At 39.2% G+C, this 1,010,782-nt stretch overlaps 18 protein-coding genes, 15 non-coding genes and 2 pseudogenes across 45 annotated transcripts; 15 read left to right on the top strand and 20 right to left on the bottom strand.

Annotated features, from left to right (window-relative positions):
* Positions 1-15,783: 15,783 nt before the first annotated feature.
* LOC135697951 (protein MEMO1) lies at positions 15,784-29,908 on the top strand. The gene is made up of 6 exons (XM_065217807.1): positions 15,784-16,410; positions 16,744-16,825; positions 16,933-17,001; positions 17,137-17,361; positions 29,357-29,681; positions 29,743-29,908. The coding sequence occupies exons 1-6, from the start codon at positions 16,362-16,364 to the stop codon at positions 29,872-29,874; spliced, it is 882 nt and encodes a 293-aa protein (XP_065073879.1). The 5' UTR covers positions 15,784-16,361; the 3' UTR covers positions 29,875-29,908.
* Positions 29,909-38,431: 8,523 nt separating this feature from the next.
* CLIP-190 (Cytoplasmic linker protein 190) lies at positions 38,432-327,798 on the top strand. 10 transcript variants are annotated; one of them, XM_065217808.1, is made up of 15 exons: positions 38,432-38,586; positions 40,109-40,491; positions 205,368-205,451; positions 228,525-228,638; positions 239,212-239,271; positions 247,513-247,902; positions 247,967-248,135; positions 248,204-248,381; positions 248,661-248,717; positions 280,371-280,481; positions 312,007-312,117; positions 322,406-322,429; positions 323,008-323,113; positions 323,173-327,240; positions 327,305-327,798. In XM_065217808.1, the coding sequence occupies exons 2-15, from the start codon at positions 40,191-40,193 to the stop codon at positions 327,349-327,351; spliced, it is 5,820 nt and encodes a 1,939-aa protein (XP_065073880.1). In that variant the 5' UTR covers positions 38,432-38,586; positions 40,109-40,190; the 3' UTR covers positions 327,352-327,798. The 10 variants fall into 10 exon arrangements, with proteins under 10 accessions (XP_065073880.1, XP_065073882.1, XP_065073884.1 ...); XM_065217815.1 differs by lacking the exons at positions 38,432-38,586; positions 40,109-40,491 and adding an exon at positions 76,343-77,078; XM_065217810.1 differs by lacking the exons at positions 38,432-38,586; positions 248,661-248,717 and having other exon boundaries at positions 39,082-40,491.
* LOC135697932 (uncharacterized) lies at positions 59,627-60,524 on the bottom strand. Its single transcript, XM_065217793.1, has 3 exons — positions 60,389-60,524; positions 60,185-60,323; positions 59,627-60,119 (listed from the first exon to the last, which is right to left on the bottom strand). The coding sequence occupies exons 1-3, from the start codon at positions 60,522-60,524 to the stop codon at positions 59,627-59,629; spliced, it is 768 nt and encodes a 255-aa protein (XP_065073865.1).
* LOC135697925 (alpha-amylase 1-like) lies at positions 146,553-148,072 on the top strand. The gene has a single exon (XM_065217787.1). It carries the CDS (start codon positions 146,578-146,580, stop codon positions 148,051-148,053), a length of 1,476 nt encoding a protein of 491 aa, XP_065073859.1. The 5' UTR covers positions 146,553-146,577; the 3' UTR covers positions 148,054-148,072.
* A 34-nt stretch (positions 327,799-327,832) lies between the features above and the next one.
* Positions 327,833-328,424, bottom strand: Rpb11 (DNA-directed RNA polymerase II subunit RPB11). The gene is made up of 3 exons (XM_065217853.1): positions 328,273-328,424; positions 328,110-328,199; positions 327,833-328,043 (listed from the first exon to the last, which is right to left on the bottom strand). Exons 1-3 carry the CDS (start codon positions 328,323-328,325, stop codon positions 327,833-327,835), a joined length of 354 nt encoding a protein of 117 aa, XP_065073925.1. The 5' UTR covers positions 328,326-328,424.
* Positions 328,425-336,096: 7,672 nt separating this feature from the next.
* On the top strand, positions 336,097-661,975 carry rl (Mitogen-activated protein kinase rl). 3 transcript variants are annotated; one of them, XM_065217844.1, is made up of 8 exons: positions 336,098-336,443; positions 361,802-362,331; positions 568,386-568,512; positions 623,530-623,640; positions 644,455-644,589; positions 648,686-648,802; positions 648,874-649,230; positions 659,654-661,975. In XM_065217844.1, the coding sequence occupies exons 2-8, from the start codon at positions 362,129-362,131 to the stop codon at positions 659,780-659,782; spliced, it is 1,179 nt and encodes a 392-aa protein (XP_065073916.1). In that variant the 5' UTR covers positions 336,098-336,443; positions 361,802-362,128; the 3' UTR covers positions 659,783-661,975. The 3 variants fall into 3 exon arrangements, with proteins under 3 accessions (XP_065073917.1, XP_065073916.1, XP_065073915.1); XM_065217843.1 differs by having other exon boundaries at positions 336,098-336,669; XM_065217845.1 differs by lacking the exon at positions 644,455-644,589 and having other exon boundaries at positions 336,097-336,669.
* TRNAV-AAC (transfer RNA valine (anticodon AAC)) lies at positions 417,507-417,579 on the bottom strand. The gene has a single exon. It is a non-coding gene; the product is annotated as a tRNA-Val (tRNA).
* TRNAV-AAC (transfer RNA valine (anticodon AAC)) lies at positions 421,626-421,698 on the bottom strand. Its single transcript has one exon. It is a non-coding gene; the product is annotated as a tRNA-Val (tRNA).
* LOC135697921 (uncharacterized) lies at positions 429,585-430,864 on the top strand (annotated as a pseudogene).
* On the bottom strand, positions 432,523-432,595 carry TRNAV-AAC (transfer RNA valine (anticodon AAC)). Its single transcript has one exon. It is a non-coding gene; the product is annotated as a tRNA-Val (tRNA).
* Positions 432,993-433,065, bottom strand: TRNAV-AAC (transfer RNA valine (anticodon AAC)). The gene has a single exon. It is a non-coding gene; the product is annotated as a tRNA-Val (tRNA).
* TRNAV-AAC (transfer RNA valine (anticodon AAC)) lies at positions 433,462-433,534 on the bottom strand. Its single transcript has one exon. It is a non-coding gene; the product is annotated as a tRNA-Val (tRNA).
* On the bottom strand, positions 433,934-434,006 carry TRNAV-AAC (transfer RNA valine (anticodon AAC)). The gene has a single exon. It is a non-coding gene; the product is annotated as a tRNA-Val (tRNA).
* Positions 436,062-436,134, bottom strand: TRNAV-AAC (transfer RNA valine (anticodon AAC)). The gene has a single exon. It is a non-coding gene; the product is annotated as a tRNA-Val (tRNA).
* On the bottom strand, positions 436,532-436,604 carry TRNAV-AAC (transfer RNA valine (anticodon AAC)). The gene has a single exon. It is a non-coding gene; the product is annotated as a tRNA-Val (tRNA).
* On the top strand, positions 436,711-436,782 carry TRNAH-GUG (transfer RNA histidin (anticodon GUG)). The gene has a single exon. It is a non-coding gene; the product is annotated as a tRNA-His (tRNA).
* On the bottom strand, positions 437,003-437,075 carry TRNAV-AAC (transfer RNA valine (anticodon AAC)). The gene has a single exon. It is a non-coding gene; the product is annotated as a tRNA-Val (tRNA).
* TRNAH-GUG (transfer RNA histidin (anticodon GUG)) lies at positions 437,182-437,253 on the top strand. The gene has a single exon. It is a non-coding gene; the product is annotated as a tRNA-His (tRNA).
* On the bottom strand, positions 437,474-437,546 carry TRNAV-AAC (transfer RNA valine (anticodon AAC)). Its single transcript has one exon. It is a non-coding gene; the product is annotated as a tRNA-Val (tRNA).
* On the top strand, positions 437,653-437,724 carry TRNAH-GUG (transfer RNA histidin (anticodon GUG)). The gene has a single exon. It is a non-coding gene; the product is annotated as a tRNA-His (tRNA).
* TRNAV-AAC (transfer RNA valine (anticodon AAC)) lies at positions 437,923-437,995 on the bottom strand. The gene has a single exon. It is a non-coding gene; the product is annotated as a tRNA-Val (tRNA).
* TRNAK-UUU (transfer RNA lysine (anticodon UUU)) lies at positions 648,382-648,454 on the bottom strand. The gene has a single exon. It is a non-coding gene; the product is annotated as a tRNA-Lys (tRNA).
* A 19,047-nt stretch (positions 661,976-681,022) lies between the features above and the next one.
* LOC135697970 (uncharacterized) lies at positions 681,023-719,360 on the top strand. Its single transcript, XM_065217852.1, has 4 exons — positions 681,023-681,250; positions 706,807-706,899; positions 707,316-707,419; positions 719,149-719,360. Exons 2-4 carry the CDS (start codon positions 706,818-706,820, stop codon positions 719,356-719,358), a joined length of 396 nt encoding a protein of 131 aa, XP_065073924.1. The 5' UTR covers positions 681,023-681,250; positions 706,807-706,817; the 3' UTR covers positions 719,359-719,360.
* LOC135697967 (ankyrin repeat domain-containing protein 39) lies at positions 719,171-721,652 on the top strand. 2 transcript variants are annotated; one of them, XM_065217850.1, is made up of 4 exons: positions 719,171-719,313; positions 720,119-720,279; positions 720,350-720,553; positions 720,617-721,652. In XM_065217850.1, exons 2-4 carry the CDS (start codon positions 720,153-720,155, stop codon positions 720,865-720,867), a joined length of 582 nt encoding a protein of 193 aa, XP_065073922.1. In that variant the 5' UTR covers positions 719,171-719,313; positions 720,119-720,152; the 3' UTR covers positions 720,868-721,652. The 2 variants fall into 2 exon arrangements, with proteins under 2 accessions (XP_065073922.1, XP_065073921.1); XM_065217849.1 differs by lacking the exon at positions 719,171-719,313 and having other exon boundaries at positions 720,090-720,279.
* LOC135697972 (uncharacterized) lies at positions 719,501-719,841 on the top strand. Its single transcript, XM_065217855.1, has one exon. It carries the CDS (start codon positions 719,507-719,509, stop codon positions 719,837-719,839), a length of 333 nt encoding a protein of 110 aa, XP_065073927.1. The 5' UTR covers positions 719,501-719,506; the 3' UTR covers positions 719,840-719,841.
* A 3,111-nt stretch (positions 721,653-724,763) lies between the features above and the next one.
* Positions 724,764-730,526, bottom strand: LOC135697938 (uncharacterized). The gene has a single exon (XM_065217797.1). It carries the CDS (start codon positions 730,524-730,526, stop codon positions 724,764-724,766), a length of 5,763 nt encoding a protein of 1,920 aa, XP_065073869.1.
* A 10,207-nt stretch (positions 730,527-740,733) lies between these two features.
* Positions 740,734-742,357, bottom strand: eIF3h (eukaryotic translation initiation factor 3 subunit h). Its single transcript, XM_065217806.1, has 3 exons — positions 742,248-742,357; positions 741,332-742,012; positions 740,734-741,260 (listed from the first exon to the last, which is right to left on the bottom strand). Exons 1-3 carry the CDS (start codon positions 742,323-742,325, stop codon positions 741,009-741,011), a joined length of 1,011 nt encoding a protein of 336 aa, XP_065073878.1. The 5' UTR covers positions 742,326-742,357; the 3' UTR covers positions 740,734-741,008.
* A 4,510-nt stretch (positions 742,358-746,867) lies between these two features.
* Positions 746,868-749,394, bottom strand: LOC135697937 (probable pre-mRNA-splicing factor ATP-dependent RNA helicase mog-4; annotated as a pseudogene).
* Positions 749,395-756,926: 7,532 nt separating this feature from the next.
* SelT (selenoprotein T) lies at positions 756,927-758,432 on the top strand. Its single transcript, XM_065217785.1, has 3 exons — positions 756,927-757,254; positions 757,381-757,669; positions 757,737-758,432. The coding sequence occupies exons 1-3, from the start codon at positions 757,085-757,087 to the stop codon at positions 757,896-757,898; spliced, it is 621 nt and encodes a 206-aa protein (XP_065073857.1). The 5' UTR covers positions 756,927-757,084; the 3' UTR covers positions 757,899-758,432.
* A 20,651-nt stretch (positions 758,433-779,083) lies between these two features.
* Positions 779,084-815,502, top strand: SP555. The gene is made up of 3 exons (XM_065217848.1): positions 779,084-780,123; positions 810,101-810,359; positions 810,427-815,502. The coding sequence occupies exons 1-3, from the start codon at positions 779,663-779,665 to the stop codon at positions 810,682-810,684; spliced, it is 978 nt and encodes a 325-aa protein (XP_065073920.1). The 5' UTR covers positions 779,084-779,662; the 3' UTR covers positions 810,685-815,502.
* Positions 815,503-829,887: 14,385 nt separating this feature from the next.
* Positions 829,888-928,839, bottom strand: vkg (viking). Its single transcript, XM_065217818.1, has 8 exons — positions 928,237-928,839; positions 835,894-836,076; positions 835,781-835,825; positions 834,311-835,721; positions 833,907-834,249; positions 830,966-833,849; positions 830,679-830,902; positions 829,888-830,613 (listed from the first exon to the last, which is right to left on the bottom strand). The coding sequence occupies exons 1-8, from the start codon at positions 928,387-928,389 to the stop codon at positions 830,430-830,432; spliced, it is 5,427 nt and encodes a 1,808-aa protein (XP_065073890.1). The 5' UTR covers positions 928,390-928,839; the 3' UTR covers positions 829,888-830,429.
* Positions 928,840-942,338: 13,499 nt separating this feature from the next.
* Positions 942,339-968,003, top strand: Col4a1 (Collagen type IV alpha 1). Its single transcript, XM_065217819.1, has 6 exons — positions 942,339-943,240; positions 961,475-961,523; positions 961,635-962,567; positions 962,632-963,128; positions 963,192-966,768; positions 966,836-968,003. Exons 1-6 carry the CDS (start codon positions 943,221-943,223, stop codon positions 967,088-967,090), a joined length of 5,331 nt encoding a protein of 1,776 aa, XP_065073891.1. The 5' UTR covers positions 942,339-943,220; the 3' UTR covers positions 967,091-968,003.
* Positions 968,004-985,787: 17,784 nt separating this feature from the next.
* Positions 985,788-990,455, bottom strand: LOC135697936 (uncharacterized). The gene has a single exon (XM_065217796.1). It carries the CDS (start codon positions 990,453-990,455, stop codon positions 985,788-985,790), a length of 4,668 nt encoding a protein of 1,555 aa, XP_065073868.1.
* Positions 990,456-996,298: 5,843 nt separating this feature from the next.
* Positions 996,299-997,319, top strand: LOC135697923 (probable palmitoyltransferase ZDHHC24). Its single transcript, XM_065217784.1, has 2 exons — positions 996,299-996,322; positions 996,395-997,319. Exon 2 carries the CDS (start codon positions 996,396-996,398, stop codon positions 997,254-997,256), a length of 861 nt encoding a protein of 286 aa, XP_065073856.1. The 5' UTR covers positions 996,299-996,322; position 996,395; the 3' UTR covers positions 997,257-997,319.
* Positions 997,320-997,399: 80 nt separating this feature from the next.
* LOC135697963 (suppressor APC domain-containing protein 2-like) lies at positions 997,400-1,010,375 on the bottom strand. Its single transcript, XM_065217841.1, has 2 exons — positions 1,009,125-1,010,375; positions 997,400-998,107 (listed from the first exon to the last, which is right to left on the bottom strand). The coding sequence occupies exons 1-2, from the start codon at positions 1,010,292-1,010,294 to the stop codon at positions 997,661-997,663; spliced, it is 1,617 nt and encodes a 538-aa protein (XP_065073913.1). The 5' UTR covers positions 1,010,295-1,010,375; the 3' UTR covers positions 997,400-997,660.
* Between the last annotated feature and the right edge of the window lie 407 nt (positions 1,010,376-1,010,782).

Here is a 1,010,782-nt window from a genome sequence, read left to right as displayed (position 1 = left end):
GCGCGCTTTGCCTATGAACTGTTCTTTACCTTTCGCATGGGTATAGCCTGGGGGCAAGACAGCTTTTGATCATGAGTAAAATTTGAGGTAATTTTGAGCAACTCTGAGTAACTCGAGTTGCTCAACATGCGATGCACGGCAACACAGCAACTTTGTTGTGTTCATTCCCCAACTGTCAAAGAAAGACGTTCAACGGTGATAAATATTTCTAAATTATGCAGCTTCCCATTGTCGAAAGGTGAATCCTGATGAATGTGGGCGTCGTAGTGGAATAGCTGTATAAATAAAGAGAGAAAATGGTGGTTTATACTGGATAACCATCCATAGATAGATGCTATGACCTTTCTACTGCTTCATGCCAATCCTTTATTAGCCGTTTTCATCCGAGTATAATGCAGGCGGTTATTGGTCAACGTTGACGATAGCATTTGCAGGTTCAAAATATGATAAATTTTCCGAAGTTCATTTGGTTAAATTAACCACAGATTGAATCTTCGAAAGACATCAAAGTAACGACTACTACTTTGTAATAGTATTCTCTGACTTTTGTCTAAATGCCCACGAATTAATGCAGAACTTTGATGCAGTAACCTCATTGTTCTGCAATAATACTTGGGCATTCAGAGCAGTCTAGAAAAATAATGCTGGTTGTCATGATTTTCAGAAAGAAATAACTATAGGCATTTTTATTTGCCACTAAGTTCAACCCAAGATTAATAGAAAAGCAATACATTGTCATCGTATATAAATTTTATGTTTCCATAAAACCAAATAAAGCTCCCATCCATCTTGAGTTCTCAACTTATTCATTCTTAATTAAAATGATGCAATTTGCAATTGTAGACATGCAGAACCTCAGATTTGCCAAGCACATGAAGGCCTCATAAAGCACGTCTTGCCGGGTGATGTGGATACATTTTTCATGTCAGGCCATCTTCGGATATGGCATTCCTTCAACGGAAAGTTATTAGAATTTGCTTAGATTTAATGCTGTGAAATTTAATTAAATTTATAAAATAATTCAGATTCTTCTTCTCCTCTAACACATAATGTTTATTCACACTGTGATTTGTATTTGTTGATGTATATAAGGCCAGACTACTTTGATCATTGTTGAGTAATTATGAGTTACTCAAATTTACTCGGAGCAAAAATATTAACTTTGATTACAGCTGGCTTGCCCCTAGGGTATAGCTTTGCTTACGCAGCGTTACACATGTTGCCGTACGATACACATCTGGTTGACATTAACTTATTTTTCAAACATCGTTGGAGGCTTGAGCTTGGGTCAAATAATAACAAGGAAAATGTAAGTTAGATGGTAAGCCAGAATACAACTATTCATACATTCGTAAATGACAATCCAACGTGTTAAGTACGAATCCGAAAATGCCCGTCTCGGTACTCGTCGGCATACATGTCATTCTTCTGTACACGAAAAAAGTGGTCACCGCTTTTTAGTTTTATCCAAAAAAATTCAAATGAAGTATTTTGTGAAGCTACAGTTAATGCAATAACAAGTTAATTTTTTTTTTTTTTTCATTTTGTTTATTTGGCAGGCTCAAATGTTAAAAGAATAACTTAGCGGAGCCGAGTAACATGGAATACCAATTTTGGTACTCAAAATACAAACAAAAGATATACAAATGCATATTATTAAAGGATTTTCCTGGGTGGCGATCGAAGCGGCGACAAAGCGATCTTCTCCCGTGCACGCAACTTCTTTCTTTCCCGAATTTGTTCCTCATTTTCGTTGAACCCGAAACGTGATCGCTGCTGCTGCATCTGAACATCGTTTCCCGTTGCATGCTCTCCGCTACTCTCGTCGGTCGTCGGGGTCGTCTCGTCCATTTCGTTATCTTCATTCAACATCTCCAACCCCGTGTCCGTTTCCTGGTCGCTAATGACAAACGACGCACCTTCCATCACTACACCAGCATACGTACTGCTGCTGTTTTGTTTTCTTTCACCTTGCTTTCCTTTTTCCTTTAGTTGTTTCTCCGGTTCCTTCCGAGCCTTCCGCTTGGGACACGAAAGCTTCCGGTGTCCGTCCGCCTTGCACAGAAAACATTTATCTTTGTTGCCATCATAAAATATATTTCCTTTGCGGTTGAAGAAATACAATGACGTGGGGATTTCCTTCTTCACATCCATATATATACCGCGTATCCCTGTATAAACCTCAAAGCACAGATCAGATGGAAATTTCTCCCGGATGATGCGTTTAATTTTTCCATATTTCCCCAGCACTTTATCCAGCTCGTTGTCCGGTACCTCTGGTGGCAAGTCATACACACGCACATACTGGATAAATTCACCAGCATGCGACATGCGTACCTTTGCCGTCGTTCCATTCGCATAATGGAAGATTAAATCCTCCGAATTGTATGTCAGAGCATGGAGCATCGCTTCCTCTGATTTGAACTTTATGAAGACTCCCCTTTCCTCACCAATGCGATAAACAGCTTCCATTTCAGCCGGATCCGCGTCGAGTGCTTTGGCGAAATTTACAATCTCTCCAATGTTTGGTTTAGCATCATGGTGGCTGAAGCTAAACTTGATGGTGTTTTTTACTTCACACATCTTGCACCGTAGCAACAAAAGGCACCGAACTGCTAGTAACGAACAAAGAGCAACTATATAATAGCGAGTCTCAAAAACAGGCTATCGCGTGGTTCACACCGAAATAAAAATTCGACTGCTGCTGTAGACAGCTGTGGGACAACTGAATAACAAGTTAATATATGTAACTATTTTTATATCTAATGAGATTAGAAAAATCGTTATTATAATTAAAGTTACAAGGGTTCAAAAAGGGTTCTGGCATCGTTGCTTCGCACCGAAAAGAATTATTGTGAATAAACTATCATAATATTTCAGCAGCAAAATTTAACTACAAATCAAGGTAATAGTTATTTAAATCTGGAACCGTTGTCTAAATTTTGTATTTCAGGTGTTGTGATAAGAAATTTCTAACTGAATCTGAGATATCTGAAAATATTTAAAAATACCCTTGAGGGCAAGCCAGCTGTACTCCGAGTTAATATGTTTAAATCAAGTAAATTTGAGTTACTTTATATTTACTCAAAAGTGATCAAAGTAGTCCTATGTCAACAAGTGAAAGCAGGTCAACTGTCATCAGTTTGAATAAACATCGACGGCAAGCCAACGAGTAATTGTGATGAGGTTCCGGAACCGATTCCGCAAATGGTTGATGATACTGTTCCTATCCTATATCAGCAAGGCTAGCTATAGTATACCGTCGATTAAAGCGAAATAGAAGTTTGGTGGTGGACTGGTATCCCGACCAACCATTTCGTTAATTTTCTTTAAATTTCTATACATCGATCTTCAAAGCCATTCATAAGAAAAACCGATAGCGATCGTCACCATTTCATGAATAATTGTGAAGATGGTAAAAGTCTAATCGTGAATCGTTTATAAAGATCTTTCTCAAAATATTGCTACCAATCGTTATCAATGTTAAAATATCGATTGTGTTGCCAGATCAAAATATCGATTTATATTGTAAAATCAAAATATCGATACACAACTGCTGATTTTATTTGTGATTTTTCATCTGCATAATTTCTAGTTTCGATCCCGTGCCATCTGGGGTGTACTGATTTCGTTGTTGGTTGCTAATCCTCGGGTCCACGGCTGCTGTTGATGAGCTTATCAACGACAGGCAAACACACTCTAGTCTTCTTCTTCTTGTTCGCATTTCAAGCTTATTGCTTAGCGCATTTAAGCTTATTGCGTGCTCTCAACTTAGTGTTCTAAATGCAATTCCACAGTTATTAATTGAGACCTTTCGATGCCAATACCAATGCATGAATTTGTATATTGTGTGGCAAGCACAACCCTAATAAAAAATAACCATAAACGAACGATAACCCAAATCATTGAACTATTCCACAAATGGTTTGGATGATACCCAGAACACGTCGTTAAGCAAATTAACCATACAATTTTTATTAGGGAATGATACTCTATGCCCAGGGAAGTCGAGAAAATTTCCAACCCGAAAGATTGCCTCGACCGGACTGGGAATCGAACCCACCGCCTCCGGCTTGGTAATACCGTGCCTTTACTGACTAGGCTATGAGGCTCCACACTCTAGTATGTGGTGTATTGAAATTTCTGTAAATCTTTTCATACATGAATTCAATATTTATAAAAATTTATTTGTCATAACCATCAACCAGTCAGCCGTGTAGGTGTAATAGAGGTCAAAAAGGTATAAATTTTCCTTATTGGGTTTCAAATGCCGAGAATCCCACCACGCATGCTATCACGGGTTATTAAATATATAGACGTAAACTTGAAGAACTACAATGGTAAACATTTACTGCGTCGCGGCCATCGGTCTTCTCGTTCATTTACCGGCAGATTGCTTCTTCCGATGAAATGCCGAACATGTCGATAAATAATATAAACATTACCATCTGTCACCTGGTGTGCCTCGAACTCTCTTTAACCAGCGATGCAAATCGATAACAAGGAGATTATAAATGTGCATCGATGGCAATCTTTGTTGTTCTTTGTCAAAGTTCAAAGTTACGATGATATCATTATTTAAATATTTATTGATGATTGATGAATATTTGTAAAGAATACTAAAATCCATGTGACATATCAAATTAAAATAAATTTAGTATGGCACCTTTATAGATTACTATAATATGACCGATGAAGAAATAATCTTATATGTAAGTATCAATCAATAAAGATTTTTAAATGTGTACATCGAAATCATAGAAAATTTAAAGTAAAGAATTGCCGACATTAATCTTTATTTATGTATAAAGAACTTTGAAGAAGTTTCACGAACGGTTGGTCGGAGACCAATACTCTAGTGAAGTAATGAGCCAATTTAAAATCGTTAGTTTCGTATTGATTGTTGGTAAAACCATAGAGGTAACTCTAAGACATGAAGGTCCCGAAGAAACGTGCTCAATTTTTTGACTCAGCTCTGGTACTATCTTCGGTCCCAAGCTAATCAATGCACCCCTGGAAACATAGGAAAATCCACGAACCCCTCATTTTATCTGTCAAACTTTCATAGCGAATCAAAACAAACATTGTATAGTACTAGAGTTTTGACTAGAATGGGATACGTGAATCGATTTGCTTGGGACCAATAGGTTAGTCAAGCAGTGAGCAAATTTAAAATCGTAAGCTTCCACCGGTTGGTAAAACTTTATATAAATGTAAGGAATTTTGAAAAGTTCAGGGAATTTTGTAGAAGATCTAAAAATAGTTCAATGAACTTCTAAGAACTTTAGTGGAACTTTGTTGCAGTTTGTCAGAGATCATAATTCGAAAAAGCTCCGTTTCAAAAAACTTTCTAGATGTTCAAGAATATTTGTAGATGATAGGTGTTCCAGAAGTGCACATATGTTCATAGATCTTCGTAGAATTAAGAAAGATTGACAAAATATGGAATTTGCAATACATTCAGGGTACTTCGTAGAAGTTGAGGAAATTTAGTAAAACTTAGAGGAGTTTTGTAAATGTTCAGGAAACGTTGCATAAGTGACAGGATATTCTTTCAGACATCCTTCCTAGACAACAGGAAATATTCAAAAGATCTTCATATAGACAAAGATATTAGTAAAGTTCTCTGGATATTTTTCCAAGATTTCAGGTTGATCAAGTTCTGAGGATCTCAAACTGTTTTAAAATGCAATGTTTTTTCAAGGCTGTAGGTTTTTCAGGAAGTACCGTAATCAAATCAAATCAAATCAAATCAAATCAGATGACCGCCCACGGTTGCTGCTCTGTTATTACCAGATCAGCTGCAATTACACAGAGAACCAACAGATGATGTTTGGGACTAACATTCATCCTCAATGTGTAAGAACTGGCAATATTTATAATATTTAGCAATACCAGCGCCGGCCGTGTCCGAATGCAGGTCAACTAGGGAATGGGAAGGAATGTGTTGACGTGGTACTCGCTGTGAAGGAAACCGAGAAATCCTCTGCGCTTCCACGAGAAATCACTGGGATGTTGGATGTGGGGAAAGGTTGCACGCACACACGCAGGGATCGTTTTTTGGTAGAGCGATATAATACACAAACACACACACACGCGCGCGCACTCATCCAATTTCTATTTTTAGATCAGGACCCACCCTGTGGTAAGTGATGCGATCGGTGTTGAAGAAGAATTTGTTTTCATTAAAATCTAGTGGGTATAGAATAAGGCAAAGTGAAAAATTGCAAGGAAGGGGACGGGCTTGGGAGTGAACTCCCGACCTTCTGCTCATTAAGCAGAAACGGTAACCATTGAGCTACCGAGCCTCGTCATTTTTTTTCAGGAAGTACCGTAATCCGGGAGAAAAAGAAAACTGATCACCGGGATGAAATTGATCATAATGCGTTGCACTTTTAACTGTCACGTATGACATGGTCGGTGATAGATATCAAGCGAAATCTTAAAAGTATATCTGCATGAGACTCTAATTACTGCCTTGATGTGTTTTTCCCAAGGGGCAAGACAGCTCCTAATCATGAGCAATTTCAGAGTTGCTTTTGATGCACGTCTGATATGCATAATCTCAAAAGGACTAAACGGTGTTAACAGAGATAAAAAATCGATGAACGTCGATTTAATTTTGAGTTGCATTGAGTTACTCGCAAGTTACTTGCTGCAAAAAAGCAGCTCATAGTGAACCTGCCTCACCCCTTGGTTTTTTTCCGAGGGGGACGACTCTATCAACAATCAATACGAAACTAACGATTTCAAATTGGCTCACTACTTGACTAGCCTATTGGTCCCAAGCAAATCAATTAATGTACCCCATTCTAGTATAAATTCCAGTACTACACTATGTTTGTTTTGATTCGCTATGAAAGTTTGACGGATAAAATAAGGGGTTAGTGGATTTTCCTAAGTTTCGAGGGGTGAATCGATTAGCTTGGGACCGAAGATAGTACCAGAGCTGAGCCAAAAAGTTGAGCTCGTTTCTTCGGGACCTTCTGGTCTTAGAGTTACCTCTATGACTCTATCACGATGCAGGAAAAAATATGTTTTGCTGTGGTTAGCTGCGCGCACGCTGAGTAGATAGAAAGAAGATTGATGACGATTCTAAAGATTTCCTGCAAAAAGGTGATGCGCGATGCAAGTAGATCCGGGAATTGAAAGAAGATGTTTCGAAGATTGATTCGCTAATGTGAGATTTGCTGAGCGTAAAGAATTGAGATTTAGATGTGTCGCCCCCCTCGGTTTTTCCTAACCAAAAAAAAAACAAAATTGTATAAATTTCAATTTTATAGAGCTGACGTTATGTGATTTCATTACAAAGGATCATTGCTTGTTCAAATTCAGTAAGCTTTTAAGGCTCCCTCAATCGAGGTCCCAATCATTGCTATGAAATAAATATAATCAAATTTATTGTTTCACCATTAAAATAAAAGTAGGCCTCAACGTCATATTATTGGTCACAGAAAAAATGTATCCAAAAACAAGCATCTTCGCGAGTTTTTATGTAACCGTAGTTAAGGAAAAAAACAACAGCCCCGCCCCCCTAGGCCCCTTCAGATAAATTTTCTAGCTATGTTAATGCTGGTCCTTGGATGATACACACAAACAACAAATATTGTATCAATAAAAATTATGCGTTTTCAAATTAAAAGCTTCCAATATTTAGTAGTTTTAACTACGAGAAAATTCAAATAGAAATAGATTTTGTTTGTTTGAAAGTGTTTTTTTCGCTTCCGAGTAGTAATTTTAAAAGTGAAATTTTCAAAAGAAAAGTTGTACAACTGTCAAAAATGCTTTCGCATATTCATTGACAAGTGAATCCAAAACGCGCGAAAACAAACATTGAATGTGAAGTTTCAAATTATGCACTTCGACAGTGGTTTTTCATGAAGGCCTAGGTTGCAAACGTAAACTTTGTAAATGGCTTCTTGCACAAAATAAAATATATCTACGAAAGCCACCAAATTCATCGGATAGAGCCTGGAATAGAGGGCCTCTTCTTTTACACGACAATGCTGGTGATTTACTTGGGAGAGTTTTCATTCTCATGAAATTTGTGAAAAAGGTCATTGTTTACGTTTACGGGCTCTTATCAAAGATCACTGTTAACTTACCTTTGTTGAATTCGATTCAGTTTAAAAAATTAATTCCAGTTCAAAAGATGTTTTTCTCACGTGTATTTTGGTTTTTGAGGAAGAATGAGAACCCATCCTCAAGCTGAGCGTGACTCATACAAGCAGATCGAGAAGCAGATACACCGATTCGACACTGTGCAGTGACCGAGGTAGTGGCATCCGGAAGTCAACACCCATCTTTGAACGGCCAGCAGGTCGATTGAGATTGTAAATTGAGAAGATTCGGTAAATTGAGTAATTGAGTAATTCATTTTTTCCTGTTTAGCAGCAGCACCTCCAGAAACAGCCAATACAGCAGAGTCAGCAATTGCTTTCCACAAGATTTCGTGAGGCATTTTTGGTAGCACTTAGCATTGCAGGAGTGGAGGGAGGATGTTTGTCGATATGGCAATAACGGGGTCTGAGCATCACTTCCAGTGGATGGGGTCAGTCTAAGCCAGTGATAGTGGTTACGAAATGCGTTGCCACGTGAACCAACAGCAGGAGGAATCGTAGATCAATTGATGCATCTTCTCGGTGGCTCAGTATCTTCCGGCTGTACTGCAAGATCCCAGCCGTACTAATCAGATTCATTTTTTCACCAAATAACATTGATGATTGCTACGGATTGAACGTTTTTTTCCTTGATTTGTTTTCCGTCGATCTTGTTTTCCAGGCTGAGCACCAATGCTACCGACGCCAGGGAGGCAGCAACCCACACCTGGACCCTACCTGTCAACCCATCAACTCATGAACCGGGGACCAACGGCTTTACTTCCCGTGATCAGAGATGTTATGCCTCAGAACATTCCGGTGACGTCTCAAAGTGTAAGATCAAGATGTCAAGAATGTGAATGTGAATCGTGACTTTTTCTTTTTTGCAGTACGAACCTTACTTTTCCAGTGCACAAACCCACGTGTTTGATAAACATGATGCCTTTACCCTATCGGCTACATTCGTGCTTAGATTCGTGTGGTAAGATAGGTGGCAGTCTATCTCATCAGCAAGGAGTGGGAAAATCGTCGGAGGACCCCGAGGCCACAGCAGCGACGGCTTCGGAAATCGGATAGAAAACATGAATAATTTAGGAAGTAATAAATATATTTTTAGAAATTTATCAAATAAATTAAGAAATTAATTAATACTTATTAGAACTTATTTTGAAAAATCCAGGGAAAAAACGATGAAAAAGCTTATTTTTAAATAAAAAACACTGTTTTCCATTTGAGAATGGCACATTTTATGTCAACTATACCAAAGATAAATACTAAGATGAAACTGTCGGAAGAAAAACCAAAGATGAATACTAAGATGAAACTGTCGGAAGAAAAACTTTCAATTTTAGTGTCCTCTTTCACGGTCCCTTTCATCCAATGAATACCCCCCGTATTCAAAGTAATTTTGTGGTTTTGCTGCCCCCTCAGTAGAGATGAAATTTTGCGCTCATTTTTATCAAAACAAACACACCAAAATCAGAGATGTCCCATTTTTTAATTACTCGATTAACAACTAATCGATTATTTTTTGTTCGCTGTGCTGCCATTTTTCCACCAATGAGAGTGCAGAGCATGTTTTAAACGATCGGTGATGATTCTCTGGAGATATTAATGCTTATATCGGCACGATATAACCGATGATAAATATTTTACTTTTCGGTTCGTTAATCGATTAATCAATTATTCGAATGAAAATCGGCCATCACTAGATGAATGTGAAACGTCATTTCAAATATAAGGACCGTACATAAATAATGATGCATCTTGAAAGGGACCGGGGCTAATCACAAATTACGTCCCCACGGTAACTGAAATAAACACGAGTGTTCACCGGTTGGAAAAACTTTCTATTTTAGTGTCTTCTTTCACGGTCCCTTTCATCCAATGAGAACCCCCCGTATTCAAGGTAATTTTGTGGTTTTGCTGCCCCCTCGGAAGAGATGAAATTTTGCGCTCAATTTTATCAAAACAATCATACCAAAATCAGAGATGTCTCATTTTTTAATTACTCGATTAACAACTAATCGATTATTTTTTGTTCGCTGTGCTGCCATTTTTGCACCAGAGAGAGTGCAGTACATGTTTGAAACGATTGGTGATGATCCTGTGGAGATGTTGATGCTTATATCGGCATGATCTAACCGATTATAAATAGTTTACTTTTCGGTTCGTTAATCGATTAAACGATTATTCGAATGAAAATCGGACATCACTAGATGAATGTGAAACATCATTTCAAATATAAGGCCGTTCATAAATAATGATACAATTTGAAAGGGACCGGGGCTAATCACAAATTACGTCTCCATAGTAACTGAAATAAACACGAGTGTTCACCGGTTGACTATACCATGCTTTCCTTTCAAAAGTTAGTATTGAAATGAAAATAATCCGTTTTTAATTTGAGCACTGCCTCGCTTTTCATTTGACAGTACTACAATTCACTTTAAAAATGTCAACTTTTGAAAGTAATGAGTGGGCAACTTTTGAATTTACAGTTGGATGACTTTTGTTTTGAAAGCTAAACGCTTTCTACCAAAAAGAACCAATGCAAACTTTTAATTCTACCAATGGTTTTTTTAATTTCATTAACGATTATTTTTTGTGTGTATGTTCTACTAAATCAAGTTTAAAATAAAAATATGTAAATTTAAGTTTACCTAGTTTCTAAGTGAAAATGTACCTGTGTTAATATACACACAGAAAAATTTACCGTCGAAACAAAAATATTTGAGGTAAATTTAAACGTAAACTCAGTTTGTTCTGGCCACAAACATAAATTAGGTTCATTTCAAACGTATTCTACGTTTGAATCCATTGATAATAATGTTTAAAACAAAAATAATGTTACGTTTATTTTAAAAATATTCGTGTTGAAAATAAACGTGAATATTTTTGATTTATTTATTGCTTTTCATGTTTAAAATAAACAAACATATTTTGAAATTATTTCAGCATTTGAATGCTGAATAAATCAAAATAAAATGGGTAACAAATTAATGGAAATTCCCTCGGAAATTCCTGCGATTATGGAAAGTCTGTGGATGTTTGGATCCGGGAGGCCGTCGGGGTGGGTGTCCGATCCGATCCAGTTCAGTAAAACTGGTGAAACTTTGTGATATTAGCGTCATTTTGTCGTTTCTGACGCTGGTCCTCATACCGGCCTCTTTCTAAGTTTAGTGTTCGGGGATGATCTGTTTTTTCTTTCGACGTCGGGTGGGGGGTGAGGATGATATGGGGATCGGTATCAGAAACGACGGATTGACGTTAATATTGTGATGTTCCACCGGTTTTGTCGAGCTTGGAACATTTGCTTGCGTGGGTTTCCGGACCCTCTACTTCGGTTTCGCCGCTTGCGGGCCGTTTTCGGTTAAGTTTGCCGAATGTAAACAAGAAGGAAAAAAGGACACGCTAAAAATTGATTACCCAGATTATGTATTGTTGAAATAAACATGCTTTTGAATTTATTTTAAACATACATATTTTTGTTGAAAACATGTTTTTAATTTACTTTGAACCACAAACGAAGTTACAGACGACTTTCTCCGAAGAAATTAATTAAAATAATGTGGTTCTCTGTAATAGAATTTTAGACCACTTTCCGCCGGTCACCGCCAGGTTCGCTAGTATTTTTGATTTGAATTAATTCAAGTTGGTTTTGTGTGCAATGATCTGGCAACTCGCGTTGACGGTGTGCTGTTTTCTCACTCATCGAAGGAAATTTTGATTAGAGTGAGAAAGTAAGGAACATTCAGCGCGGGAACCGTGTGCGGTACTATAGGTGCGGCAGAAAGAATGTAGTCGACTCCTTTGTTCTCACGGTGTTCTTACGCATGGTCCAACGTTACGTCACACTAGATTATGCATAAGAACATCGTGATAATGAAAGAGCAAAGTTTGTATGTTTGGGAGCCTCTCGCATTCAACCCCCATTCCCCCACCATCCGATTGAAACGGGCCAGATGAAGTGGGTTTGTGTAATTGAATTAGTGATTTCAAGCTGAACATTGCATTATGTCCTAAGTAACATTGACAGATTCTCTTCGTTGAATTTTTCTTTGCATCACCACGGCCATGTAAAGACATTCCCCGGTATTTTTAGCACACAGATCGATAAAAGAAGCTTTTGTCTAGCATCTAATACGACAAACACATCAATAAACGGTTATGTGATAAAGTTATTTACGAAAGAGAAAGTCGACGAAGATAATCGATCAAAGTTACTTAGGACCTAACGCAATGTTCAGCTTGATTTATTAGCAAAATAACCGGCAGCAGCAACATCAGAGTGGCAATGGCGAACATGTGTATCAGTGGTCGGTCCGAATGTGGTTTCTCCCCGTCGTCGTGGTCCGTCCCGTTCTCCTGGTAGAGAACGAGCTGTGGGATAGAAACTAATGGGCTAGCTTTAGACTCTAACGACCGATCGGTATCGACACGGAAACGGTAGCTTCGAGGCCGGGTCAAAAATCGAAGTAAATTTGACAACGTCTTTCACCTGCGGAGTTATTGTTTGAGCGATACACAACGTGCTGCTTCCGACTGGCACTTTAATTTTATTGACTGTTAATTAGAACATCGTCGTCGGTTCTTTCCTTAATCTTCGATAACGATGTTTGGTATCAATTACTTCGGCAACACAGGTCATTATAGGGGCACGTCTTGTCATGTCGGTTGCGGTTGCCGCAGTGTAGGTGGAACGGAACATTAACCTTATTTGTAGGAGTGGTCCTTTGGCCCTATCGATGACGATGCTCGGCTTGGGTGCGTATGTGGCTTGGGTGGAACATTAGCATTGGCTTATCGACATGGATCGGGAGGTGTTCGTAGCTTGCTACTCGTAGATTACGACACTCCGATACGTTGATGGTCATCAAGCCAAAATAAATACACCGATAACTTTCAACTGCAGCATAAAAACAACAAAACGGAGGAAGCTCCCTTTCACAATTAATAATTAATAATTATTATCATCAACCGCTCTGCAGGAACTCCTTCGGGGATCAAAGGACGAAAACCGCAAAAAATGGGATAGAAATTTTGATCCTGCGCCAAGAACTATTTACTCGAGGAAAAGCCGACAAAACAGGAAGTTCGCTGTTGGGAAACATAAATTGTAGCACCACTTGCGAACCTCTTCGTTTTTGGAAGTAAATTTCAAACACAGTCTGACGTTTGCTTATGGATTTTACCATAGGAGTAAAGAGCTATATAGATTCGCCGTCAAAGCCAATAGCATCAATTATATACATGATTCTTTGACAGTGTGCAAAGAGTGCGTATCATTTTGTCATTTTTTTTTATGCATTTCAGTTTTGAGTAGAGTGAAAGAGATAGAACCAAAACATTCTAATACATTTGGTGAAAATGCTAGTACAATCCAGTAGTAGTGTTGCCATGTGGTACAATCCAGTAGTAGTGGTGTTGCCATGTGGTACACTGAAAAATTGAAATAGCAGGTTAGTCACCAAAGTTTTCGAGCCGCTCCGTCTGTCACTTCGTTTGTGCTTTGAACTATGCATATTTTTATTTAATAAACATATATATTTTTAACTTAAATGAACAAAATTTGGTTCCGTGTACATTCGCTAAATGCGATGTTTTTCTTCAGTCGAGTTTCAGTACAAGACACTGAAGAAGTCTGCACATTGTAGACGAAATACGCGTATCTGTCAAGGATAAGCAAATAAGGTAGTCGAATTAAATGGAAATTACTAATCCTTCTCTCTCTCTCATTATACAGGTATTCCACTAAGACGCCCACATTCATCAGGATAAAAATATATATTTTTGTTAGTAAAGCTGTCAAATCAAACAAAACACGAATATTTTTAAAATAAACATATAATTTTTATTCTGAACATTGATGTCACATGACTTTTAACATAAAATACCTACACACAAAAAAACAAAAATTGTATCAATAAAAACCATGCATTTTCAAAATAAAAGTTTCCCCCCGCATAAACAATAACCATAAGATGCGCCTAACCACCAATTCGGGATATCATCCCAACTTTATGTGGGATAGTCGTACCATCTATGATATCGTTAGAGTATGGTACCCGTTTATTAGGGCCAGCTTTGATAGCACGAAAATCAACTTTAATCAACTTAATAAATCAGCTGAAATACATTTAATAATGAATTGAATACATTTTGCGGGGGCGACCCCGGTGTAGTGGTTAACATCCATACCTCTCATGCCAAAGTCACAAGTTTAAACTCTCCCTGAACAAGTCACGAATGATCCAAGACTGTTAAAGCACAAACAAAGTGACAGGCGACTAACTGGCGAAGAAATCCATTAAAATAATGTGGTTCACTGTAATAGAATTTTCTTGGAAGCTTGTGCCATCATCCACCAGATGGGTTAGTTTTTTTGTTTTGATTTGAACAAAGTTGATATTGTGTACAATGGTTCTTTGACAGTGTGCAAAGAGTGTACACTCAAAGATAAATTAAATCAAAAAAGCTTAAAAAGTATGCAGATTCCCGCTTCACCTTATTGAGTCCGAGCCATGATTACTTCGGCAGTAGTCATGCATGATTAAATTCGAAATAATCTTTCCAGTATTAAATATTATTCTTTTTCAATACTGATATATAAACAAAAACAGATTAAAATTCAATCAAAAATTATTAAAACAGAATCAAAAATTCAGTGCCAACATTTCAAAGGGGCGTAATTGCATTTGTAAACAATGGCTTTAGCCGTCGATTTCTCGCAAATAAATGCTCACTCTTCCAAATTAACAATGCTAGCTGGTAGAGGAAACATTTCTCTTCCTGTTGATGTAATTAATATTCATGAGTGCGCTTTTATTTGGGAGAAATCGACGGCTAAAGCCATTGTTTACAAAAGCAATTACGCCCCTTTGAAATGTTGGCACTGAATTATTAAAATTTATTCAAAAAAGATTATCTTCAATCTAATCAACCATGATTAAGCTGGGATTCATATCAAATGCTTAGTTTTTAGAAAGAGAGTATAAATTCTTAATCTTTCGAAATGATGTTTAATGTCAAATTGATTAAATTTCAGGCAAAGTGGGAATAGTTTAATTTATCAGTGTATCATTTTGTCATTTTTTACTCGATTTTTTATGCATTTCAGTTTTGAGTAGAGTGAAAGAGATAGAACCAAAACATTCTAATGCATTTGGTGAAAATGCCAGTACAATCCAGTAGTAGTGTTGCCATGTGGTACAATCCAGTAGTAGTGGTATTGCCATGTGGTTTACTGAAAAATTGAAATAGCAGGTTAGTCACCAAAGTTTTCGAGCCGCTCCGTCTGTCACTTCGTTTGTGGTTAAAGCGAGCGAGGCTTTTATGTGTACACATATTGAGTATGTGTCCGACACATAGATATCATTTGTTGATTACATTGCAAAAATTCATGTGTGGGACACATAAAAACAATATTTGAATTTTTATCAGTGTAGTTTCTACGTGCAATTCCTTTTCTGAAAACATTTTGAATAATCTGGATGCTAATTTTCTCTGAACTGACGATATTATTTTTCTTTCCGTGCCTAAATCTTCGAGGCTGTGAATCCTTTTCCCACTGGGGTTTGCTATTAAATGCCTGTCTTGTAACGCATAACGCCGCAGATTCTGATGTTTTTGTGTTGACAGTTCGAGTGACAATTTGCCTCGCTTTCGCTTCTTGTTTGTCACGGCAAGTGGGAGTGCGTGGAGTTGGAGTGGAAGAACCATCGTTCAGCAATCAGGTCACAGACAAAGGACGGAAAAAGTTTCTACACTGTCCGCATCGCAGGCTAGTATCGTCATCTTTCAGCTCGCAGTAGCAGCTCCTCTCGTCTTTTTTTTCTCGTTCGAGAGTTTTTCGATCCGTAATTTCGCCTGCCGTGCATCGAAAATCCGCGTTCGGGTGTGCCATTCGACTAGTTTCTGCGCCGTTCCAAGTGCTGAACTTTTGATTGGTGTGCGAAAGCGCACCGCAGTTGGACAATTTCCAAGTGGAAAAATCGTACGGTGGTGGTTCGGGGACGGTACGCTTTTCGTAATAAAATATTCATTTCACGTCTGCGGTGGTGGTGCGGTAGGTTGTTGTACGGAGGAAAGGACCGACCGCCGAACCTAGCCCAACCGAATCGAGTGCGTTTGTGCGAACGAGAAGGCACGAAGAAAGTGTTGTTCACCCCCTTCGGTCGGTATCTCCGAACGACAACACAGACCGTGGAACAAAGTTTTGTGTCCATCAAGCATCCAGGGGGACATTTGAGCAGGATAAAGATGACTTATCGGGAGGCCTCTCACGCCGGAAGTTGGTACACGGATTCAGGTAGGCACGGGGCTGGAAGCTTGACTTGTTCTCTTGTGTTGTTTTTTTTTTTACCCTTCCTTGCTGCTGTATCTCTTCACAGTTTTTGTTTTTAATTGCTTTCTGGGAAGTAGTTTTTAGGAAAGACAACATTTTTCTCATGTTCCTTTGTGTTCATCTTTGCTGACATTGATGTTCCCGGGGAGGACAGGTACTTTTTAGCTCGAAATCATGCATATTTAGAAAATTTCACCTTAGCTTTGGACATGCTCCACTCGATTCGAAACACTACCTACTTATAAAAATGATACTACAGGTTTTTTTTTTTTGCGTTCTTCACGTTCTTTGTTGCAGGTTCCGATCTGAATCGACAACTGTCCAAATGGCTGGACGACGCTGATCTGACATTCGGGCCGGCCCGTGCAATTATTGCTCCGTAATTATTTTCTCTTTTTTGGCATATCATTCGCTCCCGGGCGATCGAAGGGAATTTGTGTCCTTTCGAATAATTAACTCTTTACCTTTCTTTGTTCTTCTCAACAGCCACGCCGGATATCGCTACTGTGGAGCATGCGGTGCATGGGCCTACCGACAAATTAGCCCAGCTGTTGTGTAACTATCATCTTTTTTTTTTGTTCGTTTGTTTGTTGCATTCAATTGCCATCTGCAGCAAAGTTTTGGCATGCCTCGAAAGCTGGTATTCTTTGTTTCGTTCTATCTGTATGATTTTTTTGTTGTTGCTTGTAGGAAACGTGTGTTTATTTTGGGTCCATCGCATCACGTGCGGCTGTCCCGTTGTGCCCTGTCGGCGGCCCAGTACTGTCGCACGCCGTTGTACGACCTGAAGGTGGATCAGCAGATCAATGCCGAACTGGAGGCTACCGGGGACTTCAAGTGGATGGACCAGAAAACGGACGAGGATGAACACAGCATCGAGATGCATCTTCCCTACGTGGCCAAAGTGATGGAAGAGTGAGTAGTTCGAATGGTATATTTTTTTTACAGTTTTTAGCCATATTGCTGATAGGATTTACCAGAAAAAGGGTTTCGGGGTTAGCAGGAGCAGTAGAAAACAACTACTGTCAATCCATTTCAAGTGGTGTTGATGAATGGAAAGTTTGTTCCATAGGAATCGTCGTCCGACACCAAATTTAAACGGTATTATAAAAGCCTCAGGTTTTTCTTCTTCTAATGGTATGTGGTGCTAAGCTCGTTCAAGGTCATCAGTGCTGAATATTGTCTTACCATAGAGAGCGTTTAATTGGTCGTAAATGTGCAAGACCGGATACCTGTTCGAAACAGTCACATGGCTTAGATTACATGCAAATACTCTAGTCACAAACTACAGCAACAAATCGGACTGCAGGACTTGCTTGAATTGTTCGAAAGACCGGTGGCAGTCGGACTTTCACTACCACTTCGATTCATTTTTCAGTAGCTGGTCAAGACGATGTTTAAGCTAAGAGATGTTCGCACCAACCTGCCGTAGAAGTTCAGCGAGTTCTCAAGTAGCGGATTTCGGCCTGGAAAAAGCAAAGATTCTTCGTGGAACCCATATTCCCGTTGACGTTGCATCTGTAACGATGTTTGGTATACTACCAATAATCGCATAACTGTCCCATTTTAATAGGAAATCAAACAAAGATGGAACTAATATGCGATTATGGGCAGTATGACATCCAGTTTGGTCTAAAGATGTTAGCATCATCGTACGCACAGCAGAGATGACATTGTCTGCAAAAAAGCTGTCTATACCAGTCGTTGGAATGCACCCATTAGGACCACATTTGATCACATCCGGACATGTTCCGGATGCCCCTGGGAATTCCGGAAACATGTTCGGGATACGTTCAGATGTAACAAAATGTGATCTTTAATTTTAAATATTATCACCAATGGATTGGTCATTGAATGCTGATGCTATTATAGATAAACATTTCAAAAGGTCCTATCTGCATTGATCGATTTACATCAACTTTCTCTTTCATCAATAACGCAGCTGCAAAACCTTTCCCTGTTGCATTTGACGTTTTGGACGCTATCATCACATCACATCAAACTATGTGGTAGAATTAGTGTGAAATCTGTTTGCATAGCAGTGGTTATTGAAAGAGAAAGTCGATGAAGAGAATCGATCAAAGCAGATAGGACCAGGGTTCTGCATTTTCGAAACAAAGAAATGAAAATGATCTCCCCGCAGAATCGCTTCATTTCGAGCAATATTATCGAGTTACGATGAACATTCCTCCTGTCAAACATGACTTGACTATCGCTTGTTTCGTTCGTCAAGTGCATCAGTTCATTTCATTCGAAGCACAGACTTGCTTCAATTGACGCAATGAATGACTCGAAAACTGCTTCCTTCGTTTTTCCAACTTTCACTTCAATTCGGGGCTCATTCGACTTGTCAGACCGCGGCCATCGGGCTCAGGAAAAGTGTCAAGTATCCTAAGATATGGGTATTTTAGGAACGGAGACGACGCGTAGATGCTGAAAATAATTATCCGACGTCATTTTGGAATCCAATATGGCGGCCTTCATGTTTCACACAAAGTGTGAAATATCCTAAGATCTGGGTATTTTCAGACCGGGGATGACCGTAGATGCTGCAAATCGATTTTACACGCCATTTGTAGGGTTTTGACGCTTCTTATAAAACCGGAAGCCACCATCTTAAATTTCAAGATGGCGTCGGACATCGTTTTTCGGCCTCTAGATGTCACCCCGACTCCAAAAATACCAACATTGAACGGTATTTAACTGTACTTAATACTTTTTCTGAACCAAACCCGCCATCTTCGATTTCAAAATGCTGGAAACATTTCTGGCTCTCTGGCTCTGGTTTCTGGCCGAAAATACTTATGTCGTTTTCGTTTTTACTACACTACACCGGTGTAGTGTAAGCAGCAATAAGTGCGAGTCATTGACAGTTCATCATCACTTCTTTGTAAACAAAGGTGCAACCGGTAGCTACACCCTAATTTTTTTCGGTGTTCGGCAGTGTAGCACCGGTGTAGCTACACCGCAAAAACGAAAACGACATTACATTGATGGGTATTTGACAGTATTTCCCATTTTTTTAAACCAGAAGTTGCCATCTTGGATTTAAAAAATGGCGTCTGACATCGATTTTTGGCATCTACGTGTCATCCCCGTTCTGAAAATACCCATATATTATGGTATTTGACACTTACTCTCAAATCGGAAGCCGCCATCTTGGATTTCAAAATGGCGTCGTATGGCAATTTTCGATCTAGACGTCACCCCGATCCCAATCATATCCATATTGATTGGTTCGCATAAGCGTTTCCCACTTTCTCAGAAATCGAGAGCCACCACATTGGATTTCTAAATGTCGTCGGATATAGATTTCCAGTCTCTAGACGTCACCCCGATTGAAAAAAATACCTATATTTATGGGTATTTGACAGTATTTACCACATGTACTGAAATCTGAAGCCTCCATCATGGATTTAAAAATGGCGTCGGACATCGATTTCCGGCCTCTGGACGTCATCTCGATTCCAAAAGTACCCATGGGTAAACAAACCATCCGACAATGATAAATTTAATTGTGATTCTATGTGATTCACAGATCTATGCGCATGCGCTTAAATGAACCGAGTAAAAAATCAACAAAAGTCAGAAAAACTGCGCGAATTGGAATCGAACAGCTTCGCTTCAATGCGAAAGTAAGTTCATTTGACTATGAAAGACGAAATGATCACGAGCCAAGCCAAAACAAACAGCATGAAAACTGGTGAAAGTGGTTCTGTTGATATTGAACGGGATCTGCTCGAAGAGAAAATAGAATGAGTTTCAATTGAAAGTGTTGGTTGGCAGCTTCGTCGTCGCTTGACGATTTTCGATTGAAAGTGACTTTGTTGGGCCCTGGACCATTTGAAATGTTCATCGAGATTTGATGTGTCGCATTACTGTTATTATTCAAGTTCGGGCATATTCCCTGGGGGTTTCCAGAACAAGTCCAGATGTGGTCAAATGTGGTTACAGTGAATATAATGTTGAACCATCTTTGCATTCTCATGCAATTCGATGTTTCGCATGATCGGTTTAGATTCTATTCAAGTTCTGGTCTGAATTTCTATAGTAGTTGTTTCTTCTTTGGCCTAATAACCCAACATCCGCCCTGAGCATTAAATATAATCAGTTTGATATATCTCATGATAAGTTCTTGTATAAATTAAAGTTACGGACCATTTCCCTGAAACACCAGGAACATGTTCTGATGTGGTTTATGGGTCCTGTCCTCAATATGACCACAAGTTATCATGTTTTTAAAGTTCCGTTGATTTTAACATCAACATCATCACCGAATTCAGAAGCTCTATGTTTGACATATAGAGTAATAGAATCAAACTGACACTACATAGATAATCGACCAAATTAGGCCTCGACTTGTAGAAATATCGACTTATGGAGAGTACGATACATGGAAAACTGAAGGGACTGTAGAATCCATCGAGTTATAGAATATCGAGTTGTGGAGAGTTGACTATACGTATCTCTAAACTTCGCCGAATTTCATCAAACTACTGCAAATTTCGTTGAACTTTTTACTCATACAAAGCAAACTTCTTGAAAATTTGCTGCACTTCTAGAAAGTTTCTTGAACGCTGCCTCTGGATAGTGGATTTGACGGTGGTTCAGCAAGAATGATATGTAATTCATATACAAATATTGTGAAATATGTTTTTAATCCTTTTAAGATTCTTGGTGGGTCACACCTCCGACCTGGTTGCAGCAACAGTGTCGCATGAATTAACAACAACTGCCTGTCTGAGGTATCCACACCTGTTAGTGGTGCCTCATTTAATGTGTCATCATTGTCACCCTTAGTTATTTTCACACTAACAAGTCAATACTTTTTACCACTTGTTGCAAGTTATACTTTGATATCTTTTAGTCTAATAGATTCTTCTTCCACATTCGATCCCATTTCACCACTGGTAGCAAGATCGCTGATCTCTTCTAGTCTAATAAATTCCTTTTCCACATTCTGTCTCATCCTCTCTCTAATTGAGCACAACAATAAACAAGTAAACAGACACAATAAATGGGTTACAAAACATCTAGATAGAGCTGGAATTAGGGCCTGACAGTTTTTGTGAACGGTGGACCGGCATCCTCATCGATCTGAAGAAGACTTTCCCTACCCGATGGTTATGTTGGTTTGCGTGAGCGTGCCTTGAATTCCTGAAAGGCATCGAGAGAGGTCATTGTTTGCAAAGGCTGTTACGCCCTAATTCCAGCTCTATCAACTAATAGTATCTAACCTTAACCTTAACTTTCTTTCTTTCCATAACACAATGAACGAGTGAGACATACGGAAATGCAACAAACGTGTCAAATTAACTGCATTGGTAACGAAAACACAGAGGAGCGTACACCTGATGCCACACACTAAGGTGATGGTAATAAGGTCGGTGATAATATGACATTTACACAAAAGCGGAGATCAAATCAGATTGGTCAACGTACCGAAATTCGAAACTTCGATTAAAACGTGGAATCTGTGCAGCACCAGTGGAGAACACTCAAAAGCTGCAGGTCTCACTAACCGCTGTCTGCGGTATATAACTTGTGGCTGGTGGCCTCAAAAATGGATCTCAGATGTCAATGTCATCAGAGGCCGATAGCAATAGAAACGAAGTCTGCAGGCAAGCGTTTGATTATGAATTAAATCCGCCCGAAAATCGCAGCAAAGGCAAATACTAAGGCGGCGGAGCGTCAACAAGTAAATTAAGCAAGCCGATAGGAATTTGATCTGGACCCAGGTCAAGCAGCTGCCCAGAATGGAAGTCTTTCACGTTGGCCCTGTGCACCTCTGGACGTTCCCAGGTATTTGAGTACGACGACGATGGACGTTGCCCCTTGGAACGGAAATCAAAGCGAACAAACCTGATGTTGCACAACAAGCTGGCGTGTTTTTTTTTTTTATTTCTTTTCAGCAAAACAACAAAATCCTCTATCTCTCTTCTTTATTCTTTTAATCTCTTACTATCCCCTAATCGGACGCTAGTGGGACCAAAAAGCCTGCTAGTGAAAGGAAAGTCGTTATACGGTCTAGCATAGGCCACGACTAAATTTCCGTAGGTTCATGCCTGGCTTAAGTGCAGATCGGTAGGCAGCAGCCAGCCAGGGTGTGAACTGAGCAATAACAATAACTTCTAGAAAGTTTCTTGAAGCTCTACAAAGTTTCCAGAAGATCTACGAAGGTTCTAGAAGTTCATTTCTTCATACGTTAAAACGTTAAAGCTTAAGAAGCAGTGTGGGAAATATCGGCAAAAGTTCATTATCGCAAGCGAGATTTTTTCACTAGGGAAATCATCGATGGGAATTTCGCAAAGCGTTATTTCCCGAGCGAACTTTCTTGTTTGAGATTGAGAGGAACTAATATCACTCCCACTTTGACTCACCTGCAAGAGAGAACGTATGTTTAAATATATCCTAAATGTATACTTCCACCAATTATAACGCAAGGGTACCACCTACATGTATGCAACCTAAATATCATCATGCATAAAGCACATTCACTGGCGAAAGTGTGCTGAAAGTCTTTGTCATGTAGGGGAAACGCTCCTATAGTTGCGGTACGTTAGAAGCGTTAGGTTCCTATAGTTGCGCATGGAGACTCAATACACAACTATAGAAACCTAACGCTTCAAACGTACTGCAACTATAGGAGCGTTTACCCTAGTAGTTTCCGGATTTCATTTGCTGCCCAAACGAAGTTTTTACCGTTGTCGCTATAGACGTCTGAACACAAATCCCGACGAGATACGAAGCGACGGAAAGCCTGGAGAAACTTGACTGTACTTAGGTCCACGACGAGCTCCAGGTGTACAGCTGTTGTGCTGAAGCACACAAATACTGCGACGTAAGCTTTCGGAGGTGCATATCTGTGGTGATGAGGCTTGAGAATCTAGAAATCAACACCGACGAAGGAGAAAGGTCTCGAAGCGGTAACACGCTGAGTTGGAAGTTCAGCCATGAATTGCTCGACTGCCTTCGGTTTGGCTCGAAAACAGGTGACGCAGCCGTGAACAATGCGACGAGCGATGTTTATGCCTCCCAGGATCCAAAACCGCTGCCGAATAGTTTTGGTAGGCGGCTGTACAGCTGCGTGCAGAAGGCGTTCATGCTGAAAACGGACGAGAAGTGACGTGAATGGATGCGACCCTGGCAGAAGTATGTGATGGCGAGCATCATACGGTTGTGCGGAACGACTCAATCGTCCTCGGATGCGTAAAACGTTATCAGGAGCAATCATCGGATTGAACCAGCGAAGTCGTGAATTCGAGGAGACCACTTGATTTGCCTGCAGTGCCTTCCATTCCATAGGAAAGCTGTCCCTTTGATCAAGTCGAACGAGTGCTAGTTCGGCGCTACGGAGTTCAGCTGTTGTTAGCGGTGATGAAACGGTTTGCTCGGCCTTGGGTAGTCGAAGGTTTTCGAAATACCGCCACCAGTAGGCAGTGGCGCGTAACATATGCTGGTAGTTGGAGAACCTGCTTACGTATTCCTCGGCGAATGATGGCGAAGAAGTAGAAGCGACTGCAAGCGACGATTTCCTTGGCTGCCTCGTTGTCAACACCTGCGTCAACTAGAACTGTCCACGATTCCTTTTCTCCTCGAAGCCATGGAGGACCTTCAAAAAAATCCGCCTTGGATGTGATTCGCAGCGCTTCGGAGAACTTCTGACCTCAGCAGACAGAAGTGCGCCACAAAGCTCTAGGCGCGGAATGCTTTGCTGTTTGAGTGGAGACGTTAATAGAGCGACCTTGACTTCACCTGACTCATTCGACGATCTGATGTAGGCACACGATCCGTATGCAGCTAAAGAGGCGTCCGAGAAAAAGTGCAGCTCCACAGAAGAAGCATTTGGGAGTATGACGAATCGATCAATTCGCAGAGCGTTCAGGTGGGGAAGTTCGGTGTAGTATTCGACCCAGCGTTTCTTCATCTGCTCCGGTAGTTCCTTGTTCCACTCGTACTGCTTTCCGCTGTAATCTTTCAATCCCCACAATGCTTGCATGAAGTTCTTCGCGATGACTACGACCGGACCCACCAAACCAAGTGGGTCAAACAGTTTGGCGATGCAGGAAAGTGCGCTTCGTTTCGTGACGACTGGTGAGGACTTGGTTTTCGCTTCAGGAACGACGTATTTCAACTTGTCAGAACAGGGTTCCCAGTGTAGACCCAGTGTCTTGATGGCCTGATCCTTGTCGAAATCCATCGAAGACTGCAAGGCACGTTTGTTTTCCGGAATTCCTTCTAAAACTGCAGGGTAATTGCTCGCCCACTTTCGTAGCTGCATTCCAGCTGAGTTGAACATGGCATCCATTCGCTCCCGTAGTTCGATTGCTTCGGCGACAGTCTGTGCGCCCGGAAAGAAATCGTCGACATAAAAATCCTCACAGGTTGCCTTCTTCTTCACTACTCGGTACGGTTTTCAATTTGTAGATGCGGATCGGATCTTATAGTGAAGGACGCCAGAATATCAGATGAAATCGGCAGTCTCTGGGAAACAAAACCATTTGCCGGTACATTTTGGCGACGTCAGCAATCATCATGATAGGATGCAGGCGAGATCGCATCGTTATGGACCGCAAATCTTCTTGAACAATTAGACCCATAGCGTTGTTCAGGGAAATTCCGGTGGAGCTCTTGCAAGAAGCATCGAAGATGATACGCATTTTGGTTGTACTGCTCTCCTCGCGAATGACTGGATGATTTGGAAGGAAGTATGCAGGCCCTGACGCTGCATCTGATTCGTCAGTTCGCTCCATGTGTACCAACTCTTCGTACTCGTCCATGAATTTACGATATTCGGCGGCTAATTTTGGATCGCGCCCGAACGACCCTCGATCAGGCGAAAACGGTGGAGTGCAGTACGTTTATAGGCTCCTAATTTGTCCAGAACAGCTTCCTTGAACGGTACTCGTACTATGTACCGTCCATCCTCGCAGCGACGTTGCGGACTACGGAAGATCTTGAATGTTGTTCAGGAGTTTTGCCACTGATAATTCAACCGAAAACCGAATTAACCAGACACGGAAGAGATTCGCCAACTCGACGTGTCGAAGGAGATTGAAGGCAGATCTACGGTGACCTTGGGAAGAATGAAGGCGTCGATGGTGGTGGAAAACTTGTATATCCGAGACTTCACTATCGAGCGGAACATGCAGCAGACTTCGTTAGACGCTTGACCAATCCCTGCGATCGGAAGATTCACCTTATGTCGCCGAACCTCACTCGTTCTGATGCAAAGCAGCATTCGCTGCCTGAATCCAACAAAGCTCGCACTGGATGCTCGTTGCCACTATCGTCCACTATGATGATGATCGCTGTGGCTAATAGTACCCTGCTCCTGGATTCGTCTTGCGTTGTACAACTCGAAATGCCAGTATGCGCTGCTGGCGTGGCTGACACCGGTCCGCTACTACTGCCCGCCTGGCCGGAAGCACTAGTCCTCGGTACTTGCGGCAGCTGCTCTCCAATGAACATTCCTTCGCCATGTGACCCCGAGGCAGACAGTTTCGGCAGAGTTGATTGATTCGAAATACTTGTTTTTTCTCGTCAACAGCCATATTTGCACATTCGGACGTGTTGACTTGAACACGCTGGACATTTGCACGACCCCTGCTGTATATCACCGTGATTTCCTGAACGTGGAGGGTTGGGCTTCTTGATGTTAGCTGGAGTTTCCGAAGGCTTGTTGGCAACCGTCTCCAGCACGTTGACTCGATGTTGAAGAAACTCGACTAATTGCTGGAATTTCGCTGCATCGTTTGCCTCCGCGTATTCTTCCCAATCACGCCTCGTTACTGAATCCAATCGCGTACCTACTGAGCAGATGTATGCTCGGAATTTTCCCCGCAGTTGTTTGAGGATCTTAACATTAGTTTGGAATTTGTCGATCAACGAATGTAATTCCACTGCCGTTTCACGCTTAATGCAGGGAAATTCAAACAAGGACTGCACGTACGTCCGTTTCAAACGCCGAGGGTTTTGGTAGTGACTCAGCAGCAAATTCCATGCAACGGAGTACTGTTCGTTGCTAATCGGAATCGTTTGAATTAGTTTAAGTGCTTCGCCAACCAAAGAGGAGCGTAAATAGTAATTAAGGTGGGATACATTGCTCGTGTTATCAATGGGTCGGGCAGTAGTAGGTTGGGCTTCATTCTGGTTTAACAAAAGTAGCGTACCTTTTACTCGATAATAGGCTCGTTCGAATTCCGTGCGCTCCTTCAAGTATGCCTCCAAGACTTCATCGGCTTCTTCCAGCGTCTCCAACTCCGCCTGAACAGCATTGAATTCCGTCCACAGCGCGATTACGTTTTCCAAACGAACAGACATCTCGCACTTGTCCTTGTCCGCTTGGTAGCTGGATACGAATGCCTTAATCGAAGCAAACGACATGAAGATACTGCGTTTGCGGTTCTTTCGACCACGCAGCTTCCGCTAGCTGCCGACATACCGATGAGCGATGGCAGGATCTACGAACAAAACACCGCGTAGACCGCGCTAAATTGCATAAAAGGATTGGAATCTTAATCACCTGGTCACAGGCAGAATTTGCCTTGTATTTTTAATCCAAATCGCTTCCTCTCTCGGGTTGAATGTTGCAAATCGAGTTGGCGGAATTCCAGTCGTTCGGTGGGATGAATGTTTATGTGCGATGGCTGCTTCTGTTGATAATCGACCGGTCTCGAAGAGGTGAACTGATCCCGGGACTATCGACCAATCCAATGGCAAATTTGAGTGCGACCTCGAGGCCGTAGTTGGCTCTCAGCGGTCCTTTCCGAAGCAACTCGGTGACCACAGTAAAAACTTCCAGAACATGTACACAAAATACCGATCTCGTAGACCAATTTACAGAATGTAAGTTATTGAAACCGCACTCACCTTAGTTATCTCGTATTGGCCGGGCGGATCCCTATTGCCGCCCAAATCCGGCTCGAAGGACCAGTAAAATCTGGATGCAACTTACAAAGTGTTCTTTGCTGCTCTACTTCAGCTCCAGCCGTGCCAATAAACTCCGATTTGGTGAGGTGGGTTGGGTTCAACCCGAGTTCAAGCTTAGCATGCAATTTCTCGGATTTGCAATCACACACGAAAATTACACAAAGAACAACAACAGTTTATTGCAATCAAACAATACTGTTTAGACCTAAATTTATTTTACTCTTAATCTAATAACGACACAAACAAATAAAAAAAATGCGATCTTTTCATCCCGACGCGCGCGGTCGAACGGTGGATGATACCCGTCGTGTGTCATGCACTGACTTATCATCGACGGGAAAGTAACCAGCATCACCGGCTCGCCCTTGGATAGGTAGCCAAAGATGACGACAGGTGGTAGTGGTCAACGGTGAGTGACCGATGGCCTGGTATAGGCGACTGCTTCCTCCTGATGACACCTGGATACCGTTGCTGAACTACCTAATCTAGAAAAAGAAAACATCAGCAGAGTGGCAGAAATTAAGCGAGATAATTTCATTCTACTCCGCGACGAAACATGACATTGGAGACAAGAACCTTAGCTAGCTGGATTCTCAATTTTCTGTGAAATAGATTGAGAGAGCGAAATCGGAATTCTCTTTCGGAATCGTTTGCTTAACTGTTTCGCACAGCTCGTTCGGAAACTTTTGTTCTCATTTCGTTCGCGATTTTCCCATAGCTAGTTCTTCAGCGAAATGAGAACTGTGAAAGAACTTTCTTTGAAAATGAACTTTCCAACACTGTTAAGATGAAATCAATTGAATTGAAAATCTTATCTTGGGATCCCACCGGTTTCCGCAGATGTTTTGTACGTTTTCTCACACACACGTGTCCTGCCGATCATATGTGCTGAACTTCTCAGTATCTTCTAATTCGGAGACAAACCAGCCCTTGGCTAAAAGTCGTCTCGATAATAAAGGAAAATCTTCTAATGTTTCCCAACAAATCAAAATAACCTAAAGTCGATTAACCGTAGAAAAGGCTCTGATTTTGTCGATCAACAGCTACACTTACCTGGATTGAAGTGTAGATTTATATAAAGACGTCGTTGAAAACTTGTACTCATACAATTTGCATCATTCATTGGTTATACAGTGACAACTTTCGTCATATTTACATTCCAGACAAACTTACTTGATAACATATTTCAATGAAGTTATCGTCTTTAAACACCCCTAAATCAGTATATGAAGCATAGCAGATATAATCCAGTAGGCGTGGTTTGTGGACAGCCCCTTAAGTATATTTTATAGTACTGTACCTGTAACATGTCCTCCGGATTTCTCAGCACAAACAACGTTGAATTCTACTAAACAGTACTTCCGAAAGCAATGATCGTTCAGTTGTATCCGGTCGTCGGTCGTCATACATACGTCTTCGCAACTGATTATTGCGTAATCTGATCTAAACCTCGACGTAGTTCTTCCTTTCGCTACATTTTCTTTCAATTTCAATTATTGTTTCTCTCGCCCAGTACCGCTCGTTTCGAATGTGGATTTCAGCATGATGCATCTCCAGCTGTAAACGTTCGAAAAGTCCACAATGCTTCGGCAAACCTTTCAGTTGTTAGTGAACACCCGAATCGACAGATGCATTCCTTGAGCTTCTCTGCCGTCGTTGACACTGTCTTCTTCTTCTTGGCTGTTACGTCCCAACTGGAACTGTACGCCTGTCCTCAACTTAAACTTCTTGGAACACTTTCACAGTTGTTAATTAAGAGCTTTCTAAGTCTGTACCATTTTTGCATTCGCATATTGTGTGGCAAGCACATTGATGCTCTATGTCCAGGGATAGCGAGAAAACTTCCAACCCGGAAATTTGCTCGACCGGATCGGGAATCGAACCCGACAGGGTATGCAAACAATCATCTCATGCCGAACGCTTCCCATGACCAGAACCGCCAAGAAATCACGAAAACAACCCTATCTACAATCCGCAGCTTCCGTGACCAGTTCACAATCGTGCCAATCATGGTCGGCTCGATCAGCAGTGAGTGGGAGGAAACGTACGGCAAAATTCTGGCGCCGTACTTGGCCGATCCGCAGAATCTCTTCGTTATCTCGTCCGATTTTTGCCATTGGGGTGCCCGCTTCCGGTACACGTACTACGAGGAATCGCACGGTCCCATCTACAAGTGGATCGAGGTACTGGACAAGATGGGTATGGACCTGATCGAAACGCTGAAACCGGAGAGCTTCAGCGAGTACCTGCGAAAGTACAACAACACGGTCTGCGGCCGGCATCCGATCGGTGTGCTGCTCCAGGTTAGTATTCACTGCATTTCTATTGGTTCACCCCGGATTGATTTGTTCTTCTGTTCTGCAGTCGGTAGATGAGCTGAAGAGACGTGGCTACCGGATGAGTTTCAAATTTCTCAAGTACGACCAAAGCAATCAGTGCTGTGATAAGAAGGACTCCAGCGTTAGTTATGCCTCAGGGTCGTTGATTTTCGAGTAAGGCCACGTTTTAGCCAACATACTGGAAAGTAAAAGCAACATGTATTAAATAAGGAAGCACATCGATCGAAACAACATAGGTAACGGATGAGATATTGCTAAAGAGTGAGAACAATAATACAGAAAAAAGGAGGCACGGATTTAAGACGAGAAATGACACTTACTAAAATGAGAGAGATACGGATCGAGAAAATTTTAATATATACAATTTCCGTCATTCAACTCATGCTGAATAATAATTATATTTACTTAGATTGATAGCGTGTGTATCAGCAAAATAACAAACCGTGTTTGTCTCATCGTTTTTATTAGTAGCATATGAAAACTCCCGTTAAGTTTTAAGAACACAGGAAAACCACCCTCGTTCATCCTAGGCGAGAGATATTATTTAGTTTGCAACCCGAATCCGATTTAGAGAATCATTCACTGTAGATCTATGTAATGAATATGAAACAAATGTACCTACTGTTTTGTTCTTGTTAGTTAGAAGAGGTTTTTCTCCCCTTTCATGTAGGCAGCGAGGTTTTTTTTTCTTCTTTCGTTTTGTTTGCCAATGTCTCTGAAGCCATGAGGCTAACAGGTTCAGACTTGTGTAATACAACATAATCCATTTCTGTATTGCGAATACAAAAATGCTTGAATCAAAATTCAACAAATGATGTTGTTTATTCGAAAGAAAAGTTCAGACTTGAATATCCCATACCAGCGATTGGGTGCCAACAGTAAGTATGGGTCGTATGAATAAGAAGTAACGCGCTCTAGTTTACTGCATTACGGGGACCGTTGACTATTGGACGAATGGCTCGTTGGTCGCCAATTTTTTTTTTGTAGTTGGTGCTACCCTCGAAGTTTCCTATACTATCTTTCCCTTATGCTACATACATAAGGGAAAGTGGGACAAGACGGTCACCCTGGTCTATGGACATCAACCCACTTTATAAACAATCCTAGTATAGGGGCAACAGTCTAACAATCCCACAGAACACCTTAGGAACACACGAAAATACCATCAAAATCACCTTAGAAACGAAACGCCATCTTGTCCCACAATCTACAGGGTGTCGACTACCTGAGCAAAAAACAGGAACATCAGGGAATTGCAGGGAAATCCATTTTAGTCCTGGAAAATCAGAGAATATCTTTTAAAATGCTTTCTTAAAAGTATTACTGATCTCGCTAGTCTCATGCAATTCAATTTCTCTGTGTATCCTGATGAACACGTCTTAGTGGAATACCTGTAAAGAGAAAGAGAGAAGATTTAGTAATTTCCATTTAATTCCACTACCTTATTTGTTTATCCTTGACAGATAGGCGTATTTCGTTTACAATGTGCAGACTTCTTCAATGTTTTGTACTAATACACAACATTGTACATCGCAACTTACTGAATATATATTAACATAGCTACATTTTCACTTAGAAGCTAGGTAAGCTTAAATCCAATATCCTGTAGAAGCAGGTTCTCCACTGCTTACTCGTTGATGTGTCCTAGGTAGTAACTTGGAAAGCCATGTGTGTCCGTTTCCTTGATCCATGTTGTTTGTTGATCTCGAGGCTCTCTACAACATCCAATTTCCATGGTGTAGATACGGTTCGTAAAATCTTGTTGTCCTCCGTCGATAGTTGGTGGTCCTCGGTGTAGATGTGTTCTGCAACCTTTGATTTGAAAACATATGTTAGGCCTTTTTCCTCTTGCTTGTTGGCCTTGTTAACCTCCGCTAGGATGTTCTTTAAACCTAGTTGCCAAAGTTCTCTTGGTTTGTCCTAAATATTCTTGGTTACAATGATTACAGTTTATTTTATACACACCTGCTATACCTCAAACATTAACTGGGCCTTAATGTCTAATGTCTGTATCCAAAATACGGACTCACCAAAACTTAAGTAAAACACAGATTTCACATTATATTTCAATTGTAGTTGTTTATTTCAGATTCATGGGATATGATTTAAAAATTCACGAAGTCAAAACATTGTTATTCGGTATTTGCATAAAATTTTCGAATTTTGTGCTTAACCCCATCATCAGAGCCCAATATCTCTCGATTGGACGTAACACTGGACAAGTTGGCGGATTTGCAGTTTTTGGTACAATATTCACTTGATTTCCTTCGTCAAAATAAATATTCTGAGTACAAACAACCGGTGGAAACTAACGATTTTAAATTGGCTCACTACTTGACTACACAGAAAAAAAAGTTGTTGAATATTACATCAAAACTGCTGCAACCTTTTTTGTTTTTTTTCTTTATTTAAGAGATTTTTAGCCTTAGGCTAGTTCATCTCTAGTGCTGCTGCAACCAGGTCAAGCCATCGGTTGTGTAATATAACCATAGAGATAACTCTAAGACTAGAAGGTCCCGAAATAACGTGCTCAACTTTTTGGCTCAGCTCTGGTACTCTCTTCGGTCCCAAGCTAATCGATTCACCCCTCGAAACATAGGAAAAACCAATAACCCCTCATTTTATCTGTCAAACTTTCATAGCGAATCAAAACAAACATTGCGTAGTACTAGAATTTCGACTAGAATGGGGTACGTTAATCGTTTGCTTGGGACCAATAGGCTGGTCAAGTAGTGAGCCAATTTAAAATCGTTAGTTTCGTATTGATTGTTGCTACAACTGGATTGAACTAGCAATTTCACCAAATGTACTAGAATGTTTTGGTTCTATCTCTTTCACTCTACTCAAAACTGAAATGCATAAAAAAATGACAAAATGATACACTCTTTGCACACTGTCAAAGAATCATTGTACACAAAATCAACTTTGAGCAAAACCAAAACAAAAATACTATCCCATCTGGTGGATGATGGCACAAGCTTCTAAGAAAATTCTATTACTGCGAACCACATTATTTTAATCGATTTCTTCGCCAGTTAGTCGTTTGTCACTTCGTTTGTGGTACAAACGTCGAGTCCGTCATTTTGCTGTCAAATTCTGTTTGTCGTTGGGATTTGGAACTGTTTTTACTTTATATGACTTCAGCCCCAAACGTTGTTTTGTTTTTGGACAAGCCACCGTTCGAGAGAGGTTCGGGTTTTCCTTCAATATCCTCTTCACCTTTCGGTCGATGACAGGATCAACACGTCCAATGTTTTTATCACTTCGCGGTTTCCTCTCGACCGTCAAACGTTCCGAAAATGATATGAGCACACCGTGAACAGTGGATTTCGGTAAATCTATTTTTTTGCAAGTTCCCGTATTGACAAGTCAGGATTTACAAAATCCGCTCGCGCACGTGTTTTTCATTCGTCGCCATCTTGAACACTAAACATGGAGTGTAAACACCAATCATAGTCTTTTTCATCAATGACTCCCAGCTTTACCTCAGCGAAATGTGTCACTCAGGGGGTAATTCACTCACATTATGCTAGCACCCACAGAAACACACTTCAAACACCCTTCCGCCGCATGATAGGCAATTTTTTTAATCAATTCTGGCACCGCTGCAATAATGTTTACATTCGCTTGTTATTTTGTTGTTTTGAAAGAAAAACCGTCGTACCATAGAGGTAACTCTAATACTAGTAGGTCCCGAAGAAACGTGCTCCACTTTTTGGCTCAGCTCTGGTACTATCTTCGGTCCCAAGCTAATCGATTCACCCCTCGAAAACATAGGAAAATCCACTAACCCCTCATTTTATCTGTCAAACTTTCATAGCTAATCAAAACAAACATTGTGTAGTACTGGAATTTCGACTAGAATGGGGTACGTTAATCGATTTGCTTGGGACCAATAGGCTAGTCAAGTAGTGAGCCAATTTAAAATTGTTAGTTTCATATTGATTGTTGGTACTATCATAGAGGTAACTCTAAGACTAGAAGCTCCAGAAATAACGTGCTCAACTTTTTGGCTCAGCTCTGGTACTCTCTTCGGTCCCAAGCTAATCGATTCACCCCTAGAAACGTAGGAAAAACCAATAACCCCTCATTTTATCTGTCAAACTTTCATGGCGAATCAAAACAAACATTTCGTAGTACTAGAATTTCGACTAGAATGGGATACGTTAATCGTTTGCTTGGGACCAATAGGCTAGTCAAGTAGTGAGCCAATTTAAAATCGCTAGTTTCGTATTGATTGTTTGTACTATCTTCGGTCCGATGCACCCCTCTAAACATAGGAAAATCCACGAACCCCTCATTTTATCTTTCAAACTTTTATAGCAAATCAAAACAAACATAGTGTAGTGCTTTAGTGCACACCATTTCCGAGGCATGACAGATATGAAGTCCCCCCCACTTCATATCTGTCATGCCTCGGAAATGGTGTGCACTAAAGCACTACGCTATGTTTGTTTTGCCCCCCACATTAGATGGTTTTCACTGGTTGTATTGGCCATTGGGTTTGATTGGTGGTACTTTGTGGTAGGTATCACATCTGCAAAGGATCGTGAGTTTGATAGGCTTAGACGTGTGTAATTGGGTGATGGTATGAGACATCACAATCTGTGATACGATAGGCTTCCCTAATAAAAATAACCATAAAAGAGAGCTTAACGACGTGTTCGGGGTATCATCCAAACCATTTGTGGGATAGTTTACCTATCCGGGAAACAGTTCGTTTATGGTATTTGTTTATTAGAATGATGTCTTCGAGGTTGCGTAGTTTTGAGTCGATCAGAAAACTAACAATCCCCCTTTTCTATTGTAAATGTCCCATTAACAATAGATTATATTGTACATAACAATAAGTTCTAGTGCATTTTTATTGTTTTTGACAATAACATTTATTGTTGCTACAAAAGGTTTTGTTGTATTGTAACAATAGGTTCTATTGTTTTTGAATGGTATTTTTTTTATTCGGGCAATCCGCTCTCATTCCAATGAGCGTGAAGCTTAATATTTGCCATGAACCATGATCATGAATTAGATAAACTGAAAATGTAAACACAATCACAAAAGTTTAACTTCAGGGTTGCCAAACTCATGGGATATTGACACCTTGATTGACACGCTTCGGCCTACTTTGGAATGATCGGCACAATGCTCTGCACAGCTTTCGGCACTGCCAAAACTCTTGGTACACACCAAAAATCTGAATCGAGTTTCAGCAAAATTAATGCTGAACTGCTTCCAGCAAAAACATTTCTTGCTGAACAACCAGCAATCCATAAAAAAAGCTGAATTTTACAGTAATCTGTTTGAAATGTCAAAGTCGACCGGCATCGGGGCAGTTTTTTTTTATATTTCGAGTCAAGAAGTGTACAACTTTTGAATCATACCATTAATTAATTATATGATTTGAGTAGTAGCTATACTGAAGCTCCTACTGAAGATCCGAGAGATTTCGCCCCTTCAGTAGTAGGAAACTCATTTTTGCAGTATGGAGAATATCAGAAAATCCACGATTTGTGACTAAATATGCTTTCACAGAAGTAAACAAAAAAACGAGTGTTTACCTTATCACCATAGAAATGTACTCGTGCAATTTTTGTGCATCTAAAACTACCCATAAAGACGATAATGAATAAAAACTGAAAATTTTCATGCATTTCCAAATGGTTTCCTATCATTCCCATACATGAGAAGTGACTGGCCCTCTGGATATGGATGATGTCAAAAACAACAAAACATGATTAATTACATGAATGGTATTTTAATCATGTATTTTTAACTTTTAGTTGACTAAATTTAAAAGGGTATTTCTGCTTTATTCATAGCCTTTTCTGCTGAATAAAACTATAGAATCCCTAATAAAAATGTTATGGTTAATTTGCTTAACGACGTGTTCGGGGTATCATCCAAACCATTTTTGGAATAGTTCGATCATTTTGGTTATCGTTCGCTTATGGTATTTTTTTTTATTAGGGATGGCCAATGGAATGTGTTCAAAATAAGCCCAGTGTTTTGTTATCGTTTGTTCAAAAATTGTCTCTTCATATGGAAAAATAAAGTTTGGTACGATTATAATTCAGTAAACCAGTACAATAAAGTGTTTTTCAGTAAAAATTCTATCAAGAATGTAATAAACAATTTTAAACATGCTGCATTACGCTATGCTGGATAATCAGTATACATTGCTGGTTTTACAACAAAGTGCTGTCAGTTTGACTTTGGGCCAAATTGCTGGTCGTCTAGCAAACAGTATTTTGCTGGATGGATTGCTGATATTCCAGCTCAGCAAAATCCATCAAAATATTGCTGGATTCCAGCACTAAAAAATGGGTTTGTACCAAGGTTTGTACAGATTAAGGTGTGCAGAGTGATTTGTGAAATAGTTCTATCGTTTGGGTTATCGTTAGTTTATGGTATCTTTTTATTAGGGTACCCCTTGGGTTAGGCGCTTCTTACGGTTATTGTCTATGCGGGTTCTAGCCCGAAAAAAAATAACAACAAAAATACAATTAAAAACAATGTAACAATAAGACGAAAATTATTGTCTTAACAATGATTTATATTGTTACGTCTACAATAAATTAACCTTGATTTATGTTGTACAAAACAGTAAATTTCATGGTAAATGGAAAATTTACAATAAAAAAGGGGGGTTGTTAAGTATCTTCCCGCATAAACAATAACCATAAGAAGCGCCTAACCACCAATTCGGGATATCATCCCAACTTTATGTGGGATAGTCGTACCATCTATGATATCGTTAGAGTATGGTACCCGTTTATTAGGGTTAAAATGAAATTTTCGTGATTTCCCCATATAATTTTTTTCAATAACATTATATATTATTGTTATTTTACTGTTGGTTGGCGAATTTATTGATTAAAAAAAATAACAGTGTACTTTAGAGTGTATGTGTTGGCTTGACAGATCTACTTTATCGACTTTAAAACGCTGTTTGTTCCTGCATCTTAAACGCTGTACAGACTGGAGAGTTATAACATGTTATAACGGTTGTCAAATAATTGCAACACAGAAACCAACATCAAGATAGCGCTATAACATGTTATAACTCTGTAGTCTGAACGTACTATAAATCGAAAAAATAAAACATCGCCCCGGGAAGGGAAGGGGGTGGTATGTATGTTACGGGTGAGTCCTTTTTTTAATGGTTATGGATTGAGATTCGATCCGGAACTTGTGAGAAATGGAAGCCAACCCCTGCACTCGATCTCTCTAGGTCACGTCTCCTTGGTGGTTGAGCGTCGTTGATAAGTTAATGCATTCAACTGGAGAGAATCGCCCATGAAATATGCTTCCACCTGAGAGTTATTTCCTGACATCTTCAAGTGGTGGATTTTTTATTATTATTGTATGATTATTGACTGCACGGAAAAGGTCTGCATTAAGCGGGATTTAGATGAGGCAGGAGAGTTGAGTTCAACTCAAACCGATCTGGTCGTAGGCGTTCAATTGACTAGGCAACGAATAGAGCCAAACGAACTGTCAAAGCAAGAGCCATACGAGCAGCGCCTATCTTGATTACATTGGCAGTGTTGCTGACCCTCTCATAGTCTGCATGCTTCAATCAGATTTATTTTTATAGTTCGTGAAGTAACCCACAATGAAAACACACCAATATTTAATGTAACAACAATTTTTTTTTTTTTTTTGTTTATTAATTTATTTGGTAAGGCTCAACCGAATTAACTTTACAGAGCCGAGGATTCTTGGTCACTATACAATACATCTTAAAAATATAGTCAAAAGGTACAACACAATAAACACTTTATCTTCCGCTATCCAAAAAGCCTCCTCCATCAGAACTGGAGCCGCTTCCAGTAGTTTCATTGTATGGCAAATTGTTGTACGCCAACGAGGGTCAGAGCGCGTCCATTGCAGCAATGGACGCAAAACGTGGTCAGCACTCACACACTCATCACGAAACGGTTGCTTTCCAAAGTCGACGACGCATCGACCGAAAGAACTGCTGATGAAGAACAATGAGGAGGACCACACAATGGTTGCTGCCGAGAAAACAGACGATCGCGTAGCACACATCGAGAGTGGTCTGGTTTTGTCGACAGCCGAGTGAACACTGACAACAATTTTTATTGTAATACAACAATTTTTATTGTAATAGAGTTGTTCATTATTGTTCGTGATCGAATCATGTTAACAATAACATAAATGAAAAATACAATAAAAATTATTGTAACAACATTTTATTATGTACATTCATTGGTAGCAGTTTTGCCGTTTTCGGAAGGGTACAACATTATAACAATCATTTTTATTGTCGACAATAAATATTAATGTCAGAGCATTGTTTCCACTGAAAATTTCACTGTAATTTTTTTTTTCGGGAGGCTTCCAGCAACCATCAAAATGCGTTGCTGTTTTTTCAGCAAATAATAAATTGCTGAATCATTTCCAGTAATCTATTTTGCTGGAACACGAAATCAATTTTTGGTGAGTATGGTTTTTCTCGAACATTTTTGAGATTACATCTGATTTATGTTCAGTGTAATATAAATTCTTCCTACCCCCACTTAATGCGCGCCACCCATGCTGAAACCTGAGTTTGTTTTCATTTTGGTCTCTCTCCTCGACGAGCCGCGATAAAAGACTGACACCTGCAAACAAAACATCAGCTGCCGTTTTGACGTTTCCCTTTCTGCTTGATGGCTCGCTCAAAAGTTTACGTTGAACGTTTTTTTTTCGTTCGGTCGTTGCGTGCGTGAGAATAATCTGATTCTGTATTTTCAAGTACAGCAGTACTTTTTGTGAAAATTGCGTGAATATTCCGTACGTCTCCGGTGCGGTTACGGATTGTGACGGTGTCCGTTACAGCGTGCGAGTTAAGAAGAAACCGTGGGTAAGCCTCTTTGTTTACGATTCCGTCGCCGTCGTCGTCGTAGAGGTGGCATTCGGATTCGCTGGATCCGCAAGATTACGGGAGTGTTATTTTGTTTTTTTGGTGAATTTGTGTGCCGGAATTCGCGTGATCTGTGAGGGAAATAGTGAAAAGCCGAGCATCAGTGGTCACTGATCTGCCGGAGGAAGCATATTATGCAACGTAGAATTCAATAAACAGTTATGAATTGATAATTTTAACCTAGAAAAGCAATTAAGCTGATCGTCTCTCTCCGTCCGGATCGGAAGAGGTACGAACGGGAGATGTGAGCCGGAATTCGTCTGCTGGCTGATGCGATGCGATGCGGATGAGGGAGTCGCAATGTGAAGTCGCGCGCTAAGACCGTTATCTGTGGGGTGGTTGGGTGGGTGGGGGATTGTTCGTCTAAAAATAATTGCAGTGTTTGTAAATACGGTTGCAGTCTTATGCGGCTCAAGGGCGCCGGGCGCCGGGCGCCGGGATTCGATTTGGTGTCGTCATTATGTTTATTTATAAATGCCGATTTCGTAGATATACTTGCTGTACGAAAGCGACGACGTCATGTCCCAAAAATAGATGGCACCTTGCGTGCGAGACGGTGTTCTTCTAGTGGATCATAATGTCATCATTCTGTTCGGTCCGTTATATACGCTAACGACTTGAGATGCCAATTGAATGATTTATGATCGTCGCCAAATTGATTACTCCGTTCTGAATGGGAGCGTTTGTGCTCCCAAGGGAGCGTGTTCCTTCATTCAAGAAATTCGATAGGGAAATCACCGACTATGAATATATACGCTTTTCACGGTTGGTTAACCGTTTCACTTGTCTGTATCTCTGTTGGGTTATGACGAACATTTTCTTGCTTGATTGATTTTAGCATTTGATGCAATAACATTGTATTTTGAATACAATAATAATATTATTCCGTAGATCGTAGTAGCTGGAAGCAGGTGAGTAGTTCAATATTTATATTTAAAAATTACCGAATTATGAATACGTAAATAAATGCTGTCAATGTTTCAAAGCGAAATGCTTTTCCGTCTCAATTATCGCTGGCGTCAGTGATCCAACCGACAGATGTTTTCGCCTTTCTTCAGTGGCGTATTTGGGTGGGATCCATCGAAGTTGTTCCGCTGCACTATATCCTAAATACACCAGAAGTTTAAAGCTAACGACCGTCATCAGGAAGCCGTACGCAAATCGCTTCTTTCTTTTATCAGAAATAAAAGTAATCACTTTCTGTCGGGTCACGAGAAAATTGCGTCGTTTGTTTATGGTTTCGCTCTCTGGCCTATAGATGGCACATGGGGAATAAGCCGTTGTCTTCAAATCAAGAGTGTCTATCGGTGAAGAAAGAAGAAATTCGCGACATAGCGGCAGCATCGTTTGCGAGTCTCGGTGGAGTAGTGTTTGATGAAGAAAGAAGACATTTTATTTCATTTGAATAAAAGCAGAGGGTTCCGTGTGTGTTAAGTGCTGGTGTTTATTTTCGAAATTTCAGTTTGTGATTAAAAAATCAGAGCGCTGAAATTTTTTGTCAGAAGAGTCAAATCAATCGTGTGTTCTGTGTAGCGAAAAAAAAAATGAGTGAATCAAGTGGTGTTGCTCCATCGAATGGAGACTCAAGCACAAACGGTGGTCCGGAATCGAAACCACCGGCATCCAGCGGCATACAGGCGCCCAAGATGGTACGCTCGATACCGAAACCATCCGGTATCAAGCCACCGTCGATGTCGCTCAGTTCTTCGACCACATCTTTGGCAAGCACCAGTTCAACGGCACCGGCGGTCTCGACGCCGGCAGGACCTTCCGCCAGTCGGATAGGCCGCCCATGCATGGGACATCACGCACCGAAGGCCGGTCCACCACCGCCAGAACCGAAAAGTGAGTAGCTCTCTTACCTCAATGATCAATCACAGTAAAAGGGTTTGATGCTCTTTGCTTTATCAATTTGTTTGTTTGCATTGTGTGCTATCGCTTCGATGGCAGTTCGTTTGCGCTCCACAGAATTGAAACCGTCGCCATTAATTTTTGTCCCTATCACTATTGCACTGGTCTTCTTTCCACCCTAACGGATGATTTGTTTGAAAATACTAAATTTGAATGTTTAAAAATTTGGTTAAAACAAAAACTAATTTGAAGAAAACTTTTAAACATTTCACCATCTAACATTTTGTACCAGATTTGAGGGCATAGCTTCAACTTTCTTTACAGAAAAAAATATATATAGAAATCGAAGGGAAGTCTTTTGAGAAAATTTACAATTTATCTATTAAACATGATTTTACAGTGATTTTTCTCTCAGTGCATTTTTTTCTGGATGGACCATACTATTACCTACAACTTCTTGACATGGAATCATCAAATATAACGTTTTCAAGTTATGTTTTTTTTTTTTTGACGTAGGACTGCGTCTGTGATTTCTATATGGGGGTACACTTTGTGAAAACCAAAATTGTAACATGTTACGAAATTATGAAAGATTTTGAACGTTAATAACTCAGCTGCTCCTGGACTAACTTCAATAATTTTATCACCAATCAATCAGAAATATTTCTACGCATCAATAGCTGACTGATAATTTCCCCCAAGAAACTATGGAAAAAGTGGCAATGTCAAACATTGTCCAATGTACAAATAAAAAGTGATAATTTCATCGCCGTTTTTATGAAATCAACGTTCTCCCCAACCCAGTCGTCATAATCGAGTACCACTTGGTTCGTTGCACATCATTCTGCTATAACCTGAAAAGATATAAAAGAGCGCTGCTGTCTAGCCTCAACTCATGAGATGATTCGTTGCTCGACTGTTGAGCTGTTCAGTTGTTTCGTTTTGTGCTATCGCGTTGCGCCGTGGAAGTGTCGCCACCTTCTCGCGTTTTGACAAGTTTACTTGAATTTGCAAACACGAAACAAATAGTACGTAAACGTGCCAATGAGACAGCAGCGGGCCTTCAAAGAAGGTGCTAATCAAGCCCAGCGCGTCGCAGGATGACGCCGGAAAACAGGTACTGCAAGCCAATCAGTATGCAGTACTCCCGGAAGAAAATGGCGATGGTGACGCCGTTCCCATTGCAAGAAGAGAGCAGATTCCCCCGTTTTTCACGCCGGTGAAGGATGTTGCCAAGCTGGGTGCCGAACTGGCAAAACACAACCTGCTGCCTCGCTTCAAGCTTTGCAGCATCGGTACCAAAATCATGTGAACCAGCCTGGAGGCCTGGAGGAGTACAAACAAATAGGATGTTTCCTGAAGGACAACAACGTGGACTTCTTCTCGCATGATCTTCCATCGAGCAAGCCACTGAAGGTGGTTTTGTGTGGATTACCGTCGTTCAAGGCGGTTGCGGTGAAATCCGAGCTAGAGCGTCTTGGGCTCAATTGGAATGCTTGCTCCTTGAAGAGTAAAAACATGCAGTTTGTCGAACGGTAATCGACATAGCCGTCATCACCGAGACTCACTTGAAGCCCGAGCTGAACGTTTTCCTTCCCGACTTTCGGCTCGTAAGGCTTGACCGCACCATCTCCTGGGGAGGGGGAGTGGCCATCGCTGCGAAACGCAACATCAGCGCCGGCAACTACCAAGCTTCCAGTTGAAAATTATTGAAGCCATCGGAGTTGAGGTGAGCACATCGCTGAGTCCAATAACCATCATCGCGGTCTACTGCCCAAGCAAACCAATATTAGGTACGGCTCGGCCGCAGACCTCCGAAGCATCAAGCCTGGGGCAAAAGTCGGCGAAACCAGAACGGCACAATCTTGCACAACGATCTGCAGGAACCCCACTACAACATCCTCTGTCCGGACACTCCCACCCGGTTGAGTCGATCCGGAGCTCATGCCACCATCTACATCTTCATCAGCAACATTGGCGATAACATCTCTCAACCTATCGCCTATCAGGAACTGAATTCGAACCACTATCCGGTGGTGGCCGAAGTGGGCCAATAGGTTTCAAGTTTCTCGGCGAAATTACCATCGTGTCAGCTGGCAGCAGTACCAGCGCTGTGTGGACACAGCAATGGACTACGACGTCCTACCGGAGTCGTTCGAAGAAGTCGATCGGTGTCTGCAAATCATCGAAAAGGCGATATCCCGTGCCAGAGAGCAACAGGTACCAGCATCCAGACAGGTGAGTCATTCTCTGAACCTTGACTGCCCATACAAAGATCTTATCAGGCTCCGTAACACCATTCGTAGGCAGTTCCAGCGTTCTGGGCTGCCCCATTTGAAGACCAATGTCAATAGGCTAACCAAAATTATCCAGGCCAGGATGGTGGAACTCAGAACTAACGAACATGAAGGCCCCGGGTGTGGATAGTGTAGTCAACTTCGAGTTGAAAAACTTGAGTATTGACTTCTTCATTCATCTTACCGTTATCTTCAACAAATGTTTGGAGTTTGGCTACTTACCTGCATGCTGGAAGTTGGCCAAAGTGTTTCCAATACACAAGCCTGGAAAAGATCCTACCAGTGCCAAAAGCTATCGCCCCATCAGCCTCTTGTCCTTCATGTCGAAGCTATTCGAAAAGTTGATACTCAGCCGTCTGCTGGTGTTTTCAAATGATAATAACATCTTTCTCAAAGAGGAATTCGGGCTTAGGAAAGGCAACTCTACCATCCACCAACTCGCACAGGTTACTAACATCATCAAGCGGAACAAGTCCGTTTCCAATACATCTGCCATGGCATTGTTGGACGTCGAGAAGGCGTTCGACAATGTCTGACGTGATGGCCTAGTTTACAAGCTGGATCGATACAACTTTCCGATCTACCTCGTGAAGATCATTAAAAACTAGTTATCGGGCAGATCATTCCAGGTCTACTTGAACAATGTCCCTTCTGATACGGTCAACGTTGATGCAGGGGTCCCCTCAGGGTAGCCTGCTTGGGCCTATCCTATTCAATATCTTCACGTCAGACGTTCCTCCCTTGCCGGGTGGTGGTATCCTGTGAATGTTCGCAGATGACACCTCCATCATCTATAAGGGTCGAGTGATCCGTGCTCTGGCGAATAAACTACAATCAGGCCTGGATGTTCAGTTCGACTATTTCAAGAGCTGGAAGATTTGTATCAATGCAGCTAAAACACAAACCATTCTGTTTCCACACTCGAATTCACTTCGGCTTGTTCCGCATGCTAACGTCAAGATCCATCATGATAGCACTCCCATTGAATGGTCGAGTGGAGTAGTCTACCTTGGTCTCACCATCGATAGCAAATTGCTATTTCGATCCCATGTGGACAAGACATCCACCAAGTGTAACATCAGGTCGCTTTACCCTCTGATAAACTGGAAATCCACCCTGTCCCTCAAAAACAAGCTTGCTGTCCACAAGCAGATCGTTCTGCCGGATATTGAGTATGGTATGCCAATCTGGGAGAGTTGTGCTAAGTGCCACCACCTAAAGCTTCAGAGGATCCACAACAAAATCCTCAGAATGATCCTTAACAGTCCACCGCGAACTCGTAATTCTGAGATTCACCACCTGGCCGGTGGTCGATTAGCGAAAGACGTCCACGCTGGAAAGGTTCAGAGTCGCCTGTCTGCGATCCAACCACCAGATCATTCGTGATTTGGCAACCTAGTACAAGTAGTTAGGTAGGTTCCTGTGCTCAAGTAGGTAGCCTCGACTCATTTCCGCTTTGGACGGCGTGGTGAGCAGGCAGCAGAAGCATCAATAACAGCAGTAGGAAGGTGGCTGCGGGTTAGGTAGTTCACTCTTCTACCCAACAAGCAACAATGACAGGTCTTGGCAAAGGAGGCGGCAAGCGTCATCGCAAGGTTCTTCGTGATAACCGCCATACGTAGTCTGGCTCGCCGTGGCAGTGTCAAACGTATCTACGAGAAAACACGAGGTGTGCTGAAGGTGTTCCTGGAAGATGTGATCCTTGATGCTGTCACCTACTCTGAACACGCCAAGCCTAAGCGGCCATGGATGTCGTCTACGCTTTGAAGCGACAGAAGCACTCTGTACGGTTTCGGAGGGTAAATCATCACCAACTTTGGCAACAAACGGCAAGAGATGAACCAGCTTCCGGTTGAAGGTCTCGCTAATAAAGACAACCTAACCTAACAAAACGGCCCTTTTCAGGGCCAACAAGCTTATTAAAGTAGTACAGTTGGAATAGAATTTATCTGTGCCTGTTTGTCCATGTTCAGAACCACACGCCCCCAACGACAAGACAAAATGCTCTCCATAGTTGTAATCTTATAACCAAACTTGGAAGCAGGGGTGCAAGTGATTTTTATCGATTCTCTTCATCAACTTTCTCTTTGCAAACAATTACTACAAATTTGGTACGCCTACAATTCAAAAACGGAAAGAGTTAAGAAAATAGATGATCGATCAATTAAAATAACTAAATGTTCTCACATTTATTCCGTCCACTAGCGATCTGACGTCAAGCTTCCGTTCGTGCCCCTAGACACAGACCGTTCTAATTTTGGAAAATGAAACAATTTTTATATAAGCCCTTATACAAAATTAGTCCGGAAAAATTAACATTTTTTTAATGGAAGTGTCATCTTGGGTGTGCAAAATTTCATTCAAGTCTGAAAGGGTCCGGACAAAAGTGACGTTATTTTTGTCGTTTTGCGCTGGAAATGGTCTCTATATCGTCAAAAAAAGTTAGGTCTCTGTTTTTATCATAGTACTACTTTTTGTTAGGGTCAAAGTGTGGACGATCTCTATATATATAAAAAATGAATTTCTGTATGTCTGTCTGTCTGTCTGTCTGTCTGTCTGTCTGTCTGTCTGTCTGTCTGTCTGTCTGTCTGTCTGTCTGTCTGTCTGTCTGTCTGTCTGTCTGTCTGTCTGTCTGTCTGTCTGTCTGTCTGTCTGTCTGTCTGTCTGTCTGTCTGTCTGTCTGTCTGTCTGTCTGTCTGTCTGTCTGTCTGTCTGTCTGTCTGTTTTTTTTTTTTTTTTTTTTTTTTTTTTTTTTTTTTTTTTTTTTTTTTTTGGCAAGGAGGAAACCTTCAAAAAGGCCATCGTGCCACCGCTGACGACTGGGCGCACAGTCGCGGTGACACGGTGTGTGGGATTCTTACCGCACTAAAACCTCCTTAGACGCCTTGCCCTTTCCCCCCGGAACCACTTGTCGTATTACTTCGGAGGGGGCCGTGCATTACGCACCTCACTTTACCTCAGCTAATTGGCGCTTCCAGTTCGCTGATCGTCTCTCCAATTTGTGAGCCATTTAGCTCCCAGCGTCACGTTCTACTCGGTTATCCCTGGTTGTGGATACAGCCTACTCTGACGGAGAGTTCTCCCGGCTTCGGCTTTCAGTTCGCACTTGTGTGAGCACATTACTACTTTCTAGTTGGTCTTCCCGCCATTTTCGCTGCAGCGCTGACATGATCTGCGTTACTGCTCTGCTGACGGCGTTAAAGGTGCCCTCCTCTCGACACATTTCTTCGACGATATTCTCCGTGCTAAGGGCGAGCATATCCTCTCGCACATCATCAAATCTAGGACATTCGAAGACCACGTGCTCTGGTGATTCTTCCACATTCCCACACTCCGGACAGAAGGGTGACGTTGTGTGTCCGAACCGATGCAGGTACTTCCTGAAGCAGCCATGACCAGACAGGAACTGCGTCAAGTGGAAGTTGACTTCTCCATGCTTCCTGTTCACCCAGGTCGAAAGAGTCGGTATTAGCCTGTGTGTCCATCTACCGTTCTCTGCTGCATCCCACTCCTGCTGCCACTTAGCCATCGACTCCGTTCTCACCATTTTTCGTACTCCTCTGGTTTCTCTCGTCATATAGCACTCGTAGTCCTCCGCCAAGGTGATGCCGATTGGGATCATACCGGCGATAACGCATACTGCCTCCATCGAAATGGTTCTGTACGCACTCACGACTCGCATGGCCATGAGCCGGAACGTACTGCTCAATTTCCTTTGGTTCTGCTTCGTTTTCAGCGCTTCAATCCAGGCTGGACCTCCGTACCTTAGTATTGATGAGGACACACTAGCCAGAAGACGTCTCTTGCTGCTGCTTGGACCAGAATTGTTCGGCATGATTCTGGCTATTGCGTTGATAACCTTCGTCGCCTTCTCGCAAGCATATTCGATGTGGCTATTAAAGTTTAGCCGGTCGTCGATCATCACTCCCAGATACTTTAGCATGCGCTTCGAAGCAATGATGTGCTCTCCAACGGTAATTTCTGCCCGCTGCATTGCTTTGCAGTTACTGACCAACATCACTTCTGTTTTGTGGTGGGCTATCTGCAGCTTCGCTCCTTGCATCCAGTTACCAATCGTATCTATCGCCTCGGCCGCCAACATTTCCACTTCTTCCAGCGTCTCACCGGTTACCGTCAAAACGACATCGTCCGCAAAGCCAACGATCTCAACTCCTTTGGGCAGCTTGAGCGTCAGCACGCCATTGTACATTCCGTTCCACAGCGTGGGACCTAGAATGGAGCCTTGGGGAACCCCCGCCGTGATTCTAAGCGATTTCTGCCCCGTGTCTGTTACGTAGACCAGGACCCGGTTCTGGAAGTAACTACTTAGAATCCTGCAGAGGTAGTCTGGAACCCTCATTCTATGGAGCGCCTTGGCGATGGCCTCCCAGCTGGCGCTATTGAATGCATTCTTCACATCAATTGTAATCACGGCGCAGTATCGATTTCCTCTCCGCTTCTGTTTGGAAGCTTTCTCGGCTCTGTCAATCACTGTCCGAATTGCATCCACCGTCGATCTTCCTTTCCGGAATCCAAACTGTCTCTCCGACAATCCGTGTTCACTCTCCGTGCATTTCGTCAGCCTGTTGAGGATGATCCTCTCCAATAGCTTTCCTACAGTATCCAGCAAGCATATTGGCCTATACGATGCAGGATCCCCCGGCGGTTTTCCGGGCTTCGGCAACAGCACAAGCTTTTGTACCTTCCACCTATCAGGGAACTGACCCTCGTCCAGACATTTCTGCAGCACCATCCTGAACATGTCCGGGAACGTCTGGATCGCCGCCTTCAACGCCACGTTGGGAATTCCATCCGGGCCGGGAGCTTTATTCGCTTTCAGCCCTTTCGCTGCTGCTATGAGTTCCTCGTTGGAGACTTGTTCAACGTTGTCTTCATCTACCTCGCCATATGGTGTAGGTGGCCAGTTCGTTGGGTCATGCTGTGGGAAAAGTCCCTCCACGATGACTTTCAGCTTGTTGTGACACATTTCAACCGGCATCGTTGGGCCTCTGATCTTCGCCATCGCAACTCGGTATGCGATGCCCCAGGGGTTGGCATCGGCATCGCGGCACAACTCCTTGAAACTATTTGACTTGCTCAGCTTTATATTTCGTTTCAGTGCAGCCCTGGCCTCTCGGAACACCACCCTGCGCTCCTCTCTGTCTGCTTCTGTTCTTGCTCTCTGAGCACGCCTTCTGGCTAGAAGACAAGTAGCACGGAGGGTGCTAATTTCCTCGTTCCACCAGTAGGCTGGACGCCGCCTGTTCGTTGGCTCCAGTTTTCTCGGCATAGTTGTGTCACATGCCGTTGCTAATGATTCGGTCAACTCGTTCGCGCTTAGGCCCGGGACGCTGTTGTCTACCCTTAGAGCTTCGATGAAGAGATCCTTATTGAATGCCTTCGTCTTCCACTTCCGCTCGCTTACTTTCGTCCTCCGCATTTCCACCGGTGTCCGTTCGCCGATACTGTACCGGACCACCTGATGGTCACTATGGGTGTACTCCTCGCACACTGTCCAGTTCATATTTGCCATTAGCGACGTACTGCAGAAAGTGACGTCGATAATGGATTCCCTACCATCTTTGCGGAAGGTGCTGATGGTTCCTTCGTTGGCCAGACTGACGTTCAACTTTGCCAGAGCTTCCAGCAGGCTATACCATCTTGCGTTGGTACATCTGCTCCCCCAATCCACTGCCCAAGCATTGAAGTCTCCTGCGATGACGACTGGTCTCCGTCCAATGAGCTCTTCGGTGAGCCCATCTAGCATCTGATGGAACTGCTCAATTGTCCATCTCGGGGGTGCGTAGCAACTACATACATAGATTCCATTGATTTTGGCGATCACGAAACCTTCATATGAGCTTGCCACCACTTGTTGTATGGGATACCTGCCCATGACTTGTATGGCCGCCATTCCTGCTCTATCCGCCACCCAGTTACCATTATCGAGAGGGACTCGGTATGGCTCTGCAATGATTGCAACGTCGCACTTTGTTTCCGTTGTTGACTGCCACAACAGTTGCTGTGCTGTGTTACAATGATTGAGATTTATTTGGGTTACCTTCATTATTTCTGGCCCACCATCGCCTTCTTGAACTCAGGGCACCTGAAACTTCCCGTCACATGGCCATTTCCGTCCTCCTTTTTGCAGAGCATGCACCTCGGTTGCTTTGTACAGTCTTTTGCAACGTGCCCCTTCTCTCCGCATTTCCTGCACAGATCAGATCTGTCAGGGCCTTTGCAGTGTCTCGCCTGGTGACCGAAGCCCATGCATTTGTAGCATCTCTCCATTTTCTTAGATACCCGAGGAATAGCTTTCAACGGGCACACTGACCACCCAACCTTGATTCGGCCAGTCTTCAGCAGCTCGTTAGCTGCGTCCGAAGAAAGTCGTATCGACGCCGTCTGCGTGCCACCATACGCCTTTCTCAACCGAATTGCCATCGGTACGTCTCCCAGGTTGCATTGCACCTTCAGCGCACTTTTCAACTCGTCTTCTGTTGTGATCTCGTCCAGATCCCTGCACTCTACCACTGACTCCTGGGATAAGGCTCTTACGTTCGCCGTCTCGCCAAGAGATTTTTCGACGAGCTCCTTAAAAGCTGCGCTCTTAACCGTAGGGTCCCTTTTCAGCTCGAATAGCATCTCGCCTTTCTGGGTTCGCCTGGTTTTCACCACGTTCTCGCCTAGTTGTTTCAACTCCGGATCCTCTCTCACTTTCCGGAGGAGTGCTGCGTAGGACGTTTTGTCCTTCGCCTCAACAACCAGAGCGTCACCCTTGCTTCTCTCCCTACGAGGCCTAGGCTTCTCCTTATTCTTCCTGTCTTCCTTTTTCTTCTCTTCCTTCTTCCTCGCTTCCTCTTCCTTCTTCCTCACTTCATCTTCCTTCTGTTTTTTCTTCCTCTCCTTCTGGTTCTCGACTTTACGCCACGCACCATTTTCTCCCATCTCCTTGATGCCTTCCTCGTCGTCCCTGCGTTTTTTGGGCTCCTCCTCATCTCCTGGCGTGTCCCTATCTCTCTTTTCAGGACGTGGATTTGTGGGTCCCTTCGGCGTCTCATGTGCTTGAGCCAGTCTTATGCTCTCCTTGGCCTCCAGCAGAGCCTTTTCGGCATTTTCGGCTCTTTTTCTCCACTCTTGACATTCCCGATCTGCCACTGTTATGCCGGATTTGATACCGGTCACAAGTTGCTTGATCTCTTTGTGTACGTTGTTTTTATCCTTCACGAACACATAGAGATTATCGATCTTCCTCCTGACCTCCGTCATTTTGGTTCTCCCGAGCTGCAGTTCTTGGGATTTGCTACTACTGGATATTGGTGTGAATATCTGGCTTAGCCCAACGCCTGGCTGCTCTTCTTGAAACTTACTGCTGCTGCTGGAATTTGCAGTGACCCCCAGGTTCGACACTGGTGATCTCTGCAATATCCCACTCCTTGCGAACACGTTTGCTCCTCCGTTTTCACTGTCTGGCGTCTTGCCGTCGTTCTTCATATTTTTTTTGGTATTTTCTTTTTCTTCATTTTTGTTTTTTTCTCCAATTTTATCCATTCTGATGGGTCCCCCCTTCGGGCCGCTATCTCCACTCGTTGTATGTAGTCTCCTATCGTGATCCCATGGTTATCTATGCAAGCAGGGAGGCCATGCTAGGGTTGACACGGTCCTTCATGGGGGCCGTGTTCAGAGCCAGATCGGCGTAAGTCAGGAATGTTACATCTGAGCCTACTACTCACCAATCACCAATTGGTGACGAGTTTTGAACGTATCCGGAGGCCTGCCAAGGTTTTACCGGGACGGGGGCAGCCGCACTATTAGCCCACTCGCCATTTCAAGAAGGTGTCACCCTTCTTTACTTAGGGAGCAGAATAGCACGACTGTCAGCCCTGTAGCGTGGTATCCAATCCATTGTGCCGTGTCGTGTCCATAGTTCCATGCCGTATCCAGTATGCCGTAATAAGGATCTTACTGGCGTCGATCCTAATGTGCCGGTTGGCACTCCTGCGGGTTGACGAAGCATTTCCTCTATCGCCGTGTTATGGTTACCGCGCCAGTGTTCGCGTCGCACCCCCTCACTTTGCTATTGTCAGAAGGACAACATTGCCCAGGCTACACCACGGGGAGGCGTGAGGTAGGAACTTGTGAGAACCAGAGCTAGGTTGTCAACTCACCATTTGTAGCCCTCTGTCTGTCTGTCTGTCTGTCTGTCTGTCTGTCTGTCTGTCTGTCTGTCTGTCTGTCTGTCTGTCTGTCTGTCTGTCTGTCTGTCTGTCTGTCTGTCTGTCTGTCTGTCTGTCTGTCTGTCTGTCTGTCTGTCTGTCTGTCTGTCTGTCTGTCTGTCTGTCTGTCTGTCTGTCTGTCTGTCTGTCTGTCTGTCTGTCTGTCTGTCTGTCTGTCTGTCTGTCTGTCTGTCTGTCTGTCTGTCTGTCTGTCTGTCTGTCTGTCTGTCTGTCTGTCTGTCTGTCTGTCTGTCTGTCTGTCTGTCTGTCTGTCTGTCTGTCTGTCTGTCTGTCTGTCTGTCTGTCTGTCTGTCTGTCTGTCTGTCTGTCTGTCTGTCTGTCTGTCTGTCTGTCTGTCTGTCTGTCTGTCTGTCTGTCTGTCTGTCTGTCTGTCTGTCTGTCTGTCTGTCTGTCTGTCTGTCTGTCTGTCTGTCTGTCTGTCTGTCTGTCTGTCTGTCTGTCTGTCTGTCTGTCTGTCTGTCTGTCTGTCTGTCTGTCTGTCTGTCTGTCTGTCTGTCTGTCTGTCTGTCTGTCTGTCTGTCTGTCTGTCTGTCTGTCTGTCTGTCTGTCTGTCTGTCTGTCTGTCTGTCTGTCTGTCTGTCTGTCTGTCTGTCTGTCTGTCTGTCTGTCTGTCTGTCTGTCTGTCTGTCTGTCTGTCTGTCTGTCTGTCTGTCTGTCTGTCTGTCTGTCTGTCTGTCTGTCTGTCTGTCTGTCTGTCTGTCTGTCTGTCTGTCTGTCTGTCTGTCTGTCTGTCTGTCTGTCTGTCTGTCTGTCTGTCTGTCTGTCTGTCTGTCTGTCTGTCTGTCTGTCTGTCTGTCTGTCTGTCTGTGTCTGTCTGTGTCTGTGTCTGTGTCTGTCTGTCTGTGTCTGTCTGTCTGTGTCTGTCTGTCTGTGTCTGTCTGTCTGTGTCTGTCTGTCTGTCTGTCTGTCTGTCTGTCTGTCTGTCTGTCCTCGGAAACTACTGAACCGATCGACGTGAAAATTTGTATGCAGGAGTTTTTGGGGCAGGGAATGGTTCTTATGATGGTTCGAGACCCCTCCCCCTCTGTAAAGGGGGCTCCCATACAAATGAAACAGAAATTTCTGCATAACTCGAGAACTAATCAAGCAAATGGAACCAAATTTGGCATGTGGAGTTCATAGGGGGTAGCCCCTTAGATAAGAGGGGGGGGGGGCTACGTACAATATAGCATGTCTTTTTTTAATTGGCGCATAAACTCAAGCTAATATTGAATCCCGAGCAAGGCCGGGCACACTTAGTGTTCATATAAACAAATCTTCTGAAGACACTTTATGGCTACAATTTAAAGGTCAGGCTCTAGGTACCATATTTTACATATTTGGACCGCAATGCAGTGGTCAGCGTCGTCTCGGCACAGCTTCTTCAAGTGGTTCGGAAGCCGTATCGGCGCTAACAACAGTTCAGAGTTAAAATTCAATGTAAATGGCTTCCTAATTAATGCTACCAATAATCAATTATCAAGCTTGACAGTTCGTACGATTAGTTAAGTAGTCGACCGTTTCCAGATCGAAACTTGTCAATCTATTGCATCTATTCAGTTTTGAAATCAGGTTTACGCCCGTTTTGCATACCACCACTCACACACACTGCCCTGGTAGGCGAGTTAAGTTCGCGCGAAACGCTAAACACCTTCGGATTAGCCCCTTTAGGATGAAAAAGAAAAACATTGCGTAAGATCTCCGTTCCATTTCATTCCGTCCGCGGATAATGAAGTTATCTTAATCTGATTGATGTTGAGCACCGCCACTGCCACCACCGCCGAACTGGTTTAAGCACTTAAGAGCCGTCGATATAGTCGGTACGGCCGGTAGCTAATAAATTTGTTTGGACGGACGGAACCAACGACAATTTTCGATGTACTTGACAAATGCTACCTGCTACGGTTTCTCCTGAACTAAACTGAGGAAGCGTGGGTCAACGTGGCGATTCGTGGCTATTTAGTGTCATGTTCAATTAGTAACGAGTACCGTTTTGGGATTTTAACGACAATGTTCTAGTTTCAATTCCCGTGTTCATATTTACTCAAGATTACGACAATGTTCTAGTTTCAATTCCCGTGTTCATATTTACTCAAGATTATTTTCCGAATTTCCTATGAGCACATCTTGTTACTCAAGCCGCCTTTCCAACCGTGACCGACCGAAGTATTATGCAAAATCGCTCAAACACACGTTTCAATTCCAATTAAACTGGTCTGCCGCATCAAGCCGTCTCAATCAATCCAATCCGACGACGACGCCACTCGCCATTGGTTGGGTGAAGCCTGCTCGCATCGAATTCCGGAAGGGCCGCAGCATGAAACCCTTTTTTATAGCCATCCAATTCAAGCCAGACAACGAGATTTGCCGCTGCCGTCGTCGTCGTCGTCGTAATGGAACAACCCAGCCACCGCGACTGGTCTGGCAATAATCACCGCCACATGTAACCCGAGATTACCGCCTTTTTTTGCTGTTGTGCTCGATGATCATCAGCATCAGTATAGTGCATCACCGTCATTATTAGCCAAATAGCCAAATGGATTGTCATAACTGTATAGTCTCCAGGGGTGATGTCTATGGTGGGCATAATAATTTCCACCACTTCGCACATCATCGAGCAACAAGAGGGATGATGCACTTTGGGTCTCTTTGTTGATGCCGGCCGCTGCTGCAATCGCAAAGGGCTTTCCCATCCCACAGGGGTTGCGAAAATTGCTTTCACTAGCAGTTGGCTCCATAGGGGAAATCCGGGTAAAACGGACACCCTAACGATTTTTCACTGGTATGCATTGTTTTTACATAATTTATCGATTTAAAAACGTAACAGAAGTTTGCTTTGACTCTAGATCCACGAGATCATACGATAACATATTTTGTTATGGAGTGTGGGTAAGATTGACAACCAGTTGGGGTAAAACCGACACATATTATCGATTATAAACACGAGGCATCTATACAAAAATGTAGAAAACACATCAATTTTGCATTAAATTTAAGCGAAGACAACATATCAAGAAGACTGGAAGCTCTACCGTTTTCTCATACGACTGCTATGAGATCGGCACAATCGCGTCATCTGCCGCGAAAAGATAAATGCTTCGAACGAATTGGATAGCAAAGATTACAACCTCAGAAGAATGGTTTGTGTATTTGCTCATTTCTCTATGCGCTAATTCCGCCTTCCGAGCGCAGCGCTACTGTATCTGTCGCTTGAATTCTGACAGAGTTGCCAGTCTTCATGATTTAATGTTTTCGATTTAAGGCAATTTAAGTCGACTGAAAGTGTCAATTTTACCCCCAACGAACTAAACATTAGTTTAAACAAAGTTTTTGAGAGTCAATCAACTTAAAAATCACCAATCTTCGTACTTACTTAAGGGTCCTGTGCACCACCAGCGGTGCAAAGGGCCAACGTGAAAGACTTCCATCCTAGGCGGCTGCTCGCTTTTGCCTTGACCTGGGCCCAGGTCAGATTCATATCGACTTGCTTAATTTCCTCATTGAGGCTCCGCCGCCATGAGCCCCCGGGTCTGCCTCTGCTGCGATGTCCTACCGGATTCCAATCCAGTGCTTGCTTGCAGATTTCGTTTCCGCCCCGTCGAAGTGTGTGGCCGACCCACCTCCACTTTCGCTCTCGAATTTCTGGTGCTATCGGCTTCTGATGACATCGACGATGGAGCTTGGCATTCGAGATCCAGTTGTGAGGCCACCAGGTACGATTTATATACCGCAGGCATCGGTTGACCTGCAGCTTTTGAGTGTTCTCCGCTGATACACACCACGTCTCACTGGCGTATAACAACACAGATTTCGCGTTCGAGTTGAAAATTCGGATTTTGGTGCGTTGACTTATCTGGTTGGATCTCCATACGTTTCGTAAACTCGCAAAGGCAGCCCTAGCCTTCTTGATTCGTGCACCTATGTCGCTCTTGGTCCCGCCGTCCGACGCTATTTAGCTGCCAAGATATTGGAAACTTTCGACCTTCTCCACTGCTTGCCCCGCTACCGTAAAGTTGGAAGGGTTGCCCGTGTTGATATGCAACGATTTGGTCTTGTTGACGTTGATGGTGAGACCCGCCGCAGAGGAGCGTTCGGCTAGGTCATTGAGCTTACTCTGCATATCAGAGCGCCGTTGTGCTAGTAGTAGAGCAACATCATCAGCCAAATCGAAGTCGTTGAGATGCTCCATGGTGATAGGCTGCCAAAGCAGCCCACGGTTCGGTACACGGTCAATTGCACCTACCATGATCTCGTCGATTACGATGAGAAACAGTAGCGGTGATAGTATACATCCTTGTCTCACACCAGCGACTACCCGGATAGAGTCGGAAAAGGCTCCGTTATGCAGAACTCTGCACGTGAAAGCCTCATACTGCGCTTCGATGAGGTTGACGATTTTATCCGGGACTCCCTTGCGTCTCAGGGCGCCCCACAGATTCTCGTGATTGAGACGGTCGAAAGCTTTTTCGTAGTCAATGAATACCAAGTAAGGGGACTCTTAGAATTCATTGAATTGCTCCAGGATGATGCGGAGCGTGACAATATGGTCCACACAAGATCTTCCGGCACGGAATCCTGTCTGCTGCCGTCGGAGAGTCGCGTCGATCTTCTCCTGTATCCGATTCAGGATAACTTTGCACAGAACTTTGAGAACAATACACAGTAACATGATGCCTCGCCAATTGTCGCACACAGTCAGATCCCCCTTCTTTGGGACCTTCACTAAGATGCCCTGCATCCAGTTGGGCGGAAAAGTCGCGGTGTCTCAGATATTACAGAATAGTTGATGCAACATTTGTGCGGATAGCATGGGGTCAGCTTTGAGCATCTCTGCTGATATCCGATCGACCCCTGGAGCCTTGTTGGATTTCATGCTTCGGATAGCTGCTTCAATCTCCTGCAGTCATGGGGCCTCGGAATTGATACGAGTGATGCGCCGCACTCTAGGCGGATCATGCCAAGATGTTGATGGCTGGTTGGCCGTCGAAACTTGAGGAAGTTGTTCGAAGTGCTCATACCAGCGTTTCAGCTGGTCAGTGGGGTCGGTAAGCAATTGTCCAGTCGTGTCCTTCACTGGCATCCTCGGGTTCATCCTTGCTCCACTCAGGCGTCGTTAGATATCGTAGAGGAGGCGTATATCGCCAGTGTTTGCGGCTTTCTCCCCTTCGTCGGCCAGGGAGTTCACCCACACTCGCTTGTCCCGTCTGCAAGAGCGCTTAACTTCCTTCTCTAGAACTGAGTACCGTTGACGGGCTTCGTTCTTGGCTCCTCTGGTTCTCGCCCGCTCTATCGCGGCTTTTGCTTCTCTACGCTCCTCAATCTTCCGCCAGGTTTCATCTGTGATCCACTCTTTCCTCAGGGTGCGCAGCTCACGCTTGTTTCTATAAAGGCATTCTTGATGGCCGTCCATTGTTCTTCTACGCTGCCACCTTCTGGAACGTCCGCAGCTCGAGTATCAAGTTCTTCAACAAAAGACCTTTTTACCGCTGGATCTTCAAGTCGGCGTGTGTTGAACCGCCGCCCGAGTCTCTCCTCCCGTCGCTGGATCCGCGCCATGCGTAAGCGGATTTCGCCGATTAGAAGGTGATGGTTGTCGGCGCTGCGTTTATTCCGGACATCAAGACTCCATTTTCGGCTGATGCAGATGTGGTCGATCTGATTTTCGGTATGTCCATCACGGGAAACCCACGTGACTTAGTGCACTGGGCGATGGGGGAAGAGCGAGCCCCCGATCACCATGTCGTTATTACCACAAAATTCTGCAAACAGCTCACCGTTCCCGCTCATTTCGCCGAGACCATGGCGTCCCATGACACGCTCATAGTCCGTGTTTTCAGAGCCGATCTTCGCATTGAAGTCGCCAGTGTAGATCTTGATGTCACCCTTTGGAACCTTATCCACGACGGTATTCAGTTGACTGTAAAAATTCTCCTTGTCCTGTAGCTCGGCAGCATCGGTTGGCGCATAACATTGGATTATGGTAAGGTTACGAACCCGTGTTCTAAATCTGGCAACGATTATCCTCTCATTAACAGGCTCCCACTTGATGAGTGCAACACTTGCCTGGACGCTAAGTAGGAGACCAACTCCATGATGGCGGGGAGCGTTTTCACCTCGAATATCAGAGTATAGTAGTACCTGTCCCGACGGCAGTTTGTGTTCTCCAAAGTTTGGCCAACGAACTTCACTCAGTCCCAGGATTTCTAGCTTCATGCGTCGCGCCTCGTTGGCGAGTTGTGCCAGTTTACCCTGCTGGGCTAACGTCAATACATTCCATGATCCAATTCGTGTCCGTTGTTTTGCTGATTTGCTAAAAGTCGTTGCCGTTAAATCAGTTCGATGTCTTTCTCTGTTGGTTTCTGTAACAATTGTAAAGGTTTCAGAGACAGTAGGTGGTTGGCCTAAAGTCTCCTATCCGCCGTGATGGGGCTGCCATCTTAGGTGTAGCTTCCGGGGAAGAGCATTTCTTATTCAGCCGCTGGATGCCAGTCAGACGCTGTTTTAGCCGCACCTCCATGGTGAACAGACGCTCGGGTTGGCGAAGCATTTCCTCTATCACCGTGCTATGGTTACCGCGCCAGTGTTCGCGTCGCACCTCCTCACTCTGCTATTGTCGGATTGACAACATTGCCCAGGCTACGCCAACCAGCTGTGTCCATGTTTCAGCTGGCAGTCTTTTGTGATCATATGACTCGTGCAGGCGTGAGGTAGGAACCTGTGAGGACCGGAGCTAGGTATATCGCTCCTTCCAGATTGTCACTCATCATTTTGTAGCCCAATCCTCGTAAAAATCTTCGTACGGAGTACACAAAAGGAATGATTTATGATGAAATAGGCTCACATTAATTACCGGAAGTTATAAAATGCTACGTGTAAAAGAGTTAAAACCTGATAGTGAATTTGTTTTGCTATTTATTTTGACAGTTACAGAGTAATTCGGAACATAACAAAAAACTAGTGTGCATAGAGGTTCCTAAAAAGTTTGTTAAAAACTGCTAAAAATTCAAACAGTGACGGTTTTACCCGGATTTACCCTACCCGCCTATAGAAGGAGCAGTGAATGGAAACAATACCATGTGAGCTTCGGTGATTTTGAATCAAAATTCTGACATAATAGGATATGGTGAAGGGGTGACCTTTCGGTTGTTAACGAACGATGCTATCTGGGTGGTGGTTCAAAGTTTGATTTGCACCCACTTGATGTGAACCTTACGTAACGCCCCGCTACTCGTTCCAGAATGCTCCACTGACGACCGCCGCTGTTGATGAGTAATCAGCAAAAATCACAGCAAGGTGTGCCTAGAATCTGAAATTGCGCACCACATTTCAGAAAATGCGGATTAGCGCTTCTTTAATCAATCCCACACTACTAGTCAGTGTTCGCTCGACGTGCCGCGCCGACATGCCTCCCGGATCGAATTTCACTCGCTCCAAAACTATCTCTCTAAATGCCACCATAAACCACACATATTAGCCGGCAATGCACAGTTTTTGGTAAATCTCCATCCCACCTGGATCATCTTCTCCATTAGAGCTTTCCCAAAATGGTAGCCCGCTCGCGTTCCGCGTCGACCCGCAGCGCTGGATGGAGCTCGCTATCTCGAAAGCATTTTAGCACTTCCTCCTCATAATATCGTGCTTTACGATTTGCTGCTATGGCTTTGGATAGCTCACCATGCGGCGGTTTGTGGCGTGTGGATAATTATTTTCTTCCCAAATTCAAACTAATCATAAATCATGCCCGTCCGTTGCCACCGCCGCCAGCGGTGTCGGTCCGTTCTTTTGGTGCTGTATTGTGACGGCGGGTGGTAATTTCCCAAATCATCATTCAAATTTGACTTTTCACGCTCGCTTGCTTGCTGCTCGGTGGCACTCTCGTGATGCATCCGTATCTTTTTGTCGTAGAATTTCCATCATCTGTTTCGTTTGTTTAATCCCTTGGACGACGCGACGCCAAGAAACAGGATTGTCATCATTATCTCATCGGCAATAATTTACACAAACAAATGGCATGCACCAAGCGAAACGACAATGTTTATAAGGTAACAACCGGGATCGGGAATGTCGCACTGTCAAAGTCACCTTACTGGAGTGTGTGAATTTTCGGATATAAGGTTACCAGTTCGTATAATAGCATTTACATTTCCAGGTAACCTGAAAAAAAAACCTGGAAATTCTGGAAATATCACGGAATTCATTTTTGGACCTGGAAAATCAGGGAATCTCAGTGCATTCAATCCAAATTCAGAGAAATATTTCTTTGTAAAAGGAACTTATTAGTATGTATGACTGTCTTCGCTAGTTTCAAACGACTTAATTGCTCGGTGTAGTTTGAGTATGGTTTTTCACTTCAAATTTTAAGTAGAGTTAGTTATCCTCTGATCGAATGAAATCTCAGGCCATTCAAAACGAAACATCAAAATCGCTTTTTCGAATGATAGCTGCAATCGGATGACGGTTGTTTTGAAATCAGATGATTTTCCTCTCGAATACAGGATGAAAATTGTTATGAGAAGGATTGTCATACTAAATGGAAATGTATATGGTATTGGTTCAGCCCCATAACGGAAATCATTCAAAACGATGACGTAAATAATTGATTGATTTCTTTCTTTATTATTCCAACACCCGCAGAGCAGTGTGAACGTTAATCATCGAATCGTGCGGGGTCAGCACGAACACCTCCTGCAACTTGTTCATCCACGTATCGGCAGTTTCCCAAGCTCCGTTCCGAGCACACCAGAGCCACAAATCAGCATACAAACGCGTCACCGCATAAGCATCCCGTTGATAGCCCAAAGCTTCACAGTTCTTCAAAAAGAAACTTTCGCACTCCTTATACGTCTCGATACAGCAGCTCGTATCCAGCATAATGTCCATTGCAATCGAATAATACCAAGCCTTGGCTGAGGTGTCCTGATAGCGATCGGTCAGTGCCTGGAAGTCCCATAGCATACTGACGGCGTCGGAAATCCTCCGATGTGACATCAACAGCTCGGCCAAGATCGGAATGATGTGCCATTCGCTGGTCTTAAATTGCAAGGTATCGGTGATCTTCAGAACAACTCGACCGAACTCGATCGAAAGCTGCTTCGTGGATCGAATGGTTCTGAGAGATGTGCGTACTTGTTAGTTGGATTTGTTAGTGGCAAATTAATATGAATAAAAACTTACTGGCACATGAGCAAAGCGGTGTAGTATTGGACGACCGATTTCATGTAATCTATATTGATTCGGTCGACATTGTCTGCTATAATTTCCAGTGATCGTTCCTGCATCCAAGCAATGTCATTGGAAAATCCCATGTGGAAGGCTATAATACGTATAAGTCGGTAGTCAGCTTACTATGTTCATTTTTACAAGAATCAAACCACTCACCGATCTGAAACACACTAGCGAAGGCCTCAACCAGCACCGATGCATTTCGACGGTATTTGAGGGCATGCTTTAGGCTCCATATGGCAGCCAATTGGGCAAGCTTCCACTGGGTTAGACGACGAAACAGGTGAAACATTCCATCGAAACAGGACGACAACTGGGATGCAATTAGAACGTAATATAGTGGTTATACATTTTTTATGCTTTTGTCCTACGGCTCATATTAATACTTACGTTGACTTCGGAAACGGCATTCCCATCACTTCCGATGCGGTATAGAAATATTCCGTAGCAATAGTGTACTGCTTCAACTCGAGACGATGCAACTGCAACTTGGTCTCTGAGACGATGTAAATAATCCTATCGAACGTCATTTGCTGATCTGAGCTGACAAACGAGGTGGAAGCATTGCTATCGCTATTAGAGCTGTTACGAACATAGGTAAAGGGTAAAAACCAATGTTTGGCTAATTCGTGGTGGAGGATGTTTCCTCTACCACCGAAGAATTGTTGTAACCATAATGGAATGGCTGATTATGGCTATTCAGTATGGAAATTTAGATAATCAAATTAAAAATATAATTAAAAGCTCTTGCATGTCACACTATTCTTAAATGTTTGTCCTCTGAGTGCCGTATGTTTTATAGCCAATTTTCAAACGTTCTCATATGGATGTTCATCATCTGACGACGAGTTGAACCATAAGAAAGTCATCCGAAATTCGAATTCATATTGTTAAAGGGCTCGAGTAATGCAATAATCATTCAAAGTGTTGCGAATGTTTTGGTTCAGTGGACGTGCAAACTAATAATTGTGTAAATTTTGCTCATTTCTTGGAACCGAAATGACTGTGATAGGAACCGAAATGACTGCGAAACTCGAGAGACGAGAGTGAAACACGACTACACTGAACCAAAACACCCGCCGTCTACTGAATGATTTTTGCCTCACCCAAGCCCCATGCTTATAATCAGATGATTTTAAGAAGATCCGTCATTCAATTCATATTTTGACAGAATCAAGTCAAATGTATGAATATAATTTAAAATCAGCGTTATAATCATACATCAATCAAATCAAAATAGATCTAGCTGTGAATGATTTGCATACATAAACTTTTCAACTCATCAGTCTTGTAATGGAAAAAAAATCAGATCGTATTTAAATGATGCCCATATCTATGTAGTTGGCTTAATAGAATTAATATTAAAATTATTGAAATAAATAATTACACAACCATGTCAATCAGTTATAAGCATTACTCAGTAAAAATGTTGTTAATTTGATAATAAGTACGAAAAGAATTGGCCACTAATCAATAAAATTGAAAAAAATGCTTCTTTTCTACTGTTGAGATTACATGAGTCATCTCTAATGAAATGGTTGTATAATTGAATGTTTCTATAATATTTAAATACTTGCGCAGTCACAATGCTGTTTGTTCGCCACCATTTGCTAACTGATATGATGAATAACACAAAGATGACGATAAACCTGAAATAGAATGATTTTCATAAAGGGGCTATGGAGAAATATATTCATTTTGGTTCATGATGAAAAACATATGCTTAATGTGCCTGTTAATATGTGACTGATTATCGGATGACATAGAAAAAATATTGTTTTTAAATGTAAACAAACATAACTTATTGCTGATCATAAAATCATTCGACTTGATTGGCATTCAATCTTAGGAATCATTAGTTTTGCTCGACGCCGAATGAGATTTCATTCAACGGGTGGCAGGTGTTTTTGTTCAGTGTAGTACGTTTGAGTACAAGAGAACAACTCTAGAGTAACATTTGAAATGGTCCAAAACGTAAACCAACCAGAAAATGAATTTTATTTTTTCCGCCACTATTCAATTCATATTTAAGAAAATTGAAGTGTTTTAGGCATTTATATTGTTCACAATAACAAACATCCAAAAATGCGAAAAGCTTTCAAAAATATATGAAAATCGATAACAATTTAATTTCATAAATTAATAAGCCTTTTGTGAATCTTTCAATGGATAGGCCCTTTTTTGTTAAGCCGTTGTGCTTTTCACCAGAAATGGTACGCCCTTTGCTAAGCCTTTTCGCAACGTCAAATAAATTCAAAACAAATCATCGGCTCTGCCTCAGGCTTTGGTTTGAAAATTTCAATCATCGGCCCTTCTACGTTACTAGGCTTAACAACGATATTAAATAAATTAATGGTTGGCCGTTTTAGCGTAATGAATCGAAAAATTTCGTTGATCGGCCGTTTCGAAAATCGAGTTATTTTTCATGATTTTTCTCGATTATGCGGAACTTTCCTACACGATTAGTACCTATCAAGTGGTGCTAAATAATGGTATCAAAACTCGATTTGTTTGCGTTTTGGACATGAGTCCATTTCAAATGTTACTCGAGAACTGTTTATTTACGTTTAATCACACGGTTATCTGAAACCCCTCATTTGTATGTTTGTTCTTACACAATGGATAGTTTACAGATACACCAGCGAAGATCAATTAAACAGAGTAGGCTGGGCCGGTGTGACCGAACATGACGTTTGTTTTTTTTTTCTCGGAGTTTTTATGCTTATTTGGTTATTAATCCGGTTAACATTTTCGACGATTGGACACTTCAAATTGGTTCTACATAAGACGGGACTAGATTATGTCAATTCTTGATTGGAAATACAATGCAACAATAGCACGGATACTTCCTGTGGATTCATTTGGGCTAACTTGGTAAGATCTGAGTATCTGATTTTATCTATTAAAAACTAAATTTACATGATTCTCTTAAATTTGGCAAATTCTTAATGAAGTTTTCTCCACACATCCCATTTTCCGTGTATTTGAAATCATCATTGAACGCCAAATGTCTGCACATTTTTGAACATGTGGTGGAACATTACTGTAATTCATATATATTAAAACATTATATTATATACTGGGTTGGGGGTGCAGCCTAAGGGAATCAAAGGATTTGTTAACTGGACGAGGGTTCGTGGATTTGCCAGTCCCTTGTCACGTGATTACAGATGGCCATCTGGTCGTTTTGTCTTCCAAAGGTCTTCAATGAAGCTGATTCACCCTGCTGCAACAAAACCATCAGGCAGAACTTTACAACCGGTAAAGTATTTGCAGACATTGGTAATCCTTACACTGATGGTGGGTTCCATTCACATCACATCATATCAAATTTTAAGGAGAGTTAGTTAGGTAGGTTGCGATTCTACACGTTGTAGTTCCATTTTTATACTGTGATCGTGACATTTTAACCTAGGGGATGAGTACTTAAGGGTATTTTCATAAATTCTGGGAATGACACTGATGAATACTGCACATTGTACTCGAAATACTTATGGATACCAAAATTAATTAACTTGAATTAAATGGAAGATAACCTGTTTTAGATGGATTGGTGGTTTTCACGAGTGTTCCCCATTAGACATAAATACGTTAGGCATACGGACGTTAAGCATAAAGTCATTAGGCATAAAATACCTTGCTGCTGTGCAACTCTAGAAACCTGTTTCGAGCATGGTAAACAATGCTTAAATCAGGCTAAGCGTTGAATAAAAAATTATATAAGTTAAACAAACATAGTTTATTTACTAAGCACAGTTTGGAATCCATTTCCATTTTCATCCAATAACAAAAAAACATACCTGCTGCTTCCAGGATTTCCTGCCATACTTTTCGATACAACGATTCTGTTTTTGTTGTCATCAGAATGAAAACTAGCGGAACCGTCTGCTGATGTGAGGGAGCGATACTTCCATGAACAGTGACGAGTTGCCGAAACAAACAAGGAACTGTGGCAAACGTACCATCTGTAACCCAATACTTTGCCTGTCCAAGACGTCGCTAGTTTCCTTGAGTTCCTAAAACTAAGGCTCTTTCATTATTGTCACCGAAGTCAGTAATCAATAGACGGTCTCCTATCATCCTTCTGGAATTTATCGGGTAGATTATGCCTAGCGTACATTATGCCTGGCATCCTTTATGCCCAACGTCCATTATGCCTATCGTACATTATGCCTAACGTCGTGTACCCGGTTTTCACCACAATTTGCGTCCTTTGCGTGAGAGGAATCACCATAATTCAAGCATTTAGCAGTCATATAGCAATGTTTTGTCCCGAAATTTCTACCAGTCTTCCTGAAGTGTTCCAACTTCAGTTCCAACTTCACTCGGACATGGAGCATAAGGCTAGCATTTTCTAAGAATTTAAGGTTGTCTAGACTAGAAGCAAATATTATAAATTAAGAATATGGTTCACTTCCAGAATTCCCATATGTTTCTGAAAAAACACATAAGTAATACCCTCTCCCGGTGAGAAAGGTGACTAAAAACATTAGTGGCCTTATTATTTAAGCGTGTAATCAATTCATAAGTTTAGTCAAATAAAAGGTGTGGCAACCCGAGCAAAGTCTGAGATCAAATGGAAATCTAAATTTAATGTTGTGATTTCGCTGATAATGATTACTCAGGTTGCTGTCGTTTTGGTCGTTTTAACGGTTGGTTAAAATATCAAAATTGAGCAAATGTACAGCAAAATGAAAACAAAATTGGGTATCAAATTTGTGAATTAATCATGTTTTGTTGTTTTTGACATCATCCACATTCAGAGGGCCAGTCACTTTCGAATGTATGCTCGGTGCTCGATAGTTCCCGCGATTAATGTGTTGAGATGCTTCAAATGTGGAGAATTTGGGCACAAGAGCATGGATTGCAAAAATTGTGAGAGATGCTCTAGGTGCAGCCAAACAACACAAAACGTCGGAGTGTACGTCAACTGTATTGAAATGTATTAATTGTTTGAAAATGAATAAAGACCGTAAAATGAACCTGGACGTCAACCATGCCGCATTTAGCTCGGAATGTTAGCTTTATAAAAGACTTTTTGTTCAGAAGAAAAGCAGCTTGCGTTTCAATAAATAGCAACCAAGTTCCAGGAATGTGATTTTTTGTATTTGAATATTGCGGGGTTGTCAACAAACTACGTAGTATTACGTCATTTTTTTTTTTTTTTTTTTCTTTATTTTAGAGATTTTTAGCCTGAGGCTAGTTCATCTCTTCAGTATTACGTCAGATTGTTGAGGAAAAACGTCCTCTTTTAGTTTGATTATCTGAAACTCATATAGGGGAATTTACGTATTCTCGGCAACCTAAGCAGCGACCTTCTTTCTATAGCCCTTTTTTCTAAGGAACGCACACATATGCAGTATTGGTTTGTTTACAATCTTTTGCTGCCAGCTGCTCTAACAATTTCAGTCGAAAGAATTGTCAAAAACTGTTTTGAAACGCTTTTACAAAGCTCCAATCTTCTCTAGTGAGAGCGAGTATTGTCGGCAACCAGTTTTTCTTCGGCAACCGTTCCATTTGAACTGCATGTAAATCTGCTGTTCTATTATCGGCAACTCGAAATCAGCTACAATTTGTAGTGCGTGTGTTTCATTTCAAGAAAACCTTGCTAGATTGCTTTTTCTCAGTGGTAAAAGTATAGTCAAATTGAAGTTGAAAGCATAAAGAATCGTTTGCATGCATTCAGCGAAGTGTTTTCGTAAGAAAATCAAGTGAAAATAGTGTTTCAATTTGGGCTGCCGAAAATAGTCTGGCATGCCGAAGCCGTCATTTCCCCTAGTAGAAACTCCTCCCTTTGGCTAGTTTTTAACCTGGACGTTGGTGGGCGGGCCTAATCTTATGCTTCATAGTGGAGCGTTGGAGACGGTTGGTTTAGGTCCAGCATCGTTGGCTCATGCCGTGACAGAATAGCGTCATGAGCATGCGATGAGGATTACTGAGCTATTTAAAATAATTCGTTTGATTTTGAGATGTAATAGATTCACTTCCTCAACTTTGATGCTAGACGCCTTACAATAGTTGTCGGTGAAGCAAAGAATTGTATATTTGACTATGGTGTTCATTTTCAAATTAGTTAACGGTTTGCTGCCTCGATATTTGTGTGATCGAATTGAAAGAGGAAGTGACTTTCACAGATATAATACTAGAAACGCGGTTGAAATAAGAACACCACATTTCTTGACTTTTGCTTCACAGATATTTTAAAGGAATAAATGTTTTCAATTCGATGCCTAGACATATCATACGTTCAGCAACTTGAGTTAGTAGAAAGTTTTCTGGCAAATGTCGGGGGTTCGTGATCATTCCTGACATTGCTGAAAATTATGATAGCATCAGATTGCGGAGTGGCTAGTGTAATATGATGCTTTGTTGATTGTTCATTAACTATTGATCGCTTGTAATACTTACTGAATATTTTAGGTGGACAAAACTAAGAGGTTGACTCCTGAGCTTTTCCACATTTATATCGCTGTGAAGCAACTGTAAACTCTAGAGGAAATTTATATCTGTAACTGTAACTAGTTCGATTTTGTTAGCTAACATAGTTAAAATGTCATATTTAATTATCTTAAAGATAAATCGTCCAGCTCAAACCTTTGTTGGGGTAAGAGGTGGGACCATCTATATATATAATATGAACTAACCTTGTTTGTCCTTCTATTATTTGCTGCTTATTCTCTTTTTCGGACCAGCAAATGATTCTCGCAAATGATAAGAAATAATTTTCCGGAAATCGGCCAAATGACCTTCGGCCCAATGACCCAGCATCATCTAGAAGGTCAAGATAAGACATGTACATAATGCCAAAGTGAACTCTAACGTCATGCAGTGAGATAATTTTGAGCTAACTTCGCAGCAAGGCGGAAGGCTTTTACCTGGACTTCCTGGTTAACTTTTCTAGGTTACGGTTTCAGATCTATTACCGAACCCTAGTCCTGACTACTTCAAACTAGGGTGACAGGTTTTTCTTCAGTAATCCAAGGAACACATCTTAGTCAGTTCTCGTTACGTTTTACGCCTTGTTGATATTGAGTTACATTCCACCGAGGATGATGTAGGCACAAGGAAAAAATTGGTTTGTCTTCTATGTGATTCCTAATTTTCTATTCGTTGTTCTCTGGTTTGAAGTGGTTATGACTAGGGTTCTGATGCACAGTCAATATCGATGCCATTGATTGATTCTGTAGCCAAAGAATTCAATTTTGATTGACAAAGGGGTGCGCTTTATAGGGGTGCTTCCACTCTCCGAAGGATGTGGGACCTAATAATTAGAATTGGTTCCTTGCGATAAAGGCAAAAATAACAACTGTATTAAAACCGTTATTATTTCTCAATAGTTATGGAGTAATACGGCATTCAAATTTATAATTTTTGAAGCTAGAAATTCGTGTTGTTTTGTAAAGCAGCGGGAAAACCTAGTAATTACTTTTTTTAAATTTAAGATAGTCATGGTTACTCCTAAATGTAGACTATTTCCATTTGGAATCGTTTTTCAAATATGAAAACATATTCATTCAATTTTGATTTCAAGCATCGAACTTGATTAAATATTTTTTTCAACAAATGAAATCATCTAAAAATAACAATCATCTGGTAACACCGATACGATGAACATGGAATTCTGTGCGGGGGTGTCCATCCAGCATCCAAAATAAGAGTTAATCAACGATTAAAAAACGCTTTCCGTCTTTTTGCTCGTAAATTGTGGCATGTTTTACGGTGAGATAGAGTTTGATGGCACGGCTGACTGATTAGCCATGCCAACGCCTTCCACCAACATCACAACAGGGATGTGTAAAATCATTCCACACTTTAACCACGTTCGCGCCGCGCCGCGCTTAAAATCGCGCTTTTTTGATGGCTCAATTGTGGCTGCCGCAGCATCCTACGAATCTTGAACTGGAAACAAATTTCGTATTTTTCCACTTAAGAAGCTGTTAAAGTGGCTCGATCCAAAATTGGCTTCACACTACAATAATTGTTATATCACTTGACTGTGAGCGCTGCTCACATGATTTCATGAGCTCGCATAATTGCTCGCGCTATGCGTCATAAATCATGCTTTGCCCCGTTTGAAAATGCTTCCGAGCGTTAAATTTTTATCATGTACCGGTAGCGACGAATTAAGACAATTAAGAAGGGCCGTGCGTAGGCATGGGAACGCATGGGATATGTCGTCGCTTTGGAGACACTGAAGAACCTAGTCGGGAAGGGAATTAGAAGCAATGACGGTTCATCAGATTGCTGACGGTGAAATGGCTCTAATTAGTGCGACTGACTGACACGCTAATTCAATCAAACCACGGAATTAATCACGTCTCGGTTAGCAGGCTGTTACCCAACGCAAGTTTCATGTTCTCAGAAACTTTGGAACGGTTTGATTCTAAGGCCAAGGTGGATAGTATCAGTTAAAGGTTACTAATATAAGTTAAGATTAAGACATTTTTTGACGTAGGACTACGTCTTTGATTTCTATATGGGGGTACACTTTGTGAAAACCGCAAATGGAACATGTAACAAATTAAGAAAGATTTTGAACGTTAATAACTCAGCTGCCCCTGGTCCAATTTCAATAATTTTATCACCAATCGATCAGAAATATGGCTACGCATTGATAAAAATGCTTCCAAATGTTGATTTTCAACAAGAAACTATTGAAAAACTGGTAAATGTTCAGCATTGTCCAAAAGCGTCGAATTAACTAACAGATCCACCAATTACCTACATGCATATGCTGCTTCCCCAGCACAGTCGTCAGGGAGTAGTAAGTAGACGAAACAAGTCGAAGTGGCATTCGCCTCCGATCCTCGGGCGCGTGCGAATAGGGAGGATGGAATTGCGTAATACTTTACACACTCATCGCCATGTTCAGAACCAAACGCTAATTCTTCGAGATAACCACCATCCGTCGTCTGGCTCGCCGTGGCGGTGTCTGACGTATCTCTGGTTTGATTTACGAGGTGTGCTGAAGGTGTTCCTGAAAAATGAGATCCGTGATGCTGTCACCTACACTAAACACGCCAAGCGTAAGCGGCCATGGATGTCATCTACGTTTTTGAAGTGACAGAGACGCACTCTGTTTGGTTTCGGAGGTTAAATCATCACCAACATTGGAAACAAAAAGGCTCTTTTCAGGGCCACCAAGCTTATTACAAAAAAGAGTAGGAATAGAATTCATCTGCCTGTTTGTCCATATTCAGAACCACCGACCACACAAAATGCTCATGTAATCAAACTGGAAGCAGGGATACAAATTGTTTTGATCAATCTTGATCAACTTTGAATCGCCACGGCCGGATATTTTCGATGGAAGAAGCAACAATCTAGCATCTAATTCGACGAAGACGTCAGGAAACATTTCTTGATCAACAATAGAATAGGGCCCATCAGCATTTGTAAACAAACCGTTCCAAAGCCTCACAAATCGAAGGCCGCTCACACAAACCAACACCAACATCTTGTAGGTAGAAGTTTCCCCTATCCGATGATGGTGTTGGTTTGTGTGGGTGGCCTTCACTTTGTGAGTTAAGAGCTTTGGAACGGTTTGTTTACAAATGCTGATGGGCTCTTTTTTATTGTTGATCCAGATTTGTGAAGCCGAGTTATTTACGAAAGAGAGTGTCGATGAAGAGAATCGATCAATGTAGATAGGACCTATTAAAAAGTGACGCGAGATTTGTTTTCCGTACTGAGGTCCAATGCTACCGACGCCAGGGAGGCAGCTCCCAGAGATGTTATGCCTTAGAACAAGCCGATGGCGCCGACTGAGATTGGACCCAGGCCTGCTGGGGTGAGAGGTAATCACGCTAACCACAGACGCCGATATCTATCACGGCGAATGAGAACGACCCAAATTTGAGTTTAGTTATCACAGAAATAAGAAATAAAGTGCAGGAACTCAGCGATGAGTAAATTTGCTTCATGTTTTCCCAGGTTTTTCCAGGATTTTCCAGGGAAAAATTCCCGAATTTGAGAAAAGTAAAGATTGGATTCACTCAGTCTATTGGCACTACTCCGAGACTGAATAAAATTTTCGTCAATCTCCTCATTTTCTGGCAGACTTTTTAGGTTTTCCACACGAAATCATGAGACAAATTTACTCATCACTGAGTTCCTACACTTTTGGCGATTATGAGTGAACTAAACTCAAATTTGGGTCGTTCTCATTCGCCGTGTACGCAAAAAGAAAATAGCCAGTGTCGCTACTTGATAGCAAACTACTCATAATGGGAGGAGTCTTTGTAGCTTTTATACTACTTGGTTGCACATCATTCTGCTTTAAGCTAAAAAATATAAAGCAGCGCTGCTGTCTGGTATCAGCTCGATTCGCTGCCAGACTGTTGAGCAGTTCAGTCGATTTGAATTCTCTCTAGTTTCGTTCGTTCGTTCGCAAGTCGAATTAGCTCCGCGTTGTGTAGTGACGCTCTCGCTGACCCAGCCATGGGTAAGAAATCGCGCGGTAACGCGAGTGCCGGTTTACCGGGAAAACAGACTCTCCCAGGAGACGGCGCGACCACCGAGCCAGCCCAGAAGAAGCAGAAGAAAACCCCATTGCCCATCCCGACAGGCGTTGCGGACCCGCAGCCGGGGCCTCCCGGAACTAAACGACCCAGACCTGAAGACAGCAGCGCCACCGTATCAGCAGCAAAAAAGCTGCTGAGCAACAATCCGTTCTCCGCCCTGCAGAACGGAGCCCAGCCACAGTCGGACCCTGAGACGGTGCCGAAAAAAGTTAAGTTGCCACCCTTCTATGTGAAGGGCTTCCCTCCCGGGCTATGGGAGCAGCTGGATTTCTACATTAAGCAGGGCCTTCGCTGCACCATTCAACGGTGCACGGAAGGCTACAAACTGATGGTCCCGGCCGAAAAACACTTCAACGCAGTTCAGGCCCTCTTGGACAGAATGAAGCTGGAGTACTTCTCCCACGACATCGAGTCCACCAAGCCGCTGAAAGTGGTGCTGCGCGGGCTCCACGACATGGACACCACCACCTTAATGGACGAGATTAAGGCGAACGGCCTCAAGCCGGTCGAAGTCCACAAGATGACCCGCAGCAAGGCCATCAAGTATCGTGACCAGCTCTACCTGGTCCATCTGGAGAAGAACTCCACAACCGTGAAGGATCTCCAGACGACACGCACACTGTTCCACATCGTAGTGAAGTGGGAGCGGTATAAACCCACCCACCGTGGCGTCACTCAGTGCTCGAACTGCCTATTGTTCGGGCACGGCACCAGGAATTTCCGCATGGCCAGCCGCTGCATCAAATGCGGCAAAAACCATAAGATCGACAACTGCGACAGCATCGAGGAAGCCACTCCCACATGCGCCAACTGCGGTGCCGCCCACAAGGCCACGAGTAAGGCCTGTCCGAAGCGGGCCGAATACGCCGAGATCCGGAAGAAGGCCTCGTCCAACAGCCAGCCCGGTCGCAAGAAGGTTCCAGAAAACAACGCGCAGAACTTTCCTCCGTTATCACCGGTCCAATCACGGCCAATTCCAGTGTTGCCACCGCTCCCGCTCAACCAACAGTTGTCTGCCGCTGCAGTACCTGGTCAAGCCTCCAGGCCATCGACGGATCCCCCTGCTCCGGGATTGGCCGGTACAACCGGTGAAGCTACAGACGATTCTCCGCTGTCAACGGATGAGATCGTCACACTGTTGGCCCAGGCCATCATCATCAAGCGCACCTGCGCAACAAGAACACAACAGCTCCAAGCTATCATCTCCTTCGTCGCTAATTATGGACCGTGAACCCATAAAGATCGCCAACTGGAACGCTCGCTCCGTAGGGGCGAAAAACATTGAGCTTGCAGACTTCCTCCGCAAGCACGACATCGACGTGGGCCTTCTCACCGAGACCCACCTCAAGACCGGTGACAGCTTCTGGCTGCCCGACCACAGCATTGTCCGGCTTGATCGCACCAGCTCCAGGGGGGGCGGTGTCGCGGTCATCATCAAGAAAGGCATCAAGTACTGCACCCTACCCCACTACCGCACTTCCATCATCGAGGCCGTCGGCGTTGAGGTGGAAACATCGACCGGAAACGTCCGGTTCATCGTTGTCTACTGCCCCCGGCAATGTACCGTTAGCAATGGTACAGCACAGCAGTTCAAGAACGACCTTGCCATCATAACCCACACCAATGCCCGCTTTGTAATCGGAGGGGACCTGAACGCCCGGCACGAGGCCTGGCGGAACTACCAGCAGAACCAGAACGGCCGCCTGCTATTCGACCATTCCCAGCATGGTCTCTATTCCGTCTGGTTTCCGGACGAACCAACCTTCACATCACCGACGGGCAACCCATCGACGCTGGACCTGTTCTTGGCAAACACCAGATTAGCCAAGCCGGTTGCCGTCAACGACCTGAGTTCGGACCACCAACCGGTGCTGACCGAGCTGGGCTACAACGTGGCCCCTGCACCGTGCCAGCGGAAGGACTACCATCGAGTCAACTGGGTCCAGTTTCGACGCGTGGTCGACCGCCACATCGACGACAACCCACCGCTCGACACAGTGGAGGACATCGACCGGGCCCTGGAGGGTCTCCATCAAGCCATATCCGTGGCTGACGAAGAGTGCGTTCGACGAGTTCCTGTGAGGGGTAAGTTTCAAGCAATTGATTCCCACACCAAACTCTTGATTCGGCTCAGAAATGTTCGTAGACGCCAGTTTCAGCGGACTGGGGATCTGCAGCGTAAATACGAAATGGTCGATCTGAATCGGCAGATCGCTTCCAGAATGGTCTCAATCCGGAACGAGAGTTTCGGGCGGCTCGTTCAGAACCTGGACGACCGTTCCAGACCATTCTGGAAGGTTGCCAAGGTGCTGAAGTCTCACCCCAAGCCCATTCCACCACTTAGAGTCAATGACGAACGGCTTATCACCAACGAAGAGAAGGCCAATGCAATTGGGGAGCACATTGCCCAGTCGCATTTGCTTGGCTCTACAATACCAAGTCCACTCGAGAACCAGGTTGTGCAGTGCGTCCAGACGTTAGATGCCTCCCCTTGTGCCGTCCCTCCAGAAGAACGGATTACAGAGGAACAAATTTGCTCAGCGCTGAAACACAGTACGAACATGAAGGCTCCCGGGTTTGACGGAATATTCAACCTAGAGTTGAAAAATCTCAGCGCGAGGGTGCACTCGCTGCTTTCTGCCATCCTCAACAGATGCTTGGAGCTGCACTACTTTCCAAGCATCTGGAAGGTGGCAAAAATCATCCCGATCCGCAAACCTGGGAAAGACCCTTCACTACCGTCAAGCTACAGACCGATTAGCCTGCTCTCAGCGCTGAGCAAGCTGTTCGAAAAATTGATCCTCAGCCGACTAAACAAGTTTGTGGAGGAACATGACATTCTTCTTCCGGAACAGTTCGGGTTCCGCAAGGGGCATTCCACCAATCATCAGCTAGTGCGGGTGATGAATAACATCCGAAGTAACAAAGCTGTATCCAAGTCCACAGCCATGGCCTTGTTAGACGTCGAAAAGGCGTTTGACAATGTCTGGCACGACGGACTTATATACAAGCTTTGTAACTCCAACTTTCCACCATACCTTGTGAAAATCACCCGTAACTATCTCCAGCAAAGGTCGTTCAGGGTGTCGTTGAATAGTTCCCTTTCGGGACAATTTCCGATCCCAGCAGGTGTTCCGCAAGGGAGTCTGCTGGGACCACTGCTTTACAGCATCTACACGTCGGACATCCCTCCTCTAGGAGACGGTTGCGTGTTCTTTCTGTTTGCAGATGACACCGCGATAGCCGTCAAGGGTAGGATGCCTCGTGAAATTACGAACAAGCTCCAACGATGCCTTGACACCTTTACTGATTATGCCACCACGTGGAAAATCAAAATCAACGCCTCGAAAACCCAAGCGATCATGTTCCTTCACAGACAATCATTAAAACTTAAACCGTCTCCCTCCTGTACCGTAATGATGGATGGTACAAGGGTCGAGTGGTCCACTGATGTTACTTATCTCGGGATGTTGTTCGATGAGAAGCTCCTGTTCCGCTCGCACATAGAGAAAACCCTAGTTAAGTGCTCCGCCTTGGTTAGGTGTTTGTATCCGCTCATTTGCCGCAGATCCCGCCTCTCAAGGCAAAACAAACTGGCTGTTTACAAACAGATCATAGCCCCCGCGATCTTCTATGCCGCCCCGGTGTGGGAATCGTGCGCTCAGACCCACAGGAACAAAATCCAGGTTGCACAGAATAGAGTGTTGAGGATGATCCTAGATCGTCCATTCGACACAAGAATAGCAGACCTCCATCAAGAGGCAGAAATTCCCAAAGTAGATTCCAAAATTGATGATATGACAACTAAATTTATTCAAAAATGCAATCTTTCTGAACATGCTTTAATAAGCAATTTGTACATAGTAGGTTAAGTGTATATAGTAGAGTAGGTTAGTTTTAAGCTGTAAATAGTAGTATTAAGTAGTTTCTCTTCAAATTCTAAAAACAAAACAAACCAATCCCACCAAGGTGGTCGACCGTGTACTAAGTCTAGGACTAATTCTGTAAAACAAATTTTGAATTTTGCCCATACTTAAAGATGAAGAAAGCAATTAAATCACTTAGTAAAAATTTATATGGTAATCGTCCAAGTTAAACTAAAATAAAGATCATTTAAACTAAAAAAAAAAAAAAAAAAAACTAACTGGTATCAGCTCATTTTCGCTTCGGACGGCGTGGTCAGCAATAGCAGCAGTAGGTCGTGGCTGGTCGTGGCAAAGGAGGTGCCAATCGTCATCGCAAATTCTTCGAGGTAACCACCATCCGTCGTCTGGCTCGCCGTGGCAGTGTCTGACGTATCTCCGGTCTGATCTACGAGGTGTGCTGAAGGTGTTCGTGGAAAATTAGGTCCGTGATGCTGTCACCTACTCTAAACACGCCAAACGTAAGTGGCCATGGATGTCCTCTTCAATAAAACGGCCCTTTTCAGGGCCATCAAGCTTACATCAGAAAAGAGTTGGAATAGAATTTATCTGTGCTTGTTTGTCCATATTCAGAACCACAAGCCCCCAACGACCACACAAACTTGGAAGCAGGGGTGCAAGTGATTTTGATTGATTCTCATAATCAACTTTCTTTTTGAAAAAGATTACTACAAATTTGGATCGCCTACAATTCAAAAACGGAAAGAGTTGAGATAATAGATATTTCAGGCATAACATTCGATAACGGCACAAAAGCATTTGTAAACAAACCTTCTAAGGCCCTTTACACGCGAACCAAAGTACGCCCTCGCAAACCAACAACATCATCGCATAGGGGCAACTATCACCTTTCCGAAAGTGGTATTGGTTTGCGTGGGCGTACTTTAGTTCGCGTGTAAAGGGCCTTAGAATGTTTGTTTACAAATGCTTTTGTGCCGTTATCAAATGTTATGCCTGATTTGATCAATTAAAAGAACTTAATGCTCTTCACATTTATTCCGTCCACTAGCGGTCCTACGTCAAGCTTCCGTTCGTGCCCCTAGGCACAGACCCTTCTACTTTTTATTTAAAAATACTAATAATCACTTTATTTTTACTTTAGGATGTGAAAAAAACACGACTGCTCTCAAAAACACGAAACTTTTTGGAAACTTACCTGAAAAAATCTGCTCTGGATTTCGACAAACGAGAGAGAAATCAAGTGTTCCCGGGGGTCAAGTGTGTTCAATTTTCCTATTGTGTTGCGAACGCAATAATACCGTATGTCCAAAGTACCCGAGACAGTTTCCAACCTATACGATTTTCTATACCGGACTCGGAATCCAACCCGCCGTTTCCGGCTCGCCGCTTACTGGCTAGGCTATCTGAGGCCCCAACTGTGGTGCATACCACCCTTCGGTTTCTATAAGCTCGACATTCACCTGCACTGTGTACATGCATTGAAACATCCACCACCGCATTAATGGCTAATTAAAAGCTACGAAAACCCGCATCAAAACAAAACCACCAGCACTTACCTGCTAAAAAGCTTCAAGCTTCAGCAGGCGCTTCGAGAGTTTTCCTCTCCCAGCTCCGTTCGTGGGTCGCTCGGGAGCTTTTCGTACAATTCGCGCATCCCACCCCGTCGAATCGTGCGCCGTTCGGACGAGTCGTTGGGTGTGCGCGCGCGCATTTGATTCAGTTCCACTTCGGACAGCAACCTGTTAACAAGTCCTAACCCCGAGTAAGTCGACTTAGCGATTTTCTCTTCGACGCGGCATTTTTTTTTTCTTAATTTGTTTTATGTTTTGATTCGTGCAGTAGCATAATCCAATTGGATCTCTCTGTGCAGTGAAAGAGAAGAGTAGTGTTGTTTGTTGTGTTCCAAAAATAAAATTAAAAACCCCTTCTGAAACCGGAGAGGCAATTTATCAATTTTCGATCAGTGCACCACTTTTGCCCGTTGTTCCGCGGTTGTTGGTTTCTTTGATTGACAATCGTCAAAATTGTCTTGTGAGTTTTTGTGCAATCACTGCTGGCAGCGTATTTGAATATTTGGAAGATTGTGCCGAATAGAGGAAAATTGGCGGCTTTTGGTGAAATAGTCGAGCACAAAGTATCGCCGAAAGGAAAACTCGTGACCGGCAACGGCAACGAGTTTAGTTTAGTGGTGGCCTAAAAAACCGAAGTATTGTCTGCCGTCTGCCGCAAGTAATAGGAGAGTTATTCAACGGTGTGACTCGGTTTGGGGCAAATCGTGCAGATCAATCTGCGAACGTCACGAGGATTATTACAACCACTGACTGACACACACTGCTGCTGCTGCTGCTGCTGCTGCACCCATTTGGATTTTCCTGCGCGGAGACCTTTTGACTGTTGTTGCTACTGCCTGCCAAAGCAATCGTAATCAACTAACTTTAGGTAGGTTAAATTCAATAGCTTCACGACTTTTCAATTTTGTATTTGCATTTGCTTTCGAGCAGCATTGGTTGTGTGCTGTTTATTTATGTTTGCGTGGTTTGAAGTCACTTTCCGAAACGGATTTTGTGCCCCTTCACGGTGACGGCGATGACGACGAACTGGTTTATTGGCAGTATGTCGCTTCTCCAGTTGACCCATTTTTCGATATATAGTTATCGGAGACTGGTTTTTTGTTGTGCGTGAAATCATAGCTGCTTTGGGCTTGTCGTTAAGCGCAATTGGGGTGTTGTTACGGAGAATGCAGCAGTGCTCGGTGGTTATCGGGTTATCAGGGATAACATTTGCAATGTCATCAATACAGAGGCCTAGTGTTTATATATCCAGTAATTGAAATGAGTCTGCTTATCGCTTTGCTTTACCAATAATTGTTGATAAGCAGCACGGTTGCGATAAAAATCTATTTTTGCGCCGAGCTGTTATCACCCATTCAGTTGTTGAATAATTGCTAAAATTTCTTCGAATCAACTAGAGATTCGAAAATTGACGTTTTAAGTCAAAGTGTAAAGCATTTTTCAGAAGCTCTATATGTACATCAACCGGAGTAAGCATCAAATGTGACATAAGAGTCTTACATTCATGTTATGTGTTAATTGTTAAAAATGTAATGAAAGTTCTGGATGTTCAGGATTGCGTCACAAAGGAGTTTTAACGATAATTTGAAGGAATCAAGTTATGTCAAAACAATTCCTAATGAGTTCTGGCTAGAACTCCAAGGTAATTGTGAGAAGAACTCCAGATGAATTTTAAGGAAAGTTCTGAGCACTATTTTTATGAAGTTCTGAGTGTAATCCCATAACGGTTGTGAGGAGGATCCCAAGTTCAATGGATCATATCATTCCAGTAGCTAAAAATTACCCAGGGTGGTAAGTGAACCAAGAAAACCTGAAAAAGCCGGGAATTTGAAAAATCTACCAGGAAAATAATCCTGATTCTCAATTTCACATAAGTGATAATGGCACAAGTTTTAACAAAACGGATGTCATCGTTTATTTTTATAATCAGGTCAAATTATTGCAGATTCCGCACCTGATATACTCCTGCGCTTAAAATAACAGTCATGGGTTCGCACTGGTCATACCATTTAAATAATTAGCTTCTTAATGTTTTTTATGGCTCGAATTCATTAGTATAGCTTGCCAGTACTGCTCTAAGGCTGCTACTGCTTTCAAATAAGTAGATTTTTGAATTTTATTTCCTGTGCGAAAGTGTTACTGTGCAATAATTTTTTGCACAGAAGTCTAAAGTTGTGCAAAATGCGCAATAATAATTCCGTTCAAACTAACTAACCGCACAACTTAAAGTTTATTAAACGTATTGCGTATTTATTTATTTATTTATTTATTTATTTTCATCAACCGATGTAGACTACTACAAATACATATACAAAATTGTTTTTCTTAAGAATATTAAAAAAATATATATTGTGTGCTATTCTATTTTTACTTCTTACGAGTTATGATTCCGTATGGAGTTAAAATATTGTTTAAGTTTATGCCGAGACATTGAAAAGTCAATGGTTTCGCAGTATTGATTGTAAGACACGATTTAATGGCCCAAATTTTGCACATTTCGTGCGATGATGGGTTATGGCAAATGCTGATTCTAATCGTTCTTCGCGCGTGATTGAAAATAGAATGCTCCAATATTCCAGTTTTGACCTTACATAGCCAATATATAGTGTTTTAATTGTGTATGTGTCCCGAAAGTTGTAGGAAAAGCGCATGATAACGTCTAGCATGTTATTTGCCCTGTGAATAAGCATGTTATTTGCCCCATGAATAAAACATCATCGCACAAATTATGCAAAATATGGGCCATTAAACCGCATGATGGCCTCTTACAATAAACACTGCGAAACCATTGACTTTACAATGTCTCGGCATAAACTAAAGCAATATTTTTATTCCATAAGAAATAACAACTCATAAAAGAAAAGACAAGAAAGCTGACACTACTTTTTTATATAAATATATATTTAGGAAAACAAAACTGTATTAATTAATTGTACTAGTCTACGTTGGTTGACGAAATAAATAAATAAATAATAATTGTATTGTAATGCTCTATGAAAGTTAGTTTGGAGTCTAAGATAATCCCTTAATCCCTAACTCTTTCACATTTTTCTACATTCTGATTTTCTAATGCAATTGAAATGTTTGATGGTGTTCTTTTTCTGCTAAATGATATTAATTTGCATTTTTTACATTTAGTTCTAATAGGCTTTTTTTGCACCATGTGTAGAATATGTGTATTTCTCTCTGGAATATATTGAAGTCTTCATCATTTCTTATTTCCAAAAAGAGCTTCATGTCGTCGGCATAGATTAGCAATCTTATTTTTTTGAGAATGAAGGAAATGTCGTTTACATACAGAATGAAAAGAAGAGGTCTCAAATGAGAGCCTTGGGGGACTCCTGAGGTGACTTGAATTAGGGTTATTTGTTGGCGGTTAGTTGAATATGATTCAAGCCATTTCGGGAGCTCTGGCTCAATTCCATTTTTTTTTTTCAATTTGAAGAGTAGCATTGGTATTTAAATTAGGTCAAATTCCTTGCTAAAATTCGTATAGAGGGCTCCTCGAACGTCCTTTAAAGAAGCCGTGTTGCATATCAGTAATTCTATTTTTGGTTTGAAGAAATAATGTTTCATTTACAATTGCCTCAAAAAGCTTTGGATAATGGCTATTCCACGATAATTACGTACGTCAGCTTTCCGGCCAGATCTAAAAATATGTACTAAAAATGAGCTTTTTCAAATTTTTGGGAAGGTTCCGAATTCCAGTGACATATAAAAAAGCCACAACAATGGAGCAGTGAGTTGACTTTTAAAATATACTAGAGGAATTCCGTCAGGTCCAGGACCTTTTGAGGCGTCTAAATTCTTTAAAGCCTGCAAAATATCCTGCACTTGAAGTTGAGTTACGTCAATGTCCCATGAAAATTCTGGATAAAATGCAAAATAATCGCGGTTGCAATCTTCTTTGGAAAATGTCGTATAGATCTCTTGAAAAAAAAAATTGCAAAAAGATTAAATTTTTTTCCGAGCTATCCCCGACACGTTCGTCAAGATTTATTATTGATGGAAAATTGTCAGATTTTAATTTGGTTTTTACGCAACTGAAGAAGTTGTTTGGGCAGGACTTTATTTCAAGTTCAGTTTTTGAATTAATTTCTTCAAATGCATTACTAATGGCTAAATCCAGTTGATCGCATATGTCCAAGTAAATAACCAAATTTTCACTATTATTGTGTTTTTTGTAATGTTTTTGTGCTTTCTGTTTTCGATTTTCTAAGTTTGTTATTTTTCTGTTATACCAGACTGGATTTTTAGTGCTTCCTAAGCGTATTTTTTTCTTCAAAGGTATTTCTTCCGAAATTATTCCTGATAAAATTTGGTATCATATATCACTATTTTCATATTATATCTCGAATCAATTGGATGTATAATTTGGTAACGATAATTACGTTTTTCATTGATTGCAGAATCGAGCAAAAATTGACAGCTGAGCATACCGTGGTACATTTATTTGTAAATAAAAACGCCATTTTGAAAAAGATTACAAAATCTCAAATGCCCCAATGTTACCACAAATGTAAATCATTGCCCATAACAAACAATTATGCAATGTTTCATGCAAATCGGAGAAGGTCGCGTTATTTTTGTTTGCTATTTGGCCTAGAACTTTAGATAACACTTCAGAGAAGATCAGGAAAGTTAAGGGAAAAGTTCAGAGAAGTTAAGAGAACTCTACACAGAACATCTCAGAAACGCTCAGGGATCACTTCAAAGAAGTTCAGGGAACGCTTCAGTCAAATTACGGGACCAGTTCATAGAACGTTAGAAGCACGTCAGATAAGACCAGGAAAGTTAAGGGAACTTTCTAGACAATTTCAGAGAACACTAAAAATAAATTCATATAGTACTTCAGAAAAAAAAACTCACGGAATACTTCAGAGACGTTCAGGGAACGCTTGAGAGAAGTTCAAGGAATACTGAAGGTATGTGCAGCGAAATTAAGGGAGAACTTCACAGAAGCTCAGAAAATACTTCGGAGATGGTCAGTGAACGCTTTAGAGATGTTAAATGAACATATAAGAGATGTTCAGGGAACACACAGTGATATTAAGAGAGATCTTCAGAGAAGATTGAAGAACACTTTAGAAAGATCATTAAGGAAGTATTCAAGAGAAGTTCAAACAGCACTTTAGAGAAATTCAAGGAACATTTCAGAGAACACTTAAGAGACGTTCAGGGAACGCTTCAGAGAAATGCAGGGTAAACTTGAGAGACGCTCAGAGAACGCTTTAGAGAAATTCAGGGATCACTTCAGAGAACTTTAGAGAATACTTCAGTCAAGATAAGGAATGTAGAGGGAACACTCCAGAGGCATTCAGGGAATACTTAAAAAAAAGTTTGGGAAAAACTTGAGATCAATTAAGGGTAAACTGCTGAGAAATGGAGAGAACACTGACACAAAATCAGGAAAGTTAGGGAAATTTTCAGAATTTTAAGCACAGGGAACACTTTTGAGAAGCTCTGGAAATACTTCAGAGATTGTTTCAAAGACGCTCATGGTACAGTTTAGACAATTTCTCGAAACGCTTCAGAGAAATTAAGGGAAAAGTTTAGAGAACATTTCAGAGAAGACCAGGAAAGTTGAGAGAACATCCCAGAAAAGTTCGAAGAACACTTTAAAGCCAGGGAGCACCTCTTAGAAGTTTGGAGAACACTTCAGAATAGTTCAGGGTATACTTCAGAGACACTCAGGGAACGCTTTAGAGATATTTAGAGAAGTTCATCGAATGCTTCAGAAAAATGACGGAAGTACTGGCAGATATGAACTGCCAAAGGCTCAAACTCTCTTTGATAAAGAAACCTAACCTAAGAAAGTGCTTCAGAGAACTTTAGAAAACACTTCAGAGAAGATTACACGGCGAATGAGAACGACTCAAATTTGAGTTTAGTTCACTCATAATCGCCAAAAGTGCAGGAACTCAGCGAGTTAATTTGCCTCATGTTTCCCAGGTTTTTCCAGGATTTTCCATGGAAAAATTCCCGAATTTGAGAAAAGTAAAGATTGGATTCACTCAGTCTATTGGTACTACTCCGAGACTGAATAAAATTTTCGTCAATTTCCTCATTTTCCGGCAGATTTTTTAGGTTTTCCACAGGAAACCATGAGACAAATTTTACTCATCGCTGAGTTCCTGCACTTTTGGCGATTATGAGTGAACTAAACTCAAATTTGACTCGTTCTCATTCGCCGTGTAGAAATTCAAAGAACACTCCACAGAAGCCAGGAAGAAATACACACTGAAAATGAAATTACAAATTTTTTTGAAGAAATTAAAATAAACAGTTAAAATCCTCAATAACAAACAAGTACGTTTTTATGATTCTGAAACTTATGTTTATTTAAAACCTTAACAAAAATCATAACTTTTTCTGATATTGAACACAATGGACACCTTAAAATTGACCGAAATTTCACAATATCAACAATTGTAAATTGTTTGAACTTACGTATATTTTTTTTTATTCAGAAACCATTTTTTAGTCCAGGTGACAGGAGATTCCTTGAATCAGGAGTCTTGTTAAAAGTGATCAGGGTGTCGACTACCTGAAAAAAACTTGGAAAATCAGGGAATATCAGGGAATTTATTGTTGAACCTGGGAAATCAAGGAATTTACTTGAAATTCAGGGAAATATTTCTTAATCACAGAAGCATGACAAACTTCGCTAGTTTCAAACAACTTATTTACTCGGTGTAGTTTGAGGATGGTTTAACATTTTAAATAGAGTTGCAAATTTGTGGTTGCTCAATGCTTGATGTGGCATTTTTGCAAGTTGAGCAATAATTACTAAAATAAAAGGGTATTTATTTATTTATTTATTTATTTATTTGTAATTCATCTGACATATGTGGTCTTAATGAATATGAGAATACATTTTCAAAACATTGACAAACTAGTTATTTTATTTTTAAAACGACCAGAAGTTTTGCCGAACTCAGGGTATAGGGTAAACGCACCTATAGTAGAAGTACGGTAGAAGCGTTAGGTTCCTATAGTTGTGTATGGAGACTCAATGCACAACTATAGGAACCTAACGCTTCTAACTTACCGCAACTATAGGAGCGTTTACCCTATTAATGATTTTGTGCCTACTATAAATTCAGCTCCTACTGGGTGTTGACACATTCCTGAGAGTTGATTAAAAAATCTATTTCCGTAGACACTAGACGTTGCTATTAGTTGCAAAATATAACCTCCAAATGGGTATGTGCGTCTCTTAAAAGATGTTACGCCTAATTGCGTCTGACGTAGATCCTTTGGGTTCATTGAAGTGCTTTTTAACATTTTCAAGACTTGTAAAGAGTTAAGAGAAGAAGATGATTTTTTCTGATCACTTGTAGTTCTTGTTCCTTATTGTGTTCTTAACAGCCTGTCTAGCTCAGAAAATAAACTAAATGAGTATTTACGATAATGGCCTTGGAATAGCACTTTCATGATTAAATAATGATTTAAGAAACATAGAATAACATTGCCTCGACATTGACTGTAACTCTGGTTAGCTTAGAAAATTATCTTCTCAATGAAGTTTTAGTATTGCAATTGTGATGAAATTAAGCTACTGAATTTTCGAGGTGAAAACGTTGGTTTAGCGATTTCCCACCCTAGGAATCTGGCCGTAAATTAGTGTTTTGTTAAGCGTATTATCCCGAATAATTGTTTTGTGGAGGTGGGTCTCAAATTGTACTAAAGGGAAATAATTATAAAGGGATTAAAGACAAGTGTAGGAGAACTGCTTCTAAGGGTGAGCCATACCAAAAACCTCTTCTCATATCATGAAGTTTATCGAGCAAATTTGCTGCAAAATTTAAGCGATCAAGCAAGCCTTGTTTGTAGATTGATATCGAAATGGTTGCAGCACCGACAAACCGACAGGAATAACCATAGAAATTACCACGAAATTTCTGCTCAAAGCACACTACCGACATCTGTCCCCGTATTCGCGGAAAACGTTTATCTAAGCCACGAAAACGAGTGATCTACTCTAGACAAGTTATTTTTATCTAGATGAAAAGTTTCTATGGTTGGTCACCGATGGGATCGCTGCCCATTTGAATCGGCCGTTATAGATTTTCGAGCGAAAGTTAAGTTTAAGTTTCATGTCGGTTTGTCGGTGGTTGCAGTTTCCTTCACACATCACTGAATCATGAATTGAACTGATTCCCTGGCGCTTACAATTTGTTAATTTAGAAAAATTCGGTGTCTTCCTGTGGCAACACGCAATTTCTGTCTTTTTTTTGTATTCTATAAAATGTATCGAACGCTTTATTCAATTTGAGATTGTACTGGACCACTCTTCAGTGGTTAGAAGTCCATGAAAAAATGTCCAGAAAGCACTACCCAACTACCAATTTGGCTGCAGACTAGCTAATAAAGCCAAAAATTTCTTTATGCAGCAAATTTGTGCCTGTATAGGCTGGTCTGCAGCTAGAATTTTTTGTTGCGTAGGTAGTACATATCTGAGGAAAGTAATAGCTGATGAACTTGTGTTGACAAAACCATTTAGACTGGTTTTTTTTTTAATTACTGGAAAATCAAGGAATATCAGGGAATTTGGTTTGCTGCATAGAGTCGACACCCTGATTGATGTAATCATAGTTTTGTTTTCCGAAATGCACGCAAATAAGATTTGCGATCTTTCAGAGCAAATGATGCGACGCTATGAACTCAGTAGTCTAAAATGGTCGGCACTAGTCCAGCGAGCTACTTTCATACCAAAATCTATTTACTATCCACTCGCCATTACCATTACCCGAAGGTGCCGTTTTTGACCTAAAGGGTGTCCACAGTTAAATTGAATCACTTTAAAAAAGCTGTGACATTTTGCCCTTTGGGTTAATTTTAATGAAATTTTGCGTGAGATGGCCTCAGCGTGTATGGTTTACACTGCGTCAGCTTCATTTTGAATTTTTTATTAGTTTTGTAAATGGAGTCAAAGGAAATTTTGTACACTCACCAAAACAACCTACATCTTTCGCACCGAGCCATCGGAAAGATGTTGGGCATCCAACAATCTACTGTTTCTCGGACCATAAAACGTTTCGAAGTACGTTTAACTGTCGATCGGAAGCAAGTATCGTACTACGTTGAAGATCACAAGCAAGTGGTTGCTGTCTTCAAACGCAAACCCAACTATTCTGTTCGGGATGTCGCGAAAAAACTGCACATGTAAAAAAGTTTCGTACAGAATGTCAAGAAACGGGCAGGACTACGTTCGTTCAAGGTTCAGAAAGCACCAAACCACCAAGGAACGACAGAATATGAGAGCTAGAACTCGAGCACGTAAGCTGTACAAACTAATGTTGACAACACCACACTGCTGTATCATGGACGATGAAACATACGTAAAAGCGAATCAATTTTTGATATTATTTTACTCTAAAATGTGTAATTTGAATCTGTTACAAAATGTGATAAAACAAATAAATATATGTTCACCAGATTTTTGGACATAATTTCAACTATCTTCACAGACAAAATGTGAAAAATCTAAGGGTATGTTCATCAAGGAAATTAAGTTTATATTTTTTAACATGAATTTAAAGTGATTTTCTTCTCTCAGTGGATTTTTTTTCCTTTAAGTTCGTTTAAGATTATACAACTTCTTCTTAGACGTTGTTTTGATCAAATTAGCCGTTTCAAGTTGTGATTTTTTTTTTCGAAAGAAAAATCAATTTTCCCAAATACGCCCTTTTAAAAATGGTATAAGCATGAGCATGATTGACCGCCCACGGTTGCTACTCTGTTATTGCCAGATTAGCTGTACTTACACAGAGAACCAATAGACGATGCGTGGGACCAGCAATCATCCTCAATGTGTAAAAACTGGTGATCTCAAACTAGGCAATACCAGCGCCGGCCGCGGCCGAACGCAGGTCAAGAAAGGAAAGGGTAGGAATGTGTTTACGTGACACTGGCTTTGATGGAAGCCGAGAAATCCTCTGCACTTCCACGAGGAGTCACTGGGATGTTGGATAAGAGGGTAGGGTTTACAGTAAACGATAAGCTGAATTGACGTCCTAACGATAGAGGGGTTACTGTATAAATAAATAAAAAGGAATGATCTCACTCTGGAGCTGCATCAACTGAAACTGGCCTCATCGTAGACTTTCTTCGGCAAAGACGAATGCAAAATTGCATATCATGTAATCAGCATATCCTGTTGCATATCCTGTAATCAAACGGTATGAGCGAGAAAGATCGTAGTTGGTGAGATTTGTCGTTTGAAAAGACCGTTAATTACTTCGGTAATTGACGTACTTCCGACACAAGAAACTTTTTTCACGCACTCTCACCTCTTCTACGGTCTAGGTCAAAATGGACAAGTGGACGTTCTAAAAACCCTCATTTCAAATCGTGATCATAGTCTACGAATAAGTACGTCAATTACCGAAGTAATTAACAACCTTTTCAAACGACAAATCTCATCAACTACGATCTTGAGGTGATTGAAACTCTATCTCTTTCTCGCTCATACCGTTTGATTTAACTGTCTCGTTTCAATCTATTTCTGGAGTGATTATTTTTTTTTTCGAGAACAGAGAATGGTTCGCATTCGAACCTTGGACTTTACAACTAGTCTCACAAACCAGTGAACGTTTCCAGTGGAGGTAAAAATGAATTTTGGAGGCAGTTTGTATGCAGATTTACAATACGTTTTTTGTAGTTCTTCTTCTTCCTCACATTTCAAGCTTATTGCGTATGGCATATCAGCTTATTGCGTCCTCTCAACTTAGTGTTCTAAGATGCACTTCCACAGTTATTAATTGAGCACTTTCGATGCCTGTACCATTTTTGCATTAGTATAATTGTGTGGCAAGTACAATCATACTCTATTGCCCAGGGAAGTCGAGAAATTTTCCAACCTGAAAAATTCCAATAACGGACCGGGAATCGAACCCAGCCACCTCCAGCATGGTCTTGCTTTGTAGCTGTGCCTTTACCGACTGAGACCACAGAAGAAGCTGCAGCTAGATGTTGTTCAGAACCTAATGAGTGGAGTTAAGCGAGCGTACGGTTATGGTATTGAAGTGGATTGAAATAAATATGCCAAAAGCTTACTAATGGGTTACATTTAACTGTCTGAAAGTTTGAAAAGGATCGGTCAACTACGTAATTTTCTTCAGCGTTTTTTCCATGATGCAATTTGATGTGGGACACCCTTTAATACTCAGTTTTTACAAAAACACCAATGGGACCGACATGCGACTACCGCCAGCAGCACAACAAATGCCGACAGGAAATCCGGACGGCGAAGCAAAATAGCTGGTCGGATTTTCTGGAAAGCATCAACGCCGAACAATCGTCAGCAGAACTGTGGAGCCGCATCAATGCCCTCAGCGGCAAGCGGCGATCATCGCCGCTACAAGTGCAAGCCGACACCGTTACCATCACCGAACCAAACGCCGTAGCAGATGAACTGGGAAAATACTTCGCCAAACTATCAGGAATCGCGGAGTACAGCGAAAGTTTCCAACGACGAGTCGGTCCTTCGCTGTCCTCAGTGCCCACTTTCGGAATTCCCACAGACAACGACGACCTACCGATCAACCAACCATTCTCCTGGGAAGAATTCTCGTTCGCTCTTAGCCGGAGCAATGGAAACTCGGCCGGACCGGATGAAATCGGATACCCACTGCTGAAGCATCTACCGCTCGAAGGGAAAACACAATTGCTCGAACTCTACAACCAGCTATGGACCAACGAAGAATACCCGGACGAATGGAGGGAAAGTCTCGTGATCCCGATCCCCAAAACAAATATAGGGACCAAGGACGCCACAGGATTTCGCCCCATCGCGCTGACCTGCTGCATGGCCAAAGTCTTGGAGCGGATGGTCAACAGAAGGCTCAAGCAATACCTGGAGTCTAAGGGACTGCTTGACCATCGACAGCACGCCTTCAGGCAAGGGTACGGTACCTCCACCTACTTCGCCACTCTTGGAGAAGTCCTGAAGGAGGCACAGGACCAAGGCCATCATACGGAGATCGTCTCGCTGGACATCTCCAAAGCATTCAACAGAACGTGGACACCAGCAGTAATGAAGAAGTTAGCCGAATGGGGACTAAAAGGACGCATCCTACACTTCGTCCGAAACTTTCTGACCGACCGATCTTTTCGGGTGTCGGTCAGAAACGTCAAATCCAGAAGGTTCAGCGAAGAAACCGGAGTACCACAGGGTTCGGTCATCGCGGTCACCCTCTTCCTGGTGGCCATGAACGGGGTCTTCGACAAGCTACCCAGGAACATATATATTTTCGTCTACGCGGATGACGTCCTCATTGTAACGGTGGGCCCCACCCTGCAGAGGACGAAATTAAGGGCGCAAGCGGCAGTCTCCTCGGTGGTCAGATGGGCTGACTCCGTTGGGTTCCAGCTTTCCGCCGGCAAGAGCGTGCGCTGCCATATATGCACCACCCGGCATCGGAACAACGGACAGCCCATCATGATCAAACAGCAAGCGATACCGACCAAAAACACAATAAGGGTCCTGGGAGTGCTCCTCGATAGGAACCTATCCCTCGAGCCGCACTTCCAACAGGTGAAGAAGGACTGTCGTAGTCGATCCAACCTGATGAAGACCATCTCCCGCCCCCACCGATCCAACAACCGTGAAATCCGCTTCCGAGTAGCCCGAGCCATCATCGACAGTCGCCTATTGTACGGCGTAGAACTAACGTGCCTTGCCGCCGAGAAAGCCGTCCAAATCTTGGAACCGGTCTACAACGGATACGTAAGAACAGTCTCCGGTCTCCTGCCCTCCACCCCGGCCGACGCCGCGTGCGTGGAAGCCGGTATTCTGCCTTTTCGGCTCGTCTACACCGCAGCTACCGCTACCAAAGCCGCTGCCTTCCTCGCTAAAACGTCGGGAAACAGCAGGATCTTTCTCCTCGACGAGGCGAACCGACTCCTCCGCACGGTCGCCGACGTAGATCTCCCTCCAGTGGCCAGGGTCCACTGGCACGGAGACAAAAGTTGGCAATCACATCAGATCAGAATCGACAGCCGAATAAAGGACCGCTTCAGGGCAGGAGACAACACACTGGCTTTGCGCCGGACAGTCGTCGAAACTCTCGGGGCGCACTATCAAGAACACGAAATCAGGTACACTGATGGCTCGCTCTCCAGCAGCGGAGTGGGAATGGGGGTTTCAGGAGATAGTTTGGTCGTCAGCAATTCACTTCCGGCCCAGTGCTCGGTGTTTTCCGCTGAGGCAGCGGCCGTCTTTCACGCAACCTCCCTTCCGGCCAATCGGCCGATCCTCATCGTTACCGACTCACAAAGCGCAATAATGGCCCTAACCGATGAAGCACCAAAGCATCCGTGGATACAAGGGACGGTAACGCATGCGCCGCCCAACACCGTATACATGTGGGTACCCGGGCACTGTGGCATCCAGGGGAACGTGATCGCCGACCACCTCGCTGGCTCAGGCCCCATCGGATCCAGGTTCTCTGACAATGTTCCGTTCCAGGACATCAAAAAATGGATCAAGCGGACGGTTCGGAGAGCGTGGGACAACGAGTGGAGGAACAATCGAACTCACCAACTACGAAAAATCAAGGCGACCACCGATCCCTGGAAGGATCGACCGAGCCTCAAGGAGCAGCAAGTGGTGTCCAGGCTGCGCACCGGGCATAGCAGGGCCTCCCATAATTCCGGAGGAACACCGTTCCGGAGAACCTGCGAAGCCTGCGGAGTGCCAGCCTCCGTAGAACACATCCTCATCAACTGTGTGGAGCTCGAGGACCTTCGGGTTGCCTTCGGTCTGGAGGGAACCAGCATACGAAGTCTGCTTGGCGACGAGTCCCCGGCAGCAGACGCCCTCATCGCCTTCCTGAAGGAGGCGAATCTTTTTTACAACATTTGAGTGTTTTCTGTTTGTGCTTTTGAATTCGTTGGCCCTTTTGGTAGTGTTTTACAATATTTTATATAATTAAGCTAAATGCCCACTTGCCAAGATTGGGATCCTCCTTTTGAGGTCCCAATTCTTTTTTGTAATTTTTAAAAGAGATGAACTAGCCTTAGGCTAAAAATCTCTCTAATAAAGGAAAAAAAAAAAAAAAAAAAAGACATGCGATAAGCGGCACTTAACTTCTTTGTCATAAGCCCATCTTTGAAATGCAATTATGTATGACACGCGAGTCATAAATCTTCAATTCAATTTACACCCATCATGTCCTGTCCATTACTACTCACCACAGACCACCGGATGGATTCCTTCGGAAAGCTCCTGTTTCAATGTTGCAAAAGCGCATACCCGATATGCTTCAATGCCATCAAATGTCGCACTTTCTGTCGCACCTTCCTCCTGTTCTTCTTGTACCGCGATGAAAGCATATCCAGCAATAGCATTATCTCGTTTCAATAATCGTAAGTGCTGCTGGTGCTGCTGTCGTTGCAATACGCTTTCCACCACTGGCAACCAGAAGCCACGGAAAACCATTTCTCGCTGCTCGCTGTGTGACATATCAAAAGCGACCATTTGTCCCAGGAACTGCTGCGAACCGGAATTGTGCGGTCGTTTGCTCTCTCGCGGTAAAGCCACATAAGCCAAACGTGGCGCGAGAGAAAAAAAAAAATAAGTTTGCAGATATTAAACATGTCGGACTGTTTTATTAAATTTATTAAATCGACACACTCGCGGCATACCTACACCCAAAAGTCGACTTCGTTACGGAAAGCACCAAGATTGCGGCTCTCCTTCCTTAACGGAAATTTGCAGAGGAAAATTATTTGCGGTGCAGGCCAATGTGTGCGCAAAAATGAGACCCATGAAGGGGAAAGTTCATTTCCAGACTTTATTTATTGAAATTTTTACTCGGCGCGTGAATAATTTTTATTTTTATTATTGAAATATTTTCTGCCTGCCCCGATGTTTCTCTTTCACTTTATTTGAATACCACCGGTTGTCGAATAAAGGATAAATAAATGTATGCAAGTCCGGTTGCACTCTTGAAATGGGTGAATAAATTTGCATTAACTACTGCCGATTTTTAAACACATTCTCTACTGTTGCAATTTTTAAGCAAAACTGTTGACGTTTGTACCGTTAACCATATATAGAGCAAATCTTCTACAGAAAAAAAATGTGTTGTTGTTGAGAGAATGACATGGTGACGCAACATAATCAGCTAATATACTTGGCACAATAATTCACAACTTCAGCTAATAAATCAATCCAAAAAGCCCTTCTCACTTCCTGGAGGTCACCCTATCATTACACCTCAGTCGGAAACTACCGCCGCCGCCGCCGAGCTAGTCGCTAACTAAGCCCTCAATGCAGGGGGATGAACCTTCGCAACCGTCGTCATCACATACAGGCCAATTAAGTTTTACATCACGACGCGCCATCGTTATTGGGGCTCTTTCAACGCCGCCCGTCTCTCCTTTTTGTTCCGGAGGTGAGCTGAAAAGCGGAACTTGGGGTTAATACAACCGATGCTGGTGAGTTTGGTTGATTAAATTCGAGCATGTCATTTCGCCGAGTATCCAAATGACAAATCGAAATCGATGATCGGGGCTTTTGGATAGTGGCACGGTACGATACTCTAGGTTTTGGAGATTCATCAATTTCCGAACACTTTTATGAGTTAATTTGTCACTTTTATGAAGGTGCAAATGGCACGTAGGTGATAAAATGTGTTTGTTCGAACGGAGAAATCGTGACCGGAGCATTGTGGTGTAAATATTTCCAACAAGTGTTACTATCGATAGCTGCCAAAGCACCTAGGCAAATTTTGTGAAATCATCAGATGATGTTACGGAATTCAAACAAAGTGTTTCGTATCTGTTCCGGGTACATAATTAATATGAATGTGTGTCTCTTGAACGCTTGATAGATCCCATAATATCCCATCGATACACATAGATTTTTTGTATTAGGGTTGCTTTAACAATCTTGGATCATTCGTGATTTGTCCGCGGATGAGATTTGAACACGTGACTTTGGCTAAAATAGAATATTGAAACATAGTAAATACAGTATGATTTCGGTCCTATGTACATATTTTGTAGGTCAGGGAAAAAAATTATGTTGATCACATTGCAAAAAATCATGTGTGGGACACATAAAACAATCTTTGAAATTTTATCAGTGCATGACGTCAAAGTTTTTGGGAAGATCCCGGGCATCAGATCTACTCGCTGCGTTTATGAACGCCCTTGCCGGTATCTTTTCTAACAAGTTGCTGGAAGTGTCCATGGATGGGCCCAATATGAATTGAAGCTAGAGGTATAAAAATGTGGCGAGAAGCTGATAGATCTGGGAAGCTGTGGGCTGTATATTTTGCATAATGTATTGAAGGATAGTGTTCGCAGTATCAGTTGGGATGTTGTCAAATATTTGCGTGGTATCTACAATATCTTCAAAGATGTACCAGCAAGACGAGCGTTTATCACGATGTATTCTGGATCTACCATATTTCCGATAAAGTTTTGCGGTCACCGATAGTGCTGCTGTTCAGAGAGCAATCAAAATTACTCCGCAAATACGAAAATTCATTCAAGGCGTCCAAAAAGACAAAATCGAACCAACGTCAGCTTCCTACCAAGATGTTAAAAACTGTTTGAATGTCTCGCTGCTGATGGCTAATAGTACGTTCAGACTACAGATTTATAACATGTTATAACTCTGTAGTCTGAAATTGGTATTAAGCTAGCTTTCTTCAAATCAGTTGCTGTCGAAGTTGAGCCATTTCAATGCGAATTTCAGACGGACAGCCCTATGGTGCCTTTTTTGTGCAACGTGATGTCTCAAATGGTTAGAGGCATTATGGAAAGGTTCAGTTATATTGAACATCTGAACAATATTGCACAGGTAAATGCACATTTGATCAATATGATCGCAAAAAGGAACGACTGGACGTTTTTTGGCACAGGTTATTGGTCGGCGTATTCAGAACTATTGTTGGTTGTGAAAGGTGTTTTGCTGCTTATCGCATGGCAACGCCAATGCAGAGAGAGGTTTTTCGGTAAATGCAGAATATCTTTTTGAAAACATGAGGGAAGAGTCAAGGCCCAAGCGCAATGACAGCGGAACGGCTGTGGTAGCGGAAAAGCCCGATCTGAGTAAGCCTATTTGTCGGATTGAAAACTAGTTAAGGCCGGGGCACAATAGATACGTTTTCTGGTTTTTTGACAGATAATGCATGGGCTAACTGTCAAAAAACCTGAAAACGTATATATTGTGCGCCGGCCTTTAGAATCAAATCGAGTGCGGTTAGGCATCTTGACGTCATTTGTGACAATTGTCAAACTTGCCGTTTCCGATCCGCTTGCGCCCACATTACGTTTCAGTCGTAGCGCGACGTCAGATCTATGATGGTGTTACTCATGCAGGTGGGTTGGAAAACTTACTAAACTAAACTAACCTTAATTTACACTGCGGTATAATAAAGCACATCACGTTGTAGCTTCTTAGGTTAAAATAACGAAGTTTTGCGAACTGAAATTTTTCTGGAAACCAACTGGAAAGTCAGGGAAAGTCAGGGAATTTTATTTTCGACTTTAAGTCGACACCCTGTAAAAATGCGAATACATATTCTATTAAATTTGGTTCCTAAATAACAATCAGATATGAGTAAGGCTTTCTTCAGGTGATTTAAGATTTCTAGGACACAAATCATGGACGGTTGTGACATCACTCATGAAATTGAAACTCCTTGTGTACTGGACTGCAACAAACGTGAAGTTCCAGTTTCTTTGTTATAAGTTTTGTGAGAGCTGATATCTGTACTCTTGAAATGTTTATGTGGTAATGAGATTGATCAGAAATAAGGTTTCATCAGCGATTCAACTTCAAAACGCTAAACGGAGTGCACAATTTTGCACCAATGTTATGCAACATTTCATAGTTGATCGGGATATCAATTAGCCATGAATCCCTCCAATAAGTTCTCGGTACATCTTTTATCTACCGATTTAACAAATAAAAAAAAAATACTAAGGCTGTGTTCCATTTGGAAAATGTTCACTTAGATTTGACACTTCGAAAATAAATTAAGATGTTCGAAAATCCCTGTTGTTGATCGGCCGATTTTGGAGAAAGCGTCTGTCAAAATTGATTCCTTGTCTGTCAGAAATAAGTCTGCTGGATAAGCAGGCTTATTTGAAAATTTTCCATCTGTCAAATTTAAGTAAACATTCACCAAATGGAACACAGCCTTAATAACTTGAGCACAGAATCGTTTCTTGTTGTGTTTGTTGTATTAGATGCGAGATAAAAACTTATTTTATCGATATGTGTGCTGAAAATACCTGGGCCGAGTGGATTCAAGGAGAAAGTTGACGAAGAGAATCTTGTCAGTGTTACTTAGGACCTAATGCAATGTTCAGCTTGAATTGTACAAGAACATTACAAGAATTGTACTCGAACATTACAAGTAGGCCCTTTTGAACGCTCACTGTCGAATTTCAGAACCTAGCACTGAAAATAAACTCGACGGTACTTCTATTTATGCTAAGAGATAAGCATTGCAAGCATCCCTTCTACTTGAAGAATTATGCATTTGAACGGCTGGCTATGCCTCGCCCCCATCAGCAAAAAAAAAAACTGGAGTTGTATAAACCGTTCTATAGCATAATTTTCCAAGTAGGAGGGACTTTCATAGCTAATCTAAAAGCATAAATAGAGGTATCGTCTGATAATTTCAGTGCTTGGAACTGTTGGAACAGAAAACTGCAATCTGTGTAGGAAAATCCTTCTTATCACCACAGAAACGCCCCGTTCCCGTTTATCCCCGAAATCTTAAAAAAACCATATCTTAATATTTTTTTAAATTCAATCAATAGATTAAAATGTACCGATAAGGAGGGATTTCATGCTAAAATGTTCTGATCGCGAAATATTGATGATCAATACCCAAATTGTCCAACCCGTTTTGTGTGGTGTGCTGCTGATTTTCAGTGTTGCTCAGTGGGAACTTTCATAAATAACGTAGTAGTTGAGGGAGGAGAGGGGTTTCAGAAGTTGGGACCGGCCATGTATTAGGTGTATTGCAAAACACGCTCCGAGGGGGGGGGGATAATTGGTCAAAAAATATACGTAATTTATGGATGGCCCTAATTTTACTTCCAAGGCTGTGTCGCGATGGGAGAGTTAAATTTATCTCGTGGTTAAAAGTGACAGATGAGTTATCGAATAACTCTGCTATACGTTAAATTTTATTAAATTTTGGTAACGGTGGCTGAGCTCTGTTTGAAAACTGATCAATTTCCGGCATTTTCGAACATTGAAAATAACTTTCGAAATGTCACGGTAAAAAACTCGGCTATTGGTACACAGCCCACGAAGTATTTCTCGATTACTTTTACGGAGGAACGTATCAGCTCTTGTAAACAACGCATTTGATCGTCGATTTGGCGTAACTGGTAGATCACCCACGCATGCTAACACTACCATGAGATAGAGGAAATTTTCCCCTACCTGATATAGTGGTGTTAGAATGTGGGGCGAGCTATTAGCTATGCCAAACCGACGATAAAATGCGTTGTTTACAAAAAGCTTATATGTTCTTTCGAAAAGTAATCGAGATTTGTAGTTATCATTCAGCCAAGGAGCGCTTGTGCCATCGAGGCGATGCTGCTACCAGCAGCCAGTGATCTCGACGGGAACGACGCGCAAAGTTCGAAGTGGACAACTCGAACGCTGCGCGCTTGACTGGAACCGCCTTCCTACTGCTGTTGCTGATGCTACCTGCTTACTCGCCGTCCGAAGCAAAAATGAGTTGAGGCACATTAGCAGCGCTGTTTTATAGCTTTTCAGATTCAAGCAGCACGATGTGCAACCAAATTGTACTTGATTATGAGGACTGGGTTTGAGGAGAACGTTTATTTCTTGAAAACAGTGATAAAATTATCACTTTTTATTTGTCCATTTTTAAAACAGTTTTTATGAAAAATTGAAAAAAAAAAGTTTTTTGCAACAGCTTACGAAAGGTATTTCCTATCGATGGGTGTATTTGGATTTTAATTTCATCTATAAATGACGAAAGTTATAAGCGTTCAAAGTCTTACACCTTTTCGTGGCGGTTGCAATTTTAGATTTCCGATTTACCCCCAGTACTTTCCCGTAAGACGTAGTCTACGTCAAAAAATCGAAATATCCCTTATATTCGAGCAGATTTCTCTTTCGAATTTGAGTAAACGAAACTCAAATTTGAGTGAGATTCAACGGCTGTGCACATTTAATTAGCCCTCTACTGGTCAAGCTCGATTTTTGGCGGGGTAAGTTCAAGTAGGTGGGATAAAGATAATAGAATTGTTCAACTAATGTTGTTGCAAATGGTTGAACACATTCATTATAATCGGTTACAAAATCATTTTAAACAGTTCTGTTGAAAAATTGCTCTGTGATTTTCATTAAAATTGATAAAATGATTTTAACTTCAAAAAGAAAATTGCATCGTCGGGGCATTTAAACCGATCAGATTTTGCTGAAATTTTGGTTAGAATTTTCATTTGAATTCAGGATTCAGCTAGTTAAATTTAATTGAAAATAGTGCAATCAATCAAGAGAATATTGAAAAATATTTTTTTACAAAAAAACTAATCTAGGTATGCTAAATAAGTCTAGATCAAAATAATTTTAACCTTTTTTTCTAAATTGGATACCGCTTTTGAAATAAAGCATGCAGAGTTAGCTCAAGGACCAAAACTATTATACACGCAATAGAGGGTTAATATAATAAACAATTCCAGGGGCCGATTGAGGATCTTTTAGAGTTGGAAAATTCCTCAATTTTTTAATTATCTCGTCAAACCTGCAGAAAGGGTGTGGTGGTTGAAATATGACAGCCTAACAAACGGTTACTAAAAGAAGGCAAAATCTAGTTTAGTACGAATTTACCAACAAAACGGCGCCGTTAGGAATCAATAAATCAGGAATATGAACATCAGGCACAATGGTCGATAGGCATAAATTATAATTAAATGAAAAATCAAAACAGTTCCTTTCTTTCCCTGATGAGCTGTTCTTGGAGAACAATATTAATCTTTTTTTTTGGAAAAAGCAGATGTCTATTTAAACAAATCAAAATACAAGCGTGAATTCGGATATTTTTAGTTGGCAGCAAAAGTTTTTTGGTTAGGTTTCGATAAAGGCAAATTATGTTGATGATGGGTGATTTTGATGAATCACAAAATTTTCTATTATTTTTCTCAGGAGCTGTTCTTTGAGAATAATTTTATTTAACAAATGGATATCACTACAAACGAATGGATCCCCATATGTATTTTTTTGTGAATTTCAGATGCGATTGATTTAACATCCAAGGACGGAGTCAGGTTTTTGTAATGGGTAATTACAGTGAAGCATTCAACATTTTGGTTGGGGGAGGGGATGTCGTTTAAATACGAGTATAATTTTTAATCGAAAACAATTTCAGCAAATTTCACAAAAAAATACGTTCCCAATTTCAAGTTGTTCAGTGGATCAAGACCAATATGGATGGAATATGGATATTTTCGGAATTCAAGATGGCGGCTTCCGGTTTCAGAAAAAGTGGGAAATACTGCTAAATACTATTCAATTTGGGCATTTTCGGAATCGCGATGACGTCTAGAGACTGAAAATCGATGTCCAGTGCCATCTTTAAATTCAAGATGGCGGCTTCCGGTTTCAGAAAAAGTGGGAAATACTGCTAATACCCTTCAATATGGATATTTCCGCAATCGAGATGAAGTCTAGAGACCGAAAATCGATGTCCAGCGCCATCTTGAAATCAAAGATGGCGGCTGCCTATTTTAGAAATAGTGGGAAATACTGCTAAATACCCTTAAATATGAATATTTTCGAAATCGGGATGAAGTCTAGAGACCGAAAATCCAGCGCCATCTTGAAATCAAAGATGGCGGCTTCCGGTTTCAAAAAAGTGGGCAATACTACCAGATACCCTTCAATATGCATATTTTCGGAATCAGGATGACGTCTAGAGACCGAAAATAGATGTCCAGCGCCATTTTTAAATCAAAGATGGCGACTTCCAATTTCAGAAAAAGTGGGAAATACTGCTAAATACCCTTCAATATGGATATTTTCGGAATCGAGATGAAGTCTAGAGACCGAAAATTGATGTTCAGCGCTATCTTGAAATCAAATATGGCGGCTGCCGATTTCAGAAATAGTGGGAAATACTGCTAAATACCCTTAAATATGGACATTTTTGGAATCGGGATGACGTCTAGGGACCGAAAATCGAATCCCAGCGCAACTTTGAAATCCAAGATGGCGGCTTCCGGTTTCAGAAAAAGTGGAAAAAACTGTAAAATACTCTACAATATGGATAATTTCGCAACAAAGATGTTGAAAATTGAAATGGCGTCAGCCATCAATTTTTCGTCTATTGTAGGGTATTTAACAGTTTTTTTTTTTCAAACAGGACTGCCATCTTAGATTAAAAAATGTGCGTCGGACATCGATTTTGAGTCTCTGCATATCGTCCCCATTCCGAAAATACCCATATTGTGGGGTATTTAACATTACTATCCAGTTTATCTGTGACCAGAAGCTGTCATCTTGGAATTCAATATGGCATCGGACAGTAATTGCTAGTCAGTAGCTATCACCGCGAATCCCAAAAATACCCACATTCATGGGTATTTGACAGTATATCCAACTTTTCCTGTATCCTGTACAGTGTTGGCATTGATATTTTTCCGTTCTCGTGCGCTTGCAATATCACGCGTGATGTTGGAACAAAATATCATGCTTGATATTGATTTTACAAGCTCGTTTGATATTGCGAGACTATTCACAACGTGCAAAAATCAAGCTGAAAGTTGACTCGACACAAAAATGATTCCATTGCACATCGTTTTCTTAGAAAGAGAAAGCATAGTTTGCTATCTCTTTTTAATCTTCACCGATGGCAAACGCGAAGCTGCTGCAAGCCGTTATGGAAGTTTCGGTTGCATTCGGGTGTAAACCAAAAATCATTAAACTCAATCTCACCACAGTTTGGCAGTTGGTGAAACTATAAAACAGCATTGTAGTCGAAATACGTATCTGTCATGGATACCAAAATTAATTAAGTGGAATTAAATGGAAGATAAACCCTTTTGCTGTTTTATTTAGCATTCCGCTAACAACCCAATTTCATTACTTCATTATGATGGCTACCAAGCCTTTGGGGATTTTCCTTATTAGAGATTTGTATAGATTTTTCTCCTTTAGCTTACTTAAATCTTTGGTTTTTATTAGTTAGGTAGGTTCCGATTCAACACATTGTAGTTTCATTTTTATACCTATGATCTTGACTTTTTTACCTAGGGGATGAGTACTTAAGGGGGTTAGATTTTGATAAGTTCTTTAGTGGGAATGACACTGATGAAGACTGCACATTGTAGTCGAAATACGTATCTGTCATGGATACCAAAATTAATTAAGTGGAATTAAATGGAAGATAAACCCTTTTGCTGTTTTATTTAGCATTCCGCTAACAACCCAATTTCATTACTTCACTCATATTGAAGGGTATTTGACAGTATTTCTATCTTTTTCTGAAACCGGAAGCCGCCATCTTGGATTTCAAAATGCCGTCGTACATTGATATTCGGCATCTACATGTTGCCTCAAAAAATCCAAATTGTTTGATAGTTGACAGTTTTTCTGAAGTTAATGGCCGCCATCTTGCATTGCAAAATGGCGTCAGACTTAAAGTGTAGTACTTGTTCCGAAAATACCCATATTGGCATATTGTCAGTTTTTCCGAATCTGAGAGCTGCCATCTTGGATTTAAAAATGGTACCGGCCATCGATTTTCAGCATCTACACGCGTCCTGTACCGAAAATATCCATATCGTAGAATTTGACAGCTTTTCAGAAAACAACGGCCGCCATCTTGGATTCCAGACATCAATTTTCGGGATGTACACGTCGAACCATTTCCGAAAATATTCATATTATAGGGTATTTGACAGTTTTTCTTAAGTCACTGGCCGCCTCTTGGATTTCAAAATGGCGTCGGATATTGATTTTCGGCATCTACATGTCGTTTGATAATTTTTATGAAGTCAATGGCCACCATATTGGATTCTAAAATGGCGTCAGACTTCGTCCTTTTCACCTATTTTGTTCGATTATGAAATAACAAGGGTATTCTCTTCAGTTGAAGCTTGTTTTTAACAACACCCATTTTCCTTTTTTTCCATTTCAGGTACGTATTTTATCCATACAAATGACATCTCTTCGTTTGACAAATCAAATACCGTAAGTACATATGTCAGTTTATAAGTATGAGGCGGAAATCTTGCAAAACAGGGTTTTAGAGAGGTTATCACCATTTGATACCCTGGACAATTTTGCAATAGGGAAGTGCATGTGGGTTCAAATATTGTTTCCCGTTTCATTTATCTAGTTGTTTATAGTTTAAGGCGAAATCGGGCAAAGTTGTCTATTTCCTAAGACCGGATTCAATGTAGTAGCACGAAGTTCAATTGCTGCACGACAATTCAAGTTTTCTTCCATAAAGAATTATTTTGTAAAAAAAAATGTCGACTTCATGTTCAGTTTAACCGAGGAGTTTACCTTGCATTTTGATTTTAAAAATCATTTTAGACGATTTTGGAGAACCCTTATTTAGTAATTAAAAGAAACAAATCTCATACATAGACAATTTTTGAGATTTTGCAAAAAATCAAGAAACTAAGCTCAAAGTAATGTTCTCATAGGGCACTACTTTGTCGTGCCGGAAAAAAATATTCTCGGGGTGGTAAACTTCCCCTTAAGGAATCATAAATTTCTTATTCCAGTTTAAAAAAAATCTTCATGAAGGGCTCTGAACTGAAGTTTGATTAATTATAGAAGCAAATAAATGTTTTCTTTCAATTTGTTTTCATTTTCAACAGCATTTTAAATAATTTGAGCTGTTTGTATTTACATAAAATAATAAAAATAGGTTTCTATTTTAGCTCAATTTTCATTATCGCAACATAGTTACAAATTCAGTTCTGTTTCCCATAAATGCTATAGTTGACATAAACATAGCTATTTTTACAAGCTTTTATACAACATTGTGATTTATGCGATACTGAGCTTAAATTTGCATGAAATATCGTATATATTTATGCCAAATCTACACCGTTTGAAAACTTTATATAAATTTCTGCGATATATAGCGCACGCAAATTGGCGTAAATTTACACGATATTTCATGTAAATGTAAGGAAAATATAAATAAATTAGCAATGTTGTATGCAAGCTTGTAAACAATTTCGTTATTTATGACAACTTTAGCTCAAAATTAAACGAGGAGAAATTTTACGCGAATTATAAATTCAGATTTTTTTTTGTGTACGTGTACGCTATCTTGCAAAAAAAAATCATGAATTTTTTAAACAGTGTAGAATAGTATAAGCCAACTCATGTCAACCCGGACAGGAACTAATATCTCGATACTTTAAATTGGTATGGATGAGCCTGACATAAGAGGTAAAATACCAAAAAATAATACCAAAAAAATGTTTCCACAATAACGTTCCAATATCAAATTATGATAATGCAAAACCAAAAAAAAAAAAAAACCACCCTGGTATTATTTTGGTATCAAAATATCAATTTTTGGTATTCACAAAGTATTTTGCATGGTATTTTTTGGTATTATTCTTTGGTATTATACCTCTTATGTCATGCGGGTCAATACCAAATTATGGTATCAGATTAGAATTAGGTATTCATTAGTTATTTTCTCCTGCTCGGGAAGAGCACATGCATGTTCACAGCTCATAATCCGTAGGAGAAGACATTGCTTGAATAAAATGGCTTGTTACTCTATATACTCCATAGGGTAGAGCGCTACTTCGTCGTAATCGCCCATTTCCGTTCTATCGATGAGAAAAGATCAACAATATCAATGATTTCACCGTGCACAAATCAATAATAGGTTTGTTCCGATGCGTTAGTTCATTAGCTACAACATAAATCCTATTAGAGCGCATTGTATGGATATTTATGCTCATTGTTCTCAAAACAAAAGAAGCACTCCTAGCGAATCTCCTTTTTCTACGTTTATCCGTAGGACGAAGAAAATCTAATGGCGTTTCAATGCGTTAAGACGGAATTGAAACTCGTAGAACGAATTTAGAATCAAGAAGCAGTATTAGATTTTAAACAATATCTCAACAATTTGTGACTCTTTATCAAATCCAACGGTACGTTTGGAAAGGTGAATAAATTTAGAAGTCATCTTTGACAGAAATATTCCATTTTTTGTTCAGATCCGTTAAAAAAAGAGAGGTCAAACGCGGGTTATGCTTAGTAGGACGGAAATTAGATCAAAAACCCTACTATTCCAATCCACACTATTCCGATTGCTTGTTCTACAAACCACCCAAATGTACCACCGTAACGTGATATCTTTCCTATCTCAATGTTCCCTTCGAAATCTATTTAGGGAGAATTGACTGTAGCGTGAATCATCAGGGTCATTTTCCCAAAAATATCTTACAAACGAGAGACTACACAATGGACCTAAGTAAACTACTTGATGCAAATGAACACCAAGCTTCCGATTGATATGCTAAATGATAGGCCTCTTCAAATAAGATAGGCTCTTGCAACGTCCAAAGAAGTGCAGTCCAACTTACGCCTCACTTGGATCTGAAACTGTTTAATTTTCACACCTGAACCATCGAGAAAACACACTTCTAACTCAATTTGCTCCTACCGACGCTTGACAATATTGCATCGACCGCTCGCTGCTGGTTGGTTGATGTCACCGTTGATTGACATACGAACATAGACATGACACGGTAGACTGAACCGAAGCAAAACATGTATACCATGGATTCCATTCAGCTAAAGAGACGGTATCTAGGATAGTGGTGATATAGATTGATGCCATGCAGGTGGCATACGTGTGACGTTTGAAATGCAAATCAGTTACGATGTGCGATCTTTATGGGATCTTTTACTTTGTTCCTTTGAGGTTAAACGAGGTGGAATTTCAGTCCACTTTCGAAGTCATACAGGTAGAATTGAACTTCAATCAGTCGCGGTTTTTCAACTCCCTTTAGAGCGGCTCTTAACTTAGGCATAACTAAGCACCTCCGAGTGGCTTGACAGTCAATTAATTAGGCTAACAGTAGGTGAGCGTTGTCGGAGTTAGATCTATCACGTTGCAAATTTACAAGAATCACCTGTCAATCATGTGCTTGACCTGTATTGAGGCGTGCAACAATTTGCGGTCGTTCGATGGCGAACACTGAACCGCTATCAATCACTGTCAGTTGATTCACTATTGACGATGAGAAAGAGAGATACTTTCAGTTGTTCGGTGTGCAATTTATGATGAACGTTGCGGTTGTTTTCGAAACCAAGTGACTGTGATCGACGATCAATCAAGCTTAATCGAGGATATCAGCAGCCTCGTCTTCGATTCAATTTATGCAATGAATTATGAAATTCGTATGCTTGGACGAACCGTCTAAGCTCACTCTAGCATCATTAGAACTCAAATTTCAATTTGTAATACCTGTGCAGTGCACACAACCGTTATGCAACCGGCGTTCTCAGCATCCAATTAGCACACATTTACTAATCCATCATCATGATGTGTGCACCAGTTTCGTTCCCATGTCCATTACCTATTAAGAGAGCTCTCGTTCATTTGCTGGAACACACGCACACCATTTTTGCCAACCGTGCAAATCGATGTTGCACCTCTTCAACATTCATTAATACTAAAATTTGCTAATGGCATTGCTTCCTCTGACGAGAGCGCCAAAATGTGTGCTGCACTTGCAAATACAACATAATGACTTGACGCTTCGCCCAAACTTGCTGCCGCTGACGACGCCGTCGTCGTCGGAAACAGAAAGCATGTCAATAATGGCGATCCATCTGGTATTTATTCATGCAACTTGTGCGCTCTCAGGCCGTCGTTGAAGCGAAGGTGGTGTATCACATTAGCACCAAAAACTAAAAAAAACGAGAGCACTATGGATGGAGGTGATTGGATTGCCGTTCACCGGCAGAAGAGCTGCACTTGAAAACAGAGACGGGTCCTTCGGAACGTGAACGATGTTCGACGGCCTCCATCAGAGTATGTAGAGTGTGTGCTTTAAATGTATATATCCAAAAACGTGAGAAAGCTCAGGAAAGTGCGTTCCAATGTCGCGGAAACCATTCTCCGTTCGATGATGCTTCATTCCATTCCGTCGTCCAATTCCAGCAGCCCGACTGCATCTCCAGTTGACTGTAATCCGTCATACGAACGCGGAAGCTTCCAGTCTTGCTTCGCTTAAACGCTCGGGTGTAATGTGTAAAATTTGCCACCCAACTTCGTCGTCCGACGACGAGACACTCACATGCGTCGGACGTCTGTCTGCGGTAATTGGCGACGACGACAGCGATGACGCCCGCCATCACCGCCGCTACACCGACACCACGGGCTACGGTTGGAGATATAGTTCTGTGGTTTTTCGGAAGCGCGCATGTGATGCTGTGATGCATTAGCAACTTTCGAACCAGGAGAGCTGTTGAATGGGCTTATGTTTACCGATGAGAGTGATTTATACTTAGCAATAGAACTGCGATAATTGGCGCCTTCATCGATTAAGAAACCGCAGGCAGGCAGGATGCGATTGGGTTACTGGAGACGAGACGACTCCTCATCTCAGAGTCGTCGGTTGACAGTGATACAAGTTCCGTTTGAGGTGAGCTGAAAGAGAATTCCGGCGATGGGTACTAACGGGTGTTCAATAAAAAATGAGAATTTTCAGTCATAGCTAGTAAAAAAAATTTTTTTTTCAACGAATTCAGTATGTTTTTATTAAAAACATAATGTTTATTCTTCAAAAAAAAAATGTCAATGAATATTGGAGAACGGGCCCTGGTCAGCCGTACGACGCAACTTAGTCGCTATGCTCACACAAGAGCGCTGGACGGCACTGAAATCATTCTCATTTTTTATTGAACACCCGTTATATTGATGCAAAATTTTAAATTTTCGCTCCGCGGTGCTCAAACGGTTTATTTAATAACTGACCTGGCACAAACCTTATGCAGTTTGTATGGAAATTACGTTACGTTATTGACGTTTTTCTACTAAAAATATGCACTTTTCAAATGTTAATATCTCTGGTTGTTTTCTACAAAGTTGCTTTAAATTAGCTCAGCTATAACTTTGCCGAAGAATGTATACCTTAATTTATCCAAACAAAAAAGTTACATTTTTGTTTTTAATGATAATAAGAACCACCCTAGAATTCATTGTCATAAAAATGAGGGCCTAACTATAAGGAACAACTTTGTAGAAGAAACTTTTAGTCTAAAGTTTCAATTTCAGGCTATTCAACCTAATTCTACATTCTGGACCACTGTGCAGTGGCGTTTCCTTAACCTCAATCTACCTGTGCACCAACTCTCAAAACATAAAAAATATATAAAAATATTGCTTGCAATGGATAGATATCGAGTAAACTAGAAGATTAAGTGTATTTTTCAACCGATTCGAGTATGAATATGGCATTAAATCTTGTTTTGAAAGTTGGTGCACAGGTAAAAAGTGAGGTTACGGGACACCACTGAGTTTTATAAAACCGAAGACTGGCAACTTTGCCAGAATCCAAGCGACTGATACAGTAGCGCTGCGCTTGAGTGAAGGTGGAAGCAACGCATAGAAAAATGAGCCAATACACAAACCCTTCGTCTGAGGATGTAATCTTTGCTATCAAATTCGTTCAAAGCATTTACCTTTGAGCGGTAGATGACGCGATTGTACCTGTCTCATAGCGTTCGTATGAGAAAATTGAAGAGTTGCCATTCTTCTTGATTTGTTGTCTTCGATAAAACATAGTTCACATACATTCAGGAAACTTCCTAGAAGCCAAGGGCATTTGCAGTAGTTAAGACAACATCATTTGATTTCATAGAACTTCGTAATAGTTGTAATTAATAGTTGTATATATAATACAGTTGTATCTAGAATGTATCTAGTATCAAAATCTGCGAATGATTCATAGTTTCAGCTGGTCATGTTTGGTTAAAATTGTGGTTTGTGGAAAAACTAAAAAAAAAATAAATAAAATAATATGTTTGTTTAGAAACACTGCTCTAGATAAGCTAAACTGATCTAGATAACATAAATTCCATATATTTTTCATATAACACCGTGGAAGCCTTTAGAAAGAAAGCATGAAAAATAAAAACATAAAATTTTGAGTAATTATAATCATTAGAATAACGGACAAAAAAAAAACCTTAAATATTTTGTAATTACAGAAAATTATTTGAATAGCCATGAATTATGAAAAAAAAGTCAATAATCTAAAAAAAGAGTCTCAGATGTCCGTTTTTCATGATTCCCTTATTTCCGATTTTCAAGCTTCTAGATTTGAAAACAAAGACCAAAGTTGGGATGGGCCTTGTTGGAATTGTCCGTTTCAGAATCAGGATTAATACATTATCCAGAGTATTTTGAAATTCTGATGAGAATTCTTTTCAAATTCTAATGATACTTTCAAAATAATTATGTCAATTCAAAGTACCTAGAGGAAAGATATTCTGAGGTTAGTTTATAGAAAAAGGGTACATCTTATAGGGTGTACCGGGAAAACTGAGAGAACCGGGAAAACTGAGAGAACCGGAAACTATCCGGTAATCAAAACCATTCGGGAAAAACAAAACCGGGAAGTTACCGAGAATTTGATTGGTTTGGAGTGCAATCTAAAATATTTATTTATTTTAAATCTAGCCTCATAATCTTGAACAGTTTAGAACCAGGATTTAAAAATATGTTTTCAACTGAAGTCTCAAAATCTTGACTATGTATGTATGAATTTCCGTGTACGGAATCTAAAACTTCATAATTTCATCCCGAGATGAACTAGCCATAGCTAGAAATATGTGGCTAAGTGAATAGTAAATTAGTGAAAGTGATACAATAGTAGTAGAATTAAAGAAAAACAACGTAGTAAGGTATTAAAATTGCGTTATTTAAGATTAAAAAAACTGCATAATTTATTTGAAACTTATCTCATATCTTATCTAATATTAAATTTCTCATGGGATTTCCTTAGGATTATTTTAAAATATTTCAGATTTACTTTTACTTTCATGATTCTCCTTCATTGTCTTATGTATCTATCCGGTATTCCCTAGAAATTTTCTCCATTAAAATCGGTTTTCTATGCATAATACTTCAAGAATTCCCTCCAGAAAACTCTTGAGATTCACTCTACATTTATCTTTGCATTATTTAAAATTCTCACGAGAATTTGCTTTAACTTTTCTGCAACATGTTCTTCACAATTCGCTTGGAATATGCCATTAAGAACTTTGAAAAGTATTATCGCAAAATGTCCTTGGATATGGAGAATTCCATAGAAATGTTTCCCATAACGTCCTTGAAATACTTCTCAACATGCTGTTGAGAAAGATCTCTTTGAATTTTCTTGTAATTTTCTTGAGACTCTCCTCAATAATCACCTGAAATTCTATTCAGAGTTTCTTTGGAAATATGTTAAAAATTTCCTGCCAAACTTTTTTAATATTTCTTCAAAAATTTTATGAACTATTTTAGAAATTCCCTTGGAACTATCTTCGAACTTGCTTAAAAGTCTGCCTAAAACCAAATTAAAGCAGTACTTTAATTCTATTCGTTATTTTAACACATGACTTGTAACTTTTACAAAATGGTCTACATATTATTGACGGCAATAAATTAATAAGCCAATGTGTTGAAGTGTCAGATGCCTGTATCCAACAGGCATGATAGTAGATTTTCAAAATAAACCTTTTTTGTTATAGCTTTATTTGTACAATCGAATAAACTTTACAGAGCCAAATTATCTTTTCCGTTAAACATTATTACTGTTTAAAATTTAAAATTAAAGAAATCCCACCGAATACTTCCGGTATTTTTAAGGTAAGGGGATGATAATTTTATGGATGTGGAGAGGGAGAAGGAGATTTGAAGTATGATTTATGATATACAAATTGAAAAAGATTGGAATTTTCGCATCGCTCTTCGCAGAGCTGAGCATCGACAATATTTTCATCTCTCATTCTTCAACGATTATTCATCATCCTCTCACATCCAAACCGTGCAAATATCACACTCGCAAAATCGCTGAGAACACTTTTTCATCTCCCAATGGGCACCGAAAATATTCGCTCGTGTGTTGTTGGAATCCGAGCAGGAGTGTAGAAAATAAGCGTTTGTGCCGAATGTTCCAGATTTTTGTACACGTAAAAAGTTGGCACCCCCTTGTTTATTTTGACACCGTAAGGCTCTGTAACAAAAATATAAATGATTTTTGGGACTATTTTATGATGTAGCAAACTTGTTAAAACGGTATCAAAATAAACAAGGGTCTCTAGATTTTTCATGATCAAAAATCTAGTAAATTGCCATCGCTATTAGTGTGCCGATGTGGATTTGTCAGTTCTTTTGTTCATTTTTTGGATGATCATTTAATCATTTAACCAGAGAGCGAACGAAAATTCGTACAAATTCACATCGCCTCACAAGTTTACACCAGATTGGTTTGGGCCAACTTAAGACCAAAATGAAATAAAAAGAAGTAGTTGTTTGCTTTGTTTTCTATTATTTGCGTTTGATTTGTAGTGCACCCTACACGCATCAATATATTGATACGAAAGGATATTATTGACAATAATATTGGTGATTTGAATAAAGAAAGCCAATTATTGGGGTATTTGCATATACGCTGGTTCACTAGCTCAACTAGCTCAACCACTAGTTGCTCCTGAAATCCCATGCTGGTAGATGCTGACTACTTTTGGGTACAGTTTAAGTACACCAGCACAAGTGTAAACATCCCATATGCGTAGCCAGCTGCTAGCAAAAATGGACATCAGCATGATATAAACAGGTGTCAGCAACTGATTGTTATTAGCTGACTGACATTTTGGGTTTTCAGCATGATCAGCTTGCTCGCATTGTGTAAATACAAGTGTACTACCAAGACGAGATTTCAGGAACAACTGAAATTCGTGCTAGGTGGTTGAGTTAGTGAACTAGCATAAGTGAAACAGCCCATTACCTAATTAAAACAGCAAAAAAGGTTATCTTCCATTTAATTCCACTTAATTTTGGTATCTATGACAGATACGTATTTCGACTAAAATGTGCAGTCTTCATCAGTGTCATTCCCACTAAAGGATTATCAAAATCTAACCCCCTTAAGTACTCATCCCAGGTAAGAATGTCAAGATCACAGGTATAAAAATGAAACTACAATGTGAATAATCGGAATATACCTAACTAAAAAAACCTAAGATTTAAGTAAAGTAAAGGAGAAAAATCTATGCAACTCTCTAATAAGGAAAAATTCCCAAAGGCTTTGTAGCCCTCATAATGAAGTAATGAAATTGGGTTGTTAACGGAATGCTTAAATTAAACAGGAAAAAGGTTCCACTTAATTCCACTTAATTAAAGCTCATTACCATTCTTTCACGCGCAGATTGGATGTTGCTTATTTGATTTTCCAATTAAGCGGGATCTGGAACAACCCACCACATACTGACGACTAACTGCTTAATTTTGAACTTTCCCATAAGAATTACAGAATCTTTACAAAGGCGAATTTTGAAAAGCTTTGGACTGTTTAGGTTAAAATGGGTTAGATGTGCAAAACACGATTCACATAAAAACTATGCGTTAATTATTACAAGAAAGTTTAAATTCAGACCGATCCGGGCTCGTGCCATACGGGCGGTATTTTCGGGATGCTGGTTCGTGATTTGCGGCAGTAGGGTAGAACAGGCCAAAATGCACCCCGGAGCACAACGCTCGATGGTTTTTAATAGCTTTTCCATTACTAATTCTTAGATTGTTTGTTCAGAAATGCTAGTTTAAGTGCTGAGCTAGCAATGCTGCTTATCAAATTCATGAATTAAAAACGGGAAAGCTATGAAAAACCGCCTCGGGAGTTTTGTGCCGAGGTGCATTTTGGACTGTCTTCCTCTACTAGCACCAGTTGTCTTTCTCATACCACCATAAGCAGAATCTCGCACGGCACGAGCTGAGAATCTCAATATTTCGTTTCTGTAGTTTTATGCATTTAAAATAGAATGTAGTAACTTTTTGTTTCCAGTGACATTAATTGTTGAAATTAATCATGCTGGCATTCCTTTTTTATCATTTTAATTGTTTATACGAAACTGGGAAAAGTATGTTGGACACCTCGAAAAAAATCGGGAATTTAGTGCTTTAAATTCATTGTCCACCCTAATCTTACTATACGTGGATAGAACCAATTATTTTTTTGTTTTTAAGTGATTCTTAGGCTCTTTTTTATTGAATACACAGGGTGTCTCAGAATAGGTGTCACCATTGTTTAATATTTGATTTACTGGATATATTTCAAAGGTGTAATTTCTACAGAAAAATTAATCATATGTGATAGTTTTTCACTTAAGGTTCAATGTAAGAGATAAACTAGCCTATGGCTAAAAATCTCTATAATAAAGAAAAAAAAAAAAAAACTTAAGTTTCAAAATTTAGACAGTCTAGTAGCATTAAGTGGATTAACAGAAGAGTTATGATGCGGAGGGTCCGCTTAGGGAGGCAACTAGCCTTTAAAGCAACTGGCAACTAGCCTTTTCATGTATTGTCGGTTTATTTTGATTATTGTTTTAAAATATCAATTTGGAATATATGTGAAAGGATGAATCAGTGCAAGATGGATTTTCGGTTACTTTACATTTAGCATCACTATGTGTCATTTCCTCAAAACCCCCCAATAACCGGCCTCTTCAATCCCATTCTTTTCCCATGGCGTTCAAGTGGTCCGCATAGACTATTCAGCCATTACCCGTCCTTTATCCTCGGCTTTGGATTGACTTGCGCTCCCATTGCCCCACCAAACGCTGCAAAATGAAAATGAAAATTTGTCAGCAACAACTGAAGTTACGCGGGACCTAGAAAAAAAACAGATTTGACACGCTAGTAGATATAGAACTTAACACACACTTCACTGATTCGTTTGGGGGTCAAAGTCTGGAACGCGCAAAAATTGGTCATGAAGTTGATTGGTGTATTTGGTTGCTATGATGAGTTTTCACCGTTTGCTTTCCAGTTTTCAAAATAACTTCCAAGCAAGAGGAGCAGCGTGTCAAAATTTTGCTCGCGCAGCAAGAGAATCCGACGTTCTCACACGCCAAGTTGGCAAAATTGCTGGTGTGGCCAAATCAACCGTGACAAACGTTCGGGGAGCGTCTGTCGACCGCCAGGAAGCCTGGAAACGGCGGCAATCGTAATCCGGACGTGGCAGCGGAGACGAAGAAGGTGGCGGTGAAATATAAGCGAAATCCTAACCTCTCCTTCCGGGACGTCGCTGGCAAGCTCAATGTCTCCCATATTACTGTGCAGCGGGCCAAGAAACGAGCCGGGTTGTCGACGTTTAAGAAGTTGAAGGTGGCGAACCGAGATTACAAACAAAACACGTCGGCAAAGCAGCGGTCCCGAAAGCTGTATACGAATCTGCTCACAAAGTTCAACTGTGTCGTCATGGACGACAAAACTTATGTGAAGGCGGATTTCAAGCAACTTCCGGGACAGGAGTTTTATACCGCATCAGGAAAAGGGAAGGTGGCTGAAATTTTCAAAACCATCAAACTATCGAAGTTCCCGAAAAAATATCTCCTCTGACAGGCCATATGCACGTGTGGTCTAAAAAGCGGCATTTTCATTACTACGGGAACCATCAATCAAGAGATCTACGTCCAGGAGTGCCTGGAAAAGCGGTTGCTACCATTCCTAAAGCGACGTAATAGACTTGTGCTGTTCTGGTCGGACTTGGCGAGCTGCCACTATGGGAAAAAGGCAATCGAGTGGTACGATGCGAACAATGTGGTTGTGGTACCCAAAGACCACAACCCTCCCAACAGCCCAGAACTCCGCCCTATCGAACGGTATTGGGCCTTGGTCAAACGGAATATCAAAAAAGCTTATAAATCCATGGAAAACGAGCAACAGTTAATATATACATCGAATAAGGTCGATGAGACCAGTGTGCCAAATTTAATGGAAGGGGTTAAACGGAAGACACGGAAGTTCGGATTTGGCAAACCAAAAGAATAAACGAACATTTTTTTCCATTAAATATATGAATTGAACTACCAAAAGAAAAATAAGAAAATTTTTGTTATAAGAATTCTGACTGAAAGAAACGATTTTTTTTCGACCAATTTTTGCGCGTTCCAGTCTTTATTTGCTACATTATATAGGAAGCACGAACGGGTTTACTATGCCTTTATTCAAGCAACGTTTCATTTAATATGAGGCAATGTTCCCAAAACGTGCGTGCCAGCTACAATGAGTTTGCAAACCGATTACGTTAAGTTCTAAACGAAAACCACTAGGGATTTGACTTGAATCAGAATGACTTGTTTGTGTAATGTGTTGCTTTCAAATAAATGTTTAAATTTGGATGATTAGTTTTGCTGTAAATAAAATTTGTTTTAGTGTCACCAATTCTGAGACTTCCTGTGATTATGAATTGTGGAACCAGGAAATTTTTTAAACATTAACCAAGAAAACGGGGAGAAACCTGGAATTATTTAGGGATTTTTTTAAAAATAGATATTCAATTTGTTCATTGTGGGACAAGTTACATTGAATATTCTGATGGTCCAAGACAAATTACAGTAATAAGATTGCATAACCGATTATTTGTTCAGTGACTTTTCAGCCATGCTGTTCTATTCAAAATCCAATCCCATCCTACTCGAGGGATGTTTCGTTTCCCACAAAGATCATGACATGTCCACAACTTCCTCATTACATTGTACGCTGATCGCCGAGAAAAGCCGGTCCCCATTATGGCGAACGATTTGCTCATCCTACCCATAGATGGTACATGCTTGAATAGCTACTTGCCGCACATGTAGATTATTACTAATCCGAACAGGTACCCCCTTTACGTGCCCGTGATTTACTGCCGATAAGTCCGACTTAGATCACCCCCTGACCTGGGCGCGGAAACCCAAGCACGTGTCATCGCCAATCGAACGCAAAAAAAAAATCCCAACACCATCCCCACCCAAAAAAAATCCGCATTCCGCCGTTGTTCGTTTCGTAGGTGTTTGCTGAAAAATGCTTTGTGGCGACGTGCAATATGGGATCGTGGTGATGCGAGGGAAGATGATCTCTTCTAAATATGTGAATAATGTATCCATTTGATTGGGTTAGATTTCTGCGTCGCACTAATCGCTCGACAGGCAGCGGGTGTGTGTCTCATTAAATAAGGCTTTTGAGTATGGAACGATTTCGCAGAGCGCAGTGCTCGTATGATTCTTTTTTTTTTGCGATTTGGATCGCCAACAACGATTTGCGAAAAGAATGAGTCAACTGATGCGTGTGGGTTTTGGTTAGAATATTATATCTCCAACCGAGTTTTGTGTGTGGGAGGTGGGATCGTATGCACTTGTTTGGGATATAAAGTTGTTAAAACGTGTGATTAAAGTTGTATTATCGTGACCTATTGTAGCCTCTGTTGGAATGAAGTCATCTGGATGGTGTGCTATAAAACTAATATGGTTAAACAGATAATTGCAGCATCCGATCAGGTTGCAGGCAAAAAATGAACTGATCTGAAATCGAACTCGTCACTTTCTGCGTGAATGAATTCGAATTTATCCACCCTTCCACCGGAGCTGATTTTAATTAATTTCCCTGATGTTGTTAACAAGCATAAAACATGATCGGTCAGAGCGCTAATGAGAGAGCGATGTACCTACCTCTTGAGCCGCCGGTCTTTTTGTGTTTTATTTTATATACTTCAGCATTTTTCCACCGTTTATGACAGATCCTAACGAACAAACAAACGAACGAACGGTCCCATCATCAGCGATGATAGCAGCTTATCGAAGCTGATTTTCTCGCTCGTCAATTTCATAATGAGGTTGTACTTATAATTAATACCACACCCCCGACGGGCATATCCAGAGGTGAATCGAGTTCACTTGTTTTGCGTACCATTCAGCTGTCGAAAAATGTGTAAATGCTGCTTGCATGCATCATTGAATTTCACATCCCACCCCCTCCCTGCATAAATGGATTCCTGTGGAACAAAGAAGCGCTTCGGGGGATCAAAAGTTTCCTTTTTTTCTCATATGTGAAGTTGAATTACGCAACTCTTTCTTTCTGTTGTTTTGCTACACTTTTCCCACACGTGCAACCCTCCCCCTCGATCTCGGATTTCAATGACTGCAAACTGACATAATAACAATTATTATTACAAAATGGTAGCGAATGAATGAAGCAGAAGAAAGAGAAGAAAAAAACAATCCATGGCAAGAGGAAAATCTTGTCAGTAAGATGATAGATAAAAACTATCATCGCGCGAAATGAAGTGAAGGTCGACAGACAAGTGTGCTCCGATCGAACGAATTGGACGATCAAAATAAAGGAGAGGAGAAACGCTATGAAACCGAAGAAAAGTAATGTTTTATTGAAAATGTGGAACAAAGGCTTCGCCGGTATCTTGTAGCTCATAACAAAGCAGGAATGTGGCAGCAATCAGCATCATTATTTGTAAGCTGATATACAGCCAGCAGCCAGCCAGCCATCGTTCAAACAAAAGCGTACATTATTCAACTGAGAAACAGGGAGCAGTTGCCGTGGATGTGGCAAGTGTTGATCGAGAATGTTAAAGCTCGTTTTGATTCAAGTCACACGAGGGTGTGGAAATTGTTGGTAATTGTTCCAATGTCCCAAATGTCATCAAGTCCTGAAATGGATAATGCTGTTGTTTGAAAACCCATTTTGCTGGTCCTGAAAATCTTTTCAAACTGACCCTTTGATGATTCGGACCCTAGTCAGAATGAAACAGATGTCACCAATATCAGGGCTGGTGGTAGGTCACTTTTTAGTGACTTGGTCACTATTTTGAAGCCAGTCACTAAAAAGTCACTTTTTACACCAAAAAGTAACTTAAGTCACTATTTCCCTAAAAATAGTCACTTTTTCACTACTAAAATAGAGTGAAATTTAAAAATATCAACAAATTGTTTAAATTGAGCACTTGGCACTAAAAAAGTCTACAGTAGCTTTAACAAAATATGCATATCTGTTGAAAAATTGAAAATTTCATCCTGACCAGTGAACTGCAAAAATTTAGAACACCAGGAAAACTATTGGAAAATGCCTACAATTGCGATTAAAAATCCTTGGAAACTTTCCAAAGGTATTTGTATGTGATAGATTTTTAAAAGTCTTTCAAGGATGATTAAGAACTTTAACAAATCCAAAGTAATTTTTAAGAGAATTTTAAAGGATTCTAGGGATGACACCAAAGTACAAACTACGAAAGTCTCATGTAAAATTAAGTGCTCTGAGGACCGATTTCTTCTTCTCCGCTTAAATCTTAAACCAGGTTTACCTATATAGTTAAACTTGGCTTAACACATACGAGCGTCGCTTTTGATTATTGTTTAAATTATTAGAGACGCAAAATTCAGCTTTGAAACAATTTTGGACATAATTCCAATATAATTGAGAGTGCATTTTAACGAGAGTTCTGAGAAGACTTCTATGATGATTGGATGAGGATTCTAGGTCCAATTCTAATTAGTGCTGAAATTTTGCTTAAGGGGGTTCTGATGAAAATTCCATGAAAATCCCGTGAACTCCAAAGATGGTCTTTGCGGATAGTTCTAAAAGAATTCTGGGGTGATTTCTGACGATACTTCCAAGAGAATTCTAAAGAGTTCGAAGTAAATTCCGAGAAGAATTCCAATGGAATCGAATTTTGAGGGTTCAATCTCAAAGGAATTCTGAGAAGAGTTTCAAAGTTTGTGATGGATTTTTGTTTTGAGAATTCTGAGGAAATACTATGGGGATGCTAAGGAGACTACGAATTAAATTTCTAATTGAATGCAGGGAAGAAGTCCAAGATTATTCTAAGCAGAAATTTATTAAATTTCTGAGGTTTATTGCATGGAAATTCTATGGGTGGATTTATGAAAATAATCTACTTTAGCTAATCATGTGTTATTACTTCATGCGTGAATTTAACGATTTACATAGTCGGAGATGCTTAACGTCCAATATCAGACTTAAAGTTGAGATTGTATACGATAGATGAGGAGCTTCAATTATAGAGTTGATAGTTCCGTTATAGTACGGCAGTGTGAAAATTGTGTATACAAAGTAGAAAGCGAGCAAAGGACAATTTTGAGGAAGGTACGAATCGGGCAGTTGTTTACGTCAGATGGCGACTTGAGTGTGAAACAATCGATAGAACTGTTTCCGCACATCAGAGGTACATGAGCAAATCCGCGATCATCCCTTTTGCCAGTGGTGGCAGGGGGAAACACCCCTCACCATCCCTCACTAACGGATTAGCTTGGTAGCTTGTCCTTTGTTCGCTTTCTACTTTCTATATACAAATTTCACACTGCCATACTATAACGGAACTATCAACTCTTTACTTTCAACTCCTCATCTATCGTATAAAATGTCCACTTTAATTCTGATATTTGATGTTAAGCATTTCCAACTACGAAAATAATCTATTTCCAAGAATTTTGTTGATTGTTCTGCAAAGAATTTCAAGAATGCAATATTATTTTTGTAAAAGCTTATTTACCTCTAAGGTTAAAAGAAGTGGAATTATTCTAAAGCAGTTCTTGAGATCATTCTGAAGAAATTATGTGAAAAGTTCATAGCGAATTATCAAAGTTATCTACCTAGATATATCAAATATTTAAAAATTTCAAACGCTGAATCAAATTCAAGATCATAAAAAATGGGAATTACTATTTGCTAGTCATCATGTATAACGTAAAGTAAATTATTAAAATCACTTCAAATGCTTTTCACAAGAGATTCCGTTGAGAGATTGGATTAAATTAGAGGAATTTATAAAATTTGATTTTAAGTTCCATGACATAAAAAGTTGATATCAATATAAAACCGTATTTGAATTTCTAAGTTACCATATAAATGGTTACTTATTTAGTATTTACAAGTCATTATTTGGCCACTATTTCCGTAATTTTAGTCGATAAAGTCACTACTATTATATCGCATCAGCACTACCAGCCCTGCAATATGTGTTTCAACAGTCCATCCATAAAACCATGAAATAACCGGGAATTTGATAAGAACATTATCATATTTTGTCTACATATTAATAGAATTGAGCAGTTCCACGCCAAATGACAAATCAAAAAATCTCTGCCTTCTCCGATTTTAAGAAACTTAGCATAATTGTTTGTTATGGGCAATGATTGACATATTTGCTCAAATTCGGCCATTTTAGAGCTTGTAAAATTTTAAAGATGGCACCTTTGAAATTAAAAAAATAGTAGCTTTGAAACGGTACTTCTTATAGAAAGACGCCTGAGACAAAGTTATAGAGAAAAATAACGTTTTTCTGGGAAAAAAATGTACAAAAAAAATGTTCTTATTAATTTCAAGTAAAAATTCTAAAAGATATGTTATAAACCTAAATATCTCACAATGTTTTTGTTCAATTTTTGAAATCTTTTGAAATGTTTAAAATTATGGACACTACAAAATTGGCAAAAATCGTAGAAGAAGAACCTTTGATCAAATGTTTTAACATTTTTGCAAAACGTTTTTTTTTCTCCTGAAATATGTACTAGGAAAACAATGTTTGAGACATTTTAAATAACTTTCAGTCACATAATACACAAAAAAGTTACCTAACAAAAAAAAATTAAATTCTTGTTCTACGATGTTTGACATTGAATAATTCTTTAAAAATTTAACATGGTTTTAAACATTCTAAAAGTTTGCATTTTTGTTTAAATTAAAGCTTTTTTTTAATTAAAATTCGGACATATTTTTTTTAATATTTGGATTTTATCATTTATTTTTTTATTTTTTACTTAAAGAAACCATTATTTGTTTATTTAAAAAAAATAAAAGACAGTATTTGTCTCTACAACTTTGTCTCAGGCGTTATTTCAATGAAAAACGCCGTTTCAGTGCTGTATTTTTTTTTGAAAAATTCCAGTGGCGTCGCGTCCACATGTGCAACCTGTGCTCAATTGCTCAATTGAATCTTCGACCTTGGTTTGCTTCAAAAACGATTAAATTCAGTTCGGATGGTCTGCCTAATCCCTAATGCATTGATTTCTAAGCATGTCGATAACACTACCATGACAAAACTCGTTAAATAGTGCACCTAAAGCGAGCTTTTTTGAATGGCGGGTGGCAAGTTTGTGAATGTTCAAATGCCTGATGTACACTGATAGGCAAAATAAAGTGCCCACCCCATCATTTTTTGAATTTCTCTCATTTATTTGGTTCAAATTAAAGTAAATACACTGTAGTATTTTTTATATCTTATTCTTTATATTCTTTTTAAGTTTCACTTATAGAATACCAGATAAAAAGAAGAGACTGACTCGAAGAAAAAAAAATCAAAATGGGTGTAAAAAAGAACAGTGACAAAAAAAAGTGCCCACTGCATTTTAACTCCAGAAAACATAAAATAAAGTAAAAGAATACCAGCCTAATAGTTAATGTGTCCTCCTTTGGCCTTCAGGACCAGCTGCAGGCGCTTCGGCATGCTCTCCACTAGATTCTTCAGGTGCTGTGGATCTAGTTCTTCCCAGGCGCGCTCCAGGGCTTCAAAATAGTTATTTTTATTGGTAACACCAGTTTTGTCAACCCTGGCATCGAGAATCGCCCACAAATTCTCGATGGGGTTGAGGTCCGGGCTTTGTGGAGGCCATTCCAGTGGTTTAATTCGACATGACCGGAAGAAAGACTTAGTCTTCTTGGCAGTATGCTTCGGATCGTTGTCCTGCTGGAATACGAATTTCTCCTCAAGGCCCGTCTGGATCAGCGAAACTTCCAGATTTTCCCGCAGGATGTCGATGTAGGAATCTGCCGTCATTATCCCGTCGATTTTCACCAGGCTTCCCACTCCACCCCACGAAAAGCACCCCCAGACCATCACATTTCCTCCTCCATGCTTCACCGTGCCTTGTATGTGGCGCTCCTGAAGCTCCTCACCCGATCTACACCACACACGAACCCGTCGCTTCCGGTTGAACAGTTCGAATTTTGATTCGTCCGTCCAGAGAACCGTTTTCCAGAACTCTAGGGGCTTATCAGCATGCTCCTTAGCAAACTTAAGCCGTTTGACTTTGTTTGCCTTGCTGATAAATGGGCGCTTCCGAGCAACTTTGCTGTTCAACCCCTGTGCTACGAGACGGCGACGAACAGTTCGACTGGAAACTGTTAGCTGAAGAGCCTCCTGGATCTCGCGGACAGTTACCTTCGGGTTCTTCTTCACTTCACGCATGATCTTGGTGTCCGTTCTCGCATCCGTTTTGCGCATCCTGCCTCTGCCAGGGCGATCCACCACTGATCCGAACGATTTCATTTTCTGCAGAATTTTCCCGACCGCTGTTTTGCTGATATTGTACTTCCTAGCGACAGACCGGTGCGATTCACCGTTTTGCACATCACGAACAACCAATTTTCGGATACACACGGGAATTGCTTTCGAAATCACTACGTCCTCCATTTTTTTCAACTGATTCAAATGCGATCACGTGTACAAATGCACCAGTTCCACCCGTTTGCTTCAATACATGTCAAACTTTCAAAACAAAAACAATCGAGGGGTTTTCCGATGGAAACTTATCGAAAACATACCGATTTTTGAAGTGGGCACTTTTTTTTGTCACTGTTTTCTTTTTCAATCCAAATTGATTTTCTTTTACTTCAAGTAAAACTTTATATTTTCAGTATTCCATAGGTGTAACTTTAAAAGAATAATAAAGGTAAGACATCGAAACAGACTACGGTGTGTTTATTTGAATTTGAACCAAATAAATGAGAGAAATTTCAAAAATGATGGGGTGGGCACTTTATTTTGCCTATCAGTGTAAGCCAAGCAGACCTTATCACCTCTTGAAACATACCACAAATTTTCCACAATACATGGCGGTTTGCACCACTAGTTGTAATTGAAACTTTCAGCAGTCACGCGTCAAACGGGAGCAACACGGAAATAGCAGTTTGGTACGCTTTGGACGTGTATCATACTTGCAGACCGGTATGAATGTGTGAGTTTAAATTAGAAGAAAATTTGTGATGTATGGGTGCCTAAAGTGTGCATTTCTCACTGTGCACTTGGATATCTGTTTGCAGGCAAAGAGATTAATGGAGAAAGAGAGCGCAAAAGCTCGCTCTCACTCTCTTTTAATTCGTAAATCTCTCAATCAAATCTCTCCGATGATTGCGCCGGTTGAGTTGAGCTTCCCTGGTCCATTCTGATAGTATTGTTCTGATGAATAAAGAGTTGATTGATTCAAGTTTGCTACCCAGGGCACTTCATGAATTTTCTCTAGTGTTTGACGGATAATCTTCATTGCGCTTCAGTCGAAAGATAACTCTTCGACTTCCTTGTGTGAGCGGTGCCGGTGGTGTAGTGCTAAGCGTGATTACCTCTCACCCCAGCAGGCCTGGGTTCAATCCCAGTCGGCGCCGCCGGGATGTTCTGAGGCACAACATCTCTGATCACGCCTTCCTTCGGATGGGAAGTAAAGCCGTTGGTCCCCGGTTCATGAGTTGATGGGTCGATAGGTAGGGTCCAGGTGTGGGAGCTGCCTTCCTGGCACGTCGGTAGCATTGGTGCTCAGCACGGAAAACAAGATCGACGGAAAAAAAATCAAGGAAAAAAAAAAAGACTTCCTTGTGATAAAAACGAGAATTATTTAAGTTTTGCCATTCCTCCTACTTCGGTTAACGCGAAAAGGGCCATACAAATTTTGTTTATACAAGATGATAGGTCCTTCAAATGTTACGGTAGTCTCGCGTCACTTTTCAAATCGACCAATGTAACAAATGTAAACAAATCGAGTTAAGCGATACAAACTATTGCTCTTCTATCATTGCATGTGATACAAAAACACCCATCCAAATTTACTTTCATTTATTTAAGAAAATCTTAGCTCAAAAATTGTCCAATGTAAAGTTTGAAATGATGGGTACATGATTGTTACTTCGGTCATTTGGACTGCCTAACATGATTGGTGCTCGTTTTCTAAAGGCGGGGCCAATCTAAAGTTAGGTATTCTACTATGAAATCTGTAAAAGGGAATCTAGTATCATGTAGATCAAAACGTCCAATGTAACTTTGATTGATTATGTCAGTGAGAAAAATCGTCCAATGTAATATGTCCGATGTACAACGCGACTTGTCAAAACGTCCTATGTGTTTTTTTCTATGTTGTAGCATGAAATTCAAAGTTAAATTGTGATTTTATCGTTTCTAGTTTGTGATCTCACATACCTTATTGTTTTTCTGAAATTCCTAGCCCCATAATCTTGAACAGTTTTCTAAGACCTGGATCTGTTTTCTGAATGTTTCCTCAATCGAAGTCTCAAATTTTTTAGAATTTTTTAAATAATAGATCTTGAATTTCTATGTATGTTTTCTATGTTGTATGTACGGAATGTTGGAATTTTTTTCATTGTTTGGATTTACTAAAATCTTTCTTCGATCAGTGCCAGGCAAAATAGTAAAAAAAAAAATGAATTTTTGAATCGACCTTCTCCGATTTTGATGAACTTTTGTGTAAGTTTTATGGGCAATTATACACATTTTTGCTAAAATACGGCCATATTGTATCTTGTTAAATATTCTAAATGGTGTTCTTGAATTCAAAAAATTGTAGCACGGAATAGGCATTTCTGATCGATGTGTCTGAGACTAAGTAATAGAGAAAAAAATGAAATCGTTTTATTTATTTATTTATTTTAAGTAAAAATACAAATAAATGTTAAAAACCCAAAATGGCCTCGGCCGATTTTTGATTTTTTTTTCAAAAAAAAAGCTGATTAAAAATGCAAACTATTAAAACCATCGACACTTGAAAATTTACAAATATAGTGGAACAAGAACTTTTGGTCAAATTGTTATAACACTTTTTTGTATATTTTTTCAAAGAAAATTATTTAAAATGTCTCAAATATTGTTTTCTAAATTACATGAAAAAAGCTTCAACAAACAGTTAAAAAGAAAAATTATCAAAAGTTCTTGTTCTCCTTAGAATTCTTAAAAAATATTTCCGAAGCTCTTGGAAAACTTCTTCCAGTTTCTTCGGAAATATGCTCAAAATATCCTGCCAAACTCCTTGAAATTCCCTCAAAAATCTTTCGAATTTTCTTAGGAATCTTTTTGAAACTATCTTAAAACTTTTTGTCAATTTTTAAGTGTTCATAATTTCAAACATTCGAAAAGCTTGACACAAAAAAATTAAAAATTGAACAAGAAAATTTTGAGATATTTAGGTTTTTAAACAATTTACATTTTTTCTTCTGTAAAACATTATTTTTCTCTAAAGCTTGCTTCAGATAGAATTGGAACAAAAACAATTGCCTGTATTTCAGTTATTTATTATTGAATTCAAGATCTTTTTTTATACAAATGTAGCGTTTTCTTCATACTTTTAAGAAAATATACGAATAAAATTATTCGTCACGGTTTCGAAGGAATTCTCGAATTTTTCCTGTAACACGGCTCATTAGGCGGCGCACACCTTCTTCGTCCATCGTTTTAGCTATCTTATTCCACCAGGTCTTCATCTGATTGATGTCTTTGACAACCTTTCCCTTTGCCTTGAGTCTCCTCTTCATGATTGCACAGTATTTCTCAATAGGGCGGAACTGGGGGCAGTTGGGTGGGTTAAGGTTATTCGGAACAAACTGGACCCCTTTCTTTGCATACCATTCTTGAACGACTTTGCTGTAATGACAGCTTGCCAAATCTGGCCAAAACATTACGGGATGGTCGTGGGATCGAATGAACGGCAAAATTCGTTTTTGGAGACACTCTTTTTGGTATAGTTCCGACGTCATTGTCTTATTTGTAACGAAAACTTTCGTTTTTTTGCCACAACTATGCCCTGCCAAATCATAAATTTTCGTGCAAATTTGTCGGCAAAAACAAATTTAAATTTGGCTAGAACATCCCCCCGAGCCGTTGCCAAGTAAAATTGTTGACCTGGGATTTGCCCGAAGTCAGCCTTGACATAGGTTTCATCGTCCATCAGAAGACACCCGTCAAACTTGGTCAGCACCTGGTCGTATAGCTTCCGCGCACGGATTTTGGCCACACTATTCTGTTTTATGGTCCGATTTGGCTGTTTGCTAGCTCGATACGACTTGATTCCTTCCCAGAGTCGAGTTCTCCTCACGGTACTATGGGCAGCACCGAAATTTCTGGCCAAATCACGGTCCGACAGATTGGGATTCCTCTTAATCGTCTTCAAAATCTTACCACGCAGTTTCCGGTCGACAGTTCTACTCCGACGATTGGCTTGAGGCTTCCGAATCGTCGTCAATGTTTCCCTATACCGTTTGATAACGCGCCATACGGTATTTCTGGGCAATTTCAGCTGTTTAGCTAGCCTAGATGCAGACCACAATAGATTTTCCAAATAACTGTGCACAATTTTTTCCCTTCTTTCGGCTTCCATGTTGATTGTTTACAAAGTACAGTCGATTTGCGGAATGTCAAAAATACATATGTAAAGCTGACAAAATTCCCGACACGTGGGCACCAAGAACTTCCAAATCCGTCCACCAGGAGCATCACAATATGAGCAAAACTTTGTTCCAATTCTAAATCAAGCAAGCTTTACAACTTTGTCTCCGACGTCATTTCGTTCAGAAGTGCCGTTTTCATGCTGCAATTTTTTGAAAAAAATAAAGGGCGCTATTTTGAAAATTTTACATGCTCTAAAATGGCAGAATTTTAGCAATAATGTAAATAATTGCCCATAACAAACAATTATGCAAAGTTTCATGCAAATCGGATCTGGTCGAGTTTTTCCGATTCGTCATTTGATGTGGAACTGCTCCTTTGGAACATTTATCTCGGGATGTCTTTGCGAATTTCTCAAGGATTTCCTTAAGAGCATTCCAAAATATGTTCAGAATTTGTTTTACTTTCAGAATTCTCCTCAATAATCTAATCATAAGTTCTGTCCGTTATTCCCAGGAAATTTTCTCCATAACCGTATCTGAATTCTGTGCAGAACACTTAATGAATTCCCTTTCACTCTACGTTTATCTTCTCATTCTTACTAATTCTCGCAAGAATTTTCAATAATTTCTCTACATAATTTTATTTATTATTCGCATGAAATATTCCTCGGAAATCTCTTGGCATGCCATTTAGAGTTTAGAAAATTTTTCTCCCAAAATTTTCATGGATTTAACCTCAGAATTCCATGAGAATTTCTCTCAGAACTTTTCTCAAAACGCTTCTTCAGAGGATCTCTTGGAATTTTCTTGAAATTCTTTTGAAACACTTCTAAGTATTCCCTTAAAAATTATTTCAGAACTCTTTGAACACTACCCATAGTTTCTTCGGAAATATGCCCCATGAAATTCCCTCAGAAATCTTTCGAATTCTCTTAGGAATCCTTGACATTCTTAAAAGAATTCATGTTGCCAGGGTGGCCAGCGAGCCGGGAATACCGGGAAATATCCGGGAATTTTAAAAGTAACCGGAAAAACCCGGGAATTCAAAGACAGAACCGGGGAAAATATATTAACCATGTCATAGGGTTACACCAATCTTTACATGAATGTCTTACTCTATTTGCTGCATAATTTTCTTATGTTTCCCGTCTTATTGTTTTAAGAATTAAATCACTCAGAAATATTTCAAATCGATTTTTGTCGTTTCAATTTCAGATGTAAAACACAATATTGAAAATGCTGGACTTTCGAAACAAATATTTGTAAAACTCGAAACTAATTTTTGTTATTCAACATGCTCATGATATGAATTTCAGAATTAACTTGAAATTCTGCTCTGAATTATCATGGAATTCTTCTGAAATTGTATGTATGTATGTAAGGTAGCCACCATCCCTTCGAAGATCTTGTCTTGTATGCAGCTCCACTTAATAGCAAGATCAATTTGAGCTACCGATCTGAATTCACAATATCGCTGTATGAAGGGCCAAAAACGGAGGTGCGGACCCGTTAGCAGAGACACTTACGCGAAATCCACGGGAATTTAAGAATCTCCTTCCAACGATACGATCCAACAAATCGAACAACGCAATTTGCAATACTTATTAAGCTTCCTACAGGATGGTTTGTAAAGAAGGGCGCGTCAATCTCACTGAAACTGTTGGAGTAGAATTCACACCATCACAATCGAATCGGTAGGATAAAGAAAATGATAGTGTTTATTCCCTCCTAGACTCCGGTTGTCATACCACTCCAATCGTCCAGTTTCAGGTCAAATGATACCCTGATGCTCCCTCCCAACCCAGTATTTATTTATATATATAGTAAACATATGTAATGGAGAAATTAAATATATCAGAACATTAAAATACGTAATAATGAAAATACATTTATATGGATAAAAAACTGGTATTCCGCAATGAAAATAATAATTATTTTACATACAATATGATGCAGCTCTATGTCTCCTCAGCTCCCAATAAGGAAGATGTAACCCTGAAATTTCCAACAAAAGACACAGAAAAGGAGATTTTGTTAGTAAGTTGGGTTCGTTGGATCAGGATTCACCTTGATAAGTGATGCGACCATGGTTTTAAATGAATCAGTGTTATCATGCATTATACTTGGATTTGCCCGAAGCCAAAACCAAATGGTGTATCATTGGGCCTTATTACGGGTGTCACTACACGGTGATAAGAAAGTGATACTCAGAATAAGAGCCGTGATTACCGTACAAATCAAATGTGAATCACTTCACCGTGACGACAAGTGACAACTTTTCACCGTGATGTGACATCCGTAATAAGCCCCCTTATAATATAAATCTGAAGACGTTCCATCATCGAAATGCTGAAAATGAACATAGAGCATGAGCATGAGCAAAATTGATCGCCCGCGACTGCCAACACCAAAGAGCTGAAAACCAATTCAAACAAATCAAATCAACAGACAAAACCAGGGTGAAAGCTGTAAGAGTGAATCATTACAGTATAAATCTAGTGATGTTCCGTCATCAAAGAGCTGGAAGAAAACTCAAATAATTTAAATCAATAGATCCAGTCTGAATGAAGGCTGCAAAAAGAGAATAATTATACAGCAATGACCCCATTTTGTCAGCTAGCAAAGTATGCGTATCTTAAACATTCATCTTGAAGGAGGAAGGTATGAAATTACAATTATGTGGAATTATTGAAAAATAACAGTCTGATGCGCGGAGAGATTGACAGGATCGGGTCATAACTGTAATGTGAATATTAGGAAGATTTATCATCATTAAACTATTCTTGAATTGACCTGGAAGAATGCTTGTGAATAATTGTTATACAGATAAATTAAATTGATAAACTAAATGGTTCAAACAACAACTCCAGCCTGTAAAAAAGCTGAAAATAGGGAATCTTTACAATGTGGATCCCCGACGGTCTTCTACTCAGTAAGCAAAAGCGGCAGCCACCAGGCTAGTCGAGGTGCTCAATTTAAATATTGAAACCTTATTTTGTGAAGTTCTTAAGAATACCAATTGAAACACAATGTAAACAAATAAAAGTTAAGAGTCTCATCCGAATCAAATGATTCCAAACGATACGCATTCATAGAAATTAAGTTTAAATAGACAAAAGTAGAAAAATGGAACAATCTCACCAAATCAGTCCAACTGAATCCCTTGCAAGCAGCTATGTCACGCTTGGTGTAGTAGCTCCGATCATAGACCCGTCCTACGGGGATCAATCATCTGGTCGAATGTAGTCGATTGCTCCATGACGCGAACACGAAGCGACCGCTCACAAAATCATACAACGCGTAAACAAACTGAAATCAAAAACTATCACACGCGACGCCACAAATTTCTGTACTGGGAGCACAAGCGAAGAAAAAAAAAACAAACAACGCAGATAGCGACATTTCTTCTGATGCCTGCAAACATGATGCATCACGTTTTCTTTTTCGATTCCAAAACTTCTCGGAAAGCGAGAAAACCACCAATCACACACGTATAACCGTCCGGGAGGCAGAGTGCCAGCGCTAATCTGGCAAAATCAGCGAACGCACGCACAAAACAGAAATAAACTTATACACAACCGTATCCGAACAGGTTCGAAGCTGAACTGAAATTCTTCTGAAATTATCCAGAAAATAATTCGCGTAATAATTTCCGTTGAATTCTTTTTGGAATTTCCTTGAAACTCTTGCTAAGAATGGGATTGGAATCCTTTTTAGAATTGCCTTTAACCTATTCGGAGACATTGATTCCTCTGAAATTCTTTTCAAAATTTTCTATTCAAAGCACCAGAAATCTTTTAAAATTTCATTTAGAAACCCCTTGGTGTATTTAAAGAATTATCATCAATTTCTGTTCAATTCTGTTGGAGCTCGCACTGTGATGAATTTTTCGTACTACGGTTGAAATTATCCCCGGAAGACTCGTAGAACTCAGTTTCTTGTTGAATTCTCATCATAACTCTCTTGGAATTCTTCTTAAAATTCATCTGCCATTTTCCTCACGATCCCCAATCACATCTCCTCAGAATCACGTAGGAATTTCCCTTAAAGTTTTTTTTTTTCAAAACTCCCTTTAAAACTTTCTAAAATTACCTAAGAGTTTAATTTAGAACATGAATGCTTCTGCACAGAAATCCCTCCAAATTCATCTAACAATTTCTAAGGACTTCATGTCTGAATAATTCTGAAATTATGCTCAGAACTTCGCCGTTTAAAAATTATGTGGGAATCCTCCTCAATATTTGTTGGAAATCAACACTTTGAATACTTTTAATTTTTACTAAAAATTCCAATGTTTGTCCGCAAGATTCTATAGATTGTTCTGTAAATTGTTATACTCTCGAAATGCTTCAAAGCTTGACAATTATAATTCCACGACCCATAAGCAGGTATGGAAAATCATTTGCATTCATTTCCAGCATTCATTTACATTCATTTGCCTCTAACTTTTTTCATCAACAGCATTCCGCAAAATGATGTATGTAGCTTTTGTTGGTTTCGTTATTAGCTACAACTTTTGTTAGCAAGTCAAATTCGTATCTCTGATGCATGACGAACCAGAGCGAACAGAAGTTACTACTGTTTTTCTGTGAATGTATTTTACATTCACTGAAAAACAGTAACAAGTTCTGCCCGCTCTAGTTCGTGATGTATAAGAGATACAGATTAGAGTTATGAGCAAAAGTTGTAGCTAATAACAAAACCTACAATTTTGCGAAATGCTGTTGATGAAAAAAGTTAGAGGCAAATGAATGTAAATGAATGTATGAAATGAATGTATGAAATGAATGTAAATGATTTTCCATGCCTGCCCATAAGTATGATTTTTTTTTTAAATCTGTTATCTTGGAATTGTTTTTAAAACCTCTCATTTGAATTATTTTTTGTTTCCAAATCTTACATCACGAAAATTGTTATTTTTCCCACAAATAACCTCTGAAAATTTAATGAAGTAATTAAATTGGGTTGTTAGCGGAATGCTTGAATAAAATAGCAAAAAAGATTATCTTCCATTTAATTCCTCTTAATTAATTTTGGTATCCATGACAGATACGTATTTCGACTACAATGTGCAGTCTTCATCAGTGTCATTCTCACTAAAGACTTATCAAAAACCTAACCCCCTTAGTTGTAGGTTCATTTTTATACTTGTGATCTTGACATTTTTACCTAGTGGATGACTACTTAAGGGGGTTAGATTTTTGATAAGTCTTAGAATGACACTGATGAAGACTGCACATTGTAATCGAAATACGTATCTGTCATGGATACCAAAATTAATTAAGTGGAATTAAATGGATTATAACCTTTTTTGCTGTTTTATACGAAAATTTGATGTTGGCCGCGTTTTTGAAAATACGTACTGTTGAATATTAACAATCGTGAAATTTTTAAGATTTGAATCGGGAAAACCGGGAAAAACCAGGAATTTCAAAATAAAAATTCACTGGCCTCCCTGCTATTATAAAAATTACTTTTGGAATTATTATCCATATTTCTTTGCCGCTCGCCTATAGAATTTCTCTTTGATTGATTGATTGATTGATTGATTGATCAACATTTAAAAGATGTTCAGCCGTAGTAGATCATAAGGCGTAGTTATGTTTGCCGTCACTTTGAACGAACGAGGCGCAGAGTTCCCTTAGAATGCTTCCTGGAATTCCTACCGATTTGCTTTAGGGTTGGACTATTTTGGAATTCCCTTTTTGTTCTTCTTACCATTTTCTCCTAATAATTCTCAAAATTACCTGAAATTTCTAGTAAATTTCCATTGCAATTCCCCCGGAATTGCTATAGAATTTTCCCTTGATTTCCTCTACAATTCTCCTCATAAAACTCAATTTGCATTCTCACCATAATTCTCTAGCCAATGCTTCATAGTGTCAAAATCGTAACATTTTGGCCAAGTCCACGAGTTTTCACAGGATCTTAAAATACTTCAAGTCTGAATCCTCCCAAAGTTCAACAATGTGAAAAACCGGCCTTGTCTCGAAATCTTGTAAATTTTCTCATCTGATCTTCAAAAATGTTTTGGTCCAAGAATTCAAATGAATTCGAACAATTCTCATTGTTTTCTAAAATAATTTATATACTCAATCCATAAATTCGACCTCCCTTCGAAAAATTTACATGTAACTAAGATAAATTTCAAAATTCTGAAACTTTTAAGAATCTTTTGAATTTCGGTCGTCAAAAAAATATCTTAAGTATGGAGCATAATTTGACAATTGGTTGCAATCTTAATAAATTTTAAAAAATTCTGAAAGATTACTTTGTTATTCAATAAAGAGGTGAGAGGGGTTTTCTCAAGAACCCAAATTCACAACTCAGATGTTCCGGATACCCCCTGAAAAGTTTGATTTAGTAAGAAGGGTCAAATCTCACTATAGGCGTATAGTTATTTTTTTTAAATCATAGTTTCGAAATAGCTTCTCAGATAATTTGCTTTACAAGAAAAATTCCTTGAACACAATTTTCACGAGAAATTTTAAAATGGAAGACTAGTAGTTAAAAACCTAATTCAATTCAGAAAAATGTGCCTAAAACGATAACGATAAGAGATAGAAGAATGATTTCTTCAACAAATTAGCTTGAAATTTACCCAGTTAGGACTTTGCCGAAGAACAGTGTTTTTTTTAACATGAAAGTTAGTTTTTTTTAATATCAATTCATTTTAGGACCACCCTAATGTTTATACAGTTAATAATTTTGGCAGTCCCTCCGCGCATCAGACTTTTATCTTCCAATTCTTAAAACATAACCGCAATTCTCAATCTTTCGAATTCATCTTCAAGACAGATGTTTAAGGTATAGTTTGGTGCAGTAAGCCCACTGAAAAGCGCGTTGGTTTCTTAGAACATTAGAAGAGATTTTCATAAAGGGGGTTGAAGAATTTTCAAGCCGAAAAAACGTCCAAAATTAATAACAAAAGTTCTAGGATGCTGCTAGGATGGATTTCTTGCTAAATTTCCATCCTGAACCACTGTGCACTGAAGCTGATGGATACATAATCTCCAACCGATCTCGCTTAGTTGGATATGGATTGTGCGAGCCCAAAGATTCCTTTTCAGCGCCTAAAGTTCACGATTGAGCTTTCACTTGCTAGCAAACTGGCTTTTGTAAATTTGTATACCCTTTCGGTGTCATGAAACATCCACATTCAGTTGGAGCTTCGGTGGGATTTCCGTCCATCATGTCTGTCAGCAATGATTGCAAAATAGAACTAGGAACGTCCCAAGCATGCAAGCGCCCAAGCCCACCTCTTGTATTTATTGCATGGATCGCGGAAAGCTCGTCGTTTGGCATTTATACTTCATCAGCAGCTAGACAGACAGACAGACAGAGGTATGCAGCTTTTACCAATAGGAGAATGTGTTGCACCAACTGCTTTCAATCTAACGATGGGCGATTGCCGTTCTGAACGAGAGTGAATCGCTTCGAGGGCGGATAAGTCGTTTTTTGCAAAGTTTGATCTCACATGTCAGTGCAGAAGAAATGGAGTGTCATAGCGTAGAGCAACAACGCGAATGCGGAAATTTAATCCTGAATGTTTGACACCGGGATCGGGATGGCATTATGTAAGCTTCTCATAAGCCGCCGCCGCAGCTCGAGCAGAAATTTCACCGCCTAGTTGTTGAAGACAGGTGTGTTTTGCGATGTATTTTGCATGTTGCAGGGAGATTTGAATTTCCTGCTAGTCATGATGGGGGTTGGGGGGAACCCGAATGGCTGAGATGGTGACTGTTTTCAAATGAGATTGAGCAGAACATTTGCAGGCTAAATAGCAAAGAAAAGATGACTTCGTGCAACGATTTATTTAAAAAAATGAGGCGTTTGAATGATCGCCCATAGCGAAAAGTTATGCAAAGTTTCATGTAAATCAGCGAGGGTCGAGTCTGATCGGTTCGTCATTTGGCGTGGAGAAGTGTTCAGTAGCCATCGTTTGGCGTGTTGTAAGTTGATACAACATCATCGCATCGTCGTTTGCGACTGTCGTCATGCGAGATCATTATGAGTACGGTGTGAAAGCCACAATGAGTTTTATGTTGTGTTGTGAGACAGTGTTGAAATACAAATAAACAAGAGTAATTGCAAGGAAAGTGCTTTAAATATAGCATTGTCGAGTGAATTCGCGGTAGACATTTCGTAGAAAAAACATTCCTAATAGTTTTTTTGTTTTCCGTAGTTCGTGAATCGTAAAAACCGTATCGAGGAAACAAGTGCTTGAACAAATGTGAGCAATCTTCTTCTTCTTCGCATTTCAAGCTTATTGCATATTGCATATTAGCTTATTGTGTCCTCTCAACTTAGTGTTCTAGATGCACTTCCACAGTTATTAATTGAGAGCTTTCGATGCCTGTACCATTTTTGCAATGATATGATTGTGTGGCAAGTCCAATCATACTTCTATGCCCAGGGAAGTCGAGAAATTTTCCAACCCGAAAAATTCCTAGACCGAACCGGGAATCGAACACAGCCACCTCTAGCATGGTCTTGCTTTGTAGCTGCGCCTTTACCGACTGCGCTAAGGGAGGCCCCTTAGCAATACTTAGTTTATATCAAGCGACAATACTTGCTCGATCTAAACAGAATGACCACGTTACTTCAAAACGCCGGATCTCATTAGCATCCCGAACGCATAACCAATGTTTAAGCTATCTTATCGCTCAATTTACGATCTTCGTCGGACACGATTCGATTTCTTTTCCTGTGCTTTATAGCCCATTTGCATGCCAAGCTTTGCAACTCAATGCACCATCGATTGCCACCACTTGTTATGATTCCGTGACGTTACGTCAGCCGGCTTATTGCTAGGATTTCCTTCGGCAAACAAGGTGTGGGATCACACTATATGTACCCGGAGGTCTAACGATGTCAGAGCAGAGCTCATTGACCGACTTCTACTTCGCCCGGTTCTACGATGCGGGATGATGATTCCGCAAATGCTGATGGTAGATGGACGGATTTCGAATTATAACCATTGTTGCAGTTTCACACCAGGCCAGGCACATCATTAATATTCATTGTACGCCTGACTACGCTGCTCTAGAGAGGCTAAATCAGCAGTCAAATTACACCATAACAAACGAAGCAGGTCAGCCTGGTAGCAAACAGCCAGCGCCAGCGGTTCATTGAAGTTCACTGATGGTTGGTAGTTTAATTAAATTTATTACAGTTCCTCGTTACGGTGATACTACATGGGTTTGGAACGAACGCGTTATGGTTTCTTCATTAGACGTCGTGGTGTGCGACAGTTCGTCGTACGGAAAATGGCATATTTAAGCAGAAAGCTCTCCTCGGTGTGGTCGTTCCTGTTGACGATGGAAGAATGTCCTTCCTATGACAATGAACGAACGTTTGCGATGCGGTGAAACCTTGCATTTGTCGGCAGCAAATTGTAATGAAACTTTTAGGACTTGAGGGGCAACGACATGATTTGAATATGACTTTGTTAGGAAATAACTGTTTTACATTCAAGCGAGGATAACTGATGATTGAAAATTGTCGTTTAATTCTATTCCCATTGGTCTTAGTTTTAGTCTCATTAGTCTTAGACGACATCAATTGCTCTTGAGAAGGATTTCCAATCTACACGTCTTTCCCAAAACTCAAATATTACTTCTTTTGCGTACTCGGCCCTTCAATTTAATTTCTTTGCGCTTTACATCATATTATGAAAGAAAGCCGTTTTAGAGTATAACTTTATAATGTGAAGGAGCTTGAGTTTGAACACATGATTTTCTGCTCGGTAAGCAAAATCGGTCACCACAAGGTCACCGAGCTTCTTATTTCACAAAACAATTACGACCAACAATGACTTCGATAACTGGCAGTCTTGAGAAGGATTTGTTATAGATTTCTGATCAGCACGTCTTTCATAAAACTCCCAAAAATATTTATTTTACGTAATCTTTCCTCCAACCGAATTTAAATACGCATTATCTCATATTAAGAATAAATTCGAACCCACGCTAAAGCTCTATTACGTGCAGGAGCTTGAGATTGAACCCATAATTTTCTGCTCAATACGCAAAATCGGTCGTCACTAGGCCATCGATCTCCTTATATCAGAGACGACCTCACAGACGACGACAACAAGTGCTCTTGAGAAGGATTTATCATGGATTTCTGATCAACACGTCTTAAACATAAAGTGACAACCATCAACCAGCCAAGCTCCTTAATTATTTTTTGAGATGCTATTTGGTAAAGATTGAATTAAATTTAAACAAATAACTGGAAAGGATCTCATCCGAATGGTAATGTAAAAAAATGTAATTAGCTGGTCTTCTGATGTTTGATAAGCTTTGAAATGAATCGCAAATTTTCGAAATCTTTGTTCAGTATTTTTTTATACAGAAATAACGACGCGATAAAGTTAACTTTTTTTTCAACATGTTGGGAAATATGGATGTAATATCGGGCCCATACATAAATTCAGCAATCGACTAAATTTTCAATAGCTACAAAAAAAATGTCCATTAGTACCGTCCAAATGAAGCGTTCATCTAGATAAAATTGATAAATAGCAGATTTTTTAGCGATGGGCTTAATCTTAGATCCATAGGCCAACATTAGAGCCATTTTCCCTACTATATTGTTTTGCTATGGAATATAATTTAATACTATTCTAAAAACTACGGTTTTCTGAAAGAGTTTGGTACCGCATTTTTGTTTAAATTGTGGTGCTATGATTTATTAAAAATATCGAACACGGCTTTTGAAAAAAAAAAGAGGGACGAGAGTAAAAATAACCCAATTTCAGCTCAAATTTGAATGATTTCTCATAGCGCACACCTATCTGAAGCTGCTTGGCAATTGGAGAGTGTTTTCTGAGGTGAACAAACCTCTGTTCACGTCTTCCTTCGGAAGGGAAGTAAAACCGTTGGTCCCGGCCCATGTGATGGTTTTGGCGATTATGAGTAAAGAGCACTAAAATTTGGTTTGACCGCGTTGGCCGTTTAGAAAACATATACATGTACTTTTTCTCAGAAATCTAAGGAAAAAAAATGATTTTGTTGGATCTTTCAAGTTTGTCGAACCTCTTAACGGAATCCCTTTATGAAGAGCTTTGAGTGGGTTGGTTTATTTCCTTTAAATTCCGTTATAATTGCTTATCTTTTGAAAGATACGCGTATTTCGTCTACTACTTGCAGACTTCATCGGTGCCCAAGTGGTGTTGAACGGAATTTAATACTCAAAGCTCTTCATGATTTTGTTGGATTATCATAGCAACAGTTGCACATTCGTGCAATTTTAAATAGTGACAATTTAAAAAATGATAACGTCTTAAATTTTACAGATGCGTAGGCATATTTCTGATCGATTGGTGATAAAATTATTGAAATTGGTCCAGGGGCAGCTGAGTTATTAACGTTCAAAATCTTTCATAATTTTGTTACATGTTCCATTTTTGGTTTTCACAAAGTGTACCCCCATATAAAAATCACAAACGTAGTCAAGACGTCAAAAATCTAAAATGTATTCCTAATTTTTTAAATTTTCAACAATCGAGATTTTAAGTCCTAGACGCATTCAATTTTGTTTTATGTCCATAATCATTCCATCTGGGAGTATTTTCCTCGTGTCATAATAATGAGATTTTTTCCTTAAACTGCAATCTTGAAAACTTGTCTTGATCCCAGAGTTATGATTCTTTTTCTATGTTTAAGGTGTTACAGAAGATTCTATTCTTGGGATGAATTAGCAAAGTAAAAAGACGACAAATTCATTATAGCGACTACAAAGAAGAGAAGAATCTTTTATTAATATACTCATCGCTAACTTAGATCTATGTACATTTAATTCTAGACTGCTATTCTTCATGTTGCTAAATGCATCGCTTCATATATATCCTAGATCTTCAAAAATGCTGTCCTAAAATTGAAAAACAAAATTTGTCTAAAATCGGTACTTTGAACATTTTACTCTGTGTCTCAATTTCCCGATCTAATAACGGCCCATATTACCGATCCTCGGTGAAGCGACTCCCATTTGATTTACACGGCGATCACTTCACCGTGAGTGACAACTGGTCATTTCACTTCGTTTTCACCGTGAAGTGACACCCGTAAAAAGGGCCAACAAATTCGTGATCTGCAGAGTGAGGAAATGGAGGTTAGAATTGGAACCTGCTCTTGTTTATTCAATTCATACTTATTTTTCTTTTACAAATTTATGTGATCCTTAAATCATTTGTTTTATTTAAAAAAAAAAGCATGAACAATACCGGAATAGCGGATGATTGGAACTATATCTTTCCGATCAATAAATGTTACTACTGGTCACTTTTTTATTGTTTAAAGGTCACTATTTGGTCACTATTTTCGTAAGTTTAGTCACTAAAGTCACTACTATTACATCACATACCCACTACAAGCCCTGACAGAATCTTTTAGTTCTACTGATATTTATCAGTTTCAAGTAATGTTTTGAGATTTTTGAACGTTTTACGACAGGTTATTGAGGTCAGGGCAACGTCAAATAAGGATTCATCCTTGTTCCCGTCATACAGTAGGTATCCCTTCCAATTGACGAAATTAAGTGAGAAGGGAATCTGCTTTTTAACATCCATGTATGCACATCGCACAAAGATGACTTCTAAATTAATTCTCCTTTCCACAAGTACCGGTGAATTTGATAAAGAGCCACACATTATTGAGATCAGTGATGCAAAATATCATGACACTCACGTGACACTCGTCTTCGCATCAACCGACTATCACTGACAGATCGTTTTGTCACGCAGTGAGAGTTAGAGCCATGGCAAACAACAATCACCAGTAATGGTCGCTGCTCACAAGCAAAACTTTACACTTGCTGCTGATGATGAAAAGCACAACGAAAACAATGAAGACTTCTGCAGTACGATCATGAGAAAAAGCGAAACGACAGAACAAAATGAAAACAATGCCTTCGCATTCCAAGTTCGTCTCGGCAGGCGCGACTGTGTGAGTTACAAACAAAGCAGGCAACATTAAACGGAAGCTGTTGGGCTCACTCACCAACACACTCACATATGCAAGCAAAGCAGCAACTGCTTCTAAACGAGCACAGATGAGTGTCGTGATTGTCGGGAATGACCAGATCGGTGATGAATCACAACAGAAGACAACATTCACCAGTTGCTTTTTACTTCTTTCGTCAACTTGATGGATGGTCATGGAGAGAGCTTCGACGAGCACATTGATAGGAATGTACAAAGCGTTACTACCATCAGCTGTTAGGCGATCGTGATTGTGATAGGTCGCAACTCTGATTGAGATATTGTTTAAAATCTAACACTGCTTCTTGATTCCAAATTCGTCCTACGAGTTTCAATTGCGTCCTAACGCATTGAAACGCCATTAAATTTTGTTCGTCCTACGGATAAACGTAGAAAAAGGGGATTCGTGCTTCTTTTGTTTTGAGAACAATATTCACACAACACGCGCTAATAGGCTTTATGTTTTAGATTGTGAACTAACGCACTGTGTATTTGTGTACGGTGAAATCATTGATTATACTGATGTTTTCTGCTCGATAGAACGGAAATAGACGATTACGACGAAATAGCGCTCTACCCTACGCTTAAAAGAAAATTATAAGCTATATTTAAATGTTCAAGCAGAAGATAAAACAGGTCTATGAAAAATGCTATTTGGCTAGCATTTTTTCAAATTTTTCGTATTTGTGTTTTCTCAGAAATTCTAACCAAAAATACAATTCTCTTCCGATTTGGTTGACAACCTGGATTGTCGAACAGAATTTAATGAAGATGATGGGAAAAATATCAAAAGATTCGAGCTGATATTTTTTCAATTATGCTTATTTGGTCAAAAACATCTGTTTTGTAATCCTTCGTACTATATAATTCCGCGCTGGTTGCGTGTAAACAAATGAATGTTTCTGAAAATATCCTTTCTGCGGAAACCTCCTCGATATGACACGATTGACTTGTACATGTATGTACATAGCATCAGCGTTCTAACGAGATTGAAAATTTTTGGTTGACTGTTGATTATTTGTACAGCTTTTGATTGTAGATATCGAGAAGCACTTCACACCTATTCTAGGAAGCTATCCGACTGAAAGGTGATGCATGCGGTTCAACCGATACTTGTTTGCAAAACAGAAGCTTCAACAAGCCTACACTGGAAAGGGGAATTAAACGTTTTCGGTACTATTCATCCACGTTAAATTCGAGTAATTTTAGACCCGACATTGAAAGCTCCCAATGTCCTCAGTTCACAAAAAAAAACCATAGTTGATCATTAAATCCCAGTTTGCACAAGCATGACTCTGTATAATCCAACTCGAATTAACCTTTTCCTTCGTCACTCGACGATCACACCTCCAAGTCACAGCACAAAATGTTGTATAAATTAAGATGAAAATCCCTAAACCGCATCCATCATTAGCACCAAACCACCTACTCATCCAACTCATCATCATCATCATCATCTGTAGATAGTGGCTTTGTGCGTTGTTATCGCTGTCCCAGCTGCTGCCGACCGGCGCCTGTCAGGAAAAATCTCAGCTCTGCTGACGAAGCTGTATGTAAATGTAGCACCGTGATGCTGCTAACTAGAAGTGTTGACGTTGAAATCACTCCACACGTCAGTCGGGCTCGGTCGTCGCCCGGGTGTAATGTGATATGTTCATGTTGTAATATGATGTGTAGGAAATTTGCAAGAGTTATGACGTGCTGGGTGACACTACACTTGGTGTTGTGGCATTCAACAATAATATTATGTAATATATTAGCTAAAGTAACAACAAGCTTCGAGTACGAGCTCGGCATACCGCTGGTGATAAATTCAGTAGCAACCAATTGCGGAAGATATTAATAACTAGGTAGAGGGGTACCTGTTGTTTTCGTGTAATGATATAACTTCACACTGTGGCTGACGGGCGAAAAGTTTATAATTAATTTCTGTCGAGAGGATTTGGAGGCTTAGGAAGAAAAAGTTACTCCGTTCGAGGAGTTTTGTTCATATGCTGGCGGAAAGTTAGTTCTAATTAATTGAGTTTCACGAATTTCAATGTCATTTGTCGACTTAGTGGACCAGTTTGAGTTTGAATTTGACGCGAGAAATTTCACTCACTGCCAAAACCTGTTTTACATCGTTAAGCTTTTGCATTACAACAATTCAATTTCGAACTCACGTTTTTTTTTAATTTCTGGATCCATAACCACCAAACAACACGAACGATTCAATCAGAAGCAGATTAAAATCCTGACAGCAAATAACTGTGTTTCATTCAACTGTAAACGATAAATATAACATCAATCCAATAATTTAATCCATCACGAATTGTTCTGTTTCCATTGCACTGAAGTATGAATGCCGAACTTTACCGACCCGCAGCGGAAGAGCAATAAACCTATGGCAAATATGTATTGTTTTTTCGATTTAATCCTTGATGCACAAGTGGAAGTGATGCGGTCGCTTACACTGGGGCTTCGATTGATTCGGTTCGGTTGGAAGGGGTGGGAAACTTTTAATATGTTACTGGTGCCGGTTCATCGCACAGCGAATGTGGATTTAGTCACAATTAAAATTATACGATTCCAGGATGTTTGGCCTACACTGCTAATGGCTGTCTATATGTAGGTGGTATTTGATTTTCGAAGCAATTTATTAATTAAATACCCGATTTGCAAACGTTGTTATCGGAAATTGATATTGGGACTAGCTGGGTTTTCATCCTAAATTTGGTTAATCATATCTTTCAAAAGAATCAATCTAAATATCAAAATTTGCATGGAAAGCTCGTGTCACGTAAAGGAGACCCGAATATATAAAAAAACCTATATACAAACATGTTTTTTTTTAAATATTCAAAGTGAAAAATCTCCGCGTACATCGTACGGGTTAGGCAAAGAGTTTGACTTGCACTGTCGCATTAATGGCCCTTCGCTCATTTTCATCTTCTATTCAATTTTCATACTGCCGTACTCTAACGGAACTATCTACCTACCCTCTTCTTAGATCATTCTCTAGCTATTAAATTAGCACACTAAAGCTTCATGTTAGATAGCATTTCCAACGAACTCTGATATTTTGTTTTTATATTTTACTAAGGAAAATTTACGAGTTAAAAAGTTTTCTATGTCATCATGGTACAAAGGTTGGACTCAAAAAAACCGCAATAATCAATATGTCGATGTTGTTTAGAGTCAAAACATTATTCATGATGTGGTAGAAAAAATATTTTTGTATGCACAAAATACATACAAAGAGGAATCCAATAAAAAAAAAATCAGTTTTCCTTAGGATCCTGAGAAAATGTACGAGTACAATATTTAGTTTCAACCCATCATGAAAAAAATAGTTGTGCACTTAATAATTTAAAAAAATCGTATCTCTTAAATGAAAAAAAATACATCGCTGATTTTTTTGATATGTTGTGTACAAAAGCCTAAATTTTCAAAGAAAAATATAAAAACGTGTTACGCCCATTGTTTACAAACCATGAAAACTATAAAAAAAATACAATCAAAGCTCTTCTATACAAAACTCCAATTTTTAAAACTTTTTATATTTTGCTGAAAATAACCTTTCATTTGATATTTTGATCATTCAAATCAGTGGTACAAAAATTATTTTTTGGACCACCCTAACATGGAAATGGACACCAAAATAAAAAAAATAATAAATACTAGTATATATGGGTCATTCCAGCTCAAGTGGGTACACCACCTGTGGTCGATGTCACCGATTTGAGCCAAACTTACCACTACAGTCTGTTATTTGAAATTAGCATCTTCAACTATGCAAAACGCTTATTTTGGCATTCTGAAAAAAACACCTTTTTACCCTTCTTACAAAGAAGGGTATAGATATCACTTGAAAAACCGACTATCGATCCGAGGCGAGCGATCCGACGAGATCGGAACATGTCTGTGTGTGTGTGTGTGTGTGTATGTGTGTATGTGTGTATGTGTGTATGTGTGTATGTGTGTGTGTATGTAACGAAATGAATGCGCTCACGTTTCTCAGCAACCGCTCAACCGATTTGGACAAACTCGGCGCCAAATGATAGGTCTTGGGGTCCCATTGAACGCTATTGAACGGTTTTGGAATCGGTGAACCGGTTCCGGAGATATGGCCGGAATAAGATCCGGTGAATATAGGCCTTCACGCTGGATTTAACGGAAAACGTATCAAAACCATCATGCGACACATCAAATTACTACAGAATTCAAAAATAAGATCAATGCAAGTCGTGTTAAGTGTTCCAGACCACATTGGACACACTTGGACATGTTCTGGGTACCCCGGGGAAGTTGCTTGAATATGAATTGAATTAAAACCTATTAAATCACATTAAAATACGATGATAAGGTGATTGGTAGCCTCACCAAATAGACTACACCCGGATATATTCCGGGTACCCCCAGGCAGTGGCGTAGCGTCACTGGATGACACGGGGGTGGGGGGCTTGGTCACTGATAATGACAATAAAATAAATAAACTTGAATAAGTAAGAAGGGTCTGATCACACCATAGGTGGATAAATTCGGGTTTTTATTTTGCTATGAAGTGCCTCTCGGCTACAACCCAAGATTTTCGAGATTTTTAAAAATTTCAACTTTCAGAAGAGATTACTCCACCACCAAATAAGCTATTCGTGATCTTAGAACGTCAATTTGAAGGTTTTTGAATGTAGATTATTATAGGCGCATTCACAGTAAACAGACTGATTACCGGTAGGTAGCAAAATTGTCAAAAATGGCCTATTTTAACCATGGGCGGGTTTTTTTTATTTCTTAATATTTTGGGCTCAATTTTTCATCACACTTTGGAAACCCTTCTACTTGATGTGTTTCCAAGGGCAAACGTTTAAATTAGCTATAGCATTTTTCTAATAACCAGTACCGAAAATACCGATGTTTTTACATATCAGTACCGGTATTTTGGTACCCGAAAATCACCCGGTATTACCGGTAAAACTGGTACCAGTACTACCGGTACTACAACCCTAGTGATGTCAGATAACACCAGAGAAATTCGGAGCCTCGTATTTGCCGAAATTCGTGCTCAGTACGGACTCAGCTAAACCTTGAAACCTCGTCCCCGTACTAAATGTAAATTCCGTCCTGAGCGAGGCGCGGGGCGAGATTTTTCGAAAGTATGAGAGGGAGAGAAGTAATAGTTGTCTCTCTCATTCCAACGCAAAATTTGCTCCGCTCTGCTAATGCACACTCAACTCTGAATACACCTTAAGTGTACCATGTACAAGACGCTGTTATGATAGGTAGTTTTCCTTGCTTGAGGAAGACCTACAAGCACTCGATGTTTTCGAACGACGCCTGTTTAATATTAGGATCATCTTTGAGGAACATAATTAAAAACAAGCAGGTGTTTGCCTCGAATCCGACCGGTACAAGACGCAGAGGAGCTCAGCGAGCTAAGTGGTTAGACTAGTGTTTTCTATCCAAAATCAGCATTTATCAAACATTTCGTGTCACAATTCCCAGAAATCAGGGAATCGGCATGTTTTAGATAGAGATGGTCTAGTATAAGAGAAGAGCGGACTTGCGGTTTTGAGTCAAACGAACTGTCAAAGCCAGAGCCAATCGAGCAGCGCGCCTATCTTGATTGCATTGGCAGTGTTGCTAGAAATCACCTAGGCATAGGTTGCCAAGGTAGTTTGTTTTGAATCCGCTTGGCTTCTCTCTTATACTCTAGTTTAGTTTTAGCAAATGCATAGTAAATACAAAAGTAGATCACACCACACGGGAAACCACTTCTGGGAAATTCGCTTTATGTTTTGGGGGAAGTCGGAAAAAGCTTTCGTAGGAGTTAGAAGGAGCCTTTGAAATATCTGGGAGAAACAGGCAGAATCTTCTGGACAGCGTGTCTACTAATTTTGCATAATAGAATTCCCTGAGTTTTCCAGGTTTTATACTATTGAAATATTTCAGAAAGTGCCCAACAATGCTCCTTCTACTTGCATGACAAGCTTTCATTGTTGTTTTCATTGAAGCATTACTCAGGGAACAATGTTAAACATCATTTTTGTACATGGTATTGTAACTAATCTTATATGTGCTTCATTTTGATTTGGGATAAATGTTTGAACTATGGCTCGGGATTTCCACTGTGGCGTGCTTCTATTGTGACATACCCATACGTATTTTTGTAGTGCGACAGAATGGAAACGTGTGAGTGTAGGAGCCAGGGCGTCACAATATCAGCTTCAATCGACTTTCTTTTTCTGTTAAAGTCGAACAGCTTCACAGCATTCTAGAACCTCAGTCGGCGTGCACAAACAAATGTTCAATCGCTTGTCTCTCTTTCTCCCGTCGCTCCATTGGTCTTTATTTCAAGCTTCTGTGAAACGGATGAGTGAAAGAGCGCTCGGCTTTGATAGTTTTCTCTTTCATGAAACACATCAATAGAGGTTTCATGACGTATATGACGGAAAATGAAATTATATATTTAAAGCATTTCTCACGTGAATACACTTGAAGATTACACGTAATATTTTTAATTTATCTTCCATCCATATATTTATCTAAAAAAAATGATCGAAAACGGGACATAACGCATTTTAAACAAATTGAAAGAGCGGTGATAGAGTGTTCGTGAAAGGGGATTGAAAGCCATAATGAGGTTTCGTTTAATTAGAAAATCGACGTTAGTTACATTGAAAGCGATGAGCAAAGCAACGACGAGAAGTTCCACAGCCAGCCTTTCCTTCTAAGCGTCCTGCTTTTTTATTTTCGTTTCTTGCTGATAGTCTAGCTAGGCGTTGTAGAAATGAAGCGTCGAACACGTATGTATGAGAGAAACAAAACACGAGTTTATTTTAGAGCTTCGAAAATGTAGAGCCCTGGTAGGAGCATATACCCTATGTAATTTAAAAATCAGCTAGGAAACTAACTTCAAAGTGAAGCATTTTAGTCACTTGAAGGTGTCACCTGGGTCGATCTAAGCTATAATAAATATAGATCAATGTCAAAATTACTTGAAACACGTTAAATTTTAGATAACATAGCAGTTTAGGTACTTAATAAAGCATGAGTTATGATTGATTAGGATTAGATTTCAATTATTTATTAAATTAGACTAATGAGATATCATAATCATCAAACGAACTTAAATAAGAATATTTAGACAGCCTAATAACATTAAGTAGATAAACAAAAGAGTTGGAATGCGGGGGGTCAGCTTAGGAAGGCAACTAGCTTTTAAAGCAACTGGCAACTAGCCTTTTCATATATTATCTGTTTATTTTGATGATTGCTTTAAAATATCAATTTGGTATATATGTGAAAGGATGAACCAGTGGTAGATGGATTTTCGGTATCTTTATATTTTGCAGCACAAATCTAGTACTAAGTGTCATTTGCTCAAAACCCCTCAATAACCGACCTCTTCAATCCCTTCCTTTTCCCATGGCGTTCAAGTGGTCCGCATATACTATTCAGCCATTACCCATCCTTTATCCTCGGCTTTGGATTGACTTGCGCTCCCATTGCCCCACCAAACGCTGCAAAATGAAAAATGAGAAATTCCCAAGGAATTATTCTCGGGATTCCTTCTAAATTCAAAAAAATGCTCTTCAAAATGCCATAGGAATTAATTTTTAACTCCCCTAATTATTTCCTTGAAATTTTTCTCCAAATTTTGTAAGAATATTCATCGTTAAATTATGATCAGAAATGTGAAATGTGCAATTTCAACCGGATGTTTTTGCAAAATTTCCTTTAAATGATTCAGGGTTCCTTTGGAATTCTACGCAGAACTACATTGGAATTCTCCTTAGGTTTCATCTGAATTTTGAAGTTCATCAAAAGTACCTCGAAAGTAATCACTAGATTCGACTTGAAATTTCCGTCACAATTCTTCCCAGAGCTTCCTTGGAATTATCCTCCGAATTCCTTTGAAATTATACCTAAGGTTCAATGAGAATGCTCATCAAACTCTTTCATGAAGCTTCGGGATATTTATTTTCTTGATTTGTTTTCTGTCGATTTTGTTTTCCGTACTGAGTATCAATGCTACCGACGCCAGGAAGGCAGCTTCCACACCTGAACCCTACCTATCGATCCATAAACTCATAGCCCGGGGACAACGCCTCCGGGGAATTTTCGAGTAATGATATGTTTAAAAATATGAAAATTTATAATAATTTATTCATATATTATGTTTACGAGATTCAAAATAGTCGAATTTTAGCTCAAATATGAATGATTGACTATAACAATCAATTATGCAAATTTTCATGCAAACCGGAGAAGGTCGAGTCTAAGTTAATTTATGCTCTAAAACAAATCGACGATCGAAGTAATTTTTCACTAATGCTTCTTCTTCTTTGTCTAAGCTTTTTACGCTTCTGTAGCGAGCGTTTTTCCGGATCTCCGTTTTCTAAATGCACTTCCACAGTTATTAATTAAGAGCTTTTTATGCCGCCGCCTTCGATTTGGTAATACCGTGCCTTTACTGACTAGAATATCTGAGGCCCCTTGTTAATAAATTCACTTACTTCTATTTGCAAACTTATCGTTGAGCTATTCTTTCAGATTGAACTGCCTGCTCTGAAAAATCCACGCGAAATCTTCCTACAGAATGCTGCAGTATACTGTATACGTATTCAACTGCTCAAGACCTCTATATGAACTGACTGCAGTATAAACTAGATAACAAATTTTAACAGCTGAAAAGTGTGGTCCTAATCACTTGTTTTCCAAAATTGGGATTTCCCGCTGATATGCTCGGTCGATAAGGGATTTCCCCTCCCAGTTATCAGCCTAACGTGACACCATATAGGTTATCGAGCTCGTTTATGACGTTTCCGAAAAAGGAAAGAGCTAGAAAGTAATTTTCAGTAATACACGTTTGCTGACTCAATCAGAGCGTGATGGTAGAATTTGTGATAGAAAACAACGAAAGAGGTGCCGCCTTATCACACCTGTACCCGAGCAAAGGATTATCCCAAATTGATAACAAGTTCTGAAATCCGGTTATCAAGATTTGATAACTGAACATGTTATTACTGTGGTTGAATAAACAACCAACATAACAAAAATTATAACAAAAGAATACTTCTGGGGTATCACAAAAATAACTGATTTAGTTATCATTGTAAACATCTTGATAACAAATCCTGTGATCCATGCCAATTTTTTAAATAAAATTCCAAATTATTTAATCGATTTGGTATTAAAACCTTAGCTGAAATATGATTGGCAGTGTATTTTTTCTCACCATGTGGATAATATTTGAAGTTTTGTACTAACCTTGCATATTCTTTTATGATAATAAAATTAGTCGTGGTTGGTAACTAAATTAGTTATGCGATAACATTTGAAAACAAAATGATATCTGGAATAACAAGACTTGTTTTCAAGATGATATCAGGTTGTTATTTTACTTTGCTCGGGTAATTGTTAACACTTTGTCTGTACCTCTAAAATAAAGCTAAGTTCATTGAGAAAATCCTTCAAAACGGATATTAAATAAAATTAGAAAGATGTCTCAACTAAGAGGCAGACATATCAAGAAGTCTTAAGCATGAAAAAATCGTTTTAATGAATAATCAAAATTGCAAATAAATCCTCGGGTCATATTGATCCCAAGATACCGACAAAAGGTTAATTGAAACTTCAAGCCTAGGCTAGGGGGCACTTAAACCGCCCTCCGGTGATTGTTTGAGGTTCATTCATCAATTCGTCCTATTGTATGAACTCTTTCCAAATCGATTGTCGTGCTATAAAGATACGCCACCGCTATCAGCATCTGTGTTCAAAATGTTAAGCTCCTCTTTATGGCTATCTCTCCAGCTGGTTGAGATTAGCCGTTACCAATTCGCTGTGCTTCAGCATAATCCTTTGCAAATCGTCGAATCGTGGATGCTGATAAGACTTTTCGGTATAAAAAAGGCCAAGGGAATCAAATTTCAAATCAGTTCTTCAAAGTGACGGAAATGGAACTGTGGGCAAGCTTCATCTTGGTAGCTTTTGCCACTGTGGCATCGGCCCAATTCGATACCCATCAGTGGGCCGATCGTAACGGTATTGTGCATCTGTTCGAGTGGAAGTGGAACGACATTGCTGCCGAATGCGAACGGTTCTTGGCGCCGAAGGGATACGCCGGAGTGCAGATTTCTCCACCGACGGAAAACATCATCATCGGGGGAAGACCATGGTTCGAGCGCTACCAACCGGCTTCGTACCATCTGAACACCCGCTCCGGCACGGAAGCCGAGTTCGCCAGCATGGTGAGGCGCTGCAATCAGGTTGGCGTGCGGATCTACGCCGATATTGTCTTTAACCATATGTCTGACTATTCTGGACTAGGAACCGGAGGATCAGTAGTTGATGGATTAAACTACCCTGCTGTGCCTTTCGGACCGAACGATTTCAATCCGCATTGTGCGATTGAAGACTACAATAACGTGTATCAAGTCCGAAACTGCTGGCTGGTCAATATGCCGGATTTGGCTCTCGGAACACAATGGGTACGGGATCGTATAGTTGATTTGCTAAACAAGATCATCGGTTATGGTGTAGCTGGATTCCGTGTGGATGCCACCAAGCACATGTGGCCGGGAGATTTGGAACACGTCTTCAGTCGTCTGAACAACCTTAATACCAACCATGGATTCCCACAGGGAGCCAGGCCATTCATCACCCAGGAAGTCATTGATTTGGGCAGCGAAGCCATCTCCAAGTACGAATACACGCATTTAGGAACGGTGACCGAATTCCGCTTTTCGGCCGAGATTGGACGATCGTTCCGAGCCTACGACAGTCTGGCACATCTATCGAACTGGGGTGAACAGTGGGGATTCTTGCCATCGCACTTGGCTTTGGTATTCGTTGACAACCACGACAATCAGCGTGGTCACGGAGCTGGAGGCTCAAACGTTCTCACCCATAAGCTGCCCAAGAACTACAAAATGGCCAGTGCTTTCATGTTGGCCCACCCGTACGGTATTGTCCGCGTGATGAGCTCGTTCTTCTTCGACAACGGGGACCAGGGACCACCAATGGACGCAAACGGAAATTTGATTTCCCCATCGATCAACCCCGACGGAAGCTGTGGAAATGGATGGGCTTGCGAGCACCGTTGGCGTCAGATCGCGAACATGGTTGGGTTCCGCAATGCCGTACGCGGTACGGGGCTGAACGATTGGTGGTCCAACGGATCCCAGCAGATTGCATTCTGTCGCGGTGGAAGTGGCTTCGTTGCCTTCAACCTGGAGAGCTTCGATCTGAACCAGAGCATGCAGACTTGCCTGCCGGCTGGTACCTACTGTGACGTCATTTCCGGCAACAAGGAAGCTGGAGGCTGCACTGGGACTGTGGTGCAAGTGGGCGGCGATGGACGTGCCAACATTCACCTTCCACACACCAGCAATGACGGCGTTTTGGCTATTCATATTAATTCAAGATTGTGAGTTGGAATAAATGAGCTAATTGTTTTTACATTTTACATTAGTTACTTGGATAATCGTAAAGTCGTACAGGCTTTTGATAACATCGCCAACGCTCTTTTTTAAAACTGACATTTTCAAAATTTTATTGATTACTAATTTTTTGCAAATTTTTCATAAAATTAGTAATCAATAAAATTCAATAAAGATCAAAAATTTAATATCGCAAAAATATCGTCCACTGAGAAACAACAAAACTAAGATCCTTGATCCAGAAAAATATTTTAGATTCTGTGCAAACCCTGTTTTTTTAATTAGCTCGTCGTGGAAAATATTCCCGTTGTAATTTTAGCTAAGTTGAGTATAAACGCAATTTTTAACAAGCTTGTTAATTTACACCATATTTCTTGTAAATTCACATTAATTATCGTGTAAATTTCCACTGTTTCGGAACTATATTTTAACTAATTCTGATTTTTTTTGTCGGCTCCGTCATGTTTTTTTTTTAACAATCGAGCTTTACCAGGCCTCAGATAGCCTAGTCAGTAAAGCACACAATAACCAAACCGGAGGCGGTGGGTTCGATTCCCGGTCCGCTCGAGGAAATCTTTCGGGTTGGAAATTTTATCAATTCCTTGGGCATAGAATATCATTGAGATTGACACACAATATACAAAAATCATGCAATGGTGTTGGCATATACAGCTCTCAATTAAAAACGTTGAAGTGGATCTAGAACACTAAGTTGAGAGCCGGCAAAACGCTCGCTACATAAACGTAAAAATCCTAGCAGGAAGAAAAGTCTTACCAAATAAGCAAATTTGAAAAAAAAATCGTTTGAATTTCGGCGCTAAAACTAACATGGATTTTTAGTCGGAGTAGTTTTACCGCACCCGGGATCTTCAACAACTCCAAATTAAAAAAAAAAAATCAGTCAAACTAGAAGACCCTGTGTCTTTGGAAACAGATTTGAAGGTAGATAACGTTTTCAAAGTTGTTGAACAGATAAAAAGTGCTGTTCCCTAAAGTCCCCCCCCCCCCGAATGGAACATGTAACAAAATTATGAAAGATTTTGAACGTTAATAAGTCAGCTGCCCCTGGACCAATTTCAATAATTTCTTCACCAATCGATCAGATATATTTCTACGCATCTGTTAAATTTAAGACATTGTAATTTTTCAAAATGTCACTATTGAAAATTTAACGGATGTGCAAATGTTGCTATGATAATTAAAATTATCACCGATTGCCTGCGAAAACACACAGATTTCAAAGTTGAATTCCATCCGGTCTCTCCAAACGGTGTTTAATCAATCACCGCGTGGTCAGTGGTGATGTTCTGTAGTACACAACGATAGGCTGCCTGCAAGCAGCGAGCTGCAGCCCACCTAAGCATCCATAGAAGGAGGAAGAAGCCGCACCGCTATTGATCAGAATCAGCAGCTCTTCGTGAGTTGCTGTGGGCAAGCGCGTCTTACGAAAGAGTATAAACAGAGAGAACCCTGCTCAAATTCCTATTCCTACACAAAACACAAGCTCCTGCTGCAGTTAACAAATAAGATTTATTATATAAGACCACGTAGTCCTACGTCACCATTGCGTACAAACAACCTCATAGGGCTGTCCCTTGTAGAGCTCCACAGTATTTTTTTTTGATTCGAGACATAAACATGGACCTGGATGGCTATGAACATCAGCCAATCAAAGATCTTGTTTATACGAAATTCCTCGACATTTTTGTAAACAAAGTGTTCAGCATCAGCTGAGAATTCCAAAATGGCTGAACCTTTGCCAAAAATCTTGAATTGACCCAGCTTTCTTTTACTTCGGTCTATACAAGGTGTGGAGATCTAGCCCCCACTTATGTGTTGGTAGAAGGAAAAATCTAAACATTTCAGTAGACGATTAAAAAAAAACACGAAACTCTAGTATTAGTTCCATGGAATTGGCTCTCTTACGGATGTTTCGGATCTCCCGGACGACGGTCCCATAGCCATCCGCATCCATGTTATTTGTCATGATCCCAAATTCATTTTTATAATCTGTTCCTAATATTAAAAAATACCTACGGAGTTGAGGATCAGTTTCATGGATTTAACACTTTTACGGATATTCACGATCTTATGTTTACAACACAACCCAAAATTATTTTTTATATCACAATTCCAACTATTGAAAAACAGCGATCAGTTTCATGGATTGGTCATTTTAAGCTACATGTCATTGCAAACTTAAACGCTGGCCAGACTGAGCAGTTATAACATGTTATAACGGTTGTCAAATAATTGCAACACAGAAACCACCATCAAGATAGCGCTATAACATGTTATAACTCTGTAGTCTGAACAAGGCATTACCGTTACACGTTTTTCGGAGGGTTAAAGTGCCCCAATTTTCTCCGGAAATCTCTGCATTTATTAAATTTCTGTAAAGGCCTCCATAGAGAACTATTCTTTCGATTTTTTTAAAGTGATATGAACCGTAGAAACTTGTCTAAACTGCCTACATTAGGGTGGGTCAATTTAACAACCCCATGCTTCCCACTGCTCTTTCGATCTGCATTGAGGTCCCCAACAAGTGTGCCAAATTTGAACGAATTTGGTTATGATCTTGATTTGCGGGAGAACTTTAAAGTTTGTATGAGAAGCTGTATGGGAAACGGAACAAAACTATTGATTTGCTTATCAAAACTAAAAAAAGCTAAATTTTTACTAAAACTGGGACAGAGATTGAGATAAATTGTGCAAACCAACTTAGTTGAAGATCGTAAATCGATTCAACTTCTTCGCAAAAAAGCAAGCGTGTGATCTGCCATATAAAGTTGACCCACCCTACTTTCTACTTAGTTTTTGGATAGCCCCTTAGCTTACTTAAACTTCCCTGTACTTGTTATAATTTTCCAAAACTTTTGGAGAGTCTCAAAAAATACTCTCAATTGATTTTTCTAAAACATTCGGCCAAACAGCATTCGGTCAAATGGCCGGAAACCCTTTGCATGGTTTTGTACTTCTTATATTTTTTGAAAAACATTATTATGGATGAAAACAAAAACAGTTTCAAATTTCAGGCTTAGTATTTTTAATTTTCCTTGATTTGTTTTCCGTCGATCATGTTTTCTGTGCTGAGCACCAATGCTACCGACGCCAGGGAGGCAGTTCCCACACCTGGACCCTACCTATCGACCCATCAACTCATAGACCGGGGACCAACGGCTTTACTTCTCTTCCGAAGGGCGTGATCAGAGATTTTAAGCCTCAGAAAATCCTTGCGGCGCCGACTGGGATTGAACCCAGGTTTTTCGGGATGAGAGGCAATCACGCTTACCTAGAATTTGTATGCAGGTTGCACTTATTATAGTTATCATCAAGATTTTCAAGATTTGGGATGATAAAATACTTGTTGGACGTCCTCCTTTGGAGAAAAAATCGAAGTCGCAGGCCTATGCATGGGCATTTAAACTAAGACAACATTTAAAGAAGACTGTGCCAGAATCCATAGGTCAAATACAGTAGCGCTTCATTTGAGCAAAAATAAAAGTACCTACTGCATGCAAAGTTGTCAGTCTTCTTGATATGTAGTTTTCAATTTTAGCTTCTTTATAAATACACATAATATGCGCCAAACCTTGGCTGCCCTGTTTTACATTAATATCGTAAATCAGTGTGAGAATTTTACTAATTTGCAATCCCATAATACCGTCCCGTTAAAACTCATCCGTGAAATTTCCATCCGCTCCAACAATCGAATCCAAGCTACCGGAGGATTTATTTAGGACACCAACGACCGGGATTTCCAGTCGAGCAATTGCGTGATGAATGCCTTTGTACCATTCATAAAATTTTTATCCGAATGGTAGTCCCGTACCCGTTGTTTTCCGGTTCACTGGCTACCACCACCTACTACGTGGGTCCGAAAGGTCGCGGGAATCAGGATCGGCGAAATGCAAAATAAGTTTTCGCTCCGTCCGTCCGGGAGATAGATTACCGGTCGGTTGTTCTAAAATATTCGGTTTTCGGAAATTACCACTGACAAAGTGTGGTAGAACGAGTGGAATCGATTTTGCAATAATGCTGCTGCTGCTGCTGAGCAGTTCCAGGCTGATTAGCAAAAACAAAATGATTTTTTTGCTTCGACTTTCTCCGATTTGCATAGTTATTTGTTATGGCCAAACAGTCACATTTGTGACATCTGAGATAAAGTTCTAGAGACAGATAAATACGTTAAACTTTGCTTAGTTTTTTTTTTTATTATGGTCACTTTAACACTCTTGGGTCATTCGTGACTTGTCCGGGGGTGAGATTTGAACTCGTGACTTTGGCGTGATAGGTATGGATGTTAACCACTACGCCGGGGTCGCCCCCCAGATTTGTTTAGTAATTTTGAGCAAAAAATCAAAAAATCAAGAACAACATGTGAAAATGGCATACAAGTGTTTTGTAAACAAACCTTCTTATGCCTTTTACTCGCCACCTATATGACACCAACGCAAACTAGCAACTTTCCCCTTCCCGATTATGTTGTTGGTTTACGGTTGGCGAGAAAAGGCCCTACAAAAGTTTGTTTGCAAAAAGCTTGTAGCCCTTTTCACATGTGGCTCTTGAAATGTGTTAAAATCTTGAATATCTCAAAATGTCCTCGTTTAATTAAAATGCCCTTGTTTAATATATAATTTTAAAAAAGCTTATGAAGAATGCAAACTGTTTGAAGTATTTAAAAACTCGGATACATCAAAATTGACAACAAAAGTTTTTGGTAAAAAATTTGTATTTTTTGTTAGTACACTTGTTTGTTTATAGATAGAAATTTATAGAAAACGATCTAAAATGTTTAAAATATTGTTTCGCGTGAAAAAAATACACAAAAAGCCTACTAACAAAAAGTCGATTTTCAACCAATGTTTTAAATATTTAAAAAGCCAGTATTTTAAGATATTTATGTTTTTAAAACTTTTTAATTTTTTTTTCAAAATAACTGAACAAATTTTACAGTGTATATTTTTCATATAAAGTCTTTATTTTTTTCTACAATTTTGTCTAAGACATCATTTCGATCAGAAGTGACGTTTACGTACTAAAATTTATTGAATTATTCAAAGACGCCATTTTGAAAAAAAATAAATAAATACGAGATCCAAAATGGCCGAATTTTAGCACAAATTGTGAATGATTGCCCACAACAAACAATTATGCAAAGTTCCACGCAAACCTAACATGGTCGAGTCTTATCGATTCATCATTTGGCCTGGAACTGCTCTGCTGCCACTGGCGTTATATAAAATTTGCTAAATAAATTAGTACGCTTGAGCGAATGAATAATGGATCCTGTCGCTGACCGTTATGGCAAATATTATTTTATCGAAATTCCTCGTTTTTCCGCTTTTGACTTTGCTGTGCAATCAGTTAGTTCAGCTCTGTTCAATTTGTTCCAATCAGCTGCAATTAATTAGAAAATTACATTCGAAGCAATTGAAGGAGCACCTCTGCTGCAGCCACCATCCGAGAACTCATTAGGACAAAAATGAAACCGCTTCATTCAGCAAAGTGGGCATGAGTTTGCGTAAAATGGCAACAATTTTGCATTGGAGCAGCGCCACGTATGACATCACGGAGATTGAACTAATGTCAAGTTTGAAAACTTGCCTTCGACCGGGAAGGTGACTCTTTTGCGCATCAAGTAACCTCAGGTGACGGGTGATGACGGTGATCGACTCGTCGTAGTACGTTTCACGATGCGATGACCCAATCGTAAAATCGGTGTGTGGGTTTGGTCGAGTGTTTGCGATACTCTGCGCGGTGGAACACGGGAGACTTTTTTTTCTGTCGATACTGAACGAAGAATTTGGTCGAGAACAAGAGGAATGGTAGAAACTCATCTTCTGGAACGATCTGCTTTTGACGTATGCTTTGTGAATGATTTGAATTGTTAATTGTTGACGAACTACGAAAAGTGATTACCACTCGTAGCAATTATGTCCTAAATAAATAAAGGCCTAGGGTAAGGGTGCTTTTGTTCATTTGGAACAAAAGCACATGAAAAGACAGTTAGAGTGATTTTGATGATCTCTTGGAACTTTTTCGTCTGCCTTCAACTTTGTGTCCAAGCTCTTCCTTAGTTGTTAATAGAAAGTTTTCTCAGCCGTTTTTGAAACTCCAGGAAAGTCCAGGCACCACTGCGCAACTCTACGTACTCACAAGTCTCTTGAAAAACTGGGAACTCTAGATACTCATGAAAGTTCAGTAATTATGGGAACTTTCGTAACCATCGCAACTTTGAACCCGAAACTCTTCAGGACTCAAAGAACATACAAACATGTGCGAACTCCGTAGCATTCAGCACTCCGGTGATCTTGTAGGTCCGGGTGCTCCTGCCATTCTGTGAGTTCAAGAGTTATGTGTATCGGAATTCCGGGAGCTCCGGGAGTATCGAGTGCTTCTTTATTTTCTGGAGGATTATGGGGCTCCTCCTGAGGTGCTGGAAGTAAGGGGTGCAGAAGTTTCAAGGGTACTCGAAGATTTCCTGGGATTTCCAGAAATTGTTCTCAGTATTCCATGAGTCCACGAAGTCCCCTGCGAGAGCTACCAGTACTTGCAGCAAAGGTCAGGTTTGCAACTAAAATACTTGGTGTAATTCTCAGAACTCCGAAAATAATTGTAAAAATTATATTAATCTTATTGTTATTCGTATTTTTCGCATTTCATGCTTATTATTTATCGCATATTAGCTTATTGCGTGCTCTCAACTTAGCGTTTTAGATGCACTTCCACAGTTATTAATTGAGAGCTTTCGATGCCTGTAGCATTTTTACATTAGTATAATTGTGTGGCAAGTACAATCATACTGTATGCCCAGGTAAGTCGAGAAATTTTCCAACCCGAAAAATTCCTAGACTGGATCGGGGATCGAACCCAACCACCTCCAGCATGGTATTGCTTTGTAGCTGCGCCTTTACCGACTGAGCTAAGGAAGGCCTTAAAAGTTCTCGTCATGAGTCTCAAAAAAATCCTGAAATGCTAAAATGTCTGTAATTCCTTGGAGCAACCACGAACTTCTACAACTTTTACTACTAGTTACTAGAAACTACCAAAACATTGGATTACTCGATATCTATCCATTGCTAGCAACATTTTGATAATTGTTAATGTTTTTAGAGTTGGTGCACGGGTAGATTGAGCTATAGTTCAAAAAATCATGTAATCACTCGGAACTTCGAGAACTGCGAGAAATAATTTCGATTTTCAAAAAAATATCAGAATTTATTAAATTATTCTAAATATTTCTAGTAACCTATCTTAGCTTCGGGATTTTGAAACATCCCAACATAGAGTCCCAAAAACATTTCACCGAAATTACAAATCACCAAAATGTTGGATCATCAGAAACTCTACAAATCCCTGAAACTTCAGTACTGCCCTTAAGTACAAAAGACATTCCCGGAAATCGTAGATTTACTGAATATTTAGTTGCTACGAAAAACACTAGAAATTGTCGAAATTTTCGGAACTCGGAGAGCTTTCAGAATTGAGAGTGCTCCTGAAATAGCTTGCTCTCTCCGGAACTCCGGATGCTCCTGGATCTAACGTCCTGAACTGTCCCTAATCTCTGAGAGCTCTTCTTCTTCGTTTTCTTCTTCTAGGCTTTTAAAGCTTCTGTAGCACAGTTATTAATGGGTCACTGTATGCTATCCTCACTGATAGCATAACGCCCCTTTCCAAGAGGCGAAAAGTAAACCAGAAAAATTTTGTATGGAGATTTGACCATTTCATTAAAATAAACATATCCGGTTTTCTGCATACACAATAATTTGCCGTAACTTATTATTTTTACTAGTGACATCTGTTGGAAAAATCAGCCACACTATTTATCCATTGAGAGTTTTCTATGCAACCAATGGATGAACGTGTAGTGGCAAGCACAATGTACACTGGTCCAGGTTTGGTGTTAAACTAGGCCAAAAGTGGCTAAACATCATCTTAATAAAGATTAACAAATAAAAGTGGACCAGGATGGGAATATAATAGAAAAGTAACTTTTGTTTTAAATGTAGATGTTTGGTGTCTCGGTGAAGTGTTTGTGCTGATAAAGTTCCTTCTGTTTGTGGTTGTAAACGTTATGGTGGTCCTCAAATCAATTGATATTCTAAAACTAAATTTGTTATTTTTGAAAATAAAGACAAGTTTCTTAGCAAAACTTTAGCTGAAATAATTTAAAGCAATTTTGTTAAAGAAATATTTTATCTGTCTCTTAACATTCTCATTTTAGGGTATTTTTTAGAAATAAATTAGGGAGTACCTAAAAAAAATAGTTTTTTAGCTCTAAATATTTTGTTTCAAATTTATCGTGAAAGTTGCTTTGAAGTAACTTATAGAACTGGTTAAAATACTCATTTTTGTCACATAAAGTAAATCTATATATCTTAATGATCGATATTAACAATTCTCTTTATAAAATACGCCCTTTTCAAACGTTAATTACTCACCATGGCGCAAATACACACATATTTTCAAGTTAACATTTGAAAAGGCAGAGCTTGAAGTGCATTATACGAAAATATTGTAGATATGTTTTTGGTGACCTCAAATAAAAAAAAAATGATTGTATTTATTTTTTAAATAATAAGGTAACTCCTTTATAAAAAGATGATGACTTTCATGAGAAATTCGAAATAAAAAAGTGCTAAGTAACCAGAGTTCAACTGATGGTGATAATGATGATTGATGATTGAGACTACCACTCATGTAGCAAGGCGCCTGCACATAGCAAGGGGCAATCCAATCTGGACGGCTTGATCGAGTCCCACTGACAAATCATATTCAGCTTGGCGCTGTATGAAGGGCCAAAAACGGAGGGGTGGACCCGTAAGCAGAAACACCCACACGAAACCCACTGGGAACAGAATAAGAATCTCCTTCCAGCAACCAAGATCATATAATTCGCAATGGAACAAGCCCTCGTCCTGAAGGATGCCCCATGAGTGTGGAGAAGAGCCCGCCCTCTATCCAAGAAATGTTAGCAACGGGAAGTTGGCAATCCCACTCTCCCTATCCAAATCGCTTCAATCGGTTGCCCTGTTGGACCCTCCCTTCCCTTTTGTATATGTATTTAAGTGTATATTGTAATTTATATGTTTTATATAATGATGCATCAATAACAGTCACTTACCTTGATATCAACATTTTAGAATGATCTTACCATGTATAGTTTTTTTTCGACTGATGGTGGCTAGAAAATAGATAGCTGATAAACTTCAATTTTGATATAGTTTGTCAAAACTATTCAGTTATATATGTTAAAATTTATTGTTAATTATGGTTCAAGCTTGTAGCATTACTTTTCTGTGGATGCTTAACGTTTCAAGTCTGACTATATTTTATTTAAATCCTTAACATTAAGTAGGGTATCGACTACCTGGAAAAAACCTGGAAAATCAAGGAATATCAGGGATTTTTTATTTGGACCTGGAAAATCAGGGACTGTCAGGGAATTTCATTCAAAGTCAGGGAAATATTTCTTTGTAACAGAAACATATTAGTAAGTATGGCTAACTTCGTTAGTTTCAAACAACTTAATTACTCGTTGTAGTTTGAGGATGGTTTTTAATTTCAAATTTTAATAGGAGTTACGAAGTTGTGGTTGTTCAATGCTTGATGTTGCAGTTTAGCAAGTGGAGCAAAAGTTACTCAAATAAAAGGGTATTTCGATAATTTTGAGCCTATTATAAATTCAGCTCCCACTGGGTGTTGTCACATTCCTGAGTTGAATTGAGATAAAAATTCAGTTCCGTTCCGTTCAGACGTTGTAAGTTGTTGCAAAATTAAGCTGCTTAATTGCGTCTGACAAAATTTAACCTTCAAGTAGATTCTGCGTCTGCTCGATCCAGCTGTGTCCAACAAAAATCAACCCCTTGACCGCATTGGAGCACTTTTCAGTAAATGGAAGAATGGTTAAAAGTCAAGCTGGGCTTAGACAAGGCAAGTCATTGATCAACTCAGGTGAATTCAATTGGCTTGAAAAGTTGAGCCTGGTTCAACTTTTTTCAATTCAAGTCAGTTAAATGGCATAGTTTACACGTTCAAGTCAGTTGAATTCAACTGAGTTGATGCCTTGTCTAAACCCAGCTTTAAGAGAAGATAATGATTTTTTTTCTGAATACTTCTAGTTCTTGTTCTGTATTGGTTCTTAATGGCTTGATTAGTTCAGAGAACTAACTAAATGCGCTTGGGAGTTTTTTTTTTGATTGATTAGAGTAGCACTTTTATGATTCAAAGATACGTAGACAAGCATTGCTTTGACAGCATAGAGTGGCTGTATTAAGTATTCTAGGTCTTCATTGTAAACCTGGTTAGCTCGTAAAATTAGCTTCACATTAAAATTTTAGTATGTTAATGTTGCTGCTATTGCAATTTAGATGGAATTACCTTACAGAATTTTGGAGATGCAAGCGTTGTTTTTACTATTTCCCACTGAAGGAACCCGCCCTCGAATTAGCTTTTGGTTAAGCATATTATCCGGAATAATTTTCTTACGGAGCTGGGTATCAAAATGTGCTCAAGGCAAAACAAATATAATGGGGTTAAAAACAAGTGTTTCATATGGGAAATGCAGAGTGACCAGTGAACCGGGAAAACCGGGAAAAGCTGGAATTTGAAGTCGCCGGGAAAATCCCATGAATTTAGTTGACAAATCTGGAAAAATATGCCTCGTCCTCTCTTCGAAAACAATAAGATTTCAAGACCCTGATGAAGACTCAATCAAGACTGGTCTAGATTTTTAGGATAACTACAGTCACTTTGAAGAACTATTAAGAGAATTTTAGATTTTTTTTCCAAAACAAATTTGAGCAGAATTTAGAATGAATTCTAGAGATAACACCAAGGTATATCAGAGAATATTTTCTATGGAGCTTTAGGAAAACCTCTAGCAGAGTTTTTACTAGATCTACCAAGAGTGAAGAGGATACCAGGATTCTTGAAAAATACCAAGGAAAGCGAATTTTGAGGGTACAGTTCCAAAATAATTAGGCGAAGCTCTATAAGGATAGTCCGAGTATAACTCCAAGCGTATTTCTAAAGGAATTTCTAGAGAGTGTTTATGAGAATTCCATGCAATTTTCAGACGAATTTAGAGGAGAACTCCAAGATAATTCTGAGCAAAATTTGAAGACAATTCTCGGCAGGAGAATTTCCCCTGCCAGATGGTGGATTACAAGTTTTGCCAGATGGGAGATTACAAGTTTTGCTCACAAAAGCTAATAGGCAGGGCTGATAGCGAGTCACTTTTTAGTGACTTGGTCACTTTTTTCAAGTCAGTCACTAAAAAGTCTCTTTTTTTTAGACCAAGTCACTAGAGTCACTTTTTCTTGTAATTAATAGTGACTTACAACTTTTTTAGAGTGAATTTATTTCAAGATTGATTTTTTTTTTCGTTGTGACGTTTAATCGGCTCTCCTTATATACAGGATGTCTACTTATTTTTCTGGATAATATTACCTGAGTTTTCCAAGTAAGTAAGTCCCAGATCTAAAAATATTCAATGTCTTGAAGTTTCTTATTTCATGTACAAGATATTGAAAATATTCAAAGTTCCAGAATTAAGTTAAAAAATAAATGATTTACTTCAAGTTCGTAATTAACTTTATGAAAGAATAGAGATCATCATTGTAGTCCCATTAACTTTACAACAATTGTAGGAACTTTGGAGAAGGAAATGCTGAGAAATTCAGTGAAGCCCTTTAAACAAACTGCAGGAACATAAGGGAAGTTACCACGCTGAAAATATGGGAAACTTACTGGAAGCTGTAAGAACCTCAAAGCGGTTCTTTTAGCATCCGATACTTTTCAGGAACTTTTATGAAGTTCCTAGAATTTCAGAGAACTTCACAGGTATCAAACGAACTTGAGAAATTTAAGAAAACTTGAGGGGTATTGTGCAAATTTTTAAGAAGTTCTTAGCACCTCAGAAAAGCTGTATCTAGAAATCTTTGGGGAATTTCAGAGCTTAAGAGCAGTTCCCATAAATATAGTCTTGACTTTTGGAGCAGTTTAAAATCTATAATCGTAAATTAAGATACATTCAAGATAGTTCCATGATGTGCTGAAAACAAATCAAGACCCCTTAATATGTTCCGCGGATTTCAGGGTAGTAACTCCAGAAAATTTATGAAAACCTCAGAAATATTTCAGAAACTTCACAGAAGTCCAGAGAATTTCAGGGAAATTTAAATGTGTTAACGGGAATTCCATTTATTTCCAAGCAGAACCGAGAACTTCAATAGAATTGAGAGCTTTTGGGGAGCTTCGAGAACATCTAGACAGATCAGATAATCAAAGGGCTGTTCAAATAATTTAAAGGAAATTGTAGAAACCTTAAAAAAGTTTTGAGAAACTCAGAGAACTTCCGGAAACTTCTGCTAAGCTCCGAGAGAATTTAGATTAGCTAAATTGATAAAAGAACATCATCGAAGTTCCATTAATAAAAAAAAAGCGAGAACTTTTAGCAAGCAGCGATATCTCCAAGAAATTCCCGAGAACTATATTTAGATATTTTTAGATAGTTTTATAATATTCAGCGAAGTTTCGAGACGATCAGTAGCTTAAGAATAATCCCATTAAATTCCAGAAATTTAGAAATTTAGAAAACCTCGGAAACTTCACAGAAGGACAGTGGTCTTTAGAAACATTACTTCATAGAAATCTATGGAGGTTGAGATGAGATCCGAAAACTTCAGGAAATTTTATGAACATTAGCTAAGGTCACTTTTTAGTTACTATTTTTATAACTATAAGTCACTATTTGGTCACTTATTCATTCAACATGGTCACTAAAATCACTATTTCTCACAGCAGTGATCGCTACCAGCCCTGTAATAGGCCATTTTCAATTGTTGGTCTGAGGTGAATTCTACGGAGAATTTCATGAAAATTAAAAAAAAAATTAAGCTCAAGTGAATTCTTAATAAGAGTTTAAAATTCGAAAAAAGGATGAATTTTAAGAATTTTTTGGAGTGTTCTACAGAGAATTTCTGTACTATTAAAAAAAATCAAGGGATCTCCAGAGAGAATTTCAAATTTCTGTTAGAAGAATTCTGGAAAGATCTCTGTGAAAGGAAATTAATCTAAGGGAAAGGCTTGATAACAATCAAATAAAAGCCTGTAAAGTTTTGAGCGAAATTTTCATACACAAATTGTGAAGACTTTGAACCTGTCACAGATCCAAAATCAAGATCCATTTAACCTTCGGCTTAATCGCATTCAGTTTTGTTCTTAATTAAAATACCTAAACCGCGATCATTTCCAAAATTCCGGGAGAAAAACGGGACAATTGCTAGTCGAGATTTGCTGGTCACCATGAAGATGAAGGAGATTTGGATTAATTTATGCCCGTAGGATAGAATGCGAATCCTTCACGTTTTTAACAACACGAGATTTCTGTTTTTTTTTGCATTCTATAAAATGTATGGAACGCTTTATTCAGGTAATTTGAAACTGTACTGGACCACTTTTCGTGGGTTAGTGGTCCGTGTGGTATTTCATGAAAAATGTCCATAAAGCACTAATATATTCTAAGGAAAGTTATAGCAGATGGGGTTGTGTTGCCAAAACCGGGTAGGCACTGCACCTGGGATTTTTTTGAAAATTACTGGAAAATCAGGGAATATCAATTGCTGTTGCTGTATGCTGTTGCTGTGGTGAGTAGCTATATGTTATGTAATGATGTAATAAAGCCATTTATATGTTGGGGTCATACACCGGGTTAAAAGCTTTAAATCCAGAAATCAAGAAGAAAGGAAAAAGATAGAAATCGAGGAATTTAATAATCAAGAAATCCAATAATAAATCATGTTGGTTCTTTTATTATACATTGAATCGTACATGATGTCAAATCAAATCGTTTATTAAGTAAATTTTAATTTGCGTATACGTGGCTTCCACTTCTGTAAACATAAGCCATTTTTGCATTATATACAATGTCGAAAATGTCGGTATATATCAGCGTTGCCAGATATACCGATTTATCGGTATTTATACCGATTTCCGAACAAGATGCCTATATACACATAAGGTTCCTCAGAATACCGATTTTTGAGGTGTTATACCGATTTATACCGATTTTTTTTAAATAATCAAAATGATTATTGCCTGCCCGCGCTAAGAATTTTGGAGAAAATTATTGTGTGAGACTTGTATCTTTTTGAATATCTCAAATTTTTTGAGTCTTTAAAATTCTAAAAAAAAAAATCATCTTCAAAAATGTCGTGTGTATGTAATGTTTCAATTTCCTCATCGTTTTTGCATTCCGTGAATCGATAAACAGTCGATGGCTCTTTCTGGTAATTTCGGGGGAATCGGGAATACTTTTTAAATATTATTTAACTTCCTGGATTTTCTTCCAACTTTCCTCTGGAATTTTCTATTTACGATTCCTCTCGGAAACTTATTTCGACTTCCCTTGGAAGCTCCTTCAGCCTTCGCTCGAATGATTCTTCCCGGAACTTCCGGGATGCTTCTAGATTTTGATTGCGGATCCACTGCGGAAACTTCAGGAAAGTCCAGACTTTTGAGTAAGTTTCGATAAATTAAAAATTCTAAAACCCGGTCCAGCGAACACCAGCGAACTTAAGGAAACATCATAAATATTTTGGATACTTCACAAGTCCAAAGAACTTCTGGAAAATTTAATAGTTTTCAGAACAGTTCCATTAGTTTCAGGTGAATTAAGAGAACTTTAGGAAGCTTTGAGAACATCAGGACACTCAGATCAGATCAATAAATTTCAAGGAAATCGTAAATTTTAAAGAAGTTCTGAGAAACTCAGGCAATTTCAAAAAACTTCAGCAATGTTCCAAGGGGCTCATGCAAATTTAAGAAACGTAAGGGACGTTACACGAACATTATAACATGAGTTTCATGCTTATTGATGGCAGTGTCGATCACTTTTAAACATTAGAAAAAATCGGGAAGATCAGAGAACTTCAATGCTGATGTTACAATAAATTCAAGAAAATTGTGAGAGCGCTTCAGAAATTTCGTAATCTTCAAGAAAGTCTAGAGACCTTCAAAGTTGATTAGAGATATTCCGGTAGTCTCATTGTAATCAGAGAAGTTCCAAGTATTTCAAAGATGATCAGAGTACTCCAAAACATCCCGAGGAAATATGGAATATTCTTAAGTACATTTCAGGAATGTTCCAAAATCTTCTGGGGCATTGCTGGATCTTCAGGGATGTTTTGTGAAAATTTTCTGGATCATTAGAACGTCCCCCAAGAGCTCTTTCTTCCGAAATTATGTCCTTGTTTCTTTCGACTGTTCCGTAAGCGCTCTGGCTTCCACCTTTCTCCAGAATTTTTTTCCAATCTACCGTAAGAAGTTTCTGCCAGCGTCTCCAGGAAGTTTCTTCGGTCTTCTCCAGGAAGTTCAATTAAACTTCTCCCGGAAATTTCATTCGTCTAGTTCTGGAATTTTGTCCAGTTGGTTTTTTTTGCTTCTTTTGGAAGGTTTTTCCGAGTTTCTTCTGGCTTCCCCTGGAAATGGCTACTTCTGGAATTTATTTCCGATTTCCAAAACTTTTCTGTCTTCCTTCGAATGTGAAATCCGAATATTTCTGAAAGTTTCTTTACATTTTCGCCAGAAGTTTCTCAATTTTTGTATTGGAAGTTCCGCGAATGTTTTTCCGACTTATCTCAGAACTTTCCTCAAATTTCCTCCAGGAGAGCTTCTTTCTACTACCGATTTACCGATTTTTTTAAAACCTTTGATACCGATAAACTTTAAAACATTCTGGCAACGCTGGTATATATGTCCATATCAGGGTTGTTAATCTATAACCATCGATAACTTCTGCGTTAACGTCTGCAATTCAAATTCACCATTGCAGACGTTAATCTACGGTTATCGATGAACAACTCTGGCAACTCTCTCTTATGGGGCGACCCCGGCGTAGTGGTTAGCATCCATACCACTCACGCCAAAGTCACGAGTTCAAATCTCAACCCCGGACAAGTCACGAATGACCCAAGAGCGTTAAAGTGACTATAATTTGAAGAAAAAAAAACTCTGGCTCGTTTATCACATAAACGATAGGCATACATTTTGATTATTTTGGATGACCATGCAATCGATCACAGTTGCTATTACGTATGTAATAGCTGATCCCAGGTTTCGTAGAACTATGATAAATCGATCTACGACGACTAACTATAATATATAAAATTCAGACGTCGACTGTCGGCACCTTCAATTTACATGTTGAGTTGAGACTGTTGTCACTTTTCGGCTCATACTCAATCGTCCCTTCCTATGCCTGGTACCTATCGCCGTAAGCGGAAACATTGCATGCAAAACCATATAAATCAGACCACGCCACAATACTAGACGCGCTTCGTTGAACCACTTCAGCTCGCCGCCATCGGGCTCCATCCACCGATGAACATTGTTCTTCCATTTCGTCACCGTCGTTGTTTTATAACTCCGAAAACGTAAACTGTTTGTCATGTCCCTAGTCCCTAGCAAGCATCAAAAAACAATAGCGAACCATCATCGTCGCCATGCATGTTGTTATAACCAGCGGCAGTAGCGGTGTGTGATTAGACAGGTCCAGAAAAAAAAAATCGAATCTTCTACGGAGCAACCCTCAGAATTGTGCCTTAATAACATACTGAAAACCCAAAGTGATTGCATTTATTATAATGTTGAAAAAAATTAACAAACATATCCTTTTACCCCTTAAGATGGAATTGAACTAGTGAGAAAATAATTTCCCTCTGAGACATCACTTCAGATTGGAAAAAGCTCTCGTCCTTTTATGCGAAATAATAAAAGGAATACATCGACGAGAGCATTTTGCAATCTGAAGTGATTTTTTTAATTTTTATTTACTCGCTAGGTCATTTTCACCTTAAGGTGAGAATAACACTCCCTGAAAGTTTCAGCTCATTTGGTTGTAAAACAAGTTGGCGCTATTGGTTCAAGGTTCATTATACTCGATTTAGTTCGGAATTTTAGAGCTTGTAGCTTAGACAATAAGAAACACCTTTTGTGAAGACTGCATCACGATTCGAGTTAGTTTGATTGAGATTTGCATTCCAATATATGAGAGAATTGTGTTCGATCACAATTTTTACAAACATTCTGAGCTAAACCGAGTATAATGAACCAATTCTATGACCGAAAGAAGGTATCATTTTATCATACATTTCGAACAATAACCCCACATAAACTTCGTCTGACACTTTCAGAAAGTGGTTTTCTCACCTGAAGGCCAAATTCTCGGGGGTGCCCCCGTTCAAATAGTTGAAAAAATATGGGCCAGTCTAGTGTGTGATTTATGAGCTCGCGTGCAATGTTCGAGCAAAATCCTACAAACTGCGAGCTTTATTGGTACTTGTTCGTTGTTGTTGTTGTTGTTATTGTCGTGACGATGATGCATGCGACGACTTGCCTGTTGAAACCATGCGGAGGTGTGTTGAACAAGCTCGCGAACATGATTTGCTGCGTTCAACCGTAGATGGCATTCTTGATGAGTAAAAGTGAAATTAATCAGCCGTTTTGTCTTTCCGTTGCTTCTTTGGAGTTACAAAAAGGGAAATTTCAATCTTGATCTGACCTCAATTGTCTAAACGAGCAGTCAGTCACAGACTGAGCTACTGGACGACTGGTTAATGACATTAATTAATGGCTGTATTTCTTCTCTCTGTCTTTATTTTCAGGTAAGCATCAACGTTTCCAACTCTGTTGTTGCTTTTAAAAAGTTTCCAAATGAAGCTTCCAGCGGACGGTAAGGTCAAGTACTTTTCACACTTATTGTTGTTCGGTTTTTCGTTCTTCTGTCAAAATGGCTTAACGTTTTTTGATTTCTCAACAAAACCATGTCGAAACCTCAAGTCTCAAGTTGAAAGCGAAATCGGAACAAATTGCGTTCCAGCTCCAGCGAAACAATGAACAATCATGGAACGGAAGCGAACTCCCGCATTGAAATAAATGTTGGTCTGGGTGAGTACGAAAAATATATTCCACCCTCACTTTTTGACGTGGACAACCACACTGCCTAACCGCAATGGGCACGCGTCGTCATCCGTTCCGAAACATGGCCAGTTTTGCATATCTTCTGCGGAGAGAAAACCGCAGAATCGAGCTGCGAATCAGCAGACTGGAAAGTGTGACGACCTATTATAGGGTATCAGCCTGTTCCATTCCTTTCTCTGTGAGCTCAATTTGCGTGGCGACAGTGACATGGTCGAGACCCGAGCAAAGTCGGTTAACAAAATGAAAGCAAATCCATATTAAAGTTTGCAGTTCCTATCATAATGAAAACTCATTTTGATTTCAATTGTCGCAACATAAGTCTGACATCATACTGTGCTTTCATTATGCAGTCAAGACTTTTTAAATCAAAGCAACTTAACTTGAAGTTCTGCTGTTAATTTCTTGTTTAAAATTTGATTTTAGTTCATCTGTCGTTGAACTAACGATTATTGTTTATTTGTTTTGTTTAACACATTTTAGGTCATTCGTGACTAGCCCGAGCTGACATTTGAGCTCAAATCTTTCAGCGTGAGAAGCATGGATGCTAACCATTTACAACAGGCCCGTATTCAGTCAAACATTATGAATGCAAAATCAGTAATCAAATTGATTTCATTGATAGCAGAATTAGTTTTCCGTTCGATTCAACAGTGTAAAATTTTGCTCTCATTTTTGCTGTGTTAACCGTTAAGTCAACCAAAATGAGATCAAATGGAGTATTCAAAATAAGTTACATCATAACAGCAAATTCTGATTTCAATTTGATCTCTAACTTTGCTCGGGGATCGTCGTGTCCCCAACTTCAGCGGGGATATTAAGTTCGTTCCAGTTGCGTGCACTAGAGTGGGAAGAAACGCGGGAAACTGTAGTCTCATTGTTTCATATTTATAAATATTTCTGGCAAAATATAATTTATTGCGAAAAGTTCAATGTGTGTAAATTGTGTCAATTTTGTGTAAATTACAATATCTGAAATCATCAGTTCATTTGATATAGAGTGTATAACATTAGCAAAGAATTAGAATTCAGCAATACTAGAAAAAAGAGCTGGCAGAATAATGTGAGCTTTCATAAGAAAATGTCAAAACAATAACAATATAATGCCTAACACTGAAAAAATTTTAACATTTAATTTTTTTTCTCAAAACGGTTTTGAAAATTATCATACTCCCCAAGATACTTTAATAGGAAAAAAAGATATTCCAACAAATCCTTGTTCGTGTTTGCACTGAATGAAATCTCAGCAGATGAATTTCATCCCAAAGCCCTTTCAAATTAGAATAATACATTGTTGGTGCAAATAATTTGGCTAAGTAAGCAAAAAAAGTTAGACAATAAAAAAAGCGCTCACATCCGTCACACTCGGATATGTACCAAACGACCGGTATGAGACAAGCACAATGGCCGTCATTTGCCGCTCAAAGGTAATTGCTCCGAACGAATTGGATAGCAAAGGTTCCATCCTCAGAAGAAAGGTTTGTGTATTTGCTAATTTTTCTATGCGTTGCTTCCACCTTTGTTCGAGCGCAGCACTACTGTGTCTGTCGCTCAGATTCAGGCAAAGCTGCCAGTCTTCTTGATATGTTGTCTTCGGTGGAAGTAAAGACTTGACTTGACATGTCAAAAAACCCTTCACATTAAATCGTGTGAGAATTTAAAATACACACATCTGGCAATTATATTTAGTAGCAGGGACAAAATTGGTCATCATTGGCCATGTTTCGGGAGCCCTGCAAGAAGTGATCAGAATTTGAAATGAGCCAAAACATATCCTGCGACGCATCATATCGCTTGAAAGTTCAATTACAAGAATCTTACGTTCCCAAATTGGCTAGTGAACAGAGGCTGCACCGGACATTTTTCTATCGAGATTCAATGAAATGAGCGATTTTTCATGAATAAATGTCCAAGAACCAGCATGATGACGAAATTATAACACTTCATCTAAACCCTGTTTTGAAAAACCATCCACGATTTTCGTAAACTGATGTGGTTTTATAGGCGAAATCAAGGGGCCCCCTGTGACTCAGCATTGAAATAAATTTCATTTAATTTTGTTTAAAAGGGTTAGTTCAAAATTCTTGACAAATGATCAAAACTTCTGAGTATCTAAAACATTTTTTTTAAGGTCTCCAAACCTCGAAATTTGTTTGAGTTGCGTAAACATTAGATCCAGCGTTATTTAGCTGCTTTGGCTATGAACCCAATTTGGATAGTGATGTTTAATCTAAAAAAAAGTTCCAGGAAAATCACCTTGAGATCGCGGACATAGAAAATGTTCGATTATTGTAGACAAAATCTTCAAAATTTCAGCACTTATTGAAATTTTCAAAATTCCAACACTTGGGTTTTATAAAGACATGAAAATTGTTTCCCATCATTGTAACTAAGAGACATATTCAAGGTGGCAAAATCAAGAAATTCGAGGAGCTGCATTTTTTAACATACTAGAAGATTCTGAGTTTTGAAATATTTTGTATGTTCTTGAAATTGAAATTTCTTTCATAAGTATGAAACTTCGAAGAGTTTTATTGAAAATTATGCGCAGAATGCCAAAGGAATTTGGAGGAGAATTGAAAAACAATGTGAAGGATAATTCAAAGGCATTATATATAAAACAATCTTAAGGGAATTTCTAGCAGAAATTCAGGTGCGTTGTCAGTAGAATTTCAAGATAGTTCTGAAAAGAACTCTATGAGAATTAAAAGTGTAATCCAAGCATTGTGAAGAGAATTCCTTTTTTGCCATACGGAACACAATTCTCAACTTCCTTTGCTCTGTATATATAATTTTCCTTGGCAGTAGTAGCAGTAGCTGACAATAATCAGGTTGTAGAATAAAATCATCAAAAAGGAGAAAATCTATGAATATCCTTTAACTAGTTAAAGTTCGTTTATTTGGAAGGCTCAATCGCGTTAGCTTTACGGAGCCGATAGTTCATTGTTCTTTGTTTGTAACAAAATTCACTTAATTCTATATCTAATAGGAGTTGGGCCGAATACTCGCGGCTTACCCGAGGTTAAAGAGGTACATTGTCGAAGGATAGGATCAGGGGAGGAGCTTGGGGGTAAGGTTTCGTTGTCTCATCAGAGCGTTGTCACCAGTATGAACGGTAGTGCGGTTCTAGTTTCGTCTGGAGTTCGACCAGCTATGGTGACCAGTGGGCGACGATGAGACTTATCGAGACGGGGGGACAAGACAAACAAAAACTAATAAAGAGAGACAAAAGACAAAGGACTATGAATATTCTAAATATTAATTCTTCTTCTTCTTCTTCTTCTTCGTCTTCTTCTTCTTCTTCTTCTTCGCATTTCAAGCTTATTGCATATCGCATATTAGCTTATTGCGTGCTCTCAACTTAGTGTTCTAGATGCACTTTCACAGTTATTAATTGAGAGCTTTCGATGCCTGTACCATCTTTTTCATTAGGCTATTACAATCACACTCTATGCCCAGGGAAGTCGAGAAATTTCCCAATCCAAAAAATTCCTAGACTGGACATACCATAATAATGAACTTTATCCTCCCTCCCGAAAAAGTAATATATTGAACATTGAAAAAAAAATTCAAGACCCTCTTTGGCTAGACTAGATTATCAGGATATAGCCATTTTAAAGGAGTATTAAGAGGATATTTATGTTCCGAATTTTGAAGAGATTTTAGAATAAGTTCTTGAGATCACAAGCAATCAAAGCATTCCAGAGAAAATTTTCAACTAGAGTTTTGGAAAGAAGAACTTAAGAACTCCAAGTCAAATAAAGGAAGAGTTCCAAGGTAGTTGTTAGAAGAGTTCCAGATAAATTAAGGATAGTTCAGAACAGGGTTACTTCCACTCACTTGCTATAAAAAAATGTTTTTCGGAATTATGAAATCATGATATATCTAGTTCGTTTATTTGGAAGGCTCAAATCATGATATAGTATAATGCTAATTAGTACTTGTAAGTTACAAGAGGAGGTCATGAAGTATATGTTTGACACATAAAATCTGTCAAAATTGCTTTCAGTGCGTCACAATCAGCGATTTTACGACTCGTGAGCGCTCACTCTGAGTGAACGCTCACGAATCATAAGATCGCTAATTGTGACGCTCTCAAAGCGAAATTGACAGGTTGTATGAGTCAAACACATACTTTACTACCTATTCTTGTTACTTACAAGTAAAACATAGCATTATTGCATCTAATGATTGCATAATTCCGAATAATATTTTTTTATAGCAAGTGAGTGGAAGCAACCCTGGTTCAGAATTGAATTCTTTGGTTGTTCTGAGGAAAATTCCATGATTGTGGAAAAAGATCCTAGATATTTCGAGGGTATTGAAATCTGAGGATACTTCCAAAATAATTAAAGGATAAATTCCAACGCAATTCAAACAACAATTTCAATATAAGGAGAGAGAGAGAGAAAGATTAGTAATTTCCATTTGATTCCACTACCTTATTTGCTAATCCTTGACCGATACGCGTATTTCGTCTACAATATGCAGACTATTTCAGTGTCTTGTACTAATACTCGACTGGCTATATTAGTACAAGACACTGAAGAACTCTGCACATTGTAGACGAAATACGCGTATCTGTTAAAGATAAGCAAATAAGGTAGTGGAATTAAATGGAAATTACTAATCTTTCTCTCTCTCTTTATACAGGTATTCCACTAAGACGCCCACATTTTTTTTTTTCCTTTGGTTTGTTTTTTCCGTCGATCTTGTTTTCCGTGCTGAGCACCAATGCTACCGACGTGCCAGGAAGGCAGCTTCCACACCTGGACCCTACCTATCGGACCATCAACTCATGAACCGGGGACCAACGGCTTTACTTCCCATCCGAAGGAAGGCGTGATCAGAGATGTTATGCCTCAGAACATCCCGGCGGCGCCGACTGGGATTGAACCCAGGCCTGCTGGGGTGAGAGGTAATCACGCTTACCACTACACCACCGGAAGACGCCCACATTTATCAGGAACAATTTAAAGTGAATCCTGAAGAGAGTATCAAGGGAATTGTGAGAAGAATACCAAGGGAATCTATTAGGGTAAAATTTCAATGAAGTTCTGAGAAGATTTTCAAGGGAATTCCAAGTATAGTTCCAAATGAAGAATATTGATAATTCTAAGCAGACTTTCAAGACTTTTCTGATGTGAATCGCATGACAATTCTATGGAGAGTTCAAGCGTATTTTAAATAAATTAATTTTACATCTTAGGATGAATTCCATGATTTTTGTTAGGAGTGATCTGTATTGAATTTTTGGACTGTTATAAAGAGAATCTCAAAGAGATTTTTAAATTTATTTTAGAGGAATGATGGATAAAGCTATGTGAAAGAAAATTATGTTAGAGCAGTGGCGTCGCGTAACCTCACTTTTTACCTGTTCAACAACTTTGAAAACGTTATTTAGGGTCATGTTTACATTAAATTCAGTTTCAAAAGGCATGGGGTCTTCTAGCTTCACTGATTTGTATCCATTGGAAGCAATATTGTTTTGTTTGTTAACGTTTTGAGATTTGTTGAACAGGTAGATTGAGGTTAGGGCGACGCCACTGTGTTAGAGAAAATTCATGAGAACATTTTATACGAACCCTGTATAGAGATCTATGCGAATTTTCAAGATAGTTAAAACGAAGACAAATTTTATTGTATTTGTGTTTTATTTAGTGATCCTTTCGGCTCAAATGTATACGGTTTTATGCTTAATTTAATGTGTATCGCAAAAACGAGAAATTTTAAAAAATTCTAGAGAGTTGCTAATTTAAGTCGGTCATTATTAACATTTTTAAAAAATACACCTTCGGCCTAATCACATTCGGCCAAATAGCATTCGACATAATATCATTCGGCCAAGTGGCGTTCAACCTGTTGGCATATGTCCTAATCCTTAAGCTTAAAAAAATATTGACCACCATACTCTCCTCTATTTCTAAACCTGGCTAAGTCCTAGACTAAATAATGGTAGAGTTAAATTATTATTCCAGTTTTACATAAAGCTTTTAGATCATGGAATAAAATCCATTTCTTAGGCCTTAAAAAAATGATCCACCCAGTTCGAAAAAGTAGTGTAAATTTCTGTTCAATATGATGCACATAAATGGAGCGTCACATATCATATACGTTTACATTATATATCATGAAAAGTTCTGACACATTTGATGTAATGTAGCAAATATTGTATACAAAAGCCCATCTTTGTAAACAACATTGCACAGTGGTCCAGGAAACAAAATTGAGTGGAATAAATTAATACACGGTGTTTCCAATTGGAATGTGCAGCGAAGAGATTCAGGAGACAAGAAATAAATGCAACCGGAGATATCGCAAGTTCCACTCCCGAAAATTCAACAACAAAGGTTAATATTACGGATGTATTCAACAGATTGCTTTTATCATCAGATCCTGTGATTTCATTAACCAATAATGCATTTTTGTCTTTGGGCAATCCTGCCACTACCAGGTAAAGCCAAGCAGATAATTTTTGAAACTAGCTTCTTTTTTGGTTTAGCTTAGTTGTAAATATAAATTTTTACTGTAAATCTTCGATCTGGTTCTTTAATACTCGAAGCAAATCCGAACAATGTAGATTTATGGAATAAAAACCCCAATTTTCAAAGTGGATTTATTTAAAAACAACAAAAATTACCTTCACCAAAAGTTGCTAAAATGTACTTCTTGATATGCTTTTTAAAGTGACATGAAACACTATCGGTTGTACTTGCACCATTTTGAAATGATACGCTTGAAAATTTAGCCTAAAAGACTACAAAACTGACGAAAATAATGTTCCAATTAGTTTTCTAGTTTTTTTTTATAATTCACAACTTTGTAGAACATTTAATTTCTCTATCTATTGAAATAAAAATAGTTAGATACCAAATGACGTTACTGGTAGAATTTGGCGTTTAGGACACTTTTGTAACCAGCGCAAATAAAGCTCGCAAGAAAATGTTTAGAAGACATCAATACGCTGTCTCTAATATTTTTCAAGTTATTAATTTATTCCACCTAATTTTGCTTCCTGGACCACTGCACAGTGGTCCAGAATGCAGATTTAGGTGGAATGATATGTTTTGAGCCTGAAATTGAAACTTTAGACTAAAAGTCTCTTCTACAAAGTTGTTCCTTATATTTATGCCCTCATTTTTATGACAATAAATTCTAGGATGGTTCATATTATCATTAAAATCAAAAATCTAACTTATTTGTTTGAATAAATTAAGGTATACATTCTTCGGCAAAGTTATAGCTGAGCTAATTTAAAGCAACTTTTTTTTGTATCTCTTAAATTGGCCGATTTAGAGCTATTTTCTTGAATTGAGTTAGGGTGGTTCTAAAAAAAACAGTTGTTTTGCTCTAGTTTTCTTATTTTGAATTTCTCAGCAAAGGTGTCTTGAAATAACTTTTAGATCTTGAGATGGCGTAAATTTTTGCCGCACAAAGCTTGTCAATATCTTTCGCCGATCAAGAGTTATTGACGTTTTTATACTAAAAATATGCACTTTTCAAATGTTAATATCTCTGGTTGGGGCAAACAAAAAAAATGTTTTTCTACGGCATTTGAAAGAGCGTATGTTATTCTCAATAATATGAAAAAAATGGAGGTATGTTATTTTTTAAACTCGTATAATATCAATTTTAATTTATTCTTTTTTTTTTACTATATTCGGGTATATCTTTTCTATTAGGAGAGATACAGACAACAAATTTCTTTATAAAACATTCATCTTAAAGAGTTTTAAAAGTCTCTAGTAGATGACTTTCATGAGAAATTTCAAATAAAAAAGTAAGTGCTAAAAAACTATTTTTTTCCAGGATCACCCTAGGTCAACTCCGAAAAATTACTCTAAAATGAGAACGTTAAGAGATAGATATTGAACAAAGCTTGGAAGATTTTGGATTTGAAGTAGTCTGGAATCCTGGAATTTTTCCAAAATTGGGGAATATGAAACATAAAGGTCATATTTGGGAACCAAATCTTACACGGAATTAAACATAATTTTATTTTACTCATGTATCCTGAGCACCTTGCAGTGGTGTGAAGGCAGAGGCCCAGTGAACCGTGAAATCGGGAAAACCGAGAATTCGATGTCACCAGGAAAAAAAAGCGGGAAAAACCCGGTGAATTTTGATGATAAAGCTGGAAAAATATATCGTCCTTTCTTCGAAAATAAATTAGATTTTTCAGGATACTGTCACTTTGAAGAACTATTAAGATAATTTTTGATTTCTTCCAAAGCAATTTTGAGCAGATTTTAGAATATATTCTCTGTGAAAAATTCCATCGCGATTGTAAAGAGGATTCCAGGATCCTTAAAAAATACCATAGGAATCGAATTTTGAAGGTACAATTCCAAAGGAATTCTGCGAAGAGATTTAAGGAAATTCCGAGGATAATTTAAGGGGTATTTCGAAATGAATTTTAGATAGTATTAAGAAGAATTCCAAGTGAACTTTCAGAACAAATTAAAAGATAACTCCAAGATAATGGTGAGAATTTTTTAGACAGTTCTGAGGTGAATTGCGTGTGAATTTTAAAGAGAAATCAAGTGAATTTATATCGAATTGGAAGGAAGCTTCAGTGAATTCTTGAAAATTCTTCAAGAATATAAGGATGAATTTCATGAATTTTGTGGAGTGTTTTTCAGATTATTTCTGGACTGCTATAAAGAAATGTTCAAGGGACTCCCAGATACAGTATTAAATTGTTGTTAAAAGAATTCTGAAAAGAGCTATACGAATGGAAATGTTTTTACAGAAAATGCTTTAGAACAATGAAATAAAATCCTATAAAGTTTTGATCGAATTTTCATGGTTAAATTTTGAAGACTTCAAACGCAGATCCAAATTCAAGATCCAGAAAAAACTTCAAGGGACAGCCCAATGAGGTTGTACGCAATGGTGACGTAGGACTACGTGGTCTTGTATAATAAATCTTATTTGTTAACTGCAGCAAAAGCTTGAGTTTTGTGTAGGAATATGAATTTGAGCGTTTATACTCTTTAGTATGACGCGCTTGACATAGATGGCCCACTGCGATGCGATCGATGGATGCTCATGTGGGCTCCAGTTCGCTGCTTGCAGGCAGCCTTTCGTTGTGTACTGGAGAACAACACCAGTCACCACGCGGTGATTGAATAAACACCATTTGGTGAGATCGGATGGAATTCAACTTTGAAATCTGTGTTAGGGAAATCGCTTTTCGCAGGCAATCGGTAATAATTTTATGATAGTAACAACTGCACATTCGTGCAATTTTCAATAGTGACATTTTGAAAAATGATACAGCCCCAAATTTAATATATGCGTAGAAATATTTCTGATCGATTGGTGATAAAATTATTGAAATTGGTCCAGGGACAGCTGAGTTATAAAAGTTCAAAATCTTTCATAATTTTGTTACACGTTCCATTTTTGGTCACAAAGTGTACCCCCATATAGAAATCACAGACGTAGTCCTACGTCAAAATGCTGTGGTGTTTCAATACGTTAGGACGATATTAGAATCCGAGTAGGCGGAATTTGGAATCAAGAAGATTTTAAACAATATCTCAACAATTTGTGAGTCTTTATCAAATCTTATAGCGAATTCGTTTATTATCGGAGTTGGAAGCAGTTCCAACCCAGTGCGAAACCGAACTTTTTGTCAGTGCGAACCTCAACCTGAGCTAGGTTTTAAAAACAAACGAACAAACTGACGTTTGTCAGAAAACAAGCAGACCCAATCTTGATAGCCGATCCAGGTTGGAACTGAATAATAAACGAATCCGCTATTACTGTATGCGTGGAAAGGTATATAAATGTCGAAGTCATCTATAGTAGAAACATTTCATTATGTGTTAAAATCCGCTCGAAATAAAAGGGTGTGGAATGTGCTTAGCAGGCCCAAATTTCGATCAATACCCTATGGGTATATTATCTAAATCCAATTGACGCATATGCTATCTCGCGGCTGTTTTCCCGTTATTTAAATTCAATCCATTATCAAAATCAATGTGCACTTACCGCTGTGTACTCTGTAATGTCGCAGAATTTACATCCTATCAAGATATACATTCACACTGTTTGTATTCATATCACAAACAACACAGCTTACACGCTTAGAGCTTCCATTAAAATCGTGAGGGAGGCCCACCTCAACCGTATAGCTCTCAAAGCTCTCGTTCGTTCGTTGTTCTGGTCTACATGGCAATCGGTACTAATAAGGATACATGTACGAGCATTTCCAGTAGCTCACACGGTTGCACTAGCAGAAATGTAAATGACTACTACTCGCAGGCTCGGAAATCAATGTCAAGTTCTCCGGTAACGGTTGTTCCCACCGTCATCGACGACGACGGTGAGATATTAGTGCGATTCTTAAACTGAACCGGTGAAGGTCGATAGAAACTGTGGAGGTCTCCTCCGATCGACTTTTGCAAATACACTTCCAATCGAATTAATATCCACAACTTGCCTTTTAACGAGTCGCCAGTAGTTGTACTTGGGAAAGGATTGTATGTTTGTAATTGCTTGGCCTGTCGTCGTCGGTCGCCGTGCTGTGCAGTGTTGGAATCGTTTGCATCTTTTCTATATTCATGGGTGGGTGAATCGATAAATACCTGGCGGGAAAGTATAATCGATAGTAATTAGTAATTAAATTATTACGTGCGAGTCTGTGCTGCGCTGTGCGGAACACGGTGGCTTGGGGAAAGGGGAATCGTTTTGCGTTGAGTGTGATTTGGAAATTAATCGAGTCGTTAAAATTGATATTATTGCAGCTTTTATTGCTTGTTTATGAGCATTGTGAGAGCCTATAACATAGTTTCTGATTCATTTAATTAGTTTTGAACCGGTTCCACTTGTACATGCTGTGCACAAGTGCTTTTCAAGCAGATATTATTTTGTGATTAGGAGCAATTCACCCCTGGGTGTAGGTAATTGGAATTCTGTAAAATTTGAAAATGTGCTCTTTAAATTCTCCATTTTTCTCGTTGACCTATTTGGACAAACACCACATAAAACAAAATTATTTCACTAATGTAGTTTTGTTTCTTTATCGGAATTATACAATTTTATCTTAACTCCAGACCTGAAGAAATTTGAACAGATAAATAATGTATAACATTTTGAAAAACGCATCCTGAATATTGTCTGTCCTGAAAAAAATAACTTCTTCTTTATTAGGGTAGTACAACTGCTGGAAGTTTTAGAATGTCAAAATGACCTGAAAAATTACGTTATAATAAAATCGAAATGGCCCCAAAATAGACTAGAAACACAAACACGACTTTGAAAATGGTACAATGGCACTAGATAGTAAAAGAAGTGCGTGCTTTCGTTTTAATTTTTATTACACAGTACGACCGCGATTCCGCGTGATCTATTGTTCAGTAGGTGTGATATGCCAGACTTTTGTTCGTGCGAGTGCGGCTTATATTCGCACGGGAGTGATGTGTTTTTGAAGATAATTTTCTACCAGGGGATCTAGAATATTTGTATTTCTTGGTATAAATCACGTCCAAAAGTTATTGGTTAATCCCATTTAAACCCAAAAAATAAGGAAAAATTACCCCCGAATGTTTTCCTACCTCTTGAATTTTATTTTAAAAAAATTCAGAATTATCTTGAAGCTCGCCTCCAAATTCTTCAGAAAATTCACTTGGAATTCTCCTTAGAATACTCGAGAAATCCTACTCAAGAGCTTACCACCCGAATTTGCTTTGAGGATTTTGTTTATTTTATCGGACAGGTTTGGGCCGAAGGGTCTTAGAATGTTGTGAAATTTTGCCCACGGGTAAAGTTATTGGTCAGTTCTGATTTTAATTGCGATTTTAATTGCGATTTTCCTCCACCGTCCACAGATCACTAAACAACGTCCTTAAATTTTCCGAGAATTTTTTGAAATTTTTTTCGTTCATATTATCTACCTGTGGGCATAATTTAATAAAATTCTAAGACCCTTCAGTCCATTTTGTCCGCCAATTTAAAAAAAAAATCCTCTTGCAAAATTATTTTGAGATTTTGTCTTCTAGAACCTCAAAAAAATTGGGTCTTATTTATGCTCTCCCTAACATATTTTCTATCAGTTGCCTAATACTATTATAATCTCTGGTCCAATAACTGCTCGACTAAAGGGTGATACGGTCAAAATTTGGTCAATATCAACTTGACGTATTTCTTTCAATTTTGCATTTAAAAAACCTGAACACCCCTCATTTTGAAGGTGTGTGTGTGTAGAATGTTGCTCCTATTTTGATTTTGGAATTCACTCTTCAGTTGTCAAAATGCCGTCCAAGCAAGAAGAGCAGCGTATCAAAATTTTGCTCGCGCATCGCGAAAATCCGAGCTACTCGCACGCAAACTTGGCAAAATCGCTAAAAGTTGCCAAATCAACCGTTACAAATGTAATTAAAGTGTTTGGGGAACGTTTGTCGACAGCCAGGAAGTCTGGATCGGGGGGAAATCGAAAACCGGAAGCCGCTGAGACGACAAAGAGAGTTGCCGGTAGTTTCAAGCGAAACCCTAACCTCTCTCTCCGAGATGCCGCAAATAAGCTGGGTGTATCGTCTACAACCGTGCATCGAGCCAAAAAACGAGCCGGACTATCGACTTACAAGAAGGTAGTGACTCCAAATCGCGATGATAAACAAAATACGACGGCCAAAGCGCGATCCCGGAGGCTGTACACGACGATGCTGACGAAGTTTGACTGCGTGGTAATGGACGACGAAACCTACGTCAAAGCCGACTACAAGCAGCTTCCGGGACAGGAGTTTTATACGGCAAAAGGAAGGGGAAAGGTAGCAGATGTTTTCAAGCACATGAAACTGTCAAAGTTCGCAAAGAAATATCTGGTTTGGCAAGCCATCTGTACCTGTGGCTTGAAAAGCAGCATTTTCATAGCTTCCGGGACTGTCAACCAAGAAATTTACGTGAAGGGGGTGTTTGAATAAACGTCTGCTGCCTTTCCTGAAGAAACACGGTTGTTCCGTACTGTTTTGGCCGGATTTGGCATCTTGCCATTACGGTAAAAAGGCCATGGAGTGGTACGCCGCCAACAACGTGCAGGTGGTTCCCAAGGACAAGAACCCTCCCAACACGCCAGAGCTCCGCCCAATTGAGAAATACTGGGCTATTGTCAAGCGGAACCTAAAGAAGACCAAAAAACTGCTAAGGGCGAGCAGCAGTTCAAGGCAAACTGGCTTTCTGCGGCGAAGAAGGTGGACAAGGTGGCTGTACAAAATCTGATGGCAGGGGTCAAGCGTAAGGCTCGGCAATTCGGATTTGGAAAAGCGGAAGCCTAACTGAATATTTTTAATGAATTTTATACTAATTGAACTTGAAAAAGAAATTTAATTTGATTTTTTAAATAAACGATTTCACCGATTTACACGCGTTTTCCCTTGACCAAATTTTGACCGTATCACCCTTTATGCGATAAATTCCCTTAAAACTCTTCTGAGAACTCCTTTGGAAATGTCCGTTCAAAATTCGATTCCGTTGCTAATTTTCACTATGAAATTTTCCACAGATCTTCTTAACTATTCTACTCTGAGCTCACACAATTGCCTTCAAGTTCTAGTCAAAACTATCTTAGAGGTTTACTCAAAATTCGCTTGAAAATTTTCTCTGAATTTACATTTGAATTAATCGTGATATCTTCTCAAAATTCCTATGGAATCTTCATCCATATTATGCTACAAGTTCTTCAAAGTGATTTATCCTGAAAATCTAATTTCAAGCTTCTCTAAAGTTTTTTCAATGTCCAGAATCTCATTTTCTACCGATTTTTCATCGAGATTCACGGGCTTCTCCTGGTGATTTTTCTCGGTTTTTCCCGATTTCCCGTTTCACTGGTCACCCTGTCATATATGCCATCCGGAAATGAATATCAGCTCTTACAGTCTTAACCTCAATCTAACTATGCACCAGCTCTCAATACAAGCAGTTATCGACATTTTGCTTGAAATTAATAATTATCGAGTAAACTAGAACATCATGTGCATTTTGATACCGATTCGAGTTTAAATTTAGCATTAAATCTGGTTTAAAAAGTTGATACACAGGTAAAAAGTGAGGTTACGTGATGCCACTAAGCGCTTTAATGTATGAATTTAGTTCCACTCTCCAAGCATAGTTGTCTCAAGGTGTAATGCAAATCCAGCTCAGAAAGAAATAGGAATGAAGTTTCCCACGAAAATACACACTTTTATGAATTTAAACCTCTTTTTATAAAAACGTATTCTGTAATAGATAAGAGATCATATTTTGGCTAAAAACGAAGACAACATATCAAGAAGACTGGCAACTTTGCCAGAATCCATGCGACAGACACAGTAGCGTTGCGCTCGAGCGAAGGTGGAAGCAACGCATAGGAAAATGAGCAAATACATCAAACATTTCTTCTGAGAACGAAACCTTTGCTATCCAATTCGTTCGAAGCATTTATCGGCAGATGACGCGATTGTGCCTGTATCATACCATACGTATGAGAAAATGGGAGACTTGCCAGTCTTCATGATATGTTGTCTTCGTTAAACATCGTTCATTGCCAAACAATCTTTGAAATTATCTTCAAGGGAGTATTCGAGAAATTATGACAGAGCGGTGAGGGGGGAGGGAGGGTTAACTTTGGGCAAATTTTGCGTGACGTAATTAATGAACGCTTAAGGTTTGACGAAATCTTGTCGAAATGCTTTTCCGGCAATTAACATTTTAATAAGCAATACATCTGCAGCTGGAGTCTCTGGGTCATGTAAGTTTCAAAAAATCGATGCGTTTTCATTTATCAGGATCTTCTACAATATGGGCTCGATATTCTGAGTATTTTACACAAAAGAGCAGTTCCACGCCAAATGACCAATCGGGAAAATTCGACCTTCTCCGATTTGCATGAAACTTTGCATAATTGTTTGTTATGGGCAATGATTTACATTTTTGCTAAAATTCGCCCATTTTAGAACTTTTTAAATTTTCGAAATTTTTCAAAAAAATTTTTTCTCGGAAACAGCACTTTTGATTGAAATGACGTCTAAGACAAAGTTGTAGAGAAACCAAAAAATATGAAAAAAAAATGTCTCCAGTAATTTCAAGTAAAAATTTAAAAAAATGTTGAAAACGTAAATAGGGGAAATGGCTCTAATGTTGGTCGGATCTAAGATTGGGCCCATAGCAAAAAATTTGCTATTTATCAATTTTATCTAGTTGAACGCGTCATTGGAACGGTAATAATAGGTTTTTTTAGTTGATTGCTGAATTTATGTATGGGCCCAAATTAGGAGCATTTAGGCCGACATTACATCCATTTCCCCTATCCCATCACATTCCTTGTCCGATTTTTATTTTTTTAACTCGTGAAACATCCAAAATTTTGGAATGTTTAAAATTATGGACCCTTAACAATTGGCACAAATTGAAGAACAAGAACATTTAGTAAAATTTTTGAACTTTTTGTTTAACTCATTAACGCCCACCTGAGGTCAAAACCAACACGCTAACGGGTTAACCTTTTTTATGTAATTTATACTCAGAGAGATAGAGACATTTTAAATCATTTTTTTTTCACAGTTCTAACAAAATGTTCAAAAAATTTACCAAAAGTTCTTGTACTACGATTTTTATCAGCTTTCAAGTGTCCATAGTTTTGAACGAACATTTCAAAAGTTTAGTTTAGCATAAGGCTTTTTCTTAAAAAAAAATCTAAAATCCTTGCCCATCATTTTTAAAGTTTTGGGTTTATTTTTCCTTAAAATACATCATCTGCAACATTGCGCAGATCAGAAATGCCGTTTCCGTGCTACAATTTTTTTGAAATACTTAAAGGATGCAATTTTAAAAATTTTACAACATACAAAATTGCCGAATTTTAGCAATTAATTAAAGAACAAAAGGCAAATGAGTGGGGGACAGAAGGCCAAAAGTGATAAAAAATGGATAGGAAAAATGGTCGAGATACAAAAATTTATCTAAGCCCACTGATCCAAGAACACCGGGAGAACCGGGAATTAAACGTGAATCGAAAACATATATAGATATATAGGTGAGAGTCTAGGACTTCGATACTTTGGCGTTGGGATAAGATGGAGCAACTAGGTGGAAGGAATCCAACGGAGCATTTCGCAGTAATATATTTGTAATCCGTTTCTTACAGGTCTTGAATGACGAACCACTCACGTTGGTGAAGATTGTGATCTGAATTGAACTGTTTTTCTGTTATGTAAGTCTGTACTGTTCTTGTTCTTGTAAGCCAGAACTGGAAACCAGAAGAATCTGATTTGTACAAAATAATTATTGATATATGGTCTGAACCCAAGTAGTATTGCAAGTTTTATCAAGGTTTTAAAGCATTCTATAAGTCCAAATCGGGGGGAACAAGGCATTGATAAAACCAAATTTGCTATTTGGGAAATTGGTTTTCCCAAATGTGAAAATAATCCTCAGGAAATTTATTACAATGATGGCCACCGAACTGCTCAGATGAGTGAGACATAAAATGAGGGATGCTATCAACCAGACTTGATTAAGTGATTTCCATAAAGATTTTTCCAACAGATGGCGCTGCTTCCTTAGTGGACATCGTTGAAATTCAGTATGGTAGAAGAGAAAAAATCAATAATTTCCAATAATTACAAGCATTAATCAAGAATTCACGCGACCAAGTTCATAGAGATATTAAATATCTACCTTGTTTGGAACTTTTACTTCAAAATTTACTTGCTAATTCAAACTGTAAATCAATCAAACAGTTCATTCCCATACACTTTACTTTCAACCTTACTACCAAGAGAGTAAGCTACTTTGTTTCTCACACAATGCTCTCTCTTTCATGTGCTCAATCTCTCAACATGCCATGTATTTTGATGACAAATGATTTGTGATTTCCCTCTCACAGACTTCAGAATAGAGTACCTGTCACTGAAAAAGTTGTTGGTACCCTTATTTATGCACATAGATTAACATTCGAAGTCCCTCCGATCCCCGAGTAGGCAATCGACACAAAAGATGCATTCTATGGCCCATCCAGTTTTCAAAACGGCGGGAAATCATGTTAGGGGCGGGGTTTAGACAGTGTCGTGTATGCAAAAACGGAATGACTTCAGATGTTAATCTAAATGCATGTATAGAGATTGGAGGTACCAGATATGTTGTGCAGTGTTAGAAACTCTATTTTGTAGTCTGTGAAAAGGGAATAACTAGGATTGTTGACTCCACTGGCCTCTATAAGAACTAACAGAAAGCAGTTTATGCGTAATTTCCAACACATGTCTCAACAAACACCAGTAGTGAAATCTGATGGCCAATAAGCGTACAAACCATTTCCATCGGCTTATTGGTCACTGATCATGAATATTGAGTACGAACTATTGATGATCATTGATATCGTATACAGATTTAGTTTATTCAGTTTAAATAATAGCCATCGGGCCATCGTAACTTCGACGACCATTTTCTCAATGCTTACTTTTTTTATATGGGACTGCTATACGAATAAGGCAGTATAGGTATTCATCCTTATAACTATATTCGGAATGTGAATGCGACTCCACTCTAAAATAGCGCACAACAAATCAGCCTAAAGCCCAATCGATCGCATTACAGGGATGGATGATAATGTAAATTATTTCACTTCCATTTCAGTGTCAAGTTCTCGCCATACTCCTTAGTGTGTAGTGGATTCCTACGAAACATGAAGCTCGGTGGCGCCCGCTTACCTGCTGCGTCGTGGAGTAAGATATTATTATGATCCGTGCTCTCCAAATGGCAAGGGTCAATAGAAACTGGATTCTCACAACACGATCCAACGTCCATTCCGACTCAGCAGCGAATCGAATTGATCTAATTCCAAATGGGGATAGTTGTTCTTGGGACGGAGCTTACTTACAATTTACTATCGGTGTGGTCCACTCTTTTTGCCTCTCTGTCAACTCATGCGTAGGTAAATGCGATTCCAAACACCTTGCGGGGTCGAAAGTATCATCGATAATAATTTGCAATTAAATTAATACGTACTGTATTGAACCCGGTCGGAGGAGGTACCGGAATAGGAAGGAGCCGCAAATTAATTACGTATTGCACAATGGATCATCGTTTGTTGATTTCCATATCATACTGACTGTATGCTACGTGAAATTAAATTGGCAAAACTTCTGTGTCATCCTTCGTATTTAAAACAAAGCACTTTTGAAATGTTATTAAAATCCCATTTTCACTCCCATTTCGAATCGCTCCACCGTCGAAACATCCGTAACCAAATTGGATTGGAAATGAAAAACAACCTGTTATCGGTAGTTGGATTTCCTGCGGCAACAACGACGTATCCGACGGCGGCAGCGGCGCTTGTTGCATATCGAATCTACTGGTCGATTGCAGTCGTTTACTTTCATAACAATAACAATCAATTGGACTCCGTGCACGCCGTGGTGCAGGGTGCTGGTCGATGGATCCGGAATAAGGCAACCAATTTCCTCGTACCTACAGGGGCAGTCCAATTCCCTCGGGCCTTCCACTGCAACGAACGACGGAATTGCTTCGAATCGTCTCGTTCGAACTCTTCTGGTTGAACCAAACGACGCGGCGTCAAGTTACCTAGCGCACTGGTTCCTACTAAACCGACATTAATTATACCGACATTAATTACTTCGACATTTTCTCCCACGGAAATGGCAGCCTTGTAGGGGAAACTGATGGTTGATAATGCTCAGAGCAGTGATAATGATGATTTCATCTAGTCGGGTTTGGCAATGGGGGTGTAAGGCTGCTTGAATTTGATTGAAACTTGATTGCGGATAGACGAGGCGTGGCGCACCTATTTCATGGATGGTTTGCAGCATTGAAAGCAATTCTGGCGTTCAACACTTTATAGCTATTATGGATACCTACATTGTTGCACATCGTTATTACACCCGACTGTTTGTCATGGACCACCTTAGAGTGCAGCAATGGGATCTGCGAAGTGAGATTCTCCACCATTACAGCAAAAACCGAGTCTCGACCGTACGACCTTCTAGCATCTGGCAGGTTTAGTCAAACGAAACCTGCTCTCCGGCTGCCATCACTTGAGCGCCCTAAAACAACCATACCGGACTGCCTAGCACATCGGAGCTTGGCGAATGTTCATTACCGTGCCTAACGAGACAGATTCGTCATTAATATTTATGCTGCACGCTGGCCAATTGTTGTACGAGTTTGGACCAGATGACCATCTGGCCGGCCGCTCTCGGTGAACGTCGTGGAGATGTAGTAGAGGATGGCCTGGCTCTTTCAAGGTTAAGATCAATCTGCTTGAAATGGTGTGTGTGTGTGTGTGTGTGTGTGTGTGTGTGTGTGTTTGTGTGTGTCTATGATTATCGCAATTTGGTTTATCTCTCAAATAGTATGTGAAACTCCGACACGATGAAAATGAAAGCGACTGTAGGTAAAGGGAAATAAATAGTAATTGGAGATAAGCACATTATACTAGCTTGGCTTGGTTAAAGATGATATTCATCCAATGAAAGTAAAAGTATTCGACGAAATATTTGCTTTCCTGATTTTTTTTTAGGATTGGGACAGGTTTTTCTGGCTCATTTCTTTTAGCTCATGGTTCAATCATTAGTGATGACTTTTTACGCAGTATGGATGATCATTCAAATTTTGACCTACTGATTGAACCAAAAGTTGGAAAATATTTTCGGGAGAAATCATATGATCCATTCCGGAGAAGCCAAAAGAAACTTCCAGAGGATACCAGTAGAAAAATCCCAGGAATTCTCTGGAAAAGCCATCAGCTATTTTCCGAATCCCGGGAAACACTAATCGGGGTAGTTTCCTCTCACCCATTTATTTTACACTGTGGTCCAAAGTTGTTCGGATAAACAAGTTTCATCTGTCTTTCCCTAGATAATTCCCCCCCCCCCTCTTATCTTCTTCTGACTTCCTCACAAGGCTTTCTGGATTCTCCTGGATGTATCCTCTAATTTCCACGGGAAGTTTTTCAAAGAATTCCTCCGGAAACTGCTTTCGACTTTTCTCGGATGGTTATTCCATATTCTTTCGGAAGTGACGTTTTACGCAGTATAGATGACCATTCCAATTTTGACCTAATGATTACACTGTGGTCCAAAATTGATCGGAAAAACTTGAAATTTCCGTCTTCCTTCTCGCTCTGAAATGAGACTTTTCTGACATCTCCTCGAAGCTTCTTCCGACTTCCTCAAAAGACCTTCTGGCTTCCCCGGGATGTACCTCCCAATTTCCACGGGAAGTGTTTTTTAGAGTTCCCCTGCTTTCGACTTTTCTCGGATGTTTTTCCTCTAACATCCCCCGGAAGCTACCCAAAGTTATTCCAGCTTCTTCGGGAAGATCTGGATATGATCTTCTTATTTCTCAAGTAAGCTTCCTTTTTGTAGCATGATTATCAATCTCTAATTATCAGAAAATCATTTGAAATATGTGCTTTTGGTTTACACCCTTACTGAAATTTTAAATTTTTCCGATCAATTTTGAACCACAGTTTAAAAAAATGGGTGAGAGGAAACTATCCCCATTAGTGTTTACATTTCCCGGTCATTTATGGCTTCCCGGGATTTGGAAAATAGCTGATGGCTTTTCCTGGGAAGTTTCTTTTGGCTTCTCCGGAATGGATCATATGATTTCTCCCGAAAATATTTTCCGACTGCCGACAGGAAGCTTTTTTCACTTTGCGTGAAAGTTTCTTACAACTTCCCTCGGAAGTGCCTCTAGAAGTGTCCTTCCACTTATTTTCTTCGGAAGTTTTATCAGTCTTTCCCCAGAAGAGTTTTCCGACTTCCCCTCGATGTTTCTTCTGACTTCCTGAAAAGGCCTTCTGGCTTCCCTGGATGCATCTTTCAATTTCTACGGTTTTTGACGTAGGATTACGTCTTTTGGTAACATATTGGGGGCGCAATTTCAAAAAAACTAAAATCAACCCACGTTACGACACATGGTCAGGCTTTGATATAGCGGATGGATTAAATTCTAAGCAAGTCAATCGATTGGAACTTTTTTACGAACCCGTTAAATTAACACTATCATTTTTCAAAAGATCACTATTGAAAATTACGTAAATGTTCAACTGTTGCAATGGTGATCAAAATTATCACTGATTGCCTGCAAAAAGCGCTTTTTCTAACACAGATTTCAAAATCCAATACTATTCGGTCTCGCTGAACGGTTCTTATTCAATCACCGTGTGTGGTGGTGTCCGGTCGGCCGTCATCAGCGGCAGCAGCAACAGTGCTTTTGGCACGTGGCGTTGGACATTGTTATCAAGTACATAACGAAAGGCTGCCCGCAAGCAGCAAGCTGCAGCCCACATGAGCGTCCATTCACGGAAGAAGGAGGAAGAAGCCGCACCGCTACTGATCGGATTCAGTAGCTCTTCGTGAATCGTACATACAGCCCAACAGCCTCATGTGTGTTGAACACCCTTATAGCTCAGCATCACCATAAATTATTGTTGTTTAAGAGTTAATTTTCATTGAACGTTCGCTTGCCTTACTGCCAGCAACATCACCCCCAAAGCTCTTTGATAATGTACCCAGCAACCAAACGTTTGTGGTCAAATGCGTAACAGTATTGAAGTGGTACGAAAAAAATCTCGCAATGCCTTGTCAATTAACCAGAAACACTTCGAATTTAGGTAAAGTTTTCTCCAGGACACTACAAAAAAGCAAACAAAATCTAGAATTTATACGATTGATCGCGAATATCTCGCGATTGGAAAATTTTAGCAAGAATTTACTCTAATATTTTTTTGCTTTTCTATTAACTTTTGAATAAACCAAAAATTCCATGCGTTGCGAAAATGCGTATTTTTTTATCAGAAAACGAGGCGTTACCGTGATCGGAAAAAGTTGTTTCCCTAACACAGTCGCCGAATATTGATACCGAGCACGTAATCCTATGTCAAATCTACGGTCGTGTCTTCGATACAACCTCTTACTTTTTTCTATTTAAGTGCCCCCGGAAACTGTTTCTAACTTTAGTCGGATGTTTCCTCCAACATCGTCCGGATACTACACCATGTTATGCCAGCTTCTTCCGGAAGAAGATCTTATTATTTCCCAAGTAAAAGTAGTTCTGTGGTCTATTTCTAGTACAATGTATGTTTAACATAGCTTTTTCCCAAAAAGTAGGGTTGTTACGACAACACTGATTTCGTGAATTTGATATCAGACCTCTTATGACGCGGATTTGTTTGTCATGTTTGTTCTAGTGCAAATTAGGCGTGGATTTTGCTCGTTTTTAACTTAAAGTTCACGTGGATTTGACGCGATTTTGATTTAAAGTGCACGCTGATTTTCAGTGGATTTCATTTCCAATTTCTCGTAAAAATCCTATAAAAGCTGGTTCCCGTTTTCGGGAAATGTGAATTTAGGTAAATATCATAAATAAATGGAACATAATTATTCCACGATGCCAAAAATCATCCCTACAACTCATTTCCATGTCTCAGCCAGAATCTTTACAAAATAATTAAAAATTATAATGGTATTTCGAAGATTTATCTTGGAGTTTTGAATTTTTTTCCGAAGTTTGGAATTTCAATATTTTCGTAAATAAGGGATATAGTTTTTTTTTGTAAATCTACGATGGCGAAAAATTTTCAATAACAGAGTTTCCAAAATTTTCTAAATACCAGAATTCTAAAACAATCGCTTGATTAATTTTTATTTTGCTATCTTATTTTTTTTTCGTAGCCTACAGCTTATCGTTTATTTTTGGAAGTCTTAGAATCTTCTGGGATAATGATGTTATTTTTGTCTATGCCTGGATTACCTGGTTCTAATTTCCTTGGGAACTGTTCACATGAATTCTTGGAAATTTCTTCAAAAGTTCACTTGGAATCATCCTAAAGGATTTTTCAATTTATTTTCAGAAGCGTTATCTTGAAAAGCTATCTGATATTTCAATAAAACTTTCGCCACAACACTTTAAGAGTTCTCTGCAGTATATCCTAGGAACTATATCCATAAAATCCTGGAATTGATACTGCCTATAATCGCATATCAGTCCCATATGGATTTTCATCAATTTCCAGATAACAACGCTATCCACTATCAATTAGCATCTACTTTCATATGATGATCATGACAAATATGAAAACAACATCAACTCAGTTTGTCCCATCTAGTAAAATAATCGCATATCAGTCCCATCCTTAAATTCAATCGTCCAGAGGTGAAGTTGTGCTTTTCGAGTTGCCATATATTTTGCTGATTTAACACAACATGCAAGCTTCAATGCAACTGATTTTAACTTGAAAGAAATATTAATAAATTTACTATGATTTTTCAAACATTTACATGGAAATTGCACTTCGTAACTTCGACTGCCATTTTCTCAATGTCTACTTTTTCCATGTAGGACTGATTTGCGATTATAGGCATTAAATTCGATAAAATTTCTCTTAGTTCTCTTCAAAATTTCCTTCGAATGTTCCTTAGAATTCCATTGGTTGAATGCTCCCTGAAATTCCTTGAGATTCGTTCAGGTTTTTCTTGAAAACCTGCTTAGATGTTTCTTGAAATTCTCCTCTTAATTCCCTTGGTAATAAGGACGAAATTTGAAGCTATGCTCAGAATTCGATTTGATTGCAACCCTCAAAAGCCCGAGAAATTGTCTTTTGGGATCTCTTAGAAACATCTTTACGATTGTTTTTTTTTTAATTTTAATGAATATTATCGTTGAATTCTCCTCACAATACCGGATAACTTTGAGATTTGGGCGTAATTGCATTTGTAAACAAACATGTCAATCGCTGATTTGACGCGAATAAAAGAACAATCTCGTGAACAAACTATACCAAATGATAGAGGAACCATTCATCTACCTCCTTGTCTTGTTAGTTTTTGAGATTGAGCTTTAATTCGCGAGAAATCGTCGAATTAAGTGTTTGTTTACAAAAGCAATTACGCCCTAATATTGAAGTTCTCCGAAATAGTCTTTAAATTCTTCTCCGAGTTACCGAGGAATTCTAGTGATAACTCCATTTAAATTCGACCCAGAACACGATTGGAATTCGTTAACGGATTTGAGTAAAATTTAAACCGTTCAAATGATCAATGCTTTGACTATTAATTTCAGCTTATTTGGTTCATTATTTGTAGTTTTTAATATGCACTAAAAAAAGCAGCGTTTTACTCAAATTGCTCAAACTTTATACATACTCATCCTATAAAACACTACATCATATCAATAAATCTTGAACCAGCAGCCAAGATTTCAGTTTTGAAGCACATTCTGAAAAGTTACAGAGTTCGCTGAGACAAAAAACTTGAAGGTATTTAAGTTCGTAAAATGAACTCAGCTAAATTTATCTAAGTCATTTGAAGGTCATTAATTTAAAGGAAGTGATTCAAGCGAGATCAGTGATTTATCGGTTTCCGTTTTCATTTAGTTTATTCTTCATGCCCTTCACAATTATCTTGGAATTCTCCTGAGTATTTTCCTCAGAATTTTTATGGTGTTCTCAGAATTTGATTTCCTTAGAATTCCCCTCAGAATTGCCATGGAACTCTCCTCAAAGTTCACTCTAAATTCTCCCCAAAATACCGATGGAATTAACTCCAAAATTTCCATGGAATTCTACTCAAAATATCCTCACAGGGTGGCCAGCGAACCGGGAAACCGTGAAAACCGGGAAATAACCGGTAATTTGAAAAGAAGTCGGGAAAACCGAGAAAAAGCCGGGAATTAGACGAGAGAACCGGGAAAAATCAATAAACCATAACATATTGCAACAAAAATTGAAAGTTGCATAACAGCTTGAGCTTAATCAAGCAAAAATATGTTTCTTCAGCTCAAAAATGGTTTATTAAGCTCTTAATCATCTTAAACCTTTGAAATTATTTGACCTTTCGCAAAACTCTTCTCACAAAAACACTTTAGAATTCTGTGCTGAATTTCCTTGAAACTTTCCTAAGAATGTATTTTTTGTTTGTTTGTTTATTAAAAAGATTTTCAGTCCTAGGCTGGTTCGTCTCTCTGAATGTAATCTAAATTCTTCATCATTTTTCTTTATTTACCGCAGAACGCGATTCCTTCGGTATTTTTCTTAGATCTTGCTAAAAGTTCTCTTGTGAATCTTCCTTGGTATTCCTTTAAAATTATTATCAGAAAACCCTTTAAATTCTGTTTATATTTCTTTTTAAATACTCCCTAAAATTCTCCTCACAATCCGCATACAATTCTCTTCAGAATCAAGTTGGAACTCTCCTTGAAGTTCTCCTCACAACTCCCTTGTAATTCCTCTAAGAGTTCGTCTGGACTTAATCCTAGAATTAGTTTGGGATTCTTGTCAGAGCTCCGTCTAGTTTTTCTTCAAGTTCTTCTCAGAATTTTGAATTTTCAAAATTCTATAAAAAGTTCTTCAAATTATTAAAATCCTGAACATTTTTCCAAGCGATCATAATTTTCCAGGCACTGTATTTTTTTCAAATCTGGAATCTCGAAGAAATTTCTAAATCAGGGATCTAGAAACCTTTTCAAAATCCCACATTTTGAGTATTTTTCACAGATTTTTATTGCTGGAAAAAAAATCCAATGCTGTTTTTTTCTTAATCTAGAATAGATTTTCAAGTCACAAATTTAAAAAAAAAAAATGCATATTCTAAGACTCTAAACGCATGTCATAGCCTCAGAATCGGGGGGCGACCCCGGCGTAGTGGTTAGAATCCATACCTCTCACGCCAAAGTCACGAGTTCAAATCTCACCCAAAGACAAGTCACGAATGATCCAAGAGCGTTAAAGTGACTATAATAAAAAAAAAGCTTCAGAATCTTAGAAATTAAAATTGTTCTTAAGAATACAATTGTTTTTAAGATTTATATTCGTACAGATCACGATACTTTACAAAAATGTCTTGCGCCGTATCGAGGTCAAGATTGTTAAAACAATTTCTTAATTTTATCTCTCCCTCTAAAATTCGGTATAATAACCTATTCAGCCCGCTATGCGACCTTAAAAACCCGTAATTCTGGTACTTTGTAAATTCTGGCGTTTTACAATATTAAGAGGACTCGAGTCTAAAAAAGTTATTCAAATTGATTCTTAGTACCTCGAAAATAACGTGATATTGCAATCTTTATTTTTTACTGAATATTAAAAACCGGGAATATCTTGAGGTTTGAACCGGGAAAAAAATAGTGAATTTTAAAATAAAAATTCACTGGTCTATTCCTTCTTGAAATTCTTCTGAATCTCCTCACTAAAGCCTTTAAATCTACAGAATATTCTAAAATTCATCTTCATCTATTGGATTGTCCTCAAAACTCCTTTCAATTTATCGTCAGAATTCGAACCCTTTGGAATTCACCACAGAATTCCACAGGTACTATCCCTAGAATCCCCTCGGAGTTCTTCATAAAAATCACTATTGAACGCTCCACCGAATCATTTCCTCAGTTTACCTTTCGGAATTATCTTTGAATTATCTTGATTTTTGTTAAGCATTCTCTAAGTACTCTCCCGAATTTGCCTTGTAATTCGCCTCTTGAATGCTCCCCAAAATTCCTTGAAAGCAGTGGCATCGCGTAACCTCACTTTTTACCTATGCACCAACTTTCATAACCAGATTTAATGCAATATTTCAATACTTTTTGGTTGTATTATGTGTTGTTTTCTCTAGAACTAGAACTATACATTTAAATAATTAATCATCGAAATCGTCATTTCAATCACTGCGTTGATGTGTCTCACTTTGCCTCACGTCAACGTCAATCAAACTCACCTTGATCCGGTGTTCTGTCTTAATTGATTTATGTTGAAAATAAAAACAAAACAGAAGGAAGCCCAACTACCCCCTAATTAATCACGACGGAACAACGTGACAATTTGCCAGCAGACCGTGCATTAGCGTTCCTTAAAAAATCAACTAATCTCAGCCATTATCGCAGCTTAAAAGCGTCGTAAAACTGCACTAATTCGGTTCCACTTCGAAACCACCAACTGCTTTTTTTACACTATCCTTCCCGCTTCGACTAGTCCCGTGTAGATTTACTACTGTTTTCCCCGATGGGAACTACCCAAGCCATAAATGTCATTCGGTGCGCGTTGCGCAGCAGTAGTAGTCACTTCCAAGAACATTGCCACAGGCAAGGTATCACAGCCTAGCTTCGGATTCTTGATGACATTTAGATCTGTTGCTTAACAACAATAGACCAATTACCCAAATCAACAGACTCGTTCGGAACAATGAATGCTGTGGTTTGTCATAATTCTTTTCGTTTCGCTTCTTGTGGTGCATAAAGTAGGTTTACTGCCCATGGCAAGATTGCGCGGTGCGCTTCGAGCGAGCTCGGCTTGAAAGCATCACTTTGTCGGTCTCTGTTTTTGGGCAATGGCTTGAATTGTGCTTTTTGCAAATCCTAATGAATCCCATTAGGCGTCGGTATGTTGAATGTGTTCAGCACGGATCGCACGATGCTGGACGGGACGTGAGACTGAGCTGCCTGATCAATCATTTCACCGAACCCAAAGACTTGAGTTGTTAGTTTGCTGATTTTTTTGTGTGTAAATTACCAAACCAAACAGAAAGTGACGATCTGCTATACACATTCTATTCAACAGTGGCTTGGTTGACTATAGGCAAATAGCTGCCATATGATATGAAGCACTTTAGGTACCGTAAATAATGCCGTGTACAGCAGTTATTGTCACCACCATCATCATCATCTTAATCATTATTCACCCAGAACCGAAATAAGTGGAAGGTTCAAACACACATTTTGCAGATACAGTGCCGTTGTATGCGCGGCTAGAGTACACAATCTATGGAATAATATTTACTGAAGCTGGATCTTGGAATTTGGTGTGATGTAAACAACTGTGGAAAGGTTTAACTGCTTGGCTGATGGAAAAAAAAATTATAAAATTACATTTACTGGAGAATATTTTTTTAAAAATGCTGTACATTTATCAAAAGGGTTGAAGTTGCAAAAGTAGAGGCTAAAGCTATGAAAGTTGATTTTGTAGAAATAAGGTTGCAAAGACTCATTTCAGCTAAAATAATGTTTTTCGGAATAATAAAACCAAAAGATGGTATGATGGCATGTTTTACTTGTAACTTACAAGAAGAGGTTACAAAGTATGCTTTTGAAACATAAAACCTGTAAATTTTGCTTTCTATGAGTCACAATCAGCGATTTGCTGATCGCTGAGTGAGTGAGTGAGTGAGTTTGTGAAAAATCGCTGATTGTGACTCTCATGAAGTGAAATAAACAGGTTTAATATGTCAAACACATTCTTTGCAACCTCTTTTTGTATGCTACCAATTCAAAATTTGATCATGGCATCTAATTATTTCATAATTTAGAAAAACATTGTTTTAGCTGAAATGAGTCTTTGCAACCTTGGTAGAAATTACGATTACCCTATAGACCAGTAGGGAAATTTTCATTTCAACGAAAAGTTCCTCCGGCTAGAGCATGAATCTAAAGCTCATTTCGTGGCACACAAACTACACCTGAACGACGCGTGACGCTGCAAAACCGCACGACCACGAATTTCTTAATAAGGTGTTATGCATAGGGTTATTCAGTCCACATGGGCTGGTTTTCAATAATGAAAGTTGCTCTTATGGGCTCAATACATAACAATACAGATGCCTTTTTATGTCGAGAAATATCTCAGGAACGAATTATGCAGAATAGGAAGTAGTTGAAGTGGAAAACTCTATGGAGCAAAGTTTAGTTCGTAAAGCTACCCTCAGGTGGTGCTAGTGCGCACTTTCATTCCATGCTCTTGATACACTCATCATGCGGAGTATCAAATCACATGAGAATTCAAAATTCAGATTATTGATACCCATTTGGCGTACCAAGGGCCACTTTTTCCCATACCCGGACATGTACCTGATGCTCCGGCGAAGTGACCAGATTTTAGATAAACCCATCATGCTACAACTCAAATCATATAAATCGAGTGCTTCGGGCCGCATTTATAAAACTTATACATATATGGTACGGGAGCCCCCCAGTGAAGGGCTAAGATTCTGTCTCAGGCCACCCGTTCGGGAAAAGCGGGAAATGCGGGAAAAATCGGGAATCTAAAAACATTGTTCATTGTTCCATCGGTAATTCAGATTTGTTTGTCATTTGTAGGAATGTAATTTTTAGAGTTGAACGCTCATTTTAACCGATGAAAATAGCTTCTGCCAGTAGTCACATGTAGGAGGTCACCTATCTTGAAATGTATGGGCTTGATAGTTTTGAAGCTGATAATGTATAAAAATTATTCGTTTTTGCTCGATTACACAAAAAAAAAACTATGGCACTTAGGCCCCTATTGTTTATGTACAGGCAAAAACGCGCATCCGTTTTGCAGATGAAGGCAAAGTTGAGAATTTTTTTTATACTGTAAAAATTATTCATTTTCTTATACTGTAAAAATGTCAGGAATTAAATCTATAAAAAAAAAAAATAATGACGCTCTGGGATTACATCCAACTGAGTTAACGTCTTTAGCAAAGTTTCTTAATTAAGTTAGAACTATGATTTAGTGGGTAAAAATAGTTCAATTTTTTGTCGCAAAGATGGCGCAGTGATACTAACTTTTTTATTTCGCACATATGAAGTTTCTGTGCCACGTAGGGGGGAGGGGGAGTTTTATGAGGGTTCTGTAGTCCATGGCATAGACTTGTAAAATGCTATAAAACTTCGATAAAACTTACAATGTTACATGGGATCTATTTGAAAAAGCTAGAACTAGCAGCTTTAGAAATAGTTAATTGTCTGCTGAAATTTCTTGAAACGGTTCTAAAAATGTCTTTCCTCTTCAGAAATTCTTTAGAGTGCTCTTCAAAGTTCGATTCTTTTAGATTTCTGCATTGGTATCCATTTAATTTATCCTCTGAATTGGATGTATATTTGCTCTAGAATTCCTTATAAATTATCCATAAACTTCCCCTTAAAATTTGCCTGTATTTCTAATCACAATCCAAATTTTCTTCAGAATATGTATTGAAATGTACAATATTCAGTATTTATCTAAACCTCAGTATCTTGAAAATTTTGTAAAATCCTGAAATCCATTTCATATTTCAAAATTCAATCTCTAACTTTCCTCATTTCAATCTTAAGGACCATTCAGCTCGATTGCTTTCGGTAGGTGGTGTTCGGGAAATTTTTACACTGTAACTTTGGAAGGGGGAAAGCCGTTTGTCATAAAATAACTTGGCATAATGGTTGTTTAGCATAATAGTCATTTGGCATAATGGTCGTTTGGCATAATTATATCAAAATTTCTTTCAGATGCAAAAATAACATAATTAATACTACGTATTTTCACTACAGCCTTTGATAAATACACACTTAGAAAATTTAATGTAAATTTAGGTGCTCTGAGAATGACATATACGAGTGTCAATTTTGACATAAAATTGAGTCATAATAGACGCGAAATTCAGCTCAATAAAACGTAATTTCGAACTTTTCAGTCTCGGAGCACTTAATTTTACATGACATGTTTGTTTACGTCTCATCCTTCATGTCAAAGATGGATTCCGTCACGTGTAAGATTAGGTATTTCTAAGTGTGTAGCTACACTGGAACTTTTGCCCCACTGGCGTATTTTTAATAGAGATTTTCCCTTCTTTCCAGCACGAGCTGTTTGTTGTTGTAGTAGTAATGATTACGCTTTTTCGCGTAACCAATGCAACGAAAATTCATTATTTTTAATAAAAAACTAAATGTCCGATACTTCCTATTGTATCATGTTTCTAAGCTTGCGGTACTAAACCGGGGGAACGCTCCGGTGTAGTGGTTATCCGTCCATACCTCTCACTCCAAAGTCACGAGTTCAAATCTCATCTCCGTATAAGTCACGAAGTGACCCAAGAGTGTTTAAGTGACTATATAATAAAACGAAAATAAAACCGCATTCAAATTTAATAGTTTCCATTGTGTTATGCCAAACGTCCTTACGACTTTATGCCAAATAACTTTATGCCTCTTTTGAAAGTGTACATAGCCTTGTGGTTAGGTTAAAAAGAGAGAGAGAGAGAGGGTAGTATTCAAGGTTCACACACCCAACCAAGAAATGTGAGAATCAAATTACCGATTTGAGAAAAAAGTAAATTATTTAGTAATTTTTATTTTGGCTAAATTGTCGAACAAACATAGTTTCTCAAAATGCACTGTGGCTAGAAGAACATCTCGTGTAGGTTCTATACGAAAAAAATAATTCTAGAAAAATTTGCTTGCACGATACATTCTATTGTAAGTATACAGAGGATGTAAGGAATTCCCTCTTAGCTTTGATGTTCGAGAAATCCACTCTTACATTTGTTTTTCGCAAAGAGATTTTCAACAAATAAACGTGTGATTTTCCATGTATGGGCTGGAAGTTCAGAAAACATTTGATATCTTGAAGTTGAAACAATTTTCTGAATTTAGAAGTTTTAGAGTTTAACAAATTTTCAAATTTATAAAGATAACACATTTCAAAATTCGTAAAATTTAATAAGTTACTGATTTTTTGCATTTTAACACTACGGTTAAGAAGCAGGCAAATAGATCCTCCAAGTATTAATGTGTTCCGGCCTTATTCACCGAAAATTGCCTGACTTCTATTCCTGAATCCGGATACCAGCATTTTTGTCGAAATTTAAACTCATAAGAAGGTTCAGACCTCTGCATAGAGCTTAGATGACCGTACATTTCGTAGTTTCTACTCCATGGCAACCAGGAGTTACGTTCATGGGGGAGGGGAGGGATTAGTAGCTCGACAGTCGTTTTTACTAGAGACCGACCATATCAACTCAGTAGTGTAAAGGGGCCTGGTAAAACCCACCAAGCTTCTTACATCACAAATAACAACAAACCACTACGACCGATATTGACCGGCGTGTTGAAGTTATTCAAATGAAATGACGCCCCGGAGAGATTCAACTATGTTTTCGAAGTTAGATCGAGCCTACGTCATATTTTACTGAGAATATCACTTTTTTTACTTTACCGAAAATCAACCGGGATCAACTTGGGATAAAACTGCAATAGTGTCTCAAAATTCCACAACTGCTGTTTCCGCTGAAGAAACTTGATCGAATTATTTCTTCTTACAAGAAAAAGAATTGTCCAATACCTCGCTATAAGAAGGTTTATGGGAGACACTAGTGAGCAGGGTTACTTTTACTCACTTCGCTATAAAAAACGTTTTTCGAAATTATGGAATCTTTGGATGCTATAATAATACTTTGTACTTATTAGATACAAGAAGAGGTTGGATAGCATGTATTGGACACATAAAACCTGTCAATTTCGATTTCAGTGCGTCACAATCAGCTAAATTATGCCTCGTGAGCGTTCATTCAGAGTGAGCACTCACGAATCGTTAAATCGCTGATTGTGACGCACTTAAAGCAATAACGACAGGTTTTATGTTTCAAACACCTAGTTTACGACCTTTTCTTGTAACTTACTACTAATTATCATTATAATATCAAATGATTTCATAATTCCGAAAAACAGTTTTTTATATAAAACAGCAAAAAGGTTATCTTCCATTTAATTCCACTTAATTTTGGTATCCATGACAGATACGTATTTCGACTACAATGTGCAGTCTTCATCAGTGTCATTCCCACTAAAGAACTTATCAAAATCTAACCCCCTTAAGTACTCATCCCCTAGGTAAAAAAGTCAAGATCATAGGTATAAAAATGAAACTACAATGTGTTGAATCGGAACCTACCTAACTAATAAAAACCAAAGATTTAAGTAATCTAAAGGAGAAAAATCTATACAACTCTCTAATAAGGAAAATCCCCAAAGGCTTGGTAGTTTTTTATAGCAAGTGAGTGGAAGCAACTCTGCTAGTGAGCCTCTTTGTGTAGACGATTCTCCAACATCTCTTCTTCTGGCTGTAATGAATATCCTATTTTGGTATGAAGATCAACTTTTTTTGGGTGGATTGATGTCACTAGAATTGTATTCGCTCAGCTTCGCATTTCTACGACGCTTGTTCGGATCACAATTTGGTTCTTTAAAAGGCTTCTCAGCCAACACCCGAGCCTTATTAGGGTTTTGACTATAACCATCGGGTATTTGATCCTCTTTTCACCGGTTCCATTGAGGCACTTTGCCTTTTTATCGTTTTGGACCGCATTCTACGTTGGTGTTCCAGGGCTCTTCAAATTGAGCTGAGCCTCCCTTCCCCGAATTTAATTTCTAAACCTTGGAAACTTTTCAAGTGTTTATGTCTGTGCTAGATTTTCAGAAGTATTTGAAAAAAATATTAAGAACTTTAAAAAATCCTAAGGAAATTTTAGGAGAATTCTAAAGAAATTCTAGGGATGAAACCAAGTTATTTCAGAAAAGAATACCAAAGTACATAATACGAAAGTATCATGTAAAATGAAGTGCTTTGAGAGCCGATTGCTGTACCTCCGCTTAAATCTTAAGCCAGGTTTACCCAAAAAGTTAAACTTGGTTTAAGGCTTAAGCGGTGGTGAAAAAAAAACGGTCCTGACATTGACATATACGAGCATCGATTTTGATTAATGTTTAATTTATTAGAAACGCAGAATTCAGCTCGGAAACAATTTTGGAAATAATTCCAATGTAATTGAGAAAGAGCTCCATGCGCATTTTAACGAGAGTTCTTAGAAGAATTATATGATGATTGGATGAGAATTCTAGGTCCAATTCTAATAAGAATTCAAAATTAGTTCTGAATTGTTTAAGAGAGCTCTGATGAGATTTCCATGGAAATCCCGTGAACTCCAAAGATGGTCTCTGCAATAAATTCCGAGAATATTTTTCGGAATTATGCAATCAGTAGATGTTATAATGGTATGTTGTACCTACTTAAAAACTTTTTTTTATTACAGTCACTTTAACGCTCTTGGGTCATTCGTGACTTATCCGGGGTGAGATTTGAGCTCATGATTTAAGCGTGCGAGGAATGGATGCTAACTACGACGCCGGGGTCGCCCCGACTAATTTTCTTATTTTTGAAAATAAAAGCACATGTTCTTCGGTAAAGTTGCAGCTGAGATGATTTAAATGTAATTTTCAGAAGAAATATTTTTTCTATCTGTTAGCGTTCTCATTTTAGAGCAATTTGAGAAACACCCTATGTCAATTGAAAAAGGCTCTAAAACGAGAGTGTTAAGAGCTAGAAAACAAAATCTGCAGCACAGTAACTTGAAATCATCTCAACTAAAACAGTGGCGCTGGTGGTGTAGTGGTAAGCGTGATTACCTCTCACCCCAGCAGGCCTGGGTTCAATCCCAGTCGGTACCGCCGAGATGTTCTGAGGCATAACATCTCTGATCACGCCTTCCTTCGGGGATTTGTTTTCCGTTGATCTTGTTTTCCGTGCTGAGCACCGTTGCTACCGACGCCAGGGAGGCAGCTCCCACACCTGGACCCTACCTATTGACCCATCAACTCATGAACCGGGGACCAACGGCTTTACTCCCCACACAATTCCTCCTATATTACCCGAAGGAAGGCGTGATCAGAGTTGTTATGTTACTTTCACTACACTATCCCCCCGCTTATCCGCTACTCGACAATCCGACGACTCGAAAATCTGGAACCTGTTAATCCGGAAAATGCCGGATTAAAAAATATTAACACGTATTGTATTTGAATACAATGTGCTGTCAGTTTTCAGATTAATGCTGTAAACATGCTGTCTCTTTGCTTTGATTTTTAGTATGAACTAAACTAACTAGTCAAAACCTGATAATCTGCCCATGATTTTGTCGAACGATACTGAATAATAAAGTCAAATCAAAAAAAAAGTATCGATGAAATGTTCCATAAACTGTGTAAGCCTCAAATTTTCTGATATGCCCTTGATTTTTTAAGAGGAGCGCAGCAACAGGAAAGCGTCTTCTTTAAGCTTCTTTTTTTTTCTTTTATTAGAGAAATTATAAATTTTATTATCAGTCTTAAGCTTAAGTCTTTTATAAGATTATTTTAGAAGTTCATAGAAGACGCTTGCCCGTCGCTATGCTCCGCTAACTATAAAAAAAAAACACGAGCACAACTGTAAATTTGAGGGCTACACACAGTGGAACATTTATTCAATTCTCTTGGTAGTATAGACATTTTCCCATACCTGAATCTCTCAAAACTATTGCTTCACTGTAATTTTAAGATCCCAGATCCAAAGCTTAGTAGAATGTTGCGGTAGTGATTTTTTTTTTACTCTCCACAATTTTGGTTTTTTTACATTACAAATATGGGACTATTTGGTAAATTGTATATTGTATAAAACTGAAATTTTATACTGTCGATGGATTCATTATTCTTTTAAAGATAAGATTTTAGTTATTTTTGTAGCCACTGTTAAAAAGGACATGAGTAGTTCTTAGAAGTTTTGTTGTTCTAGTAATATTATGCACAGTAAACGCAGCTTGTCATAAAATAAAGACCAATCAAAATTTATTTTAAAAATAAGAGATTTTCCCTTCTTTCAAACAAGAGCAGTTCTTTGGAGTTTTGTTGCCCTAATTATGTTTGGCACAGTAAATTCAGCGTGCCATAAAATTTAGATAAACAAGAAAATACGAGATTCTTCCTTCTTCTAAACAAGCGAAATTCTTTGGCGCTGTTCATATTACGTGGACATCATAGGGGGAGGGGCGGGGTGGTGATTGGCAAGTGCCCAGTCATTTTGTTAACAGATTTTATGGGCTTTCGGCCAAACGACCCATTCGGTCAAATGGCATTCGGCCAATTTACCCGGAACCCTTTTTAATAATAAATAGGTGACCATTTATATGATGACTTAGCAACCCAAGTAACAATTTTGGTTTTATGAGGGTTCTATAGATCATGATTTAGACTTTTAGAATGCTATAAAACCTCGATAAAACCTGCAATGTTACTTGGAAATTGAAATACGGTTTGAAACTGAAATGCAACTTAAAATAACATTCCTTAAAATCCTCTAATTTCATCGAATCTTATAACGGAATCGCTTGTGAAGAGCATTTGCAGTGATTTGAATAATTTACTTTTGCTTACGTTATACATGATGGCCAGTAAATAGCTATTTCCGGATTTTCCCAGATTTTTTTTTAATTTAACTGGTTGTATTGTATACAATTCAATGAATGTATAAACCAATTAAACCACTTGCTTCAATAGGGTTAAATAGATCAATTAAGAATAGAATTTATTAAGAATGATCTCAAGAGCTTTTTTAGAATCATTCCGCTCCTCTTGAACTTGCCTCTAAACTAGGACTAGGACTAGGATCATCCTGAACCACTAGGCGTGTATTCGTTTCAAGTTTTTTAACCGCATCCGGATTTTCTGCAATGTTGCAAATCAAAACGAAAGCGTTTACTAAACTAGATGTCGAAAATGACATGCTTTTTCAACCACAGTTCAAAAAATTGAAACGTTAGCTGGCAGTGTTCTGGCGCAGGTATCTCTTACGTTTAATTTACAAATTCAATAGTGGTTTTCACATAGCGCATCGCAAACATATATAGGGTAGGTGTTCCAGTAATAGTGGTGTACCTATAGTTGCGGTATGGAGGTTGTACCGGAAAGTGAGGAGGATCCGGATAACATTATTTTTCATCGGTAGCTCTCATAAAATAAAGCATATTTGCATATTTCAAACTTAAAATATGCCCAAAAGTGACGCAAAATAATTATTTTCCTTAAGATTTTCACTCCTTTGCACCTATAGTTGCGGTAGTGTTCCTATAATAGTGGAACCCATAAGAAACTAACGCATTCCACTATTATAGGAACCAAAGTTAGCAACTACCACAATTACTGGAACAGTGTTCCTTTTAATGGAGGATGAGTTTTCTAAAATTGTATGCAATTTTATTACAGTGTAATATTTTTCTATCAAAATAGAGATTAAAAGCTATAGATTGACGTATAACAATTGTGTGTACATCGTATATTTATTTTTTTTTATTGCTAAAATGGCTTTGTACCTCCACTACTGGTTCACCCACCATACTGTTGAAAAAGCCTAAATTTCATTATAAGTCAAGGACTAAGCAATTTTTGAAAAGGGGGGCATTAATCAAAAAAAGGTTAAAACCCACTATATTACACGTACTGTCACAAATTCAAGGACGCCCTCCCCCTCAAGAGTGGACGTTATATTTGAATCTCCCCCAAGTCGATAAGTCATACGATCTGATCTTTTTTTTTTCGGCAATGTTGCACCATAAAATATTTGCTAGTTCATTACTCCAGCCAGACACAACACCTGTTTGTTCGACTCGTCTGGCTCAAGTTCATCAAACTCCGCCAGTAAACCGCGCCACCAAATTCGCCAACACTGTCGACAGCAGCTACACCCAAACTGAATTTAATATGATTTGAAAATATCGATTACGCGTTTCTGAATGGCAAACATAGCGAAATCAAAAACTCAACGAGCCGTTTGATCGATTCCAAACCTCCAGGCCTGTTGCATACCGTCACTATCGGCTCCGTAATAGACCCGTGGAATTCAATAAATGTGCGCTTTTTTCTCCGTCCATGCCGTGAGTGGTGCTACACACGGAGGAAGTTTATCTACTTACTTACTCGCTTAGATTGACCGATTACGGCCAAAGGAATGCCGACAACTACACTGCGCACGATTCGGAACCAACTGTAGCTATTTCGAGGTTAAGCACCACCAATAAAGCACTTTCCGGTTTTCCCCCCAGTATCCGGAAGCCTCACGCTCAAAGCATATGACAAACTGTCACTATCCGGCTCTCTGGAGTTGGCCCCGCGTTTCTCAATACCGGTTTTGAACTTGTGCGAAAAACGTGATTGACATTGGTACTGCTGAACCGCTCGCAGTGACCGATAAGGGACGGCCGTTGCTTTTACGACCCCGGCCCAATAAATTCATCAATCAACTCACTTTCCTTTCTAATGTGAGAAGCCTCACTCAAGCGAGTTCAAAAAATGAATGCTTTTCTACTGGCTTTCCCTCATCATCCCGGGGTATCATCATTACAGCAGCTGCAATTTCCAATACCCGGAATTCCTTTTCTAGCGATCTATTGCGAACAAATCCGTTTTTGAATAATTCATTAGAATCGCGGTTGGAAGGTGCTGCCGAGCGCGTCCGATGAGCAACTGCCTACCTATAAGCTTTGGTGTTCCATCAGCAGGGCAGTGGAAGTTGTTTGCTGAACAAGAGGGCGGGGAGGGCGGCGGAGGTCGTGTGGGAAGCTAAGGTAATCGATCGTCGTCATTCGTTTAATTTAAGCTTCAAGTCGCCGTAATCGTGCGCAAGCTCAGGTGAACAAATGTGTCGTAATATTGTTACCGCGTGCAGTGTGAAACCCACATCGGATTGTAGGTTTGAACATGTAAGTGCTAGTTTTATCGCGTCGGGTAATTAGAATTGCTCGTGTGCTTTGTAGCTAACGATACGTGGTTCTAAGTGAGATGCACAGCTTAAGTCAATAAATATGCAGTCTATCTATGATATTTTTGATTTCCAATTTTAGATTTTTTTTTCCTAGCTCGTAATGCATGATCATCGAAAACTCTAGACACTGTGTCTCCGCGTCAATCACTTGACCCACAGCGGTCATCGACGACGACGACGACGGCAAGACACACTTCTTGGGTCCAATCCAACGCAGTAATAATTGCTCGTACATTTTTGGCGCAACCAACACAGATCGAACTGACCCAATCGATAAGTAGCCGTCAAGTGTGTCAACTGTCCACACATTGGACATGGTATTTTTTTTTCTTTTCTTTCTTGTTTCTGTCGATTTCTCTTCTTGTGCACATTCACGCAACTGTTTTATTTATTTTGCCAATTCTCACTTGCCTCTTGCGTTCAAAACACAATTCCTCCTATATTAAAAAAATATTTTCGCTGCAGCGTGGTAACAACACACTTCTTCTAAACCCGGTGAAAAGCAAAAAGAAATGTTTCCACCAACAACCGGTCAACAACAGTTCAGTTGAATAGGTGAGAGGTGTCTGTTTGTTTTGTCATTGACAAATTTGGAACGTATGCCATTTTGATGGAACATCGAAAGCAATAACTTGACTGGCAAACTATTTACTTCATTTAGGTTAAGTTTACTCTAATAATATTTTAAGTTGTTTTTCTTTCTGTGTGTTTGTTCCCTACTAATTTCTGCGCTTGTTTGTCTCTTCCTTTTTTTATTTTTCGCTCTCGAAACGCACGCACACATCCTGAAACAACATGCAAATCGCTATTGTTATGTCATTTGCTACGCTGCGGTCAACCATCAATCGGAATTTGGTTCCAAAAACAACCACACAAATTGGCAATCATTCATCATCGTCATCAACATCAACTTCACATCGGGGTGGAACAATCGTCTCGTTTGTGCTACTCGACTGCTTGCCTTTGTGTGTGTGCTTTGCAGACGATTTTTCGGATACAGCCTCGAGCATTCTGAGCAGGATGAGACGGCCAAGCGATACCGACTACAGCAAGTCGCACTTGCCAGGTGAGTTTGATTCTATGGTTTTCAGTTTCATTTTTATAAGTTTTCAGATAAATTCAATCACACAGCACAATTTTTGGGGATAATTTTTGAAACCGTCTCTTATGTTGGTAATGAACTTTTCTATTTTGTATCTGGAGGGGGTAGCAGCGAATAATAGAACATTGATAATGAAAACTTTGTTAAATTATATCACCTTCATTGATAGCTGTAATGGCATGATTGATATGGATGAACTGAAATTTAATTTTGAAGTCGAGGTTTAAATAATTATGTGAATATTTTTTACCAAGCAAACAAATGACAAATAAACGTACTTTTACAAATAAAAAAGAAAAAAAAAATGTACTATAGAAAGTTTTCATGTTTTCTATAAAAAAAAAAAGTCACCCCAGTATTAAAAGGTGTCCACGATGAAATTTCCACACTATGAAATTGCTCTAACTTTTTAACCGTTGGGTAGAATTTAATGAAAATTTGGGTGGATTTAGTTCATAGTGCATTATTTACATCCTGCCAGTTTTAAAGTCCTGTGATCAAAACTCGCGGAAAAAGAGTCGAAAGAACAGCTCGTGCGTGATAAAATCTTGCGTATTCATCACGAGAACAAGGATCACTCGCATCGTTCCATCGCTAAAACGTTGGGAATCGCGAATTCCACGGTGTCGCGAGTGATTAAGCGGTTCGAGGAACGGTTGACCACCGATCGGAAGCCCAGAAGTGAAGGAAAAAGTATTCCGTACAACACCAAAAATCACAACCGCGTAGTTGGGGTCTTCAACCGAAATCCGAACGCCTTCGTTAGGGATGTGGCTAAGAAGCTGCGCCTAAGCCGAAGTTTTGTCCAGAAGGCCAAAACTAAGGCTGGGCTTCGAACGTTCAAGGTACAAAAGGCCCCTAATCGCGACGAGAAGCAGAACAAGTCCGCCAAAACCCGTGCCAGGAAGTTGTACCTCAACATGCTGACGAAAGTTGAATGCTGCATCATGGACGACGAAACATATGTGAAGGCCGACTTCAAACAGATCCCCGGCAACCTGTTTTTCACGGCCAAGGATAAGTTCAGCGTTCCGGAGCATGTCCGCACTCAGAAGATGTCCAAATTTGCGAAGAAATTCCTGGTTTGGCAAGCCATCTGCACGTGCGGGAAGCGGAGTGCACCTTTCGTGACCCAGGACACGATGAACGGACAGGTGTACATAAAAGAGTGCCTCCAGAAGCGGCTGCTTCCTCTCCTGAAGGCCCACAACGTCCCAACAATCTTCTGGCCGGATTTGGCCTCATGCCACTACTCCAAGGACGTGCTGAAGTGGTATGCGGACAATAAGGTCAATTTCGTGCCGAAAATGTTCAACCCTCCCAACACTCCGGAGCTCCGCCCCATCGAGAAGTACTGGGCGATTATGAAGCAGCACCTTCTTAAACGACCTAAGGTAGTGAAGACAGTCGAGGAACTGAAGAAAGTATGGGTTTACATGCAAAAAACGGTTGATTCACAGGTTGTGCAGAATCTTATGGCCGGGGTTAAGGCCAAGGTGCGGGCATTTGCGTATGGACTGTAAATAAAATACGAGTAAAATGGTAAAATGAAGTTTAATAGTTATTTCTCAATCCCTGAAAATTTGATGGCAATCGGATGAAAACTCGAATTTTGCGAATCAATTTTGTGTGTGGCAATTTCATCGTGGACACCCTTCATTCTCGGCTTTTTTCTCTATCGAACGCACACATATGCAGTATTGGTATGTTTAAAATCTTTTGCTGCCAGCTGCTCTAACAATTTCAGTCGAAAGAATTGTCAAAAACTGTTTTGAAACGCTTTTACAAAGCTCCAATCTTCTCTAGTGAGAGTGAGTATTGTCGGCAACCAGTTTTTCTTTGGCAACCGTTCCATTTGAACTGCATGTAAATCTGCTGTTCTATTATCGGCAACTCGAAATCAGCTACAATTTGTAGGGCGTGTGTTGCATTTCAAGAAAACCTTGCTAGATTGCTTTTGCTCAGTGGTAAAAATATAGTCAAATTGAAGCTGAAAGCATAAAGAAGCGTTTGCATGCATTCAACGAAGTGTTTTCGTAAGAAAATCCAGTGAAAATAGAGTTTCAATTTGGGTTGCCGAAAACAGTCTGGCATGCCGAAGCCGTCATTTCCCCTATGTGAATATTTTTTACCAAGCAAACAAATGACAAATAAACGTACTTTTACAAAAAAAAAAGAAAAAAAAATGTACTCTAGAAAGCTTTCATGTTTTCTATAAAAAAAAGTCACCCCAGTATTTTGGCCAACTAGTCACTATTATGGATCAGTCAATTCTGCGTGTTAATAAAATGGAAGTGGCCCATAAATGTGGGTTACAAATAATACTGGGGTGATTGTATCTTGCGTTACTATCGTATAACAGCGGTCTGGACCGATTTTTTAAATTCTAGTACAGCTAATTAGTAAGGCAAAAATATTTTTGAATATAAAAACCAATAAATGAATCATACAATATTGGAATACGTTCCATCCAAATGATACAAAAAACATCGGAGAAAATCCTTAAAAAAATGTGAATGATCCATAAAACATATCAATATGATCCATATTTTATGTAAAATTTTGCAACTTAATTGTAAAAATGTACCGCTAAATTTCTAAAGAATGATTAAATGCTCATATTGTACGAATTTCCCATAAACATATTGCAATTGATCCATAACACAATTAGTAGTGAACCTTAAACTAAAGAAAGTGATCCAAAGAAAATCAAGTTTGCGCACTTAAAAATATAGCCATGTTCGAATTAATGAAAGCAACTTCCTCAGAGCAGTCTCGTTTTGGACAGCCTGAAGCTGAGAAATAGGTTTTAGGATCAAATTTTAGTATCTTGATTAAGCAAATACAATATTTTCACGAATTCCACCTCCAACTAATCTATTTCAGTAGCTAGTTCACTACAAATCACCACAATTTAATTAAACGATAGGTATAAAGGGTGTCCACGATGAAATTGCCACACTATGAAATTGCTCTAACTTTTTAACCGTTGGGTAGAATTTAATGAAAATTTGGGTGGATTTAGTTCATAGTGCATTATTTACATCCTGCAAGTTTTAAAGTCCTGTGATGGCGGAAATGGAGTCGAAAGAACAGCTCGTGCGTGATAAAATCTTGCGCATTCATCACGAGAACAAGGATCTCTCGCATCGTTCCATCGCTAAAACGTTGGGAATCGCGAATTCCACGGTGTCGCGAGTGATTAAGCGGTTCGAGGAACGGTTGACCACCAATCGGAAGCCCAGAATTGAAGGAAAAAGTATTCCGTACAACACCAAAAATCACAACCGCGTAGTTGGGGCCTTCAACCGAAATCCGAACGCCTCCGTTAGGGATGTGGCTAAGAAGCTGCACCTAAGCCGAAGTTTTGTCCAGAAGGCCAAAACTAAGGCTGGGCTTCGAACGTTCAAGGTACAAAAGGCCCATAATCGCGACGAGAAGCAGAACAAGTCGGCCAAAACCCGTGCCAGGAAGTTGTACCTCAACATGCTGACGAAAGTTGAATGCTGCATCATGGACGACGAAACATATGTGAAGGCCGACTTCAAACAAATCCCCGGCAACCTGTTTTTCACGGCCAAGGATAAGTTCAGCGTTCCGGAGCATGTCCGCACTCAGAAGATGTCCAAATTTGCGAAGAAATTCCTGGTTTGGCAAGCCATCTGCACGTGCGGGAAGCGGAGTGCACCTTTCGTGACCCAGGACACGATGAACGGACAGGTGTACATAAAAGAGTGCCTCCAAAAGCGGCTGCTTCCTCTCCTGAAGGCCCACAACGTCCCAACAATCTTCTGGCCGGATTTGGCCTCATGCCACTACTCCAAGGACGTGCTGAAGTGGTATGCGGACAATAAGGTCAATTTCGTGCCGAAAATGTTCAACCCTCCCAACACTCCGGAGCTCCGCCCCATCGAGAAGTACTGGGCGATTATGAAGCAGCACCTTCTTAAACGACCTAAGGTAGTGAAGACAGTCGAGGAACTGAAGAAAGTATGGGTTTACATGCAAAAAACGGTTGATTCACAGGTTGTGCAGAATCTTATGGCCGGGGTTAAGGCCAAGGTGCGGGCATTTGCGTATGGACTGTAAATAAAATACGAGTAAAATTGTAAAATGAAGTTTAATAGTTATTTCTCAATCCCTGAAAATTTGATGGCAATCGGATGAAAACTCGAATTTTGCGAATCAATTTTGTGTGTGGCAATTTCATTGTGGACACCCTTTAGTAACAAATTTAGGCAATTAACTTAATTTAGCTGTAAAAAGTGTTCCGTTGAACCATACCTGACGTCTGTCATTTCCGACAGCGTCCGTTATCGTAGCTCTCCGAATCTCCCACAGAGCTGTCGCTGAACTCGGCGTTACAGGGTTATCCCGATATTCCGAACAGTCATGATCCATAAATTAGACGTATATTATTCACGTTTTGGACACTATGTTTATTATTAATTTTGATCCATAAACCATGAAACATTGCTCCATTACTGGGTAACTACTTAGATTTACTGTCCTGTCGTGTTTTTTTAGTTAGAGGTGCAGATCGATGGTCAAACATCTAGAATTAGCTTCCAAATGAAGCTTCTATAATAATCTTCTTAAGAAAATATGAAAAATAAATGTTGATTTTATGGATCATACCTAGGGTAGGTGTTCCAGTTATTGGTAGATGTTCCTTTTATGGTGTGTTCCAATTATAGTCTATGGGATATACATTTTTGGACCCTTTTTTTTAAATTTGATCCATAAACCTTGGAAAATTGCTACATAACTGCGAAGCTACTCAACTTTACTGTTTTGCCTGCGTTTTTTTTTTGTTAGAATAGCGGAACGATGAGCGAGCGTCTAGAATAAGCTTCTTAAAGAAGTTTCTAAATGAAGCTTCCATAGGAAGCTTCCATGGGAAGCTTCTTAAGAATATTATTATAGAATCTTCTTTTGGAAGCTAATTCTTGACGCTTGCCCGTCGCTAGGCACCTCTACCTAAAATACACGGGCAGGACAGGAAATCTAAGTAGATATGCAGTGGAGCAATTTTTCATGGTTTATGGATCAAAATTTTAAAAAAAATAGTGTCGTAAACATGAATAATGTAATGTAATTTCTTTTTCAAGTTCAATTAGTATAAAATTCAGGAAAAATATTCAGTTAGGCTTCCGCTTTTCCAAATCCGAATTGCCGGGCCTTACGCTTGACCCCTGCCATCAGATTTTGTACAGCCACCTTGTCCACCTTCTTCGCCGCAGAAAGCCAGTTTGCCTTGAACTGCTGCTCGCCCTTAGCAGTTTTTTTGGTCTTCTTTAGGTTCCGCTTGACAATAGCCCAGTATTTCTCAATTGGGCAGAGCTCTGGCGTTGTTGGCGGCGTACCACTCCATGGCCTTTTTACCGTAATGGTAAGATGCCAAATCCGGCCAAAACAGTACGGAACAACCGTGTTTCTTCAGGAAAGGCAGCAGACGTTTATTCAAACACTCTTTCACGTAAATTTCTTGGTTGACAGTCCCGGAAGCTATGAAAATGCTGCTTTTCAAGCCACAGGTACAGATGGCTTGCCAAACCAGATATTTCTTTGCGAACTTTGACAGTTTCATGTGCTTGAAAACATCTGCTACCTTTCCCCTTCCTTTTGCCGTATAAAACTCCTGTCCCGGAAGCTGCTTGTAGTCGGCTTTGACGTAGGTTTCGTCGTCCATTACCACGCAGTCAAACTTCGTCAGCATCGTCGTGTACAGCCTCCGGGATCGCGCTCTGGCCGTCGTATTTTGTTTATCATCGCGATTTGGAGTCACTACCTTCTTGTAAGTCGATAGTCCGGCTCGTTTTTTGGCTCGATGCACGGTTGTAGACGATACACCCAGCTTATTTGCGGCATCTCGGAGAGAGAGGTTAGGGTTTCGCTTGAAACTACCGGCAACTCTCTTTGTCGTCTCAGCGGCTTACGGTTTTCGATTTCCCCCCGATTCAGACTTCCTGGCTGTCGACAAACGTTCCCCAAACGCTTTAATTACATTTGTAACGGTTGATTTGGCAACTTTTAGCGATTTTGCCAACTTTGCGTGAGAGTAGCTCGGATTTTCGCGATGCGCGAGCAAAATTTTGATACGCTGCTCTTCTTGCTTGGACGGCATTTTGACAACTGAAGAGTGAATTCCAAAATCAAAATAGGAGCAACATTCTACACACACACACACACACCTTCAAAATGAGGGGTGTTCAGGTTTTTTAAATGCAAAATTGAAAGAAATACGTGAAGTTGATATTGACCAAATTTTGACCGTATCACCCTTTACGTCTAATTTATGGATCATGCCTCTATGTTTAAGTGTGCAAACTTGATTTTTATGGATCACTTTCTTTAGTTTAAGGTTGATTTCTGAATGTTTTATGGATCAATTGCAATATTTTTATGGGTAATTCATACAATTTCAATGCTCTTTCTTCAGAAATTTAGTGGTACTTTTTTTTACAATTGTATTGCTAAATTTTACATAAAATCTTGATAATATTAATATTTTTTATGGATCATCCACACTTTTTTGGGGATTTTCTCCGATGTTTTATGGATCATTTGAATGTTTTTAATGGAACGTTTTTCAATATTTTATGGATCGTTTTATAAATTCTAAAGATGCCTACTTAGGGCTGCCAATTAGTAAAACTACGGTTTGATTAAAAGCTACATAAAGTGTTTTTCTGAGTCGGATTCCGGAAGGTCCAATTACTGACTACAGTGACCAGACTAAAACTTGGGAATATTTCTAGTAGGTACATTGCACAGGCCTTGGAAAATTATTCTGAAATGATGTGTTGCATGCACATAAGGGTGCCGGCCATCTTGAATTTTAAAAACGGATTATAGACACAATGTTTATTGGTAAAAAATATAAACGAAACCAAAAGAATACCTCGCCTCGCTCACAAAATGATTTTTGACGTAGAACTACGTCTTTGTCGACTATACTGAGGTGCAAATCAAAAAATAGGTATGGTGAAATAGTGTTAGGTTTTGAACACTTGTAACTTTGTCATTTATAAATGAAATTAAAATCCAAATACGCCAATCGATAGGATACTACTTTACAAATCTGCTGAAATGAATACTTTTCTAATTTTCCATATAAAATTTTTGAAAAAGGAACAAATGATAATTTTATCACTGTTTTCATGAAATAAACGTACCATTTGGTAGCACATCGTTCTGCTTGAACATAAAAAGATATAAAACAGCGCTGCTGTCGTGCATCTGCTCATTACCACTTCGGACGGCGTGGCAATGGGTCCTGCAGCAAGCAGAAGCAAGTCAGTGGTTTATGTGGTGTTTACATCTTTGCGGATTTGCTAGCGCTAGTGTACTAGAACTGTGCAAAAAAGTAGCCAGCATAATGTAAGCAGGGGATCAGCGTCTACCAGCATGTGCTAGTTGGCTAGTACACTACCGTTAGCAAATCAGCACAGATGTAAACACCCCTAGAGGTGGATCACCCGCGATGGGGTCGAAAGAGACTTGGGTTCAACTAGATCGAAGCGCGGAAATTATTTACGCAAAACACGACGCCATTCAATGGCTTTTGACTGGGCCCCCCAAAATGACTACAATTGAATTAGTTTTTGAATTCTAATGTGATTTGAGGTGTCACATGATAAGTTTGAGGTCGCATTTAGCCTCATGCCTCATATAAACAGCAGCATGTTCCGGTCATATTTCCGGAACCGGTTGAACGATTCCAAAAAATATGTGCTCTATGTGACCATAATACCACAGACACACAGACATAACAAATTGAATATTTCTCACTGTCAAACATCGTCGCTAAAACATAACCGCCATCTGTTGAGTACACTGTGGTGGGTAGTACGCTGAACAGATGGTGGTAGTGTGTAAACGTCAAAAGCAAAGGAATTGACTATGCGCGCCGCAGGTGGCGGTACTACCAACTACGATACTTTTAAATTGACCGTTAAATGCTTGTTCTATGAACAACTTGCGAGTGTTATGTCTGTTTGTCTGTGATAATACCTTTCATTCAGCGGCTGTTGATTGGTTTATGACACTTTTAAGCATAGTCATTTGAAATCAAACGTTTGATTTGAGAAAAGTCACAGTATTCTATTTTGCATCATTCTACGAACACGCTGTAATGACGCATGATCATTTTATGTTGGGATGTCCTCCAAATTGGAGAACAAAGAGGTGCTTAAACCCCGAATGATCGTTTTATTCCTTCCTCCCCTACTTCGTTCACATATAAACCAACATTTAGTTCAATATTGAAAGTACCGTCTTCTGATATGGAAAACACAACTATCATAAAATGCAACCACCACTCTCTTCTCTGCTTCAGAGACCTAATTTAAAACTAATGATGGAGCTACTGAAAAAAATAACGTATTTTTTGGCAATTGTTTTATCCCACAATATGCATGACGTATTTGTGGACTATACTGGGGTGTTACTCCACAATATATAACGGCTTGTTTAGGACCCCACATTTAAATTTTCATGATTTATTACATTCCAGAAAAAATACTTGAACCAAGTTTGAACCATAACCGAAACATTGAAATACTTGAAAAATTTAAGATAAAGTATAATTTAGTCAACAATGCATGACATACATCAATTTTTAGTAGTTCTACGTCATACTGCGGTCGTGTCTAGGACACAACCCTTCAATTTTTTTCTTTTAACTCTTTATTTGTTCCAAATTAAAATCAAATTACATTTCATACTACATACTACATTAACTTACCAGCCTTAATTGTTATGATATATTTATCTAAGTGTGTTTACATTGTTCCTGCTTTGGCAATTCAGTATTTTAAACAGGTTTTCTATACCTGCATGTCAGTAATTGTCGTATTAAAACTAAAAACTTAAACTGAATCTTATCTCAATATAAAGGGAATTAATCGTTGCAATTGAGGGTTGATTTTGTTGAACATTTGTTCTAAATTCTCAACGTTCGAAATTCTATGTATCTCGGTAGTAATGTTTCAGGAAGGCAGCTTCAAAATCACCTTCAAGAAGTTTGTGCTGAATCATTTGAAGTGCTTTTTTCATTGTAGTGCAACAACTAGACCATATTAGTACAGCGTAAAGCATGGCCAGTCTTAAAACGTGCTTAAATATTAGAAGTTTATTGTTCACGTAAAGTTTGGATTTCCTGTTCATAAAAGGATGCAATTTTTTTATATATTTATTAAATTTGACTTGAATGCCCTCAATGTGAACTTTAAATTTAATGTGTGGTCAAGTATTAATCCAAGATATTTCACTTGACTTGATCAATAAATTGGATCTCCGTTCATAGGTTTCGGAAAACGAAGCTTTAGGCTTATGTTAGAATATTATAAGTTGAGTTTTGGAAGCGTTGGGAGAAATCTTCCATTTCTGTAAATAAGAAGAGAAAATATCTCAACTTTTCTGCAGTCTGCTGCAAATAACACGAAGACTTCTTCCTTTAGCGGAAATGCCTGTGTCATCAGCGAACAAAGATTTGTGGCAACCCTGAGGCAAAGCAGGGAGGTCCGAAGTGAAAATGTTATACAATATAGGCCCAAGAATACTACCCTGAGGAATTCTTGCTCTAACAGATAGTCGTTCAGGTTTGGAATTTTTATAATTTACCTGCAGAATTCTGTCAGTTAAATAATTTTGAACCAATTTCATAATATAGAGTGGAAAATTAAACGTTTTCAATTTTCATGCCAAACACTGTCGAGATTTTTCTATGTCCAGAAGAGCAACTCCAGTTGAGCAGCGTTCAGATTTGTTTGAACAAATTAAATTGGTAAGTCTTACGAGTTAATGCGTAGTTGAATGATCAAGGCGAAATCCAAACTGCTCATCTGCAAAAATTGAGTTCGTATTGATGTGAAGCATCATTATATTTAAAATTACCGTTTCAAAAAGTTTACTTATTGAAGAAACAAACTTATAGGACGGTAGCTAGAAGCTTCAGATGGATTTTTATCCGGCTTCAAAATTGGAACAACTTTTGCATTTTTCCATTTAACAGGAAAGTATTGCAAATGGAAACATCAGTTAAATAATTTTACCAAGAAAGACAAGGTATTCTCTTGGAGTTTTTTGATGAGGATATAGAAAATTCCATTTTCACCTGGAGCTTTCGTATTTTGAATATTTGTGATGACTCCTGGTGGACTGACTTGGACGAAGTAAGATCTATAACTAAAAAATTCAGATAATCCCGAGCAACCTGATTCTCAATAGGACTAGTAAGACCCAAACTGAAATTATGGGAACTCTTGAATTGATTAGCAAGCTTTTTCCGAATTTGTGATCAAAATTTGACCACCTTATGTAAGCGCTGGGATAGGCTTTTGAGGTTTTTTTTTCAAAATTTTTGTGAGCTTCTAAAAGGCTTTGAAACTCCGGTCTTATTTCGAAACATAATTTTCCTAGGTTTTGTTCCTCAGGGCAGACAATCACTTTTTAATTTGTTTTTGCAAATCCCGCCTGATAACAATCATTGCAGGATTGCATGTTCTTTGATTTTCCGTCTGCGGACATTTTTCAGACGGATCAAGAGCTGAAGATCGTCGTCTATTATAATATAATCGAATTTAACCTCGTATTTTGGTACTGAGGCAACTCTTGTTTCTACTATAGAAGTAGTCAGAGATTAAAGAGCATAATTAACATCATCTTTGGTTTGCAAAGTTATGTTCCATAAATGTTCGATAATGCTCCCAATCAGCTCTATATGGTAATTGAAAGTAGAGCTGTTGGGATTAGAAATTATTTCTTGGGATATTTAAAAGTTACTGGAAGGTGATCAGAAACGAAGTTGGCATGAGTACCCAATTGGCTACAAAGCTGACATGAATCAGTTACGACGAAATAAATAGTTTTCTAGGATTTCCTACTGAAGAAAAACATTTTGGACTGTAGTAACCTGCCTAACAACAACGGAATATTACCATTGGAATTGCTTTGAGCATTATTCCATGAGCTGTTTTTTGCATTAAAATCACCAATAATGAATAATTTAGACCTATGATGGGTAAGTTTCTGAACGTCACCCTTGAGAAAATTCTTTTGCTGGCCTTCGTATTGGAATGGCAAATAGGCAGCTAAGTAAGCACGTAAGTTGTCCAAAATTTATTTCGACAGAATCTCCCAAAGTTTCAAAAACGTTGATTTCAAATAAAAATAGATGATACGTCTATGATGGCAACGCCACCACAGGCTCCATCAAGACGATCATTTCGAAAAATTAAATAATTAGCCTCCCTATTAACAAAGACAACATATCAAGAATACTGGCAACTCTTCGATTTTCTCGAACGACCGGCATGAGACAGGCACAATCGCGTCATCTGCCGCTCAAAGGTAAATGCTCCGAACAAATTGGATAGCAGAGGTTCCATCCTCAGAAGAAAGGTTTGTGCATTTGTTCATTTTTCTATACGTTGCTTCCACCTTCGCTCAAGCACAGCGCTACTGTGGCTGTCGCTCGGATTCCAAAGTTGCCAGTCTTCTTGATATGTTGTCTTCACTTATGGTCAGGTTTAAGAAACGTTTCGGTTAAAACGGTAATATGCACGTTATGAACTGTCAAAAAGTTAAATAACTTGTCTGCATTATTTTTAAGAGATCGAGCATTCCAATTCAAAACATTTAATGATTTAAAATCCATTGCTGAATTTCAAAGTCATGACTATGTTATTAGAATTTTTTCTCCAGTTTGAATAGCATCAATCATGGATTTCGTAATTAAAAATCCCGTATCTTGAATCGCCACGACCTTATTTCATTTTCATTTTGATTACCTGGATTGGCTCAACTCCAAGTAATTTAGTCAATTATTCTTTGATCTGCTCCAGGGATTCACCACTGGGCAGACCTTTCAAGACAGCCTTTAACAGACGTTCAAATTTGTGATGCTTCTCAGTAAGATACTTGTGAAGACATTTGAAACCGTTAAAGGATTTCAGCCAATACACGGCATTCACCCCGACGGCCAATTTGAAGTGAAAACTTGAATTTAACGAAGTTCAAAAGATGGAAGCATGGAAATTGGAAGTGGTTTCCACAATAAGGGGATCTTTTCCTTCTTGGCATTAAGCCGGGAATGTTTAATGGAATTTTGTCTGGATGATGGATCATTCTCATCATCCGTGAGCATATCAAATTGATTGCTCAATTGAATTTCATTAGAAGGGGGATCAGGAGAGTGCCCTTTTCTTTTACGTTTGGCGCCATGGCAGCAAAAGAAAGTTTCTCCTAATCCACTTCCAAGAAGATTATTATAAGAATCTGAAGGATCGAAGAAGAATTTCCCAAATCGATATCCAAGCAGGATTACTGTGGGTAGGGTTCAAACATGGATCGAAGAGGAATACGAATCGGACAAGGTTGAAAATTTTGAAGTACTGTAAAACGGGGTAACTTTGATAGTTTTTTGAAGAATATTCTAAGCATATTTTACAATAATTGATGTTTATTTAAAGTTATTGCATTTGCACTATTTTTTTGTCTTGTGACCGAATATCCCTTTTCTGTTTTGTGGTTACTTTGATAATTCTCGATGAATGTAGAAAGCATGCGTGAATATCAAACAATTTAGCTCAAGAAATATCGAACTTTGAATGATTATATAATCAGAAACGTCAGAAGCAATAAGATGACAACACTGAATTTTTGATTACTGTATCGGAAATACTTTTAATAAGTGATTATTTGAGTGCATTTTAAATCATGCGAAAAACAAGAAAAAGTATGGTTCAGATATTTGGAAAATATGTAAAACATACTATATAAAAACACAATACGATAATACGATTTTTGTAAATTTTCAAGTGTCCATGGTTTAAAATATTTCAAAAGTTTGCGTTTTTTATGAGCTTTTTATTTAATAAATCATGTAAATTGAAACTTATTTTTTTAAAGGGTGTCCACGATGAAATTGCCACACACAAAATTGATTAGCAAAATTCGAGTTTTCATCCGATTGCCATCAAATTTTCAGGGATTGAGAAATAACTATTAAACTTCATTTTACCATTTTACTCGTATTTTATTTACAGTCCATACGCAAATGCCCGCACCTTGGCCTTAACCCCGGCCATAAGATTCTGCAGAACCTGTGAATCAACCGTTTTTTGCATGTAAACCCATACTTTCTTCAGTTCCTCGACTGTCTTCACTACCTTAGGTCGTTTAAGAAGGTGCTGCTTCATAATCGCCCAGTACTTCTCGATGGGGCGGAGCTCCGGAGTGTTGGGAGGGTTGAACATTTTCGGCACGAAATTGACCTTATTGTCCGCATACCACTTCAGCACGTCCTGTTTTGTACCTTGAACGTTCGAAGCCCAGCCTTAGTTTTGGCCTTCTGGACAAAACTTCGGCTTAGGTGCAGCTTCTTAGCCACATCCCTAACGGAGGCGTTCGGATTTCGGTTGAAGGCCCCAACTACGCGGTTGTGATTTTTGGTGTTGTACGGAATACTTTTTCCTTCACTTCTGGGCTTCCGATCGGTGGTCAACCGTTCCTCGAACCGCTTAATCACTCGCGACACCGTGGAATTCGCGATTCCCAACGTTTTAGCGATGGAACGATGCGAGAGATCCTTGTTCTCGTGATGAATGCGCAAGATTTTATCACGCACGAGCTGTTCTTTCGACTCCATTTCCGCGAGTTTTGATCACAGGACTTTAAAACTTGCAGGATGTAAATAATGCACTTTAAACTAAATCCACCCAAATTTTCATTAAATTCTACCCAACGGTTAAAAAGTTAGAGCAATTTCATAGTGTGGCAATTTCATCGTGGACACCCTTTATGATATATTTTAGTTTGTAACAATTTTTTTGTAATTTGTACTCAAATTTTTTAAAAACAAAAAGTACATTTTTCCGGAAAAGACTTTATTTTTCGCTACAGCTTGTCTCAGACGTCATTTTCGTTTTTTTCATTTAGTTTTTGTGTTGTGACAAAAATGCCATTTTGAAGAAAAAAAACTACACGATCCAAAATGGTCGATTTTTTGTAAAAATGTGAATGATTGCCAATAACACACAATTATGCAAATCGGAGAAGGTCAAGTTTTTCCGATTCGATACAATTCCTTGTATGTGAGATATTGCAGGTTCCCTCAAATCATCTTGGAGTTCACATCAATTGATCTACTAGACTGGGACATTATCTGTTGTAACGAAATACACCTAAGCAGATTCCTACACTGAGGCAAATTAACTTAAGAATTTCATAAGACTTATGAACGACACATCGACGAATTTTATAAGCGTGACTTATGAATGATTTTCGTCTAACATGAGGTAGCTCTTCGGCTCCGCAAAGCTACAGAAAATGAACCTGGGAAAATAAACGCATTATAAAAAATGTGGTAGCTCTTATACGCCTTTATCTATTTCAATTCCTCAGTTGTCAACACACTGGCCACGTAATCTCAATGTCCATGGTGTGGTTCCAGTCTGCTCCGCTTTTAAATTTGTTGTGGTGACATTATTTTTCATAATGCAAATCAATGAAATTCATACCGATTTCTTGTGGCTAAAATGCATAAGTAGTTCTTATGGAATTCACACGTTCATTTGCCTCAGTGAAGAGCCAATGCGTATCATTCGCGATCCATTTTCATCTATATCAGATGTTTCTGGTTCTGCAAATCATCCTGGAGTCGGTACTTAGGACACTGCGCAAGTCATGGTTAATTTAGTAGATCATTTTATGTGATCTCCAACACGATTTTGATAATCCAGAACACCTGAGATACATGGAAATAGACCGGAAATGATGCACATAGAATCAATTAATATGTTTGGACATGTATCGTTGCAAGTTGTGTTTTTTTTTTTGTTTATTAATTTATTTGATAAGGCTCAACCGAATTAACTTTACAGACCCGAGGATTCTTGTTCACTATACAATATATCTTAAAACTACAATCAAAAGGTACAACACAATAAACATTTTATCTTCCGCTATCCAATATGCCTCCTCCACCAGAACGGGATCTGCTTCCAGTTGTTTCATAGATTGGCAGATTCGCCAACGGGGGTCAGAGCGCTTCCATTACAACAATGGACGCAAAACGTGGTCAGCACTCACATATTCATCACGAAACGGTTGCTTTTCAAAGTCGACGACGCATCGATTGGAAGAACTGCTGATGAAGAACAATGAGGAGGACCACAAAATGGTTGCTGCCGAGTAAACAGACGATCGCGTGACACACATTGAGAGTGGTCTGCTTCTATCGACAGCCGAGTGAACACTCCGAAGTCGTGGTTGATTCGACTGATAAACTGACCTGAACTCTAGGACGATTTTGAGAAACTAGAACATCTGATCTGACATGAAAATTGGATATGATGAACATAGACTTTATAAATATGGTTAGACAGGTTTCGTATTTGTGACACTATTCAAGTCGTGGTGGTGTTAGTAAACCGTTCGAAAAATTCATGTAAATTTCTGCGAGAAATAGCGCACATAAATTTAACGCTAGATTTGGCATAAATTTACGCGATATTTCGTGTAAATTTAAGCACAATATCGCATAAATTTAATATTGTATGCAAGCTTGTAAACGATTTCGTTGTTTATGCCAAGTATAGCTAAAAATTAAACGAAAGAACATTTTACGCGATAGTTAAAATTCCGATTTTTTTTCTGTGTAGATCATGAGATCTGAACTCATGAATGATATGGAGAACTTAGAACACAGGCAATATATAGAATAGATCGTAAATGATGCGCATATTTCATTTATCATTTATATAGTAGTACATACACATACATATATCCCATATCACAAAACGCATGAAGGTTGCCATTTAAGGGAAAATGCATAAATGTCGTAGCATTTTAGGGTGTCCAGCCATGTAGAAAACTACGCTACAAAGGGAGGGGGACTTGAATAACAGGAAACTATGGCCAAAACTGGTGGACTTACCATACTTAAAAAAATGCTTAGACGACAACCAGTAGTCGTAAAACATTGCAGGGATATCAAGCATCGTAAATTTCTGTAGATTAAATTCAAATCGAAAAAATTCTCGACTTCCCTCACAATATACTAGAATGCTATCAATTAACAACTGTGGATGTGCTCGTAGAACACTAAGTTGAAAATTGGCACATAGTCCCAGTGGGGACGTAATAGGAAAGAACAAGATATGTTCATATATCACAGAATCTACTTCGCCATACATGCACTCTGTCTGGCTGGGTGAGGTCATCCTTGAGCGCAACAGCATATATGCCAACTACCTACATTCTAATGTAGCCATTCGATGGTATCCTTCTTAATGCATGACACCATCAACAGGCAAACTACCAACCAACACGCGGCGCTAGTGGAACGGAACATATAACCGAAGAAAGATTTATTCACTGCCATTAAAAGTCGACTTTGGTCCATTGTTGCGGTGTGCCTGCATAAATCAATTCGCCGTCCCTCCCCCACCGTCAATAATGGTAGTGGTGGCGGGTGCCAATAGAGATGCATAAATATTGTTACGACATTGTAGGTACGACGGAAACATATTAATCCCGGAAGTAATTTTTCCATCAAGCCACCTATTTGAAACCTTGGGGTGATTGACAAGTTCTTTTCGTCTTATCCTTTTCTTGAGAAAAGTACATCGCACTCAATCCTCAATACTCGTTCAAAGAAAGCAAATATACAAAACTTTTCAAGCAGAATGGAATGGGAAATGAATTTTCTTACGGTAGACAAGACACACCTTTTCCTGCTGGTCTGAGTTCTCCGGTGTCTTCGTTGCGAGGTGCTGCTGTCTACTGATGACTGGCTGGTAGGAGAACGATGCTTTTAATTTCCGAACTGCATTATTTATGACTCTTTCGAGTGGTTTGTTCCTGTGTGGAAGCAGCTCCGGTTGATCAGTTCTCGGAACGGCATGTTGTTTGTTGAGATGTTTTTCAAAGAAGCGAAACCCATCTGGATATATGTGAAAAGTGTTAGCCTCTGGAAGCATCGTGTGCTGCTGTTATACTTTCTATATCAACATGATGAGGAAAAATCTGAGCTGCAAGTTTATCGCTCCGGTTCTTTTATTTACTGTTCATGGAAAACTTTGCCGTTCGTGGAAAACTTTGAAGGTCAAAACATAAAAAGTTGTTGACTTTCCGGGAATAGAAGTTTTTCATGATTTTGATCGTAAGAAGTTGGTATCTCTCTAAACTTGGAAAATTTTTGATGTCCCTTGTTGGTTCTCAATTTTGAATCCCACCTTGCCTTTGGGCAGTGAATTCTATGCTATTTTCTAGCTTGTTATCCTTTATGTTTAATTCCTTCTATATAGAGCGATGGTACTTTGGAACGATTTTACAAACTTGTGCTTAATATGTCATTGGACTTAAACATTTTCTTTGAAAATTCCAATTCTTAGGAACAGATTTCAAGATACTTTGAATGTGTAAAAAATCATTTTTTTTAAGATCCTTATTGTGAAGTACCTGGGACTCACAAAACATCAATATTCATAGTTGGAGATGCTTAACATCAAATATCAGACTTAAAGTGGTCATTTTATACGATAGATGAGGAGATGAAGGTATAGAGTTGATAGTTCCGTTAGAGTAAGGCAGTGTGAAAATTGTATATAGGTCATTCCAGCTCAAGTGGGTACACCACCTGTAGTCGATGTCACCTATTTGAGCCAAACGTGGTCAAAACGCTTATTTTGGCATTCTGAACAAACACCTTTTTTTTTATTTTGCTCTGAAGTGCCTGGATCCCTCTCGGCTACAACCCTGGATTTTCGAGATTTTTTTTAATTTCATCTTTCAGAAGAGTTTACTCTACAACCAAATAAGCTATTCGTGATCTTAGAACGTCAATTTGAAGGTTTTTTTTGTTTAATGTAGATTCTTATAGGTGTACACACATTTCGTTTTTGTTATAGTAACTACAGTAAACAGGCTTATTACCGGCAGGTATCCAAATTGTCAAAAAATGGCCTATTTTCACATATTAAATTTCAGTTGTTACTGAGTCCTTCAGAAAATGTATGAAAACTTCAGAAATATTTCAGGAGCTTCGCAGAAATCCAGAGAATTCCAGGAAAGTTTAAAGGTGTTCACGAGAATTCCATTTATTTTAAAGCAGAACCAAGATCTTCGTTAGAATTGAGAGCTTTAGAGAAGCTCCGAGAACATCAAGAGAGATCATAGAATTGAAAGGCAGTTAAAAAATATCAAGGAAATTGCAGAACCCTTAAAGAAGTTTAAAGATAATTTTCGGGAGCTTCGGTTTGCTCAGAGAAAATTTCTGGAACGCAATAAAAATTATATGAACATCCGGAAAATGTGAGAGTATTTGAAGGGTACTATATCATGGAAATTTCGAAAATGTAGCTAAGTTGATTAGAGAACATCAACGAAGTTCCATTAATTTAAAAAAAAATGCTAGAACTTTTGGCACCGATATTTTCAAGAAATTCCAGAGAAATTATAAGAAATTTAGATATTTTTAGATTGTTTCGTTATATTCAGTGAAGTTCCGAGTGCTTCGAGGACGACCAGATAACATCACAAAAATCCCATTAACTTAAGGAAATTTGCAGCAACTTACAAGGAGTTCCTTGTAATTATGGGATATTCCGAGAATTCTATGATTGATCTGAAAACTTCAGAAGATGCACGGAATTATAAATATATATATCAGAAAATTTACCGGAACGTTTGATCAATTTAGAGAAATTAAGGTAAGCATAGAAAACTTCCGGGCTGGTCATTCCAAGGAAAATTGGTTATTTAAGGCAAAGTTCCGTGGGCGTTTATAAATTTTATAAAAATTGAGGAAAATGGTAGAACTGAAAGGCAATTCAATTAATTCCAGTAAAATTGTGGGTTCTTTAAAAAAAATACTAAGATATTCTGGGCTTTCTAAAGAATTTTAAAGAAATTGAGAAATATTTTGGGCAGTTTTAAAAACATCAGGAAGTTCTAGACTATTGAAGAAGCTATGAATTAGTTTCGAAAATCGACTAATCTGGAGAACTTCAGTGAATATCATAGAACTATATCAATTATTTCGTTGCGGGAGCTTAAAGAAGTTCCTGAAATTTCAGAATAACTTCAAAAACTTCACAGAAGTACAGAGATCTTCACAAACATTTCGAGAACTTTATGAAAGTCTGTGAAACTTGAGGCAAGATCCAAAAACTTCAGGAACTTATATGGACATTTCGGGAGCATTTCAAATAAGTTTAGTATAGTTTTAAAAACAAGGGGAATTTCAGTGGAGTTCAGTTCCATTAGTTTTACTAAATTAGCGAAAAATTTCAAGTAGTTCCCAGATTTTTAGAGACCTTTAGAGATGTTAAGAAAATTATTGAGATTTTCACAAGTCCAGAAGCTCACGGAAGCTTAAACATTTTTAAAACAGTTAAATTAAATTCAGCGTAGTACAACAAGCTTCATGAGAACTGCAGACACTTTAGAGTAGTTTCGAGAACTTTAAGAAAGCTATTGATCTCGCTAATAAAGCTCTAAAAAAAACTTCAAGAAAGAACAGATATCCAAATCAGAGTTATTCCAGAGCAGGGAAATTTCATAAATTTTAAAAAAGTTTCAAGAAATTCAGTGAATTGTTAAAACTTTGGAGAAGATTCATGATCGTTAGGAAAATTGTGGGCCTCCCTTGGCTCAGTCGGTAAAGGCGCAGCTACAAGGCAAGACCATGCTGGAGGTGGCTGGGTTCGATTCCCGGTCCGGTCTAGGAATTTTTCGGGTTGGAAATTTTCTCGACTTCCCTTGGCATAGAGTAGTGTGATTGTACTTGCCACACAATTGAACTAATGCAAAAATGATACAGGCATCGAAAGCTCTCAATTAATAACTGTGGAAGTGTATCTAGAACACTCAGTTGAGAGCACGCAATAAGCTTGAAATGCGAATAAGAAGAAGAAGAAGGAAAATTGTGGAAACTTTAGGAAGTCCGAAAAAGTTAAGAGAAGTTCAAAACAATGTTGAGAAGTATTGTGAGCATCTGGCTAGTTTCTCAAACTACAAAAGAACTTCAAGGCAGTTTCATTAACTTCAGGAATATTTTGGGATCTTTCAAGTAGTTCTGATGACCTCAGAATAGTCCATTCCATATTCAACGGAGATTTTTCATGAAAATTCGCTTGGAGTTCTCCTCATCATTCGTTCGTATTTTCCCGAAACTCTCATGGAATTATTTCAAAAATTTACTTGGAACGCTTCTCTGAATTCTCTAAAAAAAATATCACAAGAATATGGTTAGAATACTTCTTGCAACTATCCTCCGAATCAAATTTTCTTTTAATTTTCATAGGAATTGCCTTGAAATCCTCCTCAGTAAAAAATCCTATGGAAAAATTAAAAAATTGGAAGAATTTTCAATGAATTCATTACATATTTATTTTTTAATCTCACTCCTTCTCTTGGAATTCTATTCACATTGAAAGCCTCCTAAGAATTAATTTTCATTTCTCCCCACAAATTCCTTAGGTTTCTCTACTTAATTTGTTTGGCAATTTCTCCTGGAATTATTTTCCGAATTTCATTGAAGATCTCCTAGAGTTATTCTTAGATTTGATTGTAATCATCCTTTTAGCATCCCCTTCATTCATTAAAAATTACTAGGGATTATGCTCCGATTTCAAATGGTTGAATGAAAAAAACTAGGAATATTGAATGTTTTTATTTTAAAATGCATTCTTTTCTTTGAAATATCCTTAGTAGAAAAATATTAAATTTCCTGAGGTATTTTCAGGAGAAATTGAATTCCCTGAGAATTCCCGGCTTTTCAGGTTTTTTCAGGTAGTATACACTTGGAGGCTTCGTCATAAAGTTTCTATTGAATCTTTCGCTTTAAAGGTTCCTATCGTACATATTTAAGTGTTTATGAGATTCTAATTTAATAAATCTAAAACATCAAACATTTATTTGGCATGCCATCAGAGCTATTTGGTCACTTATTTCTTCAACATGGTCACTAAAATCACTATTTTTGACAGCATTGATCGCTACACCAGCCCTGTGTGCATCACCAGAGCCGCATAGGGCCAACGTGGAAGACTTGCTTTTGCCTCGTTTAGCTTTCTTGATTTCTTTGTTAAGCCTCCGTCGCAATGAGCCCCTAGGTCTGCCTATGCTGGGATGTCCTGCCAGATTTCAGATTTGATTTCCATCCCCTTCAGGCTGTGTGGTTGACCCACTTCCTCTTCTGTCCTTGAACTTCTGTTGATATCGGCTTCTGATTACATCGACGATGGAGCTCAGCATGCGAGATCCAGTTGTGAAGCCACCAGGCACGAATTATATAGTGCAGGCAATGGATGATGAATATCTTCAGCTCTTGAATGTTGGAAATGATCATACGGATTTTGGTGCGTTTTTTAATCTGATTTGATCTCCAGACATTTCGTAAACTTGCAAAAGCAGCTCTATCCTCCTTGATTCGTGCACCTAAAAAGTGAACATCGATCGTATTCCTTGATGTGCTTCAACCACCAACTAAAGCTAATTCGTTTTAAGTTCATACGTTTTAAAAGTTGCATAACAATCAAACTAAAACTCATCATTCAAATATTATTCCAAAACCCCACAATCAAATCCAATAATATGCGCTCTCACACTGTATAATAAATTCTCCAAAAGCAGTCATTCGCCTTTTACTTTACAAAACGAAGTGAAAGTTCGATTTGAATAGATCCACCCACTGAACCGCGGTTCCCATGCAGATCTGTCTCAACACACGATGTCACATAGTGGCATTCAATCGTTCCAAGCAAAAGACCTCTCAAACACTAAACCTCACTACACCTCGCTACTCAGTCGCAGGTGCGCAATAAGCCCAAAACCTTTACACAGTTAACTAACCGTAACGCGGCATTCCCAGCTTTCGATACTGATGCTATACGAAGGGTTTCAATCATACGAATCAATGCGGTGACGTCGCTCGGTCGCCGATCGACCTTCCCCTTTCAATCATCTTAATCGATGGGCGGTAAATTAATCTGTCGCTACTGGGAAAAGCATCGCCGACGGGCTTTCGCATCTGACCGGTCAAACACTGACGCGGACGGTTGTATTTGCTCTCTGCTACCATATCTAATGACGATGGGGGAGGGGGGGGGGGGGGGGGGGGCAGACTGATCCAAGAGAGAGTGAAATTGTTTGTATCACACACACCAAAACTGAACAATCCTACGGTGGCAATGCTCCACGTGCTGCTAATTATATGCTTCGAAGCAATCTATATACATATATACAGTAGCCCTCAGCTCGGAATCCATCATGATTATAAAAGTTGATGGATCACCACGTTGGATCCTGTATCTCTCGTTTAGGCTGATTTACTATGCAAAAACGTTCACAGTAGCGAAGCTGCTATGGGCGGTTCTTTACGTTTTGTCAGTGGACTTATCTCCGGAAAGATTTAACTCTAAACTAAGTTTGTTTAGTTTTGTTTTGTTCACGTTCAGCCTTACATAGTTACAAAGATTATCTCTGATGGTGAGTCGCACCCATATGTGTGTTCAAATTTTGCATTTTGTCGCAGTCGCTGTGGCGGGTCATAAAGTACCTCTACGGTTTGCTCCCACACTTCAAAAAGCTCGCGCGCCAAGCCGAAGTGACCTCGTTCCCGTCGGCATTCGCTCAGTCCCGCCAGATCCATCTATGGTGAAACATAAGATTAAACATCCAGGCGGGTGTCCGTAAATCTGGCGACTATCCACACAATGGAACCGTAACTTAGAAGGAAATTTATTTTGCGACATGTCTGTGTGTCGAGGTTTGGTCATAATTTTATGTTGCGTGTTTGTTGGTTAGTCATTGGTTTTGTTCGTTTGTTTTTGTTCATCTTTTTTTGTAGTTGTATTGTTTAGATTTAGTTGTTTGTATTTCTATGTAGTTTTTTAGTTATTAAAGTGTGTGTTTTCCTTTCTCTTTCTTCCTGTACTGTATTCTTGTTTTGTGATTATGCTGTGCGTGTTGCATGTTTACCTTCCTATCCTTCACACTTCAAATGTAATTACCTCCACACCTCAGATGTATTCGAAGAAAGCGAAACCGACCTGGCGAACGAACGAGCATCGAGATCGTCGAGATCACCGGACTCCGGATTCAGGAGCAATCGAACGTCCCAGGACCGTAAGACTTCAAGTAAGTACAGTCTCTGTCTCATGCATGTGTTATAATATTTTATTTTTTTAAAGCATGGTTTGATGTGTTGTTGCAAGGGATCAGCAAAGATCGGAACGAAGTTAGGTAAAAGTTATCGTGCCCAGTAGCTTATTTTGAGTATGGAACATTTTTGAGCTTTTTGAGAAAATTGTTCGTATTTTTTAATAAAAATACAAAAATATGTAACTCAAAGTTATCAAAGTTGGTAGAAGACATATGATGAGGTAAAGTAACCGATATATTTTTCAAAATTAAAGAACCAAATTGCCATAAGAAATTCGTCTTTTTTTGGACAATATTGCTAGTTGATTTTTGTTCTCACTTCAGTCCGGATGTACTTGATACTCAAAGTAAAATATTCAATATGCCATTTGAAAAATATATATACACTGAAAATAAAATTTTGTATATCAAACAAAATCGTTCGTTTGTTCCACACATCCATTAGTTGTTATCTGCGCAATTGATTCGTACGTTATATGAAGCTAATTTCGTATAAACTGCCCCACTAGCTTCTAATTTTATTTCGTATTAAGAACGAATGTTTAAAAAAATAATACAAAAAATCCTAGGATTTAAAATACCACGAAACATTCAGGTACCCATAAAACGACATGCGTACATTTTAGGAAAACAGTAAAAAATGGACACTAAATTATCATTGAAAAATAAAATCATAACGGCGCCGGTGGTGTAGTGGTAAGCGTGATTACCTCTCACCCCAGCAGGCCTGGTTTCACTCCCAGTCGGCGCTGACGGAATTTTCTGAGGCACAATATTCTGGAAGAAAAGCCGTTGGTCCCCGGTTCCTACCTCATGGAGTTGGAGCTGCCCCCCTGGCCTCCATGGCATTGGTGCTCAGCACGGAAAACAAATCAAGGGAAACCAAAAAATAAATAAGATCATCTTTCTGTCTATCGTTAAATGTACGAAAACATTTCGAAGAATACGAACACCTTAAACAAGGTTGCAAATACTCATTTCAGCTAAAACAATGTTTTTTTTAATTATGAAATAATTAGATGCTATGATCATATTTTGAATTGGTGAGATACAAGAAGAGGTTGCAATGAACTTGATTGACATATTAAACCTTTTTATTTCACGTCATGAGAGTCACAATCAGCGATTTTTAACACACTCACTCACTCACTCACTCACTCAATCACTCATTCACTCACTCACTCAGCGATCAGCAAATCGCTGATTGTGACTCATAGAAAGCAAAATTTACAGGTTTTATGACTCAAACGTATACTTTGTAACCTCTTCTTGTAAGTTACAAGTAAAACATGTCATCATACCATCTTTTGGTTTTATTATTCCGAAAAACATTATTTTAGCTGAAACGAGTATTTGCAACCTTGCCCTTAAACCAACATGGGTACATGATACGAAAAAATATAAAGGGGCACAAACATTTCGTATAAACGAATAGTTTCGTAGCGTTGATAGTTCAATAGCTACTATGTAGGAATGATTTTCGTATTGTGTTATAACTTTCATACGAAATTCAATTAATGAATTGTACGAATCATAGGTAATGTTGGCATTTTACCTCACGACATGTAATACGAATGTTTCGTAAATTAACGAAAATATTGTTTGATGTACGAAACCCATTTTTAAAAAATGAGATAAATAACGAATATATATTTTCAGTGTAGATATATGCGTGAAAATCGAAACTTATCTAAACAGTTTTCGGAAATTGTTTATTTACGGCTTCAAATCAAAATTAACATGCAATTCTTTTCAAAATTTCCATAATATTAATCTCACAAAACTCTCCAAAGAAATGTCATGGTATCCTTCTTATAATATCTTTGAAACTATCCTGAAAGTTCGATCTTTTTTTAAATTCTTCTCAAAATTTTCTTTGAACTTTAGTCAAAACTCTTCTCAGAAATCCTTCGGAAGTCTCTTCTGAAATACCTTGAAATTTTCCTCAGAAATCCGTTGGAATTTTATTGAAACTTTACCAAGAATATATTTAAATTCTCCTCTAATTTTTATTGAATTAACCTCAGAATACTCTTCTTTTCTCGGAATTCCCTTAAATTATGTTTATAATTCTATTTGAATTCCCATGAAAATTTTCTGGAGATTCTCTTTAAAATAAACCTGCTGTTTTGCTCAATATCTTCTGGAAGTTCTCCTAACAATTCCAATTATTTTGACTATAACATAGCAATTCAATTCAGAACTTCCTTTCTTCCTCTCAGTTGGAATTCATCTCAGAATTATTTTGGAATTCTGGGCAGAACTCCTGAGATTTTTTCCACATTTTTTTAAACACTCCAAACACGGATGCCTCCGGTAAAATGTGTAACGGCAAACTTGCAATGTTTGAAAAATCATTGCTCAGCCATTTATTAACGAGTTTCAAATCTGTTGGCTCCCTGAAGCTACAGACTTTAAAGATTGTTGGTGACTTGCACTTCGTGCATCGCGACTGGAGCTGTTGCAGGTACTCTGGGTACCATCTGGACCAGATTCTCTAGAACCGCTTCTATGTGAGCTCCCAGTGCGTACGACGATTGTCCGGAATGTCGCACAGATTATGTTCCGGGACGGCTTGGAAGCTGGTTTCGATCAGGAAGTGTCCAGGGGTGAGGACTTCCATATCAGTAGTTATGGTTATGAATGATTCGATGGTAGTTTTCTTGATGGTTGTCTTCAAGGCACGGAAGTACCGCATCCAGTATGCGATGGATCGGCGAAGCTTGCTGAAGCTGGAATATCGATTGAACAGTTGATCGGAAAATCTTGCATTAAGAGTAGTTACCATGGCTACTCGGCTTCTCGTTGCGGACATCCAAAGCGGACCAAGGACGCGAAGATCGCTTACGGGTTAGTCAGATGGTGACATGGGTAACCATTCCGGACCACTCCACCAGAGCAAATGATGTCAACTGGATTAACGCCACGGGAGAGAGGATCAGCTTCATCAACTTCTTTTTAAATTTACCTCAATTTCCCATAGGCATTCGCGTTAGAATTCTTTTGAATGTTTTTTTTTTAATAGTTTGAAACCTGATTTTTTTGCAAGTCTCAGAGCCTTGAACATTTTCCTGGGCCGATATTATGATTTTTTGTACAAATCTAGGATCTGGGAAATTTTTCGAAATCCTTTAATTTTGAGTATTTTTCTCAGTCCCAGATGCAGATTCTGTGTTTCAGGGTCAGAGTTACGACCTATCACAACCACGATCGTCAAACAGCTGATGGTAGTAACGCTTGGTACATTCCTATCAATGTGCTTGTCGAAGCACTCTCCATGACCATTAGACTGATGCAAAAGTTTGAAATTTCCGCTCCACAGTGCTCAAACGGTTTCAAATTGGGCCCTGATTAGTCTCCCAAAATTTGAACTTATTTAGTGAGAAACTGACTTGGCACAATCCATTTGAAGTTTATGTGGAAATTACTATGAAGAAACCATAATTTCGGTTCATATCGATCTCAAAATTCACCAGTTCACTCTACTTTAGAAAATGATTGCTTAGCTTGTTTCCCAGTTACAACTTTGTTGAAGACCACTTTTCGATCAAATGTAAGGAACAAAAATTATTAATAATTCAAGTCACTGATGTCTTATGATTATGATCAATCAACTGTTCAGCAGGCAACATTGGTGTTTATGGCGCGTAGAATAGAGGACAAAAATCATGGCTACTATGTCACACTGCAGAATACAGTGTTGCCCACAATACAGTTGCTTAATCTTGCCATAAAATTATCAATCTCTTAAACAAATAATAACTATTTAATTTGACGTTTGGCTGAAAAACAATTTTCTGCAAAGTTGTAGCTGATAACAATTCTCATAAGAATAGCAATAGAATTTGTTAACAGTACAATATGGAAAAAGGCTAGAAGACAAAGAACAAAAAGTTTTGTGTTCCCATAGTAATTTCCATATAAACTTCTACTGGTTTGTGCCAAGTCAGTTTCTTATCAAATGAGTTTAAACTTTCGGAGGCTAATCAGGACCCGATTTGAAACCGTTTGAACACTGTGGAGCGAAAATTTCAAATTTTGCATCAGTCTAATGACCAATATGACCATCCAACAAGTGGACGAAAGAAGTAACTGGTGAATGCCGTCTTTGGTTATCCATCACCGATCTGGTCATTCCCGACAATTACGACACTCATCTGTGCTCGTTTTGAAGTAGTTGCTGCTTTGCTTGCTTATGTGAGTGTGTTGCTGAGTGAGCCCAACAGCTTCCGTATAATTTATCCAGCTTTGTTTGTACTCACACAGTCGCACTTGCCGAGACGAACTTGGAATGCGTAGGCATTGTAGGCATCAGCAGCGAGTGTTACGTTTTGCCTGTGAGCAGCGACCGTTACTGGTGATTGTTGTTTGCCATGGCTCTACCCCTCACTGCGTGACAAAACGTTCTGTCAGCGTTTGTCGGTTGATGCGTTGCCGAGTTTCGAGTGAGTGTCATGATATTTTTCATCACTGTTCAGGGCAGTGCTGCAAAATCTCGATAGTACACGGTGATATTGACAATTCTGCTTTGGTCACTCATTGGAGCTAACAGTCATAGTCAAGGCAAACCATGTCAATTGTCAATGACAATACTGTCAGTGACGAACATGTGCAGATTAATTTATTAGCTAAATTTGTTACGAAATTAAATGACTTGACCAAAAAAATTACATGGATCCATTTTAATGAACAAGCATCTACGTCCTGAGCTACTTGGATAACAATAATGTGACACAGAATGTACTAAATTACACTTTTTGTTACCAGGTGAAGCTTTGTCATTGACGAAAAAATGAATGAGATTTTGACGAAGGTTTTTTTTGAGGATCAAGTCTGTCAGTGACTATGTGACGAACAATTTAGTCAATATCGCGCGAAAGTCTGTCAGTGACAATGACAAATCTCAGCACTGGTTCAGGGTTTTTCGCAGTTTGTTTCCATGAAGTTTTAGGGCAATTTATACGTTTTTTTGGCAATAGTTTCGTTCACAACAAATTTCGGAGGTTTCCAAACAGTTTCGGCGTTTTAAAGTTATCAAAAAATCGTCATTGTGAAATTTAAAAGCCAGTTTTTTTTTTAAATTTAGTTCATTTTGGCTTTTGTAATGCTTGACATTTGACGTTTGTATGGTAGCTTTAGTGTTTTAGTAGTTATGTTTGTTGGTTTGTGTAGTTATGCTTAGGCATGAAAAATCATTTGCATTCATTTACATTCATTTGTCTCTAACTTTTTTCTTCAACAGCATTTCGCAAAATGATGTATAGAGCTTTTGTAGCTTTTGTTATTAGCTACAACTTTTGTAAACAAGTTAAATCCGTATCTCTTATGCATAAAGAAGCAGAGCGAACAGAAGCCACTACTGTTTTTTAGTGAATGTATTTTACATTCACTGAAAAACAGTAACAAGTTCTGCACGCTCTAGTTCGTGATGCATAAGAGATACCGATTTGAGTTATGACCAAAACTTGTAGCTAATTAGAAAACCTACAAAACGGCGCTGGTGGTGTAGTGGTAAGCGTGATTACCTCTCACTCCAGCAGGCCTTGGTTCAATCCCAGTCGGCGCCACCGGGATGTTCTGAGGCATAACATCTCTGATCACGCCTTCCTTCGGATGAGAAGTAAAGCCGTTGCTCCCCGGTTCATGAGTTGATGGGTCGATAGGTAGGGTCCAGATGTGGGAGTTGCCTTCCTGGCACGAGCATTTTAAGCTCCTATGACGCAGATATGAACCGGAAAACTGAAAACTAAATGGGAATCGAAAACAACCGGGAAATAACCGGGAATTCGGTTTAAACCTTAAAATATGTTAAAACATGAACCAGCCTCTGGCTGAAACTCTCGCTAATAAAGATAACCTAACCTTAAAATAAGTTGCTCTGTTTTTTTTTCTAGTCCAAAATCTTGATCTGTTTCTTCGCTTCGCTATCTCAATTTTTATGTCCGTTGCCCGGCATAACTTTGTTTTTGAACCTTGAAAGCTTTCTATGTCACAGATTCTAGAAAATTTCTCCACAGAATTCGCTTGAAGTTCGCCTCAGAATTTTCTAGAATTTCTTATCAGAATTATGTAGAACGCCCTAATTACACACTTAAATTATTTTACGAAATCTGTGAAATTTTACCGAAATCTCAACAGCTGAATGTTCGGTTAACAGTTCGGTGATTTTTCACAGTTTTCCTGTAATTTTACATCGAATATCTGTGAAAAATCTCAGAAAATCTGTGAAAAATCACCGAACTGTTTACCGAGATTTCGGTAAAATTTCACAGATTTCGATAAAATAATCTTAGTGTGTACATAAAGTCCCTAAATTACTTTGGAATTCTTATAAAAAAAATCCTTGGGACTGTTTTTCAGAATTTCCTAGAAATTTTTCTCGAAATATGCCTGAGAAAATCTCTTGGAATTTCCTTGGAATTCTCTTTGGATTTCATTAGAAATCTCTTGAAACCATCTTCCTACTTCTTCTTCAGTTATTAATTGAGAGCTTTCTATGCCTGGTATCATTTTTGCATTAGTATAATTGTGTGGCAAGTACAATCATACTTCTATGCCCAGGGAAGTCGAGAAATTTTCCAACCCGAAAAGTCCCTAGACAGGACCGGGAATCGAACCCAGCCACCTCCAGCATGGTCTTGCTTTGTAGCTGCGCCTTTACCTTACCGACTGAGCTAAGGGAGGCCCCAAAACCATCTTCCTAAGATCTAGATTAGGAATAGGGAGGGAAACCATCTTCCTAATCTTCCTGTAATGCTGCTCATAATTCTTTGCAAATATGTTCAAAATACCCTTGGAATTGTTCTCTTTGGGTTCCTAAAGAAAATTCCTTGTTGACCATAAAAATACTAAATATTATGTCTTCTAGGAACTTCCTTGAAGCAATTTATTAGCTGGCTTGAAATACAACTAAGATTTTGTTTTGAGCCATCGTCAGAATTTGATTCCCTTTAAATTATTATCGACGTTTCCATGGAGCTCTCCTCAGAATTTTCTTTGGTTGATTGATTGAAATGTAGGAGACATTCCGCCGTATGCTGGTTTGTTTAAAAAAAAATATAATGTATCAAAAGGGACCCTCCTTGGCTGCATTTGACGTAGTTAAAGTGTTACATAGATAATTATGATCATCTATAATTTGATTATTGGGGACAATGTTAGGGTTGCAGCGCACCCATAATCAAGTTTGACTTATTTAAGGTTAAACAACTTATTGCTGGGAGTCGGCTTATCCGGATATGTTTGTTTTTCAATTTTATTAAATTTTGGAAATTAACAGATCTGCCATTCTACATCAGGTAACATGGGCACCTAAACAACAACTTTTTGACAAATATTTAGAACAGTAACAAAGAAAACTTTTAAAGGGAGAATAAATTTTAAGTATCGCTATCCGGATATCCGGATAGTTACCATCTCTACGTTTTCTCAATTTATTTTATTTCAATATTGGGCACTAGAAAGCATGATATTCTGTACACTGAATATCAATTCAACAATATTTCATTTGTCTGAAAGTAATTTTATTGAAAACAAAATTGTCCCAGCTCTAAAACAACTTTGAAATCTCTTCTGTATTCCCTTATAGAATGGTTCCTGAAATTCGTTCAAATTTACCTAGACTTCTTCTTTTCATCCCCTTCTTCATCTTATTCGCATTGAGAGCTTTGTATGCCTGTACGTTTTTTTGCATTATCATACTTTAGCCCAGGGTAGTCGAGAAATTATCAGACCCGAAAAATTCCTAGACTGGGCCGGGAATGAAACACAGTCACCTCCAGCATGGTCTTGTTTTGTAGCTAAACTTTTACGGGCTGAGCTAAGAGAGGCCTCCGAATAATAGTCTTTTCAGCACTCACCATAGTTCTCCTAACAATTTTCGTGAAATACTTCTATAAATTAATTATATGATTTGAGTAGCAGCTATACTGAAGATCCTAGAGATGTCACCCCTTCATCGGTAGGAAAATCATTTTTGCAGTATGGAGAATATTAGAAAATCCACGATTTGTGACTAAACATGCTTTCACAGAAGGAAACAAATTAACGGGTTTTTACCTTTTCGCCATAGTAATGTACTCGTGCAATTATTGTGCATCTAAAACTGCTCATAAAGACGATAATGAATAAAAACTGCAAATTTTCATGCATTTCCAAATGGTTTCCTACCATTCCCATACACGGGAAAAAAAGAGTTCCCATATTCGTGAACCACAGCCGTGAACCATAGTTCACGGTGTATATTTGAGAAAATTTTGTTCTGGATAGCTGGCCGTGATTTTTAGTTCACGGTCCGTTCCCGTTTTCGGGAACGGATTTTTTTCCAAGTACATGCGAAAGTGACTGGCCCTCTGGATGTGGATGATTTCAAAATCAACAAAACATGATTAATTATCTGGAGCTTCCAGTCGAATTCCTATAGAATTCTCATCAGAATTCTTTCATAATTCTCCCTAAAATTCGTCTACGATTCTTCTCACAACGCATTCATCATCTTCTTTAAAGTTCTGTGCACAATTCTTTAAAGTGGCAGAATTTTAAAATTTTGGCCAATCTACGATTTTGTTTTTAAATCTGTGTTCTTTAAACCTTAAAATTTTGCGATGTCTCGAAAAATTCAAGAACATCAAAAGCTGATCTAAGGTTAGTCAACTTTTAAATCTCCTCTTTATTTCCTTGTGGAATGTTTCCTAAAATGCGTTCCAATTTGGTATGATTTCCCTGGAACTCTCCTCTCAATCCCCATAATAGACCTTTAGTTCTTATAACAATTTCTTGAAATTCTTCTAAAAATTATCTGGAACTTCTAGTCGAATTCCTTTGGAATTCTCCTCCTAATTGAATATTAAAAATTGGTCTCCTCCTCCCAAGAATATTAAAAATTGGTCTAGCATGAAAATTACAAAAAAAAATCGCATTCGTCACCTTCATTCTCAGTTTGAGATTCCAATATTATTTCGTGGTTCTTATAGTTTTAAAATTAACTTCCAAATTCAATATATCATTTTATAACGATCGGCCTAGCACCATTCGAAGAATTTACATGCAACCAAGAAATATTTCAAAAATCTGAGACTTTTAAAATCTTTTGTATGGAACATGATTTGGCAATTTTGTTGCGAGCTCGAAGTCTAATAAATTTCAATAGTTCTGAAAATTTATACATGCGCGTGTTCCATATTTTTATGGTGAAACCGGAAAAACTATGATGGGCACTCGGAGAAAACCGGGAATTCAATGACCTAAATCCAGTAACCACCCTGATGACGAATTCATTTAAGTAACCATTTTGCAATGTAGGGTTGACATGCGGTCAATATGAAGCTTAGAAGCCCTATGTTAGCCGCACGTCGGCTTTATGTTGTGGACATGCGAATTGACGTTGGTTACTTCTGGTTCTTAAGTTAATCTCGTTATAGTATTTTCAAATATCATGAAATTTTCTATAGATTATTGTTAGAGTGTTATGGAACAAAAATTTAAGGGAATACCAGAGAGAATATCTACATTACTCTGGGGAACTTCTGAAAACTACTCCGTGGAGATGCGAGGATGATTCGAAGAAAATTCACAGTATACGCATTAAGAATATTTCACAGATTTCTGTGACATTTTACCGAAATCTTAACAGCTGCACGTTTGGTAAACAGTTCGGTGATTTTTCACAGTGTTCCTATAAATTCGCAGAATATGTGTGATAAATGACTGTGAAAAATCACCGAACTTTAAGCTGATGAGATTTCGGTCAAATTTCACAGAAATCTGTGAAATATTCTTAGTGTGTACAATTCTAAGGAAACATAAGGTAATAGAAACGGGAAAAGATTTCCATTTCTGATGACAGAAAATCTTATATAGGGGAAATGGATGTAATGTCGGCCTAAATGCTCCTAATTTGGGCCCATGCATACATTCAGCAATCGACTAAATTTTCAATAGCGACCAAAAATATCTATTAAATAGTACCGTCCCAATGACGCGTTCATCTAGATAAAATTGATAAATAGCAGATTTTTAGCGATGTCCCCGATCTTAGATCCATAGGCCAACATTAGAGCCATTTCCACTATTCTTAGTGTGTACAATTCTATGGATACATAAGGTAATACAAATGCAAAAGATTTCCATTTCTGATGACAGAAATCTTATAAACATGATGACTGATGACACATTGTATCGTCTTCAGTATGATTCCTTGCAGCAACACATCTCAGTACCTGTATATTTGAATTTCCACTCCCACATCCACGTATTTATTGAAGTAGCTAGCTAATCTTGTATCACAACTTTTTTCTCCTCATTCAATCTATTCCCACATATCTGTCCATCGTTCTCCACACCGTATGATTCGCACCGTGTTTTTTGTGTATAAACCCTACCTCCTTGTGTGTCATGTATGTTTGAAAAATGCACCCAACATCTCCGCACAACACGATAACTGGTGGATCCTTTCTGCGATGCATGATTTACACCATTCTTATGATACATACACACACTCCCGCACCTGTCGTATCACACATCTTCGTGCTGTTGTCGTCGTCCTGTGAAGCTGCCTCGACCACCGGTTCGGATCTCTACTGGGAAGCAACCGGACGACGTAGAAGTTCAGGTAATTTGCTGTTGGTGCACTCTCTCTCTCTCTGTGCGGTGCATCATGTGCATTGCATGGTTAGGTGCAGACAGGAAGGGTAAAAGGATATTCCAGCTTATTAGAGCATTTCTCATACACTAACATGCAAGGTAAGTTCAAACGGACTAACCAACGCGGGTGGGCGACGCTACCGAGAGAGTCCTCAAGGTAAGGTGATGGGACATTTCTAAAGCTTTAAGCATGCGGATAGAACAGCGCACGTACCTGTTGTTATAATTCACGCTTACTTCCGGGGTGCTGGGACTAACACCTGTGCTGGGAAAGCTGTTAATTATTTTCCATCTACAGCGGACGTGGTTCCATCCGAAAATGCTTGTGGCAAAAACACAAGGCAAGGGAGGGAATCTTCGTATGAATATTTTAGAAGGAGGCACACAACCCCATCGTCGTCCCTGGCAGTATTATGGCTCATGTTTTCCGTAAATTAAGAGGGATGCTTTACGAGTATTATGTGTGTGGGGCTAAATGCATTCCGCTGCACAGTGGGAAAGAAAACGAACCCGAATTCCCACAGTTGAGACGCCGCTGGATTTCAAACGGGAAGTGATGCTTTTCTTATCGAAAATTTGCCGATAAATCGATTGGCGCAGGGCCCGGGAAGTGGTTCATTTTGCTCTATTTCACCCTGTGATTTTTATTATTCTACTCATATAGCTACAATCGCCGCTGATTTTTTTTGCCAGAAACCCTACGAAAAAAATTCTACACAGAAAATAATTCTGAACTTAACCCATCGCGTAAAATTTTTCCTCGTTTAATTTTGAGCTAAAGTTGGGAAAATGTTCGAAATTGTTTGCAAGATTGTATACAACATTGCTGATTTATGGTACATCGCGCTTAAATTTACATGACATATCGAGCAAATTCACATCAACTATAGCGTTAATTACGTGTGCGCTAGATATCGCATAATTTTACATGATTTTTTTCAAACGATTTAGTTTCAGTCGGATAATTTTCGAGAAAAATTTTAATTGGGGTGTCGTGTGGCATTATTACGACGCACCCAGCTCACCGTAGTCGTCTGATTTACGGTGTGAACGATAGGTGGCTCTCGAATCATCTGGTTCGCATTTTGACTGACACATCAATTTTAAATAAGTTGTTCACAGTTAGTTTCTAACCAAATGGATTCAATGTTTGTTAGGGTGATTTGATTTAAGGCTTATTGAGCACTGCTGAGGTCCACTTTCCGTACAATAAATTGCGGTTGGGTTTTTCTGGTGGAAGATCGTACATTAGCAAGTATGGAATGTCGGGCCTCCGGTGTAATTTCACCAGCATAATGAAAAATAAGCTGTTCCGAATGAATTTTTCATGAGAGCGCCCTTCCTACCTTGTTCCGACTTGAACTTAATGAAAGCCGCTTTCTATCCACCAATCTTGTAAGTAGCTCCCATCCGTAAAACATTCGAATTCAGTGCTTTCACAAAGTTGGCAATCGTCCCAGGGCGAGCTGGTGCTCCCTTTGGAGAAATGTAAGCAAAATGTAGTCTTAACTTCTAGATTCATCATCAAATTGTTTTTTTTTTATTTATGGCGACAAAAACGTTTACCGAATTTTAGACAAGGATATTAAAAACAGCTAGCTTCTATTGTTTTTATCTGAACGTGATCGACATCGAGAGGTACAACTTCTGCTGTTGACTTCTTTTGACTTGATTTTAATGTTCGATGAATATCTTGAATATTTTCTCTTTGGATATTGGAATCTTTGATCTAGTTTGAATTTTTTTTATTTAGATCGTTTCTAAACGAACTAGATAAAAAAAAAATCCAAACTAGATCAAAGATTCCAATATCCAAAGAGAAAATATTCAAGATATCCAGTTTCTAAACGAACTAGATAAAAAAAATCCAAACTACACACTTAGATTATTTTACCGAAATCTCAACAGCTGAACGTTCGGTTAACAGTTCGGTGATTTTTTACAGATTTCCTGTAATTTTTCACCGAATATCCCAAGTTACAATTCAAGCTGAACATTAAGAACAGAAGCTGATTATTGGTTGATTTTAGGTGTACAAAGCTGATTAACATCAGGCTGAATATATAGTTGATTAGTAGTGCATGAAGCGAATTATACCCCCATAATCCAACCTCAATAAGTTAGCTGACCTAAAGATTGAACAAGCCTTATTTAAGCTTAACACAACTCCACAAATCAGCAATGCGTTACACATATTTTGATAGCTCGATTTGTTAAATATCGTCAGTGTCTGTGTCACTCGTTGCATGTCCGACATTTTAGTTCTTCTAAATTCACAGCCTACCTTTCTAATTACAAGCAGTGGCAGCAGTAGAGACAAGGAAAAGGAGATTTTTAGGAATAGCTGGTAGATGTGGGCTGCGACAATTATACATTTGTATTCCTGTGTTTTGTCTGTTATATTGCACTGAAGTTTCAGACCGCATTTCAAAAATATTAGTTGTTGTTTACAATTCTGCATTGCTGTTAGCTAGCTAGCTGTTTTTAATATCCTTGTCTAAAGCTCGGTCAAAGTTTTTGTCGCCAAACCAAATTCACTTAATTCTATGTCTAGTAGGAGTTGGGCCGAATACTTGCGGCTTACCCGAGGTTAGAGGGGTACATTGTCGAAGAGCGATAGTTTGGAAGTTAAAATTTTTCTGTTTTATGTTTTAAGATTTTGAAACATTTAATACAAACAGACGATTTGGTTTCAAAAGTCTGGATTCTCAAATGTTTTTTCTTGATTTAGGGTTACGGTATGTAATGTGGGTCTAGTCCTTTCATTCGGCCTATCACGCAAATAAATAATTAATTAAGGAATATTACACAAAAAATAAGGAAAATATTGATCACTGATGATTGATAAATGTGTACCACACACAAATCAATTTATATCACAACATTTCAATACATTTTCAGCTCTCGTAAGTAATAAAACTGGTTGAGAATATCACTCTGTTCGGAGTTTTTAGCCGCCATGACTTCTAAGGTTAAGATGGGAAGGTTGCACTGACGATCATCAAATGGCCTGATTATGGCATTTATTGAATGGAATTACCTGATAATACACACTAGACGTAAAACTCACAGTTACTGTTTGAATATTTTATGTTTATTTTAATTGTTTAACAACGTTTTCACAAGTAAATCATGGACCCAACTTTAGGGACACATTTCTTTTCTATGTTCCTAACTTTGGCCCATGAAATTCATTTGACAGCATATAGCAATAAGAGTAACGTCAACAATGTGGTTTGCATTTGGATGATAAGGAACGAACAGGAAGGGAGATTTTTTCTGCCAAATCTGTATAATGAACATCACAATGTTTTGATTTAGATATTCTGCGGTCGAAAGACGATAAGCGAAATTTTTAATTTTTAATTTTTAACTTGAGTGATTTAATGTAGTTTTCGTAAAATTTTCTCTAAGAAATGTTTTGAGGAATGAAGAGTATTAAGTTAACAGTGATAGTGATAAAAAAAAATACATAAGAAAACGTTACCAAGAGCGTTTTTTTTGAGAATCAAACAGGATAGGACGAAGTTGCATCCATAAATAGACCCAATTTGGGGACAATAGACCGATATTACATACATTTCCCTGGTGAGTTTTTGTCTTAAAAAAAGTAAGTTTTTCAACTTTTTGCGGTTCCTGATAGCAAACGACATGATGAGCATATCTAAGAATACCATTTAGCAGTAGAATATCGTTTGCAGGTAAATTAATTGATGAGTTATGATTAAAAACGTAATCTATGGCTGCATATTAGACCGAGGTTAGGGACGTATACCCTATATTCATAGGCCCCTTTATTTTTTCCTAATTAATTAAAAACAATTTTTCGCAGTTCCAGAGTTATGCAGGCTTTTGTTAGTCATCATGCACAAATATTATAGTTCGAGATGTCAATATTTTTTTTTAAGTATGAGATCTTGAAAAAAATATAAGATCCTAGATTCTGGCCTTTTCTGGATCCTTTATCTTTTTATGTGTCCGAGAGCGTGATTTTTATTTCTTATTGTGATTTCTTGTAGAGTCCACAAATGGTCGCCACGAAGGCTATACATGCACTACCGCTTCGAATTTTCAATTATGCAAATCTCAGATATTAGTGAATCATTCCACCTGGAATTGCTACTTTATGTATGATGCAGTGCAGCGAACGTGGAGTAACAGTTTCATTGTGGTACGTGTCCTGGAAGCTGATATTTGTGTACTTAAAGCTTCGAAGTGATTACTAGAATAAGGACCTCACAGCGAAACACCTTAATTTCAAAATCTTATAAATTCTTTAAAATCTTATGTCTATAAAAAAAAAACTTCCAGTCCCTTTATTATAAAACAATGTTCAAGACTCAGAATAAAAAATAATCATTTCAAAGTTGACCCCCCCCCCCCTGAAGCTTTCCATAATCATTCAATATGATAAATGGCAATTCGCCTATTCATTTCCTTGGCACAGTTAAGAATCTCCTTCCAACAACTTGATCAGCCAATTGGTCAGAAAACAAGCCATCCAAAAGGAAGATGCTTCAATGAATAGGGAGAAGAGCTCGCCCTTTATCCCTTTATTATAGAATTAATTTAAACAATTCACTCGAATTTCCATGAGGTCTTTTTATGCAGCAGCGAATTTAAACTATGAGGTTAGGTTCATTGGACGAAGATTAAATAATGACTAGTCGATCCATTATGAGGGTAGGTTCATTGGACGAAGATTAAATAATAATTAGTCCATCCATCCAAAGACTGAACAGCCAATATCTAAAACTATAATCAAGTCGATAGGAGCATATAAAAAAGATTTAAATTACGATTCTACATTTCTATTTACGATATTTCCTCCGCATCTGATCTCGGAGACGCAATTGCATAACAATTAAGGGTTGATGCATATATTATGTCACGCTGTATGGGGGGAGAGGGGGTCTAAGATTTTGTGACAATCAATGCATTAGGTATAGGAAAAACGTCACGATAGGGGGGGAGGGGGTAATTTGTTTTTTTTTGTGACATAATTAATGCATGGGCCCTAATCAGAATTGAAACATGCAAGGACCAGAGTTGCAAAATCTCACGATTGTCACGAGAGTGTACGTAGCCGAAGGAAAAGACCAAAGCATAATTAAACGAATCTCACCGATGACACCACACCAAACCTCGACTGACTTGTTGAGCTATCTGACAATCCTTCGAAAGAGTGACGTTCATATCTGACATTCGGAACATGAGTGTCGACTGAGTGACTAGATGATGAGACGTCAAGACTGAGTGTGACACAGACAACAAGTAATGATGGTTGATGTTTTGATGATCGTGAGCTTCGTTTTTGTGTTAACAAATCATTTGAGATTTGGACGTATTTGCTTTTGTAACAAGACACGTCAATCTACCGATTTCTCGCAAATAAAATCCGAACCTCGAAAGCATACACCAAAATCAGGTAGAGGAATGATCCCCATATCATTTGGTATTGTCTCCTTGCGAGATCGAACTTTTATTTGCGTGAAATCGGTGATTCGCCTGTTTGGTTACAAAATCAAATACGTCCAAATCTCAAAGTTCTCCAGATTTATTGACACAAATGAAATTATCCGGATAGGGATAGGGATAATATCCAATGATGGATTGGATAATGGATAGGGATAATTTTGATGCGTGAGCAGCTCAGCGCTGCACGAGCTGATCAAAGTCTCCCCTGCTATCAAAGGGGTGTTTGACGGTAACTTTTCTAATAACCGTTGAAAAAACAGAATCCTTCAGGCGATATTAATAAATGAAATTTTCATCAGTTTCTTCGTGCGCTAGAACCGGAGGCTACTATAGGAAAAATGAATGTCACGATTATCATCAATGACAGGTAAACGAATGTCAACAATACTGATTGATAGTAAAATTGCTGCTGAGATGACACTCGCTATGAAGAAGAGTGTAAACAGCACAACTGATTGAGTGGAGCGGTGAGTGACCAACTTTCAATGTCAACTGTCATAAGTACGTTGCTTGAGTGAGCGTCCGATTCGAGAGTGATAAAATAAAAAAGGGTGACTATGATCAATCATTTTGTTTTCAAGACTGACTCTTCTTAAATAAGGGATAATAATTTGTTGGCAAAATTTATACACAGCACCAAAATCACAGTAGAACTTGACCTAACTGAAAAACTTTGTGAAATAATAAATAAAATAAATAATAAAAAAAATTATACTTTGACTAAATGTTTAGTAGTACTTCTGCGTGAAGTCAACGATTTACATAGTTGAACATGCTAATTTCAAATAACAGACTGTAGTGGTAATTTTTATACGATAGATGGAGTAGATGAAAGTATAGAGTTGATAGTTCCGCCCTCGCCACCACTGGGACACCCCTCACACTCCCTCTCCAAAGGGGGAGTTTGGTAAAGAAAGATGAAAAAACCGATTTGTGCCTTCCTTAAAAGTTGGCCTTGCTCGCTATTCTACTATCTATATACAATGTTCACACTGCCGTACTCTAACGGAACTATCAACTCTATACTTTCATCTACTCCATCTATCGTATAAAAATTACCACTACAGTCTGTTATTTGAAATTAGCATCTTCAACTAAATAAAATTATAGTCTAATGAAATTTAAGAAAAACAAAACCAGCTCCTTTCAAAAAAGGCAAACAATATTAAGAACTGCTGATGTGTCTATATAGATATGATAAATATTATGAAAGCTAAAATACATCTAATCATAGTCTCTAATATCACTTTTGACATCTATAAATCTATATGCCCTAAAAAGCATTCGACCAAACGGTCATTAGGTCTATTGTCTATCCGACCAACCGTCAATGAAATAACACAGACCGGATTAAAAGTAAATCTTGCGACAATTGAAATAGCTAGATTTAGGTTTTCACAACCTCGGAAATTTTTAAAATTTAGTGTTTTCTCAAAAGGTTTGATGAAATGACCCAATCGGTGAATTATTTGGAGGAAAAATTTCCATTTTCAGCTTATTTCACCTTATTTCAAAGATTTAGTTGTTCATATTATTTTGCTAAGACTCTTTTACTCTTCGAGCACCAAGCCAAAATCACGGTAATTTTAAGGGGATTTCTGATGTTTTTATCTTGTTGAAAAGGAAATTAGTTCCTCTTTCTTATGGTTCGATTGTCACGCCACATTGTGGTTGGTTCGATTGTTAATTAAATTGTTGGATTTTCAATTTTTATTGAGTCGGTAGACAAGTCGTTTTAGCAAGCTAAAACAGATTGATTTATCCTTGCATACTTTTCCATGAAAGCTTATGAAAATATCTAGTAGAATGCTACATAGTCGAATTTGTAATTGCACTACTGATAAAGTACAGCCCTCTGAATAGTTTTGTTTAAAAATAATAATCTGAATTTTCGGAGCAATTTTGAAAAAAGTGTCAAGTTCATTTTCAGTGTGCTAAAATGACTTATATGTTGTATTTTTTATTAAGTTCAGTTTGTAACATTGTTATGTGTTGTCCAAAAGCAATTTGGCTAACCCTCTAAATATTAAAACAAGCCCATATTTGAGACATGAACCCTGGGTCTGAAATCCCTCATGATTGGTTTATGTAGTTTGTGGACAGCTGCTAATCGGAATATTATTTTAAAACCATATCAGTTGCCCATAAAATTTTAAAATCTTATAACCTCTAAGCTTTCTCAAACCACCTAAACGAACAGTCGGCGACTCACCGATTATGCATGCATACATACAGACGTATGTTTAAACAAACAATCAAACAATTTTCAACATGAAACTATGAACAAACGACCTTCGAATCTGCATCACATTTCAGGTTATTTTGAGATTAAGCTAAACATGTTATAGTTAATGTTAATCCATGCAATATTAAATAAGCCTGCCATAAATGCCAATTAATCCATAACCCCAACTTTAATCGCCTGCTGCAAATAACTGGTGCGGCCAGCAAATATCATTTAACTAATTAATTCTGGCTCGCCATGCTCAAACAATACGAGCCAGCACCCCAACAATCAATTTCCCCATAACGGTCCACTGGAAAATAACAACCAGACATGCATTTGCCATCATTTTGTGACCTGCATTGCTGGAACATCTGTTCCAAGCACCAAATTGCTCTCGCCAGTCGTTCAAATGTTTATTCAGGCGGCTACACTTGTCATCAGCCGCGTACATAAAACCATGATAATGACATCCGATTTCTCTCCCTCTGCCCGTTGCAATTGCAGATCAAGGTGTTGTCCTGACAACCGATACGGACAGCTTCATCATTGGCCAGCGAGTTTGGGTCGGAGGACTACGGCCGGGACACATCGCGTACATCGGTGAAACACACTTTGCCCCCGGTGATTGGGCCGGCGTGGTGCTCGACGAACCGAATGGGAAAAACGATGGATCCGTTTCCGGGAAGAGGTACTTTCAGTGTGAACCCAAGAAGGGCGTATTCTCCAGACTGACGAGACTGACGCGGGATCCGATGCCGGGAGCCGGTGGATCCATTGCGGGGGACACTTCGATGGATGTGAGCCTCCGTTCGTTGACTTCACCGACTCGGTCCGGAGCGGTATCGCCCTCGTACAGTGTGTCCAGTTATGCTTCGAAATCACCGGCCGCTAGTAGTAAGTTCATTAGCTGAATACCACTGCAATTTTCGATAGAACTAATATTTAATCGAATCCACAGAGGCAGCAACCCTAATAGTCGGAGAACGCGTAATCGTATCGTCTGGATTTGGATCGCGTCCTGGCATTTTGAAGTACCTCGGTGAGACTCAGTTTGCCAGTGGAACCTGGTGTGGAGTTCAGCTAGACGAGGCTAGTGGCAAAAACGATGGCTCCGTAGATGACGTGAGGTAAGATCTATACGTTCGCAATCGAATCCCGCCGCAATTTAGCTAATTATCTATCCTTCAAAACACAGATACTTTGATTGCCCAGACAAATACGGTATATTCGTCCCGATTGCCAAGGTCACACTGTCACCCTCTTCCCGGAAGGCGCGCCTGTCCCGGTCTGGCTCGAAGGAATCACTTACGTCGGTGGGAACGATTAGCTCAATCGCAACCACGGCCACCTCCAGACTCCGCATGAGCGCACAGGTATCGCTCGAAGCTTGGTGAATTTATGACCCTCCACCCATCTCCACCCATCTCCCGCTGCTGCATGGACATGCAATGCCACAAGCCGCTGCAGCAGCGCATTGATTGTGGAAGATTTTCGTTTGATTTTGCTATGCCTTAACCACCCTAGTTCATTCCCAATCCTTTTCCCAAGGAGTTAACTATTTTTGTTTAACACAGACTAGAGAAAACCACTAACCACTGTCCCCATTTCCCCGTGTGTGTTTTTCTTTCAACGCCACATAATTCCCATTGCAGAGGAAATCATCGGTCAGCGCAGTGCCTTCGACGCCGAAATCTTCCTTCTCGCTACAGGTAGGCACTGTTTTGTTTGAATATCCATGTCATATTCCCGAATTGACAGCGTACCAGTGTAAGCAAATTTGATTACCTTTCAATTGGCTTGATTCATCCCTGAATTTACTAAAACGACTAGATTAAAAACTAATGAACCATTATTGAGATGAATGAATTGTTGTAAATAAAATGATTTCTTATTCTGTGTTAATCGAGTGCTGTCTGATTTTTCATGGTACAAAATGTGTGATACTTTAAGAATTTGTGTGAAGAAAAACGTCTCTACGAGCTACCCTGAAGAATGTCGTATACTATTCCGAAACGTTGGACGTTTCCATTACGTTGGTTTTGGATTAAATGCAACCCGAAGGTAATTGAAGTAGTAGATCAAATGTATCGCTATCAAGATTCGTTCAATGCTAGACGCTAAATCGAATGTCGTTCACCCAAAAATAGCATAAACGCGCAATTTACCACCTAGATGTCATTATATGGAATACCTATGTCTGCTAAAAGCTAAAAGTGAAATTCAAAAACTACCCAAGAGTTCAGTGGGTTGCTAGGTGAACTTCTTAAGTATTCCAGAATTTGATCGAGTCCGTACACTTGGAAGGCTCAATAGCTTTACCTTTACGGAGCCGATAATTCATTGTTCATTGTTTGTAACAAAATTCACTTATTTCTATGTCTAGTAGGAGTTGGGCCGAATATTCGCGGCTTACCCGAGGTTAGAGGGGTGTCTTCTAAAAAATTCCACATTATAAATTCCTAAAACGATCTCGTTGTAAAACGATATTGTATCAGAAAGATTTACAAAAATCATGCATGGTCAGCTGATTGGTAAAACAAAATGTGAAACTTGATGCTTAAAACTGTTATTCAGTTTTCGAACATTCGAAGTGACATGTTGTCATTAAATAGTTAGTTAAAGCATCTGTTAAAGTTTCTTGATTTGGAAAATCATATATTGGGTTGAGTGTGAGGAACTTCTGAAAATCCCCTGCTCTGATAGTTCTGATCGGTTCTGGTAGACTCTGATCTACACTTGTTTATAAATAAAATGTTAGTACTGCGTGATTGTAAAACCATCGATTTGTTTACACAGTAAAAATGTGCATATTAACAAGTTCTAAAAGTAACGTAAAAAAGACATTCAAGAGCACCGATTCTGGCTATAGAATTGATATTCTCACAAATAGTGTGTCGGCCCAGCTGGCGACGGAACACATCTTGTCAGCATGTCCTCTGCATCACCAAAATATGTCTGACCTGGAGGGCAGGATGCGTGACAGCCACATCAACGATGCAAGTAGAGGAGTGGCTTTGGTATGTTTCGTCAAGAAGACCATATACGTACAAAACACAATCAGGAACGTGAATAACACATGAGCAATTCTCGCTAAAACCGGACCACTTTTCGAGGTTCTCAAATTCTTAGATGATTGTAAATCAATACATTTCTCAAAATTCCTGCGAAAAATCGAGTACATCATATTAAGAAGACTGGCAACTTTGCCAGAATCCAACCGACAAATACAGTAGGTAGAAGAACTATTGAAAAATTGACAAATATGCAAACCTTTCTTTTGATTTTGGAATAATAAGATAAGGTAATATCAACAATCAATACGAAACTAACGATTTTAAATTGGCTCACCACTTTAGTAGCCTATTGGTCCCAAGCAAACGATTAACGTACCCTATTCTAGTCGAAATTCTAGTACTACGCAATGTTTGTTTTGATTCGCTATGAAAGTTTGACAGATAAAATGAGGGGTTATTGGTTTTTCCTATGTTTCGAGGGGTGAATCGATTAGCTTGGGACCGAAGAGAGTACCAGAGCTGAGCCAAAAAGTTGAGCACATTATTTCGGGACTTACTAGTCTTAGAGTTACCTCTATGGTAATATTTTGTTTATGTAAACATCAAAAAAAGATTATGAAGTTTGTGTTTGATACATGTCAATTTTGCTACATGAGAGTCGCAATAAGCGATTTTGTCATTTATCTCACGCACTCTTCACTCTGCGTGAAGAGAGAAGATCAGAAAATCGCTCATTGTAACTCTGTCAAAGCTAAACTTGCTGGTTTTATGTGTCAAACATAAACTTTACAAGATTTTCTTGTTACTTACTCATACAAAATATCACCATAATATCTTATTATTCCTTAATTTAATATGACAAATGACACGATTGTGTCTGTCTACTAGCGGTCATATGAGAAAATATGAGAGTCTTCTTGATTTGTTGTCTGTGTTGTTGCATTCGAAAGGGAAACGTCGGGGATTTGCTGACTACCAAAAATTCTAAATATACCAAATGAAAGCATCAACATTGAACTTTCGAATCGAACGTAAAAATGTTACATTCAAAGTGTTTTTTTTTTTGTATATGTTACTTCATACGCGAAGTTAGCGATTTTCAGAGTTGGTTGGAAATGCTAACATGAAGCTTTAGTGTGATAATTTATTAGCTAGAGAATGATCTTTAGAAGAGCGTTGATATTTTCGAAGACAGCATATTAAGAAGACTCTCCTATTTGCTCGCATAGGAAAAACTGAAAAATAACCGAGAATTTGAAAATTTCCCGAGGAAAAACCCGGGAGAACCGGGAAAAATCAGTAATCCCTAATATATCGTCACTTAAATCATAAGTTTTATTTATTGCATATGAATGTACAGTTTATTCTAACTGCCGATGTATTTCTGTGCACCAACTTATTAAATTGTTTAATTGTTAACTAACAATGATGTTGATTTGGTTGGGAACAGATGTCGCTAGTAAAAAAAAGTTACGGCGATTTATTGCGTATTCAGAAAACCGAAAAATGTAGATTTTTACAAAATTTGCACCTTTTTCTAAAACAAACATTTGGAACAAGTGGTAGCTTTTATTTTTAACGAACTGGCCTATATAAATTTTGCTATTTGGCCTGGAAATACTCCAGCCATAATGCCGATCCTGCAAAATGCGTGGCGATGTTGTGAGCAATCTCGCTTTTCGGAAACGAGACAGTCGTGCTGTATCGTGCTTGACATGCTTTTTGCAGGTTCGGTATTATGACAGATAAGATTGCCTTACGATTAATTCACTTTGAATCCTCTTCCTCCATAATATTCACTTCAGAACTACCTCAGAAATCACCCGTAGTTCTACTTTACTTTTTTGACGTAGAACTACGTCTTTGTGGACTATACTGGGGTGCAAATCCAAAAAAAAAAATGCTTGGAGAAATAGTGTTAGATTTTGAACGTTTGTAACTTTGTCATTTATAAATTAAATTAAAACCCAAAAACGCCAATCGATAGGAAATAACTCTACGAATTCGCTGAAATAAATACTTTTCTAATTTTCCATAAAAACTATTGAAAAATGTATAAATGATAATTTTGTCACTGTTTTTTTATGAAATAAACGTTTTCGTCAAACCCAGTCATTATAATCGAGTACCACTCGGTTGCACATCGTTCCGCTTGAACCTGAAAAGTTATAGAAAAGCACTGCTTTCGAGCTTCTGCTCATTTCCGCTTCGGACGGCTTGGCAAGCAGCAAGCAGGAGCAAGAGGTGAAATGTATCCCCCCCCCCCTCTCTCTCTCTCTGTGTGTGTCGTGCTGAACATTCTCGCAGGCGCTGCGACCGAATGGTATCGGGCAGGTGTGGGATGAGCTTTAAGCTAAGAACGATGTCGTACATTTCAACGGACAACGTTGTGGAGATCGAACAATTATTGTTGAACAATGTATGTTGTTTAATGAATACAAATAAATCACTCCGTACACCAATCTTGGGTCACCTTTTTTTTTTGAGTGTGCCGATTGTGCCGGTCATAGAGCAAGCTGCGATTGTTTGTAAAATACTCATCCCTGCAACGCGGTATTTGTGACACCTTGAAAGTTTTCGAATGGATAAATCGGTCTAGTGGCATTTCGGATTTAAATCTATAAGCGAACCGAGAAGTGAACTGCTGGTCTGAGTTCCTCTGATTTATTTAATTAGAGGATGTTCCTGATCATACATATTGCGAACAACTTCTGTGACCAGCAGTGCTCCCATTTTATTTACAACAATCAAAGACTTACGAGATTGTGCCGAAGGTGTGCCGAAGGATGTGCCCAAGCTGTGTCGAATACAATTTCGGCACAATGTGCTGAGTGACTTACCCCTTGGAAAATCCTGTTTTGTCACACTGTCCAAAATTTATAACAATTCCAAATTCAAAGATCATAAAAGTACCTTCAAGAATTATTTTTAATTTTTTTTTTGTGAAGTTAACTTCTTTAGAAGGGTATGACATAAATAACCTTTTTTTCATTATAAAATATTTTGTATGGAAGTGGAAAGAAAAATTTGCCTACAACTTATTGTCGATACAGTCTTTATATGGAGTTTGATCCATTCTGTTGTGAGTTTTATATGCTACAATGACATTCCATTTATTCAATTACAACATTTGTTTAATTGAGCACAGGCAGTAGATAAAATGAATAAGTTGCAGTTGAAAGCCACTGCTCTTTTATTTCTAAGGTTGTTATATCATGACTAACATTAGTATGTTCCCGAAAGTTGGATGAACGTGTCTGGTACCTAATTATTAATAATAAAGGAACTGATTTTCGAACTTCAAACATTGAATCTTAATTTGAGGATACATTCAATAACCGCTAAATTTCCACAATTTTAATAATGAATTGTTCATTTTGGAGTTATGTTTCTAAACCGTTTATTTTGTTATTCATATATTGGTGAATAGAGCAGCAAAAATAATCTCGTAGTCAACAATGCGGTTCTGCTTTGGAAACAACCTTTACCTTTTTAAATTCTTCTAAATACTACTTGAAATTTATGTTCAAATTCCATTGAAAATCTTTCCATAATTCTTTTATAATAGCAAGAGATGAACGAGCTTCTGGCTGAAAGTCTCGCTAATAAAGATAACCTAATCTAACCTTTATAATAGTCCCTAAAATTCCTCTACAATACCCCTCAAAACTCATTTGGCATTCTCATGTTAATTCTCTAGCCAACCCCTTTGAAAGTCAGAATTTCAACTGCCATGATTCTTTTTTAAATCTGAGATCTTTAAAATAGGCCATATTTGAATTCAGAAATCTCGCAAAGTTGAAGAATGAAAATAACTTAAAATATTGAAAAGTTTCATAAGTAATCTTCAAAAAAAATCCTATTCCAAGAATTACTTTCTAATAGAATTGATATGTTCAATCTACCAATTCGGCCTAGGTCCCTTGGAATAATTTACATGTAACTCAGAAAAATATTCAAAATCCTGAGACGAACATTTAAAATTTCAAGATTTGACTAAAATTATCTAAATTATAGTTATTTTTACTCAGCGGTTGCCGTGATCAAGAGAATTTCGTCATGTCAAAATTGAAATTCCAATTGACATGATAGTACGGAAAGGTGAATAAATTTGGAAGCCATCAGTAATAATAACATTCCGTTTGGTGCTGAACTATACTAGATTAAGAAAGACTAAGTGCGGGTTGTGCTTAACAGGCCGGAAATGGGGTAGGTAACCCTATGTGACTTGTGCATAGGAAACAATTTTCTGGACTAGAAAACATGCTTTCTGCATAAAAATCAAGAACAATTATTTGTTGAAAAAAAGTTAAAAATTTGTACTAATAGTTGATGTTATACGATTTTGGTCAATTTTGAAGTGTTTATTATAAGCGTTATGATTTTTGATAAGTTTTCAAAAAAACATAAGTTTAAAATCTTAAAAATGTGCTTTTTGCTATTGAAGTTTAAAACTGTTTTTAATTTTAATTTTTTGACAATTTTTTTTGATCTATTTTCAGTGCGTGTCATTTTTCAGAAAAGACAATTCAGTTGCCTACAACTTTGTCTCAGACGTCATTCATTTTGATTAGATGGGCAATTTTCATGCTATGATTTATGTAAAAATATCGAATAAGCCATTTTGAAAAGATAGGCGAGAGTCAAAATGGCCGAATCCCGGCACAAACTTGATTAATTGTCCCCTTAGTGAAAAAGTATGCGAAGTTTCATGGAATTAGGAGAGTTAAAAATAAAATCGAATCGCCAGTTGGCGTGGAACGTGGAACTGCTGTCCCAGTCTATAAGAGTCATTTCAACTGTGAGCATGCATAAGGGCGAATACGCAATGATCGATTCTCTTCATCGATTTTCTCTTTGCACTGCTACAGCTAAACGAAACAATTTTCTAGAATTTGTTCAATGCAACAGGTTGTATTGGCTATCAAAAGCAACAGCAAACGCACCTAGAAACGTTAAATCAAGCGAGTTATTAACAAAAGAGAAAATCGGCGAAGAGAATCGATCATCGCGTATAGGCCCTGATACATGCTCACTGTCGATTTTTCCGGTATTCTGCGTTTAAATTGCTGGAGTTAATCATTCCCTTAGTACCATATTTTGATGTCTATATGAATAAAAATATGTTGGGCATACTGGGAAAACCGGGAATGTATTTTCTTAAATTCAGTGGCAGTGCTGTTAATTTTCATATCATTCGATTGAAGATGGACCAATACAACAATCAATTCTGTGAAAACGAATTCTCACATGACCATAGTAAGAGCCCCTTTCTCATTCGAAGCTCATCGTCACTGTCAATTGAGTCACTCACTATCATTTGATATACGACAGTCAACATCGGGTTGGAGCTTGGTAGAAGTCTGGTTGGTGTCGGGTTGGCTTAGCTTTTTCGCCGTTTCTCAAATGAGAATGATCCATGCCTTCGTCAAATGATCACCCATTCGAAGGAGGTCCCCTTTGATAGCGGATAGCTGCTTTTCTCATTTACATCAAAAATGTTCAATTGATTTTGAGGATTTACAGCACTGTTCATGAGATTAAGCATTTATTTATTTTTTTCATTCAATATTACATCCACTTTTAACCATAATACTTATCTTTGATGAACATTTCCAGTAGTTTTTCCAACCCAGGACATCCCGCAAAATTAACCAAAAATTACGTTTCTTGATTCCCGCGAATCTATTCCAATTTCTCGGGAAACAATTTTTGAAGGATTTTTAAGTGAAAGACACAAAAAATATCCCAGAGGAGCCAAAATAAACTTCTAAATAGCAAGTTTGGATTAACTTTCAGAGAAATCTAAAGATCTTCTAAGGTAAATCGGAAGAATGTTCTAGAAGAAGTCGGAAGAATTTTCCGAGGGAAGCTAGAAGAAATTTCCGGAGGATGCAGGGAAAATCAGAAGACATTTCAAAGCGAAGCCAACAAGACTAATCAAGGAAGTCGGAAGAAACTTCTGGGGATGTCGAATTCTGGGGCAGTTTATGCGGAATCCCAATGCTTCGGTCAGGGATGTAGCCAAAAAGTTGAATCTGTCCAAGTCTTTCGTTCAGAGAGCCAAGGACCAAGAGGGACTGCATACGTAAAAAGTGCAGAAGGGTTCAAATCGTGACGAACGGCAAAATACGGTGGGAAAGCCACGGACCCGGAACTGTACACCCAGATGCTGACGAAGCCTCATTGTCTCATCATGGATGATGAGACTTACGTCAAGGCGGACTTCCGGTAGCTTCCGGGGCTACTGTTCTTCACCGCCCAGCACAAGTTTGATGTTCCGGAGGAAGTAAGGAAGCAGAAACTTTCCTAGTTTGCCAAGAAATACATGATTTGGCAAGCGATCTGCTCATATGGCAAACGGAGTGCGCCGTTCGTGACTACCGGGACTGTAAACGGGGAGATCTACCTCAAGGAGTGTCTACAGAAGCGTCTGCTTCCTCTTTTGAAGAAACACGCGGGCCCTACGATCTTCTGGCCGGATCTAGCTTCTTCAAGTAACAATTTTGGTTTTATCATAGTCTTGGAGATCATAATTTGGACTTGAAGAATGCTATAAAGCCTTGATAAACCTCGCAATGTTACTTGGGTTCGTGCCATTATTCAAATGTTGTCCTGGAGTGGTACGAAGCCAACGGGGTCACTTTCGTACCCAAGGACATGAACCCCCCAAGGCACCGGAACTAAGGCCCATCGAAAAATATTGGGGCTATTATGAAGCAGGCACTACGGAAGCATCCCAAGGAGGTCAAATCTGAGGAAGGCATGAAGAAAAAGTGGGTTTCCGTACAGAAGAAGCTGCAGCCAGATGTTTTACAGAACCTAATGAGTGGAGTTAAGCGTAAGGTGCGAGCGTACGGTTATGGTATTGAAGTGGAATGAAATAAATATGCCACAAGCTTACTAATGGGTTATATTTAATTGTCTGAAAGTTTGAAAAGGATCGGTCAACTACGTAATTTTCTTCAGCGTTTTTTTTTCCATGATGCAATTTGATGTAGGACACCCTTTATGACGTGTTTGTTTGTTTACATTTATCTGCTGCTTGCTTCTCTTTAATTATCTTAAAGATAAATTGTCCAGCTCAAACCAATCGACAGAGTTGTTCAGAATTGTTTGAAAGTGTTTTTACAACGCTCTAAACTTCTGAGGTGAGTGTAGCTATTGTCGCCAGTCTCTTTTTCTTCGGCAACCTTTCCATTTGAACTGCGTGTAAACCAGCTGTTCTATTATCGGCAACTGGAAATTAGCCGCATTTTGCAGTTCGTATATTTCATTGAACGAAAAATCTGGTATAACAGGAGTACTCAGTCGTACAATCAGATTGAAACTGAAAGACTAAAGAATCGTTTGAATACATTCAGTGAAGTGTTTTTATGGGAAAATATAGTCAAGTTAACGATTACATTTTGGTTGCCGAAAACAGTCAATGGGTGCTACATTTACCCTATTCCATAATTTAAAAATCGTTCTGCAGAAGCTAAATAAAAAAATTATGTAGAGTAACTGTCATAAATTCAAGTTTATACTTTTCTGATCTTTGAACTAAAATATCCAGAGCCATCAGCTGTTTCCCGTTTCCCGGGAATCCAAAAATGGCCGGGACATGGCAGCACTAATTGACGGTACTATAGGATTTAAGTGGCATTTATGTAGACCACATTTGGTTCTGCTAATCAACTTCTTTTAAAAGTGTCCGGAATTGTGGACCAAGAAGACAAACCACATCTCGATTCTGCCATTAAGGCTATTCCATAGTCTGTAGGCCTATAACGTTCTATGATTGAGGCTGATTGAACTCTCCAAGAACCAAACTGCCCCATCAAAATTCAATAGTTGCTCCATTTTAATGTCGTCGACAAACCAAATGAGAAACCTTTCAGGCCCATTCGAAACAAGGGCTCCCATAAATAAATCATAATTGACATCTCCTAAACGGGCATCTCAGGCAATCTCCTGGACTGGATCGTAGAATCGATCTCTATCCCACCGAACCTTGTCCAGTTCCCATATAGGAAACCATTTAGCATAGCTTTCCTGCGTTCATTCAATGTGGACACTTCCTCACCTTAGGCTGGGTTCTCCCTCGCTCGAATTCTTCTTTTTCCATTTATGGTCAGCCCTACTATATAGGGCCACTTCCTTCTACGGTAGCTTGCTCTCCCTCCCGGCCCGGTGTCAGAAGTTGCGTGTGCTTATTGTTTTTACTCTACTCCAACAAAAAACTGAACAAACACGTTGCGAGGTATTCTTTAGGTGGAATGTCGTCCGATATACTACCTATTCTCGATGATGACGAATAGATGAATTCCTAATTAGCTTCCCGCGCGATGTATGGTCAGTGTTGTCAAGCAGCCCTGATTGCTTCCCTGGAAAGATGACGAGTCTTTTCTTCTCTCTCTCTCTCTCTCTTTCTGCTGAAGTGGGTGCTCTGACCGTGACTGATGATGATGTTGTCGATCCGTGCCTGTTGTTGTAGAACAAACATCGAATAGATAACGCACAATTGGTGAACCCTCCACTCCGCAGTAGCACGTCGCATTATGATCAAGTGCGTTCGCTGTAGTAAGTAACAGAAAGCGTTGGCGCAACATAATTGAGCATATTATTTTTCACGTTTCAAGTTGCCGGAGTTAGTTCACAACCGTGTCGCAAACACAAGCGGATGTTGCTCCGAAAATGACACCCCCTGCCCGGGCGAGGGCAGATGATAAATGGTTATTGGTTCAACTTTTGACCTGAGAGCTCATCGGATGTCACCTACATTTCTAGGTTTTCACCAGAGTGTTGTCTTACTTTGAAATCGGTGGTTCGACGGTTTCCATCTTAAATTGACGGACGATTAAAAACGCAATTTAATAGAATTTTCTGGATAAAACTGGCATTACAGAATATATTTCCGGACCGACAAATTTAATGAAATCGCGAAAGCTTGGTCCAAAAACCACAATACTGTGTCGATTTGCACTGGAATCCGTCTTTGGCTAACGATAACGCTAACGATGACAGGGCTCATTAATTTTGGCTTGCACCATGTGTATGAACATTAAGATAAGCTAACAAAGTTGCCGCGACCCACCCTTATGTCACCGATCACATAGTTCACTTTTGTTTGTTTTGGCCCATCAATTTATGTCGGAATCCTGCCTCGACAAATATGGATCGCGTTCTGTGGTCATTTGTATTCCTATGAATTATTAATATCCACGCTTCGGCGTTTTCGCCCTCCCACGGACGGATGGTTCGGAATTTTGAGAAAGTCATTTACTTACAAAAAAGTACGAATTCACCTGTCTCCCAAGCAAATTCAATCATCCACTGCATCAATTAACTGCACACATCTTCCAAGCAGGCTTACGAGTGAGATATCCTATTAAACTGCAATTAAGTGCGCGCTGCGACATGAGTCAAACCGTGTAACAAAAGCAGTTATTCTCAAATTAGCATACGTCGTTGTCGTCGTCACCGTAGTAACTCCCTTTGATGTTGCTCCGAGCTCCGTGGAACCTGTTCCCCACTCGAATGTGACAATATCCAATAGCGTACCTACCTACGTACCTACTGCTGTTGCTAATATTGAAAGCGTAACGATCTACCCCTTTAAAAGTTATCGGGCCCAATTTGCGGGGGTGGTTTCATTAATGATTGCTGTTAATGTGGGTTGGCGTCGTTCGATGTGTATGTGTTTTATAAGAAACGAAGATCGCATTCGGTTTCCCGGCGCCTTGTTTCCTTGGATCGTGCGTCCTAAATTGGTAATTTTCAGTGAAAGAGATAGCATCCAGTCAGTGTGGGGCTTCCGTCCAATATCACTGCGGTGGCGTCGGTGATGACAAGGTGGAGCATTTAAGGTCGCTTAGGTATGTTAGGGGTGTTGTTGTTGTTGTTTGTGGATTTTTGTTTTCAATTCCAATGAAGTTCTGCTCGAGGAAACGGTGCGTTAGTTGTTGGAAAGAGTCGATGCTGGAAGGTTGCAGTGATCGTGGTTTTCGGAGCAGGTGCCTTCGTCGATAGTGCTGGGCAGGATAGTGAAGTGATTTTGAATAATAAAATGAGCTGGGTTGATTGGTTCGGTGTAGTTTCATTTCTTCTGGAGTGGCAATTAGTTGAATCTCTTGCAATCAGCATTAAAGAAAAATTGAAAGTTTTTATGGATTTCGTTGGAATAAATATTTGCGTCGTGTCCTTCGGTTATTTGTGATGTACGTGCCATGTTTGGGCAACTTAATGCAAACCAGATTTTGTTTATTGCATGCAAGTAATAAATCATACAAGTGTCTCCTACTTACATTATTGTTCATTTTAGTTATCCAAAACCTTTAAAATTTTCAAGTCACAATATAATGTCAGTTTCGTGTTTCTAGTGGCAAAAATGCTACGGTTTTTTTTTTTTAACTCTTTATTTGTTCCAAATTCAAAATAAATTACATTTCATTTTAACCTAGGTGCTCCAGTTACTGCAGTAACGTACCAGCCTTAATTGTTATGATATATATCTAAGTGTTTTTACATTGTTCATGTCTTGGCAATTCAGTATTTTAAACAGGTTTTTTAACCTGCATGTCAGTATAACAATTGATATCTTAAAACTAAAAACTAAAACTAAATCTTATCTAAGTATAAAGGGAATTAATCGTTGCAATTGAGGATTGCAACGATTTTTGCCGGAAATTATTAATTATTTTGTTGGACATTTGTGCTAAAGTCTCAACATTCGAAATTCTATGTACTTCGGTAGTACTGTACCAGGGAGGCAACTTCAAAATCATCTTCAGAATTTTGTTCTGAATCCTTTGAAGTGCTTTTTTCCTGGTAGTGCAACAACTAGACCATATTGGCACAGCGTAAAGCATGGCTGGTCTAAAAACTTGTTTAAATATTAGAAGTTTATTCGTCAGGCAAAGTTTGGATTTCCTGTTTATAAGAGGATACAAACATTTTATATATTTGTTACATTTGGCTTGAATGCCCTCATGTGATCTTTAAAAGTTAATTTTTGGTCAAGTATTAATCCAAGATATTTCACTTGGTTTGACCAGGAAATTGGAACTCCGTTCATAGTGACTATGTGACTACTACTAGGTTTCAAAAATGAAGCTCAAGGCTTATGTGGAAATATTATAAGTTGAGTTTTGGAAGCGTTGGGAGAAATCTTCCATTTTTGTAAATAAGAAGAGAAAATATCTAAACTTTGCTGCAGTCTGCTGCAAATAACACGAAGACTTCTTCCTTTAGCGGAAATGCCTGTGTCATCAGCGAACAAAGATTTGTGGCAACCCTGAGGCAAATCAGGGAGGTCCGAAGTGAAAATGTTATACAATATAGGCCCAAGAATGCTACCCTGAGGAACTCCTGCCCTAACAGGTAGTCGATTAGATTTGGAATTTTGATAATTTACTTGAAGAGTTCTGTCAGTTAAATAATTTTTAACTAATTTCATAGTATAAAGTGGAAAATTAAACTTTTTCAATTTAGCAATCAAACCTTCATGCCAAACACTGTCGAATGCTTTTCCTATGTCTAGAAGAGCAACTCCAGTTGAGTGGCCTTCAGATTTGTTTGAACGAATTAAATTGGTAACTCTTAAGAGTTGATGAGTAGTTGAATGCCCATGGCGAAATCCAAACTGCTCATCTGCAAAAATTGAGTTCGTATTGATGTGAAGCATCATTCTATTCAAAATTATCTTTTCAAAAAGTTTACTTATTGAAGAAAGCAAACTTATTGGACGGTAGCTAGAAGCTTCAGCTGGATTTTTATCCGGCTTCAAAATTGGAACAACTTTTGCATTTTTCCATTTATCAGGAAAGTATGCCAAATGGAAACATCTGTTAAATAATTTTACCAAGAAAGACAAGGTACTCTCTGGGAGTTTTTTGATGAGGATATAGAAAATTCCATCATCACCTGGAGCTTTCATATTTTGAAAATTTTTAGTTATAGACCTTACTTCGTCGAAATCAGTCCCCCAGGAATCATCAAAAATATTTTCCCGAGAGAAAATATTCAGAAAATCCCGAGCAACCTGATTCTCAATAGGACTAGTAAGACCCAAACTGAAATTATGGGTACTCTCGAATTGCTTAGCAAGTTTCTGAGCTTTTTCCAAATTTGTGATCAAAATTTTATCACCTTCTTTAAGCGCTGGAATAGGCTTTTGAGGTTTTTTCAAAATTTTTGTGAGTTTCTAAAAGGGTTTGGAACTCGGGTCTAATTTAGAAATATTATTTTCAAAAGTTTTGTTCCTCAGGGCAGAGAATCGCTTTTTAATTTGTTTTTGCAAATCCCGCCAGATAACTTTCATGGCAGGATCGCGTGTTCTTTGATATTGTCTCCTACGGACATTTTTAAGACGGATCAAGAGCTGAAGATCATCGTCTATTATAATTGAATCGAATTTAACCTCGCATTTTGGTACTGAGGCAGCTCTTGCTTCAACTATAGAAGTAGTCAGAGATTCAAGAGCATAATTAATTTCATCTTTGGTTTGCAAAGGAATGTTTGGATCGAAGTTATATTCCATAAATGTTCGATACTGCTCCCAATCAGCTCTATGATAATTGAAAGTAGAGCTGTTGGGATTACAAATTATTTCTTGGGATATTTCAAAAGTTACTGGAAGGTGATCAGAACCGAAGTCAGCATGGGTAACTAATTGGCTACAAAGTTGACATGAATCAGTTAAGACCAAATCAATAGTGGAGGGATTTCTTGCAGAAGAAAAGCATGTTGGGCTGTTTGGATATTGAATAGTGTAATAACCTGCAGAACAATCATCAAACAGAATATTACCATTGGAATTGCTTTGAGCATTATTCCATGAGCGGTGTTTTGCATTAAAATCACCAATAATGAAGAATTTAGACCTATGACGGGTAAGTTTCTGGAGGTCACCCTTGAGAAAATTCTTTTGCTGGCCTACGCATTGGAATGGCAAATAGGCAGCTATAAACGTAAGTTGTCCAAATTTTGTTTCAACAGAAACTCCCAAAGTTTCAAAAACTTTGGTTTCAAATGAAGAAAGAATTTTATGTTTGATTCGTCTATGAATAATGATGGCAACGCCACCACAGGGTCCATCAAGACGATCATTTCTATAAATCAAGTAATTTGCGTCCTTCTTAACCTTATGGTCAGGTTTAAGGAACGTTTCAGTTATAACGGCAATATGCACGTTATGAACTCTCAAAAAGTTAAATAGCTCGTCTTCATTATCTTTAAGAGATCGAGCATTCCAATTTAAAATGTTTAATGCTTTAAAATCCATTACTGAATTTTAAAGTCATGACAATATTATTTGCAAATTTTACTCCAGTTTGAATAGCATCAAACATGGAGTTAGATTTAAGCATATCAGAAATCATGTCAATTAATGAATTCTGTAAAAATTCCATTTTGGGGGCAGTAATGCTTCCTAAGTCAAAATTGTCAAAATTTCCGTTAGAACGTTGGTTAGTATTTTGATTTCTACCCGCTGCAATAGCAGCATAGGTAGCTCCATTAACTCGCTGAACATTGTTAGCAGCGAGGGGAGTAGGTACAGATGAAACATTTGAAGCAGGGGGGATATTTGTACCTACGGGTACGAATGTAGAATTTGTTCCTCGCTGACCGTTGTTAACAGCAGAGGAATTTGTACCTGGTCGGAAACGTGGAGCGTTTCCTACCTGACGGTTAGAACGAGATTGTAGGATCGCTTTGCGAGTCTTACATTCCCAAAAATTGGATTTGTGGTTTTCACCACAATTTGAACATTTGAATTTCTTAGGATCTTCCTTCACAGGACAGTCGTCCTTTCCGTGAGAGGAATCACCACAATTCATGCATTTAGCTGGCATGTAGCAATTTTTAGTTCCGTGACCCCATCCCTGGCACTTACGGCACTGGGTGAGGTTTTGGAAATTTCCTCCAGTCTTCCTGAAGTGTTCCCACTTCACTCGGACATGGAGCATAAGGCTAGCTTTTTCTAAGGCCTTAAGGTTGTTTAGTTCACTAGACTTGAAGTGAACTAAATAAAAATCATTAGAAATCCCGTTGCGCGAATCGCCAGGACGGGATTTCATTTTCATTTTGATTACTTGGAGTGGCACAACTCCAAGTAATTTTGCCAGTTCATCTTTGATCTGATCCAGGGATTCACCACTGGGCAGTCCTTTCATGACAACCTTGAACACACGTTCAGTTTTGGTGTCGTAAGTAAAAAATTTGTGCTTCTTCTCAGTAAGATACTTGAGAAGACATTTAAATCCGTCCAAGGTTTCAGCCAATACACGGCATTCACCCCGACGTCCAATTTGTAGTGAAAACTTAACTTTCACGAAATTCAAAAGTTCCATGCGAAGAGCATGGAAATCGGTAGTGGTTATCACAATAGGGGGAATCTTTTCCTTCTTGGCATTAAGCCGGGAAAGTTTACTAGAATTTTTCTTGGATGATGGATCATTCTCATCATCCGTGAGCAAATCAAATTGATTACTCAAATTAATTTCATCAGAAGGGGGGTCAAGAGTTTGCCCCTTTCTTTTGCGTTTAGGCGCCATGGCGGCAGTAAATTTTTATCCAAATCGACTTCCAAGCAGATTACTATAAGAATCTGAAGGATCGAAGAGGAATTTTCCAAATCGATATCCAAGAAGGATTACCTCGGGTAGGGCCCAAACAAGGATCGAAGAGGAATAAGAGTTGAACAAGGTAGAAATTTTTTACAGGTTGAGCACTGAAAAGTGCTGTTTAAATTTGTTGTAGCTTTAGGTAGTAGTAACACTTCCTTCAGCAAAAAGCAAATAGATCCGCACGGCAAGAGAGCACGATGCGGACTGAAAATGCTACGGTAATGTTTAAGTCAAGTATAATATCTCAATCGAAAAAGAGGTTGCTACAATTGACACAACAGTTGAGCAATAATTGAAAAATTATAAACATGCTGCAAATTTTACCAATCTTACTACACAGACAAACAGACATAACACATTGAATCTGTTTTACTGCCAAACATCGTCGTTTAAACACTTTCGCCATCTGTTGCGTACAAGCCTAAGACAAATCGTTTTATTTTGCATTTACAGCTCACTCACACGAACACAACATCAGAAATGAGCACTGATTTCGTTCGTTTTCACTTTGCTTCGATTTTCATCGTTGAACGCAGAAAGGATTACCTGAATGGTTGATTTTCGCAACAGATGTCGCTAGTAAAAAATGTTATATACAGAAAACGGAAAAATGTCGATTTTCACAAAATTGGAACCTTTTCGAATAAAGATTTGGTACTCTTAATAACTTTAATTTTTACTGAATCATTTTACCATTTTTTTCTGTTTTCGCTTCTAAAATAGATATTTTTGCAAAAAATGGGAAATCTTCATACATTATTTTTAAATAACTTTTTCCCCGTAGGAAGGTGGTACCATGCTGTTAGTAAGTTTAAGATCAAAACTGACAGCTTACAATAATCCGTTAAGCAAAATTAACAGCTGAACGTATCGTGTCTGATTCTGAGTGTAGTAGTGTGGATGATTCCTTAGGGGCAGATCATTTTTTGTAACAAAAAAAAGGGATTTTTAGCCATAACAAAATTAAATGCATCTTCTCAGTGCATTCGCTGAAATCCACACTCCTCACCCAAGAAAATTTCAATTGTTTAAACATTTAATTCGCTGCCAACGGATGTTCCAGGGAATTTCAACGACGCTTTGTCGTGTCGTCATTGGAGGAGTCTGCCCGATTTCGGAGAGGAGATTCTAGATGCTGCCAATGGAAGTTCGACAACATTTTTTCACTTTCTTGACTACCGAGCCTCCGCTCGATTTCAGTCTCGATGCCAACTGAAGCTCCTGGGAGCTTCGATGGATTTTCCCCTTATTCTTGGCGGAAGAGCTTCCATTCGGTTTCGGTGGAGATTCCCAACGGAAGTTCCAGGGAACTTTGACGATGTCTTCTCGGTGGATGATGCCCCGCATAATTCCTGAGAAAATCTTCGATGCTGTCAACTGAAGCTAAAGCAGAAGTCCCTCGGACGGATCCTTCCAACTCTCTCTGCGGATGAGCCTCCGCACGATTTCGGTGAAGATTTGCGATACTGCCAACTGAAGTTACAGGGAACTTCGACGGAGTTCTCTAGTGTTCTCGGCGGATTTCGGTTTTGATTTCCGATGCTGCCAAAAAATTGTTCCAGGGAAACTCGACTTAGTCCTCTTGCGTTCTCGGTGGAGGAGGTTTCGCAATACACTGGAGTCGCTTTTTACGCGGTTTTTTTTTACACGGTTTTTTTTTTACGCGGTTTTTTTTTACGCGGATTTCGGAATTTACGCGGTTTTTTTTTACGCGGATTCCGGAATTTACGCGGTTTTTTTTTACGCGGATTTTGGTTTTTTTTTACGCGGATTTCAGAATTTACGCGGTATATCGCTTTTTACGCGGTTTTTTCTTACACGGTCTTTTTTTACTCGGTTTTTTTTTACGTGGATTTCGGAATTTACGCGGTTTTTTTTACGCGGATTCCGGAATTTACGCGGTTTTTTTTTTACGCGGGACGTATCACCCGCGTAAAAAGCGACTCCAGTGTATTCCGGGGAAAATATCCGACGCTGCCAACGAAATATCCAGTTAATTTATACAGAGTCTTCTGGTGTTCTCGTTTGAGGAGCCTTCATGCGACCGGTGAAGATTTTCGATGCTGCCAGCGGAAGTTCCAGGAAATTTGAAAGAAGTCCTCTCGCATTCTCGGAGGAGCCTCCACTCGATTTCGGTGGAGATTTCTGAAGCTGTGGAAGCTCCACAACCGAGAACGCAAGAAAACACCGTTTAAAGTCCCTGAAACCCTCGCTGGCAGCATCGGAAATGTCAATTGAAATCGTGCAGAAGCTCTTCGACTGAGAACGCGGAAAAAAATACGTTGAAATTATTTGCAACCGTTGGCAGCATCGGTAATCTCCACCGAAATCGTGTGGAGCTCGCCCAACAAAAAACGCGAGAAAACTCCGTTTAACTCTAATAAAACAAATACCATACCCGATCGATAACCCAGATAATAGAACTATTCGCGGGGTGCGACACATCTAAATCTCAAGTTTGTCAAAAAATCTCACGATAGCGAATCAATCTACGAAAAATCTTTTTTAATCTCTTGCATCTAAATCCATCTATTCGCATCGCTTTCTATCTTTTTGTAGGAAATCTTTAAAATCGTCATCAATCTTACTTCTATCTAATAAGTGTGCGCACATCTCATAACCATTAAAGCCATTTTTCCTGCATCTTAGATACAGTCGCTCCCCTCGGAGCTATTCCACAGATGGTTTGGATGATACCCTTAAAACGTCGTAAAGTAAAATAACCATACACAATTTATTATGGAATTTCTCTGGAGCCTCCGTTGGCAGCACTGTGCAAAACCTCCTCCACCAAAAACGCTAGAAAACTCTCTGAAACTTCCGTTGACAGACTCGGGAATCTTCATCGAGAACGCGAAAACAATTCGTCGAAATTCCCTGGAACATACTGGAACCTCTGTTGGCAGCATCGGAAATCTCAACCGGAATCGTGCGGAATCTCCTCCATTGAAAACTCCGTTTTAGCTCACTGGAACCTCCGTTGGCAGCACCGAAAATCTCAACCAAAATCGCCCGGAACCCTCTCCACCGAAAACACGAGAAAACTTCGTTGAAAGTCCCTGGAACTTCCGCTGGCAGATTCGGAAACCTCCACCGAAATCGTGCAGAACCTCCTCCGCTGAGAACGCGAAAAAAATTCCGTCGAAATTCCCTGAAATAGTAATAGCACCTGCTGAGCATCAGAAACCGCCATCGAAATTTCCTAGAAACTTCGTTGGCAGCATTTAGCATCAAATGTATCAATATGATCCATTTATGCCTTTTCCATTCATTTCAATGGCGATCCAAAAAATATTGCTTCGCGCTCCATCTAGCGTTGAAAAAGATCAGCAACAATCATTCAATTTACAATCGAGGGGCGCGAATATAGCACTTATTACAAAAGTAAAAGTCAAATTATTTGCATCAATTACCTTTCGTATATTGCATTGAAATTTGTCTTGAAAGACCTTTTCAGCGCTGGATGGTGCGAAGCAATGGTGCGAAGCAAACTTAAATCACGTTTTTCTTGGACTGACGAACAACCAGTGATGCCTTGGTCTAATGAAAAAATTTCATCTTGGCTGATTTTCTGTTTTGACGTAGGATTACGTCTTTCGGCAACATATAGGGGGTGCAATTTCAAAAAACTAAAATCAACCGCATTACGAAAAGTGGTCAGGTTTTGACCACATATAACTCTGTCAATAGTGGATGGATTTCAATTCTAAACAAGCCAATCGATTGGAAATCTTACTACGAATGTGCTAAAATGAACACTTTATCAATTTGCGATAGGTCACTACTGAAAATTACACAAATGTCCAACTTATGCAATGGTGATCAAAATTATCACCGATTGCATACAAAAAGCGCTTTCCCTAACATAGATTTCAAAATCAAATTCCATACGGTCTCACTGAACGGTGCTTATTCAATCACCGTGTGTGGTGGTTTCCGGTCGGTCGTCATCAGCAGCAGCAGCAGCAGTGCTTTCGGCGCGTGGTGTTGAACATTGTTCTCCAGTACTCAACGAAAAGCTGCCGGTAAGCAGCGAGCTGCAGCCCACATGAGCGTCCATTCACCGAAGAAGGAAGAAGCCGCACGGCTACTGATTGAAATCAGAAGCTCTTCGTGAGTCGCTGTGGTTCATCTATGCCAAGTTCGTCACCCTCGTTCCAAACAACATACAGCTCACCAGCCTCATCTGTGTTGAACACCCTAATAGCTCAGTATTACCAACAATCAATTCGAAACTAACGATTTTAAATTGGCTTACTACTTGACTATCCTATTGGTCCCAAGCAAATCGATTAACGTATCCCATTCTAGTATAAATTTCAGTACTACACTATGTTTGTTTTGATTCGCTATGAAAGTTTGACAGATAAAATGAGGGGTTCGTGGATTTTCCTATGTTTCGAGGGGTGCATCGATTAGCTTGGGACCGAAGATAGTACCAGAGCTGAGTCAAAAAGTTGAGGTCGTTTCTTCGGGACCTTCTGGTCTTAGAGTTACCTCTATGGTATTACTCAACCATCACGGCAAAACGGTCCTTTTCAGGACCACCATAAATTTCTTAAATAGTATTTTCCGGACATTTGCCAAGGTCATCAATCGGATGTCAGTTTCCATATGTTTAAATCTAACATACCATGTATTTTTAAAGCAACATTGGGGGTGCAATTTCAAAAACCAAAGTCGGTCATGGCATGAAAGGGGTCTGATTTTGATCCAGAAATGATGGATTTTAATTCTTAATACGCCAATCGATAGGAAATTTTTCTACGAATCTGTTAAAATTAAGACTTTATCATTACTCAAACTGTCGCTATTGAAAATTGCCCGCATGTAATTAAAATTATCACCGATTGCCTGCGAAAAGCACTTTCCCTAACACAGATTTCAAAATTGAATTCCATCCGGTCTCCCCGAGCGGTGTTCATTCAAGCATTTTCGTCGTAAAACAAAGGAAGAGGAAAATGTTTTAACCTTTTCTGATTAATTTATCTATCGTAGGTGCTTGAAACCATCATCCACATGGATCCGGCAGATGTTTCCACATATTTTTGTTAAGAAATTTTAAGATTTTTAAAACTGCCCCAGTGGTTATGATCTTCCGGATTTTTAATGTAGTGTTAATTGAGCTGTAAATCTGTCCGAATATGTGAAAAATAATAAAATAAGAAGCCTCCCGATGGAAATATGCACGATATACATACAAATATGCGTTATTAAGAGATGTGAAAAAATGTAATTTTGCTGTAAACAAATAGTTTGGTTGACGTTTCCTTTCATAATCACCAATCGCACTCTACATTGGTAGAAACAGCCTATAGGAATCAATTTTTTTAGCAAAAATTCCATGCGTTTTGTACACGTAACGATTATGCGTAATTTTGTCATCAGAAAAGGATGTGTTTCCGTGATGGGAAAAATGGTTTCCCTAACACAGTCGCCGAATATTGATACCGAGTACGTAATCCTATGTCAAATCTACGGTCGTGTCTTGGATGCAACCTCTTACTTTTTCTTTCTGTCGACTGCTTTAATGGCTAACCATAAGCTATCAGTTCAAAAAAAAACATAAAAATACTGATAGCACAGACAGCAGATATATATATTTCCTTGGAATATCGTCAAAGAACTCACTAACGACATCTCGCGAGTTATTCGTGGATACAAAGCTTGCTTGTCGAAGTGCCCGTGTCGCAACAGCCAGAGGCAAATGAAGCATTACTTAAACTTTTTTGACTAGATGCTCCCAACGACCAACCATTTATAAATGAAAAAAACAACGAGATGTCCACGTTTCATCAATTTATTGGATGGTTCTGAATCATCTTGCCCCTTGAATGCCACCCAGTAGGCCTGGTTCTTTTGCCATATGTTGCGCATCTCTAATGTGTAAAATATACCAAATAGACAAGGCAAATGATGAAGGTACATATATCCTTCATTTTCCAGGATGCTTTCATAAGCTGGTTGTGTTGGTGTTAGATTAGATTAGATGTAGTGAGATTGTGTCTGTAGTAGAAAAGTGGTCTTGTTAAAAAAATTGTATGCAGCTTAACGAACTGTAAGAGATAAAAATTCATTGGGTGTCTACTAAATGAGATTTTATCAACACAGATAAGTAGAAAAAAACATTCGGAATGCTGTTCATATATGACGTTGCTGTTTGGGCGTTTGAGATTTGAAGACAGATCTTGTTCTTCTTCTTCTTCTTCTTCTTCTTCTTATTCTTCTTCTTCGCATTTCAAGCTTATTGCTTATCGCATATTAGCTCATTGCGTGCTCTCAACTTACTGTTCTGGATGCACTTCCACAGTTATTAATTGAGAGCTTTCGATGCCTGTACCATTTTTGCATTATTAGTATAATTGTGTGGCAAGTACAATCATACTCTATGCCCGGAGAACCCGAACCAATCATACTCTATGCCCAACCCGAAAAATTGCTACATCGGACCGGGAACCGAACCCAGCCACCTCCACTATGGTCTTGCTTTGTAACTGCATCCATACCGACTGAGCTAAGACCCCGTTTTATTCACAGTTTTCCCGATATCCCGATTAACTGGTCACCCTGCTTCCAGGAAAAAATAGGGTATTATTTATACTATCTTAAATCGCCGGTAGAACGTCGTTCCAAAAACCGATTGACCTAAGGGAGGCTCGACAGATGGCGGTAGTGTTTTAAGATAATGTTTCACAATGAAAACATAAAATCATTATCATTATACCTATTATGTATATTACTCAAGAGGTTAGCTATCAAGACTTCATTTTATGTCTACTACCAAAAGTTCGACATGAAACTGATTAGATTTTGAAGAAATTCTCTGTCATTGCTTTCTCATCCGATGATAGTGACAGAAGTACTTTTGTAAAAATTGTGTAAAATACTCCGTTTTAAATTACATTTGACCTGCTTCAAAACTCTTATATACTTCCAGTGCAATTTTCGCTTCAAAATAATCAGTTTCCTCTGGAAAAGTTTACGAAAATTAATTAGAATGCTCCCAGCGGGAAACTAATTTTCCATAATCCATTCATTTTCCGCGGAATTTTATGCGCTTGTTGGTAACTTTGGTTTTCAGTTTATGATCGAGCGCTCTGATGACGGAAACTTTTCTGCCTGCAGCGGAGCACGGATTAATCAACTAACGAAGTGTACGTACACTGCATCCGTAGCGAACTGTAATCGTGATTGCGTTGCCTTCATCAACACTGTGGCCATTTGTTCCTAACTTGACCATATGCAGTTGAACCACAATAAAAAGCTTGCTTAAACAAACGACGGGCTCGGGAAGCAAAGAACTTTCCTCCATTCTCTAGGTCAACATTTTGACCATTCCGTGCACATTTTTGACACTAACAACCCCCAGAGCGAACTGCCTAAGGTCCGCGTCGCGTCTGTTCACGTTGATGTGTATACTTTTCCTCATTTGTTTAGCTTTTTACCATCGGCAGCCGGCAAAGCAAACTCGGAAATAGCAGGGTGAATTTAGTTTGGCTGTTTTTGCTCCCCTCTGCTCCAGCCAGACTGGTTCCGGCTCCACAGTGTTGTTTAGCAGGACGCATCCGTTGCAAAATGTTTCTCATAACTGTTGTTCCACTAATTTTCGTGCAACTTTCAACCAGCATCGCAGCAATTCCGCCACCGCGTTAGAAGTGAGTGTATGAATGTTTGTGTTTGTTGCCAAAAGTGCAATGTTTGGACGTATATCAAGCTAAACTGCAACTCGAACTGCTTCGAGCAGCAACACGTGTGGGATGGTGTTGTTTGTTCATAGCTTTAATAGAGATTTTGTGCTGTTCTGGTATGTGATGGTCTCGTAAAGTGAATAAAGGGCTTCTGCTGGAATAATTTGTAAAGTGCTGTTGGATGTTATTTAGGTGAATGCTCCTATTTTGGGGCCAAAGGGTAATTCGCTTCATTTAGTCCCATATTTTTAAAAATTATCGAGGAAAACTACCCACTACAACATAGAAACCAAACTTTACAGTATAACATAGAAACCATTACAAATGCTTACAAGCTCCCCCCATACTATATCAAAATCATTTGATCGAAACCCGTTAAGCAGATGGGTCACTAGGCTGGACTTGAATACTTGAGAGATTGAACTGTGCAGACAGGCTTGTTATTTTCTCATACGTTGAGCGCATAGAGCAAACTTTACAAACTGAGTAGAACGATTGCACAGCTTCATGAAAACACATTCAAATTGAGGCAAACAGAAAACGAAGCGGAGAAAGAGTGGGGCGCTTAGATAAAGTTTTTCTCTTCAATGAATGAGAAGCTTTTGAATTTGCTCCCGGTGACGAATGACGTAGAAAAGTAGCAAAAGGTAAAAACAAAAAAAAATTTTAAACGGGATTCGCATCAAGGATTCTGGAATCCATATCTAACCAGTTAATCCAGGCGACGCTTGCTGGAACACAGTGGTAAAAAACAAATAACAAGCATGTATCAGGGTGGCAAGTAAACCAGGAAAATCGGGAAAAAGTCGGGAATTTATTTGCACCAGGAAAAACCGGGAAAAAACAGGAATTTTATAAGTCCACCAGGAAAATAATCTTGTTTGTATAATTTAAATAGGATTTAAATTTTATGTTTGTCAAAGTTTCTTTTTAAAATCAGGTCAAAACTAACCATTTTGTTCAAGCTAAATCTTTCACACAACTAAACATTGATGAACAAAATTTACCCTGAGAATGTAGTAAATTATTTTGTATTTATTTTTAATTTAATTTTTTTCTCGAATCAATTGCATGTATGATTTGTGCTTAATTGATAGCAGACTTAAGCAGTGTCGACGCGTAACTACTTTGAAGTACCTGTTCAACATGTTCAATAAAAAAGTTCTATTTTTAAAAACTTCAGATAAGGCCTTCGAACTTCATGCAAGTTCTACAAAATTCGGGAAAGTCTTACAAGTTCAGGGAAATCCTGTGAACTACTGGGATGACCTACGACGGTCAGGAAATCTCTCCGAACCTTCAAAGAAGTTCTACAAATTTCAGAGAAGTCTTACGAACTTCAGGGAAGTGCTTTAATCTTTGGGGAAAAACTATGAATTTTACAGAATATTCTACAGATTTAATGTAACTTTTACGACATTTAGGCATTACTTTAAACTTAAGGATAATCCTATGACACGTATGGATTTTTTTCCGAGCTTCAGAGAAGTCTTCAATACTCTTGGGAAGTCCAAGCTCAAAAAAGTTCCTAGAACTTCCGAGAAGTCGATTGAACTACAGGTAGTCCTACGAAATTCATGGGAGCTCTCCAAACTTCAAGCAATTTCCAAGTAATTAAGGGAAGACCCACAAACTTTTGGAAAACCCTTCGATATTTAAAGCCTAATGAACTTCAGGGAAGCTCTTCTAAATTTAGGGTCCTCATATATTCAGTTAAGTCCTTTAAACTTCAGGGAAGTCCTCAGATCTTCGAGAAAGTTCTTCGAACTTGAAGGAAGTCTTACGAACTTCTGAGAATTTCTACGAACTTCGTGGTACTTCTACGATATTTAAGAAATTCCTATCAATTTCGAAAAACTTCGAACTTCGGGGAAGTCCTAAGATCTAAAAAAAAGTGCTTCGGGGAAGTCCAATGAAATTCAGGCAATACAAACTTCAATGAACTTTTCAGGAAAGACCTTAACGCTTCAGGAAAGTTCTGCGAACTTTAGGGAGTTTCTATGAACTTGAGCAGTCAGTCTTTTTAATAATAAGAGTTATTAAACCAGCGTTGTTTATGCAATCTTTTAATCATATGATTTTGAAATCATGTTGTAATCAAAATTTCAAATAAGATCCTTAATCGTTGACAATTTGCGGAAAATTTAAACAAACTGGAAATCCGTAAAATTGTTAGAAGCAAAGGTTTGTTTAAAGAGTCCTCATTCATATCACACTTCGCAATTTCACCTTGAGATAAACTAGCCCGTTGGCTGAAAATCTAAATAATAAAGTTAAAAAAAATCGCAGTTTTCTAAATTTCAGACATTAGATAGGGCTCCGCGCTAGTCCGTCTCAGCTTTTCTTCATCATACACCCCTAAAATCGCTCATTTTACGGGTTATCGCAAATGTTTCAGTGTCAATCGTAATTAATCTTGTAAGCAAAGATGTTTTTGCAAAAACATGAGTGAAAACGCTTTGCTATTATAGTTTTAGCACATAGAACGGAAATAGGCGCCATGTACGACGAAGTAGCGCGACTCCCTACTAGCTTCTTTACAGCAAACAATCAGATAAAGATTTCACGGGCATTCACAAGAACCTTAATACCTATTTTGGTTTGTGAAATTCCGCATTGCGCGAAGAACGATGGTACAAGGATTCACTTTATTTTTTTATTAAAAATTGTTTTTTAAATACATGGTTTTCGAAACCAGGAAATTTTTAAATCATTGACCAGGAAAACCAGTAAAAAACGAAGAATTTCAAAATGGAAATCCTTGAACCATCGCATCAATCGGATTCAATAAACCAGTTTCTTAAAACAAATTGTGGTTTCCTCAGCTTTTTGTACATTGAAGAGGCCATCCGAACAGCCGTCCTCAGTTTTAAAGAGGAAATTCGAAGCAAAACGGTATTGAAAACTGAGTGAAGTTTGAATATTACTCATTTCTTTTTCTGCTCTGAGGTGGATCCATCCCTTTGTGCAGGGATGAATCGCTCTTTTGAGCAGCTTTCATAACTTTTTAATATAGAAAGCTAACGTTAAGTTAAAAAAAATATCAGATACTCCATCTAAAAATAGATCAAACATAAAAAGTAAAAGGTTTTATCCAAGACACGACTGTAGATTTGACGCAGGATTACGTTCTCGGTATCAATATTCGGCGACTGTGTAAGGGAAACCATTTTTCCCATCACGGAAACGCCTCCTTTTCTGATGACAAAATTACGCATTTTCGTGTACAAAACGCATGGAATATTTGGTTTATTCAATAGATAAAAAAAATTCGAGATTTTTTTGCTTTTGTCTAACGTCCTGGAGAAAACCTAACCTTAATTCGAAGTGTTTCTGGTAAATGTGGTATTCGGTCATTGTGCGAATTTTTATGTACCACTTCAATACTGTTACGCATTTGATCACAAACGTTTGGTTGCTGGGTACAGTATCAAAGAGCTTTGAGTGTAATGAGCGGTTGAGAGCAGCCTTGATAGCTAGCTGCTTGCGGGAAGCCTTTCGTTGTGTACTGTAGAACACCACCACTCACCACACGTGGTGCTTGTATTAACACCATTCGGTGAGACCGGATCGAATTCAATTTTTAAATCTGTGTTAGGGAAAGTGCTTTTCGCAGGCAATCGGTGATAATTTTGACTATCATAGCAACAGTTGCACATTCGCGAAATTTTCAATAGTGAAATTTTAAGTAATGATAAAGTCTTAATTTTAAGAGATTCGTAGGAAAATTTCCTATCGATTAAGAATTGAAATCCATCATTTCTGGATCAAAATCAGACCACTTTCATTCCGCGACCGACTTTGGTTTTTGAAATTGCACCCCCAATGTTGCCTTAAAAATACATGGTATGTTAGATTTAAACATATGGGAACTGACATCCGATTGATGACCTTGACAAATGTCCAGAAAATACACTTTAAGACATTTATGGTGGTCCTGAAAAGGACCGTTTTGCTGTGATGGTTGAGTAGTACTGAGCTATTATTGTGTTCAACACAGATGAGGCTGGTGAGCTGTATGTTGTTTGGAACGAGGGTGACGCGCTTGGCATAGATGGCCCACAGTGACTTACGGAGAGCTTTGAAATCTGTGTTAGGAAAGCACTTTTTGCGGGCAATCGGTGATAATTTTGATCACCATGGCATCAGTTGGACATATGTGTAACTCTCAATAGTGACCTATTGAAAATTGATAAAGTGTTCATTTTAGCAGATTCGTAGAAAAATTTCCAATCGATTGGCTTGTTTAGAATTAAAATCCATCAGCTATTGACAGAGTTATATGTGGTCAAAACCTGACCACTTTTCGTAATGTGGTCGATTTTGGTTTTTTGAAATTGCACCCCCTATATGTTGCCGAAAGACGTAATCCTACGTCCTAAAAAATTTGCACCTTTGAGCCACACTTCGTGTTTTCACTGAAGATTCACTAGGGTGCGCACTCGAGTGAACTTTTAGTGAAAACACAGAATGTGGCTCTACGATTTGAAGTTTTATCGGAAGAATAATAGCATTAAATCTATCTATTGTAGCATGCATTAATTGAAAATTGGACCTGATGTTAGTTTAGAGTGATCCATCCCTGAAATTTGAAATTGTATTGTATAAATATGTACAGTCAAGTCTTCACAACTGTATAAGCAGATATCGAGTTATAGAACCATAGTGAATTAATTTCCTTTGGGTTTTGCGTTCTTCAAATTGATTATTATATGATTCTATGTCAAAACTCGACGAATACTTGACAAAATTTGTGATCATGGGAAATTTTGTACTATGAAAAATCTCCAATATTTTGTGAGTATGATAAAACTTAAAGTTTCAGGAACATTGATCATTTTAAATTCCGGAAATTGGGAAATTTTTATGATCCTATTACAGTTATACCATAGAGGTAACTCTAAGACTAGAAGGTCCCGAAATAACGTGCTCAACTTTTTGGCTCAGCTCTGGTACTCTCTTCGGTCCCAAGCTAATCGATTCACCCCTCGAAACATAGGAAAATCCACGAACCCCGCCATTTTATCTGTCAAACTTTCATAGCGAATCAAAACAAACATTGCGTAGCACTCGAATTTCGACTAGAATGGGGTAATCGTTTGCTTGGGACCAATAGGCTAGTCAAGTAGAGAGCTAATTTAAAATCGTTAGTTCAATAGTCATTTTCTCGCAAATATCAACTCAATCACTCAAATCAATACACAAGAGATGGGGATTGTTCCCTCTGTCCGATGGTATTGTTATTTTACTTGATTGAAATATCGTTGGCGAGAAATCGGCAATGGAAATGAAAAGTGACAGTTACGTTATATCGAAGTATAACTGTACGGAAATAAATACATGAGCGACTCTTCAATATCTAGGTTGTGGAAGAAAATCAAAACTCCTGGATTGGGGTATCATGATGTAGGAAATTATAAAAAATCTCAATCTTAAAAAAACTGTGTAAATCTCAAGCGTGGAAAAAATCTAAATGAAAAATTTCAACAGGAAGAAGATTTATGAATGCGTTATAGAATTTTTTTCACTATCTCGGGTTTACAAAAAAACAATCCAAGCGATGTTTGATAATATCTTAGACGTAGGACTACGTCTTTGTGAACTATACTGGGGTGTAAATCAAAAATTTGTGTAACGAAATAGTGTCAGGTTTTAAATGCTTATAACTTGTTCATTTATTGATGAATTAAAATTATTTTCACACACTTTGATTCGGAATTGATGTAAGATTTGTTTGGTATGACAATTATAGTAATTTATCATCAGTAAACTATTGAAAATTGATCAAACCTTTAGGTCGTCATTAACCAATCACGTGCTCGCTTGCTATGCTATCGATAAAACAGAGAGAGACAACCGGTTGCGAGGTTATAAAAGAGCGTACCTGTACGTTTCGATTAAGAGAGTCTAACGATATGACCGTTGTCACATCGTTAGACTCCGTACATGGCCGAAGAGACTAATTTAAAATTGAGTAGAATTTCTCGCACAATAGTAGAAAGTGAGTAAAATTTTCCTCAAAAATCTGCTTGAAACAAAGAAATGTTTATGAGTACACTAGTACACGGCCAATAAGATTAACTCAAAACTGTGTCGGATTTGACTACAAATTTGCAAAAAAGGGGTAACTTAGTGGATGAGTAAATTTTTCCTCGCTTTTCTACACCCAACCGGGGGGATGTAAGATTCGCTTACAATTATGTGGGATTCATCATCAGAGGATGTTAGTGGAGACCGCATGAACCGAGGATGCGATATACCTAGCTGCTGTCCAATGCAAGAAAATTGGAGACCGAAAAATGTAGAGTATATTAGAGAGACTGAACTCGAACCACGAACGTTGCGATTATCAGACCTGTGCTTTCTCCACTGCTCTCTCCATGCTTCTGAATATGGATAGCCTAAAAGCAAACACGAAGCGCTCATTTTCTCGTGTGCGTCGATCTGCAATGTTCTACGATGTGCGTCGTTCTACAAGCTTACTGGTATGGTCGAAAGCGTAGATAGAACACGGAATAAAAAAGACAAAAAACCATTACATCGCCTGCATGGTCAATTTCTAACATTCGTTGTGATGTTCATGAACAGAGGATGATAGGAAACGGAACTAACATTCATTGTAATAGATTTTTGCTTTGCGTGTAGGAAAAACTCTTTGAATACCGTAGAATCATCGGTTGGAAACTAACGATTTAAAATTGGCTCACTTCTTGACTAGCCCAAGCAAATCGATTAACGTACCCCATTCTAGTCGAAATTCTAGTACTACACTATGTTTGTTATGGTTCACTATGAAAGTTTGACAGACAAAATGAAGGGTTCGTGGATTTTTCTATGTTTCGAGGGGTGCATCGATTAACTTGGGACCGAAGAGAGTACCAGAGCTGAGACAAAAAGTTGAGCACGTTTTTTTCGGGACCTTCTGGTCTTAGAGTTACCGCTATGGAAGAATCCCGTTGAATAGTTGAAATTGCAATTAAACGGCACTCACTTTGAATTTGTTTAACGGGTATCCCTACAATGGCCAATGGCGCTACGCAATTTAATGCAATTGTGAGTTGAATTCGACTCAGGTAATGAGCTAGTTTCATCGGCCGTGTAGAATGGGTAAATTTTTCTCGATTTTCGTCATATCCGAGCAGAGTTTTGAGGAAAATTTGACTCACTCAGTGAGTAACCCCACTTTCACGATTTTAAGTGGTTAGAACTGGTGACCTTCCAGGGTAAACAGTTATTGAAAACAAATATCTTTACTTCCTACAAGGGCGCAAAGGGTAATTCTAAATGAGTAATCAGTTCCAAATTTACCATTACATCACTGGGTTGCGGTCTTCATAAAATCTGTTCAGATGCATAAGGCCTATTGGAAGGTGAACAGTTGAGTTCAGAATTCGTCTTCCAGGTGACACCAATAAATTATTTGCTTAACTTGACATCTTGACTAGACAGAAGGTTTCTGTCTTTGGAAAAGTTATTCAAGCGAAAGAGATTTATAGTATACCATAGTATACATATTGCTTTAACTTGCTACTTCGACTAGATAGATAGTTAGATAGATAGATAGTTTTTTGCGAGATGATCGTATGAGATCGATTCGTCATTTGGCGTGGAACTGCTCAAAAGTCTTCAATCGAGTAAAAACTTCCCTCAGGGATCCAAATACTTTAAACACAATCATCTACAATAAAAATGAAGAATTCCCCGGTTTGTTTACCGCTTGACACACAAAATAGTACCATGAACAATCAGGACAGCATGTGGATTAAAGACCAATCCATCATTTAAAAGTGACCTCACAGAGAAGTAGCCATCCAAATCGCATGCACATAAACTATTCTCGCCCATGAACCCATAGCCTTGCCTGTGCATACCAACCTTGGCAATCATATTGATAAAAATTTAATCGTAAATCCAATCAATTTGCGAAACACAGCTGCTGGATTCCATCATAAATTATCGCAGAATTCCATCCGTCCTTCCATATTTTGATTGGCATTGAGAGTAATTGTGCACATTCTTTTTCCCTTCCTTCCACCAACCCCCTACAGGACGTCCTCCGGGAGAAGCAGAACCACATCGAACAGCTGATGCGAGAGCGGGAAATTGATCGGGAGGAAATTGCCAGCCAGACAATCATGTACCAAAAGAACGTGCAACAGGTAACACAGTGTAGGGAGGGATAGGGCGAAATCCCGAGCCGGATGAAATACCTATCCTATGGGAGAGAAAGTGACCGACAAACTGATCATGGGGACGCTTGGTTGAAATTTGATTTCTATTTTTTAATCATTATCATCAGTGGGTTTTATAATCATTTGACCGGATTTCAATTTCCATTTTAGCGTGACACCGACAGCGAAATTGGCCGTTGGGCCGATTTGGTACGCCGGCGAGCCCTTCGGATTGCCGATTTGAGACGCGAATTCCAAGGCTGGCACGGAAATCACGAACGGCACTGCATTCTTCATGATGTTCTGCTGGCTTGAGTTGAGGAACGAGTGACGGTTGAAGGATGCTGAAATGGAAAATTAAAAACGTGTAGAGCAAATAATGAACCGAACAGCGGAAGAGAATATGGCAGAGCACGAACCTGTGATCCAAGAAAGGCAACAAGGCGGCATCAAACCGTGGAATAAGTAATGAAACGTATTTTTCATTCAACGGTGGACGACGATGAAGATGATTCCGGATCCTAACAGCGGATGATTATTGTATGATGTTTTATGCACTGCTGCTACCAGAAGCTTCTAGAGCTTGAGCAATAAAGATTACATTACCTTGCTTTTGTTTTATTCTACGATTTATTTGAGTAGCTTGTAAGAAACGGTTAATGTTTAAATAACTGTATTATTAGACGATAAGGCTTGTCAGTTTTGTTCGCTGTTCTGTTGTTTTTTTTAGTTTTCATCAAAATTAAATCTATTGCCCAAGTACTGACATATCGTTTTATTGCCATTCCTTCCCGCTCTCTTAGATACAACGGGATCACCGTTGTATTCTAAATCATTCGGAAAATCTCAACAGCATCCATTACAGAATGGGACCAACCTGATGGCAGCACATTTTGTTGCTTTATTTGCAATTTCCGTTTTTACGATTTCTTTTCTCTGCCGTCGTCGTCGTCTGCGCCGGTTGTTACATCGGTCGGTTGGTCAAATGGCAATCTCATAAACCGCAACAGCAGCCAGGCAGCGGTTCCGTTGCTGCTGCAGTGCGTGGTTACTTTTTCTTTGCTCTTTATTACATCCTGCCGGGTGTTTGTGCGGCTACGCTACAACCATGGGCGCCTACTTTGAGGGAGTACGGGACGTTCCGAGATATCCCGAAATATCTTGTTGAACAATTTTCCACCAAATAATCATTCCACTAGTGGTGTCTATCTGATCGAATATCAGTTAAATTTTGAATTTTGTTAAATTTTAGATAGTAATTATTCCTGTACATTGGTTACGCCTATTTTAATTGATTGCTTATGCAATTATGAAAATTTTAATGCGTGATGGGGATCAGCAACATATGAAAAACGGTCGCTTCTCCGGAATCTAATCTGAGGGCCCGGGTTGGCCAATGTGGTCCTGAACATTTATCATGGTTATTGTTTATTGATTTATTTGATAAGGCTCAACCGAATTAACTTTACAGAGCCGAGGATTCTTGGTCACTTTACAATACATCTTAAAACTATAGTCAAAAGGTACAACACAAAAAGCCTCCTCCATACGAACTGGAGCCGCTTCCAGTAGTTTCATTGTATGGCAAATTTTTGTACGCCAACGAGGGTCAGAGCGCGTCCATTGCAACAATGGACGCAAAACGTGGTCAGCACTCACACACTCATCACGAAACGGTTGCTTTCCAAAGTCGACGACGCATCGACCGAAAGAACTGCTGATGAAGAACAATGAGGAGGACCACACAATGGTTGCTGCCGAGAAAACAGACGATCGCGTAGCATACATCGAGAGTGGCCTGCTTTTTTCGACAGCCGAGTGAACACTGTTATCATAGCTATTGGGTGATTGTTTATGAAATTTTGAAAATTTTGATGTGCCGCATGACAGGATTTTGTGCTACATAAAAACCGGCCACTTTCCCCGAGGCCTCCGGCTCCGAGGGGGGCGACACATCTAAAATCTTCTTTGATTTCTCGCATCGGCTTGCATCGCGCATCATCTTTTTGTAGGAAATCTTCATCAATCTTCTTTCTATCTACTCAGGGTGCGCGCAGCTAACCACAACAAAACACAATTTTTCCTGCATCTTAGATAGAGTCGCCCCCCGTCCTGCTCCTATTCAGCATTTCACAGGGTGAACATTGTGGCCCTGGATAGTTAGCATGGTCATTGCACAGTGGTCCAGAATCGAAATTAAGCAAGAATAGTAGCCCTAGTGCTTTTGTTATAATAGGGGAAATGGCTCTAATGTTGGCCTATGGATGTAAGATTAGGCCCATCGCTAAAAATCTGCTATTTATCAATTTTAACTAGATGAACGCGTCATTGTGACGGTACTAATGGATATTTTTGGTCGCTATTGAAAATTTAGTCGATTGCTGAATGTATATACGGGCCTCAAATTAGGGGCATTTAGGCCGACATTACATCCATTTCCCCTATTATGTTTCTCTACAACTTTGTCTCAAACGGCACTTCGATCAGAAATGCCCTTTCCATGCTACAATTTTTTTAAACATTTCAAGGACGCCATTTTTTACAATTTGACAAGTTCCAAAATGGCCGAATTTCAGCAAAAATGTGAATCATAGCCCATAACGAACAATTATGTTTCATATAAATCTGAGAAGGTCGATTAAAAAAAATCAATTTTCTTTTCGCCACACGCCAATAAAAACATTATTTTTAGATGTGATTTACACTGCAAAAGTCGAATTATTCTAGACATTTTCATACTGGTCTCACATAAAAGGAGCCTAAGCTTTCATTTGCTGGGTGTTTTAGCGATACTGATTTTTTGTTAAATTTTACTTCTAGAGACACTGTGCATTATCAAAAAACTTCCGCAAAATTCAAGACTTTCCTGATGTTTAACGGGCTTTCCTGATGTTATAAGAACTGTCCAAAATATCTCTGAACATCGTTAAGTTTTCCAGACTTCCCTGAATTTCTTGGTTTTTTAATGTTCTCCCAGTTCCCTAAAGTTTTGAAAACTTCTTCGAAACTCGCGAAACTTCTTCCTAAATTCTCTAATTTTAGTCTGCTTAGTTGTTGGGGCCTCCCTTAGCTCAGTCGGTTAAGGCACAGCTACAAAGCAAGACCATGCTGGAGGTGGCTGGGTTCGATTCCCGGTCCGGTCTTTCATTTTTAATTAAATATTACATCCAGTTAGAAACAAAGTAATAATGTTAGATGATCGTGGAGGGCACTAGTCAAAAAAATTTAAAATTTACAAGACATGTGGATCATATTTGACCGAGATAATCAACTTTTAAAAGTGTCCGAAATTCGAGTTTAAGTGTCCGAAATTTGAATCGGCACGGTATACTAATGCAAAAATGGTACAGACATCGAAAGCTCTCAATTAATAACAGTGGAAGTGCATCCAGAACAGTAAGTTCACGCAATGAGCTAATATGCGATAAGCAATAAGCTTGAAATGCGAAGAAGAAGAAGAAGAAGAATAAGAAGAAGAAGAAGAAGAAGAAGAAGAAGAAGAAGAAGCAGTTGTTGGTACTTCTTTGAAGTTGCCTATATTTTCTAATGTTCCGGTAATTTTCCTGACATTCATTAAACTTCCTCCCTGAAGACGCTACAATGATCCTGAAGTTTTCGGATCATTCCTGAAATTCTTGGAATATCTGATATTTCTTTGGAACTCCTTGAAAATTCCTGCATTTCTACTGTAGTTAATGGAACTGCTCTGAATTTCTCTGTACATCCTCAATGTACTCGAAACATACCTGAATATAATGAAACTACCCTAATATCACTAGTATTATTTAAAGTTCTCTAAATTTCTTGAAGTTCTCGCAATATACTTAAAAGTTCTCGCATTTTTTTTTAATTAATGGAACTGCCTTGAAGTTGTTTGATCTTCGCTAAAGCTCCCGAATTTTTTTTTAAGTTCTCGAAGCTGCCATGAAAATCACGAAGCTGCCCTTTAAAAGTTCTCACATTTTCCTGAAGCCTTCAGAACTTTGCGGAAGTTTTCAAAAAATCCGGAACTCCTTCAAAGTTTCAGCAATTTTCTTGAAATTAATTAAACTTCCCTTAGGTTCTCTGTTCGTTCCTGACGTTTTCAGAGCTTCCCTGAATTTCTCAATATTTTTTTTAAATTTCCCGAAACTTCTCAAGTTTTCCTAAAGTTTTGAAAACTTCTTTGAAACTCGCGGAACTTCTCCTAAAATTTCTAATTTTAGTCTAGATCAGTGTTGGGAAAATATCAAAAAATCAAATCTCACCAACGCCCAAGATCACGCTTGATTGTCGTAGACAAAATTCAACAAGCAAACAACTGCGGTTGATTTTGCAAGCTGTGATATCGCAGCTCGGAATATCAAGCTAACAAAACTCACCAACTACAAATCTCACCAAACTGTGGTGAGATTGAGTTTAATGATTTTTGCGTTACACCCGAATACACCCGAAACTTCTATAACGGCTTGCAGCAGTCCCTTCACGTCTGCCATCGGTGAAGATTAAAAAGAGATAGCAAACTATGCTTTCTCTTTCTAAGAAAAGGATGTGCAATGGAATCATTTTTGTGTGGAAGTCAACTCTCAGCTTGATTTTTGCCCGTTGTGAATAGTCTCGCAATATCAAAGGAGCTTGTAAAATTAATATCAAGCATGATATTTTGTTCTTATATCACGCGTGATATTGCGGAAAAATATCAATTGATTTCTGATTGTGCCAACACTGGTCTAGATTTTGGTACTTCTTTGAAGTTGCCTATATTCTAATGTTCCGGTAATTTTCCTGACATTCATAAAAAATCTCCCCTACAATGATCCTGAAGTTCTCGAATCATTCCTGAAATTCTTGGAATATCTGATAATTCCTCACTCCTTGAAAATTCCTAAAAAATTTCTGAAGTTCTCTATGCACTTATGCTCTCCTCGAAGTACTCGAAACAGTTGAAGTTTTCGCAATTTTCTTAAAAGTTCTCGCAACTTTTTTGAAATTAATGGAACTGCCGTGAAGGTCTCTGATCTTCGCTAAAATTCCCTAATTTTTTGGATTGCATTATCCTGACTTCCCAAGCATGTCCAACATTTTCATGGAGCCTTCGGAACTTTGCACAAGTTTTCGATAGTTCCGGAACTTTGCGGAAGTTTTCGAAAATTCCAGAACTCTTTCAATGTTCCAGCAATTTTCTTGAAATTTATTGAACTGCCCTTAGGTTCTCTGTTCTGTCCTGACGTTCTCAGAGCTTCCCTGAAGTTCTTCGTACGGTCTTGAAATAAATGTCTGTCCTGAAAACCTTTAAACTTTCCTGTAGTTCTCTGGACTTCTCTGAAGTTTCCAAAATATTACCGTGGTTTTCTTAAGTTCTTTGGAGTTTTCTGGACATTTCTGAAATTCCCTGATCTGCTTCAGGGTTTTAGGAATTTTCCAGAAATTTATTGGAACTTACCCTGACTGATGTCGACTTTCATAAGGTTTTTGGAACTTCCCTGAAATCATTGGAACCACCCTTAAGATCTCTAAAAATCTCTTAAGATCTCTAGACCTAGGTTGTCTGAACTACTTGGAACTACTTTAAAGATTAAACTATTTTCATCGAGTTCTCTCTACTTTTTTTCTTACTCTTAAAAGTTCTTTAAAGTTCCTGCAGTTTTCCTGAAGCTCATGGAACCGCCTTGAAGTTGCCAAAATGTTCCAAAAATTTTCGCAGTTTGTTTATGGAAGTTCCTTAAAACTCTTGGCATTTTTTTTCATTCCTCTACCCTAAGGACTTCTTTCCTGATAATCACGGAACTTCCCTGAAGCTCTCGCTATTCTCTTGATCATGTTCCTGCAATTACCTTGAAATTAATGGAACTGCCCTAAATATTTCTAAACTTCCCTGAAGTTCTCTGAACTTCCGTGAATTTCTTGGATCTTCTATGAAGCTGCCGAAATTTTTCTTAAGTTTACTAAACTTTCCTGAAGTTCTTTGAAATACCCTTAAATTTTTGGAACTTATCGCTATTTTCCTGAAATAAATGGAATTGCTCCAAAGTTATCGAAATTTACCTAAAGTTCTCGGAACTTCCCTGAAGTTCCTGCAAATTTACTGATATTCATGGAACTGTTCTGAAGTTTTCAGAACTGTCGCAAGGTAAACCAATTATTGCAGCTTTCCTGAAGTGAATGGAACTGCCCTGAAGCTCGGTGGTCTTCACTGCAGTGAATTTTCCAGAAATTTTTGGGATCCAGCGATGAAAGCGTGGCCAAAAGAGGGGCGACTCTATCTACAATGCAGGAAAAATTGTGTTTTGCTGTGGTTAGCTGCACGCACGCTGAGTATATAGAAAGAATATTGATGACGATTCTGAAGATTTCCTTGAAAAAAGAGATGCGCGATGCAAGTAGATGCGAGAAATGAAAGAAGATTTTTCGAAGATCGATTCGTCAGTGTGAGATTTGTTGAGCATCTAGAATTGAGTTTTAGATGTGTCGCCCCCCTCGACCAATCTAGGAGGTGTAAACCAATTGAAAATTTGTATGATATTTTAAATGTATGTATTCCAGCTTATTATTTTATTTGATGACAACAGTGACCCGTCAGACAATTGTGCATGTAAGGTACAAAATGTAATTAATGAAAATAGTTTGACTTTTATTTTTGTAATATGAGTTATATTCGCGCCCCCTCGGTTGCAATTGGATGATTATTGCTGACCTTTTTCCACGCTAGATGGTGCGTGAAGCAATAGTTTTTCGGGTCGCCTTTACAGTGTATGGAAAAGGCACGAATGGATAGTATTGTTAATATAATATATGTATTTGCCTGATTCCAACATCTAATTTTAAGCTGTGCTTTACGACGAACTGCACGGAGCTTTATGTGTGCTCTCTTATGCACATCGCACGTCTCTCAAAATGTTTGTACATGCTCTCTTCTGGTCTATCGCTCTAAAAAAATCTAGTGCAGGAGTTTGATAGCCCAAGTAACATTGCAAGTTTTATCAAGGTTTTAAAGCATTCTACAAGTCTTAATCATGGTCTACAGAACTCTCATAAAACCAAAATTGTTACTTGGGAGCACACACTGAAAAAAGTTTTCACATAGTTTCAATGAGAAACGCACATAATATTTTTCCAATATTTAATTTAATAATTTTTTATTGAATATCATAGTAAATTCTATGTGAGTAATCATTGTAGATTGGACACAAAAGGTTCATGTGATTTTGTGGTGCAATTTCCAAAGTTATGTGAAATTCAAATGGATGTTTTCATTTTTAACTGGTAATGTGATTTATTTATGAGTGCACAGCACCACATTTTCCTGTGCTTCTCCTGAATTACACAATGAGAAAAATTTGAAACGAACTTTAGTCGAATAGACTAATTTAATTTTCAAAAAGTCGTCCCCTCAATGTTTGCTTCCATTGCGGCGCCACTGCTTGCGGCCACAGAATGCAATAATCGCTAGACGGATATCTATTGCACGTCTCGTGTCGTCCTCGGACCTAGTATACCTACACCGGACGATCATCTTGGCACCGGGATTCCGCCGGACATTTTTCTTGCACGTTTTATTAGTGCTACCGATGCAACCTAATCGCCATTGCCGCCACATGAGCTCATCTTTACAATCCGGGCTGTCGTTGACGCTGCACACTTAAACATCCCTGGAGGCCACTTTACGGCGGCAGCCATGCACACAGATGGTCCTTTTTTGTTGCTTATTGACACGTTCGTATTGTTGCAAGAACTTTATTCCCGTTCGTATACGCTTAAATTTCTAATACAACCGGTTCGGGACATATTTAGTCGGTATAAAAAACGACCATTTCAAACACCACTAACAGAGGAAAAATAGTGTAAACTATTTCTCTCGATTACGGTTATCATTTCCCCGGTGGAGACATTATCCTTCCTGAGAAATACAAAGTGCATTTTGCTGTAGTTTCATCTTGTCAGCTGTTGGAAAAGGATAATCCAGACAAAGAACCAACAACCAACCAACCAACGGAGTGTGACTGTCCTGGTGCAGTGAAGCGAACGCACAGACTTTGATAGCATTCGCTTCGATTCTGTCGGAAGAAGAAAATGACCTAATCTACACAAACGACACTCTTTTCCCATCGACTGTTGGATTTAAAGATGGAACTTAATAAACTTTCCGACTTTGTTTTGTAGGTAAAGTGGCATCTGTATGTTCAATTGTCCGGTTCAAGTTTGCTTCTGGTTGTTCATGCCTATTTCGTCCCAACTGGAGCTTTGCGGCTGCCTTCAACAGGGAAGGTGGGAAATTTGCAGCCTGAATCAGAAGCCGTCGTTTCCATTATGGGTTTGCTTTGTAGCCTTTCCTTTACTGACTAGATACCCCTTTGACAGCGTGTGGGTGGATGTGAATAAGGCAGAACGGGATCAATGCATAAACTTTACCCAATAACCTTTCAGTCGGAACTGCCTATCGATACAATGCGGCAAGGTGTATTTATTTTGCGTTGTATTTTCTAGCCGTTATTTTACTACTAATGGTTTACGAATTGGAAAATCTATTGTTCTGGGAGAATCATTCGTCTAGACACGTGTGTCGGTATTTACCATTTCGATAATAGAGGACGGATGGTTCACCCTTGTAGGGGTAGCCTGGGCTAAAAAAATCGCTATCTTTTTAACTATACGTTTTTTAGTATTAAAGGAACTGTGTAACCTAGTGCATCCACGAAGGAAATGTTTGTTTCTATTATTTATAGTTATTTTTAATTTATTTAATTTAATTCAATTTTAGTTGTTTTCATTTGGCTCAAGGTTACTGATATTCGCATCATTTCTCTCATATTCGTTCATCGTGTGTGATGTGATGATGGTACTCGAAGCATCGGTATCTCAGCAAAACTCTTGAATGAATTGGATGCCCACATAAAAGCAAATCGTAAAGAATGCTCGGTGAGAGAGGAGTGTGAGTACCGATGTAGGTACCACTCAAATATTCGTGCTGCGTGCTCATCTTCTCTTCGTCATTCGCATCGCGAGCGATGGAGAGCGTTCTTCGTATGCTTTATAGCGAATTTGTTTATTATCGGGGTTGGAACCAGTTCCAACCCAGTGCGAAACCGAACTTTTTGTCAGTGTGAACCTCAACCTGAGTTAGGTTTTAAAAACAAACGATCAAACTGACGTTTGTCAGAAAACAAGCAGACCCGATCTTGATACCCGATTCAGGTTGGAACTGAATAATAAACAAATTCGCTATTAGTCTTCATGACGATGCAAATGGTTTTTCGGATCAACGCGAAGCGCATACTTTGATCCTCACGAAGTATATTCAGGATAAATTTCCAGACTTTTACTGGGTAGTATCCGGAAAGAAATCTCACAAAAGTTTTGCAACCAGAGTTGCGACCTATCACAATCACGATCGCCAAACAGCTGATGGTAGTAACGCTTTGTACATTCCTATCAATGTGCTCGTCGAAGCTCTCTCCATGACCATCCATCAAGGCTCTGAACCATTTGGTGGATTATTTTAACTTTTGGTTAAAATTTGACAGATGGAAAGTTATCGATTAACCCTGCTATCCGAGCGTGGTTATTTCTGACAGACAAGAAGTAAAATTTTGACGACCGTGGCTCGAAAACCGGTCGATCGACAGCGCGGGGATTTTCGAACATAAGAAATAACTTTCGAAATGTCACTTTTAACTACGAGTTAAATTTAACTCGGCAAATGGTTCACAGCCCAAGTTGACTAAAGAAGTAAAAAGCAACTGGTGAATGTCGAAGTCGAGTTTTGAACGCCTTTGGGTACGGTTGTATCTAAATTTACTCTCTGCTTTGTGCGTGCATTCTCTTTCATAGTTTTCGGCTGCATTTGGCGGATTAGCACTGGCACTCTGCCTCCCGGAAGGTTATACGTGTGTGAGTGGTGGTTTTCTCGCTTTCCGAGAAGTTTTAGAATCAAGAAAGAAAACATGATTCATCATGTTTGCAAAATTGCAAGCATCAGAAGATTTGTCGCTGCGTGGTTTGATTGTTTGTGACATCGCGAGTGAAAATTTTAATTTCTGATTATTTACGCGGTGATGAGCACGGCGCTGATCTATTGTTAGGGTTTTGAGATGTGCATTGCTTTTGTGCACGGATTGTCTTGAAAAAGAAAACTGAAGAAAAGTGATATTTGGTTGTTGTGTGGTTGGAGAGGAGAGAAAAATATGCGTGGAAGCATCGGGAATGCGCTCCCGGGTGAAGTGTTTTGATGAGTACGTTCCAGTTGAAGATTGTTGACAAGTGTATTTGTGGTGATGCAAATTATTGTTTAGATGACGCATGGCTTCAAACATTTTGTGTATCCAAATAAAACATATTACATACTAAATACGCACAGGGCATCGTCTGCTGACCATTGCCGCGGGTATATCGTGGGAGTCCCAGGTACCCGGTTCAAGCTTTAGTTGGCGGCGGTGGCTCTTCTTGACCTTCTACCCCCTGAGTAGTTGGTGTGAATAAGGGCGTCTATGTGATGTTTTGCTGTACCTGTTGTGGACATTTAGTGCATCCTGTTCCCTTAACTTGTTGAGGACACCCTGTCTTGCCTCAAAAGTTACCCTTTTTGAAGTACTAGTCTTCACAACATAAAGGGCACCATTACGGAGCATGAAATTTGATCAAATTATTCGCAGTTCTACTTGTCCAACGCCCCCGGCTGGGTGAGGGATAGAGGATGACACACACACACACACACACAAAAAGCAACTGGTGAATGTCGTCTTCTGTTGTGATCCATCACCGATCTGGTCATTCCCGACCAGTGTTGGCAAAATCAGATATCAATTGATATTTTTCCGCTCTCATGTGCTCGCAATATCACGCGTGATATTGGAACAAAATATCATGCTTGATATTGATTTTACGAGCTCCTTTGATATTGCGAGACTATTCACAACGTGCAAAAATCAAGCTGAGAGTTGACTCGACACAAAAATGATTCCGTTGCACATCGTTTACATAGAAAGAGAAAGTATAGTATGCTATCTCTTTTTACTCTTCACCGATGGCAGACACGAAGCGACTGCTGCCAGCCGTTATGGAAGTTTCGGTTGCATTCGGGTGTAAAGCAAAAATTATGAAACTCAATCTCACCACAGTTTGCTGAGATTTGCAGCTGGTGAGTTTAGTTAGCTTGATATTCCGAGCTGCGATATCACAGCTTGCAAAATCAACCGCAGTTGTTTGCTTGTTGATTTGTGTCCACGAAAATCAAGCGTGATCTTGGGCGTTGGTGAGATTTGATTTTTTGATATTTTCCCAATACTGTTCCCGACAATCACGACACTCATCTGTGTTCGTTTTGAAGCAGTTGCTGCTTTGCTTGCTTATGTGAGTGTGTTAGTGAGTGAGCCCAACAGCTTCCGTTTAATATTGCCTGCTTTGTTTGTAACTCATACAGTCGCGCCTGCCGAGACAAACTTGGAATGCGTAGGCATTGTTTTCATTTTCTTCTGTCGTTTCGTTTTTTCTCATGATCGTACTGCAGAAATCTTCACTGTTTTCGTTGTGCTTTTCATCATCAGCAGCGAGTGTAACGTTTTGCTTATGAGCAGCGACCATTACTGGTGATTGTTGTTTGCCATGGCTCTAACTCTCACTGCGTGACAAAACGATCTATCAGCGATAGTCGGTTTATGCGAAGACGAGTGTCACGTGAGTGTCATGATATTTTGCATCACTGTTTGCAACAGCCAGGAAAATAAACGAAGAAAAAGAATCATCACGTTTAAGCCCTTATGCATGCTCACTGTCGAATGTCATGTTTTTTGGTGGTCCTTCGAAAATGACGAAACAGCAGAATTGCAACCAGCAAGTGTAACCCAAGAACCAAAAGCGGTGCGATGCTAGTTTGCATTGCTATGACGACGACTGAACATAGGGGCTTAGAAGCAGAGGGGTGAAAGTCAATTCTCTTCATCGATTTCCTCTTTTGATGACCATGGCTTCACTAACCAGCGTTGCTAGATATACCGATTTATCGGTATTTATACCGATTTCCGAACTAGATACCGATACACAGATAAGGTTCCTCAGAATACCGATTTTTGAGATTTTATGCCGATTTACACCGATTTTTTTTTAAATAATCAAAATTATTATTACCTGCCTGCGTTCGAATTTCGGAGAAAATTTCTGTGAGAGATTTGTATCTTTTTGAGCCTTCAAAATTCTAAAAAATGATCTCTAAAGATGCTTTAAACTTGATACTCTGGCGACTAATGTTTACATTTCTTCCTTTTGATTGGCTACCCATCAATCGAGAAATAGTCGATGGCTCTTTCCGGTAATTCCTAGGACATTGAGAAATATTTTAAAAACATTATTTAACTTCCGGAAGTATTTATTAATTTTTAAACTTCCTGAAGTTTCATCCAATTTTCCCTGGAATTTTCTTCCACCTTACCTTGAAAGCTTCTTCAGCCTTCGCTCGAATGATTCTTTCATCTTCTCCCGCCAGTTTTTCCAACTTTCCCGGAAATTCAAGGATGCTATCAGATTTTCATTGCGGATCCACACTAGCTGCAGGAACATTTAAGAAGTTCTGAAACTTCAGAAAAGTCAAGGCTTTTGTGTAAGTTTCGATAAATTAAAGACAGTTTCATTAACTTCTGTTGAAATTCGATAACCCGGAAATTTCAGAAATGTCCAGGAAACATCATAAATATTTTGGAAACTTCACAAGTCCAAACAACTTCAGGGAAATTTAATGGTTTTAATGATCTTTAGTGAAGCTCAGAGAACATCAGGACAGATCAATTAATTTCAATGGACTTGCTGAAATTATAAAGGAGTTCCGAGAAACTCAGGCAATTTCCGAAAACTTCAGCAATGTCCTGAGGGGCTCATGCAAATTTAGGAAACGTAAGGGAAGTTACATGAACATTAGAACATTGTGAGAACATTTTACGGGAAGTTCTATGCTTTTTAATGGCAGTGTCGATAACTTTTAAAAATTAAAAAATAATCAGGAAGATCAGAGAACTTCAATGGTGATGTTACAATAAATTCAAGAAAATTGTGAGAGCACTTAAGAGATTTCGTAATCTTCAAGATAGTCTAGAGACCTTCTAAGATGATAAGAGATATTCCAGCAGTATTATTTAATCAGGGATGTTCCAAGCGCTTCGAGGATGACCAGAGAACTCCAAAACACACCCTAATTTCAGGAAAATTACAAAATCTTTTAAGGAATTTCGAGGAATTATGGAGTTTTCCTTAGCTTAGGAATGTGCCGAAAACTTCAGGGAAATTTCAAAGTCTTCAAGGATGTTTTTTGAATATCAGGAAATTTTTTTGGATCATTAGACAACCCCCAGGAATCTCTTTCTTCCGGAATTGTGTCCTTGTTTCTTTCGACTCTTCCGTGAGCGCTCTGGCTTCCGACTTTCTTCAGATGTTTCTTCCAATCTACCTTAGGAAGTTTCTGCCAGCGTCTCCAGGAAGTTTATTTTGTCTTCTCTAGGAAGTTCAATTAATTCTCCCAGAAATTTATTTCGTCTTGTTCTGAAAGTTTTACCATAAGCCAAAGGTTTTTTTGTTCGACTTCTATTGGAAGGTTTTTCCGAGCCTCTTCTGGCTTTCCCTGGAAATGGCTTCTTCTGGAAATTTACTTCTGGTATCCGAGACTTTTCTGGGGGGCCTCCCTTAGCTCAGTCGGTAAAGGCGCAGCTACAAAGCAAGACCATGCTGGAGGTGGCTGGGTTCAATTCCCGGTCCGGTCTAGGAATTTTTCGGGTTGGAAAATTTCTCGACTTCCCTGGGCATAGAGTATGATTGGCCTTGCTACACAATTATACTAATGCAAAAATGGTACAGGCATCGGAAGCGCTCAATTAATAACTGTGGAAGTGCATCTAGAACACTAAGTTGAGAGCACGCAATAAGCTAATATGCGATATGCAATAAGCTTGAAATGCGAAGAAGAAGAAGAAGAAGAAGAAGATCCGAGACTTTTCTACCTTCCTTTGGATGTGACATCCGATTTTTTCCGATAGTTTATTTAAATGTTCGCCACAAGTTTCTCAATTCTGGAAGTTTCCCAGATGTTTTTCCAGCTTTTCTCGAACTTCATCCAGGAGACCTTCTTTCGACTTTCTGTGGATGTTTTTACAGCTCCATTCAGAAGCTAATTCAAACATTACCCGGAGTTTTCTTCCGGAATTTTCCGATCATAGTTCAAAAGCTAAAATTTTGCTTTGATTAACGGCTATCTCAGTCACTGCAACGACTACGATGTAATCTGCCCGACATTTCGGCCATAGGTTGTTGCTTTTTTTCAAGGGAAAATATTGTTTATCGTTATTGCCAATAGTAAAGTCGTTGTTGTGGCTGATTTACCATATTTCAGTTTCATCTAATGATATTTAATTGAAAAAAATCACTACTTGGTCACAATTTTGATCACCACTTGAGGACAACGACAGTTTTAAAATTAAATTAAAAAAAACTAAATAGTGTTTGAAGATTGAGAAAGCCGTCAAATAAAGCAATTCCCCTCAAATTCCAGTTGTCTCCATGGTTAAAATTTTCGGTTTCAAAAACGGCAAAAATATAAAATTAATAAATAGTAAATACCGAAAAATACCGATTTTTTAAAAGCGGTATCAAAGCTTTTTAAAAATCGGTATTTACTATTTATTTAATTTTATATTTAAAGCTTTAAAACAATCTGGTAACGCTGTCACTAACCTATTTCGCACTATTTCTGCTATGCTCTTCTATCATCGAGAACAACAAACGTATCAATGGATGTGTTTGCCATCGAGTTATTAACGAAACAGAAAGTCGATGAAGAGAATCCATCAATATCACTTGCACCCCTGCTTCCAAGTTTGGTTACAAGATTACAACTCTGGAGAGCATTTTGTGTGGTTGTTGGGGGCGTGTGGTTCTGAATATGGCGATCTACCAATGACTCTCTAATGACAGGGTTGGGAAAGCAGCAATGCTACATCCGCATGTTTCGTCTAGAAACAATTTTCTGATGACTGTGTTGGGGAAGCAGCATATGCATGTATGTAATTTGTTGCTATCGATGCGTAGACATATTTCAGATCTGCTGGTGATAAAATCTTTGAAATTGGTCCAGGGGAAGCTGAGTTATTAACGTTCAAAATCTTGCACAATTTCGTTACATGTTCCATTTTTGGTTTTCACAAAGTGTACGCCCATATAGAAATCACAGACGTAGTCCTACGTCAAAAATATGATTACCTATAAGCGATTATTTTTGAACGTTTTCTGTTTAAGGCAAGGGCCATGTTTGAAAACCGGGAAAACCGGGAATTGAACAATTGAATTTTAATGGGCACCCTGAATATGCAGTTGACACCGTGGGAGTACGTAATGTCGATATTTTTAGCTGAATATGCACACGTGTAGGCTTTTCTGCGAGAAATGTACCTATTTAAACTGATACGGGGAACAACCTAAATAGTTAACTTTTGCCAGAAAAGAATGACCATTCAAATTCAATCAACTTCTAACAACTTTCTCTTCTACGATTCCGATTCGGACTTTTCCACACCATAGTGCATTGTATTGTCGCTAAAACACTAAACCGAAGTTCGCTGATGAGCGGTTCCATATCATTAAAGCAACGAGTAATTTTCATCTTTTTTGATTTGCATGAAACCTTGCATACAAGTTTTTGGGGAAGAAAAACGCCGTTTTGCATACTTGGTTCGCCATTTTGAATCTATCCTTACTTATGAGAAGGGCCTATGAAAAATGCACATGATATCTTCAAAAAATTGTATCTCGGAAACGGTTTGTCCGATTGGTTTGGTGTCTTGGGCGAAGTTTTAGACAATTGTTGGTGTTATATGGAGAAAATATGCACGGTAAAAAAAAAGTTTGGTATTTGTGTTTTGAACTAAAATATAAATTTTCCCTTTAAAGTGACATGTCAATAATTTTTTTATTATCCTTATGTTAAAGCTGACTGAAAATGCTATCTAGTGCACAGTAGGTTGTTCTGGAGAAAAATAGGTTACGATGAAAAAAATTGTTTTTTAAAAAAATACAATTTTCAAAAAAGCTATTAAGAAAAGTCAAAAAAGTTTGTCACCCTAATTTTATTAAAGTACATCAAATTTGCAAACAAAAAGTACTTCAGTAACATTTTTCTAAGATGCACCGTTTAGAAGATATTACTGATTTAATATTGTTTTTTTTTGATAACTTAATAAGTTTTGGCCCTTTTCGGATGTACTCCGTGTTTTTCCAGTTTCAAAAGTATTTTTTTCGGAAAGATTGGAAAATTTTGAGTTAAAATGACGCTGACAGCTTAAAGATTCGAGTGAAGTTCTCTGCCTTAAAAGTATTTTGAAAAACAAGTTACAAAATCCCACTATCAGGAACAATGATTTCTTCAAGTGATTTTTGGTGCGTTGTGCTGAAAATGTGCATTCAACTCTTGCATATCGCCAAACAGTTTAATCCATTTAAACTGGATGTGTTTATACTGTGCATATTTTCTCTCTATTGCCGAACATCGCCACAGACATCAAACCGATGAGACAACTCGATTTCGAGATACACCTTTTTGAGAACTGCAAATGTAAGCTCCTCAATTAGCAAGATTCAAAAGAGCGAATTAAGCTTATTTTTCAGGGATGGTGATTGTGCGCAATAAAAAATAACATTATATGTTGGATATCATCAGTTTATTTTTATTCCTGTATTTTTATAAATTTATTGTTTACACAACTTTCTTAACAATATTGAATATTTTGGCATCATTGTCAGGACAGTTTGAATAAAGCTTTGCGCCTTTATTGTATTTTCTGATAGAGGAAGAAATGAGTGGAATTTTAGAGTTCCTTGAATTGTTTTTGCATTATTATATTGATTATTTAGCTGCAAAGACATATTTTCGTATTCTTCTGTAGTAGAATAACAAAATGACAACTTTGTAAGTTCTTCTTCTTTTCGTTTGTTTGCCCAATTAAACAACTCTCTTGCAGTCTTTATCGGGTGTTCGCGTTCTTTGGCTAAACTTGCTCTGGTAGCCATGCGTTTTATCGTACCTCCAATAGCATCGCATGGACCTTTTCCGTGCGATGTTGCGAAGAAATGCCATTCAGCGTCAATACCATACTTTGACTTAAATTTACAAAGACTAGAAAAGTTTTTTCGGTTTTTATACTGTGAAGCAGCACCATCTGACATAAAATAAATTTTTTTTATGTTTTTATTTTGATCAATTTGTAAAAAGTTTATCATTTTATCAATAAACAAATTGACAGCGACTGAATCATGTCTTAGTTCTTCAGAAATTATAATGAAGCTAAAATGTTTAATTTGCATATTTTCAGTATAATATATTACGAAAGGATGGAACTTGGAACTTCATCCTGCAAAACGAAGCTGTAATTTTCAGAAAAGTCACAAATAGCTAAAAATTCACCATCTTGCAAGTTTTGTTTTGTAGTTTTCAAAAAATTGGATTGTTCGGTTTTTACAAAATCATGCGGAAACAAACTTTCTAATTTTGACCTGAAAAATGAAACAAACTCATCGGTTTGCTTTACAATAGTTTCTAAATCACATCTGTCAGTGGTAACCCATTGTTCGAATGAAAGCTTTTCAACAAAGTTTTCTTCCAGTTGTTTCAATAAACTGTCTTCTAAAACTGAGGTATCTGGGCAGTTTTTACATCTTCGTAGATGGCAATGAGTTGTCTTATTTTCGCAAAGTAATCTATTCGTTAATGTTTTTAGATCATTCAAGACATTGTATTTTTTAAGCTATGTAGAATTAAATTGACATTTTCATGCGTAGTGCAAACGCAAACATTATGTGTTCCTGTGATAGTCAATAGTTTACATTGCCTTGGCCGGAGGCTTGCAAATGATGAAAACCCTATTTTTACATTGACGTACATTTCATTAAAGCGATTAAAAGCTTCTCTCAATGTCATCATTAACAATCTTTCTGAACAGCTAATCTCTTATTTCCTGTCTTTACGCTAACAAAATCTCTTTGGCCTGGCATTGCACGGTTTATATCATCGTCCTCAAAAAAAATTCAAAACCAGTTCTTTTGTTTCATTACTCAAAGCTTTTCCAGAGCTTGAACCTTGAGATGAATCAAATACATTATCTCTTTCCTTTCTTGCATCTGATGCCATATTTCTACTGGTTTTAAATTCGTCTACAATTTTTTGTACTGACCATGATTTTGGCAACAATGATAAAATTGATAGTTTTTCTTGCCTTGTGGCTGAATTTAAAAATTTAATTTTCATATTTTCTATGACTTCATCAAACTCGTTTGCTTTTTCTGTTTTAGCGTCTAATTTAAAAAGATTTCTTCGTACACCTTCGACGATTTCAGCGCACTTTTTTTCAGGATAGTGAACATTTTTAACCTTACCTAAATCTATAGGCGAAACACGAATAGCTGCTATTCCTCGGTTGAATATTTCGACGTCTACAGGCATCGTGAAGTCTTCATTTGATTTAATTGTGCTTAGCGTTGACTCTGATGGTATCGTGACCAAACTTTCAACCATTGGCATCCTTGAGCCGCCGGCTACGCTTTGTTCCTCGTTTTGGGTGAGGTGAGCTCTTGAATCAATATGTAGACGGCAAGACGAACAAACACGAAAATCCTTGGTGTTCAGTGTGGATACCTTGGAAAATCCAATTGATTTTAGTTTTTGGATGATACCATCCGTGAGATATCGCAGCTCTTTCGAACACTGAATGTCTTTGAATGGGCGAATACATCTTATTTTACTCATTTTGTAATCTGTAACATAGAAAATATTTTCCAATTGTTAGTTTTGTACGAAAATATCACAAAACATATAATTAAAATGTGTATTTAAAACTTACCTTTGCACCAAAACGTGTTACACTTTCCTTTACAATTATTATGTTATCAAACAACACTGAATCTCGTTCAAAAACACAGGATTATGAGCTGAAATTACTATAATCACTATGCTACTAGCAACCTTTCTGCATTTACTGTTTGGTTTTCCCTAGTAGATACTGGATGAATTCAGAACCGAGTCAGACATTATTGTACAGCTCACGGGTAGAAATCATAGAATGCTGGGTAAAGACTGTTGGAAGATAGGTAGAGTTGAACGCTCAGGTATCGTCGAACCTTCAGGTACGAGTTTGGAGAGTTGGAGCGAGGTAGATTTGCTGGCGTAGGTATATTGTTATTGAAGAAGATTGTAAATTGTATATACCTGGAATGAATAAAGAGTGCGGCGGTTGTTGATTGAGGTATCAGTCGGCAGCCCTCTAGTTTGATGGAAGGTGACTACTGCGTTCTTTTTATTTATTATTAAGGGGGTATTCCCGAACTTTTTTTTTTCAAAAAATCAAATTTTTTTTCACGTTTTTTTGTACTTTAGACTATATACTTTCATCCCCCCAAGCCGTTTTCCGATCAGCGAATTCGGTGTCCAGGCATAGCTGACTAATGGTAAGAACCCCCAAATGGTTTTAACTAAAGTCAAAACTTTAAACGCGTTTTTCTCGAAACCACATTTTTTTTATCGGGCGAAGATTTTTCTCAGAAACTATAAGAGATATTGACTTGAATCTTTGCGCATTTTGTTCCTTATTAAATTCTTTGGAGCTTCTCCCACTTTCAGCCAAAAATATTAACATTTAACATTGTTTGAAGCACCTTAAAGTTGCAAAAAAGCGGGCTAAAAATCGCCTGTTTTTTTTTCATATGGCCGCCATTTTGTTAATTTGCAAGATTTTTTGCTGCCAACGGGAGAAGCTCCAGAGAATCTTATGCAGATTATTAATTTCATCACGAAATCTGTTTCAGATGAAGCCGTTCCAGAGAAAAGTCTTCGCCCGTCCAGGCGTTTGCGGCGAACAGGGGTCTGTTTGTCGCCATTTTGTGACGTCAATAATGTCTTTTTTTATGTCGAAAAAAAATTATTTGTAAACTTTAATGTTCAATAAACAAGAATCCCAAAGAGTTAGGCGCATTACTATTCATTTTCCTTGAAAAAAAATTAATTGAAAAACAGGCCGAAAAAAGGCAAAAGATTGGGAATACCCCCTTAAGGAACGGTCAACGACGGAGCTAGCCTCGTTATGGCCAGCGTGGCCATGGTGGACTAGTTCCAACAAAGACCATGTTTACAATCACCAACTGTACGTAGTACAGCTAACTGGTATCTGATTACCTGTATCTAATACTTGTTAGGACGTTTTCAGCACAACGCACCAAAAATCATTTGAAGAAATCATTGTTCCTGATAGTGGGATTTTGTAACTTGTTTTTCAAAATACTTTTAAGGCAGAGAATTTCACTCGAATCTTTAAGCTGTCAGTGTCATTTTAACTCAAAATTTTCCAATCTTTCCGAAAAAAATACTTTTGAAACTGGAAAAACACGGAGTACATCCAAAAAGGGCCAAAACTTATTAAGTTATCAAAAAAAAACAATATTAAATCAGCAATATCTTCTAAACGGTGCATCTTAGAAAAATGATGTACTTTCATAAAATTAGGGTGACAAACTTTTTTGACTTTTCTTAATAGCTTTTTTGAAAATTGTATTTTTTTTAAAAACAATTTTTTTCATTGTAACCTATTTTTCTCCAGAACAACCTACTGTGCACTAGATATCATTTTCAGTCAGCTATAACATAAGGATAATAAAAAAATTATTGACATGTCACTTTAAAAGGAAAATTTATATTTTAGTTCAAAACACAAATACCAAACTTTTTTTTTACCGTGCATATTTTCTCCATATAACACCAACAATTGTCTAAAACTTCGCCCAAGACACCAAACCAATCGGACAAACCGTTTCTGAGATACAATTTTTTGAAGATATCATGTGCATTTTTCATAGGCCCTTCTCATAAGTAAGGCTAGATTCAAAATGGCGAACCAAGTATGCAAAACGGCGTTTTTCTTCCCCAAAAACTTGTATGCAAGGTTTCATGCAAATCAAAAAATACAAAAAATAAAAACTGGAAAAATTTCCCACTTGTTCGTGGAACCGCTCTGATTTGGACTAGCGAAGCACTTTACTAGAGAAGCGTTTTAGGTATTGTCTTAACACCTAACCACATTTAAAAAAAAAAATCATTGCACGGTACCCTATGAAAACACTTACGGCACTTTCAAGTGTTTCACAAGATGAAGTGTGTATAATGATGGCAAACAGTGTGGGCTAGCGGGCTACCTTCAAGTCAGCATTTTATTTTATTTTTCATATTGAATGCATCACACGTTAGTCCTATTTTCGAAGCTTGCAATTCAAGTCTCAAAATGAATCTACCAGCAAAATTTGCAACAACCAGCATCATCGTGACAATTTGGTTGAACCTGAAAGTGGATGGTCTGCTCTGCCGGCAGTGTCTCAGTCTCACCGGGTGGGCCGACTGTGACCGGGCGGCACGGAACAACCTCTGCACGGTACCGGGTGTCAGCTCGTCCCATCTGACCTGGTTGCACGAAAACCCATCGTTGCTGATTGGGAACCACAGCCGGTTCAGTTGCTTCAAGTATGAGGCCCTCGTGAATAGACACAACGATAAGGGTCTCGTCACCGTCTACAGCCGGGGATGTACGTTTGCGATCACCACCCCCTGAGTATCTAGACAGAAAACCTTAGTTTCACGTACCCACTTACAAATTGTAGATGTCTCCACCGTACGTAAACAATGGGTTCAGCCATCGTTGGTGGCACAACTTTTTTCACATCAGAAAACATGTTTTTGTTTCACTTCATGTGGACGTCGAAAGCAGGCCAAGAATAAATTTTGAGTGAGACGTATCACTGATGTTGCATTATTTTCCTTATATCTTGGAATTTAATCGATTTGATGAAATCAAAATTCATTATTTGGTATGGTCTGGTTAATTCCTCGGGGGCATCTGGGACATGCCCGGAACTGGCCAATGTGATCCACGGGGCTCGAAATGGCCACAATTGAAATGGTTATCATATTTTGAAGTAATTTGTTTTGTCACATGATAGGTTTTATTTCTTACCGGTCAAATTTAGTATTATGGCTCACATTCCCCGAAACATGTTCCTGCCACATTTCCAGCACCAGTTGACCGATTCTGAATCTGTTCAATAATGCTCTATGGATGAGGCTATGGGATCATGATACTTTTCATTTGAAGGTTGTTGCTTGCAATTTGCATTAGTTATTACCGATAAATACGATAGATACGAGCTCCAAAAATCCATGTTTATCGGAAACAGTTGACCGATTCTAAATTTGACCAACAGCATTCAATGTGACCATAATACCTTTTGTTAGCTGGTTGTTTCGTTTATTCGGTTATGTGGTTGCTGACAAACACCACTTAGTTCGCGAATTCCGCGATTTTCGGTCTTGTTCCGTCCATATCTCCGGGACCAGTTGTTCGATTGAAAATCTATTAATTAACACCCGCATTAAAAATAACCATAAGAAGCGCCAAACCTCCAATTCGGGTTATCATCCCATCTTTATGTGTTATGGTCGTACCATCTATGATATCGTTAGTGTATGGTACATGTTTATTAGGGCATTCGATAGAATCATGGTGCTGTTGTGTTCAATTCGGTAGAGTGGTTGCCGAGAAAATCGTTTAAGAAAAATGTGTTACGCGCTCTCACACACACATATACAGACAGACATTTTCCGATCCCGTCATGTTGAGTCGATTGCATAACTATGAGAAAAATATCAATGTTTTTTACAAAATCAAAACTTAGAAATGTTTAAAATGAGTTCATCAAAAATAAGACCAATTGTAAATTTACTCCACCATTATTCGATTTGACAGAACCAGAGGACCAGAATTTTCGGGGTACATTGACATTATACTGGAGCTGTCAAATAGCTCCCGGGGTGGCGATCACAGACTTCTGCAGTGGATGGAAACCGTCGGTCGCAATCAAACGGTGTGATGTATGCGGTGATCGAGATATGTGCAATGGAGGGGGCAAAAATTGCCTTTTCTTGGGTTTCGTTGTTTTTCTGCTATTGGGGATATTTTGTTGTGGAATCAGTGAATAAAATGCGTGAAATTATCTGGCAGTAAGCTTTAATCCTTTCCCATGGGACAACAAGAGAACATCCACAGTGTAGGCGCATTAAAGGCTCTCGCTCAAGGTCGCAGCAGAGCACTTTAGTATGCATTCGACATCGAGCCATAAAACGAATCCCGGTGACGCCAAACTAGGAATGTCCATTGCTGTAGGACAGGAAAACCTGCGATGAGCATAAATGTGCACGTCGCCATCGTCCCTGTACCCATTGTATGATAATGCGCACACATGTGCTGCCTACACCCGAGACACAGAATGCGACATTGTATTCCATGTCTACAGATATGGACAAATGGCACATGCATAGCACAATTGGAACTATTGCCCTTCTTTGGCTCCAACTACTACTAGCGGACAACAAACAGCCCTCCCATTCCGTTACTAGGAAGAGGACGCTACCATAGTTCAATGTTTCAGATCCAGCGTCCGGTCGTCCGGCATATTGTTGCCGGTGGCAGCCATTGAAATTTCTCAATATAATAGCTAATTGCATCGCAACCGGTTAATTGGCAATGGTTGTTGCATTGGATGCATCTTTTCTGTTTCCCGGTTACTGTTGGCATATGTACCTAGGTCTCGTGCTAGATTGAATTCTGTACGTTTCTGTATAAATTGATCAATTGATGATGGTTCTGCATGCATTCGACAATTATTTGTTTGTGAAGGTTTTCCAACTACCAGATAATACACACAGGATCAAATATCATTTGATATTTGTGTAATGCCAATAATTCATAATCAAATATGTACCCATCAATAAGGTATTTTTGGAATCGGAGAGTCGTCTAGAGATTCGACGCCATTTTGAAATCAAATATGGCGGCTTCCGGTGTAAGAATTATTGGGGGAAAACTATCATGGGTATATCAATATAAGTGTTTTTGGAATCAAGGTGATGTCTATAGGCCGGAAATTGAAATCCGACGGCATTTTTAAATCCAAGATGGTGGCTTCCGGTTTAATAATTAGTGGAAAATACTGTCATCCACCCAAAAATATGGGTATTATATGGAATCGGGATGACCTGTGGAGGCCGGAAATCAATGTTCAACATCATTTTGAAATCCAAGATGGCAGCTTTTGGTTTCAGAAAAAAATATAGAATACCCTATAATATGGGTATTACCGAAATTCGAGTAAAGTCTAGGGACCAGCAATCGATGTATGACGCCATTTTAAAATCCAAGATGGTGTCTTTGGTTTTAAAAAAGTAAGAGGTTGTATCCTAGACACGACCGTAGATTTGACGTAAGATCACAAAAGGTAGTTTTGATGTCACATTAAATTGATTTCTTAACTCGAAAAACTTCGATAGGTTGAAACTCGGTAGCATTTTGAGAGTTCTGTTTTTGAGGTGCTCTGTCGGTGTCAATCCTGGACGATGTGTCTTGGGTACAAGCTCTTACTTGAAGTCTTTAGTTTACTCTTTTATCAGTCATTTGTGGTCCTGAAAAGGACCGATGGGTTGAAAACTTGGAATCCAGTTCAGAACAATGCTGTAGAATCCCCGGATATTGACGCCTCCAGAGCACGACTATTGGATACCCTAGTGGCCCGAGGTAGACAACCCTTCCGTGAAGTAAGAGATGTATTGGAAACATGTGATCTTCCCTACATGCAAGCGATCTACGAATTCCTTTGTTTGTCTGATGATAGAGTTTGATGTGACTAACCCTTCCTTTCCAAACAATTTCCCGCCATTGTGTCCCAGTCTTATTATCCTCCTGTTCCTGTGCTACTTGCCCCTGCCCAGCCAGGATTTGGTCAACCGTCCGAGAGTAGTATCTGAAGGAGGCTTCAGAAACCAGTTTCCTACCTAGATCCTTCCAATCGAAATTGTTACCCATTAACCTCGAGCCCGCCACGAGTAATTGGTACCCAATACTAACCTAGAAATACTGCTATTTAAAATGTAAATCAAACATTACTGATATTGCCTCCGCAAAGTGTCACACACGACTGAGCCTAGTAAATAAACGAACTAGTTAAAAAAAATGCTGTGGGTTTCTATCCTCGAGTTCTTGGAGATGATAGCGGTGATCATGCCTTGCACCTGGATCGATTGGTGAACAGTTTGGTGACCACTTGTCGTGATGGTTGAGTAATGCTAAGCTATTAAGGTGTTTTACAGAGATAAGGTATGTTGTTTGGAACGATGACGTGCTTGGCATAGATGACCCACAGCGGCTCACTGCGTGCAACTGAAATCCGATCAGTAGCGGTCCAACTTCTTCCTCCTTCTTCGGGGAATGGACCGCTCGGTGGGCTGTAGTTTGCGCTTGCGGGCAGCCTTCCGTCGAGTACTGGAGAACAATCTACAACGCCACGCGCCGAAAGCACTACTGCTGCTGCTGCTGATGATGACTACAGGATACCACCACTCACACCACGTGGGGATTCAATAAACACCGTTCGGTGAGACCGGAGTGATTACGATTTTTAAATCTGTGTTAGGGAAAGCATGTTTCGTTGTCAATCGGTGATAATTTTCATTATTATAGCAACAGTTACACATTCGTGCAATTTTCAATAATGACCTTTTGAAAATTGATAAAAATGTTCATTTTAGCAGATTTGTAGATGATATTCCAATCGATTGGCTTGTTTAGAATTAATATCCATCCGCTAAGGTTACAGTTACAAGTGGTCAAAATCTGACCACTTTTCGTAACGTGGTGGATGTTGCCGAAAGACGTAATCCTACGTCAAAAAGTGTGAAATACTGTCAAATACCCATCCATTTGGGAATTTTTGGACTTGGGGTAACATCTAGAGGCCGGAAATCGATGTCCGATGCCATCTTGAAAACCAAGATGGCGGCCATCGGGTTCAGATAAGTGTCAAATACCCTAAAATATGGGAATTTTTTGAGCGGGAACGACGTGTAGATGCCGAAAATTAATGTCCGAAGCCATTTTGTAATGCAAGATGGTGGCCATTGGGTTCAGAAAAACGTCAAATAGCCTGTAATATGGGCGGTTTCGGAATGATGATGACATGTAGATGACAAAAATCGATGTCCGCCGCCATTTTGGAATCCAAGATGGTGGCCATCGGGTTAACAAAATGTGTCAAATATCCATCAATATGGGTCTTTTCTAAACGGGGACGACGTGTAGATGCCGAAAATCGGTGTCCAACGCCATTTTGGAATACAATATGGAGGTCATCGGGTTCAAAAAAGTGTAAAATACCCAACAATATGGGTACTTTCAGAACGAGGACAACGCGTAGATGCCAAAAATCGATGTCCGATGCCATTTTGAAATCCAAGATGGCGGTCATCGGTTTCAGATAAGTGTCAAATACACTACAATATGGGTATTTTCGAAACGAGCACTTCTCATACACCTTCTATGTGTGAATTAATTTGAAATAAAATGTTAACAAACTAAAAATTGCTAACTGCAACATATTTCCGAAAAAAAAACTCCTAGGAGAAAAAAGAACTATAAAACCGGAATTAAGTTCTGATATTCTGTCATTTTAAGCCCCTAAATTCCCCGGGGGCACCCAAAACATGCCCGGAAGTGGCCAATGTGGTCCAAGGCACTCAATTTTGTTATTGATCTTGTTATCGAATGATAGGTTTTATTCCTTCCATGTCAAAATTAGGTCCATGTTCCATATACCCTGGAACTTGTTCCGGCCATATCTCCGGAACCAGTTGTCCGATTCCAAAAATATTCGATAGCTTTCAATGGAACCACAATACCTATAGTTTGACGTTTAAGATTTTCCAAATCGCGTCAATGATTTTCCGAGAAAATGAGCCATGATGAATAGCTAATGCGTGGAAAGTGAACTTTTTTAAAAACGAAGTTGAACTCAAATTTCTTGATTTTTTTAAATAGCATATTCATAAAAACTGTATAAAAATGGTTTTTTCATGATACCAATAAGCTTTAAACAAAGTTTTTGAACAAATATGGGCTAAACTAGCATTTGCAAAAATAGGTCCAACCATCATCATTTTTTAGGTCCAACCAACATCATAATTCTTTGCTGAATAAAAACCTTTTATAAAATCATTTGTTCATAATATTTAACTTTTTATGTTATTATTAGAAACAAGAAAGGTAGATCTTTCCCCTAATCACGCATTTTTTTTTTATAATTATATGTTGAATTCATAAAACAAATACGACATGAATGTTGACGTCGTGTGAAACCGGCCTAAATAGGTCCAACCATCATCAGTTACCCTATCTTCATCCCCTTCGTTCAGGCAAGTTATTGCCAGACAAATCTTGTGGGAAAAGGCACTTCACTTGTAATACTGTGGTTCCAACACCAGATTCTTGTGTTTGATCCGTTCCTGATTACCGTAGGTTACTAAGGATTTCCTAGTGTGGTACCAATTTCTGTTAGTAGATTTGGAAGCGTACAATTCGTTTATCTGATGATTGTTGATCACTTCGTCACTCTTTTCGCAGCATTCGAGGCTTTCGTCCAGAAGCTTGCTTATTTCATAAGTCCGTCTGGTGTTCGGAATGCAGACGCAGTGTAATTTGTGCATACGTAACAGTAACAATGAACTTGCTCTGAAGAATCGGCATGTCGAAAATTTTTGGTATCGCCTGGTTCGTGAATGGTAGGACCAGCAGCCAGCGTTGCCAGGTCATTTTCAAAAAAATATAAAATCTGGAAAAATCTGGAATGCTCCATCAAAGTGATGTGCCAATCTCCCGTAAAAATCGGTCAGGATGATCATCTGGAATTTATTCAAAGTCTACCAGATTGTTTATGAAATCCATGTAAAGCCAACTTGTTAGTAATGCTAAAATCATCCAAAATTTAAGAAAAGTATTGACACAGTGTTCCCAAAAAGTTTAAATTTCCATTACGCAGCATTTCAAAATTGATTTAATTTTTTAAATGCTGCAGAAAATATTTTTAGGATTCTGAAGCAGCAAAGAGTCAAGCAACTTTGATGGGATGATTTGTTTAAACTAATAGTCGATTTAGTCCTTAATATTCGATGCAGTACCAGAATATGTCTTACAATTTTTATTAGTTTTAAATAATTATAATAGTACTCTGCAATTGATCAGACTTCCAATTTCATTCTTGACATCATACAACTCACAGCACCCGGTAGACCAGTAGGTAATTTTATTTTAAACTAAAATTCTCCTGGCTGAAGTGAGAATCAAAGCCTAACATCGTGGTACCAACAATCAATACGAAACTAACGATTTTAAATTGGCTCACCACTTTAGTAGCCTATTGGTCCCAAGCAAATGATTAACGTACCCTATTCTTGTTGAAATTCTAGTAATACCCTATATTTGTTTTGATTTGCTATGAAAGTATGACAGATCAAATGAGGGGTTCGTGGATTTTCCTATGTTTCGAGGGGTGCATCGATTAGCTTGGGACCGAAGAGAGTACCAGAGCTGAGCCAAAAAGTTGAGCACGTTATTTCGAGACCTTCTAGTCTTAGAGTTACCTCTATGGTGGTACTCACACACAGTTTACCTAAACTACGGGTAACTCCACATGACCATTACCCATAATTTTATGCCAAAGAATAATATTATTATATAAATAAAATGAAAGTCTGAAAGCGTCATTTTTGATGTCTCAGGATCTTGAAATGATTCTAAATTCTAGAATTTATATTTTTCCTGGGTCCCAGATCGTGACATTTTTTGTTAGTCTGAATTTACTTCATTTACAGAGTTCAATTTGAATCATCCTAGAATTTCATCATACTTCTGTTCTGGATTCCCCTAAACTAATCTTGATAATATCCAAACTTTTCCAGTAACATTCTAAGAGTTAGTGATTCCACAATTCACTCAAACTGGTAATAATTTCCAATAATTGGCATAATTTTGTCTCAGTTTTTCTCTATGAAATTCCCTTAGAATATTCTTAATAATTTCCTTGGTACGTTCTTCAGAATGACCGTCACATTCTCCTCAGACTTATCCTCTTCAGTATACTCAGAGTACTCAAGTACTTTGCCAAAATAGCCTTGAAAGTCTCCCAGAAATTGCCAGATTTCTTAAAACTTGATAAAACCTAATCGCCATAGAAACATTCGACATTTGCTTTCTTGACAAATTCTCCATGCGATTGTCATCAGAGTTTGCAAAAGACAATTTATACCGTCTTCACTTCAATCAAAGGTTGCACAGACTGTATACTTACACTTCACTGTAAACTATTTTCAGAATTACCTTAAAATTCTGAAATCTAGAGCAACTCAGAATTCTATAGTATTGCAGACTGCTAAGGTAACTCAATATTCACAGGTACTTTAAAACTCTATTTAAAACTCTAATTAATTATCCTTAAAAATATCACGAACATACTTCAAAGTCCTGGTGGTTCTTCTTCTTTCCTTTATTTAACGTCGGTCTCTGTTCCGCAATCTAGTGCCAATCACCGACGGACATCGATTGCCATCCATTGACGGGCAATCGAATGTGCAGGAAGGCAGCTTCCACACCTGCGTAGGATATCGCACCCATTCAACACACATGGGCCGGGACCAACGGGCTTTACTTCCCTTCCGAAGGAAGACGTGACCAGAGATTTTTATGCCTCAGAAAAATTCCACCGACCTCGGCTGGGATTGAACCCAGACCCATTGGGGTGTTAGAAAGCAGTCACGCTTACCACTACACTACCGGCGCCGGCATTAGTCCTGGTGGTTGTCTAGATTCAAAAACCTTGCTAATTTTCCAAAGCTCAATTTATTGTTTTCAATCCTGAACAGTTTTCGATTTATCTAAATTCCAAAATTAGGAAAATTCCTCCATATTGAAATGTTGATTTTTATAAATCCAAGATTCAAAAAAAAAATAATTATAGCCAAAATCTAAACAAAAACTCCAATAAAAAAAAATCTTCGCTCGACATTTTTAAAAATTTGAAGATTTTTTGCAGCCAATAATATTTAGAAAATGTCTCAATTTTCATGATTCTGCAACCCATTGCAAACATGCTGTAACAATTCCATGTATGATGTTGCAATAATGTCCAAAGTTGATGGCCTTTAGTAATTAAAGCAGTAAGTTTGGCTTTTTATTTCTTGATTAGAGGGTCCATTGCAGTGATATTTATAAAGCAACACATTTTAAAAATCTGGGAAAATCTGGAACATATTTAAAAAATCATGCAAATAAACGTGATATGTCTGTGTATCTGGCAAGACGACTGAAAATCTGTAAAATCCAGAAAAATCTGAAATACTGGCAACGGTGCCAGCAGCGTTAGTATAAATCTGTGAGAAAGAGCACGATAGTCACTAGGTGGATATTAACAAATCAACACCAGGCATGAACAAACCTCTTGACGTTATTTTTTTAAACTTTAATTTTTAGATTTTTAGCCTTAGGATAGTTCATCTTGTAACTCTCGTCGTTTGACATGTCTTCGATTTGACCAAAGCCTAACTGATCCAACCACTTGGACTGGATTTCTTTCGCGATCGGTTGCTGGTACGCTCTGGATTCCAAGTATCGACAAGAGAATCACATTGTGCCTATTTCGGAATTGATCCAGATTTTTAATCTCCACCAAACTTCAGCATGAGATTTTGGCTCTTCAGTCAATTGAGATTCATGTCTGAAAGATAAACTTTAAGGTTGTAACTGCTATAGCTTTTACAAACAATACGAAACACACCGGTTAGAATCTGCGCAATCAGATTTTCCTTCAGCAGAGCTATCTTGAGAGCGACTCCTTGCGTTTGCACGTCACATAGATACTTGACGTCAATCCTGTCCAAGAGAACGCTTTGCACCGGTTGCTCGTTGATGATGTAAATACTGTTCGATTTTGTTCATCAGCTCCTTGGCATCACTGTTGATTTTAACATTAGCCGTACGACCTTTGTTGGTTTCTGAAATGGTTTTTAATTAAAAACCAATCTTCAATTAATTAGTAAAAAATTCAATCGAACTAACCTGTTACTGAACCGTGGGAATTACGATGTGACTTTGAAACGACTCCCAACCCAACCCAAGTGAATCGAGGTAATAACTGCCACCATCAATCATTGACTACCAGCCTAGGACTTACGATTTGATACCCCGAAATCAAGGTAAGTACATTTATTTAATAAACAACACATTCCTTGAATTGTTCTACCTACAACATCATTCATTCTTCCTTTCAGTTCCCTGCCAGACGCCTGCCGCATATCACCCCCTTGTGGAGAAGGAAAAAGATGAAGCCGTTGCGTGGCGTCGTAAATGAAATTGAATTCCTTATTAGCTTAATCTCCCTCGAGTCGTGTCGTTCTCCTCCTTGTCATCGAAGGAGGCGAAGCAATGGGTATTACATTCACGAAAAACTGCGAAAGCCGCCCCGAGCTGTTGTTCTTTGTTGTCAGTGTCACTTTCTCTCTTTATCAGCCTTATTTAGAATGTTGTCTGTCGTTTTGTTGGTGGAAAATGGGAATTTAATTTTCACTTGTTGTTTTCTTTTTTTTTCCGGCACGTGGTTTCAGTTTAAAGACAAGCTTGCCAAAGTGGAAACGCAGCTGACCGAGGAAAAGCGCCGCAACGAGGATCTGCAGTTCAGCGTCGACGAGGTGACCTTCTGCGGGGAAGAGCTTAACGTGAGTAGTTGTTAATTATAGTAGTGCGGGATGTTTTCGCTGTGTCGAACCTATAGCAGGCTAGGTTTAGCAGGCTCATCCTTTAAGGATGACGATCACTTAAATGTGAATTTTAAGTATACCGTATGCGTGATAATGTTTGCACCATTAAACAATGTCAAAATTAAAAAAATTCTCAAAGATTTCGTTTTCGAGTTTTTTTTAAACTATGTTAATCATCGATCGAGTTTCCACTTGCTGCAATTATGGCCTTCACATACTTCCGGAATGCCTGGCAGGTTCTAATAATGTAGTCTGAATCCATTTCTCTCCAGGTACGGGTCAATGTTTGTCTGAGGCTTGCTGTACTCGGGTGGCGTTTAGAACAGGCCTTGGCCCTCATGACGCGCCATATTGAGTAATCCAGCGGATTAAGATCGGAGCTGGATGATGGCCACATATCATTCGCCCAGAACGGAAGATGTTCCTGCAACCACTTCTGAGTGCGGTTCGAGGTGTGGCACGGAGCCCCATCTTGTTGAAATACATTTGGCTTCGGACCGATACTTTGATCCACGGAAGAACATACTTACTTAAAATCCCGACGTAGACCTCCATGTTGACCTTGTCGCCTTCTGGAATGAACACCGGGTCCATTTTTATGCCATCGGAAGCCACCAATCCAAACACCATAACGCTAGCAGGATGCTTGGTCAGATACACGTTCTTGTGCTCGTTGGCCACGTCTTTTACCGGAAGAGAACTAATATACCGGTCGGTTCTGGAATTTGATACGGGATCGACGGTAAACATGCTCTCGTCGGTGAACAGGATAACCGGATTTTTTCACTTAAGGAAGTTCAAGATTTTCTTGCATCGTTCGGTTGGTAATCACGTGAGTTTTTTCCGTGCCCTCGACTTCGCCCCGCAATCTTCCTTTACGATCTTCCGTGCCGTAAAATCACTGATCCCGTGTTCCTTTGCCATTTTCCTTATTTAACGCACTGGATTCACCCGAATCTTCCTTTTGATAGCAGCGATTACCCTCGGAACCCGAGCTGACCTCGGACGACCTGTGGCCACCTTCGCGGATAGTTGTCCTTTCTTTTCTCGGTCTAAACCCCTTTTGACGGTCCACCGGGACACTCCCACGGCGATTGAAATGTCTTTTTGCGACATTTGCGCGTGGGACAAATCACGAATACGCTGCCACTTCGTCATGGTGCAACTGTCAAACTAAGTAAATTATTTTCTTTTATACACAGCCTACTGCGGTATGAGCTATAGGTTACGTGCATGCAAATAAAACCAAGGCATTTTATGCACAGGTGAAACGGGAACCTTATTTGTACGATGGTGCAAACATTATCACGCATACGGTATAGCATATATCAAGGAGGACTACTCTATCTAATACCCCAGACAGACTATGGCTTATATCATGTAATATCAAGAGCCACATGTGAAAAGGGCCTACAAAGGTTTGTTTACAAAAAGCTTGTATGCCCTTTTCACATGTGGCTCTTGATATAGGCTATCTTGCAATGAGCACTCATGCATCTAGTTTTCACTGGAAATCCTATATATGAGAGCTCATTGCAAGACAGCCTATATTACATGATATAAGCCGTACGGGGTATAAGATGCAGGAACAATTAGTTGTTGTGAGATGTGAGGGCGTTAATTCTAGATGCTCGAAAAATCTCACACTAGCAAATCAATTTACGAAAAATCTGCTTTCATTTCTCGCATCTACTTGCAGCGTACATCATTTTTTTGCAGGAAATTTTCAGAATCGTCATCAATCTTCTTCCCATCTGCTCAGCGTGTGTGCAGCTAACCATAGCAAAAAAAAACTTTCCGGCATCGAAGATAGAGTCACCCCCTAGGATGCGCGCACGTTTAGTAGATAGAAAGAAGTTTGATGAAGATTTTGAAGATTTCCTGCAAAAATGTGGAGAGCGGTGCGATGGATTTAGATGCAAGAAATGAACAAAAAAAAATTCCTAGATTGATTCGCAATTGTGCGATTTTTCGACCATCTAAAATTGAAATTTAGATGTGTCGCATCCCAAGTTATTGACACTGTATTTCGACTGGACAACGCACTGTTGGCCACAGGGCCGTCATCTGATCACTCAATGTGCACAATGTACTGATTTCCTGAAATAAACAAAGTGAGAATCAAGCAAACACAAAGTTTACTTGTATTTCACCCTGCGCAAGTGTAAAGCAGCGAAGAAGAGGAAACAGACACACACCCATAAATAACGAAAGCTCAATGTGTAGCCATCGCTCCGACGGCTCCGACGCAAAGAGCGCCACTCAGTGTAGGGTTGCAAATGGGAAACCCAGTAGAAAGAAAAAAATATTCTTCGTTATGCTCTATGCTCATATCCTATGCATGCAGTCGTGGGAAGCAAAGCCTGCAAATAATTCAAAGAAGACATTAGCGCTTTTTGTACTACATTCGCTCCCTGCGCCGCACGGAGTGTACCGCTCATTGTGTAGATCGCTTTCTCACAGATTAGTTGGAAAAGAGTGTGCGAAGTAAATGGGAGAACCACACACTCTTTGTCGAGTGTTGTGAGATGCATGCACAAAGTTGATTTTCTAACTTGCTGAGGTGCGGTTGGCCAGATATGCAATCTAGCTGGAAAAAAAATGATAAGTCCTCGGAGTGACGTCGTAGCAATTTTGTACCTTCCACAAAGTTGCTCAGCTATATAAATGTGAATGAAAAACTTCAGTGGATTAATGTTAAAAAAAACTGTTTTTTATCTATTAAACTAGATCATTTATAGTTACCTCTATGGTACCTCTACCATAGACTAGAAGGTCCCGAAGAAACGAGCTCAACTTTTTGGCTCAGCTCTGGTACTATCTTCGGTCCCAAGCTAATCGATGCACTTTCACCATAGAGGTAACTCTAAGACCACTGGGTCCCGAAGAAAATCATTATTATTTTTGGCTCACTCAGTACCAGAACAACGGTCCCAAGCAGTCCCAAGCTATTTCACTCACCCCTGCATGTTCTGCATGAATCCACACACCCCTGATGTTATCTGTCAAACTTTCATAGCGAATCAAAACAAACATAGTGTAGTAATAGAATTTCAACTAGAATAGGGTACGTTAATCGTTTGCTTGGGACCAATAGGCTACTAAAGTGGTGAGCCAATTTAAAATCGTTAGTTTCGTATTGATTGTTGCTTTCACAGCGAATCAAAACAAACATAGTGTAGTACTAGAATTTCAACTTCGTTAATCGATGTACCATACAAGGTCCCGAATAAACGTGCTCAACTTTTTGGCTCAGCTCTGGTACTATCTTCGGTCCCAAGCTAGTCGATTCACCCCTCGAAACATAGGAAAATCCACTAACCCCTCATTTTATGTGTCAAACTTTCATGGCGAATCAAAACAAACATTGTGTAGTACTAGCATTTTTGACTAGAATGGGGTTCGTTAATCGATTTGCTTGGGACCAATAGGCTAGTCAAGTAGTGAGCCAATTTAAAATCGTTAGTTTCGAATTGATTGTTGGATGTACTTGGGACCAGCTGGCTGATATGCCGCCATGTTATTGAAACCAACATCTGAAACGTCACAATTTAAGTGTGAACTGCAATAATCAAATGGAATTATTTACCCTTTTATGCCATATAAATGGTTGACTTTGTGGTAGAAAATCAGAAAATAATGCTCTATGAGTTCTTACTTTATGTTTCACAAAATGTAAGCAAAAATATTAAGAATATCGGAAATATCAGTCATGCCTTTTTTGAAATTCAGGCTTGAATCTTCTATTTGTTTACAAATTATGAGCTGTCAGTGATGCCCACGATTCGCGGGCCCGCTGCAATGTTAGCTCTTGTCAAGGCAAGGCAAACAAGATAGGGTTGCCACCTAGCTGCTTGGGACCGATAGGCTAGTCCAGTGTGAGCCAATTTAAAATCGTTAGTTTCCACCGGTTGGTTATACATCAACGAATGCCTGAAAAAAAAGGTGTATTGCCGTTCATTTGGTCCCGAGATTTTTTTGCCAGATTTGACGAGTTGTCACTGCAGTAAGAATGCGCAACAGTGGTATCGCGATAATGGAGTAGACGCCAATGGAAATGTATTGGAGTATCAACAAAGCTAATATGAGAAGAGTGAAAAAATGGCTAACGATGCTATTTCAATGACCAGATACTGGAAAAAAGCAGCCGCTGAGGTTGACCAGCAGCTTGTGTAGAAGTTGATGGCACGTATCAAGCCCAAAGTCTTATTTTCAATCGAGGGGAATAAAAATCGCAAAACCCCTATTGTATCAGTAAATACATAACATTTCGGAGATGAACCAGCGTCTGGCTGAAAATCTCCTTAATAAAGACATCCAACCAACCAACCACAAAACATTTTCTTTTTATAATGTTTTATTCTAAACCAAACAGATTCTGAGATACATCCAATTCAATTTTAATGATCCAGCTAGCATGGAAAGGGCACCAAACAACTGAACTTGACTCCAATAAGGATCGCACAAGCGAGCAGTAAAGTGACCTGAGGCATAGCGGGTCACGAAACTTGTCGAAAATTTTGAAAATAAAGCCCAATTGTCGATTAGCTCTGGAGATGATGTCATTGTAGTGGACTCTGAAAGTGAGTCTGCAGTCCAAGGTAACGCCGAGATGTGCTCTACACGAGCAAGACAGCGTCCGTAGAGAACATTGTCAAACATGATTGATTCGATTTTTCGGTGAAAGGAAATAATGTTACATTTTTCTATGCTTAAACTCATCAAATTTCTTGAGCACCAGTCAGCAAAAATACCTAACATATTCTGGAGATCCCAGCAGTCCGAGAGGCTTTTAATAATTTTCTAGATTTTCGTATCGTCTGCATAGAAAACGTGGCATCCTAATGGAATCAGAAAGGTGACGTCCGTTTAAAAAGATCGAAAACAGTAGCGGTGCTAGGTTACTGCCTTGCGGAACTCCCGAGTTATTTGAGAAAACATCCGATTCCGACGCGCCAATCTTGACATGTACATAGCGATTCACCCAGTAAGATCTGAACCAATCCACAGCAGTTGACGAGATGCCAAGTATCTCCAGCTTGGCCAGCAAGATACTATGGTCCACCGTGTCAAATGCGGCTTTTAGATCCATATACGCAGTACCGACTTGCCATCCTGAATCCAGGCATCGCAGACAGTTAGAAGTGAACTGCACCAGGTTCGTGGACACCGTGTTGTTCTGTATCGATATAATTTTTGCAGTGTGCGAACAGAGCACCATTTATGATAATCTCGAACGGTTTTGAGCAGGCACACAGGGAGGTGACTCTACGATAATTTGCGATATTCCGTTTATCTCCTTTTTTGTACACTGGGAACAAATAAGAAAGTTTCCAGCGGCAGGGGAACTCACATTGCAGTGCCGAGAGATTGAATAGCCTCGCAAGTGGAAGGCAGAGATTGGCTACACAACGTTTTAGAACTGATGCGGCTAACGAGAGCTTCAGTTTGTGTGTTGCGGCTATCACCATGTCTCCTGAAATGCGCGGAATAACGAAACTAAACACATCACGTGGCATCCCAACAGTAGCGTCCAGCACTTGTGTTGGCGAAGCGGAGAAATCGTGGAACACTTGCTTGAAATGACGAGCAAACAAGTCACATTTTTCTCTTTCACTATTAGCCGAGTCATTTCCGAGAAACATGGAACAAGGCAACCCGGATTCCTTCCGTTTGGAGTTGACAAACGACCAAAAACTGTTCGGATTCGTGCGAAGGTTCGCTTCCGTGCGTCTCACGTGTCGATTATAGAGAAAACGATTGTTATTTCGATACCTACGACTCGCAAAATGGAACAGTCGTTTGTAGTACGGCGAGCGAGAGTTACAATACTTTCGGAGGGCGGCAGAGCGTTGACGTTTTAGCACGCGCAGGCGTGGGTTAGACCATGCAGGCTTTAGCGGAGGTCGTCGAGCTGGGACAATGCGGAAAATAGCATCTTCCAGTGCAGCACTGAAAAAATCCACAGCATCATTCACGCTAGCGGCTGTTTCGATAACTTGCCAATCAATTTCCGAAAGCGCATTGTTCAATGCAACATAATCGGTCCGGCGAAAGTCCAAAGAGTAGCACTCAGATGACGGCGTGAAAAGAATCGGAGTAGGTAAACTAAATGACACGACGAGAGCGGGATGATGGGCATCTAGATCAATCAGTGGCTCGACCGGCCAGGAAACAGAAGTGCCCGGTAGTGTGGAATCATTTGCCAGGACAAGATCTAGCAAACGTCCATTTCGGTTCGGAAAAGTATTCACTTGTGTGAACCCGTAAAAGTTAAAACCGTCCAAAAGAGCACAGCAATCAACCGGCATATGTGAAAGCAGTGGATCAATTAATGGTGTGCCACTGGCTGTCAAGCGCCACTGCAGACCAGCTTGATTGTAGTCACCAAATACGAAAGCGGGAGAACAGGGACTTAATTGTGACGAAATTGAGCCTAACGATTCCACATGCTCACGGATGATCGTGCAGTCGTTTTTGCGGTCGGGAGGCAGGTAGATTGCGCCTACACTAAGCTTGCTTTGTGGAAGTTCTACGACAATGACTGGAAATGGGTGACGTATTTACGTAGCTGGCTAGTCTCGTAGATACTGCAATCAGGACTCCACCACCGCGCGATTTTTGACTGTTTAGGGCAGACCGGTCAGCCACGTTTCCGTCAGCACAATCAAATCATATTCGGCCTCCGCAACAGCCAGGAAAAACGATTCGATTTTAGTCCTCAGCCCACGCACGTTTTGGTAGTAGATCCGGAGACCATTCGAGGAGCAATCACGGGAACTAGAAATCAAAAGGACATCAGGTACCGAAAGCTCGGAATCGCTAACATACTCGCCAGAGGTTGCAGGCCGGAAGCCCCCGATACCATCACCGACCACAGGACCGGGACGATGGCGATAGCGGATGTCTGCAGCAAGCGCGACTGGGTCGGGAGGTTCGGAAGCCTCCTCAGTGCCTGTTTTAGGGTGTCCCGGATCCGAGGAAGAGCAGGTGGCGGCATAAACCTGCTGGCAGTTGGCAGGACGGATGCATGGACATGATGTGGCTAGTGTGGAGGTCGCAGAACCAGAAACACAGCTAGAAGTTGAAGCGGTATCAGGCAAAGGAGAGGCTGAATCGTCAATATATTTGCCAGTAATAGCTGGTTGGAAGACCTCCGACCTACATCTACACTCAGGGCCGAGACGACTATGCAGAGCGCTGGCTGGAATAAGCGCGACTGAGGCAGAGAAATCAGGGGCTTCCACAGTGCTAACCACGATGCGTCTCGGTGGTGATGGTGGTGGTCCATTCCTTGGAAATCGTGGAAACATCTACGGTGTGTTCCGGATGAGCAGATGGACCATTCGGGGATAACGAAGACGCATCGTTTAGCCTCGAAGGATTCGGGAGTACCTGCTCAACATTTTTCCATGAATCGTTCTCGATGGCCATTGCCTCCAACCCGCTACGGACAGCTACAAGGACTCCTCCACCAGTATATTTACTGGAAATCACAGATACATCAGGCAATAACTGACCATCATCGAGTCTGATTGAATACTCGCCAATGTGGGTGGGTTGGAAGACCCCCTCTCCACATCCGACAGCAGGTCCGGAACGACTATGGCGAACGAAGGCTGCTGATGGCAGGACTGAGGCGGTGGGATTGGGGGCTTCCAAGAAGCTTTCTACGGTGCGTTCCGGGTTCCCAGGATTGGGTGTTACAGAGACATCATCACAATGACTAACATAGTCCGAATTGCTGAAAATTTGATCGGCATCAGGCAGTGAATTGTCAATATATTGATTGTGCTTGCCTGTAGAAGCAAGCTGGAAGACTCCTGATCCTTATCCATCCATATGGCCAGGACGACTATGCTGAGTGCTAGCAGGAATCGGCACGACTGGGCTGAAGGAACCAGGAGCTTCCAAAAGGCGGTCATAAGTGCTTCTCAACTGGAAACAGCCGGCAGGTGCTTGAAGCGTTGCACTGGAACACGGAAACTGATCAGGCAAATGACTGTAACTAATGTATGCATACTTGCCTGACGACGGTGCTTGGGAGACCCCACCACCGAACTCGACCGCAGGGCCAGAATGACTCTGATGGCAGGAAATAGAACGACTTTGATGGCGGGAAACAGCTAGCGCGACTGGATCGAGTGGTTCGAGGTCTCCCATAATGCGATAGGCAGTGCGTTCTGGTCTACAGCGCTTCAATTCACAACGAAAAATCCAATTCTGAATCAGCAGACTAGGTCTAGTCCGGAAATGGGAGTTGAGAACTCGGAAGGTCCCGGAATAGGAGAGATCGTGATGGTAGGCGTGTTTTTTGAACCGTCTTCAAATTCACGGAACAAAATTCCTTTCGGCCATGTATCCGATCTAAGAGCAGCTTCGCGTAGTTTGGGATCCATTCCGACTTTGCACGAGATGAAGCTCATACGGCTGATGTCGAATCCTTTTTTGACTAGCGGCACAACCTTAATCGGATCTTCGCACTGTACAAAACCATTGACCAGTTTCTCGATTGAAACCGATTTCACACTAGGATGAATACGAGAAAGGTACAGCCAAAACAGCTCGGTGGGTTCAGGGACAGTAAGGACCTCGGTAAAGGCATTGTCGCCTGTTACTGCTTTAGAACCACCAACAAGTGGTTTGCTAGTGAGCGAGCCTTCATCGCGGCGCCGTTTTAATGGCAGTTGACGCATGAAATCGGAGTTTGTCGGAGTTGTCAATGCGATTCGTTTCGATAGCTGAGCGATCTGCTGTTCTTGCTTAGCCATGGAAATTCGTCAATAAAAAGGTGTGGAATTGTATTACCATAGGGTATCAGTATTCTTCTTTGATTTAACTGTAGTAATTAATCATTTTGTTCGACCATTTTCCACAGAGATGGCGCTGTTTCGCTGGTAGGAAGTGATAAAAATCCCCATATAGAAATTGAGAGAAGTGCGAATAATTCGCCTCCGGTGCATATTCAGGTCAAAAAAAGTGAACGACAACCTAAAGAAATTAGTCAGGGGCTTTGTCGTTCAGTTTTTTCCCGCAAATTAATGCTCAACAAGCTACAATTAAATAAAAATTATTTTTCCCCATACAATTTTACCTGCTTTACTACCAGTCCCCAGAGAGCCAAAAAACTTCAAATTTGAGAGAGAAATTCTCTCTCACGAGCTCAATCTCTCAACATGCCATGTATTTTGTTGACACTCAATTTGTGATTTCCCTTTCACATATTACAAAATAGAGTACCTGACACTATAAAACATGTCTGGTACCTCTATATATGCATTTGCTTTAACATTTGAAGTCCCTCCTTTTTTACATATTCTGAGCAAAAGATACTTTATGCCCCGCCCCATACATAAAATTCGGCGGGAAATTATGTGAGGGGTGAGCTATTTTGTGTGCAGAATGTGTAAAAAAGGAGGGACTTCGAATAATAATCTAAATGCATATATAGAGGTACCAGACATATTTTGCACTGCAGTGTCCTCTGTGAACAATTATAGTAAAACAGATTGTGTCTAGTTTCCGATTGATGTCACCGCAAACAACAGCTGTGACATCTGATGGAACATGAATGCAGAAGCTTGACAAAATGATTAATTGAAAGATAAAATCGACGAAAATAATCAATCATCGCAGTTTGACCCTTGTGATTCTGAACACTAGTCTTATCACTTTGCATGTTTGATATCACAATTATCAATATCCATAATTTTAGGTGGTGTACAAATCATGTCGCTACGTTGCATGTGAGCAAATTAAAATTCAGGAACAACATGTGAAAAGGGCATAAAGCTTTTTGTAAACAAACCTTCATATGCCCTTTTCTCGCCACTCATATGACACCAACGCAAACCATTAACATTAGCGGGTAGGGGAAGCTTTCCCCTTCCCGATGATGTTGTTCGTTTGCGTGAGTGACCGTCGGTTGGCGAGAAAAGGGCCTACAAAGGTTGTTTACAAAAAGATTGTATGCCCTTTTCACATTTGGATCTTGAATTGGCTTTTCCCATAAGAGTGAGGAATTCGCCGTAAGTGGAAAATTAAACATAGCGACATTCATCTTTAGTCATGAAGTATTGTGAACCACACATAAAATCATCCTGTACTATTCATTCTTTACCATTATAAGCTAAATTTAGTCTGTTTTCCTTGGCTGTAAATACCAACTTTCCATTTCTTCCTTTCTCATTTCCTTCATCTCTCGGTGCCATCAAAAATACACGAAAAACCAAATCCAATCTGACAGCGAAAAATTCAAAATTCGGTCCATGTGAGTATGACAAAAAAAACGGGATGCACGTTGCACTGCGCCCTCTGGCGATTGGTTGTAATTAATTGTATTATAAAATTGTGCTTGTCGCATTTCTTGGCGTCTTTCTTGCAATCGATTTTTTGTTTTGTTAGTCCTAACTGAATCTGTTAAAAATTGGTTGCGAGAAAGCTTCAATTGGTTCAACAATTGGATTATGATTGGCTTACTTACACATGCTTCTATCTCTGTCGATTTCTACACTCGTCTCCTATGTCTCTTGTTTTGTTCCCTACTAAAACAAACATTGCTTTGGCATAATTTGGTTTGCTTTCAATTTCCTACAACAACAAAAAACATTAATACACCTACATATATGTTATGTTCGATGTTTTGACGTCCATATTGTAAAACAGATCGTAGTAGTCGTTGAAAATGCGCTCATCGGAGAAGGATTCTAGCGAGTGAGTCAACAAATCAGCATGTTGCATGTGCTGTCATGTGTTCTATGTGTATGCATGCGATTTCAAATGTGTTATTTCTTAATCAAAAAAGCTTTTATAAAAAAAAAAACCATTCTTTTTTCTTCCCCACAAAAGGCACAAACTCAAATATTCAAGGAACGGATAGCCGATCTCGAGAAGCAACTGGGTGAAAATGGAACCATTTCACGAGCCGAACCGGACCTTCCGGCCAAGGATACAGGTAAGTGTGTTCATAACCTCTCTTTTACACCTGTTAACAATTTGTCTGTCGATATCCAGTGGATGTCACGTCCCAGCTGAAGCTCGAAATCGACAAGCTCAAAGCGGAGATCCTCCAGCGAGACCAGAAGCTTCACCTGACTGAGGAGCTCAAGCAATCCTTGGAGAATGAAATCTCGAAGCTGCACGAACGGTTGGCCGAGACGGAGAAGAATCTGGACATTAAGGACTCGAGCTACAACATCAGCGAGCAGTGTCTGAAAGAGAAGATTGCCTACCTGGAAGACCGGATCGATGGGCTGGGTGTGGAGCTGACGGCCAAGGATGCGGAGCTCGAGAAGCAATACCTGGAGCTGAAGAATGCCGAGGGGCAGCTGGATGAAGAGGTGTCTCAGCTGCAAAGTAACTTGCGCAGCAAGGAAGAGCTGGTCAGTGAGAAGGAGAAACACATCACGAAGCTGACGGGTGAAATTCAGGGACTGCTAAATGACATCAGGCAACGGGATGTAAAGTTGCTGGAAGGAGAGAGTGGTTTGAAAGCGGTGTTGGAGGAAAAGGACGGGGCAATTGGAAAGCTTAAGAAAGAATTGGATGAGCTGAAGTTGACCGAAGTGAGTGCGAAAGAGGCGGTTGATGAAAGGAACAGGAAGCTTGCTGATCTCAACAGCAGAATCGTAGAGAGTGAAGAGCTCGTGAGAAAGCTAGAAGAGAGTCTAAAAGATTCGAAGAAGAGCGAGCAAACACTCGAAGAAGCGATTAAGGGTAGAGAAAAGCAGTTGGAAGAGAAGCAATCTCTGCTGGCTAAGATCCAGGATGATCTGAAGAACAGGTCGGCGGGAAGTGAACAGCAGTCGGTATTGCTGCGATCGAAAGAAACCGAATTGGAACAGAAGCAACACGAAGTTGAGGAAAAGCAGTACCAGATCACAAGCTTGGAGACTACCGTTGCTGAGTTGTCCAAGAAGCTGGAAGACACCATCGAAGACAAGGAAGCACGCCTTGCAGAGCAGCGAGCGAGCTTGGAGTTTGAAACGAAATCCAAGGAGGATTTGCTCAAAAAGCTTACCAACTATGAGACTGAACATCTTGCCAAAGACAAGCAGCTGGAGGAGAACGAAGTGCTCATCAGTGCGCTTCAGGGTGAACTGAAGGAACTCAACGTGGCCAAAGCAAATGTCGCACAAGAGCTGGAGGATACTACGAAGCGGTTTGCCGACCGGGACGGCACCTTAGGTAAACTCAATGAAGAGCGAATGCACTTGAGTGAGCAGCTGGACAAGCTGAAGAAGGAATCAGCTTCGGCAATTACCCTACTCGAGGAGAGGCTTAAAAACGCACAAAAGATGCACGAGGAAGATGTGCAGAAGACTCAGGAAGCACACGAAAAAGACTTGGGCTCAAAGGATGCCCTCGCTGCCGAATTGGAAACTTCCTTGGACAAAATGCGCCAGGAGAAGGAAGCCTTACTGCTTCAGCTGAATCAGTCCGGCGCGACGCAGAAGACAACGAGCGACGAACTCGTCGCTAAGCTCAACGAAAACCAAGAACTGAGTAAGCAAATCGAATCGCTCAAAACGCAGCTTAATAGCAAGACCGAGAATGTCGACAAACTGAATCAGTCCCTGTCTAGCAGCTGTGGTAAGCTGGAGAACGCCGAAAAGAAGCTGATCGATCTGCAGGAGGCATTCGGTAAACTCGAGATCGAGCATGCGGATCTCAAGCGTAAGTTGGAAGCTCAGGAGCAAAAATCGTCGCAGCTTCAGCAGCAAAAGACCGATTTGGAAAGCGAAATCGACTCGCTGCGGTCGACGACCTTGGACTCCAATTCGGAGCTTTCCAAAGCATCCGATGAACTGAAGACGAAGCAGAAACTGCTAGACGAACTGCAAGATGCGTTCAATGGCAGTAAAATTGATATGCAACGAAGACTGGACGAGGCGAACCAGGTGACCCAGGGACTAAGCGAACAGATTGAGCGGTTGAGAAACGAAATGCAGCAGATTTCCAGTCAGAAGATCGATCGGGAGAATGAGTTGAACGTGGAACTAGCCAAGATCAAGGAGACGGCCGAGGTGGAGAAAGAGAACTTGGTGCGCGAGATTGCCGGGCTGAAGGCTAGTTTTGAGGAGGAGAAGAATCGCTTGATGCGGGAGGCGGAATCGAAGGCGGAGGAATTTGAGAAGATGAAAGGAGAGTTGGAAAGTGATGTTGTGCTTCAGCAGAAATTGGTCAGCAATTTGGAAGGTGAACTGGCGAAGAGTAGGGAACATGCGGCGAAGGAACGTGAGGAAGCTGAGGCAAAACTGAACGAGCAGGCGGAGAAGGAAGCGGCGCTGAGAAAACAGTTTGAAGAATTGACGACAGAGGAAAGTTCTCTGCGTGCATCGCTTGACGAATTGAGACAGTCGATGGAGAAGAGAAGTCACGATTCTTCGGCACAGCTGGATGCTAAGAATTCGAAAATTTCCGAATTGGAAAAAGAACTGCGATCGGTTCAGGAGGAGATGGCAAAGAAGCAAGAGCAATTCGCCGATTCTACGAAGCAACTGGAACAGAATGCAGAAACGCATTCGGAGCTGTTGAAGCAGCTTGGGGACTATCTCAGTCAGATTCAGGAGTTGAGCAGCGAGAAGGGACGGGTTGAGACGTCGTTCAAGGAGATTAGTGGAGAGCTGGCGTCGCTCAAGGAAAAGTATGATGAAATGGAAGAGGAACAGGTGGATTTGGTCAGCAGAAAAGAGGGGCTCAAGGAAGAAGTTAAGCAACTTAAGGAGTCGCTGGAACTTGTCGAGAAGGAAAGAAGCGAGTATCAGTCACAGCTGGAGACGATGAATCAAGGCTCGGCAAATATTGCAGAAGAACTAAAGGCAGTAAAGAGTCAACTAGAGCAGGAAACGGGTCGCTTGAACGAGTTAGTCGGGGAGAAAGATAAGGCGATTGAAGAATTTAAGTCGAAGATTGATGAGCTGTCGCCGTTGGTAAAACTCACCGAGGATCTTCATCAGCAAGTTCGTTCGAAGGAGTCACTGGTTGAGCAGCAAAAGGAAGAAGCCCAGAAACGATTGGCCGAGGTGGATAGTCTTCAGAATACGATCAAAGAAAGTGAATCCAGCTTGCAGGAGAAGGAAGCTGAGTTGAAGCAGGTTCGAGAAGATTTGTCACAGAAGCAAGATGAGATACGGCAGTTAGTAGGTAAACTTGAATCTACGGAGAAGTGCCTTAATGAAAGGAGTGAGCAAGTGGAAAAGACGGCAGCTACTGCAACTGGTTTGAGAGAAAAACTGGATGAATCCAAGGCAGCTGCCAAGGAGCAAGAGGATAAGCTGAAGGAACAAAACAGGAAGATCAACGAGCTGGAGACGAAACTGACCGCCCAGAGTACACAATTTGAAGAGCTTTTGAACAAGAAGAAAACTTCGGAGACGGAAAGTTCTCACAAGCTGCATGAAATGAACCAGAAACTACTGGAAATTGAAAGTATTAAACAACAGGAAATTTCTGAGCTGAGCACCAAGCTAGCGGAGACAATGAACCGGTTCGAAACACAGATGGTGGAATCGGCCAAGACGGTCGGAAGCATGCGATCCGTTGAGAAACGGCAGCATGAACTGGAATGCGAGAAAAAGGATATGGAGCTACGGGAAACCGAAATGCAGATCTCGAATCGAAAACTACAGAGGGAGGTTGAACTGCTGAGGTCGCAGATCCTGTCGAAGGACAGTGACATTCGGAAACTGTCACAAGAAGTGGCGAATGCTGCTTCGATGACGACGACAACTGCCGCTCTGGTAACGGGCGGCGAAGCGGACGAAGATGTTGGAGCACAGATCAACTTCCTCAATTCGATCATTGCCGACATGCAGCGGAAGAACGATAAGCTGACCCTGCGGATTCAGGCTCTGGAACAAACCAGCATTGAAGGTTCGAACAACACGAGCTTCGAATTCAGCAAGCGGAAACCGGCCCCGAGGGTATTCTGCGATATTTGCGACGAGTTTGATCTGCACGAAACGGAAGACTGTCCGAAGCAGTGCTCCGACAGTCCACCGGAATCACTGAAGCACCCGTCGGCGGAACCAAGGGAGCGCAAGATACCGGCACCGCGGAAGTACTGTGAAGGATGTGAAGGTGAGTACCACTACTTTGAAATCGATGCATTCTTGAAATTCAAAATCCTCTCTCATCTCGACAGTGTTTGACCACGAGTTGGGTGAATGTCCCGATGACGAGACGTACTAGGTGAGACCGCAGGGAAGGAGAAGCGAATGCGCATGCTTTGAAAATAGCTCTTCAATGCAACACTAATTTATTATTCTCAATTGCTATTAGCACGACAGCGGACTAACTCTACATTTGTGGTAGATCAGTTGTAAAACAGTTATCGTTCTCATTGTTTTAGGATCAAAGCAATAGTTTTCAAATTTACAACAAACTATTTATTTTAATGTGTAGTGTAGCGTTAAAGTCCAAGCGACGAAAAAAGCCAAATAGCAGATCGGCGAAAGAACAATAACAACCTACAAAAATGCATAAAAATCAAAGAAATTCACAGTAGATTTCCCTATCAGTGTGAATTTTTTTTTTTGACTTGTCTTTATTTCTGTTATATTTAAATATAGGTACACATACTATTATCGATAGTCGAGTTTAGATAGGGAAACAATACAAAATACTTTTAAAATTACACGATTAGTTTTCCCTCCTGGAAAATAATGAGAAACTAGTCGCCTCCCTCCTTCTTTTCTTTGTATGCCTCCCGGAAGCGTTCCTCGAACAGGGACAGTTCCGACAGCAAATCGGTGATTGCATTCATGAACGCTTCCTGGGGTGAGTAATCGGATGTGGTTTGAATCCGGATGACGAATTTATGCTCCAGCGGATGGGGAAGCTTGTAGCCGGCGAACAGTACATTGGGATCCTTCAGCAGTTGGCTGGGGGAAAATAAAAGAATTAATTGAACTACGATGACCTTAGCTCTAATATCTCCGGAAACCTACTTGCGGATCATGTTTCCAAGAGTGTGATCCTCCTTGTTTACGGTGAAGATAGCGGCGTTCGGCACTTTGGTGTCCAGTTCCTTGATGATTCTGTTGGTGCATTTTTTGGGGAAGCAAATGTTAGCGCCAGTAGTTTGGTTCCAAATTTGTTGTTGATACTTACTTTTTCTCTCCTTCGTACAGCAGGAACGATTCGAAGGTTGGTGGTGCGTTCATTTTGACCGCGTTCGATAGGTATTATGTAGTAATTTATTATTTAAAAAGAATTTACTCGGGAAATTGCGATTTATCTCGGTTGTTTCGATTATTATTTGCTTTTGCACCGCGAGCGTTTCTGTAGAGAACTGTCAAAAATAACAACGGGTGAGTTCAATGAGTGCGACATGCGGGGATGCTAGCCGTTTTATTTGTGTTCAGCACAGAAAAACAAAACTACCCACCGCTTGAGTTTTTTAAACTCAAATTTGAGTTATTTGACCTCTGCCCGTTTCATTTCCTCTCGCTATTGTTGTCAAAAATAGAACGAAAGATTCGACTCAACCGTCTAGTTCCGTACGAGAAGCCAAAATTGAGTAATATGCGATATACCCAAATTTGAGTTAATTGAACTTAATTTTGGGTAGAAAAAATTGAAAATAACTTAGCGATGCACTGTGACTGGCAAGTACCCATTAATGGGTGAAAAAGTACCCATTTCGAAGTAAACTAGGTAAACTCATAAAATGGGTAAAACGTCTTTACCCAATAATGGGTAAAGAGCTTGTACGTCAAATCATCGGGTACTTTTTACCCATTTTCAGAAATGAAAAGATTTAGAAAATGGGTAAAAAGTATACATTTTCGATAATTGAGCTATTTAGAAATTAATTTTAATTTGATTTTTCGCATATTTCATTGAAATGGCGGAAACATTAGCATTAATAACTTGTTTTTTATTTATTTCGATAATAATAACTTGGCATCCACTGTCCCTGCTGTGCAATGTGTTGCTTTTGTCGGACGTTTCTTCTTGTCATCCCTTCCTGGAACACTTTGTTCACGGCCACTTCCTTGTGGATCTGAAATTAACAATAAAAATCATTAAATTTTATCTGAATTTCATAATGTACACCACCTAGATATATTTCAAATAAATACTTACATTTCAATGCTCATTTTATTAGGCGTAGATGGCATAGAAAATCAATTTTTAAGGCCTCGTAATATGCTTTGTGTTAGACAATATTCACTATTGATTAAGATAATTTTCACCCAATAATGGGTAAAATAATACTCATTTTTCTTCCTCGAAGAGGTCAAAAAGATGGGTACAAAAGAACCCATTTTCAAAAATATTCAATTACCCATTATTTGACAGCTTCATATACTTACTAAAAATGGGTACTTTTATACCCATTAATGGGTACTTGCATGTTACAGTGTGGGTAATTTTTTTGCCGTGCTTAGAGCAACCGTAACGGTACGCTGCTAAACTCATTTTAGCAGCCCTCATCATTGCGCAGCTACCGTATCGGGGGTTGCCATACGAGTAACTAAAATAGCAGTCGGCTTCTCGGTGAGAAGTGCGCTACCAAATTTAGCAGCGCGATAGCAGCGCTGGAGAAAAGTTGCTATTCGTAGAAATGTCAAAATGCTCACTACCGGTACGGACAAAGGCGAGTAAATTGATAACCGCGATAGCAGCGACCGGTGTGGAGAAGAGTGACTAAACTAAAATGAGAGCGCTGTGCGCTGTTAAAATAGTCGCGCAAATGACAACGACCGTTACGGTTGCTCTTAAATGCAAACTACTTTGAGCCGGTTTACCCAAATTTGGCTTATCGTACGGAACACAGCAAAAAAAAAATGTAATATCGATCAATGTAATTTAAGCTGATGTATGAAATAATGATGTAATAGCAAAAAGCAGATACAATATTACATCAATGGTTGTAATTTTGTTCGCAAAATCGATGTACATCGTACAACGTTATATTACACAACCGATGGATTGACCTGGTTGCAGCAGTTTGGATGTAATATTCAACAACTTTTTTTTCTGTGAACATGGGAGATGAGTGAAAAGAACTTAATTTTGGGTTGTTTTGAATTTCTGTGAGGAGATGTTGGTACGGTGAATGCCCAGGAAATAGGATAAAATTTGTTTAATGTTGAAAAGTAGAAATCCGGAGAACTTTGAGATTTGGGCGTAATTATTTTTGTAAACATACAAACTATACCAAATGATAAGGGAACCATTCATCTACCTGTTTGGGTTGTTAGTTTTTTAGATTGAGCTTTAATTCGCGAGAAATCGTCAAATGCAGTGTTTGTTTACAAAAGCAATTACGCCCTAATCTCGAAGTTCTCCGGAAATACTCAGAGGGAGAGAAAACAAAATACAATTCGGCGCAGGGATTTGTTTTTTAAATTATCTTGCAATCCTTGCTAGAAGCTAGCATTTCGAATTACTTCAGTGCCAACATTTCAAAGGGGCGTAATTGCTTTTGTAAACAATGACTTTAGCCATCAATTTCTCGCGAATGAAATCTTACCTCTTCAAAATAACAATGCTAGCTGGTAGAGGAAACATTCCTCTACCTACTGGTGTCATTATTTTTCATGAGTGAGCTTTTATTCGCGAGAAATCGATGGCTAAAGCCATTGTTTACAAATGCAATTACGCCCCTTTGAAATGTTGGCACTGACTTGTATTTTTTATTCGAATTACGTGCAAAATAATAATTGATTGCATCGCAATATTTTGCACATTTCATGGTGCCATTCATTAACCGACGTAGATCAATTAATCAATAGAGTTAAAATACTGTTTTTGATTCCAAAAACTATTTGAATTTGAGGAGCACACAAAACATAAAGGTAATTGATTTTCTGTTCGATTGCAATACTCTTAAGTCTCAAATGTACTCTAGTAAGAAAAAGAAATCATCGGAACAATTCTAATGGGAAGTTCCATTGGCTCAGATTTTGACAGTTCATTTGGCTCAAAACATTCTCTCCGCACATCTCTCCCTCTGAGTATTTCTAATGAAAAGGATCCATCGATGCTTTTTATAGTGCATTGGGGTTGATGCATATATTATTTCACGCTCTAGGGGGGGGAGGGGGTCTAAGATTTTGTGACAAGCAATGCATTAGGCATAGGAAAAACGTCACGATAAGGGGGGGGGGGGTAAATTTCTCCTCGATTTAGCGTGACATAATTAATGCATGGGCCCTTGGCGTTGACGGTGACTCTGTAGCTCTTTATTCCTATGAGAAAATCCATAAGAAAACGTCAGACTGTGCGTGAAACATGGCGAACTTTGTACTATCCTTTCACTCAACCGAAAATTCCCATAAGAAACTGTTTATATTTACTGAAAGAGCAAATTTTTCGACGGTGCCGTCATCGCCAATAGACGAGGGCACGAAGGATGGATTTGAGATCACTCACTCGAGAAAAAGAGGCTCAAACTGCGGACAATGTTTACTAATCTATAATTCATTAGTCATGAACATTTATGGTGGTAAGATCCCTTTTATTCTCGGATTAAATCCCGATCAAGAATGTCCGGATGCTCTGATCACAAATCAGCTGAATTGTAAATACACACTTCGGAAAATACACACAAAAATACGTAAATGCATACACGCTGAAACTAAAATACCCTAATAAAAATATTCAAATATACCTCGAAAATACTTTGCATACGAAAAATACATTTAATAATGAATTTAATACACAATAATACAAAAATACACAAAAGCTAAAAATACATAAATACGAAAAAATACAAAATATACCTTTTCAAGTCGGGTAGACGAATCGAAAATACTCAAGTTGACAGCCCCTCGTGTCAACATCAGAGTTAATCAACACGACTCTAAGTAAACCCGCATAAACGATAACCATAAAGAGTGCCTAACAACCTATTCGGGTTATCATCCCAACAATATGTGGTACGGTGGCACGATTTGTGGTATCGTTCATGTATGGTGCTCGTTTATTAGGGAATATTTTGTAGATCATCCATACAGGGTCGGTATTAAAAGTTAATCCGAGTTGGAGCTTACCGCCATCAGTGTTCATGAGTTCTTTATTTGTAAACATTTCCCGCAGCTTGCGCCACTTTTTCTAGAGTGAGTGAACTCTAGACTAACAGTTGAAAAAATAAGCGAGAAAATCGCTTTAGAATTTTGATGACATAAAAATTAATCCTATTTCACGTCTTTCTATTTTCTGCATGATTTTATAAGCTTGACATATAGTTAATAGTGTGATCCATCACCATGCATAACTAAAAACTAAAAAAAAAAACGTTTTTCTTTGTCCCCCCGGGTCTTCCACCCTTTGAACTGCTAGCACTAGTGATACGCCGTGGAAATACACCCGCCTTGGTTCTTCGTTCGCAAATTTTGTGAGAGTGGAATTACGGTTGTTTACACGTGAAATATCAATCGAATGCATTTCACATGAATCGGGCGTGACTAGATACTACAGAATCAGTACTACAGAATCAGTACTACAGAATCAGTACGGCGTAACAATCAGATGCATTATAGAGTTGCAAGTTGGAAATGCGCCATGTAAGAAGAAACGTTTTTGCAAGGGTAGGTCACTCTACACAGTGTGCCAAAATCAAACTTGGGCACACCCGGGTGCAGTCATTGGTGCTGTTTGGCACCCATGGTTACAATTTTTATGATCTTTAAAGTTACTGGCAACACTGAACTTTTACTGCACCTGCGCAGTTTGCATGTGTCAAAATTTGTTATTGATGTTGCCACAATATAATCAAATTATTTTCAAAACACAACCGTGAATCTCAACCAAGTCCCGCCATGTATTCTCACAATCGTTACACCCGTGACGGCAGTCGCGTCCACATTTCCTTCCAGACGAAGAACAGCTGACAGCGGTATCTTGACCAGACCGAGGTTTCTGGCCATGGCTACACGAACAAGCGATGCAGGTCCCACGGCTGCGGCTGCTTCCAATGCTGCTGCTGGTCCGTCTTTTCTGACGAATTTTAAAGGAGAAGGAACAGCAGCAGCAGCATTGGAAGCAGCCGCAGCCGTGGGAGCTGTATCGCTAATTTGTGTAGCCGCGGCCGACGCTGGAAATCTTGGGCCGGTCACGACAAACGGCGCTTGAGTTTTAATCGGAAAGTCAACAACCAAACAAAAACTATACCATCCGATCATTCAAACTGCTCGAATAAATCCATGGCGGTGGCTGCTACACAAACCATTCCATCATCCAACATATAATGTTGGAGGACCGTCTTGGCAAAATCTCAAATAGTTCAACAAATTATTTTTACTCTACTGCCTTTTTGCCTTGCTTTTTGCACTTCCAACTAACAGCTTCATAATGAACGGGAGTTTTGTGCATTTGTGATCGATCGCGCTGTTGCACTTCATGATGGCGTTCACTGCCAGGGCTACGCTCGGGAACTCGACCAATCCGGAGGAGGAACTTTCCAATTTCAGCCGGAACATTCGCACTTGCGACGGGTGGCAGTCCTTGGTGGTGAATGCAGTCAGCAGCAGATCCTCGGACGGCATACGGGTGGAGTATTGATGAAGTGGAGAATGCGATTTTGGCTGGCCTGGGAAGCGATTTTTTTGGAAGCGCTGTAGACCTTGAAGCTGATTGAATTGTACGGGTTGGTGGACTCTGACAAGTAGTTCTGCTTGGAAAATAGGCTGGTCCGTTTCGGGTCAGCGGTGCGTCCTTCATCAGTCCGATGTGTGCTCCGGCCGGTGTTGGTTTCCAGTTTTCCGACGGATGATGCTCGGGCGGTGAAAAATTCGGTTCAAATCCGTTTCCTCCGCCGGCTCCCAGAAGAGTTGGTTGACTAATGATTGACGTTCGTTGTGCGGGGTCGGCCTTCCACCGAAGATGGAAGGATCGTGTAGCAACGGAGCTCGTCCGTTGCAGGCATCCTTGGAGACGGCTGCATCCACTGTGTAGTCCCAACTGGAGTCCGTGTCGTTTTTGAAAACATTGAAAAACAAAACAAAAACAAGAGCTGTTAAAATACCGGGTTGCCAAACAAGGCATTATTCACAAGCAATCAAAAGTCAGTTCAATGACTTCTTGGCACTGCCAGTACAGCTGCGGCACACTGAGGTACACTGAGAAAAAAGTTGGCGCAAAACAAGTGTGTAGAGTGACCACCCCTTGCGTTTTTGATGATTTGAAGTGATATTTTCTTCTACTTTTTCGCGTTTATCGAGTAGTTTGTGAACTGTTCTGTCTATATGTGGCAAAATATGGTTTGTTTACATTTTGGAGTTACGCCCTTTTTAAAATGTTCTAGAACTCAAATCCATCCGTGCACTCACGTACACTGAAGCTTTTTTTTTTAATCTGGTTGCGATAGTAGAAAAGTTGAAATCTATGTACACAACTAAAAATCTGCAAATAAATGAAATTGTTTATTGAGTAGCCCTTGAGTACAGGACAGAAGTGGAAGTGGGAACGAATCAGTGTATTAAAAAGTGTTAGAACATTTTTGTTCACCAAGTGATGCTTGTGAATGCGGGTTTTCTATGGGCACTCACACCATCAAAGCATGCTGCCCATGTAATTTGCAGGTAAAGCTTGCTTTCTACCGTTTGTGTTCACAAAAATAATAAGGAGCCACTTTTGGATCCGAAGTTCCACTTCTGTTCTGTGCCTTGAGTTTTCTACTAACGTAGCAATAACCAGATTTTATTAAAATAGTTTGTTCGCAAAATAAAATCACTTTAAGATTACACTCGTATACCTCACCATTCAAAATCTTGAAATTCTTATCACTTTCATAGTTCTTCCAACCGGTGAACACTCGTGTTTATTTCAGTTACCGTGGGGACGTAATTTGTACAAACTTATTAAGGCCCTTTACACGCGAACCAATAACATCATCGGATAGGGGCAACTATCACCTATCCGAAAGTGGTATTGGTTTGCGTGGGAGGACTTTGGTTAGCGTGTAAAGGGCCTTAGAAAGTTTGTTTACAAATGCTTTTGTGCCGTTATCAAATGTTATGCCTGATTTATTTATGTACGGTCCTTATATTTGAAATGAAGTTCCACATTCATCTACACAGCAAAAAAAGTTGTTGAATATTACATCGAAACTGCTGCAACCAGGTCAATCCATCGGTTGTGTAATATCACATTGTACGATGTACATCGATTTTGCGAACAAAATTACATCCATTGATGTAATATTGTATCTGCTATTTGCTATTACATCATTATTTCATACATCAGCTTGAATTACGTTGATCGATATTACATTTTTTTTTGCTGTGTAGTGATGGTCGATTTTCATTCGAATAATCGATTAACGAACTGAAAAGTAAAATATTTGTAATCGGTTATATCATACCGATATAAGCATTAACTTCTGCAGAGTATCATCACCGATCGTTTCAAACATGTGCTGCACTCTCATTGGTGGAAAAATGACAGCACAGCGAACAAAAAATAATCGATTAATTGACATCACACACAAAGCACACTACTGACATCTGGCTCCGTGTTCGTGGGAAGGGAAGTAAAGCCATTGGTCCCCGGTCCATGAGTTGTCGAATTGATACTCAGTACGGAAAACAAGATCGACGGTAAACAAAAAAGAAAGTGATGATGGTTTTATAATTTGGCACTGTGAGATATAGAGATTTCAGCTTTTCTACCATCGTAGCAGCAACTATATTGAAAAAATGCTTTATTTGCAAAATAAAAGTATTTTAAGATTGCACTCGTACACCTTCCCGTGGAAAATGTTGAAATCATAATCACTTTCATAGTTCAACTTTGATTTTCCAATATAATGGTATCAAAACACAATGTTCACATTTTGGTCCTAGGCCCTTTTCCACTTTTAAGCGATACTTTTTTAAACGGCTCACATCCCACAATGTTTTGAACGCACCTTCCTTCTGTTTTGGATGGTTTGACAGCTCGAGCTGTCATTCCACTTTTGCACAAAAACTCACCCACACATCGAAATTTGCGCGTTCGCCTCCCGTCGACTCGAGTCAAAAATCGGATTTCGGAATCGGTCCTGGCTGGAGTTGTTCTGTTCGCAGTATCACGTTTGCGCTTGGCTTTCCTTTTCGCTATTACCCGTCGGTCGATCCTCCCGTTTGGTAGCCTTGTGTGTACGTTCCGTTCCTAACGTCGGTAGCGAGTTTCCTGTCAATCCCGACTCGGAGGCAGAATCGGTGCTGTGTTATAATTCCGCGATACGACGACGCGTTCCCCACTGTGTGGTCCAGCCGTTCGCTCATTTGCGTTCCAGTAGTGCTTCGGTGCGGTACGGGTTTTCCGCTTGTCAGCGGTCTTTGGTTCGTGTGAGTGTGCTGTGTACCACTTAACTACCTATAATAGTAGTCAGTCTCCTCCTATCAACAGGATAGGCAGAAGAAGCCGTCGATTTGTGTAATTTTTTCGGAAGGAAATTTGCCTGCTGGTGAATTTTATTTATCGGTCGCGGTCTGTGAGGGGGTGATATCTGCGCGGGAAACAATACAATTTCCCATCATTGTTGGAAACAGGAGTGAGCTGGAACAAAACAAGGTTGGTTTCCGTGTTTTGCTGGATGGTGGTGTATGTGTTCCGGAATTTCTGCGGGATATTTTCGGAGGAGGTGTGTTCTGGCTGGCTGGCTGTGCTGGATTTGGATTCCTGCTACGAGAAGGAATGTGCCAAAAATAAGAAGAAACTGTGTGACAGCTGGTCTCGGTCACGGAATTGATTTTTTTTGTAAGCGACGGTGGGGGCCGCGGCAAGAAGTTGGCCTATTTTTCGGAGGCACGAGTGTCGGGAACACAAGGTCGGTTCCACCCATTTTTTTTTTATCAGTGTTGACTTGTGCACACGGAATTGATTTCAATCAACGCTAATCAGCATCGCCGATTGGAGGAATTTCCCTTGCTCAGTTCCCCTAGTTCTCCGCGCGGCGGGAGGCGGTGTAAATTGTTTTCTATGCAAAACAGATTGTGTGAGTGATGGTGCCGAGCTTTAAGTTATGCAGAAAAATTCGCAAGTTGAAAGTGATTTTGTGAGTCATCATCCTCCTTCTGCTGTTGCGAGATAGGAAAGAAGGTTGAATCCCCGGGAAACGAAGAAGCAGCTGATTCTGTGCGACGCCTTCAAGAGTGCCGTGTAATCTGATATTCAGATTGACCGACGAAGTTCGGGCCGTCTTTTCTGTCGCAGCAGGAGTGGGGAAGGGATGTGAAAACGGAGATTGTTTTTTACTTGATGAGGAAGAAGAGATTCGATAAAAAAAAAATTGACAGGATACGATCCACAGGAGGAGTGCTTGTGTGTTCGTGAAAACGAGCGAGCTGAAGAGATTCCAAACAAGTGCCCATTGATGTATTGCTACTGGGTGCTTCATAGTTTAATGGTTCCGTGCACCGTGGAGTGGATAGAGCATAGTCAAGTGGGCAGCCAGCCGCCGGAAATGGACGACGAGCCTCCCCCGAAAATAGACTCCGCAGTTGTTCGGTCTTTGCTACATGGTCGCTACATACATACGTACATGCTATACATGTGTTTGGAGGGAGCGTTTGATTTGTGTTGTTCTGGTGCACTGAAAAAATTGTTTTCTTCCTAAGTGGGATTGGCTAAAATAATATTTAAAAAAGTATGCAAAAATATAAAACCAAAAATAAATGCGACGAGAAGTGCCGAAGCGTTAATGAAATTGCGCTATAGGGTCAATGGTTTTGGTGTCTTCGTCGTACTTAATTCTTGGTTCATAAGGAATATGTGCGCAGAAGACACCAAGACGATAAGCGCATTTTTATTAGCGATTCCGCACTTCTGAGGAGTGCAGTTTAGGGATATCGGTTAATCGTTCGATTAGTTCAAATAATAATCGAATTATTTTGAATCGCACTGCATTATTACGATTAATCAAGAATGTCCAGTTTTATTTTAAATGCATATTATGAAAGTATGTGGTTTAGATGATAATTATGGTTAGGTCTATAAACTGCGTGTGATTTTTGTAGAACATCTTTATACAAATGCTTTGAAATCCTGGCGCTGCAGCATGGTGTCTTCGGTAATCTTTCGGAATATGAAAAGCTTCTTTTGACATTGGCAGCTCAATGATTGGTCCTCCTAGAAGTGAGACTCAATTTTTTTTTTAAATATTATATTCAGCATCGGTGCCTTCAGCAAAGTTTTAGAAAATATCAAAACAAGAAACTTTGCTGAAGGCACAAGGTGTCTACTTCATCATCTCATTGAAGTTTGGATCGTTTTTCGAGGAAACCTACATATTGTTTAGTTGTTTCCTGAACTTTTACGGATAATTTCTAGGTTTATAAGAAGAATGCTATTTTTAAATGAGTTAAAAATATGCTCTTTTTTGGTCAAACAACAACAGTAATTAATGCAAACGTTTTTAAAACATGACAATTAGTTTTAAAGAAACAGTTTTACATTTAAATCTATTAATTGTTGAAGCTTAACACATACTTAATTTTAGTAAATCTAAGATCACACAATATTCAATGTCTTGAAGTTTTATATTACATGAACAAGTTCAAGATATTAAAAATTTCCAAAGTGCCAGAATTAAGATTAAAAAAAGATCTAGGGGAAATGGATGTAATGTCGGCCTAAATGCCCCTAATTTATTTATTTATTTGTCAGCATCAACAGACTCGATATGGTTCCAATGATGGTTTAACTTAAGATTAAAATTAAAGTCATAAGTTTAAACTACAAAACATTAAAACATGATCATTGACTGTTTCCATTTCTGGAGAAGAATGAAGAGAAACGTCTCCGAAGTGTTAGTCGTGACAGGTGAAACTCGGTTAAATACTCGCTGCAGTCCGCCTATTGCACCGTTGATTGCATAGTTTGTCCAACGTAGTGGCATTCTCAGCATAACATTGTTACGAAGCATTCGGGGTTGGACGTTAATGTTTACTTACTCCAAGATTGCCATGCAATCAATTCTACCATGTAACGTGTCCGCGACAAGCAGGGCTTTTGAATTATCTCTTCTGGTGCGAAGAGGCTCCAAGTCGATCAGCTGGCAGTGACTTTCATAGCTGGCCAAATGAAACGGGTCTCTCCAAGGTAACATTTTCAACGCGTATCGCAGAAAGCGGCGTTGAACGGACTCGACTCTCTCAGTACCATTGTTGTATTTCGGACTCCAAACTACAGAACAATATTGTTTATTGTTTATTGTTTTTTTTTACATCAACCTGGATGTAGCCCCAATGATTTTAACCTTATCAACTATGGTAAACAAAAAATACATTCAACCATGGTCATAACATAAAAAACATTAAAACACGTATATCTTATAGTCAATATCTTAACTCCTGCCGGCGAAAAACAGAAGAAAACTTTCGACGAAGCGCATCACGGGAGAGATGAAAGTCGAAAACAGATGCAACTCTGTTGAATGTTCTCTGCAGCCCGCAAATCGCACCGTACGCTCCATAATTAGCATAAGGTTATTACGAAGCGGTCGGGGTTGAACATTCAGGTCAATTTGCCTCAGGATAGCCTCACAATCTGTCCTTCCTTGTAGGATATCGGCCACGGTTAGGGCTCTGTTTGTGTCTCTTCTAGTCCGGAGAAGTTCTAGGTCGATAAGTTGACAACGGCTTTCGTAACTTGGTAATCGAAACGGATCATTCCAAGGCAATCTACGCAACGCAAAACGAAGAAAGCGACGTTGAACAGATTCAATTCTCTCGGCACCGTTGTTGTAGTTTGGGTTCCAAACCGCTGAACAATACTCAAGCGTCGATCGAACAAGCGAACAATAGAGAGAATCCAAGATCACACCCAAGTCTTTCACCTGATTTACGCGTTCGATTGTCGAGCCAAGCAGGTCATAGCTAAATATTATCGGTTGTTGTTTTCGTGAGAACGTAATAGCGGAGCATTTGGCTGGGTTCACTACCATTCTGTTTAACATGCACCAACTAGCGAATACATTCAGTTGACGTTGAAGAAAGTGACAGTCAGCAATGGAGCAGATTCGTAGGAAGATTTTGAGGTCATCTGCATATGATAACCGAGGAGCTTCGATGACCAGATGCACGTCGTTGAAGTACAGTATAAAAATGAACGGTCCCATGTGACTTCCCTGAGGTATACCTGATGTGGCGAAGAAGCTAGCTGATCTGCAATCTCCTATGGCAACTTTTAGTTGCCGACCGGTAAGATATGATCGAAACCAACTCAGAAGATTACCGCATACACCGAGCCTGCCGAGTTTAGCAATCGCAATAGCATGGTTCAACTTGTCGAATGCTGCGGATAGGTCTGAATAAATAACGTCCGTTTGAACCCGATCCGACATGCTTTCGGTTATATACGATGTGAGACACAGCAGATTGGTAGTTGTAGAGCGGCCGACAGTAAACCCATGTTGATCAGCACTCAAATACTGCTTGCAATGGGACAGCAACGTTTCCATAATCACTAACTCGAATAGCTTCGAAACGGCACTTAACGATGTAATTCCTCGATAGTTATCCACAGCTCGTTTCCTTCCTTTTTTGTGGACGGGAAACATGTGCGCAAATTTCCAGCAAGATGGAAATATGCCACCTGAGAGAGACATTCGGAACAGGCGAAGAAGCGGAATTAACAAGCTAGCAATATGTCTCTTCAAAAATACAGATGGAACTCCATCAGATCCAGGATTGAAGGATGACTTGAGCAGAGTCGCGGGCTTAGAAATCATTTCTGCATTAACATCAATTGTACCCAGCGTTTGATCGTTTACTGGAACGTTCCTGGCAGCCAGGTTAATATGGTCGTCAGTAGTTAGTGTCTCATTAGTGAATACACTGACAAACTTTTCGGAAAAAAGGTGGCATATATCCTGAACAGTGACACCAACTTCTCCGTTGAATTCCATAGACGATGGGAGGCCGGATTCCCTGCGTTGCTCGTTCACGTAGTTCCAAAAGGATTTCGGGTGTAGCTTAAGTTTGCGCTGGATGGAAACTTGAAAAGCATTCACGACTGACTCGCTGGTACATGTGATTCAGCCTCACATAATGTAGTTTCAGAGGAAGCGTGCGATACTTCGTAAATCTTCTCAATGCTGCTCTCTTGATTGACTTCAACCTACGTAGCTCTCTCGTCTGCCAGGGAGGGTGAGACACTTTGTGGTGAGTTCTTTTCGGGACGTGTCTGTCAATGACATATGCCAAGACATGTGAAAAGGTTTGCGCTGCAGCCTAAACGTCATCTGGATCAAGGATATTCTCCCATACCATGCTAGACAATACATCTATGATGCTACGGTGGTCAGTTTTACGGAAGTCATAAGAAACCGTAGCAGTATAGTCGCCGAAATCACGCACGAGTTTGTCCTCAACAGTGACAATTAGAGGAGGGTGCTGTGGAACTAGCTTAGTTAGTGCACAAGGAGCCGAGGAAATTGATGGAGCCCTGTCCTGTGTGCTCACGAGAAGCAGAGGTCCAAACTACGACCATTTTCGTTAACTACATGGTTAATTTGAGAAAGCGTCGCTGCGCTGTAGTTGTCGAGAAGGCTAATAGCTCCTGCGTGAAATGTAGAGCTACCAGGATCTGGATACAGGAATCCGCTATGATATGGACTCCACGAAACGCCTGGCAGATTGAAGTCACCAAAAATGAATATCTCATCAACTGGAGTGGAACTTTCGACAACTGTGAAAACTGACCGACAGTGAGTATCGATGAGTTCATTGTCGCGGACTCGATCAGGTGGAATGTACAGAGCGCATAGAAATAGTGTGCGATCACCCAGATTGATGGCTGTCCAAACCTGCTCCACATTGTTCCATGAATCGTTCTCGATGGCCTTTGCCTCCAACCCGCTACGGACAGCTACAAGGACACCTCGACCAGTAGATTTACGGCTGTTGTTAGGATTCCGATCGCAACGAAAGACCTCGTAGTCAGGACCGAAGACTTGACTGGAAAGCGTTCGATAATCGAGCCACGTTTCGCACAGGACAATAATATCGTAGCAATGGAACGTACCAGGGAACTGAGGCAATGGATGTCGGAGAAATTCTTAGCTGTTCTGAAGATAAAGCCCAATGTCCTTGACGACTTGTGGACGACGTGCGAGATGTGTTGCTTATATGTAAGTTGAGACTCCAGGATGACACCTAGATCTTTTACATGGCTCACACGTTCAATAATGGTGTCCCGGAGAGCATAACTGGTTCTTTTTTCGAGTAAAAGTGATGACTGAACACTTCGCAGGATTTACTGTCATTCGGTTCAAATGGCACCAACTGGCAAACGCTTCAAAATGACTTTGGAGGAATTGACAATCATCGATCGAGCAGATCCGTAAGTAGATTTTGAGAACGTCTGCATACGATAGTCGTGGACCCTTCGATAACTAAATTCACGTCATTGAAGTAGAGTAAGAAAATCAACGGTCCCAGATGACTTCCTTGAGGTATTCCTGACGTAGCTGCGAAAATGTCGGACTGGCAGTCACCATGGGCTACCACCAACTGACGATCGGCGAGATATGAGCAAAACCATCTCAAGAGATTTCCGCTAATCCCAAGTCTATCCTATTTGGCGATCGCGATGGCGTGATTTATCTTATCGAAGGCAGCAGACAAGTCAGTGTAGATGACGTCTGTTTGTGACCTTTCAACCATACTTTGCGTGATGTACGATATCAGACACAGTAGATTCGTGGTAGTAGATCGACCAGAGGTGAAGCCATATTGATCTTCACTTAGATACTGGTTGCAATGGGAGAGCAGAGGCTCTATGATGATTAACTCGAATAACTTCGAAATTTGCGCACAACGATGTAATTCCACGATAAATATCCACGTTCCGTTTACTACCCTTTTTATACACAGGGAACATATGCGCAAATTTCCAGTTCGATGGAAAAATGCCACACGATATGGACAATCGGAACAGATGTTGTAGCGGTGACAGTAAGTTAGCGATATGCTTCTTCAGAAAGACTGAAGGGGCACCATCCGGTCCAGGGTTGATAGAAGGCTTTAGTTTTAGTGCGGCAGTCTTTATCACTTCAGCGTTGACAACAATTCTACCCAGAGATTGACCGGAAAGTGGAACGTTGCTTGCTGCTAGAGTCACGTATTCGTTGGTTAAGCTCTTGTCAGAGAAGACACTTGCAAGCGGCAGACTTCCTGTGGAGTGGAAGCGACTTCTCCGTTGAATATCATGGATGGTGGTAGACCGGGGCCTCCCTTAGCTCAGTCGGTAAAGGCGCAGCTACAAAGCAAGACCATGCTGGAGGTGGCTGGGTTCAATTCCCGGTACGGTCTAGGAATTTTTCGGGTTGGAAAATTTCTCGACTTCCCTGAGCATAGAAGTATGATTGGACTTGCCATACAATTATACCAATGCAAAAATGGTACAGGCATCGAAAGCTCACAATTAATAACTGTGGAAGTGCATCTAGAACACTAAGTTGAGAGCACGCAATAAGCTAATATGCGATATGCAATAAGCTTGAACTGCGAAGAAGAAGAAGAAGGTAGTCCGGACTCTCTGCGCTGCTCCTTCACGTACTTCCAGAAAGACTTCGGGTGCGACTTGAATTTCCTTTGAATCCCTCGCAGATAATGCATGTAGCATTGACGGCTAACTCGCTTGAACTGATAATTGAGCTTAACGTAGTGACGTTTCAGTGACATCGTTCGATATTTAGTGAATTTCCGGCTCTCTTGATCGATTTCAGTTTCTTCAATTCGTTCGTCTGCCAAGGGAGGTGCGATGCAATCTGGTGAACGCTCTTAGGTACGTGTCTGTCAATGACATAAGCCAAGACATGTGGAAAAGTTTGAGCAGCGGTTTGGACGTTATCAGAATCGAGTATGTTTTCCCAATCAATGCTTGACAGCACATCACCAATGCTACGATGATCGGCTTTCCGTAGTGAAGATGTATTCGAGGGCCCATACATAAATTCAGCAATCGACTAAATTTTCAATAGCGACCAAAAATATTCATTAGTACCGTCCCAATGACGCGTTCATCTACAGGGTGAGGAACAATTATCCGTGTTTTTTCTCTCAGTGTATAGCTCGAATTTGACAGATGCTGAAATGAGCACACCTCTGCCAATTGAGACCTTGATACATAATAGAGCTTTTTGCGATACATCTGACTGCTGATAGCGTTCTATTTAATTTGATTGAGTAACGTTCGTTATCGGAATCAACCCGACAAATCATTCCACGAACTAAGAACGGCCATGCACCACTATCCTTAATTTTGAGAAAGAGCTACTAATCTGTCTTACCTCAATAAGTTCGGACCTGGTAAATTTTCCCGTCTTGAGTCAAATTAAGCCGCAGGCTCCACTCCTGGTGGTGCCCTTCCGTCAATTCATTTAAGTTTCAACTTTGCAACCATACTTCCCTCGGAACCTAATTTTGGTTTCCCGGAAGCTACTGAGAGCACCGTAATGTAGCGTCTCCCAATTGCTAATTGGTATAGTTCACGGTTAGAACTAGGGCGGTATCTAATCGCCTTCGATCCTCTAACTTTCTTTCTTGATTAATGAAAGCATCCATGGCAAATGCTTTCGCTTTAGTTAGTCTTACGACGGTCTACGAATTTCACCTCTCGCGCTGTAATACTAATGCCCCCAACTACTTCTGTTAATCATTACCGCTTGATCTGGATTACAAACCAATGAATATTAAGACCGCACCATTTAAATCGATCGAGTGCGAGCAAGAGGGAAACAGATTAGTGGGAAAACAAACCGTGCATTCATCCATGTGTGATAGATAGAGAAAGACGATTAAACGTCAAAAAGGTCTACAAACAAACGCTTGTAGTTTCGTTTGAATCGGTTCACGTGTATTGCCGTAATGAAGTCCAGTCCACTACGAAGTGCGGTAATTAAGCTTTATAAACAAGGAATTCGTCCGGCACGTATTGAAAAAACATTGCAAATGCCTTCGCAAACTGTTCGGGATGCTATAAAACGGTACCATGAACTCGGAAATTTGGAGGACCGTTCAGGAAGAGGCAGAAAAAGAAGTGCGAGGACCCCTCAAAACCGGAACATACTTCGTCTTAGGATTAATTAGGATTCGGATTCTAGACGGTCCATCCAAAAATGGCGGAATCATTGAAGATCGATCCAAAGTCAGTACGAACTATTCTACGTAAGGATTTAGGATTTAGAAAAGGAATCGGTACTAAAAATCCAAGATTTCATTGAAGGATTTCGGCAATGGACGGCATCGCACGATTTTATTCACCGATGAGAAGATTTTCACTGTTGAGCAATACCACAACTACAAAAACGATCGCCAGATATTGCGGCTTTCGGTAAAACTCCGTTAATATTTAGCGAAAAAGGCGTCAAAATCAACCAAATAGTCTACCAGAAGCTGCTGACGGACACAGTTGCACCTTGGCCACGTACGCATTTCGGTAACAACGATTAGACATTTGAACAGGATTGGGCACCATCGCATGGAGCAAAAAAGACGCTGGAGCTTTGTAGCAATTTTTTTTCCTAGATATTTGACAAAAGATGAATGGCCTTCAATCTCTCCTGATTTAAATCCAATGGACTATTCCGTCTGGTCTAATCTTGAGTCCAGATTATGTACTAAGTCACACATATCTTTAGATCATCTGAAAGCAAGTTTGACAAAAGTCTGGGATGCAATATCTGTGGAGGAACTAATGTCCATCGTCGATAATTTCCCTAAGAGGTTGAAGGCGTGTCTACGAGTCAAAGGAGCACATTTTGAGAAATTGTTGTGAATACCATAAACTGTGTTGGTGTTCCTACATTTCCCATACATATGTGGTAATTCAATTCACAAGCAATAAAGTTACGTCTAAATCATTAAACAAGGATAATTATTCGTCACCCTGTAGATAAAATTGATAACTAGTAGCTTTTTAGCGATGGGCCCAATTATAGATCCATAGGCCAACAGATAGTTTGTAACTATCTTTATGAAAAACTAGAGATCTTCAGGAAAGTTCCATTAACTTTACAGCAATTGTAGGAACTATTCAGAAATGAAAGCAAATGCTGAGAATTTCAGTGAAGCTCCATAAACAAACTGCGGGACATAAAGACACGCTGAAAATATGGGGAACTTACTGGAGGCTTTAAGATCCTCAAAGTGGTTCTATTAGCTTCCGAAAAACTATAGGAACTTTTAAGAAGTTCCTAGCCCCGTAACGTGGGTAGATCGACTTTTCGTGGTACGTTACGGGATGTAAGATCTACTACCGATTCCTAGTCGTGACTACTTCAAACTAGGGGAACAGGATTTTTCAGTAATCCAAGAAACGCATCTCCTTGTTACTTTTTATGCCTTGTTGATAGTGACAAGTCTCGGCTTTGTCCACCGAAGATGATCTTTAAACAAGGGAAAATTAGTTAGTTATAGCGAATTCGTTTATTATCGGGGTTAACACCAGTTCCAACCCAGTGCGAAACCGAACTTTTTGTCAGTGTTAACCTCAACCTGAGCTAGGTTTTAAAAACAAACGAGCAAACTGACGTTTGTCAGAAAATAAGCAGGCCCAATCTTGATACCCGATCCAGGTTGGAACTGAATAATAAACGAATTCGCTATTAGTCTTCATCTATGTGATTCCTAATCTTCTATTCGTTGTTCCCTAGTTTGAAGTGGTTAAGACTAGGGTTCTGATGCATGGTCAATATCGGTGTCATTCCTTAATTTTGTTGCTAAGGAATCCAATTTTGACTGACAAAGGGGCGCACCTTTGGAGGGTGTTTCATCACTCCGAAGGGTATAAATAGCGGGACCTTTCAATTAGAGTCGAATCCTGGTATAAATGTGAGAAGGACAACTGTAAAAAAATCGAATACTTCATCATTTCTCAATAGTGATGGAGTAATATGACATGCACTAAACTAAAGACACGGGATATACTACAATATATCAAATTACTGGTCGCAGTGGTGTTAGGTCCCGAACAGAGGAAAAAAAAAAAGAAGTTCCTAGAATTGAAGAGAAGAATGCCAAGATAATTTCAGAAAGATTGAGAAATTGAGGAAAATTCTGGAAACGTTTAAGAAGTTCCAGGTACCTCAAAAAAGCTAGATCTAGAGATCAGAGATCTTAAGGACAGACTTAGGAGTTCAGAACACCTTAAAATCACTGTAACTTTTGAAATATTGCACGTAGGAGTGAAAAATTTCAATGAGGTATAGCTGGGAGTCATTGATTAAAAATACTTTGATTGGTGTTTACATTCCATGTTTAGTGTTCAAGATGGCGACGAATGAAAAACACGTGCGCAAGCGGATTTTGTACGGATGTCATGCAAATCCTGACTTGTCAATACGGGAACTTGCAAAAAAAAATGGATTTACCTAAATTCACTGTTCACGGTGTGCTCAAATCATTTTTGGAACGTTTGACGGTCGAGAGGAAACCGAGAAGTGATAAAAACATTGGACGTGCTGATCCTGTCATGGACCGAAAAGTGAAGAGGATATTGAAGGAAAACCCGAATCCCTCTGTTCGAACGGTGGCTCGTAAAATAGGAATGTCAACTGGTTTTGTCCAAAAATCAAACCAGCGTTTGGGGTTGAAGTTGTATAAAGTAAAAACAGTTCCAAATCGCAACGGCAAACAGAATTTGACAGCAAAATCACGGGCTTGACGTTTAGGCTGTGAATATTGAACGAAGTTTCCATGCGTTGTTATGGACGATAAAACTTATGTCCTGGAAGATTTCAAGCAGCTTCCAGGGCTGGCTTTCTATTCTGCTATGGCCAGAAATGCTACAGCTGAGTATTTCAGGACGAAGAAGGCATCGAAATTTCCCAAAAGATACCTTATTTGGCAAGCAATTTGCACGTGAGGCTGAAAAAGTAAATCTTCATTCATCACTACAGGCACAATCAACAAGGAGATTTACCAGAAAGAGTGCCTGCAGAAGCGATTGCTACCCTTCATCAAAAGCCACAAAGGAAAACCCTTTGTGTTGGCCAAATTTGGCATCACGCCATTATGCTAAAACTGTGATGGAGTGGTACGAAGTAAATCAAGTGAATATTGTACCAAAAACTGCAAATCCGCCAAGTTGTCTAGAGTTACGTCCAATCGAGAGATATTGGGCTCTGATGAAGCGGAAAGCTTTCTGGAAAGAAACAAGAAATCAAAGATATTAAACACTTCCAACAAATTTGGACTAAGACGGCCACCACGGTATCTGAGGAGTCTGTTCAAATCCTAATGGATGGAGTTAAGCGCAAAGATCGAAAATTATATGCAAATACCGAATAACTATGTTTTGACTTAGTGATTTTCTAAATCACAGGGTGGCAAGTGAACCAGGAAAACCAGGGAAATATCGGGAATTTTGTTATACCAGGAAAAACCGGGAATTTTTAAGCAAAACCAGGAAAATAATAATTTGCAGATTCATGTCGGTTTGAAATGATGACGTTACTATTTATGTGTGATGCGTGCAAAATAATATATCTGTATATTGCTAGTTCAGAGAAAAATTACTTTTTGGCGTCAAATTTGACTTGCTTTTGAGATTTCCGAACACTGAACCAAAAGCGTTCCTTGAAGACCGAGTTGAAGACCTTGTTTGCATGACAACACATAAAATCAGTGGCGTCGCGTAACCTCACTTTTTACCTGTTCAACGGCTTTGAAAACGTTATTTCAGGGTCATTTTTACATTCAAATAAATTTCAAAAGGCACAGTGTCTTACAGTTTCACTGATTTATATTAATTGATACCAATATTGTTTTATTTGATTACGTTTTAGGAGTTGCTGACCAGGTAGATTGAGGATAAGGCGACTCCACTGCATAAAATATGAAAGGGAACATTCAAAACAACACTTTAGGTGGAAGTTCGCAAGATAAATTGAAGAAATTTTGAAATATTTGAATCGAAAAATAAATTAAAACTGCTTTTCAGCGCATTGGCAAAAGAAGATCCTCCAACCAACCTATGGACTACTACACTATTTCATTTCATGAGGACACCGTCTCCACAATTACTTAGTAGATTCTAGGGTTACATGTGGTTTCAGTATAGCCTGATTGATAAAATTTGATAATCCAGCGAATCGGGTCGATCGCATCAAGAGGGATCGATCTGTCTTCAACCGAGGCTTCGGAGAATGATAGTTATTATCCGGTTGTGTTTATGTTTGACAGCTGCGGACGTTGCTTCTTCTTATTTGTGAAATGTCGATGCTATGCTAAGATATATGTGAATCAGTGCTGATAAAAATCATTCCTTCTATACTCAACTTAGCTGAAAATGAAGACAACCTTAACAGATAGACCAACTACCTGTATGAATCTGAATTTTGGCATAGCAACATTCATTTGATCAAAGCAACCTCTGAGTTTCGAAGTCGACATTTGTTTTTGTTCATTCGTGGCTGGATGTTTTTTATCGCCTGTGTTGTTGTCAATATCAATATTCATCTTCATCTTGGTAGGGATGATTTTGAGGATCAAATGCAAAATGATTATTTTCATATTACACAAATATAGCGCTGAAGAACGTGTTGTGTTGATTTTTATAAACATATTGATGGAAAATTATAGCCTCATACTGAATTGCTGATAATATGGAGGTTTTAGGCTCTGGAGTAGACAATATTCAAAATAATCATTTTGCCCAAAATGAATTTGAATATTTTGCTTTTGAGGATCGCTGCTGATTTTGACAATTTTGGGTTGGATAATCAAGCAGTGGTGAATATCAACGTTGATGCATAATGAACTCATTTGTTCGTTTCGCTCGTACTTCACAGCGAAGATATTCAAAACGAATGCAATTCATCTACACTGGATTGAAGCGCCAACTTCTTGCGTGTGATGGTTAATGATAAAAACAGACACTGATGTGAATCAGCAATATTCAATACACTTTGATAATCGAGAAGAAAAGCATCAGAGCTTTCGTTGCTGCTGTCATGCCAACGCAACTTTGCTTTATGTTCGCAACTTTGCTGTGTTCCAATTGGTGAATTTTCACTTAAATTTGACACTTCGAAAAGAAATTAAGATGTTCAAAAATCCCTCTGTTGTTGACGTTCCTATTTTCGAGAAGGTGTTTGTAAAAATTGATTCCTGGTGGGTCAGAAATAAGTCTGGTACAATAGCAGATTTATTTGAAAATTTTCCTTCTGTCAAATTTAAGTGAAAGTTCACCAAATGGAACACAGCCTCAGTGCAAATACGATGAAAGCTCATATAGATCAGTGCACGGTCCCTAACCTCACAATTTGGTCTTGTTGTATCCCTTTCATTTAACACCAGATAACTACGAATGTGAACCGAAACAAACCACCCGAAATTGTCAAATTTGACATCTACGTGCACTGATCTATCAGAAATCTTGCTCTCGGTGCTGGATACGTGATTGACAAGAGAAAGTATGAGCTTTCATTAGATTTTGTTGTTGAATGAAAACTGTTACCCTTTTTTGCCACTCCGAACACGATGCCTCCGGTAAAATGTGTAGCGGAAAATTGGCAATGTTTGAAAAATCATAGCTCTACAATTTATCGATAGATTTTAAATCTATTGATACCGAATAAATTTTTAATGTATGTAGTTTCAGATGGTGCCGATAAAGTTGAAATTTGTCAATGAATGGCTGAGCTATGATTTTTCAAACATTGTAAGTTTGACGTTACACATTTTACCGAGGCTCCGGGTTCGGAGTGTTAATGACATATAAATGCCATTATCGCCAACTGGTCCACTGATGCATTCTAAATATTTTTTATTATCAGGTTTGAAAAATGATTTGCATTTTAGTTAACGATTGTCCTTTGGTTGGTGAAAAGTCGACACAACTCAACGAACGTTGAATATACGTAATGGAATAATTATTTTACTTCTGTTTTTTTTTTTTCAAACCAGTTTAGTTTGCATACGAAGCATATTATTTGAAGTATTTCACTAAATACATATATACTTAAGACATTTCTCTCATGTAGAAGAATTAAAGGAAATCTGAAAAACTGATACATTTAAAGCTTTGTTCAAAAACCAGGATTTTTTATAGAAGACACCAGGAAAACCGGGAAAAACCAGGAATTTAAAATCAAAAAATTCACTTGCCACCCTGAAATCATATCCCATGAATCTGAAATAAACTACTAAGATTAAAATATAATGCGAAATTTGTGTTCAACTTAAGTTTTGATGTTTCCGGATTGTGGATACAGACCTTAGTTCCATAATTTGCTGAAAAATAAATCGAGAACCCTTAAGATGTTCCGAGAATCTCATTTACCATCAGCAAGTTTATGAAAACTGAAGAAATATTTCAGAAACTTCACAAAAGTCCAGATAATGTCAGGCAAATTTAAAGGTGTTTTCGAGAATTCCATTTATTTCAGAGCAGAACGGCGATATCTTCAATAGAATTGAAAGCATCAGCGAAGGTCCGAAAACATCAAGACAGATCCGAGAATCAAAGGGCAGTTCAATTAATTTAAGGCGTCGCCACTGAGAAATAGGGGAAATGGCCCTAATGTTGGCATATGGATCGAAGATTGCGCCCATCGCTAAAGATCTGCTATTTATCAATTTAATCTGGATGAACGCGTCATTGGGACGGTACTAATGTATATTTTTGGACGCTATTGAAAATTTAGTCGATTACTGAATTTATGTATGGGCCCAAATTAGGGACATTTAGGCCGACATTACATCCATTTCCCCTACATCCTTTCGGATAAAATTATTCGAGGTATTGGGTCATACTCAGTCGGTATGGGCGCAGCTACAAAGCAAGACCATGCTGGAGGTGGCTGGGCTCAATTCCCGGTCGAGTCTAGGAATTTCTCGGGTTGGAAAATTTCTCGACTTCCCTGGGCATTAGAGTGATGCAAAATTTGAAATTTTCGCTCCACAATACTTAACCGATTCCAAATCGGATCCTGATTAACCTCTCAAAATTTGAACCCATTTGGTGAGAAACTGAGATGGCACAAACCATTTGAAGTTTGTGTGGGAATTACTATGGTAAAACCAAGATTTTTGTTCATGTCTATATAATAATTCACCATATCAGTCTGCTTCGAAAGCTTTCACTTGTACTTATAGGAAATTTTCCCAGCTACAACTTTGCTCAAGACTACTTTTTGATTAAATGCAAGGATCGAAAGTTATAAATGGTTCAATGCGCTGATTTCTTATGATCATGCTCAATCAACTGCTCAGCAGGCAACATTGGTGTTTCTGGGGCGTTGAATAGGACACAAAAATCATGGCTACTATGTAACACTGCAAAATACACTGTTGCCTACAGAGCAGCTGCTTGATCATGTCATAAGTTTACCAATCTCTTAAATAATTAATAACTTTTTCCTGTCTCGTTTTACTTAGAAACGATCTTCGGCAAAGTAGCTGAGAAAATTTTCTATAAGAATGGCTATCGAATTATTTCGCAGCTCAATATGGAAAAAGACTGGAAGGCAATGAACAAAAAGTTGAGATTTCCCATAGTAATTGACATGTAAACTTCAAATGGCTTGTGCGAAGTCTGTTTCTAACCAAATGAGCTGTAACTTTGGGAGGCTAATCAGGACCCGATTTGAAACCACTTGAGCACTGTGGAGCGAAAAAGTCAAATTTTGAATCAGTCTACTGGGCATAGAAGTATAATGCTACACAATTATACCAATGCAAAAATGGTAAAGGCATCGAAAGCTCTCAATTAATAACTGTGAAAGTGCATCTAGAACACTAAGTTGAGAGCACGCAATAAGCTAATATGCGATATGCAATAAGCTTAAAATGCGAAGAAGAAGAAAGAAGCGTCATACGAGGAAACTGGTTATTCGAGGTAATTAAATTTCTCAGTAATTGACAAACGGAGATTTTCAGCCGGAGGCATGTTAGGCGGATGTGATAACCACTACACCACGGAAACGTTGTGGGCCGGTGGGTTGAACATTGGTTTCGTTATAAAATGCGACTCGCCTTCTTTATTGCACTGAATTGTGTAAATGTTTTCAACACCAGTCCTTAGTTCAATTTAATTCGTGAAGGCGTTGTGAAAGGACCGAAATCGAAAATATATACCGAGCGGTGGAAGGCATTATCGTTTCTATTTATTACTGAGCCGCTTTTCGGGACTTAATACATTTTGGTTTCGCTTGTCTGATTTGTAGTACAATCAAGAATTCCGCTCAAAGCATCAAGAGGTCGAAACCGCCAGCCCGTCTTTTATTTATTTTGGATTTATCTTCACAGACATCCCCTAGCTCGCCTTTGCAAACTAACTCCACCATCAGGATAGGGAAAATTTACCCTGTGGTAGAGAACTACTTCGGCATAAGCGCCCATTTCCATCGTATCGAGCTGAAACATCAAATATATCAATGATTTTGACGTTAACGAATCAATCATACGTTTGGTACGATAGTTTAGTTCAAAAGATACACAACAAAGCCTATAAGAACGCATAATATGAATATTTACATCCATTCTCAGGGTGTCGATTACTTGTAAAACCTGGTAAATCAGGGAATTTTCTTTAAATTCAGGGAAATATTTCTCAATCCTTATTCATAACTTCATTACAAACTATGGTATCACCATTCTTGAAGGAAGGTGAAAAATTGATTTTTTTTAGAAGGGTTTAAACTAGAACTATTTAAATCCAGGGAAAGGTTCTTGGACTTGAAACATTTTTTAAAGATCCAACAAATGGATCGTTTCTTCAAGGTTCAGGGACGTATTTCAGTTTCAAGATTTCGAACTTAGGGAAATTTTGAAGATTGCTAATTTAGTTTTTCATTATAATCCAAGGCTTCGAAAATAAGATTCTGCATCATTTGAGTTTCGATGAATTCTGGACCTTTAATATTTTTAATACATATTCTAAGCCAGAAAGATTTGCAAGGTTTCGTACCCATAATTTTTTCTAAATTTTGAATTAAGACCCCAGTCTTTACACAAGAGCTTGAAAACAGCTTAATTAGGATCTTGAAGGCCCAGAGTAAAACTAACTATCAAATCAATATCCTGGATTAAATAAAAAGCAAAATCACGGGCTTTGAAATTAAAAGAAAAAAAAAATATTCCAAACATAGCAAAATCTCAAGCTTGCAGCAAAAAAAAAAAGAATTTACAAAAAAATTCTATATCTCAAATTAAGAAGAATGTTGAATATCCTGAATTTTCAATTTTTTATGATCCTAGTCTTGCCACCCTATATGTGTGCCACGCTGTCGTCTGTTTATTCGGCAGCAACCATTGTGTGGTCCTCCTCATTATTCTTAATCAGCAGTTCTTTCTGTCGATCCACCGTCGACTTTGGAAAGCAAAGTGTGTGAGTGCTGACCACGTTTTGCGTCCATTGCTGCAATGGAAGCGCTCTGCCCCCCGTTGGCGATTCTAACGCGTCGCGTGCCTCATTTGTTTATCTGTAGTTTACCACCACATATTAGTTTTTGTTTTATTTTTCAATGCTCCATGAATTCGAGGGACATATTCTCACTTACTATATTAATCCCTACCTAACGTAACATTTGAAGGGCCTATTTCAACTCATTTCTCATCAGTTTTGACAGGCGCAACCATCGGTAATTGAAAGCTTTACAACTGACAAGAGAGTGAGAGCGAGCATTTGCGCTCTCTTTTTCCATTACTCTCTTTGCCAGCAATCAGTTATCCAAGTGCACAGCGAGAAATGCACGCTTTAGGCACCCATACATCACAAATATTCTTCTAATTTAAACTCACACATTCAAACCGGTCTGCAAGTATGATACACGTCAAAAGTGTACCAGACTGCTCTTTCCGTGTTGCTCCCGTTTGACGCGCGACTGCTGAAAGTTTAAATTACAACTAGTGGTGCAAACCGCCATGTATTGTGGAAAATTTGTGGTATGTTTCAAGAGGTGATAGAAGGTCTGCTTGGCTTACATCAGGCATTTGACCAGTCACAAACTTGCCACCCGCATCTCAAAAAAGCTCGCTTTTTGGTGCACTATTTAACAAGTTGTTTGATGCACTATTGTAACAAGTTTAACAAATCGACATGCTTAGACATCAGTGCATTAGGGATTAGGTAGACCATCCGAGCTGAATTTAATCCTTTTTAAAGCAAACCAAGGTCGAAGATTTAATTGAACCTCACTATGAAATAGTGTATTCATGGTCATATGTGGTCTGGAGTAAAGAAGTACAGCTATAAAATCCATAAAAAATCTATAAAAATCTAAACGCATTTTTTTATATTATTTATACCTGTGTCGTGCACAGGTTGCACATGTGGACGCGACGCCACTGTGCCATACAATGAAACCACTGGAAGCCGATCCCGTTCTGATGGAGGAGGCTTGTTGGATAGCGGAAGATAAAGTATTTATTGTGTTGTACCTTTTGACTATAGTTTTACGATGTTTTGTATAGTTAACAAGAATCTTCGGCTCTGTAAAGTTAATTCAAATGAGCCTAATCAAATAAATTAATAAACAAAAAAAAACATAAATTCTTAGGCTTGAATTGAGTCTTTCTGGAACATGGATAACTTCTATAGATTTTAAACTTCGACTTGTTTGAAATCTTGGACCTAATGAGAAATTTTCAATAATCTGGGACGAACAAAAATATTCAAGACTGCGTAGATAGAATAAATTGCATGATCCCAGATTTCAAATAAATTTCAAAGCTTATTAACTTTAATGAATAAATTTGATGAGAATTTCCTCTAGGAATTATTTCTTATTTCAAGGGAATTCAGAGAAGAATATCAAAGGATGTGTTCGGGAGTAACATCACCCAGATACTACAACCCTGAATTAGTACGGCATAACATTTACCACCATCATACACAGGGTATTGACTACCTGGAAACTCAGAGAATATCAGGGAACTACTCTTTGGACCTGAAAAATCAGGGAATCTTAGGGAAATTTTCAACATTCAAATTCAGGGAAATATTTCTTAATCTCAGAAACTTATTGAAAAGTATGACAGACTTCGCTAGTTTCAAACAACTTAATTACTCGGTGTAGTTTAAGGATGGTTTTTTTTTATATTAAACAACAGGCTCAATCGAATAAACTTTACAGAGCCGAGTTATCATTTGCATTATACATGATTAATGTCTTAAATCTAGAGTTAAAGGAATTGAACCGATTACTCGCGGTCGTCTCGAGGTTAGTTGAGATATACAGTTTTATGGATGAGGAGAGGGAGAAGGAGGTTTGAAATATGATTTATACAAATATTTAATTAATCCTAAAACATGAACTTATTTCTATTCATCTTGAAAACAAACATTAAAAAAAAACTACACGCACAATACACAAACATTTAGGGATGGTTGTTCATTTCAAATTTTAAATAGTTTTGCAAACTTGTTGCGCATTGCTTGATGTTGAATTTTTGAAAGTTGAGCAAAGAATAACTAAAATAAAAAGGTATTTCGATGAATTCTATTCCCACTGCGTTTTGGCACATTCCTTAAGTTGAAACTATTCCACAAATGGTTTGGATGATACCCAGAACACGTCGTTAAGCAAATTAACCATACAATTTTTATTAGGGCCGAGATCAACAACCGAGGGATGTTAAAAATCCATTTTCATAGACGCTAGACGTTGTTAGTTGTTGCAAAAGTTAACCTCCAAATGGATATGTGCGTCTCTTAATAGATGTTACACCTAATTGCGTCTGTCAAAATTTAACCTTCGAGCGCTGTTGAGTAAAAATGCAAGAATGGTAAAGTGTTAAGACACGGGGATGATTTTCTTCTGAAACATTTTTTTTTAGTTATTTACTGCACAGAAGGAAAACCCGTAGGAGTAAGGCTTCTTAAACAGCCTCTTCTCCCATAGGCACAAAATCTTCACTTTTTTCAATAGACAATACAAAATAATTGCACTCCCAGTGAGTTGAACTCTTTTAAGGGAATGCGTTTGCTGACTTAGATTTACAACTTAAAGCTAAACTGACAACATAAATGTTGGCTGAAGATTTACGTGTGACAGGGTTCGTTGAAACTTGGAGCTGGTGTTCCACCAGTCTGTGGATCAGGTATGGATTCCAGAAGGATCGGAGTAGTTATATGTTATAGGTGCAGGCTGCAAGATACGATGAAGAGCTCGAATATTGTGAGGGTTCATGTTGAAACTGAAACAAATGTTATACATCTTTTAGGGGTGCAGTATCACTGGCGGCTTCGGCCAGGCATATACCAGCATCTTACCCAATGAAGAGCTGGTGCTCCGCCGGACCGAAGAACAGATGAGGATCCCAGAAGCATCGGAATAGACAGTTGCGAAGCTGATAGAGAGCTGGTGTTCCGCCATACCAAATAAAAGATGAGGATCTCAGAAGTATCGAACTTGACAGTTGCTGAAGCTTCAGGCGCAACGATGGTTAGACATCGGAGATTGCTTCTTATCCGATGAAGAGCTCGTGCTCCGCCGGACCGAAGAACAAATGAGGATCCCAGAAGCGTCGGAATAGACAGGAATGTTGGACATCATTTTCCGGGAATACACTGACGTTTGAGTATCGTTATGCTGCGGATACACTTGGATGACAAACTATGAGAATGAGTATTATTTGTATAATAATTATGAGCACTATACAACAACTATACAAAAACTATGCAAGTGTGACCATGGATGTGCTAATAATTTATTATACACATAATGCTCATGTTTATAGTTTGTCATACAAGTGTATCCGTGACATTAGTATTAGAGCTTCAGGGTAGATATCTGGAGAGATGGTCCTTTAAACGTTTGCTCAGGACGATTTTTAACTTGAATGGGCCTACAGCATATTTACATATTTGTGGTAGGTTGTTGTATAATTTGCTACCAATATAGTGTCCTATGTAAGCAGTGGCGTCGCCCTAACCTCAATCTACCTGTTCAACAACTCTCAAAAAGTAAACAAATAAAACAATATTGGTACCAATGAAAACAAATCTGTGAAACTAGGAGACCCTGAGCCTTTTGAAATTGATTTGAATTTAAACATGACCCTAAATAACGTTTTCAAAGTTGTTGAACAGGTAAAAAGTGAGGTTACGCGACGCCATTGTATGTAAGATGTAGGAGAACTGGATGAATTTCTGCCCCTAGTATTAAGTTCGGAAACAGTTAGAAAAGAACTTCTAAAGGTGAAAAAATTGTCATACCAAGGATCTTTTCTCGTATCATGGAGTAAATCCAAGATTATGAACTTCCTAAAATTTTTAAACTGCTGGAAATGATTACCTGGCGCTTAACATATTTAAAATTTGTGAATTCAGAAGGTGCTTTCCTGTGTTTGGCAACCCACGATTTCTGTCTTTTTTGCATTCTATAAAGTGTATCGAATGCTTTATTCAATCTGAGATTGAATTTAGGGTTGTCAGTACCGGACCAATTATGCAAGTACCGGTATTCCGGTACTTACAGATTCATTAACGATAATATCGGTAAAATACCGGTACCCAGAGATTTTAAGAAAATAAATGGATATCGAAAATAAGAAAAACCATTTATTTCAAGGAATTTTTACTAGTTTCACATCCATTCTTCGATCACTACATTAACGTTTTTTGCAAGACAAGTCACGAATAACCTAAAGGTGTTAAAGTGGCTATAAAAAGACATAATTTATTTGGTTAATCTTCTGAATATCCTATTATCCCGAGTATTATTATGATTATTCAATTCCGAAGTAAGAAGTATGTACATTCAACTTATCGCCTCTCATGCGAAATCTAATTTTTGTCACGAAATTTCCAGGCAGATCCAGCCTGATTTTACTGAAGTGTGGTGAAACCCAGGGGCGGGACAACTTAAACACGAACATATTCGTAGAACAAACATTGTTTAGTTTAAAAAGCTCTACACACTTAGATTTTTTACCGAGATGGGCACCACCGAGCAGCTCGGTATTTTATTTTGCTGGATCTCAGCGAAAAACTTGCCGAGATTCAGCAAAATTTATGTTTGTTAGCTGAGATCTCGGCAAAATTCCCGTTTATTAGCTCGGTTAGTTTTTGACTGAGATCCAGCGAAATAAAATGCCGAGCTGCTCGGTGGTGCCCATCTCGGCGAAACAATCTAAGTGTGTATCTTTTAAATGTATTAATTTTTGCAAATACTTTAATTTTTCCAATGATATTATGAAATATTTAAAGATATTTTGGAATATATCTAGAATGTCTTGCCCATTGGGCGAACCGTACTTAATGGTTTGAAAAGCATTCCAGAAAGTAAGAATCAGGGCGTAACAGCTTTTGTAAACAATGACTTCTCTCGATGATTTCTCGAAATTCAAGGTAGGCTCACGCAAACCAATATAACCAACGGGAAAGGAAAGTCTTTCCCTACCCGATGGTGACGTTGATTTGAGTGGGCGAGCCTTGGATTTCTAGATATCATGGAGAGAATGCATTGTTTACAAAAGCTGTTACGTCCTAATTCCAGCTCTATATAGAAATGTTTCAAGCTTGGGTTATCATGACGTTTTCTGAAATATTTCAAAATTATTACTTGTTGACTGCGTTACTAAAAATACTAAAAAAATGATTTATTATTGTTCAAATGACCAGTACAGAAAATACCGATATTATCTCATGCCAGTGATACCGGTCAGGGGACTACCGGTTACACAACCCTAATTGTATTAGACCACTCTTCATGGGTTAGAAGTCCATGTGGTATTTAATGAAAAAAAATCCTGAAAGCACTAAAATATATCTGAGGAAAGTAATAGCTGATGAGGTCGTGTTGCCAAAAAAGGTTAGGCACTGCATCTGGATTTTTTTTAATTACTGGACTGAGTCGACACCCTGATACAGTCCACACGTAATTGAGGAACATTTCATACCTAAGGTATCGACAGGAAGATCGGATACTACTCCTGATAAGAGAATAACTCTATTTAGCCACTAGGCAAGGGTCAGGAACGGTTAGATAGGGATAACAAGTTTTAAGCTGTTCAATGTTTTGTTGCTATTGTAAATAAATGTAAATCTGGCTATAAAGTTGTTATTTGGTCAATATATAGTATGTAGTTTTGTATGATTACTCGCTAGTGTTTTACGTATTTTATATAGAATCCCGAGCCCCTTCCGTATGTAAGAAAACTGTGGCAATCACAGTAGCGATATTACTGTAGGATTATCAATGACTCGTGTTGGGGTGTGGAGCCATAAACCCACTGCTCGGTTATCGAAGAAAACCTGGCTAGTACCACTTCCCAACAGGATGAATTTTTAAGGAAAGTGGAATCTGAGCATTCCTTTCAAATTAGTTCTGACGAACTCCAGATTCCAGGTGGGAGTTCCAAGGTTGTTCTGAGTTGAATTCAAAGGGAATTCTGAGTAGTCTTCAAAGTAAATTTACTGGGAAATTCTGTGGAGCATTCCAAGAGAATTCCAAAGAGAATTCGAAGAGAGTTCTGACTAATGCTGGTATGTAATTTGAGACTTTTCTAAAAGGTGTTTTTGGAGAACTGAATGTAAATTCTAAGGAGAACTTAGAATAAAATGAAAATTCTGAGAATAATCCCAAAGGTACTCTTAGGAGTATTGCAAAAAAGTGCTGAGAAATATTTCAAAGAAATTTCCAACGAAGCTTTGGGATAAATTTCAAAGGAATGCTATGGAGAGGAACAATGTAATCATTTTTAGAGAACTCAAAGAAGAGTTTCTAAGGAGTTCTGAGGACCATTTCAAGGAATTCACGGAACCACTCCAAGAGAATTCTGAGCGGAATATTGAAAGAATTCCGAAGAATACTCAAGGTAATACTTAGTGATTACTGAGGAGAGATATTGTCAGCGCAATACTTTTGGGGATTCCTACTTAACACAGTGAGAATTGTCAAGAATTTTATGAGAACTGCAAGGTGGATCAATCAGGTGAATTCTTCTCGAAAACAAAAGAAGCGCTCCAATGACATTTCAATTTGTTTGGAAGAAATTGAAACTCGTATGATGAAATTGAAGCAGTGTTAAATTTTTACAATATCTCAACAAGTTGTCACTTTTTATCTAATCTAACGGTACGTATGGAAAGGTAAACAAGAAGTAGTCTTTGATGGAAACATTCCATTTTTTAAAAAAGGAAATGGTATACTAATCTCAACATGAAACTTCAGTGCGATAATTTATTAGCTAGAGAAAGTTATGAAAAGGATAGATTAATCAAAAAGTGTGAAAATTGAACATTCACGTTCACGTTCAGTTCTTCCATCAAGTGAGCTAGGCAAAGGAGTGTAGATTTGATTACTAGTATCGCATCAATGGCCCTACGCTTAATTTCAACTTCTGTGCAATTTTCACTCTGCCGTACCCTAATGGAACTATCAATCTAACCTCTACTGAACTTTCTCTAACTCATAAATTATCGCACTAAAGCTACATGTTGATTTTAGTATAGCATTATCTCCCAACTTTATAATTGTAAACTTTACGTATGAAGTAACACAAATTTTGATTGCATTCCATTTTTTGTTTAAATCCATTCGAAAACGAGAACTAAAGTACGAGTTGTGCTGAGTATGACGGAAATTAGATCTTAATTAAACAATGACGTTTTAAACCTACCTGATTTTGTACAGTCAGCAGTTTTGTTTCAGTGTAAAATGGTATACTATTTTAGATATTAATTTTCGCATTTTTTAACTGCATAAAATTAACTGTTTTCCATTTTCTTCTTTTTCCCCCTCAAACAGTGCTTGCCAACTGAAGGTTGTGTTTATGTTCGGTTTGATAAGGCGCGATAAGTGAAAAAGTTTGGAAAAAGTAGATCACCATAATTGGCGAAAACCAAGTGCCGGTGTGTGCGAGTGTGTGTGTGTGTGTGCGGTGCGCGCAATACTCACTCAGTTTGGTGCCGAAGAAGCCGGCTGTGGGAAAGAAAAGCAATCCGTTGCAACCCGAAGAGCAAGTGATACGAAAGCAAAGAAGCGAGTAGCAAAACAAACCGCGCAACCGGTTGGCAGTTTTTCCAACCCCCTAAAGGAGAAGAAAGCGAAAGAGCCGGATAGAGTGTGTGAAAAATGGCGGAAGCCGCCGGTCAGAATAACAACGCCAACGGTGCCCAGGCCGGGCAAGCCCCCGGCGTCGGTGGGGGTGCAAATTCCAACAACGGCGTCACGAATACCAACCCCAACGCGGAGGTCATCCGCGGTCAGTTGTTCGAAGTGGGACCACGCTACCAGCAGCTGGCCTACATCGGCGAGGGAGCCTACGGAATGGTTGTGTAAGTATGGATTTGATTGCTGTTGGGGTTGTTTGATTTTCTGCGGGCTTGTTTGCTTCTGGTGGCGATGGGGTGGGATGGGATTGCGGATCAGAGCAACTTTTCCGTTAGTGAATTTTTAAACCCACTCGTGATTAAGTTTGTTCGCTTTTGAAGTTTTAACATTTTCCACCACAGGCAACGTAATATATCCTTTAATTTCATCCCACATAGATAAAATGTATCTTGGCACTTTTGTATATTCGCAAGCAGTACTTTTCCGCTTGACTGCGCCTTAGCGGATGGTATTCGAGTCTTGGGTGTATCCTGTCAGAAAAAAATAAAATAAACGGAAATGCCACATCTGCAGCGATAGGAAAAACCGCACCACGCCCATCTCGCGTCCATGCACGGCCGATGAGAGTAACTCTAGACGAATGAATATGACGAAAATCGACAGATATTTCACCCAGTCTATTAGTATACTCATAGACTGAGTAAAATGTTGGTCGATTTTCCTCATATTCATGCAGTTTTTGAAATTTTGAGTTAAATTTGACTCAGTTACTAAGTTCTAGACGAACACATGAAAAGGGTTAATGATCCTCATGGAATCAATGACTTTGAACGTCGATTTCTCGTGTATTAAGATTCATTCAGGCAAACAAACAGCAGCATCTGGCAGAGAAAGTATGCTCTATAAGATGTTGTAGTAAGTTTGCGTAAGTGTGTTGTCATTCGTTAGAAATCGACGTTTGAAGTGGTGCTCATTGGCCCTTTTCACATGTTCGAATTCAACTCAAAATTGCAAAAAGTGGGGTTACTCAGTGAGTGAGCAAAAACGCCTTGAATATGAGAAAACTTGATCAAAATTTTACTCAGTCTAGGCGTATACTAATAGACTGAGTGAAATATTTCTCTATTTTTCTTATACACACGAAGTTTTTCCTGGAAAATTGAGGAAAATTTTACCCTCATCTAAAAGTGCGCATGCTTTATGGCAAATTTCCATGTAGAAAGACTCATAACATTCATTGGGTACACATAAACAAAAAGCACAGTGAAATCTTATGAAACTCGGGGGCACCATGACAAGAGTGTCTGATCACACATATAATTGATGCATGTGTCCGACACATTGAAAACATTTAGTAGGTTCTATTTGAGAAAACATGAAAAACAATGTTTGCTATATTCCCTCAGTGTTCAGTGGGCTATTTGCAATATTGAGTCGAATTTGGCTAAACTTTGAGCTACTCTGATTGGCCGTGTGAATCGCATAAAAGGGAAAACTGTTAACGACCGACCGACCGACCTAGCCCACCCGCAGCAGCCCCCTGAATGGATGACTTTCGAGTGAACGTGGAAAATCATTAATCCTGCTTTGAGTGTTTGTGCAGCTGATGGGCAAAGCCACAAGTCGGTGCTGACTTCTACCCGTCGCCTAGCTTTGCAAATCACAACCACGATGACGACCGACCGGGCAAAGGAAGTGATAAAGACGACGATCCCATCAGAATGATATGGAGAAGATGGGTGTGTGGGTGTGTATACACGATATTATAAAATCGCGCATCCCCTGCCAGTTGGAACGAGAAGACCTCAACCCGATCAGAAATGGTTTTCAATTTTTAAAGGTCATGGGTAATTAGGCCGAATGCCATTAGACCGAGTGGGTCACTTAACCGAAATTGTAATAGTTGTTCACGGATATAGAAAATAAAATCGGGGATTATTTTTGAAATCTTGGACGACTTTTTTTTTAGATTTTGCAAATGTTGCGAGATTTCAGCGTTTGAATTGTTTTTTTCAAGAGTTGAAATCATAGACTTTAAAAAAATAATCCTAATTTTAAGCAATTTTGGAACGACGTTCTACCAGATGAAGCAAAAAATTTCAGATTTTTCATAGCCAGGCATAAATATGACCCTATTTATTCGATGTTCTAGAAGCAGGGGGACCAGTGACAATCGGAAAAAAATATATTTCGTTCACTCTCAGGAAAACAATATGATTTCTAGACCAGCAATGGAAATAGGCGGAGCAACCAAACGTAAACACAAAATTCTAGAGAATCAAAACACTCTCACGCAAACTAACAATGCCATTCGATAAAGGAAGTTTGCTCTATCAGATGACGGTGTAAGATTGCTTGGATGTGCTTTGATTCTCGAGGAATTTGCGTTTAAAGCTATTGTTTACGTTTTATTGTTCCGCCTATTTCAATTGTTGGTTTAGATTTTTATAAAAATCCAGGAAAATTTAGCAGAAATTCAAGTGATAAGACCAAGGTACTTCAATGAAAAATTCCAATGGTATTTTGAGAAGAACTCCAATGGAGTTTTGACTAGAACTCCATCATCAAGCGGAACAAGTCCGTTTCCAATACATCGGCCATGGCATTTTTGGACGTCGAGAAGACGTTCGAAAATGTCTGGCATGATGGCCTAGTGTACAAGCTGCATCGATACAACTTTCCGATCTACCTCGTGAAGATCATCAAAAACTACTTGTCGGGCAGATCATTCCAGGTCTACTTGAACAATATCCCCTCTGATACGTTCAACGTTGATGCAGGGGTCCCTCAGGGTAGCCTGCTTGGGCCTATCCTATTCAACATTTTCACGTCAAACGTTCCTCCCCTGCTGGGTGGTGGTATCCTCTAAATGTTCGCAGGTGACACCTCGAGTGATCCGTGCTCTGGCGAGTAAACTACAATCAGGCCTGGATGTTCTGTCCGACTATTTCAAGAGCTGGAAGATTTGTCTCAATGCAGCTAAAACACAAACCATTCTGTTTCCACACTCAAATTCACCTCGGCTTGTTCCGCCTGCTAACGTCAAGATCCATCTTGATAGCTCTCCCATTGAATGGTCGAGTGAAGTAGTCTACCTTGGTCTCACCCTCGATAGCAAATTGCTATTCCGATCCCATGTGGACAAGACATCCACCAAGTGTAACATCTTGATCAGGTCGCTCTACCCTCAGATAAACAGGAAGTCCAGCCTGCCCCTCAAAAACAAGCTTGCTGTCCACAAGCAGATCATTCTGTCGGCTATTGAGTATGGTAAAGGGTGATCGGTCAAAATTTGGTCAAGGGAAAACGCGTGTAAATCGGTGAAATCGTTTATTTAAAAAATCAAATTAAATTTCTTTTTCAAGTTCAATTAGTATAAAATTCAGGAAAAATATTCAGTTAGGCCTCCGCTTTTCCAAATCCGAATTGCCGGGCCTTACGCTTGACCCCTGCCATCAGATTTTGTACAGCCACCTTGTCCACCTTCTTCGCCGCAGAAAGCCAGTTTGCCTTGAACTGCTGCTCGCCCTTAGCAGTTTTTTTGGTCTTCTTTAGGTTCCGCTTGACAATAGCCCAGTATTTCTCAATTGGGCGGAGCTCTGGCGTGTTGGGAGGGTTCTTGTCCTTGGGAACCACCTGCACGTTGTTGGCGGCGTACCACTCCATGGCCTTTTTACCGTAATGGAAAGATGCCAAATCCGGCCAAAACAGTACGGAACAACCGTGTTTCTTCAGGAAAGGCAGCAGACGTTTATTCAAACACTCTTTCACGTAAATTTCTTGGTTGACAGTCCCGGAAGCTATGAAAATGCTGCTTTTCAAGCCACAGGTACAGATGGCTTGCCAAACCAGATATTTCTTTGCGAACTTTGACAGTTTCATGTGCTTGAAAACATCTGCTACCTTTCCCCTTCCTTTTGCCGTAAAAAACTCCTGTCCCGGAAGCTGCTTGTAGTCGGCTTTGACGTAGGTTTCGTCGTCCATTACCACGCAGTCAAACTTCGTCAGCATCGTCGTGTACAGCCTCCGGGATCGCGCTTTGGCCGTCGTATTTTGTTTATCATCGCGATTTGGAGTCACTACCTTCTTGTAAGTCGATAGTCCGGCTCGTTTTTTGGCTCGATGCACGGTTGTAGACGATACACCCAGCTTATTTGCGGCATCTCGGAGAGAGAGGTTAGGGTTTCGCTTGAAACTACCGGCAACTCTCTTTGTCGTCTCAGCGGCTTCCGGTTTTCGATTTCCCCCCGATCCAGACTTCCTGGCTGTCGACAAACGTTCCCCAAACACTTTAATTACATTTGTAACGGTTGATTTGGCAACTTTTAGCGATTTTGCCAACTTTGCGTGCGAGTAGCTCGGATTTTCGCGATGCGCGAGCAAAATTTTGATACGCTGCTCTTCTTGCTTGGACGGCATTTTGACAACTGAAGAGTGAATTCCAAAATCAAAATAGGAGCAACATTCTACACACACACACCTTCAAAATGAGGGGTGTTCAGGTTTTTTAAATGCAAAATTGAAAGAAATACGTCAAGTTGATATTGACCAAATTTTGACCGATCACCCTTTATGCCAATCTGGGAGAGTTGTGCTAAGTGCCACCACCTTAAGCTTCAGAGGATCGAAAACAAGATCCTCAGAATGATCCTTAACAGTCCACCGCGAACTCGTTATTCTGAGATTCACCACCTGGACGGTCTTCAACCACTCGAGGAGCGAAAGACTTCCACGCTGGAAAGGTTCAGAGTCGCCTGTCCGAGATCAAACACCAGATCATTCGTGATTTGGCAAACTAGTTTAAGTAGTTAGGTGGGTTCCTGTGCTCACGTAGGTAGGTTATCAAATTTTTAAATTCAAACGAATCCCATAAATTAGCGCTATACGCAATCCTCACATTAGAATAACCAATTAACTAGAACAAAACTGAAGAGCCAAAGGCTAACCAATTGAAATATTCAAACCAAATGTTGAAACATAAAAAACCAGCAAATAAACGTAACTTTTACTACTACTACTTGACTAGAAGTCGAAGACAGTTATGAGAGATCAAACTAGAAATTTAAGGTAGTCTGCGAGAAATTTCATGACGATTGTGAAGAGAATTCTTGGTCCATTTCTAATGGACCACATCATTCTATGATCTCGATGATGTTCAAGTCACATATCTTGAAAAAAATTAGCCTTAGACCGACGACATCATATCAAGAAGACTGGCAACTTTGCCAGAATCCAAGCGACACATACAATAGCGCTGCGCTTGAGTGAAGGTAGAAGCAACGCATAGAAAAACAAACCTTTCTTCTGAGGATGTAATCTTTGCTATCAAATTCGTTCAGTGTTCACTCGGCTGTCGACAAAAGCAGGCCACTCTCGATGTGTGTCACGCGATCGTCTGTTTTCTCGGCACCAACCATTGTGTGGTCCTCCTCATTGTTCTTCATCAGCAGTTCTTTCGATCGATGCTTCGTCGACTTTGGAAAGCAACTGTTTCGTGATGAGTGTGGGAGTGATGACCACGTTTTGCGTCCATTGCTGCAATGGAAGCGCTCTGACCTCCGTTAGCGTAACTGCCATATAATGAAACCACTGGAGGAGGCTTTTTGGATAGCGGAAGATAAAGTGTTTATTGTGTTGTACCTTTTGACTATAGTTTTAAGATGTATTGTATAGTGACCAAGAATTCTCGGCTCTGTTAAGTTAATTCGTTTGAGCCTTATCAAATAAATTAATAAACAACAGATTCGGCAGATGACGTGATTGTACCTGTCTCATAGCGTTCGTATGAGAAAATGGAAGAGTTGCCAGTCTTCTTGATTTGTTGTCTTCGCTTAGACTCTAAACAAATGTCCAGAATCTTGGAAATTTTCGTAAAATTTTGAATAGGTCTCATTTGTATCAAGTTCAAAGTATCTTTAAACAAAATCTTAATTCTATCTCTCACACTTTATAATTCAGTCCAATGACCCATTCAGCCCGATAGTGTCCGGTTGAGTGACCTTAAAAAATCCACGACTCTGTTATTCCGTAAATTCTAGGACTTTCAAGTTCCTCGAAAATAACAGCAAAGGATCACTTCCAGTTAGCAGGGTGTCTACTACCTGGAAAAAACCTGGAAAACCGGGAATTTACAGGGAATTTTATTTTTTCTGGAAAAACCTGGAATATTCAGGGAATTTTGCTTCCACTCAGGGAATTTTCCAATTATCACTTCATTCGTAATTCAAAAGAAGTTTTTCGTTCCCTTTCTCGAAACGTTCCTTAAGGACACTGAACTTGACAAGCATCTGACAGCTAAGACAACGTGTGCGAACGAGACAAGTTCATTCAGAGAGTCTTGTCACGCTCGATCTTCGCTGATTTGTATGTGGAGGATCAAAATCGTCGTAAAAAGGAAACAGCCGAAAAAGAGAGACTGGCAACCGTCAAAAGGAAGCATACGAAGCATGCCAGACAGCAGGTCTGAGACCCAACATAGAATTTTTTTTGAGCTTCAGAGAGGGTCGGAGATCTACTGAGAAATTTGTTGAGCTTCAGGGTAGTTCGTAGATCTTGAGAACAGAACTACAAACAAATTAAAAGTTATTAACAGAAATTCATAAAAACAAAATCACAAGAGAGGTCGTAGATCTTCAGATAAATGTTCAAAGAAATTTTCAAAACTTCAGCAAAAATAATTTCAAATCAATTTGTAAAACTATAAGCGAAATTTTACAAATCTTCAGGGAAATTCGCATAACTTCAGACAAGTCCAAGAATCTACAGTGAAATTTTCACAGAAGTTTGGAGATCCTCGAAACATTATTCAACATCACAAAAGTTCGTAGATCTTCAGAACAAAGCTATAGAACTTTGAAAAAAAATCACAGGACTTCTGAAAAAATCACAAGAATATCAGAAATGTTAATGGATCTTCAGTAAAAATTGCAGAACTTCAGGGATTTAAAAAAAATAAATATTTACACGATTTCAGAAAAAATTGTAGATCTTGAGAGAAACATTTAAAACTTCAAGGAAGCTCAAATATTTTCTGATAAATTTTAACAACTTTAGGTAATCTTCAAGGAATTTTCAAATCTTCAGGGTAACCCTAGAGGAATTTACAAAACATCAGAGAAGTTTGCAGATCTACTGAGAAATTTATGGAGCCTCAAGTTTTTTTTGTAGATCTTGGGAATAGAGCTACGGAGCTTAAGACAACTTTACAGAACTTCAAAGATATTTGCAGGAATTTGACGGAAAGTTTCACAGTTTCACACAAATGTGAGATCTTCAGAAAAATTCGTTAAATGTCAGAAAAGCACCTCAATTCCAAAAACAAATCGCAGCGAAGTACAAAAGTACAATATTTTGAAGAACTCCATGGAAGTCGGAAATAGATAAATCTAAAGAACTTCAGAGAAGTCCGTAGACCTTAAGAGAAGTCTGTAGAACGTCAGAAAATTCGTACGTTTTTAGAAAAATTTGCAAAACTTCAGCAAAACTCGCAGATCTGCGGGAAAGTTCGCCGATCTTTAGATCAAGAATCCACAAAGAAATTTAAATAACTTTAGAAAAGTTCGGAGATCTACTGTGAAATTTATTGAACTTCAGGGCAGTTCGTAGATCTTTAGAGCAGAAATACAGTACTTCAGAAAACTTTACAGAATTTGAAATAAATTTTAGGAACTTTAGAAAAGGTAGGGGTAGGGTAGGTCGTAAATCTACTCAAAAATTAGCAGATGTTTAAATAAATTTTCAGAATTTTACTGCGGTTCTTGGATCTTGAAAGACATTCACAGAACTTCAGGTAAGTTCGCTGATCTTTAGAGATATTTGCACAGCTTCAGAAAAATTAGAAAAACTTCAGAATACTTCCTAAAACTTCCGGAAAGTTCAAAATTTTTTTAGATAATCTTTTAATTCTTTAGAAAATTGTATAGATGTTCAGAGATATTTGCAGATATTCATTGAATCATGAAAATCTGCAGAGAAAATTACAGAACTTTCGAGAAGTTTGTAGATTATTAGAAATGTTGTGAACATCAGAGATAATTGTTGATCTTCAAGGATCTTAAATCTTCAGGGATTCAGGAACTTTGTAGGTTTTTGAGAAAATTTGCTGAACTTCTGAAGAACACACAGAACTTCAAAGAAATCTGTAGAACTACCGAGACATTTGCAGATTGTCAGGAAAGATTCTTGATTTTTAAGGAAATTTTACCGGAGAACAGAAACAAAACTTCAGGGACGTCAGGAGGTTTGAAGACCTTGCAGAATTGAGTTGTTAACAGAAATTTTCAGAACTCAAGGAATCATGTACATCTAGTGAGAACTTTTCCCACTAGCTTGTCTAAAGTTGGTATCGACATCCTGGCGAAGTTTTGAAATCCATTTTCATCTTCATATTGCAGCTCTTGATGGACAAGATGAGCCAAATCCCTGCCGGTGTTCCTCCTGAGCAACCATTTCCTACTCTACAAAGTTCACCTTCTCTTTCTCATTTTATTTAAAATAATAAAAGCAAATACGTCTGCCGAAACTAGAGCAATTTTCCGGTAATTCATGATGGAAGTATTTACTTTTGATTCCTGATACAGTTTTGTTTTGAAATCTAAATTGACAGTTCTTTCGACATGTGCAAGCAGTGTGAACACCAGCAAACAGGGGGGTTCGATAAAATAATAATGTGTATAATTTGTATGCACCTGGAATTTTTTTCATCCGACCTGGAAAAACCTGGAAAACTCAGGGAATTTGATTCCTTGGATTGAGTAGACACCCTGGTTAACTAAGATAACTTTATTATCATTATTAGATAACCCATAATTGTGGGATGACTGTTATCTGAAAACGAGATAGTTGCCAGTCTTCTTGATATGTTGTCTTCGGAAAAACTCTAACTAGAACTCCCAGTCAATTGCGAGAGTTCATATTAAAAAAAAAGTTTCTCTGTGGAAAATTTCATGACGATTGTGAAGAGTATTTCAGTATCCGTGAAAAATGCCGAGGGAATCGATTCAGAGAAGTATCTTTCATAAAGAAATCCAGTTCCAGGCCATATATGATATAAAATGGGTATGGGATACAAAATTTGACTCAACCTTATCAGATTTGCATGAAATTTTGCATAATAATGTGTTATGGGCAATCGTTCACATTTTTGCAAAAATTCGGCCATTTCGGATCTTGTATTTTTTTTTTCAAAATGGCGTCGTCAATAAATTGTAGCACTGAAAAGTTACTCCTTATAGAAATGACGCCTGAGACAGTTGTTTAGAAAAGTAAAGTAATTCTGGGAAAAATATACCAATAGGGGAAAAGTTGGCTTCAGCAATACCTTAACTTATTATCGTTCGGGAGGTAAACAAAGTCCTAGAGCACTCAAATTTGGCCAATAGTTGCTCTGAAACACAATGTATCCACATGCCAAAATTGAGCTCTCAAGGACGTTGTACGATAATAGATTAAGATATTGCCGAAGCCAACTTTTCCCCTATGTCTTCCGTATTTATAATTTTCTTTTTTAATGAAGTTCATGAAAAATGCTAACTTTAGGAGTATTAAAAATTGACAAAAATCGTACAACATCAACTTTTGGACATGGTTTAAACTTCTTGTTAACTCGCTTTTATATATTTAAAAAATTACAACACCTAAAATGGCCGAATTTTTGTAAAAATGTGAATGCTTGCCCATAACACACAATTGTGGAAATCGGAGAAGGTCGAGTTTTTTTCTTGATTCGACATTTGGCGTGGAACTGCTCTAATCTAACCCAAGGGAATCGAATTTTAAGGGTAAAATTTCAAAGGAATTATCCGAAGAGTTTTAAGGCAGTTCCAATGTAATTCCAAGGTATCTCGAAAAGAATATTTAGAGAATTTCAAGGGGAATTCTAAGTGAATTTTCAGATGAATTTAAGGGAGGACTCCAACATTTTTAAGACAATTCTGATGTGAATTGCATGGAAATTCTAAAGAGATTTCAAGTGAAATAAATTTTAAGTGAAATAAAAACGAAACTTTCGTGAATTCTTAGAAAAAACTACAAGGGACAGCCCGATGCGGTTGTACGCAATGGTGACGTACGACTACGTGGTCTTATATAATACATATTTTTTATAAACTGCAGGCAAAAGAACGTAAGAATGAATTTTAGCCACAGAAATCAGTATGAATTTCATTGATTTGCCTTATGAAAAATAATGTTGGGAAAAAAATAAATCGAAGCATACTGGAACCGAACCATGGACGTTGCGACTACGGGGCCCGTGTGTTGACCACTCGTCTTTCAACGCTTGGAAAAATGCAATTTTTAAAGGCGTAAAAAAGCTACCTCATGTTACCCGAAAATCGTTCATAAGTCATGCTTATGAAATACATGTGTTGTTCATAAGTCGAGCCTTATAAAATTCTTAAGTCTATTTGCCTCAATGTAGGAATAGGAATTTGAGTTGAGCGAGGTTTTCTCTGTTTATTCTCTTTAGTATGACGCGCTTGACATAGATGGCCCACAGCGGCTCACGAAGAGCTACTGATTTCTATCAATAGCGGTGCGGCTTCTTCCTCCTTCTATGGATGCTCATGTGGGCTGCAGCTCTCTGCTTGCAGGCAGCCTTTCGTTGTGTACTGAAGAACAGTGTTTAACGCCACGCGCCGAAAGCACTGCTGCTGCTGCTGATGCCGACGATCGGATACCACCACACTCGGTGATTGGAACTGAATCCGATCAGTGGTTGAGGCCAGCCTTGATAGCTAGCTGCTTGTGGGGAGTCTTTCGTTGTGTACTGGAGAACAGGGCGTCACTATATCAGCTTCAATCAACCAAATCGATGCGACGAAGAGACTGCTGGCTTTCTTTTTCTGTTAAAGTCGAACAGCTTCGCAGCATTCTACAACCTCAGTCGGCGTGCACAAACAAATATTCAATCGCTTGTCTCTCTTTCTCCCGTCGCTCCATTGGTCTTCCTTTCTAGCTTCGGTGAAACGGATGAGCGAAAGAGCGCTCGACTTTGATAGTTTTCTCTTTCATGAAACACATCAATAGAGGTTTCATGACGTATATCACGGAAAATGAAATAACAAATTTAAAGCATTCCTCACGTGAAAACACTTGAAGATTACACGTAATATGTTCAATTTATCTTCCATCCACATATTTATCTAAAAAAAATTAACGAAAACGGGACATAACGCATTTTAAACAAATTGAAAGAGCGGTTATAGAGTGTTCGTGAAAGGGGATTGAAAGCCATAATGAGGTTTCGTTTAACTAGAATATCGACGTTTGTTACATTGAAAGCGATGATTAAAGCAACGACGAGAAGTTCCACAGACAGCCTTTCCTTCTAAGCGTCCTACTTTTTTATTTTTGTTTCTTGCTGGTAGTCTAGCTAGGCGTTATAGAAATGAAGCGTCGAACACGTATGTATGAGAGAAACAAAACACGAGATATGATAAAGTCATCGATTTAACAGATACGTAGAAATTTGTCTGATCGATTGGTGATAAAATGATTGAAATTGGTCCAGGGGCAGCTGAATTATTGACGATGAAAATCTTTCATAATTTTGTTACATGTTCCACTTTCGATTTTCACAAAGTGTACTCCCATATAGAAATCTCAGACGTAGTCCTACGTTAAATAAAACTTTAAAATGTGCAGAGAATCTAAGCACATATTAGGATGAATTATTTGGAGTGTTCTGTAGAGAATTTCTATACTGTTAAGGACTGAACACAGTGAAAGCGGCATAGCGGCAAGCGCAAATTTCCAATACACTGGAATCTATTTGACATTGTACTAAACCACGTTTTGCTTTCAAAATTGTGGAAAACGGTGCGGTGCGGTTGAACGCCAACTAGATAAATGCTCAATGTTTCTACTTGCATTTTTGTTTGTAATTTTAACCAGAACATTCAAGATGTGGTCAAAATAATCTGGTATTAGGTCGTATTAAGTAGTCAGAACAACGTTAGTCAGATTCCGGTTATGTTCCGGGTATCCCGGGGAAGTGGCCAGATTCTTCTAGAAACTTCACCCTCATGCGACACAAACTACAAGAGAACTTTAAAATAATATCATTGGTGGGCAAATTAAGTACTCCGAATCACGTTGGCCAGATCCGGGCAAGTCTTCAAACTTCAGGAAAATTCTGCGAACTTAAGAAGCAAACTTCTGCGGCTTCCAGCAAAGTCTGCGTACTTCAGGATAATTTTGCGAACTTCTAGAAATTTTTGCGAACTTCAGAAATCTTGGGAACTTCAAGGTAGTCTGCAAATGTCAGGATAATTCTTTGCCCTTCTAGAAAGTAATGCTGAATTATGAAAAATAATTGAGCATCTGGAAAGTCAGAAAAGTAAAGTAAATTTCTGCCAACTTTTAGAAAATTCTGTGGAAAGTTCTGCAAACTTTTGGGAGGCTTCGAAAAATTCAGTGAACATCAGAAAAATGATGCAACCTTCAGCTAAGTCTGCTAACTTCTGGAAAATTCTTGTAACTTCAGAAAAAAAAAAAGATGAACTTCAGAAAACAACTGAAATATTCAGATAAATCTGCACACTTTAGGAAATTTCTGCGAATTTCAGAAAAGTTTTGTGAATATTTGATAAATACTACAAACTTCAGGGAAATTATGCGGCTATCTGGGAAATCTGAGAATTTCAGGAAAATCCTGCGAAGTAAGTTGAACATACTGAGAGGTTAGCACATATAATCGGTAAGAGAAAAAATCTAAGGGCACCGGTGGGATTCGAACCCACAATTCCCATTCAGTACACGGGTGCATTGTCAATTATACAACGGTGGACCTATAGTGTCTATGGATGTATTTGGTTAATGACATTTGAGACACCTTCAGGAAAATTCTAGGAACTTATTTTTTTGCAGATCCTGCCGTTTCTGTACAACCTGCACGGTTTTATGATATTTCCAATAGCTTCCATTATTTGAGACTATTTTTTTCTCGATAAAATGATCATGGACGAATGAAATTAGTGAAACCACTGAATACAAAACACTGGTTTGTTTACCTACAGAAAGTAGCAAAACAGCGGATCAGAAGAAAAAACGCAAATGCATTGTGGTTAGAAATGCGGCAAAGCGGCAGCGGCACCGGTGATTTTAGTACAATGTGCATTTACCGCTATAGCACTGTGCCGCTGTCATTGTGTTCAGCCCTATCGTTTTTTGCTGAGTATTAAAAACCGGGAAATTTTTCAGATTTCTACCAGAAAAACCGGGAAAAAATGGTCAATAGAACATGTTTTTTAGGGAAATTACAGCAACAAAAGTAATCTATCAAAAGATAAATAATTATAATCAGCGAATCCAAACACATAAAGTTCAACAAACGATACAGTCATAACGCTTGCTACGATTACAATGACAAACTCGCTCTTTAACATAGCTTGATCGGAGTGGTAGAAGGATAATTATATATTGCTTGCCTGTTTTGTTGTAAATGGTTCAGTTATCGCTCAGCTTCTGAGACGTGTAGACGTTTTTTCAACTACGCTTATCAGAAAGTCAGGCATTTTTTACAATTGTCCTTGTGTCGCCGGGCCACGTCGCGTGCAGTGTTTCCGCGATGAGGCGAGAAAACACCTTTCGAATTGATTATTCGAATCTCCCTCTGAAGCCATCGTATGAAAAAACCTTACGTTTTTTGCCGTACGGTACTTGGTCTGAAGAGGGAAGATGTGAAGAGACTACAGTGTCATAGAGGCGAATCATGCGCGTTCGTTAAGGTCGCCGACCTAGCTTTGGCCCAACAAGTGGTCGATGAACACGACGAAAAGCACGAAGTGGAATGCAGTGGAAAAAAATACAAGCTCCGTATTACCATGGAAGATGGAAGTGTCGAAGTGCGTGTGTGGGATCTTCCCGAAGGTGTGTCGGAAGAGAGGATTCTCGAGTTCCTCAGTCGGTATGGCGAAGTTCTTTCAATCCGGGAGCTTATGTTTGGTGAAGGTCACGAGTACGGTAGCGTGCCGCTTGGAATCTGGTCTGTCCGCATGGTGGTAGAATGAAAGATCGATTCGTGGGCCACTATCGACGGAGTGAAGGCGTACATTGCCTACAAGGATCAACTGCAGTCGTGCCGTCACTGCCACGAGCTGACACACACGGGCTACGCTAATGTGGCAAAGCAAACGGGACCACAACAGCAGCAGCAACAGCAACAGCTGCGAAAACCATCGACCCCGAAGCCGCCACGAAATAAACCAGCTGGCCCGAAGCCTGCTGCGCCACCACCGGTAACGTCGGAAACTTTTCCCGAATTGCCACCGTCGACAAGTGAGAACGAACTGTTCGGCCAGAAAACTCACACCGGCCAACTCACCACGCCAACAGAGATGGTAGTACTATGCCAGAATGCGAGACCCCAACACACAACAAAACCCCAACCTCCAGCATCGTCGAGAACGCTCATCAAGGTGACCGATATCAGTTTGGATTCGGTGGAGCTGTTCAAAAAGCCTGGTGGTGTACCTCCACGCAGTAAATCGAACGGCAATGAGACAGACGAGTGATCGCTTTACGAATGCAAGATGTCACTCTTGTCAACATCTATGCCCCGTCGGGCACTGCACATCGTGCTGCTCGGGAAGAATTTTTAAACGACACTCTTGGCTACTATCTCCGCAACCGCACCGAGCACGTAATTCTAGTGGGCGATTTCAATTGCGTGCTTCGCCCAAGTGACTCGTCCAGCCCGAACACAAGTCCGTCACTCAGAACGGCCGTCCAGCAACTACAGCTTCTCGACGTGTGGGAAAAACTGTACCCACGAGATGCTGGCTTCACCTTCGTCAGCAGAAATGCACGATCCCGTCTTGATCGTATTTACGTGAGCACCGGGCTTCGCGACCATCTACGAGCGGTGCATACTCACGTCTGCTCGTTCTCCGACCACAAAGCGCTGATACTCAGACTCTGCCTTCCCCACCTTGGACGTGAACACGGCCGAGGTTTCTGGTCCCTTCGCCCCTACCTGCTGACCCACGAAAATGTGGCGGATTTCCAATACTGGTGGCAATATTGGACCCGTCAGCGCCGAAACTACGCCTCCTGGATGGAATGGTGGCTGTCGTATGCTAAGCCCAAAATCAAATCTTTTTTTCAAATGGAAATCGCGAGCTGCTTTCGACGAGTTCCATAATGAACACCAGCGGCTCTATTTCGAGCTACAGCTAGCATACGATGGCTACTATCAGAACCCAGCGATGCTAACTACGATCAATCAGATCAAAGGCGAGATGCTGGCACTGCAGCGCAACTTCTCGCACATGTTTATGCGCATCAACGAGACATACGTGGCGGGAGAACCTATCTCCATCTTCCAACTGGGAGAACGGAGAAAAAAGCGAACCGTCATTACCCGGTTACAAACCATGCAGCACGATACCATTGATGATCCTCACGCGATCTAGGCGCACATGGTGGATTACTTTTCCCGCCTATACTCGGAAGAAGAGAGAGCAGATGATGAGAACACGTTCGTCTGCGAGAATGCCATACCACCCAACGACGAGTTAGATGAAGCGTGCTCGAGTGAGATCACCACGTCAGAGATTCTCGCTGCAATACGGGCCAGCGCATCCCGTAAATCCCCCGGCTGTGATGGTCTCCCGAAAGAATTATACTACAGCATGTTCGACGTCATCCACCGAGAACTCAATCTGGTGATGAACGAAGCGCTCACTGGCAACATTCCTGAAACGTTTGTAGACGGTATCATTGTGTTGGTCAAGAAGAAGGGTGGCGACGACACAGCCCGCTCGTATCGTCCCATATCGCTTCTATACACGGACTACAAAATATTCTCTCGCATTCTCAAAACCCAGCTGGAGGGTGTGATGCGAGCGCACCACATACTAAGCGACGGGCAGAAATGTTCAAACTCAGAGCGAAATATCTTCCAGGCAACTCTCGCTAGTCTCCGTCATCATCGTCGCACCGGGAAACTCATCAGCTTCGACTTAGATCACGCTTTCGATCGGGTCCGGCACTCATTCCTTTGCTCTCCGAGATCACTTCCCGCTCCACATCTCGACTGCTCGTGAACGGGCATCTCTCACGGCCGATCGACATCCAGCGCTCGGTGCGGCAGGGGGACCCGTTGTCGATGCACCTCTTCGTGCTGTACCTTCATCCGCTTGTGTGCAGACTTGAGCAAACATGTGGGCTTGATCTGCTGGTGGCATATGCGGACGACATCAGTGTGATCGTCACATCAACTGCACAAATCGATTCGATTCATGGGCTATTCACGCGTTTCGAAATAGCCGCCGGCGCCAAGTTGAATGTACGCAAAACTGTTGCCATTGACGTTGGATTTTGCGAGGGAAATCAAATCGACGTCCAGTGGCTGCAAACAGTGAAGATCCTGGGAGTGATTTTTGCAAACTCGATTCGGTTGATGACGACGCTGAATTGGAATGCAGCGGTTGGCAAGTTTGCGCAACTGATGTGGCTCCAGTCGTCTCGAACCCTGACCCTACTTCAGAAGGTGACTGTGCTGAATACGTTTGGAACATCTAGGATTTGGTACCTTTCATCCATTCTACCACTACTAGGCGTACACATAGCGAAAATTACGTCAAGGATGGGCACCTTCCTGTGGAGTGGGATAGTCGCCCGGGTACCATTGATACAACTGGCGCGCAGCCGGGAGCATGGTGGACTGAAGCTGCAATTACCGGTGTTTAAGTGTAAGTCGCTCACCATCCACCGACATTTGCGAGAGATTGATTCCCTACCTTACTATAGATCCCTTCTTTTCCACGATAATCCCCGCCCAGCAATTTCTATAGATCTTCCCGACATCAAATTAATCCTATCAAATTTATCCCACAATCCCCTCCAAATCCAATATAACCCCTCCGCCGATCAAATCCATCAGTATCTTATCCAGCAAATCGAACTGCCAAAGGAGGCAACAGTCCGGAAAACGACTGGCCACGCACGTGGCGAAACATTGCTGCGAAGCAGCTCTCTTCAACGCAGCGATCGAAACTCTACATGCTCGTGAATGGTAAAATCGAGCACCGAAAACTACTGTTCGTAATGCAGCGAGTACCGGACGAAAACTGCACACATTGTAGCAATCAAACGGCGAAACTCTTCTCCATAAATTTTGTGCTTGTACTCGTGTCGGCCCGGCTTGGACCGAATGGATGGAGACGACTCTCTTTTGAAGACTTGGTGATACCTGTCCTAGTAGGAATAGACAGAAGAAGGCGTGTGGAAGTGCTTAGAGATTTTATTAAATACATTTGCTTTGTTTGTGACTGTAAGGATAGAATTGATGTAGATGCACTGAAATTTCACCTAGATCTAGAATAACAAATTGTAAATACTATTATCAAATGAACTGACCAATAAAACTTACTTACGAAAAAAAAATGGTAGACAAATTGAAATTACAGCTGCAGTTAAGCCAGCCAACGCCGCCACACACTTTGAAATGGCGAAGATGCTGGATTCAAATTCTATAAGACACAGATGCGTCCATTGGAAAATTCATCCTCGAAAACTTGCATTTTTTTTTGTAACTGCACTGCAATTTCTTATTCGGGATGGCTACTCACTTCAAGCTGCTCCCCGCAATTCAATGACAGTGTGAGTGCAAAAAGGTTGATGTTCTCTCGGTGCGAACAGTTAGATTTCCCTGATTTTTCCATGTTTATCCTTTGCCACCGTCGTGGTCGTCGTCGTCGTCGTCGTCGGCATTTTCCAAAGCTAGTTAGCTATCATCATCTCGTACTAGGAGAGATTCGAAGAAAGTCGAGGCGAAAAACGGAGGGATTGGTTGGAGTATGCTCACAGTACACGTATTACTTCAAAGGAAACTTGAACGTGTTTGACGTCGTAGTGCTGCTTAAGACCACCTCGATGGAGCTCGATGGAAATGTGCGCTCTTATTTTTTGTGCTGCTTCACCAGGAGATTATCAAATTATGCGGAAAAGTTTATTTTCCCTTTGAGAGTAAATGGATTTAGAATGCCTTTGTCGTTCGACATGGGTTTCGATGTTTAAATAAGGTGTTACAATTTTGAACAGAAAAGCGATCGTTATAACTAACTTGTGGTCATTGCAAATAATTTTGAGCAAATAGTCCCAAACCATCCATTCGTGCCTTATCTAGTAATTTTCTGCAAAACACAACATTTCCATCGAGCAAATCCGGCTCAATTTGTTCATCCTTTAAACCTCCACCAAATGCTCATAACTTGCGAACGCAACGACGTGTACAACACCTCTCCAAAACCAAAAACCAAAAATCTACGAGAGCACGATTCACCTACCAAGCACTCCGATTCCCAGGATCTCATCTGTATTAGACAATCGGAGAACAACAACCGAAAATTCGATAATTGCAGAAACCCGTGCCTAACGCAATCATCGAGATAAGCTTCCGTGTTGGGTGTGCTTTTTGCTGCTTCTGCCAACCCCGGTTGGAGAATTATCATTCGCCATAACTTTCGTCGTTTCTCGTTATAGGAAATGCTTCGGCCCCACATTCCCAGACAAGTTAATCCTTTCGTTCGCTCCCTTCCTGCGTCAGAGGTCAGAAGCTCGTGGGGGATCGGGCAGATAAATCTTCGAATCCTTTGCCGGCAAATACGCGTGACAAGTTAAGCTTGCCTTTTTCTCCCGAACACATCCGATATTGCTTCCGCTGATAGACACAAGACGTGACATATGGGGTGCGGTGCGAGTGCGACTGACTGGGGGACCATTCTAAAGCCTGTGTGTATTTCAGTGAAACATCAAAAGGCACCGAGGGCAGATAATAGCGCTCCTATCACATTCGATAAAGCTCCCTTGATTCTATCTGTTTCCAGGAAAATTGGGACACGCACGAACATGCACGAACGTAAAAAAAAAGGACAACACATATGTGACAGGTAGGGGGAAAGCAGTGCTATTTTTCATCAACGATTCGAGATTTATTTACGAAAGCTTTTACCCATCCCCGGGTGATGGAGGGATTCCATATGGATTCGCGCGGTGGACGGCAGTGATGTGATGACAACTGTCATAATAATGACGATGCTGTCATATTTTCTACCATGGAGCTAAGCCGACCTTGAGTAGAAGAAGAAAACGGAGCGATCGAGATGGTTTCATCAGAAACCTAACTTCTAGGAAAAAGTAAGGAACAACGCGAAGGATAAGGATCACGACGAATGGACAGCTGCTGTTTTCGTTGTCGCTACTGTGTGACAGATTTCTCGGCAAAAGGCAGAATGTATAAATTGGACGTTGCCATGACAATTGGAAACCGTGAAGTAATCATCGCTGGAAGAGAAAATGGTGTTTGCAATACTAAAACGATGAAATGCTCCTTAAACATTGGAAAAATGCTCTGTCCGTGTTTTTTTTAGTCGGAGGAGTGGAACGACGGGCAAGACTTGGCGTAAGGGCATTCACGCCTCTTACGCTAAAAACAGCGTTGTAGTGAGGGCCCTTGGCAAATAATTAAAATGGCGTCCCTTTCAAAATTCATTCAATCATGCACCAGGTTTCTGAAAAGAGAGGGGCAATTTCATTTTCAGATTCGAAACTGTGAAAAATCGTTCCAAAGGCATTATCTCGTGATTCTTGCATTTTATGCTAGTGGTGTCTTTGGGAAAGTTTTCTTCTTTTGCCAATTACCCATAGTATCAGAATCCTTAATATTTTGGGATTTTTTTCAAGTAATAGCAATTAGATAGCTTAGCTAAAATTCAGAATCCCCGGTGCACAGTGGTCCAGAACTATGAAAAGACCGTCAAAAGTCACTATCTCGTGAATCTTGTATTTTAGACTAGTTATGTCTTGAAGAAAGTTTCTGAATAAGATAAGCTCCTTCTTTTGCCATTAACAGATCAATGATTAATCGCATAAATTCAGCAATCGACCAAATTTTCAATAGCGACCAAAAATATCCATTAGTGCCGACCCAATGACGCGTTCGGCTAGATAAAATTGATAAATAGCAGATTTTTAGCGATGGGCCCAATCTTAGATCCATAGGCCAACATTAGAGCATATCTTTTTTATTTTTTTTATTTTTTTTAAATGTCATGAAAAATGCACTCAGATTCTCGTTTACGTTCAAAACGTATTTTTAATACAAAATTACAATTGTTTCAACGTAAACGAGAATATAAGGACCGCAATTAAAATAATTAGATAACCTTGACACACCCAACCTATAGTTGTGCTGACTACCCTTTTGACGTAGAACTACGTCTTTGTGGACTATACTGGGGAGCAATTAAAAAAAAAGTGACGAAAAAACATTAGGTTTTGACCGCTTGTAACTTTGTCATTTATAGGTGAAATTAAAATCCAAATACATCGATAGGAAATAACTCTATCAATCTGCTGGAATAAATACTTTTCCAATTTTCCATAACTTTTGAAAAATAGACAAATTATAATGTTATCACTGTTTTTTTTTATGAAATAAACGTTTTCTCCAAAACCAGTCATCATAATCGAGTACCACTTGGTTGCACATCGTTCTGCTTTTTTTTAACTCTTTATTTGTTCCAAATTCAAAATAAATTACATTTCATTTTAACCTAGGTGCTCCAGTTACTGCAGTAACGTACCAGCCTTAATTGTTATGATATATATCTAAGTGTTTTTACATTGTTCATGTCTAGGCAATTAAGTATTTTAAACAGGTTTTTTAACCTGCATGTCAGTATAACAATTGATATCTTAAAACTAAAAACTAAAACTAAATCTTATCTAAGTATAAAGGGAATTAATCGTTGCAATTGAGGATTGCAACGATTTTTGCCTGAAATTATTAATTATTTTGTTGGACATTTGTTCTAAAGTCTCAACATTCGAAATTCTATGTACCTCGGTAGTACTGTACCAAGGAGGCAACTTCAAAATCATTTTCAGAACTTTGTTCTGAATCCTTTGAAGTGCTTTTTTCCTGGTAGTGCAACAACAAGACCATATTGGCACAGCGTAAAGCATGGCCGGTCTAAAAACTTGTTTAAATATTAGAAGTTTATTCGTCAGGCAAAGTTTGGATTTCCTGTTTATAAGAGGATACAAACATTTAATATATTTGTTACATTTGGCTTGAATGCCCTCAATGTGATCTTTAAAAGTTAATTTTTGGTCAAGTATTAATCCAAGATATTTCACTTGGTTTGACCAGGAAATTGGAACTCCGTTCATAGTGACTATGTGACTACTACTAGGTTTCAAAAACGAAGCTCTAGGCTTATGTGGAAATATTATAAGTTGAGTTTTGGAAGCGTTGGGAGAAATCTTCCATTTTTTGTAAATAAGAAGAGAAAATATCTAAATAACACGAAGACTTCTTCCTTTAGCGGAAATGCCTGTGTCATCAGCGAACAAAGATTTGTGGCAACCCTGAGGCAAATCAGGGAGGTCCGAAGTGAAAATGTTATACAATATAGGCCCAAGAATGCTACCCTGAGAAACTCCTGCACTAACAGGTAGTCGATTGGATTTGGAATTTTGGTAATTTACCTGCAGAGTTCTGTCAGTTAAATAATTCTGAACTAATTTAATAATATAAAGTGGAAAATTAAACTTTTTCAATTTAGCAATCAAACCTTCATGCCAAACACTATCGAATGCTTTTTCTATGTCTAGAAGAGCAACTCCAGTTGAGTGGCCTTCAGATTTGTTTGAACGAATTAAATTGGTAACTCTTAAGAGTTGATGAGTAGTTGAATGCCCATGGCGAAATCCAAACTGCTCATCTGCAAAAATTGAGTTCGTATTGATGTGAAGCATCATTCTATTCAAAATTATCTTTTCAAAAAGTTTACTTATTGAAGAAAGCAAACTTATTGGGCGGTAGCTAGAAGCTTCAGCTGGATTTTTATCCGGCTTCAAAATTGGAACAACTTTTGCATTTTTCCATTTATCAGGAAAGTATGCCAAATGGAAACATCTGTTAAATAATTTTACCAAGAAAGACAAGGTACTCTCTGGGAGTTTTTTGATGAGGATATAGAAAATTCCATCATCACCTGGAGCTTTCATATTTTGAAATTTTTTAGTTATAGACCTTACTTCGTCCAAATCAGTCCCCCAGGAATCATCAAAAATATTTTCCCGAGAGAAAATATTCAGAAAATCCCGAGCAACCTGATTCTCAATAGGACTAGTAAGACCCAAACTGAAATTATGGGAACTCTCGAATTGCTTAGCAAGTTTCTGAGCTTTTTCCAAATTTGTGATCAAAATTTTACCACCTTCTTTAAGCGCTGGAATAGGCTTTTGAGGTTTTTTCAAAATTTTTGTGAGTTTCCAAAAGGGTTTGGAACTCGGGTCTAATTTAGAAATATTATTTTCAAAAGTGTTGTTCCTCAGGGCAGAGAATCGCTTTTTAATTTGTTTTTGCAAATCCCGCCAGATAACCTTCATGGCAGGATCGCGTGTTCTTTGATATTGTCTCCTACGGACATTTTTAAGACGGATCAAGAGCTGAAGATCGTCGTCTATTATAATTTAATCGAATTTAACCTCGCATTTTGGTACTGAGGTAGCTCTTGCTGCAACTATAGAAGTAGTCAGAGATTCAAGAGCATAATTAATTTCATCTTTGGTTTGCAAAGGAATGTTTGGATCGAAGTTATGCTCCATAAATGTTCGATATTGCTCCCAATCAGCTCTATGGTAATTGAAAGTAGAGCTGTTGGGATTAGAAATTATTTCTTGGGATATTTCAAAAGTTACTGGAAGGTGATCAGAACCGAAGTCAGCATGGGTAACCAATTGGCTACAAATATGACATGAATCAGTTAAGACCAAATCAATAGTTGAGGGATTTCTTGCAGAAGAAAAGCATGTTGGGCTGTTTGGATATTGAATAGTGTAATAACCTGCAGAACAATCATCAAACAGAATATTACCATTGGAATTGCTTTGAGCATTATTCCATGAGCGGTGTTTTGCATTAAAATCACCAATAATGAAGAATTTAGACCTATGACGGGTAAGTTTCTGAAGTTCACCCTTGAGAAAATTCTTTTGCTGGCCTACGCATTGGAATGGCAAATAGGCAGCTATAAACGTAAGTTGTCCAAATTTTGTTTCAACAGAAACTCCCAAAGTTTCAAAAACTTTGGTTTCAAATGAAGAAAGAATTTTATGTTTTATTCGTCTATGAATAATGATGGCAACGCCACCACAGGGTCCATCAAAACGATCATTTCTATAAATCAAGTAATTTGCGTCCTTCTTAACCTTATGGTCAGGTTTAAGGATCGTTTCAGTTATAACGGCAATATGCACGTTATGAACTCTCAAAAAGTTAAATAGCTCGTCTTCATTATCTTTAAGAGATCGAGCATTCCAATTTAAAATGTTTAATGCTTTAAAATCCATTACTGAATTTTAAAGTCATGACAATATTATTTGCAAATTTTACTCCAGTTTGAATAGCATCAAACATGGAGTTAGATTTAAGCATATCAGAAATTATGTCAATTAATGATTTCTGTAAAAATTCCATTTTAGGGGCAGTAATGCTTCCTAAGTCAAAATTATCAAAATTTCCGTTAGAATTACTTTGGTTAGTATTTTGATTTCTACCCGCTGCAATAGCAGCATAGGTAGCTCCATTAACTCGCTGAACATTGTTAGCAGCGAGGGGAGTAGGTACAGATGAAAAATTTGAAGCAGGGGAGATATTTGTACCTACGGGTACGAATGTAGAATTTGTTCCTCGCTGACCGTTGTTAACAGCAGAGGAATTTGTACCTGGTCGGAAACGTGGAGCGTTTCCTACCTGACGGTAAGAACGAGATTGTAGGATCGCTTTCCCAAAAATTGGATTTGTGGTTTTCACCACAATTTGAACATTTAAATTTCTTAGGATCTTCCTTCACAGGACAGTCGTCCTTTGCGTGAGAGGAATCACCACAATTCATGCATTTAGCTGGCATGTAGCAATTTTTAGTTCCGTGGCCCCAACCCTGGCACTTACGGCACTGAGTGAGGTTTTGGAAATTTCCTCCAGTCTTCCTGAAGTGTTCCCACTTCACTCGGACATGGAGCATAAGGCTAGCTTTTTCTAAGGCCTTAAGGTTGTTTAGTTCACTAGACTTGAAGTGAACTAAATAAAAATCATTAGAAATCACGTTGCGCGAATCGCCAGGACGGGATTTCATTTTCATTTTGCTTACTTGGAGTGGCACAACTCCAAGTAATTTTGCCAGTTCATCTTTGATCTGATCCAGGGATTCACCACTGGGCAGTCCTTTCATGACAACCTTGAACACACGTTCAGTTTTGGTGTCGTAAGTAAAAAATTTGTGCTTCTTCTCAGTAAGATACTTGAGAAGCCATTTAAATCCGTCCAAGGTTTCAGCCAATACACGGCATTCACCTCGACGTCCAATTTGTAGTGCAAACTTAACTTTCACGAAATTCATAAGTTCCATGCGAAAAGCATGGAAATCGGAAGTGGTTATCACAATAGAGGGAATCTTTTCCTTCTTGGCATTAAGCCGGGAAAGTTTACTAGAATTTTTCTTGGATGGTGGATCATTCTCATCATCCGTGAGCAAATCAAATTGATTACTCAAATTAATTTCATCAGAAGGGGGGTCAAGAGTTTGCCCCTTTCTTTTGCGTTTAGGCGCCATGGCGGCAGTAAATTTTTATCCAAATCGACTTCCAAGCAGATTACTATAAGAATCTGAAGGATCGAAGAGGAATTTTCCAAATCGATATCCAAGAAGGATTACCACGGGTAGGGTCCAAACAAGGATCGAAGAGGAATAAGAGTTGAACAAGGTAGATTTTTTTACAGGTTGAGCACTGAAAAGTGCTGTTTAAATTTGTTGTAGCTTTAGGTAGTAGTAACACTTCCTTCAGCAAAAAGTAAATAGATCCGCACGGCAAGAGAGCACGATGCGGACATCGTGCCTATGCTCATTTCTGCTTCGGACGGCGTGTCAAGCAGCAAGCACGAGCAAGGCAGTGGTAAAAGGTGGAATTTTTCCCTCTACCGTCGTGCAGAAACATTTTCCTCGCAGCTGACGGCGTGATCACGTTGACAACCAGCAATGGGGTGGAAGGAGACTCACCTCTTCAACGAGCTATTTTTCCATTAAGCTATCTGCACCTATCCGATATCATCCGATTCGACCGGGGGTTTTCCATATTTATCTCGCTAACATATTTATCTCTTATTTGTGGAGAGTCGACTGGATCTTATCGGGCAGATGTAGGATGAGCTTTAAGCTAAGAACGATGTCGTACCGAAGTTCATTTTCAAATCTTACAACGTAGTGGAGATCGAACAATCGGTCCTTCTCAGGACCCCACATTTTTACAGAAATAGTTATATTCCTGGCATAAATCGTCGGTATTGACCGATTTTCAGTGAGACTACAATATTATTTCCCGCTTGGGTCCCGTTCAAATATTACGAAATGCCCGAATATTACGAATAGTATCCTCCCCTAACCTACCTAATAAGACGTGGACTTTGACGTTCACTTTTTTCCTGGAAATTATTGTTAAACAAACTACAATTCTCGATTACGTTTTCGAAGGGATGTATCAGCTTTTGTAAACGATGCATTTGATCGTCGATTTGGCGTAACTCGTAGCTCGCACACTCATACTAACATTCATATCAGGTAAGGGAAAACTTCCCCTGTCTGATGGAAGTGTAATCGAAAAAGTAATCGAGAATTTATACTAAATTAAAAGTTAAAGGTTTATTTCCGTTAATTTTGACGTAGGACTACGTCTTTGTGGACTATGCTGAGGTGCAAAGCAAAAAAATTGTGTGATGAAATAGTGTCAGGCTTTGAACGCTTATAACATAGTCATTTATGAATGAATTTTAATTTTAATTACACCATTTTATTCAAATTGAATGTAAGATTTGTTTGGTATAAAGATGATAGTTGTTTATCAGTGGTCAAATATTGAAAATTGGTCAAAGTTTTTAACCTTAATCGACCAATCACGTGCTCGCTTGCTATGACTATCGAGAGAACAGAGAGGCGAGCCAGTACCACTCAATACTCAACGTCATTTTTTTCTATTAATTGACCTACATCAGCAAAATACAGAAAAAGTAGGGGCTCAGAATGCCAATTTAAATGGGAAGGGAAACGTAGAAAATTTGACTGCAGTCATCGTTTGACTGCCGAGTACTGAAACCTAAATCCAAATTTTACTGTTACGGGCGTATGTCTTCAATTTTCATTTTATTTGCCATTACTTGGGAAATGGTGACAACACAAAACACATATATTTTTTTGTCAATCACCCATAGTATTGTGTTTGTTCGAACCGTTCGAACCACACAAAAGATTTTTTTTTGTTCGGACGTAAACGTATTCTTGGGTGAAAATCTCACGATGTATGCAATCTTTCTCGAACGAAATGAGACAAAAGAATAAGTAATGTTATGAACTAGAATTATATGTTGTATATCAGTGTTTACTCGGCTGTCGACAGAACTAGGCCACTTTCGATATGTGTCACGCAATCGTCTGTTTACTCGGCAGCAGCCATTGTGTGGTGCTCCTCATTGTATTTCAACAGCAGTTCGTTCGGTTCGGATGCGTCGTCGGCTTTGGAAAGCAACTGTTTCGTGATGAGTGTGTGAGTGATGACCACGTTTTGTGTCCATTGCTGCAATGGAAACGCTCTGTTCCCCGTTGGCGATACTGCCATACAATGAAATCACTGGAAGTGGCTCCCGTTCTGGTTGGATAGCGGAAGAAAAATTATTTATTGTGTTGTAACTCTTGACTATAATTTTAAGATGTATTGTATAGTGAAGAAGAATTCTCGACTCTGTAAAGTTAATTCTATTGAGCCTCATAAAATAAATTAATAACTAAAAAAAATATATATTTGTATAAATGGGGTCTAATCCATTCTATTGGCAGGGCTGGCTGGCAGCGAGTCACTATTTAGTGACTTACTTGGTCACTTTTTTCAAGCCAGTCACTAAAAAGTCTCCTTTTTAAGGCCAAGTCACCAAAGTAACTTTTTCTTGTAGGGTTTTTGATCTAATTTCCGTCCTACTAAGCACAACCCGTGCTTTACCTCTCTTTTCTGAACGAGTAAAAATAAAAAAATGGAATATCTGTCAAAGATGACTTGCAAATTTATTCACCTTTCCATACTTGGATTTGATAAAGAGTCCCAAATTGTTGAGATATTGTCTAAAATCTAACACTGCTTCTTGACTCTAAATTCGTTCTACGAGTTTCAATTTCGTCCTAACGCATTGAAACGCCATTAGATTTTCTTCGTCCTACGGATAAACGTAGAAAAAGGGGATTCGCTAGGAGCGCTTCTTTTGTTTTGAGAACAATGAGCGTAAATATTCATACAATGCGCTCTAACAGGATTTATGTTGTAGCTAATGAACTAACGCATCGGAACAAACCTATTTTTGATTTGTGCACGGTGAAATCATTGATATTACTGATCTTTTCTGATCGATAGAACGGAAAAGGGCGATTACGACGAAGTAGCGCTCTACCCTAATTAGTCACTATTTTCAACTTTTTTAGCGTGAATTTATTTCGTTTTTATCTATCTGCAAGGTGTCTATATATTTTTCTAAAAAAAAATTCCTGAGTTTTCCAGGTTTTTCCAGAACTTTAACGGATAAATTCCAGGCTTATAATAAGAAAGCTATTTTTTAAATGCTTCAAAAAATGTGTTTTTTGCAGATCAAAAACAACAGAAATCAACCCAAACAAAGACATGACAATCAGTTTTAAAGAAACAGATTTACAATCAAATCAATTGAATGTTGGAATTTAACACTTCCTAAATTTCTCACTTTAATAAAGTAAAAAACAAAAATATTCAAATTGAGTAAGTCCAAAATCTAAAGATATTCATTGAAGTTTCGTATTCCATGTACAAGTTCAAGATATTGAAAATTTTCAGAGTGCCAGAATCATGGAAAAAACAGCATCTTTTATGAAGTTCGTAGAATTTCAGAGAACTTCACAGGAGTCAAGCGAACTTAAGAAATATAGAAAACTTGACGGGTATTGTGCAATTTTTAAGAAGTTCTAAGCTCCTCAGAACAGCTAGATCTAGAGGGAATTTAATATCTTAAGAGCAGTTCCCGTTACTTTAGTCCAGACTTTTGGAGCAGTTTAAAGATCTATAATCGTAAATTTGGAAAAAAAAATTCAGGATAGTTCCGTGAAGTGCTCAAAAACAAAAATCGAGAACCGTTAAGTACTTCCGAGAATTTCAGGGAAGTACAAAGACCTTCGGAGAATTTATGGAAATTTCAAAAATATTTCAGGAACTTCACAGAAGTCCAGAGAATTTCAGGGAAATTTCAAGATGTTTACGGGAATTCCATTTATTTCCGAGCAGAACCGAGATCTTCAATAGAATTGAGAGCTTTAGGGAAGCTTCGAGAACAGCAAGACAGATCAGAGAATCAAAGGGCAGTTCAAATAATTGCTTCAAACTTTAAAGAAGTTTCGAAAAGTATTTTAAGGATGTTATATCATGGAGATGCAAAAAATTCTAAGTTGAATAGAGAGCATCAACTAAGTCCCATTAATTAAAATATGCGAGAACTTTTAGCAAGCAGCAATATCATCAAGAAATTCCTGAGAACTTCTAATAAATTCAGATATTTTTACATAGTTTCATGATATTCAGCGATGTTCCGAGTACTACGAGGACGATCAGATAGCTTCCGAACAATCACATTATCTTAAGCAAATGTGCAGCGACTCCGTGGAAACATGGGGTATTCCAAGAATTCTATGATTGATCCGAAAACGTCAGAAGCGTCAGGGAAACTTTCCAGATTATAAAACAAATGTAGAGAGCTGCAGGTAAGCATAGATAAGTTCAGGGAAAATTAGTGAGCGTTTATAATGGTTATAATACTTAAGGAAAATTCTTGAAAGTTCAAGCCAAATCAATTGATTTCAGTAAATTTTGGGTTCGTAAAAAAACTGATAAATTCAGGGCAGTCTAGGGAACTTTAAAGAAATTCAGTAATCGTTTAGGCAGTTTTAATAACACCAGGAAAGTCTAGGCTATTTAAGAAGTTTTAAATTAGTGTCGCTAATTTAAGGGAAGTTTCATGAACTTCAGAAAAATCTTGAGAACGTCAGTGAAAATCATAGAAATATATTAGTTATTTCGTTATAATTCCAGTCTTCAGAAACATTCCAAGAACTTCACAGAAATCTATCAACCCATTAACTTCCAGAATTTGAAAAAAAAAGTTTAGTAAGCTCCGAAAATTGAAGGAATTTCAGGAGAAGTTCAGTTCCATTAGTTTCTGAAAATCAGTGGGAAATTTAAAACAGTTCCCAGATTTTCAGATAATCTCAGAAACGTTAAAAAAGTCAATTAAGGTCTTCGCAAAAGTTCAGAAGTTCACGGAAGCTTAAACATTTTTAGGACGGTTCAATTAAATTCAGCGCAGTACAATAAGCTTCATGAGAACTGCAAAAACTTTAGAGAAGTTTTGAGAATATCAGAAATGCACAGAGAACCTCAGTCCCGTTAACATTAGAAAAGTCACATAAATTTTAAAGAAGTTCAGAGAACTTCAGCGAATTTTTAAGCCATTAGAGGAGCTCCATGATCGTTAGAATTGAGGAATTTATAATAAGTCCTATAAAGTTCAGGGAAGTTTAAGAATTTGATGAGAAGTATTGTGAGACTCAGGCTAGTCTCTCAAACTACAAAAGAACCTCAAGGCAGTTTCATTAGCTTCAGGAAAATTTAAGGAACTTTCAAGTAGTTTTGAAGACCTCAGAATTGTCCATTCCATATTCAACGGAGATTTCCATTGAAATATTCCTCAACATTTCGATGAAAATATCCTACGAATTCAATTTTCTTTTAGTTTTCTTGGTAATTACCTTGAAATTCTCCTCAATAAGAACCTCTTTGGAGAGATTCTCCGAATATTTATTGAATTCATTTCAGATTTCCTTTTGAATCTCACTCCTTTCCTTGAAATTCTACTCACATTGAAAGTCTCCTAAGAACTCATTGGCATTGGATTTGTTCTCATAATTTGTTTGTTTGTCTCCTGAATTTATTTTCCGAATTCCTTTGAAGATGCCCTGGAGTTATTCTCAGAACTAATGGTAATCCTCCTTTTAGTATTTTCAAAAATTACCAAAGACTTATGCTCCGGATTCGTTTTCCCCCGCAAACTTTTTAAAATCATCCTCAGAATGCCCTTAGAATTTTCCTATGAACTTCACAGGAGTTGTGCTCCACATAAATTCCTAAGAGTTTTCTTTAAAATTTACTTTTAATTCTACTCAAAACTATCAGACTTCACATGAAATCATAAATTCCTCAGAACTGCCTTGAAATCAGATTGATGTTGTTCTGAAAGAATTTTTTCCCCAGAACTCCTTTGGAATAAGGTCCTTAGAAATTATGTGTGTGTGTGTGTGTCATCCTCTATCCCTCACCCAGCCGGGGGCGTTTGACAAGTAGAACTGCGAATAATTTGATCAAATCTCATGCTCCGTAATGGTGCCCTTTATGTTGTGAAGACTAGTACTTCAAAAAGGGTAACTTTTGAGGCAAGACAGGGTGTCCTCAACAAGTTAAGGGAACAGGATGCACTAAATGTCCACAACAGGTACAGCAAAACATCACATAGACGCCCTTATTCACACTAACTACTCAGGGGGTAGAAGGTCAAGAAGAGCCACCGCCGCCAACTAAAGCTTGAACCGGGTACCTGGGACTCCCACGATATACCCGCGGCAATGGTCAGCAGACGATGCCCTGTGCGTATTTAGTATGTAGTTTGTTTGATTTGGATGCACAAAATGTTTGAAGCCATGCGTCATCTAAACCATAATTTGCATCACCACAAATACACTTGTCAACAATCTTCAACTGGAACGTACTCACCAAATCACTTCACCCGGGAGCGCATTTCCGATGCTTCCTCGCATATTTTTTTTCCCTCCACTCCAACCACACAACAACCACTTTTCTTCGCTTTTCTTTTTCAATTCACTCCGTGCACAAAAGCAATGCACATCGCAAAACCCTAACAATAGATCAGCGCACTTCTCATCACCGCGTAAATAAACAAAAATTAAAATTTTCACTCGCGATGCCACAAATTTCTGGTCCGGGAGAAACAATCAAACCACGCCAATTTTGCAAACATGATGAATCATGTTTTCTTTTTCGATTCTAAAACTTCTCGGAAATCGAGAAACCAACACTCACACACGTATAACCGTCCGGGAGGCAGAGTGCCAGCGCTAATCCGGCAAATGCAGCCGAAAACTATGAAAGCGAATGCACGCACAAAACAGAGAACGAACTTAACACACAACCGTATCCAAAGGCGTTAGAAACTCGACTCGATAAGGTCCTTAGAAATTATAATACAATTCCACGAGCTTTTAAAACTGTGCTTGGAATTTGACTCCAGATTCTTGTAGTATTATAGCTCTTAAATTCAGAACCAGTTCAAATTTAAAATTTCTAGAAAATATGCATGTTTCAAAACCAAAAAAAAAATCATTTATAGCCTCTGATTTTTTTTAATTTATTTGTTACTGACTGTCCACTGTAGATAAAAGTGTAGTTCAAAGTGTGAACGAAAATAAACAGAAGAATCGAATGCTTGTATTTTAAAATAAATTCTTTTCTTTAAAATATCCTTAGTAAGAAAATTATTACATTCTCTTAGTCTTACAGGGTTTTTAAGGAAAAATAAAATTTCCTTAGTTGAAGATGCTAATTTCAAATAACAGACTGTAGTGGTAATTTTTATACGATAGATGGAGTAGATAAAAGCATAGAATTGATAGTTCCGTTAGAGTACGGCAGTGTGAAAATTGCATATAGATAGTAGAAAAGCGAGCTAAAGGGTGTCCACGATGAAATTGCCACACTATGAAATTGCTCTAACTTTTTAACCGTTGGGTAGAATTTAATGAAAATTTGGGTGGATTTAGTTCATAGTGCATTATTTAAATCCTGCAAGTTTTAAAGTCCTGTGATCAAAACTCGCGGAAATAGAGTCGAAAGAACAGCTCGTCCGTGATAAAATCTTGCGCATTCATCACGAGAACAAGGATCTCTCGCATCGTTTCATCGCTAAAACGTTGGGAATCGCGAATTCCACGGTGTCGCGAGTGATTAAGCTGTTCGAGGAACGGTTGACCACCGATCGGAAGCCCAGAAGTGAAGGAAAAAGTATTCCGTACAACACCAAAAATCACAACCGCGTAGTTGGGGCCTTCAACCGAAATCCGAACGCCTCCGTTAGGGATGTGGCTAAGAAGCTGCACCTAAGCCGAAGTTTTGTCCAGAAGGCCAAAACTAAGGCTGGGCTTCGAACGTTCAAGGTACAAAAGGCACCTAATCGCGATGAGAAGCAGAACAAGTCCGCCAAAACCCGTGCCAGGAAGTTGTACCTCAACATGCTGACGAAAGTTGAATGCTGCATCATGGACGACGAAACATATGTGAAGGCCGACTTCAAACAGATCCCCGGCAACCTGTTTTTCACGGCCAAGGATAAGTTCAGCGTTCCGGAGCATGTCCGCACTCAGAAGATGTCCAAATTTGCGAAGAAATTCCTGGTTTGGCAAGCCATCTGCACGTGCGGGAAGCGGAGTGCACCTTTAGTGACCCAGGACACGATGAACGGACAGGTGTATATAAAAGAGTGCCTCCAAAAGCGGCTGCTTCCTCTCCTGAAGGCCCACAACGTCCCAACAATCTTCTGGCCGGATTTGGCCTCATGCCACTACTCCAAGGACGTGCTGAAGTGGTATGCGGACAATAAGGTCAATTTCGTGCCGAAAATGTTCAACCCTCCCAACACTCCGGAGCTCCGCCCCATCGAGAAGTACTGAGCGATTATGAAGCAGCACCTTCTTAAACGACCTAAGGTAGTGAAGACAGTCGAGGAACTGAAGAAAGTATGGGTTTACATGCAAAAAACGGTTGATTCACAGGTTGTGCAGAATCTTATGGCCGGGGTTAAGGCCAAAGTGCGGGCATTTGCGTATGGACTGTAAATAAAATACGAGTAAAATGGTAAAATGAAGTTTATTAGTTATTGCTCAATCCCTGAAAATTTGATGGCAATCGGATGAAAACTCGAATTTTGCGAATCAATTTTGTGTGTGGCAATTTCATCGTGGACACCCTTTAGGACAACTTTTAAGGAATTGATTGATTGATCTATCTTTATTAGGGAGGCTTTCAGCCTGGGGCTGGTTCGCCTCCAAACTTTTAAGGAAGGTACAAATTGGTTTTTTCATCTCTACCAAACTCCCCCTTTGGAGAGGAATGGTGAGGGGTGTCCCCCCCCCCTCCCCGCCACTACTGGCATTTACTGATGATTCCCGGTTTTCCAGGGTTTTGCAATTAGTAGACACCCTAACAGTTACTAATACCGTGGGTTTGACCATAAACTTTATATTGAATCTTTCGCTTTGAAGGTTCATATCGTACATAAGTGTTTATGAGATACTAATTGAATAAGTCTAAAACATCAAACTTATAAATGGTGTGCCATCATAACGACTACTTTTCTTCTCTTAGGTCACTTTTTAGTCACTATTTTTACTATTTTGATCACTTATTTCTTGTTCACTTTAATCACTTATTACATGTTCACTTTAATCACTATTTTACCAGCAGTGTTCGCTACCAGTTCTGTATTGGGTGTTTAATATGCTTCAATGAAGAAATCAAATTAGCACAGGTAAAGATGAACTGAATTTAAGTTAACTTGAATAAGTTTTAGTTGAAAGCCACTTGTCTGTCATAGTTCTGCAACATAAAGGTTTGTGATGTCAGGTGCACTTTGAACTCTTAAGTTGTTGTTCCATGATTAACATTAGTAAGTTTCCGAAAGATGGGTGAACATGTTTTGAACCTAATTACGAATAACAAAGGAACTGATTTTCTGATTTCAAAAATTGAATCTTAATTCTAGGATTTATTCAACAACCACCTGATTAAAAAAATATCAATGAGTTGTTCATTTAGAGTTAAATTTCTATACTATTTATATTGTTATTAGTTAATGATACATTTATATTTTTGGGTGGAGCAGCAAAAATAATCTCGTAGTTCTACGTCAACAATGCCTCGAGACAACCGCGAGTACTCGGTCCAGTTCCTTTAACTTTAAATATAAGACAGTAATAATGTATAACGGAAATGATAACTCGGCTCTGTAAAGTATATTCGATTGAGCCTGTACAAATAAAGTAATTATTATACGTCAACAATGTGGACGTGCTTTGGACAGAACCCTTAACTTTTTTTTATAATGAACCCTGATGAATCTTTTGCTAATCCTGACAGATGTATGCTGTAAGATTTGAAAAAAAATGGTTGAATAGAATAGTTATGTATTTGTTTTTTTTTTTCAAATCTCAAACTTTCCGCAAGATTATATGAATATTTGATTGAAAAGGTTCCATTAAGGTTCAATTTACTTTGAAAGAATTGATAAAAATTCTAAAGCAGTTTTTTTCGATGCATTATTTTAGATTGCAAAAAACTCGCGTCATTTTACGTAAAATATCAAAAGGAATCGAATAGTGCGAGCTTTTTGCAATCTTAAATAATGCGTCGGAAAAAACTGCTTTTGAAATTTTCCAAAAAGCATCAAAGTAAATTGAACCTTAAGCTGGATTCCTGGGTACCACTTACATTCAACGGATCAGTTTCTCCGTCTACGATTCGTATCGGTTGAATTTATTATGAATCCAAATCCCTTTCCACCAGCTGAAAACAGCGCATTAGGAAAATTGAGTCCCACCCTTGAGCGGAACCCCATCGTCGATATTTATTATCTTATCTATCACCGACCGGAATGTAGGTGGTGTACCTAATCGTAACTTGAGTTAGGACGTAATTGAATGTGGTGTTCTCGAATGTCGCTTACATTGCACGATTGTTGTTGTGGGTAGCTGCTGTAATCGAATTCAAGTACGTGTGTAATACAATGCTATTCATACGGACACGTGTCATGTAGCTTTCTCGGTTTTCAATCCCCCTTTCCCATAAATCTAATAAATATTTCAGATTAATTTAGTAAATTAACACTTGAACCCGCTGCGGGTTGTGGTTTGCGGCCTAGTCACGGGGTGGTCGTCAGAAACCGCTCAACAGGTTTCGCTTTCTCACGTATGATCTGCATGAAAGCTCTTCCGATTCTCTTTTGTTCTTCCAATCGGCAGCTACTAGGCCCCAGTTCATCATCTTCTTGAGAGTTTGTTCTCCGTCGGAACGTGTGGTTCTTGATTACACGTACTGGTCGGTGAAAAGGAGTTTCTTCGAGAAACACACGTTCCGTTCGTATCATCACTTATTTACGAACGCACATCACACAGGACTGGCCGGCTCTTTCTGCTTCCCGTCTAGCACGACCATTTCAACGAGCAAAAAGAGCGAACCAATCTTTCCCTATCGAATATCGTTGCTCTGTGAGGCCAGTAGTCATGCACATAAGAACAAAAGCTGCTGGCTGAATGGCTGGCAATTCCAAGGACGAATGAAACGTGCCTCCTTTCCCGGTCTGTTTGAACCTACAGCGAATCACTGCTCCAGCACGCTTCTTCTGCCGATGAGTGTGGACATTTTCCAAAATTGAATCGCATAAAGCGGCTACGAGCCATCAACACTTGCTTGGTTCAAATGATACAAAAGAATGGAGTCCACAGTTCTTCGTCACGTAACACATTCACGTGTTTTCAGTTCATTCAACACTGGTGGTTAATCAACGAAATTGGGTCTCGTCAATATTTTCCGTGCATTATTCCATTTTCTTTTGAGTATGCTAAATTATTTCATTTATGTTACATTAGCATTGGTGTTTAACCATCTTTCGAAAAATGTGTTCGATACCGGAAGTGTAGCATTTCAGTGGACGGTGACTAGGTCGAGCCCTCATCATCATCATCATCATCATCATCATCATCATCATAATCATCATGATCATGATCATCATCATCATCATCATCATCATCATCATGATCATGATCATTATCATCTCCGAGAATAATTTCGAAGGTGGCTTCACCCAACAGCGCTCAGACGATGATTAATTGCAACACGATATCTCGCTGGACGGTAGTGGTTATCGTGTTTCGTGTTAAATATTTGGTGTATTTTTTCTGATTTGAAGGAACTTGAGATTGATTTGACGTTGGGTTCACTCGTACGCATAACAGGAAATTTTCCCAATTTTTCCCAAACGAAAATGACTGCAGTGGAAGGTCATGGGTGACGGCTCCTATTTTCACACTAGCGCCTATATGAATCCTATTTTATCTGGCACCAGTGCTGAGATTTGTCATTGTCATTGACAGATTTTCGCGCGATATTGACAAAATTGTTCGTCACATAGTCACTGACAGACTTGATCCTCAAAAAAAACCTTCGTCAAAATCTCATTCATTTTTTCGTCAATGACAAAGATTCACCTAGTAACAAAAAGTGTAATTTCGTACATTCTGTGTCACATTATTGTAGTGACGTAGATGCTTGTTCAATTTAACGGCTCCATGTAATTATTTTGCTCAAGCCATTTAATTTCGTTACAAATTTAGTTAATAGAAAAATTTACCTATGTTTGTCACTGACCGTATTGTCATTGACAATTGACAGGGTTTGCTTTGACGATGACTGTTAGCCAAATGATTGACCAAATGAGAATGTTGAATATCACCGTGTAGTGTAAATTCTCTGACATTTTGATAATATTAACTTATCATTACATCTTTCCTTGCTTCTAAAATCACTTTCCTTTCTTGTTTACTGATCGAACACGCAGTTATCGAATCTTAGAGACCGCCTGAACTGATCGTCTTGCAGCTCCACTTGGCTTATCGTTTGACTTACTTCGCCAGACCTTACTAATTTCTGTCAGACCAAAATACATCTCTTTTTCGGACGGATTTAAAAAAAAAATGAAGTTTCTATCAATTTTTTGAGATATTGTTTAAAAGCAAACACAGTTTCTTGATTCCAATCCAGTGAAACGAGCTACAACTCCGTCCAAAAACATTAAAACGTCATTGGATTCACTTTGGCATACGGATGAAGGCAGAACAAATTAATTCGCTATGAGTGCTTGTTTTTGAGAAGAATGGAGTTAAATATTCATATTCCTCCCGTAGGCCATTTTTAAGCACCTTTGCCGACGATGGGAGAGCTTAATCTCATGCTGTAGTCCTGCATGAGAGACCACGTCGTAGTACGCTTATATAAAGGTACTGACCAGTGATGGAAAAGTTCGTTTTTTTTTTTTTTTTTTTTTTTTAACTCTTTATTTGTTCCAAATTCAAAATAAATTACATTTCATTTTTAACCTAGGTGCTCCAGTTACTACAGTAACTTACCAGCCTTAATTGTTATGATATATATCTAAGTGTTTTTACATTGTTCCTGTCTTGGCAATTCAGTATTTTAAACAGGTCTTTTAAACCTGCATGTCAGTATAACAATTGATAGCTTAAAACTAAATAACTAAAACTAAATCTTATCTAAGTATAAAGGGAATTAATCGTTGCAATTGAGGATTGTAACGATTTTTGCCGGAAATTATTAATTATTTTGTTGGACATTTGTGCTAAAGTCTCAACATTCGAAATTCTATGTACTTCGGTAGTACTGTACCAGGGAGGCAACTTCAAAATCATCTTCAGAATTTTGTTCTGAATCCTTTGAAGTGCTTTTTTCCTGGTAGTGCAACAACTAGACCATATTGGCACAGCGTAAAGCATGGCCGGTCTAAAAACTTGTTTAAATATTAGAAGTTTATTCGTCAGGCAAAGTTTGGATTTCCTGTTTATAAGAGGATACAAACATTTTATATATTTGTTACATTTAGCTTGAATGCCCTCAATGTGATCTTTAAAAGTTAATTTTTGGTCAAGTATTAATCCAAGATATTTCACTTGGTTTGACCAGGAAATTGGAACTCCGTTCATAGTGACTATGTGACTACTACTAGGTTTCAAAAAGGAAGCCCTAGGCTTATGTGGAAATATTATAAGTTGAGTTTTGGAAGCGTTGGGAGAAATCTTCCATTTTTGTAAATAAGAAGAGAAAATATCTAAACTTTTCTGAAGTCTGCTGCAAATAACACGAAGACTTCTTCCTTTAGCGGAAATGCCTGTGTCATCAGCGAACAAAGATTTGTGGCAACCCTGAGGCAAATCAGGGAGGTCCGAAGTGAAAATGTTATACAATATAGGCCCAAGAATGCTACCCTGAGGAACTCCTGCTCTAACAGGTAGTCGATTAGATTTGGAATTTTGATAATTTACCTGCAGAGTTCTGTCAGTTAAATAATTTTGAACTAATTTCATAATATAAAGTGGAAAATTAAACTTTTTCAATTTAGCAATCAAACCTTCATGCCAAACACTGTCGAATGCTTTTTCTATGTCTAGAAGAGCAACTCCAGTTGAGTGGCCTTCCGATTTGTTTGAACGAATTAAATTGGTAACTCTTAAGAGTTGATGAGTAGTTGAATGCCCATGGCGAAATCCAAACTGCTCATCTGCAAAAATTGAGTTCGTATTGATGTGAAGCATCATTCTATTCAAAATTATTTTTTCAAAAAGTTTACTTATTGAAGAAAGCAAACTTATTGGACGGTAGCTAGAAGCTTCAGCTGGATTTTTATCCGGCTTCAAAATTGGAACAACTTTTGCATTTTTCCATTTATCAGGAAAGTGTGCCAAATGGAAACATCTGTTAAATAATTTTACCAAGAAAGACAAGGTACTCTCTGGGAGTTTTTTGATGAGGATATAGAAAATTCCATCATCACCTGGAGCTTTCATATTTTGAAATTTTTTAGTTATAGACCTTACTTCGTCCAAATCAGTCCCCCAGGAATCATCAAAAATATTTTCCCGAGAGAAAATATTCAGAAAATCCCCAGCAACCTGATTCTCAATAGGACTAGTAAGACCCAAACTGAAATTATGGGAACTCTCGAATTGCTTAGCAAGTTTCTGAGCTTTTTCCAAATTTGTGATCAAAATTTTACCACCTTCTTTAAGCGCTGGAATTGGCTTTTGAGGTTTTTTCAAAATTTTTGTGAGTTTCCAAAAGGGTTTGGAACTCGGGTCTAATTTAGAAACATTATTTTCAAAAGTTTTGTTCCTCAGGGCAGAGAATCGCTTTTTAATTTGTTTTTGCAAATCCCGCCAGATAACTTTCATGGCAGGATCGCGTGTTCTTTGAAATTGTCTCCTACGGACATTTTTAAGACGGATCAAGAGCTGAAGATCATCGTCTATTAAAATTGAATCGAATTTAACCTCGCATTTTGGTACTGAGGCAGCTCTTGCTTCAACTATAGAAGTAGTCAGAGATTCAAGAGCATAATTAATTTCATCTTTGGTTTGCAAAGGAATGTTTGGATCGAAGTTATATTCCATAAATGTTCGATATTGCTCCCAATCAGCCCTATGGTAATTGAAAGTAAAGCTGTTGGGATTAGAAATTATTTCTTGGGATATTTCAAAAGTTACTGGAAGGTGATCAGAACCGAAGTCAGCATGGGTAACCAATTGGCTACAAAGATGACATGAATCAGTTAAGGCCAAATCAATAGTTGAGGGATTTCTTGCAGAAGAAAAGCATGTTGGGCTGTTTGGATATTGAATAGTGTAATAACCTGCAGAACAATCATCAAACAGAATATTACCATTGGAATTGCTTTGAGCATTATTCCATGAGCGGTGTTTTGCATTAAAATCACCAATAATGAAGAATTTAGACCTATGACGGGTAAGTTTCTGGAGGTCACCCTTGAGAAAATTCTTTTTCTGGCCTACGCATTGGAATGGCAAATAGGCAGCTATAAACGTAAATTGTCCAAATTTTGTTTCAACAGAAACTCCCAAAGTTTCAAAAATGTTGGTTTCAAATGAAGAAAGAATTTTATGTTTGATTCGCCTATGAATAATGATGGCAACGCCACCACAGGGTCCATCAAGACGATCATTTCTATAAATTAAATAATTTGAGTCCTTCTTAACCTTATGGCCAGGTTTAAGGAACGTTTCAGTTATAACAGCAATATGCACGTTATGAACTCTCAAAAAATTAAATAGCTCGTCTTCATTATCTTTAAGAGATCGAGCATTCCAATTTAAAATGTTTAAAGCTTTAAAATCCATTACTGAATTTTAAAGTCATGACAATATTATTAGCAAATTTTACTCCAGTTTGAATAGCATCAAACATGGAGTTAGATTTAAGCATATCAGAAATCATGTCAATTAATGAATTCTGTAAAAATTCCATTTTAGGAGCAGTAATGCTTCCTAAGTCAAAATTGTCAAAATTTCCGTTAGAACGTTGGTTAGTATTTTGGTTTCTACCCGCTGCAATAGCAGCATAGGTAGCTCCATTAACTCGCTGAACATTGTTAGCAGCGAGGGGAGTAGGTACAGATGAAACATTTGAAGCAGGGGTGATATTTGTACCTACGGGTACGAATGTAGAATTTGTCCTCGCTGACCGTTGTTAACAGCAGAGGAATTTGTACCTGGTCGGAAACGTCGAGCGTTTCCTACCTGTCGGTTAGAACGAGATTGTAGGATCGCTTTGCGAGTCTTACATTCCCAAAAATTGGATTTGTGGTTTTCACCACAATTTGAACATTTAAATTTCTTAGGATCTTCCTTCACAGGACAGTCGTCCTTTGCGTGAGAGGAATCACCACAATTCATGCATTTAGCTGGCATGTAGCAATTTTTAGTTCCGTGACCCCATCCCTGGCACTTACGGCACTGGGTGAGGTTTTGGAAATTTCCTCCAGTCTTCCTGAAGTGTTCCCACTTCACTCGGACATGGAGCATAAGGCTAGCTTTTTCTAAGGCCTTAAGGTTGTTTAGTTCACTAGACTTGAAGTGAACTAAATAAAAATCATTAGAAATCCCGTTGCGCGAATCGCCAGGACGGGATTTCATTTTCATTTTGATTACTTGGAGTGGCACAACTCCAAGTAATTTTGCCAGTTCATCTTTGATCTGATCCAGGGATTCACCACTGGGCAGTCCTTTCATGACAACCTTGAACACACGTTCAGTTTTGGTGTCGTAAGTAAAAAATTTGTGCTTCTTCTCAGTAAGATACTTGAGAAGACATTTAAATCCGTCCAAGGTTTCAGCCAATACACGGCATTCACCCCGACGTCCAATTTGTAGTGAAAACTTAACTTTCACGAAATTCAAAAGTTCCATGCGAAGAGCATGGAAATCGGTAGTGGTTATCACAATAGGGGGAATCTTTTCCTTCTTGGCATTAAGCCGGGAAAGTTTACTAGAATTTTTCTTGGATGATGGATCATTCTCATCATCCGTGAGCAAATCAAATTGATTACTCAAATTAATTTCATCAGAAGGGGGGTCAAGAGTTTGCCCCTTTCTTTTGCGTTTAGGCGCCATGGCGGCAGTAAATTTTTATCCAAATCGACTTCCAAGCAGATTACTATAAGAATCTGAAGGATCGAAGAGGAATTTTCCAAATCGATATCCAAGAAGGATTACCTCGGGTAGGGTCCAAACAAGGATCGAAGAGGAATAAGAGGAGTTGAAAAAGGTAGAAAATTTTTACAGGTTGAGCACTGAAAAGTGCTGTTTAAATTTGTTGTAGCTTTAGGTAGTAGTAACACTTCCTTAAGCAAAAAGCAAATAGATCCGCACGGCAAGAGAGCACGATGCGGACTGATGGAAAAGTTCGTGATAGCTCACTATGACTCGCGAACTTTTCCCATGGTGAACTTCGTTAAATATCGCGAACTTTTCCAACACTGGTACTGACATCAGGTGTGATACCAGCGGTTTTTGCCGCAATTCACTCTTAAATTGGTCGATAGGGAAAATGGATGTAATTTTGGCTCAAATGCTCCTAATTTGGGACCATACATAAAATCAAGCATAACATTTGATAACGGCACAAAAGCATTTGTAAACAAACTTTCTAAGGCCGTTTACACGCGAACCAAAGTACACCCACGCAAACCAATACCATTTTCGGAAAGGTGATAGTTGCCCCTATCCGATGATGTTGTTGCTATGCGTGGGCGTACTTTGGTTCACGTGTAAAGGGCCTTAGAAAGTTTGTTTACAAATGCTTTTGTGTCGTTATCAAATGTTATGCCTGAAATCAGCAATCGACTAAATTTTCAATAGCGACCAAAAATATCCAATGACGCGTTCATCTAGATAAAATTGATAAATAGCAGATTTTTAGCGATGGGCCCAATCTTAGATCCATAGGCCAACATTAGAGCCATTTTCCTTACTAGTTAGATTAAATAATGTCAGCGTCACGCACACATATGACGTGTTTGTTTGTTTACATTTATCTGTTGCTTGCTTCTGTATCCATTTCAATCGACAGAATTGTTCAAAACTGTTTGAAAGCGTTTTTACAACGCGCCAAACTTCTCAGGTGAGTCTGACTGTTTTCGACAAACTCTCTTTCTTCGACAGCCTTCCCATTTGAACTGCGTGTTAACCAACAGTTCTTTTATCGGCAACTCGAAATCAGCCTGATTTTGTAGTGCGAACATATCATTTAATGAAAAATCTGGCATAACAGGATTGCTCAGTCGTAAAATGTAATCAGATTGAAGCTGATAGACTAAGAAACCTGAATACATTCAGGGAAGTGTATTGATGGAAAAATATAGTGAAGTTAACGATTACATTTTGGTTGCCGAAAACAGTCAATGCCAATGCCAAAGCCAACATTTACCCTTGTTAACTTTTTTAAGTCCGAAAAATGAAATATTTTTAAAAGGCATTAGACCAATCGCAATGGTCCGTATGGATCATTGCCGAATGTTATAATGTGATATATTGCAAGACGATTTTTATTGAAAGCTAGGCTAGGCTAGTTTTTTTACATTTTTGTAATTTTCCGAGATTTAGACTTCGAAAAATTTAAATTTTAAAAATAGCACTATTTTTAAGCTCTCAGATTCTAAGATAAAATTTTGCAATTCCGATACAAAATTTATCTGAAGATTTTTTTTTATAAGGACGTCAAATTAGTTTTGATGGAAATAGTGGTCTTCTACAATCCACTCTCTATAAGAATTCTGAGGACAATTTTAACGGAATTTAAATTGAAGTTCCAGGTTATTTTGAGAAGCATTGAAAGATAATTGTCGAATTCCAACGTTTTTTTGCGCCCTTGGGTCATTCGTGACTTGTCCGGGGTGAGATTCGAACTCGCGAATTTAGCGTGAGAGGTATGGATGCTAACGACTACGCCAGGGTCGCTTCCGAATTCCAAGGTAGTTCTCAGTGGGGTTTCCTTAACCTCAATCTACCTGTGCACCAACTCTCAAAACACAAACAATTATCGAAATATTGCTGGCAATGGATAAATATTGAGTAAACTCAACCGATTCGAGTTTGAATATGGCATTAAATCTGGTTTTCAAAGTTGGTGCACAGGTAAAAAGTGAGGTTACGGTAGTTCTGACGATACAAGAATCGGCATTATAAGTAGAATTCCAGGAAATTCTAAAGCAACTTTTAAAGAATTCTGACATCCTTAGCGTGGTTCAAAGGTCTGGATGTAAGTCGGGGCTTCATTAGTGTGATGTCAAGGCTTATGTCCAACTACTACTCGGTAGACGCACATCTCTACAGAATAAACCTCGTTGACAGCAATATGTGTAGGTATAGAACAGGTTATGATGACATCGATCACGCAGTTTTGTATTGCCCGGATAATGACGCCTTCAGAGCACGACAGTTGGATACCCTAGTGGCCCGAGGTAGACAACCCTTCCGTGAAGTAAGAGATGTATTGGGAACCCGTGATCTTCCCTACATGCAGGCGAACTACGAATTCCTTTGTTTGTCTGATGTTAGAGTCTGATGTGACCATTCCCTCCTTTCCAAACAACTTCCAGCCATTGTGTCCCAGTCTTAATATCCTCCTGTTTCGGTGCTACTTGCCCTTGCCCTGCCAGGATTTGGTCAGCCGTCCGAGAGTAGTATCTGAAGGAGGCTTCAAAAACCTGTTTCCTACCTAGCTCCTTCCAATCGAAATTGTTACCCATTAACCTAGAGCCCGCCACGAGTAATTGGTACCCAATACTAACCAAGAACTACTGCTGTGTAAAATGTAAATTCAAACATTACTGATGTTTGGCTCCGCAAAGTGTCACGCACGACTGAGCCTAATAAATAAACGAACTAGTTAAAAAAACCTTAATGATGATATGGACACTATCCGTGTAATGATCACATACATGAACAACTCTTAAAAATTATTCAATCACTCAATCAATCAGATAATTTTGTGGAGAGCTCCAATTGAATATCTATATAATTCCAAAAGCATTTCATATAATTTAAAAACATCTTTGCAGAATTTCAAGCTGTTTTGAAGGAATTTTCATGGAATTTCCGGCAAGGTCCCTAGAAGTAATTTTGAACATTATTTCCAAAAGTTTCAGAGTAGCGTTCTAGATTCTAAAGAAATTCTAATGAGAGTCTCATGATAATTCCAATAAAATTCAAAGAGATTCTTAGGTAAAATTTCCATACAATTTCGTGGTGAAATCCAAGGAACTTTTGAATTAATGCTTTCAAAATTCTAAAGGGCATATCATAAGATTTCTGTAGCGTTCTAGCTGAATCAATTCTAGAGATAACAACAAGGTCACCTTTTCGTGGTAGGTTACGGGATGTAAGATCTACCACCGATTCCTAGTCCTGACTACTTCAAACTAGGGGAATAGGATTTTTCAGTAATCCAAGGAACCCATCTTAGTACTTGGGCAAGGTCCATTAATTATGTCACGCAAATTTGGCCCTTTGTCACATTATCCATACAAAAGGACCTTATTTTTTTTGTATAGCTCGTCACAGTTTCCAAAACCCCTTCTCCCCCCTAAAAGTGTGACATAATTAATGGACGATCCCTTGTTACTTTTTATGCCTTGTTGATAGTGACAAGACTCGGCTTTGTCTACTGAGGATGATCTTGAAACAAGGAAAAAAATGAGTTAGTTGTCTTCATCTATGTGATTCCTATTCTTCTATTCGTTGTTCCCTAGTTTGAAGTGGTTGAGACTAGGGTTCTGATGCATGGTCATTATCGGTGTCATACCTTAATTTTATTGCTAAGGAATCCAATTTTGACTGACAAAGGGGCGCGCCTTTGGAAGGTGTTTCAACACTTCGAAGGGTATAAATAGCGGGACCTTTCAATTAGAGTCGGATTCTTGTAATAAATCGAAGACTACAAATCAAGAAGACTGGCAACTCTGCCAAAAATCAGGAGATAGCTAAAGTGGAACCTTTGTATGATGGTGTGTGTTAATTCACGAGTGCATTCACACACATAGGTAGACATAAATAGCTGTAAATTATTGGTTTTGTTATGATTGTCGTAAAAAGTGAAACGTTTCTTTCTTTGCTTTATGCGGACAACGAGTAAAATCCCAGCTGAAATTGAACAGATGCGCAAGTAAATTTGTTTTGAAAATTAAAGCTATGACAATGATGCCATTCACAATGATGGTAGGACCTTCCACTTTTCCTAAGCCTTTTAGTGATGCATTTATGGGCATTCGTATGGTGCATTAGTAAAATGCATGCCCGTTCCGCACGGCTTTGGCACCTGGTCACAGCGGGGGGAGTTAAGTTGTGACGATCGGCAACTTGGCACAGTACTCGCTGACCATTTAAATGTCACTGGCGAATCCGACACTGTTGTTATCATTCTCTGGAAGGGGTCGGTCGATTCCAAGAATTGTTAAAGCATACAGACGATCACTATCCGTTGGTTTCATGTTCTGACAACATTGGGATCGTATTCCTTTAACCTTTCATGTTCATTTTCTCCAACATTAGATTCTGCTACGCCTTCCGTTGGATCGTGATGTAGGTACCGGATCTTTCTTCTTTTTGAATCCTTGAATTCTCAGCAGCTTCCGAATGACGGTAGTTCACTCAACGGAGGGGGAAGCCGCCAATTCCTTATAATTGATTGCTTCCAACAGGCACAGTAAACAATATTTCGGTTCATCGTAAACAAGTAAAAGTTACTTTCACTAGGCATCGATCCAAGTTACAATCTTCTACTTGATCCACCATGACAAGTTTTTCGGTTTGTAGTTGGAAAACCACCAGCTTGCAGTGATTAGGATACAAATTGCCGTGAAATTTTGTAGAGAAACACTAAAACAACGAATACCGTGTTATGATTATTCGTTTCGGTGACATTAGGTCACACACACAGTCACTGTTAATGAGCAGTCTCACTAACAATTATGCTTCAAAGTTCCACCTTTGGTTGACAGAGGCGCTGTTATCAGTGACGTTTCACATTTGTATGGGAGAAGGGAACAGTTGCCAGTCTTCTTGATTTGTAGTGTTCGGATAAATGCAAGTGGCAACTGTAAAAAAATCGAATACTTCATCATTTCTCAATAGTGATGGAGTAATACGACATGCACTAAACTAAGAACACGGGATATACTACAATAGATCAATTAGCTGGTCGCAGTAGTGTTAGGTCCCGAACAGAGGAAAAAAAAAGGTATTTCAGAGAAAAATTTAAAGGGATTTTTCATATTGGGGAGCAACCCCGGCGTAGTAGTTAATAATATCCATACCTCTCACGCCAAAGTCACGAGTTCAAATCTCACTCCCGGCACAAGCCACGAATGACCCAAGAGTGTGAAAGTGACAATAATAAAAAATATAGGGATTTTTTTTTTAATTCTAAAAGAAATTTAACTAGAACTCCAAGTCAATTGTATGACTTCAAAGGAGAATCTATATATAGTTCTGTGGGAAATTCATGAACATTGTGAAGAGGATTCCAGGTCCACTTCTAATGAATATGCTATATAAGTTCTGAGAAGTATTTTAAATGAATTCCGTAGCCGCACACTTGTTGCAGAATGGTTGTGGAAACCTTTTTTGTGACTTATTTCAGTCACAATCCAGTTGCTGCAACTCTCTGTGTTGCTAATTGGGTTGTGATAGTAATTCCAAGGGTACTGATTTTTCCATAAAATTCCAAAGATAATTTCAACTGAATTCTAGAGCAAGTTACAAAAGATTTCCGCGATAAATACCAAGCGATTGAATTTTAAGGGAACCATGCGTACGGAATTCTGATAAGGGTTTTATAAGAATTCCGAGAACAGCTCCAAGGGCATCTCGAGAAGAATTTCTATAGAATTCTAAGTTGAATTTTCTGAAGAATAATGAGAAGCACTCCAAGATAATTGTGAGAAGAATTTAAGACAATTGTCCTAAATTCTTCTCAGAACTATCTTGGAGTTCTCCTTATAATTCTTCAGAAAATTCAACTTAGAATTAGGTGAATTGCATGGGAATTCTAAGGGGAATTCAAATGAATTATGAATTGAGTTGTGAAAGGAAGCTTCAGTGATTTTTTGAGGAATGAACCCCTTTAGGAGCGAATTTCTAGAGAATTCTAAGTTAAATTTTCTGAAGAATTGTGAGGAGAACTTCAAGATAATTCTGATAAGAATTTAAGACAATTCTAAGGTGAATTGCATGGGAATTTTAAGAGGAATTCAGTTTAATTTTAAATAGAATATTCGAAGCAAGCTTCAGTGATTTATTGATGAATGAACTCATGATGATTTCCTCAAGTTTTTAGGACCGTTCGGCAGAGAATTTCTGCACTGCTGTAAAGAGATATTCAAAGGACTCTCAGAGAGAATCTTCAACTCAACTCTTAAAAGAACCTTGTGAAGGGAAATTATTCTAAATGTAATTCTTGAGAACATTTCATATGAATCCTGTACTGAGTTCTGAGCGAATTTTCAAGGCAGTTCAAACATAGCCAAATTTTGACGTTTTCGAACGCAGAAACAAATTCAAGAGTCCGGAAAAATTTTGCTGTCTTAGTAATGACCCATTTAACCTAGTAATCCCTTCGACTCAATTGCATTCGATTATATGCTTAATTTATATTTATATCGTACTGCCGCACAGTGGGTCTAAAAAAAAAACGGTCAAAACCCTTTTCACACATTTCCCGTTGTTTTTGCGTTTAGGTGTCTTCAGAGAAGTTACATGACATATTACTCTGCATCTTTTGAATAATATAATAAAACTGGAAAGATTTATGAACCTTAATATTAAGTTCCAATTGTAGCAGGGCTTTTCCATAAATGTCACGTAAAATTAATGAACGGTTCCATTAAATTCAGAAAAATTGCAGGAATTTATCTGAAAACTTTTATGGTAAGCTACGTGAACGTTGTGGCTGTTCTGAGAACTGAGTTCCATGAATAACAGAAAAATTACGGAAACTTCAGAAGTGTTCCGATAGTTTAAAATATATTTCCAGAGTTTTAAGGCAGTTAAAATTAGAAAAAATAGTGGGAAATTTCAACAAGTTCAAAAAGTTATACATTTTCAGAGAACATCAGAGAGGTTAAAACAAATCAATAAATTCAAGAAACTGTAAAAAAACCGTCCGGAGGTTAGCGATTTTCAGGGCCGTTTAATTGAATTCAGGGCAGTTCCAGAAACATCCTCAGAAGAATAACGAGATCTTCAGCGTGGTCCACATATTTTCTAGGAACTTTATAGAAGATCCGAGTTCGGGACATAACACCACTGCGACCAGTAATTTGATCTATTGTAGTATATCCTGTGTAATTGGTTTAGTGCATGTCGTATTACTCCATCACTATTGAGAAATCCATCATTAGTAACACAAATAAGCAGTGACAATGATAATGACCATGCATCAGAACCCTAGTCTTAACCACTTCAAACTAGGAAACAACGAATAGAAGATAAGGAATCACATAGGTGAAGACTAACTAACTCATTTTTCCTTGTTTCAAGATCATCCTCGGTCCCGGCAACCCGAGGACTTATCACTATCAACAAGGCATACAAAGTAACAAGGACTAAGATGTGTTCCTTTGATTACTGCAAAATCCCGTTGCCCTAGTTTTAAGTAGTCATGTCTAGGAATAGGAGGACTAGGTGGTAGATTTTACATCCCGTAGCGTACCACGAAAAGGTGACCTACCCACGTTACGGGGCAAGGTGGTTACATCAGCTTCATGGAAACTGCTGGAACTTTGAAGAATTTTTAAGATCTGCAGGGAAGTCAAGAATACTTCACAAATGTCCAAGGAACTTTATAGAAATTCCAAGAACATCAGACAAGCTAGTTCTTGAGATCTGCAGACAAGCGGAGAGATTTTTAAAGCAGTCCCTCATGAATCTGCAAACTTTTGGGAAAGATTAAACATCTCTAAAAGATAATTTTTATAAATTCAGAATAACTCCATGAATTTTAGGAAAATTTCCATAACCTTAACTCCAGAGAACTCCTGAGAAATTTAGAAAATTTCATACATATTTTGCAGTGGTATCCCATAACCTCACTTTTTACCTGTGCACCAACTTTCAAAACCAGATTTAATGCCATATTCATACTCGAATCGGTTGAAAAATACGCTTAATCTTCTAGTTTACTCGATATCTATCCATTGCAAGCAATATTTTGGCAATTGTTTATGTTTTGAGAGTTGGTGCACAAGCAGATTGAGGTTAAGGAAACGCCACTGATATTTTGGAAACATAACATAAGTTCAGAAATTTTCACTTCCGGATAGCTTCAAGAACATCAGAGAAGATAAGAGAAGCTCAGTGCAGTTCATTTAACGTAACTAGAAATTCAGGGAATTTGCATAAACTTTAGCAAAGTTCTCAGATCATCAGAGAAGTCCTGAGAGCTTTAGAGATGTTTTTTAGATTTTTAGGTACTACCATTTTTTTAATGTTCAGACTATTTGAAGGATGATAAGAGATCTTCAAAGCAGTTTCTTTAATTTATTGCTGATACTTTAGAATTTTGGATTAACACATCATAATAGGAGCGTATAGCCATGACTGGTACATCTACCCTACATCATTATTCCATACATCAGCTTGAATTACGTTGATCGATATTACATTTTTTTTTTGCTGTGCACTACACCACCGGAGCCAGCAAAGTTCAACAATCCATCGTTGCTTATGCCTTTGTTGTCGTTTGGAACCAGTTTTGCGAGGTAGGTGACGATTGTGCGTATTTCTCGCGTAAATTTTGAAAAGGGCCTAGCCTGAACAATACGTAAAGAGCAAATTGAAACATTGTACGTCGCGTGAATGTGGAACTTAATGAAGGCCTAAGTACTTTTTCGTAGTTTTTAGTTTTCGGATTTGAAAGATCGTCGGTTATAGTGGCCTGCTTACTGAGCAGAAAAACGCGGTCCCAGGTCCTTACATATCAAAGAGATTTATAGTAAAATCGCTTGTGTATCGTGTATTTTGCGAAACTCGTTGTTGTCGTTGGTTCCGGGTTTGAATGGATACAAAAATTTGAGCAACGGTATTATGTGATATGAGGGGCTCGGTGGCCTTAGGGCAACCGTTTTTGCTTACTGAGCAGAACATCATGAGTCTAATCTCAGGCCCATCCACAATCAAGATTCGTCAATCGTTTTATTTGTTAATATGACTACATGGTAATAACAGCAACTCGGTGATTAAAAAGGTGCTCGTCTGCCTAGTGGCAAACGTTTTTGCTTACTGAGCAGAAGACCGTGGGTTTAGTCCCAAGCTCCTTCGCGTTATATGATCGTTAGGACATTAATTCAGCTTATCGTTTACCAAAACGAACCCTGCTGCAAACCCAACCCTCTTATCCAACATCCCAGTGATTCCTCGTGGAAGTGCAGAGGTGTTCTCGGCTTCCATCAAAGCGAGTGTCATGTCAACACAATCCTTCCCATTCCTTTCTTGACCTGTGTTCGGGCGCGGCCGGCGCTGGTATTGCCTAATTCAAGATCACCAGTTTTTACACATTGAGGATGATTGCTAGTCCCAAGCATCGTCTATTGGTTCTCTGTGTAATTACAGCTGATCTGGCAATAACAGAGTAGCAACCGTGGGCGGTCAATCAAGCTCAAGCTCAAGCTCAAGATACTTTAGAATTTTGGATTGTTCCAAAAATATCGGGAATGTTTAAAAAAATCAGGAATATTGTGGGGTTTTGAAGGAAACCCATCAATATCAGGAAAATTGTTGGAACGTTCTGAGAACTTATTGATAATATAGGGAACATTGTCATGGTGGAATGAAGGTAAGGCCTGCGAAGTTCAGGGAGATTTTAAGGGATGTTCCATGACCTTAAGATTCGAAAACTTTTGGAAAATTTAGGAACTTCTGGATAGATCAATAAACTTCAGGAAAATTGAGGGAACTATTAAAATGTTCTGATAAATTTAAGGAAGTCTGGAGAAAAATTTTGGAGTTTAAAGATCTTCAAGACAGTACCAATAACTTCAGAAATGCATCGAAAACATCTGAAAAGTCTAGACTTTTAAATATCTTAAAGAATTATTAATTATATTAGGGTTTCGATCCAGGAGTTGGGATCTTCGCAGGGCTAGTTTTAGTAGACCGTAAAACTTTTGCGCTGAACGGTTCATAGTTGGTTGGAAATGCTATCTAACATGAAGCTTTAGTGTGATAATTTATTAGCTAGAGAAAGGTCTGAAGAGAGTAGGTAGATAGTTCCGCTAGAGTACGGCAGTATGAAAATTGACTAAAAGTGGAAATTTAGCTAAGGGCCTTTTTGGGAGTCAATTCTTCCAGTGACGATGTCAAAAATATGTTTTCAATATTGCGTGAAATCTTTCAACATGACAATGATAATTCTCATCACTCAGCAATGTGACTCGAAAACTCTTTTATATGAAAATGCCTTATATGGAACCCACATTTGTTCTGTTTAGTAAGAAAAAACGGTCGCTCTAAGGCCACCGAGGCCCTCACATTACTACACACCACTTATAATCAACCTTGATAATGATTTTTTGAATAGATTTTTTTTAAAAGTCGACATCTCACTTTCACAGTGTTCAGTCGACTGTCAACAGAAGCAGATCACTCTCGATGTGTGCCACACGATCGTTTGTTTACTTAGCAGCAACAATTGTGTGGTCCTCTCCATTCATAAAAATAGCATCGAGTGCCACCTATACGGCAGGTATTCGAACTTATTTGAAACCACCAAAAGCTGACTGTTTGTACTTTTCGGTGTCTGGAAATTTCGTGACTCGTATTCATGCTCATATTAGAGATGATGTGTTGAACTTGCTTCGCATGTTTTAAAATTAATTAATCTGGATAGTAGGATATTCAGAAGATTGAATAAATAAATGATTTCTATGTTACAATCGCTTGAACATCTGTAGGTTATTCGTGACTTTTATGGGAAACAAATTTAAAAAAGTAACCTTAAACGTGACTGAATGTACTCCAAGGCGAACTCATTTAAATAAATTATTATTCTATTTTTTTCCACTTATTTTCTTAAAATCCCTTGGTACCGGTAATTTACCGGTACTGAACCTCTCAGTACCGAAATATCGGTACTCGCAAAAAGAATCCGGTACTGACAACCCTACTGATCACCATGTTGCAAAGGCAACCCTAAGCCTTCCAAATAAGTGCAGTACCCCTATGTTGATCTTCTAAAATGTTCGAAGACATTATGGAATGATTTGATAGCGAGTAATTCCTGAAAATTCCTTCACGTTTTGCGTGTTTCAATCCACAACACTGTGCGCTATTAGGATTCGAATGATATATGGTTAACCCAGTGCAGACATAGGCTTTTGGTTTACGTAAATTGTGTAAATATTCAGCTGGTTAATCGTTGCACCAGCTCATTCACCGGATCTTGATGAGCTTTCACGGTTCATACCGTAGCTTAAGCGACCGTAATATTAAATAATGTCATCAAAGCTTGACGGTCTGAACTTGTTTTCCTGGGCTCGTAAAGCATTTTTACGTTCTCACGGAAGTGAAACTGGAGCAGACACTTGTCTTCATTTTCACGACTTTTTTTTATTGTTCAACGACAAGTGCTCAGAATGATGTCCACTCTCGCTCGTCAACACAACGAACTCAGTGAGCTGCTGTTCGTTTGCAAAAACAGAACACCATTACTCTAATTTCTCCGAAGGAACACACAGTATTATTCCAAAATAATTGCCGGATTTCCAAAAGCCTCTTGGAATTCACTTTTCCGAGCGTAAAAGAAAGCGATTAAAATTCAAATTTTCCGACGAAGAAATTGATTGCTCAAGGACTTGTCTTGATTGTTGTGGGACCTTCCATCCCATCACTGTCTATCGTGGGTGGGGTCTGTCATTTGTCAACATCGCTTCCTGCTTCCCCAGTGACGAAAAATATCGCACATAAGATCGATGTCGCTGCAGAACGGGCAATCAAGTGAAAATGGTAAAATAAATTTCTATTTCCCCATGATGGGAGTAGCATCCTCAATCTGAAAAGAAAAATCGGCTTACAGTTACGGCGTGTCCCTCTCGCTTTCGCGAAAAGAATGGCACCAAACATGACTAATGGGACCAGGGTCTATGTTTCTTCTGCGTAGTAACCGAGGTTGGACCTCGAGAAGTGAATAAGTCGATTCCCATTAAGTCCGGCAGCTGCTCCGGAGTTGTTTTTCGATCCCAGCTGTCTCCAACGGTTGAGTTTTTTTTTTTTTAAAGAAAACAACTCAGCTACCCGAAATATGGTTCGTCCCTTCGTCCTCCATCAGTCGGCCGTCGTCGCCAAGTGCTGCATTATCATGATATATTTGATGGCATTTTTCAAGTGAAAAAAGTTCAGGCCTGCTGGAGGCAAATGGGACGAACCCACAAAATACGACGGGAACGACATATTGAATCCCCGATGGAAGGGGTTTGCTAGAATTTTGGGATTCTGTTTGTGGAATGTTCTCGGAGCAATTATTATCCGACAGACTGGGTCGCCTGACAGGAACTTATGGGCCTTTTTTCTTCAAAATGCTGACAGATCGTTCGCATTACAGAACAATAATCCTAATTATTTTTTGGAAACAAATTTATGACATAGGACAACAATTTTCGATTTACCTCGGTTTTGTGATAGCACTGTGACACATAACTAATTGTTTTAATTACGTTTTGGAATCGCCAATTTACACAGCTTCCAGCAGCCGTGATCGTCTAGTGGTTAAGCCGTATTAACTCCGGGTTCGAATTCTAGTCACGGCAATTATTTAATCCTCATTGAATCATTGCCACGGATGGTGCTTGATTTTTTAAATGATTTACGTATTTTGTGACGCATACAGTTTGAAATAGATTTTCATTATCATCCTCTTAAAATAACTTGTTATGCTTTCACATAAAGCGTTTTAAACGTTCATCCAATGACGATCATAAAGGACACTGGACGTCCTTGGTGACTCCCAATAGATTTAATAGAAAGCTATTTTCACCAGCTCCAACGATATAATCCGTAAATGGCGGCCATCCATTAAATTTCAATATAGCTCCATTTAGTTGGATGGTTGGAGCTGATGCAGGGATTTCTGTGATGATAATCCCAATTTTCCTCTTTTACAATCGAGCGCCACAGGGGTGTGTCAATCTGCGTTCCCAACCTTGAATTTAACCATTTCACCATTTTTTTTTCCGAACTGAGATGCACGCAAATCAAACGGCACCTTTTTCCACAATCAATATTTTCCTACAAAATGCTCACTTGATTGGCCAAGATTAATTTTGTTAAATTCATTGAAAAACCTTCCGATGACCACATTACAGAATCTGTATATGCGCTGTTTCCTGACAGATTCCGACCCATTTTAATACAAAACTGTAAAAGAATCTTACATTTCCCGGTTGGGTGTGACGATGATGCGCTGGATTTCACGCTGTTCAGACATTCCTCCACAATTCAGCCGAAAGCAATTATGATGGATGGGTGGATAAATGTGGAACTCTTTTTGCTTCAGGAAGCCTTTGGTCACTTTTTTTTTTCGTCCCTGAATGGCCAACGTTTTCGCTTTTGCTGGAATAGATTGAAATTGAAATGTTGCCTTATCACTGCCTCTGTGATGAGTTTTTGCTTTGTGTTTCAGAGGACTATCGCATAACTTTTTTGTCGCAAAATATTTGCTACTTTCGTATGACATGTGTGCTTGCCTAGTGGGGAAATCATCTGATTAGGTTATTCGAAGCACAAACTACGTCAGGGTTTTCTCTCTGGGAAAATTAAATTTAATCTAGTGACGACAAAAGAAAATAGAGAAGCTTTTGGGATGTTATCTATCGTGCGGTACGAAAGTGAACGAAAGCGATCCGGATTAAGTTTCATTGATATTAAGATTAAAATCGTAAAGCCTATTATGCCGCAAAGAATAGTTACTTTTCAAGAAATCTGACACATGCATTATGTGTATGCGAGGTAGGAACGATTACTTGGATAAATTGATTACGGTGATTCAACTTGAAACGAGAATCAATAAAATAAATTGTTTCCGCCCGGGATCGAACCGGGGGCCTTCCGCGTGTTAGGCGGATGTGATAACCACTACACCACGGAAACTTGTGTTTGTTCGATTGATTTTTCTCAGTTTTAGCACTGAATGTTTAGCTGAGCTTAGCTTAGACTGAATGCACATATCAATGGTTGCTACTCCGTGATTGATCAGAATCAGTGAAAGTGTACCATGAATCAACTGAATGGGGCTGGGAGTGACCGTCCATTCTCATTGTACAAGTTTCAGTGACTCCATATTTTGTAGATCAATAACGGCGCCGGCCACGTCCTTGCAATCAGGTGGGACAGGGGAAGGAATATTAGAGTGACCTTTGTTGTTTGTGGGCCGTGTTTACCTTTGCACCCCAACAGAAGACACAGGAAAGGAGATTTCGTTAGTAAGTTGGGTTCGATGGATCAGGATTCACCTTGATAAGTGATGCGACCATGACCATGACTCAGTTATAACACTGAATGTTTATCAGAAAAACTATTTGTTTTAAATACGCTTCAATTTTCACAGCTTCCAGTAGCCGTGATCGTCTAGTGGTTAGGACCCTACGTTGTGGCCGTAGTAACCCAGGTTCGAATCCTGGTCACGGCAATGGCCTTTATTCACAGCGAGGTCATTGTCACGGAGGAGGATTTTTTTTGCTTAAATACTCTCAGTAGGTCACTTGATCTCTAGGCACTGGTAACACCTTGAGTTAGTTGGATCAGGCTATCAGGTCCTAGGGCTGGTCTGGATCTTTACCTCATTGGAAAGATGCACACTAGTGTTACCAGATCAGTGGTAATGTGAACCAAAAATGTTTTTTAAAATAAGCGGGATTTGCTTTTTGCTCTGAACTGATTATTGATGGTTAAGTACAGCATTTGTAAATAGTTAGTATGTTGCATTTAATTTAAAAGATTCAGTATAAATCGGCTTTATGAATAATTATTTAATTGTGTTTTTTTCTCTTACGGGCCAGCAATCTTTTGGAAAGCATTACCACACAGATTCTACACTGGGTTTGGAATTTATGGCTGGGTGGCGATTTTGCTTATATATTTCTATTCTAGAACAACCTACTTTGAAGAAAGGTGTCAAGGTTGATCGAAAGATGCCGAAGAACCGATAGAGACTGTGAAGAACCAAGGATGCTGGTGGTCGGTGTACCCTAAAGAATACCAACAACATCATTGTAATGTACAAAGTCACAAATGTACACAAATAGGTAGTTTCTTACTAACTTTATTGTATAAATCATGTATTTGAACTAGCCAATTTAAGTTTCAGCTATTTATGTTTCGGCATCATCAACCCCCCCCCCCCCCACCGACTTTTCCCCTGTGGCAGCTAATTCACGAATGGCGATTTGGGTGATTTGTCGAAATGGTACCCCAGCGGTGGCGTTACTGCTGCTCGCCAGAGATGCCAGATTGTTTTCTATGCAATTCCGTAGACTTATTCAAATCTACGGATTTTTACGGATTTTTTTTAGTCGAAGGTGATATTTTTTTAGTTCTATGGTGATATTTTACGTTAAATGAAAAATCGATGAATGAACTTTTGAAAAATTACTAGGGACAGCCCTCTGGGGTTGTACGCAATGGTGACATCGGACTACGTGGTCTTATATAATAAATGTTATTTGTTAACTGCAGCAGGACTTGTGTTTTGTGTAGGAATAGGAATTTGAGCGGGGTTCTCTCTGTTTATACTTTTTAGTATGACTATGATTGCCCTGAAAAGAAGCTTTTGATATGAATTTTAGTTGGGACATGTTCAGAAATTTAACTCTTTTAGAAAATCTTGGTGGCCCTGAAAAGGGCCGATGGTAGTACAGGCATGAATACCATGATACTGTTGCACCTGTAGTTTTTGGCATACTTTCACTGATTGCTTCCCTGGGATAAATGTTCAGCCATAGCAAGATGTGCGCGTGAGGACTTCCACGGTGCTTAAAACTCAATCGTATGAACCAGCTTGTACACACAGCACGTGATTGGATCATCATTGATCAGAGTTGTTCTTTGTAGTGCAGTCAATTCCTGGATAGGATCTGTTAAGTCATTGCCATTGCGTCCTTCTGACAATGTAGGAGATTCAACAAATGAGACCACTTCATCGCATTTGCACTAAGTGAGTGGAGCATCGTAGGCTTTCCCAATTGTCGCATCATGGTGAACAAATTTATCTTCCTTTGTTACCAATACTGTAGTGAATTCGGTATTGATTTGAGGAAGGATAGATTTCGCTCAATGTACTGCTTGTCCCCGTGCACTTAAAAGTGTATTGCAAGCCTTCGGAAACTCTAAAGTGAACCCTACACGATTGCTTTTATTGACAATAATCGTATTGTCAATACATTCTATATTGACGTCAATACATTCTATATTGACGTCAATACATTCTATATTGACGTCAATACATCGAGATTAACAATATTTCTGAATTCACATCATCAATATGATTGTCAATAATTCTCCTTCGCGTCAATATATTGATGCGTGTGGGGTTTGCTTAAGGCGTAGAACTTTCATTGTCATATACAACAAATGTTGTGGTTTGCCCACACGCCTGTCTTGACGACGAGTTTTACTGGATGCCATCATGAAATATGTCATCCGAATCCCTGGCTTGATTAATGACAGATGAACCCTGTTTTGCGTGGGAGTGATCTCCAGGCGTTTGTCCTTATTCCAAAGGAGCGTTTCCTGTTGCCCAAGGAGCAATTCTGTCTCATTATCCACGGCAATGGTTTGCAGCTCAAATTGAGGATCCACTGCAGGGGTTTCAAGACCATCTATGGCGATCTGATCAATTGTGATCCCGTAGCGGTGATACAGTGGTGTCGTAATCAAATAAGAAAGCCACGTTTTAACCGTAGTTTCCTTTATAAAGCCGGACAAGTACGACGACTTATGGATTACGTGCTTTTTGATGAACACGTTGAAGGCCTGATCATCATCGAGCTGACGGAGAAGAGAGCGGCGTCTCTCTTACACAACGCGAACAGTAGAACAACATTCGAGCAAAAAGAAAATTATCAAATAACTATAATATGACACATGTGATTTCGTTCTAATTCCTCAATTTAGTTTCAATGGTTCATCTGATCAGAAATGTTATTACTAGGACATCGTTGCTTGCTATTTTCAGAATTCACACAAGCACACATCAACAGCTCTTATTATGAGAAAAACTCAAATACATACATTCGCTACGGCCTTCGGTGACAGTGTCGTATGACAGAGCCTATCGTATAACATTGGTACCCACTGTTATATGAAAGCTTGTTTTGCAAGTGTCGGAAGCAAAGGCAGTCGATTATCTTAGAAAATGTGTCGACTACGGTCGACCGACACGACTTTTATTCGCCTTCACACGGCACCGTCGAAAATTTTTCTCTTCAAGCAAAGATTTACAGTATATTATGGGAACTTTCTCCGGAGTGAAGAGTTTCACGCACAGCCTGACGTTTGCTTACGGGATATTTCATAGGAGAGAAGAGATACAGAATCGTCGTCAACGCCAATTCTATCAAAAAGCGGATACTTGAGCAAGAAAACGGTTGTATTTTACTTTATGCTTCTTTCCCTTCAGAATCAGATTATAATCTAGATTGTAAAATTCGATTCTGAAGGCAGACGTATACTGAAGAAAAAATCCGTAGAAACTGTACCGAATTCCGTAGATTTTCCGTATTACCGCAAAAATTTGTAAAATCCGTAGATCTACGGAGATTTCCGTAGATCTGGCATCTCTGCTGCTCGCTCTGTTGCACTTTCGTGAATTACACAGAACTTATTTAACCTGCTGGTAAATATGCTGTGATGCCAACCCCCTGTCTACTGGTATAGCATGGATGGTGCCTAAACACACCAGAGACCTGGCCCTTGACCCCCTTCTATACTACAAAATGAGAATGAAATGAAATGAAATGAAATACTCTCAGTAGGTCACTTGATTTAGAGAGCTTTAAAACGGCAATAAGATTTTTCATATACGCTTAATGCTCAATTCAATTTCCCCTTAAAAAGGCTGCAATAACAGTCAGCAATATGTCGATTGAATTCGTCTAAAGATGGGCTAAATAAAACCGCATAAGAAATAAAAATAATTTTGTTTCCGCCCGGGATCGAACCGGGGGCCTTCCGCGTGTTAGGCGGATGTGATAACCACTACACCACGGAAACTTGTGTTTGTCCACTGAAAATGGCACTGATGAAGACTGCACATTGTAGTCGAAATACGTATCTGTCATGAATATCAAAATTATTTAAGTGGAATTAAATGCAAGATTACCTTTTTTGCTATGTATTTTGTGCAATCATCTGCTTGGTAGAATTAACACTTGTTGATTTTTTTTTAACAGCCTACTGCTCGCTTGAATGAATGATTTTTTTCTTTAATTGATTCACTCAAAAATTGATAAAATGCTCTTTCCGATAAAGCAATTGAATTCACAAAAAACTGTCATAGAAACAGTGAAAGTAATAACATTTTTTTTTTTTCATTCTACTAAAGTACAAAGTGGTTCGTAAACACTCTCATTATAACTACAATTTATTTAAATTTTAAAACTTTAAAATTGGCTTAACTGAACTAGAATTTAGGGAACATTCAAAATGCCACACAATAATCGGAAAAAAATAATTTAAACAGATTTATCAACTTTTGCTTCATATATTGCAGTTGTTTCTCAAGCATAATAGACCACCGTTAAAAAAAAAAACTAATTTTAAAATCATGTTATCAAAATTATAATAAGATCCCTTTGGTTGTAAATTTTGCTGGCCACATCCGACAGAAATTCTTATTATTGAAAATTCGTGAATTAAGTTGATAGAAGCATTAAAATTTATTATAAAAAAAATCAATTGTTTTCTAAAAACGTGATTTGTAAAACCGGATTTTTTTTTTAATTATTGCCCAAGAAACCCGGAAAAACACATGGAATTTTAAAAGTAATATTCAGTTGCCACCCTGTCTCTGAGACTCCCTTGAACATTTCTTTACGTCAGTTCAGAAATACTATGCAGAACACTTCCTACAAAAATCATGAAATTCATCCAAAAACTTCGATTTTCCAATGATTCATTCAAGAAACTGAAGCTTCTTTTCATTATTATATTTAAAATTAGATTGTCTTCATCAGTTCGCGTTTGGTTTTCAACGGTAGCAGTTCAGCTCGTGCCGTGTTGTTCTGTGTGTGCATTTTGTCTTCCCTTTGTTTGTGCGTGCTGGCGTTCCGCCTCCCGGACGAATGTTGTCATCGTCGTGTTTGTGCGTTGAGGTTGTGTTTCACAAATGAAATCGAAGTGTGCCGTGGGCGCTATTAATCGCGGGGGTTTTCGGTGGCTGGAGTTTTTGGTTCTGATTTCGGTTTTGGTCGCGATTTGATTCGGCCGGTGAGGAGCTGGCGTTGCAAGTGATTGGGAATGGAATGTGGATGCAGTCCTTTTTTTCTCTGCTGAGATCCCTTTAGTTGGAGCAGCTAGAGTGTGTTTCGTGGTTGATGGGGTTTGCGCTGCTGTGTGAGAACCGAAAGGCGAGAGTGCTGTTTTTTACACCGGCTGAAGAAGTAGCGGCAGCATATCTATTGGAGCTCTCCGAAATCATCGTGATGTCATGGATTCCTTCGCAACATATCGGGTGAAATCATTCCTTTATTTTTCTCTTGATCCCATTTTATTTGCATCCTTACATTATTAGTAAGTAGAGATAAACATATATATTTCCTTAATATAACCTTGCAATTTCAGTACATAGAGCTGCATCTTATTATATGTAAAATAATTATTATTTTCATTGCAGAATATCAACTATTTTATCTATATACATTTATTCTCATTATTTCATATTTATTGTTCTGTTATATTTCATTTCTCCATTACATAAACTTTCATTATATTAATAAATACTGGATTGGGAAGGAGCATCATGGTATCATTTGACCTGGAACTGGACGATAGAGTGGTATGACAACCGGAGTATAGGAGGGAATAAACACTATCATTATCTTTATCCTACCGATTCGATTGTGGTGGTGTGAATTCTACTTCAACAGTTTCAGTGAGATTGACGCGCCCTTCGTTACAAACCATCCTATAGGAAGCTTAATAAGTATTGCGAATTGTGTTATTCGATGTGTTGGATCGTATCGTTGGAAGGAGATTCTTAAATTCCCGTGGATTTCGTGTAATTGTCTCTGCTTACTGGTCCGCACCTCCGTTTTTGGCCCTTCATACAGCGATATTGTGAATTCAGATCGGTAGCTCAAATTGATCTTGCTATTAAGTGGAGCTGCATACATGACAAGATCTTTGGAGGGATGGTGGCTTCCTTACATACATACATCAATATTTAAAATTAGATTATCTTTATATAATTTTCATGAAATTCACCGCAGAAAGTTTAAAATTCTGCTCAGAATTTTCTATATTCTTCTCGAAATTTTTTCAATTTTTTTTTTTAAATGCGTTCAGCTCAGCATTCCATTGGAACTTCTGAATATATTTGAAATTATTTTTAGAATTACCTTGGAAGTATCCCTACAGTTATTTGGAAATTATCCTCAGAATTATATACCCTTGGTGTTTCCCTAAAATTGTCATCAGAACTCTCAAGAAATACTTTTCAGTATTGATTTGGAATATTCATTAGAAATGGGACCGAAATCCTTTTCATAATCGTCATGAAATTTAACTCAGAATAACCAAAAATTGTACTCCGAGCTCGCCGTAAAATTCACCAGGAGCTCTATTCACAATTGCCTTGGAAATCTTCTTACAATCGCCTTGGAAATCTTCTTACAATTGCCTTGAAGTTGAAGTTAAGACTCTCTTAGAGTTCTTTTTAAAACTCTCTTTGGTGTTATCCCAAAAAATATTCCGAAATGCTTTCAAAATTCCTTTGGAATTTTCAATAACATTCTCTTGATAGTTCTTCAAAGTCACAGAAAAATCTTGTCTAGTCTAAGAGTCTTGAAATTTGTTTCAAAGTCCACAATATTTTTTTTAGCTTAAGATAGGATGCAGTTTATTTTTTGACATTAAAAAAAATCAAAATTCAAACATATAACGAAAAATCCCAAACACGGACGTAACGATAGAGCGCAAATCGAACACATGACACATTGCGCATGCTCACATTAGCGAGCTCACCGCTTGGTTGACCGCTCACCTTTTCAGCAATGAATGGAAGGGAAGAGAAAAGCAGAAGTAATAAAAACGCTTGCCGAATCGTTTTCTTCGTCATTTACTTTCGAGCAGCGGACGGATAAGCGTCGGACATATGAGTGGAACAGCACGCATCGCACCAATACGAAGACGACGATGACGCGTCATCCGGTCGGAATCGACTTGCGCTGGTGTAAAACAGTCAAGTAGCGCTAGTTGTTCTTTCACAACAATCCAATTCAATGCTGGTCGGAGCACTGGTCTGGTGTGAATGTTGCCATATACTTACAACTAGGAACGCTCTGACGAAAAATGCTCCAAAAGGGAGGGGCCTAATAAGCTATTCTGCAAGCATAAAACAGACTATCATTCAGTGAACGTGATCAGTTGCAATTCCATTAGCTGTTGGGACAGTCATCAAACTAATTTGAAAAACGCAGAAAGTGGACGCGGACATCGCATTGAGAAGCATTACCAACGGCAACGACATCCTTCGAACGTTACACAGCTGAGTTTGACTACAATGATCACCTGCGTAATGCTGCTGCCAGGAAAGCCAACTGAGCACGCTGTCTCTGGAGATACCCAAGTACACCAGTTTGTTCGCTTCGATCCAAAAAGGCAGTTTCATTTGCGACGGAGATGGTCAACACAAATTTGGTAGGACCCTGAAGGACGCGGTCATCGGAGGCTCTCTGAGCAGGGCTGGTAGCAGGTCACTTTTTAGTGACTTTGTCACTATTTTGAAGTCAGTCACTAAAAAGTCACTTTTCAAACCAAAAAGTCACTAAAGTCACTATTTCCCTAAAAATAGTCACTAAAGTCACTTTTTCACAACTAAAATAGAGTGAAACGGAAAAAATATCAACAACATTTTTAAATTGAGTACTTGGCACTAAGGAAGTTATAAAAGAAATCTGGGATGATTCCTAAGGATACTACCAAGAGAACTTTAAAGAGTTCGAAATAAGTTCCGAGAAGAATTCCAATGGAATCGGCTTTTGAGGGTTCATTTTCAAAGGAACTCTTCGAAGAGTTTCAAGGGTATTCTGAGATGGATTTTTGTTTTGAGAATTCTGATAAAATACCATGGGAATTCTGAGAAGAATACGAATTGAATTTCCAATATAATTCAGGGGAGAAGCTCAAGATTATTCTAAGCAGAAATTTGATGTTAATTTCATGGAAATTCTAAGGAGAATTCAATTAAATTTTAAATGGATTTATTGGAAGAACCTTCATGGAAATCCTGGAAGAATAATTTAAAAATCAAATCTAATCTGCTTTAACTAATTATGATTTATTAATGTATGCATGAAGTTATCGATTTAAATAATTGGAGATGCTTAACGTCAAATATCAGACTTAAAGTGAACATTTTATACGATAGATGAGAAGATGAAAGTATAGAGTTGAGTAGTATTGAGGTAGTGTGAAAATTCTATATAGAGAAAGTAGAAGTAGAAAGCGAGCAAAGGCCATTTTTTTAAGAAGTAACGAATCAGGTATAGCAATCAGGTAGATGCTTACGTCAGATGGCGATTTGAATGTGAAACAATTGATTGAACTGTTTCTGCACATAGGAGGTACATGAGCAAATCGGCGATCATCCCTTTTGCCAGTGTAGCGGAGTGAAACACCCCTCACTATCCCTCATCAACGGATGAGTTTGGTAAAAGGGATGCTCTACTCGATTCGTACCTTCCTCAAAATTATTTGAAGCTCGCTTTTTTACTTTCTATATACAATTTTCACACTGCCGTAGTACAACGGAACTATCAACTCTATACTTTATTAAAATGTCCACGTTCAGCATCTCCAGCTACGAAATTAATCTATTTCCAAAAATGTTGTCCATTGTTTTGCAAAGAATTTCCAGAATGAAATATTATTTTTGTTAAACTTGCAAAGTTTAAGAGGAGTGGAATAATTCTAAAAAAGTTCTTGAGATCATTCTGAAATTTTTTTATGAAATATTCTTAGCGAATTATCAAAGCTATACCAAAATTTTAAAGATTTCAATGGCAGAATCAAATTTAAGATTTTCGATAAAAAAAATGCTGTCGTTGTAATGATCTATTTAACCCTATTTAACAGTAACATTTGAAAAAATCTTGGAAAATCCAGAAATTGCACTTCAAATGCTCTTAATAGGAGATTCCTTTGAGAGTTTCGATATAATTAGAGGAAATCATGAAATGTCATTTTATGTTCCATGATAAAAACAGTTTATTTCAATATTAAGCTTTATTTGAGTTTCTGAGTCATCATATAAATGTAACTATTGGTTACTTATTTATTATTCAAAAGTCACTATTTGGTCACTATTTCCGTAATTTTAGTCACTAAAGTCACTACTATTGTATCGCATCAGCGCTACCAGCTCTGTCTGAGTACCATCACCATCTTTCGGACGTTCCACTGCAGTTGTTCCGGTAGGCTGACTACAACATTGATCACCTGCATAATTTCAACCGCTTTGCAATAGTGTAAGCACGCCATCCCGAAAGTACCAGCATGTAAATCTCTTGAATCCCAAATGGCCCCTATATTTCTACGCTATAGAATTTCTTTTAAGATCCCTAGATGGTGGGTAAAACAGGTTCTCGAAATTGAAATATGTTTGAACCATGGAGAGAAATAACAGCAAAGAATCATCAATCAGTGCCAATATCAGTGTTCGGAAAATCACTTTCAGCTTTCGGTCATTGAGTCTCCGTGAGAGAATAAACTTGCGTTAAGGGGTTACGCCACCCTAGAATACAGAAAAATGCACCAACTTCGTTATTTTTTTTTTGTTATTTAATAAAGTCACATACTAAATTAATTTATATGGGCTTATAGTACACATAATTAGGGGTGCTTACAGTATTTTTTCATAAGGGGAAACCATGTGTGGCAGTTGGCAGCACTGCGAGTGTTACGCGGCCCACACTTTCTTCGTCGTAAATATGAACCTAGAACAAAAACGAGTGGTTTTTCCTATTTTATATAAGAATACCTAGAGAAGTACATACGGAGATGAATTTTTTTTTGAATTTTACGCAAATGGGACTTGTTTTTGCAAAAAATCAGTTTTTTCGCCTGAAATTTGTTTCTAAAATTGTTTACCACAATTGCATTTTTTGATCAATTGAAAAGTTCGTATGTACTTCTCTAGATAATTAATCAGAGAATGCAATCGTCAAAGTCTAGATCAAATTGAGTCAAAATTGCAGATGCTATCGTGTGAGCCGCGGAGAGAAATGTTGTATCGAAAAAAAAAACGCGGTTGAAGTTTGAGGTACAGATTCAGGTGCGTAATGCAAAGTTTTGTAATTTCGCTTATAACTTTCGGAATTTTAATTTGTTCGACATGGAACCAATTGTCCCTTATTCTTGACACTTCAGAGTACTTTTTAAAAATTGATTTTTTGAAAATCCTAGGGTGGCGTAATCCCTTAATCATCCAGCTCTAAACCTTCCCGCAGACGTCAATTGGTAGCACGTCTATGCATTTCTTGTTAGTTTGCCATCCACTGAAGCAAATAGAACAGCAATATCAGCAAATAGTGCCAAAATAAAAGGAGCGCCAAAAGGTAACAGCGATTAGTACCAATTCGTTCCGTACCCTCCCTCACTATTTTTCATCAGCTACACGGTAGCCGTCCCAAACGTTCAAAAGGACACCAGAAAAAAAATCAAATAACGGCCCTTCTCAGCGCCACCATTCGAAAAACAACCGGCCATTATCAGGGCCACCAATTCAAAAACGGAAAGAGTTAAGATAATAGATTATCGATCAATTAAAAGAACTAAGGCTCAACAGGTTTGTTCCACTCACTAGCGGTCATACGTCAAGCTTCCGTTCGTGCCCCTAGGCACAGACCCTTCTTCCGATGACTTCGGATTGCAATAAATAAATATTGCTATTTTATTCTCGACGCCAGTATATTTTTAAATTGAGGTCTGCAAGTTTTAAGTTTTTTTCAATCCTGGATCATAATTGTTTTCTGTTATAAGGGAAATTTTAAATAAGAGTTATAGACTACAGTGATATTTAGCTCATGAATCCGCATTCAGAGATGTTTAGTATCCTCAGATCTTGAAGTATTTTCTGTGTCTTATTTTCTCCATTATTTCACGTAAAAACCCTTTTTCTCAAGAATCTTCTTAGAATAATCCCAGAGTTCCCTAGAATAGAGATTTTACAATTCAATGAGCATTTATTAATGCTCAAATTATTGGCGATCCATTTTAGGTCACCATTTTTCAATAACGATTTGTTGGATTTCGGCATAAAAGTATTTCTGAATATAAACTAGACAAGTTTTAAAATGAATGGAACTTTGACGAATTTGTAAGATTGTAGGCTCCAAAACATAATTAAAAGATCCTGAGTTTACTAAACTTTTTGTTAATACATTTTGATACATTTTCAACATCTGCGTGGAAACTTGGACTAAGATTTTTGTAACAATGGTTCTGGAAGATTTGAAATGGTTTAAATTCCGGGCATAGAACATGTGGTTAAAGGTTGTTTCATTGTAGGGATTTCAAGAAGATTTTAAGCTTTTTCGTTCAATTTGAGAAAAGTAATCAATATTTTTACTTAAGGTCTGTATCCACATTAATACACAAAATCCGAATCTCTCTGTTCAGACACGGTGGCTTATAAAATAGGAATGTCACCTGGTTTTGTCCAAAAATCAAAAAAAGCGTGTGAGGCTGAAGTCGTATAAAGCAAAAACAGTACACCAAATCGCAATGCACACTTCACCTGTCACAACCCAGTATTAGCTTGACCACGGTTCAGTACAGTCGCTGTTTTTAATTCGCTTGTGTTCAATTAAATACCCTCAAGTGGTGTCACATTACACGCGCGGTCGAACGGCCAAAGGGATAAGTCATCAAATCGCGAGTGTCAATAAACCCGGTGTGCAATTTGTTCACCTAACGCAGTGGTTTAAATTTAACAGATGAATAATTCTAGTTTCCCCCGGCTGGGGGAAACCTCTGGTGGAGGTGGTGGAAAGATTTTAGTTATGGAAAGGGGAGAGGAGGGTAAATCCTTCCACGGAGTCTCTCCGATTCTCGTCGATAAAACAATTACAGCTTACTGCGGGGAAGTAGCAAGCGCAAAAAAAAAACGAAAGACGGGAAAATTCTCGTCCACGTTAAAAGTGAAAGCCAGGCCAGAAACCTGGCTAAAATCGAAAAGCTGACTCAAGGAATTTCCACCAAAGTGTGCGAGCACAAAACTCTTAACTCGTGCAAAGTAGTGGTTTTTTGCCAGGACATAAAGTTTGACAGTGACTAAGACTTACTCGAAGACCTATCGAAAACAGGAATAACTGAAGTTCGGCAGATTATGAAAGGACGCGATGAGAACAAAACTCCCACTAGAATTTTTGTCCTCACTGTCAAGGGTACGGTTCCACGTAAAGAAGTAAAAATTGGGTACATTCTGTTGGAAACAAGACCGTGGTATCCGAACCCTTTGAGGTGCTTCGTGTGCTATAAGTTCGGGCATATCGGAAAAAACTGTAACAGTGAAAAAAAGTAACAAATGCGGTGAGGCATTCCATGAAATCTGTGAAAATGCAGAAAAATGTGTTAACTGTGGTGATTCTCATGGAGCATTCTTCAAAGGGTGCCCAGCATTCAAGAAAGAAGTAGCTATCACCAAAGTGAAAGTAGACAGAAATATAACTTTGGGAAGCTAGAAAAATAGTGGAAAGCGAAAATAAAATATACGTGATTCAGATTCCATTAAAAGTGCATTAACACAACAATTTGATGAGAAGATCAAACAATTAAATGAAGAAAAGAAATCCTACGCGGAAGCACTAAGGTTAGATCTGCAGAAACAGTTCGAACAAAAAATGAAGGAGATGGAAAATAAGCTCATGGAAATGCAAAACCAGTTTGAACAGGCAGTTAATGCCTACAGAGAAGAAAAACAAAAAAGAAAAACGGCAGAAAAGGAGCTCGAAATTCTCAAAGAGAATTATTCCAAACGGGAGAACTCACTGAAACTCTACGGATATAAACCATCAGGAGCAAAGGCAATCCCATCGAATCTCCCCCAAGGAAAAAGAAAGGTAACGATAAGATGAAAGAATGTGAAACGGTTGAGTACGTTAACTCAGAATCGAATGTCAGCTCTCAAGAGGGTCGCGATGATGAGATGCAACCCTAAACCCAATAATTGTCATCAAAACAACTAGAATGGATCCAACAGCAAACCGAAAATCAACCGAAATTATTCAATGGAATTGTAATGGCGTCAGAAAACAAGACGCAGAATTACGGATATTGATTAATGAGTACAAGCCATCTCTAATCAGTCTACAAGAAACAAGAACAAACAGGTCAAACGAACACTCAATTCCTGGTTACGATACCTTATTCTGCCACCGTCCTTCAGGACAAGGTGGAGTTGCTATTGCAATCAAACATGGAATAAAATACTCAAAAATTCAACTTAACACAAGTCTTGAAGCAATAGCTATAAAAATCAACCTACCTCGAAAAATGACTCTCTGCAGCATATATCTGTCACCAAATCAGTTCTTGAAGGATAGCAAAATCCATACGCTAATATAAACAACCACAATCAACATCGAACCTATGCCGATTCAACACAAAGAACGCAACAAAATTCACCACCAAAGAGACCTGTCAGCAAAATGCAATACTTATAAAGCCGACAAATGGCAATCAAGCAACAGTCATATTCAAATCATCCACGGTTCAACTACAGTACAACCATACATCCAGCACTCATACAATGGGAAACGCAGATAGCAAAGATACCACCCAAAACGGTGACCAGGACGTCACCATAATCGAGAATCAAGAAGTCCACACGGGATACCTAGAAGACCACAACTGGAAGCTCTCACTTATCCTCGTTATAGTGTCAATCCAGCTAATCATCGGTATCATCAACATACTAAGGAAACAATGGAAGAAAGCAGCACTCAAAGCTGCCAAATCTGTACCAGTCCTCAACGTTTAATTAAGGAAGACCCGACCATGACCAGATCCAAGAAGGCAACCGGAAATAGGTTAAGAAGTGATAAATTCAAATACTAATTTTTAAGCTTTAAACTGTAATTTATCAAAAACGACCCGAATGACCAAATGGTTAAACGGTCGCTAATAAAGAACAACAACAACAACAACCAAATCGCAATGACAAACAGAATTTGAACAGAATCATACCATTATGCTAAAACTGTGATGGAGTGGTGCGAAGCAAGTGAATTTTGTACCAAAAACCACAAATTCGCCAAATTGTTAAGAGTTACGTCCAATCGAGAGATATTGGGCTCTGATGAAGCGGAAAGAAACAAGGAATCAAAGATATCAAACACTTCCAACAAATTTGGACTAAGACGGCCACCACGGTATCTGAGGAGTCTGTACAAACCCTAATGGATGGAGTTAAGCGCAAAGTTCGAAAATTTTATCCAAATACCGAATAAGTATGTTTAGACTTCGTGAATTTTTAAATCATATCCTATGAATCTGAAATAATCAACTACAATTAAAATATACTGCGAAATTTGTGTTTTACTTAAGTTTTGAAGTGTCCGGATTATTGGGGATACAGACCTTAAATTTGTTAGGACCCTACGTTGTGGCCGTAGTAACCCAGCTTCGGAACCTGGTCACGGCAATGGCCTTCGTTCAGAGCGAGGTGATTGCATTTGTTTTTGCTTAAGTACGGCCAATAAGGTCCATGGAAAAGGCTGCCTAAACGTTGAATAGTTAGCAAAATATCAATTGAACTCGTTCCAAGGGTCAAGATGAGATTGGCTAAAAAAGCTGCATGCGAAATAAAACTAATTTTGTTTCCGCCCGGGATCGAACCGGGGGCCTTCCGCGTGTTAGGCGGATGTGATAACCACTACACCACGGAAACCTATGTTTGTTCTATTGATGATTCTCATTATTAGCTCTGAATATTTATCAGAAAAAACTAATTGTTTTAAATATGTTTTGAAATTTTCAATTTTCACAGCTTCTAGTAGCCGTGATCGTCTAGTGGTTAGGACCCTACGTTGTGGCCGTAGTAACCCAGGTTCGAATCCTGGTCACGGCAATGGCCTTCATTCACAGCGAGGTCATTGTCACGGAGGAGGATTTTTTTTGTTGCTTAAATACTCTCAGTAGGTCATTGGATTTAGACCTCAATTAAATTTCCCTTTAAGATGGTTGCAATAACAGCTGAAACGTTGGATAGCAATATGACGATTGAATTCGTCCCAATGGGCGAGATTAGATGGCCAATTAAGTCACATGAGAAATAAAAATAATTTTGTTTCCGCCCGGGATCGAACCGGGGGCCTTCCGCGTGTTAGGCGGATGTGATAACCACTACACCACGGAAACCTGTGCTTGTTCTATTGGTTTTTCTCAGTTTTTGCACTGAATGGTTATCAGAAAAACTAATTGTTTTAAACACGCTCTGAAATCTCAATTTTCACATCTTCCAGTAGCCGTGATCGTCTAGTGGTTAGGACCCTACGTTGTGGCCGTAGTAACCCAGGTTCGAATCCTGGTCACGGCAATGGCCTTCGTTCAGATTGAGGTCATTGTCACGGAGAAGGATTTTTTTTGCTTAAATACTCTCAGTAGGTCACTGGATTTAGACCTCAATTAAATTTCCCCTTAAGAAGGCTGCAATAACAGTTGAAACGTTGGATAGTCAGCAATATGACGATTGAATTCGTCCCAATGGGCGAGATAAGATGGCCAATTAAGTCACATGAGAAATAAAAATAATTTTGTTTCCGCCCGGGATCGAACCGGGGGCCTTCCGCGTGTTAGGCGGATGTGATAACCACTACACCACGGAAACCTGTGTTTGTTCTATTGGTTTTTCTCAGTTTTGGCACTGAATGTTTATCAGAAAAACTAATTGTTTTAAATACGCTCTGAAATCTCAATTGTCACAGCTTCCAGTAGCCGTGATCGTCTAGTGGTTAGGACCCTACGTTGTGGCCGTAGTAACCCAGGTTCGAATCCTGGTCACGGCAATGGCCTTCGTTCAGATTGAGGTCATTGTCACGGAGAAGGATTTTTTTTTGCTTAAATACCCTTAGTAGGTCACTGGATTTAGACCTCAATTAAATTTCCCCTTAAGAAGGCTGCAATAACAGTTGAAACGTTGGATAGTCAGCAATATGACGATTGAATTCGTCCCAATGGGCGAGATTAGATGGGCTAAATAAAGCCGCATGAGAAATAAAAATAATGTTGTTTCCGCCCGGGATCGAACCGGGGGCCTTCCGCGTGTTAGGCGGATGTGATAACCACTACACCACGGAAACCTGTGTTTGTTCTATTGGTTTTTCTCAGTTTTTGCACTGAATGGTTATCAGAAAAACTAATTGTTTTAAACACGCTCTGAAATCTCAATTTTCACATCTTCCAGTAGCCGTGATCGTCTAGTGGTTAGGACCCTACGTTGTGGCCGTAGTAACCCAGGTTCGAATCCTGGTCACGGCAATGGTTCATTGGATCATTGTCACGGAGGAAGCAGCACCTTTTTTGTTTATCCTGTGATCATTTATCACTTTAATCGTCCTTCTGCTGTGCTGAGATTGCAGATTTCAAGTTCCGCCTGGCAATTAATCACCCCAACGAATAGAGAGGCGGTGTGCTTCTGGCAATGCTAAGTCAAGCATCTTTTCCGCCTCGGAAAGTCACATTATTTCCTCTCTTATTCACTAGTTCCTTATTCTAAATGCACCACTGCGGAGTTGCAGCGCAAAGGTGCAGAATGTAGACTATTTTCCAGTTGTTGTTTACTGGATATTTTTTTCTTTTGTGATGTTCCCCGTTCTCGGTTCTGTTGGTGACGTTCGACGTCACGGTTGAGAGCTCCCGGAAAATAGCATCCGGCCAAGCGTATCCTACTTATTTTTCAACTGCCCGGAATCCTTTCCCTACTCACCATCCGCCGCGAAAGAAAGTGTTCCGTTATCTTCACCCACGGGAATGATTTATTATTTGGCGCAATCTCGTTTCCGGTGAACTGACTCTTCGCTGATAGAATAATTTGTCAAAACAGACGTTTTTCCTTTTCCTCCTCCGGCAAGGATGCAGTTCCCAGTAGTGGTTCCAATAAAAACGAGCGTGTGGTTCCCAGAGTGACCTGCCGGCCTGGATTGGAAAGGTTGTGGAGTTAAAAGTTTATTGAATTTTCTCACTTCGCAGTAGTTGGCTTTCGGCTAAACGGAGTCTAGGAACCGTGACCCTCGGCTATAATAGAATTTCTTGCGAATTATCCTCGGGAAGTACCCGACTAAACTCTTATTTGGTGGAATTTATGTTTTGACAGAAATTAGATTTTCAGGAAATCAACAACTGAGATCTCACAAATCTGTTACTTTTAGTTTGTTAGATTCTGTCTAAACTCAAATTTGTCACATTCGAGCGCAACGTTTTCACTCGGGCTGTGAATTAGATGTGTTAATCAAACGAAGTTTATTGGCGAATGTGAACCGAGACCGGATAAAGGATGAGCAAGGTTGTTCCAGAAAATAATTTTCCGCCCGGCGTACATTTCTCCGGCAGCCCGAAGCTTATGGCACTTGTCAGAGTTTTTTTTTCTGTCGCTCTCCGGTCCATGCCTAGCCTCTAAATGTATGTGCTCTGGTTGATTTCAAATGTTGGGGGAGGGGGGAGGGAATTTTATTTTTAGCCACGAAAATCTGTTGCTATCTGTCGAGCTTGGAGGGCACAGTGAGTTTTTTGTATAAGAAACTGTTGGACTTGCTGGGCAACGCGACCGGTCGGGTACTGGTTGCACTGTTGCCCAAAAGCTCAGTTGCGTTTTTATTGGAGAAAAGTGAGAGTGAACAAGGTTGAGTAACGGCGTAGCAATGGCAACAGGTGGGGCGTGTATCCACATCGAATCAGCCAAAAGCACGAACGAAAACGAGAGCAATGTGCGGATAAAAGGAGCAGGGTTAATAACAGACAGTAGAGTGTTGAGCCATGTAATGGAACCATAACTGCTGGGGCGGCATAAAATAGCTACAGTTGATGGATAGGGGTGGTGAATTTCGCGGTTGTTTTTTTAAGATGGATTTTAAATTAATGATTCATAACCTCCTGGTAGCCGTGATCGTAGTAACCCAGGTTCGAATCCTGGTCACGGCAATGGCCTTCGTTCAGATTGAGGTCATTGTCACGGAGAAGGATTTTTTTTGCTTAAATACTCTCAGTAGGTCACTGGATTTAGACCTCAATTAAATTTCCCCTTAAGAAGGCTGCAATAACAGTTGAAACGTTGGATAGTCAGCAATATGACGATTGAATTCGTCCCAATGGGCGAGATTAGATGGCCAATTAAGTCACATGAGAAATAAAAATAATTTTGTTTCCGCCCGGGATCGAACCGGGGGCCTTCCGCGTGTTAGGCGGATGTGATAACCACTACACCACGGAAACCTGTGCTTGTTCTATTGGTTTTTCTCAGTTTTTGCACTGAATGGTTATCAGAAAAACTAATTGTTTTAAACACGCTCTGAAATCTCAATTTTCACATCTTCCAGTAGCCGTGATCGTCTAGTGGTTAGGACCCTACGTTGTGGCCGTAGTAACCCAGGTTCGAATCCTGGTCACGGCAATGGCCTTCGTTCAGATTGAGGTCATTGTCACGGAGAAGGATTTTTTTTGCTTAAATATTCTCAGTAGGTCATTGGATTTAGACCTCAATTAAATTTCCCCTTAAGAAGGCTGCAATAACAGTTGAAACGTTGGATAGTCAGCAATATGACGATGAATTCGTCCTAATGGGTGAGATTAGAAGGGCTAAATAAAGCCGCATGAGAAATAAAAATAATTTTGTTTCCGCCCGGGATCGAACCGGGGGCCTTCCGCGTGTTAGGCGGATGTGATAACCACTACACCACGGAAACCTGTGTTTGTACTATTGGTTTTTCTCAGTTTTAGCACTGAACGTTTATCAGAAAAACTAATTGTTTTAAATACCCTCTGAAATATCAATTTTCACATCTTCCAGTAGCCGTGATCGTCTAGTGGTTAGGACCCTACGTTGTGGCCGTAGTAACCCAGGTTCGAATCCTGGTCACGGCAATGGCCTTCGTTCAGATTGAGGTCATTGTCACGGAGAAGGATTTTTTTTTGCTTAAATATTCTCAGTAGGTCATTGGATTTAGACCTCAATTAAATTTCCCCTTAAGAAGGCTGCAATAACAGTTGAAACGTTGGATAGTCAGCAATATGACGATGAATTCGTCCTAATGGGTGAGATTAGAAGGGCTAAATAAAGCCGCATGAGAAATAAAAATAATTTTGTTTCCGCCCGGGATCGAACCGGGGGCCTTCCGCGTGTTAGGCGGATGTGATAACCACTACACCACGGAAACCTGTGTTTGTACTATTGGTTTTTCTCAGTTTTAGCACTGAACGTTTATCAGAAAAACTAATTGTTTTAAATACCCTCTGAAATATCAATTTTCACATCTTCCAGTAGCCGTGATCGTCTAGTGGTTAGGACCCTACGTTGTGGCCGTAGTAACCCAGGTTCGAATCCTGGTCACGGCAATGGCCTTCGTTCAGATTGAGGTCATTGTCACGGAGAAGGATTTTTTTTTGCTTAAATATTCTCAGTAGGTCATTGGATTTAGACCTCAATTAAATTTCCCCTTAAGAAGGCTGCAATAACAGTTGAAACGTTGGATAGTCAGCAATATGACGATGAATTCGTCCTAATGGGTGAGATTAGAAGGGCTAAATAAAGCCGCATGAGAAATAAAAATAATGTTGTTTCCGCCCGGGATCGAACCGGGGGCCTTCCGCGTGTTAGGCGGATGTGATAACCACTACACCACGGAAACCTGTGTTTGTACTATTGGTTTTTCTCAGTTTTAGCACTGAACGTTTATCAGAAAAACTAATTGTTTTAAATACCCTCTGAAATATCAATTTTCACATCTTCCAGTAGCCGTGATCGTCTAGTGGTTAGGACCCTACGTTGTGGCCGTAGTAACCCAGGTTCGAATCCTGGTCACGGCAATGGCCTTCGTTCAGATTGAGGTCATTGTCACGGAGAAGGATTTTTTTTTTGCTTAAATATTCTCAGTAGGTCATTGGATTTAGACCTCAATTAAATTTCCCCTTAAGAAGGCTGCAATAACAGTTGAAACGTGAATTCGTCCTAATGGGCGAGATTAGATGGGCTAAATAAAGCCGCATGAGAAATAAAAATAATTTTGTTTCCGCCCGGGATCGAACCGGGGGCCTTCCGCGTGTTAGGCGGATGTGATAACCACTACACCACGGAAACGTTAGTTATAGGATATTTGCTGCTAGATTTAAAGCTAAGATAGGTGCTTTCCCACCTGCGTCGTCATTCGCGTTAATCATAAACCTACAGGTTTGATTGTGGTTGTGACAAGACAACGTTTTCGACCAGAGCGAACGATGATCGAACTGGATGAGGTGAAGTAATGCACTGTTAGCAAGGCAGAAAATTTGGAACTCATTTAAAGCATGGCTTCAGACGGTGTGGGCTTTGCAGTTTTTGGGACTGGAGTGATTTTAGTGGATTTGTCTTGCTTATTTGATGATGATGAATTATTTGCTCTCTTGTTTTCCTACTTGAATATAATTTTAACAATGTTTTTTTTTCTTTTCTTATATTTCTAGGTAAGTACTATCAATAATCGTCAAATTTGAGGAATCTTCCGTCTTCTGCTCCAACATCACCGGTATGATATCTGATAACTTTGTTTTGACAGCTACACACTGCACAATTTGTGTGAAACCGATAGTCTCAAAGGTGTTGCTGATTTGTGGGGTACACGAACTGTGTCGTTGCCTCGGTAAAGAGGAAAGCACCTCTGTCAATTGTCTTCGAAATAACCCACTGAAATGATTGGCAAACATTGCTCGGTGGTTGAAGAAAATTTAATATCTCAAAGCAACATGAAGAAAAATCAAAGGCGGTCGTTAGGTTTATTGTCGGAGTTTTTTTTTTTTGCACTGATGGAATTGATTCTACCCCTTGAGGGCGACAACTTTTCTCGTTCCAATCTACTCAGCAAAATTTCGATGGTGCCCCGAGTCCTTTGACCGACGTAGAACGAACGACCCAATATTGGCAACTTGGGAAAACGATGTGCAAACAGTAAGTAAGGACACATTAGATTACCGTTACCGTTACCGTATCCTCTAACTACCTTTGCGTGTGTGAGTGTCTGAGCAATGCTGAGTGATTGGCAGTTTGTCAGGAAAGGTGTTTTCCTTGAGTTTCGGAAGTTAGCGTGGTGCAAATGTTTTCGCACATTCATGGCTGACTGGCAACCAATCATTCAGTGGCGTCCAAATGGTCTCGATTCTAAGTGTATGCGGAGGATGGCGGTACAGACAACTGGATGGAGCATATAATGTCGAAGAAAAGCCAAAAAACTAAGTATTTGTTGAGATGACTTTTTTTAATCAATTAGAGTTTTTGCGATGCCATCGAAATTTGCAGAGTAAATCAATTGAACCATCAGATTTTGGAATGGACATATGTAAGCTTTCTTTGTGCAGCTTTATGCGGGGCTTGAACATCAACGGTTTGTTGTGATGTAAGAGGCTTTGTGACCTAGTGGTTTCAATTTTCTAAAAAAACAAATTACATGAGTTTTCGAAGGCAAGAGCAATGGGACCTCATTGGTGACATCCGGGCATGTTCCGGTTGCCCCAGATGTAGTTTTTACCTTAGGTCAAATCCCATCATGCGACTCCTCAAATCATATCAGAATCCTTTTTTTGTTTTAAAGTTCAGAAGCGATCTCTTTTCATGTACATCAGCTGTTATAGGTCCTGCAAATTGTCCTGGAGTATACATCAAAGGACCGATTGGATCAACTACGACCGTAACAATGTTCCTACACACTTAGAAATAACTATTTTACATGTGATGTTTTCCATATTTGATATAAATCATGGAACGTAAACAAACATTTCATGTCAAATTAAGTGTTCCAACACCGAAGCGTACGCAACTCGACGAAAAAGGCGTTTGATTTAATTGATTTTCCCGTCTCTTTCAACCGATTCTTAAGGCATTAGGGTCGCTTGCATGTGTCGGTCTCAGGGCACTGAAATTTACATGACTTTTTCGTAGTCTGTAGTGACAAAACACTTCCATACGGATTCTTAGAATTAATGTGCATAATTTTAAATTCATTTATATGTAGGGGATGACATGGTAAGATGGCCACCCTCAGCTTTATACAAAATTTTCGCGATAAATTGAGTGAATATAGATCTTTAGAGTACTTTCCAATGTAATTAATTTTCAGAAAATTTCTTTTCATTTAATGATGTTTTATCATGAACCAAAAAAAGACTAAATAATGAAAGAAAAATATTACGCGGGGTAAAGTTGGCGACCCCTAGGGTCGTCCTGGCCATATAAAAGGTTACTGCCTTCGACAAAATTGCACAGTAGGTCAAGATTAGAGAACAGCAGGCAGCAGGCATGGAAAATCATTTACATTCATTTCATGCATTCATTTACATTCATTTGCCCCTAACTTTTTTCATCAACAGAATTTCGCAAAATGATGTATCGAGCTTTTGTAGGTTTTGTTATTAGCTACAACTTTTGGCAGTAACTCAAAACTGTATCTCTTATGCATCACGAATTAGAGCGGGCAGAACTCGTTACTGTTTTTAAGTGAATGTAAAATAATATTTGCTCTGGTTCGTCATGCATAAGAGATACGGTTGTGAGTTTTTAGCAAAAGTTGTAGCTAATAATAAAACCTACAAAAGCTCCATACATCATTTTGCGGAATTCTGTTGATAAAAAAGTTAGGAGCAAATGAATGTAAATGAATGCACGAAATGAATGCAAATGATTTTCCATGCCTGGCAGGCAGTACAGAATTTTCTCATTATGCGGAGCTAATGCGCAAGTCAATTTCCTATTATAAAATATATCTTGAGATCTTTACTATTTAGAAAGTTCCTGTCTACGGGAAAGTTTTTCAGGTGATCAGTGTCTTCTAATTTGTGGACTGATTAGTTCTGAATTCTCTCACTACGTGACACTAGTCTAGGTGTGTACTTCACGTAGATGCCCTGCCCTTCGTAAATGGTGAGCATTTCAAGATATAGCTTATAGATATAGGAAGTTTACATGTACACTAGCGCCGCGTAGTGAGGGAATTCCAAATTTACCTGTGCACCATCACCATTTGCAATGCCTCGATATTTCAACTTTTAATGCCGGAAACAGAAGCTTCTTAGAAATCCAGATCCTAATTGACTGCTTTTACAGATATCCCCCGGGACCTCCATATCACGAATTCATACTGATGACAGATCTAAACATGTTTCCGAAAAAGCCTGATATATATCAGAATCGAAATAATGTTATTTACTGCATTTAATTTCAACAAACCAAAGGTGGCCGTCTTATCCTCATAATTTAAAGAAAACTGTACTTTTTTCACTGTAAGTACATCAAACAGACTTGTGTTTTCCTTATAGTTACATTACTTCTACATGAAAAATGATAAAATAGCCCTAAAGCAATAAATGCCGTAAACACAAATTAACAAATACACGCCGCAGTCATACCACAGACAAACAGACGTACCACTATGAAAAAGTTTTTCTTGAAAACATAGTATCTCAAAACATAGGACCTCAGTAACGACATCTCTCTGGCTTCTCGCGGATAACAAGATTGCTCGCTAACTCGCAAACAATATTGCATAAAAGTTCTATAGAATGTATAGAAACGTCAAAGTGATCCGATACCTGCGCTGCGGCGAGTAGGTCGCGGAACTGATAATATTCAAATCAACCGGTAAATGCGTGAACGAAGATACACAATGAACTGTTACGTCTGTTTGTCTGTGGTCATACACTATGTTTGTTTTTGTTGTGTATTTTGACGTGTCACTTGTCATCAAGTTAGAATGTGTTGTACAACACAAACTATACTATAGCAAAGAACTCTGCAATATTATTATTTTTAAAATACTTGATTGTTTCAATAATCTAAAGGGCGGTCATCTTGCCCCGTCCTCCCCTACATCATTTGTTCTATTTTAGACATTAGAGTTTAAATAAGACGATCTACTAAATCAAGCATGAATTGAAAAATGTTGCAAGTAACGACACGTGGTTAAACACATTCATAGAGTCTATGCAAATCATAAAGTAGAAACGTTTTCATGAATATAAGATGTTATGGGGTATCCAAATCGTCCTGGAGCTCCGATTGAATGATCTACTTAGTTAACTACAACTTCAACAGTGACAATTAACATCAAAACATGACCAAACATATTCAAAAAGTCTATGCACATCATTGGACGTGAATCCCGTTGACATGAATACAACGTACCGGATTTCGGAGGAAAAGGCGATCTAGATCAAGTTCAAATCTGAAACAAGTAATGTATATCCCGGAGTAATCAACTTTTCATTATGTTAATCGAAATGCAGTTAAGATACGGATGTCACTTGCGGGTGGCACCGTTCAATACGTACGAGTGTACGTTTTAGTACCGGAGTTACTAGAGAATGATCTAACGTTGGTGCTGGGTATATACGGGAAAGTGAAGCGTGTCATCCGGGAGACATTCCCAGCGGAGTTGTGCCTTGAAATGTAAACAGGTGTACTAAGTCTATACATGGACGTGAAAAAGGAGGTTCTCTCCTCGTTCAATTTCCTCAATCAGAAGGGTAATATATTTATGCTGGGAATATGTATAAATGCTTTCTGTGTAAGGAAGGCTCGAAGGAACAACAAGGCGAAGGACAAACCCAGGACGTATAAAAGCAATAGTAGGATGAAGAAGGAGCGGTAGAAGTACGTACGCTGTACTCTGGTTCAACAAAAATTTTCCTAGTGCCTGACTTCATTTTAGCAATAAAGTGTCTTCAAAAGATTCATGTCTTACTATCGATCAGTTCCACGCCAAAAGACGTATCGGTCTGATGCGACCTTCTCAGATTTGCATGAAACTTTGCATTATTGTTTGTTATGGACAATCATTCACATTTCAGCTAAATTTCAAACAGTTTGAATCTCGTTGAAAATTTCAAGGTTGACGGATACTCCCGCCTTAAGTAGGTAGTGATGAAACGTCGTTCCACACCCGCAGACAGTATATGAGCAAGTCAAACACGCACTGTTTTGCCTAAGTATTTCTTCAAATCTCCTCGTATATTGTACGAGTTAGGTAAAGATAGCGGCGCCGGTGGTGTAGTGGTAAGCGTGATTACCTCTCACCCCACAGGCTTGGATTCAATCTCAGTCGGTGCCGCCGATATGTTCTGATCACACCTTCCTTCGGAAGGGAGGAAAAGCCGTTGGTCCCCGGTTCATGAGTTGATGTAATGGGTCGATAGGAAGGGTCCAGGTGTGGTAGCTGTCTCCCAGGTTTCGGAAGCATTGGTGCTCAGCACGGAAAATAAGATCGACGGAAAACACATCAAGGAAAAAAGAGTAAGGTAAAGAAGTGTGTGTTTGACTAGAAATGTCGCATTAATGGCCCTTCGCTCATTTTCAACTTTTATTAAATTTTCATACTGCCAAGGAACAACAACTTCATACAAACGCTGACCCAGAAAGTGTTTACTCTGACGATTGAAAAATCATTTTATATTTAGTGGGCTCGTTTATGCCAGTTTAATCTAGTATAATTTCTGACTACGTTTTGAAATTACCGTTAGCATAACAGTTTATCATGCTCAATACGAACTGTTGTTTTAAAGCTCACATACATTTGTACAAACAAGATTTTTTTTTGTATTTATGCATTTACTGGACATATGTGTACTATCATTTCAAAAGGTCCTGGCTGCATTTATCTATTAATTTCAGGATTCATTCCATATTCTAATTGAGTAACCCTACTTTGACTATATGTTTTGTATTACTTCTGCATGAAGTCAACGATTTACTAAGTTGAAGATGCTAATTTCAAATAACAGACTAAAGTGGTAATTTTTATACGATAGATGAGGAGATGAAAGTATAGAGTTGATAGTTCCGTTAGAGTACAGCACACAGTGGGACGAAATCAAAAAAAGAGGGACGTGGCCATTTGCGACGATATTATTGAGTGCAGCATTGTGATGTCTTCTAAAATGTTTCTTCAATTTTAAAATACTTTATTACACTGGTGAAATGTTTTGCTCTAGGGGGCTATACACTAAGATAAAAAAATAACTTTTTTATGTCTTGTTAAAATTGATGATCATCTATGGAAACATTGTAGATGAAGTCATTTTAAGAAACTTTGTCGTAAACGTCAATTTTCCATCTTTCAAGAGGACGAAGTTATAGGGTGAAATTGAAGTACAAACGGTAGTACCCCCTTAAAAACCGCTTTTTTACCATAACTTTTTAGTTTAAATTTTCCAATTTTTTCTATGTTCTACAAAGCTGTAAGTGCTCTAAAATTGCACACTGCTGCAAAAAAATAAATTGCTATCTCTTTGGTTAATGGATTTAAGTCCCTTTCTATATTTTTTAACGCTCTCTGTAAAGGGGTGTATCTTTCAAATTAGCAGGTATTAGCAGCTAATCCCGACGTTATTTTGTTCAGCATCTCTACTTTATTGTTGCATATACATAGGAGGATCCAAGAGGATGCCTAATGAATTTTCTAAAAAGTACCTCAATGTTTTGCTACGTTTTGCTGTTTTATGACAATTCTTAAAAGTGTTTGCATTAGAGTGGGTTTCCCACTGATCTTTTTCATGCTTATTCTGGTCTCCAACTAATGGGCAAAATTTGAACGAATTTGGTTATAATCTCGATTTGCGGGACCCTCCCCTTGGCTAGTTTTTAACCTGGACGTTGGCGGGCGGTTCTAATCTTATGCTTCATAGTGGAGCGTTGAAGACGGTTGGTTTAGGTCCGGCATCGTTGGCAGAATAGCGTCATGAGCATGCGATGAGGATTACTGAGCTTCCCCTCTCTGATGAACCATTGCATGAGAAAACCAAAGTTCTAGCCTGAAGTGATAGTATCACACTTGTTACTCCTCTGTTTGAAAGCCGCGTTGTAGTACCCTTACGTATAGGCACTGACGTTAGGTTCGATACTGGCGGGTTTTTCCGCAAATCACTCTTATTTTATTTATTTTTACGCAGATAGATTTATTTGGGCTTGCAAGGGAATTATACTATTGAAATATTTCAGAAAGTGCCCAACAGTGCACCTTATACTTGCGTGACAAGCTTCCATTGTTGTTTTTATTGAAGTATTACTCAGGGAAAAATGTTAAACACCATTTTTGTACATGGTATTGTAACTAATCTTATATATGCTTCATTTTGGTTTGGGATAAGTGTTTGAACTATGGCTGGGGATTTGCACTGTGGCGTGCTTCTATTGTGATATACTCATACGTATTATTGTGGTGCGACATAGTGGAAGCGTGTGAGCATAGTTGGAGCATATTACCTATATAATTTAAAAATCAGCTAGGATAGTAACTTCAAAGTAAAGCATTCCAGTCACTTGAAGGTGCCACTTGGGTCGAACTAAGATATAATAAATAGGTATAGGTCAAAATCAAAAGTACTTGAAACACGTTTAACTTTAGATTATAAGCACAAGTGCAGGTACTTAATTAAGCATGGGTTATGATTGATTAGGTGAATTAGAGATTTCAATTATTTATTAAATTAGACTAATAAGATACCATAATAATCAAACGAACTTAAATAAGAAAATTTAGAAAATCTAATAACATTAGGTAGATTAATAAAAGAATTAGGATGTGGGAGGTCCGCTTAGGGAGGCAACTTGCCTTTAAAGCAAATGGCAACTAGCCTTTTCATATATTGTCTGTTTATTTTGATGGCTGCTTTAAAATATCAATTTGGTATTTATGTGAAAGGATGAATACGTGGGAGATGGATTTTCGGTTTCTTTACATTTTGCATCACAAATCTAGTACTACGTGTCATTTCCTCTTATGTTGGCCTATGGATCTAAGATTGGGCCTATCGCTAAAATCTGCTATTTATCAATTTTATCTGGATGGACACGTAATTGGGACGGTACTAATGGATATTTTTGGTCGCTATAGAAAATTTAGTCGATTGCTGAATTTATGTATGGGGCCAAAATAGGGGCATTTAGGCCGACATTACATCCATTTCCGCTACATGGTTGAGGACATAGCGTGATCGGAATCGAGAAAAGACATGACAAAAATATTCCCATTAACACACACGTATCTTCTTCGGCTTTACTTCGCAGCTTGCCAACAATTTTGTCGGTTCCTTCTACCGACCCGAGCGAGCTATGTTCCAAAGGCCGTTTGCCTTGAAAAAGGGACGAAGATTCTATCATTATTGCTTTCCATTCCTAACGTAGCGTTGTCGCGTCATAGAGTGCAAAGAATCTTTCGCATACCATTTTGATCCTTACTTTAACGCTACTATACGGGTCTGCTGTTATCTGATTCCCAGTGTACATTTAAATGGAAAAAAAAAATCGATACGGCTTGTTACATCGGAGCATTTCAGTCTTGCAGGTTGTGCATTGTCCAGTCATCAAACGGTTTTTTTTTCTCTTCCCATACCGCTTATATTTCTGTCACCGTAAGTTTCACACAAACACACCACACCGTACCCAGACGCCACGTGTTCAAATCGATGTCAATTGATTAAACTTCGAATTGAATTATCGTCACGCGTCGTTCCGTCCCATGACCCATTTCGTCCCGTTTCGCAAAGTGTAGCCGTCGTTGTCGCGGAGAAATTTCCAAGTGAGAAAGGTGATGATCGAAATGGGGTTCGGTATTTTTTTTTTCGTTTATTATTTGTTGGATGAACTACATGGGAAATTGATTGGAAAACGCAATGCAGACACAGAGAAAGGTCACCGGAAAATTGCTACGAACTTTGGCAGAATCCTTCGGTGACGTGTTGTGTCGTGGTATGGATGGATCAGACTTTCTTCGAAAAGCTGACAACGTCTCAGAATGTGAGTGATTGGATTGTAAGAAATTTGGAGAGTGGGTAAAATTCGGTTAAATTTACATATTATCGATTTAAGGCTGGAGACTTGATGAAAAGATTGCGTCACATGCAAATTGGGCATTTCCGGCTCGTCAGTATACCTATCTCAACATGCGACCAGTTGGAGCCATCCCCGGTGCAGCAGTTTCAATTCATAACTTTATATATTATAAAGCCACATTTGGCTATGCCATGCGCCACTTGAATACTAATGAATATGTGACGCTACCTTAACTGCTGTGTACTCAGTAAAGCAAAAGTAGAAGTTGAGCGTTTCCAGCTTTGCATTTATCACCCAGGTTCCGTCACAAATGCTCGATGTATGCCCTTTTTGCCCCTGGAATGCGTCCTTCTCTGCAATCCAAAATGCAAACTTGTACTGTTGGAAACATGTACGCTTGAACTTTCGCAGTTCAATTAGTCCGGCATATGTTCGGAGTCTCCAACACTACGACGACGACACACAGGGACAAGTTTTAATTCATAATGTCCAAATCCATGTAGGGGAATTTACGTATTCTCGTCAATCTAAGCAGCGTCCGCACTTCTATTAGCATTTTGTCAGCGTTACGCACATATATCACGTGTCTGTTTGTTAACATTCATCTGCTGCTTGCTTCTCTATCCATTCCAATCGACAGAATTTTTCAAACCGGTTTGAAAGCGATTTTACAACGCTCCAAACTTCTCAGGTGAGTGTGACTATTGTCGGCAGCCTCTTTTTCTTCGGCAACCTTCCCATTAGAACTGCGTGTTAACCAGCTGTTCTATTATCGGCAACTCGAAATCAGCCCCATTTTGTAGTGCGTATACTTCATTTGAAGAAAAATCTGGCATAATAGGATTGCTCGGTCGTACAAATATAATCAGATTGAAGCTGAAAGACTAAAGAATCGTTTGAATACATTCAGGGAAGTGTGTTGATGGGAAAACATAGTGAAATTATCGTTTAAATTTTGGTTGCCGAAAACAGTCAATGGGTGCCGAAGCCAACATTTACCCTACCTAAAATGAATTGGACACATTCAATTAGGACGCCTTCCCCTCGTCCCAACAGTGCAATGTCAGTCGTAATGGTGGCTCAGAAAATCCAACCGAAACGTGCTTGGGTGAATTTCGCAAAATCTCTAGCCCAACACAATTGAAATGGAAATCAGGAAGTCCCAGTCGGTGGTGCCTTCCGCTTCGTATCCATTCATCCAAATCATCACTTTCTGCCACTCCCCGAAGAGTCGAGCGAACGAACGAACAAACTCATCCGGAATGCATTATTAGCTTGATTGGGAGATTCTCCCGAAGGAAATCCCCGGCGATAAAGTGTCAATAATTGCGATGATGTATTCCCTTTGTGTGTTAATTAAAGTCATCCAATTATGTCCGATATGGCGCAACTCCTTTGAAAGGCGAAGCGTAAGTCTATAGGTATTGACATTTGTTACGCTCCTCGAGAAGGTGGCGGTAACTCTGGTGAAAATGGGGCAAGTGTAATTTCCATTAGCACAAATTTACAAGTGGCAATTTGCAGACACGACCGACCATTGGGACGAAATTATCAGAGTAGATGTCTGCAGGTCCGGTCCGCTTAGGAAGCACTGGCTCTCGGACACAGACATTGTGCTCGGTTGTTGCCTTGAAGATATTGCTATAAATTTACCCTACTAATGGTTATGAGCTTGCTTTCAGCTAGGCATGGTTCGGTTGGCCGATTCCGTTTGCCGCCGTCTAATGGTGAACTGGCATGAATGAAATACTTACTAGAATGGAAGATTTTGGGAAATACTATTTTCCGCAATTTGGTGGAGTCATGGTCGCGGTAGTAAGTGTCTTGGAATATTATGAGGTCGATGCAAGCACTACCAGAGCAAATCTGGAAATCAACTTGAAATAAAAATGTAACTTATTTTGAATTCCCGTTGATCTTATTTTCGTTGACTTAACGGTTAACACAGCAAAAATGAGAACCATTATGTTGTAGTATACGGAAACTAATCCTGCTTTCAATGAAAATAATTTGATTACTCATTTTGCATTCATAATATTTACCTAAATACAAGCCTGGTATAACTTGTTAGTTGAAAGACTTGAGTTCAATTCTCACCCCCGGACAAGTCGCGAATGACCTAAAATATGTTAAACAAAACAAATAAATAATAATCGTTAGTTCAACGACAGATGAACCTACATTAAATTTTAAACAATGTTATTAATTTGATATTCTCGTCTACTCGGGTAGTATGTATTTGTTTTTCGACTAGAATAGAAATGTTTTTGAGATTTTGGATTTACACAGTTAATAGTATGAGTGTATCTACATAGTAGTTTTATAGTCTCCTGAGGCTGTCTACTTTTGCCAGAAAAGCTAATTTAGAGCCGAAATTTAATAAAATGGCTCTTATTTACTCCCTACTTTTTATGTCAGGTCGGTTGTTCTATAGTAGTTTGGAGTGGAATTATTCTACGCCTACTATTAAATTTCAATTGGTTGGCGCAAACACATTAGAATTCTTTTGAAACTATCCTAAGTATTCGATCCATTTGAAATTCTTCTAAAAATATTCTTGGAACTTTCTATTTAATTCTAGTTTATTTCTATTTTTCTAGTCAAAACTCACCAGAAATCATTTAGAATTTTGTTCTGAAATCTTGAAATTCTCTTCAAAAATCCTTTCGAATTTTCTTGGAAATTTCATATTAATTTCTTTTTAATTTTCCTCCATTTAAAAAAAAATAATCTCAGAATACGATTCCTTTGGTATTTTTTCTCGGAATTCCCTTGAATGTGTTCCCTTAAAATCTAATACTGACCAGATAGAAAGTTACTGTCTTCGGCAAAGTTGCTCAAGACATCATAAACTTTTCTCACTACGTAGTGCTAGTGTACATGTGAAATTCTCGCATCTAGAATATCTCTAGATCCCGAACAGATAGAAAGTAAATGTCTTCGGCAAAGTTGCTCTGGAAGTCAAGACCTTTGCACAATTAAATTATGAACGCAAGTAAATACATAAGATAGTTATCATTTCATATGGTACATCTAATGAAAACCGGTCCATATCATGTGAAAAATAACATTGCAATATTATTGTGCTATCAGCGTGAGAGAATTCAAGAAAAATACAAAAATATTAAATAAGTGGGATTTTCTACCAGAAAAGTTAGAAACTACATGTCGCTCATCTGAAAAACTATTTGTTCAAATCACTTGCCCTTGAAAACACATCAAGAAGAAGGGTTTACCAAAATGTAGAGCAAATAAAGGGTGTCTCACATCAAATTGCATCACGGAAAATACGCTGTAGAAAATTTCCCATTGGGTATTTTCTCTTGAAAATTTGTGTAGTTTAGAGTGTATCGTTTACGCAGTATTTTTATCGCTGTCAGTTTTTCGAAAGTTGGAAAAAATGACGTCACCCGAAAAGCAACGTCACGAATTGATTTTGCGCAAGCATTTGGAAAATCCTCAACTCTCTCATCGGGACATAGGAAAACAACTCGTCCAAGTCTTTCGTTCAGAGAGCCAAGGACCGGGAGGGACTGCATACGTACAAAGTGCAGAAGGCTCCAAATCGTGACGAACGGCAAAATACGGTGGGAAAGTCACGGGCCCGGAAACTGTACACCCAGATGCTGACGAAGCCTCATTGTCTCATCATGGATGATGAGACTTATGTCAAGACGGACTATCGGCAGCTTCCGGGGCTACTGTTTTTCACCACCCAGCACAAGTTTGATGTTCCGGAGGATGTAAGGAAGCAGAAACTTTCCAAGTTTGCCAAGAAATACATGATTTGGCCAGAGATCTGCTCATGTGACGGGGTGAACGGGGAGATCTTCCTCAAGGAGTGTCTGCAGAAGCGTCTGCTTCCTCTGTTGAAAACACGAGGGCCCTACGATCTTCTGGCCGGATCTAGCTTCGTGCCACTATTCAAATGTTGCCCTGGAGTGGTACGAAGCCATCGGGGTCACTTTCGTACCCAAGGGCATGAAACCCCCCAACGCACCGGAACTGAGACCCATCGAAAAATATTGGGGCTATTATGAAGCAGGCACTACGGAAGCATCCCAAGGAGGTCAAATCTGAGGAAAACATGAAGAAAAAGTGGGTTTCCGTACAGAAGAAGCTGCAGTCAGATGTTGTACAGAACCTAATGAGTGGAGATAAGCGTAAGATGCGAGCGTATGGTTAAGGTATTGAAGTTGAATGAAATAAATATGCCAAAAGCTTACTAATGGGTTATATTTTATTGTTTGAAAGTTTGAAAAGGATCAGTCAACTAGGTAATTTTCTACAGCGATTTTTTCCGTGATGCAATTTGATGTGGGACACCCTGTATGAGCCCAAAATGTTAAGAAATAAAGAATCTCGTCCTGGGTGAAAATAGTCCATTTTTTGATGGTTTAAATACCTTCCGTTAATCAGTTTATTTACTTTAGTTACTGTAACAATAATAAAATGTCAGTACTTCTATAAAAATGTTCATTAATATACCTTCAAAATGCCGTGCCAAGCTTGAAAATAGCTTGCTTGGTTGTGGAGTAATCTCTTCTTAAAGATACAATTTTTAAAATATGTATCGTGAAAATCCAAGGTTGTACCCAGACAAATCTAGACACTTCAGAGCAAAACCAAAAAAGTCGTATGTTTAGAATGTCAAAATAAGCGTTTCGTTATAATTTAGTCTAATCGGTGACATCGACTAAACGTGGCGTATACACTTGAGCTGGATAACCCACATGTATACTAGTGCCGTGTGGTGAGAACATTCAGAACTACTGTCCACCAGCCAAAAAGTCTTGACTCCCTGAACAAGTTTTCCGACGACAGTAACTTTCTAGCTGGTCATGATCTCGAGAATTGCACGTGTATACTAGCGCCGCGTAGTGAACTACTGTCCATAAATGAAAAGATCTTGACTTCCTGAACAACTTTGACAAAAAACATTTAGTTTCCATCTGGTCAGGATGTAGAGATATTTTCTATGCGAAAATGTTACTATTTGTTAATATTCCGAACTATTTTCTACCAGCCAAAAGCCATTGACTTTCTCAACAACTTTTCCTAAGACGGTAACTTTCTATCTGGTCAGGATCTCGAGATATTCCATGTTATAACCAATTAAGTCAAATCCCAAATAGTATAGACATCGTTTTCGCGATTTCCATTTCCATTTTCCCTATTATCCGCATTTTTTTGGGGGTTTACTGTAATCAAAGTTAAGCTTGTTTAGTTCAAAGCAAAGTTTTTTTTGAGGAATTACATGTTGGTTTCAGATCGATTGATAGCTCGGCAGCAAAATGGCAATGGAAACCTAACACTGTTGTACAAAGTATTTACAACGCAAAAATACTCGTGTTACATAAGTAAGTTGGCGCGAGTAACAAAAGGGTAAATTGTTTGAATCCTGAAAATTTTCAAAATGCCATGGCCTTGAAAATTTTCCATGACCAAATATAATGATTTTTGTATTTTTCAAATCTCGAAAAAAAAAATGCATTATCTTCGACTTTAAACAGATTTCATATCCTCAGAATCATAAAAATTTTCTTAAATTCCACATTTTTTTTTAAATATATGTTAGTACAATTTTCCCTAGGTCTCATTTAAATCAGGCTCAAGATTTCTAAAACAATTTCTCAATTCAATCTCTCACTCTTTACAATTCAGTCTAATGACTCATTCCATAGCCAATTGACGTTACAAAAAAAACATCAATATTCAAGGGTGTCAAGCTTAAAAAGTAATATAAATTGTATTTTCTAAGTACAGTCAACTCTCTCTCGATATTTTTCCTAATTCGATGAAATTCAAAGTCTCTTTAATTTTGCAACAATACTTTCTCCCTAACTGGATATTTTATTTACTCGATGTGTTTCGATTAATTTTTCCATGTATGTTCACCTCCCTAAGCCTTATATTGTTTTATAATATGTTTAGGTTAAGTCGTTGCAGTGAAATTATTTAGATTCAAAATAGAGTTTAGTTGTGATCTAGAAGAAAGATTTTAGAATAAAATAATAAGTATTTTTATAGTAAAACAAATCTGATACAAATATTTCACTTGACGAACAAAATTTGAAACACAATTTCCAATTTCATATCAAAATCATAGCTAAATAGACCATTAAATTATTGGGTCATGTTATAGAATTCAGTAATTCTCGATTACTTTTTCAAAGGAAAAAAAAATGCATTTGGTCGTCGATTTGGCGTAACTTGTAGCTCGCCTGCGCATCCTAACACAACCATCAGATTGGGGGAATTTTCCCCTACCTGAGAGTGGTGTTAGTATGCGTGAGTGAGCTACCAGTTACGCCAAACCGACGATCAAATGCATTGTTTACAAAAGCTGATACGTCCCTTCGTAAAAGTGATCGAGAATTGTGATTTTTTTTATGTTCTGTAACTCTATACATCCTAAAGTTGATGGCCCTTTTGGATATCGAGTAAGGGAGAATTGACTGTTACGGGTCACTTCCAGTTGACTAACATGCTGAATAGACTGATTCACAATTCAAGAACAACATGTGAAAAGGGCATACAAGCTTTTTGTAAACAAACCTTCTTATGCCATTTTATCGCCACCCATATGACACCAACGCAAACCGTTAACATCACCGGATAGGGAAAAAATTCCCCTATTCGATGATGTTGTTGGTTTGCGTGGGTGACCCTCGGTTGGTGAGGAAAGGGCCTACAAAGGTTTGTTTACAAAAACCTTGTATGCTCTGTTCACATGTGGCTCTTGAATTATCATAAGTTGACCCATAATTATGGTATGACTGTACAATAGGCCTGTTCAAAAAATGGTAAAGATTGATGAAGGGTTAGAGGTTGCGCAAATGGGTTGAAATTTGTATGAGAATTATTATGGAAGAATTAAACTAAAAACACTTATATCGCCCTAATTTTGGTTCTACTGGTCCAAATGTCGATTTTTTTAAATATGTTGATCAGTTTTACAGCATATCAAGATAGATAGATATCAGGAACAATTACAAAAGCAAAACATTTCATCACAACAATTAACGATTGGCATGACAACCTCTTATCAAATTTACGTACGTCCTACGTCTGTGATTTCTATACGGGGGTACACTTTGTGAAAGTCGAAAATGGGACATGTAACAAAATTATGAAAGATTTTGAACGTTAATAACTCAGTTGCCCCTGGACCAATCTCAATAATTTTATCACCAATCGATCAGAAATATTTCTACACATCATTTTTCATAATGTCACTTTTGAAAATTGCACGAATGTGCAACTGTTGCTATGATAATTAACATTTTCACCGAGTGCCTGCGAAAAACGATTTCCCTAACACAGATTTCAAAGTTGAATTTCATCCGGTCTCACCAAACGGTGTTAACTCAATCACCGCGTGGTGAGTGGTGGTGTTCTCCAGTACACAACGAAATGCTCCCCGCAAGCAGCTAGCTCTCAAGACTGACCTCAACCGCTGATCAGATACAGTTCCAATCACCGTGTGTGGTGGTGTCCGGTCGTCGGCATCAGCAGCAGCAGCAGTAGTGCTTTCGGCGCGTGGTTTTTAACATTGTTCTCCAGTACACAACGAAAGGCTGCCTACAAGCAGAGAGCTGCAGCCCACATGAGCATCCATAGAAGGAGGAAGAAGCCCCACCGCTATTGATCAGTATTAGTAGCTCTTCGTGAGTCGCTGTGGGCCATCTATGTCAAGTGCGTCATACTAAAGAGTATAAACAGAGAGAACCCCGTTCAAATTCCTATTTACACACAAGCTCCTGCTGCATTTAAAAAATAAGATTTTTTATATAAGACCACGTAGTCCTACGTCACCATTGCGTACAACCCCATAAGGCTGTTCCTTGTCGTTTTTCCATCATTTGGACAACTGCAACCAGAGTTAAAGCAATGTAAGTGAAATTCAATGATTTCCCATAGTAAATCACCGAAATCTCAATACAAACTTCAATCCATTGACGTGATCTCTAAAACTTCATCAATCTTTACCATTTTTTGCGCCTATACTCATATTTTGGAGTATTGAATCAAACTATAGTAAATTCATCTCTTTTTTCAAAAAGTAGCACTCTACTGTACTACGTTTATAATTAATCAAAACATTATCATTAAAATTTATGGATAGGTTTTGAATAAATCAAGCAACCCATTTAGTTAAATTAATCTTTCTGCTCCTTCCTATAGTATAAAAATATATGTACTTAAAGATAATTTTCCCACAAATCCCTTCTACAACTTGTATTGTATCACGTTAAAAAATTAATCATTGAACATTTTCGTTTCTTGCTGAATATTAGCAACCGGGAAATTTTCAAGATTTTAATCGGGAAAACCGGAAAAAATCGATAATTTCCACCCTGTTAATGTAACTGGCAACTCAATTTTGGAAAATTTCTTGTTGGAAAATTTCTCGACTTCCCTGGGCATAGAGTATGATTGGACTTGCCACAATTATACTAATGCAAAAATGGTACAGGCATCGAAAGCTGTCAATTAATAACTAGGGAAGTGCATCCAGAACACTATGTTGAGAGCATGCAATATGCGAAAAGCAATAAGCTTGAAACGCGATGAAGAGGAAAGAAGAGGAAAGAAGAAGAACTGAATTTCCATATCATTAGTACTTGTACAAAATCTCTGTTGATCAAGGCTATAATAAAGTAGCAATTACGGGAGGTCAATCATGCTCATTCTCCCAATCAAAAATGTTTTCTTTCAATTTAGCTTCATATTCAAAGTAGGGTTACTGATTGGGTGAACTGTTGAGAAATAGGAAAAATATTGACAGTTAGAATTCACATCGCTGCAGGGCTACAGGCGAAAAATCATGCGATTATGCCCACGAAAAGGACCCAAGTTTCTCATTGTAATGCCACTGGCGTTTGGTGCTACCCTCTTTCAACGATAACAACCTTTGGAATGTTTTTTGTTTGGCAATGATCCGAAAATAAACGTTGTCGGGTTCGTTTTTGGCATACCCGTGTAGGCCGACGACGGACAACCAGTTAAGGGTTGACGATCCTACCTCCCGGTTGAAGGCCCGGGAAAAGCTTTTCTCATAAATTATGCATGATGTTTCTTCTATAACTACATACATACCTAGTTTCAGTTCAAGGTGGGAATGAAAAGCTGTAGGGGATGACGGGGGAAGACGGCCACTCTTTGGATTATTGAAACAATCAATTCTTCAAAACAAATAAATGATGTGGAGTTGTTTGTTACGCGGTAGATTAAAGTGGCCCAAAATAAACACATTTTCTGGCAACCTGGAGGGCTCACCCTTCAAATGTTTGTAAGCATGTTACAAAAAATATATTGTATGGCTTCAACTCTGAAAAATGCGATCTAGAAGTAGCCCCGGTGCGACATTTGAAAGAAGTTGATTTTTCATAGTCATTACTGAAAAAAAATATTGCTACTGCATCAAAATTGAATGCAACCTAATCATTTTATCAGAAAAAAATTTCACAGCCTGCTAGATGCTTATTTTTTTCAATTCAAGGCATTTAGATTGTTTAGGTGCATAATGACATTCAATAATCATAATGACATTCAATAGTTTCAAAATAAGACTTATATGCAAGGAATCGAAAATATCGTAAAATGACAAGATGACAATCGATCAATGAGTCGAACGATAACGCTACACACTTAGAAATCAATAATTTTACACGTGGTGGAATCCATCTTTAACATAAAAGTTGAGACGTAAACAAACATGTCATGTAATATTAAGGTGTTTCGGTGTGAGATCCTTCTTCTCGCTACCACTTAAAAACTTTCAGTGCCCAAAGCAATTTCAGGTGGAATAGGGCACTAATTTCCGAGATTTGCGTAATTGCAAATTCGAGGTGGAAGTGCATTTATCGTAGGCTATCGTGGCGGCCATTTGTGGACTCTACAAGGAATCACCTTATGTGCTCCGAGATTGAAAAGTTCATTGCTCGACGAAAAGTACGTTTTATTGAGCTATATCACTTAAATTTATGTCAAAAATGACGCTCGTATATGTCACTCTCAGAGCACCTACATTTACATGTATTTTACTAAGTGTGTATGTCAGAAATGGAATGCAATAATGCTATAATATTCATCCCAATGTAGCTCGCTCGGGCCGGTATAAGGAAACGACCAAATTGCTGGCAAACTGCTTCACGGGTTAACGCCGAAGATGATACACGTGTGCTAATGGGAATTTTTCTGTTATGCCTATTCTCGATTCCGATCAAACTATGTCCTCAATCGTGTATATTTCAATAAAGCAGGCATGCAATATATCATTATTGTTCTACAATTCCGATCAAGCAATATTACAGAGAGAGTTTATCGTGGTAGTAGTAGCAAGTATTTTGTCTTTATCGTTGGTTGCTTAATATGTTTGGATTCGATGCTTATAAGTGATTTAATGATTTCATAAATGGTACATTTTATGACTAACCACTTTGCTGCTATTCTTGGTTTTCTGTAGCAAGGAGAGGCATATTTTTGCAAATTTCATTTAAAGTCTTTACACAGCCATTCCATAGCATGGTCCAATAAATCATTTTTTTTTTCAAAAGTGGCTTTTTTCAAAAAATAATAACTTTTTTTTTATTATTTTCATGGTTTTCAGACAGAGAGCACAATATGTTTTTATATGTTTCCTTGAAAATTTAGGCTTTAAAAAATCAGCGATGTGTTTTTTTTTTCGTATTTGGCATAATATGAATTATTAGAGAAAAATAATCAATTGAATAAATCAAAAAAGAACTTTGCTGAAAGTTATTTTTGGTGTTTATAAACATAAGTGTTTAGCTCAAACTCGTTCAAGAGTTCAAGTAGGGGAAATGACGGCTTCGGCATGACATACTATTTTCGGCAACACAAATTGAAACACTATTTTCACTGCATTTTCTTACGAAACACTTGGCTGAATGCATGCAAACGATTATTTATGCTTTCAGCTTCAATTTGACTATACTTTTACCACTGAGAAAAAGCAATCTAGCAAGGTTTTCTTGAAATGCAACACACGCACTACAAATTGTAGCTGATTTCGAGTTGCCGATAATAGAACAGCAGATTTACATGCAGTTCAAATGGAACGGTTGCCGAAGAAAAACTGGTTGCCGACAATACTCGCTCTCACTAGAGAAGATTGGAGCTTTGTAAAAGCGTTTCAAAACAGTTTTTGACAATTCTTTCGACTGAAATTGTTAGAGCAGCTGGAAGCAAAAGATTGTAAACAATACTGCATATGTGTGCGTTTCTTAGAGAAAAAGGCTATAGAAAGAAGGTCGCTGCTTAGGTTGCCGAGAATACGTAAATTCCCCTAATTCAAAGTACATTGGGATGTCTAATTTAGAAAAATAAAATGAAAATTTTATCATGTTCGCCTGCTACTAGTTTTATTCATATCTTAAAAGTATGCCAATTGTAAATGTTTAATCTAAAATCAAAGATTTGGTAGTATTTTATAATTTAATGTTTGCCAATTGTAATTCGGTGCAATATCCTAGATATCTTTATAATTTACATTTTGCATTATTTTTTACATATTTTCAAAGCTCCTGAACGAGTTTTACCTTCAGAAAAGTTCTTTTTTGAATCATAATTTATAATCAAATCATTCATAGGGGAAATGAGGTAATGTCGGCCTACATGTCCCTAATTTGGGCCCATCGCTAAAAGTCTACTATTTATCAATTTTATCTAGATGAACGCGTCATTATGACGGTACTAATGGATATTTTTGGTCGCTATTGAAAATTTAATCGATTGCTGAATTTATGTATGGGCCCAAATTAGGGACATGTAGGCCGACATTACCTACATTTACCCTATTTATTGAACGTTTTTGGATAACAATACAAATATATAAAGATTTTATTGGAAATTTGCAGAAATATTACTATTCTCCAGAAAACCACGAATAACTTTAAAACGAATATCAAAAAGCGTATACTCTATTTAGCAAAGTTGTTAGTCATTAAATTTTCTATTCATGAGCTGCAATAAATTTCTTATCAGTCTTATTTTGATTCCCAAATTCGATGTTGGTGAAATGATCATGGGCGTCAAAAAAGTTATTGTGAATAGATAAATTTGGCATCCTCTCACTACGCGGCGCTTACACTTTACTTTACGAATCAGGCTACGGCCTTGATGCCCTCTGCTCTGATCCATGGCCACACGTCGCCAGCCTCGTAGTCTGCGAAGAGTCCGGTTACCTTCTACTTCGTCGATCCACCTTGCCCGCTGCACGCCTCTTCTTCGTGTTCCTTTTGGGTCGCTTTCGAGAACCATTTTCACTGGGTCGTCGTGCGGCATTCTGACGACGTGCCCAGCCTATTTACCGTTGTCGCCCAATTTTCGCAGTGTGGACGATGGATAGTTCTCCCAGCAGCTGGTGCAATTCGTGGTTCATTCACCTCCTTCACGTTCCGTCATCCATCTGCAATCCACCGTAGATGGTTCGCAACACCTTCCGTCCTCCACGAGCACAGTCCAGGTCTCGTGGTCGTAGAGGACCACCGGTCTAATAAGGGTCTTGTAAATAGTCAACTTCGTGCGGCGGCGAATTTTATTCGACCGGAGCGTCCTCCGGAGTCCAAAGTAGGCACGATTCCCTGCCATCATGCGTCTTTGAATTTCTATGCTGGTATCCTTTTTGGCGGTCACCAGTGAGCCCAAATTCACGAACTCATCGACCACCTCGATTTCGACACCGTCAATCTCTCTGGGTGGATGGCTAACATTGTCTTCCCTAGAACCTCTTCCTCTCATCTATTTAGTCTTCGATGCGTTGTCTGATGTACGTTTCCGCCATCGTCTCAAAGTTTCGTTCCATGATCTCGATGTCATAGGCGCAGCCAAGAAGCTGGATGGATTTCCTGAAGATCGTGCAACTCGTGCCTATCCCAGCTCTTCTGATCACATCTTCAAACGCGATGTTGTACAGCAGACATGAAAATCCATCACCTTGTCGTAACCCCCTTCGACATTCAAAGGGACTTGAGAGTGTCCCAGATACTCGAACAACGCATATCTTTTGACCAATCGCGTCAGTTTATCTGGAAATCCGTACTCGTGCATAATCTGCCATAGCTGATCTTGATCAATTGTGCCGTATGCGGATTTGAAATCGATGAACAAATGATGTGTGGGCACGCTGTATTCGCGGCATTTCTGCAGAACCTGCCGAATCGCGTAAATTTGGTCCGTGGTAGCGCGGGCACCCATAAATCCCGCCTGGAATTGCCCCACGAACTCTCTTGCAAATGGTGACAAGCGGCGGCACATAATTTGGGAGAGTACCTCGTAGGCGGCGGTCAGCAGTGTGATCGCGCGGTAGTTGCAGCAATCCAACTCCTCCACTCTTTTGGTAATATCTCCTCCTCCCAAATCTTGGCAATTACCCAGTGCAGCGCTCTAGCCAGTGCTTACCCACCGTATTTTAATAGCTCACTTGGTAGTTGATCTACACTAGTTGCTTTGTTGTTATTCAGTCGACAGATCTCGTCCTCAACTTCTTGAAGATCAGGGGCCGGTAGCCTGTCGTCTTCTGCGCGTGCTCCAAGGTCACGAAGCCTTTGCGGGAACTATTTAGCTTCTCGTAGAATTTCCGTGTGTCGTTTACGCGGTACAGATTTTCCATCGCCTCGCGATCTCGGTCTTCCTCCTGACGCTTCTTCCTTCGAAAAACCGAGTTTCGTCTGTTCCGCGCTTGTCTGTATCGCTCCACACGGTGTTGCAGCATTCTTCTTATCTACTAACAGTTTGCATTCGCCGTTAAACCAGGCAATCCTTCGGTCCGGGATCGCAGTACCTAGTGCCGCTGCAGCAGTACTACCTATGGCGGAACGGATGTCCCTCCGGCCATCTTCAGAAGTAGCTGCGCCAAGCTGCTCTTCCCTGGGTAGTGCCGTTTCCAGCTGCTGCGCGTAATCCTGGGTAAGTCCGGAATCCCATAATTGCTCAATGTTGGGTCGCAGCGTTCGACTTTGACGGGTGTTTCGCACCAATACATGTGAACTATTTGTACCTTCTAAGAAGTTGCTGTTTTCGGCAAACTTGTTCGAGTGATCAACGGTTTTTGAATGGTAGATAAATTGGCTCATATTTTTTTCACTAGGCAGCGCAAGTATGAATGTGAACTTTCAGTATGTGCTATATCTCGACAGCCTCATCATGTAGAAAGTTGCTGTCTTCGGTAAAGTTGGTCAGGTGACTAAGGCTTTCCAAATGATATACACCTACAAGCGCCGTGTAGTGAGAAATGTGTTGGGAACTCATCTGTCTCCCATCCAGAAGGTTTCAATCACCTGAACACATTTAGAAGACAACAACTTCTTCGATCTTAGAACATCTTAGAAATTAGGATATCAACGTGAAGTCCACATGCACGCTACTAGCGTCGCGTAGTGAGAGAATTCTGAACTAACTTGCCCACAACTTAGAAGACCTTGGTCAGCTGAACAACTATCTCGAAAACGGAAACTTCCTATAGGGTAAGCGAGCCAGTTATGGCACTAGACCATGCATGGAAATAAATTTGGTAAAGAATGAAAAATATGAATGAATGATCTCAAGATATAAGACCTTCTATATGACTTGTGATGTTCCATGTGGTCGTCTTAACGCTAGGGGTGGCCAACCTTACACAGATTGATGTTTTTCTTGCATTATTTAGACTCTTTTGGTTCGTGATAAAACATCATCAAATAATAAGGGGGTTTCCTGAAAATCAATGCAATTAGGGAAAGTACTCTAAAGATCAATATTTACGCCATTCATCGGGGAAATTTTTATAAAATTTTGGTTAAATTTTACTTTAAGCCGTTTTACCCCATCCTCCTCTATGCGGGAGATTTTCCACGCGTCAATGATGTTTTCGTCCTTTGAATTTTACTTTATAGGAAAGGATGGAATCCCCTCGGGAGATTATATTGGGCCGCGCCTTTTGGCTGAGAATTTTGAGTGGAATGTTCTTATCATAACAAGTGAACCGCCTTCGTTCGGTATACACCGGTATGAAGAAAGCTTGTGCTGGTTCATTGGCTACGGAACGCTTACATCGCACCGTGGGGTACAGGTCGGTCGTAGTTTGTTTTTTGATGTGACTTATTTTCACGATCTACTCCAAATTTGGAAAGTATATTCCACATGGACTCATTCGCCAAAGTTTAATTATTATCGTTGGTATCTCAACTGGCGCTGGTAATTTGAAGGTAAATTTGTAAGATTAGTGCTTTAGACTTCATTGTATTATAACTCAGAACCGTTAGTGGTTTTATCTAAAATTATCATAATTACATCAAATATAAGAACCAACAGTGACTATCAGCATTTTTAGCTGGATTCTAAAAAATTCCTAAATTTCTAAAAACAGCCAGGGAATTTTTTAGTTTGTTTTAAAATATTTCGAAAACCATTTTATAACTTAAATGTTTTGCAACTTGAATGCGTATCATGGTGGATCAATGAACAAGTATGCACGTTATAAGATTTTTTTAAATTTCAGAATTTGCAAATAGAATTTGTGCAAGTTTGTAAGTTTTTATGATCTATGTTGGTATCTCATTATTCTCGAAAAATTCGCAACACAATTTATTATTAAGATAACAAAATATAATTGCCTCTTTAACTTTTATCATATCATATTTATAATAAGAACTTTGAAGATAGATTTTGGGTATTTTAATTGAAAATTATTAAATTAGGTCATTTATCGACTTTTAAACATGGTAAGTTTTTGAACCAGTAGAATTTACTATTTTATTTTTCGACTATTATCATCAAATCTTCACTACATACTAATTAATAGTTCAAACACATTTCAACCCTGACAGACTTTTGTATGGAGCCACCCCATGGTGCATCGCCATCGTTCAAGTTCGAAGGATATCGAACGAAGATTACCGATGTAGATAAATTAGCTGGTAATGTGTGGAAAGGTTCAAAATTCACTCGATTGATTTTTTCAGGAAATGTGCACTGTAAAGATTATAGTTGCGCAATACAGTGCACCCAGGAAACCAGAAGTCAATGATGGTCATATTGAATCGTAAATTTGGCCAGATAAAGTTAAAATCGTATGTAACAAACAACAAAATTGGCCTGGTTTGTTACAACACAATGGCCTGATGTTTAAGTTGTATCGTATATAATGCAAATTCCCGACTCAATCACGATTGTTCAGTTTTCTACAGTATAAACTATTTCGGATAAAATCGTTTAGGTTGTCATACAGAATTTATCATTACAGATTAAATCCTATATGATGCGAAATCAAATCGCGTGTAATGTTTATTTTATTTTTTAATTCTATTATCGATTTTTTAACCATTCAGGGCATATTCTGGTCGATTTAATAATACATTTAAATTTGCACGCATATGATTTCCGATTTTGAACGTAAAAGCCACTTGTTAAGCATTTTATTCGATTTTTATCGGTGTATATGTTTATATATCACAAAAACAACTTTGACGTTTACGCATTTTGGTTATCTGAGTAATCTGCTCTCTAATCCCCTTCTATAATGCGCCGTAATTACCCATCGAGTGGAGTTTTCTGTTGGCATCAAAGAAAAAGCCATTTCATCGAAACATGGTTGCCATTAACAATTTATTATTTACCCGAACGTCCAAACATAAACGTCGGCAAAATCTTGTACCTAGTTGCTATATAATTTTTGCTTCGCATCTTCGTCTGCCATGCGATTTCCCGGATCATTTCCCCACACCCTTCGGGGTGGCTTCGATTGCGAATCAGAAACTTGTTGAACTTCCGATAAAGAAAAAAAAAAACGTCTCGGATCTAAGAAAAGCTTTCAGCTCATCGATTGAAGCAACGTCGTCGTCGTCGTCGTCGTCGTCCCTTTATTATACCTACATTTTAATGGTCTGGCAAAGTTTGTCGTTTGTGGAAATGTTTGGCCATTTTTATTGATACTGCTTTGCTCTGTTTTGGATGCTATTTCCGGTGCCTGATAGGCCTATCTCTGCGGAGTCAATTATTGATCCCTGCTAAGGGCAAAAGTTGATGGTTGGTGGATCATGGCGAAAAATTGTGCCGTTGTTGAAGCTCTTTGATTGCCTTGTCTTCGCCGGAATTCCTCTGTGGGATTTTTGATTGATGGATAGTATAATTTTAGACCGAAATTCGGTGTAATGATGGAAAATTACTGAAGGTTTGCAAGGAAGGGTAGTTTTCTATGTTTTCAGAATTGACCCCCTAATAAACGATTTTCGATTAACTCGATTTCGCATTCAGTTGAACTTTCGTTTCAATTGGTTGCTTATTTTCTGGCCAGTGTTTCATAACGAGACTAGACAGTTGAAATCGCCCTTTTCTGAGATATTTCAGAAATATCCCATGGACATTTATAATCGGAATCATCCCATTTCCGAACGATCATAGGATAAATAAGGACGATTGATAAAAATCTTTCCGTAGACAATAGACGTTGTTAGTTGTTGCAAAATTGAGCCTCCAAATGGGTATGTGCGTCACTTTGTAGATTTTACACCTAGTTAATTGCGTCTGACGAAGAACCTTTGGGCGCAATGGAGAGCTTTTGCGTAAATTCAAGAATGGTAGATTTAAGAGAAGAGGATGATTTTTCTTCTGAACACTTGTAGTTCTTGTTCCTTATTGTGTTCTTTATAGCCCGGTTTGCTCAGAGAATCAACTAAATGAATATTTAGGATAATTGGCTTGCTTGGGTGGATTTTTTCTTTGCTTGGTTGGAGTAGCACTTTTATGATTAAATAATGATTCAAAGAAACGCGTAGACAAGGATTGCCTCGACAGCATAAAGTGGTTTTATTTAGTATTCCAGGTCTTCATTGTAAATCTGGTTAGCTCGGAAAATTAGCTTTCCAGTGAAGCTTTAGCATTGCAATTGCGATGAAATTTATTTACAGAATTTTGGTGGTGAAGGCACTCGATTTCCCATTATAGAAATCTGGCCTCGAATTAGCGTTTGGTTAGCTGTATTATCCGGGATAATTTTCTTGTTGACCTGGGTCTCAAATTGTGATCAAGGGAATAAAAATATAAAGAGATTAAAGACAAGTGTTTCATATGTAAAATGTAGGGGAACTGGGTGAATTTCTGTCGCTAGCGTTGAGCTCAAAACAGTCAGAAAATAACTTCAAAGCAGGGTTGAAAAATTCACGATATTTCACGAAGTTCAACCAGGGAAAAGTTTGCGAGTCATAGTGAGTTTTGGTGAATATTTTCAGCACTGTTTCTAAGGGTGAGAAAATCTCCATGCCAAGGACCTCTTTTCATATCATGGAGTAATTCGAGCAAACTTCCTGAAAATTTTAAACTATTAAGCAAGCCTTGCTTGCAGTTTCCTTCACACATTACTATAGTTCATGAATTGAACAGATTACCTGGCTCTTACCACGATTAAAAGTTGTGAATTTAGAAAAATGCGGTGCCTTTCCGTTTTTTTGGAAACACGTGATTTCTGTCTTTTCTACACTTTATAAAATGTATCAAACGCTTTATTCCATTTGAGATTGTACTGGACCACTCTCCATGGGCTAGAATAGAGATCCACGTGGTATTTCATGAAAAAAATGTCCAGAAAGCACTACCCAACTCACAATGTTGACTACATACGGCTTTATGCAGCTAATTTCTGCCTGCAAAGGCTGGTCTGCAGCTAAAATTGTTTGTTGGGTAGCACATATCTGAGGAAAGTAATAGCTGATGAGGTCGTGTTGACAAAACCATGTAGACACTGGATCTGGATTTTTTTTTAAATTACTGGAAAATCAGGGAAGAAGGGAAGAAGTTTTATAGCATTCTACAATTCCAAATCATGGTCTGCAGAACCCTCATAAAACCAAAATTGTTACTTGGGTACTTATCGCTTAGAAAACCGACTTTTGATCAGAAGACATACATCATTCAGTACAGCTCGATGAGATGAGAACATGTCTGCATGTTAATTTTAGGCGACGTGTTTCTAAGCTATCATTGTACCCAATTTGACGCAAAATGAAAGGTATTGTGATCTCATCGAACACTGTTGAATGTTTTTGGAATCGGTCAACTGGTTCCAGTGCTATAACCGGAGCATGTTGTGGTGAATATGGGTGAATAAGGAATAGGTCATACCTCTAATACCCTCATCCATCAAAGTATAAGTTAGGTAAAGGTGTTCGTATTTGATTAGTATTGTCGCATTAATGGCCCTTCGCTCAATTTCAATTTTTCTACTTAAATTTTCACACTGCCGTACTCTAGCGGAACTATCCAATGTAGACCACATGAGAAGAGGTACAGCTATTGCTCTGAAGGACCACATCCATGCCACTCACGTCGAACGAAGTCTAGACGGCCGACTGCTTGCGCTGAGAGTGCAAGATACAACTATCTGCAACGTTTACGCTCCCTCCGGCTCTTCGCAGCGCGCAGCTCGGGAGGATTTCTTTAATGGGACGCTTGCCTACTACCTCCGTCATCGGACACAGCATGTGATTCTGGCTGGTGACTTTAATTGTGTGCTGCGAGCATGCGATTCAAGTAGCCCCAACACAAGCCCCTCACTCAAAACAGCTGTGCAGCAGCTCCAGCTGCACGATGTGTGGGAAAAGCTTTGTCCACGCGATACAGGCTTCACCTACGTCAGCAGAAATGCTCAATCGCGCCTCGACCGCATTTATGTCAGCAGCGTTTTGCGCGATAACCTGCGAGCAGCACACACGCATTTCACGGTCGTTCACCGACCACAAAGCGCTGACACTCCGAATATGCCTCCCCCAACTTGGACACGAACACGGCCGTGGATTCTGGTCACTTCGGCCCCACCTGACGAAAACGTTGGGGAGTTCCAATATAAGTGGCAATATTGGACCCGCCAACGCAGGAACTATGGGTCATGGATGGAATGGTAGCTCTCGTACGCTAAGCCTAAAATAAAATCGTTCTTCAAGTGGAAATCTCGAGAAGTTTTCAACGAATTCTACAGCGCACACCATTGTCTCTATGCGAAGCTACGGTTAGCGTACCACGGGTATTACCAGCATCCAGAACTGATAACCACGATCAATCGATTGAAAGGGGAAATGTTGGCACTGCAGCGTAATTTCTCCCATACGTTCATGCGGATCAACGAAACGCACGTGGCGGGGGAACCACTGTCGATATTACAGTTGGGGGAGAGGCGGAGAAAGAGAACCTTCATCACACAACTGGCCACGGAGCAAAATGCAAACATCGAGCAACCGCAAGCGATCGAGGCGCACTTGCTGGGCTATTTCTCCGAGCTCTACTCGGAAGAAGCAAACGGCGGAGACGACAACAACTTCGTTTGTGAGAGAGCCGTTCCGCCGAACGACCCACTGAATGAAGCCTGCACGAGCGAAATCACCACGGCAGAAATTCTGTCGGCAATAACAACAAGTGCTCCCAGAAAGTCTCCCGGCTGCGACGGCATCCCGCGAGAGTTTTATTACCGCATGTTCGACGTTATCCACCGAGAGCTGAACCTGCTGCTCAACGAAGCGCTCACCGGCAATCTTCCCGCCGCATTTGTGGAAGGCATTATCGTGCTGGTTAAAAAGAGATGAGGAGACAACACGGCACGATCCTACCGTCCGATCTCGCTGCTCAACAGCGATTACAAACTGTTCTCCCGCATTATCAAGACCAGGCTAGAGCGGGTGATGAGAGCCAACCACGTGCTGAGCGATGGACAGAAATGCTCTAACTCCGAGCGAAACATCTTCCAAGCCACCCTTGCTCTGAAAGATCGGATCGCCAGTCTCCGTCACCATCGCCGTGCCGGGAAGCTCATAAGCTACGATGTCGATCATGCGTTCGATCGGGTCCGGCACTCATTTCTCTTCTCGATCATGCTTTCCCTCGGATTCAACGAGAATCTCATCGCTCTGCTGGCGCAGATTGCCAATCGCTCAACCTCACGGCTGCTCATCAATGGGCATCTCTCTCGCCCTTTCGAAATCCAACGCTCCGTACGGCAAGGGGACCTGTTGTCCATGCACCTCTTCGTGCTGTACCTCCACCCACTGGTGGTCAGACTCGAGCAAGCGTGCGGAAATGATTAGCTAGTGGCCAGTACAATAATTGACGCGATCATTCTGTCCAATTCGGCTAGCTGTCTTTCAGTAATAGAGAGTGGCAAATCGCAGCATCCCTGGATCAAAGAAATTGAATGTCTGCTTCGAAACCGTCCGATTCACGATTCACAGCCGTCCGTCAACAGTGGGAGGCGCGATGGGTGCAGCTTACAGAAGTCAAGCTGAAGGAGGTAAAACGTGACACGAAAAAGTGGATCGATCAGAAAAGTTCTCCCGACCAGCGAGTACTTACTCGTTTGCGCATCGGCCATACCAGGCTGACACACGAATGTCTATTAAAGAAATCATCGCCACCGACATACGAATGCTGTGGAACGGTTATGGATGTCCGGCACGTAATTCTACACTGCAGGAAATTTGAAGCAGTCAGGACGAAACATGAGATCGATCCAACTAGTCTTTATACGGCACTATGCAACGATGATGACAGTGAAAAGCGGTTACTGAAGTTCCTGCATGAAGCTAATATCTATCAAACATTGTGAAAACGAGGAAAAGAGAGAAGCGGATTCAGTTAAGGACAACAGAAGAAAACAGAGGATGATGGAGAAGAAACATACAAAGTGGGAGCAGAAGAAGACATGAATGGATAACAAGATGAAGAAAGCGATCAAGCGAAGAACGAAGGAGAAGAGTTGCCGCTACCTAAGGGCAAAAATGGAAGCTGATGAAGATGACAGAAAATGATGCGAACAAAGCAGAAGAAGATGGTTATGCAGAGGATGAAGTAGAGCGCTAAGCAAAACGAAAAGGGGTGAAAGAAGACAGAAAGGTGAATACAGGCACAAACATGGATGAAGAAGACGGCGATAAAGAAGATGAAAACGGGTATCAACAGAAGATTGAAGCGGATGGAAATCCAAGAAGCAGTGATGAATATGTAGTGGAACGAAGCAAAGAAAAAAACATACAGCAGTATCTGAAGCGATGAAATCTGGACCGGAACCGTAAAGAAGCTAAGTGTGAACTTAACAACCAACACTAACACCACACAAAACACACTGTACACTAACATTTTTTTTTAAAGACACGAATGCATCAGCAGATGTAAAGTGTCGCTAATAAACAACAACAACAACTATGCAAATGTTCAAAAAGAACTGCCCATGATTTAAAGAAGGAAGATATTCTACAGGAAAGCAGTTATTTGTCTCTTAAATTACCGTTACACGCACAGTAATTTGTTATCTTAATTTTCCGAAGAACTGCTCATGATTTAAAGATCGAAAAATATTTGAAAGCCACCCATTTTATCCTCCACTAACAAAATTTCAACCTATTGTCCATTCGACATTTTGTTCATTTCGACCTTTTGTCCTTTCTACCTTTTGTCTATTTGACCTTTCGCCTATTCGACATTTTGTCCATCTAAGTTTAATTCCACCATTTGTCCTTTGGATCTTTTGTTTTTCGCTTCCATCAGATTCCTAACAAATTTTTCCGGAAGAGTCGGAAATCACAGCTGACGACTGTTGGCCAATGTCAAATCTTCCAAGAACATGAAGGCTTCAGGCTACGATAAATCTATGACAAAAGGTCGAATGAACAAAAGTTCAAATTGAACTTAGAGGGACGAAATGTCGAAGGGACAAAAGATCGAATTGAACTTAGAGGGACATAAGGTCGATTTGAACTTAGAGGGGCAAAAGGACGCGTGGATAAAAGGTCAAATTTAACTTTGGGGTACCAAAGGTCGAATGGACAAAAGTTTATAAATCCAACATCAAAATTTATTAAATATTGCTTAGAAGAACAATGAAGTCATACAATTGAGTCTAAACACCAGACGATAAAACTGAGCAATTGCAAATTGAAACACCAACTTACCTTCCATCAGACCCGGGTGATCTCCAGAGGTATCGATGTGGAACCTTATCAGTCAGATAAGTCAGATAAGTGTCAGATCAGTCAGACACTGTACACGGCCGCAGAGTTTGACTCATATTTGAGTTTCGTTTACTCAAATTCGCAAAAACGTGTGTCACTCATAGACTGAGTAAAACTTTCTCAAATATGAGTAAACGAAACTCAAATATGAGCCAGAATAAACGGCGGTGTATTTCTCGAAAAATGATTATGAAATGAAATGATTTCTGATCTTCTCACGGTGTACCCAACGTTCCATAGCAATAACTAAGTCGTAAATTACATACAAAATACCTTTTTTTTTAGATTTACTACAATGCAATGTGTTCGGTATAAGATTTGTATGTCATTCAAGGGGTAGGGCGCGGTTAAATGATATTCTGTCGCTGCAATTTTTCTTTTTAACGAGACGTAAAATAATCTCTCTGGGGACCCTTAGCATTTTCGGTTGGACTTTCTCGTTCCATCAGTTTTCATTTGCAATTAATAAAACATGTTTCTATTTTGCAGAGCCGTGTCGAGTGACAAAAGCTCGTAAAGACAAATGGTGTGTGGTAAATAAAATTTGAGATGTCGAAAGAATCGAATAATTCGATAATTTATTAGACCTTAAGGGCGAATGTTCCTACCGTACAGATCATAATCATCATAATACATGCCATCATATAAACTCATAAATTGTCGCCCTTTCATCAGTTGAACATTTTAATACATAGGATCCTATTTTTGATCAATTCAAATTCGTAAATAATTAAACAATAATGTGTTACTAACTATAAGCTGTTGAATATTTGAAAACCATTTTACTTTTCATTTTATTTCAGGTAAGTGTCATCTTCAAATTTAGCCACCAAACTGGTAACGTACACAGGATTTTCCGCATTTTAAACATCTAAACCTCCTCTAGAACCATCGGTATCATGCAAATCAATTAATCTATTTTAAACCCAGAAAGCTGCATTTCAAAATACTAAGCCGCTTCGGCACCGAGGGATTTACCCAACTCAAATTGATTTTCGTCCCGGACATCGAATGAGTCAAACATTCGCCCAAAGTCCCAAACACCCAATCGTTTGTTTTGGATCCTTGTGCTGTTGTTCAAAGGCATCAGGTCGGTCAAACGTAATGAATTTTGATGGGGCCCACAAAGGCAGGGATAACCACAGGGAGCCCCGGATGGATGAGTACGAATCTATTTGCCTCGTTGGTACCGTTGTCCAAAGGAAGGTAGGTTTCAGCATTTCGTTTGTCTGTGCTTCCTTCGTACCTACCGACCTTTTCGCTCTCCAGCTCCAATTTATCCGGTAGGAGGAGCTAGGCGTCTGGATCCTGGCACCTGCATGAATAATAAATAGATGCTGGAAGCTTAATTGCCTTATCTCCAAAGAGGATCACTAGCCCACCCCAAGATGGTCTTCTCTTCTAATGGACACGAGGGTAGTAGGTACTGACAGACGAAAGTTTATTTTTGTTTGTAATAAAATCTCGAAAAAAATATGGAAATCGTATACAAAGGCACCATGGTTCGAAGAGGATTTCGCTGGATGGAATTTTAGATTGCTCTTTTTAAATATTGAAGTGCTCGATTTGTCACCAGGAAAAAAATAAAACACCTTGAAAGACTCTCCGGACCTGCAAAGGTAATTGCTAATCGTATTGTCTCCATCCAGTGGGCCACTCCTATTCTTGTCGCATTTGAATACTCTCACACACACACACGTACGTTTACCGTTCCACAATCAGGGTCACACAGGAAGGAACGAATTCCTTCCGGAGCCGGGTGTGATCTGGTAATTGCAGCAAAAGCTCCGGGCATTTGCTCTTCGGTCGATGATGGTATGTATGGAGCAAATTGGATGTACTAGTCGTACCTAGCTAGCGTTCATCATCAGACCAATTGAAAATGGAAATTCATTATTGCAGTTCTGCTTATGCACGGCACGTTTTATGTTGGATGAAAATTGAAATAGCTGTTGAGAGTGAGAGTGGGCAGCGTTAATGGTCCAATCAATTAAATGCGAATATTGTTATAATCGAATGCTATGTTCAAATTGCTGGTTTCGATTGGTATAATTAACCGAACACATCAGAAATATTAACTACGGAGAGTTTTAACTAATATTAGCGAGGGACCGGTTGTAATTGAAGGAAAACACTGAATAAAATCATTGCATGAATTTAATGTGGAATTTTCACGAAGCCAGCGCTGGAAATTGATTTATTTTTTAAGCTGGTCATTTAAAAGTTACTTTTTTGGTCCAATTAATTTTTGATATTGCTATCATATCGTAATGTTTGGAAAAGATTTTATAGAATTCAATGATGATGATAATAATAATAAGAAAGCATGGAACTCAGGGTGGCCACTCAATCGAGAACACCCGCAATTAACCAGGAATCGAAATCAGTCAAGAAAAACCAAGAAATATTAGGGAATTTGGATGCAATCTCAAAATATTTTGACCGAATTTTATTAACTGTATGTATTTTTTTTTCTCTGGTTTATATACTTACTACTTGTGTATGTAAACTGATTTTAATTTTCAGAGGTGAAACACTTAACGACGTAACTTTCACTATTGAGAAATGATGAAGTATTCGGTTTTGATACAGTTGTAATTCTTGCCTTCATCGCAAAGAATCGATTCTAATTGAAAGGTTCCGATATTTATACCCTTCGGAGTGTTGGAACACTCTCCAAAGGCGCGCCCCTTTGTCAGTCAAAATTGGATTCCTTATCAACAAAATTAAAGAATGACACCGATAGTGACCATGCATGAGAACCCTAGTCTTAACCACTTCAAACTAGGGAACAACGAATAGAAGATTAGGAATCACATAGGGGAAATGTTGGCTTCGGTCATACCTTAACCTATTATCGTCAGGGGGTAAACAAAGTCCTAGAGCACTCAAATTTGGCCAATAGTTGCTCTGAAACACAATGTATCCGCATGCCAAAATTGAGCTCTCAGGGACGTTGTTTACCCCCTGACGATAATAGGTTAAGGTATTGCCGAAGCCAGCTTTTCCCCTACATAGGTGAATACTAACTAACTCATTTTTTCCTTGTTTCAAGATCATCCTCGGTCCAGGCAACCCGAGGACTTATCACTATCAACAAGGCATAAACAGTAACAAGGACTAAGATGTGTTCCTTTGATTACTGAAAAATCCTGTTCCCCTAGTTTAAAGTAGTCAAGACTAGGAATAGGTGGTGGATCTTACATCCCGTAACGTATCACGAAAAGGTGATCTACCCACGTTCCGGGGTTTCCTTACTCCGGGATAGAGAATCAATAAAAAAGTCTTAGTTTCTGACACAGTCTCACAGTGACTCCAGTCTCATAATTTATACGGAGTCCTGAAATAGTTTTATCAAATCCTGTCTCTTGAAGTTCTGTGTACCAAATTATTATTGTACCTATGTAGATTATTTCTAGATTCCTACAACATAGGATATCATTGGAATTTGCTCAAGAATTTCTTAAGAATCATCCCAAGATATCATCATATTGCTTTCATGATTCCCCTGAATAATCTTATGATTCTATCTGGCATTCCCTTGATTTTTTTCCCATAACAGGCTCTTTGAAACTCAAAAGTATTAAATAATTCTCTCGCGAATTACCTTAAATTAATCTCCATAATTTGTTTTTAAAGGTTACCGCTTGGAAATGTATCATTTTTCTAGTTCCTGTGAATTTCCTTGGGGTTCATTTAAGAATTGTCTTGGAAATCAGCAGAACTATTTAGCAATTTTCAGGATTTTTTCAGTGAATTTCTTTGAAATTCAGCTTAGATTCTGTATTCCAAAAGTTATCCGAAATAATAATCTATGACCCAAACAACAATTTAGGTTTTATTATGCGCTTATAGACCATGACTTAGGCTTGGAAAATGCTTAAAAACCTTGGTATTTAAAACTTGCAATGTTACTTGGGAATTATTTTACCATATGTCTAGCGTTCAGAATCATAAGGGCCCAACTGCGATGATCGATTCTCTTAATCGGTTTTCTGTTTTGTTAAAAACTCGGTTGGAATATAATTTCTCAGTGCGTTTGATGTTCCTTTTCCCGGGAATTTAAATTCTTAAATGCAGTGGCCACCCTGTTATTATAAAAATTCAATTGGTATAAAATGTATATGTTTCATCTGAATACGACTGAGATAGCTTGGACGAACGGATGAGCTATCAAATAGGATCGCTACAAGTATCTGGAAGTTAATTAATTCTCGCATATACAATTTAAGTTCAGTCTTTTTTTTAAATGCGTTTATTTTTCCAGGCTCATTTGCCGTAGCTTTGTGGAGCCGATATTCATCGTTTGGATTACAAAATTACTTAAAACTAACGTTAGTATAGCAGGGGCCGATTACTCGCGGCTATCTCGAGGTTAGGGGTAAAAATTGTAACAAATTGATTGATGGCAGGGTAGTGTTTGAGAACACAAGGTTTGGAGAGCAGTGTGCTCTTGATCTCTAACTAAGCGGCATACTGATGAAAAAGGCAAACATGGGGGTACACCAGATGGGCAGCTAACAACTTAGGAGAACACAAGATGACACTAACTACTGAATCCTCAGATCTATCCGTTTTAAAAACACATAAATTAAATTCTAATAGTCGAGATCTCGGCTCGCCAAGATGTCTCTAACGGGTCGCATAGGCTGTTTCCTCGGGTCCTGAGGAATGCAGATAACTTGGATCTAGAAACACAATGTAGGGTGCATACCAAAGCACGTGGTAGATCTCGTGATAACCACTACCACAAGCACACACAAAGTTTAGTCTTGATTCAGAAGAAAACAACATACTTTTGAAAGCAATTCGACCACCCCTTGGTTATTCACATAAACCTACACCTAAAATATTTTTCATGTAGCTTCCATTGGAAGTACCGTAAAACGGGGTATCTTTGATAATGCGGGTAAATTTAACAGTATAATGTAAAGATTGAATTAACTCGCTGCGCTTTTTCCAAATTAGAAACATTGGTTCCATATTGTAGCTTAGGGTATTTCCGTTGATATCGAATATAGTTTTTATTTAGTATGTGTTACATATTTTACAAACATATTAAAAAAAAACAATTTTCGTGTTTTTCGCTTGTTTGAAAAAGCATTAAACCATCACTTAAGAAATGTATTTCCGATATAGCCATCACAAATTCAATATTGTTTTCTTTTTTCTTATGATGTTTTCTGATTATATACTCATTCAAAGTTACATATTTCAAGAACTAAATTGTTTGAGTTCATCGCATTATTTGCTACATTCATCGAGCGTTATCAAAGTAATCCCAAATCAAAATACTGATGTTCGGTCACAAAACATAAAAAATAGTGCAAATGCTTTAACTTCCGTTAAACATATTACTAACGAATTGACGACTCTTGGGTCCTCAGTTCTTATTTTAATAATATATTTTTTTTGAAATATTCATTGCTCTTAAAATTATTTAGTATATACTTTAAAAAACTATCAATGTTACCCCGTTTTACGGTATACATGATTTTCATGCATTATCAAAATTAATGAAAATAATATAAATTGCACATATCATTTTATTTGGTCACTTTCCGGTTGACCATACTCACTAAGATTATTTCACCGAAATCTGTGAAATTTTACCGAAATCAGCTGAACGTTCGGTAAACAGTTCGGTGATTTTTCACAGATTTCCTGTAATTTTTCACCAAATATCTGAAAGTCAACGACGCCGGTGGTGTAGTGGTAAGCGTGATTACCTCTCACCCCAGCAGGCCTGGGTTCAATCCCAGTCGGCGCCGCCGGGATGTTCTGAGGCATAACGCCTTCCTTCGGATGGGAAGTAAAGCTGTTGGTCCCCGGTTCATGAGTTGATGGGTCGATAGGTAGGGTCCAGGTGTGGGAGCTGCCTTCCTGGCACGTCGGTAGCATTGGTGCTCAGCACGGAAAACAAGATCGACGGAAAAAACAAACCAAAGGAAAAAAAAAAAAAAAATCTGAAAGTCACTTTTTCATTCTTTTGTCACTTTTTTTTTAACTATTTGGTCTCTAAGTCACTTATTTCTTGGACAATAACTGATCTAACCCTGCGACGCATAAATCCTTCAATAAATTTTGAAAAAATACTAGCTACTTACACCCATGACAAGCGACGAAAACATCCAATGGTCGGCTTTCAACTTAGTGTTTTTAAGAACTTCTACAGATATTAATTGATAGCTTTCCATGTCAACTAATGTATGAATTAATTTATTGAGTTGCAAAGCCAGATGACACTGTATGTCCAGGGATGTTGAAAAATTTTCCAAGCCGAAACTAATTTGAGACCGGTTCGGGAATCGAATCCGTTGCCTTCGGCTTGGTAATACCGTGAAATCCGAGTTATGTATAAGTATGTGCCAAAATCGAGATTTCATTATACTTATTGTAGCAAAATAGTTCAATAACAAAAAATTCTAAGGGTATGAAATGTAAATGTTATGTGTAAATACGACAGAGATGGAGTGTTGAGATCGTGGTTTGAATGAACGAACACACTATCGACTAAAATCTCTATAAGCAATTCCACGACAAGTGACGAATCGATCAGACTCGACCTTTTTTTAGATTTGCATCGACTATTTTGAAGTTTGTATTTCTTTTCAAAATGACAGTTTCGAAGGGTGGCCAGCGAACCGGGAGAACAGGTAAATAACCAGGAATTTCAAAAGTAGCCGGGAAACCGGAAAAAATCCAGGTAATTCGACGGAACAACTGGGAAATATCAATAAACCTTAAATTTACGGTTAAATAAAGTAAACGTACTAATTTCCGACCTATCATTAATTTTAGACTCTTTCATAAAAATGTCAAAAATCCAAACTTCAGGTGATGCAAATGAAGTGAATTTTTCAATGTAAAAATATCAGATGCATTCAAAGCAGTGAATTTTATGTTAATTGCATGAAAAAGGTCGAAAACTAGTGCTAGGTCAAAAATGTACCTTACGCTTTTCACGGCAGAGTTTCAGAATCAATCAGTGGCAAGTGTTTATCAAAAAAAAAAAAAACTTACTCTTTGTGCTGTATAGCTGCCATCAGTTATTCGTCTTTTCTTAGGATGTCAATACAGTAAGGACTCGATTTTGCCAACCCCCCTTAAACCAACCTTAAACATTTATCTTGAAGATGAATAATGAACATTTGGAATTACGGTTATGTGAAATTATTCAAAGTCTGATGCGTGGAGGGGCTGACAGAATCGGGTCATTACTATATTGCAAAATATTTTTTCGTCGCTACTCCAATCCTGATGTAATGTGCATGATTATTAAAATTATCAAGACGCTGAACACAAAAGAAGTAAAAACCAAAAAATTATAAACAAATTCCCAGTAATTTTTTTAAAGTTTAAAATCAAATTTACCACGTCATTCTTTTCAGAATTATCACGGTATTAAACGCAGAATTACCATGTAATTCAGCTCACAATAACCATGAAATTCTTTTTAAAACTACCTGAAACTTTTCTTGCAATATAATGCAGTTCAGTTTAGAATTTCTTGGATATTTTCTTAAGAATGTTCATGGAATCCTACCTAAAATTCCTGAGATTTTGATCTCTTATAAATTTTTCTCACAAACATTTATGAACTTTAGGAAAAACTCTCCTTTGAAATCCTTAGGAAGGCCCTTCAGAAATTTTCTTCAGAAATGCAGTTTCTTGAATCTTTCCTAAGAATTTAATATAAATTATCCTCTAACTTTTTTTTTTAACTAACCTCAGAATGCCCTCTTTTGGTTTTTTCTCAAAATTTTCTTGAATTTTGTTCCCTTCAATTCTGTTCAAATAGAATTTCTAATAAGTATTCTCCAGGAATGAACCATTAAGTCAAGGCTATTTTTTACAAAGATGGCGCTGTTCCATTGCTAGTAAGTAATAAAAATCCCCATATTCAAATTTGGAAAAGTGTATAATACGCTTTTGATGCATATTCAAACTCCAAAAAATTTGACGAAAACCTAAAAAAAAAATGTTTTAGGGATTTTGGCATTCAGTTTTTTCCGGGAAATTATTGTTAATCAAGCTACAATTAAATTTAAAAAAGGTTGTTCTCGTACTTTTTACCCATTTTATTATCAGTCCTCAGATAAGGAACAAAATCAAATTCTCTCTCACGAACTCAATCTCTCAACATTCCATGTATTTTGATGGCACTCCATTTGTGATTTCCCTCTCACAGACTTCAAAAAAGAGTACCTGACAATGCAAACCACGTCTGGTATCTCTATATATACATTTAAATTAACATCCAAAGTCTCTCCTTTTTTACGTATTCTGCATAAAATATACTGTCTAAGCCCAGCCCCACTCATAAAAAAATCGTGTTATGGGCGTTCCTTTGATTACTGAAAAATCCTGTTCCCTTAGTTTGAAGTAGTCAGGACTAGGAATCGGTGATAGATCTTACATCCCGTAACGTACCACGAAAAGGTGATCTACCCACGTTACGAGGTTTGATAAGTCCTTAGTGGGAATGACACTGATGAAGACTGCACATTCTAGTCGAAATACATATCTGTCATGGCATTGGTAAATAAAATAGCAAAAAGTTTATCTTCCATTTAATTAATGTTGGTATCCACTTAATTAATTTTGGTATCCATGGTGGTTATATATTTCGACTACAATGTGCAGTCGCAGTTCCGATTCTGCACGATGCAGTTTCATTATACCTGTGTTGTTAGTATAAACTAATTGCACATTGTTATCGAATATATTTTGGGAAATTAATTAAGTGGAATTAAATGGAAGATAACCTTTTCTGCTGTTTTGTTTGAATTAAACACTTGACAGCTCGACCATCATCTGGCACCAGGCATGGCCAATCATTTGCATTAATTTCGTGCATTCATTTACATTCATTTGCCCCTAACTTTTTTCATCAACCGAACTCCGCAAAATGATGTATAGAGCTTTTGTAACTTTTGATATTAGCTAGAATTTTTGTCAACAACTCAAATCCGTACATCTTATGCATGACGAACCAGAGCGAACAGAATCCACTACTGTTTTTCAGTGAATGTATTTTACATTCACTGAAAAACAGTAACAAGTTCTGCTCGCTCTAATTCGTGATGCATAAGAGATACAGATTTTAGTTAGGAGCAATAGTTGTAGCTTATAACAAAACCTACTAAAACTCTTTACATCGTTTTGCGGAACGTTGTTGATGAAAAAAGTTAGAGGCAAATGAATGTAAATGAATGCATGTAATGAATGTAAATGATTTTCCATGCCTGTCTGGCACTGATTTACAATCATTCTTGGATAGGAGAATTTTGGTGCCGACTCGACTAACAAGCATTATGTTGTTCTGAAGATCTATTTCTAGAAGTGCTCAATGTTTTCAGTTGATTTTTTTGTAATTTTGAGTTAACCAAAACCTCCAACCTCCAAATATTCATCCAAGGTCCACCCTCATGCGACACATCAAAGTACACCAGAATTCATAATTATGATCATTGATGGCCATAATAAGATTGGCCCGATCCGAACATGTTTCCCCAGGGATCTGGTTGGATTCTTCTGGAACCCACACATTACCAAATTACATGAGATTTCAAAAATATGATCATTGGTGGCCATATTAAGTACGGAAGACCACGTTAGCCAGATCCGAACATGTTCCGGGTACCTCCGAGGCCACATTTTTCTTAAACCTACACCCTCATGCGACACATAAATAAGACTATTGGTGGCCATATCAAGTACTCAGTACCACGTTGGCCAGATCCGGACATGTTTCGGAAACACCCGGGGAAGTGAAACTTGAACCTACATCCTCATGTGACACATCAAACTACATAAGAATTCAAAAATAAGAACATTGGTGACCATATTAAGTACTCAGGACCACGCTGGTCATATGTACATGTTCCGGGTGCTCCCGGGGAGTTTCAAAAAATTTCCCTAAATTTTCCTGAGGCCAATGGAACTTCTCTGGAGTTCTCGGTACTTCCCTGAAATTCTCTTCAGAACTAATCTGAAGTTCTCCTCAGACTGAGTCTGAAACCCTTCACAGAACCACTCTGAAGTTCTCCTAATAACTACTCTACACAGATAAAAATTTTGAATTTTAATAGTGATGTAAACATTCATTCGCGTAAACTTGTATTTCATTTCACGCAATCGAGCATCTTGTGAACAATGCACAGTGGTCCAGAGCGGAAAAATGCATGGAAATTGGGTTTCTCGCAAAATCTACTGGTTGTAGCGTTTTGATGTCTTGGAGAGAATTGTTGATAATAAAAAAGCGCATCTTTTCATTGGATCAGTCATTAGGGTGATTCAGTTTTAGGGTGACTTCAAAAATCTAACTCTTCAGGGAAATTTTTGGGAACTTTTTTTACTTCTTCAAAGTTGTAGAAGATGCAAAACCAAGCAACTTTGTCGAAGACGTCAAATTTTTATCTCATCATCTACGCAGTCTACGAACTGAAACAACTAGAAGGTTAGGATAATCCATGAAATTTTTTTTTTTAACCATAACCTTTTTTGCTTTGTATTTAGAGAAAGCTATTCTCCAGAACACTTTTAGAACTTTAAAAACACACATTTTGATCACCTAATTATGACGTTTGGACCACTGAATCAAAAGATATAGTTATTTTAAGGTTTGAAACAAGTATTTTTCAAACTAATATATCTTTAAAACGCCAATTGCAAATCTATTGAAAGTAATGGAAAGAAGAAATTTGGTGCTATTTTTGCTGAAAAAATGGCAGAGGTATCATTTTTTTAACTCGAGATATTTGAATTAGAAAATTGTAATTTTTTAAGGAAAAAAGCCATAGAACATGAATAAAAGTGGCAATAACCGGTCATTCACCGTAGACAGTAGAGTTTTACCGGGTTTTTGAACAGTAGATCAAGTCGGTAAAATTTTCCAATGACCGTTAAACTTGATAAATCAATAAATTTGACAAATTTTATTTTTTATAGCTAAATGGGGTATGCTGAACAAAGTCTGTTCAAGTTCGGAAAACATTTACTAATTATTGGATTTTTAAAAGATTTTCAACTTTTATCGAACAGTTCTGTAATTCAAAATTTACCGATCGGTAGAGCTTGGCTTTACAATTGGCTTGCGCGTTTTAAAGTTATATTAGTTTGAAAAATACTTGTTTCAAACCTTAAAATACTATATCTTTTGTTTCAGTAGTTCAAACGTCATAATTAGGTAAACAAAATGTGTGTTTTTTAAAGTTCTAAAAGTGTTCTGAAGAATAGTTTTCTCTAAATACAAAGCAAAAAAGGTTATGGTCAAAAAACTGTTTTTTCATGGATCACCCTAACCTTCTAGTTGTTTCAGTTCGTAGACTGCGTAGATGATGAGATAAAAATTTGACGTCTTCGACAAAGTTGCTTGGTTTTGCATCCTCTACAACTTTGAAGAAGTAAAAAAAGTTCAGAAAAATTCCCCTGAAGAGTTAGATTTTTGAAGTCACCCTAAAACTGAATCACCCTAATGACTGGTCCAATGAAAAGATGCGCTTTTTTATTACCAACAATTCTTTCGAAGACATCAAAACGCTACAACCAGTAGATTTTGCGGAAAATCCAATTTCCATGTATTTTTCCGCTCTGGACCACTGTGCAATGTTGTTTGCAAAATATTTGCTACATTGCATGAAATGTCTCAGAACTTTACATGATATATAATGTAAACTTATATGATATGTGACGCTCCCTTTATGTGCATCATACTGAACAAAAATTTACACTACTTTTTCGAGCTGGGTGAATCTACGATGAAGTTTTCAACATTTTCCTGAAATATACGAAGTTGTCTGAATATTCTCTTGCAGATCTTCAAACCTTCCCGATAGTCGGGACTTTTTTTTTCCTTTGGTTTGTTTTTTTCCGTCGATCTTGTTTTCCGTGCTGAGCACCAATACTACCGACGTGCCAGGAAGGCAGGTCCCACACCTGGACCCTACCTATCGACCCATCAACTCATGAACCGGGGACCAACGGCTTTACTTCCCATCCGAAGGAAGGCGTGATCAGAGATGTTATGCCTCAGAACATCCCGATGGCGCCGACTGGTATTGAACCCAGGCCTGCTGGGGTGAGAGGTAATCACGCTTACCACTACACCACCGGCGCCGTTATAGTCGGGACTTCCCTAAAGATATATTTACTCCCCAGAAGTTCTTTAACTTCTCAATAAATTAGAGCTATCTGGACTTTTCTAAAATTCACGGAACTTTCTTCAAGCTCCCACAGTTGTCCTGATATTCATAACTCTTCTCCGAAGCTGTCGATATTTCCCCACGACTCAAGGTACTTCTTCAAAGTACTTCCACATTTTTTTAAAGTTAACGCAAATTCAGAATTTGCTGAAATTCACTGAACTTCGGAGAATTTCAAAGCCCCTTGGATATTTTTACAAGAAGTGAGATTTATTAATTATTCAGAAGACCTTTCACTGATCTTTCTTAACTATGTCAGCTGAATTAGAGATTATTCAAATATCAAATAACGCAAAACTGCTATCAAAATAATCCCGCTTACGTGGTTTGTTTACGTACAGCATGGGTATGAATGCGGCAAAACGGCAGTGGTACAGCGGTTAGCGCGATTTTTAGTACATTGCGCGTTTGCCGCTGTCATTTTGTTCAGCCCTTAACACTAGACATTAGACAATCTAGGTCCAATAGGGTGCGGAAGTAGCTTCATAAGTGATTGTAAAACTCATGGGTCAACTAATACATTTTGCAGAAAATATCGTATGCTGCCGCGAAAAATCACTTGGGAATAGTGATTTTCCCCACACATACTAAGTTTGCAAAACAAGCAATGCTGAGCTCCATCGTTGATGTTCTCAGAAGCTAATATCACATAAGTGGAAGTGGGTCGGCCAAACACTACGAAGGTGTGGAAACCGGCAGGACATCACAGCAGACGCAGATCCAGGGGCTCATGTGGCGACAAACAAAGAAATGAAAGAAAGTTAACAGCAATTTGACCAGATTCCAAACAATTGCCCAGAGGAAGCACTGATCCAATCCAAAGTAAGGGGTTAGAATTATTAATGAAATTCTGACCTCGTACCAAGACTAACGCTCTTCGCTAGAGTCACTTGTCAACTAGTGCCTAAGTTCCCGAAACCCTTTCAATCAAAGTGTATCGTCTATTGTATGTGTATGTCACCTGTCATACACCTTTGGACCGATAAATAATCAAAGAAACATGCCGTCGTACATTCTTTCGTTGAGCTGTTTCGTAAGCTGTATGTACTACTGTTTTGCCATGGAAGAAGTCATTTTCTAGAACAATGAACCATCTGCGTAGTTTCATCCTGCTGAGATTCATAAAAGGGGTGTGATTGCGTTTCTGAATTCACATTACAAAGAGGGTATGTTTCCTCTTGCGACTTCAGAAGAATGGCTTCACTGTCATGAATGTAGATCTAGGTATTCGTATATTGTTTTCACTCAAAGAAGTTTTCTTTTATAATCGTCCTTTGAAAAACCTTTAACTGCTGAGTACAGGACCCAACTCCAGGATTACTAAAACCCTTGGAAAAAATGTCGACAGTGCACTTAGTGCTACAACTTGGTTTCTTTGTATGGATTTCATTTCAAGATACCTAGTTGTAGCATTGATGGGAAGTTACGACCGCATAAATCCACAATTTTCATTCCACGGTGGTAACGAGAATTCCTCTTCATCGTACAAACCAGTAGGTAGGGTAGATGGGGGTACATCTTCGGTAAAAAGGACACGCGAAGCAAATATGAAATTTTTTGCTCGTTAATTTTTTAGTAGCACCCACCCGGTCTATTTAACTTTTTGCCTTCAAGACCAACGTACTAAGAGGGTAAGCTTAGATTTTTTTTTCACTACATGGGTAGGACACGTTGTAGTTTTTGCTGAGTTGCGATGGAAATCGTCAAGTACCTATGTGAACGTGAAAAGGTATAACCTTCCAATGCGATGCTTTAGCCTTGCTGCACTTGTTGATGGTTTAGATTTTATGAGCACAGAAAAATTCTTCAGCAGTCTGACAACGCACCAATAAAAAAAAATCGTTTCCAAGAATTTACAAAAAATCACAATCCGAGAAAAAATTGTCGCCTGGATAAAGTTCAACCATTCGCTTCAAATCCTATGGAAAAAAAAATCATTTCACCACTTGCAGTGACCGAACCGGGTGGGATAAACGGTGCGGAAAAAAACATCCCACACCACTTTAGACCAACACCGCAGCACAAGTGGGAATAATTTACGGTGCTTAATTTCTCCACATGCACCGGCAAACACAGTCATCCGGATGGAGCATGTTGCTCGTTTGTGCATGTAGGTAAGGTAGAAGGAGGTCCTTGCTAGCAAAATAACTCGTAGTCGGACACGTAATGGGACTCGAATATGGCATGAAGGAGCAATTATGAATTCATTTGCTACGGGTTATACACACACACTTGAAGGGTTGTAGGCATCTTTTACACATCGTCATTCTCGAAAAACAACGAGCTGATGACGACGCCGCCGGGTGATTTCAAAATTTTAATAACACAATCATCAAATTTTCGTCGGGGCATTGTATGCTATATTCACTTCAAGTAGAACTCATATGGTTATTTGCAACAATTCCACGCAGAGCAAAGTTTTTTTTCAAGACTTGGAAAACGTGTGGTTAATGAAAAAAGTTTGACGTCTTTTCGCACGCATAGCAGAAGGGATTTTCTGAAGGGAGTTCACAGTTGTGTTCGGTGACATGGCAAAATGTGTGTTTATTTAATACTTTGACGAGTAACTGGTGAGTAATCTACCCCGTAACGTGGGTAGATCACCTTTTCGTGGTACGTTACGGGATGTAAGATCTACCACCAATTCCTAGCATTGGCTACTTCAAACTAGGGGAGCATGATTTTCCAGTAATCAAAGGAACACATCGTTTTTTTTAACTCTTTATTTGTTCATTCAAAATAAATTACGTTTCGTTTTAACCTAGGTGCTCCAGTTACTACAGTAACTTACCAGCCTTAATTGTTATGATATATATCCAAGTGTTTTTACATTGTACCTGCCTTGGCAATTTAGTATTTTAAACAGGTTTTTTAAACCTGCATGTCAGTATAACAATTGGAATCTTAAAACTAAAAACTAAATCTTATAATATAAGGGGAATTAATCGTTGCAATTGAGGATTACAACGATTTTTGCCTGAAATTATTAATTATTTTGTTGGACATTTGTTCTAAAGTCTCAACATTCGAAATTCTATGGACCTTGGTAGTACTGTACCAGGGAGGCAACTTCAAATCATTTTCAGAACTTTGTTCTGAATCCTTTGAAGTGCTTTTTCCCTGGTAGTGCAACAACTAGACCATATTGGCACAGCGTAAAGCATGGCCGGTCTAAAAACTTGTTTAAATATTAGAAGTTTATTCGTCAGGCAAAGTTTGGATTTCCTGTTTATAAGAGGATACAAACATTTTATATATTTGTTACATTTGGCTTGAATGCCCTCAATGTGATCTTTAAAAGTTAATTTTTGGTCAAGTATTAATCCAAGATATTTCACTTGGATTGGAACTCCGTTCATAGTGACTATGTGACTACTACTACACACTTAGAAATAACTAATTTTACACGTGACGGAATCCATCTTTGACATAAAGGATGAGACGTAAACAAACATGTCATGGAAAATTAAGTGCTCCGAGACTGAAAGTTCGTTACTCGAAGAAAAGTGCGTTTGATTAAGCTGAATTTTGCGTCTATTATGACTCAATTTTATGAGCATGATTGACCGCCCACGGTTGCTACTCTGTTATTGCCAGACCAGCTGTAATTACACAGAGAACCAATAGACGATGCTTGGGACTAGCAATCATCCTCAATGTGTAAAAACTGGTGATCTCGAATTAGGCAATACCAGCGCCAGCCGCGCCTGAACGCAGGTCAAGAAAGGAATGAGTAGGAATGTGTTGACGTGACACTCGCTTTGATGGAAGCCGAGGATTCCTCTGCACTTCCACGAGGAAGCACAGGGGTGTTGGGTAAGAGGGTTGGGTTTGCAGCAGGGTTCGTTTTGGTAAACGATAAGCTGAATTGATGTCCTAACGATCATATAACGCGAAGGAGCTTGGGACTAAACCCACGGTCTTCTGCTCAGTAAGCAAAAACGTTTGCCACTAGGCAGACGAGCACCTTTTTAATCACCGAGTTGCTGTTATTACCATGTAGTCATATTAACAAATAAAATGATTGACGAATCTTGAATGTGGATGGGCCTGTGATTAGACTCATGATGTTCTGCTCAGTAAGCAAAAACGGTTGCTCCAAGGCCACCGAGCCCCTCATATCACATTATAGCGTTACTCAAGTTTTTATTACTATTCAAACCCAATTTTATGACTCAATTTTATGTCAAAATTGACACTCGTATATGTCAGTCTAAGAGCACTTAAATTTACATCAAATTTTCTAAGTGTGTAGGTTTCAAAAAGGAAACTCTAAGCTTATGTGGAAATATTATAAGTTGAGTTTTGGAAGCGTTGGGAGAAATCTTCCATTTTTGTAAATAAGAAGAGAAAATATGTAAACTTTTCTGCAGTCTGCTGCAAATAACTCGAATACTTCTTCCTTTAGCGGAAATGCCTGTGTCATCAGCGAACAAAGATTTGTGGCAACCCTGAGGCAAATCAGGGAGGTCCGAAGTGAAAATGTTATACAATATAGGCCCAAGAATGTTACCCTGAGGAAGTCCTGCTCTAACAGGTAGTCGATTAGATTTGGAATATTGATAATTTACCTGCAGAGTTCTGTCAGTTAAATAATTTTGAACTAATTTTATAATATAAAGTGGAAAATTAAACGTTTTCAATTTAGCAATCAAACCTTCATGCCAAACACTGTCGAATGCTTTTTCTATGCCTAGAAGAGCAACTCCAGTTGAGCAGCCTTCAGATTTGTTTGAACGAATTAAATTGGTAACTCTTAGGAGTTGATGAGCAGTTGAATGCCCATGGCGAAATCCAAACTGCTCATCTGCAAAAATTGAGTTCGTATATTGATGTGAAGCATCATTCTATTTAAAATTATCGTTTCAAAAAATTTAGTTATTGAAGAAAGTAAACTTATTGGACTGGATTTTTCTTCAACTTCAAAATTGGAACAACTTTTGCATTTTTCCATTTATCAGGAAAGTATGCCAAATGAAAACATCTGTTAAATAGTTTTACCAAGAAAGACGAGGTACTCTCTGGGAGTTTTTTGATGAGGATATAGACAATTCCATCATCACCTGCAGGGTGCCTTCCATTCATCATTCACGTTTTTCTGATCGCCTCTTCGCGAAGAGTGAAGAGCGAAGAGTGGGTGAGATAAATTACAAAATCGCTTATTGCGACTCTCATGTAGCAAAATTGGCAGGTATTTTGTGTCAAACACAAACGAAACAATCTTTTCTTGTTATTTACATAATCAAAATATTTTCATAATATCTTATTATTCCATAATTTCTTAAAACTTTGAAAGTATTTGTGATGATGATGTGTCTTTAGGGTCGGCTCAGGCATTGCAGCACATCCCTGATTCCGGGTAGACAAGGTTGCCAAATAATGTATATATGTTGGGTATGTATATGTATATGTATGTGTGCATGTTTATGTGCATTTATAAGTATGTGTATGTATGTATGAATGTATTAATTTATTTATTGATTTATTTATTTATTTATGACTATATATACATGTATGTATATGTATGTATGTATAGTAAGATTTAGGAAAGCTTCAAGAAGCCTTGGACACCTTGACCGTAATCTTCCGGGACCACTTATCGTATTACTTCGGAGGTTGCAAGACACAGCGCGTCTCACTTTGCCTCAGCTAACTGGCGCTTATGGTTCGCTGATTGTCTCTCCATTTTGTAAGCCATTTGTTTATATGTGTTTTTTTTTTGTCGGTCGTATTAGTCTTATGTGATAAAAGTGGGCTCGGTGGCCTAATGGTAGCCGTTTTTGCTTACTGGGCAGAAAATCATGGGTTTAACCCCAAGCCCCTTACACAATTGAGCTCGTAGGATTGCATAATTTCATTGTCAGGCTTTAAAAGATCGTGTCACTGCTGTCGGTCGTATTAGTTTTATGTGATAAAAGTGGGCCCGGTGGCCTAATGGTAGCCGTTTTTGCTTACGGGGCAGAAAATCATGGGTTAAATCCCAAGCCCCTTACACAATTGTGCTCGTAGGATTGCATAATTTTATTGTCTGCCTTTAAAAGATCGCGTCACTTTCCAAAGTGATTCCAGATCTCATTTATCCTCCCTACTAACAAAACGTCCCTCCTGTGACAACCGTGGACATGCAGAGGTGTATTCGGTCTCTAGTAACAACGGTTGTCGAACTAACAATCCTTCCCTTCCCTCGATGACCGTAAGGACGTGGCCGGTGCCGTTATTGACCATATAAAGTATTGAACCTTCGAAACGTGTACATAGAGAATGGATAGATCATCCCAGACCCCATTCGTTTGGATCTATGTGCAATTTCACTGGTTCTTGTCAATCACGGAGTAGCAACTACTGAAATGTACGGTCATCCAAGCTCAAGCTCAAGCTCAATATCTTATTATTCCATAATTCTTAAAACATTTTTTTTAGTCAAAATGAATGGAAGGCACCCTGATCATCTGGAGCTTTCATATTATGACACATTTTAGTTATAGATCTTACTTCGTCCAAATCAGTCCCCCAGGAATCATCAAAAATATTTTCCCGAGAGAAAATATTCAGATAATCCCGAGCAACCTGATTCTCAATAGGACTAGTAAGACCCAAACTGAAACTATGGGAACTTTCGAATTGCTTAGCAAGTTTCTGAGGTTTTTTTCAAATATGTGTTCAAAATGTTACCACCTTCTTTAAGCGCTGGAATAGGCTTTTGAGGGTTTTTTTTCAAAAATTTTGTGAGTTTCCAAAAGGGTTTGGAACTCGGGTTTAATTTAGAAACATTATTTTCAAAAGTTTTGTTCCTCAGGGTAGAGAATCGCGTTTTAATTTGTGTTTGCAAATCCCGCCAGGTAACTTTCATGGCAGGATCGCGCGTTCTTTGATATTGCCGCCTACGGACATTTTTCAGACGGATCAAGAGCTGAAGATTGTCGTCTATTGTAATTGAATTGAATTTAACCTCGCATTTTGGTACTGAGGCAGCTCTTGGTTTAACTATAGAAGTAGTCAGAAATTCAAGAGCATAATTAATTTCATCTTTGGGTTGCAAAGAAATTTTTTGGATCGAAGTTATATTCCCTAAATGTTCGATATTGCTCCCAATCAGTTCTATGGTAATTGAAAGTAGAGCTGTTGGGATTAGAAATTATTTCTTGGGATATTTCAAAAGTTACTGGAAGGTGATCAGAACCGAAATCAGCATGAGTAACCAATTGGCTACAAAGTCGACATGAATCAATAGTTGAGGGATTTCTTGCTGAAGAAAAACATGTTGGGCTGTTTGGATATGGAATAGTGTAATAACCTGCAGAACAATCATCAAACAGAATATTACCATTGGAATTGCTTTGAGCATTATTCCATGAGCGGTGTTTTGCATTAAAAACACCAATAATGAAGAATTTAGACCTATGACGGGTAAGTTTCTGAAGGTCACTCTGTTCATTTAATTTTATCTCCGAGCTACGACCCTTCACGAAAAATGCAATAAATCCTTGCAAATGTGCAATAATATCTTGCTTTTTCCTTTTGCGTGTAGGTGTTAGTTTTCGATTAAACTTGGTACAAGTTTTTTCCCGGTTGTGTTTCTTCTTAGCAAACGACAAACTATCCATTGAAGGTTGAATCGTTCGAACGTGCCGTGCAGTGCGTCATTGTCGTGGTCGTATATTGACTGTTGAACACGCGGGAGCGGAAGACTATCGATGATGGTTAGCCATGGCTCGGTGCTGGTACCTGTCAGTTAGTTGCTCTGTCCACGTCCCCTGCTTTATTGGTTCGTCAGTACTTCTTAAGTGCTAGGGCAAAGTTTTTTTTTTCATTTGTTTTCACTTTTACTCATGATTGAATGGAAAGAACTTTTTGCCGGAGAAGATTTGTTGACTGAAACATTCTTCACGAATTGAAAGTTAAAGTTAAGCTCTTTTGCCAAGTCACGTTCAAACAAATATCTATGAATTCTACTTTGTTTCGAATAGCAATAGCGAGGCAAAGTTTGTCAGTAAATGCCACCATCCCAGGTAAACAACAGTTTTCGCAGTAGTCATTTCTGTGAATTCATCTGTTGGTCGGTCCTATAATAATTCCAGTTGCGTTGCCATAGTGAGAAAAAGCGTCCAGGCAATATTACCCCAAGTCACGTCGTGCATACTTGAATGTTTGAGCTTAAGGTGAATCGATGTGGAAACCTGATTTCTGGTTGGTCTTACTACCACCTCGAAATTTCAAGAGCAGCCAACAGGGAGTTCCAATTCCATGTGCGATGTCACAATACTGTTCGAGATATGTACTCTAGAAAACTTGAGAAGAAATATCTTCCACCATAACGGCCATTTTTGGACTCTTCAAAGAATAACCTTAACCTGCCTGAGCGCTTTCATTGGCCCCATCCCCTTTAATCGGGCCGGGCAAAATTGACGACCAATAATGGAGCACGATGGCAGAGCAGTTCGTTCAATATTGGTTTTGCCATGCATGCTTTCTGCTAAAACGGACGGTGGGTCCCAGACCAACCAGTGACCTCGACAGGTACATATGAAAAATCGAGTTTTCCATCCGAGAAGAAAGAGCCATTTGTCACATAGCAGCATTTACTCGGAAGGCATGGGTCTCACTCTGTGTTTGTTCATTCCGCAAATTACGAGCTAATGGTTTAATTTATATTCATAGCTATGGCACTGGCAAGAGGCGGAACCTTTAAGAAAATTAAATATGTGTATACAATTCACAATTTCCTGGACGATATACTGTACGGCCAACGGTATAAGATCAGAATTCACTGAACTTTCCATAATGCGATTTTGAATATTATTGTAATGATGGAGCCCTCCGGTAGTCTTAGGTGTGAGGCGACACGGTCTAGTCTTGTTCCTTCGCGCGAATTTATTGACAATACAGACAAAATACGAAATCGTTGTATCATCCATTTCTTCTTAATATACCGAGTATACCTCTGCATCGCCACGGATGTCACAGGATTTTTTTTTTTCAAACTAATAACCTAAATTTATTGAAATGAAATTACGTCCCCTGAAGAGGAGTCAACAGGCTTTCGAACCCAGATCGACCATGCGTCATTTTTTACCGGGGAAGAGCCTGGAATTTAACCCACAATCTTCTACTCAGTAAGCAAAAAAGGTCGCTACTAGCCCACCAGGCTCCTTCCATCACAATCAATCACTACAAATCCGGGAATCATGGAGCTACAAAGTAAAGAACCCTGAGATTGATTGAACCTATGATATTTTTCTCAGTAAACAAAAAATGGTGCCCGCGGATGTTTTCATTTGCCATCAAGGTTATTCCAAATAGTGCAAGCTTTCAGAATGAAGTCAAACTCTCTCCGCCTAGTAGGATACACTTTCGCATCGACGTGAGGTGGATACACTTTTGCTTATGGTAACTCGCCTCTTTGCTTTCTTTCATTGTGCAGAACATAGTAAACATTCCTCTACCTTTTCAAACATATGTACATAACACATTTAATAAATTATGAGGCAACTCTTGAGAAGGCTTGATGGAAGCATGAATACTCATGATGACTCTGTGATAAAATTCATACACACACACACACACACGCGCACCCGTAGAATGAACTCCCTGCAATAGAAAGCTCTCGGTCGATCGCAGGGCGGGCGAAAAGGGAATACCGTGTATATTTATTCAAGTGGCAAGCTCATTACGTCCGGGGCCAAATTGCGCCAACACAGCATTCGCGTTGCATTCTATATCCCGAACGAACGCCCTGCTCTGGGAGGCACTAAGGTTGATGAGTTTTCCCGGAAACGAAATGGCAGGTAAATTGCATTCGTCGAATGATTCCGGATGTCCCGATTTGAAAATTCCTAAGCAATTCATTGGAGAGGCTCCCGTTGTGCTATCTCTTCAAATGGGCACTAATTTCCGTACCAATACTATATTCTCCGAACGTTCCACGAGTTGTTCTCAGAAGGTTGGTCGATTCGCCGTGAAAAAAAAAAGAGTTTTACATTCGAGTTCATTCCTCATCAGTGCGCAACTGATTGGAGAAGGATGTACAGAAGTACCTGGTTTGATCGATTTCGACTTTGGTAAATTATTTCGTTTCGCTCTCTCCATGGAAAGCAAATCTAATAATCGGTGCAGGGTTAGAGTACCTGATGTCGACATTACTCGGGCGATAAACTCGGTCATGAAAATGTTGAAGCAGCTTATCTTAATCTATACTTCAATGGGCGAACAAACTTACAGCCCTAGCATGTTTATTACGATTGTCATACGACCAGTGATGACATAATCCTCACTCAAATGATTTTTTTCGCTCCCCAGGGCCACCAATATCACGCGTGATATATGAATAAAATATCAAGCATGGTGTTGATTTTACAAGCTCCTTTGATATTGCGATTGCGAGACTATTCACAACAAGTAAAATTGAAGCTACGAATTAATCATATCGTCCGGCCTTTTCCAAAGTGATGGTGCTGTTTCGCTGGTAGGAAGTCATAAAAATCCCCATACAGAAATTTAGAGAAGAGGGAATAATTCGTTTTCGAATCATATTCAGGTCAAAAAAAGTGAACGACAACCTAAATGAATTATTCATGGACATTGTGGTTCAGTTTTTCCCCGGAAATTATTGTTAAACAAGCTACAATTAAATAAAACTGATTTTCCCCAAACAGTTTTACCTGCTTTACTAACAGTCCCTTGAGAGCCAAAAAATTCAAATTTGAGAGAGAAAATTTACTCTCACGACCTCAATCTCTCAACACGCCATGTATTTTGATGACACTCTATTTGTGATTTCCCTTTCACAGATTACAAAATAGAGTACCTGTCACTATAAAACATGTCTGGTACCTCTGTATATGCATTCAGTTTAACATGGAAATCGGCGGGAAATCCTGTGAGGGGTGAGCTATTTTGTGTGCAGTATGTGTAAAAAATGAGGGACTTCGAATAATAATCTAAATACATATATTGAGATACCAGACATGTTTTGCACTGCATTGTCCTCTGTGAACAACTAACGTAAAACAGATTACGTGTAGTTTCCGATAGATGTCACCGCAAACAACAGCAGTGAAATCTGATGGAACATGGATACAGAAGCTTGACAAAATGATAAGTTGACCCAACACAAAAATGATTCCGTTTCACATCGTTTTTTTTAGAAAGAGCAAAGCTTAGTTTGTCATCTCTCTTTACTCTTCACAGATGGCAGACACGAAGTTTCTGCTGCCTAGTTTTGGAAGTTTCGGTTCGTGTTCGGGTGTACAGCGAAAATCTTAAAGCTCAAACTCACCACAGTTTGGTGAGAATTGCAGCTGGTGAGTTTTGTTAGCATGATATCAGAGCTTTCGAATCACAGCTGAGAGAAAGAGGAGACAACTGGCTTATTTTTGTCTGTGATGTGTTCTTCATCTCTCGCGGAAACGACAGTGCAAAAACTATTTTACTTATATAGGTTATATTTGTGCGACGCCGTCGACTGTCAACCTACAAGAAATAGATTCCCTGTTGTAAAAATTCTCGCGTTTCTATACGTTTGCCCGACCAATCGGGCACTAGTTCGCGTTTGACAGAGAAAGTCCCCCTATTGTCTCCTCTTCCTCTTAGCATCATAGCTAATATCATCCGCTTGTTGATGTTTGTTTACCATAATAAAATGAGATTGTACTCATTGGTGCGATTTGATCTATTGATATTTTCCCAACACTGCATACGACATAAAGTCATAAGGCAATCTATTCGAACAGTGATATTTGTGATTAGAAGGCGTATACTTATCGCTCTAGTCCAATGATACTTATGAGAACAAAGCGGTTAAAAGCATTTGGGAATCATGTATTCCTTGACAAAATTTCATTCGTCCATCCATACGAATTACAACCAACTCTCCACAACTCGAATATTTTCTATATCTCGATGGATTCTGCGGTCCCTTTATGCCTCCTTTGGTCGATGATCTATGTAGTGTTATTTTGATTCTATAACACGATATGTCGTTAGTAGAGCTTCTGAATTGTGTGATGTTGATGTTAAAATCGAAGCAACTTTAAAAAACATGATAACTGGTGGCTGTGTTGAGTACCCAGGACCCATCGACCACATCAGTGTCGCATGACAGTCGTATGACATTAGAGTTTGGTACTATAATTTGATAGCTTGTTTTGCAAGTGTCGGCTGCAAAGGCAGTCGATTATCACAGAAAATGTGTCGACTACGGTGACCGCTTACAAGACTGATCAGGACCTATAATAAGACATATCAAACAGGTTATATTGCATGCAGGCCGAATTGTCACTAAGCCGATCGGGCGTTAGGCCGAATGGTCACTAGGTTAGGAAGAAGAAGAAAAAAAACTACTAATTCATGGTGTCTACAACCCGGGAAAAACTTGGAAAACCGGGATATTCTTGATGCATGATGCATGATGTATGATAGTGGTTTACCATACGTATTGTATGTAGCACGGAAACTAAGTCTCATAGCAGTGGGCACTAGACTGATGCAAAATTTTTCCTTTCCCTCCACAGTACTTAAACGGTTTCAAATTGGGTCCTGCTTAGCCTCCCAAAATTTGAACTACTCTAGTAAGAAACTGACTTCGCACAAACCAAGTTTATATGGGAATTACTATGGGAAAACTTATGTTTTTGTTCATATCTATCTAACAATTCACCACATCACTATGCTTTTAAAAATGATAGCAGTAATTGTTGAAAACTACTTTTCAATCAAATGTAAGGAACAAAAGTTATTGATGATTCAAGTCACTGACGTCTTATGATTATGCTCATTCAACTGTTCAGCAGGCAACATTGGTCTTTCTGGTGCGAAGAATAGAGCACAAATATCATGGCTACACTCAAAGATAAATTAAATCAAAAAAGCTTAAAAAGTATCCAGATTCTCGCTTCGCCTTATTGAGTCCGAGCCATGATTACTTCGGCAGTAGTCATGCATGATTAAAATCGAAATAATCTTTCCAGTATTAAATTTTATTCTTTTTCAATACTGATATATAATCAAAAAAGATTAAAATTCAATCAAAAATTATTGAAATAGAATCAAAAATGATTAAAATTTATTCAAAAGAAGATAATCTACAATCTAATCAACCATGATTAAAATGGTATTAATATCAGATGCTTATGTTTTAGAAAGAGAGGATTAATTTTTAATCATTCGATATGATTAAACTGAGATTAATGTCAAATTGATTAAATTTCAAGCAAAATGGGAATAGTTCAATTTATCAGTGTACTATGTCACACTGCAGAATACAGTGTTGCCCACAGATCAGCTGCTTGATCATGCCATAAGATTATCAATCTCTTAAACAATTAATAACAATTTAATTTGACATTTGGCTGAAAAACAATGTTCCGCAAATTTGTAGCTTAAAAAATTTCCCATAAGAATAGTTATAGAAATTTCCGAAAAAGCAATATGGAAAATGGGTAGAAGACAATAACCAAAAAGTTTGGTTTTCCCATAGTAATTTCCATATAAACTTCGAATAGTTTGTGCCAAGTCAGTTTCTTACCAAATGAGTTTAAATTTTGGGAGGCTAATCAGGACTTGTTTTGAAACCGTTTGAGCACTGTGGAGTGAAAATTTCAAATTTTGCATCAGTCTAGTGGGCACTCTGCTCTGTTTGTCTTGATCAAGCTTAATAACCTCTGATTGTTCTCAACATGTCGCTGTATGAAGGGTCAAAAACGGATTGGGGAAACGATAGGAAAAGTCACCTATACGCATCTACGGGACAGTAAAGAATCTCATTCCAGCAACATGATCGTACAATTAGTCAAAAGACGAGCCTCGACACAGGAAGATGCCCCGATGAGTGGGGAGAAGAGCCCGCCCTTTATTCATGAAATGTTATCAACAAGCAGTTGGCATTCCCATTTTCCCCATGCAAATCGCTCCAATCGGGTATCCTGATGGTCCCTCCCAATCCCAACATTACTTTTTATATACATATAAGGGGCCGTTCATAAACTACGTAGACAATTGGGGGGGGGGGGGGTTGGCAATTATCAATGGTACATACAAATTTTAAAAATTTTGTATGGAAAATTGTCTACGCAGAGGGAGGGGGTCAAGAATCCAAAAAAAAACTGTCTCCTATTTAATGAACAGCCCCTAAGCAATAATGAAAATTAAAAAATTAAAACATTCTTACCAAAATTCACTGTGTCTATTTGTGAACTGTGTCTCCCGAAAGCCTCCCATGTTATTTGTGATGTGTTCTACATTTCGACGTCCATTAACTTTGTATGGTGATCTTGAGTTCCTAGTTGCGTCTTATAAAATCGGAACACCAGTGCGGAAAATAGACAGTATCTCCGGGTATTTTCTTTACGAGCATCACTCCATTGTCGTAACGCATGTGCTCCATTTTGCACCTCTTTTTCCAATTTTACTTTGTTGACTCCATGTACCGGAAAAGATATAGATATAAACCAATTCCAAAGAAAAAAAGTTATAGTGAGTCTCAGAATTTCGTTAAGTTTGGTATAGTCCTTCCTTTAAAAAAAAACATTCGACTTGTACTTTTTTATTCCGGCATTAGGGGTACCATTTCCGTGTTAGCGTGGTCCGAAAAATCTATTTTTATTTTTCAAAATGCCTTTTATCAAACATTCATAGCTTCTGAACTGCTGGACCGATTTTTACGGTTGACTCCTCAAATGAAATTTTTTTTAATGTTGTTTTCAGGGTGGTCCGCAAACCGGAAAAAAAACCGGGAATCATCCGGGAATTTGAAAAGTAGCCGGGAAAACCGGGAAAAACCGGGAATTCGGCGAGAGAACCGGAAAAAGTAAATTAACCATACCATAGAAACAAATTTTTATACCAGAATTTCAGAATAAACAGAGTGATCCTTAACCAAATGAATGCCTTGCTTTATTTTCTGCATAATTTTCTTCAGTTTCCCGTCTTATTGTTTTTAGAATTTAATCACTCAGCAATATTGTAAATTGATTTTTGTCGTTTCAATTTCAGATGTAAAGTGCATGGTTCTGAAAAAAAAAATATTAGAATAAAATATTATAGAAAATATTGAAGATACTGGACTTTGGAAGCAAATATTTGTAAAAACTGAAACTGAATTATTCTTTTCCGGGGCTTTAAATTCTCATGATATAAATCCCAGAATTAACTTGGGATTCCGCTCTAAATTATCTTGAAATTGTTCTGAAATAAACCAGAAATTAATTAATTACCGTTGAATTCTTTTTATAATTTCCTTGCAACCCCTTCTAAGATCTTAATTGGAATCCTTCTTAAAATTCCCTTGAGCCTATCCGGAGACTTTGATTCCTTTAAAAATCTTTTCAAACATTTATTTTGACTTTATTCTAAACAGCAGAAATTTTATTTAGAAACCCCTTGGAGTATTTTAAAGAATTTCTTTCTAATTATCGGCAAATTTTTTGCAATCAGTTTTGTAGGTGTTCTGTGATGAATCTTTCGCACTAGGGTTGAAATTATTGCCAGAACACTCTTAGAACTTTGTGTCTTGCTGAATTCTGATCATAATTCTCTTGGAATTCTTCTTTTGTTCTGTCATTTTCTTCATGATCCCCATACAAATCTCCTCAGAATTACGTAGGAATTTTCCACAAAATTTTGTTTTTCATAACTCCTTTTTAAATCTTCAAAAATTACCTAACAATTTAATTTATAACATGCTATCTTCTCCACAGAAATTCCTCCAAACTCATCTAACAATTTCAAAGGATTTCATGTCAGAATAATTCTGGAATTGTACTCAGAACTTCTCCTTCGAAAACTGTGTGGGAATCCTTCTCAATATTTGTTTGAAATCAACGCTTTAAATTCTTTTAAATTTTACTAAAAATTCCAGGGTTTGTCCGCTAAATTCTTTAGGTTGTCTTGTAATTTGTTATAACTCTTAAAAGTCTCAGAGCGTGACAATTATGACTCCATGACTCATAAGTATGATATTTTTTTTTCAAATCTGTGATCTTGAAATTTTTTCAAAATCTCAGATTTTAATTATTTTTTCTCCAAATTTTGCATCACAAAGATTGTTATAAATCACAAATTTTGAAAAAAAAAAGGTTCTAGTTTCAGGCTCTACACAAATGTTAAAGTCCCAGAATTTTGGGAATCTTCTGAAATCACATTTTTTATCCTTTCATTAAATTCCTTTCAGCACGTTCTTAAAAATGCGAATTTTTAAGATTTGAACCGGAAAAACCGGGGAAAAAACGTGAATTTCAAAATTAAAAATCACTGGCCACCCTGAGTATTTAGGAAAATAACGAAACACTCAGATATATTTGATTTGTATGCAAGAAATACGTAACAAATGGTTTTTCTTGATTTTCACTGCGAGAGTCTTCAACAACTTCTTATTATTTTAATATGTTTAATTGAAAAATTGTATTTCCGAAACGACTCCTTTGCCATCGCTAATTGTTTGATATGTTATGCAAAAGTAAATGCTCTTTCAATTAAACATATTCAAATAAGAAGTTGGTGAAGACCCTCACAGTGAAAATCAAGAAAAATCGTTTGTTACGTATTTTTGTCATACAAAATTAAATATTTCTTAGTGTTTCTAGATTAAGCAGCAGAAGCTATAAACGTTTGATAAAAGGCATTTTGAAAAATTAAAATAGACTTTTCGGACAACTCTAATGCGGAAATGGTCACCCTCATGGCGGAATAAAAAAAAATACGAGTCTAATATTTTTGATAAGGAAGAAATTTTCCAAACGAAATTCTGAGAATCACTATAAGTTTGTTCTATGGAATTGCTGTATGTATATTATTAGCAATGGAAAACTGGGAATCCTCATGGAAATAAATACTGCAGAAACCGTGGTGAGAATTCCATCATTACTCAGGGAATTTTCAATTTATCTTATTAAAATTTTGTTTTTAAAAGAATAAATTCCATTTTATTTTACAAACATTTAATTTTCCTCAATATTTCCTTTCACTCATTGAACTTAATAGATCCTGAGTGGATTTATCTTCAGTATCAAATTATTGAATTATGTTTTTCCAGGATCTATTTTTTTCGAGTGTTCACTCTGCTGTCGACAGAAGCAGGCCATCATTGTTCTTCATCAGCAGTTCTTTTGGTCGGTGCGTCGTCGACTTTGGAAAGCAATCGTTTCGTGATGTACTGACGACGTTTTGGATCCATTGCTGCAGTGGAAGCGCTCTGCCCCCTGTTGGCGATACTGCCATACAATGGAAGCCACTGGGAGCAGCTTCCGTTTTGATGGATGAAGGAGTGTTTATTGTGTTGTACCTTTTGACTATACATTTAGGATGCATTGAATGGTGAACAAGAATCCTCGGCTCTGAAAAGTTAATTCGATTGAGCCTTATCAAATAAATTAATAAAAAATATGGATATTTGTCACAAATTTTTAATTAGAAATTTTTTTTTGAAATTCTGAGCTTATTAAATAATTATATTTGGAAAAATTACCAAGAACGGTTTTTCTATGTAATTTCCAATACCACATATTGCAAAACATCAAGATTAAGGACCTTGAAATTGAATGATAATTTCTTAGGAACTCTTTCCAAGGGAGTTCTGGGAAAACATCAAGTGCAATCTACTTTCAAGGTAGTCCTGAGGAACTCCAGATTCTATGTGAAGGTAGTTCTGAGTAGAAAGTCAAGTAAACCCTGAATAGGATTCGATAGAAATTTTAATGAAAATTCATACGAATTTCTGAAGTTAATTCCTAAGGATTCCAAGGAAATTCAAAGAAGAATTCTAAAGGAACTCTAAGGATAATTTTAAGAAGTTTCAGGGATAAAATGAATCTGGTGCATAATTCCATTGGAAATTTAGGAAAATACTTCGGAAGTATGCTAAAAGGAGAATTACGATTGATCTTAAAATAATTCCTGGAAAACTTCAACGGAACTCTAAAAATAGTTCCAGGAGAGTTTTGCCTATGGAATTTGTTACTTGAATTCTTAGGAAACATTCAAAGAGAGTCGAATTTCAAGGTAAGGAGTAACATTTGAAAAGATATTCTGAAATTAATTCATTGAAAATTCTGAAAATAATTCCAACAGATTTCTTGCTGAGTAGCATTTCCGAGGAAAATTCCATATGAATTGGATTCCGAGGATGTTTCCAACGACATTTCAAGGGATTCGCATGCAACGTCCGGTGATATATATATTTTTTAGACAATCCGAAGGAGAGTTCCAAGGGATTTATGAGGAGCATTGCAAAGAATGCATGGGAGTCTTGACAGAATTAAACAGTTATTCCTAGAAAAATTCCATAGGAAGTTCTGGAAAATACAAACTGAATGCTGAGGAGAACTCCGAGTGAATTTTCCGGAGAAATCTCCGGGGAATTCCTGAGTAATACTGCATAAATGATTAATAATTTAAAGAACATTGCGGATTGGATTCAAAGAGTATTCTGCAGATGATTTTCGAGAGTAATATGGAGCAAATTATGAAGAAAAATACCAGAAAGAGGTCTAAAATGAACTCTGGGGTAATCTGAGATGATTCAAGCAAATTCTTCAGAAAATACTGAAGAAATCTTGTAAAGATTTCTAAGGTGTGTTAGGATGATTGCAACACCGGTTTATTTCTATATATTGAACAAAAAGAAAAAAAAATCAAGATCAAGGATTTGGAAACATTTAAAAAATTAATAAATTTTGAGATTGCATGTTTAGAAAATTTTATGATCCTGGAATAAGAAAAATCTCCAACAATCAGGTAGCTTTATTTTAAAATATGCCGGACATGGAGAAATATTCAAGATTCTGGAACGTCCGTGAATGGTCAGAACAAATATCTAAGTCAAGAACAACGTGTGAATAGGGCATACAAGCTTTTTGTAAACAAACCTTCTTATGACTTTTTCTCGCCACCCATATGACACCAATGCAAACCATCATCATCGCCGGTTAGGGAAAACTTTGGTTTGCGTTAGCAACCCTCGGTTGGCGATAAAAGGGCCTACAAAGGTTTGTTTACAAAAAGCTTGTATGCCCTTTTCTCAAGTGGCTCTTGAAGTGTTCTCAATCTTCTCTGTGTCAATCTCAGTTCAAAATCTAAAAACAGACAACTGTGTAAGGAAGGTTGATGAAATTTCTTTAATCATTCGGCTAAAGGCCGGACACCCTTAGGGCGGTTGTGTCACATCAAGAAATGACCAGAACCTTTGATATATTGACAAATTGAATTTCAGCTCTACTACTCAGAACTTCCATAAATGGATCCTTGGTCCATTTTCCGAATTCATATGAGTAGTGCAGATAGGGTAGAGAACTACTTCGGCCTAATCGGCCATTTTGGGCCTATCGAGCAGAAAACTTCAAATAAATCCATGATTTCAGAGTTAACAAGTCAATTATGCGTTTGGTACGATACTTGAGTTAATAAGCTACCGAACGAAGTTAATGAGAACGCGTGGTATGAAGGTTTGCACCAATTATTCCCAAAAACAAAAGAAGCGCTCCAACCGAATCAATTTTTATCTTCATCCGATAGGCCGAAGTGAATTCGTTGGCGTTTCAATGCGTAGGCCGAGTTTAAAATCCGTAGGCCGAGTTTGGCGTCAAGAAGCAGTGTTAGACTTTTGACAATATCTCAACGATTGATTTCTCGTTTTCAAATCTTACGGTACCTACAGAAAGTTAATTAAATTTGGAAGCCAGCAGTAATAATAACATTCCGTTTGGTGCTAAACTGAACTAGATTAAGAAAGACTAAGTGCGGGTTATGCTTAATAGGCCGGAAATGGGGTAGTTAACCCTATTTCAGTAAATGGAGTATTTCGGTATTATTCTTAACATTATAGACGAAATTTTCTTTGTGTTTATTCTATAAGTCGGTAAGTATTCTATAGGTCTCCATAAACAACAATAGGCTTCTAACGCTGCTAACGTACCGCAACAATAGGGCTGTTTCCCCTAATTCTATAACTCGATGGTCCCTTCAATATCGAGTTATGGAGAGGTAACTGTAATATGAAATTATTTTTTGAAACTTCGATTTTCATCGTTATTATATCCAACCCAAACCACGTATCAAATTTATAACCCGAACAAGTTCTTTGATCGAACCAGGATCCCGTCGCTCCTGCATAATTTCCTTTATAACTGTCTTTTATAATATTAAGAATTTGGTTTTAGAAGGGTCCTCATTTTGCAATAAAGGATGAAAATTTGTACCAATACCCTATGACGTCGAAACGGTAAACCTTAAATTTCATTCAAAAAAAAAAAAAAAAAAGTTCTTCGTCTTTTCCCAGCCGAGGATTCGATGAAATCTTTTTCATGGACGGTTTTCAGAGAACAAGGGTATAGGTATATCGTATTTACCGGATTCCCTGACAGCTGGCCGGCTTGTTAGTAAAATGTAGGATGTTGTTGGCAGATGCCGGAGGATAGGTTTAAGGTGAAAAAACTGCCTTTTGGTCGAATTTGCAGATGTGAAAATCGTGCTTTGGGTGGATCATAATGAACCTTCGCGGAACTCAATTGATCAACAGTTACAACTGTAAGAACATGTAAACTGTATCCAACGTGATTCCAGGAGAACATGCACAGCGAAAATTTACTCGTGGTGAAATGATATAATTCACAGCCTAACTTTAAACATATAGCGAATTAAAAAAAAGTGCAATGGTTGCTGTATCAAGTGCCGAGGAGCACATTGGACACAACCGGATGTTCCGAGTGCTTCCTGGCCATATTGCCGCAAAATTCAACACTCAGTCGGAATTTAGAACGTAACGTAAGAAGGGTCATAGGGGAAATGGATGTAATGTCGGCCTAAATGCCCCCAATTTGGGCCCATACATAAATTCAGCAATCGACTAAATTTTCAAAAGCGTCTAAACATATCCATTAGTACCATCCCAATAGCGCGTTCATCTAGATATAATTGATAAATAGCAGATTTTTAGCGATGAGCCCAATCTTAGATCCATAGGCCAACATTAGAGCCATTTCCCCTATCGTGCGATATGTGGATAAATTCAGATTTTTTTTTTCATTGAATAACAGCTTGTTGAACTTGTAATTTTATATTTCAAAACGTGCTCAAGTGTGGAGTTGAAAATTCCAAAACGATGTTTACTTTGTGGTTTCCTCATTCCCTGCAATTTAATAATACCAATTTACGTGCTCTCCAACAATATCAAACTGCTCCTGACCACAACACAACCTCAGCCAGCCCTGCTCACCCACGCCCAAGTATGGACATATTTTCAGCGAAATTTTCCCGTATCGATTTCCTATTAACGTCGAGCCTCCGCAGTCCCGTTTGGTGTGAAATTCAATATCGACATCCCGAGGGGCAGAGCGACAGAGCAGTTTAGATGAATCCTCTGTGTGGCAGCCTTGATTGAAACTCGATTGTTTGTGGGTGGGGAGGGTGGTGATTCAGATTTACACGTGCACCATAGACGTGCTGCATACATGTCGCCAGGATGGATATGTGCTGGAAAAATGTGAAACCATCAAAGCCACCGAGCCCGAGTAAACATCCTAACAGCCATCAATCGAACGGTTGGCAAGGCAGGAGGCAGCATTACCTCTATGAGTAGACTATAGATAGACAAAGCTTGCCCGCTCGTGATGACGACGATGACGATCATGATGGGGCTATAAAATTCATAAATAAGGATTTCTATTTTTATAACGGCCATACACGACCTTCACAGACGTTTTTTACGCTGGAATGGCTTTTTCGATCTTATGTTTCGAAATGATTTACGAGAGCGCACTCCCATACAAACCCACAAATACGTTATTCGAGCGCTTTGAATATAGACTCGCTGATAAAAAAAGGGTTCACAGTGGGTCAGTGATAAAGATGTTGAAGATTGCAATTGAAATACAGTCGATGGATCCATTAACTTGCTTAGTTTAAAACCTTTTTCAGCCTCAAACACTCCAATGACTATAATGTATCTTCCCAACGTTTCGGCCATGGGTTGTGGCCTTTTTCAAGGGAAAATATTGTCTGTCGTTATTTGTCAATAGTTTAGTCGTTGTTGTGGTTGATTTGACATATTTTGATTTAATTTAATGCTACTTGGTCACAATTTTGATCAGCACTGAGGACAATGTCGGCAGAATCCAAGCAACAGATACAATAGCGCTGCGCTTGAGTGAAGGTGGAAGCAATCCATAGAAAAATGAGCAAATACACAATCCTTTCTTCGGAGGATGTAATCTTTGCCATCAAATTCGTTCGAAGCATTTACCTTTGAGCGGCAGATGACGCGATTGTACCTGTCTCATAGCGTTCGTATGAGACAATGGAAGAGTTGCCAGTCTTCTTGATGTGTTGTCTTCGCTTTTACTCTAACATTCTAAAAAATAAAAATTTCTTCAGAAGCCGTCTTGTCACACTAGATTGCATTCCTGACCCATTGTGCAATTATTGGACTGCAGTGATTTATATCAATAGCAGGATAAAGGCATTTGGTATCAAACTAGGAATCACTGAATCCGGAATTTGAGTATTTACCAGAGAATCGGTCTACATTCAGGTGCATTTATGAAATACATGAAAATCATCAAGCCGAGAAAATCGCATTTTAAGTTTGATTCGTACCATTGCTTCTCAATCTTTCCTAACTGTTTCAAAACAAAGTTGTTGAGTTCATCCAGTATTATGAAAATATGGCTACCACTTGCATTGAAAAACTCGGTTTTGACAAAAACGACCATTCCCAAGTAACAGTTTTGGTTTTATGAGGGTTCAGTAGACCATGATTTGGACTTGAAGAATGCTATAAACCTTACAATGTTACTTGGGTTGGGACTGATATTCGAACAGCGGCAGTATACGAATTGACTGCTTTTGGGCTTTATCTCTGCATCCGTGTATGATTTTGCCCTTATGAATTTACAATATAGATAACTAATGCATATTTCGTAAACTCGCAAAGGCAGCCCTAGAAGACTTCTTGGCTCGTGTCTTGAAGTGGGTTACACATTTTTATTGAACTTCCGAATCATACTTCGTGCCGAAAAATCAATTAACTTTCTGAATGAAGGAAATATCCTCAACACTGCCGGAGAAACCTTGTTCAACTAGCGCAGTCCAACAAGCACGTTACACACCAGGAAAGGTAAGGTGGGCGTCGTACACGTGCCGTGTGTCGTTAAACATAGTCAAATTTGGCACTTTTGGCAAGTTGGCATGTAATAAGGGAACACATTGTTCATACATTATTGAGCAACAAGTATGCGTTGATATCGGATTTCCAACGGCTTCCGTCGTCCTTTTCCTGACATTGCATAAGGGAGAACCATGAATGAAACAAACCAGTCTGCAAGAAAGTTGGAATACAGAAAAGAACAAATCCGATTTCAGCTTCGATTCGGTTAGTTACCTGAGTGAGTTTCCCTCGTTTCAGTGCCGGGAGTATGTGTATGTGGCACACATACACAGTCGGTTGTGAGTTTTCGGATGTAAATGCTACAAAATGCCCCCTGAGGTGAAAAACCATTTTCTTGATTTAGATATCCAGAAGGTTAAGATAAAAATTTGTACTGAAGGAGTTGCAATCCAAAAATTATGATTTCGTTGAAATAAGATAACTTAACCAAGTATTCAGCTGACCTACTGTACTTCTAAAATCATGGACATTATGGCAAACAGGAGATTGATAGATTTTCTGGAGAAGGGTAAGATCACCTAGACCACAGACAATATGCTTTCATGCCAACACGTACTTTGGTACGCTCTGCCAGGCGTTTCACGACGAAATATCTGCGGATAAACATGTTGAACGAGAAAATGGTTTATGCAATATTAAAACGATTAAACCTTGGAAAAATGTTCTTTTACTGCATAGCTACTCGGATTTACTGTCATGTCCGTGTTTTTTTTAAGTTAGAGGCAGGCGTCTATAATGAGCTGCCATTAGGATATTCTGTTTTATTCTTTTCGTTATAATCTTCTTTTAGAAGTCTATTCTAGATGCATGCCTATCGCTCTGCTCTTTTATCTAAAAAAAAAAAAAACACGGGCAGGACAGTAAATATGGGTTGCTACGCAGTAAAAGAGAATTTTTTCAAGGTTTAAGGCATTTCATCGTTTTAATATTACATTTCCATAGCTGCCATTTATAGTAAATGTGTTTAATACATTTGGGTTCCCTGGCTCCGAATCAGATGTTAGAATCCTTATGCGGTATGTTCAGCAAAAATGCCAAAATAGATTTTTCGAAATACACAATACACGAAAATGTAGGCAATAGTTTATTAAATTGTTGCAAACTCAACGATAACTATCTATTCTCTTCATAGTGGAAACATTTCTTTCGTAATATTTTAAATAATTAGAATTGAGTGACAGTTAGTTTTGTTCCGAAACAACTTTCAACAGTCGTTACAGCCCTATAACCGTTTGTTTGAATGATGATATTGTAAGCTATTCAACGTCAGTGAAATAAAATTAAAATTTATGCAGTAAAATATACTTTTGTTGTTGTGACAGAATCTGATCAACACAATCATTAATGAAATACTGTCAAGATTTATCTTGATATCTAGTACCGCTGAAAATTCAAGGCATTTTGATCAATTTCACCTCGGATTACGGTACTACGTTTTTTTTTTACTATCGTGATTTTTACTCGTAGGTTTGTTCATCACATTCGATAACAGAAGTTCAGGCTTAGGCCCTGCCTCAAAAGAAAGGTTTCAATTTGGCATTAACTTAACGTACAACTAGCTCTGATTAACCGCCGAAAGAGAACAACATTTAAAAAAGCTAATGTAAAATGAAAATTACATCGGGGCTGTGGTGGTGGTGAATGGATGCGCGAACAAGGTAGTGCTCCACAGTAGGAGGCAGTGCCGAAGACAGAAAAAATAGAAAGATGAAGAGAACACGATCACTGCAGCCAACGTCGAGAGAGCTAGCTTTGGTTGTACAGGTGGGCGTCCTTCAGGAAAGCGATCAGAGGGGTCATTACCAAGTAGATTCCTGGCGTGCTCCGGGAGTCCGTGTTGTTTGCGTAGCCTCTGGAGCTCCGGGCATAATGGCTTGTATCCAGGGGTGGCTCGGGGCTTCGGTTTCCAGCACCTGGATGACGCTGTGTCAGTCCGTTAGCACGAGGATCGGTTGATCTGTTGATCACGACGGAACACTCCTCCAGTAGACTTTGATTGGTTGGAATGTTCGGTCCTGCCATTACGGTACCATTGCTGCCCTTGAACCCGACAAAGCAAAGCATCCAAGCATCCCCAATAACACAACCTTCGTGTGAATCCTCGATCACTGTGAGATCCTGGTCAGTATCGAAGCCTACCATCATCAGGCGGCCTCAGGAAGACATATGTCACTATACACTCGGAAAGTCCCACGTTTAGATTTCAAGTGATGGGATTCCAACATCATCCAAGAATCCTGGAAATTGAACTGGCTGAGATCACAAACACCCTTCATTCGGAAAGCCTCAAGACTGATTCATCGATATCAAGTGGTCATGGTTCGCGATATACTAATGTATCCCACAACTTGGCTGGAGACGGACCTTTTTACAGGTTTTGTGACTTCTGCAAAGTTCCAATATCATCTACCACTGTCCTAAATACCAAGGATCCCGGACCTTTTATGACATCCATGGTAGCATACGTGACGCGTTACCCGAGTAGATGAAAATATCTCAATCACACAAAATCATGATCTTGATACCAAAAAAATATTCGCATTAGCACAACATAGAATATCAAGAAATAATATCTAACAATTGTTCCTGTAATATTAACTGAATAGCATATTAAGCAATTATGGTATCAAATCAATTGCAAAGTTCTAAAGTTTAGCTATTTGTTTGATATGCTAATAACAGGATTTGTTTTTAAAATGTTATTTTGCATGTCTCTTGATATTTTACCTCTTATATAATCCCTGTCAACTTTAGTTATCAATAGTAAAAATTCCACCAGGGTAGATTGCTACAAAAGGCGGATCTGTTCGATAAAATCTGAGTTGCCTTTTTGATCAAAATCCCGACTCAAACATTTTCATTCGCCCCTTCTTCGTACTCTGTAAACTCTGACGTCCCCACCCTTTAGTTATAAACTATGTCACTGAGGATGTATAACCCCAAATCAAGAATAAAACGATCCAAGTGATCAGGACAGTAGCTAGAATAACGGTCTCGTTGAGAGAACCGTTCTTTTTTATGTCCCCTAACACTTTTTCTATAAATTTATTGGAACTTTTCTGAGGTGCTTAGAATTTTCTTACGTGTCCAAATCTTCTGTAAGGTCCCCTGAATTTATTTTAAGTTTTGCCTTACGAACTTTTCTGCGTTTCTCTGACGTCCTCTGAGGTTTTCTGGAGCCCCTCAAATTTTGCTGAACTCTTCTAAACTTCATTGGTGTAGCCTGATTTATTGTAAGGCTTCCTAGAACTTCTCTGAAGCTCTTCCGATCGTCTCAGAAGGGTCTTCCTGATAATCCTCTGTTATTGTATGAGGTTGTCCCCGAATAGACCGGAATATTACTAATGATACTATGGAACAGAATATCAAAAATTAATATCAGAGAGGTCAAAAATAATATTAAAAAAAACTATGCGACCATAACTGCAAAGTCAGCTGTTGCCATATCTTAAGAAGAGTAAATTTGTATCACATTTTGCTATTATATCTCATCAAGCTATTGGTATGTTGTTTAAATTAACCAATTTAATGCCATATTAATAGCGTATTCTGCTATCAGAACAAAATTATCTCTAGAATTCATGATACCAAAATATCATAACAATAGCAAAATATGTGTTGATAGAGATAGTAGAATAAGCTATTAACTTGTTATAGCACACAATTTACCAATAACATAAAAAGATATTGTTAGTAAAATTTGATATTATTTTCCTCTGGTTTTGCTTTTCCGCTCTACCCGGGTCTACACTACAATCAAATTTTGTTTTACTTATCTATATTTCTCTTAAATATCCTGATTTTCATTTAAATTGAGAAAATTTCAGTGTGCCAAACGCCTCAGAAGTTCTTAACTTCTCTGATATATTTTTTAATTTTCTGATGTTCTCCTGCACCCCTCTGGCTCATAATCATGTTTCCCTAAGCTTCTCTAAAATTACCTGAATCGTCTCTGAAGAGTCTTTCTGAGGTTCCCTTGAAATATTCTGATGTTCCCTAAGCTTATCTGATTTGCTCTGAAATTTTCAGATCTTCATTGGAATTCAGCTAGCTTTCCTGGAATTAGCTGAAATTCTCTGAATGCAATGCAATGTACTTCAATGAAATTATAGAAATAATGTAATACATGCCATGTAAAACATTGTAATCATTGTATGTAATCTACTTTTGATTGACGAAATAAAAAAAATCGATATATGAATAAATCAATAAATAAATAAGTAAGGTAATAAATCAATCAATAAATAAATAAATAAGATAATAAATAAATCAATAAATCAATAAATCAATAATAAAACCATAAATAAATCCACAAATAAATAAAAAAAAAAATAAAAAAAAAAATAAATAAAAAAAAACACAATACAAAATTAAAGTAAAAAATAAATTTAAAATCAATAAATCAATAAATCAAAAGATAAATAATTTAATAAATCAATAAATCAATTAATCAACATTAAATAATAAATAACTAAATCAACCAATAAATAAAAATAAATCAATCAATATATCAATAAATCATTAAATCAATAAGTCAATAAATCAATAAATCGATAAGTCAATAAATTGATAAGTCAATAAATCGATAAATCAATAAATAAATAAATAAATCAATAACTCATTAAATCAATAAATCAATAAATCATTGAATTAATAAATCAATAAATCAATAAATCAATAAATCAATTAATCAATATATCAATGAATAAATAAATCAATTAAAAAATAATAAATAATAAATAACTCAATCAACCAATAAATAAAAACAAATAAAAATAAAAAGATTTAAAAAAAATAAATCAATCACTAAATAAATAGGTCAATAAATCGATAAGTGAATAAATCACTAATTCAATAAATCAATAAATCGATAAGTTAATAAATCAATAAATCGATAAGTCAATAAATCAATAAATCGATAAGTCAATAAATCAATTAATCAATAAATCAATAAATCAATAAATCACTAAATCAATAAATCAATAGATCAATAAATCGATAATTCAATACATCAATATATCAATAAATCAATAAATCAATAAATAAATAAATAAATCAATAAAAATCTAATAAATAATAAATAACTCAATCAACCAGTAAATAAAAAATAAATAAAAAATAAATCAATAAATAAATAAATCAATAAATCAATAAATCAATAAATCAATGAATCAATGAATCAAAAAATAAAAAATAAATCAATAAATAAAAAAATAAATCAATTAAAATAAATTAATAATAAAGAACTAAATCAACCAACAAATAAATAAAAAATAAGTAAAAAAACAATGAATCAATAAATCAATAAATTACCTAATCAATAAATCATTAAATCGATCAATCAATAAACCAATAAATCAAAAGATCAATCGATCAATAATCCAATAAATCAATAAATCAAAGAATCTATGAATCAATGAATCAATAATAAATAATAAACAACTAAATCAACCAATAAATAAATATAAATAAATTTAAAAAAAAATCAATAAATCAATAAATCAATAAATAATTAATCAATAAATCAATAACTAAATAAATCAATACATCAATAAGTCAATAAATCAATAAATCATTCAAACAATAAATCAATATATCAATGCAGCAATAAATCAATAAATTAATAAATCAATAAAAAAATAATAAATAATAAATAACTTAATCAATCAATAAAAAAAAATTAAAAAAAAACAATGAATCAATAAATCAATAAATCAATAAATCAATAAATCAAAAGATCAATTAATCAATAAATCAATAAATCAATAAATAAATAAATAAATGAACCAATAAATAAATGAACCAATAAAACAATAACTAAATCAACCAATAAATAAATAAAAAGATAATAAAAAAATTAATCAATGAATCAATAAATCAATAAATCAACAAATCAATAACTCAATTAATCAATTAATCGATAAATCAATTTAAGAAAAGCAAAAAAAAAAATAAAAAAAAATCAATAAATTAATAAATTAATAAATTAATAAATCAAGAAATCAATAAATCAGTAAATCAATTAATCAATAAATCAATAAGTCAATAAATCAATAAGTCAATAAATCAATAAATCAATAGATCAATAAATGAAGGAATTAATAAATCAATGAATCAATGAATCAATGAATCTATAAATCAATAAATCAATAAATCATTAAATCAAGAATACGATTAATCAATTAATCAATAAATCGATAAATTAATAAATCAATAAATCAATATATCAATAAATCAATAAATAAATAATTCAATCAATACATAAATAAATAAGTCAACAAATAAATAAACTAATAAATTAATAAATGCAGTACTCTTAACTTCCCTCGAGCGTTTCAGAGCTTCTTTCAACCCTGAGACGTTTCCGAAGAGTTTATCTTATTTTCCCCCACTATTTTCGGAGATCACCTATACTGCAATGAAGTTTCCTAAACGACAAATGAGAGTAAATCAAAATTGAGACGACCTCGACTTTAAATTGTATAAACGGGGGCTACTTAGTGGATGAGTATAACTTTCCTCGATTTTCCTCATATTCGAGCCGATGTTTGAAGATAATCGAGGAGTAGCCCCATTTTTTATAATTTTGAGTCGAATTCGAATAAAATTTAAGTTAATCTCATCGGCCGTTTATACTTCTCTGATTTTTACTAAAGTTCGCTTAAGTTATCTAAAACTCTCTTTACTTCACTGAAATATGCTGAGATTTTTTTTTTTCTGAGTTGTGCTAGACTACAATACAGTTCACTATACTTAAGAAAATTTCTCTACAACTTCTCTGAAATTCTCTGTACTTCTATCAATCTTAAACTGTTCTAAAGTTGGATGACACTAAACAGTCATTTTGAGGTTTCCTAGAGGGCAATCCAGTTCACTAAACTCTGATTTTCTCTTAAATTTGCTGATCTTCTGATTTAAAAATTCAAGGATCTGTTTTGAAAGTTTGCTGGAGTGCTTTGAAATTCGTTTTACTTCACTGAAAATCGCTAAACGACTCTCAAGTTCCTCTGAACTTCTCACAACATCCTCTGAGACGTCTCCGAAAAGTCTACCTCATGTTTATGCGATATTTTCAGTATACTGCAATGAAGTTTCCTACACGACCGACGGGGGTAACTCAAAATTGAGACGAACTCGACTCAAAATGGCAAAAAAGTGGGGCTACTCTGTGGATGAGTATAACTTCCCTCGATTTCGCTCATATTCGAACCGGTTTTTGAGGAAAATCGAGGAGTAACCGGGCTTTTGGTAATGTTTAGTTACTCTCTTCAGCCTCTTCGATTTTCACTGACGTTCTTAATTTCTCAAAAATATTCTTTACTTCACTAGAATTCGGTGATTTTTCACAATACTTAAGAAAATTTCTCTAAACCTCTCTGAAATCCTTTGAACCAAGTTTCCCTAAGCTAATCTAAACTTCACTTGGATGACTCTGAAGGTTTTTCTGAGGTTCCCTAGACGACATTGCAGTTTACTAAACTCTGATTTTCTCTGAAAATTGCTGATTTCTGAATTAAAAAATTCATGCATCTTTTCGAGAGTTTGCTTAAGTTATTTGAAACTACGAAAATTATGTTTTAGGTTCCCTGGAAATTTTCTGAATTTCCCTAGGCTACAATGAATCCTGTTATTGTCATTCTCTACACCCACGGGACAAGACAATGCAGCATGCTAGAATGGTTACAAGTACTTCTGAACCCGTTAAGGGTGCCATTTTGATGGTACAAACATCGCCAAAAATCGCACTTCGGTTGCACCCCAAAAATTGTAATCTTGAAAATTCATCTAAATTTCTCCGAAATCCTTTGAACTTCTCTGATGTCTTTTAAACCTTCCACCAAGCTCCCCTCAGCTTCTATAAAGTCCTCTTGGACGATTCTAAAGAGTCTTTCTGAGGTTTCATAGATGAAATTGAAGTTCACTTATCTTCTCTGATAGGCTAACTGGCTCTAGATTATTCTTAGATTAATACAAGTCGTGTGTATCCAGGGCTACAAAATGGTGAGTTGACAACCTGGAAGGATTCCGCTCCTAGCCCTGGTTCTCACAAGTTCCTACTTCACGCCTCCTCGAGTCATATGATAACAAAAGACTACCAGCTGAAACGTGGACACAGCTGGTTGGCGTAGCCTGGGCAATGTTGCCAGTCCGGCAATAGCAAAGTGATCAGGTGCGACACGAACACAGGTGCGGTAACCATAGTACGGTGATAGAGGAAATGCTTCACCAGACCTGAGCGTCTGTTCATCATGGAGGTGCGGCTCAAAACGGCGTCTGTTCTCCATGTTAGGAGCGGCTGATCACCGTCCTAGTACCAGCGTGGGACTCTAAACAAAGTTGTGCACGATGGTCCCCCGGCGAGACAGGGGGTTGGGGCAGGCCCAACAAGCCACCATGGAAAAAAAACAAAGTTGCAAATACTGAAGAAAGAAATACGGATCGGAACAATCGGCACAAACCTACGCGACGAAATAAGGACTATGATTGGAAACTCGGAACATCATCGCTCGGCTTCCCGGGTTGCGATAGGTTAATCTATGAGGTGACCTACGGACCCTTCGCAGACTACGAGGCTGGCGAACTGTGGCCATGGTTCGAGTAGAGTGGAGACGACTTCTTCGGACAGCAGAGGACAACAAGGCCTTAGCCTGATTGGTGGTGGTGTGTGCGTGTATCCATTTCAGGTGTCGTAAAGTCATAAAAAGCGCTATCAAATGAAAAAAAAATGACTAACGGTGCCAGTTTGAGAGTGGTGGAATTTTCTCTTTAAAGTTATGAGCATTTTGTCAATGAAATTATTTTCTTAAATTGTTTTTATTTTGATCGAATTCTGTTAACTTGTTCCTTCATTGTATTTACTGTGCTCAACCTGTGTCTGCATATTGATTTGTTCTTTTCATAGGTGATGTCAAATGGATAAAAGATCGAAATAGACAAAAGGTTGAAATTGTCAAAGAACGGTTGTAGAACAAAAGGATGAAAGGTCAAATGGACAAAACTTCGAATGGGCAAAATGTTGAAGGGACAAATGGTCGAACGTAGAAAAGGTTGGATGCACAAAAAGACAAAATGGGCAGAATGTCGAATGGACAAAAGGTGGAATGGGACAAAAAGCCGAATGTTCAAAATGTTGCAACGAATCTTTCCGGCCAAATAATTTTTTGTTCATAAAGAAATAAAACAATAAATGGTCTGGGAGGCTGAGTAAACTACAATACTCGAAAGTTATTTCTCTCTCCTTCTTCTTGGCAAATAAAAGCTATTGAACACTCCAGCTGAAAATGCACGAAAGTTGTTTCTCAATTTTGAAGTTTACTCCATCCTCATGCGCAGTTCTTTCCAAGATAAAAACTACTTCAACTTAAAGTGTTTTGTCCGTTTCGTCATTTTGTCCGTTCCGAGCTTTTGTCAATTCAAATTCCATTCGACATTTTTTCCTTCGATGTTTTGTCAGATATTCGAAAATCTTTATTTTAAACAGGTCGTTATACCCTATTTACTTCATACCTCAAGTTGTGCAAGGGGTAGCCGCCGAGATTTCAGACGTAATGGATGTTAATGCTCGCAAATGGAATCTGCATACGGAATGAGCTTGAGAGAGGTTAAGGTTAACCTATGGAGGTGGGGGTTCTATGTATTTGGTGGATTCGTATTTTCCGACATGGAATGGTCTATTTACGGTTGATTCGTAATTTTGGAGTTTGTTGGAATGCAGTTACATTTTCGGAATTTAATTTAAAAAAAAAACTTTGTTTCAACCGATATAATAATTAATCGTTATTTTTTTTTTCTTCTATCGTTTCAGGTATGTATTCACCCCTATGACAAGCTGTGAGATTCTATTGGCATTTTAGGATGACGCCCGTTAGCGCTATAGTTATCCTGATCCTGTTTGATGCGTTGTTTGTGAGGTTGTTTTATCTCTATCTCTAAAGAATGTTGTATCCAATAACTGTTTACACATATGAATAAGATTTAATAACTAACAAAGGGCTTAACTTGCGCGCTTCGAATTATATCAGTATCCGATACGTGAAATAGTGAACTTGTAGCTTACTTGGAACTTACTCCGTTGTTTGATTCTGAATCCTACGTATAGAGTCGTCACACAGAATTCCCAGAATGATAAACCTCATTCAATCTTATCGAATAGCTAAATAAGCAATTACGGATTAGACTTCCCACATCCGCAAAAAAAAAAAACTTTCCGGACGTCGATCTACGTCAATTCGACCTCGGGGCTTCGTGTCCGGGAAATCAACGGTTCTGCTTCCCGGGGGTATTTTGATTCCAGCCAACAAATTCGACGACATTGACACATGGCTTTCTTTTCCCTCATGTGTATCGAGAGTGCAAAAAACCTAGAAAAACCTGTGAAGCTAGCATTAAATTTGTTCCACTCTATAAACTTTGATTACGCTGACGACATTCATTGGCAATATAAACGGTTGTGGAGGTGGTCATGTTCCGAGAGCAATGCGCCACTTTCAACGAAAAGGACGTGGGCGAAGAGCTTTGGTTGCCGGTGGTCCAACGTGTAACGAACGGTTCCTTTGGTGATGTTGGCTTCTATTTTTGCGCTTTCCTTGTTGTGATTGATCGAGAATCGAACTTAACTGTGGTGGTGGTGGTGGTGATGGTGATGGGTAGGTAGATAGGTGGTAGTTCAACGGACGATAACAGGAAGAACAGCGACCGGAGATTGCTATCCGGGTGATAGCTTTATTTGTGCTACGGAGATGGAAAAATAATGTCTGCAACGGTGGAGATTTAGGAGGAATTGCCACGAGCAACAGAAAGGTTGTTGTTTACCTTCTCGGCTGCAATTGGCTTGCTTGTGTTACAGGTGTGAGTTGTAATTAAATGGATAACTTTATTGTGTGGAGAATTGTTTGGGATTTGTACAATCGATGCAGACGCATGGTACTTCTTTCAAGCCGGAAAGTTTCAAGATCCTTCAAGGATCGTTTCGAGTGCATCAGCCGTAATCCGCCTTCAGCGGATGTCTCGTTCCATCAAGTGGGTACACAACCATGGAGCTTGATTTTCTTACCTACCAACTGGAGCGGAACGATGAAGGAGAGATTATTTCGGGAAATGATGCATGAACTGACATGATTCAGTACTTCCTGGGATGATTATACACCCTAATAAGCATTTTATGGTTATTTTGTTTAACGACGTGTTTGGGGTATCATCCAAACCATTTGTGGAATATTACTTTCATTTGAGTTATCGTTATGATATTTTTAAAAAGATAGGGTTAGGCCCATGTTTTCCTATCAGGCATAGACGCACGCTGTAGGTGTTTAAAATTATGCGGTAAAAATGGCTCAACCAGGTCCAATCACGGGAACTAGAAAACTTGACGGTATTTTTTTTGGTGGTGGTGATGTGGTGAAATCAAACGGAAAGTAATTTAAATTGAGATGTCAGAAAAGCACACGTTTGCAAATAAAATAGAAATTTTACGTTTCTTCGAAATGCTTAGATTTGCCTTCCGTATTTCTACGGTTGTATCATTATCGCACCTTTAAGGAATGGCGTCTCTGGTTCCTTTCTTCGCTTTCTCTGTGAAAACGCCTATGAGTTTTGCCTTGCTAAATTCAACGTCGCAAAAATCACCGATGAGTTTTCAGGTTCAACAATTCATTTCTTTAAATGTTGGCGTTATTAATTGTTATTACTAGTGTTTGTGCACCAGGGGTTGGAAAACTAACAAAACATACCTAAGTATGCTTTCAATTGACGTTTGAGTGGTTTTTAAGAATTTAAAACTGGAATTATTTTTCACTATTGTGAGTGTGAGTGCGTGAATATGAGAATCTCAAGCGTGGATTTTGTTTACCACACTCGCTCGTGAGGTTATTTTAGCAGGGAGGCTCAATGAAAGAGATTTGAGAATGATTTTCCAAACACTGCTGTAAGTAAGATAAATTCATTAATTTCACTTCTTAAGAAACAGGATTTTGAGAAAACAGCAAAAAAAAGTTATCTTCAATTTAATTCCACTTAAACAATGTTGGTATCCATGACCGATACGTATTTCGACTACAATGTGCAGTCTTCATTCAGTGTCATTCACACTACAGACTGTACATTGTAGTCTAAATATGTATCTGACAAGGATGCAGGCATTAGTTAATGGGGGACACCTGTTGAGATCACTAAAAAAGGGAATTTTTGTTTATTTTTTTATATCATTGTAATAAATGCAATCACTTTGGATTTTCAGTCGTAGGCAGCAATCTATTGCTTTTCTTTCACATATCAAACTATCTGTAATCGACTTCAAATCAAAGGACAAATCAAATTTATTCAAGTTGTGAATAATCAAAATAACATTTTCATGAATAGTACATACATACACATTATGTGTCCTTGAACTAGTTAACAATTTACAGTTCTTAGGCCTGTGATTCGCAAAGGTTGAAAACCCAACTTGTACTTCACTATTTAATTCTTTGAATCGGTTGTAGGACTTCCGTAAAGTGTCTCATTAACCTTTTTTGAACTGCCTGACGCTTACCAACCTTTTCTTATTGTTACGCAATCACGCTGTCCAGGCATTGCTCTGCTGGTTTCATCGCCTTCAAAAAACTGCAGAACAAGTTCCTTCGTATCATCACTCAATCCACTGCCTAACCTCGAAGCAATAGTGGAGTGTACACCTTTATCGTTTTAAAGTTGTTTAGATAGGTTGTGTTAAATGTGTCCATAATTTTCTGAACTGTTCATGATCTAGATCAAGAGCTGAAATTTCTCAGTTTTCGTTGTATCTTCTTTCGACTTTTCTGTTAGCTGTTCAATAGTTTCATTAAAATCGTCAGTTTTGTTATCATCTAAGTTTACTTCTGCATTAAGTGCAAATATGTGTTTTCTAATTCTTTGATTAATTTCATGATATTTCTAGACCAACAATTGAAATAGGCGGAACAACCAAACGTAAACAATGGCTTTAAACGCAAATTTCTCGAAAATCTAAATACATCCACGCAATCTAACATCAGCATCTGAAAAAGGACATTTCTTTTATCGAATGGCTTTGTTAATTTGCCCAAGTGTATTTTTAATCTCGAGAAATTTGCGTTTGAAGCCATTGTTTACGTTTGGTTGTTCCGCCTATTTCAATTGTTGGTCTAGATTTCTTCACAGCATAATTCACACAACTCATTTTTTTCATATCAATTGGTGATGTCAAATTACTAGATATAGATTTGTTAGAGTCGATTGTTTCTACCGATGTTATTGATGTTACAGTTACTAGAGATTCCTGACTTGAAATATTCATGTTGATATCTTGTTCATCGCAGTTCGATAACTCGTTGCTACTTGATAGTTCGGAACGTTTAGAAAGCTGTATACGACAAGAATTACAAATTTTTAATTTACTGTTAAGTTGGTTCTGTTCCGCAAAACCCAGATCAACCAATTTCTGTATATTAGTATCCGTGAGATTTTGGCAATTTTTCGAGCAACTTTTTTTTAAACACGTTTTTGCACTTATAATGAAAAGTATTCATTTTAACTACCACTTCGTCTTCTGAATTACTGCAGGTCACTTTCACAGATACACAGCGAATTATATTCTAAGGTTGATTACGTGTCAGATTTGGCTTACATATGGACGTAGGTAATTCAAAACCAACCCTCTTAGTACCATGAATTACTTAGCAATTGGTAGCATGTTAGCATTTTAGCAACAAGTTTATACCTATGAGCAGGGATGGAAAATCATTTACATTCATTTCGTGCATTCATTTACATTCATTTGCCTCTAACTTTTTTCATCAACAGAATACCGTAAAATGATGTATAAAGCTTTTGTAGTATTTGATATGAACTACAAGTTTTACTTATAAATAAAATCTGGATCTCTTATGCATGACGAAATAGAACTGGCAGAACATGTTATTGATTTTCAGTGAATGCAATTTACATTCACTGAAAAACAATGGTGGGTTCTTATCGCTTTGATTAATCATGCATAAGAGATACAGATTTGAGTTGTTTACAAAAGATGTAGCTAGTATCAAAGCCTACAAAACCTTCAAACACTATTTTATGGAATTCTGTTGATGAAAAAAGTTAGAGGCAAATGAATGTAAATGAATGCACGAAATGAATGTAAATGATTTTCCATCCCTGCCTATGAGGTGCACGAAAAAAGGTGCCATTGTTTTATTTTTATATTTTAGAAGACATTTAAAATATTAATGAGCCACCAAGAGCATTTTTATTGTAAAATTTTCTAATCTTTCCGAAAAAAAAAATATTGTTGGAACTGGATAACCGCGAAATACATTTAAAGTGGCCAAAAACTACCAACTTTTTTTTTAATATCTACTTTCAAAACGCTACATCTCGAAAACGGTGCGACTTCGAAAAAAAAAATTACTTGGGTGCTTTCAACAAATTAAAAAAAATACGAAAAATCTTTTTTGAGAAAAATTGTTTTTAAGATTTCATTTGTTATTAAAAAAAAGTTAGTTAATTTTTTGTAGAGTGCATATTTTTTCAATTAGTCTCATCTGCAATATTGCCCAAGACCCCAAACCGATCGGGCAAACAGTTTTCAAGTAAAAAATTTTTGAAGATAAGCTTGATATTTTTCTATAGGCTCTTTTCAAAAATAAAGCTGGATTCAAATTGGCGATATGAAGATGCAAAATGGCATAGTCGGTCATAAGGAATGTTTCTGCAGATTTTCAACCAAATAAAAATACAAAAATAAACCGATTTGCGAATTTGTAGGGTATTGCTCTTGTGGGACAACGTTGTCAGCACTGAAACATCGGAGAAAATAAATTATTAGTGTTTTGAGTTCTTCATTAATTCCAAGACATTTCTTAAGTGAATCGTATGGGATTTGTTAGGAAAATTCAAGTGAACTTTATACAGAGTGACTGGTAAAGGAATTCAAGACTATTTATTTTTGAGCATAGTTCCCAAATAATTATGGGACAAATTTCAAGGAAATGTTAAGGTTATTCAAAGACAAAAAGTAGTCCAAGAGATTTCCTAGAAAAATACCGAGAACATTGAATTTTGAGGATGAAATTTCCAAAAGATTCTGCGAAGAGCTTCAAATTAATTTTAAGGATAATTTAAAGAACCTTAGAGAAGAGAATTCTAAGGAGAATTTCAAATGAATTTTTCAGAATAATTCCGAAGAGAACTCTAATATAATTCTGTGCTAAGATTTCTCAGAAGAATTCAATCACTTTATTCCGAGTTACTGGTAGCTCGTGGTACTTCCTAAACTGGGTGATAGAGGACCTAAAACCAAACAAAAGCAATGTTCTACACGTTACATCAATTCTTGCTTATAACAGAGATATTCTGGTTTTAGTGTTTGTGATCATCATACATTTAAGCACCCGATGAAACTTTTTTTTTTAAATCGATGGTCTCCTTAAAACCCACAATTAAAAAGTATTTTAAGCGTAAACTTTGGCATAAGATTGAAAACCTTAAACATTTATCCGTAGTCATGTATCTCAGGTATTAGGCTACAAAAATTATAAGGTAACATTTTTTGCTATCTACTATTCTCACCAAGTTGTAAGCGCATGAACATTCTCAGTTTTTATTATTTATACCCCTTATTCATGGGAATCGCGAAAAACTGCTTGTGTTCATGCGCTTATAACTTGGCGAGGGTAGCAGATAGCAAAAAATCTTACTTCACATGATTCGTAGTCTAATACCTGGGCTACATGACTATGGAGAAATGTTTATGTTTTTCAATCTTATGCCAAAGTTATTCTTAAAAATACTTTAAAAATGTGAGTTCTTAGGGAATCATCGATTTGAAAAAAAAAAGTTTAACCGATTTAAGTGGTAGTTGTGGGCTACTTAGCGGATAGCGTATGCTTCTAGCTGGTTTTGACATTTCGTTTTAGATCGCTAAGTGATTTGGTATTGCCATTAGGATGGTTCAAAGGTAGGTTTGAGGAGGTACTCCTACGAGCTTCCAGTCACCCTGTATAGAACCACGAAAGGACATTAGGATGAATTCTTGGAAGAATCGTGGCAGTTTTTGAGAATCTTAGGTCCTATGATATTCCATGATTTGTTTGGAGTCTTCTGCATAGAAGTTATATAGAAAAAATCAAGGGAAAAGCTCATGTTTACTATAGGGGACTGATGAAAAGAGTTCTGTGCAGAAAAGTGGTTATAAGGCAGTTCTTGAGATCATTGCAATGAAATTCTGTGAGAGTGTGCTGACTGAATGATCAGGTTAGAAAACACATACAGAAACGGGGAAGATTTTGAACTCAGAAAAATTACCCATTTAACCTAGTGAACCCTTCAGGTTCATCGCATTTTGCTTTATGCTTATTTTAAATAGCCGGAGAAATTGTTTAAATTCCGGGAGTTAAACGGGAAAAAAACCTGTTACGGATTAAACGAGCCTATGCAGAGGATGTGTTGCATCTGAAATGTTTTCCGTTTTCGAAGTAAGTGGAGAATTTTACGTTAATTTGTATAGTATAATATTAACCATAGACTGTAAGTTTGATTAACCTTGTGTTTAGTTTGTATTTAGTTTGAGTGTGTGTGTTTTTTTTTGTATATTTGTTTCTGTAATAATTGTATAATTACAGAGTTGATATAACGTCGATAGGATTAAGTACATGTTTTAGAAATAGTGAAATTTTCGAATCATGAATCATATTCTAAATCTCAACAACAATTGTCATCCACTAACCTCGAGAAGACCGCGAGTAATCGGTCAAATCCTTTAATTTTAGATTTAAGACATTTATAATGTATAAAGAAAATGATAGGTTGGCTCTGTTAAGTTTATTCAATTGAGCCTGTACAAAAAAAAGTAATTAACAAAAAAAAAATTACTGTCGTAGGGGTGAACATTTTACCTGTTGACCATAACATAAATAAATAAATAAATCAACGTCAGCGATTCAGGAGAGTTTGAAGAACGTTTTAGGCAAATTTCAAGATGGATCCCGGAGAATTCCATTAGGTTATCCGGAAAATAAAAACAAGAGATTATTTAGAAGAACCAAACAGTAATTCTAGAAAATCGCAAGAGGTGTCCCGGAGAATTAAGGGTTCCAGTGGCCTCGGTCGGTAAAGTCGCAGCTACAAAGCAAGACCATGCTGGAGGTGGCTGGGTTCGATTCCCGGTCCGGTCTGGGACTTTTTCGTATTGGGAAATTTCTCGACCCTGTGAATAAGTTATGATTGTACTTGCCACACAATTATAGTAATGCAAAAATGGTACAGGCATCGAAAGCTCTCGATTAATAACAGTGGAAATGCATCTAGAACACTAAGTTGAGAGTTGCGGAGAATTCAAAGAGGAGTTTTGAAAATCCCAACATAGAAGATTTCGGATAATCCCAGGGGGGGTGGGGGGTTCTGGTAAACCTCAAGGATAAATTCCGGTGAATCCCCAGAGTTATTCTGGAGAATCAATGAGAAATTCTAGAGCATCCCATGAGGAATTCAGAATTTTTCGGGAATCTCCAAATTGGTTGCTCCGGGAAACTAATGGCTTTACTTTACGCCGCTAATGGCAAGATCGTACCATGAATCGTGTTTGAGGTTCTCTAGAATTCCACCTGAGGTTTTCGCGTATCCCTCTTGAGATTTCACAGAATTATTCTGAATTTCTCGTGGGATTCTCTAGAATTGCTCATTGATTCTCCAGAATAGCTCTGGGATTCACCGGAATCCATCCAGAGTTGATCTTCAATGATTCCAATACCCACAACATTCAACATTTGATTAACATTGCATTGAAATAAATCTTCTTCTTCTTCAAATCTACTCTCATCTTCTGCTGCTCACTTGAATAGGGTCCGCATTTTCAGATGCCGTTTCAAGCCATGACAAACGTACTCAAAACTTCTGTCAAAAATTGACGTACGTATAAAGCCAATCAACCGAGAAAACCCGTGTCCTTTTCCCTCATCGACAGAAAAACAACATCCGATCATGAAAAAGGGACGATGGCAGTAACCCGCACTACCCCCATTGTCGATGGGACAACCGAACCCTTGTTTCCCCACGTGGACAGCTTGTCATGCATATCTGAACTTTTTTTGTTTGTGGGAAAGTTTTGCAGAACATCAGCTGCACTGTGGTGACAAGGTTTGGTGTTTAGGGTATGATGATGTTGACGTAAAAGCAATGGGCATAGATGGTTATATTTGTTCCCGATTTAGTTCGGTTTCGATCTACCCGGACAACTAGAAGTCGTATAATGATGCATAAATAGAGGCGTAAATAAATTCAGATCATGTCAAAATCGTATATAGGTACGAAATTCATCGGATGATGCTGTTTAATCGTATATAATTTTAAATGACAAATGAAAACCGATTAATCAGTTCTATATACAAACTGTGTCGGATGAAATTTTAAAACTTTTCAAACTGAATTTGTCACTACAGAATAAATCGTTTGCGTATCTGGGTTCCACTTTGGTACGCACAAGCCATTTGTGTACATTTGTTTGTATAGTATTGAAGCAACTTTGTAATGCATGCATTCTGGCTTCCTGGGTTTCTTGATTTGTATCATAGCAATTACGTACCTCAACGAGTGTTCCACTTCATCAATTACAAAATAGTACAAATTTGATTAAATTCCCTAGCTCTCATGCATAACGGCATTCCATTTCAATTAAATTTTCGGGAAACGAGAGTTTGTAATAAATGAATATTTTCATCAAGCTTCGCCGAGTGACGACAGAGTAGAGTAAACATTATTAAACGAGAAGGCTCCATGCAAAGTGGGCGAGTGCGTGCCTATTTCGGTGCCATCGTGCAGGAAAAGTGATGCGATGATTAGATGGAATAAATTTTGCTCGCATAATTTAATTGTATACGTTGGGGGTTGGGACGCGCGACGTTGAGATGGATGACGAACCGGGAAACTAGGTAAACATTGGATTTCACAGAAAAATTTGTTGTTCATTCGTGACGCCATTGCTTCAGAAGCCTGTCATATGCTTGACGGGATGATTTACCGATTCTGGTATTACATTGTCCGACTCACAATTTTCAACGAGCCCCGTAGCTTGCCCCTTTGAAAACCGCACTTCGTCTGTTGAAATTATATTCCCTGTACTTGTCATCAAAGCTGATTGTACAACATCCAAAAATACCCACTGACCCTAAATTGCTGCAAATGTAACAGTTTCCAGTTTCCCAGAAATTACTAATTTCATGCTCAGTTTCGCTTTAGCTTGGCTATCCGAGTATAACTACAACAATAGGGGAAACCGGGATAAGGCGGACAGCTTAAGGATTGTAATTATGTTATCGTCAGTGAATACACGAAGAGATTTCGTAAAATCACACTAAAACTCAATCGAATCCCTTTTTGAACTCCACTTAACCCTTTAAAGAATTAATCGAGTCCTACCTGGATACATCGAATTTCTCTTGGAAGTCTATAGAATCCTTCTAGAGATTCCACAGAAACCTTTTTAGGGTTTCGTGCAGACATTTTGACAACAGCCTTTTTCAAATCCCTATGAGGATTCCATTTTGCTAATAATATCAGAATTCTATAAGTTAAACTCATGTTAAAGTAAATTCGAACCTTAAATTTTTTTTTTTAAGTTGTCCGTCCTGCTCCGATGATAAACTATTTACAAAAACGCCTCTATTTGCGATCGTAAAAATAAAATTTATATCAATTAGCTAGAGGGATTACTGTATATATTGTATATATAATATCGTAAATTAAGAGTTGATGTGACAAAAAAAACTATTGTTTAATCGTTAAGCCATCAAACAATCACCTGTCCGTCTTACCTCGAATGCCCCTACTTGGAATACAACCGCTATGAGTACGAGCAGGATGGAAACCCATTATGATTATTATGTTTGCTAGTGAAATCCTAATTGCATTTCGAGTGCACCACTTCTTCTCGTTGCTTGCTGATTTAACTTTGCTGTCAGCTTATTTATGGAAATATCGTCATCATAACCGGAACGATAAATCCTTTCAAAGTAAGAAGAAATTGTATAAAATTGCGACGATACGACCGTTCGTTTCCTCAACAGTAGATACACCCAGCAAGTTTAATGACATTCCTTGGCAGGAGAGTTCAAAGGATGCTCTGCATTTATTCTCCGTTCAAGTATTTTACGCATTTTACGGTGAAGCCGGAACATCAAAAAGCATGAATGCCATAAAAGTTGATGTTCGTTGATTACATCTAGCAAATAATGATCAGTCTCGGTCCCATAGCTCTGTGTTTTGTATCTTCCTCTGTATGAAGCAGGTGGTTTTCACATATGCATATACTATAATAACCAATATGCAATACATGACTGACAGAGCCGGGGACGGTAGGAAAGGTAGAACATAGTTTTCAGTTGAATCTCTTTAAGGGATTTTTTGGAATCCTTCTGTTCGGATTTTGTAGAAATATTTCCTCTTGAACTATATCTTGGAATTTCTTCCTATTCTATTAGGGACTAGCTGACCTGGCAAACGACACTTGATTTTTATTTATAGATAAGGAGAAGAGCTTTCGTAAAATCACACTAAGATTGCGTCGAATTTATCTTGAAACTTTTTGGACTCCATCCAACCCTTTTAAGAATTGATCGAGTCCTCCCTGAATTTTTTTCGAATGTCACTTGGCAGTCAATCGAATCCTTCCAGAGATTACTTAGAAGCCTTTTTAGAATTGCGTTCGATTCCTTGAGAAATTTTGACGCAGTTTTTTTTTCCAAATCTTAATGAGGATTCCATCAAAATGCATCTAATTCCTCTTGAGATCCTTTCACATCTCTTTTGAGATTCCGTACAGTCCCTCCTAGGAATTATCGAATTTTTACGATTCCATTGAACCTCTTTTAGAATTCCTTCGAATCCCTCTTGAAATTCGGTAAAATTCCGATTAAATTCCGTTGAATTCTTCATGGGACTCCGTCGCATCTCTTTACAATTCAAACAGTGTGGACACGTAACCTGGAAAACCGGGAGTACCGGGAAATACCGGGAATAAAATTAAAGCTTTAATATATAATTTTTATTAATAAATATTCAAAGTTCGATGTCTCGATTATTATTCTTAAATTTTGAATCCAGCCCCATAAGTTTGGGCAAGTTTTTTAAGGCCAGTATTTTTAAATTTGTTCTCAACTGAAGTCTTAGAATCATGGCAGTTTTTGCTAATCCTGGATCTTAAATTTCTGTGTATGGATTCTAAAACTTAACTGAATTATTTCTTTGAAACCTTTATCAGGATATGTTTGCGCATTTCCATAGGATCATTTCAAAATTTCTTCGGAATTACTACTACTTCAGGATTCCCTTCAATAATTGCATGCTTCTGTCTGGTAATCCCAAGAAATTTTCTCTAAGAAAATCGGAATTTTGTGCAGAATACTTCAGGAATTCCCTCCAGAAAACTCTTTAAATTTATTGTACATTTATCATTGTAGTCTTAAAAATTCTCACAAGAAATTGCTTTAATTTGTCTTCATTATATTCTTTAAAAATCTTGGAATATTCCTGGAAATATAGTGGTATGCCATGTTGAATTTAGAAAAGTGTTAACCCTAAATTTTCTAGGTTTTCACCAAAAAATTCTTTGAAAATTTTACTTAGCATTTCCTTGAAATGCTTCTCAAAATGCTCTTGAGAAGGATCTCTTGGTATTCTCTTGAAACTCTTCTAATAATTTCATTATAAATTTCTCCGAAACACTACTCCAAGCTTCTTTACGAATATGCTTAAAGTTTCTAGCCAAATATTTCCAAAGTGTTTGATATTTCTTCAAAGTTATAATAAAATCCTTAAGGGATTTTCTTGAAACTATCTTCAAACTAGCTTAAACTTCTGCAAAAACTATTCCATAGATCATCATTTAATAGATTTTCAGTTGTAGGTGATCGTTGGGTGTAGTTTCAGGATTTTAGTAGAGCAGTGACATCAATTATGCCGGTATTCATTTTCTACCATTTTTAAATGAATCTGGGAAAAATATACAACCGGGAATTTTAGTTATTAAATTCAGTGGCCTCCATGGTCAAATCTTTTTATTTCTTATACTATCTCTTAATAGGATTTCACCGTATCCTTCAAAAAATAATTTCGTCGGCTCCCATCAGGAATTGCTTCGAATCTTTCTTAGGATCTTACCGAATCCTTCTAGCAACTCCGTTGAATCCCTCAATTAATATTGGGATTTTTTTTTCGAATTCCATTTTGGGATTCCATCGAATTCCTTTGAGAATCCCGTCAGATCTTTCAAATTCATTTCGGAACTCCGTCGAATCTTTTTTGAGAATTCCATTGTCGAGCTTCCTATTGAGATTCCTCTTGGGACTCGGTCGTTTTGGAATTTCGTCAAATTTCTCTTGAGATTCCTTAAAATCTCTCTTTGGATTCTGTTCTTGGGAAGTCGTTGAATCCCTCTAGAGATTGAACTATATAACTTTTAAGATCACATCGATCCTCTTTTGGTATTCTTTCAAATCCTCATCGGAATTCCGTCAAATTCCTCTTGAGAATGTTTCGTGGGATTCCGTTGAGTCCCTCCTGGGAAGCCTTCGAATCACTCTTGGCATTCCATTCAAATCCTTCTTTGGATTCCAACAAATCCCTTTGAGATTAAGCCCAATCCTATATATGTTAAGATTCTGTTTAATCTCTTATCTGATTCCATAAAATCTCTAATAGAACTCTTTTGAGTCCCTCTTAAGGATTCCTTCTCCCATTTTTTTAAATTCTTTATTAACAAGATGTTTAGCCATAGGCTAATTCATCTCGGTTACTTTCTTCCATCTGATTCCATCAAATCTCCAAGAGAATTCTATCGAATCCCTCTTAGGGAATCCTTCTTCAATACCTCTATGGATTTCATCGTAATTAAATGGAGTACCTCATATTGCATTTATATTTTTTTTTTCCTTTTTTTTAACATCGGTCTCTGTTCCGCAATCTAGTGCCAATCACCGACGGACATCGATTGCCATCCATTGACGGCAATCGAATGTGCAGGAAGGCAGCTTCCACACCTGCGTAGGATATCGCACCCATTCAACACACATGGGCCGGGACCAACGGCTTTACTTCCCTTCCGAAGGAAGACGTGACCAGAGATTTTGATGCCTCAGAAAAATCCCACCGACCTCGGCTGGGATTGAACCCAGACCCATTGGGGTGTTAGTAAGCAGTCACGCTTTCCACTACACCACCGGTGCCGGTATATTGCATTTATAGTACTATGCGTTTTTCGCTATGGATCTATTAATAACATTCCATCGAATCTTTCTTGAGATTTCATCGCATCTTGAGATTCTGTTGAATGTCTCGTCAAGTTTATTTTTAAGATTCCATTCAAATCCGCTTGGTATTCCTGCGCATTTCTTATGCAATTCCTTCCAATCCCTTGGAAAATTTGGTCGACTTCCTTCCTGTATTCCATGAAATTCCGCCATTAAGATTCAGTCAAATTTCTTTTGGGATTTCATCAATTTCCACTTGAGATTTCTTTAGCACCCGTTGAATACCACTAGGAATTCCACCGAATAACTTTGAAGGGTCAACACAACCCCTTTTTGAACTTCTTTGAATCCCTGTTAGAATTTCGTCAAATCCCTGTTGAGATACCGATTCTTGAGATTCCATCAATCACTTTGAACCACTGTAAGATTCCCTTAGATCTTCCTTGAGATTCCATAGAATCCCTCTGGATTCTACTGCTTCCTGGTCTGCCTACTGAATCTGTCATGGGATTGCATTGATTTCGCCATATCCCTTAGATAATTCCATTTAATTCCTCTTGACATTCAGTCAAATTCCTTTTAAGATTCCATCATTCTTCATTGTCAGGCGCCTCAGATTGCAACGACTATTTATCTTCAACCTCATAAAACACGAAACGTGGACTGTCTCGAACTTCTGGAACTGATTCCGTAGAATACTCCTCCTCGACGATTCCGTAATTCCCCGTTACTGGCAATTCAATTTCACAGAACGAACCTTGGATTCAATAATTGGTTTAATTTTTGTTTGCGTTCCTTCAATTATGTTTGTAACGAATTTGTTATGTTAATTATGTTTGTAACGAATTTGAATTTGACAAAAATGTATTTAGTGCTAGTGCTAGATTAAATTAGGTTTTGAGCAATCAGTCTGTACGACGTAGGCGAAGATGGTGAACAAATAAACAAATAAATTTTGAGATTACTTACTATTTCTCTTGAGATTCGGTCGAATTCTTCTAGGGATTCCACTTAATTTTACTTTTTCTACCGAACCAATTTTGGAAATCATTTGCATCCCTCTTGAGATTCCGCTCTTGAAATTCTATCAAATCCTTCTCAAATCCCGTCTTTTGGGGTTCTTTAAAATCTATCTATAGATTTCATTCAATTCTATTTAGGATTCCAAAGACTCGGAATTCCGTCGAGCCTATTAAAGATTTCATCAAATCTTTCATGAGATTGCATAGCTTTTCTTTTGAGATTTCTTGGAATCTCTCTAGGAATTCCATCAAATCCATCTACAGATTCTGTCAAATTCCTGTTGGAATCTGGAATCTCGTCAAATTTATTTTAGGAATCCCCCCAATCCCTCTTGAGATTTCATCGAATTCCTTTAAGGATTCTCTCGAATCCCTCTTGGGACTCCATAGAATTGCTTTTAGGATTCCGTCGAATCCCTCTGAGAATTCCACCATAAAACCTCTCGTGTTTTCTTTTTAGATTCAGTTGAATTCCTCTTAAGATTTCTTAATACTACAATAAATCATTCTAGGGATTCCACTAAATTACTTTTATAATATCATCGAAATAGCCGGCGCCGGTGGTGTAGTGGTAAGCGTGACTGCTTTCTAACACCCCAATGGGTCTGAGTTCAATCCCAGCCGAGGTCGGTGGGATTTTTCTGAGGCATAAAAATCTCTGGTCACGTCTTCCTTCGGAAGGGAAGTAAAGCCGTTGGTCCCGGCCCATGTATGTTGTGAATGGGTGCGATATCTTACGCAGGTGTGGAAGCTGCCTTCCTGCACATTCGGTTGCCGTCAATGGATGGCAATCGATGTCCGTCGGTGATTGGCACTAGATTGCGGAACAGAGAACGCCGTTAAATAAAGGATTTTTTTTTTTTTTTATTATAGTCACTTTAACACTCTTGGGTCATTCGTGACTTGTCCGGGGGTGAGATTTGAACTCGTGACTTTGGCGTGAGAGGTATGGATGTTAACCACTACGCCGGGGTCGCCCCCCTAAAGGAAAAAAAAAATATCATCGAAACGTTTTGAATTTCTTTCGAATTCTTCTTGGAGTTCTTTCAAATGCTTCATGGAGTTCCTTCAAATTCCTCTTGAGATTCCGTTCAATTCTTTTTGGGATTCCAACGATCTTTACAAGGGATTCCATCGAATCTCTGTAAGATTCCGCCAATTTTTTCTTGATATTGTATTTAATCCCTGTCAAAATTCCGACAATTCGATATCGCTTGAGCTATCCCTTTTGGGATTCCGTTCAATCTCGCTAGAAATTCCACCGAACAACTTTTAAGAGTCAACGAAACCCCTTTTGGAATTTCTTCGAATCCCTCTTAGAATTCCGACAAATCCCTTTTGAGATACCGATTCCTGGGATTCCATCAACCTCTTTGTATCACTTTGAGATTTGCTCATATCTTCCTTGATATTCCATCCCATTCCCTCTGGGGATTCCATCAACAGCCGTCAATCTGTCTTGGGATTCCATCGATTCCGTAAATTTCTTCAAAGAATCGTTTAACTAGTCTTGAGATTCGGTCAAATTCCTCTTAAATTTCCATTAATTCTGTCTAGGGATTACGTCCTATTCCTAATGAGCAGTGTTGTAAGCGGTAAGAAAATTGGCTCATTGGCCAAACTATAATGTCGTATGACAGTTTACAGTGTATCGCAACATTGAGCGTACACTCTAGTGGATATTTTTGAAACATTGTAAATAGATATATTTTTAAAATCTTGGCTGGTCAAACGTGTCAACCCCTGCTCCTGAGATTCCGTCGAATCCTTCTAGATATTTTTAAGATTGTATCGAACCACTTTTAGAAATCATTCGAATCCCTCTTGAGATTCCGTTCTTGTAATTGCAACAAATCCCTATTGAAATTCTATCCAATCCTTCTACAAATTTCGTCGAATCCCTCTTGATATTCTTTCAAATCGCTCTTGAGATTTAATTTTATTATTTTTAGGATTCCAAAGCAGTGGCATCCCGTAACCTCACCTGTGCACCAACTTTCAAAACCAGATTTAATGCCATATTCATACTCTAATCGGTTGAAAAATGCACTTAATCTTCTAGTTTACTCGATATCTATCCATTGTAAGCTATATTTTGAGAATTGTTTATGTTCTATTCCAAAGATGCTCTTGAGATATTCCATCGAGTCTGTTAAAGATTTCATCAAATCTTTCATGAGATTCCATAGCAATCCTTTTGGGATTCCTTCCAATCCCTCTAGGAATTTCATCAAATCCTTCTTCAGATTCCGTCAAATTCCTGTTGGAACCTGGAGTCTCGTCAAATTTATTTTAGGATTCCGCCCAATCCCTCTTGAGATTCGTTTGACTCTCTATTGAGATTCTGTCGAATCCCGCTTGGGATTGCATCGAATCCCGCTTGCGATTCCGTCGAATCCCGTTTGGGATTCCGTCGGATCCCGGTTGGGATTCCGTCGAATCCCGGTTGGGATTCCGTCGAATCCCGGTTGGGATTCCGTCGAATCCCGGTTGGGATTCCGTCGTTTCCCGGTTGGGATTCCGTCGAATCCCGGTTGGGATTCCGTCGTTTCCCGGTTGGGATTCCGACGAATCCCGGTTGGGATTCCGACGAATCCCGGTTGGGATTCCGTCGAATCCCGGTTGGGATTCCGTCGAGTCCCGGTTGGGATTCCGTCGAATCCCTGTTGGGATTCCGTCGAATCCCGGTAGGGATTCCGTCGCATCCCGGTTGGGATTCCGTCGCTTCCCGCTTGGGATTTCGTCGAATCCCCGTTTGGATTCCGTCAAATCCCGGTTGGGATTCCGTCGCATCCTGGATGGGATTCCGTCGCATCCCGCTTGGGATTCCGTCGAATCCCGGTTGGGCTTCTGGTGTGCCAATTCTTGACAATATACCTAAATCATCAAGGCAAGGGTCAGGATTCAATCAGATTCAATTAGCTGGAAAACTTTTGAATACTTCCTGAACAACCTATAGTCTTTAAAGAACATTGAATTATTAAACAGTTTGAAAACCTCAGAACTTAATCAACCTGAAGGCTTTGAAAAAAATCCAGAGAACATTACTAATATCTTCATCTATATGGAGATCTTTCGAATATTTCCTACTGTCTAGGAAGGGTATCTAAAAGAATATCCTGTAGCAAACAGGGGGGAGAACAAAAGGTTAGAATATTAAAAATTATCTGAATATTGGCTAAAAGATGCCCTGAAATACTTTCTTTGATGAGCGATCATTCTTCTTCTGATGGTAGCAGTTTCCATGCAAATTCTGTAGCCATTGTATCTAATCGACTGGCATATCCGAGGAGTCTTTCCTTAATCTTTATTTATTACAGGGAAAAATTCATGATGTACAGCCATGAATTGTTGCTCCAAGTTTCCCTAATAACATCGAAATATTAAAATTAAATTAATTCCTCCTCCCTATGGATGCTCAACGAAACAGGTGGTTCCGAGTATAGCTTTCCATTTTGCAAATGCCAAGAGCTTTTCCTAATCTCGTTAGCATGGCTAGTAGCTAAGTGAAAGAAACACGATACGGACTAGGGTGGCAGCGATGATGTGAAAATTGCTTGTTGGGTTGGCTGCTGGAAGCGGTTGAACCGGAGACCGAAGTATTAACTACCAGTAAAACCAAGTTCTCGGTCTTCCACCATCTCGCGAAATCTTGCTACGGGTTATTAATTATAAGCTTCCTCACGGAAAGTGTCAAACTTTAGCTCTTCCTCTCCAGCTCATTCTACAAACAACAACGTCGGGTAGTATCAAAATTTTCCCCCAATTGGGTTGAGTTGTTTTCCCGATGAAGCAAAGCAGTCTTACCCATCTCTTCGATTGCTGCTGTAGTCTAAAGTTTCGACCCAAGCCCAATCACGTTTACTGCAACCAACCAACCCAAAGGAACATGATCCAAAAACATTATTCGCTCGTTGTTGGTGTGCTGCTTTGTTGAACCACAGCACGCGGTTCCCATGCTAAGCCCCACGATGGGAGAATTTCGCTTTGAACTGGGTCAACCGGCTTTCGGGATACAGATGGGCACGTGATTCCACACACAAACACACCGACCTTACAGGAAATTCTAAGAGCATACAAGGGAAAAACGGGAGAGTTAAGAATTTATGTTTGCTTAGTGGAAAAGTTGTTCTTGCACATGAGTCTGACTGCCGACCTTGGCTAAAATAACCGAGGATGGGGATGAGCTTTTGGCTTAAATAACAAACATTCAACGTAACGGAGCGGGATAAGGAAGCGTGCATCCGTCCCCCTAATGGAGCGAGAGAGAAGAGAGTGTTTCGATGGTGAACGTGTGAGCGTGAGATGGTGTGGTTGGTAAAGGTGTTCAGCAGGACAAGTTGTTCCCAGAGGGGTAATAATTTACCGGATAGCTGGTACGATAAACCACGTGTGGATGAATTTTGGTGCATGTACTAATTTTCTGGCAGAGAGTTTCCGGGTAATAATAACGCTAGGGTAACTAGAGGAAACATTGATGGAAGGTGAATGTGGCGGCTGAGAGCTCGATATAGCTAATGTAGATGGATTGTAATCCCTAAGGCACAATTAGAATTCTGAACTTTCTCGGGTGAAATTTCTTCGCGAGGTTGAACAGAATCAGATGGATTTAATTTCATTCGAATCGAAGATATAGATTTTAGACTTTCAAAATCATTTTCTCTGCAAAATTTAAAAAAAAAAGACTAAATATTTTTTTTTTTTTAATTTGACCAAAAGTTGTTGTTTTATGGTTTTTTATTAATTTTTAAGGGTCTAACTTTAAAATTTCATCAAAGACAGCATTGTTCATACGATTTTTAATAAATATTTAATAGGTAAAAAATTGAACGGTGTAGTGATCAACATAACCTCAATGATCAACTTCACCCCGTTGTACGGTACTTACCTTAATTAAAATTATGGGCGTTCCTTAAATGGGGCGCATGGATTCAAGGTGAACGGGTGGTGCACATAGGTATGCAAAATCAGTGAGTAACCAGCTCTAAATGTACCATGATGAGCTCCATCACCATCGATGCCAATTGAAATCCGAGAACGGAAGTGGAGAAGGTGAGTCGCCAACACATTATGAAGGGGCAGAAATCTGTAAGCACAAATGCTGGATTGGAACCTGATAGAACCTCAACAAAGAAATCAAGAAAGTAGACAGGAATTAGACCCAAGATGAAGCAAAATCAAGTAGCCGCTCAGAATGGATGTGTTCCACGTTGGCCCTTTGCACCACGAAGGTTCGCAGTACGCATAAGGGAATAAGATCCACGTGTCGTCAACTGAAGCAACAGCGGAAATTGCTAAACGACTTATAAAACTTGCGTCCTCTTCTAGGCAATCTTTTACCGCTCCCCGATAGACTCTACCTTCCACTGAATGAAACCCCAAAGAAACAAAGACGATAGACCTACAACAATCAATCATAGATTAAACAGTTTCATCAACCTAAATAGAACAGATAACAAAGGGCTGCCTTCCGGGAAGCACTGACACCTTGACGAACGAAAACCGCGTTTGCGACGATGACGTCACCCGGAATAAGGCATCCTTTCATCAACACCAAACCACATCGACGAAGCCCGATGGTGGTGGTACGAAGATTAATGTTGCGTGATAAGCTTGTTGTTTGACACCACCACCCCAGAAACCCCCAAATTTTCTGTCTTAGACATTTCTTCATTACGTGCTGCGGTCGTAGTCAACCCGACGATTACAACGACATCAGTGTTTTCGAAATACTGCTGAGCTGGGTGTGGTCCTTGTTGCCACCACGGCACAAACACGACGAGCGATGAGAGGGTGCTTTAAAAATTAATTCTCCTAGTCGATAAAGTTTCACCTCCAGGCTTTAGGTGGAGCTTTTGTTCAAGCTAGAAGAGCGGAAGGATGATGGTGGCAGCGATGATAAAGGCGAGACGATGTGTGAACAACATCCGAGACCTCATCAGTGGGTACAGTGTGAACCCGAGAGGCTTCGGTTTTCCACCCATATTGGTAAGGGCGCTCTACGGTAGAGAGGTGAGTGTAAGTAAAATTAATTGTTAGTGCCCTTTTGGAAGGTGATTGGCTTTCCGTATCGATATCACCAGCACTGTTGCATAACCTATTGAGGACTGGGCTGTTTCAAAAAGGCTAAACGCAAATCAAATTTGTCTTTCATCTATTGTAAGGTTGGATTTATTACATCGCTGTATTGCATACAGCAAATGTTATATGAGTTTTTTTTTTACGTAGGACTACATCTGTGATTTTTATATGGAAGATTTTGAACATTATTACATAAAATTTTAAGAACATTATTATGAAAGATTTTGAACATTAATAACTCAGCTGCCCCTGGATCAATGTCAATAATTTTATCACCAATCGATCAGAAATATGCCTACGCATCAATAGCAATGCATCCGACTGATGATTTTCAACAAGAAACTATTGAAAAGTGGTAATGCGGTAATGTGGTCACTGTTTTCAAAAAAATAAACGTGCTTCCCAAACCCAGTCGTCATAATCGAGTACCACTTGGTTGCACATCATTCTGCTTTAGCAGCAGTAGGAAGGTGGTGACAGGTTAGGTAGTCCACTCTTCTATCTAACAAGCAACAATGACTGGTCGTGGCAAAAGAGGAAAAGGTCTTGGTAAAAAAGTCGGTGTCCGTGTATCTTCAAAATGTCTCAACTTACTGAACGCGTTCGATTCTATTGAGCCAACAAGAAAGCGGCCAAAGGTAATCCTAATTTTAGGATTTATTCAATACTCGCCCAATTTCAAAAATTAGAATAATGAATTGTTCATTTTGGAGTTAAGTTTCTTATTAATATATTAGTGAATGGAGCATCAAATACAATCTCGTAGTTCTACGTCAACAATGCGGTCGTGCTTTGGACACAACCCTTAACTTTTTAGTGTCTTTTCAAGTCAGTCACAAAAAAGTCACTTTTTACACCAAAAAGTCACTATTTCTTAAAATTTAATCACAAAGTAATTTTTTTTACGACCGATGTTCAGAGTAAAGACTTTGCCTTTACAAAAACAATTTATTTAGTAACAAATTTGTGTTCGATAGATTCATTGAATAATCTGACTAGAATATTTGCTACTTAACGTTACTTAATGTTAACGGTTGAAGTTAACTATCCAATTGGTTTTGACAGAATCACTAATATTGTAATTTTTTTTTTTCAATTCCTTGATTTAGACATTTGCAAGATGGTCACTCAACCGGGAGAACTGGGAATCGAATCCATCCAGAAAATACCGGTTAATTGCAAACTCAAAATATTTTTATATATATTTTTACCTAAGTTAAGCAGAAACTTGTTGACTATTTGTATTTTAATCATCTGTGTACTTTGCTCTACCTATGTATGTATTCAAACTGATTTGGGGTGGTGCATTTATTATGTCAGATGGGGTTCAAAATTGTGTGACATGAAATGCATAAGTTATAGAAAAAACGTGACAAAAGGGGGGCGGGGTAATTTTTTCCTCAATTTAGCGTGACATAATTTATGAATGGCCCTTTTGTGCATTTCAAAGGTGAAACACCCAACTTAACGACCTAATTTTCCTTAGTCGAGGATAGAGAATCGAGCAGTTCCACGCCACATGAAGAATCGACCAGACTCGAACTTCTCCGATTTTCATGAATGTTAGAATCTTTGACATTTTTCAATAAATTGTAGCACGAAAAAGTCGCTTGTATTCGAAATGACGCCTGAAACAAAGTTGTACGGAAAATTAAAGTATTTCTTAAAAAAATTACACGATAAAAAAATTATAGTAATTTTAAGAAAACAAAATTAAAAATGCTAAAAAATTAAATAGCGTAACGTGTCGTTGTCCAACATTTTTGATTTAAATAAAAAGCTTATTTTATCATTTTGTCAAAATTTATTAAAAAAAAATACCGTGTATATTTTTCTAAGAAAAACTTAATTTTTCCCTACACGTTTGTGTCAGACTTTATTTCGTTTAGAATTGACATTTTCGTGCCACGATTTGATTTATTAAAAAATGTCGTATAAGCCATTTAAAAAAAATACAAGATTCCAAATGCCTGAATTAAGAATGATTGCCCATATCAAACAATTATAGAAAATTTCATGCAAATCAGAAAAAGTCGATTCAAAAATTCATTTTTGCCAGTTTTCTGTAACTGCTTAGTCATAAAAAAGTCCTTAGTCTCAGCTACTTTGGAAGCTCAGAGGGGATTTTACCGATCGAACTTATAATGGGGTCCAAATAATGCCGTGTTACTCAGTCTTTCCCGTTGAAGAGTTTTCCAAGACCGGGATCTTAATTTGTTTGTAACCATGATATCTTTACAACTGTTTGAAGTCTCAGAATTTAAAAAAAAAGCACTTTAGTAGCTGTTCATCAACGACGCTTGACCGATTTTGAAAGGTTTCAGACCCCAGACCCCTGTTTATTTTTTCAGGAACTTACCATGAAATTTCTACTTAGTATTTTCAAACCATCCTTCTGGAACGCCCTTTAAATTCCGTAGATTTAAAAAGGTGTCAAAAATTCCTTGCATTTCTCTTCTCAATCCCATTGAGAATAACGTACTTCAACATCTGCATTATTTGGGGAAAAAAGTTTCGGAATAATAATCTATGCTTGAAGTCCCTCCCCTTGGCTAGTTTTTGCACCTTGCTGTTGGTGGGCGGGCTTAATTTCATGCTAGTGGAGTGTTGGAGACGGTAGGTTTATGGTCGGCGCTGCTGGCTCATGCCGCGATAGAATGGCGTCATGGGCAGGCAATGGGGATTACTGAGCTTCCCCTCTCTGATAAACCACTGCATGAGAGAACCAAAGATCTAGTCTAGCAGTGATAGTATCACACTTGTTACTCCTTTTATTGAGAGCCGCGTCGTAGTACGCTTACGTATAGGCACTGACGTTGGGTGTGATACTGGCGGGTTTTGCCGCAAATCACTCTTATTTTATTTATTTTTTACGATAGATTTTTTGGGTTTGTAAGGGAATTATACTATTGAAGTATTTCAGAAAGTGCCCAACGGTGCTCCTTCTATTTGCGTGACAAGCTTTCATTGTTGTTTTCATTGAAGTATTACTCAGGGAACAATGTTAAACACCATTTTGGACATGGTATTGTAAATAATCTTATATGTGCTTCATTTTGATTTGGGATAAGTGTTTGAACTATGGCTCGGGATTTCCACTGTGGTGTGCTTCTATTGTGACATACCCATATGTATTTTTGTGGTGCGACATAGTGGAAACGTGAGAGCGTAATTGGAACATATACCCTATATAATGTAAATATCAGCTAGGAAACTAACTTCAAAATAAAGCATTTTAGTCACATGAAGGTGTTACCTGGGTCGAACTAAGATATAATAAATAGGTATAGGCTTAAATCAGAAGTACTTGAAACACGTTTAATTTTAGATTACAAGCACAAGTGCAGGTACTTTATAAAGCATGGGTTATGATTGATTAGGTGAATTAGAGCTTTTAATAATTTATTAAATTAGACTAATGAGATATCATAATCATCAAATGAACTTAAATAAGAAACTTCAGAAAGTCTAATGACATTAAGTAGATTAACAAAAGAATTAGGATGCGGGGGGACCGCTTAGGAGGCAACTAACCTTTAAAGTTGTAGAATAAATCTTCTTATTTAGTCTTGAACTTTAACAAGAAAACGCAGGCAGACCAATACTATTAAGCAGATTAACAAGGAGAGGAATAGTTTAGGAAATAAGTAAAAGTAAAGGTATGTGACAATTAATAGCTTTTAAACTTTTGGAGGTATTGTATTCCCCTGAGTTTGTTGTACTCGATTACTATATAATTCTCTAAATACTCGAAATCTCTTATATATGCGGTTAAAGCATTTGAGTTAACTTATTTCTTAGTGTTCAAGTACTTACATTTGTAAAAAGCAGTCAATGTTAATCTATGAACTAAACCATACGTAAAATCGATCTTTCCTTATGTGGTATTGATGCATGTTTAACTTTTCGCGGCTGTCGGAATCAACGCGCCTACGTCTACGGAGCTTACGCAGAAGTGATTCGCAAATGCGGTAGAGCTCACCAAAAGTTTTTTGAGCTTCTGTAGTATAGAATTTGTTCGGTACGGTCGCGAAATCTTGAAATGATTGATACGTGCGGTAAAATAACTAAATTGAAACAAAGCTCAACAGTAAAATAAGTAGAATATTTAGGGAGGAAACCAAAATTAATCAATTTGCCAACATAGGCTATCACATTTATTTTGGTGGCACTCTTTAAGTGATAATAAGTTGTTTTTTTTCTCTACGGTTGTTTCGCGTGGCGTTCACAATTTGCGCGATTTTCGTATCTTACGTAATTTAGATGTTTAGCTATAAACGGTTTCACTGACTCGAGGTCGTTCCTTAAGCAGTGTTGGTACAGGTTAAACCTTTGCCGACTGTCGGATTCAACGCGCCTACGTCTACGGAGCTTACGCAGAAGTGATACGCAATTCGGTAAAGTTTGTCAAACGCTTTTGAGCTCATAGAATTTGTTCGGTGCGGTCGCGAAATCTTGAAATAATTGATACGTTCTTTAAATTAACTAATTTGATACAAAGCTCAGCAGTAAGTAAGTAGAATATCTAGGGAGGAAACCAAAATTAATCAACTTGCCAACATAGGCTATCACATTTATTTTGGTGGCACTCTTTAAATGATAATAAGCCTTTTTTTCTCGCTTCGGTTGTCTCGCACGGCTTTCGGAATTCGCGCGGATTTCGTAACTTACATAATTTAGATATTTCGTTCGAAACGGATTTACTTATTCAATCGGTTTACTACGCGGATGTATCTACGCGCACACGTCACAGCATTTTTTCTATAACTATCTTGAAACAATACATACGGAATCCAGTGTTCAAGCGGCCAACATAGGCTAGTCCTTCTGCTGTATTGTCAAAGATAGAAGCAAAATTTATTCAAATGGGTCAAGTCTTGAAAATTAAGCTGTCACGCAGCTCCAGCTTGATACCCAATAAAAAAAAAAAAAAAAAAAAAAAAAAAAAAAAAAAAAAAAAAAAAAAAAAATATAATAATAATCTATGCTTGAAGTAAGAATTTTGGTTTTATCATGCGATAAAACTTGTTGTGTTACTCGGGGTATTTTACCACATTTTGCTGTTAAAATTAAACTTCGAAAACCAGGCTAGACAACCGGGAGAAAGCCAGGTATTTAAATTCTTAAATATAGTGGCCAGGGTGCATTTTTTTCACATCCGTAAAATAAATCAAAAAACATTTAGAATTAACAATGTTTTTTTATTGCCTATTATCTCGAGATATCACAAATTGGTTGATGGTTTCGAAAAAAAAACTCTGGATTGGTCCAGGCTTTTTACTTCGTCATCTTAGATCCTTAGGATGATCCTTAACAGTCCCCCGCGGACTAGAAATTCTGAGGTCCACCGCCTGGCTGGTCTTCAGACACTGGAGTTACGGAGAGCTGACTCCATCGCAAGGTTCAGAGATTGCTATACGCGATCCGATCAACAGATCGTCAGGGTTCTGGCACGTTACGTTAAGCTAGGTTAAGTAGGTAGAATAACAAATTAAAACATTCAAACAACATACTTCACAAGAAGAAAATTGTAAAACATTAAAACACAACATGTACAACACAAAATCAAAAAGTTCACCAAAGATGAAGAGCCCTTCTGGCTAACCTCTTGCCCTGTATTAGCAATTGTAAACCACATAACAAATCAAAATAAAGAAGAATTTTACTACTTTACTACTTCGTCATCTTGAATTTTTTCCAAGCCTAAGATGTTGAAAAATGGTCAAGGAGATTTTTTCAAACATCTAAATTTTGTTCTTTTAAGGTTGGTTTGTGACTGGCTCGTCAATTATTGAAATATATTTCATGTCCGGTAGCTTTAGTATCTGTCCCAACATCGAAAAATCATATAGCAGTTCTTTTCTAAGTCCATCAAATTGTATCTTTCACAAGTCCGGAATCAAAAAATATCCCAGGTTAGATTTTAGAAAAATGTCTATGTCTATGATCATAAAATGTTTTCTATGTTTTAGAGGTATTTAAATGTTTCTAGGAGTGTAAACCTATGTTCTTTTATATAGAAAATTATTCCTGGCTAAATTTGTTTATATTAGAGATTGCGAATTTCGAAATTTATCCAGAACTTTAAAACAAGATCAAGATTTTAAATCATAATCGCATGTAAAATTGTCTATGTCCGTGATCTTTTCAAGTGGGAAATTTTCCTAGTTCCAGAATAATGAGAATTTTCCTTAGACTACCTTCTAGAACAGTTGTCTACACAGCAAAAATATTGTTGAATATTACATTGAACCTGCTACACATGGGTCATTTCACTGGTTGTGTTATATTTTACGTTGTACGATGTACAACGATTGTGCGAACAAATTAACATCCATCGATGTAGTATTGTATCTGTTTTTTGCAAACACATCAATATATGATACATCAGCTTGAATTGCGTTGATCGATTTTACATTTTTGCTGTGTAGGTTCCGGAATTACGAAAATTTATCTGTGCTTATTAAATTAGTGGTTTGTTTTCAAAAAATCGATGCAGAAAAATAAGTACTGTGTGGGGAAATGGATGTTAGAAATAAAACGTTGCTTTTGATTATTGAATTAATACTGATTTTTCGAAAACAAATTTATGGAATCCTTCAACCATTTGTTTTATTTTAAAGAAGCTTCAAAAATGTGCAAGGTTGATTGTGAGCTTATAATACTTTCCGATGAATGTCACTATTGGTCACTATTTTCGTTTTTTATAGTCACTAAAGTCACTACTATTGTATCAAATACCCACTACCAGTCCTGTTATAGTAATCTGCTTAGATGTCGATTTGGAGAAACTTTATACTGCCGCCATGGCACCTAATCGCAAATGAAAAAGGCAATCTCTTGATCCCCTTTCTGATAAAATTTATTTGAGCAATCAATTTGATATGAGAATTATCCATCATCCTGGCAAAATTCTATTAAACATTCTCGGCTTAATGCCAAGAAAGAAAAGGTCCCTCCTATTGTGATAACCACTTCAGATTTCCATGCTCTTCGCATGAAACTTTTAAACTTCGTTCAACTTAGCTTAGAAAATTGGCCGTCGAGATGTGGATGCCGTGTATTAGCTGAAACCTTGAACGGATTCAAACGTCTTCTCAAGTACCTTACTGAAAAGCAACTCATATTTTTCACTTACGACACCAAACTCAACGTCTGTTGAAGGTTGTCTTTATAGGTCTACCCATAGGTGAATCCATGGATCAGATCGAAGATGAATTGACAAAATTACTTGGAGTCAGTCCAAGTAATCAAATTGAAAATCAATGCCCGTCCTGGCGATTCACGCAACGGGATTTCTAATGATTTTTATTTAGTTCACTTCAAGTCTAGTGAACTAAACACCTTAAGACCTTGTAAAAACCTAGCCTTATGCTCCATGTCCGAGTTAAGTGAGAACACTTCAGGAAGACTGGAGGAAATTATCAAAACCTCACCCAGTGTCGTAAGTGCCAGGGATGGGGTCACGGAACAACAAATTGCTACATGCCAGCTAAATACATGAATTGTGGTGATTTCTCTCTCGCAAAGGACGACTGTTCTGTAAAGGAAGATCCTAATAAATTTAAATGTTCAAATTGTATTGAAAAGCACAAATCCATTTTTTGGGAATGTAAGACTCGCAAAGCGATACAATCTAGTTCTAAGCGACAGGTAGATAACAATGCACGTTGCCGATCAGGTACTGATTTATCTGCTGTTAACGATGGAAGGTGAGGAAAAAATTCTACATTCGTACCCGTAGGTACAAACAGCTGACAAGCTTCAAATTCATCATCTATATCTGTTGCTAACAATGTTCAGCATGCTATTGCAGCTGATAGAAATCGAAATAAATTTTCTAGCCAATATAATTCTAACGAACATTTTGATGGTTTTGACTTAGGTAGCTTTACTGCTTCTAAAATGGATTTTTTACAGAAATCATTAAACGACGTGATTACTAATATGATGAAAATTAACTTCATGTTTGATGTTATTCAAACAGGAGTATAATTTGAGTAAAATATTGTCATGACTTTGAAATATTTTGCTTATTAAATATTTTGAATTGGAATGCTCGATCTGTTAAAGATAATGAAGATGAGCTATTTAACTTTTTGAAAGTTCATAACGTTCCATTTATCGAAAAGACCGCCTCGATGGAGCCGGGGGTGGCGCTGCCATCATTGTTCATAGACATATTAAACATCAAATTTCTTCATTTGAAACCAAGGTTTTTGAAACTTTGGGAGTTTCTATCGAAACAAAATTTGGACAACGTACGTACATAGCTGCCTATTTACCATTCTAATGCATAGGCCAGAAAAAGAATTTTCTCAAGGGTGATCTTCAGAAACTTACTCGTCATAGGTCTACATTCTTCATTATTGGTGATTTTAATACGAAACATTGCTCATGGAATAATGCTCTAAGCAATTCCAATGGTAATATTCTGTTTGATGATTGTTCTGCAGGTTATTACACGATGCAATATCAAAACAACTCAACATGATTTTATTCAGCAAGAAATCCCTCATCTATTGATTTGTTTTGATGCCCATGCTGACTTCAGGGTTCTGATCACTTCCAGTAACTTTTGAAAAATCCCATGAAATAATTTTCAATTTCAATTACCATAGAGCTGATTGGGAGCAGTATCGAACATTTATGGAATATAACTGATCCAAATATTCGTTTGCAAACCAAAGATGATATTAATAATGCTTTTGAATCCCTGTCTGCTTCTATACTTGAAGCAAGAGCTGCCTCAGTACCAACATACGAGGTTAAATTCGATTCAATAATAATAGACGACGATCTTCAGCTCTTGATCCATCTGAAAAATGTCCGTAGACGGCAATATCAAAGAACACGCGATCCTGCAATGAAACATATTTGGCCAGATTTGCCAGGACCAATTTTAAAAGCAACTCTCTGCACTTAGGAAAATAATGTTTCGAAATTTAAGAAAAAAAAAATCGAAAATGAAGCTAACATAAAAATTATTGAATATAAAAAAAACCTTCCGTCGACCACATCACGTAACCTGTTCATGTCGCGAAACATTGCAAATTTGCATACTTTTCATGCAAATCTGTAATGGAATCTTACATTTCCCGGTTGGGTGTAATTTTGGAACTCACGTTTAAGAAGTCCGTTCTACGGTCATTTTGTCGCAAACCTGTCATGCTACTTGCATCCAAGTTTTTATTAATTTCTCGAAGAAAAAAAAAGCGTAAATGGAAACGCTGTCTCCGAAAGGGCTCAGTGATCCGAAATGGGAAAAGAATGCCACCTCCTCGCCTGAGAAAGCTCCTTCGGTTTATGGAATTGGATCCATTATTCAATTTGCGTCCCTGCCGGCGATCACCCTTTCAAAAGCCTTTTGATGTCGTAAATTTTAACGAGGCAAAATGTTCAACCCCTCTCGAAACAGGAAACAAGTGCCTGCCTGCTATTAATTATTTGCTAATTTGAGTCATCGCTTCTACCAGTGTGCGTGATTAGCCGGAGCAAATGGGAAAACTTTCCTAAATCAGCTTATGTAAATTACGACTGTCAAAATTTAAATTATTAAACAGCTTGTACTCGGATATACGAGACCTGTTGAGCAAATGTTTGAGACATTGCAAAAATCATCGCTTCTTCTGTATTTGATGTACGGTTCTGGTAAATGGATTTGGAACTATGGATGAATGGATGGGGGGAGGATGATAATCATCAAGATGGAATAACTCTTCGACGTATATATTTCGGTTGCTCATTAAGCCAAACGCAGCCATTGAAATGAATAATTGAGTTTACTGATTTGGTTTGTAGATTGACTGAAACAGAACTCAACGCAGATGCTGGGGAAGTTCTATCTTGTTATTTTTTTTTTCGCAAGTCGCTGAGGCACACGTGGCTGCCTTAAAGCTTTATTTTTGTTCGAACCTTTCCGAGCCATCGTCCTAAATAAACAAGACCGAGTTGCTATAGAATTTCTTTTACTGAATCTGCTTCGAATTCTCTGATCAAATTGACTACTACTAATGGTCCTGGGGCTATTTGTTTTCGAAATTGTGTTCACTCGAGATCAACAGCATTCCAACAACCTCGGTAAATACTTGCTGATTTCGCACACAGAGCAACTGTCAACAAAAATTTCTTCCGTTGCCATAATTGAGTAATCACTTCGTATTTTTTCCCAAGAACATGTTTCATTGCCACTTTCTAGAACCAGAATCGTACCTGTCCACATCCCTGGCAAATAATTCTACCCGTGTGAACACGCGAAACTTTCCCCTTCTGAAACACCAGCGCAACTAACGTTGATTGATTGTCCTAGGAAAACATAAAACCTTGGTCACGATTGCTCGATCCCCAAAGCCATCCCCACTCTAGGTCCTCGATCCTCGAAAAATGCACTCCCTCCGGCGCTCTTGCAATAGAAATGATTGAAACGATGATTTATGAACATTCACACGCACATTCAATGTGACACTCTGGCCTGGGGAGTAGTCATCTTGTCTGTCCACATGCTAACCCAGCATCCATTGTGCACGCACACATCAAGGCCAACGCACATGGAATCCGTGAGGGAAATCTGACAGTTGGACACTAGATTCAGCCGCAACATATCACTAACGGATTGTTCGCAGTATTTTTTTTTTGGGTTTTCTTTGTAAACATATCATCACTCTCCGGCAGTCCAGCGGGATAAAAAACGACCAGTCGGCAATTCGTCACACGCGTCGTTGTTGTCGTTAGTTTAAAATTTCGTTTGGCAATATCTGTTGGTTCTGGAACTACGTGGTGTGGATTCTCGTCGGGTTACCATTTTTGTGATGTGAGTTTTTTGCTTTTTTCTTGAAGATAACTAATCCCAAGCAACATACCAACTTTCATAGAGGTTTTAAAACGTCCTTCTAGACTAATGAGCATAATCATGAGCAATTCGTAGTTGCTTATCCAGGATTGACCAGATCTAGCGAAATTTGCACGAAGAATCGAATGTATAGGACTTGGGATTGGCAATCCATTTTCAGCGGGCAAGTTCAAGTGAATCAATGTTTTCAAGATGGCGGCTTCGGCCACATCCTTAAGGTTCCCAGATGACCTGAGGGACGATGATGGAAGGATTATTAGTTTTTGTATCAAGTTATCAAGTTAGCCTTGCCCTGCGCTTTGGTCAGAGAGCGTATAGGGCGTCGTTGTGCCAATTTGGTCGTGGCACATTTCGAGTATGAGAGAGGGATTGAGTGCCAGAGAAAAATGCAAATACTTTCGCGGATTACCCAAACTTGCTATAGTGAAGATATGATCACACACAAGCAAACATAACACTCTCAAAATGTTCATAGAAATTGCTTCGAACAGTTAATTTCAATATTTCTTAATTACTAGTACCGCCACGTTGGGCGCGCATAATCAATTCCCTTGCGTTTAACGTTTACACACTACAGACATCTGTTATGTGTATTGCCGATCATGTTGAAATGTTCAATGCATGGTGTCTGTTTGTCTGTGATATAATGTTGAGGTAACGTTAGGATAAAATCAAAACATTGAGAAATACTACGCAACGAAAGCCTCCTAAATAAAGCTAAATAATAATAATAATAATAAATACTACGCAACTGATTAACCATTCTAATGGCCACATGAGTATTCAAGTAACCCAAGTTAGTCGCAATATAGCTTGTATATACTTACTTTGCTTAAGTATAAATAGTTGGGGAATCCGATAAAACTGTCACTTCTTGAAACTAATCCCTTTCGTATTTCTTTCAATTCTCTTTTCGCACTTTGCATATAACACCATCTCATACTATTCTCTACATTGATTCAGAGTGCTCCGTTCCCCAGTGACTTAAGTCGCGGAGCGTCCTACCAGATGACCATGGCAATGCAAGAAAATTTGTTTTCGTTGAAGGAAGTATCACAACACATTTAAACTCGTTGGATAGGGCTGGGACCATTTAAGCCTGGTTGAGATCATTGGGCCTGATTGAAGCGATTTGGAATTGCCAATTCCCTGTTGTTAACATTTCGTGAACCCACTCATTGGAACATCCCCTCGTATGATGGCTTGTTCTATATCGGGTTGGAACATTTTTATCATTGGAAGGAGATTGTTCTTGCTCCCGTGGATCACGCGTAAGTGTCTCTTCTTACGGGTCCACCCTCCGGTTTTGGTCATTCATACAATGGTAAATTGAATACAACCAGGTATTGTACTTGATCATGTCATACGAGGTGGACAGTCCACAATGACTGGAAGCGAGAACTGATGAAACAGAGCAATTTCGCTATCGGAGCATAGCGAAGTGCTCCGGAGCACATCATAGAATCTCTCTCGTCCGCAATCAATGAATTCCATTTCGACCCAGAAAACGGATTAACGTTCGACCGCTGGTTCTCCTCTCCAAGTACGAGGATCTCTTCAGGCAGGATGGCGGAACCCTGGCCGATCCGGTGAAAGTGCGGCTGTTGTTACGCAGCCTCAGCGTTCCAGTTCACGAGAATCTGTTCCATTATCTCTTGCCAGTGCACCCATACGATTTCACCTTCGACCAAGTTGTGGAGAAGTTGAAGCCGATTTTTGGTCAGCGAAAGACGATATTCAACAAGGGCTACGACTGTATCCAGCTCATCAAGAGTGAAGCCGACGACTGTAACGTACGCCGGAGTCGTTAACCGGCAGTACGAAGATCGAGCTGCAGAAACTCTCCGTTCAAATGCCTGGTGTTTATCTGCGGTCTAAAATCAGCGAAGGATGCCGATGTTAGAACCCGGTCAGGGTTGTCAAAACCGCTTACTGCTACCTGTAAAAAGGTGAATCTTTCCAAGATCACTCGTGTTGATCAGCAGTTCCTCACTCGGTTTTCCGAAGTATTTCAGGACGGATTGGGTCTCAGTCAGTCTGTTCCTGAAACCATGTGTGCAACCAGTGTTCCGTCCAAAGTGACCAGTTCTGTTCCATGCCACTCAAAAAGTTGAAGAGGAATTGGACCGACGTCAACGTTTGGACATCATGACTCCCATCGTTTTCTCTGACTGGGCTGCACCGATCGTTATTGTTAAGAAGCCAAGGTGTTTGTGCCGATTACTCCACCGGACTCAATGTCGCATTGTAAGCAAACCACTACCCTCTACCAACGCTAGAGGACATCTTCAGCAAACTTGCCGGCAATGTGTCTTCAGCATCATCGATCTTTCCGACGCATATCTGCAAGTAGAAGTGAATGACGAGGCATAGAAGCTCCTGGCAATCAACACCCAGTAGTAGTAAAATTATGTTTATTTCTGTTGATTATGGTAGTACATTGATTTATCATATTAATTGATTAGGCTCTTCATCTTTGTTTAATTTGATATTCTAATTTAATATTTGCGTTTTTCAACTATTTTACAGAATACCCCTTTGGGGATTTGTTTTATTTGAATTGAAAAAAGTGATAACCTACCTAACTACGAGTATAACTTAACCTAACGTGCTAGATCACGTATGATCTAACCTCAGACAGGTGTATCAGAATCTTTCCAGGAGGAATACTCTCAGTTCTTCTAATGTCTGAATTCCAGCCAGGAGGTGGATCTCAGCATTTCTAGTCCGCGGGGGACTGTTTAGGACCATCCTAAGGATCTTGTTTTAATCAACACCCATCGTGCCCTGTTTCAATTCAACCGTTTGGCGCATTCCAGCAGCGATGATCAATGAGCTGGATTACTTAGGTAAAGCATTCAGTTAAGTTGTGTGAGTGCGATAAAAGCAATTAGTGAAACTAATTATGTTCACGTTGACTGTTTGGTTTACTGATACAACAATATTTCACGATCTGCTTCACCTCTCTCTGTACCTCATTGAAAGATGATAGCAGGTCTGGAGGGAGTCCACGCTTTCCTACATGACATCATTATTCACAACGAAAATGAAGAGAAACACTACGCAACTCTCAAAGCACTCTTCAAGCGACTTCGTGACTATGGATTTCATTTACGCCTGGAGAAATGCCGATTTAACCAGAAGGAGATCAAATACCTTGGACACATAGTTGATGCAAATGGAATCGGACCCGATCGAGCAAAAATTTCAGCAATAGCCCAGATGCCAGCTACAATCAACATTACTACTCTGCGATCGTTTCTTGGTGCCGTAAATTTCTATGGGAAATTCGTACGTGAGATGCACCAGCTGCACCATCCTCTCGATAACCTATTGAAGAAGAATGCTGAATTCACTACTACCAATGAATCTAAACACATAGAGCAACCAACGATAAAGACAGAACGCTTGCTACTGCTACCACGATAAACTCTCTCTGTAATATAGCTTGATTGGAGTTATAGAAGGATAATGATATATTGCTTGCCCGCTTTGTTACATTATACATAGCGTGATCGGAATCGAGAAAAGACATAACACAAAAATTGCCATTAGCACACGTTACTTCGTGTAGCAGCTTGCCAACTATTTGGTCGTTTCCATCTACCGGTCCGAGCGAGCTATATTGCAAAGGTAGTTTGTCATGAAAAAAGGGAAGAAGATTATACCATTATTGCTTTCCATTTCTGACATAGCGTTATCATTCGGCTAGTTGATAGCTAGTCATTTTGATATATTTTTGAGTCCTTGCTTTGAACATAATAATTTTGGAGTGGATGTATTTTCAGGAACAACATACATTCTTAGGCTTGAATTTTGTTTTATTAAGCATCTAGAGCATGGATAATTCCTACAGATTTTAAACTTCGACTTTTTTTTCCTAATCTTGGACCTAATGAAATCAATCGTGGAAAAATTCTGGAGAATCTGGAACGAAAGTAAATATTCAAGACTACGGACATTGAAAAAAATCCAAGAACCCAGATTTCAAATAATTTAAGGTCCTTGCAAAAGTTTCAAAGCTTATGATCTTTAATGAATTAATTTGATTGGAATTTCCAAGTTTCTCTAGGAATAAATTCAAGGGAGTTCAAAGTGAAATCTGAGAGTTTTGACTAAAACTACGAAATTATTTTGATGAGACTATTCTAAGGGATTTGTAAGGAGAACTGAATGTACATTAAAAGGACAACTTAAAGGTACTTGTAAGTAGAATTCCAAGAAAATAAGGCGAATCCAATGGGAATTCAGAAAATATTTTAATTTAATATCTCATGCTTAGAAACGATCTCATCAGAATCAGGAGGGTTTTTTCGATTTTGTAAAATAAGAAGCTTTGATGATTCAAAACTAACACAAATATGCGATATGCTGTATTTCGAAATGTTTAATATTGCGAAATCAAAATAAATCAAGTTTCTGGAACTTGCTTTCTTTTTAAATTTCTGGAACATTTAACTCTTCCAAAGTCGTAAGCCTGGACAAATTTTCGAAACTTTTCGTTTTTGTGAATGACTTTGTAAAATTTGCGATAACTCGGACTTAGTAATATCGACTCCTAGAACTAGATTTCTTTTGATTTGAATTATTACGAAGTTCGTTTATTTTTAGTTCGTTTCTTGGAAGGCTCAATCGCGTTAGCTTTACGGAGCCGATAATTCATCGTTCATTGTTTTTAACAAAATTCACTTATTTCTATGTCTAGTAAGAGTTGGACAGAATACTTGTGGTTTACCCGAGGTTAGGGTACATTGTCGAAGGATAGGATCAGGAGAGGAGCTTGGTGGAAGGGTTTGATAGTATCATCAGACCGCTCTCACCAGTCTGAAGTCAACATATCAAGAAGACTGGCTACTCTCTCGTTTTTTCATACGACTGCTATAAGGCAGGTCATCTGCCGCTCGAAGGTAAATGCTCCGAACGAATTTTATAGCGATGTTTTCAACACCAGATGAAAGGTGTGTATATTTGGTATTTTTTCTAAAAATTGCATTCACCTTTGCTCAAGCGTAGTGCTTCTGTATCTATCGCATGGATTCTGGCAAAGTTATCAGTCTTCTTGATATGATATGTTCGATTATTACCAGTTCATTCAAGATTTTCCACTTCTCTATTTCGAAACCTGTCCACATAAAATGTTACTATAACAACTAAGTATTACATGAAAGATAAGTTTACATTAGTGTATATATTGTTGTAAGTAATACCCAGCATTTCTGTTTAAAATTAAAGTATTTGAAATTGAATAATAAATAAATTATCATTCATTTAAATTGTGATTATTTATTTAATAATCATCTGGTTATGTATTTTTTTTTATAAATGTAGTTTTCTCAATAATTTTGTCCCGAATGAAAAGAAATATCCTCACATCAACGAAACAATTTTGTTAATATTCATAATAATTTAAAGTATATGTATTAAAATTCGTTAAACAAATGCTAAACATACAATTTTAATAGTTTTCATTGTAAAGCTGTTTGAAGCTCTACTAAACTGAAGTTTGCGAGTTTGAGTTGAGACTTCTGACGACCTCCACTGGCGACATAATAAATTCAAGTTTTACCAGCAAAAATGTCACATCAGATTTCAGTCGCATGCACAATTAGTAAAAACGGTTTTTGTGGAATTACCTCGAAAATTCAGGGAATTTCATTTAGCAAATTGAGTAGGCACTCTGATTAAGCAAAATCAGTCGCTACTGGACCACTGAGCTCCTTACATCACAACAAACTATTCCTAACATAAAATTAATCAGAAGGTACATAAGATTAGTCAGAACATCGTAGAATACCTTGGTTAGTCTGTAAAACATTAAAATCTGAATCCATACCACTTACGCGAAAGCCATTATTTCAAATATCATCCGGATAAGTCACGAAAGATCCTAAAATGATAAAGTGACTATAATAAAAAAAAAGATCTGAACTCCAGGCATTTTGGAAAACCTACTTAACCAAACAAATAATATGATGGGGCTTAATGAATGTTCTATCATTAAGCCGAATCATCGTATACCTTGTTGAGCATGCAAAACTTCAAGATCAGATATCCGGGATGATTAGGATAATCCTACAATGTTATTTTTAAACACAATTAATAGTTTTAAATGATATTCTGAGTCTCCACGAAGCACAAATTGCTCAAAAATGCTGAGTGGAAATCGAACAAGATTTATATTAACCTGTAAAATTTCTCCAGAACAAGTTGAAGAATTATCAATATTTTGGCAACGCATCTTTGTATCCCATAAAATGTTGTTTGGCTTATAGAACTTCGAAATTATTTTTAATAATCTTGCAGAACTTCTTAGCTCCAAAAAGATTTGAAGAACTTTTAATGCTACATTTATCCTGCTTTGGTATCTTGAATTGATATATGCATTTTCTGACATAACTAAACTACATTTAGGCTCTTTTTTCCAAAGGCCCTTTTGATTTTATACGAATTAATGTTTCCATGGGGTTTTAGAGATCTAGATGATCAACATGTTAATGCAAATCTCATATTAAATTTTTCTACAAAGTAGACGTATTGTAGAACAATTTTGCTGAAAAAATATATGATTTCGAAGTGATCGGGAAGCAGGGGTGATGTTTGGGTTGGTTTTTTTTCTTCAATAACCAGGGAAAACCGGGATTTGAATGGACAACCTGCAGGTAATATTTAGCACTGAAAAGTGCTGTTTAAATTTGTTGTAGCTAACGCTAACGCAGTAACGCTTCCTTTAGAAAAAAGCAAATAGATCTGCACGTCAAGAGAGCAGTACCAAATTTTTCAATTCACCCTTAAATTTTCCTTTGAAAATTTCCTTGAAGTCATCCTCACATTTTTTTTTGAAATTCTCCTTGGTAATCCCTTGATTGTTTTTCGAAATTCCTTAGAATTTGTCAGTATTTTTCTTCAAACGCCCTTCTTAATTCCATGGGTATTTTTCTTTGAATTCGTTTCTGCTCAGAATTCTCTTTGAGTTTTGTTCAAGAAGCCAATTAAATTTAATTGATCTGATTATTTATTTAAGAAATATCCTCAAAATAAGATTTTTTAATATTTTGCTTAAAATTCTTCTCAGAATTACCTTTAATTCCTCTCTGAAGTTCATTGGACCTTGAGGTGTTTTTAACTATTGTAAAGCCATTTTAACGTTTTTTTACTGAGTTGGCCTTACTAAGATTGATTTTTTTTTTTCTAATAACTTTTACATTTTTATTAGATTTGTGCCTTTGGCGTTGCATTGTCATTCTGGCGTATAACGAGAAGTCTACCGCCTCAAAAAAAAAACATGTTTTGATTTTTCTAAAAATTTCTCCGAATTTAAAGGAAATTTACATTTTTGTTAACTTGCATCGTTCTCCATGCATAGTTTACAACTCTATTCAACTTCTGGCAATCATTTTCTAGTTCGAATAAAAAACGAAAACAAACACAAGCTCTTTAAAGCGTGGCAATCCTGATCGCCATGATTTCCTCCCTGCGGCACATTAAATGAAACTCATAAATCATGGTAGATACATGGTCATTAGACTGATGTAAAATTTGATGTTTTCACTCCGCAGTGCTTAAACGGTTCCAAATCGGGTCCTGATTAGAGTCCCAAAATTTGAACTCGTTTGCTTAGAAAATGACTGTGCACAGATTATTCAAACTTTTTTTTCTATATTGCTCTGAGAGAGGCTATTCTTGTAGGAAATTTTATCACCTATAATTTTGCAGAAGATCACAATGCCAATTGAAATAGTTATTAATTTTTTAAGAGATTGGTAATCTTTTGACATGATCAAGCAGCTGCTTTGTAGGCAACACTGTTTTGGGCAGTGTGACATAGTAGCCACGATTTTTGTACTCCATTTTAGCCGCTGAAATTTCATGAAAGGACAGCTATCATTTTGTGTAGATCAATAATGAATCAATTTTGAACAACAATTTTGCTTTTCCACCTTTTAATTATATGAGTTAAAATTAAAGAAGATGAGCAGAATCCTATTAGGACCCGATTGAGCACTGCGGAGCGAAAATTTCTAATGTTTGCATCACTCAAATGGTCACCCTAGCGATCGACATATCCATTCGTCTGAACATGTTGCTTGCTGGATGCTGCGAAATGGCTTTCCGTGATGGTTTTTCGCTTCCGCAATTTGATGCTCTATTCTTCACTTTTCGTCTCCGGTTCGCCTCCCTGCCCTAGTAGATTCACGAGCTACAAAACATGGCCCAGATTTTCCGACGCTGTCAGACGCAATGTACCCTGGCATGGATTTTCTTCAAAAGTGAAATGGACGAAAAACAGCCCCGTTAGCGGTTGGTGATTTTTACGCCCGTTGGCTTCTTGGATAAACCGCTTGCCACATTGAGAGCTCACGGAGATAAGGCGGTACAATTGCGCACAGTTTCATAGTTTGGTGGACATTATCGGCAGAAGTTTTGCTTCCCGCGTGGGAGTTAATTGCTCTTTTGTTTGTCCTTGCTCCATTGCGTAATCGGTAATGGGAGGTTGATTTTATGGTCGCCATCGTGCCCGTACCCGTTGGCGGAACAATGCTGTGACTTATGCAATGCTTTTTATGAGTTTGGTTGGAATTGGTTTTAAGATGGAAAGTTCAAGTCAAAATGAAACGGTTTGTTTAATCCTGTAAAATACCGCAAATATCCAATTTGCTTATCCACTTTCCGGAGCTTTGTGTACGTCGTGAATCATACTTACGATCTATTATAGGAATATATATACAGCCATTCCATAGCAAAACGATATAGTGGCTCTCAGAATTTCGTAAAATTTGTAGTTTTCCTTATCGCAAAGTATTAGACCCGTATTTTTTTTATTTTTTTCATTAGGGTGACCATTTCCATGTTAGTGTGGTGAAAAAATCGATAACTTTTATGGTGGCTGTAACATGGTCACAACGCATGGTAGTCTAGTCGCAAAGGAGTATTGAGCGAAAACCCAAAACTTGATAACTTCAAAAAATAACTCAAGAACGAAAAAAAAAACAAATGTTTGATATGTTGTGTAAAAAAGTTAAAAATTTCAAGGAAAAATATAAACACATATTGCCCCCTCTGTCTACGAACAATAAAAACAAATACAATAAATGTTTTTCAATACGAAATCGAAATCCAAATTTTCCAATATCATATTAAAAGTATTTTTAATTACCTTTCAATTGATCTTTGAACTCGGCTCAGTGCTTCAAAAGCCATTATATTTTGAAAAAAAGTCATTTATGAAAAAAATTGATTTTTCGGACTACCCTAACAAGGAAATAGTCACTATAATAAAAAATAAATAAAAATTTTGCGATAAGGAACAAAACTATCAATTTTGGCGAAATTCTGAGAACGACTATATCGTTTTGCTATGGAACTGACAACTATGCACTGACAACTGGGCAAAATCAAATAAGCTTATATAAATGATTTCAAACAGTAGCAGGCATTGCTCTCAGGCAGAGTGCAAAACGAGAAAACCCATCCCATCCTGAAATGGGATCAGAAGCATATCGATGCTTGTGCAACATTTCAGACAGGATTCGAAAAACGTTCCTCCTAGCTCGAAGCTCATGCAGAGTTGACCGATACACCCAACCGAGAAATGCAAGATTATTGTACAGGTTTGAATAAGATAATTTTAACGCTGTGGACACCAATACACTGACGGAAATCTCGTAAAGGTTTTGTATGGAAATATTGATTCTGCACGGGAACAAATCCAATCTTCGAAGATATATGACTCATGATTTAATGAACATACACACTACGAAAAAGTCATGTAAATTTTAGTGCCCTGAGACCGACACATGCAAGCGGCCCTTTTGACATAAGAACCAGTTGAAAAGGACGAGAAAATCAATTCAATCAAACGCACTTTTCGTCGAGTTACAAATGTTCAGTTTCAGAACACTTAATTTTACATGACATGTTTGTTTACGTTCCATTATTTACGTCAAAGCTGAATTACGTCTCGTGTAATGATAATAATTTCTAAGTGTGTAGCGTATTTTTATGTTATGAAAATACACCATGAATAATATTCATGATACCATGAGCTATTATCGCGTAACGCAGCCAAGAGTCCCGAAATCATGAATCATCCGTGTTGAAATCATACTGAATAAAATAAAGCATCAGACTAGATTCGAACCAAGAACCTTGCGACCATTAAACCCATACTTTGACCACTAGACTATCAGTACTTGTATAAGATGGAAGGTAAAAGGCGTATAAGAGATACCTATGTAGTGCGTTTTATGAACACGGTTTGACATGTACGTGTAACGCTTGTAGCGGTCATGATTCCGCTGCATTATGAAATCGTGAATTTCCATCACGAAATCATAAATCATTGTTATGATTTCGTGGGATGGCAAGTTTTTTTTTTCATTTCATGATTTTTCATTTATGAAATTGGAATCGGATTTGTTCCCGTGTGGAATAAGATGCTCGTTACCTACTGTCTGTTTTAAGGGCTAACATCCTATTTCTCTTAACACACATCCACATCGAATTGAAACACACCTAACTGACATGAAATGTACACACCGGTTGGTTTGCGTGTACAGACATGTGATGGTATTATTGATTGGTATTTGCGCTTGAAGATACCCGCAAAGAAAAATGGAAACCGGAAAGAATAGACAGCTTTTCTCCCGGTTGGAGTGGGAGGATTTCAAGTGTAGAAAAGCCTAAAGCTAACTTCCTGGAACGAGATTTTTTTTCAGTGTAGACAGTTCAAGAGTCTTGCCAGGGTAAGCGAGAGGAATGCATTCGTATGTGCATTTCGTGTGATGCGTGCTTATTCGTGATAGCAAATGCAAACACTGTCGATCAACGGAGGAAGCTCGAATACTAGCACGTTCACGAGGGTGTTGTATTTCAAAAGAAATGTGATTCAAACGAAGGATGTGTTCAATTTTCTTTCTTGCGCTTCAATAAATCCAATGTGCTTCCCTCTCCTAGCTAGTTGTTGCACCTTGACGTTGCTGGGAAGGCTTAATCTCATGTCATAATGGAGCGATGGAGACGGTGGGTTTATGGCCGGCATCTCTTTTTAGCTCATGTCGTGGCAGTGTGCCGTCATGGGCGGGCGTTGTGGATTAGTGAGACTTCCTCTCGCAAGTGACATTATCACACCTGTATATATTTTATTCGATAGCCATGCCGCAGCACGCTGCACTGATTTTGGGTTTGGGTGTGGTACTAGTCGCAAGTCACTTTGCCAAAATTCATATACTCTTAGAAAATAAGCAAGAGAAAGCTTTTTAGCTTAAATGAATAATTCACATATATTTTCAATTTAAATTGTGGTGGTGGTCGTTTGAGGTGGCTCTTTTACAGGTAGTATTTCACTGAGTTGTTTTTTATTCTATCAAGTGCATTCTGAACTTTTCGTGGTTGTTGGGACTCAACGCGACCTACGGAGCTTTCGTAATAAGCAATTCGATAGAGCTTGCCAAACGCGTTCTTGGCTTATATAGGTTTTAGAATTTAGTCGGCACGGACGCGGAATCTTAGAATCAGAGCTGGTAAATATCACGACCGTCATGTGACAATGAGAAAACATGTCCTCTCACGATCACGAGACGAAACTACCTATCATAAGATTTCTTGTCATTTTCCTATGATCTAGCATTCATGAGAATAATTGTCATTCGGCTTTGACATCCACATTTCTAACTGATTTAGATGAACTTAGGCAAGCGACAGTATTTAATCGGTTGAGTGTATATATTTTTAAGATTTCCGCGGTACAAGTAACAATAATATCAATAAATGGGCTAGTAATAGCGATGTTAACAAACTGTCACGTTCTGTCATGACAAAAAAATCGATGAGATTTTCAAGTAAATCTCTATCACCATTTTCTCATCCGGTGATAGCGACAGAAATATCTCTGTAAGTATCGCGTGAGATCTTTCATTGAAATTGATATTTGCCAGCCCTGCTTAGAATATCTATAGTATAATAATTAGTAGAATATTTATGGAGGAAACCAAAATTAATCGAATTGCATAGTTGTTGGAAGGAGATTCTTAGCTGTCCCAAGAAAATGAATAAGCGAATTGCCTATCAATCCATCCATTCATTTTTGGCACTTCACACAGCGATTTGCTGATGACAATCAGAGGTTATTAAGCTTGACCAAGTTGAACAGTGAGTAGGGTTGTCAGTACCGACCCCTTTTTGCAAGTACCGGTATTTCGGTCCTGAGAGGTTCAGTACCGGTAATACCGGTAAATTATCGGTACCAAAGGATTAGATTAAGAAAACAAATAGATAAAAATTAGAAAAAATTTCACAAGACTTCCCTGATTTTTTCAGAACATTTTAAACGTTCCCGCAAGTTTTCTGAATTTCATTGATGTATCCAGAAGCTCCTAAATTTTCGAAGGTTAGGGTCATAGAACATCTCTTAAAATCTCTAAACATCCCTGAACTTCTCTGGACTTTCCTAACATTTTCGTTCCTCCATGACAATATTCGTGAGGTTTTTGGAATTATGTATAATTTCGGAAATTCTTCAAAGTCAGGGCTGGTAGCGAGTCACTGATAAATCTCCTTTTATAAGGTCAAGTCACTAAAGTCACTTTTTCTTGTAATAAGTCACTATTTTCAACTTTTTTTAGTGTGAATTTATTTCAAGATTGATTATTCTTTGCTTTGTGGCGTTTAATCATCTTTCTCTATATACATGATGTCTACTTATTTTTCTAAATAAAAGTACCTGAGTTTTCCAAGTAAGTAAGTCCAAGATCTAAAAATATTCAATGTCTTGAAGTTTCGTATTCCAAGTACAAGTTCAAGATATTGAAAATTTTCAAAGTGCCAGAATTAAGTAAAAAAAATAAATGATTTATTTCAAGTTTTTAATTAACTTTATGAAAGACTAGAGCTCTTCAATGCAGTACCATTAACTTCACAACAATTGTAGGAACTTTGGAGAAGTTCTGAGGAATGAAAGGAAAAGCTGAGAATTTCAGTGAAGCTCCATAAACTGCATGAACATAAGGGAAGTTAGCACGCTGAAAATATGGGAAACTTACTGAAGCTTTAGCGGTTCTTTTAGCATCCGTTACTTTTCAGGAACTTTTAGGAAGTTCCTAGAATTTCAGAGAACTTCACAGGTGTCAAGCGAACTTGAGAAATATAGAAACTTGAGGGTTATTGTGCAAATTTTTAAAAAGTTCCAAGCACCTCAGAAAAGCTAGATCTAGAGATCTTTAGGGAATTTAAAGATCTTTAATCGTAAACTTAGATAAATTCAGATGATGTGCTGAAAAAAAATCCAGAACCCTTAAGAATTTCAGGGAAGTACAGAGATCTTCAGAAATATATTAGAAACTTCACAGAAGTCCAGAGAACTTCAGGGAAAGGTGTTTACGGGAATTCTATTTATTTTTGAGCAGAACCGAGATCTTCAATAGAACTTTGAGCTTTTGGGAAGTTTCGAGAACATCAAGACAGGCCAGAGAATCAAAGGGCTGTTCAAATAATTTCAAGGAAATATTACAAGGAAATATAAGAAGTTTTGATAACCTCAGGGAATTTTCGAAAACTTCGGCAAAACCAGAGAGAATTTCTAGAAGGTGATACAAATTATATGAACATCCGGAAACCTTGAGAGTAGTTTAAGGGTGTTATATCATGAAGATTTCAAGAACTTAAAAAATGCCACAATTTCGCTAAGTTGATTAGAGAACATCAACGAAGTTCCATTAATAAAAAAAGCGAAAACTTTTAGCAAGCAGCGATATCTTCAAAAAATTCCAGAGAACTAAATTTATATATTTTTAGATAGTTTCATGATATTCAGCGAAATTCCGAGTACTTCGAGGACGATCAGATAGCTTCAGAATAATCCCATCAACTGAAGCAAATTTGCAGCGAGTTACAAGGAGTTCCGTTGATCCTAAAACGTCAGAAGCGTCAGGGTATTATGAATATATATCAGAAAATTTGCTAAATTATTAAAAAAAAATAGAGAACGTCAGGTAAGCATAGATAAGATCAGGGAAAATCGAGTGTTAATAATGGTTATAATACTTAAGGAGTATTTTCGAAACTTCAATTAATTAATTAAGTAAAGTTGTGGGTTCTTTAAAAATACATTAGTGAAAATCATAGAACTAAATTAATTATTGCGTTCAAATTCCATGAAAATTGCGGGAACACAAAAGTTTCAGACATTTTGAAAAACTTTGGAAACCTCACAGAAAAACAGTGGTCTTCAGAAACATTACTTAATAGAAATCTATGGAGCTTAGGATGAGATCCGCGAACCTCAGGAAATTTTATGAACATTATCAAAATGCGGGAGCATTTGAAAAAAGAGTAGTAAGAGTTGCAGAAAATCTCTATGAAGCTATCATCAGAATTAAATTTTCTTTAAGTTTTCCTCTGAATTACCTTGAAATTCTGCGCAATTAGAAACCCTTTGGAAAGATTCTCCGAGTATTCATTGAATTCATTTCAGATTTCCTTTTGAATCTTACTTCTTCTCTTGGAATTGTACTCACATTGAAAGTCTCCTAAAAATTCATGGGCATTTCTCTTCACGAATTCCTCAGATTTCTTTTATATTATGTTTGGCAAACTTTCCTGAATTTATTTTCCGAATTCCTTTGAAGATTTCCTGGAGCTATTCTCAGATTTAATTGTAATCCCCCTTTTAATATTTTCAACAAAATTGCTCCGGATTGGTTTTTTTCCCACAAACTTTATGAAATGCCCTTGGAATTTTCCGGTAAAGTTCGCAAGAGTTGTGCTCCTCATAAATTCCTTAGATTTTTCATTAAAATTTACTTTTAATGCATTTCTACTAGGCTTTACATGAAATCTAAAATTCATCAGAACTACCTTGAAAGCAGATTGCATATGATGTTTTTCTGACGGATTTTTTCCCAGAGCTCTCTTGGTATGAGGTCCTTAGAAATAATAATAAAAATGAAGAAGAATTGGAATGAAGTCCTTATAAATTATAATAAAATTCCTCGAGTCTTTAAAACTGTGCATGAAATTCAAATCCAGATTCTTGAAAATTTCTTGGAATATTATAGGTGTTAAGTCCACAACTAGTTAAAAAATTTTTTTAGGAAATAGGCATGTTCCAAAAAAAAAACATTTCAAGCCTCTGCATTTTTTTCTAATTTATTTGTTTCTGAAGATTCATCCACTGTGAATATATATAGTTCATAATTTTGAAATTCTTTGAGACTTCCAGGTATTTTAAGAAAACAAAATTTTTTTCTGAGGATTCCAGGTTTTCCAGATTTTTGAAGTTAGTAGACTTTCTATTGAATCTTTCGCTTTAAAGGCTCATATCGTAAATAAGTGTTTATGAGATACTAAATGAATAAGCCTAAAACACCAAACATTTATTTGGTTTACCATCATAACGACTACTTTTCTTCTCTTAGGTCACTGTTTAGTCACTATTTTTACAACTAACGTAATTATTCAACATGTTCACTAGAATCACTATTTCTGACAGCAGTGATCTACCTGAAAGTTCATCAATTAATTAAAGAAACTGCTTTGAAGACTCTGATTATTCTTCAAATTCTCTGAACATTTAAAAAATAATGAAAGTTCGTGAAAATCTAAAAACTTCTGAAGTTCTCAGTTCTGCAAAAGTTTTAGGCAATTTCCTGAGTTTCTAGGTGCGTTAATTGACTGCACTGAGGTTCTCTTATCTTTTCTGATGTTCTTGACGCTACCTGAAGTTCGTGCAGTTTTCATATTGTTCTTCCGTGATCAGAGATTTTATGCATCAGAAAATCCCGGAGGCGCCGGCTGAGCCCAGGCCTGCTGGAGTGAGACGCAATCACACTTACCAATATACCACCGGCGCCGCTTATTTATAGTTATTATCCTTTACACATCTTTAAACTTCCCCAAAAGTCTGGACTTTCCTGATGTTATTGAGACTGCCCTTAAGATCGCTGAGCTTGTGTGAAGATTTCAAGAACTAGTTTGTTTGAGGTACTTGGAATTTATTTAAAGTATCCACAAGTTCTTTGGACTTCCCTGAAGTTTATCTTAACTTCCCAGACGATCTTAGAACTTCTTAAAAGTTCCTGCAGTTTCCATGAAGCTGATGGAACCACCTAGAAGTTCTCAGATTTGACCTTATTATCCCGCAGTCTCTCCTTGAAATTTTTCTCGAAATCCCAAGTATTTCCTTTCATTTCTCGGATCTTCTTTAAAGTGTTTAAATAAGATATGGACCTCTCTTAAATCATTCAATCAATCCTAAAATTCTCGTTATTCTTCTGAGAGTGTTTCTGGAAGTGTCCTAAAAATCATTTAACATCCCGACGGGATTTAATTTATTGGAGCACCTGTTAAGTTTCTGGTATTTTAACTAATTTCGTTTAACTGCTTCTATGTTCTCTGAAAATCTTAAAAATTTTGAACTTCTTTAAATTTGTCGCTATTTTTCTAAAATTAACTGCCTAAAAAATTCTCGAAATATGTTTGAAGCTCTCAGAACTTTCCTAACTTTCCCGCAATTTTCCTGTTATTCATGGAACTATTTCGAGGTTCTAAGCAATGTTGCAAATTTTCGCATCAATGAAAACTCAGTACCAGTATTTGAGAGATACAACTCACAATGTTCATTTTTCAACCAGACTCTCATTACGAATAGGACAGAGGCAATAACAAAAATATTCCGACTCAACTCAGCGGGAGAACAGACAAATGCTGAGAATGTGTTCATCTAACCAGACTTTCTCTCTCTCAGTCATTGAGCTTAGTCGTTCTGATTCACCATGAATCTAACTCGAGGTCTGAGTCAGAGTGTGTTGATAGAGACAAATTGAGTCAGAGTGAGTCTACCTGTTCGTTGAAGCAGTTATACCTGGGTACGTTGATAAAGGGGCAATGGAAATAAAATAACTTATTAGTAAGCGTGCAAAGGGGCGACTGTTGAACCTGAAAATAGATACAGTGTCACGTCGGGGTCGCCACATTTTTGTAATAAACGCACAATGCATAGATGATAATGAGAATGTTGAAATTATTCATTTGGGTAAGTACAGAAACAATTATTTTTAAAACTGAAAAATATAAAATAATCTATTGTGATTTGCTTACAAATGATGTAACGTATGTGGGGAAAGGGTGATTTTTCGTAACTTATTATAACATAGGGGCGGGAAATATAGGACCAGATGGAACAAGAGTGCCACCGAAGTGAAAACTATTTTTAAACAAAATTTCGGAGATTGAAATTCCAAAATTATGCCGGATGCTTGATTTTTTTTAAACTTGTTTATTACTGTAGGAGTGGCATTCTTGCTCTATGTAAGGTTGAATTTCAAGAAGTGGACTTTAAACAAACCAGTTAAATAAAGTATGCAAGTATTGTTTGATCTTGATGTTCGAAATAATCAATTATAACGGTGCCTCAGTACAAAAATTGGAGAAAAACATATTTGGGAATTTCAACATTCATATTTTATGATGTTCAATTATTGTAAAAAAAAAGCTATTTTCGGAAAACCAATACCAAAATACATAAAAAAGCAGAATTTTTTTTTTGTACGGAATGCAAAATCCAGCCGTTTTTTATTGACTATTCGCCGCAAAATAAACATAACGAAATAAAATATAAATAAATGATACACGAGGTTGTTGATTTCTCAATATTTTTAATACTTTGTCATACTTTTTTTCATAACTCTGATTCATAGACATTTTCTTTAACAAACAATACCGCATTCAAGTTAATGGCATCAATCTCTATTGTACTAGGACTACTTGTTTGAGTGCTGAAATTTGATGATTTTTAACATCTTTTCAATAAATCTGAAATTTATGCAGAAAAACATGTTTGTTTTGAAAAACTCGTCAAAGCAGCTATTGGAGTCTATATAAGGATTTCCGGTAACTATAAACTCTACATGTGGGCAACATTTCATAAATTAGAAACAAAGCACTTCGTGAGCTAAAGCACTAAATGTAGTACATTTAATTTTATACGACACTATTTTTTGGATTAAAACAGAAATTGTCCATCTTTCCCTCACCGCCCTCAAGATGCCTCGTTAGCGCAAAACCGTCAATTTGTTGCAAAATATTTCGCCTCCCCGCAGCAAAATTTAGGTGAGCATTGCTTATAGCGAATTCGTTTATTTTTCAGTTCCAACCTGGATCGGGTATCAAGATTGGGTCTGCTTGTTTTCTGACAAACGTCAGTTTGCTCGTTTGTTTTTAAAACCTAGCTCAGGTTGAGGTTCGCACTGACAAAAAGTTCGGTTTTGCACTGGGTTGGAACTGGTTCCAACCCCGATAATAAACGAATTCGCTATTAGTGGGTGAAGACAGTAAAATCTGGATCAGTAAGAATAAAAACAATAAGCTTCACAAATGAAACAGAACGCGGACTCCGGCAGGCAGGATAAAAAAATCTCTTTCTCTCTATTTGCCGTGTCTCCGTATCCGAACATAATGTAATAACCAGTAAAATCTTGCTCAACCATTGTCTCAGTCAATCAGTGATACAAGCCACCTGAAACTCGAGCGGCACTCACTCAGTGCCCGAGTTTCCTCGGTATCGGCTTGGATTTTTGCATTTCATAGAATGAACAGATAAAGGCGTAAACGTAAAGGGCACTCTTTCGCTCTTCTCTTGAAGCGGTAGGTGACTGATGAACAGAGACAGTTTTGGTTTGTAGTTCTCTCCCGTGGAGATTATTGTCGGTTTCAAATCGCGGCTTCGCTCATCAATCAGCAACATTGGTTCTAAGAACAGTAAAACAGTTCGTGTAATTTTTCTTAATATCTATAAACCCAATTGAAGTCATTTAATATCTTTAAACTGCTTTAATTGGACAGTTCTTGAAATTTTCCAGAAATTTATGGAAAAGCCCTGAGATCATTGGAACCTAAAATTAGGGTTTAATATCCCTAATTTTCTCGTAGCTCTGGAAATTTGTGAAGATCTTAGCGTTATCAGAAGTTCCTTTTCATAAAATTCCCGCAATGATTCCCGCATTTTTTTCTGATTTTAAGACCCTTAAAAAACTGCGTTTTAATTTTTCTAAAAATTAAAAAAAAAACATTAGTTGGTCTCAAAAAAAAAACCGCAAAAATCAACCTGTCGGTATTGTTTAGAGTCAATAAATTTTTCATGATGAGGTAAACAAACATATTTGCGCATGTTATTTTTTTCCTCAGATTCTTGAAAAAATTTACTTGTAAAATATTTTTTTCTAACTCATCAAGAAAAAAATGTGGATTCTAAACAATACAGAATGGTCGATTAATGCGGTTTTTTTAGTCCAACTGTTTGCCACTGATGACTTAGAAAAAAATGTTTAAATGCGAATAAAAAAAAAAAATAATGGTTTTATTTCTCTGATATCTTTTCCTAATATTTTTAGAAATATCAAAACGTTCTTTTTCGGAACGGTAAGCTTTTCCTAAATTGAATGAACATAGATTTTTCGTAGTTTTCCTGAAATTCTCGGATCTTCATTAAAGATCCCCTAATTTTTCTGATGCTTTTTTGAAAATTTCTGGACATTGCTGCATCTGCATCTGTAAAGTGACTGCAATTTTTTTAATTAATCGAACGGCCCTGAACTAATTAAAAAAAATAGTTTTTGGAATTCCCCAAATGCTTAAAATATTTTTCGGATGTTCATGAAACTTCCCTGAATTTCTCAAAACTTGCCCCAAGCTCTCTAACCCTTTTTTTTAGATCTTTAAACATACCAGAAGATTTCTTGAAGTTTTTCTAAAGTTTTTGAAGTTGATGCAAGTGTCATGAAGTTTTTTGATCTTCATCAAGTTCACGATGGTTTAAGTTCATGGACCTGTCCTGAACTTCTCAGAACTTACCTTTTTCAGATCTTTAAACTTACTCCCTTAGCTAAGTCGGTAAACGTGCAGCTACAAAGCAAGACCATGCTGAAGGTCGCTGGGTTCGATTCCTGGTCCGGCCTAGGAATTTTTCAGGTTGGAAAATATCTCGACTTAGAGTCATAGAGTATGATTGTACTTGCCACACAATTATACTAATGCAAAAATGGTACAGGCATCGAAAGCTCTTAATGTATAACTGTGGAAGTGCACTTAGAACACTAAGTTGAGAGTACGCAATAAGCTAATATGCGATAAGTAATAAGCTTGAAATGCGAATAAGAAGAAGAAGAAGAAGCGAGTTTTGACCAAAAAGGGCTCCTAAGAATATTATTGGAATCTTTTTTATAATCCTTTAAAACTATCCTGAGAGATCGATTTGTATTAAAATCACTTCAATATTTTCTATGAAATCTAGTCAAATATCTCATCAGAATTAGTTCTGAATTCACCTCTGTAATCTATTAAAATTTTCCTCATTATCGTTGAAATTCTCTTCTGAATTTTCTTGAAACGCCCCTAAAATTTATTTTAAATTTTTCTCCATTTTTGAGTACCTCAAAATACGGTTCCTTTGGTATAATTCTCGAAATTCCTAATTCTCTAATTCATCTTCCTCAGTATTCCATTGACAATATTGTTTGAACACTCTTTAAATTCGGTTTGCATAACTCTTGGAATGATCATTTAAATTCACCTGCTATTCTCCTCCCGTTCTCCATATAATTCTTCTCAGAATCAGCTAGCAATTCTCCTTGAAGAGCTCTTTGACTTGCAAATTTTGAATCCTCCTTAAAACTTCATTTATTTTTGAGTCCTCAAAATTCAATAGCTATTCTAGATCACTATGATGATGCAGCCAGATTTGTCGTCGCACTTTCAAAGCGTGAACTCATTATCAATCAGCTCGGCGAGTCCAGAAACATAGCGGCAAGGATATTTGTGGGCTTGGAGAGCCGGTTCCAGTTGAATCCCGAGTTGAAGGTAGCGTACGCAGATTTCATCCACGAGTACGAGCGACATGGTACAAGTTCCGGATTTCGAAGTGCAGTATCCGTGTACTATCTTCCCCACCATGCAGTTCGCAAACTGGGCAGTACAACGACGAAGCTACGTGTCGTTTTCGACGGATCGTGTAAGACCAGCAGCGGTGTATCGCTCAACGATGTGCTAATGGTTGGACCTGTAGTTCAGAAGGACTTGATCGCCATCACTCTCCGATTCCGTTTGTTCCGCATTGCCATTGTAGCGGATGTGCAAAAAATATATCGGATGATACTCATCTATCTAGCCGATCGATGCCTACAGCGGATCGTCTACCGAGATTCTCCTGACGAACCGAATCCGAACGTACGAGTTAGCAACTGTCACTTACAGGACTGCATCTGCACCGAGTTTGGCGACAAAGTGCTTGCAGCGGATGGCAGAAGAAGAAGCTCTCGCTTATCCTTGCGCAGCTATTGTGTTGAAGGAAGCCGACGGCATGCTGATTGGAGCGGACTACGTCGATGCAAATTTATTTAAAATATTCTCAATAAAATGCGGAAAACCGCATTCTTTTAAAGTGTTTCTGTTCGAAAAAAAAAATCGCGAAATTTACCCTTTTTACCTTTCTTAGCATCCGAGAATGACGATTTTGTTCCTGCTGTACTCGCGTGATTGTGAACACATCTAGGGGAAATGGCTCTAATGTCCTATGTGTCCCAAATATTGAGCCCATGCATAAATCCAATCGGACCAATATGGTGAACAATCAACAACCAAAAATATCCACGAGTACCGAGTACAAGATGATGCGTTCATTGTTTTTAGCTAACTTTAAGCATGAACTTCCCTAACCGGTAGATAATTAAATTAGTAAAGTCACTCCCGAAACGTGTCAGTAAATTTAAACTTGTCTCTGATGTCCAGCGCTGTAGAGGCTCAACTCGGAGTTAACTCGAAGTTGTTCACATTTTAATCACATTTCCACTTGAAAAACTTTCAGTTCCGAGCAAAACAAGGTAGCATGTGTCCCAAGTGCCGCCTCTCCTCATTCAGCCTTCACAGTCAATCAGTAAATAGGATAACAAAGTTTATCATGCCGTCGTCGTTGTCGTCGTTGGACGACCTGGTGTCCTGTTACCGAGCAATTAAGACGATATTCCACTCTCATAAACGAACTCTGCGCCCTAGATGGTCCGATTCGTCGCTGGAAGCTGTTGAACCCAAATCATCATCCCCAGTCATAAAATGCCACATATAAACTGACCGCATTTCATTCTTCTTCTTCTTCTTTTGCAGATCTGCCGTGGACACCGTGACAAAGACAAAGGTTGCCATCAAAAAAATATCCCCCTTCGAGCATCAGACCTACTGTCAGAGAACGTTACGGGAAATCAAAATTCTCACCCGATTCAAACACGAGAACGTAAGTTTCAATACACTTCTATGATTAACATTTACTTTTGCTCCGATATTGGATGATGCGTGCGTGTGACTTTGTGGATACTTTTTCGGTGTGGAAATGTTGACATCCGTAACATTAATAACAAATTTCTTCGGGAGGATGGGCAGGGGCGTTTTCCCAGTCTGACATTGGTGCAGGCAAATTGATGAACTTTTAAAGTTTAAAATAGAAAAAAATGGACCCGAGCGGAAAGTTTTTAAACGATTTCCAGCTTTATTACGACTGCGATGAGTTTTCCTACTTTTGCGAGGAAATGGGGATGGGAAGTTAAGCAGTCTTTTCTGAGAATCGTGGAGTTTTGTTTACCGGAAAACAGAATCATGAGTTTGCCTGACGGTAAAAATTTTTCTTTCACGGATGAACCGCTTCTGAAAAATTTGTTCGAAATTCCCAAACGACCCCGAGCTATTTTCGAGTAGCTCCCTCAGGTTGTGAATACACGGCGAGTTCAATTTTCAATCTACCCATGCTTGGAGCGATTCACATCCCGTATCACACGAGCAGACAGACGAGTCTACGATCAATAATATTTTTGACCTGTTGGCTTACCCATCATCATCATCATCATCATCATCAATGACAGACAAACACAATCAGGGTGGCTAATGGAGAAAAAAAATCGTTCGTCCTATAGTTGGTCTCCAGCGTTCTGACCGGAGCAGACGAAAGCCATTTTTCCAGGGATTAGGTATTTCCCGACATCAATAGAACTTTGTACATATTCTAAACTAGCACAATCCAGTCGAATCCACGTTCAAAGATTTCGTTTCATTTGCCGCAATTTGCATATTGGCTTTGTCCTTGCCTGTTATGGCTTTGCTCGATGATACCTTCCGATGCATATATTCGAATTTATATGTATGTTAGAGGTTAGGTTAGATAGAGATGGGAATCCAATCTGCATAGACCACCATGACAGAGTGGATCGTCGTCGATGGTCAGGTGTGCGTGTGGTGGGTTTGTATGCATTAGATTAGCTTTTTCCAGCTGAGCAAACTAGATTGATGATGGAATATGAGAAAGCTTCGAATGAGCATAAATATTTGATTTAGGGATGGTTTGTTATCGAATCCAACCAGATTGTGAATCAATTTTCCGAATGCATCGGGTATGCAAGTAGGAGATTGAATTGATTCCAAGAAATTATACCCATAGACGATCATCTGTTGATGCAGGTTTAATGGATTACGAACGAACCTAGCATAAATCACAATACAAAGTTATGCTGTAATGAGCTGTGGAAGATTAACAAAACCGTACAACTGTTCACAGAAGAACAGGAAGGCTTTGGTCCATTTTACCACTTTGGTGAATACTGCGAAACTTTCCAGATGGTCAGCATTTGGAGATACAACTTGTATAAGAAATTTACATGCAAATTAGCGCCAAGTATCCAGTGATGGAATTCTCACCAAAATATCATTTTCGCTTGCGATACGTTTTCTCTTGGGAACTTTCCCTCACTAGTTTCACACTCCAATATTTCCTGAGCGAACTTTATGGGATGAGAGAATGAGATATCGCGAACTTTTTTAACTCGAATCACCAACGTGAGGATACGAAAAATATCAGATCATTTTTTCTCTCTATCTCTTTACACCACATTCGTTCTTGAAAATTGCACTGCACATTTCACAAGGGAAAGATTATAGACAGAAAGCTATCCCGAGTAAATCAATACAATCTCTAAAGACTGATAAGTCTGGTACCTGGCTGTCTACTGGCGCCTGTTGTTTAAAGTAGCCGTTATCAGGATGATGTGAACAGTTTTGTGCAACTGATTGATTGGTGCATTGGTTTCTGGCAAAAAAAAATGAATGAATCAGCACAAGTGTCAACGCGAAATTAACGAGGAACGGGGAGGGTAGTGTAAGATTTTGTGACTAGCAATTTTTATATTAAAACCGTTCCTCAGGATAGGGGGTTGCGGAAGGAGGAGCGCCTAATGTATCCTCATTTTCACGAAATACAGTTAATGCATGGCTCCTCTCATCACTAGTGTTCGTAATATCGTTCCTGTAAGCTCTTATGCAATAATTATATGCAGGGGGATGGTTGGGAATATAGGTGGTGGTGAACTTTTTCACTGTGCTATTACCAGTGCTGTAAATTCTCAAAATCATTTGAACATTTTTGATGAAAATTATAAAAGTAGCTATTCGCTATCAAAGGGGACCTCCTCCGAATGGGTGATATCAGTTGCTTAGTCATTTGACGAAGGCATGGATCATTCTCATTTGAGAAACGCTATATATCATTCGATTGAGTGTAACCTACACACAAACGGAGCTCTGGTCGACATTCCGGCGAAAAAGCTAAGCCAACCCGACACCAACCTGACTTCTATCAAACCCCAACCCGATGTTGACCCGACATTGACCCGACATAAACCCAAAATTGACTCGACATTAACACGACATTGGGTCGACATCGACCTTAAATTAGCCTTACATTGATCCGACATCGGGTCGACTTGTCTGTTCGGGACCATTTTCCTGGATTTCTTCCATACTCCACTGTCGTATATCAAATGATACTGAGTGACTCAATTGACAGTGACAATGAGCTTCGAATGAGAAAGGGGCTCTTCAAATTATGGTCATGTGAGAATTCGTTTACACAATTCTGTGAATGGTTGTAGTGGTTCATCTTCAATCGAATTATATGAAAATTTACAGCACTGGTTACAAGTATCTATTATTAGCTGGTTGCATTGAGAACTAAAACTATAAATAAATCCGGAAAACTTTGAGATTAGGGCGTAATTTCTTTTGTAAACACACACTTAATTATATAATAACCGATTTCTCGTGAATTAAAGTTCAATCTAAAAAAACTAACAACACAGACAGGTAGAGGAATGATTCATTTGGTATCTTGTTTGGTATAGTATAGTTCGCTAGATTGTGCTTTGATTCGTGAGAAATCGCTGAATGACGTGTTTGTTTACAAAAGCAATTACGCCCAAATCTCAAAGTACTCTGGAAATGATATTTAATGTGAAGGATGCGAAAAATATCGGAGAACGAGAAGAAAACAAACAGACACTCTCGCGTGATCATCGCCTACCTTTAATCGCTGAAAAAAAAGAACAAAGCTGAGGGGATATTTGGTTGGTTCGAATCACGAGTACGTGTGAAATGATGTGAGATGGAGAGACGAAAGATCTTTCGCGATACGAAATGAAAATTTCTCTCGCTCTACGCTTTCATGAACTTTTTATCATCTCTCGTTCGCGAACTTTTTGTGAGAAGTTCCTTTGGGATTTATCTCTGCAATGAGCTGTGATAGAACTTTTTTTGAAAATGAATTTTCCAACACTGCGTATACTATACTGGGAGAATTCATAGCTAAACCGTTCACCCTCCGACAGGTCCTAGTCAGCTTTGCCCGAGAAATCATATTTTCAGAAAGCCAGGATCTCACGAAATAGCATGAATAAGCAATATACCGAACCTAAGTATCCACTATCTCAAAGCCCTTAGTTTCCTTAAAAGCTTTACCGAAAATAGCAACTCTTTGGATGGTCCGGAGCTCAACGTAGTGGCAGACATTCAATCTAAACTGTACATCATTGGGTCCTCCTGACGGAGTTGTTAGGTGCATTTGGAAAAAATCTTCACCGAGAGCGACGAAATGTCTTCACATGTTTTCACCGCTGCTATTCAAGAAATTAGAGGAGGGTGTTTAATATTTCAGATTTATAAAACTGAGTCTTTATACATTTAGGGCAATTTTCAAAAGTAAAGACAACACAATTGATTTCAGAGAGCTTCGTTAAATTCAATGAACGATAATGGGGAAAATAGACGGAAAATACATTTAATTGTGTAACGCTGAAATTCGCTAAAACAAAAATTTAGTTCATATAATTGTAGGTATCGTAAAACTGGGTAACATTGATAGTTTTTTAAAGTATATTCTAAATATTTTTTACATCAATTAATGTTTCGCAAATTTTATTTTGATTTAATCAAATACTGAGGATCCAAGAGTCAATTCGTTAGGAAAATGTTTATCAAAAATTATTGCATTTGCACTACTTTTTTTTAGTCTTGTGACCGAACATCAGTATTTTGATTTGGAGTTACTTTGATTACTTTAATAATGCTAGAAAAACATGTGTGAATCTCAAACAATTTAGTTCAAGAAATATGAAAAAAATCATAAGCAATAATAAGACAACATTGAATTTGTGCTGGCTATATAAATACATTCCATAAGTGATGGTTTGAGTGCTTTTTCAAACAGGCAAAAAGAAAGAAAATTGTTTTTCAATAAGTTTGGCAAACATGTAACACAAACTATGTAAAAATTATATGCGATATCAAGGGAAATGCCCTAAGCTACAATATGGAACCAATGTTTCTAATTCGGAAAAAAAAGGCAGAGAGTAAATAAAATCATTATATTCTACTATCAAAGCTACCCGCATTATCAAAGATACCCCGTTTTACGGTACACAACTTGCGGATCCGAATGGAAATGGTTTCATCCTGGGGAGAATATAAGATGTTTGAGTTTATTGCTTTTTCTTCCTAAAACATATTTTTGTCTTAAAAAAAGCAAAAAAAAAGGTTATCTTCCATTTAATTTCATTTAATTAATTTTGGCATCTATGACAGATACTTATTTCAACTACATCTTGCAGTCTTTATCAGTGTCATTCCCACTAAAGACTTATCAAAACCTAACCCCCTTAAGCACTCGTCTCCTTTTCGGTTGTCTTCCCTCATTGTGGAACGTTGTAGAACTTCAAAAAAAAACTTCGCAGATCTTCGTGAAACATCGTAGAACTTTTGGAAACTTCGAAAAAGTTCAGAAAACTGCGCAGAAGTTCAGGAAACCTTCTAAAAGTGTGGCCAATTTTGTAGAACTTCTACAAATTTATAATTTCAGACAACTTTATAGAACAGTGGTTATCAAACTTTTGTCGATTGCGAACCACTTTGGAAATTTGCATGAGCTTGCGATCCACCAATATTGACTACCGTGCGGGACCGAAATCCGTACAGCACCGAAATCCGTACACCCTGTTGAATTTGTTTATTTATATGCATCATAACAATGTAAATATTATACATGAATACATATTCATGTTCATTCATGCATCAGCTTGATGTTTACTTCAACAATTAAGCAGTATAACATGCAATTAAAATAAGAAAAATAAAAATCTTATCACGTGTCGGGCATTTCTGTCAATCGGTTGCGTTCTTAACGATTTTCTAAGAAAATGTCTCGGATTTACTTCCAGTTGTTAAGCGTATTTAAGTGATTTTTGCAAGCAGTTTCCTGAAGGTCGATCGGAAAGGTAAGTGTTTATCGTTTTATATCTCAATTCTAAGCAATGGATCGTTCATATGGTATTTATTTATCAAAATTAGAACTGTACGGATTTCGATCCATATATAACAGCTGATTCTAAATCCGTACACTTGTGCATCACTAATGACGATTCTACTTTATCCAATATTTTTCAGCAGATCATGGAAACTAAATACACGCCGGAGGATTTGGAGAAGACTGTGGCAATGATGCGTGCGGAGAAATCTTACCGTGAAGCATCCAGGGATTTTGCCGTTCAATTCACCACCATAAGAGATGCCGTATTGAATCGTTACTCTCTTATTTTATTCGTATTGTAAACGTTATATTATTAATATCTTTTAATGAAGAGCGTCAAGAACCAGCCGAAAAGTAAAACAACGCAGCTCCCCTACAGGATATCACCAACACGCATATACAAATTAGGGACCATGCATAAATGACGTAGCATTTGAAGGGGGAGGTGAGGGTTTCAGAATTTGTGACCGGCCATGTATTGGATATAGCCAAATACGCTACGAGGGGGGGGGAGGAGTATAAAATTGATCAAAAATATGCTACATCATTTTTGGATGCTCCCTTACAGAGAGCAGACAGAAATGGGCCAGAGAGCATTCCCAGCTACCAGTGAGGAATGACCGGAAATACACATGAAAGTAGTGCGGGCGAAAATTGATAAAGAGAACGCAAAGAAACAAAGGATTGAGGAACGACAAAAGAAAAAGGTTGAGCGAGAGAGGAAGAGGAGGAAGAAAAGGAAGAAGAGCAAAGAAAGTTCCCTAATAAACGAATACCATGAACGAACTTTATCCCGGATGGGTAAACTTTCCCACAAATGGTTTGGATGATACCCCGAACACGTCCTTCAGCTCTCTATTATGGTTATTTTTATTAGGGTTGGAAGCAAGAAAGCATTATAACTTGAAAAGGCAATGGTAACAATGGAGAAGAAGCAGAAGAAAGCTGTGGAAAAGAAGCAATGAAAGATCTGTATTTTTATGATTATTACTCTCTTGACGTATTAAATTAAATTAAGTTATTGATCAGTTCACGAAGATTTGCCGCACTCTTCTCTCACCCGTAAGTTTTGACAGTTTTGGGTGGTTTGTTTTGGCTCCCATTCGTTGCTATCTCTTTTACTCAGAAGCAAACTGATAGGGAGCAAAAAGTGAGGTTAGGGACCGTGCACTGATCTATAGTCGTTATTTTACCAATTTTAATTTTCATGCACAAAACGAAAAGCTAATCCTTGATGTCAGTTCATTGTCTTTTTTTGTTGGTTTCTAAGATGGTTGTATTTTTCTTTTACTTATCCGCCATTATAGGGCTACCATCTTAGGAACCGGTTAATTTATTGCTTGATGCCAGTGGGTTGGTGGAGTTCCAAAGTATGGCGCATCTAACACGTTATCACATGTCAAATTTCAAAAACCTCGAAGTTTTGATCGGAGGAAAACTACAGTAAGAATATTTAACCCAAAGCACTGGTATAGAATAAAATTTGGAAGTTAGTTAGCATAAAAATCCAGAACAGTTACCTTCTTAAATACAAAGAATTCAGTTACCTCTCCTTTGAATCGATTGGAGCATCAATTAATCTAACGCTGATATCATTAGTTAAAAAAGTAAAAGTAAAAAAAAATGAACTTGAACCTTTGAGGAATGATTCTTATGTAAAATTGTGCACTGAATTCAACAATGTAGTCGAAAAAAATGTCAGTAGGATAGTTTTTGAGATACAGCTAAAAATGAAAATTCACTTTAAACAAGTTTGATTACTATAATACAAATATCTCCGGTTGTAATGAGATTATATCAATTATTTTAACGCTAAATTAGAGGCAAGAAATTTTTTCGTTGGATCAATTAAACATCAATTGTCAGTGAGATTGATGGTATTGTTGTTAGTTATTAGTTTGTTTTTTAAGTTTTCCTAAGAAAAATTGAATTTCTGCTAAGTTTTTAAGCAATGTTAATTAAAAGGTTTATGGTGGTTCTACCATTACTTTCACGGAAAAGTAGTGTTATAACGATCGAAATAAAATTTTATCACGTTTAATTTGGCGTTAAAATATTGCGCGTTTCACACCAAATTGGACTAATAAGCGCGTTTTCACTTATTAAAAAGTGTGATAAAACTGCAAGTTTACGTCTAATCGTCTTGGTGTCTTCGGTGCACTTATTCCTTATGATGCAAGCAATAAGTGCTCCGGAGACATCAAAACGATTTGACGGAAACGTGCACTTTTATCACACTTTTTGCATTTTTGGGACAGTCCAGTTTCAGATGCAATCAGCAATAATTAATATCACTTCATTGCAGCCAGAGATATTTGTGTTTTAGTTTTTTTTAACGTGAGATTTCATTTTTTAGCTAGGGGAAGGAGGGGCATAGTGAACAGGCGGGGCATAGTGAGCATCCCGTACTTTGGCTCTGGATCTCCAACTGCATGAAACAAATCAACTGGTAGTAGGATCAATATCATTAAGATATTGATCCTACAGCCAACAAATTTGTTCTGAACGGCCGGAAGTCCAAGCTGGAGCACGCGCGATGCTCACTATGCCCCACCTGTTCACTATGCCTCTCTTACCCCTATATCTCCAAAACTATTCTACCGAGATTTTTTTTTTTGACTATATTTTTGGATTCAGCGCACGATTTTACATGGGAAATGACCATCAGCGTACAAAGATCAAATATGCTGTAAACAAGTGTATTTAAACGAATATAGCTGTTTTGGACTCTTAGCCAAGCAACTACAAAAAAAATTACTTTATTCAAGATAGCAACACGTTTTTTTTCATTGATTTGGATCGATTTACATTCATGTACGGATTTTGATTCATGACTGTACGGATTTTGATTCATCCTCAACACAGTGTACGGATTTCGATTCAAAACTGTACGGATTTTGATTCAATCGTAAAACGCTGTACGGATTTTGATTCATGACTGTACGGATTTTGATTCATCCTCAACACAGTGTACGGATTTCGATTCAAAACTGTACGGATTTTGATTCAATCGTAAAACGCTGTACGGATTTTGATCCAAGATATGTGAAATTTAAATCCTTTTTTCTAATAATTGAAGGTAATTTTAAGACCTGTTGTTTGCAAATATTGGAAAAATAAAGATAAATGTAAAGGAAACAGATGTGATACAGAGCATAATGTGATAGCATTATTTAGTATTGACCGTTAATGATTCTCTCGTGCTTAGGTGTACGGATTTCGGTCCCGCACGGTACAGATGTTGTAAGGCCAAAATTACCTTGAAAACTCCAAAATGGCTTTACATCGCCAAAAAATATATTCATACTGTATGATTGCGTACCAAAACAAAAAAAACTGATTAGCATTAAAACGGTTTAAAAACGCCAAAATATATCAAACATAAAAACCACAAAATTCACTCACAAGACAAGACACAACACTTGTCGTTCTTACAACGTTGAGATAGATTAAATTTACCTTTCTGTCGACCGGTTTTGCGATTGCCTCTCACCCCAGCAGGCCTGAGTTCAATCCCAGTCGGTGCCACCGGGATGTTCTGAGGCATAACATCTCTGATCACGCTGTAAGTAAAGCCGTTGGTCTCCGGTTCATGAGTTGATGGGTCGATAGGTAGGGTCCAGGTGTAGGAGCTGCCTCCCTGGCGTTGGTAGCAGCATTAGTGCTCAGCACGGAAAACAAGATCGACGGAAAACAAATCAAGGAAAAAAATCACACTGAAAGAGTAATCAAAACTAATGAGCAGTTTCAAAACGATAAAGAAGTTTAAACACTAAATAGAAAAGCACCAGCATTTCATCGTTTTAAATGGTAGAAGAAAATCAACTTGCAATGTTAAAAAATGGTGAGGTCATTTTGCAATAAAAAAAGCCTATAATAACAAAAATGGACTGAAAATGTTTTTAAAAACATCCTAAAAACTCTTAAAACAGTCTCGAAAAACGCGAAATAGCCTAAAAATGCCAAAATCCTAAAAATGGCTCACAATAGCTAAACTAGCCTCCAATGCCCAAACTGGCTTCAAATCACTAAAATTACCTAAAATAGCTTTAAAAGTACCAAAAATGGCCTTATCGCTAAAGTGGCCCACAACTCTTAATCTTCAAAACGAAATGTCAAAATAGTCCTAAGACGCCAAAAATGGCCCAACATTTTTTAAAACTGACCTAGAATATACAAACTGGCTTTAAAATGCAAAAATATCCTTGACAATGACAAAATGGTTCGAAAACGCCTAATTTGTGTTGAAATTATTGATAGAACAGCCCAAAAAGTCATCATGATATTTTAGAAAATAAGAATCAATTTGATTGCCAAGCCAATTTTCCTAGCGACAAATAAAAACCAATAGATTTTTATTTAAGTAATTCAATTTGGATTCTCCCAACATGATATTAAATTCAGATGAATTTTGCACGCAATATAAAAAACAATACCAAGTAGTCTGAATTTCCACGAGCCACCTGAGGTCATCCCGAGACCCAACAGTGGACCATATTCAGAAATGCTGTTATAGAACTTTATCAAATTTTGAAGAAATTTTGCGAATTTCGTCGGAATTCGGGGGGCTTGGTTAAAGTTAAGGGATTTTTCTTTGTCTTCAAGGAACTTCGTGAGACTTCAGGGGCTTCGTAGATGTTTTAGGGTACATCGTAGAAATACAGAAGCTTGGTAGAAATTCGGGTAACTTTGTTGAAGCGGGTAATTTGGGCGACTTAATAGAAGTGAAGGGAAATTGATTTAGTAAAAAGGAACTTCATACTAGTACGGGGAACTTCTTTTAACTTCATGGTAGTTAGTCGAAGTTTGATGGACTTGGATTAGGTCAGGAAATTCCGTAGATTTTAAGAAAACATAGAACTTCGAAAAACTGCGTAAACAATCATCAAAATTCTTTAAATTTAATTTAATTTTGTAGAATTTCAGGTAACTTTGTAGAAATTTTGGATAAATTTAGCGAACTTCGTAGGAACTCTGGGAACTTCGTTGAATTACATCGTAGAAAAAGGTAGATCTTCGTTGAAATTTGGAGAATCTTGTAAAGCTTTAGAGAAATTCATAGAAATTTGCAAAAAATCCGGAAAACTTTGTTACAGTGGGAACTTTATATAAGTTTTGGAAACTCCATAGAAGTTAAGGGAACTTTGTTTAATTTCAGGAAACCTCACAAGGGTACATCGTAGAAATACAGAAGCTTTGTAGAAATTCGGGTAACTTTGAAGAGCTTTAGAGGACTTCGTAGGAATTCAGGGAACTTTGCAAAAAATCGGGAAGCGGGTACTTAGTACAAGTTTGGGCAACATCATAGAAGTGAAGGGACATTTGATTAGTTTCAGAGAACTTCATAATAGTTCGGGACCCTCTTTTAACCTCATGGTTATTCGTGGAAGTTTAATGGACTTGGAATAGGTCATGGAATTCCGTAGATGTTCAGAAAACTTCGTAGAACTTCAGGAAACTTCGTGGAACTCCAGGAAACTTCGTAGAAAATCATCAATTTTCTTAAAATTTCTGGAAACTTTGTTGAACTTCATCAAATTGAGTAGAACTTAAGCGAACTTCATAGAAATTCAGCAAACTTTATAAATTTTTTGCAAATTTCTTAGGAATTCTGTGAACTATATAGAAATTTTGCAAATTTAGCGAACTTTATAGAAATTTTGCAAATTTCGTAGAAATTCTGGGAACTTCGATGAAGTTAAGGGATTTTCCCTTAACTTCTAAGAACTTTGAAAGACTTCAAGGACTTCGTAGATGTTCAGAGTGCATCGTAGATATACAGGAATCTTCGTAGAAATTTGGAGAACTTTGTAGAGTTTTAGAGAAACTCAGGGAAATTTGCAAAAAATCGGGAAAACTTCGTTACAGCGGGAACTTTAAGTTTGGGTAACTTCATAAAAGTTAAGGAAACTTTGTATGCTTTCAACAAACTTTATAACAGTTCGGGAACCTTTTTTTAACGCCATGGTACTTCGTGGAAGTTGAATGGAATAGATCAAGGAATTCCTTAGATGTTTAGAAAACATCGGAAAACTTAGTAGGAAATCATCAAAATTCTTAAAATTTCTGGGAATTTTGAAGAATTTCAGATAACTTTGTAGAACTACACCACACTTTGTAGAAATTTTGCGAATTTCGTAGGAATTCTAGGAACTACGTTGAAGTTAAAGGATTTTCCTTAACTTCTAGGAACTACGAAAGACTTCAGGGCAATGCGGTAAAATACACGATGATATTGACAATTCTGCTTTGGTCACTCATTTGAGCTAACAGTCATAGTCAAGGCAAACCATGTCAATTGTCAATTGTCAATGATGTCAGTGACGAACATGTGTAGATTTTTATATAAACTAAATTTGTAACAAAATTAAATTACTTGAGCAACACAATTACATGGAGCCGTTAATGTGAACAAGCATCTACGACCTGAACTACGAGCATAACAATAATGTGACACAGAATGTACGAAATTACACTTTTTGTTGCCAGGTGATCCTTTGTCATTGACGAAACATGAATAAGATTTTGACGAAGTTGAACAATTTTGTCAATATCGCGCGAAAGTCTGTCAATGACAAAGATAAATCTATGTAGGAACTACGTAGATGTTCACGGTACATTGTAGAGCTTAAGAGTAAATCAGGAAAATTTGCAAAAATTCGGGAAAACTTCGTTAAAATGGGAACTTTGTATAAGTTTGGGGAGCTTCGTAGAAGTTAAGGGAACTTTGCTTAATTTCAGGGAATTTCATAATAGTTCTGGGACCTTCTTTTAACTTCATGGTTCTGCATGGAAGATTAGTAGACTTGGAATAGGTCAGGGAACTCCGTAGATGTTCATAAAACTTCGGGAAACTTTGTTGAAAATTATCAAAATCCTTAATTTTTTTGGGATTTTTAAATTTTGTAAAATGTTGCGATTTTTTAGAAATTTAGCGAATTTTGTAGGAAGTTTAATGGTTTTTTTTTTAATTATAGTCACTTTAACACTCTTGGGTCATTCGTGACTTGTCCGGGGGTGAGATTTGAACTCGTGACTTTGGCGTAAGAGGTATGGATGTTAACCACCACGGGGGTCGCCCCCATTTAATGGACTTAGAATAGTTAAAATTTCTGGAAATTTTGTAGAATTTCAAATAACTTTGTCGAACTTCATCATTTTTTTTTTTAATTTAGCGAACTTTATAGAATTTTAGCGAAACTCGTAGAAAATCTGGGAATTTAGTTGAAGTTAAGAAATTTTCTTTTAACTTCTAGGAACTTTGTTTAATTTCAGGAAACTTCATAATAATTCGGGGACCTTCTTTAACCTTTATGGTACTTCGTGGAAGTTTAATAGACTTGGAATAGGTCAGGGAACTCCGTAGATGTTCATAAAACGTCGGGAAACTTCGTTGGAAATAATCAAAATTCTTTTTTTTTTTTAATTTTGTAGGATTTTAGATAGGGTAAATGTTGGCTTCGGCACCCATTGACTGTTTTCGGCAACCAAAATTTAAACGTTAATTTCACTATGTTTTCCCATCAACGCACTTCCCTGAATGTGTCCAAACGATTGTTTAGCCTTTCAGCTTCAATCTGATTATATTTGAACGATCGAGCAATCCAGTAATGCTACATTTTTCTTCAAATAAAGCATACGCACTACAAAATGAGGTTGATTTCGAGTTGCCGATAATAGAACAGCTGGTTAACACGCAGTTCTAATGGGAAGGTTGCCGAAGAAAAAGAGACTGCCGACAATAGTCACACTCACCTGAGAAGTTTGGAGTGTTGTAAAAACGCTTTCAAAACGTTTTGAAAAATTCTGTCGATTGGAATGGATAGAGAAGCAAGCAGCAGATGAATGTAAACAAATAGACACATCATATATGTGCGTGACGCTGAGAAAATGCTAGTAGAAGTGCAGACGCTGCTTAGATTGACGAGAATACGTAAATTCCCCTACTTTGTAATTTTTTTTTTAAATTTAGCGAATTTCGTAGGAAGTTTAATGGACCTGGAATAGTTAAAATTTCTGGTAATTTTGTAGAATTTCAGATAACTTTGTAGAACTTCATTAAATTTTGTAGAAATTTAGCGAACGTTATAGAAATTTAGGAATTCTGCGAACTTCGTTGAAGTTAAGATATTTTCCCTTAACTTCTAGGAATTAAAAAAATTAAAAAAAAGGAACTTCTTAGATGTTTAGGGTACATCGTAGAGCTGTAGAGAAATTCAGGGAAATTTGCAAAAAAAAAGACGGGAAAACTTAGTTACAGTGGGAACTTTGTATAAATTTGGGGATCTTTATAGAAATTAATGGAACTTTGTTTAATTTCAAGGAACTTCATAATAAAGGGTTTTTAATAGCGATTTCCTAACTTGAACAGTTCATTGCGGCCATATGATTGAAGATTTAAGTGTTAAATTAGCTGTCATTTATTCAGTATGTCTTTCCAAATTACCATGGAGAGTTATAGCGTCCAACAGCACGTGCAAATGATAAAATTGTTTTATCAAAGTATGTGTTCTTTGCAAGCAACGTTCCGAGCGCTTCGCTCATTTTACGGTCGCAATAATCGTCCTACCGAGAGGACTATTGGCAATGTGGTGAGCAAATTCGAGGAAACTGGATCGGAGAACGCTCAACCACCACCCGTACGTGAACGGAATGCAAGCTCTGCCGAGAATATCGCCGCTGTACGCAAAAGTGTGTAGGAGAACCCGCGGCAGTCGATTCCGCGCCGCGCACAAGAACTGGGTCTCTCGTAGGTTTCAACTTGGCGAATTCTGCATCGAGACTTGGGTCTGCACGCATTGACCCAGGAGCTCAAGCTTAACGATCATCGGAGAGCGCTACAGGTCGATGCTTACAGACTTCTTCTGGCCTATAGTGGGCGATATGGAAGTTAACGATATGTGGTTCCAGCGGGACGGTGCAACGTACCACACTGCGCACATTTTGTTAAATTTCAGGGAACTTCTTAGAAGCTCGTTTAACTTTGTTGACGCTCAGCAAATCTCGTTGATGTTCAGGGAGTTCCGTTTAAGATCAGGGATTATCGTAGATCAGAAAACTTCTCAGTACTTAAGGAATCTTCATATTAGTTTAGGGAACTTAGTTGCAGTTTATCACAGAATTTACTTCAGAAAAATAAGAGATGAACTAGCCTCAGGCTAAAAATCTCTAAAATAAAGTTTAAAAAAAAAAAAAAAAAACTTCAGAAAAATACAATTAACTTCCACAATGTGTTGGGAACTGCCCGTGATTTTTTCCAACAGCTTTTTTTTCCTCTGTTCGGGACATAAATCCATTGCGACCAGTTATTTGATCTATTGTGGTATACCCCGTGTCCTTAGTTTAGTGCATGTCGTATTACTCCATAACTATTGAGAAACTATTAAGTATTAGGTTTTCATACAGTAACTGTTGTCATTCTTGCCTTTATCGCAAGGATCCGACTCTAATGGTAAGGTCCCGCTATTTATACCCTTCCAAGAGTGAGAGCACCCTTCAAAGACACGCCCCTTTGTCAGTCAAAACCGGATTCCTTCGCAACAAAATCAAACAATAAACCGATAATGACCATGCATCAGAACCCTAGTGTTAACTAGAAAACAGCGAATACAATATTAGGAATCGCGTAGATGAAAAATAGCTACCTAACTATTTTTTCCTTGTTTCAAGATCATCTAAGATGTGTTCCTTTGATTACTAAACAATCCTGTTCTCCTAGTTTGAAGCAGTTCGGACTAGATTTTAACTCAAATGCGAATGCTTATCCATAAGACACAATTTGGTTAGGCATTTCAACTGAAATTCACAAGTTAACCTTGAGAATCAATTATACTTGATCAAACAGTTCACCTTGAATCTGTATTTGTATTGGTAACTCGATACAAACCAGTTGATTGAAGAACAATACGTCCCTCCAAATTGGTCCTTCTCCCGCTGCTTGTTCTAAACAATGAAGGGAAAATTGTGCCACGTGCCGATTCGTATCGTGCAAAAAAAAACCACCCACGCACGCAACTGCTGCTGGCCTGTTGCCCGCCTTGATTCAAATCTAAAACTCGTCCACGCCATGACCCTCCGGGCATAACTTGCAGACACAGTTAATTGTATTTTGATCGATTCCCTACTCAACCAAGTATGTATCTAAATATACAATATTGCTTCCCGACGATGTGAAAAATTGCCTGCGTCTGGCAGAACACGTCCGAATACATTTTCATTTAGATTTTTGTTTCGGTTAGTACTTTTTTGTAGCTGAGCTTCCTTTATTTGCACGTGATAGACTAGCATCTATCAGTCAGAACCAAAAGGATAGTTCATTTGCTTCTTATAGTGAATACTGAGAAAGTTTCTTGCTTGTTTGAATTACTATCACGTCAAAAGCAAACTGAAAAAGGGGAAATTGAAAAACTGTATTTCCATTCCCTTGAACAGAAAAAAGCTTCCTGTCTGTTCTCGGTGAGCTAGAGAAATGTTTTCATTTCATGTTCGCTCGTTTTCCTTCAGGATTTTAAAATCGGTTGAATTTGGCCTCCGGACAGTGCAATTGTAATGTGAGAAACTTGCCAATTATTGAAAGAAAATGGAGTACAACTGTGAAATTGACCTTTTTGGAGACTCTCGTTTGCCTGCTCTCGTTCCACTATCTCTCCCACCCTTCTGTCACTTGAAAAACTGGAAAGGAAAGAAAAAAAAAGGAAAAACTCCCAGATTCATGGAAAATACTTGAATTGCCAAAAATTAGAAGCACAATCTCCCTCGGAAGATCTGCTCGTGTTAAAAAAGGGGATTACATGAAAATAAAGTTTCAATTATTGTCCAAAATTAAAAGAACAGTACTGTTTATCCTTCGATAGAACTGCATATTTTTTTAGAAGGGAAACATATTTATGGTCAATTTAACAAAAATGGTTTTTGTCGTGAAAGTATTCAAGTATGAATAAGTGGCGAGTAGCTTGAGTCTAGGGTGTGACGGAATTTGACAGTGGGCCCTGTTGAATTACGTATAATTTCTATTAATAAATATGCAAAGTCCGATGTCTGGAATATAATCTTGAAAATTTTGAAAGGACCACGTCCTTGAAATTTGTTCTCAACTGATGTCTCAGAATCTTTACATTTTTTGTTAATCCTGGATCTTAAATTTAAACTAAATTCTTTCTTTAAATTTTAACTAAATTCTTTCTTTAAATTTATACTAAATTATTTTTTTGAAGCTTATCTCAGGATATGTTTGCACATTTTTCAAGCATTTCCTTACCAAAATGTCTAAAGTCACGCAATTCACACGAAATATGTCTACGGAAAATTTACGACCCTGATAAATCGCAGTTAACCACCATTCGGAACTATTCTGACGAACTGTAAACTTTGTTCACCACTCTGTAAACAAGAACTCCATCGCAAGTAGCGGGCTCCCTTCTGTAGCCCCATACCTTTACAAATTAGACGAACCAGCCTCAGGCACAGTAGCACATCCCAACCAATGGACAGTAAGGAATGCGGCTTGGAGTAATCAACATGACGGAGGTCAGGAAGAAGATCAACGAACTCTATGAGTTCATCAAGGATAAATATAACGTCCACACTAGGATCAAGCAACCAGTGACGGGTATTAAATCCGCGATTACTGTGGCTAAACGTAAACAGAAAGCGCTGTGTACAGGAGCTGAGACTTCCACGGAGAAAGCAATGCTTGCTGATGGGCAGATGCCGCCGAAGGGATCCAGAAATTCACGCTCGTTGAAAAAGAAAGGGAACCCAAAAAAGCAAGGACGTCCAGGAACCCAACAAGGAGCGATGAAAACATGAAGTTGGAAACAGCGTTGCCAGTATTCCAGATGTATCTGGATTTTCCAGATTTCAATCGTCTGGCCAGATACTAGATAAGTTTTGAAAAAGGGTCGAATATATCCAGTTCCAAGGAAATTCAGACTAACAAAAATGTTCGCACATGCCATTTTGAAGACAATTCATGTTTTGTAAAGATATTTGAAGACATGTTGAAATGGAAGAAGTGTGGTACACGAAATAAAAGACATGCCCATTCTTTGTTAAATTAAATACGGTGCGCATATAATTTAATGCTTACGTGACCGATACGCTGTATCGAGGCACCACGCCACGGCAAGTGCACTGCAGTTCAATCGATCGCTGAGTACAAAGTTCTATACGCGAAATATTGATTATTTTGTCACGCTGACCTCAACATAAGGCGCTCCAGAAGTCTCCCCATTAGAACCCGTGCAAATGCACAATGTAGCACAACATAGGGCCACCTATTTAAGGCCATCGAAATTGATTAATAAAGCAGTTATGTTCTGAAGTCTATTCAGTACAAGTACTTATAGCCTCTACGCTCTTATTAGGGACCCGTCCACCGCCGTCGAAGCCGATCTTCGTGAAGACGGATTAACAATAACAGACTTTCTATCACAGAAGTCTTTCGAAGGCTTTATGAATTTTTGTTATAGAAATGATGATTTTGCCTTTATATTTTATGCAAAATCATCATTTCATATGTCTTCAAAATGTTGATTAAGAATAATGTAACTCCCTCCCCAAGGACATGGCGGTTGACGGTACTGAAGCAAAGGGTTATGTTTGATTTCTTTATATTTGCAACGATGATGATTTCCTATAGTGTCACATATCACCTTCTTAATGCTTCAGTATACCTCAAACGATCAACGATGCAGACTGAGCAATTATGATTATAGTATCAGATTTGTTCTGTATACAGAGGAACTGGGAGGGCTTATTAGAAACTTCTCACCAATAAAGTAATGATCTTCTAGTAAATTTTGCATATAATATTATTAAAATTTTATTTTATTTTAGCATATTAGTTTTGTTACAGTCAATTGGCATTAGCATACGATACAAAAGATTTAATATTACTTGCTGGTTTTTGTGTAAAATAATCAATAATACCTTTGAAAGATTTTTTCAAGTTTTTGTGATCTGATAGATTTCCCAGTTTGGTAAGAAGTTTCGAAGCTAACGCATGTCCACAGGCTTAATAGAAAGATAGGCAGAAAAAGTGTATCATGAAGAATGGTTGCATGCAGGGTTTCTTCCACTCACTTGCTATAGATGAGTGATTTTCGGAGTTTTGAATTCGTTAGATGTTGTAGAAGGGATTTGTGTTTGTTGGATGCGGGAGGAGATTGGAGGGCCGGTGTTTGACGCATAGAGCCGTCAATTTAGCTTTCACAGTGTCGCAGTCGGCGGTTTTATGATTCGTGAGCGCTCGCGATTCGTAGAATCGTTGATTGGGGGTTGATTTGACGGGTTTTGTGTGTTGAACGCTTGCCTTTTGGCCTCTTCTTGTGTCTAGCATGTGCTAGGTATTATTATAGCGTCAAATGGTTTTCAGATTCCTGGTTGCGTGAAATACATTTGTTAGAATATCTTTTTAAGATTTTAGTAGTCAGATTTTAGTAGTAGTAGTAGAGCAACTTATCGTCATAAAATTAAAAATTACATTTAGGTATTTGTCAAAAAATGTCGATAGTAAGTAAGATATGTTATGGAATGGACTTCTGCAACGTTTTTTGTTTGTTTGCTTTTTTTTGTTATTATTATTATTATTTTTTATTTATTTATTTATTTTTTTTAGTTAATTATTCTTGAACGCAGTTAAAACTAAGAGATGAGGAAGAAATAAAATTATTTGGTGCAAACACACAAACACATACCCACACACACAGATACACAAACACATCATGACATTAGACAAGAAAACATCCAAACATTAAAATTGACGTACGAATGAGAAGAAGACATAGACAAAGACAGACCAACGATTACCGAAACATAAAGATTTTCAAGAAGATTATGATTAATCAATATCGCGAATCCGGTGTTTAATTGGTCACCATAGACTAATCCGTCCGGCATCGTAGTCACTTGAAAATTTTTCTCATCAACCCCGATCATTGCAATCCTATGGGGATAAAAAAAAATGATTAAGAATAATGTAACCAAAATCAGTATTTTTTTTCCAAAATAATACTTTCGCGACCTGAATATCAACAGAACTTGACTGAAATCTTCGATTAGCAGAAGATCTTTTGAATACTTCCTGATCATAGTTCCAGTTTTGGAGAATATCTGAGGGACTACATTTGAATTTTTGAACAGTTGAAGATCCTCACAATAATACTTGATCCAACTGAAGTCTTGAAAAAATATCCAGTGGACTTTATTAAAATCTTCCATCACATGTGGAGCTTTTCAATAATTTCTGACCAACCTGTAACCTTGTGAGAAAATCTGAGAGTCGCCATTTGAATTATTGAACAGTTGTAGATTTTTAGATTTTTATCTTGATTAACATATGATTGAAAATTGATCCATTGAAAAAATATTATTGAAATGTATGACATAATTCGCATGACAACTGATCAACCAGCAATCTTTGGATAATATCTTCAGAGGATACTTGAATCGTTACCCAACGTTTCGATCCTGAAACTTTCTCAGGGATTTTATTAACTCTGCTTACAAAGATATTATTGTTTTTAGCCTGAACCTTATTATTGATAATTGGTAGGAGCAAAACGCTTCGGGCCTCATAGCCTACTCAGTAAAGGCACGGTATAACCAAGCCGGAGGCGGAGGTTTCGATTCCCGGTCCGGTCGAGGAAATCTATCGGGTTGGAAATTTTCTCGACTTCCCTGGGCATAGAGCATCATTGTGCTTGCCACACAATATACAAATTCATGCATTGGTATTGGCATCGAAAGCTCTCAATTAATAACTGTGAAAGTGCATTTAGAACCAGGGAATCAAAATGAACGATTCAGATAAAGATAATGGCATTCTCATTTTGGTTACACTCATGGTTAGTACAAATCCATAAATCACAATGGACAGTTCTGGAAACGATAATGCGATTATCATTTGCGTAACACATCATGATCATATGAAATAGCGATAATCTCAGATCATCATCATCAGCTGTCGTCACTGAAAATTCCCCATTTAAGACAAGGCTAATCAAATACCCTATAATATGTGAATTTTCGGAATGAGGATGACGAATAGAGATCGAAAATCGATGCTTGCCGCCATTATGAAATCCAAGATGGTGGCCATCGATTTAAGAAAAACTGTCGAAAATTGATGTCCGCCATCATTTGGAAATCCAAGATTACCCTGAAATGTGGGTATTTTCGACACAGGGATAGTATGCAGATGTAGAAAATTAATATCTGCCGCTATTTGGGAATCCAAGATGGTGGCTATTGATTTTAGAAACAACTTTTCGCTACAATGTGGGCATTTTAGAAAACGGGATGACATGTAGATGTCGAAAATTGATGTCGGCCGCCATGTTGAATAGTTTATTTGTCAGTTCTATCTAAATCCAAAGGCCGCCAAATTGGATTCCAAAATGACGGTCGACATCGATTTTCGACATCTATACATTATTCCAGTTCCAGAAATACCCATATTGCAGGGTATTTGACAGTTTTTTTTCCGAAACCAACGGCCGAGATGACGGATTTCAAAATGGCGACCTACATTGATTTTCAAAATATATGTGTCATCCCGATTCCAAAAATATCCGTATTGTAGGGTATTTGACCTCTAGAACAACTTTTCCGAAGACAGCAAGTTCCTAGATTTTGATATACATTACAAAGTGATTGTTATCATATCAGTAGATTATCGTTTTTGTTGCTGATCATGATGTGTAACACAAATGATAATCCATGATCTTACTGTACACTGATCATGATTCCGTTAACTAGTATTTTTATCGTCGGTAAGCATCGGAAGATAGCATTTTCTTGATTCCCTGTTTAGAACACTAAGTTGAGAACACACAATAAGCTTGAAATGCGAAATAAGAAAACGCTTCGTTAGCTTATTTTGTAAGACTGCCAAGCGATCTCAGAACATCCATGAACTTGCACAAACTTCCAGGAAGAGCCGAAACTCTTTCCACGAATTTTCCTGAACATCTGGTCGTAATGAAGCGTAAAAAATATCTAGGATGTTCATTGAGCTTTTTTGAAATAAGTTCTCCGGCAAACTGCTACGAAGTTTCCTAAACTGATTCCCTGAAGCACTCAGAAGTTTGCTTAACTTCTCCTATATTCACTTAGCTTCTACCAAATTCCCCGAACTTTTATTAAGCTTCTTCAAGATTTGCTGAACTTACAAGAAGATTTACAAAGTTCCCCAAATTGTTACTTAACTCGCTAAACTTCTAGAATGTTCTTTGGATTACTTTGAAGTAAGCTGCACTTCTAAGGAGTTCCCTGAACGTTTAAGAATTTTGTTGATTTTTGGAAAGTTCCCTGATGTTTGACAATGTTGCCTGAACTTCTACGGGATTTCCTGATCTACTTCTAGTTCATAAAACTTAAATGGAATACCCTGAAAGCAAAAGAAGCTCTCGGAACGTTTATGAATTTTCCTGAAATTAAATCAAGTTCCCTTAACTTCAACGAAGTTAGTCAAACATGTACAAAGTTCCCGCTTCTACGAAGTTTTCCCGAATTCTTACAATGCTCCCTGAATTTCTACGAAGTTTTCTGAAGCTCTGCACAGTTCACTGAATCCGTAAACAACTTTTAACCAAAATGACCACTTTGACTATATGTTTTTAGTATTACTTCTACGTGAAGTCAACGATTTACATAGTTGAAGATGCTAATTTCAAATAACAGACTGTAGTGGTAATTTTTATACGATAGATGGAGTAGATGAAAGCATAGAGTTGATAGTTCCGTTAGAGTACGGCAGTGTGAAGATTGTATATAGATATTAAACAAGCGAGCTAGGACAACTTTTAAGGAAGGTACAAATCGGTTTTTTCATCTCTCTTTACCAAACTCCCCCTTTGGAGAGGGATGGTGAGGGGTGTCCCCCCCCCCCCCGCCACCACTGGCAAAAAGAGATGAAAACCGACCCGCTCATGTACCAACTGTGTGTTTGAAACAGTTCTACCGATTTTTTACCGCACTTCAGTTGTTATTTGAAGGAAGGCATCCAGTCGTAGGTTTGGAAATTGCAACTATTGTTTACCCCTACCACGATATGTGCTCCTGTAATCGTCGACTTGACGATCTCGAGGGATGGCTGGGAGGCTGAAATGCATATCCAAGTCGCGTTCCTCATTATGTGACAGGTGATCACGCCGTGATCCTCCTTTATGCGTTGACTTGGTCCTGCTTGCTGCAGGACCATGTGCCACGCCGGCCGAAGCGGTAATGAGCAAAGGCAGAAAAGCAGCGCTGTTTTATATCTTTTCAGCTTGAAGCAGAACGATGTGCAGCCAAGTGGTATTCGTTTATGATGACTGGGTTTGGGGAAAACGTTTGGTTCATGAAAACAGTGTAAAATTATCATTTGTGCATTTTTCAAAAGTTTTTTGATTAAAAATTGGAAAAGTATTTATTTCAGCAGATTTGTTAAATAATATCCTATCAATTGGCGTATTTCGATTTTAATTTCATCTATAAATGACAAAGTTACAAGCGTTCAAAACCTAACACTATTTCACCACGCATATTTTTTGATTTGTACCCCAGTATAGTCGACAAAGACGTAATTCTACGTCAAAAATAATCGCGGATCTTTAGAATGAGTTTCATAATTTGGCCATTTTTAAGGATGTTTCGGATCATCCACAGGACCAGTCCCATGGCCCCTATATCGTCAAATAATGTTCGGCAGTACCATATTGGTCTAGTCATAGTTCAACTGACTTTAGTGTTAATTTCATCTCAGATTAGCCATTTCCCATTCACTCAGATTTACTCCGGATTGTAGCAGGTTCCGTGTGGCCATAAAGATTAAATGGTATCTAGACCCCTGGAATGGCAAAATGGAGCATGTATCTTACCATTCATCCAAATTGATTGAGAATCAAAGTAAAAATGATCACTTTTTAGCAATACCTTGGGTCTAAAAAGATGCGATTTCTTTAAGAGGCACTTAGGGTTCCTGAGATGCAGTCAGTTAAATAGTGCGTTTGGGTCGATAAAGACCCGGATACCGTCGCAAGGTTGATTTGAGTTATAAAGTAAAATTATCTATTAGAATTAATTGTAAGTCTGAGCACCCTCTGGTTAAAGAAAGTGTCCAAATTTTAGAATTATTCATAAGTAATTTAATCATTCAGACATAATATGGTACTATGATTCATCAAATGGTTAACGACTAATTCTTACTTTTTTCAAATTGGTATTAGTTAAAAAAAAAAACAAATATAAAAATATTTTCTTAAGCATTTCACATAAGGTTTAAATTCATTTTTGTAATTCTACATAATCGATATTCAACTTTTTGGACGCATTGTTCCAATACTATTCTTGACTTTTTCGTAGTTTTAGAAATACTAACAACTTATTTGCTTTATATAATTTATTAAACATACAATTATTATGGTAATGAAAAATATTCTGGAACTTTGAATAAATTTGATGTCAATAACATTATTAAAAAAAAATGTTGGCGTAGTTTGGATTTTTCTGGACATTCCATTTTTTCCAGATTTTATATTTTTTTCTGGACCAATTTTTTCTGAAAATGAGCTGGCAACTCTGTCGAAATTCAGATGGAGAAAATTTCAAAAAAAAACAGATAGAGAATGAAGTGAAGAAAAAGGAAGAGAATAAGATTAAGGAAATGAAGGAGAAACTCAGACCACGCAGAGAAGTAAGGGCGACGCTCTGATTGCCGTGGTGAAGAAGGGTGAAACGACGAACGCTGTGCTCCTCCGGAAAGTGAGAGAGGATCCGAAATTTAAGGAACGGGGAGAACGCGGTGAAAATAGGCGCACCGAGAAAGACGGGATGTATTTCGAGATAATGAAAGGTCCCTTCGATTAAGAGCTCAGCCTCGATTAAAAGCTCGGCGAAAAATCTCTAGGCGAGGAGGTAAACGTAATAGCTTCATCTTTTGGATTTATTACGCCCCTACTGGGTTTTTACGCCGAATTTCAACTTAGTGTTCTTTGAGCACTTCCACAGAAATTAATTGAGAGTATTATAAGCCAGTACTATTTCTATATAGAGCTGGAATTAGGGAAAAACAGCTTTTGTGAACAATGTCTTCTCTCGATGATTTCTTGAAAGTCATGGCTCTCCCTGGCAAATAGACATCCCCATCGAATAGGGGAAGACTTCCCCTACTCGATGGATATGTCGCTTTACGTAGGCGTGCCTTGAATTCCTAGAAATCATCCAGAGAAGTCATTGTTTACAAAGGTTGTTACGCCCTAATTCCAGCTCTATCTAGATTTTTGCATTAGTATAATTGTGTGACAAGTACCATGATATCCCAGGGAAGTCGAGAAATTTTCCTACCCTAAAAATCCTAGGTCGTACCGGTAAATTGAACCCAGCCGCTTCCAGCACGGTTTTGCTTTATAGCAGCGCCTTTACTGATTGAGGCCCCATGCGTAAGAGTTGACACGTGGCCCATTCGAGGTAAGGTGAAACCGTGACTGGGCTATTGTTTCGATTGTGTTGTATTGTTTGTACTTAGGCAATGATAACAAAATTAATCAACTCTCTCTGCATGATACGATAAAGCGTCTGCTCTTCACAAATGCTTAAGAGTAACTGCTATTATGATTAATTGCTCATAATTACAAACATCATAAAATTTCACAGCTATCATTTCTAATAGACTCACCTCCACTATCATGTTGCGTAAATTTTCAATTACATCCAGCTACATCACACGAACAGATAATATGCGATCAGAAACATGGCCACGGTAATACACGTAAAAGCAAATAAATGTTGATGCAGCTCTACGGCACGTGTAGGCCCTGGAGATCCTAGCCTGGAGGGGTTTCCACATGTTGTGTTTATGGGTGTAAATTAAATTTCTCCTTTTTACGATCCATCATCTCTACGTACGTGTGTGCTCATGATTTTGTCACCCCCTCAGGCTCTGGCAATATGATGGCGGCAATGTCGTGAGCGATTACGCGGATATATGGAGTGTTTTATTGAGGCTTTTAGTAGGATTAAAGATATTTGTGAACAATCCTAGGGAGAACATCTGCCCTTAATTGGTATTGATGATTGGTGATGGTAAAATATGTCAGGAAGGGGATATTCTTGGAAAGTGATTTTCATACCAATCGAAGAAGCGTTGACTAAAGTTTAGATTGAGGTTATACCTAGTTTCTATTGAAGAAATTTGAAACGAGCTAGCAGATATATTTATAAAATTTCCCAGAAATTCGAATTATAGCAAAACAAGGTCTCCTCTAAGTATTGCATTGGATAACTTTTGCAATAAATAATTCAATTTTAGTGACGCCAATGAAAGTTTAATTCTATGTTTCTCTGAACAAAAATAAAGCTTCATACTTTGCGGGGGTTTTTAGCATTAGATTTTCAATTAAAAGCGGAAACTGAATTCAAAGCCATCTGCAAAGCATCGCAAGCAGGGCCGAAGGGGGGGGGGAGGTAGTTTTAATTCGATATTCATCGCAGCATCTCTGTTTACTGTCGAGTATAATGAACGAAAAGGCCAAAAACCGACAAAATGGCAGCGAAGGCACTTGAACTTGACATATTCCGGCTTCTGGGTGGTGGCAGCTCTCTATCGAAAACTGACTCCCGCTTGGAAGCTGCCGAAGAATTTAGGATAAGTGGCGTAATAGGAAATAAATAGCTTTCCAGCACCACCCACCATCACCACGACGACACAGTGAGTCTCGATCGGATTCCTTGGGGTGGTGTGGGGGTTCCTTTTGGTAAAGAATTTATGAACTTGCAGATGGTGTGAGCGTGGCGTGGTGAACACAGAGTTTCAATCTGTGACGAACGGCTCCGCAGGGAAATTGGTTACCGTTTTTTTCTTCGGATTGCGACGTCGCTTCCTGGGTGGAAGTTTGGTTTCTTGGCGGTTGTGATTCAGGAATTTCAATCTGGAGCGCATATTGGAAATACTTAGAGAATGGAGCCTTTGAGAGCGAATTGAAGCGTTAGATAAGTGAGTTGTGTGACTTGAGAAAACTCGATGGTGACACATGTTAAGATTCGTAGCTTGTTGAAAATTTTACACTCTACCACGCCACACTCCAAGCTATCATAATTAAATTCGCTGCATTTGTATTTTATATTTGCATTGATGGATTCTGGGGGGGCTTCCCTAAGCTCAGTCGGTAAAGGCGCAGCTACAAAGCAAGACCATGCTGGAGGCGGCTGGGTTCGATTCCCGGTCCGGTCTAGGAATTTTTCGGGTTGGAAAATTTCTCGACTTCCCTGGGCATAGAAGTATGATTGGACTTGCCACACAATCATATCAATTCAAAAATGGTACAGGCATCGAAAGCTCTCAATTAATAACTGTGAAAGTGCATCTAGAACACTAAGTTGAGAGCACGCAATAAGCTAATATGCGATATGCAATAAGCTTGAAATGCGAAGAAGAAGAAGAGAAGATTGATGGATTCCCTTCATCGCAAGGCACAATTTTTATGATCATGGAGGATTAGGTCAGATGTCAACAGGATGAACACCATTAGGACTGATGCTATAATGTCGAACGCTATTAGGCCGAAGGTCAAATGAGTAATATAACCGAAATTTAAATTTCTGTCCAACAGCATAAATATGTTTTCAAATTTGCACGGTGACCAGAAAATCCCGATAAGCAATTTCCTGGTTTTTACCCATTTTTTTCTTGGAATTCGAAAGTTTTCCTGGTTGTGTGATATACATTTAAATTAAGCAAAAAACCGAAGGCGATTGTGCCGAAAGGATCAATGATCACAGTCATCACAACCACACCAAAATTTGCCTGTTTTAACTACCTTGAAAATTTGCATAGAACTCCTTTCTGTTTTTTTGGAATGTCCTCATGATTTTGCTTTTCAAAAGTTCTTTTCAGAATGTCTTTAAAATGGATGGATCTCTCGTGAATTCCATTGAAATTTTATCTATAACAGTCCAGATAATCTGTGCAGAACACTCTCCTAACCAAAATCACGGAATTCATCCTAAGGTTTACATCGAAGTTTCAATGATTCTTCCAAGAATTCACTGAAGCTTCCTTTCATAATTCTATTTAAAATTTGCTTGAATTCTTCATAGAATTTCCATGTAATGCACTTCAGAAAAGCCTTGAAATTCTGCTCAGACTTCTGTATAATATTCTCGAAATGCCCTTTGCATTGTACTCTCGGGGCTGGGAGCGAGTCACTTTTTAGTGACTTGGTCACTTTTTTCCAGCCAATCTCTAAAAAGTCTCCTTTCCAAGTCGCTAAAGTAACTTTTTCTTGTACTATTTTAATTTTTTTTTAACGTGAATTTATTTCAAGATTGATCATTTTTCTTGTATTTTGTAGGATAGGCCTAAATTTTGTTCTAATTTTTTAACAATTCGAAGTTGACGACCTTTTTATCCTATCTACAGGGTGTCCACTCTTTTGGCCAAATAAAGTTCTAAGTCTAAGATCACAACATTTTTAATGACTTGAAGTTTCGTACTAGCAAAATTGTGGAAACTTTTAAGAAGTTCTATTTATTTCAGAAAAGCTAGATCTATAGATCTTTATAGAATTCCAGAGTTCTCAACGGGAAGTCCCCGAAACTTTAGCCCAGACTATTGGATTAATTTAAAATTCTATAACCGTGAGCTTAGACAAATTCAGGATTCAGGAGATGTTCCGAGAAATTCAGTACATAGACCTTCAGAAAATTTATGAAAACTTCAGAAATATTTCAGAAACTTCACAGAAATCCAGAGAATTCCAGGGAAGTTTAAAGGTGCATTTTTTCCAACTTTCGATAAACTCACTACTTCTAGCCAAATTTTCTAGAGAAAATAGCCAAGGGTAATTTTCTACAGTGTTTTTTCCGTGATGCAATATTTCGTTGTGAGAGCTTCGAATAATATAACTTCGATAATAACTTCGAAAACTCCACAGAAGTATAGAGAACTTCAGAAAAAAATCGAGAACTTCTTAAAAGTCTATGGAACTTAAGGAAAGATCCGAGAACTTCAGGAACTTTTACGGACTTTTCGGGAGCATTTCAAATAAGTTTAGTAAAACTCCAAATACAAAGGGATTTTCAGGGGAGTTTAGTTCCACTTGTTTCACTAAATTAGCGTGAAATTTCAAGAAGTTCCCGGATTTTCAAAGAAATTTAGAGATGAAGGTAAAGTTTTCACATAGGTCCAGAAGTTCACGGAAGCTTAAACATTTTTAGGACAGTTCAATTAAATTCAGGGTAGTACAACAGGCTTCATAAGAACTGCAAACACTTTAGAGAAGTTTTTAGAACTTCAAAAAAGATGTTGATCACGCTCATAAGGCTCTAAAAAACTTCAAGAAGGAACAGATATCCTCAGAGCAGAGATATTCCATAGCAAGGAAATAACATAAATTTTAAAAAGTTTCGAGAAATTCAGTCAATTGTTAGACCTTTAGAGAAGATTCATGAACGTTAGGAAAATTGTGGTAACTTTATAAAGTTCGAAAAAGTTCAGAAAAGTAAAAAAAATATGAGAAGCATTGCGAGCATCATGCTAGTTTCTCAAACTACAAAATAACTTGTAGGCAGTTTCACTAACTTCAGGAATATTTTGGGATCTTTCAAGTAGTTTTAAATACCTCAGAATAGTCCATTCCATATTCAACGGAGATTTTTCATGAAAATTCGCTTGGAGCTCTCCTCATCATTCGCTCGTATTCTCCCGAAACTCTCATGAAATTATTTCAGAAATTCACTTGGAACGCTTCTCTGAATCAGTGTTCACTCGGCTGTCGATAGAAGCAGGCCACTCTCGATGTGTGTCACGCGATCGTCTGATTACTCGACAGCAACCATTGTGAGGTCCTCCTCATTGTTCTTCATCAGCAGTTCTTTCCGTCGATGGATCGTCGACTTTGGAAAGCAACCGTTTAGTGATGAGCGTGTGAGTGATGATACTGGCGATACTGCCATACAATGAAACCACTGGAAGTGGCTCCCGTTCTGAAGGAGGAGGCTTTTTGGACAGTGGAAGATAAAGTGTTTATTGTGTTGTATCTTTTGACTATAGAGCATTTCCAGCCCAAAACGCAAACCGGTTGGTCATGAGTGTTTCCGATTTGAATGAAACATTTCTCACGTGTTCGCTGCTACTAATGGTTGCATTTTTCATTTAAATATGATTTTTTCCTCCAGAGTAACTTTTGAAAAGGGCGTATAAAAAAATGGATTATTTTTTTTTTCAAAAAATCATAACTGGAAAACTATTGATCTGATCAAAATGGCATTTGAGAAGAAGTTTTAGGTAGTTAAATTATCTTTGCGGAAAAAAATACACTGAAAGAAAAACTTAGTAAATTAGTATCTAAAAAACGTAAAACGATGATTATCTCAAAACACCCCCCCTTCGATCTTTATAATTTTTTTTTTCAAGAAAACTGAAAAAATGCCCTAATATTTGGTGAAGATTGTATACTGGTAACTTTCTTAAAAAAAAAATTATAATTTTTGAAATTTTTGTTGGTTTTTACAAGTTGGTGAAATTGCATATTTTTTAGTAAAATAGTAATTTATTTGGATTCTACGCATAATTTTCAAAAACATTGCACATAGAAACTTTTTTTCTAAATCCAGCCGTTCTCAAGTTAGTGCAATTAAAAAAAATAATTATAATAATTTTCTACATTTTGGGCCATTTTCAAATGTTAGTCGTGATGTCCAGCAACGAGATGTTTTTCCATGAATATATATTAAAAAACAGACAATTCATTCTCAAATATGGTAGCTGTCAGACTTACCCGTTTCTATTTAGACGCAGCGGAAAAGAAACAAGTTTATAAGTAAATACTCTCAAATATACCCAAATAATCAACAAACCCACTCATGTGCCTTTTTTCTGTCCTCTATTAGTTGTATACCTGGATAGAATTGTGTATGTCATAACAGAGGCTCAAAACATAAACAGGTAAACAAATATGTTATTAAACCTGTAATTGAGATAAATTCTCTAGGTACTTCTCTGACGTATACCATATTGTGCCTTAAGAGCTCATCCCGCGATATCACAACTACATAAAAAGGCACTCCGTGGAGGCTTCTTACACTCACACTTAAAAAAGTTTGCTATAATCAATTGTACCTAATGAAGATAGGTATAATGTCAACATTGTAATTATTCTGCTACATATATATATATATTGGGACGATCTTCACCTGTTCCATTCAGTTCATCTCTCTTAGCGTTTCAAGTTAAAAAGCAAGTAGTTTTTTACGATGGATAACAATTTCAAGTGTTGTAAACCTCCACCTAAATCAATTTCAAAGCATGACACAGTAGCAGTTCAGTTGTTTATCTCAAAATTATTAAAAATTTTAAAGTTGCAAATAACAGTCCAAAAGTGTATTTTTATGTCAGATGGAGCAGCATCACAATACAAAAACATAAAAATTTTTGCTAGCATTTGTGGATTTAAAGATAAGCATAATGTAGAAATTGAATGGCATTTTTTTGCAACTTCACACGGCAAAGGTCATTGTTATGCGATTGGCGGTACCCTTAAGAGAATGGCAACCAGAGCAAGTTTAGCTAAGCAACACGAGCACCCTATAACGAACCCTTAACAACTGTACGACTGGGCAAATAGTCGTAAAGAAGATCTTCAAACAAAAATGTCATTTTGTTATGTTTCTACGGAAGAATACAAAAAGGCTGACACGGAATTTGATCCAATTTTTAAGAAAGTGAAACCAATTCCTGGAACTCGAAAATATCATTGCTATATTCCAGTTTCAAACAACCAAATTTCAGTAAAAATATTCTCTAATTCAAACGATACACCCAAATTATTCAATGTATTCAAATAATATGAGTTGTAAAATAAAATAATAAATATATACTGTTTTTTATCTCAACAAATCTTTCATTTGACCATATCAACGTGCTTCTCTTCCGCTGCCTCTAGATAGAAACGGGTAAGTCTGACAGCTACCATATCTGAGAATGAATTGTTTGTTTTTTAATATACAATCATGAAATAAAATCTCGTTGCTGGACATCTCGACAAACATTTGAAAATGGCCAATAATGTTGAAAATTGTTATAATTATATTTTTTTTAATTTGCATTAACTTGAGAACGGCTGGACTTAGGAAAAAAGTTTCTATATGCAAAGTTATCGAAAATTATGCGTAGAATCCAAATAAATTGTTATTTTTCAAAAAATATGCATTATCATCAACTTGTAAAAATCAACAAAAATTTAAAAAATTATAGATTTCTTTTTAAGGAAGTTACCAGCATACACTTTTCACGAAATTCAAGGGTATTCCATCAATTTTCTTGAAAAAAAAATTTATAAAGATCGAAGGGGGGGTGTTTTGAGATAATCATCGTTTTACGTTTTTAAATACTAATTTACGAAGTTTTTTCTTTCAGTGTATTTTTTCCGCAAAAATAATTTAACTACCTAAAACTTCTTCTCATATGCCGTTTTGATCAGATCAATAGTTTTCAAGTTATGATTTTTTGAATAAAAAATAATCCATTTTTTTATACGCCCTTTTCAAAAGTTACTCTGGAGGAAAAAATGATATTTAAATGAAAAATGCAACCATTAGTAGCAGCGAACACGTGAGCAATGTTTCATTCAAATCAGAAGGGGTCGAGACAAAATTGACATTTTTTTTAACGATTTGAGCTAGAAATGCTCTATATAGTTTCGGGATGTTGTTGTTGATGTAAAGTTAATTCGATTGAGTCTTATCAAATAAATTATTGAACAAAAAAAAACTTCTCTGAATCAGTGGCGTCGCGTAACCTCACTTTTTACCTGTTCAACGACTTTGAAAACGTTATTTAGGGTCATGCTTACATTCTAATCAGTTTCAAAAGGCACAGGATCTTCTAGTTTCACTGATTTGTATCCATTGGAAGTCATTCCTTTTAAATTTTTTAAGTTTTGAGAGTTGTTGAACAGGTAGATTGAGGTTAGGGCGACGCCACTGCTCTGAATAAATATTACAAGGATATAGCTAGAATACTTCTCGCAATTCCATTGAAATATTCCTAAAAATGTCGTTGGAACTATCCTCCGAATTCAATTCTCTTTTAATTTTCCTAGGAATTATCTTGAAATTCTCCTCAGTAAGAAATATTCTCAGAACTTTCATTGAATTCATTTCAGATTTCCTTTCAAATCGCATTGCTTCCCTTGGAATTCTACTCACATTGAAAGTCTCCTAAGAATTCATTTTCATTTCTCCTCATAAATTCGTTAGATTTATCCCCTTAATTTGTGTGGCAATCTTTCTTGGAATTGTTTTCCGAATTTCTTTGAAGATCTGCTGGAGTTATTCTCAGATTTATTTATTTTTATTTTTTTATTAATTACTTTATTTGTACAGGCTCAATCGAATAAACTTTACAGAGCCGAGTTATCATTTTCGTTACACATTATTAATGTCTTATATTTAAAGTTAAAGGAACTGGACCGGATACTCGCGGTTGTCTCGAGATTAGTGGAGATTTACAATTTTTTTGGATGGGAAAAGGGAGGCAGATTTAATTGTAATCGTCCTTTTAGCATCCCCTTCACCTCCTAGGTGTTCATCAAACAATTACGAGGACTTACATATGCTCCGATTACGTTGTCTTTCACAAACTTCATGAAATTATCCCCAGAATGCCGTTGGAATTTTCCTCTGAAGTTCACAATAGGATAAATACCTAAGAGTTTTCATTCAAATTTACTTTGAATTAAATTCCGGGTTTTCTTGAAATTCTATTCAACTATCTCAGGCTTGACATGAAATCTAAAATTCCTCAGAACTATTTATCATCACTTGATGTTTTTCTCATAGATTTGTTTTCCAGAACTCTCGTGGAATGAGGTCCTTAGAAATTATAATACAATTCCATGAACTTTTAAACTGTGCAAGTAATTTGACTCCAGATTCTTGGAAATTTCTTGAAGTATTATAATTTTTCAGTTCAGAATTTATAAAATTTGGGGGAACCATTCTGGGGCTATAAAGTTCAATGTGTTCACACTAAATTACTAGGAATATAAAATGCTTCTTTTTTAAAATACATTCTTAGCGACGCCAGTGGTGTAGTGGTAAGCGTGATTACCTCTCAACCCAGCAGGCCTGGGTTCAATCCCCGTCGGCACCGCCGGGATGTTCTGAGGCATGACATCTCTGATCACGCCTTCCTTCGGAAGGGAAGTAAAGCCGTTGGTCCAGGTGTGGGAGCTGCCTCCCTGGCGTCGGTAGCATTGGTGCTGAGCACGGAAAACAAGATCGACGGAAAACAAATCAAGGAAAACAAAATAAAATACATTCTTTTCTTTGGAATATCCTTAGTAAGAAAATTATGAAATTTCCTGAGTAATGATAAGATTCCTAATAAAATTCCCTGAGAATTCCCGGTTTTTCTAGGTTTTTTTCCAGGGAGTAGACACTTTGAGGTTTAGTCATAAACTTTCTATTGAATCTTTCGCTACAATACACGTACATATTTAAGTGTTTATGAGATTTTAATTGAATAAGTCTAAAACATCAAACATTTATTTGGTACTAGCTGAGTGTGCCCGGCCTTTCTCGGGATTCAATATTAGCTTGAGGTTATGCGCCGATTAAAAAAACATGCTATGTTGTATGTAGACACCCCCCCCCCCCCCTCCCCTTTTATATAAGTTTGGACACTTTTTGTATCACTATTTGTTACACCATTTGGCCACTTCAATCATCACTATTTGTAGCACGAAGTTCTCTTTTAGTGGTGTTGTCATCATCCACTACCATCATAAATGCTTTTTGTCTTTCCTCAAAACTCTCGCTAGACTTGATGGTTGTCTTTGTTGTTAGGAAATTGGTTCTGGAAAATTTACAGATTGGAGGCGAACCAGCCCAAGGCTGAAAGCCTCCCTAATAAAGATAAATTAATTAATCAATTAATTTACAGATTTTTGGGTAAGTCTCGGATTGCAAACATACATTTTATGAATTTGAGTCGAACAGGTCTTAACGTTAATGTCTTTTAAAATCTATTGTCGTGGGAGATTCTTGTCTGGTCATGACTTGGTCGATTTTGTGGAAACGTAACTTGCATTTCTGATTGAAATTGAAAAAAGATGAGGTTTGTACCTTACATAAGGGACTACCCCCTATGACCATCTCCTTATTCCTTCACATGCCAAATTTGGTTCCATTTGCTTAATTAGTCCTCGAGCTATGCAGAAATTTCTGTTTCATTTGTTTGGGAGCCCCCCCCCCACCCTCACCCTTACAGAGGAGGGAGGGGTCTCGAACCATCATAAGAACTTTTCCTGACCTCAAAAACCCCTGCAAACAAATTTTCACGCCGATCGGTTCAGTAGTTTTAGAATTATCTTAGAATTAAGCAAAATTGATGCATTATAAATATTTATTCAGCAATGACTATGAAAAATTTACCTTTTTTTTCCAAATCTCTTCGGTTCTAACTCAATCATCACGTAAGTCCACCAGGAAAATAATTTTCTTTGCATAATTTAAATAGGTTTTAAATTTTATGTATGTCAAAGTTTCTTTTTATAATCAGGTCAAAACTAACCATTTTGTTCAAGCTAAATCTTTCACACAACTAAACATTGATGAACAAAATTTACCCTGAGAATTTAGTAAATATAGTTTGTATTTATTTTTAATTTATTTTTTTCTCGAATCAATTGCATTTATGATTTGTGCTTAATTGATAACAGACTTAAGCAGTGCCGACGCGTAACTTTGAAGTACCTGTTCAACATGTTCAATAAAAAAGTTTTATTTCTAAAAACTTCAGATAAGGCCTTCGAACTTCATGCAAGTTCTACAAAATTCGGGAAAGCCTTACAAGTTTCAGGAAAATCCTGTGAACTACTGTGATGACCTACGACTGTCACGAAATCTCTCTGAACCTTCAGAGAAGTTTTACAAATTTCAGAGAAGTCTTACGAACTTCAGGGAAGTCCTTTAATCATTGGGGAATAACTACGAATTTTACCAAATTTTCTACAGATTTAATGTAACTTCTACAACATTTAGACATTGCTTAAAACTTAAGAATAATTCTATGACACTTGTGGATTTTTTCCGAGCTTCAGAGAAGTCTTCAATACTCTTGGGAAGTCCTCTGAACTTAACATAGTTCTCCAAGCTCAAAAAAGTTTCTAGAACTTCAGGGAATTTCCAAGAAATTAAGAAAAGACCAGGGTGGCCAGCAAACCGGGAAAACCGGGAATACCGGGAAATATCCGGGAATTCGAAAAGTAACCGGGAAAACCGGGAAAAACCCGGGAATTCGGTGAGAGAACCGGTAAAAAAAATTAACCATACCATAGGAACAAATTTTAACAACAGAATTTCAGAATAAACCATTAAAACAGAGTAATCCTTTACCAAATGAATGTCTTGCTCTATTTGCTGCATAATTTTCTTCAGTTTCCCGTCTTATTGTTTTTAGAATTTAATCACTCAGCAATATTGCAAATTGATATTTGTCGTTTCAATTTCAGATGTAAAGTGCTTGGTCCTTAAAAGAAAATATTGAATTTATGGTTTAGCGACTATCCCACCGGTGCCCTTAGATTTTTTCGCACACACACACACATCTCTTACCGATGATATGTACTTAACCTCTCAGTATGTTCAAATTTTCTCATAGAAAATATTGAAGATGCTGGACTTTGAAAACAAACATTTGTAAAAACCGAAACTGAATTATTCTTTTGCACGGTTTAATTTTTTCGTTGTTCTAAATCATCACGATATGAATTCCAGAATTAACTTGGAATTCTGCTCTGAATTATCTTGAAATTGTTTTGAAATAAGCCAGAAAACACCTCGCGTAATAATTACCAGTGAATTCTTCTTGGAATTTCCTTGCAACTCCTTCTAATAATTTAATTGGAATCCTTCTTAAAATACGCATTTTTAATAGAAACTAAACGATCGATTCAACCTCTGGTGGCAAATAGGAGGACGTTAAAAAGAGTGTTGTGAGCAGAAATGTTTGTCGTGAGACATAGGAAGCGGAACACTTTTTAACTTTTCCTGATAAATTTATTCATCTGAGATGCTCCAAAACTTGATTCACAGTTTAAAAATTTAATTCTGTATCGTTTTTGCAAGAATCCTGCTAGTGTCCAGGAATATGTTTGGTGGGAAAAATGGAAAATTATAAAAGTGCCTTAGTGGTTATTATATTCTGGATTTGTATATGAATAGTTCAAGTGCAAATCAGTTCAGATCTGTGAAGAATCATAAAATATGGCAACTACTGATGGAAATTGGCAAGATGTTGAATGAAAAATGCTCTAATTTGCGTTGTGGAAAATCCTCATTCTGATGTAAACAAATGGTTTGGCTGACGTTAAACGGGCCCTTTTCTATTGTTTCCTCTCGAATTCGCTTGGCGCACTCTACATTGGTAGTGCATTAAAAAGACCTATTCTCTTGAGCCTATCCTGACATTTCGATTCCTTTGAAAATCTTTTAACTCTATTCAAAACAGTAGAACTCTTTCGAAATTTTTATTTAGAAACCCTTGGGAGTATTCTAAAGAATTGCTTTCTAATGATCAGTAATTTTTTTGCAATCAATTTTGTTGGAGTTCTGTGATGAATCTTTCGCACTAGGGTTGAAATTATTGCCAGAACACTCTTAGAACTCTGTTTCTTGTTGAATTCTGATCATAATTCTCCTGGAATACTTCTTAAAATTCATCTGTCATTTTCCTCATGATCCCCATACAAATCTCCTCAATATCACGTAGGAATTTCCGCAAAGTTTTGTTTTGTTTGTCCTTTTGAAATCTTCTAAAATTACCTAACAATTTAATTTAGAACATGCATTCTTCTTCACAGAAATCCCTCCAAATACATCTAAAAATTTCTAAGGATTTTATGTCAGAATAATTCTGGTATTTTGCTCAGAACTTCTCATTCGAAAGCTGTGTGGGAATCCTTCTCTATATTTGTTTGAAATCAACACTTTGAATTCTTTTAAATTGTACTAAAAACTCCAGGGTTTGTTAGAATGTTCTGTAATTTGTTATAACCATTAAAATGCCCCTTCAAATCTGTGATTTTGATTTTTTTTTTCAAAATATCACTTTTTAATTATTTTTCTACAAAACTTGTATCACGTTATTATTAATCACAGATTTTGAAATAAAAGTTCTAGTTTCAAACTCTATTCAAATTTAAAGCCCCACGATCTTGGGAATCTTCTTAAATCACATTTATCCCTTCAGTAAATTCCTTTCAGCACGTTCTTAAAAATGCGTTCAATTTCGTTTTGTTTTTGTTGAATATTAACAACCGGGAATTTTTTAAGATTTAAACCGGGAAAACCGGGAAAAAACCGGGAATTTCCAAATGAAAATTCACTGGCCACCCTGAAAGACCCACAAACTTTTGGAAAACTCTTCGATGTTTAAAGCCTTATGAACTTCAGGGAAGCTCTTCTAAATGTAGGGTCCTCATATATTCAGTTAATTCCTTCAAACTTCAGGGAAAGTTCTTCGAACTTGAAGGAAGTCTTACGATCTTCTGAGAATTTCTACGAACTTCGTGGTACTTCTACACGGGAAGAAAGAGTTCCCATATTCGTGAACCACAGCCGTTCACGGTGTATATTTGAGAAAATTTTGTTCTGGATAGTTGGTCGTGACTTTTAGTTCAAAACGGGAACAGATTTTTTTTTCCAAGTACGATATTTAAGAAATTCCTATGAATTTCAAAAAACTCCGAACTTCAGGGAATTTCTAAGATCTTAAAAAAAGTCCTTCGAACTTCGGGGAAGTCCCATGAAATTCAGACAATACAAACTTCAATGAACACTTCAGGAAAGACCTTAACGCTTCAGGGAAGTTCTACGAATTTTAGAGAGTTTCTATGAACTTCAGCAGTCAGTATTTTTAATAATAAGAGTTATTAAACCAGCGTTGTTTATGAAATCTTTTAATCATATGATATTGAAATCATGTTGTTATCAAAATTCCGCTCAATAAGATCCTTAATCGTTGACAATTTGCGGAAAATTTAAACAAACTGGAAATCCGTAAAATTGTTAGAAGCAAAGGTTTGTTTAAAGAGTTCTCATTTATATCACACTTCGCAATTTCACCTTGAGATAAACTAGCCTGTTGGCTAAAAAATATCAGTAATCAAGTTAAAAAAATCGCAGTTTCAAAAACAGAAATCTCAAGATTTAGGGGCTTATAGATCTCTAAATTTCAGACATTAGATAGGGCTCCGCGCTAGTCCGTCGTATCTCAGCTTTTCTTCGTCATACACCCCTAAAATCGCTCATTTTACGGGTTATCGCAAATGTTTCAGTGTCAATCGTAATTAATCTTGTAAGCAAATATGTTTATGCATAAACATGAGTGAAAACGAGCTTTAGCACATAGAACGGAAATAGACGCCATGATACGACGAAGTTGCGCGGCTCCCTACTAGCATTACAGCGAACAATCAGATAAAGATTTCACGGGCATTCACAAGAACCTTAATACCTATTTTGGTTTGTGAAATTCCGCATTGCGCGAAGAATGATGGTACAAGGATTCACTTTATTTTTTTTATTAAAAATTATTTAAACATGGTTTTTAAAACCAGGAAATTTTTAAATCATTGACCAGGAAAACCAGGAAAAAACAAGGAATTTCAAAATGGAAATTCACTTGTCACCCTGGAATTGCCGCCATACCAAAGTTCTTTTGTAACACCCTAGGTATCATTTGCAGGGCCACGGTACTCAGCATGGATGAAAACTCGTTGATTTGTAACAAGTAAGATATACCGCTGAACACGCAATTCCAAGAAGCCATTAAAAAGAAATAAGAATTACTCCGCTCCTGGTAAGAAGAATACAGTAAGTACACATGCACACACACACACATGTTTTTTTTTCCAAAAATTTCCTTTTATCAACTGACAACAACGCAGCAGTAACAATCTCCTATGTCATGCCGATATACAGAGCTTCATGGGAAATATGATGAACATGCTCCATCTGATAAGGAAGTTTCGCTCGTCATTTCTGAAAAAGAAGACGAAATTCATTCAAACCATCGAAAGGCATCCGACTACGTTCGTGGAACTTGTCAGCCGAAAGAGGATGCTTTTCATGATGAAACAAATCGCGTATGGTTCAAACTGGTTTGACAGTTTGTGTATAATTTCGTATAGGTTTGTATCATACAATAGGTGCAACTTTTGCAAAATTGTCTGTACAATCTGCAAAGAAGGTGACTATTAACTATCTCCGAGCAAGTGATTTAGGTTTTGACATATATAACGTACACTCGATCAAAACTAATTAAATAGCACAGGTTCACCGCGCTGGCAACGTGACAAACACTAGAAAGGGACCACCCAGCCTGTAAACTTTGCTCAGCAAACAGAAACGGTAAACAATGAGCTACCGAGCCCGTCCGATAAAAGTGACTGAAACCAATATATCATTCCCTGGATCCTGGCTTCGAATTGAGCAAACAAAAGCATATATGCTTTCCATTCATAATTCAAAACGAAAATGATCATTAATACCAAACAATAGATAAACCAAAATCACGCAACGCTCCAAGTAGCTATGTGCAAATATTAACACCGCATAAAGTGGTTCATATATTCTTCCTACTCTTATTTCTTTTCTCCTGAAAAGTGCCAGTCGGCATCATCAAGTCGAAGAAAACGAAGAAAAAAAACCATCACACATCGTGCACAGTGTCACAGTGAAAGGAGACTGATGTCGGAATATTTTCGGGTGTGCGGAAAGGCTTTTCTCCGGATCCGATTTTAGTCTGGCTGCCACCATTCACAAAGAGACGAAAAAGTTGTTCATACTCACGGGAATGTGTACCGGAGTCGGAGTGTGCGATTAATTTTGTAGCTTTGTCTGTTTCTTCGATGGGATATATTTTTAAATTCAAAGAAACCTTATGTTATGGCAATCCTTATGTGCTTTGAAAGAGTAATGCGCAATATGCGAACCACACTGTGTGGAATTTTACAAAACGACTAATCCTGGTGGGAATGAGAGTTTAACGTCAACTGTAGTCAAGGTGGTGAAGTCGAAGGTACCTGTGGTAATGGATATTAAAGAAACCTTAATCGCCTCTAGTATGGGACCTCCGGAGTTACCGTACAGTATTACTTCGGAGGGGGGCTGTGCCCATGCACCTCTCTTAAGCTTAGATAGCCGGCGTTGCACAGAAATATTGTCCCTGGCTACCTTTGCAGTATTCTGAAGAGCTACTGCCATAGACAGTCACGGGACAGAGTTCGATCAGGATCACTTCAGGCTCCACATTTGATCCAACGCTATGGAACAAATGCGTCACATTGATGTCAATAAAAAGCATTTGTGTTTCAACACAGTTGTGTATTTTAATGATGTCAACAATTTCTTAGAACATTCCCTCCCCTTGGCTAGTTTTTTAACCTGGACGTTGGTGGGCGGGCCTAATCTTATGCTTCATAGTGGAGCGTTGGAGACGGTTGGTTAAGGTCCGGCGTCGTTGGCTTATGCCGTGACAGAATAGCGTCATGAGCATGCGATGAGGATTACTGAGCTTCCCCTTACTGATGAACCATTGCATAAGAGAACCAAAGTTCTAGCCTGAAGTGATAGTATCACACTTGTTACTCCTTTATTTGAAAGCCGCGTTGTAGTACGCTTACGTATAGGCACTGACGTTGGGTGCGATACTGGCGGGTTTTGCCGCAAATCACTCTTATTTTATTTATTTTTATGCAGATAGATTTATTTGGGTTTGCAAGGGAATTATACTATTAAAATATTTCAGAAAGTGCCCAACACAGGGCTGGTAGTGAGTCACCTTTTAGTGACTTGGTCACTTTTTCAAGCCAGTCACTAAAAACTCTCTTTTTTTTAAGGTCAAGTCACTATAGTCACTTTTTCTTGTAATCAGTCACTATTTCCAACTTTTTTAGCGTGAATTTATTTCAAGATTGATCATTCTTTGCTTTGTGACGTTTAAGCGTCTTTCTCTATCTGCATGGTGTCTACTCATTTTTCTATATAAAATTTCCAGAGTTTTCCAGGTTTTTCCAGAACTTTAACGGATAAATTCCAGGCGTATAATAAGAAAGCTATTTTTAAAATGCGTTCAAAATTTGCTTTTTTCTGGAAGATCAAAAACATCAGTTATTAACCCAAACGTTTTTAAGCCATGGCAATCAGTTTTAAAGAAACAACTTTATAATCAAATCCATTGAATGTTGAAGTTTAGCACTCACTTAATTTCTCACTTTAATAAAGTTAAAAAGAAGTGCTTAATTGAGTAAGTCCAAGATCTAAAAATATTCAATGTCTTGTAGTTTCGTATTCCATGTACAAGTTCAAAATATTGAAAATTTTCAAAGTGCCTGAATTAAGGAAAACATTAAATGATTTATTTCAAGTTCGTAATTGCATCGTAATCTTCATTGCAGTCTAAATAACTTCACAATAATTGTAGGAACTTTGAAGAAGTTCTGAGGGATGAAAGGAAATGCTGAGAATTTCTGTGAAGCTCCATAAACAAACTGCGGGAACATAAGGGATGGTTAATTATGGGGAACTTACTGGAAGCTTTAAGATCCTCAAATCGCCCTAATCCCCTAATGGCCCTTCGCTCATTTTCAACTTCTATTCAATTTTCATACTGCCGTACTCTAACGGAACTATCCACCTACATTCTTCTAAAGATCATTCTCTAGCTAATAAATCATCACACTAAAGCTTCATGTTAGCATTTCCAACCAACTCTGAAAATCGTTAACTTCGCGTATGAAGTAACATAAAAAACACTTTGAATGTAACAACTCAAGGCGGGAGTAGCCGTCAACAATGCTGATGATGGTACAGCACGCAACAACCACCCTACTGCTTTCTCTCTGAGATGATCACGTTGGTCATGACGAGAGGAGCAACACAATAGTTGGGTAAAGAAGAACTGCATTATAACACACCATCGACTGGAAATGCTCTCGCGACGTGGGGCTTTAGGTAGTGATGAAAACGTCGCTAGAACTATTCCACAGCCGCAGTCAGTTTATGAGCAACAAGAGGGACGCACATTTTTGCCTGTGGACTTGGAGACATACTTCAAGTCCCCGCGTACATCGTACGGGCTAGGCAAAAATGTGCGTCATCTTGAAAAACTGTCGCTTTAATGGCCCTTCGCTCATTTTCAACTTCTATTCAATTTTCATACTGCCGTACTCTAACGGAACTATCCACCTACATTCTTCTAAAGATCATTCTCTAGCTAATAAATCATCACACTAAAGCTTCATGTTAGCATTTCCAACCAACTCCTCAAATCGGTTCTTTTGATATCCGAAAATTTTCAGGAATTTTATGAAGTTCCTAGAATTTCAGAGCACATCACAGGTGTCAAGCGAACTTGATAAATATAGAAACCTTGAGGGGTATTGTGCAAATTTTTAAAAAGTTTTAAGCACCTCGGAAAAGCCAGATCTAGAGATCTTTTGGGAATTTCAGATCTAAAGAGCAGTTCCCATGACTTCAGTTCAGACTTTTTGGAGCAGTTTAAATATCTATGATCGTAAATTTAGAAAAATTGAGAAGATGTTCCGAGAATTTCAAAGAAGTACAGAGACCATCAAAGAATTTATTAAAACTTCAGAAATATTTCAGGAACTTCACAGAAGTCCGAAAAATTTCATAGAAATTTATCTTCAATCGAATGGAGAGCTTTAGAGAAGTTTCGAGAACATCAAGCCAGGCGGCGATAAATATCTTCAAGAAATTCCAGAGAACTTAGAATTTAGATAGTTTCATGATATTCAGCGAAGTTCCGAGTAGCTTCGGAATAATCCCATTGACTTAAGCAAATTTGCAGAGACTTATAAGGAATTCCGTAGAATTATGGGGTATTCGAAGAATTCTATGATTGTTCCAAAAACGTTAGGGAATTTTGAACATATATATCAGAAAATTTGCCGGATTATTAAACAAATTTAGAGAACTTTAGGTAAGCATAGTTTAGGGAAAATAAGTGAGCGTTTTTAATGGTTAGAACATTTAAGGAAAATTGTCGAAACTTCAACTCAAATCAACTAATTTCAGTAAAGTTGCGGGTTCTTAAAATCCACTGATCAATTCAGGGCTGTCTAGAGAACTTGAAAGAAATCCAATAATCGGTTAGGTAGTTTTAATAACACCAGTTGACTATTGAAGAAATTTTAAATTAGTGTCGATAATTTAATGGAAGTTTCATGAACTTCAGTGAAAATCATAAAACTGTATTAATTACTTCATTCCAATTCCATGAAAATTGTGGGAGCACAAAAGTTCCAGAAATTTACAAAACCTTCGAAAACTTCACAGAAGGACAGTGGTCTTCAGCAACTTTTCTAGAACTTCATAGAAATCTATGGAGCTTAAGGAAAGATCCGCGAACTTCAGGAATTTTTATGAACATTAGCAAAATGCGGGAGCATTTGAAAGAAGTTTAGTAAGATCGGAAAATTGGAGGAATTTCAGGGAGAGGTCAGTTCCATTAGTTTCAGAAAATAAGTGATCAAATTTAGAGCAGTTCCCAGATTTTCAGATAACTTCAGAGACGTTAAAAATGTTATTGAGGTCTTCGCATAAGTTCCAAAGTTCACTGAAGCTTAAACATTTTAAGGACGGTTCAATTAAAATCAGCGCAGTACAACAAGCTTCATGAGAACTGCAAAAACGTTCGAGCAGTTTTGAGAATTTCAGAAAAGAACAGAGAACCTCAGAGCAGCTTCGTTAACATTAGAGAAGTCACATAAAGTTTAAAGAAGTTTAGAGAACTTCAGCGAAACGTTAAACCTTTAGAAGAGATTCACGATCGTTAGAAAAATTAAGGAAACTTTAGGAAGTCCTATAAAGTTCAAGGAAGTTTAAGAATTTGATGAGTAGTATTGTGAGCATCGGGTTAGTTTCTCAAACTAAAAAAGAACTTCAAGGCAGATTCATTAACTTCAGGAAAAATTTGGAAAGTTCGCAGAATAGTCCATTCAATATTCAATGGTTATTTCGATGAAACTATTCTCCGAACTCAATTTTTTTTAAAGTTTTCCTCGTAATTACCTTGACATTCTCCACAATAAGACACCCTCTGGAAAGATTATCAGAATATTAATTGAATTCATTTTTAGATTTCCTTTTGAATCTCACTCCTTCCCTTGGAATTCTACTCACATTGAAAGTCTCCTAAGAAATCATTGGCATTTCTTCTCACAAATAGATTTCTTCTCATAATTTGTTTGGCTAACTCTCCGGAATTTATTTTCCGAATTCCTTTGAAGATGTCCTGGAGTTATTCTCAGATTTAATTGTAATCAGTCTTTTAGTATTTAAATAAAATTCCAAGCACTTATGCTCCGAATTTGTTTTCTACAACAAACTTTATGAAATTAACCTAAAAATGCCATTTCGATTTTCCTTTGAAGTTCACAGGAGTTGTGCTCCTCAGTAATTCCTAAGAGTTTTTAATAAAATTTACTTTTAATTCCAGTCAGGATCACTTTTTGGTCACTATTTTTACAACTATAAGTCACTATTTAGTCACTTATTTCTTCAACATGGTCACTAAAATCACTATTTTTGACAGCAGTGATGGCTACCAGCCCTGGCCCAACAGTGCTCCTTCTACTTGCGTGACAAGCTTTCGTTGTTGTTTTCATTGAGACTCAGGGAACAATATTAAACACCATTTTTGTACATGTTATTGCAACTAATCTTATATGTGCTTCATTTTGATTTGGGATAAGTGTTTGAACTATGGCTCGGGATTTCCACTGTGGCGTGCTTCTATTGTGACATAACCATACGTATTCTTGTGGTGCGACATAGTGGAAACGTGTGAGCGTAGTTGAAGCATATACCCTATGTAATTTAACAATCAGCTAGGAAACTAACTTCAAAGTGAAGCATTTTAGTCACTTGAAGGTGTCACCTGGGACGAACTAATATATATTAAATATTGGTCAAAGTCAAAAACAACTTGAAACACGTTAAATTTTAGATTACATTCACAAGTGCAGGTACTTAATAAAGCATGGTAGGTAGATTAGAGATTTCAATTATTTATTAAATTAGACTAGAGATATCATAATCATCAAACGAACTTAAATAAGAAAATTTAGACAGCCTAGTAGCATTAAGTGGATTAACAGAAGAGTTAGGATGCGGAGGGTCCGATTAGGGAGGCAACTAGTCTTTAAAGCAACTGGCAACTAGACTTTTCATGTATTGTCTGTTTATTTTTATTTTTATTATTGCTTAAGAATAATGAGGCAACTTCTACAATGTACTCTAATTTGTACAATAATACTCATATTACTTTAAACAATCGTCGCGTCGGTCATAGCTTGTTATGATTGCCTGAACAATGCGTAAAGAGCAAATCGAAACATTGAACGTCGCGTGATAGTGGAATTTAATCAAGGCCTAAATACTTTTTCGTAGCCTTTTGTTTTCGGATTTGAAAGATCGTCGGTGTTGCAGTGGCTTGCTTACTGAGCAGAAAAATGCGGTCCCAGGTCCTTTCATATTAAAAATGTATGGTAAGATCGCTTGTTTATCGTGTATTTTTCTAAACCTTTCGTTGTGGTCGGTGCCGGGTTTGAATAGTTATAACAACTTGAGTAACTGTATGATGTGATATGAGGGGCTCGGTGGCCTTAGAGCAACCGTTTTTGCTTACTGAGCAAAACATCCTGAGTCTAATCTCAAGCCCATCCACATCAAGATTCGTCAATCGTTTTAATTGTTAATACGACTACATGGTAATAACAGCAACTCGATGATTAAAAAGGAGCTCGTTTGCCTAGAGTAGCAAACGTTTTTGCTTACTGAGCAGAAGACCGTGGGTTCAATCCCAAGCTTCTTCGCGTTATACGATCGTTAGGACATCAATTCAGCTTATCGTTTACCAAAACGAACCCTGCTGAAAACCCAACCCTCTTACTCAACATCCCTGTGATTCCTCGTGGAAGTGCAGAGGACTCCTCGGCTTCCATCAAAGCGAGTGTCACGTCAACACATTCCTACCCATTCCTTTCTTGACCTGCGTTCAGGCGCGGCTGGCGCTGGTATTGCCTAATTCGAGATCACCAGTTTTTACACATTGAGGATGATTGCTAGTCCCAAGCATCGTCTATTGGTTCTCTGTGTAATTACAGCTGGTCTGGCAATAACAGAGTAGCAACCGTGGGCGGTCAATCATGCTCATGCTCATTGTCTGTTTATTTTGATTATTGCTTTAAAATATCAATTTGGTATTTATGTGAAAGGATGAATCAGTGGGAGATGGATTTTTGGTTTCTTTACATTTAGCATCACTATGTGTCATTTCCTCAAAACCCCCCAATAACCGGCCTCTTCAATCCCTTCCTTTTCCCATGGCGTTCAAGTGGTTCGCATAGACTATTCAGCCATTACCCGTCCTTTATCCTCGGCTTTGGATTGACTTGCGCTCCCATTTTCCCACCAAACACTGCAAAATGAAAATGAAAACAATTTCTTAGAACATTATGAATTGATCTTATTTGAAAAAAAAACACTAAATAACTCATAAAACCAATATTAAGGTAGTCCTAAAAGAACATCAACTATATCTTTTGAAAGTTAACTTAGTGTCTCATAAAATCAACTGTTATCTTTATCGAAGACATGAACCCGTTATCTCGTAACTGCAACAAGTAAGAATTTTGATGTGTAATGCTACCTTAATGATTATTCAGGTGTGTATTTCAAAAGATGCGGGATATCATTTTGAGCAACTTCTCCCAAGACAGTTAGTCTCTAAAACATCTAAAAAGGGTAGTAATGTTTTGACCGTATTTATTCAGATTTGTGCCACTGTGCGTCGTTTCGATTAGAAGTGACGTTTTCGTGCTACGATTTATCGAAAAAAAAAATTAAATACGCCATTTTGAAATGGCATAATCCAAAATGTCTGAAGCAGAAATGCAGTGTTATTCCCAGAGGCGGTAAATGTACATTTATACTGCAGAGTTGACACCACTAAAGCGACATTTTCATGACATTTATCACCTCTTCTGGTTGTTATAGTTGGCGCAAATTTTACGGATAGCTTATCAAACAAATTGAAACCATTATAATGATTGTATTTTTCAACTATCAATCCAAGTCGTCATACCAACAATTAGAAATTAGCTGTTCAGCAGGTTTCTGATCAATTTTATGAAAAATAATAATATTTAGAAGTAAATGTCAACCATTTTTTGAAATTATTTTAATTTCTAGATTCTTACAATTGTTAGTTAACTAGTTAACTATCAATATATCTCATCTAACTTACTCAGTAGATTCAAAAATGAGAATGTGTTGCAGGAATAATTCATAGGTCTTTTAGTTCTATTAGTTCTATTAGAATAATGAAAGACGAATGGAAGATTCAGTACTCTCACTAACGTTTGCATTTTAAAAAAATTGACAAAACTGACGAAACTACCCTAGCAGCATCAATCATAGTAACCCATGAGTCAGCAGACAACATTTGACAGCTCTATCAGTCGAACTCTAACCGTGATGGCAAAAACAGTGAAGCAACTCCGTTCAGAAGTTTGCGCGTTCTAAGAACGGCAACCCGCCGCGTCGAAAACGGACATCGTGCGGCACTTTGTGGACGCCGGATACGCCCGTTCCGGCATCTACAACATCTTGGCACTATAAGACAACAATCAGAGCATCGAAAGAAAGCCCGGTTCCGGACGGCTGACGACCCTGAGCGACAAGAAGCTCCAAAGGATGTTGAAGAGGAAGACCGAGGGAAAAGTGGCTACATCGCTGCGTGCGCTTGGTCGGGAGGTCGGTGCAACCGGCCAAACAGCGAAAAAGTACCTGGCGAACATGAACATACATGTCAGGAAGCGGAAGTCACGTCGGAGCTGCAGGCAATGACGCAGCGGCAGCGGCTGAATAAGATTGTCAACTCGTTTTTCCCGGCGAATCGTGACTTGGCGGTGGTGATGGACGACGAGACCTATCCCACCCTGGATGGCAACGACTGGCAGGGCACTTCGTATTTTACTTCCCCGACGAAGGAAGTGAGCTCCGAGGTGTTCCAAGCTCCCCAAGAAGGTGCTGCTGTGGCTCAGCGAGAAGGGGATGTCAAAGCCGCTCTTCTTTCGTTCCGGATTGGCCGTGAACGGGGAAATTTATAGTACGAAATGCCTGTCAGAAGTTGCGTCGTTCATCAAGAAATACCATAAGGGCGAAGACGCGGTGTTCTGGCCGGATAATTCCCTTGCAAACCCAAATAAATCTATCTGCGTAAAAATAAATAAAATAAGAGTGATTTGCGGCAAAACCCGCCAGTATCACACCCAACGTCAGTGCCTATACGTAAGCGTACTACGACGCGGCTCTCAATTAAAGGAGTAACAAGTGTGATACTATCACTGCTAGACTAGATCTTTGGTTCTCTCATGCAGTGGTTTATCAGAGAGGGGAAGCTTAGTAATCCCCATTACCTGCGCATGGCGCCATTCTATCGCGGCATGAGCCAGCAACGCCGACCATAAACCTACCGTCTCCAACACTCCACAATAAAGCATGAAATTAAGCCCGCCCACCAACAGCAAGGTGCAAAAACTAGCCAAGGGGAGGGGATTTCAGTTTGATGTTGATATCAAAACTTGATTTCAATTTGCTGTCATTTTGATGCTGGACTTTGCTCGGGAACAGACTCACCTCTAATTAAAAACTGGCATTCGATAATTTGGTATCCAAAGAAAACCCAAAAGTTAAAATAGTTGAACGATTTAAGTTTATTACATCCAATAGCAGACGAATGATTTTTTTTTTTTAATTTAGAGTTTAGTTTTCATGACAAATTCTAGTGGAATTATATTCAATATAGGACACACGAATCTTGTAAAAAATTGGGCTACGATGACTCTTATATTATTATGAATGATCAATTCCTTCCCATCGAACATATTTTAACAAACATGAATGACGATATTTATTTTGTTGTAGTCAATATGTTTTATGACAATATGTTTAATTATGAGCTAGAAATCGACTAAGCCTACGAAAGTTAAATAATAATATTCGACTATGTATTAGTATAAGTATTAAAGACGAACAGGACGAAATCAATTTTATATCAATTTGTCCGTGCGTACGGACGTGACGTTTGTTTTCTTTGCCGCGTTTCAAAATTTGGAAAAATTTATAATTGTCCCGTAATTGGAGCACATTTTCCGTGATTCGAATGGCCAGTGATTACCTGTGATTACCTGTTAAAATGAAATAGTGCTGTTCCGTGTTGTATTTATACATCGGTGCTGATTTGGTCATCAACTACCACAGATATGGACCAGGATTCGATTGCCCGGTTCTGGGTTGCCACCAACGCCGAGATTCAAGATGTAATTTCCACGAGCAGCTCAATTCCTGGTACAAATGGCCAATCATCAGTTACGGAAAATCATCCATTCGGAACTCAGCGAGTGCACGTACATCGACGGTGTGCAGAACCTACAAGCTCTAGGTCTCTGCGATATCCGCCGGCTCGTTCCAGGAGCCGCTGTCAAGCAACCAAACCCTCAACGTCCCATCGTTCGGTGCGATCATGTTGCTGAGGAATGACTTCATTCAAGTGTTTCAAGTGCCAGCTGACAAACGTCAAATATAAATCGGGAATTTGGTTAATAATTTTATAATATATATTTATTTTATTCATGTGTTTCACTTACCGTATGCGTGATAATATTTGCACCATCGTACAAATAAGGTTCCCTTTTTAACCTGTGCATACAATGCCTTGGTTTTCTTTGCATGCACGTAACATATAGCTCATACCGCAGTAGGCTGTGTATAAAAGAAAATGATTTACTTAGTTTGACAGTTGCACCATGACGAAGTGGCAGCGTATTCGTGATTTGTTCCACGCGCAAATGTCGCAAAAAGACATTTCAATCGCCGTGAGAGTGTCCCGGTGGACCCTCAAAAGGGTTTTAGACCGAAAAAAGAAAGGACAACTATCCGCGAAGGTGGCCACAGGTCGTCCGATGTCAGCTCGGGTTCCGAGGGTTATCGCTGCTATCAAAAGGAAGATTCGGGTGAATCCAGTGCGTTCAATAAGGAAAATGGCAAAGGAACACGGGATCAGTGACTTTACGGCACGGAAGATCGTAAAGGAAGATTGCGGGGCGAAGTCGAGGGCACGGAAAAAAACTCACATGATTACCAACGGCATCCGGGAGCTACGAGTCGAACGATGCAAGAAAATCTTGAACTTCCTTAAGCGATAAATCCGCTAATCCTGTTCACCGACGAGAGCATGTTTACCGTCGATCCCGTTTCAAATTCCAGAACCGACCGGTATATTAGTTCTCTTCCTGTAAAAGACGTGGCCAACGAGCACAAGAACTTGTATCTGACCAAGCATCCTGCTAGCGTTATGGTGTTTGGATTGGTGGCTTCCGATGGCAAAAAAAATTGACCCGGTGTTCATTCCAGAAGGCGACAAGGTCAACACGGAGGTCTACGTCGGGATTTTAAGTAAGTATGTTCTTCCGTGGATCAAAGAACAGTACGGTCAGAAGCCAAATGTTGTATTTAAACAAGATGGGGCTCCGTGCCACACCTCGAACCGCACTCAGAAGTGGTTGCAGGAACATCTTCCGTTCTGGGCGAAGGATATGTGGCCGCCATCCAGCCCCGATCCTAATCCGCTGGATTACTCAATATGGCGCGTCATGAAGGCCAAGGCCTGTTCTAAACGCCACCCGAGTACAGAAAGCCTCAGACAAACATTGACCCGTACCTGGAGAAAAATGGATTCAGACTACATTATTAGAACCTGCCGTGCATTCCGGAAGCGTGTGGAGGCCGTAACTGCAGCAAGTGGAAACTCGATCGATGATTAACATAGTTTTAGACTCTGAGAAACATCCCCCCTTTGAATAAATAAAAAAAAAACTCAAAAACGAAATTTTTGAGAATTTTTTTAAATTTTGACATTGATTAATGCTGCAAACATTATCACGCATACGGTAGTTCTCTTGTGTTGATAAATTCTAGATAGCCTTTGTGCTCGTAATATGAAGAAAACTTTTTTAATGTATGAGAATTCCTAATTCCACTTTCCGGTGAAGAGGTTTTGGAGTTCTAGGTCATCAATTTGTTCATGAAAATCCCATTTAATATTCAACTTCTTTGCACAATTTTCACATTACCTTACTCTTAAGGTTCTACAAAGGGTCATTATTTTGTTTACTTCTTCTTTTTGAAATATTCTTCGATCATCATTTTCTAAATGTATTGGTAAAATTCATTGGAAGTGCGTGTCCCCACGCCAAAACTGCCCATTTTTCATAAATATCAACTGGTATGGTGAGGAAAACTTAACTATCTCTTTTCTTCCTTCATTTCAATACAACAGCAAATGTAATGTCACACTATCTAGTGGATAAGAATGTAGCAGACAAAACATAAGCACTGCCAGACTGCGCTGTATGCAAGTTTGTTTACACCCCTGAGCGGGAAAGTATATAACAGGCTACGTGCACTGCTGCCATCAACCCTGTTAGTGTTGAATTCAATCTTCTGTGACTTTTTTAATTGGACCGGTAAAATGTTTAAAATGGTCATTTATGTTTTATTTAATCAGTTTTTGATATTTATCCACCATTAAATACATCCACTCATCTATGTTAATAAGGCAGACTTCGCAATTAATTGTTTTAATAAACTTAAATTCATTGCTAGAGGCAATACATCTGGCACCGCTGTTTCAATGATACTTTCACGATTGCTAGCAAAGCAGTAAAGTAGAAATGGTTTTCTTTGTGATGAATTTTGTTCACCAAGAGTTTTGTGAAGCAGTTGTTTTGAGTTTCGTGTATTCGATTGCGTTTAATTGTGCAATACTTCGAAGAACACAAGTAAGTAAATACAGTGAATGTGTTTTACCCAGGAAATTTTCGTGTTTTACCCACGAAATTCATGTTTTAAATTTTCGTATTCATAATATATGAATGTATGTGTAAACTAATGATGATGATTTTATGATATATAAAAAAGAAGAAGAACACAAAATTACTTACCCTTTGTAGAACCTTAACGGAACTATCAATGCTGTACTTCATTACTTTCTCTAGCATGAATGTTCGCCTGCAGTCTGACATTGTTATACCGGCGCCGGTGGTGCAGTGGTAAGCGTGACCGCTTTCTCACCCCAATGGGTCTGGGTTCAATCCCAGCCGAGGTCTGTGGGATTTTCTGAGGCATAACAATTTTTGGTCACGCCTTCCTTCGGAAGGGAAGTAAAGCCGTTGGTCCCGGCACATGCGTGTTGAATTGAATGGGTGTGTTATCCTACGCAGGTGTCAATGGATGGCAATCGATGTGCGTCGGTGATTGGCATTAGATTGCGGAACAGAGACCGACGTTAAATAAAAGAAAGAAGAAGTCTGACATTGTCATTAGTTAAGTATCTTCTTCAAATTTGTAGTTGTCAATCTCTCGCATGAATTGATACAAATTTGATTAGTAAAGTCCGGAATACTCCTAAAATGCAAACATTATTTTTTAAACGTTCAAATACCAATGATACCGGAAATTCCTTATGTGTCATACAAAACTTTAAAAATTACATTAGAACATCAACATTTGTACAAAAACGCCAACATCAACCTACATCCGTCAACATTTTTTTTAACTCTAAAAATAAATGTATAACCGCCAGCGAATCCAAACACATAAAGCAACCAACGATACAGACAAAACGGTTGCTACGACTACCATGACAAACTCGCTCTATAACATAGCTCGATCCGAGTGGTAAAAGGATAATGATATATTGCTTGCCTGCTTTGTTGCAATATACACGGATGAGGACATAGCTTGATATGAATCGAGAAAAGACATAACAAAAAAATTCCCATTAACACACGTGTATCATCTTCGGCTCTACTTCGTGAAGCAGTTTTCCAACAATTTGCTCGTTTCCTTCTACCGCCCTGAGTAAGTTGTATCGCACGGGCTGCTTGTCATGAAAAAGAACTAAGAAGATTCTTTGCACTTCTGACATAGCGTTATTAATCGGTTCGTTGATCGTTTGTCATTTTGTCATTTGGTGATATTTTTGATTCCTAGATAACCGCTAATAAAAAAAGTCATGAAAACGTCAAAATCGCTTTGAGCAGTTCCACGCTAAATGACGAATCGATTTGATGCGACCTTCCCCGATTTGCATGAAACTTTGCATAAGTGTTAAATTCAATCATTCACATTTGAATTTAGGTCATTTTAATTTTCGCAAATAAAAAAATAAAATGGGGCATTTGAATTTTTTTTGGCAAATCAAATTTCGAAATCGTCACTTAAAATCGAAGTGACGTCTGAAACAAAATATTTCCTTTCCTGGAAAACTACACCCGGTAAAAAAAATCAAGTAATTTTGGGTAACCATTGATGTTAGTATTTAAAGCATTGGACATTTAAAAATTAACAAAAATAACTGAGCAACAACTTTATGACAAATTTTGAACTTTTTGTACAAACAACATTTTTGTGAAATTTTGCACTTAAAGCATTTTTTAAACTTTAAAAACCTAAATTGATTGAATTGCGTTTTAGAAGAATAAGTGTATACATTGTTTTTTTTTTAATTCTACTACTATTGTATCACTTTTCACTATCCATTTTCACTGTTAACTGTATACTTTCACTATATGTTTTCACTATTCAACAATTTTAATTGTTTTCGTATTTTTAAAAATGTATGGAAAAATAACACCCCAATAGAACAATTTGAAACTATCCTCTGAAGACACCTAAGATTTCGTTCAACTGGTGTTTCAGTGATACTGATTTTTTTTACAATAATGCTATTCCAAACAACATTAAAATGCCAAAAATAGCCTTAAACGTGAAACGCTAACATAGTCTTGAAAACTAGAAAATGGTGTAAACGTCTTAAAATTTTTAAAAACTCCAAATTGGAACATTACGTCCATTTTGCTGAAATCCGTACAGCGATCGGAAAAAATGTTCCACGAAGGATCTTCGTTTGGAAATTGAATTGCCAAACTTTTCCACTCATTTTAAAAGAAACGACGCACTGCGTCGTGAAATGATGCCCTTCTCCTCCTGTTCCGACATCTCAGCTCATCAAGAGGCACCCCCGTACTTTCCCCGGAGGATAATTAAGCACTAGAAATGATTAGCTGAGGCTACAACGGATGGCCGAGACGAATTGTTGAAATTATTTTTAACATGCGTACCGAATTCGGCAACCATTAGTTAGGATTCGCGGGTCGAGGCAGACGGTGCGGAAGAGGATGGCAAATAATTAACGATGAAGCTTTAGACAATGAAACCTCGCTCGTTCTTTTTTTCCTATCGGATAGGTCTAAACCGACGAGGCACGTTCCTTCACTAGCTGTGACTGTGTCGTCTGCTTCCGAAGCGATTAATTATTCCCGGAATGTTCGAGAGCGTGTCCGGAAAATCTGTGCCAAATAAATGAGCCGTTCGTTCCATTCAACTGTTTTTGTCATCCACCATGCGTCTCCATAAATAAGCCATTACTTTCATCCAAAATAAAAAAAAATATGGAAATTAATACCAGCTTTTATTCTACCTCTTCCATTTCAGATCATAGACATAAGAGATATCCTGCGGGTGCCTAGTATAGAACAGATGAAAGATGTATATATTGTTCAGTGTTTAATGGAGACTGATCTATACAAACTTCTGAAAACACAGGTGAGTACCGAAGAGAGGGCGTGGTGGGAGTGTGGATACCACCTCCTTTTTGTTGTTGCTCCACGTCTAGCCCGCCAGGCTGTTTCCGAGCTTGTTGCTTTTTGCTGGTTGTTTTTCTCTGTGGAAAAACCCAACCGTATGTGCCTTTCGGGAATGTTGAAAACTTCAAAAGCTTGGCGCTGCCGATGGTTGCTGCGCCCCCCATTTTATATATGTATCAAGCGAAACAATGCACGGAATTTTTTGAATAATTCATGGTTTCGGCCAGCTCTGGAGCCAGTGAGACAGAAATACGACGCTTAAGATGGAATGAAAACAAAGAGCGCTTATATATCTTTGCTTCTTTGTTTTCTTTTCTTTTCTTTTTTCGTTCGGTTATTCACTGCATAAGCTCGAGCTCCGAGCTTCTAATGTTCGGATCGTGCTGTAGAGGCTGCTCTCGAAAAGGCATTGTGTTGCTCAATCGCAGTCTCCCCAAAGCTCTTGTCCTGTTGAAAATCGAATGGTAGATTTGTAAATTGTTGCTATTGGATGATTGAAAGTTATGACCTCCTAAGAGCCGTTTCAGAGAATTATGGCTGGCCTTGAAATAATTTTGGTTATTCTTAGAACGAATTTCACGCCAACTCGACTATGGGGTTGGCAGCATCCTCTCAGATTTCAGTGAAACTTTCTGGATATAAAGATATATTTTACTTAAGAAACTTTACATTCTTATTTTATTAAAAAATAACTTGACCATCATTTGAAAAGGGTCGAACTTTTTTACGAATATTTTCTACAAAAAAATATAACTCAAAATTTATAAGTCCTACAAAAATTTCCCATATTCCTGAAAAAACCCACATTTATGAGTTTTTTGCAGTATTTCATACTTTTATGAACTAAAGCCGCCATCTTAGATTTTAAAATGGTGTCGGACATCGGCTTCTGGCTACATGTCACTGAGACTTCTAAAATACCCATATTAATGGGTATTTGGCAGTATTTCCCATTTTCTGAAACCAAAAGTCCCCATCTTGAATAAAAAAAAAATGGCATCGGATATCGATTTTCATTTGCTAGCCGTCATCCGGATTCCACAATACCAATATTGATAGGTGTTTGACAGTAATTCAATTTTTTTTTCTCAAACCGGAAGCCGCCGTCACCACGGAAGACGTCGCCCCGATTTCAAAAATACCCATATTCAGCCATTACATAGCATAACGATATATAGTGGTCATCAGAATTGTGTAAAACTTGATAGTTTTGTTCCTTATCGCAAAATATTAGATCTGTTTTTTTATTTTATCATTAGGGTGGTCAAAAATCGATTTTTTTTTTTTCAAAAATGACTTACAAATTCATTACTTTGGAACCAATTGGCCGATTGCAAAAATCAAAATATCAAATGAAAGGTATTACTTTTTAGAAAAAAATATAATGATATTAAAAAATTGGGATTTTGTATTGAAAAACATTGATTCTAGTATCTATTTTTTATGGTTTGTAGGCAGAGCTCCCAATATGTTTTTATATTTTTACTTGAAAATTTAGGCTGTTTTACACAACATATCAAAAAATCAGCGATGAGTTTTTTTTTCGTTTTTCACTTATATAGAGTAGAGCACTACTTCGGCCTAATCGCCCATTTTGGGCCTATCGCGCAGAAAACATCAAATAAATTCATTGTTACAGAGTTAACAAGCCGATCATTATCCCAGCATCGTCTCAAGGAACCCCCATCGAGCCCTGCAGTAACTTATCTTTCACTACAGAAGAGAACTCGGATGCATCCATCACCCCAGTAAACAGTCCGAACGCCGCTACCAGGTTAGACACTCCTCTGCCAAACGTCAACACGCCGAAAACTGCCAAACGTCCCATCAGCGACCTCGACCCACCAAATTGCTCACCACGCATAGCCCAAGCTCCCAAAATTCCACGACCGCATCGCAATTCACCAGAGCAGCCCGACAAAGTCAAACCTCCCAAAGGAAAATGGAAGTAATTGTTTCGCAATCACCACCAATCACCGGTTGTCAGACCTTCGCCATCCTTTCTGAAATCTTCAATGTCCAACTCACCACCACCAAGTACTTCGAACACACGCAATAACCATCGCCAAGCATACCTGTGTATGACCTCGGGTAGCCTCGAACAAATAAGGCGAAGATATTTGTGCCTTGGGCACGCAGGTCACCAGCAGTGCGGACGCCTTCCCCACACCGGTACTGCAGGACCACCTCTGTGGTCCTCGGACGAAGAACAAACAGAAGAGCCCAGCGGTAGCCCCGTCGGTGCGGACGCCACTCCCACACTGGAACTGACGGCAACCCCCCCCCCCCCCCCGCTCCGGGGGAAGTCTGGAAGAGGGACGCACAAGGGCGTAAGCGCTCATCCCCCTACGGACAACGAGGGAGTCATGTCTGCTCGTGATATCGGGACGGATAAGGGCTCATCAACCCATTCCCCGATGGACTCCGAGGGAATCGAAACCACCGCCACAACGACCGAAGTCACTAAAATGTCACCGGGTAACAAATCCTCCGCTTCCGTTGGGACACCTCTGCCCAGGGTGGGTGGAACGCCTCCACCTACCTTTGGTGGGGCTCTGTCTCATTCGGCATACGAAATCGACTTTTCGTCCGTTTTGCAGCACTACGATGCATCGAGTATGTTCAATATTAGCCTAACCGACGACCAGAGCAGCAGCCATCACCATGATGAAACTGAACTGAACGTACCCCCTACCGGCCTTGCCAAAGCCGATAAAGTTCTAGTTATCTAATCATCTAATCGTCTAGCGGATTTGGAGCTGCTATGTCAAGCCAATTCTCCCTGGAAGTCAACAAGGTAACAGTTGAGCAGATGAACCGTTCGTTGGGCGGTAGATACTGCTGGACAGTTAAACGTGGGAACAATTTCCGACACTCCGTCGCCATCGGGGTTCTGAAGGAGGTCCCGTTTCGGTTTATCGACCTTGACTCAGAGTTTCCCATGTTCGGAGTTTGCTTGGAGGATCCAGCCGACATCGCAATAGCATGCGCATACCTGCCTTGTGGGAGATTAGCAAACCTCAACGGTCAAATCGACAGCATCTTCGATAACCTACCTGAACCGCGTATATTTTTGGGTGACTTGAACGTGCACCACTCTAGGTGGGGGTGCCCCCGGTTCGACTCGAGGGGTTCCACACTGGTAGACAAGTTCGAAAGGGAAGATATGTTAGTCGTTCCCTCGCTGGAAGAATGCAGTGGAGCGTCAATCCGGACCTCTACGGTAGCGATCATTACCCGGTTCAGATGCAACTCTTTGCCGCCGCTATACCGGCAGAAACGCGGAGACCTCGGTGACGCTATGACGAAGCCGATTACGGGAGAGTTACGGTGAAACCTTTCAGTCGCTCCTTCAACAACGTAACCCTGACAGCATCGAGAGTCTCACTGAAGCAATAAACGCAGCTACGTCAGAAACCATCCAGCATTCCGGGGCGTAAAGCCCTCAGATGGTGGAACGAGGAAACGAAAAAGACAGTTAAGGCCCGACGAAAAGCCCTTCAACGAGTCAAACGGCTTCCCATAGATGATCCGGATAGGGAAGACGCACTCTGTATCTATCGAGAACGGCACAACCAATGTTGCCAATTGGTCCGAGATGCCAAGCGCCGTACGGCCACACTGCATATACAGGTAGGTGGCGCTGCAGTCTCCGACCCCGGAATCGTTGCGGATAAGCTTGACGACTATTTCGCTGACCTCTCTGCGATTTCCAAGTACGAGGCGACCTTTCAACGGCTAGCAAACCCATCGACTTCGTCCGTAAGCAGTTTTTGAGTTCTTTCGGACACGAACAACCTGAGGATCAACCACGATTTCACCTGGCAGCAGCTTCAGTTCGCGCTTAGTAGAAGCAATGGGAAATCAGCCGGCCCAGACAAGATCGGCTACCCGCTGCTCAAGTTTCTCGAGTCTGGCGGCTTTCTAGACCATCGCCAACACGCATTCCGGCAAGGCCACGGTACATCCACGTATTTTGCGACGCTAGGAAAGCTCCTCAAGGATGCCAAGGATAATGGTCTCCATACGGAGTTGGTTTCCCTGGACATTGCGAAAGCCTTCAACCGTACATGGACGCCCGCGGTACTGAAGCAACTTGTCAGCTGGGGCCCTAGCGGCCATATCATTCATTTCGTCCAAAATTTCCTGACTGGCAGATCCTTCCGAGTATCGGTAGGTAATACCAAATCCCGCACTTTCTGCGAGAAAACCGGCGTTTCCCAAGATTCAGTGATCGCTGTCACTTTGTTCCTGGTAGCCATGAACAGTGTCTTCGAGCGGTTACCAGTGAACATCTACATTTTCGTGTACGCAGACGACGTGCTAATCGTAGCCTCAGGTCAAACTCCGGGTCGAACGAGGATTAGAGCCCAAGCAGGGGTTTCCGCCGTAGCCAAATGGGCCGCTTCGAAAGGTTTTCAGCTGTCTGCTGGAAAGAGCGCTAGGTGCCACGTTTGCCAGTACCGACATCGGGTCTGCGGGCCTTCCATAAAGATCGGTAATCAAGCTATCCCATTGAAGAAAACTGTGAAACTGCTGGGGGTTCTCATTGACCGGTCGCTGAGTTTTGACCACCACCTTCAAGGGGTCAAGGCCAGCTGTCGCAGCAGGATCAACCTCATCCGCACAATCTCCCGTCCCCATCGGTCCAACAACAGAGAAGTACGTTTCCGTGTTGCCCGGGCCATCGCAGGCAGCCGGCTGATGTATGGACTAGAGCTGACCTGCATCGCAACCGAAAAGGCAATATAAATACTCGCTCCGGTGTACAATAGCTACACGCGTATCATCTCCGGTCTCCTACCCTCGACGCCAGCCGATGCCAGCTGTGTCGAAGCCGGCACTCTCTCTTTCCGGTACCGCATCTACGCAGCCATTGCCAACAAAGTCGCTGCATTTTCAGCAAATACCGCCGGAAACGACAGAATCTGCCTCCTCAGCGAGGGGGACAGAGTTCTCCGTACAATCGTCAACGCAGACCTCCCCCCAAGATTCACTGGTACGGAGATAAGAGTTGGCATTCTCCCGCACCAAACCGGATAAAGGAAAAGTTCAGAACCGGGGACAATGCCGTAGCCCATAGGCGATCGGTAGCAGAGCTGAACGGATTGTACCCAAACTACTTGCATCGTTACACGGACGGGTCAAGACCGAGAGCTGGAGTCGGAATGGGAATCGCTGGTGACATTTCCCCAACAAGTAGAAGTCTGCCAAAACAATGTTCGGCTATTCTTCATGCCGTCACGGTTCCTGGGGATCGCCCATTCCTGATCCTGTTGGACTCCCACAGTGTTATCCAGGCCCTTTCGTCGGAGGTCCCGGTCCACCCCTGGATCCAGGGCATCTTGAAGGTTACGCCACCAAACACTACATACGCATGGATTCCCGGACACTGCGGGATCCCAGAAAACATCGAGGCGGACAAACTAGCCGGGTTAGGCCCATCGGGTCCTCGGTACTCGCACAAGGTACCGTTGCAGGACGTGAAGAGATGGATCACTTGCACAGTGCGGACAGCGTGGGCAACGGAATGGTCCAGTGCCAGACTTCCGTTTATTAGAAAAATTAAAGATGACATCGGAAAGTGAACGGACCTTGCAAACCTGCGAGATCAGAGGATTTTTCCAGACTCCGGACAGGACACTCCCTAATCTCACGGGACTTCAGCGGAGGACCCTTCAGGAAGACCTGTGAATTCTGCCATATTCCTTCCTGCCCTCAACTCAAGCAGCTGTACTGCGCTTTTTGAAGGCGGCGAAGCTATACTGCAGGATTTAGCACCATCGATTCTTTCGGCCGTCCGGACATCACCTGCTGGACGGGGCCCCCAAGGACCTCCTACAGTGGACCTATGTTTTGTAATTGGTTTTTTTTTTGTTCATTTTATATTTTTGTATCCTTTTAGTCTGTCTTTTTCGTATGCTGTTTACTGTGTTGTTGTACTAACTGTTTATATGTTTAGCTAAGTAGATTATCAAAGGTTGAAGTAGCATGATACTCAAGCAATGTGGCTGGGGGATCTCTTTCCAAGGCTTCCCACCCTGCGGCTAAAAATCTCCTAAATAAAGAAAAATAAAGTCCTGTTTTATAATCCGTAGGCCGTTAGATTTTTAACAATATCTCAACAATTGGTCACTCTTTAGCAAATTTTACGGTACGTACGGAAAGGTAAATACATTTATAAGTCATTTGTAGTGAAAACATTCCATTTTATGAAAAAAAAATCCACTTGTAACGAAATCCAAAATTCGTGTTGTGCTTGGTAGGCCCAAAATTAGATCTTCTTCTTCTTCTTCGCTTTTTATGCTTATTGCATATGGCATATTAGCTTATTGCGTGCTCTCAATTTAGTGTTCTAGATGCACTTCCACAGTTATTAATTGAGAGCTTTCGATGCCTGTACCATTTTTGCATTTGTATAATTGTGTGGCAAGTCCAATCATACTTCTATGCCCAGGGAAGTCGAGAAATTTTCCAACCCGAAAAATTCCTAGACCGGACCGGGAATTAAACCCAGCCACATCCAGCATGGTCTTACTTTGTAGCTGCGCCTTTGCCGACTGAGCTAAGGGAGGCCCCACCCCAAAATTAGATCTAAACCCTATTTTTGAAATTATCAAGTTTTGGGTTTGATATCTTCAAAAAATTATCCATGTCTATCCGGATAATTTTGAAACCTGGCTGGAGACTCGCCACTATGTTCCGGACCTCGGATGTAAAGTTAGTTTTTCTAGCGGTAACCTTCTCTATTGAATTGAATCAAACTGAAGCTTAATTTTAAGACTTATTGTGATGACCCGATTTTGTCAGACTTTTATCTTCCAATAATTTCACATAACCTTAATTCCAAATCCTTCTAATTCATCTTCAAGATGAATGTTTAAGATATATTTTGGTGCAATAAAACTATGTACTAACTTTAAGTTATCTAATCTAATCTATATAATCTAACACCAACACCAGTTCTTGAAAGTATCCTGGAAAATGATGTATATACCTCCATATTTTTTCTTGTCTATTTGATATATGTTTCACATCGAAGATGCGTCATATATATCAAAACGGCCAGGCCTACTGTGCAGCATTTAAGGGGCAAGATGATACAGAAAACATCGGGCCTGTTTAAATCGAAGATTTAAACACGATGCTTCAGAATCCAATAAATGGATGAAACGTGGACATCTTGTACCGTACGTTCCGATTTTGGTAATTTCACTGGAGTCGCTTTTTACACGGGGGATACGTGGCGCGTAAAAAAAAAACGTAAAAAAACTACCGAGATTTTGATTTTTCACATGCTTAAATACTTTTTTATAAATCGAATTTTGATGCCATTCGTTATTATAGCATGCTATGGTCCATATAGACATATTTTAAAAATTTCTGTATTTACACCAAAAATTGTGATTTTTTTTAAAAGTATGCCATTCGATTACCTATAGTTTGAAACGGATAATGTGATTGGAATCAAGTCGTTAGGTCGTATCGTTGTCGAGAAATCGTTAAGAACGTACTGCGTAAATTGCGACTCAGCGGCACTAACCGCGTAAAAAAAAGCGTGTAAAAAACCGCGTAAAAAACGACTCCAGTGTATATGATTGGTTGGTTGTTGGGACATGAGCACTAACTCTTGTCCTAGCCTTTGATGGCTTACGGCTATAGCGCCATTACTCGCTTTCTGAAAAGAGAAGATCGAAAGGAAAAGGAGAAGGACAAAGGGAAAAGGATTATGAAAACTCTATGATCATAAACAATATTTTTGATTTTAAATGTATATTATACAATAGAGAAATGCATAACGGCGTGATCACTACCCGAGTCTTGTCACTATTATCAAGTCATAAAAAGTAACAAGCACTCAAATGTAGTCCTTTGATCCTCATTCCCTAGTTTGAAGTTGTCAGGACTAGGGTTCGGTGGTAGATCTTATACCAGTAACGCACCACAAAAAGATGATCTCCCAGCGTTACTGATTTGAAAAGATAAAAATTTACAAAATGGAACGAACTCACCAAGTTTAGCCAATTGAACCTGAAGGCTGCCTGACATGTGTTGATGTAGAAGTCCAAATTGTAGACGAAGCTTGACGAAGATCATCATGAACTAGTCCGGTTTATGGTAGTTGCGCGGAATGTCTTCCTTCGATTTGAGATAAACAAAGGTTCGGATGTATGTAGTCGATTTTTGATGTGCATTGGCAAGTATTTTCGTGGCTTTAGTCAGGTCCAACTTGATGAAAGATCAGCAAACGTTCCAGCTAAATAATGCTGCTGAATTTTTCAGCAATTCCAACTTCTGTCAAAATGACAACCTTTTACTGAAAATCAGCAATATTTCTTTACTGATCTTTCAGCAATTCAAAATTCTGACATTTGGCAGCATTTTGCTGATTAAACTATTGAATTCAGTAAATCGAATTTGTTTTCACTATATGAGCTTCCAGCTTCTGTAAAAGATCGTTGATACAAATATACGAATAATAAAGATAAAATCGCCAGACTCTTTCCAAGTATCATTTATTATAAGCAAATTATATTTGATTATGAAGTTAATCAACAAATCATTGAAACTATAAGAGATCCCAGGAAAACTAACTGGGAGCAATACAACTCAAAGCTCATAGTTGGAGTTAATAACTTGAGAGGATGTTCAAAAACATGCAATGAACTTGAGAAAAATTCTCATGAGCTTTCAAGCTTAATCCAACAAGTTTATTACGACAGCTGTCCTGCAAAGGAACGCTCTACGAATAGGGATGTACCTTGGTGGAATAAAACCTTAGAGAAACTTCGGAAGAAACCCGGAAGCTATTTAACCGGGCGAAAATAACAAGACGATGGGATCAATACAGGGAAGCCCTCACATGTTATAATAAGGAAATCCGAAGATCTAAAAGAAAGGACTGGGGGCATACATGTGAAAACATTGAAAATACTCCAGTTGCTGCCAGATTGCAAAAAGTCCTTTCAAAAGATCATTCAAATGGCTTAGGAACTCTTAAAAATGAAGACGGCACTTTTACTAAGTCTGTGGAAGAAACATTAGAAACAATGATGAAAACACACTTTCCATGTTCAATTACCAACATAAATGAAGACCAAAATACACGTGCAGCGCAAACTGGCTCTGGAAAAATCAGGACGGAAGTTCAGACAGCAATGAATGAATCGACTGGGTTAGAGATTGCCAGGAAAGACGCTCGTAATCTGGTCAATAAAATTTTTACAGAATGGGTGATTGATTCTTTTGCTCCAGTACTACTTCAGAAAGGAAAAGAAACTTTGACACCCTTTCTAACAGGCTTGTTTAGAGCAAGCTTAAGATTAAGTTATATTCCGATAACTTGGCGTCAAGTAAAGGTTATATTTATTCCGAAGGCTAATAAAAAGGATAAAACTTCTTCTAAATCCTTCAGGCCGATCAGTTTATCATCCATTATGCTAAAAATAATGGAGAAAATAATAGATCAGCATATAAAATCAACGTACTTGATTACAATTCCTTTGAGTAAATATCAGTTTGCATATCAAGCTGGTAAATCAACAGTAACAGCTCTTCACACGCTTGTTACAAAACTAGAAAAATCTTTTGAATCAAAAGAAATGTCACTAGCAGCATTCATTGATATTGAAGGAGCATTTGATAATGCATCTTATAACTCCATGAAAAACAATATGTTGAAGCGTGGATTCGACAAAAGCATCGTTAAGTGGATTAATGAGATGCTTTCTAAAAGAGAAATCTCAGCAAATCTTGGAAGCTCATCCATAACAGTTAGAGCTGTAAAAGGGTGTCCTCAAGGAGGTGTGCTTTCACCTCTTTTATGGTCTTTAATTGTTGACGAACTTCTCAAAAACTTAGAAGCAAAGGGCTTCGAGATAATTGGCTTTGCTGATGACATAGTCATAATAGTACGAGGAAAATTTGATAATATCATTTCAAATAGAATGCAAACTGCTTTAAATTATGTTTCGTCGTGGTGCGCTAAAGAAGGGTTGAATATAAACCCTTCTAAGACCACTATTGTACCGTTCACACGGAAAAGGAAATTTTCTATAAATAACTTAAAATTGATAGAAACCTCTTTAGAACTTTCACGAACAGTTAAGTATCTGGGAGTCATTCTTGACAGTAAACTTAACTGGAATTCACATATAGAGCAGGTTGTTAATAAGGCAATAAATGCTCTTTGGATAAGTAAAAAAACATTTGGTAGGAAATGGGGCCTAAAACCAAAAATGATCACTTTATCTGATTCCGTTGCATCAATTTATCCAATTAGAAGCTGAAAGGAGCGCTTTAAGGATTCAACGAACAAAGTACTTCCTTGAAGGTGATCTTACAGGACACCTTAGCATTTTAAAAATGTTTGATATTGATTCTCTTGTATTAAAAAATGAAGACTGGAATAAGAAAAAATATAATTTCGATCGTTTATACAATGCAGCAGAATTTGATCGTAATGTTTGGGAAAGTGGGGGACCTAATATCCGTCCAGGTTCAACTGTTTTTTATACAGACGGTTCAAGATTGAACAACCGTGTTGGAGCAGGGGCAACTGGTCCAGGGATTGATATCTCAATATCCATGGGTTACTGGCCAACCGTGTTCCAAGCAGAAATTCAAGCAATTCTTGAATGCTCTGTAATATGCTTGCGCAGGAATTATAAACATTCGAATATCTGCATTATGTCTGATAGTCAAGCAGCATTAAATGCTTTAAAATCAGCAACATGCAATTCCAAACTCGTATGGGAATGTGCAATGTCACTTCAGAAATTGGCCTGTCACAACCAAGTAAACTTATATTGGGTTCCTGGCCACTGTGGAATTGAAGGATCATCACAGCAATTCATATGACCAGAACCATTCTGTGGAGTTTCTACTTGTTCTCTGAAAATGGAGATCAAGAAATGGAAAAAAATGAAAGTGGAGACCAATTGGAACAACACTTCCATTGCTAGGCAGTCGAAACGGTTCATAATTCCGAACATTTCAATGACTAGCAAAATTCTTGAATTATCAAAGAAAGATCTCAGTGTCTAAACTGGTTTGATAACAGGACATTGTCCATGTAAATATCATTTGAAGCTAATAGGAAAACTTCAAGAGGATATGTGTCGATTCTGTGGTATAGAAAAGGAAGACTCTGAACACCTGCTATGGAATGCAGGTCCCAGTAAAGTAGTACATTTCATTCGAAATGTAATACCTGGCTGGGAAAATGCTTTTGGTCAGTCTATGTCGGTCGCTTCACAAAATAGTGATACGACATAACTGATAAAGCAATATAAAAACGGGGAATATCACAATAGATCAAAGTAATGGTCGCAGTGATGAATACACCCAACACGAAAAAAAAAATCATTCATTAAATATAACCAGTGTCCTAGCCAGTGTCCTTACCTACATAATTTTATTTATTTGTAGTTTTTCTTTTACCTCTTCCTTCTCCTGCGGTTTGACCGGTGGTGTACGAATGCAAAAATACTTGCGACTGTGATGCTAACAGTTTGACAGCTCTTTGACTGGGTGTTAGTTTATATTAGCTGATTTTTTCGGTAAAAATGTCGTTTGTTGTTTTTCAGTAAAGCAATGGATTGCTGATCATGATCCAGAAGGGTTACGATCCGCCACCCCTTGGTCTCCCCTGTGCACGGTAGTGTATATTTGATGTTTTTGATTTGATGAGGGCTTAGCTTAATATAACTCTCTACCCTGAGTCGCAAATTCGCAGCTCTACCCTGCCTGCCTGCCTGGCTGCACTAAAGGAAAATAAAAACAGATCCAAAATTGTTGCGCATGTTCCCGTCCTTGTGACACTGTCGCTCGCCTCGGGACCAATAAAAGGAAGGCTTTCGATTATGCTTAGTATTCGCAGAAAAGATACCACACCCATCGTTATCTGGTCTGCAGAAGGGAAAATCCCCCCCCCCCCCCCCCCCTCAAAGTGGGTGTGCTCCGAATTAGGTTTGTGTCTGTGATTAAACCGTTTCTTTGAGGAGGTATTCCGTTCCGTTTTTATGCGCTATGTATCGCCTGCAGATATTGATTCTTTTGTATTGGATTGGGAAACAAAGACGACTTCTAATAAAATACGAACCGGTGCAAGGCAGTAATTGTGGACGGCGTGTGTCAGTTGACTCCATCAGTTGTTATCTTCCAACCTTGGCTTTAAACACATCGAATCAAGTGAACCGATTTCAACGAATCACCATCGCTGATGAATTTTCATAATTTCACCGAAACACAATCCAACAAATTCCTAGCGCTTTTTCTGCTCTCGGCCGCAGTATTTTGCTTGATTTTCATAGGAAAATTTATTCACTTTTTCCCGAAAACTGCCGGAGTGTGCTCTTGCGATTTAATTAAATTGTTGCTGGTCGTCTTTTCGGCACAACGGTTTTCTTAATTCAAAGCTATGCACATTTCATCGCATACCGTAGACTCGCTGGCGCTCGCTAGTCTATAGCCGCATTCATCAGTTGATTATGAGAAAGAGCTTTTTCGGCTGAACAAATCATAATTTCTATATATTTTTCTTCTTGATTTTCTAGAGAAGACTAGTCGGTGAAGTCGAGGAAATCTTTCGAATTGGATGATACTGTGCTTGCATGGTTGGCTCTCAATTAATAACTGTGGAAGCACATCTTAGAACACTGAGTTGAGAGTCGGTTAAAACGCTCGCTACAGAAACGTAAAAAAGCCTAGAAGAAGAAGTCATTACGCTTGAGAAAGTTATGATGTTTTAGGGGAAATTATAGCAAAAAAGTGGGAGTTAAATCAACCGACCCAGGGCTATTAAGCGACTCTGCACCGACGTCCGTTTCAAGCAACTCTTCTGACCTCAGTCGGAAAGGATGGAAAGTTCCATTGCCCCGAGGTTGTGCTGCAGCCACAGTCTATCATCCATCTACGGCAGAAAGAAAGATTCAGAATTTGGCTCGAAAAACCTAAACCTAACCTCTTGAAAGTGTCTAAAACACAGAATGACCTCCTCTCTATCTCTCTCTCGCCCTCTCCTGTCATAAACTTGGAGTTCAGTGTTCAGTACGATCAAATGAGTTCTAATAGCGACCGCATTAGTTAGATTAATTATAAATTGTGCCTTCGGGGCTGGTCTGCTGTTTTCTTACTGTTATCCAAGAAGGCAGCTACTACTAGGTACTGCAATGCCATTAGACGACGACAACGACGACGACGGCGAAGAAAAATAAGTTCAAATTATCGGTCGAAATTAGATTCGGAAAGACCGGAGGCATTTCCTTTGATACCTACAGTCTTGAGCAAATTTGTAGAAACGGTATGTGATGTCTAATTTCTACGAAATGTCTCTTTGGTGGCTTTCTGCAGAAAATGCCATCAAACTTCGTCTGTCAAACATGTCAAAGTGGTTTCTGTGATATACGAACATATACATATAGCTACAACCAAATTCTATGAACTCATACGTGAAAAGTGGAGGAGTAATAGTAACATTTTGTGCTATTTGATTATACATCATTTACTGTTTATTCTATAATACCAAGTTTCAATTAAAGGGCTTCAAATTTCTTCAATTAATTGTGTACTATTGTACGATGAATTTCGACATTATTTACGAATTTGACTCAATCTCAATCTGTAGTAATTTACGATTCCATCCGCATATTCCGCTTCTGGGTTTCTGGGTATTTGTAGGCTGTGTTAGTTTCTGCTGTTTCAATTATTGTGTTCATGAGTGTATCCAATAGTTAACAAGACCGCTGAAGGAAATGTTGGTCATGAGATAAGACGAGGATAAAGACATGCTAATCATTGTACAAATTTATAGCCATTTAAATATATCTTCAAACGTCTTGCTCTTGCAGATCAGCTGCGTTGAACGGTGATTCAGCGATAATAGCTAGCAATTTTTCGCCCTAGAGCTACACAAACCTAGCAAGGATCTTCATCTATCCCACCATCGCACTATGAGAAGGTCCCATACAAACAGGTGGCCAAAAATATGTTTGTCATTTAAACTGATTGTTTGCTACCCTAGATATATATTTGACCATATTTTAAACCTTAACCCTCCAGGAAGAGTGTTAACCTTTGTGTACAAAATTGGGTATTGCTTCCATTGCATAATTTATTGACCGATTTTGATGAAATAACTTCCATTCGGTTTAGAATTGATTTTAGTTTTGATTTCTGTAATCATATTTATGACTTTTAAATAATAAATATCCCAAGTAACAATTTTGGTTTTATGAGGGTTCTGTAGACCACGATTTAGACTTGTAGAATGCTATAAAACCGCAATAAAACCTGCAATGTTACTTGGGATGGTTCACAACTTTAAAACATTAATGCAGGGTGGCCAGCAAACCGGGTAAACCGGGAATACCGGTAAATATCCGGGAATTTGAAAAGTAACCGGGCAAAAACCCCGGGAATTCGGCGAGAGAACCGGGAGAAATAAATTAAGCATACCATAGGAACAAATTTTTACACCAGAATTTCAGAATAAACCATTAAAGCAGAGTGATGCTTTACCAAATGAATGTCTTGCTCTATTTTCTGCATAATTTTCATAAGTTTCCCGTCTTATTGTTTTTATAATTTAATCACTCAGCAATATTGCAAATTTATTTTTGTCGTTTCAATGTTAGATGTAAAGTGCATGGTCCTTAAAAGAAAATATTGAAGACGCTGGACCTTGGAAACAAATATTTGTAAAAACCGAAACTGAATTATTCTTTTCGGGGTTTTTCATTTTTCGTTGTTCAAAATTCTCATGGTATGAATTCTAGAATTAACTTGGAATCCTGCTCTGAATTATCTTGAAATTGTTTTGAAATAAACCAGAAAACACTCCGCGTAATAATTACCATTGAACTATTTTTGGAATTTCCTTGCAACCCCTTCTAAGAATTTAATTGGAATCCTTGGAATTCCCTTGAGGCTATCCGGAGACTTTGATTCCTTTGAAAATCTTTTCAAAAATTTCTTTTAACTCTATTCAAAATAGCAGAAATCTTTGGAAATTTTATTTACAAACCCCTTGGAGTATTTTAAAGAATTTCTTTCTAATTATCAGCAATTTTTTTGCAATCAATTTTGTTGAAGTTTTGTGATGAATCTTTCGCACTAGGGTTGAAATTATTGCCAGAACACTCTTAGAACTTTGTTTCTTGTTAAATTCTTATCACAATTCTCTGCGAATTCTTCTTAAAATTCGGCTGTCATTTTCCTCACAATCCTCATACAAATCTCCTCGGAGTCACGTAGGAATTTCCCGCAAAGTTTGTTTTTTATAACTCCTTTTTAAATCTTCTAAAATTACCAAGCAATTTAATTTAGAACTTGCATTCTTCTCCACAGAAATCCCTGCAAATTCATCTAACAATTTCAAAGGATTTCATGTCAGAATAGTTCAGGAATTCTGCTCAGAACTTCTCCGTCAAAAACTGTGTGGGAATCCTTCTCAATATTTGTTTTAAATCAATACTTTGAATTCTTTTAAATTTTACTAAAAAATCCAGGGTTTGTCTGCTAGATTCCATAGATTGTTCTGTAATCTGTTATAACCCTTAAAATATTTCCAAGTATCAATTATGACTCCATGATTCATTAGTATGATGTTATTATAATTTTTTTTTAAATTTGTGATCTAGAAACATTTTTGAAATCTCACATTTTAATTATTTTTTCTCCAAATCTTGCATCACAAAGATTGTTATTAATCACAAATTTTGAAAAAAAAAGGTTCTAGTTTCAGACTCTACACAAATTTTAAAGCCCCAGAATCTTGGGAATCTTCTTAAATCACATTTTGTTTTATCCTTTCAGTAAATTCCTTTCAGCAAGTTCTAAAAATGCGTTCAATTTCGTTTTTTTTTTGTTGAATATTAACAACCGGGAATTTTTAAAGATTTGAACCGGGAAAAACCGGGAATTTCAAAATGAAAATTCACTCGCCACCCTGTTAATGACGGTAAACTCCATTGAGGATAATACGCGGTTTCATCTAGATTTTCTAAAATCTACACAGTTCGAAAAAGTAGAGTAAATTTCTGTTCAGTATGATGCACATAAATGGAGCGTCATATATAGACTGTTCCAGAAAGAATAAGCACTCCTTATTTTAACGGTCACTTTGAATATAATGAAATATTTCAACATGTTTTGGCTGCGTCCTTTCATTTGCTCATTTCTGAATGACATAGCATCAAAAAAGTGCTCAGTTTTGTGTTTCCTGTCAAAATGCGTGGTCTTACTCCGGAACAACGAAAATTGGCCAAGGAAGAGGGTGTAAGCGTCGGAGCGGTACGAACTGCGATAAAAAATATAGAGAACAGTGTACGTTTGAAGATGCGCCGAAGAGTGGCCGGAAATCCGGTCCTGTAAGTCCGGATATCGATAAAAAGATCAGGGATGCCTACAAACGAAAACCAGCGACTTCCGTTCGGGATGTTGCGAAAAAACTAGAGACCTCGTCGAGTAACGTCATGCGTGCCAAAGAAAGACTTGGGCTAAAAACATACCGGAAGCAGAAAAAACCCAAAACACGCCGCGTCCGTGAAACCACGGGCCCACAAACTCTACGGTTCATTATTGTGTCGAAATTCTGGGTGTATAATAATGGACGACGAAACGTAAGTGAAACTAGATTACAAAACGCTTCCCTGACCACAATTCTATACTGTAAGTGAAGGCAAAGACATCCCCAAAACGGAGAAGGCAGTTTTTACCGAAAAATTCGTAAGAAGGTTATGGTTTGGCAGGTAATATGCGAGTGTGGTAAAACATCTAGTCCGTACATCGCAACGGAGACGATGAACACTCAGAAATACGTTAAGGAATGTCTCCAGAAGCGATTGCTGCCTATGATCAGGCAGCACGAAGGTCAAGTAGTATTTTGGCCTGATTTGGCGTCATATCATTACGCAAAGGACACTTTAGAATTGTACAAAAGTCAAAATGTATGTTTCGTGCCGAAAGACATGAATCCGCCGGACTGCCCGGACGCACGGCCAATCGAGACTTTTTGGGCTTTAACCAAAGCAAAGCTTTGAAAATTAATAAAACCAGCGGACGACATCCAAAAATTCAAAAAAGATTGGCCAAAAGTGGTCAAAATGGTGGGAAATACCACTGTGCAGAAGCTAATGGGTCATGTTCGAGGAAAAGTTAGGAGTCTTGGCTATGATTAAATATGTTGATTAAACGAGAGTAAAATCTCATTTGAAATACAAATACAAATATGATTTGCCAAATAAAATTATTAAAACTTTAAAAAACATGACTTTTTTGTTATTTGAAAGTGTGCTTATACTTTCTGGAACAGTCTATATCATATAAGTTTACATTATATATCATGTTCAGTTCTGAGACATTTCATGCAATGTAGCAAATATTGTATACGAAAGCCAATTGTTGTAAACAACATTGTTTACAAGTTGCTCGGTTGCGTGAAATGAAATACAAGTTTACGTGAATTAATGTTTACATCACTATTAAAATTCAGAATTTTTATCTGTGTAGATTAACGGCGCCGGTGGTGTAGTGGTAAGCGTGATTACCTCTCACCCCAGCAGGCCTGGGTTCAATCCCAGTCGGCGCCGCCGGGATGTTCTGAGGCATAACATCTCTGATCACGCCTTCCTTCGGATGGGAAGTAAAGCCGTTGGTCCCCGGTTCATGAGTTGATGGGTCGATAGGTAGGGTCCAGGTGTGGGAGCTGCCTTCCTGGCACGTCGGTAGCATTGGTGCTCAGCACGGAAAACAAGATCGACGGAAAAAACAAACCAAAGGAAAAAAAAAATCTGTGTTGATTAACTCTTAATACACCATTCACTAAGCACCAACTTAGAAAGCACGCAGCCATTCTCTCCCTCATAGTAGAGAATGTTAAGGTGTGAGAAGAGTAATATACCAACAATTGAAATAGGAGGATCAACTAGACGTAAAGCTAATTTCTCGAGAATCACATACGCGAACTAACAATGCCATTCAATAAAAGAAGTTTATTGAGTCCGGTGTTGGTGTTAGATTGCATGGGTGTGTTTTGATTCTCGAGAAATTTGCGTTTAAAGCCATTCCTTACGTTTGGTTGTTTCGCCTATTTCAATTGTTGGTCTAAATATTCTGCTCATTACTGCTCTGGGATCTGCCGTCGGCGTTGGAAGCCGTCTTTGAATAACTACTTCTATCTTGTTCAACAAAGCAAGTTTAATTAAAAAAAAATCATACCCAATACATTCCAGAACGGTTATGCTATCCAGGAGACATAAAACTCTGGGGTGATTGGTGACGGTCCGGCAAGCGTGATTAAATTTGATCATGTCGATGTATTTTAGGTTGCTGGGTGAAGAATGCAACAATAAATTTCTGAGGCAGCTGGATATTGTACCGTCGTAAGTGTAAGTGTAAGTGTTTTCCGGGGACTTGAGGGCGAGTATTTTGGACTGGTCGGCACATCGCTGGGTTTTCGTTGAAGAGTACGCAGGAGAGGCGTTACCTGTCAATACAGGTCTGTTTCATTAAGAGCCTGTGCGATTAATAAGACGGAGATGCTCTATAAATGAAGGTAAATGACGGGACTCAGATGGTCCGGGAGAGCTTGAAGATCCTGGGATAAATACGCAATCGGCGTATTTATGGTCATTTATAGAAATGACCTAGATGGCGTATTTATCCCAGGATCTTCAAGCTCTCCCGGACCATCTGAGTCCCGTCATTTACCTTCATTTATAGAGCATCTCCGTCTTATTAATCGAACAGGCTTGCATTTGTCTGGTGGCGCATCTCTTGCGTACTCTTCAACAAGTCCCAGCGATTTGCCAATCAGTTCAAAACACTCACCCTTAAGTCGCTGACAAGACCTCACCCTTAAGTCAATCTATAACAATCTGGTTCAGAGATCTTCCGACGAGAAGTTCACAGAACTTCCTTGAAGTTCCAACGAAAAGTTTAGAGAACTTCCGACGAGCAGATCACAGTACTTCTGATGAGAAATTCAGAGATTTTCCAACGAGAAGATCAGAGTACTTCTGATGAGAAGATCAGGGAATTTTCAACGCGAAAATCAGAGAATTTCCAGAACTTCCTTGAATTTCCTACGAAAAGATTAAAGAACTTCTGACGAGAGGTTCAGAGAACGTCCGATTAGAAGTTCGCAGAACTTTTGAAGATAATTTTCTCAGAACTCAGAACAGAACCTGAGGTTTCACAGATTTTCCCTGAAATCCACAGAACTTCATTAAAGTTTCGGGAAGTGCCGACGAGAAATTCAGAGTAATTCCATCAAGAAGTTTAAATTTCAGTAAATTTCCTACGAGATGGTTATTGAATTTCCCAGAACTTCCAACGAAAAATTCACAGAACTTCATTGAATTTCCCTAAAATTTATAGAACATCATTAAAGTTCTCTGAAGTTAGAAAGCACAGTACGGTCGAGAAGTTTAGACAACTTCCAACAAGAGGTTCACAGAACTTCCGACAAAAAAATCAGAGAACTTCTGTCAAAAAATTCACAGAAATTCTTGGAAGTTCCATGGAAAAGTTTAGACAACTTCAGAGAGAGACTTCAGAGATCTGAAGAGAAGTTTCAAGAAGTTCACAGAAATTCACAGAAGATCCAACGGGAGGCTCACAGAACTTCCAATAAAAAGAACATTCCAGAACATTCCTGAAGTTCACAGAACTTCACTAAAATTCCCTGAAGTTCCAACGAAAAGTTCAGAGTACTGCCGTTGGGAAGAGCAATGAACTGCCAACAAGAGAATCTGAGAACTTCCCATGACAAGTTCAGGGATCTTCCGACGAGAAGTCCAGAGAACTGCCAATGAGAATTCCTGAGATTTTCTGACGAGGAATTCAGAGAATTTCCGACAAGAAGCTCTTACTACTTTTGACAAGATGCAAGCAGCTAACCTCAGCGCATAGAAGCAGTTTGTATCTGGCGGTGAACGGCAAAAATGAACACCGGAAACTTCTTTTCGTGATGCGGAGAGCGGAAAACGAAGAATGCACTCACTGTGACAACCGAACAGTCAAAAAACTGCAACACAAATTTTGCTCTTGTGATCTCAGTAAAACTGATTGATTTTGACATTTTTGGGCTTACTGACAGTGGTAAAACTGACGGAGTTACGGCAGAACAGAACAATATATTTGAAAATTCGCTATTCTTTAGTTTTTTTTTATAATTTTGATAACGTGTATCTTCTGCTAGTCATCAAATTAGGCAGAAATATTTTGACGTTATCTTAGCTAGAGTATCTGCTTTTGATATTATTGGGGAAATTGCTCTAATGTTGGCCTATGGAACTAAGATTGGGCCCATCGCAAAAAATCTGCTATTTATCAATTGTATGTAGATGAACGCGTCATTGGGACGATACTAATGGATATTTTTGGTCGCTGTAGAAAATTTAGCCGATTGCTGAATTTATGTATGGGCCCAAATTAGGGGCATTTAGGCCGATATTACATCCATTTCCCCTATACACTTATTTGTAATTGGAAATGGTCTGTTCTTCGATTAATGTCCACCTTCCTTCCCATAGTGCACCGATTTCAGCAGATAGAAAGTAACTGAACATCATAGCCTCCGATTTTTGCGCGTTTGTAAATCCGTGTCATTTTCTTGAGGATTCGTTTTTATGGCACTGGCAGCGGCGGCAACGGCAACTAAAGCAACGCGTTACACTTACAAATACTAATGATGGTATTATTTTCAGCTATCGTACCGTTTCCCGTTCCGCTATTAATTCGTCACATATTTTCTCATCTTGTTCCACAGAGACTTAGTAACGATCATATCTGCTATTTCCTGTACCAAATTCTGCGTGGTCTCAAATACATCCACTCGGCGAACGTGCTGCACCGGGATCTGAAACCGAGCAACCTGTTGCTGAATACGACTTGTGATTTAAAGGTGAGTATTGAAGATTTAGCATATCACAAGCAATTTTACATCCTCGTTAATTCCATTAGATTATTTGATTTTTTTCAATTATCCTGGTCCGACATCCCTCAGGATTGCACCTGTATCACAATGTTACGCCAATTCACTCGGTTCGTGGCTGCTTGTATCCAATTTCTTGACCGTCCTACACTTCCAAGGTCCTGCTCCACTTGGTCTAACCACCTTACTCGCTGTGTTCCTCTTCGTCTTGTACCGGTCGGATTCGAGGCAAACACCATTTTTGCGGGATTGTTGTCCGGTATTCTTAAAACGTGTCCCACCCATCGTACCCGTCCAGCTTTCGCAACTTTCTGGATACAAGGTTCGCCATAGAGTTGCGCCAGCTCATGGTTCATCCTTCGCCTCCATACACCGTTCTCACATACCCCGCCAAAGATGGTCCTAAGCACTCGTCGTTTGAAAACACCCAGTGCTTGCAGGTCCTCCTCGAGCATCGTCCACGTCTCGTGCCCATAGAGAGCTACCGCTCTTATCAGCGTCTCATACAAGGTACATTTAGTACGGAGGTGAATAATGAGAGAGAGAAGGATTAGTATTTTCCATTTAATTCCACTACTTTATTTGCTTATCCTTGACAGATACGCGTATTTCGTCTACAATGTGCAGACTTCTTCAGTGTCTTGTACTGCACATTGTAGACGAAATACGCGTATCTGTCAAGGATAAGCAAATAAAGTAGTGGAATTAAATGGAAATACTAATCCTTCTCTCTCTCATTATACAGGTATTCCACTAAGACGCCACATTCATCAGGATACGGAGGTGAAGTTTACCCAACCTCAGGGTCTTGTGAAGTCCGTAGTAAGCACGAATTCCGGCAATAATACGCCGACGAATTTCTCTGCTGCTTCCATTAGACATGGTGGAGCAAAAGTTCGACCTTAGTTGATACACTAAGCATTTGAAATCAATCTAATGCCATACACAGGATGCCAAATTCATTCGTAGGACGGTTTATACAAAATAGTGTTCAAATTGAACCTTTGCCCCACCGATGGAGCAGAAGTTCAATTCAATGGGTTTTATTTCCAGTCCGCATCGTGCTCTCTTGCCGTGCGGATCTATTTGCTTTTTGCTTAAGGAAGTGTTACTACTACCTAAAGCTACAACAAATTTAAACAGCACTTTTCAGTGCTCAACCTGTAAAAAATTTCTACCTTGTTCAACGCTTATTCCTCTTCGATCCTTGTTTGGACCCTACCCGAGGTAATCCTTCTTGGATATCGATTTGGAACATTCCTCTTCGATCCTTCAGATTCTTATAGTAATCTGCTTGGAAGTCGATTTGGATAAAAATTTACTCTCGCCATGGCGCCTAAACGCAAAAGAAAGGGGCAAACTCTTGACCCCCCTTCTGATGAAATTAATTTGAGTAATCAATTTTGATTTGCTCACGGATGATGAGAATGATCCATCATCCAAGAAAAACTCTAGTAAACTTTCCCGGCTTAATGCCAAGAAGGAAAAGATTCGCCCTATTGTGATAACCACTTCCGATTTCCATGCTCTTCCTGCTGAAAATAATGTTTTTAAATTAGACCCGAGTTCCAAACCCTTTTGGAAACTCACAAAAATTTTGAAAAAACCTCAAAAGCCTATTCCAGCGCTTAAAGAAGGTGGTAGAATTTTGATCACAAATTTGGAAAAAGCTCAGAAACTTGCTAAGCAATTCCAGAGTTCCCATAATTTCAGTTTGGGTCTTACCAGTCCTATTGAGAATCAGGTTGCTCGGGATTATCTGAATATTTTCTCTCGGGAAAATATTTTTGATGATTCCTGGGGGACTGATTTGGACGAAGTAAGGTCTATAACTAAAAAGTTTCAAAATATGAAAGCTCCAGGTGATGATGGAATTTTCTATATCCTCATCAAAAAACTCCCAGAGAGTACCTTGTCTTTCTTGGTAAAATTATTTAACACATGTTTCCATTTGGCATACTTTCCTGATAAATGGAAAAATGCAAAAGTTGTTCCAATTTTGAAGCCGGATAAAAATCCAGCTGAAGCTTCTAGATACCGTCCAATAAGTTTGCTTTCTTCAATAAGTAAACTTTTTGAAAAGATAATTTTGAATAGAATGATGCTTCACATCAATACGAACTCAATTTTTGCAGATGAGCAGTTTGGATTTCGCCATGGGCATTCAACTACTCATCAACTCTTAAGAGTTACCAATTTAATGTAGATTCATCCCGTAATTTCGCTACTGTTCGTTTATTTATTTTAAAATCAATTCTAAAAATCCTTAATACCTAATAGTAGAGGAAGTGACAGATAAAGTAAGCTATATCAATTGGGTCTGTTATGCTCAGACTGCAATCTGGGATCTTGATCTTTATCAAAATCCCATATTTTAAATATTTTCTCAATCCCAGATTGGAAAAAAAAAATTGTTTGTTTTTAATCTAAGGATCACGAAGATTTTTATAATTCATAAATCTAGAAAGTATGTCGTAGTTTAAGACTATTAGCAAATGTCGAAACGAATCTTGGAAATATTCTTAAATACCAAATTTATTTAACACTTGCTTTTCTGGCTGAATATGAGCAACCGAGAAATTTTTAACATTTGCAACGGAAAAACCTGGATTTTCAAAATGGCCACTGGCCACCCTGCTAAAGATCTTGATCATGAATGCTCGATCTGATTTGATGTGTCGTATGATGGCTTTAGCTTTAGGCCAGATTCTGACCACTTCCCCAAAGATACCCAAGTGTGGCCAATGTGATCCTGGGCTTTTTCCATGATCTCCAATGATCTTGTACTTTAATTACCTTGTGATCTGCAGTGTCGATGATAGCCTTTGACCTATGTCACATCCCCGAAAAAACTTTGGTCGTTTCCTCGAGCGCCCCCAGCAGATGTCAGGATGTGGCCAATGTGGTCCTGGACACTTGACTTTCTCACTTATGATCTTATTTTAGAATTTGGAAGCCATGTAATGTGTCGTATGATGTATTTTGACTCAAATTCAAATACTACTCACATTCCCGGTGGTACCTGGAACGTTTCCGTATGTGGCCAATATGGTCTTGGAAAGTTCATCTAACCGCCAATAATTTTGATTTTGCCTTCTCATGTGATTTGATGTGTCGTATGATGGGTTTTGTCTCTTGTCAGAGTCTGGCCACCTAACTGGGGGTTTTAATAACATTCTATGCGAACCAGAAACACACAAACTGGAACTAGCTCCACTCAAGTCGGTTCTGTCATCACCCAGAAAATAGCTGTGAGCTACACACATGCATACACAACATACATACATTTTGCGAGCTCGTTGAGCTGAGTCGATTGGTATATTACACTACTTGACCCTTCTTGCCCTAGATCGAAAATACATTTTTAAAATGATATCATAGCAGCTAGGTGGCACCCTTATCTTATTTAGCTTGCCTTGACAAGAGCTAACATCGCTGCGGGCTCATGAATTATGGACCCCGCTGACAGCTCATAGTCTGTAAACAAACGAGAGATTCTGGCTTGAATTCCGAAAAAGACGTGATTGATAATTTTAATATTTTTTAATATTGTCGTTCAATTTTTTAATAGCTTTGATTTATGATTATCTGCTACGTGGTTAACCATTTATATGGCAACAATGTGAGAACAATCTCAATGGTAAAAAATAACAAAATCCAGTCACGCCTTTTATACAGTTCACACTGGAATTGTGACGTTACAGATGTTCGTTTCAGTCACCTGTAACATGACCTACGACGTACGAGAAAGGTAAAAAAATTCGCCCGGATAGGGACTTGAACCCTAGACCGTTGGATTAAAAGTCCAACGCTCTACCGACTGAGCTATCCGGGCTACTGGTATCCTCGCCACTGCTTAGGTCATCACATTCCACTTAGCTGGAGATAATAAAGCTAGAAAGCAGTGTGGAACCATTCTAATGAATCATCCAATCATCCTAACGCTGAAGCACACTGTACACAGCAGATTATTACTCACTATTCCACCAGCCAACGTAAATTCAAACACGGTGCTATGTGACGCAACGGTTGCTCATTATCAACTTTGTTTTTTTTTCTTCAACAGATTTGTGATTTCGGTCTCGCACGAGTAGCTGACCCGGAGCATGACCACACCGGCTTCCTGACGGAGTACGTCGCCACCAGATGGTACCGTGCACCGGAAATCATGCTCAATTCCAAGGTACGACCGTATGACATTTGAACATTGAATTACCTGTTAATAATCGCATCGTTTTTTGCCCATCCCCACAGGGATACACCAAGTCCATCGACATCTGGTCGGTGGGTTGCATACTGGCCGAGATGCTCAGCAACCGGCCCATCTTTCCCGGCAAGCACTACCTGGACCAGTTGAACCACATTCTGGGCGTGCTCGGTTCGCCCTCGCAGGAGGATCTGGAGTGCATAATCAACGAGAAGGCCCGCAGCTACCTGCAGTCGCTGCCGTACAAACCGAAGGTCCCGTGGTCCCGGTTGTTCCCCAATGCCGATCAGAACGCACTGGACCTGCTCGGCAAGATGCTCACCTTCAACCCGCATAATCGAATTTCGGTCGAGGAAGCCCTGGCGCACCCGTACCTCGAGCAGTACTACGATCCCGCCGATGAGGTAACGTACGTCCATGATGATGACGATGATAATAATAGTTATAAACCCGACTCGTTCGTTCGCTTGTTCGTTGTCCTACTGTGTGATAACATATGCACACGTTACCGTCATCGTTGTCGTCTCCTTAATCGTGAATTCCACCAACCAGCCAATGTTGCGGAACAGATTGCAGACCCGGGAGCGCATCGCGTTCCCATTTCGAGAATCATAGGGAAAATTGCGCCATCACATGCATTCGTGGCAAAATCGCCTGGCAAAAATTGCCAGTCTTATGATTGGGATTAGGGCTACCAAACACAATATCGTATTAAAAATATAAAACTTGCAGCATCTGGCAACCCTATTGCAACCGGAAGAGCCAAGGTCGTGCCATGTGAGCTCTTTAAGAGTGCTTGATTTTGCTACTTCCGCCCCGATAAGCCCGATAATGATGACAGATGATTTGATATATAGAGTCATCCGGGTGGATTGAGCGCATGCTGCTATTAGTAACATCGTTGTGCATCGAACGGTGATGTGGGTGGATGGTTGGATGGAAATTGAAAATATTTTCCAACTCGACATGCAACAAGGTCCTGTGGATTGGTAAATAAACGAACCGAATTCAGTTCGGTTGCGCAGTTTTTGCCCATCCTGCTGCACGCAATCACTGACTGGGTTAGTGCAGAGAGTGTTGTGACAATGTTCCACAAATCGTTACCCTCCGTCGAGTGAAAAGAGGGTGGCTAGGGTGGGGAGTGATCATTTCGTGACTGACGATGGCGAGCTTCTTTTGCCATTTAGGAATCTGATGATGCAACGATTTGTTTTATTCATTCCGGTGGGATTCAGTGGGGATGGGCTGTGGGTTCATTGTTGCTGTGTTTGCAGTTGCAGAGCACTGACTAGTACCTTCGACTTCGAGTGCATCCTATGGCGTAGAAACTAGGGAGCTGATTTGTGAAGTGCTTTTACTGCCGCTGTGGGAAGAAAGCCAAACCAGCGCTAGAGCAGTTGGTTTGCAGAGGATTACGTATAAGTGTGCTTTGTTCAAGAGTGGCACTACTCAGGACCAATCAGTAACTTATCACGTTCACGTGGATGAGTTCCCTGTTCATTCTTTTATTTTAAAATTGTTTTCCCTTGATGGAAGGCAGTTTATGCTTGGAACAGAGATGAGCTGCACGGAATATTTTTTTTTTAAGAATTTGTCTACAGGATCAGACGCTTTGTCATACAAAGTTGAGGCAATTGAATTGTTTTTTTAGAGTCCAGCAGTCCAATAGGGAGATTTTTATGACTTAATGGAAAGTCTAACAGAAATTCAGAAGATTCGGTGATCAAGAACTAATTCCCTTTATTCCACTGATATGCTCTTCAAGTTACTCCATCATGCTCTCTCTAAGATTTTCAGAACTGATCATCAAACCCATTTTCAAAGACACGTATCTGATAATTATTTTTTCCTGGCCTGCTTTCAACTGAGTGTTCTTGAAGCACTTTCATAGCTATGAGAGCTTGCTCAGGGAAGTTGATAAAATTTCCAACCCGAATGATTTTCTAGACCGGATCGGTAATTTAACCCGCCACTTCCGATTTGGCCCCCTTCGTATCACACCAAAGCTCTCCAAAACATCTGAATCTGCCCTTGAACCGAGCAATATAAGCGCTCGATCGAAATCTCCTCTTAAATCCATTTCAACATCTCCTGAATATATACGTCAAAACCCGTTCTCATACCTTCAAAGTAATCAATAAAATATATCAAAAACCAGCCTTACAAGTTCGTTGGTCTTGTAGTTCAAATGAACTAGGTTTGTCCTGGAAGTTCTCTGAACCTTGGAACCCTTAAACCTGTCGTTGATGTCCTTCGGACCAGATCCCCTCCTGAAGTTCATCAGGTTTACCCAATCCTCGGTGGACCTGTTCCAAAGTCTCCAGATCCGTTCTTAAAATTTGAATTCCTGTATACATTTCCAGGGAATTAAAACAATCTCTTCTTAACACATTCTTAAGGTCCGCTGGACTTACCTTCAAAGCTTCATGGATATATCTGTACTTCACCGGTCAATGCTGCTAAATTCCAGAAGTTTCCGAAGCTTGAACTAAATAAATTAGTGAACTCCGGGATATGCTGAATAGGGGCTTCATTTTGAAAAAAAAAGTGATAAATTTCTGATATGCCACCCTCGAGTTCGATTCATAACCCCAAAATATGAACCAATACAAAAAATGGTAAAGATTGATGAAGGTTTAGAGGTCGCGCAAATGGTGTGAAGTTTGTATGAAGATTTCAAAATTATTGATTTTCATATATATTGCTCTATCTTTGGTTGTAGTTAACCAAACGATTAAAAAAAATAGCAAGTGATTGTCATGACAATGTTGTTGTTGTTGTTGTGATCAAATTGGCGTTTTAGTCTTTCATATATTCATCTGTCAGTTTATCCTTTTTCGTCAGTTTTTTTGCATTTCTATCTTTCTTGATATGATGCATAACTGATCGTAGCAACATTATACTTTTTGGAAATTGCCATAGCAACAACATATTAAATTTGTTCATCATTTGGACATGTTACAAGTTCGAGCGATATAAGTGATTGGTTCTATACAAATAAATTGGTCATTAATCATAGCAATGGTGATATTGAATCTAACGTATGCATTAAAAATGGACTAATTCCGGATGGCGATGAAAAAAAAACTACACCAGGTAATTCAATGGAACAAATTTGCCGTGAATCCTGCGTTTATTAACTCTTCTACAAAAATGCTTTGACACCCTACGGCAGCTGGCCGGAACCTTAGCCGTGGCCGATGAAATGATGGATGTCGGCATGTTCTTCAGCTCTTTTGTGGCCTTGGCTCTCCGTTTTGGCACAACATTATTGTAATAACGGGTGTTCAATATAAAATTAGAATGATTTCAGTGCCGTCCAGCGCTCTTGTGAGAGCATCGCGACTAAGTTGCGTCGTACGGCTGACCAGGGCCCCTTCTCCAATATTCATTGACGTTTTTTGAAGAACAAACATTATGTTTTAAATAAAAAATACTGAATTCGTTGAAAAAAAAATTGTTTTACTAGCTATATGACTGAAAAAATTCTCATTTTTTTATTGAACACCCGTTAGATCCTCTGGTGCTCTATCGATCGCAGTTGGGGGACGTTGGGAGGGTTGGATTTTTTTTGTTTTTCACCAGCACCTTCAGCTGATCCTTCTGGGTTATAGTCTGCTGCTCAGAAGACACGGCCGGCCTCGACTGACACTTCCGCATAACAATGTCTATCTTGCCAAGGAACTTCATCGCCGTTTGGCCGGTTGCTCCGACCTCCCGGCCCAAGGCGCGGAACGATGAGGCCACCTTGACCTCGGTCTGCCTCTTCAGCTTCTGCTGCACTTTACGGTCGCGCAGCACCGTAGGCCGAAATGATGTCAATTTTTTTCTGTACCCAACAGGGTTGCTAAGATTCGCGATGCATAGGTGAATTCACCACCAGGTGACAAGGTAATTGCATGAAAAATCACTAAAATCAGTCCATTTTTTGAATGCATACGTTACTACCAATTAATTTGTTTCGAACAATTAGTGGTTTGGGGCTGAAGTGCGGCATGCTCACTATGCCCCACCTGTTAACTATGCCCCTCTTACCCCTAATTCCCATACAAATTTCAAATAATTTGTGCGACCTCCAAACCTTCTTCAATATTTACCATTTTTTGCACATGGGGTGGCCATTTTATCAAAATGAAGCAACCTAATGCTGAACCACCGATAACTTTCGAAACCGTTGGAAGTCCCGAAACTCTGAGAACTCTCCAAACTACGAAAACTTCGAAAACACCGACAACTTTAAAATTTCCTAAACTCTCGAATACCCCAAAACTGCCAGATCTTTTGAAATTCCAGCAAATTCTGGGAACTCCAGTACTTCAGCAGCGTTGGGAGCTTCTGGAACATCAAACAATCTTGATCTTTGATCCAAAGATTGAAGAACTGCCGGAGCTCCTAGCACCAAACATTCCTATAAACTTCAGCACATTTAGAATATTTGAAACTTCCAAAACATTGAGAACTAGCAGAGACTCGTCGAGTGCTCCAGGAAATGTTTGTTTCGGCAGTTTTTTTTTATTTGAAGAGTTATAATTCTTCCGAAGCTTTCTTCAGCTCTGGAAGTTACTGCATTGGATACTTGTGGCACTTAAGAAAAACTCTTGAAACTTTGACAATTCTCGGGGTTACGAGCTTCATGATTGCATTAGTATAATTGTGTGGGAAGTACAATGATACCCTATACCCCTCACCATCCCTCTCCAAGAGAGATGATAACGGCACCATGTGAGTGACTTACCCCTTGATCTGATGTCCAAATCAAAGGTATTCTTTCACCATCGATAAAAAAAAACACCATTTACTGTGACTCCGAGCCTGGAAATTACCAAAAATGCCACCGACTCAGACCCGACTCCACAGCCCTGTTTTTTTGTGTCGTTTCAAATTCATTAAAAATTATATAAATGTGTGTTTTATCATCACGGATCGGAGTAAGCTCAACGGAGAAATTGAATAACTTGCTATAATTACTAATAATTCTTTATCAAGACTACGATCCAATCACAACAGTAAACATTGGAAACCCTAGTCCTTTACGTGCGTGGTTAGTTATAAAGGGTGGAACGAGCAAAAAGTAGTCATACAAAATTAAGTGTAGAAAAACAATGTTAATAAGTTAATAATTTATTTTATGTTATTATGGCAGCTCATAACATGTGAGAGTACACAGAAAAAATTTCTGAATTTTATCTATCGCTTAAAATTTCCCTTCGTTTAATGTTGAGCTATATTTAACGTAAACAGTGAAATCGTTTACAAGCTTGCATACAATATTGCTTATTTATGCGATATTGCGCTTAAATTTACACGAAATATCGCGTAAATTTATGCCAAATCTAGCGTTAATTTTATGTGCGCTATATCTCGCAGAAATTTACATGAATTTTTCGAACGGTGTACATGAAGCCCTGATATTGTTGAGTTCGCTCTATGCTTTGCCAAATACCAATTCACGAGCTGCACGGTTGACCCCTTCAATTTTTTTTGCGCAACCTTATTGTATTGTTAAATTAAACTATGTACGCCTTTTTGTTTTAATTTTTTCACATTATCAACTAATTCTGGATCCTTCGATTTTTTTTTCCAACATTGAGCCACCTGTGCAGCGGCCTGAGTCGTCTTTTCAGTTTTATTTAAGTGTTTGCTGAACTGATAATTGCCGAATACTTTTCGATTGGGCGGAATTGCGGGCAGTTGGGTGCATTGATATCCTTGTCAACGAAATCCACCTTATTGCCGCGGTACCACTGTAGCATCTCCCGGTTGTAGTGGTAGCTTGCCAAATCTGGCAATTTGTGAGCCTTAATGAAAGGTTGTATCAGGCTTGCAATTGCTCATTACAGCTAAAATGCTATTTTTCGTAATTATGAAACAATGAGATACTATAATGATATTTTTTATTTGTAAGATGCAAGAAGAGGTGGTAAAGTTTGTGTATGACATATAAAATTTGTCAATTTTGCTTTCTAAAGGTCACAACTAGCGATTTTATGATCGCTGATTGCTCGCTCATCGCGTTGCTCATCGTTACAGCTAATCGCTAGTTGTGACCTTCTGAAAGCAAAATTGACAAATTTTATATGTCATACACAAACTTTACCACCTCTTCTTGCATTTTACAAATAAAAATTATCATTATAGTATCTCATTGTTTCATAATTACGAAAAATATCATTTTAGCTGTAATGAGCAATTGCAAGCCTGGGTTGTATACATTTCTCCAGGCACTCTTGCTTATACAGCATCATTTTGTTGCTGACGAAAAGCTTGGTTTTGAGTCCGCAGCTGCAAATTCCTTGCTAGATCATGAGTTTTCGGGCAAATTCATCGGTGAAAACAAACTTGAATTTGCTTGGGACATCACCCCAAACTTTTGTCTGGAAACAATTTTCAACTTTTTGGCGATATTTCGAATTGATCACGTCGGGTTTTCGACGTGGGTGTACAGGATCAATTTTCTTTTCTCGTCTTTCATCTAGTATAAACTTTTTTAATACTGCACGTATCGAAACGAAACTTTTAGTACTGAAATACGTGTACTTTCAAAACATTCCAAATCCGACCACTAGAGGCGCTGCTATAGAATAAATAAAGTAACCAGATTCTAAGTGGACCAGACTTTACAATTTTCATGTAATTTTTCCGCAATGACAAGACACGAGATCAGAGCACTACAGCTTAGGATATCAGTGGTTTCTAATAAAAGGCACAATTGTTCAAACACAGGCTCACGAAAATATTCTGGATCACGATGCCAGCTGTCATAAAGATAATTGCTCTTCAGCTCACCAGTGCAAATCACCTGTCCGACCAAATAATTTTCTTGAAAATGTTATCTGATTGTTTTGCCTAAGTTTTCCTGAACTAGTTCTCAGGGTGGCCAGCGAATCGGGAAAACCGGGAATTCCGGGAAATATCCAGGAATTTGAAAAGTAACCGGGAAAACCTGGGAAGTCGACGAGAGAACCGGGAAAAATAAATTTATCATACCATAGGAACAAATTTGAATACTAAAATTTCAGAATAAACCATTAAAACATAGTAATTATTTACCAAATGAATGTCTTGCTCTATTTGCTGTATAATTTTCTACAGTTTCTCGTCTTTTTGTTTTTAGAATTTAATCACTCAGCAAAATTTCAAATTAATTTTTGTCGTTTCAATTTCAGATGTAAAGTGGCATGGGCATTAAAAGAAAATATTGAAGATGCTCGACCTTGGAAACAAATATTTGTAAAAACTGAATCTATTCTTTTCCGAGGTTTTAATTTTTCGTTTTCAATTCGAAATTAAAATAACCATGCAATTTTATTCAAAATTCCCATGATATGAATTTCAGAATTAACTTGGAATTCTGTTCTAAAATATCATATATTTTTTTCTGAAATTAACCAGAAAACACTCCGCTTAATATTTACCGTTGAATTCTTTTTTGAACTTTCTTGAACCCCTTGTAAGAATTTGATTGGAATTCTTCTTAGGATTCCCTTGAACCTATTCGGAAACTTTGATTGCTTTTAAATTTTTTTCAAAATTTTCTTTTAACTCTATTCGAAACAGCAGAAATCTTTCGAAATTTTATTTAGAAAGTCCTTGGAGTGTTTTAAAGAATTTCTTTCTAATTATCAGCATTTTTGCAATCAATTTTGTTGGAGCTCTGTGATGAATCTTTAGCACTAGGGTTAAAATTATCACCAGAACACTCTTAGAACTGTTTCTTGTTGAATTCTCATTCTATTGAAATTCTTCTTAAAATTCAGCTGTTATTTTACTCGCGATCCCCATAAAAATCTCCTCAGAATTACGTAGGAATTTTCCTTAAAGTTTTCTTTTCACAACTCCTTCTAAAATCTTCCAAAATTATCTAAGAATTTAATTTAGAACTTTTTAGAGCATTCTTCTCCACAGAAAAATAATTTCTAAGCACTTCAAGTTAGAATAATTCTGAAATTCTGCTCAGAACTTCTCCTTCGAAAATTATGTGGGATTCCTCCTCAATATTTGTTTGAAATCAACTTTTTGACAACTTTTAAATTTTACTAAAAATTCCAGGGTTTGTCCGCAAGATTCTATAAATTGTTCTATTATTTGTTATAACCTTTAAAATGCTTCCTAGTCTCAGAGTCTTGAAAATTATGACTCAAGTATGAATATTTTTTTTCAAATCTGTGATCTTAAAAAATTTTCAAAATCGTTAATTATTTTTTCTCCAAATATTGCATCACGAAAATTCTTCAAGTATTGGTCTATTACTTACTTACCTTACCAATCAGGCTAAGGCCTTGTTGTCCTCTGCTGTCCGAAGAAGTCGTCTCCACTCTACTCGATCCATGGCCACAGTTCGCCAGCCTCGTAGTCTGCGAAGGTTCCGCAGGTCACCTTCTACTTGGTCGATCCACCTTGCTCGCTGCGCGCCTCTTCTTCTTGTTCCTGTTGGGTCGCTTTCTAGAACCATTTTCACTGGGTCGTCGTGCGGCATTCTTACGACGTGCCCAGCCCACCGTAGTCGCCCAATTTTTGCAATGTGGACGATGGATGGTTCTCCCAGCAGCTGGTGCAATTCGTGGTTCATTCGCCTCCTCCACGTTCCGTCATCCATCTGCACTCCACCGTAGATGGTACGCAACACCTTCCGTTCGAAAACACCAAGGGCGCGTTGGTCCTCCACGAGCATAGTCCAGGTCTCGTGGCCGTAAAGGACCACCGGTCTAATCAGCGTCTTGTAGACAGTCAACTTCGTGCGGCGGCGAATTTTATTCGACCGGAGCGTCCTCTATTGGTCTATTGGATGTGGGTATTAAATTTCATGAACCATGTTTAGTTTCATGTTGGGCGAGTTCCAACGTCAGTAGGTTTTACATATTATTTTTTTCGTATTTAATTTCGTACACGCTAAGATCAGTTTACCCAGACGGTACAAAGAGATTACCGAGATTGGCCGTAAATTGCACAAACTCACATATGGGTAAATTTTTTAAACCCAAATATGTGTTCTTATGATCCATAAATGATTTATTTTTATGCAAATTTGACTTAATTTTACCCATATTTGGGTTAAAAAATTTACCCATATCTGAGTTTGTGCAGTTTACGCCTGATTTGGGTAAAGTAAACCTACATTTGGGTTATCTGATCTTAGCGTGTACATTAGCAGCGCCGGTGGTGTAGTGGTAAGCGTGATTACCTCTCACCCCAGCAGGCGTGGGTTCAAACACAGTTGGCGCCGCCGGAATGTTCGGAGGCATAACATCTCTGATCACGCCTTCCTTAGGAAGGGGAGTAAAGCCGTTGGTCCCCGGTTCATGAGTTGATGGGTCGATATGTAGTGTCCAGGTGTGGGAGCTGCCTCCCTGGCGTCGGTAGCATTGGTGCTCAGCACGGAAAACAAGATCGACGAAAAACAAGTCAAAGAAAAAACCTTGTACATCAGCCCGAGTACTGAAAGGTTAATATATATCCCAAGTAACATTTAAATTTTTATGAAATACTACAAAGCAACTATAAAACAGCATTCATAAAACTCTATTTTGTCATTAATGCATCCACCAAAACCTCATTATGACTAGAATATGTCTAGTTGGCCCATCCTGGAAAAGGTTCTGAAGGGTGTATTCTCGAAGCTCTTCAAGATTGATTTACTGCAAAAGGTTGTATGACGAACGCATTGAGAACCATTTGAAAGCTACAATAAAAGCTATTTAGCAACTATAAAAACCCTTTCCGAGCCATTTCCCCTAGCCGCATGCTAAATCCACTAGGAAAGCATCAATCAGAAAAGGATTTATGAATCCGATCTTATCAAAATAATTAAAATAGAAACTGATGGTATACAAATCTTGTTGAATATCCAAATTTATTACAATAGTTCTCATTAAGTGGCCTAGTTTTAAGTGCCTTATTAAATGTTATGCCGCGGCAGTGTGAAAATTGCATATAGATAGTAGAATAGCGAGCTAGGACAACTTTTGAGGAAGGTACAAATCGGTTTTTCATCTCTCTTTACCAAACTCCCCCTTTGGAGAGGGATGGTGAGGAGTGTACCCCCCCCCCCCCCCCGCCAGGGGTGGAAATCAAAATTACCACTACAGTCTGTTATTTGAAATTAGCATCTTCAACTATGTAAATCGATGACTTCACGCAGAAGTAATACTAAAACATATAGTCAAAGATTATAAGTGAACTAAACTAAAATTTAGGTCGTTTTTATTCGAAGTGTAGTTGCATAAAAAAATTCTATACCTCATGTGACTCGGTTCTTATAGGGGAAGGAGGGGTATAGTGAATAGGTGGGGCATAGTGGGCTTCCTGTTCATAAGGCTGGAATTTCGTATGGTGCGAAATAATTTAAATGATCTTTAATAATTGCAATGGTGATATTGAACCTACTATCAATTAATTTGTTTAGAACAATTAGAGGTCTGGGTGTGTAATGCGGGATGCTCATTATGCTCCTCTTACCACTAAATGAATAAATAATAAATTATGCAAACAAAAAAAGATATACGAGTTTCTATTGGTCGTCTGTCGATAACAGACAATTATTTTGAATGACTACGTTTCCGTATCTATTCCTGCACGAGCTATTTATCTCATTCGACGTTTCATTAACTATTCAGAACCTACACTGAAACAAACGGCGGAACGTCCTCATCGACACCAATTAATGGGGTTCTCTTCTGGCAAATAATGTTGTATTTTTCCAACAGCAGTCACTTGCAGATCAGACACCACACAATGAAAGCTTGACAGAAGTGTCCCAACAAGCTACTTGAGCGCCACGAACAGCATCATTAATCATGTGTATTGTTTTCTTCTTCCGCCATTTTTCAGCCCGTAGCCGAGGAACCATTCCGCATCGCCATGGAACTGGACGACCTACCCAAGGAGACATTGAAGCGATTAATCTTTGAGGAAACGCTACGATTCAACCACAACGATAACCTCCCGGATGGAATGTAATTTCCTGGCTGAGGGTCCCGCCGCTGCACCTGGTTCTCACTTCCACACACATACACACACAAACGCTTTAAAGGAAGCATTTTCTTTAACTAACTCCCCCTTCCCCTCCTTTCCCACCCGCACCACCAACAACACTACCGGTTGTGCACAGTGGATATTGTTTCCTTCCCGGTCTATGTCCTTAGTCCTATTTTTGCATGAAGCTGTATGTTGCTGAGTCAGCAATAAGTAGACTGTGTGAGAGGTAAAATTCAACCTCGCCTACTTATCGGTGGCAAACACAAAAACAAAAGAAAATTAGGCCGTTTCACACATCACCCCTCTTCTAGAAAACAAAAAAAAAATCCTATTCCCCTTCCTTCCACTGTTTAAGGGTTAAGCATTAATACATACACACACATGTTACGAATAGTCTAGCAGTTTATCAAATCACACTAATTTTACGTTCAAACTAAGCAAGCAAAAAAAAAAGTCAAAGAATGTAAGCCAATCAACTTTTCAAAATAGTGATAAGGTGTATAAATTGCGATTTCGTTCGTAATGATTTTTAATCCATTGATCATCGGGGAAAACGGTAACGAAGACGTTTTCCCTGCCAGTATCCATTTTTATTAGCAAGCAACAACTGTTAGCAATAATTTTTCCTATGCAAGAATAAGGATTAGTTAAACTTTCTTTTCTATTTTTGTTTTAAACGGAAAGGCAAATATTTCGTTGCAATCCAAGTATCCAAATTATTTTAGAGAAATTTATGAAAGCAAATATGTTTAACTTTGAAAGCAAAAGCGGTTAAAATAATAAAGAAAAAAAAAATGCAAATAGTTAAACCAAAAACAAAAAAAAAAAAAACATCTAATGAAACATTTAAGAAAGATGTGTGTATAGGAAGAACTACGTAAATAATTGAAATTCTGATTTCCTGCGCCTAATTGTTGACTGTTTTAGGGGAAGAAGAAAACTTGTAAGATATTTCAAAGCACTACTTACTCATAATCCACGTATTTCTCATAAACTGCATGCGATTCCTTTTGCGGATTATTATTCTTGATTGTACAAGCAAATCAGTACCACACCATTTGAACCAGACAGGAACAGTTAGGAAGATGTAGGAGAAGCATAAGAAGAAGGAGAAGAAAAATTGTGTGTTTTCCGAGAATGTATTTACAAAAAAAAAACAAGAGTTTGACGTTGCATTACAGTGTAGAAGAAATTGTAAGTTTTTAACGCTCTAAAGTACACAAGTACGAACTCGTTGTTCATTAACGTAATTTTTCTTCCATGTAATTGTGAATATGTGTAAAATTTATCAGACACACAAACACGCTCAGATTATTTCGTTGTTTACCAATTGTGTAAAAACAGAATCCTCTATTATCGTAATTGAAACTTTTCCGTTCGAAACATTGATAACGGATTTATAATAGCTTCATTTTTTTGGTTTTACGGTTTTCTGTGTGTCCTTTTTTGCCATAGCCTAAAAATTGAGCGGCATGAACGTAGATTAATAAAATGGGCAATGTTTTTGGATTAAAGGCTTCAGACAGTCTTTGTTTTCGCTTCCAAAATGATTGTTATCGATGCATAGGAGATACATTTATCTTTTCGATCAGCATTTGCGTATGTACGTATGGATAATCCATCAGACTTTTGAAAAGCCTTTTACTGCAGGCAGCTATCGAGGATCGAGGATGCTTTTTTTGAGGTGGAGAGTTGTGTGTTGGAGTTCGGTTGATTTTAATTCTTTTCATTTCGAGTAATTTGTCATTTCATCACCCAGATTTTCAATCACTTCCCCTGAATGGGATCGAAACAATCATCCAATTTGAATGATGCGTCCAATTTGTTGCAAAAACAAGGTCAACTGGATGTTTACGAAGAACTTATCTATCAGCAGAATTCGGTGCACAGTGGGACGAAATCAAAATGCGATGCGATGAAACTATTGAGTTTAGGATTTTGATGTCTTCTAGAATGTTTCTTCATTTTTTGAGAACTTTATTTGAGTGGTGACATTTTTTGATTAAAACGGCGCCGGTGGTGTAGTGGTAAGCGTGATTACCTCTCACCCTAGCAGGCCTGGGTTCAATCCCAGTCGGCGCCGCCGGGATGTTCTGAGGCATAACATCTCTGATCACGCCTTCCTTCGGAAGAGAAGTAAAGCCGTTGGTCCCCAACAAACAAGGAAAAATAGTTTTTTTTGATTAAAATTGATGAACATCTATGGAAACCTTTTAGATGAAATCATTTAAAAAAAAACTTTGTTCAAGACGGCAATTTTCTATCTCTCAATTGGACGAAAATGGTGAAAATGGAGTACAAACGGTAGTACTCCCTTAAAAATCGTTTTTGTTTTACCATAACTTTTTTGTTTGAATTTTACAATTTTTTTAATGTTCTACAAAGTTGTAAGTGCTCTACAAATGCACATTTTTGCTATAGAAAACCAATTGCTATCTCTTTGCTTTAAGGATTTACGTTCGTTAAGCCCCGTTAATATGCATGAAGCGTCGTTCAGATTAGCGGGGGTTCACGGTAATATGTGGTCATAACCTTCATTTCTATAGAAAAACCTTCACAAGTCTGTTTAAAATAAAAAAAAAACTTCGGAAGTATTCTTCAATTTGAACATGTCTTGAAACAACTTCACAAAACATGAAATGTCTTTAAAATGTCTGAGACAAAACAAAAATCTTAACAGAATTTCAAATGTCTTGAGAACGAAGACATGTCTTCAAATCTGGCATCCCTGCTTTGACTTCTGCTGACTTAAGCCTGGTTTAGATGATTCAATTCGACATTCAATTCAATGAATCATTGTATGCTGTCAGTTTTGATTTCACGACTACTGATAGCATGGCGTTACTTTCCTAGAGGTGAAGAGTTAACCGGAAAAACAATGTATGGAGATTTGAAAATTTTTCCAAAAATATACATTTTGGAAGCGAATTTCACAATAAATATTTGCTGTTCCATAAACATTTTAGTCCGGACCTGCACGAAATATTTTTTTCAGGAAAAGCCCTTATTTCGGTGAAATGAAAATTTTCTGGTTTTCTGCAGACATAATAAATCTTCGTAACTTTCATTCACTTGCGACATCTGCTTCAAAGATTGTATTCCATTGAACTACGAAATGAACGCCTAGGAATTTAGTTGATGTCCAACTTTTTGTATTCGCTTTCAAGTCACTTGAACGTCGATCACCACATGGAGACTCATTTGAATTAAACTCACTTGCCTCGCCTAAACTCGGCTTACCGTATGCCGACGTACTTACCGGCTTGGATTACCGTTTGTTGTCAGCTTAGATCTCACAACTACTGACATGCTGTTGCCACTTTCTCAGATGATAATATGATGATGATGATGATGATATGGAACTACCACTCACTGTAGTAAAACTGTAAAACGGTAGACTGTGGCCTATCCTCGTTGTTCGACTTGATCAAGTTTAATAACCTCTAATTAATCATATCGTCCGGCCATTTTCCACAGAGATGGCGCTATTCCGCTGGTAGAAAGTGATAAAAACACCGACAAACCAACATGAAACTTAAACTTAACTCTTGATCGAGAATCTATAACAGCCGGTTCAAATATGCAGCGATCCCATCTGTCAAAAGCATAGAAATGTTTTATCTAGATAAAAATAATTTGTCCGAAATAGATTAGACACGAACCAACTCATAAATTTTGTACGCGTGTTCGTGGCTAGGATAAATATTTTCCGCGAGCAGATGTCAGTCTTGTGCTTTGATCAGAAATTTCTTTGTAATTTGTATGATCATTCATGTCGGTTTGTCGGTGATAAAAATCCCCATATATAAATTGAGAGAAGTGGGAATAATTCGCTTTCGGTGCATACTCAGGTAAAAAAAGTGAACGACAATCTAAATAAAATAGTCAGGGACTATGTCGTTCAATTTTTTCCCGGAAATTATTGTCAAACAAGCTACAATTAAACAAACATTTAACTGACTAGCAAAATTCTTGAATTATCAAAGAAAGATCTCAGTGTCTATACTGGTTTGATAACAGGACATTGTCCATGTAAATATCATTTGAAGCTAATAGGAAAACTTCAAGAGGATATGTGTCGATTCTGTGGTATAGAAAAGGAAGACTCTGAACACCTGCTATGCTCTTGTGCAGCAATCTTCAATAAAAGGCGTATTTTTCTGGATAAGGGGCTGGCAGAACCCTTTGATATTTGGAATGCAGGTCCCAGTAAAGTAGTACATTTCATTCGAAATGTAATACCTGGCTGGGAAAATGCTTTTGGTCAGTCTATGTCGGTCGCTTCACAAAATAGTGATACGACATAACTGATAAAGCAATATAAAAACGGGGAATATCACAATAGATCAAAGTAATGGTCGCAGTGATGAATACACCCAACACGGAAAAAAAAATAAACATGATTTTTCCCCATACAGTTTTACCTGTTTAACTACCAGTCTCAAGAGAGCCAAAAAATTCAAATTTGAAAATTTGAAAAAGAAAAAAAGAAAATTTGCTCTCACTAGTTCAATTGATGAATTTACGCGAAACTGCACCAGTGCATGCGACCCCTAGGTTTGAATTCCAAAACCATAAAAGTGAACATGTATAAAAAATATTCCATACGATTTGACAGGTAGCAAAACGTCATTATCATTTTCACATCATTTCCATCTGCCGGTCGACGGTAACCTAAATTCATCAATTTTTCAACATGCCATGTATTTTGATGGCACTCTATTTGTGATTTCCCTCTCACAGACTACAAAATAGAGTACCTGACACTGCAAAACATGTCTGGTACCTCTATTTATTCATTTTGATTAACATCCGAAGTCCCTCCGTTTCTTCATATTCTGCACAAAAGATATTTTCTGCCCCGCCCATTCATAGAAATCGGCGGGAAATCCTATGTGGGTTGAGCTATTTTGTGTGCAGAATGTGTAAAAAAGGAGGGACTTCTGATGTAAATCTTATTATTAGTGCCGAACTCGGGGTAAATTATAGGTATTAGTGCAAGAAAACCGTTGAATTTACCCAAAGTTTTGCACTACTACTTGTGCAATTCACAAACGTCAGAGAAGTCTATAGAGGTACCAGACATGTTTTGCACTGAACTGTCCTCTGTGAACAATTAACGGAAAACAGATGTGTAGTTTCCGATAGATGTCACCGCCAACAACAGCAGTGACATCTGTTGGAAAATGAATGCAGAAGCTTGACAAAATGATTAACGGTACTCAACCTGCCATTGTTTGAAGGGCCAAAAACGGTGTGGGTGAATCCGTGGGCAACATCGCCCACGTGCATCCACGGGATAAATGAAAATCTCCTTCCAACAACAGGATCATGCAACCGGTCAAATAACAGGAGGATGCCCCAATGAGTGGGGAAAGGAGCCCACTCTCTATTCACGAAATGTTGGCATTTCCACTCTCCCCATCTATTTTGCTTCAATCGGGTGGACCGTTCCGTACCCAACATTTAATGTTTCCTCGAAAAATTAAATGAAAGTTAAGAGAAAAATAAAGGAAAGATCTCACCCGATATGTTGCAAAGGAATCCATGACATTACGATGATTTCGAAGAGCTCCCATAAATATGCTGCCACTACTTCTTCAACCGGTTGGAAAATCCGAGGGGGACGACTCTATCTACGATGCAGAAAAGATTGTGTTTTGCTGTGACTAGCTGCGCGCACGCTGAGTAGACAGAAAGAAGATTGATGACGATTCTGAAGATTTCCTGCAAAAAGATGCTGCACGATGCAAGTAGATGCGCCAAATGAAAGAAGATTTTTCGAAGATTGATTCGCTGGTGTGAGATTTGTTGAGCATCTAAACTTGAGATTTAGATGTGTCGCCCCCCTCGGGAAAATCAGCGTTCTTGTCGTTCCTTTGTCTTCTTCTTATTTATTCCTTTGTTTAACGTCGGTCTCTGTTCCGCAATCTAGTGCCAATCACCGACGGACATCGATTGCCATCCATTGACGGCAATCGAATGTGTATGGAGGCAGTGAATTTCTAAAGAGACGACTTGTCAAAACTGGAACAATCGACTATCTGTCAAAGTCATAGGAAAAGCTATTCCAATCGAGCAGAAGACCTGTCAAATGGGTAAGATGTCGTCTCTTTATAAATTTAGGCTCTTTACTGCGTATGATATCGCACCCATTCAACAACACACATGGACCTCGGCTGGGATTGTTCCTTTGTCACGCATCAGTGGAAACTCCCAAAACAACTAAGGCTCTGAACCATTGTAGATTATTTTAACTTTTGGTTAAAATTTGACAGATGGAAAGTTATCGATGAACCCTGCTATCCGAGCATGGTTATTTCTTACAGACAAGAAGTTAAATTTTGACAACCGTGGGTCGAAAACTGGTCGATCGACAGCACGGGGATTTTCGAGCATAGAAAATAACTTTCGAAATGTCACTTTTAACCATGAGTTAAATTCAACTCGACAAATGGTTCACAGCCTAAGGCTCTGAACCATTTGGTGGAATATTTTAACTTTTGATTAAAATTTGACAGATGGAAAGTTTCCGATGAACCCTGCTATCCGAGCCGAGGGGGACGACTCTATCTACGATGCAGAAAAGATTGTGTTTCGCTGTTGCTAGCTGCACGCACGCTGAGTAGATAGAAGGAAGATTTATATCGATTTTGAAGATTTCCTGCAAAAAGATGAAGCACGATGCAAGTAGATGCTAGAAATGAAAGATGATTTTTCGAAGATTGATTCGCTAAGGTGAGATTTTTTGAGCATCTAGATTTGAGATTTAGATGTGACGCCCCCCTCGATCCGAGCGTGGTTACTTCTGACAGACAAGAAGCAAGGGGTAAGACAGCCCCTAATCATGAGCAATTTTAGAGTTGCTTTTGAGGCACCTCGAGTAACTCACATTGCTCAGTGAGCAAGATCACTGTCATTCGCATTCTCACTTTTCACATCAAAGCAACATATGAAGATGCGAAGCCGAAAAGCTGCTGTCAAGCAAAACAACAACAAACAAGCGGCTTGATGTGGTAGAAAAACTCGATCCGCCTGACTAAATACTCCAGATCCGGCTAGATGAAAACTACGATCTTGAAATGGGCCGTTTTCTGCGATACACCACTGAGATTCTCCGGATGAGGATCGTACTCGCCGGAAATATTGGGAGCTGTATCTTCATCGTCCTCCTCCTCTTCGACTTCAGCAGTGTCGACTGTGTTAATGCTCTGGCTGAACATTCTATGTATGCCTGTGATTTCCAATAACGATTTCACGTTCTCCTCGGTGGACATCTGAAAACGATTCCTGTGGTTATTTTACGAGAACAAATCGCTTATGTCCACCTACCTACAGTTAATTTACATTCATCGTTTTGAAACGGAGGAATTCGAACAAAAAGCACTTCCAAAACAATAACAGCAGACAATCGGCACAGAGATGCAGATGAAAATCCACGCCAATGCGCCCCCTTTCGAAGCTTTTCCAGCATCGTACAAGCCATTTTCTGTACAAACTCTGGAATTCACATCGTTTCAATAGCCGAACAATTCTATTTTCTTTACAAACAAGACTTACGTCTAATATGTGAGAGGGATAAACAGAGTAAGCCAAAGGGGTAACCCAGCTCAGTGGCAGGCGCGTAGGCAACATGTTATACCGTGACAGCGGGCCCAGCACAGCAAAATAAACGATTTGAGCCCGGGACATGCTGCCTACTGTCAAACGCTGCTGTTGGTATAGGCCTTGTCACTGGCCTGGGGTAACCATCGATGAACGTCGAGTAAATTTTGAGGTACAGTGAGTTACTCACGAGTTACTCGCTGCAAAAAAGCAACTCAGAGTAAAGCTGTCTCACCCCTTGCTCTGAACCATTTGGTGGATTATTTAATTTTTAGCGAAAACTACAAATCAAGAAGACTGGCAACTGTTCCCTTCTCCCATACGAATGTCAAACGTCACTCATAAAAGCACCTCTGTCAATCAAAGGTGGAACTTTGAAGCACAAGTGTTAGTGAGATTGTTCATAAACAGTGACTGTGTGTGTGACCTAATGTCACCGAAACGAATAATCATAACACGGTACTCGTTGTTCTTTTTGTTTTGCTCTACACACATTTACGGCAATTTGTATCCTAATCCCAGCAAGCCGGTGGTTTTCCAAATCCATTCGGAAAAACTTGTCATGGTGGATCAAGTAGAGGATTGAAACTCGGATCGATACCTAGTGAAAGTAACTTTTACTTGTGAACGAGGAACCGAAATACTGTTTATTTTGCCTGTTGGAAGCAATCAATTATAAGGAATTGGCAGCTTCCACCACCGTTGAGTGAACTATCGTCATTCGGAAGCTGCTTAAAATTCAAGGTTTCAAAAAGAAGAAATATCCGGTACTTATCACGATCCAACGGAAGGCGTAACAGGATCTAAAGTTGAAGAAAATGAAAATGAAAGGTTGAAGAACTACAATCCCAAACGGTACGCATTGATAAAGAATATATTTCCATTTTAGATGTTGTCAGAACATGAAACCACCGGATAGTGATAATCTGTATGCTTTAACAATTCTTGGAATCTATTTATGTCTACCTATGTGTGTGAATGCACTCGTGAATTAACACACACCATCATACACTGGTTCCACTTTTGCTCAGAAGAGGTGTTGCCGTTACTGTCTTCTGTTTTTTGGCAGAGTTGCCAGTCTTCTTGGTTTGTAGTCTTCGCAAGAAGTTAAATTTGGCTTAGCTAAGTTCTTCTCGAAAACCGGTCGATCGACAGCACAGGGATTTTCGACCATAGAAAATAACTTTCGAAATTTTAACCACGAGTTAAATTTAACTCGGCAAATGGTTCACAGCCTCAACAAACTCTAGCTGCTCCGACTACACTGAACGAAAACATCCGCAATACTTCGAATGATTATTGCATTGCTCGAGCCCTTTAACAATATAATATACATTCGAATTTCGGATGATTGCCTTATGGTTGAATTCGTCATCAGCTGATGAGTATCCATATGACTGTCATCCAAATGAAGGATGATATTTATTTGAAAATTGGCTGTAACACATACAGCGCTCAGAGGACAACAATTTAAGAATAGAATGATTTAAATTAGATTTATAATGCGATTATTTACAGTTCCATATTGAATAGCCATGAACAGCTGTACTCAGAGTAAATATATTTGCTGCGAGTAAATTTGAGTTGCTCATATTTACTCAAAAATTAACAAAGTAGCCTTGTATTTTTCATCATAAGATGTCCTGAAAACAACCACCGTCTGACAGAATGTTCATAATAAAATTTAGCATTTGGCGTCAGATTATCAACTTTAATATAGCATAATGTCCATGAAATTTCAATATTAACTTTTCGTCTATTAAAATATCCGAGTTACATTGCTTTTGTCCAGGCCAGGGGCATCTTTTGCTTTCTAGGGATTGATGATCTTCAATGTTTTTCGTGATGCGGTGGTTAGAGAAGAGAGAAGATTAATACTCAACCTCTCAAAATCGAAGAAAGAGGCTTCTTGTTCTGTTGAATTAGTTTCTGGCTTGAGGAAATTCAACATTACAAATTATTTATAATTGAGGTACAGTGACCAGCAAAATTAAATTTACAAGCTTCCGTAATGGAAGATCGATATACATCTCCGAAAATATTTTGCTAGAAAAAGTCAGAGTAATGGTAAATTCTCACTAGAAACTTCCTGCTCTTAGAAAAAGACAGTTGAAAATTGTGATCAGAAACGGGTTAAATTTTCATCGCCTGGTGTTGTTGTGATGATCCACATTTAGCACAAATGGAACATTGACGAACGGCCCTTATGTAGCTGCTCATCCCGGGTCACAATATTTAGATTAGTTTTGGCCAACTTCATAGTTGATTCTATTCCAACACTTACATGAGCGATCGTCGAAGGGATCTCTCTTTTGTCATGCTACTTAGAATTGTTCAGAACCCTCCATTTGGGATGACTGTAGTCCTCCCTGTGATTGTCTGGAATCTCCCTGGAATTGTACGGAATCCTCCCTGCGATTGTTTGGGATCCTCTCTGGACTGTCATGAATGCCCCTTAATTTTTACTGAAATCGTCCTTTTGACTATCCAGAATCCGTGTTGGGTTTTCCCGAAGTCCCCTCTGATATTGTCCGGAAGCCGTACTGCGAGTGTATGGAATCTTTTCTGAAAACTTTCTAGAATCACCCCTAGGCTAGTTCGGAGTCCCTCCGGAGACTGTCATAAGTCCCCTTTTCAATTGACTGGAATCCTTCCAGAGATTGTCCGAAGTCTTCTAGGGATTGTCCAGAATCCCTCTGGGACTGTCTTGCATCCTTCTTGTGATTCTCCATCAGAATCCGTATTATGTAGTTGCTAATGTCTCGCAGCGTGCTATACGAAAGTTCAGTTGCCTTCCCATTGCGGAAATATCTTCTCGGTTAAGTTTTAGTTTGAAAGGGCACCGCTTAAAATGTTGAAATACGTATTACAAATTTACAAATGCAATAACGCACATTTGAAATGTTGCCACTGAATTCTCTTTGCTTGACAGCATCGATTTCAACACAACAACCAGGTTGCTATGTGTAAATGTTGTTGAGCAATGCGAGTTACTCAGAGTTACTCAAAATTAACTCTGATTATACTCATGCCCCAAGTGAACAGCCTTTTAATTATGGATACACAAATCGTTTGTTGAACTCTCATGCGATTAGATGTGTCGATTGCTGTTCAAGTCAGATTATGCCCACTTCTCGGTGGAACCCAGATCATGTCCGTGTGTTGTCAATGTGGTACTGGGCCCTCAGTAAGACTACCAATGGTCTTATTTCTCTATTCTCATGTGATTTGTTGTGCCGCATGATGTGTTTTGGTTCAAGTCAGACTATGGCCACTTCTTGGAGGAACCCGGAACATTTCCCGGAGCTGGCCAATGTTGTTCTGGACGCTCAATAAGACTGCCAATGATCTTATTTTTGAATTCTCATGTGATTTGAGATGTCGTATGATAGCTTTTACTTCAAGTCACTATCCCTGAGGATCCTGGAAATTATTCGGGTGTGACCAATGTGGTACTGGACACTCACCTAGACTACCAATGATCTTATGTTTGAATTCACTGGAGATTTAATGTGTAACATTATGGGTTTTAGTTCAAGTCAGATTCTGGCCACTTCCTCGGGAAACTCGGAACATGTCCGGGTGTGGACGTGGACTCTGTATAAGATTACCAATGATATTGTTTTTGAAATCTCATGTGATTTTTGTACCGCATGATGGGTTTTAGTTCTAGTCAGGTTAGGCACACTTCCCCGGGGAACCCGGAACATGTACGGGTGTGAACAATGTGGTTCTGTAGATTCAATAAAACTACCAGAGATCTTATTTTTAAATTCTCATGTGATTTGAGGTGTCGCATGATGGGTTTTCGTTTGGTTCACTGACCACTTCCCAGATGTAGCCAATGGCTTCCACGCTTTACCTATGTTCGTACCACCTCTTATAGCGATGACTATGTTTCCACCACGTTTGTCGGCTAAGATCAGCAAATGACGTTTGATAGAATTATTAACATCATCGTTTTGGATGATTTGCGTTTTGTGGCTCAACCAATACCATATGCACTTCAATTTGGGATGACAATCATTCTACAGAGAGCATTATGCATTTCAACTGAGGTCAGTGCACTTCTCGTATCAATGTTCATCCTGTATTCGAGAGGAGCATCATCTGATTACAGCACAACCATCATCTGGTTGCAGCTTTCATTGGAAAAAGCGATTTCGATGTTTCAATTGTCTGAGGTTTCATTCGAACAGAGTCTGATGTTTTAGTACAGTGTAGCGTAATCTCAGCAGAGAAAAAAAAAACTGCAACCTCACCACTGAGTGTCTTCCCGAGCAAAGTTAGAGATCAAATCGAAATCGGAATTTGCTGTTATGATGTAACTTATTTTGAATACTCCATTTGATCTCATTTTGGTTGACTTAACGGTTAACACAGCAAAAATGAGAGCAAAATTTTACACTGTTGAATCAAACGGAAAACTTATTCTGTTTTCAATGAAATCAATTTGATTACTGATTTTGCATTCATAATGTTTGACTGAATACGGGCCTGTCGTAAATGGTTAGCATCCATGCTTCTCACGCTGAAAGATTTGAGCTCAAATATCACCTCGGGCTAGTCACGAATGACCTAAAATGTGTTAAACAAAACAAATAAACAATAACGTTAGTTCAACGAGAGATGAACTTAAATCAAATTTTAAACAAGAAATTAACAGCAGAACTTCAAGTTAAGTTGCTTTGATTTAAAAAGTCTTGACTGCATAATGAAAGCACAATATGATATCTGACTTCTGTCGCGACAATTGAAATCAAAATGAGTTTTCATTATGATAGGAACTGCAAACTTTAATATCGATTTGCTTTCATTTTGTTAACCGACTTTGCTCGGGTTACCATCACCAATCACTCGAGACACAACGGCTTCAGTTCACCAGTCTTCAAGAAAACAAAGACGTATAAAAGTGGGGCCACGGCACACTTCGATTGACATGCTGGTGCCACTTTCTTAGGCTGTGAACCATTTGCCGAGTTAAATTTAACTCGTGGTTAAAAGTGACATTTCGAAAGTTATTCTTGATGTTCGAAAATCCCTGTGCTGTCGATCGACAGGCTTTCAGCCACGGTTGTCAACATTTAACTTCTTGTCTGTCAGAAATAACCACGCTCGGATAGCAGGGTTAATCGATAACTTTCCATCTGTCAACTTTTAACCAAAAGTTAAAATAATTCACCAAATGGTTCAGAGCCTTAAGGGCCATACAAATGTATGGAGATTTGAAAATTTTCCAAATTACTCGATTTTAAAATTTAAATTTGTATATTTGTTAGCCTAGTTCACTAAAAATAAAAGCAACCAACGGTACCAAAGTGTTCTAATTTCGTCAAAGTCAACATTTCATCACTTTCTGCATACAAAATATAATGCCGTAACTTTGATTCACTAGCGACATCTGCTGAAAGTTCCCATTCCCCAGTAATTTTTTTAACCGTATCATTGTTGCGAGAACACCACCGAGGTTGCGCTACGAACCGAAAGAACGTTTCTTAATCGCACTTATGCCCTTATTTATCAACTTCATCAGCACCTCCACTTTGCAAACTCGATCTTCAAACTATAACGAAAAATCAACAATCTTTTCCAATATCGAACATCCAATATCAAACAAAAGAATCTGAACTATATTGTTGTAAAATCTGAAGTTCTCAGTTCCAGCTGTCTCGATGTTTCGCTTCCAATCGACTTGTGTAAACCGTTCAGGAAATTTTCTTTCGCTTCTTTATGTATTCTTAAATGGGAGTTACAAAAAAAAAAACAAATTCTATGTGACCGTTAAAAAAAAATCATGCCATTTTTCACTCTAATTTGAAATTGCATCGTCTACTCATACAGTAACAATTATGAAAACAAAAAAAAAATCACTCATAAATGTGTACAGTAGTGGAACAAAACGGGCGTCTCAAAAAGTGTAATTACCATGTTGAAGTGACAGGATGAAGAACAAAAACAGAAGTAAAATATGCAAATCGAAACCTTACGAATATAATGTTTAAAGCTAAAACAAATGATGTGTACATGCAAACAACGTGATATTTTTAGTGAGGAAGTATCGACTCGATCAGCAGTCGTACATTGTTGTATTATTCTGATTAAACATATTGTTAGTGACTAAATCCGGTAAACCCAGTTAGTGAACGTGAGATATGGTCTGACAGTCATAATTAAAGATTTTCACCCGATATTCTAAAGGTAAACCGAAACGGAGCACTACATCGAGGCTACATCAAAGTTTGCGTCTGCATTTTCGTGATCGAACCGTGCAGATAAGTATCGGCACATCTTTCGGTATAGTGAGCTATAATAATTAACAATGGTTGAGGTTAGTTTGGTAGAGTTTAAAAACTAGATAGGTTTACAATGTAACGAAACACAAGCTGAAAACAGACACACACAAAAAAAAACGGCAAGAATTATCAAAATACATGTACCGTAGATACTAAGGCACCGATAGATGTACTTATCTTGATTGAAAATCGATTCTTCAGACAAGACAGTGTGTGAAAGATAATGCATGAAATTAACCAGCAATGATCACCTAGATAATGCTTAATCAAATAACATAAAAAAACAGAATTGTCGAAAAAATGTCACCCGAAAGCAGCGCAAACTTTGAACAAACCTACGAACTCCGTTACATTATAAACTCAAAACTCAGCCATTTCATTCTGCTAAACACTACCGTATGCTAGCAAGGCACGAATTAATTCCATCACCTTAGGAAAGGCAGTTCTCCAACGGAAATTTTCAACACTGTGTACATAGTATGATTAAAAAAAAAAACAAATCTTTGATCAATATTGACTATCCCCTTTGCCCCTGAAAGTATACATTAACTTTAGGGAGTATTATCCTTATCGAACAGGTGTTAACATTTTGTATTATCTTCAGAAATTATCCATCGTCGACAAGTAACAAGATGTGTAGTCATTCTACCAAAATCAATCCAGTCACGCACATTGACGCAGTAAATTCGTAACATTTATACATCTTTTATGTACATTTCTAGACGTTTTTTCAGGGTCTGTTTTAATCTTTCGTATTTTAAAAAGTTTAAAAACAGTTCTTTAACTCGCACTTGCTATCGATGTTGGACTTGAATTTCAATTGTTTTTTTGTTTGTCAAATTTCTACATTAGAACAACAATCATACCAAGTAAAGTCGGATTAGCCCCAGAAAACAATGCTGTCAGTTGTGTAGTGATCGAACAGGTACAAGAGAACTGTTTTCTATTGGGATGGATGGTTCGCCAGAGAAAAAAAATTAAAGAAAAGGCAGTGGAATCCTGCAAAATTTTTCCATTCATGAGTAACTTGATGATCAAAAGCGGCGAAAGTCATTATCGATTGTGCGAATTTCAACCAGGACACAAACAACCCAACAGGGAGACCGCGTGGAAAACAGGATGTGGTTATGTAGCTATGTCACATACTCGTGAATATTAATTATGATTATTATTACTATACTTATCTGTCAGTGATAAGTGCAAACATTAAAGCAAGAAATCTGTTCAGAAAGATACATGAATAAAGTGAAATATATGACTAAGTGAGATGTGGTGAGATGGGTTCAGTTCATGCCGAAAAGTTGTCCCAAAATAGATTTACAGGCTATGGTGAGCCATAGCCGTTTCAACTAACAAAATATTATTGGCTCAAACTTTAGTACTTTACCCATTGTGTCTACCCCCGATTTCGCCAGCTTTTTTTTCCAATTTTGTCAGCCTGCAGATTTCACAAAGAATTCAGTTTTTAAGCATGAATTCTTACCCTTTGCCGATATGTGAACAATAGGGTAAGTGGGGCAAAATAGGCATACGGGTTAAAATGAATAATTGATTATGTTAAGTACTTATTAATGCAAATATCTTTCAATTTAACGCTCAGGTCTTTCAACCAATGTATCTGTTAGCTTTTAATTAATTTACATTAATATAATTTGAATGATTTCACCGTTCAAATGGCCAATTCTAGATAAACATTTCAAAAGGTCCTATCTGCATTTATCGATTCTCTTCTTCGACTTTCTCTTTCGTCAATAACTCAGCTGCAAAACCTTTCCCTGTTGTATTTGACGTTTTGACCGCTAGATAAGAACCTCATTTATCAAACTATGTGGTAGAATTAGCGCGAAATTTGTTTGCATAGCAGTGGTTATGAAAAAAGAAAGTCAATGAAGAGAATCGATTAAAGCAGATAGGACAATTTTAAATGTTCATCGAGAATTGTTTATTTTACTCCCTGTTTCCCTACTAGGAATTATTAGTTTTGAATTGCTGTTTGCTGCTCGCATTCGACGGAGATAATCGTTAATTGAAAGGGATGTTTCTACAGCCCAATCAAATTCTATCGAACATTCTTACTGCTTCTATGTTGTTCTTGGATTTGCTGGTTCGCCGAATTCGAAGAGATCAGACCGAATTTGTTTGCTGTTCTGGCTCTTCGTTTATCGCCTGCTGATCATCCATCACGAGTTTCAAAATATCTTCATCTGTATGAGCTTTACTAGCATATCGTTCTTCCACATTGCGGGCGATCACGGTGTCGCCCTTACTATTGCTCCAGTCCCTTTGTTGCGCCAACGGATTGTCGTGTTTGTAGTTGATAGAGTTAGCAACAATCAATACGAAACAAACGATTTTAAATTGGCTCACTACTTGACTAGCCTATTGGTCCCAAGCAAACGATTAACGTACCCCATTCTAGTCGAAATTCTAGTACTACGCAATGTTTGTTTTGATTCGCTATGAAAGTTTGACAGATAAAATGAGGGGTTATTGGTTTTTCCTATGTTTCGAGGGGTGAATCGATTAGCTTGGGACCGAAGAGAGTACCAGCACAAACGAAGTGACAGACGGAGCGGCTCGAAAACTTTGGTGACTAACCTGCTATTGCAATTTTTCAGTGTACCACATGGCAACACCACTACTACTGGATTGTACCAACAATCAATACGAAACTAACGATTTTAAATTGGCTCACCACTTTAGTAGCCTATTGGTCCCAAGCAAACGATTAACGTACCCTATTCTAGTTGAAATTCTATTACTACACTATGTTTGTTTTGATTCGCTATGAAAGTTTGACAGATAACATCAGGGGTGTGTGGATTCATGCAGAACATGCAGGGGTGAGTGAAATAGCTTGGGACTGCTTGGGACCGTTGTTCTGGTACTGAGTGAGCCAAAAATAATAATGATTTTCTTCGGGACCCAGTAGTCTTAGAGTTACCTCTATGATTGTACCACATGGAAACACTACTAATGGATTGTACCACATGGCAACACTAAATGTACTAGAATGTTTTGGTTCTATCTCTTTAACTCTACTCTAAACTGAAATGCATAAAAAAATGACAAAATGATACACTATTTGCACCACAAACGAAGTGACAGACGACTAACTGGCGAAGAAATCCATTAAAATAATGTGGTTCACTGTAATAGAATTTTCTTGGAAGCTTGTGCCATCATCCACCAGATGGGTTAGTTTTTTTGTTTTGATTTGAACAAAGTTGATTTTGTGTACAATGATTCTTTGACAGTGTGCAAAGAGTGCGTATCATTTTGTCATTTATTTATGCATTTCAGTTTTGAGTAGAGTGAAAGAGATAGAACCAAAACATTCTAGTACATTCGGTTAAAATGCTAGTTCAATCTAGTAGTAGTGTTGCCATGTGGTACAATCAACAATCAATACGAAACTAACGATTTAAAATTGGCTCACTACTAGCCTATTGGTTCCAAGCAAATGATTAACGTACCCCATTCTAGTCGAAATTCTAGTACTGCTCAATGTTTGTTTTGATTTGCTATGAAAGTTTGACAGATAAAATGAGGGATTATTGGTTTTTCCTATGTTTCGAGGGGTGAATCGTTTAGCTTGGGACCGAAGAGAGTACCAGAGCTGAGCCAAAAAGATGAGCACGCTTCTGTGGGACCTTCTGGTCTTAGAGTTACCTCTATGGTACAATCCAGTAGTAGCAACAATCAATACGAAACTAACGATTTTAAATTGGCTCACCACTTTAGTAGCCTATTGGTCCCAAGCAAACGATTAACGTACCCTATTCTAGTCGAAATTCTAGTACTACGCAATGTTTGTTTTGATTCGCTATGAAAGTTTGACAGATAAAATGAGGGGTTATTGGTTTTTCCTATGATTCGAGGGGTGATTCGACAAGCTTGGGACCGACGATAGTACCAACAATCAATACGAAACTAACGATTTTAAATTGGCTCACTACTTGACTAGCCTATTGGTCCCAAGTAAACGATTAACGTACCCCATTCTAGTCGAAATTCTAGTACTACACAATGTTTATTTTGATTAGCTATGAAAGTTTGATAGATAAAATGAGCGGTTAGTGGATTTTCCTATGTTTCGAGGGGTGAATCGATTAGCTTGGGACCGAAGATAGTACCAGAGCTGAGCCAAAAAGTTGAGCACGTTTCTTCGGGACCTTCTAGTCTTAGAGTTACCTCTATGATAGTACCAGAGGTGAGCCAAAAAGTTGAGCACGTTTCTTCGGGACCTACTTGTCTTAGAGTTACCTCTATGGTAGTAGTGGTGTTGCCATGTGGTACACTGAAAAATTGCAATAGCAGGTTAGTCACCAAAGTTTTCGAGCCGCTCCGTCTGTCACTTCGTTTGTGATTTGCACACTGTCAAAGATCATATTGCACACAAAATCAAGTATGTTCAAATCAAAACAAAAATACTAGTCCATCTGGTGGCTGATGGCACAAGCTTCTAAGAAAATTCTATTACAGCGAACCACATTATTTTAATTGATTTCTTCGTCTGTCACTTCATTTGTGCTTCTAGTCTTAGAGTTACCTCTGTGGAATAAAGAATGAGTAGAATCGAGTGAGCGTGAACGATGATCCAGAATTAAACTTACGTCTGTTTGTCTGTGGTCCAATACGACCGGGATGGCCGAGGGCCTTTTCATGCTGAAATAAACGGATTAAAAATTACTCCCCTAGAAAACTTCATTCAACAGTTTTATCACAGACAAACAGACGTAACGCTTTGAAAAAGTTGTTCTTGAAAACATAGTATCTCAATACATAGGACCTCAGTAACGACATCTCTCGGGTTTCTCGCGGAAAACTAGCTTGCTCGCTAACTTGCAAACAATATTGCATAAAAGTTTTATAGGATGTATAGAAACGTCAAAGTGATCCGATGCCAGCGCTGTGGCGAGTAGTTCGCGAAACTGATAATATTCAAATCAACCGTTAAATGCGTGAACGAAGATACAAAATGAAGAGTTACGTCTGTTTGTCTGTGGTTTTATCAACAATCAATACGAAACACCAATTCGCGATGTATTCCACATAAAGTTGATCGATGTTACAAAACCATTCATGGGCCTTACTGACTACCATAACCATAACCATTAATGTTCTCAAACCATAAGTAAAAACGTTCTAATATAGTTCTCTTTCCGAAAATGTATGGAGAAAACCAGAATTTGAAATGGTAATGGTTCTTAACAACCCATTATTTGTAAGGTCCGCTTCCTAAAAACCATAATACTTAAGGTTAAAACTTTATTACACAAACGTTCATGTAAGGTTCCAAAACCATTTCAGTTAAAGTTAAGGAGGGATTATAAACAATTTATAACCATTGTCGGTAAGGTCAATTTATGGTTCGCGTTTATGCGGGTATGGAAGGCGATATTTACGATCGAAAAATCGCCTACAACGAATTTTTCTTCATTTATCGTCAACAGTGGAATGAATGGAGTTTGGGACGATGGCTATATTCGATCATCCCTAAGGTGTCGAAGATTCCTTGGTTTAAAGGGTTGGAGCTGGAGGTGGGTCGAGACCGAGATGGAAATATGACAGGTGGGCAGGAACTCACGGTCTCCCAGTGTTGGTGAGTTCTTTGCTGTTAATGTTCACGAAAAGTTCACTATTAGCCATACAGAAATTCAAAACAAAAAAATGTATGGACAGTTTTTGACCTGTTTCATACGACCGGTAGGTGTATGCTGGTCATAAATGCCGTGCCAAACTGATTTCCTACGCAATTAATCAACCTTTGATGTGAATTTCGCTAATAAACACGAGGAGCATTTCTTATAGCAAAACTTGCTATAACAAAATGGGCATAGTTCATTTTAGTAAACAAATTAACACTTCTTCCTACTGTGTCACCTTTCTATTTCCCGCCTACTGCGTTACCTGACTTATAACGAATATACGTTGTATACGAGTACCCCGAATACAACGTATAGTTCGTCTAATTTTACATTACAAATGCTATGCAAAATTAGACGAGTCATACGTTGTATTCGGGGTACTCGTGTACAACGTATATTCGTTATAAGTCAGGTAACACAGTAGGGTCGAGACTTCATTCGTGTGATGTCTCGCCTCATGTCCAATCACTATTCGACAAGAGCCCTAATAAACGGGTACCATACACTAACGATATCATAGATGTTACAACCATACCACATAAAGTTGGGATGATATCACGAATTGGTGGTTAGGCACTTCTTATGGTTAGTGTTTATGCGGGAGCTCACTTGTTCCATCTTGTTCCGTGTTGGGCTGTGGGACAGCAATATCTGTGAATGTGGACAAGATTGCCAGAACGCAGATCACATTATACACGGATAGAAATCTCCTTATACCTTTTGGCAAATTTCTATTGCTGATTATTCATAAAATGTATAAGTCAACTAATAAGCAGACGCCTTGCAAAAAGTTAATGAAGATTATGTGTTAAATGAAATGTATAAGTGGTCACACATACCTTTAATGCATTCTTATAGGACCTATGTAATTTGTCTTATGGAATGTATAAGGCTGATGTTTTGGCAAAAATGTATAAGTGAAACACATGAATAAAATAATTGATTTTCGTTTCGTGTAGGCCTTTTTAATGCACCACCAACGTAGAGAGCACCATGCCACTTCGAGAAGAAACGTCAACCAAACCGTTTGTTTACATCAGAATAAGTATTTTCCCCAACAGAAATTACAGCATTTTTCATTCAAAATCTTGCCAATTTCCATCGGTAATTGTCTTATTGTACGATTTTCCACTAATCTGAACTGATTTGCACCTTAACACAAGAAATCCATCATGTGCTGAGCACTGTGGAGTCAGATCCGAGTTGTACGAATCCCTTCGGGGTCGAGGTGGACAACCTAATGTTCCAGTTCGGGATATTTTGGCTAGACGCGATCTGGAGTTTATGCAACTCATATGTTTTCTTCTCGTCTATTTTTTCTAAATACGACACACATGCAGAAATCCCATCAATTATTGTGCTTTTCCCCGAAAATTCCAAGTAATTATTAGACTGAACAAAATACATCCAAATGAGTCGTTCCCCCTGTAAATACCGATTAATAGCGATTTTTTAAAACCATTAATACCGATAAGCTTGAAAACAGTCTGACAACGCTGGCTGAACATGTCCTTAAAGTTTTATTTTTCGATTATGCGCCCCTCGCTCTTGCCACTCTTGAGCGGAGCCAGTCTATCGCGCAGCCATGTCTATTATGCTAGTTTTTGACAGTCGAACACAAACAGAAACAACAAGTACAACAATTTTCATTCTCGATTCAGAAAACAGACGAAGAAGTCGGTGTTGACGGTGGAAAAATCGATTTCATTCAGAAAATTCCGGTTGTGCCGATCGAAATTGGGTGTTATTTGTAATATTTTCCCGTACTTGTGCAGCTATCGAGTGTTTTTGCGTGTTGGGAAAATAAATTGGATACTAACTGGATCATCTTCCGTTCTCTACTATTCTTGGTTGGCATTCTTCGGACTATGCCACCAATCGCCTGATTCATCAAAGCTCAGGTAGGTGTACCAGATCATCAATCATATTGACATACATGTTTCTACTGTTGCTTATCTGTAAATTCTTGCGAACAGTTTTATCTAATCGCAAAAAAAAACCATTTAAACTCTAAAATTTAAATGCTGCTGTGCATCGTCATCATGCCAATTTCAGAGTGACGTCCTTGAATGTCTTGATGACAACCTTTGACCCACTTTTTGCCCGTTGCTTGTTTTGAAGGCTTTAACTGGTTGGCTTTGCTAAAACCGCTTGTGTGGTGTGGGGTGCCAAACGGTGCGACTTACTTCAAGGTCATTGGAATCGCTTCTAGCCGCTTGATTGTATAAATCTATCAAGATAGCCTGTTTTAAATTGAAAAATTATTCTTGAAATTCATATCTAACGAAGAAAAGACTTGACGTGTAGAGTATTAAATTAAATTGAATTTTTGCCTGTTCGAAAGACTCCGAAATAAAGGTAGAAAAAATCGCCGAGGACAGAGATGAATTTCAAAAGTTGTTTTTCTTGACGCATAATACCGTTCACGTTCACCGCTCATTCTAGAGCAAACTTCACATGGTTTGTAACATCATTTTGCATAAACATATTGAGCATATTTTTTCACTAGCTTGGTCAGAGATTCTATGCCTCAGCGTCGACGTGAGGGTTTACTATGTTCTTGGAAAATTATTAATCCTTTTTCAAACATATTTTTGGAAGACATATTCAATTTCAGGCATTCTCTTTAGGAAACTCACTCCACGTTTCTGTTTAAGGGGGGAAATACAAGTAGTCAAAAACTCGACGATTTTAGGATTTTTTTTGTGAGCAAATGAAGCAACGCAAACGTTTGGGGTTTTTTGCATTAAATTGCTTAAATCTTTCTCTACATTTGAGATTTTTTTCATTGGTGTGTGACCCCTGTGGCTCCTTGGGGTCACATCGGAAGGAGGTCGCCTACGGTGGGGATTGGTAATTGGCGGGCGTTCTAGAGACCTTAAAAATTGAACAAAACTTACTTTTATCAATTCGACCTTATTCAGAAAAGATTTTTGTTCTATGTAAACTCGGAGACGAGCCAACCAACGGCTGAAAGTCTCCTAAATAAAGATATAAAAAAAAAAAAATTATGTAAACATTTAAAACCAAAAAAAAAAACATGTTAAAAATTTTGAAAAAAAAATCTGAAAAAAAAGTTGATTTTTCACTGTTTTTTTTTTCTCTTTTAGGCAGACCTGAAAATTATTTATTGTTATTTTTATGATATCAGTGGTAGAGTAAAAATTTATTTCCTTTAAGATGCGCCAGGTTTCAAGTCATTTGAATGAGAACTTTTTGACTTATCTTTCCCGCCAATTTGGAAAACACCGTTTCGAGAAAAACGCGTTTAAAGTTTTGGGTTGTGTAAAAACATGATTTCTGGAACTTACGGTTAATCGGCGATACCGGGGCCATAGATCACCCCTTCTTCGTGCTCGTAGCATTTTTTAAAATAAAATATAAAAAATCGATAAAAAAAAATTTACTTGTATTTCCCCCCTTAAATTCTGAATCATTCTTACAAAAGCGCCTGATGTTTTCTCCATAAATCTCTTCAATATTACCTCGGAATATTTGCATGAAATATCTTGCAATTCTCCTCAGATTTATCCTGTAAACTCCCTAGTAGCTCACTTCAGGATTCCTTAAGTATTCTTTTAAAAATCATTTCGAGTTCCCTTCAAAGTTCCTTCGAATTCTTCTCAACAGTTTCGTGAACTGACCGATGTTAGAACCCTCCAGCTATTTGTTACAACAATGGAAGCAATGGAAGAAATCGCACTCGTTAGTTCGCGCTAAGCCTGGCTTCCTGAATTTTCTCAAAAATCTGTTATTCTTAGAAATCTCCTGAAATGATCCTTACTGAATTCCCGTCAGTATTTTGAGTCAGGATTCTTTGCAATTCTACCCATAACTACTACTCCTCAGAATTTAAAAATAAAACTCCCCTGGGAAGGCTGTTCGAAATTTTATATTTATCTTAAAATTGCCTTGAAATTCGTATCACAATTCTTTTGGCATTCCTGTCAGAATCCTTGTGGGGTTGTTTTGAGAATATACTAGACATTTTTATCAGAATTCCCTTGAAATTTTCTTGGAATTATTCTCAGAGTATGTCTGCTATGTCTGGTGTACAAATGCAATTGTCCCTTACTACAGGTAACCCTGGGGGTATCTTGGTGGTTCCATAGGCGGCCAATGTGATCAATGATCGATTCCAAGTATATAGAAAGCCTATTCATGAACATACAGGTAGAAAAGCTGTCGAATGGCATATTTTGATGAATAAACAATCTGACAGCGTTCAGATCCTTCCATCAGACCCGACTCTAGGGATATTACCATATCTCGGTTGTTTTTGGACCGGTTCTAGTTCTTGTAGTTGGTTCTAATTTCTATGTATTTACTAAAGCTATAGATTTTTAACCGGCATCCTAAAAAAATCCCATCACAAATATAGCAGTTTCGACAATACCTCGGGTTTCAGAAAAAAGACCTTTGATTTAAAGAGTTTCAGGCGAGGAAAACAGTGAGATACTGGACTTGATTCATTTTTCGATAATTTTATTCTATTCTATTTTTGATTTGGAGAAATAATTTTTCGTTGATAATTGCCTCGAAAAGCTTAGGAATGCAAGAGATAATGGCTATACCACGATAATTACGTACGTCAGATTTTCGACCAGATTTAAAGATAGGTACTAGAAATGAGCTTTTCCAAATTTTAGGGAAGGTTCCGGATTCCAGGGACATATTAAAAAGCCAAAACAATGGAGCAGTGAGTTCCATTGCTAGACATTTAATAAATACTGGTGGAAATCCGTCAGGTCCAGGACCTTTTGAGGCATCTAAATTTTTAAAGCCTGTGTTTCAATGTTTATCAACATGCAACGGGACTCATAAGAAGGAAGGGGAAAAGAGGTCCAGCCTAGTTTCCTAAGCGCAAATAACAAAAACTGTTTTTGAACTGATTCTATACGATTTATATAAGTTTCATGATATGGAGCCCAAACCACACTGCAATATTCGAGAATTGATCTCACGTAAGCTATATAAAGTGTTTTGATGGTATATGGGTCTTTAAAATGATAACTAAATCTTTTTATGAATCCCAACATATTATTTGCTTTGTGAATTGTGGTATTCACATGATCTACAAATGTCAACTTCGAGTCAAGAATTACTCCTAAGTCCCTAATTTTATCGCACCTTACAACCAGCTAGTTTCCTAAAGTACATGTAAAATCTAGAGTAGTGTGTTTTCTGGAATAAGATATAATATTGCATTTTTTAACATTAATGTCCAACAGACTTTTAACGCACCAATTGTAGAAAACATCAATTTCATTTTGAAAATGTAGCAAATCAGAACTGTCAAAGATTTCCATGTACAGTTTCATATCGTCAGCATATATGAGCACATTCAAACGATTTAACACAAACTTCACGTCATCCACAAATAAAATAAATAATAAAGGACCTAAATGAGATCCCTGTGGAACTCCCGCGGTAACATTAACTGCCGAAGATATTTTTCCTTTAAAGCGGACCATCTGTGTTCTTTCTGTCAAGTATGATCCAATCCATTTTAAAAGTGTTCTTGTCATATCTAAACGTTTTAATTTAAAAAGAAGTAAGGGAATGTCTACTCTGTCAAAGGCCTTACTAAAATCAGTGTATAAGGTTTCAACCGTATTACCTCTATCCATTGCTTCAATATAAAAGTTTTCAAATTCCAAAAGATTAGTAGACGTTGACCGACCTTTAAAAAAACCATGTTGATTATTTGAAATGCGATGCTTAAACTGGTTAATTATTTTTTGGTTAACAATTGCTTCAAACATTTTAGGAATGCATGACATAATTGCAATACCTCTATAGTTTTTAATGTCAGACCGTTTGCCAGATTTAAATATTGGGACTAAAAATGATTTCGTCCAAATTTTTGGAAAATCACCTGTTTTGAGAGATAAATTGTAAAGCCAAAAACAATGGTGTAACAAAACTAGTTTCTAATTTTTTCAATAAAAATGGAGGTATTTCATCAGAACCAGGTCCTTTGCCAGCATCGAGACTTTCAAGAGTCATACAAATTTCTTGAACAGTGATATTATTAATTGATACGTCATTTTCCCCTTCAGGTAGGTAAGAAAAATAGTTCAAATCGAGAGCATTACTGGATTTCTTATATATGTTTTGGAAAAAGCGAGCAAATTGGTTACAAATATCCTCACTATCAGTGCTATCAAACTCTTCAAACTGCATGCGTGATGGGAATGTACATGACTTCATTTTTTCGTTCGCGAAGTTAAAGAACGTTTTGGGATCAGATTTTATATTGTTCTCTACGTTTGAATTGTAATTCTCATATGCTGACGATATTTCTGCCTCAAGTTCTCTGCAAATTACAACGTATTTTTCTAAATTTTGTGACGTTTTAAACTTTTTATACGACTTGTGTGCTTTTTGCTTCCTGTTTTTAATATTTCTGATTTCTTGTGTATACCACACAGGATATTTGGTGCTGTTCATTATTCTCTGTAGTCTTTTAAGAACGAATACTTCAATGATATTGAATAAGGTAGTATAAAATATGTCAACAGCCTTGTCCATGTCGTTTTCATCTTTTAAAATTTTTTGCCAATTTATGTTATTCAGTCTGCTGTGAAATTCAGGAACATTTGCATTTTTAAAATCATAAACTAATTCGAAATCAACAACGCTTGGGCGTGACCAATGTGAGTATGTGAACACTGAGTATTCAATAGCCGTATGAAATTTTTTATTCTTCCATAATGGAACTGCTGCTTCTACAATGCACAATTCTTCTGTACAATTAGTAAACATAAAACGCAAATAGGAATTGAGCTGGTTACGAACATGGTTAATTTGATGAAGTCCTAAAGTGGCTGCTTTTATCAAAGATGAAATGCAAAGTATCGTTTTCACCTACAGTTGGTAACAGCAGAGAATCATTATCACTATCTTGAATCATTATCACTATCTTGAATAAAATTAACAGTATTCTGGCTAAAATCTACATAAATATGAATTTTGGTTCTTGAATTTTCAGTTCTGCAATAGTGAAAAACTTTTCGTAAGCTGGTTTTTTGAAAAAGTGTGGAGGAAAGTAGACAGAAGCGAAAAGATGTTCTTCACCATTTATTAAAATTTTAACCCACACATCTTCAAATTCTTTATGTTTTTCACTAGCAGCAATTTGTTCAGCTTGAAATGTAGCATTCACAGCAATAAGTTCACCACCACCTGATTTTTTACCTGATAATGATAAATCGCGGTCACATCGAAACACACTGAATTTACTACCAAAGACCTCTTCGCTATTAATACTTTCAGACCAACTAGTTTCTGTTCCAATTATTATATCATATGTGCAGCCGCTTATTATATTTTGAATTTCATTTAATTGTACGCACTACGCATACGGTTAAAATTTTGGCAATAGACTGTAGTTTCATTTAAAAAAGAGCTACTTGATAAACTAGCGACATGGTCACTTACGTCGTGCTGGTCAGGGGGTGAAGTTGCTGCATACTGCCCGACATCCCTCAAGTTATGTGAGATGCCATGATCCTCGGGCTCAGCTGTGTTGTCATATTCTACCTCAGATGAGTGCGTCAGTTGGGCCGAAAACACGCATTTCTACATGTGCACGGCTGACATGATGTAGAGGAAGAATTCCCCGGAGCCATACCATGTGAATTCGGAAGACCGTGCAGTGCCGTGGAAGTGCAGGGAGTGAGAGGATGGTAAAGAATAAAAGTTATAAATCGGAAAAGAATACCGAAATTGCGAAAAAAAAAATATGATTCGAACATATAGGGGAAATGGATCTAATGTTGGCCTATGGATCTAAGAAAGGGCCCATCGTAAAAAACCCACTGTTTATCAATTTTATCTAGATGAATGCGTCATTAGGAGGGTACTAATGGATATTTTGGTCGCTATTGAAAATTAAGTCGATTGCTGAATTTATGTATGGGCACAAATTAGGGGCATTTAGGCCGACATCGAAATTTCAGTGGTTCCATATTTGAAAAATTAAGATTTTGGACTCTGGGAAATTGTGAAGGCTTTTAAATGATTTAGCAGGTAAAATTTTTCAGGGATTTTGTATGAAAATTTTATTAATTCTAAGTGAATTTTGTGGAGAATTCCATGGGAATTATAGTAAGTACCTATTCTTTAGAAATTCTGAAATATGAACAGAATTCCATGAACTTTGCAAGGGAAACTTCAGATGAATTCCATAGAGATTTTAAAGAGATGTCTCAGAGCACTCCGACAATAATTAGACGTTAAATAAAGGAAAGAAGAAGACACCTACACCCATCTTTCATTGAAATCTGAGAGGGTGCTGCCAAACCCATAGTCAAGTTGGCGTGAAACTCGTCAACTAATTTTTCCGATAATGTTGCATACGTCTTTTCGAAAGGCCTATTAGAAAATAACTTCTCCAGAATATGTATGTTTTTGTGAATCTATTTCTCATGTTTTTCTAGGTCTGTCTTCATCCTCGTTGAATAATCCCATTTCTAAAAGTACATCTGCCTCATTTCAAACCGCACATTCTCTCACAATGGGAAAACACATCCCATCCAGTCACGGCTTTCCTTAAGCTCAGGGCATCTCGATATCACCCGGTACCGATAGTCACCAAGCATCGGATGTTGTAATAATCACTATCGATCGACAACAACTGTATACGTCTGGGTCTGCACTGAGGCATAGCCTTATCCCAGTCCACTCATTAAAGAAGTTTAACAACCCCTAGGAGGTGGTCAAGAATGTTGCTGGTGATACTATTTCTCCTCGGGCTATCAATTACATTGGCTGACCGACACTGCTTGTTGATGCAAACCCGATTTCCTGTCCGATCCCATTGGCATCAACTGTTGCCGATGGACGATAATAATGGGATGCGACAGGTTCATTGTCTTGTCCCCTGCTGGAAACTGCTTGCAAAAAAAAAGACCATCTACTGTTGATGAGTTATGATTCAAAACTATTTCTTTGCCTTCTCTCGAAAAAAAAGCAAACTATTTTCAAATAGGCTTTGTTTTCTTTCTATTTAATCGAGCTATTATCAAGCTTCAGCCGACTAATTAAATTCCTAACTGCAAACACTCCGCCGCAGCGTTGCCCGCTTCAACCGTGCGAAGATCGTTTATCCAGCTAGCCGACCCGCGAGAATATGACATCATTCACGGATTTCTCGTTTTGCAAAATTTAGCACTCTAACCTTTCCGAGCATTTAGCGAGTCAGAGTTGAAACAAGGTAAATACGAAGCCATAGTGTGTTTTTTTTTCTCTGAATCGCTTTTGCACGTAAATTTCGTTCAGTGTGGTCTCACACGCTCTTTCCTCTCTTGTTTGTTGTTTTTTTTTTATTGGAATGTAATAATGATACGACGTGCCATGTTCCACCGGGTTTCTGTACTTCTTCTCTTGAGGAAAGCAAGAATGGATAGCTAAATGTTTTTTTTTATCGAATCTCATACACGCTAACTTGAAAGTACTCATTAATGAGTAAAAAAAGACCCATTTTGAAGAAAAGTGGCTTAACTCATTAATGATTAAACAATTTTACCCATTAATGAGTATCTGTTACCCATTAATGATTAACAATTACTCATTAATGGGTAACAGATACTCATTAATGGGTAAAAAATTTACTCATTTAATGAGTTAAGCCACTTTTCTTCAAAATGGGTCTTTTTCAACCATTAATGGGTACTTTCAAGTTAGCGTGTACATGATCTTCTGATTCGTTATTAGTTATTTGAGTTGCGCTTTTGCGCTGTTCTCAAAAACGCAAGCTGAGCGCGGAAAGGTATCGCGAGTTGTTATTTTCTGATACAAACCACTACCTTGCTAACCGGTTGTGCATGTGGGAACGGTTCTCTCTCACATGTTGGTGCGATATTTTCAAATTTTATCCAGTGTGGTCAGCTTGGTTCATACAATTCTTTGCGAATATCAAGTTCAACAATAATATTCATAGAAATATTAAATTTGTTCCCGTACTTGCTTTTTTTTTTGCTTTTGCTGTAAGTTGCTTTAAGAAAATAATACAGGAATCACCGATTTGCATGATGGGTGGCGTCGTTTACCCATCGCTATTTTTCAATCAATTAATCATTTTGTCGAGCTTCTGCATTCATGTTCCATCAGATATCATTGCTGTTGTTGCGGTGACATCTATCGGAAACTACGCATAATCTGTTCTCCGTTAATTGTTCACAGAGGACACTGCTGTGCAAAACATGCCTGGTACCTCTATATATGCATTTCGATTAATATTCGAAGTCCCTCCTTTTTTACACATTCTGCACACAAAATAGCTCACCCCTCACAGAATTTCCCGCCGATTTTTATGAATGGGATGGGGCAGAAAGTATCTTGCAGAATATGTAAAACAGGAGGGACTTCGAATCATAATCTAAATGCATATATGTAAAGAGGTACCAGACATGTTTTGTAGTGACAGGTACTCTATTTTGTAATCTATGAAAGGGACATCACAAATCTAGTGTCATCAAAATACATGGCATGTTGAGAGGTTGAGCTCGTGAGAGAGAATTTACTCTCACAAATTTGAATTTTTTGGCTCTCTGGGGACTGGTAGTAAAGCAGGTAAAACTGTATGGGAAAAAATCGTTTTTATTTAATTGTAGTTTGATTAACAATAATTTCCGGGAAAAAAACTGAACGGCAAAGTCCCTGACTAATTTCTTCGGGTTGTCGTTCACTTTTTTTTTTCCTGAATATGCGAATTATTCCCACTTCTCTCAAATTCTATATGGAGATTTGTATCACTTCCTACCAGCGGAACAGTTCCATCTCTGTGGAAAATTGCCGAACGATATGATTAATTGAGTCAACAGTCGCTCGCTAGCTGATAGAATAAACGGAGTAACGGGAGTTTGGGACGATGGCTATATTCGATCATCCCTAACGTGTCGAAGAGTCCTTTGTTCAAAGGGTTGAAAGTGGATCGAGACTTCATTCGGGTAATGTCTCGCCTCATGACCAATCACTATTCGTTAAACGCTCACTTGTTCCCTGTTGGGCTGGGAGACAGCAATCTCTGTGAATTTGGACAATGTGTAATTTTCAAGTCTCCGTGGTTTTAAATATTCCGCAAGTTTACATTTTTTTAATATATAAAATTTGATAATATACTTTTTGAGATATTTGAGTTTTTAACACTTTTTGAATGTTTACTCAAAATTACTAAAAACAAGACATTGACTTTGCATTTTAATGCTATGTGAATTGCTAGGTAAACATCGCAGCACACCCTAACAGTCCAGGATCAAATCCCAAATCAGACCCATTAAAAAGGCATGTGTAAGCTCCTGCCCTTTGGCAGCTTTGTTTATATATTTGTTGATTCAATTTAAGAGTCGGTAAAGTAAAAGTCGATAAAGTAGAATATTGTAGAACATTGAACTAGGATGTGCAAAGCTATTGATAAAGGGTGATACGGTCAAAATTTGGTCAAGGGAAAACGCGTGTAAATCGGTGAAATCGTTAATTTAATTTCTTTTTCAAGTTCAATTAGTATAAAATTCAGGAAAAATATTCAGTTAGGCTTCCGCTTTTCCAAATCCGAATTGCCGGGCCTTACGCTTGACCCCTGCCATCAGATTTTGTACAGCCACCTTGTCCACCTTCTTCGCCGCAGAAAGCCAGTTTGCCTTGAACTGCTGCTCGCCCTTAGCAGTTTTTTTGGTCTTCTTTAGGTTCCGCTTGACAATAGTCCAGTATTTCTCAATTGGGCGGAGCTCTGGCGTGTTGGGAGGGTTCTTGTCCTTGGGAACCACCTGCACGTTGTTGGCGGCGTACCACTCCATGGCCTTTTTACCGTAATGGCAAGATGCCAAATCCGGCCAAAACAGTACGGAACAACCGTGTTTCTTCAGGAAAGGCAGCAGACGTTTATTCAAACACTCTTTCACGTAAATTTCTTGGTTGACAGTCCCGGAAGCTATGAAAATGCTGCTTTTCAAGCCACAGGTACAGATGGCTTGCCAAACCAGATATTTCTTTGCGAACTTTGACAGTTTCATGTGCTTGAAAACATCTGCTACCTTTCCCCTTCCTTTTGCCGTATAAAACTCCTGTCCCGGAAGCTGCTTGTAGTCGGCTTTGACGTAGGTTTCGTCGTCCATTACCACGCAGTCAAACTTCGTCAGCATCGTCGTGTACAGCCTCCGGGATCGCGCTTTGGCCGTCGTATTTTGTTTATCATCGCGATTTGGAGTCACTACCTTCTTGTAAGTCGATAGTTCGGCTCGTTTTTTGGCTCGATGCACGGTTGTAGACGATACACCCAGCTTATTTGCGGCATCTCGGAGAGAGAGGTTAGGGTTTCGCTTGAAACTACCGGCAACTCTCTTTGTCGTCTCAGCGGCTTCCGGTTTTCGATTTCCCCCCGATCCAGACTTCCTGGCTGTCGACAAACGTTCCCCAAACACTTTAATTACATTTGTAACGGTTGATTTGGCAACTTTTAGCAATTTTGCCAACTTTGCGTGCGAGTAGCTCGGATTTTCGCGATGCGCGAGCAAAATTTTGATACGCTGCTCTTCTTGCTTGGACGGCATTTTGACAACTGAAGAGTGAATTCCAAAATCAAAATAGGAGCAACATTCTACACACACACACCTTCAAAATGAGGGGTGAAGAGGTTTTTTAAATGCAAAATTGAAAGAAATACGTCAAGTTGATATTTACCAAATTTTGACCGTATCACCCTTTATCACCATGTGAGGCACATAGACTCCAAGTGTGTCAAAATTCGAACCAATAATGTTCAGGCATATGGTTCACAGCATAAGATTCACACATGAAATGGATGTGTTTCACCCTGGGCATTGACATAACCTTGAGGATTGCTTAACTGCCATCAGGTCCCACGGCTTGTCTGTATCTTTACGTTTTGAAAGATGCCAGTTGTGATGTATCGGACCAAAAGTTTGTTAGAATTTAACTGCTAGCCAAAATAAAATAATTGTTTAATTTAGAATTATGAAAGCCCGCACCTTTTCCTTAAGACCATTCATTACATTTTGTGCAATGGTGGAGCCTCCAGCTCGTTCTTAAACACCTTGGACGATTTTCGAACTTTGGCCTTCATTATGGCCTAAAATCTTTCCACCGGACGGACCCGTAAAAAAAAGAACCGTAGAGGTACAATGAAATGTATTGTAACCATACAATAGAGTTTATGGTATTTACAATAAATCGTATTCTCCACAACGATAAAATAACAATAGAATGTATTGTTTCTACAATAGAATCTATGGTAAATGGGGGAATATACAATGGATTAAGGGGGTCGTTATGTATCTTAACCATACGAAAAATCACTTTTTCCCGAACAAACTTGAACCATTTACCATTAATTGTATTGTTGTTCTATTGTTGAAAACTCTTACTATATGGGACGTATTGTACATCTATTGTAATAACAATATGTTAAAAGTTCGTGTACTATATACGCACAATAAGATCGATTGTTGGCAATAGATTTACTTGTAATTGTATTTTATTTTATGGTAATTGTATGGTTATTTTTTTCCGGGGAATCACTGGTGAATTTGGGGGGTTGGCGGTTTTTGGTACAAAAACAACGTTATTGTCTCTGTACCAATCCAACGTCGATCGCGTAATGGCATAATGCCAGGTCCGGCCAAAATAATGTCTCGCCTCCGTGGGACCGCAGGAAGGGCAACAGACGCTTCTGGAGGCACTCGGTGCGGTAAATTTCGCTGATGATGGTACCCATTGTGATGTACGGTTTACTCAGTTTACCGCATTGGCATATGGCCTGCCAGAGTATTTTTTGGCGAATTTGTCCACTTTCTTCTTCCTTATGTCTTCCGGAACATCAAACCGTGATTTGGCAACGTAGAACTCCAGCCCCGGTATCTGCTTTGCGTCTGCCTTGATGTAGGTTTCGTCATCCATCTTTCGTACACACATCGGTTTCGTTAACCACTCTCGATACAGCTTCCTTGCGCGGGATTTGGCCGCCGTGTTTTGTTGATAACGCCGGTTCGGTGCCTTCCGGACCTTGAATACACGAAGCCCAGCTCGTTTCATGGTTTGCTGAACGAACAAGGCGGAACACTTTGCCTTCAGAGCCGCATCGCGAATCGAAAGGTTCGAATTACGCTTGAAAGAATCCAACACCTTCCGAGCCTTCACAGGGTCAGCTGTCTTCGATTTTCTTCCACTTCCAGCCCGCCGCTCGGTCGTCTGGGACTCCTTACACGATTTTACCACCAAAGACACAGTTGTATGGGTAATTCCCAGTTGTCTTCCGGTCCATCTCATGGTCGCAGTCGGATTTTCCATGACAGCGCGCAAAATTCTCCGGCGATTTTCTTCTTGTTTCGATGACATCTCAATAACCACTGAACCGATTGTTATGACATTTTGCACATGTAAACAATTCACTCCAAACTAGTTATACTCAGATTTTCATCAACTTTTACCCACGGATAAAAAAGTTACACACGGATAAAAATGGTGCATTTTTTCGAGTACAAGCCTTAACGCAGGGAAGTCGGCTTACCCTCTTCCATGATTTTTAATGGTGAAACGGCTGGCAATCTACAAGACATTTGCAACCTGTTCTCAGCCAAATTTGCTAGTGTGTTTGAAGACGAGCAACTCTCCGCTAATCTCATTACTTCCGCGGCCAGTAATGTTCCTTTGGTCAACCAAACGCTTAGCGTTGTCGAAGTCACTACAGATACGATTTCTAGAGCAGCATCTTAACCTACACAGATCTTACGGCAGCTTTCGATAAGCTGAACCACGAAATTGCGATCGCTAAGCTTGATAGGCTAGGGATCGGTGGAAATCTTTTGAGATGGTTTCGTTCATACCACACGGAGCGCCAACCGATAGTAACTTTGGGTACTTGTCATTCAGCAAGCTTCTGCGCAAAGTCCGGTGTACCTCAGGGTAGCCATCTGGGACCAATGGTATTTCTCCTTTACTTCGACGACGTTCAGCATGTTATCACAGGGCCACGATTACCGTTTGCAGATGATCTGAAAGTTTTTCTGCGCATCCGCTCACTCGCCGACTGCCGTTCTCTCCAAAATCAGATTGACATCTTTGCTGACTGGTGTAGTCTAAGCCGACTGGTGGTCAACCCAGTTAAGCGATTATTTTCAACTACAAACTTTAGGCACGACTATCGAACGGGTGCATTGCGTGAAAGATTTAGGCGTTTTTCTGGACTCAAAGCTGACATACTTACACCATATATCGTATGTCGTCGACAAAGCGTCCAGAACTCTTGGCTTTGTTTTCAAGATTACTAAGAACTTTACAGACATTTCTGCTTGAAATCGCTCTATTGCTCTCTCGTACGATCTACATTGGAATACTGCTCTGCAGTTGTAAGCTGCGGCTTACCTGCCAGCCTGTAGCTGGCCCGATTTACCCCGGCGGTGCGGCTACGAGCAGAGTACTTTCCCCAAAGACGTTCGGATTTGGATGGATTGATAAGAAAAAGAGGAAGAAATATGCAATTTAAGACGTCTATTGACTAATCTGACGTTCCCTTTCTCCTCACTGATTCTCGGTGAGACACGGTGGGGCCCTTCGACGACGGCGGCGGTGGTTGTTGTTCACGTCGGTTCACGTCGGCTCCAGACACGGTCTGTGCCGAGCGTTTTCTCCTTCAACACTTCTAGCTGCCTACTGTGTTACCTTCTTTCCTTTATTTAACGTCGGTCTCTGTTCCGCAATCTAGTGCCAATCACCGACGGACATCGATTACCATCGATTGACGGCAATCGAATGTGCAGGAAGGCAGCTTCCACACCTGCGTAGGATATCGCACCCATTCAATTCAACAAACATGAGCCGGGACCAACGGCTTTACTTCCCTTCCGAAGGAAGACGTGACCAGAGATTTTTTATGCCTCAGAAAAATCCCACCAACCTCGGCTGGGATTGAACCCAGACCCATCGGGGTGTTAGAAAGCAGTCACGCTTACCACTACACCACCGGCGCCGGCCTGTGTTACCTGACCTATAACGAATATACGTTGTATACGAGTAACCCGAATACAACGTATAGTTCGTCTAATTTTACATTGCAAATGCTATGCAAAATTAGACGAGTCATACGTTCTATTCGGGGCTCTCGTATACAACGTATGTATATTTGTTATAAGTCAGCTAGCACAGTAGCAGCGGTCCTTGGCGTTTAGCGGTGGGGGGATGGGAGGATGAACGAGGCTCCTTTATCGGAACCCCCCGACGACGATGGTGACGAATCACCGAACCAAATACTCGCCGTAGATGGTCCTGGTAGTCAACGCAGTGGACTACCCAGGCGAACACTCCTTCGGTTCGACCTGCTTCTTCTCTCCTTGGCTCTTAACTGCGGTGGCGAGACTGGCTCTACTGGCTGAGCCACCGCAGTAAGGACAGTGGGTGTTCGGGGATCCTTGGTGGTTAGCCGGGAAGCGAAAGATTCCTTTACGCTTAGCTTCCCTTGGCGGCGATCTAACACCCTTCGCTTATGCAGCTCACGAACCACGGCACTTTTCGGGGAAACGACGTCACTTCCACGCGACAATGCTGGGAATTATCCCTCCAGCGGACACAAGCGACGAAAACTATTATAATAAAACAACTGGTTAATATTATCTGCACTTTACTCCAGAAGTTCAAGAAACATATTCTGGTCATCATTTTCTGTATATTTAAGAGACATAGGGTCAATGTCGGCTTCGGCACCCATTGACTGTTTTCGGCAACCAAAATTTAAACGTTAATTTCACTATGTTTTCCCATCAACACACTTCCCTGAATGCATCCAAACGATTCTTTAGTCTTTCAGCTTCAATCTGATTGTATGTGTACGTCTGAGCAGTCCTGTTATGCCAGATTTTTATTCAAATGAAGCATACGTACTCTAAAATGGGGTTGATTTCAAGTTGCCGATAATAGAACAACTGGTTAACACGCAGTTCTAATGGGAAGGTTGCCGAAGAAAAAGAGGCTGCCGACAATAGTCACACTCACCTGAGAAGTTTGGAGCGTTGTAAAAACGCTTTCAAACAGTTTTGAAGAATTCTGTCGATTAGAATGGATAGAGAAGCAAGCAGCAGATGAATGTAAACCAACAGACACGTCATATATGTGCGTGACGCTGAGAAAATGCTAATAGAAGTGCGGACACTGCTTAGATTGACGAGAATACGTAAATTCCCCTACATCAATATTTATATTTTCAATTTTGACACCATGTCACCTGTAGGCTCAATGTCACCCCGTCTTACGGTACTCTAATTCTACGTTTCGGGTTGACTGGGATTCGGTTCCCCTAGGCCCATTTCAAATTATACGTTATTTTAGAAATCGTTTTCAGTAAAGCTTCCGGCACCTTCATGATCAGTTTCGAATCCCAGAACTCTATGTCTGGTTTCAATGTTAAGACTAACTCATATTTGAATCTTCCATGTAATCTCGATTCCGGAACCGACAAGGCCAAATTCGGATCCTAGACCTCAATGTCCATGTTTGACATCATCATTTCGACTAGCTGTGATTGAATCGTTTTGCAGCTGGTCCTGATTCCGGTTCCGGTTCACGGTTGCCTCTGATTCCAGAACGACGAGATCCGGTTATCAACGTCCGGAAACACTACGATCAGCTCTTATCCTAATTCCAGGGAATCCACACTATTCGCAGCAGAATCGATTGCCTCACGTCCAAGTTTCGTTCCAAGGCCTGGATTCTTCAGATACTAAGATCAATCCCAGTTCCGGATAGCTGATGTCCATCTGCAAAAAAATGCCTAACTGGCACCGCTGTAAAAACCGGTAAGCACATGCTTTGCTTCTCACCTGCGTAGGGTAGTGGAACCAATACTTCCAACTCCAAGCTTAGCCAACGATAATGCATAGCAAACATGTGGAAGGCACGCGGAGCGGATGGATAAAGAGAGCAAACTGACCGTATGGCATCATAACAACAACACAAACTCAACCATCCAACAGGTATTGCTCCGCTCACATGAACAGGTTCAGCTCAGCGAGCAAACGCCTCTCCTCGGTGTGTCCGAGTAGCGAAGCTTCCCCATTTCGGTAGTTTACCATCATCCGTCGCGGCGTTCGTTAGCTACATTTTTGGTTCGTTACTGCGCGTCGGTTCCGTTTTGTGTGATCCTGGTTCGTTTCCCTGACGACCCCCCGGTGTAATTAATAAAGCCCTAATTCGCGTCGTATCAACACCAAATTGTTGTTAATTCGTCCCTAGTGGGTAGTTTCGTAGTTTCATTTAGTGCGTGATTCATTGCCAATCGTAGTTGATTAAATTTAGTGGCACCCTGCCAAATGTGAGTCCCCATAGTTAATTATTTCCGTTGGTGCATAAAGAAATGTGCGCCGCAGAGCTGGTTGTTTATTGGATGGCGCATATTTTGTGGCCGGTGCAATCTGCACATTTTGTAATATAATAGCGAGAACGTGGGTGTGTAAACATAGCTGGTGTAATCTACTGTCGGTCATAACGACGAACTAATTTTCTTGGAAGGAAAAGTCCAACGGTGTGAAATGAATGATGACCGTGTCACATTGTGTAACCTAACCTGAGGTCGAGCGCACGCTGAGATTACCAACCACGACGATGCGGACTGTTTTACGGCAAATTAGCATAAGCTTGAGCTTCGGCAGAGATACGGACATTTGGCGCTGTAATTCAGCTGTTGCTTTTGCTGTTCCGGCCGAGTGGCTCCTCTACACCATTTTCGGGGCTAGGTAATGCAAAAGACAGCAAGAAGCCCCACCGACGATGGACGCATTGCAACAACAACAACAACGATTGAGTCAGCAGTTGGTTCCCGCTAGACGCCGGGAAGTGAAAGATGCATGGTGCAACTCAGTGTGGTGTCTCCTATTTAGATGTTTTTTTTTTATTCTTTTCTCGGCGGATATTCAAAAATATCGCAGGTTTGCGATTATCGGCAGTATTATGGCTGGCCTCGAATCGGTATCGATTTAAATGTTCCTGTATAGGGTAGTAATGCTATGTTTGGCACGGTGCCAATATTTGCAAAGAATGCACCGATAACTTCTATTTTTACACCAATCCAAATTTTACTGGCCAAAACGTGCACAGTCTAGAAATTCTTAAAATACATAATTTTCGTATTTATTTTAGTCAGTTGAAATATTCACTTCATTCATGATGATATATAAGAATTACCACACACACTACAATACCACATTCTAATCTTGGCCAGTGGCCAATTTTCATGCAAGATTTTGCTTTGATGCCTGATTTTAATCGCCGTAATTCGTTTGTTCGTGTACAGTCAAGATTTCTGTTGTACATATTCATGCTTGTCAGATTCATGTGTAGAAAAAATATGAATTTTAATAGTCGCATAAAATTGCTCTCGTGTAATTTTGAGCTTTTTAACAAGCTTGTACACACTACTTGCTGATTTGAGCAATATTTCGCATACATTTACACAAATGACCACATAAACGTATGCCAAATCTAGCGCTATCTACGCTACCGATAAAAGTATAACTGTCCCATACTTAGGGGGAGGAGGGGCATAGTGAGCATCCCGGAGTTTGGCTCTGGATCTCTAGCTGCATGAAACAGATCAACTGGTAGTAGGTTCAATATCATTATGATATTGATCCTACGACCAACCATTTTTTTCCGAACGGCCGGAAGTCCAAGCTGGTGCACGGGATGCTCACTATGCCCCTCTTACCCCTACTTTGCTTTTGCTGGTATGACGTCCTCTGATGTACAATGTTGCGCCTCGGTTCGTGGCTGCTTGTCTCCAGTTTCTTGAACGTCCCACACTTGGCCTGATAACTAAAAATGTAGTTTTGTGCTTTCTAGTTCAAATTATTGTTATAAAAGCAGCTGAAGCCGAAGATGCATGTTTACTTTGACGGCTCTATGGATTTATTTTATTTTATTATTTGAAATCTTTGCTCCACAGTGCTTAAATAGTTCTGAACCGGATCCTGATTACAGGACTGGTAGCAGGTCACTTTTTAGTAGCTAGGTCACTATTTTCAAGTCGTTCACTAAAAATAAACTTATTTCATCCAACTATTTCTTGAATTTTAGTCACTAAAGCAGAGATGCCAGTTTTTTCTTCAGTAGTCTGCGAAAAATGTCTGTAATTGGACTGCATAAAATTAGCAGAAGTATTGCGTGTTGCGGTGGGTGGTCATGAATAGGTACGAAAATGGAAATGTCAGTAAAAGTCATGTACGAGCAAAAAAGACCTGCTTTTAACGAATTTAATCTAATTGGAGTTGGAAGTGCATCCATTTACGCCGTATATGTTAAAAGCAATTAAAAAAAGATAAATTACGATTACACGACAAATGAGGTTGACTTAAGGGCGCCGGTGGTGTAGTGGTAAGCGTGATTACCTCTCACCCCAGCAGGCCTGGGTTCAATCCCAGTCGGCGCCGCCGGGATGTTCTGAGGCATAACATCTCTGATCACGCCTTCCTTCGGAAGGGAAGTAAAGCCGTTGGTCCCCGGTTCATGAGTTGATGGGTCGATAGGTAGGGTCCAGGTGTGGGAGCTGCCTTCCTGGCACGTCGGTAGCATTGGTGCTCAGCACGGAAAACAAGGACGAAAAAACAAACCAAAGGAAAAAAATATGAGGTCGACTCAAAGTTGAGATTAGTTTACTCATATTCTTGAAAACGTAGTTAACTCATACACAGAGTGAAACTTTCCGAGCTTTTAAATAAATTTGTTTTCTAATATGAGCAACATCTCGATGTACATATGGAATTAGTACGCGGAAAAAGTTTTCATTTGGGAATGCACATAGTATTTTTCAATTAACAAAACTAATGATATCTATCTGAATTTCACATAACATTCATGTGATCACATGAGTTGTATATGATAAATCACTTAAATTTCATTTGACACATGTGATTTTGTGGTGCAATTCCCAATTATGATATCACATGAAAGATATGTGAAATTGTAATGAATATTTTCAATTAGATATGTGATTTATTCTTTGAGTGTATACTTCTAGAATGAGTAAATTTTTCGTCGACTTTTGTCATATTCGAACAGATTTATGAGGATCAGAAAATTTTACTCAGTCTACAAGTAAACTGCGTAAACTAGAGTTTGAGCAGTGATGGAAAAGTTCGCGAAAACTCACTATGACTCGTGAACTTTTCCCTTGGTGAACTTCGTGAAATATCGCGAACTTTTCCAACACTGAGTTTGAGTAATTTAAACTTAAATTTGTGTCGCTCTTATATGCCATGTTGTGTGGAAATCCGTTAGTTACTTAGTTCTGGTCCTTTTGCACGCCAGCATCAGTGCGGGAACGAGCACATCTTAATGAGAGATTCAACTTTTCACCACCTAAATATGGAGGAATCGACAATCAGAAGAGCAATTTATAAGCTTACCAATACGATTCTAAACACTTTGTGCTCAAAAAGTGTCGATGAATCAGGATCAGGGTTGCTGAAACGATTCAGATAGGAAGGAATATCGAAATAAAGATTATCGAGAAATGGAGAGTACTGTACAATGAAGCCAAGTACGATCAATTGACGCTAAACACTAACACTGTTGTAACGATTTTATAAATACAGTTTTAAAATAAGGTATGTCAAGCTACATATTCATTACATTTTGCAAAATAATTACACACCTGGGGAGAAAATTTTGACTAACTATAACACAATATGCTGATACCAAGGTGTACCGAAAGGCTATGATATCACTTTTTTTTTCTTTGATTTGTTTTCTGTCGATCTCGTTTTCCGTGCTGAGCACCAATGCTACTGACGCCAGGGAGGCAGCTCTCACACCTGGACCCTACCTATCGACCCATCAACTCATGAACCGGGGACCAACGGCTTTACTTCCTTTCCGAAGGAAGGCGTTATCAGAGATGTTATGTCTCAGAACATCCCGGCGGCGCCGACTGGGTTTATGATATCACTTCAAAAACACAATTCCAAGACCCGGACTCATCTCGACGGTAGCGGAAAATGTTTCTGTATGTGTGTATATGTGTATGTATGTATGTATGTTTTTTTTTTGCAAGTAGGAATCCTTCAAAAGGCCATCATGACACCGCTTGACGACCGGGCGCACGGTCGCGGTGACACGGTGTGTGGAATTCTTACCGCACTAAAACCCCCTTGGACGTCTTACCCTTTTTTTCCCCTGAACCACTTGTCATATTACTTCGGAGGGGGCTGTGCATTACGCACCTCACTTCACCTCAGCTAACTGGCGCTTCCACTTCGCTGATCGTCTCTCCAATTTGTGAGCCATTTAGTTCCCAGCGTCGCGTTCTACTCGGCTAACTCCCGGTGGTGGATTCAGCCTACTCTGACGGAGAGTTCTCCCGGCTTCGGCTTTCACTTCGCACTTGTGTGAGCACATTACTACTTTCTAGCTGGTCTTCTCGCCATTTTCGCTGCAGCGCTGACATGATCTGCGTTACAGCTCTGCTGACGGCGTTAAAGGTGTCCTCCTCTCGACACATTTCTTCAACGACATTCTTCGTGCTTAGGGCGAGCATCTCCTCTCGCACAGCATCAAATCTAGGACATTCGAAGACCACGTGATCTGGTGATTCCTCCACATTCCCACACTTCGGACAGAAGGGTGACGTTGTGTGTCCGAACCGATGCAGGTACTTCCTGAAGCAGCCATGACCAGACAAGAACTGCGTCAAGTGGACTTCTACCATCTACTGTTCTCCGCTGCATCCCACTCCTGCTGCCACTTAGCCATCGACACCGTTCTAACCATTTTTGCACTCCTCTGGTTTCTCTCGTCATATACCGTATGCGTGATAATATTTGCACCATCGTACAAATAAGGTTCCCGTTTCACCTGTGCATACAATGCCTTGGTTTTCTGTGCATGCACGTAGCCTATAGCTCATACCATAGTAGGCTGTGTATAAAAGAAAATGATTCACTTAGTTTGACATTTGCACCATGTGGCAGTGGCAGCGTATTCGTGATTTGTCCCACGCGCAAATGTCGCAAAAAGACATTTCAATCGCCGTGGGAGTGTCCTGGTGGACCATCAAAAGGGTTTTAGATCGAGAAAAGAAAGGACAACTATCCGCGAAGGTGGCCACAGGTCGTCCGAGGTCAGCTCGGGTTCCGAGGGTTATCGCTGCTATCAAAAGGAAGATTCGGGTGAATCCAGTGCGTTCAATAAGGAAAATGGCAAAGGAACACGGGATCAGTGACTTTACGGCACGGAAGATTGCGGGGAGAAGTCGAGGGCTCGAAAAAAAAACTCACATAATTACCAACCGCATCCGGGAGCTACGAGTCGAACGATGCAAGAAAATCGTGAACTACCTTAAGCGAAAAAATCCGGATCACCGACGAGAGCATGTTTACCGTCGATCCCGTATCAAATTCCAGAACCGACCGGTATATTAGTTCTCTTCCGGTAAAAGACGTGGCCGACGAGCACAAGAACGTGTATCTGACCAAGCATCCTGCTAGCGTTATGGTGTTTGGATTGGTGACTTCCGGTGTTCATTCCAGAAGGCGACAAGGTCAACACGGAGGTCTACATCGGGATTTTAAGTAAGTACACTGGAGTCGCTTTTTACGCGGGTGATACGTCCCGCGTAAAAAAAAACCGCGTAAAAAAAAAACCGCGTAAATTCCGGAATCCGCGTAAAAAAAAACCGCGTAAATTCCGAAATCCGCGTAAAAAAAAACCAAGTAAAAAAAGACCGTGTAAGAAAAAACCGCGTAAAAAGCGATATACCGCGTAAATTCTGAAATCCGCGTAAAAAAAAAACCAAAATCCGCGTAAAAAAAAACCGCGTAAATTCCGGAATCCGCGTAAAAAAAAACCGCGTAAATTCCGAAATCCGCGTAAAAAAAAACCGCGTAAAAAAAAACCGTGTAAAAAAAAACCGCGTAAAAAGCGACTCCAGTGTATGTTCTTCCGTGGATCAAAGAACAGTACGGTCCGAAGCCAAATGTTGTATTTCAACAAGATGGGGCTCCGTGCCACACCTCGAACCGCACTCAGAAGTGGTTGCAGGAACATCTTCCGTTCTGGGCGAAGGATATGTGGCCGCCATCCAGCCCCGATCTTAATCCGCTGGATTACTCAATATGGCGCGTCATGAAGGCCAAGGCCTGTTCTAAACGCCACCCGAGTACAGCAAGCCTCAGACAAACATTGACCCGTACCTGGAGAGAAATGGATTCAGACTACATTTAAAACCTGACGTGCATTCCGGAAGCGTGTGGAGGCCGTAATTGCAGCAAGTGGAAACTCGATCGATGATTGACATAGTTTAAGACTCTGAGAAACATCCCCCCTTTGCATAAATAAAAAAAACTCGAAAACGAAATTTTTGAGAATTTTTTTTTAATTTTGAAATTGCTCAATGGTGCAAACATTATCACGCATACGGTAGCACTCGTAGCCGTCCGCCAAGGTGATGCCGATTGGGATCATACCGGCGATAACGCATACTGCCTCCATCGAAATGGTTCTGTACGCACTCACGACTGGCATGGCCATGAGCCGGAACGCACGTCCTGCTCAATTTCCTTTGGTTCTGCTTCGTTTTCAGCGCTTCAATCCCGGCTGGACCTCCGCATCGTAGTGTCGATGAGGACACACTAGCAAGAAGACGCCTCTTGCTGCTGCTTTGACCAGAATTGTTCGGCATGATTCTGGCTATTGCGTTGATGACTTTCGTCGCCTTCTCGCAAGCATATTAGACGTGGCTGTTAAAGTTTAGCCGGTCGTCGATCATCACTCCCAGATACTTTAGCACGCGCTTCGAAACAATGGTGTGCTCTCCAACGGAGATTTCTGCCCGCTGCACTGCTTTACAGTTACTGACCAACATCAGTTCTGTTTTGTGTAAGTTCGTATGAGTGTTGTAACTCACTCAATTTTCACAGAGATGCCTGGAGCAATTTGAGTGGAACAAGTTCCAAAAGATGTGTTTCAGATCCCCATAGATCGCTATTGATTTTCTTCCCGATCGAAATTATGGTTCCGAAGATATGAACACAAATGTGAATTCCACATTCCACTGGGGAATTCGCAAAAGATTGATATATCAAAAACTCATCATGCAACACCTCAAATCACATTAGAATGTTACTATAAGATCAATGGTTGACATATTCAGACCCAATGATCACAATGGCCTCTTTCAGATGTACCGGGTACCCCCGGGAAGTGGACAATTGAAATGCATCGTGTGATACCTCAAATCACATGGAACTCAACATAATGATTAGTGCAAGTATTTATATTCCCCCTTATTCTGCGAGTCACGTGACTCTCTCTCACCGGTGAGGTGACAATTGTCACCTCGTGTGAGGTGACTCTCCATGCAAATCAAATGGAGAGTCACCTCACACGAGGTGACTATTGTCACCTCACCGGTGAGAGAGAGTCACGTGACTCGCAGAATAGGGGGGATTGATTTTCCAGAAAACCTAATTGAAATTTATTTATGTAAGAGAAAAAGTGCGTAACGGCTGAAATCGAGGAAGGACCGGTGAATCGACTAGGATCATCGACGGATTGGTTCTGACCAGCGGTTTTGGATGAAGCATCGGAACGATTTGGACCAGCAGTGCCTACACAAATATAATACTGAGACTTAGAAATGAAACAAGAAGTTGAAAAGTTTGTTATGGGGTTTCCTCTTCGGTACCCCTTTGATTTTTCTCGATTTTTTCCACATTTTTACGACTCTTATTCAGGTACCTACAAAACGGCAAACAATGGAAAATTATTGTTACACTAGCACTGCCTGTTGAGTTTTTTATGAGCTGAACTCTTTACCATAAAGTTGTTCATCTGAACTTTTTGTTCATTGCCTTCTAATCTTTTTCCATATTGAGCTGCGAAACAGTTCGATAACTATTCTTATAGAAAATTTTCTCAGTTACAACTTTGCTCAAGATCGTTTCTATGTAAAACGAGACAGGAAAAAGTTATTAATTATTGAAGAGATTGGTAAACTTATGACAATATCAAACAGCTGCTCTGCAGGCAACACTGTTTTTTGCAGTGTGACATAGTAGCCATGATTTTTGTGTCCTATTCAACGCCTCAGAAACACCAATGTTGCCTGCTGAGCAGTTGATTGAGCATGATCATAAGACATCAGTGCATTGAACCATTAATAACTTTCGATCCTTGCAATTAATCAAAAAGTTGTCTTGAGCAAAGTTGTAGCTGGGAAAATTTCCTACAAGTAAAGTTGAAAGCTTTTGAAGCAGACCGATATGGTGAATTATTAGATAGACATGAACAAAAATCTTAGTTTTACCATAGTAATTCCCATACAAACTTCAAATGGTTTGTGCCATCTCAGTTTCTCACCAAATGGGTTCAAATTTTGAGAGGTTAGTCAGGATCCGATTTGGAATCGTTTAAGTATTGTGGAGCGAAAATTTCAAATTTTGCATCACTCTAGTGTCCAGTTTCGTTGTTTATTAGGCGATCGATGAGTACTTACAGTATGTAAAAAAGTATATCCACTTGTGTAATTCTTTGCAGTTATGGTAAGATCAAATAGCGACCCCTGCTGCAAACACAGTCTACCATCTTTCCGGGTCATATCTTGCCGTTTCCGGTTACTACTTTCTGCGCGCACGGGTCACACTTCTTGCCGGTTCAGATACCCCCGTCGTCAGCCGTCTCGTTTTGTGCGTTACACGGTCGAGAGGATTCGGACGGCCTACCTGATGACCCATACCTACTGGCTGTATCGGCGTGGCGCGGCGAAGCGTATATTCGACTCTTTATTTGTTTTGCTGCCCCATCACTCCAATACTCTGTTGCTGTTTATACTCGAATCATCCAACCCGTCCGTCGCGGTGATATAACCGTAAATTCAAAATATTGTTTGTACGCGGATCCGCTGCTGCTGCTGCTGCTGCTACTTCTGTCTTCTACTATTCAAATTTTCCACTATCCCATAAGTGTATCTCTCTCTGTGTCTCTGTATCTATACATACATATATCTGGCCGGTTCGGTGGCAACCGGTTCAGTACAAACTGTGCCACAAGTCAATAAGTGCAAATACAAACCCAGACCCATCCCTGTTTTGTTCCAAATATAAACACTTCAGGGCACATACTGATCGAAGAGGCGAATTTTGTGCGAAAATCGCGATTCTACAATTTTATGATTTTTTGACTAAATGGATCAGAAATTGTCTATGACGAGCAATATGTCTGCACATCGATGGTAATATTTCAAACATTTTCTTTACTAAATTTACTCTACTTGACTATGGGAAACACACCCACCCCAACAAAAATTCAACGGAACCTGTTCCTATCGGACCATAAATTAACGTCGTACATAATTGCTTCACTTTTGATTTCTAGAGCCCGATTGGTAATTTTCACTTTCCTTCTCCCAGTTTCATCGCCTATTTTCACTTCTCTCCCTTTATCTCGCTCGTTTCAGATTAAACTTCAATGCCATACATTCTGATACGTGGTAACCTAGCTTCCTACAGCCACAAGTACCCCTTTCGAGTGCTGGTCTCGGGATTGAAAGGTAAGTGAGAAAACCGCCGCTTGAAGAGTGAAAATCTGACGTCATTCTGAAGCATGGGAAATGTAGGTATATTGATGTTTGGATGTTGAGCCTTCAATTGTTGAGTGATTCTTCAAAACACTCTATGAGTCACTCGTCGGTTCAGGCCATCGATTTCCCTTCTTTCTAATTACGGCGATGCCATTAGAGTGATCGTCATACTTTATGTTTATGTTACAAGAATTAAACCGTACCTGTGCTAGGCAAACTGTGTAAAGTTCACTCATATCGTCTTAGTTTGGAAGAAGGAAAATCGATAAAGGAAGTTTCTTCTTGGTTCGGAACAAGACATTGGAACGATTTATAGCATCCTTACAAAATGTGTCATTTCTAACGGTAGTCCAGATGTATCTGACATTCTCGTTTGTCCTTTTCAGCATCCGATCTCGAGCAGCTGAATCGATTCCCCTGCGGTGGATACAGTGATGAGTCTACGATTGTCTATCTGCAGCATCCGTGCGTGATATTGACTGCACTAGAGGTAAGTTCTGCGGACAAGTTTCCGGCACCTCTGGTACGAGTTTAGTACTCAGAGTCTACATTCGGGAATGACTTGCTTGCACACAGTTGTTGTCCGATGGGAAGCATCATACCGTCTGGGAATGTGAAAAATTTAGATGTTATGCTACATCATTATCTGCATCATCTTGTTCAGATGCTCAGGTGTATTGACTCGGCAGCGGCTGAACAAACGTGAGCCACCACCTTCGGCACGGAAGAGAGTTGTTTTTTTTCTCTTTCTCCAATTCTACGTTAAACAAGGAATAAGCGGGAACATGATTTCAAATAAGTTGCCAGTTATCACGCAAGTGTTTTTCCGCCAAAACGCAATGAGAAATTAGTTGGTAGTCATGCAATCGGGTCCGACAAAAAAAAAAAGAAGAGGGGGGCGTTGGTTAATTGCAAATAAAACCGCGTATTTGCATTTTAATATGTTGGCTTTCGAAGATTAATGGCTAGTAAATGGTTGTTTGTTTTCTGATGGTTACTTTTAATAGATATTAATTGAAGTTTCGGAATTTTATTAGGCTATCAAAATACGTTGGTGTGTAAAAACATGAATCTCAAATGCGTGGTCCTATTTTTTCTCCTATCATCTTACATGAAAAAAAAAATGAAATTTGTTTCATTTGAAATCAGAAGAAAATCAAAAGCAGATTTGAAATCTACATTTAGCATTAGCATCAGCAAGTTTCACAAATTCGTAGGTGGTACAAGTCCTAGACCATTTTATGTGAGTATTGCCACCTCCGTCCGTTACCGTATTGACCGAGATATGGGATTGATCTCGGCCTCTTAGATGGAAGTAGCAGTACACTCCAATAGTCAAGAACTGTTCTGGCCACGTCCTTGCAACTGCTGGGGATGGGAAGAATTTTTAGATGGACACTTACTTAAGAGAGATGCAGAGAACTCCACGACCTCTCATAAGTGTCACAGGAGTTTGGAGGTTTCTTAGTGGGGAGGGTAAGGTCATACGTTCGGTAAACGTTACTGGCAGATTTACGATAGCATTGGTTATGTTATATTTATGTGTCAACATAAATTAAATGTGTATGTGGGTGGGTGTTTTAATAAATAAAAATTAATAGTTTTGTGATGTTGAAAACTGCTTCGTGTTCTATTTGAATTCCTTTATGGTAAATTCATGGGATTCCAGTGGGTTCGGCTTCTAACCAGTTTCAAAATTTTCCTGATTTAGCAGACTTTTCTTCATCATTGACACAAGGTTGCAAAGACTCATTTCAGCTAAAATAATGTTTTTCGGAATAATAAAACCAAAAGATGGTATGATGGCATGTTTTACTTGTAACTTACAAGAAGAGGTTACAAAGTATGCGTTGGAAACATAAAACCTGTAAATTTTGCTTTCTATGAGTCACAATCAGCGATTTGCTGATCGCTGAGTGAGTGAGTGAGTGAGTGAGTGAGTTTGTGAAAAATCGCTGATTGTGACTCTCATGAAGTGAAATAAACAGGTTTAATATGTCAAACACATTCTTTGTAACCTCTTCTTGTATCCTACCAATTCAAAATTTGATCATGTCATCTAATTATTTCATAATTTAGAAAAACATTGTTTTAGCTGAAATGAGTCTTTGCAACCTTGCATTGACAATTCTTGAAAACTTTCTGTGTAACATCGTCCTAAACTTCAACCGAAACTACCCGAAACACGAAAAAACGGAACAAGATTTGAAATCTACATTTTGCCACAAAAAAAAAAAATAAACAAAAAAATAATAATAATTCTGGACCCGGGGCAAATTAATCACACTTTTGAGATTGATTGGTTGGTGATAGCTGTCAAGATAAATCTTGGTAGCATTTTATTATGCGATTCCAATGCACAATGGTCCCGAAACCGTATTTAGGAAGACAAAAATGTTTGCCAAAACCGTCAGTTTAAGTTATATAGTGTCTTCGGAAAAGTTTCTTCATATTTTTGGCCGATCTTTTGATCCTAGTGAAATTAGGGTGGTCCATAAAATTGGTGAATTGAAAATACAAACGTTTTATTATTTGAGATAGACCAATGCAGTGTTCTAGAGACTTGTAGAACAATCAATTTGATGCAACTTTGCTGAAAATATTAGAAATAAAAATAAGAGATAGCTCTTATAGTTCATGAGTTAAGATAATATCACAGACAAACATACATAAAACTTTAACACTTTTCATCGAACACGAATTTAAGAGTTGGTTGGAAATGCTATCTAACATGAAGCTTTAGTGTGATAATATATTAGCTAGAGAATGATCTTGGAAGAGGGTAGGTAGATAGTTCTGTTAGGGTACGGCATTTAACGGTAAATTTAAATTTTTTTAGTTGGCCTTGCGTTTGACGTTTAAACACTATCGAATTTCACTAACATAAAAAGATTGACCTTGGTCTAGACACTTTTAAAACTTTTAATGGCGCATATTTTTGCTGAAGACACCATATTTCTATCTCTTATGGTTCATGAGTTGTGATTTTTTTTAATAAACAGGTTAGGGTGGCGCCTTGAAAATCGACTTTCTTTTAATATCTTCATACGTTCATTTCTCAAAGCTGTCATCTCTTTTATTTGAAAATTTATGGCTAGCTTTTGCTGAAAAAATGACTTTTTTTTAATTAAATTAAACTGCCCCAGCTAATTGTCCCATCTTTGCTTGATTTCCTATTCATATGGGACTGTTGTGCTTTTATGGGCAGTAAATTCTTTAAACAAAAAATGCTCTCGCAGTTTTTTCACCAAAAATAAAAAATATTTCAAATGGAATTAAAAGTTAGAAAATCGGTTTGCTCTATTTAGAGAAATTGAGAATTGAAAAGAGTCATTTTTTCGAAGAAAATCTCCTTTAACTTTCTAAGCATAAAATATAGCAACCTGGGCCACCCTAACCTGCTTGTTTAAAATATTCATAACTCATGAACCATAAGAGATAGAAATTTAGTGTCTTGAGCAAAGTTGCTTCGAATTGATTGATCTACATCTTTTTAGAACATTGCATTGGTCCTTCTCAAATCATAACTAAAGTTCATATTTTCAATTCACCAATTTTATGGACCACCCTAATTTCACTAACCTAAAAAGATTGGCCAAAAAATATAAAGAAACTTTCCCGGAGACACCATACACCTAAAAGTGATGGTTTGGGCGCAAATATTTGTGTATTCCTAAATACGGTTTTGGGACCATTGTGCATTGGAATCTCATAATGAAATGGTAAATAAGACTTTGGGACCATTGCAATGGTATTTTCATTGTGCAATGCTAGCTTTGACGAGATTCTCTTTACAAAAAAGTAGATTTGTCTGCATAATTTTCAATTTTATTTTAGTTACGTTCAATATCAGTCTTCAAAGATACGAATCATCCGTCATCCGCATCGTGGCTCTAGCCGTGCGGATCTGTTTGCTTTTTGCTGAAGGAAATGTTACTGCTACCTTAAGCTACAACATATTTAAACAGCACTTTTCAGTGCTCAACATTACCTGCAAAATTTCTACCTTGTTCGACTCTTATTCCTCTTCGATGCTTGTTTTGACGCTATCCGAGGTATCCTAATAAAATTGTTATGGTTATTTTGCTTAGCGATGTGTTCCAGGTGTCATCCAAACCATTTGTACAATAGTTCTATTATTTGGGTTATCGTTCGTGTATGGTAATTTTGTATAAGCGTAATCTAGCTTGGATATTGATTTGGAAAATTCCACTTCGATCCTCATATTAATCTGCTTGGAAATCGATTTGGAGAAACGCCATGGCGCCTAAACACAAAAGAAAAGGGTAATCTCTTGATCCCCCTTCTGATGAAATTTATTTGAGTATTCAATTTGATATCCTCATGGATAATGAGAATGATTCATCATCCAGGCAAAACTCCATTCAACATTCCCGGCTTAATTATAAGAAAGAAAAGGTCCCCCTATTGTGATAACAACTTTCGATTTCCATGCTCTTCGCACGGAACTTTTGAACTTCGTTAAATTCTCGTTTTCACTTCAAATAGGCCGTCGTCGGGGTGAATGCCGGGTATTGGTTGAAACCTTGGACGGATTCAAACGTATCTTCTGAGAAGCAGCATAATTTTTTTACTTACGACACTAGATCTGAACGTGTGTTCAAGGTTGTCTTGGAAGGACTGCCCAGTTGTGAATCCCTGGATCATATCAAAGATGAATTGACAACATTACTTGGAGCTTGGATTGGATCAATCAAAACGAAAATGAAATCCCGTCCTGACGATTCGCGCAACGGGATTCCTAATGATTTTTATTTAGTTCACTTCAAGTCTAGTTCCCTACTACAAATTCTTCATCTATTCCTGCTGCTAACAATGTTCAGATGCTACCTATACTGCTATTGTAGATGGTAGAAACCGAAATTAAAATTCTAGCTAACATAATTCTAACGGAAATTGTGATGATTTCGACTCAAGTAGCATTGTTGCTCCTAAAATTGAATTTTTACAGAAATCTTGACATGATTACTGATAAACTAAAAACTAACTCCATGTTTGATGTTATTCAAACTTCAGTCAAATTTGCAAACAATATCGTCATTTGAAAAACAGTAATGGATTTTAAATCTTTAAATTGGAATGCTCGATCTATTAAAGATAATGAAGACAAGCTATTTAGTTCAAATAATTTCATGGAAATTGTGCAAACGTCCAGATATTTCAGCAAAGCTACGGAATTTATGGGACGTTATAAAAATTACATGAACATCCGGAAAACGTATTTTAAGGGTGGAGATGGAGATTTCAAGAACTTTAAAAAATGCGAAAATTTTGCTAAGTTGATTACAGAATATTAACGGAGTTCTATGAATTAAAACAAATGTGAGTACTTCGAGGACGATCAGTTAGCTTCAGAATACATAATCCCATTAACTTAAGCGCCTCTTCTTCTTGTTTCTGCTGGGTCGCTTTCTAGAACCATTTTCACTGGGTCGTCGTGCGGCATTCTTACGACGTGCCCAGCCCCGCGTAGTCGCCCAATTTTTGCAATGTGGACGATGGATGGTTCTCCCAGCAGCTGGTGCAATTCGTGGTTCATTTGCCTCCTCCACGTTCCGTCATCCATCTGAACTCCACCGTAGATGGTACGCAACACCTTCCGTTCGAAAACACCAAGGGCGTGAGCATAGTCCTGGTCTCGTGGCCGTAGCGGACCACCGTTCTAATCAGCGTCTTGTAGACAGTCAACTTCGTGCGGCGTCGAATTTTATTCGAACGGAGCGTCCTCCGGAGTCCAAAGTAGGCACGATTCCCTGCCATAATGCGTTTTTGAATTTCTCTGCTGGTATCATTTTCGGCGATCACCAGCGAGCCCAAATACACGAACTCATTGACCACCTCGAATTCGTCACCGTCAATCTGAACTCGGGTGGGAGGCTAACATTGTCTTCCCTAGAACCTCTTCCTTTCATTTTCTTTGATGCGTTGATGGCAAGTCCAATCCGGCTAGCTTCAGCCTTCAGTCTGATGTACGTTTCCGCCATCGTCTCAAAGTTCCGTGCCATAATTTCAATGTCATCGGCGAAGCCAAGAAGCTGGATGGACTTCCTGAAGATCGTGTCACACGTGTCTATCTCAGCTCTTCTGATCACACCTTCTAATGCGATGTTGAATAGCAGACACGAAAGTCCATCACTTTGCCGTAACCCCCTTCGAGATTCAAAGGGACTCGAGAATGTCCCCGATACTCGAACAACACACATCACTCGATCCATCGTCGCCTTGACCAATCACGTCAGTTTATCTGGAAATCCGTACTCGTGCATAATCTGCCATAGCTGATCTCGATCGATTGTGTCGTATGTGAATTTGAAATCGATTAACAAATGATTTGTGGGCAAGTTGTATTCGCGGCATTTCTGCAGAACCTGCCGAATCGTGAAAATTTGGTCCGTGGTAGCGCGGGCACCCATGAATCCCGCCTGGTATTGCCCCACGAACTCTCTTGCAAATGGTGACAGGTAGCGGCATAGAATTTGGGAGAGTACCTTGTAGGCGGCGCTCAGCAGTGTGATCGCGCGGTAGTTGCAACAATCTAACTTGTCGCCCTTTTTGTAGATTGGGCATACGACACCTTCCATCCACTCCTCCGGTAATATCTCCTCCTCCCAAATCTTGGCAATTACCCAGGGCACCGCTCTAGCCAGTGGTTCACCACCGTATTTTAATAGCTCACTTGGTAGTTGATCTACACCAGTTGCTTTGTTGTTCTTCAGCCGACCGATCTCCTCCTCAACTTCTTGAAGATCAGGGGCCGGTAGCCTGTCGTCTTCTGCGTGACCTCCAAGGTCTGTTGCCGTGCAACCTAGGTTTTCTGCTGCATCACCGTTGATGTGCTCGTCATAGTACTGCTTCCTCCTCTCAATCACCTCACACTCGTTCGTGAGAAGGTTACCGTCCAAGTCCTTGCACATAATTTCAGTAAAGTTGCGGGTTCTTAAAATATTCTGATAAATTCAGGGCAGTCTAGAGGCAATTTTAATAACACCAGGAAGAACTAGACTATTGAAAAAGTTGTAACTTAGTGTTGATAATTTAACGGAAGTTTCATGAACTTTAGTTTCATTATTTTCAGAAAATTTGTAGGAAATTTAAAGCAGTTCTCAGGTTAACGTTAAGAAGTTAATTGAAGTCTTCGCATAAGTTCAGAAGTTCACTGAAGCTTAAAAATTTATAGGACAGTTCAATTAAATTCAGCGCAGTATAACAAGCTTCATGAGAAATGCAAAAACTTTAGAGAAGTTTTGAGAATTTCGGAAAAGAACAGAGAACCTCAGAGCAGTTCCGTTAACATTAGAGAAGTCACATAAATTTTAAAGAAGCTTAGATAACTTCAGCAAATTGTTAAGCATTTAGATTAAGAAAATTAGGAAACTTTAGGAACTCCTCAAAAGTTCAGGGAGTCTCAGGCTAGTTTCTCAAACTACAAAGAACTTCAAGCCAGTTTCATTAACTTCAGAAAAAAATTGGGAACTTTTAAGTAGTTCTGAAAACCTCGGAATAGTCCATTCCATATTCAATGGAGATTTCCATTGAAATATTCCTCAAAATTTTGATGAAGTTATCCTCCGAATTCAATTTTCTTTTAGTTTTCCTTGGAATTTTATTCATTTCGGATTTCCTTTTCAATCGCACTGCACTTGAAATTCTACTCACATTGAAAGGCTCCTAAGAATTGGTATTTCTCCTCACAAATTCCTTAGATTTCATCTCAAAATTTGTTTGGCAAACTCTCCTGAATTGAGTTTCCGAATTCCTTTGAAGAGTTATTTTCAGATTTAATTGTAATCCTCTTTTAGTATTTTTAAAAAAATCCAAGGATTTATGCTCCGCACACGTTTTCTCTCACAATCTATGAAATTATGCTCAGAATGCCCTTGGAATTTTCCTCTGGAGTTGTGCTGCTCAAAAATTCCTAAGTGTTTTCATTGAAATTTACTTTTAATTCAATTCAGGGTTTCTTGAAACTCTACTCAAAACTATCAGGCTTCAATTGAAATCTAAAATTCCTCAGAACTACCTTGAAAGCAGATTGCACTTGATGTTTTTGTCCAATTTTTTTTTCTCCCCAGAACTCCCTTGGAATGAGGTCCTTGGAAATTATAGTAAAATTCCACAATTGAAGGCTGTGCATGGAATTTGACTCCAGATTCTTGAAAATTTCTTGAAGTATCATAGTATCAAATTTCTTAGAAATATGCATGTTCCAAAACCAAAAAAAAAAACATTTCAAGTCTCTGTTTTTGTTTTTAAATTTATTTGTTACTGAAGATTAATCCACTGTGCATCTATAAAGTTCAAAGTGTGAATGAAAATAACGAGAAAAATAAATGCTTGTAAAAAATGCTGTGTATATTCTTCGTAAGAAATTTATTAAATTCTCTGAGATTTCCAGGTTTTTAGGAAAAAATAAAATTTCCTGAGAATTCCCGGTTTTCCAGGTTTTTGCAGTTAGTAGACACCCTGACTAATACCGTTGGTTTGGCCATATTCAACCTAGGGGTAGACGAGGCAAGATCGCCACCCGGGGCAAGATGAGCACCACTTAATGGAAACCATTATGAAAATGCTTTTAAAAAAACACGTTTAATGATAAATAAGAGTTCAATTGAGCACTAGCAATCTTTTCGAAACAAAATATCATAAATATCAACCAAAATATCATGACAAAAACTGGCGCTGAAAGTAGATGAATTTTTTTTAATATCTCATATCCCCGTAAGAGCAAACTTGTTTTGTCAACTCACTGACATATTTTTTTCAAGAAACAGTTTATCCTCATAGAGTGTAGTTACAAAAAAATACTTTTCACTAAACGTATAGTTAAATTTAAAGCATAAAAGTAAATCCTATCAGATAGGGCGAAATGAGCTCAATTTTGCGGGGCAAGACTGCCAGCGTACGTTTCAATTCATAACCTCTAAGAAAACAAACGTCAAAGCGCAATGTTTTGATTTCGGAATTCTTTCACGTTTTGAGATGGTTATAAACGTATTTTGGGACGGAAACGGTGGAATTGTGTCAATCTTCGGGCGGCAATTGAGGAAGTGAGGGCATTAGGATGTTCGGTAAACAGATCGGCCGTTAACCACGGTATCCCGCGCCAAACTCTTGCACGCTACCTGAAGACGACTGGAACGCAAAAGGATGGACGGTATGACACAGTATTCACCAAGGAACAGGAAGATGAGCTGGTTTATCATGTTCTACAACTGGAGAAAACGTTCTACGGAGTAACATCTATCGAGCTTCGTAGCCTGGCATTCCAGCTGGCGGAGCGGAATCATATACAGCATCCGTTTAATAAACAAACCGAACTAGCCGGACCGGATTGGTAAAGTGGCTTCCGGAAGAGGCACAAAGAGCTTTCGTTGCGAACACCTAAAGCTACATCGATTGCCCGAGCTCAGGGTTTCAATCGAGTGGCCGTCCACCAGTTTTATGATATTTTGGAGGAAACACTCAGTACCGGGAAGTTTAAGGAAAATCGAATATACAATGTTGATGAGACCTCTGTCCTAACAGTAAGCATTATTATCATTTGAATTCATGGTTCCTTTTTACATACATGACTAACATGACAAACTAAATTACAGCTTCAAAAGAAGAGAAGCAAAATTATCGCTCTTCGAGGGAAACGGCAAGTTGGTAGCATCACATCATCAAAAAGAGGTGACTTTGTCCCTGCGATGTTGATATTTCCAAGGATGTGAATGACAGAACAATTGAAGAAAGGAGCACCAACCGGAACCATTTTTAGCTGCAATGCAACAGGATGGATGACCACAAATGATTTTTGTAAGTGGTTTGATCATTTTCTGCTGCACACTCGACCAACACCTGAATGCCCAGTTCTACTGCTACTGGATGGGCACTGCTCTCATGTTAAGCTACAGCCTCTCGATATTTGCTATATGGGCTCATTGAAAACTCATTTTTCTAAGGCCATTGAGGTTTTTCTAAAGGGAAATCCTGGAAAGGCAGTGACCATAAACGATGTAAGTAGTCTTCTTGGTAAAGCGTTTCTATATTTATTGACACCTGAAATCGCTATGAATGGTTTTAGGAAGGCCGAAATAGTACCTCTGAATCGATTTATTTTCACTAATGATGATTTTGCGGCATCCGATGTATCCGATATTCCAATGCCCGCAATCACCATCAATATGCTTCACGACGAACAACTGTTCTTTGACTTTGAGCCGGAAGAAATGAAACAACTAGAAAAAACCGAAAATTGTTGCGGATGGACTGCTTGGTCAGTAAAGAAACAGAGCCAAATAGCCAACACGCCAATTCTTCACGACAGCCATTGACAACTGTAAACGAGCAATCTAAGCCTGTAACTGCATCAGAGCCAATTAACAAGAACTGTACATTTCAAGTTTCACCTGCAATTATCAAGCCACTTCCAAAAATGATATCAAGGAACTGTAAAAATAAGAAGAGTAGAAAGGAAAAAGCAGCTAAAATCACCTCTTCTTCCTTTCGGAGCACATTGAAGTCGTCACAAGCTGCCAGAGATATCAAGGAACTCAACAAAATCAAACAAAAATCATCTAAACCAAAAACCGAACCGAAGAGACCAAAAACTGAACCTGAATTCCACGATACGCTGTGCGACAAATGTGGTCTCAATTTCAGTATGTCCAGTGATGGTGAAAACTGGAATAAATGTACGAATTGCAATAAGTGGTATCACCTTTGCGAAGAAGGAAAATGTCCTTCATGTTGAATATTTGCTAAGTTGGATTCAGATTTGATTTCCATAATAAATACCTACTTTCGCTGCTCGTTAACAACACTATTATTATTTTTTTATTAAAGAAAAATGTCTGCTGTGTTTTGTAAAATACCTATGTTCAGTTAAAATAAAATCTACAATTAAATAAAAAAAGCCTTCTATAACTATATATAACGTGCTCTTCTTGCCCCGGGGTTATTTTACTCAACAAAAAAAGTCGTTTTTGTTATGTTATGTTTTTCAATGTTTTGTTTACGTTTTGGAACTAAAGTTACCATAAGAAAGCTAGACATAATCCCCCCTATTCTGCGAGTCACGTGACTCTCTCTCACCGGTGAGGTGACAATAGTCACCTCGTGTGAGTTGACTCTCCATTTGATTTGCACGGAGAGTCACCTCACACGAGGTGACAATTGTCACCTCACCGGTGACAGAGAGTCATGTGACTCGCAGAATTAGGGGGAATATCAAACAACAACCCTGCAGCAATATTGAACAAAACAATAGTTGTATTAATGCCAAAACTTAAGCTCAACCTTAGGCTGACCATCTTGCTCCCCCGTCTACCCCTATATGGTTTGTGTACATTTTTATTTTTGATGTTCCGTTTGCCATTGCACTCGCTCATTTTCAATTATTTTTTAAGGAACATACTTTCGAAGAAATCCATTACTTTATCTTCAACTCTCTCCTGGAAGTAGGCTGCCTCCTTAACAACGTGGTCATTTCGATGAACATTTCAAATGGTCCTATCTGCTTTGATCGGTTTTAATTCATCGGCTTTCTCATTTTACAACCACTGATATGCAAACATTTCGCGCTTATTTTACCATATTGTTTGATAAAGGAGGTTTTCATCTAGCGTCCAAAACGTCAAATACAAAAGGGAAGGTTTTGCAGCTTAGTTATTAACGGAAGAGAAAGTCGATTAAGAGAATCGATCAATGCAGATAGAGATAGGCATTCGTTGCGGCAGATGCATGTAGTGATATATGTACTTCACAATGAGTGTTTTTTTTTTATCGAATGTGACACTCTCACCAGAAATCTTACATCCCATCTTACCCGAACTGTCAAAATTAGGAGGCCACGTAACCAGTATTTTTTAGCATGAAAGCTAGCGATCTGCTTTGTATGATTAAAACCCTGCTGAATATGTTAAACATTGCTATCACTATGAGATTATATGAGTTTAATTGGAAATAGGAATAACTTTTCGGTCATCAAAACAAAACTTTATTTTTCTCGGATCGGTGCAAATGTTACTTTCGACATAATGAAAATTTGTTCTTGACTTGGTGTATTTCAGAGCCCAAGTAGTGCATTTCGCGGTCCCAACTTGTTCAGTAAACCATTGTTGAATCGAAGAAAGTCGTTCCAAACATATTGCATTAAAGTTAATCTGCCATCTCAACCTCCAATGAACCCCGAATTTTCATCTTCCTTCTTTCCAGGTACTTGGTTACCGCGTTGTCGCTTCCTCATCGACGGCGGTCAAGCAGGACTACAACGAGTATATGTGGACTATGCGTAAGGAGTTCCACGATCCGGAACCATTCGTAAGTGAAACATCGTCCGCCATCGTCGAACGGGATAACCTGGCCAACTGCGGCCGTGAGGTGAATAACTATCCACCAAGCAATAAGATTGACGTTCCGGAGTAGGTTTTGAAAAGCGGCTGAACCCAGCGCCGGACAAGTGCTATTATTTCAATCTGCAAAAGTTTTTTATTTGTGACCATAATTTCGCCCTAAAAAGTAACTGTTACGTTTGTGTACATTTAAAACAAGCATTTTTTGTTGCGCAAAAAAAATGGAATCGCCAAATTCGACCACGAATCAGCATTCGCTCACGAACAACCTGGTAACGGTGCCGATACCGATCCTACCGACGGAGGGAACCTATGCGTACGTGTTCGTAAGGGGATCATTGTACGCCCGTGACAGTTCCATATTTGGCTGTTCGGCGGACGAGGTGCAGGCCCTCTCGAAACGCTTCCAAATAAGCTCGATTCCCGTCGACAATGGGGTGGTCATCAAGGTAGCCCCCTCGCTGATCATCAACTCGCTGGCCCAGCTGGGGTACAAAGTTGTATCGAGCACCGGCGATGCGGAAGTCGTGTGGACGCTGCAGCGTGAGCTGTAGATGAATGATCCTGTTGTAGCTAAAATTTTATTTGAAACACGCAAAAACTTGTTACATAAACCACTATTTAGGCATAGCTAAGTTAAGGCCACGAGCCTCCCGCGCAATAACAGTCCATCTCTCTGTACAAAAGTAGCCTTGTGTAACACGTTGTGCATCTGAGTGTAGTGTGTAGTGTGAACCTTTCGCATCCAGTTTCGCCCTCACCACGCGCCTAATCGTACTTGTTGCTATTTTCCATCCAATCCTTCATTCCTACTATATGTACGTGCTCGAAAGCCCACGACGAACGGAGTCAAAGCACGAAAACGGGATGCCATCGAACCATCCGCACCACGACCAGCAGCACGGCGATCAACATCAATGCAACTGTAGTAAAACGGTCACCGCGTCGCAATCGTTGGACGAGCTGGAGTTTGAGCGGGGCATTTGGACTGCCGGTATTATCGACATAGGATTTCTTGCAAATTTCGCATAAGTAATACAAGTTCACTGTTCTCCCCATTACAGCAATTGACAACGAAGAACACAAGCTTCGATCGTTGATCGCTAAGGGACACCTTCACGACAGGGATAATTCTGGCTATACGGCCCTTCACTACGCAGCCCGCAGCGGCCATCTGTCGATCTGTCGGATACTGCTGGATGCCGGCATTGGCGTTGACGAACAAACTCACGGAGGAGTGACCGCACTGCACAGGGCCGCCATGATGGGTAAGTTCTCTCGGTTCAATTACCCAGTTTTGCATATCCTACCAATGTCAGTCTCCATTTTAGGTCACCTAGAAATTGTCAACCTCCTGCTAACTCGAAAAACGGATCCGTTCGTTCAGGACAGTGATGGAAAAACTGCTCTCCACAGGGCAGCCGAAAAGTGCTATCCCGAGGTGTGTCGAAGCTTGCTCCAGCACAGTCCCAGCCTTGCGACGGTCCGTGACTGCAAAGGAAAAGTCCCCCTCGAACTGGTGAGTCAACAATCGACTCACTACCAACGATTGATCGAACAGTTCGACGCGTGTTGTGGGTAAGATCGTTCATTTTCGTTAATCCATCTTTCCCCTCCCTGCATACAATACGTTTGGTTCTTTCGGTGTACCTACGTAGAAACGTAAAAAGAATACATATTTTGTGTTATAATAATCAAGCAAAATAAAATAGAGGGAAAAATGCATCAAACAATAGTCTACAATTTGTGATAGTTGCTCAGCGATGTTGTAATTTAACTAGTAAGTGTTTCTCGATTCAGGTTAGGTGATTATGCCACACAGAAAAGTAACACACACCAACTGGTACATCTTGTACACGGCAACCGCAAAATACCCAATAACGACTACAAAGTAAGCATTTCCCGTTAGGACTTATGAGTAATTACAACTATAAAAATGAGTAGTAAGTATTCATTTATGAGCAACAAATACACATGAATGGGTAACTTTTTAACTCATTTAATGGGTAGCCTCAGTTTCCCACGAAAATGTATACGTTTGTAGTCGATATTGAAACTTTTGTAGTCATTATTGGAGATTTTGCGTGTACCATGTAGTGGAAAATCTATTAATCCATCTATTCACGCACCAATTCTTCTAGAAGAAAGATATTTTTAAACATTTTTTTAACGAATTTGAATTTTCATTGACTGTTTTGATTATCACAACATTTTGTCATATTATGTAAAAAAAAAAGAGAGATAATCTATTATATTAGACCTATTATCGAACCTAACGGACCGTTTCATGGCAGAGATTTATGTAGCTAAGTGTGATTTGCACACAAGATTGTTTAATTCGTGTAGTGAATATAAATGTATAGTGTACTGAACTAACTAGAGGTAATAAGATGTTTGATTGGATATCACAATTCCTTGGAAGTTTTATATTTTACATCCAGTGCTGCAAAGGGCCAATGTTTCTTTACATAAACAGAATGCGACTGAAATTTTGATCTAAGGTCTGTATCCACAATAACCCGGACACATCTAAACTTAAGTAAAATACAAATTTCGCATTTATATTTCAATTGTAGTTGTTTATTTCAGATTCATGGGATATGATTTAAAAATTCACGAAATCCAAACATAGTTATTCGGTATTTGCATAAAATTTTCGAATTTTGCGCTTAACACAGTCCATTAGGGTTTGTACAGACTCCTATTTGTCAAAATTTGTTGGAAGTGTTTGATATCTTTGATTCCTTGTTTCTTTCCAGAAAGCTTCCGCTTCATCAGAGCAAAATATCTTTCGATTGGACGTATCTCTGGGCAATTTGGCGGATTTGCGGTTTTTGGTACAATATTCACTTTTTTTTAACTAGTTCGTTTATTTATTAGGCTCAGTCGTGTGTGACACTTTGCGGAGCCAAAATCAGTAATGTTTGATTTACATTTTAAATAGCAGTATTTCTAAGTTAGTTAGTATTGGGTACCAATTACTCGTGGCGGGCTCGAGGTTAATGGGTAACAATTTCAATTGGAAGGATCTAGGTAGGAAACTGGTTTCTGAAGCCTCCTTCAGATACTACTCTCGGACGGTTAACCAAATCCTGACTTGGCAGGGGTAAGTAGCACAGGAACAGGAGGATAATAAGACTGGGACGCAATGGCGGGGTTGTTACATCAAACTCTAACATCAGACAAACAAAGGAATTCGTAGATCGCTTGCATGTAGGGAAGATCACGTGTTCCCAATACATCTCTTACTTCACGGAAGGGTTGTCTACCTCGGGCCACTAGGGTATCCAATAGTTGTGCTCTGGAGGCGTCATTACCCGGGCAATACCAAACTGCGTGATCGATGTCATCATAACCGGTTCTGCACCTACATATATTGCTGTCAACGAGGTTTATTCTATAGAGATGTGCGTCTAGCGAGTAGTGGTTGGACATAAGTCTTGACATCACTCGAATGAATCCCCGACTTACATCCAGCCCTTTGAACCACGCTCTCGAAGAAACATTTGGAATAATGGAATGTAACCACCGCCCAAGAGAATTATTTGTCCAATCGTTTTGCCAACTTAAAAGAGAACTCTGACGTACTAATGGGAAAAATTCATCATGTGAAATTCTTCTATCATAAATCTCGCCTTGTTGTGCGCCCACCTTTGCGAGAGAGTCTGCCTGGGATTGAGCAATGTGAGGGGACCCATACAAAGGTAATTATATATGATCTTTCGACCAGCAAACTCATCTGCTCCCTTACCTTTGAAAGGAAATAAGATGAGTGCCTACCTTGTTTCATCGACCGAATAGCCTCAATCGAACTGAGACTATCCGAGAAGATGAAGGAATAGTCTGTGGGCATGTCGGAAATCATCCCCAATGCGCAGTTGATTGCTGCTAGCTCAGTAACATAAACGGAACAAGGTTCCTGAAGTTTCCGAAAGGCGGTTGAGTATTCATTGAAGACGCCCAAGCCAGTGGATCCATCAATGCGTGATCCATCAGTAAAAAATCTTCTATTGCAGTTGACTTGTTGGTACTTCTCAGCAAAAATGCGGGGAATTGAGATAGGTCGAAGTTGATCTGGAACTCCTTGAATAGCCTGTTTCATGGAGAGATCATAGTCAATGGGGGAACTGTAGTTAGTAAAGCATACACGAGAGGGGTTATAGCAAGGAAGGCTAATATCCGATGACATATAATTAAGATAGATTCGCACGAATCTAGACTGGATGCTCAATTCGAGCATTTATTCGAAGTTTTCAATCACAAGGTTGTTACTGACACTACATTTAATCAATATTCTTAATGAGAGCTCCCAGAAACGGTTCTGCAGGGGTTTTACGCCCGCTAGGACCTCTAGGCTCATATTGTGTGTTGAATGCATACAGCCAAGGGCAATACGTAAACAACGATATTGAATACGTTCCAATTTGATTAGTGGCTTTTTCTTACCGAGAGGAAGCAAAAAGAGCCATACTCAAGAACTGAAAGAATAGTCGTTTTATATAGTTTAATGAGGTCTTCCGGGTGAGCACCCCACCATGTCCCGGAAATTGATCGTAGAAAGTTGATCCTTTGTTGACACTTTTGTTTCAAATACGTAATGTGGGTACCCCAAGTGCATTTTGAATCAAACCAGACTCCAAGGTATTTGAAGGTTAAAGATTGGGTAATGTCTCTGTTGGGAATTTGCCAACTTACGCAGGGAGATTTTCAATACAATAATATTAGAACTACCGAAGACGTGGGATTTACGTTCATTAATTATATTATTATATTCCTGGAAAAAGGTTCAGGAAGGATGTAACGTTAGTGAACATGTTTGCATCTTAATATTAGTCCATTAGTAATTTTCTTTTGTAACTTACGTTTAGTCCCGTTGTGCTACACTTGCAAGCGATCGAAATTACGGGTCGCACGAGATCGTCTCGTTTTGTCGGTGGCCGTCGTAACAGGCAATCTAGCAAACAATTTATCCGTACTGAATCCTATAAACCGTACTAAAGCAATCTAGATTTAAGTATTTACTTAGTATTTTAGATTATAAATTTTACCTTCACTGTAGGTTTAGGATGTAAGTAGATTTTAGGTTATGATAAGTTCACTAGTTTTTATCAAACACTATGGAAAAGGTATTAATTGTAAATAATAATTTTAACGAATTTTAGAAATAGAATTATACCTAGCTGATTTTACACTAGTAATTTAATTTAATGACTTGAACTTTCAATGGAAAAAACTAACTAAATTTAGACCGCAAACTCATTGATGCCGCACGTTAAATTGTTGTTTTATGTTTTTTGGCGTTTGCCTACTATCAATTGTTTATCCGTGACGTTTGCCCAACGTCTCTGGAGAGAAGGTGCGTACTATACCTGGGTGCGTTGATGTTTGTGTAGGCAAGGTGTCTTGGATGGGAAGGTGCGCATCTGCGCCAGGGGCGTACTCAACACTCCTCCCGGGTACGCCGATCCTCTGATCGGCTTACAGTCCGTCGCGCCGTACATCCAATATAGCCAGCTTGGCCACAGGGCGCTCGAACACACCGTTCGCAGTTCTTACGGTTGCCGCCCTGATCTGATTGTCGTTCTTGTTGATGTAAGTTCCGATGACCTTGCCTTTAGGCCAGCAGTTCCGGGGCAGCTTCGGATCAACGATGATCACCACATCGCCAATCGCTATCGGCTTCGTGTTCGCATACCATCTCGTTCGTCGAGTGATCTCCGGCAAGTAGTCACTTAGCCAACGTTTCCAAAACTGGTTGGCTAGCTGCTGAGACATTCGCCAGGTCCGCCGTAGTGCTGTTCCGCTGTCATCGAGGGTACATATCGGTTTCGTTCCGTCGGATGACCCCAGGAGGAAGTGATTCGGGGTGAGAGCAGGTGCAGATTCATCATCAACCGGAACATGTGTAAGCGGCCGAGAATTAACAGTGCATTCGATCTCGGTTAGAAGGTTTCGTAGCACTTCGTCGTTAGGCTTGTGCAAGGGGCGGATTTCCATGAGGTTCCGCTTCACTATACCGATAAGGCGTTCCCAACTGCCGCCCATGTGCGGCGACGCTGGGGGAATGAACTTCCAGGTGGTCTCGGTACCGCTGAACTCCTTCATCACCTCGTCCTGGTTGATCGCCGTTGCTGCCTCTCCCAATTCGCGGTTCGCGCCAATGAAGCAGGTACCGTGATCACTATAGATCGTCTTGGGCATTCCGCGGCGTGCTGCAAAGTTTCGGAGGCCCATGATGCAGGAGGCGGTACTCAAAGTGTGTACTACTTCGATGTGGATCGCACGAGTGGTCAGGCATGTGACCAACATTCCCCACCGTTTCTCCACTCGACGACCTACGACGACTTCGATTGGTCCAAAATAGTCAACGCCAATATGGGTGAAGGGTCGAGCAAAGGCATCAAGTCGCTCTAGAGGAAGATCGGCCATTATTGGAGGCTGTGGGGTTGCGCGATGATTTTTGCAGTGTTGGCAGTTGTAGCGTACTTTTGCGTAGGTCGCTCGTAGTCGAGGTATACAATACCTCTGTCGGAGCTCATTTATAGCGGTCTCATGGTTTTGGTGGTGGTACTTAGTGTGATAGTGTGCAATAATAAGATTGGTAGTGTGGTGGTCACGTGGGAGGATAATCGGGTTTTTAGCATCTTCGGTGGCTAGCGTACAGGCACTAATTCTTCCCCGCATCCTCATCAGTCCGTGGTCGTCCAGCCAGGGTGTCAGTTTAAACAACGGGCTGGTCTTGGGAATGGGCTTCGGCGATCCGTTCACCGATTTCAGAATAGCTGCTTCGTCCGGGTAGGCTTCTCGTTGGGCTTGGCGTATCACGTAGCGCTCGGCGATCTGCAGTTCCTCTGCGGAAGGTGGACCACAATGAACAGGTTTCTTTTGCTTCTTTAGGCGACAATTTGCCGCAAAACGATGCACAAAGGCAGCTACTTTGACCATCCGCTTCCAGCTGGAAACGTTGATCGGTGGATCTGGCACGGTGAAATGGGTTAGCAGACAGGGACGAAGTTCAGTGTCTGTCTTGCTTCCTTTCGCTATTTGACATGGCCATGCTTCTTCCGGTTCCCGCAGGAAATCTGGCCCGATGAACCACCTGGATTCTGGAGTCATGTCCGGGAATTTCTCCCATTTCGTGCCATCATCTGCGACGTTTAACTTGGTTGGAACCCAACGCCATTGGTTCGGTTCTGTTGACTCCAAGATCTCACCGACTCGACAGGCAACGAATGGTGTGTAGCGACGATGGTCCGAATACAGCCAGCAAATCACATCCCTGGAATCCGAGTGATAGAATCGCTTGCTCACGTTGAAGGACAGGGAGCTGAGGACCGTTTGGGAGAGCCTTGTACCAATAACTGCTGCCATGAGCTCGAGCCGTGGAATCGAATGATATCGCAAGGGGGCAACTCTTGTTTTGGCGGCAATTAAGCAGCATCGGACAGTTCCAGCCTGATCGAAGCGCAGGAAGCATGCGGCAGCCATACCGTTCTCACTCGCATCTACAAACGTGTGCAGTTGAACATCATGGTATCCGGGAAGAAGATGAGAGCGGAAACATCGTGCTACTCGGACTTGTTCAACTTGGGGCAGGACTTGCAGCCAATTGCACCATTTGGCGAAGGCATTGCCGTCGATCTTGTCATCCCACTGGATGCCGCTTCGCCAGATTTCCTGTAGCAGGATCTTGAGGAACATTAGGAACGGCGCAATGAGTCCAAGGGGATCGAATATCCTCATGAGGACCCGTAGAACCTCCCGTTTCGTAGGCTGACGGCGGCCTTCCCACAGGTCGCGATCGTAGCGGTCCCAACCGACTTTGAAGGTGAAGACATCTGCCGATGTACACCACCACATCCCGAGCACCTTTTCGGTTGCCATTTCTGGTGAGAGGTCCAAGTTCTTCTCCTCAGCGTTGCTTCCACGTAAGGCTTCTAGGACGCGCAGAGAATTACTGGTCCAATTACGGATTTCGAACCCACCCTCCGAGTGTACGAACTTTACATCTTGAGCGAGCTTGATGGCCTCTTCTTCGGTGTCTACGCTCACCAACATGTCGTCTACGTAGTGCTGCTTCTTAATTACCTCCACAGCAGCTGGATATTCCTGATCGAAGCGTGCAGCATTCAAGTTCATCACGTACTGGGCGCTGCTAGGAGAGCAGCAAGCACCGAATGTCATGACGCACATTACGTATATTGCTATCTGTCCATCCTCATCTCTCCAGAAGAACCGCAAACTCTGCTGGTCTTCATCCCGAATTAACACTTGGTGGAACATTTCACGTATGTCGCCTGTCAGAGCTACAGGATGCTCGCAGAAGCGGATCAGCACAGTAAATAGTGATGAAAGATGATCGGGGCCCTTCAGCAACACAGAGTTCAGTGATACTCCGAATGCTTTGGCTGCTGCATCCCACACGATCCTCACCTTTCCCGGCTTGTTTGGATTTGTCACCGGGAACACTGGAAGATACCAAACACGCTGAAACGATTGGCTCAACTCTTCATCAGATAGTTTCCGTATGTAGCCTTTGCTCAGATAGTCCACCATTTTCTCCTTCAACGTTTTGGTGAGTGTTTCATTCTTCTGCATACGCTTTTCTAGACATTGGAAACGTCGTAGAGCCATCTCTCGGCTGTCCGGTAGACGTACTGTGTCGTAACGCCAAAGTAGGCCAGTTTCGTAGCGTTCCCCTGTGAACCTCGTGAGCGAATTGAGAAGAGAATGTGCTCGTTGATCCTCGACGGAGATAGGTGCGTGTTGTGGCTTCATAATCCCCAAGCTATCCAGCGCAAAGTAATCTTTGAGGACTTGGTGTAGATCCTCATCTGAACTGTGTTGGTCCTCGCAAGAACCGATGTGGTAGACGGAGTGCACCGGGCTGATTGCAGGTTCTGCCATGCATCCACCGCACACTGTCCAGCCTAAACGAGTCTTAATGGCGATGGGATCGCTTAGATTGCCTTCGCGGCACTTGAGAGGAAGGCTGAGATGCTGGTTCTTAAGTCCAATCAGGATCCGTGGCCGAACACCGTGGTATGAGTCGATCGGAAGCCCTTGCAGATGCGGGTACAAAGATGATAGTTCCTCGATGTCCATCGTCTGGTACGGAAGCAGAAGTTCGTTTACTGTTCGTGCACCACTGATGGTGAAACTTTTGGCTCCGCTGTGTACACCGGCTACTTCCAGTTCGACGACCCTTGACTTCACTTCTTGACGCTGCGTGCCGCCGGTCCAGTGTAGGCAAAGCGACCTGACTTCTCCATCCAGCTTTAGTTCGTCAGCTAACTCTTCGTCCAGCAATGTAAGATCGGAGCCGTCGTCGAGGAATGCGTGTGTTCGGATCGATCCACGTTTTCCGTACAGAACTACCGGAATATAACGGAACAGTATGTCGCTTGATTTGGTTTGATGCGTGTGGCAACCGTGCGCTGTTGAACTAGTTCCTGTTTTGGGATGTTCCGTACTGCCACTCGTCGAGGGTGCTGTTGTTGAAGATGGCGACGTCGCTGATGTAGCTGGCGACGATTGTTGATAATGGTCGTTGTGCAGGAGAGTATGATGCTTGAACTGACATCCATTTTTTCCGCAGAGTTTGGCCTGACACACTCCATTGTGACGGCAGAGGCAACGGCGACACAGTGAATATTCGCGCACTATAGCCCAACGTGAGTCGCGAGAGAATTCAAGAAAGCGCTTGCACTTGTCAATCGCTTTGCAAGCTCCTTTACAGACGGGGCACTCGTTACTAGCACTGGAATTCTTCCCACTTGGAGGTTCTGCAGTGATTTCCGAGTGAGTATTCACGAAGCCACTTCCTTTCTTTGTTCCACTTCTGTCATTCCTTACTGGCTTGGAGCTCGTGATGCTTGGAATAGTCACTATGCTAGCGGCCTCCGCGAGGGAATAGATCCAGGAACTAAAAGATGCTAAGTTGACTCCCGGCAGTGAAATCCTGTACTGCGCCCAGTTCAGCTTGATTGTTGGAGGTAGCTTGCTCACAAGCTGATGTAGGAGGGTCGTGTTATACAGGTATTCTTCCAAGCCACAGGCGTCTACGGTCGCGCAGAAGTTCTCCACATTTACAGCGAAATCCACTAGAGTTTCTAGCCTATCCTCTCTTATGGCCGGCAGGGAGTGAATTTTCTCGATGAGCGTTTGAACGATGGCTTCTGGCTGACCGAACATCATTTTCAGCGTCTTCAACACACCAGGAACATTGGCAGGGTGTACCAACCGGCTCTTCACCACTTCAAAGGCTCGTCCTCTCAGGCTTTTCTGCAGTCGAAAGATGTTCTCGTCGTTAGTGAAGCCACACATGGCCGTTGTGTTGTTGAACGTCGCGATGAATAGAGGCCAATCCTCAGGGTTGCCGGAAAACTGGGGCAGATCCTTGGAAATAGCCTGTCGCGCCGCTAATTGTTTCCTTGTTAGCGAGAAGCGATCTTCTTCACGTTCCGGTTGTCCATCGGCGAATGGTCTGGGTTGATGGTTGCCATTATTGGTTCTAGGGGAATCATCGAGGGGGTGAACTGCCAACGGTTGATTTTCCGATTGTGAGTGATGACTTGATTGCGCTTGTGGGAGCCAGTTTCTTACGACGTCCGACACGCTACTCGCGTTCGAACCAGCTTCGCTAGCCATCTCCTCCAGTAGTTTGTACTTTTCCTCCAGATAGATTTGTTCCTGCTCCAACTTTTTCTCGTTCAGGGTCCTTTCCTCCTCCAGCTTCTGTAGCTTTAGCTTGGCGAGAGTTTGTGATGCTCTGCTAGACGCTTGGCTTGACGCATGAGTTACCATTGACTTCGCTTTCACGTTGCCCTCCTTAGACTGATGTTTCTTCTTGGAGTCGTTGTGCTGAAGAGGATCTGCAACAGGATCGCCATCTGTTTCCACTGGTTTCTTCTTTCTTGCACCACCCAGCACAGAAAGTGTGTTGCTTGCAGATGAAAGGGTATCTGGTACTAGTTGCAACTTAACACAGTTTAGACACTTCCATGGCTTGTTCTCAATGTCTTGGCTAACTCCTACGCAGTTAAAATGAAACCATTTCAGACACTGATCACACCTCACCATTTCATCGGTGTCCTTTCCACGGCAAACTCTGCATGACTGGCCTGGAAATGATGCCTCCGGTTCGACCGTTTCGTTGGTGACCACCACTTGCACACCACTAATTGTACCACGTTCATTACCTTCGTTACTGCCTTTATTTGACCGACCGCGACTCGACATGACCGTATTTGACCGTGTTTATTCGCCAATAAACGAATATAATAAGATGTTGGGAATTTGCCAACTTACGCAGGGAGATTTTCAATACAATAATATTAGAACTACCGAAGACGTGGGATTTACGTTCATTAATTATATTATTATATTCCTGGAAAAAGGTTCAGGAAGGATGTAACGTTAGTGAACATGTTTGCATCTTAATATTAGTCCATTAGTAATTTTCTTTTGTAACTTACGTTTAGTCCCGTTGTGCTACACTTGCAAGCGATCGAAATTACGGGTCGCACGAGATCGTCTCGTTTTGTCGGTGGCCGTCGTAACAGGCAATCTAGCAAACAATTTATCCGTACTGAATCCTATAAACCGTACTAAAGCAATCTAGATTTAAGTATTTACTTAGTATTTTAGATTATAAATTTTACCTTCACTGTAGGTTTAGGATGTAAGTAGATTTTAGGTTATGATAAGTTCACTAGTTTTTATCAAACACTATGGAAAAGGTATTAATTGTAAATAATAATTTTAACGAATTTTAGAAATAGAATTATACCTAGCTGATTTTACACTAGTAATTTAATTTAATGACTTGAACTTTCAATGGAAAAAACTAACTAAATTTAGACCGCAAACTCATTGATGCCGCACGTTAAATTGTTGTTTTATGTTTTTTGGCGTTTGCCTACTATCAATTGTTTATCCGTGACGTTTGCCCAACGTCTCTGGAGAGAAGGTGCGTACTATACCTGGGTGCGTTGATGTTTGTGTAGGCAAGGTGTCTTGGATGGGAAGGTGCGCATCTGCGCCAGGGGCGTACTCAACAGTCTCTGCCCAAAAGATTTAAACGCAGTTGGGCTGGAAACCGCTTCCTTGTATACAACACTACCAATTCAGTTTTTTGCGGTGAAAACTCGACCCCTAAATTTCTTGCCCAAAGAGACAGATTATTTAGGGAATTTTGCAATGGTCTTTGCAAGATTTCTGCACGTGGACCTCTCATGGAAACCACGGCATCATCTGCAAGCTGTCTAAGCGTGCATTGATTATCTAAGTAGTTATCAATATCTTTGACATAGAAATTATAAAGTAAGGGACTTAAACAAGAACCTTGGGGTAAGCCCATGTAGCTAATTCTAGAAGTTGTCAGTTGACCTAGATTGAAGGTCATTTCTTTTTCTGACAGCAAATTATACAAGAAATTATTCAAAATACCGGGTAATCCACTGCTGTGCAAATTGTCTGACAGTATGTCTATGGAAACCGAATCAAATGCGCCCTTAATATCCAAAAAGACTGAAGCCAATTGCTCCTTGTGCGCAAAGGCCAGTTGAATATCAGATGAAAGCATCGCTAGACAATCGTTTGTTCCTTTACTCTTCCGGAAACCAAATTGCGTATTTGAAAGTAGATTGTTTGATTCAACCCAATGGTCAAGTCTTAATAGGATCATTTTTTCTAATAATTTCCTCAGGCATGATAACATAGAGATCGGACGGTAAGAATTGTGATCGGACGCTGGTTTCCCAGGCTTTTGAATAGCTATTACTTTAACCTGTCTTCATGCTGGTGGAACTGTATTTAATTCCATAAATGAATTATATAGGTTAAGTAATCGTCTTTTAGCGATATCGGGGAGGTTTTTTAGAAGGTCGATTTTGGTCATATCGCTTCCCGGAGCAGAGTTATTCGATGAAAGAAGTGCCATTGAAAATTCCAGCATTGTGCAGAGAACCGTTACTTCGGGCTGTATCCCGTAAAGTTGGTTGTGCTGGAACAGAATCTGGACAAACCTTTTTAGCGAAGTCGAATATCCATTGTGAGGAGTATTCTTCACTCTCATTGGAAGATGAGCGGTTTCGCATATAGCGAGCCTTTTTCCAAAGCGTTGTCATCGAGGTTTCTCTAGAAAGTCCCTCGATAAAAGTACGCCAGTAATTTCGTTTCTTTGCTTTTAGTAAGTTTTGAAGCTTTTTTTCAAGCTTAAGATACTTTTCAAAAAGCTCAGATCTTTCATGTCTACGATAATCTTTAAAGACATCGGATTTCTCAAGATACAACTTTGTGCATTCGTCATCCCATCCAGGGGTGGCGGGTCTTCTTTTGAGGGATGCACTTGGAACACGTCGTTTCTGAGCTTCTAATGCGCTTTTGTAGATTAGCTCGGTAAAGAAACGATACTCTTCCAGTGGTGGTAGAGGATCGGTAGAATCAATACCAAGAGTTACCGCCGATACAAATTTTTGCCAATCAATGTTCCTCGTGAGGTCAAAAGGAACTTGAATTGACTGATTTGTTTTTAGACGACCACTTTTAATTGAAATAATAATTGGCAAGTGATCACTACCATGGGGATCATTGATAACCTTCCACAGACAATCTAATGATAGTGAGTTAGAGCACAAAGAAATGTCAAGACGGCTCTCTCGAGCAGGAGGGTTTGCTATACGTGTTGCTTCACCAGTGTTCAAGATAGTCAAGTTGAAATCGTCGCACAAATCATAGAAAATACCCGCTCTATTGTCATCGTATGATTCGCCCCAACCAGTACCGTGTGAGTTCATATCGCCCAGTATTAGAACTGGAGATGGAAGGATATTAACTGAACTCCAAAGCTGACGGCGGTTTATGGAAGTCCTTGGAGGGACATATACAGAAGCTATGCAAAGATCTTTGTTCTTCACATTTATTTGGCAAGCGACAATTTCAATGCCTGAAATTATTGGGATTGAGATTTTATAGAAGGAGTAGCACTTTTTGATCCCCAAAAGTACGCCACCATATGAATCATCTCGGTCCAGGCGGATAATGTTAAAATCGTGGAAGTTTAGTTCATCTTCAGAAGAAAGCCAAGTTTCACAGAGTGCAAATATATCACAATCAGAATTGTGAATCAAATACTTGAACGAGTCTAATTTAGGTATTAAAACAATAAAGGGTGTCCACGATGAAATTGCTCTAACTTTTTAACCGTTGGGTAGAATTTAATTAAAATTTGGGTGGATTTAGTTCATAGTGAATTATTTACATCCTGCAAGTTTTAAAGTCCTGTGATCAAAACTCGCGGAAATGGAGTCGAAAGAACAGCTCGTGCGTGATAAAATCTTGCGCATTCATCACGAGAACAAGGATCTCGCATCGTTCCATCGCTAAAACGTTGGGAATCGCGAATTCCACGGTGTCGCGAGTGATTAAGCGGTTCGAGGAACGGTTGACCACCGATCGGAAGCCCAGAAGTGAAGGAAAAAGCACAGACAAACAGACATAACACTCAAAATTCGTTCATCGAACATGCATTTAACGGACAATTTAAAAGTATAGTAGTTGGTAGCACCGCCACCTGTGGCGCTCATAGTCGATTCTCTTGCGTTTGACGTTTACACACTACCGCCATCTGTTCTGCGTAGTGCCCACCACAGTGTACTCAACAGATGGCGGTAATGTTTTAGTGACGATGTTTTACAGTGAGAAATATTCAATGTGTTATGTCTGTTTGTCTGTGGAAAAAGTATTCCGTACAACACCAAAAATCACAACCGCGTAGTTGGGGCCTTCAACCGAAATCCGAACGCCTCCGTTAGGGATGTGGCTAAGAAGCTGCACCTAAGCCGAAGTTTTGTCCAGAAGGCCAAAACTAAGGTTGGGCTTCGAACGTTCAAGGTACAAAAGGCCCCTAATCGCGACGAGAAGCAGAACAAGTCCGCCAAAACCCGTGCCAGGAAGTTGTACCTCAACATGCTGACGAAAGTTGAATGCTGCATCATGGACGACGAAACATATGTGAAGGCCGACTTCAAACAGATCCCCGGCAACCTGTTTTTCACGGCCAAGGATAAGTTCAGCGTTCCGGAGCATGTCCGCACTCAGAAGATGTCCAAATTTGCGAAGAAATTCCTGGTTTGGCAAGCCATCTGCACGTGCGGGAAGCGGAGTGCACCTTTCGTGACCCAGGACACGATGAACGGACAGGTGTACATAAAAGAGTGCCTCCAGAAGCGGCTGCTTCCTCTCCTGAAGGCCCACAACGTCCCAACAATCTTCTGGCCGGATTTGGCCTCATGCCACTACTCCAAGGACGTGCTGAAGTGGTATGCGGACAATAAGGTCAATTTCGTGCCGAAATTGTTCAACCCTCCCAACACTCCGGAGCTCCGCCCCATCGAGAAGTACTGGGCGATTATGAAGCAGCACCTTCTTAAACGACCTAAGGTAGTGAAGACAGTCGAGGAACTGAAGAAAGTATGGGTTTACATGCAAAAAACGGTTGATTCACAGGTTGTGCAGAATCTTATGGCCGGGGTTAAGGCCAAGGTGCGGGCATTTGCGTATGGACTGTAAATAAAATACGAGTAAAATGGTAAAATGAAGTTTAATAGTTATTTCTCAATCCCTGAAAATTTGATGGTAATCGGATGAAAACTCGAATTTTGCGAATCAATTTTGTGTGTGGCAATTTCATCGTGGACACCCTTTATTCACTTGATTTGCTTCGTAAAGCCCGATTCAAAGTAAATTTGGACGCATTCAAGTGATCATAATAGTACGTTCAGACTACAGAGTTATAACAACAATCAATACGAAACTAACGATTTTAAATTGGCTCACCACTTTAGTAGCCTATTGGTCCCAAGCAAACGATTAACGTACCCTATTCTAGTTGAAATTCTATTACTACACTATGTTTGTTTTGATTCGCTATGAAAGTTTGACAGATAACATCAGGGGTGTGTGGATTCATGCAGAACATGCAGGGGTGAGTGAAATAGCTTGGGACTGCTTGGGACCGTTGTTCTGGTACTGAGTGAGCCAAAATAATAATGATTTTCTTCGAGACCCAGTGGTCTTAGAGTTACCTCTATGGTTATAACATGTTATAGCGCTATCTTGATGGTGGCTTCTGTGTTGCAATTATTTGACAACCGCTATAACATGTTATAACTCTCCAGTCTGTACAGCGTTTAACTCAAGAATTAAACAACATACACGGTTGTTCAAAACGTCAAACAAAAGGGTATTTATTCAGCTTTCAAACGATATATAACAAGTTATTACATTTCACCGTTTCGAACGAACTGTCGCACTTTACTTGTGATCGATGCCATCATGATCTGCACAGTAGCTGGTGACACTGTACCGGCGAACTTATTCCACTTTAAACGCATTTGTTGTGCATTTGTCACTTCTTTACCGCATCCTCGAAATTTTCGCTTGACAATTGCCCAATATTTTTCGATCGGTCTAAACTCAGGGCAATTCGGAGGATTAATCTCTTTGGCGACGAAATGAACATTGTTTGCAGCATACAATTCTAGTACCTCCTTAGAGTAGTGGCAGCTGGCTAGATCCGGACAAAACAGAACGGTGTTCTTCACGGCCGAATGAAGGGTAAAATCCGCTTTTCAGACACTCTTTAATGCTAGGGGCATCCCACTCTAAACATTGTATTTCTCGCATTATACTCAGAAAGTTCTTACTGATATCTAAGATACCTGAAAATACTTAAAAATGCTTAAGAAATATTTAGCTCTAGTTTGTTACCACCGTTGCTAGACAGATTTCATTGTTTATTTACCAGGTGTCCAGGTCGTCTGGGATTTTGTGTGTGCGTTTTTAGAAATTCAACTATTACCTATTTTTAAATTTATTCCTTTTATTTAGGAATCGAAGAGGAGACCGTTTTGATTCAAGGAATATTACATTGCCAACTTATTAACCTGTCATTCAAAGGAAGAATAAGGAGCTATTTGGAAAGTTATTGTAAAAGAAAGTGCATTTGAAAGCAAATCCTCGAAACAAATTTGTCTATCCAAAAACCTTATCGATGGATGGTTTTTGGATAGACAAATTTGTTTCGAGGATTTGCTTTCAAATGCACTTTTTTACAATAACTTTCCAAATAGCTCCTTATTCTTCCTTTGAGTGACAGGTGAACCAGTTGGAGATGGATTTTTCGTCCATTAGGATCTTGACCGTGGGACGATAACTTCAGGAATTTACGCTGATTCCGCATGATTCCGTACGCATCCGTAATTATGGCATCCGGAAAGCCACATCTCCTAGATTTCCGCCGAATGAGTTTCTTGTAGAAGTGTATCACATTTCCTCGGAATTGGAACCTTCAATGCTCTCCTGGTTAAGGCTTATTATTAAGGCTGGACATGACGAACCAACATATCCGCTCGGAATCGCTTTAAACATTGTTTGGGAAATTGTTTGAAATAAATTCACGAAATGAGAAAAAATAAGTTACGTTTTTGAAGTACATCGTTTTATTTGGTATATCAATGGTTTGAAATTAATTATTATTAAAGAAAAGATTAATATCTTCCTTCTTATTCTTTCTGGTTTCAATGCCTAAAAGTTAGAAAATCAAGTTGATTTCACATAAATCTCTCGGCTACTATCAGGATACTCATTCAACTCCCTCACCAGTCCGTCGTAACTCATCTTTACCGATGTAAGTTTCTCAAAACGCGGCACGATACGGCCACCAGTGGCAATTGCAATCAGTTCAATTTCAAGGCAGTTATGCTTCATTGTGTTTCTATTGCTCTCTGACAAATAGCGAGCGTAGTCCTAGTATCCTAGTCAATAATTCCACACTCATGCAGCTTGCGGTAATTCTTAGGACGGAATTTCCAACATACACTTTTATTATGGCAGTTCAGTCTGGTAGGTTAGGAAGGTCAGTTTGGAATCTGGTTGCGAGTCTGGACGACAACGGCATCATTAACCTCCAGTTTTTTTTTATTAATTAGATTTTTTTGTACAGGCTCAATCGAATAAACTTTACAGTGCCAAGTTATAATTTGCGTTATACATAATTGATGTCTTAAATGAACCAAGGACTCTTCGACACCTTAGGGATGATCGAATATAGCCATCGTCCCAAACTTCATTCGCTATATTTATTCTGCCAGCTGACGAGTGACGATTAACCTCCCGTTAAGCAATAGAATTCAAAAGTCTGATATCAGCCAGGTCGAAATCAAATAATTCTGATCGGATAAGTTCTCGATCCAACAGCAGTCCCTGCTCCAATTGGTTCGCTGAAAGAAAATTTTGTTTTGATGATCTATTTCATAAGTAGGTTTAAAGTACTTACATTACATTGACGGAATATACAACAACAAATAACAACATTAGAAACCGGTTACTACGGTTAAAAAAAAATCAAAAACTTAAAATACTTAAAAATACTTAAGAATACTTATCAGATACTTGGAAATACTTAATTGATACTTGAGCTATAGTTTAGAGTGGGATGCCCCTAGCTTTAATGTAAACCTTCGACGTCATTTGGAACTGTTTTTACTTTATGCGACTTCAGCCCCAAACGCTGTTTTGATTTTTGGGCAAAACCAGGCGACATTCCTATTTTACGAGTCGCCGTTCGAACAGAGAGATTCGGGTTTTCATTCAATATCCTCTTCACCTTACGGTCCATGACAGGACCGGCACGTCCATTGTTTTTATCACTTCTCGGTTTCCTCTCGACCGTCAAATGTTCCGAAAATGATTTGAGCACACCGTGAACAGTGGATTTAGGTAAATCCATTTGTTTTGCAAGTTCCTGTATTGACAAGTCAGGATTTGCATTACGTCCGTACAAAATCCGCTCGCGCACGTGTTTTTCATTCGTCGCCATCTTGAACACTAAACATGGAATGTAAACACCAATCATAGTCTTTTTCATCAATGACTCCCGAAGAACAGCAAAGCAACTGGTGTAGATAAACTACCAAGTGAGCTATTAAAATACGGTAGTAAGGCACTGCCTAGAGGCGCTGCACTGGGTAATTGCCAAGATTTGGGAGGATGAGATATTACCGGAGGAGTGGATGGAAGGTGTCGTATGCCCAATCTACAAAAAGGGCGACAAGTTGGTGCCGCCTACAAGGTACTCTCCCAAATTCTATGCCGCCGCCTGTCACCATTTGCAACTTTGAGACGATGGCGGAAACGTATATCAGACTAAAGGCTGAAGATAGGCGGATTGGACTTGCCATCAACGCCTCGAAGACATAATACAAGAAAGGAAGAGGGAGGACACCCCGAGTTCAGATTGACTGTGACGAAATCCGGGTGGTCGATGAGCTCGTGTATTTGGACTCACTGGTGACCGCCAAAAATGATACTAGCAGAGAAATTGAAAGACGCATTATGGCAGGGAATCGTGCCTACTTTGGACTCCAGAGGACGCTCCGATCGAATAAAATTCCCCGCCGCACGAAGTTGACTGTCTACAAGACGCTGATTAGACCGGTGGTTCTCTACGGCCACGAGAGCTGGACTATGCTCGTGGAGGACCAACGCGCCCTTGGTGTTTTCGAACGGAAGGTGTTGCGTACCATCTACGGTGGAGTGCAGATGGATGACGGAACGTGGAGGAGGCAAATGAACCACGAATTACACCAGCTGCTGGGAGAACCATCCATCGTCCACATTGAAAAAATTGGGCGTTTACGGTGGGCTGGGCACGTCGTAAAAATGCCGCACGACGACCAAGTGAAAATGGTTCTCGAAAGCGACAGGAACAAAAAGAAGAGGTGCGCAGCGGGCAAGGTGGATCGACATAGTAGAAGGTGACCTGCGGACCCTGCGAAGATTACGAGGCTGGCGAAGTGTGGCCATGGATCGAGTAGAGTGGAGACGACTTCTTCGGACAGCAGAGGACCACAAGGCCTTAGCCTGATGGGTAAAGTAAGTATCAATGACTCCCGGCTATAATACAGCGAAATTTTCCACTCCTAAGTGCAATATTTCAAAAGTGAGAAGTTACAGGTGATTTGAAGGTGTCCGGATTAATGTGGGTACGTACACGGAGATGAAAAACAACCCAAAATTAAGTACTTTTCCCTCAATTCCGGGGTTCAGTCCAATAACCCAAATTTGAGTAAATCTCATATAGTATTTTCCATTTAACACCAGCAAAAAAAAAAAATACGTAGTCTTAAGTATATTCTACCCAAAATTACGTTTAATTCACGTAAATTTGAGAATATGCATTTTACTCAAAAGTAACTTATTGGGCTGAACTATATCGTTGGGTCGAATCTCTTGTTCCTTTTTTTGAAAACAATAACTAGTGCAAGTGAGAGGCTGAAGTCAATATTAAGTAAAAAGAACTCAAATTTTGGGTAGTTACCTTACCGTCTAAATTTAAATCGCATAACAATCCCAGCCAAAATTAAGGAAATCTAGCAACATTCATTATGCTTATCCTTTTCGGTAATTTTGGCAAATGCAACAAGCTGGGATGAAAGCGTACAAAGTGAATAAATCTTTGGAAATGCCTTTAATGTATTCAGAAACGACAGAAGTTTTCATGCGTCTCAGTTGAAGTCAGGAGGCGAAGTCCTTATAGCTCTTTCGGCCAATTTTAACTCAGAAATCACCTGTACATAAAAATTCAAAGAACGGCGCCGGTGGTGTAGTGGTAAGCGTGATTACCTCTCACCCCAGCAGGCCTGGGTTCAATCCCAGTCGGCGCCGCCGGGATGCTCTGAGGCATAACATCTCTGATCACGCCTTCCTTCGGAAGGGAAGTAAAGCCGTTGGTCCCCGGTTCATGAGTTGATGGGTCGATAGGTAGGGTCCAGGTGTGGGAACTGCCTCCCTGGCGTCGGTAGCATTGGTGCTCAGCACGGAAAACAAAGGAAAAAAAAATCAAAGAATTTGAGCTTGTTTGGGTGAAATTACACAGAGCCGGTGAAACGTACGTGTTTGTGTCATAATTTAGGAAGAAATTGCTATTACAGCTGGTAGAAATCGAAATCAAAATTCTAGCCATCATTTGATGATTTTGGCGTGGAATTTTTCAGCAATCGTGATAACTGATAACTAACTCTATATGTTTGATGCAATTCAAAGTGGAGTTAACTTCGTAAATAATATAGACATGACTCAGAAATTCAGTAATGGGTTTTAAATCATTGAATATTTTGATTTGGAATGCTCGATCTATAACAGAAAATGAGACCGAGCTCTTTAACTTTTCACGGGTTCATAGCGTACATATTGCTGTTATAGCTGAAACTTTCCTTAAACCTGTCAATAAGGTCAAAAGAGACCCTACAGTGAGGAATCCTTATTCTCGGATGGTTTTTTCGTCCGAATTATTTTTTTCGGGCGCTTTGAACGCCATTGATTTGTATCTTTTTATAGTGACTTTCTTTCGCAAATTGTTGTCAAATTGAACCATACATAAACATTCTTGTGTGGAAACTCGTCCCGATCGTTATCCTCAGATGTTGCTTAGAACTTATACGGTGACGGTTTCCTTTTTTTATTCTGATTCTTCAGTACTTCAACGATATCTTACTCCAACAAAAACTTTTCCGTCTACTAGTTTATCTTCTCTTCTGAACTCTCGCCTAAATGGAAATGTTCGAATTGTGTCTACTTCACACTCTAGGATGCATCAAGTGTTTCTCAAAATGTCCCTTCGAAAAGTGTTCATCTGCTTTACTTTCAACAACACGCGCTTTACTGTTTATTTTCCTTGGCACCTTGCAGGGCTTGAGTCATGTACAGCTTAGCCAACGATTGAGAGCAGAATTGTGAAATGTGCTGGGAATAGGTGTTGATCTGACCGGATACGATCATCGGGTTCAACCTCGACGGTACCGGCAACGGACGGAACAGTTTCTGAACTTCCTCTTCCGGAACCGCAGTTTCACCCTTGGCGATGCGGGCCGCGTTCTCCTGAGCGTGTTTGGCCAACATGCGATGTTTGTCCTAGGCAATAATACAAATAAAGCAATAAACAGCTTTAAAAACTAGTTGCAGCGGCGTCTTGTTTTTCTTACCTGTTCCTGTCGGATGACCGTTTGCTGATATTTGTTGAACTTGTTTGCTTCCTGGTTGAGCTCATCGACGCGATCCATCAGACAACGCAAATGGTTCTCCAGTACGGAAGCAGTTCCCAGATCCAAAAAGTGCGTACCTTCTTCCTCCGGGACCATTTCCGTCATCTCCGACATCATGATGTTGCAGAGACCCGAGTTCTTGATCACGATTGGAATCTCAATGAACAGATTCTCGTAACCAACCTTGAGATTACGCAGCGCCTCTGGAGTGAATTTCTCCTCCTTGTACATGGCAATGGCCTGCGGGGTCAGCCGGTAGGCCTTCAACGTCAGGAATCCGCGAGCCGACTTCTGCGTATCGTAGATGACCACAACCGACTCCTCAATACTGGTCTGATAATGATACTGCGATTCCAGCAGAGGCAACGACAGGAAGTTGCCAACGTCGGCACTTTGGTACCACCCGACGTGGAAGTGATCCACATTTACCAGACGCAAACGGCGCATCATGTTCAGCTGGTACTCTTCCTCATCAATCGTCTCATCGGAAGACTTCGGGAACGGGAAACAGTTGGTGATTTCCAGCCGATCATCTACCACCAAACCCAGAAGGGCACCCTGTGCCACTTCCATATTACTCGCCGATTCTTCATGGCAGTGCTTAACCATTTTCATCGCAGCCTGAAATATGAGAAAATCATAATAATTAGTAGCTGTAGTCGGGACATTCACTCGCTTGGTGTAGGTATCATGAGTGTTAGCTGCATGAAACGTCAACCAAGCAAAATCGAACGACAAAGCATGGTGAAATCCAAGCGATTTTCATTCCACTTTTTCACCCAGGAAATCACTATTTTCACGGGGGAAAACTTCTGAATTCTGTAGAATTTCACTGGATCTATTGAATTTTGCTTACCAGGCCATCGCACTGGACGTACGAGATGGTATTATCGACTTCTTGCGCCGGACGACGATTTGGTCCACGACTCGCCATTTTTGAACACTACGAAAGGAATGATGAGATGACAGCTGCTGACAGCAACCGACCAAAAATAAAGAAAAATAAGAATCTCTGAATCAACTGTGGCAAAACACGCTCATTAAAAGCAACTGAAGAATAAGTAAAAATTTGATGAAAATTAAACATTACCTTAATAAATTTGTTCTGATTACACTGGAGTCGCTTTTTACGCGGATTTTTTTTACACGGTTTTTTTTACGCGGATTTCAGAATTTACACAGTTTTTTTTTACGTGGATTTCGGAATTCACGCGGTTTTTTTTTACGCGGATTTTGTTTTTTTTTTTACGCGGATTTCAGAATTTACGAGGTTTATCGTTATACCAACAATCAATACGAAACTAACGATTTTAAATTGGCTCACCACTTTAGTAGCCTATTGGTACCAAGCAAACGATTAACGTACCCTATTCTAGTTGAAATTCTATTACTACACTATGTTTGTTTTGATTCGCTATGAAAGTTTGACAGATAACATCAGGGGTGTGTGGATTCATGCAGAACATGCAGGGGTTAGTGAAATAGCTTGGGACTGCTTGGGACCGTTGTTCTGGTACTGAGTGAGCCAAAAATAATAATGATTTTCTTCGGGACCCAGTGGTCTTAGAGTTACCTCTATGGTTATACACTAGAGTCGCTTTTTACGCGGATTTCGGAATTTACGCGGTTTTTTTTATCACCCGCGTAAAAAGCGACTCCAGTGTATTTGGCTTAACGACGCCCGGAAAAATAACAATACAATTACCATAAAATAAAATACAATTACATCAAAATCTATTGCCAACAATCGATCTCATTGTTGGTATATTGTACAAGAAATGTTAACATATTGTTATTTCAATAGATTTACAATAATGGGACGTATAGTAAGAATTTTCAACAATAGAACAACAATACAATTAATGGTAAATGGCTCATCTTTGTGTGGGAACAAGTGATTATTAATTTAATCAATGTAGACAATATGATTTATTGTAAATACAATAAATTCTATTGTATGGTTAAGATACGTTTTACCCCGTTCACATTACAGCGTATATCACGTGTGATATACGCTGTCTTGCAATGAGCACTCATACATCTAGTTTTCACTGGAAATCCTATGTATGAGTGCTCATTGCAAGACAGCCTATATTACGTGATATAGGTTGTAATGTGAACGGGGTATTACACGTGTTCTTTGTATGATCCAAATCATTTTTCCAGTTCTATCATTTGGGTTAACGTTCGTTTTTGGAATTTTTTACTAGGGTTCCTCTTGGGGTAGCCGCACACAGCAAAAAAAGTTGTTGAATCTTACATCGAAACTGCTGCAACCAGGTCAATCCATCGGTTGTGTAATTCATCAATTCATCATTACATTGTACGATGTATCCATTGATGTAATATTGTACCTGCTTTTTGATATTACATCTGTTACTACGCCTATCGATTCGGCGAACCCCTCGACTTCCTGCGAGTGATGAGAAGTGAGCAGCGGGACCCGTCACTGATCTCGCATGATCACCACCAATGAGCTGGATTACCGAGATGAAGCAATCGGTTAAGTTGTGTGAGTAAAACCACAAACGAAGTTACAGACGACTTTCTCCGAAGAAATTAATTAAAATAATGTGGTTCTCTGTAATAGAATTCTAGTCCACCTTCCGCTCCTCACCGCCAGGTTCGCTAGTATTTTTGTTTTGAATTAATTCAAGTTGGTTTTGTGTGCAATGATCTGGCAACTCGCGTTCTCGCTCGCATTGACGGGGTGCTGTTTTCTCACTCATCGAAGGAAATTTTGATTAGAGTGAGAAAGTAAGAAATAGTCAGTGCGGGAGCCGTGTGCGTTACTATAGGTGCGGCAGAAGGAATGTAGTCGACTCTTTCGTTCTTACGCATGATTCAATGTTACGTCACACTAGATTATGCATAAGAACGTTGTGATAATGAAAGAGCTGACTTGTTTCCTGCTGCCTCATCAATCACATTGATCACAGCACTTGCGATTCTCCATCGGCTCGTCTCGCTGCGCGTATGTGTTTCGCGAAAATATTAATTTCAGGAAAAAAAATTATAAAAAAAAGTGAATCTTAACTATATCCCATCCGCTGACTCCGGAGAAGTTACGAAGTGAAAAATCTCTTGTGTGAATATTTTCCATCTTTCGTCTCGCTACGTTTCTTCCCACTGTATACCTCTGCTCATAGTTCCGTTCAGTTGGCAAGTCAAAAAACCATTCTATCAGTATTTCACGGAATCATCTTAAATCAGCTTAAAATCGGGAAACGAACGGCCGTAAAACCATATTGACAGACGATAGCATTTAGCCGTTCCCGAAAGTAGCAGGTCAACTTCCGTGAAGGCCACTAAAAGGAACAATCTAGTCGCCGCACTTCATTCTGCGGAACTTCTCTGCCGTTCTGGACGGCAGACGACACTATTTGGAGCACCAGAAGTAAGCGTCTATCCAAATAATGGCTCTCAGTCAGACGTCGGTGGTGAGTCACTATTTTTTGATACTTATATTACTGTTTTTATCCGACTTCCGTAGAGTAATTCGTAAACTGCAACAAGGTCGAACAGTAGCATAGAATAGCTTAGCTGTTCGTCTATGCTTCTGAGTTGAAACATATGTTTCATACTTGAAAGATGGAAACCTATTCTGCCGATAATAGCATAGCTGTCCCATATGAATAGGAAATTAAGCAAAGATCAGCCAAAAGTGCAGGATGCAGGTTTTTCCAGGATTTTCCGGCAGATTTTTTAGGGAACCATGAGACAAATTTACTCATCGCTGAGTTCCTGAACTTTTGACGATTATCAGTGAACTAAACTCAAATTTGAGTCGTCCTCATTCGCCGTGTATAAAGCTTTCATATAGTTAAAATCAATAAAGAACATTTTTATCGTTAAGGCCAAGGTTCAGATCCATAAATCAACATTAGATTCCCTTCGCCCACTTACATTTTTAATTATGCAGCAGAGTTGCTCTCCTTAGTTGTTAGATGCTTTTTAAGGTGTTTCGCTGTGAGATCCTTATTCTCGTTTCCACTTCGAAACTTTAAGTGCACAAATATCAGCTTCTACGACACGTACCACAATGAAACTGTTACTCCACGTTTGCTGTACTGCAGCATACATGAAGTAGCAATTTCATGTGAAATGGGGCATTAATTGCCAAGAGTTGTGTGAATGAAAATTCGAAGTGGAAGAGCATTGTATAACCTACGTGGCGGACTCTACAAGGAATCACCTTAAATATTCCGTAATGTAACATGGGTTAATGGTACACAGAAAAAAAAAAGTTGTTGAATATTACACCTAAACAGCTGCACAGAGATCATTCCGCCGGTTATGTAATATTACGTTGTACGATGTACATCGATTTTGCGAACAAAATTACGTCCATTGATGTAATATTGTATCTGCTTTTTGCTATTACATCATTATTTCATACATCAGCTTGAATTACGTTGATCGATATTACATTTTTTTTTCTGTGTAGTCTGACCCTAAATAGATACTGCCAGCACCATCACCATTCACATCGTCATCATAATTTTCAGCCAAACCCGACAGCTGCTCCCCCAGGAAAGAAGACGCACATCGTACGCAACAACTACAGCATCCGCAACGGGGAGGTTTTCGTGGAAAACAAGCTAAGTGGAACGCCAAAACTACACCAGCAGCAGCAGCAACGACCCAGGGAGGACGATACCGATGACATCACCGCCGAAGAAGGACTGGTTATCGAAATACGTAAAGCACTACATGCTGTGAATGAAGTGGAGCACCCGCAAAAATAACCTCATCTCGCAGAAGAATGCCTGAAATCCTTCGGATATGCTGAGCAGTAAGTTGGGACCGCTGCCTTCGCTTTCGCCGCCGATGGTCCAGGAAGGTATCGACATCAAGTCGATCCAGTGGTCGCAGCATTAGAGCGGACGGGTCGGGGCATATTTTAAAGAGAGATTTTGATTTTGTATGTTCTGCTGTGTATGGTTGAATTCAGTGAGGGTTTTTTTTAATTGTTAATCATTGATTGTGTTATTAACACATCCACTTTTGGTAGTAAGTAGGTATTGAGACGAGAGAAAAATAATGTATAGCTTTGCTACATATGCTATTAGAGACAGCAATAAATCTTAAGACAGTGAAATCATTGTGAGTATTTCATCATTCACTTGGCGAAAAAACTTCCTATCAGCGATTGTTTGAAATAGTATAAACTTTGTTAGTTCCCGTCAAGGACGGCGTTGTTACGACTACGCTAAATTCGCAAATCTGAGGTATTCGTGGACTGCCATCTCAGATTTGCTTTGGCGCGGATTAGTTCCACTTAGGGTTAATTCAACTAAGTTTCGATTCTAATTATTTGAAGACTCCAGGAAAATCTACGTTTAGAAAGATTTAATAAAGAAGTAAAGCAGTAAAGTTATTAAATGTGTTCAATGTCGATAAGCTTTCCGCAAAATCCGCACTTCAAAAGCTATAAAACCGCACAAAATTTGCGACACTTGTAATAGCCCTGCAGTTGGCTTCGGCGTGCCAGAGAATACCTAATCCACCTAACCGGACCTGAAGAAACGGAAAGGAGCGCGACTGGGATTAGACGGGCTAGCCTTATGAAGCTCTCTACTGACATACAATATAGCATGGTTGCAGCAACCTTATATTTCACCTATTTGTCCCTAAAGATCACTAATTTACACCCGACACCCTAGGTAGGATAATGTCATCGCAAATAACAACAATTCCCGTTGAATACATAGTGCGAAAAATGCTCTTGAATTACCCCAAACCGTCTCATCACAACCTACGCCTCGGTCAGCGTGGCCCGACCGATCGTTTTCGGCATCTTTTTATTGGTGGAATCCTCGAGCTCCTTCGGTTTGTAGTAATGCGGTGCCGCCTCCAGCAGCCACTTGCTTTCGATTTCAATCACCGACCGCATGTACTCCTTCGTCGTAAACACCAGCTCGTGGTACAGCACCCAACGAGGCAGTTCTTCGAACAGTGCCGAATTCGGATGGATCATCACCGTCTGATTGTGCTTGGCCGTTTTGTAGTGACCCCCCCCTTGGAGAGCCGAGCGACGTGATAAAAGTACCCGGCTGTAATAGCCTTCCGGATGTTGGTCGTTTCCGGCAGACTGGAAACCATTTCGATTTCGACTCGCTGCATTAACCCAACCAGCTGCTCCCGGACATCGCGAGCTCGTTTCATCGAACGGAACTGAATGAAATTTTCGTAACACCACTGAGTGCTGTAGTCCGATTCGGCCCATTGATTGTAGACCTGCAGCAAACTCAAGTGGTCCCCGTGCATGTGGTTGAAGTTCTTCCGGGCCGTATCTGCGTGGATGATTTTATCTTTCGGTCGGTAGAAGATGGCTCCATTCACCGATAGCATTGCAGCGATGGCCACCACCTCCTCGGAACATTTATACTTTTCACTAGCAAGCAGCATTTTTGCCATCATGGGATCGACCGGAAATTCCGCCATCCGTCGTCCAAGTTTGGTCAGTTCACCGTGGTGATTCAATGCCCCTAGGGCGTAAAGTTGCTCCAATGCCAAAACCAACGTTTCATGTGGTGGAGGATCGAGGAAATCGAAATGAAGCAAATCGTTGATTCCAAGAGCTTTGAGCATTAGCACGGCATTGCCCAGGTTTATGCACTGAATTTCCGGGACGGTGTTGTCTTCCAGCTCGTGTTTGTATGCCCAGGCTGTGTACAGACGAAAGCACTTGCCAGGGGCAACGCGCCCTGCTCGACCTGCACGTTGATTGGCAGACGCTTTCGAAATGGGCACGACCATCAGGGTCTCCATCCCGGTTCTGGAGTTAAAATTATTTTGCTTTGCAAAGCCCGGATCGATCACGTACATTATGTTATCGATGGTTAGTGATGTCTCGGCGATGTTGGTGGCCAGTACGACTTTCCGGGCGTTCGGTGGAGTTGGATCGAAAATTTTCGCCTGCATGACCGAAGGCAGATTGGCATAAATGGGAAGGATGAGTAGTTCCTTGAGTTTGGAACCCAACCGCTTGACGCGATCCTGGAGCATCTCCTGGCAGGCTTCGATTTCCTCTTGTCCTGGAACGAAAAAAAAAAAAATGTAATTTTTTAACATCGCATAGAAATAGACCCACTTACCAGTTAAAAATACAAGAATGTCTCCAAGAGGCTGAGTGGCATGAATCTGTAGAACCGACACCACACATGCATCGATATAATCTGCTTCCGGTGCTTTGGTGTAGAAGACATCAACCTAGAAGAGAAAAAGTTAGATTTTATAGCAAAACACAAAGCAAGTCAAATCTAACTACGTACCGGAAAACGACGACCAGGAATACGGAATATGTTCGCATCATCGAAGAAATCCGAAAACTTTTCCGCATCCAACGTGGCACTGGAAATCAGTAGTTTCAAATCCAACCGAAACCGCGCAATGTCCTTCACCAATCCATACAGAATGTCCGTGTGCAACGTACGCTCGTGAGCTTCATCGATAATCATCACACTATACGAAGCTAGGTCCGGTTCCGAAAGAAACTCCCTGTGCAACGTACCATCTGTCATGTATCTAATGACAGTCCGCTCGGATGTGCAATCCTCGAAACGAATACTATAACCAACTTCGTTGCCCAACTTGACGCCCATTTCCTGTGCAACACGTGCCACCACGGACATCGCTGCCACGCGACGAGGCTGAGTACATCCAATCTTCTTGCCGTCGTTTGTAAACCCAGCTTCATAGAGATACTGTGGAATCTGTGTCGTTTTTCCCGAACCCGTTTCTCCTTCGATAATAAGAATCTGGTGTTCTTTTATAGCGGCTATGAGATCCTCCTTGAATGGAAAAACTGGAAGTGATTTCTTCGTTTCCTCAATGTCCATCTTCTTCCTTTCCGCCTCAGATACCGGTGCTTTCCGGTCCTTTTCTTTAGTTCCATCCAGTCGGAGTGCCTGGACGAAATCAATCTGATCATCCAACAGCAGTTCATACTCTTCAGCACCAGCACCACTTGCGAACCTCTTCGTTTTTGAAAGTAAATTTCACGCACAGTCTGACGTTTGCTTACGGATTTTACCATAGGAGTAAAGAGCTATAGATTCGCCGTCAAGGCCAATAGCATCAACTATATACTTTAAGCTAGTACATATGAGTAGATAGTGTTGCCGTGAGGTACACTGAAAAATTGAAATAGCAGGTTAGTCACCAAAGTTTTCGAGCCGCTCCGTCTGTCACTTAGTTTGTGATTTCACTGTGCACAAATCAATAATAGGTTTGTTTCGATGCGTTAGTTCATTAGCAACAACATAAATCCTATTAGAGCGCAATGTATGAATATTTACGCTCATTGTTCGCAAAACAAAAGAAACGCTCCTAGCGATTCCCCTTTTTCAACGTTTATCCATAGGACGAAGAAAATCTAATGGCGTTTCAATGCGTTAGGACGGAATTGAAACTCGTAGAATGAATTTAGGATCAAGAAGCAGTAGGGGAAAAGTTGGCTTCGGCAATACCTTAACCTATTATCGTCAGGGGGTAAACAAAGTCCTAGAGCACTCAAATTTGGCCAATAGTTGCTCTGAAACACAATGTATCCACATGCCAAAATTGAGCTCTCAAGGACGTTGTTTACCCCCCTGACGATAATAGGTTAAGGTATTGCCGAAGCCAACTTTTCCCCTATTAGATTTTTAACAATATCTCAAAAATTTGTGACTCTTTATCAAATCTAACGGTACGTATGGAAAGGTGAAAAAAATTAGAAGACATCTTTGACAGAAAAATTCAATTTTTTCATTAAATCGTTCAGAAAAGAGAGGTAAACATGGGTGGACGGAAATTAGATAAAAAAACCATATCTAAAAGTTTCCTTAAATCTAGTTTCTTAACCTAAGCTAACCTATCTAGTGCTTAAACATAGTTGTTTTTCTACAGTTAATACTAAAATCAACATAAGGTGAGATGAACAAATTACAAATACCGAATCAAATTACTGACTAGTGTTCTTAAATAATAGGTTACATCTATAAATAGAAATTCAGGAGAAACTGCTATATTATTCTACAAACTACAATTAAGTCTATATTACCACAAACGAAGAGACAGACGGAGTGGCTCGAATTTTGATTTGACGCACTTACATTTGAAATTTTCGAGTGTACCTCACGGCAACACTATCTACTCATATGTACTAGCTTCAAGTAGTTGATGCTATTGGGGTACCGCCTGTTATCTCTTTTTCTCTAACGAAAATGGAAAGGAATAGCCTGTTGTCAAACAGCATGTCATTATGTCGTCTTCGTTGTTATCTGCACTTCTTTTGTATAATGAAAGACTATGGGCCAAAATTATTAGGGGTGAGCACATCGGGTTAACACGTACGACCGAAGCCTACATTCGATCGGACGAATAATGAATAAACAATAATTTGCCGATGATCAGGACTTAGACAGAGCAAGTCAATTGATCAAGTCAGTTGAATTCAACTGACTTGAACGCGAATTGAACGTGTAAACCATGCCATTCAACTGACTTGATCAACTCACTTGGATTGAAAAAAGTTGAACCAGGCTCAACTTTTCAAGCCAATTGAATTCAACCAACAATCAATACGAAACTAACGATTTTAAATTGGCTCACTACTTGACTAGCCTATTGGTCCCAAGCAAACGATTAACGTACCCCATTATAGTCGAAATTCTAGTACTACACAATGTTTGTTTTGATTCGCTATGAAAGTTTGACAGATAAAATGAGGGGTTATTGGATTTTCCTATGTTTCGAGGGGTGAATCGATTAGCTTGGGACCGAAGAGAGTACCAGAGCTGAGCCAAAAAGTTGAGCACGTTTCTTCGGGACCTTCTAGCACAAACGAAGTGACAGACGGAGCGGCTCGAAAACTTTGGTGACTAACCTGCTATTTCAATTTTTCAGTGTACCACATGGCAACACCACTACTACTGGATTGTACCACATGGCAACACTACTACTGGATTATACTAGCATTTTCACCAAATGTATTAGAATGTTTTGGTTCTATCTCTTTCACTCTACTCAAAACTGAAATGCATAAAAAAAATGACAAAATGATACACTCTTTGCACACTGTCAAAGAATCATTGTACACAAAATCAACTTTGTTTAAATCAAAACAAAAAAACTAACCCATCTGGTGGATGATGGCACAAGCTTCCAAGAAAACTCTATTACAGTGAACCACATTATTTTAATGGATTTCTTCGCCAGTTAGTCGTCTGTCAATTCGTTTGTGCTTCTAGTCTTAGAGTTACCTCTATGATTCAACTGAGTTGATCAAATGACTTGCCTAGTCTAAACCCACCTTTAATCCTTCAAGTACGATTGACGGTACAGTATGAACAGCAAGCGCATACTTTGCTGCCTACATTGAAAATCAATTTGTGTCGACGAAAAAGGGAAATGGATAGGGAAAACAGAACATAATAAACAGCACGCAAATTAGGTCAAGGTCAAAATGAAATAACCCAATAACTTCAATTGTTACGAATCTAACTGAAAAAAACAAGGCTTCTTCTTCGACAATACGAACCAACTGCAGCTTTATGTCTACTTAACCCCAATATTGTATTTATTAGCACTCACATTTTTGAATTCAGAGCTTAATTTACTATATCCTATTACGGCCTTAGAATGAATATTATTGAACGTTTTTCAATCACTTGGTCGATTATTTTTGCATACCAAGGCCAGAATCTGGTGCTCATCTTGTCCGTATGGCACGGGCAACCAATCCAGGGCTACGATCGGCATTCTGCAGTAGAATAACACCGAGCTTAACAATTCCAAATGCTGGCATTTTTTCCGTGTACTAACTCGCAGCAATCGGTGCGTTGTTCTGGTTCGTACATCGTAAAATGAATTGTAATGAGCCAGCTCGCTTCGGAATGTGCTCATGGACCATATTTAACGCACATCCAAATCAGTCCGCAGCTCGGGGAACATAATTGTCCGGATGTAGTGCTGTTGGCGGAATTCTGCCTTCCATTCCCATGCCGTCAGGTGGAAGTCACTCTCCAGCACTCGTAGCTGAATACTTCGTCCAGAACCACTGCAAATTGTAATTAGATAAATTGAAACCAATTCAACAAACCACTAACCGTGGGGAACTTACTCTCTTAGTACATATCGCTCTCCTCGTTGAACTGATCTCAGGTGAAGTTTCCCAGCCTATTGAAAATATTGAACACAGAAAACACGCGCACAGCGAGACGAACCGATGGAGAATCGCAAGTGCTGTAATCAATGTGATTGGTGAGGCAAAAGGAAACAAGCCAGCTCTTTCATTATCACGACGTTCTTATGCATAATCTAGTGTGACGTAACGTTGGGTCATGCGTAAGAACACCGTGAGAACAAAAGAGTCGACTACATTTCTTCTGCCGCACCTATAGTAACGCACACGGTTCCCGCACTGACTGTTCCTTTCTTTCTCACTCTAATCAAAATTTCCTTCGATGAGTGAGAAAACAGCACCCCGTCAAGGCGAGCGAGAAAACGAATTGCCAGATCATTGCACACAAAACCAACTTGAATTAATTTAAAACAAAAATACTAGCGAACCTGGCGGTGAGGGGCGCAAGGTGGACGTAAATTCTATTACAGAGAACCACATTATTTTAATTAATTTCTTCGGAGAAAGTCGTCTGTCACTTCGTTTGTGATATTACCGAACTAAAAGGTAAGGGAAAATTAATTAATTTGAAGATTATAAGCACCTGTTTGCTAATCAATATTTAATATGCAACAGCTGAAACTGCGCAAGCTAGGAATGCCTACGACTAAAAACACTTTATACAAAGACTTGCGGATGTAAAAACAGTAGAACTAGCAACCAGCGAAAATAACAACAAAAGCTACTTAAAAACTGGCCTCACTGCAAATCATGCAAACTTCACATGAACGCTTGATAATGTTTGTTTTGATATCGTAGAAAAAAAATTTCGCTTCAACGTCATCAGGCAACCGTTTTTTTTTTAATGGAAAAAATCATCCAACGCGTTGTAAATCAGTGGAAATGAACTGTTTTTATAAATATTGTGGAAATAACTCCCGAAGTGGAATGCGTTTCGTGGCGTTTTTTCGTTTTCCTCGCAGCGAATCAGAGCGCAAAAAGTGCCTATCGTTTTGTGAGCTTCCGGAGGATTTAAAAATTTTGGGAAGCCATCGTTTGTGCAGTGTTAGTATTTAGACAAAATGGTGAAAAGAGTTATTATCTCATTAAATTATACAATTTTAGTTGCATTTTGCCGAATGTGAACTGTACATGGATTCCAGCGGTAAGGTGCGAAAAATCAAAAGTGCTGTTCCTGTTTACAAGACGGTAGCCCAACTGAGTCAGCGAAAACGTAAAAAGAACGATTTCAACGAAAGTAGTATCAGCACCACACTTGCCAGAATGTCACAATACATCGGCATGGAACACTGCACAGCTGCACTTTTTGACAGCTCGTTTGGTTGCATAAAACAAATCTTCGCAAGTCTTTGTATAAAGTGTTTTTACCTACGACGCAATCGGATTTATGTTTGAAGAGGTGTTGCTAAATTTAACATACTGAAATCCTTTAAGGAATTTATAACATCGTTTACTTTCGGAATAAATGTTCATGAATTCGGTAAATTCTGGCGACGTCCGCAACTTTTATTCGAACAACATCATTATTTCATACATCAGCTTGAATTACGTTGATCGATATTACATTTTTTGTTGCTGTGCATAAGGCAGTACAAAGTGAAAATCGCATAAAATACCTGATTTTTTACCTGCATCAAAAATGTAGTTGATAAAGATTTCAGTTCGCTTGGGACTGTAAACAGTTTACAGTAAAATTACGTTTAATTTTTTCACGCATGCAGCTGCCCGTGAAAAGCACAGTTGGAGAAAGAGCGTATCTGTTAGATTTTCACTTCACCGGAGGTGTAAACTGATCGATTTCACTTCACGTGAACTGTGAACTGCGAAAATAGCAAATTAAAAAATGTTCCACAACCAGTTTTTCGCCGTTTTTTTATAACTTTTTTTCGGTAGCGAAATTTTATCACTTTTCACTTGCTTCAAATTTCACTTCCCTTCGATCTGTATACTAGCCCAGACTGAGCAGCTCGCTGAACAGTTATAACCAGCAGGGCCTATTCCTATCTGTGCCATTTATTTTGACAGATTATTTTATCAAATTTTGGTCTCACCGAGTGTATCACCGATTTTGGTCTACTTAACAGTGCATTTAACACTTCTTGATATGTTTCCGCTCGCTGTTGCCAAGGATTTGATGGCGATTGATTATTTACTTTGAAGAAGATTTTGCTAAGAATCCCGTTACAATCCCTGTAACCAAATAAAGATTGAAAATATTGCTGATTGCATCTGAAACTGGACTGCCCCAAAAATCCAAAAAGTGTGATAAAAGTGCACCTTTGCGTCAAATCGTTTTGGTGTCTTCGGCGCACTTATTGCTTGCTTCATAAGAAATAAGTGCACCGAAGACACCAAGACGATTAGACGGAAGCTCCACTTTAATAACACTTTTTAATAAGTGAAAACGCGCTTATTAGTCCAGTTTGGTGTGAAATGCGCAATAATAATTTAAATAGGGGAAATGTTGATTTCGGCAATACTTTAACCTATTATCGTCAGGGGGTAAACAAAGTCCTAGAGCACTCAAATTTGGCCAATAGATGCTCTGAAACATAATGTATCCACATTCCAAAATTGAGCTCTCAAGGACGTTGCTTACCCCGAAGGGGACGACTCTATCTACGATGCAGAAAAGATTGTGTTGTACTGTGGCTAGCTGAACACACGCTGAGTAGATAGAAGGAAGATTTATGTCAATTTTGAAGATTTCCTGCAAAAAGATGAAGCGCGATGCGAGTAGATGCGAGAAATGAAAGAATATATTTTTTGAAGATGGATTCGCTAGTGTGAGATTTTTTGAGCATCTAGAATTGAGATTTAGTTGTGTCGCCCCCCTTGGTTTACCCCCTGATGATAATAGGTTAAGGTATTACCGAATATGATGATAATAGGTTAATATCCCGTTCACATTACAGCGTATATCACGTGATATACGCTGTCTTGCAATGAGCACTCATACATCTAGTTTTCACTGGAAATCCTATGTATGAGTGCTCATTGTAAGACAGCGTATATTACGTGATATACGCTGTAATGTGAACGGGGTATAAGGTAAAGGAAAATCAATTATTTTATTCACTTATACATTTTTGCCAAAACATCAGCCTTATACATGCCATAAGACAAACCACATTGGTCCTATGAGAATGCATAACAAGTACCGTGACCCCTTATACATTTCATTTGACACATGATCTTCAATAACTTTTTGCAAGGCGTCTGCTTATTAGTTGACTTATACATTTTATGAATAATCAGCAATAGAAATATGCCAAAAGGTATAAGGAGATTTCTATCCGTGTACACCGACTCTAGATTAAACCACCATTAAACCACCGACGAACCGACATGCCATTGGAGCATTTCGTTTGTCCGCAATTCGATTTGTCAAATGAGCGATTAGATCTGTCAAACGGGCGATCAGACCTGTCAAACGAGGTGAGACACAAACCAAGTCAGTATAAATGTTACGTGTGTTCGTGTCCTTGCTCATGATATGTCGTGATCGGATGAGTAGATAGTGTTGTGTTTAACGTATTTTAAATATGGCGTCTTGGGTCGTCAAAAAGGTATATTGTGAACAAGGGTTCTCTAATAAAAATAACCATAAAAGAGAGCTTAACGACGTGTTCGGAGTATCATCCAAACCATTTGTCTGATAGTTTACCCATCCGTGATACAATTCGTTTATGGTATTTGTTTATGAGGGTTCACTTCAGTGTATAAAAATTCAGTGCTAACATTTCAAAGGGGCGTAATTGCTTTTGTAAACAATGGCTTTAGCCGTCGATTTCTCGCAAATAAAAGCCCACCCCTCCAAATTACCAATGCTAGCTGGTACAGGAAACATTCATCTACCTGCTGGTATAATTCATTTTTATGGGTGAGCTTTCATTCGCGAGAAATCGACGACTAAAACCATTGTTTACAAATGTAATTACGCCCCTTTGAAATGTTGGCACTGAATTGATTAAATTTAAATCATTGTAGAGTATCTGAAAGTTTCCGTGCACTATCATCAGAGCTTGCACCAAAATCCCACTATGAATCAACTGTGGGAATCGACTTCGGCTTGTTCAGTGGTACCAAACCTTGTTAGAAATTTAGAAAATTTGTTAACGCTCGAACTTCAAATTTTGAAATTAAAAAAAAAACTCCACAATGCATATCGTAATCGTGGAGTTAAGCGTAGTTTATAGGCACAGGTATTTAAATGGATTCACAGGCAATAAGTTTATGTTAGAATGTTGTTTTCAGTAGCAATCAGAAAATTTCTGAAAGATTTCATTTCCAAAATCATTCATTAAAGTTTATTCACCGATTCCATACTGCACTCTGGCATCACTGTTTGCATCATCCGATCGGGTCGTCAGCATAACAGGATCAGATTTTTGAAAGCAGTGAAATCGGGAACGTCAAAGTGAAGTGATTATTGAAAAAAAAGACCTTCGGAAGAAATTGTACATTATTCAAGGAAAACGCAAATAGGCTGAGCCCGTAATCCAATTAAAAGTTCCACGCCTGCCACCGTTGGCGAACTATCAAACAGTCCGAAATCCAGGATGTGGCCAAAATTAAATATAAAATATTTCCCCATTCTTACGCTACTCTGTGTGGCCATTGTGTTCCTGAGCTTGGCACCGGTTAGCGGAAGTGCCGAAAAGGAGATTCCTATCACCAAGTTCAGTCAGAATGTCGGTGGCTATGGCGCGACGATGACTTTCCTGTACTGGTAAGTCGTGTGTTTTGGCTGATGGATTATCAGGGGTTGTGTACTTTCCCTGTTATCTTCACTTCTGAGTATTTTATCTATGGAAGGGATTTGACCCATAATTATCTGTCTTATTTTCGGTTTCAGCTATTCCTGCGGTTATCGCAAGGCATTCGATGAGTACTATAACATTATTCACGAAAAGTACCCGGAGATTACGATCCGCGGTGGAAACTATGACCCACCCGGTTTCAACATGTACTTCTCGAAGGTCCTGCTGGTCACGAAGCTGCTGATGATCATCGCTCTGATGTCCAACTTCGACGTGTTTGGATTCCTTCGACAGCCGATGCCTTCGTGGTGGCGCTGGTGTACCGATAACAAGTTGTACGCCTGCATGATGATCTTTTTCCTTGGAAATATGCTGGAAGCGCAGGTGTGTATTCGGATTTTCTTTTTTTTTCTTGGGACCATCAATTGATTACGGATTAATATTTTCGCAGCTTATATCATCGGGCGCGTTTGAAATTTCGCTGAACGACGTTCCGGTTTGGTCCAAGCTGGAAACGGGTCGCATTCCTGCCCCTCAGGAGCTATTCCAGATCATTGATAGCCATTTGCAGTTCTCCGATAAGATTGAGCAGAATCCTGATTTTGTCAAATAAGTTCACTCCGGACCCACAACTATTGGGCTGCTACTCGCTGAACTACTGTAGTAGTAGTAGTAGGGTTTCACTATTTTCAAGTCATTGCTCATATTGTAAAATTAGTTGGGATTTTAATGTTAAGTGACTTTTCGTGTTTTTTTTTTTGTTTAATTCAGCTAGTCTTTTGAGCTAAAAGATAACCAGAAGCAATCTATTTCCTACTTTTTGCTGACCATTTAGTAGATTTCTTATTTTCTAGCGATTAATATGTGTTCCAATCAACTTGATGCTAATTGTTCTATATTTTAAAACTTAAAAATCTGATAAACTATTGTCGAAAACGATAAACTATTTGCAAGTCATTACCAAAAAAATCTTAAGGGTGAATCAAACATATTGGAAGTAATTTGTAAGGAATGTAATATGTTACTCGTTGTGGAGGATTGTAAAATGAAAACATTTTGGTACGTAGTGAAACTCAGTAATCAATAATAAAGATCAAGGGTATGTATAAAGTGAAGGTAAAATTTGAGAATAAACAAATCGAAATAAATCAAACACTTAAGTTATTTTGAATTGACCAAAGGGTAAAAGTCTCTCGAGTAATTGAATCATTTATTTGAGAAACCGCATAAATCATATTTTTTTTATCAAAAAATATATTCTGGGTCCTCTTAGATTAACTCACCTTCTCAACAAATATCAGAATAGTTGGATGAGGGAATCCATTTTAAATTAGGGTCCAAATATTAATTTGTAGAGTAACCACATAGAACCTCGGTTCGGTTGTTTGCTGTTTTCCAGCATTTGTATGACATGGAATTATGTGGATTCTCAAATAAATGATTTAATTATGATGATGATCCTTATCCTATTTAAGTTCGAAATGTATTTTTCTGCATGTTCACTTTGACGTAGAACTACGTCTTTGTCGACTATACTGGGGTGCAAATCAAAAAATTTGTGTGATAAAATAGTGTTAGGTTTTGAACGCGTGTAACTTTGTCATTTGTAAATGAAATTAAAATCCTTGTACGCCAAAGTATAGGATATTACATTACAAATCTGCGGAAATAAATATTTTTCCAATTTTCCATAAAAAACTTTTGAAAAATGTACAAATGATAATTTTATCACTGTTTTCATAAAATAAACGTTTTTCCCAAACCCAGTCGTCATAATCGAGTACCACTTAGTTGCACATAATTCTGCTTGAAACTGAAAAGATATAAAACAGTGCTGCTGTCGTGCCTCTGCTCAACGAGAATCACCATTAGCTGCTTGAACGTTAAGCAGTACAATTCGGTCTTTGCTCGCTCTCTCGAGTTGTTCGATAAACCTATAGTTTGTTAGAAACGTTCGCAGATATACTGCACGTCGCGTCGTCAGTAGTGTCGGTCGCATCGCGTGATGGGAAGATAGCGCTCCCGGAGCAGACTTCGTGACCAAGCGGAGAAGAAGAACAGTGGTGAGGGTAGCCCGGTACCTACCTCAAATAGGTACGCTACTCTTCCCACCGATGTTGGGAATACCAACCCAGTCCCGGTGAAGCGGACGAAAAAGAGGAAGAAGAATCAAGGACAGTCCGATGGTACGAGCGGACGCGATGATTTTAATGCGACGAACGCCAGCGACATCGGTAATTTCGGCAACGCCGTCGAAAATTCTGCCGGCCCGAGTGCAGCGAAAATCAAGCTTCCTCCACTGGTGGTGAAGCAAGTACCACTCAACACGCTGATTGGCGATCTCTCATCGCTGGGCGTTGCAGCTGAGTTTAAGCTCGGCAGGATCGGCACCAAGGTGATGCTGCGAACAAAAGCGGAGTACGAAGTGGCCGTGATATATCTGAAGGATTCCAAGGCGGAATTCGTCACGCACGACATCCCCGGTGAGAAGCCCTTCAAGGTAGTCATCAGGGGTCTACCAAACTTCGACCCCAAGATGGTCGAAGCTGAAATCAACCGGTACAAGCTAGCCCCAATCGCTGTCTTCCGAATGACAAGGAGAGACGAAAACGTGAAGGCGTACCCGGATTGTCTCTTCCTGGTGCACTTCCAGAAAGGGACGGTGACTCTCAATGCGCTGCAAGCCATCCGATCGATCTACTCCATCATCGTACGGTGAGAGCCATAGCCGTGGTGGCCATCGTGACGTAACGCAGTGCCAGCGGTGCCTCAATTTTGGACACGGTACCCGCAACTGCAACATCAAGCCACGCTGCAGCAACTGCGCTCAAGAACACGCCACTTCCAACTGCCCTGCGGATGGAGCCGTGGCGTTAAAATGCACCAACTGTGGTGGTGCTCATCACGGTTTCGACAGACAGTTCTCCAAACGCGAGGACTTCAAACGCATCCGAAAACAGGTGGCAACTAACAACCAACCAGGACGCAAGAAGGACAAAGTCCCGGCATTTCAGACGGAGGATTTCCCACCTCTTCGTGCTCCTCGGCAAAGGAAAGCGAATTTGCGGGTGCATCCCGCTCAAGCAACTTCCGGTGATTCTGCTGGCCAAAGCTCTCCATTCCCCCCTGGGTTCTGGAGACAACCAACAGCGCAAAACAACAACCCCGATCTGTTCTCAGCGGATAAACTGATGGAAATTTTCATCAACATGTCCGGTGCTCTTCGTAAGTGCCGCAATAAGCCCGAACAGATCCAAGTGCTCGGTAAGTTCATCATCCAGTATGGCGTCTAAACCGCTAACTATCGTCACCTGGATTGAGATTGAGCTTGCCGACTTCCTCCGCAAGCACAGCATCGACGTGGGCCTTCTAACCGAGACCCATCTCGGTTACAGCTTCTGGTTGCCTGACCACAACATTATCCGGCTTGATCGCACCAGCTCCAGGGGGGGGGGGGGGGGTCATAGAGGTAACTCTAAGACCACTGGGTCCCGAAGAAAATCATTATTATTTTTGGCTCACTCAGTACCATAACAACGGTCCCAAGCAGTCCCAAGCTATTTCACTCACCCCTGCATCAACAATCAATACGAAACTAACGATTTTAAATTGGCTCACCACTTTAGTAGCCTATTGGTCCCAAGCAAACGATTAACGTACCCTATTCTAGTCGAAATTCTAGTACTACGCAATGTTTGTTTTGATTCGCTATGAAAGTTTGACAGATAAAATGAGGGGTTATTGGTTTTTCCTGTTCTAGTCTTAGAGTTACCTCTATGCTTCTATCATCGAGGCCGTTAGTGTGGAGGTGGAATCACCAACTGCAAACGTCAGGTTTATCGCAGTTTTCTGCCCACGTCAGTGTACCACAAGCAACGGCCTAGGCATCCAATTCAAAAACGACCTGACCGCCATCACTCGTACTAGCTCCCGATTCATCGTTGGGGGCGACCTGAACGCCCGCCATGAAGCTTGGCGGAACTACCAGAGGAACCGGAACGGATGTCTATTGTTCGACCTTGCACAACATGGACTGTACACTGTGCAATTTCCGGACGAACCAACTTTCATCTCTCCGGCGGGAAATCCTTCCACGCTGGACTTTTTCCTGTCAAACATCGGACTATCCAAGCCGGAGGCGCACAACGATCTCAGCTCCGACCACCAACCGGTGGTGACTGAAGTCGGTGCCAACGTGGTTCCTGCTAGAAGCTGCCTGCGTAAAGACTACCACCCTGTCAACTGGGTGCAGTACCGACGAATGGTGGACAGCAACATCGATGAAAATCCACTGCTCAACACCGTAGATGACATCGACCGGGCGTTGGAAGGACTCCAACAGGCCATATCCATGGCTGACGAGGCATACGTTCGACAAGTTCCTGTGAGGGGTAAGTTTGTTGCTATTAATTCCCACACCCAATTACTGATTCGGTTGAGAAATGTTCGTAGACGACAGTTTCAGAGGACTGGAGATTTGGGCAAAAAACGCGAAACGGCCGATCTGAACAGGCAGATTGCTTCCAGAATGGACTCACTCCGAAATGAAAGTTTCGGCCGTGTTGTCCAGAATCGGGATGACCGCTCCAGACCATTCTGGAAGGTAGCCAAGGTCCTGAGAACTCATCCCAAACCCGTTCCACCTCTCAGAGTCGAAAATGATGACGATCGGCTTTTTATCACCCCACAGGAGAAAGCAAATGCGATCGGCGAGCATGTCGCTTCATCGCATTTGCTTGACTCGACTATCCAAAGTCCGCTCGATGATCAGGTTGCGCAATGCATTCAAAACCTAGATACCTCCCCTTGTGTTGTGCCTCCGGCGGATATGATTACAGTACATCAGATTTGCTCAGCGCTGAAATGCACCAAGAACATGAAGGCTCCCGGGTTTGACGGTATACTCAACTTGATCTTGAAGAGACTCAGCATGAAAGTGCAGTCTCTTCTAACCGCTATCTTCAACAGATGTTTGGAACTGCACTACTTTCCAAGCATCTGGAAAGTAGCAAAAATCATACCAATCCGCAAACCCGGTAAGGATCCAACATTGTCTTCAAGCTACAGACCAATCAGCCTCCTTTCAGCGCTGAGCAAGGAGGAAAACAACATTCTCCTTCCGGAACAGTTTAGATTCAGAAAGGGGCACTCCACCAATCACCAGCTAGTACGGGTGATGAATAACATCCGAAGTAACAAAGCTGTATCCAAGTCCATAGCCATGGCCTTGCTAGACGTTGAAAAGGCGTTTGACAATGTTTGGCATGACGGACTTGTGTACAAGCTTTGTAACTTCAACTTTCCTTCACATCTGGATAAAATCACCCGTAACTACCTCCAGCAAAGGTCGTTTAAGGTATCGTTGAATGGTTGTCTTTCAGACACGTTTTCCATCCCAGCAGGAGTCCCGCAAGGCAGTCTGTTGGGCCCGTTGCTTTACAGCATCTACACTTCCGACATTCCTCCCCTTGGAGACGGTTGCGTGTTTTCCCTGTTCGCAGATGATACCGCAATAGCCGTCAAAGGAAGGATTCCTCGCGAAATAACGAACAAACTTCAACGATGCCTTAACGCCTTTAGGTGGAAAATTAAAATCAATCCCTCCAAAACACAAGCGGTCATGTTTCTCCATCGGCAATCGCCCAAACTGAAACCGGCTCCATCTTGTACTGTAATCATGGATGGCACAAGGGTTGAGTGGTCTGCCGAAGTTACCTATCTCGGGATGTTGTTCGATGAAAAGCTCCTCTTCCGTTCGTATGTAGAGAAAACTGTACTCAAGTGTTCTACCTTGGTTAGGTGTCTGTATCCACTGATTTGCCGCAGATCCCGCCTCTCAAGGGTGAACAAACTGGCTGTCTACAATCAAATAATAGCACCTGCGATCCTCTACGCAGCTCCGGTGTGGGAATCATGTGCACAGACTCACAGGAACAAAATTCAGGTCACTCAGAATAGAGTGCTGAGGATGGTTCTTGATCGTCCTTTCGACACTATTTATAATATATTTCTATAGAATAACAAATTTACATGAAGAGTCAGGCATTGCCAAAATAGATTCAAGAATTAACGAAATTAAACAAGCTACAATTAAATAATAATGATTTTTCCCCATACAGTTTTACCTGATTTACTACCAGCTCCCAGAGAGCCAAAAAATTCAAAAAAAGAAAATTTGCTCTCACGACCTCAATCTCTCAACATGCCATGTATTTTTTTTTCCTTTGGTTTGATTTTTCCGTCGATCTTGTTTCCGTGCTGTGCACCAATGCTACCGACGTGCCAGGAAGGCAGCTCCCACACCTGGACCCTACCTATTGACCCATCAACTCATGAACCGGGGACCAACGGCTTTACTTCCCATCCGAAGGAAGGCGTGATCAGAGATGTTATGCCTCAGAACATCCCGGCTACGCCGACTGGGATTGAACCCAGGCCTGCTGGGGTGAGAGGTAATCACGCTTACCACTACACCACCGGCGCCGTTAAGCCATGTATTTTGTTGACACTCGATTTGTGATTTCCCTTTCAGGGATTACAAAATAGAATACCTGACACTACAACACATGTCTGGTACCTCTAGATATGCATTTGCTTTAACATTTGAAGTCCCTCCTTTTTTACATAATCTGCACAAAAGATACTTTATGCCCCGCCCCATACATAAAATTTGGCGAGAAATTTTGTGAGCGGTGAGCTATTTTGTGTGCAGAATGTGTAAAAAAGGAGGGACTTCGAATAATAATCTAAATCGACAGTGAGCATGCATAAGGGCGAATACACGATGATCGATTCTCTTCATCGATGTTCTCTTTGCATTGCTACAGTTAAGCGAAACAATTTTCTAGAATTTGTTCAATGCAAAGTAGTAACAGGTTGTATTGGCCATCAAAAGCAACAGCAAACGCCCCGATAAACGTTCAATCTAGCAAGTTATTAACGAAAGAGAAAATCGACGAAGAGAATCGATCATCGTGTATAGGCCCTTATGCATGCTCACTGTCGAAATGCATATATAGAGGTACCAGACATGTTTTGCACTGCAGTGTCCTCTGTGAACAATTATAGGAAAACAGATTGTGTGTAGTTTCCGATAGATGTCACCGCAAACAACAGCAGTGACATCTCACGGAACATGAATGCAGAAGCTTGACAAAATGATTAATTGGCAGGCTGGTCGTGGCAAAGGAGGAAAAGGTCTTGGTTAGAGAGGCACCAAGCGCCATCGCAAAGTTCTTCGAGACCACCATCCGTCGTCTGGCTCGCCGTGGTGTTGTCAAGCGTATCTCCGGTCTGATCTTCGAGAAAACACAAGGTGCCCGAATAGAAATTGTAATGTAGGAAACATCAGCATACATCTTATATCATAACAATTAAGGCTGGTAAGTTACTGTAGTAACTGGAGCACCTAGGTTAAAAATGAAATGTAATTTATTTTGAATTTGGAACAAATAGAGTTAAAAAAAAAAAATTAAAAAAAAAAAAAAAAAAAAAAAAAAATCAGCATACATCTTCAATACATTAAATTTTAACGTGTATTGCTGTACCCTTAATGTATTCAGACTTCAGTGTGACGTCCAAGTACATAAAAATACATTAAAGGGTGATACGGTCAAAATTTGGTCAAGGGAAAACGCGTGTAAATCGGTGAAATCGTTTATTTAAAAAATCAAATTAAATTTCTTTTTCAAGTTCAATTAGTATAAAATTCAGGAAAAATATTCAGTTAGGCTTCCGCTTTTCCAAATCCGAATTGCCGGGCCTTACGCTTGACCCCTGCCATCAGATTTTGTACAGCCACCTTGTCCACCTTCTTCGCCGCAGAAAGCTAGTTTGCCTTGAACTGCTGCTCGCCCTTAGCAGTTTTTTTGGTCTTCTTTAGGTTCCGCTTGACAATAGCCCAGTATTTCTCAATTGGGCGGAGCTCTGGCGTGTTGGGAGGGTTCTTGTCCTTGGGAACCACCTGCACGTTGTTGGCGGCGTACCACTTCATGGCCTTTTTACCGTAATGGCAAGATGCCAAATCCGGCCAAAACAGTACGGAACAACCGTGTTTCTTCAGGAAAGGCAGCAGACGTTTATTCAAACACTCTTTCACGTAAATTTCTTGGTTGACAGTCCCGGAAGCTATGAAAATGCTGCTTTTCAAGCCACAGGTACAGATGGCTTGCCAAACCAGACATTTCTTTGCGAACTTTGACAGTTTCATGTGCTTGAAAACATCTGCTACCTTTCCTCTTCCTTTTGCCGTATAAAACTCCTGTCCCGGAAGCTGCTTGTAGTCGGCTTTGACGTAGGTTTCGTCGTCCATTACCACGCAGTCAAACTTCGTCAGCATCGTCGTGTACAGCCTCCGGGATCGCGCTTTGGCCGTCGTATTTTGTTTATCATCGCGATTTGGAGTCACTACCTTCTTGTAAGTCGATAGTCCGGCTCGTTTTTTGGCTCGATGCACGGTTGTAGACGATACACCCAGCTTATTTGCGGCATCTCGGAGAGAGAGGTTAGGGTTTCGCTTGAAACTACCGGCAACTCACTTTGTCGTCTCAGCGGCTTCCGGTTTTCGATTTCCCCCCGATCCAGACTTCCTGGCTGTCGACAAACGTTCCCCAAACACTTTAATTACATTTGTAACGGTTGATTTGGCAACTTTTAGCGATTTTGCCAACTTTGCGTGCGAGTAGCTCGGATTTTCGCGATGCGCGAGCAAAATTTTGATACGCTGCTCTTCTTGCTTGGACGGCATTTTGACAACTGAAGAGTGAATTCCAAAATCAAAATAGGAGCAACATTCTACACACACACACACACCTTCAAAATGAGGGGTGTTCAGGTTTTTTAAATGCAAAATTGAAAGAAATACGTCAAGTTGATATTGACCAAATTTTGACCGTATCACCCTTTAGCCTCAAACGTTACATCAGAATCAAACGTCTTGACGATGTAAAATTTGACATCAGAATACATCCAATGACAACAGATCCTAACGTTACATTAGAATCAAACTTCTTCACGATGTAATTTGTTGCACGCATAAAACATCAGAATACATCCAATTGCAACAGAACCAAACGTTACATTAGAATCAAGTTCATCACGATGTAAATTTTTGTACCTCGGTCCCTCGCCGCATGCAAAGTTTGTTTTGTCCTCTGCACTCAAAAATATTACAAAACGAATATAGATTAAATTTTATGCATTTTATGGTTTTACCAAATTTATACATTGGTTCGATTAAAATTTTCGTCAAAATTATACTAAGTCCGAATAACGGAGTGGAATTCGATCAGTGTTTACTAAAATGACAGGAATAAGAACATCTGGATTCCCTTCAGAGCTTCGTGCTGGTGAAGGGCTTTGTCCCAGCGGATTTCTACTGCGCCTGTAATCTGCTGGGCAGCATCGAAATTGTAAGTATTTTTTTTAAATATTATTAATAAAAAATAAACTTATGAAAAAAGCTTCCTGAGACAATTTTTATTTTCATTTGAAAACAATAATAGGGTAAATTATGGCTTCGGCACCTATTGACTGTTTTCGGCAACCGAAATTGAAACGTTATTTTCACTCTATTTCCCATCAAAACTCTTCGCTGAATGTATTAAGCCGATTCCTTACCTTTTCAGCTTCAATCGGATTACATTTTTACGACTGTGCAATCCTGTTATGCCATATTTTTCTTTAAATGAAATATACACACTACAAAATACGGCTGATTTCGAGTTGCCGATAATAGAACACGCAGTTCAAATGGAAAGGGTGCCGAAGAAAAAGAGACTGCCGACAATAGTCACTCTCACCTGAGAAGTTTGGAGCGTTGTAAAAACATGTTCAACCCGTTTTGATCAATTCTGTCGATTGGAATTGGTACACGAAACGAAAATCAATTATTTTATTCATGTGTTTCACTTATACATTTTTGCCAAAAGATCAGCCTTATACCACAAACGAAGTGACAGACGGAGCGGCTCGAAAACTTTGGTGACTAACCTTCTATTGCAATTTTTCAGTGTACCACATGGCAACACCACTACTACTGGATTGTACCACATGCCAACACTACTATTGGATTGAACTAGCATTTTCACCAAATGTACTAGAATATTTTGGTTCTATCTCTTTCACTCTACTCAAAACTAAAATGCATAAAAAAATGACAAAATGATACGCACTCTTTGCACCACAAACGAAGTGACAGACGACTTACTGGCGAAGAAATCCATTAAAATAATGTGGTTCACTGTAATAGAATTTTCTTGGAAGCTTGTGCCATCATCCACCAGATGGGTTAGTTTTTTTGTTTTGATTTGAACAAAGTTGATTTTGTGTACAATGATTCTTTGACAGTGTGCAAAGAGTGCGTATCATTTTGTCATTTTTTTATGCATTTTAGTTTTGAGTAGAGTGAAAGAGATAGAACCAAAATATTCTAGTACATTTGGTGAAAATGCTAGTTCAATCCAATAGTAGTGTTGGCATGTGGTACAATCAACAATCAATACGAAACTAACGATTTTTAAATTGGCTCACCACTTTAGTAGCCTATTGGTCCCAAGCAAACGATTAACGTACCCTATTCTAGTTGAAATTCTATTACTACACTATGTTTGTTTTGATTCGCTATGAAAGTTTGACAGATAACATCAGGGGTGTGTGGATTCATGCAGAACATGCAGGGGTGAGTGAAATAGCTTGGGACTGCTTGGGACCGTTGTTCTGGTACTGAGTGAGCCAAAAATAATAATGATTTTCTTCGGGACCCAGTGGTCTTAGAGTTACCTCTATGGTACAATCCAGTAGTAGTGGTGTTGCCATGTGGTACACTGAAAAATTGCAATAGAAGGTTAGTCACCAAAGTTTTTGAGCCGCTCCGTCTGTCACTTCGTTTGTGCTTTGCACACTGTCAAAGAATCATTGTACACAAAATCAACTTTGTTCAAATCAAAACAAAAAAACTAACCCATCTGGTGGATGATGGCACAAGCTTCCAAGAAAATTCTATTACAGTGAACCACATTATTTTAATGGATTTCTTCGCCAGTAAGTCGTCTGTCACTTCGTTTGTGCTTATACATTCCATAAGGCAAACCAAATAGGTCCTACAAGAATGCATAAATGGTATGTGTGACCGCTTATACATTTCATTTGACACATGAGCTTCATTAACTTTTTGCAAGGCGTCTGCTTATTAGTTGACTTATACATTTTATGAATAATCAGCAATAGAAATTTGCCAAAAGGTATAAGGAAATTTCTATCCGTGTAGAACAGCAAGCAGCAGATAAATGTCAACAAACAAACCTGTCATGTATGTGTGTGACGCTGAGAAATCGATAATAGAAGTTCGGACGCTGCTTAGATTGACGAGAATACGTAAATTCCCCTATTTACCATAAATGAAATAAAGAAGCGAAAAATACATTCTCTTGAATAAACCGTATCTATGCATTGTGAGTATATTTCGATTTTATACTATGGCACGCATAAACCATTTTTATACTAAGTTTGCATTCGCATTCTGCCCTTTATACCGACCTTTGCGTCGGTACGGAGAGTTGCTATTTAGCGTAACTTTTATACTATTTAGATTTCAATATTTTTTGAGTGTGAGAACGACCCAAATTTGAGGTTAGTTCACTCATAAATCGCAAAAAGTTCAGGAACTCAGTTTTGAACGAGGGGGACGACTCTATCTACGATGCAGGAAATATTGTGTTTTGCTGTGGCTAGCTGCGCGTACGCTGAGTAGATAGAAAGAAGATTTATCGCGATTTTGAAGATTTCCTACAAAAAGATGATGCGCGATGCAAGTAGATGCGACAAATGAAAGAAGATTTTTCGAAGATTGATTCGCTAGTGTGAGATTTTTTGAGCATCTAGAATTGAGATTTAAATGTGTCGCCCCTCGGGTTTTGAATTAATTTCCCTCATGTTCCGAATATGAGAAAAGCAAACATTGGATTCTCTGGATTCTCGTAAATTTGCCTTATTTTAGAGCAGATTTTGAGGTTTTCCACTGTACTCAAATTTGCGTTGATCTCATTGGCCGTGTGCAGTTTTTTTCGCAGTGGGAAAAGTTTGATTTGTTTACGAATTATGCCCGGGAAAGTGCCGATAATGTGTCCGTCGCGAGTTTTGGTGGCGATTCGATGTTTTTCAGGTAAGTTAATTCGAATGAATGTAATTTAATGAAATTATGTTTTTTAGGTAAGTCCGAAGCCGAATCCCGGTAGGGAGTCCGAAGCTGGATCCCGAGCGGGGAGTTTGAAGCCGGATCTCTGCAGGTTAGTGAATGTGTTTACTATAATCAAAAATAAAGTGGAAATGGAAATCCGATGACGGATTCCATAGGCGGGTTCCGTAAACGGATCCCGATGACGGGTTCCGTAAACGGAGCCCGATGACGGGTTCCGTAAACGGAGCCCGATGACGGTTTCCGTAGACGGATCCCGATGACGGGTTCCGTAGACGGATTCCGTAAAAGGACCCCGATGGGGAAACCGAATACGGATCCCAATGGGGAAACCGAATACGGGTCTTGATCGGGATTCCGTAGACGGATCCCGATGGGGAAACCGAATACGAATCCCTATAGGGAAACCGAATACAGATCCCGACGGGGAAACCGAATACGGATCCCAATGGGAAAACCGAATACGGGTACCGATTGGAATTCCGTAAAAGGATCCCGATGGGGAAACCGAATACGGGTCTTGATGGGGATCTCGTAGACGGATCCCAATGGGGAAACCGAATACGTATCCCGATGGGGAAACCGAATACGGATCCCGATGTAGAAACCGAATACATATCCCGATGAGGTAACCGAATACGGATCCCGATGGGGAAACCGAATACGGGTCTTGAAGGGGATTCCAAAGACGGATCCCGATGGGGAAACCGAATACGAATCCCGATAGGGAAACCGAATACAGATCCCGACGGGGAAACCGAATACGGATCCCAATGGGAAAACTGAATACGGGTACCGATTGGAATTCCGTAAAAGGATCCCGATGGGGAAACCGAATACGTATCCCGATGGGGAAACCGAATATGGATCCCGATGGAGAAACCAAATTCATATCCCGATGGGGAAACCGAATACGGATCCCGATGGAGAAACCGAATTCATATCCCGATGGGGAAACCGAATACGGTACCCGATGGGGAAACTGAATACGTATCCTGATGGGGAAACCGAATACGGATCCCGATGGGGATTCCGTAGACGGATCCCGATGGGGAAACTGAATACGGATCCCGATGGGGAAACCGAATACGTATCCTGATGGGGAAACCAAATACGGATCCCGATGGGAAAACCGAATACGGGTCCCAATGGAAAAACCGAATACGGATCCCGATGGGGATTCTGTAGACGGATCCCGATGGGGAAACCGAATACGGATAACGATGGGGAAACCGAATACGGATCCCGATGGGGAAACCGAATACCCTAGCAAGAATGAACCCAACCCTAATAAAAATTGTATGGTTAATTTGCTTAACGACGTGTTCTGGGTATCATCCAAACCATTTGTGGAATAGTTCAATGATTTGGGTTATCGTTCTTTTATGGTTATTTTTGATTAGGGAAGCCCTCCCACAATAGAATAAACCGCCACCGCTAGTCTAAAGCGCCGTAATAATAAAAAAAATGATATGTAGAGGAAATGAATGTAATGTCAGCCTAAATACCCCTAATTTGGGCCCATACATAAATTCAGGAATCGACTAAATTTTCAATAGGGACCAAAAATAGCCATTAGTACTGTCTCAATGCCACATTCAGTTAGATACAATTGATAAATATCAGATTTTCAGCGATGGGCCCAATCTTAGATCCATAGGCCAACATTAGAGCCATAACCCCTATGTTTAAATAATTTTTAATTTTAAATATAAATAAATATTCCGTATTAAATAACAACAAAATATTTCGTTCATTTACGCCTCAGTATTTTTTCTGCATGTTCAATAAAATTTGCCGATTATTGTAAACGTTACAAAAGCCTTACACTAATAAAATTTCAAAGATTGTTTTTATGTGTCCCATTTTTGCAATACAAATTATATCTATGTGTCGGACACATACTGAATATGTGTACACATAAAAGCCATGTGTAACCACGCATACTATTCATTTGACTCATAAATTTCATGTGTGCTTCTGGGTGAATTCTGTTTATGTGTGGTCACATGTAAATCATGTGGAATTTTACATGGAAATTCGTGTGGAATTCTATTAGTGTAGTGCCATTAATTTTCGTTTCGTGTGGAAAACCTGGAATATAGTTTCGAAAAACAAACAAATTGTTATACATCATCTGAACCTCGATCTGAACGAGCTTCGTTTTTTGAGCACAAATATATTTTTATCGTTCCCATAAACATCCATCTCGATTTGAAAACCAAGATGCGAATTTGTGTTGAATAACCCTGATGTCGACATCAAAGCAGCCGGACATTCTTGATCGGGATTTAATCCGAGGATAATACCAACAATCAATACGAAACTAACGATTTTAAATTGGCTCACCACTTTAGTAGCCTATTGGTCCCAAGCAAACGATTAACGTACCCTATTCTAGTTGAAATTCTATTACTACACTATGTTTGTTTTGATTCGCTATGAAAGTTTGACAGATAACATCAGGGGTGTGTGGATTCATGCAGAACATGCAGGGGTGAGTGAAATAGCTTGGGACTGCTTGGGACCGTTGTTCTGGTACTGAGTGAGCCAAAAACAATAATGATTTTCTTCGGGACCCAGTGGTCTTAGAGTTACCTCTATGATAATACCGATTGGAGCTTACCGCCATAAGTGATTTAATGAATTCGTTAATTGCGACTCTTTGCAAACTAAATGCACAGGTTTTATACGTCAAACTCATCCTTTGCAACGTCCTCTTGTAACATAAAAATACTCGTAAAAATACAAAATGTCATCATAACGTATAATGACTTCATAATTCCGAAAAATATGTTTCCGGGTGGAATAAATTTCATCAAGCCTTAAGACCCAGAAAGACTTAGATTTAAGAAAGTTCAATTCTAATGTAAATTTTTCATAAATAATGCCAATTTAGAATTCTGTACTATCTAATAACTATTTCTTCGAACTTTTAAGCAGTTTGGATAACAACGTATAAGATACTTACTTTACTTTTGCAGGTCCGACGTCCCTCAAGATTTGACCTGTATAACAAAGTTGCGCCAACTAACTCGATCCCCGGGTGCTTGTCTCCAATTTCTCGAGCGTCCCACACTTCCTACATCTTACTCCACTTGGTCTAACCACATAGCACGCTGTGCTTCTCTGCGTCTTGTGCCGGCCGGATTTGAGGAAAACACCATTTTTGCGGGATTGTTGTCCGGCATTCTTACAACGTGTCCCGCCCATTGTACCCCTCCACCTTTAAAGTTACGCCAGTTCATGGTTCATTCTTCTCCTCCATACACCATTTTCATATACCCTGCCAAAGATGGTCCTAAGCACGCGTCGTTCGAAAACTCCCAGTGCTCCTCGAGCATTGTCCATTGTCATATTTTTCATGCACAATAATTTTGTTTATTATATATTTGCAGTTCGTCAATAAGTTAGAAGACTGGCAGCCCAAAACTTTCCGCATTTGTGGATCATCTGTGCAACAGGCAGCAATTTTTGGAGCGATCCGTGAAGGGGAAGGCTTGCAACCCCGTCCAAAGTGTCATGCATTATTGACAAATTGGCACAGCGGGTCGATTTAAAGGGAGATATGGAGGCGCAGCGATCACATTGTCATGATTGTCTGGTAGTTCACTCAAAAATGTTATAACAATCGCCAAGCTCGCTGTAATGTCATCAAGTGCCTCGTCACCCACGAATGGGCGCCTATGTCAGTGGTCTAACAACTCTTAGCGCGCTAATGGCATAGTTCCCCTGCCGCATAGAGAGTTGCCGCAATGATATTAGGTTAGCTAAGGGGGCCTGTTCATAAACTACGTAGACAGTTTTTTTGGAATTCTTGACCCCCCCCCTCCCCCTGCGTAGAAAATTTTCCATACAAAATTTTTAAAATTTGTATGGGCCGTGGATAATTGTCACCCCCCCCCCCCCCCCTAAACTGTCTACGTAGTTTATGGACAGCCCCAGGTCAGTTAACTGACTGGTGGGAAACGGGAGCCGAGGGGCACGCAATAGCCTTTTTGACTGCGTTGGATTTAAAGTACAAGGTGTTCAACTATGTAATTAAGTAATTAAAAATGAAAATTAAGTATTACATGTAATTAAATTTAATTTCGCGTAATCAAAGCAGTGCCAGTGTAATTACTGTAATTAAAACACGTACTTAAATTTGATTACGTAATTAATGCAATTAAAAATTAATTTTCTGTAATTAATGTAATTAAAGTTACACAAATGTAAGTAAAAACGTACCCAAATCCTTATTATTGAACTATTTAAAAAAATGAAGAAAACCCTTAACACATCCTCGAATGAATCAATTTATTCAAAAACTCTTCTTTCACCCTGAAATACGATTATTAATATTTTACTAGACTACAAACATGACCAATTCTGCGAATACATATACTAAATTTCTTGAAGCACCATGCTAGAGTTGGAAACTGAAATAATCCACTCGCGACAATCGATTTCACTTTCGTTTTGTACGTTCAACATAATGTCGTATCTAGTGCACTGTATTCGTTGAATAATGCGCTTTAATGCATAAGAATTAAAACATGTCTAGTACAACTTCTTAATTCTATTGAATCAGCATAGGGATGAAATGAAATACTGTCTTAATTCGATAATTTACTTTAGGTGCAACAGCATTCCTGGGAATATCGGATCGCGTCTGGGATAGCAAATTTGAACTCTTAATATGGTCCTTACGGACGGAGTTCCGTAAAATAATGAAGTTTGATATGTCACACGAGGGGTTCTGGTTCTTATTGGGAGTTGGATATTTACCCGGGGGGGGGGGGGACAATTTAATGGGACTGTGGACTGTCTAAGACCATTATTAGCCGTGCAGAATCATGAAGTTTGATATGTCGCACGAAGGATTTTGGTTCTTGTCGATATATGACAATATACCCGAGAACACCGGAACATGCCAGGGAGGGCCAATGGGATCGTGGGCTCTCAAAAAGACCATTACTGGCCGAGTTCAGCAGAATCATAAAGTTTGATATGTCGCATGACGTGTTTTGGTTCTTGTGGAGAATCGGTCACTTGCCCGGGGACACAGGAACATGCCCGAGAGGGCTAGTATGACCGTCGAGTCTCATTAAGGCCATTACCAGCCAAAATTTGGAAAATCATGAATTTTGATATGTCGCACGATGGGTTTTTGATTCTTGTTGAGAATTGGCCACATCTCCGGGGGCACCGGAACATGTCTAGGAGGGCTAGTGTGACCATGGACTCTCAATAAGACCATTACTGGCCAAGATTTGTAAAATCATGAAGTTTGATATGTCGCACGATGGGTTTTGTTCTTGGTGAGAATTGGCCATTTCCCCGGGGGCACCGGAACATTCCCGAAAGGGCTAGTGTGACCATTGACTTTCAATAAGGCCATTACTGGCCAATATTTGTAAAATCATGTTGTTTGATATGTCGCATGATGGGTTTTGGTTCTGGTTGAGAATTGACCACTTCCCTGGGGGCACCGGAACATGTCTGGGAGGGCTAGTGTGACCATCAACTCTCAATAAAGCCATTACTGGCCAAGATTTGCAAAATCATGAAGTTTGATATGTCGCATGATGGGTTTTGGTTCTTGTTAAGAATTGGCCACTTCCCCGGGGCACCGGAACATTTCCGGGATGCCCAATGTGATTGTGAATCGTCGGAATAGCTGCCACTGGTCCAATTACATCGTTTGAGAGAAAAAACATGATGTTCATCGTGTGTGTACTTATTACAGAACAATAAAGCCGAATGCCGACCAAAAGTGGCCCCAACGGGAACCGAAATAACTCCGGAGCCATGAATTGATCAAAATATTTTCAGATGTATTCAGAAACTTCAATAGATTCCCGACAAAATTCAATTTGTTATAAAGATAAATATTGAGAAATTATGTTTTTAGAGCTAATTGAATTTTGAAATCTATGCAAACTTAGACATTAGGCACGCAAAGGTTAATATAATTTTCTATTGTAATTCTGTTTTCGTTCACATCCACCTAATTAAATTCGTTATTTCTTAGGTAGAACCAAGGTGACTACATATAGGTGTTCTAATGTGTCAAATTCATGATTCAGCCATGTTGGATTTTTTGTATGGGACAGCGACCGAGTTTGTTTACAATTTGCTCTAAAACCGCACTTTTCCCCCCCGCGACCTCCTCGCCTATATAGTGACAAAGCTGTATCACCATTTGTATACCCACCATGGGTAGAACCAGGTAGCACAAACAAACATTCCTTTCATTGTCGCATTCTCTGGTGCTTTGACAGGGGCGTGATCCAGGATATAGTTCATTGCCCTGCCAACACCTCGGCAGTATTGAAATCCGACTACATTTCCAATCACGAACCGATCGTTGCATGTGAATTGGCACCAATCACCAGCGTAGATTTCCTCTTAGGTCCCGGGAGATGTATGTTTATAGGGTCTATTCTGAAGTCATAACAGCGGTAGCGATACAATCTATCAGAGCTGACATTATCCTTAACGTAGCAAAAGGGCCTGTGAAATTTTTGTTTCACGGGCCAATAACGAAAGGGTCTAACGGTACGCTGGGGGAAATTTAAGTACATTTCTCATTGTACATTAGTGGAGTTAATGTACTTAATTTATGCGACTTGTAATTAAAGCTGAAATTTGTACTTAAAAGTAATTAAATCAAAAAATTTCCGACGCTTGTAATTAAAGTAATTAATCATGTAGTTAACTGTTATTATTGTACTTAAAAAAGGCTTGCGTAGGAGTTAAAGGTTATTGCGTGCCCCTCGACGGGAGCTTCAGCATTGACTATTATGTACGCATTTTTTTGATGTTATCTAACAACAATGATGTGTAGTGTTTACACGTTCATGTTTCTAATTCTAATGTTTTGTAAATATAATTGAAAGCATTTGAAAAATAAAATTCTAGTGTTTTGTATATCTAAAAACATTAGTAAACATCTACATTTGAAAACATTCGAACAACGTTTACTTTAAACGTTTTGTACATCCGAAAACATCCAAAAAACGTTTGGTTCTAGCATCAGGAAACATCTACGTTAGAAAACATCAGAATACATTTACATATAAAAATATCCGAACAACGTTTAGTTCTAACGTTTTTTACATCCGAAAACAACCGAAAAACGTTTGGTTCTAACATCAGGAACCATCTACATTAGAAAACATCAGAAAACATTTACATATTAAAACATCCGAACAACGTTTAGTTCTAACGTAATGTACATCAGAAAACATTCCTGAAATGTTTGGTTCTAATGTCAATAGATTGAAATTTTTGACGTCAGACCGACATTAGAATGGCAAAATTTTGTTCCAAAATTTCTGATGTATACACCATGTTACGTTGCTTAAATACAACTAAATCATAATGTTTTCTAATGTTTGACATCAGGCATACATTTGATTTCGATGCTGATGTAGACATCAAAATCAAACGTTGGGCTAATGTAAATTTCTATTCGGGATCCGAGATGCTGTCACTTACTCTGAACACGCCAAACGTACACGAAACGAAAATCAATTATTTAATTCATGTGTTTCACTTATACATTTTTGCCAAAGCATCAGCCTTATACATTCTAGAAGACAAACCACATAGGTCCTATTAGAATGCATAAAAGGTATGTGTGACCGCTTATACATTTCATTTAACACATGATCTTTATTAACTTTTTGCAAAGCGTCTGCTTATTAGTTGACTTATACAATTTATGAATAATCAGCAATGGAAATTTGCCAAAATATAAGGAGATTTATATCCGTGTAAGCGGCCATGGATTCGTCTACAATAAAACGGCCCTTTTCAGGGCCAACAAGCTTATAACCACAGACAAACAGACATAACAATCGCAAGTTGTTCATCGAACAAGCATTTAACGGACAATTTAAAAGTATCGTAGTTGGTAGTAGCACAAACGAAGTGACAGACGACTAACTGGCGAAGAAATCCATTAAAATAATGTGATTCACTGTAATAGAATTTTCTTGGAAGCTTGTGCCATCATCCACCAGATGGGTTAGTTTTTTTTTGTTTTGATTTGAACAAAGTTGATTTTGTGTATAATGATTCTTTGACAGTTTGCAAAGAGTGTATCATTTTGTCATTTTTTTATGCATTTCAGTTTTGAGTAGATTGAAAGAGATAGAACCAAAACATTCTAATACATTTGGTGAAATTGCTAGTACAATCCAGTAGTAGCAACAATCAATACGAAACTAACGATTTTAAATTGGCTCACTACTTGACTAGCCTATTGGTCCCAAGCAAATCGATTAACGTACCCCATTTTAGTCAAAATTCTAGTACTACACAATGTTTGTTTTGATTCGCTATGAAAGTTTGACAGATAAAATGAGGGGTTCGTGGATATTCCTATGTTTCGAGGGGTGAATCGATTAGCTTGGGACCGAAGATAGTACCAGAGCTGAGCCAAAAAGATGAGCACGTTTCTTCGGGACCTACTAGTCTTAGCACTAGCTGTCAGTTCCACTGAGAAACGTCTCTTGGATCACCTTATAGTAATTGATGATTTGTGAAACTGCAACGTATCGAAATCATTGCTAATCAAACGTAACAAAATATGCAGTCTTCCTTGGCCAACGCAGCACGCATTTTATTCAAAAATTACTTCGCTTGCTGCACGGACATGAGGCTCGCAAGTCCCAATCAATTTTCCGCTAGTGTATTTACCTTGGTTATTTTATTTTGAAGCACTGTGTACGGTTCTGTCAATTCGGCTTGAAAACACCCCATCGGCAGTTTATGAAAGCGATTCCCTCAATCGCCGTATCCTACAGACTTGAACACACTGAAATTCACCAACACACCAACAACACGTGCCACGTTTCGATTGTGCTTATACGCGTCGTGCCTCGTCCCGCTGTTGCTCGCTTAGCTCCTATATCTCTACAGGATATCTTTTCCACCTCTGGATATCAACTTCGCCGTCGCCGTCGCCGTCGTCGTCGTCACAGTCTTTACGAGGGTGGCACAGCGAACGGACACAACACACTGCACGGAGGAAGAATAGACACATATAGGTGAATCCGTTTTATCCTTCGGGTCCTTTTCTACTTGCTGTTCAAAATAAGGCCACTCGCGTAGGAAGAAGTTCAATTTGTGCGCTACCGACCAGCTTCCGGTTCCGGCTGGTGGTTTATTCTGTGATTTGCGAATCGGAACACGGCGGAACATCGGAATCGGTTCCTGAAGAAAATCGAAAGAAAGGAATCAGGATTTTCCAAGATGTCGGTCGTATTCAGCAAGTGTGCGTCGGCGCAGTAGCCGTTGATCGTGCGAATCCTTCTGCGGTCGGTTCTGTCGTGTTTGTCCCCCTTCCTACTTTGTGTAAATATTTATACTGAAATCGGGAGTGTTTTCCGGCTTTTGTGATTGAAAAAGGAAGTTTTCTGTTCGCTTTTCTGCTGAAAGTTTAGTTAGTGTTGACGTGACGGCCAGTTCCAGTTCGAAGCAATTGGCAGTCCCGAAAAGGATATTCGTATGAGTTTGATACTGATTTTGTTGTTTTTGAAAAATATTTGCATATTTTGCAACAAATTGGTTTTGCGTTGTTACAATTCGTTTCTGGTTCATCCAAACAACAACCATCTGGAGAACAGTGGAAAAAACGGTGGGAGTCGGTACAGGTCTCGAACGGTTGGCAATCATAAGATCTACTTCAACGATAAGGACCTGGTCGTCCGGCCGAGGCGATCCCGCCGTCTCCGCAACGAGCAGCAACAGCAACAGCAGCTCGATAGGGATAGCTACGGAAAGTACTACTGAGCGCCACCCATGGAAAGGCGCCTGAAAACGTGACTCATCTAGATAGATATCGTAGAAAGTAGTAATTGAATTACCCAACCAAAAGCGACGTTCGCCGTTTCGGTTAACCTCAGATAGGAATCTTATCAGCGAATCAATCAGCCCCACCCTTCAAATCTTCGATTGCTCACGCAATTAGTGGAATTAAATCCTTCCTTGTCCTGTCCCGTTCGACGAACAAGTTCGCTGACCCTTCACGCGCGGTACAAATCCATCACACTAAAGAGGGGGAGTAACAGAAAACCACTTGTCGCAACTACAGAGCCACGCGCTGCTAGGGTGGTTCCGAGGACAACGATGGCATGGTAGAATTGATCTTATTCCCTGGAACGAACATTTGAGACTTGCATCGTGCACCAATGACCATTCAGGAAAGCCGAAGCAGCACCAGCACCCACACGACGCCACACAGTTCAAGTTCAAGCGCCTCCAACAACTCAACCACGACCAATCCCGGAAGTAGCAATGCGATAGTGACGGTGCCACTCGTTTCGAGTAATGGTTCCAGCAGTGCATCAGCAGGGTCGGCTGCCAGCACCGCTTCCAGCCATCCGATGGACAACGAACTAGCCGGGGGAGAGGTGGACAACAACAATCACTACCGAGGCGAGAAGCCCCTACAAAATGGCTGCGAAGACAAGTGGAGCTGGAGCAAGCGGGACCGCTCGAAGGAGGTGTGGCTCAGTGGGTCCAACAATCGTACGGTGCACTTCCATCCCAACTGGAGCAAGGGCACGGCAGGGATTCGGGGCACCCGGGTGCTCAACAATGGCCGCTACTACTGGGAGCTAAGTGTGTCACAGCGGGTCTTTGGGACGAGGTAAGTGTGGGGGGGATGCGGGCTTGGATTTTACCCTAATTGGTGTGGGGTGGGGAAGGATAGATGGGTGTTGTGCAAGTTGAGTGTTGTTTTGCACGCGTTTGAGTGTGTGAGTGTGGGGGAAAGCAGGGTAATAAATAGAGAAAAAGGGAAAATCGATAAGACGGAAAGTGTGACGGGAGTATTTTTTTTTATTATCAGTGCCAAGCATGTGAGGTGCAACAATTGTTGTCGTGATATGATTATTTTTGGATGAAAACAGAATGACATAATGCTAGCAGTCTGTAGACCACTTTAACGATTGATATTTTATTGATTTTGTGCAATATTTTTTTCTATTGTCATCCGTTCGGCTGTGGATGTGCACTAATTTTTATTTAGTTTTGTATAATTCTTGGACAATACAAAATAAAATAAATCGTCGGTGAGTATATTCCAACTCCGGCTTCTGCCTGTCGCCGACTCAGGTCTAATATTTTTTTTTAGGAATAATGCACACGGTAAAAAGTTGTTACACCTAATCCAAATGCTCTTGCACTTGACTCAGTCTGTTATGTGGCACTACGAATCGAAGTAATTTATCATTGATTTTCAAGTTATTTGCGTTTTGAAACAAAGTGATTTGTCGTTGAAAAATATGTACTGTATAACACCTTTCAATCAACATGATTATCATTTGAATTGGCACCACTGTTTTCATCCATTGAATTTGATTAGTTTTGCTTTTGGAAGCAAATGTAAAAAAAGCACATGACAAACATTATTCGCGAAGATGGCAAGTCAACAACAAATGAAGTCAAGCGAGAAAAGCAATAATTATCCATTCTCCACCCGAAATAATTTGCGTTCTAGAGCGTGACTAATACGAAATTGGTGCTCTAGTCAATAATAGTGTATTACTCAGATAATTTCGATTACAAAATAGTGTCAAACTTAACAAATTTATTGCTCAATGTCTCGTTGTTCTACTAAAAGCCTGACGATGTTGTTCAATATCACTTGGAAACATGTGATCTGGGTGATATGGTCATATTCTGAATCACATATTACAAGGCTTGCAGTATGAACAAGGCTATTTATTTATCAAATCCCATTTTCAGCAAAAAATAAATCTAAGGATAAATTATTTAAACTTAAACTGATAGGTTGTTAATATCAGTATGGTTGACATTACGAGTTCAAAGCACAAAACATCAACAACGATTTGCACATCGAATTGCAATCTTTGGCAAGTAGTGCAAATTCAACAGCAAATCACTCTACATGAACATGATGTTTTTTTTACCGTGCATGATTGTTTCCAGTGATTTGTCGCGTATTTTCTTGTTGAAAAGAGTCACGACGACGAGTGCATGGGTGAACTTTTGTTCATCTACTGAAAAAAATTTGACACAACAGCGGGGCCCTGTTTACTAAAAATGAACACATGAATAATGCTCACGTAACATTTGAAAAGGGCATATCAACTTTTGTAAATAATTTGCTAGGTCCTTTCCACGAGAACCGAAGTACGTCCACGCAAACCAAGAGCACTATCGGAAAGGGGGGAATTTCCCCTACCCGTTGGTGATGTTAGTTTGCGTGGTCGTATTCGGTTCGCGCGAAAAAGGCTTAACAAATGTTACGTGAGTATTATTCATGTGTTCATTTTTAGTAAACAGGGCCCCGCTGTTGTGTCACTTTTTTTCGAGTGAGTGAACTCAAATCCATCCGTGCACTCGTCTATCAAGAATTCAGTGTCAAAATTCCAAATGGGCGTAATTGCTTTTGTAAAAAATGGTTTTAGCCGTCGATTTCTCGCGAATAAAAGCTCATACATGGAAATTAATGACACCAACAGGTAGCGGAATGTATCCTCTACCAGCTAGCAGCCAGCTAATTTAGAAAGGTGAACTTTAATTCGCGAGGAATCGACGGTTAAAGCCATTGTTTACAAAAGCAATTACGGCCCTTTGAAATGTTGACACTGAATTGTCTTCTTTTATTCACAATGCATATTCAAACACGATGTAATTTGCAAAAATTGATATCATTAACTGAGAAATTTACACCTACATTCCTATGAATAAGATTTACATGCATCTGGATTTAGAACCTTAAAAAAAAAAATTACGGAATATTTATTTATGTCGACTTCCTTAGTAACCATAGGCACGTTATTTCGCCTTTTTGGCTATATATAGCTGACCAACGGCTATACCAGTGTTTGCAAGTTCTGATGAGGACCGTATACAGCCAAAAAGGCGAAATAACGTGCCTATGATTACTTGGGTTAAGAATTTATGAGAAATGCTAGATAAATGTTTCACAAGTATAACGTAGATAATTTATCATCATTGAAATAATTAGCAATTGCCAGTCTCATAGCTTAAAATTTTGTTCTATGGAGCCTTAGAGTAAAAGCTTAAGTTATGATACTTAGGAGTTATGAGAGTTCCACACCAAATGACAAATCGGAAAAAAACCCGACCTTCTCTGATTTGCATAAATCATTGCAAAATTTATGTGATATGGGCAGCGAATCCAAACACATAAAGCAATTAACGATAAAGACAAAACGCTTGCTACTACTACCACGATAAACTATAGATACTTTAGATTCCATAGATAAGCGGAGGCACAAGAAGTTGTTTTGGCAGCCATGAAAAATAAATGATCTGACTGGCATCCGTAAAAAAAAAGTTCATGCCATCATAGAGCTCTTCGTTGCGCAGTTTTGTTTTGTTTCGTGCGCAAAAGTTCAAAATGAAGTGCAAAGCAAATCTTTGCAACAATTAATCGAGGAATGGTTTGCTTTCCTTCTTCCGTTGTCCGCGAAATAAATCGGAATGTGGAGTGTGGAAACCGTTTTGTGCTCATAATATTCCCTAAAACAACACCATGATGACGTCATGCTCGTTTGGCTACACTAAATGACAGTTCGTTTGGCTACATTATACTCTGGGGTGGGACGTGCTGTCAAATCAGCCTACTGATCATTCTTGTATGAAATTGGCTCCAAACGTAAACAAACCCTGTAGGCTTCTTATGGCTTGTTTCGTTTGGAACCAGTTATGCGAGGTAGACGAAGATTGTTCGTATTTGACAGCCACCTCCCCCCCTTGATTATACTTTGCCTCCGCTTATCTATGGAATCTATAGTATCTATACGATAAATCCTCTCTGTAATATATACTCAAAAAATTCAACACGTCATCATCATGTGTCTCACACTTAATTTTGCATTTATTGTGAAACACATCAATTTCATGCCTCAACACTATTGGTTCCAATTGTGCCACACTTAGAGTCACATGGTGATATCAATAGCTTTGCACGTCATAGTTCAATGTTCTGCAATATTCTACTTTGTCGACTTCTACTTTACCGACTCCAAAATTAGATCGACAAATATATAAACAAAGCTACCAGAGGGCAGAGATTAAACATGCCTTTTTTAATGCGTCTGATTTGGGATTTGATCCTGACCTGTTGGAGTGTGGCACCAGCAATCAATACGAAACTAACGATTTTAAATTGACTCACTACTTGACTAGCCTATTGGTCCCAAGCAAATCGACTAACGTACCTCCTTCTAGTATAAATTCCAGTACTACACTATGTTTGTTTTGATTCGCTTTGAAAGTTTGACAGATAAAATGAGGGGTTATTGGATTTTCCTATGTTTCGAGGGGTGAATCGATTAGCTTGGGACCGAAGATAGTACCAGAGCTGAGCCAAAAAGTTGAGCTCGTTTCTTCGGGACCTTCTGGCCTTAGAGTTACCTCTATGGTGCTACTGCCGTTGTCTTCGTTCGATCTCACTGGGCCACGATTGTTCTTATATATGAGGCTAGTTGATGAGGATGAAGATACGACTAATATTTTTGATGGTTACCTTGTAGAACAAGTAATTCACATCGCATTGAAATGCAAAACACTTCAAATCCATCTGTGTTCAACAGTAGTGCGATTCAATGTGTAATACACTTAAATTGATAGAGAAAGATTATCAATATTTCAAAGTTTCAAACACTAGAAATTAACGTCTTCTTCTTCTTCGCATTTCAAGCTTATTGCATATCGCATATTAGCTTATTGCGTGCTCTCAACTTAGTGTTCTAGATGCACTTCCACAGTTATTAATTGAGAGCTTTCGATGCCTGTACCATGTTTGCATTGGTATAATTGTGTGGCAAGTCCAATCATACTTCTATGCCCAGGGAAGTCGAGAAAATTTCCAACCCGAAAAATTCCTAGACCGGACCGGGAATCGAACCAAGCCACCTCCAGCATGGTCTTGCTTTGTAGCTGCGCCTTTACCGACTGAGCTAAGGGAGGCCCCAAGAAATTAACGTGTAGAACACATTGAACCATGGTGAAATACGCTGGAAATAAATGTGATATTGTGTTGTGTGTTGTGCATATGGAAAATCAATTGTTTAAACACTTCGATCAGACGTGTGGACTTTTTTCAGTGTAGCTTGATGGGAACTGTAGAACGATAATCATATATTGCTTGCTTGCTTTGTTGCAATATACATGGTTGAGGACATAGCATGGCAATTTCCATTAAAGCAGCTGGCCAACAATTTGGTCGTTTCCTTCTACCGGCCCGAGCGAGCAATATTTCAGCCGCAGTTTGCCATGAAAAAGATTAGATTAGAAGAAGATTATATCTTTATTTCTATCCATTTATGACAAAGAATTATCGTTCGGCTTCGTTGATCGCTTGTCATTTTGTCATTTTGTCATTTGAAGATATTTTTGATTCCTTGGTTATCATTCACATTTTTGATAACATTCGGTTGTTTTGAATCTTTTAATTTTTATCAAAGTGGCGTCTTTGTATTTTTTTTACTATATTGTAGCACTAAAACGTCACTTCTGATCGAAATGACGCATGAGCATGAGCATGAGCATGATTGACCGCCCACGGTTGCTACTCTGTTATTGCCAGACCAGCTGTAATTACACAGAGAACCAATAGACGATGCTTGGGACTAGCAATCATCCTCAATGTGTAAAAACTGGTGATCTCAAACTAGGCAATACCAGCGCTGGCCGCGCCCGAACACAGGTCAAGAAAGGAAGGGGTAGGAATGTGTTGACGTGACACTCGCTTTGATGGAAGCCGAGAACACCTCTGCACTTCCACGAGGAATCACTGGGATATTGGATAATAGGGTTGGGTTTGCAGCAGGGTTCGTTTTGGTAAACGATAAGCTGAATTGATGTCCTAACAATCATATAACGCGAAGGAGCTTGGGATTGAACCCACGGTCTTCTGCTCAGTAAGCAAAAACGTTTTACACTAGTGTCATATGTCATATGCTAAAATCATTTACGCCACTGTAAGAATTGAAATTACTAAATTTGCCGATAAGACAGAAAAATGCATATCATGCAATTGCACTCACGTCAGTAGCGTTCACTTCTACCATAGCCTTGCCAAACAGAATTATTAATTTACCTTTCCTACACCCAGAACAGCGAACGCGAATGCGCGGATCATGTTACATCTTTCAATACACTAATAGCCTAGCAAGCACAGTGACATCAATGAAACAAACATAGAATTATTACACCGTTGTAGGCATCTCACTTTGCCTACAGTAATTAAATATAAATCACACCATGCCTTGATTAATAATTAATTGATTAATGATTAATAAAGCCAGATACTTTCGATCAAAGAATCACTTTGGATTGCGATCCTCTCCTGCCCAACTTGTGATAGACAGGTTTGGACACCGCTAAAAGGAAAATAAATTCCCCAAGGTTCTGCGATACTCTTCTGCCCTCTGGGATAAACAGATGAGGACACCGCATCCATTCCTTGATTATGCCGCGAGCCTGCATACTTGTAAAAAGGCATAATACTAGGCAGACGAGCTCCTTTTTAATCATCGAGTTGCTGTTATTACCAAATAACAAATAAAACGATTGACGAATCTTGAATGTGGATGGGCTTGAGATTAGACTCATGATGTTCTGCTCAGTAAGCAAAACCGGTTGTTCTAAGGCCACAGAGCCCCTCATATCACATTATAGCGCTACTCAAGTTTTTATAACTATTCAAACCCGGCACCGACGACAACAAAAAGTTTTCCAAAATACACGATAAACAAGCGATCTTACCATACATTTTTAATATGAAAGGACCTAGGACCGCGTTTTTCTGCTCAGTAATTAAGCCACTGCAACCGACGATCTTTGAAATCCTTAAACTAAAAGCTATGAAAGAGGCCTTCATTAAGATCCACTTTCACGCGACGTTAAATGTTTCGATTTTCTCTTTCCGCATGGTTCAGGCAATCATAACAAGCTATGACCGACGTGACGATGGTTTAAGACCTGGTTAAACAAGCTATTCAAATGAAATTACGTTCTCGAATGTCACTTGGCATGTAATGAACAACAGAAATACGCGATAATTCATATTTTCAGCGGTTGGTGGTTAATTTTAAATATACTAACGGTACTGCCTACGACTACGACGGCGATTACGACAGCGACTACGACGACGACAACGACAACAGCGAATTTGTAACTTACCATTTGTCTAGGATAAACACCTTTGCCCGGCACCTCCACTGGTTCTTCATGTCCGCTATCTGTCACTGTTTGCAAAATATATAATAGCAATTACCTTCCAATACCAATACTTCCTGTATTGCCATGGTCATCTGGGAGGAGGGTCGCATCTAGTGCTTTCCCCAGGAACCGTTCACGGCCATCAGCTACTTCCCGTCCAGTCTTGGGCGTATCCAGCGAGGCATCCTTTAGATTACTTACCATCTTCGACACTCAATGCAAATCGCAGGCACATTTACGCTAGTTACCAAAAAAACACACCCGTGCAAAGAAACGGATCAAATAAACGTCACTCTCACGAAAGCACACCCGTCGTCGTTGAACGGCAAAACAAAAGGAATCGGTGGGCAATTTTGTGATACGGATTTCCAAAATCAACCGGGAATGGACGAATTTCAACACACCCAACTACGAAACACGTTCAGAAGCACTTTTGGTACACTTTCGTTCGAAAACACTTATTTTTTTTCAAAAATAGTTGCGAGTGAACCAACATCATCACCGCGTAAATAAACTGAAATTAAAGGGTGTCCACGATGAAATTGCCACACTATGAAATTGCTCTAACTTTTTAACCGTTGGGTAGAATTTAATGAAAATTTGGGTGGATTTAGTTCATAGTGCATTATTTACATCCTGCAAGTTTTAAAGTCCTGTGATCAAAACTCGTGGAAATGGAGTCGAAAGAACAGCTCGTGCGTGATAAAATCTTGCGCATTCATCACGAGAACAAGGATCTCTCGCATCGTTCCATCGCTAAAACGTTGGGAATCGCGAATTCCACGGTGTCGCGAGTGATTAAGCGGTTCGAGGAACGGTTGACCACCGATCGGAAGCCCAGAAGTGAAGGAAAAAGTATTCCGTACAACACCAAAAATCACAACCGCGTTGTTGGGGCCTTCAACCGAAATCCGAACGCCTCCGTTAGGGATGTGGCTAAGAAGCTGCACCTAAACCGAAGTTTTGTCCAGAAGGCCAAAACTAAGGCTGGGCTTCGAACGTTCAAGGTACAAAAGGCCCCTAATCGCGACGAGAAGCAGAACAAGTCCGCCAAAACCCGTGCCAGGAAGTTGAACCTCAACATGCTGACGAAAGTTGAATGCTGCATCATGGACGACGAAACATATTTGAAGGCCGACTTCAAACAGATCCCCGGCAACCTGTTTTTCACGGCCAAGGATAAGTTCAGCGTTCCGGAGCATGTCCGCACTCAGAAGATGTCCAAATTTGCGAAGAAATTCCTGGTTTGGCATACCATCTGCACGTGCGGGAAGCGGAGTGCACCTTTCGTGACCCAGGACACGATGAACGGACAGGTGTACATAAAAGAGTGCCTCCAGAAGCGGCTGCTTCCTCTCCTGAAGGCCCACAACGTCCCAACAATCTTCTGGCCGGATTTGGCCTCATGCCACTACTCCAAGGACGTGCTGAAGTGGTATGCGGACAATAAGGTCAATTTCGTGCCGAAAATGTTCAACCCTCCCAACACTCCGGAGCTCCGCCCCATCGAGAAGTACTGGGCGATTATGAAGCAGCACCTTCTTAAACGACCTAAGGTAGTGAAGACAGTCGAGGAACTGAAGAAAGTATGGGTTTACATGCAAAAAACGGTTGATTCACAGGTTGTGCAGAATCTTATGGCCGGGGTTAAGGCCAAGGTGCGGGCATTTGCGTATGGACTGTAAATAAAATACGAGTAAAATGGTAAAATGAAGTTTAATAGTTATTTCTCAATCCCTGAAAATTTGATGGCAATCGGATGAAAACTCGATTTTGCGAATCAATTTTGTGTGTGGCAATTTCATCGTGGACACCCTTTAAAATTATCACTCGCGATGCCACAAATTTCTGGACCGGGAGAAAAATCAAACAACGCAGATAGCGTCAAATCTTCTGTTGCTTGCAAACATGATGAATCATGTTTTCTTTCTCGATTCTAAAACTTCTCGGAAAGCGAGAAAACCACCACTCACACACGTATAACCGTCCGGGAGGCAAAGTGCCAGCGCTAATCCGGCAAATGCAGCCGAAAACTATGAAAGCGAATGCACGCACAGAACAGAGAACAAACTTAAAACACAACCGTATCCAAAGGTGTTCGAAACTACACTCATCCTTCTGATCGAAATGACGTCTGAGACAAAGTTGTAGATAAAATTAAATTACACGGTATTTTTGTTTAACAATTTTGAGTAAAATTTCCAAAAAAGTGTTTAAAACTCACATATCTCAGAAAGTTATATTTTATCTGCACATTTTGTTTTTGTAAAAAAGCTCATGATAACTGCAAACTTTTGAAATATTTTAAACCATTGACACGTGAACGTGGGTTGATTACTCCGCACATGCACAGTGTGAACAGGCACGAAACACAGTTGGGCACACCTGGGTACACTCATTGGCACTGTTTGGCACCCATGGCTAGAAATTTGCATGATCTTTGAAAATACTGGCACAGAGTCCTGCGCAGCGCATGTGTCAAATAATTGTTGTTGAAACATTCCAATTTATGGATTCGGAGAACCGCGAATTTTCGGACTAGTCCCACCATAGATTCTCTAAAACCAAGTACAGATTCCCCAGCAGCGCACATCCTAATGCCTGTCCGGAGCAGTGCACAGTGGGCAAAAATTGACAAAACCGCGACTAAATTGAATATCTCGGCTGTTAAATATTTTCAGTCAACATGTTATACATATTCTGAAAGGAAAAACTCCGTTGAATCGATTGGTGGTGGCCGGAGACTTTTGCGTACCGCAAAAGGAAATGCCACTATCTATTGACATAATTTTACACTTTAATTAACGTACATTACTGGAAAGACACCATAACTCAGAAGAATTCTTAGTAAGTAAACACTTAGTAGTTCAATGGCAAACTAATACCCACTTTTCAATTAAGGAATCCAAAAGCTGTCTTTAAACTTTGTACAGTTGCAAAAAAGTCCATCCTCAGAATTTCTTGAGGTTCTGATCGAAATTTTTAGAACTCTATGAGCTTTTTTAAAATTCTTCTCAGAAGTCCTCTGGAGTTATTTAAAGAACTCTTCTTGACTTTTACTCAGAACACCTTGGAACTGAAATTCCCTTAGAGTTTCAGAAGAACTTCCTCAGTATTATCCAGAAATTATTCCCGGAATGAGCTAGAAATTTACGGTACTCCCTGAAATCCCTTTGGAATTTCACTCAAAGTTTGATTTTCATGGTATTCTTTTCGAAATTATCTTGAAAACATCTGCAGAATCCACTAGAAATTTTCTACATAATTTTCTTTGCATTCTCCCCAGATATATTTTGGAACTGTCCTAATAATTCAATATCCTTGAGGTTCTTCTCAGAATATAATAAATCTTTTTTTTTCTCAGAACACGTTGGAACTGAAATTCCCCTAAAGTTTCAGAAGAATTTCCTCTGTATTCTCCAGAAATTCTTTCCAGAATGAGCTTGAAATTATCCTCGGAATTCCATTGAAATTTTCCTCAACATCCCTTTGGAATTTTACTCAAAATTTGATTCTCTCGGTATTATTTTCGAAATTTTCTTGGACCCATTTGCAGGATTCACTAGAAATTATTCGCAGAATTTTCATGAAATCAATCTCAGATTTTTTTCTTTTGGAACTGTCCTCAGAATTCAATACCCTTGAGCAGGGTTGCTTCCACTCACTTGCTATAAAAAAAACGATTTTCTGAATTTTGAATTCATTCGATGTTATAATGATATTTTGTACTTGTTAGATACAAGAAGCGGATGAAAGGCAAGTGTTTGACTCATAAAACCTGTCAATTTTGCTACCAGAGTGTTACAATAAGCGATTTTATGATTCGTGAGCGTTCACTCAGAGTGAGCGCTCGCGAGCCGTTAAATCGCTGATTGTGACTATCTGAAAGCGAATTGGACAGGTTTCATGTGTCAAACATTTGCCTTTCAACCTCTTCTTGTATCTAACAAGTATAAAATATGATTATAACATCTAATGATTTCAAAATTCAGAAAATCATGTTTTTATAGCAAGTGAGTGGAAGCAAGCCTGCCCTTGAGGTTCTTCTCGGAAGTCAATTTTAAGTTGTCCGTCCATTCAATAAAACGTTGTTGTTTTTCTACCAGAAATGTTCAATAAAACTTGCCCCTCTATTCACCAGAAGTGTGCAATTTTTACATCGGGAATTTTCATTTCAACCCCTCCATGCAGCAGATTGTTGCAAATCTTACACCAGAAATTTTCAATACAAACTTGCCCCCAGGTAATTCTACACCAGAAAATTTCAATTGACCAGAACGATGCACATTTCCTTTTTTTTTCATTTTACAACAGACATTTTCAATATAGATTGCTTCTCCTATCATCAGAGTGTTGCAGGTTTGCCACCAAATAAAGCTTGCCCCTATTTTCAGATTTTTCATCATAAATTTTCAGTAAATCAGCTTCCCTCCAATCATCAGAATGGTGCAGATTTTCCACCAGAAATTATTATTAAAATTTGTTTCTCTATTCAGCAGAAGGATGCAAATTTAAGACCAACAATTTTCCGAAAAGCTTGCCCATCCGTTCACCAGAACGGTGTAGATTTTCCACCAGAAATGTTAATTTTAGCTTAATTTTAAATAAAGCCTGTGCCTTCATTTATCATACCAGTGCAAGTTTTCCACCAGAAATTTTCTGTTCATTTAATTTATCAGAGCGATGCAAATTTTGCATCAGAAATTTGCAATAAAGCATGCTCCTCCATTCACCAGAACGGTGCACCAAAAATTGTCAGTGAAGTTTGTTTCACCAAGCACCTTTGTGGTGGCATTTTCACAGGCTTTGCCTCTTCATGCAGTGCCCTTATATTATGAAATGAAGTTATTTTACCTTCATATCAAGTTATCAAGAATCCAAGTTATTTTATATCGTTATTTTGTAAATGTGAAAAAAAAATCTTATTTATCTTATTGTGTATATAAGTTATTTTATTATTTTTTTTTGTTTTTTTAATAATTCGTTTATTTTTCCAGGCTCATTTGCTGTAGCTTTGCGGAGCCGATATTCATTGTTTAGATAACAAAATAACTTAAAACTAGCGTTAGTAAAGCGGGGGCCGATTACTCGCGGCTATCTCGAGGGTAGGGGTAACAAATTGTAGCAAATGGATGGCAGGGTAGGGATTGTGAACACAAGGTTTGGAGAGCAATGTGCTCTTGATCTCGAACTAGGCGACACTCTGATGAAAAAGACAAACATGGGGGTACACCGATGGGCAGCTAACAACTTGGGAGAACACAAGATGACACTAACTACTAAATCCTCAAATCTGTCCGTTTTAAAAACACATAAATTAAATTCAAATAATCGAGGTCTCGGCTCGCCAAGACATCTCTAACGGGTATCGCGGGTTGTTTTCCTCGGACCCTGAGGGATGTGGATAACTCAGATCTGGCAACACGGTGTAGGGTACACGACCAAACAACATGCTCGATATCGTGATAACCACTGCCACACGCACATAAATTACTGCCTGAGAGCCCAATTCGATAGAAGTGCGAGTCCAACGAGCAGTGATTGGACATAAGCCTTGATATAACGCGTATAAAGTCGCGGCTCATGTCCAACCCTTTGAACCATGGTTTGTTCGACACCTGTGGGAGAATAGAATGTAACCATCTTCCCAATTCACCATCATTCCATTTTTGTTGCCAACTGATGAGGACTTCCTGGCGAGCAATGGAGAAAAATTCGTTGAAGGCGATTTTCATTTTATTGAACCAGTCAACAATAGGAGTAAAATATACGCAGCAGCTGTTTTGGTACGAAACGTTGCATACCTTTAGGCGTTATCCTTATAGACAATAATCCAGGACTAGAAACACTGAAATAAGAGACCAGCGGAGACACTGTTATGATTCCAATCGAACTGTCAAAAGCGGTTCCAATCTGAAATGTTTACAAATGGTTTGCTTCAAGTAGGGAGGAGTATTAAAATCGTTTGAAAATCGCTCATGATTATTTTTGTTATATTTAAATGGGAAATGGAATAATGTACAGCAATAATGGATACATACAGTAATACAAATGGTATGATGTGATAATTATATTAGCGCAACAGTAAGTCGATTTCGACTTTGAGTAAACTCAATGCAGCGGTATGGACGCTGAATAATTATGTAATAATGAGAATGAGAGGGCATATTTCGGATATCAAGTATCTGTACTTCGTTTCTGTCCTCAACAGGATCATTCGTTGCATTTTTGGACATTGAACCTGCAATTTTAACGACATTAATGAACGATATTACTGCAACAACGAAAGAAGATTGTACTTTTTTTTTCATTGGAGGCAAAATGTTCCAAAATTGTTGCTATAGAAATTCCTATTTCGACGATTTCTGCGCGTTTTGTTTCCAATTGAACAAACATTATTTTCACGAATAGACAGACTATCCCAACTATGACCGTAACTTTCTTCAGAATTAAGTCGCACTATATCAGTTATTTGCACAACGAACGGGTGAACAGGAACCGCTGACGGCTGCTTGAGAACTTTACCTCCAATTTTTGAAAAGTATAGATCATTGTGATCAAATGGAGCTGAGATTTAAATTAGTAATTAGACCCGTAATAGAGCCAATCCCAGACACATAAATAAAAAGAAACTTACACTACACAGCTGTGTTGTTTCCGCCCGTCCCGTCCGTCCCGTATCTTCGGGAACCGGACAAAGCTAAGATTAGAAAATCCCACTTTCTGCTGCTTCCTTATGGAGTTCGAGCAAAACTTATGGAAACACTTCATTTCCAAAAAAAAAAAAAAACTTCAAGTTTTATGAATGGCAACGGCAAGACGTAAACAAACTCGCTCGTCAGGGCATTGGCGAAGTCACTCGCAAGCAGTAACAAATGCAAGTGATGCCAGGATTGCTTTGATGTTTATCTTGTTGCCAAATTCATGTTTTTTTTCTCCGCTGGTCTCTTATTCCAGTGTTTCTATCCAGGACCAAGAGACCAAATGTGATCCAATTATTGAACATTATTATTTTTCCTGTAAATTTTGCATGGTTGATAGATGTATTGCAATTCATCGATTGATAAAATAATGCTCAATATTTTTCTGCTAAGATTAATTGATTTAATTGCATTCTGAGCTAGTAATAGCTTATTTTACAACTGGGGAGCATCAGCTGAAAAATTAAGGTGCCAAAAATACTTAGAACATGTTTATCACAATATTTCTTGAAATGAATATCAACACATGTTTAATCATTCAACAATTGATCACTGATTAGCATGCTACCATGATTGGTAAACTTTATGGTCATAGATAAATGCTGCACAGTAAAGAATGTGAAGTGTGCAACAATACCCTAGCCCCTCTAGTGGTTCTGAACGCTGGAAACATAAGAATGAATCATGACTTGCAAGCTACTGGATAAGACCCCTTGGATGTATCCTTCAGTGTGCGGAACATGCATTGCATATAGGACAACATCAACACTAACACGCACACACTTCCGTATCCACTGATGAAACACATTCTGCTCTAGTTTCGTCGGTCCTCTATTCCGCGACAGCCTTTTAATTGCTTTCCGCTAGGCTCTTCCCTCGTCACATCCTTCAATAAGGGTGTACGTTACGGTACTTTTTCCATGCTCATTAAACTGTATGCTCGCAAAACAAGAAAAAACTCATCGAGTGTTTTTGAAACAAAAGAAGGTGTCGAAAGATTGGCAAAGTTCCCATCTCGTTATTCACATCGGAGGGAGAAAAAAGTGCTACTGGATACGATAGGGGTGGATCAGCAGCGGGTATCCCTTCACGAGCAGATTTTTGGTTTAGTTTTTTTTCAGTCAGATTGCAAATAATGGATTTCCCTTTTCAAACAGGAACCAGGAACCAGGAAGTGCATACTAGTCAATCCTGTATTGAATAAATTTATAATTTGTATAACTTCAGATCGGTGTTTGGTTTCGGTATTTTTTGGCATTCAAAGCCAGGATCAGGAGGAAGACATTTTTTTATGGAACTTGGCTACTGGGTTTCATTGACGAGTGCACGGATGGATTTGAGTTCACTCACTCGACAAAAAGTGACACAACAGCGGGGCCCTGTTTACTAAAAATGAACACATATATGTTCATTTTTAGTAAACAGGGCCCCGCTGTTGTGTCACTTTTTGTCGAGTGAGTGAACTCAAATTCATCCGTGCACTCGTCAATACGGCACGGGGTAATATGACCAATGGTATTTTTACCGTTCTTACAAAGAAAATTATGTATTAGAGTGGTTCAAAATATCGATTTTGCTCCACCAAGCTCAATAGATTTCAAATCACATCCTGGTACACACTTAGACATTATCGCGGACTGATAATTTTTATCAAAGCTGAACCATTCGGTAACATTTAGGTTGTTCAGTAGACTGATGCAAAATTTGACTTTTTCGCTCCACAGTGCTTAAATGGTTTCTTATTAAGTCCTGATTAGCCTCCCAAAGTTACAACTCATTTGGCTAGAAACAGACTTCGCACAAGCCATTTGAAGTTTACATGTAAATTACTATGGGAAATCTCAACTTTTTGTTCATTGCCTTCTAGTCTTTTTCCATATTGAGCTGCGAAACAACTTTGCTGAAGAACGTTTCTATGTAAAACGAGACAGGAAAAAGTAATTAATTATTTAAGAGATTGGTAAACTTATGACATGATCAAGCAGCTGCTCTGTAGGCAACACTGTATTTTGCAGTGTGACATAGTAGCCATGATTTTTGTGTCCTATTCAACGCCCCAGAAACACCAATGAGCAGTTGATTGAGCATGATCATAAGACATCAGCGCATTGAACCATTGATAAATTTCGATCCTTGCATTTAATCAAAAAGTGGTCTTCAGCAAAGTTGTAGCTGGGAAAATTTCCTACAAGTAGTTGAAAGCTTTTGAAGCAGATCAATATGGTGAATTATAAGATAAACATGAACAAAAATCTTGGTTTTACCATAGTAATTCCCATACAAACTTCAAATGGTTTGTGCCATCTCAGTTTCTCACCAAATGGGTTCAAATTTTTAGAGGATAGTGAGGATCCGATTTGGAATCTTTTAAGTATTGTGGACCGAAAACTTCAAATTTTGCATCACTCTATTGTTCAGTTTAATTGTTTTAAAGCTACAACAAAATGAAAACTTCACTACATTGACAGAAATTTGTTCATTTTAATAAGGTTGAACGTGTTTTGAAATTAATTTTGAGTAAAACAGGCTTTTAAATGAAGGTCAAAGTTTTACCGAACGTTCAGCTGTTTAGATTTCGGTAAACAGTTACCGAACACGTTAATGATTTCTGAGTGGGTTTGAGCTCATTTGGATGCGAACTCATACTGTACTGGCCCTTTGATGTTTATATGAGAATTACTATGGGCTAGTTCTTATCGCTCTAGCCCTGCGATGATCTACACAACAGTTTGCAATCTGTACTATTGTGAAATTTGCTCAGCTGAAACTTTGCTGAAGAACGCATTTGAATTGAACGTCAGGATAATTTGTTATTAACTAAAACTTCACAAACTCAAATATATCATATTGGCAATATGATCCATTCATGCCTTTTCCATACGATCTGAAAAATATTGCTTCACGCACCATCTAGCGTCAAAAAAGATCAGCAACAATCACCCAATAAAATCGAAAGGTGCGAATATATTACACTTATTACAACGTCAAAAATCAAATTATTTTAATTAATTACATTTATTATATAACATGAAAAATTTGTCGGACATGTCACTGTTGTCATCAAAAAAAAATAATATGCTGAAATAGGGTTTACTACCCCATTCCCGACTTATTAAGCACAACCCGCACTTAGTATTTCTTAATTCAGCGGAGTTTAGCACCAAACGGAATGTTATTATTACAGATGACTTCCAAATTTATTTACCTTTCCATACGTTACTTTAGCTCTGATAAGGGGTCGCGAAATATTTGTTTATTGTTGAAAATGCAAAACTGCTTCTGGCGGCTCAACATGGGCTACGGATTTTCTTGTGCCTATTAGCCATTGAAACGCCATTGGGATTCTCTTTGGCCTATCGAACGGAAAGAAAAGTGAATTCGCGTGGGCCTTTTGTACACTTCAAGTGCGCCTTTTGTTTTCGAGATCTTATTTTCCGTTCTTCAACACTTCGTCTTGCAGGTATTAAATAGAAGCATCGTACAAAACGTGTGTTTGACACGTTCACGCCGCAAAATAGGAATCTCTGGCCAATACCCTATATTTGATAAACTTCTCAGCAGGCAGCATTGGTGTGGTTGGAGCGAAGAATAGGGCAAAACACCCAGGCTACTATGTCTTAAGTGTAAGATTCAGTGTTGCCCTGCAAGCAGTCGATTAATCATATCAGAAAGTTGTTGGCCACGAAATAAATTAATATCGAAATACCTTCACACTTAGAAAAATAATAATTTAAATTTAGGTGTTCTGCGACTGACATAAAATTGAATCATATAAGACGCGAAATTCAGCTCAATCAAACGTACTTCCAAACTTCTCAGTCTCGGAGCACTTAATTTTACATGACATGTTTGTTTACGTCTCATCCTTTATGTCAAAGATGGATTCCATCACGTGTCAGTGTGTTGTTATCTTATCAAAAAATGATCTTCCGCATAGTCGTAGCTGATACAGTTTCACATACGACCAGAGAGCAAGCTTTTCCGTAGATCATTATGACGAAGTTCTAGGAGAACAAATAGTAATAAAATAGTAATTCAAAAATGAACTTCAAGCGGCCTTCTCCGATTTGCATGAAACTTTGGATAATTATGTGTTATGGGCAAATCATTAATTTTTTGATAACAATCGGACTTTTTGGATCTAGTAATTTTTCAAAATGGCATCTTTGATATTTTTCAATAAATTGTAGCACTAAAGCGTCCTTTATGATCGAAATGACGTCTGACTCAAAGTTCTTTAGAAAAGTAAAGTAATTCTGGAAAAATATACACGGTAATTTTGTTTTAGTAATTTTGAGTAAAAATCATAAATGTGTTAAAAACTGATATATCGCAAAAAGTGTATCTTCAATATTTTTTTTTAAATTAAGCTCATGAAAAATACAAACTTTAGGAGTATTTAAAACCATGGATACTTGAAAATTTACAGAAATCGTAGAACATCAACTTTTGGTCATATTTTTAAACTTCTTGTTAACTAGCCTTTTACAGTTGAATCAAATTTAAAGTGGTAATTTTATACGATAGATGAGGAGATGAAAGTATAGAGTTGCTAGTTCCGTTATAGTACGGCAGTGTGAAAATTATATATAGAGAGTAAAAAGCGAGCAAAAGATAATTTTGAGGATGGTACGCATCGGGTTGATCATCCCCTTTAGCAAACTCCCCCGTTAAGCAGGGATGGTGAGGAGTATCTCCCCCGCCAACACTGGCAAAAGAGATTATCGCCGATTTGCTCACGTGCCTTCCTTGTTCGGAAGCAGTTCTATCGATTGTTTCACACTCAAATCACCACCTGACGTAAGCATCTAGTCTATAGGTTTGTAAATTGCAGCTATTAATGCTTCTACCACGGTATGTGCTCCTGTCATCGTCAACTGAACGATCTCAAGGAGACACGGGTTAGGGGAGGTGCTACTACTGTATCTTACGACCAATGACAGTATGATTGATAGTAAGCTCCCATCTAGAGTCATGTACTTTAACTAATCATGTTTGTATTACTTCATGCGTGAAGTGAACGATTTACATAGTTGGAGATGCTTAACGTCGAATATCAGACTTAAAGTGGTCCAAAATTCCAAACCTATCGACTAGATGCTTACGTCACATGGCAAGTTGAGTGTGAAACAATTAATCATTTTGTCCGGCCATTTTCCACAGAGATGGCGCTGTTCCGCTGGTAGGAAGTCACAACCTGAAAAAATAGTCAGGGATTTAGTCGTTCAGTTTTTTCCCGGAAATTATTGTTGAACAAGCTACAGTTAAATAAAAATGAATTTTCCCCATACTAACCTGCCTATCAGTCCCCAGATAGCCAAAAAAAAAAAAATCAAATTTCACTAGTTCAATTTTCAACATGCCATGCAGTGTTGGGAAAATATCAAAAAATCAAATCTCACCATCGCCCAAGATCACGCTTGATTTTCGTAGACAAAAATCAACAAGCAAACTACTGCGGTTGATATTGCAAGCTGTGATATCGCAGCTCGGAATATTAAGCTAACAAAACTCACCAACTGCAAATCTCACCAAACTGTGGTGAGATTGAGTTTAATGATTTTTGCTTTACACCCGAATGCAACCGAAACTTCCATAACGGCTTGCAGCAGTCCCTTCGCGTCTGCCATCGGCGAAGATTAAAAAGAGATAGCAAACTATGCTTTCTCTTTAAAAAAAAAACGATGTACTATGGAATCATTTTTGCGTCGAGTCAACTCTCAGCTTGATTTTTGCACATTGTGAATAGTCTCGCAATATCAAAGGAGCTTGTAAAATCAATATCAAGCATGATATTTTGTTCCAATAGCACGCGTGATATTGCGAGCGCATGAGAGGGGCAAATTATCAATTGATTTCTGATTTTGCCAACACTGATGCCATGTATTTTGATTTCACTCTATTTGTGATTTCCTTCTCACAGACTACAACATAGAGTACCTGACACTGCAAAACATGTCTGGTACCTCTATATATGCATTTCGATTAACATCTGAAGTCCCTCCTAAGTGAGCAAATCGGAGATCATCTCTTTTGCCAGCGGTGGCGGGGGAGATACCCATGCTAGGCATACACAGTTTTGCTCACGAACTGCTCATTTGCTAATAACTTTGCACAAAGTTGACGAAACATAGTTCTGTTTGAAATAGTCGATAGAATAGAGTTTAAGCTTCTTATAGATACGTAAAAAATGAGATTTTAATTCTAGTAATAAACTGTATTTGATTTTGCGTTGCAAAAATGAAGCGAGAAATGCTCGCTGCACATCTCGGACTTTAAGTGTAAAAATTCATTGGTATTGATTCAAATGATAAGATTTACCTACTCTTCGCATGTCTACAGTAAACTATGATCCTAATCTATCAATTACTTTAAAGAACACTAAATTTCAACAACTGAGTGAAAAGTTATTAGCAAATGAGCAGTTGGTGTGTACAACTGTGCATGCCAAGCATGGAGATACCCTTCACCATACCTTCCCAACAGAGGAGTAAAGGGGACGATGAACCCGATTCGTACCTTCTTCAAAATTGTCCTTTGCACGCTTTCTACGTTCTATAAACTTGATGTGGCACTCTGTTAAAATACAAGGATCAGATAGCAAAAAATCAGCCCTGTAGTTACAACATTTTGAGAGGCGTGTTTCTCGGCATCCACTAAACCAACTTTGATGCAGCTACCGTCAACCGAAAGATATTATGGTCTCATATAACGAAATTGAATATTTTTGGAATTGGTCTGCTGGTTCCGGAGATATGGCCTGAGCATGGCCTTAAGACTAGAAGTGACCTGAAACCAGTCAGTCGAAATATATCGCATGGAAATTCAAACATAGACCCACATATCAACTAGAAATAATTTTACTTTCCTTCCCGAAATGCAAGCTTGAACAATTTTGATGGAATCTAAATATCTAAAAATGGTCAAATCTCACCATACCGTATGCGTGATATTGTTTGCACCATCATACATGTATGGTTGAAGTGTAAATCGGAATCCTTAGTAAGTATGTCCTTCCGTGGATTACTGAGCAATATGGACCGGATCCAAAAGTGGTCTTTCAGCAAGACGGGGTACCATGCCACACCTCAAACCACAATCGTTCTGGCTGAAAGATATGTGGCCGCCATTATAAGAACCTGTCGCGCATCCCTGAAGCGTGTTGAGGTTTGAGTTCTTACAATGATTTTTTTTTCCATTCCGAAAAATTTCGGTATTTGTTTGTTTTCATAGTGTTTGATTGGTTTAATGGTGCAAATATTATCACGCATATGGTAGGTGGACAAATTCAGCCTTTTCACGTAATGTTTAAAAACTAATTGGTATAAACAAGTATTCCAAATGATAGCTCTGCAAATCGTTTAATAATTTTGGGTGAAAAACCTTTGAAAGAGTTTTGAAAAACATATAAACAAACGCTTTTGGTTATCCCAAGTACCACTGCAAGCTTTATAGAGGATTTATAGCATTTTACAAGTTTAAATCATGATCTAAAGAAACCTCCTACAACCAAAATTGTTACTTAGGATTATCCGTGGTGCGCATTATCCCACCCTACCTTATGTAAAGCTGGGAAACCCCACACATTTGAAAATAATACAAATTGACTGTAAAAATTGAGTCTAGATGAGACTCACCCTAGTGACTCAACAAAGACTCCCGGGTAACTAGCTCAGTAGCATGAAACCCCTGAACTGTGTCACAGGGCTGGCATACTACTGGTTAATTCGGAGGTGAAATGCTAAAGTGTCGGTGGAAAAAGTCTAGGAATTTATTTAAACGTAATTATGGTGCGGATTTTGAGGTTTTATTGGTTGGTTTCTGCTGCTTTGGTACGTACCGGTAGTGTTTGCTGGACGATGGCGAGCGCTCGCGGATGGTGCTTGTGTTGAGATCGATGTTGTTTGACCGCGATGGCGGTCCGTGGCTTGATCAGTCCGTCGACAATGGTGGATCGGTGGCTTCGACTAGTCTGGAAGATGGCGTCTGGTGACTGGATCTGTGGTCACGACAATGGCTTGGGTTTTGCGCGTTGTTATGGCGGTTCGCAACCAGGGAATGTAGCGATCCCTGTGCAGCTACCGAAGTAGCCTTTTCTGAGCCAACGGCGTCTCCCTTCGTTGGCGAATATCGGCTGACCGTGAAAAACCACCTTGGTCAAGCTGAGAAGGGTCTTCCCCCTTATCAATTAGGACTTCCGAGTCCAATGATGCTCTCCTTTCTGGCGATTATCAAGCCGGAGAGTGGAAACAGAAAAAAGGTCGTTCACTGCACTTTGAGGCACTTTGTTTGGTTCACTTTAGTACTTTAGACTTAGTATCCACTTGAAGGCACAAACGCCGGTTTACTTCTGAGCAATGGTTGACTATCCTAGATATCAAAAGCCATCTTTTTCCTATCCAGTTTTCCATCCGTTCCTTATTTCCTCCATTTACCTTCCTTGTAGCTTATCAGCACCCATCTTTATTATCTCCTTCTTCTTATCAGTTTTCCTACCACAGTTGATCACATTACCCTTTCGATCATGTCTCGCCCAATCAGGTTTATAAAAATATCGATTTCAAACTAATTAAAACCTAGGACATTGTAACTAAACGGTTACAAAATGTTACCCAAAAAGCGATTTATCAGTTTATCAGTATAGAGCAGAGGTGCTCAGCTGACGGCATATGACGGGCCATATTGCAAGTGTCTACGTAAAGTGTGGGCCACACTCAGCACCGTAGTAAGGGGATGGGCAACGGAGACATGCTAAAGGGGCAATTTAAAGTTTTTTTTTTTAATTTAGCAACTTTCTTCATAATGCATTAATAACAAATATTTTTCTTTATATATCTTGAAAACAAAATATTATATCACGAATCATTAAGAATATTGTTTCCATACAACTGTAACAGATTTTAAGAGCTCTAAAAGTAAGTTATTATTTTGAAGTTGGATGTCTCGAAATATTTCCAAGGGCTCTAAACTTGATTTTTTAAATGGGTGTATCTTTGATCGATTAACATGTTTCAAGATGCATTTTGTTTATTTCTCATTCATTCTGGGCTAACATTCATCATGATTAATAAAATTGGTCTAGAATGATATCCTTGCTGGGATCCAGAGACCACGTCCGGTCCGTGGGCCGCACGTTTGGCAGCGCTGCTTTACACGGTTGAATTTTGGGAAGTGAAACATTGTAGCACGAAATTATTTTAGAAAAGAAATCATGAGCTTGAAAAAAAGCTTGGAATCTGTCTTGAACTTAGATGAACTTACAGGAAAAAAATAAAATTGAATTTCTATGACAATTGGCAGTATCCAAAGGTTTTTCCGAAGAGTACTCCTATGGAATTCTTGGAAGTATTTTGAAGGAACTCCGCGGAGACTAGAAAGTTAGTCTGAAAAGAAATTGAAAGGTATAAGTAGAATTACACGGCAATTCTTAAGGGAATTCCATGGGGATTGTGAGAAAATGTCCCGGAGAATTTCAAAGAATCTCTGACAAGAACTCAAAGAATATTCAGAGGATAGTTCCAAAAAATATCCAAAACTCCACTTCAAATAAATTCTGACAAGAGTTCCAAAAGAATGCTGATAAGTACTTCTTAGGAATTTTGACATTAATTTAAAATCAATTGTTATAAGAATTCGAAAAGAATCTGTATCTGAAGTTGATTCGATTCCAAAGGAATCTTAAGCAGGAGGTTATTTGGTAGTAGTTTTAAATTAACTTCCATGGAAGTTCAAACACACAACATCTGAGGATAGCGTACGGAAGTTTTGAAGAAAATTCGACAGAATTAAAAAAAATAATTGTAACAAAATTTTAGAAAAATTTGAAAGAAATTGTGATACAAATTGTAACGGGAATTTAATAAAAAATTCGAGAGAAAGAAACTTAGAAATTTAGAACGAATTCTGAAAATAATTCTGTGGATGAAAAAGAAGTACTTCCGAAAAGACCTCTGATTTGAAATCAAAGGGAATCTTAATTTGATAAAAGTTTCATACATTCCACAGACTGGAAGCCTTAAGTGGGCCGCACAAACTCACTCGGCGGGCCGCATGTGACCCGCGGGCCGTTGGATGAGCACCAAGAGTATACACACCAAATTTAAATCGCTGAAAATCAGCAAAATTTTCCAGCAAAATATTGCTGCTGAGTTTTCCAGCAATTCTAACTTCTGTCAAAACGAAAATATTTGTCTGAAATCAGCAAATATTTCAGCAATATTTCTTTACTGATTTTCAGCAATAAACAATTTTGACATTTGGCAGAATTTTGCTGATTAAACTATTAAACTCAGTAAATCTAAATTGTTTTCACTAGGGACTTCTAGCTTCTGTAAAAGATCGTTGATACAAATATACAAGTAATAAAGACAAAATCGCCAGGCTCTTTTCCATGTATAATTAATTAAATATAATCAGTGTCCGAGCCAGTGTCCTTACCTACATAATTTGTATTTTTTTTACCTCCTACCGTCCACACCGGATTTGTACGAATGCAAAATACTTGCGACTGGGATGCTATCAGTTTGACAGCTCTTAACTGGGTGTCCAGCAATCGTTTATGTTAGTTGAATTTCTCGGTAAAAATATCGTTTGCTGTTTTTCAGTAAAGTATTTGATTGCTGATCATGATCCAGCAATCTGTTTTACTGATATTGAAAACATAAATTTGGTGTGTTGTGTTGACGTTGTGGTTCTTCAACAAGAGTTGTTGGTTGTGTAGAAGCCATCACATGCAGTGTTGGAAAATATCAAAAAATGAAATCTCAACGAAGAACAAGATCACGCTTGATTTTCGTAGACACAAATCAAAAAGCAAACAACTACGGTTGATATTGCAAGCTGTGATATCGCAGCTCAGAATATCAAGCTAGCAAAACTCACCAGCTGCAAATCTCACCAAACTGTGGTGAGATTGAGTTTCATGATTTTTGCTTTAAGCTGAGTTTAGACAGGGCAAGTCAATCGATCAAGTCAGTTGAATTCAACTGGCTTGAACGCGAATTGAACGTGTAAACCATGCGATTCAACTGACTTGATCAACTCACTTGAATTGAAAAAAATTGAACCAGGCTCAACTTTTCAAGCCAATTGAATTCAACTGAGTTGATCATTTGACTTGCCTTGTCTAAACCCAGCTTTACATCCGAACGCAACCGAAACTTCCATAACGGCTGGCAGCGGTCACTTCGTGTCTACCATCGGTGAAGAGAAAAAAGAGATAGCATTATTATATCGTCTCTTTCTATGAAAACGAGGTGCAACGGAATCATTTTTGTGTCGATTCAACTCTCAGCTTCATCTTTACGCGTTGTGAATAGTCATATTGCGAGAGCTTGTAAGCATGATATTTTGCTCCAGTATCACGCGTGATATGGAGAGCGTATGAGAGCGGAAAAATATCAATTTGCTAATGATTATGCCATCACTGATCACATGAGTCATGCAGTCAAGATAACAAATTTAAAGGGGGATTTCTTACATCCTCTGCATGTTTGCTCACAACAAATGTAATGTCATTTCTTACAGTGGACTCTATCGTACAAGCAAGTTTTTCTAGAATTGAGATTTTCGTACAAAACCGTAATGGGATGACTTTCTAGCTGCAGTGCAATTGAGGAAATAATTTTTTTGACGTAGGACTACTTCTGTGATTTCTGTATGGGGGTACACTTTGTGAAAACCGAAAATGGAACAAGTAACAAAATTATGAAAGATTTTGAACGTTAATAACTCAGCTGCCCATGGGCCAATTTCAATAATGTTATCACCAATCGATCAGTAATATTTCTACGCATCTGTTAAACTTAAGATATTATCATTTTTAAAAATTTCACTATTGAAAATTACACGAATGTGCAACTGTTGCTGCGAAAAGCGATTTCCTTAACACAGATTTCAAAGTTGAATTCCATCCGGTCTCACCGCGTGGTGGGTGGTGGTGTTCTCCAGTACACAACGAAAGACTGCATGCAAGCAGCGAGCTGCAGCCCACATGAGCATTCATAGAAGGAGGAAGAAGCTGCACCGCTATTGATCGGAATCAGTAGCTCTTTGTGAGTTGCTGTGGGCCATATATGTCAAGCGCGTCATACTAAAGACTGTAAACAGAGAGAACCCCGCTCAAATTCCTATTTCTACACAAAACACAAGCTCCTGCTGCAGTTAACAAATAAGATTTATTATATAAGACCACGTAGTCCTATGTACGTCACCATTGCGTACAACCCCATAAGGCTGTTCTTTGTAGTTTTTTTCGAGAAAAATTTCAAAATTATTTAAAAACCTTAACCTTACAGAATTTGAAATATTACAAAGTCGTCATGATTTTTATGGAAATCTGTAATAGAATCATAAATTTCCCGGATTGGTGTAGCTGTGGGACATAACGGACAGCCCTCGGTAATTCATTGTGTAATGTAGAAAATCGAAGAACTGCCAGGCGTCACCACCTTTTTGAACAAGAAACTGCATGGCTTCCAAGCTTCTCAAAACCGTACCACTCGCAACACATAGCAATCAAGAAAAATTACCGTCTTTCACCTATATCTAATTCTAAAGATTAAAAGTTGTGCCCGCCTTCAACTCACACGACGGCACATAGTGGACCGTCAGTGTGAAATGACGGTCAAAAGTCATCATCTCGTGAATAGTGCATTTTAAACAAGTGGTGTCTTCATGAACATTCCTGCATATGAACAGTCCCTTCTTTTGACATGAACAGATCGATCGCACCCCAAAAGGCCTGGGTTTCAATCGCAGTCGGCGCCGCCAGGATTTTCTGAGGCATAAAATCTCAGACGATGCCTTCCTTCGGAAGGGAAGTAAAGCCGTTGGTCCCCGGTCTGTTAGTTGATGGGACGATGGGTAGCAGCGTTGCCAGGTCATTTTCAGAAAAATCAGGACCAGTTAAAATATAAAATCTGGAAAAATCTGGAATGCTCTTAAAAGTCCTGTTTTTAACATAATGCTATTGAAATCAAATTGATGTACCAATCTTCCGTAAAAATCGGTCAGTATAATCATCTGGAATTTATTGAAAGTACCAGAATGTTTATGAATTACATGTTTAAATAAATTATATCAAGCAAATAACTTGTTAGCATCAAAAAGTTAGGAAAAGTATTGGCACAATGTGCCCAAAAAGTTTAAATATCAATTTCACAGAATTTCAAAAAATGAGTTAAATTTTGGGTTAAATGCTGCAGAAAATATGTTATAACTGTAACTTGAGAAGCAAGGAATCAAGCAACTTTGATGAGATGATTTTTTTAAAATAATAGTCTATTTGATGCAGTACCAGAATATGTTTGAAAGATTTTATTAGTTCTGAACTACAGTGCTGCAAAATCTCGACAGTACACGGTGATATTGACAATTCTGCTTTGGTCACTCATTTGAGCTAACAGTCATAGTCAAGGCAAACCATGTCAATTGTCAATGACAATGCTGTCAGTGACGAACATGTGTAGATTTTTATATTAACTAAATTTGTAACGAAACTAAATGACTTGAGCAAAACAGTTACATGGAACCATTTTAGTGAACAAGCATCTACGTCTTGAACTACTTGGATAACAATAATGTGACACATAATGTACTAGATTACACGATTTGTTACCAGGCGAATCTTTGTCATTGACGAAAAAATGAATGAAATTTTGACGAAGGTTTTTTTGAGGATCAAGTCGGTCAGTGACTATGTGCCGAACAATTTTGTCAATATCACGTCAATGAAAATGACAAATCTCAGCACTGCTGAACTATTCTGAGGTTGATCAGACTTACAATTTAACTTTTCACAGGATATCTTCGTCATTTTTTTCAGAGTTCCCTTTGAATCATCCTAGAATTCCATCATACTTCTTTTCTGGATTCTCCTAAAATAATCTTGATAATCTCCAAACTTTTTCAGCAGCATTCTAGGGGTTCTCAGGAAAACTCTCTTGGTACGCATTATCTCTTGTAATTTCTTAGATATCATTCTACAATTCCACAATTCCCTCAAACTGGTAATAATTCCCAATAATTCGCATTATTTTGTCTCAATTTTCTCGATGAAATTCGCTTAGAATATTGTTAAAAATTTTACTCTTCAGAATGACCGTTACACTCTTACTTAATATTTAATTAAAATGAATCTCCCTAGAAACCTTGGGCAGAATTCCTTTGAAATTATTTTCTCGATTCGCATCAGCATACTCATTGCATTCCTCCCAGATTTCCTTACAAATTCTCCCAGCAATTCCTTGAATTTGCCATGAACGTTCCTTAAGGTGATTCCTTGTAGAGTCCACAAATGGCCACCACGTAGGCTATAAATGCATTACCACCTAGAATTTTCAATTACACACATCTCCGAAATTATAGTTCCATTTCACCTGAAATTTCTACTGCATGTACGCTGCAGCGCAGCAAACGTAGAGTAACAGTTTCATTGTAGTAAGTGTCGTGGAAGCTGATATTTGTGCACTTAAAGTTTCGAAGTGGTAGCGAGAATAAGGATCTCACAGCGAACCACCTTAAGTATCATCATAAGAATTTTCTATGAATTCTTTTCCGAATTATATTTAATTTCTTCGCAAAATTGCCAAGCATTTGTCATCAGAGCTATGGAACTCTACTCAGAATAAACTTGAAATCCTCGTATGATTTCACAAGGATTTCACTTCACGCTATACTTAAAATTATGAAATTCTAGGGCAATTCAGAATTCTAAAGTAATTCAGACTGCTAACTCAATATTCACAGGTACTTCAAAAAATGCCTTTTAAATTCTTAAATTACATCCTAAAAAATCTCAAGAACATACTTCAAAATCCTGGTAGTTGTCTAGATTCAAAAGCCTTGCTAATTTTCCAAAGCTCAATGTATTGTTTTCAATCCCAAACAGTTTTCGATTTCTCTAAATTGCAAAATTATGAAAATTTCCGCATATTGAACTTTTGATTTTCTAATCCAGGATTAAAAAAAAAAAAAAAAATTATAGCCAAAATCAAACCAATAAGAATCCAGGCCACAAATTTTAAAAAAAATATGAAGGGTTTTTTCTGCCAATAATCTTTGTCTCAATTTTCATGATTCTGCAACCCATTAACATGCAAACATGTTGTAACAATTCCATGTGCGGTGTTGCAATAATTGTCAACATTGATGACCTTTAATAATTATAGTAGTAAGTTTAACTTTTTTTTTAGAGGGTAAAGCAATTTGTTAAAAAAAAATCTGGGAAAATCTGGAACATATTTAAACATCTGGAAATATACGTGGTCTGTCTGTGTATCTGGCAAGACGACTAAAAATCTGGAAAATCCAGATAAATCTGGAATACTGGCAACGCTGATGGGTAGGGTCCAGGTGTGGGAGCTGCCTCCCTGGCGTCGGTAGCATTGGTACTTAGTACGGAAAACAAGATCGACGGAAAATAAACCAAGAAAAAAAAAACAGATTTTTTTTAGCTAAATCAATAATAACTTAGGGGCCGTTCATTAACTACGTAGACAGTATTTTTTTGGGATTCTTGCCCTCCCGCCTTCCCCCTGCGTTGACAATTGTCTATACACAATCTTTACAATTTGTATGGGCCGTGGATAATTACCACCCCTACTGTCTACGTAGTTAATGAACAGCCCCTTATCTATTTAACGATCTACATACCGTGCTATAATATTCATCATATATATGTGTATTGATGTAAAACTTTGTAGAACACTTCAAACCAGTAGAAGTTTATATAAAGCAATTAAAAAGGAAAAACTTTTATTAAGGGAAAAACTTTACATATTTCAATGAAATGAAGAAATAGACAACTAGTGTCTTCTGCAAAGTTTATTGTTTTGATATTTTATAAAGCTTTGGCGGAAACACCGATCCTGAAAATGAAATTTTAGAAAAAATTATATTTTGGATCTCATTTCTAGGGGGATCAATGATTGATCTGTTCATGTCAAAAGAAGGGGCTAAAATCCAGGAACTTTCCCGAAGACAGCACTTGTCTAAAATGCACTATTCACGAGATAATGGGCCTTATTACGAGTGTCACTTCACGGTGAAAATGAAGCGATGTGACCACTTGTCACTCACGGTGAGGTGATTGCCGTGTAAATCAAATGGGAATCACTTCACCGTGAAGTGACATCGGTAACAATGACTTTGACCGTCTTTTCGCAGTTCTGAACCACAGTGCGACGGCGAAGGTGTTTATTGTGACGCTGCCGACGAAAAGGACTGCATAAAAATAGAACCTTGTTAAAATGCCAACGTTCCACGAAACCTTCCCAGTCCGCAGTCCCCAGCCTTGCTTCCGGACTTCCGATTTGCCTTTCCCCTTCCCCAACAGGCTATGATGTCTGGCCTGGCCCAGCCATTATTTCTACTTATATGAGCACGCGAGCCAACTCCTGAGGCTGAGATCAAAAGGGGCTTTTCAAGCCACATAAATCACGAGAACTTGCACCGTTCGGCGTGATTAATGTGAATTGGGGAGGACCTTCTTCCATGGGGTGCTATTACGACTTATTCAGGCGGAAAAAATGAAATGTAATGGAACCGTCCAGGAGCTGCTGGAATGATGATGTTAAATCAAAAGTGTTGCGTCCGTTTTAGATTTTCCTTTTATTGTTTATTGCGATAGTTAATATAGAAAAAAAAACCCCCGTCAAGGTCATTGGAATTACATTGAAAATGTATATCTTTTGCTTACAGTATGATGTTCGGAATTGGAACCAAGAAGGCACGGTTGCATGTGAACGCCTTCACCAATCTACTCGGAGAGGACAAAAACGGATGGGGCCTGTCGCACAAAGGACTTCTGTGGCACGGTGGCGCGGCCCGGAACTACACCAAGCGGTTCAAGGAGAATCAGGCTACCAGGATTGGCATCCTGTTCGATGGGATCGCTGGGACGTTGACGTACTACAAGGATGAGGTGTGCCTAGGGATTGCCTTCCGGGGGTTGAATGAGGTGAGTAAACAAGGGTGAAAGACGGTCTTTGAGAGTGACGTGGATTGTCGATTTTCTACTTCTGCAGATCCGAGAGCCCCTGTACCCGATCGTATGTTCGACGGCCGCCAAGACCGAGATGGTACTGACGGAATCGCGGCGAGATTTCGTGAATCTGCAGGATCGCTGCCGGGCGATCATCATCAAACACATCAAAACCCGCGAGAAGCTGGACCGACTGACGCTTCCTTACTGCATTACCAACTATCTGGCCGATGCGCTATCCGATTGCAGCACTCCGGTGATGCCGCTGGAGCAGCAGCTGATCGACTACTATCTGTTCTAGTGTAATCCCTTGGCGCAGAGGGCAGTTCTTCCCAGCTTTTTCTGCCCATTTACGACGGGCATCATTCCAGTGCTAGCTGTTTAATAGTTGTTATTTTGATAGATGAATTCTCAATTTATTATGATTATTGTATACCAATTTTTTGTTGATCTTGTCAAGAAGCCGTACTCCAAAAATGCGAATCAGTTTCGCTTTGAACTAGTCATAGTCTTAGTGTTAGTATTTATTGGCATTATTTATTTGTTGTTTGGTATGGTATTTTTGTCTGAATCGATTCAATGCTTCTAGTCACTGTGTAGACTGATCGAGTACGATCGAATCATTTTGTTTTTCCAAAGCCACAACAAAGCATCATCAAGGTGATTCTGCGTGGCGAAACGAGTGAAATTCTAGTCATTTTGCGGGAACATATATAAGAAAACGCAAATCCAAAATTCTAGGTGTGTGTAATAGAAATCAATCTAGTCTGTAGGCCATAAATCTTCATGCACATACTCGTAAATACATACACTCTATTGGAGCGTATAAATAGTTTACGATGATCTGTAGAGCTCTGTATTATGTAAATGCTAAAACAAGGACGATTGCTTGGCAGAAGCGACGAAAAGACAAAATGTATAGATCCAACAACAGGATAGGAGGTAGTGGCATTCAAACACTAAAACAGAGTTCTAAACCTTTGTGATGTAGCTGTAAATATCGGTGTCGTATATGCAGCAAGTTCAAAAAAGGATATCAAAAGGAGGCAGAGAGATAGAGAGCAGGATATAGAGCGAGCGAAGCATGGAAAGCGGTATGACTGGAGCGATGAATGATTTAGATTTTGCGGAAGCTTTGTGACGGTGATTGCAAGTTTTCTCTAATTGTCTGACGACCGTCGCGAAATGATTGACGATTGAGTAGTGAGCAGTGTGGTTGGCATAGAATAGATGACTGTTGGAGTTCAATTATTTGATGGATCTTCGTGATGTTGATTTGTGTTATTCAGGAGCATTTGTATGAATGTGTTATTTTGGGTGAGTTGTTATGTAGGCAGAACTATATTGGACTATAAATGGTAAAATTTGGCTATTATTTATTAGTTTCAAAATTGACGGAATCGACTGCTGCTAGTGGTTTGCTGGGGTTGCTCTTGAATGATAGTGATATATGATATACAATACTTTTGCATTTACTGTTCTATTGCATTGTACACTAATGCAGTCAGTTTTATTTTTTGCAATGCTCGTGTAAATTTTCATTAATTTCGTCATTCTATCGACATGTTTACATTCCACGGTAAATGCCATCCGCAATACTGCGAATGATTATCGCATTACTCGAGCTCTTTAACAATATGGATTCGAATTTTGGATGATTGTCTTAAGGTTGACTTCGTCGTCAGATGATGAACATCCATATGTCTGTAATCCAAATAAAAGATGGATTTTATTTGAAATTTGAAATTTGATTATGATTGTACATTGGCTTAGCATTTTAATTGATTCGCCTACCCGGCTCTTCATCTTTGTTTCATTGGATATTCTAATTTAATGTTTGCGTTTTTCAACTAGTTTTCAGAATGCCCCTTTGGGGGTGTGTTTTGTTTGAATTGGGAAAAATGAGATAACCTACCTAACTACGAGTATAACTTAACCTAACGTGCACATATGATCTAACCTCAGACAGGTGTCTCTGAACCTTTCCAGGAGGAATACTCTCCGTTCTTCTAATTCTGAATTCCAGTCAGGAGGTGGACCTCAGACTTTCGAGTCCGCGGTGGGGGACCGTTTAGGATTATCATAAGGATCTTGTTCTGGATCCTTTGCAGTTTAAGATGATGGCAGGGCTGGCAAATTTCATTTTCAATGAAAGATCTCACGCGATATTTACAGAGATACTTCTGTCATAGTCATCGGACAGAACGTGACAGTGTTGTGATCATCGTGATTACTAGCTCATTTATTGCTATTAAAGTTTCTTATACAGAGGAAATCTTAAAAATATATTCACTCTAACGATTACATTCGGTTGCTTGCTTAAATTCGTCTAAATCAGTTAGAAATGTTGATGTCAAAACCGCATAAGAATTATTCTCGTGAGTGCTTGATCATTGGAAATTGACAAGAAAGCTCATGATAGGTAGTTTCCCCGAGTAGCACACTTTCATCAAAATAAGTTACAGCAACTTGTTTATGCCTGAAATAAGTCGTATATAAGTTTCTACAATTGATTTCGTCGTCTCGTGATAGTGAGAGGACCTGTTTTCACATTGTCACATGACGACCGTGATATTTACCAGCTCTGATGATGGCATTTAGAACAACTCTCCCAGATTGATCTAAATGCCATACCATCCACAATAACAGGTAGCATTAGTTGTCTATAGACTTACATTACCTTACCAATCAGGGTAAGGCCTTGTTGTCCTCTGCTGTCCGAAGAAGTCGTCTCCACTCTACTCGATCCATGGCCACTTTTCACCAGCCTCGTAGTCTGCGAAGGGTCGCCTTCTACTTGGTCGATCCACCTTGCCCACTGCGTGCCTCTTCTTCTTGTTCCTGTTGAGTCGCTTTCGAAATCCATTTTCACTGGGTCGTCGTGTGGCATTATTATGACGTGCCCAGCCCACTGTAAGCGCCCAATTTTTACAATGTGGACGATGGATGGTTCTCCTAGCAGCTGGTGCAATTCGTGGCTCATTCGCCACCTCCACGATCCGTCATCCATCTGCACTCCACCGTAAATGGTACGAAACACCTTCCGTTCGAAAACACCAAGGGCGCGTTTGGTCCTCCACGAGCATAGTCCAGGTCTTGTGGCCGTAGAGGACCACCGGTCTAATCAGCGTCTTGTAGATAGTCAAGTTCGTGCGGCGGCGAATTTTATTCGAACGGAGCGTCCTCCAGAGTCCAAAGTAGGCACGATTCCCTTCCATAATGCGTCTTTGAATTTCTCTGCTGGTATCATTTTCGGCGGTCACCAGTGAGCCCAAATATACGAACTCATCGACCACCTCGATTTCGTCACCGTCAATCTGAACTCGGGGTGGGAGGGTAACATTGTCTTCCCTAGAACCTCTTCCTTTCATGTATTTTGTCTTCGATGCGTTGATGGCAAGTCCAATTCGCCTAGCTTCAGCCTTCAGTCTGATGTACATTTCCGCCATCATCTCAAAGTTCCGTGCCATAATGTCAATGTCATCGGCGAAGCCGAGAAGCTGGATGGACTTCCTGAAGATCGTGCCACTCGTGTCTATCCCAGCTCTTCTGATCACACCTTCTAACGCGATGTTGAATAGCAGATACGAAAGTCCATCCGTAACCCCCTCGAGATTCAAAAGGACTCGAGAGTGTCCCCGAAAATCGAACAACGCACATCACTCGATCCATCGTTGCCTTGACCAATCGCGTCAGTTTATCCGGAAATCCGTACGTAGTCTGCCATAGCTGATCTCGATCGATTGTGTCGTATGCGGATTTGAAATCGATGAACAAATGATGTGTGGGCACGTTGTATTCGCGTCATTTCTGCAGAACCTGCTGTGAAAATTTGGTCCATGGTAGCGCGGGTACTCATGAATTCCGCCTGGTATTGCCCCACGAACTCTCTTGGAAATGATGTTTAGCTATAGAAAGAAATCTTATTTTTCAGGGATAAGGTGGACTTTCGATTGATAAGCGTATACAGTGATCTTATCAATATGTTACACTTGGTGTTAGTTTTGTCAATGTCAATGCAAAGAAGCTTGCTGTCTAGTGTTAGTCCGAGGTACACAACCTCTTTGGACCATTCCACCACTGAGCCGTTTAAGCATATCTTATTGTTTTCAGACGTCTTGGATATTGGGAATGTGAAAATTTAATGTCCTGGGTCTTCGCCGCATTGATACAGATCTTTCAATTGTTGAAATACTCAGACAGGACATCCAAGCCTCTCTGAAGTTTGGCAGTAAGAGCTCCGATGACCCTTCCCTTGTACAAACTTAGATTTTTTTTGCCGAGATGGACACCACCGAGCAGCCCGGCATTTTATTTTGCTGGATCTCAGTGAAAAATTTGCCGAGATTAAGCATGCTATGCTTGTTAGCTGAGATCTCGGCAAATTTCCCGTGTGTTAGCTAAATCTCTTCAAGTTTTTCACTGAGATCCAGCTAAATGAAATGCCGACCTGCTCGATGGTACTCATCTTGGCAAATTAATCCAACTGTGTAGACGATGGATGTATCATCTGCAAATAGACACAACGTTCCACCATCTGGGAGAGCTGGAATGTCGGACATGAACAAGTTGAAGAGGATGGGCCCAAGCATACTTCCTTGCGCAACGCCCTCACCAAAGTTGAGATACTTGGAATGTCCTGTCTGAGAGGTAATTTTGGATGATCTTCACGAGGAAGATTGGAAGACCGAGGCCATCATGCCAGACATTATCAACGTCTAACAATGCAATGGTAGATGTTTTGAATACCGACTTGTTCCGCCTGAGCATATTGGTTACTCGAGTCAGTTGGTGAGTAGTCGACCTACCTTGTCGAAAACCAAACTGCTCCTCGAATAAGATGTTATTTTCGTCGGCAGATGTTAGAAGCTTTGATAACCCTAAGAGAAGGCTGATAGCTCTGTAGCTGAAGGAAGAGGATGCTTCCCAGGTTTACGGATAGGTATGACTTTAGCTAACTTTCAACCAGGCTTGCTGAAACTCCTCAAAATCACTGGAGGTTTTGAAACACTCTTGTCCTGCGAGTTTAGTCAGCCCTCACCTCGAGTGAGTGGCGGCAGGAATATGGAAGGAGTGATGTGATGTGAATAGAACCCACCATCAGTGCAAGGATTACCTATGACTGTTGCAGCAGGGTAAATCAACTTCATTGAAGACCTTTGGAAGACAAACGACAAGATGTACGTCTATCAACAGGTGACAAGGGACTGGCAAATCCACGAACCCTTGTCCAGTTGTATTCAAAAAAGGGTTATTTAGAGCGAACAATCTTCAACTGGAACGTACTCACCAAATCAATATATCCGGGAGCGCATTCCCGATGCTTAATTTTCTCTATGCATTTCTAAACAACTCCTCCTCCAGCGGATCCAACCACACAATAGCTAAATATCACTTTTCTTCTTCATGTCACTCTGTGCACGCATCGTGAAAAAGACCAGCCCCGATCCTTCAAGTGTACATTTTCAGATTGCACGTTAGCGATGATCAGAGCCAGTTGTCTCATAAAGAGCCGTAGACAGAGATGAATAAGCAGCTTGTGAATAAATGCACTTTGATGTTTGGTTCTGGTAGCAGGTTGGGCAAACGGCCTCCGAAAGATTTTGACCGGATCATCAATCAAATAAAGGAAAAAAAACACAACGACCGACGCAAAATCGACGCTTATCACTTCTTGGATGATTAGATATAAGTTTTGGCAACATACTTTAAAGTATTTTGAAACTATAATAATTGTTCAATTTCCGGAAGGAAGAAACGCAGCTAAAAAAAACAACACGTCAGATTTTCAGCGCAGCCTACTTCAAGCTGAACATTGCATTAGTCGATTTTCTCTTTGCATCCCCACGGCCATGTAAAGACATTCCCAGGTATTTTCAGCACACAGATCGATAAAAGAAGCTTTTATCTAGCATCTAATACGACGAACACATCAAGAAACGGTTCTGTGATCAAGTTATTAACGAAAGAGAAAATCGACGAAGAGAATCGATCAATGTTACTTAGGAACTAATGCAATGTTCAGCTTGACTTGATGGCGACAGGAATATGGAAGAAGTAAACAAAAACTCCTCGAGAGAGAAGGAGAGTGAACTTCAGCGAGAGGATGATTTGACGTGAGATGCGCTTTTCGACACTCACAGTTCAAGAGCCACATGTGAAAAGGGCATACAAGCTTTTTGTAAACAAACCTTTGTAGATCCTCTTCTTGCCAACCGAGGGTCGCCCACGCAAACTAACCACATCATCGGGAAGGGGAAAGCTTCCCCTATCCGGTGATGTTGATGGTTTGCGTTGGTGTCAAGTGGGTGGCGAGAAAAGGGCATAATAAGGTTTGTTTACAAAAAGCTTGTATGCCCTTTTCACATGTGGCTCTTGAGTTCACCCAGAGTGAGAGTAAGAGCTGTGATAGAAAACATGAACGAATGGCAGCAGACCTCACTGTCATTTTATCCTCCCTTCGCTCTCACGCTCTGAAGCTCAGTGGAATGATTTGGTAGCAAGCATTCTACTCCTCAGAAAAATGCTACGCTCGGCTCATTTCAAACTCGCGAGCGAGACTCCATCAAGCCTGCTTTCAACGCGAGCCAAGCCAGGTAATCTTGTGTTTGAGCTCTAGACTCAAGGTGTTATCGAAACTTAAATTCTTCATATTTTTGGAAGATTTGGTATAAGCCAACAGTTCGTCAGCCGAAATCTCTGAAACTTCGGGGTAGTTGTTGGGAATCAAATGGAGGTTGGTTGCGTTTTCAGAAACAGTAGTCTCATGTGGACTAATCATGTTTTGTCCGAGATTATGGGAGCTGACGATGTGTTAGCCAATCACAGCAGCCTTCTCAACAGAAGTGTATCAGATGAACCACTGAATCATCGGGACGTGGAACCAGTGGTGAAATGGGTTTGGGCTTAGTTTTTGAGATTCTGGTTAGCTTCCAGAAAGGCTTTGTACAATCTAGGAGAGAACGGATCTTATTGGCAAAACCGTTATTTCTGAGATCCACCATCCTGGCCTGAATGATCTTAGTTAATCGATTGCAATTGGTCTTCAAGTTAGGCAGACCAGTATGCTGGTACTGCCTACGAATGGTGTTACGGAGTCTACTGAGGTCTATAGTAGAGCTGTCAAGGTTCAGCGTGTTACTCACCTTGGCCCGGGAAATCGCCTCCTCGATGGTATGTAGACACCGGTCAACATCTTCGGACGTCTCCGGTTGGACGTCGTAGTCGATGGTTGTGTCGACGCAGTGTTGATATTGAGCCTAGTTGACACGATGGTAGTTGCGCCGGGAAGCTTCGAATCGGTTTACCGAGGAACCAACTTCGGCCACCACCGGATAGTGGTCCGAGCTGAGTTCCTGGTAGGTGATAGGTTGAGCGATGTTGTTGCCCATGTTGCTGATGAAGCTATCGATGGTAGCGTGAACACCGGAACGACTCAACCGGGTGGGAGTGTCCGGACTCAAGATGTTGTACTGCGTTTCCTGCAGGTCATTGTACAGGATGGTGTCATTTTGGTTGCACCGACTGCTGCCGACCCATCTCTGATGTTGACTTGATTGGGGCAGTATGCCGCAGCGATGGTGATGGAGCCGACAGGAGTAGGAACTTCCACCCCTACGGCTTCGATAATCTTCAGTTGGGAGCTTGGCAGCAGCTGACAGTTGATGTTCGTCCTTAGAGCGATGGCCACTCCTCCTCGATCCAGCCTCACAAGCCAAAAATTTGGAAAGAAGACGTTAATCTCGGGCTTCAGGTGTGTTTCGCTGATGATAGCGATATCGATGTTTCATTTGTTGAGGCATTCAACGAACTCGATGCTCCTGCTCCTGAGTGAGCAAGCGTTCCAATTTGCTATTTTGATGGCTTCCCGGTCCATACTTATTGATGAGGGATACGGCAGCTTGAAGCTATTCTGTCCTGCAGGATCATGATGACTTCTGTCACGAGTGTAACAAGTTCCGCCGTTCTAAGCAAAGTGTCTGCAAACTCGATCGATGGTGAAGGGGGAGCACCTAAGCAAAGATGAATACTAAGATGAAACTGTCGGAAGAAAAACTTTCTATTTTAGTGTCTTCTTTCACGGTCCCTTTCATCCAATGAGAACCCCCGTATTCAAGGTAATTTTGTGATTTAGCTGCCCCCTCAGAAGAGATGAAATTTTTCGCTCATTTTTATCAAAACAATCACACCAAAATCAGAGATGTCCCATTTTTTAATTACTCGATTAACAACTAATCGATTATTTTTTGTTCGCTGTGCTGTCATTTTTCCACCAATGAGAGTGCAGCACATGTTTGAAACGATCGGTGATGATCGTGTGGAGATGTTAGTGCTTATATCGGCATGATCTAACCGATTATAAATAGTTTACTTTTCGGTTCGTTAATCGATTAAACGATTATTCGAATGAAAATCGGACATCACTAGATGAATGTGAAACGTCATTTCAAATATAAGGCCGTTCATAAATAATGATACAATTTGAAAGGGACCGGGACTAATCACAAATTACGTCTCCATGGTAACTGAAATAAACACGAGTGTTTGCCGGTTGACCTAAGTGCTGCCTCGATAGCCACGGAGGTAGAGAGGTGCTTCGGGATGCAGCGGTTGCCGCATATGACTGACGGCTTGAGTGCACCATAGATGTTGGAGGCAAATGACGTTCGATAGAATTATTTACATCATCGTTTAGAATGATTTGCGTTATGAGGCAGGACCAATACCATACGCGTTTAAATTTAAGATGGAAATCATTCTGCAGAGAGCATTACGCATTACAACTGAAGGCCCTATACCTTTTCATAACAATGTTCATCCTGTATTCGGGAGGAAAATCATCTGATTTCAAAACAACCGTCATTCGGTTGCAGACTCCATTTGAAAAAGCGATTTCGATTATCCGATTTGAATGGTCTGAGGTTTCATTCGATCAGAGGGTTATATTTGTGTACAGTGTATGGTCTGAATTTCTAAATACACCTTTAGCGCTATAGCCACCATCTAAATTAACAATACTGCAGCACACGCTTGTTAATACACACTTAATCTAGCTCGGTAAAATCTCCAACAGCCGATTACTTCGGCATTTAGTTTTGCTGATATCTCTGCAAACAATCTGTTTGTTAGCTGATATCTCAGCAAAACATTATTTGTTAGCTGAGTCTCGGCAATTGTTTGACTGAATCTCAGCAAAATAAATTACAGAATTACTCGGCTGTTGGAATCTCGGCGAAAAATTTTAAGTGTGTAAGTTCGTTGCCAAGTATATTTTTCTGTGTAGGGTAAGAAGGTATAGAACACTCCCATTTCCTACGAATTCGGGCTTAAGCTGTGTTTTCACCCTCGTAGAATATTTGAAAAAAATCATTAAAAGCATTATTTGAGAAATGGTAGCATTTTAAAATTACAATTTCATACCTCACTGTGCATAATTTTGAAATCTACATCATCTAGCTTTTTTTTCAAGATGGCCGGTTTTAACGCTCAATTGGGAATGTATACCTCAATGAAAACAAAGAGTGGGTAGCAGTGTTGGCATAATCATCAATATTTTTCCGCTTTCATGCTTGATATTGATTTTACAAGCACCTTTGATATAGCGAGACTATTAACAACGTGCAAAAATCAAGCTGAGAGTTGACTCGAATCAAAAATGATTCCGTTTCACATCGTTTTCTTTGAACAAGAAAGTGTTGTTTGCTATCTCTCTTTACTCTTCACCGATGACAGACACGAAGCTACTGCTGCCAGCAGTGACGGTAGTCTCGGGTCACGTTCGGATGAAAGTAAAATACATGAAACTCAAACTCACCACGGTTTGGTTCAAATTGTAGCTGGTGAGTTTTGTATCCTTGATATTCGCAGCTACGATATCACAGCTTGTAATATCGTCCGTAGTTGCTTGCTTGTTGATCATGCGTGATCTTGGGCATTGGTGATATTATTTTTTTTTAATATTTTACCAACACTGGTGGGTATCAACACTTATGAATAAACGTGCTGACTGAGCTACCAAATGAGTGCTCTACTGTCAGTGACTTGTTTACTTCCCAAACCTTCAGGCTCTCACGAGGCAGTGAATGTAAAGGCGGATGGCTGTGAAATTCATATGAAAATCACTTATTGAACGTGACTGTTATGCCCACTAAATTATTCTGAAAATTTCCAAAGCATAGCATATGAAAATCTTGATCTTTAAGCCTAGTTACCTAAGAAGTATAAAGCCAAATCAAGATTAACAATGGAAACAAAATAAAATGTACCAGAATGTCAAAATCGAAGACCATATTGGATTCAATGTACGGGGTTTGACCCCTATCAATTCATAATGTGTAAGGGACCATGCACTTATTACGTAAGATATAAGAAATAAATTTTCTTATGTTTTCTTACAAGGGAGGCAGGGAATCTCAGAAATACCTTACGAAATCATGAAGAATACAGCACATGCTAATTTACGATGTTAGATCTTACTAAGGGGGAGCTGAGACAGAAAAGTTCATAGGAACATCTTACGTATTAAGTGCATGGTCCCTAATGTCTGATCTAATTTCTTAACCGGTGGTTGCCCAATGATTTTATTTTGCTAAATGTTCAACACGTGGCACTTATAGTACGGTGTGGTGTAGACCACCTGATCATTCAGTAAACTAAGAGCAAAACCCCAGTCCCAAAACCACTGCAGCGGACCCAATCGATTTCCAAAACAGAGCACAAACGTAAACTACAATCGGCAAAATTCGACTAGATTCAAAATTTGCTTTTAGGCTATAAGAGAGGGACTACGGAAGGCACGCGCTAAATTAAGGTGAACATTTCGAATGTGTCTAGGCAATAAGAAGGTAAACTGCAAACAAATAGGACGACAATTCATAGGAGTAGATCAGGAACGGAAATCGGTGTTTTTAGGATTTAAAAGGATTACAGAAAGTGTATTAGAATCTAAGACAAAAATGGCTGTTGATTTCCTTTGAAACAAAGTACTCAGTTATCATGTTACTCTTTTAGCAAGTTACTCACACCAATCAACAGAAACTCTAGTCACACCTACACACAGTTTTACGTTCCTTATTAACCGATAGCAGTCATTGTTTCTGTGATGTTCTTTTTTTTCTGTTTGTTCAAAATATCACACTCACAACGCACACAGTTAATATGTTTGATATTATTAGCTTCTAGGGATGGAGCAAATATCCGTGAAAAATTACGGACCTCAAATCGGTTGGCTTTGGGGTTCGGTAGTGCCATATACGGACGACAGATTGGCGGTCATTTGACGACCTATGTGTCTAAACCAAATAATTATACTGTAAAATAGCTATACACAACACGACTAATAATCTTAACTTGATGTGTAATGTATTTGAAATGCTGAACAAGCTACAGCCCGCGGCGAAACTACTTAAAATTGATTAGCTTAGCATAGATGAATGGCAGAAACCATGCTAAACGTGTAGTAGGATGCTGATGACATCCGATACCGGATATATTTGATTAAGGTAAATGGGCCATCGAGTGTGCAATAATCAGGAGGAAAGTTGAATTCGAACATGTGTATAATAGAAGAATGGCACTTGAATCAAAGGAATGCGGTAATGCATGGTATATTTTTTAGATTGAAAAGTGTTTGGTAGAGTGTAAGTAAATTAATTGTATCCTTTTTTCCACCGAAGAAGGCAATTACAAACAAAATTGGGAATAGTAAATAATTGAATTTATGATATAAGTGAGTTGCAAACGAATTGGTTACAGGATGCAACAGTGCAAGTGGGCGGACCGAGTGTACACGTTTATCAATATTAAACAATTTCAAAACAATATTCAAACAATAACGATTTAGCAAGAATGTGAATTTCAAGCGAACAATGAAAACATAATGTTCAGTACAGTACACAATAGTATTAAAATTAATATTCACGCCTTTTTGCAACATGTGACATAGAAATGGAAAAGTATGAAAATTTCAAATAATCCTGTAAAATTGCTGAGCCAGTTCTTTTATTTACGATAGATGACAGTCCGTTGGTTTTTCGTTGGAATTTTTATACGCTGTCAAAGTATTTTGCCTTGATATTGTGTACTGAAGCAGTAAGTTCAATACTGCTGGAGCTGCGTGACACCTTAGTTTTCAAGACTTGACCCATTTGAATAAATTTTGCTTCTATCTTTGACAATACAGCAGAAGGACTACTACAATACTACTAAGCCACACAATAATGCTGTTAAATCTAATCTTTCTAGAAAACGCGTATACATATGTACCGTATATATGTGCTACTTTTCTCCAGTCAGTTTGAGGGCAACAATTTCCAGTATGTGTGTAAAAAAAATGTCGATTGGGTATCTGGTTCCGGAGGTATAATCACTATTCATTATTCAACAACAAATTCATTGGTGGTCATACAGAATGCCCAGGATCACACTGGAGGTGGCCATCCATGTATGTTGATAACATTGAAATCAACAATGATGTCAAGGAGCTGGTGAACAAGAGCAACGAGAAACCGGTGCAAATCGTTTTCTTGGGCAGTATTGAGGTCAAAATTATGTGTGACGTGGAACCGCAGGGAGTCGAATAGCCCTTCTGATAAAAATATGATTGCACAGGTTCTAACCAGTTTTTAAAAACAATAGCATTTACAACGAGGTTAAAACCTTAACGTTTATCTTTCAGACATTGAAATCTATCCACTGAAAAGCCAAAATCTCAAGCTTAAGTTGGTGGAGATGAAATTTTTTGACTAATTTCGAAACACACTGCTCGTCCAGGATGTGATTCTCAATTGTCGTTACGTGGAATCCGGAGCGTATCAGCACAGCTATCAGTGGTTGGATCAGTATCGCTTTGATCAAATCGAATATGTATCAAATGACGAGAGGTTTGGTTTATGCCTGACGTAAATATCCACCTAGTGACTATCGTTCTCTTTCTTCTAGATTAGATGCAATGCTGCTGGTCCCACTATTAACCAACCAGGCGATACCAACGATGGTCGACATGCCGCTTTTTCAGAGCATGTTCATCGTTACGTACGTACAAATTAAACTGCGTCTGCGTTCCGAACACACGATGAAATTGTCAATCTTCTGGACGACAGCCTAGATTGCTACGAAAAGAGTGACGAAGTGATGACCAATTTTCAGATTAACGAATTGCACGCGTCCAAATCTAGTAACGGTAATTGGTATCAGACGAGAAAATCCATAAGCATTGAGGTGCTTTTCGTCGACTACGGTAATTGGGAACGGATCAAACATAACTTGGAAGTCTCCCTGCATACCGGATCGTATGAGATGAAGCTGAAAGTATTAGATTACAGGAACGACATCTAGATCGTTGATTTCCGCGTCCAGTGATTACAGCGTTATGTAGGTGCTGAAGGGAAAACAGCTCACGAAGAACTCGGATCACAAAGGGATTGTAAAATAGGAAGACGGCGGTAATTCACAATGCGGAAATTATCTCATTGGGTGGTCAGATGATTCAAATCGGCTGCATCTAAAGTGCTCTTTACTCGGCGTATTTAATAATTTTAAATTATGTATGGAGTTTATTTATATTAAGCATAAATTTTATTGATGATTATGTTAAATTTGTTTAAAAATTCATGAAAACAAGCAACGAATGGCACAGAACTACTACATTTACCAAATAGAGTCACACTATACATCATTCGCATATTTGCATTTTATACCATTGACTTTAAATGATCTTTATTTCTTGTGTTTGTGTGGTTTACATGTATGAATATTCAAGTGACACAGATGCGTCTTTTCAACTTTAGTTCCTAGTCCTATCAGGCCTGTTTTTAAAGTATGACCACCTTAGTGGGATTAGTTTGATTTGAATTGGAAAAAGGAGACTACTATTTACAACTACAACTAACCTACAACTACTATATACACCTAATCTACTATATACAAATTGCTTATCAAAGCATGTTCTGATAAATTACATTTTTGTGCAAATTTAGTTTTAATTTCGTTAATTCTGGAATCTATTTTGGCAATGCCTGCCTCTTCGTGTAAATTTGTTATTCTAGTGTCGAAAGGACGTTCAAGATCCATCCTCAGCACTCTATTCTGAGCTACCTGAATTTTGTTCCTGTGAGTCTGTGCACATGATTCCCACACCGGAGCTGCGTAGAGGATCGCAGGTGCTATTATTTGATTGTAGACAGCCAGTTTGTTCACCCTTGAGAGGCGGGATCTGCGGCAAATCAGCGGATACAGACTCCTAACCAAGGCGGAACACTTGACTACGGTTTTCTCCACATGCGAGCGGAATAGGAGCTTTTCGTCAAACAACATCCCGAGATAGGTTACTTCGGCGGACCACTCAACCCTTGTACCATCCATGATTACAGTACAAGAGGGAGCCGGTTTTAGTTTGGGTGATTGCGGATGGAGGAACATGATTGTTTGTGTTATGGAAGCATTGATTTTGATTTTCCACGTCGTGGCATAATCAGCAAAGGCGTTAAGGCATCGTTGAAGTTTGTTCGTTATTTCGCGAGGCATCCTTCCTTTGACGGCTATTGCGGTATCATCTGCGAACAGGAAAAACACGCAACCGTCTCAAAGGGGAGGAATGTCGGAAGTGTAAATGCTGTAAAGCAAGGGGCCCAGCAGACTGCCTTGCGGGACTCCTGCTGGGATGGAAAACGTGTCTGAAAGACAACCATTCAACGATACCTTAAACGACCTTTGCTGGAGGTAGCTACGGGTGATTTTAACAAGATGCAAAGGAAAGTTGAAGTTACAAAGCTTGTATACAAGCCCATTGTGCCAGATATTATCAAACGCTTTCTCAACGTCTAACAATGCCATGGCTGTGGACTTGGATACAGCTTTGTTACTTCGGATGTTATTCATCACCCGCACTAGCTGGTGATTGGTGGAGTGCCCCTTTCTGAACCCAAACTGTTCCGGAAGGAGAATGTTATTTTCCTCGACAAACTTGAGCAAACAATTGAGAATGAGTTTCTCGAACAATTTGCTCAGCGCTGAAAGGAGGCTGATTGGTCTGTAGCTTGAAGCTAGCGTTGGGTCCTTCCCGGGTTTGCGGATAGGTATGATTTTCGCTGTCTTCCAGATACTTGGAAAGTAGTGCAGTTCCAAGCATCTGTTGAAGACAGCAGCCAGCAGAGAGTGAACCTTCATGCTGAGATTTTTCAACACTAGGTTGAATATTCCGTCAAACCCGGGGGCCTTCATGTTTTTGGTGCATTTCAGCGCTGAGCAAATCTGTTCCACTGTGATTTTATCCTCCGGAGGGATGGCACAAGGGGAGGAATCAAGTTTGAGTACGCATTGCTCAACCTGAACTTCGAGCGGACTTTGGATGTTGGAGCCAAGCAAGTGCGATTTGGCAATATGCTCACCAATTACATTTGCATCCTCCTGAGGGGTGATTATGAGCCGATCGTCATCATTTTCATCTTTGAGTGGTGGAATGGGTTTAGGGTAAGTCTTTAAGACCTTGGCAACTATCCAGAATGTTCTGGAGCGGTCGTCCAGATTCTGGACAAGCCGCCCGAAACTTTCGTTCCGGAGTGAGACCATTCTGGAAGCAATCTCCTTGTTCAGATTGGCCATTTCACATTTTTTGCCTAGATCTCCAGTCCTCTGAAAGTGGCGTCTACGAACATTTCTCAGACGAATCAAAAGTTGGGTGTGGGAATCAATGGCAATAAACTTACCCCTCACAGGAACTCGTCGGACGCACGCCTCGTCAGCCACGGTTATGGCTTGGTGGAGTCCTTCCAACGCTCGGTCGATGTTCTCCACGGTATCAAGCGGCGGGTTGTCGATGATGTGCCTGTCTACCACGCGTCCAAACTGGGCCCAGTTTACGCGATGGTAGTCCTTGCGCAGGCTTGAAGCAGGAGCCACGTTGCAGCCCAGTTCAGCCACCACCGGGTGGTGGTCGGAGCTGAGTTCGTTCAAGGCTACCGGCTTGGACAAGCCGATATTTGTCAGGAACAGGTCTAGCGTCGATGGGTTGCCTGCCGGTGAGATGAATGTTGGCTCGTCCGAGAACCAAACGGAGTACAGCCCATGCTGTGAGTGGTCGAACAGCAGACGACCGTTCTGGTTCTGCTGGTAGTTCCGCCAGGTCTCATGGCGAGCATTCAGATCTCCTCCAACTACGAAGCGGGAACCGGTACGGGTTAATTTAGCCGCTAGTCCACTGCTGGCGGCACACTGTCGAGGGCAGTAGACGGCGATGAACTGGACGTATCCAGTCGACGACTCCACCTCCACACCAAGGGCCTCGATGATAGTGGTGCGGATATGGGACAGAGTGTGGTATTTTATTCCTTTCTTGACGACGACCGCAACACCACCCCCCTGGAGCTGGTGCGATCAAGCCGGATAATGTTGTGGTCAGGCAACCAGAAGCTGTCGCCGGACTTAAGATGGGTTTCGGTTAGAAGACCCACGTCGATGCTATGCTTGCGGAGGAAGTCGGCAAGCTCAATCTGCTTAGCTCTTACAGAGCAAGCGTTCCAGGAAGCGATGGTTAGCGGTTTAGACACCATATTGGATGATGAACTTACCGAGCACTTGGATCTGTTCGGGCTTATTGCGGCACTTACGTAGAGCACCGGTCATGTTGATAAAAATCTCCATCAGTTCATCTGCTGAGAACAGATCAGGATTGTTTGTTTGAGCTGTTGGTTGCCTCCAGAATCCAGGGGGGATGGAGAGCTTTGTCCAGCAGAAGATCCATACGTTTCTTGAAGGGGCGTGGATCGCACCCTGGGATTCGCTTGTCCATGAAGAGGTGGAAAGTCCTCCTTCCTGAAAGCTGGGGCCTTATCCTTCCTTCGTGCTGGTTGATTGTTGGTGGACGCTTGATTTCGGATGCGCTTGAAGTCCTCGCGTTTAGGGCATTGCTTATTGGATCCTTGGTGAGCACCACCACAGTTGGCGCATTTGGACGCTACAGCTTCATCCGCAGCACATTCGGAGGTGGCATGGTCTTGAGCGCAATTTCCGCAGCGGGGCTTAATGTTGCAGTTGCGGGTACCGTGTCCGAAGTTCAGACACCGCTGGCACTGATGGCTCCCAGCGAACGATGTATGGCTCCCAGCGAACGATGATGGAATTGATGGACCGGATGGCTTTCAGTGCGTTGAGCGTCAACGTTCCCTTCTGGAAGTGTACCAGGAAAAGGCTATCCGGATACGCCTTCACATTCTCGTCTCTTCTTGTCATTCGATACACGGCACTTGGGGCCAGCTTGTTCCGGTCCCTGATTTCATGTTCAATTAACTTCGGGTCGAAATTTGGTAGGCCCCTGATGACGACCTTGAACGGTTTTTCACCGGGGATGTCGTGGGTGAAGAATTCCACCTTGGAAGTCCTCAGGTGGGCGATGACCAAGTCATACTCCGCTTTGGTACGGAGCACCACCTTGGTGCCGACTCTGCCCAATTTGAATTCGGCTTTGACGCCCAGCGACGCCAGATCCGCGATGAGCTCGTTGAGATGGGCATTTTTCACTACCAGCGGAGGTAGCTTCACTCTTGCCGCGCTCATGTCGGCAGCATTTTCTTTATCGACAGCGTCACCGAAATCTCCGTTCGTCGCAGAGGCATCGTCTCGACCAATCGTGCCATCGGACTGGCCTCGATTCTTCTTCCTCTTCTTGCTGCGTTTTTCCAACACAGCTGGCTGGATATTCCCATCCATGGGGAGAACAGCAAACCTGTTCGAGGTAGGCACACCGGAGCTTCCTTCACCGAGGTTTTGGACCTTCGCCGGGCTTCGCGACCGATGCTTCCCTATTACGGGGCACACACACACACGCACGACAAACTGCGAAAGAGAGAGCGCGAACACTATCGCCACGAACTTTTCAAACAACTCGAGAGAGCGAGCTAACACCAAACTGAACTGCTTGACGATCAAGCAGAGAATCAATGACCTATGTGCTGCAGTGAAAACCATGTCTGGTACCTCTATATATGCATTAGATTATTATTCGAAGTCCCTCCTTTTTTACACATTTTGCACACAAAATAGCTCACCCCTCACATAATTTCCCGCCGAATTTTATGTCTGGAGCGGGGCATAAAGTATCTTTTGCGGAGAATATGTAAAAAAGGAGGGACTTCAAATGTTAAAGCAAATGCATATATAGAGGTACCAGACATGTTTTGTAGTGTCAGGTACGCTATTTTGTAATCTGTGAAAGGGAAATAACAAATCGAGTGTCAACAAAATACATGGCATGTTGAGAGTTTGAGGTCGTAAGAGAGAATTTCTCTCTCAAATTTGAATTTTTTTGGCTCTCTGGAGACTGGTAGTAAAGCAGGTAAAATTGTATGGGGAAAAATCATTTTTATTTAATTGTAGCTTGTTTAACAATAATTTCCGGGAAAAAACTGAACGACAAAGTCCCTGATTAATGTCTTTAGGTTGTCGTTCACTTTTTTTCACCTGAATATGCACCGAAAGCGAATTATTCCCACTTCTCTCAATTTCTATATGGGGATTTTTATCACTTCCTACCAGCAGAACAGCGCCATTTCTGCGGAAAATGGTCGAACAAAATGATTAATTGGATTGGTAACAACTACAAGTTATGAACAATCTCAATTGAACCTTTGCAAATCACGAATTTTGTGATAGCGCACATATTATTAAAACGTTTGATAAAAACTCATTGCCCTCATTTAATGTTAAGAAAAGGAATCATTGTCCTCCTTAGTCTCCAATCATTGATTGATCTGTTCATGTCAAAAGAAGGGGCTAAAATCCAGGAACTTTCTCGAAGACAGCACTTGTCTAAAATGCACAATTCACGAGATAATGGGCTTTATTACGAGTGTCACTTTAACGGCGCCGGTGGTGTAGTGGTAAGCGTGATTACCTCTCACCCCAGCAGGCCTGGGTTCAATCTCAGTCGGCGCCGCCGGGATGTTCTGAGGCATAACATCTCTGATCATCACGCCTTCCTTCGGATGGGAAGTAAAGCCGTTGGTCCCCGGTTCATGAGTTGATGGGTCGATAGGTAGGGTCCAGGTGTGGGAGCTGCCTTCCTGGCACGTCGGTAGCATTGGTGCTCAGCACGGAAAACAAGATCGACGGAAAAAACAAACCAAAGGAAGACCGGAACTGAATAAAAACTGAAGTACGCGGCAACATTTTGCAAAAATAAAGCGAAGACGAGAGAACTAATGGTTTAGGTGCAAACAATTTATTCCTCCTAAATACGGCTTTTGAACCAATGTGCACTATATTTATGCTCGTTTACCGCAGAGATAGTTTTGATAAACAAACATGCATTCTGGTTGTCTCGATGTAAGGGACCATCCATAGATGACGTAGCATATTTTTGATCAATCGTATCCCCTCGTAGCGTATTTTGCTATACCTTATATAATGAACGTCACAACTTTTGAAACCACCGTCTCCCCTCAAATACTACGTCATTTATGGATGATGCCTAAGGAGATTGATCGAACTAATAAATTCAGCCTACCCAAGGTTCATAACTTTATTCGTATCTCTCACATTTACATATTGATCGTTTCACAAACTGTTAGGAAAACATTCTCTAGGGAACTTGGAAACTGGTTCGTACTTAGTAGAATGATCAAGGCATTTGGAAGAAAAGGGGGCATGCTTAACATTTAAATACACTTTCGGCAGTTCAGTGATACAAGATTTACAAGATTTATACGCTAATGGGTTGACTTAATCTGAATTCTTGTTTAACTTATTCTGAAAACGTACTATTTTTCCCTTCATTTTTGGTATCGTATCAACTTAGTGTAGTTTCGTAGTGATAGGCATTTTGTTGTGTAAAAAAGGCTCCAACTTAATCTAAGAAAGAATCGCGCTATTAGTTGTTGTGTAAATATCGCTGCTTTTAATTATAGCATTCGTTAGACAAACAATGGAATTCGATTTGCGGCAGTATTTTTTTTATCGAAGGGGAAACAAGAATGGCACATTTAACAGCACTAAATTCGTTGTTGGTAGCTATTCACGTATATTAGGGCTAGTGACTAAATTAGTAAAATTCTATCAGTATTGACGGTTTCGTGATCGGCCCCCTGGTCTGACCCGTCTCCTGGGCGGTTGTGCCGGAGGTGGCGGATAGTAAGGCTTGGGAACCGTTGCTATATCTGGACGTCGCAGAGCGGAAGCTCCGATCGTGCCTTCCGAAAGCACTCGTAAAAATCCGGCCTTACGACGACAGACAATGCACCTAGAGATAAAGAAGAGGTTTCGTTAGAAAATCTACGCAGAGTAAGTGAATTTTTTTCCACAAACCTGCTAATCTTGCTGGTTTGATCGGCCTTTAGCGTCTGTTGCTTCGGTTGGTTGAACTCTTCGCCATCTTCAATGATAGTCAACCAGAACGATGTCATCCCGTCGTAGAAATTGCATGTTCCATGACCGTGGCATTCGATAATCGGTTGTGCACGGAACTCCTCCAAGCATGATCCTGGAGAGGTCAAATCCATACCAAATCCACCGCTGTTGTCAGTTGTGTGCTGCAATAGTCAGAGATAGATACTCCTGCTCACAGCTCCCCATAAAATCAGCAGTAGACTTACCATCACATAGCTGTAGCCGATCCATAATTCTTCCCAGCCTCCAGGACAGTCAGGTATGGCCATCGTTTGACTGTGGATTGAAATCACCCGCGTAGTTGTCTCACAAACGGAACATCTTGAAATGTACTTTTCAATCTCGCGTGATTTCATTGGAGCCATCGACATAGGCATTGGTTCAGGAGATGCCAACCAAATGCTGTCGTCGTTGTTGGCTGCGTAGTTGCATACGTTGTTGATGTCGCAGAACATAAACGGCATGGTGCTGAACTTCTGCAGGCAAGAGCCAGCCGTTCCCAAGTCTTGTCCAACCGATCGACTACTACCAATAACGCTAACCAAAGAGTACCCGTCCCATAGCTTAGCGGTATTCAGTGGACACTCCGGGATATGCACCGATTGCGAGTGTTTGGTAAATATGAATCCACGGCTCTTCGCTGGTGGAGGAGGTGGAGCAGTATCACCAATTTCACCTCGCAATCCTGGATAACCGTCTAATCCATCGCGTCCAGGAGCTCCTTGGAATCCTCTTTCTCCCTTGAGACCCATTTGACCTTCTTCTCCTGCTAGACCTTGCTGTCCTCGTTCTCCCTTTAAACCAACAAGTCCTGGATATCCGGCGGGACCCATGTCTCCCTCATCGCCAGGAGCTCCCTTATTTCCAGGCACACCACGGTCACCTGGTTGATTCGGTCTCCAGTTTTCGAACACAATCGGGTCCCCTCGTTCTCCCTTTCCTCCCTTCAGTCCAAGTCGTCCGAAGAAGCCTTCCTCTCCTATTTCTCCGAATTCTCCCTTCATTCCAGCCAGACCACGCAGACCTGGGCGTCCAACTGGACCGACTTCTCCAAGAAAACCAGGAGGACCTGGCATACCGTCCAAACCAATCAGACCATCATCGCCCTGTTCTCCCTTGAATCCTCGAATAGAAATTCCAATGCTTCCTGGTAATCCTTTATCACCAGGAGATCCCAAGGGGCCTGGTGGTCCTGGAAGTCCTGGTAAACCATCCATTCCGGGGGCACCTTCAAATCCAATTTCACCTCTTCTTCCTTTGAATGCTCCACTTACAGTTCCAGTCATTCCCCTTGGGCCAGGTAGACCGTCGTCTCCGTAGTCTCCTGGAGCACCCTTACTGCCTCGTACTCCTAGACGGCCGGGGAACCCATCGTATCCTGATTCACCTTGGTCTCCCTGCTCGGGGCGTGTGACCAGCGTTCCACGAGGTCCTTTATAACCAGCCTCACCTTGTTGTCCCTTAAGTCCATCCAAACCACTCCTTCCGGATATTCCAGACTCACCCCGTAGCCCGGGATCTCCTTTCCCGCCAGGATATCCTGGACGACCTTTGAGACCCGGAAATCCTGGCATACCTTCCAGCCCAGTATATCCAGTTTCACCTCGGTCTCCTTTTTCTGGTGCTCTGAAGAACAACTCACCAGGCAATCCTGGGAATCCTTTTTCGCCTGAAAGTCCTTGCAATCCAGCTAGACCAATTCGTCCAACATCTCCTCGCTCTCCCTTATCACCAATAAATCCAAAGTATCCCATCTCTCCTTCTTCACCCTGTTCTCCTCTGCTTCCATACAGCCCTCTGAGACCTGGCAAACCACGTGGTCCATCCTTTCCACGACGACCGGGCATTCCTGGGAATCCATCTCTACCCTTATCGCCTTGAATACCCTTTTGTCCTAGAGTACCTTCATCACCTCGTTCCCCTTTAGCCCCTGGTCGTCCAGGCAGGCCATTATATCCAGGAGCTCCTTTTGGACCGTTAAGACCAGGATAACCATCGATTACTAAACCAGCATCACCTTCTTCGCCTGCCAAACCAACCGATCCCACCGCTCCATCCAATCCAGGAGGTCCTCGTAACCCGTACATTCCTTCCTCTCCTTTCAGACCACTGAACGATGGAGCTCCTTTCATTCCTCTTACACCTGGAAAACCTACATCACCTCGTCCACCCTTTGTTCCATTTCGGCCGGTCCTTCCAGAATATCCAATATCACCATCGTCGCCAAATGCTCCTTTCTCTCCTCTTATTCCAGCATAACCACGACGGCCAGTAATACCAGGATTACCTTGGTCTCCAAGTTCACCACGTTCGCCTTGGAAACCTTCCTCACCCATGTAACCGTTAATTCCGCGGAGACCAGGTTCACCAGGCTGTCCATCATCTCCCGAGAATCCAGGCAGGCCATCTCGTCCGGTATCACCTAATTCTCCTTTAGGACCTTGAGGACCTTCCAAGCCAGCCTCACCACGTTCTCCTTTGTCTCCGTATGGAGCCGAACTTCCCGATGTGCCTGGAGCTCCAGGTGCGCCTCTATCACCGTAAACAATGTCGCCAACCATACCTTTATTACCAGGCATACCAGTGCGTCCCATTACTCCATCGTTACCCTTTTCTCCTTTGAGTCCGACTGTACCTGGTGATCCTCGATAACCATCCGGTCCTTTGTAACCTTTGTCGCCAAATTCACCGAAATAGCCAGCCTCACCTTCTTCGCCCATTTCGCCGAACAAAACAGCTCTACCAGGATCTCCCCGTTGACCCTTCAATCCTGCAAGGCCAGGAGGACCATCAATACCAGGTATACCATACTTGCCGTCCTCTCCTTGCAGTCCATGATCTCCGGGCATGCCGAAGTATCCTTTGTAACCAAAGGCACCTTGAATACTATCACCCTGAATACCTGGTGCCCCATCAGGTCCCCGGAAGCCTTCCTCGCCAATTTCCCCTCGGTATCCTTTTTCTCCTTGAGGACCCTCGTCACCAAACTCTCCTCGTCCTCCTTTGTCACCAAAAATCAAGTAGTCATATTCCGCTTCACCACCTGGTTCTCCGCGATTTCCTTGATCACCACTTTCTCCTTTTACGCCACTGTAACAAAAAAGCAAAAGTCAATATTTATTATTTTACACGTGAAGCCTAGCATACTTATCGCCAGGCAATCCGGTGGTTCCTCTCAATGAATACATATTATATGCATTGTAAACAGCGTCTCTTCCATGGGCTCCATCCCGTCCGGGAATACCCGGTTCACCATCTCGTCCTCTGAAACCTGGATTTCCATCGTCCCCAAGTTCGCCAGGTTCTCCATGACCACCCATCACCCCAGGATACCCAGAGTAACCAAAGTCCCCCTTTTCGCCTTGGGCTCCCCGAACTCCCTTGTCGCCAATTTCACCAGGTAACAACAATTGATCGCCAATGAAGTCGATGCGACCTTTAGGGCCTGTCTCTCCTGGCATTCCAGGTTCTCCATTTTCCCCCAGAAGTCCTGTAAAAGTTTGTACAAATACATTACGGAATATCTATTGATAGATAGAGTTAGTAATTACCTGTTAATCCTTGAATTCCTTTCATTCCTGGTTTTCCAGGAGCTCCTTTGAATCCTCTAGGTCCAGGCAACCCTCGATTGCCATCGAAACCATCCCATCCTGGACGTCCAATGTCACCACCGTCACCCTTGAGTCCACTTTGTCCCGGAGGACAAATTCCACAATCTTCACCATGGAAACCTTTATCTCCTTTCGAACCGGGATATCCATTCCATCCAGCATCTCCTAGGGGCCCTGCCATTCCGGGGATTCCATCAGGCCCAGGTGGACCCGTGATATTGTAACCAATTCCTGCAAGACCCTTATCACCTGTCTCACCCAGTTCACCTTGATCTCCTTTATCTCCAAATTCTCCGTTAAGACCCGGTAAACCTGGTTCACCTTTTTCTCCCTGTTCGTTTCTTCCTGGGTAGCCTTTCGACCCTATCGGTCCAGCAGGTCCGAGAGAACCTCTTGGGCCGGCAGGACCTCGTGGTCCACTTTCTCCATCATCTCCCCGTTGACCACCAATTGTGGAACCTTTTCTGCCACGTAGTCCGTCGGCACCGGAGTCTCCAGGAGGTCCTTGTATTCCCATCAATCCTCGTTTGCCAGGATTTCCAGGGATTCCAGCCAGTCCTTGATTGCCGTGGGGTCCAATGTCACCTTGTGGTCCCACTGGTCCAATTATAATAGGGGCCAGGCTAGGGTCGTAGATTCCCGGAGGTCCCCGGACACCTTGCACACCCGGAGTTCCGGAAATACCGTCCTCTCCATGTTCACCATTGTCTCCAATTTCTCCATCACGACCAGCATAGCCTGGAGCACCCTTTTCTCCCTTGTCTCCAGCAGGACCGGGTGGACCATCCTTGCCTTGCTTGCCACGATCTCCAACGTTACCTTCTTCACCTTTGAAACCTTTCAAGCCTCTTTCACCATACGATCCTGTGTCTCCTTTTCTTCCTTGTACCCCTTTAAAACCATCCATACCTTGATCTCCTTTGAGACCTTTGGTTCCTTTGGTAACCGTTGAGTTACTGCCAATCCATGAAATAAAAGTTGTACCGGGTTCTCCAGGTTCTCCAGGACAAAATGGAGTGGAAGCATCACCTTCGCTTCCTAGTTCTCCCTTTGAACCTAAGATTCCATCAATTCCGTTGGATCCGTCAAATCCTGGAAGTCCACGATTTCCTTTGAAGCCATGCTGTCCCATAGGACCAGGGAGTCCCGATTCTCCAATTGCACCTTTAGTACCCTTGGAATTGATACCACCTTCACCCGAGTCTCCACGGAATCCAAGAGGTCCATGCAAACCTGGTTGACCACGATCTCCAGGCCAACCGGGCATACCGGGAATACCCATAGCACCATCGGTTCCATTGCACCCATCAATGCCTCGAGGGCCTCGAGGACCATCATCGCCTGGTAAACCCTGCAATGTGACTTGGTATAAATTTTACTTTCACTAGACTTTAGCAACTCGCTTCATACCGGAATTCCTGAATACCCGACTGGACCACGCTCACCGGAATCACCCTGAAACCGAAAAATATTTGAACTGCTTTAATTATTCCAACGAAATCGATTAACACCACATCACTTACCCTGTAGCCTTTCTCGCCCGTGGGACCTAATTCACCGCGTGTTCCCCATTCTCCCAGATAACCTGGTGGTCCATCGGGTCCAGTTTCTCCCGGGTGACCGGCTGCTCCGGGAACTCCGTGTGGACCAATTTGACCCGGTGTACCTTTGAGGCCTTTACAGTCACATGCCGTTCGGTTGCAATTCTGTGGAAAGGGGAAAAAGCGAGCAGGAAGTCAGTTCAGTCTTTGATCTTGTGGATGTGGGTTCACATTTTTCCAACACCCCGTCGACGTTCGTTGCTGGCGAAGGAGGTCGATTCGGCGTTCAGAAACATTTGGTTGACCTACTTTCCGGTGTAGTCGAGTGCGCTGTTTATTCCTGGTAAAAATGGGACTGTAATTCCCGGGCATGTGTGGATGATTACGGAATAGGTGTGGTACAACTTTGCCATGCACGCAAAATCGAATGTACAGAACGAACGACCGTTCTGCGCTGGATCTGATGATCTTGATGATTCGATAGGAGAGGAAATTTATCGGTTTTCTCCTTAATTAAACATTAGGCGGAGACTGCTGGATAAATGTGTTTGATATATTTTTAGTTTCTCAGTGCTTGGGGTAAACAATTTCAGCGAGAGCCAACAACTATGTACTGGCGATTGCCATTGAGAACGGAACTAACATGATGAAATATCGAGAGCAATGTGGCTCAAGAGAAAAGACTTGTTTGCCGTACAGATTGCTGTTGGGGTCAGATGGAAAATAAACATTCTGCGATGTGCTTGTAAAATTCGGTTGAGGTTGTGGTTTCATTGCGAACATATTCCTATTGACCATCAGTTCCAGAGCAACATGTCAGAAGGGTCTAACTCGAAACGTAAACAATTCCTTTGGATGTCAATTTCTCATGAGAGTCTGCTCTACCAGGTGGTGTAGATAGTTTGCGTTGGTGTGTTGTGAGTCGTGAGAAATGGAGGTTTGAAATCATTGTTTACGTCTCGAGGCGCGCTTTTCTGACTTGTTGTTACCGAATTTAATGTTTAAATCACAGATTAACGCAGTAAAACAACCCGATTTAAATCAGCTGAATTTCACTTGGATATGTTGAGCAATGCATAAATCAGGGCCATCTTTACGGTAGGGCTAAAGCCATAGGGCCCCTTAGCACTGCCGTAGCTAGTAAGGCCTTCCCTGAACTACGGCAAGACTTCTCTGAACTTCGACAGGACTTCCTTATTCTTCGGCAGGCCGTCCCTGAACTAGGAATCTTGGAATTGAAGTTGGCATTTCAGTAGTAGCATTATTATAATTATACAATAATATTGTATTTAATATAAAAATTAATAACTCCGAAACTAATCATTTCCGCGACTTGAAGTCTTGGGCAAAGTTTCTCATCATAATAAGGACCATCTATTGACATAAACAAATATATCTATACTCTTCCGCAAAGATGGCGCCACAATCTAACTTCTTTCTCTGACGTTTTGGAGACTTTATGTCTTGGGCAAAGTTGTTTATCGTGACAAAATAAACAACTCTTTTCAAGACGTAAAATTTTCCAGCCTACTGGTTCCGAGTTATATGGAGTTAAAGAAAAAAATGTCGAAAATATGTTTTTACCCTTCTTACAGAGAAGGGTATAGATATCACTTGAAAAACCGACTATCGATCCGAGGCCCAGAGGGCCGAGTGTCATATACCATTCGACTCAGCTCGACGAGATCGGAACATGTCTGTGTGTGTGTGTGTGTATGTGTGTATGTGTGTGTGTATGTAACGAAATGAATGCGCTCACGTTTCTCAGCAACCGCTCAACCGATTTGGATAAACTTGGCGCCAAATGATAGGTCTTGGGGTCCCATTGAACGCTATTGAACGGTTTTGGAATCGGTGAACCGGTTCCGGAGATATGGCCGGAATAAGATCCGGTGAATATGGGCCTTCACGCTGGATTTAACAGAAAACGTATTAAAACCATCATGCGACACATCAAATTACTACAGAATTCAAAAATAAGATCAATGGAAGTCGTGTTAAGTGTTCCAGACCACATTGGACACACTTGGACATATTCCGGGTACCCCGGGGAAGTTGCTTGAATATCAATTGAATTAAAACCCATTAAATCACATTAAAATACGATGATAAGGTGATTGGTAGCCTCACCAAATAGACTACACCCGGATATATTCCGGGTACCCCCAGGCAGTGGCGTAGCGTCACTGGATGACACGGGGGTGGGGGGCTTGGTCACTGATAATGACAATAAAATAAATAAACTTGAATAAGTAAGGGTCTGATCACACCATAGGTGGATAAATTCGGGTTTTTTTCTTTCTGTTTCGGTTTTTTTGCTTACAACCATATAATGTTATATTTTTCTCTTATGTGAATGCATTAAATAAATAACTTTTGTGAAGAAACATACTGGGTTAAGCTTCAAAATTTTAAAGATATCGTTGAAAAAAATGAAAAAAAAACAACAATTCAGGCATAACATTTGATAACGGCACAAAAGCATTTGTTAACAAACTTTCTAAGACTTCACTGATATATAATATGCATTTAAACCACCGACAAACCAACATGACACTTAATTCTGACTTATGTGCAAAAATCGTAAACGGTCGATTTAAATGTGCAGTGATCTGAACTGTCAAAACCATAGGATTTTTTGATCTGGATAAAAATAATTTGTCCAGAATAGATCAGACACGAACCAATTTATAACTTTTGCATGTGGGTTCATGGCTTAGCTAAATATTTCCCGCGAACCCGGAGCCAGATGTCATTAGTGTGCTTTGGTCAGAAATTTTATTGTTTTTGCTATGGTCATTCATGTCGGTTTGTCGGTGTTTAAACAATATATTTAAAATTAAAACTCTTGTTTTCACATTTTTTTCTATAATTCCAAATAACTCGAAAACAGTAGGCTGAAGAGGTCTGACGTCTTAAGAAGAGTTGTTTATTTTATCAAGGTAAACAACTTTGCCAAAGTCTTCAAAATGCCATTTCAATGAAAATGACTTATAGAAGTTATAGAAAAAAAAACATGTTCCAATAAAATGAAGAAATCTCAAAAACACCATAATATACTTCTCTCAAATTTTGATATTTTGTTTATCGAGTATTGCTTAATTTTTGCTGAAAATGTCAAATTGCGATTTTCTGCGCCTTGGGAGATATTAAAGTTCAAAAATTCAGGCATAACATTTGATCACGGCACAAAAGCATTTGTAAACAAACTTTCTAAGGCCCTTTACACGCGAACCAAAGTACGCCCACGCAAATCAATACCACTTTCGGAAAGGTGATAGTTTCCGACTTTAAAAGGTGTATGTTGATTTTTTTGTTATTTATGCATTTTTAAGGTTTGTGCATTTTGGTATTAAAGTGTATTCAATTCACTCCTCACAGGATTTCCTTTCGAATTAATCATTTTGTTCGACCATTTTCCACAGAGATGGAGCTGTTCAGCTGGTAGGAAGTGATAAAAATCCCCATATAGAAATTGAGAGAAGTGGGAATAATTCGCTTTCGGTGCATATTCAGGTAAAAAAAAAGTGAACGTTCAGTTTTTCCCGGAAATTAATGCTAAACAAGCTACCTGCTTTACTACCAGTCCTCAGAGAGCCAAAAAAAAAAAAATTCAAATTTGAGAGAAAAATTCTCTCTCACGAGCTCAATCTCTCAACAAGCCATGTATTTTGTTGACACTCGATTTGTGATTTCCCTTTCACAGATTACAAAATAGAGTACCTGACACTAAAGGGTGATACGGTCAAAATTTGGTCAAGGGAAAACGCGTGTAAATCGGTGAAATCGTTTATTTAAAAAATCAAATTAAATTTCTTTTTCAAGTTCAATTAGTATAAAATTCAGGAAAAATATTCAGTTAGGCTTCCGCTTTTCCAAATCCGAATTGCCGGGCCTTACGCTTGACCCCTGCCATCAGATTTTGTACAGCCACCTTGTCCACCTTCTTCGCCGCAGAAAGCCAGTTTGCCTTGAACTGCTGCTCGCCCTTAGCAGTTTTTTTGGTCTTCTTTAGGTTCCGCTTGACAATAGCCCAGTATTTCTCAATTGGGCGGAGCTCTGGCGTGTTGGGAGGGTTCTTGTCCTTGGGAACCACCTGCACGTTGTTGGCGGCGTACCACTCCATGGCCTTTTTACCGTAATGGCAAGATGCCAAATCCGGCCAAAACAGTACGGAACAACCGTGTTTCTTCAGGAAAGGCAGCAGACGTTTATTCAAACACTCTTTCACGTAAATTTCTTGGTTGACAGTCCCGGAAGCTATGAAAATGCTGCTTTTCAAGCCACAGGTACAGATGGCTTGCCAAACCAGATATTTCTTTGCGAACTTTGACAGTTTCATGTGCTTGAAAACATCTGCTACCTTTCCCCCTCCTTTTGCCGTATAAAACTCCTGTCCCGGAAGCTGCTTGTAGTCGGCTTTGACGTAGGTTTCGTCGTCCATTACCACGCAGTCAAACTTTGTCAGCATCGTCGTGTACAGCCTCCGGGATCGCGCTTTGGCCGTCGTATTTTGTTTATCATCGCGATTTGGAGTCACTACCTTCTTGTAAGTCGATAGTCCGGCTCGTTTTTTGGCTCGATGCACGGTTGTAGACGATACACCCAGCTTATTTGCGGCATCTCGGAGAGAGAGGTTAGGGTTTCGCTTGAAACTACCGGCAACTCTCTTTGTCGTCTCAGCGGCTTCCGGTTTTCGATTTCCCCCCGATCCAGACTTCCTGGCTGTCGACAAACGTTCCCCAAACACTTTAATTACATTTGTAACGGTTGATTTGGCAACTTTTAGCGATTTTGCCAACTTTGCGTGCGAGTAGCTCGGATTTTCGCGATGCGCGAGCAAAATTTTGATACGCTGCTCTTCTTGCTTGGACGGCATTTTGACAACTGAAGAGTGAATTCCAAAATCAAAATAGGAGCAACATTCTACACACACACACCTTCAAAATGAGGGGTGTTCAGGTTTTTTAAATGCAAAATTGAAAGAAATACGTCAAGTTGATATTGACCAAATTTTGACCGTATCACCCTTTAGTCCTACGTCAAAATCGTTGGCCAGTTCGGTAAAAATTAAAGCTACTAAAAGAAATATTTATCTTCAGAAAAGGTTCTGATTTTGTGCAAATCAACATTATACGGTTTTCTACACACAATATAAATCACCGTTTCTTTTTTTTTTTACTAGCGACACATGTTGCGAAAATCCACCATGCTAGCAATCTATTGTTCCACAGCAAGAGCAGCGTTTCTCAACCGGAAGTCATGCGTACACGTGTCTCAAATGAATGCCCGCTCTTTCTCCGCTACATTGAACAAGTTCTAGTTGATAAGCGGTCTTAGAAACAAAGACGCGACTTCCTTGTATGGCGCAAATGATGATAAAAGCCGGAAGCCTAGCCGGAGAACTACTACGCAAAATTAATTGAAATTACAACTTTTGCAATCGCGAAATTAATCTTCCACAAAGATTAATCATCAGTCCAGAATTGTCAGTGAAAGTGTTTACCATAAAAGCGACGAAGAAAGGCAGACCGCACCCTTCCGTCCAGTATTCAGTGGGTGAAAGAAATTAATTAAAAGACTCGTTTGCTCGCGACTGTTTTTCCGCCATATCGCACGATGAGAGCAACGACCGATATTACTAAACGGATTATATAACAGTCCAAACAAATGGGCGCGATTGTCGGTCGTCTGATGGTATCTATGCAAAAAGGAATGATGCAAAATTTCCGTGTCTGCACTTGCAGAAGAGTTACTCACTTTATTTGAGACCTCCAAGAGCGCGACTGTCATCAAGGAACACAAGAATCGCTTTCTTCAAAACCACATTCAGCCGGATCAATCAGTCAAGACCAGAAGACGCAGGCGGCAACTGGCAGTTAATGATATTTTTATGGCACTGTGGCAATCCATGAATGAAATCAGTTGTCGCGGTTTCCATACGAAACAACTTTTTTTTTTCACAGCCAGTCGGGAATGATCTGTATTTGGGTTGTGAATGAAAAAAAAATTGTGGGCGACAGAAGCCGGTTCTGGTTGTGGATCGAAATCTGGTGAAATTTGGATGTCAAAAACCGCCTTCGGTGGTTGAAGGCCGCGCTCGTCACTCTGCGTCGTGCATGCAAACTGCGATATAATTACAACAATGTAACACGACAACTCGGAAGCGTGATTAGGGCCGACTAACAGCATAATAGTACGCCTTCACTTTCCGGCTTCATATCTGCTGAAATTAGATTCGCTCCGTTCTCGGTGCGATAAATCTCAACTAGGTCACGTTGCCGAGAACGCAGGAAGGAGGCGATCTTGAAGTCGGGAACTGAGAAACTAGGTTTTTGGATCTGGTTATCAGATGTTATGGTGGCAAACTCACGAAACCTTATGCACAAATTATATGTGACGTCAAGAATGATAGCTGTGCTTCATTACAGAAGGCGACTTCTTAAGGTGCGGTTGTTATTCCTTCGGACCGTCTGTACGGCTCTCGTTTTTGCATCAACCATATATTTGCTGCTTGATGCTTTTTTAAAAGCCCGTAATTTGCTGAATGAGAAAATTGCACACATCGGTCGATGAGATGCTGTTTTTTTAAAAAAGATTTTCATCTTCACTTTTTGTCGATTATGCAATTATTCTTCACATTCTGATCTTCTGCTGGAGACCATTTCATATGAAGTCCAGCAGATCTGTAAATTCATTAGAAAAAGAAGTAGAAGAAGAAGAGCTTGAATTGGCGTTTAAGTCCTCTGAACCTAGACGTCTACATTAAACTAGAGTTTATGGGAAACTGAATCAAAAATTTAATTAGTATGCAGTAAACTAAATCATCACAACACGCGACTATTTTCCCGGTGATTTATATCCACGTTTAACTGTGCATGCAAACCACGCTCATGTGTCAACTCTTGAATGAACAGACTCTCCCATGAAGAAGAACTATAGCTAGCGGTACCATTTACAGTCCTGCTAATTGATGGTATTTCAGGAGGAAGCATATGCAGCACTCTCTATAATGCGCCTACGACGACGTCACCCATCGGTATCTTCTTCAGGTGGTCCAGATGTTTGGTTTGAGTCTGTATCCATACCTATACATTTAGCACGTATTTCAACTTCGCATGTTTGACAACACCAACATTAGTTTCGCGGTGGCAGCGAGCACCACCGACCGGCATTCCGTTGCGACTTGTGGTTTTCGTTGCTAATTTTAAGTCACTTTCATCGTGTGTGTGTGTGTGTGTTGCAATGAGTTTCAAATGATGCACAATGTGTTGCAGGAATTTGTTTCACTTTTCAACACTCCGTTCGTCAGTTCCTGCCGGGTGCAACAATATTTGTTTACATTTTTGTTACACTATTATCTCTGATGACAGGAGTGAGTAAGAATCGATCCCAACTTGGAGTAATAGCCTTGCGGTTGACACAGTTTTGCCTTAAGTCGTAAATCACGCCCATAACTTAACACGACTCAACTCAAGATCAGAAAGGGTCTCAACGAAGCAAGCCAGCTGTGATGAGATAATTTTCCGCCGGTAAAGTGCATCTCTTCCGATCGGTAAGACTTTCAAGTCGCTTTCGAAGCTTGGGCAGCAGTGTGGCGAGCGACTAGGTGACCAATATGAGTCTACAAATTTATTACCTGGCTACGTCAGCACGCCTACGTGAGCACAAATATTTTCCAACTCGTTTCTTCTGCACTTTTTTTTTTCGAATGTACTTAACCAATAACAAACACGACTCTAGCAGGCCGCTTTGCGCGGTGGGATGTAAACGAGGGGGGCACAAATTGTGCTCTTCCAGTCAATTTTAGGAGTCTACGACCTGCCCACAGCTCAAGTCTACAAAATTGACAACCGGCCGGCTCGGTTACCGCCTTCAGATGGAGGAAAGCAATCGAACTTGTTCGTCGTTTTTACAATAAGGTGCACTGAAGCCAAATTTGGTGCAGCCCCGCGTGAAACCGAAGTGATCGCCGCCGATAATTTCTTGAAATATCTTCTCCCCGCAGAATGAGCACATCAATGGAAGGTAAATCCCCGTCATTTAATGGATCCGACAAACTCGTATCGTGCGCGTTGGAGGGAGTTATTTAATGGACGATGATTTGTAAACACCAATTAATTGTCAGACAGTAAATTTTGAATTAATCTACAGACTACCGTACAACAGGTGGGGCCATTGTGTTCTACAAATTATACAATATCCGGTGAGAAAGCGAGTTAAATCAGCATAGTGCTAGTTCTAAACTAAGAATAGACGCTACGATATAACTCAAAATCATAAACAAAACCCACCCACACCCCATCTAGAGAGGTTGAACCACGCTGTTCTTATTCTCGAATCACGACGTCACGTGTCCGATGTGGAAATGCACGCATGAGGTGAACGTTTTTGGTCGCCTGCCAACAATCTTGATCGTGACATTCTGTCAACGCATTCCACTTGTGTCTTCAGTCTGATGGTGTGTCTGAGATGTAGAGCAGAATGCATCAACGCACGCACTCTCAGCGTCTCCGCGTCTCGACGATGACGACGGCGACGCCTAATAATTAGCATGATCAAAAGGCGAAAAATGAAAGGAAAATAGATCACTCCATATAGAGGGCGTCTATTTTTGGCTTGCCGTTCAGGTTTCATAACGATGCAACTGCGTGGGTGTGACAAACATGGTGCCCGACGTTTTTCAGTATTAATATGTATTGCTGTTGAACCTATACGCAGATGATTGGGCAACTGTAGCATATACATATTTTATGGATTGTTTTGAGAATTATCCCAATGGAGAATAAAGAAAAAGGCAAGAAACATTGCCGGCTCCAATCAAAGCTAAAGGACCCGATTTTGACCGGCCCTATTTTGAAAACAGGACGTCGTCTTTCCTTTGAATTCAACTACTATTGTATCACTTTCACTTTCAGCTACGTCAAGTTTACAAGAGATTGTAATATGTCGTACAATTGTTATGTGTGGACCAATTTGTTCGAAAAATTATGATTTAACAGGGTATTCGCAGTTGTGGGAGGATGATAAAAGTTATTGTAAACTAGCAGATTCTACGGTACCATTGATAATGCCAACAGGAAAGGATTCGTGCCAGCGGTCACTATACCCGGTTGGTTCTACGGTCGTACCAAGCCAGCAAAGTGATCAAACACATCAACTCATCCAATTGTCCACAGATCCGCTGAATCACAAAATTTAGAGCTTTCTGCAAGCGGAAACTATGTTATGGAAGTTATCGATAAAGAAAACTCGTTGTGAATATGTTCAAAGGAAGAACGGCGCCGGTGGTGTAGTGGTAAGCGTGATTACCTCTCACCCCAGCAGGCCTGGGTTCAATACCAGTCGGCGCCGCCGGGATGTTCTGAGGCATAACATCTCTGATCACGCCTTCCTTCGGATGGGAAGTAAAGCCGTTGGTCCCCGGTTCATGAGTTGATGGGTCGATAGGTGGTAGGGTCCAGGTGTGGGAGCTGCCTTCCTGGCACGTCGGTAGCATTGGTGCTCAGCACGGAAAACAAGATCGACGGAAAAAACAAACCAAAGAAAAAAATATAAAAAAATGTTTAAAGGAAGATTGATCAGCATCAAAACAACAGCAAAGAGTTGTGGAAAATTTTGAAATCTTTATTAAAACCTAGTAATTGCATCTAAGTTTAATGATTATTTTCAAGACAGTGTTTCATTGATTAATCAATCCATTGAATTGGTCGATGAACAGCCAGTTAATAATAGTTGTAGATTTGAAGGTTTTCACCCAATTACATTAGATGAACTTAGAGTTAGTTGTTTTTCATTAGGAAAACGGCTGGAGTAGATAATGTTAATACTAGAGTTATTCAAGATTGCTTTCATGTCATTAGCCACATCTTGCTGGACCTTATTAATGAATCATTGCAAACTGGACATGTGCCACAAATTTAGAAGGAATCCATAGTGGTCCCTATACAAAAAGTGGCTGGTACGATTAAAACCGAAGAGTTTCGTCCCATCATTAGTTGCACACATTAGAGAAAATTTTAGAACTTGTTGTTAAAGGCCAGCTGTGGGAGTATTTAAATAGTAATAGTTTGTTGATACCAGAACAATCGGGATATCAGCAACGTCACGTTATATTTGGTATTAGCGAAGTTGAAAAATAACTTGGAGTGTAAAGATACGATTGTTGCTGTTTTTTTTTAAATCTAAAACGTGCTTTTGAAACAATTTCTATGCCCTTATTGTTAAGATCAATCAAGCGCATTGGAATTTCGAGTACTGCATATAAATGGTTTGAAAGCTATTCGCACAGATAAACAGACATAACACCAAGGGGTAGGTCACTCCGCATACCAATCTTGGGCCAAAATTTTTCTCAGTGTGCCGCAAGTGTACCGCTGGTTTGCCGATTGTGCCGGCAGTGGCGGGCATAGAGCAAGCTGTGATTTTTCGAAAAATAGTATGGTATATTTGGCAACCCAGTATTTCTGACAGCTTGAATGTTTAGGTTTGCAATCAAGGAAGGGAGGTGGCTGTCAAATACGAACAATCTTCGCCTACCTCGTATAACTGGTTCCAAACGTAAACAAGCCATAAGAAACCTACAGAGTTTATTTACGTTTGGAACCAGTTTCATACAAGAATGATCAGTAGGCTGATTTGACAGCACGTCCCCCCCCCCTTCCCCAGTTTGCAATCGCAACGGCCCCAAAAATGTCGAATATCGTGCTCGATAAAATTTCTATTACCGAAAAAACCGCCTCTTCACCAGCTGGAAGGAACCAGAGTTTTCCCATGATGATTCGCTGCAGAAGGTGGATTGCATTCTGACGGTGGTCGCCGTAGACGAGGAAACCATCTACAGCAATTCAACCTCGTTGAAGACCTGGCTGCTGGGATACGAGTTGATCGATACGGAGCTGTGCGAAAAGTCAATCTTTTTCCTGACCAGCAAGAAGAAGGTTGATTTCCTGAAGCAGATCAAGAAGAACGGTGAGGAGAGCATCCCACCGGTCAAGCTGTTGGTTCGGGAAAAGAACGACAAAGACAAGGCCAATTCTCCAAGGAAAACTTTCCGGGTGGCGAGCCTTCATCAAGGACACGAGTTTCGACACGGTGGACATCAGTGAACCAATCGCGTACATCATGCCCTCCAAGGAGGACTTCGAGGCTATCACCATCAGACGGTAGATGTATTCAACAAGTACCTCAACACGTCATGGAGATTATGGATGCCTGATAAGAAAGTAAAACATGCCAAACTGTCGGAGGGTGTCGAGCAGGCTCTGACGGACAAATGGTACGTCTCCGGTGTGGATACCAACTAGTTGGACATGTGTTACCTCGCGACTATCCAGTCGGGTGGCAATTGGATCTATCATCTGTGCTCTGGGTGCGCGTTAAAAGTCCAACTACTCCAATGTAGTCCGAACGTTGCTGGTCAATCGGACGGAAACGATTCAGAAGCACTACACTTTACTGCTCAATCTGGAAGAGGAACTGCTGAAGGTGATGATTCCGCGCAAGAAGCTCTCGGAGGTTTTCGACGGCGGAATGGTTTATGACAAGAAGAAGGATCTCAAACTAAGACGTTTGGTTTTACCATCGGGTTGGAGTTCCGGGAGAATTCGATCGTAGTACCTGAACAAGTGAAATTCAGTTCAAAAATTGTAAGTTAATTAGGTCGAGTTGCAGCAATAAACATTCCGCGTGATTGTGCCGTGAAAATTATTTCGGTATTGTTCAAATGAGTTTGGTTTGGTAGACGACCAATTGACCAACTACTGTTCACGGCACAATCACACGGAATTTTTATTGCTTCCATCAAACTTAATTAACTTTTGTTTTTATTACAAAAATCGAAAACCATTTATTTCATCTCGTATAAGATGACACGTATCCGAAAATAAAACTACTCAAATTTAAACCGAAATATCACTTCAAATTTACATACGTTGCATCGGTGGTAAGGCCACAGTTGTTACCCTTACTACCATCAAAGCATATCCATCGTTGCCCCAGTAGTTGGAGTTCTTGATTAGCTTCTCCTTTGAGTTTTCCGTATCGAACCGCCACCATTTCATGATTCAATCCATCCAAATTGCTCTTGCATTCCGGTTCGTAGTACACTCCATTTGCGAAGTCCGGTCTAGGAATTTTTCGGGTTGGAAAATTCCTCGACTTCCCTGGGCATAGAAGTATGATTGGACTTGCCACACAATCATATCAATGCAAAAATGGTACAGGCATCGAACGCTCTCAATTAATAACTGTGGAAGTGCATCTAGAACACTAAGTTGAGAGCACGCAATAAGCTAATATGCGATATGCAATAAGCTTGAAATGCGAAGAAGAAGAAGACCATTTGCGAAGCAGCTGAAAGACTTGTGACCGGCATCGATTGCATAACACTCACAATGACATTCTTCGCAAATAAGGTTTCATTTCGGACTGTGCTCGCATTTGCCATGGTGCCGCCACTGAAGCGTTAAGCAAGCCAGCACATTTCAAACTTATCAGTGATGCCAGTTCGTTTTCAGGTCAATTTAGAAGATGTCAGCTCTTGAAATAAGGAGGCAACGGAACAAATCACCTTTCATTGTTTATTGGGAAGGCATCCCACATACTAATCTGACGAATACAGAACAAAAAGTTTTTGATGATCATGATGATGATGATGATGATGATGATGATGACGATGGTCCCGCCGATTACCCTACAAAGATTTGAGCTGGATGATTTATCTTTAAGATAATTAAGTTTGTCAACAGATCATTTTAATGAGCGTAATATTGTATCCACTTTTACCATCAATGAGTTCAATGCATCATCATAAATAATATTGATTGATACATATTATATTTGTTTGCTGTGTGCATATTAAAGTGATGGGCGATGGTAGAAAGGTGTTTCATTATCACGTGTAAAAGCTTGTTTCCAGCAACATAAAAATCACGCAAAACAAACAAAACAAATCATTAAAAATAGACTGAGCTTCTGCCCTAGGGATTCGTATTTCTGCTAAATTCATTCAATACTGAACATTTCGTAGAACCGGCATCACTAACTTGCATTTGCAGACCGAGGGAAAAGCAATTAGTGAAAAAAATACATGAACGATGGATGCTTCGGTTACAAATCAATGCTTCGGAATGTGCTAGATAGAGGGTGCTAGTGTGCATACAAAATACGCTTGACGATATTTTTGAAACAAATCTTCTAATAGTTATGTCTGTTTGTATGTGCTATTCATCGGACAGAACTCAACGGACTGTTTTTGATGATTCTATTTCCAGTCCCGTGGGGAATAACCATGGAGTGCCCCAGGGACGTGTATTAGGGCCCCTGTTATTTATTATGTGTATTAATGACTTGAGACGAGTTTTACGATTTTGCGACATTAATCTTTTGGCAGATGATACTGTGTTATTCATTGCAGCTAAGGATTTAGATGATGCCTTTTTACACTTGAATGAAGATTTGTGTTCACTAAGTAGATGGTTGAAGTATAAGCAGTTGAAATTGAATACAAGTAAAACTAAATTTATGGTAATTTCGCGGAATCGATTAAATGAGAACGTCTCTGTTGTAATTGATAATGAGACTATTAATCGCGTTCGGGAGATACAATATCTTGGCGTGATTATTGATGACAAACTTAAGGGGGGAAGTACAATTAGAATTTTTCTCCTTTAACTTTAAATTTAAGACAGTAACAATGTATAACGCAAAGGATAACTCGGCTCTGTAAAGTTTATTCGATTGAGCCTGTACAAATAAAGCAATTACAAAAAAAAAAAATTAGAATTTTTTTTTCGAAAATTTTTTTGTTGGCTTAATTTATTCTATATGTATCTGGGAATGAGCCTTTAAAAGCATAAAGCCGTCCGGAACTTATTTAAAAAGTTATACAAAATTCAGTGAGTGCATGTCAAATGGCTGAACATGTCAAAGTTGAACTTTAAATGCTTCTACTGAAAAGTAGTGTTTTCAAAATCGCCGTGCAATGTACAGGTCAGAGTTTTCATTCAAATCGATTCCGGTTTTCTGTTTTATGTTCATAATTAAATTCTCCACAACATGAATGGAAAGATTTTTTAGATTTGTTTGTTATAACATGTTTTTTTTATAAACAAAGTCGAAAAAAATAGGGTTTTTTAAATTTTTTTTTCAACTTCAATTTTTTTTGTGAAAAAAACATTATTTTTACATACGAATTAATTCATGTTGTGCGCTGTACCTTCAAATTTAATGTCCTGTTTTTTTTTGTTTCAGACGTGATCATGGACGTAGGGACTGCACGGCGCGAAGTGCTGCTTTAAAAAATTGACTTCACATTATTTATAATAATTGGGCTAAATTGCAAAATTAAAAAAAAAAAATGTCACTGATAATTAATCTTCATTAAACCCTTAATAACATACATAAAGAATCGCTAACATTCATTTATTTCCCTACTCGCAATCCACTCTCAAAGATAGGCCTCATTTTAGGCCTTCTAATTGTACTTCCCCCCTTAAGTTCAAATCTCACATTGACAATGTCATCATGAAAATTGCCGAGAAGTATGGAACTCTATTGAAAAACGATTAAACTATTGCCAGTAAAATACAGCTATACAAATCAATCATCTCTCCTGATCTAGACTTTTCACTTCCTCAACTTTTTTGCTAGACGCCTTACAATGGTAGTCTGTGAAGCAAAGAATTGTATGCTGCCACGATATTTGTGAGATCGAATTGAAAGAGGAAGTGACTTTCATAGATATAATACTAGAAACGCGGTTGAAATAAGAACACCACATTTCTTGACTTGTGCTTCACAAAATTCATTATATTTTAAAGGAATACATGTTTTCAATTCGATGCCTAGACATATCAAACGTTCAGCAACACATACAGAATATAAAAGACACTGCATTTCACACGTTTAATCTGTCGTTTGAACAGTTATACAGTTATTTTATGAATTGAAAAATTATGTATCTTGACGAAGTTACCTATAACGGATTATTTTGTATCGATAGCTGTCTTAATGACTTTTTAATAATTATTGTAGCACTGCAAAAAATATTTTTTTTTCGCCACGATTAATTAAAAAAAGTAGTCTACAAAGGATTGAGCCTCGCGCGCGTATTACGGATATAGAGGACTGAATTTAAAATTAAAAAAAGTGTAATTCGAAGCTTATTTGGAAGATACCTTGAGTTAGTAGTAAGTTTTTTGGATAATGTTGGGGGTTCGTGAGCATTCCTGACATTGCTGAAAATTATGATAGCATCAGATTGCGGGGTTGTTAGTGTAATAGGATGCTTTGTTGATTGTTCATTAACTCTTGATCGCTTGTAATACTTATGAATATTTTAGGTGGACAAAAAGGTGAACTAAGAGGTGGACGCCTGAGTTTTTCCACATTTATATCGCTGTGAAGCAACTGAATAGTGTTGAGGGAATTTATATCTGTAACTGTATCGAACTGGTGATTTTGTTTGCAAACCTGGTTAAATTGTCATATTCAATTATCTTAAAGATAAATCGTCCAGCTCAAACCTTTGTAGGGGTAAGAGGTGGGTCCATCATCATCATCATCTTCATCATCATCATCATCATCACCATATTTTAATCCATTGGTAATGCAGAAGAAGTTGAGTACATCATCTTCACTGCCACGACACTAAGATTCTAATACCACGTAATGGTAAAATCCACATTCCATTGACTCATATTGATCGTAATTAATCAATCAGCTCGTTAAGACTTCTGTTCGGTTGGACTGACTAAGAACTATCACATTAAATTTGCACGCATTTTTCCCGCGCGCTCGCATATTAGTATCATTTCTGATAACACCATCATTGAACCATTTTGTGAAATTTTTCTAAGCCTGTACCGTGAACACTAGATCCACTTTCTGTCATACATTTAGAAATTTGTTGCACAGCAACGCTTGGTGAAACGATCTAATAGAAACCGATGCCAAGACTTACTACGATCAAAATACCGTCAAGATAAAACATATTTGAAAATAATTAAAAATACTTTATTTATTTATTGTAATTCATCTGACAGTAGTTATCTTAAAGAATAAAACTTAGATAATACACAAAAAAGCAACAGATTAACAGATTATTTGAATCGGTTTCGAAATTGGTTCGATATTTCTTCGAATTCAAATGCTTCTTCCACAGAATTTCCGAATCTTCGCAGACATTGGCTCATGGTATCCATATGCAGTCCGATGGAATCTTGCCACAACATCCTTTAAGGAACACGAAAGTTTAAATGTGAAAGCAGTTGAGGGCGGTCCGCATCGCCATTTAAAAGTTTCGCTACAAAATAAGGCTTGTTGCATTTTTCTTCTGTGTTCCAATGAGGTCCGTAGACCGATGGATATTAAGGTGGTAAATTTATTGGATCGCGCCACGGCAGGCTGCGCAAAGCCAACATCAAAAATCTTTTCAGAACACGTTCTATTCGGAGATTCCACACTAGCTCATATGGAGATCAGACCATAGATGCATTCTCAAGTATGGGCCGAGCTAATGAGCAATATAGTGCCTTCAAGCAGTGAGGGTCTTTGAAATCTCGTGCAATCTTCGAAATAAATCCCAGTTGACGATTCGCCTTAGAGATGATCGGGGAATAGTGAAGATTGAAGGTCAACTTTGGGTCCAAAAGAACAGGTTATTTCCCTGAGGTACTTCAGAGGTGCTGGTAAACGTAGAAGAGACACAAGATCCCAGTCGTACTCAAAGAGTTCGTCCAGTCAAGTAGAAATGTAACCACGACTGAAGTTGCTCACACGCTCCTAGTCGGGAAAGCTTGCATAACAAAACCTTCTGGTCGATTTTGTCGAATGCGGCTTTCAGATCAGAATATATGACGTCGACTTGTGCCTTATCCTCCATCGCGGTGATGCATGTACTGGTGAAATCCAAAAGGTTAGTAGCTACCGATCTACCGGAAAAATCCATGCTGGTCAGTTAAAATGTCTAAATGTCGCTCAAGATGATCTAAAACAGCTGCCGAAAGACTGGTGATACCTCGATAGTTCTTAATATCCCGTTTATTGCCAGCTTTGAAAACAGGAAACATATACGACTACTTCCACCATGTTGGGAATTTTCCTTGCTCAAAGGATGCATTAAATATGGCTTCCAAAAGGTTCTGCTAAGGCAGCTGAGCAACGGCAGAACACCACTGCCGGAATTCCATCTGGACCAGGAGAGAGTGAGGTTTTCAGTCTCCTTGCTGCTGAAAGTACCATATCCCGAGTTACTTCGAATGTGCTCAGTTCCACTAAGTTACTAGGCGTACCAGCGACAGCGACAGAATTTAGGAATGATGGTGAGCATCAATAGGTAAAAGCGGCACAGCGGATTCGTCGATATCGAAATCATTTTCACCGTTGCAAATACTTAAGAGCGATTTAATAATACTTATGAGAATTGAAACTAAAGTTTGAGTGAGATGCCCCTAGGGAGACATGGTGAGTCTGTTCCATTATTATGTTTAACATTATATACACCATTCATTACTTGTTATATTACATATTATTGTAATCAAATTAATATAAATTAATCGGACCGTTTAGTACGGTATGTTCACGCATCCTTCGCATCCCTGCAGATTCAAGAAATTGTTTGAATATTTTTATTCAATCTCGAATCAGTTTCAAGAATCATCTTTGCGGCAAATGTAACGCAGTAGGCCTGGTCGTTTCGATATTTTTGCCATATCCCAGATAGGCTGCAAATATCAATATGGACAAAAAAAATGATTAGGCGTTATCTAACTTAATCAATTAACAAAATGCTTTCTTGTACTTGCTGCGTTTGTATTAGATTAGATTAGATTAGATAATATTAGATTAGATTAAACTCTCTATAGAGCATTTCCAGCCCAAAACGCAAACCGGTTGGTCATGAGTGTTTCCGATTTGAATGAAACATTTCTCACGTGTTCGCTGCTACTAATGGTTGCATTTTTCATTTAAATATGATTTTTTCCTCCAGAGTAACTTTTGAAAAGGGCGTATAAAAAATAGATTATTTTTTTTTCAAAAAATCATAACTTGAAAACTATTGATCTGATCAAAATGACATATCAGAAGAAGTTTTAGGTAGTTAAATTATCTTTGCGAAAAAAAAAACACTGAAAGAAAAACTTAGTAAATTAGTATTTAAAAAACGTAAAACGATGATTATCTCAAAACACCCCCCCCTTCGATCTTTATAATTTTTTTTTCAAGAAAACTGAAAAAATGTCCTAATATTTGGTAAAAAGTGTATGCTGGTAACTTTCTTAAAAAAAAATCTATAATTTTTTAAATTTTTGTTGGTTTTTACAAGTTGGTGAAATTGCATATTTTTTTAGTAAAATAGCAATTTATTTGCATTTTCAAAAACTTTGCATGTAGAAATTTTTTTCCTAAGTCCAGCCGTTCTCAAGTTATGCAATTTAAAAAAAAAAATAATTATAATAATTTTCTACATTTTGGGCCATTTTCAAATGTTAGTCGTGATGTCCAGCAACGAGATGTTTTTCCATGAATATATATCAAAAAACAAACAATTCATTCTCAAATATGGTAACTGTCAGACTTACCCGTTTCTATTTAGACGCAGCAGAAAAGAAACAAGTTTATAAGTAAATACTCTCAAATATACCCAAATAATCAACAAACCCACTCATGTGCCTTTTTTCTGTCCTTTATTAGTTGTATACCTGGATAGAATTGTGTATGTCATAACAGAGGCTCAAAACATAAACAGGTAAACAAATATGTTATTAAACCTGTAATTGAGATAAATTCTCTAGGTACTTCTCTGACGTATACCATATTGTGCCTTAAGAGCTCATCCCGCGATATCACAACTACATAAAAAGGTACCCCGTGGAGGCTTCTTACACTCACACTTAAAAAAGTTTGCTATTATCAATTGTACCTAATGAAGATATGTATAATGTCAACATTGTAAATATTCTGCTACATATATATATATATATATATATATATATATTGGGACGTTCTTCACCTGATCTGTATCCGCTGATTTGCCGCAGATCCCGCCTCTCAAGGGTGAACAAACTGGCTGTCTACAAACAAATCATAGCACCTGCTATCCTCTATGCAGCTCCCCTGTGGGAATCATGTGCACAGACTCACAGGAATAAAATCCAAATCACTCAGAATAGAGTGCTGAGGATGGTTCTTGATCGTCCTTTCGACACTAGAATAACAAATTTACATGAAGAGGCAGGCATTTCCAAAATAGATTCCCGAATTAACGAAATTAAGACTAAATTTGCACAAAAATGTATTTTATCAGAACATGTATATAATAGTTGTAGGTTAGTTGTAGTTGTAAATAGTAGTTATAAGTAGTCTCCTTTTTTCAAATTTTAAACAAACCAATCCCACCAAGGTGGTCATTCTTAAAACAGGCCTGATAGGACTAGGAACTGTAATAAATAATAATTTTAATTGAAAAGGAACTAAAGCTGAAAAGACGCATCTGTGCCACTTGATAAGGTATACATGTAAACCACACAATACAAGAAATAAAGATCATTTAAGTCAAGTTCTTCACCTGTTCCATTTAGTTCATCTCTCTTAGCGTTTCAAGTTAAAAAGCAAGTAGTTTTTTTACGATGGATAACAATTTCAAGTGTTGTAAACCTCTACCTAAATCAATTTCAAAGCATGACACAGTAGCAGTTCAGTTGTTTATCTCAAAACTATTAGAATTTTTAAAGTCGCAAATAACAGTCCAAAAGTGTATTTTTATGTTAGATAGAGCAGCATCACAATACAAAAACATAAAAAATGTTGCTAGCCTTTGTGGATTTAAAGATAAGCATAATGTAGAAATGGAATGGCATTTTTTTGCAACTTCACACGGCAAAGGTCCTTGTGATGCGATTGGCGGTACCCTTAAGAGAATGGCAACCAGAGCAAGTTTAGCTAAGCAACACGAGCACCCTATAACGAACCCTAAACAACTGTACGACTGGGCAAATAGTCGTAAAGAAGATCTTCAAACAAAAATGTCATTTTGTTATGTTTCTACGGAAGAATACAAAAAGGCTGACACGGAATTTGATCCAATTTTTATGAAAGTGAAACCAATTCCTGGAACTCGAAAATATCATTGCTATATTCCAGTTTCAAACAACCAAATCGCAGTAAAAATATTCTCTAATTCAAACGACACACCCAAATTATTCAATGTATTCAAATAATATGAGTTGTAAAATAAAATAATAAATATATACTGTTTCTTATCTCAACAAATCTTTCATTTGACCACATCAACGTGCTTCTCTTCCGCTGCCTCTAGATAGAAACGGGTAAGTCTGACAGCTACCATATCTGAGAATGAATTGTTTGGTTTTTAATATACAATCATGAAATAAAATCTCGTTGCTGGACATATCGACGAACATTTGAAAATGGCCTACACACTTAGATTTTTTCGCCGAGATGGGCACCACCGAGCAGCTCGGCATTTTATTTTGCTGGATCTCGGTGAAAAACTTGCCGAGATTCAGCTAACAAACGGGAATTTTGCCGAGATCTCAGCTAACAAACATATTTTTTGCTGAATTTCCAGCAAAATAAAATGCCGAGCTGCTCGGTGGTGCCCATCTCGGCAAAAAAATCTTAGTGTGTAATATGTTGAAAATTGTTATAATTATATTTTTTTAATTCGCATTAACTTGAGAACGGCTGGACTTAGGAAAAAAGTTTTTATATGCAAAGTTATCGAAAATTATGCGTAGAATCCAAATAAATTATTATTTTATAAAAAAATATGCATTTTTATCAACTTGTAAAAATCAACAAAAATTTAAAAAATTATAGCTTTCTTTTAAAGAAAGTTACCAGCATACACTTTTCACGAAATTTAAGGGTATTCCATCAATTTTCTTGAAAAAAAAAATTATAAAGATCGAAGGGGGGGGGGGGGGGGGTGTTTTGAGATAATCATCGTTTTAGGTTTTTTAAATACTAATTTACGAAGTTTTTTCTTTCAGTGTATTTTTTCCCTTTTCAAAAGTTACTCTGGAGGAAAAAATCATATTTAAATGAAAAATGCAACCATTAGTAGCAGTGAACACGTGAGCAATGTTTCATTCAAATCAGAAGGGGTCGAGACAAAATTGACATTTTTTTAACGATTTGAGCTAGAAATGCATATATGCACATTTAATTTAAAAATGTAAGAAAAAATTTATGAAATTCCAAATTAATCTTTGAAAAAAAAAAAAAAAATTGAAAGCATTTGCATTTGCTAATAATTTCGAACGTTATTGATATGCTTTTAGTTGACGAAATAAAATGGATTCTAAACAGAAACCCACTTCACATTCTGATTCTAGTTTAATCCTCAACACCTTTGAAAACTCTTAACTTTCAACACTTTCAAATCTCCCAGTCGAGAGACCAGTCGGATGCCATTAGATGCTGATAAATAGTCTCTGCAGGAACATTGCATCTTCAGGTGTAACCAATTCCCGTAGCAAATCATTTAAGCGAAAGAGTAAGCCCACATTAGCAAAGCATAACACGGTCGTCAGCGAAAAACTAGGTTTATTGCTCTCGTGCCCGCCATCGGGCGAAGCATTCGTCAACTCCAGAGCTCCATTGCCTGGTCGTAAAATTTAGCATAGTAACACCACACCACAATAACCGAGCATCCTACCGGCAGCTCATCGATAAAATAATCAACAACATGGATGGGAAGAACTCCGGCCATAGGAAAACAAACAATTGTGCATGCTTATAGTTGAAAATATCGCCACGTTGTCGATGTAATGCTTTATGAAAATAAATCTTACCGGTAATGGCCGTGTTACTTGATGAATCTCAGATCACAAACAAGCGATATACAATGTGTTTCAGCGGGGAACAATTTTCTAAGTTCGTAGGAACATGTAAAGTAAGGAAGATCCTCTGTCATTCAACTAATGTTTACCTCGGACATAACCAACAAGTACGGATACCATTGCGAAACAGTTTGTGAAACAACACATTTCTGTCTACGGTTGCAGCTTAGCGCATTATTTGATCCCAGTCCATCCACGCTGCCGTGTCTGTCTGGATTATGCTTAGATTGCAGTTTCCCGCCAGCAAATTATGACCCAACAGCCGTCCCTGCAGTGGCGACGGATCTCTCTCATCGAGTGTAAATAAGCGGCGACAGACGGGTGCTCGCTCCTCGATAGCCTAGATTTGTTTGCGGTTGCCTCATTTCTAAAACTGAAATAAGCAACTGAAGTATTTTTTTTTGATAAGAAGTGAATTTGGAGCAACAAAATACCGCTGTGGTTGGCCTTTAACGTGGAAACTTGGAGTCACAACCGTTGGCCGATGGGTCCCCTCACATGTGCCACCGAGTCGCTATCAAACGAAAATAACCGCTGATAAGTGCAAATTCCGCAAGCCCCACGACCAGGAGGCACATTTGTGTGAATGAGTTGAACGTTGCTTATCGAGGAAGACACCGACACAAGCTGTTGCTTCGGGAAATTTGGCATTGGCCTTTCGTTATGACCCGCCGAAATCTGGAAGGTTATCTGGCGTTCTGTTTCGCTGCAAATCAACTACCGAGTGAGGGGACTATTTGGCGATTAGCTAGAATTGGATTCTTACAACATTGAAACCCAATTTGAAGACCAATTGGACAGCTTTTACGGATTCAATTTAATGAATAACCCAGATTAATGGGTTTCTCATTTCCCTTTGATTTTTCGAAAAAATGAAATACATAGTCCTATACTGGAAATTGCTTGAGATTTTGATACCAGAATCCTTGAAATTGTGAAATCCACCATCTAGAATTTGTTTTGTCTCACAAAATTCAGGAAAATTTCTCCTTCTCATTGTGACTTAATACATTTAATTTCCATGTCCGGCGTATTGAACAGTGGATCACATCATTCGTGCAGTTTTAAATGACACATTTTACCATTCGAACTTTGCCGTGGAACAATATTTTGCTATTTTTTTCATCAAGATCCTCGAGAAACCAGAGTCTTACTTATGCTAAGCTAGAAACTTCTGGAATTATTTATCCCAGAATGTCGAAAAAGAAAAGTTCCAACATTTTTAACAATTCTAAGCAAGGACATTTTGAAAATTTTCCTGTGCCTGAATCAGGCTTGCTTCCACTAACTTGCTATAAAAAATGTTTTTCTTAATTATGAAATCATTAGATGTTATCATGATAATTAGTAATTGTAAGTTACAAGATGAGGTTGTAAAGTAATGCGTGAAACATACAACCAGTCAATATTGCTTTCAGAGCGTCACAACCAGCGATTTTAGAACTCGTGAACGCTCTTCTGAGTGAGAGCTCACGAATAATAAAATCGCTGATTATGACGCTCTGAGCGCGAAATTGGCAGGTTTTATGAGTCAAACACATACTTTAAAACCTCTTCTTGTAACTTTAAAGTGTAAAATATTATTATAATATCCTATGATTTCATAATTCTCAAAAACAATTTTGTAGTGAGTGGAAGCAACCCTGGTCTGAATTAACTATTTTGCAAAAATTCCCTTAGAGTCATACAAACATTTTTTAAGATTTCTTGACAATATTTTTAAAGAACAGTCTCAAAAATATATCTGGTATTCATTTGACATTTCCTTTGTAACACTTCAATCAATTTTGATCAGAAAGCTCTTGGAGTGCACTCTTGAATTCTCTTCTCTTCTCGCTTACATTTTTCTCCATAAATCTCTTGAATATTACCAGTGATTATTTCCTGGGAATCCCTCAGAAATGGCAGCTCTAAGTATGCACCTTTAGAATTGATAAAATGATCCATAAAATATTGAAAAATGTTCTTTAAAAAACATTCAAAATGATCCATAAAATCCCGCAGGAAATTCCTTTAAAAGTGTGAATGATCCTTAAAAAATATCGGTATGATCTATGTTTTATATAAAATTTACAAAAAAATTGTAAACACAAATTACTAAAGAATGAGCATTGAAATTGCACGAACCCCATTGCATGCACCCATAAACATATTGCAAATGATCCATAAAACCTTCAGCAATGAACCTTAAACTAATAAAAGTGATCCATAGAAAATCATGCTTGTCAACTTAAAAATATAGGCACGATCCATAGATTAGACATATATTGTCCATGTTTTGGACCCTTTTTTTAAAATTGATCCATTAACCTTGGAAAATTGCCCCATTACTGCGTAGCTACTCTGGTTTACTGTTCTGCCCGTGTTTTTTTTTGTCAGGAGAGCGGAGCGATGGGCGATATTCCCTAGGATGCTTCTTAACACTCCGAACACGATCCAAGCCTTAAAATGTGTAATGGAAAATTGATAATGTTTGAAAAATCATTACTCAGCTATTCATCAAAAGATTTTAAACCTATTCATACTAGAGGTGGGCAAAACAGCTCATCTGACTGGTTGGTTGGTTGGTTGGTTGTCTTTATTAAGGAGATTATCAGCCAGACGCTGGTTCATCTCCGATCATCTGACTAAGTGGATCAAACCTATCCAGCTCACTAAAGGGAGTCGATTCTTTTGAACAGCTCTTCAGCTCACATTGAGCTGAATCGTGAAGGATCGAGAGAAAAAAAGATCCAAAGAGTGAATCATTCGAGTTGATGATTCGGATCCGGAGCTGAGCTGATAAGCTGGAGAGCTGCATTTCGGTTTTCGGATCTTTCGCTCCTCCAGAGAATGATGGGAGGAGAGGTGAGAGCACATATGCTGGCGGAAAAACATTAGCAACAAAAGCCGGATACATAAATAAACTGGATAATACCAGTAGAAAATTAACATCGTGTAGAACATGTACATATGTCTCTCTCTCCCAAACAGCTGCTTGGAAGTTTGATTTTACCGTTGGTGCTGACAATCAGTAGACACATGTTGTATTGCACGCGCTCTTGGTTTACGCGGTCCTTTTTCAAAAGTTCCGCTATGAGTGATGGATTGAATGGTTTAGACTTGTGATATCAGTGAACTGATGAGCTGCGGTTCCTTAAAAATGAACCGCGGGTCATCAGCTCACTTTAGAGAATCGGGTCTATAGAACAGCTCGGGAGCGGATTGCGCATCTCTAATTCATACCGAATATTTAAAGTCTTTAGTTTCAATTGGCGCCCATTGATTTGAAATTCGTCAATAAATAGCTGAGCTATGATTTTTCAAACACTACAAGTTTGCCGTTACACATTTGACCAGAGGCATCGTTCTCAGACTGTTAGAAAGATTATTATAGAAGCTTTTTTGGAAGCTAATTCTAGACGCTTACCCCTCACTTCGCACTTCTTACTTTAAAAACACGGGTATGTCAGTAAATCTAAGTAGCTACGTAGTACTGGAACATCTTTTCAAGGTTTATGGAACAAAATCAAAAAGATCATTTGCAATTTGTGAAAGGGTAATTCTTACAATTTCAATGCTCATTCTTTAGTAATTTTGCTGTGCACTTTTATAATTGTGTTGCTAAATTTTACATAAAATATGGATCAAATTGATATTTTTTAAGGTTCATTCACACATTTTAAAGCATTTTTACTGGGGTTTTATGGATCATTTGGATGTTTTTCAAGGAGCGTTTTTAGATTTGTTATGTATCATTTATTGGTTTTTATAATCAAAGGCAGTGATGGAAAAGTTCGCAAAAAATCACTATGACTCGCGAAATATTTTCCCTTGGAGTACTTCGTGAAATATCGCGAACTTTTCCAACACTGATCAAAAGTATGTTTCCTCTTAAGAAATCCATCGAAATCTTCGCAGAAATGCAATTGAATTCTGCTCAGAATTATCTTGAAATTCTCATTAGAATGTTTCTGTTAATTTTTTAGGAATGGTGGTTACTCAGCGTTACTGCATGAGTAATCAGCTCAGAAAACCGATATGCTTTTTTATCAAGACTATCAAGATGATGTATCAAAAACCTTAGGGAATATCCAAAATATTCAGAGAAGTTCTGAGGACAACAGGAAAGTTCAGAACTTTGGAGAAGTTTAAATATCTTAAGGGTATGCTATGAGAACATCAGGGCAGTTACATGAACTTCATGAAACGTGAACTTGATGGAGATCAAAAAACTTCATAACAGTTCCATTAACTTCAAGAATCAGTGTTTATTCGGCTGTCGACAAAAGCAGGCCACTCTCGATATGTGCCACGCGATCGTCTGTTTTCTCGGCAGCAATCATTGTGTGGTCCTCCTCATTGCTCTTCATCAGTAGTTCTTTCGGTCGATGCGTCGTCGACTTTGGAAAGCAACCGTTTAGTGATGAGTGTGTGAGTGCTGACCACGTTTTGCGTCCATTGCTGCAATGGAAGCGCTCTGACCCTCGTTGGCGTAACTGCCATACAATGAAACCACTGGAAGCGACCCCAGTTCTGATGGAGGAGGCTTTTTGGATAGCGGAAGATAAAGTGTTTATTGTGTTGTAACTTTTGACTATAGTTTTAAGATGTATTGTATAGTGACCAAGAATCCTCGGCGCTGTAAAGTTAATTCGTTTGAGCCTTATCAAATAAATCAATAAACTTCAAGAACATTTCTGGAACCTTGAACGACCTTGGGAAAAAATCTGGCAAGCTTAAAGATCTTTAAAAAGGATAGCGTCGAGAAAGTCCTAAGAACATCAGCGCATTTCCATGAACATTCGATAAATTGTGGGGACTTTAGGGGAATTCCTAAAACTGAATGAACATTTTGATCAGTTCAGGGCCACTCGATTACCTTAAAAAAATTGCAGGATCTTTACATATATTTCAAGAACAATGTTTAGAGAAGTGTCATGAACATCAGAAGCTTTTGGATTTTTTTTTGTTATTTCAATTAACATCAGAAAAATAGCCGGAACCTTTTGAGAAGTCCTGAGAATTTCATGTAAATTTCAAGGATGTTCTGAAAACTTCATGATCGTCTAGAGCTACGGATTAGTTTCCTTAATATTAGGTTCCGATAGTTTCAGGACAATTCCATAGATTTCCGGAAAATTTCAAGAACTGTTCCATTAAATTTAGAAAAAAATAAGAGGTTGTAGATTTGACGTAGGATTACGAAAGGTAGTTTTGATGGCACAGCAAAAGTATAGTAAATATTAAATTGAAATTCGGAAGCAATTTGAGAGTTATGTTCCTCAAGTCGATGTCCTGCTACAATCCTGGACGATATGTCTTGCATGAGCATGAGCATGATTGACCGCCCACGGTTGCTATTCTGTTTTTGCCAGATCAGCTGTAATTACACAAAGAACCAATAGACGATGCTTGGGACTAGCAATCATCCTCAATGTGTAAAAACTGGTGATCTCAAACTAGGCAATACCAGCGCCGGCCGCGGAATAGGTAGGAATGTGTTGACGTGACACTCGCTTTGATGGAAGCCGAGAAGTCCTCTGCACTTTCACGAGGAGTCACTGGGATGTTGCGTAAGAGGGTAGGGTTTGCAGCAGGCTTCGTTTTGGTACACAATAAGCTGAATTTATGTCCGAACGATAGGGAGGGGTTACTGTATAAATAAATAATTAGGAATGATCTCAGCCAAATAACCAAGTGGAGCTGCACTAACAGCAACCGGCCTCCTCGTAGACTTTTTGGACCCATTGCAGGTATCTCCTTAAAACACAGACGTCAAAATTCCGAATCCATCTCGTCGACATATAATTAATAAAATGTAAAAAATACAAACAACCTCGATTTTAGGAACTCAATTTCTTTAAACTCATGCTATATATGAATATTTTAATTGCATGATATGATTGAACTCACTTTGCCAATTGAATGATTTCACAATTTAAGTAAAGAATCAATTTGCTAAATAATCGAGGTTATTTTACCATACAAGAGTTATAAAAACAAGTATCCATGAATAATTTTTAAAAAAGCAAAACTTTGCAAAGGTAAAATAATTTAAGAACATTAACCTAAAGTATGATGATATCCAATTGATTCTCTGGGTTATTCAAATTCTGAAAACCATAGATCATATTGTATTATAATAAAATACCAATGATATGCTATTTCATACACCTTCTGATCCTTCAGGATCTGCAGGAAAACTTTTTTCTTTAAATGAAGTTTTTAGTTTTAATGATATGATGAGATTTGAAATATGTGAAATAAAAGTAATTTACCAGTCATGCAATGTATAAAATATAAGAAATGTTAAATAAACAAGTATTACAACATACAAATAAGCTCGATTTGAAACATTGGACGTAAAACATCGTAGGGTTTTGATCCATCGTTATAATTATATATCTTATACCCGAGAAATTCGTATTTGTATCATTAACTAAAATGTTTACGATTATCAGAGTTGAGAGGAAGTGTTATACACTGAAACCTCCGTTTACGAAGTGTTTTTAATACCAATATTGTGGGGTATTGACAGTATTTTCCAGTTTATCATGAACCGGACGTCGCCATCTTGGATTTAAAATTGGCGTCAGGCATGGATTTTCGGTCCCTACCAGGGAATCAAGAAAATGCTATCTTCCGATGCTTACCGACTATGAAAATACTAGTAAACGGAATCGTGATCAGTGTACAGTAAGATCATGGATTATCATTTGTGTTACACATCATGATCAGCAACAAAAACGATATTCTAATGATATGACAACAATCACTTTGTAATATATCTCAAAATCTAGGAACTTGCTGTTTTCGGAAAAGTTGTTCTAGAGGTCAAATACCGTACAATATAGAAATTTTTGGAATCGGGAGGACCTATATATGTTGAAAATCAATCTAGGCCGCCATTTTCAAATCCGCCATCTCAACCGTTGGTTTCGGAAAAAAAAAACTGTCAAATACCCTGCAATATGGGTATATCTGGAACTGGAATAACATGTAGATTTCGATAATCGATGTCCACCGCCATTTTGGAATACAATTTGGCGGCCTTTGTTTTTAGATAAAACTGTCCACTAGTCAAAATGGCGGCCGACATCGATTTTCGACATCCACACGTCAACCCGGTTTCAAAAATACCTATATTGTAGGGTACAGTTGTTTCTAAAACCAATAGCCGCCATCTTGGATTCCCAAATAGCAGCAGATATTAATTATCTACATCTTCATGTCATCCCTGTTCCGAAAATACCGGAATGACGGGACTGACATCAAATGTTTCCACTATGGGATTTCACAAATTTGACAGTACCCTCTTAACAGGTCTATAAATGTATGGCCCATAACAAACTTGAACAACACAGACGAACTTTGCAGCTGTACACAGCTAAAAAAAGTATTGTAAATTTCCGTTACTATGATGCACATAAATGGAGCGTCATATATCATACAAGTTTAGATTACAGATCGTGTAAATGTATGAGACATGTCATGCAATATTCCATATATTGTACGCAACTGTCCACTTTTGTTTGCAACATTTCTTGCAAGCTGCTAGTTTACGTGAAAAGGATGTTTACATGTATGCTGGTTTGCATGCATGGATGTTTACATCGCCAGTAATTTTCAGAATTTTTTGGTGTGTATTGCGTATTTTACAGCTGTCGCTTACACCGCATGTGTTTGTTTTGCGTTGGTTGTAAGTGTGTGGGTAAAAAATAGCAGACAACAGAAAAATGCTGGCTTAGCAGCTCCTTGTCTGAAATCGATGGCCACCATCTTGGATTTCCAAATGGCGGCGGACATCAATTTTCGACAGTTTTTTCTTTCATCCTGGATTTCAAAATGACAGCAAACATCGATTATCGATCTCTTAAGTCTTAAGTTAAGAGTCTTAACGTCATCCCCATTCCGAAAATACTCATATTATAGGGTATTTGATTAGCCTTGTCTTACAAGAGGAATTTTCAGTGACGACAGCTGATGATGATGATCAGAGATTATCGCTATTTCATATGATCATGATCTGTTGCACAACTGATAATCGCATTATCATTTCCTGAACTGTCCATTGTGATTTATGGATTTGTACTAATCATGAGTATAACCAAAATGAGAATGCCATTATCTTTATCTGAATCGTTGATTTTGATTCCCTGGTCCCTACACGTCCCTCCGATTCCAACAATACTCATATTGTGGGGGTATTGAAAGTATTTGTCAGTTTTTCATGAACCGGTATGGGGTATTGACAGTATTTTCCAGTTTTTCATGAACCTGATGCTGCCATCTTGGATTTCAAAATGGCGTAAGGCATGGATTTCCAGTTTCTACACGTCACCCTGATTCCAAAAATACCCATATTAAGGAGTATTGAAAGCATTTTCCAGTTTTTAATGAACCGGATGCCGCCATCTTGAATTTCAAAATGGGGGTCAGACATCGATTTCCGGTCCCTACACGTCTTCCCGATTCCAAAAATACCAATATTGTGGAGGTATATGATAATATTTTCAAAATATTGACAATAACCAAGTTTTTCTTTACGAAGTAAATCTCAAATAACAAGTTTTCTTTTTACGAAGTAAATCCCAAATAACGAGGTTTTTTTACGCACTCGATTTACGAACCCCCGGTTTGGTTAGTAAATGGAGGTTCCAGTGTACTAATATCAAAATGAAACTTTAGTGCGATAACTTATTAGCTAGAGAAAGTTTTGAAGAGGATAGATTGATAGTTCCGTTAGAGTACGGCAGTGTGAAAATTGACCAAAATACCTCAAAACCCCTCACCCATCAAGTGTGAGCAAGGCAAAGGAGTGCGCATTTGATTAGAATTATCGCATCAATTGCCCTTCTATCAATTTCAACTTCTGTTCATTCATACAGGTAGTTGGTTTATCTTTTAAGGTTGCCTTCATTTAACGCTAGTTTGAGTGTAGACAACATTATTTCTATCAGCACTGGTAATTCCCATTCAAAACATGTCAAATCTTTAGGTGAAAATAAGTAATAAGTCAACAAGAAACTATTGAAAAAGTGGTAAATGTCAAGAATTGTCCAAAAGCGTCGAAATAACTAACAAATCCACCAATTATGGGATTATCCGGTCCGATTTGCAGATCCAGCTGCCTACACGTCATCATCATCATCATCTTCCAAAGGCTTTAAGCCTGTACTACCATCGGCCATTTTCAGGGCCACCAAGATTTTCCAAAAATAGTTAAATTTCTTAACATATCCCAACTAAAATTCATATCAAAAGGTTCTTTTCAGTGCAATCATAGTCATACTAAGGCTCTGAACCATTTGGCGGATTTTTTTTACTTGTAGTTAAAATTTGACAGATGGAAAGTTATCGACTAACCCTGCTATCCAAGCGTGATTATTTCTGTCAGACAAAAAGCTAAATTTTGACAACCGTGGATGAGTCCCTTGTAGTTTTCTATTACGGAAATTCTGATAAACGTAATTTAGTGGTGGCAAACTATTTTTGAAAAAAAAGTCCTATTTTCAAAAAAAAAATACTTCCAATGCATTGAAATTTAGTAAAACCTTCCCGCGTATTAATTTTTCTACGTTTGTACCTCAACAAACAACATAAGAGAAGCTTGTCACGGCATGCATGTGTCATTTTTTCGGGACAATTTTTAAAATTTCGTAAAATGATGATTTTTAGGTACGTACGGGAATTTATTCCTCTTAAAGTGAGTATCTAAACATGATCTACAACCGACTTAATTCCACAAACAGACAGAAAGCTTAATGATGCACAACAATACCATCTTCAAATTTCAAGCTGCAAATCATACATTTCAATTGCGCTTCATCGGTGACAGGTTGCTATCTACAGGCATGTTTCGGAACCTTAAAAATAATTATTCAATGAAACGAAATCCCACACATACTTTTAACTGCACCGCGGTACAACATTTCAATTGACTCAAAGTTGAAAATGAATACATACGGTTCCGTACCATAAGGCCAAGTCATTAAACCGCGTGTTCCAGCCATCAAAAACAGCTCAGACGGAATCGAATTTTACTGCCGAAAAAAAAAACTCCATTTAGTTCACTTCCAAGTTTTATTTACGCGTCATCCCTCGGCTTTCGGGCGACGACGGCGACGTCAGAAACATTAACTTCATCCAGCCAGCCATAGTCTCAGACCGAATGCATCAACTCAATTCTTTCTTGCAATCAGGTAACGCTATGCTGGTTGGAATGTTTGGGACCATCCAAAAATCCATGGACTGAGGCAGCATAAAAAGCACCGCAACACAGTGTTCTGTAATTTTCTGAGCGCACTTTATTTGCAACGCCCATCTGGAAGGGATTTTTGCGAACGGTCATCACCGTCATCTCCTGTGTTGCGGAGGCTTAGGTGCTCGTTAAACTGTACCTCCACACTTGAATAATCGACAAATGCCTCCGAAAAGCGCACTGGCGTAGATATGCTTGTAACATAGCCATTATACGGCGTTAAATTTAGATCTTAAGTAGGCAAACAAACGGGCACGGATGCTTTCCCATTGCCTAGCTCGAACGATACCATTTTCAACAGCTGATCAACGCATAACATAATGACTCTGGAAATATCTACATGTTGTTTCAATCATCTCAAAATACATTAGGTACATTCCGGCAGATGTAGCGCTTCTGATGAGTTGAGAAAACTAGCAATCTTTTGAAAACATTTCAAATATTTCACAGCTCACTTATGAAGAAAGTGGTTTTCAAGGTACAATGTCTTACAGGATACGCTTATCTGCGGTGGCTTGACCTTTACGCAATAATCCTTTCATATTTTCACGCTCGTACGTCAGAATGAAATAAGATCTGTTGGTGGTGCCTTATCTCCAATGGCTTTATTGAAGAGTCGTGTCCAACAGTCTCTGGGTATTTTGATTTTGAATACGCCGAGTAGTTGCAAAGTACAATACTTCCACGCTTTGCGCCATTCCCATCTCTCTCTCATACAATGACCGATAATCATAATCATTACTTGAATAGCGTTTTCCTTCCTTTCTGCCTGAATGAAAGGTTGGTAAAAGGAGAAAATCCGTGGCGGTTTTTAAACAAATTGAATACGCTAATATGTGCATTCAAAATGTACGGTCGTGACGTCGCGCTTTGACTTTCATCGTTCACGGCTTTCAGCGCACCACCTTAAAATGCTCATAACACACTCTTCTTCCTCCCATGCTGTCGTTTTACCATCAATGCAGTGGAGTTTGTTTTTTGAGAGCATCACATTAAGAACGGCGGCATTGCTGATAAATTGCATCTCGCCCTGGTCGGTTGCAGCTCGGTCTTTGGCTGCCGGCGAAACCTGTTTTGTCCGAGGGCACCACCACTGCCTATCCGAAGGACAGGGCCAAAGTATCACGAGGTATGCCCTCGGGATAATGCAGCAACTCACACTATAGATATAGGCACCTACTGCGGATGGCAGCGGTGATGTTTTTCGGGTTTCCTGCTTTGCATGCATATTCGCATCAGTGCACAGTTTAAATCCCTTCATCCGCGGTTTTTAAAATGTGTATTCCCTTCGCGTTACTTTCATCATTCAGGCCTAAAGTCGGTCAATCTTAAAACGATCCCTGCGCCATTATCTTCTATGAAGCGTATATAGGGCGCTATGGCATTTCCTTGAATCGGAAACAATTTCCATTAATCTTTGAAACTGATTTTATCAACTCTTCGGCTAATTAAATTAAATTTTGAATCCAATAATGGTTGGACAATAATTGCCTTGTAACCATGGATAGGATAGGAAATTACTCTCACTTACAACATAGGCCTTGTATATTAATTATGGCCAGCTAGATTGCACATCTGCATGTCAAACAACTTGTTATACTATCGGCAACTCGAAAGCAGCTGCATTTGTGGTACATATGATTCATTTCAAGAAAAGGTTAACTAATTGCGAATGAAGCTAAAACACTAAAGCAGAAACCACCAAGCACATCAAAAGGGCATAGAAACACCAACATTGCTTAGGTTTTTCATAAAAGATTTTTGTAAAACGTCATAGATGATTTTAGAAGCGACAAAATGACCTATAATAGGCAGGAAAATGTCATACTGATCTTGAAAACGTTTAAAATAGATTAACAATCATTACAAGTCCTACGATTACCAACATATTTCCAGACCTAAGTAACACATATTCGTGGAGTTATATTTAGTAAAAATCTTTACAACCAAATCCAGTCATACAACTCTGCACACTGTGCCAAAACACATCACGGCACACTGTTCGGCACGATAGGGCACACTTTGAATAGTAGGACAAAAACGATATAATATAAAATGGCAGCACTGTTGAGTGTATACGTTTTGCCAATCGTTGCTAAGGTTGACTACACGGTTGAATACTTTGTTTACTCAAAAGTGAAGCTAGTGAGATAATTTGTTGTCATATATAAAACTAGTAAAAAAACGATTCAATCAAGAATTTAAGAACGACAAACTGGTTTCGAGGATCGTTCTGAAAAAATCTGTAAGTATTCTCTGAACTTTGAATCTCTTTAAATCTAGCAAAACTCAGTCCGTCTCATCCGATTCACAGCAAAAATTCCAGTGGCTCGTGATTTCATCCAGAACAGCTTCTATTGGGGATTGACTTCAATCTAGTTCATCCACACCATGGCCGGTCGAGAGGGTTTTGTCGATACGGCAGTCAAGACCAGGCATGGAAAATAATTTGCATTCATTTCGTGCATACATTTACATTCATTTGCCCCTAACTTTTTTCGTCAACAGAATTCCGCAAAATGATGTAAAAAGCTTTTGTAGGTTTTGTTATTATCTGAAACTTTTGTTTACAACTCAAATCCGTATCTCTTATGCATGACGAATCAGAGCGAACAGAAGCCACTACTGTTTTTAGAGAATGTGTTTTGCAATCACTGAAAAACAGTAACAAGTTTGGCCCGCTCTAATTCGTGATGCATAAAGGGCGAACACGAAATTATTGTGACACATTCAACAGGGCATAACTTTTTTACCATTGGGTAAAAATCAACCAAATTTTGCACACTTTCTCATTGATGTGTATTGTGTACATGATGTCAAACTCGAAGTCGTGTTTTTCGATTCAACGAAAATGGAGGTGAACCAACGCGAGTTGAGAGAACAAATTCTTTCCAAACACCTGGAATTTCCTGACCTGTCGCACCGGCAGTTGGGAAAAATGTTGAACATTCACCATTCAACCGTCTCCAGAGTGTTGAAGCGGTTCCAGGAGCGGTTGACGTTGGACCACGGCAAAGGAGCTGGAAGAAAACCGAGACCGGAAAACAAAAAGACGGAGGGAAAGGTGAAGCGGATGATTAAAGCAAATCCCAACGTCTCAAGCCGTGATTTGGCTAAAAAGATCGGCATGTCGCAGAGCTACGTCCAGAATGCAAAGAAGAGAGCTGGACTACATACATACAAGGTACAGAACTTCCCAAACCGCAATGAGCGACAAAAATCGACGGCTAAAACTCGGGCACGGAAGCTCTACGAGAAGATGCTGACAAAATATGGCTGCTGTGTGGTGGACGACGAAACGTATATAAAAGCCGATTTTAAGCAAATTCCGGGGTTGGAGTTTTTCACCGGCAAGAGCAAGTTCGATGTGGAAGACAAATTTAAGAAGAAGAAAATGTCGAAGTTCGCCTCCAAATATCTCATTTGGCAGGCCATCTGCTCTTGCGGACTGAGGAGTGAGCCTTTCGTGACAAAGGGCACAGTAAATGGCGAGATCTACAAATCTGAGTGCCTCGAGAAGCGCCTTTTGCCGTTCTAGCAGCAGCACGACGAAGCTCCGCTATTTTGGCCAGATTTGGCATCATGCCACTATTCTAAAAGTGTCCTGGAGTGGTATGAGGCCAATTCTGTCCATTTTGTTCCAAAGGACATGAATACGCCAAACTGTCCGGAGCTGCGCCCGGTGGAGCAGTACTGGGCAATAATGAAGCGGGAACTTCGGAAGAGCAAGAAGACAGTCAAAGACGAGAAGGACATGTTAAGAAAATGAAAAAAAAAAAAAAACTGAGAAACTGGTACCGGATGACACTGTAAAGACTTTTATGGAGGGCATCAAGCGAAAATGCGTTCAATTTTACACTCAAGGCTCCATCGATTAACTTTTCTTTTGATTTTTGAAGTAAATATATGTATAAAACTACCCTAAAATTTTGGTTTGATTCTAAACATTATAAGAAAATTGGCATGACATTTTCGGTGTCGCAATAATTTCGTGTTCGCCCTTTAAGAGATACAGATTTTAGTTATGACCAAAAGTTGTAGTTAATAACAAAACCTACTAAAGCTCTGTACATCATTTTGCAAAATACTGTTGATGAAAAAAGTTAGAGGCAAATGAATGTAAATGAATGCATGAAATGAATGTAAATGATTGTCCATGCCTGGTCAAGAATACATATGGTGCACACTGGTTGGATCTCGTGATCATGAAAATCAAAAACAAACCTGGAGAAAATGAACGTCAGTTTATACACGTTCGTAGTAATTGGTCTCAATTGATATTGGCTACGATGGGATATCCACAGGACTTTATAAGGTTGTCCATATAATTCTAAATGAAGTTCCAGTACTACTGGGGGAAGCCAATGAGTATTTATCCCACATATTCTATCAGGCATGGATCGGAGTACGATTGCCTTAGTGCAATAGTATAGGATTTATAGGAACGGATCATTGTAGTGAAAAATGCAATTACATTCTATTCCACGAGTCCGACGTCAAGCATATCCCCTTCACCAGATCCGGTAATTTTGCTGAGGCATCTCTGTCATCATCCTTCTGTTGAACCAGCTCGTATCAAAGGACCCCAGTACGATGGGTGGTCTATACCGGTATACCGATCGGTCAACTGTAAGGCCTTGCTCATTACTGAAAATTTGATTTGAGGCTTTATTAAAAACTGGCCCGAGGGTGTTGCTCCTAGGGTGGGATTGAATTCTAGCTCGTTCAGATTCAGAGTTACTTTAATCGGGAATAATTCGACAGGGAGTAGGTGGCAATTTCATCCATCATCGATCGGGTTACGCCTTCGTCTCTGTACATCTGCAAGGAATCAGCAGCAGGGACATCGAGCCGGAATCTGGTGGACGGGTTGAATACCGTAAAGGTTTGATGGCTTCTACTTCTTCTTGCACATCCCGATCCACAAATGCACTAATGAGGATGAAGGGAAGCTGAATGCTTGCCTTGATCCATCTGATAGATTCAGAATGTAAACACAATAAAAAAGTCATAACTCTCGGGGTTGCCAAACTCATGGAATATTGACATATTGATAGACACACTTTGATTGAAACCACATTCGGCATAGCGCTTGGCACAGCTTTCGGCACTGCTCAAAAACTCGGCACGGATTAAGGTGTGCAGAGTTGAATACCCCTTGCATACAATGGTTATTGATTGATATAACTTTTGAACGATATTGAACTTGTGTGTTGCTTAGGAAGGGCCCAAACATAGGCGTAGAAAATCGAAAATCGTAGAAAGATCTATAAAACCGAAGATGGCTTTGAAAACGGAAAATCGACATTAAAATTAACGGTCAAAACACTGTTGCGGCGAAAATAAAGCCACTTTTGTCCTGATCCTTTAAGGGTGGATGTTTTGGATTGTGCGCTACCTGAAAATATCCCTACTGGTCTACTGAGTGTTGTATGTTGTCCGTTGTCTAGTATTAATTGTTCAGTCTGTGCAACTTCTTGTTGAAGACGGTGTCAAATGTATTTTTTACTCTTCAACGAGACCCAGCGATTTTACAAACAGTTCAAAATACTCACGTCCACGAAAAAAAAACTAACAACAAGTCCGATATCTTGTTCGCGATTCGCTGGATTATGCTGACGATGAGATGCGTGATCCTTGATCAGTCAGCAGTACAGCATCTTTGAAATAATCTTCTTGCACGATATTATAATATCTAGAAATTTCCCACCTAACCGTACCGCCCACAAGATGCTCTCCCAAATTCTATGTCTGTCACCATTCGTGGGGCAATACCAGGCGGTATTCATGGGTGCCCGCGATTTGGATTCTGCAGGATCTGCAGAAATGGATTGACGGTGACGAAATCAAGGTGGTCGATGAGTTCGTGTATTTGGGCTCACTGGTGACCGCCAAAAATGATACCAGCAGAGAAATTTAAAGACGCATTACGGCAGGGAATCGTGCCTAGTTTGGACTCCAGAGGACGCTCCGGTCGAATAAAATTCGCCGCCGCACGAAGTTGACTGTCTACAAGACGCTGATTAGACCGGTGGTCCTCTACGGCCACGAGACCTGGACTATACTCGTGGAGGTGTTTTTTTGGTGTTTTCGAACGTACCATCTACGTGGAGGAGGCGAATGAACCCCGAATTGCACCAGCTGCTGGGTGAACCATCCATCGTCCACATTGCAAAAATTGCGATTTTTAACTTTGGGTAGCGAAGTAAGTGGAAGCAACCCTGGTTGGCACGGTTTTAAAATCAGAATAATAGAATATTACATTCTGAAGTTTGCGACTTACCTATGGACAACCTGCGACCCACTTTGCATTGACACATAAGTTCAGCAATCGACTAAATTTTCAAAGCGACCAAAAATTTAAATTAGTAACGTCCCAATGACGCGTTCATCTAGATAAAATTGCTAAATAGCAGATTTTTAGCGATGGGCCCAATCTTAGATCCATAGGCCAGCATTGGAGCCATTTACGCTACATAATAAAAAATATACTAATATCTAAAAACTACTCGTTACGGTCTGTTCTTCAAGAAAATAGTATGGCAAATTTTCGCCGCAGTAACTCACGTGACATGTGAAAGTCCGAGATTTGGATTTGGAGACCGACGATAGTGCTATGAATGCGTTTTTAGTTCTAATAAGTGGCAAGCGAAGCATCTGATTGTTTCGCAAGGACCTAGGCTGCACATTGATGTTTATTTGTTTTAATACAGCTGGGTATTCAACTCGATTTTGCAAAACGTCAACAAAAAACATAGTTCTTAGAGTTCTTCGACGAATGTTAAGAGGTTCTAAATGTATTAATGAACATAGGGCAGCAGACTAAAAGGATCATGCCCAGAGTTGCGAACTATCACAATCACGATCGTCATTCAGCTGATGGTAGTAACGCTTTGTACATTCCTATCAATGAGCACCGAGGCTCTCTCCATGACCATCTATCAAGTTGACGAAAGAAGTAAAAAGCAACTGGTAAATGTCGTCTTCGGTAGTGATCCATCATCGATCTGGTCATTCTCGACAATCACGACACTCATCTTTGCTCGTTTTGAAGCAGTTACTGCTTTGCTTGCTTATGTGAGTGTGTTGGTGAGTGAGCCCAACAGCTTCAGTTTAATATTGCCTGCTTTGTTTGTAACTCACACAGTCGCGCCTGCCGAGATGAACTTGGAATGCGTAGGCATGCTTCTCATTTTCTTTTGTCGTTTCGCCTTTTCTCAACATCGTACTCCAGAAGTCTTCACTGTTTTCGTTCTGCTTTTCATCATCAGCAGCGAGTGTAACGTTTTGCCTGTGAGCAGCGACCATTACTAGTGATTGTTGTTTGCCATGGCTCTACCTCTCACTGCGTGACAAAACGTTCTGTCAGCGATAGTCGGTTGATGCTTAAACGAGTGTCACGTGAGTGTCATGATATTTTGCATCACTGAATTCATGCCATGGTAATCGCCGAAGTGCGTAGCGAATGAATCTGCGTTGAACTGACTCGATTCGTTCAACTTCATTATGATAAAATGGGTTCCAAACAACTGCACCATATTCTAAGGTAGATCGTACTAGGGAACAGTACGCATGCAGTACACGTCCAGTGAAATCCTTAGCTATTCTGAAGATAAACCCCAAGTCCTTCACGTGACTTACTCGTTCAATTGAAATACCCAGGAAGACTTTAAGGCCTCTTTTTTGCAAGAGAAGTTGATTATCGAGCACTTGTTAGTGTTTACTGTCATGCGATTCAAATCACACCAGTTACTGAATTTATCAATCTGATTTTGTAGACACGTAGCGTCAGTATGCGTTTGAACCTTGAGAACAATCTTAAGATCATCAGCGAAAGACCAGCAAGGTGTATCTAGCACAAAGTTCACATCGTTGAAATAAATGAGGAAAATGATTGCCCGAGATGACTTCCTTGAGTTACCTGATGTTGCTGGGAAAGCGATCGAATTGCAATCCTCAATAGACACACTGAGTTGGCGCTCGATAAGATACGACTGGAACGAAGATAGTAGACATCCTTTAATCTTGCCGGTGGTGTAGTGGAAAGCGTGATTGCCAGTCGGCGCCGCCGGGATTTTCTGAGGCATAACATCTCTGATCACGCCTTTCTTCGGGGAGGGCGGGCCGTTGGTCCCCGGTTCATGAGTTGATGGATCGAAAGGTAGGGTCCAGGTGTGGGAACTGCCTTCCTGGCGTCGGTAGCATTGGTACTCAGTACGGAAAACAAGATCGACGGAAAACAAATCAAAGAAAAAAAATGGTCGGTGTCGCTCAACTAGGCTTCTCGTAACGTACGAGGTGAAGCATAGCAGGTTAGTAGTCATTGATCGGTTGGAAACAAATCCGTGTTGGTCTTCATGGAGCTACTGCTTACAGTGCAATCACAGTGGCTCCATAACAACTAATTCGAAGAGGGGACGACCCCGGCGTGGTGGTTGGCATTCGTACCTCTCACGTCAAAGTCACGTGTTCAAATCTCACCAGTCACGAATGGCCCAAGAGCGTAACTATAATTTAAAAAAAACTGATTCGAAGAGTTTAGAGATAGCGCACATTTGTGCGTTCATCCCTGCCCTTTGGTTCAGTGAGGGTTAGGGCGCGTTCTGCCAGGATGGTCGTGGCAGATTTCATGTCTGAGTAAGCGATGAACACTGTTATGTGTAACTCAGTTTGAAAGGTGCGTTTCATATTTCATCACATGTAGTTCCAAAGAGCCTGAACGAAATGTGGCGCTTGCGAAGATCACTTGAAGATACGATATGACGGAACATTGATACTAATTGTATAATACACAAGTAAATTCTTCCAGAAATTAGTATGGATAACATATTGAAAATTGTGTTAATTGTTAGTGAACAAATGTAATGTTGTATAGGAATACTAAAAATCGTGTTAAATTTAAATGTTCCCTTATTTCACATCTGTTGAACCATTCTGCACGGCCATCCCGTAGCGGTTATATCACATCATTGCTAATAATGTCTATATCTACACAGCTTAAAAAAGTAGTGTAATTTTCCGTTACTCTGATGCACATAAATGGAGCGTCATATATCATACAAGTTTAGATTATAGATCGTGTAAATTTATGAGACATGTCATGCAATATCCCATATATTGTATGCAACTGTCCTCTTTTGTTTGCAACATTTCTTGCAAGTTGCTAGTTTACGTGAAAAGGAAGTTTACATGTATGAATGTTTGCATGCATGGATGTTTACATCGCCAGTAAAATTCAGATTTTTTTGGTGTGTATATCTTTTCAGGTACCATGGAGTCAACAAAGTAAAAGTGAAAGAAGAGCTGCAAAACGGAGCACATGCGATACGATAATGGAGTGATGATCGTTAAGAAAATAACCGGAGACACTGTCCATTTTCCGCATTGGTGTTACGGTTTTATAAGACGCAACTACACACTTAGATTTTTTTTGCCGAGATGGGCACCACCGAGCAGCTCGGCATTTTATTTTGCTGAAAATTCAGCAAAAAATATGTTTGTTAGCTGAGATCTCGGCAAAATTCCCGTTTGTTAGCTGAATCTCGGCAAGTTTTTCACTGAGATCCAGCAAAATAAAATGCTGAGCTGCTCGGTGGTGCCCATCTCGGCGAAAACATCTAAGTGTGTATGAACTCAAGATCATCATACAAAGATAATGGATGTCGAAATATCGTAGAACACATCAGAAATAAGATGGGAGACTTTCGCGAGACTAGCAGTGATGCAGAAAAGGACAACGAGTTCACAAATAGGCACGAAAAGTTGGTGAGATCGTTTTAAATTTTTAATTTTTTATTATTGCTCATGAACAAAACAATGCTGGGATTAGAAGGGACCATCAGGGCACCGGATTGAAGCGATTTGGATGGGGTGAGTGAAATTTTCAACTCCCTGTTGGTAATATCTCGGGCTTAAAAGGGCGTGCTCTTCTCCACACTCATTGAGGTATCCTTCCAATTGTATGAAATGTGGCTGGAAGGAGATTCTCTATCATCCCGTGGAGGCGTATAGGTGAATTTACCTATCGATCCACTAAACCCGTTAAGCTTGATCAAATCAAACAGTGAGGAGCGCCCACAGGTATCGGGCTTAGTTTTCGTGCTACAATGAGTAGTAGACAATTATCATACATCATCATACCATACGCACTTTTGTGCGTTCATCCAGCAGAAGATTTCAGTGACAAAGACAATCCGAAGGGATGACATAGAGGCTTCAGTAAATACGTTAAGTGAAGGTCGGACGGTATTCCGTCTGGTTCGGGATTGTGAGACGATTTCAGCCTGGATGCTAAATACCGATAAGATGATAGCTTCATCGACCGGGATTTTGTTCAGTATGTGATTGTAGGCGGGAACATTGGAAGCAGCTATAGCAACTTGTCGACACGCTAGAAAATTTGTTTGCGAAGGTCTGGCACATGCCTAAAAGGCTAGATGCCATGTTAACTCATAACTTTATGGTAGAAGGGAGACCAGACTACGCTGTTAATTCACGTACTTCGAAAAATCCATGGATTGGACTTGAATTCGCGCTGCAGATTCTGCTGGTGGTGGGAAAAGCTTTCCAGTGTTGCCTTTTTGTATGCCAAGTTTAGCCTCACGTAATAGTCTCGAAGAGATCTAGTGCGGTATCTCGTAAACCGTCTTAACATAGCTCTCTTGGTGGATTTCATCTTACGGAGACTCTTCGTTTGCCACGGATGAAGATCTCGATCTCGATGCACCGTTTTCGGCACATGCCTATCTATAACATGTGACAGAACATCAATTGAGAAAATCTCCAGTTTCTTTTATTTCTTCTTGGATTTTGACAAATCTTATGCGCCGTTTTGCAGGCGCTCAACTGTTCTTTGAAGCACTTTCACAAGTTAATAATTGAGAGTTTTCTATGCAAACCAATGCATGAATTCAATTGTATGCAATCACAATCATACTCTATGCTCAAGGAAGTCGATAAAATTTCCAATTGAGTCCGTTACCTCCAGCTTGATAATACCACACCTTAACTGATTAGGCTATTAGAGACCCTTAAATGTTTACGATAAGCCCAATTGTGATATTTTTAAAAGACTTTGAAGGCCCTCATTCCGTATAGGGTAGTTAGTTTTGGATTTCCATTCCGCATATCGTTATTGCTATAATATCTTTAGATTGTACAATGTTTCAACCCTTCGCAGTTCCCTTAAAGATTTTGAAACAATTAACAATGTATGAACATTATTATGCCTTTTAGTGTTCGGAGCCCGTTATTTAGATGGAATAATCCCTCCCATCTCTACATCAGTGAGCGCTTGATTCAAATGCATACAGATGACGAGTTTCGTCGGGTGGTTTTCCAAACTGACAGAAGCTTCCTGGATTTGAAATTGGGATTTCTTCTTCAATGGTATCGAATTTCATTGCACCCTCGGCCCTCGTTTCACGAATTCGTTGTTTTCTTTGCCTTGACTCCGGAAAAGTACGTGACAAATTATCTCAATGTTACTCATTTACACTCTTCGTTGAAGTGGTTCCCAAGTGATGCTATCCTAGCAGTTGAAGTAATAATCGGAAAACGATTTGTAAGTGGATGGTTACGGTTTGAGGCATTGGGTCATTAACCGGCAGTCAGCAGATGCCGTTTCCCACTTTTGCTACTTGTTTCGGAGTGCACTGAATAGGAAGCACACAGGAGGAGCGGCAGAGAGCGGTTTGCGGGCTTATGAATGAAACATATGCTTTTTATCAGACTGCCTTTTCCGGTGCAATCGTCGATCGCCCACGCCGCCGCTGTTTGCGGTTTGCAAAATCGACATTGTCTGAGGACACTTGCTCGGTTGGTTGCTTGCTGGGTCGAAGAAATTGTCACGTAAATTCATGAATACAATCTGGTTTCGCTGGGTGATGACGCAATGGATCGATTCGTCTATGAAAATTCAAACAGAACCGATGCACAAAAGGATCAACTGGGCTGTATAATGTGAGTCATCTCGAAATGCAATATATTAGATAAAATCGCATATATCATCAGAGGTCATGCTTTGTGAAAAAAGGTTCAGATAGTTCAGAGTCCACCTCTTTTAAAAAGACATTTATCTTGCCGTCCAGTAGTGGGCGACCGTTTCTCATCCCAATGCGTCCTCCTCCTTCAGACAACACATGTTCCCGGTTCCAATTTCCGACAACGCCCATTCGTCTCACCCGTCCGTGACCGTGTGTGTGTTCGTGTAAAGTGATTTTAGATGGTGCACCACGTCATCGTTTACATCGTGTTGCCTTTTTTGTCGTGCTCGAACACACGAATGCAAATGAATGAATCCGTGGCCCGTTTTGTTTTGTTTATGAAAAATCGTTCACGCCGTGTTCAGTTTGGTACATTTTTTTCTTCTTCGTTCAAAACAAACTGCCATCGATCACGCTTCTGGTTTTTGCGTGAGATTTGTGATATTTTCTTAAACCGCTTAACACAACAACCGATTCCGATTCTCTGAGTTTTGCTGGGCTAAACATAGGTTTAAATATGTACTTAGGTTTGCTCCCGTACTTGTTGCAGTTACTAATAGAATCGGTAAGTTACTACAGGTACGGGAACACACCTAATTAAGTGATGATTGGGGTGGGTTAAAGGTACGGAAGCTGCGTTAACTAGAAGTCTTGTTTTGTTGATTGGATTTTAGATGGCAAGGTCTGTTCTGTCAAAACGTCACCATCTTCATTAGTCCATTGTTCCGATCTGATTCGTTTAATGATACAGACTACAGGCTTATCTACCCGTGCTATGTTTACCAATGAATTACTTTTTAATGGCTAGTTCATCTCCGAGGGCTATATTAACCTTATATTGCCACATGACCGATTAGCCGGTCTATTAGCGGGTTTGGTGGTTACTTGGGTCTAAATATAGTTTGAAATATTTATACTTGATTTTGTTAGCTTGGATATATGACAAAGTCTAATCTACACGTCTGGCAAATGTCATTTTCATTGAAAGATCTTACGCAATTTTTGCAAAAATACTTCTATCACTTTCATCGCATTAGAGCGTTGATTGTTGGAAATGGAAGTAGAGAAAAGATCGCACCCGACACTGGTTCTGATATCATTATTAAACAGCTTCAAAGCTGAAATAGATAGATAATGGTCATAAATAGCCTCTTCCGAAATACCCTACAAAGGTGCACAATCTACCAGAGTAGCACACTTCCGTCACACAATGGTAGTGGGCCCAACAAATCAACAATTCAAGTTCCTCTACTGTCTTCAACTATGCTCCTGTTGGGACCTGAACAAACTAATGTAACTATTTGATCACTTGTGAGTTACAAGAAATAAAATTCATACCTGTGAATATATGTATCAAGCTAGAAATGCATGTTAGTTCAAGCGACTCTTCAATAATCTGTAATCTAAACATTGGGTGAAATAATTTTTCCTTCCCGGAACGTCCCAATCAACATTCACCTTTTTCGATTCCCGGGAAACTAGTTTGACTTTCCGGGAATCAGTTTTTTTTTGTACAGAAAGCATGCTAAACATAAATTTCTCACAGGGCACAGTGGTCCAAACACGGAAAAACGTGATCGTTTGAAATTTGACTAGAATAACTTGATATTAAGTATGTAGTGTCTTTGGGAAAGTTTTTTTTTTAAGAATTTGAGTGCTATCTTTTGACATATTTTATATTTTGGATATTTGCCCTAGAAGTTAGATGCAAAAGTAAAACTACCAATTGGGATTTTTTGACGTAGGACTACGTCTGTGATTTGTATATGGGGTACACTTTGTGAAAACCGAAAATGGAATATGTAACAAAACTATGAAAGATTTTGAACGTTAATAACTCAGCTGTCCCTGGACCAATTTCAATAATTTTATCACCAATCGATCAGATATATTTCTTCGCATGTGATGAATTTAAGATTTTATCATTTTTCAAAATGTCACTTATGAAAATTGCACGAATGTGCAACTGTTATTATAATAATTAAAATTATCACCGATTGCCTGTGAAAAGCGATTTCCCTACAACAGATTTCAAAGTTGAATTCTATCCGGTCTCACCAAAAGGTGTTTATTCAACCACCGCGTGGTGAGTGGTCGTATTCTCCAGTACACAACGAAAGGCTCCCCGTGAGCAGCTAGCTACCAAGGCTGGCCTCAATCGCCGATCGGATTCAGTTCCAATCACTGTGTGTGGTGGTGTCCGGTCGTTGGCATCAGCTGCAGCAGCAGCAGCAGCAGTGCTTTCGGCGCGTGGCGTTGAACATTGTTCTCCAGTACACAACGAAAGGCTATCTGCAAGCAGTGAGCTGCATCTCACATGATTATTCATAGAAGGAGGAAGAAGTCGAGCCGCTATTGAGTCGCTGTGGGCCATCTATGCCAAGCGTGTCACCCGCGCGAGCAAAGGAAAATTTTGAGGAAGGTACGAATCGGATCGAGCATTCCTTTTACCAAACTCATCAGTGGAAGCGGGGTGGTGAGAATATTACTTATGATGCAAACATCCATGCACTAGCAAACTAGCATATTGCAAGAAATGTTGCATATAAAATGGCCGCTTTCATACACTATTCAAAATATTCCATGAAATGACTAATAACTTTACACGATCTTTAACGTAAACTTATATGATACATGACGCTCCATTTATGTGCATCATATTCCACAGAAATTTACTCTACTGTTTTGAACTGTGTACTTTCGATATGCGAAAATGGTTCTATCGATTGTTACACACTCAAGTCACCATCTGACGTAAGCATTTAGTCGATGGTTTTGAAATTGCAGCTATTTCGGGGGAAAACACCCCCGAAATGCTCGATCTGATTCGTAGCTTCCTTAAAATTGTCCTTTGCTCACTTTCTACTTTCTATATACATTTTCACACTGCCGTACCATAACGGAATTATCATTTCAATACTTTCATCTCCTCATCTATTGTATACAATGTTCACTTTAAGTCTGATATTGACGTTAAGCATCTCCAACTATGTAAATCATTAACTTAACGCATGAACTAATAAAACATGATTAGTTATAGTAAAGTATTTCAGCAAACCAAGACCTTCTACATGGTGGACAGTTCAGTTGAAAATTTACTCACTATGCAGTGCTAGTGGGTATTATTACGTCCCTACTTGAACTTTACGCTTGCCCTCAATTCAGTGTTCTTTGAGCGCTTTCCCAGCTGTTAGCTTTCTATACCATTTTTCTATAAGTATAATTGTGTGGCAAGTACAATCACACTCTATGCCCAGGGAAGTCAAAACATTTTTCAAACCGAAAAAATCCTAGACCAAACCAAGGAATCGTACCTAGCCGACTCCAGCATGGTCTTGCTTTATAGTTGCACCTTTACTGACTGAGTTAAAGGAGGCCCCGACGCTTTCGAAACGCGCTATATCTCAAGATTTTGACCACCTGGAAAGCTTATTAAAAAAAAAAAAAACTTTTTTATGTAACCAGAGCCTTTCGAATGTTGACCGAATTCCCAAGCAGTTCACTTCCACCGCAATAACTTGATTATGACTGGATTAAGTTGCACACAAAGTAACCATAAGTGTTCAGAGACAAGTGTGTTGCTAGGAAAGCTCAGATATCTTGAGATCTTGACCAATTAGGAAATGGCTGTCTGAGACAAACTTATTCAGGTATTGAAAGCCTTTTAGACTCAGAAATTGCGGAAGCAGATAACCAGGATATAGAGATATATCACACTTTGTTTTTATTTTCAATAGCACTATCTTCTTCTTCTTATTCGCATTTCAAGCTTATTGTTCGAAATGCACTTCCTCAGTTCTTAATCGAGAGCTTTCGATGCCAATACCAATGCATGAATTTGTATATTGTGTGGCAAGCACAATAACACTCTATGCCCAGGGAAGTCGAGAAAATTTCCAACCGAAAAGATTCCCTCAACCGGACTGGGAATGAACCCCCCGCCTCTGGCTTGGTAATACCGTGCCATAACTGACTAGGCTATGGGACCCCAATCAATATCACCACAAAGTGACATATTTATGAAAATATCTACACACCCTTTGTGCTTTCTTCAAAATCTACAAACATCCTTTAAGTTTTTGGAACTTGACAAATATTCCGGCAATCATTCGGAGCATCTGTAAAATTATTGGGATTTTTTACAGTTCCTTGGAACTTCATGCAAGTTCCTACTTTTTACGAGATGAACTAGCTAATGAAAATCTCACAAATAAAGATAAAAACAAGTTCCTGCAATTTCTTGAAATTTATGTTAAAGTTGCTTCTAAGTTATCTCATATTCCTCCAAAGTACTCTTTACTTCTCTAATATTAATAAAATTGCCTTGAATTCCTCTAAACTTCCCAAAAGTTGTCTGATCTTCCTGAAGTTCTCGGAACTTCTTCAAAGTTTTTGAAGTTGTCTGCTCTGAACTATTCCCGCATTCTCTTGATGTTCCGCAAATTTTCAGATGCTCTCAGAACTTTGCTGAAGTTTTAAAGTTCTTGTAATTTACTTGAAGTTAATGGAACTGCCCTGATGTTTTTTATGTTCCCTGTTGCACTTGGAACTTTCCTTAAGTTCTCTGCAATCAGCACCGGCGCGTGTAGTGGTAAGCGTGATTACCTCTCACGCCAGCAGGCCTGGGTTCAATCCCAGTCGGCGCCGCATAACATCTCTGATCACGCCTTTCTTCGGAAGGGAAGTAAAGCCGTTGATCCCCGGTTTATGAGTTGATGGGTGGATAGGTAGGGTCCAGCTGTGGGAGCTGCCTCTCTGGCGTCGGTAGCATTGGTTCTCAACACGGAAAACAAGATCGACGGAAAACAAATCAAGGAAAAACGAAACTTCTCCGCAATTCTTCTACCCAGAAATTAATTAATCCTAATACTCCTCTAAAATCACTCGTCTTCTGTTAAATAAGTTTCTGAAGCATTCGAACTACTACTCAACACAACCTTATAGGTAGTTTACCATCCCAAAAGTCTGGAAATTATCGGAACTGCTCTAAAGACCTGTAAACTTTTTCCCACAATTTACCTCAAGTTATCTGGATTTATGTGCAGCTGTCTGAACTTCCTTGGAATTCTGGTATTTCGAACTTCTTGGAACTTCTTGAAAGTTTCTGCAACTTCTCTGAAGCTAATGAAACCGCATTGAATTTTCGAATCTTCTTTGAAGTTCCGGAAGTATTGCAGAAGTTTTCTGAACTGTCTAGTAGGTTCCTACAATTTTCGTATAGTTAGTGGGACTGCTCCGAAGCTTTACATACTTCCCTGAAGTTCTTGGAACCTCGCATAAGTTTTCAAAATTATCCTGATGATGTTCTATAAACTGTCCTGAAATCAGTGGAATTGTAGTAAAGATTGCTGAAGTTCACTTCGCTGGAATTTCCGAAACTTTTTGAAGGTTTCTGCTATTTTTCCAATACTAGTATGTGATGGGATGTTTCCAAACTTGTTTTTATCACTAGGGGGCGGAGCAATATTTTATCATCATCCAAAGCACCGATTAAAAGTTTTAGTTGTCTTCACATTCAAGGGAGAAGATAGATTCTGGAGGAAGACATGTTCGATGCTGTATGTTTGCATCAATATTTTCCTCATGTGAGCACATAGTAATCTAGATGGGCATAGCATAGCATAAACCAGGTTGCACAATGTCGTAGGTGGTACGAGCTCCAAACTGTTGTTAAGAAGGAGAACCACCTTCATCCTCTGCTGTTAGATAGTAATTTGTGATTAATTACTACCTCTTAGATAAAGGATGTGTCTCCCTCCAACAGACCAGAGTTGTCCTGGCCACGTCCTAGCATCTGGTGGGGAAAGGGGCGGAATGTTAGTCCGACACTTACTTAAGAGAGATGCAGATAACTCTACGACCCCTCATAAGTGTCACGGGAAGGGTGGATTTTTGTTAGTAGGGAGGGTGAGCCATGGGCGTTGCTGGCAATATTATTCAAAACAGTCTCCTTTGCGCCTGAAAATGTTTGTTGATCCTAAACATATGCACAATTGTTTCTGATCGATAGGAGGTTCTCATGTGTAAAAGGTTATTAATAGTATGTGGAATCGTAGATTAGAATGAAGATTCGCCCTTGACCTAACTCCCACTGTCTGGCAGTGGCATTATGGATAAAATCTGCCTGCAATCATTTCCTATGAATGCAAGAAACTTGAAGCCGGGCGTTAGAAGGTGACAGCTTTACCGCAGCTACAATAGCCCGTTTCAAGAACGCAATCATTCCGAAGCTATTTTCACACATGATAAGCCCCGCTCCAATACATCATCGATGCAAATATATACCATTGATAATATACTGAAACTTTCAATCAAGCAGTAAGTTTTGAAATGATCGCCTTGAATCAGATGGATATTTCCTATCGAGAACAGAGGAACGAAAAGGTAAAATTAACTTAGCTGAGCGTAACTACGCGTAGGTTAGCACAGTTGGCACCACATGCAACGGATAAGAATTTGAAAATTTTTACTTAATGCTCTTTTCAACATCATTTCTGTACTTTAAAATTAACACTTTTTAAAAATGAAATTCTAAATTTTTAATATTTTCACTAGAACAAAAACTACGCAGCAAAACAAAAACACGTCATTTTCGCAGCGCGGCCTACTTCGATCTCCAGCACATAGTAATATATATGGGCATCCCAAAATTTAGTGCAGCTTGGACAAGTGCATGTAGATTGAAATGTTTGCTTCCAAAAATCATTCTGCGGAGCTGGTTACTCATAGAGTAACCATGAGTAACCACCATGACAGGCCTGATTTAGTTCTGAGGATAGTCCCGATATAAATTTAAGGCAAATTCCATGATAATTCTAAAAATAATTTCCAATGAATACTGAAGAGAGTTCCGAGAGAATTCTGAGAATAATTCCCAGGAAATATATTCCAAGGGTATATCGAGAAGAATATTGACAGTTTGGAACATATTTTCAAGTCTTTTCTATGGTGACTTACATGAAATCTCTATGGAGAATTCAATCGGATTTATTTTAAAATTAGTTTCTTTCGTAATTCTATAAGCAGCAAAGCTTATCACAGATAATGCAAATGTTCTATTCAAGTGTGATTATTGTCTATTAGATCAGAGCTGCGACGAGCAGAATGATCTGATCTCGCGCGTCAAAAGGATAGTGGAAGAGATGAAGAATGTATTTCAACTCTCGGACTCGATCACTGACCTGCGAGATCACATTGCTGCTAAGATAGACATCGCGTTAAGGTGATTCCCTGTAGCGTCCTTTTTCGTGTTACACTTCGCAATTTCACATGTAAAAATAATAAGGTTTCTGTGAATACACGTAGCTGAAACTACTACTTGTTGTTTGCTGCGGAGAAGCAAGCAATGTCTGAAATTTTCAGATGTATAGACTTCGTAGATCTTGAGTTGTGTGCTCTTGAAATTGCGAGGTGTGATGGAAAAATGGACTCTACACGGAAACACCTTAAAGAGCGGGATGGTAGACATTAGCCGAAATGTAAATGGTATTGAAAAATCAAACTGTGAGAAATTGGACAATATGAAAAACTCATTTTTTTTAAACTGCTGCGGAAAAGCAATTAGCTGTAACGAATGACCAGCGCAGTGTATCTAGGACGATTCCGTCGGAATCGGACCAAAATACCGGACGCAAAAAACGTAAATTAGTAATTAGTAATAGTGATCATGATGATGATGTTTTTCAAGAAAATGTGAGTTTTGCGGATGTTGTAAAAAGACCACGACTGACAAGCAAAATTAAAAATATTAGTAACAGTAACAGTAACAAACAGAGTAATCGTAAGACTCGTCCGGTCATTGTGATTAAACCAAAAGAGTCCAAACAAGCTTGCGAAGATACTCGTAAGTTTTTGAAAACATAATTAGATCCAAAAACACACAAAATCAGTAATTTTAGGAATGGTAAAGATGGCTCTATTATTGTTGAGTGTGCAACAGGAGCTAATCTAAATGATGTGAATGGTATTGAAAGCAATCTGGGTGAAAAATATAGTGCTGTTGTTCCCACTTCGGTGCCAAGATTGAAAATAGTGGGCATGATCGATCAATTAAAAATGAAATTTACCGGCCCGAAAAAAAAATCGGTACGTTTTTATTGTTTTTTTTTTAAATATTGGGAAACATTATCAAAAATCCATAAAATCAGTTTCTTCCTTAGATTTTTGTCAAAAATTACATGTAAAAATATTTTTTTTCTATCTCATCATGAAAAAAAAGTTGGCTTCTCAACGAAACCGAAAAGTTAATGTTTTGTGGTTTTTTGAGTCGATTTTCATGCCATAATGACTTATAACAATGTTTTTTTTTTAAATCAGAAAAAAATGTAATTGTTATTAGATTTTTGATACCTGTTTCCAATATTTTTAGAAAAATCGAAACGGAATTATTTTATTCGAAGCGGTGAACTTCCCCTTAACAAAAAGAACTTTGTGAAGGGTAATGATTTTGAAGATGAATGATCTATGAGAACATACCAAGGAAATTTTTTTGTAGAGTTAAACGAGTTTTCAAGATAGCTAGTACATTGATAACATGAACTATCGCGTATTTCTGTTGTTCATTACATTCCAAGTGAAATTCGAGAACGTAATTTCATTTGAATAGCTTGTTTAACCAGGTCTTAAACAATCGTCACGTCGGTCATAGCTTGTTATGATTGTCTGAACCATGCGTAAAGAGAAAATCGCAACATTAAACGTTGCGTGGGGAAAGTGGATCTTAATGAAGGCCTAAGTACTCTTTCGTAGTTTTTAGTTTTAGGATTTCAAAGTTCGTCGGTTGCAGTGGCTTGCTTACTGAGGAGAAAAACGCGGTCCTAGGTCCTTTCATATTAAAAATGTATGGTAAGATCGCTTGTTTATCATGTATTTTGGAAAACTTTTCGTTGTCGTCGGTGCCGGGTTTGAATAGTTATAAAAACTTGAGTAACGCTATAATGTGATATGAGGGGCTTGGTGGCCTTAAAACAACCGGTTTTGCTTACTGAGCAGAACATCATGAGTCTAATCTCAAGCCCATCCACATTCAAGATTCGTCAATCGTTTTATTTGTTAACATGACTACATGGTAATAACAACAACTCGATGATTAAAAAGGAGCTCGTCTGCCTAGAGACAAACGTTTTTGCTTACTGAGCAGAAGACCGTGGGTTCAATCCTAAGCTCCTTCGCGTTATATGATGGTTAGGAAATCTATTCAGCTTATCGTTTACCAAAACGAACCCTGCTGCAAACCCAACCCTATTACCCAATATCCCAGTGATTCCTCGTGGAAGTGCAGAGGTGTTCTCGGCTTCCGTCAAAGCGAGTATCACGTCAACACATTCCTACCCCTTCCTTTCTTGACCTGTGTTCGGGCGCGGCCGGCGCTGGTATTGCCTAGTTTGAGATCACCAGTTTTTACACATTGAGGATGATTGCTTGTCCCAAGCATCGTCTATTGGTTCTCTGTGTAATTACAGCTGTTCTGCCAATAACAGAGTAGCAACCGTGGGCGGTCAATCATGCTCATGCTCATGCTCAAGATAGCTAGTACATTGAAAATTTTTGCTATCTTTGTAATGACTTATCTAAGATACCGATCATTTCGGTTTAATAGCTTTTGATTGTATGCCTAATTTAAATATATATGTCTCAATCGGGAAATTTTTTATCATTCCGGAAAAGGAAAAAAAAAAAATGCTAATCAACATTTGCTGGCACAAACTTTATAAATGTCTATGCAGTTTGACAGAAGTTTAAATTTGGTAAAATTACTCATTTGATCTAGTGATCCTACCCTTTGGTTCAGTGAGGGTTAAGGCGCGTTGTGCCAGGTTGGTTGGGGCAGATTTCATGTGTCAGTAAGTGAAGACACTGGTCACTGTTATGAGCAATTCACTTTAAAAGGTGCGTTGCATCTTTCACCACATGTAGTACCAAAGAGCCTAAATGAAATGTGGAGTTTGCGAAGATCGCTTGAAGATACGATATGACGGAACTAACTAACTGATACTAATTGTATAAAACACAAGTAAATGCTTCCAGAAATTAGTTGAGATAACATATTGAAACTTGTTATTAGTCAAAATGTTGAATGTTGTATTAGTCAAAATTATTATTATTAGTCAACATGTTGACTTCCGATACCACGGCGTCAATAAAGTAGAAGTTAAAGGAGAGCAGCAAAATAGAGCACATGCGATACGACAATGGGGTGATGCTTGTTAAAAAAAATGACCGGAGATGGGTACTGTCTACTTTCCGCGCTGGCGTTACAGCTTTATAAGACGCAACTAGGAACTCAAGATCATCATAGATAATGGACTTACGTCGAAACGTCGTGGAACACATCAAAAATAACATGGAGGACCTTTGGGAGACTAGTAGTCATTCTGACTGGAGAAATACGAAGCGTTAGAGAGATAAAGTACAAGGAATTCCAAAAGAAGCAATCAACGGCGGTGAAAGAGCAGAATATGGTGAGAGCTGACCAATTATTCTTTACAAAATTAAACGAAATTCGTGCCAGGTTTGAATGGAATATTTTCGATCCTGAACGTGTGTATGTAATACCAATATCCATTTGATAACGGTGATGCATACATTCGGGGCTTGTTGTGAGTGAAAGTGACCTCGAAATGGGCGTGACTCTCCAGATATTCTGAAATGGGTTGCTGGATCTGCAATAGAGATATCACCTTCTAACTCCCGGACTAAAGCTGTCTGAGGGATTCCATCCAGAATGAGCTGAAAAATCTTGAAATCGTGCTCGACCATCTTCGATTTGGATGATACTTTGCCCATATTTTCAGTATGATAGACCAAGTATTTTCCGCAGGAGAGGAGACCCTTTTGACTCAAGGGTTATTTTTGAAAAGGGCCTATGTGTTTTTTGCACACATACTTTAAAAAAATGTAGTTCAAAAACAGTTGGTTGTAGAAAAAAATTTACCAAGAAGGAGTTGTAGGAAACTAATAAGGCCTAATTAAAAAAATATACACGGAATTTTTTTTCGTTTTTTTTTACAAAAAAAAATTTAAAAATAAACCTCCAAATTCAAATAACAAAAAAAAACATATTTTGATTGTTTTTATATTTTTTTATAAAAACTTGAATAGAAAGCAGAAGTTTTGAAAACAACTCTAGGATGGACAAACTTTCTATAATTTTTTTTTTCTAAGAGCAACTTTTGAGGCATTTTTTAAAATTTCATTATTTACGGCAAAATGTTCAGTTTGATGTTAGTATACGATTATAAAAATCATTTCAAACGATAGTGCTCATATCGATAAACTTCCTAAATATAACCGTTTTCGAGATATTTCAAATTTACTTTCAACAAAATCAATTTTTTTGTAGAAAATAAGCCATTTTCATAAGTTAATCGTGATTCTCCATCAGCATTGATAAGTTTGGCAAGATACACATATATTTACCTTCAATTTGTCTTTTGACAATTGAACGATCAGACAACCCGTTTAGAATTTACAGGGGAAATGAAAACACTATTATTTTAAATATAGAAACCAGCACAAGTTAGGTTGCACTTATTTTCATTATCAAGCGTAGTATCATCCTGTTTAAGTTGTTAATATTGATGTACCTATCCATCTTATTATTTTAGGTACATTATAATGAGCTCCATGGTATTTTTCATGAAAAAAAGAGCTTCTCTGTTAGAGTAGCTTCAATACCAAAACAATATTTATACCTGAATATCCAAATGGTACCTACGTTTGTTTATAAGCATGACCATCCTTTTGAAAACAGACATCACTAAAAAAATCTTTTTGAGTGAACAAGTATAATTTGAATATGGAATTCAAGAAGGTCGAGTGTTGCAAGCCGTTTCTTAAAAAACGGTGTTCGTCAAAGCTTCGTAAATTATCCGAAAATTTGATTGAAAAACGTAAGTTCCTAGAGTGGAAATTTAATTTGGATACATCTCTATCAATCTGTGATACGTGTCGCTTGATTTTAAATAGAATCGAACCATGTGCTGAAAATCTGGAACTAGAAGTGCAACCGTCAGCCATGGACATCGCGGAGCCGCAGCCATCTACATCTCGACATGCCCTCGAAGAAATACCATCAACTACGTCAATAACAACAGCATCATCTCAGGATAGTGGAGAGCAACAATTTTCCAGGAAGCATAATATTGAGCTATTCAACAAGGGCATAGCTGGTACCAACGTATCGCCAATATCGACAAAAAAAATTCCAGAATGTTAACTATCCCCGGAGAAAGTATATGGACATTACCAATGGCATTAAGAAACGCATCTTCGGTGTTCAAGCGGAAGAAGATGACCTGGAGCAACTAAAATTGAAAGCTGCAGAACACAATGAGATGATCGGACAACTGAAGGAGAGATTTGCTGATCCAGGTTCATCGAGAGACGATCGAATAAGGATTCTGGACATCTGTAATTAAAGGGTGTCCACGATGAAATTGCCACACTGCTCTAACTTTTTAACCGTTGGGTAGAATTTAATGAAAATTTGGGTGGATTTAGTTCATAGTGCATTATTTACATCCTGCAAGTTTTAAAGTTCTGTGATCAAAACTCGCGGAAATGGAGTCGAAAGAACAGCTCGTGCGTGATAAAATCTTGCGCATTCATCACGAGAACAAGGATCTCTCGCATCGTTCTATCGCTAAAACGTTGGGAATCGCGAATTCCACGGTGTCGCGAGTGATTAAGCGGTTCGAGGAACGGTTGACCACCGATCGGAAGCCCAGAAGTGAAGGAAAAAGTATTCCGTACAACACCAAAAATCACAACCGCGTAGTTGGGGCCTTCAACCGAAATCCGAACGCCTCCGTTAGGGATGTGGCTAAGAAGCCTAAGCCGAAGTTTTGTCCAGAAGGCCAAAACTAAGGCTGGGCTTCGAACGTTCAAGGTACAAAAGGCCCCTAATCGCGACGAGAAGCAGAACAAGTCCGCCAAAACCCGTGCCAGGAAGTTGTACCTCAACATGCTGACGAAAGTTGAATGCTGCATCATGGACAACGAAACATATGTGAAGGCCGACTTCAAACAGATCCCCGGCAACCTGTTTTTCACGGCCAAGGATAAGTTCAGCGTTCCAGAGCATGTCCGCACTCAGAAGATGTCCAAATTTGCGAAGAAATTCCTGGTTTGGCAAGCCATCTGCACGTGCGGGAAGCGGAGTGCACCTTTCGTGACCCAGGACACGATGAACGGACAGGTGTACATAAAAGAGTGCCTCCAGAAGCGGCTGCTTCCTCTCCTGAAGGCCCACAACGTCCCAACAATCTTCTGGCCGGATTTGGCCTCATGCCACTACTCCAAGGACGTGCTGAAGTGGTATGCGGACAATAAGGTCAATTTCGTGCCGAAAATGTTCAACCCTCCCAACACTCCGGAGCTCCGCCCCATCGAGAAGTACTGGGCGATTATGAAGCAGCACCTTCTTAAACGACCTAAGGTAGTGAAGACAGTCGAGGAACTGAAGAAAGTATGGGTTTACATGCAAAAAACGGTTGATTCACAGGTTGTGCAGAATCTTATGGCCGGGGTTAAGGCCAAGGTGCGGGCATTTGCGTATGGACTGTAAATAAAATACGAGTAAAATGGTAAAATGAAGTTTAATAGTTATTTATCAATCCCTGAAAATTTGATGGCAATCGGATGAAAACTCGAATTTTGCGAATCAATTTTGTGTGTGGCAATTTCATCGTGGACACCCTTTACCACAAACGAGAAATTGTAGATGACTTTCTTCCATAATACCACTGCAAGCCAGTGAGGGTAAGATTGAATACACACATACACACACACACACACAATGACTCATTTGACCTAGTGACCTCGTCTAATCATCCATCATAAACAAAAATTGGCCACCCCCGCAACTTATTTCGAAACCTGGCTACGCCCTTAGGTACACACTTAAACAGAGACCCTGAGTTCGGTAAAAAAAATCACCGTCTTAGATCGGTAATGCTAAAAATTACAGATTTTACGGTATTTTCTCGCTTTAGCTGAAAGCTGTAAATGAAGTGACCGAATTTCGGTAATTTCATTTTAAGTTAACTAAAACGGTAAACATTTTTACCGGCAGGTCTGTAATCAGCTTCATCACTGACTACGGTGAAATATTTTACAGAAGTTTCGGTAAACAAAGCGTTCCATTACTGAGTTCGATAACGGTCTCGGTCTCCATATTGTGATTTTCGATCGACTTTGAAAACGTTCGTGTTTGTGAAAAATAAAAAGGTGAAATTATGGAGGCTGTTAGGCAACACCAAGATGAGCGAATTGCTGATATTTTCCGTAAGTAATTCATTTTCGTTATCTAAATAAATGCCGATTACAGATGGCCGATGTTGTTACTTGGTTTTTTTTTTTTTCTGTCGGTCCAAGTTCCATTCCCGTTGGCGTCGATTTGAAAACAAAATTTGGAATCTTCATCCAATGCTTCCCTGTTTTCAGTGTAGCGCCAAATTCTTCCGACAAAAACTTGTTTTTTTCATTGGTGGAGCAATATGCAACACTAACACATTGATCACGACTGCAGCCAAATTTTTGCATGGGTTGCAGTGACCGCCACCTTGAAACAATATTTAAGCAAATTACAGGTGAGGCGGTTAACTTTTAAAAAAATTACATATCTCTTGGTAATTTTCGACTTGCATATCGTCCTCAAAATTACAGTTCTCCGGTAAAGTCGACTACAAATCAAGCAATGCACATCGTTTAACGTTACCGATCGTTCGGTAAATTTGAAAGCTAATTTTGCTGATCCAGTTTATAGATTTTCGGTAATGTTTTCGATTACCGGAAACATTACCGATCGTTCAGCTGTTGAGATTTCAGTAAATGCACCGAAGTCGGTGATTTTTACTAAGTGTGTACACGTGAGCATAAACTGGGATCAACAGACTAACATAACATGCCAGTGTTTAGAAGGTTTTTTTCACACACACATGGCCATGTTCCTGCTCGTTAGTTTGGAAACCACTGCGTGCAGAATAACATCAAATTTTAAATGTTGCACGAAATTGAAGCCAAACCACGTCCGAATAGAAATCTATGTACCATCAACGAAAGCAAACGGTTGGGCATGGAAAGTGGTTACAACTCCCACGCTGTTGCCGGTGGGTGATCGCTGAACTGAAACGGACACATGAACCTATCCCAAATGCATCCCATTTGAATCCAGTTCTGCAGTTGTGAAAGCACAATGCGGCGCTGGATAATTACAAGCCTCTTACTTGTCCGGAGTCACAGAAATCTTGGCCCTTATCAACGCTCGGATAAATGTAGCACAATTTGAGCAATTAAACGCTCATAACCAACCGCGACCGACTGAGCATCATTTTCCTCATTCTTTATGGAATGTCATCATCCAGTGCGATCAAAACTGATTTCCACTCGCTCGACCGACGGCGGCTGCAAAAACGTGTGCATCGCTTGCACATACAGTAGAATGCACTTTTCTTCATTCCGCGATAGAACACTCCTTCTTCAATGGCTTCCATCGTATTGCGGCGGCGGCCGGCGTCGTCGTCGTCGTCGTCGTCATCATCTGTTGTGCGCGTGTGTATTTATAAAATCAAACATGTGATTTCCTTATTTTCTGCTCCACAAAACGAAAGCGATGACATAGTTCCTATGGAGCTATGGGCATACATATTGTTCATCAACGATATCCAGAATGCAGCGATCGCGAATGCAGTTTCCAGCCGCCCCCGCAGCCACAGGCCGCATATGAGCGAATTGCGATCTTGTCGCTAAAACGATGGCTAATAGTTATGTCATTTCTGTTGCACTTTGGCGGGGTTGATGGAACCTTCGATGAGCAGCTCGTCGTCTCCGTCGTCGATGACATCTGTGAACCACATTAGACAAGACATGCCTCGGGTCTGACTGAAGCCGATTCCATGTGCGATTCAATTTGACGATGATTAATTGCTTACATTAGTCAACTGACCGACACGGGTTTGGAGTTTAGAAGATCGCACCAGATCGATGGTGGTGGGCAGTGATCGAATATCGGAGTGCAAAAAGTAGTATCTACCGTTCACGGGTGATTTAATGTAAGCATTGAAGTGCCTTTGATGCGTTTTGTTTACATCAGTTTCGCCGTATATATATGAGATTTGTAAACAAATTCATTTATCAGGTACAGAACATTTCGCATTCGCTTTTTTTACTGGAAATTATTTCCGATTACCAAACAAAATAAAAAAAATGTGCGTGAAAGATCACATGGTCGACAACTTAATCAATTACCAATGTCATTGGAATTTACTGAGATCAACTAATAAATCATCGTTGGTACTGATTGTCCAGCTTGGTAACTGGAGCGTGAATAATGTGTTGTAAAAAAAAGTGGCAAAAGCTGCTCTTAGTAAAAACTAGTGTGAAACTAACTTGAAGCTGATAACCAGTTGATAACGCTGCCGTCCGGTCCAAAAGCAGAATTAATCATCGGTGTCGTAATAATTTCGTGCCCCCTGTAATGTGAACATTGTATGTGAACAACACTGAGATTGAACTCTGCGAAGGGTGATTTTATTATCAGGAGAAACAAACAACCACCACAGGGAGCTCACTTTTCTAGTAGAGCAAGGGCACCAATTTTGGACAATGTTTTATGGACCACACCTAAATAGACATTGAGGTAACAATATTAATGCATCTTAATGTTAAGGGCTGTCCACTGTGACTGTTTTAGAGAGATTTTAAATCCCCTCCTCTTGAACTTTTGAAGGTTGAAAAAGAATCTAGTCACATTGTCAAAACATGTCTAGGGAGCCATTCTTCTAAATCAGTTTCTTTTCGGGTAACGAGGGTACCAGTCAATCAACGCCAAAGAGCAACGATTGGGCAAAAGAACGTTTTTTTTTATGAAGCTGACCGCATTTTATTATTCTTGGAAATGTGTTGATTGCTTACTGGCTAGCACTGCTGATAAGGTTTTTCGAAACAGGTCATCCCAGCACGTTGTGAACTTGAATGAAAGTTGTAGATTATGTGCCGTAAAAAACCCGGCCTTGGATTATGCAAAACCTTGAAATTTAGACTAAATAGACTGATAATTGTCTATCAAAGGGCGATAATAAAGGATAGCAAACTTTGAAGAGCATTTCCGCGCCAACTGACGCATCGGCAGCATCCAAACATGAATTTGCAATGGGCTTCATTCATAAACGACATCGTTTCCCAGAGAATTGATACAATGGAACTCTTATCAAAATAAAACTTTTACATACCATCACGACATTTGCGACATAGACATATTATCGACAAATTATCATCGTACGAGCTATGCCAAATTTGGGCTTATTAACCAAATGAGGACTATGTACAATAAACATTGCGATACCATTGACTTTACAATGCCCAAAACCAAACTAAAAAATATTTCCGCGCCTAACGATAACTACCCGTAAAAAAAAAAGAACGATACAGGTACAATGAAATGTATTGTAAGCATACAATATAATTTATTGTACTAAAAATAAATTGTGTTGTCAACAACGATAAAATAACCATAGAATTTATGTTTCCACAATATAATCTATGGTAAATGTCGAAATCTACAATAGAACTAGGGGGTTCTTATGTATCTTAACCGTACAGAAAATTCATGCTCTTTGGAACGTATTGTAGATCTATTGTAATAACAATATTTTAAATTTGCTTGTAATACATACAATAGGATCGAATGTTGGCAATAGTTTTTGTTGTGATTTTATGGTAATTGTATGGTTATTTTTTTCCGGGTAGGAGAACCTTTGTGATCATACTGCTTATAAAATTAAATGCTCATACGTATTGTACTAACTTACTATGTAGTAAGTACTACTAAGACAAAGCAGGATGTATTTAAGTGATCTAGTGTATAAGCTAATCGATGTAACAAAAACGGCCTACAAACATGATTTACGGCAAATAGATAAATAAATAACCGGGAATTTAAAAAATAACCGGGGAAACCGGGAAAAAACCAGAAGTTCAATGGGTGAACCATGAAAAATCAATAAACCTGTCAACAACACACGGTCAAATTTTAACACCAGAATTTCAGAATCAATAAGTGCAGCAGAGCACGTCTTTACTTGAATAAAGACATACTCTTTTTGCTGCATAATTTGCCATCAGTCATTCGTATTTTATTAGGATTTAATTACTCAACAATTTACACATTGATTGTTCGTCCGTCGTTTCTTCCAGGTATACCTAAACTTATCTAAAAACAAATCCTGGAATTATGTTTTTTCCGTTTTTAATCAAAATTACAATGTAATTTTTTCAGCATTCCCTTGAAAACTCCGTGGAATTTACTTTGGAATTCTTTTGAAATTCTCCTAAGAATTTCTATGAAATCCTCCATAGAATTCCATTGATATTACCATGAGAATTAGATCCCTTGAATTCTTCTCAACATTTTCCTTGAAACCTAGTCAAAACTCGTATCAGAAATACTTTGAAATCCTCCTCAGAAACCTCTTGATGTTTTCTTGAAACCTTCCTAAGACTTTCTTTGTAAGTTTCCTCCAATGTTTTTTCAATCGTTCTCAGAATACGATTCGTTTGTTATTTTTCACGAAATTCACTTACATTCAATAAGCATTATCTTGGAATTCTTATTAAAATTAACCTGCTGTTGTTCCCACTAGATGCCTCCTTGAAGTTTTCTTCTCAACTTCCTTGGAGTTATTCTAAGTAAACCATAGGAATTCAATTCAGAACGTCCTTTCTTATTCCAGGAATCACTTAGAAATCTAGATTGAAAAGAGCCCATGAACCAAGTGTAAGTAATGACTTGAAACGTCGATTTCTCACGAATCACAAGACTTTGTGACTTAAAGTAGGGAACGCGCAAAAATTGGTCAACTTCAAATTGGCGTATTTCTGTTAAAAATGCATAAAAAACCTGAAATGCTGCATTTGGAAGTTGAGTGTATATACAATGGTTGCTATGATAAGTTTTCACCGTTTGCTCTCCAGTTTTCAAAATGACGTCCAAGCAATAGGAGCAGCGTGTCAAAATTTTGCTCGCGCAGCAAGAGAATCCGACGTTCTCACACGGAACTTATGTCAAGGCGGATTTCAAGCAGCTTTCGGGACAGGAGTTTTATACCGCATCAGGAAAAGGGAAGGTGGCTTTTTTTCCTTTGATTTGTTTTTCGTCGATCTTGTTTTCCGTGCTGAGCACCAATGCTACCGACGCCAGGGAGGTAGCTCCCACATCTGGACCCTACCTATCGACCCATCAACTCATGAACCTGGGATCAACGGGTTTACGGGCGTGATCAGAGATGTTATGTCTCAGAACATCCCGGCGGCGCCGACTGGGATTGAACCCAGGCCTGCTTACCACTACACCATGCTTACCACTACACCACCGACGCCGCTAAGGGAAGGTGGCTGAAATTTTCAAAATCATCAAACTATTTATGTTCCCGAAAAATATCTCGTCTAGCGGCATTTTCATTACTACGAGAACCATCAATTAAGAGATCTACGTCCAAGAGTGCCTGGAAAAGCGGCTGCTACCATTCCTAAAGCAACATCATAGACCTGTGCTGTTCTGGCCGGACTTCGTGGGAAAAAGGCAATCGATTTGTACGATGCGAACAACGTGGTTCTGGTACCCAAAGACCCCAACCCTCCCAACAGCCCAAGACTCCGCCCTATCGAACGGTATTGGGTCTTGGTCAAACGCAATCTAAAAAAACTAATAAATCCATGGAAAACGAGCAGCAGTTTAAATCTAACTGGCGTTCAGCGGCAAATAAGGTCAATGGCAGTTCGGATTTGGCAAACCAAAAGAATATACGAACATTTTTTCCATTAAATATATGAATTTAACTACCAAAAGAAAAAAAGAAGATTTTTGTGATATAAATTTTGACTGAAAGAAATGATTTTTTTTTGTCGACCAATTTTTGCGCGTTCCAGTCTTTAATAAACTTTCGCTTTAAAAACAATAAAATCTATTGAATAAGTCAAAATTTCCGTGCGTTTTGTGCACAAAAATGTGTGTCATCAGAAAACGAGGCGTTTCTGTGATGGGAAAAAGTGGTTTCCCTGACACAGTCGCCGAATATCGAGCACGTAATCCTACGTCCAATCTACGGTCGTGCCTTGGATACAACCTCTTACTTTTTTCTATCATGGAAACTTCACCAAACAATGTCCCAACATTAAAATTGAGCTGCCGCTTTTGCTTATTGAGTAGAAGATCGTGGGTTTACTCCCAGGCTCCTCTAAATTAATCAATTAATTACTATGGTTGCATCTCCTGCTTAAGCGAATCCTAACCCATTTCCTGCCAAACTATCCAACTCCACAGCCTCTCGTTAAGTAGATGTTACGCCAATGATATCCTTCCTTTCCCCGTAACGGAAAAGATGGACGTGGCCTTGCGATGGTAATTGTCATGCTTTTCCTGTTCTGAACTCTGATTGGAGAGCTATTCACTCCCAAATAGTTTTCCTTAAGCTATTGTTGAACACGCGTTTTGAAACCAACATGAAAGGGTAATATCTACACACTTAGAAATACCTAATCTTACACGTGACGGAATCCATCCTCCGAGACTGAAAAGTTCGAAAGTACGTTTGATTGAGCAGAATTTCGCGTCTATTATGACTAAATGTCAGTCTCAGAGCACCTAAATTTACATCAACTTTTTTAAGTGTGTAAGCAACCTGATAATTTTCTCGTTCATTAAGAATTAAAACCCTGAAGTAAATGTATGGCCGAATGTCACAATTTTTCTGTCAAAACCTGTTCCAATCGAACATAGCAGAGCATTTTGACAATTTGATTGGAACGGTTGCTCAACTTTAACTTCTTTTTACATTTCTTTTTGCTAGCGTTTTACAGTCTTTCAACTTAGGCTACTATCAGACCATCCAGTTTCGCTGTACAAACGTGCACAGTTTATGTGGTTTCTATTATGCTCGATTAACAGTTATCCGCAGACAGTCAAAATATATGTGATTGCCAAACTACGGGCAGTAAAAGCAACAATCAATACGAAACTAACGATTTTAAATTGGCTCACTAATTGACTAGCATATTGGTCACAAGCAAACGATTAACGTACCCTATTCTAGTCAAAATTCTAGTACTACGCTATATTTGTTTTGATTCGCTTTGAAAGTTTGACAGATAAAATGAGGGGCTCGTGGATTTTCTTATAATTCGAGGGGTGCATCGATTAGCTTGAGACCGAATAAAGTACCAGAGCTGAGCCAAAAAGTTGAAAACGTTTCTTCGGGACCTTCTGGTCTTAGAGTTACCTCTATGGTAAAAGTGTGCACATTATCTGTGACAGAGGCAATATTTGAAAAATCATAGGGTAATTGATTCTGGTTGGACCTATCCAAAAACTGATGATAGTTGGACCTATTTTTTCAATCGCTAGTTTAGTCAATCTTCGCTAATCTTTTTTTTTTTAAAGATCGTTTCACTATCATAAAAACTATTTTTTGTCAAATTGAATTTTATTGAAAAAACTTCAAAACAATTGAGTTTTGTAACAGTTCACTTTCCATGCTTCCATAGATCATCATCATTCCTTACTTTAAAACATACAAAAAAGGAATATTTTTTACTTTTTTTTTTATTTTCATGTAGTATAATACTGTTGATGTAAAAAACACGTTAGTACGCCATTTATCCATTGGTTTCACTAAAATGTTTGAATAATTGAAGAAATTTGAATTGATAAAAATGATCATGGTTGGACCTACGCATGATGATGGTTGGACCTATGTGTTTCCTAACACGGCCACCAGGTGCGCTCCGGTTTGTTTACATCCTTCATGCGCAGCTGATTTGAAATTCGATTTCCGTTTGCCGAGTGTTCTGTTTCTTCGATTGAAAAAATGGCTAAAGAAAAGAGTTCTACGGCCGAAAATCTTCAAGAGACTGTTCTTTTAGTAAGAAATAATTCGCTTACCGCGTACCAGGCACAGGTAGGTACAATATTCCGAAAACGACACTTCACGTAAAAAATAAGGGAAGCCACGGCAGGAAATATGGAAGTGTAATAGTGTTGAGTGTTGATTTGGAGAACCAGCTAGGGGATTGGGTTTGTATGTGCGCTGCTTCTGGTAGTCCCAAGACGACCAAAGTAATCTTAGAAGCTGCTATGGTAAGCGTGATTATTTCTCACCCCAGCAGGCCTTGGTTCAATCCCAGTCGGTGACGCCGGGATGTTCTGGGGTATAACATCTCTGAAGTAAAGCCGTTGGACCCCGGTTCATGAGTTGATGGGTCGATAGGTAGGGGCCAGGTGTGGAAGCTGCCTCCCTGGCGTCGGTAGCATTGGTGCTCAGCACGGAAAACAATGTGGTCCAATGCACTCAATATTGGTATTGATCTTATTATCGAATTTGGAAGTAATGTGAAGAGTCGCATGATAGATTTTATTCCTTCCATGTCAAATTTAGGTCCATGGTCCATAAACCCTGGCACTTGTTCCTGCCATGTCTCCGGAACGGCTATAGTTTAACGTTAAAAAAAAATCCGAGAAAATGAGGCATGATGAAAAGCTAATGCGTGGAAAGTAAACTTTTTAAAAACGCAGTGAAGCCCAAATAACTAATTCATAAAAACTGATTTCTATATAGGGGTACACTTTGTGAAAACCGAAAATGGAACATGTAACAAATTAAGAAAGATTTTGAACGTTAATAACTCAGCTGCCCCTGGTCCAATTTCAATAACTTTATCACCAATCGATCAGAAATATAGCTACGCATCGATAACAATGCTTCCGAATGTTAATTTTCAACAAGAAACTATTGAAAAACTAATCTCTTCTGAAAGTTGAAATTTTTAAAAATCTCGAAAATCCAGGGTTCAAGCCGGCACTTTAGATCAAAATAAAAAAGGCGTTTGTTCAGAATGCCAAAATAAGCGTTTTGGCCAATTTTGGCTCAAATCGGTGACATCGACCACAACTTTTTTAAATTCTGTACCCACTTAAGCTGGAATGACCCATTTTTAACTTTTTATGGTATTATGAGAAACAAGAAAGGTATATCTTTCCCCTAAGCAAGTATTTTTCATATTTTTTTGTTGAATTCATAAAAAATACGACATGAATTTTGACGTCATATGAAACCGGACAGACAAATATGACGTACGCTTGATCCAGTTCGGAAGACATTGTTAACTGCTTTCGGGGATGTTATTTAATTTTAATTTTCTTGTAACCGATAATGAACAATTGTAGGTCGTAGCTTGTTCTGATGTAAGGGGCTCGGTGGCCTTAGAGTGACCGTTTTTGCTTACTGAGCAGAAGATCGTGGGTTAGAACCCAAGCCCCTTTACATTACTAAGTTGATAGGGTCGCGTCATTTGCTTACCAGGCTTTAAATGATCGCCTCACTTGCCAATGTGAATCCAGATCTAATTCACCCTTCCCCTTGGAACACACTGAAAATGGATTGTTCTTTGTGCAAATTTAGCTAAATCTGGCCAATCACGGAGTAGCAGCTACTGAAATTTATGATCGTCAATGCTCTCAAAATGATAAATTTCATAAATATTTTCGCATGGCGTCCTTATCGGAAAACAAATAAAGGAAAAAAATATGTCAAATCTTGCCATAGTCTGTTTAGCAGAAAAATAAGTGATGTATATTCAAATGGTAGCTTGCAATTCATCAGAAGTTTTGCTATCCCGGCAATGTTAATGTTACATTATTGTGAACTAAGGCAAACTCAGAATTCTGTAAAAATCTGGACAAACAATCAAAAGTCAAATCTAGACAAGAGATTGTCTAGATGGCCCATACAAATCTGAAACTTTGGCAACACTGGTAATGGGTCGCAACCAACGAAAGTTTGTGAGCCACTGCCTTACTCCATCGAATTCCACACCAACACTTATATAGTCAAGATCATAACTACCCCCCGACATTACAAAATTCTGCCTATCTATGACCGTGGCTTGATCTTACCGGAGACAAGTGTCCATTCGCGGTTACGTCGATGTTAATATATTTAAACTCCCATAAACAACTCTTTCCGCCATATATAACACCGCAACTCACGAGTTTCAATGGATTAAAATTTATTGCTCGCTACCCATCTCTTCCCCAGAGCGCTCTGTTCGCAAAGTAAGCCGATCCGATTTTCCAACATTCTCAGCTCAAACGAATCAGCTCAGCAGCGGCAAAACCGCAAAGCATATGTACGGCAGTTAGTCTCCTTTTAGCGCCTTTGATCCATAAATATATGAACATTTAAGGAAACTTGCCAAAATGGGTTATCTGTACTGGTTGTAGGTACCTACCCCGGTCGCATGCTCGCAAGCTGGTGCTCCATTTAAGGAGCGAAGCACGAGCCAACAACGCTTGCGCGAAGTTACCGGATGACCACAGGTCGGTCACACGCCTTGTAAAGTAATGAAGATGTCATGACGATTGTTGGAGAGATTGGACGCCGTGTCACATTAATCATTCCGTTGAATCGGGAAGAATGTTAAACGGTGCAATTTCTTGTTAAATTTTCTCGGCAAGAGTTGTGAATGAGAGTAGAGGGGGTGGAGATTGTAACCGAATTTAGCAGTGGAGGAAGAGCGGTCTGATGCAACTAACTGGTTTAGCCGTACGCCACGGTTCGTGCCATCGTCATTGGACCGGATTGTTTACTAGAACAACAAACTGCATCATCCATTTATTTGTTTACGAACTGCTAGAAAGTCCGTTATAGAACCGGCCATATGGCAGTTCCTCGAAATGCGCATGCACCTCCGACGATGGCGTATCGGAGCTATTCGGAGCAGCTTCGAACTTCCCTGCTGTGAGCGAGGCCGGATTGTGATTCAGCAGTCCCACCACGCGCGAGGAAGTTAATTATGTAATAAATTGTATGATACACCGAAAATAATCTCCAGCACCGCCAAGCGGTCACAGTTTCCGAGTGCACCAGTCGGACTGGATGGAAGTTGAAGTGGTTGAATTTTTCACGTTTAAGTAGAAAGCACGTGTGGCGGAAAAATGCGTTGAACCATCTAGAGAATGCACTTTAATTAGTTGCTATGATTGCGAGGAGAATGTCGTGCTGAGTCTTGAATCTTTCTTGAATGCTTGCTATGACATTGGTTGCTTATCGAGCAATGTTAAGTACACAGTTTGGACTGTTTGAATTTGGATTATTTTGCTATAATCTATGGGATGATTGGATATGGTCTGCAAAACACATTTCCCGCATTTAATGAAAGACTTGTTCCCAATTTGGAAAACATTCAGTCGTTTTGAGATCACAACTTAAAACTGTTATACTCCGATTTTGCATATTCAGCGCAAATAAAAATAAATATTAGCAAACGAAATGGCCAATTAAGTACATCATGTAGCTGGTGTACATTGCTCGCAATGATTCCAATTTACAATGTAGATGGTCATATTACTTCGGAACGCATCTGAGTGTACCAACCATTAGGATGCTAGGCATGGCAAAGCAAAACGGCATCATAACCTTTCAAACTGAAACTTCCATCACATCATCGAGTAAATCTAGTAGCCCGGTTGTCTCTCCAACGACCGACGACAACAACGACGACGGCACATTCGGTGCATCCAGAAAATTGCATTGTGATGCAATGACGAAAACATATGTTAATCCCCCAACTGATTCGCTTCGTTGCAAATTGATGACAAGCATTGAAGTCAAGGAAAAGGCGTGGGACTCGAAAATGCGCACTGATGACGATACCCCGCGTTGGAAAGAAAAGTCAAGTGCATGCTTGGTCATAATCATACCGAATGTCGGAATGTGATTTGCGACTCTGCTAATACCCATACTATTTACCCGGTAACAACATGTGGCGCTTCCTTACTACAATGTACTATCTCTGCATCGGTGATGTTTGTTTAATCAATCGAACCCATTCATAACGCGTCCATGTCAAACGTTATAAACAATGCCACGGGAAGCCGACACCATCTTTTTCTCTACAAATCCAAAACTAGAATAAACCCGGCTGTTGTAGTGTTGTCCAGCAATGATAATAACGCCGATGAAAGTAAACAAATAATCGCGGTTGGTTAGCTTTTGAAGTAAAGGTTTATTATTGAACTTTTCAAACAATTACGTAATTCATTGCGGTGATCTGTTTGTGGCAACGGAAGGCTGCCATGTTGTTATAAATATATCACTTGAAATTAAAAAAAAAAGCTACAGTACTGATCGGGAATAAAAAAGTTTAATGAGTAACAGGAGGGTCCTGCAAATGAACTGCAACATGTTTATAGGGCTGTTCATATACCAAGTGGACAGTTTTTGAGAGGTTTTAGACCCCTCCCTGCAGTGTTGAATATCAAGAGCCACATGAGAAAAGGGCATACAAGCTTTTTGTAAACAAACCTTTGTAGGCCCTTTTCTCGCCAACCGAGGGTCGCCCACGCAAACCAACAACATCATTGGGAAGGAGATAGCTTCCCCTACCCTGTAATGTTAATGGTTTGCGTTGGTGTCATATGGGTGGCGAGAAAAGAGCATAAGAATTTTTGTTTACAAAAAGCTTGTATGCCCTTTTCACATGTTGTTCTTGATATTGAACGGCACGGGAGCAAAAGATCTAATACATAGCAAGCTATGATCACTGTTCAAAAAATTCGTTCTGCTCATGAACTTGATGTTCTCCCATAGAACTTGAACGACGCTCATGAACACGCTTCATTATTGGGTAATGCAGGTAATCATTTCGTCTCACAAGGAATCTTGTTTCTTTGAGAACGGAAAAATTGTATTCAAGAGTAACAATTTGCGGTCGAAGGGCCACACGTGAAATTGATGAAAAATTACCCCTTCGTGACGTTTTTTTCCTATTTCTAAAGAATTCCTTGCCACAGAATGTTACACTTCTTCCGTCTCCCCATAGAGGGTTTCCTAACCGGTGGTCTGCGGCCGAAAAGTGGGCCGCGAAGTCTTTTCAGGGAGGCCGCGAGGGTCCTGATTTGCTTGGTCTTAAAAAATAGGCTAAAAGTGACAATATCATGGCTAAAATCAAAACATTTTTTGATTAGGGTGGCTTACAGTGGGAAAAAGTAAGTGGAGTTAATACCGATGGCGCTCTAGCAATGCTTGGTAACAAATCAAGATTTCAGAAAGATATTATAGATCTTGCTCAATACGCCACAGATGTTCGATATGCCCTTGTCATCAAGAGCAAGACTCTGCCGGAACTAATGTTAAAAGTACTTGATTCTGTCATCAAAATTGTTAACTGTGTTAAATCTGCAGCTCTGAACACTCTTCTCTTCAAAGAACTCTACAAGCAAACTAATTCAGATCACGTGGTTCTTCTTTTCTACACTGTTGTGCGCTGGTTGTCCAAAGTAAATGTTCTCAACCGGGCTTTTGAATTGAAGAACGAAATCAAAATGTTCTTGGAAGTTCAAGGGAAAAATGATTTCATTGCTTATTTTAGAGTGGAAGGTTGGCATAAGCGTCTCACTTGTTCAATAAATTTTTGTGTTTCAAAATTCGCTGGCCTTGAAACTACGGGGCATGTAATCTTTTTTTAAATACTTTATTAATAAGATTTTCTGCCGATGGCTAGTTCATCTCAGCAAATCCATCTAATTCACTTTTCAGATGATCTTCAAGCATTCAGGCCCCGAAAGCTTAGTATTGGAAATGTTGCCATGTTCCATAGACTCTTTAGTACGACTGACAAAAGACCGAACGAGCTAAACTCGGATCTTTAATCAGAAATTATTGCTCATTTTCACTCGTTGGATTATCAATGTGAGCTGTGTTTCCATAAGCTGATACAAGAAGATGGTGATGTAGTGTGCAATCCGTTTTCTTCCTCAATGGATGTGGAAAACTTGATAAAAACAGGATGAATATTTGGACTTGAGAAATGATTCCTCATCTCGTGATTTATTCCGTAAAAAAGATTTGAACCAGTGGTTTTGTTTTTTGTCGTATCCCAAAGTCTCCTGGCAGGCATTGAAGATCCTAGTCCCATTTGTATCTACGTACGTACAAACGAGAGTGGATTTTAAACTCTTCTCCACATTAAGACCATAACAAGAAACAGATTGAACGTTCACGACTATATGGGATTGGCATGGTCACAAACGCAGCCCCGTAACCAGGCTTCCAGTGCGCGCGCTACCGTATGCGAGACGCAATACGAATAGTCTCATAATCATAGCAGTCTCATGCGCAAGAGATTTGTAGCACTCTGTTTCTCTCTCTTCAGTTTTGTCGCATCTCACATTCTCATAAAGTCTGTGTGTCGCACTGTTTTGTAAGCACAGCACATTTCCGGATGCATGCGTTTCATGAGAACGAGAATCATGCGACATCGCGTGAGGCGAAGCTCATGCGCTTTTCGCAATGAGACGTCGCTAAGCGACGTCTCAATACGACATCGAAATAACAAACTCAACTGGAAGACCAACTCGTGTTCTTGATGTGGGAAAAGTGTTGTTTTGTTTTGAAAACGATGGAAAGTGACCTAGCTACTACACTTTCATCTAACATGGAGAAGAGGTGTCAGATGTCTATGACCAACCAAGTTTTTCTAGCGGCAATTTTCGTTGACTAAAGGATTAACTTGAAAAATAGCCCATTCATAACGAACGAAGGAAGAGATGTGGCTTTGGTCAGCGAAATGTACAATCAAATTGTGGTTTATTTGCTCGTTAATATGCTTTTTTAAATTTCACCGAGGGTCCACGGTACTAACACTAGGACTTTTTGGAAATCTGTTGTCGCAAATTGATTGTTTAAATTCAGCATCATGATGGCTGGTATGAACTATCCTGTGAGCACTAACACATCTGAAGAATTCAGATGCTGCCGTAGTAAGTTTTGTTGATTGACAGGTATTCAATACAATTCCTGAAGCAAGAAGCTTAGCAACAATCCGTAATACAGATATGACACAACTTTTTCCTAAATTTATTACATTAATCTTAATCCAGCATTTTGTACCAACGTACACTACGGTGCAAAGTTGATTGGACAAAGGTCGTTTTCATACAAACTAGCCAAGTTTAACATGTTGTAAATGTGTTCTGTTATGATCAATTGAGCTGAAATGTTGACGCAAAACTACAAATATGTTGAATTTAACGTGTAAGAAATACCAAATTTTTTGAAGCACCTGCTGGAAGGTGACAAAAAAATTAAAATTTGTGCATCGCTGATCGTACCAAGGTTAATGGAAAAGCAAGCTTTTAGTCAAAATTTCAGCTCAATTGATCATAACAGAACAAATTTACAGCATGTTAAACTTGGTTAATTTTTAAGTGTAGATTTGTGTGTATGTCATGAGAAGTCACCACCAACGTTTTTGCAGCAAAGTACACTTCTGCGTTGAAAATAATCCCTTAAAATATTGTTCACTCTTCAATCTTCAGAGTTATATCATTACTAGCGTGTTGATATGATCGGTCAAGTCAGACCGAACTGTGACATTTTTTTTTTTGATTTTGAGAAAAACGAATTTAAAGTTGGCTGTTCAATATTGTGTCTTATGTAATGGGACAAATCTTTCGACCGTTTTCTCTTGCTACTCTAATTTTTCAAATCTGGCTGAAAAAGTGAAATGTAGCTGAGGGAATTCTTGATCTTATGATATCATTAACTCATTTTTTGTTTTTATTTACATTCAAAATCGTCCATCTATTTTTTTTACTGGTCTGAGGAAAAGTATTCTGAGGGATTTTTTTTTAGCGCGGCAGTCTAATTTGGTGCAAATGCGCAATAACTTATTTATTTTTCCACCAAATGGGCTGAAAGCTTCAGAGGCTTCAAAAACAATGTATTTTAGAAGATTTCCGCATAAGGACTTGTTGAAGGACAAATAGCTCCAGAGATATTCCGGAATTATTTGGGGTGCTAACACGCAGTCTTCCTTTACCTTCCTTTAGAATCCTTTCGACAAGCAATTGCGTCTTCCTATGAGCATGAATGGTGATCTTACGGTGTTCCCAGTATATCTCTGGAACCATGTGTTGAGCCTGCTTGAATCTTTACTAGAACATATTTCTGGAACCATCTAAAAACTTCACCCCATTTCAAAAGCCACATGTGAAAAGGGCACACAAGTCTTCTGTGCCTTCTCTCGTCACCCGACAACATCACATATGATGGGACCGCGAGAGTCAAGGCATGCGAAACAGCGCACGGCGATGGCGCCCTGAGAGAGCGCATTGAGATGTTTCAATGAAACAGTCGCATGTGATTGAATGCATGCGTCGCATTGAGAGAGCAATGCGATGAGACAAAAAAATTTTGAAACGCTCGAATTTGTTGAGAGCGTGTAGCTTGTCGCGCGCATCGTTCTGGTCTCTCTTTTGTACAATTAATGTAGCACACCATGGATTTGAGAGTCATGCGACGCTCCGTCTCACAGCTCGCTGTCGCATTTGTGTACGCGTGAGATTTCCGGAAGCCTGCCCGTAACTAGATTTGAAATCTACAACAACCGCACTGAACGAGCTGTCGGCTGTTGTTAACATAGTATTTTAAATAACTAACAGATCAAATGAATGGTTTTTATTCATCTCAGTGTAATTTATACAAGGTACTTTCCAGGGGGCCGCAGAACACCCAATTGTTCACAAGGGGGGTCGTGGAGCTGGAGTCATTGTCTTATGCAGTGTGACAAATACTATCATTCAATATATTCGTCTGGGTGGGTTTACTGGGTGTTCCAGCAACATTGGTGCTTCATGGCGGTGCATGCCGAGGGTATTCACTCGAATAAAAAAAAACAACAACAAAATGGAGAACTTTAATTCAGGAAACATACACCAGCACTAGTAATCAGTGGAGGCACAATCAATGAACACATCATCAGCAATCGTATCAGTAGAAAACAACCAAGACACTTCATTGGGAAGCTTGCCCGCATAAACGCGAACCATAACTAAACCTTACCGAAAATGGTTGAAAATTGTTTATAATCCTTGCTAAACTTTAACTGAAAAGTTTATGGATCTTTACGTGAACGTTTGTGTGATAAAGTTTAACCTTATGTATTATGGTTTTTTGGAAGTGAACCTTACAAATAATGGGTTCAAAATTCTTGTTTTCTCTATACATTTTCGGAAAGAAAACTATATTAGAACATTTTTACTTATGATTTGAGAACATTAATGGTAATTGTTATGGTAGTCAGTTTTATAACGTCAATCAACTTTATGTGAAATATATCGCGGCCTGTAAATTAATGATTACCAATTCGCGATATATTCCACGTAAGATCTTCTTCCAAAAAACCATAATACATAAGGTTAAAACTATATCAGACAAACGTTCATGTAAAGTTCCATAACAATTTCAGTTAAAGTTTAGTAGGGATTATATACAATTTTTAACCATTTTCGGTAAGGTCAATATATGGTTCGCGTTTATGTGGGTGGTCACGATCACAAACATCAGTGGAAAGAGATTTTTAGTAGTATCGAAAGAAAAACAACAATATCGAAACGAGCCATAGCAACCAGTGCTGAGATTTGTCATTGTCATTGACAGGCTTTCGGGCGATATTGACAAAATTGTTCGTCACATAGTCACTGACAGACTTGATCCTCAACAAAACCTTCGTCAAAATCTCATTCATTTTTTCGTCAATGACAAAGTAACAAATCGTGTAATTTCGTACATTCTATGTCACATTATTGTTATCCAAGTAGTTCAGGACGTAGATGCTTATTCACTATAATGGCTCCATGTAGTTGTTTTGCTCAAGTCATTTAATTTCGTTACAAATTTAGTTAATATAAAAATCTACATATGTTCGTCACTGACAGCATTGTCATTGACAATTGACATGGTTTGCCTTGACTATGACTGTTAGCTCAAATGAGTGACCAAAGCAGAATTGTCAATATCACCGTGTACTGTCGAGATTTTGCAGCACTGATAGCAGCACATTGGTTCATATCAGAGTTGATAATAGAAGAGTTAAGCAGAGTGAAGCTTGCAACACTGATGTCGATCAATTGTATTTTTTTTTTGGCAACCTTTATTTTGGTTTACACCTCGGATAACTTCACCTGGGTTGTGAAAGTTTCCTCTACACGGTAACCGAAAAATACCCAATAATGACCAAAAAGTAAGCATTTTTGAGGGAAACTGGGACTAATGAGTAAAATTTTACCCATTTATGAGTAATTACAACTATAAAAATACGTAGTAAGTATTCCAGTCCGCATCGTGCTCTCTTGCCGTGCGGATCTATTTGCTTTTTGCTCAAGGAAGTGTTACTACTACCTAAAGCTACAACAAATTTAAACAGCACTTTTCAGTGCTCAACCTGTAAAAATTTACAACTCTTATTCTTCTTCGATCCTTGTTTGGACCCTACCCGAGGTAATCCTTCTTGGATATCGATTTGGAAAATTCCTCTTCGATCCTTCAGATTCTTATAGTAATTTGCTTGGAAGTCGATTTGGATAAATATTTACTGCTGCCATGGCGCCTAAACGCAAAAGAAAGGGGCAAACTCTTGATCCCCCTTCTGATGAAATTAATTTGAGTAATCAATTTGATTTGCTCACGTATGATAAGAATGATCCATCATCCAAGAAAAATTCTAGTAAACTTTCCCGGCTTAATGCAAAGAAGGAAAAGATTCCCTCTATTGTGATAACCACTTCCGATTTCCATGCTCTTCGCATGGAACTTTTGAACTTCGTGAAAGTTAAGTTTTCACTACAAATTGGACGTCGGGGTGAATGCCGTGTATTGGTTGAAACCTTGGACGGATTTAAATGTCTTCTCAAGTATCTTAAACGCTGTACAACTGGAGAGTTATAACATGTTATAACGGTTGTCAAATAATTGCAACACAGAAACAACAATCAAGATAGCGCTATAACATGCTATAACTCTGTAGTCTGACTATCACTGAGAAGCAGCACAAATTTTTTACCTACGACACCAAAGCTGAACGTGTGTTCAAGATTGTCACGAAAGGACTGCCAGTGGTGAATCCCTGGATCAGATCAAAGATGAACTGGCAAAATTACTTGGAGTTGTGCCACTCCAAGTAATCAAAATGAAAATGAAATCCCGCCCTGGCGATTCGGGCAACGGGATTTCTAATGATTTTTATTTAGTTCACTTCAAGTCTACACACTAAGATTTTTTACAGTATACTGTAATTTTTTACCGAATATGGAACAGCTGAACATTCGGTAATCGATTCGGTAATTTTTTGGATTTACAATTCATTCGGTAAATTTGTCTTACCTCTTGAGCTGTCAAAAGTTACTGACCTGGACTGTGAATAATACTGAATGATTGGTAAAGTTTACAGTAGCGTTCAGTAATGTTTTAACCGAAATATCTGTAAATTATTTTCCATTGTGGTAATATAAATTGCAATTTAATCAGCAATAATTAACGAACTGTTTGTTCCATTAACATATATTTTATTGTATTCTCCCTGGTATTTTGAACAACACAGCAAAATTTGCGAAGCCAAAAAAATGATTCTTCAGGTCCAGTTCCTGCAGGGAATCCAAACCAGGTTATCGCCGGCAACATGCAGTTGCGGGAAACATCAGGTCACCTTAAGTCCAAGATGACTGGAAGCGATGGCCTATAGGATCGAAATTAAAGTAAAATAATTCTCCCCTCCATATATTCAGCAGACTATAGCAAAATACTTACTTTTACAAAAAACACTCCACTTCGAAATAGCGGCAAAGGATGTTTTTGACAGTATGACATTTACAAATCTGTTCCGTAATATTTACAAGAATCTGGTACTTTACTACCATTTGTTTTTGTAAAAAACTAGTTTTACAGTACGTTCGCCACTTTTTTTACAGTATAATAGAATTGCAGCCATTTACAGTTTAGATCAGTAATTTTTATTTACAGTTTTCGGTAATTTACGGAAAGTACGTAAATTCAGTATTATTTATTGCTGAAAGTTTGTAAAACGATACATTTTGCAAAGCTTTCGGTACAAAATATATTTTACAGAACGAATTCAGCAAAAAAAGTACCGAATAGAATTTAAGAAATTTGGTGTGTAGGAAAGGCCTTGGAAAAAGCTAGCCTTATGCTCCATGTCCGAGTGAAGTGAGAACCCTTCAGGAAGACTGGAGGAAATTTCCAAAACCTGAAACAAAATTTGGACAACTTACGTTTATAGCTGCCTATTTTCCATTCCAATGTGTAGGCCAGCAAAAGAATTTTCTCAAGGGTGACCTTCAGAAACTTACCCGTCATAGGTCTAAATTCTTCATTATTGGTGATTTTAATGCAAAACACCGCTCATGCTCAATGCTCAAAGCAATTCCAATGGTAATATTCTGTTTGATGATTGTTCTGCAGGTTATTACACTATTCAATATCCAAACAGCCCAACATGCATTTCTTCTGCAAGAAATCCCTCAACTATTGATTTGTTCTTAACTGATTCATGTCGACTTTGTAGCCAATTGGTTACTCATGCTGACTTCGGTTCTGATCACCTTCCAGTAACTTTTGAAATATCCCAAGAAATAATTTGTAATCCCAACAGCTCTACTTTCAATTGCCATAGAGCTGATTGGGAGCAATATCGAAAATTTATGGAATATAACTTCGACTCAAACATTCCTTTGCAAACCAAAGATGAAGTTAATTATGCTCTTGAAACTCTGACTAATTCTATAGTTGAAGCAATAGCTGCCTCAGTTCCAAAATTCGAGGTTAAATTCGATTCAATTATAATAGACGACGATCTTCAGCTCTTGATCCGTCTTAAAAATGTCCGTAGGAGACAATATCAAAGAACACGCGATCCTGCCATAAAAGTTATCTGGCGGGATTTGCAAAAACAAATTAAAAAACGATTCTCTGCCCTGAGGAACAAAACTTTTGAAAATAATGTTTCTAAATTAGACCCAAGTTCCAAACCCTTTTGGAAACTCACAAAAATTTTGAAAAAACCTCAAAAGCCTATTCCAGCGCTTAAAGAAGGTGGTAAAATTTTGATCACAAATTTAGAAAAAGCTCAGAAACTTGCTAAGCAATTCGAGAGTTCCCATAATTTCAGTTTGGGTCTTACTAGTCCTATTGAGAATCAGGTTGCTCGGGATTTTCTGAATATTTTCTCTCGGGAAAATATTTTTGATGATTCCTGGGAGACTGATTTGGACGAAGTAAGGTCTATAACTAAAAAGTTTCAAAATATGAAAGCTCCAGGTGATGATGGAATTTTCTATATCCTCATCAAAAAACTCCCAGAGAGTACCTTGTCTTTCTTGGTAAGATTATTTAACAGATGTTTCCATTTGGCATACTTTCCTGATAAATGAAAAAATGCAAAAGTTGTTCCAATTTTGAAGCCGGATAAAAATCCAGCTGAAGCTTCTAGCTACCGTCCAATAAGTTTGCTTTCTTCAATAAGTAAACTTTTCGAAAAGATAATTTTCAATACGAACTAAATTTTTGCAGATGAGCAGTTTGGATTTCGCCATGGGCATTCAACTACTCATCAACTCTTAAGAGTTACCAATTTAATTCGTTCAAACAAATCGGAAGGCCACTCAACTGGAGTTGCTCTTCTAGACATAGAAAAAGCATTCGACAGTGTTTGGCATGAAGGTTTGATTGCTAAATTGAAAAAGTTTAATTTTCCACTTTACATTATGAAATTAGTTCAAAATTATTTAACTGACAGAACTCTGCAGGTAAATTATCAAAATTCCAAATCTAATCGACTACCTGTTAGAGCAGGAGTTCCTCAGGGTAGCATTCTTGGGCCTATATTGTATAACATTTTCACTTCGGACCTCCCTGATTTGCCTCAGGGTTGCCACAAATCTTTGTTCGCTGATGACACAGGCATTTCCGCTAAAGGAAGAAGTCTTCGTGTTATTTGCAGCAGACTGCAGAAAAGTTTAGATATTTTCTCTTCTTATTTACAAAAATGGAAGATTTCTCCCAACGCTTCCAAAACTCAACTTATAATATTTCCACATAAGCCTAGAGCTTTGTTTTTGAAACCTAGTAGTAGTCACATAGTCACTATGAACGGAGTTCCAATTTCCTGGTCAAACCAAGTGAAATATCTTGGATTAATACCTGACCAAAAATTAGCTTTTAAAGATCACATTGAGGGCATTCAAGCCAAATGTAACAAATATATAAAATGTTTGTATCCTCTTATAAACAGGAAGTCCAAACTTTGCCTGACGAATAAACTTCTAATATTTAAACAAATTTTTAGACCGGCCATGCTTTACGCTGTCCCAATATGGTCTAGTTGTTGCACTACCAGGAAAAAAGAACTTCAAAGGATTCAGAACAAAGTTCTGAAGATGATTTTGAAGTTGCCTCCCTGGTACGTACTACCGAAGTACATAGAATTTCGAATATCCTGAATCCTCAATTGCAACGATTAATTCCCTTTATACTTAGATAAGATTTAGTTTTAGTTTTTAGTTTCAAGATTTCAATTGTTATAGGGAAAATGACGGCTTCGGCATGACATACTATTTTCGACAACCCAAATTGAATCGCTAATTTCACTGGATTTTCTCACGTAAGCACTTCCTTGAATGCAATAAAAAAAAAAAACCTTTCAATTTCAATTTGATTATATTTTTACCATTGAGAAAAAGCAATCTAGCAGGGTTTTCTTGAAATGAAACACACGCACTACAAAATGCTGCTGATTTCATGTTGCCGATGAAAACACAGCTGTTTACCACGCAGCTCAAATAGAAAGGTTGCCGAATAAAAACGTGTTGCCCACAATAGTCGGTCTCACTAGAGAAGTTTGGAGCTTTGTAAAAGCGTTTCAAAACAGCTTTTAACAATTATTTCGACTGAATTTGTTAGAGCACCTGACAGCAAAAGATTGTAAACAAACCAATACTGCATATGTGTGCGTTCCTGAGAGAAAAAGGCTATAGAAAAATGGTCACTGGTTAGGTTGCCGAGAATACGTAAATTCCCCTACTGACATGCAGGTTTAAAAAACCTGTTTAAAATACTGAAGTGCCAAGACAGGAACAATGTAAAAACATTTAGATATATGTCATAACAATTAAGGCTGGTAAGTTACTGTAGTAACTGGAGCACCTAGGTTAAAATGAAATGTAATTTACTTTGAATTTGGAACAAATAAAGAGTTTAAAAAAAACCCATAATCAGCTTCTGTTCTTATTGTTCAGTTTGAATTGTTACTTGGGATTTAAGTGTAAGTCCATATGCGATAGCATCGCAATGCCATATGTTTCGAGAACGAGTGAAGATATACTAAAACGGACAAAATGTTCGTCCTCTAGGTTCACAAATCACGTATTTACTTATAGATTTATTTATTTAAAACATATCGTTCAACATTTAGGACTTGGACCCCTTGCGCCACCTCTAAATGTCAACGAAAAAAGTAATTTTTTTGATATGTTACTTAATTAGTCCCAATCATGATTTCAAACATGATAAAACATGTCCCGGGACGAATTTTATAAATATGTCCCACCCTAACTTCTCCTCCCTTTTCTTTAAACTCTCCACAGGATTCGCTCTAAAGCCCCGTGAATATTTCTACACGGAACCGAAAAATTGCCCAAACTTAAGTTCTTTTCACGCATCTCCCATGTTCCGTCCAATAAGTTTATTTTCAGTAAACCGCTTATAGTAGTTTACATTTGACTAAGGCTGAAAGATTCATATGTATGTGTTTCATAGCTCACGCACAAATTTGCAGTTTTTTTTTTTGAGTTGCTAAAAACGGATCGCTACTGTATTAGGAAAAGTAATATGCAGCAAAGACAATAAATACTTTTTTAATAGAATTTTATAATCATAATTCACTGTATTGTTCGTCTTGGTCAGAGTTAACGATCAGTTAAAACACATTTCAAATGTATGAAACGTGCAACCCACTAGCCGTTGAAGTCGTTTATTCTAGAAAACCCTTCCTACGCATGCGCCGAATTCAGCAGTCTAGATACTGCTCACATCTTCTAAGCATTATAGATTTTATCATTCGCAATGTGTGCTCAAACTTGGCAAACTTCCAATTCTGGGAGATTTCAACGGAATTGCAGAAGAGGAAATATACGGAATTTCGCGCATCATCTGCTTTCCGCAAGGCTAAAATACATTACAAATAAAATGCATGCTGATTTCACTGAGTTCGCCAGAGAAAACAAACAATTTGCTTCAGCATGGCAATTTTGCCACTTACAATATTGGATGTTTAAAATTTAAATGTGCAAGCATCCCATCTGTAGGCAAAACGATGATGTCAGTACTTTACTCGAAAAAGAACCTCACATCCCACCAGAACGCATATTCACTCTCGCACTGTACACACTCTGGGCGGTATGTTTTACATTTCATGAACTTTATTATCGCAAATTGCAGGGCGGTACGGCTGCGGTGGTGGTGAAAAAGTGCATGCAATGTGCGCATATTGCAATTTTAGTGCGCATGAATGAATCAAAAGACGATCCGCCATTTCTCCCGCTTGGGATGAGCGATATTTTGCGGAATCAACTTGGTTGTTGTTTATAATTTCTGCTTTCTTGATTAATTTTGCTGCTCCTTAGTTCACGAATATGTGTGTGTGTGTGTGCGTGGCTTGATTAAATCGCGCAAGAATGTTCCGTCTCACGGGCTTGGAACAATTTTAATTACTTAAACACGCTTTGGTTCTTTCCGGTCGTCGTGATTCGCGCTCGGCGATTGCGACAATGCGGGAAATAAGAAAAAGCGGTCGGTGATAAGAGACAAAGTACGAGAAATCCGTGTCAGGCTCTTGTTAAGAACTTGTTAAGAGTAATGAATTAGAAAATTTTCCTACTTCCAAGTGAGTTAATTCGATGCCGCGCGCAAAATTCGTCTAAATGGGACGCAGCGATAGAATAGTCTACCACGCTAATTGTCACTTTACTCCGGTGGTGATGGACGATAAGGCTCGCACTACTGTCCCACGTGGGGTCTGTCGATGTCAGTCAGTGGTCAGCAGATGTACATATGTGCCACAACAGTAGGGTAATCCGATTCAATTTAATCCAATGAAAGCGAGAAGCGATGACGGCATGTTCCGCGATGGATAAAGGCTGCGGCTCGGGAAGTGGTCGTGTGCGAGCTGTTAAAATGTTGACGGAATTACACTGTTGTACCCCAATTCAATTTAGAATAATTGCTTTCAATTGAGCTCCCAGTGCAGTGCAGTGATCAGCGCGCCGTATGTGTGTGAGGCAGCAGCACTTGGTGCTCGAGCGAATGCAAATTGCTTCCTGGAAATACAATCTTGCTGGCTTAAAGGATCAAAGATGTAGGTGCTTGTAACAGTTGTTAATTCAGTGCTTTCCATGCCAACCAATGTATGAATTTATTTATTGAGAATAGACTCGGCCTCTCACACTGAAAGTCAGGAGATCAAATCTCATCTCCGGACAAGTCACAATTGACCTAATATGTGTTAAACTGACGATAATTCTTAGCTGCTGTTCATCGATGTGTGTTGTTGTTTATTTATTGTTCAACAAGTCTATGTTCCGAAAGAGCAATGTTTTTTTTTTTCATATATTCAAAATGCGAGACATATTCCCGGCAAAAAGATCTTGGTCAATGAAATGAGTGCCTTTGTTCGAAATTTGGCTAAGAACTGGAAATATCGAAGAGTAACGTCCAACGTGCCAAGAAAAGAAACGGTCTGAAGACATTCAAGAAGTACCGTAAAGTACCATTATTGCAAGTACCTGAGTCCCCCTTTAGGATATTTTACATAGAACTTAATATGTTGACATAAATTATTGACTAGTGTATGGAAAAAAAATATAATTTTAGAAAGTATTAAAATACACCCAAAAAAATATTGGGCAATTCCTCAGCCAGCATCTCATGCTGTGAAGTTATACGTCCCTGTTATTTGCCGCTAATAAGCTGCTCCGAAGCCAAGTAGAACCAACATGGGCAAACAACAACAAAAGAGTATTTTTATTTTAACATTAAACTGCACAAAACAAAATAATATCATAAACCGTAAAGCACAGAAATCGGACACTATTTAAAGATGATTTAATGCATATTAGGCAAGAGGTAAGTCACTCACCACATTCTGCCAAAATTAGATTTAGCACAGCTTGGGCATTGGATTGTTGTAAATAAAATGGGAGCACTGCTGGACTACTGTCATTGAAGTTGTTCACAACATTACGTGCTGTTTGACTGTATATTCAGGAACATTCTCTTATTGAATATAACAGATGAACTCAGACCAGCAGCTCACTTATAGATCTAAATACGAAATGTAGGTTCTAGAGTGAGCTCAAGAGGAAAAGGCAGTTAATCATAACCCATTAGTAAACTTAATTCAAATAATACTGCAACTCACACAAACCAAACTACAGAAGTCTATTCATCATCCTCTATAGTCGGTCTCCAATAATGTTCCCCACCGGTTCCGGTCACTGATAGACCGTTGCTTTTCACATCAAGAAAGGCTAGGTTTTTGGTCTACATTTGAGGGCATTATAATACCCTAAAACACAGGACTTTTATTATCCTATGAACACAAAACACCAAAATTTCGCACACCCGTCACTTCCCGCGTCATCTTCTATCCGATTTATCCTTGCTATATCAAACCAAAACATTCAAAGTGTCAGAAAACCCGGGTTGCCGGGATGGGTATTTTACAAACAACCGCTGCTTGCTCTACGGCCGGAACAATCGACACATCTGAGGCACACCTGTGGCACACCTGTGGCACACCTTTGGCACACCTGTGGCACACCTGTGGCACACCTGTGGCCCACCTGTGGCACACCTGTGGCATAAATGCGGCACACTGGCAAAAAATATGACCCAAGATTGGTGTGTGGAGTGACCTACCCCTTGATATTAAGCCCAAAACAGCACGTATATTTTATCTTGGCCTTATAGTATCGTTCAAAAACATCGCACATATTTATTATTTTTCAAAGTAGATGTAATATTTAATAATAAATTAAATGTGCGGACTAACGAACCGTCCGATATTCGGTGCATTACGATAAATTTCGGTGCTCTGTGTCTGACGCATTCGAGCATCATGTATGATATAGAATTCACGCATAATAGACGTGCAATTCAGTTCAATAAAATGTGCAATTCCCCGAGCAACATATTTTTTGGCCTCGGAATACTTCATTTTACTTGATATAATTGTTGAAGTTTCACTCGTTACATCAAAGATGAAATCCGTCATGTGTAAAATCAGTTTTTTTTTCTAATTTTGTGTATTTCTATGACAAATAGTTACATGAAGTCTTATGCTATTTTACAAAGAAGTTGGCGCTTGAGATACTTTTTGTGATCACGTATACTTTTTTTCTTTATTTAACGTCGGTCTCTTTTATTACGAAATCTAGTGCCAATGACTGACGGACATCGACTGCCATCCATTGACGGCAATCCAATGTGCAGGAAGGCAGCTTCAACCCCTGCGTAGGATATCGCACCCATTCAACACACATGGGCCGGGACCAACTGCTTTACTTCCCATCCGAAGGAAGACGTGACCAGATTTTTTATGGTTCATAAAAATCCCTCTAACCACGGCTGGGATTGAACCCAGACCCATTGGGGTGAGAAAGCAGTCACGCTTACCACTACACCACCGGCGCCGGCATTACGTATACAACATACGTCATTTAGGCAAATAGCAGCTCTCATTTCCCAGTAGAAATGACTAAAACTTCTAGTTTTGATTGTTGTCCTGTTTTCTCAGGGCCTGTTCATAAACTACGTAGACAGTTTTTTGGGATTCTTGACCACCCCCTCCCCCTGCGTAGATAATTGACCATACAAAAATTTTAAAATTTGTATGGGCCGTGCATAATTGTCAACCTCCCCCCCCTAAACTGTCTACGTATGGACAGATCCTGACTAGACTGCGCCAAGTTTGTATGGTGGATTATTACAAAATTGTATTACAAAAAACATTAAATCTCGCTGCCATGAATGCCAATAATGTGGTAAAGTGTCATAAATAAATTATAATAATAATTGAATACCTATCAGCTTTTCAAAAATAACATCCCTATAGTTGGAGATGTTTAACGTCAATCTCAGACTTAAAGTGAATGTTTTATGCGATAGATGAGGAGATGAAAGAATAGAATTGATACGGCAGTACTTATAAAAATTGTATATAGAAAGTAGAAAGTGCGCAAAGGACCATTTTTCAGAAAAGTACGAATCGGAACGAGCATTCCCTTTACCAAACTCACCCGTTGGTTAGGGGTGTTTTCCCTCGCCACCACTGGCAAAAGGAATGATCGCCGATTCGCTCATTTACCAACGATGTGCGGAATCGGTTCTATCGATTGTTACACACTCAAGTTGCCATCTGACGTAAGCATAGCACAGATAGCACACACGAAATTCAATTGAATTCAATTTAAATTGAATCAAAATTGGCTGTTTTGCTTTGAGTGTGTAGTGACTGTCGTTTGCTCGCTTTCTACTTTCTATAGGGTAAGTGAACCATTTTTTGGACCAAGAGGTTCCCTAATTCTCTCTATCTGAATTTTAAACTGTTCTGATTTTTTACCAAATCTATTTCCATGCAGGGTTTAAACATATACCGTTCTGATTCATATTTCAGACACTTAAGATAAGTGCTTCAAGCAACGAATTTAACATTAATGGTAAAACATAATTTAGTTTCCTTTCTTCCATACATTTTTCATCTTCTTCTCTTTTTTCGCATTTGAAGCTTATTGCTTACCGCATATTAGCTTATTGCGTGTTTTCAACTTAGTGTTCCAGATGCACTTCCACAGTTTCTAATTGAGAGCTTTCCATGCCTGTACCCTTTCTGCTTTAGGTAGCAAGTACAATCATAATCTATGCCAAGGGAAGTCGAGAAATTTACCACCCCGAAAATTTTCTAGACCGGGCCGGGAATCGAACCCAGCCACCTCCAGCATGATCTTGCTTTGTAGCTGCGCCTGTACCGACTGAGCTAAGGGAGGCCCCCCCCCCCTCGCTTAAGTATACTTCAATTGAGCTATCTACGATGCTGTTTCAATGAAACAAATCAAAACTTTTTGAGAATAAGTGTTATTGAACAAGGGCTGCCAATACGGCACTTAGTGAATACACGGGTAAGATCCATAAAAATGCTTGTAAAACCAAGCGGCGACTAACGGTACAAGCGTGATATAATTTTAATATTTATATCATTATATTACACTACATTACAGGAGCTTCAAGATATAATTTTGCACTGTCCAAAATATGAAGGTGTCCGAAGTTTGTATCAGAACGGTGTATTGTCATATGCCTACGTGAATAAAACCATACGAATTTAATTAAAATTTGAGCTAGACCCTAAGGCTTAAAACTGGAGAGCTAGTGCCATAACTGGCTCACTTACCCTATACATAGTGCCGTCCTATAACGGAATTATCAATTCTATACTATCATATCCTCATCGTATAAAATGTCCACTTTAAGTCTGATATTGACGCTAATACCCCGTTCACATTATAGCCTATATCACGTAATATAGGCTGTCTTGCAATGAGCACTCATACATAGGATTTCCAGTGAAAACTAGATGTATGAGTGCTCATTGCAAAACAGCGTATATCACGTGATATACGCTGTAATGTGAACGGGGTATAAGCATCTAGAACTATGTAAATCATTAACATCACGCATGAAGTAATACAAACACGATTACTTCAAGTACATAACATCCCTATGATTCGAAAACTTTCGAAAGTACATAGGGGAAATGGATGTAATGTCAGCCTAAATGCCCCCAATTTGGACCCATACATAAATTCAGCAATCGACTAAATTTTCAAAAGCAACCAAAAATACCTATAAGTACCGTCCCGATGACGCGTTCATCTAGATAAAATTGATAAATAATGATTTTTTAGTGATGGGCTCAATCTTATATGCATAGGCCTACATTAGAGCCATTTCCCCTTATTATGTTTTTTGATATCTGATGCACATCACAAACCGATTCGACTCCAAAACAAGCGTGGCATCAAATTAGGCTACGACCAAAGTAGGCGTTGAATATCTGTAACTAGATTTTTGGGCTACATAATGGTGAGTTGACAACTCGGAAGGAGCGGGATACCTCACTCTGGTCCTTACAAGTTCCTACCTCAGGCCTCCCCGAATCATATGATAACAAAGGACTACCAGCTGAAACATGGACACAGCTGGATGACGTAGCCTGGGTAATGTTTCCAGTCAGGAAATAGCAAAGTGAAGAGATGCGACGCCATCACTGGCGCGGTAGCCATAATACGGTGATAGAGGAAATGCTTCACCAAACCCGAGCGTCTGCTCACCATGGAGGTTCGGCTCAAACGGCGTCTGTTCTTCATGTTAGGAGCGGTTGATCACCTAGTGCCAACGTTGAACTTTAAACAGAGCTGTGCTTGGGGCAGGTCCAACAAGCCGCCCTGAAAAAAAAATACAAAGGTGCAAATACCCAAGACGAAATACGGATCGGAACAATCAGCACAGACCTACGCGACGAAACAAGGACTACGATTGAAAACTCGGAACATGGAACTGCAAATCGCTCGGCTTTCCGGGTTGCGATAGGCCTGTGGTCCCTTCGCAGACAACGAGGCTGGTGACGTGTGGCCATGGATCGAGTAGAGTGTTGTCGACTTCTTTGGACAGCATAGGACATCAAGGCCTTAGCCTGATTGGTGAGGTAAGATAAGGTATTTAAATAAATTATGACAATTCAAATGTCGAAGGATGATTTTTTACTCGAAATAGATTTTGGGCCCTTCCTTGTACCAATTCCGAATTCAGACAATTTGACTAAGACTGACTAGGGGCCTCATAGCCTAGTCAGTACAGGCACGGTAGTACCAAGCCGGAGGTGGCGGGTTCGATTCCCGGTCCGGTCGAGAAAATCTTTCGGGTTGGAAATTTTCTCGACTTTCCTGGGCATAGAATATCATTGTGCTCGCCACATAATATATAAATTCATGCATTGGTATTGGCATCGAAAGCTCTCAACTAATAACTGTGGAAGTGCATTTAGAATTTAGTTGAGAGCACCAGGGCCCCACAAAGTCACTTTCAATCGAAAATCTTCAAGTGACGATGAAGCTCTCAACCATCACTTTCAATTGAAAGTCATTCTGTCTTCTCTTCGAGCAGATCCTCGTCAACATCAACAGAACCACTTTCGATCGGTTTTCATGCTGTTTGTTTTGGCTTGACTCGTGTTCATTTCTTCTTTCATTGTCAAATGAACTTACTTTTGCATTGAAGCGAAGCTGTTTGATCCAAATTCGCGCAGTTTTTAAGACTTTTGTTGATTGTTCACTCGGTTCATTTAAGCGTGTGCGCATAGATCTGTGCACGTGGTTGTAAAATTTATCATTCTTGGGTGGTTTGTTTACCCATCAATATGGGTACTTTTTGAATCGGGGTGACGTCTAGAGATCGAAAATTAATATGCGACGTTATTTTTAAATCCAAGATGGCGGCTTCCAGTTTAAGAAAAAGTGGGAAATGCTGTCAAATACTTATCAATAAAGGTATTTTTGCAATCGGGATAATGTCTAGAGGATGAAAATCGATATCCGACGCCATTTTGAAATCGAAGATGGCGCCTTCCGATTTACGAAAAAGTGGAAATACAGTCAAATACTCATCAATATTGGAATTTTTGTAATCGGTATGAAGTTTACAGATTGAAAATTGATATGCGATGCCAATTCGAAATCCAAGATGGCGGCTTTCGATTCCAGAACAAGTGGGAAATATTGTGAAATACCCATTAATATAGGTATTTTTGTAATCGGTATGAAGTCTACAGATCGAAAATTGATATCCGATGCCATTTTGAAATCCAATATGACGGCTTCCTATTTCAGAAGAAAAAGGGAAATGCTGATGCCGTCCTATCAATATGGGTATTTTTGGAATCGGGGTGACGTCTAGAGATTGGAAATCAATATCCGACGCCATTTTGTAATCCATCAAATCCGGAGTGATTTGAGATTTGGGCGTAATTGCATTTGTAAACAAAGACGTCAATTGCCGATTTCACTTGAAATAAAGCTCAATTTAATAAACAAACTATACCAAATGATAGAGGAATCATTCCTGTACATCATAGCGTTAGTAGTTTTTGAGATTGAGCTTATATTCGCGAGAAATCGGTGATTGACGTGTTTGTTTACAAATGCAATTACCCAATTATGCCCAAATCTCAAATTACTCTGGAAAACCCAAACGTTTTTTTTTTTAAGAATCCGGGTAACTTCTAGAAGCCGGGAATCGATATCCGACGCCATTTTGTAATCCAAACGGCGGCTTCTGATTTGCGGAAAAGTGTCAAATACTCTAAAATATGGGTATTTTCAGGATGGGGATGAGACACAGATCCCGAAAATTGATGTCACGCCGTCTTTTTTGGAATCGGGCTGATATCTAAAAGCCAGAAATCGATGTGCGACGCCATCTTGAAATTCAATTTAAGAAGAAGTGTCAAATATCCAACAAATGGCATCAAATATCGATTTTCAGCATCTACGCGTGGTCCCCGTTCCGAAAATACCCAGATATTAGAGTATTTGACACTTTTGTGAAACCCGATTGCCGCCATATTGAATGGCATCGAATATCGATTTTTGGTATGTACACGTTGTCCTCATTCCGAAAATATCCATATTGTAGGGTATTTGACACTTTTTGAACCATGATGGCCGCCATATTGGATTCCTAAGTGGTATCTGATATCGATGTTTGGCATCTACGCGTTGTCCCTGTTCTGAAACTAACCATATTGTAGGGTATTTGACACCTTTTGTGAAACCCTATGGACGCCATATTGGAGTCCAACATGACATCGGATATCAATTTTCGGCAGCCACGCGTTGTCTCCGTTCCGAAAATACCCATATCTTAGGGTATTTGACACGTTTTAGGAAACTTGATGGCCACCATTTTGGATTCCAAAATAACGCCGAATATCGATTTTCCGCACCTTCATGTCGTGCTCGTTCCGAAAATACCCATATTGTGGGGTATTTGAGACTTTCCCTGACCCCGATGACCACCATCTTGGAGTCCAGAATGGCCTCGTTAATTTAATTTTCGTTCAATTTATATTATTACTACACCTTATCTGGATGCCTTCCCTATCGGCAACCTATATTGTGCGGATACTATCCGGATACTATATTTTGATGCCTGCGTCGTCAGGTCGCCCCCTGATCTCCATCGCTCTTTAGATCTGTATTGAGGTACCCAACAAGTGTACTAAATTCGAACGAATTTGGTCACGATCGTGATTTTCGAGAGAACTTTAAAGTTTGTGTGGGAAATGTATGGGAGACAGAACGAAACTATTCATTTGCTTATCAAAAAATCAATAGCAGGATTGGGAAAACTAATTGAATTAGGACCGCTTCAGCCATCTCCGAAAAAAGCGAACGTTCGGTCGGGAACAACTAAAATAGGATTCTATGTGAGTCAAAAATAAGCGAAATGAAACCAATTTCACTAGGTGCAGCCATCTCCAAGAAAAAAAAAAAGAGTGAGTATTACAGAACGATTGCAAGTTTTTAACTTATTTGCTCATATCTCCAGAACCAAATATCTGATCGAGATAATATTGAATTGAATACTATGGAGACAGATAGACACCAAACGGAGCTGATTGTACTCATATCGATCTAACCACCTCTGAGAAAATTGAGCGAGTATTTCAGTTTAGTTTCAAAATTTCAGATATTTGTTGTGATCTCCGGAACCAAACATCCGATCAGGATAAAAACGGGGGGAGGTGTCTCACATTAATCAAACATATGCTACTCAATTTTAGTATGCCCTTTTAAATTGTCTCTGAAATTTTAACAGGTAAATTTAGGCATCACGATATATTGGGTTGACCACTTTAAAACCTAAGAAACTTCTTCACGGTTAACAGATGTAGATGTTTTAATAAAGTAAATAGTCTTCTTCTAGAAAACTGGCTCATAAAATGAAGGTAAAGTGATAAAAGTTTAACTGAACGCTGGAACAGTTGAAAATTTGGTATAATGTTACCGATTTCGGTAATCCACATTCCTCTCTGAACCAAACTCAATTAATATTAAAACAGACAAAGATCAAGCAGTACATATGTTTCATAGCAAATAATCATACTTTAGAGACGATTCTATTCTTCAGGTACTGCGACGATTTCCACGATCGCAACCTCCTCGCTCATTTCCTGCACTATAAACGGATAATTTTTCAATGTAGGTACTTACCACCGCTTCCGAAGGATCGATAAACTGCAGCACACCTAGCACTATCACCAGCACCCAGGATGTGAACGGCACCGATTGTCTACGACCGGGCCGTATCGTTCGCAAAATCCGTTTCCCCAGGCCCATTCCTTCTGGGCCCGCGGGCTTTAACATCGTTGAGGTAAAATTTCACCCCGAAATAAAAAAAAATTAAACTGGTTTCGCTTGCTCTATCAACTTTCGCCCGACGCTTATCCAATCATTTTCCTCTTAATTAAATTTCCGTTCTGCACTACTCGGTCGTGGGTCCTAACTACTCACGGGGTCCTTGCTCGAAGAAATCACTTAATTCGGCTTTAAATTAATTGAATTGAGAAGGCCGGGAAAACTACCACGACGCTGAACGTTCGAATGAAAGGGATAACTTTGCTTTCGGAACCAAGATTTAATTGCTCTCAAACGTCCTGACCGTGCACGGATATTCCTGGTCCGGTCCGGTTGCGATCGATTACAGTGCGAGTGCGTGTGATACGACAACGACGACGACGGCGGCGTTGCAGAAGCGAGCGACTGTCCGTCCGTCGGGAAACCGATGTACCATCGAATGTTCTGAACGTTCGAAGCAATACTAAATTGCCGCGAAGATGCGAGCTGATTTCATGCTACATTCGGCCCTCGCCCGACGGTGGCCCACCGAGCATTGTCGCGATCGTGCGTTCAGTGTAGGGATGTCAGTAGGGACTTTCTCGAGCTATCGTGCGAATGCTTTCTAAGATGCCTTTCATTTTATAGTATTTTATAGTAACGCTTAACTGGTAATGATGAAAATTTAAGTACTTCAATAGTATAATGCAACTCAGGGTTTTAGTCTTCAAAGCCGAAATATATCTACTTTGATGGTTTACCCGAGTCTTGACCTCAGACATCATTGAATACTTGCTCTCATGTTTGATATTTTAACAGTTAAAACGACCAAAACAACAGCAGCCTAAGTAATAATTGTCAGCAACATCACAACATCAAATTTAGATTTCCATTTGATCTCAGACTTTGCTCGGGGGTGCAACCACCTCACACAAGATTGAGAAGATAACCCGAAGCATTTGTAAGCAGTTTTCGGGTTAATTTCTATGGATCCTTAAACGTGATAGTTCAGCTTTATCTGACTATGTAATCTACAATAATCTTTTTTTTTTACTTTTTGTTTGATCCAAATTCAAAATAAATTACATTCCATGTTAACCTAGGTGCTTCTGCTTCTACAGTAACTTACAAGCCTTAATTGTTATGATATATATCTAAGTGTTTTTACATTGTTCCTGCCTTGGCTGTTCAGTATTTTAAACAGGTTTTCACAACCTGCATCTCAGTATAACAATAGACATCTTAAAACTAAAAACTAAAACTCAATCTTATCTAAGTATAAAGGGAATTAATCGTTGCAATTGAGGATTGCTACGATTTTTGCCTAAAATTATTATTTAGTTTTGCTAGAAATTTGTTGTAAAGTCTCAACATTTGAAATTATTTGTGCCTTGGTAGTACTGTACTAGGAAAGCAACTTCAAAATCATCTTCTGAACTTTGTTCTGAATCCTTTGAAGTGCTTTTTTCCTGGTAGTGCAACAACTAGACCATACTGGCACAGCATAAAACATGCCCGGTCTAAAAACTTGTTTAAATATTAGAAGTTTATTCGTCAGGTAAAGTTTGGATTTTCTGTTTATAAGAGGATACAAACATTTTATAAATTTGTTACGTTTGGCTTGAATGCCCTCAATGTGATCTTTAAAAGTTAATTTTTGATCAAGTATTAATCCAAGATATTTCGCTTGGTTTGACCAGGAAATTGGAACTCCGTTCATAGTGACTATGTGACTACTACTAGGTTTAAAAAACGAAGCTCTAGGCTTATGTGGAAATATTATAAGTTTAGTTTTGGAAGCGTTGGGAGAAATCTTCCATTTTTGTAAATAAGAAGAGAAAATATCTAAACTTTTCTGCAGTCTGCTGCAAATAACACGAAGACTTCTTCCTTCCGAACAAAGATTTGTGGCAACCCTGAGGCAAATCAGGGAGGTCCGAAGTGAAAATGTTATACAATATAGGCCCAAAAATGCTACCCTGAGGAACTCCTGCTCTAACAGGTAGTCGATTAGATTTGGAATTTTGATAATTTACCTGCCGTGTTCTGTCAGTTAAATAATTTTGAACTAATTTCATAATGTAAAGTGGAAAATTAAACTTTTTCAATCAAGCAATCAAACCTTCATGCCAAACACTGTCGAATGCTTTTTATATGTCAAGAAGAGCAACTCCAGTTGAGTGGCTCTCAGATTTGTTTGAACGAATTAAGATTATCTTTTCAAAAAGTTTACTTATTGAAGAAAGCAATCTTATTGGACGGTAGCTAGAAGCTTCAGCTGGATTTTTATCCGGCTTCAAAATCGGAACAACTTTTGCATTTTTTCCATTTATCAGGAAAATATGCCAAATGGAAACATCTGTTAAATAATCTTACCAAGAAAGACAAGGTACTCTCGGGGAGTTTTTTGATGAGGATATAGAAAATTCCATCATCACCTGGAGCTTTCATATTTTTAAACTTTTTAGTTATAGACCTTACTTCGTCCAAATCAGTCCCCCAGGAATCATCAAAAATATTTTCCCGAGAGAAAATATTCAGATAATCCCGAGCAACCTGATTCTCAATAGGACTAGTAAGACCCAAACTGAAATTATGGGAACTCTCGAATTGCTTAGCAAGTTTCTGAGCTTTTTCCAGATTTGTGATCAAAATTTTACCACCTTCTTTAAGCGCTGGAATAGGCTTTTGAGGTTTTTTCAAAATTTTTGTGAGTTTCCAAAAGGGTTTGGAACTCGGGTCTAGTTTAGAAACATAATTTTCAAAAGTTTTGTTCCTCAGGGCAGAGAAACGCTCTTTAATTTGGTTTTGCAAATCCCACCAGATAACTTTCATGGCAGGATCGCGTGTTCTTTGATATTGTCTCCTACGGACATTTTTAAGACGGATCAAGAGCTGAAGATCGTCATCTATTATAATTGAATCGAAGTAAACCTCGCATTTTGGAACTGAGGCAGCTCTTGCTTCAACTATAGAAGTAGTCAGAGATTCAAGAGCATAATTAACTTCATCTTTGGTTTGCAAAGGAATGTTTGGATCGAAGTTATATTCCATAAATGTTCGATACTGCTCCCAATCAGCTCTATGGTAATTGAAAGTAGAGCTGTTGGGATTACAAATTATTTCTTGGGATATTTCAAAAGTTACTGGAAGGTCATCAGAACCGAAGTCAGCATGGGTAACCAGTTGGCTACAAAGTTGACATGAATCAGTTAAGACCAAATCAATAGTGGAGGGATTTCTTGCAGAAGAAAAGCATGTTGGGCTGTTTGGATATTGAATAGTGTAATAACCTGCAGAACAATCATCAAACAGAATATTACCATTGGAATTGCTTTGAGGATTATTCCATGAGCGGTGTTTTGCATTAAAATCACCAATAATGAAAAATTTAGACCTATGAGGGGTAAGTTTCTGGAGGTCACCCTTGAGAAAATTCTTTTGCTGGCCTACGCATTGGAATGGCAAATAGGCAGTAAGTTGTAACGTAAGTTGTCCAAATTTTGTTTCAACAGAAACTCCCAAAGTTTCAAAAACTTTGGTTTCAAATGAAGAAAGAATTTTATGTTTGATTCGTCTATGAACAATGATGGCAACGCCACCACAGGGTCCATCAAGACGATCATTTCTATACATTAAATAATTTGAGTCCTTCTTAACCTTATGGTCAGGTTTAAGGAACGTTTCAGTTATAACGGCAATATGCTCGTCTTTATTATCTTTAAGAGATCGAGCATTCCAATTTAAAATATTTAAAGCTTTAAAATCCATTACTGAATTTTAAAGCCATGACAATATTGCTGATTGCATCTGAAACTGGACTGTCCCAAAAATGCAAAAAGTGTGATAAAAGTGCACGTTTCCATCAAATCGTTTTGATGTCTTCGGAGCACTTATTGCTTATTGCTTGCATCATAAGAAATAAGTGCACCGAAGGCACCAAGACGATTAGACGTAAACTTGCAGTTTTATCACACTTTTTAATAAGTGAAAACGCGCTTATTAGTCCAATTTGGTGTGAAACGCGCAATATTATTAGCAAATTTTACTCCATTTTTAATAGCATCAAAAATGGAGTTAGATTTAAACATATCAGAAATCATGTCAATTAATGAATTCTGTAAAAATACCATTTTAGGGGCAGTAATGCTTCCTAAGTCAAAATTGTCAAAATTTCCGTTATAACGTTGGTTAGTATTTTGATTTCTACCCGTTGCAATAGCAGCATATCTAGCTCCATTAACTCCATTGTTAGCAGCGAAGGGAGTAGGTACAGATGAAACATTTGAAGCAGGGGTGATATTTGTACCTACGGGTACGAATGTAGAATTTGTTCCTCGCTGACCGTTGTTAACAGCAGAGGAATTTGTACCTGGTCGGAAACGTGACGGTTAGAACGAGATTGTAGGATGGCTTTGCGAGTTTTACATTCCCAACAATTGAATTTGTGGTTTTAACCACAATTTGAACATTTAAATTTCTTAGGATCTTCCTTCACAGGACAGTCGTCCTTTGCGTGAGAGGAATCACCACAATTCATGCATTTAGCTGGCATGTAGCAATTTTTAGTTCCGTGACCCCATCCCTGGCACTTTCGGCACTTGGTGAGGTTTTGGAAATTTCCTCCAGTCTTCCTGAAGTGTTCCCACTTCACTCGGACATGGAGCATAAGGCTAGCTTATCCTAAGGCATTAAGGTTGCTTAGTTCACTAGACTTCAAGTGAAATAAATAAAAATCATTAGACATCCCGTTGCGCGAATCGCCAGGACGGGATTTCATTTTTATTTTGATTACTTGAAGTGGCACAACTCCAAGTAATTTTGACAGTTCATCTTTGATCTGATCCAGAAATTCACCACTGGGCAGTCCTTTCATGACAACCTTGAACACACGTTCAGTTTTGGTGTCGTAAGTAAAAAATTTGTGCTTCTTCTCAGTAAGATACTTGAGAAGACATTTAAATCCGTCCAAGGTTTCAGCCAATACACGGCATTCACCCCGACGTCCAATTTGTAATGAAAACTTAACTTTCACGAAGTTCAAAAGTTCCATGCCAAGAGCATGGAAATCGGAAGTGGTTATCACAATAGGGGGAATCTTTTTCTTCTTGGCATTAAGCCGGGAAAGTTTACTAGAATTTTTTTGGATGATGGATCATTCTCATCATCCGTGAGCAAATCAAATTGATTACTCAAATTAATTTCATCAGAAGGGGGATCAAGAGTTTGCCCGTTTCTTTTGCGCTTAGGCGCCATGGTGGGAGTAAACGATCGATGCTAAAATAAAAAAAAAACATTGTTATAATTAAAAGATTGCATTGGTTCTTTTTAGTAGTAAGCAGTTAGCTTTCATAACGAATGTCAATTAACTGTCATTTCAAAAAATTTCCGGCCATTAATTTTAAAAGTTTAAACTTTCAAAACGAATTGTACTACTGTCAAATGAAAAGCCAGACAGTGTTGAAAGAAAAATATTTTTTTCCCTTTCAAATCAAACTTTTAAAATGACATGTGGTATTTTCAATCGTAAAATTAAATATTTTCAGTTAAAAAACCATTATTTTCACTATAATCACGTCGCTTTACATTTTAAATTCTAATATGTGTTTTTATTTGGTTAATACATAGATCCAGAAATATTTTTATCACTTGACATAATAACAATAAATCATTATGACTACCCGATTTTCAAAGACGTCGTGGCGGTTGGTTGCTCCCTTCGGGACATCAGTCACTGATTTGGCAAATGGGGAACTATTTGATTTGATGCGTTATTTTTTGTTGAAAAACTGGGGCAAATATGTGATTACTGCGGAATTCCTTTCACCGAGTTGAAGACTCGGTTGAACAACACATGCTGATGTCGTTGCTGCACTACGTTGATCACGTACATGATAAATCCTCCATCACACACAAGGGGAACAGAACAGGCAGGGTGACGTAAGGAAATCTGTGGTGGAATCGTTCGAATCGGCGGAACAGCCGTAAATCGAAAATATTCAGCCGATGGTGCCGTATCGGTCATGGGTTGATTTTCCATATTGGGAGATCGAACCAGAGCGTTAGTCATTTGTAAGAATGAGTTCCGTTCCACTGAAAATTACAAACAAGTTTGAACAACTCCTGAGGTAATGTCCTGGATAATGTAATGCATAATTACCTGGATATTAGATGAATTCAATCCGGAAGCTGAAAGCGATAATCTGCATCTCGGTTAGCTTTCCGGTTCCGGTTCTGCAAAATTAAAATTAATGAAAACTATATATGCGATCATTCCCAAAAACTCTCACCTTAATGATTTTCTGCCTGGTAAATCCGGTGGAAGCTGGGGTGGAAGCAAAGTGAGTGAAGTGTAAACTACATTTGCATTCAATTGGTAGCTGCTTCGCCTTGTTTTGTGTCGCTCGTCAAATTTAGCGCCAAACCGAAGTCCAGTGCTGCCAAAAACATCGCAATGAAGAGGTATTTTTGACAGTTCAACAACTTTTATTTCAATAAATCACTTTTAAAATTACGAGTCGAAACGGTCTACGTAGTTTATGAACAGCCCCTTATGGCAAAAATGGGTAAACTCCACGCGAATACTTTTTTAATTCTTTTAGTTCTAAATGTGTGTGGGTTTTTTTTTCTATTATATTTCTGTAAACTGAGCAGAAGAATGTATGTACCATATTTTCGTTGAACTTTTTCTAATTGTTTACTGGCTGGTTTTGAGCCAAACGAACTGTCAAAGCCATTGCCAATCGAGCAGCGCCTATCTTGATTGCATTGGCAGTGTTGCTAAAAACCATTCAGGCATAGGTTGCCAAGGCAGTTTTTTTTTATGATGATGGTCCCACCTCTTACCCCTACAAAGGTTTGAGCTGGACGATTTATCTTTAAGATAATTGAATATGACATTTTAACCAGGTTGGCAAACAAAATCGAACTGGTTTCAGTTACAGATATAAATTCCCTCTAAAGTTTACAGTTGCTTCACAACGATATAAATGTGGAAAAGCTCAGGCGTCCACCTCTTAGTTCGCCTTTTTGTCCACCTAAAATATTCATAAGTATTACAAGCAATCAAGAGTTAATGAACAATCAACAAAGCATCCTATTACACTAGCAACCCCGCAATCTGATGCTATCATAATTTTCAGCAATGTCAGGAATGCTCACGAACCCCCAACATTTGCCAGAAAACTTACTACTAATTCAAGGTATCTTCCAAATAAGCTTCAAAATTGCATTTTTTTTTAATTTTAAATTCAGTCCTCTATATCCGTAATACGCACGCGAGGCTCAATCCCTTGTAGACTACTTTTTTTAATTAATCTACTACTATTAAATCAAATATTAAAAAGCCATCATCACCATCGTGGCGAAAAAAAATATTTTTTGCAGTGCTACAATAATTATTAAAAAGTCATTATGACAGCTATCGATACAAAATAATCCGTTATAGATAACTTCGTAAAGATACATAATTTGTCAATTCATAAAAAAAATAACTGTATAACTATTCAAATGACAGATTAAACGTGTGGAATTCAGTGTCTTTTAAATTCTGTATGTGTTGCTGAACGTTTGATATGTCTACACACTTAGAAAAATTCATATAAATTTAGGTGCTCTGAGACTGACATATACGAGCGTCAATTCTGACATAAAATTGAGCAATAATAGACGCGAAAATCAGCTCAATCGAGTGTACTTTTCGTCGAGTAACAAACTTTTCAGTCTCGGAACACTTAATTTTACATGACATGTTTGTTTACGTCTCATCCTTTATGTCAAAGATGGATTCCGTCACTTGTAAAATTAGGTATTTCTATTAGGCATCGAATTGAAAACATGCATTCCTTTTAAATATAATGAATTTTGTGAAGCACAAGTCAAGAAATGTGGTGTTCTTATTTCAACCGCGTTTCTAGTATTATATCTATGAAAGTCACTTCCTCTTTCAATTCGATCACACAAATATCGAGGCAGCAAACCGTTAACTACTTTAAAAATGAACACCATAGTCAAATATACAATTCTTTGCTTCACCGACAACTATTGTAAGGCGTCTAGTATCAAAGTTGAGGAAGAGAATCTATTACATCTCAAAATCAAACGCATTATTTTATTCTGCAAGCGGCAAAAGTCTAGATGAGGAGAGATGATTGATAGTTAAATCGTTTTTCAGTCGACATAGAATTCCATACTTCTTGGCAATTTTCTTGATGACATTGTCAATGTGAGAGTTGAACTTAAGTTTGTCATCAATAATCACGCCAAGATATTTAATCTCGTGAACGCGATCAATAGCCTCATCATCAATTACAACATAGACGTTCTCATTTACTCGATTCCGCGAAATTACCATAAATTTAGTTTTACTTGTATTCAATTTCAACTGCTTATACTTCAACTTACTACTACTTAAAGACCGCAAATCTTCATTCAAGTGTAAAACGGCATCATCTAAATCCTTAGCTGCAATGAATAACACAGTATCATCTGCAAAAAGATTAATGTCACAAAATTGTAAAACACGTCGCAAGTCATTAATATACATAATAAATAACAGGGGCCCTAATACACTTCCCTGGGGCACTCCAAGGTTATTCCCCACGGGACTGGAAACAGAATCATTAAAAACAGTCCGTTGAGTTCTGTCAGACAAATAGCTTTCAAACCATTTATATGCAGTACTCGTAATTCCAAAGCGCTTGATTGATCTCAACAATAAGGGCCTAGAAATTGTTTCAAAAGCGCGTTTAAGATAAAAAAAAACAGCACCAATCGTATCTTTACACTCCAAGTTAAGTTGTAAAAGTTTCTCTAAAGTTCTAAAATTTTCTCTAATGTGTGCAACATGTTGATGGGACGAAACTCTTCGGCTTTAATCGTTCCAGCAACTTTTTGAATAGGAACCACTAAGGATTCCTTCCAAATTTGTGGCACATGTCCAATTTGCAATGATTCATTAATAAGGTCCAGCAAGATGTGGCCAATGACATGAAAGCAATCTTGAATAACTCTAGCATTAACATTATCGACTCCAGCCGATTTTCCTAATGAAAAACAAATAACTCTAAGTTCATCTAATGTAATTGGGTGAAAAACTTCAAATCTGCAATTACTATTAACTGGCTGTTTAATTTCGTCAGGTTCATCGACCAATTCAATTGATTGATTAATCAATAAAACACTGTCTACAAAATAATCATTAAACTTAGCTGCAATTACTTGTTCTGACTGCTTTAATGTGCCATTAAAAGTTATGGACCGCGGTTTGCAATTACTAGGTTTTAATAAAGATTTCAAATTGTCCATAACTCTTTGCTGTTGTTTTGATGCTGATCAATCTTCCTTTGAACATATTCACAACGAGTTTTCTTTATCGATTGTGAATACTTATTTCGCGCGATTGTGTACCTAGTCCAATGATTGTCATTATTTGATCTACAAAACTTTTTATACCATTTGTCCCTTTTCCGTTTAAGACGCAAAAGATTCAAAATGTACCAGCTGTACGAGTTTTTCAAAGAAACAAACTTTTGCTCAACTAGTTGATTGGTACACGTTTCCAAAGCGTTATTAAGAACAGCTGTAGATTCATCTAAGTTAGCGGCCGCGAATGGAAAATCCACGCTCCTCTCAACAAGATTAAAACAGCCTGTTTCGAATATTTCCTCCAGCACTTCAATTTTACAAAATTATCGTTATCGTTAACTGAACAAATGCAATCAACATTGAAATAAACGTGGTCGATTAAAGTTCTACTGTGCCTGGAAATACGCGTATATTCATTTACTGTTTGCTTTAAATTAAAAAACTCAGCTAAACGCTTCAAATGATTCGAATTATGGTTATCACGCCAAATAATATTAAAATCACCAGCCAATATATTTAATTTACTAGCATCAAGGAATGTCTCAAGCCAGTTCTCTAAAACTTCAACAAAACGCTGGTCACTAGAACTGGGAGAATGATACAAAACACCATAATTACCCGTCTTCATGCCACATACAACTGTAATGCCCAAGAACCAGTTGCCATCAATAACTTCGTTGGTACGAAGGTTGAATTGAACTGATTCTTTGACATAAATAGCAACACCGCCAGTGTGTCTAGAATGTGATAAACAAGCAGCAACGATATATCCCGGAATACTATACTGATCAAAAGCTTCGGTTTCTACAATATGAGTTTCAGATAATAAAACTAAAAGAGGACGTTTTTCCTCAACAATCTGACGTAATACTACGTAGTTTGTTGACAACCCCGCAATATTCAAATACAAAAAATCACATTCCTGGAACTTGGCTGCTATTTATTGAAACGCAAGCAGCTTTTCTTCTGATCAAAAAGTCTTTTATAGAGCAAACATTCCGAGCTAAATGCGGCATGGTTGACGTCCAAGTTCATTTTACGTTCTTTATTTATTTTCAAACAATTAATACATTTCAATACAGTTGACGTACACTCTGACATTTTGTGTTGTTGGCTGCACCTAGAGCATCTATCACAATTTTTGCAATCCATGCTCTTGTGCCCAAATTCTCCACATTTGAAGCATCTCAACACATTAATCGCGGGAACTTTCGAGCACCGATCAAACCCTACATTTACTTTTTTCGCACATTACAAAAATTATAACGTATCGACATCGACTTCAATTACAACACTAAACTTATTATAATTGAAGCGTGGATTTTCAAACATGTTCACTACTTTTACATCATTTATAGCAATGTCTTCATTTTGACTTTTTAAGTAGGCAATGAAGACATCGGAGGAATACTGATCGCTCATGCCCACTATTTTCAATCTTGGCACCGAAGTGGGAACAACTGCACTATATTTGTCTCCCAGATTGCTTTCAATACCATTTTTCAGATCATTTAGATTAGCTCCTGTTGCACACTCAACAATAATGGAGCCATCTTTACCATTCCTGAAATTACTGATTTTGTGTGTTTTTGGATCTAATTGTGTTTTCAAAAACTTACACCCTCCCCATGGACATGGAGGTTGACGGTACTGAAGCAAAGGGTTATGTTTAATTTCTTTACATTTGCAACGATGATGATTTCCTATAGTGACACATATCACCTTCTTAATGCTTCAGTATACCTCAAACGATTAATTCTTGGTTGTTAATAGAACTTCCTTGATGAAATCGGCTGCTTCATGCAGACTGAGCAATTCTGATTATAGTATCAGATTTGTTCTGTATACAGAGGAACTGGGAGGGCTTATTAGAAACTTCTCACCAATAAAGTAATGATCTTCTAGTAAATTTTGCATATCATTTTATTAAAATTTTATTTTATTTTAGCATATTATTTTTGTTACAGCCAATTGGCATTAGTATACGATACAAAAGATTTAATGTTACTTGCTCGTTTTTGCGTAAAATAATCAATATTTATTTTACTTGTAATTACCTATGAAAGTTTTTTTTCAAGTTTTTTTTTGTGATCTGAAAATTTACCCAGTTTGGTTAGAAGTTTCAAAGCTAACGCATGTCCACAGGCCTAATAGAAAGGTAGGCAGGCTTCCACTCACTTGCTATAGATGAGTGATTTTCGGAGTTTTGAATTCGTTAGATGTTGTAATGGAGATTTGTGCTGTTGGATGCTGGAGAAGATTGGAGGGCGGGTGTTTGACGCATAGAGCCTGTCAATTTCGCTTTCAGAGTGTCGCAGTCAGCGGTTTTATGATTCGTGAGCGCTTACGATTCGTAGAAACGTTGATTTGACTGCAAGTGGATTTTACGGGTTTTGTGTGTCGGACGCTTGCTTTTTGGCCTCTTCTTGTGTCTAACATGTGCAGAGTATTATTATAACGTCTAATGGTTTTGAGATTCCTGGTGGCGTGAAATATATTTGTGAGAATATCTTTTTGAGATTTTAGCAGTCACGTTTTGTTTGTAGTTTATATTTTATTTATTTCATTTAATTATCGTAAATATTAGTTATTCAATAATAGATAGTTCATGCATATATTCGTACTTTGACGCGAAGCGCTGTGGATTATAAGATGCTCGATGACCCTCGAGGGATCGATTTTGCTTACTGAGCAGAAAATCATGGATTGAACCCCAAGCTCTTCCACAGCACAATAAATCGTCCACCATTTGTATATTTGATATTGAACATTAACCTCGGAAACTATTTGCATATCAAGCGAAAACGTAGTCCAGTATTGTCGCGAAGCGTTATGGTTCTGAGATGCTCGATGACCCTGGAGGGATCGTTTTTGCTTACTGAGCAGAAAATCAATCCCAAGTTCTCCGTCATGACTCTTAAAATTCATTATCACTAAACAAAATTAATATGTTCTTTCGATAGCCGGCTATCGAGAGATTAAATAAACAACAAATAAACAATACATACTTTTGGTTGCATCGCCAACTTGAGGTGAATCCTAACCGAATACCCTACCCAACCCTCCAACTCCGTAGCACTTATGAGGGTGTCGCTAAGTCGGTGGCCTCTCGTTAAGTAAGTACTACATCAACATTTCCTTCCCTATCCCTAGTTATGGTAAAGATGGGCGTGGCCGGGAATAGCGACAGTCATGCTTCTGTTACTCTTGTTTAGATTGGAACCAATGTTTACTCCTCAGCATTATTCCTGAAAGTAGTCTAACTGAGAATTTCAGAAGAGACGTGAGTGTCGCTAGTATCCAATCTACGAAGTATATCATAACAACGCTAACGCTAACGCTAACGCTAACGCTAACGCTAACGCTAATTGTGTTTTCAAAAACTTACGAGTATCTTCGCAAGCTTGTTTGGACTCTTTTGCTTTAATCACAATGACCGGACGAGTCTTACGATTACTCCGTTTGTTACTGTTTTGGATTCGCTCCTCTCTTATACTAGACCCTCTCTAGTTTTCATACTTTGGTGTCTCAGATAGCATAGAGTATCATTGTGCTTGTCACACAATACAAAATTTCTACATTGATGTTGGCATAAATAGCAATCAATTAATAACTGCGGAAGTGCATCTAGAACTTTAAAGTTGAGAGCCGAGAATCGAAAAATAAGCCTAAATAGCCTGGAAGAAGAAAGGTGGTTTTCTTAAGGGGCTACGCCTACCTGGAAACTTTCAAAAAATCGATTTTTTTTTATTGTCCTAATCGAAAGTATATAAAGTCAAGAATATTTCCTCAAAAGATCAAGTTGATCCGATGAAAATTGTGAAAGTTATGCGACGTACAAAAATATTCACTTATAGTGGAAATGTATACATTCGATTCGTCCGATTCGTTTTGATTTCTGTTCAGTACTATTTTGTTCAGTCCACGATCGCTCGGATTTCGTCTATCATTTAATTTCGATTTTTTACAGCCGATCAAAGACAAATTTTAAGGATCAAAAATCGGCACTTCAACTTTGCAAGGCCGCCATTTTGTCAAAAAAATTAAAAAAAAAAACCGAACGATCAAGGACTAGTTTAACACATGCTTAACGATTTGGCATGGTTTCTTTTTTAGTTCAGATGATTACATCACAAACCGCAGTTGGCACCGCAAAAAGCGTGTTTTAGAACATCGTCCACGGGGAGCAGCCGTGCGGGACACCAGGACCTCGTTTTTACAGCATCGACTGATAAATGTAACATTTAATGTGTGTTCAATAAACGGCAGAAAACCGATTTTCAATATGTTGCGTCGTTTTCGAGAAAAAAAATCCAAACTTTCGCTTTTTTTCGGTCTTGCAGGTAGGCGTAACCCCTTAATGGTATTTTTTTTCATCCGGGTACTCTTAGTTTCGCAAGTATGATCCGTTTTCCAATTTTGGCTAAACATCATTGCATTTGGCACGTGTCGTTACGAAAAACATGAAATTAAAATCACTATTCGAGCACCCCTAGCCGATCGCGACTCCTTGCGCGGGCAATTCTTCGGGTCGCTCGTTCCGGAACCCGACCGGAGTCCCGAAGATCGACCAACGTACGGGAATATTAAAATTTCCAAGATCGAGTCAGTAAGCTGTGAACGATCGGACGCGCTAGATCGAAAGTGGCCGCGTCGTAGAGCCGACTCGACGAGACGGAAAAGAGCGAGTAAGAACACACAGAGAGCACAAGAGACCCTGCTATCTTCTGCTGCTCACTAGGCACCAGCCCATTACAGTCGCGCGGGGCAAAGCATTAAGAAAACCTCCTGAGAAGAACAGTCAACCTTTTCACTTGCCTTGGCGAGATCACTGCTGGACCGACCTACCTTCCAACCAACGAAATCCACAGTGGGAAAAGAGGGAAACGAGAGAAAAAAAAGGAGCGTGAAATTAGAGAATAAGAAAAATCACGAAAATCGCCGGCGCTGGCGGGAAAACCGTGAAACGAAAGGAAAAGAATAAATTATTAGTGAAGTTCCTAAATTAGTGTTTCGTCAAGCTTTCTCTTCTTTTTCTGGGGGGAGGCTGCGGAAAACACGAGCCGAGAATTCCAAATCCGGGGTGTTACGGTGTTGACATTTGTTTTCTTAAATATTGTTGAAGCGATTTAAAAATAGCGAAGATCCAATTGTAGAATAGTGACCCCAAACGACGGCAACGACTACTCCGACGACGACGACGGCAGATTGCAGTTGCAGCAGAAAAATACGTTGAAGATCAATTAGTGCTGGAATCATCATAAAGTCGTTGGTGATTTGAGAGAGTGACGCGGGAAAGCAGGGAATATTGTCGCAAGTCCAGCCGAGTCGAGCGAGTGCAAAGTGTTTAGCAGCAGCATAAAAAAAATCTGTGACGGCTAGTTCGGGAGTTCGAATTACCGCTGACGACAGCAGCCTAAAGCTGGCTACGATTTGCTGCTAGGAGCACCCGGAGTGAGCCCTTGGCCTAGGGCTTCCGCGGGGCGGCCGCTACCATGGGCACCCCAGTGAAATGGTGAGAATTCTTTAGGAGTTATTTTATTACAAACTTAGAATGCAATGCGCCATGTGAATGTGGCTGGTAAGGTTGGAATTGTAACAAAGCGGAATTTGGTTTCACGTATGGACTTTGCATTTGCAAGTGCTGTTGGTATAATTGGACGAATTAACAGAATTGTGGGTTTTTCCTTGGGTCGGATTACATTGAGGCAGCCATTAGCAGAAAGGTGAACAAATGCAAACGCCACACCGTTTTGATTCAAATGGGAAACAGTTGATTTTGGAAGCATTTAAACAATATTTTACGCAAATTATTTTAACCCTTTCGGAATGGATGCCCATCTCCTATGATTAGCTGAATAAAGTTGTACTTTTGGATGTTGATTCTTTGTCTATATATCTCAAAAATATAGCCGAGTTCTTTGCGAAAATCCTTTAAATTGTATATTAAATAAAATTCGATGTATGCCTCAACTAAGATTTAGGCACATCTAGAAGACTATAGAATGCATATTAGGGCAGCCCAAAATAACACTTTGTTTAGAAAGACGGGAGCTCACCCGCCAAACACTGATATTTATGAGCATCTAAAATCTGATTAACTCTCAGAAAAGCTCGATTGAAAAATATTTGCTTGATTGCATGTCCGAATAAATCATATGTATTGACCATTTTTGTAAATATATAAAGATTTTAAAGGAAATAAGCAAACATATTACTATTCTTTCTCAAAAAAATCAGGATCAACTAAATAACGATCATCAATAGGCGTAAACTTTTTTGAGCAATGTTGTTGATCTTAAAATTTCCGATTTGTAAGCTGTGTTGAATTAACTATAGGTCTTATTTCAATTCCCAGTTTTTGATGATTGATCGACATCATGCTCCTAAAAATCCTGATTTCTGATAATTGAATAAATGTAATGAAAAAAATATGCATCTAGCAGGCCGTGATTTTTTTTTCTTATATAGTAGAGACCCCAAGGAATGTGTACTAAATACTAAAGGGTTGGGCTGCACTATATGTTGATGCATTAGAAATATTTGTTCAGCTATGGCTATGAAAATTCTAATTTTCATAATTCTCATTGGGGCTACCTCTAAATCAAGTTTTTCAGTGTTGCCGCCGCGAGTTTTTTTTTGTAGCATCCTTGGCTATCTAGTGTAGTGGTAAGCGTGATTACCTCTCACCCCAGTAGGCCTGGGTTCAATCCCAGTCGGTGCCGCCGGGATGTTCTGAGGCATAACATCTCTGATCACGCCTTCCTTCGGAAGTGAAGAAAAGCCGTTGGTCCCCGGTTCATGAGTTGATGGGTCGATAGGTAGGGTCCAGATGTGGGAGCTGCCTCCCTGGCGTCGGTAGCATTGGTGCTCAGCACGGAAAACAAATCAAGGAATAAAAAAAGAGACTGGCCTCTTCCCTGGGGCTTCCATGATTTTTGTCACTCTTGTCAGATGGCATGGTCGCTTATGACATGGCCTAAAATATGGAAATTTCGATATACTGCTCGACTAGTTCATGTTAAAATCAGAGATTGACTTCTCCCTTAGGGGCCCCGGAAACTGTTCCAAGACCATGGGTAGTCTTTCCCTAATAAACTACTACCATAAACGAACTGTATCCCGGATGGGTAAACTACCCCACAAATGGTTTGGATGATACCCCAAACATGTCTTTAGCTCTCTTTTATGGTTATTTTTAACAGGGTTGTCACTCTTTTTAGTTGATATGGTATCTAATGTAATGTCCATGACATTCTGAACATTTTGAATTATTAGTTTATGTTGCAATCAGATACTGGCCACTTCTCCGGGGGCTTCTGGAATATGTTCCGGGATCATTGCGTTGCCATTGGCATTCTGCTTAGTTGGTATGGTCTCTAAAGCATAGTCTAAGAAATTTTGAAAATTTTGATATGCCGTAAGACTGTTTTCTGTTGTAATAAGAAACTGGTCACTTCCCCAGGGCTTCCGGCATCTGTTTTAGGGTCATCGGGTAGCCTTTGTCACTTTTGTCATTTGACATGGTCTCTAATGATATATCCATGAAATTCTGAAAATTTTGATATACCACATGACTAGTTTTTGTTAAAATTTGAGTTTGACCACTCCCCTGAGGCGTCCGGAACCTGTTCCAGGGCTATCGGTGACTTGTGTCACTCTTGTCAGTTAGCATGGTCTCTAATGACACGTTCACGATATTCTCAAAAAATTGACATGCCGCATGACTAGAGTTTGTTGCAATCAGAAATTGGCCACTTCCCTGGGGGCTTCTAGAACCTGTTCCGGGGTCATTGCGTTGCCATTCCCATTCTGCTTAGCTGATAAGGTCTCTAAAGAATAGTCTATGGAATTCTGAAAATTTAGATATGTCTGAATTCTGATGCAATAAGAGACTGGCCACTTCCCCGGGGCTTCCGGCATCTGTTCCAGCGCCATCGGTTGGCCTTTGTCATTCTTGTCAGTTCACATGGTCTCTAATTACATGTCCAATGACATTCCGAAAAATTTTATATGATGATCTGATTTTAAATCAGAGTTTGACCACTCCCCGGGGCTTCCGGAACCTGTTATGGGGACAATGAGTAGTCCATTCCAAAATTTATGTAGGCCATATTTTAGTTTTTATTAAAACCATACAACTTTGCAGAACATTGTTTGGTTCTATCTTTTTGTCTGAGCTTCGCAATAAGCTTGGATACCTGGGAACTCCGTCACCCTTTTACGGGTGGAAAAATCGTCACGCACATAAGCGTTAAAAACCATGAAGTTTGATATATAGCACAAAGGGTTTTGTTTTTTGTTGAGAATTGGCCACTTCCCCGGGGGCACCGAAACATCCTCGGGAAGGTTAGTGTGGTCGTGGACTGTCAATAGGGGCATTATCGGCCAAGTTTTGTAAAATCATTAAGTATGATATGTCACACAACGGTTTCTGGATCTTGTCGAGAATTGGGTACTTCCCCGGGGGTACCGGAACATGTCCGGGAGGACTAGTGTGACGGTTGGTCCGGCATTAACGAATGCACGTATCATATGAGATTTGAGCTAATTGGGACCACTGATTGTACCCAAGTAACAATTTTGGGTTTTATGAAGGTTCTGTCGACCATGACTTAGACTTGTAGAAACCTGCAATGTTACTTGGGTACGGCAATTTGAAGAGATAACTTCCTGATGTCTTTGGAGAAATTGTTAAGCAGATAGTTGGCCACCTTTAAAAAATAGTCAGTTTCTGGTAGGACTCAAGTCTGGTCCTGTGGAAAATGCGGAATATCCGTAAAAGTGGTCAATTCATGAAAGAGCTCCGTGGATTTTTCGAAACCGCTCATATAGTAGACGTCTTTTCACAATAAATTCGGAGTTGTGACCAGAAAATTTGTACTGAGGACCACGGGATGGTCTACTAAAAGATCCGGATCATCCGTAAAAGTGGTCAATTCAAGACCAACAATTGAAATGGCCTTAACTCCATTTTGTAAACAAACCTTGTAAGGCCATTTTGTCGCGAACCGAAGTCCGCAAAGGCAAACCAACATAATGGACAGGTAGGGGAAATTCTCCTCTACCCGATTGTGGTTTAGGTTCGCGAGAAAATGGTCTTACAAGGTTTGTTCACAAAATGAAGTTAAGGCCATTTCAATTGTTGGTCTTGAATTCATAAAACTAATAAGATGTCTATGAGTGGTTTTGAAGAAAACGCGGAGCTCTAGGATCAGTTCAATGAATTGACAACTTTTATGGATGTTCAGGATCTTCCGGTTAATAATCCCGTGGTCCCCAGGGTTTATTTTTCGGTCACAACTCCGAATTTATTCTGATAAGACGTCGAAGAGTGATTTGACATGGAGCTACAGGATCAGTTTCATGATTTTACCACTTTTAATGATATTCCGGATATTCTAGTGAACCATCCCGTAGTCCTCAGCGTCCATATTCCGGTCAAAACTATTAATTCATTCTGTTAAAACGCCTATGAGTGGTTTCGAATAATTCGCTGAGCTTTAGGATCAGTTTTATGAATTCACAACTTTTACGCATGTTCCAGATCTTCCGGTGGACCATCATGTAGTCCCCAGAGTCAAAATTCCTATAAAATTCTGAATTCATCCTGATGAGATGTCTATGAGTGGCTTCTAAAAAACCGCGGAGCTCTAGGATCAATTTCATCAATTGACCACTTTTATAGATATTCCGGATCTTTTAATAGACCATCCCGTGGTCCTCAGTACACATTTTCTGGTCACAACTCCGAATTTATTGTTATAAGACGTCTACTATATGAGTGGTTTCGAAAAATCCACGGAGCTCTAGGATCAGTGTCATGAATTGACCACTTTTACGGATATTCCGCATTTTCCACAGGACCAGACTTGCTTCCCACCGGAAACTGACTGTTTTTTAAGGTGAACAACTATCTGCTTAACAATTTCTCCAAAGACATCAGCAAGTTATCTCTTCAAATTGCCGTACAATCAGTTTTTGGTCCCAATTAGCTCAAATCCCATATGCTACTTGTATTCGTTAAGTGTTCTGAAATCGAAACATAGCCGGTGCCGGTGGTGTAGTGGTAAGCGTGACTGGGTCTGGGTTCAATCCCAGTCTTGGCGATGGGATTTTTCTGAGGCATAAAAATCTCTGGTCACGTCTTCCTTCGAAAGGGAAGTAAAGCCGTTGGTCCTGTATGTTTGAATGGGTGCGATATCGTACACAGTTAGAAATACATAATCTTACACGTGACGGAATCCATCTTTGGCATAAAGGATGAGACGTAAACAGACATGTCATGTAAAATAAGGTGCTCCGAGACTGAAAAGATCGAAATTACGTTTGATTGAGCTGAATTTCGCGTCTATTATGACATAATCACAGACAAACAGACGTAACTCTTCATTGTGTATCTTCGTTCACGCATTTAACGGTTGATTTGAATATTATCAGTTCCGCGAACTACTCGTCGTAGCGCTGGCATCGGATCACTTTGACGTTTCTATACATTCTATTGAACTTTCATGCAATATTGTTTGCGAGTTAGCGAGCATGCTTGTTATCCGCGAGAAGCCCGAGAGATGTCGTTACTGAAGTCCTATGTTTTGAGATACTATGCTTTCAAGAAAAATTACAATGGGAAGGGGGGATAAAGGGTTTCAGACAAATTGTAGGCTGGAGGAGGGAGTCGTGGTTGCCAGGCCCAAATCCTGGGAAATAGTTATGCCTTCTTTGATGGAAATCCTTGGATCGATATTATCGAGGGTATAGTTATCTTCTAGCAGTCTACAGTGAGTCTGATGCACCCTATTTCGAACAAACCACCAGACGGAAATCTTAATGTGTATTGCATTCTATGTATGTTCTGTAATAAGAACGTTCCGTTGGAAGGAGATTCTCTATCCCTACAGTGGATATCGTGTAAGTGCATCAGCTTACAGGTCCACACCTCCGTTATGGCGAGGAACCGTACGTTATGGCAAGTCCTGCACTGGTGGTGGCTTCAAATCACATCACATCACATCACTATGCTTTCAAGAAAAACTTTTTCAAAGAGTTTCGTAGTGTGTACCGTTTATGCATTATTGTAGGACCTATGTAGTTTGTCTTATGAAATGTATAAGGCTGAAGTTTTGGCAAAAATGTATATGTGTAGTGGTTCATTTGATCTGCAGTCCTCAAAGCTGGTGCTAAAAATGCTATCCTTCCAATCGGCATTAAAATTTTACATCTGATGTAAAACAAAAAAAAAAGCAAAAATTATCTGACAGGCACATCAATCTTTCCCACCAAGGAGCAATTCATTGTCTTTTCCAGTGCAATGTTGTTGAACATTCACCGACCGGAGAGGCCGTATTTTTATGCGATGTGCACGGTGGGCGAAATTCGAGACTGCCGTGCGCCGTTTGGGTTCACCATCCCCACAGCATTACCGTAAAACCCCGTTAGTTTGAATAGCTGAAATCTCAATTATACGGCGCTCGTTTAGAATTTTAGGAGCCCAATCGCGTTACAAACCGGTGTAGAGGTATCAGTTAAACAAATTCTATATGAGCACCGAATAATTGCGATTTTAGCTATTCAAACTAACGGGGTTCTACGGTATTGGGGGGGACTTTATTTTGACACATCAATACTTAGCGCAGGTAAATACTTGCTATTATAATGCTGTTGACCAGAGCGTAATTATTGCTCAACATTATCGTTCGGGGTTATTTACCAATCAGGTAATCAGCGTTTATCGATCGTTTTGGTGTGACAAGCTAAATTGCACGCTTCTCGGCAAGATTTCACCCTTCTTCACGGTTGGCCATTGTCTTCTTATTCGAATTGCTTTCAAGCCTGTAAGAGGAAAAGTATTTCGATTTTATAGGCCAAATGAGATTAATGCTTTCACTTCGAGGAGAGGGTGTGAAAGTTTTGCCACGGTGTTCCCGTGACCGTTATTACCAACAAAGAATGTCCTTCGACAGAGTTGGTCATCCTACGTATTTTCTGTGAAAATTAAGATCATCCATCACGGGATATCGCAATTTTAAAATTTAAAGCGATTTTCCAAGGAGCCATAATTTGAACATACTTGTGGAGTTTTATTAAACTGTAACTTTCTTGGATGAATTGCTAAAAATGTGCAACATCCAACAAAGTTGTTCAATAACACACTAGTAGGCAAAATCGAAAATTTGTTTGCGCACTGCGGCCAAATGCATTGGTTTTGTCTCACTGAATTCAAACATGTACTCAGGTTTTATGTAACACGTTAAGTTTTTGAGAAAAACGGGAATTCACAAAAGTATGTATTTTCAAGGATTTCTTTTTCAATAAAAATAAATACATTCGAAGTGTTTTATGTTACTTCATACGCGAAGTTTGCGATTTTCAGAGTTGGTTGGAAATGCTATCCAACATGAAGCTTTAGTGTGATAATTTATTAGCTAGCGAATGGTATTAGAGAGGGTAGGTAGCTAGCTCTGTTAGAGTACTTCCACCAGAATGAAAATTAAATAGAAGTTGAAAATGAGTGAAGGGCCATTAATGTGACAGTACTAGTCAACGTGGGGCTTAGAAGAAATACTTCAAATCTAATCCTACATTGTACGAATTAGGTAAATAAGTGTGCGTTTGACTTTGTACTGTCGCATTAATGGCCTTTCACTCCTTTTCAACTTCTATTGAATTTTCATACTGCCGTACTCTAACGGAACTGTCTACCTAGAGAGGAGGGGGAGAGGGGGAGGGGAATAAAAAAAAACATTCAAAATTCGTTTTACATAACATCTCAACCGTATTTTTCGAACTTCTTAGCCTTCGCTTTAGCCTTATACTTCTTTGAAGCCGTAATTTTTGACACTAATGTGTAACAGGAGCCACAAATATTGACTTTATTATGTGTAACACTCGGGTTATCAACAAGACATTACAAACATAAGTGTTTGTATCTTTTCAAGGAAGAACATTGGCAATAATGTAGATGAATAGGAACAAAGCAACTAATTTTGGGTTACTATCAAGCGAAACACCACAAACGTTATAGTTCTTATCGAAAAACAAAACGTTCTGTTTTCGATAGTTCTTCCTTATTCAAATAAAACCAAAACTACCAACTTTGTGAATTTGGGTTTAATTTTTTCAACAATTGTGCTTGCTTCAAAATATCTAACGTATGGATTCAGGAAGGTATACTTAACAAAATTCAAGCCTAATATTCAAAGGAAGCAGTCAAAATCAATATTGGCTAAACATAAAAACCAAACTTTAATAAAAATACGTACTTTTGTCCATTTAAACCTGGCTTTGTATATGCTTAAAAAATAATCATCTCGTATGAATTCAGCAAGGTCCATTCTATAAAATCCAAGCATAACTTTCAAAGGACAGTATCAAAATCCAACTCAGCTTAAAAGGAAACCCAATTTCTAAAAAAAAATACTTTTCGAATTACAAACCCGGTTCAACCCTCACATATGAATTCAGCAAGGTCCATTCTATAAAATACAAGCCTATTTTTCAAAGATATGAGCTAAAATTCAGTTCGACAGAACAGAAAAATCTAATTTCTATGAAAATACGTACTTTTGTGAATATTAACCTGGTTTGTGCTTCACGTATGGACACAGCAACTTCCATTATGTAACATTTGTAAACCTATTTTCGTAGGATTCAGAAATTCTTTAAAATTCACGCCTATGTTCAAAGGAAAGAGCTGAAATTCAACTTGATTGAACAGGAAACCCAAATTTCTATGAATATACCTACTTTTGAAAATTTAAACCCAGTTTTCTTAAAAATTGTGCATGCTTTGAAAAATGTACCATCACGTTTAGATTCAGAAAGGTCCATTCTATTAAATCTTAGCCTATTTTTCAAAAAACGGAGCAAAAACCCAACTATGCTGAACAGGAAACGCAAGCTTCCATCACAATACATATTTTTGTGAATTTAAATTTGATTTTCTCAAAAATTCAACCCTGACGTATGGATTCAGCAAGGTCCATTCTATAAAATCCAAGTTTATTTTCAAAGATCCGAGCCGAAATTCAGCTTGGCAGAACAGAAAATCAAAGTTTCTCTGAACTTGTGAACTCGGTTTTCTCAAAAAATGAGAAATTCAACCATTACGTATGGATTCAGCCAGGTCTATTCTATAAAATACAAGCCTATTTTTCAAAGGTAGAAACCAAAATTCAGTTCGGCAAAACAGAAAAGTCAAATTTCTATGAAAATACCTACTTTTGTGAATATTAACCAGGTTTGTCCTTCATGCATGGATTAAGCAAGTTCCATTCTATAAAATCAAAGCACAAATTTCAAACGAACGAACCGAAATCCAACCTGGCTTCAAAACAATCTACCATCACGTATGAACTCACAAAGGTCTATTCTATAAAATCCAAGCCTGTTTTTCAAAGGACGGAGCCAAAATCCAACTTGGCTGATCAAGAAATCAAAAATTTCATAAAAATACGTACTTTTGTTGATGTGAACCCAGTTTTCCCAACAATTGTGATTCCTTAAAAAAAATCTACCATCAGGTATGAACAGCCGAAGGTCCATTCTTTAAAATTAAAAAAAAGTTAGTTAAATCACTTCAGGAAAGCCAGGAAGAGTTAGACTAACAGGTTTTACTCCATTTGGAAAATTTAAGATAAATTAAGTGTCGGTTCACTTCGGACAACTTTCTACACTTTAAGGGAAACTAGATGACCTAAACAAGACTCACTTAGGAAAATGTCAAACACGTTCTGACTAGTTTGGATTCAGTTCGGAAAAAGTTGAATCAATGCAGGAAAGTTTGGATTTCTTTTAAGAAGGGGATGAAATCAGCTAATGTGGCCTCACTCCAAAAAATGCGAAACCAAACTCTTTAAAACTTGGGTTCGGGATAAGCTTTAAAAAGGAATGAATAACATAACAGAAAAGTTTTGACTCAGTTTGAAAAATGTTGATGACTTATTCGAAAGTTTGAACTCACTTCAAAAAAGTTCAGACTCAGCTTTGAATCTGCTTTGAACAGTGTCACCTCAATTAGGAATTTCTTGAATCGTTTCTGATTTCTGAGTTCTAAAAATTTTAAACCATTTTAGAAAAGATTGTATTTAGTGCGGAAATGGTTGAATTAATGTAGAAAAGAATTGAATCATTATGTAGCATTGCTGCAGGTTTGTTAGTTAAGAAATTTAGATCAAATGCGGAAATCAGGCGGCTACGGTGGGCTGGGCATATAATAACAATGTCGGATAACGACCCAATGCAAATGGTTCTTGGTAGCGACCCGACTGGAACAAGACGAAGTTTTGCGCAGCGAACCCCCTTGATCGATCAGATTGAAGGTGGCTTACCTAGTAAGTTTTTCACGTTGGTTTGTTTTCCGTCGATCTTGTTTTCCGTGCTGAGTATCAATGCTACCGACGCCAGGGAGGCAGCTCCCACACCTGGACCCTATCTATCGACCCATCAACTCATGAATCGGCGACCAACGGCTTTACTTCCGTTCTGAAGGAAGGCGTGATCAGAGATGTTATGCCTCAGAACATCCCGGTGACGCCTACTGGGATTGTACTCAGGCCTTTTAGGGTGAGAGGCAATCACGCTCACTACTACACCACCAGTGCCGGTGCCTAGTATGTTGTCAAACAAGATTAGGAATGATGTTCGATGAAATCCGTTTTCAACAACTGTACATGCTGTACCGGTCTAACTCAAATTTATGTAAAAATTCTGTTACAGAACACGGTGATATCATAGAGGTAACTCTAAGACCAGAAGGTCCCGAAGAAACGAGCTCAACTTTTTGGCTCAGCTCTGGTACTATCTTTCGGTCCCAAGCTAATCGATTCACCCCTCGAAACATTGGAAAACCCACTAACCCCTCATTTTATCTGTCAAACTTTCATAGCGAATCAAAACAAGCATAGTGTAGTACTGGAATTTAAACTATAATGGGGTACGTTAGTCGATTTGCTTGGGACCAATAGGTTAGTCAAGTAGTGAGCCAATTTCAAATCGTTAGTTTCGTATTGATTGTTGGTGATATTCTACAATATAATAAAACCTAACAAAGCGAGTATCTATACCCAAATGAATTAGCGATACTCGAGAACAAAGGAACGGACCTGTTCTTTTTATCGTCTGATCCGTATCATAGACGAGTGTATCGATGGGAAACCAAATCGGAGCAGCTCCAGGAGTCCGTGATGTTCCGTGGTATTGTCATACAACGCTTTCCGAACGCGAATATTGTTCTACCCGACTTGGTTACAAATAAAAGTTTGTAAACAACAACGTAACAACAATTAATCACTATTGAATCTACACTTCGACTCGAGATTAAGAAAAAGAGTAAAAGCACGAGATCACACCGTCATGAAATATTTTGACACTTTGTATAGCTGAATGACTGTTATAGACGAATGCACGGATGGATTTGAGTTCACTCACTTGACAAAAAGTGACACAACAGCGGGGCCCTGTTTACTAAAAATGAACATATGAATAATACTCACGTAAAATTTGACACGGGTCTATAAAATTATGTACACAAAACTTGTTAAGCCTTTTTCTCGTGAACCGAAAACGCTCACGCAAACTAACAACACCATCGGGCAGAGGAAATTCTTCCCTTCCCGATAGTGCTCTTGGTTTGCGTGGGCGTACTTCGATTCCCGTGAAAAGGACCTATCAAATTATTTACAAAAGTTGATAGGCCCTATTCAAATGTTACACGAGCATTATTCATTTTTAGTAAACAGGGCCCTGTTGTTGTGTAAAAAAATTTCAGTAGATGAACTAAAGTTCACCCGTGTTGAGTGGAGCGTTGCAGAAAAACGCGCAAAAACGAATGACAGATGACCCAGTGCATGAAAAATGCCTACCTCGCATAACTGGTTCCAAACGACAACAAAGCCGTAAGCAACGACGGTTTGTTAATACATTGGAACCAAATTCACATATAGAAAATAAATGAGCGTAAACAGGTGAGGCCCAGTATATTTATCGTCTCTTTCGTTCTCCGGCAGTTTAAATGGATGACGGAGTTTGACGTCACACTCCTTCAACCGTTCAAACAGCGGGAGAACGAAAGAGATGACAAACACAATGGGCCTTACACATTTACATCTCATTGATGGATTTTCAGTAGGCCGATTTGACTGCACATCCCGCCCCTGATGAAAAAATAAATATACACTGAAAGTTTTTTTTTTATTTTCCCCTTTGTGATATTCCAAAATTTTGAAGAAAAAATTGAGATTTGTTCTGGCCTGGATTTGTGGGCCTGGTTAATCAATATTAAACTATGTGATTTAATGTATTATTCATATGATACATGTTGGCTCAATTCAGATTCTAAAGGCTGTTCTCAACTCACGTACACAGTTCGAAAAAGTAGTGTAAATTTCTGTTCAGTATGATGCACATAAATGGAGCGTCACAATATAAGTTTACATTATAAATCATGTAAAGTTCTGAAAGATTTCATGCAATGTAGCAAATATTGTATACAAAAGCCCATTGTTGTAAACAACATTGTTCACAAGTTGCTCAGTTGCGTGAAATGAAATACAAGTTTACGTGAATGAATGTTTACATTACTATTAAAATTCAGAATTTTTATCTGTGTAGATAGTTTGGGCTAGGGTCTAAGCAAGGTGACTACATATAGGTGTTCTAATGTGTCAAATTCATGATTCAGCCTTGTTGGATTTTTGTATGCGACCGAGTTTGTTTACAATTTGCTCTAAAACCGCACTTTCCCCCCGCGACCTCCTCGCCTATATTAGTGACAAAGCTGTATCACCATTTATATACCCACCATGGGTCTAAGCTGAGTGGTGCCGAGTCACTCGAAATGTTACACTTAACAATAAGTAATAAAACAAGTGTGTCTTAGATGCTGACCTAATTTATTCATACCTATGAAAATGTGAAGTAAAAATAGTATAAGATTGATTCATTTCAATAAGCACTAATGCAGGGTGGCAAGTGAACCAGGAAAACCAGGAAAACCAGGAAAATGTCGGGAATTATGTTTTTCCAGAAAAATCCAGGATTATAATAATAGTAAAATAATAATTTTTAAGATGCCTGACGGATTGAAATGATGACGTTACTATTTACGTGTGATGCGTGCAAAATAATATATCTGTATATTGCCAGTTCAGAGTAAAATAAGCATTTGGCGTCAGATTTAACAACCGAAATTGACCATCGTCACTGACAGCTGCTTTTGGGATTTTCTAACACTGAACCAAAATCGTTCCTTGAAGACCCTATTCGCATGAAACCATATATGGACTACTATACTATTTAATTTCATGAGGACACCGTCTTCACAATTATTTAGTAGATTTTAGGGTTACATGTGGTTCCATTATAGTCTGATTGATACAATTGATAATCCAGCAGATTGGGTCGATTGCATCAAGAGGGATCGATCTATCTTCAACCGAGGCTTCGAAGAATGATAGTTATTATTCGGTTGTGTTTATGTTTGACAGCTGCGGATGTTGCTTCTTCTTATTTGTGAAATGTCGATGCATGCATGCTAAGATATATGTGAATCAGCAATATTCAATACACTTTGATAATCGAGTAGAAAAGCATCAGAGCTTTCGTCGCTGCTGTCATGACAACGCAACTTTGCTTATATGTTCTCAGGCTTTGTTCCAATTAGGTTTTGCACCGTCGAGGTTAACCTCAATCTGATGACAGTTCAGTGGTACTGTTTACGTGGACTTAGTCGATTTTTTCTTGGGTGGATTTTCTTGATAAATTGTCAGACTGCAGTGAGATGTAAACCCAAGGGGTAAGTCGCTCAGCACATTGTGCCGAAATTATATTCGGCACAGCTTGGGAACATCCATCGACACATTTTCAGCATACCTTCGGAACAATCTCGTAGACATTAGATTGTTGTAAATAAAATGGGACCATTGAAGTTGTTCAGAATATTAGGTGCTGTTTGACTGTATGTTCAGGAACATCTTCTAATTGAATATACCAGAGGATCTCAGACCAGCAGTTCACTTATAGATCTAAATACGAAATGAAGGTTCCTGAGTGGGCTGAAGAGAATGAGGCAGTTGATCAGACCTCATTAGTACCCTTAATTCAAATAATGCTGCAATTCCCACAAAACAAACTAAAGAAGTCTATTCATCACCCTCTATAGTCGGTCTTCAACAATGCTCCCCACCGGTTCCAACTCTTTCCGGCCGAAAGGCTCGGTTTCTGGTCTGCCTTTGCCTTTGGTTTGCCATTATAAAACACTAAAACACAGGACTTTTATGACCCTATGGATCACAAAACACCGAAATTTCGCGCACTCGCCACTTCCCGCGTCATCCTCAATCCGATTTATTCTTGCGATTTCAAACCAAAACATTTCAAACCAAAACATTCAAGGTGTCAGAAATACCAGGTTGCCGGGATGGGTTAGAGTCGGTGTATAATGAGTCACGCCAAGAGTGAAGCCAAGTCTACCTATTGAACTGTCAAACCGGCTACCTATCGTGCAAAGTAAACAAGCATTACGATGCTATGAAAGGTCCACGAAAGGTATTGCAATTAAATATTAAATATAACCGAAGAAATGATCATATACACGCAGTGAGCATTACATTTGTCATGCGATACGTTTTGTAATGACCAGTAATGACAATTTCTACTATTTTTCCTTAAGATAATTCCACAAAATCACTGATATAATGATATACTACAGCCGTTATTTTTTTCCTCGCTAGAAGTCATTTGAAGTTGATGCAGAAGTCCTCTGTTGCCAAGTTAAAAGAAAGGGAATCTTTCGAAAACCGTGATGCGAGTTCAACTGTTTTTCTCTTGGCGTGACTCATTATACACCGACTCTAGGATGGGTGTTTTACAGACAATCGCAGCTTGCTCTATGACCTGCACAATCGACATACTTGCGGCACACTGACAAAAAAGATGACACAAGATTGGTGTGCGGAGTGACCTACCCCTTGTGTAAACCACACTTCTGCAATGTCCACGAGCAACATCCTTTCAACGCGCTGTTCCTCGACAATTTTCAAGTTAAAATTCGGAAATTTAAGAATATTTTTTTTTCGAAAAAACGGCTAAGTGCATGTAAACAGTACCACTGAACTGTCAAAAAGGTTCAGCCGATTAACACTGAGTTCATTTATGACGTTACGCTGCAGTACCTAATTGGTGAATTTTCACTTAAATTTGACGCTTCGAAAATAAATTAAGATGTTCGAAAATCCCTCTTTTGTTTTTTTTTTAGTTAATTTATTTGATAAGGCTCAACCGAATTAACTTTACAGAGCCGAGGATTCTTGTTCACTATACAATACAGCTTAAAACTATAGTAAAAAGGTACAACACAATAAACACTTTATCTTCCGCTGTCCAATAAGCCTCCTCCACCAGAACGGGAGCCGCTTCCAGTGGTTTCATTCTATGGCAGATTCGCCAAAGAGGGCCAGAGCGCGTCCATTGCAACAATGGACGCAAAACGTGGTCAGCACTCACACATTCATCACGAAACGGTTGCTTTCCAAAGTCGACGACGCATCGATTGAAAGAACTGCTGATGAAGAACAATGAGGAGGACCACACAATGGTTGCTGCCGAGTAAACAGACGATCGCATGACACACATTGAGAGTGGTCTGCTTCTGTCGACAGCCGAGTGAACACTCCCCTCTGTTGTTGACTTTCTTATTTTCGAGACGGTCTTTGTTAAAATTCATTCCTGGTCTGTCGGAATAAGTCTGGTACAATTAGGTTTTGCACCGTCGGGGTTAACCTCAATCTGATGACAGTTCAGTGGTACTGTTTACGTGGACTTAGTCGATTTTTTCTTGGGTGGATTTTCTCGATAATTTTTCAGACTGCAGTGAGATGTAAACCACACTTCTGCCATATCCACGAGCAACATCCTTTCAACGCGCTGTTCCTCGACAATTTTCAAGTTAAAATTCGGAAATTTTAGAATACTTTTTTTTTTGAAAAAATCATTAAGTGCTTGTAAACAGTACCACTGAACTGTCAAAAAGGTTCAGCCGATTAACACTGAGTTCATTTATGACGTCACGCTGCAGTACCTAATAGCAGGTTTATTTGAAAATCTTCCATCTGTCAAATTTAAGTGAAAATTCACCAAATGCAACACAGACTCAGAAAAAACACGATGAAAGCTCATATAGATCAGTGCACGGTCCCTAACCTCACAATTTGGTCTTGTTGGATCCCTTTCATTTAACACCAGAGTAAAAGTGATGGCAACAGATAACTACGAATGTGAACCGAAACAAACCACACAAAATTGTCAAATTTGACATCTACGTGCACTGATCTATAGCAAATCTTGCTTTCGGTGCTGGATATACGTGATTGACAAGAGAAAGTGTGAGTTGAATGAAAACTGTACCCCTTTTTTACCACTCCTTTTTTACCACACGATGCCTCCGGTAAAATGTGTAGCAGAAAATTGGCAATGTTTGAAAAATCGATTTTAAATCTATTGATACCGAATAATTTTTTAAATATCTATTTTCAGATGGTGCCAATAAATTTCAAATTTGTCAATAAATGGCTGAGCCAAGATTTTTCAAACATTTCAAGTTTGCCGTTACACATTTTACCGAGGCTTCGGGTTCGGAGTGTTGATGACATATGTATATAGTAAATCCCAATATCGCCAATAAGGACCAATGTACCCATTTAGTTTAACCAGGACTAAGGCTTGAGGGGAGGTCAAGAAATTGGCCTTAAGCCGCTTGATTACAGTAAACGTTAGCTAACTGGAAACCTTGGACTGAAACAAATACTCCGTTAATGGACATTTATCCGTCAAAATTTAATTTCAATTTGTTGACATGAGCCGGATGGGCACTGATGTATTTTAAATATTTTTTAATATCAGGTTTGACACATGATATGCATTTTAGTTAGCGATTGTCCTTTGGTTGTTGAAAAGTCGACACAACTCAGCGAACGTTGAATATACGTAATGGAATAATTATTTAACTTCTGTTTTTTTTTTTCAAACCAGTTTAGTTTGCATACGAAGCATATCATTTGAAGTATTTCAGTAAATATATATATAATATACTTAAACATTTCTCTCATAGGGGCGACCCCGGTGTAGTGGTAAGCATCCATACCTCTCACGTCAAAGTCACAAGTTCAAATGTCACCCCGGACAAGTCACGAATGATCCAAGAGCGTTAAAGTTACTGAAAAAAAAAAACATTTCACTCATGTAAAGAATTAAAGGAAATCTACAAAACTAATAGATTTAAAGCTTTGTTCAAAAACCCGGAATTTTTATAGAAGAAACCAGGAAAACCGGTAAAAAACCAGGAATTTAAAATCAGAAATTCCCTTGCCACCCTGCTAATGGTTGTAAACATGCTCAACAAAGAACACTGAGGGAAAGCAGCAAAAGCATATTACATCGTTTGACTTGATATTGATCAGTTTCTTTCTTGATAACCTTTTTTTATTCAGAACTTTACAAAATATTGGCCCAATCAAGCAATTGTAAACAAATAACAAGAAAGTCCCATCAAACGAGTTCTCATTTTTGCTCTGCAAAAAAAAGCGCCAATTTGTGAGCGTTGTTGATTTGATGTAAACAAGTATAATAAATTGAAGTATAAGTAGTTTGTGGACAGTCCCTAGTCAGATACAGGGCCAAGCGTTTCCGAAAACACGACGCTTTAAAGTCACTAAACCTTTCGGATGAGGTCTTTTCATTTTATCTATTTATATTCCATTTTTATTACTGATTTGATACTGTACATTCACTAACACAACTCTTCCCTTTCTGTGACATCTATGAAGGTAGTATGGATTTCCTGCACCTTCTTAGGTAGATGTTCGATTAACCTTCCCTCCATCCCCTACGATTGTAAGGATGTGGCCAGGTGTATAATGCGATGCTTGTTTGGTAGATTATATTTTTGTGAGGGGAAAATCACTAATCCGAAGTTTTTTTTCTGCGCCAACACACGATATAATCTGCAAAACGTATTAGTTGACCCACGATTTGTACAATCACATATGCTATGCTAGTCCCTAGTCACATACAGTGCGGTACCTGGTGCTGTGTATGACTTCCAAAAATCTTGTTTTGTACTTCCTCGATGGTACCCGGAACATGCCCGGGAGTGGACAATGGGCCGTATGAATAAAAAGAGTTTACTTTACTTTCCCGTGCTTTTCTTACTGGAAAAGTAAAGTAAACGCTTTGATTCATACGACCTAGTGTAGTCCTGAGTACTTAACCTGACTACTAATCGACCAGTCCGTTTTCCAAACCAACTCGCTATGTAGCACACGTGCTGTTCGTTCACCCACGAGGTCATTCATCCTGTGCTATCAGCAATCCACTTTTGCACAGTTTCCAATTGGATACTGCCGCTCAGAACGAATTTTGTCCACGTTCAGCTTGATGCCTTCGTTTTTTATGTCTGATATCGTTTTCTCGCTTCCTGACCGCACAACTAGCACTCACATTACATCACATCCTGAGCGCATTTCTCGTGATGTTGGTGGATCCCACTGAAACTTCATTCATGATTTTCGCTCGCCACGGAGCACAGTCTCCGACCGTATGTGATAAGGGGTAACTTCATTCAGAACCCAGAATCCTTATCTGCAAACACACTTGCGACTCGGTAACATTTCACGCGTTTTTCTATTCATTATAAATATTTCTCCTAGCGTTCTCATTACTCAAGATCCGTTGTTTGTTCTGCTCTCTTTATTTTTAGGTTAATAACGACCACGCTTCTCGTATGGTTCGGACAACACACATATGCGGTAAATAGCAGTCCATTTCGCTTTGCCCCGTCGACAGCCATTTCCGGTTACTAATAATAGCAAACTTTTTTTTTTTTCCTTCACTTCATTTTCCCACACTTATCTATGTAGCAATTTTGGCAAGATTTGACAGGAGGCGTGGGCCTATTTAATCGAAACGACAGAGATTATGCGCGACCGGCGCAGCCCTACATTGATCCGAGCTATAATGTGATAGACACAGTTACTGGTGCTCAGGGTCCACCGGCGAAAAACTGTACCGGTGGTGGATGTTGTGTGTCAAAATGTTTCGCCGAGAAGGGTAACCGAGGTTTCCCCGGTCCTCCCGGTCTGCAAGGACCGAAAGGCATGGTGGGTTTCACCGGATCCGAGGGTTTACCTGGCAGCAAAGGTGCCAAAGGTGAACCTGGTCCGATGGGACCGCTCGGACTGAAAGGTGATCGTGGTCGTGATGGTTTGCCAGGCTATCCTGGTGTGCCAGGAACAAACGGCCTACCAGGGGCACCAGGTGCACCCGGTATTCCCGGTGTAGATGGATGCAATGGAACAGATGGTCTTCCTGGATTACCCGGCTTGAAAGGCGAGCCTGGTCCACGAGGCTACCCAGGTCAACGAGGTGATAAGGGTGACAAAGGTGAAGCAGCTCGAGATCCCGAAAATTATAACAAAGGTCAAAAGGGAGAGCCAGGTCTGGATGGAGTCGAAGGACTACAAGGGCGACAAGGGGAAGCCGGTGAACGTGGCTACGAAGGACGTCCTGGTCAACCTGGCATTCCAGGTCCTCAAGGATTGAAAGGGGACAAAGGTATCAAAGGTTTCTGCATAAAGGGACAAAAAGGTGACAAAGGAATGAGGGGTACGGAAAGCTATGAGGTTACGGGAAGCGGAGTTGGGACCGTTGGACCTGAGGGACAAAAGGGAGATAAAGGTGATGGAGGCATACCAGGCACACTAGGAGATAAAGGACAAGCTGGAGACCGTGGGCCAGGGGGTGATCGTGGTTTGAAAGGAGAAAAGGGTTTGCCAGGCCAACCTGGTCCAAGAGTAACTATTCCACATATCCCACTGTACCAAGAGCTTCACAATAATGTTTAAATCATACTTATAGGGTCGCGATGGTAATTTTGGACCAGTTGGATTGTCAGGACAAAAAGGTGACCGAGGTATCGAAGGATTGCATGGCTTGAAGGGAATGCCTGGACCAAAAGGTGACTCCGGTAGAGATGGTGAGCCTGGTTTTCAAGGAATTCCAGGACCACCCGGTCCTCCGGGCGGTGGTGAAGGGCGTCCTGGAGCACCAGGTCCGAAGGGTCCAAGAGGTTATCCTGGACCACCGGGTCCCAAGGGTATTGACGGCTTCCCCGGAGATCCAGGGCCAAGGGGACAGATTGGTCCTAAGGGAGGTCAAGGTATTCCGGGCCGACCGGGTCCGGAAGGTTTCCCAGGAGAAAAGGGTGATAAAGGAGAGTCTGGAGCAGTTGGTCTGCCTGGTCCACAAGGCCCCCGAGGATTCCCAGGAGCACCAGGAACCGAAGGTCTACGAGGAGAAACAGGTGACCCAGGAGTAGGCATAGTTGGACCCAAAGGTAACGCTGGTATGGCTGGGTATGTCAATGATATAATTCTCCATTTACGAACAACCAATTAATTATTTTTTTTTAACTACAGATTCCCTGGATTAAAAGGACAAAAGGGAGAACGCGGTTTCAAAGGTTTGATGGGTTCCCCTGGAGATGCAAAGGAAGGTCGCCCTGGTCTACCAGGTAGAGCAGGAGTTGACGGCCAAAAAGGAGATTCTGGACGTCCAGGTTTATCAGGAGCAAAGGGAGATCGTGGTGAAAAGGGAGAGATTGGTGGCCGTTGTTCGGATTGCCGACCAGGACTTAAGGGAGAGAAAGGTGAACGTGGATACGATGGAACAGCAGGACGTCCTGGAGCCTCTGGCCCACCTGGTGAACGAGGTTATCCCGGAGAAATTGGTGTTGATGGAAGCCCAGGACCACGTGGTGCGCCTGGACTTAAGGGTGAATCAGGTATCCCAGGTGTTCCAGGAGCCGAGGGTCCTGCAGGTGCACCAGCACTGATAAACTGGAATTTAGTGCAGCCCGTTAAAGGTGAAAAAGGACCGATGGGACAACCTGGAATTGCCGGTATCAAGGGAGAGAGAGGAGAACGAGGTAACTCTGGCCCTGTTGGACCGAGAGGTCCTGCAGGTCCTAAGGGAGACAAAGGACGGCCGGGTGAACCAGGTATCGATGGTACTCCAGGACCGTTAGGTCGCGATGGAACACCGGGAAAACCAGGAGAATCGATTAGAGGTGATCCAGGTCTGAAGGGTAATCCAGGATATCAAGGCGAAAAAGGTGACAAAGGTATTGTGGGCTTCAAGGGTGAGCCAGGAAGATGCGCTAGTATTCCTCCGAATCTAGAAGCTGCTGTCAAGGGCCCACCAGGAGCTCCTGGTGACAAAGGTTTCATGGGTCCGCAAGGTATTAGAGGAGAAAAGGGAGACAAAGGAGATCGTGGTTTGACTGGACTTGGTGGATCTCAGGGTCCACAAGGTCCCCCCGGTCCAGTTGGCCCTAGAGGTCTTCCTGGTCCTCGAGGAGAAAAGGGCATTCCCGGTCCAATGGGATTCCCTGGTAACACCGGCAAGGACGGCAACTCAGGTATTCCAGGACTACCCGGATCGAAAGGAACCAAAGGTGACCCAGGTCTATCGATGGTTGGCCCACCAGGTCCGAAAGGTAACACGGGTTTGCGAGGTCCAAAGGGAGATCGTGGTGGCTCTGGTGATCGTGGTGATACAGGCCCGCCTGGTATCGTTGGCTATCCTGGTGAGAAAGGCGACGCCGGAATTGCTGGTTTCCCTGGTCTACCTGGACAAGTCGGTCCGAAGGGTGAGCTTGGTCCGAAAGGACCTGCTGGCCTTCCAGGAGCTCCTGGTCGACCAGGTATTGATGGCGTGAAAGGTTTGCCGGGTCTCAAAGGTGATGTTGGTGCTCCGGGAGTGATTGGATGGCCTGGACAGAAGGGTGATACAGGTCCCCCGGGTAATGACGGTTCGAAAGGATTCCAGGGTCGAAAGGGAGTTCAAGGTTTGCCGGGAGCCCCAGGATTGCCAGGATTACAAGGACCGAAAGGTGAACGTGGAGACAAGGGAGACAAAGGAGAGTATGGCCTATCGGGAGCTCCTGGTTTGTTAGGTCCTCCAGGACCTCCTGGTCCAAAAGGAGATAAGGGTTTGTTGGGTCCACCTGGATTAGACGGATTAACAGGACTACCAGGAGACAAGGGTGATCGTGGATTCACTGGAACACCTGGTCTTGTAGGCGAACCTGGCTCCTCTTCCGAAAAAGGACAGAAAGGTGAACCAGGTGCTCCAGGATTGCGTGGAATTGACGGCCGACCAGGTTTGAATGGTATTTCTGGACCAAAGGGTGAACCAGGACTTCCAGGATATGGAAGGCCTGGAGCTTCGGGTGAGAAAGGTGATCGCGGAAATCCTGGCCTCGATGGTTTATCAGGCCTTGATGGACCGAAAGGTGATGCTGGAGTTACTGGTTTCCCAGGTATTAAAGGTGACAAGGGTAGCTCTGGTCTCCCAGGTGTTCCGGGCTCACCTGGTATGGATGGTCTTCCTGGTACTGAAGGTGCTCCAGGTCTCCGTGGTTTGGATGGCGAAAAGGGTTCTAAGGGTGAAATTGGACGCATAGGAGAACGAGGTGATCGTGGTGAAAAGGGTGACATGGGACCACCAGGACCGGCTGGATATATGGGTCTGAAGGGTGACCGCGGTGTTCCGGGAGAACGAGGAGCTCCAGCAACCGTTCAGGATGTTAAGGGAGACAAGGGTGATCAAGGATTGCCAGGAGCTCCTGGAGCTCCAGGTAAGGTGGGCGTTCCTGGATTAATTGGAGAAATTGGTATGAAAGGAGCGCAAGGTGTGCAAGGTCAACCTGGTTTCCCAGGACCACCGGGGCTATCAGGCTTGCCTGGTATGAAAGGTGATCTTGGACCTGCAGGAGAGAAGGGTGAACCATGCCCAGTGGTCAAAGGAGAAAAGGGTCTACCTGGACGCCCTGGAAAGAATGGAAGGGATGGTGGCCCTGGACCAGCAGGAGAAAAGGGTGACAAAGGACTGCCTGGTTTGGTTGGTCCCGAGGGCCCAGTTGGTTTACCTGGTCCTCTAGGAAGACAAGGTGAAAAGGGTGATCGAGGTGACTCGGGTATTGAAGGCCGACCAGGAAAGGACGGATTCCCGGGACCGCAGGGACTTAAGGGTGATCGCGGATTTCCAGGAGAGAAAGGCAATCCAGGACCCCCAGGATTCCCTGGACCACAGGGTGAGAAAGGTGACAGAGGTCGAGATGGTCGCGATGGCTTCAATGGTCCTCAAGGTCTCAAGGGTGAACGTGGTCCACAAGGACCGGAAGGTGCAACAGGATTGGGTGGCGTATTTGGAGAAAAGGGTGACAAGGGCAACCGAGGTCTTCCTGGTCTTGATGGTGCTCCAGGCGAAAAAGGTCAAAAGGGTGAAACCCCATTGTTGCCTCCACAGCGCAAAGGTCCTCCTGGTCCACCTGGCTTTGATGGCCAGAAGGGTGAAAAGGGACTAGTCGGTATTCAAGGACCACCAGGTATCCCTGGATCACCTGGAGCGCCTGGTGAAATCGGCTTGCGTGGCATTGAAGGTGCACGTGGTCTACAGGGCATCCGAGGTGAGATTGGCCTAGAAGGACGTGCTGGTCGTGATGGTTTCCCAGGAACACCAGGTGCGAAGGGAGAGCAAGGTGCTCCATGTTCTCCAGCCCCTGATTATCTTACTGGAATCCTACTCGTCCGACACAGTCAGTCGGAAGAAATTCCACAGTGTGAACCGGGCCATGTCAAACTATGGGATGGTTACTCTCTGCTGTACGTCGATGGAAACGATTATCCACACAATCAGGACTTGGGTTCCGCTGGTTCATGTGTTCGTAAGTTCTCAACACTGCCAATTCTGGCCTGTGGTCAGAATAATGTTTGCAACTATGCCTCGAGAAATGATAGGACTTTCTGGTTGTCTACGTCGGCTCCGATACCGATGATGCCTGTGAGTGAGCATGAGATGCGTCCATACATTTCACGTTGTACGGTCTGCGAAGTGCCGTCCAATGTGATAGCGGTACACAGTCAATCGTTGGCGATACCAAACTGCCCCAATGGCTGGGAGGGTCTATGGATCGGTTACAGTTTCTTAATGGTGAGTGTGAATTTGGTTGCGACTTGAAAGAAGTTTGCTAACGCGATGAATTCTTCTTTGTTTTCAGCACACTGCCGTTGGCCATGGTGGTGGCGGTCAGTCCCTATCAGGACCTGGTTCCTGCTTAGAGGACTTCCGTGCCACTCCCTTCATCGAGTGTAACGGTGGCAAGGGTCATTGCCACTACTACGAGACGCAGACATCGTTCTGGCTCGTTTCGCTCGAAGACCACCAACAGTTCGAGCGGCCGCAGCAACAGACCCTCAAGGCCGGCAATTTGCTATCGAGAGTATCCAGATGTCAAGTGTGTACTCGAGTCTAGTTCTAACTTCTCTTCCAGTAGTGTGCACATCCGACGATTGCAATAGTATGTGCCTTCTTAAGTTATTTCTCAAAAGATTGAGATCATGTTTTAGAGATGTTTTTTGTAGGGAGAAGTGTAACTAGATTCTATGTCGTAGAAGAAAAGTCCGAAAAGAAACCAAAAATATGTAAAAACTGAAAGTATGTAAGTAAACGAGTTTAAATTCCTGTAGCTTTTATAGAGAGGATACGCAATCATGTTAAGGTATACTTGAAAGAAGAAGAAGAAGGTGAAAACCCGTGCTAGTTTCCAGTAGTTAATTTGTTTGTAATACCATAAAACTGCCCACGTTTTGGAAATACTACCAACAAAACCACTCACTAAAGTAACACCGCCGATTTTCCTTAATCAAAAACCTCCCAGCAACGAATTTAGCTAGCTAGTAACGAAAGAGTATATGTCTAATTTTACCAGTGCGACTATCATTGTGATTGATTTCGATTGTACGATTAAATGTGTAACAGTTTCCAATACTGCCCAGGATCGCCATTTCGGTTTAAAACTCAAAGAGTGTAACCCTGCAAATTGATGTGTTCATTAAACAGCGAAAAAGGGAATCCAAATTTTCCAAGTGGACATGTCGACCGACATCTAAATTTTAACTAGAATTAATAGCTACGATTAATTACCGATTAAAGTGCCATCAGCGACAGTCATTCAGAAAACAAAAGGAAAATCTACAGCAAATGCCATTATGAAAGAAGTCCAGTACGAAGAAATCCTTACTAAAAATTTGCATTTTGTGAACTGTACATTTCCGCTATTTTTACGCTAAGTGTTGTAACCAAGTAACTTTTACATATATTTTTTTTGCGATTTCATTCAGTGTACTAGTACCGAAACAGTCAGAATAAAGTTCTTACAAAAATTATGTGGTCCGTTTTTTCTTCAATCGGCAGAAAGGAATTCCTTGCGATTATCTGTACTGAGCAGTTCCACGAAAAATAAACGAATTTATGATTTAACCTCTCTGATTTCCATGGCAATGAGCCAAGTTTGTGTCGGAGTTCGGCCATTTTGGATGGTTATTCTAATGACAAGGAAAAAATACGGATCTAAGGAAGAAAACTACCAATTTTAACGAAATTCTGAGAACCACGATATCGTTTTGCTATGGAATGGTTGAGGGGTATGACAGCCGCATGGAATATCACATGATCCTAGCCATATAAAAGGTTACTGTCTTCAGAAAAATTGCACAGTATACACTAGCGTGCACAGGAATCTTGTGAAGGAGGGGCAATTGTTTGTTTTATGGTGCATTTAATCTGGGGATGGTGAATACTCCAAAGTGCGTGGGAGATGGTGCTGTCCATCCACCACTGTTTCCCTACTGTTCAATTTAGCTAATTTTATTTATTTTTTACTCCGGTGGTGCTTCATCTTCTTCAATGCAGACAGCCAATGGAAATTGGCAATTTAATTCCAGAGACGATGTCGATGATGATCGGTTCGTCAAATGGTTGCGATAGTAGGTCTTTAACCGAAATGATACATTTGCTGCAATGTTGTTGCCTTGGTGGTTGGATTGAGCTAAAGTCACGTCAGATGGTGGTGATAGCACCGCCAAACCGACATGAATGATCAATAAGACTCGCATTCTTCTTTCGTATGCACAATGCGTCGACAAGTACATGGTTCAAACAGTGCGCATAGCAGTGAACAAACAGTATATTGCTCTTGATAAATCCGATCTTGATCAGTGGTGTTTAGTACTTGGCACTGATGAAGTCTGCAAGTAGTAGACGAAATACGCGTATCTGTCAAAAGTTAAGCAATTATAACGGAATTCAAAGGAAATAAACCAACTCAAAGCTCCTAATAAAAGTATATTGCTGTTTTCGTCCTTGCACTTGGCTTGTACTCCAGCAGTGCTGCTAGCCATTGGGCTGGCACCGTCAAAATATACTGCCATCACCTGCTCCCAAGAAATCTGCATCGCTGTCAGGACCTCAGCTTTAGTATTGAAGATGGTCGTTGCGTCTGTTTTCAACACCCGTCTCACACCCACGAATGTTTCCGTCGGTCGATCAATATACCTGATGACAATCGCCAACTCATACATGTCTTGCAATGAGCACTCATACATATAGTTTTCACTGGAAATCCTATGTATGAGTGCACATTGCAAGGTTATTACATGATGTAAGCCATAGTCTGTACGAAGTTTTATATGCTGTTTTAGTTACACTTTACTATTACCGTTACGAGTACGTTGAATTTGGTCATCAGCAAAAATGGTAGTTCTAATTTTTTTCAAATTTTGACCTAAATGCCAAGGCTAATAGGTTAATTAAAAAGGTTTAAAAAATATGTAACGATTGGAACGATTGTTAACGGAATGATGAATTGTGCGAAGGATTGAGCATGTCAACCCTGTCCCAAAGTACCGCTAGTCGGGGTGACAGGAAATGAAGCCGAACATTCAACATGTTTTAAAGATGATATAAAGGACAATCCCGAATTTATTGCACATAAACAGCTGTAGCTTTTTAACAATGGTAACAAATGACAAAAAAATTTAGAGAAGATTCTTAGACTAATTCTTAGTAAGACAAAAATATACCAAGGTTCAATGGCAAACTAATACCCACTTTTCAATTAGGGAATCCAAAAGCTTTCTATAATCTTTGTACAGTTGCGAAAAAGTCCATCCTCAGTTTTTTTTTTTGAAATTTTTAGAACTCTATGAGCTCTTTTGAAATTCATCTCAGAAGTCCACTGGAATTACGCTTAGAACTCTTAATGATTTTTTCTCAGAACACTTTAGAACTCAAATTCCTTTAGAGTTTCAGAATTTTTTCCCGGAATGAACTAGAAATTATCCTCGGAATTCGCTTGAACTTTTGCGTAAAATCCCTTTGGAATTTCACTCAAAATTTTATTTTCTCGGTATTATTTTCGAAATTATCTTAGAACTATCTGCAGGATGCACTAGAAATTATCCGTAGAATTTTCTTTGATTTCTTCCCAGAAATATTTTGGAACTGTCCTAAGAATTCAATATCCTTGAGGTTCTTCTCTGAATATTTAAGAATTTTTTTTCTCAGAACGCAAACAATACAAACTTGCCACCAGAAAATTTTACACCAGAAAATTTCAACTGACCAGAACGATGCAAATTTTCCACCGTTAATGTTCAATAAAATTTGCTTCTCCAATCTTCTGATTGGAGCAGATGTCCTTTTTCCATTTTCCACCAAACATTTTAAATATAGCTGGCTTCTCGTATCATCAGAATGTTGCAGGTTTTCCACCAAATAAAGTTTGCCCCTATTTTCGGATTTTTTTAAACATAAATTTTCAGTAAAGCAGCTTCCCTCCAATTATCAGAATGATGCATATGTTACACGAGAAATTATTATTAAAATTTGTTTCTCTATTCAGCAAAAGAATGCAAATTTAAAAACAAAAAAAATCCGAAAAGCTTGCCCATCCGTTCACCAGAACGGTGCAGATTTTCCACCAGAAATTTATAATTTAGCTTAATTTTAAATAAAGCTTGTGCCTTCATTTACCAGGCTAGTGCAAGTTTTCCACCAGAAATTTTCTGTTCATTTCATTAAGGGCCTGTTCATAAACTACGTAGACAGTTTTTTGGGATTTTTGACCCCTCCCCCTCCCCCTGCGTAGACAATTGTCCATACAAAATTTTTAAAATTTGTATGGGCCGTGGATAATTGTCAACCCCCTCCCCCCCTAAACTGTCTACGTAGTTTATGGACAGCCCCTAATTAGAGCGATGCAAATATGCACCAGAAATTTTCAATAGAGCATGCTCCTCCATTCACCAGAACGGTGCACCCAAAATTGTCAGTGAAGTTTGTTTCACCATGCACCTTCAGGCTTTGCCTCTTCAATTTTCCACCATACATTTTCAATTAATAATATGATTTGAGTAGTAGCTATACTGAAGATCCGAGAGATGTCGCCCCTTCAGTGGTAGGAAAATCATTTTTGCAGTATGCAGAATATCAGAAAATCCACGATTTGTGACTAAACATGCTTTCACAGAAGAAAACAAATAAACAAGTGTTTACCTTATCACCATAGCAATGTACTCGTGCAATTTTTGTGCATCTAAAACTGCCCATAAAGACGATAATAAATAAAAATTGAAAATTTTCATGCATTTCCAAATGGTTTCCTACCATTCCCATACATTCGAAAGTGACTGGCCCTCTGGATGTGGATGATATCAAAAACAATAAAACATGATTAATTAAGCTTGCATTCATCAGAACGATGCAAATTATTTTTTTTTTTTTTTCCTTTGGTTTGTTTTTTCCGTCGATCTTGTTTTCCGTGCTGAGCACCAATGCTACCGACGTGCCAGGAAGGCAGCTCCCACACCTGGACCCTACCTATCGACCCATCAACTCATGAACCGGGGACCAACGGCTTTACTTCCCATCCGAAGGAAGGCGTGATCAGAGATGTTATGCCTCAGAACATCCCGGCGGCGCCGACTGGGATTGAACTCAGGCCTGCTGGGGTGAGAGGTAATCACGCTTACCACTACACCACCGGCGCCGTTGATGCAAATTATGCACCAGAAAAATTAATAAATCTTGCTATTACATTCACCACAGTGTTGCGAACTTTCCACCAGAAATTTTCAGATAAATGTGCACCTCCAAATTTTTAGCGCGATTCAATTTTAGAACCAGAGTTATTCATTTTGATTAGTTAGATGTTCAATTAAAAGCTTTTTCTTCGAATTTACTTCACGAAGGTGATTTTTTTCAACCTTAAATTTAACCTTTTCTTTTAACCCTCCATGAACAACATTGAAAAAAAAAAATTACACCAGGAATGTGGTGCAATTTTTTAACCAAAAAATTTCATTGAAGTTTGTCCCTTCATGCACCTTTGTGGTGCAATTTTCAGGCAATATATTTATTTATAAAAGGTGGGGCAATTGCCCCACCTTGCCCCACCCTGTGCACGCCAATGACAGTATACCAAGGCGGATTGGTTAGAGAACAGTAGTACACAAATTTTTCACTATGCAGCGTATAAAATATGTATAGCTTGAGATCGATACTATTTAGAAAGTTTCCGTCTTCGGGAAAGTAGTTCAGGTGATCAATGTTTTCTAATTTGTGGGCTGGTTAGTTTAGAGTTCTTTTACTACGTGACACAAGTCTGGGTGTGGACTTCACGCAGATGTCCTGACGTCGTAGATGGTGAGGATTTCAAGATATAGTTTATTGTTTGTACAAAACGTGTGCAACTACCCTACTCAAATACTCATATCAACACACAAGTGACGCTAGCGTAGTGCTATCATGCCTACTGTTCTATTGTAAGATTGTAAATAAATTCAATAGTTCGCATGCTTCTGCCATGGCAGGATGGCCCGATAAGCAACCGTGTTTTATTTTCTCCATATATTTCACTTGTTGCACAGTGAACTCTTTTTTCTGAACTCTTTTTTTTCTAGGACTGAGAAAGTTGACCATATTTGACTTTCTTGTGGACCCCTGAGTAAAAGTCCTTAACATACCTATACCCTAACACGTCCTTATTTCTTGGTACCGCCCTCTTTATGAATTTTTGTATGTTGTCCCGATGTCGGTTGTATACTGCCTAACTAAAGCATGTTACGACATTGCCGTCCAAGAGTTTTTTGTAGAAAATGACTTGAAAAAAATTTTTTTAGAACATTTGAAAACGATATCTCGTTGTCTTACCCCTCGTCTGGGTGATTTTTTTTTAAATTGGGTAGTGGGTCCCGAAGAAACGTTCTCAACTTTTTGGCTCAGCTCTGGTACTATCTTCGGTCCCAAGCTAGTCGATGTGTACCCCTCGAAAAATAGGAAAATCCACGAACCCCTCATTTTATCTGTCAAATTTTCATAGAGAATCAAAACAAACAAAGTGTAGTAATAGAATTTCAACTAGAATGGGGTACGTTAATCGATTTGCTTGGGATCAATAGGCTAGTCAAGTAGTGAGCCAATTCAAAATCGTTAGTTTCCAGCGGTTGGTAAGACTTCCTCTACCCAACGGTAATGTTGGTTTGCTCGGGCGTGCCTTGAATTCCTAAAAATCATCGAGAGAAGTCATTGTTTACTAAAGCTGTTACGCCTAATTCCAGCTCTATCTAGATATGTTTAAATCTAACATACCATGTACTTTAAGACAGCATTGGGGGTGCAATTTCAAAAACCAAAGTCGGTCGTGGCATGAAAGTGGTCTGATTTTGAACCAGAGATGATGGATTTTTATTCTTAATACGCCAATCGATAGGAATTTTTTCTACGAATCTGTTAAAATTTAAACTAAATCATTTTTCAAAATTTCACTATTGAAAATTGGACGAATGTGCAACTGTTGCTATCATAATTGAAATAATCACCGATTGCCTGCAAAAAGCGATTTCCCTAACACAGATTTCAAAGTTGACCCGAGTAGCACAGTTTCATCAAAACAAGTTACAGCAACTTGTTTATGACTTAAATAAGTCGTATATAAGTTTCTACAATTGATTGGTGGCAAGCGTGCTACTAGGGGAATTGCTTCCGGTCTCACAAAACGGTGTTTATTCAATCACCGCAGTGGTGGTGTTCTCCAGTTCACAACGAAAGGCTGCCTGCAAGCAGCGAGCTGCAGCCCACATGATCATCCATATAAGGAGGACGAAGCCGCACAGCTATTGATCGGAATCAGTAGCTCTTCGTGAGTTGCTGTGGGCCGTCTATGTCAAGCGCGTCATACTAAAGAGTATAAACAGAGAGAACCCCGCTCAAATTCCTATTCCTACACAAAACACATGCTCCTGCTGCAGTTAACAAATAAGATTTATTGTATGAGAACATGTCCTACGACACCATTGCACAGTGGTCCAATTTGGTGGTAACTTTGTTGAAAAAAGTTTTTTGTATCTCTTACCGTTTCATTTTAGAGATTTTTTCTGAACTGCGTTAGGGTGCACCCAAAATTTTTCAGCTCTAACTTTTTTGTTTCAAATTTTTCGTAAAAACTGTTAAGAAATAAAATCTGTATCTCTCGACTATCAAAAGATATTGACGATTTTTGTTTAGAAGGCCCTTTTCAAATGTCAACCACTCAATTACATTGGACCCTAATGCAATGTTCGGGTTGATTTACGTTTCGTTGGAATCGCACGTAAAAAAGCATGTACCGTTAATATGACCGCATTTAATCTGAACACTTTTCAGTTTGACCTTGCTCCAACTTCATTCAGCGTATAGAATGAAGAAAATCAAATAGTTATTAGGAAACAGATCGCAGAACATAACGAAATAAGATTAGAAGATTATTATCGGAACGCTCTTTCAGAGCACTGATAGTGTTATATTATTAATAACTTGAATTCAGACGAGAGAAGGAGAAGAAGAACAAGACGAGAAATAAGGAAAAAAAAGTACACAAGCAAAGGGTTAGAATTACTAACACATTAAAATTTGCCGTTTGGTTGGTCCTCTGAAAAATATTTTTTGACGGTTTTCGGTTAATTTACAATTTTACATGAAAGGGTATTAGAAAGACTTTTGTAGTTGAGCAGGACACACGTTTTTCTTTTAAAATATCGTTTCTTCCTCTATTTTAGAAGGAGTTATTACCAAATTTAATTGCAAAAGTGAGTGAACTTAAATAAGTTTAACTTAAGATATAGAATAAAACGTATCTCCAGTTTTCCCATATAATATACACTAAAGTATGCCCTTTTAAAAGATGGCTAAAAAATGTCTGTATGTTTGCCCCATTTTGAGTGGTTGACATTTTGGGGCCTATTTTGTTTAGAAAATCTTCAATATCGTTTGAAAGTCAAGAGATAAAGGTTTTATTTCTTGAGCAAAAAGTAGAGTTCTAAAAGTTCTTCCGAAACAGTTTTTACGAAAAATTTGAAATAAAAAAGTTAGAGCTGAAAAACTGATTTTTTGGGTGCACCCTAACGCAGTTCAGAAAAAAATTCTCTAAAATGAATACGGTAAGGGATACAAAATAAAAAAAAATCAATAAAGTTGCTTGAAATTAATTCACCAACAGCTTCTTCGAACAATGTGTTTCTTTATTTTTTAAATAAGATAGTTAGTTTTTGGATTTCAAAAAATTAAAGGATCACCCTAATGTGAACAACTTCACTGAAAACACCAAACGCCTAAATCCTAAAACAAAATTACTATGGACTTTTGTTTAGCTAAATTCCAATCCTGGACCACTGTGCATTGCGCCAGCCAACAATCAATTCGAAACTAACCTCCCTTAGCTCAGTCGGTAAAGGCGCAGCTACAAAGCAAGACCATGCTGGAGGTAGCTGGGTTCGATTCCCGGTTCGGTTTAGGAATTTTTCGGGTTGGAAAATTTCTCGACTTCCCTGGGCATAGAAGTATGATTGGACTCTCGCCACACAATCATATAAATGCAAAAATGGTACAGGCATCGAAAGCTCTCAGTTAACAACTGTGGAAGTGCATCTAGAACACTAAGTTGAGAGCACGCAATAAGCTAATATGCTGCGATATGCAATAAGCTTGAAATGCGAAGAAGAAGAAGAAGAAGAAGAAAGACTTGACTAGCCTATTGGTCCCAAGCAAATCGACTAACGTGTCCCATTCTAGTATAAATTCCAGTACTACACTATGTTTGTTTTGATTCGCTAAGAAAGTTTGAAACATAAAATGAGGGATCAGTGGATTTTCCTATGTTTCGAGGGGTGCATCGATTAGCTTGGGACCGAAGAGAGTACCAGAGCTGAGCCAAAAAGTTGAGCGCGTTTCTTCGGGACCTTCTAGTCTTAGAGTTACCTCTATGGTACAGCCCCATAGGGCTGTCCTTTGTAGTTTTTTTTCTCAATTCGGAAATTTATATTTTACCTGTGTCCCAGATCATGGAAATGTTTGCTTGTCTGAATTTCCTATGAACAGGATATCTACGACATTTTTTCAAGCGTTCTCTTTGAATCATCCTAGAATTTCATCACATTTATTTTCTGCGTTCCCTAACAATAATCTAGATAATCTCCAAATTTTTCAATAATATTCTTGGCATTCTCTGCAGACCACATGTATTCTCTATAGAAATCTTTTAGAAATCACTCTTTAATTCCATAATTCCCTCAAACTTGTAACCAGTAGTGTGTTTGTCTGTTTGAGATTAATGAGATTGTCGCGATTAGTGTTTCGTAATTTATGTAGGGGAGAGCAGTTCAAAACGCACCAGTGGGGCAAAATGACCCAAACAATAAATTAGTCTAAATCTTCGTAACTGCTGCATTAAATGACGAATGCTCCATTAATTTGAACATAAATCAGAGGAATTCACAGTTTTAATACAAAAAATGAACCAAATACAATAAAATATGATCAAAACTAAAGAAATATCTATGACTGTGCCTCACATGTAAACAATCGTGGTATTTTAATAAGCATTTATCATTCGTTTATATCCATGGTTTGTGAAAAACATACGCCACCTGTACCGTAAACAACTGAATTTTAAGATAACATCCTAAAATTACAATAACTACACACATTTTCCAAACATTTAACCAAAACTGTTCAAGACTAAGATTGGGGCAGAACGCACTGTGGAGCACGCCATCTTAAAATATAATTTCGGGAAAATCATCTGATAAAGGCGTATCATAACCAATAGCTGTTGTTTCTTTTATGTTGAAAAGAGATGAACCAGCCTCTGGCTGAAAGTCGCGCTAATAAAGATAACCTAACCTTTTTTAACTTTAAACGGTTTTTATTCACTTCCTGCTAGTTCTTACAAGATAAAATTACTACACATAGACTTCAGAAATAATTACTCTAATTAAACGTTTAGCATCGCTTACGCCCTTTTCAAGTTTCACAGACGAATAGACAATGCTAAATCCGGAGAACTTCGAGATTAGAGCGTAATTGCTTTTGTAAACAAACACGTTAATCACCGATTTCTCACTAATAAAAGCTCAATCTAGCAAACTAATAACACATGAATGATTCCTCTATCATTTGCTATACTTAATTCGCAAAATTGAGCTTTTATTCGCGAGAAATCGATCATTGAAGTGTTTGTTTACAAAAGCAATAACGCCCAAATCTCAAAGTTCTCCGGAAATGCAAAAATATCTTCGCTTTGTCAACATTGCTCACAAAGTGGGATCGATCGGGTTTGCAATGCGATAAAATTACAGTAAATTTATTATTTGGAGCTGTTCCTCAAAACAAATGTAGTTATAATAGTTTTTATCATAATCAGTAAAAGCATTCAAAATGTATCTGCAAAAAGTAACCGACAAGCACACTTCATACTGTTTCTATTTATTTTTTAAGGTATAATTTATTCTGCAATAGAACATAACTTTTTAGCCCACCGTGAGTTTGTGTTGACATTTGATTCTGGTTGTTTTTTTCAGTCTTCAGTTTAAGATTTTAACAAGTGGAATCGTAGAAAAAAAATCTAAAAATGGGAAGGAAATATATGCGGAAAACTACACGGCAATCGTGGACGAAGACAAGCTTAAGAGCAGCTATAAATGCCGTCAAATTGGGCGTATCTATCTCTGCTGCTGCCAAACTGTACTGCATTCCTAAGAGAACATTGCTTCGATATCTGGATAAGCAAGCAGAAATTGGCCGACTGGAGCTTTGTCCGATGGGCAACTTCAAGACTGTTTTCACTTCAAAACAAGAAAAAGATCTAGTGAAACACATCATCCGGATGGCGAATTCCGGATTTGGCCTAACACACAAGGATATCAGAGGACTAGCTTATCAGACGGCAGAAAAACTGAAAATCAAGCACCCGTTCAAACGGGAGCAAGGATTAGCTGGATCAGATTGGCTACGGTCATTTCTAGCAAGACATCCGGAACTCACTCTGCGGAAGGCTGAAAACACATCCCTAGCTCGGATAAAAGGTTTCAATAAGGAGGCTGTAAAATCTTTCTATCAGCTCCTGCGAAGGATGTACACCGAGCAGTGTCTGTTTTTATCATTTACCATCACACGCAAGGAGTAGCGCTTCAACCCAGTGTCGATGAATTGCGTTTGTTTTGAACATCTTCGTAGTTACGAAACGAGCGAAATGAACAAATGAGTTTATTATACATCAACGAATACGCGTTTGTTGATATTCACCAGTGCTCGATTATCAAACCCAAAATTGTCAAAATCAGAAGTGATCCTCAAAAGCAAAATAATCAACGAAATTTCGGGCAAAATGATTATTTTGAATATTGTCGACCACACTGCCCTAATCTTCGATATTATCATCAGTTCAGCTTGAGGCAATAATTTGCCGTTGACTTATGTCTAAAAACCACGTTCTTCAGCGCTTTATTTGTTTAAAATGAAAATAATCATTTTGCATTTGATCCTCAATATCATCCCGACCAAGATGAAGACGAATATCAATATCTACAACAACAGAGGCGATAATGAGAATCCAGCCACGAATGAAGAAAAACAAATGTTATTTTTGATACTCAGAGGTTGCCTAGATCAAGGGAATTTGTTTATATCAAAATTCAAATTCATGCAGGTAGTTGGTCTATCTGTTAAGGTTTTCTTCATATTCAGCTAAATTGAGTGTAGAAGAAAGGATTTTTATCAGCACTGACACCGAGTGCAATTATTCCCCGGGGCAAATTTGGAATGTTGATGAAACAGGTTTTAGCACAGTATGGTTACTGCGATTGCTTCTGTGCTTGTGGTAGTAAAGTTTATTTTTTTTTTAGGTTCAAAATAAGTCCTGGATAGTGTTTGCCAAAAGAGGTCAGCGTCAGATTGCCGGAATTTCATCAGGTGAGAGAGGTACAAACACGACAGTAATTATGGCTATGTCCGGATCAGGCACCTTCGTACCTCCTGCTTTTGTGTTTCCGCGAGCCAGAATGAACTATAACCTCAAAGTTGGTGCTCCAGAAAACTCTCTGTTTCTGTGTCATCCCAGCGGTTGGAGCAACTCCAACACCTGTTCATTGTGGTTTGAACACTTCTTGCAGCACGTAAAACCTTCTTCTGCACGTCCGGCATTATTGATCCTGGATGGCCATACAAGCCATACCAAAAATATCAGCTTCCTGGAGCGGGCAAGTGAGAACTATGTCAAAATTATGTCAATACCACCACACACTTCACATAGGCTACAGCCGATGGATGTTGCAGTGATGGGTCCGTGAAGAAGTACTATTCTCAAGCAATCGACAATTTTATGAAGTAGAATCCGGGCAAGGCTGTTAGCGTTCAAAATGTGGCAAGTTTGGTGCAAGAAGCTTTTGTAGGAGCTGCGACAGTGAAAAATGCATTGAGTGGATTCCGTGCTACTGGCATTTGCCCGTTTGACGAAAATTTATTCTCAGGCGGTGATTTCGCTGCTGCTCAGGGGCTGATAGAAAAACAAGACAAGATTGAACTGATCAATTTCAATACTCATGACGATACTGGTGTGAAACAACGAATAGATGAACGATCTAGTCATGAAAAACTGACTGGAATGGAACATATTGAAGCTCAAAATAATACGGAATCACTCAACGAACCGATAGAGACTGAAATAGCTACAGTGGATTACGCTTTAATTCAGTCTAACGAAAATTTGGGGATGGAGCAACTTTATCAGCTGGACCATGATCCTAATACTTCGTGCACAGACAAACAGACGTAACTCTTTGAAAAAGTTTTTCTTGAAAACATAGTATCTCAAAACATAGGACCTCAGTAGCGACATCTTTCAGGCTTCTCGCGGAAAACAATCTTGCTCGCTAACTCGCAAACAATATTGCATAAAAGTTCTATAGAATGTATAGAAACGTCAAAGTGATCCGATGCCAGCGCTGCGGCGAGTAGTTCGCGGAACTGATAATATTCAAATCAACCGTTAAATGCGTGAACGAAGATACACAATGAAGAGTTACGTCTGTTTGTCTGTGCTTCGTGTATCGTCATTGAAATAAATAGAAGTGCGGATAATCAGCAAGTTTTGTCCATGAATTCTATCAACGAAGAAAACGGACGAAAAATTTCCATGGTTCAAGAACGTGGTGAATATTATTCAACGGGGTGTTTTTATCAGGAAGAAGTTCTTAAATTGGATCCCAATCTATGTTTCCAACTTGGTGAAAATGGAGGTGATATTTCCATCGTTCCAGAGTCTGGCGAATATGATCCTGTGGAGTATGCATCTCAGGAAGAAGTGCTTGAATTGGATCCTAATCTTTATTTTCAAGTTGGTGAAAACGGAGAAGTAATTGAAATAACAGTTACTGATCAATCAATGCATTCAAATGAACTAGGCACAGCTGATTCTCACAGCTCTAATAGCTTGTCACAGCAGACAAGCTATTTTCTATCAGACACAAAAGACTTCGAAACGAGCAGTTCTTCTTCGGCGGTACCGAAACCCGAACCAATTAAATCTGGGAAAGCTGGCAAAAGAGTTGTGAAGCGGAAGGCTTGTGCAAAAGAGCTGACATCGGTTGAGTACCGGAGGCAACTGAAAACTACAAGTGCAACACAAGCGATTAAAAACATCAAGAAGAAAGGTCGTAAAAAACCAGCTGCTGATGTAGTGAATGATGTTTTGTGCTTCTATTGTGGAGATTTATTCAGCTCAACAGGAAACGGAAGTGGATGGAAGAAGTGTCCTCGTTGTGATATTTGGTTCCATGAGTCTTGTTCTGCACAGGGTTCCATTACTTGCAGCACATGTGTTTGATTTTCTACAGGAATATAATATGATATGAGTTAAAAAGAAATGTTACTATATAAAATGTTAAAATGCTGTTTTATACTGAAGTAAACAAATTACACAATAAATTAAGGCATAGTTTTATTGCACATGACAAAGTTCATCACAGATCTGTACCTGAAATACAAATAAAGATATTAATAAAACAGTTTAAGTGAAAAATAAATGGGGAACGGAAAATCAAGTAAAATTAATTCTAGTCTTCAAACAAAGGGCTGAAAAATACTGTTGGATGTCGATGAGCTTGACAAAAATCTATCTTCTTATCTGTAATAATATGAATGAACTTAAACTATTTTGTATAAGATGTATTCATGCCTTTAAAGAATTATCCCCGGTAGAACATTGTAGTGGATTCAGTCCACCCAGAACCATTATCCGACTCACTTGATTAATTTTAAATTAATATTTAATGATTTGTACCATCGGTTTACAGATCGTGCTCCACGGAGAACCAAGTTCTCCGTTTATACCTTAAGGCGTGTATAAGATTAGTGAACTTGCAACTTATAGCTCATAGCAACTCATAGATAATCATTGTTGTTTCCAAGAGGGACCCGCCCTAGTTTATACTGATGCCTCTATTCGCATAAAAGTGAGATGCAAATAATAATTCCACTGGATGTAGGATGTAGGACTGGATGATGCAAATAATAATTCCACTGGATGTAGGATGGCGAATATTCGATGGAATCTGGACTTAACTTGAATGTGCTTCAGAATTAATTGGCATATGGTTTGCAGCATCAAATCAGAACCGCCTTCAAGAAGCTCCAAATTGTTTATAAAAGTCAGAAATGTGAATCCAATTGAAAGACTACTTCGACTGCATTATCATTATAAAACCATAGGTTGCCTGGTTTTTGTTTTCTCTGCTAACATCAGTCATACGTGCTGCAGATACTGTTTTCTATTGTCGTTTCCGTTTTACGGTGTATGTAGCTACTCCGTCCTACCACGAAATAATTCTTGATGTTGTTATCGGTTGCACCATTGTTTACAAACAAATGATTTACATTTACGTTTACAAAACAAATGATGTTGAGCTGTTAATGACTCGCTCTTATTGCCGCTTGCAGTACACCGGTGCTACACCTCAAAAACGAAAACGACAAATAATAACCTATATAATAACCAACAGAAGCTTCTCCAAGAGTTTCTCCAAGAGTTTCTCTGTCGAACCATGGCATTTGTAATGTCTTAAAATGTAATGCAAAACAAAAACAATGTAATTCATTGTTATGATCGCAGTACAAATTTCGATAGAGCATATTAGCCGGTTGTTGTGGTGCATTTTGCCCTTATGATGTGGTGCGTTGTACCTGCTTGTTTTGGTGCGTTCTATACTTTTGTTGTGGTGCGTTCTGTCGATGAGCAAAGGCATTTTACCCCGCATCATGATTTGGACTATAATTGAAAATCTTCATAAAATGCGTAAGATGCAAGTGTTTTATATAATATTTCACTAGAAACATGCTTAAAACAGATTGCTTAATTATTGTATATGTTAATTAACATGAAATCAATAAGAATTCCCTAATAAAATGCTGGTTTTTCATAACCGGTCCGTTATGTACCACTCTCCCCTATAACAATATGCCAAGGAAAGGTTTGAATACAAGCTACCAACACCACCCATCGCCCACAAAATCACCCACTGGACAGTACACAGCCACACCACTTAACGACAGGAAGATCTTCTACCTACCACCAGATGGCACTGTTAACTGGATTTGGAGGCCATTAGGAGGTGGCATAATGGGGCGATGATGAGGCGAAATAGGGCGGAAGGACGGTGGCTCAACAAGGAGGAGAGAGGATAGGTCAGCCGCCATCGTTGAGAATTATTTGATTGGCGATACTCAACAGCGATACTTCGTAAAGCTAGTTCAAGCAAGTTCGAAAATCAGTAAAAAACCGTGAGGACGTGAAAAAAAAAGTGAAGAAGGAGAGTGAGGTGCAGAACCATCCAGGTAAAATTCCCTTGTAGAGAAACACCTTCTCGATAACCGCCATCGTGATTCCTTCGCCAATAACCGCCATCGTGATTCCCCATTATGTCCACAGAACCCCGTAGTTTACCGCTGGCAATTCATCCACGGCGTGGTCAGACCCCGTAGTGTCCGTCATTCGGCATACGGCGCGGTTAGACACGGACATCTTCCGATATGAAGGTATCCGGGAATACTAACCAACGGCCCATCGCCACGCCACGAGTATAGTGAGGAGAGAGAGAGAGAGATCGAAGAGCCGTCGCGGAAAGTACCGAAGTACGCGACCGGCTTGCGAACCAAGTCGAGGGTTCAAAGTCGAAGAAAAGGAACCGACTGGGCTGTGAAAAGTGCCCAGAAGTAGCTGAGGAAGGTGAAAGAGTGGCTGTGGAAGGACCAACAGCGGGCCCGCGCTGAAGAATAAGAAGAAACGTCAGGTGAAACGAGGTAGGAGATAGCCAATAAGAAAGTGGGACGAAAGTGGAAACAATAAAGGTACCTATAGCTAAACAAGTGTTGTGTGTGTTGGATATTCGAGTGTTTCCTTGGCCGTGATATTCGAGCGCGCATGCCGACCCTGAGGTAGTGTAGCCCATCTGTTAGGTAGGGAGTACCCCATCTGTTACAAACTGGTAATATTTTCCAAGATTCGCTAAATTTTGCCTCCATTATTCTCTACGAAATTCCCTTGGAATATTCTTCATACTTTCCTTGGTACACCCTTCTCTGAGGTTCTTATCTCAGAATTCATTTTATATTCGTCAACATTTCATAATAATTAATCGCGGAATTCCATAGAAACATTCGTCAGAATTCCATTGAAGTTATCATAATGATTCCATTATGGATTCTCTTCATTCCTTGAATTCAACGTTCCTTAAACGTAATCTTAAGAGTTTTCTATAATTTCTCCTCATAATTCTATTCACTTCCTCCACACAATCTCCTCTCCATGCAATTATAATGTGAGTTACGATGGAACTCTACTCAGAATTTCTTGGGATGCTCATTTGAATTTACAAGGAATTCACCTTACACTTCCCTATCAACTCTTTTCAGAATAAACATAAAATTCAGAAAATCTAATGCAATTCAGAATTTTGAAGTAATTGAGAATTCTTAGGAAACTCAAAATTCTAAAATAATGCTAGGAATGATGAAATATGTTATAAGACAAGTATTTAGTTGAATAAGCTCCCCGTCTTGCGCTTTTTAGGTTATATAAATGTATTAAATGAAGTATATTACACTATTATTGATTCTTTATGTAAATCATTAAAAAGTATTTTCAACTTCTTTATGACAAGCCGTGTTGCTTGGGATACTGGTCTTATAACATGTTTTGGAAACATCATAAAAACCAACGGCAAAAAAACAATAAAAAAAAACTTGAGGCGTAGCAGACGTATTACTTCCTAACTAGACACCTGTTCGCACAGGATCACAAATTGATCGGATTTCGGACCTTACACTTTAATTAATTGCGGTTATTTGCAACGGGAACGGAATTTATTCTTCTTCAAAAAAAGGTCACAGGAATAATGATAAAAAACATCTGTATACGCGCGCGATTGGTGGATAACTAATTTATTGCCCTTATCAGCTGTTCACTCGTACCTACAATCTACTCGTGGAAAGGAGATTAGCTGATAAGAGAGGATCGTGAGAGCTGTGTGTGAGAGTAGGTGAAGTACGATTTCGTGTGGAACATGTTTGGTGGTAGGGTGCTTCTATTTATGTTCAAACATACCGCCCACCTTGGAATCTCAGTGATTTCAATCTAATCTAAACACTTGTCTTCTTCGATACTGCTGCCGGTTCCACGACGTCAATGACGTGGACTAACTTCTCCTTCTTGATACTGCTACACTGCTGCTACTGCTGGACGACTGCTACAGCCCAACTACTGCCGGAACTTGGCACGGAATGACTTCGATCTTCTTCTTCGACTGACTGACTTGAGGTCTGACACGGGTGTGTCCACGGGTTGGCGACGGAAAGAACTATCTGGAGCGGAGGCCTCCTGGCCTCCGCTGGCGCCGAAGCACCAACGATGATTCCATATCACACGGATAAATTGCTTGGAAAAACGGATGTGTTGACCACCAAAACGATGACGATGCTCAGCGAGGCTCCAGTTTGGACGAACATCGGATTAGGGTGCCATGGATTCCCCTTATCCATCAACGCGTCGTTGAAAATCATCATCCTACTTTACGGAAAGGAATTGCGACAAAGTCAGGAACGTATCGTAATGACAGACAGGACAGCACCGTGAACTTCACACATGCAGAACGATACAGGATGCCGATCACCAATGATGGATCAGCGAATTACGGACGGATGGACTGGACTTGGTAGACCTCAAGATGTTCCGGATTTCCGGAATTGGAAAATGATGTTGACAGTGGTTAGTTCTGGTCGCACTGAAGCACGAGCAGAGCGCTGTTTAATTTTGCTCGGAAGCAGAAAGATCGAAGTTGTCACTTATCGGTAGGATGCAAATTTTGGAAATTGCCCTTCGGTACAGACCGTCTTGCGTTTTGACAGTAACTACGCGAATGTTTCCATCTGAGCCAGCATGGATGTCAACCACACGTCCTAGCTTCCATTTCAGAGGCGGGAGGTTGTCCTCTTTCAACAGAATCAAGGTACCGATGGAGATGTTATCGCGCTTGCGGGTCCATTTTGTTCTATTGTGGAGATCGGAAAGGTACTGGACAGACCACTTCTTCCAGATTTGCTGAACATAGTCCTGAGCTCGCTGCCACATAGACAGCCGATTGTGCTGAATATTTTCCAACAATGGTTCTGCAATCGCTGTTAATGGTCGCTGGACGAGAAAGTGTCCAGGAGTTAACGCTTCGAAATCCGACGGGTCGTTACTGATCGGAGTGAGCGGTCGAGAATTCAGGATGGCTTCTATTTGTGGCAACACTGTAGACATTTCGTCATGCTGGAGCACTCTGTCGCCGATAGTGCGCTTGAAATGCCCTTTGAACGATTTCACCGCGGCTGGTCAAATCGCTCACCAGTTCAAGATGGACTGCCTTCGTTACAAGGCAGACGAAGATTGCGACAAAGTGTTTCCTAGGGAAGGATCTGCGGATTGGATAGCTAATCAGGAACGGTCCGCAGTAATCCACGCCTACGTTCAGGAATGGTGGCGCTGGAGATACACGTTCGGATGGAAGGTCAGCCATTAGCTGATCCAAAACCTTCGGTCTGTTACGGAAGCACTGGACGCATTCATGAATGACAGTGTTGGCTAGGCTTCTGATGCGTGTTACCCAGAATCGCTCCCGCACTGTGGACACAAGCAGCTGCATCCCAGAATGGAAGTTCTTGCGATGATAATAGTCTAGGACCAACTTGGCCAACGGATGACGGTGACACAGGATTATCGGATGCTTCCGACTTGCTGATACTGGTGCCTTTGCTAATCGACCTCCTACACGTATTACTCCATCGATGAAGATAGGGTTGAGCTTGTTCAACTTTGACGACGGGCTGATAGACTTTCCTTTCTCCAATGCAGCGAATTCCATCGGAAACGATTCTCGTTGTGCCAGTCGAACCAGGACGGCTAGTGCTTCTTCGTGCTCAGGATACGACAGGAAAGCAATACGCCTCTCATCTCTATGCTGTGTATTATGGACGAAACGGCGTATTCTTGCGATCAATCGGACCAAGATAAAGAGCGACGAACGAAGGCTGAATATTTCACTGACTGGTTCCGATGTTGCTGGCAGTGCAACGATCTTTCTTTCCTCCAGGAGTGCTTGATCAACTTCTTCTTCTGGAACATTCGACGGCCATATACTAGCATCTTGGCGAAGCCACAGAGGACCTTCGAACCACAGCTTTTCATACTGTAACTGGGCTGGAATCATTCCTCGAGAGATAATGTCGGCCGGATTGTCTGCACCGGCTACATGCTTCCAGGAACTTCCCTTTGTAATGTGCTGGATTTCAGACACTCGATTCGCCACGAACATCTGCCATCTCGATGGCAAGGATGACAACCAGTACATCACGATCGTAGAATCGGTCCAAAAGTGAGCTGTGTGGTGGATACCGGTACTGCTCACGAACTTCTCGTACAGATGACTGAGGAGTAGCGCGCCTGACAATTCCAGTCGTGGTGTAGTTTGTTCCCTTTTCTTCCGCTTGAGATCCTCTAGAGGTGCGACTTTGGATTTCGCTGTGATGAGACGAACTTCCACTGATCCGCTGAATGTGGTACTCCGGAGGTACAGACATGCTCCGTAGGCTTTCTTGGACGCATCGCAAAAGCCGTGAATTTGAATTGAAGCAAGGTCCGTGCAGAACACCACCCACCGAGGAATCGAAAGCGAATCTAAAGCCGAGAGATTTCTCCTGTATTCGATCCAGAAGTTCTGCATTGCTTCTGGTAGCGATTCATCCCAGTCACACTTCTGTCTCCATAAATCTTGCACGAACATCTTCGCAATGATGACGACTGGTCCCACCAGGCCAAGAGGATCGAATAATCGAGCCGTGTCCGCAAGTACAACTCGTTTGGTAATAACTGCATCTGCATTCCAGACGGGTGACCGAAATAGGAAGCAATCAGTGCTCGTATTCCACAGCAGACCTAATGTTTTGACAGGAGCGTTCGACATATCAAGGTCCAAGGCAGATTGATCATCTACGAGATGAGTTGGTAACTCAGCCAGAAGAGCACTGGAGTTGGAATTCCACTTTCTCAAGTTAAATCCACCCGAGGAGGTTAGCTCAACCATTTCCTTCACCAAACGGATAATGGCTTCGATGTCATCGGCTCCAGTCAACATGTCATCGACGTAAAAATCATTCTTCATCGCCTTCGCTGCAACGGGATACTTGTCGGACTCAAGCTCTGCTAGACGTTGCAAACACTTGGTAGCTAAGTAAGGTGCGCACGCTGTCCCGTATGTGACTGTAGTCAACTGGTAGATACGAATTGGCTCGTTCGGTGAGTTTCTCCACAAGATGCATTGAAGTCGTTGATCCAACAGGTACACCAGTATCATTCGGTACATCTTCTCGACGTCTGCAACAACTGCTATTCGATGGAGGCGGAAACGGAGCTGAATTGATAAAAGATCGTCTTGCACGACTGGACCGACCATTAGCGCATCGTTCAGGGAAACGCCCGAGGAAGTTTTGCAAGACGCATCGAACACCACACGCAGTTTTGTGGTGGTGCTGTCCGGCTTGAATACAGCGTGGTGTGGGAGAAAGTATATCGGGAAATCTGAATCGTTGATGTCCACTTGCTTCATATGGCCTAGCCGCTCGTACTCGTGAATAAAATCCTGGTACTGAGCTTTCAGATCTGGATTTGCTTCCAAGCGTCTTTCCAGGGCGAGAAAACGTTTAGTAGCGATTAGTTCAGATTCTCCAAGCTGCTGCATCACGAACTCCTTCTTCGGTAGGGACACTACAAATCTTCCACTGCTGTCCCGTGTTGTTGTTTCGTCGAAAACAGCTTCGCACGATGACTCTTCCACAGAATGGATGCTGCTGGATTTGCAGGATTCCAGCTCCCAAAATCGTGCTAACTGGTCTTGGATGTCCGCTAGTGTACATGAATATGACACTGCTTGAGGCGGATTTACTGGTTGACTTGGAATGGGACCAGACACGACCCAGCCAAAGACGGTGTTCTGCAGAGTTGGGCCGGTTTTCGATATCTTGCTGCGCCCATCGGTAAGGAGATCAAAGTAATACTCCGCTCCAATGATGATATCGATGGGTCCTGGATCACTGAACTGCGGGTCTGCCAACACGATGCTGCTAGGAAGAATCCATTGACCGGTGCTGACCTTTCGAACGGGAAGTGTTGCTGTCAACTCTGGTAGCACATAGAACGGCATGGTTTCGGTATACGACGAAATATCACCAGATCGGGGAAAGATGAATGCCTTGACCATCCTTCGCGATATGGATTTTGATCCTCCAATTCCTTGGACCGCCAAATAATCCGGGAATCCTTGAAGTTTTAACCTTTGACAGAAATTGGTGCTCATAAAGCAATATTGCGAACACGAATCTAGTAAAGCTCTGGCTAGTCGTGTCGCTCCATACTGATCTTTAACGCACACCACAGCAGTGGATAGCAGTACGTCTCGAGTACGGTTTTGGTTACTGATTGACAGTGAAATTGTGTTCTGACTAGTGCATGTCTGGTTTGTGGTGAACAGTGGTTTAGTGTTCTGCGAGAGTGTAATAGGGAGAGCGCTTGTGGAAGGTTGAGTGGTTTGGTTGGGTATAGACTGGCCTTGAGTGTGTGATTGTGTCTGGTGTTGCTGTTGGTTCGCTGATGAAGATTTCGCTTGCGACGAGACGGAGGATTTGACAGACTGATTTGAGTCATTGTGCGACAGGGAATGATGTTTCTGTTGGCAATGGTGGCAGGACCCCTTGACGCACGACTTCGACTGATGTCCTGCTGATAAGCAGTTGAGGCATAATTTGTTTCGTCGTGCCATGTCGTAGCGTTCGGGAACCTTCAGTTTCAGGAACTTGATGCAGCGGAATGCAGAATGGAATGCCTCTCCACAAAATGCGCACTTGTTCCACGATTGAACTGCAGAATTACTCACTCCAAGCTTGGGCCGTTTCTCCTGGACTGGGATGGACTTCACGGGAGCGACTGATTGTAGTACGGAACAGTGTCCGCGCAGAAACTGGATTAGGTTTGTGTATGTGGGAACCTCTTTCGAGTTGTGATGTGTCTCCCAGTGTCGAAGAGTAGCGGAATCTAAGCGCGAGCAAACCATGTGTACTAATATGGTGCTCCAATTGGCGGTCTCCTCTCCGATTTTCTGCAGCATCAACAAGTGTTTCTCGAAATCACCAACCAGCTTACTCAGTGATTCGTAACTCTCCTTCTTCATAACTTCTACCGCAAACAAGGAATCCAAATGGGCCTTGACGATTAACTTTTTGTTTTCGTACCTCCGTTCCAGTGTTGTCCAAGCTACCTCGTAATTTACTTCGGACATCTCCACCGAGTTGATCTCTTGTAGAGCTTCGCCCGTCAGTGAAGATCGTAGGTACGAGATCTTATCCACAGCTGTCAACTGTTGGTTATTGTGTATCAAGCTACGGAAAGTGTCTCGGAAGGTGACCCACTCCATGAGTTGTCCACTAAAGTTCGGCAGTCTTATTTCAGGCAATTTTACTCTCGAACCATTGGCTGGAACGGCTTGCGGTACTGGTCGGGCATCAGGTCTAACTCCAACAAGATCAGGCTTCGGCATTAACCTTGAAAGAGCAGCCTTCAAGTTGTAGTAGCTGTTTTCAATCTTCATAACGATCTGCACGTTTTCTTCCTCTCTCGCCTTCTTCACAGCATCTATGCGAACTTGATGTTGTTCCTTGGATATCTTGATTTCAGTTTCTTCTGCAGGAACAATGTCATCCGTCAACAACTCAATTCTTCGACGGACTGTGTGGAATTCCTTGAACACCTCCTCCAATCTTTGCAAGCGGATTTCCACCTGATCACTCTGCTCCTCTTCATAATGATCTACGAAATACTGCATACCATCGAGAGTCCTCCGAATGTTCCTTTCCTGCTTCTGAAGTTCACGAAGATCGTTAGTCATGTTCACTACTCACTAACAGCACTAATTACTAAGAAATTGAATAGGACACTTCACTGCCACCGATACTATCACTTCCACTGTGCACTTTTTATTCACAATAAACTCCTCATCGACTCGACGTCCCGCGCGATCTCGCGAAGCTTTGGATAAAACTGTGAAGATTGACAACAGCGAGTGGAGAAACCAAACAGACAACAACCAACAGGAGAAAAAGCCAACAATTGCAAGACCAACCGTCCAATTCCGTGGAGAAAATTGCAGATACTGCCAAGGCTCGATCCCAATGGAGAAAAACACTCAGAAATAATCGAAATTTCAATTTATTTACCACTGTTCAATTACATGCAGTTTGACTCCGGCGGTTACATGCAAAACCACCACAAACCATCACAGATCATGCAACTAGTACTTCCCCGTTTCCAGCTGTGTCGGTCGTCTCGGTGCTATTGGTGTGTATTGTTGTTCTCCTCAACTGGTGCAGGAACGTGCAGCAAACTGCCTAATATCGCCTGTCTATTCTTCACTGCTATCGTCACACTTTTTATACCGCAGCTACCGTCGCCATCACACGGCACTTGTGTTACGTTAGGGTCACTGCTCTTCAAAAAAAACTGCAGACCACGTATGAAAAACACTTTTTCCATAAATCACTGTTCTTTATCTTCGTGATCACACGCACTGAATCGGTCCTTTTTCAGGTGAAAAGTCCCCGAAATCCGGTTCGAAGGACCAAAAATGTTCGCACAGGATCACAAATTGATCGGATTTCGGACCTTACACTTTAATTAATTGCGGTTATTTGCAACGGGAACGGAATTTATTCTTCTTCAAAAAAAGGTCACAGGAATAATGATAAAAAACATCTGTATACGCGCGCGATTGGTGGATAACTAATTTATTGCCCTTATCAGCTGTTCACTCGTACCTACAATCTACTCGTGGAAAGGAGATTAGCTGATAAGAGAGGATCGTGAGAGCTGTGTGTGAGAGTAGGTGAAGTACGATTTCGTGTGGAACATGTTTGGTGGTAGGGTGCTTCTATTTATGTTCAAACAACACCCATTGCTTGATGAGAGGTTTTTTATAAGATCTATCATCTTCTTGACAGTGGCAAGAAAATTAAATTCTCGTTCAACACGCCTTCGATCCGTCATAAAGATGTTTTGTTAGCAGCAAAGCGTACATCTTATTGCCAGAGTGTTATTTTAAAGTATTTTCCACTCCTTATAAGACAATCTGCATATATTTTCAGTTGTATTAATTTCTGAGATGTCATAAACAAGTGTTTTCAACTTTCTTTATAATAAACCACCGAATACCTCATAAGAAACTGTCAATCACTGTGTGAAGAGACAGTCCGCCTCAATGGCGCCGTCAATGTTTACGTCAATCTGGAAAGTTCAGAATCTCTTCAAGAACTTTATAAATTCAACTAAGATTGATTTTATAAACGACAAGTTTAATAGTGGTATTAAAACAGTAAGATGCTCGTTTAAATAACATTTAGAGATAAAAGCAAAAGAAAACTATTTTGGAAAATGTTGACTCTAGAAAGTATGAAGAAAACATCTATAAACCTCATATATAACGTGGGATGTTTTCAGCATCACTTATAATACATTTATATAACAAGCCGTTCTAATTATTTTTCAAAAAGATGTTTTATGTGTTACTTGGGAAAGTTCCAGGCTCTACACAGCAAAAAAAGATGTTGAATATTACATCCAAACTGCTGCAACCAGGTCAATCCATCGGTTGTGTAATATCACATTGTACGATGTACATCGATTTTGCGAACAAAATTACATCCATTGATGTAATATTGTACCTGCTTTTTGCTATTACATCATTATTTCATACATCAGCTTGAATTACGTTGATCGACATTACATTTTTTTTTGCTGTGTAGGTTTTCTAAAGCCTTGCTAATTTTTCAAAGCTCATTTTTTTGTTTTAGCTCTGATTTGTTTTTGATTTCACTAAGTTTCATAATTTTAAAAATTTCTCCATGTTGTTTTTTTTCCAAATCCAGGATTCTGAAAAACAAATTATGAATGACTAGAAATAAAAAAAAAAAACAACCTTGAAGATTTTTCTAAGTCCATAATACTGAAATAATGTCTCAAGTATTATGATTCTGCAACCCATTAAATGTTTTTTTTAATTTTAGGCTTCGAAATACTGCCGGGATCCTAGCCTTCAAAAAATTATCCAAATTCTTAAACTTGGAAAATTTGTTGTGAGCTTACCAAATTTCGGTTTACACGATATTTGTTACATTCGACCAAAGACATCATATCATCAGCAGATGACGCGATTGTACCTGTCTCATAGCGTTCGAATGAGAAAATGGAAGAGTTGCCAGTCGGTTTGATTTGTTGTCTTCGATTCGACCCAGTCAAAAAGGACTCCAGAACTGTGTGTTATGGGCATATAAAGCGTACTAGCTTCTTTGACGAGGCTCGGTAGCTCAGTGGTTACCGTTTCTGCTTACTGAGCAGAAGGTCAGGAGTTCTGCGGGACCTTATTAATCAATCATTGCAATCTGGGCACGTGCCGCATATTTGGAAAGAATCTTTAGTTGTTCCTATACAAAAAGTTGCTGGGACGATTAAAGCCGAAGAGTTTCGTCCCATCAACATGTTGCACACATTAGAGAAAATTTTGGAACTTGTTGTAAAAGGCCAGCTGTTAGAATATTTAAATAGTAACTGTTTGTTGATACCGGAACAATCGGGATACCGGGAAGGCCATTCTTGTGAAACCGCGTTAAACTTAGTGTTAGCTAAATGGAAAGAAAATTTGGAGCATAAAGATACGATTGTTGCTGTGTTTTTGGATCTAAAACGCGCTTTTGAGACAATTTCTAGGCCCTTATTGTTGAGAACAATCAAGCGCTTTGGAATTTCGGGTTCTGCATACAAATGGTTTGAAAGCTATTTATCTGACAGAACACAAAGGACTGTTTTTAATGATTTTGTATCTTGTCCCGTTGACAATGACCTTGGAGTGCCTCAGGGAAGTGTATTAGGGCCCCTTTTATTTATTATGTATATTAATGACATGCGACGAGTTTTACGGTTTTGTGATATTAATCTTTTTGCTGACGATACTGTGTTATTCATTGCAGCTAAAGATTTAGAAGAAGCCGTTTCACGCTTGAATGAAGATTTGCGTTCTCTAAGTAGATGGTTGAAGTATAAACAATTGAAATTGAATATAAGTAAAACTAAATTCATGGTAATTTCGCGGAATCGTGTAGATGATGATGTCTCTGTTGTTATTGATGATGAGACACTTGATCGCGTTTAGGAAATTAAATATCTTGGCGTGATTATTGATGACAAACTCAAGTTCAATTCTCATATTGACAATGTCATCAAGAAAATTGCCAAGAAGTATGGAATCCTATGTCGCTTGAAAAACGATTTAACTATTGGTAGTAAAATACAGTTATACAAATCAATCATCTCCCCTCATCTAGACTTTTGCCCTTCCATTTTATTTTTGGCCAATGAAACACAAATATCGAGATTACAGCGTTTGCAGAATAAAGTAATGCGTTTGATTTTAAGATGTAATAGATTCACTTCCTCAACTTTTATGCTGGACGCTTTGCAATGGCTGTCAGTGAAGCAAAGAATTGTGTTTTTGACTATGGTGTTCATTTTTAAAGTAGTTAACGGTTTGCTGCCTCGATATTTGTGTGATCGGATTGAAAGAGGAAGTGATTTTCATAGATATAACACTAGAAACGCGGATGAAGTAAGAACACCACATCTTTTGAATAATGCTTCACAAAATTCATTATTTTTCAAAGGTATAAATGTTTTCAATTCGATGCCTAGACACATCAAGCGTGCAACTACACTTACAGAATTCAAGAGACGCTGCATTTCACATGTAAAAGCTGTTTATTGAGCAGTTAAATTTTTATGAATGGATAAATCATGTATCTTGACAAAGTTATCTCTAACGGATTATTTTGTATGGAGACTGTCATATAGACATTTTAGTAATTGGTGTAGCATATACAAAAAAACTACATTGTTTGTCTCGATGGTGATGATGGATTTTTAGTTTTTTGATTTTGTAGTAGTAATAGTAAAAATAGCTTTGAGTAGTCTACGATGGTTTGAGCCTCGCGCGCGGAATACAGGTATAAATGACTAATACGTGGAAATTGTGGCAAAAGCCTTGAATTAGTAAAGGGTTGGCTGGAAGTCGTTTCCTTGGATATAGTCCTGGCACTGCGGAAGCTTAAACGTGTAAATCCCAGGTCACGTGTAAATGGAAGTATTGTCGAGGACTATACTTGGACTTTTGATAACTAGTTACACCTTTGAATGTTTTTGGTTGATGCCTATAGCATATTTAACAGGACATTTATAACTGTAATTGTAACCAGCTCGATTTTGTTTGCAAACCTGGTTAAAATGTTTATATTTAATTATCTTAAAGATAACTCGTCCAGCTCAAACCTTTGTAGGGGTAAGGGGCTGTTCATAAACTACGTAGACAGTTTTTTGGGATTCTTGACCCCCCCTCCCCCTGCGTAGACAATTGTCCATACAAAATTTTTAAAATTTGTATGGGCCGTGGAAAATTGTCAACCCCCCCCCCCCCCCTAAACTGTCTACGTAGTTTATGAACAGCCCCTAAGAGGTGGGACCATCATCATCATCATCAATCCCAGGCCCGTCCCCTTCCATGCAATTTTTCACTTTGCCTTATTCTATACCCACTAGATTTTAATGAAAACAAATTCTTCTTTAACACCGATCGCATCACTTACCACAGTGTGGGTCCTGATCTAAAAATAGAAATTTGATGAGTGTGCGCGCGTGTGTGTGTGTTTGTGTATTATAATTGCTCTACCAAAAACGATCCCTACGTGTGCGTGTGCAACCTTTCCCCACATCCAACATCCCAGTGATTTCTCGTGGAAGCGCAGAGGATTTCTCGGTTTCCTTCACAGCGAGTACCACGTCAACACATTCCTTCCCATTCCGTAGTTGACCTGCAATCGGACACGGCCGGCGCTGGTATTGCTAAAATATTAGATCACCAGTTCTTACACATTGAGGATGAATGTTAGTCCCAAACATCATCTGTTGGTTTCTCTGTGTAATAACAGAGCAGCAACCGTGGGCGGTCAATCATGCATGCATGCTTTTATAAAAGCGTACTAGCTTCTTCTTCTTCGCATTTCAAGCTTATTGCATATCGCATATAAGCGTATTGCGTGCTCTCAACTTAGTGTTCTAGATGCACTTCCACAGTTATTAATTGAGAGCTTTCGATGCTTGTACCATTTTTGCATTGGTATAAATGTGTGGCAAGTCCAATCATACTTGTATGCCCAGGGAAGTCGAGAAATTTTCCATTCCGAAAAATTCCTAGACCGGACCGGGAATCGAACCCAGCCACCTCGAGCATGGTCTTGCTTTGTAGCTGCGCTTACCGACTGAGCTAAGGGAGGCCCCCCAAAAAAGCGTACTAGCAAAAAGTTTAAAAAAATGGACCAAATGTTCTTGTTCAACGACTTATTTATATTTGAAAGTGTCCATGGAGACAAAGAATCCAAAAGTATAAGTATTAAATGAACTATATACTGATCAGATCATTTTGTACGACCAAAACTGAACGACTTTAGCCATTTTGATATTTTATAGGTTAACCATCAATTCAAACAAAAATCGCTCTACCGATGGTCGACATTAGCTCGACATTCGATTCAGTTTGCATTCTCTCACAGGTAGGTGTCACCAGACGATACACAGCATAAGCATAATGTCATATTTATGCTTCCCCTGCGTATCTGTTGTCTTGTTTTGTAGTCATGTGAACAGCAGCAATCTGGGAAGGTATGTCATATCAGTCGATTTAATCTTAAATTTAATAAATTAATTTAAACTGTTATTGTAATACCCAAATAGGATGCAGATTCGAAAACGCTTTCTGCCCCGTTGCGTGCAGGATGCAGTGGCGACGATATTCATGGCTGGCATCATACCAGTCACTTTTTGGTTCGAGGTGTACGTGGTGATGCCGGGTGTTCACGGGGTGGATTCTGTGTTAAACTGGATTCACTTTGTCCCAGCGCTGTTTCTGCTGTACAACATCAGTGCCAATATGCTGGCAACGATCATGTGCGATACCAGCTGTGGTACGGAAATCATCAGTGTGCCAACGAATGTAGCGGTTTCCTCCGGGCTGGGGTCGGGTTCGTGGCATTTGTGTGCAACGTGCGAAGCAGTGGCACCACCCCGATCGTGGCACTGTAACATCTGCGAGACCTGTGTTCTTAAGCGAGATCACCATTGCGTGTTTACCGGATGCTGCATTGGCCATCGAAATCACCGCTATTTCATCATGTTTGTACTTCATCTATTTATAGCGACGTTTTATGCAAGTATACTTAACAACTACTTCATCTGGTTCGTTCACGGTGAAGAGTTTCGCAATTGGACGTCGCTGGTGAAGATCGTTTTTCCACTGGCGATGCTTTTAATCGATATCTCAACGACGCAGTATTATCTAGTCATTTATCTAATCAACATGATTGGAATGTTGTTCACGGGGGTGCTCCTAGTGTACCACGGTCGTTTGATTCTCAGTGGAAGCGTGGTACATGAGAGGAACTCCCACGAATACGACCACGGCCGGTTGAACAATCTGATAATGGTACTGGGCGAACGGTGGCATCTTGTGTGGCTTTCGCCATTTTTGGAGAGCAAATTGCCCCACAATGGAGTCAACTGGGATCTGATTCAGAAGGAAGTAGCAAAGAGTAAATAGATGACTGGCCATATTAAATCAATTCAAATTTTGATGGTTTATTTTATTTTTTATATGCAATAAATGTGTGTGTATGTGTTTCCAAATCATTGTGTTAATAATCCATTTGGTGATATTATCATCCCAAACCACTCTGAACAATGTCATACAAAAATAATCTTTATTTTCAAAACAATTTTCAATCGGTTAAAAAAATTTCGACAAAATAACACCTTAAATCACAATGAAAGACTTCCGCCTAACTCCACCTATGATTACACTACACATTAAGATACTTTCGGGTTTTATTTGTGAATCTGCTAAACTGACTAGCGCGATTGTAACTCGGAAAAGCACGAAATCTGTGATGGCAATCTCCATCGAAACATGGCCAAATTTCCCTATCTACCTTAACACATGACACCTTAAAACACCATTTCCTCGGTGTTGGAAGTCATACTGCTGGCTCGGTTGGCTCGCTGCAGCTGCAGCAGCTCTCGTATCAGGGAAGATTTTTCCCGTTCTAGCAGTGACAGCTTTTCGTTCTTCTGGTTAACCTCCTCGGAAAGTTGCACGTTCTGCTGCTTCAGTCGGTTGACCATTTCTGTCTGTTGACCACTTCCGGGTGGATTTGCGGAAGGTTGGGTTTGAGCTTGTGCACGCTGTTGCTGCTGTTGTTGTTGTTGTTGTTGTTGGTGTTGCGGTGGACGATGGAAGGACATAGTACCCGGTGGACGAAGAGCTAGGTTCATGTGCATAGGGAACCCTCCACGTTCCCAGCTCTCGGCCAGCGTCATAAGGTGACGATTCACCTCCAGAACACGAGCCCGTTGTAGATCCAAGCGCTCCTGATGGGTATCGGTCCAGGTTTCCTGAAAATGGAAGGGAACCATATTTAGTCAAATTAGTTGGGGTAGTCAGTGAAATGTTGTTTGTGTAGAAACCTAATATAAAGTAGATTGAAGTCAGTCCGCATTGCTTTTTGCTGAAGGAAGTGTTACTGCTACCTAAAGCTACAACCAATTTAAACATTTTTTTAACTTCGCAAAAGAAAAAGGCAATCTCTTGATCACCCTTCTGATGAAATTTATTTGAGTATTCAATTTGATATGCTCACGGATGATGAGAATGATCCATCAACTAAGCAAAATTCCATTTTACATTCCCAGCTCAATGCCAAGAAGGAAAAGCCCAACAAACAATCGCCTATTGAATAAACGACTTCTTCATTGGCGTAGCTAGAAAATTTATCTGGAGTGGGGGCTAGATAATTCTGCGGGCAAATATACCCGAAAATAAGAACAGCTTTGATTATTTCTTTAGATATTGTTTTCATTTTTCTTACACGCACCACACAGATATTGGAAAATTTATAACATACATTCCAAGCAACACACCAGTTCTATACGAGGGGCACGCAATACAAAGAACCGACCGTTGAAGTTAAAATGCAATCAAAAGTACTTAATTAATGCGTTTTGAAGTAGTACTGAAGGTAATTAAAATTATCTATCCGTAATTAATGTAATTAAAAGTATTGAAAATGTAATTAATGTACTTTAATTACGAAATTTCAACTGTAATTAATGATGTTAAAATGTAGTTATTGCTCTACATTGTGTAATTAATGTAATTAAAGCAGTAGGTAATGGAATTAATTTAATTACATCCGTTGCCTACGTTGGAGTTAAAGGTTATTGCGTGCCCTAGGTTCTATAACAGTTTGTATTACCTTTGTATGACTGGTCTTGGTTGTAACGAAGTTTATTCAACATAATTCTATGCATATATTTTATTACTTGGGATACATCTAGATAGAGCTGGAATTAGGGCGTAACAACTTTTGTAAACAATTACTTCTATCGATGATTTCTAGGAATTCAAGGCACGCCCACGCAGACCAACATAACCATCGGATAGGGAAAGTCTTTCCGTACCCGTTGAGGATGTTGGTTTGTGTGGGCGAGCCTTGAATTCCAAGAAATCATTAAGAGAAGTCATTGTTTACAAAAGCTGTTAGGCCCTAATTCCAGCTCTATCTAGACATGTCGTTGCATGCACGCTAGACTGATGCAAATTTTGACATTTTCGCTCCACAGTGCTCAAACGGTTCCAAATCGGGTCCTGATTAGTCTCCCAAAATTTGAACTCATTTGAAAAGAAACTGACTTCGCACAAACCATTTGAAGTTTATATGGAAATTACTATGGGAAAAACAAATGTTTTGTTCATATCCATCTAACAATTTACCATATAGTTCTGCTTTAAAAAATGATAACTGAGCTCGTAGCAAATTTTCTCAGCTACAACTTAGTCCTGAACCACTTTTCAATATAATGTTAGCATCAAAAGTTATCAATAATTCAAGCCACTAATGTCTTACGATTATGCTCAATCAACTGTTCAGCAGGCAACATTGGTGTTTCTGGCGCTTGGAATAGAGCACAAAAATCATGGCTACTATGTCACACTGCAAGATACAGTGTTGCTCACAAAACAGCTGCTCGATCATGCCATAAGATTATCCATCTCTTAAACAATTAATAACTATTTTATTTGACGTTTGGCTCAACAACTAGGGTATACGTCCCTAACCTCGGTCTAATATGCAGCCATAGATTACGTTTTTAATCATAACTCATCAATTAATTTACCTGCAAACGATATTCTACTGCTAAATGGTATGCTTAGATATGCTTATCATGTCGTTTGCTATCAGGAACCGCAAAAAGTTGAAAAACTTACTTTTTTTAAGACAAAAACTCACCAGGGAAATGTATGTAATATCGGTCTATTGTCCCCAAATTGGGTCTATTTATGGATGCAACTTCGTCCTATCCTGTTTGATTCTCAAAAAAAACGCTCTTGGTAACGTTTTCTTATGTATTTTTTTTTATCACTATCACTGTTAACTTAATACTCTTCATTCCTCAAAACATTTCTTAGAGAAAATTTTACGAAAACTACATTAAATCACTCAAGTTAAAAATTAAAAATTAAAAATTTCGCTTATCGTCTTTCGACCGCAGAATATCTAAATCAAAACATTGTGATGTTCATTATACAGATTTGGCAGAAAAAATCTCCCTTCCTGTTCGTTCCTTATCATCCAAATGCAAACCACATTGTTGACGTTACTCTTATTGCTATATGCTGTCAAATGAATTTCATGGGCCAAAGTTAGGAACATAGAAAAGAAATGTGTCCCTAAAGTTGGGTCCATGATTTACTTGTGAAAACGTTGTTAAACAATTAAAATAAACATAAAATATTCAAACAGTAACTGTGAGTTTTACGTCTAGTGTGTATTATCAGGTAATTCCATTCAATAAATGCCATAATCAGGCCATTTGATGATCGTCAGTGCAACCTTCCCATCTTAACCTTAGAAGTCATGGCGGCTAAAAACTCCGAACAGAGTGATATTCTCAACCAGTTTTATTACTTACGAGAGCTGAAAATGTATTGAAATGTTGTGATATAAATTGATTTGTGTGTGGTACACATTTATCAATCATCAGTGATCAATATTTTCCTTATTTTTTGTGTAATATTCCTTAATTAATTATTTATTTGCGTGATAGGCCGAATGAAAGGACTAGACCCACATTACATACCGTAACCCTACATTCTGCTAAGTTGAAGCTGAGAAAATTTTCCATAAGTATTGCTTTTGAAGTTTTGAACAGTGCCATATGGAAAAAGGTAAGAAGACAATGAACAAAAAGTTTGGATTTCCCATAGTAATTTCCATATAAACTTCAAATGGTTTGTGCCAAGTCAGTTTCTTTTCAAATGAGTTCAAATTTTGAGAGACTAATGAGGACCCGATTTGGAACCGTTTGAGCACTGTGGAGCGAAAATGTCAAAATTTGCATCAGTCTAATGCACGCAGGTAAATGCACATAAGATATTCATTAAAACACCTTTTGAAATTTAGCCACAAGCAATTCTCATGATGTTCAATACGTTACATTATGAAATCAAATTTATTGGGCAAATCAATTCGTAGGAATTTCTTAAGGATTTGGTAATGACATCATAATAATGCATAACTTAGAGTTGATGCATATATTATGTCACGCTCTAAGGGGGGGTGGGGGGTCTAAGATTTTGTGTCAAGCAATGCATTAGGTATAGGAAAAACGTCACGATAGGGGGGGGGGAGGGGGTTATTTTTTGCTCGATTTAGCGTGACATAATTAATGCATGGGCCCTTAGTTCATAATGACGCATTAGGAATTTTTTAAATTGAAACATACTCTTTTAATTACCTACATTATGAATTTTGATACCAAGCGAATGAAAAATTAAATGAAAAATTTCAAAATTTAGTGAATCAGTGATGAGTGAGAGATGCTAAAAAATCGTATTTACAAGTTCCATTGCTGAATAAATCATGCATTGGATCCACAGTAGGATTCTCAATTACATGAAAAGACCGCAATTTGTTAAATGCCGACTGATGCAAGGTCCCGGTTAAAGAATGTTTTGCAATAAGAACGGCTTACTCGTAGTTCTGCCTGTTTCTCAAAATGAATCGGTCCAGAAGGTAAATTTATGATCAACCCTTAATGCTCTAGCTTTTTGAGCGGAATAATTACCACACTCATGAGTCTGTTGACTTCTGCCTTATTAATGGTGACTTTTCAGATAATTCCCGCTACAAATATTACATAGCTTCGACTTGTATTAGTCCGGTACCGTCTTCAATTTCAATAATTACTTTCATCTTGAATTTTGGGTCTGAATATTATAATGTTCCTTACGATTTTTTTCAAATAAACACTCTTCCAACTTTCAAAATGCGCATTATGAAATTCAAACATGTGGCGCATGAATGGCTTATGTCCAAATAATGAAAAGTGAGATGTCTTACATGCAACGCATAAGTGAATTATGAATGTTTTTTTTTTCCTGCATTTTTGAGTTTTAATAATGTTTGAATTTTGGTTTTGTTATGCTCATTTTCCTGCAGCAGAATCCTGCTTGTGGGATTCGAACCATGCACGCAGGAAAAAGAACGTAAGAATTCCATAAGAAACACTTATGAATTTTAGCCATAAGAAATGAATGTGAATTTCATTGATTTGCCTTATGGAAAATAATGTTGACAAAAAAAATTGGAGCAGACTGGAACCGGAAAATGGACGTTGAGGCTGTTGACACTCGTCTTTCAACGCTTGGGAAAATGAAATGGTTAAAGGCGTATAAGGGCTACCTAATGTTACCCGAATTCATAGGTCACGCTTATGAAATTCATATATGTTGTTCATAAGTCGAGGCTATTCATGAGGCCTATGAAGCACTCCTCGTATTTCCTGCCGAACGATCTAAACTGAGTGCTTTATCTAACTGCTCCTATACTATCACCCTAGCTTGGGTCCAATCTCATTGCTCAATTCCGGGTAATGAGAAAGCGGACTCATTGGCTAAGGTGGGCGCTATGGAAGGCGATATTTTTGAGCGACAAATCGCCTTCAACGAATTTTTCTCCATTGCTCGCCAGCAAGTCCTCATCAGTTGGCAACAAAAATGGAATGATGGTGAATTGGGAAGATGGTTACATTCTATTCTCCCACAGGTGTCGAACAAACCATGGTTCAAAGGGTTGGACATGAGCCGCGACTTTATACGCGTTATATCAAGGCTTATGGCCAATCACTTAGACTCGCACTTCTATCGAATTAAGCTCTCAGGCAGCAATTTATGTGCGTGTGGCAGTGCTTATCACAATATCGAGCATGTTGTTTGGTCATGTACCTTACACCGTGTTGACAGATCTGAGTTACCCACATCCCTCAGGGCCCGAGGAAAACAACCCGCGATACCCGTTAGAGATGTCTTGGCGAGCCGAGATCTCGACTATTTGAATTTAATGTATGTGTTTTTAAAACGGATAGATCTGAGGATTTAGTAGTTAGTGTCATCTCCCAAGTTGTTAGCTGCCCATCGGTGTACCCCCATGTTTGTCTTTTTCATCAGAGTGTCGCTTAGTTCGAGACCAAAGGCACATTGCTCTCCAAACCTTGTGTTCATAATCATAACCCCTAACCTCGAGATAGCCGCGAGTAATCGGCCCCTGCTTTACTAACGTTAGTTTTAAGTAATTTTGTAATCTAATCAATGAATATTGGCTCCGCAAAGCTATAGCAAATGAGCCTGGAAAAATAAACGCATTAAATATAAAAAAAAGTCGAGGCTGATGAAATTCTTAGGCCTTTTTGCCTCAGTGTGTACCTTCCGATAACCAGCCGCTTGCCTTGCCATCTGAGCTATCCTAGAATACATCATATGGGCAGCTGAATAATGATGATGATGATGATGATGATGATGATGATGATGATGATGATGATGATGATGATGATGATGATGATGATGATGATGATGATGATGATGATGATGATGATGATGATGATGATGATGATGATGATGATGATGATGATGATGATGATGATGATGATGATGATGATGATGATGATGATGATGATGATGATGATGATGATGATGATGATGATGATGATGATGATGATGATGATGATGATGATGATGATGATGATGATGATGATGATGATGATGATGATGATGATGATGATGATGATGATGATGATGATGATGATGATGATGATGATGATGATGATGATGATGATGATGATGATGATGATGATGATGATGATGATGATGATGATGATGATGATGATGATGATGATGATGATGATGATGATGATGATGATGATGATGATGATGATGATGATGATGATGATGATGATGATGATGATGATGATGATGATGATGATGATGATGATGATGATGATGATGATGATGATGATGATGATGATGATGATGATGATGATGATGATGATGATGATGATGATGATGATGATGATGATGATGATGATGATGATGATGATGATGATGATGATGATGATGATGATGATGATGATGATGATGATGATGATGATGATGATGATGATGATGATGATGATGATGATGATGATGATGATGATGATGATGATGATGATGATGATGATGATGATGATGATGATGATGATGATGATGATGATGATGATGATGATGATGATGATGATGATGATGATGATGATGATGATGATGATGATGATGATGATGATGATGATGATGATGATGATGATGATGATGATGATGATGATGATGATGATGATGATGATGATGATGATGATGATGATGATGATGATGATGATGATGATGATGATGATGATGATGATGATGATGATGATGATGATGATGATGATGATGATGATGATGATGATGATGATGAAGCTGGAAGTGGAGCAAATAGCACGAAACAAATCCGTCCGTTTCTGCTGGATACCTGGACACGCCGGCATCCACGGAAACAACGAAGCTGATCGGTGGGCAAACATTTCGAGAACACAAACTCCCATTGATGTACCAATCCCAGGCGATGATGCGCTAAGAATGGTGATGTAAAACATTCGCCAACGATGGAACGACCAATGGTTCGCGACCAGAGACTCCAAACTAAGAGAAGTCAAAGACGACACACACAAGTGGACGGAACGGGGAAGCACTTTCGACCAGCGTGTGCTAACACGACTAAGAATTGGTCACACGCGGCTAACCCATACGTACTTATTGAAGAAGGAAGCCCCGCCCAGTTGTTGTGGAACGGTTTTAGACGTCCGACACGTGATTTTGCAGTGCAAAAACTATGAAAGGTAACGACAAGAGAACGACATTGACATAACAAGCTTGCGAGATGCGTTAGGAAGCTCTGAGGAGCAAACCACCAATTTGCTGAATTTTCTACGGCAAACTGGACTGTACCGAAAAATTTGAAGGATACAGAGAAAAGAAGAAGGAACAGCCGAAACCCGGTGTAATGGCAATGAAGGTTAAGCAGATAACGGAGCAAGCAAGGAAGGAAAAATGTGAAGAAGATGGAGCAGCCGAAGCCCAGTGTAGCGGCAAGAAGGTGAAACAGTTAACTGAGCAAGGAAGGAAGGAAGAATATGATGAAGGTAAACATGTAACTGGATGAAGATCAAGTAAAGAAAGTGAAGGTCATCAAGGAATACAAAGCGGATAGCGGATGGAAGAAAAAGAAGAAGAAGAATAAGAAGAAGATCAAAAGAAAAATTATGATGAAGTAAAGGTGGAACGCAAAATTAAGTGGAAAAAGATGAAGAAGATCGAGAAGATAAAGCGGAAAATAGCAAAAAAATCTGGAGAAATCGTGAAGACGTAGAAGAGGAAATCAAAGCAATGGAATTAAAGAAGGATGAAGAAAGAAGATGATGAAGAAGTAAAGAAAATAATTTGAAGTATGGTGAGAAGAAAGAAGAAGATAGATTAAAAGTGAATGAAAAAGAATACCATTAAGCATTATCATTAAGCATACCATTAAGAATACCAAATGATCAGAAGTGAAGAAGATATAAGAAGATGACGCAGCCAATTCAGCAAGATGAAGGAGACCCGTCAACAAAATAACAAGAAACGGACGAAGGCTACGAACAAAAAACGAAGATGATGCAGAAAGAAGATGAAGAAAAGGTAGAAGAAGTAAAAGTGAAATTCATTGAGAAGAAGAAGTAAAAGAGATGCAATGTTATGATCAACGATGAACCAGAAGGAGGCGAAACAAAGCTAAGTGCAACTAACCATAAACACTAACACTCACACCCACACATCATTACACTAAACTGAAACAGACATGAATGCATCTATGGATGTAAAATGTCTTAAATAAATACAAAAAAAAGAAAAAAAAAGCCTCTGAGGAATTCTTCTTAGCCACCTGCTGAGTATGGTGTTGACTGTAATGTAAATAATTTCACTACACTTTTGCCAGAAAGTTATTTTCTACACACACTTAGTTTTTTCTACCGAGCTCGGCTGTGCAAATCTCGGCAAAAAAAAAGTTTCACTGAGATCTCAGCATAAAAAAAGTGACATTTGATTGCTGAGTCTCGGATAATACTTAGCTGAATCTCAGCAAACAAATGAAATGTTTGCTGAGATCTCAGTGAAACTTTGGCTCGGTAGAAAAAACTAAATGTGCATCTTCCGATGGTTTGTTGTTAGTTTTAGAAAGTGAACTCTCGTAAATGTGCTGTCCGAAATATGGCATAACTTTTCATACTTTGTTCCTGGATGCTGAACATACAAAAGGAGCACAATTTGAGACTTCTTGTAACTGGTAAAGGCGCTTAAAATGATCAGAAAGGGTTACTCTACTCCTGTTCCTGTATGTACCGTAAGACGGGGTGACATTGGGCCAAAATTCATAAATGTTTATTCATGCAAACATCTTGAATTCACAGAAAATTAAGACTAGAATATGTTTCTTGGATTATTAGAGTAAATTGCAGATAACATAAACCAGTTGTTTTATTTAAATAGTACTGTGTTATAAATAGTAGTAAAAACACGTTTTTAAAATTTTCCACAGGCAAACAAAAGTTAAACACACTTCTATGAGGATAAACGATGGTTACACGCATTGGCGTAGCTAATGGGGGTGACAAAGGTGCCAGACCCCCTCCAGAATTATCCAGGCACCCCCCAGAATTTTTGGTGTTTTTTATGATTCGCCGGTATTTTGTCAAGCTTGCCAAGTTCTTTGTTACTATTTAACAGCGATTAATAAAATTGAACCTTAAATAACGATATTTTAAAGTCTTTTAATTTCAGGGCACTTTTTTGAAGCCTTATTCACTTGGCATAGTTGTGATTACGTACACATTCAAGAAATTTCGTTTGTGAAACATCACGAGAAACGTAGAAGTGCAGCAAACATTGTAGAAGAAATTTTGAAAAAATTCAGGGTATTTTGTAAAAGAGCTAAAAATAGTTCAATAAACTTCTTAGAACTTCTGAGATCTTCGCTTCAGCTTAGGGAACTTCGTTGCAGTTTCTCAGAGATCTAGAAGTTGAGGAAATTCTGTAAAACTTAAAAGGAGTATTGTAGATGTTCAGGAAACGTTGTATAAGTTACAGGATATTCTTCGAGCCATCCTTCCTAGACAGCAGGAAATATTCAAAATATCTCCAAAATCTCCATACAGACGAAGATAGTATTAAAGTTAAAGTTAAGTTGAAGAGCTCGTTAACTAAGAAAGTCCTGCAAGCAAAATGAATTTATCTTACATATTATTTTAGGATGGATTTATTACATCCCCTGCATATATTTCATACAACAAATGCAATGGCATTTCTTACAATGGACTGCAGCGTACAAGCAAATTTTTCCATAAAGCATATTTTTGTACAAAACCTGTGATTTTCTACACGTAATGCGTTTGGGAAAACAAACTTTGTTCGAAAATTAAACTAACATAAAAATTACAAAATAATTAAAAAAAAAAAACATTGGAAATTATGCCTAGTGAGTGAGGAAGTCAACAATCTTTTCCGAGCATCAGGAGAATCATATTGTAGTTTGGGTTTTTCGACCAACAAAAGCTGGCTTTCCAATTTATTTACATAGGGTAGAGCGCTACTTCGTCGTAATCGCCCATTTCCGTTCTATCGATCAGAAAAGATCAATAATATCAATGGTTTCACCGTGCACAAATTAATTATAGGTTTGTTCCGATGCATTAGTTCATTAGCTACAACATAAATCCTATTAGAGCGCATTGTATGAATATTTACGCTCATTGTTCTCAAAACAAAAGAAGGCGTGGCGTTTCAATGCGTTAGGACGGAATTGAAACTCGTAGAACGAATTTAGAATCCGGAAGCAGTATTAGATTTTAAACAATATATCAACAATTTGAGACTCTTTATCAAATTCAACGGTACGTATGGAAAGGTGAATAAATTTAAAAGTCAGCTTTGACAGAAATATTCCATTTTTCGTTTAAACTCGTTCATAAAAGAGAGGTAAAGCGCGGGTTGGGCTTAGTAGGATGGAAATTAGATCAAAAACCCTACATCATTTCCCTCATTTACCGTGAAGTATTTCATACAAATCTCTCAGAAAAAAAAGAAGTTGAAAATGAGCAAAGCGCAATTTTTTTTATGACGATATGAATCGAACGACTATTTCTTATGCCAAGCTATTTGATAGGATTAGATTAAATTAGATTTCTCTATTAGAGAGACGTTTAGCCTTGGGCTGGTTAGTAGACTGATGCAAAATTTGAAACGGTTCCAAATTGGGTCCTGATTATCCTCCCAAAACCTTACTTGGCACAAACCATTTGAAGTTTATATGGAAATTACTATGAAGAAACCATAATTTCGATTCATATATATCTCAAAATTCACCAGTTCACTCTACTTTTTAATGATAGCTGAGCTTGTTGAAAATTTTCTCAGCTACAATTTTGTTGGCGACCACTTTTCGATCAAATGTAAGGAACAAAAATTATTAATGATTCATGTCACTGATATCTTATGATTATGCGCAATCAACTGTTCAGCAGGCAACATTGTTGTTTATGGCGCGTAGAATAGAGGACAAAAATCATGGCTACTATGTCACACTGCAGAATACAGTGTTGCCCACAATACAGTTGCTTAAAGTTGCCATAATATTATCAATCTCTTAAACAATTAATAACTATTTAAATTGACGTTTGGCTGAAAAACGATATTCCGCAAAGTTGTAGCTGATAAAAATTCCCATAAGAATAGCAATAGAATTTGTTAACAGTACTATATGGAAAAGGCTAGAAAACAATGAACAATTAGCTTGGTTTTCCTTTAGTAATTTCCATATAAACTTCAAATGGTTTGTGCCAAGTCAGTTTCTTATCAAATGAGTTTAAACTTCCGGAGGCTATATTTTTGTGATGTGCACTATAAATTGCACCGCCTAAAACTCAATTATACTTATCACTTCTGACCCACCCATACCCAAATACATATTGCACTCACCATATGCGCTCCGGACCGGCCCAGATACTTGATCTTATCCTGCACGATGGACAGCTGTTTCAGGTACCAATCGCGAGCCTTCTCCACCGCCGTCAGCCCCTGCAGCAGGATGTCTTTCTCCTGTTCGATCTGCTTCAGCCGCTTGAGCATATTGTAATCGACGCCATTCTGCAGCGTATGCCTTCGGGGCTCTCGTCGTCGGCTGCTGCTCCCACCACCACCACCACCGTTCTTCTTCTGGTACAGACCGGTCGTGTGAATGCCCAACGAGGGTGATGAACTCGTGTTGGAGAGGTCAATCTGACCGTCGGCTGACCCGCGGGCCAACCGGAGATGCGTTTTGTCCGGTTTGTCAGTTTCATTCATGAGAAGCGACATTTGCCAGTTTTGAAGAGCGTTGCGAATTTCCGCTTTGTCGATGTTCGAGCTGGCTTGCACTGGCTGAATTCGTTCAAGGTTCAGCGACACTCGAGGGGGCTTGGGAGGGCCGAAAGCTCCCGGAAGGATAATTGGGGGTGATTCCAGATCTAGGTCACTGTCTGGATTGAGCTGCGGCATACTGAGTGTCTTCTGCGCTGGCATGGCATTGTTCGGCCTGACCGTTGCTGTGTTGGCACTAGTGCTGGTCCACGAGGGTTTGGATATGTTATCCAGATCGAGCAACGGTGCGGACGGTGGCCGAACGGAGAGTTTGGTCGGTGAGAGGGGTAGTTTTTCTGACTCTTTGGAGAATCGACTCGTTCTACTCGCTTCGGTTTGATTTCGTACCAGGCAAATCTTGAGCCCACTGCAGAAACGCTCGAACGAGAGCAACCCATTAGGGGGCGTAACTTTGCGCAAACTATCAATTACACCTCGCGGCAGACCCTTGGAGCCATCGTCCTGCCAACGATCTTCGATGTCGGCCAGCTTCACCAAACCAGTTTTGTCGTCGTCCATAATATCGAACAACGTGCGCATGGCGGACACAAATGGCTTCGGGAGTCCTTCGACGACACCGGCAGCGCTGGCATCCTGTTGCTGTTGCAGCGGATGTTGCGGTTGAGCCAACTGCGGCTGGTGGAGCAGATTATGTTGATGATGGTGCTGATTGTTTAAATGCACCCCATTGAAGCCGCTGACACCGTTTAGTGTGAGAATATTTTTGCGACTACGGTTCGTCGTTGCCATCACGTTTCACTTTTCAATCTTCGTTTTTCTCTAGTCCATGCTTTGACCATTCACAAACTAGTGGCTAAACTGTTTTGGGATCGTCTGGTACGACTGACAACCTATATGCAGGAGGCACCAGGGGTTACAGGAAAGTTGAAGAGGGAAATCTACACTCGAATCATTTATGTTTTCGCAAACTCAAGGCGCCGATGGCGTAGCAGCATCCACTGGGAAGCGCGCGGTCGACAGCCTAAAATTCGAGATCACAACATTTTTTCGAGTCTCCCTTTTGGTGCTATTTGTTTGTTCACTTTTCGCACTGACCAGCTCAGTCGCACACGGTGGAGCGAGCTGGGGATGTTCCAGTTATTTTTTTAAGCGTGCTCTGATAATTTTTATGTGAATTTAGTTTCATTAACCTTCCTAATGGCAAAAGTTACATATTGTGCATTGTGCTACCTGGCACTGGTTCCTATAGGGCATAAAAAGACACTTCCACAACCTCA

This window comes from Ochlerotatus camptorhynchus, unplaced genomic scaffold, assembly GCF_037179485.1.
Source record: "Ochlerotatus camptorhynchus isolate MF236.1 unplaced genomic scaffold, CSIRO-AGI_Acam_v1.1 ptg000080l, whole genome shotgun sequence".
Lineage (NCBI taxonomy): Eukaryota > Metazoa > Arthropoda > Insecta > Diptera > Culicidae > Ochlerotatus > Ochlerotatus camptorhynchus.
Note: the sequence above shows the minus strand (reverse complement) of the source record. Positions and strands in the feature narration are given on the sequence as shown.

Excerpts from the sequence above, each read along its gene's own strand:
- LOC135697972 (XM_065217855.1), top strand. The coding sequence starts at position 719,507 with ATGGAATCGCCAAATTCGACCACGAATCAGCATTCGCTCACGAACAAC.
- LOC135697936 (XM_065217796.1), bottom strand. The coding sequence starts at position 990,455 with ATGACTAACGATCTTCGTGAACTTCAGAAGCAGGAAAGGAACATTCGG.
- LOC135697967 (XM_065217849.1), top strand. The coding sequence starts at position 720,102 with ATGTACGTGCTCGAAAGCCCACGACGAACGGAGTCAAAGCACGAAAAC. Across the intron at positions 720,280-720,349 it reads GCGGGGCATTTGGACTGCCG|CAATTGACAACGAAGAACAC; the intron begins GTATTATCGACA and ends TCCCCATTACAG. Across the intron at positions 720,554-720,616 it reads GCACAGGGCCGCCATGATGG|GTCACCTAGAAATTGTCAAC; the intron begins GTAAGTTCTCTC and ends TCTCCATTTTAG.
- SelT (XM_065217785.1), top strand. The coding sequence starts at position 757,085 with ATGTGGCCAAAATTAAATATAAAATATTTCCCCATTCTTACGCTACTC. Across the intron at positions 757,255-757,380 it reads ACGATGACTTTCCTGTACTG|CTATTCCTGCGGTTATCGCA; the intron begins GTAAGTCGTGTG and ends TTTCGGTTTCAG. Across the intron at positions 757,670-757,736 it reads GAAATATGCTGGAAGCGCAG|CTTATATCATCGGGCGCGTT; the intron begins GTGTGTATTCGG and ends ATATTTTCGCAG.
- Rpb11 (XM_065217853.1), bottom strand. The coding sequence starts at position 328,325 with ATGAACGCACCACCAACCTTCGAATCGTTCCTGCTGTACGAAGGAGAG. Across the intron at positions 328,200-328,272 it reads CTGTACGAAGGAGAGAAAAA|AATCATCAAGGAACTGGACA; the intron begins GTAAGTATCAAC and ends ATGCACCAACAG. Across the intron at positions 328,044-328,109 it reads CTTGGAAACATGATCCGCAA|CCAACTGCTGAAGGATCCCA; the intron begins GTAGGTTTCCGG and ends ATTTTCCCCCAG.
- rl (XM_065217844.1), top strand. The coding sequence starts at position 362,129 with ATGGCGGAAGCCGCCGGTCAGAATAACAACGCCAACGGTGCCCAGGCC. Across the intron at positions 623,641-644,454 it reads ACAAACTTCTGAAAACACAG|AGACTTAGTAACGATCATAT; the intron begins GTGAGTACCGAA and ends CTTGTTCCACAG. Across the intron at positions 649,231-659,653 it reads ACTACGATCCCGCCGATGAG|CCCGTAGCCGAGGAACCATT; the intron begins GTAACGTACGTC and ends GCCATTTTTCAG.
- vkg (XM_065217818.1), bottom strand. The coding sequence starts at position 928,389 with ATGTTAAAGCCCGCGGGCCCAGAAGGAATGGGCCTGGGGAAACGGATT. Across the intron at positions 836,077-928,236 it reads TCGATCCTTCGGAAGCGGTG|AATTGCAACCGAACGGCATG; the intron begins GTAAGTACCTAC and ends CCCTTTCCACAG. Across the intron at positions 835,826-835,893 it reads CGGGCGAGAAAGGCTACAGG|GGTGATTCCGGTGAGCGTGG; the intron begins GTAAGTGATGTG and ends TTTCGGTTTCAG.
- LOC135697951 (XM_065217807.1), top strand. The coding sequence starts at position 16,362 with ATGACTTATCGGGAGGCCTCTCACGCCGGAAGTTGGTACACGGATTCA. Across the intron at positions 17,362-29,356 it reads GTGGCCAAAGTGATGGAAGA|CTTCCGTGACCAGTTCACAA; the intron begins GTGAGTAGTTCG and ends TACAATCCGCAG. Across the intron at positions 29,682-29,742 it reads CGATCGGTGTGCTGCTCCAG|TCGGTAGATGAGCTGAAGAG; the intron begins GTTAGTATTCAC and ends TCTGTTCTGCAG.
- LOC135697938 (XM_065217797.1), bottom strand. The coding sequence starts at position 730,526 with ATGTCGAGTCGCGGTCGGTCAAATAAAGGCAGTAACGAAGGTAATGAA.
- CLIP-190 (XM_065217808.1), top strand. The coding sequence starts at position 40,191 with ATGAGTGAATCAAGTGGTGTTGCTCCATCGAATGGAGACTCAAGCACA. Across the intron at positions 40,492-205,367 it reads ACCACCGCCAGAACCGAAAA|ACGATTTTTCGGATACAGCC; the intron begins GTGAGTAGCTCT and ends TGTGCTTTGCAG. Across the intron at positions 322,430-323,007 it reads AAATTCAAAATTCGGTCCAT|GCACAAACTCAAATATTCAA; the intron begins GTGAGTATGACA and ends TCCCCACAAAAG.
- LOC135697970 (XM_065217852.1), top strand. The coding sequence starts at position 706,818 with ATGCCATACATTCTGATACGTGGTAACCTAGCTTCCTACAGCCACAAG. Across the intron at positions 706,900-707,315 it reads GCTGGTCTCGGGATTGAAAG|CATCCGATCTCGAGCAGCTG; the intron begins GTAAGTGAGAAA and ends TGTCCTTTTCAG. Across the intron at positions 707,420-719,148 it reads TGATATTGACTGCACTAGAG|GTACTTGGTTACCGCGTTGT; the intron begins GTAAGTTCTGCG and ends CCTTCTTTCCAG.
- Col4a1 (XM_065217819.1), top strand. The coding sequence starts at position 943,221 with ATGGGCACCCCAGTGAAATG. Across the intron at positions 963,129-963,191 it reads GGTAACGCTGGTATGGCTGG|ATTCCCTGGATTAAAAGGAC; the intron begins GTATGTCAATGA and ends TTTTAACTACAG. Across the intron at positions 966,769-966,835 it reads TCGGTTACAGTTTCTTAATG|CACACTGCCGTTGGCCATGG; the intron begins GTGAGTGTGAAT and ends CTTTGTTTTCAG.
- SP555 (XM_065217848.1), top strand. The coding sequence starts at position 779,663 with ATGACCATTCAGGAAAGCCGAAGCAGCACCAGCACCCACACGACGCCA. Across the intron at positions 780,124-810,100 it reads CAGCGGGTCTTTGGGACGAG|TATGATGTTCGGAATTGGAA; the intron begins GTAAGTGTGGGG and ends TTTTGCTTACAG. Across the intron at positions 810,360-810,426 it reads CCTTCCGGGGGTTGAATGAG|ATCCGAGAGCCCCTGTACCC; the intron begins GTGAGTAAACAA and ends CTACTTCTGCAG.
- LOC135697925 (XM_065217787.1), top strand. The coding sequence starts at position 146,578 with ATGGAACTGTGGGCAAGCTTCATCTTGGTAGCTTTTGCCACTGTGGCA.
- LOC135697932 (XM_065217793.1), bottom strand. The coding sequence starts at position 60,524 with ATGTTTCACCTGTTTCGTCGTCTAACCCAGTGGAAGCTTGCCCAATTG. Across the intron at positions 60,324-60,388 it reads CGCTAGTGTGTTTCAGATCG|CCTTCCACATGGGATTTTCC; the intron begins GTGAGTGGTTTG and ends TACGTATTATAG. Across the intron at positions 60,120-60,184 it reads ACCGCTTTGCTCATGTGCCA|AACCATTCGATCCACGAAGC; the intron begins GTAAGTTTTTAT and ends CACATCTCTCAG.
- LOC135697923 (XM_065217784.1), top strand. The coding sequence starts at position 996,396 with ATGCAGATTCGAAAACGCTTTCTGCCCCGTTGCGTGCAGGATGCAGTG.
- LOC135697963 (XM_065217841.1), bottom strand. The coding sequence starts at position 1,010,294 with ATGGCAACGACGAACCGTAGTCGCAAAAATATTCTCACACTAAACGGT. Across the intron at positions 998,108-1,009,124 it reads GCCGGTCCGGAGCGCATATG|GAAACCTGGACCGATACCCA; the intron begins GTGAGTGCAATA and ends TTCCATTTTCAG.
- eIF3h (XM_065217806.1), bottom strand. The coding sequence starts at position 742,325 with ATGGCGAGTCGTGGACCAAATCGTCGTCCGGCGCAAGAAGTCGATAAT. Across the intron at positions 742,013-742,247 it reads ACGTCCAGTGCGATGGCCTG|GCTGCGATGAAAATGGTTAA; the intron begins GTAAGCAAAATT and ends CTCATATTTCAG. Across the intron at positions 741,261-741,331 it reads CGGTCATCCGACAGGAACAG|GACAAACATCGCATGTTGGC; the intron begins GTAAGAAAAACA and ends ATTATTGCCTAG.